At 42.3% G+C, this 853637-nt stretch overlaps 3 protein-coding genes and 1 non-coding gene across 7 annotated transcripts; 2 read left to right on the top strand and 2 right to left on the bottom strand.

Annotated features, from left to right (window-relative positions):
• The first annotated feature begins 39598 nt into the window (after window positions 1-39598).
• On the top strand, window positions 39599-753108 carry PTPRG (protein tyrosine phosphatase receptor type G). Of its 2 annotated transcripts, XM_030307144.2 has the most exons (30): window positions 39871-40003; window positions 216747-216851; window positions 452625-452804; window positions 465925-466073; window positions 535151-535246; window positions 586286-586352; window positions 608163-608320; window positions 619791-619983; window positions 643577-643761; window positions 646936-647044; window positions 653263-653312; window positions 655067-655844; window positions 671245-671377; window positions 684325-684411; window positions 697413-697504; window positions 710977-711068; window positions 718986-719082; window positions 723603-723685; window positions 723874-724008; window positions 725011-725145; window positions 727136-727308; window positions 729127-729262; window positions 729834-729980; window positions 732624-732717; window positions 733610-733686; window positions 734176-734304; window positions 737471-737617; window positions 738352-738494; window positions 751516-751651; window positions 752242-753108. In XM_030307144.2, exons 1-30 carry the CDS (start codon window positions 39919-39921, stop codon window positions 752386-752388), a joined length of 4338 nt encoding a protein of 1445 aa, XP_030163004.1. In that variant the 5' UTR covers window positions 39871-39918; the 3' UTR covers window positions 752389-753108. The 2 variants fall into 2 exon arrangements, with proteins under 2 accessions (XP_030163005.1, XP_030163004.1); XM_030307145.1 differs by lacking the exon at window positions 684325-684411 and having other exon boundaries at window positions 39599-40003.
• On the bottom strand, window positions 117408-117510 carry LOC115509476. Its single transcript, XR_003967376.1, has one exon. It is a non-coding gene; the product is annotated as a U6 spliceosomal RNA (small nuclear RNA).
• A 30529-nt stretch (window positions 753109-783637) lies between the features above and the next one.
• On the top strand, window positions 783638-799052 carry CA2H3orf14 (chromosome A2 C3orf14 homolog). Of its 3 annotated transcripts, none has more exons than XM_030307148.1 (6): window positions 783638-783718; window positions 784364-784474; window positions 785097-785177; window positions 786505-786628; window positions 796010-796084; window positions 797996-799052. In XM_030307148.1, exons 3-6 carry the CDS (start codon window positions 785125-785127, stop codon window positions 798116-798118), a joined length of 375 nt encoding a protein of 124 aa, XP_030163008.1. In that variant the 5' UTR covers window positions 783638-783718; window positions 784364-784474; window positions 785097-785124; the 3' UTR covers window positions 798119-799052. The 3 variants fall into 3 exon arrangements, with proteins under 3 accessions (XP_030163008.1, XP_030163007.1, XP_030163009.1); XM_030307147.1 differs by having other exon boundaries at window positions 785094-785177; window positions 797996-799051; XM_030307149.1 differs by lacking the exon at window positions 783638-783718 and adding an exon at window positions 783721-783783 and having other exon boundaries at window positions 785094-785177; window positions 797996-799051.
• Window positions 799053-836106: 37054 nt separating this feature from the next.
• FEZF2 (FEZ family zinc finger 2) lies at window positions 836107-839915 on the bottom strand. The gene is made up of 5 exons (XM_030294395.1): window positions 839747-839915; window positions 838458-839384; window positions 837971-838105; window positions 837647-837779; window positions 836107-836734 (listed from the first exon to the last, which is right to left on the bottom strand). The coding sequence occupies exons 2-5, from the start codon at window positions 839319-839321 to the stop codon at window positions 836475-836477; spliced, it is 1392 nt and encodes a 463-aa protein (XP_030150255.1). The 5' UTR covers window positions 839322-839384; window positions 839747-839915; the 3' UTR covers window positions 836107-836474.
• Window positions 839916-853637: the final 13722 nt, after the last annotated feature.

The raw sequence follows: 853637 nt of genomic DNA on the forward strand, positions 1-853637 counted from the left end.
CAAAGGGGCCATCTTGGGCTGCCTGTCCTTGTCTACTGTAGGAGTGACAGAACTCTCTGAAAATTCGAAGAAAATAGAGGACTTTGGGGGCATCCAGGTGGCTCAGTCAGTTGAGTGTCCAGTTCTTGATTTTGGCTCAGGTCATGACCCCAGGGTCATAAGGTCAAGCCCTGCATGGGCTCCATGCTGAATGTGGAGCCTGCTTGGGGTTGTCTCTCTTTCTCCCTCTGTCCCTTCCCGGTTCACATGCTCGCTCTCTTGCTCTCTCTCCCTCAAAAGAAAAAAATTAACAATTAATTTAAAAAGTAAAACTGAGGACTTTTTCTGCAGGAAAACACACATAGATACATAAACCCAAAACTTTGCAGACAGCTTCTACATTTTAGATGGTCTTGTACTTCCAGAAAATTTTCCAGCTAAGAAATTCCTACTCTGGGTGCCCCAAACCATCAGAAATGGCCAAAGTAAACCATTTTAAAATGTTCTGTGTCATCTAGCTAACCCGTCTGTATACAAAGCCTCCAGTCTGTAGCTTTCATCTTTTTGTAAAGATCCGCAGAATATATGAAATTGCTTCCTTTATTTGTAGGTTCCTGAAATGAGGAAATAAAATTGTGAATAGGAGAAAAAAGGCATCAAAGAGGAAAACTTCTTCATAGGCTTGCTTTCTGAAGTTGTTTGTTATTTTAACTAAGTAGCCCACTACTGTTAAAAGAGATTTATTTTGAAAAACTTCTTTATTTTGTTCTACCACATTTTATTTGCACGGTGTCACTCTTGTACACAGATCACGGGTCAATAAAGTCTAGAACAGCCTTCTTCAGCATGCATTTCTCTTTTAGGCTGAAAATGACATGAGCCCTCTGTATCAGCTTCTCACTGAAATTAATCTTTACTTTTGTCTCAGCTTGAGTACTTTTTGTAGGCCTTTCCTCCTCTCACACTCACAAACTCATTATTTTCATCTGCTAATTTGCTTTTTAATTACTTACTTCTATCATACTATACAATTGTATTCAGTGATTCCTGACTTAGTAAACTTTGGCCCATTTCAGAAAAAAAAACTGTCAGAATGGTACATTTTCTTTCTGAATCTACAGTTAAAAATAAGATTTACTTTGCATGCACCATTAAAGGTGATAAATCTCCCAGCTTCAGTTAAGAACATAACAGCGTCAAATGTCATAGAAATTCCTTCTTTATGCCACTTATTTCATTATGAAAGTTAAAGTAGAATTTAAGGTCTTTTTAAAAATGTCATAGAGTCGATGAACAATGCTTCTGGAAAGATGAGGGAAAAGCTATAATACCAACGCTTCTAATCAGTTGCCAGGCACCATTACCCAGTATGGCTTTTTACATCAAGTATCCCTTTTCATTGGGTCAGTATCCATTCTAAATGAGCAGGCATCTCTCTTTGCATTGGGTTTCCCCAGTCTTAGCACTGAAAAGTCCAGCCTCCTGGAAACCCTTTCAGTTCTGGGGACACTGGAACAGCCCGTCACCCCAATGAACCCTTTCAGCGAAATCCAACATTATTAATTTAAAAGCACCTCGAGTCCACATTTTGTAAACAATTCACCCTCTTCTGGTTTGTAACACACCCCAGAGCTTTTTTGTTGTTGTTGTTGTTGTTTTTAATATTCAACTTAAAACATATTTAAGACCAGAATGGAAATTACATGAGTATCGTGTCAGAGAAGCCTGGTAGCAGAAAGACTAATTTGCATTGGCATTTATAATGGAGAGAATTTACATATTACTTGTGAAATTGAAAATAAAGATTTTTTTTAAAGGAGACAGATTTGGAAATATGCCTAAAATGTGTTAATCTGAGAAGAGTATAGAATTTCTTCTGCAGCTATTTGTTATTGTTTTTAAACTTGAGTGTTATTGGTTGGAATAGGTAAAAATTTGAACAGAAGTTCAAGAGGAACAAAAAGTGTTCGTGCAATGAAGTAGCTTTCTCCCACCATGTCCTCCAGCCATTCAATTGCCCAAACAATGGTTATTAATTTTTAATACGTTGTCTAGAAATCTTCTGTGGAAATTTAAACAAAGAAATAGAATTTTTAAGGAGTAAATTGATCATTACTGAAGACGAGATCAGAGGGGTGCAGAGAGGCTGAGTTTGGAACGGAAGGGAAGGATTCAGCCAAGCCAACAAGACTAGGAAGAACAAAGGAACAGCAATGGGTAAAGGCACAGAGTATGGAGTGGCTTGGAGCATTTGTGGAAGGACAGACAATACAGGTCAGAGCTAAGGGTGCATGAACGGTGGGGGCAGTTGAGAGAGGAATCTAAAGAGACAGGGCCAGCACAATTTTTTCAAAATGGAAGCACAATTTTTCTTTTAAATCAATGGGAGTCAAAGAAAAGCAAATTAAGCCTCCAGGGCAGGGAGATTTGGTGGAGGGGGAAGTCAAATCAAAGGTCTTGATGCGCAATTGTCTTCAAGCCAAGCCCCTTTCGAACCAACCTCTGGATAATGGTTTAGGTCACATGGTTGGGAGGGGAAAAGATACGTACATTCAAGACCAAACTGCATTTCTTTGAAGACCTATGTTTCATCTCTAGTAAGTGAACCATAAGCAAAGCTTTGACAAGGGTAGACTTTAGAGGGAACAGTTTCGGCCAGGGCCCCTGCTTCCACCTAGTACTGCCTTGAGAAGCTCTATTTGTCTTTACATTGTTGGAAAGTTCTGCTTTCGACAGCCCTCATCAGTCCCGCCTCCCACAATCTTAGCTCAACAGATGTCATAGCTTCTAAGAAGGTGTTCTCTGTGGCTGAAACTCTCTACTGGAGAAGCCTAAGGAACACTGTCCTCACTTGTGCATTCCTTCTGCGTGTCAGTAAACTTCTGGCAACTGTAAACATGTTCCCAGTTGCTGAGCCAATAAATAGAAATACCCTTTCTAGAGAGAGAAACTTGCACTATCGCATAGTAAATTCTAAGGAAGAAAAGAGACAGTGCAAGATAGGAGTTTCCCAACATGGCTTTTGAGAATGAAAAGAGAGAGAGAGAGAGAGAGATTCAGGACACCAACCTTGACTTATTAGGTCAGAATGGGGAAGAAATAATAACAGAAACTGAGTTTTTTTAAAAAGCACCACAGGGGTTGTGATCAATAAGGTTGGGGAGACTCCATTTGCTAATCGAAAAATGGGACAGAACCCTCAATGTTTTGTAATCATAGACTCCTTTCAGACAAATCTAATTGTATAGTGAGTGTCGAAAAGTTTCTAATCACTCCACTTGGGAGACTCTTTAACTCCCTGGCAGTTTGTTAGTCTCCAAGCAGAGGAAATGGTCGGTAGAGAAGAAAGTCCATATTGAAAGCCATTGGCAATGGGTCATTTAACTGTATTGGTGTACCTTAAAGCAGTAGATGTGTTCCAAAAAGTGAATAAATCAGATTTTTATAAATGGAATGTTTTTAGTGTACTAGGAGACCCAGAGGGATCTTGTGAGGGCAGTTTTCAAATCAGTATTTTATTTTAAATGTACTGCATGCTCGCAGTTTAAAACAAATCCACACATGGCAGAGAGGAAAATAATATGAAAGGTAGAATCACTCCTCTCTTTCCTTACTCCACCCAAATAATCACTTTCTACCCTTTCTTGTCTCCCAGCCATTTTTGCTACATATTCCATCATGATTTTATAAAATGTTTGCCCTTTTTTTAAAAAAAACTTATCAATACATGATGGACTCTACTCCGTGTTACAACATAGAGAATCCCCCTCATTCTTGCAATCGCTGAATGGAGGTACCAGGCATCTATGATCTACATAAATATTCCTCTACTTATGGAAAATTAGGTGATGTCTTCTCTTCCTCTCTCTCTCTCTCTCTCTCTCTCTCTCTCTCACACACACACACACACACACACACACACACCCCAATATTCCAATGAACATCTCTGCACATATATACAAGTGTATCTGTAGGGTAATTTCCAAGTGAAATTTCTGGGTGGAAGAGGATATGCATTTTAATTTCGGCACAGAAGTATTCCCTAAAACAGTGCACAGCTTCCATCCCCAACAGCAGAGTGTGACAGTGCCTCATTCCCACTGCCTCATCTCTGCTCCATATAATCCAACTGCTTCATCTAGGTCAATCTCATCGGCAAAAAAAAAAAAACCAAAAAAACAAAAAACAAAACTACAACACAAAGAACAAAAACAAAACTGTACCTCATTCTTACTGTAACTAGCATTTATTTTATTATAAGGGAAACTGAGTAGATCTTTCTGTGTTTATTGATCACTTGGATTTTTTTTCCCAGTCTATTGAGAATTTTTCTGCAAAGCAGAGAATCCCTTTTCATGGCAATCCTTCATCGGCCACGATTTATCCCTTTCTGAATTGGGGTCGTCAAAAATCAGCCTGAAGAAGTCATTTCCAAAGGATAGCCATACACGGGTCATTCTTATTTTGAAAAGGCCATTACTTGATCCTGGTAGCATCCCATTTCTCTCCTTTGCTTTGCTGTCAACAGATAGACTCTTATTTCCTCTCCATTCATACCTTTCTCAGTCCCCTAGATTTGGTGCCTGTCTCCACCACACTAATGAATGTGCTCTCTAGAAGTTCGCTGAGGGCCTCCTATCACTAAACCCACAAACGCTGCTCTGTAATCATTTTCCTCTATTTACCGGGTACTCAGATGCTCCTATGCTTCCTATCTCCTCTGCATCTCAGATTCCTGGGGAGATACTAATAACACCCTTTCTGTCTTGGGTTTGTTGGGAGGTTTAAATGCAAACCTATGGATGTATTTTGTAAGCTATAAATTACTACCTAAATATAAGTTGTCACTATCGTTCACTGTGACCCCTGGAGTCTCCAGCATAGGCTTCCTGCTGAAGAAGGGATCCCTCATTCTTACTGGTCAACTCATGCATGGCCTCCTGTAGTTCCTTCTCTCTGTCTCTCTCATCCTGAGAGATCGACTTTTATTAAGCACCTACTGTGTGCCAAGCAGCATTCAGGTGCTGGGGAAACAGCAGTAACCACTTTGGGGAAAACTTCATTAAGTGTTAACGGGATGCCAGCACGGTGCTTAGAAAGCCCTCAGGAATAATAATGTTTCATCCTCCTATAGATTTCTGAGGCAAGTATTATTTTTACTTAGTTTTTTTTTTTTTTTTTTTTTTTTACTTAGTTTTAAAGATAGGAATCTCAAACGCAAAGAGGTTGAGTAATTTCTCCAAAGCTACACAGCTGGTAAGTGGGAAAGTCGGGGTTTGAACCCAGATCTCTTCAGCTGCTCTGTGTAATGCTCATTACACTACCTCCCGTGTCACATGGCTATCGGAAGAGTTAAGCGAGATCATGTAGATACTTAATGAGATGATGTAGATGGGGAGGTGGGTTAAGGAGGTGCTTAATAAAGACAGACTCTTATCACTGCAGGACCAAGAATGTCAACACGGTCAACTGGAGGAAGAGCAGAATCTAGACGGGACTGATACGAGCCAGGCACAGGCCTCAGGGTGCTTTGATTTTCCAGGTGAGCACAACAGCCGCCCTGCATGATGATCAGTCTTGCCACAACCGAGTACCTATTTCTGCCTTCGCCCCAGGGGTCCATAACAACTCTGTCTCATCCATTCATTTATTGGCCTCTTGCTGGAGGGAACACCAAGGGATTAGGTGTCACATCACAGTCCTGAGTCCCAAGAAACACTTTTGAAACACATCCCTGCAGGCAGAGAACAGTGTGCTTTCTCGGGAGAGGAACTAGCCCTTCAGCATGTGGATAGTATTCTCTTGAAGCAGGCACCCACGATTAGGAATTCTGGGTCACCTTGCAGATTCACCTGATAGAGCAAAGAGAGACAGAGCTCACTGGCCAGCCATGATTCCAAAGCATTTTTTAAATGAACTACACGTTGCTAAATGGTTTCATCAGAGAACACACATGGTCCCGTGGTACATAATCCAGGCGCTATTATGACAACGATGGCTGCTGCCATTTTCCATTCTACCAGCCGGGCAGTCTTCCAGGTGCTTTGCGTACCTTGTGTTATTCAGTCTTGAGAACCTCGTGAAGGAGGCTCTCCTCCCTCTCGTGCCAGGGCTTGGAAACCTCCCTACTGTACACACAAGATCACAGAAGCACCGCTGGAACCCAGGTCTGTCCAGGCCCGGGTGCAATTTCTGTCGCCACCCTCCATCAGTTCAGAAAAGGTCAGTGTGTCCTTTGCAGTGCCCAGCAGGCAATGTGGAGTCTCTGAGACCAAGCTCCATAATAAGTGGTGGTGGGAACCGTGCCCAGAGCTGCCACCTGCCAAATGAGCCTGGGATGTGAACTGCAGAAGACATGTGTGGTTCCCCAAATAGTTTCACCAAGGTCATCTAACATCAAAGAGCATGAGAAAAGGTCAGCACCAGTGCTGGCATGGACTTTACCTAGGGCCATTATTCATCTCAAGCAATGAGCTGATAGAACAAGGGTGACAGGCAGCACAGTGGGTGGGAGGGACTCACTCAACCCATCCTACCTTCACTTACTGTAGCTTAATTCTGGAATGTTAGGAGCATCCACAGATGAGAATGGCTGGCCAAATCGGAAACAGAAGGAACAGAATATTCTCTGAGAAACCTCCAATGAATGCTCAAAAAGCTCTTGTCAAAATGTGAATGCTTAGGGGCGCCTGGGTGGCGCAGTTGGTTAAGCGTCCGACTTCAGCCAGGTCACGATCTCGCGGTCCGTGAGTTCGAGCCCCGCGTCAGGCTCTGGGCTGATGGCTCAGAGCCTGGAGCCTGTTTCCAATTCTGTGTCTCCCTCTCTCTCTGCCCCTCCCCCATTCATGCTCTGTCTCTCTCTGTCCCAAAAATAAATAAACTTTAAAAAAAAAAAAATGTGAATGCTTTTATTATTTAAAAAAAATTTTTTTTAATGTTTATTTTTGAAGAAGAGAGAGACAGTGTATGAGTGGGGAAGGAGAAGAGTGAGGGAGACACAGAATTGGAAGCAGGGTCCGGGCTCTGAGCTGTCAGCACAGACCCCGTTGCAGGGCTCGAACCCACGAACCGTGAGATCATGACCTGAGCCAAAGTCGGATGCTCAACTGACTGAGCCACCCAGGCACCTTGAATGCTTTTATTATTAAACACCTACTCTTAGCTCAACTTCTTCACAACCTTGCATGGAGCCACCTTATCCCCATTTTCACAGCTGAGAAAATACACAAGAACAAGGTCATCCAGAGTCAGCCCCCGGGCTGCCCAGTCCCATCCAAACCAGTCTGTATCAGGAGAAGAAAACAGCTGGATATTTTTACAACGGAAATCAGTGTTGTGATTAGTAAGGGACAGCAACGCCCTCAGGCAACGCTCCCAACCTGACCCAGTCTTAGGACTCCCTTGCGGATTCTCATTTAAAATTCTGATGCCAGTACCTCTCTTCCCAGACATATTAAATCAGATTATCTAAGAATAGATCTAAAATTTGTATTTTAAAAAGTGGCATAAGTGCCAGATTGTTTGGAAAACCCTGCCCTGAGAGCAGATCTAATTTCAATGTTTGGAGAACCATTGAAATAGATATTACATGGGTGGGTGAGTTGCTGGAACACATATGACCCCTTGAGACAAATGGATAAGTGAAAGGTTATTGGTTCTTACCTATCATTTTCTCTTTAAAAATCATCTTTCAGCCAATTGCCTGGACATCATTGAGGATGAGTTGGACCCTTGGTGCCTATAGTATAAGGCACTTATAGTATAAGAGAAATTGAAGACGGCAAATCAGAGATGTTTTAGTTTCTATTGTTAATCCATGAAAACAGTGGTTGGTATGTCTGTAATTATTCCCACTTTACAGATGAGGATTCCAAAGCCCAAATAGGTTGGTGATTTGGTGAAGAGTCAGGTATAAATGAGACCAAGGGGAGCCGAAGAGGTAGCAAGGAGTATAAGGGTGAACTTGGCATTTAAGGAAATCTGATCTCAATTTAGAAATAATCTCAGGTCTTTTAAAAATCATTAGGCTTTGAGTTCGGAGGAATAAATCCTACTCGAAAGGAAATTAGGTTCCAACTTCTTCTGCCATTCAAACTCAACTGAGAAGAGTTATCAAAGCCCAATATCAATATACCCGGGTATTCCAAATAGTCTACCACTGTCACATGATGAGATTTAAAAAAAAATAGTCCATTGCCTTATCATCCTTATTAATAAGGATGGAAAAAATATTTCTTGCAATTCAGCCACACCCATTTGTGCTTCTAATTGCAAAGGGACACACTTACAAGAAGGACCTGTAACTGCTACACCAATCCAAACAAGATTACTCCGTCCTTGTGAATGTCATTAAAACAGTTCCCTAGTTCTGTTGATCAAAATTCAGTGGGCAGGAGAGCCTGTTGTGGGGATTGTTAAAAATGCATATTCCTGGCCCCAGTCCCTGAGATTTTAATTTAATATATTAGGTTTGGGCTGAGGCCCAGAAATGTGCATTTCAGTAAACTGCCCAGTTGAATCTTGTACTGGGGACCCATTTATGAGATTCTGCCTTAGTAAAACTTATTTGTATCTACTTTCCATTATTACTGTTTCTTTTCACTGCAAGGGTGCTTGTTTTTTCATTCAACTCAGAATCGTCAGAGGTGGCTGAAAGAGCTCCGAGTTTCAACAAAAACAGGTGAATTAGCAGCAGAGTGATTTACGAAGTGAAATAATTCACTCATTTAGGCAGATCGGCTCCCCCTTGTGGAATGTGTTCTATGGCAGGGACGGACCTCACAAATGAACCAGAGGTCTTGGGGCTGAGCTTGTCGACACAACTCAACCAAGACTATTCGTGTGGTTGTCGAAGCTGAATTCTGGGAAAGCCATTTGGTTTCCTGAGTCCTGCTTCGCTTGATTTCTTGCATCTGATATGAATGCTCGGAGTTTCTGTCTCACTGATGGCATGGGTAGAAATTAATTGAATTAGCCAGTCTCCAATTTTCATTTTCACAAACCCTCTTAGAATTTAATTCTGCAATGTCTGCTTTCCTGAAAGCCCTGTCTTTTTAGAGGTAGAATCCCTAGATAAACAAACCACCAACAAAAAGTTTCTCCCTTGGTTATTTCCAAAGATAGATTAGCTAAATGAATTCTGTAGAATAGGTTTCCATCATCATCTCTAAAACCAATATTTTTTTTCAAAATCTCTTAATTCTATGATAATCTCTTGTAATGTGTGTTTGCTGTATTAAGATTATTCACTTCTGCGATGGAAAATAAGAGAAGCAAATAGGGAAAGGAGATGAAACCAAGCAAAGAAGCAAGTAGCTTATGAGTCACATGAGACGTAGATAAACTAAGTAGAGGAATACATGTGCCAACATAGACAGGAAAGGTTGGAAAAACCAAGAGGCACCAAATATTTCTGCTATACACATTAAGAATAAGATTTTTTAAAAGGATATTGTGTAGGGAAATTACATTAATGCGTTTGTTGCCTCCAAGTACGTGAATCATGTAGTATTCAATCTATGAGGTCTTACATTGGCTCCCACTGGTGACAGTCATCCTGATACCAGGGTTTCTGCCCAAGAAACAGTAATGGCTGCTCATGTGGCTTTGGGCAAGGTACAGATGTTGACCAGGGGTACTTGCATACCCAGATGTGTCTCCAATAGAGCAAATATGTGTTATGATTGCACCTTGCTCAAACCTCACCTCTTGTCCTTGTAAACGCACCATCACTGGGAAGACTAATGTGGCAGACAGAGAGAGAATATGTGAACATCCCCAGAATTCAGATAGTGTGGGCATCTTACCCCAACGGTACCCTGTATTAAATATGTTAATCTCTTCCATTTCTTCTTCCTTGCTTTGCAATGAGGATTTTAAATTGCTTCAATAAACCATATGATTTGAACGTCTTCATTTGTCTGTAAGCATTTCAGGTAAGTCACTTCTGAGTTTCCTTGCCTGGTAGTTTCCTTGGAGGCTATCACTGACCACCTCAGAGTGTTTTCTCGCACAACATCTCTTATTTTTATATTGTCCATAACTTGTTTTAAAATACGTCAGCAGAGATATAGCGGTGTGAAAGATTTGGGCCCAGGCTCTGGGGCAGCTTTTGGAGGGAAGAGGAATTTTGAATAACAGACTCAGACATCAAGAAGGAAGCCCCAAAGACTCAGGGCACAACAGATATCCTCCCACATGAAGAGGGAAGCAGAAGTACTAAGAGCCTAGAGAGTGTAGATCGAGGGTACTGTAATAGCGTTATATGGTGACAGATGGTACATACACTTGTGGTGAGCACGGCAAAAGGTTCAGACTTGTGGAATCACTATGTTGTACACCTGAAACGAATGTAGCATTGTGTTTAAATTATACTCCAATTAAAAAAAAAACACGTAGTAAGATGAAACACCTTTGCCTGAAACACAGGATGAATACTGGAAGCATATATTGTTTACAAAAAAAGAACACCGAGAAAACCCCTGGAAACCTATTCCTTCTCAAAAGCGTCCATAGCGGCTCCTGGCTTCTGTCTCTATTCTTCCCAAGGCCGACTTGGCACATACGAACAGGGGCCATTCTATCATTTCTTCACTGATGGCCAAGCTTTCACCAGGTGGACTATCGGAGACAAACCTCCCCACTTTCACCAGCAGCCCAAGACCAGCAGGAAGATTCACAGTGTTCCGGACAGCATAGTGAGCCATATGGTTTCCTTTCTCATCTAAGAATATGTAGTCCCCAGCATTGTTTGTAAATTGGATTTCCTGAGAAATGGGTGAAGAGACAAGTGAGGCACAATTTAGAAATGAGAAATGCATTCAGATTAGAGTCCATATTTACCAAGCTAGCCTTACTCCCCCCGCCCCCCACCTTTCTTTCTTTTCAGCAGGGACTCAGTTTTGTTTGTGTTCCCACAGTGTCATGAACTCAGCGAGGCAAACTCTCTCCTTATAGGAGCAACGAGGGAGTAATCTAATGGAATCAGCAAAAGTCTATGGTGTTGCCAAGAGAATGGCTTAGACATGGGTTCTGGTGAAAATCTGAATGAGGTCTTAGGAACAACAACAACAAAACCCAACAACACTATCTTACACCACACACACACACACACACACACACACACACACTAATAAAAATAAATAACTCAGGGGCGCCTGGGTGGTGCAGTCGGTTAAGTGTCCGACTTCAGCCAGGTCACGATCTCGCGGTCCGGGAGTTCGAGCCCCGCGTCAGGCTCCGGGCTGATGGCTCAGAGCCTGGAGCCTGTTTCCGATTCTGTGTCTCCCTCTCTCTCTGCCCCTCCCCCGTTCATGCTCTGTCTCTCTCTGTCCCAAAAATAAATAAACGTTGAAAAAAAAAATTAAAAAAAAATAAATAAATAACTCAAAACCTAAAGACTTGAATGTAAGACCTGAAACCGTAAAACTTCTAGAAGAAAACATAGGTGGTAAGCTCCCTGACATACGTCTTGGCAACGATTTTTTTTTAATCTGACACGAAAAGCAAAAATAAACAAGTGGGACAACATCAAAACTAAAAAGCTTCTGGAGCGCCTGGGTGGCTCAGTCAGTTAAGCGTCCGACTTCAGCTCAGGTCATGATCTCACAGTCTGTGAGTTCGAGCCCTGCGTCAGGCTCTGGGCTGACAGCTCGGAGCCTGGAGCCTGCTTCAGATTCTGTGTCTCCCTCTCTCTCTGCCCCTCCCCTGCTCATGCTCTGTCTCTCTCTGTCTCAAAAATAAATAAAAACATTAAAAAAAATAAAATAAATAAAATAAAAAGCTTCTGCACAGCGAAGGACACCATTAACAAAATAAAAAGGCAACCTGAAGAATGGGAGAAAATATTTACAAATCAGTTGTATCTGATAAGGGGCTAACATCCAAAATATACAAAACGCACTAGCAAAAATCACAAGCAATCTGATTTAAAAATGGACAAAATCTGAACACACGTTTTTTTCCAAAGAACACATACAGATGGCCAACAGGTACATGAAAAGACATTCTGCATCATGAGTCAGCAGGGAAATGCAGATCAAAGCCACACTGAGATATCACCTCACACCTGTTAGAATAACTATTATCAAGAAGACAAGAAATAACAACTGTTGGCAAGGATGTGGAGAAAAGAGAATGCTTGTGCACTATTACTGGGAATGTGAATTGGTGCAGCCGCTATGGAAAACAGTACGGAATTTCCTCCAAGAATTAAAAATAGAACTGTCATATGATCCAGCAACTCCACTTCTTGGTATCTATCCAAAGAAAACAAAAAACACTAACTAGAAAAGATATCTGTACCCCCACGTTTATTGCAGCATTATTTACAATAGCCAAGAGAAGGAAACAACTTAAATGTCCATCATTGGTTGGATGGATAAAGAAATCGTGGCATATAAATACAAAGGAATATTATTCAGTCATAAGAAGAGGAAATTTTGCCATTTGCAACAACATGGACAGACATTAAGGGCACTACGCTAAGTAAAATAAGACAGACACAGAAAGACAAGTACCATATGATCTCACTTATATGTAGAATCAATCAATCAATCAACAAATAAAATAAGCTCACAGATACAGAGAACAGATTGGTGGTTGCCAGCGATGGGTGTGGGAGGTAGGAGGATGGGAGAAATGGGTGAACTTTCTTTTTCTTTTTAGTTTAAATAAATTGAATGTAAAAAGACATAACACAGAGGATGAACTTTGGAGTAAAACAAATGTCATTTCAAATCCTGACTCTAACAATAGTTACGTGAGTTTGGGAACGTTACTTAAGGAAGAGAAAGAGAGACATTGAGACACATGTGTTGTGTATGCGCACCACATTAGGTGTGGTGCATTAATAGTCAAAATGTCCTAATCAAGAATCTACATTCAGTCACCGTCTACAGGACCTCAATCAGGAATCAAACACAGCAGAGAAGCCCCTTCCCCAACAGCTTCAAATATCTCTATCTGAAACTGCACCAGAAGTTTTATTAATTAGCATAAAAGATGTTAAAAATAAGTTTCCATGTGTGAAATGATGTGAAGTTGGCAGGAAATTTTGTGCAGGCTTCTTCATTCTGGCATGGATGAGGTATAATTATCTGGTGAGCCCAGAAGCCTAACGCCTCCTGAGTGACACCTAAAGTTGATAATTCAGTTCAGTTCTGTGTCATCTCGACTTAACTTACTAGAGGATTCTTTCACCTGATTCAAGAAGGTTAGTAGATCCTGCCATTGCAACATGGTCACACTTGCCTGGTAAAGAGCCTTTTATGCACAAAGCTATCAAAGGGCCTAAAACATCAGGGTCCTAATGGACTTCATGAGACTAGGGACGTGATTGTTTTGTTGTCCGCTTGTTTGCATAGCAGAATGAGATCTGACACTTGCCGTTGTTTTTTCATTCAGTGATAGTGTCAGGAAGAATCAGAGCTCTCACCTACCCTAATTCCTGGAGGTTATCAATATCCATTAAAAATAACATACAAATTGTGAATAACCACATTGACTTTGGTTATTTGAAGTCTGTATTAGTTTCCTATTGCTGTATAACAAATTAGCCTAACAGTGGCTTAAGAAAATAAGCATTTATTATCTTACAGTTTCCTTGAGTCAGGAATTCAGGAGGGGCTTAAATGGGTGGTTCTGGGTTAGGGTATCTTATGAGGTACTCACTACCTAGTTGTCAGGGTGAATATGGTCTCAGTATATCCAGAACTTCTGATTTTTCAAGAGAAGGCGGGACATATGTACATGCGTGTAAAATTTCCAGAACATAACACTATGAGGGAAAAAGAAAGTCACTGAGCCTCGTTCAAAGTTTGCCATTTTACCATGTCTAAACTTTTCAGAAAAAAACAAAATCCTGATGATTCCAGGATGACATAAGCAAAAGTAAGGAAGTAGTAAGCAAGGTCTAAATAATAAAGTAACACTTAACTAAGGGTTGAAGAATGAGACCTTCACATATAGATATCAAAGAGACAAAAATACTTACCGAATGCTCCACTATTATCTTAGTGTTACTGATGAACTTGAATACTAACAGATTCTGTACTTTAAAATGATGTTTTAAGGCTTAAAACAAAGATCTGTGAGAAATAGAGTGGAAAAGAAAAGGTACAGTGGAGGAAGTTGGAACTGTCGGCATTTAAAGAAAATGAACTTGGGGCGCCTGGGTGGCGCAGTCGGTTAAGCGTCCGACTTCAGCCAGGTCACGATCTCGCGGTCCGTGAGTTCGAGCCCCGCGTCAGGCTCCGGGCTGATGGCTCGGAGCCTGGAGCCTGTTTCCGATTCTGTGTCTCCCTCTCTCTCTGCCCCTCCCCCGTTCATGCTCTGTCTCTCTCTGTCCCAAAAATAAATAAACATTAAAGAAAATGAACTTATACTCAAGTATGAATTATCCTGGATAACTTTTGGCTGTTTCCTCTTACTGAAAATAAAGCAGTTTTTGTGTTAAAAAAATAGACTGATAGATGGGAATAAAAATGAAGATATTGAGATACAGATGTGCCCTAAACTCAGCTTATTGCTTTTGGTGATTTAAAAATAAATGCTATCAGGTCAACGGACTGGCTCCATCATAGAGCATGCAATGTTTTGTTTTGTTTTGTGTCAAGTTTTTATTTAAATTCTAGTTAGTAACATAGAGTGTAATACTGGTTTAAGGAATAGAATTTAGTGATTCATCACTCACCTATAATACCCAATGTTCATCACAAGTGCCCTCCTTAATGACCATCACCCATCTAACCCATCCTCTGCCCACCTCCTTCCATCAACCCTCAGTTTGTCCACTATAGTTAAGAGTCTCTTATGGTTTGCTTTCCTCTCTCTCTTTCTCTCTTTTTCCCCTTCCCATAAGTTCATCTGTTTTGTTTCTTAAATTCCACACATGAATGAAATCATATGATATTTATCTTTCTCTGACTGACTTATTTTGCTTAGCATAATACACTCTAGTTCCATCCACGTTGTTGTGAATGGCAAGATTTAATTCTTTTTGATGGCTGAGTAATATTCCTGTGTGTGTGTGTGTGTGTGTGTGTGTGTGTGTAAACATATATACCACATCTTTTTTATCCTTTCATCAGTCAGTGGACATTTGGGCTCTTTCCGTAGTTTGGCTGTTGTGGATAATGCTGCTATAAACATCGGGGTGCATGTGTCCCTTCGAATCAGTATTTTTGTATCCTTTGGGTAAATACCTAGTAGTGTAATTGCTGGACTGTAGGATAGTTCTATTTTTAACTTTTTCAGGAACCTCCATATTGTTTTCCAGAGTGGCTGCACCAGTTTGCATTCCCACCAATGTCTGTTGTTTCCTGTGTTATTAATTTTAGCCATTCTGACATGTGGGAGGTAGGGTCTCACCATGGTTTTGATTTGTATTTCCCTGATGATGAGTGATGTTGAGCATCTTTTCATGTGTCTGTTGCCCATCTGGATGTCTTTCTTTGAAAAAATGTCGATTCATGTCTCTGCCTATTTCTTAACTGAATTATTTATTTTTTAGGTGTTGAGTTTAATAAGTTCTTTATATTTTACAAATTTATATCTATAATGATATATATTTATATTTATATTTTGGATACTAACCCTTATGTCCAATATGTCATTTGCAAATATCTTCTCCCATACTGTAGGCTGCTTTTGGTCTTGCTGATTGTATCCTTTGCCACGCAGAAGCTTTTTATCTTGATGAGGTCCCAATAGTTCATTTTTGCTTTTGTTTCCCTTGCCTCCGGTGACGTGTCTAGTAAGAAGTTGCTGTGGCTGAGCTTAAAAAAAATTGCTGCCTGCTTTCTCCTCTAGGATTGTAATGGCTTCCTGTCTCACATCTAGGTCTTTCAACCATTTTGAGTTTATTTTTGTTCATGGTGTAAGAAAGTGGTCCATGGGGCGCCTGGGTGGCTCAGTCGATTAAGTGGCCGACTTCAGCTCAGGTCATGATCTCTCGGTCCCTGAGTTCGAGCCCCGCGTCGGGCTCTGTGCTGACCACTCGGAGCCTGGAGCCTGTTTCGGATTCTGTGTCTCCCTCTCTCTGCCCCCCCCCCCCCCCGTTCATGCTCTGTCTCTCCCTGTCTCAAAAAAAAAAATAAAAAACGTTAAAAAAAATTTAAATGTTTAAAAAAAAAAGAAAGAAAGAAAGTGGTCCAGGCTCATTCTTCTGCATGTCGCTGTCCAGTTTTCCCAGCACCATTTGTTCAAGAGACTGTCTTTTTTCCATTGGATATTCTTTCCTGTTTTGTTGGAGATTATTTGGCCATATAGTTGTGGGTCCATTTCTGGGTTCTCTATTCTGTTCCATTGGTCTATGTGTCTGTTTTTGTGCCAGTACCACACTGTCTTGATGACTACAGCTTTGTAATACAGCTTTAAGTTCAGAATTGGAGCATGCAACTCTTGATCTTGGGGTTGTAAGTGTGAGCCTCGCATTGCGTATGGAGTTAAATAAATAAAAATGAGAGCTATAGATACTCATAATTGATCAATGCCCTTGTCATTCATTTTATTCCCAACTTATTTATTCTGTTTTAAGTTGCAGATTACAACTGAGAAGTAGAAATAATGATGTAGCATGTCTTGCTTTAATAATGTGAGCTTTAAAGTCAGGAAAACTTAATCTGCTAGGCTTTCATATTTAAATAAGAAATCATGACTAACGGTCTTGAAATGAAGCAGAGCAGGTGTGGCTATTTGGTTTAAGAAGGTGAATGACTTCTGTAGATATAATCACACAGGTAACATCAGGAGGGTATTGAGTTTTAGTTTCAGATTCTTGGTTCAAATTTTAGCCTTTGATCTTAGACAAGTTATTAGATCTCTCTAAGGTTTTTATTTTTTAATCTGCACAATGGAGATAATAAGATACACACTTTAACATGTTAGAGAGATAATAAGATCATATAAGTAAATTCCTATGCTTATGGTCTGTGCTCAAGAAATGTCGTCCACTTGCCTTCCATATGGCTGCCTCCTGGTAGAGAAGTCTATCCAGCTCACACAGATCTCCCTCACCCTTAAAATCCACAGGGTTCCTTGTGGGCCTCAATTTGGGCCAACAGCTGCTTTCTTCAAAGACAGTTGAACATCACCACGTGGGTATTTGTTAAATTCCTGAAAAATTGCCGTCATGGTCTTTGTACAGGTTTAAATCCCGGAATTCTGGCCATGACCTCCTCTTAGAAAGGGTAAATCACTTAAACTCTCAGCTTGTTTGCCTGGAGAAAAGAATAAAAAGTCAGTTTCCCAACTGTGATATTAATTAGCAGAGGTAAAGTGTTTGGGAAATGTAGACTATGGTTAATTTTTAAAGGGTGAAATATAAATGTTAAGTGCAAGGGATTTTATCACGCTGTGGAAGAAAACATTTCAATGTTTTTTTTGTTTTGTTTTGTTTTTTTTTTGCGGGAAAACATTACACGGTGGTAATAATGCTTAGCTTTCAGAGGCCTGAGTTCATCGTGAGCAAAGCTAAGAAGAGCCTTGGGAGATGAGGCAAGTTTTTAAAATTGGAGGGGGAAAAAAAGGCACTAGGAATTTTATAGGACCACTTTCTCCATGAGATCCCTTTAGTGAAAATGAATTTGTTTCCAGTTTCCAAAGATTTCCACTGCAGACTATCTCTAGCTTTAATACAGGTATAATAGCACTCAGATTTTCTCTTTGTCACGAAGGGGCTCTCTGTTGAGTACTAAATTGCTCATTTCACTTGTGGAAGTGAGGGTCCTTGAGTCACTAAATCAATGTAATGGATTTTACGAGCTGGTTTAGATCAGTGAGGTGTTCTAGAATAACGACTTGCTTAAAGAACTATTTAGCTTTTCAAAATGGAGGTATTATCCATTTGACCAATAAAGTACACATAGAAATCCCAAACGGGGGAATAGTTGTCATGGCCCACATTGGAAATAATGTTCATGTTGCTCATGAACAAGGAAACTGGCTTGTTTTCTGGTGTTCTAAGGGTGATGACTTTGTCTTTGTCCCAGTCTTTAGAAATCCTCGGTGGGGGTGGGGCACCTGGCTGGCTCTGTTGGTGGAGTATGTGATTCTTGATGTTATGTTCGAGCCCCACGTGGGGTGTAGAGATTACTTGAAAATAAAATCTTTAAATAAATAAACATAAAATAAAATAAAATAAAACAAAATAAAATAAAATAAAATAAAATAAAATAAAAATTCTCTGTGGGGTAGAAGAGTAACATTGTCCCCCATTGACTGGAGGAAATTGGGGCACTTGGACTTGACGACTTTTTCTGAGCTTGTGACTTAAGCTAACAAAAGCCAAAATTAGAATCACTAACTTCCTGCACCTTCTCCTTCTCCACTGGACCCACTCCATCCCAGGCAAGAGCATTTCACTTCCCTGTTTGCTGTTTGGTCTTGGAGGAGTTCAGCCCTTCCCTATTCTTTTTTCCTTTGTCTGCCCTTCCAAAGACAGGAACGTTAATAAAGTCTTCTCTCAGAATGACCTGCCTGGCACTCGCCATTTTCAGACTTACCATAAAGAACAGGCTGGTGACACCCCAGCACTTAGTGAATTCTTTTGAGGGGGACAGCATGCCTCCAAAAAGGTGGCTGACCGTGATGGGAAGAGCTTGGAAATGGTTCCTATGAGACATGGATAGAGTCAGATGAAAATAGGGCAACAAAATCTGAAGAAGGCCTGGAAGAGGAAGCATTAAGGGAAAGGACAAATAGTAACGGGTGTTCTGCAGTGATTGAGAAGAGCTGGAAGGCAAAAAACGTGAACTGCAGGAAGGAGGTGAAATGGGGAGGAATTTTCCATCTCCTGGCTATGCCCAGAAAGGTGGGTAACTTGATGATGGGAGTGATGATGGACTTAGAGAATCTGAGCGCATTGCTGTCTGGAGCAGGGAAATGAACTAATAAGTTTGTTGGGTCTCTTTGAGCCACAGTGTTTCAGACAATGCAAAAAACTAAAGAAATCATAGCCTGAAAGGCAGGCAGAGTCTGAAGGATCTTGGTCAAATGCAGATTTTGACTGAGTCCTAGATGGGGCTCAAGTCTACATCTCTAACAAGCTCGTAGAGGACACTGTTGCTGCTGGACAGTCTAGATCATATTTTGAGTATCAAAGTCCTAGAGTTACCACATTAAATGGAGCTATAATACGAGCCACAATTGTAATTTCAAACTTTCTAGTAGCCATCTTACCAAAAAAAATTAATTTTAATAGATTTTACTTAACCCTATATACCTAAAATATTATATTTTACCATGTAATCAATATAAAAAGTATTTATGAGATAGTTTACTTTTTTCCCCTAAACTAAGTCTTTGGAATCTGGTATGTATTTTACACTCTACAGAACAAGTAATTTCTATATTGGGCAGTGCAAGGGTAGACAACCCCAGCAAAAACTTACAAGGGCCCAATGCTATTGGCAAGCTGAACCCACTTGAGTGGGAACCAGCAGAGCCCTGGGCATCATTAATTCCTTGCTATAGAGCAGGAGACCTCAAAGTTTAGTTATTCACCAGGATCCCCTGTAGACAGGGTTAAAATGCTTTAACCTGGGCTTTAACCCCAAAGACTTTAAAAAAATCCTTTTAATTATTTTTAAAAATGTGAACATCTGTACCCTAAAATAGAGAAAGTAAATATTGCCTGTCTTCTCCTTTTTTAATGCCTTTGATGTGTTTGTTAGAGAAACTGGGCCGTGACTTTTTGATTTGGCTTATTGCTTCCCCATGGTGTTATTTCACTTGTTCTTCTGTTCCTTTTATTTCCTGCAAACTGGCATTTAGTGCTGGAGAACTGATGAGATTCAGGTCCCAGAGATTCTGATTGGAGCGGGAGGTTTCCATCCTGGCTCTACATGGGAAACACGGGAGGGCTTTACCAATGACAGATGCTGGGGTCCCTCCCCCTGAACTTCCAATTTGATTGGTATAGTGTATGCCCTGCACATCAGGATTTTTAAAAGCTTCTGATGGGAAAACCACCAGATTAGACAAACACTGTCTTGAAAAAGCAGGGCGCCTGGGTAGCTCAGTCGGTTAAGCGTCCCACTCGGTTTCCACTCAGGGTGTGATCTTATGGTTTGTGAGTTTGAGCCCTGCGTTGGGCTCTGTTCTGACAGTGCAGAGCCTGTTTGGGATTCTCTCTCTCCCCCCACCCTCTCTCTTCTCTCTGTCTCTCAAAATAAATAAACTTAAAAAAAAAAGGATGGGGCGCCTGGGTGGCTCAGTTGGTTAGGCGACCGACTTCAGCTCATGTCATGATCTCACAGTTCATGAGTTTGAACCTCGCATCAGGCTCTGTGCTGACAACTCAGAGCCTGGAGCCTACTTCAGATTCTGTGTTTCCCCTCTCTCTACCCCTCCCCTGCTCACACTCTGTGTCTCTCTGTCTCTCAATAATAAATAAACGTTAAAAAAAATTAAAAAAAAAAAAAGGCAAGTACTCAACCTCCTACTCGCTCTGCTCTAAACAACTTTGCCAAAGGAGCTTCAGTGACTGCACCTGCTAAGAATTAGAGTCTCCGGAGGAGCTGAAAATACTACCAATGTCAGACTCGATGCCCCTGCCACCTGCAAAGAATCTGATATAATTGTTATGGTTGAGCCTTGGTATCTTTGGTTTTAAACTCTCCCCACTGGTGATTCGAAAGTATAGCAAGGTTGTAGATAGCAAGGACTGGTGGTGCTTCTCAAATTTTCAAGAGCATATAAATCATCTGAGGATCCTGTTAAAATGCAGGTTCTGATTTTGCAGGTCTGGATTGAGCCTCAGGTCCTTCATTCCTGCTGAACTTGCAGCTAATGCCACTGCTGCTGGGACCACCATTTGAGCAGCCAGAGTGTAGATGGACAATGAGCTTATGGAGTCAGAAAAAAACTGCCTATGAATTACTTTTTAGCAACTTACTAGTTGTGTGGCTTTCAGCAAGTCACTTCACCTCTGAGCCTTTTTCCTCACCCACAAAGTTGGGCTAATGAAGCCTATCTTTAGCCCATCCCATGCCAGTGCTCAGTAAATGGGGCCTCATCATTGGCTGATGTGGACAGCACAGGAGATCTAGGTGGATGTAGAGACCTTAGGTTCTTTTCCCATTGATGCTACATCATTTCCAGGGATATTTGACCATCTAGCCTATCCTTTGTTAAAACCTGACAGATCGGGGCATTTAAATCAGTATTCTGAGGCCAGCATCCATATTCCCCTGCTTGGTGCCAGACTTTCTGCTTGGCAAAGCAGAATTTGAGGTTATCTGTGACCTGTCTCCTCACTTCTAGTCCTCATTACCTGTGATCATTTCCCTCCCACTTTGCTTCCCCCGGTGCTCTGGATTAATTGTCTTTATGCCGTCGTAAATCACAGCCAGCACCACGTGTTTTTACGACTATGTTGAAATAAAAACGCTCTTTTCTCACCATCTGCCTGGCTTGCCCCCACATCTGAACCTCAGCGGGATCCCCATGCTGACTTTCAGCACTCAAAGCACACGCCAAGAAGAATTGCATCTATCCTGAAGTTGAGAAAAGAAACTCTCCTGTTAACATAACGTATGAACTACAAGTTCACATCCTCTATTTTTAGCCATATGGAACAATTTGGAAGTCTATAAATCACATGACTCTGCAAACTAAACCAAAACCACCTCTTTTTTGCATTTTCAAAAAAGCTTATGTTTACTGTTTTCCAAAGTTGACAGACAAAAACAAAACACGACAAAAAAAACCTGTTGGCTGTCGCTTCCTGACTTCACTAATGTGTCTTCCCGGTGCTTTCAGCATTGTTCTGAGTGTTAATGGCACACAGTGGAAGCTGATTAACACCATTAATAGTTTTCCAGTTCAACAGCCCTCTCCTAACTGAATTATTTTCAATATTTGTCTGTTTCTTTCTATGTGCTTCTCATTCAGGCACCTAACTTCCTCTCAATTTCAAGTTCTTGTTATGTCTTCTGAGGATCAAATAAATTAGAGAACTTTTTATTTGTTTCCCAGTAGAGATGTTCTCATGCTAAGTAAAATGACTGAAAATGCATTTTCTATTCAAATTAAAGGGGGAAAAAAGATACTTTCCATATCAGTATTTTAAAAGCAACTATTTAGTCATTGATTCAATAAGCAATTATTGGGTGTTTGCTGTATTAAAAACACCATGCTGAGTGCTGAGGAGGGCACCTACAGAGATGAAAATAACGAAAACATAAAGTCTCTCTCTTGACGGGCCTGAAAATCTAGAAAGGGAGAGAAATCTACATATATGAGCGCCTATGATATGAGCACAATGTGAAAGATGTTTTTCTTTTTTTTTTTTTAATTTTTTTTTTCAACGTTTATTTATTTTTGGGACAGAGAGAGACAGAGCATGAACGGGGGAGGGGCAGAGAGAGAGGGAGACACAGAATCGGAAACAGGCTCCAGGCTCTGAGCCATCAGCCCAGAGCCCGACGCGGGGCTCGAACTCCCGGACCGCGCGATTGTGACCTGGCTGAAGTCGGACGCTTAACCGACTGCGCCACCCAGGCGCCCCTGAAAGATGTTTTTCAAAGCCTTCCCAGGTCATTGTACCCTGAACTCACAATGCAACTTTATCCGTTGTCTTATAATTTTAATTACTTGCCTACTGTCTGTCTCCTTGGCAGGGCTCTAAAGGCTCTTGGGCTAAGCAGGGTCTAGTACTCAAAAGGTGCTTGATGAATGAATGAAAGGGAAGAGAAGAAAGAGAGAGAAAGAGAGACACAGAGAAGGAGCATTAACTTAGAAATGATCTTAAGGCTAAGAAATGGTGCCTGTGCTACAGACATTCAGAGCCTGTAGAGGGAGGTGACATTTAACTCAGATCTTCAAACCTGGTAAGAATAACATTGGGTATAAATGAGGCAGAAGAATGGATCTAGAGGGTGTAATGCTAAGTAGAATAAATCAGAGAAAGACAAATACCATATGATTTCACTCCTATGTGGAATTTGAGAAACAGAAGCAAACAAAGACAAAAAGGAGACAAAAAAACAGAATCTTCACTGTGGAGAACACACTGATGGTTACTAGAGGGGAGGTGTGTGGGTGGAATAAGTGATGGGGACTGAGAGTAGACTTTTCATGATGAGCACTGAGTAATGTTGTTGAATCACCATATTGTACACCTGAAACCAATATAACACTATATTAACTAGAATTTTAAAAATGAAGCAGAAGACAGACTTCAGAAATGATATACGGTGAGGGGTTGAGGCAGGAAAGGCAGGCCAATCTGAGGAATAGTTTGTGTGTTTCCTGCTCCTCCTAAGTCCGAGATAGGGACTCCGAGAAATTTTAAGAGGGAGAGTAAGGAATAGAAACCCTCAATAGTGGAAATGACAATGACAGCTGGTAAAAGGCCTGGCATCAAAGCCATCCTTCTTTTGTGAATTAACCCAACATGTTTGATTGTATGTATTGAACGCTAGTTATGTGCACATTCTAATCCACGTTCTGGGAACCCAGCAGTGAGAAATGCAGATAGGTGAGCTTGCTGTCTGCATGAGGCTCATACTCCAATGGAGGAGAACCCAGAGAGTGACTAAAGCAACAAAACCGTGCACATATGCGATGTGATAATTTACTAAGAAGGGGATAGTGTGCCGCGATAGAAAGTGACCAGTTGGATAAGGTGGTCAGGGAGAGCTTCCCCGAGGCTGGGTTCAGAGTGATGAAAATAGTATGGCCACACCAAGAGTTGAAAGAAATGACCCCACAGAGCAGTGATCTCAACCTGGGGTGATTTTGCCCCCCAGGGGGACAATGGCAATGTCTGTAGACATTTTTGGTGGTCACCTCTAGGTAGATGGGGGAGTGCTACTGGCATCCATTGGGTAGAGGCCAGACATGCTGTTAAACATCTATGGTGCATAGGACAGTCCTTACAGCAAGGAATTATCAGGACCCAAATGCCAATAGTGCCCAGGTTAAGGAACCCTGAGCTAGAGGGATGGGTAACTGCAAAGACCTTGATGTGGGAATTAACTGTTAAGCCTGAGAAACAGACAAAAGGCAGCATGGATGGGATGTTCTGAGACCTGGGAGAATAGAAAGTGACAAGGGAAATAGAGCCTTGAGGGGCAAATCATGGGAGCATGTTGGCTGTGGCAGTGAATGCACCTAAATTGTGATGCTTCAGAACAATTAACCTGGACCCCATAAGCTGCTTCAAATGATGATATTAGGCAAACAAAGTACTTCCATTAATAAACCCATCACTGTTTTGGGTTGCTTTTTCTGGCTCACTGCTATCTCAACAACAGAGCAAAAAGTGATTTCAGTACAATCTTCTGGGAGCGTAAAGAAGAAACTCCCAAACAATTGGCCCCTTCATCCTGTGGATCAACAGAATTCCTGCAGCAAAAACGGACCCAGAAAATGGAAATCTTGTTTAACCTTGTTTAATCCAATTCACCAGTCTTCTGTCATACATCTTTATGGCTCTTCTGCCCACCCAAATTGCTAATGTGGAAAGAAAGACACCTTCATTACCGAGAACTCAGACATGATGGATGATGATGTAATGATTGATTTGCCGTTGTTGGAGAACTGACCTGTACGTGTTAAAACCTCAGTAGAGAGAAGCAAGATTGAACGGGAACGTGGCTATTAATGTAGTTGCAGAGAAACATGAAAAAATGTGTCTTTAGAGGCTTTTGATGTATGTACACAAATGTATAGTTTTATAGGCATACCCATATATACTCAGTTATCACTTATTTTATCATTCATGCGTGCTGCTAATACTATTGATCACCTACTATGTGGGGAAAAATGTATATGGCATTGAAAACTAAAAAAAAAAAAAAAAGTCAGTCTTTGTTTGCAAAACATTTATGGTTTGGAGGTAAAATATCACATAGTCAACAGAGTATAATATAATTCAGAATTAAAGAAATATTAGGTAGAAGCCACAGACACCCATTGTTTCTACCCGTCTAGCATATATTCCTTTTATTCTAGGAACAGCAACTTGATTTTTCTAGGAGCAACAACATCTCCCACATTCTTAGTCCTGTGGCTTGGATCAGTTTTGACCCTGGGGGAGGGCGGAGGCACATGACCCAGGCCTGGCCAATCAGCATATTCTGTTTCTCTGGCCTTGATGGGTGGCACAGTCCAGGTCCGCCATGCCAGGATAGCACATGACTAGAGCTGGTGCAATGAGTCGGTTCCATCAGTGCAAAGGCCAGGCTTGACACAAATCCAGCCAAGAGTAAGAGACACAAGAATTGGGGAGAGGCTAATTATTGCTGACATTGTTTAAGCCCCTGAATTCAGCTATTCCTGAAGTTAGTCAACATGAACCAGCATTTAAAAACATTGTTTTTTATAATTTACATACAGTGGGGTGCCTGGGTGGCTCAGTTGGTTATGCCTCCAACTCTTGATCTCAGCTCTGGCCTTGATCTCAGGGTCCTGAGGTCAAGCCCGGCCTTGAGCTCTGCACTGGGCATGAAGACTACGTAAAAAATAAAAATTAAAAACTAACTAAATAAAATAAAATAAAATAAAATAAAATAAAATAAAATTTTATTGAAAATTGACTTTTTGGTGCATAGTTCTGTGTTTTAACACATGCACATTAATATGTATAAATACCATCTCAATCAGGTTACAAACAATTACATCACCTCAAAACCTCTCTCCTTCATGCTGCCCCTTTATAGTCAGACTTTCTCCACATCCCTCAGCCTTGGCAATCACTACCTGTTCTCTATCTTCACAGTTTTATCTTTTCCAGAATGTTACTTAAATGGAACTATACAAATGTAAATTTTGAAACTGGCTTTTTTTACTTGGACTTTGAAATTCATCCAGGTTGTAGCATGTATTAATAGCTCATACCTTTATATTGATGAGTAATATTTTACTGTTTAGATGCACCACAATTTTGTTTATGCATTTTCCCACTGAGGGCACTTGGGCTATTCCAAGTTCTGGTGATGATGAATGCAGCCTCTATAAATATTCATACATAGGGTTTTGTGCAAACATAAGTTGTATTTCACTTAGGTAAATACCTGAAGTGGAATTGCTAGGTCCTATGGCAAGCATATGTTTAACTTTATAATATTTTCCATAGTGGCTGTACCATTTTATATCCCTACCAGAAATGAATGAGAGTTCCATCTGCCTTGTATCCTACCCAGCATTTGGTATTGTCTTTTTAAAAAAGCCATTCTAATAGGTGTGCAGTGATATCTTAGTGTGATTTAACTTGCATTTTCATAATACCTTATGATGTTGAACAACTTTTCACATTTGTCATCCATGTATCCTCTTGGTGAAGGGTCTGTTTATATATTTTGCCTGTTGTTACTTGTTTTCTTATTGTTGAATTTTGAGAGTTTCTTTAAATATTTTAGATACAAATCATTTGTTGGATATGGGATTTGCAAATATTTTCTCTGCATCTGTAGCTTTTCAGTCTCTTAACAATGTCTTTTGCAGAGCAATTTTTTTTTTATTTGGCTGAAGTCAGATGTATTGTTTTTTTCTTTTGTAGATTGTGCTTTTGGTATATTATTTAACACTTTGTCTAACCCAAGATCATAAAGATGTTCTCCTATGACTTCTAATTTTTAAATTGTTTTATGTATTAAATTTAGATTTATGATTCATTTTCAGTTAATTTTGGGGTAAGGTATAAGGTGTAGATTGAGGATTATTTTTTTGTAATGAATATCCAATTGTTCCAATACTATTTGTTGAAAAAAAATCCTTATTATATTAAATTGCCTTTGCACTTTACTAAAAATCAATCGGCCATATTTGTGTGGGTCTGAGTTGTCTTTTCTATTTCATTGTTTTATGTGTCTATACCTCCACCAACACCATATTGACTTGATTGATGTAGCTTTATAATTTGTCTTCCCATCATGTAATATGTGAGGCTTCCAACTTTATTTTTTCATAATTGCTTGGCTATTTTAGTCTTCTTTCTTTTCCATAAATTTAGTATAAGCTTGACTCTATCTAGAAAAAGTCCTCCTAGGATTTTGACTAGAAATGCATTAAGTCTATAGATTTACTGAGAGTTGACATCTCATCTATAATGAATCTCCCAATCCATTGACATGGTATATCTCTCATATATTTAGCTCTTCTTTTATTTCTTTCATCAGCGTTTTATAGTTTTCAGCACAATGATCCTGCACATATTTTGTGAGGTTTATACTTAAGTATTTCTTTTTTTTGGATGTATTATAAGTTAGTTTTTTGACTTTCAGTTTTCAAATATTTACTGCCTATATATAGGGCATACAAATTATTTTTGTAGGCCAACCTTGTATCCTAGAACCTTGCTAAACTCACTTATTAGTATTAAGAATTTGATAGGGATTACATTGAATCTATAGTTGGTTTAGGTACTATGGACATTTTAACAATATTAATCCTTATCATACATGAATATGGGATATCTTTCCATTTACTTGTATCTTCTTCAATTTATTTCATCAAAGTCTTATAGTTTTCAGTGTACATATCTTTCATCTCCTTGGTTAAATTCATTCCTAAGTATTTTATTGTTTTTTATGCTGTTGTGGGTGGGATTGTTTTATTTCTTTTTCACATATTTCATTCTTAGTGTATAGAAATGCAATTAATTCCTGTATGTTGATTTTGAATTCTATTGGTTAGTTCTAACAGTTTTTTAGTGTAGTTTTAAAATTTTCTATATATGAGATCATATATAGAAAATTTTACTCTCTCATTTCTGATTTGGGTGCCTTTTATTTCCTTTTCCTTTCAAATTCCAGTGTAGTTAACATACAGTGTTATATTAGTTTCAGGTGCACAATATAGTGATTCAACAATTCCATACATCACCTAGTGCTCATCATGACAAGTATGCTCCTTAATGCCCATCACTTATTTCACCCATAATCCCCATCACTTATTTCACCCTCCCTCACTCTGGTAACCATCAGTTTGTCCTCTACAGTTAAGAGTCTGTTTCCTGGTCTCTCTCTCTTTCTCCTTTTTCTCTTTGCTCATTTGTTTCTTAAATGCCACATATGAATGAAATCATATGGTATTTGATTTCTCTCTTTTATTTCTTTTTCATGTCTGATTGCTCTGGCTAGGACTTAGAGTACTTAATGGGAGTGGTGAGAGTATGAACTCTTTCTTGTTCCTAATCTTAGAAGGAAAGCTTTCAATCTTTCACTGTTGATTATGATGTTAGCTGTGGGCTTATCATACATGGCTTTCATATATTGAGGTTTGTTCTTTCTATGCCCAATTTGTTGAGTGTTTTCACATGAAAGGCTATTATATTTTGTCAAATGCTTTTTCTGTATCTATAGAGATAATATGATTTTTATCTTTCCTTCTATTAAAGTGGTGTATCACATGAACTGATTTGTATGTACTGACCATCCTTGTATCCCAGGGATAAACCTCATTTTATCATGTTGTATAATCCTTTATATGCTATTGAGTTTGGTTTGCTATTGTTTTGTTGAGGGTTTTTGATTATATTCATCTGGGATATTGGCCTATAGTTTTCTTTTTTTGTGATGTCCTTATCTGACTTTGGTATGAGGGTAATGCTGGCTTTGTGAAATAAGTTGGAAAGTGTTCCATCCTCTTCATTTTTTGGGAAGTGTTTGAGAATGATTCGTGTTAATGCTTCTTTAAATGCTTGATAGATATCAGAAGGAAAACCATCTAGTCCTGGGCTTTTCTCTGTTGGGAGGTTTCTGATTACTGATTGAATCGCATTACTCATTATCAGTCTGTTCATATTTTCTATTTCTTCATGATTCAGTCTTGGCAGGTTGTATGTTTCCAGGAATTTATCCACTTCTTCCAGGTTATTCAACTTGGTGTTGTACTACTGTTCATGGTAGCCTCTTATGATCCTTTGTAGACCTGTAGTGTCAGTTGTATGTCTCTTTCATGTCTGATTTTATTTGAGTCTTCCTTCTTTTTCTAAAGTCTTGTCAATTTTATTTGCCTTTTCAAAAAAAAAAAGCTCTTTCATTGATTCTTTCTATTGTTTTTCTGGTTTCTATTTCATTTATTTCTTCTCTGATCTTTGATATTTTTTTTCCTTCCACTAACTTTGGGTTTAGTTTGTTCATCTTTTTCTAGATCCTTGAGTTGTAAATTATATTGTTTATTTGAGATATTTTTTAAAACATTTTTTAGGGGCACCTGGGTGGCTCATTCTGTTAAATGTTCGACTTCAGCTCAGATCATGATCTTGCGGCTTCTAAGTTTGAGCCCTGCTTTGGGTTCTGTGCTGACAGCGCAGAGCCTGAAGCCTGCTTTGGATTCTGGGTCTCCCTCTCTCTCTCTTTCTGTGCCTCACCCACTCACACTCTGTCTGTCTGTCTCTCTCTCTCAAAAATAAATAAAACATTAAAAAAAATTTTTTAATGCTTTTTACATTCTATCCCTGTAAACTTCCCTGTTAGTACTGCTTTTGTAGCATCCCATAGGTTTGAGCATGTTGTGTTTCCTTTTTTTCAAGCTATTTTAAAATTTCCCTTTTTATTTCTTCTTGGACCTATTGGTTGTTCAGAAGTATGTTGTTTAATTTCCATATATTTGTGAATTTTCCAGCTTCTCTCCTGTTACTGATTTCTAGTTTCATACCATTGTGGTCATACAAGATATTTGGTATGATTTTAATCTCAAATTTGCTAAGACTTGTTTTGTGACCTATCATATGATCTTTCTTGGAGAATGATCAAGGCACACTTGAGAATAATGTGTATTCTGCTGTGGTGTGATGGAGTATTCTATATATGTCTGCTGGCCCATTAGGTCTAGAGTATGGTTCAAGTCCAATATTTCCTTGATATTCTGTGTGGTTGATCTATCCATTGTTAAAAGTGGGGTGTGGAAGTTCCGTACTGTTCTTCATGTTTGTGGGTTTCATTACTGGAAGATTATTGTGATCCTCTGGTCGTATCATAGCACCTTGATTTTTCATGTTCCTTGAAGTTTTGCATTGCTGTCTTTGCATTTCGAGGTAGCAGTCACCTCCTCCAGTCTTTACTAACTACCCATTCTAATGTGTCCAAAATCATTTTTTCCCCCTCCAGTGATGTGCTGGAACTTCTCCTCTGGAAACCTTGATTTCCACAAAGGTTCTCTTGTCCACAAGTGATTGTCCAAGATGATGTTTTTCATGGGCTCTCAGACTGTGGCCAAGTGGGGCTGGGGCCAGTTTGCAGGCCACTGCAGGGTGCACAAATGGGGATGAAGTGTGTCTACTTATCGCCCAATGCATGAGTGGGCAATTCCTTCTGGGCTGCTTTGTGTATGGTGCTGAATCCTATAGCTCCATCAAAGGCATTTTTGTAGATGAATGCCAAGGTTTTTTTGTGTGTACGGGGGAGACAAAAACAAGGAACATCCTATGCCACCATGATGTTGATATCACTGTAAATGTTTCTTTTTTAAAAATAAGTTTATCGTAGAAAAGTTTAAATGTGTAAAAAATAGGGGCGCCTGGGTGGCGCAGTCGGTTAAGCGTCCGACTTCAGCCAGGTCACGATCTCGCGGTCCGTGAGTTCGAGCCCCGCGTCGGGCTCTGGGCTGATGGCCCAGAGCCTGGAGCCTGTTTCCGGTTCTGTGTCTCCCTCTCTCTCTGCCCCTCCCCCATTCGTGCTCTGTCTCTCTCTGTCCCAAAAATAAATAAACGTTGAAAAAAAAAATTAAAAAAAAATGTGTAAAAAATATAAAGAAGAAAATAAAAATCACTGGTAATTTTACCACCCTAAGATAATCATTTAAAATATTTTAGTGTATTTTCTTCCAATAACTTTCACATATATATATATTTTTAAAGTTAAGGTAAGAGTATGCATTTGTGTTCCCATTTTTACACCTTACAAAGCAAGGTAAGGGGGTGCCTAGGTGGTTCCGTTTGGGGGTACCTGGGTGGCTCAGTCAGTTAAGTGTGAAGTTAAGTTAAGATAAGTTAAGTTAGTTAAGCTGGGTTGACTGCTCAGAGCCTGGAGCCTGCTTTGGATTCTCTGTCTCCTTCTCTCTCTGCCCCTCCCCTGCTCATGCTCTGTCTCTCAAAAATAAATAAATGTTTAAAAAAAGCAAGGTAAGCATTGTTTCCCATGTCTTCACAAGCATCATTTAAATTCCCATGCAATAATCTGTTATATCAATGTTTTTCAAAATGTCATTTTTATGTATAATTTCCTATTATAAATATTATTGCAAGGAACACCTTTGTAAACATTTTTGAGGGATTTTCTCTGCTGATTATCTCTCTCTCTCTTTTTTTTTTTTTAAATAATTTCTTTCTTCTTAAGGATGGATAACACTTTCCCATAATCCCTCATGAATTTTTCTCTTTTATTGTATTCTTTATTTTTATTCAAGTATTGTATTTTATTCTTTATTTTTTTATTCAAGTATAATTGACACTTATTATCTGTTTTTTTTTTTTTTTACTTTTTAATTTGAGAGAGAGAGAGAGAGAGAGAGAGAGCGAGCACACCTGAGCAGGAGAGAGGGGTAGAGAGGGGGAAAGAGAGAACCTTAAGCAGACTCCACGTTCAGCAAGGAGCCTGACATGGGATTGGATCCCACACACCTGGATCATGACCTGAGCTGAAATCAAGAGTCAGATGCTCAACCAAGTAAGCCACCCAGGAGCCTCCATCTCTGTTTTAAGAGATTACTAAAAGTTAAATTTCCACGCCAAAAGACATAAATATTTTTGAGGTTCTTGTTATACACTGACCAATATTTTCTCAGGACATTTATACCAAATCATATTCCACTGGCAGTATATAAGTAACCATTTCACTGCATGTTTACCAGCATTTAGTATTATCAAGGACAATTTGCAGGTAAGTTTCCTTCCTTCCTTCCTTCCTTTCTTTTTCTTTCTTGTTTGCTTTTTTTAGGGGGTTAGGTTGTCAAGACATTGTATATGTGAAAAAGATCAGCCCCTTCAGAACATTTCAGAGCTTCCTTCACTAACAGAAATCCTAAACAGAAAACTTAAATCCACTGCGTTGAAATATTTCATATTTATTGAAAGTCCCCTTATTTTCTGCAATTGTGGAAAATAGTATGTCTGTGAAAACTGGTTTAGGTTTTAACACTTTTCATTTCAAAAGCATCGTTGTAAATAGCAGCATAATATTCCACTGAATAGCTATGTCATTATCTAATTGATCCCTACACTTGAACATTTATTTTTTCCCCACATTTTAGCTGGAAATGCTGTGATGAAGATTCCTATTCATGAATTGTTAGCACCTCTGATTACTCTGGACCTAGAAAATTTGTTTTTTAATTTTTTTTTAATGTTTATTTTTGAGACAGAGAGAGACAGAGCATGAACGGGGGAGGGTCAGAGAGAGGGGGAGACACAGAATCTGAAACAGGCTCCAGGCTCTGAGCTGTCAGCACAAAGCCCGACGCGGGGCTCGAACTCACGGACTGCAAGATCATGACCTGAGCCGAAGTCGGCCACTTAACCGACTGAGCCACCCAGGCGCCCCTGGACCTACAAAACTTGTGAATCATGTTACTGTGATTTTGGCTTTGACTCTAGCATTTAGGTCTGGTAACTAGGCTTCAGGTCTTACTCCCTGAGCCTAGGGTTCTCCAGAGACTGAGCCCCTCCCTTACTTCACAGTCCTTAGTAGCATCACTTCAAATTGCCCAACCTATCGATGCCTTAGTTTTTACTTCTTGAAAATAGGAATAATAACAGTTCCCACCTCCAAAGACTGTTGTCAAGGCTTGAATGAGATTATAGCTACTTTTTTGCTGCCTGTCCTTCTCCTAGTCCTTATTCTTCTAACGTGTTGAAAATCAAGTATAAGCCCTGCACTAGGTCCGGCAGGTGCCTGGCCCTAGTCCGGGCAGAGGTACAGGACCCAAGCAAGGGCAATCAAAATACATTTTGGGGAGTCATTATGGACATTGGGAAAAATTTCTATCTGAGAACAGGTATCACCAGGAGCCAGACAAGAAAGTCAAAGGAAAGGTAAGCAGAGCCATCGGAGCTCAAGAGGGAATTTGGAGCCATCGCTGGAGTCCCTGGATACAGTTTTCCCAAAGTCTTACACTTCCCACCGGTGAGATAAATCAATAACTTCCTTTCTTTGCTCCAATTGGTTCGTTTAGTGCTTCTGCTGCTCGTAACCAAAACAGCTTTATCGGTCATTTTTGCTGTGAGCATTTAATCCTATTTTACAATAGCGTATTAAAATACTACCACTATTAGTTCACTGAATATAGGGCATTATGTGATCACAAGTATCATTATTATTAGAGGACTTGGAGGCTTTTCTTTTGTACATTTTTTTCAGAGTAAACATATTTTGTTGTCTTTATCCTTTTACCCTAAAATAAACATTGCCCCAGAATCTGAAGTCAGAATGACTAAGTTTTCTGTTGTTACTGTTTTGTAAGGATTCACTCGTGAGGTTGGCAACGTAGTCACAAGTGTGGTTCCTCTACGCATGAGGACGATCTAAGGGAAGAGGTTAATGGCCAATGTACAGTTTCCCACAGCTGCTGTAACAAAGTACCACAGACTGGGTATCCTCACACAGCAGGTATTTATTGTTGCACAGTTCTGGATGCTACAAGTCCAAAATCAAAGCAGTGCCTGGGCCACACTCCCTCTGAAACATGTAGGAAAAGTCTTCCTTGTTTCTTCCCAGTTTCTGCTGTTTGCCATCAATCCGTGGCATTCCTTAGCTTATAAATGTGTCACTTCAGTCAACTGGCCATCTATTTCCCACACGTTTGCATATTGTCTTTGCTCTGTGCTGGTCTGTATCTGTGTCCAAATTTCTCCTTTTTGTAAAGACACCGATTGTATTGGAGTAGAGCCCACGCTAATGACCTCATTTTAACTTTCCTCTGTAGAGACCGTGTTTCCAAATAAGGCCATATTCTGAGGTACCAAGGGTTAGGACTTCAACATTTCTTTCTTTGGGAGGACACAAGTCAACCGACACGGTAACCATTTCGCTTTAACAGTGGAGAGGCTGTTTGCAAAGGCCACAATTCCTCTCATCCTTGTTCTCCTGCTCCCATTTGCAATGGAAGTTTGCTACTCTTCCCCACAAAAGCTGGAGTCTGTTTCTCCTTCTCCCTGAACTGGGGCTTTTGGACTTGGTGGGACCAATAAAACGCAACGGTCAGTCTAGATTTCAAGATAGTTTACAGCCTCCGCTCTCATTCCTACTAGCCTGAGACCATTTTGCGAAGTCCGAGGTAGGCTGTTGGAAATGTCAGTGAACGAGAACTGAGGAGCCCCAGCCAACGGCACTAATTGCTGGGCATGTAAGTGAGGCCATCTTGGACCGGGCAGACCCAGCTGAGCTCTGGCAGCTGGTGCTATAGCTGCATGAAGGACCTCAGACGTGACCAGCAGAAGTACTGTCTCACCGAGCCCAAACTACTGGCCTCCAAAAAAAAAAAAAAAAAGGTTATTTCAAGTTACTACATTTTGGAGTGATTTGTTACATAATAATAAACGATTGATACAGTAGATCTGAGTCCCCTTTTACTACCTCAATCACCTTGGTTAAATCACTTACTTCCACTTACGTCTAGGAGCTCCTGCTTCTTTCTTTGTAAAATGTGGGTACCTTACTGATCTTTCGCCATCAGTTCCAAGTTTCAAGTTGTTCATTTCCATTCAATAAAACCCCAACTCAGGGGCCCCTGGGTGGCTCAATCAGTTAAGCATCTGACTCTTGATTTCGGCTCAGGTCGTGATCTCATAGTTCGTGAGGTCAAACTGTGCCTCAGGCTCCACACTGACAGTGCAGAGCCTGCTTGGGATTCTCTTTCTCTCTCCCCTTCTGTGCACTCTCTCAAAATAAATAAATAAACTTAACAACAACAACAAAAACAACCCAAAGAGGTAAAAGGCATAAAAGGAACTTATCAGCTCAAGTAACTGAAAAGTCCAGGGGTCTGGTCTGGCTTCCAGTAAGACTTAGTTGAAGGACTCAAGTGATGAAATTAGGGTTCTGCTGGCCTCTTCCTTTCCACTCTGTTTTCCTCTGGGCATCAGTTTTATTCTCAAGCAGTCTCTTCCCGAGTGGAGCCCTTCTTTCTTGTCAAAGCTTAAGGTCATCCAGCTTGGTAGGTCCAGAAGGGTCTCGCTCTCATTGTACCAAGTGGAAACAGGTGGCTGTTATTAACTGAACCAGGCCAGGGGGCTGAGAGGCTCCAAATGGTCGGGGTTGGGACACGTGCCGATGCTTCACCAGTGAGGTGGAAAGGCAGAGGGTGGCACTGGAGGAAGAAAGATCAAGACTGTCGGTAAAGATTAGCACAAAGGAAAACCAGGGTGCTGTTAGTGGAAGAAAAGACATGGGAGTTGAGTAGGCAGAGAGTAACATGTTCACTCTCTCTTGCATAGGCTTGTTGAACAGATAACAGTAATAGCTTACATTTATTAAATGCTTATTAGATGCTCCACACTAAATACTTCACTCTTTTTTCTCTATTTTTTAAAAAAAATCTTTACTTATTTTTGAGAGAGAGACAGAGACAGAACTCGAGTAGGGGAGGAGCAGAGAGAGACAGAGAGAAAGAATCTGAAGCAGGCTCCAGGCTCTGAGCTGTCAGCACAGAGCCCGACGCGGGGCTCGAACTCACGGAGTGTGAGATCATGGCCTGAGCCGAAGACGGATGCTCAACCAACTGAGCCACCCAGGTGCCCCACCATGCTCTGTTTAACTCCTTTTAATCTCCTCAATTTAGAAGTAGGTGCACTTATTACTTCTGCTTTACAAATGAGAAGACTGAGGCATGAAGTGGTTAAGTTGCCCATGGTCAAACAGATAGAAGCCAACTAGACTGGCTTGAGAGCGATCACCTTTAACCAACAGTCTCTACACACAATAGACCACCAGCACTATGGCAGGCAGAACCCTGAGATGGTCCCCAAGATTCCCACACCCTGGTGTATTATCCCGTCTTCTGAGAGTGAGTGAGACCTATAAATGTGTTGGGATACGCACTTCATTAGGTTACATTTTGTGGCAAAAGTGATGGGATGCTCACTCCCAAAACTCCTACATAGCTGCCTGTAGGGAGATTCTCTGTTGCTAGAGATGAGCTGTCGTTATGTGAGAGGACTGAATGGGTTGGCCCTGAAGACGGTCTCCAGCTGACATCTACCTCCAGCCAACAAGCAGAAAGAAAATGGGGATCTCTGTCCTACAGTGACAAAGATCTGAATTCTGTCAATAATCTGAATGGGTTTTGAAGAGGACTCTGAACTGCAGATGAGAATGCCTGGCAGACACCTTGATTTCAGTCTAGGGAGACTCTGAGCAGAAGACCCAGTTATGCTGTACCCCAACTTTGGAACTACAAAGCGGTGACATAATAAAGGTGTATTGTCGTAAGCTGCTAAGTTTGGGGGTAATTTATCACCAACACCAGCCCTTTCTCTTTGTAGACTTATCTTCCCATGGGGGATCCCTTCCCTCTTTTGGCACTCCCACAGCCCCTCACACCCAGTATCTTGGGGTGCTCACCATATTGTGCAGCCCCCATATCTCCTGGGAGGTGGATTGTAATCATCAGGTGGGGGCACTGTCAGGTTCACTGCCTGGTCACTCTATACTGTCAACACTTGATGTGATGTCCGGTATATATGAGCTGTTCTATAATTGGTTGTAGAATGAATGAATGAAAAGGCATCCTGTGTGGTAGCCATTTAAAATTCTATTTTATAGGGGCGCCTGGGTGGCTTACAACTGACTCTTGGTTTTGGCTCAGGTCATGATCTCGCAATTCGTGGGTTTGAGGCCCATGTCAGGCTCTGTGCTGACAGTGCTGAGCCTGCTTGGGATTTTCTCTGTATCCCTCTCTCTCTGACCCTCCTCTTTGGGTGGTCTCTTTCTCTCTGTCGTGCTCAAAATAAATAAAGTCACAAAAAAATTCTATTTTATTATGGGACCTGGTAAGGCCTGGGTTCAGCCTAGGGCCTCAGAAAAGTCACCAGCCTGGATCTAATTCAATGTTACTTTTTAGTGTGCGGCATCCTAAGGGTAGTGGTGATTTACTCTCCAAACCCATGCGAACTTTCCCCCACTAAGCCACTTCTCCCACCCACGTGTCAGTGTCTTCTCAAACCATCATTTCTTTGCCTCTGCACATGGGTGGAGGCAGACAGGCCTCAGAATCCCAGCTCTACTACTCACTAGCTGGGGATCCATTATTTGACTCCTCTGAACATGTTTCTTTGTCGATAAAATAGGGAAAATAATCCCTACTGCTGGCAGACTCTTGTAAGGACTCTATGTACTTTGGAAGGTAAACACGAAGGTCACAGGCCTTGCCTTTTTTCATCCTGGGCGGGTTCCCACCATGCCCGCACAGTAAATGCTCAATGAATTTGTTGAATGAACAGTTTCTGGAAAAAAATTCAGCACAGTGCCTGGTAGATGATAGGCATTTCACAAATCGCAGTTTTTATTACCTACATTTTGCAAAGGAGGAAACTCACCTGGGGATGTCTTCTAGCCTACAGTTCTAATTCAAATCCCAGGGAGTTTACCATTCATTCGTTAGTAAGGTAGCCAGACACACAGGGGTCATTTTAACCTCTTTCGAAGCTCCAACTGACAACTGGACAGCCCTTAAATACGACACTCCCAAGCAAACTGACCCTCCGGCATTTACGGGGGAGTCAGTATTCCAACAAAACCAGGAAGGACCAAATTCCAAAGCAAACAAACTCATTACTGAGGGAGGGTGTTCCCCCCTGTTCATCTAAAGATAGGGCGCGGGCCCTCCCCAGGAACTTCCTGGCTTTTATTAGTTTGTAATCCCAAACGTAACTTTTCAAAGGTTTTTCTTTTGGAAGTGTGGGTGTGAAACTGCTTCCCTAATCACATCTTGCAGGAGGATCTCTGAACATCTGTACATTATTTGAAAACCTAGCATCCGGTTGGGATGTTTGGGTGGCTGGGTGGGTGGGTGGAGGACCCTGCGTGGTGGGATGGAATAGCAGGAGCACGTTAAAAACATGTCAAAATGGCTTTTAAACAGAGGCAGAAAAATTAGGCAAAAATTACAAATGGCAAATTACCTTGGCTTAATTACACGTTTAATCAAAACCTGCCTCCCCCACTTTTAGCACCCGCGTAAGAGGGGAAAATAGGGCGCTTAGAAGTCTGAGCGATAAAGATCTTCTCACCGAGAGCCAAGGGACAGAACTCATTACAGATAAGCCTAGTCCTCCCATTTCCCCCGGACGCCTCTCCCGGATTGCTAAAGAGGCAGCGGCTCCCCGGGTAGCTGCCAGGAAATCGGTCCTGCCCCGCGGCGCTGCTTTCACCCAGCCGGGGGTGAGAGGCGCATTTCCTGCGCCCTCCCCACCACCCAGCCAGAGCGCGGGAACCTTCCCTCCTCCCGCGGAGCTTGGAGTTGGAAAAACTCAGCCACCGATCCTCCGTGGCGAGGGGGGAAGGGGGTGTGGGGCTCGGAAGGGCTGGATTTTGCAAGCCTCGGATCGATATCCCTCCCCTCCCCCCCCTCCCTAGCCGCGGACTCCGCCAATGGAAGCCTGAAAGGGGGAAAAAAAAATTAAATCCCAACGCAGCCCCAGAGCAAAGGCCTCTCGGCTTTGTTTCCAGGCGGGGGAATGCGCCGGGCTGGGGGCACGAGCAGGGACTGAGGCAGGGCGCGCCCCGCTGCGGCGCTGCTAGGGCGCTGGGGCCGAACTGGAACCCCCACTCGCCTAAAAAGGCGGGCAATCGACTGTCCCCTTCCTCTCCTCTCCTCAGACCCGAACCAGGTCCTCCTCCCCCCAGGTCCGGGATCTCCGAGCAAAGCAGACGACGGAGGGGAGATCTCGCCAAGCCCGCGCTAAGCGCGGCGTCTTTAAGAGCTCGCAGAACTGGGAGCTGGCAAAGACTCGCCAGCCCAAGAAGGCAGCCGTCCTCCTCCCTCTCTCCGAGACTGGGCCAGAGCCGTCCCCAGGCCCCAAACTGCCTCAGCCGAGCCCGCAGTACCCCTGGCTGTGCGGGGGCAGAACCCGGCTGCGGGACCGCTCGGAGGCGGGAGCCGAGCGCGGCTGCTTTAAGAGCGCGGTGAGCGCGCTCCCGCTGCCCGCAGCCCGGCTGCGCGCCCCCGTGCCCGGCGCGCGCCCCCTGCTCGCGCGCCGCCGCGCCCGCCGCCGCGCGCCCCCTGCTCGCTCGCTCGCCGGCTTTAAAGTCTCTGCCAGGATCCATGCTCACATGTTACTTCCTGTATGGAGGCATGGCCAGTTTCCAGCCCCGCGCTCCTCGTTCCTCCCCAGCCTGCGCTGGAGCCACAACTTTCAGGAGCATGGACTGAAGGCGCCCTCGCCCCAGCGCCCCTCTGAGATCCTTTGTGTTTTCCTCCGTTTCCTCCGGCCGTTTCTATTTTGGGGGGCTCTTCGCTCCCCCCGCCTCTCCCCTCCCCTTCCCCGCTCGCAAACATGCCTCCTTCCTTCCCCGGGCCCTGGAAGGAGCTGCCTGCCTGAAGCCCGGAGACGCCGCTCCGCGCTCAGCCCCGCCGCCGCCCGCCCGCTCTCGGGCTGCGCCGCGCCGCCGACTCAAGTTGGGGATCTTCGGCTGCTCGCCGCCGCCGCCGCCTGCGGTCCCTGCCTGCCCCGGGCCCCCGGCATCGCCGCCGCCCGCCGACTACTCACTGGCCCTGCTCGCTCGGCTTGCTCTTTTTTTGAACGGAAAGCAGCCCTTCTCCGCCGAGGATCGTCCCCAGCGTGGCTACGCGTTCCCGGTCACTTTTTGAGATTTTCCGGGGGGCGCTCGGCGGCTTCCCGGATTCCAGGGGGACTCGGGCCGCCGAGCGCGGGGGGCCCGTAGAGCGGGCGTGCAGGGGAAGAGCCCGGGCTTAGCGGAGGCTCACACGGAGGCAAGAACTTATTCAACAAGTTTACCCCCCCTGCCTTCCTCTTTTCGATGTGCGTTTTCGGACATGCGGAGGTTACTGGAACCGTGTTGGTGGATTTTGTTCCTGAAAATCACCAGTTCCGTGCTCCATTATGTCGTGTGCTTCCCCGGTGAGTGCCGGCCGCTGAGGGGACCCGGCCCTGGCCGGCGCGCGCGGGGGGATGCGGAGTTGTCGCCGCGGCACGGAGCTCGGGCGCCGGTCCCGAGGACCCTGGAGAGGGCGAAGGGGGGCCGGGCGCCCGGGAAGGAGAGAGAGGGATCCGCTCGGCTGGTTCTGGCGGCGTTTAGGGAGGCTGATGGTTGGGGAGGATGGAAGCAAGGGCTGGCGGGGGGACAAGGGGCCGTACAGGTCTGCTCTCGCTCAGGTTTGGGGGGGGGGTTCTGAGGGAGCCGGAGTAGGAAGAAAAGCTCGCTTTGCTGACACGCCGCGGTTCGGGAGAGAGCGAGCTCTGGAGCGATTGAGGAGACTGGGGCCAGGGGAGGATGCCTCTGTGGGTTTGGGGGGCCCAGGGTGCGCCCCTCGCCTAGGAGAGGATTGAAGGAGCTCGGAATTGGGGGACTTGCTTTGCGGCTTCCCGACCCTTTGGAGAGGCTGGTGGTGGAGGCTTGGGGATGTTGGGAGCCGCCTGCGTTCTGGTGTCCGGAGCCAGGGGCGACCCCCGTTCGGGGCTGGGGGGCAGGCTGCTCTTCCGTGCTGGAGCGAGACAGCTTTCCCGGGCGCTGGGGCCCGGGAGCGGTAGGAGGGCTGGGAGCAGGCGGTTTAGGGAGATCCGTGGCTCCCCCAACGGCGACCCCGTGGCGCCTTTGCCCAGCAACTCTGCTCCGCGGGGCTGCTCCAGTAGGGGCGCCGGGGGCGGGGGGAGGGGGGTGGTCGGCAGCTGGATTCCAGTTCGCAACGGGGCGGATTTTTTTTCTGTCTCGCGCGCCCTGCCTACCTTCATCTTTGCCCTTTTGCAGGCTGTTCGCGGCTGGCAGACCTAGACCCGCTCCTTTCTGGCCAGGTTAAGACGGGAACAGTATTGGCTATCGATGACGATAATAAATCACCGCACGTAGCAGTGTGCGGCTCGGCGACCCTCCACATCCAGCCCTCCACTGGCGGACCCTTTTTCCTCTCCGGGAGAGCAGAGGCCAGCCGCCTCCCTTGCCTCTCTTGCAGGAGCCCCCCAGCCCCCCGCGCCCGGGGCTACAGCTACACAGCTCCGAGCTCCTTGGAGTCTGTCCGACCCTGCTCCCCGGGGGTGGAGGCCACGTCCTCTGCCCTACCATGGGGAAGGGATGGGAAGGGGGCGATTCGCTTTTTTATCACTCGCTCTCGTAAGGATGGAGGACCCCCTCCCCCCGTTTCTGCCCTCTCATCCATTAGCTCTTGGCTACCCAGAGGTGGGGGTTATCTGAATGAAGGAAAAAAGGAACGTGCCCTGATGTTTCAGGCGGTCACAGCCGCCTGTCCCTGAGCGGCCTGAGCGCAAGGTTTTGGTGCAGCGGGTCTCCCAGCTCCATCGTGCGCCCTGCAACAGGGCGCGGGCGCTCTCGCTGCCCTCAGGGACCTGCTCCGGGAGTGGCAGCGAGTGTCCCTTTTGCAGGCACGGGGTGGCCTCGAGGGGGGCAGAGAGGCAAGGCACTGTCTTCTCTACGGCACCCCCTTTCCCCTCTGCGCATCCTCCTGCCCCCGGAACCGCAGGGAGCTCCTGCCACTGCCCCGAAACCTAGCTCGGATGGTGAGCGAGGACGCGCGTCCACAGCTAACACTGAGGCCTGGGGTTTGCCCACCGGGGTTCCGTCTCCACGGGGCTAGGGGCGGTGCGGACATTTCTCCTTAAGAATGCCCTCTCTCCCTTAAAAGACTCCGTGTTTGTGTTTCCCATCTGCTGCTTCTAGACTTTCTCTGCCGTAGACTTGCCGGCTGAGTGGGCTCAGGTGCATAGTGGGGTCGAGCGTTGTAAGGGTCAAGCTTTAATGGGGGCAGTGGGAGGCAGCAGAAGAGCAGCCCTGCGAAAGAAGAGGAATTTCTCCTTCCACTTCTGGCCGCCTCCTTTGCTCGGCTGTGCAGCCAGTGGGCTGGCCGTGGTTTTCTTTTTCCTGGTGTCTCAGGAAGCTTGAAATCCAAAATGGGACCTCCAGTGATGCCGCCTTCGTGGGGCTTGGACAGTTTGCACCTTCCACGTTTTGTTTTCGTGCCCACGCGGGGAGGTAAATAGCACATTTCCTCGCCCCGGAGCCCAAGACTGTCGGAAAGGGAAGGTGCAATGGTGTGAGGCTCGGGGGAAGAGGGGCTGTGGTTCGGAAAAGTACCTTTTGGAGAGGGTGCAGCAAGCAGCCTCTGGAACCAGGCAAAGTTAAAATGTCAGAACCGTGGGAGACGCCGGCTTTCGGTTTTCCGAAGGTGCCGCGACGCCGCTGGACCTCAGGGGGCGCCCCCGAGCCACTGGTGGGGCTCCTACCACCTCAGCTCGGCCGGCTCGGCCTCCTGGGTGCGGTGGGGCCGCGGTGGGAGCGGGGTTGGGGCGCACGCGGCCGGGTTCCCGGGCTCGGGGGCCTGCGGGTGCGCCCTGGGGCGAGGAGGCAGCCTCAGCTGGGAGCTTCTGCTCCTGGCTCGCTCCAAACCCAGTGGGGGCCCTCCTTTGCTTTGGGGACCCCCCCCCCCTTGCCCTCCATAACCTCGGAAGCTTTTATCTGGTTGACAGGAGGGATAAAAATGCTTCTGGTGTTTGGTAGGGTCCTCCTTGTGAGGCTTTAACCCCAATCCCTTATTTTGTTTCCTCTCAGAGTGACCAACTTTCCATTTGTATTTGTCCTCCGCTCGTGTTTCGGATGCAGGGTAGCTGTAATTTGGGAGGATTTTGGAAACAGCCCTGCCATGGATCTTTCCCCAGCTGGTCGGAAACAGTGGCTTTTAGTTAGTCTTCCAACAAAAGTACAGTATATGGCAGGTGTGGGACCCGCATCTCGGTTAGTGTTTCAAGAGATGTTTCCACTTTCCAGAGCAGAAGTGTTATCAAACATGTTTTAGTGCCTAGTACGTTCTTTTCCTACGTGCTTTAGAAAATACGCTGTTACAGAAAGATTTATGAAAATAGGAAAATGCAATGGATCCCTGTGGGTCCCGCCACCCAGTTACAGCGATGATCAATTCAATCTTTTCTATACCCTTCCACCCTCCCTAACAGCTCGTTATTTAAAAGCAAACCCGGTACATACTTCACTTAAGCGTGTGGCATATATAGCTCATCTTTGAGAATTTAAGTGCTTGCAACAGGATATAAAATGTTACGTGAGAGGGTTAACATTTTATGTATTTTACATTTGTAAGTTATTCAGCAGAAACATAAAATTTTTTTTTATTGATTTCTTCTCTTTCCACCCTCAGAGTGAAACTGTTCTCTTTGATTCTGATATGTTTTGTACCATAATTACATTACATCTAGGAGGCCGACGTTGGAAACACTTCAGATGGATAAGCTCTGTGTACTTTGGATGTGTCAGAATCAGACTATCGGTGATTGATGTCCAGTGAATCTCCCTCTCCTGCTGTCAGATCATTTGCATGTACTTGCTTATTGGTGATAGACATCCTTTATGGCCTTCTTAAAGATACTTTTTAAAAAAACTTTTATTTATTTTGAGAGAGCATGCACGTGGGAGGGTTAGAGAGAGGGAGAGAGAATCCCAAGCAGGCATGGGGGCTCAAATCCATGAACTGCAACACCATGACCCCAGCTGAAATCAAGTGTCTGTTGCCTAACCGATTGAACCACCCAGGCACCCCATTTACGGCCTTAGAAAAACGCAGAGGTAATATTTGTACGTTGGCAATCTTACTCTTTAGGAATGGAGTGAGAAATCATTCAGGTCCCTTCACCCCCTACACCCCGCTTCATGTGTCTCGTTTGAACCTGAATCTTTGTCCAGTCTTGAAACTTGGTCTCTTGGACACAGTTGTGGAATACAGCCTTCCATGTTTCCTTCTAAAGTGTCCTTCTTCCAGAGTTGATGAAGTTAGAACATGAATACAAATAGGCGTATCAGGATTTTTTGGAGATGGGAAGTTGCTGCTGCCAGAGGCAGAAAGTTTTAAGGAAAAGTTGGCTGAAATGAGAAAAAAAACCACAACTGTTCAATAGTGAAACACCTCCCCATAATCATGGACTTGTTTTCACTGAGTAAAAGATTATATTGTTTACATGAAGCAGTGCAGGGACAGCAAAAGGAAACAAAACCCCTTTCACATTCCTCTTTGTTTTCTGAAACTCCCCAAGTTAATGTATATAATCAGTTACATATTGCTGCGCCAATTGGAATGGACTTTCTTGCCATTCAGGTAAGATCATTAAAAATGCCCCATAGCAATTGTTCCTGCGGACCTCCCTCCCATCTCCTTACCCCCCTCCCTTGTTTTTCTGGAAACTTCTTGACGCCGAGGACAGTCTGGACACTTAGATTAGCTTTACCTAGGTGAAGACAAATTAAATTTTGCTAATGCTTTGCTGCTTTACCTCTTGACCTTTATGGTGGATGGTTTTTTTTTTTTAATCTGAATTTCCACTCAACATTTTACTTGTATAGTATGCGGGCAGTGTAGTGGTATTTCTAATCAGGTGAAGATTCTAAGATGGGTGTACATTCTGAATTGCAAGATTAAAAAAAAAATAGGATTAACATTTTCATCCTGGGCACAACTTCCCTGTGGTCACATTTCATGAATCAGAACTTTCAGGACAAATTCAGGGCATCTGAAGTTATCTAATGAATTCTGGATTCTCCCCATCTGCTCCCCTCCCCAATAAGCCTTTGATGTACCTTGGTACGGGTTGATCACTATCAGGTGATCAGTGGTAATCACTGAAACTGCATTTTTGGCTGTATGTGTGGAAAATTAGAGGCCTGTGTATCTAATAATATAAAGGAAGCCAAGGAAATGTGCCTAGCTCCCCACCAGAGCTTGATGTAGGTAAAAAGCTAGTGAATACAGAGGCAGGGCGGGGGTGGGAGGGGCTCCAGAAAGTAAGAAATGTTCTCTTGGTAAGAGCCTGCCCCCAGCAGGCAGTGGGAGTTGCTTGTGGAATTTGTCCTGGAACGAGATTGCCTGGGCACACATTAGGTCCACGCTAAATATTTGCAAAGGATTAAAGGATCAGATACTTCAGGTTCTCTTCCTGAGAAATTGGAGTGACCACCTTGCTTGTAAAGAACTAAACCCAGGTCTATGGCAATGCTATATGCATGTAAAAAACCAGAGGCACCATTGTAAGGAAAAGGGTTATCTGTTACAGACTTTGATTTGACATTTTTGGGGGAAAGGGGGTTGTGTCTATGAGGAATTGTAACCAAGAAAAATCACTCCAAAAATAATGTGTGTTTTAAAATCCCTTGTTTACCTCTCCCTACTTTTTCCTGCAGTTCCCTTTTGTCTCAAATTTCCGAGACCACAGAATTGTTAACGTTTCTTTAAAAAAAATAAATCTGGAAGCAATGTGGGTGAATTTCATTTTCAGAAGCATCTGATGGTTGAAATCTATAACAGATAAATTTGTGGTTTGCTCCGGTTCTAAAAAGTATGAAGTTTCTAAGAGATGGCTGTGTAAGATTGCTTGAAGTAAGCTAGAGGGCTCCGTGTGCCATTGTCTGCTCCTATAGGGACACCTGTGACTGGAGGGGCCCTTTCACCTGGTATCATTTGCAGCAAAATGTTTGGTGTTTTGACAGAAAAAAATATAATCTATGTGAGATGGTTTGTCAGGCCTATGCAGGTTCATAGATTTTATGAGTATAATATCTGATATACTTACTTTGAAAAACATTGTAATAAGTGCTTTTAGGGCTACGTGGAGGAAAGACAGCTGACTAGGTTTCAGATGTGCTTCTCTTTTTGAAGCCCCTCTAACTGAATTGGGTGGTGTTACTGTTGTACCGAGGGTGGGGGCTGGGAGGTGGGAGGCAACTGTCACATTGAAGGAGAAGTTGTGTTCTCATGAAGGTCACTGTACTGTTGGGTCTGCATATAGCAAGAAGTCTTGTAGGAGCCTGGAACGTGTTAATGCCTTTTGTTTTTGTTTTTAAACCAGGTAACTGTGGAGAGTTATACTGAATATATTGAAGTACTTAAGAGTCTTTGCAGCCAGCCCCCCTCTCCCATTACTAGCTGTGCTGCTTTAGATAAGTTACTTCACCTCTCTGTTCCCCTCTTTATCTCTCTCTCTCTCTTTTTCTCTCTCTCTCTGCGAAATGTCACAGTGATAGTACCCTGACTCCTAAGGTCTTTGCATGGCCTGAGCAAGAATGCATGCTAAAGGGCTTAGAACTTTGCATGGTGAACGAGAGGTACTCAGTACAGTAGCCATTTTTATTTTATGTGTATTAAAGAGAGTTGGACAGGAGTATATGGAAAGAGGAGAATGGAACTGAAAAAGACAAGGGTGTGTAAAATTAAAAAAAAAAAACATTTTAAAAGTGTTTACATAGACTTGCACGATGGGTTTTGTGCCTGGCTTTGCTGTTGAGGGCAAGGAGGAAGAGGATGGGCATGGGGACATCCCATGTAAAATTAGTGAAATGGTTACTTTGAGGTTTTTTTTTTTTTTTTTTTTTTTTTTTTTTAAATTTTTTTTTTTCCACGTTTATTTATTTTTGGGACAGAGAGAGACAGAGCATGAACGGGGGAGGGGCAGAGAGAGAGGGAGACACAGAATCAGAAACAGGCTCCAGGCTCTGAGCCATCAGCCCAGAGCCCGACGCGGGGCTCGAACTCACGGACCGTGAGATCGTGACCTGGCTGAAGTCGGACGCTTAACCGACTGCGCCACCCAGGCGCCCCACTTTGAGGTTTAAGGAAATAAGAAAGTCTCCATGAAGTCTGAGATATCTCATCACTCACAGGACAAAGGAGGGTCTCCCCGTTACCAACTTAAAAGTCTTTTTCTTTTTTTTAAATTTTTTTTTTTTCAACGTTTATTTATTTTTGGGACAGAGAGAGACAGAGCATGAACGGGGGAGGGGCAGAGAGAGAGGGAGACACAGAATCGGAAACAGGCTCCAGGCTCTGAGCCATCAGCCCAGAGCCTGACGCGGGGCTCGAACTCACGGACCGCGAGATCGTGACCTGGCTGAAGTCGGACGCTTAACCGACTGCGCCACCCAGGCGCCCCTCTTTTTCTTTTTTAATGTTTATTTATTTTGAGAGCCAGAGGGAGAAAGAGAGGGAGGGAAGGAGGGATAGAGAGAATCCCAAGCAGACCCTGTGCTGTGAGCAGAGCCCGACCGGACATGGGGCTCGAGAGATCATGACCTGAGTGGAAATGAAGAGTCAAACCCTTATCCGACTGAGCCCCCCTCAGGCACCCCTCCCAACTTTAAATGGAAAAAATGTTTTCCACCGTTTTAAAAGGTGCTGTGTGAATCTCCAGGATCCACGTGTGGTGTTATCCTTGGTAGAAAGAGTTGCCTGGCCCCTGCACCCTGCCGATTCTTCTAAGGCCTTCTGGACTGTGTTGTTACCAAAGGGGAAGGGTCTGCCTGTTACTGGCATTCCTGGGTTTTACTTTTGTGCTGCTAAGGGGAAGCAAGCCGTGCTATTTGGGTATTGCTTTTATTTTGTGCTCGTATGGCCCTTGGACACCGTCACATCCCTGGCTCCCCATCTTCATAGATTCAGACCTGCCGAGCGTGCAGGGGAGAGCCACACACGGTGCGTAGCTCCTGCCCTCGAATCAATTTCTTGCAAACTGAAATCAGCATGATGGTTTTCTGGCCAAACAACAAAATGCGATTTTAAACCACTCGACTTAGCTATTTTTGGGCTGTGGCAAAGTGACACAGTTGGCTGCTAAAATCGAGCAGCTAAAAAAGAAGAAATGAAAGCATAGTTCATGGAATATGTAACACTTCCATGCAAGAAAATAGGACAACTGGTCTTATTTTTGGGTCTGTGATACTATTTTTCTAACGAGAATGAAACAGGTTTGTCAATTGATACCGCAACGGGTATACTTTTGAGGAATTCACGCTGGTTGTAGGACTCCAAGAGGTATTTGAATTTTCACACCATTGCAGCCACGTAAGCTTCACAGTGTACTTAAATCAGATAAATGCATCATCAGTTTGGAATAGTTTGGATAGAGGAGACCGCCATAAACGGTTTACCAAATGTAAACGCATAGGCCGGATTAATAAGGAAGTGTTGACTTTTTGCAGGTCACGTTAGTTACACATTGTCAAAAGGATTTCTTTACAAAGCAATTGTTATTTATAAGTGGTTTCTGTTTATTAAAAAAAAAATTACTTCTCCTGAAGTGTGCCCATTCAGCGAGTGTGGAGGCTACAAACTAGGGGCGAGTTACCCAACACCTGGAGGTGGGATTGAGGGGCGGGCATCGGTGAACTGTCAGACCCAGACGGAGGTACCTCTTCTTCAGGAACCACTGTAGGACCCCAGAGGCGCAGGTTGAAATTCTTGTTCTATTATGGAAGTGTTACCTTGGGCAAATGGGCCTCAGTTTTTTAATCCATAAAATGAGAACAGTGGTGCTTGCCATTATCTAGGCGCTGTGCCTGAGCTTTGACCTACCTGGATGCAGACACTGTAAATATCTCTGCTTTAGGTTGAAGAAACTAAAGCTGAAGGAAGCTGTCCCTTGTCCACGGTGTCACCCCTTGGTGTAAGTGGGGTTGGCTAGATGATGCCTCTCTAATCATTTCTCAGGATACTTTTTTTTTTTTTTAATTTTTTTTTTCAACGTTTATTTATTTTTGGGACAGAGAGAGACAGAGCATGAACGGGGGAGGGGCAGAGAGAGAGGGAGACACAGAATCGGAAACAGGCTCCAGGCTCTGAGCCATCAGCCCAGAGCCTGACGCGGGGCTCGAACTCACGGACCACGAGATCGTGACCTGGCTGAAGTCGGACGTTTAACCGACTGCGCCACCCAGGCGCCCCTCTCAGGATACTTTTGAATTTCAGACTGGTTGCTGTTTGTTTGAAAACTGTTTTTCCTAATTGCATAGGAAGGCCAATTAAGAGACAGACCCAGCCTTGTACATTTCTCCTTGGTACTTTTCCCATATAAGCAAGGACCATAAACACTAGGTGAAGTAAAGGTGTCTTTCTGTGTATTTACCACAAATAAATAAGGAAATAATGCAATTAGTATAGGACTCTATTTGGTTTCATTGAGGAGATGACCTTTCAGCAAATTACTTTAGCTTCTCAATAAGGTGATAATAACTGTGGGCAGAGTGAGCTTGTTGGTGGTAAGTTTTTCTGATTCCTTGTCAGAATGATCTCATGTAGTTCATTGTTTGAGAACTTTTGTTTGTGGCATCGAATATGGTTATGTTAGAATAATGCGGTATTATTATCCCATATATCATTCAAGTGTGGGCTGCAGGCTCTGGAGCTCGGCTGTCCTGGTTGTGTCCTTTTTTTGACTCGAAAAGGTCTGAGGGAGTTGTATTTGGTGGCAAGAGATGGTGTGGGTTCTGGATTTTTCCTCTGGGGTGTAGAAGTAGCCAAGGGAGCCAGCCAAGCCAGGCATGGGATCTGAGCAAGACCCTGCGCTCCTTTGGGGTTGTTTTCCCCACCCTTAACTGAAATTCGCCTGGGATTTTAGGGGTTGTTGGTGCCAGGCTGGGCAGTTTGGAAGGTTGTATCCTTTCTGCAGGATGCAAGTCAGATGCTCATTGCATATTATATTGTGATTTCTGAGGTGTACATCTTGTTAACATTCCTCTGAGAGTTTGCTTCCTAAGGCTCTAAGAACCCTTTGATTATGTTGCTAACCTTGCTACAGAATATCCTGAGGGAACAGCCAACAAGGTGGTGAGTGGATCTTGGTTAATGGAATGCCTATAAGCTATTTTTTGTTTTTAAACATTAAACCTTGTTTTTCCTGGAGTCCAGGTGAAAAACGGAGGCTTGTTCGTGCCAATGAGGTTACATAGGGCCTTTAAAACTAATGTGATTTGTGATTATGGGGCAGGATTCTTTGTCTAAATAGAGAACACAAAGCTAGTTCTTGATCTTACTCTGGAAAAGAGAAATAGAGAAGGTCAGTCATTCGGGTTATCTGGAGTTCTGTGGGGGGCATCTGGCCATACTGTGTTGACAAGAAAAAAATGAAATGAGAAATTGGGGCATTTTGTATCTATGCCCTTAACAAGTGGATCCTGAGTATTTACAGCATGCCGGGCACTGTTCCAGGCACTTGGGGGACAGTGGTGACCCAAATGGGTGGAAACTCCTGTCCTCATGGTAGCTTCCCAGAGACGTCTCAGTTACTCCTGGAAAATTGGACGCCCTGCAGCTTAGTGCCTATATTCTTGCTTGGCAACAGGGTAAGCTTGAATTAAATAGTGGCTGCCCCCTGAGATGGGGCAGTCACCGGGCCCATAGCGGTTATTTACAATATCCAGCTGGTCCCTGGAGGTGTTTGCCATCTGTGTAGGGGAGACTTGTAAGTTTCTGCCTGAGGGCAAGTTTTTTTTGTTTTGTTTTTTTGTCTTTTTTTGGTTATTGCTTGCTTGAGGTTTTGTATTACCTGGATTGGAGGTGCGTAAGTGCGTGTGTATGTGCGTGTCGTGCTGTGAGGACAAACACCACTGGCTGACAGAGTGCCTTCATTCCTGTCAGTCTGGCCTATACAAGCTGGAGCTCAGCCATCCTGGCTGGCTGTGTCCTTTTTGGCTGTGTAGGTGGCCTGCTGCTTGGGCGTTTCACGGTATTGTGACTTCTGTGGCCCCATCTAAATTGCTGTTGGCTTGTTCAGTTTCAAAAAAGTTGTTTTGAAAAATGTTATCATTTGGTATAAGAACCAGCTCTCTTGGTCACCTCCTTGTTACCCAACTATAGAGGAAGGCGATGAGGGAAGGACGATGACCAGTCTGGAAGGATCCAAGTCAGTTAATACTGGAGATGTCATTTTAGTGGGTCCCTTGCCAAGTATCTTAATTTTTTCATAGAACATCCCTGAGCCATTAACTTTTTTGTGTATGATACCTATACATGGTTTAATGTATGGTGGAAATAGCACATCTTAATTTTTCCAAAAACAACATATGAAAACCAGCAGAATGGCCAGCTTTTGGCATAGACAGAAGATTTGAGTAGGTGATTCCTTCGCCCTAATTCTAGCACATTCTTCAAGTGGCCATTATGATATGTGGTATATTCACCTGAATTCCTTATGTATGATTCAGATCCTAATTAGACTGTTTGCTCTTTGAGGCCAGGACGTCATTCCTCCTTCCATCTGGTCTATCTTCAGCATCGGTGGGGTGTTAGTCATATTTGAGGACTGACAGAATGAGTAGATGCTCCCTTAAACAAGACATTACCAGACATTTGATAGCATTGTAATTGGTTTCCAGAAATCTCACATTGTATATTGTATCCTTATAAGAGGTAGGGTATTCACACTTAACGTCTTCTTTAAGAGAATTAAGAGTATACATATTTTCGTGGTGTTTGCAGTCCATCCTTAAAAAGGGAGAAGCTGGGCATCTGGGTGGCTCAGTCAGTTGAGCATCCGACTCTTGATTTTGGCTCAGGTCATGATCCCAGGGTCATTGGGATGGAGCCCCGCATCCTACTCCCACTTGCGTGTGCCCTCGCTCTCAAATAAGTACATAAATAAAATAAAAATAAAATAACATAATAAGAGAGAAGATAAATTTGTATTTTCTGTTGCTGGCCACCAAGGTATCTTTTGCTGGAAACAAAATACATTCTAATTAGAGTTGAATGTCCTCAGGGGCAGCAGGGTTATATTTTGATGATCACAAACTTTTCTCTTTTGGAATAACTTAGGCTACATTCTGTGAGGCTGGTGTTCATTTACACCAGTAGTCCCCTTGGTTTTAGGGTTGATTAAGGAGAAATGGGTATTCGCATGTCTGCTTTGGTTGTTCTGGTAACAGTGACATGAGGTATCCAGAGGGCTGCAGAGTTTGCTTGCACGGACCATAGAGTCTGAAGATGAATGTTGATCTAGTACCTTGTGACAAGGCTTTGGGCAGGTTGGTCTAGGAAAAGGGCTTGCCCGAAGTGACCATTTTTGCTTGCTTCACAAGTATTGGTTGATCACCTTGTCGAATGGCCTTGATGAGACAGCTGTTGGCTGGTACAGCATGGTGATTCTTTGCTTAGAATCGAAGTTTTCTAGAATTCATTGCTAGTCGACGCCACCCTGTTTTATTCTTCTTCCATCCAGTTGTTTTCTCTTCTAAAACTACTCATTTTCACTGCTTACATGCATGCAAAGGCCACGTGGAGGGTGAGGACAATAGAAAAAACTTGGTAGTTTTAGGTATCAGCTCATTTTCCCAACTGATCAGATTGTGCAGCAGCTGCTAAAATTATCTCGTGGGATAGAGGGTGGGTAACTCTGGCATTCATTTTTTCTGAACCCCTTTGAAGATGTGCTTTTTTTTTTTAGTTGTGTTTTTAATGTTTATTTTTGAGAGAGACAGAGACAGAGCACCAGCAGGGGAGGGGCAGAAAGAGAGAGACACACACAGAATCCAAAGCAGGCTCCAGGCTGTGAACTGTCAGCACAGAGCCCGACATGAGGCTCGAACCCACCAACAGTGAGATCATGACCTAAGCCAAAGTCGGAGGCTTAACCGACTGAGCCACCCAGGTGCCCCCCAGGATGTGCTTTTTAAAAGAGAAACTTCTCAGTTGTTAATGAGGCATAGCAACTGATGCAAAGGAGGGGGGGTGCTGCTGATTCTAGAGGTTCCTGTCTTCACTGGGGATGCCAAGTGGAGGAAAAATTGATTTCTGGAGATGTAAGCACTCTGACCAGAGAAACAAAGGAGTTTGGGGAAATAATTCTTCACGTGCCTTGGGACCTTTAAGAGTTTTGACGAAGTGAGACTTGAGACAGGTGCATTCTGATGAAAGGGGCCACTGGCAAATGCGTTTGGTTTTTGAATTGCACAGGTCTGTCCATCAAGTTAAGTAAGTGGCCCACTTTCGTGAATCCTGGCTTTGTTCTTTACTTACTTGGGCCAGTTACTTGAATTAGCTTTCTCATCTATAAAATGGGGGATGATGAGAGTTTTAACCTCCTGGAGTCCTTGAGGGGATGAAATGGGACTGTGAGTGCAAAGTACCAGAAAAGCATCAGGTGCACAGGGCATTATAAATGGTGCCCAGCCGTTTTTAATATCTGTTGCTTAACATTTATGAAAGAAATGCTTGCATACATATGAACTCACTTAGTGCCATGTGACCTTACGAAGAGGTGGGAGACTGGGAACTCAGGGAGAGCGGAGATCCCACAGTTAACAAAATGGCCGGATCGGAATTTCAACTTGCCTTTCTAGATGGTGTCATGTTCCCTCTCCGCTAACAGAGTAGGTGGTGGATGAATTAAAGTGCATGTGGCACCGGGACATTTTTTATTGACAGAGATTTACCAAAGATGGCTATTAGGTTTCAATTTGCCCTATCTGCCCCCACCTTAAAGGAACAGGTTTATAGTTACTCTTGGTATCTCATTACTGAAATTACCTGCGTGGGTAGGATGTACGTGTCTTACTCTCTCCCTTCCTTCTTTCCTTTCTCCTGTCTGTCTGTCTATCTATCTATCTATCTATCTATCTATATCTGTTAATGTGGGACCTGTCCTATCCCTTGGGTGCACACGGATGGGAATACTCAGTGCAAGTCTGTAGCATGTACGTGTTCATGTGTTTGTCTCCGTGTTATTTTGCAGGTGTTCTACACAGGGATTGGAAATTGGCATTTGAGGTGAGGGTCCTCATTGCCCTAGCTTGACAGACATTGCTATTTGATCGCAGAGCTTTTTCCTGCGAACACCTAAACTAGGTCTTGAAGTTCTTTGCAAGATTTGGCCTGGGAGAGGACTTCTGTGCTGTCTCTGTGCTATTCTGAGACACGTTAGCCAGCCTTAGAGGATAGCATAAGGAAAAGCGTTTCCAAGGGGCTTTTATATTCTTGCTACTGCAGGGGCAATTTTTAAACCATGGAGCTCTTTTGAAATGGACCTGAAAGAGCAGGTATCAATAGCAAGTATCATGTGCACAGGTTTCCTGATTCACAACATTGATTTTGGCTCATATTTGACTCACATTCATTTATTAACAAGGAAAAAAAAATCCAAATCTCTTGGTGGTGGTTACATCATATTCTAATTGGTGAGCTTTACTAATGCAGGTTTAGGGACTTAAATTTAGTTGCTTAGTTTTCCTTTTCTTCAAAGCCCAAAGGTTTTGCATCAGATTAAGGCTCCTGTAGGACTGTTTGTATTCCAAAGTGACACCTTTCTGAATTCTTAGCTATTTAAGTAAGTGTTAAGTACGGGCTTGGTGACAGCAGTCTTTAAAACTGTGACTGGCTAAATGGATCCTTTCCCCTGTTGTTTATATCTGGTAAAGTGTCTTGTGTTTACTCTGAATAAATTCATTGTTACCTTTTAGGTAGCTTGTTTCTCAAAATCTGAGCGGTCCCCTGATCAGTGTTATTTTTGCTACTGAAATTGGAGAGCGGGGATAAAAGGTGAAAGGAGTTCTTTTGTGAAGCTGACGTCAGATGACTTTTTGGTATTTGGTGATACACCAAGTACTTGGATGACGGCAGGTAATCCCTTATCTGTTCCCTGGATATGAGCTTTTCACCCCTAAAGGTTGAGCCTTTGCTTAGCTATGAACTGTCTGTGGAGCTGAGCTGTCCCGCATGGTAGCTGCCAGCCACAGGTGGCTAGTGACCACTCAAAATGTGGCTTGTCCGAATTGAGACACGCTTTAAGTCTAAGATACACGCGGAGTTTCAAAGACCTATGGAAAAAGTTTGTAAAATAGCTCATTAAAATTGTACATTGATTGTTGAAATGATAAATTTTCAATACTTTGGGTTAAGTGGGATATATTACTAAAATTTATATTGCCTGTTTCTTTTTACTGTTTTGTGTGATGTGACCATTGTAAAACTTAAAAGTATGTATGTGGCTCGCTTTCCTGGCTTGTATTGTAGTTTTATCTGATAGCACTGGGGTAGAGTGCTCTTTCCAGCCTTATCTTGCCTTCCAGAAGAGCGTTTCACAGCTGTACCCCCCTGCATGACAATGATCACCTCTCCTCCCTTCCCTTTTGACACATGGGACCAGGAGACTCTAGTCCTTGGTGGAGAGGCTTGCCCCCTGGAAGGCTCTGTCACTAGAAAGCAAGAGTCTGGGTATCAGGATAGAGAGTTGAGATCATTTATCTCTGAGGTCATTTATTTATTTTTAAAAATGTGTATTCATTTTTGAGAGAGAGCGCATGTGCGCGGGGGAGGGGCAGAGAGCGAGGGGGACAGAGGATCGGAAGCAGGCTCTGCACTGATAGGAGTGAGCCCCACGTGGGGCTTGAACTCCCCAACTGCGAGATCGTGACCTGAGCTGAAGTCAGACGCTCAACCTGCTGAGCCACCCAGGCGGTCCATAGCTCTGAGGTCATTTAGCTCTGCCCGGCTGTGAAGTGGGGTGTAGCGGTCCTTGCTCTGTGAAGTCGTTGAAGGACTAAATGAGGAGGGCCCCGTAAGGCAATTAACACAGGCCTGGTGGATAGTTAGCATTTGAAAATATTAGCCATGTTGTTATTTTACCAGCTCCTGAGTGGGCATTTGGCAGAGTTCCTGGCTTTGATTTCTCCCTCTTCTGGTTTTAGTTGGTGATGCACTGTGGGGTCTCTGGAGGGTTTCCAGCCGGCCTGCATGGTTTTAAAATGCCAGCCTCTGCTTCCTTGGACACCTAGGACAGTGGAGGAGACCTTGAGCATTCAGACTGAGCTTGCACTAAGCAACTTGAAAGGCAGAAAGGACCTTGGAGAGCTTCAGGCATTGCCAGCTGCTTGCTCATAGAAGCTCGTTGACCAGAGTGCTAATCCATCCCCCAATACCTGCTCCCTCCTGCCTGTGGGACCTTTCGTCATGCAACACCCCAGGCCCTTGCATTTGTCCTCCTGTGTATTTGGTTTACTGAGGCCGAAGTTTCCATTTCTAGTGAATAGCCAAGTCCGTACCAGATCCAAGGACTGCACTCTAGTTATGACCAGCGGTCCGGGCGTTATTAACACAGCTGTGGATCCAGTGAGGTGGAGCAGGTGCATCTACAGAGTGCAGACATGTCCAAACCTTTTCTAAAGATGTTTGGTTTCTTTCTCCAACAGAATATGAAAACGGGAGGCTCTTCCAAGCAGAGTCGATATTCCAGACTTGCCAACCTGCTTCTTAACTATGAAGGGGACAATGGGGAAAATGGGAGAGACGAACACACGTATCAGACGGCTCAGATCCACCTAGAAGGTTCTTGACGTTGGGTCCTGTGTGTCGGTGCACATCTGCAGGCCAAGAACTGGGGTAAGGGTGGCCGATGCTGGAAGGAAGCGGCAGATGGGCTGGGAAGGCCCATCCCTCTTTAATTGTTCTTCAGGTTCTGGATGGGAATGCTTCCTTCCCAGGGAAGGTTTGGCAGGGTGGACACACGCCCTTTGTTTGGTGCAGGTGGTAAGAATCGGAGTTTCAGTTGTTAAGTTCTTTTGCGAGGCATAAAGGAGGATATTGAAGTCTTCAAGTTAGGGTGTCGAAGACGCGTTAGTAAGTGGGTCCTTAGGCCCCATCCAGCGTCTGCCTTGGAAACCCAGGGGAGGGGCTGTGAGAGCAGCTGTTCGTGCTCACGTGGGAAGGGGAAGGAAAGGACTTCTCTGAGGACTTTCTCGTCTTTGGCACAACGAGATTTCAGGGTGACTCATAAAGGAAAATGGTCCTCCAGACCTTTCTGTCCACACAGAGCTTTAGTGTTTCTGTTGCCAAATTGTCAAGCCACCTCCCTTTGCAGGTTGCCTGTGATCACCTGTGTCTGCTGCTTCTGCCAGTTGCCTCCCTCCTGGCCTTTCAGTGGGTCTGGGAGTTTTATACTCCTGCATAGTGATTTCTGCTATAATCCCTGATTTTTGGGAAGAATACTTCCCTTCCAGGCCATTCTTGGCAGGGGAGAGTGAGGGTATCCAGACATTTGGCTCTTCCTCCTTCTCCAGGTGTTGTATAGTGTTGCATCGCTAACATAAACCTCTGTTGGTTGAGCACCCACTCCGAGCAGGTGGGCCTCATGTGAGGGACCACACACACACACCCTATCTGAAGTTTTGCTCAGTTAAGAAACTTGCCCAGCATCATACACATTTGAAAGCAAGGATCCAAGTCTCTGACTCCAAAGCCAGAAGTCTTTTTCCTAACAACACGGTGCTTCTAATAGATAATTGGCTCTGCCCATCTTGGTTGAACTCTTGGTTCATTCTGAAAAGTCAAGAGTGAGCGAGGACTGAAGGCTAAATTGAACAGATGTCTTCATTCTCTCATACTTTGCCAATGTAAGGAGACACGAAATAGGGTCAAGTCTTTATGTGTATTTCTGACTTCTGACTCAGGTTGGTGAAATGCTAGAATGCATTTTCAGCTCAATAAATGATATGTGTGTTAATAAAAATAAGGAAAAAAGCCTTATTGGGTAAGTGTGTTTTGTTCCTGTGGCCAAGAATAAAGTCAAAGGACTTAAAGATTATTATTTTCTTTTGGCTATAGAAACCTTTCAGGAACTCTTGGTAAATTACCTTGGATAACAGGATATAATTACACCTTTCGTCTGCAGAAGGCATGTTTGCAAGGGACTGTGTGATTTGTACAGGTTTCTGGAGGTTTCTGAGTAGTTCCAGAGAAGTAATGTCTTTGGTGGAGGGAAAATACTTGTGTTTCCTTCCTTGTTATCTCAGTACACAGCAAGCACACATCTTCACTCTGACTTTTCTAAGGCTTTGGGACTCGGTCCACTCAGGTATTTTTGTCAATATTTTTGGCATCATCTGTAGCCAAGGAAGCAACCAGCTCATTAGGGATGAATTTCTGAAAAATTTTTTAATTTCTTATTTTTGAGACAGAGAGAGACAGAGCATGAGCGGGGGAGGGGCAGAGAGAGAATCTGAAGCAGGCTGCAGGCTCCAAGCTGTCAGCACAGAGCCTGACGTGGGGCTTGAACTCATGGACCATAAGATCATGACCTGAGCCGAGGTCAGACGCTTAACTGACTAAGCCACCCAGGTGCCCCAGGGATGAATTTTTAACTCTACTTTTTTGGTGGTGGATACTTCTAAAAGCAGAATAGGTGGACACGCTTTGAGTAATGAACCCACCTCACTGAGTTCTCTCTGTTAGTTCTGTCCTCGAGGAGCCATTGTAAATTTAAAGCCATCAATTCCCTGGGAGGAAGTTGCCAAGGTTTGTTTTCTTCTTTCTTTCTTGCCACACCTGTTAATTAGTTCCAGACACTAGCTAATCAGATGGCAAGCGTGAAAGCTCAAGGGTGAGAAGGAAGGTCAAATCAGTTGTCTTTCTCCCTACAACCGAAGCCCTTGTGTTAACAGCATTCCCAGGTTTGCAGCATTGTTTTTACTGTGTTCCCAAACTCTATGTTTGTCATTTGTGAGTGCAGCCTGCACACAGCTACGGGGCTCTTTGTCTCCTGTGATGTTAGATTTGTGTTTATCTATTTGAGAGTATGTGGTTACAATAATGTGAGAGGGCAAAACAGTGGCTGAGAGGGGCAGAGAAGAAATGGGAGAACCTAGAGTTGCTGCTCCATCCTGGCAGTTGCTATTGCCTTAAGTTTTTTGGACAGGAGTGTGTGTGTGTGTGTGTGTGTGTGTGCGCGTGCGCGTGCGTGTGTGTGCGTAAATGATACAAATTACAAAGATAGCGACATAAGTGGCCAAAGTGGTAAGTTGTTTTCAATATGTCATTTCTCATCATGGCATGGCTCTTTAGATAGATACTGCTTTTCTAGGGGGTTATGGATGAGAAATTGAATAGTTTAGCCAGGGTAGTGAATGCAGCTAGAAAGTACTGTAATTTGAACCCAGGGAGCCTTTGCCTGTGTTTGGTAAGAGCAGGGTCAGTGTTGAATTTAACCATATGTCTGTTGGATGTTGGAAGGGAAGGGAAGGGTGACCAGGTTCACTGCTGGGTGAGGCTCTTGACTTCTGGACTTTACTCCTTCCAATCTATAGACAGAAACAAATGCCTGAACTCACCAGTGGGACATCATTGTTTTTACATAGAAAGGGAGGGTATCCTCTTGTACATTATTGCAAGGAAAGTAATGGATTCACATCAAATAATAGTGGAAACTCCACTTGGCTTTGGGGTTCTAAAAATATGTGTGAATTGAGGAAATAAGGTGAAAGCCCATAAAACCCTGTGCCTAGCTGTTTGGGGCTCAAGATGTAACATGGTGAAATACTGATTCAGCCCCTAAATGTTCAGGAGCAATAGAGATGAGAAAGATACCTTCCTGGGAGATGTTCTATAAACCTGGGACAGGCTGCCTGATATTTTATATGTGCACATTCAGCAGGGGGAGCTAGTGAGCAGAGGCAGTAATGATCCTGTTAAGGTGGGTTGACTAGTGGGTAAATGGGCTTATTCCAAGAGCCAGAGCGATGCCATTCTGGAATGTGGACCCATATCCACGTGTTATCTGAGCTGCTTCCTCATGGCATAAAGCCATTGGTGACTGCTTGCAGATGGACACTGCAGAAATTTGAGAGACCTGGGAGGCAATGCTGAGGCATTGACTGGCCCTTGAATGCCAGGCTGAGGCATTTGGACTTGATTTGGTTGTTTGTGGAGACTGTAAAATTGCACAGGGAAAGACTGGACAATTTTCTCACAGTGGTCTTATAAACTGAGACTGTAGCGTCTTGCTTTGTCCTGGGCTAGCTTTGTGTTCACAGTCCCCAATTTTCTCATCTGTAAGATGGCATGATGCTCTGTCTTATAAAGTTGACGTAAGAATTAAGTGTGAATATAAGTAAGGTACTGTCCCCTGCAAGCACACAGCTATGCTTATTATTCTTATACCACTCTTGATTTTTTTTTTTAAATTTTTAAAAATATTTTAGGGAGAGAGAAACACGCAAGTGGGGGGGGGCAGAGAGAAAGAGAGAGAATCTTAAGCAGTGCACAGCCTGATGTGGGACTTGATCCCATGGTCTTCGTTTCATGACCTGAGCCAGAATCAAGAGTCGGACACTGAATTGACTGAGCCCCCCAGGTACCCCTATACCACTCTTGATTTTGCCTGCCCAGCATCTTTTTATCCTTTTTGGTTATTAGCATCCTTGCTACTTTTGGGTATTGATCCCTCTGGGGCCTTCTGCTGATCAGGGGGCTCTATCCAGCCCTGTTTGACGGAGGGGCTGGCGGGGGGGGGGGGCGGGTTACAAAACCCAGGCTAGGCCGGTCATGGTCATACTTTTTCTCCCTGGAATTGGAGGCTTAAGTCAAGTGACCTAAGAATACTGACATCTCTCTTAGTTCCTTCTGTCTGAATTCCCAGAGCTGCTCTGATCCTTGCCCTTTCAGAAGCTGGATTGTTTGGCTGTTGATTGGACTCTTTGAAATGTTCCAAATCCTTTCAATACGTTCTTTTTCTGCCTATGTTAACCAAGGGTTGATTTTGGTCATTGTCAATCAAAGAGCACCAGTATCAGCCGGAAATAGGGTAGGTAACCAGGTGTATTGAGAAGGACTGGAAAGGTCTCCCCTGCTTGCCCACAATAGTCCTTTAATAATGTTTCATTCCTCCGTTAGTTTTTTTTTTTTTCTTAGTTCATTCATTTTGAGCTTTTTATCTCCAGGAATGCGAAGACTTTTATTTTGGTGCGTGGGACAGCTTCTCTCGAGGAGACATGCTGATAACACTTAGCCTTAACTGCTTCTCTTGATTTTATTTGTAAATGAGAATCCTAAGGATCTGTAAGGAAACGAGTAAAACTTAATTGAACAACATTTAGAGACGGAATTAAAAAAAATAATAATAAAAAGAGTCCATAATGGTAAGAGGCCCTGGAGGCTGAGATTAACGAGGAGCGGTGAGTCTGGGTGTATATTGAGCCAACACCTCATCCTCTCTTTCAAGCCTTAGCTACTGCGTAGACCGGAGGTCAGCAGAGTGTCTGATGGCCTCCAGAGCTCTCGCTTATCATATCTTGTCCCTGCTCACAGCCTTCTGTGCTGGCATTATTGGACAGTGAATGCTCCAGCCTAAATTAAAATCAATAAGAAGCAATTTCGTTTGTTTTTAACTACGAAGACAAGCACTTCCAGAGGAGCACTGTACTTTCAAGTAAAGTTCAGGTTTGTTTTGTTTTGTTTTCCCTCTCTCTGGCTGGGGCCCCAGGTGCATTAATCTTTCAGTATAAGACGTTGCTGGTGTTGCCCTGCTTTGATTTAAGGCCTTGTTATCATCATCATCTTTTTACAACCGGGATGGTTGGCATCTGAGTCGCATTTGTGTGTTGTAGCTCCTTGGCAATCAGAGCGCCATCGGGTTTGTCTCGCTGTCACTGGAGAGCTTGTTAGAAATGCAGGACCTCCGCTTCACCCCAGACCGATGACACCGGAATTTCTTTCCGGCAAGAGCCCCAGGTTGATTCCCAGCACCTTTGGAGTTTGAGGATTGCTGTCTGTGTTTGAATGGGAATGTTACCTTAATGTCCTCAGAGTTCATGATTTTTTTTCTGTGGAAGTGTAACAAATGTTCGTTGTAGAAAATAGGGGAATTCATGTTCATTCATAGAGGAGAATGTAATCATCTGTAACCCCAACACCCTGTCATAACTAATGACTGACCATTAAGTCATTGGTCTGTGGCCTTTTGGTGGGTTGTTGGAATGAACATTAAAAAAGAAAAAAAAAGCAATATTAGAATCATATTGTGAAAGATATTAAAACATCTTTTATTCAACATAAAGCTTAATTCTCAGGAGAAGAGAGATGATCCAAGATCTCCTTTGGTCGATGACAGAAGACTCTTAGAGACCTTTTCTCCCCAGACTGTGCCATTTGTTAGGGACTTGCTATGTGGCAGGTACTGCTACCTGCCTATGGGACCTTAAGTCAGTAATCACAGAAGATGAAAATTGAGACACTTACTGGGCTTTTGATTCCTAACATGCGTTTTCTGGATAGTTGAGATAAAGGAAGGTTGTTCATATGGCTAGTTTTGTTTATTGAATTTCCCTCCTTTTTATATATTAATTTGTTTTGCTTGGCTACCATGGATTTTGAATTGTTACTTTAATTGCTTTCATTAGGCGGTAGATTCCTCTGATTGAGCAGACCTTTCCATCCAAAAATATCTAGGATTTGAAAGGTCGGAGAGGACAACTTCTTCGGGGGGGGGGTTGGGGGAGTGGGAAGGATGGTTGTCTTGGCAGCTAAATCTCGCTAATTACTCTGCCAGTTGTAATGTCTATTTATGATGGAGGCACTGGGGACCCAATTAGCAGGTCATTTTCATGTAAGGGTTTTGGGATGGGACTATGGTGTGTGAAGATGATGTGGCAACTAGCAAGCACCTTCTCTGTGCAGGGGAATTGGGGGTGGTTTTAAAAAAAAAAAAATTTTTTTTTTTTTTTTTTTCAACGTTTATTTATTTTTTGGGACAGAGAGAGACAGAGCATGAACGGGGGAGGGGCAGAGAGAGAGGGAGACACAGAATCGGAAACAGGCTCCAGGCTCCGAGCCATCAGCCCAGAGCCTGACGCGGGGCTCGAACTCCCAGACCGCGAGATCGTGACCTGGCTGAAGTCGGACGCTTAACCGACTGTGCCACCCAGGCGCCCCTGGGGGTGGTTTTAGATCGCGTCACCAGGGATTGCCCCAGGTCATGGATAGGAAACTACAGCCCTGCTGTTCCCTTTGTTCCCTTGAAATCAACAGTTTCTAAAGTTGTCTTGCCTGCAGGGTCAACAACACTAAAAGGTTACTACTCTTAAGAAAGGCTGGCTTCCAGGGAAGGAACTGGCCATGGTGATGAGGCCAGGAGGATGGTAAGAATCAGCGAACTAGAAACACAGGGATGTCAGAGGGCGTGGGACCATCTCTGTGGTTTCCATTTACCATGTATATTGTGGGGTGTGTTTTCCTTCCCTGGAGAGAACCTACTTGGATACTGTCACTAGTGATGATATGGAAATGACAGGGTACCAAGAGACAGACTAGGCAGCCTTTTCTACCCGTTTATTCCTTATCATTTGTAGAGCCAAGTATTACCTTGGTAGGTCTTCCTTCGCCCAGGTATGTCTGTGCCCAGGTATATCTTCCTGCTTCCAGTCCTGTGACACTTGGTGTGTGTCAAGGGCAGAGAGGTTGCTTGTGACCAGGCCACTGAAAGGGTCACTGCTAGTGGGTATAGGGAGTATTTTGCTTCTTTTTTATCTTAACCCAGAGCAGAAATTCGGGTCCCGCAGTGATATTAGACAGCGTCTTGATTTTATATAAACATAATACAATCATCAGCAGAAAATTAACATAGATACAGTTCTTTTCTCTAATCTATTCACCTCACTCAAATATAGCTATGCCATCAATGTCCTTTGTAGGAAAACAAGAAATTTTAAGGTTTTTTTTTCTTTTGAACTTTTTCCTGGTCCAGGATCCAAATACATGATCACATGTTGCATGGGGTTATCCTGTCTCTATAGTTTTCTTAAATCTGAAGCTTTCTTTGGGTTTCATGAACTTGCCCTTTGAAGAGTATAGGCCACTTATTGCGTAAAATCTCTCTCACCTTGAATTTGTGTGATGTTTATTCATGAAGAGATTCAGGCTATTCGTTCTTTATTCCAGTTAGATGCCCTATTTGTTTCTCTCTCTCTCTCTCTTTTTTTTTTTTTTTTTAACGTTCATTCAGTTTTGAGAGACAGAGACCGAATGTGAGCAGGGGATGGGCAGAGAAAGAAGGAAACACAGAATCTGAAGCACGCTCTAGGCTCTGAGCTGCCAGCGCAGAGGCCACCTCGGGCTCAAACTCACGAACCGTGAGATCAAGACCTGAGCCAAAGTTGTGCACTCAACCAACTGAGCCACCCAGGCACCCCTAGATGCCCTGTTTTTGAGAAGAACATGTAGAACTTGCCTCGGCTTTTATTCTGCAACCCCCAACTTCATGTCTCAGCTTTTTTTGATCCAATACTCGTACTGAGGGCAGAAAATTTTGAGCATACACCTCTACTGTACTTTATTTTTCTGAATTCTAGATTATCTTAGCTTGGGCTGCTTTCACAAACTTTCATGGACTGTGTGGCTTAAACAACAGAAATTTATTTCTTCTAGTTCTGGAACCTAGGAAGTCCAAGATCAAGGGGCTGGCCAATTTGGTTCCTGATGAGGACTCTTCCTTGCTGTGTGAACATGGCAGAAAGAGAGAGAGAGAGAGAGAGGGAGAGAGGGAAAACGTGAGGGAGCTCTCTTACGTCTCTTCTCATAAGGGCACTAATTCCATCATGGAGGGTCCACCTTTGTGACCTAATTACCTACTAAAGGCCTCACCTCCAAAAACTTTCACGTCGCAGGTTAGGCCTTCAACATACAAATTTTGGGAAACAATTCATTCCATAGCACAGATGTACTATTATACTAATGTATCATAAAACGTTTCCAAAGTACAAATTATGAAGGATGAATGAATATGTACATACTCATGTACACACACATACACGCTCACATATATACATACATGTATATGAGTGCATAGGTGTTGTGTTTTACTTCAAGTAGCCCAGTGCTGCTGGGTGTTGTATGTAAGTGATGAATCACTGAATTCTGCTCCTGAAACCAGTATGGCCTGTATGTTAACTGGAATTATTTTAAAAAAGTCTTTTACGGTTATTTATTTTGAGAGAGAGCATGTGTGAGTGAGCAGGGGAGGGGTGGGGCAGAGAGGGAGGGAGACAGAGAATCCCAAGCAGGCTCTGAGCTGTCAGCACAGCCCAGTGTGGGGGGGAAGGGGGGAAGGGGAGTGGGGGGGGGCTCAAACTCATAAACCTGGGCTGAAATCGAGTCGGATGCTTAACTGACTGAGCCACCCAGGTGACCCCTAACTAGAATTTAAATAAAAATGTAAAAAGAAAAAAAAAACAGCTCAGTGCCGGAGAGGAGACTCCAGCAACAGGCAGCAGCTACAGTCTGCTGTCTACAGGCAGGAGGGATTAGTTGCACAACAGGTTGGGATTCCTTGGTCTGTTTGGGTGGTAGGATTTCCTCTAACACAGGGGTCAGCAGACTGTAACTTGGGACCAAATCAGACCTATTGCCTGTTTGTGTACAGTCAGTGAGCTTCAGAATGTTTTACATTTTCAGGGAGGCCCGGGTGGCTCAGTCGGTTAAGTGTCCGACTCTTGATGTTGGCTCAGGTCATGATCTGATGGTTGTGGGATTGAGCCCTACGTGGGGCTCTGCACTGAGCTGGGAGTCTGCTTGGGATTCTGTTTGCCTCTCTCTCTATCCCTCTGTCCCTCCCCTGAAGGCTTGCACACACTCTCTTTCAAAAATAAATAAACATTGGGGGCGCCTGGGTCGGCTCGGTTGGTTACGTGTCTGACTTCAGGTAGGTCATATTCTTGTACTTCATGTGTTCGAGCCCCATGTGGAGCTGCCAGTGCAGAACCTGCCTCGGAACCTCTGTGTCCTTCTCCCTGCCTGTCCCCTACTCACTGTCTTTATCTCTCGCAAAAATAAACACTTAAAAAAAAATTAAAAAAAATTAAAAAAAATGTTTCACATTTTTAAATTGTTGAAAAGATTAAAAAAAGATCATTACTGAAGGCAGGTAAAAATTGTGTCATTCAAATTTAAGGTCCATAAATAAAGTTTTATTGGAACACAGCTACACTCACTTTATTTTTTACAAGCAGGAGAGTAATGTATGACCTGCACGCAGAGATGAGGCCGGAAGTCCCAAAAGTGTCCCGAAAATCCTGGTGAGTGGTAGTTGCATATGGCACAGTGCTTTGGGAATGTCTAGGCCTCATCTCTGTGTCCCGCGGGCATGTGCCTTCTTAGGAGGATATCGTCTGTTTCTGATAGAGATGATGGGTCAAGCAAGGGGTCACCTACTATTGGGGTAAGCACTCCTGGCATTAATTGTTTTCTTCAGTTGAAATCACATAGAGCATATGAATATATTTTTTCGTAGAACATTTTAGCTAAGGCTTAAATCTGTTGTCTACTTTTCTTCATTCTGCCTCCCCAGAGTGTGAAGCTGTTTTAATAGGTTTACATATAGATTTATACAAATACATAGATTATTTAAGGTACACCGTTTACTGGGGGTGCCTAGGTGGCTCAGTGAGTTACGAGTTGGACTTTGGCTCAGGTCATATTCTCACAGCTCATGGGTTTGAGCCCTGCGTCTAGCTCTGTGTTGACATCTCAGAGCCCGGAGCCTTCTTTGGGTTCTCTGCTTCAGAGTTTATGCCTTCCTTTCTCACTGCCTCGCCCCTGCTTGTTTTCTCTCTCAAAAATAAATAAGCATTAAAAAAAAAAAAAGACAAATTATACCATATGAGACTACTGTTTTTTTTTTCCCCAGAAGCACTGTTTTTTTACTTGCTGTATAGTATTCTATTTTAAAGACTGTGCTGCAGAAGGCGGTAGCTATTTTCCAGCTGATGGTCATCAAGGTTACTTCACAGAGAACAACTTTATACGTATCTTCTGGTGCACAATTGCCAGTATTTGTTTACGGTCCACTGGGAGAATTAGAACTTCCGGGTCATGGGGTCATGGAAACGGGAGTCTTAGGTAGCGTGTTGCCCCCTTCTGGCCCTGGACACCCGAGGGTATGATTCAGTTTTCCCTAGCTGGGTCACTTAGTCTTGGTATTTGTGTGTATTGTTTCAACTTTTTGGAAGCTGAGAGGTCGGGAGGATGAGCTTGCTGTGGCATTTGCAGGCCAGATGTACACGAATCTAAGGATGCCCCAATTATGGCGTTACAGGTTTACTTCCCTTGGTTTGTTGCGAAGTGACAGAAAGGATGTGTTAAATTTTCCAGCGCATCCTCGCCTTAATGCTAAACTGTCTTAGCAGAGGGGGCCAGTGGCATCAACCTCCAGGTCAGTAGTGTGAAAACTACCGTGTGACAAGGCGGTAGGAAGAGTGGAGGGTGGCGAGGAGTGTCTGAGGGGCTGGAGAGGACCTGCAGATGACAGGTTTTGAACTTGGCAGTGAACACGTGATGTGCTTCTATTTAGAAGCTAAGGGGCGTTTAGGTGGCTCAATTGGTCAAGCGTCCAATTCTTTTTTTTTTTTTTTTTTTTAAGTTTATTTAGTTTGAGAGAGAGAATGAGCAGGGGACGGGCGGAGAGAGAGGAAGAGTGAGAATCCCAAGCAGACTCTGTACTTGGCGCTGAGATTGTTCAGCTCCCCGCAGGGCGTGAAGCCTACTTAAAATTTTTTTCCCTGAAGCGCCACAATGTGTAGCTGGCAGGTGGTGGGGGTGTGGCTGGGGAGGGCATAGCCTTTGGAACTGGGGAGACAGATTTGGTTCGAATCTTGTTTCTAGGCTGAACCAGCTAAATTAGCCTGCTCTGAACGTGGGTTTCTGTAAGGATCCTGGAGAATATCTCTGAAGACAATGGGTAATGAAGGGCTACATGCAGTGCCTTACCCTTACTAGGTGCTAGTTTTTAAGTCTCTATTTTTTTTTTTTTTTTGAGAGGGAGAGAGAGAGCACGTGCTCAAGTGAGCCAGGGGCAGAGAGAGAGAGAGAGGGAAAGAGAATCCCAAGCAGACTCTGTGCCGTCAGCCTAGAGCCAGATATGGGGTTGAACTCCTGAACCATGAGATCATGACCTGAGCAGAAGTCCGATGCTTAACCGAGTGAACCACCCAGGAGCCCCTCTTATTTCTCTACTTTGTCCCAATTAAGTGAGTGTGGTGCTTGGACTAGAAAGGATAAGATGTGGACTTATTCTCAACAGCATTCAAAGGCTAGAAACTGACATGTATGTAAATACACGCATGAGGAAAATGTTGGATGAGCCCAAAAGAGACAGGAGGAACTGTTTGGAGTTTCCTCCGTAAGAGCCATTAAAAAAACAAAACTGAGGGTGCCTGGGTGACCCAGTCGGCTAAGTGTACGACTCTTGATTTCAGTTCAGGTCATGATCTCACGGTTCGTGGGTTGGAGCTGACAGCACAGAGCCTGCTTGGGATTCTCTCCCTCTCTCTGTGTCCCTCCATTCACTCTTGCACTCTCCTTTCTCTCTCTTAAAATAAATAAATAAACCTAAAAAAAAAAAAAACTGAGGAAAAAAAGAAAAACTATGAGTCTTTCGTTTTTCTGGAGCTTAAACTGCTCGAGCAAGTAGATACTGCAGCAAACCATTTTTGCTTTTATATAAAGCATATAGGTAACCAAAATGATTCCAAATTTTTTTTTAGTAGTAATTGTAAGAAATACCCATTTAGTAGTAATTGTAAGAAATACGGGAGGGGCGGGGAAGGTGGTGGATGTGCGCATCTGTGAACTTGATACAGTCTCTTTGAAAGTCACCTCTTTGTCAATTGTACCTCACTAGAGCTGGGGACGGAAAAGGGGAAAAAAATCATCCTCCGCTTCCTGAAGTCTGGTTGGTGCTCTTCGGTCCCACCGTGGACGCTGGGCCTGCAGACACAACACAGGTTCTGAATGGGCCTAGGGCATTTGTTCTGGGATATTCTAGATCTTGCTATCTGAAGTGTCAGCCCCTGACCAACAGCATGAGTATCACCTGGGCACTTGTTAGAAATGCAGGATCTCGAGAGTCTCAGACCCCCCTCGGTGCCCCCTGTGCACATGGTTGTAGGAGAAGCCATGGGCCGAGAGAGGTCCGGGACAGCTTGGCCACATCTGTATACCCATCCTCGTTGCAGCTTTTCCTCACACACACACCAGGCACCTCTGCTCCCCATCAGGACAGATACCTTTGGAACCCTAAAGCTGTCTCTCAAGATGGGCCCCACGCTGGTGAATTGCTTTTTGGAAGCTCTCCATTTTACTTTCAGCCCAGGAATCAGCATTTCCTTTGTTAACTAGGTAAACGTTATGAGATTAAAAAAAGGAAGAAGGTGAGGGTGGTCTGCTGGCTCAGCTGGTAGTGCCTTCGACCCTTGACCTTAGGGTTGTGAGTTCAAGCCCCACATTGGGTGTAGAGATTACTTAAAAAAAATAAAACCTTAAAAAAAAATAAAAGGAAGAAGGTGATCAAAATTTTGCTCGCAGTCAAAACAGCTGTGGTAACATGGGTGGGAATTACTGCTGAAGGCTTAAAGTCTTCCTTCGAAGGAAGCTGTGTATACAGTTTTCCTTTCCTTAGCTAAACAAAATGAAATGGGTTTTGAAAATTAGAGATAGATGAATGAGGTTTTTATAATAATCACTTGCATTTACTCATCAGCTCTTGTTCTCTTCATTTCCTTTCAGATCGAGGCATTTTTAATGAGGAGAGGAATTAGAAAAGGGGCCAGGAAAACCAAAACACAGAAAGAAAAATTCTGCTGAGCTCTGTAGCTGTTCTCCGTTCTTTAAAGTGCTTGAGAAGTATTATTTTGTTGCTCCTAAATCTAATTAATAGCTAGCTGGTACTCATCAAGACTTCATTTCTTTCAACCTTGAAGGCAATTGGAAAGATACACAGATCTGTGTATTATCACGGCAAACAAATTCTCTTTTTTTCCTTAATCATTTAGAGCTTTATCAGCAATGTAGGCAGTGGATGGACAGCTGTGTTTAAAGAAAAAAAAAAGAGATGCATCTCAGGGTGTTCACTGTGGCATGTAATGAATGTGTATTGATTTATAAAATTACTTTAAAAAAATATAACTTTGAAACCAGAGTCTAAACTATGTACTAGGCATGGTTCTTTTTTTTTTTTTAATTTTTTTTTTTTCAACGTTTGTTTATTTTTGGGACAGAGAGAGACAGAGCATGAACGGGGGAGGGGCAGAGAGAGAGGGAGACACAGAATCGGAAACAGGCTCCAGGCTCTGAGCCATCAGCCCAGAGCCCGACGCGGGGCTCGAACTCACGGACCACGAGATCGTGACCTGGCTGAAGTCGGACGCTTAACCGACTGCGCCACCCAGGCGCCCCTAGGCATGGTTCTTAACGGAGTATCCAGCCTATTCCCGAGTACTAGGGTGGGATCAACAAGTCTTTGCAAGCTTGTTCTCTGCCCAGCATGGGCTAGTCAGAATGCTGTGGACCAAAATGGATTTAAACACAAAGAGAGGATGAAAATGCTCATCTGGGAGGAGGCAACTGCAGGATTACAGTGCAGAGCTCTGCATTATAGCCCATGCAGGGTGCAGCTGTGGGCTGTGAGTTACATGGACATTTCTTCCATTCTGAGCGGACCAAGTATGAATTGACTTGTTGGCTGACGTGCTAATGGGCTCAAGTAAAGTAGGTCAAGCCTTAATTGTAGCTATCAGACATTGGGAGTCCAAGCAAAAGAGAGGCAGAGATTGCAAATGCAGCTTATGTAGAGGACAAGAGACGCTTCCGAAGGCCCTCCGTGCGTCCCTTTTATAATCTCTCCTGCGTCCAAATCAATTATTTCTATTGAAGCACACCCAAGACTTGATGATGTTTTGTGTTTGTTAGGTAGAGTATTGCTCGGTTTGGCAAATACTAAGTATCTACTTTGTGCCAGGTCTTTGGGACAGCAGTTTAAGGCTCAAATCTACCTTTTGGCTGGTGGGGTCAGTGGAGCCAACATCCAAAAGCACTTTGCATGGCTGTAATTTATACTATGCTAATAATCTGGCAGCCCTCCTTTCAAGCCTGACTCTTATCAATAAAGCATGACAGAAAAATCTGCACAGTGTGTTTGGGGAAATAGCTTGCAGGAAGAAACAGGATGTTACAACAAAACTGGTCTGATCTAAGCATGGCTAAGGTCTGAAATCGACAGGGAATTGTTACAATTAGTGCATTTTTTTTCTTTTGACCGTTTTTAATCTGTTGTGGGAAAATGAAGTTTTTCTTAATCCAGATGAAAAGTGAGAAAGCCTGTCTGTTTGTTTACAGATGTTTGTCATTTAGTCAAAACACAGATGAGAGTATGGTTTTTGGTTTCCATCTGGTCATGCGGCATGTGGCTGTGTACACAGAGCAGGGATAATCTCCCACCTCCCCGGATGGAACTGAGCAGGGCATGGGGTATTTCCTTTGTACCCTGAACCTAGAAGCTTTGCTGTCTGTGTTTTTGCTGATGAATGTTTGTTTCCGCTATAGGTGGACGGTAGGATCCGCCCAGTCATATTCACATTACAATCAATTTATTAAATTGTACTTCCTATCACTTGCAGATGGGAAGGAAAATTGGATTGTATAGTGTTAACGTAGCTGCTCAAAGAAATTGCCTGAACTAAAGCTACAAAGTCCAAGGTGTCCTTTCTTCCAACTGGGAATGTGTCCTCTACCTTTGGGCGCTCTACAAGATGTGTGAACAATGTTGCAGTTCTAGCAAAAGGATTGAGATCAGAAGTAGGGTAAAGGGGTATTTTCTTATGGGTATGCGAGGGAAGGTGTCAGGGAATTTTATTTATAACTTGGCAGTTTGGCCCTAGGCCTTGACTCTTCTAAATGAAACAATTAGTGTCATGTTCATAAGGAGTAGGTGGAGTACCATTTATATACACACAGCAGCTGGGAAGCTGTAGGTGGGACGGAGTCTCAGATTTCCATACATGACTGGATATGGGTCTTAGAGTCCATCAGGTTTATAGCTGGTTTATACAAAGGACAAGAAATCCAGCTAGTGTTCCTATGAGGGTCAAAGATTAGAAAATTGATATGTTGTATTTCTTTTTATACTTAAGTTTCTGTAAGTAAACAAAGTCTGAGGCAGCTACTGACTAAAATGTTAGTGCCATTGTATTCTTTAGCAAAGCTTGAAAAATTGAAAATATTTTTTGAAAAGAAAGCTTTTTTTAATCCACTTAATTTATACAGAGCTCACTTTTTTTTTTTTTTTGAGAGAGAGAGAGAGAGAGAGAGAGACACACACACAAACAAACATGTGGGGGGAGGGAGGGGAGAGAATCTTAAGCAGGCTCTACACCCAGCACAGAGCCAGATATAGGGCTCCATCCCACGACCCTGGGATCATGACCTGAGCTGAAATCAAGAGTCGGATGCTCAACTGACTAAGTCACCCAGGTGCCCCTATACATAGCTCACTTTTAAAGCAAAATCTATTTAGGCAGGAAGACCATTAATTTTGAAAAAATATTTGAACATCTCAATTTCTGTTTGGTTTCAGCATATGGAAAACGTATGCCTTTTATTTTATTTTATTTTTTTAATATTTATTTTTGAGAAAGTGCAAGACAGAGTGTGAGGGGGGAGGGGCAGAGAGACTGAGACATAGAATCCGAAGCAGGCTCCAGGCTCTGAGCTGCCAGCACAGAGCCCGACATGGGCTAAGAACCGTGAAATTGTGACCTGAGCTGAAGTTGGATGCTTAACTGACTGAGCCACCCAGGTGCCCCAAAGTGTATGCCTTTTAGATCACTTTTCGGGTACCTTTCTCCAAAAGACATATTCAGACAGAATTATTCTTCATAAGTTGCTTCTTTTGAAATGCTTAGATAGGGCAAACATTTATCTGTGATTACCTTCTTACTAGTGAACTCCCTAAAATTGGTCTCAACCCTGTTTTTCCTTTGTATGTGAAAACACTGGATATCTGCATTTAGCTTAAAAATAAGTGGAATTTTACTTTAAGTTCACATTAGTTGTGAGTGTGGAACAACATACATAATTAATTCATTTCTACAAGTAACAGGACTATTTTGGAAAAAAAAAAAAAACAAACCCAAAACAGAAACAAAAAGACCAAATTTCACCAGTGGTTTTCAGACTTTGTTTTTTAAGCATAGAATCTGTTCTTCAAATCTGATTTCTCTGATTAAAGCACAGAATGTGCAACACATAGAGGGCCTTATTTATTTGACAAATAATTGGGGGGCAGTACATAAGACTCTTGCCACCTTAGATTTTATTTATTTTATTTTTTAATTTTAATGTTTATTTAATTTTGAGAGAGAGAGCATGAGCACCAGCGCAGGTTGGGGAGGGGGAGACAAAGAGGGAGAGCACAATCTGAAGCAGGCTCCAGGCTCCAGGCTCTGAGCCATCAGCACAGATCCCCACGCGGGTCTCCAACCCATGTACTGTGAGATCATGACCTGAGCTGAAATCCGCCTCTTAACTGACTGAACCACCTTAGGTTTTAAAATGAGGTCTTTGTTTTTGATGGAGTCCAACCCTTGTTATTCCTGATGAGAATACCCGTTCAGGGTCACAGTGAGTTAGTAGTGGAATGGTTTGAAATCCGTGCCTCTTGAGTTCCTACCTAGCTCCTGATTGTTTTTTCTTTGAAAGATAGAATGATGATCAAAAATGGTAATTGCACACATGTGAATTTATGGTCTCAACTGTTTTTCAGAATTGAATAATTTGCTCAAGGTTTGTGGGTTTGTTTGTTTGTTTTTTTTTTTTTGCTCAAGGTTTTTATGCTACTTAACCCAACTTTTAGTAACTGTATATGGGATTGAAGAAAATAATGGTGTAGAACATTTAATGTCAGATTTCACTTTCCCTATCTGTTAACTATAGAATACTGCCAACTGACCACATTTTCTAAGGCAACTGAGTTGTTGAAGGGTCTGATTTATTTAGTGCTTCTGCCATGTTGAGTTTGGTGTTAAGTCATTAATAAATTTAACAAGCCTACGTATTATTTGACTATATCATGTTTAATTTAATCAGTTATGATGGATAAATCTGCAAAGACATTGAAGATCCTGTATTTCTTTGACAGGTTTTGTGAGTCATTTAATCATTTTATTTTGCCATGTATTGATATTTATGTGAAAATGGAGAGACAGTGGTTTGTGTTAGTTGTAATTAGAGTCATTTTACTAATAAGAACTTTATCCCCTTAAAGCATTTGGAACCATTATCTTGGAGGATAAAAAAAACAAAACATTATCCTAGCATGAAAAATCCACTTAAAGGGCACAGTTGTTGCTACAGTTTGCTTTTCTTTACCAGCTAAGATAGGGCTTTGAAACCAAGGGGCATTGGCCATGGGAAGGAGCTATTGGCATGGAATGAATAGAAATTTTGCACATGCTTGTTTTGAAACTCGGCTACTTCTGTTCAGGGTTGACTGGTCTCGGTGGTAACAAGCTTAAAATGAAATAATGCCTTTATGCCAACACCATCTTGATTCTTCTTGTATGGACTGCTTGAGCCAATGTAACACATAATGTAGAGCAAAACAAGGAATCGATAAAGCCATTAAGTGGCTCACTGTCTGGCTAGGAATGTTGATGCATGGGTCCGCATTTCCCCTTGGGTGTTCTTATTCACCATGGGAAGAAAAGGAGTGGGCCAACAAAGTAGAGGAATTGAGAAGAACGGTTTTTCATGCTTGAGCAAGGCAGTTCAGCTAGTGTCTCTTTTTAGCTTGGAGACTTCTTTTTTTTTTTTTTTTTTATCTGTGAATCAAGACTTGCAGTTGGTCATCCTGTGCTGTCCCCTTCCTGTCTCTTATTTTTGGGTTTATTGTTAGTTGATGATAGGGTGGAGAGATACCAGACACGTTCCAAAAACTCAGGCATCAGTTAAGTTGTAACGCCACTTAAGAGTCATGAGACCGGTGCCCGAGAACATGGGTGCAGTGGTGTCTACTGGGGCCACGGGAGAAAATGTGAGCTTCTATGTGATACTAGTTTGCTAGGGCTGTTGTAACAAGCTACCGCAGGCTGGGTAACTTAAACAGGAATGTATCGTCTTACGATTTTGGAGGCTACAAGTCCAAGATCAAGATGTGGACAGGACTGGTTCCTTCTGAGGGCTTCTCTGAGGGAGAATGTCTCCCATGCCTCTCTCCTTAGCTTCTGGTGGTTTGCTGGCACTCTTTGGTGTTCTTGGCTTGTAGAAGCATCACTGTGATCTCTGTTTTTATGTTCACCTGGCGTTCTTCCTATGTGCGTGTCTGTGGGTACATTTCCCCTTTTTTATAAGGACACTGGTCGTATTAGATTAGGGTTCACCCTAATGACTGCCTCTTAACTAATTACTTCTGAGATGACCCTGTTTCTAACTAAGGTCATATTCCAAGGCACTGGGGGTTAGGTACCGGGGCTAGGATATATGTGATTTTGAGACTTCAGTTCCTAACAGATAGATTTTATGGCTGATTTTGTGTGTTTCTAAAATCTCAAGAGTGGTTTCAAGTCTGCAATCTACAGATTCAAACTTAGTAAACACTTACTGCATTTTACGGTTTTTTTCTAGGTGCTTTCACATCTCTTGTGTTCCTTATCACAGCAAACAAATGTTTTCATGTTTGTGAAGGCTGTAGAGATTTTATAATAGAATAAAATAGAGCAAAACCTGCAGATGATCAGAACACCTTAGAATCTTATACTCCTGCTTTCTTCTGGGTATGGAAAATCATCATAAATCCCAGTCACCTGCATGAAAACTTTAATTTACCTTAATCAAGCTCAGTGGGTGGCAGCTGTTGGCATTACACAATCTGTGTACTGTATTTTGACATAAAATATAGATTGTACTTTTTGAGTGATTCAAGGGATTTGTCAAGGGTAATTTTGGCTCTTGCTAAAACCTTGTACACTGACTTTTGAACCTGACCTCCTCACTACCCCAGATGGTAATCTCTAATTAGATGAAAGTTTGGTCAGATGGGTTTTGTTTGTTTGTTTGTTTGTTTGTTTTGGCAAAAGAAAAAAAATGTCTTCATATCGAGTTCTTTCCTTTTTTTTTTTTAAATTCTTTTTTTTAACGTTTTATTTATTTTTGAGACAGGGAGAGACAGAGCATGAACAGGGGAGGGTCAGAGAGAGGGAGACACAGAATCTGAAACAGGCTCCAGGTTCTGAGCTGTCAGCACAGAGCCCGACGCGGGGCTCGAACTCACAGACCACAAGATCATGACCTGAGCCGAAGTCAGCCACTTAACCAACTGAGCCACCCAGGCGCCCCATACCGAGTTATTTTCAAGTTACCTTCAGCAGTGGAAATTATTTTGCAAATGTTGCTTAAGTTTATTTATTTATTTTGAGAGAGAGAGAGCCAGCATGAGCAGGGGAGGGGCAGAGAGAGGGAGAGAGAGAATCCCAAGCAGGCTCTGCATTGAGCCTGAGGTGGGGCTTGAACTCACGAACTGTGAGATCATGAGCAGAGCCAAAATCCAGAGTCTGAAGCCTCCTTTGACTGACTGAGCCACCCCGGTGTCCCACTTGATGAAAACTTGTAAGATTTATTCACTTAGCAATTGTCAGATACACAATACTGTGCTATTAACTGTAGTCACCATGCTCTGCGTTGCATCCCCGCGATTTACTGATTTTATAACTGGCAGTTTGTATCTTTTGACTCCCTTCACCTATTTGGTCCACTCCCTCAGCCCCATCTCTGTTAACCACCAGTCTGTTCTCTGTACCTATTAGCTTTGGGGGGTTTGTTGCTGTTATTGTTGTTATTTATTTATGTGAAGGTTTTATTTTTAAGTAATCTCTACACCCAATGTGGGGCTCGAATTTACAATCTAAGATCGAGAGTTGCACGCTCTATTGACTGTGCCAGTCAGGCGCCCCGTTAGTGTTGTTTTTTAGATTCCATACATGTCAGGTATACCTCAAGTCAGTGTGCACGGTATATTCTTCTGTTCATTTCTTCAACAGAAATTGGGAGTAATCTGTAAGGTGTTGGAGATTTAAAGATCCATGCGATATAAACTCTTCCATAAGAGTTTTTAGTTTTCATTCATTCATGCATCCGTCCATTGTTCCTGCTTATTGAGTGCCTCCTTTGTGCTATGCCCTGTTCTTTGTATTTGAAAAAGTGATGTAACTAAGAATACCTGTCTTTGCGGGCTTGTGTTTGATTGCGGGGGGTGGTGGGGTGGGTGGGGGGAAACAGTGAACATGCTAGAAGGTGATGAGTGTCAAGAAAAAGGAAAATATGATTAAGAAGAATCAGGTGTTGTTGGAGGTGGGGAGTTGGGTTGGGTGCTACCTATTATATTCATTTGATTTATTATTTTTTAAAAGATTTTTATTTTTCGGTAATCTCTGCACCCAGCATGGGGCTCAAACTCACAGCCCCGAGATCAAGAATTGCACGCTCCGGCGACTGAGCCAGCCAGATGCCACATTGTGTCATCTATTTTAAATAGACCTATTGTAGAAAACTGACATGGAGTAAAGCGAAGCGTGTGGTGTCTGGGACGCAGGGGACAGACAACCTGCTCTCCTGCATATCTCAGTTGGACCCAACAGTAGCCCTCGAAGAGCAGGTACTGTTAGGACCTACAGTAAGCTAAGGCTCAAGTTGTCCAGGGTCAAGTGACTAGGAAATAGTGGTGGAATTTCCAGCATTTCGATGCAGCGTGAAGTTGCCTCATTGGACAGAGGTCTCTCTGTGACTTTGTTAATAGGAACCTGCATTAGGCTCCTTTTTCAGGCCCTCCTAGCCTTTTGCCAGCCTGTGTGTCCCAGAGAGGCAGTGGCTGTATCTTTTCTTGCTCACTTGGCTCTCCAGAGTGCCTAGTGCATGTCTGTGGTTCACTATACATGTGTCGGCCAAATAAGAAGGATAAAATATGGTCGCCGCCACCTTGTAAAGAGAGGGGTTCAGGCACCCAAGCCTGTGGTGGAACACAGTTCCGAGGGGAATAAGACCACCTTTTACAGGGTGGTATCAGCCACGTGTCCAGCTTTGGGTTGGAGTCGTGGAGTGCCCTGCAGCCGGGGCTCACGTACGTGGGCTTATAATTTTCTCTGGGGGTCACACTAAATGGTCCATTGTTCATCAAGGAGAGGGGAAATTGATTTCAAATCACTCCTGTATTGGTTAAAAACCAAACTGCCACAAATGCTTTATGGGTTCAGGGAGAAGATAGGCCCAGGATTTTAGCTGCACTAAAACCTGCTTAATTAACCGAACGCTGTCTATTACCATCTGACAGCAAGCGTGACCCCACTTCTGCAGAGGGGCTTGGTTTTGATGACCATACTCCCAGGGCCAGGAGTAGTTTAGACCTGTAAGGGTGGAAGATTCATGCTTTGTGGGCTTCTCGTGCATTCTGATAAGCAACCTTTCCCTGGTCAGGGAGCCCTTTGTGCAGGCTCATGAGAACGGACTGCTACATTACCAGGAATTTTGTGAGCTGGTTATGAAATTAAACATCATCTTTTTAAAGGATAAACTTACGTAAACTTACAATTAAGTTACACTTAGAAGTAATAAATACCTCAGACTCCTCATTTCCTAATTATGTTAATACATCTCACTGTTATATCTGTGGTCTTGAGTTTTTGTCTGTTGTATTTGTGTGGTAGAAATGCTGTACGATGAGGGGTGCCTGGGTGGCTCAGTCGGTTAAGTGTCTTGACTCTTGATTGCGGCTCAGGTCATGATCTCGTGGTTCTTGAGTTCGAGCCCCGCATCGGGCTCTGCGCTGACAATGCGGAACCTACTTGGAATTCTCACTCTCCCTCTCTGTGCCCATCTCCTGCTCCTGTTCTCTCTCCCTCTCTCTTTCAAAGTAAATAAAGTTAAAAACAATGCTGTACGATGATGTGCTTTGGTCATCCTTCACCTGTTTCACATTTAGTGATGTCACATTGGTAGTTTGAAATGAGCTGTTCTGGGAATGTTTATACCATGGTAATCAGCAAATGGTACAGACCCACCCCCTCTCCCGGAGCTGGATGGCAAAATCTTTACAAATGTACCGCTGGTTGGGGCCCTGCTCTGTACTCGTTTGCTAGGGCTGCCATAACAAAGTGCCATAAACTAGGTGGTTGAAAACAGCAGAAAATGATTGCCTCATAGTTCTGGAGACTAGACGTCCAAAGTCAAGTTGTCAGTCGGGTTGGTTCCTTTTTTAAGGCTCTGAGGGAGACTCTGTTCCTTGCCACTTCCTAGTTTCTGGTCCTTGCTGACAGTCCTTGGCTTGTATGTGAATCATTCTGTTCTCTGCCTTCATCTGCACGTGGCCTTCTCCCTGAGTCTGTGTGTGTTTTCACATGGCCATCTTCCTTCTGTGCCTCTTGCTGCTTATTATAGGGATACCAGTCATATTGGATCGAGGGTCCTTCCAGTAGGAAGTATGAACTCCAATGATCCTAGTTCCAAATAAGGCCACATTCTGAAACGCTGGGTGTTGGGACTTTAACATATCGTTTTGTGGGGACACAATTCAACCCCTCATGGCCTCCAGTGGCTCTACATTGACTTTTGGGACACCTTGCATTTGGCAGCTCAAATAATAAAAATAAACATAAGAGCCCACATATATAATAACTTAGTGGCTTACTGTATACTAGAGTTCCCCCCTCACCACATGTGTTCTCATTGAACCCTCTCAGCCACCCTGTAATGTAAGTACCATTATTCCCATTGAACAAGCTAGGAGTTTGGCTCTGGGCGAATTGGAGCTGTTGTCCTAGATAGCATATCAGGTATTTGAATCCAAATACCACTGGCTTCAGTCAACTTAACTTGTCATGAATCTGATTTCCCCAGAGCCCTATTAGCTGTGCCAAATCCATGTGGAGGGTTAATTGTGGCATAGTAGGAGAGAAGAAGGATGTGCAAAATGTTTTATAAACTTTACAGAATCAGGCACCAAGGCTTGTGTAGATGAGAAAATGGGACCATAGGGTGATACAGTGACTTTTGTGTACTGACCAGGAGCACAGAGCCGGAAAAGGGAATGACTGAGATAGGAGCCCATGTCCCTCTGGACCAAAGACCCTTTTCGTTGCACGCTCCCATGTTGTCCTTCCAGCAAAGTCCACATCTGATACACGGGCACATACCATTCCTCATCCTTCTTGTTGGTTGAGGTGTTAGACCTGTGCGTATTCATTTTCTCATTCAGTTAGAAAGTATTGAGAGAGCCCTAATGATGTACCAAAGACTGGGCTAAGAGATGGTTTATGACTTGTCAATCGATACTGACAGCTCAGTTCTCAGACCTAGAAGGCTCTAGAATCCTCCATGGCCAGGCTTCCTTAAAAAGTCTCAAGGTCCTCTGCCTTCGCCATTTTCCTAGTTGGTGACAACCCTGAGCCTGTCTGGTGTATTTTGTTTTCTATTGCGGTGTAATAAATCACCACAAGCTCAGTGACTTAAAACTGAGTGACCTAAAACTTATTATCTCGCGGTAACCATGGAATAGGAGTCCGGGAATTAGTTGGGTCCTCTGCTCCGGCTGAAATCAAGGAAGTGGGCCAGGGCTGTGGTCTCATTTGAAGCTGAAGGCCGTCTTCCAAGCTTGCTAACGGTTGGCCGAATTCAGTTCTTTGTGGTTGCAGGACTGAGGCCTTAGCTTCTTTCTTTTTTTAAAAACACTTATTTTTGAGAGTCAGAGAGACTGAGCACGAGCAGGGGAGGGTCAAAGAGAGAGGGAGGCACAGAATCCAAAGCAGGCTCCAGGCTCCTAGCTGTCAGTACAGAGCCTGACTTGGGGCTTGAACCCACAAACCTTGAGATCGTGACCTGAGCTGAAGTCAGATGCTTAACCGACTGAACCACCCAGGTGCCCCTGAGGCCTTAGCTTCTAAAAGCTGCCGGCCTTTGCCTGCTGTGTGGCCATCTCTACAACATTGGATGTTTGCTTCTTCAAGGCCAACAGGAGAGTGACTGCTCTAGTCTCTCAAAAATTCACCTGATTAGGTCAGGCACACATAGGATAAATTCCCTATTCATTAATCTACAGTCAGCTGATAAGAGACATTAAATTACATCTACAAAATCCATTTTCCTGTTGCCATTTGTAATGGCTAGAAGAAAATTTTTGGTTTCACTTCTACCCAAGGGAAGGGGATTATGTAGGGCACAACACAAGGGTGAGGGTCACAGAGGCCATCTTGGAATTCTTTTACCTTATCTGGTAAAATAATTTATCCACCCTTTTGGGTTTGGACCCATGTTATTCCCCCGTATTCCCTCCCTTACCTTAGCTAAATATCTCCACATAGTTCATGAACAAGTCACAGTTTGAGTTCACTGAGTGTTCAAACCGTGGCTGGCTTTGTATGATGTTCATCTGCTTCACCAGTCCTCATGATTAGTATAAAGCTATGTAGGTTCCTCATGTAGAGTCCCAGTCCTCTGGCTTCATCTCTGATGCCTCTGTTTTCTATTACTTGAATATTCTTAATTTCAAAAAAAAATTTTTCACTTGGAAGGAAGAGAAGTCAACACAAAGTAGTTCAAGCAGATAGAACCTACTAGTGCCACAGCACCAGGGTGTAGTGGGTTCAGGCATGGCCGGATACAGGTTTTCAAACCATGTTATGAGGGCCCCCTCCCTCCCTTTTTAATATCCCCTTCTGGTAGCTCTTGTGGTATTGACAGATAGCCACCCTCACACCCCTAACACCTGCAGACTTATACAGTCTCCTTATTTCTGAGGAAGGAAACTTAGTTCCTGAGTCTAGACACCATATTATCATGCCTTATGCTTAATTATCAAGACTTGGGTCAGATTTGGCTAGACCAGTAATTGGCCAGGCTCAGATAATGTCCCCACCACTGTGACTGAGGCAAGAGTAAGAGCCTAAAAGGCTCTTGGCAATAGCTTCCTCTTAGGAAAGAGGGGGCTTTGCCAAGGGAAGAGAGAGGGAACATTGTCAGGTGAAAATAACAAATAACCCAGTTTGGAACCTGGAGTGATAGATAACAGCCTAATGGATCATCTTGGTATAATTTCAGGGATCATTTTTGGTATAATTAGTATTCCTTATCCTTCCCTCCTCAACACCACAGCTGGTGAAACAGAAGTGGTATGGACAGCCATTGGTGACATAACAAAAGCTTTGGGTAAGTGGCAGTCCCCGGTAGGTTTTCATATTAGCGTAAAATCCTCTGTCTTCTTGACACGGGTCTCCTTTGAAGATTTCTGAATATTGTCCTGAGAAAATGCCACGTGAATTCAAGAAATCGGATCAAAACTGTGTTCTTTGGGATTCATTAAAACTGAAATGCCTGGGGCCAAATGCTAGCCAGATGCATCAAACGCACTAAATCTGAGACAGCACTGAGCTGGATCACTTGGATGTTCTCATTTTATAGGATTTTTCTTTACCACAGAAAGGCAGCTCCATAAACTCTTTAAATCTTATATGACTTTTTTGGGGGAGAGGGATCTGAGATGTGGCTAGAAATTTTTTATTATTAACCTGCCTTTCCCCCTGCTTCTCCTTGGAATTGAATTGTCCTTGAAGAGGCCCCGAGGTGGACATTCCTCCAGGTTGAGGGCTCACTTTCTCCCCTTGGTTTCTGTGATGGCTGATGTTGAGATTGCAAACGCAAATAGATGCCATCTGGGCTCGGGAAGCTAAAGTAAAGGAGGGAGCAGAGCCAGAGGGAGTGGCAGGACTCTGGACATGTGCACACAACTTGCCTTTCCTCTGGGGCCAGCTCTGTTCGCTTGATTGTGGCCCTGAGGGAATCGGAGCCAGTGTTAGAACATTCCAATATTTCAAGAGAAGCTAGAGATCTTACATTTTACTGAATTACTTCTGACTTAAAAATTTTCAAATGACTTCAGTTTTTATTACACCATGAAGGCTGAAGTAATTTGTCTTTTGGCCAGGGTCGTCCTCTCAGTGGCCAATTTTGGTCTCTGGTGTGCGTCTTGCCCAGGTCAGAAGGCCTGTTGTGGATGCTGTTTGATGCCTTGCAGCATCCAAGTCCTTCTTCCTAATGGAGCCTCAGTTTTTTACAGGGTCCACCCCCCTCTCTGGACCCTCATAGCTGGGGAAAAGCCAAGCTCTAGCTCCAGGGCTCGGTTTATTTGGTTTCCATCCCTTATTAGTGATTGGTTCAGGGTTGGCCATGTGATCGGACTCTGTCCAATGGGAGGGGAAGATGTGTCTGCGGGGCCCTCTCATGGAAAGCTGCATTTTACCTTGAAGCCAGGGAAGCTGTGGACTCTCCGTGCTCTGGGTAGGGTTGGGATGTCACACCTCCTCCTGCTGCAGGTGTCTTGCTTTCAGCCTGAGGATGAAGTCAGCTTTGAGGCCCTACCTGGAAAAGAAGGGAAGAACCTGGATTTTTGTTAACATCCTTGGAGGGCTGAATCCACCAGCCCTGAAGCCTAGTCTTCCACTGAAGTTCTTTTGTTTGACATAAAGAATTCTTTCTTGGTTAAGGCAGCATGACTTGGCCTGAGAGGACTAGGACTAGGGGAGAGAACCCCCTCCATTTGTAGACCCCCTGAACTATTGGTCATAAAGAATGCCTTCCCTGATGCTGGGTTGGGCTGTCACTGCCTCGGCGCTAGATGATGGAAGGGGTTTCTTCTTCTGTCTTTACTCTGATCCCTTGCTACTGCTCCCTTGGAATAGTATCTTAGGAGAATACGCCATCTTTCTCTTGAGAAGGAGGGGCTCACGGGGAAGAAAGAGAAACCTCATCAATTACAATTGTCATGGGCGCCCAGAGTGGTGAGCAGACCTTGTGTTTGCTGTCAGTGGTTTGTGGTCAGATTCCTCCTGAACACGAACTGAGGCCTTTACTCTCTGTAGAAGATTAGAGAAGGATTAATAATAACTAAACTATGACCTTGACCATTTGTGAAAATTGTTCTTCAGGTCGCTGCGTCTTTATTATGGAAAGAGCGTCACCCTTCAAGGAAGGGCCAAGTTGTGTTTGGTGTAAAGAGTTTTAGGCTCTTAGAAGAGGTCAAAACAGAAAGGATTTCCTGCTTGACCTGTGCTCTGAAGGTAAATCCACTGGAAGCAAGCCACCATCTCTAAAAGTTCCAGATGTTATTTTTTTCTTGTTCTCCTCCTCCTCCTCCTCCTCCTCCTCCTCCTTCTTGGTTTAATAAGGACTAATCTTGTACTTTAAGATGTTTTCTTATTTCTGTCAGTTTATGCAGATTATTCTTCCCAACCTTTTTCCAGTTGTTAAAAATTAAAGACCACCCTTGTGCTATTGATAATATAGGTAGGCTTGCTCATGCACAATTGATATTCACACTATTATTATTATTATTATTATTATTATTTTGATTTAGCACAGAGAGGCACTGAGTAATGTGGTAAGCAGTGTGAGCCCCGTTGCCACACTTCTGGGTTCGAATCCCAGCTCTGCCACCTACTGGCTGTGGGTCCTTGGCAAATTGCTGGATCTCTTGGTGCCTCCATTTCCTGATCTATAAAATAAAAGTAATTATAGTGCCGCCCTCGTAAGGATGTTAGGATTAACAGTTTAATGCATGGGCCCTTTTAAAGCGCTTGGAACAGTGCCTGACACACTATACGTGCTGTGTATGTGTGCTATTAGCGTCACAAGAATGGTAATAAAATCTATAATGCTACCACTGGCTGTGGCATCAGGCTTTCGTAAGAGATTTTGGAAGACCTGAACCATTTGGTAGGTGTAGTGTCAGTGGCTCTGAGATTACAAGTGATTTATTACCGGGTATAAAAAATTGCCCTAGGAGGTGAGCATGGGGGATGGAGTCTCCATGGGGCAAGGATGCTGGGCTGTAGCCAGCAGTCTTCAGAGCAGATGGATAAAGATATTATATAGTGTGTTTGCCTAGATGGGTTCGGCCGTACTCAGGGTGATAGTAAGTACAGGAACTGATTGTTACTTACGAGCCCAACACCAAAGCATGCAGCATTTAATAAGACAAACATTTCTCCGTTAAATGACCATTCTTTTCGAAGGCAGGTAGTTCTCTCATTTCCTTCACTTAAATGTTGTTTATTGCCTTACTGTCTCATTCTTTTTTTCTGAAGTACAAAGACAGTATGAGTATGTGAACAGAAATTCCAAACATTTTGAAATTGTTACAAGTATGGGGTTTAGAGCCATTGAAACCTGGGCTGGACCTCCGAAGACGCCATCTATGGCCGTGACCTTGTGAGGACCTCATGAGGACCATGGACAAGTTCTCTGGGGCTCAGTCTGTTCATCTGTAAAATGGGGGTAACCGTTCCTCAGAACCCGGCTCTGCGGATGAAATGGAATCATGTACACAAACTGGCCAACGCAGTGCGTTCATTATCATTTTTTATTTTCATCTTTTTCCTGCTTTGTTTCTAACCACTGTCTTGGCTACCAAGTCAGCAAACTTGAAAGCTTTTCTGGGGGACTTAATGTACATTGTGTCATTTCTGCTGAGTTTTCTGAGAAGGGAGCCTATTTACAAGGTAAAGAACAATTTCTTTGATTAGTAACTACATTTTTCTAGTGGGCCTTTAGTTTATTTGGAACTGTTTTCTTGATATTTGTGGATGAATTTGTGGCAGGGATTGGCAAACTTTGCTATAAGAGCCAGAGAGTAGACATCTTTGGCTTTGCACACCATATATCTCGTTTGTATTACAGCTCAGGGGTGGTCATGGACCATACGTCAGTGAACGGGCATGGCTGTGTTCCAATGAGACTTTATTTATGGACACTGAAATTTGAATTTCACATATTTTTCATGTGTCACAAGATATTCTTTTTTTTTTTACCCCAACCATTAAAATTATAAAAACCATTCTTAGCTTGAAGACCATACAGAAAGGGGCTGTGAATTGGAATTTGCCAACCCCACCATTAAGGTTTTGATGAACTGCCTTATATAATCCAACCACCAGAGAAGGCTCTCCTTTACAAAGCTTGTCTGGGCAGCGTCTTGGAATCGGAAGCTTCTTCCTGTAACATTGGTAGTGACTTTGCAATTCGGTCAGGTTCAGATGCTGTTTTCTTGGATGGCCTTTGCCCAAAGTGAGGTGCATCCTGCTTCTGGTTCAGTGTAGCCTGGGGCCTGTTTCCAATTAGAAATGTTAATGCCTCGAGCTTTGGTAGCTGCTGGGCATGAATTGCTTGATTGCCTCCTTGAAAAGCTGTTAACTTCTCCACTGCTTTTGAAAGGAACTTCAGCTTGATGCATTCTCCAGCCTATTTTGTTCCTTAGGTGTTTTTGTTCCCCCTCTGTCTTCTCTGCATTAAAGGTGCATTAGTGTATTCTCAGTGCAACACTTTTAGAGTTCTTGGAACAGGCAGAGAGCAGTTATATCCCATAATAGCAGGATAATCAATGGAAAGAGATAGATTGCCAGGTTGTAAATCATGTGAGAGAATTTGATGATATCAGCTTCGGGGGGGAATGGGATCCTATTACTCGTTCTGAATTCTCTGGTTCCTGGAATTAATTTTTTTTTGTACTTGTAATCGTTTGATGGAGCAGCCTTTGTCGTGAACGTGAGGATGACACAGAAGGGGTCAGCTGTGTCCCTCCATTCTTCGCTGTCCTGCTCACCCCTGTATAATTTCCGACCTGTGGTGTGAAATGCTGTTTCTATTACCCAGAGTCCGCACTGCAGAGTGGGATACACTTAGAACTGTCAGAGATTTGAAAGGGCATTTATGCCTCCATATTCAAAAGTGAAGAAAATCACAACCTTTAGACCAGGACACTCAAAAACCTAGTGGCATTCTAGCAGATGCAATTACTGGCAGTAGAAAGCAAAGAGCTTTTTTTTTTTTTTTCATGTTTAAGAGAAATCAACTGTACCTTTTACTTTCTGACTTAATGCAAAGAGATGAAAATATGCTAAAGACACGGGTTTTTTTTTTTTTTTTAAAGTCATAGACCAGAGACATTTTGGAACCTTTCATCTGGCAAATCTGGCTTCCCTTTAAGCAGAGCATCAGGATTGCTTCAATATTTAGGTATTAATATTCCCTCGTGGCTCAATTAGCTCCTTGAAATGAATTTCTCGGCACTGCTGTCACAATGAAAGAAAGACATGCTGAAGTGAAAGAGAATTTGTGTGTTTCTTAGATTGGAAGGATGTGTTGAGTCAAATGAACATCCTCTCAAGGTTAAATTATCTATTTAAAACCCTCCCAATTACAGTGCCAGGTACAATCTTTGATGAGATTCAGAGAGAACAAATGACTTCATCGGTGGGAGAGAGATTCTCTTTGGATAGAGGAAAGCTATGAAATCAGAATGAACTGGACGTTGTTTATTATGGGGGGAAATGGTTACTTAAACTGAATGTGGTGTAGTCTCACTAAAACATGAACCATTACTGGGTGACTGAAGGCCTCGTAATAGAAGAGGGTAGGGGTGAGTTCTTTGCTCTCCATACTTTAAAAAACGGGGAGGGGGGGGGCAGGTGCCAGGGTGGCTCACTCAATTAAGCGTCTGACTGTTGATTTTTGCTCAGGTCATGATCTCATGGTTGGTGAGTTTGAAGCCCTGCATCGGGCTCTGTGCTGACAGTGCTTGGGATTCTCTCTCTCTCTCTCTCTCTCTCTCTCTCTCTCTCTGCCTACTCTCCCCCATCCAGAAGGAAGGGAGGAAGGAAGGAATTGTGAGTTGACCAGAACAGAAAACCACCGGCACTGTACTGTGACTTTTCTGTCTCTGTATGCAATGTGATCCAAGGAATTTGGATGGTGATTGCATGGTGAATACAGTTTTGTTTAAACGGTGGTTTCATGGGCTGGCTGTCTAGAATAGTCACCCAAGTGCTGTTGCCTTTACTCCAAATTATAAATCTTTACTCTCTCTGGCCAGCGTTCTCCATCTCTTCTTTTACTGACTTTGTCCTGCCGGAATTCAAATACAGTGACAGCCTTTTAAGGGTCTCCCTGATTTCAGAAACATCTTCCCATTATGCGTGGCAAAATCCAGACTCTCACCTGTAGACTTGCCTACTCCAGTCTTCGAGGCTGGGGTGGTCCCACAGTCCTGCTCCGTGCTGCCTCAGCGCCTCATGCAGTTACTTGCTTGGGGTAACCTTGGTGATGTAGTTGTTGAGTCTAGACCCTGGAGCCAAGACTAGTAGGTTCAGAGAGAACCTACTAGCTGTGTTACTAACCATTCTGTGACCCAGGTAAGTTAGTGGAAATCTGTGTCTCAGTTTCCTCATCTTTAAACTGGGTGTAGTAATAATTCTGGTTGGTAATACTTAATTCTATGTAAAGTTGTTGTGAGGAATCAGTGAGTGAAGATAGGGAAAGAACCTAGACCGTTGCTTTGCACTCAGTAAACATTGTGTAAGAGTCACATAGTGATGGTACTGTTTGTTCTAAAATTAGCTTCGTAATTATTATTCCGGCTGGGTTTTGTGTGGTGGCTTCTTCTCTTGTACATCTCAACTTCAGTGTCCTTTCTGAGTGACTGTCCCCATCCACCTTCCGAAGGACCCAGCCTTTCAGCAGCCTCCTTGCACCCTACACATTACAGGTTAAAGAAGCCTTTTTTTCTTTTTTAAATTAGAAAAAAATTGCAACAACAAGTAAAAGAACTACCCCCCACCCTGAACCAGTTTGAATTCTTTGCCAACCCGGTGCCTTGTCGTTTTTGAACACCTGTACGTATAGTTCCTGTATGTGTATTTCCTCAACAAGGACATCCTCCTGTAATGTCACAGTACATCCATCAAAATCAGGAAGTCAGCTTTGATAACAGCCCTCCTGTCTACTCCTCAGACCCCATTCAGATTTGCTGTGATTGTCCCCATAGAAAAAGGAGCCATTTGGGATCATGTGCTAGTTGTTAGCGTCCTTTTTTTCTGCAACAGTTTCTCAGATTTTCCCGGACTTTTATGACCCTGATAATTTGGGAGGTAACAAACCAATTATTTTGTACATTGCCCATCAATTTGGGTGTTTTGAGGCTTCCTCACAATTAGATTTAGGTTATGTGTCAGGGCAGAAATATCAACAGAAGTGATGCTCTGTTCCTTTCACTGCACCTTATCAGGTGGCCCATGATTTCCACATGTTCCTTGCTGGTGATGTTAACTTTAATCACTCTGGTAAAGGCAGCAGGTGCCGGGCTTCTCCGGGGTAAAGTCACTCTTTTTTCTCCTTTGTACTGTTTTGTGGATAGATACTTTAAGATCCTTCTTAAACTTTCAGCTTATTTTTTTATCATGCCACTTTTGGACACATGGATTTCAGTTTTATTTAATAGGTTATAATATGTTACTACCATCATTTTGATCCTCACATTTCCCCCACCTTTAGATAGTGGGAGTTCCTTTCAGCCGATTCCTGTGTCCTTTGATATGTGTCGCCATCATTATTTGAATGCTTCCTTACTGGAACAAGAAGTTCTGGGTTCATCTTGTGCTTTGCTGGCCCCGGGTCTGGATTCAGCTGAGGAGCAGAGGAGCCATGGAGCTTTGATTCCTTTTAGAGGAGAATGGCATTTAGAAACCAAGATCTGGGCATTTGATGTGTTCATTGCTTGTGAGATGTTACAGCTTCTAGATCTGTTCATTCAGCAGAACTATTTAGGGATTATGTATACACACACACACACACACATCAGTATGTATATATGCACACACACATACATTTACATCTCTATTTCTGTATTTTTATGTATTAAAAATCACAAGTTCATTACCTCCAATTCCGTTTCAGCAACACATGGTTCAACTTTGTTTTCTCCTTTCTTTATTTGTAACTCCCTGCTTTTGACAGTGAGTATCCTGGCTCCCACTGTCTTGAATATATTTCCTTAATCAATCATCCCACCCCTTGTGGGGCACTCTTGCATGTAGACATGCTTCTCAACTATCTGAGGTACACTCCATGCCAAGCCCTTCTCCCCCTCAGGTATAGATGCCCTCCTTGCCATACTTGGTGCCCCTTCTGGACAGATGGTGCTTTTGTGCAAGGAAAATGGTACCTCCTCCCCCGGCAGAGAGCAGCCTCATGCCAAGTCACCTAGCTTGGCAAGTGACATGTGTAGGCTGCATTTCACTTCTCTTGATTGACTTTTATGCTGTGTGTCAAGTACCCACATTTTTTGTGGCTATGCGGAATTGGTTGATGGTGGGCTCCCCACTCACCTTGGGACTTAGGTGCTACAGCTGCTCTAGCTAGTTTGCTGCTGTATTGAACCAAGGAGGTTTAAGAGAGGATGCTGCTGGTAGTTGATTTCCTGCCATTGGCACTGGAAGACAGAGAAAGCTTGGTGCAGTAAGAGGGACTAGGGTAGATGGACAGAGAGGATGGAGAAAGAAGACTGTTGAGACTTCATAGAAGGATTGAGAGCCTGATCCTAGCTTATGTCTGAGGCTAGATGCATCCCTGCCCTTGATATTTGAGTGATAGGCTCACATTCTTATACTAAATTCACTCTTGAAGTTCAGCTGCCAACCTAAGCCACGTCACATGGCCAAACCCCAAGTCAAGAGACAGAGAAGTCCACCCTAGAAGGAATTGCAAAGTTGACTGGCAGAAGACCTGGATGAGGGGCCAATTATCTGGTCTACGACGGGGAGGTCAAATTGTTTGCCAAAGGCTAACTCGTCAATAAGTGGCAGAGCTAGGAATCGAATGAGGTCTGTCGAGTTAGGACGTCGACATTTAATTACTCTTCGGTTGCTTCTGGATCAAATAGGGGCTTGATCTGCGTGTGGTTTTATCACAGTGTATAGGCATAGGCAGTTTAAAAGGGTGTTCCCCTCCTTGCTTTCTCCTGCCCTCTTGTACATAGGAAGTTTACTTTCAAGAAGATGGTGTTAATCAGATACAGAGCTTCTTCCAAGAACCAGATGGCCTTCATTTCTTTCTTCCTGATTAGCTATATAAAGCTAATTGTCCAACTGAGAGAGGCTTAATTTTACGGGCTTTCATGGGAGGCACACTTATTGTTTACAGCTTTCTACCCCCCTCTTGCCTTCTTTGCCAGAGGCTCTGCTCCAGCAGGGGAGCCTGAGTCTAACACTAACAAATTTTGGAAGAAGTTTGATTTTTACAAGGAGTCACTGAATAGGGGATAGATCATCAGAACCCTTCTCTTCATTCCTGCAGGTTAAAGGTGTGCCCGTATTGTTCCCAGGCGCTCCATTCTCTGTCTTCTCTGTATTTATCTTATTTTACACGGTTTTGACAGACAACAGGAGTTTGTATGGTGGTTTTCGGATAATGTCTGCATTAATGTTCTGTAGGCAGAGGGCTGATTGTGCTGGAGACTGTATTAAGGAATTGTAATATAAAAATTACACTGAATTATAAACGTTATTATTATAATTAATTATTAAGCTTACAAAGAGGCCAAGTGGTACTTGGTAAATCTTATTATTTCGTGTGGTGGAAAACTATTTTGCATCAGTGGAAATATTACACTGCAGCATTGTGCCTTTTTTGTGGAGTAAAGATAATAGTGGCTGTAATACAGGATCAGCCATGTGCTGTGTGAAAGATGGCAGGCTTAAAAAATCCATTTGTGTTTCTGGCAAATTGTCTTAACATAATCCACATGCCTTTCTAATTTAAAATATGAAAAGTTAAACAAAGTTTATACTGAAGTTACATCCAGTAGGAAACTGGTAAAACAGTCAAGTCTCCCAAGCTGAGACTCCAGCTTTAGATGTGTGTGTGTGTCTCCTGCTCACACTGAATTGTGAATTCACGTTGCATTCCCTTGCAAGGATGTGCCATTTTTAATTAAGACTAAAACATGGTGGGGTATTCTAAATTAGGCCTGATTATAATTGCAGATGGCAATTGAGCTTTTGGAAGCTGGTTTCTTTAACTGTTAAATAAAAATTGTCTTTTTTAGTGTTGGTTTGCCGAAGTTCAGCAGTAGTTGTTTAGGGGAAAAAAAACCCCAAAACCTTCCATCTATCTCTGTGTTTCCAATTAAGTAAATATCACAGCGTATCCATCCGTCTTCTCTTGGGGGGTTTGACTCTGAAGAAATTTTTCTTAAGGGTTCCTTGACAAGTGAGGAAGTGAAAAATTTCGGCCCCTAAAGCTGAACTTTCTGGAGGCTTTCTGTTGATGAATATGGAAAACCTGTGACAGATAGTTTTCAGGTCTTGTTCTCTGCCTAGTCCTTGAGCTAATGCAGTAAGAGCGACAGCCTTTTTTTTTTTTTTAAATAAAAAGAGTACTTTTGACTAGTAGTAGACTTTTAATGGTCAAAATCAGTACCTTTGCATACCTGCTTCTGTTTGGTAGGCTACCTTGACTTTGTTCAGTGTCCCAGAAAGGTTTATGGGCATTGATAGACTATTACCTAGGTGTTGAGTGGATTTATGGATGTTGTTCCCTGCTTATACGAACCATATACGTACAATTTTTGCCTGTTGATGGGCATGTAGACCCAGTAGACCAGTGGTTTGCAACCAGGGCTTCACAGTTTTGTCTCCTGCAAGGGGACATCTGTCATTGTCTGGAAACATTTTTGATTGTCAGGACTGGGAGGAGGTGCTGCTGTCATTTGGTCGTAGAGGTCAGGGAGGCTGCTAAACATCCTGTAGTGCACAGGACAGCCTCCCACAGGAAAGAATTACCTGGTGCCAAATGTCAATGGTGAGGCTGTTGAGAAACCCAGCAACAGACAATGAACTCGTCATGCCTCCCTTTGTCTCCCACCGAAAAAATGGTCGTGGATTCACCATTGATCTCCTTGTATTTTATCCTTCCGTTACAGTGCCAGTGGGTAGTATATTGAATTAAACACGAATTGATAAAAAATGTGTTTTCTGGAAGAATTCAATAAGGAAGTCAAAGGTGAGCCACGTGTTCGTTCGGTAAGAACCAGAAGTTTGCAACAGGCCCGGTAGTGGATTTGCTTATGGGCCTTGGTGAACGCGGGTGGCTCTGTCCCACCCGGGAAGTCTGCCTTTGTTGGAGTAGATGCCGCCCTTCAGTGTTTGCTCTCGTAAGTGATAGATTCATAAGAAGCTGGTGATGAAAACGTCTTAATAAACAACATCATGCAATTGTGTTATGCCTTCACACCGAATTCTGCCTAATGAAGATTGGCTGTGTACAGCCACCACTGCTTAATTTTGTTGCATTTTATGTACACACCTCAGAAAATTAAGAGACCGGGGAACTCATATTGAGTAGAATAATAAAAGGACCTTCTTGAATGGTGGCACTTTTGATGTTTTTTTTTTTTTCCCCCTGCCTTACATGACTGGAGGAATAAGGGAGAAGGACGTCATGGGGCTTATAAACAGCTGATAACAACAGGCTTCATTTACATTTTGTAGCTTGAATGGCCCCCCTCCTCCAAGCACATGTGTAGGGAATTGAAATTGCAGTTTGCCTATTATGTGTTGGCAGTAATCTTTCAAAAAAATTTTATGTTTCAAAATCAGGCAGCCAACAGCAGTAGCCAGTGATATATAGGGCTATTGATGTGAATTGAATTTGCAGAGGGAAAATGGGATTTGGTTGCAGTATGAACTCGTAATGAGGTGGCCCCATAGATTTGTAATGGTCAGCCATTGTTTGTGCCCAGAATCAGCCAGGAATCAAATACCTTTCAAAGAGAGACTGAAACGAAACTTGAGTTTTTGTTGTTGCTGTTTTTCTCTCCTCTAGTTAATGGAATGGTTCCAAAGTTGTGTCATTTAATTTGGTTATTGTGAGGGGACTGGAAGGTAACAACAGGTTCCCCTTTTAATACGTGTGTAGATCAGTGTCTTCATTGGTCATATTCACTGTCTTATCAGTTAAAAAAAAATGGACCCATGCCCCCAATATATGCATATTTATTGAATTTGCATGTGTGGTTTTATACTAAAATATTATATAAATTCTAAAACAAAAATGTAAACCATGAAGTAAAAACTATTATGATAGAAGGTACAATTTTTTTTTCTCCCCCCAAGGAATCATGTTGTGCAGCCCTTGGGTGCTCACTGTTGGAAATGGCAGGTGCTAGTGTTGCATTAGGTGACATTGTCAGGTTATGGAGAACATTGGGCTGCCTTTCTTTCCACGTAAGTGTCTTTCTTTTTTAAATGGTTATTTTTGAGAGAGAGCGTGCACGCATGAGCGCATGAGCGCACGAGCTGGGGAGGGACAGAGAGGAAGACAGAGGATCTGAAGTGGGCTCTGTGCTGAGAGCAGAGAGCCCGATGTAGGGCTCAAAGTCACCAAAGGTGAGGTAATGACCCGAGCCGAAGTCGGATGCTCAACCCACTGAACCACCCAGGTGCCCTCCATGTGAGTGTCTTAATCTTGAACCTTTACTGTGATTGTGTGGTGTGAACTACAGATGGGATTGGATTGATGCTAGACATTCAGAAGTGACTTTCTTCCCTGGGTGCAGAGTGTAGGATAGAGTAGAGTAAGTCAGCGACAGCTGACATCTCATGGTTGTATCTGGATGCTGTACCTTAGAAGTTTACTTTCTGATTTATTTCAGTTATTTTTCTTCTTTTTTCCCCCCCTCCCTCCCTTTCTTTTGCTTTAGTGCCAGGGAAAACTGGGACACGTTATTTTCCGTATATAGATGTTTTCCTCTAAGGTCTTCTCTCTGTGTGGGGGTTGAAGTTAGAATAATTATAGTATTTGAACGAGTGAATGAAAGAATCAATAGATTTATCCCTTAGTCTGAACTATACTGGTTAGGTGATCTTGGTGGGTAAGCTGAAACTCCTCTGATTCTCTCTTTTCCTGTCTGTGCAATGGGGATCAATGCTGATCCATGTTGTTCTCTGTGGGATTAAGGAGGGTACCCTTCCCAGGGCTTAGCATCAAGATAAATGCCCATTTCATTATGATGCAGTTACAATCCCAGCAGCCCCCATCCTTCTTGGAATTCTTGTTTTTTTCTTTTTAAGATTTTATTTTATTTTATTTGAAATGTTTAGTTTTGAGAGAGAGGTGGGCAGAGCCTATGGGAGCGGGGGAAGGTCAGGGAGAGAGGACAGAGAATCCGAAGCGGGCTCTGCGCTGACAGCAGAGAACCTGATGTGGAGCTTGAACCCGTGAGCCGCGAAATCACGACCTGAGCCGAAGTTGGACATGTAATCGACTGAGCCACCAAGGCGCCCTGAAGATTTTATTTTTAAGTGATCTCTACACTCAACGTGGGGCTCAAATTTATAACCCTGAGATGAAGAGTTGCACACTCTACCAACTGAGCCAGCCAGGTACCCCTTGCTTGGTTTTCTTGAAAGTATTTCTTGGATGTCTTCACTTAACTGTGGCCAACACTGATTTCCGTGGCCTCAGAGCCCTTAGATACCACAGTGACCATTGATACAATATTTCCTGGGCCCAGTGGTATGATCATTCACTTGGATGTTCTTTCACTTTCCTTTTCCCCAAGGAAATTTGGTTTCTGGAGGATGGAAACCAAATCTTACCTTTCTTTTGTGATTGCTTGCCTTTTCTTGCCTCCCTGTGCAACACCATGCTGAGTGACTAATCAAAGAGCTAATTCTTCGTTGACAGGTTAAAAGGCATTTTCATGCTTTACTGTGCTTTTGGTTGACTCAGAAGACTTTGGAATCAGGGAAGGTGTAGGAGGAAGAGGGAGCTGGAAGGATGTCAGAAATGAGATTTTGCTAATTGTAATTAGCGCCAAACAGAAGTTGGTACACTTCTGTAGTTTTCTGTTGTCAGTCACTTTGGATGACATTTTTTTCCCCCATTATTTGTAAGTGACAGATTGCAGTACATATTTTAGGACCTGCCACCCATTTTGATTCGAAAGATTCTGTTGTTGGAATTTTAGACACTGCAGGTAAAGATCCAATTTTACTAAATAACAGGGACTTATGAATCTTGTAAATTACTTTGCTCTTGCAACTGAAAGTGTTTTTCTCTGATTTATTATGCAAATAATTATAAATCCTGTAACTGAACAGAGTAAAACTTTTCATGTCTTTTAGAAACTGTTTTCTGGTTTTGCTCATTCTGTAACAGTCTTACCTTAATAGGCAAGAAGTATAAATTGTGTGGTTTACTGAGCAAAGATGAAAGGTAATATATTTTGATTATTTCCAGTTAGCAGACTGCCTCTTAATGAATCAGATTAAGTGCCTCAATCACTTCCTTTTACAAGTTGTCTTCGGGAAGGCACATTTGCATCCTAAATGCAATTCAGGGAGATTATTATTTTGCTACTTTTACTAAAAGTAATAATATCCTATTTTCCTGTTCCAGAATTCCAGGTATGACCTCCTGAAGCGTAAGGAGAGACTGAGTTTCAACTGTGTGTCTTAATATCAGGGAACTATCTTACATGCACATCACACTGATGCAAGAGGGTTTTCTTAATTGCTAGCAGTGTGATGGATTCTGACTGACTTAGTTCACAATTTGGCTTTGGAAGCGTTCTATTGTATAGGTTTATTTATAGGAACCAGGAAAAATGGGATAACTTGGAAAGCACAGGAACCAGGATAGGGGGAGCTAATGGCCAACTGGTTTTAGAATGAGTTGGGCCCAACCATGTCTTGTTTTTAGGGATGATACTCCACTCAAGAACGAGATCCTTCCCTGGTAAGATTCTGTTTTGCTCGGTTAGGGAGGAACGTTCAATGGAGCATGCAGAACAAAGTGGAGGGATTGTAACCTGGAGAAGATGGGGAAGGACCATAAAGTTAACCATAGCCAAGATCTCTTGAGATTGTCCCTTATGTGGCTTCCAGCATGCCATGGTTGACCAAATGTTGGAGCAGGAAGGGGCTCCAGATTCCTCATGAAAGCCCCGATGAGTGAGTGATGTGTGTAGGGGGTCCTCCAACTGTGGGTATGTAGGCTAGTTTTTGTCATCTTTGCACCAGGCTAGAGAATTTGGTTCCCGAATGATGCTATCTCACATTGGGAAAGAAAATCTCTTTTCAATTAGGAGAGACAAAGTATTGACAATGAAGTCGAGCGGATGCCTATAAATATAGGCGTTCTTTAATTGGAAAGGAGCAATTAAAGACAACTTGAAGACAATTTCTAGCTGTTGTTTGTAGAAGCCAAGTAAATGACTACCTGTGAAAGCCTTCACCTGTTTGAGGTTTATAAATATCACTTGAACAAACAAATACCCGAGGGGATAGTAGCAGGCAGTGTAAGTCTATTCTTAAATTTTATTGCCATGCACCAAGTGCATCCTCTAGAATTTCCTCAGAAAATGCTCTTTTGGGGCCACATCAGCGGCTCTGTTGGCCTGACTGCTTTCTTGGGTGCTCAGAGGTGCTTAGTTTATCTAGAAATATAAAAGGAGACACTGCTGTAGTCAGGAGGAGCTCCTGAGAGGCCAGACCCTCTCCAGCTCTTTTTCAGTTAGGAGCACTCCTTCACAAGGTCTTGGGTTTGCCAAGGGTACAGAACAACATGGCAGTTCCAAGTATGGATTAAAATGAGACTGGATTTAAATCTCAACTCTCCCCACTTCATAGCTGTGAACTTGGGTAAGTTTTGAACCTCTTTCAGCCTCTGGTAGATTTGCTTAATCAGGATCGAGTCCCTCCTTCCTTCTAATTGGATCCTTGTATTATTGGGGATACCAATAAATCTGACTGAAAAACTGTATTCCCCAGCTTCCAGGGCTGCAAATAGGGATGGTTGATGAGTTACAAATAGAATGGTTAGGGGCTTCCAGGAAAGCTGTTCTGAAGAGATTTAGTCAGGTGGGAAGTAGGCTGTTTTTTGATTTTTTTTCACATTTTGCATTTGAGATATGAGGTACAGATGTTATGGCTTGGAGCTACAGAAGCCATTTTGGGATCATGTGGAGAAGGTCAAGGGAACTGCAGAGATAGGGGCATCTTTGAGCTGTTAAGTATCTACCTGTAGTCACTTACCTCCGGATGTCTTGCTATAGGAAAGAAATCAACCCTTATGTGTTTAAAGCCGCTGTAATGGTCTCTGATGGCAGCATTAGAATGCAGTTCTTGATCCCAGACTTCAGATACAGTTTAAACCAGTATCCGAACATATATATGTAGCATATTACTAATGAAGTTGTATTCTTTCCCCTTTTTTTCATCGCAAAAGTTCTTCATAAAAACATCAAATGCTTCTTTCTGAAAAAATTGCCCTCCCCCCAAAAAGTATCTTGTTTTGTAAATGACTTTTAACTTACACTTTTAGACTCTAGAATCAGTAAGTGCTTGTGAAAGGGCCCTTTGTTGTAATTTTAGGGCAGTGACTCTGCTCTTAGGGCACTCTTGGATGTGAGTATTCACTTGGGTAGTTTTCAAGCCCATGGCTAAGAAATCTAAGAGTCTGTTGTTTGCTATTCCATATTCTTTAGAATTCTTTGGAGTGAAGTATTAGTGTGGTCACAGTCATGCATGTTATGGATCATTGGGTGCTGTTGGTGAGTCACATGACAGTGATGCTCAGGCATGTCCTCCCACAGTGTGCCCAGAACACAGCACCTCAGGCTATTTAAAGTGTCTCTAACGATGCTGCCAAACATCTCGGCCTCCGGTGCAAGTTCCGTAGGGTGGGACTTGTTTAAATCACATTCTGATTACAAACATTAAGAAAAAAATGCTGAAGTTTCTATTATTGGAGAGTTTTTTCAACTCTGTTTAAATCTGGAAGGAAAAAAAAAAGACATTAACGCAGTGTTCTTACAGCTCCTTTCTTTTCCTTTCCAAATATTTCAAGCAGTGAGACTGTTCCCTCCTGAGTAAAGCAGAGTAGTTTATGTATTAAATAAATAACTTTCCTGTCCCGATAGGTGGTGTTTTTTTTTTTTTTTTTGAAGATCACTTTTAGGCAACATTATGTATTTGTAGGGGCTTGTCTTCAAGTAAAAGGCATAATTGAAATACAGCCGGATAGGAATCAAGAGTGTGATTCAAGTATAAGGTGAAATTGATGACATCCCTTATTGCTTTATAGATGAATTACTTTATAGTGGCCTGTTTCCCGATAAAGCTTTTTTAAAAACCAAAAATGCATTTTTCTACACTCTAATCATCCATACTGACAGCAGCGAAAAAGAAAAGCTGTTTCCCCCCCATCCCTTAGCAGTGATAGTAGAAATTGCTTATTGCTTGAAAATCTATATTTGCCTGCTGGTGTGCCATTAGAAAGGGATTTTGTAGCCTGAATTCCATTTTTTTTATTTAACATAAGACATAAGGGGTTGCATTTTCCATATTGGCAGACTGTGGAATGGGTGGGTGACTTGATTGTGGTCTTTTCCATGTGGAGTGTTCAAAACCTACGTGTGCCAGAGAACCGGGCCTGTTACATGGGAGATTGAACAAAGATGACCTTGGGGTTATTTTTCTCTGTATCCACCAAATTATTAACCTTCTTAGAGTCAGTAGCTCAGCCCAGGAAAGAAGAGGACCACTCTTGAACTGGTGCTGCTGATTCCCTGTACTGGATGCCAGTCTCCCAACAAAGCCTGCAGAGGAGGAAGTCCGGTTGGGAAATCATTACATTGTCAACCAGATTATTTCACGTGGCCTGTCTCACCACCTGAGATGTATTCTTGGAAAAAAGAAACATAATTTGAGTCAGATCAAACCTCTTGATCGAATTCTGAGGATAAAGCATAATGTAAAAGGACACACGTGGAATTCAATCAGCAAAACCCAGAACGAGAGGAATTCTGTACTTCACATGACCCCATTTATTCAGTAAATGTATCGATCAGTTTAAAGAGTCAGAAAAGAACCTTTAGATGAAAAAGGATTAAAGAGACATTGCCACTAAATGTAATGTGTGGACTTTGGATCCTGATTCGATCAAATCAATGTTAAAAGTTTTTTTTTTTAATTTTTTTATTTTTTAAATGTTTATTTATTTTTGAGAGGGAGAGAGAGAGAGAGAGAGCATGAGAAGGAGAGGAGCAGAGAGAGAGGGAGGCACAGAATCCGAAGCAGGGTCCAGACTCTGAGCTGTTAGCGCAGAGCCTGACACGGGGCTCCAACTCACAAACTGTGAGATCATAACCTGAGTCGAAGTCAGATATTTAACCAATTGAGCCTCCCAGACGTCCCCATTTATTTATTTATTTATTCATTCATTTGTTTTTTATTTTTATTTTATTTTATTATTATTTTTTAATGCTTATTTATTTTTGAGACAGAGGGAGACAGAGCATGAGCAGGGAAGGGGCAGAGAGAGAGGGAGACACAGAATGTGAAGCAGGCTCCAGGCTCTGAGCTGTCAGCACAGAGCCCCATGCGGGGCTCGAACTCACGAACTGTGAGATCATGACCTGAGCAGAAGTCGGATGCTTAACCGACTGAGCCACCCAGGTGCCCCATTCATTTGTTTTTTAGATAGGGAAATTTGAATACTGATTATTTGACTCACGGCATTATTATTAATTACTTTTTAGGTATAGGCAAGATAGCAGTTATGGAATGATATTTAAAAAAGAGTCCTTATCTTTTGGTGATAGATACTGAGTTAGTTATGGGAGAAATCGTGGTGCCTGGGACTTTAGAATTCTTTAGAGTGAAGTATCATTGTGGTCACAGTCAGAGACCAGGTTGAGTCGGGAGGGAGTTAGGGTAAAAAGAAATAAGATTTTCCATCCATGATAATTGTCGAAATTGGGAAATAGTTACATGGGAATTCTATTTTTGAATGTTTGAAATTTTCAATAGAAAATTAAAATATAGGAAATTATAATAATGGCCTACCTCTGTTCTATTTTTCATCTTGAGTGCTGACTTTACCAGAGCAACTTCTTTTTAAGTATTCTTAGGGCAATAAATATTTTAATATATAACCTTTCACCTCACTGTGATCTAAATATAAATATGGTCACTGACTTGCAGCAACCAAGCCTTAAAGAATTGACAGGTTTTATTTAATGACCCATTTTCCTTTATTTGAACTCAGCCCTGTGGAATAAAAGGGGATGTTTTATTCATCAGACTTTTAACTTTTTTTTAATCTTAGAATGCCTTTGTAGGAATTAGCAGGTGTTTAATTATCAATGGGAGGATTCTTGATATGCTGAACGCGGTAGAAAGTCATTAAAAGAAGTTTAAAATATGAAAAAATCCAATGGGAGAACTTGGGGAGAAATGAATAAATCTGTTCTCCCGTGTCCTGGGTTTATTAAGGTCAAATGAGGTGCGGTTTAATGTTTTCCAGCTTCATTGTAAACTAAGCCAAAGGAAAATCTTTCTGCCCTTTGGTCAAACATTCCTGTGTGAAGAGAACACCAGCTACAGTGGAACACTGCCAAGGTTTTTTGGGGTCATACCTTAGCCCTCCAGTTTAGATAGTTGAGATAAGCCAGGATTTATGGATAGATTTATCACTGGTCTCAGCATTGAGCCATGACTTCCTCTTTGGCATTTTCTTTCATGCTACGAGAAATTTTGGAGTGCCCATCTAGGAACAAAGGTAACCAGAGTTTCATGGTTTTGTTCTTTTGTCTGACTGGAGCGTCAACTGTCCCCTGCTCCCTCTTATCTCTCCCCTAACTTTCTCTTTTTCTAGCAACATTGCCCCATCAACTTCTAATGATGTAATGCCCATGGTGATGGTAAATTATTTGGATCTGGGAAAAAGGTGTCATTAAGTTGAGGCAGTTTGGAGGTGGAGGGAGGAAGGGTGGGGAGAATAGCTACCATTGATCCGGCTCTGACCCTGTGCCAGGTACTGCATGAAGAAATGTCTGGTTTATTCTGCCCAAAATGTCTGCAAGGTAGGAATCACTCCTACTTTACAAGGAAGGAAGGAAGCTCAAAGAGCTTGAATAACTTGCTCAGGGTTTCATCGCTCCTAAGCATCTTTGACGGTTAATGCACCAACAAAGTTGTGTTGTAACCAACATGCCACGTGCGTTCTCCAGGATGTAGGTAATGAGGGTAGTTTTTAGTGAAACATTGACTGTTTTCACAGTGATGTTGCTTCTTATTGACTCCATATGGGACGTTGAGGGGCAAGAGGAGGGACACTGGGAGATGGGCATTTGTGCCTTTGTGTAGTTCACATCGCATGTGTACAGACTTCAAGATTGCCTAAATTAGACCTGTAACTTACATATTTTCTATATAAAAGAGGGGCACAGGAAGGACAGAAAGACACCGGCAGTTTGGTTACCATGAAATGGCTTTGTTGGCTTTTTGTCTGCATTGCTGCTTTGTTTTAACCTCAAAGGTGAAAAGGTCTCCTTGATGTAATCCAGAGAGATCTTTGTGAACGAAGCTGCTTACAAGCCCCACTCATCGACAGGAAAGCAATATCTTCTTAAAGCTTGCAACTGACATTACTTTTGTGGTCTCTGGTAAGAGGGAAATAAAAAGGGTCATGGTTTGCTGTAGATTCTTTTGAAGGCACATGGAGTTTGTGAAGTGATAATAAATGGTGGATCTCAGTTGTTCTGGAGGCTCTCCAGGTCGACCAGTGTTGTAAGTGTGCCCGTCTTTGGCTTTGGGTTCCTTTTCCCTTCAGGAGCTGTTTTGTCGGGCTGCTAAGGAGCACCATGCCAGGAGCAAAACGTTGGAAAACAGTTGGAAGGTGGATGGAGAACAGCAATTTCAAGTAATGGACAGGAAATCATAGGATTGCAGAAATTACTCAGGCTGCGGTAGTGTGCCCAAAGATGCTGAGTAGGGCTGGTGACTGAGGCGTGCATTTAAGTGGTATTTCTTGGCCACGGGGCAGTGGGAATTGGTCAGCTCGATGTGTGCTTTAAATGGATGATCTTATTGGTGGGAAAGAAATGATGGGGTGAGAACTGTAGGCTTGCTTCCTGTACTCTATTCCAGATCTTTTTTATGGAGTTGTTGGCCGGGGCATCTTTTGAGATGAAGAGGTTGGCATGATCTTCATTCTGAAGAAGTTTACTTGAGCTAACTCAGTATGAACAAAGTCCAGTATTTATGGTGTTCTGCCTTTTTATATGAACAGGAGAGCCATATAGAAATAAAACATACATATTTTTCTTCAGTGTTTTAGGTTAATACCTGGTTAATACTTTAGCATTCCATGCTTTACTATTAATAACGAGTTTTTTTCTTAGTCATATATTTTGTCCTGTCGTCCACCCCCAATCAGAAAAAAATGTTTACTGTCTTTCTTTCAAGAGCTCTTTGGGGGATCTTTTTAAAGATTGGCTCAAGCTGAAGGAATTTTCCAGTTCAGTTGACATGCTTTGCAGTGTTTGTGGTTTCACATGGCTCAAAATATTTATCATCTCAAGTTTCTTTGACAACAAGGGTAGAAAGAAATATTAGCGTCCTTTCCCCAAAGTAGTATAATAATTGTCAGATGCTTAGAAAATGTACCTTAATGAAGGAGGAGGACATCCTGCCATTTGTAACAACATGGATGGACCTTGAACACGTTATGCTAAATGAGATAACATCCGACAGAGAAAAACAAGTACTGTATGACATCACTTATATGTGGAATCTAAAAATTCCCAAAACCTTTATCTCCGTTACTCATCCTGACAAGTAATAGCCTTTAGAGCATGGGTACTACTATGTATAAGGAAATTAAATCAACGACTTGTCTATGGACACAAGTATTTATCCAGAAGTTTTAAGACCAAGTACATGAAAGTTAACTCATGCCAGTTCTTTTTTCTGATTCGGACCTTTAACCATATTATACTGCTATCTTATAGGTTGTTGCTACTTTGCTGTTTTTTTTTTTTTAATGTTTACTTATTTATTTTGAGAGAGAGAGAGAGAGAGACAGACAGACAGACAGACAGAATTCTTAGCAGGCTCCTTGCTGTCAGCGCAGAGCCCAGTGTGGGGCTCAAACTCAGGAACCATCTCAGGAACTGTGAGATCATGACCTGAGCTGAAATTAAGAGTCAGGCCCTTTACTGACTGAGCTACCCAGGTGCTCCTGGCTTCCCTGCTTTGTTTTCTAGATATTTCTGTGTATCCTTCAGAGTGGGTAAGGACTTAACCAGGAAGTTCTGCAAACCAGATCAAGAGCAAAGGATTCTATAGATAATGTAAAACATCAGCTATGGCCCTTGTATCTTGCATATGGCTTCACTGAAACTTCACTGTTTTCACAATTATTTTCCTTAAAGTCTGTAAGTTCTATGGAGAGGCTATTTGTATTTATTTTTGTTCTTTGCTTTATTTATTTATTTTGAGAGAAAGAGAGAAAGCGCAGGTTGAGGAGGGGCAGAGAGACAGGGAGACGCAGAATCAGAAGAGAGCTCCAGGCTCTGAGCTGTTAGAATAGAGCCCGATGCAGGGCTCAAACTCCTGAGCCGTGAGATCATGACCTGAGCCAAAGTTAGACGCTTAACCAGCTGAGCCAGCCAGTTGCCCATGGAAAGGCTATTTTTTAATCTGCATAGCACAGTAGTTCTCAAACTTTGCTCATCAGAATTGTCAGAATCATCTAGGACTCCTTGTAACACAGATTGCTGAGCCCTCCCCGCCAGAGGTTCTGATTCAGTAGGTCTCTGGTGGGGCCCGTGAACATTTCTAACCAGATTACTATTGATGTTGATACTGCTGGCCTGGACCACACTTTGAGAACCACTCCTCTGTCGGCTGACTAAAACTTAACAAGTTATACGAGCAGCTTACTCCACGCTGCTGTATATCCCTCAGAACAAGTTGTTCATAATTTTTCAGTAGATAGAGTGATAAACTAGTAATCTCAGGTAGGAAACTGATTCCCACACAGGACAGAGGATCAGAAGAGCTTACAGAAACGGACTGCAGGCTTTGTCTTGCCCTCCAGTCCTCTTAACCAGTTCTTTGGAAGGGAGAGGAGGAAATAGAAATGCAGACTTTTAACTTTGAAAGAAAAAAGGAACTTCCGATTTTTTGTGTCTTCTGCCTTGAGTCTTTAGGTACTTCTATGTGTTTATCAAAAAGACGAAAGCTAATTTTAATTTGCATTAGTTTGGTAAATTGGATATTGTGCAGTAGGGATTAGACTCAGATCATAAGCACTTTTTGGGAACCGTTAGATTTAAAATAGTTGTCTGGGCCTACATGTAATCAAATTAATTCACTGGTGTTCAATAAGATAATTTTACATTTTGTAGTATAAAAAACTTTAAATGAGTAAGGCAAACTCATAAAAACAGAGAGTAAAATGGTGGCCACTAGAGTATGAAGGGTGGGTGTGGAGGGTTAGGGCAGGTGTTTAAGGGTTAAGGTACACTGTGTAGAAAATAAGCCTTAGAGTTAATACACACTGTAGTGGATATGGACAATATCATATTATAATTAACAAATTTGCTAAGAGACTAGAACTTAATTACTCCCACCACTAAAAAAAGAATAAGTAGTGTAGTAGAGGTGTTAATTATCACTACAATTATTAATTGTAATCATATTACAGTATAGAAATGTAAAAAATTACCATCTTGTATGCCTTAAGTTTATGTTATTTGTCCAAAATATTTCAGTAAAAAGGAAAATGTGTCTTGAGGATCTCCTTACTTCAAATCTTGAGACTGTTTGGGGCAGGCACTGTTACTGGGTTGAGGAATCCAGGTTAACGGTTCTGGGTTGACTGCCTTGAGATTGCACTGTGGGGAAAAAAAAAATGGGCGACAACTTTTTGCCAGATGTAAAGATCCCCCCAGAGTTTGGTGTGTGAGTATATTATTTTCTAAAAATTGCATTTGTTATATACAAATATATGTTGCCAAAGTTTTCCTAAGTCTTTTGTTTTTGAAAATAGTCTAAATTCTATAAGGGTGTTTACTCACATGTTGAGATTTTCGAGCAGTAGCGAAAAGGGAAATTGCAAACACATGCAAAGCTTCCCCGTTTTCAGTGATGTGGGCACTGGCAGTATAGCTAGGAAGAAGATAAGGAAACTCTTTTCAGAGAACTTACAATCTAGTGACAGAGATGGGCGTGTAGATAATCAGTTGCAGTAAAATGATGTAGATGCTCTGATTGTGGTGTGGAATGGGGACAGTGGAAGCCAGTAAAAGGCAGTGATCAATTCTGCAGAGGTGAGATTTGAGTCTACTGTCTAGAGGAAGTGATCAGATACACAGATAATGCTCATAATACTGAATGGAAAGTGATAAGTGTAAAAGTGCTCTTTGTTTCTAGAGAAAGAAATTCCTTCTGTTTTAGGCAGTTAGGTAAGGCCTGAGTAAGGGTGATGATAATTTTGCTGCACTTTTCAGCAGCAAATTTCATTTTGCAAAGAGTTTTCAAATGTGTCATCTGGGAGGCAGTTGAGATAATAATCGGTATTGGTTCAGAGAGGTAGGGTGACGTACCCACGTTCACACAGCAGGTGATGACCCAAGCATGTGTTGTGTTCAGCGTTTCTGACCATTTATTCCACAAAGAAGCCGAGTGAGCACATCTTATCACTTCCTTTCTTCCTTCTTCCTCCTTCCTTCCCTTAACCACTGGCTTCTCAGCACATATTAGGATAAAGCTTTCACTCTGGACCCTAGCCTGCAAGGTCCCACACGATTTAGGCCCCTGCCTCCCACCACCACTGCCCCCGCCCAGCCTGGGCCTGGCCTTGGCTGAGCCCCCTTGCTTGCCCTGCACTCTGGCTGTTTCGAGAACACACTAAGGTTGTTTTCAGCCCAGGATTCTTACATATGCTCTGTAGTTGTATAGAAACCAACCACACAGAAACCAACCCCCCCACCCCACACTCCTTCTTGATTTTGGTTTATTGTTAGAATATTACCACCTCAGAGAGACTTCCTTGGCCTCTGCATCTAAGGCACACCTCACCTTCCCATTAGCCTCCACCTCTCTTCTTTGTGTTACTTGTTGTGAAATAATAGCATCAGAAGTCATTGGTTTTTTGTTCCTGTTTATTGTCTCGTATGCCTAACCAGAATGTGAGTTTCATGGAGGGAGGCAGTAGGGAATATTTTTATACACTGCCATTTCCCTAAAGCTTGGGATATAAGTAGCACTTGATAAGTATTTATCAAATGAACAAATGTGACTTTAAGTGCTTAAAGAGCAATTGAGATACTTAAATTGATATAGTTTTCTGAGAGCCAGAAATGAACATCATTGGAATGACTGTAATTTCCCAGCGTATAGGTCAGAGATCTGGAATTTATTTGAGACAAAGCTGATGTGAAACGCAAATTTTAATTTCATTCTTGGATTGTTCATTGCTAACGTATAGAAATATGATTGATTTTTGTATATTCATTTTGTATCCTGCCACCTTGCCGAACTTCAACTCTGTTGAATTTTTAGCTCATGTAGGTTTTTTGATGGATTCCTAAGAATTTTCTATATACAAGATCATGACATCTGCAAACAGAGGTAATTTTACTTTTTCTTTTGAAATCTGGATGCCTTTTATTTCTTTTTATTACTTAATTGCCCTGGTTAGAACCTCCAGTGTAGAAGTGGACAGAAGTGGTCCCCAGAACAGGAGTGGTGAGAGCAGACACCCTTACCCTGTTCTTGATGTTAGTGGGAAGATGGATAGTCTTTTACCAGTCATGGTGATGCCAGCTTTTGGGTTTTTTAGACGCCCTTTATTATTAGGTTGAAGAAGTTCCTTTTTACTCATTTGTCAAGTGTTTTTATATGAAAGCGTGCTGGGTTATTGTCAAATGACTTTTCTGCAGGAAAATAAAGTTTTAGACTAAATTTTTCTTTTTCTTTTATTTATTTATTTATTATTTTTAAAGACATCTTATTTTTTTGAGAGAGAATGAGTGGGGAGAGGGGCAGAGGGAGAGAGAGAAAGAATGAGCTGGGAGAGGGGCAGAGGGTGAGAGAGAGAATGAGTTGGGAGAGGGGCAAAGGGAGAGGGAGGGAGTCTTCAGTTATTTCTTTGAAAAACTGTTTATTTTGAGAAAGAGAGAATGTGAGTGGGAGAGGGGCAGAGAGAGAGAGAGAGAGAGAGAGAGAGAGAGAGAGAATCCTAAGCAGGCTCTTTGCTGTCAGTGCAGAGCCCAACCTGAGGCTTGATCCCACGAACTGTGGGGTCATGACTTGAGTCGGATGCTTAACCCGCTGAGCCACCCAGGCGCTCCCAGATCTTTCTTTTTAAAGCACAGATTGCAAGGCAGAAGGTTTCTTCTTGACCCCCATGCTGGAGATGTTTGGGAGTTTCCGCCTTTCTTCTGTGAGCTCCCTATGTATTCAGAGAAGCATTTGTCAAAAAGTGAACTGTCTGAGAAGGAAGCCAGTGACTGTCCTCTTGGAACAACTCTGATGACAGGATGTTTCCCTGTGAGTCTCAGGTACAAACTGCTGGAATGTGATGCCGTACCTGACACGCGCACCATTTCCATGTTTGTTTTGCGGGTGTAATACTGTCAACGCACTGTTGAATGAGCTGATTTCAAGCTGTTGATATAGTTCAGACCTTGGCAGTTCTCTAATCTCCTTGAAGCTTTAGTGTTTGATTGCATTCGTTTGCCCTGCAAATAGTCAACGGTGTAAGTGATCTCAAAGTGAGAATATATCTAAAGCCTGTATTTATAATAGACAAGGTTCGAAGGAGAGCTGAGACCTTGTAAAATACACATATGGACTTCGTGAGCATGTAATGAAGACTTAACTTCCACTCGTTGGGGCCTGTCAAACAGCCATATTACAAGCATGATTTGGTGGCATGGGACTTCTATTCTTGATGTTAAAATAACATCCAGCAAAGGGAGTTGGTGGAAAAACAAGCTGTCAGCTAGGAGAATGAAGGGTAAGTAAGGTGGGATATCCCTAAAGTTGTATTGTGTTAATTTAGCAAGTTCAGAACTTTGAAGCATATTAGTTTTTTCTTGGGAGGGTCCTACTGTCCAATATTGTACTATACCTTCACGAAGCTATGAAAATAGCACTGACATTTCTTGGAAGTTTTGGATATTTATTGGCAACAATGTATATGCTGGGGTCTCTGTTTGGGAGAGGGTCCTGCACCCCCCCACTTTTTTTTAATACTTACTTTTTTAAATTTTTTTTTCAACGTTTATTTATTTTTTTTGGGACAGAGAGAGACAGAGCATGAATGGGGGAGGGGCAGAGAGAGAGGGAGACACAGAATCGGAAACAGCTCCAGGCTCTGAGCCATCAGCCCAGAGCCTGACGTGGGGCTCGAACTCATGGACAGCGAGATCGTGACCTGGCTGAAGTCGGATGCTTAACTGACTGCGCCACCCAGGCGCCCCTTTAATACTTATTTTTGAGAGAGAGAGAGACAGAGTGCGAGCAGGGGAGGGGCAGAGAGAGAGGGAGACACCAAATCCAAAGCAGGCTCCAGGCTCTGAGCTGTCAGCAGAGAGCCTGACGCGGGGCTTAAACCCATGAACCATGAGATGATGACCTGAGATGAAATCGGATGCTCAACCGACTGAGCCACCGAGGTGCCCTGGGTCCTGCCCCTTTTGATCAGTGAATGCTACTGGGTGGTATTTTAGTTTTAGTTGGAAGTTACTAGTTTCTGTTCCATGTGGTGTCACTAAAAATGCTGAGATGCTATGGCTTTGGCTCATAAGAGCCAAGAGTCCGATGAGATCCAATGAGGAGGGCCTCATCATTTTGTTGTTGAATCTTACCAATTAGTCTGTAAAGTACTGATTTATGTTATTATTACTGACTCCATTATACAAGACAAAAAGCTGAATCTTGTGCTGATGGCTTCCCTAAGGGCATATTTTGAAATGGTAGAGAATGGATTTGATTGCAGGGAACCTACCGCCACATTCTGTGCTCTCATACATATCCCAATGCAATGATAAATTTTTCAGTTACTTAACTGTCATCTGTGACAAATATGAGCATTTTAGTATCTTAGAGAAAGTCTTTTTGAACTTTTATCCCACAGGTGAAGTAAGTTCCTTTGGTTGTTTTCTTCACGAAAAAGTCAGGTGGTCTCTGCTTGAATGCTTCCAGCACCAAAGAGCTCACTACTTCACGTTGGCAAACTTTTTTTCTTCTTTTTTTTGTTTTTTATTTTTATTTATTTATTTAAAAAAATTTTTTTTTCAACATTTATTTATTTTTGGGACAGAGAGAGACAGAGCATGAACGGGGGAGGGGCAGAGAGAGGGAGACACAGAATCGGAAACAGGCTCCAGGCTCTGAGCCATCAGCCCAGAGCCCGACACGGGGCTCGAACTCACGGACCGCGAGATCGTGACCTGGCTGAAGCCGGACGCTTAACCGACTGCGCCACCCAGGCGCCCCTGTTTTTTATTTTTAATGTTCATTTATTTTTGAGAGAGAGAGTGGGAAAGGGGCAGAGAGAGAGGGAGACAGCTGTCCGTGTAGAGACCCCTGTGGGGCTCGAACACACAAACCATGAGATCATGACCTGAGCCCAAGTCTGACACTTAACCAGTTGAGCCACCCAGATGCCCCGTGTTGGCAGACTTTTTCCTTGTTCTTCCTTATTTTGAGCCAATCTGAAGGTCAGATTGTTTTCCTAGAATTACGGTATACAAGATTCTCCTGCTTTCCCAAAGTCAGGTACTCAGAGGAACCTTTGGTAAGCTGAGATGGCATAAAGCCAAGAAGCAATTGTCATTAATTATGTGGGAAAATTTTTGGAGCATTCCCAGACCCCCAAAAAATTACCTTAGGTTTTTCTGATACTTTAGGACACATCTTGCTAACGGATGCACAGAATAAATCGAGAGAAAGCACAGATGCTCGCAGACGCATTTCAAAGCTATGGCGGTTTTGATGCTGAGTTGCTGAGTGTAGTTCAGGGAAGAACTTGGTGGGGCCGCTCTTCAGCCTCCGTAAGACTCGCTGCAGAACAGACTCTGAATGCTATTTTCGCTTTTCACCTTTTTCTTTTTTTATAAAAGTGAAAATCCTCTTTGGATTTCTTTCGGTTAGTAAAAATAGGTACTAATGCAGGTCTCTTTTGAGAGCAAAGTGGTGTAAGGCCAACTTCTAAAAAGCAGGATATATCTATATTGCTATCTCTGTTTAAACATACAGGCAACTATGGGGCGCCTGGGTGGCTCGGCCAGTTAAGCGTCTGACTTTGGCTCAGGTCATGATCTTGCGGTTCGTGGGTTCAAGCCCTGCGTCGAGCTCTGTGCTGACAGATCAGAGCCTGGAGCCTGCTTCGGATTCTGTGTCTCCCTCTCTCTCTGCCCCTTCCCCACTTGTGTTGTGAGTCTCTCTCTCTCTCTCTCAAAAATAAATAAACATTAAACATACAGGCAACTAAATGCTCTAGATGTTTTCTTTTTGTTTTTGGGAACAGCTTTATTGAGATAGATTCATATACCATACAGTTCACCCATCTAATATCCACAGAGCTGTGCAACCATTATAAGAATCAGTGTTAGAACGTTTTCAGCACCCTCAAAAGAAACCCCATACTGATAACAGAAACCTCCCCGTTTCCCCTCAACTCCCCCTAGCCCCAGGCATTACTAATCTGCTTACTCTTTGTATAAGTTTTCTCATTCTGGACACTTCATAGAAATGAAATCATACAACATGTGGCCTTTTGTGACTGGCTTCTTTCACTTAGCATAATGCTTTCAAGCTTCATTCATCGTCTATGTATCAGAACTTCATTCCTTTTTATGGACAAATAGGAATAGTCCACTTATGAATATACCACATTATGTTTATGCATTCATCACTTGATAGACATGGGAGTCATTTCCATTTTTTGGATATTATGAATAATGCTGGTATAAACGTCTGTTCCAAATTATTTCCGATGGAACCGTCTGGTGTCTCCCTGGTCCTGCATTTTATGTATTTGGTGGTTAATCTGAGTCTCATATTTTACATGGTAAAATCTCGTGTTGTTGCTTTTAGCCTGGCTCCACCTCGGTGATGTTTGGAATTTGTTTTCTTTGATCTACTGTGTGATCTGTTCATTCCAACCTTGTACACTGGGTCAGTTGATTAAATCTCCACTGAATCTTCACTGAAATCCTAGATCAAAATGCTGTTCAGTATAGGGTGGCTTCTCGGCCACATGGCTTGTTACTGTGGGGGAGGCAGGGCCACCTCCTTCCAGCCACTGGTCTCCGTACAGTTTGGGGACTAACACACTTTCATGTTAGTATCAAGTATTTTAAGTCATAAAAACACTTTTTAAAAATTTCTGCCAGCACCCAGATGGTCTGGTGTCACAGGATCATCTTTGTCATTTTCTTATCTCTTGTGAAGTTCGTTAGTTGTTTCATGTTCTAGCTCAGACCAGAATTTGAATTCTGGCTTTTGCACTAACTACTTAGTGCCAGAACGACGTTGGGCACGTTACTTGAAGTTCAGTTAATTTTCTCATCTGGAAAATGAGGATAATAGTAGCACTGACCTCACAAGGTTGCTGAGAGGGTGGAATGAAGACAGAAATCCATGCAGAGGACTCGTCGTGGGCCAGGCACACTGGTGAGGGCTGTATTTCAGGGAAGAAAATGGAGGCCAGGGAATTTTCTGTGACTTTCTCAGTGCCAAAGCTAGAGCGACATGGATCCAGTCGAACACTTCCGGTTCCTTTGGCGCCTTGTTCCGGTTTCAGTTTCTGAAGGAAATGAAGCTCTTTGTGATCTTGGAGCACACACCTGTGGAACTTGAGATTTCTTAGGAATTGACCCGGCTCTGCCCTGCCTCTTCTCAGCATTTCTGTGTGTGAGTTTAGTTTATCATTGTTGGCCCTACGCCACAAAGATGTCAGTCACATCTGAAACTGTGCTGGTCACCCGATAGAGAAAACTGCACAGGAACACAGCCCAGCCCTTTGAGGATCTGCCTGCCTAGCTGATGGTGATAAGTGACGATAGCCATCTTATCATTCAACTCTGTGAATTATTATTTATTTAGACTGGAATAATCTCGTTAAGAGAACTGTGTGTAATCTCTGCATCATAATCAGATTTCAGTTTATCACTTGGAGCTGTGACTCAGTCTTGTGGAATTTTAAGGACATAATTTAAAGAAAACATTCCTGCTTGCTTTTTTAGAAGGGCGTTTGTTGGACTTACATTTGTCAAACCTTTAGCTACTATTTTCAAAGTTGTGGTACCGAGTTGTTATTTCCAGATATTCACATAGCCTGGCCCTTTGAGGCCTTAGAACAACTGAAAAGGCTGAGGGAAGAGCGGCATCTGATTACTAATTCTCTTCAGATACTGTTAAGGAACGGATAACTGATGTTTTTTGTATTCAAGATGAAGGATATTCAAGTCAATATTTGTATGTCATTATTTTCTTTCTGTTACGCTGAGCAAAATGTCAGCACTGTACCATAGACCAGTGTTTCTCAAATTTATGTATAGACATCTTATCAAAGGGAGAAGCATCTTGCAAGAACTCTGTGAATGTATCCAAGCCCCACAAACACAAGATATTTCAGTTTTGTTGCATGAAAGTGTCTTTTGACTGCCAGTTATCAGGTTTTTTGCCTGGTTTGTATTTGGGAATATTTTATTTTTAGTTATTCATAGAAATAAAAACAAATCTTGAACTTTTGACTTTTGAGAAGACTATACTGTTCTTCTAATTCCGTTTTGAGAGGCCTTGCCCTAGAGGTGAGCCCACCCGTAGGAAGTGAGGGAACTCTGATGGTCTCCAGGAGGTTGTAGTTTGTAGTAGATTGATAGAGTTCTAGATCAAATCGTATGATGCTGTCTTCTGAGATTTTGTTTGCTTGCAAAGATGCAGATAATTTTTAAAAAATTACATATGTGTAACTTAAATATATGTGTGATTTGTCAACTTCAAATATTAGGCAATCTTATTAAGAGTGGACATGCATGTTGTTCTTTAACACCTGGCATTTGTGCTATACGGTCCTTGTGTTTTTTTAAAGTTTATTATCTTTTAGTGATCTCTACGCCCAACGCGGGGCTCAAATTTATGACCTCGAAATCAAGAGTCACACGCTCTTCCGACTGAGCCATCCAGGTGCCCTGTCCTTGCATTTTTGCCTTGGCCCGACCTCCTTGAACTACACCGTTGCTTTGTCACCTTCTGACATGGCTTCTTACCTGGCACCTGCCTGTCCTATTTGTGGCTTTGGGACAACTTAAGAAGGAGAAGATGATGACTCAAGTGTGTTACCTGGATGTGTACTTACCTGTGAGTGCGGAAGCTGTATTAGTTTCCTAGGGGTGCCACAGCAAAACGTCAAACTTAAAAGGAGAATCTATTCTTTACCTCTTTTTCCTTCTGGTGGCTATCAGTATCCTGGACCCTGTGACTCCATCTCTGTCCGGTGGTCGAGCTGCCTCTGCCTCTTCTGCCTGTCAAATCTCCCCTTGGCCTCACTCTCCTAAGGATACTTGTCGCTGGATTTAGAACTCACCTGGATCATCGAGGATCAATATCTCCTGTTAGAATCCTTAACTTAATCACACTGAGGCTTGTAAGGGAGTTGTTTGCTCTTGACCATACAACGTGGTGTTCGCAAGTTCTGGGCATTAGGACATAGACTTTCTCTCTTTTGGAGGGGGGAGTCAAGGGTCACTCTTTAACCCCCTACTGTAACCTACAGCTCTAGATTTCTTCTAGCTGACAGAAACACCAGTGCAGAATGTCCGATGCTCAGCAGTCTCAAGAGCTGCCGCTTTGCTTTCCAGGAAACTGGGTGATATACTGGTCTGTTGCATCCTTCTCTGTTTTTTTGTTCAGTAAAAACTTGGCACGTACCAGGCACCGGGTAGGCGTGGAGGGATACCCTTCAAAGCATTACAGATGCCATGTCTGTCTTTAATTGGGTTTGCATTCCACTGGAGACTTGCAGTGCGTTCCTTCTTCTTTGAACTCTTACCACCCGCTAACCCGTATGGACGTCTCTCTCCCTCTGTCTGCCCTCTCAGAGAGTCCTGCCCAGCGTCCACTGTTGACAGCTTCGTTTTTGGTGAGCACTTTATGTGAACGTGAAAATTCATAGCCGCCTTAGCGGAGGAAATGAAGCTGATGTGGTTGGTGGGCAAGGGACAGCCATCACTGTCTCGCCACTTGCCCAAAATGAAAGCTACCCTCTGGAGAACTCAGAGTAGAATGTGGGGTATGTGACATGACTGTATTTCCAACACTAAAATCGGCTATATGTCTTCATCGTGTACTGTAAGTTGATCATCGTCAGCATGACCGTCACTGTGGTCGTTATTCTCTTTGTCTTCATCATTCTCTTCCTCCTCATGATCACAACTTGTAGAGCATATTTGAAAGCTCAGACCCTGTGCCAAGTATGTTTTGTGCATTACCATATTTGAGTCCCTTACAATTCCCAAAGGGAGCTCCTATTATCATTCCACTTAACAGATGAGGCAAATGAGTCCCAGAGGAGAGGTTACCTGTTTATATTCCTGTGGCTAGCCCACGTCTGAGCTTTTTGATCCAGAGCCTGAGTTTTGCCAGTAAACAGCCTGCCTCTTCACTCATCCTGCACTATGGGCTTTCAGGTTTTAAGGAAATGAAGGCTAACAACAGACGGTAGTTATTTGAAAGGCAGTGCAATGATGTATTCAAGGTCCATTTGCTTTGGGATATTTCATGTCTCGTCTGGTTTCTTCCTAGTTCACTTTCAGAATATAATGGATCTGGAATGAACAGGGCCCCAGTGTTTGGAGTTTCTTTTCTCTCCCTTCACTGTTTTAAATGGGAAGGTCTTTGCGGATCAGAGGAGAGGTTAATGGATTGCGTGGTATCCCTCAATGTTTGGGGGTTTCCAAAGAGCTTGCTATGGAGATGTGGGGAAATAAGGGGGGTGCTCTGCTAGCTTTGACGGGAGGAGGTCCAAGCAGGTTGTTTTCTGATGAGGTGTAATTAGGGGCATATTTACAGAGAAGGAGCTGAAGCTTAACTGTTTGGTCATCTCCTTGGAGTAACCTGTTGGCTCTGAAATACCCCTGGTTCTAGTGAATGAATGGGATTACTTTCCTCCTTCAAATAGATACAGAACACCTACCATAAAGCATTGTTCTTGGTGTTGGAGATACAGCAGTGACCAGAAATAGCTGAAATCCCTTATGTCCAAGGGCGCTCATAGAAGTGGGGCAAAATGGAAACCAAAGGAAAGCAAGAAGCCATGGCACATGGTTATCCTGTGGACTACAGCTGTGGCGTGAGTAGTTTGTTAAGCAGTGATTATTTTTATTAATGTGGGGGAGAGACATTTTACAAACGTTAATTTCCCCTTGCTTTCTTTATTAATGTATTTTTTAAAGGAAAATCCCTGAGTTAGTCCTGACTCTCATTTAGGTAAATGTTTCCAATTCATTTAAAGCTTATCAGCTTCTGTGTTTTGTACCATTGCAGATGGGTTTGTGGTTCTGTTTAAAAGCTGGGCCAGAAGTACTTATATAGAAACTTAATCCGGGTTTAGAAGTGTCAACAGATGCCTCATGAAATCTGACAGGGATTAAGAAACAAAAGTAATTTCTTTGTTTGGTTTGGGGAAGGGGTGGGACCCAAATCTAGGTGCTTGGTCATGAGCGGTGGTGATTTCAGTGCTTATGCCTTTTAGAAAAATTAAAAGCAGGGAGTAAACCTTTCCTGCTACAGAGATCTGAGATTTAGAATGGATGGGTCTAATTTTGTTTTGCATTTATATTTAATGGTCCAGGTCTCTTTCCCGTGGGCCAGTGCACATTTAGCTAATGAATGCAATTCTGAGGAGACCTTGCCGGCAGTAAGGAGGTCTTCCCAGCCTCCCCATCTGGAAGCCCCAGAGGGAAATCTGGCGCAGTGACCTGCGGGGCCATGCAAGGCTTACCTGCGGACTTGCTTCTGCACTCTCCACTCGCCTGGATTGTTAGCTTATAAAAATCAAAGGCCCAGGCAGAAGCCCAAGTGCCAACCCTGAGTTATTAAATCGGCTCTTCTGGCCGTTTTTTTTTTTGTTTTGTTTTGTTTTTTTTTTTTGTTTCGCAGCCACAGAGCTGCCCACCAGCCACAGACCCTGACCTCTTGCTGTGGTGTGTGCCTTTCTCCGCCTCGGGCCGTCAGCCTTCCAATTTGTAAAGCCATCGTTAAATTGAGTTCAGACTGTTGATTCCATTTTTCTCCTGCACAGTTTGTCAGTTCTCTCCGCTTTGCTGCCTGGTGTGAGGACTTTCCTTGGCCGGCCTCGGGGGAACTTCGGTTCAGTTCCCTGATGCCCGCTTTGGGTTTGGGGACAGCCCGCGGCCCTCCGCTGGCGTTAGGAAAGTAACCTGGGTATGCGCAGTGAGGTGGCCTGCCACTCCCACGACAGGTGCCCCTGTGCCAAGGGCGCTGCCGGGTAAAGGGCGGTCTGAGTTCTCTGGAGGCTCCACTGTGTTGGCCTTGGTGCACTTTGTACGGATCGGGCCCCTCCTGACCTGGGGAACTCTTGAGCTCCAGATCTGGCTGGAAAATAAGGAGGCTTTTGCTTGTGGCTTCTGGTTATTCTATACGTAGTGGAAGCTTAAATCTACAAGCATGTATGTATTTAAAAATTAAGAGTAGCTTTTGATCCTGAGTAACCAGGGAGCAGATGGGTGGAAGTTTTTCTTTATTAATTTTAATTTTTTTTTTTTTTTTTAAGAGAGAGAGAGAGAGAGCGAGAGAACCTACGAGTAGGGGACAGGCAGGGAGAGAATCCCAAGCAGGTTCCACACTCAGTGCTAAGCCTAGTTTGGGGCTATATCTCCTGAACGATAAGATCATAACCTGAGCTGAAATCAAGAGTGTGGCGCTTAACTGACTGAGCAACCCAGGCATCTCAGAAGTTTTTCCTTTATGAAATTATTGTAACAACGAAAGTGAAGTGGAGGACTGCCATTTTGCATCCACTAATGAATTAATTGCCAAATGTAGGCATGGGCATTAACAGTGAGTTAATCCTATCACAAAAAGACAACCAGGTATCTTGAGCCCCCAGTGATAGAACACATTACCTCTTAGGAAATAGTCTTGCAACACCCTATTCCCTTCTACCTTCCACTCCTCCCCCTAGAAAAACCACACATAAGGCTGTTCAGGTGTCCAAATATCCATTTTTTTCCCCTAAACTATATAAGAAGCATGGAACACTTCACAAATTTGCCTGTCATCCCTGTGCAGGGGCCATGACAATCTTCTATCATTCCAATTTTAGTATATGTGTTGCTGAAGTGAGCACTGTCCAACCACCAATTTAAAGGCATTACAGAGGTCTGGCTGGAAAATGTGGTGAACAGCACCATAGGAATACAAAAGGCAAATTCCAGACTGACCAAAGGTCTGGATTTTTGAATGAGTAAATTGCAAGGGGGAAATAGAGAGGAAGAGGAAAACCATAAAGATTTTAAAAGATATACTGGTCAAGCTCTGTGTGGACCTTATCTGGATCCTGATTCAGATGAATTAACAAGTAAAAACTAGGCATTTGGAGGGACACCTGGTTGGCTCAGTTGGTTAAGTGTACAACTCTTGATTTTTGGCTCAGGTCCTGATCTCACGGTTTGTGAGATCGAGCCCTGCGTTGGGTTCTGTGATGACAGCATGGAACCTGCTTGGACAGACAGGTGCTCTCTCTCTCTCTCTCTCTCTCAATAAATAAATAAATAAACAAACAAACAAACTTTAAAAATAAACAAAAAAACCCAGGCATTTGGAAGCTTGGGCATCGTGTATGGGATTGCGGCTTCTCTGTGGGGTCTTTGTGTTTGTTGGAAATTTTCCAGACTTAGAGATAAAAAAGGGAGCTAGGGTAAGGTATCTCCAAAAAGCTTTTCCTAATATAAAAGCCACGTGTGTTCATTGTAACAAACACAGATAATATAAACATGCTTCTGAGTTAGTTACTTTGAATACCTTAGTGCATTTTTGTATATGCTTGTCTTAGATTTTTTTTTTTTGATGAAAATTGTATTCTGTTGTAATGTGCCCTTTTCATTGAAGTATTCATTTTACGTGTTTTAGGCCATTACTCTTCTAAACCTTTAGAATTGACCATTGAGAAGTGTTTAGTTTAATGCTTGTACCATGATTTTATTTAACTATTTCTTTATTGTTAAATATAGGGTGCTTACAGTTTTAGATATTATAATGAGTTCTGTGATGAAAATCCTTCTAACTAAATCCCAACACTTGGCCTACTTTCCTAAAATAAATTCCTCGGAAATCTCAGGCAGTATTTGTCCCTAGTGTTTTGGATAGCTTTTGCTTGCACACTTTGCTCAAGAAATGTTCTTAGCTTTCTTTCAGAATAGTAAGCCCCATATTTTCGATAACCTTCCTGTTTCATAAACGTGTCAAGATGTCCATGGGTATTCACACCTGCCTGTTGTTCCCTTGATCTTTGGAAGACACCCTATTCTCATTGGAGCTTGGAAGGAAGATACCATTAGTTAGGTGTGACCTTGTGGTGTCTGTGAAATAACATGAATATTCAGCATTTCACCAAACTAAAAACAGTGAGGCCTGCACTGCACTTTGACATTAATTAGTCTGAAGGGGAAGTTTCCTCGGTAAGCACGGTAGAGCGTTGGAAAGGCAGTAGCTCCAGACTGTGCAATATAGACATTCCAGGCAGATTTGGGGGAAGAACATAATCCTGCCCTCACTAGTGTTTTAAAATGCTTGTGTTGGGTAGCTTGGGTGTAGTCAGCAGCTAGGGTTGTTCAGAGACCTTGTAGAAACATCTATTTTGTGATCAGAGGTCCCCGCCCATATCTCCGTCCTATTTTTCTCGTCCTCACCCTGGCAGCGAGAGACTGGACCATCCTTGAAACGATGGGCATGAAATTGCATCGTGTTTCTGAATTCCATACGGGAGTTTATCTATTTCTTGTCTCTGGATGAGGGGACTTTGGTAACTAAAGAGTGAGATGTTTGGTGTTGGAGGTGAGTAAATGAGGGAGTGGTAGGAAAGGTCTTTTCGTGCCTATAGATAACAGAAATATGAGTCAGATTTTAAAAGCTCGAGGTGAAGTCGCTCATCTGATTTCACAGTGCTCATGAAAACAAGACTCCACCTAGGCCTTCTGTGAAGGCAGCAAACCGAAGTGCTTAGGACCCCCTCTTAGCCTTGTGTAATCCCAATGATGTGGAGGGTTTTTGGTACAGGCCTTGGAGAAAAGTGATGAACTCTAGCTTGGTGGTTAAAAGCAAAGGTTTTGTCATGCCGACAGGACTGAGTTTGCATCATAGCCATGCCACACGTAGTTTTGTGATCTTTGGCAGATGATGTGAACTTGTGCCTCCATTTTCCCATTTGTAAAATGGTGGGCAGTAATCTCACAGGGTGGCTGTGAGGGGTAAATGAAATAAAAGTGAAGTAATAGATATGTTTACAGTGATCAGAGCAGTGCCTGGTGTGTAATAATGGCTTAATAAATAATAATTACTGATATGCTAGCTCTTTTAGAGGCATTTTAAGGTATCTGAGCTAGCGTGATGATTGCATATAGTCGGCTAATGCTTGTTACACTGTCAGTTTGGTTGTATAATAGGTTTTATTCAACTCTTCCAGATGGACTGGGATACCCTTTGGTTTGAGTTGACCCGTTTACAGCCTACAGAAAGGAACAGATGAGGCTTCCAGTTTTTCCCCTTATCGGGCTCTGCGGAATCCAATCCATTATGTATATGGCACCTACCCTAGCAGGGGATGATCACGCTCATGTTTAAATTATACTGCGCACCTACAGAGTTCGAGCAGATGTGTGAATATTAAGTTATTAATAACTAATTGGGTGCTAATTACGTTCCCTGGAGTTCTTGGAGCTGATAAAGAGGTGTCATCTACTGTGTCAGGCCTCTGTTCAGACCTGGAAAATCGTTTTTGGCAGAGGTGCCGAAGTAAACTTTGAGCTCTAGCTTTCCAACGTCATCTCCCGCAAGCCTTGGTTTTATTTTTATGTGCGGCCTGAAACCTTCCCGATGAAATTGATGTGGCTTCTGGTAAGTGGGAGCTCCATTTGCAAAGAGGGGATAGCCAATACGCAACCCTAGTGTTTCAACGGTGAGGAGATGAGCAAGAACTAAGAGTCATCTCGGGGAAGAACTAAACAATGTTGCAGGGAATTCAGGAGTGCGTGGGTTTTTGGTGTAGTTGGGGAGATGCCTCTAGTTTTGAAGGGCCTTGAACTTGGATCTTGCAGGATTTAGTTTCAGCCCTAAGGATGTGCGCTTCGCACTTGCCTCCCCAAATCCCATCAGTCGTTCCACCTCCATTCCAATTGGTAATTGTCTGGCTTTTGTTAACTGGAAGGAAGCTTTGCGTTAGAAATCCTGGATGCAAGTCTGCATGCTAGGAATATGTTCCACGACATCTAACATTTATGGAACCTTACCGAGTTAAAGGAACTATTTTTTTTTTTTTAAGAAAGCAAGAGAGAGGGAATGTGTGTGTGCTTGTGCACAAGTGGGGGAGGGGCAGAAGGAGAGGGAGAGAGAATCTCAAGCAGGCTCTGTGCCCAGTGTGGAGCCCAGCTCCGTGCTCCATCTCACGACTGTGAGGTACGACTTGAGCTGAAATCAAGAGTTGGACGCTTACGTGACTGAGACACCCAGTTGCCCCGAAAGGAGCTGTTTTTTTAATGTTTATTTTTGAGACAGAGAGAAAGCAGGTGCGCGTGTGAGCGGGAGAGGGGCAGAGAGAGAGAGAGGGAGACGGAGGATCCGAAGCAGGTTCTGTGCTGACAGCAGAGAGTCTGATATGGGGCTCGAACTCACAAACCATGAGATCATGATCCGAGCCGAAGTAGAGAGCTTAACTGACTGAGCCACCCGATCACCCCTAAAGGTGCTGTTTTTAATGTGATAATCATTGAAAATACTACCCTCTCTTCATTTTATCTTTCATTACGTGTCCGTGTTAGATTGCTAGAACTTTTGCCTCCTACTCTGGAAAGGCAAGATACTCATTTGTCTTAAAGTCAATACAATGAGAGAAGGTGTTGCCCTATGATTGACAGAACCCATTTGCTGCTAGGGAGTTGTTAGAATATTAGGGTTGCCTGGTTTGCTTTGTCTTTTAAAATTAGCTTCATAAATGCACACAACTGAAGAGATTCCCAAGCTTCGGTTCTTACTTTTCCTCCTACCCAACTAAGAGCATTTAAAAAAAATCAAAGCTTGTCTAGACCAGGGGTAAAAGTATACTTTCAGTGATATAAGGGCAAACTGAAGATGAAAGTCAACAAATGGAAGCCTGGGTTTAGCAAATATTGACAGTGATTAACACCTCTTATTGGTCAAATTGGCAGAAAACCCCGTGTTTGGGTTGAACCACAGAAAGTAAAAACTACCCAGTTGGGCTGTGGTTGACGGCTTTGTCCACACTACACATAGCACTTCCATCCTGTGTGTTCTGCTGTCTGAAATCCCTTTCTGGTTGGGGCCTTGTTGGCTCTGCGTCGTAGTGGAAGAAAGGTCTGTCTGATGTTCAGGTTTCCAGCTTCCCTTGCAGCTAATACGGGGGCATTGACCTGGATGCCACTAGTTACATACATCTGCCTCAGACTTTGGATCTGTTTGTTGCTCATATTGCGAAGACACAGGGACAGAGGAAAAGCCATTTGGGCAGTGGCTAAAACATCCTGTTGACAGGCGGCAGTGGTGGTTGGAGGACCTCTTTTGCCCTAACTGGCTTGGCTCCTGAGCTTCGCTATCTAGCCCAGAGGTTGGCACTTATTTATTTATTTATTTTTTCTTTTGATAGTAAATATTTTGGGCCCTGGGGGGGATATACAGTCTTGTTTGGAACTACTCAACTCTGCCGTTGTAGCGAAAGCAGCCATGGATGATATATGGATTTGTATATAGTTTGCCAGTTCCTGGTCTAGCCTCCCTGGTGGTTCTGGGGCTCATCTACCTCTTACTTGCTGTAACTTCTTTTTCTTACATTGGGCAGAGTTGGTTTATTTTTCTTGTCTCTAGGATGCTCATTTCTACTTGGAGACTCCTTAGTCCTAATTTACTGTGTGGAGTGGCTGTAAAATCCCACCTTCTTTATATAGACACAAATAGGGGCTGTTCCTACCTCCAAAGAGATAGCAGCTCTTTCCAGGTGAAATATGGCTCACTCCTTCTCTGCAGTAGATCTTTTAATTCTTAATTGAACTTCTACTCTTCGTCTAAAACTCTTCTGCCCATTCAGAAATACTTTCATTTGAAACTCCCTGCCCCCTCCTCCCAGGGTTCCTGTGTACCCCTTACTCAGTCTACTCCAGTGGTTCCTTCTGTATAATTGTAGTATGATATCAAAATTAGGAGATTGGCATTGTCACATTCATAGACTGTGTTCAGATCTCACCAGTTTTGCACACACTCAATTGTGTACGTGGTATGCTTGTGTGTGTATTTCTGTGCATGTAAAAAAAACATTTTTTTTTATTCTTTCTTTATTTTTGAGACAGACATATAGAGAGAGCGCAAGGAGGGGAGGAACAGAGAGAGAGGGAGACACAGAATCCAAAGCAGGCTACGGGCTCTGAGCTGTCAGCACAGAGCCTGACGCAGGGCTCAAACTCACGAACTGTGGGTTCGTGACCTGAGCCGAAGTCAGACGCTTAACCGACTAAGCCACCCAGGCCCCCCTCTGTGCATTTTTATCATATGTTTGGATTCTGGCACTAGAACAGTCCTGCATCTTTACTGTGGTAGTGGTTACATGAATCTAAAGAAGATGATGCCATGTGCTACCCCTTTATTAGCTACATTGAGCCCACCCCTAACCCCTGGCTATCATTAATTCATGGTCATTTCAAGAATATTATATGAATGGAATTACACAGTATATAACCGTTTGGGGTTGGTTTTCTTCACTCAACAGAATTCCCCGGACCCATCCAAGTTGTTGGTCCCTTTTTGTTGCTAAGTCATATTCCGTGGGATGGATGTAGTCTGGTTTGTTACACAGTTTATCTGTTAAAGGACTTCTGGGTTCTTACAGTCTGGGTATATTCCAAATAAAGCTGCTATGAATGTTCATGTACAGGTTTTTGAGTGAATCTAAGTTGTCATTTCTCTGAGATAAACACCCAAGAGTGTACTTGCTCGGTCGTGTGGTAAGTGCATGCTTAGTTTTGTAGGAAACCAACCATTTTCCTTAACTGGGTGCACGACAGCGTGGATTGCTAGTGTTGGAAGCGTTCTTGGTTTCCTTCCTTCCTTCCTTCCTTCCTTCCTTCCTTCCTTCCTTCCTTCCTTCCTTCCTTCCTTCCTTCCTTCCTTCCTTCCTTCCTTCCTTTCAAGTTTATTTATTTTGAGAGAGAGAGAGCCAGGGAGGGGCAGACAGAGTCAGAGAGAGAGAGAGGGAGAGAGAGAAGAATCCCAAGCAGGATCCCCATGGAGCCCCATGCGGGGCTCAGTCCCACGACCGTGAGATCCTGACCTCAGCTGAAATCAAGAGTCGAGTCAGACACTTAACAGGTTGAGCTACCCAGCTGCCCCCATCTTTCATTTTGTTCTTTTTCAAACCATTATCTGGGTTAATTTTACTAAAACAATAATTGCAGCTGTCTGACATGCCTGATATTATACTAAGCACCATGCGCATAGTATCTTGTTTAATCTGCATAACAACTCCTCGAGGGAAGGCCGATACAATTTCTCTAGCGAGGGAAACTGAGTCACAGTGTAATTGTTCAAGTTAACCCAGGACATTAAGAGGCAGATCCCACAATGCAAATTCTGTCTTTGGAGCTAGTGCTGTTAACCACCACACTAGATGGCTTTTCTAAAACACTACTGAATGTTTCACGTGCTCAACGTTGGGATGTTACCTTACGAAGTATTTCAGTTCTGATGATGGCGTTTTTGAAGCCTATTACAGCCTGCCCATCTGCAAGCACTGTCTTGCACCCATCATGAATCTTCTACTGCTTTGGCTTGTATTTGCCCTCTTGGCTTTTGATATACCCGAAGCCCCAAGAGTTTCCACACCTTCATGGTAAGTGAGGGCTTAATGTTTGACTAAATGGATCCTATGGCATTGGTCACCCGAGAATATTCTAAAAGTGCAAGTGGTGAAGGAAACTTTTGCAGAGTGTGGAGATGAAGGCTTTCTGAGATTCAAATAACCCAACACATTTGTGTAGCTGTCGGTTCATCACCATGCAAATTTGTTCCTTAACCAAGCCCTCACAATGGAATCCTAGCTGGGCTTAACAGAGCCTAACCATTAAGGAATCCATCCTTTTCTTCCTTGAATGCCTCCATGTATTCCAGGCACAGGCCTTGGCTCTAAGGATCCATCTATAAGACACTTAGCCTGCCGCCTATCAGGGTACACACATTCACCACAAGGAGGAAGAAAACTGGGTGGCAAGAGAGAGTATCCAAGGAAATAATGAAATACTCTAATATACTTTTGTGGTATAGAGAAGTTTTCTCCTAGAACATACATCTTGAAGTATCTAAATTCTTCTGTTCTGACACAAAAAGCATTTCCTTTTGTGCCAGTGGCTGACTGCAGGGTGTTTATTGGGGTGACCCTAGGCTAACGTACCAAGGGAATGCCTGCACCTCCTAGGCTTTTCTGCAGAAACACATACTCACGACACACTCATTTGGCAGCCATCTGGAATACACTTCTTTCAAAGAGAGGGGATAGAAAATGTTCTATTAGGTTCTGTTACCCTGTATTGCAAGAATAATGGCATATTGCTTGAATGTTTCCCAAGAGAATGTTTTCATGTGCTCCTTGTGTATTTCAAACTCCAAATAGGAAGAAGAGTAATGGTGGCGGTGTGTGGGTTGGGTAGCGACTCTCCACTTTAAAGACTCTGATCTTTGTTGAAGCAATTATTTATTTACATGAGAAAATAGAAGATGTCTTTTCCTTGAATTGTCTCCGCAAGCCCACAAGCTAAGAAACGCATACAGATTTAATATAGTGTAGTGACACTCTGAAGCAGCCACATGTGAGTTTACTACCCAAGTGAAAAAAAGCCTAGTGGAAACTTTGGGCTCAATCAGAGTAACAACTAGGTTATTGTGTTAAGTGTAGTGCAAGGCTCTTTGTGTCTTGACTGCTCTCCGAAGTCCATTGCCCTATTTTACACATAAGCAAACTGACAATGTTTTACTTAAGATCACGTGGCTAGTGATAGGGCTTATAATTGGCCGAGCCTGAGTTTGGGGTTTGGTCTCTGCTTTATTTATTATGTCCCAAAGCCCGTTATTTTAGCCAGCATGCCATGTTCTGTCTTGCCAAAAGCAGGCTGTAAAAAATACAAGTGGTAGCCGGGAGGTCCCAATCTACTAACCCTAATCAGGGACATCTTTCTTTCTTTCTTTTTTCTTTTTCCCCCCTGATTTCTCTTTGTCCTTAATTCTCTCTTCTTTTTTTCTGAAAAGGAAAAATAAAACCTTTAGACACCAGGGGTTGCCATGCCTGATCATTTTGGTTTTCCCTGTAGAAATGCCGTGATGGCGTGGTGCCAGTGTGAAAAGCACAGCTCTGTGCTGCTGTCAGGAAATGATCGTTTGATGCCTAAGAGTTTCAAAACTGAACCAAGGCAGCCAAGGGTGGAGGCTACATATACCGGAATCCCGAAAACGTTGAATGCCAGCAAAGTCTTACGGAACGGGCCATTGCCACGTTCCCGGGAACATTAGTGGGAATGTGTAATACAAGATTTTTGTGGAATGAGGCTCATGTTCGAAGCGCAGAGTGGAGAGCTCTGCACAAAACTGCTGAGAAGCAGCCAGAAAAGAGCTCATGAATGATGGAGCCCTGGCCAGGAGAAAGGATATTTGGCACCTGACTTAATAGAATGCACTGTTATCCAGCCATTGGATGCGTCTGCTGTTTTCACGAGGAGAACTGTGGGACCTCACTCTGGGTGATGACTGAGTAAGGAAGTTTTGTGTTTGAGCCCGTGTGTGTTCTCTTCTGTGGAATGAATGTTTCTGAGTACTGGTGTGAACATTTGATCAAATTAAATAAACATTCCATCATCAAACACAGTCAAGTTTTATTTTAGTTTATTAATGCAACCATTTTCGGCCGTTTTGTGTTCTTTTAACTCTTGAATTGCAAATGAGCTCTTTTGTCAGATGTATGCATTTGGAGGGGGCTTTCACCAGGATTTGGCTTTATGGCCCGCTTTTCTTGTTTACGTTATGTTATAAACGAATTTTAACGACCAATAAAAGTTTTAGGAATCCTATTTACATCTGAACAATGATTCAGCAACTTGAACCTATATTTTTTGCTGTGGAGTTGTCTAGTAAAAAGTTTATATGATTCTGCTGACTCTAATGGCTCAGATAAATTATGCATTTATCTGTGTGTGTGTTTATATTTCTTTCCTCACTACCTACACTTTTAGAACCCTATTCATCAACCTCAATTACACCGGTGTATTTGGACACTCTCAGTATTTTTTAAAGGAAAAATATAACTTCTATATGCTACCAGATGGGTGTGTTGGCTATAAGATAAAAATCCCAAAATACCTAACAGACCATCTGGTGTCTTGGTAGGGTTTAGTTGATTAAGTTCTTACGAACTGACTTCCAGGCTCATCAGAGGTAGCAGTCTTGCCCCCTTTGGATTTTTATTTTTAAAAAGTTCTTTCTGTTTTGTCCTATTGTGAATCTTTCTTTAGAACATTCACACAAATTATTGGTGTAGATGGTACCTGCCATTTTTTTCTGTGTTCACGTAGTTACCAGTTGGTCAGTAATAGGGTGTCCTGAACAAACCTGATGAGGCTGGGGGGGTTAGGCTTAGTTCGGGGGACACAGCTTTCTCCAGGAGATGGTAACTGGTTCATACGGGAACTGCCTTTCCTGGTTTCATTGGCCTTGAACTTGAAGCTAGGCAGTTTCCATGCACAAACATGATGGAAGTTTTTGGGTATGTGGGTTATACATAGCAGGTCAGGTCACCTCTTGCAAGCCATCCCTTTGGCTCTTGTGTATCTTGGGCAGTGTTAAAAGCGTCATACGCTTTGGCCAGTGGAAGTCATACAAGAGTTAAGTATGGCCTTGTAATCCTCACTTTGGAGATGCACAGTATGTTTAGTATGTTAGCCGTTGGCAGAGCTGATCTCTAAGTCTGTCTGCATCTGACTTTGCAGTCGGAATTTCTTCCACAGTGCAGCTCTGTGTTCCCTGATGGATGGCACACTGGCTAAGCCACCTCTCTGTGCCATGAACACTGCTAAGATGAAGAGATCCTCAGAGGAACAAGTGTTCCCCATCTCTGCCCTTCTGGAAATTTGTTCCTCTGGTACAAAACATTTTAAATAAGGTTGATAAGTTTTCTTCTCCTCTTGTTTGTGATTAGGATAAGCATTCAGGCTCCCCACAGTATGATTTTTATCCTAATGTTTTATTTATTTCTAAAATGTTTAAAATGTTTATTTGGAGAGGTGGGGGAGGGGCAGAGAGAGAGGGAGAGAGAATCCCAAGCCGGCTGTGCGCTGACAGCCGGGAGCTCCATTCCACGAGCCATGAGACCATGACCTGAGCCGAAATCAAGAGTTGGATGCTTAACTGACTGAGTCAACCAGGCACCCTGGATTTTATCCTAATACTTACATTTTTTTTTAATGTTTATTTTTGAGAGAGACAGCGAGAGCTGGGAGGGACAGAGAGAGAGACATACACACAATCCGAAGTAGGCTTCAGGCTCTGTGTCCGCACAGAGCCCGACACGGAGCTTGAACCCACGAACCGTGAGATCATGACCTGAGCCGACCGAGCCACCCAGGTGCCCCTATCCTAGTACTTTGAAGCAGGGTTTTTCAACCTCAGCGCTATTGATGTTTGGGGCCAAATAATTCTGTGTTGTGGGGGGCTGTCTTGTGCATTGTGGGAATGAACGGCACTAGCACCCTGCCCCCGCCAAGATGAGACAACCAGAAGTTTCTTCAGCCATTGCCTCATGTCCTCTGGGGGCCAATTCCCCCCATGTAAGAGCCACTCTTCTAAAGTAACTGCCGACTATTTGTCACTGGGTAAAAGTTCAGAAGCCCATTTTGGCAGGTTCAGAATCTTCCTGTCAGAGGAGAGGAGATTTACAGTACAGCCACCGACGTCATGAAGGTAGAAATTATGTCAAGCAACAAATTTGTATTGTAGAACATTTTATAAATACATATAAGATAGAGGAAGGGCAATTTTTAAAAAGTGCTTATCAGCAAAACAGGAAAGAACATTTAAAAAATCATCTCACAATCCAGAGATAATGCTGACTTGATATTTTGTTCTTTGTTCTCGTAGTTTTTTAATCTATACATCTCACGTATAGGAAAGACATAGTATACTTATAGGGATAGATCTGCTGTCCATGATGTTTTGCTGTTTCCCTGTGTATCGTGAACATTTCCCATGTTTTTCATTCCCCTTCTCCAGCATGGTTCAAAATAGACACCTTCTCTGCTAGTCCTCATCCATCCTTTTTAGCAGCTGCAATAGTAATCTTCAATTAATGGAATAATATCTATTTTTGTATAATTCTGATGTTGCACATTTAATTTGTTTTAGGTTTTTATTTATTTTTTTCTGTTCCAATAAATGCTTTGATTTATTCCCCAAGTATTTATTTATAATGTGCTGTGCCCCAAGCATTCCTGTTTGAGGTCCCTGGGGTAAAACAAATGAACCAAACAGAGCCCTGTCCTCATGGTTCTGACAGTCCAGCAGATCACTTACAGCTGAGTAGTTGTATATATATCTTTGCTTTGTCTTGTTGGGATTCATTGTGCCCTGCTGTGGTCTCAGATGTGTTGGCTCCCCCTCCAACCTTCTTTGCTCATCTGGACAACCTCTTCCCAATGTAGAAATCCTAAATCGGCTTGCCTGTGAGATTAGAATTATCCTTGGCTCAGACTGCTCCCAGTTTTCTAGCAAAATCACTGTGAGCCAGAATACACTAGAAACAGCATGTGTGTGCTTTGTTAACTGGGGGAACTGTCAAGGAACATGTAAAGCTAATTAAGGAATTTAATGTTACACAAAGTGTTGACTGAATGCTATCTTTCTTGTGCTGGTTTTCGTGGCTGGCCTCGTGGGAAACCCAGTTCGGCATAGGAGAGGCATTAAAGGGGTATGAGATTTCGCACCTTTCCTGAATATTTGACCTTGGTGAATTATTACTTAATCTCTTTGGGCCTCAGTTTACTCTTGTACCTCAGAGTCATTGATAGAAATAGATCAGATGTGTGGGCAGCATTTGGCATAGAGTCTGGGGGTGGGGTGGTGCTTACTCAAGAGAATGGAGGCTGCTCCTATTCGACAGCCTTTTGAATCACTTTCTAAGCACCTATTGTATACCTCCCATTTGCCAAATAACTTGACATGCATTCTCAAGTTTTCAATAGTATGCTCAGGTGATAGATATAGGTGGAATTCTGTCAGTTTTTGCTTCATTTGTTTTGAGGTTCCAGTCTGAGGTGAATGTACATTTCTAAGGTCTTTCTGGTCTCTTGACCATTCTGTCCTGGGTTCTTGCACATGGCCTGGAATTTGCATGGCCATGCAAAGGAGGGTTTGTCTGTGCCTTGTTACCAGCTTGCTGAGATGTGGGGCAGAAGGGTCTCTACCTGCCTAGTGAGTCCTCCTGCAGGTGGGGTGGTGGCGTCTCTGAGTCCCATGTCACATCTGTCCAGAGTTGCACATGTGCTCAGCGCTGCCTCTCAGTGATAGAAATAAGTATTCTGTCCTTCCCCTGCTTCTCTTTATTTCATCACCGATGATTATCTTCCCAGCAGTCAGCCACATTTGCAAGTTACACCTTTCGTGTATTTGTTGACCTGTTCATGACCTTCCCTTACTCTGGATTAAGGTAAGATTGATGAGGGCTGCATCACTTTCTTTCATTCTTACACAGGCACAGCTCATTGTATGGCGCTTCGTTTTATTGCACTTGGCAGATACTGTGTTGTTGCAATTGAAGTTGTGTGGCAACCCTACATCCAGCAAGCCTATGGGGGCCATGTTTTGCAGCAACATTTGTTCACTTTGGGTCCCTGTGTCACACGCTGGTGATTTCTTGTCATATTTCAGACTTTTTCGTTATTGTATCTGTTACGGTGATCCGTGATCAGTGGTTGTTTTTAAAAGAAGTACAGTTGACACATAATGTTCTATCAGTTTCAGGTGTACGATCTAATTATTCAGCAAGCCTGTGTATTATGTGATGCTCACAAGTGTAGCTACCATCTGTAGTCAGTGATCCCTGATGTTACTATTGTAGTTGTTTTGGGGGCACCACGAGCCACGCCCGTGTAAGATGTTCCACTGCTTCACCATAAGGCTGTTCCCCCATCTCTTTCCTTCTCCCCGGGCCTTCCTCCTCCCTGAGACATAACACGATTGAAATTCGGCCCTTAACCCCACAATTAATAACACCACAGTGGCCTCCAGGTGTTCAAGTGGAAGAAACCATTTGCGTGTGTCTCATTTTAAATCAAAAGCTAGAAAGGATTACGTTTCGTGAGCAAGGCCTGTCGAAAGCCGAGATAGGTTACAAACTGGCACCAAACAGCCAAGCTGTGAATGCAGAGGAAAAGTTCTTGAAGGACATTAAAGGTGCTTCTCCAGGGAGCACACAAAAGGTAAGAAGGCAGAGCAGCCGTATCGCTAATACAGAGAAGGTTTTAGTGGTTTGGATAGAAGATCAAACCAGCCACGACATTCCTTTCACAAGCTAAAGCCTGATCCAGAGCCGGGCCCTAACTCTTCAATTCTGTGAAGGCTGAGAGAGGTGGGGAAGCTGCACGAGAGAGGTTGGAAGCTAGCGGAGTTTGGCTCGTAACATTTAAGGGAGGAAGCCATCTCTGTAACAACATAGTGCATGGTGATGCTGTGATGATTGTTGAAATGACACAAAGGATTTAGAATATTACCTAATTAAACCTAGTTAATAAAGCAGCGGCAGGGTTTGAGAGGATTGACTCTAGTTTTGAAAGAAGTTCTGTGGGTACAATGCCCCCCAACGGCACCACATGCTACAGGGAAATCGTTCATGAAGGGAAGAGTCCATTAATTAAGTCATTGTCTTATTTTAAGAGACTGCCCCAGCCACCCCAATCTTTTGCAACCATCACCTGATGCCTCAGCAGGCATCAATATCAAGCAAGACCCTCCACCAGGAAAAAGATTTACAACTCGCAGAAAGTTCAGATGATAGTTAGCACTTTTTATCTTGAAGTATTTAAAAAAAATACCCACCATATCTCTGAGGTATGCCTGTATTACATGTTCCTAGAGCAATGACTAGCATGTAGCAGGTGCTTAAAAACAGATTAAATGAATATTATTATTGAAACATCTTAGTTAAGAAGGAATGTCAGTTATACTCAGTTTTTCTTAAAGGCATATTCAGGTTGATATGTGCTAATACGTGCTTACGCAGTTTGGCTGTTTCACTCTTTCAACTGTTGATGTCATTTGTTTCCTGAAAGGTTTTCCTTTCTTTTGAGTTTGTGTTTCCTGAGCATCCTGAAGACACAGATACAGAATTGGCCTAGTCTCAGTGGTTAGCAAAGGTAGAATTGAAACGCTTGCCTAGTCCCCAGTTTAGATGTGAATAATTAGGAGCTGGCTGATGGTTTCACAAGATAGGAGATGGCTGGGCTGGGTCATGTTCACAATTCTCGAATTTTGAAGACACTTTCCTGTGTTTTTTTGATCTGTTTCTGGTTTCATAGCGTTTAATTTGTGCCTTTTTTTTTCTTTTTCTTTTTTTTTCTTTTTTTGCTATTTTAAGCGATGTTTTTATTTATTCCCCAGATCTTATTTACAACCCACTCTATGCTTCAGGCACCCAGCCTAGAACAGTGAACAAAACATCCCTGCCCTCCTGAAGCTTACATACTTGCAGCTACCTCATTGTATATGTATCTTTGGTTTGTTTTCTTGGGATTCATTGTGCCCTAGTGTTGTTTGTGCTGTTTCCCAGCCCTCCGCCTTTCTTAGCTCAAAATGAAATCAAATGACTACACATGAAATGAGTACAGGAGGCTTTAAAGCAGTTATTCACTGCGAGCATTTGGGTTTTCCTTCTCAAAGAGTGCTGTTCACGTGGCTCTTGAGCGCTGTGCACTCCTCTCTGTCCTTAGGTGATGGGGAGCAAGCCTCAGCAAGGAAGGAAGGGGCTCCTGCTTCGCGTGTTAAGAAGTGGGCAGCCGTGGGGCGCCTGGGTGGCGCAGTCGGTTAAGCGTCCGACTTCAGTCAGGTCACGATCTCGCGGTCCGTGAGTTCGAGCCCCGCGTCGGGCTCTGGGCTGATGGCTCAGAGCCTGGAGCCTGTTTCCGATTCTGTGTCTCCCTCTCTCTCTGCCCCTCCCCCGTTCATGCTCTGTATCTCTCTGTCCCAAAAATAAATAAACGTTGAAAAAAAAATTAAAAAAAAAAAAAAAGAAGTGGGCAGCCGAGCAGCTGGGGTCCGCTTGGCTGGGCCTCGCAGCTGTTGGTGCTGTGAGGGTGGTTACTGTACTTTCCTGGGCACGCACGCTAGGTACTGACCCCATGGGCAGACAGCTCTTTGAGAAAGACGTTTGGCAAATGCAAGAGCTCCAGGCTCCAGGACAGGAGGGGAAGAGGACCTAACTAAATGTTAGGGGCTGCAAAAGCTGCCACAATAGGACTGTTTAGCCTGGGCTAAGCGGATACCAATGCCTCTGTGTTTGGGGCTGGTCACACTGCAGCTGGACTTTGTGAATCCAGATGTCCCTCTGAGGGGGTGTTCCAGGAGAGTCACTAGGTGAGTTCTCCAGACCTCAAGACACAGGGTTAGAGGAGGGCAGCGTATCATCATGACTAAGAGCTTGGATTGGCTCTACGGCTGGGAACCGTTCTGTGTGGCCTTGGCAAAGTCGGATGACAATTTGAGCTCATTCCTCCATCTCCAAAATACGAGTCAAATGTCTAACTTCGTCCCCTGCCCCATCCCCATCACACTTGTGCTTTCAAATTTTGTTTTCTTTTTATCACTTATCACTGAGATGAAGGTTTGTTTTGTTGTGGATTTCCCCAACTAGGATGCTACTTTGAGAGTCAGGTATTTGATTCTTTTTTTTTTTTTTTTTTTTTCCCATTGCTCTATTCCAACAGCCAGAACCTAATAGATGAAATATTTGTAGAATGAAAGGGTGAGTTTGCTAGAGTCTGTTCAGTAGAGTGAGTCTCATGGTCATTATCCTGTGCTCTGTGGCCTGTATTTCTTTGCCGCAGCCAGGAAAAGATCATCTCCAATTAAGAGCTCAGTGTATGTTGTAGACATCATGGATTCTGCCCATCATGCCCTTGGCACTTAACTTTTGAGTCTGTTTTCAGACCAAGAATGAAACACTTGTTCCCGTGGCCTGCCTTGGAAGATGTCTTTGCGAATTGCCGCCGACAGCCTTCTACTTGGGATCATGAGCTCGGCTGTGTTTTCCCTGCCCCCGTCCTGGTCCTTGCTCCCCTTTCTCTGATGGTGCCCAAGGCCTGGCAGGGGTACCCTGGGGCTCCTGCAACCTTAAAGACTGTCTGATCCCTGCTTTTAAGGGTTCTGAGCCATGGCCTGGTGAACATCAAAGACAGGATGCTGGTTGTTTTATTTTTTAGCTCCACAGCTGTCAGTTTGATTAGAAGTTCTCAGGGCTTCATAGAGGCATATAAAATGTATGTTTGCTTTCATCGACAAAGGCTATGATTGTGCAAGTCCAAACAGTGCCGTTCAGCTCAGTATTTTCTAGTTCAATTTTCGGTAGCTCTTGACGGACTGCATTCTGCTTCATTGGAGAGGAAGATGGTTTCACGGTACTATGTATGCTTCTTTAAGTGAAAACGCCTTTGCAGATAGTTTCTCCAGGCAGTAGGATGCAGCAGGAAGGCGAGCTAAAAAATGGGAGTCTGAATTCTGATTTTGAGCATCTGCTACCCCCCCAAAAAAACCTTTTTTTTTTTTTAAACCTTGACTGTCAAGTTCTACCTCTGTCCCAAAGTGGATTCGATTCAGTGTAATATGGCCAGCAGATTTAATTTTGAGTGTCGTGAGTGATTAATGGGTTGAGACTGCTTGGATTACTGTGTTGAGAAGGATTCTGAAGTTGCATCAGGGCTCCCTGGGAAAGCGTCGCGATAGACTTATTTTCAGTAGCCTATTTACCTAAAGCAAATGACACCATTTTTCATTCCTGGATATGTAATGTAAACTTTCGTTTAAAAATAAGTAGTTCACTTGAAAGAATTGAATGGATTTTTACAATAAGAGTCAATTGGTGTATAGAGGGCACAGCATGGGTATGGCAGATACCATGAGCATAGCATGAGAAAGAATGAAATTCTGGAAACATGAAGTAGATCAGTGTGAACCTGCCCGACAGGATTGTTTCAGGGATTTTAGTGCAGGTGGGAAGTTCATTGTGATTTCTGAAGGCAGTGCAGGGGTAGTAAGTGGTGTGTGTTGAGTTTCTTTTTTTGACTGAGAGGTAGATCTAACCCAAAGCCTGCCCACGCGCTCTCCAAGACAGGCCTTGCGTGTAGGATGTAAGTTGCAGTATAGAATGCAGAAGAGTATAGAATAGAATGGCCTGTACTCCGAACCTGGATTGCCTAACGTTTATATAACTAATGGGAAGGAAAGTTATTTGGCTTCTCTGAGCCCCATTTCCTCTTCATTAAAATTGGGGCGATAGTCATACCTGGCTCATGGTATTGACACGAGAATTAAATGGGTCAATCCAGGGGAGCCTCTAAGTAGCATCTTGTTTAGTACAACACAGTATACACATGTTGATGGTGATAATAATTATTGGACGTAGAGAACCTTAAACAATTCATTAAACATGTGTTTGAATATTTTCCTCCTCATTGTAAAAAGGGGATGGCTGGACTTACTGATTGCCGAGACTACTCAGGTCTGAAGGTTTATTATTTTTTATGAAGGTTTGCTTTTATTGTTTTTTAAAAGAGAAGTTATTTCTGGCTGGAGGAGTAACAAATCTTGACTTGGGTGAATATCTTATTCTTCCCCTAGTTTCTATATGCTCTTTCTTGTGCCTGTGTATATGTTATTATCTGGCTGCCGAAGGCAGTTTAGAATATGTGAGCATTTATGTGACTGAGTATTTCTTGGAATTATGGCATCTTTGGTGAATGACTGTTTCTTGGCTGAGACATTTTATCATGCTTTAAATATCAGAAACACTAGAAATTAAAAAGAAGTTTATTTCATTTTTGTTTCTAAATCCAACCCCTTTTATTTTGCAGGGCATGAAGTATTTTGTTTTTAAACGTCCTTGCTTCTCCACCCCTCCCCCATATATAAGCAAGTCAAGGGTAAATCCTCGTTTGTGCATAGATATTAATATTTTTATGTAAAGATTGCAGTCCTAGACGCATAAAATCCCAGCACCTATTAGCTAGTTTTGAAATGTAATTGTGGAAAAGAGAATGATGATTTAAGAACACCGGTCTGTCAAAACAACAAAACAAAAAACAAAAGAAAACAAAACTCCAGTCCCTTACAGTTTCTTTCCAAATATTGATAATTTAAATTTTAATAAGCACCAGGACTAATGGCCTCATCACGTAAGGTTCTCTTTCCTTATGATCATATACACTTTGGTGTAGCTCACCTACATCTGGTGAGCAGATCATTTCATTCGTGTTTAAGGGAGCCCTGGAGCACCGCCCTGGAAGAGCAAGCAAAGCGAGGTGCTCCAGGTATCAGCCCCTCCCTTGTCACATGATCGCATGCGGGGTTGGTCTGTCGGCAGGAGGGTGGGGGGACGGGGTTTTTGGGGGGGTTGCTGTGGAGGGACTGGAATCTTTTAAAATCCACCTCAGCTGTCTGGGATGCTGCCCCAACATGGGGTCTGTTGCTTCCTTTGGGAAGTCAGTTCCTGCCAATTTCCTGAGGGGTGGGGTACACTGAGAACATTCCGTAGGCCAGGCATCAGCGAGAGGACCGATCCCGAGTGACCTTCAGGGCTCACACAGCTCTGTCAAGTACCTGGTCTGTACCAAGTGGGCTGAGCCGTTCTAAACTCAGGTGGACTCCCTGTATCTCCTCCTTGTGGAGCTTGAGCACCAGAAGGATGCCACCTCTGAAGGAAAGTCTGGGTTCTGACCTGTGTGGAAGGAATGAGTCTACCCTAATTAGAACAAGCTATCCGGGAGTAGAGGATGTACCAGCAAGAGAGGGGCAGCAGGTCGTAGGAAATGGCACCTGTCCACTCAACCTGTTCCTGGGGCCACACCCACTGGACATGCAGGAGCCTCTGTAGAGAAGATGTAGGACCTTCCCTGGAGTGACAGCCTTTGTCTGGAGCAGAGGAGAGGAGTTGTTACCTTGGATTGTCCCCAAAATGAGAGTAGAGAGCAGGCACCAAAGCCTGACCTGCCCTCCTCCCCAGACTGTGGGAAACCGAGGTCAGGGGGCTGTCCCTGACTGAGAGTATGGAGGACTGTGGAAGGTCCTTGTGAATAAAAGATCCCAGTGGGCAAGACCTTGCAGGGAAAAAACAAAAACAAAAACAAAAAAAATCTAAATTTACCTTCCAGGTCTAGATTTGTGGTTAATAAGCCTGAACTCTCCTGAAGGCCTGATTTCTTCTTGTTTTGGATAGAATTATAAGGTAATAGTCATGTTAAGTATACCCACAGATTCTTAGATATTCTCTTCAGAAGCTGGAGCTGAATTCTTCTGTTGATTCTGGGCTAGACTCAGTGACTCACTTCTAATGGACAGAATAAGGGAAAAGTGATAGTGACTTTAGCAACTAGGTATCTGAAGAGACTTCCTCCCTTGGGTCATTCACTCTGGGGGAAGCCACCCATCATGTTGTAAGGATACTCAAGCGGCCGTTGGGAGAAGCCCAAGTGGTGAGGAAACTGAGTGAGCTTCATGTGAGTGAGTTTGGAAGTACATCTAACATCCCAAGTCAGATACTCACACAACTATAGCCTGATACTTTGATTGAAGCCTTAGGAGGGATCCTGTTGCCAGAATTTCTGGCCCAGCTGTGCTGGAATCCCTGGACCACAGAAATGGTGAGATAATGAATGTTGTTAGAGGCAGCTATGTTAGGGGATAATTTTTTACACAGTAATAGATAGCTAACACGATAGGAGCAATTAATCATCACTGAAGCCCTAAGCCTGTTCCACTACTTGGCCTTCCCTTTGGGGACTAACAGTGGTGGAAACCCTGGGAAAGGTCTTTCTAGGAACAGAAAGGGTAATGTGGTGGTGTTAGAATTGGTACTTTCTAAGCATAAGGAAGATCTGTTACAATAGCAGTTTTTTTTTAATGTTTATTTTATTTTTAGAGACAGAGCATGAGTGGGGGAGGGGCAGAGAGACACAAACAGAATCCGAAGCGGGCTCCAGGCTCTGAGCTGTCAGCACAGAGCCTGCTGATGTGGGGCTCGAGCCCACGAACCGTGAGATCATGACCTGAGCTGAAGTTGGACGCCCAACCGACTGAGCCACTCAGGTGCCCCACAACAGCAGTTTTTAAAGACCTCCCAACTGAGACTTCTTGATGGAGACTTGTTTCACAGGACTGTCAGTTGGCAGGAGGAGTGAGGGTGAGCAAGGGAGGGCAAAGCAGGTGCCATAGATGTGCAGTACGGAAATTGGCTTCTGATTAATTTCCAAGTCTGTTGTGACTCATTTACTTAGTTTTCAAAACCATTGGAAAGAGCAAGGACACTGGCATTCCACCAAATTTGCTATGAAATCTGGCTTTGCCAGATCTGTGTCATTCCCTTCTGAAGGCCTGATGTTGTAGAACGTGGAAGGTTTTCCGTGGATATTTATTGAGTGAATGAATGAACATCATCATGTGATTTGTGAGCAGATGATAATCTTTTTTGAGCCTCAGTAACCTGCTCTCTATAATGGGGATAAATCATCTCTATCTTACAAGGTTACTGTTAGAGCTGGAGATAGTAAACATCCTAAAATGTCTGGTCTCTGGGAGGTGGGCTTGTATTTTACCAAATCCTCAGAATTAATTTTGGTTGTGGGGGTCAGAGAACGAATGTGAACGTGTGGTCAGGTCCTTTCTGTTGTGACGGAATTAGCCTGTGTAATTTAGTTCCTTCAGTTTGTTGGGGATGAATGCAGAAAGTGAAATGCTGGATTTGACTTCGTGTCTGGATCGTATGAAGTGGAATATCACCAAGTTCCCACTCTCCATGCTCTTTGTAGTCAAGCTGATGTCACACCCCTCATTTCCAAGAAGATAATGTTGCAGCTACCCAGCAGGAAGCCCCATTCCTAGGTCTCCCTGGAGTGGCCTTGAGCAGAGTTCTGGATACTGATGGACCATGACTCCTCATTTGTCGTCTGTCCAAGAACACCTCCACATTCTTTATTTCTTTCACTAAGATGGTTTCAGTAAAGTGACCTAGAACAAATCCGTATATTCAATAAAAACAGTTCTCCCTTTGTGCTGTACATAGTACTTAGGAGTGATTGTTGGCGGGGCAGGGGGGGTGGTGTTGGGTAAAAGAAGCACATTGGGAAGATATTGAGTAGGAATTTTCTGTCTGTACCCTTTCTTGTGTGTCTTTCTTTCTTTCTTTCTTTCTTTCTTTCTTTCTTTCTACTTATGACAAATGGAGTTTTCTGATAAATCTTAGTGCTGTTATCAATATCACTCTGGTTTGGGTGGGGACTCTTGGGGAAATTCAGATTTAATGTCCGTTTTTGTTCTGTTTTGAATCTTTGTGGTTGGGGGTGGAATTCTGAAGAAACAAAATACTGTGTGGTAGGTGGGGCAGGATTAATTTTTTTTTTAACGTTTATTTATTTTTGAGACAGAGAGACAGAGCATGAACGGGGGAGGGTCAGAGAAAGAGGGAGACACAGAATCTGAAGCAGGCTGTGGGCTCTGAGCTGTCAGCACAGAGCCCGACGCGGGGCTCGAACCCACGGACCACGAGATCATGACCTGAGCCGAAGTCGGACGCTTAACTGACTGAGCCACCCGGGTGCCGGTGGGGCAGTAATCTTGACCATGTGAGCTCCTACCTTCCCACCATTCAGAACTTGAGACCTAGAAGAGGTAAGAAATGGGGATCAAAAAAATACGTGGTCTGGCCTCCTGCAGTACTTGCATATATGTATTTATGTCTATAAATGAAAGGTTTTATTTTTCTAAAAGTTGAAATGTGCAGATGAAGCTGCTTCAGTGGAAATTTTGTATGTGGATTGGATAAATCCTAAAACTGGAAAGGACTAGAAGTCTGGCTCTTAGAGACTTAACGTACTTTTGCCAAACGCAATGGCTAATTATGCTGGGAACCAGAGACAGGTGGCTGTGTATCTTACTTGGTAAATAAAGAATGATGTTAACCTCTCCAGAATGCTGGTGGCTATTGAGTTTGGGCAGAAAATCCTATAAAGGAGAACGAGCTGCAGAGTGTAATAAACTCCCAGGTGCTCAATAAAACTCCTGTTCCTCTTACGCTGGCTGGTCAAGATCAAGGGCGCTGCTGCAGCTCTGCGGAAGTCTCCTTACCAGTGGGAAGGTGATGAGATTTCTCTTCTCCTGCTATCCGTCTGAATTACTTCTGGGCCTGACAGAGACAGGGACTCGCTTTTGATAGCAGTTCAGGACTTTGGATATCTTATTTCCTTTAAGTTAAACCCACCAGTCTTCATTTGCCAAATAATTTCCACTCCTGGGAAGGGCAGGTGGTAAACCTGACAAGCTTATGTTCAGTTCTCTGCTGATACTTAGAGGCCGCGGGGCCTGGAGCAGGCATCTGAGCCTCTGTGCCGTCTTTTTTTTTTTGTGTGAGCCAGTGGACAGAAAGGAAAACCAGCTTTGCAGAGTTATTGGAAAGCTGAAATTAAATGATACACCCAGGGTACCTGGCTGCTGATGTTCTAGCTACTGTCTTTTCCTACGTTTAAGGCAGTCAGCACAACCTCACCACCACTGCTATTTTGGACTGCGTATTTCTTTGTTGCAGGGCTCTCTCTATGCACTGTAGGATAGTTAGCATCCCTGACCTCTGCCAAGTAGGTGCCCCTAGCGTCTCGCCCCACCTCCCTACCTGTGACACCAAGGACGCCTCCAGACACATTTGCCTTAGACCATTGATAGAAAGGTACATAACAAAGCCTAATGTTAGATGTTTCCTTTGACCAAAAATGGAATGAAGGAATGACTTCAATGTAATGTTATCTCTTAAAAAAAATTTTTTTTAAATGTCTATTTTTGAGAGAGAGAGAGACAGAGTGCGAGTGGGGGAGGAGCAGAGAGAGACGGAGACACAGAATCTGAAATAGGCTCCAGGCTCTGAGCTGTCAGCACAGAGCCCGATGTGGGGCTCAAACTCATGAACCGTGAGATCATCATGCCTGAGCCAAAGTTGGACACTTAACTGACTCAGCCACCCAGGCACCCCAATGTAATATTATCTTATACTTAATAAAAAATTCTATTATGATAGTGTCTTTCTCTCCCCCTTTTAACTCATTGAATCAACGCTCTAAAAGGTACTCCTTACATTGAAGCCCAGCTGTCTGTTCCCTTCTTTTCGGCTTAAACCAATGTTAATCGCTTTAGGATGGGCTTGGAAACAATAGCAGAATGGTCTCCTGTGACTACCAATAATAGTAGAAGACCTCGAATCCTAAGAGAATCACCAGTGAGCTCCAAAGTTTCTATGTGTCCCCAGCAAGCTGAATTTGGATTGCACAGGTGATGTATTTGACTTAACCCTTTAAACCTCTATTAATCTCTACAAATTTCTGTTTCGAACATGCATAAGCATTAACATAGGGATGGGCAGAAAATCTCTTTCTAACTTTCACTGATATCTTTGCATAAGCATACTAGAAATAAAAATGTAAGTATTTGTTTTTTTTTAATTTTTTTAATGTTTATTTATTTTTGAGAGAGAGAGAGAAAGAGTGTGAGCAGGGGAGGAGCAGAGAGAGAGGGAGACACAGAATCCGAAGCAGGCTCCAGGCTCTGAGCTGCCAGCACAGAGCCCGATGCGGGGCTCGAACTCATGAACTGTGAGATCATGACCTGAGCCGAAGTAGGACGCTCAGCCGACTGAGCCACCCAGGTGACCCAAAAATACAAATATTTGATGCTGGTTGTTGGATGAGATCAGTCATATTAAAAATAATGCTCGTAGCCAACTTACGGTACTTAATATGTGCCAGCTACTGTTCTAAGCACTTTCCCTCTGTTAATTTACTTGCTTCTCAGAACAATCCTATGAGGTAGGTTCTGTCATGCCTGCCACAGTCTTGCATTTTATCATCAAGGAAACTGAAGCAAAGTTAAGTCACTTGCACAGAATTATCCAGCTAATAAGTGGCACTTTGGCTACTCTTTTTTTAACCTCATTTCTGCTGATTCCAAGACTTGTTCCACAAGACCCAGGCTTGGCAAATCTTAGTCCCAACGAACAAACATCTGGGCCACTGTGTATTTTTATAAATGCAGTTTTACTGGAATACAGCCATGCCTGTTGACTTACTGTCTGTGGCTGTTTTCCTTCCTAAAATGGCAGAGTTGAGTGGTCGCGACAAACACATTGGCCATCCGTGCCTAAAATATTTAACGTCTGGCCCACCCTGGCACAAGACCATCTTCATCCACATGTGTAGTCCAAAAAGCTTGTGTGGGTAAATAAAAATCATCCTAATTCTGTAAACTTGCGAGTATGATTTAGTTAACATTTATCCCATACATTGAGGGCCCAAGTATTTGGTGTCGTTCTCAGTGTTATGGTGGATGTTAAGACATTTCTAGGACACCCCTCTTCCTTGGGGCATTCTAGCAATTCTGGGAGCCGGGAGAGGGACAGGTAAACACATGAAAAATTGGAGAGAGCGTAGCAAAGTAGATTGAGGGACACTTGTCAGTGAACGTACAGTTCAGATGCTGCAGAGGTAGAAAATGACCGTGGACGGCATTACTCTACAAAGTGGGCTTTAACTCCTTGCAAAATTTGGAAATGGTGCTCTGAAGCACCTGAAGCTCGGAAGGTTCCATTCTTCTTCCTACTTTTCTGTAATAGCTTCAGAATAGAAACAGAAGGGCCCAGTTTTGTAGAAGGCAAATGGCAACGTGTGAGGTGGCTTCTTACAACACAGTGGCCCAAGGTGGGGTGGGGGGAGGGGGAGAAAACAAGAAAGGGGTTTCTTTTGTAGAATCAGAAATTATGCACATTTTAAAAAAGTATTAGAGGGGTTGTCTACGGCTTTAATTGGTTTTATGGTTTTATCATTTTCTTTTAAAGGTTACTTTGCTAGTATTACCCTCTGCTGAACATTGTAGACCCTTCCTAAAGTTTTATGAGATCTTGGAGTAAAGTCACAACAAGTGTGATTTTCTAACATTTTCAAGCGATGATACTATTTTAGACTCTAAGTATGCTACACTAGGCTGTCATTTACTAGGAGGATTCACTCCACCACACAGGCTCCTCTTTATCTAAAATTACCGTGAACTGCAACATAAAGCTTTTTGGGCACACCTAATTCGCAGAATACTCAGTGTATATTAAGTCAATGGTGGCCTAGTTTTTTTAGGCTCACTGATTATGCTGAACCTTAGTTAATATAGAGATGCTTTATAATTATGGTTTTGTCCCCTGGTAAAACTAGTATTACCCATTGCATCTTGATTATTGACACATCATTCTAGGTACTCATGAGTGAAGGTGGCCGGCCGCTCTCTGGGATTGGTTATTTAAAATTTTGACTTTTAGGTTAACAGGGGACTGAGCTTGTGTAATCAAAACAGAAAGCAGCAGCAGAAGTGTTTGTTTCATAGATTTTTCAGCGCTTCATTTCCGTTGGGATTGATGGATGGTTTCTGTGGGGTGGAATCGCTCACCGAGACCCAGCATTGGGTCAGAAGGCCCAATTCTGGAGTGGCATGTAGGCATGCTGTTCTCCATGTGAAGGGCCCAGAAGAAGTATTGAGCACACTCACAGCGATGACTGCAGTCACGGTCCACGGCGTGCCCGTGGCTTACAGTGTCTGTAGGGGCGCCTACGCCTGTCCTTCCTTCCTTCAGGCCTTCACAGACTCAGTGCCACAGTTAATTACAGTTTGGCGTCTATTTCAGTTAGCCTATTTTACTAGTTTACACTGGGACCTACAGTATACTGTTGAATGATTGAATGTCTTGCCCTTTTCTTCTCCTTGGAAGCAAGGGGTTTCCTGATTGGGACCACACTGTGCAGGTTATCTTCCCATTCCGCAGGACACATAGTCTTTTTTGAGGTCTATGTCCTCCATTGTCACAGCAGTCGTCTTTGCTGGACACAGACTGGCATGTGGCCCACCCTGGCATCCAGACGGCTGTTGGGGTGATGTGAAGAGGTAGCAGGTAGGACTGGGAGGGAGCTCTCAGTGAATGAAGGTAGACTTCAGCGAAAGTGGTGAGATGGGGCTGCTCCTTTTGGGGAAGAGGAAGCTTGATAGGGAGGTCACAGGTCTCACTTCTGGAGCCCAGCTGACCTAGATTTCTGTCCAAATCCTGGCTCACTGGCTGTTGACCTTGGACAACTTTATTCAGCCTTGTTGAGTAGTAGTCTCTGTTTCAGTCCCTTTAGGTTGCCCTAACAGATACCATAAACTGGATGGCATATAAACAGATTATTTTCTGTCAGTTCTGGAGGCCAGGGAGTGCAAGCAGTGCTCCTAGATGCCCTGCACTGTCTGCTGAGGATGATTTTCTGGTTCATAGTGCTTTATGGAGTTCTCACATGATGGAAGGGATGAACCCGGGCACCAGGGTCTCTTTTTTATTTTTGTTTATTTTTTTAAATGTTTATTTATTTGTTTTCAGAGAGAGGAGAGCGAGCAGGTGAGGAGCAGAGAGAGAGGGAGAGACAGAATCCCAAACAGGCTCTGTGCTGTCAGCATGGGGCCTGATGTGGGGCTCGATCTCATGAACCCTAAGATCATGACCTGAGCCAAAATCAACAGCTGGATGCTTAATCAATTGAGCCACCCAGGCGCCGCCCCCAGCCCCCCTTCTCTTTTTTTAAAGTCACTAATCTGGGTCATGAGGGCTCTGCCTTTTTGACCAAATCACCTCCCTGCAGCCCCACCTCTTAATACTTTATCTCACCTTGGGAGGTAGAATTTCAACCTAAGAATTTTGGGTGCACACAAACATTCAGACCAAAGCAGTCTCCACATTTCTTTGATGGGGATAAATACCTGGTTGTACATGGGGTCTTGGGAAGGTGTTGAAAAACTTAGCCCTGGGCTTGGTATGCAGTAAACTCTTTAAGTGTTAGCTTTTCTTCAGTTGGATCTGAATGGATTGAGTTGCACGGGGACTCAGTATGTAGGTTAGTGGCTAATGTTAAGAAACTTGGGAGAGACCCTGGAGGGGATTGACTTACCCTGAAATGAAGTTTTTTTGTTTTTTTTTTTTTTCTTAATTTGTTAACCTCTTTGAGGCCAGCAAGGTGTCATCTAAAGATGTTAGAGAATTAACTAGTTCCCAGGGATCTCAAAATGTCACTGTGGCTTTCAGACACACCTGTTATTTTTAAGAGCACCTTGCCTGGTTGGAGTCCATTTTGTTATATTTGTTTAAATTATGTTACAAAGTACCGTGGACTTGTAATCAGTGTTCAAAATGGCATTATCTGCCGCCATATTGATCAGCCCCACATCTTTTACTTGCTTATCTCTGCTTCACATATGGCGAAACTCCAAAGCTAGACCAAGTGGAGAGCCACTAAACTCATTAACCTCTCTGACACAAAATATAAACCTTCCAGAAGGGGACTAGCTGTGGGAGGCAGAGTGTTTAAAATCTCTTTCAGCCCCACTGAGTTTTTTTTCTGTGTCCCCGTCAGAGGCCTTAGTATTGGTGCAAGTTTTCACATGGAGGAATTTGGCATTTTTTTGTGTTGTGGCCACTGAAATCCCAGCCCTCTGTAGGCTTGCCCTAACTTGGAAGAGGTGTGAAGTAGAAACTTCCTAAAACCAGAAGACTCAGGCCAGGTAAGGCAGTGCTTAAGTTGGCATCACTTTGAGAACACGATTCAATTGAGAACGTGATGGATTGTGGTTTAATTACCGTGTTTCGGGTCTTAGGATTTTCCCTGACGTGATGAGGTGAATGCTTCACTGAGAAAACTGTTTCTTGCAGTTCGTCCTATTTTGGAGTCTAAAAAGTTATGTCACCTTTGCAACTAAAACAGAAGTTGTCCCTGCATGGAAAGCCAGTGTTTTGTACTTTCTGGAAATAATTGACATTTCTGTGGGTTCACACCTTGACTAAGGTTCTTGCCAAACTTCTGGTTTAGATTTTTTTTTTTTGGTAAATAACCAAGAACCTGAATGGTCCCATGGGATAAAATACCAGGTTGAGACTTTATAAAGTTGGGCTCCCATTGTGATCTTTCAGTCTTCAAAGTGAGGATAGTATATTATAGATGTTCCTGTAATTCATTGCTATTATTGACTTCAAACTCAGCATTAGGCATCAGACTGACTATAAAACATATGCCTCCTTGTTCTTCTGTTCAGATATGAACTCTGAGCAACACTTGGATGGGAGGGTTGGAGTAAGTAGCGTGTAAATTCCTTAGGTTAAGTAGTAGTAGCAGGAAAAACAAACACGAGTTTGCGCATGACCAAAATCAACCCATTGTGCATCTCTTGAGATAGACATGCAAATGTTGACTTGCATGGAAAGACCTGGATACTGAGCTCCATTTCCTCCCTCTCTCATTTTTGGATTTTACTATTACCTAATGTATTTCAAGCCATATTGGAATCCCATACTGCGTTTTTTTTTTTTTTTTTAAATTAAGGTGCAGTAGTAGAAGATCCTTTAATTCCCCACAAAGTTAGACTGATGTGCTGCTGGATTCTGTTTGTTTAGCCAACGGAGCGCTTGCTTGTTGAATTTGTTATAAATGAATTTAAAATAATTTTATCCTGACCTTTCCTTTTTGCACCTTTCGTATCCCCTCATGAGGTAGCTGGAGAAGTCCTGGAATGTCTTTCAAACTCTGAATGGGAATTACTGTTTAGAAGTTGTCAGCCAGTGTCACTAGGTGATAATTCCCCTCTGTGTGAATGTCATGGTTACAGTCTGCTTTTTTGCCTCTAAAAGAACAATCATATTCAAGAAATTTCCTAGTGCATTTAAAAACAGCTGGGTGAAAGTCATTTTAAATCCCCAAATCCAACACATTAGTTCTTTTATGCATTTAATTAAGCAGAAGTTAAAATAAATTAGAACAGAAGACATTCAGTGCTGATTGTTGAATCAACAAAGCAAGAAACAGCCTAGCATTACCCTACCACAGATGTCTGTCACTCAGCACTGTTGCCCTATAAATTTGCATCAACTCTTAACATTTTTGGAATAATGATTTCCTTTTTCGTAAAAACTGGCACGTGATATACAGCAAGCACTGTTCTTGATACAGACTTGTGCGTGTGCATGTGTACACGCGTGTGTGTATGATTTCTTCTCTTTTATGTTAACTTTGCATTGCTGGCCTGGATCATGTTTGGGGAAGGAGGAGCCTAGACTAGATTGGTAAAGTTTAGGAAAATACAGAAAACTGAAAAAAAAAAAAAAAAAAGATTTGGTAGTAAATGTGGGTGGCTATTAGTGGAGTAAATGTGGATAGGACTGTGGAAATTGTTTTATTTTTAGTACTAAACTGTAAGGACAGGGTGAGAATGAGTTTAAGTTGTCTTTATAATGTGAGGAATAGATGGCTGGTTCATTGTAGAAGTAGTCGATTAAAAACACGTTAGCCAGAAACTTAGCTATGTAATCTTATCACCCAAATATATATTCCTGTTGCCATTTAAATATAGGGATTTTTTTTCCTAGTATGTATATACTTTTCTTCTTTTTTTAAAATAAGAGTATGTTTGGTAGGCAGTCTTCTGTTGTCTTTTTTTTTTTTTTTTTCAGTTTGATAGAATATCATGCTCGATGTGGTGTCCAGTGTTGACCTCCAAATAGTCCAGGGCAGAGGTGAGGGTGTGGCTAGTGTTGCCACTGAAACAAGATTACACCGTAAATTTTGGATGCTTTTTGCAGCCGGGTAATGGGTACATAAGGTTCACTGTACTCTTGCTTTTATATAAATTTTGTATTGCCCTTCATAAAGAATTTATATATGTATGTGTCAATCAGTCCTCAACATCTTCCCAGGTCTACAGATGAACATTGCTCTCATTATTCTTAGGAGCCATGTGTCATGCCCTTGCAGCATGGACCATGACTGGTAGCACAGTCATAATGGAAACCATTATTCTTTTGTTATATCTCTATTTTTTAGACTATTCTTGCAAATGGATGAAAACTTGTTTGATCATTTTCTTTTTCTTTCTTTCTTTCTTTCTTTCTTTCTTTCTTTCTTTCTTTCTTTCTTTCTTTCTTTCCTTTCTTTCTTTCTATGCTTATTTCTTTTTGAGGGAGAGACAGCACGAGTGGGGAAGGGGCAGAGAGAGAGGGAGACACAGAATCTGAAGCAGGTTCCAGGCTCCAAGCTGTCAACACAGAGCCCAACATGGGGCTCAAACCCACAAACAGTGAGATCATGACCTGAGCCGAAGTCGGATGCCCAAATGATAAGCCATCCAGATGCCCCTGTTTGATCATTTTCTTGAGAATTTGTTGGTTAAATTTTGTTTTTGTTTCATTATTCAATAAGGAGTCTTGAATTACTGAAGAGAGGAGAACCAGAAGCTGTTATTTAGCAATTACTAAAGTTTGTGAAATCGGTACATTCTCTGAACGCTTAGTTGTAATCAGATGAATCTTACAGCTTTGCACACACAGACGTGCACACACACACACACACACACACACTTTACTCCCCCAAATAATTTTTATTGTCAGATATCTCAGTGTCTTGAAATATTTTAACACATGATGCAGTTTCCCTTGGGGTTTCTGGAGACATTTTTGGGTACACGGGGATTGCATAGTTTGGTGTGGTCTGTCATCTTTGTGCTGTTTATTCATCACAGGCTACTAATTCCCATTTTTCACCTGAGGGCTATTCTAGACTTTCCCCTGGCTGGGGGGCAGTGGAGCCAAAAAGAATAGAGACTGGGTAACTGTGTGATTGTGGGCCAATTATTTTCCTATCTCATTCTATAGTTAGTTAGATTGGGAATCCTGAGTGAGGAGTATTATCTGTTCTGTGAGCCACAAGTGAATTTGGGTAAGTTAATTTTGGGTTAATTTAATATCAATCACTTTCTCTTATGTGACCTTACGTATAGGGCAGGTTCTGTGTTATAGCCAGTACCTTCTTTATTCAGCTGAATCTTTATAGCAGCGTTCAGTATAACAGCAGTTTCTTTTATTTTTTCCCATTTTATGAGTGTGGAAATGAGGCCTAGGGAGATAAGCTTGTGCAGAGAAGATCCCACTGCTAGGTAGAGATTTTTGGACACTGTAGTCATTCCATTTAGTAGCTAGGATCAAGATCCAAATGGATAGCGGTGTATTTACTTATTAATTATAATGCATGCCGATGGAAAGTCTTAGGTATAGGCCTGGGATTCAAATCAGCTCATTGGTTATATGTCTAAATGTTTCTTTTCTATCCATGCCTCAGTAGCTGAATTTTACCGACTTTCCATTTTCAGCCCTCTTAATTTGATTTGGAATAAACCACGTTTCTTTCTTTTTTGTTTGTTTGTTTGTTTAGTTTTTTATTTTAGAGGGAGTGAGGGAGAGGGGCAGAAAGGGAGAGAGAGACAGAATGAATCTCAAGCAGGTTCTATGCTCAGTGTGGGGCTTGATCCCACGACCCTTGGGATCATGACCTGAGCCAAAATCAAGAGTCTGATGCTCAACTGACTGAGCCACCCAGGTGCACCCAAACCTGATTGCTTTTTTGTTTTACCCCCAAACCAGATTTCTAATGTGTGGGTCCCAGAGTGGTAAAGTGGCTTGTTTATTTGACATACATTTTTTAAGTTAGCAATTTCTGAAAATTGGCAGCCTCTTTTGTTGGGCAACACTTAGAGCATGAGTCACTTACAAAGAGTGCTTTTGATTTATGGGCTGTGGCATGGGGGAGGGACAGGGAAGGGACTAGTAGAGTTTTGAAAGGTAGTTTTTGTACAGCTCTTCTGTATGGATTAAAATTTATGAAAGCTTTTTGGGGAAATTCAATACCCAGAGGTACAGACATCTCGTTTGGCAACACAACATGCTGTGTGTAGAGGCTGAGCAGAGAATCTCGATGTTGAGTAGATTAGGATGCTTTATCATCATTAGTCCAAGGGTGAAGGCCAGCCGGGAAGGAGGAGGGGGCTGTGTCAGGGATGAGCAGGCCCCACTCAGCAGCTTCCCTTTGCAGACTCATGAGCAAGCCAGAGATGTGGGTGCAATTCCTCCCCCCATGTCCAAGGAATATGGATGATGAATGTAAAATGATGGTCTCTTTGAAAGACCCTTGAAAACCAGCAGCTGAGGAAGGCTTTGGGAATACCTGAAGGGGTAGCCTGATGAATTTTAAAAACTGAAGAATGGGATAGATATTCATGTTTGGCCCAGGGAAGAAATCATCAACATGTGTTTTAAATCGTCTGCTTAGTGGTCTGGTCTTAACAGATGAAGTAGTCTGAATACACAAAGAAGGGGGTTCAAGAACAGGGAGGAGCCAGGTAGTATTGAAATGATCAGGTAAGACCTGAATGGTATTTTCTCTTATCTGCACCCCCCCTTTAATGTTTACTTATTTTTGAGAGAGAGAGACCGACAGACTTGATAGAGTGTGAGTGGGCAAAGGGCACAGAGTGAGGGAGACACAATCCAAAGCAGGTTGCAGGCTCTGAGCTGTCAGCACAGAGCTCGATGGGGGGCTCGAACCCACAAACCATGAGGTCATGACCTGAACCGAAGTCGGACACTTAACCGACTGGGCCACCCAGGTTCCCCTTTTATCCCCCCTTCACTCTATCTTCACATCTTTGATCTCTCTAGCATGGAGCATCCCAGACAAGATGGCCACCTCCCTGGTAAAATGTTTAGTGGCTGAGAGCCACCAAATTTCCCATCCTGGCTTCCAGGATAACTTTTAAAGTTGACTTCAGGGGCGCCTGGGTGGCTCAGTGGGTTGAGCATCCGATTCTTGATTTGGGCTCATGTCATGATCCCAGAGTCATGGGATTGAGCCCCAAGTTGAACTCTGTGCTGGGTGTGGAGCCTACTTAAGATTCTCTCTGCCCCTCCCTTGTGTGCTCACTCTTTTTCACTCTCCTCCTCTCTCAAAAAACAAACAAAACAAAACAAAACAAAACCAAAAACAACCCAAACTCATCCACTTTCTGAGGGTTCGTTGACTGAAACTTTGTTCTTCAAAAATAAATGCCTATTGTAGCACCCAATATGTTCTTTTAGATTGTATCCCCACCCCTAAATTTTGGGATGCCCTTGAATGCCCACCCTTATTAAGGATCTCTGTGTTAGTTAATTATTCTTCCTCATAAACTTTTCTGGAACAGTGTTTTTATTTTGTTCTGTTTTTTCTTAAGCGAGACAGTCGCCCCTAAGCTGAGTTTATGTGACCCTGAGAAGGAGAGACCGTTCATGGAGACCACTAGCTCGATGTGATTGGAAAGACTGATAGAGACACTGGAAGTCTGTGTCATAGTCAGACTGGATAGTTTGGAAAGCTTGCTGCCTCAGGGATGAATGTATATACAGAGTCCCAAATGGTACATTAATTGATTTTGATTATATGACTCCAAAGCTTGAGCATTTCAAACTGTTTTCAAACTAATGGCCGCCACATTTGGCAGGCAGCCCAACTGTGCCTTGGGTTCATTATAAAAGGAGATCTTGACAGCTCATCAGGAGGACAGAATGCCTGCTAGGTTTTTGAGTCGTTGCTCAGTTTCAGAGGAACTTGTACTTCTTCCTTAAATGGGACTAGAAATTTAGGACCCCTACCACCTGCCAGGCCAGAGTGACTCCAGTAAGCACTCACAGAACCTTAACAGTATGGTCTCAAGGTCTCATTAGATTCCAGCTACTAAAACCTCTGATGATCAGAGGTTCGCACAGTTTAATGGAACTCGATGAGAAGAATTTTCCCCAGGAGAAGTAAAATCCGTGACATTTTGCCCCCTTCAACTTGTCCCACTTTTCCTCAACTGCCCCGCTCCTGGTACATTTTCTCTTTCTCAATTTCAGTTGTCCCCTTAAGCAATTTACTAATTAGACATTAAAATTTTCCAGCCTCTCACTCCCAAAGCAAAACTGATGAACACAGCAAACCAAAGCATTTGAGTTAGAAAAGAACAAAGACCTACGTGCTGCAGAGATTTGAAGCTGGAGCCCAAATTGGTAACCTGACTAGGGTGCCTTTAATGTCCCATTAATACCAGCTTGTCTTAGTGCGATTATGAACAGTGCCCCCACTTCACTCTCAAAATCGTCCCATTTTAGACCGTTAATTAAGAGGTCACCTTAGGAATGGGTGGGATGAGTAATGGGTGGTGGCGGCGAGGGGTGAGGTGAGTGATGGGCTCTCATCTCAGGAGGTGTCTGGTGCTCCGATCCACCGGCCGTGCCTTGGGTTGGACGTGAACCCTCTGTTGTCCCAGTTGCACCTTAAGAGAAGCAGGAACTCTGGACTGTTAGGGGAATGTCCCAATTTTGAAAAGTTGGCAATTATTCAGCCTAATAATACACACCGTGGGGCAGGCAAAATAGGCGGGTGATCCATTGGTCGCTTTTGAAGTTCTTTCTTTCAAAATACAAAACCAAAACCCAAATAGGCAATAAAGGGGGACAAAGGGTAGACATGGAGAGATGCCAGCCCCCTCAAATGGGATATATGGGCGAGCAAACTTTTCCTACATCCAGTCATAAATTTCCTGTGAAGGGTGCTGGGTGGGATGACTAGGGATGCAGGGTGCAAGAGAATAATTATTGTCAACTGGCTTGTGTTTGCCGTCTTCAGCATAACTGGCCGGGTGATGGAAATCTGTACGTGGCACATGTCAAGTGCAGCATGGGATGTATTTAATGGGAAACAAGGGTGGTGTAGAGATCATTATTTCCAAATGCAGTCATGGCTTTTAGGTCATGATTTTTTGTTCTTTTTCCACAGCCAGTTTAGACGAACAGCTTTGGGTTTGAGTCAGGTTGAGTTAATCTTATATCTTTATGTTCTCCTAAAAAATGTAATAATGTCCAAGCTTCCCTGGAGCCATTTCTGTCTTTGTGAAGTAGGCAATTTAAGGTCCATCCTATCCTAAAAGCTTTTAGCTTGTGAAAAGCTTCTTTTCTGGCGTTTAAAACCTTCGCTCTGTGTTTAGAAAAAATGGCATTCCTGGATCTATTAAATAGGCAGTTAATAATGCCACAGAAGCTGCCTACGGCACAACCAACCATAAAACTTGCTCAGGGGGCAAGACATGTATTGGAATATTCTATAATGATCAGATGCTGAAACATTATAATCAGCCGTGACCCTGCAATCTGCATGCTTAATTACAGTCTTCATTTACAGTGGAGTATTGATCTACACTTAGTTTGTCCTGAGGGTTGACTGGATCTCAGTAATCTATTCATGTCAGACTGCTTGCTGGGACCAGCTTGAATTCAGCTCTTTAGAGAAGCATTGTCGTAGGGAGAAGTCTGGGTGGTTTGTTTCTCCTTGACATATTTTTCAATATATGCTTCATTCCCGGGAGATGCCTTTTCATTCCTCTTTTTTCAAAGTGTGGATTATAGGGTCGCCTGGGTGGCTCAGTTGATTGGGTGTCCTGAGTCTTGATCTCAGCTCTAGTCTTGATCTCAGGGTCATGAGTTCAGGCTCTGTGTTGGGCTTTGTGCTGGGCATGAAACCTACTTAAAAAAAATTAAAGTGTGGATCATAAGGACTCATGCTCCATGGAGTTTTTATGAGGATTAATTGAGACAATTCATTTAAAATGCTTGATAGGAGAACATAATAAGTACCAAATAAATGATAGCTGTTATGATTTTTCTTACTCCAGATTTCAGTTCTTTAAAATCCTGAATTTTGGGGGCATTTGGGTGGCTCAGTCGGTTGAGCGTCCGATTTTGGCTGAGGTCATGATCTTGCGGATCGTGGGTTTGAGCCCCACATCCGGCTTACTGCTGTCAGCCTGTCAGCACGGAGCCCACTCGAATCCTCTGCCCCCCTCTCTCTGCCCCTCCCCCACTTGCACTCTCTCAAAACATAAATATTTAAAAAATCCTGAATTTTGGGTTACTAATCTTGTTAACTATTGAGAAGAGTTGAAAAACTATGTTTGGCTTCATTTTCTTGATTATTAAAAAGTGAACTAAAAATGAAAGCAAATGACATAAAAGAAATTAGTGGCATAATTGGTGAAAGTCAAATGTGGACTGTAAATTAGATATTACAGCAATACTAACTTTTCTGAATTTGATTACTGTACTATAGTTATGAAAGAGAATATCCTTGTTCTTAAGAAATTCGCTGAAGAGGGGTTGCCTGGCTGGCTCAGTAGGTGGAGCATGAAACTCTTGATCTTGGGGTTGTGAGTTTGAGCCCCACGTTGGGTATAGAGATGATTTAAAAATAAAATCTTAAAAAAAAAGAAATTTGCTGAAGAATTTGGGGTGGAAGGGGCATGATGCTTGCAACTTGCTCACATATAGTTGAGGAAAAAATTCTGTGAGAGAATTAGAAAGCAGATGTGGCTAAATGTCAACAAGGATGGGTATGGGTGAAGAAAATACAGGAATTGTATCATTTCATCTCAGTTTTCTTTCTTTCTTTCCTTCTTTCCTTTCTTTCTTTCTTTCTTTCCCTCCCTCCCTCCCTCCCTTCCTTCCTTCCTTCCTCTCTTTCTCTCTTTCTCTCTTTCTCCCTCCCCTCCCCTCCCCTTCCCCCTTTTCTTCTTCTTTTTTTTTTTTTTTTCTTTTTTTTATCAATGGCTGGTGAGGAAACAGATAGCAGGTGAATGTTCCATATTTGTCATCAGGCGAAACTACTGACTGGTTTAGTTGTCTTAGAGCTTCCTGTCAAGTGATGGGTTTCTTCCCAATTTGGTCCAGCCATCCTCTCCCACCCTCCAAATCTTGATTCCTGGGTATGGTTATTTGCAAAGAAGAACTGCTTTGCCCAGCAGTCAGTGTAGTGCCCCTGCTGTTTCCTTTCCAACTCCCAAGTCATAATCCTTTGTTCATGACATTATAATCATCACCACAAGTGGCTAATTGTGATGTCACAAACAGAGGATTATGACTCAAATGAGGACTAAACAGCAGGGGTGGATTAATTCCTAAGCAACAGAAGAAGGTTCTGTTTGGTGCAAATGCCCCAGGGTAATAAAATTTAAAACCAGAAATAGGCAAGAGAAAGACAAAGCTGAACATATGTGATCTATTAGCCAAATTGCCTTTAAGTGGAGAGCTTCTCCCCCCTCTGCCCTCCCCTCCTTGCTTAATTTTCCATGTGGTATGAATAGCTCCTCCATGGCAGATAAATGGATTTGTTTTTAAGGTCTAACAAAGCTCAAGGTGTCTTGCTGACTAATTACAGGGATGTCACACCTGGTCTGAAAAGGGAGTCATTACGGAACCATCGAGGTGTTTTTATTTTCTGAAACGTGTCGAATTGCTCTTTGCAGTCAGCATTGCAAAAGTCAGGCTATAAAGATCAGCACAATGGCTGCTGACAGCTGGGCGGGTAATTGACAGCAATCCCAACCTGGGGACCCTGGGTGAAGCTAGAGCCGGATGAGACCAGCCTCAGTGGCTCCCGTTCAGGACAGTTTTCTGAACGGCTTCCATATCCGTGAAGCCGCGGTAACAGCTGTTGCGATGGGTTGGGCTAGACTTCGTAGTCAGTTCTCCGTGGAACTGTAATTTTCAATTCCAAGTCAAGGATATACTTTTTCCCCTTTTAGGAAATGTGTAGTTCCCATACTATTTGGTTAACCAAATACCCCAATTCTCCGCTGCAAGTGACACTTAACAGCTTCTTTATCCCTGGGGTTATTTGGACGTCTCAGGAGTACTTTTGAATTGGTGGCCTTTTCTCAAACCATGGTTTCTGTAGCCAAACTAAACTGGAAATCCCTTTGAATTGTTTTCCTCTTCACAGGACACAGTGTTCCCTTCTCCCGTCTGTTATATTTAGTTCTCTCGCCTCGTGCTGTTGGAGCCCTTGCTCGAATTATGACTTACCCCTCGCTTGAATTTTGGAAGCCTTCTGGAAAAACACGGGTGGAAGGAAGACTTGAGGCTCCAGTTTGGCATTCGGCGGAGAGCAAATAAACCCACGTTTTAAAAAACATGGGAAATTTAGTTATAAGGGAGACTTCCCATTTGAGTCTAGGCATTTAATAATAGCCTTGATGCCCAAAGTGGAAATTATGTGATTATTATCTCGAGGCTGTGATTAGAACGTGGTGTTACATTGGTAGCACTGAGAGATGTGTAACTTCATCCATAGTGTACATGGAGCCGCTTCGTGGTACCAGTCAGCACGACGGAACGTGGTCCTGTAGTTGCGCGCTGGTTTGAAGTTCCCCGGAGAAAGTCATGCCTCCATTTGCCACTGTTTTCTCCTTTGTTTCCTGAAGCCACCAGAGCTGTTTTCTGTGTTTTTAAGCATAGCTCAGACAGCAACGTTGCCTTGGTTGTGAGGCAGTCACACATGGGTGTGTGTGTGTATGTGGTGGTAGGGGAGTTGTTTTTCTGGCTCTTTCCCTGTTAGGACACCGTGGCTAGCTCTTCTCCAGGAGGCGCTGTCTGGATGCAGGTATGTGGCTGTGTGTGACCTTCCGGGACTTTCAAGGTGAGCAGACATTCAGTTTTTCCTTTGAGAATCTTATTTGGAGCATTTACAGCCCTTCAAAAATGCAGTCATTTTCGTGTGGGTTTTCTCTGAGCCAGTAATTGCCACACTCCAGTGATATTGGGAGAAACAAAAGGAACATGTCCAGGCCCAGAGGGGCTCTTTCAACATGTGACAGGAGCTCCCAAGCCTGGTGTGGTTGTTATTGTGGGAAGTCTCACACCGAGTGCTGTGGGAAACGCAAAAGTCGTAAAAATGGGGGCTTAGGGTCCTGGGGGCATTTACAACTTAGTTGGGGAGCCAAAACCAGACCATGTGAAATCGATTAGAGCAGTTTCAAAACCAAGAATCGACAAATGTGGATTAATATAGATTAAAACTTGCCTGTATGATTTCAAGGGAGTTGTGGATTTAAGTTTTATAGTTGACTGGAGGAGGCTTCCTGGAATAGTTGAGGTTTGGGAACCAGATCTGAAAAGAACCAATGTAGTGTGTGGTGAACGTGACCATGATCTATGTCCTCAGAGGCACCTGTGTGTGAATTGCTTTCCTGCGTGGACTGACCTTGGAAGCAACGATTTAACCTAAGTCTGGTCTCCTAGACATGGATCTTCTCTCTGACTCTGGCTCTGCCCTTTCTCTTTCATTCTTTTTCCTAAATACAAGAGTTCCTGCCTTGTTGGTCACATTTATGAGGATTAATTGGGGGCAGAGCCTATGAGGAGTTGGGCAAAGTGCCTGCTGTTATTAAATTGAGAATTTGGAATTATTGATGCAGGCAGAAAGAATGCAAGATGGGGAAGCTGCCATGTGCAAACGAGTACTGATGGACATTGGTTTGACTGATAGCCTTGTGGAAGGCAGGATGGCTTGGTTAGAAAGGAAGGTCTGATGAGGGAGGTGAGAAGGGTTTGGATAAGTTTAAGAGTCCTCTTGATGATCCCAACAGGGTGGTCTATCCACATGAGTTTAAGAGGGAGGCAGACATTGAGTTATCGGGTGTAAGGGGGCTTATCAGGGGTTCATGCCTGTGACAGGTGAAGGTGGTGGGGGAGGCAAGATTGGACAGGGATTACGTCAGAACATGCTGCAGATTTGACACCATCTCAGCCAGCCCCCTGGGAAGCTCTGAAGCAAAGTTTGCCCATTTTCGTGAGGTGGGCTTTGGGCAGAAACATCCAGTCCCCAGTACTTCTGAACCCTTTGTAGTCTTTGCCTGGGAGATGCTTGGGAAGAGCTTCATCTTGGCCCAAAGCCTCTTGGATTCGGAAGTTGCCTTGCAGCGGAGCAGCAAGATCTTTCCTGAAAGGAGATCCGAGTCCTTCTCCTGCCCAGGGTGTGGCCCTTACCTGTGTAATTGGCTGTCAACAAACCAACAGGTAGAGAAGAGGGCATTTGCTGCCAGCCTGGCATATGACAGCATCAGGTCTCGCACTGCCGTGATCTCTCATTTGGCCTCAGAAAGGTTGCTTACCTCTTGTTGGATTTGAGTGGGAACGCGGTCATTGTGAACATTTGCTAAACATTCATGGAGGCCCTGCATTGTGGTTATCTCCTTTGGTCTTTCCTGCATTCTGGCAGCGGGAAGGACTAGCTTCGGTTTGTTTAATGGGAGGATGCACGTATGCATGTGCAGCCACCGTATGGATGAGGAAACAGCTTTTGAGAACTTAGATATTTAATATTTAGACTCTACAGGGTCTCTCGGCTCAGGAGCAGAAGAGACTGAACTTCACGCCTACGATCCTCATTACTCTGCTACCATGCTACAGGTAGAGTTGGGAGCTAGGGGAACGAATGGAAGGAGGATTTGGCCCACACCAGGGCCCTGACCATTCTCAGTGTTTTCTGTGCCAGGTTTAATGGCCTTTTAGAATTGGTTTGTGCTGTAAATAGTTGGTAAGGCTGTGGGGAGTTGGGGAAGCCTTAGCCGTCAGTAGTGGGGACTTGAAATTGGTACAGCTTCTGTGAAAGTATTAGGCTATGTCCGCCGTAATTACACATATGCATCACCTTTGATCCAGCAACTTTGTCCCCAGGTGAGTATTCTGCAGATGAACTTCCACAAATGCCAAATGACTTGTGTCAAGGTTATGCATTGCAGCAGCGTTTGGATTTGGAAGCAATTGGGAACAACCTGACAGCCCATTAATAGGGTCTGTTTAATAAATTATGGTATGCTAAATAATGGCATATGTGCAGCTGTTATAATCAGTGAAACAACTCTATCTAAACTGATGCATATGTTTTTCTATATATCCATATTTCCCTGAATATCTTGTTAATTTGGTGGGGGAAAGGCAGGGTGCACAACAGTATCTAGATCAGGCTACTTGGTTGTGGGACACATACAGGGATATCATTAGATTTGCAGTAATAGGTGTTGCCTTGGGAGGTGTGGGGAGGAGGTGAGGGAATAAGATGTAGTTTCCACTGTGCCTTTTTTTGTGCCTTTGACTTTACCTTTTATAGTATATGCATGTGTTATCAATTCAGAAAATTCAATAAGGAGATCACCTCAAACCGACGGAAAATGAATAAGGCATTGACCATTCGGACCAGGGAGAAGAGATCGTATAAAGTTTACCAGTTAGACAACATCTACATTGAAATGAAACACAAAATCTCTGTTTATTTCCTGTTGAGAGGAAAACCCCAAGGGGATTTTCAACAAATTTGGAGGAGACATGGTGGGAATAGTTCCACTTGAAAATCTTACTCTCTGGCTTATCTGGAATTTGCTTTGGGGGCCTTCACGGCACCTCAAATTGGTACGTAGCCATTTGCCAGGTCACCCACTGACCCAGATTTGCGGCGAAAGGCACATGTGCAGCTGTGTTAGCGGTGTTGGGAGTGACAGCCAACAATCATTGATGTAACAACCATTATTAATTCTTCCGGGCAGTATGAGGGAATCCACCATCCAGATGTATTTGTCAAGTCCGTACTGGGACTCTGGGGCTGGACAATAGGGGACCTGGTCTGACCTGACGCAATCTGGCTTTGGGATCCTTTTGGAAGTTATTGGTTGATGTTCCTTTTTTTTCTTCTTCCAAACAAAGTGATTTGCAATGAAAAGAAAATGAAACCGTTAACTTTAATATTTATACAAAAGTATGAAAAAGAATGAGAAGTTAGGAAAGCGTGAATTATTTCTTAAGTAGGACTTTGTAGCTTCGTTGGTCATAGACATCTTTTTATTAACACATTAGACAAATTCTTTAGAGGCCAATTTGCATTCACTTAGAGAAACATTTGTGGGGGTGGTGTATAATATACAGCAATACCTGCTCCTTTTTGGGAAATCAATTTGTTAAATAGCCCTCAAAAAATGACAGCTTTATGGTAGGATTATGACTTTTTTTGTTTTCATGTCTGCTAAAGGGCTAACAGAATAAGACAGTTTAATCACATGCCATTATGTGGATAGGGGTGTGGGGGGCTGAGTTGAGCTTCCTGAAGTGGAATTAGGTACCTGGTTTTTTGCAAGCTGCTTCTTAGCAGAAATCATTTAAGCAAAGCTCCTTAATAATTACATGGTTTGGAGGCATGCCCACTGAGCCCCTTCTAAGGGTGGCTGACCTTCCTGAGCCACGGCTGACATCACCTTCTCTACCTGGGTCCCATTGAGGTGGTTGTCAGGGAAGATGTGTCGCTAGGTAGGCATGTTGTCTCCAGAGGATGGGGGGGGGGGGTGGAGGGAGAGAGGCCTCCCTTGGAGTCATCCATGTTTCCAGCCAGATTTATATTATTTCCAGGGGATTAGGCAGGGACCAGGATTTAGACCAGCGTTGTCTTGGAAAATTGTTTTCTGACCTCAAACCTAAAAAAGGGTGCGTGCTGACCAGCCTAGGGAGCAGGTCTCCGCGGGGCAACCTGTACTCAGTATTCAGCGCTAGAGGAATCAGAGCTAGATACAGCATGAGCTCATCAGAGGCCCCCTTTCCTGGGCCACCTCCATCTTTGCAGAGTTGCAGAGGCCCCCAGCTGCGGAAGCGGTCTTGAGCTTTGTCGGTGATTAGCTGCGCCGCAGGGAGGCTCTTCGCATTTCCCTTGGTCCTGGAGCTCTTTGGTGGATGGGAGCAGTCTAATCTGGCTCCTCACTGAGTGGGCTGCGGGCAACTCTGAGTCCAAGAAAGGAGCCAGTGTCCCACCCTCCCCCCAACCTTGTGTTTCCATACCAAAGGACTTAACACTTAGGCTTGCAAAAGTCCACTTTAGTGCCCTTGTCAGCTGCTACTTTAAATTCAGTGTCCTTTTCTGTTTCTGGGTCACTGCCTGGTAAATGGTAAACACCGCCATATCCTGCCTTCCCTTTTCTAGGTTATCTTGTGTGAGGCTTGTCAGTGGCAGAACCTTCGATAGGGTGGCTTGACCTTGACTTGCCTGCCAAACTCGTGGACTGCCATACCTCAGATCTCACCGCATCAGGGAAAATATCCTAACGTGTCTCGTGTAACCTTTTACTTCGCAGAACGGGCAGAGGCTGAGGTTTGGCGATGGTCCTGCAATTGTTTAAGGAGCCCAGGCTGACGAATCAGACGTTAGCTCGAGCATCCTGGCTTCTGTTTGAGGACTCCTTTTACCCAAAGAATCCAGCACTGTGGGTTTTATGTACTAGGAATGAAAATTAGATTTTCCTGTTAGCTTACGGAGAACATTTTGCAGTTCCTATTTGGAGCTGCTGTAACAAAGATCCCTAATGCCAGCCAGAAGTGACTTGAGGATTGGAATGACCTATTGGGGGAAGGATTCATATAACTGCTCCTCTCTCATCATATGTAGGGAGAAGTTGAAACCTCAGATGGTCCCTGACTTAGGATGGTTCGACTTAACATATTGCAGCTTTACTGTGGTGCGAAAGGGATCCACATTCAGTAGAAACTGTACTTTGAATTTTGAATCTGGGTCTTTTGAATCTGGGCTGGCGATCTATGGAAGATCCTCTCTCCTGATGCCTGGCAGTGGGAGCCTGGTTCCTAGTCAGCCCCGTGATCGTGAGGGTCAGCCACTGACATACTTACAGCCATTTTGTACCCACAAACCTATGCTGTTTTTACAACAGTTGTACAGTTGCACTGTTTGTACAGTACTCAAATTATATGAGATGTTCAGCTATTTGTCATAAACTAGACTTGGTGTTAGGTGATCAGACCCTCAAGGTAGGCTAGGCTGAACTATGATTTTGGTAGGTGAGGCATATTAAATACATTTTTGACTTACAGTATTTTCAGCTTATGGTGGGTTCATCATGACGTAAGCCCGTCGTTAAGTCCGGAGGATCTGTATATGTGTACGTTCACACTTCTATGCACGTGCACGTGTGCGCGCACACACACACACACACACACACACGATCATTTGTTTACTGGATCTTAACTCTGGAAGAATTTTCCACAAGACGATGCATATCTGTGATGGTCTAACTTAAAATGTGGACTATGTGGCATATAAGAAATTCACTTCGAAGGGGCCTAGGGAGAGCACCCTAAATAAAGAAATAAGTTGTCACTCTCTTCTAGAGCAGCTGGAACTGAGTGAGACACAGTGAGAGGCGAATGTGGCTATCCACCTGGGAAGGCCTAATCTCCATTATAGGATGCTGAGCAGCATGGACTCCTTGGAAACTTGGAGCCAGATCTGAAGTGGCAAGGGCAAGTATGAATTACAAGCATTGATTTGCATCAGATCTGCTTCTCTTGGGGGCATTTCTGTGTAGTGCGGGGGACAGCATTAGAAATACTGGTTTTCCTATTTATTGATGGTGAGTAAATTTTCTCAAGAAATGGAGAACATTCTAGCATGTCATAATAATGACAAAAAGAAATCCATGTCGTTTTCAAGTACGCTTATCCCATTGTCGAGATTAGTTGATCAGAGAAATTGAGGGGTTAGCCATCTTCCACTTATTTTCCACTGGAAGAGTTCTGGGGATATCAGTTTATGTTCTGAAAATTCTCCAGCTACTAAGCTTTAGTAGAGTTAGAAGCAGTGTGCGTCTTAAGTGCTCTGGAATGAAAGCACATCCGGGGAAAGACTGCCAGTCAGACAAGGGGCATCCCTTCTAGCAAGTCTCCTTATTCTTCCCATAGGATTGTTTCCAATACGATTGTTCTTCTCTTTTTCTCCCCACCCCCTTCCTCTGGGCACTGTCTAAGCTGTCCCCTGGGTTCTCTCTGATGAGGGAGCTTTGCCAGATTTTGTTCTGGCATTAGCCCCAACCCGACAGTGGACCTGACTTGTTATGACAACTTCACCAGCCCTCATTGTTTGTAGCAGATGGCTTGGGAGGCAAATGCTGTCATTGGGGTGATCCCGCTCAATTCTTGGAGGAGCAGAGGCTTCATGGTTCTTCAAGGCCACTAAACCCGAAAAGGGAGCGAGTGTGACATGACAGAATCACTAAGGGTCACGGTCAGATCCCTTTTGAGTGTTTGTTCCAGGGTAACTTGTTTCCTGATGCTCTCCAGGACAAAGGCGAACGTTTAATTGTCCCTGTGCTTGACGGAGACATGTGTTATATACAACAGCTGTTTCAGGACCCTGTCTGAATTGCTTTCCATCTCTTGGACATCTGATACATGCAAAGTGTGCACCGGATTGGGGGACAGATTGAACAAACATGCACACAACCAGGGAAAGCCTGGGACCCTAAACATTCAATGTGTTTGCCCTGCAGGTCTATGAAGTGATAAATTCATCTTCCCTCCCTGTCAGCACACATTAAGGCCAACATTGTGCCATTTATAGATTCCACATCCTAAGAAAACCATTCACTCAAATGGTTTCTGGTAGTCGACTCCCATTCTCTTTCAAATGCCCTTCTAAGTATTTGACTGGAAACAAAGCTCTCTGAATAACAGCAACCCTCTGTTGGCTTTTGAGCTTGTGTCAGAAAGCTAGAGAATGTTTTTTTTTTTTTTTCAGGGAAATTAATAGACAAGACACTCATTGCCTGGCAGTATTAGATCTCAGCACTTTCTTCCTTGAAACTTGCCTTCCTTGAAAGGCACGTTAGTATTTCTTCACATGTCTCAGATGAAACTGCTTAGGAATAACTGATTTTTGGAGTGAATTGCTGTGTATTTACATGGACAAAAGAAAATCACATTATCTGTTGATAGAGGATTGGTTAAATAAAGCACGGCACCCCAGAAATATGGAATATTAGGTACCCTCAAATGACATAAGCCTATGTATACTGACATGGAAAAATGTTTACTATGTTGTTGGGTAATAAAAGCAAGTTGCAGGACAATATGTAGTATGATTCTATGTGGTTTTTTTTTAAGTTTATTTATTTGGGGGTGGGGGAGGGGCAGAGGGAGAGGAAGAGAGAGAGAATCCTAAGGAAGCTCTGCCCTGCCAGCATAGAGCCTGACGCAGGGCTCAAATGAATGAAACTGTGAGATCATGACCTGAGCCGAAAACAAGAGTCAGACACTTAACTCACTGAACCACCCAGGCATCCCTCTATGTGTGCTTTTTAAATAAGTGGAAGGAGCAGGGGCACCTGGGTGGCTCAGTCTGGTAAGTGTCTGACTCTTGATTTTGGCTCAGGTCATGATCTCACAGTTTGTGAGCAGTATCGAACCTTGCAGCGGGCTCTGTGCCGGGAGTGGAGCCTGCTTGGGGTTCTCTCTCTCCCTCTCTCTCTGCTCCTCCCCTGCTTGTGCTCTTGCTCACTCTCAAAAAAAGAACAAAGTGAAAGGACCAGCCTTTATATGTAGGAGAATCTGTGTGTGTGTGTGTGTGTGTGTGTGTGTATGTGTGTGTGTGTAATCACTTAGGAAAACTACTGAAGAGCTATAAACCAAACTGGGTTTCCTTCAAGGGATATGTGACAGCACTGAGGGGAAGGAGACAAAGGTGACCATTGTGACTTGTCTGGACACATGTGTGTCCTAATCTCATCCGGAGGATGCCTTTATACAATATGGACTTACAAATTCTGGAAAATATCCCAACAAGGTTAGTGCAGACTACTTTGTCTGAGGTTACCATTAGGGTTTCCACCAAGTACAGATATAACACCAAATATTTCAGTAAAATTTTAAGACTGTGAAGGGCAGATGGGGCTTCCTTAAGGGCTGGTAGGTAGGTGCAGTGGAGTCACATTGAGTAAAGAGGACTTTCATTTGAACCCTGACTCATAAAGAACCTAGTGATGGGAGCATGGAAAGGGCATGTTCCATTTTATAAGGGGTTGAAGATAGTACATTTTAGGTTATGGAGAGTAACTAGGTAAGTAGGATGAAGGATGAACAGTCCATGCTATATTTACTTGTATGCTTTTTGTACAGTCCAGTGCTAAACTGTCCTATGTGATAAGTAATGAATTTTCTGGTATTACTCTGTGGTGTCCCGTTTAAGGGTTCAGGTGCCCTTGGGTATATGTGGTGCCAGTTAATGGTTTGATGAAGAGTTTTGTGTTGCGCATACATCTCAAATGACATTTACAGAAATTTAAAACACGACATTAGCAATTTTTATGCCACGCAGAGTAGAAGTTGGGTGGTGATAAAGACCATGCCTCAGGGAATTGGACAAACCAGTATTCAAGTCTCCGTTGCACAACTTGGTGGTAACACCTCCTTGCGTGAAGCTTTCAGCTCAAGGTATTCAGCTATAAAATGTGAATAACAAAATTAGTTGACTCCACACAGTTGATGTGAATATTAAGTTTGTAAAATAGTGTGCAAAAGTGACCTAACTATAGTTTGTGGCACCTGTTGTTTGATAGCTGTTACCTGCTCTTACTGTGGTAGGGTTCATTCCCTGAAGAATGAAGACAAAAACCAAAAAACCTGAAGGCAACCTGGCTATATACACACATGACAACATCCCTCATGACCTTGTGACATGAGACCACTTAATCGGGTTGCATGTTTGTGTGTTCCCATATATGGGAGACAAAGAAATAGAAGATGGATAAAAAACTATGCCATGTAGCTTGGGGCTCAGTTCATGGGGTACGAACCCAACTGAGCTGTGCTGGCACGAATAAAGTTGCTTCCTGGAAAGAAAATCCTCAGTGACCTGACTCTCTGTGTGAGAATCCTGCTACGTTACTACCTATTATACTGTGGAAATGATCAGAAGTGAAAAATTCATGGTAAAAGATAGCCATTTCTATGTAAGCACATATAAAATTTTTTAGTATGTTGTACATTTTATTCAACATCCTCCCAGCTCTTTTATGAACGGTTGTTTTTATAGCAATTGGATATGATATAAGAGCAAGATTTTTTATTAATTGGTTGCTATTCCTTGGAATAGAAATGAAAAAAAGATTAACAATGGAAGAATATTAAAAACGCAATTTGCCCATTCATTATACCAGACAATTCAGTTTTATGGAGAGGTAGGCATCATATTAACATCCAGCTATTTAGCAAGATGTATAAATGATTAATATGTGAGAAATTCTGAATTTAATACCTGTCCCAAATTTGTTAGAATAAATGATTTTTATGTTTCCATTAGGTTTTGTGATGGGAAATAATATATTTTATGTAAGGGAATATTCAAATGCTTCTACTTATTACCCATGAGATGTTCTTAAACTTGGCACTGTATTCCTTTCTGCTAATGTATTCTGAACTTTTCTGGTTGAATGCCCTGGTAATGTGGTATAACCAAATGCACGTCCGTATCAGTACTGTCTGTCAGCCAGGATCCAGTAGATTCAGCTGACATTTCCTGCCCAGTAAGTCACTGGACTTAGTGCTAATGAGGACCAAAAGATGATTGAGTCCTTGCCCTGGAAGGGTATGTACAAATACTCCAAGAGACGAAGACATGATCTGTTACAGAACAGAGATGTTAAAAGGCATGTGTGTTGGGGGGTAGGGAGACAGAAGAAGAGAATACAATGAAATCTGACTCTGTTTGGGCTCCTGTGTGGAGAGGAGATAAGAGAGGCAAGACTTTGAAAAGTAGGTGGTGTTTGAGTTGAGTAGGGGATGACCCTCTTGGGCCTGAAGGTCAGCATGGGCATTACAGAGAGAAGGAACAACATGTTAGGTAGAGGGAAGAGTGTGTGTTAAGACATGTGGGCATAAATATGCCAGCTCTTTAGGGAGTGGCTGAGGATGTAACAGAGACAAAACTGGACCAGGAAGATAGGCAAGAGGCCAGTTCATGAGGGCCCTTGTGAGTGTTATGAAAGCATTAAGATTGTAGCTAGTAAATGGGAGAGGTTTGTAAAAGGGTACAATCTCTCAGCTATAACATGAATAAGGTGTGTAAGGATCTAATAGAAGATACGGTGACCACAGATGATAACACTGTATTGTCCAATGGAGATTTGCCAAGAGAGTGGAATTTAAATGTTTTCATACTCTCCCTCCCTCCTCCCCCCCGCCGCCCCAATTAAAAGAGAAATCTGTGAGGTGGTGGATGTATTAATGAACTAGATGTGGGAATTTTTTTTTTTTTTACAATATATACATATATCAAATCACCATGATGCACGCTTTAAATATCTTACAGTTTTATGTGTCAGTCATACCTTAAGAAAGCTTAAATAACAAAAAGTAAAAGAACTGCTTGGTAGGTAGGATTTTCCACGGTCCTAAGTGTTTACTTTGTAGTTCGTTATTCCTACCAGTATGGTAGTGTGTGCTTCCTGCAGTCTCTTCTTCTCCAAACTAGTATTTATAAAGAATGAGAACTTTTTTTTTTCTTCCTTTCTACTAAAGTTGAGTCCTACTGTACCGTTTAACCATATCATTCTAACTTTTTATTCCATCCAATCACATAAAGATTGCTTTTAGTAATAATATGAACCCTTTTTAGACCATGTTAAAAGCTGGAGAGAACAGGATGAAGCCATAAGAAGGTTAGGTATTTATACTTTATTTCAAGCCAACAGTCTTTTAATTCAGTGCTCCGTTTTACACACATACACACCAACACACACACACACCCACACACCCACACACCCACACCCCTCCTACACTCATTTACCTACATCTTTCTGATGACTGGTTACATTCATATATTCCAACTCTCCTTTTCTCTGATTTCACTTTTTCTCTTCTTTTCTTATCCAAAACTGACCAGTGGGTTAAGGACTCCAAGATATCACATACACCAAGGATTTCTTTACAATGCGGTTAATATTACACATGCTTTAGTGAATCAAAAGGGCCAAAACTGATTAACATGATCTTTTTTACTGCCTTGGTCCTTAATAATAATTTAGAAAGGATTATAGCTAGTAAGGAGCCATTTTGGGAATAGGTTTCATAAAGTCCCTTACATATTAAAACCATAATGACATAACATTTTATATTGATTGGCAGAGATTAACATGTTTGACAAAGCATCAAATTAGTAAGGGTACGGATCAAAGTACTATCTACTACTGGACCACAACCATGTTAGTGGGAATACATGCTTGGTTCAGTAGTCTTCGGAAGGCAATCTGTAAGTTTCGAAGGAAAAAAGAATACATACCTTTTGACTCCCATTCCCACTTGTGAGGATTTATTCTGTGGAGAAACTTGCACATCTGTACCAAGATTGAGGTATGGGGATAGTAAATGCAGCAGGCATTGGGTAGCCTGAACTGGGAACAACCTAAATACGCATAATTAGAATTCTTACTTGTGATGTATTTGCATGATGGTGCATTGTGTAGCCTTTTATAAGAAAAGAGGCGACCGTATATATATTGATTAAGAATTATTTCTGATTTGGATACTTAGTGAAAAAAGGCTAGATACAGAATTTGTATGGCTTCCATTTAAGTGTTTTCCTGTGTGGGTGGGCAAAAGGAACATTCTCGTTCTCTCTCTCTCTCTCCCTGTCTTAGTCATTCAAATGTGCATGCACGCACGCACGTGCACGCGCGCGCGCACACACACACACACACACACAGTCTTAGGATGTGGAAGATCTATTTCAAAGGTAACTTCTGGGGACTGGGGAGGGATCCCAAATTTTCACTGCATGCTTTTTTTGAACTATTTGAAGTTTGGTTATAGAATACTCCCATTTTTTTTTTCAAAATTTAAAAATAAAATGCCTAGACTGGTATGAGGTTCCCTCATGTCCTAAGAGCATTGGACTGGATGGACCAGTTATATCAAAGGCTGTGCTACTTAATTGAGTTTCTGGATCTCAGTTTTCTTCCTTTGAAAACAAGTTCCTCTGACTAAAGTAAAGGGTCTCTCTGTTCCCTTGCCATCACTGAAACCCAGTGCTTCCATGGCCCCATGTACCTCCTGCATTTTAAGCTTTACTTTGAGATTTTACAGTTGTTTTGACTTGCTTTTGTTTTGTTTATTCGACTCCTGACTATTCAGGAGATTCTTTTAAAGCCAGACATTTCTATTAAAGGTATGATGAGTTCTGTGGCCAGTATGATTTGTTCCAGGTTGCAGTAGTATAATTCAGAAAGTACTTTTCTATTTGTTTTAATAGTATGGTCTGTGCCAAGTCAACAATAATTGTCATAATCAAAGATTATATGATATACAGAGTCTGTTTTGAGATTGATAAAACACTAGTATATTAAATATATATTGGTTCTTACACAAATACACCCCTAATTCAAAAACGTTAGAGAGAATGAGTGACTGGGTGTGTATTTTGGCAAAGGGGATGGTGTCAGAATTAAGGAAAAGCTTTGAGAACATTCTGTGGCACCATCAATATTAGACTGAAGCGATTGGAATGTAAATACAGGTTATTAAAACTACGACTTTGAGGGTATTGCCATGAGAACAAACCTCATAGCTGCTTTTTTTTTTCAGTGTAGTACCCATAAATTCCCCCTAATGCTTATGTGGTCATGTTAAGTATTTCTTGTTGTTGTTATTGTAAAGGGCCACAAATTGACATCTTAAGTGCATAGCCATTTAAGAAACTCTAACCACATGCTCATTTCTTTTTCCTTTCTTTTTCTTCTTTTTTTCTTTTTCTTTTTGCCTTTTCCTTTTCCTTTTTCACGGTAGATGGAACTTTTATTAACCTAATAAACAGCACCTACCAAAAATCTGCAGCAGACATACTCGATGGCTAATGTTGAAGCTTTTCTTCTGGGGTCGGGAAGGATGAAAGGATTCCCATTATTATTATTTCTACTTCTTCTGGTTCTCCTCCCCCTCCCCCTCCCCCCTCCTTCACCTCCTCCTCCCTCTAGCTTTATTGAGATGCAGTCGATGTACAAAAAAGCACCCAGTCATTTCTAATGTAATCCCATATTTGGTTTCATGCAGCTTTTTGCAGATGGGTTGTGCGAAGACACCTCCTTGTACACTAGGTAGGCACTTCGGTGTAAGTGTGCACGTGAGCAGGGCATGGACTGGAGAAGTAGCCAGTGGTAGAAACAACTGGAATCCTGTGCTCTCTTCAGTAGAAAATACCTTGTCTGAGTTTTGTTAGGAGGTTGTTCTTTTTTTTCCTGGGGGTCTTTTGAAAAGTTACTATGTTTATTTTTCTTGCTTCATTCAGGCCATGGTTGATCCTCCAGTCACACCTGGTTTTGAATATTGCCTGCTCCACTGGTAAAACCTTGTGTCCTGAACATCCTTGAAACTGAGTTTTAAGCTTTTCCTCTGTACAGTGGGGTGTGGTGGCCTTGCCCCGCTGGAGTTAACTGGGAAGAAGGAATTGATCCACGTAAGGTGCTGTTGGCACAGGGCCTGGCGCATGGGAGGTGGCTGGTAAAGACTGGTCATAGGCACCACCATCCTCTTTTTCTGTAAAAGGCCAGATGGTGACTATTTTAGGCTTTTCAGGTCATACCGTCTCTGACAACTACTCACCTCTGCCCTTGTAGCAGGAAAGTAGTCGTGGATGATGTGGAACCAATGGGGTATGACTTCGTCTCAATAAAATTTTATTAATAAAAACATTTATAGAAACGGATTGGACTTAGCTCCTATACAGTCTGCAAGCAAACATAGCTGTGTGCCAACAAAACCTTACAAAAGCAGGCAGGTTGGATTCGCCCCGTGGGGCATAGTTGCTGATTGCATTTCTATAGTCGTGGTTCTCAAACCTTTTAATCTCTGGTATCCTTTGCACTCTTAAACGTTACGGAGAACCCCTGATAGCTTTTGTGTATATGGGTTTATGTTTCATTTACCCTACTGAAATTTTAAACAGACACTTAAAAACGATTAAATCACTAAAAATAAAACTAATAAAACCGTAGCATGTTAACATAAATAACACTTCTGTGAAAAGTAACTGTTTTCCAAATCAAGAAATGTTAGTGGGAAGAATGGCATTTCTTTACTTTTTTTTTTTTTTTTTTCAAATCTCTTTAATGTCTGGCTCAACAGAAAACAGCTGGATTTTCCTCACTGCTTTTGCATTCATTCTGTTGTGATGTTCCAAGTCATAGGGTCTCTGGGAAACTCCCACTTTATCTCCTGAAAGCATCTTGACGACCCCCAGGGGTCTGTGGACTACACTTTGAGAATCCTTGTTTTGTAGACATCATGAAGGGAAATTGAATTAGGTATTACCCTAAAAGTACCAGCTGCTTCTACCTTCCATTTCCAAGTCCCTTTGTCCTCTTATTCTGAGCTAAAAGTGAAGGTTGCACCGTTCTTCCCTTCCCCCCACTGCAGAAGGCATATTTAGTCACGTGGTAAGAGTTTATGAAAGCAGGTTTGCTTTATTTTCTGAAATGATTGTCACCTTAGCTTAAATTGTCTGCTGCTGCATTGCAATAGAGTGTTACTACTGTAGAGAAACAAAAACCAGGAGAGAGTCTGAATTCATTGGAGTAAAGGGAACAAAAGAAGGGAGCTTCAGAACAGGAAAATGCTTCTGATGACAAAGAAGTCTAAAAGAATGATTTGCATAAAATTGAAACACTTGAAAAACTAGAAAATAAGGTTAAATGCAAAAGGAGACTCAACCCTGGAGTGGCTGCTTTTGAAGTAAGTTTTACAGTATTTTTAGGAACAAATGTCTCATATGTTAGTGTTGAAGGCCCTTGAATTCTAGGGCAAAGATGCTTGGAGCTTTGAATTATTTGAGGGGGGAGAATGTTGTCTCCGTGGTCCTCTTGGAATTGATCGCTATTTAGTGACCAGGTGTCTGTGAATATCTTTTGGGTTTCTCATACCCATGTGTCCTATTCCTTTGTATATATTCCCTCCCCCCAAGGATTGCCATCGGCTGATGGAACTTGACATTTCAACCAAGAAATAAGTTGACTCACGCTTTACTAAAACCATACCGTGAAATCCCAATATAAACCCATGTATGTGTGATTTTCCTCATCAAGAAAGGGAAAATTACTTCATCCAGATCTGTTTTGTTCGTAGATACCTGCAAGCCAATAGACTGGGGGATAAAACTGCACATAAGCTCAGAATGTGCATCATCAAAATTTTGTGTAGCCCTGACTCGATAGAAATGAATATTAAAGTAATTCAACACAGTGCTAAAAGCTTGTGCCTAATTGCCTTTTCTTGATATTTAGCTTAACTTTAAGGGAAATTTATAACTAAATTGGGCTCAATGAATTCCCTGGTTGCCTACTTTTATTACACATGATAACACAGTTGGGTTTAATTTACCTCTTAGCACAATGATACTTCGATGAGACGACTGTATCTGGAAGGTGGTGAAGTGAACTTGACTGCCTTTGGAGGGTGAATGCTAGGGCTTCTCAAAAATAAAAAAAAGAAAGTAAGAAAGAGAAAAAAATGAATGGCAATGCAACACTCCTCCCTTGTTCTAGGACGCTCACATTTTGGGTTTTCTGCATGTAGAAGGATAAATATCCCTCTTTTCTGAGTCCTAGTCGGCTCTGTCACTTTCATTCTGTGTACACCCCTATTCCCCATTTATGACATCTGTTACTTGTATTCCCCAGTGCCCCCGTGAATCTTAAATTGCACACTTTTATACTCCGCAGGAAATACAAGTAAAACATCTTAACATGTCTGATGGAAACAAATCTGCATCCCTGTCGTTAATGCTGTCAAGGTCAAAGGGCCCTTCCACGTAGGGAGCCCCGGCAGTTAGTAACAGAGTGAGACCGGTCAGGGAGGATAAGGCTCCTGGTTTTCTGGCAACATTTGTAGTGGGAGAGGAATTGCTATCCCCCCCCCCCCCCCCGCCCACCCTCCGCCCCGCCACTGCCCCCTTTGCTTGCCCCTTTGTTTATTGCTGGCTACATGTTTCTTCCTGTGTGTTCACGCAGCACTCCACCATCGCGCCATATGGGCTTTTTCCTCCGGTGATTAATCAGGCTGCATGCTGGGCTCTCTGATTCTTTGGGGACCGCGCTTCCTCCTGGTCTTGTCAGAACATGCAGAGTACCAGTGTGATACTTCTCGCATTTGCACCCACTGCTAACAAGGTACCTGACGGCTCCTCCGCGGCACCTGGGAGGCAGGATGTGGGATGTGGCCGGATGCGCGTCTCATTTACAGATCTCTGGTAGGGCTGGGTCTCAGGAGGCCCCAGGTCACCTCTTACTTATGCTGCGTCTCGAGTTGCATACTATTATCAGAAGAATTTATTTGTTCTCTTCGTGTGGAGTTTTGTGGGCTGGACGATTGGGGTTTTTATTTTATTTTATTTTATTTTACTTTATTTTTTTAAATTAAATTAAATTAAATTTTATTTTATTTTATTTTTCAAATGATGGGGGTTTAAAACAACCAAAAGCCAACACGGACGGTTCTTACCTCCACGGCATGTCAATAAAGAAAGAAGGGCAGAACTAGCTGGAAGAGTTATCACAGTGTGGATGGTAGAAATAAAAGCGGTGATGCGTTTTGAGGCGTGGTGGTAAGAGTTCCCCGTCCTTACCTTCTCCACTGTTTTTACAACAACTTGGTGAGAAAACGGGCTATTGGCTCCATTTTCAAGAAGAGAAATTTGAGGCCCAGGAAGAGAGGTGTCTGGCCTTCAGTACCTGAGCTAGTTAGTGGCAGAGGTGGATTTTTGTCTCTTTACTATTTTTTTTTTTTTTGAGAGGGAGGGAGGGGGAGAGAGAGAGAGAGAGAGAGAGAGAGAGAGAGAGAAAGTCTCTAGCCGGCTCCACCCTCAGCACAGAGTGCAACACAGGGCTTGGATATCACCACCATAAGAGATCATGACCCGAACCGAAATCCAGAGTGGGGTGTTCAGCTGACTGAGCCAGTCAGGCTTCCTGTCTTTTTACTTTTCTTTAAGCAATTAAAAACGTTTTTGGTAGTTGAATTAGAATATAAGTTAATACACAAATAAGTTTACATATTAATATGAACTTAGTTGATATTAATGATAATATTTACTATATTAAATATATACGTATATTGGGGTGCCTGGGTGGCTCAGTCGGTTAGGCTTCTGGCTTTGGTTCAGGTCGTGATCTCGCGGTCCATGAGTTCAAGCCCCGCGTCGGGCCCTGTGCTGGCAGCTCAGAGCCTGGAGCCTGTTGCGGATTCTGTGTCTCCCTCTCTCTCTGACCCTCCCCCGTTCATGCTCTGTCTCCCCCGTCTCAAAAATAAATAAACGTTAAAAAAAATTAAAAAAAATAAATATATACGTATATGGTAGATTAAAACATAAACAATATCTTAAACTTTAATTTTATTAAATTATAATATTTAATACACATGCACGCATAAATCCTAAGTGTGTGGCTAGATACATTACCATAGGGGCATTTCTGTTTTCACCTTCACCATAGAGCCATCCAGGCACGCCATGTTGGACTTCTTTTATGCAATGTTGTGTCTCTGAGATTCGTTCGTGATGCTGTGTGGGTTCCTTGGTTTTCATCAGTGATGTGAATACACCACAGTTGACCCGCTTTCCTATTTGTAGACCTTTGGGTTCCTTCTAGTTTTAGGCTTGTAGGAATAAGCAGTAAAGAGCATTCTTGTATTTGCCTATTGGTGCATATTTCTAGATAATTCCCTTGGGTCCCTACTGTAAGGGAATCCTAAGGTAAGTACAGAGTTTGAATTTGAGACTTGGTCCTTTATCCTCGGGGTGTTGATACTTTACCACTACCCTTTGCCTCTGCCTGTAGTTTAGAAATCTCTTCAGGTGATGAAGTTATAGGTTCTTTGTCAAAGCTCACTGGATTGGTACTTTGAGATGTGAAAGAAAAATTCCACACACACACACACACTCTCTCTCTCTCTCTCTCTCTCTCTCTCTGTCTTCAGATGACAGTTTCATGATGGTTCCCCAGGTTACCCAGAACTTCTCTCTGACTTGGTTACAAATCAGAGGTACCCCTAGTCCTTTCCTCAGATTCAGTCAGTTGCTAGAATGACCCAGAACTTGAGAAGACAGTTTACTTACTAGATTACTGGCTTATTACAAAAGGTCTATTAAAGGATGTAAACGGACAGCCAGATGAAAAGATACCTAGGGCCAAGTCTGGCATTTCTGTCCCTGCGAAGCTTTGAGGTGCGTCCTCACCCACCTGACACTTGCATGTGTTCTGGTTCAAACCTGAAAATTTCTCCTAGCCCTGTGTTTTTGGGGTTTTTTATTGTGGCTTTTTAAAAGTCACCTCATTAACGTACAATGAGGTGTGGTTGCAAGGGGCTTGTTCATTTTTATAGCTGTTAACACTTAGGAAATTGCAAGGGTTTCGGGAGCTTGGTGTCAGGAACTTGGGCAAAGACCAAACACATTTCTTCCTATAGGTCACTGTATCACAAGACGTTTCTTAGCAGCTTGTGTTTGCCCCACGTATCCAGGCACCGAATCATTAAGCTGCCCATTATTTCAGTTTGTTTTCAGACTTGTGCTTTTTTGTAAAAATAGATAAAGGACTCCAGAAGAATGCATCTTCTCAGTATTGCTGGCTTAAAAGGTTTTGAAGAAGTTTCAGTTACGATTGGGGTTGAGAGTCACTCTGTGTAACTAGGCTGGTACCTTTTCTATTTTAGCTTTATTTTATTTAATATGGAGTCTGGGTAACAAAGTTTGAGTGATCTAAATTCAGAAACCAGAAATAGCGTTTCTAACACATTCCGCAGCTTCGGGGCGTTGACACCATTTTTTCTGGGCTCCCTTTGTGCTAATTGGTTGTGTGGCTTTGGGAAAGCCACTTTCTCATACCTTACTTTGTTTAATTTTAAAATGGGATGTATAGGATTGCTTCACAGTTTCTTAACCTTTTCTTGGTTCCTGCGATCCCTGTGGTAATCTGAAGGATCACTCTCTCCTTTGAGAAACAAATACAGATTTATGTCCAAGTTGGTATGGACTTGTTCATGCCTATTTCCTCCCGATTCCTTGATTGTAAAGGGTGTTTCCAATTGTAATACTAGCTGAAAACTCACCTGTCTGCGTTTTGGAGGAGGAATCTTGTATTGTGTTAGGTTTATGTTTGGATGCTGGTATTATACCGTCAGAGTCCAGATGACCATGGTACTCTGCGGTCACCCTGTAACAAAAATGAGCTGGGGGCACATTTGGTTATGTGGTAAGTAACATCTCTGTGGATTGCCTCTGTGAGATAACCTTGTGCTTTGAGGATGGAGAAGTGAGTAAGTCAGACTCCAGCCCTCCTATGAATGACGTTAGGGTTGGAGGACGGGGGAACAGGAATCAGCTATGGTGAAGAGCTGCTGGAGAGGAGGAGCAAAAATCGGTTGTCTGGGAAGTCAGGTGATAATGATGGTGAGTAGTGTAGGTTCTAGAGGTAGACCGGATTGGAATCTCAGGTCTACTTGGGCCAGTTATTTAACTCTCTCTGCATATTGTTTGTCCTTCTGTGAAAAGAGTATATGGAATGGGGCGCCTGGGTGGCTCAGTTGGTTAAGCGTCTGACTTCGGCCCAGGTCATGATCTCACAGTTCGTGAGTTCGAGCCCCGCGTCGGGCTCCATACTGACAGCTTGGAGCCTGGAGCCTGCTTTGGGTTCTGTGTCTTCCTCTCTCTCTGCCCCCTCCCCCACCCCCACCCCCAGCTCATGCCCGCACTCTGTCTCTGTCAAAAATAAAGACACTTAAAAAAAAGTATATGTAATAACTGTACCCACCATTGAGGATGGTTGGGGTTTTTAAATGAGTCAAGGCAGTGACTCAGCCTTGGCACTGTTTGACACTTTGGACCAGGTCATGTATTGTTTTGGGATGACTGTCTTGTGCATTGTAGGAGGGTTGGCAGGATTTTGGGCCTCTCTCCACTAGATTCCTCCACTTGTAGCAACCAAAATGTCTCTAGGCATTGCCAAATGTCGTGGAGGAGGTAACATCCCCTACCCGTCCTCGCCCCTTGAGAACCATTGGCCTTAGGTTAAATTCGATTTTCTAAATGCTCTGGAAAAAGTCTTGGTGACTAGTGCCTTGAAGAAAAACTTTTTTGAATGCGCCACAGTTCCCTCCCGGATGCCCCACTGATGGAAACAAAAACAAAATGCTAACAAAACCCAGGTAACAAAGGTCTGTTTTCTTCCCTGCTTACTGAATTATTGATGTCCCCTCTGAGACGAACTACATTCATTCAGGTAGGATTAATACCCACCTGCTTCCTGAAGAACCATAGCGATTGCCTGGCTCCTGCCCCTGGCTGCTGTGATGTGACAGTTTCTGCTACCTGCCCATTTGCAGCCCAGCTTCCTGCGAACAGGCTCTGTTCTCGTGGTCCTTGTTCAGTGCGGACCTGCTAATAATGATAAAGCCAGGCCGCTCTGCCCAGAGCGCTAGCCCGCTGCAGGTGTGGGCACAGGTGCCAGGCCGTGGGTGAGCTTAGTGGGATGGTGATAAAAGACACATGCAGGAAGGGCTTTGGGTGTCCGAGACGCAAGCCCGGGTATTATCTCCTCACCTGTTAATGACCACACACCCCGGAGGTATCAACTAAGAAGTGGTGTGCAGGGTGAGGGGCGCCTGAGGCTCAGAGTTGTATTGGTGAGGATGTCCATGATGGGTGTGGAGAGTAGGTGGTGGTAACCCTGCTGGGAGAGCTCTTGTACACTAGGGAGTGAGTCCAGTATCTGTCTCTAGTGGGTTTGGTTGGTGGGGGAGGGAGTTGGGGGGAGGTTGGTAGATCTGATTCTTTTCTTTATTCTCCATTTCTTTGTTCTAGGGTGTTATTTGGTTTCCTGTTTTGGATTTTATGGGCCAGTTTAAAATAAAATTTGAGGGCTGATGTAAAGTAGCTGACCTTTAAATTTGTCCATTAAGGGTGTGTAAAGCAAAAAAAAAAAAAAAACCCAAGAAACCATTTACTGGCACTGGCATTGCATTAGAAAGAAAAAGATGTTTTGTCACGAAAGAAGTAGGAGGGACGTAACAGTGGAATAGAGAAGTCGTTTATGTGGAATAAATTTGGGGTTAGGGAAGGTAGTCAGTGGTCCGTTGTTTCCCTTCTTTCCCCAGGGCGGGGAGAAAGAGGTGGTGAAAGGCCCACCCCAGTGTTTTACTGCATGTAGGAGGGACTCAGGGAATGATGTTGAAGGGTGGCTGAATTAGTGAACGGTGCTATCGCACATTTGCCCGCCCTAGTGGGGACTGGTGGGCGGGCACACGCTGTGGTGCCCCTTATATAGGAGGTGCCCTCCTGAGGGCATTTATCTCCTTTCTCCTGCTCTCCTTTCCCTTCCCCGTCCTTTTGACCTTCCTCTAAATGGCTGGTGAGGGCATAGCAGGTGCACAGGCATATTCCTGCTCCTAAGATGTGGTCCCTCTGGTTTGCTTTTTGTTTCCTATTGTTTCTGTGTGCCCTAGTGGGCAGGTGTGTTGTAAGAGAGCAAGGCCCCGTGTCTCCCCTACCCCCCAGGGCCTGGAGAGGGATGGCTGATTGAAAGTGCAGAATGTGACAGCCGTTAATGCAGGCAAGATTAAACACTTGGAATTCACTGACGTCCTCAAATGCTTTGGGCACTAAGGGTTAAAGAGAGCTTTTAGAATTGGGGGCTCCCTGTCATTAAATAAAAGAACAACTCTGTGAAAATTAAAAAAAAAAAAAGGAAGCAGAAAGCCTGGGAGAATGCAAGAATGCACAGGACCCAGCTGGGAGTTGTCCCATTGAATAAGGGCCCAGTATGTGCTACGTCTTTAATCCGAGTCAAGGCCCTGACCAGTTGCTTCTACTAATAATCAGGCAGTACTGTATCTGTAAAGCTGTCAGTGAAGGGAGCCCCTAATTTCTTGCTTTGAACAGTGAGTGTAGAAATTGCATTTTGTCAATTTCTTTCCTTGGTTTTTATCTCATTTCTGTCAGTGTGTTATTATTTTTATTTTCTTTTAGTTAAAAAACAGTAGATGAATCCATTGTGGTTTTAAAATTCTAACACTACAGAAAAACTTGACCTGCCCCTCCTAATTCTAGACCCCTTTGAAAGATAGATGTAATGAATTTTGTGCATTTACTGTGTTTTACGTGTGGAAAACGTCTAGTTTTTATATTACACGAATGATACACAGCTAACCCTTGAACAGCATCGGTTAGAACTGCAAGTGCTCACTTACATGTGGCTCTTTTGTGATGAATATACTGTAGTAGTAAATGTATTTTCTCTTCCTTATGATTTTCTTGATAACATTTTATTTTCCCTAGCAAACTTTGTTATAAGAATATAGTATCTAATACATATAACATACAAAATATATGTTAATTATTATGTTGTGGGTAAGGCTTTTGGTGAGTAGTAGGCTATTTGTACTTAAATTTCTGGGGAGTCAAAAGTTATGTGCCGAGTTTTGACTGTGCGGTGAGGGGGGCGGTCAGTGTCCCTAACCCCTGTGTTGTTCAAGAGGTAGCTGTATGTGTATTGTTAGACAACCTACTTTTTTTGTACTTAATATATCTTGGAGATCTACACAGGTCATTCCATAAATAATGTCCACACCCTTATTCATGGCTGCATAGTATTCCCAATGTAGCCATGCCATAGCATATAGAGCGCATGTAGAGCTGTTTGTAGTTGTATGCTACTACAAATAATGCTGTGGTGAAAACATAAGACATAATACATCCATCTTCTTGCATGTGTGCATTTATATCTATATATTTATATATTTAAAGTTTATTTTGAGAGAGATCGTGTGAGTGCACAAGCAAGGGAGGGGCAGAGAGAGAGAGAGAGAGAGAGAGAGAGAGGGAGGGAAAGAGAGAATCCCAAGGAGGTTCAGCACTTTTAGTGCAGAGCCTGATGTGGGGATCGATCTCACAAACTGCAAGATCATGACCTGGGTTGAAACCCATAGTTGGATGCTTAACCGGCTGAGCCACCCAGGTGCCCCTGCACATGTGCATTTTTACCTATGGTTAAATACATAGAACTTTACTTAGTATTAGGGTATTTTAAACTTTAATGTATATTTTTTTCCTCCTGGCAATACTGTGTCACTTTGTGTTACTGTCATCAACAACGAATGAGAAGACACTCGTACTTGTCTCACTGCTGCAGAAGCCAAGGGACACTTTTATTCACCAACAGGTAGAACATTTAAGTCCCCCAAACCTCTGCTCATTAGATCTTTTCCTAATGAGCTGGCTCTTTTAATTAAGTTGCATAGTATGTATACATTTAATTCTGAATGGAGACCGCTGGTCTGGGTTTCTTAAAAGATGTTTGGGGGAACATATTATTTTTCATGGGGCTATTTCCAAGTCACCTTTGAGTTGACTTGCCCTAAGAATACAAATCAAACAGGGTAATTTTAGAAATCGTCACAAGGTCTGGCACGTTTGGATTCTGACTCTGTCAGAAGGAAGTAAACACTAGTAGGAAGACTGCAGTTAAAGCAAAACATCCAGCAGCGGGTCGGTTACCTGAGCACCGTGCGTCTGTAGGGCTGGGGCCTTTGTGCCGGAAGTCCGTTCAGTGTTTAGTCCTTCCCACAGCCCCATGGATCAGAGCTATTATGATCTTCGTTTTGCAGATGGGCCCTCTAAGGTACATGGGAAGGGAGCATGTTGGGGATACAGCCAGTAAGGGGATAAACCAGAAAATGCAGGTGACAAAAGTCAGCCTGAGTCCCAACTCCTGACTAGGGGTCAGCCAATGTGACCTGCCACCTGCTTTTCCAGTCCACCAGCTAGGAGTAATTTTTACCTTTTACTTATTTATCATTTATTTTTATTTTATTTTATTTTATTTTTTAATTTTTACCTTTTTATTTATTTTTTATTTTTTTATTTTATTTATTTATTTTTTTCAACGTTTATTTATTTTTGGGACAGAGAGAGACAGAGCATGAATAGGGGACGGGCAGAGAGAGAGGGAGACACAGAATTGGAAACAGGCTCCAGGCTCTGAGCCATCAGCCCAGAGCCCGACGCGGGGCTCGAACTCACGGACCACGAGATCGTGACCTGGCTGAAGTCGGACGCTTAACCGACTGCGCCACCCAGGCGCCCCAATTTTTACCTTTTTAAATGGTTGCATTTTAAAGGATTCCATAAGTAACTACATAACCTTGATTTTTGCCTCTTGGCCTGCAAAGCTTAAGATATTTATTATATAGGGGTGCCTGGACGGCTCAGTTGGGTAAGTCCGACTCTTGATTTCGACCTCAGGTCATGATCTTGCAGTTCCTGAGATCAAGCCCCGAGTTGGGCTCTGTGCTGACAGCATCGAGCCTGCTTGGGATTCTCTCTCTTCCCTGGTCATGTGCGCTCTCTCTCTCTCTCTCTCTCTCTCTCTCTCTCTGTAAATAAATTTAAAAAAGATGTTTACTATTTAGCCCTTTATGAAAAAATTTTGCAACCCCTGCTCTCGACTACTAACTCAACTCCCTAAGACCGAAAAGGTCTCTTTGTACTCAGATGGGAGTGTCAGGTAGGCCAGTGGTTCTCCAACATTAGCATGGGTCAGAATCATGGCGAGGCTTGTGGCAACACACGTCACTGGGCCCTGTCCCTGATGTCTGCAGTGGGACCAGAGCAGTGGCATTTTTAACAATCTCCCAGGGGGCCTGATGCCCCTGTTCCTCGGAACGCATGACAAGCGTTGACTGAGTGAGGGAAATGGGAAGGAGAAATGGATGTTGGCCGCGTGACTGCAAAAATGTCTCACTTCAGTCACTGACAGGAGCAGGCCCTGCAAGTTTGAGCCACAGGTTTGTAGAATGACAAAATTGTGCCTTAAGTGCAGAGCACTCCTGTGTTGACAGTGAAGAATTTTAAAATGCGGGGACAAAAGCTGCATGAAAATGGAGATGGCTATACTTCAGAACTTTACTTTTTCCTCTTAAATATTTTCATCATTAATGTGGTTGACTATATACATTTAAACCCATTACGTATTTAAATGGTAGTAATTGGTATCAATTATTGATAACTTACTGTGTGTCAGTCTTTGTGCTAAACTCTTAAAATAATCCTATGGGGTTAGATAATAGTACCTCCATTTTAAAAGCAACTAAATGGAGAGCTAAGAACATGTTAAGAGCTGGAGAAGTAATTTCCCATCAAAGTCACTTGGCTGGTAAGTGGCCCCCGATCATTTAGACCCTTGTTCATCATATAATGTCCCCATTACTCTCTTCACATCCCACCTTCACCCTCCTCCATGGCAACCACATGTGAATCCTGTCTTTCTTTTCAAGCTTAGAAACATATTACTCTGGGAAAAAATGGCTCATTAGGTAAATTGTTATTAATGTTGTTTTCCTAGCAAAAGCTTTTGATTCTAGTTTAACTGTCATGATTATTTTTAAAATTTGAATTATGGAAAAATTTTGCATAGAGAAAACACACCACTCACATTGGACAGATGCTAATGTTTTTATCACCGCTGCTCAAGAAATTTTTTTTTTTTTTTAAGGAGAAAACACTAGAGAATTGCTAAGTTCCTAAATGTCTTTAGTCCTTCCTTTCCCACTCAGGATAATGCCTTGCTTTGTTTATGCATACTTATATATGTAGTAAAGGTACGAAAACTTGCAAGAGAAATCATCTATATCAGCTGCAGCAGGTGACATTATAATCAGTTATGTGTTGACAATTTATTAAGGACCCTGTGGAAATCAGATGAGAGAATGGTGTCCCTTGATGTTCCGGGGGATTTGCAGGCAGCCGATTAATAACATTTCCCACCTTCAGGAATTCCTGTCGGCACTCTAATTCCCCCACTTTCATCATCCAGGTATTTGTTGTTGTTTGCTTTGGTTTGATTCTCCAACGTCTTGGAAATTCCTAGGACACGTCTTTGGGTTTGGATCTTTAAGTTGCTATCAGAGTTTGATAGATTCTTTGAAGCAGCAGATATTTTTTAAGTCTCTGTAGCAGCCAGGCATTTTGCTAGGCATGAGGGACCTAGTAGAGAAAGAGACAGATAAGTAACACTTGCCCATGGAATTTATACTCAGGTTCTTCCTGCGTGTAATAATCAATAGGATTGGTTTGTGTAAAAGTCAGTAAGACCAGTAGTTCAGTGAGCCCCAGGTTTTACAAGCTGACCTCATCATTCATTAGTGGTTACCATCATCCCTGTGAGTATGGCAGAAGAGTGCCCCAGTTTTTGGTTTGTAGAAGGTGGTCACCTTATCTATTATGTGGCAATGAGGCATCCGCACTCTTATTAAATGGCCTGCAAAAGTTATGTGCCCATTTCCATTTGTTATTAGACAATGTGCTAATTGCATGGATGATTTAAATGTTAAAAAGGCTTTAAAGCATTTGTTGTAATAATTAACAAAGGATTGGTAGGTTACAAATGAATGATAATGCCATATTTTAAAAATACAGTGTTCCATATCTGTGTAAAGTGGTATATGTCATGAAACATTAATATTCAAATGAGAGATTTGAACTGAATGATCTCTAAAATCCTTTCTAGTGAGTTCTTTCTGGTTTTCTAAAGTACGGACGCTACATCTATTAATATATTTCGTGAAGTATCAACTATGTCGCTTCTGAAAACCTCAAGGAGAGGCCACAGCCTACCTTTTGTCATATATCTGTGTATTAACTGACCCTTGGTTAGTGGACTAAAGATTGCTGATTTTCTTCTCTTCCTTCTCAACAATAAGAGCTCAGTTTTTCTAGGTAGACACAAAGCTGCATGGAATAAAATCCAGCCTTTAGCCTCTGTAGTTCTGTATGATTTAAATTTTGGCTGATGGGATGTAAGTGGAAATGGCATGCAATGTCTAGGAAGTTTCCTTAAAGGGCAAGAAGCATGTCTTTAATTCTTTCTTTCTTCTTGTTGGTTGGAATGGAGGTCGGTATTATGTACAGAAATGGCAGAGACACAAAGATAGAAGTAGTCTGGGTAGACTGTAATATGTGTTTGTGTATATGTGTATGTGTATATATGTGTGTATATATAGTTGCATACATATAGTGTGTGTGTATGTGTGTGTATACACACTGAAAGGTTGATTAAGGGGCTGAAATTCAATCCGGGCTGTGCTTCCTGAGGTGTGTGTCTGGAGAAATGTTGGGCCTTACTTTCTACAAAAGCATCATGTGCTTGCTAAGCCTTGTACCTACAGGGCTGCTTTCACCCAGAGGGGTAACTTTTCCTAAGGTATTAAAGGTGCCACATGAAACTTGTTACTGTGGATTGTCTCACCACCTCCAGACCTCCCCATCCTTGCACTTGATTAATGGTAGAGAGAAGTAACCCATTATCTTGTTTTAGCCACTGTTGTTTTGGTATTTTCTACGACTAGTGTCTTCACCTAAATATAAGTAAATAGATCACTTGTTTGCAAGGATTACTTTGGATTTTTTGTTTGTTTTCTTTGCTTCGAACAACAGAAACCATATCTGGGCAGGTTAAGTCAACTGGAGTTCTGTGGAAGGTTATCACATGCTCATGCAATGGAGAGGTCGTGGGCAAGGAGCAAAGAAATGTCCAGAGGCTGGGCAACGGGAAGTCTGCTCAGAGGTGCAACTCGCACCACAGGGAACTGTGATCTCCAGCCTTGTCTTTTCTCCTTACGGAGCTCGTTGGTGATTCAGTGGTGGCATGAGAGCAGGGTGTCCACTTGGTGGAGCATAGGTCCATGTGTCCTGACCCCTTGGTGTCCAGTTCCTGTAATGGGAGCATACCCACCTGGGTTGACTTCAGTGAAGGAAGCATGCTTTTCCAAAATGGAATGGAAGCTTCTGGGAGGAAGTGGGGTGGATGCTGAGCACCAAAGGAGAAATAAAAGGGAGCTAAATAGAAGAGGAAGACAGAAGGGGTGCCGGGCTGGCTCAGTCGGTGGAGCATGCAACACTTGATCTCGGGGTCGTGAGTTCACACCCCACCTTGGGTGTAGAGAATCCTTAAAGATAAAATATCTCAAAAAAAAGAGAAGAGGGTGACAACAGGTGATCACACCACGGGGTTCTTTCAAAATAGGAGATGGAATGGAGTGAATACTAGTTTCCCACCAAAGGTCGTTTTTTCTTTTTGGTGCTTAATTCTTCACCATGTAGAAGGGAGTGCTGTTTCTGTATTTATGAGTCCATCCAGTGGTCTCCAGATCCTCACTGCCTGCCTGCCATGCAGTACATAAGAGATGAGAGGGACGTAATGACATTATAGGTGGAGAGGGCCCTCGCTGTGGGGGTGGAGGCCAGGAGCACGTAGAAGCTGGAGAAATGGCTTTGCATTCACCGCCACCTGCCCCTCTTCTGCCCTTTATAACTCTTTAGGGGATGGGTTATTTGCTTTTTTTCCCAGAATTGGGGCTCATGTCTCAAGTCTGAGGGTCTCACATCATCTTGAACCCTGCGGAGGTATGTGTCTGCCTCTGAAGTGCTATTTTGCGGTAATTTTATGGGTTTTCTTTATGAATAATTTACTCGTAGAGTCCTAATATCTTTGTACGACAGTGAATTTTGGTGTTCATCAAGGATATGTCTCCACTAGAAGAGAGAAATCAATTTCTTATTACAAAGCACAGCAGAACATGAGATCATCTACCCTAGGGAAAGCGGTATATTTGTAAGCATGTAGATTATTATTATTTAAGTCAGTAACCCTTGGATATATAAACAAACCATCGTTCCTTCTCATAAAGAAAATGGTATATTTATTACTCTCCTATGTATGTGGTCACCATCTATTCTTGCTATTGGGTTGTGGAGTGTCCTGTAGTTACAGCATTTTATTGGCTAAAAGGCAGACTGTGCTTTAAACCCTCTTGTAAAAATATCTGCATAATCTGTTTATAAAAATTCCCAGGGACATAGATTCCATAACCTATTTCGGTGACTTATTTCTTTCTTTAACCCTTCCAGCCCTATTGCAAGAGAAATATTGGTGCTCTCGTCCACTTTTCATAAATGTTCCTTAGAATCCCACGCCGTGAAAAGTTTTTGTGCCTCTCAAATTCAACAGTCCATATTTTTCTCTGCTTCTTGTGATTAATCTCTGATTGCCCAAAGGAAAGAAGAATAGTAATAATAATAGTAATGGTTATGATTAAGTGCTTCTTAAATGTCATGCATAATCCTGACCATGATGCTGTGAGGTACAAACAGTTACTATCCCCATTTTAGAGATGAGGAAACCAAGGCCCAAATTCTCAGGGCCAAAGGCAAGAGAACCAGAGCTTGCCTATGGGAACTCAAAATCACTTTTATGTTTTCCGACGAACTGTAAATTGATGTATACTTTACTTTTTTAAAATGTTCATTTATGTATTTAAACAAAGTTTCTTTTTAACATTTATTTTTGAGAAAGGCAGAGACAGAGTGTGAGTGGGGGAGGGGCAGATAGAGAGGGAGACACAGAATCCAAAACAGGCTCCAGGCTCTGAGCTGTCAGCACAGAGCCCGATGCGGGGCTTGAACTCACGAACTGCGAGATCATGACCTGAGCTGAAGTTGGACGCCCAACTGACGGAGCCACCCAGGCGCCCCAGATGTTTATTTATTTTTGAGAGAGAGAGACAGTGTGAGCCGGGGAGGGGCAGAGAGAGAGGCAGACCCAGAATATGAATAGGCTTCAGGCTCTGAGCTGTCAGCACAAAGCCTGATGTGTGGCTTGAACTCACGAACTGTGAGATCATGACCTGAACGAAAGTTGGATGCTTAACTGACTGAGCCACCCAGGTGCCCCCGTATATTTGACTTTTATAGTAGATGTTACTGTAAGGAGTGGTTTGTGTTTTCTTATAGGTATTAGAATATGTTAGCTCTTGTTTGACCCAAACACAATTTGTAAAAAAAATAAGACTCAGGAAGTCATCACCAATTTTGAAATACCAAATTCCTTCTCCTAGTGTTGACCTGTTATATTCAGGAAAGAATTTGTTAATGACATTACTTGTTATCCTTAACTACATTTTGCTCTAGCCCACTGTAATAGGACATTCTAGAAGGTGCAATGAAAAATGCCAGGTAGATTTGTACTGCATGCTCAAGAAGATGGGGACCCATGTGACATCTCTTCTTGAATGCATTTTTGGCATTAGCAAGTTAAAAGGGTGTTTGGTACTGTCCTTTAGTTTTAAAACTCATGGCTGTTTTCATATTAATTATTGGGGTTGAAAGGAAGGCGGGAAGGTGGAAATTTTGCCAGTGTCTCTGTTGCTTTGAAATAAACCAGGGAAATTCGGTGTGCCTCAAATAGCAGCTTGGGTACCAAGCTCAGTGCTCCCGTGACTTAGTAGCTTTTCTTTGGCAATTAGATACCAGGGCATTCTGGAAGCAGAGGGAACTGAAGTGTCCCAGAGACTCAATAGGGCAGCTTGATGAGCTCACCAAGGGGAGCCAGATTTTGCAGCAAGGTTGTGATAACCTTTTGGCTTGGCGCTCTGTCACCTCACGTCCTTTCCCATTTGTAATAGAAGCATGGATTTCAATGCTGTTGACTTCAAGCAGTCATTGAATCGTGATGCACACAGTGAATTTGAAGTTTGGGTCTTAAGTTGAAAGGGGATAAGCAATCCACATTGAATCCCTACCTGGTTATAGCTTTGTTGGCTTCATAAATTGTCCCTAATGATCCCTCATGAGTGGTACAGGTACCAGCCATCACCTGGTTTACTAAAAGCCATGAAAATCCCTAAACCTCATTTTAGGCAAGGATTTCCACTTTGGCTCTCATGAAAGCTTTCTCAAACAGCAAGGATTCCATATGTGAAACACTGTGTTGCTTTTCCTGCTGTTGAACCATAAAATCTTACCAGAGAGAGGGAGAAAAAAGGGCAATAGAGTATGAATCACAGAAATCTTTAGGAAGGAATTTGTCTGTTGACTTGTGTACATGAAGGTATAATCGAGGAGTGGCCCTGGAGTTAGTTTCTTTCATTAGAATAAAGATTCCAGTATTCTCTAGCAGTTACCAAGTACCTGCAGCCTTGGGCATTGACCAGAGGCTATGGGGATGACTGAGGTGTAGAGCCTTTTCCTTTCAAAGCATCTGGAGAGTGGCATCCTCAGAGCTCGGGCCCTGCTGTCTGGCCTAGCTGCTGTAGGCTCTTCTGGGCCCCCATGCCTCCTTGTCTTCCATAGTGGAGCCTGAGGTAGGGTCTTTGGTGGCCTCTTTGGAAGTGGCAGAGGAAGGGAAGCAGGAGGAGGTGGAATAAATCTGTGGGGTACCCACTCATCCCGTTGTGATTCCATACCCGTTTTCCCCTTCTCAGTCTCTTATCCCGTTTCCTCCTCATGGCAGGTTCACCATTCCAGATCTGAAGTCTTGTCTCTGCATTGAGTCAGTGTGTGTAAGGCTTAGGAAAAGTGGGGCTAACCATTGGGTTGAGTTCTTGATCGTCACTTTTCCAGTTCTTTGTAGAATGATGCAAAGGCGTCATGGGCAGGAAGTGCAGCACATTCTCCCTTTGCATGCTTCCGTGCTTCCTAGTATTCCTTCCAGCACTACAAAGGTCTGTGGTTTCCTCTCCACTGCAGTGCTTCGCCACTGGGGGGCATTTTTTTACTAGGAGGTCTGGCAATATCTTGACATGTTGTCACATCTCTAGGGGAGGGGCTGGCTAACGGCACCTAGTAGGTGGAGGCCAGCAATGCTGCTGTATATCCTGCAGTGTACAGGATGGACCCCTCCCAGCATCCCCACCCCGATGAGATGTTGTCCTGCCCCAAATGTCAGAAATCCTGCTCTCCTGAAACATCTCTCTGGCTACCCCGTGAGCCTGTTTTGCCTGGCACAAGGATTACTTGTTGATTTATCTGTCTGAAATGTATCCAACAGGTTTTCTAATCCATTGACTCATTTTCCCTTTAATATGTACGGCAAACTCTTTCTCTACACAGGGTCAAACTAATCACTGCCCTAAAGGATCACAGGTTCCAAAATAGGGGAGTCATAATTAGAGATTCTGTTCCTTGGAAGTAATGCCAATCATCAACCAGTTATAGAAAGATGTTTGAGTAATCTCCGCGTAGGTCACCAGCGTTATATGGGCTGGTAGGAGTAGGGATTTTGAAGTTACGTGGTGGTCCAGCTAGCAGTTGTCATCATTTAGGTTGATCACTTATTTTGTGCCAAGCCATGTGCTATGGTTTTTCTCTGGCCTCTCTTACACCAAGCCATTTGTCTTGTGGGCCTCGTCTTGGCTATCATCACTTCCTCCAGGAAGCCTTCCTTCATGCCTCAAGCTCAGAGTCACGTGTCCCTTCCAGGTACCTGTTCCTCTGGTAACAACTCTGAACTCCTTGAATCAAGTGGCTTGTTGATATGGAGGCCCAGTACCTTCCACCTTATAATTTATGTCTGCTGGGCACGTAGTAGGGCTTCTCTAATACTTGTGGATAACTATATCAAAGAAAACTAACAGCCAGCACTTTTAGTGGGAAAAAATAGAAACCCAGAGTCAGAGAACATGTGTTTTGATGTTGGTTCTCTGACTCTCATTTATCAACTAAGTGGATAAGTAAGTGGGCCTAATGAACTGATTCTAACGGGGAGCCTCTGGGTTTCTCGTAAGCACGCTAATGTGTGTGGTGCTCTCAATAGGACACTTGATCTGTATTATTAAAAACAAATGGGTTTGTGTTGCTGTGGGCTCACTAGCTAGCAGAGTATTGTGAGATTGTAGCACAGATCTTGCCACTCCTGATGACATCCCTCTTCTCATGCTAGAGTTCTTACGGGAGCATCCAGTAAGTACCTTGACATCTTTCACCTTTGCCCCTCGCTCGCTCTGCTGCAGCCACACTGGCCTTCTCGTTCTTCCTCCCACTTCTCAGATGCACACCTACCTCCGTATTTTGTAACTACTTTTCCCTTTGCCTGGCGTGTTCTTTTTCCCAGAGGCTGCCATGCTTTGTTCTTGACTGCCTGTGGGTCTCTGCGCAGATGTCAGGTTTTTGTAAGGCCATCTCTGGCCACCCTGTCTCAGATTATAGCCCATTCCTGACTTGGTCTATCGCCTCTCCCTGATTATTTCTTTCACCAGAGCACAGTTTGGCATTCCATATATTTTACTTTAATTTAGCTCATTCGTTTTTTTTTTTTTTTCTGTGCACCTCTACTCCCCTTAGAATGTAAAGCACCATGATGGCAGAGGGATTTCTTGTTCATTTTTTTGAGTTGGTAACATGCATATGGAAAAGTGCAGATGTGATAGTGAACTGCCCGGTGAATGATTACAGTTTGAACACACCCATGTAACCAGTCCCCAGATCAAGAAACAGAATGTCGCCAGCACTTCGGAAGACCCCCTCACATCCCTTGCCACTTTTTTTTCACTTCAAGGGCTACAATTATCCTGAGATCTGACCTCATCGATGAGGTTTGGATGGTAGGGACTTTGTCGGTGCTTTCACTGCAGTCTATACAACTCATGCATGAAGTGAGCACTAGCTGAGCGAATGAAAACAATATCGGAAGTGAAACCAGCACATCTAACGTAGCTAGATGTCTAATGCCAACCTCCTTTGTGGATTAATCCCAGTCATTGGGAAATGCAATTAGAGGCTTTTGAAGTATCCAGTTGCATGGTACTGGCTGCTATAACTTAGCCAATTAGATTTGTCACTTGTTTCTGCTGTGTTGGCCTTGATTATTTAAGTATTTTACCTGTGATCTCTTTAAGTCCACTCTTCTTGCTCGTAATTTTAATTCATTGTCTATTCTGTTTGCTAGGCACTTAATCAGACCTCTCTCTGGTGATTGTCTACAGGATTATTTAACTTCTTCTTGCCTTTCAACTACATTGTAATTCAGCCAGGCATAATAAACTTGCATCCGATTTTTACCTTCAGTCTTGATTCTTTCCTAGCTGGAATTATCGTACATTTCTGTTCCTGGTCACTGACCACTGTCTGAGATTCATGGAGTATTGGTTACTTTTCCAGTTGGATGCCCTACATTGAACTGCAACTGAATTGTTTTAGTGCTTTAAGTAATAGAGGGTCATCAGATTTGATTGTACTGCTAACCATTTGAGATTTGATAATGAATTTAAGGATACAAGGCTTCAATTTAAGCCACCGAGTTTGAGCTATCTCTAGCTGTAGAGGTGTCTAGAAACTCAAGGCTGTGCCTTTCACTCAGAGACACTGTGTAATTGACAAACAAAGTTATGGGGTTTTATCTTGGCAGATGGCAGAGAAGTGTCCAGAAGAGTTACCAGTTTTAGCTCACACACGTTACCACATCATCTGATGCTGGGCTTGACTATCACGTGATGGAATATTATGCAGTCATTAAAAATTAAGAAGATGACTGTTACATTTTAGGACATGTTTTGTGTTCTGTTTTTTCATATTTAATGCCATGCCATGGCCATGCCATGCCATGTATATTTCCCTAAGTTAGGAAGTGCCTGGAAGACTTAGTTTTGTTAAAACCACAGAGACCACACACTGGGTAGGGCGGCCTTGTAAGCAAGACCCATGTGTACTTCTGATGCTGTCAGCTGCAAGTGAGGAGAGACCCAACTCTGAGTGATGAGGAAAGAGAAATGTATCATCTGTAGTAGAGATCTGGAGGTAGTAGATTTCCAGGCATCAGTGGCCAACCACCTCCACTGAGAACTCAGGTGGTTTCCAGATTTCTGCTCTGTCATCTGTGCACCAGATTTGTCCTCAGAAGGTTCTGCCCAAGGTGGCAAGATGGAGCTGCCCAAAGTGTCTCATCCAGACCTGCAGAGAGGGGGTTAGGTTTGACCCATTTGGACTACTTACCTGGTGCTGTGAATTGAGGCAGCCCTCTTGAGGCTCACAGCTGAGTGGAGGGCCATCAGGATCTGAATGTGGGTTCTGATCTGGAGGAGGAAGCAGGGCAGGTAAGGGTGGGGAGCAGATACAGGACGGGCATCTGACCCACGTGCTGGAATTTGAGTTGTGTTTTTGGAGCCCTGTTTGCAAAGGGTCTCCCCTGCATGTTTCAAATTCTAAGCAACTATATGAGATATGAAAGTCAACATCAAATTCATACACCTGTTTTCTCTTAAGTTATAATGATCACAACTTCAAAGGGAAACTGTTGGTATCATGGGTAATTAATAATGGCGAATATTTTAACATTAAGTCTGTTTATTTTGGTGAAACTTTAAAACTTAAACAGATTGCTTTTTCCTTTTTTAAGATTTAGTATACTGTCTGGCACACCGATGCTTAATACATAGTTATTTAATTGTGAGTATATGAATAAATGTTTTATTTCTGTTCTTAAGAACTATATAAAAGGTACCAGCCAGCATTTTGGAGTTATGACAGCGGCACTTTTAATTTGGATGAGTGAGAGATAGAAAAGGAATTTCTTAAAATTTTTTTTAATGTTTTATTTATTTTTGAGGCAGAGAGAGACAGAGCATGAGCAGGGGAGGGGCAGAGAGAGAGGGAGACACAGAATCTGAAGCAGGCTCCAGGCTTCGAGCTGTCAGCACAGAGACCTATGCGGGGCTCTTAACTCACGCACTGTGAGATCATGACCTGAGCTGAAGTCGGATGCTTAACTGACTGAGCTACCCAGGCACCCTAGAAAAGGAATTTCTAAAGGATTGTTTGGGGAGGGGGTTCGTGGGGGTGGGCAGATGTGGATGATTACTTTCCAGGAGATGGTTTTGTAATCTGTCCCCATGTTAGAAGTATTTGGTATTCACCCTAGGCCAAATATTTGGACTATGGTTTTGCTCTATTCCTTTCTTTTCAGGAAATGTCTTTGTTTTAGAAATGATATGATCTGTTCCTTAATTGGTACATTGTTCAAAGGCCCTGGTAATGTGGGTTAACAAACTCTTGTTTTATTTCTCAAGTATTTTATCAGATGATCAAAGGAAATTACACATTTAAAATCATGGTGGCTTTTCCACTTTTTTCTCTATCACATTGTTAATCTTCATGATGAGATTATCTGTGGGGATATCTTTCTAAGAAGTTTGCTGACCTTCACCTGCTGTCCCACCCCCGCCCCTCCCACAAATGACTATAGTAAGTGGGATGTGTGTGTAAATTTGGGGCAGAACAAGAAACGGGTGGGAACTCTCATGGTCTTATTGTCTGTACCTACATTTCTCCCCATATGATTTCCTTATTTCCATGTGAAGTCATTAAAATGGTTTGGCTGGAAAGCAAAAATTATGGCTCTTGTTAGATTGTCTAAAGTATTCTCCTTTTGTAACTTCTATTTTTTATTTTTTTGGAGAGAGAGAGAGAGTGCAAGTATGTACTGGGGGGCTGTGGAGGGAGAATCCCAAGCAGGCTCCACACTCTGCTCAGAGCCCAACGCGGGGCTCAATCCCATGACCTTCGTATCATGACCTGAGCCAAAATCTAGTCGGACGCTCAACCAGCTGAGCCACCCAGGTCTTCCTTTTTTAACTTCTAGTTTTAAAATAATTCTAGATGATGGAAAGGTGCAAACGTGGTACAAAGAGGTCTCATGTACTCTTACCCACTTTCCATCATTGGTTTCCCTCCTTTTGTGATTGTAGCACATTATCAAAACCAGGAATTTGACGTGGTACAATGTGTGTGTACAGTAATGTGCCATTTTATCGCATGTGTTTATTGGTGTATCCATTCCTGAAATTGAGATATAGAACGGTTCCTTGTCCGGTGAGCATTGCATATAGAATTGTCGAATCCCTCTGTTGTACACCTGAAACTAATGCATGGATTGATGTACCCATCACTGAAATCAAGATACAGAATGATTCCTTATCGTGGTGAGCATTGCATGTACGTTCTTCGAATCACTGTGTTGACACCTGAAACTGATCTAACCTTGTCTGTCAACTATATTTCAATAAGAGAAATGTAAAAAGAAATTATACAGAATGATGCCATCACTGCAAAGATTTCCCTTATTTTACCCCGTTATAATCACAATCCCCTTCCTTCCTCTCCCATCTCTAATTGGTGGCATCCACTAGTCTTTTTTATATAATTCTGTCATTTTAAGAGTGTTACATACATCAAATCATACAGTATGTTACCTTTTTAAAAAATGTTTATTTATTTATTTTGAGAGAGAGAAGAGAGAGTGAGGGATGGGTGCAGAGAGACGGAGACAGAATCTCAAGCAGGTTCGATGCTGTCAAGGGAGAGCCTGACATGGGGCTCGAACTCACAAAACCAGGAGATCATGACCTGAGCCAAGATGAAGAGTCAGACACTTAACTGACTGAGCCACGCAGGTGCCCCTAGTATGTAACCTTTTGAGATTTGCTTTTTCGCCCCCTTTCTTTAAAAAGAATAATTGACACACAATAATATATTAGTTTCAGGTATACAGTGTTAGTGATTCTATTTCATATACATTATGAAATGGTCACCACAATAGGTCTAATTACCATCTGTTACCATACAGAGTTGTAACAACAATATTGACTATATTCCCTGTGCTGTACATTACATCTCCATGGCTTAATTATTTATAACTAGAAGATTATATACTTCTTAATCCCCTTCACCTATTTCATCTATCCCCCCTCACCCCAAGTCTGTGTTTTATTTTGTTGGTTTTGTTTCTCGATTCTACTATAAATGAAGGCATTATAATTTGTGTTTCTGTGTGTGACTTATTTCACTTAGCATGATATGATGTAGGTCCAACCATATTGTCACAAATGGCAAGATTTCTTCTTTTTATGTCCAAGTAATATCCATTGTGTGCATGTACCACATCTTTATCCATTCTTCTTTTGGGGTTGCTTCCGTATCTTGGCTACTGTAAATAACTAATGTTGCAATGGACAAAGAGGTGCACAGTTCTTTTCAAGTCAGTGTTTTTTCTTTTTTTCAGGCAATTACTTAGAAGTGGAATTAGTGGATCATAGGGTAGTTCTAGTTTTAATTTTTTGAGGAACCTCCATACTGTTTTCCAGAGTGAGCTGCACCAATTTATATTCCCACCAAGAGTGCACGAGGATTCCCTCTTCTCTGTGTCCTCATCAACAGTTGTTAGTTCTTGCTTTTTGGGTAATAACCTTTCTGACAGGTGTGAGGTGATGCCTCATTGTGGTTTTGATTTATTTTTCCCTAATGGTGAGGTGTTAGTGATGTTGGCTTTTTTTTTTTTTTTAAGATTCATTTCACTTATTTTTTAGAGAGAAAGAGAGAGACAATGTGTGTGGGAAGAAGGGCAGATGGAGAGGGACAGAGAATCTTAAGCAGGTTCCACGCTCAGCATGGAGACTGATGCAGGGCTCAAGCCCACAAACCTGGGATCGTGACCTGAGCCAAAATCAACAGTCAGAGGCTCAACTGGACTGAGCCACCCAGGCACTGCCCACTCCCCCCAATGTTGGCTTTTTTTTTCTCAGCCTAAAGTCCCTGACCTCTGTCCCCATTGTTGGGGGCACCAGTAGTTCCTCAGCCTTATTTAGAGGTATTTCTTGGCACGGGCACACCACCATTTCTATAACCGCTCACCTTTTGAGGGAGGTTTTGTTTTTTTTCCACTTGTTTTTAAAACAAAGTCAGTTATTAATAGTGATGCAGAGTTTTTTGAATGGGCATTAGTTTTCACTTTTCTGGGATAAATACCAGGCAGTATAATTGCTGGGTCACGTAGTAAATGCATGGGTTTTTGTTGTTGTTGTTGTTTGTTTGTTTGTTTTTAAGAAACTCTTTTCCAGAATACCTGTACCATTCTACGGGCTCACCTCAATGTATGAGAGATCTAGCTTTTCTGCATTCACATGAGATGTTAGTGGGTGCCACTGTTTTTTATTTTAGCTATTCTGACAGGTGTGCAGTGAGAGCTCATTGTGGTCTCAATTTGCATTTCCCTGATGGATAATGATGCTGAATATTCTGAATATTCATGTGTCTTCATGTCCCTTGCTCAGTTTCTCATTGGGTTTTTCTTTCTCTTTCTCTTTTTCTTTCTTTTTTTTTTTTTTTTTTTTTTTTTTTTACTGTTTAGTAAAGAGAGTAAGAGAGTTCTCCATATAGTCTAGATAGTAGTTTCCTACCGAATATGTGGTTTGCAGATAGTTTTCTCAGTCTGTATCCTGTCTCCTCATCCATCAACAAGGCTCTTACGGGACAGAAGTTCTTATTTTTGATAAAGCGTAATTTACTCGTTTTCTTCCTGTCTGGATCCTGCTTTTCGTGTCCTCTCTGAGAACTCTTCACTGAGCCCCTGGTCCAGAAGATTTCCTCCTATTCAATCCCCTAAAAGTTTTATAGTTCTACATTATACATTAAAATTTATGATCCATTTTGAGTTAGTATTTGTAATAAGGTATGAGGTTTAGGTCAAGATTCTTTCTATTTTGCCTGAGGACATTAAATTGCTCTGTAGAGCATCATTTGATTTAAAAAAGACTGTCCTTCTTCCATTGAATTGCTTTTTGCACTTTTGTCAAAACTCAGTTGTCTGTGCTGTGCAGGTCTCTTTCTAGGCTCTCTATTCTGTTCCATTGATCTTTGTGTCTCTTTGTGTCCTAATACCGCACAGTCTTGATTACTGGAGCTGTATTACCAGTCTTAAGATTGGGTCAAGTGATCCTCACTCTATTCCTTTTGATAGTATTCTCTTTTGAAGACTTGATTCTCTGCCCATCCCCTGCTTTGTTGTTGCTTGGAGTGATCACTGTGTTCAATGTAAATGACCTCACGGCCCTTCAAGAACTCTGCCCTTTTGGGGTACCTGGCTGGCTCAGTCAGAAGAGCATGTGACTCTTGATCTTGGAGTCATGAGTTCAAACCCCACGTTGGGTGCAGAGATTACTAAAATAAATAAATTTAAAAAGAATAAACAAGTCTGCACTTTAACGTGGCACATTTTATCCTTAGGGTCAACTCCAATGGATTGGTGATGTCCACTTATAATCTGTTTTATTCTCTTTCTGGAATCCAATTTTGAGCAGGACTGAGAGGACAAGATCTGGCTCCATGGAGAGTCCTATGAAATGTGAGTGATAATTAACCTTGGGCTGAGGATAGGCACATGATGGCAACAGTGTCCGGTGTTTGCCTTATTGGTACCATGTAAGGCACTGTTGAGTTTACCTGGAGAAGAGCCAGAAGTTTATGACTCTGGCTGGGATGGGTGGGAGAGGATAAGCCTTCCCCACACATTTAACCTAACCTCTCCAGTTTAATCTTTCCAGTGAATCATCATACTCTATGACCTTGTAACATAAATCTGAGAAGAGCTGCATTTCTGATTTGGTGGGATTTTTTTCCACCATGGATAGAGATATGCATGGATTAATGGTTGTAACATGAAGGATTTGATTATTAGAATATATCTAGAAAAATTGGATGACTGGGGCATCTGGGTGGCTCAGTTGGTTAAGCATCCAACTCTTGATTTTGGCTCAGGTCATGATCTTCACGATTTGTGGGATCAAGCCCCCGTGTCGTTGGGCTGTGTATTGACAGTATGGATCCTGCTTGGGATTCTTTCCCTCTGTCTCTATTCCTCCTCTGCTTTCTTTCTCTCCCTCTCTCAAAATAAATAAATAAACTTTAAAAAGAAAAAGAAAAACTGAATGAGTAATTTTTGGAGAATGTTATTAAAATCTCAATTTTTATAATGGACATTAGTACCATTAAATGGAAAACACCAAAATATTGCTAAACATAATTGTTACATATATCTTTTCCTACATGGGATATTGAAGATGTCTACAAGACCATTTTATAATCCATTAAAGACCAGTGGTGGAATTAAATCTTTTTCAGTGCCTGTCCTCCAAATCACCTGTTCTGATGCCTGAGGTTTCAGCATCAGGGTCATTATTGTTGTATATTTGCATCTCCAGAAATCTTCTGTATTAGATTGTGTGTTCCCTTGAGTTCGTGGTATGTTAAACTTCACCCACTTATTAAAGTTGAACTATAGAATTTAATTTGATTTTCCATGGCATGTTTCTGAGTGCACTTGTTTGGAAATGGAAGGGAAGAAAAGGATAGGCCTGGGGCTCAGGTTGTTTGGGAGGGTGGTTTACATTATTGCAGTGTCAGATCATCATTTTCAGAAGTTAAAAACATGACTCTTACACAAACAGAATTAGTATATATCAAGTTCAATCATTAATATGGTAAAGCTGGTTAGAAGAGCTTTTAGAGGAACTAGGTATTTTAAGCTAATAAAGGATGTCAGAATATGATTCCTAGGTTAGCTCCAACACTGGTTAATATCCCACAGAGTTACAAAACCATAAACTAATTCTTTTGCTCCCCCCCCCCCCCAACTGCGTTGAAATCTCCAGGTTAATGTGTAACTTAACCAAATCTGGCCTTTAATCTTAGTGAATAGCAAGTTAAACAGTGGTACATTCCCGTAGTTACTTAAATTATTTTGGGTGAGTTCAGCTCCAGTGTGAAATTGAAAGGGACTTTCTGCATTCTTTTTACCTAATTTCTATGTTTTGGATAATTTTTCTCATCAATGGTTTGTGAAGCTTCAGGGAGACCAGCAATGCTTGAGTTTTATTTTTATCTGCTTTACAGTTTTGCTTTTGGCTAGTGTTGATGGCTGGTCTGCCTGGTTGCACTTGAACTCTTTGTGATATTTTCATTGCTTCTCTCCTTCTCTGTTAGCATTTGGCACGTCCATTCTCCCCTCCCTCCTCACTTTCTTTCATCCTGTTAGAATGCATTTATGCCTTTCCTATTTACTGTGCATGCCAGCAAAAAGGAATGGGTGATTGGAGAAGACTCAATTACAGATTCCTGAACAAATTCAATCACTTAGCTGTCCTGGGCTTGGACCTAACTCTGCCATGTCTTACCTACGTGACCTTGAGCATATCTCTTAACCTCTAAACCTCTATTTTGGCCACCTAAAATGGGGTGAATGGTGGTGCTTACTTTGTACGATGCTCTGAAGATTAGAAGATTAAAGAATAAAAATGTCCTGTAATAAGAATAAAATGTACCTGTAATTGTATCTTGTCATTTTACTTACTAGATATTTGCTAAAGGAATGCTTAAAAGATATTTGCTAAAGGCCACTTGCTTAAAAGAACTAGAGAGGCACGCTGCAAATAACTGAAGGGTCTTACAGTATTAAGCATAGAAGCAGGGACAACTGGCATTTAACACCTGGCATCCCAGCTGGGGAAAGAGTAATGGTTGGTAGGGATTGTGGCAAGATTTACAACTGTCCATCTCAAGCCAGTTATGGTTCAGTACGGCTTTATATTAAAATTTTTTAAAGACTAAAGTCTGAATTGTGCTAAGTCATTTCCCTTTGTCAGTGTTGGCAACTGATTGGCATACTATGTTTATGGGCTCCATAGAGTGGGCCATGTTGGCTCTTAGTCAATTTAGATGATTTAAGCAAGGCAACATTATTCACGTTAGACCATGTCCGAATTTGAAGGGACCATACTAGTCATTTTTTCCAGTCCCCTGCTTTGATAGATGGGACGGTTTGGTTAGGGCAAAGTCTCAGGACTTTGGTGGTGGTTCTTTTAATTTTTATGGAAACGAGCGTTACTTTTACATATGGGAGTTAAAAGGTTTAACACAATTTTTTTTTATTGAAGTGTAATTGACATACAATGTTATATTAGCTTCAGGTGTACAACCTATTGATTGGACAATTCTGTACATTACTCATTACTCATCATTGTAAGTGTGGTCACCATCTGTCACCATACAATGTTATTGACTGTATTCCCTGTGCTCTACTTTTTATCTACGTGACTTACTTATTTTATAACTGGAAGATTGTTCTTTTTACTTCCCTTCATCTAGTTCATTCATCCCTCCATGTGCCTCTCTTCTGGCAACCACAAGTTTGTTCTTTGTATTTAAGAGTCCTCATTTTTGTGTGTGTTTGGGTTTTTTTTTTTGGATTCCACATTTAAGTGAAATCATATGTCTTTTTCTGTCTTATTTCACTAAGCATTATACCCTCTAGGTCCATCCATGCTGTCCTTAATATTGACCCTTTTTTGAAAGATGACTATGCGTTAAAAAAAATGATCCTATTGATTATTGCAACAGAGGAGAGAAATATACCAAATTTTCACAATGGTTATGGTCATGTTTACTTTCTTGTTTATGCATTTTATGTACTGTCTTGCCTATTTAATGTACTCTGCTCATTAATGCACTTCACCTAATGAGCTCATACAATGAGTATTTATTGCTTTTCTAATCAGGAAAAGCAATAAATGCTATTAAAAACAGACTTCATTGTGGAAATGCCTAGGTATGTGATCATGTGATTATTGATCAGTTTCATGGTTCCAGGATTTTTGCCAGCAAAGTAAAGCTTCATGCATTATTTCATCTGCTCCAAGAAAATGATGGTGTGGTGCATCTTATTATGCTATTTAGATACGTTTAGACAGGTCTTCTTCAGGTCTGCAGGGATTTCTTTGATGGAATGGGTTTCTGACCACCTTGGGGCAAATAAGTTGCTGGTTCTAAGCTTGGGCAGCTTGCCTGCAAGGGATGCCGTCTGTTTTGGCAGAGCCGGGGGCTTGCCCTGCTGGGCTGGAGCCCACCAACTGTTGCAGCCATGGTGGCTCAGCTGTTGTGCTTTCATACTAACTGTTATTAGCCATGCAGACCTTTATGGTTCAAACCAGGCCACATCTGTTGTGAGTCTCATGACCTTCAAAACCCAGAGCAGAAAGAAATGCAGAACACACTTTTTAACTCCAGGCTTTCTGCAGACAGGTCTGTTTAGAGGGCTTCATTAAAAAGATTTTTCTAAAGTTATTTTGTAAAAGATTTTCATTTTCCTCGTTCTGCATTAGCAGTGGATTTACAGTATTGGAGATTTGAGCAAATTGGTGTCGTTCAGAATGTGGTTTGTTGACAACCTGTGTCTGATCCCAGAAAGAATTGGTTTAAAAATTTATTCTGGAATCTCACTGTAGACCAAGACGTTCAGGTTCTCAGGGGTGTATTCTTGCACCAACATTTAAACCAGTGATTTGGGCATTTAGAGCAGAGTGTCCAAAGGGACATCCTATTCTCTTATAAAGAGGTGGGCACAGGGGCGCCTGGGTGGCTCAGCCGGTTAAGCATCTGACTTCTGCTCAGGCCATGATCTCACGGTTCGTAAGTTCGAGCCCTGCGTCAGGCTCTGTGTGGACAGCTCAGAACCTGGAGCCTGCTTCAGATTCTGTGTCTCCTCTCTCTCTGCCCCTCCCCTGCTCACAATCCGTCTATCAATAAATGTTAAAAAAAAAAAATTTAAAGAGGTGGGCACAGAGTTAGCTGATGTAAGATCAATGGTGAATTGAGCACTCCCAGGAATGCCTCGGTTTCTTAGTAAGTTTGGTTTTGGGTGTAAGGTTTTGGGAAAGGTCCTAAAATCTTGTTACCTGGAAAATGTTCATGGTCATTGTAAGATGGAAACTGTATTTCCAGTTGAACATGGTGATTCATTTGGTTATGTTTTCCAGAAATAATATGTTTAAAATGAAATTGTTCCCTTTGTATATGCTGTATGTTCTCGAAACTTCGTTCCTTCTGTGAAAGAGAATGGCCAGAATGCCAAATACTACAATGATAATTGTTCCTGCAGTGTTCAACTTCAAGCCATTAGACCTCCTGATGCATTTACGAGCCTTCTATTGCCATTGCTAAAGCAATGGAGAGACCATTGGACCATATGTCTTTATGCAAGCCCCCCCCCCCAAACCGAATTAACAGTTTCTTGAATAGAAGAATGAAAAAAAGAAGTTGAATTTTTATATTTTGGGGGAACGAAGTAGCTAGAAAGAAGAAGGAGGGTTTCACTAAAGTATTCTAGGTCACATTGTGTCCTTGGCACAGGAGCAAAAGGGACTAAAACTGATTCTCACTGTGCTTTTGAAATGTTTAAAGCAGTACGTTTCAAACATTTTAGATGGAGCAGATTTATTTTATCCAGTATATCCAAAATATTTGAACGTGTAATTAAAATGAAAAATATTAATGAGACGGTTTGCAGTCATTTCTTCCTACTCTGTGTCCAAATCCTGTGTGAATTTCATCCGTACAGCACCGCCCAGGGTAGCCCTGTGTGGCTGGTGGCTGCTCTATGGGACATGCTTCTTCTAATCCCCACATCTCCGTTTAAATGTGAACATATGCTTACATGGAACATTCTTCTTTTCTGTTTTAGAGAAAGTGAATTGTTTTCTCAGCAGTTAGTTGCTGTTAGTGTAATGCCTTCCTGTGTAGGCTGTAGTGTTAGAATTCTCCTTGCAAGCCTCGTAATAATTTTGAGGAATTATCACTTTTATTATAGTATTTTTAGTGGCAACTAGAAAGTTTTTATAGTGGGAATTCTTTCACTGTGAAATCTCTTAAAAAGGACAGTCAAAAAAAAAAAACATTGTTGCTTCTGGGACTCAGGGTTGGGGCATCTAACTAACACTAAGCAGGAGACAGAATATGTATAATTAGATTCTAGATTTGTCCAGGAGAGTACTGGTTCAGAGGTCACTTGGTGTCAGTGCAGAACGTTCTGTGTTCATGTTTTATGTTTGAGCCTTTGTATTTTTTTTTTCGGAAAGGACCTAATATGCATGTTGCTTATTTCCACGTTGCAGGCCCCCAGACTTGAGAGGGGTGCCTCAGTTATTTTTCCTGTCCACTACCTGTTCAGGGTGTCCGAGTTTGAATTCCTTCTGCGTGGACAGTGTAATTAATGTGACTTGGAGAAAGTACTTTGCCATTCTGTGCCTCTGGAAAGGGTAGTTGTGGGAGGATTGACCCCTCAGAGTCTGGTGAGGGCTGAATGAGATAATCCACCTGGGGAGCCTGGCCACCCCGTACGTAGTAGGGGCTATGGACCCAATAGCTATCCTCTGCGTCTTCGCTAATTACCTTAATTTTAGAAACTGAAGCCACACGGGGGACTTTTAGGAATGAATGGGTTTCTTTGACATTGAGGTAAGGTTTAAAAAAACACTTCCTTCAGGGCACCTGGGTGGCTCAGTCGGTTAAGCATTTGACTTCCGCTCAGGTTATGATCTCGCGGTCCATGAGTTCCAGACCTGCGTCGGGCTCTGTGCTGACAGCTCAGGGCCTGGAGCCTGCTTCGGATTCTGTGTCACCCTCTCTCTCTGCCCCTAACCCATTCGCATTCTGTCTCTGTCTCTCTGAAAAATAAATAAACATTTAAAAAAGGTTAAAAAAATACTTCCTTTTTCTTGAAACATATTAAAATTATCTTTGTTTCTGCCGAGAGGTCTTTTGCCTCATCGTTCCATTTCCTCCAGTGTCCTGTCCTGGAATTGAGCAGCTCTTCACTTTGAGTAAAAATATTTTAATAAGTACTCTGGTCAGCGTGCCTGTATTAAAGGAACTTTCAACCCCCACGTCTTTGCAGGGTGGAAAGTCCTAAATGGATTTCACAGAGTACCTTTCCTGTTTCTGAAACATTGGTTCCTGAACAAGCCTCAAATGTCATGCATGATTTCTGAAAAACCTGAAATCTGCAGCTTTTCTGGCTCCATTGTGTTAAATATCAAAGAATGGATTAACCTGAACGTGGGCCTGGCACAAAAGAAAAACCCGGAGGTTTCCAGCAGCTTCTAATACCATCCTTTGCTCTCACCTTTTCACTTAATACTCACTTACTCATTATGCAGAGGCGATATTTAAGAGCAAATGTGCTTAATAAAACTTTGTAAGTAATATTTAAAGCAGTGTTTGTTTTTCAAAATTCACTCAGAATTTCTGTAATCTGCAGTCCTGTAGTTTGGGTACATGTGTTGTACCAATTTGTTCCAGAGTTTTCTACTGCCTATGCTACATCGTTCTTATCGGTTGTCTGAAAATCAGAGGAACAATTTGTTTCATTCATTTTTTAAATTAAAAAAAATTTTTTTTAACGTTTATTTATTTTTGAGAGACGGAGACAGAGAGACAGAGTGCGAGCAGAGGGGGACACAGAGAGAAGGAGACACAGAATCCAAAGCAGTCTCCAGGCTCTAAGCTGTGAGCACAGAGCCCGATGTGGGGTTCAAACCCATGAACTGTGAGAACTTGAGCCGAAGTCAGACACTTAACTGACTGAGCCACCCAGGCGCCCCTGTTTCGTTCAGTTTTGCCTAATAGGGAAGCCTCCAAAGGTACATAATTCCTTTTGACTTTATTATATTTATTTAAAAAAGAAAAAAAAAAGAGAACTGTCCTTCTGTTCTCCTTCCCAGTCCCAGTTTGATTGACTGTATTGCAGAGTCGTAAAAGGATTTAAATTCAGAGTTGAAAAGTCTCCTTGCAATTGATTTCAACGCCTTGTATACAAATAGATATTGAGAGGGAAAAAAGCAATATTGAACTGAAACTTTCAATTTTAGATTTGAGCTTTTTGAAGTCATAAAACTGCTGTTCCATTTGATGCTTCAAAAGGATCTTGGGGTATAACTGGTCAGAGTCATAGAAGGCTTTAGAAAAAGCACAACCAAAACAAAAAAGGAAAAAAAAAACCTCTACTTATTTAATAGCTGCCATTTCTTCACCAGAAAAAGACCATTGGTTAAATAGCTCCTTTTCCAAACAAGGGAAAAATTTCTCCCATATAATTAGTTTAAGCAACTGCTTTTAAAGCTAGGTAAAGCAGAATCAGACAGATATGCTTTTGCCATCTTGATGTGATCTGGTGACAATTTTTATGTGGTTAGAATTTTTAATTAAATCATTTTACTTAAGATTGTAATAGCCCTTTCAAATTACTCTCGTTGAGACTTGCATTGTGTTATTTCTAGTTAATAACTCCTCTTCAAGCAAGCAGAATGCAGGATATTTCTTCTGATTTCTTTCTTCAACTGAAGAGAACAAAGCAAACCTCATTCTTGCTGGAAAGGAAGCAAAACGAACACCTAACAAAAATGGAGATAACAAAAATGAATTTGTAGCCCTGGGATATTCTGACCAGAAACATTAAATTCCTTGGATTATTTTTTACTTTAAAAACCCCAAGTGCAGTCTAGTTGGCTGAATCAAATAAAGCTGATGGGAGGCCTGTGTCCCAGTGTTTTAGGAGGGAGAAGTCATCCTATGCACGTTGAATAACAGAGAGAAGGGTATATTTGGTAATATATCTGCCTACCACCCACAAAGCATATTTGTCCCTGAATACATTTTCGTGATGATAGACAATCCGGGACAGTTGCTAAAAACAAAAATCCTTGTCATTTTGCAGAGATGAATTAATTCATTAATTATCTTTTACTTAGGTTCTTCATTGCTTATACGTAACTGGGTGGAAGAGAGAGGTTTCTTGTAAGAACTGTTTGGCGAGGCAGAGAGAAGTCAAATTGGGTTTAAAGCCACTCACGTGTCCATGTTTAAGCAGTAATAAAATTGCCCGTAAAAAACAAAACAAAACACCTAAGTCTCTCCTGACATCCATAATAGTATGGTTTGTAGTTCTACAAGTATCACGTGGGCAGATAGTTATTTTTCTTATGTGATATTGAGGGTATAATTTGGTGCAGCATATAGCTCCAAGAGAAAATACAGTATAATGAGTATTCTTGCCTTCTTTTCCTCATTTTGTTTGCAAATAGTTGTATCTGGTTTGCTTCTCATTAACTGTTAATCTATTTTTATTGACAGGTACTGTATAAGCAATTAGTTGCTTCATCACATTAGTGCAAATCCTAATTCAGGTGAAAAAGGCAAAGGGGAGGGTTTAGAAGACATTAGCAAAATAAAACTAGAAGAGTCAAGAAGGATTTTGGCCAGGTAACTGTAAATATTAAGCTACTGTTTGCTCTCCTAAATGTTGCCTCCAGCAGCACCGCTCCCCTGCACACAGGTGCAGGTACACAATTAATGAATGATTTGTCTCGCCTCACCCTGGGGGCCCCGCTGATGAGCCGCTGTTTTCTGCTCTTGCCCGATTCCAATCTGTTCCCCGCGCAGCACAGTCACCTTTTGAAAACATTGATAAAAATACTCTAAAATTAGATTATGGTAACAGTTGCATGGATCTGTAAATATACTAAAAACTATTACATTTCAATAAAGGCATGTTAGAGGAAAGCATATATCAGACCTCTTTGCCCCCTTGGAGCCCTTGGGTGCCTCTCCAAGGTCATTTCAAAGCCCCTTATGGTTCTGTAGGATTCTGCCATTCCTTATCCTCAACCTCCTTATTATCCCTCAACTAGCTCCCCAAGCTTTGGCCTGGTTGGCCTTCTTATCCCATACTCTTGCCTGCCTCAAAATCCTACTTTCTGTTCCTCGACCTTGGACGCTATCCTCTCGTCTTGCCAGTGTCTTCAGCTAAAATGATGTCTCCTTCCTTGACTATTCTAAGTACATTTCTTCTCTACTTGTGTTCTCAATGACTGTACTGTGTGTGTTTCATTTAATTTTCATATTTGTTTTACCATGCATTTCACTTATAACTTTTAAATGTTTTTTAAAACTTATTTTTGAGAGAGAAAGAGACCGAGACTGTGAGCGAGCGCACAAGCAAGGGAGGGGCAGAGAGAGAGGGAGACACAGAATCCGAAGCAGGCTCCAGGCTCTGAGCTGTCAGCACAGAGCCTGACCCGGGTTCACGAACCATGAGATCATGATGTGAGCTGAAGCCAGATGCTTAACTGAGCCACCTAAGCGCCCCTAACTTATGTGTTTATTAATTGGCCCCACTACTTGACTGGAAACTCCCAGAGGGCAGGAGCAATGTGGGGCATGCATTATTGAATGTCTTGATGTAGTAGCATCTTACTACAATGAATACTTGCCCACATCTTACCAAACTCCTGAGAAACTCTCTTTTTAGCCAGAGGAGTTAAGAACAGCTTAAATATATCATAAGTGTGAAGATGGAGTAGACACTTTGAGGATCAGAAGCAGAAAGCTCTGGCGAATAGATAACTACAGGCCACTGCGTGGCTGGCTGGGAGGATTTTACATGGTTCCAGAAGTTACAGGTTTCTGGGTTTACTAAGCCAGTCAGGTTTGTCCCCACTGTGATTGGTGTGTTCAGCAAAAGGGTGTGATGGTTCGAGTGCCTTCTGTATTTAATCCTCAAGCCCAGGACTTAGGGCTTATGCCTACAGTGTCTTGTCTTGTCTTGTCTTGTCTTGTCTTGTCTTGTCTTTTCTTTTCTTTTCTTTTCTTTTCTTTTCTTTTCTTTTCTTCCCCTTCCCCTTCCCCTTCCCCTTCCCTTCATGTTTATTTATTTATTTTGAGAGAGAGTGTGTACATGTGCACACGTATGAATGGAGGAGGGATGGAAAGAGAGAATCCCAGGCAGGGATGGAAAGAGAGAATCTCCATGCTGTCAGCACAGAGCCAGACATGGGACTCGATCCCATGAACCATGAGATAACCACCTGAGCTGAAATCAAGAGTCGGATGGTCCACTGACTGAGCCACCCAGGTGCCCCTACAATGTGTTTTCAACAGTCTACCATGGTTACATATTATCTTCATTAGTATTTTTGTTACTGGGCACATTATGCAGGGTTTGGTTTACCAATAGGCACTCAGTAGCATTTAAGTAAGCTTTCTTTGATTATTTATTTTTGTTCTATAAAAAAATACCCATTTCCTTCGATATTTTTTTTGATATTTCATAGGGACTGTGTGTTTATAAATGAGTCAACTACTGAAAAGACCCAAGTTAGGAGGTTTATTTTTTATTTCTCAAGGATAAAAATTTTTCAGGCAGTCACGATGACAAGTTTTAAACAAAGGAAAATATGAATGAAGAGAGCTTAGTAATCTGTATCACTTTGTTTCCCAACTCAAGTTGTAACTTCATTTCTGCCTGAATAGAAGTGACTTTCTTTTTTATAGACAATGACCAATGTTTATATAACTGTAATTGGATATTCTCCACATCATGTTAGAAAAATCACTATGTTTTTCTGTTAGTATTATTGGAACGTGATTTTATCTTAGACATTTGCCAATAGTAGTGGGAAGAATAGCCTAGAAAACTTCTTTCTTTTAAAATTATGTTTTTAGGGGTGCCTGGCTGTCTCAGTCGATAGAACATATGACTTTTTATAAAATTTTTTTTAATGTTTATTTATTTTTGAGAGAGAGAGAGAGACAGAGAGAGAGAGAGAGAGACAGAGCTCGAAAGGGGAAGGGCCAGAGAGAGAGAGGGAGACACAGAATCTGAACCAGGCTCCAGGCTCCGAGCTGTCTGCACAGACCCTGATACAGGGTTCCGACTCACATCATGACCTGACCTGAGCCGAAGTCGGACGCTTAACCGATTGAGCCACCCAGGAGCCCCGATAGAGCATATGACTCTTGATCTTGGGATCATGAGTTCAGGCTTCATGATGGCGTAGAGCTTACATTAAAAAAATAAGAAAAATAAAATTAGTATGTTTTGAGTTTTCTGAGACCCACGTAGAAAAAGCCATTTTTCACTTTTGAGCAAGTATACAGTAGCCGTTAACTCACAGGTACTTTTATGATGAGTAAAATTCAATTTCGTGCAGAATAATTGAAGTCTAGTGTTAATTTTGTGGGTTTGAGAGTAATGTCCAGTTCAGGGCTTTGTGTTCTTGGGTATGTTATACACCTTTTCTGAGTAATTGTATGTAAGCCACAAGGTTATTGGAAGAATTGAAGGAGCCTATGTATTTATTGATGGTGCTTTTAATAATGTCTGCCACATAGGCAATAGGGGAGTTAGCGAAAAGCTTCTAATTGGGTGAGGCATCGGGTGGCAAACTCAGGTGGCCCTAGAGACTAGAGAGGAAATATAAATGATAAAAGAGGATTGGGTGGGGTTATGGTTCTTCTGGAAAGAGCTCCTTGCTCTTCACGAAACGTATTGTTGCTATTTGGGAACAAAGCCCAGAGAAACGTATTGTTGCTATTTGGGAACCAAGCCCAGATGGCGTTAAAAAATACAGATCTTGGGGTTCTCTCAGGATTTCCCCATGTTGGCAAACACTTAAACACAAACACACCATAGGTGAAACCAACTATCTGGAGGGATTGGTGGCTGTATTCATCATAGTGGCCAACAGGGTATAATCTCTGATCTGTGTTTGCCAATTCTGTTGACCATTAAGGATTCAGAGTGATGGCACGTTGTAAAATTGGAAGTTCAGATTTGTGGCAATTGACATTACCACAGCCCTATCTGTGACTAACCCTCGTTTTGTTGATAATCTTGTAGAATCAAGAGGCTTGGTTCTTTGAGAACCAAACACTATTAAAGTGGATCAGAAGAGGCGGTTGATTTATTGCTGTCTTATGCTGTAAGATATTTGAAACCAGGAGTCCAGTTCTGTTTTAGAAGGGTGGTTCTAAGGAGGAGTGAACCTTGGTATTTTTCAGATTTTTATCACAAATGTATAAGGACTCTTTGTATAAATCTGTTCTCTAAGTGTACCTCTCCTTGGACTTGTTCAAAGCATCTATTTTTATTTCTGAAGTTTTTAAATTAGGATATAGTCAATAGTAGAGAGATGGCTCTAATTTTTTTGACTCTTTTAGTCTTGTCTGGTTAAAAAAATTGGTTCTGCTTTGGGACACCTGGGTGGCTCAGTCAGTAAAGTGTCCGACTTCGGCTCAGGTCACAATCTCACAGTGTGATTTCGAGCCCTACATCGGGCTCTCTGCTGGCAGCCCAGAGCCTGGAGCCTGCTTTGGATTCTGTCTCCACCCCCTCTCTGTCCTTTTCCTGCTCACACTCTGTCTTGCTGTCTCTCAAAAATAAAGAAAAACATGAAAAAAAATAGATTATGTGTTTTTAAAAAAATTTTTTTTACTGTTTATTTTTGAGAGACAGTGAGAGAGAGACAGCGCGTGTAAGCAGGGGAGGGACAGAGAGAAGGAGATAAAGAATCCAAAGCAGGCTCCAGGCTCTGAGCCATCAGCACAGAGCCCATCGCAGGACTTGAACCCATGAGCTGAGCTGAAGTTGGACACTCAACTGACTGAGCCATCCAGGCATCCCTAGATTCTACCTTTTGTAATCAGTGTTATTTGAGAGTAAAGTAACAAAGAGAAGATCAGTCTTTTGCTTCTCTACGTGACTTAAGTAGTAAGGTCATTTTTATAACCTACTTTGTGTCCTTTTTTCCCCTAGGATACTACATTGCTGTGCAATTCCTCTTTCCCTTGTAATCTGTTTGACTTAAAAAAAAAAAGAAAGAAAAAGTCATGGCTCTATATTAGGTCTCTTTATCACTTTAGATGGTGAAGAAAATATATATTTTTGTAGCTGGGACAATAAGTACATTTGAATATGATAAAATGGGTAATCTACTGTAATATAGTCTATTGTGTTTGAGGTGAGCTCAGTATCACAAACAACTGGAGGGACCATTTGTAATGCAGTAGTTACAAAGGGACGTACTTCTTGATTCTACCATTTGGGACACTCACCAGGTACATTTTACTACGATTAATTGGAATACAGGCACAAAGGAATGAAAGGCTGATGAGAATATTTAATTATTTTAACTATGATTTGATACTTTTGCCCATTGTAGGCACAAAAAAGATAAAGATTTATTCATTTTAGACTATTGTGTGGGATTTAATGTTCTTAAATGCTTTTTAAAATTCAGAGAAAATTATGCTTGTTAGAGATTTTGCCATCCTTGAGGGATCTTTAATTTGTTTGTTGTATGAGCTGTTATAATAGATATAAACAGCCCGCTTAACTGCTTGTCTGCCATTATGGAAATATGCATTCTGGATGTGAAAATGTGAGTGCCTGTACTTATTTTTAGTGGGCTTATTTTTGGCAGTAACTCTGGCAGAGAACTAGGACTGTATGTGAGAGCCATCCATCCATCATCTTAAGTAATTTTCATTCTGGCACTAGAGAACCAGAACTTCTTTGTTCTGATGTTTTCAATTTTGGATGGAAACAGACTGATTCTTCTAGGCTTCTGAGTCCTTTGGAATGACCTAGAACTGGACATACATTTAAGTGGAAATACCCTCAAGGGTCACTAAACTATTTTGCTTTGGGTACAAGATGTGTGACCATGTTGTAGGTGGAACTTTGGCCTGTTCTCATCATAAATCTTTGGTCTCACCCGCACATAGCCTCTGCCCCTGTAGGAGATCTTGATAGAGCTGGCATCCAGTAGACACTGGTGGCTCAGTATGGTGAGATGATAACAGTCATCTGAAGGAATGCTGTGGATGTGCTGAAATGCCTAGTGACTGTGTGTCTTTCTCGGTGGGCGTCTCAGACTTCCACTCATTTTCGGAGACACAAATGCATGTGTAAATGTATCATCTTTGTCAAAAAACAACAAGACGTTGGCTGTACTCTGGGATTTCAATTCACGCATTTGCAGTATTGGAAGAAAACGGTCTCCATCATTACATAACTGCATTTAGTTTTCTCCCATGTAGATTTAGTGACCCTTCTCTTTGACAGTAGAACCTAAGGAAAGACACTACGTCAGGAATGTTATTTAATGTAGTGTTTAGAGGGGCTGGTCTCTTTGTATGAAAAATGTTCTGCCTGCAAATTAACACAGTAGAGTTCAGACAGCTTGAAACTCTTTTTATTTCCCCCAAGTCAAAATTTCTGGGAAACGCTGAGAGTCAAGATTACATAGAATCCTCCTGAAGATATAGTTAAGGCAGATGGGATACACATCTGCTTTTATAATCCCAGAATACAAACATTTATTGTTATAAACTATGTCCGGTGGCTCTGGGAAATTAAATCATGCACATAGGAAACAGTTCCGTTGATATCTTCAGTGGTAGGTAGCTCTTTGGATATTTTTATAGGAAAGGATTGGGCCTTTGGGTCTGGAAACATTTTTATCTTTTTTGCTTCAGGCTGGAAATGAGGTAGGCTCCGGAGAAGTTCTGAGAGGGGGTAGAGTTTATGAAATCTCCCTGATGAAAATACCTGTCACTCATTTCCCGCTCTGCATAGCAACCGACCTGACTTAAAGCTTCCTCCTGCTGAGTGAGGCGTAAGCATCATTGGCTAGTTAATGCTATTGGTTTTGAAATCTACACTTTCATCCTGTAAAAGTTGAGAGGCTCAAATTCTCCTGGATGATGGGAGTAGCTGGGTATTAACTGTCTAAACTCATTTCATTATTATACCATTCAGACCCTCGAAGGCTGCCCGGGTTTGATATTCCTCTTGCCCAGGTGTGTTAGCCGTGTGTGTGTGTGTGTGTGTGTGTGTGTGTGTGTGTGTGTTGGTTGAAGTCGCACTGGAGACTACCTCTTTGAGGTGGAGTCTGCAGCATTGTGCACTATTGGATGTCCTTTTTGTCTTCTACATTTGTTCCATCACGGTGATCCCAATTCCTTGAAGCATTATCACAGCATTAAAAGCCCTCCTGAGCTTTCTGCTGACAGATGACTTCAGCTCCATTAACCATAGTGGGCTTGGTGCTGTAGAACTTGATAGAATACATGTTTGCACAACACTGACTCCTCCCTCTTATTAGTCACAGGATACCTATAGGCAGATTTATACTTCTTGTCTGTTCTGAAGAATGAAAATACATATTTTCGTAAGCATGCTCCATTTTTAATTGTGTAATTAAGTTGCTGACATAAGCAAGTATGTAATTTCGCATTAAGGTAAGGATCCGTAAAGGCATGCATTTGCATAATTTAATTTTCTGCACAGAAGATATTGAAAATCAATAGCATGATTCATAGCCTTACCATATCATTGCCATGCTGCTGTTGGTTGGCTGTTTGAGTTTAAAGAACACAAAGAGTATTAAAATTGATTGAATTTGGGGTGCTGAGTCTGTATCTTTACTTGGGAACCTCAGACTGTTTTCTTTTGCAAATCTCTGCTCCTTGCCAGTAATATATTATGTTGCTTAGTATACTCAATTCACATCTTTGAGTGCTGTTCAAATAATTTCTAAAAATTGTTTTTTAAAAAACACCTTATTATATGATGAAAATACATTTGAAGAGGGGAGTAAAATTCTTTTGTTTTAAATTATAGAAGTGCCATTCGTACATGCTTATGTTCTTAGAGAAAAAGAAATCACACATTACTGATGTGGATGGAATAAAAGGGAAAACTAAATATAGTCATCTTTAATGAATAGTTTATGTGTTAAAAAGAAATCTGGTGTTGGGGTGATAAAGTCCTTTGCCTCCCTGTTCATTTCTGAGTTGCCTCCCTAAACAGTCGCTTATGAGGAATTCCAGATCATTCCTCCAGCTTCACGTTTTAGATGTTTGCTATTGTGATAATTGGGCAGCGACTAGAAAGTGAGGCAGTGGGAAGGTCGTGGTTTTGCTTGTGGCTGATATGAATACACACATGTACATATACACAGATAGACGCACCCACTCTTATCCCCCTCCCCCCCCAACACAGACACTAACAGCCTTTTTGTTGTTCTTGTGTGTGTAGTCATTCACTCACTCATGATCGAATGCCTACCATATTCCGGATGCCATCATGGATGGTAGGTTGAGAGCTCCTTATCTCTGGGGAGCTTGGAGCCCGTCCTAGGCCACACAGCATGTCCTTCAGAAGCAGGTTTTTTGCCCATTCTTCACCTTGCTGTGTGCAGCTCACATTGTACCTCCGTACTTTTGGGGGTGTGATGAAGATGGGGTTAGCCCGCCTTCCTTGGGATAGCCCTGCCCTCTGCATTACCTCTTGTCAGTTGGCCTGTTTCCAGCAAATACACACGGCTTGTTTTTTGTCCCAAGTGAACTCCCTTTAGACAGCTCTGCCCCTCAGCTGAGGCCCCTTAGTTCACAGTGTGCTGCATGTGGATGGCTGGGAAGGCAACTGCTCGTTGGGGTATGGATTCCATTACTTTGCAGTGCCAGGGGAGGACCTTCTGACGGTTATACCTCCCTTGTTTCTTGAATTGGATACGTCTTTGTAGGTTTGCTTTTTCCACTAATAGTTCAGTGGGCTTGGGAAGCTGGCAGGTGTGGGATCCCCAAACCTGCTTGCCTGATGAAGCTCTGGGCTCTGTTGCTTTGCTTTTCCTGCAGGATGGCTAACATCGCTGCCCACACGAAAGCAACACCCATGAGAGATGGTTCTGGCAGCCCTTGTCCTCCTTTGTTCCCCACCCGAGTCTTCTCAAAGGTTCTGGAAACTGACAAGCACCTCCTTTTCAGGACAAAAGGGGGATTGGTTGTAGAGATTGTGATTTCAGATAACACCTTCTGTAAAAGGTATAAATGAATATCCTTGAGGATGATTCCATTCCTCTTTCCTTTTACATCTGGCTCATTTGTGTGTGAGCTTTTCTGGTTGAGTTCAGATTTAGCCACATTCTGAGGTTGATGCTACACCCGTGTGATTTCTGTAGTAAGCGGTTCATCCTTGCCTGGCCAGCCTTTTCCCAGGGTTAACTTAGCCAGTCAGGTTCCAGGCTGTGAGGATGAGTTGAGAGAATGTCAGAGTTGAAGGGGGTCTCTCTGGTCTAGCTCAGCAGGGAAGTTTGTATTTTTATCTCTGACTTCAAAATTGAATCACCTGGAGAACTTCCTTTAAGAAAAGTACCTGTATGCTGTATCTTGGTGCCTCCCCAGATCAAGTGAATCTGAATCTTAAGTGGTAGCCTCCAGGGCATAGATTATTTGTTTTGCTTTTGTTTTGTTTTTAAAGCATCCAAGTTGAGAATTAGAGCTCTAGTCCAACAATGACCTTTTATGCATGGAGAAATTGATGATCAGGTGTAGAATTGACTCATTTGAAGGTCACCAAGGTCACCTTTATAGTATCAATTGGGGATCTTTTGTATACAAGGGACAGAAAAGGGAGCTTTGGCAGGTAATTTGTTCATGTAAATATAAAGCTTCCCACAGGAACAGTTTCAAATTACCTTTGTCATGGGCTTTAATTTTGTCAGCAGAATTGATCTATAGATTTTGCTTCCCCTGGTGTGGTTGTATTTTTGAGCTCCTCTCCTCATCTTCTCCTTGACCCCTAGCTAGGCTCCTGAGGCTTTCTGGATCCTGCCCTAACCTCGCCAGGAAGAAGGAAGAATCTCTCTGATTGACTGATGTCCCCATTGCCAAACATGTCACTGGGACCAAGGGCATGGTTTACAATGATTGGCTGGTTTAAGCCAAACAAGGCCCCCTTGGAGCTGGCAGGGATGGGGTGACAGGATAGACTGTCCATTACATGACTTAACAGGTAGACTTATGGGGCGTGGGTATGATAATGACAAAATCAGAGTCTCTGTAACAAATTTTTTTCTCTATTATTTGGTATTTTTGAATCACTCTGTGCCCAGTGCTTAGCTGCTCTGCTCACAGTATCTTGTGGTGGTGTTGTAACAATGCTATGAAGCTGCTACTTTTAGCTTCATTTAACAGGCAAGGAAATTCAGGCTCAACAACATACCCTAATGGAGGTCACATTTCTGTGTTCAAGGCAGTGTTTTGCTCATTGCCTTGACAGAAAGAGGAAGGATTATTTGGGAATAATTATTTAGAGTGAACTAGCTCTAAGAAGCATATTAAACAGATACATAAAAAAGTTTCCCACATGCACAGAAAACAAATAAGCCGAACAATTATTTATGTAGTGTGCTTTAATGCAGGGAAAAAAATAGGAGTGTAGGAGATGGAAAATTTTATTTTTGATCTCTAGAAGTTTAAAATGGTCAACTTCCTGGATCTCTGCATGGCTTATCTGCAAAATAGTAGGATGGATTGCATGGTGGCTACCTAAACCTTTATCAACAAAAATTTTAATTTTTGTTGTTCAGGACCAACGAACAAACATAAATGGTATCAGTATCAGATTTACTTTTCAAGCATTTTTTTTTTTTAAACCAGTGTTTGGAGTTGACATGCAAGCCTAAAGCACAGATCTCTTCGACTTTCGATGGGGTTATGTTCTCATAAACTTGTCGTAAGTGGAAAATATCTTGCACTGAGAATGTATTGTATACAGCTAACCTACTGAATGCCCTAGCTTAGCCCAGCCTGCCTTAAACATGTTCAGAATGCTTACATTAGCCTACAGTTGGGCTGAATCATCAAAGCCTAGCTTATAATACTGTGTTGAATATTTCATTTAATTCATTGGATACTCTACGGAATGTGAAAAACAATGGCTGTGTGAGTACACATGGTTGGAGGTGTGTTGGCTGGTGATCCTCGTGATCGTGGGGTTGATTGGTAGTTGTGCCCTCTGCTGCCCAGCATAAGGGCAAGAAGATCTTATCCGGCATATTGCCAGCCTGGGGAAAAGATCCAAATCCAACGTCCGAGGTTCGGTTCCCACTGACTGCATATGGTTTTTGCACCATTAGTAAAGCTGAAAAATTGGCAGGTCAGTCTGTCGTAAGTTGGGGACTGTCTGTACTTTACATGTTTCCTAATATGCCATCATGGTGACATCATTATCATTACTTTGACAAATTCAGAATGGAGAATGTACTGTTTTCTTAGTGCCTTCCTAATCTTAAATTGAATCTACAGTTCTCCTAACCATTGTCCCTGCTTTTTAAAAGCACACTTGATTTTGTTTGGGTGCATTTAAATATTAACATAGATAGCTGGGATGTATTGTTTGAAGTGTAATTCCATTTCATTTTGGATTCTGGACACCTGTGGTATTTGTGTTCTTACATGTCAGTGCATTCGGGTGTGGACTCGTAAGAAGGGAAATTTACATTCATGAATTGGTTGGGAGGGGAGGAGTTTGAACACTGTAGCAGGCTCTTTGTAATGGCATAGAAGATTGGAATCATTATGAGTTTTCCAAAAATACATCATGAAACAGGTTTCTTTTCTGAGCATTGTTGACCTTGCGGGTTTCGCGTTTCATATCTTCAGGTATAACAGGTGACTGTTTAGGGTCTAAAGGATGTGGAGGGTGTGTACTCACCATGGGATGTCTCCCAGGCCTTAGACTGCGATGTGTTTGGATGGCAGAAGCCGTGGTTTTGATGCAGGCACGCTCATGTTCAATTCCCCGATGGCTGCGTGCTTATCTGTGTTACCTGGGACCAGTTACTTAGTGTCCCTGAGCCTTAATTCCTCCAGTTGTAAAAGAGACCAAATGACCCCTTGCTCTGTGAAGATCAAATAAGGCTTAGAGGCCTTTCAAGGCTAGGACCTAGGCTTATCTACCTAGCCGGAATAAAAACCGCGGATTCCAAGTCTACTAGTTGAGGGACATTGGGCAAGTTAAAGTTATTTAACTTCGGTAAGGTTCAGCTTGCTTATCTATAGAGTGGTCTCATTACTGGGACCACCGATGTATTGTCTAGTAGTGTTCTGCGGACTGTGTAAGATACTATATGTCAGGGGCTTAGTGCACCATGCTTGGTGACTCAAAGGAAAGGCTCATTGTAAACTACTCTTCGTAGTAATCCTGATAATCTGGTTATATAGGTTATCCTAACCTATATTATAGGTAATATAGGTTATCCTATAGTTGTGTTTCTGTAAGTCAAGAGGTTCTATTCCATTATCCCTGAGGTGTGTGCTTCTGGGAAGACACCCGAGGTGTGTTGGACACCCTTCCTATGTCCAGTGAACTCACTGTGCTCTCCCTCTCTTCCAGCCTTGACAGAAGGCTACGTCGGGGCCCTGCACGAGAACAGACACGGCAGCTCAGCGCAGATCCGCAGGCGTAAGGCTTCAGGTGACCCGTACTGGGCCTACTCCGGTGAGTTGATGTGTTCTGACCAGGATCACACAGGCCAGTCACCAACCCCGTGAAACTCACCGGAGAGTACTCTTTCAATCAGTTTCACACCTAACTTGTTTGTTCAAACCTTTGGTAGTTCACTACAAGTTGCAACACCAGAGTCTGTTTTTCCTCAAGGTTATATAAGTACCTTAATTTATCTCTCCCACCTGTTTTCTCAACCTGCTTTTCCCCCCTCAATTTGCATTTATTTCTGAACTTTACTTGTTAATGAGTTATTGTACCAAACATGTAATTTCCCAAAAGACACAGCCTTTTCTTTTCTGTCTTTTCAGTGGCTGTGATTTCAGAAAGCAGCAAATACAAGGCTAGTCTTCAGCTGCTAAATGTCTGCTAAATATTACAAAGCGTCACATATCAAAATGATCTGTTGTGCTTTAATCTACAAAAAAATGCAACTTTATTTTCAAGTCAGATCTTGTTAGTTGAATATATTTCAGCCCTCTATGGCATTCTGCAGTTCTTTTCATTTTTGCTTTTAAACTTTTAGCCTTCAAGCCAGTGGAGACAACAGAGCATTATTAAAATTATGTTGAATGTTACACTGCAAATGATTTTCTTACATTCTAAGGGGGGAATAAAAATGAACACCTACAAGAATATACAGACATTTCTGGATGATGCTTCCAGCAACCATCAAAAGTAAGATAGGTGGATTGTTAGTTCCAAACGAGATTTTGATGCTTACAAATATATGGAAAATGTATTGTAGCCAATTAAGGAGGAAAGGCTGAGGAAGATAGACAACTTTGGAAATTATGGTGGCACTGAATAATTCAAATAATTTGTAGGAAAAGGCTTGAAGGCATGGGGTATTAGTATTAATAATAAATCTGTGTTTATGCAATGTCATTGCATATAGAATTGCAAGGCATTATTTTCATCATGATGCTCTGGTTTTCAATCCTGAATTTCCACCTGCAAATCTTGTTAAATTTATGTCACTGTAAAATTTATAGGCTTGATCTTTAATTACACCTTATCTATTGGCTTTTTGCATCCTTTTGTCTATTGATAAATCTCCTGCCCCTACGGGGAGAATAGCCTATCTGTTTTGTTTTGCAAGGAACAGATAGCGATTCTGAAGTCTTCCATCACACCCAACTCCTTGTGATTAGAATTATCTAATTAGAGCCTTTTTGTCACCATTTCTGATAAATGAAGGAAATTGCGCGATGAAGGCCAGAGTTACATATATACGTAGCTTCTTGCCAAGAAACACGAAGAAAATTTATCATTTTGTACCCTGCGGCTCCCATATCAGTTAGGAGGAGGCGTAAAGTGGCCTGCTATTTACAGTTCATCAATCTAGAATAATAATGCTGTTAGGCAGGAAATTGGAAGTTCTATCCCATCAGCATCTCTGATTTCAAGTGGCAGCGAAGAAATGAAAGACCTAAAACTTTTGCCATCACTCAGTTAAGAATGGATGCATGTGGTGCAGTCTTTGGAATGGAGCAGTTGTTGACATCCTTAACTCCAGTGGACCTAATGAGTCTCCGTTTTGCATTTCCCGAATGCATTTCTGGAATGGATCTGGGAACTGCCTCTATCAGCAGAAGGGCTAGTAGTTCAGTGGCAGGCTTTTGGCACCTCTTTTCTGTAAAAACTCCAGACAGTAAATAAGTTAGGCTTTGTAGGCTACGTGTGGTCTCTCTTCCACTGTCGTGCAGAGGCAGCCATTGGTAATCCTAGATAAACTGGCTGGGTTTCCAGAAAAATTTATTTATGAGCACTTAAATTTGAGTTGTGTATAATTTTCATGTTTCAGGAAATATTATACTTCCTTTTATTTTTTTTTCCCCTTAATCATTTAAAAATAGAAGAACCATTCTTACTTCACAGGCTGTATTAAACTAGGTGGCCAGTTGGGTAGGGTTGGATAAGGTCCACAGGCTGTAGTTTGTCAACTCCTCTCCTAGTTGTTTTTTTTTTTTTTTTTTCCTGGGTGGGATAGGACAGTCATACGAGGAATCTCCCAGAAGGCTATAGAGTGGTTTGGAAGAAACAGAGAAGTTACTTCCTTAAGGGGAAAATGGAGAAAATAAAAAGTAAAAGAAGAAGAAAAGATTGAGACAGATATCAATTGATGGTATATAGTCCATATGCTTTAACTTAGTTCTTCCTGAAAATTCAATGGTATCCATGGTTGCTTCACTCCAAAGTGCTGGAATATCGATTTTCATGTCAACAAGACTTTGGGTCCATCAGAGACACTTCTTAGCATTTGGCCAATCCATCAGAGACACTTCTTAGCATTTGGCCAATAGACAAAGACAGATCAGGAAGGGGTTGTTGTCTGTCACTTTGGGCACTTGAGACCAAGGCCTTGAAACCACAGTAGACCAGAGGTCTGCTCTGAGATACAGGTATATACACCTCTAGGTATAAATGCTGCTTCGAAAGCTGGTGTGCCAAGGGAAAGTCTCGTTGTTTGTAGAGGGAATTGTTTTTAAATTTAGCAAAAGTGAAGCAGACCATTTCTAAAAGGTTGGTTTGATGGTCTAGATTTTAATTTCATGCCTCTAATTCACAGATTTGTCTTACTTCCTCCTAAGATAATATCATTGGTGCTTTGGGGGTATGTTGTGTGAGAGTATGAATTTTGAAGTCATGTAGACTATGGCTCAAATAGGAGTTTTATCTCCTAACACTTAAAAAAAATTTTTTTTAAATGTTTATTTATTTTTGAGAGAGAGTGAGAGACAGAGACAGAGCATGAGCATGGGAGGGGCAGAGAGAGAGAGGGAGACACAGAATCCGAAGCAGGCTCCAGGCTCTGAGCTGTCAGTACAGAGCCCGACGTGGGGCCCAAACCCATGAACCGTGAGATCATGACCTGAGCCAAAGTCGGATGCTTAACCGACTGAGCCACCCAGGCGCCCCTGTCTCCTAATATTTTTGTGACATTGGGAGGACATTTAATTTCTTGTAGATTGAGGTTCTCCATTTTTGAAATGGGGATAATTAAGAACGATTCCCTCATAGAGTTGTTTTGGGGATGAAATGAGATGATATGTGTGAAAAGTAACATAGTCTCTTGCATCCAGTACCTAATATTTCTGCTGTTTTTGACATGATTATTAACTACTTTTGGTGCTGTTGATGTTGTTAATTGCAATTCTCAGTGGGTACCTGTGACGGGCCACTGGGTGATCGCTTGGTTATACTGGGAGCTGAGTAAGCTAAATTTTGTCAGTTATATTCACAAGAACTCCCCATTTGGGATTTGGGAATGAGGGTTTAAACAAACTATCCTCAACTGTACTATACAAACCATGGCTGTTTTTGTGTATAAAGTTTTACTGAAACACAACCATGCCCACTCCTTTGGGTATTGCCTACGGCCCCTTACGTGGTGGGGTTGAGTAGGTGCTACAGACTGACCAAAAGACCTAGGATATCTTTATCTGGCCCTTTAGAGAAAAGGTTTACCAACTCCTGCTCACATTGAGATAGCTTGGGTTTTTGAGCAGATATTAGCCTGACTCATAAACAGAATTCAGAGATTTGGAAAATGTCTTCTTTTTAAAAAAATTTTTTCCTCCCTTGCATTTTCCCTTGAGCTGCAATGTCCTCAGCAAGTCTAGTTAGCATTCAGAAGGGAGTCTGGTGGAAAGGACTGGGGAGGAAGAAAGAGATGAATGAAGAAGGATGTGCTACAGGAGCTGGATCAGGGAGAGGGTTGGGTGTTGGTGCTTCTGGGGCCCCGTGCCCCTGGGTTACTGCGTCCTGCTCAGTAGGCTGCCTTTGTGGAGGTGGGGTTTGGTGCCTGATGCTGACCCAGTTACTCTGCTGGCATCCCACCACGTTCACTTTAGGAAAGTTGTGCAAGTTTTCGAGCTGGGGATATTGTCACCACAGTAGTTCATTAATGTTAGTGTAACTTTCGCATTAGGACTAACCAGGTTATTTCCATTTGTCCGTATCACTTTGGGTAATGCACACTTCCTCGTTACATTTGAGATGCTAAAATCTTTACTTCTGTAGGCTTATCAGACAGTGCCACTGTGAACATCTAGCATAGAGGACTATTTATTGAGGAGCCTGGAAATACGTGCTCTGGTCCCATTGGGATCATCTGAAGATTGGTTATCTCTCTGGGTTTTATTTTCATCTACTGTAAAAAGGGGGGGGGGGTCATAATATCTGAGTCCAATGTGAAAGTCTCATGCATAAGAGATACGAAGTGGAACATAAATGTAAGATATTATTATTGTTAAATGTTAATAATAGCTTTGTAATTTCAAGATTACTTTCTATCTTTGGGTTTATTTTCCTTATTCCAAGATAGGGACAAAAGGGGAAAGACCTCTTTATGTATTTCAGAATTATACTGGAAAAAAAAAACCCAAAGATTGAATAAGAGTATCTCACTGGAAATATTAAAATAATCTCTCTGTTAGTTTTACTTGACTAAGACACAGATATTTTTCTGTGTTACTTGAAGTGATGACACCTCATGAATTTTGGAATTTGCCCAGAACTTCTGTAATTATTACACAAAAAGTAACAAATGCTAGGTAGGTCATTGTTGCCGGAAAGGGAAATGAGAAACAAATCTGGAGCAAGTTCAAGGGGAAATTGGAGGCATTTTATAAAGCTATCTGTTTTTTCTCTTCCCCCTTAGAGACTTGGGGAAATGTAAGTTGCGGTTTCTTCTCCTACCCTTTTTTTACTTACCCTGTTTGATTTTCTGCATTTCGGGTAATCCATACCTCATGTTCCTTCTGTGTAGAAAGAGTCTATCAACCAGTACAAGGGGGGACAATTCTCATTGTTAGAGGAATCCAGAATTGAGATGAGTGATGCCAAAACTGCCTGCAAGAAGTGTCTGGTGTTGTGCTGAGCAGTGGTCAAGCAGGATTATTCTAAGAGGCATTCCAGCTGTGGCCAGGACGTCATAGGAGGAGGCATCCAAGGTCCCTTTTCATTGTCCTGGTTGGTGACTTACTCAGCTGTACAATGGAGACCAAAAGAGGACATATCTTGCAGGATGGCTTTTTGAGGGTTATATGTAACATATGTAAGCACCTGCTATAATTCTTGGCCCCCGCTCTGGAGTGGAATACGCATTACCCATTTGGCTCTTAATTATATGCCACCCCACTACATTCTTCATATAGACATCTTGTTTTAGAATGCACGTGCGTGTGAGTATGTGGTGCATGGAGATGTATGTTTTATTTCCCTAGCGAAATGTAGAATCCTTGAGGATGAGGATTATAAGTCCTTTTTTTTTTTTCCTGCTGTGTGCCCGAGTATCTCATTTTGTGCCTATTTGATGCATATTTTTCAAGTGGGTGAATGGATGTACAGATAAATGAACTCCTGTCAGAGTCTGGGCTTGAGGACTCACTAAGGGGATCCTGCCATGAAATTCAGATAAATTAGTGGGTGATTTACAAAAGGCTTCCCCATTGGATCCTTTTAATCAGCACCCCTGGTGAACTTAAGATATAATTAAATTCCTAAAATATAATTTCCATGCCTCTTTTTAATAATGCCTATGAAGGGTAAAGCAAAATATACCTGCCTGTAGAAGTCTGCTCTTGTGATTGGGAGAATGGAAGCCACATTAGGACCTCAGAGTTTCATATTAATATTGTATTGTGTGCTCTTCTCCTAAAGCCTCCTGTGAAGTTTCTGAAGGGAATCATTTCCCTAGAGACATTGCGTTTGCAATAGAGAGCTTCTTATCTGATGGAACCGGACCGTTGGGGAGGAATCAGTCTTGAGATTCTTGTTCCAAGTCCCAGCTCAGTGTTCCCTCCACTTTGATGCCTAGCCTGAACCCCCTCTCCCTTATCAGTCTCCCTTTGTTTTTCTTTTTCTTAAATTAATTAAAAAAAAAAGCTTATTTATTTTTGAGAGAGAGGGAGAGAATGAACAGGGGAGGGGCAGAGAGCAAGGAGGAGATAGAATCCCAAGCAGGATCCAGGCTGTCAGCACAGAGCCCGATCTCACCAACCCTGAGATCATGACCTGGACTGAAATCAAGAGTCAAATGCTTAGCTGACTGAGCCACCCAGGCACCCCAACCTCTCTTTGTTTTTTACACTTTGTTTCTCTCTTTATAACTCCCTATTACTCTATGTACCATTCTAAGTAGAAGATACTTATTCACTGAACACACTTATTAATTACTTACTGTATGTCAGGTGTTGTGCTATAATGGGAGGGGTCAGAGAGGCTCCCAGAATTATTGCTGCCTGATCCCAGCCGTTAAAGACGGGCAAGTGTTTTCCAGGACATGAGGAGGCCTTGAGGCGTGAAATGACCTGGCAGTGACTGGGGAAACGAAAGGAGCTCAGTAAGTGTAGAGCATATGGTAGGGTGGAGGAAGTTGAGGGAATATTGCAGAGTATTGGACCATGAAGAGGCTTTCAGTATTCTACCAGTGACCTAGAACATCTATCTGAGAGTGATGGGGAAGCATTTAAAGGTTTCGTGGTGGAAATGGAGTATGTTGGCTTTATATTTGAAGACCACTGGTTGTAGGGTTAAGGATTGGTCAGTGGGAGAAGTAGGCAGGATGAAAAATGGTGAAGTTGTATTCTCAGAGATTTGAGAGATAAAAGGAAAGAGTTCATGGGAATTCATTACCATTAGTATCTGGAAGAGAATGCAAAAGAAATCGTCTAGGATAATCCCCCGGATGATTGAAGATGGCATTGCATTTAATTTAAAATGAGTCAAGAGGAGTGATGGGCTGGGTATGAAGGTAAAAAATTTGGACTTGAATATTAAGATATGGTGTAGTGTTTTGTCTGTATTTCCTGCTCTCTTAAACCTTATGTTGCTTGAACAGAACCTTTGTGTGTAATTAATCTTGGTATTTCCCAGTTCTTAGTTAAATGTTTTGAAATAGGAGGGCCTCAAGGTAGGGAACACATTGAAGAACAAACTGTTTCTTCCTATAGGTACTCTTTTTTCTTTTACACTTGATCTGTGATTACAAGGATAGATAGGGTGAGAAAAAAACACATATGGTCACACACTAATCAGGACTTTATGTATAAAAGAGAAAAGTGTGTTGCCATATGCTTAAGATACCTTGAGCATTTTTCAATACTTGGCCAAGTTTGGCTTTTTCTTTCCATCTCTCCCCCCTCCACTGTTGGAAAGAGACTGTTCTCATATCTTAAAGATGCCTTCTTTTTCTTTTCTTTCTTTTTTTTTTTTTTTTAAAACCTTCTTGTAATCTTTGCTACCTGAGTATTTAAGTTTCTTGGCATCTTCTCCCTGGAGATGGTTTCATGAGTGTTTGCCAAGTTCATGGATGCTATTGTATGCTGTAAAGGACATCAGTAAATTCCTTAGGGTCCTTGTGACCCTTGGAAAAGCCTCTTAGGAAGATGAAATATTGTTCACTGCTGTGTTCGTGTCAAGAAATATATATCAGTGATAAACACTTTTCAATTGTTACTCTGATGGGACATTTAAAATGTGGTTAAATGGAAGCCTGAGAGTGTGGGTTTTCAGTTGACTCTGAAGGTAGGTTGGTGGAGCCTTTTTGGAGGGTTCTCTGGCAATATGTGTGAAAATGTTAAATATTTATAGTCTTTGATCCAGCACTTCTGTTTCTAGGAATTTGTGTTTTAGAAACACTTGTGAACATCCCCAACGTGACATTGTGTTTAACAGACGAAGTAATCATAACGAGGGACTTGGGTAATTATACTACATTCTTATGATGAAACTCATACTACACATCCACCAAAGTGAAATAGGCAGAAGATACTAGAATAATGTGGGTAATAAGGTCCTATTAATGATTAGAGCTGAGAGGTCTGGAGACTATAGACAGAAGTTAATTGTGGTTATTATTGAAAAATGAGGGATATTTCCTTTTTTTACATTTATATCTATAATACTTTAACATGTTACAGAATTATATCTAGAATATTTTAATTTCTTATACCAGTACATTCATAATATTTCCTAAAGTAATCCTTTTATTTTAGAGTAGATGGCTGAATGGTATTAAATGTAGGCAGTTGCCTTTGTAACAATTTTGAGGAGAGAGAAAGAAAGGAACAACTAAAAGGAAATCCAGAAGGGAGGTAAAAGCTCTTTTGTCTCTATAATTGGCTGTATCCAAACTTTTTAGGTGTAACAGTCCACTGGCATTTCAAATTTTATAAAATGCTGATATGAACTGTGCAGAAATTAATGAACTGATATTGACTCAGTTTGAAAATGAACATCAAGATTTATTGAGCAAAGCAGTAAATATTGAGCCAGGCAGAGATAAGGTCAATATTTGCTTTGATACAACATAAATCTTAATATTCAATAATCTATAAATTTAGTGTCAACAGAAGGCATACAGAGTTATCTATAAGTATATATCTTTTCATATCTGTGATGGATCAGAGTCAAGTATCTTTTTTCCTGGTTATAAATTTGAACGGATGATGTTCTCTCCTTTGAAACTAGCTTGTTGGGGGCAAAGGTGGGAGGAGTGTGGGTTAGTGGAAAGACATTATTACTTTAAAATTTCAAAAGAAAGATATTCCTAGCCTCATACATGCCTAAAAAAAAAAGCTAGAAAGCAATTATCCGAATGTGCTGTGTGATTTACTTAAAGGCTGGTCATCTTTTTTCTGACCTAACACTATGTGCTCATTTATTATATCTGATTTGGTTCATAAAACCCACTACCCTGACTCCCTGAATAGGGAAATATTCTACCATTCCCTTTGGATATTGGTAAGCTATGTTATGTGGAATTTCTTTTTTTCTTTCTTTTTTTTGGGGGGGGGGCAGGAAAACTGTCATTGATACATATCATGATGAGTAACACTTTATTGGCCATTCTCTTTATTGAAATATTAAGTTGAACTGCACTCTTTATCTTGTTGTCTCTTTTATTCATGGGGTGGGCATGGTGGCAGTATAAAAAGCAGAACTGTCTTGCTGGATTGTGAACTTTTATTACTGCTCATATGTAGCTGGTATGAGTGTCTCATGTGCTTAAAGACTGAATTTACTCAGTCCACAAGTTCAAGTGTAATTAATCTGTACCGGAGCAAAAGTCTTATATGGTTCAGTTGATGTCAGGCTACCTTCTGTATTCTTCCAGTCTGAGGACAGTGTACGTGGCAGTGTTAGCCTTGAGTGGTTTCTTTTCTTTTTTTTAATGTTTGTTTATTTTTGAGACAGAGCGTGAGTAGGGGAGGGGCAGAGAGAGAGGAAGACAACAGAGTCTGACACAGGCTCCGGGCTCTGAGCTGTCAGCACAGAGCCTGATGCGGGGCTTGAACCCATGAACCGTGAGATCATGACCTGAGCCGAAGTCGGACGCTTAACTGACAGAGCCACCCAGGGGCCCTAGCCTTCGGTGGTTTCTTAAGTGATCCTGAAATTAACCACAGCTCCACCTTTCAGCTGGTAATTTCACATGACTCTATTTGAAATCAGTAGCATCAAGGGTAGTACATATTCCTGGTTGTCGTTCTTGCTACTAAAATTTAACCTGTCTTCTTTTTAATTTATATTCACCCATACACATACATACCATGGAACCTTACCTTCTTATGTAATACTTTGTAGTAACTCTAGGAATTGTTACTTTTCATTAATCTTACTATAGTATTAATAAATAGTGTTTTCCCTGAGTATAGTATTGAATGTGATGTGATGTCATGAGAAATGACTCTACCCCTATATAAGAAACTGACGTTTAACATAATAAAGTCCTGTTTATCAAGGAGAACGTCATAGTTTGGTGCTAATAAATTTTTAATACTTCTGTCACTTACCAGTATCTCTTTTTAATGGAGATAGTTCTTGTTCAGAGCCTTCAGCTGGGGGAGAGTATTTTAGAATTTGATCTTGTGGGTTTTACTATATCCTGGTACCCTTAATATTTGGCAGGCTATGCTAATTTTCCATTCTGGGCTGGCTAAATTTCCTATTATATATTTAAGATTTTAGAAAAAGTGAACCAGTTTGAAGAAAAATTTAAACTTAGCATTTATACAATTGGTGTTCCAATATGGCAAAATAAGTCTTCTTCTCTAGGAAGTATTATTATCATCGCGGAAGAATTGAAAGCCTCTTCTTGTATGCCATACAATCAACCTGTATCTGTGACGTGAAAAGTCACAGAGGGTAAAGAGTTTCTTTGAATTGGCTTAAAAATTAGGGAAAATATTCAGTGGCCTAATTTAAAAAGTATGACTCACTGTGTGTCCTGCTTCTAGCATAGCCATATAGATTATTAAAAATCTTAAAATACACATTGGGGCCAAGCCCCGTGAGTTTCTCCTCCATAACCTTCTCGGCCACTCCTCCTATTTTGAGACCTCCCCAGGATCAAAGAGTGGACCTCTGTACACATCCTCCACTAGCCATTGTTACTGGCTATTGCCTCTGATTTATTAAATATTTTAAATTGATGGAGGGAATTTCATAGTGAAAGAGTGGGGTGTGGTGAGGTATGCATTATGTTCTTATATAATAAGAGCATTATTATGCTCTTCAGCCCACTTAGTGAATTTAGTTGACCTTGACATCTTTCCTGGACTTGGGAAACCACTTGATCCAGATTTCCTGTTTGTGTTGATCTGCATTCTCCCAGTTGGAAGGCCATTTTCTGGGAGGAAAAGAGCTCCTTCTTGAAGCTGCATGAAACTTTGCTACTCCCAAAGGGATCGTTAAGTTGCCCTGCCCCAATTATTGTTGGCCTCTTTCCCCCCTGGAACCCATTTTTCTCTGTCCCACCCTTACCCTAGTTCCAAGTGTGAGGACAGTGTTCTTCCTTCTAGCAGGGTGTGCATGCCATTAGTACATTTGGTAGTAGTGATTGGTTGTTGAGAAATTTGAGCAGGAAAATGAAACCTGAACTTCTTCTAGGCTGTTTGAGTAGTATCTGCAAAGATGAGAGAAGCCATTTGTAGCATGTTTCTGCTTCTGGGGCTCACTGTGATAATGGAGGCATTTTCTCCTCACTGTTGTGAAATACATAGTCCACACTCTTCTCTTGGGGAATGATTTTGACACTTTTTGAAGTCCTGTGGCTTTTACATTCTTATACCACCTCTTAATGAGCTATCTTACAACATCCTCTTCATCTAAAGATTGCCCTTTCTCTCACCATCCACTAGGGTGTGAAAAGGAAATTTCAACACTCAGGGCCAATTGGACCACATACCCGCTGTGCCAGAAAGAACGAGTCAAGATTTGCCTCCCTTTGTCTTATGAGTAGTCCTGGCTGCTGGCAGTGTTACGAGGATTTTTCTCCTATATTCACACAGAAGTTATTTCCAAGAGCATGTCTTCATATAAAGATTTGTTTTAGCATCCATTTCCATGTTTTAGCCTCTGGAAAAGATCTGACTGTCCAGGCTTAGTAATAAGGGCGATTTATGATCTAAGATAGCCCTCTAGAGGCAGGGCACTTCTGGGCAGTATCTTTTATTGTGTACTTTAAAGTGTACTCCATGTTGTTTATGCTTTACCATCAATGGACTCGTTCCTCAGAATCACTTATCTCATGACTTGAATACAGCTTGAGCAGTTCCAGAAGTCACATGCTGAGGTACAAAGGCCAGAGAAAGAAGAGAAGGTATCCTTTTCTTGTGTCTCTAGTTAAGTGCCTGTAACATGTTCCTCTAGGCACTCCATCCCTGGCCAGTCAACCCTTCTGTCCCATTGGTCAGAACTGGATCACATGTTCATGCCTAATCCAGTCACTAGCAAGAGATTTAGACCCATCAGGATCTACCTAAGAATAGCAAGGGGAATGGCTGGCTGTTGGCAAAGTACCCCATGATGCTTGCTACCCTCCTTACCTTCCGGATCTTGAAAGCTAAGCAACCATGTGACGCTGAATAAGGGAAGAAATTATAAGAAAGAAATTTTTTTCCTTTTGAAGTGAAAATTTGATTCTAGAAGCCTGACATGGTTGCAAATAAGATAATAAAGTTTCATGAATGTAGGGTACTTCACAGTGTTCGTGGTTGCACTCTCCAGTCCTGTCACCACTGGTGATACATGGCTATTTACATTTAAATTCATTAAAGCTAGATTTCGAGTTCTCAGTAACCACAAGTGGCTAATGACTACCCTTTGGTACAGCAGCGATATAGAACTTCCCTATCCTTGTAGAAAGCCCTATTGGACAGTGCTATTCAGGGGATTTAGACATTGTAGAGAAGCCAGCAGGTACATTTATTGAGTACAGACTGTCTCAGACACTGGGCATATTGCTCTGTCTTAACTGATGTTCAAACCAGCAGTCTGAGATAATGCCCCCCCCCCCTTTTTTTTTCCAGAAACCTTGGTGGGGAAGTGGCTTCCTAGGGAGCAAGTTAGAGACCTCTCCTGAGCAATGATATAACCTGTCTGTCTGTCCCCCTTCCCCAGGCTGTGAGTCACTGGAACCACGTTTGGAAAGAGGACAACCCTATACATGCAAACATTCTCTTAAATGCAAAGCGTTAGGTACACATGCTGATTTAAGATCTTCCTGAAAATCTTGTATACACTCCCAAGTATACAAGCTGCTCAATTCCAGAAAGGCCCCTTGTAGGTCCCTCTTCCCCTTGGTGGTCTTGGGGAATTGTACTACTTTAGGACCTAAACATTATTTTTGCTGAGGTTCTATGTTTTTGGCTAAAGAAATCAGGGACTTTAGTGAATATTGTGTGTGTGTGTGTGTGTGTGTGTGTGTTTGTGTTTGTGTCTGTCTGTCTTCCTTCCTCTAGTCTTCAATTCATTGAGGCATTTGCCAAAAGAGTATTTGTCAAACACTGGCCACGAGGCCGGCTGAGTCCTAGGAACTAGGGCTACAACAGAGAACAAAAGAAACAAATGCCATTCCTATGTGGTGGAGGCTGACAGGGAAGCATACACAAAATAATAATATGTAATCTCATCAAATAATGCTGTAACAAAAAAAGTAAAATAAGGCAGTTGAGGGTGACGAAGGGCAGAGAGGTGCTATTTCCAAAGGAGAAGCCAGAGATGGCTTCTCTGATAAGGTGGTATTTGGGGAGAGACTTGAGTATAACAAGGGACTAAGCCCTGTGGATGTGCGGGCAGGCATTCCGGGTGAGGTTATGAAGGGAGATAGTAGAATTCAGAAAACTTAAATGTTGGACCTAAAATCACACTGCTGACTTCAGCTGGGCCTTATTCTAGCATCTAGAATCTTGATTGGCCCAGGTTGCTGTAACAGTGCCTACAGTGCCCACAACAGCCTCCAAAACAAAGAATTATCTGGCCCAAAATGTCAATAGTGCCAAGGCTGAGAAACCCTCTGGGAGGGGCTTGCCAGAGCTCATTGTGTTTACACAGATGGTTGCCATTGATGTGATGAGAATTCCACTTTCTAGTTACTTGTTGATCCAAATCCTCAAAGTTGGACAACTGAGTCAGGTTTCTGTGGCAAGAATGCAACAGGCCGAGTCATGAAGGGTGGCTAAGGTATTCCAGAGTCCAGTGAGCAGCTTGGTGTTCAATCCTCTGTGGAGCCTGGAAAGGAGAAATGGAAAGCTTGGCAAGCTGACCATTCTAGGAGTCGAGGCATAGAATTGTAAAGGAATGAATCACAACACGGGTTGGGTGAAAAGCCCACCTCTCATGTCTTGTGAAGGCAATGAGTGATAGCCACACCACAGTAAAGAGGCGGTGAGATTGCTTTTATTATTATTGTTTTATTTTTGAGGTCCCTGGTGACTACTCCATGTGTCAACCCTTTGATCTAAGAGGCTGCTGTGAAATATTATCTGTCTTCGTATTGCTAACCATGAAGGACCTTCCAGCATAGCTGATCAAGCCATTGCAGCACCATGAGAAAATTTATAGTTATCCAGTGTGAAACTTGACAAGTCACTTCAATGCTGGGCAGGGCGTAGCACACGTTCTTAAGTGATCACTTTTAACAAAGGGAGTGGAAAGGAAAATAGAGCTATAAATGATGACTGATAGGTCATCATGATCCAACATTTTGTCAAGTGTCAGCAGCTTAATATTTGATACGAGTTATAATAATGTTATAATAGCGGCCATGGATTCCTCATCTTCTGTGTATGGATTAAACAAAAATTACATTGCATGTGTGGGGGGGTTATAAATGCATGTGTATTTATCTAGACAAATCATGGTACCCTGAGCTTTCCACAGAGCAGATGGCTATTATGTACTTTTCTGTCCCAAGCCCTCTTACACATGTTTAGATATAAAGACAGATTTATAGGGTCACTGTCCCCAGGAGCTCACAGTTTTTTCTCCTTTCTCTTTTGAAAGTGAATTATCAATGTTAATGATGCCCATGGTTAAACATACCAAGAGCTAATATATTTATCTTGATACTCCTATGGTCCTATGGTTGGTCTACTGAGAGTTTGAAAAGTTGGGGAATCACTTTTATGTCAGACTGGCCCAGAAATATTTTTCTTTTAATTGGAATGATAGCACCTTATTAAAGTATTGACACATCCGTTTAAATTATGTTTGGATGTGTGTTATTCCAGCTCCCTTAGTCCCCACAATTTGAAGTTCAAGTCCAGAAGCCTGTTGATGGTGAAGGTAATGTGAGAAGCACTTGTCTGTCCAAAGAAAATGTGTAATTACTGTAGCTTCTTTTTCCTACCTTGGATTGTTTCTCACATCCCCGACTAATTCCAAGGGACTCTCTTTACTCACTGATATTGGCGACAGACTTCATTTTTAGAATATTTTTTTCTTTTCATTTTTTTCTCTTAGATTTTGAGTCTAACATTTCTGATTGGTTTCACATTTTCTGGGTCTCCATCTGCATATGAAAAGGAGTATATTTGGGATTTTAAATCTCTCTAGTGAAAATATAAACTGTCTTATAAAAGGGAAAGTATGTCTCTATCACAAATGTATTATTTAACACCATTATTATACTGAAATATGTTTTCCTAATTTAAAATCCTTGATATAAAACAGCTACTCATTAAAAAAATTTTTTTTAATGTTTATTTTTTTTATTTAAAAAATTTTTTTTTAACGTTTATTTTTGAGACAGAGAGAGACAGAGCATGAATGGGGGAGGGTCAGAGAGAGAGGAAGACACAGAATCTGAAACAGGCTCCAGGCTCTGAGCAGTCAGCACAGAGCCTGACGCGGGGCTTGAACTCACGGACCACGAGATCATGACCTGAGCCGAAGTCGGACGCTTAACTGATTGAGCCACCCAGGCGCCCCTAATGTTTATTTTTAAGAGAGAGAGACAGACAGAACATGAATGAGGGAGGAGCAGAGAGAGAGAGAGGGAGACACAGAATCTGAAGCAGGCTCCAGGGTCTGAGCTGTCGGCACAAAACCCGATGTGGGGATCAAACTCACGAACCTTGAGATCATGACCTGAACTGAAGTCGGATGCTCAACTGACTGAGCCACCCAGATGCCCCAACAACTACTCCTTTTTAAAATGTGACTAGAATAAGAGAATTGACATTTTTTTTTTTGCCACACTCCTTTTTTTAAATAAGTATTTTTTCAGTGTTAAAGAAAGTTACAGTGTGTACTCTTACTCTGTTTTCTGGTGACTTATTCAAACACATAATAATTTCACTATAGTAAATAATTTCTCCTAATTTTCCCTTAGGTAGACAACCCCTCAAATATATAGATTCTCGTTTAAGTAATTTGTCTAAAGGTTGTTTCACTGAGTGCTGCTCTTTGCACAATATATTTTACAGGATATTAAGAGCATTTAAAGTATTCTTTCATATTAATTGCTTGGCATTTAGGTGGTTTAAGTTACTTTAATAAATTAAGTACAGCTATAATATAAAGAGTGGAGAGTACAGACTTCCAGGGTTCAAAGACACTCACTGCATTGTTGAATGCTTAAAATACAAGTTCAGGTGAATATTTGATATTTGATTTTGAGGCCTCATTGTAGAACAGAATAGATTTATGCATTGGGAGGACAGGAAGTATAATAATTAGACATATATTAATTGATTTCAGATTTTTGTCTGTAAAATACTAGTCATAAATATGGTTGTTAGAATCCATGTTTATAGTCTTGGAATTTGATTCAGGGAGTGAGTTATTCATCAAAAAAGACACTAGTCCTACCATTTATCACAACGAATTGTGAATTTATATCTCTGTAACTCATAGGTGTGATGTATGTCTCTTTTCGGTAGGGACGTTTACTATAGGAATTAATTTTAGACATTGGGAGACTTTTATGGCCATTTTAACTGTTACTTAAAGATTTAAACAACGTTACTGATATCTTGTCTTTATCAAGATATCTGGGAGTCGAGTTTCTGTGAGCAAAAAGAAGATTATCATTAGAACACAATTGTTGGAGGATCTCTGTGTTTACCTCAGAACCGAGTCTCGGGGTAAGAAGTCCTCGTCAAGGGGCTGATAGGCAAAGGTGGTTGCTCAGAAAGCGTTGTTCCAAAGTCTGTGCTTGGAACATGAATGCAGCGGCCTGTTAATAGGCTTTCTATGGCAGAAGAGTCCCGTGGGCCAAGGAAGATGGGGAATTGCTGCGGTAAACACAGGGATTCAAGTTTTCTTATTGCAGGACTTATCAGAAACTTTAATATCCCACTCTTGGGCGCTTCACCTTCACTGTGCACTCAGAAGAGAAGCAAAGGGTATGTGGGGGAGAGTGTCGGTAGGTTAGGTAGGACGTTGGTTCTTGGGAGCTGGATCTTCTATCGTTATTTCCTAACAGCTTTGAAAGGGCTATGCTGGTATTCTAGAGTATGGTTACAGGGAAATTGGAGAGGACGAGTTTCACATGATTCACACATCTACTGGGAAGTGCAGAGATATGCTTGATTAAAAGGAAAAGCCATGCCCATGTACATCAGAAATTTTTTCCTCTTTCTTCCTTACTTAGTGGAAATGGAACATTTGTGTGTAAGAGAATTCCTTGGAGGATGAATTGCCATTTAGTTTAATGTGATGAAAATATGTATTCCAGTCACTGTAAATGAAAATATTTACAAGACATGACTACATTTAAATTTATGGACATGTGCTTTGTATAATACCTTCCTTAAGAGGGTGATGATGTATGGGAGTGTGGGATGGTTTTATTTCGTATTGAATTTGGGAATAATAGAATTGTCACCAACAAATGGGTAGATGAACCCCATAAGAAGGGAATTCGCAGTAACACGGAATTAAAGATTTTTGTCAAACCAGACGACACGTGATTGGGCCTTAGCAGTGAAGGTACCTGCAGAGTTTAAGTTTGGAAATTAAATTTTAAGACGAAAGAAGGGATGAATTGTATGGAGAGAGAAAAAAGAAGTGGGGATTGAGAGTATGGAGAGAAAGAAGCAGGGTGTCATGATTCTGTCGTTGTCCTTTTGTTTTTCCTAAGTGTGAAGAGTCACACATCCCCCACTGGGAACTCAAAACGTGTTTCCAGACATTGCCACATGTCCCTTGGGAGCAGGCAGAGCAAAATCGCTCTTGGTTGAGAGTGCGCAAGACGTAATAATAATGGGTAGTAACACTGCGCAGTAGTATAGATTATTAGATGGTAAAGTTGGCCATGATGTTTGACCTGAAAAATTTATTTAGGTAGCTGTCAAAGGTTCCCTATTGCAAGTGGGCGATTTTAAGTGTTTCTTCCCATTTGTTATAACAAATGGGTAGCCTGGGTTTTATTTCCCTTTGATTTGTGCTTTGTCAGCCCTGGAGAGCATGGATGAAGTGGATTGTAACTCAGATTGAAGATGAAGAACATCACAGGGTTGCCTTGTTAATGGGATATATGTTTGCCTCTGATTTGTATAATTTATTGTTTAAGATTCATATTTAGGGATGAATGATTGGGTGGGTTTTTAGACCTTGTCCACCTTAGCAGGATTATAGTTCTAGCACTTAATCTCACGTTTGCTAGTATAAGGAATTCAAGATGCTGCCTGAATTAAATCAAAACGGTAGACAAGGTCATAATGTTAATTAGCTGAATATGTTAGCCTGCAGAATATATGTGCACACATACAGACATATCATATACAGGTATATGCACATACACACACATACAGTTTTTTATGTCTGGGGGTGTGAGGACTAATGTCTGAATGATTTTCTTAACTTCGCATCTACTTTTCCTCCCCCAGCATTCAATTTCATTCCGTTCAGATCATCTCTAATTTCTGTGGAAATGGCTTCATGAAGTATTTAAAATGAGCCATGATTTGAGATCTTCTTTAAAAAAAAAATGGAAATTGGATTTATCTGGGTTAGAATTTTATCGAGAATTACAGCTTAATAACTCTTAATATTATTTTCAAATTCATATCTAACACAATTAAAAGTTGGGTTGTTAAATTTCAGAGCAGAAAGCAAGCTTTTTAAACTTTTCCTTTGCCTGCCAAGGAATGTTTTTCTTTCTTTCCCTTGGCGTGGATGACAGTGTCCTTTGTCACACCTCTTTTTACCTTCTACTCTGTGTCCTGGGCTTTTACATTCTGTTCGGCAGAATTTTACCTCTTTCCTCTTTATCTCCCACTGGACCTAGAGAAGTTGTCCCCACCCCTGGCTCTTGTTTCTCTCCTGGGACAGCTGCCATCTCATTGGCCATGGCCTCCTTTATTTCTGTAACTTTTTGTGTTTCATGTTTGGGGAGGTTGGGGAGGTAGAGAGCGTCAAATTCAATGAAAGAAAAGAGGACTCTTATCTGTTTCACACTGTACAATGCCTTAAAAAAAAAACAGAACAAGAGAATAAGAGAACAAGAGAAAATAAGATGCATTATGATGAAACTTTGACACTTGATCATAATGAAGCTTTTAGTTCTCATAATGTTGAGTGGAGGCTGGAAAATCTGCCAAACCTCTTATTCTGTGTTCAAGCTCAAGTTTGCTCTGACACCTAAGACGCAGAAAAAAAAGGGTTGTGGGAACTTGAGCACTTTATCTTTTTGTCTTTAAAAAAAAAAAAACTTTCTATGTCAGTGGAAAGGCATATTAGTTTCATATTCTGGTAGTTGTCTGAGTTTCACTGACACCATATAAGCTGACCTTTACATGTGACTTCTGTTTATGTGTTAACTCACATCTAAAGATCATTTGTATGCTCAGGGTTATTACTTGTATCCATTGGCTTCTCTCATAACTTACTTTGTTTTGCAGTTTAATTACCATGGAGATGATATATAAATGCAATACCAAAAAATAATTATTGTACCTGCACAACTCATTTTTCATACTTTGGCTTAGTGTGTTCCTATTCCAGTGAACTTTTGGAACAGTGTTAAAATGATATCCCTTCTTCCCTATCCTCCTTTTTCCCTTGTTGAATCATAGTAAGGTTGGGCAGATGTGAAAACTGTGGTAACTATTCTACCTTTTACACACACACACACACACACACACACACACACCATTTTCTTTTTTGAAGCCATTTGCTTTTTTGCTAACATTATTCTCTTAACAATGTCGAACAGATATTCGTCTGAGTCAGTACATAAAGATCATATATTTTAATAACCACATTTCATTCCATAATACAAATATGGATGTGCCATGTTATTCAAACATTTCCTTAATAATGGACATTGGCACTGTGTCTAGATTTTGGACACTCCCAAAGGGCTTCACAATTTATACTTAACATGCTTGTGCTTTTATTTTTGCTAAAGAGATCATCAAAAATAAGCGTACGGGATCAAGGAATATGGTGTCAGTTCTTCCCATGCACTTCAGCACAGGGCTTTTCAGATTTGATTATTTCTCTATCACCAAGAATGGGAGAAATGAATGGGACAACTCCATTATATATAGACTGAAAATAAATGAATTGATCAACCATGAAAGAATTTCTTTTACAGGCAAGGGCAGCATTTAAAACATCAGATGTTGGTTTGCTGAGCTTAAATTCAAAACATGCAGGTGCATACCTTAAAAAATATGTATGTTGGGGGCTGGTGTAGGGTCGGGTGTGATAGGATTGTGTTTGGAGAGAATTAATCTATTCTATAAAATCTTAGGGAGGATTTCTGGATAAATGTAGTCATGTGGAAAAGCTACAAGGACCATCCTCTAACAATTACTTAAAATTAGAGACTGAGGTGATGGAAATTTACCAGATACGGTAGTGGAGAAATGAAGGCAATCCAGCGTTTTGCTTGCCCTGGTATATATTGTTTATAGGTTTGAGAACTAATTTTTGCTTGAGCTAAAGAAAGGGAGGGAGGAAGAGGGCAGATTGATACCTAACTATTGAGCAGTGATAGCAAAGTAGGAGAGGACTCCCGTGTGATGGAAAGTTACAGGGACACCTAGACTTAGAAGTTTGATACATGTGGCCAAAATGAGATACTTTGATTGACAGTGGTCAGTGGATAAGTAATACTTTATTGGATACTTCCTTTGTATCAAAATATTTTAGGTGAATAGTTTCTTTTAATTTCTCCCATCCATCCTGAGATGAGGGTATGGCTATCATTGCTATTTATAGGTGGGAAAATCAAGGTACTTAGGGTTAAGTAAATTGCCTTCTGCTCGCTGCTGTATCGTGAGATCCTAGAAAAGGGTCTATCTGGCACAGAGCATGTAGTTAATAAAAATTTGTTCCATGAGTAAAAATACTTCAGAGCTTCTCTACTTGTCTGTCTGTCCATCCCAGGCTTTGAGAGGATCAAGGGGATTGGAATCCGTCCCCCAAATGTGACCACACAGAACACAGCAGAACATGACACTGAAGGAAGATTTAAAAACAAAAACTAAAGACTAGTTCATTCACTAGGGCAAAGTCTAAATGAGTTTGGTGACCAAGGGGTCCAAAGCGAGAGATCTTCATGCTGGTCTGGCTGGTACACTGGGAAAAGTGTGCCCAGGACCAGACGGCATGGCTATTCATTTGTATGCCTCAGCTAATCATTTTTGCAGAAGATAGTACAGATATAAATACTCCATTTGGAATTTGTTTCCTGGCCCTTGGAAGTTTGGCTTTTTATATAAGTAATGTGACAGTTGGTGCCGGAGCTGTTGTGTAAGGAGTCCTACCCAGAGCAGAGCCAGCGGACATCAGGGCACGTGGATTCTGGCAGGCTCCCTTGGATGCAGAACTCAAATCTGTTCTACTTTGTGTTTTGCGTGTGAGACTGAATCTGTCTTGACCGCTTCCTTGGGAGATTCCAAAGTTCACGTTGTTGTTTCGCAATCAGCACCGATATAATCGACTCAAGAGGAACCCTCCGTGGATTTGTGCCTACAGGCGGTGGAGAGTGAAGGGCACGTGTCCTCGGGGATCCGAGCCCCACTTTGTGTCCATGTGTGGCTGTTGAGCAGCTTCTTAGGTTACTACGAAAACACAACCCTAAGAAAGTTATTGGTTAGGACAAGATTGAAATGGATGCCAAAGTGACCCAGGGATTACTGGGGCTGACCCATTCCCTACAATGGAGAACTTATTCTTTCCTGACCCCCGTTTTCATACAGTTCCAAGTTGGTCCCCTTTCCTGCACTTTCTGAAGTTCTTAATTCCCAGCAGGTGCCCTCTGTCCTTAGCACCCCAGCCCATTAGTAGTTTTAACCAGTTTGCGACTTGTGTGACATTTTGTCTTTCAAATAAAATTCTTTGAACATTTTAAATTTTCAAGAGTGTAGTTGTGCTTGCATAGCAACATGGCCTGCCTAATTTCTTGAATATGGGTGTATCTTTTTTTTTTAAAGTTTATTTATTTTGAGAGAGAGAGAGAGAGAGAGCGCGTGCACGCATTGAGAGAGAGCATCAACAGGGGAAGGACAGAGAGAGAGGGAGAGAAAGAATCCTAAGCAGTCTCCGCCCTCTCCAGCATGGGACTTGAACCCACAAACTAAGATCATGACCTGAGTGGAAACCAAGAGTTGGATGTTTAACTGACTGAGCCATCCAGGAACCCCAAAGGTGTATGTTTTTAATAGTACTAAAATAATGTTGTGAGAGAAATGTTTACCTCATAAAGGATATCTTTCTTTTGATAATTTGGTTGATATAAAGAGATAAACTGAGCCTTATCAAATGCCCAACACTCTTGAAAATATTTTACATATACAGCTCATTTCTGTGTAAAACAAACATTGAAGATCTTGGCTAAGAGTTGAAGGTTTTGATATCAGTAGATTACGTTGGTCTGACAAGTTCACATTTCCAGGTTCTTCTCTTTGTCTTGGGGAGTGGTTTGGAGACCAAGGGGTACTATTGGATAAGGGACTGGAACTAGTCTCTAATTCAAAGGCGTTTTGCCATTTTCTTCTTGGGATGAATGAGAGCCATGGGGCTGACTTGGTGCCTTCAAAGGGAGATGATTTTTTTGAGCCCAGGTTCGCTTTATTATTGGAATTTTAAATTTAGTTTTATTGAACACACGGGTATCAACACAGGTGATTTCCCCTTTGTCAAACATGAGTAGAAATCCCAGACACCACTTGATGGTTATGGAACAAACAAGTTCACGTCTGTTAATTATTTTCTCTTGACGGGACTAGTTCCTCAGCCTCACAACTGGGCGAAGCTCCCATCAGTAGTGAGCTGTTTACCAGTGGGCCTTGCTAGGGCGGCTCCACATTTTCTATTCAGGAAATTCTTTCCTTTTAACTAGAGGCTCCAATTCTCTCCATGTTCCCTGGTTGCAGTCATCTATAGCCTTATATTTGCCATACTCTCTCTGTCTTAGACTTTGTACTTCGGCGCCAGGAACATTTTTTATTCCTGAACATTCTCTGACTTTTCCTGTAGCTGAATTCTCATTTGTACAGATTTTGAATCTGGGATGGCCTCTTGTTGTCTGTGAAAATCCTCCCCGTTTTTAAGCCCTATTTCAGAAACCACTTCTTTGCCTAAATGTTGCCAGATATTTCACTTTGCTCTGTCCTCCGATTTGAGTTACTTATTGTATGCTTCTATGACTTCCTTGTTTATTAGTTCCGTGCTAAAGTTTAGCTAACCACTGACTGATGGGTCTTGCCTTGTGAGATTCTTGAGGGGTGAGCGTTAGGCTTCGTTCCCCTCTGAATCTCTGTTGGGCCTCGCCTGGTATTGCACATAGAGAAGTTCCTAAATAAATATTTGAAGTATTTTATTGAATTACGTGTCTCTGTGGTACACAGAAATAACATTTCTTCTAGTCAATAAATAATGAAGTGTTTACTTGGTAGCTTTATTTTGTAAAGATCCATACCAGTGCCGTCCAAGAGGTCTTTACAATGATGGAAATGTTCTCTTTTGTGCTTCCTAACATGGTGGCCACTAACCAAATGTGGCCATTGAACATTTGAAATATGACTAGTGGGGCTGAGGCATTGAATTTAAATTTTATTTAATTTCAGTTTCAATGTAAATAGCTACGTGTGGCTAATGGCTGTTGTACCATGCAGGCAGAGAAATGAGCTGTTTTAATCAGGATCTTTTCCTCTTTCATTTCAGCGATCTTTTTATTTATTTATGTTTTAAGTTTATTTATTTATTTTGAGAGAGAGAGAGAGAGAGCGAGCACGCACACAGGAGGGGCAGAGAGAGTGAGAGAGACAGAGAGAATCCGAAGCAGGCTCTGCAGTGATATGGGGCTGGAATTCATGACGTATGAGATCATGACCCGATCTGAAATCAAGAGTCAGGCGCTTGACCGATTGAGCCACCCAGGCACCCCTCAGCAGTCTTTTTAAAGCACCTGTTAGGTGACAATACAATGTTTAGGCCCTGTTGATACCAAGAATATGTGTTAATTCTGGGACTTGGGAAGCTCTCACAGTACTGCAGAGAGACTGACAAGATCCCGGCACTCACTCACGCAGGACAGTAAGTGTGCTACTGCCAGGATAAACAGAGAATGAGGTACACATTGAAGAGGGTGGTATAAAGCCAAGATTGTCTGCAGCTAAATGGATGGAATTGGGGGTGGAACTGGAGAGGTCAAGTCCTTCATCCATTTCTTTGACTCTAAGCCCTGACATTTAAATTTCCAAGGTTTTCAAGTATCAGGTGTATTTGGCTTTTCTTTGAATCTCCAATGCCTACTACAACACCTGCCATGTGGAAGGCACACGGGAAACTTACATTCATTCATTTATTTATATATAGCAAATACTTGATGATTTGGTCGTGGCTCCACTGGAGAATGTGACCCTTTTGGTCCCTGGTTCCATGAGACCCATCTTAGTGGGCCAGTCAGGCAAGAAATTGGTAAATATCAATAGATACAACTCATCTGTTGTAGCCATGAAGGAAATGAATGGGTCTATGGTAGATAACAGCCATATGGTTCTGTTTTGGGTAGATGGTGAGTGAAGGTCTCTCAGTCATGTGATGCATCAGGCAGAAAGAATTCTAGGCAGAAAGAACAGCAGGGACAACAAAGAACATGTGGTGGGAAAAGTGCTTGGCTTGCTCTAGGATCTGGCCAGGGATCATGGAACTTGGAGTAAGGTAAGAGATGGAAGTCCTGTGAGATGAGATCCCAGAGGGAGGGAAGGAGGAAGGCAGGGGTCAGAGGCTACAGAATATTGTGGGATATAGAAAGAGCATAGAATCCTGAGGATCGTGAGAAATCAATAAAGGTGAACAATATTTACATTTATTTCAAGAAGATTTACTGAGAGAAACACATGCTCAACACATTTTAAGGGAAGGAAGTTTGTAGAGTTTCAGCCCATCTGAGAAGTTACTGAACACTTATGGTCAGTTCCACTGCTATTTTGAGATCCCCTCCTTCGGGCCGTAGATTAAAATCCACTAAGAAACTGCAGAGGGTTCTATATTCTCGTGGGAGTGCTTGAAGCAAAGTAAACTGAGGGAACATCTGATGAATCCTCGGAGAGAAAAAGTAGAGGACATAATGCTGCACAAGTAGGTTTTGACGGCAGGTCTCATTTTAAGAGCGAGCCCCCCTGCCAGAGGCAGTAATTGGCCAGAAGAGTGTGATTGCTCCTAATTGCCTCCCTAATTGCACATGCGGGTGTTGGGGACCGAAGGCCTGGTGCTTGGCACTGTACATCACAAATGACTTGTCCCTGAAGACACAAGACTAAAATATCTCTCAAGGATGAGCCTTTATTTCGTAGGCCCCGCACGCAGTGGGGATGGAGACAGGAGAGGTTGAGGGATGTAGGTTAGTGAAGGGGGCTAGGTAGGTAGGCACCAGCCAGCTAAGAGAGCACACATCCCACCAAACCTTTCAGCCTTAGGAAGATTGATTTCTTAACTTATTTAACCCCTTGCTCATTATCAATAGGGGACGGCAAGATGTTGAGGTACCATGTAAGCTGTCAGGATTCTGCCTGTATTTCCTTTTCTCCTGTGTGCGGGCACCTGCAAGTCTTTGCTTGCGGGCCCCTAGGGCCACAGAATCCTTTGCATTGCGGTCAGGAAGAGCCAAGGGAAATTCACACCCCTTGCCAACAGCTTTCAGTCGTTGGTTGATCAGAGTTGGGTAATACTTTCCTGTGTCCTTCCCTCTCGCCTATTGTTCCTTGGGTCACCTCCCAAATAAAGTACTAGCACTTGAATCGTTGCCACGGGGTCATTTCCTGGGGAGCCCCAAACTAAGATGCCTTATGTTAGGAAATAACAACTCAACGGTCACAAAGCATCATTACCAGACAGGGAAGACACACATGAAAGCTAATAACTAAGTATGTTTCTGGGAATAAGACAAAGTCAGAGCTATTATATAAAATGTAATCCAGTGATGACAATTTACCTTGAAATCAGTCATTCAATCAGGATCTCTGGACAATGACATTCAGATTTTGCTTTTGGAAGCAGGGCACACCATTTTATAAAGCTAGAAAATATCAGAATATTGAGTGGGAGACAGGCAAGGACAGTAAGGCCCTCAGTGAAATTTTTGGGAATGCTCCATGAAACTATTGCGAATTTCCTTCATGAGACTACATCAGAGGCAAATTAGATTCGTCTCTGATTCGGTCAGCAGATATTTTATTTGTATGTCTTTGAATTAATTTTCAACTTATAAACAGAGGGTTTCATTATTTTTTCAAGCTTATTTATTTCTCTTAAGAGAGAGAGAGAGAGAGGCAGGGAGATTGGGAGACAGAATCCCAATGCAGGGCTCGATCTCACAAACTGTGAGATCATGACCTGAGCCCAAACCAAGATTCAGACGCGTAACTAACTGAGCCATCCAGGCGCCCCACATTGGGGATTTTAATTTAAAAGGCCAGTATTAATATCTTCCTTAAATTCAATGCACAGTATACACAGTCTAAATGAAACTGTAAAATCAGGCAGTCTGGAAACGCTGAGCCCGCATTCCTGCCTGACAGTGGTACCTCCTTTCATTCAGGCGGCTGATGTGTAATTTCTTGCACTCTGCCATTTATATTATCTGCCTGGCCCTGTGAGAGTTGAATTTGCATCCATGATCTAAGAATTTGTTTTCAGTTCATTAACTGTTTGAAAAACTTAATTCTTAGGCAGTCTTGCCAATTAGCTTTAAATATGAAGATAAAAGATCCAAGAAATTAAACTGGGTGCCTGTGTCCATCCTCTTTGTTTTAGAGGGTGATCTACTTGATGGTGTGATATTATAAGTTAATGGGATTTTGTTAACAAAAACATTGATTAGCTCGGATCTCTCCCAGCATGTGCCTCTGGAGGGAATAGGGAAGAATTTTTGTAATTATGTAGCTCTTAGAGCATCTGACTTGGGTCTCTTTAGTTATGTTAGCTAATTTCAGGTAACTTCTGAGCATCTGCCAAAAAGTTGAGGGGGAGATGTAGATATTAAATGGATTTGGGTAGGAATTTCTGCTCAGTGATGACCTCTGTAGGAGGAAGGATTCCCTGTCTTTGTATATCCATTAGGAAATTCATGATTCATTCCGTCCTCCCACCTACGTTTAAGAAGTTCATAAACTTTTAGTAGTAGAAGAGCCAGTGAGATGAAATTGCTAGTGTTTCATATAAAATAGGTTTATTTATGTGCGCTTTTCAGTTAAAACGTGGAAGGGTGACTGGGCATTTGCATGAGTAGGGTCTGTTTTTCTAGGAATAAATGGAAGGTAAAAACTATACATCTTCAGTTTGATGACTGTCCTTTGAGCACTATTTTAAATCTGTTCAAATTTTTTTTCTTCTTTGAAATTCATGAGAAATATTCTGTGCTGTGTGGAAAAATGAATTTAGCTCATGTTATCTCTTCCCACATTCTGACCACTCTGTGCAGAAAATTTTGTCCGTGACCATGGTAGGCTTTTGTCAGCATGCTAACACCATCCAGTTCTAGGTATGGCAAACAGTTGATTTTTTTTTTTTTCAACGTTTATTTATTTTTGGACAGAGAGAGACAGAGCATGAATGGGGGAGGGGCAGAGAGAGAGGGAGACACAGAACCGGAAACAGGCTCCAGGCTCTGAGCCATCAGCCCAGAGCCCGTTGCGGGGCTCGAACTCACGGACCGTGAGATCGTGACCTGGCTGAAGTCGGACGCTTAACCGACTGCGCCACCCAGGCGCCCAGACAGTTGATTTTTTTTTTTTTAATTTTTTTTTCAATGTTTATTTATTTTTGGGACAGAGAGAGACAGAGCATGAACGGGGGAGGGGCAGAGAGAGAGGGAGACACAGAATCGGAAACAGGCTCCAGGCTCTGAGCCATCAGCCCAGAGCCCGACGCGGGGCTCGAACTCACGGACCGCGAGATCGTGACCTGGCTGAAGTCGGATGCTTAACCGACTGCGCCACCCAGGCGCCCCAGACAGTTGATTTTTGATTGGATTATTACGAGGATGTCAATTATTTAAGTGAATTTATTAAGTCATTAATTATCCTCATTTTCCTTAATAAACAGGATTTAAATCGGTCAGAACTGCTACCTCACTGAATGAATAAAATTCCACTTGTAAGCAAAGGCCACAATAGGCAGTTATTATTTGTAGGCTCTCTGTAATATTGGGAATCAAGGTCTCTTCTTTTGGATTCACTAAAACTTATTTTAATTTTTTTAAGTTTATTTATTTTGAGAGAGAGAGAGAGAGAGATTGGTCATGAGTGGGATAGGGGCAGAGAAAGAGTAGGGGAGAGAGAGAATCCCAAGCAGACTTTGCGTTGTTAGCACAGAGCCTGATGTGGGGCTTGAGCTCACGAACTGTGAGATCGTAACCTGTGCCAAAGTCAAGAGTAGGAAGCTTAACCAACTGAGCCACCCAGGTGCTTCTGTTAAAACTGATTTTAAATGAAAGAAGTGTGCCCGTTTCCTCTACCATCTCTTCAATGTCAGATGTTTATTTTCCAAAGTATCTCTAGTCTAATTTGACAGACCAACCAGTGCTAATTTAATAATAGATGAGGGCAGTGCTTTATTCATCAATCGAGTCATGTGTTAAATCAATCAATAAGTGTGAACTGTCAGCCTGGGTAATGAACCCTGCCTTTACTTGGTATGAAAAACAGACATGAGGCAAATAATTTCCCCAGTTACTGATTTACAAGTGTGATGTGTGCAAAGAAGTTTGGTGTGCGGCTAAACAAGGGTAGTCGGTGAGCCAGAAACTGAGATTTTAAGGAGGGGAGTGGCGTTAACTGAGACAGAGTGGTCTAGAGAGACAAGGGCCAAAGAGCTTAAGAAGAGAATGTAATGTAGTTGACCTAGAGCATCATAGAGCCTTCTCTTGCCAATTAATATTTAAGCTGAAGGTTATATCCAGGATCTGCTCTTTCTTCCAAGGTAGTGATTACATGAGTGTGGTTGTGTATTTCATTTTGTCATTCACAGTTTAAAATAAATTTGTCGGTTATCCACTTTGCGTTAAGCACTGTCCCGGGCACTTTAAACGCTTAAAAGGTGCTCATTGTAGTTAGGGTATGAGAGACACAGGTGACAATTCACATAATATAATCCTGTGGTAACTGCAGTAGTAGGCAGGTGTATATTTGGTTGTGGGACCTAGCTATAATCTCTCCTGAGGTGTGGTAGGGTGGAAAGGGAAGGTTTTTTTGGGTGGGTGGTGGTGCTTGTACTGAGCCGTATTCGTGTTTTTTTACCTTTTTTCCTTTTTTTTTTTTTAAAAAAATATAATTTATTGTAAAGTTGGCTAACATACAGTGTATACAGTGTGCTCTTGGTTTTGCGGGTAGATTCCCGTGATGTGTGGCTTACATACAACACCCAGTGCTCATCCCAACAAGTGCCTTCCTCAGTGCCCATCACCCAACCCCCTGACCCCCCATCAACCCTCAGTTTGTTCTCTGTATTTAAGAGTCTCTTATGGTTTGCCTCCCTCCCTCTCTGTTTTAACTATTTTTTTACCTTTTTTGAGAGAGAGACAAAGTGCGCGCCAGGGAGGGACAGAGAGAGAGGGAGACACAGGATCCAAAGCAGGCTCCAGGCTCTCAGCTGTCAACACAGAGCCCGACACGGGGCTCGAACTCACACTGCAAGATCATGACCTGAGCTGAAGTCAGACACTTAACTGACTGAGCCACCCAGGTAACCCTGAACCATATTCAATAAATCAAGGCCATGTGGCTAAGGAAGGGTAGGTGGAGTGTGTTGAGGGTAGAGATTAAGATTGTTTGGGTTGGGGTGGGGTTGTTGATGCAGTGGGCAGAGAGTGAGCAAGGTGTGGGGACCAGACTGGTCTCGATCATTTCTGGGCAGCCCCAGGCAGATCCTGAGCCCTGAAGGAACTTGAGGGCAGGCAGTGGAGGTAGATGAGCTTGGACTGTCAAGCGAGGGCCTCCATATTGAAAGCCTTTGTGTCACATTTTGGAATTCGAAATGGAGAGCCAGGAAAGGGATCTGTGCAAGGGACTGACCCAGTTCATCTGGAGTGGTAGAGGACATCTTGCTGGAAAAGTCCAGCGAAGTCACTGGCTATTTGAGCCTGTACATTAGGGTGGGATGAAGATTTGGGATTCGCCGAGATGGCTGAAGGAGAGTTTATAGAGCAATAGCCCCCTGAGAAATGCCGATTTTTAAAAAAATTTTTTTTAACGTTTATTTTTGAGACAGAGAGAGACAGAGCATGAACGGGGGAGGGGCAGAGAGAGAGGGAGACAACAGAATCGGAAGCAGGCTCCAGGCTCTGAGCCATCAGCCCAGAGCCCGACGCGGGGCTCGAACTCACGGACTGCGAGATCGTGACCTGAGCTGAAGTCGGACGCCCAACCGACTGAGCCACCCAGGCGCCCGAGAAATGCCGATTTTTAAGGAGCTGAGAAGGGAGTAGGAACCTTCCCAAAAGAAGGCGAGGGATGGTGTCATGTGTACAATGTGTTGAGGTACCAGAAACTGCTTGGGAAGTTTTAAGGAGGAGAGGAATTGATGGTGTCAGCAGTGTCTCACTCACAGGAGACGGTCCCCTTATTCTCAGTGGCCAACTGGGCTGCCTGCTCCATGCTGGTGGGGCAGGGGTGGGGCCAACTGGGCAAGAGGAGGGTGTCCTTTAACTATCAGTTTTCTTAATGTGTGCCACAATACATAAATGATGTCGATTCTACGAGGACATATTTTTAACCTCAGAAGTATGTGTGTGCATGTGTGAGAGAGTGTGTGTTTGCGAGTGTGTGTGTGAGAGAGGAGTGTGTGAAAGTGTGTATGAGAATGTGTGTGAGAGGGAGGGTGTTTGTGAGTGTGTGTGTGTGTGTGTGTGTGTAAGATAGAGAGGGAGTGTTTGAAAATGTGTGTGAGAGTGTGAGGATGTGTGTGAGAGAGTGTGTATGAGGGAGGGTGTGTGTGTGTGTGTGTGTGTGTGTGTGTGTGTGTAAAGGAATCATAGAGTTTATTCCTGGAGGAGGTACTATGGATGGGGACATTGAGGCTGTGTTAAAAGCTATCTGTCATGGGGCGCCTGGGTGGCGCAGTCGGTTAAGCGTCCGACTTCAGTCAGGTCACGATCTCGCAGTCCGTGAGTTCGAGCCCCGCGTCAGGCTCTGGGCTGATGGCTCGGAGCCTGGAGCCTGTTTCCGATTCTGTGTCTCCCTCTCTCTCTGCCCCTCCCCCGTTCATGCTCTGTCTCTCTCTGTCCCAAAAATAAATAAAAAGCGTTGAAAAAAAAAATTAAAAAAAAAAAAGCTATCTGTCAAATAAATAAATAAATAAATAAAGTAAAATACAATAAAATGAAATAAAATAAAAGCTATCTGTCAGCTTCTGTGAGGCATGAGCTAGTCTAACTAGTTGATCTTCTAAGTAATCTTTTTAAGTTTCTTGTGCATGGTATTGGGAAACTGGGAGCTTGATTAATTTCATTTAGTGATCGTGATCTGTTTCTTCTGCCTTTCCCATTTTACGCGTAGAAGCAAATATCATTAACAACCAAAAGGACCTGCACGCTCTCATTATGAGATACAATTCTTTGGAAGAATTTAGTATGCATATCCTTGACCTTTTTTGGAATTAAAAATTATCTTGAAAATTTACCTCTCCATCTGTAATTTCGGTGGTGTGCTCAAGAACAGTTTAATAGTCTGAAAACGGATGAATTTAAAATTAGAGAGTTGAAGGTCGTAACCCAGCAGTGATAACTCAGCTAATGAAATATTCATTTCCAACTACGAAGTGGCACTGTATATCAATATGTTGTCACTGTCTGTCATCGTTACGTAGCGCGCAGGTATATTTATGCATTTATAAATAGCTGAGGGGAAAAAAAAGAGGCTAATTACATGCAGAAGCCCGACAGAAATGATCACGGCTGTGCTTCAAACAGGCACTGGCTAACCATTTTTCCAAGCCATATTTGTGAATTAAGTATAGCTTCTGCACATTAACCTCTGCCGTGTTTGGTTTTTAGAATGTTGTAATTAGAGGGAGGACAGAACAGGAGATATACGTGCTTTTTTAGGTCATGTTCACACCAGGGGTTTGTTTATACAAGTGTGAAATGAAGTGCAGAATTTAGCACTTACCTAGAAAAATCAAACAGAAGACCCTTTGGATTGAATAATCTAGAAAATTGTAGAAGAGATGTATATTTACATAATTAGCTTTACCAATTAAGAGTGAATTTACTTTAGCAAAAATCAATGTCATTATCCAGATAATTCAGGCTAATTAAAGTCCTTCCCCAATCCTTAGACTTTCATTAGCGGCACGTTTCTGGTTAAAGTGGTATTTTTGGGTGTTAAAGTCACCTTATAATTTGTGTCGGTCTTGCTCTGTTTTGCGGGTGTAGACCTGGCTTCAGTTGACAGTGCACACTTGATGAACCAATGTCCTTCAGGGAGAACATACAATGGGAAATATAAAATGTTACCCATGAAGTTGAAAGCGTGCTGGCACTCATTGACAAATCTTGGAATTCAGCATTTATATCCAGGTATGCATAGACAACAATAAAGATTTCAGTAGAAGTCATGTGAACAGGTGTGAACATATATGGAGAATCACGATGATAATATCTTAGTGAACAGTCTTTTGCGTATACACACACGTACACACACACACACACACGCACACGGTTCGTTTCTCTCCCACCTCTTCCCTTCCTTCGATGTCTGTACTACCCCTTCTCCTTATTTTGGTGACCCATTAGCCCTTTCCTAAATGGAAAGTGATTCACTAATTAGATTTATAAATAAATGCCACTTTAAATGAACATCACGTGTAGGTTCCCCAAATCATTATATGTATCTTGCTTCCCCCCCCCCCCGCATTCGCTGTAGAATTGAAAAAAAAAACAAACAAACCATTTTTTCCCTTGTTATCTGAAGGAGGTGGAGTACGTGGCATCAGATGTGCCCATCAGAGTAGTTGCTCAGAAATTAAAAGAGGAAGATTTGCCTTGGGCAATTGTCACTTTATTTTAGCTCCGAAAAAATTCATTTTGTTCCTTTTCTCCTTCCTTGTTTGTTCCTAGCTTTTAGTGTGAGAAAAGAACACAGATTGCAGGTCAGGGTAATCACCTCATGACCAGGAAGGCACGTGATACAACCAAGCTTAGTTCGGCCAGTGTTTGGTGGCCGTGGGTTGACTTGATAGCCGAACCTCAGGTGGCGTTATCTCATTATCACTTTGTCACTAGATGTAGTCCTTTATCTTTAGAGATCTTTAAGAAAAATTTTGAACCGACCGGGGCGGTAGTCATATTTTTGTAGGAATTTAAGAGTGGTTGGAGAGTTAAAGTAGGGAAAGTCTGGAAAAGGGCAAAGAAATCCGTGCTAAAGATGGTGGGGTCAGGAATAGGCAGAAGTGTTATTTTATGGGGAGAGGACTTCTTTTACCTTTTGTGGTCTTTTTGTTATGATATTTGTCTAATAATTTTTTCAAACACTAGAAATGACATATCTATCAAGTTTTGTGAGTAATATATTTTATTTTTTATTTTTTGAGAGAGAGAGTGAGCATGAGCGGGGGAGAGGGGCCAAAGGAAAGAGAGAGAGAGAGAGAGAGACAGAGAGGGAGAGAGAATGAGAATCCTAAGCAGGGTCCACGCTCAGCATGGGCCCCGAGGTGGACCCCCACCTCATGACCCTGGGATCATGACTTGAGCCAAAATCAAGAGTCGGATGCTCAATTGACTGAGCCACCCAGGGGCCCCAGAACGAATATACTTTAAAATTATTATTCTCTCTCTGATTAGATCATGTAGATTTAGAATATCCTAAATCTGGGGACAATTCAGCATGGTTATCTTTGAAATGTCCCAGTGGGACCGAAGCCGTACACACTGCACCTATGCCTAAGTGACAAGGGAAAAAATAGATGTGTTCTGCATTCTTTCTGAATCACCACTCTGGTGTTCCCCCATCCCACTGCTGGTTTTTCTCAGCAAAGTACAGTTTCAGTCTTTAATGTATATCCCAAAAGGGAAAAGAGTAGGTGACCTAATGTGCTTCTTCAAATGTGTTTTATAACACAGGCTGAAAGAATCTCTTAATTTCTTCCCAAGAGCTGCATTGTTTGTGTGGAAAAGGGGGAGAAGGGAAGAAAAAGAGTTCTTTAACCTAAGAAACAAGTAACTTGTTGAGTTGAACATTTAATGTGTCCCTCCCCGCCCCCCTTTTCTAATATGGAGCTTGTTGAAGAGGGGATCACAGTGATGAATAATTCATAATGGCTTTTCAGTGTTCATTTATATTTCCTGTTGATGATTAAAGTTAAGGAAATTATTTTGGAAAGAATCCAGAAACAAGAAAAACTCCCTACAAGGAATTATTTAAATTGGGCGGTGTTACTCTCTTCTGCCTTGCTCTTAGTGGCCCTAAGGCAGCTTTGGTAGAATCACACTGTCTCAGTTTGAAAAACCTTTCCTGTGTTTGGTTTCAGTGGATGAGCTACCTCATTGGTATTTGAAACTGGGGAGGTTGGGAGTGGTATTGCACCTGCTTTGGTTTGCAGTGATCTGTTAAGTAAAAGCCCCCTCCTGCTCTTAACACAGGATTTTTTACTTGGACAGACAGTAACCAGACCTCCGTGGTCTGGTTTTATTAGGTTCTTCTGGAGAGCTGATAATTGCTCCATCACTGATCCCGTGGACCATAAATGTCTCTCTTTGCCTGTTCTGGACCTTAATGTTCATTCCTTATTTGAAGCCTTTAATTTTTGGTGTGATGGACACAATTATATCACAATGGTTCCTATGGAGTTGTTAAAATCAATTTGTTCCTAGAAACTTCTTAAAAGGCCGATTTATTGACTTGATGGGCTGTAAAGCTATTTCCGCTTATTAGGAGAATTGCCTTTTTAGGTAGGCACTCGTGCCCACGATGGCTGTCGTAATACCCCTCGTTACCCAGTGGAGTCCCGTTCAGAGTACTGAAATTAGGCCATCGATTCCCCAAGGACACTGTCTCCACTGTTGTACTTTCTTCTTGAAGATGGTGCCTGATGTGGGGGAAACTGCCAACATGTGGGTTTGTATGAAAAAAAGAAAGACTCTGTAGCAATAGCCAGAGTATCTAAAGATAGTAGTTCCGAGTTTGGGAGCCTCCTGCCGCTTACTTCTTCCTCTGTCCTCAAAATTGGCCACGTTGGCCAACTTCTTTTCCTTTCCCAGTTTAATAGCGATTCATTCCCATGGTCCCGAGTGCTATTTTCAGCCTCCAGCTGTACTGCATGGGGTAGTTTAAGTATCCAGACAAAGACTCCCGTTTCTCCTGGGGATTAGAAAGCATTTCAGGTGCCTAGGACTACTGTATTTATAATGCCATTTTAACTGCATGTATCAGAGTACATAGGATCACGGAGAGAAGTAATTGTTGAGATAGTTACCAAACTATGACCGTTTGTGACTTGATCTTACATGAGCGTTTTATTACTATGTTACACAGCAAGATGCCAGTAGCAGGGTCTCACAGCTGTCACCATCTTGAAGTTGCAGTGAATGTCGGTGGTGTTTTGAGATACCTGCAGCAACCATAATGTGAGTGATTTCTGTTGATAAATTCTCAGGTACTGCTCATTGTGCTGTGGTTTTGTCGACATGTGGAAACCGAAGGAAATACTGAATGCCCAGTTCAACAACCAATTTGAGGTTGTTGAGAATAAAACTAATTTCCTGGTTTCATGTCAAGTCCACGGGTCCACCAAATTCTAGCTACAGGTTGCACTAGACCAGGGGTCACACACTTTTTCTGTGAAGAGCCACAGGGTATAAATACTTCCGGTTTTGTAGGGCATCGAGTTTCCATGGCATCTGTTAGCAGAGCTGCTTTGCGGGAGCACCTGTAGACAGTTCCTAAATGAGTGATCAGGGCTGTGTTCCAGGAAAACTTTAAAAAAAAAAATTTATAATTTTCAGGGAGAGAGCGAGCGCGAGAGAGCATGAGCTTGCAGATGTGAGCCTAGGGAGGGGCATAGGGAGAAAGAGAGACGGAGATAAAGAACACACTGACAGCTCAGAGCCTGATGCGGGACTCCACCTTCCAAACTGTGAGATCATGACCTGAGTTGAAATCTAGAGGCAGGTGCTTACCTGACTGAGCCACGAAGGCGCCCCTGGGAAAACTTTATTTAGAAAAAGAGAGACCTAGATTTGGCCATGGGCCACGGTGACTGACTTTTCTAGATGAAGGCTCTTGCCAGATCAGCTGTCTGCCTTGGCTGACGAATTCTCACTTTGGGATGTAATCGTTAATACCCCTCTTTGCTATTTTGCATGTGTCTTTCTCCTCGCTCATGTTTGGGTGCTGTGTCTTATACTCGTTGCATTAAATTCAGTTAACAGGCATATGTCTTGAGCACTGGTATGTTTGTCTTTTCACAATACAAAGATGATTAAGACATACTCCTTGTCTTTGCTGAACCTCCTCCTGGTTAGGGAGACCACAAATGGGCAACTACATATACAGTGTTACCAGTGCTACAATAGTAAAGCATGAAATGTTCCTGGGACAGTGTTCCTGGGACCATGAGGAAGACGAAAACAATACCATATTCCTCCTTCACAAAGACCTGTTAGCGCTTTTCACTTTTTTTTTTATATTGATGATTTTCTTTCTTTTCAAATGACCCCACGTATCTGAAAGTCACCATGTCTTCATTTAAGTAAGTATTTTATTTGAAAATGGCAGAGAGCTCAGAAATCCTAAATGTTTAGATCATGGTAATGTACATTTGTTCGCAGATAACGTACTACTTTGGATATACTTTGTTCCATAGGAGCTGGTATTATTTTAGGCTTCTGTTTTAAGTGAGGCGAGGTAAAGATAATGCTGGGAAAGTAGTTCTTTCATCTGGGGGAGTGAGTTTTGTGCATAAAGTGAGTTTTTGCAAGTGGGCATGTGTTGCCCTAGTTGAGATTCTGTACGTTAAGTTATATAGGACTTCATTTTCCTGAGCTCTTTCCTGGTACTTCAGGGGTCAGCATGGCCAACGTGTTTGTCATTTGCTGCGTTTACTTGGATGGATGATGCCTACCTGAGTTTGCCGAGTTCACAGGCTGCACCTGTGTGTGTGTGTCCACTGAGCACTGAACCATGACTGTCACGGCCAGGAGGGCAGGGGGCTGCTGCCCTCTCCCCATCTCACACCTGCACCAGGGGAACCCTGAGGGCCCATTCTTTTTCCATTAATTTAGAAATTCCTTATCTTCTGCAGTTGCTCGCACCATTTTTCTCGGGAGAGCTATCCCGAGAGCCTCTTTATTATGAACTTGCATTTGAGTGAAAAATTTCTTAGCCCAGTGCTTTAGATTAAAATCAAGCTTTATGGCAAAACTCAGACCAGATGCTATTTGACTGCAAACATCAATAGTGACTTTATTTGAGCTTTTAGAGTTAGATAAGAATTGTCATAAAGAACCGAATTGCTATTGATGTGTTGTTGACCTTCATGGATTAAAATATGGATAAAATTTCTTTGGTAAGATTATAAATGTATACTTTCCCTACATAGACATGGGACAAATATAGCTGTAGAAGCTTTGTTGCACTTTGCTCTCCTGTTGGTTTTTTCAGTTAGTTTCATTAAGGCAACTTCTCAGTCTCAAAATCCCTTCCGTCTCTAAAGTTCTTTGATTTGCCTGATTTTTTTTTTTTTTTGGTAAGTTTTTTCCTGAAATTCAATTATTCACTTCGTGGTTTAATTATTTTATCTAGTAAAATATGCCTGAATAAGCCATTCATCTCTGCCATTGGTAGGTACAATGATTGATTTGTAGATAAGTCTTTGTATATCAATAAGATAGAGTATATGTAAAATCTGATCTTTTGATCTGTTGTATATTACCAAAGGAATTCTTGCTTGAAATGAATTATAAATCAACACTGCTTTTTTCCTCTTACTGTGCTAAGATGAGGCATGGGTCATCAGTTTAAAACAACAACAATCCAATCAGTTATTGCCATGTTGCTCAATTATTCATGAAACAGGGGAAGAAGCATGATGTAATTTTTATTATTTGACTTTACTTCTCTCCATATATTTATATATAATTAATCCAGAGCTATTAGCTCTCAAGCTTTGAGGATAGTTTTGGGAAGCCAGAAACCATCGTTTCTCAGTAGGCAGGACAAGCAAGAACATTTACCTAGGGCACTTAGTATGTCTTGTTTCTTAGATTTGTAATTCAGGCTTGCTCCCACAGAGGCTGGGAAATTATTTCCTCTTGTAAAGATGAGTTCCTTGAGACATGTCGTTCCAGTCTTTGATTCAACCTCATCAAGTAACTTGAGGAACTAAACTGATCCTATTATGTAGATAATCTGCTTGAGGCAGAGATTGGGCAGATATTTGTAACAGTTTTAGACACCCAGGACTGCTATATTTATAATAAATTTATTTGTAATCCTTTCTTGGTGATTATTCTACAAACCACAAATCTCTGTGCTAGCTGGAACATTGTTTAAGGTACTCTTTTGTGTTCAGAGGAATTATTTATTAATGAATTAATTTTAATCTCTTCTCACTTTTTTGGTTTTGTTAATGATTTGCAGAGCTTTAAGAGAAGAAGGCAGAAAAATACATATTTGATGCATGTTCATGAATAATAAGCAGGACTCTGAGTTCTAAAGGCTGGAATATTTTAGATTTTTTTTTTTGATGTTTGTTTATTTTTGAGAGAGAGGGGGAGAGAGAGAGAGAGCCAGCGTGCGCGTGCAAGCGGGGGAGAGTGCAGAGAGAAATGGAGACACAGGATCCAAAGCCTGCTCCAGGCTCTGAGCTGTCAGCATAGAGCCTGTCTTGGGGCTCAGACTCACAAACAGTGAGATCATGAACTGAGCCAAAGTCAGATGCTTAACCGACTGAGCCACCCAGGTGCCCCTGGAATACTTCAGTTATTAAAGCTCAACTTTCTGCTTGGGTTGCTGTGACCTCAGAGCACCGACTTTTTTGGGGGGAAGGACAGGAGAGGTGAGAGGGTCTGTAGTCTTACAGTTGGTACAATGTAACCAGAGGGGCCTCAGGCAAACTCAGGGATGCTGAGCCCCTCCCCTTGCTCAGCACAGGAGACTTACGGCTTTCCTTTGCCCATCAGACCACTTTTAGGGGCCTCGTGTTGGCACATGCCACATCGTTCTCAATTCTAGGCCCATTCCCACCAAAGAATTCAGGAATTTGGTTTCAAAAAATCTTAGGTGTGCTTTTCCCATTTCCTTAATTCTTTTTTCCATGGAATGTTTTCTCCTCTCTTTTCTTTTCCCTTCCCACAGCGTACCGTTCACTGGCTGAATAGAGGCGTTGAGGGTGGCACAAGAAATATAACCCCAGGGAGGAAAAGGTCTCCAAGGCTGAGCAGGCGTGAGAGTACTGGAGGCATCTCTAGAATTGTCCTTCTTGGTCCAGCCCATCCTTTCCCCAGGTCCACTCTGCACCCCCACTCTACACAGTGCTTGTAGGGTTGTCCATCCCGGTGATCAGAATGGGTGTGGGCCAGTTACCCAGATGGGTGCCTTTCACATGGATGGGGAAGATGTCCCCCAGGCTTGTCAGAGTACCTAGCCTGTACCACCATAGTGGCAGTTTGAAGGCTGGCTCTGTGTCCCCAGTAAAATTCATGAGTGTCTTCCTAGGTTTGCTAGGTGGACCCCTCCAAATGGAGACTTCTTCTTGTTCATTCATTCATTCGTCCATTCATTCATTTTAAGTAGTCTCTGTGTCCAATGTGGGGCCTGAAGACACCACCCTGAGATCAAGAGTTGAACACTCTACTGAATGAGCCAGCCGGTTGGTCCCAGAGAGTTTTCTCTTCTTTTCGATGTGTTTGTCATCCAAAGGGAGAGTGTGTTGCGGTTTTGGCTTTGTGAGGACAACGTTTTGGTCTGAAAATTAGAAAAAGAATCAGAGCCATTATGATACCTCTGGAGTCCCTGAAGCCCTATTCCTTAAACTTTCCAATTAGTTAAGCTATTCAGTTCCTTGGTTCTTTCCTTTGTCCACCTAGATTTATGCTCCTCTCAATTAAAAGTTACCCAGGTCATACACAGGGGAAGAGGGCCACAAAAAGTCACTGATTTAATAATAACCAGAAGCTACTGTTATTAGCACAGGGCTTTAACCTCCAAATTGAAAGGAGTTGAGCTGCAGCTGTCTCAGTGCGGTCTACTTGTCTTCTCTCTGCCCCCCCCCCCCCCACCCTTGCCGGTTTCCTTTTAGCTAAAAGAATCAAAATTAATTCCTGGTTTGGCTACATTGTAAAAAAGAACTTGTGTGAATCATCTGTACTCTGGTTTCTCATGCCTTACAGAAATAAAAAGCTTTTCGATTATTCAATTAAAGCAAAACTGATATTTATCCATGACCTGTTAAAGTCGTTCCCACCAGTTAGCTTGTTGGAGTAAACTGATCAACATAGAGGAGGCGACGTCCCCCAAAGTGGATAATGACACAGTTTTGGTATATCTGCTTCATGCTAGAGGACTACTTTGTGTTTAGTTTGTTCAAGTATGAGCACAGAAAATGATTTTGGATAAATGCTTTTATGTACATCCTTTCTTCTACTTTCCCCTGATTCTATCCCCACCCCCATTTTACTTTTTAAAAATAAGAATAAGATTTATTTTGCTTAATTATTATGGACTTATGGGGCGCCTGGGTGGCTCACTTGGTTAAGCATCCTGACTTCGGCTCAGGTCATGATCTCACGGTTCATGGGTTCGATTCCCACATCGGGCTCTGTGCTGACCGCTTAGAGCCTCGAGCCTGCTTTGGATTCTGTGTCTCCCTCTCTTTCTGCCCCTCCCCTGCTTGTACTCTGTCTCTCTGTCTCTCAAAAAATAAATAAACACTAAAAAAAAATCATTATGGATTCGTGTTTGGGGTATCTTTTTTTTTTTTCTTCCTAAGGGATATGTTAGATTTACTGTTTTTTAAAAATTCTCCTTGTCTTTATTTTCCTGTTGCCATCTGTTCATTTAAATTTTCTCAGATTGTTTATGGTTTCAGTTTTTCCCTCCATACATTTTCTGGCATTTGGCTCTCCTTTTCTGACACAATAGGTCAGGCCTTTGAAAATCTGGCCCCTATGTAATTTGACTTTTTCTCCAGTCAACACACTGCCTATGCCTTCCGAAGTTTTTCATCTCCTAGGTCTTTGAGCAGATGTTAACTGTTTAAATATTTTGTTGTTTGGGTGTAAAGAAAATTGAAATGTAAGACGTCAGTGATAGCATGCTTTGTTATACCAGAAGCAGATTGCTGCCTGCTAGTTGAATATGTAAACGTCTTTAAAACATGGAGCGTTCCCCTTATGCATTTTAACCATAATCTACAGGTTGTGTACTTTGAGAACTGAGTTAAATTCATCAGGTTGTGTCTAGAGCATATCTAAAAACTGGTGTTTGTATTCTTCGAATTGGTTTACAACAGCTCTCTCCCTGGTGATGGGCTGAGCCTTCTCTGTGGCTGAGAAAGGAATCTGGTGTGCTTTATGCTCTATCATTTCTGGCTCATGTTGTATCAGTGATGGTGTTGGGACTCATTTGGTTATACTACGGATGGCTAAAATAAATTAATAGTAAGTTAATGATGTTGTAAAATCGAGCAGGAAAAGTGGGGGCTTGAGTAGTAGCGTCAGTGACTAGCCTGGTATAGTCTGACACCCTGCCAGGTGTCCCGTTTAATCCTTCAGCCAACTCTGGACATTGATCCACATGATGGTCCTATTTTACGGACAAGGGAACTGAGGCCGGGAATGGTTAACTGGCTTTCCGAGGTCATGCGACTAACGAGTAGGGGAGCTGGGATGTTCGATCTTGGTGGTCTGAGTCCAACTGCTCATGGACTGAGCCTCTGAATTGCATTTCCTTGTGGTCTAGGCCTTAAGAGTGCAGGCTGTGGAGGTCATGAGGATTTAACATCTCTAAATCTTAAGGTTGTTTTTTTTTTTTCCCCATCCGTAAAAATAGATGGAAACAATATCTACCTTCAAAATGTTGAGAAGTCGGGGTGCTTGGGTGGCTCAGTCGTTTGTTTGAGCGTCCGACTTCAGCTCAGGTCATGATCTCACGGTTTGTGGGTTTGAGCCCCGTGTCGGGCTCTGTGCTGAGAGCCTAGAGCTTGCTTCAGAGTCTGTGTCCCTCTTTTACTCTACCCCTCCCCTGCTCATGCTCTCTCTCTCTCTCTCTCTCTCTCTCTCTCTCTCTCTCTCAAGAATAAATAGAACATTAAAAAAATTTAAAACAAAACAAAATGTCAAGAGGTTATATGGCAAAATACAGATGCCTGGCTGGTAAGTGCTCAGTAGCTACCAACTATTATCATTTTTACTGAGGCCATTAATTCGTGTTACACTGTAGAACTTGAAGCTTACTGTGCTGACCCCTCCCTCCACCCACCGTCTCTGGATAGCAAACGTTCACTGTGGCTTTGCGGGTAATCATTGTTAAAAAACAAAATTTAGCCGAGTAAATGGGAAGATCTTGTTGGCTTTATTCAGTGATTCATGAATTGGGCAGCATCCCATCTAGCCAACAGAAAAAAGCTCCCAGGAGCTGTGCAAAATGATGGCTTTTTTCGGCAGAAGGAGTGTTGGGACAAGGGAATTGAAAAGACTGGATTATTTTAGGCAAGGTTACCTTCCTTTAGGGGAAGGCAGGGGAGCTTATCAGACTGATTACCTCGCTAGTGCCAACCAGGAAATTCCAGACTGATTGGTTTAAAATTCCACCCCTTGGGAGAGGCTGAAACTGTAATTAGGGTAGATACTCAGTCTTGGTTTGCTGGCGTGGGGCTTAGCACAGGTGGCTTCATTTTGGCCCTATTGTTTCTTTCTTTTTTTTTTTTTTTTAACACTACCTTTGGGTAGGTAATAAGTCACCGCCTCTGCCTTTCGTGACATATTAAATAATTGAACAGCAGCAGCTTTCTCCTTAACTTTATTCAGATTTCGTCCTTGGCCCACTCCCCACGAGCCAAAATGAGAAGAAATTTGTAGCTCGGGCCCTCAAGTTGAAAGTGGGCATTAATATAGCAAATTCTCTTTAATAATCATCACATTAAATTTGATAACCAGAGGGGACGTCCTCATAGCTTAGAACTGAAAGTAATGTCTCCGGGAGGCGAGGGAGCGTTTCCCAAATGTTAACCACTGAGCAAGATTAAAGAGAGTGATGACCCGGGAGTGCGATGGTTGGTACTATTATTCGTGCAGTCCATACTCAGGTAACTCGACTTAGGTTTCCTGAGCATCTGTGGCCTTTTAATCTTAGCTGCAGAAATAGAAAAGAAGTTTGTGGAAACCAGTCCCAAAGCAAAGATTATCGATAGTTTTTCCTCTTAAATGACTGAAAACAAAAAAAGGACAGTAATAATGAATGGCCCTGACCCTTGGGGTAACTAACGATGCGCCATTAAATCTAGCAGCCAGGGGAACCAAGAGCTGCTCGTACCAGAGCCTGAACAAGCAGAACTTGGTTCCTGGGGCAAACGAAGAGGTGTAGTTGCTTAGAAAGGATTGACACCTGCATGGCCTCTTGTGTGTGGGATGAACCTTTTGGCAAGAGCCAGAGCGTTGTTGTTCTTCCATGCTTCTTGACCATACCATTGGATGCTTGTGTGCATGGTCTCCTCTGCGTCCTTCTTCAGGCCTGAATCCCCTCTCCCCGAATCAACCAGTTACATGTTGATTCATAGGTGTGGCCCCTCCAGAGCTGTCTCACCTCAATCTGTCACCTTGTGTTATTGCTACTAACTTGTTTATTGTTTTCTCTCTCTCATTAGACCCCATAGTGAGGATTTTGTTTCTCTGCTGGCTACTCGGTTTTCACATAGGGCCTCCTGGCACATAATGAGTATTCACAACTCCTCGGAGAACAAACACCAGTGATGGGGTTACTACATACGGTTTTATGTAATCGTTGTTTTCACTAAGGTGAAGGGCTAGTTTTTGGACCCATCTTTACGTGCCTGGAAATAAGAAATCAAGAAGGACTTCAGGGAAAGGTAGAAAGCCTGCTCCTGATCCGTCAGACTATTAAAGGCTGGGGATCGTGTGAATGTTCCTATGATTCCCAGGGGCTAGGATGTCCATCGCTTACTCTTTGAGCCTCGCTTCCATTTTGTCTGAAATGCAGAGCGGATGCTTGCCGTGTTAGAGGCTTACCCTGCAGATTATGTGATGCTGTAGATCTCCTCGATAGTGAGATTTTTTTCCTTCTTCACATTTTAACATCTCTGAAATCAGAATGTAATTTTCATTTAGTAGTGTTTGAAAATGGTTATTGGGTGTTTTTTTCCCCCACATATGAACATCCCTGAAAATGGGATGAGTCTTTATAATCAGTGGTGTCTTCCACCTCACGAAATAAGGTCATTATGGAGGTATATCCGTGTTGGGTGTAGACTAAATGTTTGTTTCCATATCTCTTTCACTCTGTTATAAAGGAGAGGAAAGCCTTGGTACAAATATCACTGTGAGAAAGAAAGGCAGCTTCTTGTAGAAGCAGAAGCACGGGCCTGGGGACTGGCAGGCTGGGTTCTTTTAGTTCTAGTGTTAGCCTTACATAGTAGACATTTCAGCTCTCTCGGCCCTCCTGTGTCAGTCGAGGTATTGGTTTTCTGCAGTGGCGAATAGGTTTCCTGTCCGGTGCCATTGATTGCCAGTGGCTCCTTGGAGCTTTGCATTCAGAGTTGGTAAGCCAAGCCCTGGGTCTGTAGGCAGAGGCCAGGATCGTGTAGTGCCACTTGCTGTGAGCAAGGTGTGGAGGGGGTGTCTTACCAGGATTCCCGCTCCTGCGGTCCCTGATCTTTAGTTCTAATTGTCAGTGTCAAAAAAAAAAAAGATGAGTAGGGGAAGGAAGGAAAGAAGGAAGAAGAGAAAGAAAAAAAAAAAAAAAGAAAAACCAGGTCAGTGGGATTTTCTTCCTAGCATTCAGACTGTCTACTGAATGAATCCAAACATACAGTTCTTCTTCCTTTTTATTAAAAAGTTTTTTTTTAAAATATCCATTTGTTTTTGAGAGAGAGAGCATAAGCAGGGGAGGGGCAGAGAGAGAGGGAGAGAGAGAATCCCAAGGGGGATGGATGTGGGGCTCCATCCCATGCACTGTGCGATCAGGACCTAAGCTGAGATTTAAGAGTCGGACACCCAAGCAACTGAACCCCCCAGGCGTCCCCCAAATATATAGTTCTTCTGTTGGGACAATATGGCTACGTACTTTTCTTCTTTCGTGTTAAATTATTTGTCTACATTTTAACACAGACAATTGAATGAATCATTTCTCAAAGGAATAAACTTTTTTCCACAAAGGCTCACCATGCCCAGCACTGTCAAGAGCTTTTAAAGAGTTTAGTAGCTGGGCTGTAGGAACGAAACCCTTCAGATAATTCTGGAAGGTAATGGATATAACTGTAACTGTAGATTCCAACTCAACATTTCAGGCTGCTCACCCCCACCCATAAGTTCGCACCAAAACACTGTATGCTACAGTAAATAACCAATCGCTTATTCTTTCCATAGGTCAGGAAGGATTCTTTGGGCATTGGAAATAATATCAATGTAATGATCAACGTAGTTTTGGTCAAAATCCTTTGCAATTTATGTCTCTTCCTCTGAGGCTTCTGTACAAGACATTTCCCAGAAAAGAATAAAAATTTTCAGTCACTTAGCTTTTTGAAAAGCTTGTTCTTTACCATCCTTGTAAGGCTTTCAAAGTGTTCTGGTAGTTACTGTTTTTTTTTTTTTTTTAACCTTTGTATGATTTTGGATTCTCTCATTCTTATCTTTGAATTGAAGGGGCCCTTAACGAAGAAGTATTTTTGTTTTTGTTTTTGTTTTTGTAAACGTTTGTAGGTTTGTTTTTGTTTTTGTTTTTGGTAAATGTTTTCAGTTAGTAGCTGGCTGAAAAAATACCCAGCATGGTAGCTGAGATAGTTCAAGAGTGGGAATTAAATAATCTGCTTCTATCATTGAGTGCAACTAGAGAATGAAGCAGTCCGTGGAACAAAGTAGAAGCATGACAACTTTTTGGGTTCCCGTTGCTGAGGCAGAGCTTTATAGCCTGGGGCCGCGCTCTGTTTCTGAGCGCAGTTCCCTTCATTGCTAGAACTGGAAACTGAAAGTTTCTTGATCTTTCACACCTTTCCTCAACTATTAGGGGCATAAACATTTTTAAAAAATAAACCACTTATGTCAAATAGTTTTAGATTTGTGGAAAAAATTGCAGAGAAAGTACAGAAAGTTTCCATATATCCTAAATCCAATTTCTGCTCTTACCGATCTCTTACAGTTTGGTACACTTGTCATACTTAAGGGCCACAATTGATGCATTGTTATTAAAGTTCACATTTACTCATATTTCGTTAGTTTATGCCTAATGTTATGTCCTGTTCCAGGATGCCATCCAGGAGACCACATTACATTTAGTTGTCATGTCTCCTTAGGTTCTCTGGATTGTGACAGTTTCTCTGACTTTGCTTGTTTTTTGATGCTCTTGACGCAAGGGGTATTCATTCGATACTTTGTAGAATATCCTTCAATTTGTGTTTGTTTGATTTTTTTTAAGTTTGTTTACTTTTGAGAGAGAGAGAGAGAGAGAGAGAGAGAGAGCACATATGAGCAGAGGAGGGACAGAGACAGAGAGAGGGAGAGTGAGAATCCCAAGCTGGCTCCTTTCTGTATGCGCAGAACCTGACGTGGGGCTCGATCTCATAAACCGATCTCACAAACCGTGAGATCACGACCTGAGCCAAAGTCAAGAATCAGATGCTTAACTGACTGAGCCACCCAGGTGCCCCTGATTTTTTTCTTTTAATGTTTATTCTTGAGAGAGTGAGAGAGACAGAGCATGAGCAGGGGAGGGGCAGAGCAAGAGAGGGACACAGAATCTGAAACAGGCTCCAGGCTCTGAGCTGTCAGCACAGAGCCCAACGTGGGGCTTGAACTCACGAGCCGTGAGATCATGACCTGAGTTGAGGTCGGACACTTAACCGACTGAGCCACACAGGCGCCCCTGATTTTTTTTTTCTCACGATGAGCCTGGGGTTGTAGGTTTCTGGGTAGAACAGAGCAGATGTAAAGGGGCATTGTCATCATATCATATCCACAGGTGCATGCTATCAACACAATTTATGCCTGTTGATGTTGACTTTGATCACCTGGCTTGCGGTATTAGTTTTTAACTTTCTTTACTGTAAAGTAACAACCTCCCACCCCCAGCTTTCCCACATTGTATGGATCAGAGGAAAATCACTATGAGCAGCCATATCTAAAGAGTAGGGAGTTAGGCTCTGTTCCCTCGAGGGCATGAGATAATGTTTTCCTCTCCAGAACAATAAGTGTATTTATTAGCAAGGAATTGAATTTCTAATTTGAAATCGTATATACTTCTCAATTTGGAAGATGGCACATGACTCACATTGGAGTGTGGACCCTGAAGCCAGACCAGCCTGGGTGTGGATTCCAGCTCTTCTGCTTCCTAGCTGTGTACCCTGCGGAAGTTGCTTAAACCCTCCGTGTCTCGGTTTCCTCCTCTGTAATAGGGGGCTAACGATGGGAACATAGTAAACATTAAATGCAGTAATCCATGGTGCAATGTTGAGCCCGATGCCTGGCAAACTGTAGTTGCTTAATAAATATTGCCGAGATTATGCAAACGAGCTAGTTTGTGTATGTGTGTGTCTGGGGGTGGGGTGGGGGGGACAGGTACTGTTGGTTTGACATTTATTTGATGTGTTTTTTTTCATAGAGCCATCTTTGTGGAAGGTGCTAGGGCTTCCCGGTGAGTTAGAGACGGATATCCTGCTGCTCCAGCACCAGTTTCAAAAATAAGAACAATCGAACACGAAACCATATGGCTTGAAACTATCCTGAGCCCTGGTAGAGGATGAAAGAGTTTTTACTAGCAGGGTCGTAGGCGTAGAGACGTGTAGAGATTCTCAGGGTTGCATTTTGGCATCTTTGTCGCTCTAGAGGTGCTCCTACTGGATGATGCCCACGTTGTCTCTGAAGCCTGAGCTCCCCGAGAGGGTGTCGCAGGGCTTACTCCTGCCTCTCAGGGTTGGTGTGTCCGAGCTAAATGAAGAACAGTATGTTTTCCTGAGGTGATAGGAGTGGGGAATGGAGAGTCACCTGCGGTGTGGACGCAGCTCTCAACAGTTCTCCTGAGGAAGGAGCAAGGTGGGAAGCAGATATCTGTTAAAAGCTTCATTTGCAGTGTTGTTCCGGTGGAGCCCCCGACCCGGCACTGGCAGTTTCAGTGTCCCTGTGGGAGGTGACTTCCTGGGGAGGTAAAAACTGTGTAACCAGCTGCTTCCACAAAACAGATGCACTGGCAGCTCAGGGGAGTGCTTGTGAGGTGGGAAATGGCTTCTGACTGCTTAATTTTGCTTCAAAAGCGCACAAATTTTCATGATTACTCCCCAGTGGTCTGTATACCTGGAGGGGTGTGTGTGTGTGTGTGTGTGTACACACTTTTACACTCACACAGAGAGAAGAGGAGTGGGAGGGCACCCTGGGAAAGAAGGTGATGGTTAGATGAATAATCTCCATCAGGTGCAAGCAATGAAAACTCAACTCAAGTTGATTTCCACAGTAAAGGAAATGAATCAAGTTTGTGTTGTACTCAGTTTTGGTTGCGTCCGGCCGCCCAAGACTGCGGTCAGGGATGCCGTGATGCTGTTTATTTCTGTATCTGGGCTCTGCCACTCACAGCGACAGCATTATCTTAATGCTGGCTCCCCATCATCAACGGAGAGGCAGCTGTCCACAGCACAGGAGGCAGGGAGAGCTGTTTGGGAGCAAGAACTTTCTCAAAACACCTGGTGGCTCAGGCTTCCAGACTTGTCAGGCGCATCCTTGCTCTACTATGTGCGCAGCTGGTTATCTGAAGCTTATTGAGTTTCGTGCTACAGCCCTAAAGTCTGACGGGAACCTGAAAAGATTTTTTTTGTGAATACTATGCCAAAGTAGAGTAGTGTATATACCCCGATGTATTCATTACCCAGCTTAGGTGCAACTTTTAAAAATCGGTAGTTCATGATTTGAATAGGGAAGACATGACCTCCCAGACTGAATCCAGGATTGTTCCCCAGAGATGTTGAAATAGAGCCTAGGTAGCTGACTGAGGCCCATACAGTGTTCATTGGAGAGATGGTAAGGGAGGTCAGCCCTGAGATAGGTGCAGTGTGTGTGTTTAATAGTAACACGATGTGCTACAGAGGAAATGGCACGGGCCATTCCCTTCTTTGTTTATGTCTGCAATTTGGAGAAAGTTTTCCAGTATATTTGTTGTAGGCCTCGTTTCTTTTATCAGTAGGGTAACTGTATACATTCTGGTGGAAGCCTTTTATCCAGATACAATTATTAATTATGCCTACGTTCGTTCTCAAGATTGATTTTGTCTGGATGATCAATTATATGGTCAACTCACTTATCAGCTCCTGATAGGAACGCCCGTGATCTGATTCTTCCTTATAATACCAATTTTACAGCAGGAATGCTGAATGCACATGGCCATCGTGTGAAGGCCAGACCTGGGGAGTGATGGGGGAGCGGGGCTGTGGGAGCTGGAACCTCCTTGCCCAGGCTAAAGGCATTCACGTTCAGATTTGTTCACAACCCATGCTGGATACGAAAACATAGTTGCAAGCTGAATTCATATCCCAGGACCTTGTTGTATTCATTTTCCTCTTCACCGGGAACTGTTAATGATCTAGACCTCGTGTAGGCAAACTGGAGCTCACGGGCCAAATTCTCATCTTTCTGCCTGTTTTGTAAAGAACATGTTGTTGGGACACAGCCACACAGATTTGTTTACATATTTTCCATGGCTTTTTTATACTGAGACAGAGCCTGAAATATCTATACCATCAGGCCCTTACAGACAGTTTGCTGACTCCTGTTCTAGAGTAGGGCTGTCCATTCAAAATACCGTACGAGTCTCATATGTATTGAGATGTCCTCAGTGATTACATTAAAAAAGTAAAAATTGGGGCGCCTGGGTGGCTCGGTCGGTTAAGCGTCCGACTTCGGCTCAGGTCATGATCTCACGGTCCGTGAGTTCGAGCCCCGCGTCACGCTCTGTGCTGACTGCTCAGAGCCTGGAGCCTGTTTCAGATTCTGTGTCTCCCTCTCTCTCTGCCCCTCCCCTGTTCATGCTCTGTCTCTCTCTGTCTCAAAAATAAATAAACGTTAAAATTAAAAAAAAAAAAAAGTAAAAATTAACAAGTGAAACTAAATTTAAGAGTATATTCAACCCAATGTCTCTATAATACTGTCATTTTAAACATGTAATCAACAAAATAATTATTAGTGAGATATTTTATGTTCTCTTTTTCCTGCTAAGGCTTTGAGATCCAGTGTGTATTACATACCGTAAGCACATCTCATTTCCGACTAAGCCACATTTCAAGCGCCTAACTGGCCACGTATGGCTAGTAGCCACTGTGTTGGATACTGCTTCTAGAAGGTCTGTTTGATACAGTTCTCTAAGCATACTGCAAACTCACAATACCTTTTCAACTGAAGTTCATGTTTTATGGCACACCTGATGAGATTTTTTCTTTTCCCGCTGAAAGAATTTTTCTTCTTGTGTCTTGAATGTGGCTCTTTCACAAGAGCCCAGCATTGGGATGTGAGTGGTGGTCGACTAGGCTCTCTCTTCCTGGGTAACATGACACCCTGCACTAGCTCTCAGGTCCTTTCTTTCTCAAGAGATTCAAAATTAGCTATTGGCTGTGGATCTTCCAGGTCTGTTAGAATAATTGCCAGGCATTTGGAAAGTTAAAAGTTGCAGTTCCGGGTCTTTTGTACTTCCTCTAAGACATGACTGTCAGGTGTGAAAAAATCTACTGTGGCTAGATCCATTTGTTGTATTAATCACTACCTTCCCTTGAGGTTGATTTACGGTTCCGCGAGAAATTCTGAAAAACGCTTAGTGCCAACGAGACCCCGTTCATTCACAGAGAAAGACCGGAATGTAGGTTTGAAGTAAAGAAAAATAAGTTTCCAAGGCCCCTGGGAAAAAGTGTTTGGTCACTTAAATTCTCATCAGTTTTCTGTGAGTAACATCAAACCTGCTATTCTGTGTATGGGTCTGGTAGCATCTTCCACACAAAGAACAGGAGAGCAGTGTTAATTACCACCCCCCCCGGGGGGGGGCACTTACTATTAAAAGTAGTTGTAGATTAGTTTTAGTTTCGCATTGTAATTTGATGTTTGATACATAAAGACTTCTGGCCCAGAATACCTTTATTCTCTTGTTAGAAAGATGCGGACTTTGTGCGTGGGGAGGGGGTGGAATCTGGATTTTATGGTTAGAACTAGATTGGCACCCTCTTCACTGGGGCAGGAGCCTTGTCCCCTGAATAACCCAACGTAGGGGACAAGGATGGTGATCTTAGGTTTTGAGCTTTCAAACTGCCAGATGTGGTTTGCTTTTATGTTCCCTAAATGGTACTGGAATCTTCTTTATTCAAGTGATACCTTGTGGTAGACTGTATTCGGCAACCTCTCCTACCAAGGGGTTAAAATGAATCTGTCTCATCAGTGTCTTTTTGTTTAAGGAGAGCGTAAAAGTGCTGATGGTTAGCTTTACTTCCTCGTATGCTCATTTTTTATTTTTACTGCAGGAGTTACTGACTTTTCCCCCCCGTCTCTTTCTCTCTCTCTTAAAAAAACAAAACAAAACAAAACAAAACTTCATTGATATGTCAAAAAGATGAAAAGATGTTATCAACATACGTTGACTTTTCTGTTTCTTTGCTTTCCTGCCCACCTCCTCCCCACCCCCACTTTTAAAAATAGATCTTATAAAATCAGGCATTTGCCAAAGCTGCAGTTTTGAAGCATAAGGTTTTCCCCTTTTCTGATGTATAAATGCTAACCCTCCTCCCTCCTTTGCAGACACAGGCATTTTCCTTTTTTGGGTTTTAGTTTTATGATTGCACATTATGAAGGGTTTGACAGATCCTTTAAAATATAGGTCTATTGATATATGTGCTGGTGATCTTGGCTGCCAGCTTCATTGGTGATGGGGACACATACATGCACTGGAAACTCACAGAGGCTGGACAGACCTCTGTCCTCCAATATTGCATCATTATTTTCCACCAATAATGCCAGGGCCAACCTTAATAATTTTACAGGGGCTATCTCTTGATGTAAAGCAGTGGTTCTCCACTGGGGTCAATTTTATCTGCAAGGAGCCATTTGGCAATGTCCGGAGACCCGTTTCCTTGTTGGCACATGCCTGGAGCTACCAGCATCCAATGGGTAGAGGCCAGGGATGTGACTAAACGTGCTACACTCTACAGGACAGACTCCCACCCATAACAGATTATTCACTCAAAATGTTAGTGGTGTTGAGGCTGAGAAACTCAACGATAAGGGATGCTTTCTAGGATTGAGCTGTGGCCAGTGTATTTCTTTCTCCTGTTATTAAAATATACGCCAACAAATGAAAAGCCACCAACTGTATTCATCATAAATGGTCTCTTAAAGAAAATCCCAGGGCTACTCTTCCCACAAAAAAGGAAAGAAAACAAAATCAAAGGGGCCCCCTGGTATGAGTTACCCACTGATGATATTCCCTCTGAGGACTGTTTTCTGGGTTAGAGTAATTAACAGAGCCCAGAAGGTTGTGAAGTCTAAGTTAAAGGGTGTCAGAGATTCAGTCCCCAGATGGGCCATCCCGCTGAGATGTATGACAGTATAAACTACAATTAAATCTCGTAGTGTATTTACTTTTTGATGGGAGGAAAAGGAAGGAATGCTCTTTAGTCATTCTTACCAGAGGAAAACTCCCATTTTTCATTTTAATGTGATTTCTTATGAAGTGTAGATGCTGGATAGTGAAAAGGGGGGTGGAAATGAATTTACAAATCTTGCTGTTCGCAAAGTGTGACATGACCTTTTATTTTTATATTGTGGATTGTGTTTTCTATTAAGCTGTCGATCATATTTTCTCTTTGCCATTTCAAAAAAGGAAAACACGGCCTTTTTGCAGATTTTAGTACATGGGGACAACATTTGTTACGATAATGGCTAAGGTTGTGGGCTAGGCTTTTGGTGCTAATTTTTTTTTTCTAATTCAAAAAATTTGTTTTTATATTTTTATTTAATTTGAGAGAGAGATAGAGAGCAAGGGGGGAGGGACAGAGAGAGAGGGAGAGAGAATTCCAAGCAGGCTCAGACCACAATGAAGGGCTTGAACCCATGAACCGTGAGATCATAACCCGAGCCGAAATCAAGAGTCGGATGCTTAACTGACTGAGCCACCTAGGCGCCCCTGAAGCTAATTTCTTTTGAATTGACCAGTATCAAGTGCACTGAACATGGTTTTGTGTGCCTAGGTCTCTGCTAGAGCTTCTGGGCACCATTTTTAGCCTGAACTTATGAGATGCGGTCACTGAGATGATACCTGAGCATTATCGTTTTGGTCCTTCAACGTGGAGGGAGAGAGAAAATCCAATTATATCAAGCATACTGGATTGAATAATCTTAGAATGGACTTTGTGGGCAATAATGGTGTTGACAAGAAACAGAGTTAGGTTTCTAAAGTTAGTGAACCCCGTTCACCTGTTGGCACAAGTGCATCTGGGCAGTGTGTCCCCAGTATAATCGAAGGGTATTTGCAGTGGATGGCTTAAAGACTCTCTTTTACCATCCTACTCATCCAAGTTCTAAATACATAATGTCCTGTCCACTCTGTGACTCATTTTAGATGCACCTGGTGGAAAATTGAATTTAATGATCAAGTCCTTTTGATTTCTGAGTCGTGGAAATTCTTGTGATTTTTGCGATTCTGGATTTGCAGCGCATCTTAACGAATATCTTTTTTCTTCCTAAGTTATCTTAAACATGCGATAGCGTGGTGAGTGGGGTTGGGCCGGTTATGTCAGTGGGCAAACGAAGGAAAGGAAATGACAATATAGGTTCCGATAGGCTGAATCTCACCAGAGTGGTAATTATTCTTTAAATACTAAAATAGAGTTTTACCTATTAGAAGGCTCATAAAACCCGCATCCACCATCTATCTGATTTTGCCGTTGATGTAATTTTAGGAAATCAAATGAACTGAGATGGAAATTAGGTTTCATCCTCAGTGGCTTGTGTACCCCTCTAAGTTCTATTAGATTTAATAGGAGTTTTGCAGGTGGAAACACAGCAGGACCACAGCTTTTATCCCTCCAGAGAGCAGGCCTTTCATAAACAGAGAATATAAAATCATGCCTTTTATCTCGCCATTTAAAAATCTCTGCATTTTCTGCACCCAAGTTATTTATCACATGCACGGAGAGGACAATCCAGGATTGTATTTTGAAAAAGGGGAAAGGGAAGCCATTCAGATTCCTATTAAAATGAATTGTACAAGCTGTACATCACTTTCTAATTTCTGAGACTACTTGTAAATCATGGGGAGAGAGGGCATTCTACCATTGGTCAGGGGAAAAATGGGAAATTTAATAGTTTGTCAAAGATTAATAAGAAAGGATTACCGCTTGGAAAGACCCCGACTTGGTGAGCAAGTACGTTTTGAAGTTCATCAAGCTTATAAGCAGATGGAGGGGTTTAATTAAAGTTACTTGTCATTACTCAAGTTTGCTTCTGCTCTGTCCCTGGGACAGAAGTGTATGTTATGCCAGTGACATTGTCAAAACTTAGATGTGGCCTCGAGAGCTGGGTGTTTTTCTTTCATGCTCTCCCTATTCCTCTTTCATCATTTAGGAGCTGATGAATATCTTTTACTTGTGGTCCATTCTATGTCTTGATCAGTAGAAATTCCAGGAGTTGATTCTGTTCATTTATTGTGCCCTATTTTATGTTTTAATTAACTTTTTAGTGATACTGATTTAAGTGGAAATAGTGTAAGACTGCCAGGAATAAGGAGTGAGTGTGTGTGTGTGTGTGTGTGTGTGTGTGTGTTAAATACCATGTTGATAGCAGAGTTAAATGTGCGTGTACCTATATATGTGAGAGCGTGTGTGCACATATTGCATATGTATGTGTCTGTGTTTATATATTATTGAATGTTATCAGGATGACATTTACCCTTTCAAACTCTGAGCTGCACATTTATACCACTCTTGTAAGCAAAGCCCTTTCTTTCCCTCTTGTTCTGGCAAGAAGCTCAGAGAATGACTTTATCTGGGAGACCGCATTTTTGATCTCATGTAGAGCTAGGAGCACTCTGACATATGGTTCAACAAAGGCACCCGGGCTCAGGCATCCAGCACTTGGGGTGCTTCTGTTAACGCCTGTTTATCAGATTATTGAAAGGCAAGCTGCTTTCCTCGGAATGTGCTTCCTACTCCCTGAGTATCTGTAATCCTACCTGGATACCGGCCTGATATCATTATATAAACAGAACTCTCAACAGACACTGCAGAAACTCATAGAATGTGTTCTTTACGATCAGGCCTTTTGTGTGGATGCAACGAAATATGTAGGAGACTTATATTGTTAACAGTCTGGAGCTTTTCAAAATTGTAGTTGTTGGAGATGAAAGCCACAAACGATGACAAAATCCACTGATTTCTTTTCATGGTTGTTATTATTATTATTTTTTACATTTTTAAAGTATTTATTTATTTTGAGCAAGAGAGAGAGCACAAGCGGGGAAGGGGCAGAGAGAAAGAGAGAGGGAGAGCAAGACACAGAATCCAAAGCAGGCTCCAGGCTCTGAGCTGTGAGCTCAGAGTCTGATGTGTGGCCTGGACTCATGAACTGTTGAGATTGTGACCCGAGCCAAAGTTGGTTGCTCAATGGACTGAGCCACCCAGGCACCCCTGTATAGTTATTTTTAAACTGGTAAGGTACAGAAGTATTAATAGTTGAGGTATGGAGTAGACTGGAATCCAGGGGTTCTCAAATCATGCAGCTCAGCAGAAACCCCAAGGTCCTTTGTAAGGGGTACCTGTCCCTATTTAACTGTGAAATCTATTTTTTTTCAAGCACCCCAGATAATTCTTATGCAAGTGGTCCCTTGATCCAGTTTGAGAACCCCTTATGTAGATTATCAACCTCATCATAACCTTCCCAGGCAGGAATCAATTTCTTTGAATGTAAGATGAACTATCCTTTTCGTAAAACACAGAGATTTCAAGTTAGGCCTAAATCTTTGGAACATATAGTCCATTGGGCACAGATCCACTGGCCTAGATAATACTGAATTAAACTCCTCCCTTTCCTGCCCTCCCACGTAGAAATTGGCCAGGGTACCGCAGTGAAGGTTATTCTCAAAATCAAGCCTGTTGTTCAAATCTGGCAGTGAATAAAGCTTTTAAACTTGTGTCCACTCCTAATGGAACCTTTTGATCCAAATGCTTTAGCATTAGACCTTTTGTTATCTTAGTTGATGAAAACTGAGGCGTAATGTAACATTAAACATATTTTATTATTCCTTTTTGGACCTCTTGGATTCAAATCTGGTTTTGCTACCTATTAGGTATGTGACCTTAGACAGGTGCCTCAATCTTGACCCACTTTGTTGTCTAACCTATAAAGCAAGGGTAATAGAATTCATAAAGCTAACGCAGGACTAACTGAAAGAGTGTGCAAGGTATTAGCTCATTGTCTTCCACGTAGTAGAGGCTCAGTAAATATTGTCTCTTAAAATTATCACAGGGGTCAAAAAAGTTACAAAATGCATGAGTGGCAGATCTTACCCTAGTCAAGGGCTTGCAGCCTCAAATTTGGCATAAGGTATAGTTAAATATCATAGTACAAGTAGGAAGGACAGAAGGCTATAAGGGAAGAAAGGAAAAATTATTGCAATGTTTTCAGAGGAGAACGGGATTACTTAGTACTTTCTGCCGCATCTTGATAGGAAGCATCTTTTGTGCCTTTTTGAACTGAGCCTCGAGGAAGCAGCCTAAAGGAGTAGGACAGATAGAAGAGTGCACTCGAAGAGGATACTGGATGTGGAGTAAAATAGCATGCGGCACACAGAAAACACCCAGGAAATAATGGTTGAAAGGCGTGGGCTTTATGGAGAGCAACTTGCTTGTGAATTCTGGTCCTGTTGTCTTCTGTAAGATGGGTTTGATAACACTGACCACATAGGGCTGCGTGGATTGAGTGAATATTATACGTAACTTGCTTAGCAGGCTATTTGGCACGTCGTAAGCACCCAATACCAGGGGCTAGTTGTGTAATTATTCTCTCCTGGTATGAACAGGAATAGGAATATTTCAGCTGGCAGTGCAAATGTACACCAGATGATGAAGACATTCTAATACTGAGCTAAGGCGTTTAGATTTTATTCACTTGACAGTTGGGAGCCATGGAAGCGTTTTGATCAGATGCACAGACATTGAAGGTATTTCCTCTCCTGGTTTCATTACAGTGCCTCAGGGAATAGCAGAAAAAGAAGTTTCCATACCCCTCTTTCTGTCAGGGAGTTAGACCTTTTCCAGAGGCTCCATTGCTCCCTTCACCTTGGACCTTTCCCCTTGGGAGTGGGTCCCGTGTCCATTCTGTAGCTGCATGTGTCTGGAAATGTGGTAGCTGGAAGATGGCTCTTTGTGTTCCCTGGGAATGGCTCTTGGAGTGTGGCCAGGCCAGGCAACCGGCAATATCTGTCACTGGGAATATAATGGTATGTTGGAGCCCCAGGTGTGCTCAGTAGGAGGCACAAGAGATAATAAGAAAAATAGCAGGATATGGAAAATAGAGGAAGAGGTAAAAGATGTGTGTAAAAAGCTGTTAAATTCAGCTCTCGACCCAATGTAAATTCGAGGTGCAACTATAATATCCAGGAAGAAGTGATCCACAGGCAGGAGGAATTTAGGATTCGACTGCAAGGCTGAAAGTATTGACTTGGTAATCATTTGCTTGGAAGGTTGCAAAGAGCTCCTGAGATTCCCAAAGTAAGGAAAAAGGAGTAAGGAGTGGACAAGAACCAACTAAAGGCTAAAGGAATGATTTCTTCTTGGGGGGCTTGTCACGGGCAGTGCCAGCCAAGGGAGACCTTATTTACCATTGTGAAAACCACCCCCCTTGGTATTCGCCATTAGCCTCCATATCCTCTAAGGCATGTGACCTTGGTGAAAACAGCCATCTGCTTGTTACACACAGCCAGCTAGAAGGCAAGTTCCAGTCTAGCTGCCCACCCCTCCTCCCACCTCTTCTGGGTGGATTTCTCCTCTCCGCTCCTTCTGAGAAACTGAGTTGTCTTTACGGTGGCCACTCCACTGGCAAGTGACAGTCTCCCTTAGCTTGTCACCTACCTGTGGTAGGGACTGGAGACAGGAGGGCAAGTGTGGTGGACCCAATTATTGTGCTGATGTGATATATGCCTCCTGCAGCTGCTCTACTGCCCCTTGGCTGTGTAACTCTGCTATGCCTCCAGGTGGGTGGACACCTCACTGCCCCACTGGCTTTGGGCTGACCTCTGTGATTCTCTTTGGTCAGCGGAATGTAGTAGATGTACGTGAGTAGAGGGCTTGAACGTGCTTGCATGGTTTAACTTGGCCTTTCTGCTCCACCACCTGCCATGAGAATAGCATGTTCCAGGTTCCCTGGCAGGTGCTGGTCCCAGAATGAGAGATATGTGGAGCATCCTGGCCCCAACCTGCAGCTTATGCTCAGTTATCCAGTGTACCTGAACTCCATTGAGAGAGTAAGTCCTTATTGCTGTCCATCACCAAAATACTTTTACTGTTTTTTTGGGGGGGGGTCATAGTTTTTTTTGTAGCAGAAATCTGACCTATACAGCTGCCACATGGACTTACGTATTTGCTCTTCGTCCAGAAAACCTAGGAGCTAGAGTGGTCAGCAATGTGAGAAAGGAATCCATTGCTTCCAGGGTCACGTAATCAGCCATCCGTTTGACCAAAGCTGAATTCCAGGGAAGCGCCCTATTCAATCATGCCTGCGTTCACTATTGTAAAATGATATGCTTTTTCACAAAACAACTTCAGCTTTCATATTCTGATTAATAAGGGCCATATACATTATTAGACTTAATGTAAAGGTGTAATCAGCTGTGTCAGTCACAGGAAGAAAAAATAGTACCATGGACCTTTTCCAAATTACCAGAGGCTTAAAAAATACAAAGTCCTGCAAGAGTGCTGACGGCACACCTTGCCCGCTATTATAGCTCGGACTTTGTTGTGTCCCTCTGCCAGTACCAGAATATCATTAGGTTACAAATCAGATCTAACGGTTTAGATTATTGTTCATCTTGAGCTCTGCGCTTTCTCTCCATTAGTTGTGACATAACAGAAATAATTTAATTTATTTGTAGGCCTGTCTTCAAAAGAAGCTTTCATTTCAAATGTGCTTGAGGACATACTGGGGGGAACTGAGGGTTTATCCTCTGGGTCTCAGGAGGGAAAATTGCTAGGCTATAGCAGGTTTTGAAATACATGTGCTTTTGCAGGATAAAGAATTGCTTGTACCCTGATACAGCGCGTCCTTGCTGCAAAGAATAGATTTTCTAGCAACTTCTTTTTGGTAGCTTTAGGTGTGTGTGTGTGTGTGTGTGTGTGTGTGTGTGTGTGTGTGTGTGTTTTAAGTGTGTCCTAACCGTACTTTCAGATTTACAGTCTCAAAGATAAGAGAGCAGTGGTCCTGACATTCATTCATTCATTCATTCATTCATTCATTCAACTTTGTCAATTCATCTGTCAGCCATTCAAGAAATATTTATTCTCTACCTTCATTTCAGGGCGTGATTAATTTTCCTTTTGTATATAAGAATCTTTCACACAAGGTTGAAGATTATTCAAAATGGATATGTACATTTTACAATTCGGTGACAGCTCACCAATATTAACTCAGATGTGTTTCCGATTTGTCAGCTTAAATTTCCCAAGTTCCCACATAATGCCTCGATTAGCTGCTTTCTACAGTAGGAGCTGAGGATTATTCTCAAACGCATGTATATGCCTGCGCTTATGAACTTAAACTCAGATTCATCATTAAATTTGCTAGGTTTCGGGGTACCTCCTCAATTAGCTGCTTTCCATAGTAGAGGTTCTTCAGGGCCCGCGATATCAACAAAATGGCGCTGGGTCTTTAAAGAAGTGCTGTGCTCTTAGGGTCCTTCTGATATCTACCCTCAGTAGCTCTGTGTGTTGGTCCAGCCCTGAGGTAAATCTCGTGTTAGGAATGGGAGGATAGGAAGTATTTGAGGGCATTGTGGCAGATAAAAAATATGCTGTGAACAACTGTTTTGCTGGTGTGATGACTATTTAATGTGCACCTACTGGTTTAGGATGCTGGATTCATTTAAATGTACATACCTGTCTTAGTGTCTTAAATGCCCCATGTTTTATGGAGACATTTAAATTTTAAATCCTATAGGCAGTTCTGTTACACACAATGAATAATAGCTTAGATTGCCTTAAATAGATTTCTATCCATTATTGTTTAGCAAAAACTAGGGTCTTGAGAAACTAGGACAGGACAGTGAGGTAGACCATAGTAAAAATCTGACATGAGGTATTGCATGGGGAATCAACTTAATGGCGGAATATGGTGTTCAAGCCTTCAGACAGAGTGAGGAAAATACGAACTAAAATCTGCTTGTGTGTGTGTTTGTCTAAGTGTGTGTGTGTGTGTGTGTGCGCGTGCGCGCGTGTGCGCACATGCAAGTATGTGTGTAATTATATTGGTTTGGTTTTTAGCCATCATGGTTTGAAGAGTTCTGGACGCCTTTAATACAATAGTAATAGCTGAGTTGTAGTTGTGATATTAGTAGACATTTATTGAATGCATACCATATTGTGGCCTAGTGCTATACTCTTTACATGGAGTATCTTGTTTGATTTATCTCAACAATCTTAGGATGAACCGTTGGCTGTTAACATTCTCATAGAGTGTCCCAAATATTTATGTAGTTTTTGTTTTGTTTTTAAGAGAGAGTGAGAGCATGTGCACACATACCTCAGGTCGGTGGGGGGGGGGGCTGGAGGGAGGAGTAGAGGGGGAGGGAGACAGGGAGAGAATCTTAGGCTCCACTCCCAATTTGGAGCCCGACATGGGGCTCAATCTCATGGGCCGTAAGATCATGACCTGAGTTGAAATCAAGTGTCAGACACTTAACTGACTGAGCCACCCAGGCGTACCTCACGTAATGTTTTAATATGCGCCAAGCATTCTTCTAAGTGCCTCTCAGTTGTCACCTTAATCCTTACATAAATCTTAAGAGAGATTATTTTTACAGATGAAGAAACTGAGGTGGAAAAAGTCACGGGACTTGTCCAAAGTCCCAATTACTACTAAGTGGTGGGGTAGGATTTGAACTTAGGCCCTCTGGTTGTAGAGTGGGCTCCTTAACTGTTCCCAGTGATAACCTGTCACTAACCCATAGTCATGGCCCTAGGACACACTCTGGAACCATCTTGCTTAGGAGCTTGTGTTCAGTAGCCATTATGTTATTCCACTTTTTGTATAAAAGAACAGATCCAAAGACAGGGTTTGCTTGTTTTTAACAGATTGCAAATCTGAAATCCACCGGGAGAACTATGTTTGGTGGTAACTTGATTTTTGGGGTTTGACTTGGTGGTACTTTGGCCTCAGCCTAGTAACCCCGTATGTTTTCCGCTCGTTTTTTTGTTTGCTTGTTTTATAATTTAAGATCTGCTCTTAGAGTATCCTCAGACCTCAGGGAACTAAGTTAAATGGAGGCTGCTTAAAATTCTGTAACTTAGCATTTAGCTACCTGAGGGTGTCTAGTCTTTATGTACGAAGCAAAAGGAGAAAGAACATGTGTAAAAACTTAGGTGCCCTTGTAGGGTATCTCTTTTGTTTTCTTCCTCAGTATTACTTTTTTCTTCTTTGTTTTTATTTATCTAGGACGACTGGGAGGGGCTTGGGAAAATAGAATTCATTACATGACCGCTCTGTGTCTAGTAAGTTGCTAAGTGCTTTGCATACCTGATCTCATTTACTCCAGGCAGCAACTCTATCCAGGAACGACAGTTTTTAGCCCTAATTTATAAATAAAGATGCTGAAACTTAGGGTGACCAAAGTAGAAATGGAATTTAAACTCAAATCTGCCTAACTCCAATTCTGGTACTTTTTTTTTTTTTTTCTCTGGAGGGCTGCCTCAGTCTCAGTTCTATGTGACCTGCCTGCTAGTTTGGTCCTTAACGGCTACGGCTTTCTCAGATTTAGTTTTGTTTATTATTGAAAGAAATCCCATTGTTTCATTTTGCTGGCTGTAATCTTGTTTCCAGTGCAGCCTAGAGATGGCATACATTACAGTGGGGATCACCATTTCCCAATGTCATCTCTCATTTGAGCTAATAGAAGAATACGAGCTTATATTGGCAAGATTGTAGGGACCCAGATGATGGGGCTTCATCGTTTTACTGAGCGAAAATAGTTTATCCATTCTCTATTGCCAGTGCTTATTGAGAACCATATTGCTCTACAGTGTCAGTCATTACCAAGCAAGATGAAAGATACAGTGACTGTTTATTAGGTTAAGGGAGGCCCATGTATCCATGCAACAAATATTTATAAAGCTCGTGTTACATGCTGGCACTGTTATAGGCACTGGGATACAACAGTGCACAAAGCAGATCAGGTTCCTGATTGGTCTTAAAACTGTAACTAGAATCGGGGATTCTAGAAGGGACCTCTCATTATTTTAGTTTTATTTAGTCATAGGCTATTTTATTTCATAAAGGCACTAGTTACTGACTGTTTTAACCCCTGAACATATCACTGCAAATGAGGATTTTCAGCAGCCGAACTGATCCCTTTGGTTGGCTGAGTGTTCGTTCGTTGCCTAATGGATAAGCTTTTTTAAGTTTGTTAGGAGATCTGAAGGTTGACTTCAAGATCATCCATAGTCAGACTCTCAATGGGGAAATTGAGGCCCAGGGAGGTGAAACTCAAATAGCAGTGTAACTTAGTTCTGAGTAGGGATCTTCCCTTATGTTCTTTTGTGTCTTGAAATTCCTGAACGTCATTCAGGAACCTAGAGCAAATGGTAGACTATTCACTATGTCCCATCTAACTTGTAGAGAATTCCAGCTTTATTGGTGTTGACTGTATCCCCTATAACTACTAAACAGGTTATAGCTCTATTGGTTCTTAAAGTTTTGGGGGCCAAGGACTCCTTGGACATCCTCTCCCTAGAAAGCTACCCTTGGCATGTATATTCAAATTGTTTATACGTTATTCGAAAATGGTTTGAAGAGGGACATAGGCTGTTTTCGCAGATGCGAAACAGATGGCTGTTTTCGCAGTGGCCATGGTGAGACATGATGAGGGTTGATTGGGGATAGTAATGCGGAGGTAGGAGTGATGAGATTTGAAGGCTTTGGTGAGACACAGTTTACACCGTGCTGTGCCAGTTGGAAGTTTCACTTGTAAATCCTAATGGAAATAGAGCCTTTTGGGGGAGATAATTTATTTTTTATTTTTATTAAAAAAATTTTTTTTTAGCGTTCATTTATTTTTGAGACAGAGAGGCAGAGCATGAACGGGGGAGGGTCAGAGAGAGAGGAAGACACAGAATCCGAAACAGGCTCCAGGCTCTGAGCGGTCAGCACAGAGCCCGACGCGGGGCTCGAACTCACGGACCGCGAGATCATGACCTGAGCCGAAGTCTGACGCTTAACCGACTGAGCCACCCAGGCGCCCCGGGAGATAATTTATTGATAAAATTAATTTAAATTTAGTGCTGGGAAGCTCTTGGTAAGTACATGAGGGTTTCATTAATCAACTCTCTTTTTTGCATATATATTTTATGACATGTTTACAAAGAGCTAATGATAATCTAAGAAAAAAGTATTGCTAAACCCTTTTCATTTAAATCACTAAAGTTATTTCATGCAAAACAACAAAAACAGTGGTTGAAAATTTACAGAAAACATTGGTAGGTGGGACTATTTGGTTTGGGGGGAGTTGGAGTCTTTTCATGTACTTATTAGTATTTTAAGTAATATAAAAATGTTAACTGATTGTTTTGGCTCTAGAAGTATTATAAGTTGAGTTTGCAGTGAATTCTGGGAAGAGACCACCAGTGGTGACAGTTTTTAAAGCTCAAATTTCTCCATGAAAAAAAAAAACATAGAGCAATGGGAAAGCTAAACTCCAAATGCACACATAATGTCTGCATTAAAACCAGGTTGTAAGGTATGCCTGCCATTCTCAGCATACGTGTGGACAAGACAAACCACTGGACAGCTGTAAGACCTGTGTAGAAGTAGTCCTAGAAGGAGGTGAGGGAAGATCTGAGCACCCCGAATCAGCCACAGATACCCATCAGAAAGTATGGAGGGCCCAGTTGGAATGTGCATCCCTACCAGAGAGTGGTTCCATAGGATGTCTCGTTCCTGGGTGAGGGCGGGCAGCCTGTGATGTTTGGGCACTAACTATCATTGTGTACTTTTAATACACTGAATGCGCCTTCCAAGGTAGAACTCCACACCCAGGAGAAAGTACTAGGAGTAGAGCCCAGACTGAGCAAGATGGGGTAGTGAGAGTCCAGGGAAGAGAAGGTTCAGATAGATGTGTGGGATCTGAAAAGACAGACCTATGAAGGTAAGTCAGTTTTTGGAATGACTCTGTGGGAACAGTGAAAGCAAGCGGAGCCAGACCTTAACAAGAGAATATCAGCTACCAACTCCGCTCTCCACAAAGTTGGGAATTATCTATTTTATGTATGTATGTATTTATGTATGTATTTATTTATTTGTTCATTCATTTATTAAAATTTGTTTTGAGAGAGAGTGTGCATGTGCATGCCAGCAGAGGGAAGGGGCAGAGAGAGAGGGAGAGAGAATTCTAAGCAGGCTCTGTCAGCACAGAGGCTGATATGGGGCTTAGACCCACGAACAGTGAGATCATGACCTGAGCTGAAACCAAGAGTCAGATACTCAGTGGACCGAGCCACCCAGGCACCCCAGGGAATATTTATTTTAAATAAGACATGAGCAATAGGATTATAGTTGAACTCCTCACAAATTTATTATAATTAAAGAGAAAATAAGGAACAGTGCTCACAAGAGCTGACAACTACAGACCTGATATTTTAATTAATTAATTAAAAAAATATTTTACTTTTAAGTAATCTCTACACCCAGTGTGGGGTTCGAACTCACAACCCCAAGGTCAAGAGTTACATACTCCACTGACTGAGCCAGGCAGGTGTTCCTATTTTAAAAGGAGACAAGGGGCACCTGGGTGGCTCAGTCATTTAAGCTTCTGACTCTTGGTTTCAGCTCAGGTCAAGATCTCTTGGTTTCTTGAGTTTGAGGCTTGCATCAGGGTCCACACTGACAGTGTGAAGCCTGCTTGGGATTCTCTCTCCCCCCCACCCCATCCCTCCCTTGTTTGTGCTTTCTCTCAATATAAATAAAGTAAACTTAAATGAGACACAAAGATTAAGAACATGGTGGGAGGTATGAAGGAGCCTTATGTAGCAGTAGTAGAGAAACTCAGAAGTGAAGATTAGAAAGGAAAGATGGCAGACTTCCGCAAAAAATAGAAATAAAATAATGATTTCAGAAATTAAGAGTAGGTGGAAAAAATGCAAGAGCAAGTAAGGTAAATGCAATTGTTAATGCTTTGAGAAAAGCAGAAGAGGGGGAACATTTTACTAATCAAAAGTATGGGAATGAAAAAGATTTCAGAAGTTGTAGAGAGGCTATCTAAAAGAGAACTAACTATGTATAACAGAAGTCCCATAAAAGGTAATTGAAATTAATCAGAAAAAAAAAGAAAACTGTATCGAAAGAGGACTCCTTGAAGCTAACAATTGAAAAGGCCACTTTGTTCCTCATAAAATCATCTCAGATCATCGCTGAGATATATAGTAGAGTAAAAGTATGGTCCTTCATGAAAGGGGAAAAAAAACCTTTGAACATCCAGGGAAAAAAACTTTATTGTTATAAGGGAAAGAAAATGAGATTCCCATGAGACTTTTTTTTTTGACAGTAGTGCTTTATGCCACAAAACTATGGAGTATCATGTATAAGCAAATCATGAGAAAAAAAAAGTTAGCCATGAAATTTATAACCAGCCAAACTGATCTTCAGATATAAACCAGCAGACAAGTTACTGTGAATGTGCTAGAAATCAGGGAATGTTACTCTTAATGAGCTCTTCTTAGAGAATTTAGCAGAGAATAAGCTTCAGGAAGCCTTAAAATGTGGAGAAGTATTGATATGCATACAGGCAAGTAACTGAATGGTCGATGTAAGCTCTTTCTCATAAGAGAAGTATTTTGGGTAATAAAGCCACAGTTCTGCCTTTGAGATCATCATGATTTTCGTGTTCAGTGGGTTCAGGGAAGATTGCACCAGTGCATCTAGTGTGACCACCTTGAATCCATTTAAGGAGAATCCTAGACATGATGTACTTCTTTATAGGTGTATATACAACACTACCTGTGAAGTAGTTTTCCCAGAGAGCTATGCAGATTTAATTTGATCAGACTTCTCGGTCTATGTATAAATTAACAGAAAATAAGTAGGGTAACCTGTTAAATCATACCATGGGGGATGTAATGGGCAAAATTGACAACATCCAGACCATGGGAAACTTGACGGTACAAAAAAGGGGAATCCGTAGATGTAGGAGGACATTGATTTGTTTTAAAGTATGAACAATTTTTGGATCCTGACTCAAACAAGCAAATACATTGTAAAATAGAAAAAACTGTAATGTTAATTTGAAATTGTGAATGTGAAATTGTATTTTTCCGAATTGACAGTTCATATTTATTAAGAGTTTTAGGGTGTTTTGATTTTTATTACTAATAATGAAAAAGAATAAAGAAAAAAAAAGGTTTGAAGGCCAATTAGTGAACATGGGATGTTGAATAACTCACTTGAGATTTTAGAGTCTGTATTAGGGTTCTCCAGAGAACAGAACCAGTAGGATATATATAAGTCAAAATAAAACAAGGCAAGCAAATCAAAACAGAGATTACTTATATTGAATTGGCTCATGTGATTATGGGGGCTAAAAAGTCTCATGAGACCCTGTGGAGAACCAGTGGTGTAAGTTCCATCTGAGTCAGAAGGCGTTAAGAAGACCAGTGTCACAGGTCATGAGTCAGACTGAGCTGGACTTTTCATTCCTCCCCCTTGTTGCCCTAGCCAGACCCTCATCAGATTGGCTGATGTTCACTCACATTGGGGAGGGCCCTCTGCTTTAGTCAGTCTACTGATTTAAATGCTAATCTCATCTAGAAACACCCTTGCAGACACACCCAGAAGTAATGTACCAAATTCTGGGTCAGTCAAGTTGACACATCTAAAGTTACCCATCCCAGTAGAAAGCACTTTTTTAAAATTTCTCATCCGTGTGTTCCTTTTGTCCTCTTGGCTGTAGGTGATCAAAGGGTAATTATTGGTGTTGAATCACTATGGTCTTCAAAATGGAAAAAAGTGAGTCTTGCTGTTGAGTAGATTGAGGCTCCTGGTCGCTGGGGATCGTTCAAGGAACAGCTGCAGTATTCATTTTCAGGGGCTTCATTTTGCGCTAAGTCTGTGAGGGTAGTGGGAAATCGTATGTGAGATTTCCTAGTGTTCTTGGCCCCTAGGAGCACTTGAGTTCTTATTACCTCTAACACCTTTTTAAGACATGACTTTGTTGGTTTTTTTTTTTTTTTTTTTTGGATTCACTGTTAAGTTTCATGGACTTCCTTTTTTTAGTATGCCAGGCATTTCAAATGTTGCTTTCCTGAGAACTTTTAAAGGCTGTGTTTTCTTATGGACTTTGTCTCTCTGTTACAGTATTCATCTCATTATAGATTTACTACAGCCGTTGACAGTTACATCTTAGCCTTAAGCATCTTAACTTGTTTTTTTAGTAATATTAACAATAATAAATAACAACAAAATCACCCTGGTTTTGCCCTCAATCAGTTGCCATATGGATGCTCTCCTCAGGTTGATAGAAAACCTGAGAAGTTTTACATTTTTTGTATTCTTGAACCCCTTATGGTGGGTGTTATTTCTTTTATTTTGAATGCCAGAAAACCAAGGCTTCCATGATAAGTGACTTGCTGTAGGAAGGTTAGAATGCCCCTACGCATGTAAGAAAGAGGCATAAGAAGAGGGAAAAGACAGAATAAAGTGGTAAGGATAGCACAGCGTGATGAGTTGTGAGGTATGTATATGAATGACAAATGAATGATGATCATACTAATGATTGTAAGCATAGAGAACATTCTCCCAGGAAGCCTGCTAAGAGCTTTTGTAGCATTGCACCATAGGATTTCATGGCACCTTTTTGAGGTAGCCACCACTCTTTCTTCCATCTTCTAGGTGAGTAGACAGAGCCTTGCACTGGGCCGGCCTAACCAGTCAGTGTGGGACTGTGACCCCATAATGTAACTGCCTCCCACGCATCGTAGTAATGTGTCTCACTCCTTCTCACAGGGATTAGGTAACTGTACCCCAGACAGGTTAAGTAACTTCCCTCAGCACTTACGTTTCAATCAATGGCGGAGCCAAGAAAAGAATGTCTGTTTACTGACTGGGAAACGTTATATTATGACTTTGCTCAGTGAGTCTTTTTTTGTAATAGCTTCTCTAAGGCTTGTCTTTTCAGTAGTGTTTCTTTGACTTCCCTGCCTGTTTCCCATTGTTCACCCCTTCACTTTCCACCCACATTCCCAAGTATGAAGGAAGTAATGATGGAATTTCACATTATAATCAGAAAAGATAAAAGGCTGCCTGAAAATAATCCTGGCCTGTTGGGAATGTTGGCTTGATCTTTAGAGAAATTTTTACTTGTCCGTGACTTTAGACTTAACTTTTCCGTTAATGAGGACTAACACGTTAATGTTGTCCCTGAACTTTATTTGCAATAATTCACCGATGGAAGCACTCACAGCCAGCTCTGCTAATGAATGTAGAACAGCGACCTTCTGTAGAAAAGGAAAGAAAAAAAAAATCTTTTCTGTTCTCACAGGGATCCTTTCTTGTTTGGAAAAACCAAGTAGACAAGAAAAATAAATCAGGCACTTGAAGGAAAGGAGCTACATCCTTGAGAGTGTTATATTTGTAAAAATTCTACTAGCCCAGAGATTTTCTTTCCAGTTTAAGCAATGAGGAATTTTCCAACATGAAAGTGACCATTAATAGGGTATGTTTTGGTGCTAAAATAGTTGCTGGTCTGTGGTGTAGCGGTCTTTACTCTTCCAGCCATACACAGTAGGAGAATTTCCTCTGTGGCTATGTTCTTAGACCTTTCCCCCAAAAAGACATGGGGAAGGTAGTGTTTGTCTGAGATCCTTTACATGGCTGAGCGTGACTGAGAACACCCTCCGTGTGTTTCTCTTCAAGGGAAAACGAGGAACAAGGGGGAGTCCGTTCTTGAGAGTCAGCATCCCTGTGGTGATCTTTGTGTTGCGTATCTTAGTCAGGAGTTCTCGAGGCTTTCGATAACCTCAGGTTGAATATCTTCCACCATCCACCCCATCCCATTTTGTGCTCTTTGCTCCTCAAAGTTTGGTTACCATAAGAGATTGATGGAGCTGGAGTTAATGAATCAATTGCTCAGGGGTTATTAATTAGTGAAATCATTATTTAATGCAAAGCGGTAAGTAGAACTCAACTGCTGTGCGTTTTTTTGTATCGGAAATCTGTAGAATTAAAATAGGATAGATTTTAACTTAGCAGAAGTAGTGGAAAACTTAAAGGTTATTGTCATTATTTATATTATTTTTATTTTGCAGATCGGTATTAAGGTGCTACAGAATGGAACCAACCCTTTCCCCAAATCTCTGTGCTTAATGGAGATAAAATTCACATGGATTCATAATACAATTAGAAATGAATAAAGTAGGACAGTGGAAAAAATATCTTTAATTTTTGAATTTGTCTGATTTACTGTTGATCTATTTCAGTGTTTTAAAAGAATTTATTAAAAAATTTCTGCTTTGTTGAGGCATAATTGACATAAAATTATAAGATACTGAAAGTGTACATTGTGGTGATTTGATACACACATTTACGGTTTTTTAATGGTTATGAAAAATTAGTTGTCATCGTGAGATTTGGGTCAGAGACCTTAAATAGTTTCACAAGCTAGACTAAAATATTCCTGTTGAGTTTTTTGGAAATATTTCTGGAGCTTTCTGTAGAAAATATTTGTCGTGTTTACAGACAAACATGTTCATTCTGCCTGGGAAGCCAGGCTGAATTTTCAATTGGTTGTTTCCTTGGCTGGTAAGATTATATTTCATAAGGCAGGAAGCCTCTTTCACCCATAAACCCCATAGAGCCTTCTATAACCAGGTTGTCCAGGTAGGATAGTTATGTAGAAGAAGCAAACCAAGGATTCCATTGATGATGGCTCCCCCTTGAAGCAAGGAAAACTAGCTGCACGTTCATTCCCTGTGAGGATTTTTAGTCTCAGTGAGAAACTTAAATAAAATTGTGATTTCTCTGTAGTCAAGAAAATTTTGCGCAAGGCTAGTTGAAACGCGTTGGGTATACTGCTTCTCATGTTCACAATCCATGCGAGGTCTAACTGGCTCTTCGGTTGGTTTAACAACCCACTTAAGATACAACCTAGGATGAGGAAGGAACTGTACTTGGCGTCCAGTTACTTTCATTAGGTGTGTCCCAGAGGCCTATCTATCACAGCAGGTGGAAGGAGACAGGATGGCAAGGCTAATGGAGACATTCCAGAGTAGAGATAAGAGATTGCCTTCTAACCCTGCCTCTCCATCTGCTCTGAGTGTGATTTGTGAGAAGGGTCAGAACACGGAAGATGTACCACAAAGCTTACCACTGATTTTTACGTGGGCCTGCAGAGACTTTCTGGGTTATTTGTCAGAACTCACATACCTGTCACATCCATGTGTCTCAACACTTTTGGGGATCACCAATTAAGAGCAATCCAGTGGGCTTACTATCTTTCCAGATTTTAGTTTGAAGCCCAGTAAATTAAAAACATTTTTTTAATGTTTATGTTTATTTATTTATCATGCTCAGAGCGTGAGTGAGGAAGGTACAGAGAGAAAGAGAAGGAGGGAAACACAGAATCCGAATGAAGCAGGCCCCAGGCTCTGGGCTGGCAGCACAGAGCCTGAAGTGGGTCTCGAACCCATGAACCACGAGATCATGACCTGAGCCGAAGTCGGCTGCTTAACCAACTGAGCCACCCAGGTGCCCCTGAAGTTCAGTAAATTAAATGTTTCATATAGAAGACTGATCATAGTGAACATGGAATCAATAGAACAACTACAAAGCAAATGCATGTCGGTACTGGAGGTCATTTAAGAGATTAATTTGCTTCTGATCATGATCTCTAGAAACGGGAAAGACCAGAATATACAAAGGGGAATTGTGGACATTGCGATATTCCATATGTATTGACCTGGTGACTTTATAATATATATTACATTTAAAAATATTTTTTAAATAAGAGATAATATTATGTGATAGCTAAGTTTCACAAAGTTGGGACTAAGACCAGATTTGACGCAAGTTAATTCCACGGTCTTGCTAATAAAATGAAGAGAATAGTAACAATTTTGTAAGATTCACAGAAATAATCCATGTAAATTATTTAGCTATGTGCAGGGTGCAGCGAGTGCTTAAAATTTCTCGGCCATTATTATCATTAACAACTATCTCTATAGTTTTGAGAGGATAAGAATTTGTTCTGAAGATTTCCTTTCTTTTTTTTTTTTTTTTTTTTAATTTTTTTTATTGGTGGGTGTGGATTTTGGATGGTGTGGCCTGCTCAGGCCTCTTCATTTGTTTCTCTCCTAGAGATTTAGAGTCTGTATGGACTAAAAACATTCATCCTTTTGCTGTCAAAGGGTCCCTTCTCCCCCATGGTGTGTTGCACACAGTGAATATCAATGCAAATACATTCAAATCATGGAGGCACCAGGAGACTAGTGGGCAGTGATGCTAAGTAGATCCGACATGATAATGACATGGAGATTATTGGTGATTAATGCAAGTCACTGAGGATCATGGGAAATGCATGTGTCCTTTTACTTGACCCTCCCACACAAAAGTTTTTGACAGTAATCTTGGGGTCACTCAGTCCATCTCTCCGCTTCTTTCAGAACTTCAGAATCTCATGTCTGTACAGTTTTCCCCCCTTCCTACTTTTGGCGGTAGCTAATTTGTTAAAAGTGGAAGAATGGCTCGATGTTTAATGTTTGTGTTAGTAGCAGCCTGGAGTTAATTATAGCATTTTCTGAAAAGGGAAAGCTTTATTTTAGTTTTTTTTAATTGGTCATACGGTGGCGAAATGTAACCTGTCCTGACATCATTTGGGGACCAAAGTAGTAATGACTGTGCTTCAAAGAATGATTTTCACTCTCCACCTCCAGGCAGATGGTAGCGTAACCCCGCCCTGCCCTTTTTAACGTCCATGTGGCCCTGAGACTTAGCCCAGCCAATTGCCATGGGAGTGGGTATGAGTAGTGTTACCGTAGGTGGAAGCCTTAAGCGTGAGCGCACACTTTGCTCCCTGCCCTTTTCTGTCCCCTGCAGGCAGGAAGTGTGAGGGTACAGCTTCCCTCAGCTTGTGTACCTGAATGAGCGAGATCGGTCTCATCTCCTACGTGGTACATTTGCATCATTAGCAAGAGAACACCATGTTGTGTGAAGTTTGTGTTTTGGAGGACTGTTTGCTTCTGTAGCATAACCCATTCCTCCTGAGAAATGTGGGGTAAAAATAAGACTTCTGCTTTTAGTCTCTAATGTAATTCAATACACGTTTGGAGAAATGTTTTGATTCCTGGTTCCCACTGTGATCTTGTTATACTTGGTTCCTGGCTGGGTTCCGTCTTCTTCCTCCGCTCACCACCATAGCAGCCCCCGGCCTTTGGGAGGGGGACAGAATCTAGAGGTGCAAGGGTCACTCGTGGATCCAAGAACAGACATCTTTTGGGTGCTATCTAACCTGAAGACATTCTTCCTGTGACTTCTTGGCACCTGTGACATCCTTGAGTTGCCCTTCAGTACATGGAAATGTCCCTGGCTGTAGGGGAAGTTTCTTGACATATTTATGTGTATATGTACTTATGTGTGTATGTATATATTTATATATTTTAATATATCTAGAAGGATCTATCTATTATCTAAGTCTATCAGTCATCTATCTTTCCCCCAGAATTTGATTGTATAATTTTCAAAATGATATAAATATTAAAATCAAGTAGATAAAATAAAAAGATCTTCTATTCAAACATACAGGTTGTCACTGGCAGTCCTATCTTTACATAGCTTGTTTAGAGGTCTAAGGAGGTACTATCTACTTTATAGAATTATTTCAAGAATACAGCACATGCTGTGCTCATTAATATGGTACTTTAAGAATGCCTATATTGGGGCGCCTGGGTGGCGCAGTCGGTTGAGCGTCCGACTTCAGCCAGGTCACGATCTCGCGGTCCGTGAGTTCGAGCCCCGCGTCAGGCTCTGGGCTGATGGCTCGGAGCCTGGAGCCTGTTTCCGATTCTGTGTCTCCCTCTCTCTCTGCCCCTCCCCCGTTCATGCTCTGTCTCTCTCTGTCCCAAAAAAATAAATAAACGTTGAAAAAATAAAAATAAAAAAAAAAAAAAGAATGCCTATATTAAAAGAAAATAAGATAGCTCATTATCTCATGTGTACTGCTTGAAGAGAGGTAGTCTTTATTTATTTGCAAATATTAGGTACTGTTCTTACCACTAAAATATATTTTTCCTTAAATCATTTCTTTAAATCAACCCATGACCCTTGGATCAAGTCAATTATGCATTATCTGCTTATGTTCCATAGGCGATAACTAGTTTTTGTTTGCTGTTAGTACTGAGTCATTGCCACATTTTTGTAGTAAGTGTATGATTTTTTTCTTCTACATACCATTTCTTCTTAGTATATGAAGTCATGCCACGTGGGTTTTATATTCTAAACATTGCTATGAAATAAAATAATTGTCATTCACATTTTAAAAGTTTAAAATTCTGGGCTTGCAAAGTTGTGAAGTCACTTTGCAATATGCAGTAATCAAACCTGGATGACACAGTTGGGAAGATATTTATTTATTTTGAGAGAGAAAGAGAGCACAAGCAGGTGGTGGGGGGTGGTCAGAGAGAGAGGGAGAGAGAGAGATCCTAAACAGGATCCACGCTGTCAGTGCAGAGCCAATATGGGGCTTGATCTCATGAACTGTGAGATCGTGACCTGAGCCAAAATCAAGAGTAGGACGCTTAACCAACCGAGCCACCCAGGTGCCCTGGAAAGATGTTTAATATCTGTATATGCATCTGTCCATCCTTTCATAGAGCAACACATGTTGTACTACTACAGTGTATCAGGCGTTCCTAGCAGCATCTGGAAGTATGTAAATGAAGAAGTCGTTGAGTCTTTGCTGTTCCTTGGGGATCAGCCGCTGTACTGGCACAGGTTGGACAAGGTCTGATTTGCACACGACCTGACCCTTGCACGTGCACAGTGCTGGCAGTTGGTCAGTACCAATAGTGAGTGAAGGAACGCATGGACCTGTGACTGATACTTGCCATGCCTTCCAACAGGTGCTTTCTGTAGCCTCTCACGGGGTTACTGTGTGAACCCAGAGGAGGGAATGACTTAGCGTACATGGTTGGGGTGGGATGTGTTGGAACAGCTTCAAGTAAGGTGGTATTGGACTTGAGCCAGGAGCAGTTAGCTTGGTGAAGAATTCTAGGTGTGTGCCTGGAGTGGGGGAGAGTGACAAGTCTTGCCTGCAGTGACAGCAGCTTGTGTGAAGAGGCAGTGGCAAGGATTATGTGAAAAGAGGTGAGCGGTGGTTTTCATTTCCCCGAGGGATCTCTCTCTTTGGGCCAATATCTTCTATATTTCCTTTTTTCCCCCCCTTGGTCACAGGTAAATATAGTTACCTATGTGACTGAGCCTCTGCTCAGAGAGGGTCAAAGCCCAGACCACTTCTCCAATATTTATGGGATTCAGTTCGGTTAGTATCTGCTTGCTTTGATACAGATATACATCCTTTGCACATCGTGTGTGGTGTGTGTGTGTGTGTGTGCACGGGCATTTGAAAGAGGAGGAACAGACTCGATATGCAGCATGAGAATAAAAGATCCTTGGTGGGGCACCTGAGTGGCTCAGTCTGTTAAGCGTCCGACTTCGGCTCAGGTCATGATCTCATGGGTTTTGAGTTCGAGCCCTGCGTCGGTCTCTGTGCTGACAGCTCGGAGCCTGGAGCCTGCTTCCGATTCTGTGTCTCTCTCTCCCTTTGCCCCTCCCCAGCTTGTTCTCTGTCTTTCCCTCTATGTCTCTCAAAAAATAAGTAAACGTTTAAAAAAAAAAGATCCTTGGTGTTTGTTCAGATACATGTATCCCAACAAAGGAGAAGTAAATGTCTCCGTGGTATCCCACATAAAACATGAAGTACTAAATAATATTGAGAGCGTCTCGCCGAGCCCTCCATGAATAGTACATTAATGTCAAGGAAGTGTTGAGGAATTCCCAGAGAGCATTGTAGTTCAATAATGACCGTTATTTATCACAAACGTGCACTCTGTTTGTTCACATTGGGTAATGAATGACCTTTCTGTTTCCGTGGCCAGGGCCAAATGGACCTGTGTCTCCGCTGGTGCAGGCCGGGGGCCATTCATCACGCCTCACTTAGCCGATCACTGCCTTAAACGACACCACCAGGGAAATACTCTGGCTTAAAGGATCATTCCAAACGAAAGCCTTCGTGGGTTTAACTACTCCAAAAGCAAATACTGTCTGACCCTCCCCGCTGCCTCTTTGTCTTTCTTCCTCCCCCTCTCTCTCCCTCTCTGTCTCTCAGATTTGACTCTACTAGACCTTGAATCAAATCACTTGACATTGTTGTCAGGGAGAGTGTACTAATCCACAAGAAAAGTGTATTTTCAACATTAAAAAAAAATTTTTTTTAACGTTTATTTATATCTGAGTGAGAGAGACAGAGTGCGAATGGGGGAGGGACAGAGATGGAGACAGAGTCTGAAGCAGGCTCCAGGCTCTGAGCTGTCAATACAGAGCGCTATGCAGGGCTCGGACTCAGGAACCGTGAGATCATTACTTGAGCTGAAGTTGGACACTTAACCGACTGAGCCACCCAGGAGCCCCTCCAACATTTTTCTTTTAAATTTTATTTATTTATTTTGAGAGAGAGACATGGGAAGGACAGAGAGGGAATCCCAAGCAGGCTCTGCACCATCAGAGGAGAGCATGACACGGGGATTGAACTCACAAACCGTGAGATCATGACCTGAGCAGAAACCAAGAGTTGGACGCTTAACCGACTGAGCCACCCTGGTACCCCTATTTCCAGCATTGATGATTCTTGCAAGATTTTGTTCTTGTTCTGTTTTTGTATGGCATAGCTTCTTCTTCTTCTTTTTCTTCCCTGAACCTTTTTACCATCCTTCAAGCGAGAAGCCTGCAGTCCAGACCATCACTTTGATCAGCCAGCCTGTCATGCTCCTGAGGGTGGCGTAAACCGTTGCCTTGCTCGTGGGGTGCTTGGTTCTGTTGGTTTAGCATGCAACGAGGGAAGGCCATTTCGTCCATTTTAGTTGGTAATGCCCATGAGCTTCGTGTAGCCTCCAGATGGTGCATGGCTTCCAGAAAAGAAGGCAAAACCCTTTGCTGGGGACAATGATAATACAGCGGTGTGGAGCTGGCAGCTTGGTTACACGCAGTAGTTGTCCCTAAAAGTTAGATTTACATGAAAGGCCGGTCAGATTTTTTCACCTAAGAACGTCTTTAAGGGCCGGCCCTGAGAAGTGCTGTAATGTCATCTGGCGTAACCCCGGGAGCACTGCCAGTTCTGGCAAGCAGTGCAGCGAATCAGAATTGCCGTAGTTTTGGAAACATCACCGTGTGAATTTTGAGACTGCTCTGCTTTGCAATTGTACGTCGTGAGCTGTTACTCTCTCATAATGCTCTCTCAACTCTCTTGGAGGTTGATAATGTTTCATTTAGTTGGCATGACTTTATTCCAGCCAGAACACAGAAAGGAAAACATTTATGGATGCGTGCGTGTGTTTTAAAAGGTGGAAAACTGACTTTTGGGGCTCCCTAGGCTTGCTGATCCTCAACAGGTCTGTTGACAATTTTCTCTTCATTTCCGCCCCCCCCCCCCCCCCCCCCCGCCCCAGCCAATCAATCTGAACTTCTTCGGAGGCCCAGTATTAAACGCTGCCTTGTTTTCTGGGGAAACTTGGATCTCTTCAACTTTGACTCTGTTATTTAAAACTGGTGGTGGTTCTCCTCATCAGGAGCTAACAGCACATCATGATTTGTGAAGCCAAAGTGAAATTTGTGCTTACTTTTACATAGTGGTTTTCCTTCAGTTTTAAGACCTAATGAGAATGTTTGAGTAGCAAGCATTCTGGTTCAACATGTGAAACCTTAATTCACATAGTCTATCTGGTATTCTCAAGTTATTGAGGCAGATCAGGAGCATGATTGACATTAAGCTGCAAAGTTTTTTGTTTTGTTTTTTTGTGGTTAGGTACTGAAAGCTGAGGTAATGCATACATACGTATATAATGTATGTGTATATATATATATAGTGTATATATGTATAGACACACACATAAATGTTGTTTCTTTTTTCTTTTTAAATTTATTTTGAGGGAGACAGAGAGAGAGCATGAGCAGGGCAGGTGCAGAGAGAGAGAGAGGCAGAGAATCCCAAGCAGGCCAGAGGCTGATGAGGGTCTCGATCTCACAAACCATGAGATTAGGACCTGAGGCAAAATTAAGAGTCTGATGCTTAAGTGACTGAGCCGCTCAGGCGCTCCTCTTTTTTTTTTTTTAAAGATAGAGCAAGAGAGCACAAGTGGGGGGGGGGCAAAGGGGGGTGTAGAGAAAAAGAGAATCTCAAGCAGGCTCCATGCTCAGTGCAGAGCCCAATGTGGGGCTCAATCCCAGGATTGTGAGATCATGACCTGAGCTGAAATCGAGTCAGATATTTAACCAACTGAGCCACCCAGGCACCCCTCTGTTAGATTTTTATGGAGGGATCAATTGAGGCATAGCTCAGAATATTCCTAGGTAACGTTGAAGACTTGTACATGGAAACGTCTTAATAATGCGTATAAACATCTGTCTCACAAAACTTCATGAGAGAACAAATAACCCACTTATGCTGAAGAAAAGGCATTAAAAAGTAAAGCAATGAAATGAGCAATTTTAATTCCTGTAACTTACGTAGAACCATTGGGATATTTTTTACCTAATATAAATATATCATGAACAGAATGGACCCTTTTAAGTTTCATTTTAGGTGACACCTGTTTTCTGTCCATATCACTCCCCTTGCTTGATGCCCACCACAGGTGAAAGTGGAATTGGACCCAAGCTACCATTGTCCCATGGATTCCATCCATCTGTTATCTTTTATTATGTTAATCCAGTTTTTTCCATGTAAAAGTGTTTCCCCCATTAAGAACTTGGGAATTTCAGGAATGGATGAGTTGGCATAATGCCAGTGGTCATTGAAACCAGGACAAAGTACTTCCAAATTTGGGGTATTTTTTGACTTATCTCTTTGCTGGGAAATGATATTTTTGAGGCTTTCTCCCCTATTGAGAAAAGGATTTTTAATAGGAATTGTTGGTTCGAATAGCATGTATATATACATATGTGTCTACCTGTATATACACGCACACACATCTTTATGGTGGATATTTTTGGTGGTAAAATTTTCTAAATGCTTCGGATGAGCAGACTAAAAGAATTACTTATTCAAGGAGAAAAGAGGCTAAACCCACATCCTAATTGTTTATAGCTATTGTTGGTGGAGTATTTGTTTTAAAAAACAATTTAATAATTTACAAAGTATTTCCAGATGAAGAATTTCACCTGTGCATTGATTTATACATTTGTATCTTATAAAATATCCCAGAAAGAGTCAATCACGAAATTATATCTGGCAGAAGAAATGTAATCATGTTGTTGAGCCTAACAAGAAGGAGGTGCTCTGCATGCACAACTCCATGCAAATGAATTCGCATTTCCATGTAGCTGGAGCGGGCCATTTTCTCTCCACAGCTGTGCTTTTAGTTTTCACGTGGTAATAGAAGCTCCACTTGCAAAATTATTGGATTTGGAAATAGGGCTTGGAATATTGAATTTGCTGCCTAACGTAATGACGATCATTTTTTTTTTTTTTTTCCCCAAATGTTACATGTGCCAGGCACTGCTCAAGATCCTTGGCCTGTACTAACTCATTCAGTTCTCTTAATGATCCTCTGGGGTTGCTATTGTTACAGTCTCGTTTTGGGTGGGAATCTTGAGGCATAGAGAGGTGGCCCATTTGGTGCAGGCTCACACAGCTGGTGAGAGACTGATCTGGACTCGAACCCAGGCTTTCTGGCACTGTTAACCACCTGGCACGCTGCCTTCAGGGTAGCCGGCCCTTCCTTCACATCACGGTGCCTGTTATCCCCGGTGCTACTGCAGGGGGATATTGCTGTCTTCATTGCACAGCTCACAAAACTGAAGCTCAGTGTAATTCCCCAGGACAAGAGCATTGGTATTCTTACCTTTATTTTCCTGCTTCTTTCGATGAGACAGATGGAATGGAATTGGCCTGAGATATAGGTGGAGTCTCTTGACTGAAAGTTTTAAATGAATTCCACACAAGACCCTAAATATTCTAGAAGGCGTCCACTTTCATACCCACATTTATGCCGGGCAGTTTGTGGCATGTATTGAAATTAAGCACGAATCTTTGGATATAGCAAATCTACTTAAAAACTAGCAGAAGAAATCATAAGAGCTTTTTAGCAGCATTTACTGGTGTAATCTAGTTTATTTCAGACATTTAGATTTTATGCTTGAGATCGTATTTGCGGGTATACTACACCTCATCGAAAGAGAGGCTGTGCGAGGTTGTACCGAACGCGTGTACCCAGGTGTGTCCTTTATTTCTGCCTCTTTTCCTCGATTCCTCATTCCTTCAGTGTTGAAGTGTTTCCCATAGAAGCACATCTATAGAAGGAGAGCTGTGTCTAAATGTTAGGTATTATTATCCCCAAGGTTCTAGGGTTTTTTTTCCTTCTCATCTACATTACTGCTTCAATTAGATGCTACGTGGTGTCTTAATATGATTAATGACGTGAAGGTCAGCTTTAGGACTTAGGAAAGTTTTGTTTTTGTTTTTTTTTTTTTGGCAAATAAACATTACAGAGAGTTTATTCTTATATTCTTTCTTTTAGCTTGTCAAAAAAGACATTTGCCTTGAAAGGAAATTATTTGTGGTAGCCTCTGCTTTTGACGTGTTTCCTCCCTCAAGTCATTGCTTCACAAAAAATATCTCCTGTGGTTACAATAGTTGGACAGAGCTTTGTTAAAAATCGGTCTTAGAGTCATCTGGAATATTTTTATTGTCAAGTTTGTTCATAAAAATTTCTCTTTTGGCCTTAAGATGATTTCTTTCTCACAAACATTCTCCCCGGTAAGGAGGCCAGTTTACAGCTCAGTACTTTCTTTACTATTGAGCTTGAATTATTTAAAAATCCGGCTCTGATGTGTGATGCTGATTTTTGGCTTCTCATCCTGAAAGTTATTCAGAATGGACGTTTCAGGAATCAAGGGCTCAGCGCTCAGATGCTTGGATTTTATTTCAGCCAGATTGTCATCCCAAGCCAATGAAGGCTTAATTTATAGGCTTATTATTTTTTCGTATTTGGGGCTTTGTTTTATATTGACATTCCTTTTGACTGTACTTTCCATCTTTAGTACAGTTAAAGACAGAAATATACCTAAGGTCCAGCATCATAAAGGTCAGGTCCCTGGAAAGATCATTTACAGTTGTGTTGTTCAGAATTATGCTAGCTGGGTTGGTAGCTAGCTGGGTTGGTCCTGGTTTCCAGGACTCTCTTGCATTGGCAGAGATAGGCAGCTGTTTTGCTTATAGTGGTTGTATTACTGTGACTCTACCTCAGGGTTCTCTTTGAAGAAAATGTTAAGTTACTACATCAGCTTCTGGTCACTCCTTCCTGCGTCCGCTGTTCTACCATGAGGTTCCTTAACTGGATCAGGTCATTGCTGCCATTCAAGTCCTTGATGGTCTGACCTTGTTGAGCTCCTGAAATCTACATCAGCGCTTCTCAAACCTGGCTTTCTGTGAGGATTACTGTCGAGCAAAATGCAGATACCCAGGCCCCGCTGCAAGTTCATGGCTCTTTGGATGTTTTCAGGCATTATTCTGAGAGCTATGGCTGGGATCCATTCATGAGTGAGACCTTCCCAGTCTTCCTCTTTCCAGAGCCTTGTTCTTTGTATGTTTGCCTTTGTTTGAGTATGTACCTTTTGTCTGTTTCCTCCTCTCTGGTATGGGCACCCCTCACCTTATGTGTTACTGTTATGTAGCACATAGTGAACACTTGGAAATAGATGGTGGAAGTGAATGTGGGTCTAGCATTGTAACATTCTGGGATCTGGTGTTGGTGCGCCAGGGTGGTAGGCTGGATTCTAGAACAGGCCACTCAAATTTCATCTCTTCTGCCTGCCAGCTTCATTTAGGGATAGTGTTTCTAAGTACAGAAGCTGCTATTTACTATGCTGTTAATATCTTCCACGCACCTTGCTTAATGCCTTTTTAGTTTTCAATGACACGATGCTTTCAGTGTTTGATTTTTGAGGGATCATCAAAAGATAGGTGAAGGAACTGCGGCTGGGTGCCTTAGCGTGCTAGGGTTGCCATACCAAAGTAACAAACACTGGTGGGCTTAATCGATAGATTTTTTTTTTTTTTTTTGCTCATAGTTAAAGGGGGCTGGAAGTCCAGGATCCAGGTGTGGTCAGTTTCAGTTGCTCTCCCTGCATTTCTCTTCTTGACTTGCTGACTGCCTTCAAAGTGCTGTGTCCTGTGTTCTTGCCTCAGTCTGTTCTCTTATAGGGACATCAGTCCTGCTGGATTCGGGCTCCACCCATATGACCTCAGTTGTTCTTAATTAGCTCTTTAGATCCCCATCTTCAAGTACCATCACATCAGGGGTTAGGCCTTCAACAGACACATTTTGGAGGGGACACGATGCAGTCCATAACCAGGCAAGGTTAAATGACTGGCCTGAAATTCCAGATTTGGTAACTGGGAGGGAACCGGACCAAGACCCAGGAATCTACAACGAATGGTAAAGGTACCACAACCATTGTCTTCCACTTAGTATGTGAGGAGCAGTGAACTTGGAAAGGTGGTGCTATTGAGTGTGGCCTCAGTTCAATGGGAGACTTGTTCTTTGTGTAAAACGATTAATTCTAGAGGTTGGTTACATTAATTCATGTAAACTACAGCCACCTAAGTATATATACTTCTTACTTTTTCTTTGTAAGATCCCTTTTAGATTTACTTACAGAAAAACATTGCCAAATTTAACTTCCTAGTACGTTTTAACATGCCCTTGAGTTTGCCACTAACTGCTTTGCAGGCCTGGCCTAACATGACACAACAGAGAACTTTGGATGTGCTATGCTGGCCTGCATGGCGACTGAAACCTTTTTTTCTTTAAAACTCTACATAGAGCTGGGTGGCTCAGTGGGTTGAGTGCCTGACTCTTGATTTTGGCTCAGATCATGATCACAGGGTTGTGGAATCGAGCCCTACGTCAGGCTCCCGTGCTGAGTGTGGAGAAAATTTCTATCTCTCTTTCTGTCTCTCTCTCTTCCCCCTCTTTCCCCCCTCCCCTCTCTAAGATAAAACAACAACAACAACAACAACAACAACAACAACAACAACAAAACTACATAGCAGTTAAGGACTATGCATCCCTTAAGTAAAGATCAGATCCCTTAAGTAAGTGATGTACTTACATTTGCTGGTGTGGACTGAACTTTTTGAACCAGATACCAAGTTGGAAAAGCTTTTTAAAAATTGTTGACTCCGTTTTGTTTCAGTAGCACCGTGATACTCTTTTATCAAATGGCTGGTCAAAAGTGAGAAATGGAGTGTATCTTACCATTCTCCCTGAGGATTTTTTTTTTTTTTTCATTTGCTTTCTCCTGCTAAAACTGTCATTTGGAATTAGTTCCTGTCTTGTGTTTCTGTAAATAAAATTGATAGCATGTTATTAGTGTCTTTGTTTCCAGAATTCAGAGATTGCATTTAAAAAGGAACTATATAAAATCCAAGCTTTTCATGCTTAATGGGCTAGTCTTTAAGTGAACAATAGTGTGAAGTTAGCACATACTAATTAAAATGTCTGGGAACCTAGTGGTTTACAAATTCCATAAAGATTGAGAGAAGTATGCAGGTTTCTGATATGTACGTTATACTATCAGGGCATTTTTAATGTTGTAAGCAAATCTAAAACCCACAAGGTAAATCTTGTGTGTAAGATAATAAATAACATTCATTGATGGGTTTAAAAGAGCTGAATTGTAGTAAGAAACATCACTGGTGAAAGAAATAAGGATGTTTGTTTCACAGGAAATCATCATTTTTATTGGTGCTAGGAAAAACTTATTTGAAGCATTTGCTCTGTTAAATAACTCTTGAGTTGATTACACCTAAAATGTATTTACTGTTACTTGGATCTGGAGGGAGATTGGCCTCTGTAGAATAAATAGAAGCAAGACTGTTATTTCAGGTGCACAGACAGCAGTGGACAGAAGAGAATGTTCTGTGATCTTGTTCTGTGTCTTTAAAAATATGTCCGGCTGCTCCTGGACGCCCCAGGTCAGCAAGGAAAATAAATTCAGAAACAAACTATAGTGAAACAGTAAATATTCTCCAGCTGCCAGAAGAGGGGAATGTTGAGGATGGACCAGCTCCAAGAGCCTCGGCCAGAGAGGTTTTAAACCTAGCTTGACAGAGTTGTGGCTTGAAAGGAAAAGATAGGAATTTGCCTAACACAACTTTACCTAGCAACATGACTTTCTGGTTTGAAAAAATGCTGTGAAAATATCTTTTGATGAAGTTTATTTTTAAGATTATAGAGGCAATGTGTGCTCACTATAGAGAAGTTGGAAAATAAAGAAAAACTGACAGAGATAAAAATAACAATTAATTACATTAAGGAAACAGAATGGCTTCTGATTTTTTTGTGGATTTTATTCTGGTGCTGTTTTCTGGCTGGGTCCTCCCTCAGCTCTCACCCCCATATCCTGACCTCCACATAGCGTTTCCTTCATTGTAAAACTCGCTGTCCTCACACATTTGCCTTATTTTGTAATCTGAATGTATTCCAAAACCGTGTGTATTTTATGTGGCGCTATTTCTTTTTCTTCCAAAAAAGCTGCTATTAAAATGACTGTATATTTCAGAATTCATGGAGTCTTAGAATTTAGGGAATATGGCACACATATATTTATATATACACTTAACAATTTATATGCATATGTATATTTAGATATGCATCTGCATTTCCCTCATGAGGTCATAGCATTTCCTAGTTGTATTAAGGTGCTTTATTGGCTAAACCGCATGAATTTGTGTGACTCTGTCTTAATTGAGAAGATTTTGCTGTGGTCATTTAGATCGCTTTAAAAATTTTTTGACTACACATAATTAATTTTCTTAAGAACATTCTTTGTGAAGTCTCTAAATATCCAGAAACCATTTTGATCTGTATTCATTGAGTTACTGAGACTTTGAAGTTTGAACATTGAGGGTTGTAAGCTCATATTATCTAAAAAGTGAGTGCCGGGGCGCCTGGGTGGTGCAGTCGGTTAAGCGTCCGACTTCAGCCAGGTCACGATCTCGCGGTCCGTGAGTTCGAGCCCCGCGTCGGGCTCTGGGCTGATGGCTCGGAGCCTGGAGCCTGTTTCCGATTCTGTATCTCCCTCTCTCTCTGCCCCTCCCCCGTTCATGCTCTGTCTCTCTCTTACCCAAAAATAAATAAACGTTGAAAAAAAATTAAAAAAAAAAAATAAAAAATAAAAAAAAATAAAAAGTGAGTGCCTTACATATCGAATTATGATTTGGGCATATGTATCTTACTCTTCTAAGGCAACAAAAGATAGGCGTTCATCTGTTAAACTTAAGTGATTTAATAAGCATTTAATGAGTGTGTAATGAGGATGATTTGGGGTTTATTAGAAATGATGTCAGAGTGTGAATTGTGTAACCATTTCTTGCTTTGGTCATGTTGATTTGGGCATGGGATACATATTTTTATTCATCAAAGAACCGTTGAGTGCCTAATCCTGGCCAGGCACTTTTTGGGTGTAGATGAATGGGACAGAGAAGGTGTTTTATTTTACAGAGTTTACCTTAGAGGAGGGAGGATTAGTGTTGAGACAGACAATATGTGAGTAAACAAATATACAGGATATAGTTAATTTCAGATAGTATCTCTTTTGTTTTTCCCATAATATCTTTTATCCATCCATCGATTGTTTTACCGCATACAACACAAATGGAAAAAATAAAAAGGCATCAGCTCAGACATTGCGACTGTTATAGAAGTTAAATCCAAAAGTGTTAAGGAGGTGTTTTGTATGTAGTCAGATAGTCGTAGTGAGGGTTATTAGACTTTCCAACTCAGATAGTTGTTGAAAAGACATGAATTGGGGCACCTGGGTGGCTCAGTCGGTTAAGCGTCTGACTTCAGCTCAGGTCGTGATCTCACGGTTCGTGGGTTCGAGCCTCATGTCAGGTCATGATCTCACGGTTCGTGGGTTCGAGCCTCACGTCGGGTTCTGTGCTGACAGCTCAGAGCCTGGAGCCTGCTTCGGATTCTGTGTCTCCCTCTCTCTCTGCTCCTCCCCCAGTCACACTCTGTCTGTCTCTCTCTCTCTAAAAAATAAACATTTAAAAAAAAAAGGAAAGAAAAGACACGAATTAAAGTGAGGACTTCCAGTGCACACTCCAGATGCAGAAATTAAAAGCCTGTTGCTTTCTTTAAAGTGATTTTAGTTTTGGGAGTTGTTTTTTTGTTTTTTTTTTTTTTTTTGTTTGTTTTTTTCTTTTTAAAAGGAGGAAAAAAAAATCTTTGTCCTGTAGGTATAAAGTAATTACTTGGACTAATGGGGCATCAAACTAACTGGAGGTACAAGGTAGACTCTTTTTAAACCTTTTTATTGAATCCTTGAGTGTAAAGTCAAACATGTGATTAAAGTTAGCCCTCCTTCCCCAACCCTGTTGCCTCCGAGAAATGTTTTCATGCTTAGGAAATGGCACCAAAAAAGAAGAATTGGGTGGTTCTCTCCATTGGCGTTTTACTAATTGAAATGAAGTAAAGGAAAAGGATAAAGAGAACAGTATGGATTGAAGGGGGCTCACTGTGTTAGGACTGTATAGTCCTCCTCCCTCCTCACTGCCTCAGTGTGAGATCGAGGTAGGTGATGTGATCTCCCTGAGAAGATATTCCCAGGTGCTGAAGACGGAGGACCCAGAGCCTACGGGAGCCCTGAGATGCAGTTTGGGGTGCATCGACTATTTCTGGTGGACCCAAGAAGGAAGTGTGAGCTGCCACCACGTTAAAGGCAAAGGCTCTGTATCTGGGAAGGTGCAGGAGTCCTGCGGAAGGCTTGGACCAGCCTTATGGAAGTCTTGGAGAGCTGAAAGAGAAGGGCCCAGCCCTCTGGGATGCCCCAAACTACCCTTACTCCATGCCGGCCTGGGGGTTTAGGAGCTCTGTCTAAAATGTACAGTGTCAGGGTAGACAAAGCTGTGAGGTAAAAGGCTAGATTGGGAACTCAGACATTGGAATCTCTTATAATTACAGCTAGAAACTGATGTATAGATTCTAGGCAGACAATCAAAATGCCACCCATTATGCCTTTTTATAGAAATTGGCAGGGTGCCTGGGTGGCTCAGTTGGTAAGTGTCCAACTTCAGCTCAGGTCATGGTCTCTCAGTTCATGAGTTCGAGCCCTGTATTAGGCTCTGTGCTGACAGCTCAGAGCCGGGAGCCTGCTTCAGGTTCTGTGTCTCCCTCTCTCTGCCCCTTCCCTGTGCGCGCTCTCTCTCTCTCTCTCTCTCCCCCCCTCTCTCAAAAATAAAGAAACATTCAAAAAAATTTAGCAGTTGGCAACCTGATTCTAATTGTTGGAAATACACAGGAGATGACATAGAATAGTCCAACATATTCTTAAGAAGAGGAGTTGGAGGACTGCAACTAGCCGATTTCAAGACTTACTGTAAAGCGATAGTAATCAAAATAGTGAGGCCCACCAGAAAGTTGTATGTGAGTGTTCATAATTGTCAGAAACTGGAGACAGCTCAGTGCCCGACAACTAGCGAGTACATCAACAGCGTGTGGTGCATCCATACAGGAAATTCAGCTCAGCAGTAGGAAGAAATGTACCACAGATACGTGCAGCAGCATAGCTGAAGGAATGAAGCCAGGCATAAAAGATGATGTCCTGTGTGATTCGGTTCTACAAAATTCTAGAAAGGATAAAACTCTAATGATGAAAATCAGATGTGTTGTCTACAGCTACCAGGGAGAAAATTAACCACAAGGGGCACGAGGGTACGTGCTGGGGTTATGGAAATGTTCTGTAACTTGATTGCGGTGCTGGTTATACAATTGTGTGATTTCGTTAAATAATCAAATTGTATCCTTAGCAATGAGTGGATTTTATCTTCTGTAAATTGTTTATTAAATAAATTGACTTAAAATAAAAGTGAGAGGTAGTTAGACTTCCCACCTTCCTTTTTGAAGTTACGCCTGAAAAGAAGATTTAGAATGGTATTCCATAATAGCCATGAATAGGAATTTCTTAAGTGATCCATAACATGGACATAAACCACAAGGTTATTTTACGTTGCCTGAGTTTTGCAGCATTCTAAGTGAATGGAATTGATAGGTTGGGGAACTTTATTATTATTTTTTTAAGGAAACATTCCACTTTTTTTTTTTTTTAATTTTTAACGTTTATTTATTTTTGAGAGAGAGAGACACAGAGCATGAACGGGGGAGGGTCAGAGAGAGGGAGACACAGAATCTGAAACAGGCTCCAGGCTCTGAGCTGTCAGCACAGAGCCCGACGAGGGGATCGAACTCACGGACCGTGAGATCATGACCTGAGCTGAAGTCGGCCGCTTAACCGACTGAGCCACCCAGGCGCCCCAGCATTCCACTTTTTAAGAGATTTTCTGCTGGAGTACCTTGGGTATCAGCTGTTGTCATCAACTGATAATGTATTTCACTTTAGTTCTGTTAGGGAAGGATTTGAGCTAAGATTTCAGACTTCTTGAGGGGAAAAAAAATCTTTTCTAGTGGATGGAATCCCACCAATAAAGTAAATATTTTTGGTATGGTAATAAAGAGAGGGAAACTGCCCCAGGGATATACCTCCTGGATTAGGCAAGGACTGACAAATTTGGGAACTGCCAAAATTATTGAAATCACCTTACATACCAGTCTAATCAGCATTTTAGCTTCTTCACCAAAACATTTTAGTTAATTTTCTTTGTGAGTTGTCTCAAAATACTCCCCGATGGTAGGTACTATCCTGTATTCATTTGTATCTTTCATAGTTTCCATTTGGACTTCAGTCCGTTGTTAGGCCTTTATCTAATCTTTATCTAATGTTTTGACAGTATCTCATGTTGAGAGTATTTGCAGTTTCTTGTAATGCCTACCCATGATGTTTATTTTCTTTCTTTCAAATTCTTCCTGGTGATTCTTGTTCCAGATGAACTGTAGACTTAACTTCCAAACAGTGGTGGTAAGCTGGCCGGTGAAAATTTGAATCGACATGTGTAGCAGAACAGGATTTTCACTGCAGAGTGAGTCCCTATGAAACTGAGATAAAAGATTTTTTTTCCCGTCTAACGTAGAGTAGTGTTCTAATTCAGGCCGGGTGAGAGAATGATACAGAGGTTTCATTAAATTTCATTTCATTTAAATGTAATTTGGATTTCGATTTGCATTGCAAGGACTTGGGAATGTCTTAATAATGCTGGTGGCTATAACAGGTTCTCAAATTTCAGGAGTTCAACAGAAGATGACAATTTGCTTTCAGCTCATGTAGAGTTAGTAATGCAGGTCCGGCTTTTCATTCGCGGACCCAGACTCCTTCTGTCTTGTAGCTCTGTGTCCCCATCTAGCTTGGCAGGATATTATGGGTCAGCCCAGAAGTGGTGCATTTGACTTCTGCCACGTTCCATTGAGCTACAGGATTTCTTTTGTCTGCTCCTGCACTGCAGTGAGGGAGTTTGGGAAATGTCCCGTATTTGGGTCATCAGGAAGAAAAGGAAACAAGTTTCATTGTAGCAGAAGTCTATGCTGCAGCCTGTAAGTGAATGCCTGTACACATACCAAATCTACATTGGGTTGCTTGAATGTGGACCCTCTGAATATTGCCTGTCTGTCCATGGAATACAAGAGACACATGTAGTGAAGGTAGATTTGGACCATCCTCTCTTGTTGATACTTCTGGTACCGACTAGGGTCAAGACTGAAGATGTGAGCCAAAGAATGCTGCTCACCCGGCTGGTGAGAGAATGTTAAGAGTGTGTTATTGCCTACGTATGCACATAGATGTCGGAGTTAATCCGTTGCCTTTCAAGCGTGTGGCGTTCCCTCTAGACACAGTAAGAAATTGTCCTGCTACTGAGTGATGGATGCACGTAGAATTGACAGATGTTTGGAGGGACAGATTTCTAACCTTGACTTTTTTGGATTAGATGTGGTACAGGGTATGATAGCATACTCAAAGACAGACTTATTTATCTCTCCCCATCTTCAACACTGCATTGTTTCCTGTAACTACATTTATCAAATAAAACCAGAAACTGCAACTTCATAAACAAAATTTTAGTGATGTGCCTCTCATTTTGTGTTCACCCGGGGGGGGTTGCCATTCACAACAACTGTCCTGTTCACATTTCCACACTCAAACATGAGAATTGCTACCTGGTGATTTGCCTGAAGTTATTAACTATAAGAGCTCTGGAGCAGAAATCTATATTTCATATTTATTTTGCAACTTAACATTATTGGCCAAACAGTATGTTTGGTTTGCCAGATAAAATATAGGACATACTTAGTGCTAAAAAAAGATATTTGTCTTTTATCTGAAGTTCAGATTTTAACTGGTCATCTGCATTTTATTTGCTAACTCTGACGACCCTAGTTTCTGGAACTATATTGCTGTGTAACTTAAAAAGGATATTAAGTGGCCTGATAGTTTGGAGATAAAGCCACAATAAATACTGTGATGTTGAAAGATCTTTAAGTCTGTGTAAACTAGGGTAAGGCTGTATCTGACTTCTTTGCTGCTCTCTTCCTAATCTTGTTACAGTGTTTGTCACCTAGTAAGTGCTCAATATCCATTTCTTACATGATTGTTTATGACTAAAGCGGAAATTGATCCATTCATTTTGGCATTCTGTTTCTTTTAGGGTTGTCACACCTTCTCTGGCAGCCCATTTTAAGCATCTTGTGGGTAGAGGTTGTTTCATATCTTCTTTTGTTGTTTTCAAAGTAACAGTGATTTGAAAGGCACCTTGTAGGTAACTGGTAGGAGCTCCGTGAATGAACAGTTACCGATCAAGGTTTTTTAATGGGTGCAAAACGCTGAGAGAGGTCGACTATTTGGGAGAGCAGCTTGTGGTTACCATGTTGGAATTTAACAGAAAGAATTTAAGCTATAGATGAGGACAAAAAACCTAACAGTGAGGACGATTAAACTGTGGGGTGGCCTCTTGAGGCAAACTGCAGAGACTGTTGCTTTAGTTAGTCAAAGGCAAATGCCTCCACTGGGAAGTTGTCTATTGATCTTATTATCTGGGGACTTGAAATAACGTTTCAAATTTTCCCCTTGAAAAGCCATGATGTCGTTTTTTTAAAATCACATACTTCATCCTTAAACTCTCATGCAAAGCCAGTACTTGAGCTAAACCTCCCTCACCAGAAATATCTTCAAGGAACACTCTTGGTGCAAAGGATGTGTATTGTGGAAGATTAGAAAAGAAAGTGTTTTGGTTCTCTGTGGCATGTGGCTGGGCTCTTTGTAAGGTTAGCCCCTTTGGAGGCTGTGAAAAACTTCCTGTCATATAGTGCAGTGTTTTCCATTATATTATTGGCACATAAGCGTATTAATAAGTTGTATGAAATCCTATGACAGTGTGGTTTGGGGAGAGAATTTTGGAATCTAGGAAAGATGTGAGTTGGGGACCATTCATTGGCTCTGCAAACTGAAGCCAGTCACTTGACCTTTGAAAGCCTCAGTTTGCTCATCTTTTAAATAGGAATAATACTACTAATTAATGTCAGGATTGGAGAATGTCTGCACTCATTTCAGTGTATAATGTCTGATAAATGTTGGAAAATTTTGAATTGCTGTATTTTATTATTTACACATGTACTATTTAAGAGAGAATTATTGTTACATTGTTAAGACCTAAAGCTACAATAGCAAGTAATTAATCCCTATAATAGCAATTAATATCTGAGTGATGAATTGTCTTCCCAAAAGAGGCAGCTAGGAGTGTAGTCATCCATGTGACTGTAGCGTGTCCCAGGAGAGTTACAGAAGTTAATTTGTAATGGAAACAGCTGTTGGACGAGCTCAAGGCACAGGCTTTGGAGTTGAAATATTCCACATCCTGATTCATCCTGACTTAGAGGCTCTTTGACCTTGAAAAAAGTACAAGTACTTAGCCTCTCTGAATTTAGAGAAGATATTTTGGGGCTATGCTGTCCAGTACAGTAGCTGCCATATTATTTAAATTCAAATTAATTAGAATGAAATAAAATTAAAAATGAGTTCCTCAGTTCTTTGGTTTGAGTTGTATTTCTTCAGGATTTATATGTTGAAGTCCTCACCCCCACTACCTGAGATTATAATATTAATTGGAAATAGGGTCATCGTAGGTGTAATTACCTAAGATGAGAACGTACTGGTGCAGGATGAACCCCTAATCCAGTATGACTAGTGTCTTTATAAAAGGGGAAATTTGGACACAGATATATACACCGGGGGGTGGGGGGGGGGGAGGAGGCCATGTGGATGCGAAGGCAGAGACCAGGGTGATGCTTCTAAAAGCCACGGAATGCTGAAGATGGCCAGCAAACCACCAGACCCTGGGAGAGAGGCATGGAACAGATTCTTCTAGCGGCCTGCACAAGAAACCAGCCCTACCCACACCTTGATCTCTGGACCTGTAGCTTCCAGAACCTCGACACTAAGTAGATTTCAGTGTCTTCGGCGGTCTGGTTTGTGATAGTTTGTTACACAGTCCTCGCAGAGGACTTCAGGGAGTCTCCCTAACCACGTTCCAAAGCATGAAATAGCCCCAATGGGCGTGTGGCTCCTGTATTGGATGGTGAAGATGGAGAACGTGGCTCTCATTGCAGAAAGTTCACGTGGACAGTGCTCCTTGGAAGATTCCAGGCTGCCCACAGCCCCTAAAGTTTAAACTTTAAAAAGCTTACAAAAGGTTGGGTGAGTTTTATGAAGTATGTTCTTGGTGCTGAAATCCAGGGCAAGACGCATAAAGGATTTATAAGGGGGGGGGGGAGGGGGGAAGCTCTCCCTCAAAACTGGGCTGGTCAGACAGCCAGATATTCAGGAGGACTTCCTGTTCTGGCAGAGATGGAGAAAGAAGCCAAGACGCCCTTGTCTAATGTGCAGGACGACTCTGCTTCTGCTTCCACCGTTACACTCTTACATAATCGTGCTCTATATATAGAGCTTCCCTTTGTATCCAGCCCTGCCTTTCCCCCTTGCTGTCTTGTTCAGACTGTCTGAAAGTGTTGGGATTACTGCTCGCCCCCCACCCCAGGCTGTCAATACGCCAGCAGCCGCCGGTTTGCAGCTCTCTCTGGGTTTATCGCTGCTTCTCCGAGTGCGAGGGCCACAGAGCCCTTCCCGGTTCTTGGCCACGGCCCGGGAAGTACTACGAAACTCTCGTGCACCCTTTGCTTTGGCCGGAGAACCTGTCCTGGGAGTGGCTCAAGTCACCCGGCTGGCAGGGGAGAGCCTCCCAGCTCCGGACTAGACATGAACACCACCCTGCCTGTCCTCCGGGATGGGGCTTGAGGTTTGCCAGAGGTGGCTGTGACCTCCGAGGGGGCGAAGTCACCATCCTTTCTGCGCGCTTTGTCCACTTTTCAAGAGGCTCTACCTTGGATGCTAGTCAGCCTCTTCGGGTCCTCGGTCAAGTGAAAACAGTCTGTTCACCTGACCTCGGAGCGGCAGCTCCCCGCCCTGAAGCGCCTCTGTTGGCAAACCTGGCCTTCAGTGAGTCAGAATTGAAGGGGAAATGCTGGAGGAATATTTGCATTTTTTTTAACCTGTTCAAGGGTGTTCTTTTAGGAGTGGGTTATCCTTTAGAATATCTTTAATATACCTTTTATAGCAGCTAATATCTTGAAAAGTTACTTTATCTTTTCATATTAGAATTGTTATTTCAGACTATTTTTGTTCATTTAGGGTTTTGTTACGCCGAAGTCCTTGCAATAGTGAACATAGAACATCAAGAACTGCTCTATTTTAAGTAGCTCAGTATTGCGTTTCTTGAGTTGTTTTATACCCAATCCTAATACTCTATTTATAAAGATACATAGATCTATGTCATAAATGAAACCATTATTGTGCCCTACTGTGGGCCAGGCATTCTGGTAGGCACAATGCATTCATTTTAACCCTTATACTAAATCCTATAAAGAGGGAGGTGTATTCCTCACTTTGTAACAAAGATGAGGAAACTGAGGTTGAGGGACGTCTCCTAAACAGATACGACTGGCTGGAGAACAGTGGGAAGCTTATCTGACATCACAGCCCAGGCCCCCTCCTAGAGGGCTTGCGGAAGAATGATTTCATTAAACATTGTTAAAACCAAAATTGTGTTTGTTCTTGCAGTCTTGGGAGCACACGGGGCCTTTTGCAGTCAGGACAAGCCCATTTCCTTTCTCAGCGGGAACCACTCCAAGTATTCCTCTCGAAACAAAAACGCCGAGGATTATTTTTGCAGACTTCTGTGGACTCGTTTTTGGACAACACCCTGGAACAGGAAACCACAGTTTCTCCTAAATTTGTACAGGATGGAAATAGATAACATTCTTTATAAAACCACTGCCACAATTAGTGCTTTCAAAGGAGTGTAATGGTGGATGGTTTCATTTATGCATTTCTTACCTGCATAAATTATTGGAACCTGCTGCCTGGGAAATTCATGAATAATTTTATAGGGCTTTATTTTATAAACTGGAAATGCAGCAAAAAGCTAGGTGTAGTTGAGGAAAAAGCACCATGTGATTTAAGGTATTTGGAAGCTTTCCTTGGGAAATGGCTTTGACATAAAATAGGATACGGCACCTTTAGTGAGGAGAACGTGATTTCCTGTGGCCACCTGAAGCCTGGGTACAGCTAATTGTGACTGGAGTGAATGTGGAAACTTAGTGAGATAGGGGATGATAGGTGAGAGAAGGCCACACGGTAATCAAAAAGTAACTCCACTTAGATGTCAAATTTTTCTCTGTTACAGAACGGTAGCCAGAAGTATTCCTAAAACAAATCCCAGGCATACCCATGGCAGATCCGGAAGGATTGGGGTGCTTCACTACTTAACCCCAGTCCTTGTGCTGGAGTCGTGCCTCCGTAGCGGTAACGCCTTGTGTATTTTGGGTCTGTTTCTACAAAGTTCCAGTAGCTGAATTGACTTAAGCTGAATCGAGTTTTTTTTTTTTGGGGGGGGGGCTATTCTCTTTTTATGGTTAATTTTAAATTATTAGAAGCAATGCATGGTTATATTCTCCTGGGGGGAAAAAATGAAATGTTTTGTACAAACCTCATCCTCTCACTCGCTCCCTAATACCAGACCCTTGTCTTTCTTACTCTCAAATAAAAGATAGGACTGGTTTTGTGACTATAACTAACTCCTAGGATGCATTTAATATGCATAATGTGTATCTTCATATCCCTTTGGGAAATATTCCATATCCTTGTTTTTTATTTTTATTTTTAAGTTTGTGTGTGTGTGTATGTGTGTGTGTATAGGTGTGTATAATAAATATTATACTTCTAAAAATCTGCCCTGGGTGTGCCTTGCATAGGTCGTCCACATTAGTTTGTATTTGCTTGTGTTTCCATTACTAGATGTTTAGCTTGTTTATATTTTATTAAGAATTGTATTTGACTGAGCTTCTGTCTCCATGCCTCCTTGTACACTTGCGGTATTGTTTATGGTAGACACATTAAAAATTTCAATAGTCCAAAAAATTTTAATTGTATAAAAATGAGAGCGCCATCTTGAAGCAAATTTTAGAGACATTTTTGCAAAGTAAAACCTGCCATTGTGTGAAATAGGATATATATAAAGGTAGAACTCAGTTTTGCTTCCCCATTTAATGTGTTATCTGTAGGGATATCTTCCAAGGTTCTAAACCCTATATATACTATCTTTCTTCCTATAAATTTTTTTAACGTTTATTTATTTTTGAGAGAGAGGGAGAGAGACAGAGTGCTAGCTGGGGAGGGGCAGAGAGAGAGAGGGAGACAGAATCTGGAGCAGACTCCAGGCTCTGAGCTGTCAGCACAGAGCCTGATGCAGAGCTCGAACCCATGAACCGTGAGATCATGACCTGAGCTGAAGATGGACACTTAACTGAGTGAGCCGCCCAGGTGCCCCATCTTTTTTCCTATATCTACATACATACATACATACATACATACATACATACATACATACATACTGTGATAAAATTTAACTTATAAATTAGGCACAGTAAGAGATTCCTAGCAACCGCCATAATAAAATAGAACAATTAGAACAATATACTGTCCTAAAAGTTAAATGAATGTGGACTACTCATCTCTCAAAATATCTTAGCATACTGTGCTCCCCCTTCTTACAATGTGATAAGATGATAAAATGCCTGCGTGAAGTGAGCTGAATGCTGTAGGCATGGCAGTGTGGTTACTGTTGACCTTCTGATGCTGTGTCAGAAGGCGGATCATCTGTTACTGGATTGCACTTGACCATGGGTAGCTGAAACTGCAGATAAGGGAGAGCACAAGGTTTCTTAGAGCTTAACACACCAAGGAGCTTGGGGCCACGTGAGATGGGCTTCTCAGAATCCTAACGATAGCTGGCCCTCTTGCTGTCTGCTCACTGGCAGCAGAGATCCCTGGCTGTTTTTCACCGAATAACCCTGAGTTCACAAATAATACAAAAATTAACTTACAATGTGTCCCTGTCGCAGAAACCAAAAGGCTAGTCTGGCTGAGCTTTAGGAAAGATGGACTTTATTGTAGAAAGATAGGGGAGCTGGGGAACCCTCTGGGATAGCTGAAAAACCCAGCTCAGAAAGGATTCGATTCAGGGATGCATCTTCTCCAAACTTACTTTCACTGTTGTGTCTGAAAGTCTCTTGGTGGTATGATGGGGCTAGTGTAGGGTAAGGTGAATACCGTGCTTAAGTGGTCCGTCAAGAAAAGATCTAGTTGTGAAAACATAGTCGTGCACGACGAAATCTGGCTGCTTTTAGCAGAAGGCAGAACACAGAGCTGGGCTGTTGGAAGACACATAGTATCTGCTGCCCCTGAAGAAATATACTGATATATTTCCTAACTTATTTTATCAGTACCCACCATTTTCACAGTTTGGCTTTCACCTCGGTGAGGGAACTGGTTGTTTGAATGAAAGTATCCATTTTTCAAGAGTTAGACTAAGGTGAAGTATATGTGTACACATTTGAAATTTAGGGGCGCCTGGGTGGCTCAGCTGGTCAGGCATCCGGCTTTGGCTCAGGTTGGGATCACAAGGTTAGTGATCTCGAGCCCGCTTCAGACTCCACACTCTGTCTCCCTCTCTGTCTGCCCCTCATAGGATTCTCTCTCTCCCCCTCTCTCTTTGGCCCCTCACTCACTCATGCTCTTTCTCTCTCAAAAATAAATAATAATAATAATAATAAACGACATTTGAACTTTAAAATGGTTGAGAATTGGCATCAGGAGGCTGGGAATTATTAGACTATTTTTGATGGGTTTCTGGTTACTTATTTATAAAGATAGAAAACTATTCTGATTGGGGATCTCAAAAGGTTAGCACAATCAGTTCTTTCTCTTTTGCCTTCAGTAACATAATTTTTAAAGTAAAAAATTAAAAGGTGTGGCTCTAATTTGGAGTCACGTCACGTAATTTTCCAATGTTTCAGATCATGGTGATCCAGACGCCTGACCCTCAGAAACTGAGATGTAATAAATGTTAGTGGCTTCAAGTTTCTTTGTGATGCAATAACTGATGATATACAGTATCAGTATCGATTGAGCCTGTATTTTTGATTGATGGAAAAAGATTTCTGATGATCTGGGGACTGGATTTTAGAGAATTTAACAAAACCTTCGGTATTTTGCCTTCTTTCTGAGATGTTTAAATACAGTACTAGATACTAGTTTTCTCTCTCTGCCTCTACCCTTCTCCGAGCGTAATCGTTGAAAAGAAGGCATTTTGCTTGTTGTTCCTTGTGCTTTAACAAGAGGCCTGACTTTCTGTTTTTATGGTCAGTTTTAAAGTTGTAATGAGGATTATGTTGACCTTTCTTGAGAAGCTGTCATGGCGGGTTATATTTCCAGCATGTTGTACAATGATTAGAAGATGGGCCTGCTACTTGGGTAACGACTTAAAAACTGAATCTGACATTAAGATGCAGGTCTAGGCTTAGCTGTATCTAGTTCCACAATTCTTACCTCCTTACCTGAACAATTTAAAAATAAGCTCGTATACTGTCAGCTTCTAGCTTCAGTGATGTTATGAGTATTCCGATGAGTACTTAGGTACAAATAGGTTGTTCCTTATGAGCACCGATGGGTCCCAGAGAGGTGAGTGGAAGAGACTTCTGTTCTATTAAATGTCACACACTGTCACGTGTGCCATTGACTACTGATCACACAACCTAGTGCCGCTTCACTGTGCGAAAATACTAGCAAAGGGTGTGAAAACCAGGAGGTGAGGATCACTGGGGGCCCTTTTAAGGCTGACACACGTTACCCACAATTTCAACTTTCTCATACTTCTGCTTTAACTTTTTCTCCTTAGAAGTTGTATCTATCTGTCTATCTCTATCTGAAGTTTATTTTGAGAGAGAGAGACAGAGAGAAAGAGACAGAAAGAGAGAGAGAGCGAACATGCACATGAGTAGGGGAGGAGTGGAGAGAGAGGGAGAAAGAGAATCCCAAGGAGGCTTCATGTTGTCAGTGCAGAACCCGTCTCGGGGCTCAATCTCACAAACCAGGAGATCATGATCTGAGTTGAAATCGAGCTGAATGCCTAACTGACTGAGCCACCCGGATACCCCAGAACTTAACACTATTTAAATTATCTTACTCATTTATCTTACTCACAGTCCACTTCCTACAGCAGGATGTCAACCATAAAAGGTCGGGATTTTTAAAGTTGTGTTCACTGTTCTGTCCCTTCTAAGAGCAGGCCGTGAAGGCATTGTGGCTTCTGCCTTAGCCTCCTGTAGAGCAAGCTGACCGCCCTATCATGAGGCACTGAGGGAGAATCGAGTCTCCCGCCAACAACCAGCCCTGTTTTGCCAGTTGTGTGACTGAACCATTTGAGAAATTGGACCTCCAGTTCAAGTTAAGCTTCGAGTGACTACAGGCCCAGCTGTCATCTTATCTGCAATCTCATTAAGAAACCCCCAGCCGGAGCCAACTAGCTAAGCCCTCGCTAAATACCGACCTGGAGAGACTGTGGCAGACCATGAATGTTTATTGATGTTTTAAGTTACTGAGTTTTGGGGGATTTTGCTATAGAGCAATTGACAACCAATATAGGGTGCCAGGAAAGCCCTTACATAAAAAAGCTTTGGGGAAATCTCTGTGCCTTTTTCTCCTTTTCTTTCCAAGTTGATGGGTTCTAGGCCATGCTGTTTCCTCTCCCTGGGCTTGAAGAACGCCTGTGTGACCCAGGAATGAGCATTTAGGGTCTTATGACTGCTTTGACTAGTTCAGAGATAGGTGTGTGGCCCAAGCCCATCCAAGAAGACTTGGTTCTATACTTTTCTTCCAAACCACCATGACAAAAAGGCCTTTCTATGCTGAGGCTCCTGTGCTGATAGGAACATAAGCTAGGCGCGCCTGGTGGGGAAGACCCGCTCGATAGCAAAGCCAGCCCTGGGAAGCAAAACCGAGTTGCAGGGAAGAGGGAGAGGGGCTCTGTGATGAGACACTTGGATTCTGTATTTAGTAGGACTGTACACGTATACACAAGGTGTACCCCTAGACATTTCAGGGGTGTGAGCCAATGAACTCCATGCCCCTTAGTTTTGTTTTCTTTAAGACACTTTGAAGAAGATTTGTTTCATTTTGGTTTCCTCATCTATAAAATGGGTCTCACTTTTTAAAAAAATAAATATGAGCATTTCTTTGGCACCCGAAGGCAGTAGGATCAAATCCTGGCAGTACGAAGGGGGAAGGTTCTATCACTCAGATACGTCCACAGGATGCTGACCCAAGATCAGGACTTGGCTTTAAGTTTCCGAACCACCCAGTTTACATAACCGGTATTTATTGAGCACCTGAACTACCCCAGGCCGAGCACTGTGCTGCAGCACTATGGGAGACGTGGGGAAGTTGTCTCACACGTGGCATCTCTCTTCCTGAGTTAATAATGCCAGCAGAGGGGCACCTGGGTGGCTCGGTCGGTTGAGCGACCGACTTCGGCTCAGGGCATGATCTCGCGGTCCGTGGGTTCGAGCCCTGCATCGGGCTCTGTGCTGACACCTCAGAGCCTGGAGCCTGTTTCAGATTCTGTGTCTCCCTCTCTCTGACCCTCCCCTGTTCATGCTCTGTCTCTCCTGTCTCAAAAATAAATAAACGTTAAAAAAAAAATAATGCCAGTAGATAAACTCATGGAAAAATCCAGAGTATAAATACTAAGCCGTGTGTATTGTTAAAGGGAAATTTTGTCCGAAAGTAGGATTCCAGCTAGAGTCGGTTTCTTCCTTCCTTCCCCAAATGGGTCTGATTGTACCTACTTCTGTCTGTCTGTCCTGAGAAGTTGGTGGGGGAAGGTAGGCAAAGACCTTCCTCTGTCCATTCTCTTTCCTCTGTTTCTCCTCCCGTAGCCCTATACTCCATTTCAAAACATGGAGATATTTTTCCTATTAAGATCTGCACCTCTTGAAAAAGAAAATAATATTGGGGCGCCTGGGTGGCTCAGTCGGTTAAGTATCCGACTTCGGCACAGGTCATGATCTCATGGTCCATGAGCTCGAGCCCCATGTCAGGCTCTGGGCTGTCAGTTCAGAGCCTGGAGCTTGCATCAGATTCTATGTCTCCTCTCTCTGCCCCTCCCCCACTCACGCTCTGTCTCAGTCTCTCAAAAAATTAATAAATGTTAAAAAATTGTTGAAAAAGAAAACAATATGTAAACCTGTGTATCTATGTATAATGCATAAATATGTGTATACACATACCCACTTTTTTTTTTTTTACCTTGCCCTATTAGGAAGACTGTATTAGCACACTATAATATATGTATAACATTAGCAATTTGCAGGTGTATCAAGAGCCATGCTAGTGGAGGGACAATGATAAGACACAAACAGGTATTTTTCTGTAATATGAGCCATCTGAATGGGCAGTACCGACCTGAGGTTTAAATCAGGCGACAGGTGAGACCACCATATACCCTATCAATCCGTGATGTGGGGTGTGTGGAGAAGGAGGATGTTTGCTGCGCTGTTCGAAGGGATACTTTGTACTTCTGGTTTACCAGAAAAGATTGCAGGCATATCTGCATGGTACACCTGTAAGTCTGAAATTCAAAACTCCATCTGTTTTAGATTTTTTCCCCCCTTCACTGACCAAATCAAATATTTGCATTTCTTTTTGTAGTAAAACTAGAGAGCTGTTGGTTTACAGGGGTATAAAATGGCTGTGATTTAGATTTTTCTTATTTTCAGTGCATTGGAAGGAACACATAGTTACTGTACAATTTTCTCGTTTGAAGCCGTCCATGCCCTTACCTGTTATGTGCCCAGACTCGTGTTTAGGGCCCTAAAAAAGATTGCTAAACTAGCCCTACACCTTCTGACCTTAAGGCATGGTCACTTAGAGGACTATAGAAGTAGTAGCATTTAAAGCTTTCATAGCTGGGCAACTGGACTCTTCTCATAGTTTATCTCTTCCCTTTTATTTCCCGTAGAGAATTTTTTCCCAAGTGGTTCTCTGAAAACCACAGGTTTTGTGATCATCTCATTGCAATTTACAAGGTTAAGTCTTTTGTAATTAATCCCCTCTAAGCTTTCATGGTGTAGATAGAGATGCTGTCATACCCCTTCTCAAAGAACAGGTTTTTTTTGTCCAAGCCTGATGGTTTTTCCAAGTGTGTTCTGGAATTATCTGGCTTCTTGGAGTCTTAACAGAATTTTACTTTCTATATTTTGGCCTTCCATGTAAAACTTCAAAACTCAGTTTGAAGAAAGACTTGAAATAGCTTTAAAAAGTTTATGTTCAAGTAGACTTTATAATTCTGTAATATTTTACTTAGTGGTAGGGTAGACTTTTTTGAAGTAAAGCACATACATAATTATAATAATTTCTTACTTTTATTTCTCATGTATTTGGTTTCAATAGTGCTTCAGGCCTCATAATAGGAAGCTTGCTGAGGTTGAAAGCCTCAGGTCATATGAACACAGTCTTGCTGGGGGTTCTGGAAGACCCTGCGGGGAGGTGACAGGCATTAAACCAAGAAAGCTTAGAGAGAGATACCTGTTGGAGATCAGGGTGTTGTAGAACCTGACATTGAGTTTCCCTTGAGTTAGCGAGAAGCAAATGTCTGTATACTCCTCTGGGCACACCTGGGCATACCTCTTCTTCTTTTGTTTTTTAAAATTTTTTAATGTTTATTTATTTTTGAGAGAGAGACCGAGCACGAGTGTGGGAGGGGCAGAGAGAGAGGGAGACATAGAATCTGAAACAGGCTTCAGGCTCTGAGCTGTCAGCACAGAGGGGCTCAAACTCAGGAACCGTGAGATCATGACCTGAGCTGAAGTCAGACGCTAAACTGACTGAGCCTCCCAGGCGCCCCTGGGCATATCTCTTTTTACCCCTGGAAGGGCTTTTAGGGTCCCTTTCCTTTCTTCCCACCACTGTGGCCTTTGTTGCTTCAAGTCTACTGGTGGTGTTACCGGTGACTGTGGTCAAGCATGACGGTTTCAATCTCTTCTACTCATGGAGAATATTAAGATCAAGAATGATGTTAATCGTAAAAATACACATCACATAAAAATTGCCATTTTAACCGTTATAAATTGTACAGTTCAGTGGCATTAAGTACATTCACAGTATGATGCAACCAGCACCATTACCTAGTTCCAGAACTTTTTCATTACCCCAAATGGACCCTCCGTGCCCATTAAGCAGTCATTCTCAACTGCCCGCTCCCCCGGCTTCTGGCAACCTCTAATCTACTTTCTAAGACCAAGGATTTTTACAGGTATTTTTAAAAATGTGAGATTTCTCTTTTCAAGCTATAGATAGCCCACGAACAAGCCAAAAGGATGAGTTATGCTGAAGCGAAGCCCACAGTCGAACCCACAATTATATGCTTCTTCTTTACCACCCCAGGTTTAGTGCTAAATATCTTAGGGTGTTTCCTTCCCCACTTTTTCTCATTGCATGCACACTTGAATTCACATATCGTTGATGCATTATCTTATTGCTTATGGATATAGGGTGATACTGAGCACATTCCCCTCAACTGTCTTTTTTTGAACATATTTGATGCATCTCTCTCCAGATCGGTGCAAACAGCTTTAACTGAGTTACTCTGCAGCTCTGTAATATTTTGTCAGGTGGATAGTCCATAAATTACTCAGTCATGCTGCTCTTGGGAGCTCTTTGAAGATTTAGTAATTAATTTAAAGGAAGTCCCATGAGGAAGGGCCAGGCAGGTAGAATTAGCCTCTTTTGTATATCAGGACACTGAACCTCAGAGAGGGGTGACATCATTTATCGTAAGTCAGGTGTAGTACTGTTCTGTGATGTGATGCTCTTACTTACTTTGAAGTCTTAAGAATCTTTTAAAAAAAATTTTTTTTAGTGTTTATTTATTCTTGACAGAGAGAGAGAGAGAGAAAGAGAGAGAGAAAGAGAGAGCGTGAGTAGGGGAGGGGCAGAGAGAGAGAGGGAGACACAGAATCTGAAACAGGCTCCAGGCTCTGAGCTGTCAGCACAGAGCCTGACGTGGGGCTCAAACTCATGGACAGCGAGATCATGACCTGAGCTGAAGTTGGACACTCAACCGACTGAGCCACCCAGGTGCCCTGAAGTCTTAAGAATCTAATTCCAGTGTGTGTGTGTGTGTGTGTGTGCGCGCGTGCGTGTGTGCGCGCGCGCGTGTGTGTATGCACTATTACATGCTTTCTCCTTGTTTTTAAAGATATGAAATGTCCTTTGTTGACCATTTCCTTTTCTCGTCATTTCTCACCCTATTCTCATCTTCCTGTGTGCATCTAATATCTCTTCTTCATATCCCGCCAGAGAGCTTCAGACATTTAATGTTTTGCAGTTTGCAGATACTGCCACAAATACCTCATTACTCCAAAAATCTCACACTGTGACATTAGAGTTAGAATTAAAAAGCCCCCTTTAAGATTCCTTAATGTGTGTCATATACCTGAAGGAAGTAGACTCAAAGAGGTCAAGTGACTTGCTTAAGTTCATACAGCCCTCCAGTGGCCAAGGCAAGACTTGAACACCCCCTCCTGAAATCATATTGTCATGAATTCCAGATAGCATCTCCCATGCCAGTGCCAATGACTGGAGCACCACGTGAGAAAGATTCTGAAACTCTGATTCGTTAATATCTGCCATGAATGAAAGAGGCGGGATGACTAAGTGGTGGTACATGTGTCATGTACTTCCTGTCCCCAGTGTACTGTACTCATGGTGATGATTCTTGAGTATGACTAGAGAATTATGATACCTAAAGGGTTGCAAGAGTTAGTTTGGGGAGAAGTCATAAACTCATGTTGTGGTCTTATGTGTGATAAGGCTTTGAGACTAGTTATATTTGCTTAAATTTTTTTTTTTTTTAATTAGAGAGACAGAGAGAGAATAAATGAATGAATGAATCTTTTTTTTAAATTTTTTTAACGTTTTTATTTATTTTTGAGACAGAGAGAGACAGAGCTTGAATGGGGGAGGGTCAGAGAGAGAGGGAGACACAGAATCTGAAACAGGCTCCGGGCTCTGAGCTGTCAGCACAGAGCATGATGCGGGGCTTGAAGCCACGGGCTGCGAGATCATGACCTGAGCCTAAGTTGGACGCTTAACCGACTGAGCCACCCAGGCGCCCCGAGAATGAATGAATGAATCTTAAGCAGGCTCCACACTCAGTGTGGAGCCCGATGTGGGGCTGGATTCCATGACCCTGGAATCATGACCTGAGCCGAAATCAAGAGTCGATGCTCAATTGACTGAGCTACCCAGGTGTCCCCACTTTAATTTTTCAAAAGTGGTTGAATTATAAGTTGCTAATTGGTGCTGTTACTGGTGTCTTTTTACTCATCTTGGGAAGACTGATGTAATTCCTAACATTTTTTCCTCTTTTGATTAGTATATTCCTCTTGAATGCTGTGTTTGTGGAATTTGCTTCTTCACTTTTTCCTGCAATCAGGTAAGACTTTCTTTGGAAGAAATGACACTGGTTGTAGTTAAACCTGGCTGCCTGAACCTCAGCACTGTGGACGTTGGGGCTGGATCATTGTTGATCGTGAGGGTTTGGCCTGTGTATTGTAAGATACTCAGCAGCATCCCTGGCCTTTGCACAGTAGAGACCGGTACCCCCACACCTCAGTCTTGACAACTGTGAATTTCTGCAGACATTGCCAAATATCTCAGGGGCAAAATCACCCCTGTATGAGATCTACTAGCTTAAACTCCTGCGTGCTTTCATTGGGTTGTAATGGTTTTTTTAAAAGGTTATTTTCTCTGGTCCATTTGTATGTTGGGTGTTAGAACTGACAGGACAACTTGAAGGAAAATAAACTCGTTATCCTTAGAAAGACAGTAGGACGCTTTGCTTTACTGTAGTACTGAATCAGAACACCTCAAATACAAAAGCTCATTTTGTGACAATAGGTGGCACACTACTACCAGAAGCTACTTCAGAAAGTGGATGGAGGACACTGGTTCATGAGCCAATGTGTTTCGATCCATTTTTATTAACAACATGACCAACTTCTTTCAACTTATTTCCTTTAAGAGGATATTCGACTATCACGGTGCTTTTGCAGCCAATTTTATTCTTAAAAAATGAGTACAAATTTGCCACTTAGTGTAAAAAACAAACCTATAATCACTCTGGTGTTTATAATAGAAAGATCATATCATCATGGGAATAAACCAAATTAACTTCGATGTGTCAATTATTTTCGCAGTGCAGTAGAGAAAGAGACAGTTTTTATTTTTTCTAGGATATTAGCGTTCCATGTATATTTTTTCAGCAGGTAAATGACTTTTTACTCTCTGTTGATGCTTTAATGAAGAAGCTTACTTTTATGTCTGGCTACTGTTGAAAACAGGTCATGAGATGCCAGCAGCGGGTGGGTGGGGAGCAGAAATTATGGCAGCCCAACGCCTACTTTACTAGTAAAATATCCTGTTTTATTATGATGTCTTCACGTGCAGTTGGAGAAGACTATAAACTGAATTTTAAAGATTATAACCATGGTGCTTATATCTAGCAAGATAGACTAGTTCATTATAAACTCCTTTTAATAAACTGTCCACCAATAAATTTAAAAATAAATACTGTCTTTTCCCTATTTCCATAAACATGACTTCCAGTGTTTTGCGTATCCAGGCTGTGATGAGACAACAATTTTCTGAATGAATATAGAATATAGAGACACAATTTTCTGAATGAATATTTACATTTTTATGATGGTGTCCAATGACTTGATTTGGGGTTGGCTTTTAAAAACTTTATAAGTGGAGGGGCGCCTGGGTGGCTCAGTTAGTTACACATCTGACTTCAGCTCAGGTCATGATCTTGCGGTTCACAAGTTCGAGCCCTGCGTCGGACTCAGGGCTGACAGCTCAGAGCCTGGAGCCTGCTTTGGATTCTGTGTCTCCCTCTCTCTCTGCCCCTCCTCTGCTCACACTCTGTCTGTCTGTCTGTCTGTCTCTCTCTCTCTCAAAAATAAATAATAAAACACTAAAAAAATTTTTAAAAAACTGTTAAAAACTTTAAGTGGAATGAAGGTTAATCTAGTGGAGACTTTCAAAAAGAGTGATAATCTTCTTTTTCAAAATAATTACACTTTAAATACATTTTAGTATTACTGTTTTAAAATATTTAAAGATGCTTGTATGTTTTAATCATTGGAATACTATTGATAATTTATTATGTACCTGCCATGTGCCAGGCATTGTTTAAGACCATACGGACATTTTCTTTCCGTAAATCGTAGAATAATTTTGTAGGAATGAGTAACTTGAGTTCAAGGCAGGATTATCTAGGAGCTCACATCACATTGTTACTGAATCACAGAGCTGAGATTCAAACTCAGGTCTGATTTTTAAATTACTCTTTATCTAAAATCATAGAATGTCACAGGCGAGGGAAAAACACAGCCATCATGAAATAAAATCTTGTTGTTTTTTGTTTCTTTTTAAAGTAGAACATCACTGTCTATTCACCCCTAAGGAAATAACGGCTCTAACGATAGTCGTCAATACATGTTTATAGCATTAGGTGAAAATTTTGGGGGGGAACTTCAGAATGAATGTATGGATAGTGCCAACACCAACAAAGGTACAGATCAATCTTGAAATTGTTTTTATGATTTATTGAAGTATCGTTGGCATACAGTTTTATATTAGTTTCAGGTATATAGCAGTGATTTGACAATTGTGTACATTGCGAAATGCCCAGCATGGTGAGCATAGTTACCACCTTTCACTATATAAGGTCATTGCAGTATTATTGACTATATTCCTTAGGTTCTACTTGTCATCTCTGTGACTTATTTATTTTGTCACTGGAAGTTTGTACCTGTTTACCTTCCTCATCTATTTAACTCATCCTCCCAACCCACCTCCCCTATAGCAACCAGCATTTTGTTCTCTGTTTTTGTGAATCTATTTTGGCTTTGTGTTTGTTTGCTTTGTTTTTGTTTTTGTGTTTTAGATTTCACGTGTAAGTGACATCATGTGGTACTTGTCCTTCTCCATCTGACTTCTTTCACTTAGCATAATATGCTCTAGGTCCATCCATGGTTTTGCAAATGGCAAGAATAAAATTTTACTTCTTTCCATACCTCTGTCCCCATTTTTCTCCTTCCTTTAGCTATGGGAACTTTGTTCAAGTAAAATCTTACAGGAGCCCCAACAGACAAAAGGAGAGCTCCTTGCTTGAGGCTATGGTAGGCAGTCTATACTAATAGCCAGTAGGCCCCAAGGGGTTTGATTTGTCAACCACTGAACTGGTTAAGACTTTTTGGTTTGTTTTCTTTCTTTTTTTTTTTTTTTAACGAGCAAGGAAATTTAAGAATGGCCAGGCTGGTGAACGACCAGCATCTTGAATAGTTGTAGAACTAATGACCTGAACACAACGATTTATCTTGTTTTGTGTCCTCAATTTTGATCAATAGAACACATCATTTGTAACTTACATTCCTTTTAAAATTTAGTAAACTCCGGAAGAACAGGGAAACATTTCCGTTTGTAGATCAGTTCATAAAATCGTGCATGGGTGCTTTGTCATGTTACTAAAGATGTCGAGACACAAGAGAAGATACTGTATGTCTATCTTGGAGTGAAAAATTCTGCCTCGAGGCAGGATGTGAAATTGAAACAGTTGGGCAGAGTGCTGGGTTGAGAAGAGGATCCTTTCCTACATTTTAATTATGCACCCCCCCCTGCCCCCCATCATCATATCCCATCTTGTTGATATTTGGTCTTGTCCTTTCAGCTGTCACGGACTCATGATTCTGCCCTACCATTGTTTTTTTCCCCCTAGGGCATAGAAGTATAGCTGATTTTTTTAAATTAAAATATTTGAGATAACTAATACTTCACATGTCATCGTACTCTTTTCCTGGTTAACTGAGAAATGGTGTTCTCCAGTAGGTAACATTTTTGCTGAACTGTAGGGTAATATCACAACCAGGACAGTGACATTGATACAACACACCTATCTTAACCCAGGTTTCCCTGGAGTTGTTGTACTCGTTGCTGTGTGCCTGTGTGTGTCCACATGCACACGTGTGCATATTATATTCTGTCCAATTTTATCACCTGTGTAGGTTCATGTATCCACCACCGTAGTGAACAGTTCCCACACCAGATGGATCCCTTGTTTTGCCCTCTTTTTTATCCACACCCACCCACCTCCTATACTCCTACCCTTATCCCTAACTAACCCCTGTCCCCGGCAACCACCACTTTTCTAAAATTTTGTCATTTCAAAATGGTGTAGGAATAGGATCATAGAATAAGTACTCTTTTGGAATTGGCTTTTTTCACGCAGTCTGGTTTTCTAGTGAATCACCCAAATTATTGAATATATCAATAAGTGGTTTGTTTTCATTGCCAATTAAAAAAATAGGGACTGTTGTTTTAAGACGATCCATTAGGAAGCAAGCTTTCATTATAGTAGTTTCAGTGACATAAGGTGTCAAAGGCAGGTTTTTTGCTATAATTATTGTTCTCCAGAGTGTCCACTGAGCAGCTTTTTTTTTTTTTTTTTTTTTTAAGTTTAAAAAGAAAGCTGCACAGACATCTCTCCTTGAAGCTTTTGTCAAACTGGGGGCCTAAAACAAAATCCCACAAAGACATCGATCAAAGATACCATTGTAAGAGGAAGTCCTTGAGGGCAGAAAATGCTGTCTTCCTTTTACTGGCTTGCCATGGTTGGCTGTTAGTGAAGTCCTGTCCTTTGTCTTCAAAGCTTTGGAGAAATGCTCCACATAAAAGAAAATGATGCAGGGCCACCAAAGGGGCTTGTCTTTGTTTTTTGTTTATGAGGGAAAGTATTGTTCTCTGCTATTGGCAAAGTAATTTTCAGCTCCAGGTGAGCCCAGATCAGTCACAGTGGTTTTCACAGGCCTTATAGGAAGGGCTAGTGTGGTGTTAATTAGTCAGGGAGAGCATGTGTTGGCATATTGGATCAGTTTGGAAGTTCCTTCAGTAGGCTGGGGCACTCCTCAGCTGTCATGGCATTAGAAGGCAGTTAGTGCACGTGGGTGCCTGGCGCTTTTATTGTGTTACTTAAATTTTCTGCTTCTGCTCTGTATCCTGACGGTACGGTGCATTGCTGCTTCAGACGTGCATTATGAGTTGTGAAATTAGATGGAAAGAATTTTATAGGGGCAGAATTAAGATAGGACACAAGCAGAGGGTGAAGGGGGTAAATGTTCTTTAAAGTTGTATCATCGTGTAATAAATGCACTGAAACTTTTTTGTATGGTCACCTAGAATAATGGTCTCCCTTGAACTTTGGCCAAGGAGCCATAATTAGTATAAGGGTCTAATTAGAGTCTAATGCTAATTACTGGCGATATTGGTAATGCGGGTGTGGCCCAGACAGAAAAGAACGGCAGAATACTGTTACCATTTACTTACCTGGGCTTCGTTTTCTAGGCCTGCTCATAAAAACCCATTTCAAGGGATTTCCTTCCTATTTCCTTAGCTTCTGCCTGCTCCCGGCTCAGTTTGTATTTCTGCAGACTCGAGGTGGTTTATGAGAAAGTTCTAAGCTCTTTGAGCCTGATATTTAACCTCTCTGGGTCTTAATTCCCTCCCTTGTAAAGTACAAGATGAGATTTCACTTGATGACCCCCAACTCCCCTCCCAGTTTTAGCGGTCGACAAAATCTGTGAGTCTAAATTCTAAGACCGGCCGCCTTTATCTGGCCTTAGAGCCGAGAGACAGTGGAAGCCTGGAATTTCTTGTTTGGACTCAGGAACTGCCTGTGTGATGAAAGGGGCCAGTCTCCTTTGGTTTCTGGTGTTTAGGGTCAGGCACAGGCGAGGTGCTTCACACCAGCTGTGGGATGAGCTGCCAGTGGACTGGTGCTGTGGACTCACCTTCCTTCACCGTCTCCCTTAGGATGCTTTCACCTGTCTCACCTGCCTCGGTGATGTCAACACAAGCATTTAGGTGGTGGGCATGGAAGTGTTCACTAGCAAATTCTTCCAACGTTGTTGTATGTTTGAACACTTTTATAAAAACACATAGGAAAAAGATCAAGGGGAAATGTCATTGCTTACACTTCGGGAGCAAATCAAAGTGTGTGTTTCGCTGCAGGTCCCTATAGCCTCCACTCAATTCCTGGCCTTCTCAGGCTCTTCTCCAGGGTTTTCCTGTGGAGTGACAGATGTCTACGGGGCAGGAATTTGTAGTGAGGGAGGGAGGCCCCCATCTTTACCATCTCTGCTTCTTTGCTGTGCGAGGGCGTTTATCCCTGTTTGTCAGCATGGGGGCTTGGATTCTCCGTCACACCTTCGGCAGTATGACCCTGGGCTCCTGAGACAGGGCTCTCCTCCTTCCTGCTCTTTGCAAGCCTTGTATGAGTTGTTGTTGTTGTTGTTGTTTGTTTGTTCAGGTAACCATTCGATTCTAACATATCACTTAAATCAGTAAAAGGAAAGGCTAGCTCTGTGTGTGTAGTGAGCACACGATTCACCTTTCCCCCCACTTGCATTCAAAGAGAATTCAGCAGGTTAAGGGAATTACCCAGAGTGAACCTCAGAGTTGCCTGGTGTACCGAGCAGAATTCATTTATCAATGCCAAGTCTGAACAAGCTGCCCAAGGTTGGGTTCGTGCTGGTTAAGGAAGATAGCAGTGGGGCCAGATAGCTCAGGGTTGGAATCCGTGACCTTACCCTCTCCTAAGAACTGAACCCCCAGTTCTTCTCATTTGTAAAACGTAAGTAAAATTACTTGCCACGTGGGATTTTTACGGGAACAAAATAAATAGTTCCTATAATATTCTTTTGCACCTGCACTGATAATGACCAGTAAATGTTACCTGGAGTGGTAGAATTCTTCCTGGTACTTAATTAACACCTATTTGATCATTTCGCTCCTTTATTTATTTACCTAGAATTTCATTCAACACCCCAGGAGACCAAGGTGTTCTATTTCACAGACACATGGGGACTTTGTCCTGTGACACTGATCTACAAAGATGTCCATCTTTGATAGATTGGTGAGTAGATAGTGCTTCTCTCGACCCTTGATTGCTGGGTGTGGAGGTTCTCAGCCCAATTGTAAGCAAAAGATCTAAGCTGAGCATCTCAAGGATTCTAGGAGAATTAAGGCAAATCCCAGGAGTACTAGCAAACCAGAGTCATTTGCTTATCACCTGATCTTTCTCTAACCAACTATCAAGTTCAGCTTTGCATGGTGAACGAAATTTGTTTCAGCTCTTAATTTTTCACCTTGTCGCCATAATCCTCTGGGTGCCATTGGCGTCTTTAAACTGGTTCACCAGTCACCCAGAGTGTTTAATAACCCAGGCATTGTAAGGTTTCCTCTTCAACATCTGTGCTTTGGAAATTGAGAGGAGACCACAGTTTAGGAAATCACTCAGAAGGAGGCAGGGAGGATCACGGGATCCAGCTCTTTGTAATGTGTAGTGACTGTGTTCTCATTTTTACCAGATTGTTCCACGGCTATTTGATGGTTCTGCAGAAGCTCTGTCATGAGATTTTGGTGTCTTGGAAGGGTCCTCCGTGTCAGCATGCCACTGTCACACAGGCACATTCATTTGTTCCGTTTACCCACGCTGAGACCATTTTCCGTTTTCTCCGTGCAATGCAGTGTGCTCAAGCATTAGCTGCATCTGGGCATCCAGAGACCAGGGGTCACTTTGGTGACCATTGGGGATGATGGTGCTTTCGTGCAGAGGGAGCCTGGGGAATGTGTATATAAGTAGGGTATTTGTGGGGTCAGATTTGATGCAGATCAGAATGCTGGCGTTCAGTGTCTGTTCTCCACTCTATCCACGTCAATCATATCCATACACACCAGCAGTGATGGTTAACAGTAATGATAACAACAGCTACCAGTTAAAGAGCTCTGTGGTTTGATCATCTCATTTAATTCTCCAGAAATCCCATGAGGAAAGTACTATTTCCCACCCCCCACCCCCCATTCTCTAGCGGAGAAAACTGAGTACTAGCGGTCTCAGTCCAAAGCACCTGTCTTGTAAGCGGTGAAGCCAAGATTCAAACCCAGCCCGTCTCTACCTGGTACTCGAGTTTGTACTGACTGAGCATCATCCCTATTATTCTCAGCGGTGGCATAGGCAGAGTTGGGAGTGATGTCCTCATACAGATGGCCTCCTACCTGAGCGTAATAAAATCATCGTATTTTGGACGTGGGCACCCCCCATGCTGACAGGGCAGGTGGCAGCAAGCTGTTTCCACCATGTGAGCATGGCAGAGCCGCTTGCCTTGTCACTGACTACGTTCTCCTTTCTTCCCGCCTGTGCGGCCCCTCTACTGTGACCAGATTTCCTAGCCCACTGCCCCACGATAAGATGTATTTCCTCCGACAGCCACGTAGCCAGAGCACCGCAGAAGGCGTGGGGTGTTGGAGCGGGGTTATTTTCTGCTGGCTTTATCTGTACTCCTCTAGGAAATGCCTTGATTCGGCAGTTGTTCGGAAGGCACTGACATCTAATTATCATCCTGTGGGCTACTGACATAACAAGCTGCAGAGTCCAGTGAGCCCTGATACGGGCTTCCTTTGCCAGTCAGAGCCACTCTGGTTTGTTGATAGGTGTCCTCGTTAACTCTTTTGATCGGCCAACATAAGGACATTGCAGAGGTCAGTTATAAATGAACGAGGAAACACCTGTCGTACAGGTGATTCATATAAATACCACCTCCACTGCACCCAGACTGTCCCCCATCCCTTTTAGGGACATTGCCTCCCATTACTTTCATTGGATATCATTTTATTATTCTGCACTGTCTATTGAACACCCGTACTTCCCTTTCTCCAGTTTTTTTTTTTTTTTAATTTTTTTTTTCCAACGTTTATTTATTTTTTTTGGGACAGAGAGAGACAGAGCATGAACGGGGGAGGGGCAGAGAGAGAGGGAGACACAGAATCGGAAACAGGCTCCAGGCTCTGAGCCATCAGCCCAGAGCCCGACGCGGGGCTCGAACTCACGGACCGCGAGATCGTGACCTGGCTGAAGTCGGACGCTTAACCGACTGCGCCACCCAGGCGCCCCCCCTTTCTCCAGTTTTGATGCACACGTAGAAATGCTGTTCATTTGCCCACGGTAACACACACTTCTAATCCCACTTCACCATGGGTCTGGCGTCACAGAGGAGCAGAAGGTGACGTCGGTTTGGAATTGGAAGTCTTCTGAACCCCTATCCAGGCTGGCGTGCGATTGGGGCTGTGGCTGAGGACCAGAAGGAGAAAGGGGGAGCGTGTCCCCATTTTAGAACACCTGGCTGGGGGTTGGGGGGTAGAGGTGGGCATAGTTCCTTCTGTACAAATGACATTTATTCAGAGTTTTCCCCTCTGGAACGGGTTGCTCTTTTATCCTGGAGGAGACTTGTGTTTGTATGGACGAGATACCCAGGGAGTGCCAGGGCCTGAGTTCAGAGGAAGGTTTGACAGGAGAGTCAAGGCTTCCTGGTGGCCGTGAAGAGCCATCTGCCTTTGAGGCAGACGTCGCTCTTTCTCAGATTGCCCGGGATTGCGAAGGAAGCTCTCCAGATGGCCTCCTGGCCCCAGAAGTTCCTTCTGGAGCTGAGCTGGGTTTTCTTGTCGCTGTGATTCAGCAACAGCAGGACTTGATGGCGCCCCCACTGGGTGCCTGGCATGGCCTCATACCTCCTGCCTCCCACAGTCTGCAGCCCTCCTCCGTGGCCAAGGAGGGACTACATGTGGAGGCAAAGCAGCGGCCCCCATTGAGCTGCGTGGTTGCCTGAAGAGAGACTGGTTAAATGGGTAATTGATGGAAACAAAAAGCCAAGGGAAGTGGGTCCCTGCTGAGTAGCTGGTGAGTTAAGGGGCTGTGTGGAGACAATGGGGCTGAGGTTGGTAACCTTTCCAAAAGGTGAGTCTCTCCCCATCTCTCCTTTCTCCTCATTGTGTTTCATAATGATAACTGTTGGCTTTTTATGAGCTATAACTAAGCTCTTTACACCCAGTATTCATTTGATCTTTTCATGACAATTGAATTCATATTAAAAACAGGGGAATTGAGGCCCAGCGATATTAAGGGAAGTATTCAAGGTCATGCATTTTGGTAGGTGACGAGGCCTTGGGGCAGCTCTCTGGAACTCTACCCTGGCCCTCTTCCGCGTCTTTCTCTGTAGCTCTCTCTTCCTCCCTTCCTTGGAGATTCCTGAGTACCTGTCCTGAGCCAGGTGGTAAGGGCGTTCCAGACATAGGGGGCATAGGTCTTTCCTTAAGAAACTCAAGATACATTTGTTGGGGACAAACAAATGCTTCTGACCCTTTGTAAGGTGAGGGCAGCCCAGAGCTGTGTTGGACCCCTTTGGTGAATTCCCACCTGAGCCTGCTGCCTGCAGTTGGGTTATAAAGTTTGAGTGCTGCAGGGAGTCTGAGGGCCTGGAACCGAGGTGGCTTGAAGCACCGTTCTCCGGGTAACCCAGAGCACGAGATGCTGGTGTGGTTCCCTTCCTCTGTGGCTGTCCTGTAGATGTAGGGCTGGTTAGGTACACCCTTGTGCTCCAGGTCTCCTGTTTCTCTCCGTCTTCCTCTCTCTGCCCCCTGCTGTCTCCCTCCCCGAAATGAAGAAGTACAAAGGAGAAGGGACGTGTCTCGAGACCTGGGTTTGTGCCAAGCGCTGGACTGGGCATTTAAAATGTCGTGTCCCATCATCCTCGCGCAAACTCTGTGCGCTGGATCATGTTCTATCTTGTCTCGTGGTGAAAGAGTCGTGGGATCAGAGAGGCTGAGGCAGCTTTTATGTCTTTCTTTGTTCCCAATCCTCTCGTGGTTCCTTGCCTCTCAGAATAGATTCCAGAATCCCCGAGTTCCAGAAGAAAGGTCTTATATAATCTTGCCCGTGGTTATCTGACTTTGTTTCCTACCGCTGTGCCCCAGCACCCTGGCCTCTCTGCTGATCCCGGATTTGCGGTACGCTTCCACCTGGGGCCTTGGCTTTCCGTGCCCTCTCTTGCCTCCGTCTCTTTTTCCTTGCTCATCGCCCCGTTTCAAACTCTGTCCTCCTTCTGTTAAACGTTTCTCATGTGAGTTTGATTTTGAAGGTTTTGATGGGCAAAGCGAACACATTTGGCTTACAGAATTACCCTGAGGCTAATTTGTAACAGAACATTGTTTGTGAAGGGATGGATTTTTTGTATGAGTAAGCACAAATAAGGCAAACAATCCAGGGTCAGTGTCAAATATTGTTTCTTACAGCCTTTAGAACTTCCTAGGGCCAGGCTGTCTAGTTCTCGTATTTAGTATTTTAGATTCCTTTGGGCATCAGTCTTCGTACCTGAAATAGACTCATATTTAATTCAACATGCACATTTATACCAAGGTCTTATTTGACGACTCACTTAGGTATTTTTTTTTTTTTTTAAGATTTCAGCAGAATCATAGGGTCTCTGGTCTTCGGGTTGGTAACCAAGACTTCTCCAAGATCTTTTTTTGGCAGAGCAAGTCTGGTCTCCTGTGTGGCCTCCCTGCTTTGCAGACCGTGAGGAAGATGGGACTTCGCTTGCTAGTGGTTGTGGCCTTTACTGCAGCAAATTTCAGTTTGGGTCCGAGGTATCTGTCTGTAGTTGGTCCGTTATCACAGCTTACCTGTCAGTTCCGTGTCAAGCGATGATGCTGTTCATGAGGGACTGGGTTCAGATGATGGACATCACCCACATCTCTGTACATACAGGCTTCCCGCTTCTTTGAAGCATCTCCATGTAATTCAGAATTTGTTTTTCTGTTTTGACTTAGGGGTGTCCTTGCACAGATCCCTGGGTGTGGTCCTGTTTTGCAGGCGGCACAGAACAAAACAAACGTCTTGCGGTCCGTGTGTAGACCGATCTTTGTGAGAGATTAAATCACGTTTCGGTTTTTCGGCTGGGTGATTAAAAAAATGTCGAAACCGAGAATGGATATTTGCTTTTCAGTCAGGCGACTGCACGCTTTTCAGAGTATGCCAGTAGAGTTTTAATGTGTTTACCTGGGAATGTTCCAGAGCTATCTGTGGTGTACTCGATGCCCTGGGTACCATTCTTGATGTTGTCACTTTAACGTTCCTCGTGACACTCTTCTTTTCTATCCCTGGTGCCACCGTAGCCCCCTCCTGCTCCTCGGCCCCTCCTCCTCCTCATCGCTGATTACTAACCAGGGATTGGTCAACCTTCCCTGGAAAGGGCCAGATGGAAAATACAGTAGTCCCCCCTTCTCGGTGGTTTCACTTCATCTTATCCCGCAGGGATTTTAGCATCTCACATCATCATAAGAAGAAAAGTAAATACAGTACGATAAGGTATTTTGAGAAAGAGAGAGACCACATTCACATATCTTTTATTATAGGGTCCTGTTACAGTCATTCTATTTTATTATTTTTGTTGTGAATTTCTCACTGTGCCTAACTTAGAAATTCAGCTGTATCATAGGTATGTATGGGTAGGAAAAAGCACAGTATATATAGGGTTTGGTACGATCTATGGTGTCAGGCATTTACTAGGGGCTTGGAACATAGCCCTCAGGGGTGAGGACCACTGTTATTTTAGACTTCGTGCCCCCATGGTTTCGGTTCCAGCTACTTAACTCTGCTCCCGTGGCACCAAAGTAGCCACGAGACAACACATACATGAATGAGGGGGCTGGATTTGGCTTGTAGATTGCAGTTTGCTGAGTTCTGACTTGGGGGAATGAAGTAACTTATCCTAGAATATATAGCTAGTAGTGCCGGGGCTAAGATTTGAATCCTTGCTATACCCAATTCTTAAGACTCTGTGTTGAACCTCTGTGCACTTTGCAGAAGACCTTTTGGACTGTTCATCAGCTCATCTGAGCCTTCCCCTTTTCTCCTAAGAAAATGTGGTTAATAGTATTTTTTAGGGTTATTTTAATAATCAAATAATACAGTATAGGAAAGGCGCTATTACTTGAATGAATAGCGCCATTATGTAGAAACTAAAACAAGTCTTAGATAACTATTAAATAAAACTTTTAATCTGACTTATAATTATTGAAATGCTAATTAGTGGATGGAATTTCACTTATTAATGTTATTGAATAAAAACACAGATGTGCCTATTTATTAGCCTTTGTACATCAAGGAATATGTTGATCAAATAAATGTTTCAACTGTTTACAGAGATCTTTCTAGCTTTTCAGAGTTTATTCCTTCACTGAGCTCAGACTTGTTACCCCCTCCCTTGTCCCAGGGTCAATCAGGTAATGTAAAAATAATATGCCGCTTACAGCATTCTTATGCAAATTAATATTGTTATTATTATTATTTTTTAATGAAAGGGTAGCAGCTGTGTGGGTAAAGTGCACTGCACTCACCGCTGTTCAGCTCGATGAGACATATGCTAATATGTAACCACTACCCAGGTGGATGCAGAGAATATTTCTAGCACTTCGCAATGATTTCCTTGCACATCTTCTTTATCTATAAGCTGCCCTCTCCCAGAGGCCACCCCTGCTCTAATTTCTGTGACCACTGGTAAATGTCTGTTCTCGATCTTCCTATAAATGGAATCATATGATAGGTACTTTCGTGTGCCTGGATTTTTCTCTCGGCCTATCTGTGAGATTTGTTTATGCAGTTATGTGTACCAGTAATGTGTTCTCTCTTTTTGCTCTGTTCTATTTCATTGTATGTTTGTACTACAATTTAGTTATCTATTCTTCTGTTGATGGGCATTTGGGTTGTTTCTGTTTGGAGGCTATAGTGAATAAAGCTGCTATGAATTTAAGTGTAAATACTATTTTTGTGGACATGTGCATTTTTATTTCTCTTCGATATATAAATGTTATTTATTAGAGGACATTGGAGTGTTTGTATTTGTGGGTGTTTAAGTGCCATTGTGAGAGTTTTATTCCAATTATGTCCACATTAGGGCTTTAAGGATAAAAGCGCTTAAATATGTAATTCTGAGTTATTTCAAGTATGTATTTTTTTATTTTTATTTTTGTTTTCTTAGAGTGGGGAGATGGGGCAGATGGAGAGAGAGAGAGAATCTTTTTTCTAAGTTTATTTATTTATTTTTAGAGAGAGAGAGAGAGAGAGAGAGAGCAAGTGTGTGAGCGGGGAAGGGGCAGAGAGAGAGAGAGAGAGAGGGAGGGAAGGATAGACAGAATCCCAAGCAGGCTCCATGCTGTCCACGCAGACCTGATGTGGGGCTCAGTCAGTTCCACAGACTGCAAGATCATGACCTGAGCTGAAATCCAGAGTCGGATGCTCAACCTAGGTGCCCCTCAAGTATCTTTTTATCTTTTTATATTTCTTATTTAAAAATTTTTTTTAAATGTTTATTTTTGAAGGAGAGAGAGACAGAGCGTGACTGGGGGGAGGGTCAGAGAGAGGGGGAGACACAGGATCCAAAGCAGGTTCCAGACTCCAAGCTGTCAGCACAGAGCCTGATGCGGGGCTCGAACCCACACACCATGAGATATGACCCAAGCTGAAGTCGAATGCTTAACCGGCTGAGCCACGCAGGCGCCCCTCAAGTATCTTTTTAAAGGAGGGTGTAAACAGTGATGATGCATATTGTCTTAGTTAACTGCAATGTAATATAATGATTTAAAATCATCTAAGCAAGAATATATGTGAAGTACAAAATGCCCTGCAGTATCATTTCCATCATTTTAGAAAAGAAAGTGTTCATGCTATTGTATAAATATCATTGTTTCCCTTTTGATGGGAATAGTTTTTTACACAATGTGCTTTGCTGATGCTAAATTTCCCATTGCAGAGTGGGAAAAACGATTCTTACGTCTCCATTTTGAGTATCAGATGATCGTAGAAAGTCTGCGAAAGTGCCGTATAAACCACAAAATTCTATTGAAATGTTGGTTAAAATAGAGGCGATCATAACAGTAATAACCAGGTTGTGTGAGGCTTCCATTTGTGAAATAAATTAGATCATTTACCGAAAGCTCCACTAATGATTATGACTGTCAAGTTTTTTTTAAAACCACTGGTTAGAAATTAGCAGTGGAATATGGTTGCAAAGGAAGATTCCTATCAGGGGTTTTGGGGAAAACTGAGATGACCGTTTTTCAGATTGTCAGTCTCTCTGTGCTTCAGTTTCCTCGTTTCTAGAATGAAGGAGCCGTAAGTAGAGTATCTTGGGTTCCTTCCAGCCCTCCACTTTCCCCACATTCCCTTTTTATTGTTAAAAAGCATAAAAATGCTGACTCTCCACTGGGCATTTGATCCTAATAGAAAAAATTTCTCCTCTGGGCCCAATTGGATCATGGGATGGATTGTTTGACAGAATCTGTAGTAACTTGCTTGAAAAGAAGAAAGATTTGTTGATGTGTTAAAAAATTTATTTTATCCCCTCTGCCAGGATCTGACTGTTCTGTGCAGAGCCACTGGGTTTCAGGTTAGTTACCTTACAAGTGACAAGTTTGCACTGGGGAAAAGGAGAAAGACTTGTTTCTCTCTAGCCTTCTATTTTAGAATTCATCTTGCGCCCCACTTTCCATTGATTCGGGGGGTAGTAGCTTTGGTAGTCAGGGCAGCAGGTTCTAGAAATCAACCGAGGCCTTTTCGGAATCACAGCTCCCAAGCAACACAGCCTGCTTGCCTTCTCTTTTGAAGGAGATAAATGGCTCTCTCTCTCTCTCTTTCTCTCTTTCTCTTTCTGTCTGTCTCTCAGCAAGGCTGTTTAACTTTAAAGGCCAGAGGCATTAAGGATCCAGGGATCTGTGTTTTAAAGCCGGGTGTTCTTGCCCAACATTTCAGAAGCCAAGCTCAAAGCTCTCGACAGCTGAAAATACCCCCTTGCTCTATTCAGCCAACGCAGGCGCAGCAGATTCTGGGATAACAGACCTTTTCTCATATACTCTGCTTACTGCTGAAACCTTGGTAGAGGGAAACACTTTTAAAATGTCTTGTTATGGAGAGGATTGGGCCAAATAAATACATTGCCTGTGGAAAATAACATACACTTGTAGTAAAGGGCAGTCTCGGTATCATAGCTGGTATTTGAAATGCAAGAAGAAGAATATTGGTTCTAGAGGGAGAATCAGTGGCTTTTCCAGTGCTTGCCTCTGCAGCCAGCTAGGTTTGTAAATTACTTATCTGAGCCCCCATCTGTAAAAATGGGGATGACATCTAGCTCTAGGGATGGCTTGCTAATGCAGGCAGTGTTTGCTTTGCCTGGCTCACTCAGCATTATCACAGTTTCCACCCCCTTGCCTATCTGTGAAATGTATCATCCTGTATATATATATATATATAAAGGGTCCCAGAAATTTCTCCTGGGGAGCCTTTCAAGTGGTCTGCCTCAGTGAGCCTACAGTACTGTGCTCTTCCCCAGAGGTGAACAGTCTCTGGGCCAGTTTGTATGGGAGATTTTTGCACGGCCAGTCTGTGTGTGCCCAGAAGAGTCCAGAAGTCATAGCAGAACGAAAAGACCCACCTGTCAAAACATCTAGGTTTGGGAAGGCAGATCCTTCCCTTGAAAGTCTCTTCCTCATTTGAGATCCATCTCCAGAAAATCTGAGGGGTTGGTTTTGGATCCGACTCATCCATCACTGGAATGATGAAGAGTCCAAAAATGAAATTAAATAGAATTACAAAATGCGGTTCTCACCCCCTCCCTTTCCTCAGAAGACTTATTGGATGGCATAAAATGGATGCAGCCGTTTGGGGAAGCTGTTCAGTAAAGTGGAAGATGTATATGCTTTATAATCAGGTAATTCTATTGGTAGTTTAAAAAAAAAAAACTTGGTACATGTAGCTTGGGTGATTCGTACAAGAATCTTCATAACAGCACAGTTTGTGATAGAGAAATACTGGCTAACACCTAAAATGTTTTTCACCAGGCAGTAGGTAAATATATGTGGTGTATTTCTCCCTTGGGGAACCATGTAGCTGCTAAAATGAATAAACAGGAACAGTTTATCAATGTGGACACATTTCCAGCTTTACCTGTAGCATTTCATATCTTTACTATTAAAAGAGATCTAAGGCAAGTATAGCAAAGCATTCAATCTTGTTAAATAATGGTGGTGGCTAAATGGCTGTCAGTCATATTGTTTCTGCGTATTCAAAACACTTGTTAATTTTAGATAGCTGGTAAAAAAGAAAAGAACCAATGTCATAGGATGGTTATGGGTTACTTTTGGCATTTATTTTTATGCCAGAGAACATCATTTCCTTGAGGGAAATAATGGCAATGTGTGGCAGAAGGGAAGTGTTTGTGTGAATGTGGGTATTTTTTGTATTGGAGGTAGTTCCTCTTTTTTTTTTTTAATTTTTTTTTTTCAACGTTTTTTATTTATTTTTGGGACAGAGAGACACAGAGCATGAACGGGGGAGGGGCAGAGAGAGAGGGAGACACAGAATCGGAAACAGGCTCCAGGCTCCAAGCCATCAGCCCAGAGCCTGATGCGGGGCTCGAACTCACAGACCGCGAGATTATGACCTGGCTGAAGTCGGACGCTTAACCGACTGCGCCACCCAGGCGCCCCAGGGGGTAGTTCCTCTTTTAACCCCATGGTCTACTTAACCATGAAGGCATTTTTTCCCCACGTCAGCCATCTACTGTGAGAAAAAGTGAGTGGCAGTTTAGCAGGCAGTGTATGTGAGTGGCTAAGTGGTCAGGGTGCCGAGGCGGCCTCTCTGGGTATACGTCTCTGCTCCTGTGGTGTATGAGGAAGAGATTGACCTTCTGCCCTGTTGCCTCCCTACAAAACAACGTCTAGTGGCATAGTAGGCAGTAAATGGGGTTGTTTCTGTTGATTCAAACACTAGACAGTGTGTGACTCCGAATGAATGTTAGCTGGTTTTATTATTCTAGTTTGCTGTGGCCAAGGAACTCTAGAATTCCGTGTCAGGGCTGGAGCCTCAATCTCTGTCACAGCTCCATGAATCCAGAACCTTCAGCACTGAGCCTGGCTGTTTCCTCAATATTGAGCTTGTCTTTGCACCGCAAGCTCTCCCTAGGCACTATCTTAAATAGCTGCTGCCTGTTTGCTGTCTGTTCCCTGCCTTGGGATGTGGGGTTGGCCTGGCAGCCTTTGCCAGACTCCATCCACCAACTCGGGCAAGCTCATGATCTCCAGTTTGATCACGGTTCATCAAATGTGTTTCTTTCCAGAATTTGATCTAGCCTGTGCAAGTATGTTTTCAGTGTTGGTGATGGAACACACACAAACACACTCACTTTTTTTTTTTTTTTTTTTAGAGAGAGAGAGAAAAAAAGAAAAAGTGCATAAGCAGGGGAGAGGAGCAGAGGGAGAAAATGAATCTTAAGGAGGCTCCGTGCTCAGCGAGGAGGCAGATGCAGGGCTCAGTTCCATGACTCTGGGATCATGACCTGAGCTGAAATCCATGCTTGGACACTTGGGGCGCCTGAGTGGCTCAGTCGGTTAAGTGTCTGACTTTGGGTTTGGGCTTGGGCCACGGTCTCATGGTTCGTGGGATCTAGCCCTGTGTCGTGCTCTGTGCTGACAGCAGGGAGGCTGTTTGATATTCTCTCTCTGTGTTCCTTACCTGCTCACCAGCTCTCTCTCAAAATAAATACACTTTGGAAAAAAAGAGACGCTCAACTGACTGAACCACCCAGTTGCCCCCCAACACACACACACTCACTTTAAATTTCTTGGACTTGGTCTGAGACAGGGGGAGTTCTTGATCAGATGTCGCTATGTCCCTAGCAGATACTTGGCAATGTCTGAAGACAATTTTGATTGTTACCACTTGAAGTGAGGGAGTGCGCTATTTTCATCTAGCGCATAGAAGCCAGGGATGCTCTGTTAAACACCTTATGGGCCCCATTACAAAGAGTTCTCCATCCCCAAATTCAGTTGTGCTGAGGTTACGAAACTCTGCCCTTGGCCTAATGAGGGTTGTAGACTGAGGGTCCTCATGGAAGTTGAAAGGCTTCACGACTTTAGTGTTGTTTCAGCGTGGAAAAAATCTGGCACCAAAGACTTACTCTTATGTAGAGGGAAAGACAAAGCAGGTTGGGGCAGGAGCAAACCTGTTAAGCCCCTCATGGCCTAGGTCTCCTAACAGGTGTAGAAGATAAGCCCGAATAGAAAATTATTAATGTTTAGAAATTCTTCTCCCTCTTTTCCCTCTGCCTTGCGCCCTTATCTGGAGAAGGAAGATTCAGAGTGGATAATGATCTTGAGAAATCTGTTGCTCTGGCTTTTGATCCCTCTTCTCATTTTCTTCTTCTCTTTTCAGAGTGTAGAAATCATATGTCAAAGCACAGACCTGCTTAGAATATTGAGTGTTAATAGAGGCTGGAGCTTTCTTTTTGTTGCATTCTGGTTCAGCAACTGACACTTGAGGAAGTACTTCCTATTGATATCGTTCAGGGAACGGTTTCAGAAGGGCCCTGAGCTGCATGGGGATGGTATCAGAAGCACTTGAATCCCATCTGCAAGGCTAAAGGCTTTGAGAGAGAGAGGATCCTCTTTTAAAGGAATCATAATGTCTTTAATGTTAATTATACAGGCTACCTGATTAATCAGTAAACTCCCATCTTTATGTATAAAGGGAACCGCACGATGTTCAAAATGAAGGTTACCTAGTGGCTTGAAAGAGCTGTTTGCTCTGTGTTTATATTTTGGTACTTGGATAGCTAGTGCTTCAGACATCTATCAGATGGAGGGCTGTCTGCTTGGAGCTGTGCCTTAGCTGCACACACACACACACACACACACACACACGCTCACATGTGCACGTGCACGCGTGCACACACACACACAGGTGCACAGATTTTATAGACTAGCTTCACAACTTTGCTGAGGTCCTTCTATTCCTACTCTTATTTATTTATTTAAAAAAATTTTTTTTTAACGTTTATTTATTTTTTTGAGACAGAGAGAGACAGAGCATGAACAGGGGAAGAGCAGAGAGAGAGGGAGATACAGAATCCGAAACAGGCTCCAGGCTCTGAGCTGTCAGCACAGAGCCCGACGCGGGGCTCGAACTCACGGACGATGAGATCATGAGCTGAGCCGAAGTTGGACGCTTAAGCGACCAAGCCACCCAGGCGCCCCTTCTATTCCTGCTTTTAAAAGGGCCATCATTTCTCGCACGGATGTAACTAGAGAACAAACCTCGCAGATATGGTTGAATTTGTTTTCACTTCTATCCTCTGCCTAGAATCAAGATCAAGGAGAGGCCAGATTTTATTTCATTCTTGACTCACTTTGATAAGAGCCCAAGGTGAGGGACACAAATGGCAATGGGGAAACCTTAGAATTGAAATCCAGTCCCTGCTTTAAAAAGTCTTACTCATGATTGACCAAAAGCAGTTTTTCTTCACGGAAAGCATTATAAATAATGTTTAAAATTGTTAGTTTTTGAGGCATCTGGTGGCTGAGTCAGTTGAGCATCCGACTCTTGATTTTGGCTCAGGTCATGATCCCAGGGTCATGGGATCGAGCTCCCCTTGGGGTTCTGTGCTGAATGTGAAGCCTGCTTAAGAGGCTCTCTTTCTCTCCCACCTCCCTCTCTGCTCTGCTCATTCTCTCTGTAAAATAAAAAAAAAAAAAATTTTTTTAATGTTTATTTATTTTTTGAGAGAGAGAGAGAGAAACAGAGCACGAGTGGGAGAGGGGCAGAGAGAGAGGGAGATACAGAATCCAAAGCAGGCTCCCCAGGCTCCGAATTGTCAGCACAGAGCCCGATGCGGGGCTCGAGTTCATGGACTTCAAGATCATAACCTGAACTAAAGTCGTCGGACACTTAACTGACTGAGCCACCCAGGCGCCCCCTAATTTTTTTTTTTTTTAGTTTTTCAGAGCCCTATGTCAATGAAAGAGATTTTTACAATGAAAGTCAGTAATTAGCAAGAATGCAACATTACTTATCTGGCTCTCCTGCCAAAAAAGTATAATCTCATTCCAATCTTGGGATGACATCAGACACCCCAACGTGAGAAACCTTCTACAGTTAACTGATTGAGGACACATTTTTTTTTAAGATCAGGAAGACTGAGGAACTGTCACAGACTGGAGGAGGCTATGGAGAAATAACTAAGTGCGATACGGGATTGGAAACTGTAAAAAGACATTAAGGGAAAACTTGGTACAGTTCAAATAATGTCTGTCGTTCTACTTAATAGCATCATGCCAATGTTAATTTCCTGGTTTTGATCATTGTATTATGGTTATGCAAGATGTCAGCATTGGGGGAAGCTGAGTGAGGGCTATGTGAAAACTCTGTGCTGTTTTTGGAACTTTTCTGTAATTCTGCAATTTTTTCAATACAAATTTGTTTTTTCAAAAGCAGTAATTACTATGTGTAACCAAACCAAGTTAAACAGTTCCCATTGTTGCCTTATCCTGCTAGCAGTTTAAATAGCACTTCACAGAAATAGTTTACAAGGGTGTTTTATGAATAACAAAGCCATGAAAGTATTGGTTGCACATACTAAATGGCAAATTTAGTTTTTAAATTGAGATGATACATTAAACTTTTTCAGGTTAGTACTTGGCCTTTAAAAAACTATTATAAAAGTAATTAGGCTTACTGTAAACATTTCAGTAATATAAAGCAGAGAGGGGTATTCTTCTTAACTCCTATCTCTACTTCCCCTGCCATTATCAAGGTGACGCCTCCCACTGTGAAAAGTTAGGTGAAAAGTTCGGGTGTCTAGGTCACCAAGTACAGACCACAGAATATCTATTAAGCAGAATGTGGTCATGTTGCCAAAGCCCTTCCATAACTTATTCCCCCCCCTTCAACCTAACAGGAACTCAGGGCTTTCTTCAGGACATGTGTTTCTCCCTTACCTACTATAAAATCTCTTTTACATCTGCCATAATGTGTTCATTTAGCTACTCCTATATGAAAATTTCATCTGTCTTCCAGATTTCATCCATCAAGTGTTTAACATCTCCTCTCTTGACATTCCTCTTTTTTTTTTTTTTTAACGTGTAGCCTTTAATTCAGGCCTACATTTTTCTACCAGAAAGAGAGTATGGCGTCTGCCTTGTGCAAGCTCTGCTTTCGTTTTTTTAATTATTTTGTATCTGTAATGTAACTTCCTAGACACCAAATGTCTGGGTCCAAATATAATAATGTTTTGCGTTTAATCTGCAAAGAAGAAAAGTCATATTTAAATTCTGTGGTTTCCAGCTTGTATTTAATTTTTAGACCAGTGTGGCCCTGCAGGGAGCTCAGAAGTGTGACTTTGTGTTTGGATATTTATTCCTAAGTACTGAGAAGGCGGATGTTGTACAGCATAGAGAAGTATGTGAGCAAGCTGGCCTGGCCTTCAGAAGTTAATTTTGTGTTTTTAAACCCTGGTGTAAGTGCATCGCCTCCCAGCAGGGGGTTAATAAGTAACCCACAGGGAAGTGGCACAGGTGCCTAGATTTAGTTGTTCTGTAGTTTATCATGAGACCTGAAAGGAGGAGGAAACAGCTGAATAAACAGTTCAAAGAAGTTTATCATATTTGAGTGGTTAATAAAAATATACTAAAGAGAATGAATTTCGGTAGTTGTGTGTAGGCCTAGGGTAGAAAAAGCAGTAATGGTTTAGGTGCACTTGAGAAACGTGTACGTGGGATGCTAATATGTTTACATGTAGGAGTTTCTGAGACAGTGGGACGGAAATAATGGAAATGATGGCAGTACCGGGGAGAAAAAGATAAAGGGGATCCTGGTTGGTGAAGGAAGATAGCTCTTTGGTTCCAAAATATTTAAACCCCAAACAAGCTGTGGGTGTTGTGGATTTATTGTGTTAGCGGTGACATCTTTCAAAATTAGGAAGAACGAGTTATGTTCTCGAATACAGTAGGCTGGCATAATTACCGAAAGTACAGTAAATGTCCCTATCATTCTTTGGGTTTAATCTTAACATAATTAGCTCCTTGCACAATGGAGTATTTAATTTGAAATGCTGCCAACGCTTATTAAGTGAGAAAAGTGCTTCCTGAGATCTCTGTTGTTACATTTGGGACTTTCTAGATGAGATCACTTTCCCCAGAATTGCCGGGGTATCAGAATTGTTGCTCATATTCTGGACTTTGTCACCCAAACTCACCGAAACGCTTACCATTTTCAGTTATATTGATGGCATCCTTTATGAATATCAGTGATTTTGCCCAATTGTTTGGAAAGAAATTAATTTCTGGAGACCTGACAAACCCATTTGCCCTGCAGCACCTTGCTGGTTCAGCGACTTGGTAGTAAATGGGCACCAGGAGAATTTATTTCTTTCATCTCTTGTTTTGGATTTTCTTTGTTTATTGCTGAGTCAGGGCAAGAAATAGGAAACGTGAATATCCGTTTTCTTTGGTTTGCATGTCCTTTTGGTTGTGACTTGACATTTCCCCAGGTTTCTAAAACACAGTGGAATCCTCTGACGACTTTGGGGTTGGAGGGCAGGATATTTTAATATGCTTTCATAGTTTGTAGATCTATCAAGTGACAAAAACCAATAGTGCAAGTAATTCCCTAAGATCACTCACCTGTGTATACTAGAATTCCTTGGTGTTTTTAACCTACTTCCATATAGTAATAGAATATCTAATCAAGAGTATAAAAAATTGAAAAGTTATCATCATTAAGAATCAGCATAGGTTCAACCAGGAATAAATCCTGTGTAATTTCCCTCATTTCCTTTTTTGGTCAGAGACAAACCTAGTTTGTCTAAAAAATTCCTTATAAAAATGAATGGGAAATGTGGGCTCTAGGATGATAAGGGTTCACATGGCAATTTAACAACTAGGGTGATGATTAAGAAGGCAGTGAAAACCTGCATAAGGCCTAGATAATTGCCCTGACTCAGCAATAAATACTAGGACAGTTTTAAGTCTTCTGATATGAACATGAGCTGTCTTGTTTATGTAGGTCCTTCATTTCTTTCCATGATACTTTGTAGTTTTTAGTATACGCATTTTTAACTTGTCTTGTAAAATATATTTATTTAATTTTTATCTTTTATTTTTAACTTTAAATTTTTAAAGTTTATTTATTTAGAGAGAGCACAAGTAGGGGAGAGGCAGAGAGAGGGGGAGAGAGAATCCCAAGCAGGCTCCACATTGTCAACATGGAACCCGATGCGGGGCTCAAACTCCTGAACCATGAGATCATGACCTGAGCTGAAACCAAGAGTCAAGACGCTTAACCAACTGAACCACCCCGGGCGTCCCTGTAAAAGATGTTTCTAAGGGTCTTATATATATATATATTTTTTTTTTTATGTTCTTTTAAAGGGAATTGTTTCCTTAATTTCCTGTTTGTTCGTTGCTAGTGTATAGAACAACCACTGAGTTCTGTATATCGATCTGTCTCCTGTAGTCCCGCCAGTTTCCTCAATTCATTTATTAACTCTGTTCGGTTTTGGTGGTTCTCGTTGGGATGTTTCTTTCTATAACCTCATGTCATCTGCAAGTGGAGACAGTTGCACTTACTCGTTTCCAATCCACTGACTTTTATTTCTTTTTCTGGCCTATTGCTCTACCACCTCCAGTAGAGTGTTGAATAGACGTGGTGAGGGGTGACATTTTTGGCTCCTTAATGTATTTTAGGGAGCGTTTTTTTCTTCTTGGACTGAATATATACTCGTACGTAATGCCTTGTCGGTCTTTATATTATAATGAAACAAACTGAAATCCATTTTACAGCTGAAGATGTGGAAGGGTGAACCAGTGGTGGTTTCCACTGCAGCTCACTGCCGTTTGTTCTGAATTTGCTTGTTATGTGGTCACATGAAAACTGACCCAGTGCTAGTTCCAAGGACAGATTCTTTTCTATGGCATCTTCATTATAGCGTCAAAAAGAACTTCGTACTCTCTGGCTCTATAAAAAGAATAAGTCACATCAGGCAAACGCATAATTTAATTCAGTTATTCAAATATTTAATGAGTGCTTACCAAATACCAGCTGTAATTGGTGTTCTGGAGAAATAGCAGTTCATAAGAAGTTGAGAGTCTAGTTGCTTAGAGGCAGACCAATTAGCAATCAGATTGATAAATACAAAATTTGTTTAGACTATTTGTCTCCTCTCCACCACCTTTCCTAGAATTCCTATTTTATTTTGTTTTTACATTTCTTTTAATCTTTGTTTTTGAGAGAGAGAGAGAGAGAGAGAGAGAGAGAGAGAGAGAAGCAGAGTGTGAATGGGGGAAGGGCAAAGAGAGGGAGACACAGAATCTGAAGCAGGCTCTAGGCTCTGAGCTGTCAGCACACAGCCCGACGCGGGGCTCGAACCCACAAACCATGCTACCATGACCTGAGATGAAGTCGGATGCTTAACTGACTGAGCCACCCAGGCGCCCCTAGAATTCCTATTTTAAAATGCATTCAGAGACTGACATACAGCATAGTTAGAAGGTCTAAAACCATGTAATATGCAGGACAGCTAAAAGAGTCAGGGAGTGACTGTATGATGTTTAGCCAAGAGTTTTGGGATATGAACCACTAACCATGTTAGTGGTTGCTATTATTTGTCCTCTGGATACAGTGACGTGTTGGTTCGCATTCAGATGGTACTCAGCCGATGGAAGTTGAAGCAAGAGAGATTTTAAATGTCTTTATACCAAGAGATTTTCACTGGATCGATGTTTCTTTCATTGGAACATGTTAGACTGGGTAGTCACTACCCCCTTTAGACAGAGCATGCATGCTGGTGTTTTGTTTTGTTTTGTTTTGTTTTGTTTTGTTTTGTTTTTGCCACCGTCCCTAAAACTCCCTACTCTGTATTTGGCTTGTTTCACTTATTTGTTATCTTCTTGGCATCCTTATATCATTTGTGTCCTTATCATATCATTTTACAGTGGGATTCTTCTAGCAATTTGAGATGTCTATAAGCAGAATAGGGAGGAAGTCAGTGCTAGCAAAAGTGATAGCTACTTTCTTTAAAGGAAAGTTGTAGGTATTTTTCTTAGTAATATAGAGTTGGCTAGATTTGTTATTTTTAGGTACAGAACACTTCACTCAGATACTCTTTCGCATCACCCCCTTTCCCCCAATATATAGACTTGAAGAGAGACTCGGAATCTATAGCCCTATCCTCTTGGTTTCCTTTACATTCCTTAAATAGTTCCTGATGGGCCACTTAAGGACCATGGGACACAGTGGTTAAATCACTAGCTTTGATAATCATTGGAAATCTGCATTTGTCTACAATAGTGTTTCTCAGAACTGGCACCATTGACATTTTGGGCTGTGTAATTCACTGGAGTACCTATGGGGCTGGACTGTATGTCCTGGGATGTTTAGCAGCATTGCTGGCCTCTGTCCACTAGATGCCAGTGTCACTTCCCTTCCCAAGTTGTGACAATCAAAAATGTGTCTAGACATTGCAAATCTCCAGGAGGCTGCTGGGGTGTCAAAATTGGCCCTGGTTGAGAATCACTGGCTCTACCTTAGTTTGGTTATATCTCTTTAGTCTTATGTACACATCTGAGAGTATTTACTGGGCTTTCATGATGACACATCAACTTTAGAGAACTGTGTATTTGACTCCTCCATAATTTATTTGTAAAATGGGTTTTATTAAGACCTTTCTCATAGGACTTAGGAAAGTAAATGTGGACAAAAAGATGTAGCAGTATAGAGCTTGGAGACAGACTATAAACATTACAGTAGATTAATGTTTATTTATTTTTGAGAGAGAGAGCGAGAGCATGCATGCATGAGTGGGGGGAGGGGCAGAGAGAGAGGGAGACACAGAAACTGAAGCGGGCTCCAGGCTTTGAGCTGTCAGCACAGACCCCGACGCAGGGCTCCCACTCGTGAACCACACGATCATGACCTTAGCAGAAGTCGGGTGCTTTAACTGACTGAGCCATTCAGTTGCCCCAACATTACGTCAGATTAGACTGTTGATTAGAGTGTTTGTTTCTGAAGTTGTTTTGTGCAGGCTGTTTCTAAACGTTCTTCTAATTCCTTTGAAATAAATATTTATTTCAGAGTATTAGTCACCTTTCATGGTACCCACTGCTGTGAACTTTCTTCTTACTACCTCCTACTCCCACCCTCAATCACCACACATATAACAGGACACACATCTAACAGACCTGTTGCTTTCCTCCTTGAAGTCTCATATGCCAGGGGTAAGAGCTTTGTGGGATGGGCATTCCACATTTGATTAACTCTCAGATGGCATCAGGACTGGCGCTGTCCCTCCTTCCTTCTCAGTAAGGGTACTTGCCAAATCTTTAATTTCCTGAGAATGTAAGCTGGGAACAATTTTCCAAATGGAAAAATCATTTGGCATTTTGAAACATAATTAGAGAGCGTCTGAGTAACTCATAAATCGTGGGTCAGTGAACTGCATGGGCTGGTTACACAATGCCAGTGACTAGTTGGAAAGCTGTCTCCGTTGAACCAAATGGTTTGCTCAGATGGATTTACCTTTTGTAAGACGGGGTTTGTTAAAATAGGTTTATACCCTTTAGGTAATCAGAATGTCCTGCAAAATGGGCTGTTCTGATATGACGTACTTTGAAGTTATGTTAATGCACTTACTATGGTGTTACTTCTCATTGCATTAGACAGATGAGTTGCTGATCTCCGTCATGAGGGTTTGGCGTGGTGCCATGTTGGTGACACAGTTGGTATGAGATACTAAGCGTTCCCAGCCATGTGCCATTTCACTTACCTGTATTTTTCCAGAGAACTTTGGAGGTCACACACACTCCCATGAATGTCAACATTCATAAGTCAAGGATTTGTGTATCTAAATATACCTCATGCTAGTTGACATCTTAGTTTTTAGAGTGTTCCTCTGTGGATTCAGGCCGCTCTGGGTTTACCTCTGTCAGACTCCTAGTTACACTGTGTTGCAATCACCTGTTCACTTCTTTGTCTTTCCTGCTAGATTGTATAGATTTGAGCACTAGTTTTTGTGCTTGTTCTTGTCTATTTCTTTTTTTTTTATTAAAAAAATTTTTTTAACATTTATTTATTATTGAGAGACAGAGCATGAGCATGGCAGGGGCAGAGAGAAGAGGAGACACAGAATGTGAAGCAGGCTCCAGTCTCTGAGCTGTCAACACAGAGCCTGATGCGGGGCTCGAACTCACAAGCCGCGGGATCATGACCTGAGCTGAAGTCAGTCGGGTGCTTAACCGGCTGAGCCATGCAGGTGCCCCGTTTTTGTCTATTTCTGTATCAAGTATGACCCTAAATAAAGTAGACAGACAGGAGACGTTTGATGGCTATCACTGGCCCAGTGTCCTCTGGTTATTCCTCTAAAATCTCTTCCAGTATTCACCCTCCATTTTGCATTTCCTTTGCTGCCCTCTGGAGGATTTACCATCTTGACTGGGCGATTCTAGGAGATGCTTGATGATCACCCTATTGCCACTTTTCCTCTTAGAAGACAGAACTCATTTTGTTACCTTCAATGTTCTGATTTTGTCAAGGCCACTAATGTCCATAGGTGGTTGCCCGCAGTAGAATGCCTTGGCAATTTATTATATGGACAGGTTTTTTGAGGTTGGGCCTTCTTCTTCTTGGGGATTTAACTTTTTTTTTTTAATTATCACTGTAAAGGTAATAAAGCCTTGGGGAAGAAAAGAAAAATGATATAAAATTGACATGCTGAACTACATTCCTATCTTTTAACCAAATGATCCCTCAGCTTCTTTTTGTTCTGCTTAACGTATCAGGCTCTTTGCCACTTATGTACTGGTGAGGGTCCTTCTGTTCCAGGTTCCTGTTTGCCTTTCCCTGTGGTTCTCCATCCGGGGTGCTCTGGCCCATTGCACAAAGCCTATGAAGTACAAAAGTCCTGTCATCTGGAAATCTTTCCCTGATTTCTCCAGGCAGCATAATCTTCCCTACTAGAATGTCCTTTCAAAATACCTCTAAAATGATATTCCACATTTAGCAATTCAGAGCTCACCTTGTTCCAGAAAAGGTAGTTTATGGGATATGGAAGAGTCGGTAAGAATTCCATGGGGACAAAAACCAATGTCTTTGAGGGTTAGGATCTAAAGCATGGCCAGAAATGAGATTAATGTAAAAAATGCACATCATAAAATTGGAAATATTTTTTAATGCGTTGAAATAGTACTTTTCTTGTTGTATTCTTTATTTTTTCTTTGCTGTGTTTGGTATGAATTTATGTATGTATGTAGTTTCCCAGTTTCATTGAGATAGGACAAAGAGCTCTAAGAACAGGTTGTATAGCATGATGATTTGTCTTACATGTATCATACAATGGTTACCACAATAGGTTTAGTTGATTCCATCATCTCCTATAGATCCAAAAGCATGTATAGTTATATTCTTTTCCTTATGATGAAAACCCTTAGGATCTGGTCTCTTAACAACTTCCCTTTATATCCTACAGCAGTGTTAGCTAAAGTCATCATGTTGTACATGGGAGCCGTAGTGTTTATTTCTTTTATAACTGGAAATCTTCACCTTTTGACCACGTTCTTACACCTTGTATTCTTGTCTTCACTTATAGGTTTTTGGTGATGAAAATGGTAGAAGACAATAAAAAATGTATGACATCTTTGGGACATTTGTAGCCCCTTCCCTCCTCTTACTTCCTAATAAATTGTTTTGGGAGTTTCCCATTTTTTTCCTCCTGATTTCCCATCTGACACTTACCTGTAGGGTTGCTGCATTGATGTTTATGTTATTGCAATGAAATGCTGTAGGAGACAGAACATGGATTTAGTAAATGAGTTGAAGGTGGTACCATTCTCTTACACATGGTGTGCCAGTGAGGTGTGGTGAGTGTTGAGATTATCTGAGATGCTGGGCTGTGCTCAGAAGCTGAGAGCGTAGTCTAGTTGGAGGTGTAGACTGCAGAAGGTAAGAAACAGATGCATGAAATGGTTAGAAATTGTGTTAAGTCCTCTGGAGGAAAGGAAGTTTGAGACAGTTGATCTGCCTTGAATAGAGGTTGCAGAAGGTCTTTTCAGGATTGCATTTAAGCTGAACCATGGAAAAGTGTGAAAACTTGAGATTTTCTTGTCTGTTGAGGTAGGGTGTTGTTTCTGGCAGAGAGAACTGTTTACCCAAAGGCCTTAAGGCAAATGATACCTTGATTATGTTTGAAGAAGTGAAGAGTGTTCGTGTAATTGGAATAATAATTAAAATGTTTTTCTTGGAAAAAGTTGAAATTCTCCTTAAAGGCAGGAACTTTTTTTTTAAACGTTTATTTATTCTTGAGAGACGGAGCATGAGCAGGGGAGAGGCAGAGAGAGAGAGAGGGAGCCACAGATTCTGAAGCAGGCTCCAGGCTCTGAGCCCGTCAGCACAGACCCCGACGCGGGGCTCGAATTCATGGACTTTGAGATCATGACCTGAGACTAAGTCAGACGCTTAACCGACTGAGCCACCCAGGCGCCCCATGAAAGTTTTTATCTTTGAAGGTCTTCATCTCTTTTTGATTTAAAGAAGCAGGTATTTATACAAGGCTACATGATGCTGCAAGGTTTCCATATGCCACTTCAACTAAACTCTAAGGGAGTGATCTTCAGATTTGATTCCTGACAGATTTTAAATGCCCCTAGCAAAAGAAAACCCCAAAGGAAACCATGGTTAAAGCTTGGGAAAGTGGGATGCTTCAGGTTTAATCAGAATACCTGCTCTTATGCTCAGAGCTGCATATAGATCTGTCCTGCATTTGTAGTCAGTAAATAATGTTGACATGTAGTGTTGGCTTTCATTGTTGGCTGGAGCAAAATGTCATTTATTTTACTCTGCCAACTTGAAAACCATGCTCTTTTATGAAAATACAAGTAGATGAGGTGTAGAGGTGGGGTTTTTGCTGTCTTTTCAACCAATTTGTGAATTTCATAGATCATCTAACAGGGTAAACTGACAGTTTTGCTCAGAGTCACACAATGGGCAAAATATGTTCTGAGGTTTGCCTGTAAACCTCAATTTTTCTGTGCTTTTTCAAAAACAAAACAAAACAACAACAACAACAAAAAGACAAAGCCCAACTCACCTGTGTGGGTTTCTTTTGAATACCGTGGAGTATTTGAAAACTACACTCAAGACTAAAGAAGCAAAAATTATTAGCCATTCTCCCGCTGCCAAGAACTAGCTGTTACTGGTCTGTTCTTTCCTGGATTCTTTTTCTCTATGTGCGTGTTCACCTTGATTTATGCAGGAACTCTAATATGTGCAGTTTTATTATCCTGCCTTGTTCTTACCTCTTACCTGTCCCTCAGTGTCCATTAATTGAGAAAAAAAACTAGGTGTCAAATCAGACTGTCCGTTTCATCATTGGTAGTGCTGAACTGAACAGTACTTCTTAGACCTACAGTGAACCATCTTTATACTTTTTTCTTGAGCCTACATCTTGGGATGTATCCATGGGGCGATGGGCCATAAAAGGTGGTTCTAAAGCATTTAGAGGGGCATCTGGGTGGCTCAGTCAGTTAAGCGTCCAACTTCGGTCAGGTCATGATCTCATGGTCTGTGGGATCTCATGGTCTGTGGAGCCTGCTTTGGATTCTGTGTCTCCCTCTCTCTGTACCCCTCCCCTGCTCATGCTCTGTCTCTCTCTCTCTTTCTCAAAAATAAATAGGTGTTAAAAAAAATTAAAGCAGTTAGATAGTTAGAGGACTAGCCTACAGGGGCAGGTTGCATACCAGTTAGAGTTGGGGGGGGCGGGCACTTATCATAGACAAATTATCCCTAGAGAACCTATAAGATACTTCACTATACCCACTGGGTCCTCCTTCCAGTTCCAAATCAGAGAAGCCATCTCCTTCCTTGGGAGAATAGCAGATTAGGGGATTGAGATGGAGAAATTATTACTCCCCTCTTACAGGGAATGGAGTATAAAACCATTTCCTTCCAGGCCACTTGAGCATACATATAAAAATAAGCACTTCCTCTTTGAATTTTCAAATCTTAATGTTATGTTGAATGACTGCCTAATAGCGCATTTATTTATCTGTAGTTTTATGTCTTTTTATGGGGCGTGGTGTGTTTGTTTTATTGAATATTTTGGTTTGAGATCCCAAGGAAGCCTTTACAAAGATGGGTGTGGCCTGGTATAAGTAGGATAGTGTTCAAGGACATTGACATCTGGTGTTGGTTGTTCTACATCTTGTCCTGTGTGCCTGCTTAGAGCCCACCGATAGCTGTCAGGATCCATACAAGAGGATCTTACCAGAGGGAAAGGTAGAACACTTGAACCAGGTAATCTGGAAGCTGATGGGAAAGGTTATTTGACACAAGACATGTTGCTGGGGAAATACTTCCTAGTTAGTCATGACCCACAATCATTTTGAGCTACCTTAACTAGCCCTTCCATTTTATGTTTCTTTGCAGATTTGTGTTTTATAGATAATCTTCTTCCAAATAGAAGGGTTTTATTTTCTGCTTAATTGAGTGTAAACAATTGATTACATGTTTGCTTCACAGACTCTGAGTGTTGTGGCATTTTTCTGCTGTTGGAGAATTGATCAGCAAGAGAACTGGACTTCTCTCTCTCTTTTTTTTTTTTAAAGTGAAGTTTTGATTAGAGATGAAGTCAAACAGTGCTCAGTGTTCATGGACGATCAAGCAAAGCAATGAAGCATCCTGTGTGCTCTGCTAATAAGAGGAAAAACTCTCCAGTTCCAATTTTCTGATTGTCTTCCACTTAAACATTATCTGTAAATACTATTTTTAAAGTATAAATAACCATAACATCTTATTTTTAAGTGCCATCATTAAATACTCATTTCAGCCTGGTAAAACAAATTCAGCCCTTTCTGAGGAGAGAAAGGAAAGTCGAAAACAAATCTATCGGATGAGACTCTGCTGTGATTGCTAAACCCCTGGCAGTCATTTCTTTACCTAACCAACAGCCATTAAACCAATTTTAACAAGACCTCTAGACACAGTGAAAAACACATGGTAAGAATAAAGAGTCTAGCAAAACTTTGAAGATTTTCTCACTTAGAGATTTCCCAATTCACTATTTACAGTCATGTCCCCAGTCTTAAAGTGTATTCAGATTTCTTCAGGCTAGGAAAAAATAAACGCACACATACCGTAAGGGAAATTTATTTACCACATTAATGAAAGTCTTGGAACTTTGGATGTAAGTTGCTCTTTAACCCTTTTGTGTGCTATGTGGCGGCACAGTATATGGTTGGACTATTGTTGTTGTGCAAATTCACCACGTATTACAAGCTTTAGTTACGGATGATGGCTTTCAGTAAGCTAAAAACTAGTGAGGAAAAAAAAGCTGACAGTTAAATCATCCATATTTATTTAGAGCAAAAAAGGGGACCTCGGAGTATCTTTGCATATAATCTTTACTCTTAAACAAAAATTAATACAACCCTTATCTAAATAGTGCTGAGGTAACATTCCTGGAAATGCAGAGATATTAGAGTAACATTATTCAATCTAATTTGTCATAGGAACAATGTTAATAGATTCAATCAGAGGGTTCTGGAGAATAGCAAAATGGATTAAGGTGATACCAAATAAGGGAGATACATTTATAAAGACAGAGAGAGAGTCAGAAATATAGATGATACTCAAATACGTGGTTTTATGACTGAGTGGATTATTCATGTCTTTGTTTACACCCGTAAGAATTTTAGGGGGTAACTTTGTATTTTTACATAATTTCAAACTTCAAAAATGAGTTCAAAAAACAGTGCAAAACTATCTGTGTGTCTTTAACTCAGATTCATCAGTATTTAAGTCATTTTTCCCTCTGTATTTATTTGAGAAAGTTTCGAGCATTATGCCCTGTAACATAAATATTTCACTATCTATATCCTCAGAAAAAAGGACATTTTTTACATACCAACAGTAAATTGTCTGAATCTGGAAATTCTCTGTTGATGTGATTCTGTTATCTAAATCCACATTCCATCTTCATATCCCACCATTTTGTCCCTATTATGTCCTTTATGGTCGTTTTCGCTCAAGATCCAGGATCATGCAATGTATCAGTTGTAAAGTTCTTGTAATGTCCTTTAATTTGGAACGTTCCTCAGTTTGTCATTGCATTTTATGAAATTGGCATCTCAAGCAGAAGGGGCTAGTTTTCTTGCAAACTGTTCCTCATATAGGTTTCTTTGATATTTCCTTATGGCTAAATTTAGGTTATGCATTTTTGGCTGGAACAAACATAGGCGATATTGTGTTTTTCTCAGTGCGTCAAATTAGGAGGCGTTGGTCGTCAAGTGATATTTTTTAAAACTGAAGGTTAAATCTGGCGTCCACCGGATTTCTTAACTTTGAACCTGTTATTTTCTCACGTTATTAATAAGTGATTTGTTGGTTGCTAACTGCGCATCTGGGTAAATTTGCGCTTTTTCATCAAAAGTTTACCCACTAGCTTTAACATCCCTTGATAATTGTTGATGATAGTGTGACAGTTGCCAAAAAATGATTTTCTAACTCTGTGGTTCCTTTACATTTATTTCTCTACATTAGCTGGCATTCTCCTGGAAGGAAGTACTTCCTTTTCTCCTCTGGTTCAGTCACTGATGTTTATCATTACGACTCCTATATTATTGCTTTTTTTTTTTAAGTTTATTTATTTATTTTGAGAGAGAGAGAGAGAGAGAGAGCATGGAAGGGGCAGAGAAGGAAGGAGAGAGAGAGAGAGAGAGAGAGAGAGAGAGAACCCAAGCAGGCCCTGCACCATCAGCCCAGAACCAAACATGGGGCTTGAATTCACGAACCGCAAGAACATGAACTAGCCAAAGTCCAATGCCCAACAGACTGAGCCACCCAGGTGCCCCTATATTCTTGCTTTTATTCAGTGGCTAAAACCCCCTATTTTGGTGTTCAAATTGATTGTCCCAGATTTGGCTAGTGGGATCCCTTCAAGCTAATTCCTGGGTCATTTGAACATGTCCCTATTATGTCTAACTTGATTAGGAGGGTTCAATTTTAACACAATACTAGAATATTGATATACCCCGCGATGTGGAAACTTTAACCGTTATAATGTTGTTTGTTCTGTTCTATCAGTGTTTTTATGTTGCTCACATGAGAGGCTGTTGTTCTTATTTCTGGTCTATATATTTGAATTGTTAGCTGGTGTAGATATTACAGTCTACTTACAGTTAATTAATATCATCTTAAAATGGAATCTTCCAATAAGTGGATGATTCTTAGGGGGATGGCATCATCCTCTACTCAGAAATCAGTCATGCCCAGCTAAACTATTTCCATAATGAACTGTAGATGTGATTTAGTATTTCCTTCTTGTTATTCTAATATTTAGCTTATTTCCCTTGTCACTTCTGTAGCTGTCCCATATTCATAATCTAGATTTAATTAAAAACAGAGCCTTCTAATATAGTGCCATACCTGCAAACAAGAATCAATGTCAGAGACACTGAGGATTGGGAGGGTTCTCTTTAAAGCACATGGAATCAACAGCAAGTGTTCTACTAAGGGACAGCGAAATCATTCGATTTTGCACATAACTATTCTCATACTTATTGAAGAAAGATATTTTCAGTTTTTCCCACTTAAGCTTTTCTGCAGGGTATATGGGGACAGCTGTTGCATTCTTTTTAGCAGCAGAATATGATTCATTTTGCAGTCTGAAGATCAAACTGAAAATCAGACTCAATTATTATCCTTAAGGTGTTTATTGGATGGAAAATAATCCACAGCTTGGTATGTAAGGTTAACTGGATTGCCAAATTTAACTACAGGAACAGTTTAGCAAAGGATGTTATCATTTCTATTCTTCGATTCTCCTTATCTCCCTTCTCCGTTAATATGTAATATCTTGGATTAACCAAGCCCTGCATATTCCCACATAAGGCTATGGGTTATGCAAATATTTGTGGGTTTTGTAGTTTTTCCTTCTTTTTCTACTACTTCTCTCTCTCTATTTTTTTTTTTCTTTCCCTTGTCATAGCTTGGTTTTGTCAATTCTCTTTTCAGGTCCTAACTCAATAACTCTGTAGTATTTGAGCTAAGACATCTGGAAGCCTTAGCAGCAATGAAATTATAGGCATTCCTTGAAATAGCTATGTTACTACGTTTCATCCCTTCTTGTTCTAAATGAGCAGAGGGTTGAAATCGAGTCTCCCTTTTCCAACTTGCAAGTTTGAGAAAGGGTGTTTGGTATAAAAATTGGCATTTTAAATCTAAATCCGACGTGAACCCCATTGCAGCAGGAGTTTTAGGCACAAAACATTTGTTTCTGTCCATGTGAGAGAAAATGGGGTGAGTTTCGCAGTGTTCACACTGTTACTTTTCACAGGTGTCCAAAGATGGGTTATAATTAGTAATGTACTTATACAAACTTTGACCACTTGAAAATCACTACATTGGTTCTTGAAAATTCAGTGGTTTTATGGGTAGGAAATGTTGGTTTCAGGTGTCTAGTTTTTTTTTTTTTTTATTTTTTTTCCTTTTTTGATGTTTATTTATTTTGAGAGAGAGAGAGCATGAGCGGGGGAGGGTTGGGGGGGGTGGCAGAGAGAGGGAAACACAGAATCCAAAGCAGGCTCCAGGTTCCAGGCTTTGAGCTGTCAGCACAGAGCCCAATGTGGGGTTTGAATCCACGAACAGCGAGATCATGACCTGACCCAAAATCGAATGCTTAACCGACTGAGCCACCCAGGTGCCCTTTCAGGTGTGTTTTATCTGTTTAAAATATTTTAAATTTAATACCTCCATTACCTTTCTTGTCCTCTGTTCTACCCTGTGTTTCATACCAGTTGCCTCAAAACTACTCCCTAAAAGACCTTTTTTCTGAACCTTTCAAATGACATGAGTCTACATGGAGATTGTCAAGGTGCAAAGCATTTAATTTTTGTCTTCCAGTGTAAACATAGCTCTGTAGACTTAAAAAAAAAAAAAAAAAAAACAACCTTTCAGTCAGCTATTTGTTTTTCTTTTTTGAGTCAACCTGGCATTCACCTAATAGTGGTGAACAGATACACAGTTCAGAAAATAAAATTCTAGGTCATAAAACGTTTCTATGTAGATGTTTACCTTTTGGAAAGCACATGGAGTAACAGAGAGATTAACCAACCAGAGGTTGGTTTTATGGTAGAAACAGGCATATTGCCTAGGTTCTTAAAGAGATGATTGTAGGACAGGTCAGTGTGATTTATTACACATCAGGTACTTGCTAAAACTTCTTCGACCCTTTAACTTACTATGGTCATTTCCTCACTTCAGAAACAGTAGTTGGTGTAAGATGTTCACCCACGCACGTGTCAATCCTTCTGGAACTTAGCACTTTTCAAAGCACAGTTGTGTGATTTCACTGAATTGTTAACACAAACTGGTAATTCTTTTTCAGTATAAACGGATTTAGCTTAAGTTTTAAAATTTCATGGCTGTCACTATGAAAGTAAGAATAACTTAAGTTTTTTACTGAGTGCTGATAACGTGCTAGGCATTGTGCTATTTTTATGAAAGTTTTTCATTCAGGAGTCTCAGTTGCTTTGGGAAGTGGTGAGTATTTTTGCTATACATTTTCTAGGTGAGAAAGCGTATCTCAGCCTAAGGGACACTCTTTAATCTACCCAGCTGAAGTGAAAGTAGTAGAAACTTGGGGCGCCTGGGTGGCTCAGTCAGTTAAGCGTCTGACTTCGGCGCGGTCCGTGGGTTCAAGCCCCGCGTCGGGCTCTGTGCTGACAGCTCAGAGCCTGGAGCCTGTTTCAGATTCTGTGTCTCCCTCTTTCTGTGACCCTCCCCTGTTCATGCTCTCTCTCTGCCTCAAAAATAAATAAATGTTAAAAAAAATTTTTAAAAAATGGGCTAAATTAAAAAAAAAGTAGTAGAAACTAGATTTCCAACTCCCATAGTGTGAGTGCAACGCTGAGGTAAGGACCCAGCCTTCTCTAGCTGATTATCAGTATCTGCATGTATCACCTACTGAAATAATGAACCAGGCGTATTTTGTTCAGTTTTAAACAAGATGGCTTTAAGGGTCTAGGCTGGCTAATGACTAAAGAGAGGGTCTGATACAGACTATGAACCCAACTTGATGTGCTCAAAGCCTCCATTTCAGTTTCTAACAGGGATGTAACAGACGTTATTGCATTTGGTCCATTATCTTGATAGCTGGCATGTCATTATCAGCAATGACTGATGAAGTGCCGACGGCTGCTGTTGGGAGCCTTGTGCCATCCGGGAGGGAGATCTAATCGGAGTGCTCTGAGTGCAAAAAATGGAAGAACTTATCAAGGTGTTTAGGAGGTAGCATGTTTTGAGAAAGCGAGTCCGCACGCTGCTGAAAGATCTTGTGGTAGGGCCCGCTGAAGGATCCGGAACTGTAAGACACGAGGTTGTAACATTCAGATTCCTTTGCTGTTAAGGATAACAACAGCACTATTAATCGAGCACCAGGCCCTGTTCAGTTGCATTGTCCGTAGTAAGTAAGTGAATCCTCACGAGAACCCCACGAGGTAGACACTGTTTTATCTCTTATTAACATTCTGAGCAGCTAAGACTAAGAGTGCTTCAGTTCTATTGATTGTAGATGGAAGAGCCTTTTGGTGTTCATGTTCTCATGTTCTCGACTCTCCAGGTCAGCCGCCTCTGTGGTTTGATGCCCCCTGCAAAGATCCGTTTGCAGATTGGATAATATTCCTTTTAACAGAAAGGTTTTCCTTCATCCAATTAGTTACCTGAGTGTGTTTTGGAGCCTTCAGGTGCAAACATTTCCTTTTAAGCCTTGAAGGAGCCAAGTTTGTGAGTTTACCGTATTATTCTTTGTATCCACCACAGCCAGGTTCTCCGTGGTGTGCCACTTTTTTGGCCAGACTTAGATTCCTGAGCTCATGTATCTGGTTTGTGTGACTGAGGGGCCAAAAGAAACATTTTGTTTACACAAAGACCTCTTAAGGCGTGTGTATATATCTGGCAAACATTTCTTTGGTGTCAGCCTCATGAACTACTGCTTAGGTAATGGGAAAGGTGGTTGCCTCAGAGTTAAGGTTTCCCTTATATGAGTATTAGTGGAGTGAGGGGAAGTGGCTGATGAAGGTGCTGGTCAGATTTTCCACAGAGAAAGCGACTGGCACCTAGTGTCCAGACTAATTATATCTCCTGCCACAGGAGAGGAGGCCAGTTAAGAGTAACCAAATTTAACCTGAGAAAGATGTAGAATCAGAAGTGGTTCACTCCAGGGGCGCCCGGGTGGCTCAATGGGCTTGGTTTCAGCTCAGGTCATGCTCTCATGGGTCGTGAGTTCAAGCCCCAGGTCAGGCTTTGTGCAGACAGTGTGGAGCCTGCTTGAGAGCTTCTCTCTCTGCCCCTTCCCTGCTCATGCTTTCTCTCTCTCTCTCTCTCTCTCTATTTCTCTCTCTCTCTCAAAATGAATAAAGAAACTTAAAAACAACAAAAAAAGAAGTGGTTCACTCCATTGACAGCTGAGAAATAATCGATGGAGGTGAATGGGAGAGAATCCTTAACAAAGCACCTTCCTTGCCTGGGATCTGTGCCGAGTCCCGAGACAGCCGTATCTTAAATATTTTCGTTTTCCCAACAGCTCTTAGAGAGAAGAGCAGTTATGAATCCCCCTTTACAGATAGTAAACTGAGACTCACCAAAGGTAATTATCTAGTTGAATGTCACCCAGATATTAAGTGACAAAACTGGGATTCTGACTTGGCCTTTGTGACTCCTGAATTGATACTCTTAAAGCATAGTGATCACAAAGAAAATCTTCTTTCTTGGGATGAATCAGACTTAAGAGGATGAAGGGAGTAAGAGCTTCCTTTGCCCTTGGAGGCTCACTCCACCTTAGCAGCTCTACGTTTGTTCCCACATGAGTATTCCTTTTATTAAACCCAACACAAGTCTTCTCTATGTCAGGGAGACTGATCGGCATGACTGATGCGTTGGGCCCAATAATTCCGTGTTATGGGGGCCTGTCCTCAGTATTGTAGGAATTTTAGTGCCATCCATGGTCTCAACCCACTAGAGGCCAGTAGTGCAGCGACCCCCACTGCAGTCCCCATTTGTAACAACCAAAATGTCTCCAGACTGTATGATGCAGAGAGCAATAAATTGTTAAGAGAGGAATTATTGCATCCTGGGTTCTGAGACTTCGGTGTGTAGAAAGTCCATTGATACTTTGTTTTCAGTGGCTTTTTCTTTTCTTTGTTTCTTTTTATTTTTAAAGGGTATCTGCCTTAGTAAGTCTGGACAGGAGCCTAGGAATATGCAAAGTGATTGATGTGGGTTAACTCATGGACCACTCTTTTAGAGGAAGCGGTCACAAAGAGATGACACTCACATCCTTTGCTGCAAGCCAGCCATGCTTCCTACTTAGCAAGGGAGTGTAGTACCTTTGTGGATATTTAAATGCTTTTCTCCCTGTCCTTTTAATCTTCTTTTGATCTGCTGGCCTATCTTGCCAGTGATTAAGTTTACAGTTCAGCTAATGATTTGCTTCAGGTTTTCTAGCTTGTAAAATCACATGCCTTGCATATTAATGTGTAGGATTTTGACCTTATAAACCAAGGAGCAATTATCCGCATATCTTAAGAAGGGGAGGCCACCTTTTGACTTTGAAAATATCACCAGGAAGCCATTTTATTTCAGGAAGTCAAGTTTTGTGTTCCCAAATACCTGTTTATTGGGCTTCTTGGTAGCAATTCAAGGCAAAGTTTTGTTGTGAATAGGGGCCGAAACAACTGATAAAAATGAAGTTTGGGATTTAGTGATGTAATTTAGATTTTATGTGTTACTTATCTCTTATTGCTGTAGCTGAGCAAGAGTTGTTTCTCTGGGTGAATTCTGTATTCAGTGTTTCTATCAAACTCTCAGTTGGGAAAGCATTGTATTGAGAGGTGATCCTTCACATTAAAAAGGTATCCTTTTGCTTTTCAAAACACTATTTTGGAAAAACAAAAAAGGGAAAACAACTCTTCCCTCCCCCCCCCCCCCCCCCCCCCCCCGCCCCGCCTCCGGACTATTTTGGGCTTGCCTTTGCTAACTTTAAAAGTGATGCCACAGAGAGATCTCTTATATACTTTGCCCAATTTGTCCCATGGTAACATCTCACAAAAGTATAGTGTATTACAGAATATTGACATTGATACAATCCACTGATTTTATACAGATGTCCAGAGTTTAATGTATGGTGTGTGTGTGTGTGTGTGTGTGTGTGTGTATTATGGTCTATATGATTTCATCACCCATGTAGGTTCATGGGTCTACTACCATAGTCAAAATAACTTAACAGCTCCAACACCATAAAGATTCCTCAAGATTCCCTTCCATGGCCACACTCACCTCTTTCTGACCTCCATCCCCAACACCTGGAAACTCCTAATCTGCCCTCCATTTCTAGAAAGGTTGTCATTTCAAGAATGTTATATATATATACATATATATATATATATATATATATATGTACGTATGTATGTATATATGTATATTAGAGTATGTAATCTTTAAGGATTGGCTTTTTTCACTCAGAGTAAATTTGGGGGGATTCATCTAAATTGTATGTGTCAATACTTTTTCTCTTTTTACCGTAGGGTAATAGTCCAAAGTATGCACGTGCTGAAGTTTAACCTTTTACCAATTGAAGGCTATCTGGGCTGATGTTGGGTTGTGGCTATTGCAAATAAAGCTGCTTTGAACATTCACGTGCAGTTTTTTGTGTGAACCTAATTTTCACTTCTCTGGGATAAATGTCCAAGAGTGCAATCACTGGCTTTTGTGGTGGTTGCAGTTGTATAAGAAAGTGGCAAATGGCTTTCTGGAAGGACTGTAGCATTTTCCATTGGTACAGCATTGTACAAGTGATCTAGTTTCTCTACATTCTCGCTAGTTTTTGTATTGTCACTATTTTTTTTATTCTGCCCATGCTGGTAGATGTGTAGAGATCATCTTGCTGTGGTTTTAATTTGCATTTTCTTGATGGTTAATGATGTCGATATCTTTTCATATGCTTATTTTCCATCTGTATACTCTCTTCCAGGAGGCATCTTTTCATGTCTTCTGACCATTTTCTCTTCCAATTGAACTTCTTTTCTTTTTACTTCTGAATTTTGAGAGTACTTTATGTATGCTAAATACTAGTCCTTTGTTGGAGTTTTGATTTGCAAATGTTTTTTTCCCCACTCTGTAACTTGTCTTTTTATCCTTTTCATGTGGGCTTTCACAGAGCAAACGTTTTAAATTTTGATTAGCTTCAATTTATCAGCTTTTCCTTTACAGATTATGTTTTTCATTTCAAGTCTAAGAACTCTATGCTCAGCCCTGGATTCCCAAGGATTTTTCTCGTGTGTGTGTGTGTGTGTGTGTGTGTGTGTGTGTGTGTGTGTGTTTTAATTGTTTAAAATGTTTGTTTATTTATTTATTTATTTATTTGAGAGAGAGGGAGGGAGCGAGCGCACAGGCAATCAGGGGAAGGGCAGAGAGATTGGAGAGAGAGAATCCCAAGCAGGCTCCCACTGTCAGGCTATCAGCGCAGAGCCTGACATGGGGGGCTGATCTCATAGAACTTGAGATCCTGACCTGAGCCAAAATGAAGGGTTGGATGCTTGACCTACTGAGCCACCCAGGCATCCCTCTCCTGTGTTATTTCTTAAAAGTTTTAGTATGTTACATTTTACATTTAAGTCTGTGATTCATTTTGAGTTAATTTTTTTGTGTAAAGTGTGAAGTGTAGGTCAGTGTTCTTGTTTTTTTTTTCCCCCTCTGGATGTCTAGTTATTCCAGCACCATCTGTTGAAAAGGTGCTGGAATCCTTCCTTTATCAATTTTAAGTCTTCATTAGAAAGGGTATCCTTCCTTTATCAATTTTAAGTCTTCATTAGAAAGGGTATCCTTCCTTTATCAATTTTAAGTCTTCATTAGAAAGGGTATCCTTCCTTTATCAATTTTAAATCTTCATTAGAAAGAGTTGAGCATATTTGTGTAGGTCTGTTTCTGGATTCTTCCTTCCGTTCCATTGCTTTATGTGTCTGTCCCTCCACACTGTCTTGATTACTGTGACTAGCATAGTAAGTCTTAATATCAGGCAGAGTGATTCTTCACACTTTATTCTTCTTTGTCCAGATTGTTGTAGCTATTCTTGGGCTTGTGCCTTTCCATATAAATTTTTGTAATAAGGTATTTTATGTCTACAAAAAGTTTGCTGGGATTTTTATAGGAATTTCATTAACACTGTAGATCAGTTTGTGAAGCACTGACATCTTTACTGTGTTGTGTCATACAATCTATGAACACCGTCTCTGTTTATTTAGGTCTTCTTTGATTTCTTTCAACATCATTGAGGTTTTCAGCATACAGATCCTGTACACGCTTTGTTCAGTGTGTACCTAAGTATTTCGTTGTCTTTAGTGTAATTGCGAATGGTATCATTTTCATTTAGGTTTGTCCACTGTTAGGATATAGAAATGTGATTTATTATTTTTTTGTGCGCCCATCATTTAATTCTATGATCTTGCTAAACTCACTTATTAGTTCTAGGGTGGTTTCTTTTGTAGATTCCTTGGGAATTTCTGTGTAGACAATCATGACATCTGCAAAGAGAAATAGTTTCCTCCCTTCCTTCCTTCCTTCCTTCCTTCCTTCCTTCCTTCCTTCCTTCCCTCTTTCTCTCTTCTCTGTACGCCTTTCTTTTCATGCCTGATTTTAGTGGCAACAACTTGTAGTTCTTTGTTAAGAGTGATGATAGCAGACATCCTATCCTCCATCTTAGGGCAATGGATTCAGTCCTTCTTCAATAAGTATGATGTAGGCTTTTTGTAGATGCCATTTTCACACTGCAGTAATTTTTCTCTATTTTTAAGTTCCTGAGAATTTTTAGCACGAATGGATATTTGATTTTGTCAAATGCTTTTTCTCTAGCAATTGATACGATCGTATGATTTTTCTTACATAGCTTGTTGATAGTGGAAGATTGCATGCCTACGTGTTTTTTTTATTAAACGTGTTTTTTTTTTTGTTTTTTGTTTTTTTTTAATTTTGGGACAGAGAGAGACAGAGCATGAACGGGGGAGGGGCAGAGAGAGAAGGAGACACAGAATCGGAAACAGGCTCCAGGCTCTGAGCCATCAGCCCAGAGCCTGACGCGGGGCTCGAACTCGTGGACCACGAGATCGTGACCTGAGCTGAAGTCGGACGCTTAACCGACTGCGCCACCCAGGCGCCCCCTACGTGTTTTTTTTAAATCCTTCAATTTCACATTTAATTTTCATGACATTGGGTTTGTAGAACGAAAGGAAGAAGTCAGGAAGCCTACCTCTTTGGAAGCATTACACAGAGCTACACTTGCTTCATTGTTTGCCCTCATGCCCCTTCTATTTCTCTGTCTTCCCCTTGTTCTGACTTTATCTTTGCTTCTCTTGTTAATGTGTACAAATAATGCTTCACGTAGTCCGGGTCAAAAAAGTTGGATTAGGTACCGTTGGTTCATACATTTGAATCATCTGAGTTCATATTTAAGCCTAGTTTTCTGGGTTGGCAGTAGAAATAGGTGTGCCATATCTCATTGCATTGTTATTCTCAGATAATTGTTATTCCTCAGTATATGATTTTTCAACATACTCTCTTCCGGATTGGCCAAAGCATACGGGCAAGGACTTTATATGGAAAGAGGTTCTTTTGATGGTTCATGTGCTGCAAAGTGAGTAAATACTGGGGAATAGAGAGCCAAAAGAGGAATTCTTAAAAAAAAAAAACAGAGAAAAATATAAAAAATGATTGTGTTGATTCTAGGGTTAGATTAATCTAGCTTCAACCTGAGTTCTGGGAACTTAGTAATTGTAGGTCCCTGGGCAACATATTCAACCTTTTATAAGTTTTTTTTTTAATCTATGAAATGGGGACATGTCTCTCAGGCAGATCAAATGAAATAATATCAGTCAACTATTGCCTGGTCCCTAGGTACCTTGTATGCCATCCATAAATGGTGGCTAGTTCTGTCCTAGTATTGCTGGACATGGAATTGAGTAGATAATTCTAGCAGGAAAGAAGAATGAAAAGTAGAAGGTGGTTCTAGAATGAATGCCAAAATGGAATTGCTACTATCATAAGGTAAAAGAAACAAAAAGGGAATTTTTTTTTTCACTAAAAAGGCCAAAATGCCCCCAAACAGTTGCTTTTGAGAGTGAGTATGGTCAGAACCTGTGACTTCAAAGTAATATCTAATGTTTTTTTTTTTTTTTTAATGTTTATTTATTTTTGAGAGAGAGACAGAGCTTGAGCAGGGGAGGGACACAGAGAGAGGGAGACAGAATCTGAAGCAGACTCCAGGCTTCCGAGCTGTCCGCAAACAGCCCGACGTGGGGCTCGACCCATGGACTGTGAGATCATGACCTGAGCCGAAGTTGGATACTTAACTGACTGAGCCACCAGGCGCCCCATTATCTAATGGGTTGTTAAAGGCAACTTCTTTCAGGAGAGCTTTTGGTTTTGGTGTGTTTTAGTCCTGGTCCTACCTGTGGGGAGGTGGGGGGGTGTCTTCCAAAAGACCTACCAGTAGCAGATCCTAAACTAGTCCTTCCTTCAGGCGTGTCTGGGGAAACCTGTTACGTGAACAGGTAGGTTTGGAGGAGGGCCCAGGAATCGGGATGGATTCTTGGCGACAAAGATCCTAGGGAATTCTGAAATCGAGCTGAAAGGGGAAGGAGAGCCACTGGGAAGAAGTCCCTACTTCAGGTGCAGCAGGTACAGTAGCTTTTTAAGTTCTGCTACCAATTTTGTGTGCAACCCCAGGTAAAGCACCTAACCTTTTTGTGTGTGCCTTGATTCATCCTTTTGAAAAAGTAGGCATGTGGGGCGCCTGGCTGGCTCGGTAAAGCATGAGACTCTTGATCTCGGGGTCATGAGTTCGAGCCCCATGTTGGACATAGAGCTCACTTTAAAAAAATTAAAAAAAGAGGAGACATAGGGGTTAAAAACTCTGACCCACTTAACATGGTTGTTGTTAACAATTCCTTAAAAAATCAACAACAACTGGAAAGCACTTTGCAAATAGAAATTGCTCTATAAATGTCTTTTTAAAGAAATGTAATTTTCCAACACGGTATTAAACACAAATAGTCTTGTTGAGTGCATCGGCTCAAATTACAAGTATCAGATGACATGGTATCTTGATGGCCGGAACCAAAAGTTGGAGGCAATAAGGAAACAACACAAGGTTGTAATGTCTTCTTTTTATCCAGAGCATCGTTTAAAAATAATGCTGACGCTACCCTCCAAAATCTACATTTCGCCATTTGGTTTGTTTTGTGTTTTTAATAGGCTACTCCCACCAAGTTGAGAATTTAATTAGAAAAATAAATGACTTTTACCATGGCTCCTGGATTGTTCATCCTCCCTCCCCCAGTCTCTCAATTAGAGGCCAACTCCTCCTGTCACAGACACATGTGTGGATCTGTTAGAAGTCTGTAAATGGATGCACACCTTCAGAGTTGGCAAAGATTCTGTTAGTCCGGTCCCCTGATGGAAAGTGTACTCTCCTGTCATTCAGGCATCCCCATAGGCGTTCCTGAATCTGTTCCCCTTCAGATCTGCCACCATGCGGTTCCCAAGCCACCTTTCTCCAAGGCTAGGACGAATGGAGTCCCATCAACGCAGAAGTACCTGACGTAGGTTTGGGATTTATGGATGATAAACTCCTTTCTCTCCTCAAAAATCTGTGGTGGTGTTTTTAAGGTGGGAATGAAAGACAGGTTAGAGGGCAGAGTCCATGGGAATTCAGAACGTGTAATTTTAGGCACTTGTCACCATGTTTATGTGTTGTAGTATAAAAAAAATGTAGGTGGCAATATAGGGTGATTGTTCTGGAGCTGGACTGGCCAGATACAAGTCCTGGACCTCTCATGGCCTTAGCCAAGGGATCTGGTCTCACCAAGCCTCTGTTACCTTATCTTTAATCTGGGGATGCTAGTAGTAATAATCTCATAGAGGTGCTGTGAAGATCGGTGGAAATCAGCATAAGCTTAGTTTGGGTCCTGCCCCACACAGTTGAGCATCTTATCTGCTGATGAAGGCATTGATGCCATGTAGCAGTGGAAGGCAAATCAGGAGAATGGTTGTGGATCTCACAGGTTGGAGTAGTCTGTATTTAAACATGTTAAGCCCCGAAACCAATAAATTTATCTGTATGTGTTGTTTACCCTTTGTGGGATTTTCTCTTAAATTGTATTCTGTGACCCATGCTGGTGCACATTTGTACTTCTTGGTACATGTAAACCCACACAGAGTTATGATACTATGTGGCTATTCACAGTATGTTTTTATAAGGCAATGAGAAGGAAGATTGGAATGGAGTGCTGCCTCCATTTTTAATTTTTGGTGTACAAAATGTTATTGGATGTCTGTATTGACTGCTGAATACAGGAAAGTGTTGTCTTAATCAGTGGAGTTCTATTCTGACTGCTGACGACAGGAAAATGTTGTCAGTTGCTCACTCTGCGTGATATACATTGAGATTAGGTAGAACTGGAAATAAGATAAGAAAAACTTTGAATGTGGTGCTTTAGCTCCCTTGAAAGTATAACTCAGAAGGTAAATATGCATGATGTTTATGACACAGTTTATATACCCCCAGTTTCAACTGGAGATCCCTCAACCCACAGAAGAATGATCTCCTTTTGCATTGTCCATTGAAACTAGACTAGAGTATTAATAGCATTCCAGAATCTTCTGTCCAGGAATCTTAGAGCCTTTCATACTGCCTCTGAGATAAGCCGATTGGCCAGCTGCTCTCCGAGGGTGGCCACCTGCTCCTGGGGTCTGAACCATCCCATTTTAGACAAATTGAGGATTCAGTTTTTGTAGAATACCTTTTTCTTTCATTTTTTTAAAAACAGTGATATTATTGCCAGATACTGGCACTATTAGAAAGCAGAAGGAATCAATTTAACAAAAATGACAAATTAAAATACTATTACCTTGTGGTTACGAGTGCCTATTTTTATGCTCCTCCTTCTTTCCTCAGTGAAGATTTTTCTCTTGTAAGGAAACATGGCGGTAAAGAACCGATTGGATGAGAAGGTACTGTATTTTCCTACCAGCTTGGTTTGGAGAGATTGAAAATGCAAAGTCTATATAGGTTGGTGGGCTATCACCCGGTGTGGATGGCTCTGTCTCACCCACCCTGGGGTATACCACATGTTGACCACTTAGCCGGCTCTGTAGGCCTAGGGAGAGAGATCCGTTCTTTTCCCTGTCTCCCGGGTTGGCTGAGATGGGAGAGGGATGGCATGGCTATCAGGATGGCCTCAGAGAGTCTTTCTGCCTGCTTGGGAGGAAAGGATTAGGGAGGAGAACGTCCAGAGAGTGTGGTGTGATGGTAGGACTGCAGATCTGAGTGCCATCAGACACAGGAGTGTGCTTGGAGACAGGTGCATCTAGACCCAAGGGGACGGACTTAGCTTCATCGAGCCCTAGTCTCCATCACCTGTTCTTGAGATTTTTGGTTGATACTTTTACTTCACCATTGTGTACAAACAATCTGTTTATATACTACTACTGTATAGTAAGTATATTCATATACTAATATAGTATATACATTCTAAACCATATGTTTATGTACTATTCTTTTGTGTACCACTAAAGAATAATTCTCATTCCCAATTTAACTATGACGTATTGCTTAGGGTACCATCAGTTTTAGGATCTATCCTCATTGCAGAGAGATGAAGATATGAGTTGTAAAATACGGAAGCACTTCTCATCATAAACATGTGAGAACTATAGTCGTTAATACCTGTGGTGTTGGAGTGGTTGTCCGAACATACAGTGAGCACCTAGTAATCATTAACTTGGTCCTCTTACTCCTGTCTCCTAGTACTGTTTTCTTCCTGATCAATTGGTGAATCTTGTCTGGGACATAAGACATATCTGAGCTTGTTTTTTGTGTGTGGGACCTATCAATGAACAAGTGGACATCAACCCTAGTGCTGGTAAAGCTTGTACTCTACCTTGTGGCCATCAGAAGGGACCTGCCATCATCATAACCAGCAGCAACGCCCCTCAGCTCAGCTCTCTTTCCCACCAGCAAGAGCTGCTTTTCTTGGCCCTGTCGTTGGGTTGGATGTATCAGTAGCATATTCACATACAAGATCTGCCAAACTCCTTACAGTTCCAGTACCCTCCAGCATTTTCCGTGGGCCTTGTGTTCTGGCTAAGCAGATAGCTTATCTCAGATCCCTCAAACCCTTCCATGCCCCACCTCCTGCTTCTGCCTGTGCTAGTTGCGTTCTCTCCATCTGGTGTCTCCTGCCCTTGGCTAGGAATGTGCAGCTTCCCTAGCAGTGGTGAAAGTTAACCTCTTTCCTGATGCCTTTCCTAGCCCTTCCGACCCAATATAATGTATCTTCTTAGACCTCTCCCCCAGCGCTTCTTTGCATTTGCTTTGTGTTCCTCTCTGAATGCAATACGGCAGCCATTGGGATGTAGGCTCCGTAAGGAAGCCCTGTGAACAATAATTGCAGGCCAAATATACCTGTTTTTATTAATGCATATCAGCACATCACACTGAATTACACACATGCGTGTTTCTCTTTCAAACACATTAAGTCCAGGGGCCTCTAGTTGGGTCTTATGGCAACCCTGCCCTTGCTCAGTTGTTTTTATATTTTATTAACAGGAAGCATGTCATTAAAATCGGAAGACTCTCCCCACCTCTCTCCTTTTTATATGTCTCTCTTTTATCTTCTCACATTGCTGGACCGTCTTACACTCGTCAGCCGGAAAGATGGATGTCATTCAGGTATTGGCAGGAAGAGAGGCTTCTGTAAATAGCCTTTTTCACATCTTGGTGTTCAGTTTCTCCTGCCGGGGCTGAGGGAATCTGATGAGCCTTGGGTATTTTTTTCCATGCCCGGGACCGATGCAGCCTGGGCCGCTCTGTGCCTCCGCTCTGGCATAACCTCATCCTGTTCTTCCTCGTTTCCACACCCCGTGCAGCTGTGGGGCCCTTCATCCGCTTCAGACTTGCCACTACGCACTACTTGAAACTGGGCCCTGCTGTGATTCTAAGTCTCCATCCAGAAGGAGTTGGGTTCCCCCCCTCCCCGCCCCCGCCTCAGGACTCAAGAGACTGTGAATGTCTCATGAAAAGGAAGAATTTTGTGCCAAGAGAGAGAAGTGCAAACACCCTCTGTTTTCTGCCTCTAAAGCCGGGCCAGTGGTTTCCGCTGCCGTGGTTTTTTATGTAGTTTGACTAACCATCTCCCTCGAGGCCCAAGCAAATATGGGCAGTGCCGACCCAGCCTCCCAGGATCCTTTGAGAGTTCCTGTGATAGAGTATTTTACTGCTTTGCAGGATGGCTACAGACTGCCTCCTTTATAGGACTGAAAACTTTCCTCTCAGATGCCCACAAGCCTCCAGCTCCTATCTACCGAGTTTTGTGGTCAGCTTTGTGACTCTGACACGATCCCCAAGCATACGGCTGAGTTTTTCACTGCACTTAAAGTCTTCCTCAGATTTGAAGGTAGTCTTTTTAAAAAGCCATCCCCACGGGGCGCCTGGGTGGCGCAGTCGGTTAAGCGTCCGACTTCAGCCAGGTCACGATCTCGCGGTCCGGGAGTTCGAGCCCCGCGTCGGGCTCTGGGCTGATGGCTCAGAGCCTGGAGCCTGTTTCCGACTCTGTGTCTCCCTCTCTCTCTGCCCCTCCCCCATTCATGCTCTGTCTCTCTCTGTCCCAAAAAATAAATAAATGTTGAAAAAAAAAATTAAAAAAAAAAAAAGCCATCCCCTAGATGGCTTAAAAAAGGTGTACACAGCTTCAAGAGGCATATATATATATATATATATATATATATATATATGAGTACGGTTGGCATTTAAATATGTGTATTGGCATTTCACGGATATATTCTTTTTCAGCGGACACGAATCAACCAAGTAATTTTACACTGCGTTTTCAATCCTGGAAAGTAAATTGTTAAATATTACCAAAGTATAAAGTGATCTTTGATTTTAATCAGAAAGACTTTCTTTTTGATGCTCAAGTTGTAAATGGATAGAAAATTGTACATTTGTCTCCTGCTGTCTGCCTCTTCCAGCCCTTTGATGAAGGAAGGGCTTTTATCAGCACATAGGAGACCTCAAAGGAACTGCTTTTTTTCAGGAACAGGCCCCAAGATGGCCACACTGTAGATAATTGAAGACCAGATGTAGCAATTAGAAGGTTGTTCTGATCATCTGACCCCAGTGACCCATATAGTTTATATTACACTTATATATATGTTAGTTCATGAGAGCTAGGCAGGGCACCTAGACTTCAGTGGGGTAAACTGAGGTGGAGAGAGGTATAGGAGCCGGGACATGGTGAACCCCAGACTCCCAAGATTCATTTCCCTGCCTTTTAATGGACTCACCATGCACTTTCCACGAGTTGCATTAGTATCTGCTAACACGGTATTTAGGCTGGTTAAGTCCTTCAGGATCACTTTTCCTTAGCATCTTTAGATGCCATTTCTTCAATCCTCAGGATTCTTTGCCTTCCAGACTTCGTTTCTTGGAATGGACTTTCATCTTCTCAGGTGTAGGTGGTCTTCTCACAGTTGCTTGGCATAGTTTGCTAGTTGATCCATTTCTTTGATAGACACCGAGCACAAATCCCAGGACTCAAAAGTGTCTTAAAAGTAAATATTAATTTTTTTTATCAGTGTGTTTAATTTTAGGGATCTGTGAATACAGTTATTGTCTTTGTTTTCATTTACTTCCACAATTGATGCATTTTCATTAAAGTTTGAGGAATTCTTTACCACCGTGGAGAAAGTGAAGTCCTATTTGTGGAAACCATGTGAAGACCTGAGTGAGATTCAGTAACAATGGTTTTGTATTCCGGTTGTAGAAATCTAACATACTTGAATTAGGTTTTAAAGTTCTGACTGCCGTTGCTCCTGGCTAAAACTGTAAGGAAAGCATTCAGCTCTTTCTTTGGCAAAGAGCTGTGTTGTTTTTCTTCCTTAACAGAAAACAGAATTACTTGAACCAAGAAATGAAATTATTGCACTTTTGATTTGGCCAACTTAAAACCTACAGTGTTTGAAATTATAAAGCATTTTCTGGAGCAGTTGGGTTTTTTTTGGTGGGGTGGGTAACATTGTCAGAGTACGCTTCCTACGTTCTGCCTCCTTCCTTGTTTCCCTCTCTTCTTTTTTACATTAATGGTACTTGAGAAGAAATATACCCATTATAGAGTATGTCTGGTTTGTACTGTTAATACAAAAAGCTCAAGGGTGACACTCAAACCTAAGACTCAGTGATCGGAGCGGCGCCTGGGTGACTCAGTTGGTTAAGCGTCTGACTTCAGCTCAGGTCATGATCTCGCAGTTTACAAGTTCCAGCCCCGCGTCAGGCTCTGTACTGACAGCTCAGAGCCTAGAGCCTGCTTCAGACTCTGTGTCTGTGACTTTGTCTACCTCTCTCAAAAATTAAAAAAAAAAAAAAAACAACAAACAACACCAAAACTCAGTGATTGGAAAGCCTGCATTCTGGATCTCCAGGCACTCATCTCTTGCCATGTTCATGGAAGACATTGCCAATGGATCAGTCTTCCTAGTAGAGCCCAGATATGCACTCTCCTGGGTCTTTTTAGCACATCTCTGCAAGCTGCCTCCATCAGTCGTGTTAAGATGAAATCTGTTTTCTTTGAATACTCTTTGAGAGTATCTTTTGATTGTCTTTGAGAGTATCTTTACTGAAGGTCCTTTGATGGGCAAACCCCAGTGCCAAAGGGAGGTATTCTGTATTCTAGGAATTTATATTTCTGGTTTGGAAGGTTACTCCAACATCACAGCACAGTGGAACTGTATCACCATAGTAGAACCATAAGCAAAGCCTACATCGAAGCTCCTGTAATTGAGAGGATACATATGGTCGCTATCTGCCCAGGAAAATGCTGAGTTAGTCAGATTTTGTCTGAAGTCAGCCTGTCACTGGCACTTCTTTCTCAGTTGTGGTAAAGCTGAAGAATTTGTTTCCTTTGCACATTTTGAACAGAGACCCAGGTATGGTGTTGAATCGACATTTTGAGATCAATGTTTGGAGGCCACTGGCTGACTTAGGCTCCAGTGATGCACCTAAACTTTGTAGGACATGGTTAGAGTTTTGAGTAATTTAGGATCCACAGTCGAATCCTGTATAATTTAGTGACTCAGCACAGTAATAAACCCAGGAACCTTCTGCTTCTGTTTCTTCTCTGCAGGAATTAAGGGCAGATAGGAAGAATGCAAACATGAATTAATTTGATTTTATGTGCTTAAGCAGACATAATGAGAATCTGTTGGTGTGGCAGAAGTTACCACCAATCTACATAAAAATGAATAATACTGACATTAAAAGAAAGAGCATTAATTATGTTACTCTGGCTGTAGACTTAAATGATTTCAGGGGCTTATGCCTACACCTAAGGGTGTCAGGTGTCTGAATTTGTTGGGACATTACGGGGAAGCTGATGCGGTGTGAGGGTTTGAAATGTTGCCTGCCTGTCCCAAGTGCAGTTTTCCTGGTGTTCCTTTTCATGGACTTCCTCTTTCACTAAATAATGCCATCTTTTCTCAGAAAGACTAAAAAAAGGCTTTTGTGTTTTCTAAGAGTAGAAATGAAATGGGTTTTCCCACCCCTCTTGATAACCAGGCATTTTAAATAGCAAGGCTATTCTTGCCTTCGTTTCTTGGCCAATTTCGTGATAGTTTTTTGAGCACTTTGGAATCCACGTGCTCCGTGGCAGTTCTTCAGTAGAAAATTCAAAGATCAGTTACCAAGAATTCCAGATTCCTTGCTATAAGAGGTCAAACAAATGGTAGAAATTACGTAAGTATTTCCTCGAAGGTAACAATGCTGTTCTCTTAGGCTAAGTGTGCCCTTTCCAGCCTGCTAATATGAATCTCTGACAACTCAGGTTTTTAGATCTTTAGGTCTGTACAGTTTAAATGGAAAGGTAGCACAGTCATTTAAAGAAAAACTATATACACACAACTAGCATTGATAAGACCTATTAGAAAAAATGTAATTGCTAAACTGCTATTATGATATTTGTATATGATAAAATGTCAAGTGAGGTTTTTATCACTGCTAAAAATCAAAGTATGTTTGGAAATCACTTAGAAATTTTATTTTTAAAAGATTGGGCATAAGAGGGGTGCCTGGGTGGTTCCGTCGGTTGAGCATCCGACTTTGCCTTGGGTCATGATCTCACAGTCGTGAGTTTGAGCCCCACGTTGGGCTCACTGCTGTCAGCATAGAGCCTGTTTTGGATCCTGTGTCGTCTTCTCTCTCTGCCCTTTCTCTGCTTGTGCACGTGCACTCTCTCTGTCTCTTTCTCTCTCAAAAATAAAAACATTTAAAAAAGTATTTAAAAAATTGGGCATAAGATTCAGAAGGTATTTATGGTATATTCACATCCTTGGTTTGTGAAGAGGCCCCTAATGGGTTTTTTTTTTTTAATGTTACTACATTATTTTTCTCCTGTAGTCTGATTCCATTCTTTTTTTCCCTCAAAGATGCTTACTAGCAATGTCTTTAACTCACCTGGATTTTTTTGTGCTACCAAATTATTGTAGTTTTAATCAAAACCATCTTTGAAAATCTATCCGTATGTTTAAAAAAATTTTTTTTTAATGTTTACTTATTTTTGAAAGACAGAGAGAGACAGAACGTGAGCGGGGAAGGGGCAGAGAGAGAGAGAGAGGGAGACGTAGAATCCAAAGCAGGCTCCAGGTTCTGAGTTGTCAGCACAGAGCCTGACGTGGGGCTTAAACTCACAAGCTGTGAGATCATGCCATGAGCTGAAGTTGGACGCTTAACTGACTGAGCCACTCAGGTGCCGCTCTATCTACATGTTTTAATGTACATCCTGTTCATTACTTTTGATTACTGTATAGTATTTCATGCATCCATCCATCCCATTCTACTTACCCATTTGCACAGGGAAGGACACCTTGGTTGTCTGTAACCTGTTGCTTTTATCTACAGTATTAACATGAACATCTTCACACCTGTTGCTTTGTGGGTCTTTATCTATCAAGCTGTGTGTATATAGGTGATTATATATGTGTGTGGATGTTTGTGCATTTGCGTATGTATCCCTCCCTCCCTCCATCCATCCACCCAAAATGTGTTTTTTGAATTTTGCAAGTATAGTGAATTTGGTAATTAGTGAATTCCACCAAAATCTGTTCTTTCAGCTCCTGGAATGGCTGTACCATTTTACATCACCAGTGTTTCTGTATGGGATTTGCATGATCTTCCCAATAATTCACATTGCTTGATATTCTAATCTTTGCCAATCCAGTGGGTATAAAATGCTAACTAATTCTTTTAGTTTTGCCTTTCTGTTATTGCTGCGTCGGTTGAGCGTCATTTTATATATTTCACCATTAGCGTTTCCCCTTCTGGCAATTGGATTTCCCTTTCTTTTCTTGTGGTTTGCATGAAGTCATTCTGCTGTACTTGGAGCAGACTCCGTGACTGGGCGATGCCACCTGAGGTTACTGCTTGCGTTTCCTTTCACCTTTTAACCACCTCAAGACTTGCTTGCCCCGTGAAGTTCTTCCTCCCCTGCTGTTTCCACATGAGCCCCTGCCTCCCTGCAATGCAGTCCAGCAAACTGGAGCAAACCCTGTCCGGTCACAGCTTTGCTTCAGACCTTCATTGGCTTCCCTTGGCTTTTAGGATCAAAGCTGAATCTGCTGGGCCAAGGCCCGCCTGTGGTTTAATCCTTGTCTCTGGTCCTCCCTTGTGCTCTCTGTGTTCCAGCCACAGAAGACTTCTTCCTCACCTTTCCAGGCTCAGGAAGGTTGAGCTCTAGCTCAGCCCAGCCTGTTCTCTCTGCTCCCGTGGCTGCCTTTCTCTACCTGGAGCTTTCCATGGCATCTTCAGGGAAACTCCCCTGATCTTCTTCACGCTAGGTTAGGTCCCTTCATGGCCCCTGTGGCCCCCTCTGCTCTTCTTTGAAACTTTCTCTACTAAAATATTTAATAAATTTTTTGTTTAAAAGCAAAAGGGTGGGGCAGAGGGATTTCCCTTGGGAACTCCATGAGGTCAGTATCTGCATCTTTTTTTCTCTACTGTATCCCAAGAATCTAGCTTAGCACTTGAGATATAGAAGCATAAATGTATTTAATTGCATTTTTCTTGTTGGTTAAATAGACATATTGAAGTACATTTCTCTCTGCTAACATTGTCTACAGGTTTATTTTTAATAGGGTTGTATGTACAAGTTATTAGCTTAAATATCATTATATACTGAGCTGCTGTGTCATGATTTGTACAATTGTTCCCTTATTTTGAAGCATTAGGTTGTTTTCAGTTTTATTACATTATAATGAAATAATATTTCTTGGTATAAATTAATTTCTTTTTCCCCAAGTTATTTCTTCGGAATTACTGGTTTTGAACAGCTCTTATTAAAGGCTGCTAGATTGTGGAGAAAGATTGAAGTTGGTTTCATTGCTAGGCAGTATGTACCTGTTTATCTAGAGCTCCACCAAAATTGAGTTTTATAATTTCATTGTATTTTAATAGCGCTAAAGTGTAACTTTAAGGTTGTTTCAATTTGCGTTTCTTTCCCCGCCAGTAAATCTGTGCATTTTTTACCACCAATGATTTACACCTTCAATTTCCTCTGCTTAAATTGTCAGAGTGTATCCTTTGATGTCCTCCTAATGTAATCACATCTTTTCTTTTTGTGAGTGGTATAAGAGGCAGGTCGTCAGGATCTTACCTTCCTGCTTACTATTTTTGGGAATATTTTTTTTTTTTGAACCTTACAGGATTTGCGTCTGAGAATATTCTTTGATACTCTAAGAAAATACGCAACAAAATAAAGTCAGCTTTAGAAGTACCCCTTCTTTATAAGCAATTCCCACTTAAATGTTTTGGCCCCGGAGCACTGCTGAAATGAAGCCAAACCAGTAACACTTCTCTTCAGTTGAGTGAGAAATATTACATGGGAAAGACAGGAATACATGTAATGGAGAGTGTATTTCTTGGTTCCCTTTTAAATTTAAAAGTTATTTATGGATTTATATTCCATGGTGTCCCAGCATCATTTAAAATTAGGCTTTGCTTATTGAACTCCAACTACACAACTCACTTAAGCGTGACTCAATTACCCTTTAATGTATCAAAAAAAAAAATGCAAAGAAAAAAATCCATCAGAATTTGTCATTATGATTGATTCTCGTGCACAGAAGACTGGCGGTCTTTTCCAAAACTTTCATGGCTGTTTTTTTTTTTTTTTTTTTTGATCCTTTGCCTTTTTGTTTGATATACTTGAATAATCTGCATAGTTTTGATATTTAATTCCCCTTATTCTTGTCAACTGGGAGCTCAGATTGGGAGGTTGGCATTTCTTTATTCTCCATGCAGTTAGAGGTTTCTTCTAAAGCATTGAAATTATGCAGAGCCTAGAATTATTTTAAGAGTGGTTTGAGGGGCGCCTGGGTGGCGCGGTCGGTTAAGCGTCCGACTTCAGCCAGGTCACGATCTCGCGGTCCGGGAGTTCGAGCCCCGCGTCGGGCTCTGGGCTGATGGCTCAGAGCCTGAAGCCTGTTTCCGATTCTGTGTCTCCCTCTCTCTCTGCCCCTCCCCCGTTCATGCTCTGTCTCTCTCTGTCCCAAAAATAAATAAACGTTGGAAAAAAAAAAAAAAAGGCAGGCAAGCTTTTAAAAAAAAAAAAAAAAGAGTGGTTTGATAAGGGTAGTTTGGTTTTGTGGGGGAAAAAAAGGAATGCATGGTCTCAAGGCAAGTCCTAGCTTGATGTTTAGGCCTTAAGTTATATTTTTCAGTATATAAAAATATTTTCTTTTGTTCGAATTTCTTTTCTCCCTACTGGTTTTTCTCATGCTGAAAATAGCATGCATTTTTTTTTTTTTCATGGGAAGTGCCACAGTGAACAGCTGAGCTGGATGTTGACTGTGCAGGAGCACTGATCAAGGGCACAATGGTAGCTGCATTCCAGAGCTAGGGGTACCTTTTCCTAAATCACAGATACTCTCTCTGAGATGGCAGTCATCTATGCTGGCACATTTGCGTTTTTTTCACAATGATGAAAGTAGTTCTAAGTAATAGCTTAGTAGTTGCTAAGAGTTTTCTAAGTTTTGTATTTCTACGTGGGTTTCTTTCTTTTGTCTTTTTTTTAATTATTATTTTTTTTTATGTTTATCTATTTTTGAGAGAGAGACAGAGACAGAGACAGAGTACAAGCAGGGGAGGGGAAGAGAGAGAGAGGAAAACACAGAATCCGAAGCAGTCTCCAGGCTTGGAGCTGTCAGTGCAGAGCACGAAACGGGGTTCGAACTCATGGACTGCAAGATCACGACCTGAGCTGAAGTCAGACGCTCAACTGACTGAGCCACCAGACACCCCTTCTTTTGTCCGTTTATAATCTTGCTTTTCTGGTCTTCAAGAAGGGATATCCAGTGTTCTGGGCCTTTTTTTTTTTCTTTTTCTTCCTATTTATAGCATATTCCTCAATAAGTCAGCACCCTTGGCTGGATCAGTGTTCTCCTGTCCATTTAAGCTCAAATGGGCATATGGCATTATGTTACTAACCGGAGGGAATACTTCCTAGCTTTTAGTTCTTTCTGATGCTTTCTTCTCACCAATGGGAATGTCTGGGTTTTCAAAGCGTTGTAAACCTAGAAGCATGGTCTTAGTGAAGAGCTTGGCTGTCAGAGATTAGTAGAAGTTTGCTAAAGAGTGTTCTTTTGTGTCTGTGCTATAACAAAAGAACTTCCCCCTTTTCTCGGCCTAATTGAGTTTCACAGTGAACTCACAAAGGATCTGGTTTATTTTCCATCTGAATGGAAACCTTGGGTCAAGGAGCTGCTTTGCTTCTCATTTGGAGCTCGCCACCAGTGTCTGTCTTGAGTGGAACTGGATTTGGGGCACATGGTCCCATAACGGACGTCACGGTCAGAAATCAGATGATGGTCATGATAAATACTCCACTGGCTTCCAGCTTTTTAAATTCTTTGACCCTGTTTTCATGTGTTGGAAAGATTCATTTCACTTGACATACCATTTCTTCCTTGTGATTCCGTGTTGGTGTAAGATACAAAGCTCATTGATGTTCTTGGAGATGAGCCTTTCTCCTTAAGATCCAGTTTCAGTCAATGCTGTCTTGGGAACTTTAGATTTCTGCTCTCTGCTCATTTTTAGAGAAATGTGCCAGAGGCCCTTAGCCATATTTGGCATTTCCTTGCCATCCGGTAGTCATCCCTGTCTAGGTCTCTTTCGTGCTATGAAGATGGCAGTGTGGGAGAGGGATATCTGCCCCATCCAAGTTTAAGCATTTGTAAGTATTCCTCATAAGTGAGCCAGAACGGTCTTTTGTCTTTATGGATAAAGACTGTGTACTGAAAGGACATTAGTTTCTCCTTTTTAGAGTGAAATCTCTGCCCCATTTCATTAGCTTAATCTGCTTCCTAACTAATTACCAAGGAAGTAAAAGGTTGATCCTACAGAGCAGGCATGATTACCTGGGTGTATAAATTAGAAGACAAGAACCGGAAGGGTATGCATAAGCCTAAGACATCGTTACCTCTCCTCTGAAGAGGAGTGCCTGGGTCAGGAAGGACGTAAGGGGTGAATTGTGTTTCACCAAACGTGACTCTATTGTTTGGGTCTTCTACAATGAGAATCTGTTACTTACAAAACAGTTTAAGTGAACACAATTTTAAAAATTATTCGGTGTTTTCTGAATGTTTCAGGACATCTCTTGGTTCTCTCCTCTTGGCTTGAATATGGCAGTGGCAGGGGATTTGAGCTAAAATCCTGATTAATGTGGAATTATTCGTGTTTCTTTACTGGTTTTGAGCAAAATTGGCTTCCAGTTGGAGGAAGGCGCTGTTGTTCTGTAAATAGAGCTACAAAATAGAGCTGACTTGTCATCATCTTCTTATTCTTTGGCCTCTCGCTAGAAAGCACCAGAAAGTTTGTGAATCCTTCTTTAGAAGTTATCCTTTAGCCTTTGCTGAGGGAGACCTTATAGGAACTTTTTTTTTTTCCTCCTGAGAAGTTCAGGAAGTGTTTATGTCTGGTTTGTTTTCAGATAGTCTATGTAAATGGAAATTAATTTTTCAGCAAGAGTGCTCTATCTTAACGGTATTATTAGAGTTTACGAAGCACCATGTTATCACTTGATTTAGCATGAAATATCTGAAGCCGCATCATAAAAGAAAGGCCAAATAGTGACACCAAATTTGAGACCGCTTGGGTTGCATTTATATCTCCTGGCTGAACAGAGTGAATAATTCCAGCCCGTTCTTGAATTAATGTGTCCGGGCCTGTGAAATTTAGCACATATGAGGGAAAAGTCACCATGTAAACTATTCAACTGTTGTGAATTCTTATGAATAGAAAATATACAAGGGCACTGTTAAGTCAGACATTCATATTATGGCACTTTAACCCCCCAGCCCAAATGGAGTGAGTTGTATTTGACATGGGACATGGGAGAAATTTTAATTTGCCCTTTAGTCAGGAAGCTGAAGGAGCATTCTCCTCTTGAGCCATTAAAAGTGGGCTCTGTATTTTTCTTCATTGGCATTTGTAAATTGAGTTTTTCACAGCATTCTAGACTTATTTTTGGCTGTATATATAAAACCATAATATTTATTGAAAATATAGTTCGACTCAGAAATAGGGCAGTAGTAAAAATTGTTTTAGTAACAAGATTATCATAGTCATAAATTAATTTTGAAAATCTTAATTTTAGTGCTAGATGGCACCCAAGAGACCATCTCTCTGACCCCCTGGGTTTTTTTATAAGTGATTTCTAGAAGTGAAGCCATGGCAGAATAAATCTCACTTTTGAATCGGGGACCTTTTTACGTCTAATATGAGATAGTGATAATTTAGGCTAAAGATGGGCCTCCATAGATGCCTATTTACCTCTCTTTAAAGCTGTTCTGGAAGAAAACTAATAAGTATACATTACTGTTATTGTGTGTGTGTGTGTGTGTGTGTGTGTCTGTGTGTGTGTGTTTACATATTTTAATCATTGCATATTTCTAATTAATTTGTATTGGGCTCCATACATGCTCAAAATTCCTTTGTATATTTAATCATCATACCAGTCATGTGACATGTAGGTACTGTTATCAGGCTCATTTTTACTTTTTTAAAAATGTTTGTTTGTTTGTTTATTTTGAGAGAGAGCGAGTGCTAGTGGGGGAGGGGCAGAGAGAGAGAGAGAGAGAGAGACAGAGACAGACAGACCCAAGCAGGCTCTGCTGTGTCAGTACAGAGCCCATCGCGGGGCTCCATCTTCCCAGTGTGAGATCAAGACCTGAGCCCAAATCAAGAGTTGGACGCTTCACTGACTCAGCCACCCGGGCACCCCAGGCCGATTTTTAAAATGAAGAAAGTGAGGTATGAGAACATTACATGACCTGCCTTGGGGTCAGTTAACTGGTATGTGGTAGATCCATTTCCCTTCAAGATCCCAAGCTTTTTAATCACTGTTTAGAAAACTCTAGCCAGCGCCTTGATAAGTTTAAACATGACTACATTCTACAAATGTCAAAATAATGGAACCAAAGCAATGGTGAAGGGTGCCCATTCTTGTGGATAATTTTTTCTTGTATTCTGAGCCGTTCTCCTATTGAGCCTTCGACCTATCTTTGTCCCAGTGACGCTGGAGCTGGAAAGCTACGGAATCAGCTGTACTGGCTGATGGCAGATGCATTTTGGGTCAAGGTGGCAGCCAATGCTTTTTGTGTCCCCCGCAGCTGTTGAGACAATATGAATCTGTGCGGTGGAGGTCTGCCAAGTTAGACTCGCAGCTCCTCATTATGCCTCGGGAACTCACACTTTCCGCAAACCTCCTGCCCTACAGCGGCTCACATCAGCGCATTGCTATGTCAGGCTGAATAATTCGCAGCATTTAGCACTTAAATTGGCTCATTGCAGACAATCCAATTAGAATAAAGTCTATTATCGTTTTGGTACCTTGGAATGAAATGGAGTGTTTAAGCGATGAACATGCCATGTTGCTGGCACTTGCTCCGTGTCTAACTCATCGTCTTGCAGGTCCTTAGCGTCTTGCTGAAATGACGCCCTGCCTTCGTGTGAGCCTTCGTATGAAGTTTGGTAACACACCTGTCTCGTGCAAGTTTTCTTTTGATACGTCAGTATTTGGAGACAACTTACTGCTCAACAAACACCTCCTAAAACCTTGGTTATGTGTCCTGCTAACAAGGGACGTTTAGTTGACATGTGGTTGCTTTTCAGATCCAAGCGAAGAACCCAAGGAGGCATTGATGCAGGAGGTGGGAGCATCCTGTAAGGAGCAGAGCATGCAGCTTAGACATCAGTAAAATAGAAGTTTGAAGGAGGACACAAGTTAGGGAATCCTTGATTCCCCCCGCCTCCCCCTCTCATAAGGTGGCAGGTCATCAACCAGAAGAGGGGCAGCGAGGGTGTCAGGGCAGCCTGGTGGAGATTGTCCAAGAAAGATGCTGAACAGAAAGTCCCTGCGTGGAGTCCAGGGGGAATGATGGTTTCTAGATACAGCGGTGGGTTTGTGAGCTGAAGTCGTGATGTGGATGGAAAGTGAGACATTCTCGGGGGACCAACTCCGGAGGAAACAACCATTTGTTCCTAACTGATGCCATGAGGACACAGATTCATTTGGACTCATCAGGCTTATAAATTATGGAATGGAGATGTGTATTTTTATTTATTTTTATTGCCCTAAGATGCGTCAGGGTACTCTGAACGTACCTCTGTATTCCAGACCTGGATTTGAGACTTAGCTGTGCCGTTTTCTGTTGTGTGACATAGCAACTAAAGATACATCGATTCATTTTTCCGAACTTCATGTGAACATTTGAGTAACGGCCCCTGTACAAATAGCAGAGAGGATAGGAGATAGTCAGTAGATGCCACTTGCATTTAGTAAATCCATAAATGGTGACTGTTTATTTGTGCTGTAAGCACGGAAAGTACATGGACCAGGAAGGAGCCTGGAACAGCTTCCTCTGCCCCTTTAAGGTTTTGAAAGGACTGTATTTGAATTAGACACCATGAATGGATTGAGGGGCAGGGGCGGGAAATGCCCTTGCCATGCACTGAATATGGTGGTGATTTAAGCCATCTCTCTCTACCTCTCCTTCCTTTTTGTCTAACATACGTTTTATAGAGCTAGCCAACTGATCCTCATTGATTTCTTTTACACTGTGAGTCAAAAAGCCTACCTCATTTCCTGGGGAAAGCCTGGTTCTGTAAATATCCTTTTATCCATCTGCAAATGCTGTTAATGGCTTCTTGAGAACTCAGTGTGTGTGGGAATGGGACCCGGAAATCTCTGTAGTCCTCTCCCACACGGTAGGAGGCGAGTTGGTTTTTAACTTGGTTCCCAGTGGCAGAAACGCTCCCAAAGGTCTGGGCGTTAGCGCTTGTAATTCCTGTGATCGCCCGCATTTGAAGTCCCACACCTGATCTGGACTCAGTGCTGTCCTCAGTAAGCACAGCTTTCCAGCTGCAAGCGGAGTGTTGATTTTGCATTAGATGTTCTCTTGGTTCCTGCTCTGTTCCAGGTGCTGTGTGGAGGGTGCGTGATACAAATGTGGTTGATCATGCATGGTGGAATGAGGGAGTGTTTAGGGCCTCGCCAAACGAAGAAAGTGACAGTAGTAGCAGGACGTCTAGACAAGGGTCAAACCGTTCCTGTTTATGTTGCAACAAATGGAAAGCAAATAAAAAGCCAGACAATATCCAGATTCATTTGTCGATGGACCTAGTTAGCCACTAACCTCTTAAGTTAATTAAACAAGGAGGCCATTAGACTGAGGTGACTCTCCTGTCCTGGCGGCCTACATCATAAGCCTGTAAATGCCTCGAAGTTATGAAATTGGAACCTGAGGACCACGAGTCACAAGCAGCTAACCAGGCTTTAAGCTGTAGCCAGTCAATGATTTCCTTACTTTGCTTCCTCCTTTTCTATACCAAAGTGTCTCTCCAGCTGTTAATGGACTGTTCGTAACCACTTCTGGTTTGGTGTATCCCCATCGGAATGGACTTTCGCTCCAATAAACTCTTTAGGCCTTGGTTGATATTTGAACACTATCTACGTATTGTATGAAAGCAGCATCTTTCAAACAAAAGTACTTCGGAAATGGGATAAAAATTTGTTACCCATGCTTCCCGTCACCCATCCTTCTTCCCCTCTGCAGCCTGTCCTTAGCACAGGGGCAAAGTTCTCTTCCTGGGACCTGCCTTAAGAGTGGTCACTGGCGAGTAGTTGCCGTCTGTTCATCCCTTTAGTTCCCCATGAGGAGAAGAAAAAATGGTTGTACCAGCATCACAGGCACCAGTTAGGAAATTCTCTTGATTCTCGCCCATAACAGGAGGTGCTGTTGGTGTGAAACTCAGCTATGTTCCAGCCATAGGGTAGTCAGGAGGTGTGACCATCTGTGTTGTGAGAGAGGGAGATGTTCCCTTGAGGAGGAGAGGTTTCCCTCCATAAGGAGATAATGCGTGCCTGGACATGTCTGCACATCTCAGTTGTAGAGCAGACCTCTCCTCCCTTGTCAAATGTGCTTTCCAGAGTATTTCCAACACCGTGCCTATAGGAGGCCATGTCTGGAGATGTTCTACATCCTTCATCACATACTCCTCTTCTGAGTGTGTGTGTGTGTGTGTGTGTGTGTGTGTGTGTGTGTGTGCGTGCGCTGCACCCAAGGATAGCCTTCCTTTGGAACAGGCTCAGAGGCTTGCACTTACTACTTACCATCTAGAACATGCTCCTCTCTCCACTCTCTACCTCAACCCCCAGCCCCAAAGCATCTAACTTGCTTTTTCACTCCATTCTGGTCTTTTCTTCAAATTTCACTTTCCCAGGGAGACCTACAAATAAGCTTCTGTAAAATAGTACTTTTATCATGTTTATTCCTTTCTCTCAGCTTCCTTTAATTTTCTCCAGAAGAATGATCCTGTTGGCCATAGTTGTCATATTCCTCCCTTAGAACTTAACCCTTGGAGGGGCGCCTGGGCGGCTCAGTTGGTTAGGCATCCAACTTTGGCTCAGGTCATGATCTTGTGGTTTGTGAGTTCGAGTCCCTGCTTTGGATTCTGTGGCTCCCTCTCTTTCTCTGCCCCTCCCCTGCTCGCACTCTGTCTCTCTCTCTCTCAAAAATCAATAAAAACATTAATAATAATAATTTTTAAAAACTTAACCTTTTGAACCCTATTGTTTTCCTAGCATCTAGAGCTTAGTAAGACCTGATTAAAATTTGTTAGGTTTGTTAATGCTTACATATCAGGGGAGTCTTTTTCATAAATTGGAACCCTTTAACTATTTGCCTCTTCCCCCAGTCATCAAAAAACTAACTTCCATTTTATAGGTGTGTAGATGGAGACTCTGAGCTACATAATGGCTTTACAGCAGTACTAAGAGTAGACTTAAAGATACATGATATTTGCTGTTCTCACGTATTTCTTTATTTGCTGTGTGAAGTTGTCAGGGTTTTCCTAAAAGGGGAGACCTCCTATTGCAAATGTTTCTCTTTCTTTTCTTGATAGTTAAAAAAAATCTCCTTGCATAATCTCTAAGACCAACGTGGGGCTCAAACTCATGACCCTGAGATCAAGAGTCACATGCTCTACTAACTGAGCCAGCCAGGGGCCCCAGCTATCTTATTTGTGTTTCCTGGAGGAAGAATATTCAGACACAGCCTGTAATAGATGGGTAATGATCAGCTTATATACTACCTATAATATCTTTTCCATGAACAAGCAAATAGTGTAGGATGGGAAAGATTCTAATACAGCAAACAAGAAATTTGGTGTCAAAATAGTGTGTGGGGGGAGTGGTGCCTGGCTGGTTTGGTCGGTAGAGCATGCAACTCCTGATCCCAGAGCCATGAGTTCAAGCCCACACTGGGCGTAGAGATTATTGAAGAAAACTAGTGTTTGGGGAAAGGGAATTAAATTTAAAAAAGTAAAATTGTTAGGTAATGTATTTGGATGATTTTCTGTATTTTCGCTTTATAATGAAACCACAAGAATACTTTATCATCCAGTAGGTATTCACCTGGCAAACGTGTAAGAGAGGTTATTAGTATTACACCTATTTTATGGATTAGAAGCTGAGGCTTAGAAAGGCAAAATGATTTATGTAGGTCCCCAAGCTGGAATTCTAACCACGTTTTGATTCTGTGGTCCATGTTTTTTTGTTTCATCGTTGTGCTGTCCTACTATGAAATAGCATAGAAGGGGATGTATCAACTCCTAGTTTTATCAAGGAAACGCTTCATCTTTAAAAATAACTGGTAAGCATCCATTTCCACCATACTAGTTTGCTATAGACAGTTTTATGAAATGTTTAGAGGTCTTTTTAAGATATCCTGTAGTAGCTCTTATGCTACAGGAAGTTGGGGCTTTGATTGTCCTCAGATCTTCTGCTCCCTTTTCCTTTACTTCCTTTATTCAAAATTTATGTTTCCTATTGGGTTTATAAAAGGCAGCCGGCTCCTGTGTGTTCTCTCCACTGTGGACTCCAGTTGGCTTGAAAACGGGCTGTCCACTGTGCGTTGGCCCAGGGTCTAGGGGTCATGCAGTTTCTGACCTGGATTTCCAGGTCTCAGGGTCTCCTGCTTCTGGATATGACAAGTCCTGATTTGGAAACTCCATTCTGTCCTGCCTGTAAGCAGTCTAAGAGGAAGGAAATGGAATTTGTAAGGGACAAAGAGTGGGTTATTGTTACTAATTGGAGGCTATAGGAGGAACTGAGATTTTTAGCATCTTCTAAATATTCTGAATGCCTTACATTAAAGAGTTAGAGAAGGGAACGAAGCTTCGAAACATCTTGATTAAAAACCAAGGGCTTAATTACAACTTGCTTAACTTGTTGAGTGTCTCCTGTATGCTTCGGACTGTGCTAAGGAGCCGTATCTGATAATAAGCAAGAGGGCTAAGGAGCCTACTGTCCCAACCGGGAAGACACCTCTTGAAGAAGTAATTACGAGTTCTGGAAGTGCTGTCAAGGTAAAATGGAGGATGAATAATGCATGTGGATAGGTGCTTTCATGATCTAGGCCAAGGGTCAGCAAAGTTCTTCCAAGAAGGGCCAGATAGTAAATATTTTAGGCTTCAAGAGCCAGCTCTCTGCTGCGGATACTTGTGTTTGCTGCTGTAGCACACAAGCAAGCACAAACAGTCAGTGAACTCATGGATGTGGTTGTGCTCCAGTATCACTTTATTTACAAAAACAGCGGTTTGGATTTGGCCTGTGGGTCGTAGCTTCCTGACCCCTGATTTGGGCTCTTCTTCTGCTTTCCTTTTGTTGTTGTGCACGCGCTCCTTCAGCCTCGTGCTTCTTTCTCTGTGCTTTTAAGATGGCTCCCTCAGCCTCCTATAGCCCAGCTTCCCATGGCAGACACCAAAGCAGGAGTTCAGGGAGTGAGGAGAGCAAGTCTTTCATAGCAAGAAGTTTAGCTAACCTCCCCTTCCAAATTGTTGGCCAATGTTGGATCATCTTCCCAGCCCTATATCAGGATCTAGCAGAGAGAGACTCGGATTCCCACCACTGGCTTGGCTGGAGCATGACACATCCCCTAGGTTGAGTACATTGCTGTTCCAGTGATATCAAGGTTCTTGGAGAGAGAAGAAAGGGGAAGGCTGATAGTGAGGTAGCCCATAGTGTTTCCCCAAGAACCGGGCCCCTGGCTACTCTCAGGTAGATCCTCTGACCAGGGACATCACAGCACCTGGAAGCATGTTAGAACTGCAGAACCTCTCACGTCACTACTGACTCAGAATCGAATCGGCATTTTAATAGGATCCTCAGGTGATCAGCAGAAGCATTAAAATTGGAGAAGTGCTAGTCTAAAGGGCCATTTTAAGGATGGTTAAACTGAGACTTGGAGAAAGTGTTTGGAATGGTTGGTAGCCCTACCTTGACTCGTGTTCATAGAATGCCATCGTAATTCTTGTTTGTAACGGCATTTCCCATTTAAAATCTTAGTACACGTCATGGTATTCTGTGTTCAAAGTGAACCACAGTTATTTAGACGACCCATCTCATTCCCTGTTTCCCCCCAGCATGTCCTAGCTGTGTTCGTGGTGTTAGGAGATTGAAGCAAACAAAACAAAGCAAAACAAAAACCCAAAGTCCGGGGGAGTAAAGCAGTCTAAACGTCATTCTGTTTTGCCCATATTATTGTGCCTGTAGGTGATGGGGCATTTCCTCGTCTTTATGTTGCATATAATCCCCCATCATTCATTATGGGCAACTGTATGAGTGCATATGACTGTCAAGTGTCCGGATTCTATTTTTGACTACAGGAAACTCTGCAGTTAGGCAACCCAATTCCATTTCAGAATGCTGTTTCTTTTTTTGTTCTTGTTCATTTGATCTTTTCCATCGGTAGGCACATTAGCTTCCAAAGCATGAAGAGTGTTTTTCTTCCAGCTGTATTCTGCTCCAAGGGCGGAGGGCTTCCCCAGGAAATAAAAGCCTGACTAACTGGAAATGTGGTTGGTCTCATGGTACATCTTTGGGTCCCAGCCAGCAGGTCTGTCTGTGCCTACAGTCTTCTGTGCGAGACCTGCCGTGCATTCTGAGGGAGACCTCTCAACTGTCCCTTGGAATTTCATTAACTGCTGCGCTGTCGTGAACTAAATACAGGGAGAGGCCTATTGAAGAGCGTTCTTGCCAGCTGGGCAGGTCTCCCACTTGGCTGTTTTGAGAGCAGTTATATCCTGTCCTGTTGAAACAGGATGAACTTGGCCACGAGTGTCGGCCAGGAGCCCTCTATCCCATTTATGCGGCCATGCTGGCTGGGTTCTGAGAAGCGCATGATTTCATTTGGGAACTCACTGTGGCTCGCTGGTAACCATCCGAGTCTGCAAAATGATGCTTTTTAAGCATGACCGGGACAAAATAACCCTGGGGCTGTATTTGGTGTGGTTTGTCTGTAAGGTTTAAAAGCTCACTATAGGATTTTCTTGCTTTATAAAATTGAGGCCTCCTTTAAAGTTGTGTCGCTTCTATGGTTTATAAATCGGATTATCTTCCTGTCGGAATGGTGGCAGCTTAATATTTCATAGAAACCGGAGATAAGATGCCGCTGTAAAGATTTCATAAGTGTTTGTTTTTGGTGACGTTGGCCATTTTCTCCCTCTCCAGGTGGAGTATAACTTTACTCAAAGAGGGAGCGCCATGATGGGGTGGGGTAGGAAAGGGGTTGTCAGGAAGCCATCTGTAACTTGGGCATGTTTTCTGTGTTGGCCACGCGTCTGAACCTGAAGGTTCAGGTCTTCATGACGGTGTGTAGGAAGGTAAGAGTCAGATGATAGGTTAGACACCATGCCATCCTTCTCCTGCTATAAGGAGCATGGAACGACAGGTTAAGTGGTAGACATTATGGTCCCTTCATTTGTCAGCAGGACAGAGCAGGTTGCCTGGCCTTTGGATCTCGCTCTGATAGGTCACACCTTCACTGCTTAAGTTACCCTCGGTGGCTCTTTCCCCCTTGTCTAGGCCTGGGAACATGCCCTAGGCCCCTTGAAACTATGATAGCCTGGGATTCCTAGCCTCACCTCCTGAATGAGGCAGGCTGACCGTGAGAGCTCAGGAAGCACTGAGGCAATGGGAATGTGTTTGTTAACCACACAGAACGTGACAATTTTCCATCTCCAGTGAATGTAGAGTGTAACCCAATCCCATTCTCGAAATCAAATGTGTTCTTTTGCCTCCGTGTCCATTTTGTATCCCTTCCTTTCTGTTGAGAAGATTAAATTACATGAATTTGCTGAAAGAGAAATCATAGCAATTGTCATACTGCATGAAGAGGGGATTTCTATCTTTCATGGATGGGACCAGTATTTCTTAGAATAAGTTGCTGAAGTGTATGAGCTTTTCAATTCGAGAATGTTGTCTGGGAGTCTCCATAAAACTAAACCTTTTCTACTCTTGTGATAATGGGACCCTGAAAAGACCATGACACTGGTGGTTTAATTGTTTGTTTCCATTTTAGTTTTTGCTTCTATTTAAAAAGTTTTAGATTTCTTTTTGGAATTGCAAAGATGTCGGTGATAAAGGGGTTGAAAATGTCTTATCTCTCTTCAGACTTGATATGTTTATGTAAAGATATCAACTAGATTGTGACAGTCTCTAGAGGTAATAAAATGTCATTCTGTGCAAACCAGAGCAATTGGAGTAGAGCAGTGGTTCTCAAGTAAAGGCGATTTTTAGCCTACCCCCCTCCCCAGTGGGGATGACATTTGGCTCTGTGTGGGGACATTTGTCGTTGTCACAACAGGGGAGGATGTCGCTGCTGGCATCTCGTGGGTAAAGGCCAGAGATGCTGCCAGCCATCCTACAATGCATAGGACGGATCCCACATCAATGAATTCTATGATGAAACACACCAGTCGTGCTGCTGTTGAGAAGCCTTAGAACAGCATAACCCAGACCAAATGTTCCGCCCCTCAGCTCTTTGTTATTTCACGTGATATTTAAGACTTCGCCAAAAACATGTCAGAAACGTGTCAGCCATTTATCCCATGCAAAAAGCATTGTGTTTCAAAATAACAAGTGTGAGTCTTCTGAGCCAAATTGTCTCCCAGAGGTTGTTCTCTCTACTTTTCAAAAACTGCGTTGCTTTGCACGATGGACTCTTTCTTTGGTGATTTTCCTTTTTAAAGTGAGTGGTTTTTCGAATGATCCCATATTTAGTCCTGAGGTTCTTTTCCTAGACTGGAACTCAACCTTTAATTGTAAAATGAATAGCCCATTCTGGTTCCATATGCTTTTCATTGTGCGCTTCCTTTGAGAAAAGCCCATTAATTGGGTCAAATTGTCCTTCAATGTGGGTTTTGCATTGTGGATCACTGCCCAAAAGATGATGAATTAAATTGTTAGATTCATTTTAGTTGTGACCTGAGATGAACAGAAATGCATTTGAAAAATGAGGAACAGGTTGTTTATTAGACACACGGAGTGCCACGCCTCAGACTCATTACAGACATTTAGGGCATGCTCTGTCTGTTCAGCCTGCAGTGTTTGAGGACTCAGAAAGAGGGATGAGTGGGTTCTTTGCAAAGTGGCATCCGTTTGACCTTGAACGCCATTAAAGTTTTCATGTGTTTAGTTTCAGCTTCTCGAGTTTTAGTTTCTTTGTGTGTATCCTATGAATACAGATTCGTGTGTACCCATTTCTATTAAATAAAAGGCACTGAATTGTCAGTAATGAAATATCAGGTTTTAATTAATCAGTAATGCCCTTTCTTGTGCTTGGTACTTGCATATTGACATACTTAGTGATGAATAACAGAGAATGTGGTATTTTTTTTGTTGTTGTTCCCACAAATTGCTTTTAATTCTCCATGATCAGGTTGACAATTGCCAGTGTAAGTATTTATAGAGAAAGATAAAGATGGAGCTACCTACACTGTGTCTATAAATACAGCCGTACATAAGAAATGTGACGGTGACAGCCATCTTGGCTGTAGCAGATGTGTGTGTTTTTAGGAGGATTTGAATATAAAAGATTTATATTTATATAAATTAGTTCGCGTAGTTTATGCCACTTCTTACTTTCAAGGGTGACTTTGATAGAAATTTCGACCCAGTGAATTAGTCCCAACAAATTTCATTTGGAGGAATGTTGGCAGTTTTCTGGAGATCAGAGTTGTTGTGCTGCCCCCCCCCCCACCCGCCCGCCACTTTAGGAAGGAGGAACGTGCTGAGGAGTTACCAGACCAAGGAGGATCAGACATCAGTTCACATTGGGGTACAGGAATGGGTTTTTCATGATACCTCTTTCTTTTTACCCACTATTAAGAAATATTTTCCTCCTCAGTTAGGGACAAATTATAAGCAGAAAAGGAGGGAGAATATTGAATGTTATTTGAAAAACAAAAGACCTCAACACTCTGAATGTATAGTAGCCCGTGGGTCTTTTTTTTCTTTTTTCTTTTTTTTTTTTTTGGAACTGGGCGAAATGTCTGGGTGTCTCAAAAGTAAAATCATAGTAAAAAAATAATGCTGGTAATTGTGCTGTTGCATCACTACAAAGGAGACCATAAAAGAAGGCAGTGCCACTGTAATCCATTGCTTAGCAAGGGCACATAACTTTCCTTTGCTCCAGGGACCCTGCGATCGATCTGGCTCCCACTGGCCACTCTGACTTGGTCCCCCCCAACCCCGCGACTCGGTCTTCCACTGCCCTGTCTCTTCCTCGTTGTACTTCACCTGTGCTTCCAGCTGCTTCACCGGGCAGAGTTCCCATCTGCCCTGGGTCTCTCCTGTCCGTGCCTGGAAGGCTCTACTCCTGGCTCTTGCTGTGTTGAGCGCATTGTCACTCCCAGTGACTCTGCTTGAAGGTTCATTTGCAGTTGTAGCTAACTCCAGGTTATCTTGTTTTGGTTGCTTTAAAATTATTTGTTACACTGCTGCCTCATGAAGGTAAATTCTTAGAGGAGAGACCTTGTCTCAGTCATTGCTCTATCTGCTATCCCCATGGCCTACCACCACCCACCCCATGGAGTGAGCATTTAGTAAATGTTTATTGGATGGATGACTAATTTTTTTTTACCCCAGTTATATAAATCATTACAATTTTAATGTTTAAAGGAGTAGACATCCATTTTTTCTGGAATTCTGCTTGACAGTATTTGATGAATAAATTATTGTTCAGCATAGATATATTGCTTTTCCATTCCATTTTATACTACGGGGTGATGGCATGTCCACAGTCATTGGAATTTCTTTCTTAACTAAGTTGTGACTACATTGCCTTCCTTGCCACCTCTGGAGCTAAGGTAAGCTAAACTCACTGGATTTTCTTCTTCTTACTATTTTTTTAAATTCTCAAGTTACTTAACATACAGTGTTGTCTTGGCTTCAGGAGTAGAACCCAGTGATTTGTCACTTACATATAACACCCAGTGCCCATCCCAGCAAGTGCCCTCCTTAATGTCAGTCACCCTTTTAGCACTCCCCACACCCTCCCACCCCCAACAACCCTCAATTTGTTCTATTTAAGAGTCTCTTATGGTTTGCCTTCCTCTCTCTTTTTATCTTATTTTTCCTTCCCTTCCCCTATGTTCATCCATTAAATTTCTCAAATTCCACATATAAGTGAAATCATATGGTGATGTCTTTCTCTGACTAATTTCACTTAGCATAATACACTCTAGTATCATCCACATTGTTGCAAATGGCAAGATTTCATTCTTTTTCATCGCCAAGTTGTACTCCATTGTATGTATATACCATATCTTCGTAATCTACTCATCAATTGATGGATATTTGGGATTTTTCCATAATTTGGCTATTGTTGATGGTGCTGCTGTAAACATTGGGGTGCATCTACCCCTTCAAATAAGCATTTTTGTATCCTTTAGATAGATTCCTCGTAGTGCAATTGCTGGGTCGTAGGGTAGTTCTATTTTAATTTTTTGAGGTACCTCCACACTCTTTTCCAGAGTGGCTGGACCAGTTTGCATTCCCACCAACAGTGCAAGAGGGTTCCCGTTTCTCCACGTCCTCACCAGCATCTATAGTCTCCTGATTTGTTCATTTTAGCCACTCTGACTGGCATGAGGTGATATCTCAGTGTGGTTTTGATTTGTATTTCCCTGATGAGGAGTGATGTTGAGCATCTTTTCATGTGCCTGTTGGCCATCTGGATGTCTTCTCTGGAAAAGTGTCTATTCATGTCTTCTGCCCATTTCTTCACTGGATTATTTGTTTTTTGGGTGTTGAGTTTGGTAAGTTCTTAAACCCACTGGATTTTCTGGAAAGGTACTATGTGTGCTTGGTTCCAAAGGGTTACTGCTCAAAGGACAAGCCCTCCCTCTTCTGGCCTTCCCAGCCACCTCTCACCAGCTGCACACTCACTTCCCTCAGCCCAGGCAGATATTTAAGTTTATGATCTACCTTGATTATGTTTTTTGAGGACTGCCAAACTAGCAACGGAGTTGGCTCTTAACTTTTGGTAGCTCTAAAAAAGAAAGAAAGAAAGAAAAGAAAAGAAAGGGGAAAAAAAGAGAAGAGGAAACAAAAGAAAATAAAAATAACGACAAAACAAAACAATGCCAGTACATTGTCCAAGAATGATGGTCATCCTAACATTTTTCACGGTTTAATCCACAGATGGCTATAATAACAAACTCTCATCTCTATTCACAGCATGGCATTCCCATTCTTAGCTCCAAAGTGAGATCTTGGGGCCGCACGGATTCTAAGGAAACCCTGCTCTTCTTTGTTGTCTTCCTTTCTTATCAACTGGCAAAATTATTTTACCCCCCATACAGCAATTATTCTTCATTCGTAGTTTCATTTTGTCACTTCTTGTTTTGTTATTGGAAACATATTTCTTTGAGAAAAGTACTTCCACCTTCAAAATCTGCTTGCTTTTTAAAAATGAATACGATTGGATTTACTCTGAAGGTCAGTTAAAGAGCTCCTGCTAAATATATGTAAATATGGGGGCGCCTGGGCAGCCCAGTGGTTGGGCATCCGACTTCGGCTCAGGTCATGATCTCGCGGTTCGTGAATTCAGGCCCCGCGTTGGGCTCTGTGCTGATGGCTCAGAGCCTGGCGCCTGCTTCTGATTCTGTGTCTCCCTCTCTCTGCTCCTCCCCCACTCACACTCTGTCTTTCTCTCTCTCAAAAATAAAATAAACATGAGGGACCCCTGGGTGGCTCAGTCTGTCAAGCGTCTGACTTCAGCTCAGGTCATGATCTCACAGCGTGAGTTCAAGCCCTGTGTCGGGCTCTCTGCTGAGGGCTCAGAGCCTGGAGCCTGCTTCCAATTCTGTGTGTCCCTCTCTATCTGCCCCTCCCCTTCTCACGCTCTGTTTCTCTCTCTCTCTCTCTCTCTCTCTCTCAGAAATAAATACATATTTAAAAAAAGTTAATATATGTAAATATGAAGTCTACGGAGATAGGGCTGGCTGGCTTCCTTATTCAGCTGATAGTTTGGTAAAGATGTGCTGGCCTGGGAGCCGCATCTTTTGGTTGGATATTGCATAAATTCTTGTTACACAGTACTGCATGGAATTATCCCAACGTGCACATTGGTGTTGAACACAGCAGACCATAAAATTCCATTTCGTTTCTGTTGCATAAACATAGGATCACAAATAGTGTGATTATTTCTGGCAGCCTCGGGCATCTTAGCTAGGAGGAAGATGTGGGAAAATATGAATACTTAAATGTATTATGAGCTTCCCAGCATGAGCTGACCAAGTGCCTTTGGCACTAGCCTTTAAAAGGGTCAAATACAAAAACACTGAATACCATCGTTTGCTGAGTTCTTACAGAGCACAAGGCACTGTTTTCATGGTTTCATTTGCCTTAAAACAGTGAGTCTTCAACATGGTGGTGTGTTATATTCTCATTCTACAGCTGAGCACTTGGAGGCCCAGAGAGGTCATGAGAATTGGCAAAGTTGCACAGGAAGAAAAAGAGGTGGATTTTGAACCCATGTCCTTTGAACCCAAAACTTGGGTTTTTTTAATCTATTACTTTTATTATTTTTTTCATTTTTGAGAGAGAGAGAGAGCATGAGTAGGGGAGACAGGTAGAGGTGGGGAGAGAGAGAATCTTAAGCAGGTTCCATAATTAGTGCAGAGCCTGATGCAGGCCTCAATCCCACAACCCTGGGATCGGACCTGAGCTGAAATCAAGAATCAGACGCTCAACATACTGAGCCACCCAGGCACCCCTGAACCCAAAACTTATAACCACCGTCACCATAGAAATCTTGGTCATGTAGTTAGAAGCAATTCCCTTGTCTCACTGTTTCTTTGATCTTCATTGGCTTTCCTTTGCAGATTTTCAGGTATAACATGTCTCAGCATCTCTTGAGAGGAAGGCTGTCCCTGAGAGCCAGGAGGAAGCCTCATCTTGACCAAGATTAGAACTAGTAGAAAATAATTACCACCCCCTCACACACACTTGCTATTTTACTTTTAGCTAAAGGAGCAAAAGTCCAGAATGGTTATGCTGGCCGTCTGGAGAGGGGATTGCCAATTATGAAACCCATATGGCTACGAATTTGTGGCCCGACAAGCAAAATTGTTTGAGCAGAGCCTCTGCTATAATTCTATGATTGGGGTCCCAAAAGCAAGTATCTGCAGGAAGCCAGGCAGGGATCATAAATACATGAGGTATAAGGAGCAGGAGGAGGAGGTATAAGATAGCAGGAGATGATGGGGCCTCAGTCCGCACAGACAGGTGCCATTCTCTCTTCATGTTGGAAGAGTAACCATAATAAAAATTTAAAAACTTGATGGCCTAGCATAATGGTGCTGGAGTATGAGTTTGTGTTCTCTGTAGTTAGAATGCCAGTCTTTGAAGTCAGAGACCTTGTTTTTTTTTTTTTTTTTTTTTTTTTTGCTCTCATATGTCCTTCAGTAATTATTGTACAGGGTGCCCTGTAGGTACTCATTGAGTATGTTGTGAATAAATTGTGGGCCACAGTTTCCTAATCTGCAAAATGGCCACAATAACTACTGGCCAGTACTGGCCAGTTCACAGCTCTGGTTTGTTCAGGAGATAAAACGAGATTCTGTACAAAGTGTGTTTTGCTTATAGTGTCTGCTGATTGCAAGCGATAGCTGAAATGTTGGCTGTTAGTAATAGTTTCCACTTACTGATTGATTGATTCCTGCCATGTCACCCCTTGCTTAACTTGGTAGCAATAAACTTTTGGAAAAGATCACCTAAGATTATCAAAGTATGATTCACGTTGACAGTGATGACCATCACCCATCTTCTGCTGCTCTTTTAGTCCTTTTGTTTCTCTACGGTTCTGTAACTTTTCAGACTCTGTATCTCGATAGTAGCAATAGGACACGATGAGATAATCCAGCAGATTTCCCCCCTTGTCTCCTCAATGATGCCAGTCTTTTCTTGCTTTGGCATTTATATCAAACATGTAATCAGTAGATCAGCTAGTTTGAAAATAGTCTCCACTGTAGAAATTCCCTCCATTAGATATCTGTGCCATCAAGCCCAGGGAAAGCAAATTTCCTCTCTGCAAGTGAGCCACATGTGGATTGGGCTGGGGCCCCATCTTTCATTCCTGCACCTGTGTTTTCGCGCCTAAATATTTTATGGATGCAGTTATAATTACCTCGCTTTGGGAGAACATTTAGCTTGTTCTATTGGGTGTTTGATTCCTAGTGGTGGTGGGGAATGTATCCAAGTTACATATCTTCGTTAGAGTAAAAAGTAAGGTGTCAGTCTTAAAAACAGCTCTCATCAGTCTAAGTTCTGTATCTGCACATACGTAGATGTGTGTATATATATTTATGTATTTTATATATGAATTAGAATCACTGACATTGCATATTCTGATGTGGGTCAGAATGCCCCCTGGTGATGGATGCTTAAGTGATCTAGCGTGGATGATATACATTCTTGCATTTGCCTTACCACTGGGATTTTCTAATACCATTTTCCCCGCTTTCTGAAATAGAATGTTCCTATGAATCTGTTGTAAGCCAAAAATGGCCTCAAATGAAGAAGCAATTACCATTAATTTATATGGTAAAAGTTTTTGAGCATTCCCAGACCCGCAAAATAACCTCTCTTGGGCTTTTCTGATACCTTAGGACACATCTTGCTAACAGATGCAAAGAATAAAGCACATTCACTCACGGACACAGTTCAAATCTTTGGCAGCTTGAGCTGAGGTGAAGCTCTGTTGTTCCCAGGGCGGGGGTCTGGAGGGACCCCTCTAGCTGCACGGGGTGCGTGCTGCTTAGAGAGGCTTGCTGCAACACAAACATTGGACACTGTTTTCACTTCTCACCTTTTTTCGGTGAAAGCGAAAATCCTCTTTGAACTTTTTTTGGTTAGCAAAAACAGGTACTAATGTCGGTCTTTTGTAAATGGGAAGTATTGGAACACAAACTTTCGAAAAGCAGGGGATTCCTGTATTAATCTGACAGTCACAAAATTGAACTATCTTTTTTAGGCGTGTGTATTTGTTATTTTCTGGGAATTGTATTATGCCACTCAGCTGCTATGACAATGGCCCGTGTAACAGTGGCTTAAACAACATAGTGAATTTGGTTCTCATGTGATCATTTGCACTCAAAGCAATTTAGCACCGATACGACACTGTTAGAGACTCAGGCTGATTCTTTATTGTTACTCTGCCATACATAGTATGTCTGGTGACATCAGGTGGGTGCCCCACCTCCTGCCATCATACCAGTCTTCTGGCCAGGAAGGTATGTCAGCGCAGTCGAAGCTATGTCCCATTCCCTTTAAGAGCAAGCACTTTAAGCTATCCATACTGTTCCTGCTTTTGTCCTATTGGTCACAGTTTATTTTCATGTGCACACCTGGCTGCAAGGGAAGCTGGGAAACGTAGTCTTGACCTTGAGTGGCCATTTGCCCAGGTAAAACTTAGGGGCTCTTTCTTTCTTTCTTTCTTTCTTTCTTTCTTTCTTTCTTTCTTTCTTCTCTAGGGTTGTTCTGTCTCTTCTTATTCGTCGGTTCTTCTTCTTTGCTTCTTGTTTCATTTTTCTCTTGCTTTACTTATTCTATTTTTGACTTTCTTTCTCTGTCTTTTGCGTTTCGTTTTTTCTTTATTTCTTCTTTCATGCAATCCTTTGTCTTACTTAATTCTTCCTCTTCCTTCCTTCCCTCCCTCCCTCCCTCCCTCCCTCCCTCCCTCCCTTCCCTCCTTTCAAGTAGGCACCACGCTGGGTGTGGAGTCTAGCAGCAGGCTTGAACTCATGACCCTGAGATCAAGACTTGAGCTGAGACCAACAGCCGGACACTTAACTGACTGAGCCACCCAGGTGCCCCATGTTACTCGTTTCTTTCAGTTGAGTAGACATAGTTTATAATCTTCTCGCTGTGAGGAATCTGTTTGTCCTGTTGAATGCCACGTCCCTGGTGTTCAGATCAGTGGCTGACGCATCGCCGATACATGACATGTGTTACTTGAATGCGTGGGTAAAATGGAGCCCGTTTCATCTTTGCAACCTGAGTGTAGTGCTCCACCCGAATCTTTCACCTTCCTTTCGTTGTTTCTCTTTCTGTCCTAAGGGTTTACACAACAACCCCTTTCCCCATCCCATGTATGTGCCTTTAGTTTGTTTCAAGATAGCTGCCAAGTGCAGTTCTCCCTATCTCCCCCCACCTCCACCAGGCCCAGCACCCACATTTCTTTTTAGTGTTGCACATTTTCATAAGCTGAGGTCCTTCCCCCATACTTGTCTCTCACCTCCAAGCACATTCCAGTTTTGCTCATTTCTCATTTAGAAGTGTGATCTACAGAATGGAGCACAGCTTCTCAGTTTTGCAAGTAACAGATGGACAGAAAGCACTCTGCTTCATGTGCTTTTGATGGACACCCTGTCTTCCCCAAACTTTTCCCTGCAGCTTCTTTCTGTGTGGCACAGGAGTGGCCAAGACATGCGTGTGCATATATACCCGCCCACACATGCTGCCCCTCCAAAAATACGCATTAATTGCATTTCACAGCAAGTGGAAGGTTTGAACTTTCCCGATCCTTCTCTACAAGCTGGAAGGAAGAAGCACTGCCTAAGCAGTGCAGGTCTAGGCTTAATTGGTCTGGTTCATTGATACATTTTGAACCACTGTTGGCACAGGAGCACCACTGGAGGGTTTTGACCTCCAGCTTGCTGCTAATTTCATCTTTTTTTCCCCCTACCTTCATTCTCAGATGCCCCCCCCCCCTTTCAAATCTGTTACACTCTCTACATAGTTGCAAGCTGAAATCCAAGGAGGTGCTCTTTATATTAAATATGTATATCTGAAAATTGTATTAATATTTGCCACCCACATCTAACCCTTGGTCAGACCAGGGCGTTGTTCTAAGTGCTTCTTTTAGAATATTTTAATAGCCCTTTGGAGTAGGTGCCTCTTCCATCTGCAAGACAGCTGACGCTAAGGGATCACGTAACTTGCCCATTTTTCCTTTTCAGAGACGACATTCAGTACTAGGAGGTCTGGTTGCAGATTCCATGCTCTTGAGCAAACACGACTCTCTACTGTATTCCCTTGTGACCTTGAAGCTCAGCTTGTACCAAGGTAGTCTGTGGCTGTCCTCACAGTTGGGTGTACATTAAGTAAATGATGAGTGAAAGCCAGAAAAGAGTCACGAAACTCCCTTCACCCACCCGACGTGCATACATGAGCATGCACGTATGAGCGTGCACACAAACGCACCCCGGTCAAAACAGAATCGAGCCCAGTCTGTTGGGAGATACCGGGCCGCCCAGCGTGGAGAGCTGTGTGTTGAGGTGGTCGGATTTCCGCCGCAGCTGTATGTTATTTTGCATTTCTTTTCGGTGTCTGCTGCAGGATGGGGCTGATCACCTTCGTGCTCTTTGTAACACCGTGAGGGGTTCTGGGTGAGATCTCAAGAGCCTTAAGTTCTGGGTGTGGAAATCACGTGTTATTTACAGCTGACTTGTGAAGAGAATTTCCAGAAGCGATACTAGGGAGGGAATTCCTTGTGTGATTTTCCTTTATACAAAAACAACCGCCGCGCAAACATCCCCTTTAAAAAGCCACAGGGAGGTATGTTTGGTTTAGAAGCAAAACTTGACCCTTGAAGAAGTTCAGAGAGTGAGGTGCCCTTAAGAAATTCTTGCTTTTAGCCTCACAGGTATCTCGCAAATCAAGTGGCCAGACAGCCTGAGGCTTCCTTTTTAGACATTCCTCAGCATGTTCTGAACTAAAATAGGAAACTTCTCTAAAGACAGTGCATTGTTGCCTCCTGTCGCTTAGATAAGATGTAGAATTAAAAAAAAAAAAAAAAAAGCAGTGAGGATATTTCATTTGCAAAAGCCTTTCATTGAAAGTCACCGAGTTTTGGAGGACGCCTAATCTGGGAAAGGAACGACATTCTTGGGAGTCAGCGAGTATGGCGTTGAATATGCCCACCAGAATTGCCTTCCTGCCAGTTCCTTTTGGTGAAGAATCACCGGCCCTTCCATTTTTACCCTGGGCTCAGCACTGTTGCGCACTGTCCTTTTGAATCTGGAAGGCGTGCACACAAGGCTTGCCACGTTCTCACGTCATGGACATTCTGAGCTGCTGTCCTATAAACCAAACTCAGATCCTGGGCCAGACCACCCTTAGAAACTGGGTGTCCGCTCCAAAGTCTCAGAAGCCATTTGAAAATACTCTTCTCCTCATTGAGGATTTCCAGCTGATCCTATCTCTTTCGTTCAGAGCAAATGCTTAAAAATGCAAAACCAACTTGCCTTTGATAAAGGCAGCTGAAGAAATTTCCCTTTATGGGTTCTCTGTTCTCTTCTTTGAGGCCTGGAAACTTGGAAACATTTTCACAGCTTCTTGCTTATTTTAGAGGCAAGAAACATGCAGCCGGAGCAATCACAGTTTTAGATTTATAACAGGTGACGGCAAAAGGAGAACATGGTGCTCATGAAACCGCTGGTATTGCTTCCAACTCCAAGCTCCAGTATATTTATTAACATCTTTTGAGTAAAGTCTTAAAATTATCTATTAAGCGCAATTTTTCACCCTTTCTGACAGATTACCGGTGCTGCCAAGAGGCTTTTAAGCTGTAAAGGCAAAGGAAAAACAATCCTGCATTTGATCTTGGGTTCCCCTCCCCTTCTGTGAATTTATCTCAGACGAGAATTTCGCCACGAGTACTTTCATTGGAATTTAAACTCCAGTACCACCCTTTCCTTCTGTCTGGAGTTAAGGTTTCCCACTGTTCTAAGACTACATTTGAAGTTGTCTGACTTATCGTAGGAAAGGTTTTTAAAATAACGGTTCCTTTTAATCTAAATTTCTTTTCTCTGTAGTTAACCAAATCTGAATGATTCATTTTAACAAAGCTTTAATGTGGTGTTCCCCCCCCCCCCCCCCCCACCTCTGGACAGCTTTTCCATCCTCTTTTCCTGTCTTTTCCCTTTTTCTTTTTCTTTTTTTCTTTTTTCTTTTTTCTTTTTTTTTAAGTTTTAAATCATTTTCCAGACTTGCTTGGGTAACCATATGGTATGGGTGTATAAACTTTTTCGTATGGCCATAAACTTTGAAAATGGGTTTTAAGAGAGTATTTGCATCATCTTACCCTGAAAATCAGACACTTTATGATTTGGAAAAGGGCTTTCAGTATGCCTCCTATATTTCTCTGGAGTTTTATGTAAATTGAAATTTATTATGGATCAGGTTCTATTTTTGTTGTTTTGGGGGAATCTGTAAATGCCAGTGGAGAAGGGAAACTGATACAGCATTCGGCACTCTATGATGAATATAATATGAAATGTGTAACTATACATTATAAGTACTGTTAATTTATAGTCTCTAATACCCCCTCAGAAGAGCCTGCTAATGAAAGCTGTTACCACTTTTCCATTTAGGGTGTGGTCAGTTGAAATATTTGCCGTTGCTCTATGCTTTATACACAATAGAAAGTGACAATTTTTATCATTGTGATCTACTCATCGAGAAGAAAGGAAGAGGGAGCTCTCCTGGAATGAGAAGAATTATTAGCATTGGCTAACATTGTCATCATTGACTATCCAGCTGTCATTGGTGTCCAGATTATTGCTTTGGGTATGAAAACTTTTATGAGTGGCTTTTAATTCCTACTGTATTTCTATGAATGGAAAGTAAATTCAGACATCAATAATAATTACTTGAAATGGCCCACTGAAGTTCAGTGTAAATGTGTCATTGCAATTATAATATGTAGAAATGAGCTGAGGCTGTTGGCAAACCAGAAGCTGGTACAGCTGCCGTGTTCCCACTTGCCATTTTGGCAGGTGTTTGGATGCTGTGTAGGTTAGACCAAACTGGTCATCACACTTGCAGTGCATGTGAGAGTAATTTTTGCACAAATTAAGGAAACTTTCAAAAATAAAACACTGTTTTCTGATGCAAAGCAGCTCTATATTTGCTCAGACTGGGATCACAGAGCTTCGTGGAATAACTTGACATCAGGTGCCTCTGAGCAGATGTCAAACAAGCTCTTTACCTCCAATAAGTTTAAAAAGGGATGCTTACATAGCAAAACTGAGTAAATATGTGCAGAGCTCATAAGAAGCCATAAGCGATTGAACCTAAAGAAAAAGCCAGTGCTTAATGAAATTACAGCGTGATGATCACACTGCTAAAGCTATCGTCATAACAAAGTGCCAGGCAGATACAGAAAAATTGCCTAAGATTTTCTAAGATTTTTTTTTTTCTTTTTTGAAGTGTAGGCTTGGAAAAGAAGTAAGGCACCACAAAGTAATCCATACTCCTTTCTGAAGTCATGGACTTCTAGTTTTTATTAATAGTACATAAAATGGTTTGAGAGGTAGATTTCACTTTGTTTTCTTGTGGCTGAGAGCAGCTCTGCTGGCCAGATGCAGAATGTTGGCTTCGCTTTGCAACATTGGGAGAGGTATGTTTAACTTTACTCGAAGGTGTGAGTAATGCGGACTTTTATTCATTAGGAAATAATAATTATCGATTTTGGAAAGCTAAATAGGAAACTCTGACTTGACTTTTCATGCCGAGGTGGAGTTTATGCACCTAGAATTGTAGGTGCAGCTCCAGGTCCTGCCTCCTGACCGACATGCCTCTGGTGTGTGTCTGCCTGTGGTAGGTAAAGAAGTAAAGCAAAAGAAAATGCTGGACACCTTTTGATTGCATGAAAAGAGGTCTGGCTTGGGTCCCAGTCTTGTCTTCATCACCTGCTTGTTTTGGATGTGGTTTTATTACTTAATTTCTCTGTACCTCCTTTAAATTCTGAACAAGTCATTTTATAGGAAAATACGGAGGAAATAATATCATACAGGTGATCATACAGGTAAATAAATATTATGGTAACCTAAGTGTCATGCATGAATGAATGAAATTTGAGTAATGCTGGACTTCAGAACCTCTAAGGTTAATTTTTTGAGAATACTTTGAAAGCAGTTTTGACGTTGTTTTCTACACTTAGCAGTTGCTCGTTTCTGTCCTAATTGTTTCTGCATCTGATTTGGCGTATGCTTCCGTGTCTTGTGATTATTTCCAGTTTTGTTAGATCAGTAGGATTTTGCATTTTTTTTTTTTCGGGAAGAGACCAGATTTTAGTTTGTTATTTACTGAACCCTGTGGATTCCACAGATGCTTATGATATGGTGGTCAAACAGATGTGGACTGATGGAAGCGATTCTGTACCTGAGGTTGGACAGATTGACAGTCTGGTCCTAACAGCAGCTATTTGTACTTCTTTGGCAAATTAATTGACAGCCCTGTAAATCCTTTACGTACTAAATGGGAAAGAAAAGTCCTCTAGTTCACAAACTTGCAGGGATCAGAGATGACAATCAATTATGTCTCTGTAGGCACCATTGTCCTGTGATCTCCTACAGTGTTTCATTCGTACGTGACTCTCATCTTTATGATTCTCTACAGGGATTTTCTCAGGGAGCCAGATGATCAATCAAGATGCCAGTGATTTGGGGGTGCCATAAAATATGACTTTGTGCTCCACTTAAATTTAGCCAGCACCCTCTCCCCACTTCCTGTTCTTGTTCTTCTTTTTGCCTTTTGCAGTGATTTTCAAATTGTCCTTCTTGGCTGTTTATGGTTCAACAGTGTGGCTCATGCTTTGTTGATTTACACTTTGTTTTTAACGAAATGTTTGATATGCTATCTAGCACATAAAAACCATAGATCTTTTTTTTTTTTTCTGAAGAAAATCAGAACACTTTGCATCATGACACAAATTAGCCAGAGCCAAGTTGGTACTGTTCTCTTTACCTGGATGTGTCTTCTTCTGTTAGCTGTGGTCCCCATCTGTCTCTATTGCCTTCTGACTCGGAGGCCAGATGTAAATTGCTGCTTGTTGATATTCATTTGCCGTTGTTTTCCAAACACAACAAAGAAGTAAAATGCCTGCTACCTTCACATACCTATTAAATGAGGGAAAACAAAAATTAGGCCGATATCAGCCAGTATTTCCCTTGACCCTACTGAGTTAAATAGGTTTACCACATGGCCCCTTTGGTCATTTTCAGTTTATAGACATTATTTGTGGGTGAAAATCCAGCCTAACAAATATTTTGTTATTGTAACACACTTTATGCTAAGTAGTGTGCTAGGTACATTAACATATGTAGTTCAGTTTTCCCAGCCAGTTTTTGAGATGATGATGATCATTATTTCTATTTTTTTAAGAGATGAGGAAGTTGAGACTCAGGTGTTTAAATTAGCCTCCACCAACACAGCTATTGTTTAGAAGAGCTAGGCATTACACCTAGACCTGGGTAGTTCTCGGTTACTTTTATTTCAGTTTCACCAAATCTGCCCCAAATCTTGAAACACAGATACAGTCAGTTTTCATTACGTTGAAGATAATCAAGAAAAACATTACTTCTCCTTCCGTTAAATATATATTTTTTAAAACTGTCCCGGGGTGTAGAAAAAGTGACTTTTTTAAAAGACTTGGAGCAAGGTTTCTTCTCAATTAGGAATTCTGTATAAAGGAAGTGAAATGTCCTTCAGGAAGACACTTCAGGCTTCCAGAATAGTGTTTGCCAGTAATAAGAGGGGCAGCGATGGGAATGTGGAGGGTGGTGTGCACAGAATTTTGTCACATGACCAGTAGCATATCTGCTGGCCAGATGCAGAATGTTGATTTTGCTTTGTAGCATCAAATATTCTAGCTGCGCTGACAGATCATTTCAGAGTTCACGTGATCTGTGTATAAGCAATTGTGTTTTCGTTTCAAGTTTTTTCCTGATGTTTAGGCACCAGAGGATGAAAAATCCCCATGTAAAAAACATGCATCGAAAATGATTATTCATAGTGCAAAGAGAACTGAATTGGGGGATGGAGTTTTAGGGTTTTTGGTTTAACCCTATCCCAGTCTGGGACGTGGTTTCATTTCATTGTTCTAAGTCTGCTTTTTATATATAAATGCTAAAACATATTTAATATATATATTTAATTTATATATATATAATTTATATAATATAATATATATAATTTATATAATATATATAATATATATATATATGTTTTTCTCCTTTAAGGTTTAATTGCCTGTGCAATATTGATGAACAAAAAGCAATTAACAAATTTTTATTTTTTAATTTATTATTATTTTTTAGGGATTTTATTTTTAAGTAACATCTACACCCAGTGTGGGACTTGAACTTACAACCCCGAGATCAAGAGTTGCATGCTCTACCGACTGAGCCAGCCAGATGCCCCAATAAATATTTAATAAAGGGTAGTTTTTATCATGTCATTGATTTGCCACCATCATCATCTTGCCCTAAAATACTTTTTTTATTTTTTTTTAATTTTGTAATTTACATCCAAGTTAGTTAGCATATAGTCCAACAATGATTTCAGGAGTAGATTCCAGTGATTCATCCCCTATGTATAACACCCAGTGCTCATCCCAACAAGTGTCTTCCTTAATGCCCCTTACCCATTTAGCGCATCCCCCCTCTCACAGTCCCTCCAGTAACCCGCTGTTTGTTCTCCATATTTAAGACTCTCTTATGTTTTGCCCCCTCCCTTGCCCTAAAATACTTTGTTCCCTTGATGGGATACTTGGTGACTTTTTATACCAGTCACTTAGTGTGTGTCCTTTTTTTTAAAAATTTTTTTCACATTTATTTGTTTTTTTTTGAGAGCAAGAGCGACCATGAGCAGGGGAGGGTCAGAGAGAGAGAGCGAGACAGAGGATACGAAGCAGGCTCCATGCTGTGAGCGTAGATCCTGACGCAGGTCTTGAAAGTAATGGCCATGAGATAATGACCTGAGCTGAAATCAAGAGTCGGCCTCTAATCCAGCTTAGCCACCCAGACGCCCCAATGTGTGAGTCCCTTTAAACAAAGCATGAATGAAATGGGCAGACTTCCACTATGAGACAGTTGGATAGCTGATATTTAGCTGATGGGGTAGAGATCATCACCAGTCCCAGTGTAGACACTGGAGAAATCAAGAAGCAGGAGTTTCAATGGCAGCCTCAAATCTGGGGTTATCTTTTTATATTTCCCTTAGTTCCCTTACACTAACTTAATACAACTGCTGTGTGCCTGGGAAACGGAAGCAAACAGAATTGTCATATTTCATCCGTAATATCAGGGTTTCTCAACCTCAGTGCTAATAACATTTTGCGGGTGCTGTCCTGTTCATTCTGGGAGGTTTAACAGCATCCTTGGCCTCTACCCGCTAGATGCTAGGAGTAGTGCCTCCCAATTGTGACCATCAAAAATCTCTCCGATGACCTCTGGGAAACACACGACCTTGGGTCGAGACCCACCGTATTTACGATGCACAGTTTTTCTGTATTAGTGTCCCTGTCATTGGGATGCTTCTTACAACTGCTGACCTCCTGTAATCGGGAGCAGGCAGGAGTGAATTTTCCTGTTGTGTGAGTGGCTTCATATAGGAACAAGCTGACTCTTTGTCATCATCAGCCATCATCATTTACACAGGCTCTGTTCTCAGCTCACAACAGTCTTGACTGCAGTGCAAGTCTGGATACCAGATTAAGGTGAATTTAAGTGCCTCCCCGTTTGAAGAACTTTGTGACTCTATGACAGAATGAACCTCCCTTTTGCAAAGGGCCAGCTTCATGCCCCACAATAATCAAATTGCCTGATTTCAAGCCCTTTAAATTCATCAAGGGATGGTTTTGGGAGAGTTGTCAACCTCTGCCTTGCCAGAGTATAATCTTGAAAAATAAATGTTTCAGCTTGACTCTGCAGTCTTTTCCTCTGGAATGTGCTGTTACTGACAATACCCTGGCTCTGGTTAAAAACTTTTTTTTTCTTTTTACTTACATGACTAGTGTTTATCTCTACCTTTTGGGGCCCAGTTGTCCCCACCCCTGCTCCCTAACTGAAATTCCCTTTGGTGTTAAAGGCATTTTGTAACGTGCTCCCTGAGATCTAATACGCACAGAGCGCAATGGTTGCTAAGAAAGAAAAGAAGTATATTTAAGCTATGGTGTGTGTCATGAGGGCTTCCATAGAGTGGATGTGTTTCTCTTGTTATCTTCACTTGGCTCTTCCATAAAATGGGTCTGCAGTGGATGGCAAAAGGGCACAGCTGAGTTTGAGACTCACTGTGAAACAGAATACGTGTACATGTTCTAAAGTATACAGTCTCAGTCCACAAATTGTAAGCAAAGTACCAGGAATGTTTTTCCATACTTTGACACATATCTGGTGAGACGTCTATTGCGGCTGATGCTCAGAGTCCTAGAAGGAAAACCTTAAGTGGAGGGACATCTGAGAGATTGCATGAACTCACCTGAACCACCTAAGATTCAGCTGTAGATTTCTCAGGGAAACTATGACCTTGTGCTGTAAATATACATTTATTTATGTTTACAGCAAATGTAAACAAATGTGATTTGTTGCTAAATTAATAAAGCTAAGAGGGGTACTATTGAGCACTTAGTGTATACCCAGGCACGGTCCTGAGAGCCCTGAATATCAAATTAAAATTGACAGTGGGGGAAAAATAAAAAAACAAAAAACAAAAACTGACGGTGACCGTGGAGGACTGACCAGCACTACCCACGATTGTTATTCCTCTCTCATAGGTGAGAGGCCCGAAGCACAGAGAGGTCAAGTGGCTTGCCCATCCTGTGTGGTTAAAACGTCATTGTCGAAATGAGCTCTCCTCGGCCTAACCACCTGTTTTGATGGAATGAATTCCTTCATTCGTTGTATTTTCAGTACTGTCTCACCCCTTGTTATCAAACTCTAAATTGTTACCTAGAATACTGGGCTTGTGATTCAGTTATGGAATATTCAGACAGCACAAAATTTTAAAACCTATTTTGCTGGAAGGTTCTTAACGTGCAGCTGGGGATTAGTGTTTTCTGGCTTCCTCATCCAGTCCCAAGGTCCACTCCACCCTCACAAGCAGGAAATAAAATCCCACTGGATAAGAAGTTGCAGATTTTTCTGTCTCTCAGATATGTGGTCACGGCTGTGCTCTGAGAGTAATACTACAACTGGCAGAAGCTGAGAAACTAAATACATTTTTTCATACGATGTATAAAGTTTATCATATTTTAATGTTGATAAATAAAAATGTTAATGCTTGTGGCACCCGGGTGGCTCCATTGGTTAAGTGTCAGACTCTTGGTTTCAGCTGAGATCCTGATCTCACGGTTTCGTGAGTTCGAGCTCCGGATTGGAGTCTGTGCCGACAGCATGGAGCCTGCTTGTGATTCTCTCTCTTCCTCTCTCTCTCTCTCTCTCTGCACCCCCCACCCCCCGACGCGTGCTGTCTCTGTCTCTCTCAAAATAAGTAAGTAAACTTAAAAAAATGTTAATGCCTGCCTTGCCTGAGAAGTTTGGAATGGGGAACAGAGAAGGAGTGTAATTTAGAAATGATTTCATGAAGACCTAGGTTCGAATTAAGAAGAATGAAGGGAGCACCGTCCCGTACTTTTCTGGGGGACTATTTGATGGCGAGTCTGCTACAGCTTCACAAGCGTTCTCTCTTGCCACTTGAATGGCAGCGTGCCTGTTTCCCCCAGATGGGATGCTTATCCAAAGGTAAGGCAAGTGCAGGTACATTCCAGTGCCATGGAAGGGAATTAGCACTGTCTTGATTTTGTAAATGAAGAGGCCAAAAATACCTGCGCTCAGTCATGAGTACTGCTTAGTGCATCAGTGTGCTATTTTGGCACTGCTCTTTTCTGTTGCTGAAATTTGAAGTCATCTGTTTATTTTCAACTCGGAAAGACCTTTTCAAGCCTGTTAAATTGGTAGGACATGAGCTTGCGCTTACGTTAGAGTTCCTTTCGGTATCTTACCTCTTCTAGAATACTTTTACCGGATGATCGAAAATTAGTGAAAACATTTGAACAAATTTAGACACGGGATGATGAGAAATGACAGCTCCTAATACAGGCGAGAGTGTTGTGCTCAAATCCCTTCTTGGGGGGATGTGTGCTCTGGTTAAGTCAGGTAGACTTTCAGAGTTTTCAGCAGAGATCTATCCCTTTGTAGAAAAGGCTCACGTTTCTTTCAAAAACCACCAAAGTGGACTGACTAGGGTGACATTGCTTTTATTACTGGTGATAATTAGTCCACCTTAATCATGTCAGCATTTGGGCTTTTGATCCCTTGCTAATTTGTGGGCCTGTAAAGGAGATAAACTTTCGCAGACTAAAGGTCAGTTTTGTGGATGGCCTGTGTCATGAGCATCTCTTCAAGGTATGTGGAATGATTGTTGAAAAAAATCCCCAACAGGTAATGAAGCTACCTTACAATGGAAGGGACTCGTACCTGCAGACAGCTGAGGTACTCAAGGGAAAAATGTCAGTGATGGTTGGGAAACCTTCAAGTTGGGGATTGCCCAGATGAAGTTCAGGAGGTACATGTATCCATTAGGACTTGTTCTGGAAGATATAACAAAATCCAGGATGAATAGTACTGATGCAGAAATTGGAATTTATAGGCTAAAGTCATTGGAAAGTCTGGACTTAGTTCTGGGTTTCAGCTTGACTAGGTCTGTGTGCCTCTGCCTGGATTGGCTTCCTTTCTTTGTGGGTGTTTTCCTTGTAAAGGTCTCTAGCATTCAGAGGCTTAAAACATCCTTATGGTTAGCAATACTAATGGAACAAGAACTCCTTTTCGTAACATTTCCTATAAGGGTCTTATCCTTGAACCAGTCCCTCTCTGCATTCAGAGAGAGAAATATCTCTAATGACTAGTTCTGGATTTCTGCCTGCCTCCTTTTTCAGAGGAGGTCCTGACACCTTGCTTGCCTTTTGCAAACAGATGGAGTATGGATTGAAGAGAGTTCCCCCAATGGAAACCTGAGTGTGTCATCAGAGAGAGAGAATTGATGCAGGCTAGGCAAGAACAACACCTGTTCTACAAGGGATCAAGAAGGAAACTGTGGTCTGGTCATTCATTCCTTTACTCATCTTTTCAACAAAGAATTATTGGGCATTTCTTAATGGCCAGGGGTTGTTTGAGATGCTGGGAGTTCCAACAGTACACAAAACATCCCCCAAACTCTTTCGTCATAGAGCTTATTACCTTTTCATGCTATTGTTGCCAGGGTCAGGAATGGAGTAAGTTCTCCAAATATGGAGTGATAGTTGCTATAGATACAATAAAGGACAGAGGAGTTGATTGGATCTGGAGTGGCAAAGGTAATCGAGGGAACTAGAGACTGCGTGTATTAGAGAAAGGGAGAAAAAAGGCGGAAAGGTTTGAATACCTCTCAAGTGGAAGCTGAGGGCGGATACCTGGAGCATTTTATAAGGCACAGAGGGATTTAGCGTATGTGTGCAAAGAGTCTTTTTGTTAATTGGGAGTGAGAGCTTAATGTATTTACCTTTGAGGATGCAGTCATGATACTGTGTTATTTTAGATGCTTCGCCTGGCCTGGAAGAAGCACTGAGTTGATGATCTAATAGCTTGTTACCCTGTTAATGTGTATGATTATCTTTGTCACAGTGGGAATACAGCTGTCAGGGAAAGAGAAAGGCATTTCTTCTTCACTTTCAGTAATGGAGCTCAACTTGCTAGCACTCCAAAGAAATAGCAAAGGTTCTGAACAAAAAATATAAGCAAAATAATGCCGTGGGACCCTAACGTATGGTAGATTTTATTTTTAATGTTACTTATTTATTTTGAGAGAGAGCATGCAAGCAGGGGTGGGGCAGAGAGAGAGAGGTTGAGAGAGAGAATCCCAAGCAGGCTTCACACTGTCAGCGCAGAGCCTGATACAGGGATCCATCTCATTAACTGTGAGATCATGACATGAGCCCAAATCAAGAGTCGGATGCTTAACCGACTGAGCCACCCAGGTACCCCCATGTGGTAGATTTTAATGGCAATGCTCAAATGGTCTCACCAGTGGCTTGACATCCCCCCCCCCCCCCCCCCCCGCCAAAGGTCTCTGTTGTGTAGAGCATGGCCTGATGGCTTTACAAACAACAACTAAAACAGGTGTGATAGGGCTTTCTGTAACTGAGAAATAAAAAAGGGGGGGGGGATTTAAGTGAGCAAATGGAAAATTAAAAAGAATATAGTTTTTCTTGTTGATGGAGACAGAATGAGGATTCTGGTGCTATTTATTTTTGGAGGGGTCCAAATACGGGAAGGATGTGGTATAGGCTGTCTGAATAAAGAATAGTAGCATCAGAAATCAGGTCTGTGGAGGAGAATCAGGATCTGGGCATTGTTAGGGCAGAAACAGTAATTAAGGTGAGGCTTTGTGTGACGCTTAGTTCACAAGGGCCCCGGGTATCTTAACCTTTGGCACAGCTCACCCTTCCTGGGAACCAGCAGTGTCCTAATTTTACATTTGAGGAATTTGTGACAGAGAGAGCTAAGTTTCCACAGCTGGTAAAAGGCAGTTCAGGCAGTGAAACCGAGGACATTGCCCCTTTTTCTGAGCCTTTGGTTTTTAACCACTGCCTTGAATATCTCATATCATCTGGTTAAACCTTGCAAAGGTGGTCAGGACCCTGCCTCTAAGGGTTCCCTTGAATGGTTTTGCATGGTCTGTAAGATAAAGTCTTAAATTACTCTGCATGGATTACAAAGTTCTTTCTGAACCAGCTCCTGCAGGTACTTCCCATGCTTGCACTGAATTGTTCCATCCTTCCTGACATTCATTTAGTTCACCTCCCTCCCCAGTCCCAGCGGCTGCCATCTTGTTTCCTGTTGTGCCCATGTGATTTTGCTTTATACCTCTGTTATGAAAATTATGCCTCCACTTGTCTTTTTCCATATGCTTGGCTGTTGGAGCTGTGGGGAGTTTCAGTCTTGCAGAAGTTGTATCTTATTTTTTTCCCCTATAGTAGGTGTTTGATGAAGTAAATGCTGAAAGAAAATGTGTCAATGGTAGGTTTGAGAGGGTGAGTAATTGTTGGTATTTCTTGTTGGATTGAAGCCTCCAGAAGAACTTCAGGAGCAGCAATCGTGCCTTTAATGTTTTCTATTAATAGTAAAAAAAATCATTGACTCAGGGTTCTTTGGGTATGGTTGTGTTAGGGACAGGTTGCACTTCCTTTCTTGCACGTCTGGTAATTGGATGAAAAAATCTTCGTTCACCTGGGAAATCTTGATTCCTACCTGAACTGGCTGATTCAGTCCTCATAATTACTTCACCGTATTTGTGCTTGCCACAGGAAATGTGAAATTGGGTATTTTTAGAACCTTAGGTTTAAATTATTAATATAAGGAGTCAAAAACTAGAAAGAGAGCTCAGGTGCTACATGGCATGCTATATTCATAAACATTTTCATGTTGAAGAGTGGAACGTCCTGGGATGAATCATGTGGGTTTGCAATAATCCTTTGTCCCGTGGTGCGGACAAGTACTTCCTGTGGGGATGAACCCAAGAGTCTCTAAGCCTTGCCATCTTTCCCTTCCGGCTCACTGTATGTGCAAGACTTGCACTGTGGGAACTTGGAACTGGATAAAAACTCCTTTTCGTCCGTAGCGCAAGAGGCCATGGATTGTACCATAGTTCTTAAAGACAGTAACCGTTGTCAGATGTGATAACGCAGAATTTAGGAATGCTTTAGTCATTGTTCGCCTATCATGATCTTATCTTTCCTATTGGGAGAGTCTTCTTCCCCTCCCATTTGAGCTTGTTCAACTAGTTCCTAGAAGTAGAAGTGACAGGTTTTTTTTTACATTTATTTTTGAGAAACAGAGTGAGACAAAGCGTGAGCGGGGGAGGGGCAGAGAGAGAAGGAGACACAGAATCCGAAGCAGGGTCCAGGCTCTGAGCAAGCTATCAGCACAGAGCCTGATGGGGGCTCAAACCCGCAAACCGTGAGATCGTGACCTGAGCCGAAGTCAGATGCTCAACCGACTGAGCCACCCAGGTAGCCCTAGAAGTGACAATCACTTCTAATCTAGGGTGGCCAGTGTTTTCTATGGGGGGCCTCTTCTCTGACAATTGAGGAAGTGTTCCTGTTGGACGAGGGATAGTTCCTCCAACTGTGGCTTTTCGTGTTCTTGGTTTCATAACAATTCTGTCTTTTCAAAATTTGCTTGGAATACGTGTTTCTTTAACCTATTTAGGCTATATCTTTGTGCTATTTTGGAAATCTATCCTTTCACTTAGTATTATAGATGTCACATCAAGGCTGCAAATTTCCCTCAGGCAGCCCTTTCAGAAACCTTCTTTATCTTTGTATAGTGGCGGGAATTCTTTACATGTTTAGATCTGGATCATTTAGCAGCAGGATGCCTCCCAGTCTGCCCTCCTAGGCCTTTCTGAGAGCAGAGAACTCACCGACTTTTCCTTGGTCTCCCCAGAGCCCATTTCGTTGACTGTCTTCTGTAGGCAATCTACAGAAAGTGTTTGCAGGGGATTGAATGGGCAAGGGTATCTTCTGCGCGACAGTTTACTAACGACTGGTTTTTTACTAAGTGCCTGAAGCGTGTGCTCTGCTGAATAGAATTGTTTTCGTGAACTCCACTTTGTCTGATTGAATTAGCAAATAACTCAAACCAAATTAAAAAATGGTAGCAGCAGAACCTCCTCATTCCTTAGACCTCAAAAGTGGAGGTAGGCCATGCTTAGCACGTTCAGGAAGGACTACAACCCCCAGTGCCCTGCAGGCAGCCACCAGTGACCTCACAGGACCATCTTGGCATCTGGCCTGTCAGCCAGGATTGTCAAGTTTTTGTGGGCACTTCTGCTTTGCACAGTGAAGGGGAATTCTTTGCAGTTTTGTGATCTGGGAGTGACAGCCCGTCATTGTAACCACATCAAGGCTCTGGATGATAAAAGGGTCGAATCATTGTCATTCATTAAATTCGTTTAACTGTTGGAATTCCTCTAAGGATCCAGATGGAGGTCCCTTCTCCTCTCCCTCTGTGCTCTATCTCCCCAGGCAACCTTATAATGGCTTAAATTACCATTTATTCCAGCAGCACCCTCAAATTGATATTTCTGGCTGAGATCTCCTCTGTGATCTTAGGGCCTGGAGAGCCTACTTCTTCCCCAAGACACCTTGACACCTTAAAACCCAGCTCGGTATTTGCCCCCATCGTGCCTCTTTACCTCCAGCCCACTCGCTTCCAGTCCTTCCTGTCCCAGGGGGTTGCAGAACCACAGGTCCGTTAGTCCATTTGCATCAAGTTCAAGCCTGGGCTTCCTTTCTCCCTGTCTTCATTCACCATCACCTAATACCCTTGAATGTCTCTCTTAAATCCATTTTTCTTCTCACCACCACTCTATGATTGATAATCTCTGGCTTAGATGACTGTAGAAGTCTTGGGACATCTCTCAGGGTTTGCTTTCTTGTGATCCCACTGTGTTGTGCACAGAAATCTGGAACGGTGTTTAAAATGGAAATGTGATTGTGTTACCGTCATAGTGACTGCCTTTTAGTGGCTTTCTGTCAGTCCGAGTATACGTTCCAGGATGCAGCAATGGCTTTTCTTTGGGATCTCTCCCTGCCTACTTCCTTTGGCCCACGTCAGGTCCACAGTTTCCCCTGCAAGCCCTAAACCTGCAGCTGATCCTACTTGAAACTCCTTCACCACCACCCCCACCTCTGGTTTTGCCTTTCCACTAACTCATGCATCAGGACTCACCTTCCTTCGCCACCCCCATATAGGTCAGAGCCTTACACTTTCTCCCCGAACTGTGCACCACCTTTGTTCTGCTACTGACTGTTAAGGATGGCTTATGAGGGGTATAAAAGAGAAGGAAGGTAGTGACATAGGCATTTGTGTGAAAGGAATGGCTAGAAAAGGAGTTGAGGGTATGCCTTGCTATTGTTGACTTTGTCCTTTAGTATTTGAAAACTTGGACCTGATCTGATAAGGCTACATACGGTATGGTTCCATATGTATGATATTCTGGAAAAGACAAAACTATGGAGACAGTTAAAATTCCAGTGTAGAGGGGCTCTTGTGTGGCTCTGTCGGTTAAGTGGTTGACTCTTAATTTCAGCCCAGGTCATGATCTTATGGTCCGTGAGTTGGAGCCCTGCATCGGGCTTTGCGCCGGCGTGTGGAGCCTACTTGGGATTCTCTCTCTCTCTCCCTCTCTTTTTCTGTCCCCCACCCGCCTTTCTCTCAAAATAAATAAATAAACATTAAAAAATATATATATATATATGTAGTATAGATTAGGGGTCACCGGGGTCTGACAGGTGGTGAAGGGATGAGTGGTGGAGCAGAGAATTTTTAGGGCAATGAAATTACTTCGCGTGATACCTTGATGGTACATACAGGTTATTGTATATTCATCCCAACCCACAGACTGTGCAACACCACGAGTGACCCCTAAGGTAAACTATGGACTTTGGGGTGATTACGATGTTATCAGCGTAGATTCATCAGCTGTAACAAACACACCACTCTGCTACAGGATGTTGATAACGGGAGAGCCTATGCATGTGTGGGGACAGGGCATATATAGGAAATCTCTGTACCTTTTTCCCAATTTTGCTGTGAACGAAACTGTTCTAACCTCCCTCCTGTGTTCCCCTGCAAAAAACTCTGGGCAGAACCCCTATTATCAGTGCCTCTGTAGAAATGTGAACCCTTCTGGATACCAGGCAGCATAAAGGTTTACTTAAGGGCACCCTAGTAATTAATGTTGGCTATTGCAGCACGGTAATCAAGCAGGGAGATACACGTGATTGTTGTGGTTGTTCTGTAGGGGAGGAGAGATTCTTCTCATGGGCTGGGTGTCTTCCCTGCTGCTCTTCTAGTTAACATAATTTCTGGCCCCAAGGCTCACTGCTGAACTTTCTCCTCCAGTGTAGAAGGACTGTGGAGATGTACGCTCTTTTAACTCATCCCATTCAACTACGCTGAGAGTGGGGGGAAAGGGAACAAACATTCATGCATTTAAATAGCACATATGGGGGCGCCTGGGTGGCTCAGTCAGTTAAGCGGCCGACGTCAGCTCCAGTCGTGATCTCACGGTTCGTGGGTTTGAGCCCCACGTCAGGCTCTGAGCTGACAGCTCAGAGCCTGGAGCCTGCTTCGTATCCTATGTCTCCCTCTGTCTCTGCCCTTCCCCTGTTTGCACTCTGTCTCTCACTCTCTGTCTGTCATAAATAAAATAACTAAAAATGAAAAAAAAATTTTTTAAACAGCACATGTAATTCACTGGCTACGATGCTCTAAAGCACACGTTCTCCAGAAAAAGGATGAGGGGTCATGTAGAAATCTGCTGCTTTCCTACATGCTGCATCCTCTTCCTATGGTGACTCTCTGCATGTGATTCTGAGATTCAAGCTACGTCTCTTTCCCACCCAAGGCCAAGTTGTAAGCCAACTATTGTATTGAATGCTCCCTGGATAAAGAGAGATGGGTTGGAACCCTTTGTAGAAGACAGGCTGATGGGCCATCCAGTCGGCTCTCTAAGGGATTTTGGAGGGTGCTTTTGATGATACTCTATTTGGTTTTACATTTTGTGCTGACTTTGGCACCTACATCCCATCCATGCCTAGACTTCCCACCCCCACCAAATATACTGGTCCACTGCCCAGGTGTGAGTGCATGCGCAAATCCCTCCTGAACTCTTGTTTGAATGTCGTTGTGTATAATCTGTAATGATGATATGTTGGAAAAAGTATCAGTGCTAAATGTGCACATGTTTGTTTTCAGTGTTGAAAGAGGCTGGGCAGGCAAGAGTGTTGAATTACAGGTTCCCTGACTCTTAGGGCTGGGAAAGCCATAAATACGATATGTTCCCATCACCTTGATGGACTGTATATGATAAAATGATAGATAAAGGCAAGGTTGGCTTGTAGAGCTTTTTTATTTAATGAAGTAAGCAATAGGGACCTGCAGAGATTCATGGAGGAGACGTTTCTTATAACCCTGAAAAATGGCACACTTTGGGCAGACGAGATTGGAGAGAGGAGACTGGACTCAAGAGAAGCAAGGGGGAGAACTCAAGATGATTTTTCAGATACTGACACTCATAAGATACTTCCCTTTATCCCTTACGAAATCCATTACTTTTCCTTGAGCTAGGTTATAGCAGTGATCCACTGGAAATATTTTGTGGTGAAATTATGAGATTCTGCAGCATAAAGTAGAAAGATCAGGAGATGTACAGGGAACAACATCTCAATGAGATGTGGAGCGGAAGACTTAACAAATCAGATGGGCAAAGGAGATGCTTGAAGAGAAATCAATTCAGGTAGAAGCGATGCAGACATCAGCGTTTGATTGAACATCACCAACCTATCCTGGGAAACTTCCCTAATAATGGTCGAATCAAATCAACTTTTGATACACTCTTATAATCATAGTATTATTTCAGTTTAATGACCATAGGTACTGGCATCTCCCGGCAATTAATCTAACATTAACCCCATCTTAGTTCTTGGATATAAGCTACAAGTTTAGGCATTAAACATGATGGATAAGAATGACTGACTGCTCCGTACCTGTGTATGTATGTCTTATCCATGAACTTTATTAGTTTTTTCCTACTTCAGTCGTTTTCAGACCTTCATCTAGAAGACCCAAGTCTTTATTATTTGTGACCTGATAGGATGCTAGATGTTTCTAACTGGGAAATGTTAATGACCACTTTTTTTTATAAGAAGTAAATGTTGTACAAATTGAATTTTAATGCTTTCCTTGTCCCAGAGGAAGCTAGAAACCATTAGCTAATGACGATGGTAATGTTCAAATTGTTTTTAATTTTAAAATAATATTTATAACGTGCAATACTATGGTGCCTCATTTTGGACCTAGGAGAAATTTATCAACATCTACATAAATGTGTGTGAATTAGGCACTAGGAATAAACCAGCTTAAAAGTACAGCTATGGCTTAAGTCTGTTTATACGTATGTGTGAAACTTGAACGATATAGGTATCTGGCTCGAAATCTGCCTGCTCAATTATAAATGAATGTCAAATTCCCCTACAGTTAGTTACCCATTATTGAAAATATCCTTGTCTTAAATTTACTTTGGCAGGGGAATGTGCTGGGTGATTATCATATTGGGTTACTCTGGGGAGTTAAAGATTTATATTATGTTTTAGTTCGCTGAAATCATAGCACTCATAGGCACACACGTATCTGTATGTATATACAAAAGTGCTTGAGAAGTTCTTTTTTTTAACAATAGATGTTTTTAATATTGTCTGAAATAAAATAACAATGTTCTGTTTCCTATCACTGTGGAATGTCACAGGATTCATATCTTTTTCTTCACTCCCAAAGTAGGTAACACAACATAATATGTTATACTCATTAAAGAACAGATTTTCAGTTTCAGAGATAGTTGCCAAGTTCATTATTTCTGGGAAAAGGAACAAATACTAACCCCGTAGTTTTAACCTGAAGACAAAAGAGCATATGAACTAATGAAATGTATTTATTAAAATGGAAGTTTCTGTCTTAGATTGTCTTGTATGTTTTTATTTCCAACAGACATAGGATTCCCACCCTCCAAACAGTGCCATGAGGGATTTTTTTTTAACTGTAAGAGAGACAGAGACAACATGAGTAGGGGAGAGGCGGCAAGGGAGGCAGAGAGAGAATCCCAAGCAGGCTCTATGCTGGCAACACAGAGCCCAGTGTGACACTCGAACCCAGAAACCATGAGATCATGACCTGAGCTGAAACCAAGAGTCGGATGCTTAACCCACTGAGGCACTAGGCGCCCCACCCACGCGCACCATGAGGAATTATTTTCAATTTTCGTTGCATTAGTTATTCACATTGCATATATCACCATAACATTCAACCCTCAAACACACATACACACATGCTCACTGCGTACTCACACATTTGTTCTACAGGGACGGAGGGTAATAGAAGAAGAGACAGTTATTAACACTCATGTTCCAGCTGTGTACAGAATCCTCTCAGAACCTTCTTACTGCAACATTCGGTCAGACTTACTGCGTATCATTTCCCCTCAGCCCTGCTATTCATTGCAAAAATATTTAACAAGGATCTAGTAGGTCACAATGTGGTTGGTATAGAGAGACCCAGTAGGACTGATCACTTACCAATTCCTATTTTAACAGTCACCTCAACATTCAACTCTGTGGATGTACCGGACACTGAATCTGGAGGTTGAATGTAGGGATATAGCAAATAACCTAAGGGCCAAAAAGCATGGTTACTGGTATGTTAAAGTGAGAAATATACTAAAACTTCTGTATCTGTATGTTGAGATTTTTTACTGGTCAGCAGTCTAAGAGTGCACTTAACCTATCTTTCTTTTCAGAGCCCTGGCAGGAGATAGTGACATTTCCGATCGGGCTGGTTATGGGACATCCGGGAGGGGTTTTTAGTTACTGGTGATTTAACCATCCCTTTGTCCTCGTCTCGGTGTGCCTCTTGCTCTTTTTAAACATTCATTAATGAAATCGCTCTGTGTCATACCCATCTCTATGATTTGCTTCTTGTATTCTGTTGACTATTTTAAGGTATATAGGAAGTTGGGTTGAAAACTTGTTAGCATTCCACATTAATATTACCTCGAAGTCTCTCCCTTGTATTGCTAAATCGCTACAAATAAAAACTTGTATGGTGATGCATGTTGCTCGCCTATAAATATCACCTGAAACAGAACAACTAAAGCTGTGTATGTTTTCCTGGGAAGAGTTGAGGATTAATGCTAAATTAAAATATTGTCACACAGATTAGTGTAGTCATACCCACCGACAGTCAGTCTCTGATGCCTCTCTCTTTATGGTGAACACTGAATAATAATTATTTTATGAAGGTAGTGCATTGTAAATATTTATAAACAGAAATGTAAAACAGTGAGACCACAGTGAATAAATTATTTTGAAATATTTTAAAATCCAGTTTTTCTACGCTTTTTAGTAAAAAATTATTCATGGTGATCAATATTTCTTTCTCACTTGCCATCTGCTCTGCTGCTTTGGCTGTGCACTTCTAGGTGAATGATGCACTGTGCTGTATGTATAATGCGCTCCGCAAATTTATTGACTCGGATGCAGCGGGTTTACGGAGAGCATGCAAACATGTAATCACTCAGCGCAGGTCTTCTGATGTAGGTAATTGCCAATTCTTTCCCATCCCTGAGAACAATCAGGTCACCATCAGACTTACAGCAGGATGCTTTGCATTCTGTCTACATGTAGGTGGCATTCAGAAACGTCTCCACCAGAAGGTGGAAGAAGTGCATCCCGCATCTTCCTGGAGTGACGGGTCCGGAGAATTTTGTTTTGTCTTTTGGAAGCAATTTCGTATTTTCCCTTTGCATCTGGGTGAAGATCCTCTATTGTCCTGCAGTTCCGTTTGAATGGATGTTTCAGCAGTTAAGTTTTTGCACTATCGAATCCGCTCCCCCGGAAGCCTCAGATAAGGTCTTGGGGGTGAAGCGATGGCACTTAGGTGGTTTGGCTACCCCTCTCTGAATCCGAAAGCAGATGTCTGCAGCCAGTTAATAACCTGTGACTCTTGTACTTTCCTTTTCGTATCAGGCTTGGAGGATTTGCCTTAATGAAGTTTACGTGTTTTGTTGGTTTTTTGGATACGCTTTCCCTTCCCCCAAGCAAACCATTATAGGCATTGTTATTATTAATTAATTAATTAATTAATTTCTGGCATGTTGTTGGACCGGTTATAAATAGTCAAGGAATTTTCTTGAATCAGGTAAAATAATAGCTACCTAGGGATATCGCTTGCGTGTGAGGACAGTTGAGGGTCAACATCTTAATGCTTAATGCTGCCTCTCCTTGTGACGCCATCCTTGCTTCTCCTAGTTTGAACTGATCACCCTGTTTTGTATGCTTCCCTGGTTACGGTTTATCATTGGCTGTTTTCTTCTATGAGTGTGCCTGGTTTACCTTGCCTTTATGATTGCCTCGCTACTGGATGGCAAGGCCTTCAGAGACAGGAACTGAGTCTTATTCATCTTGGCTTCGCTTTGCGGAACACGGACTATGAACTTGATGATTACTTGTTCAGTTGGAGATGGTCAAATTTTCTAGACTAAATGCCCTCTGAACCCTCCTTGTATTAGTCAAGGACTATTGGGTAGCAAGAAAGGAAATCTGCGTAAACATGCTTTAGGCACAAGTGGGAATTTCTTTGGAGACTGTGGCTGTGTCTCTGAGACCCAAGCGGCAGGTGTCTTTCTCTCTTCCTAAGCTCCTGGAGCCCAGAATGATCTTGCCGTTTATTATTTAGAGAATTCTGGATTCCATTCATTTAATGTGTGCTTGAGCTGAGCCCTGCCCTGCTCCCCACCTTCCAGCATTCTCCTTGTCCTTATCTTCTACATTGTAGGTTTTCTTCAAGCTGTTCTGTGTGCCCAGACTGCCCCTCCCTGAGGCACCTGGGTGGCTCAGTTGGTTAAGCGTCCAGCTCTTGGTTTCAGCTCAGGTCACGATCTCACAGTTCGTGGGTTCGAGCCCCACATCGGGCTCTGTGCTGACAGTGTAGAGTCTGCTTGGGATTCTGTCTCTCTCCCTCTCTCTGGACCTCGCCTGCTCATGCGCGCGCGCTCGCTCTCTCTCTCTCTCTCTCTCTCTCTCAAATATAAATAAACTTAAAAAAAGACAGGAAAAGACAGACTGCTCCTCCCTCACTGTTATGTATGGGTCAGGGCTTAGCTAAAATGCCCACCTCCTCCAGAGGCCCTGTACAGTGGGGAGCTCCGCTGAGAGTTCTGCTTCGCATTCAACTTATTTCCGAAGTGTTTTCCTTCAGTGTGGTTGCCTATGTTTGCGCTTGCTTGTGTACTGCTGTCTTCCTCCACTAGAATGCAAGCCCCCAAAGCCTTAGACCTTCTCTGCCTTGTCCAACTTGGATGCCAGTGCTTGGGTTGCAGTGGGAGCCTCATAAATGCCTCCTTAACATGCAGTTGTCGGGTTGGCATACATCTCCCTGAGGTGCGACACAGCCTCCTTTTGAGCGACTGAAACAGAACCCTGCGTTAGGCCATCTGCATCAGGGTGATAAATTCCCCGTGTGTATAGTCAGCTGCCCTGCCATGAACGTAGCGCTCCATAATGTGCATAATATAATCATTTAGCTTTTGGGGTTGTTTTTCTGCATCATTTGATCAAGTCATAAACTTAAGTTATGAAGTCAACTCTCGAGACTGAGTCTAAGTAAAACAGATCAATGGGATCTGTCTCAGGAACAAGAAGTGTAATATACTCTGTTTGACAGCCGACTGGAGTCATTGTTTTTGCTTCCCAAATGCAGGACTAATCATCCAGATATGACAAAGGTGTTTGTTTTTTGCTCTTGTTTTTTGTTGAGCAAGATAGAATTTTGTGAACCTCCCTTCTGGATTAGAGGGTGAGATGGTTTGGGGCCCTTTACTTTTAGAAGTAAGAAATTATAGCTTTGGGGCGCCTGGGTGGCTCAGTTGGCTGAGCGTCTGACTTCAGATCAGCTCAAGTCGTGATCTCTCGGTTTGTGGCTTCCAGCCCCACGTCAGGCTCTGTGCTGACAGCTCAGAGCCTAGAGCCTGCTTTGGATTCTGTGTCTCCCTCTCTCTCTGCCCCTCCCCTGCTCACACTCTGTTTCTGTCTCTCAAAAATGAATAAATGTTAGAAAAAATTTTTTTAATAAATAAAAACAAATACACATTAAAAAATAAAATTAAAAAACAATTATAGCTTTATAGTGGGACTTGGGAGGTATCACACATCCCTATGTGCCAGCTAGTGTCTTGTACCAACTCAGGTACCCAGTTTCTCAAATCCCTACAAGGAATTTGAAGGGCAGCCAGTGGTGTGGGTAAAAACTGGCACTCTAGAGACTAGGCTCAAGATCTTGCCCCTTCATTAATCAGCTCTGTTAGCTTGGGCAAGTTATTTCATTTATTAGCCTCTGTTTTTCATATGTAAAATAGGAAGAATAATATTATTGCTTGAGCAAGGATCCAGTAAGGATTCATTAAGATGCTGTGGGTTCTCGAGGTGCCTGGCTGGCTCAGTCAGTAGAACATGTGACTCTTAATCTCAGTGTCTTGAGTTCAAGCCCCACGTTGGGCATAGAGCCTCCTTTAAAGACGAAGAAGGAGAAGGAGAAGGAGAAGGAGAAGGAGAAGGAGAAGCAGCAGCAGTTATATATTCTGAACACAAAGCCAGACAGTGAAGTGTTTTATAAACTTTGTTATCACTGTCCTCATCTTTGTCTCCCCAGGAGACCTTTAAAAGGTGCTACAGATGTTACCTGGAAGGAGGCCAGGAACAGGAAAAGGTGGTACTTATTTATACACACAAATACTATTTTGGGGCAAGATGAACTTCCGTAAACATGGATTGATTCATTTGTTATTTACTGCTTTGAATTATTTCCAAATGATGTCTTTGGGGTTAGTGCCTGGGGACAGGCTGGTGTGTGGTTTTCCCTCAGCAGTGGGGATACCTTATGGCTTCCGTACAAACAGACATCTCAAAAGTCTAAAATTGACTTGACTAACCAAAGCAAAAATAAACCACCTCACATCACTTTACTGCCCACCTCAGATTGTGTTCTGTTTTCCTGGGGGGGAAATGTGGCTTAATGCTTTGTTTTGGCCCCTAAACGATAAAATTTAGGCACATATCACCCTTCAAGGGTTGAACACTATTCATCTTGACGGCTTCTGTTTGATTCACATACTAAAATAAGATGGAAAAACCCAGCCTTGTTTGAAAAATCTTCGGTTTTTCTGGATCTGCCCGCCTTTCTTAATTTCAGCAATGACCTGGAGAGTGAAGTTGCTCTCCTTAGACCAACTGTTTTCAAAGTGTGGTCCCTGGACCAGCAGATCAGCATCACCTGCGATCTTAAAAGGAACACATACTCAAGATCCCACTCCAAGGCTTCTAAGTTAGAAACTGTGCAGCAACCTTTATGAAACCTTTTTGATGTTGCTTACTCGGGAGTGTTTGAGAAGCTCTATTTGAGCTTGTGCTTTGAAGTTCTCCACAGTCCCCACCCTTCCTTGTAATCATGCCCCCAGCTCCACTCACTGAAGTTCAATTACCTTCCTGGTACCTACAGGCAATTTTATCTGGGGACTGGTATGGATTTTAGAGTAGGTTTGTGTGTGTGTTGATTTCTGTTTTGCTTCAAACAGATCTGACACCTTAAGCTTTTGAGTTCCCAAGTGTCTCTAAACCTGAGTGAGAAATACACAGTAAGAAGGATATGCCCCTAAGAGTATGTTTAACATTGTGGAAGACTTTGACAGCTGTGTTGACTCTCAACACAAGATCAAGGATAATAGACTATCTAAAAGGCATATATTAATTTTATTCCTTAAAATATGAGGGAATCATCTCTTCCTAAGTACACTAGAAAACTGGGGTTTAGATTCAGGCTTTCCCTAGCTGTAGAATCTCAGGAGCTTTGCTCCTGAGTGTGTGGTTGGAGTGAACATATTTAACCTCTCTAAGCACAGCTTTCCACGTCGGTGAAATGGGTATAAGATAGCCTGTCTCAAAGAGAAATGGTGAGGGTTAAGTGATGTGTCCACAGGAAACTTCGCCTTAGCTTCAAGGTTCATTTGCAGTCATGTGTATCTGGCTTTTCTGAAGCATAAATACCCACATTAGAAAGTATGGTCAAAACTGGTGAGCTTATTAATTGATTAATCAATATGCTATATATTTATTAATTCATACATTAATCATTTATGTGTATATAGCAAGGCATATATGACTCGCTTTGAGTTAATCTTTTTTGAGTGCTTATTATATATCAGGCAGTCATCTAGGGACTGGAACAACACAGAACCACCCAGACTATTCATAGTTTTATGGTCCTCATGTTCTAATTTGGAGATGAAGAGAAGAGACAGTAAGCAATCATATGAATAAATGGATTTTGTGATTTCACTTATTCTTTCAAATAGCATTCTATACAGTACTTTAACCACAGTAGTTCATTGAATGCATCCAGGGAACGTATAAATAGCTGGAAAACAAACTTTATTAATATAAACGGGGAGTGGCACCTGGGTGGCTCAGTCGGTTGAGCATCCATCTGACTTCGGCTCAGGTCATGATCTCAAGGTCCATGAGTTCGAACCCCGCTGTTTTGTGCTGACAGCTCGGAACCTGGAGCCTTCAGATTCTGTGTCTCCCCCTCTTTCTGCCCCACCCCTGCTCGCTCGTGCGCGCGCTCTCTGTCTCTCTCTCTCTCTCTCTCTCTCACACACACACACACACACACACACATTTAAAAAAAAGATATTAAAATATAAATGGAATTGCAAATATCATGCTGAACCTGCTTCAGGAGGCATAGACCACAACGATTAATGTGTTATCTTTTCAGGAATAAAAAACTAAGTTGATGGGACAGAGAGAACAGTTTTATTCTATAATCGCTAAAGTGGTTTGGAGACTTTCCCAAAGATATTGGCAGGATGGCTTTATAACATAAACCATGACTTCAAGAGGATAAAATTAATCCGTAATCCTCACCGAGATATAAAATGGTGAATGATGTAGGAAATGTCATGGGGAAGATCCTTTTGTACATTTGGGGACTTTCTTGAGTGGTACCCTCCCTGCTTGGTATCCTCTCCTGGGCAGCATTATCCTATGTCTTTATTTATTGTGGGGTTATGAGTTAATCACTCACCCCTGCTGCCTTTGTCATAGCAAAATGTTAGTTGGAGAGCAAAACCCCATATCCAATGTTGGTGAGTTCCAAATTGCTAAACTGCCCTTCTCTGCAAGGAAAGTGATACGACCCATTCTGTGTTTCTCCAGGAGCCTATAAAACCAATAATTCTCCATTCATGTGAATCTCCTCTTGTCTTTATTGCCTCAACCCCCTTTTTCCACTTTTTATTATAGTTCCTTTGTCCTTCCTTGTTGTGTCAGGGCTTTATACGTGTGGCTCAGCCTGAGCTTGAGGCTTTGTTCTCTCTGCTTTTTTAAAGCCTTTTTGATGAGTCGCTGGGTAGTTCCAACCCACACTGTTGTCATTTGATCGCATAACGTCTCACTGACCTAGAATTTTAGAAGAAAATGTAGTCTAGATTAGATGTGTTTGAATTATTCAGCCTTTTACAAAAAAGAAATCTAGGTAAAATGAAATAATTGTGTCTTTAGTAAAGAATCCAGGATAAATAAATACGATGCTAAGTTAAAGCTTTTAGGAGGGACCCATACTCATGAGTAGAAAATGTACGAGTTGGGGGCACCTGCATGGCTCAGTCGGTTAAGCATCCAGATCTTGATTTTGACTTGGGTCATGATCTCACATTTCGTGCGATCGTGCCTCATGTCTGGCTCTGTGCTGTCAGCACAGCCTGCTTGGGATTCTCTGTCTCCCTTTCTCTCTCTCTTTCTGCCTCTACCTTGCTCATACGCACGAACAATCTCCTCCCTCTCAAAATAGATAAATAAACATTAAAAAAAAAAAAAAAGGAAAATGTACAAGTTGTTTTTAAGTGGGTTCCTTCTAAAAAGGGGCTTCCTACCTATAAAAATAGGGGTTTTGGTATGCTCAGTCATCTCACGGGCCTCCTGTGTGTTCTGTACAGTGTAATCATAGTGTTTAGAGTATTAATAGGTGATACTCAGTATTTCATTCTTTGCAAGGCACCGTTGTAAACAGTTCCCTTTATTCTACTTCTATGAGGTAGGTGCTATTATTATCCCCATTTCTACAAACAAGGAAAATGAAGTGCAGAGAGTTTAGGATACTTTCCAGGGTCACTCACCCACCAAGTGGCACAGTTGAGATTCAGTGGTCTGGCTTTAAAAGTCATGGTCTTTATCACTAGGCTATGCACTTCTTCTTTCCTTATGGAACTTCTCATCTAGGGGAACCTCATCCATAGAGTTGTATTTTCAGGACTCACAAAGCAAACCTGTCCCAGAGCAAAAGGCAAGCCTTTGTTCTAGCTCTGTCTGCATTACCACCGACTCTGAATTAATGGAGTTCAAAGGAATGAGATTTAACCGTAGTTACCAGGCCTCTGCACCTGACATGTGACTTGCGTGTCAATAAGGTCTTCCATATTGACTGACACTTACATGTGATATTTGGTTACGTAGTTTAACTTGGGAAGCAGCTTGCATGCTTAACTACCTGCTGGTGAAATTTTCGATGCCGTGGAATGTGTCAGAACCAGTGGAGCGTTGCAAGTTAATTACTTGTGTGCGCAGCGGGCCGTGCTGCAAACAGGCAGCCACCAGCCATTGGAGAATGAGACATTACTTGAGACACCAACATTGGGCTGTTAATGAGTCATCTTGAGGAGCAGGGGATGGGGAATGTCAAGAAGGTCACATATGGCCTTGTTCTGATGGCACGTTTAGGCTGTGAACCAAACCATTGTTTTAAGTAGGGTGCACTGATGGGAGGTTGACTTCTGGTGGCACCGGTGGAGTTATGTGACAGGGATTCGGTATTCATAATGCCACATCAATTTCATAAGAAGAACATGTGGTAAGATGATTAGAGCCACTGGCTTAGCTCCCATTCATTTGTCAGTTTGTTTTTCACTTACTCATTCAAGAAAGACTTACTGGGTGCCTCTTACGTGCGAGATACTTCTGCTATACTCTGTGGAAACAATGGGGAGCAAAATGGACAGGTGGCTCTAGAATTTCTGTAGAAGATTCAGCCACTACACTCTGGGTGGATGTTGGAGATAGCAGGATTTGTCTTGTGGCAGCATGGCTATAGCAAACACTTTGCTTTCACTTGGCTTCTATGTTTATTTAGATGGCTTTGGGGAGGGCCATGGCCAGTGTTCTCTCTTAGATGTTTCTTGGAGATGCCATGAAACATACTCTTGGTTCTGGTGAGAAGTAGGAGTTGTCACAAACACGATAGACTCCCATTCTTCCAACCGAATGAATGAAACTAGGTTTAGTGGTCCCAAAGGAAAGCAGTGTGGTTTTTCCAGAGCTTATGGCAAAGTAACCTGACCTAGAATGGAGGACCAGGGGGGTTTTCCTTGAGGAAGTGATTCCTCTGCTGTAATTCAAACATGTGATACAGAGCCTGGGCTTGACCTGGGTCATTATGAGGTCAGACACAAGGCCTACGGCAGGTATCACAGGGTTGACCTCTTTCCATTTTCCTAGTAGGGAGGTGGGCCCGCCCATGGGGGCTGCTGATTGTCTCTCACATTGAACTGTAAAGCCTTTCTAACAAACAAGGCAGAATGGAGTGTTAAAAACCTCCATTAGAAAAATTGTATTATTACTCATGTTATCAGCAAGACTTTTAATTCATCTCAGCTTTTCCAACTCGCTGATCTCTGCTCTACTTGTCAGAAGTAGCAAGAAATATTAACCTACCTTAGGAACGGTCTCAAGCCTCATTTCAAATATTAGTGGTGCAACTAAACCCTCAGTGTTGTCTTAACTGAATCGTAGATCTCTAAATTCATTCCCTTGCTGAGAAGGAAAGGTACACAGTTAAAAGCAGAAAAGGGCTAATGACATAATACTTGATAAGCATGGCCTTCTGATTAGAAGTGAGTAACAGTCTTCCAGATTTATGCATATGACTGTCACCGAACACTGATTATAAATTTACCTAACTTCAACAAGTTCTTTCCGTATTGGTTAAGATATCATGTGTAGGGATGCTTGGCTGGCTTGGTTGGTGGGGCGTGAGCCTCTTGACCTCGAGGTCGTGAGTTCAAGCCCCATGTTGACATAAAGTCTACTTAAAAAAACAAAAAACAAAAAAGATAGCTTGTGTATCCTGTCTATTGTTGTAGGAACATACTCTTTGAAGTGGAATTTTGGGTCAAAGCGAATGGATGTTTTTAAAGATGTATATGTAAACAAGAGATTGTGTGTGTTTCGTGAATACATGTGTATGTGTGTATATACAGATGGCTCTTAGATTTTCTCTAGTGGGCATGTAAATGAAGTATTTTCAGTAATAATAAAAATGTATACGACTAACTTCAGATATAGGATCATCATCTTCCATGGAGAACTAGGAATGGGAAATAGGTATGTTAGAATATATCAAGCCTATTTTATTTGAAGTTGAGTCTGATTATGGAAGGATCCCTGGACATCTTATTCTTCCATGAAGTAACTGCTTCTGACATTGAGCTAAGTGATCGATACTGTTTGATCATAAGCAAGTACTGCATTTGGCTATTAAAATGAACCCCTTGGGGCGCCTGGGTGGCGCAGTCGGCTAAGCGTCCGACTTCAGCCAGGTCACGATCTCGCGGTCCGGGAGTTCGAGCCCCGCGTCGGGCTCTGGGCTGATGGCTCGGAGCCTGGAGCCTGCTTCCGATTCTGTGTCTCCCTGTCTCTCTGCCCCTCCCCCGTTCATGCTCTGTCTCTCTCTGTCCCAAAAATAAATAAATGTTGAAAAAAAAAATAAAATAAAATGAACCCCTTAAGGGTAAAGAATTTTATTTTGTCACACCTTCTTGGTTGCAGCTGGTGTTACAATCATTGTAGATATTTGACTTCGTGTCGTGCTTTTCCTGCTTGGTGTAATCGTTGCCTCTGTTTCCGAGTTACGTTCTACTCCACCAGATGATGAGACTGGCTCATTTTGGGATAGGCAGTTGGTATTCCCTTTTTGTCATTAAGACAAAGGACATGAAGCATATGTGTGCCTCGCTGTCTTTCTTTACTGAACTGGGTTTTCTTGAGTGCTTAGATTCCCACATATGGACTCCCTGGGCTTAACTGTGAAACCTGTGAAGACATTAATACATATTGTGAGAATTCCACCCAAAATATTTGTGCTAAATTTTAGTGTCTCTAGCATTGTCTAAGAGCACTCTGCCCTTGTGGTGGTGGCGGTGGTGGTGGAAGTCACTAGTGGTGTCTTGTGTGGGAACATCCGTTTGATAGAAATTCTGAACATGGTAAAATCAAAGTGCTATTTTTGAGTTGTCTTCGGGCTGTTCGTTTAAGCTCTCTCAACTTTCCTTTCCTCACCTGTTAAACAGGTGGTGCGGGAGGGTATGGTAAAGGATGATTGTGGTGGAACTGCCAGGGATGGGTGATGCGATTTCAGGGGAATTACTCAAAGAAAATAGATGGTCCACGGCTGGTCCACCTTCAAGAACGTTTGTAGGTTAGTTATTCTCACAGCTCACTTTCATTTAAACTCGTAAGTCCTTCTGAGACATGGTGTCTCTTCTCCGCACATTTTATTGAAAAGTTGATGTCATGTATGATGAAGAGTACAAATGAGTCTCCGATTCACCAGAACTTGTATTCTTACTCCTTGTGACTGATTTCTTCGTGTATCAGTTTTCACGTCTATATAATGGGAACGTAATACCATATTTGATACAGGGCAGGATGAAGAGTAAAATGAAATGTTACAGGCCAGTTGCCTTGTTCAGTGAATGGTTCATTAACGGTAGGTAGCGATAGCCACAGCAAGGCTGGCGGTGTTCTCCAATTCACAAGAATTGTGTTCTCCATCGTGGCAGAGAGTCTCATCCCTCAGTAGTGTTCCAGTGTACTATGGACCAGAGCCTGGCAAAAAGGGGCCCTGGAAGAAACCTGGAATGAATATTTGCATCAGTGAATGCATAATAAGAGTAGTAAATGATTATTGACGTGTGGTGAGTGAATTAATTATTCTTCTTGGGGAATTTTAATTAAATACGTGAAATAAGAAGTAACAGTTGGGCACACAGTAGTCCAATGCTGAATTGCGTGATACAGTTTCTCTTTCTCGGAAGAAGTACTGAAGAAGACAAAGAAGGAGAGGGGCAGGACATGGGCAAGTTGGTGAGTGGCGTGTGATCAGGGAATGATTCTTTTCCACAGATACAATGCAGACTCAGTGCCCTTCATTCCCTCCATCTTGCACGTGCTTTGCGGCCCCTGGTGAGCACATCTGGCCTTCCAGGACTAAAACATGTGGCATCTTCCAGCTGCACATAGCCAACCTGGGGAGCAAACCACCTGGCCTAGTGTGTTTCCTGGCTGCCGCGGGGGAGGAAAGATACAGAATGTTTTTCTCCTTGGAAAGCTGCAGTGGGGAGATGTACATGGCTCTGTGCTCCTCAGTTATATCTGTGCGGTAGATTTGTTTACATGGTTGTGCAAATTAATATGAAACCAATATGAGATGGTTTGGGGGATTACATTTCAAAGTAATTTGGGGATAATTTTGAGGCCAGCCTATCTCCAGCCTTAGATAGATTCCTGTCGTTTCTTTTTAGCATAGATAATTGTTCATTTGACTCCAGTCGTAAATATTCTTAAGCAAGTTAGTGAAATGACAGTTTGGGGAACCATGTGAGGTGTATCTTCCGGTTGTTAGTGTTTATAATGTCAATTCAAGTTAATTGGACTCACCAGCGTGGAGTATCTGGGTGACTTGACTTTTGGATGGTGTTGACAAACTTCATTTCTCATGCGAAAAAGGGAAGAATGATTTTGGCTTCTTTGTCATCTCCTGACTCCTGACTGTGTTTTTGTGTTAAGAAGACCATACTTAAGGTGTTTTCTTTTTCTTCCTTGCTTTTAAGAATTACCGACAAAGAAATGCAGACCGCAGAGAGTAACATCTAGTGAGGTCTGAAGAAAACACTGCCACCTTATTTTCAAATGTGGTGTTAAGGTTTGCCACTTTTAGAAGCTGATTTAATATCTGCCTCTGTAAGTTATAAGCAATATTTGAAAGGGCAGACACCCCGTGTGTGTTTTGTTTTGAAATCCTAGTGGTTACTGTGTAACAGATTTTCCCTAAATATGCAAAGGGAAAACACCTTTGGGATTGGAAGGGGTTGTTTGATATAATTAATAGTAAAGGTAGATTATTCGTGGTATCTTCATTGTGATTTTTAAGGTGGGTGTTTAGAATTTATTTTGAATTCTCCATGAAAATTTGAGGAGCTGGATCTAAATCTCAAAGTAATAACTTAAATCTTGGCTTTGAACTTGGTAGGTCTGCACTGGCAGGTTAGAGGGGGAAAACCCCATTAAAGGAATAGGACCCAAGTTAGCTCATGTATGGGAAGTTATACCTGCCACTTGTGCTAAGTTTCCTGAAACCTTCTGAAATCCTAAGGGTAGCTGTTTGATGCTGATTAACTTTTTGTTTATTTTCTGTCCTGCTGTTAGTTTATTCATGTGCCAGGGTGATTTGAATATTAGCATGTGGTAGCTTCAAGGAGTCCTTGGTTTCTAAAAGTGAAGGTTGCTAATTTGAAGGTTCACCATCATGGAAGGACACAGCTGGGCATATTCGAATGAGAGCCCGTGACGGAACCTGGGTCCCACTGGTACTATATCAAGAGGAGAAGATGTTTCCCGCAATGTGTAGAGGCAATGCTGGGAACCCCATATTTGTATATTGATTTTCTATGTCTGTTACTCAGTGTTTCTGGTAAAAGAGCAGGATTCAGGTTCTACCTATGTGTTCTTTCCATTGATCTTGTGGTGCTGTGTGTAAACGAAAAAACTCTTGTGTCTCGAAACAAAAGGAAATCATAAAATGCTGAGTAACGGTGGTCCGTGACCAAGCTACTTTTATTAAAAACCATATTCCTATGAGTTTGATTACCTTGCATCACAAGGGAGAAGTAATGTAGGTACTTTCCAGTTTAAAATTTCTCTCCGAATCATTTGATATAATGGAAGCATTCTGCAGCTGGGATGTGGCGATGGTTGTACAGCTCAATAAATTGACTAAAAATCATTGAATCGTATGCTTGAAATGCTTGAATGTAAGCGTATATCGTAAACCTCAATAAAGTTGTTTAAAACCCTATCTAAAAATTTTTAATGTTTATTTGTTTTTGAGAGAGAGAGACAGAGTGTGAGTGGGAGAGGGTCAGAGAGAGAGGGAGACACAGAATCCGAAGCAGGCTCCAGGCTCTGAGCTGTCAGCACAGAGCCAGTGCGGGACTTGAACTCACAAACCATGAGATCATGACCTGATCCGAAGTTGGTCGGTTAACTGATTGAGCCACCCAGGCAACCCAAATCCTTTCTATTTTAATTTGAAACCACATTGTTGTTTATGTTTGCAAGAATATTTACTGACCTGTGTATATATACAGTGCACATAACAGGCACACCACTGTCCTTATGGAGTGTGCATTCCACTGGGGGCAGTGAGTAGATAGCCAGCAATGTACAAAACAATTATGTAAAATGTTAACAGGCGAGTGCTACGGAGGAAAAAATAAAAGGAAGAAATCACATTGAGTTAGGGATATAATTTGAGGGGTGGAGCAGGTCTCCTTGAAAAAGTGACAGTTAAGTAATGATCTCAAGGAGGTGAGGGGTTACCTGTTACCCTGGAGAGGCAGAGGGGATAGCAGGAAAATGCTGGATATGTTCAGGGACATCAAAGAAGCCCATTTGGCTTATATTGTGGGATCAAGGGGGACAGAAGTGGGAGCTGTGGTCAGGGAGGTAATTGGGGTCAGGAAGCTGATGTGTGGTGCCTTGTAGACAATTTTTCAGGTCTTTGGCTTTTCCTCTGGATAAGGAAGGATGCTGTGGGAGGGTTTTAAGTATATGGCTTATGTTTTAACAAGATTATTGGCTGCTGATGGTGGGGAAGGAGAATCAAGGAGTCAGGGGTGGAGACAGTTGCAGTGATTCATAGGACAGATGATGGCAGTTGGGGCGCAAGTGGGAGCAGTGGAAGACATCGGCTTCTGGATGTGCTGTGAAGGTGAAGTCAAAGATCCCCTCCTGTATCTGAGGAAGAAGATAAAGAAGGTGTGAGGGTTGACACCAAAATTTTTGTCCTGAGCACTCGAAGGATGCTAGGAAGATAGTGAAGACCACACTGAATGAAGTTCAGGATGGAAGAAAGTTCTGGAACTTCAGGTTTGCACACGAGAAATCTGAGATGCTCACTAATCACGAGCAAAGATGTGGAGTAGACAAACGGATATAAGACTAGGGTTTTGTGATTCAACGTCCATATGGACCTGCAGCTTCTGACCAAGGATGTCATGTGGGGTCAGAATAAATACCTGTTTTTCAGAACATTGGCCTTCCAAACTTGCAGAGAAGTGTTAGGCTGAAAGGTACTGATGATTCCTTTAGCCACCCCAGTCTCAGAAGGAGCATGCTTGCCCTTTGGGGCTCTGGACTTTTTGGTGAAATGAGGCCAAAAGCAATATGGGTGTTAAGTTTAACTTACTTCTAATTTTGATAGAGTATGAACAGCCAGTGGAGTAGTTTGATTGCTTTCTCTTTTTTGTCCTGACACTTTGCTTCTTTTTAGAATCATACCCAAAGAGAGGGGAGCAGCCCTAGTTTGACGTATTGGAAAACAAATTCAGAATAGATATTAAGTACAGAAGTTTTGCCCAGAAACATAGTGGTTGAGAGGTCTGTTCATACGACCCAGTAAGCATCGATAAGAACCTACTGCTTAAAGAAATGTCTGTGCTTGATCAAATCCTTGTTTTCCCTTGTTTCTCTGAGTTCAGTGTTTTTGGAGGGAGTTGGGGAGAATATTTAACACTAATAAATGAAAACAACCTCTCCTACCTAGATACTCGAAAAGTCTAGATTCCCCCTTAAAGAGTGGTCCTATGGTTGAGTATGAAGGCTACAAAGAGAATGAAAGCTGATTAGAGCACATTTTCTCCTCTTTGTCCAGCATCTTCTGAATATGATTATTTTATACTGAGGCTTTGTCTGCATTAGCAGTTTTATCTGCAAGGAAGGGACTTCTAATTTGCTAATTAGAGAGCTTGTTTTTCACAACCAGGATCCCACTGTTTTGGAAATCACTAAGCGTTTTCTCTGGGATGTGAGAGCTCCTAAACTAAAAACAATTTCAGCAAAGTTCATCAATATGGTGGACAGGCTTTGGCATATACTTACCTCGTGCGTTGCTGTAGTTCTTGAACTCAGAAGGGAAATGTATGTTCTCTCTCCTGCTTAGTCACAGCCCATGGATCCTTACTTCAGCTTCTTTTTAATCCTGTTATGAATGCATCTTGCCAGATATGATTCTTCATTCTATTATCTAAACAATGTCTAGTTTCTTCTTTTTTCTTGAAAGAGCCCCAGATATAGGAGTCCCACCATACAACTGTAAAATTGTGCTTTGCTTTCTGGATATCATACCTAGTATACCTCATGGTATTGATAACTTAACTAGCGGAAGAATTACAGAACCAACACCATTCAGCCACACCATGGCCAAGCCTTTTCTTTTCATCTAAGTGTTAACTGCGGTTATTTACTCTGATGTCTCAGCACTGTTTTCTTTAAAGTGGGTTAATATGGTTGTTAAATATTTTTAAATCTTTTGTTACCTTAACTAGGGAAAACCCTCTTTGTACAAATGGATGTGTGATTTTAATTGGTTGTACATGTAATTTTTTCCATCGGCTTTTCCTTCCATCTTGATTCTGCAATGCTTATGGTATTTGGTATGGTAATGATGGGCCCTCTGTGCTTCTGTAAATGGCTGTCTGAAGACAACAGAAGTCCCTGCTAACTCACTTCATTTACCTTTATCTGCCAACTTAGCTTTGTGCTCCAACTACAAACACATGGTTTTATTGAAGATGTTAATGCTTTGATAGAAACAAATATTTTATTTTCTGATTATGAGGAGCCAAGGTCAAAGCTACCAGTAGGCTTTTCTCCCTAACCTATGGCCTTGGCTGAGAGATTCAGTCCTTTGTGGAGTAGCTTTTTGGATCTAGCCATGCAAACTGAGCTGAAATTGACATCCAGATTTGGTTTACATCAGAACTACCCAGAAGTCTCTACCCATTTACATATTACTATAGCAGGATATTTAAAGGGGGAGAGGAGTCCTTGGAGCCAAGTGTCTGAGTTTGAATATTGGTTCTACTTTTTGCTTAACGGTGTGATCTAAATATGAAACAAATTAACCTTTGTAGGCATAATACCTTCATCCATAAAATGGGAATAGTATTGTCAGAAACAACAACAGAATAACCCAGGGACTTTGGTCCACTGTCAGTGGCCTGTGAATATTAGCTATATATAAAGAATGGGTGTAAAGTAGGTAAGTCCAAAGCTGTTTACTAGGGAAGTGGTCTTGGACCACTGAGACCCTCCCATGCATCATCTGTATGACAGCGGCAATAGTGAAGTTTACAGCTTATGGTGGATTTGAGAATTAAGTGAGATGATTCTTGTAAAGCACGTCACACAACGTCTGGAAACAGTACTCATTGTCATGTCTTAGGACTGTTCGTGGCTGTTTTCACTGTTCTCAAAACAGTTTCCTTGGCCCCACTCAGTGCTGATATTAGAAGCTCAGGAATGTGGATTTTATTTATTTTTTTTAACTTCTCCACTACATAAAGCCCAGCACTTGCCTTTGGTTCAGTATTTAGGAACCATGGCCATTGGTGGACTGCCGCATCATGCCTGAGATGAAATCCTGAGGTGAAATTGTAGTCCACTTGCAAATAAAATTATTGATATTTTTCTACAGGATACTTTTTTTTTTGAATGGTGACCCCTGTCTTCACTGTCAGTAGAAATAGCTCACATCTATAACTCTCATAATTACATTATCTTCATCGGTGATCGGTTTCATTCCTAAAAATAAATGCTTCTTAAGGTTTATGAAATTTTCCATCAGACATTTTATTTTGATCACACATTGTTGACAGAGTGAAAAAGAAGAGAGCTGACCATTTCTGGGTTTTTGCTGGTTTGCTCTTTTTAATATTCCCCTTGTATGCCCAGTTTATCTCCTGCAACCTTTACTTATCCAATGCCTGCTCTGCCAGATGTGGGTAACAAGGGTGAGGAAATTCAAGTGTCCTGCCCTCGTACATTCTAATCTTCTGCAATGGAGGTTCCTTGTTGCTCCCTGTTTTAAAACTCTGCAGTGTGTTGCAAATATTACTAGATTTTCAAGTGCAACCAATATGGGTACCGGATTTCAGAGAGAGCCTTGACAGAATGTCTCATGATTTTCTCAGAGTTGAGATGGAGAAATGAGGATTCATAGTAGATTGAAAAACTCTTCCCAGGGAATTCTGGATAATGCACCACTGTCATGATGGAAAGTTTTATATTTGGCCATGGCCTTTGGAGTATTTTTATCAACAACTTGACGGAGGAGATGGATTTATTAAATTTGCGAATGGCATGTTGTTGGGAGGCCGAGTTCTGAGATTAGATGACAGAATCAGGATCCCCCTAGTTCCTGAGGGGCAGGGATGATGGGCAAAGATTGAATATAATGTAGTAGAGAAGCCACAGGTGGGGCAGCCAAATGGAAGCATTGTACAGACTGTTGTTCAGATCACAACTTGAGTGTTGGCACAGCCAGTGCAGAGGACGGTCAGGAATGGAATGACTTCTCAGTGATATTGACTCTTCCTATATTCATCTCATTTTAAGGTTAAAGTAGAATATTTGCTTTAATAAGGATCTCACTTAACAATCACAAGAAAAAGACCCAAGGGTCTTCTTTGCCCACATAATTGCATAATACGTACTTCCTTTCTAAACCTTGTTTTCTATTAACTGCCTCCTTCCTCAGCCTTTTTAGACATTTGGCCCTAATCACACCTAACCCATGAAATTCTAATAACATAGATAGACATAGACTATATATCTGATCATGGGTTTTATGTATATCTGTGCTTTAAGGCTAGGAAAAAAACGTAATATATTCTGCCCCCCCCAAAACAAACATTTGCTCACTGGGTAAACAAACATTTACTCATTTACTACCCTGTTGAGAGTGCATGCCATAATGTATTAAGACCACAGGAGTTCCAGAGTCTATAGAGAATATTCTCAGGTCAAGGTCTCAGACATGTAAGTGCCAAAATTTTTTAAATATGTTTTTTGTTGTTGTCAATTACAAAAGTACTATACATCCTCTCAAAATAAATATCTTCCTAGGTCATAAGGGAGTAATTAGTGAAAAATCTCCCATCCCTATTTCCTCTTCATCTACTAGTGTTATGGTTTCTTACATATGCTTCCAAACGTATCTTATGTACATACAATACATATATATATGGCCTTCTCATTTTTCAAACAAGATTGGTATATATCAGTTTTGTCACTAAAAAAAGTCACTTGTGGGGTTCCTGGTTGCTAGTTGCTATAGCATATGACTCTTGATCTTGGGGTCATTAGTTTGAGCCCCACATTGTGGGTAGAGTTTTCTTTAAAAAAAAATAACTTGAAAGTTTTACCATTTTAAAGAGCTCTCTTTTTTCTTATTCGTTGTCTCCCATTCCACATGTGCCATTGCATTGATTTCCCCTAGTTTCGTTAACTATCCCTTTGGAGATGGATGTTTATCTTGTTTCCAGTCTTAGATATTACCAACAATGCTTCCATGACTAACCTTAACCTTGTGCCAATGCAAATATATCTGTGGAATTAATACTAGGGTCCAAGGAATGCATGTTTGTTATTTTAATTGTTATTGCCAAATTTTCTTTGATACAGATTGTATCAGTCTCTCGGTAGCCATAAATGAAAGTGCTTATTTTGTGTAATCAAACATCTTGATGTTTACTAATTTAGTAGGTGAAAGAATACATCCATAAAATTTTAATTTGTATTTCTCATTATTAATGAGGCACAGCAACTTTTCCTACATTAAGGGTCCATTTGTATTTCCTTTTTTTGAACTCTTGGTTCTTATCCTTTGACCATTTTTTTATTTTTATTTCGATTTTAAAGTTTATTTTTAAGAGAGCATGAGAGGGGGAGAGGCAGAGAGAGAGGGAGGTAGAGAATCCCAAGCAGACTCCCAGCTATCTGTGTGCAAAGCCCAATATGGGGCTCGAACTCATGAATCATGACATCATGACCTGAGCTGAAACCAAGAGTTGGACCGAGCCACCCAGGTGCCCCCTTTGCCCATTTTTATATGGGATTTTGGGTCTATTGATTTCTAGAATCTTGATATACCGAAGAAGATATATACTAAATAATTTTCCCTTTTGTGGTATAAATTGCAAATGTCTTGATGGCTGTTCATCTCTTTTGTGTCTCTTGTGGTGCTTTCTGCAATCAGAAAATTAAATATTTCTTTAACGTATATGATTTCATCAGTCTTTTCAGAGTTTGGGCTACTACATGATATATAGAAATGCTTTTCCTACTACAGATTTCCCTGCAACTGCTTCTTGTCTTTACTTATTTAATTGTTTAGATCTTGGATCCGTTTGGAATTTATACTTGAATAGGATTATCTACTCTTGAACCATTGTATAGTATTAAGTAATGGATGTAGTTTCCTTAGCACATCTCCACTGATGGATATTTGTACCACTGCCAATTCTTTCATCTTATAAACAAAAGGTCAGATGGCAAATATTTTATGTTGTGTCTCTTTCATAACTACTCAACTCTGGTTTTATAGCATAAAAGAAGCCATAGCTAATATGTAATGAATGAATGTGGCTGTGTTCCAATAAAACTTTATTTACAAAAATAACTGATGGGCCGGATCTGGCCTGCATACTGTACTACGCAAGCCCTTGTAATTTGTAGGTCATTCCCATAGATCTGGAATTGACTCTTTGTTCTGTCCCTTACTATGTGAGGGCAAGCCTCCTAGCCTCTAAGCCTCAACTTCCTTATCTGTTAAATGGGAGAAATGAGCACATCCTTGACACAAGTTGTTGAAAGGATCTAAGAAGATGAAACGTAGAAAGTTGTCATCACAATGGCTGACGTACGTTTTAAACTTTAAAAGATTGCATTAAAATGTTATTTAACTTGATAACTGAGGTTTTGGTGAATGTCTCAACCTAATAATAGTCCATTCAAACAGGTACTTATTTATTGGACCTTCTATGTGTTGTATGAACAAAATAGACAAGTATCTGACATCAAGGAGCTTCTTTTCTAATGGACTATCTACAAGGAAGGGAAGTAAACAAGGTTACAGAAATTGGATGTGATTGCTAAGCTGGCGGAGACACCTCTGACTAGGTGAAATGGAGTTGATGTTCTGTTTGTCACTGTCCCGTCTGCTAAATCTCTCCAATTTTCTTTCTAGATACCCTTTATGGGAAGTTACTTACACTATAAATTTAATGAAATAGAGAAAAGTACAAGTTACAGTGAACTGTTCACAGTGTGACAGACACAGGATCCGTCATGTTGTTTTGGCTTTACCTCATAAATGTGTCGCTTTATGTCTAGACATTCCCCCAGATAGCGTTTAGTAGTTAATACATTTTAGAGCATACATTCCTCCTTTTATAGTTGCCACAGGAAGCGTGTTAATCATCCTGTCTGCACCCTCTGAAGTGCCGTCCAATGCCACAGACCCCCTCCACTCCAGGCCCCTCAGCTGTTGAGTGAATGCCTCATAAAACTGTTTTTAATTTCTTGTTCTTTTTCTCTCAGCCCTTAGGTTGGTGGGTTGTTACATAGACCGTTAGCCCTCCCCAACACCAAACTCTGGGAATGTTTCCTCTTCCTACCCGTGCTCCATAACATACTGTGGGTCATGACACTGGATGAGAAAGTAATGGTGAGAAAAAGGGCCCTCCAGCCCAAGACAGGAAATGAGGTCTGAGCCAGACCTCAACTGTCAGTTTTGTCTCCTTCCCCTTTGCGACCTGTGGGATTAAGACACGGTCTCCTCAGTGCACCTTTCCTACCTAACACCTTGTGCTGTGGCTTGTGTCTGAGGCAGAAGCCTTTGGTGAGAGGCAGCTGTTCCACTTGGGGCTTTCGGGGATTCTTATCCCCTGACCCCTCTGTTCCCAAGACTAAGAATTTACAGCACGGTCTTCAGAGTTTGTTCCCTGTGCTTCTGTCTAAATGAAATCTTTAAACTCTTCCTCAAGTTTATCCCTCTCCTGTGTAGGGAAAGAGGAGAGCTAGACACACAGAAAGGAAGGGGAATCAGGAGATGTTATCCTTTATAATAGTCCATCCAGCAAGCATTTCTGATTTTTATCTTTATAATTTAACATTTTCATGTTAGTGAAGAATGAGAAAGCATTGAATTCTTTGTCTTTTTAAACAAATATTCTGATTATATCATATATATATGTATGTATTTTAAGTTTGTTTATTTATTCATTTAGAGAGAGAGAGAGACAGAGAGTGAGCAGGGGAGGGGCAGAGAGAGAGGGAGAGAGAATCACAAGCAGGCTCTGTGCTGTCAGCGTGGAGCCTGATGGTGGGGCTCGAACTCACAAACTGTGAGATCATGACCTGAGCCAAAACCAAGAGTCAGATGCTCAGCTGACTGAGCCACCCAGAAGCCCCTATATCATGTATTTTTTAGTCACCAATAGCAGAAGGCATACTCAAGCTGTTTTAACTCCAAAGACATTTAAAATGGAAAAGCTTAGAGATGGAAGTTAAATTTCAGGAATGTTTGATCAGGTTTCCTCTCTTCCTCCTTCCTTCCTTCCTTCCCTCCTTTCCTTCCTTCCTTCCTTCCTTCCTTCCTTCCTTCCTTCCTTCCTTCCTCCCTCCCTCCCTCCCTCCCTCCCTCCCTCCCTCCCTCCCTCCTTCCCTTCCTCTTTCCTTCTGCCTTTTTACCTACCAGCTTTAGCCTCTGGTTAATTTCCCTTTCATTGCAGTTCAGTCCACTTTCTTCCTCTTGTTCATTCATATTCTGGGAGGAGGGTAGATCTTCCCTCAGAGCCCCATATTGAATAACACCAACCTAAAACATTCCCTCTGACCAGGGAAATTCCATGTGCTAATTGGCTTAGTCCTGGGTTAACACCCCTTCCCAAGCCAATTACATGTCAAGGAGGATGAAATTAAGCTGATTGCCAAAAACCAATCAGACATTATTTCCAGAGCCAGAAGCCGGGTCAGACCATCCAGAATTTAGGGTTTGAAAGTAGTTTCCAGAAGAAAGTATAAATAATCATGTTTATTGAGCCTTAGTATGTGCCAAGTACTGTTGGACATGCTTTATCAGTAAGAATTTACTTAATGCTCATCACATCTCTGTGGTTTCTTGTAGGAATGTATTCAGCGAGGGTGAATGTTGGTAGGATATTAACAAATATTTTATATACCTAGTTCATTCTTCCTCAGTGTGAAAAGAACTGTTCTTGTTCTTACTCTTACATGTTTTGGGGTGCCTGGGTAGCTCAGTTGGTTGACCCTCTGACTCTTGATTTTGGTTCAGGTTATGATTCCAGGGTTGTGGGATTGAGCCCTGCGTTGGGCTCCACACTGAGTGTGGAGCCTGCCTAAAACTTCCTCTCTCCTCTGCCCCTCTCCCCTGCTTGCACTGTCTCTCTTTCCAAAATAAAAATAAATAAATAACACTAAAAAAGAAAAGAATTCTTACAAGTTTTAGAGACGATCCAATATTTCATGTGTAAGGAAGTTGAATCATTTTAAGGCTTGACCACTGCCACATCCATGTCTATCTTGCAGAGTTGAGAATGGAGTGAAAAGAGCAATATTGTGGCAGGACTGTCACCACCTGCCTCTCTGGTGTGCTTGACATGCATTGCTAATTGTTCTGGACTTTACTGATAAATAATCGTAGAGTCATTTGAGGCTAACATGTGAGTTAAAGCTTCTTGGCCATGTTTGATCTAGAATTCAAATGTCAAGTCTCATTGCCCCGTGCTTTTTCCACTATGCCATGTGACCATTTTAATCCTTGGATGATTGTTTGTGTTAAGTTTTGTGGAGGCAGTCAGAATTCCCGAAGATAAGATTGTTGTCGTGTGAAGTGTACTGAGTGCTTCCCTGGAAGGTTGAAAGCTTCGGGTCTGGAGCAGACTTACCTGTAGCTTATAAACACTTCAGATGTTTGGCATTGGGCAGTAAGAATTGTGACTTTTTTTGTTAATATCTCAGATGTTCTTTGTAATCAATTCCTTGTTGTATCTACAAAAAGCAAAATTAAAATTTGCCTGTGGGGTGCCTGGGTGGCTCAGTTGGTTAAGCATTTGACTCGATTTCAGCTCCGTCATGATCCCAGGGTTGTGAGATCGAGCCCCTTGTTGGGCTCCACGTTGGACACAGAGCCTGCTTAAGATTCTCTCTCTCTTTCTCTGCCCCTCTCCCCCACTTGTGCTCTGTCTCACAAACAAACAAACAAACAAACAAGTAAATAAATAAATTTGGCCCAACTTTAAACATTATTTGTTCCAGTCGCCTAGTTGGCTCAGTCAGTTAAATGTCTGACTTTGGCTCAGGTCATGATTTCACAGTTTGTGAGTTTGAGCCCCCTGTGGGGCTCTGGGCTGACAGCTCAGAGCCTGGAGCCTGCCTCAGACTCGGTGTCTCCCTCTTTCTCTCTGTCCCTCCCCTGCTCACACTCTGTCTCTCAAAAATAAATAAAGATTAAAAAAATTAAACATTACTTGCTAGATTTTGAGTGAATCAGCTATTTCATTATTAGTAGGAATTTTGACTGCATGTTTGGATGAGGGTAGATTCCTCCTGAAAGATACAATTTTTTAGTCCCAGATACTTCAAAACAGACATCATCATAGACTTTGTCTTTGAAGGACCTTCAGAATTCCCTAGTCTGTGAATTGCATCGTGCTCATAGTGCATGCATTATTCCTGTCATCCCACATACCCATGCAGACATCACTAATTAATCACCCAATCCTCTTAACTCCTGGATGGTCACCACTGGCGTTGTCGTTTTATGCAATACCCTCTTTTTTAAGGACAATATAATAGGCTCCAGAGAGATCTTCAGCATCAAGATTAGAATCTGGGAACTTCATTTTATTTTTATTTTTTTTTTCAACGTTTATTTATTTTTGGGACAGAGAGAGACAGAGCATGAACGGGGGAGGGGCAGAGAGAGAGGGAGACACAGAATCGGAAACAGGCTCCAGGCTCTGAGCCATCAGCCCAGAGCCTGACGCGGGGCTCGAACTCACGGACCGCGAGATCATGACCTGGCTGAAGTCGGACGTTTAACCGACTGCGCCACCTAGGCGCCCCTGGGACCTTCATTTTAAATACTTGTGCTCTTTCACATTTTACCTAATATTAGTTTTAACATCCAGTCCTAAGACAGAGATCCTGCAAAATAAAATGAATAATAGTTGGTACTAAAGAATGAATAATGTAGTTGCCACGTCTGGTGTTACTGTCTGATACTGAATCTGGTATTATGGTTAGTTATTGATAATTACCTTCAAAGCACACCATTGATGTGAAATAGGGGGATGAAGGTTTTATACCCAAAATTTGAAAACAAAAAAATTTGCCCAACTCTTTTAGTCAATCGGAAGGAAAATTTCCATTTTCTTAACTGGCTTAAAAATTAGAAAACTCCTGGGGCGCCTGGGTGGCACAGTCGGTTAAGCGTCCGACTTCAGCCAGGTCACGATCTCGCGGTCCGTGAGTTCGAGCCCCGCGTCAGGCTCTGGGCTGATGGCTCGGAGCCTGGAGCCTGTTTCCGATTCTGTGTCTCCCTCTCTCTCTGCCCCTCCCCCGTTCATGCTCTGTCTCTCTCTGTCCCAAAAATAAATAAAAACGTTGAAAAAAAAAATTAAAAAAAAAATAGAAAACTCCTTTGAACAATGTCGAACAACTTCATAATTATACACGAATAAAAGGAAAACACTGGGGATCAGCAATATGAATGCTTTTTAGCGCTTCCTTTTTCTTTTTTTCATATGTCCAGCAATAAATGCACAAAAAGGTAATTAAGTTACTGGTAGTGGAGCATGCAAAAGAATCATAAGCTGAATCCCATAGAGCTTTTTAATTAAAAAATGGAATAGTTTTAAGATGTGTTTTAGATTTGGTAGAAAAAGCATTAATTATAATATTAGGTAAAAAAAATGAATACTAATATTTTTGGGTTGTTGCTGTTGGTTAAAAGTAGACCACAAGATGCAGGGTAATAACCCTGGATTCAGGTCATACTTTTAATATAAGTTCCTTGAGGGAGGCATTAATAAGCATATTTGACGAGCAACAGCACATAATATGTATATTAGTTTTGTTTTTAATTAGATTTAGACAGAATTCATTATTTTTAATGGCTTTTCATTAGTGAACAGAAACCGTTATTTGGATGTATTATGGTAAAATAAATTCAAGGTGTATGCTTACTTTCTGCAAAGAATCTCCTAGGTATTTAAAGAAATCATCGTTTGGAACACAAATCCTAGGTATTTGAAATTCCTTGCTTTTAAACAAAAGTATGATTTATATGCTCTAAAAATAGTACTTTTCTTTCTTTCTCAAGTCAGGTGTTAATAATGAACAATAATTAAATGAGATAGTTTACTTAAATGGTTGAAAAGTCTTATTGCTAAACATTTATATTGGTTCACATTGGACTTTTCAAATAATATTGCTGGACGTGCGGGGCAAAATTGAGATGTTTCTCTGGGATTTGTATTTTCTTTGAACACAATAGCTTAGTTTTGTTCCAAAATTTATGCATGTCGACCAGGTTCTGTGGGTTAAATCTGCCTTAAAAAAACACTATGAAGTGGGGTCTCAGAGAGGAGCCCAGATTTACAGTATTTGCCATCATTTTCACATGGGGAATTCTATCTACCTTAAACAGGCCAGTCGGAATTAAACTCCAATTGTGTGATTTATTCGCCTTACTGTAGAAATATGTCTTCCTGATGTCTACTGAATTGTAGCATCTCAAAATGAGAAAAATACAGTGGCTTGTTAATGGTACACCAGGGAGGTAAAAGCAGGTTTTTTTAATGCACAAATGAGCCGTAAATTAAGTAATAATGTTCTTCCTTAACTATAGTTTTTAAAGGTGAATTTCTCCAACTTTGTAACGTTTTTATATAAGCTTAAATAATGAAATATCACCCACATGTTTGCTGTGTTTTCTTCAAGCCAGTCTCTCTCTTCCTTTGGTTTTGTTCAGTGGAAATTCCTTTCATGCGAAGAGGTTATGACAACAATCCCAGTATTATCTATAAATCAATGCCCATCTCCTTTATCTGTTGGGCCATAGACCTACCCCCAGATACGTAACAGTAAATCCAATAAAATTTGGATATTAACAACACTTAGATTTTATTTGGCTTCTGAGTAGTTTCATTTATATTTCTTCATCTTATTTTCAGAGTAACCACAGAATGGCCCTATAAACAAAGAACAGTCAGGAAACCACCGCTGGTGTGTTACTGTTAACTCGCTAAACTTTATTCGGAGCTCATGACTTTTCACACTCATTTTTATATTTTGTCTCACTTCCTAATCTAGAATCCCACAATGCATTTTTTTTGGTCACCACTCCTTGGTCTTTGGTCTGTGACAGATTTTCAGGTTTTCCTGGGTTTTCATGACCTTGACACTTTTGAGGAGTATCGGCCAAGTATTTCATAGAATGTTCCTCAGTTTGGATTCGTTTGATGTTTTTCTCACGACCAGACAGAGGTTATGGAATTTTAGAAAGAATCCCACACAGGTGATGCTCCCTTCTTATCACATCTGTCAAGATGTGCATGATAGTCCGTGGTATTCCAGGTGGCCGTAACCTTCACCGCTTGGTTAAGGTGGGATTACCAGGCTTCTCCATGGGGAAGTTGTTATTTTTCTCTTTTCCTTTCCTGTTCTTTGAAAGCTAGGCACTAAATCCAGCTGGTGCTGGGATTAAACTCCAAGTCTGGGAGGATCAACTGTACTTTTGACTCTTGTGCTCTACAAATGGGAAGTACCAGGGCCTAGTAAACTTCTTAGCATTTCAAAGAGTGACTCCCCTAAACTGTCAACTTCAAAGTCCTGCCCCTGGGGAGGCGAGGGCCCCTCCTCTCTCTCTGTATATCATAAAACGCCTTCATCCTCCTGCCTTAGCTCTTGGTTGGACTACACATTTGTTTCCTCCATTAGATAGTCAAGTTCTTGAGGGCTTGCTACATGTTTCTATAACACAATAGCAATGGCAAAATAGCAGCCACCATTTACTGGGTTTTTATCCACTGATTATCTCATATAATCCTCAAAACTACCCTTTATTGTGGATACCACTAATATCTCCCCTTGTGTGGATGAGAAAATTGAATCACCTTCCTCTTAAGTTGTCCTGGAGACCCCCAGGGCAACTGGCAGCTCCGTTTGCTGGCCCCCATTTCTTAGCACTGTGCCTGATACTGAGCAGATGTCAGTTCAGTATTTAAATGTCTACAGTGATAAGTTGATGAAACAAGACTATTTTTCTGCCTTAGTTGACCTTCTTTGATTAGAGAACACTGTTAAGGCATAGAAAAAAGAAGAGAGCCTTAAAAATAATCATGCTTCAATAAAGGCGTTGAAAGCAAAGTTCTGTCACATTCCTTTCTTTAAAAGACTGTAATTGCATTTAGTGGGCTTGTTAAATTTGCACACGATTCCATCATGCGCATCACATACCTGCAGCTTATTTTATCTCATCCCCATTCAGGCTAATTTAACATATAAGTGATGAAAGGAAGGAGTATTTATCTCTGAGGTTGATATCCTGACTCTTGAGTCAGGGAGACTTAATAAGGTCAGCAGATAGAAGTATAAAATGAGGGGTGCCTGGGTGGCACAGTCGGTTGAGCGTCCGACTTCAGCCAGGTCACGATCTCGCGGTCCGTGAGTTCGAGCCCCGCGTTGGGCTCTGGGCTGATGGCTCAGAGCCTGGAGCCTGTTTCCGATTCTGTGTCTCCCTCTCTCTCTGCCCCTCCCCCGTTCATGCTCTGTCTCTCTCTGTCCCAAAAATAAATAAACGTTGAGAAAAAAAATAAAAAAAAAAAGAAATATAAAATGAAAACCAAAATAGCACCATAGTGTCATTGGAAGACAGACAGAAGTATGCAACTTGTTAAAATCATCTTCTAATTCATAAAAAAATAAGTATTAGCAATCTGCTGTAGGTAGGACCCTGTGCTAGGCATAGGAATAAAACAACACAAGACAGAGAAGGAACCTATTCCCAGAGAGTAATGAACTAATGGGGAAGACAGACACCAAGAAATAAACAACAAATTATATTAGTGATAGGATATTCCAGGGAAAACAGGAGCCCACTGCCAGGAGTAACACACCACCCTGTACGTGCCTCGTGGAAGCCTCCCTGCCAGGGGTACCTTTACACTGACATCAAACCTTTAGCCAGGAATTTCAAATGCATCCACTGAATTCATTAAAAAGAAAATATTTTTCATCACAAGTTGAGTGGGATTCCACAGCCACTGTTTGATCCTCTTGCTGCAAATATGTTGGCAGTGTGTCTCCATTAAGGTGTGATTCCTCCAACGGCAACTGGGTGGTTCAGCCGGTTGAGAGTCCAACTCTCGATTTCAGCTCAAGTCAAAAATCTCACAGTTGTGAGATTGAGTCCCACGTCGGGCTCTGCACTGAATGTGGAGCCTGCTTGGGATTCTCTCTCGCACTCTCTCTGTCCCTCCTCTGTTCATGCTCTCTTTGTCTCTCTCAAACATAACTAAATAAACATTTTTAAAAAATAACTCATTCCTACAAGACTCTTAACAGGTGAATGGCGGGTTTCTTTTGGCAACCTAACTGCCCTGTGGTTTCTACCCCTGTGCTCTACCCTGCCCCTTTTAGGAAGGTATCCTCGTACATTAGTTTGTCATGTCAGAGTTGGTGAGCTGTTGCAAATGGATCTAACTGCCAACTGCTCATTCTAAGAAAGAGTCAGTAGGGGGAAACTGAAGCGCAAATGACTTTTCCTTCTTGTTTTCGATGGGTAATGTCATCCCTGAGGGCGGAAGGCTTCTTGCTGATGGTTTTTGCCTCCAAAACTAGGTTTGAAGTTAACCACAGTCTTTATTTAGAGCCATGTTTTTTACTCAACAGCGTTTATCCCAAGTTCTGAAAAACAAAGCATTCACTCCTGTGAGATTGTACAGCTGCAAATGATTAATGATATAATTCTCAGTCCTTTATAAAGTGTCTCAACACTGAAGAGGTTTATCCAGTGTGGAATGGTAATAGTGCTTCAATGTGAGAATAGGTAATCAATACCTCCGAGCTTGGAAAAGTGTTCTGTTTCCTCCACTAATGACATAGGGGTTTTTGTAAGGCAAGGGTGTCTGGAGCATGAAGCACTCCAAAGAAAAATTAATTTAAAATCCGAAGTGGAAGATCAGTTTCAATTAAACTTGCACTTGAATGTACATTGGGTGGAAGTGTGAAAGCAAGCATGTCGTTGGCTTAAGTCTTCAGATTGTTACCAGTGAATAAATGGATCCCACTGGTACGAACCCTGATTATATTTTCATAGAGTGCTAAATTATATTTCACCCATGTCTGGAAGGTTTTGAGAACTAATATGAATGGCAAGTACTTTTAAGAGGTCGCAGAGTACTTTTCTTTATTAGTAGGATAATGATCAGGTGTCTGTATTTACAAATGATGGCTTGCATTCTCACTTCTTCGTAGTCGTACATGTTTGGAGTTATTTTACTGTGCACGTTTTTTCCACCGAGTATAATTTTATTGTACTAGTGAGATCCTAAAAGGCATTGCACACACACACATATGTACGATATTACAACATTAGTTTCCATAATTTGAACATATAGGCTCATGAGACACATCAACAATCACTTTATTCGCCTATAAGAATATTTAAAGAATGGATCGGAAAATTGGAGCCATTCCTTATGTCCCCTTTCCCCTCCTTTTTTCCTTCAAATGTAGTGCTGCAAGATGAAAGTGAAGTTTGGCTAGAATATATGCAAATGCACACTCTGTTCTTTTATGACTCATCATAGTCTTAGGGAATTTGACCAAGAGGTGAAACAACGGGAGTGAAAAGCCCTTGATGTGTCTTTCGTTAGTAGAAGTCCAACAGTAAAGACAGTGGTGATGTTAACTTTCTCTAGAAAGCCTTATGACACTTGTAAATGATTTTGAAAAGTGCCCTGAGGTTGCTAAACCTTTGCCAAGCGGTGAGCATGTTCTTCCTGATAGTCTCTTTTATCTTACTGTTTGGGATGAGAATTCGGGAAAATGACCCAGGCATAGGAAGAAGCCAAGTTACTTGCCGGACAGCAAGAATAGGGATCATTTTTAGGGAGTCACCTCAATTGCTTTTGCAGCCATGAAGCTTTCATGACCATGAGTGAAAAGATTTTCTTTGTCTCTTTTTTCATGGTACCATTGTTTATATTACCTGTAAGCTGTATAGACATAGGGAGATGGGGACATTCGTGGCCCGTGGTGGATGGCAGTGGGTTGGGGACAAATGTGTAGGCTTTTATTCAGTAGTAGAGAGATTTATGGTGTCTCTGTTCCTCCATCACAGAAAGCTCGGTATAGAATGAGGTGTGAAAATACTGGTTCATGGGTGGATTGGTCTCTTAAAATCACTTTGGCTGTTTGTCCTCTTCTATCTGATACATGAAGAAATTTGAAGCTATAAAACCTAGGTTTGAATCCATGTATGCATGTATACACATTATACTTTACTGATTGGGAAACCTAAAAATTATAAGATTTAGACTTATTTTATATCTGATTCTCAAGAACAGATGTATCTTCATCTTTCTAGCAAAAGATGTGTCCATTCAACAGGCCACTCCTGCTTTATCGTGTCTAGAAGGGCAAAGGCCGGGAACAGAACAGTCTCAGATATGGGTTTAATTGTTTGATATCAATTTAATAGATATCACCCCCCCAGATCATTTCATGTCCAAGTATAGCAGAGAGGCAGGTGCAGTATGTTTTCTCTGCCTGTGCCTGATTGATACCCAGTAGGATTCGGCATTATAGTTGCATTCCATTTTATTCCTGCTGCGTGTATCCCCAAGAAGCCTGTCTTTATATGAGTGCTGCATTCAGTCTGAAGGCACCTTTATACACCCATCTCCTAGGCCGGAGAGGGATTCGGAAGGAGAGGGAGTACCTGAATATGTAAGTTTACATCAGGCCAAACCAAAAAATCTTTCACAATTAACCTAAAAACCCTGCCTCATTGCCTCTTTGTAGTGACTCTCATCCCGTGTTACACTGCTTTTGATTTTTGATTTTTCCCTTTTCCAGTTCAAAAATTCCTGGGAGCTAAGAAGAAAGTTGTGTTTGTTACACTGTTGGTGATAGCAAAATATGCTAAACTGATTAAGGTGTTTTCTTGTGAATCAATGCTTTGCTTATTTTGGGAAACTTATTTAAATTTTCTTAAAAATGTGAACGACTCTGACAGCCCGTCTGCTCAACTTCCTTAATCTGATTACAGAGAAAGTTAGCAAATGTTTGATTACAAATCAAACAAAACAAAACTGTATTAAGGGACATATCCTTTCTTAAATCTTCTCACCCCATCAAGCAAGTGGCTTGGATCCATAGTTTCCACTGGACTGACATCTTTGGAGTGGGCACATGGGGGAAAATGTACCTTCAGAGACATCATGCTTAGCTTCCTACTTCCGGTTCATTCCATCCTTGATCCTTGAACCATGAGGATTGAAGTATCGTTTTCTTTTAACAGGTGCCTATGGTCCTGAGCACTGGGTCACATCAAGCGTTAGCTGCAGGGGCCGTCATCAGTCTCCCATAGACATTTTAGACCAGCATGCACAGGTTGGCGAAGAGTACCAGGAGCTGCAACTTGATGGCTTTGACAATGAGTCTTCAAACAAAACCTGGATGAAAAACACAGGGAAAACAGGTAGAGTCTGTCTTTTTTTTACTAGTCCACAAAATACTGTGAAATATTTTTGGATGTCTCTAGTATTTACCTTACCTACGACTTGTTCCTTAGGTAGTGCATGTTGCTATAGGGGACATAGAGCTGAATGAGAGCTTTGGGATCAGCTCTTGGTGTGAGAACCAGCCACTTGCTCTACTAGCTGTGTGATTTTGGGCAAATTACTTAACCACTCTCTGTGCCTCAGATTTTAGAAGTATTATAAAGGTACATAATAAAATACTGTCAACCTCATAAAGTCATAAGGATTAAGTGAGTCAACATTTGTAAAGTGTATAGAATGGACTTTCAGAAATCTGCTCTATCCGTGATGATGGCCACTAGCCACATGTGGCTTTTTAAATTTAACTATTAATTAATTAAAAGCAAATAAGATTAAAGTTCACTCCCTCTGTTGTAATATCCACATATCTTTTTTTTTTCCCCCCTGAGTTCATTAGGTTGTCCATGTTCAGTGTTTGAAAGCAGAGGATACATATTTAGATCTTTGTGGGGTTTTTTTGTGGGGAGAATTTTATTTATTTTTGACTTTTATTTATTGTATTTATTGTTTATTTTTTGACTTATTTTTTATTTTATTATTTATTTTTTTACTTTTATTTTTCCAGCTTTATTGAGAAGTAATTGACTTATTACATTATATAAGTTTAATATATACAATGTGATGATTTGATACATGCATATATTGCCAGGTGATTACTATAATTAGGTTCATTAATATTCCTATCACCTCACATTGTCCCTTCTTTCCTTCCCTCCCTCCCTCCCTCCTTCCTTTCTCCCACCCTTCTTCCCTCCCTCCCTTCCTTCCTTTTTTCTTTCCTTCTCTCCTTCCCTCCTTCTCTCTTTCCTCCTATCCTTCCTTCCTTCCTTCCTTCCTTCCTTCCTTCCTTCCTTCCTTCCTTCCTTCCTTCTTTCCAGTGAGAATATTTAAGACATACTTTCTTAGAAACTGTGAAATACACAATATAGTACTGTTGACCTTAGTCACCATGATATACATCCCCAGGACTTACTTCTCTTAAAGTGGAAGTTTATACCCTTTGACCACATCTTCCCATTTACCACATCTTCAGCCCCTGGCAACCACCATTCTACTGTTTCTCTAAGTTTAGCTTTTTTAGATTCCATATATAAGTGAGAACATACAATATTTGTCTTCCTCTGACTTACTTGACTGAGTATAGTGCCCTTGAGGTCCATCCATATTCTCATAAAAGGCAGGATTTCATTATTTTTTATGGATAGTATTCCATTGTGTGTGGACACGCGCGTGTGTGTGTGTGTGTGTGTGTAACATTTTACTTAATCATTCATGTATTGATGGACACTTAGGTTGTTTCCATGTTTTGGCTATTGTAAATAATGCTGCAATGAACATGGGGGTACGTATATATTTTCAAGATAATGATATCATTTCCTTTAGATACATACCCAGAAGTAGAATTGCTGGATCATTGGGTAGTTGTATTTTTAGTATTTTGAGGAACTGCCATATTCTTTTCTATAGCAGCTGCACCAATTTACATTCCCATCAAGAGTGCACAAGGGGTCCCTTTTCTGTGCATCCTCATCAATACTTTTTATCTCTTGTCATCTTGATAATAGGCATTCTAACAAGTGTGAAGTGACATCTCATTGTAGTTTTGATTTGCATTTCCCTGATAATAAGTGATGCTCAGCCCTTTCCATATACCTCTTGGCCCTTTGTGTATCTTTGGAAAAATGCTTATGGTCTTTTGCCAAGTTTTAACCAGGGCTATTTAGTTGTTTGGTTTTTTGGATTATTTTCAGTGGGTTTTGGTTATTGTTTTTTGTTATTGTAGTTGTTGTTTGCTATTAATGAGTTACATGAGTTCATTATGTATCTTGGGTATGGAAATCTTTATCACATGTGTAGTTTGCGGATTTTTTTTCATATTCATTGGATTGCCTTTTCATTTTTTTAATTATTTCTTTTGCGTGGAGAAAGAAGCTTTTTAGTTCAATGTGATGTCACTTCTTTATTTTTGCTTTTGTGGTTTGTGCTTTTGGTGTTGTGTCCAGAAAAATCATCCCTTAGATCGCTAAGACCAATGTCTGGGAGCTTTCTCCTCATATTTTCTTCCCAAAATTTTATGGTTTCAGGTCTTAGATTTATGTCTTTATTTCATTTCAAGTTACTTTTTGTGAGTGATGTAAGGTAGGAGCCCACCTTCATTCTTTTGCATATGAACCTTTAGTTTCCCCAGCACCATTTATTAAAGAGATCCGTTCCCTTTGAGTGTTCTTGGCTCTCATGTCAAATATTAGTTGATCGTATATTGTATATGTGTGGACTTATTTCTGGGTTCTAGGTTCTGTTCATTGGTCTATGTGTCTGTTTGTATGCCTGTTTCATACTGTTTTGATTACTATAGCTTTGTAGCATAGTTTGAATTTGAAGATCATGGGTAGTATTGTGCTAGCCACATTTCAAATACTTAGTAGCCACATATGGGCAGCAGTTACCATGCTGAGGCAACACAGATAGAGTGTGTGCTATCACTGCAGAAAGTTCTCTTGGGCAGCTCTGTGCTGAATGCACAAATGGAAATAAAGTTCTTACCTTCCTTGGGTTTTTGCTGTGTTAATATTTCCTATTTTATTAGAGTACAGAGGAACACTTTCTCGTTCTTTTGTATATCAGGTCAGCAACTCTAGTCTTCTGCTTCATTTTAACACAATCACCCTCACTTGTCATTTGAAATTTATGGATATGAAACATTCTATTTTCACCACTGCTAATGCAAGGAGCTATCTCCCTCTTAATCACTATTGTGCCATTATCAGTTTTAGATTGTCCATGGAATTAGAGAACGCTTTGCTGTGCCCCACTGCCTGATCTGAAAAATAAACACAGGGCTATTATATTACATCTCTACCTCATGCTACCTGGGATTCTATTGGTACTAAATACATTTTTCATATCTTATTTTTGAACTCTTATAACTCTCAACGATTAAAACAAACTCTCTCTCTCTCTTTCTTCCTTCTTTTTGAAATGATCCCTTTGTAACCAAGGATATCACTACAAACCACTCTTAGTAATCCCTTTCAAGAGCCTTGGCTGGCCAGAGCCCTAGTGCTAAGCTAAAATGACTTCACTGTCAGCCCTTTTTGACCCACAATAAGAATGAAACCAGAGTTGTCTTTTCTTTTAACCTAAGTGGCTGTATGTACAACTTTGGGAGGATTCATTTTCTTTCTCCAAATCAGCATTTGTCTGAGATTATTCATGGCCGATGATTTGGGGTTGGCCTCATTTGTTGGTAAATTGCTTCTCACTTGTCAGCACAGTGATTCCTGGCTTTGGGCTCTTTGTCATAATGTTCTCATAATCGGTGGTCCTCTTGCCTTAGAGTAGGTAGGCTACCCTCTCTTGCACCTGAGTCATCCATTTGCATAGCTGCGCAGGAAACATGTGGGACTGGTAATGTTATCTGTACACATGCTTTTTCACCCCCAATTCTCTCCTCCAATGTAGACAATATATATTTTTTGTTACAATTCAGAATTTCTCTATCAGTGGTCCTGCTTTGTATTTCAAGCGTGAGTAACCTTTGGAGAACCATGATGGGAATATTAACTCTTCCGACCATCCGAATGTGGTGGACGGGAGCGTTGCCATACTAGGTGTTATCAGCTGTTGGCGTGGAGTGCCACCTCGGCGCCACATTCCGGAAACCTGCCAAAGGCAATTCGCTGGGCTCTCTGATACGGTTTTCTACTTGACTCGCAACGTTTGACAGCCTTCTGCGAAGATAACACGTTTCAGTGACAGCTTTCAGCTTGGTATCACCAATGACAGGTTTTAGATGAGTGTGGGGTTCACTCAATGCACGTTGATTCATGACCTTGGTCTTCCAGAAGCTGATTATCAATCTCTGTCACTGTGCTGACTTCCTAGAGTCATCAACAACGTGTTGTAGATCCATGAGTGCGCGTGCCTGAATTTAGAGCGCAGCCATCCAAATATGAGCACATCTGTCTCAGAGAGTCTAGAAGAAGCATGCCTTTCTGAGAAGCAGAAATAAATCCCCATTACTTCTCATTCTGTACTTACTACTGTAAAATTCATGACATCATCCTCGATTGGCCATATTTCAAATAATCTTAAGATGATTCCATAGGGCTGGTTTTTAAAAAGTGACAACCACGTCTAGGCAATGTTAAACAAGAACATGGAATTGTTTCTCTGTTCTCTTAAGTTTCAGTTTATGGTGGTTTAGGAACAGGGGTGCAGAAATCTTGTGTTGTTGATTTTCTTTTTTCTTTGTCTTCTTTTTTTTGTTGTTGTTGATAAGCACAAACCTAGAAACTTCTTTGATTCTGTAGTTGTTAAAATGCCAGATGAATTCATAAATTTTCCAGTATTTTGGAGAAATGAAGATTTATCTCCCATGCATGAATCTTATAAATTCAACTGAAAAACAGTATACGTACTGTGCAGGGTGCCTTGCGTCTAAGTTAAGGGCAAGTATTGACAGTATCCACTGTGAATAGTACTGATAGGTACCCCAGATAACATCAGTTTTCGAAAACACACATACCATCAGCCCTAACTAAAGAGGAAGTGGACCTACAGCTAGTGGTATTTCAGCAAAGGGATGTGGACCCCAAAAAGGAAGAGAATCCAGAGTGTGAGAAGAAAGTGGTCAGCAGAGTATAAGTACAAAGCACCAGAAACATCTGAAGATTAAATCCTTCTGCTGGTACCAAAACTCCAGGAAAGAAAGCATACATATAAAACATGCCGTAGGAAAGTCTCCCAAATTCACTTCTGGTTCCAGAAGAGCTCACGGGAAGAAGAGAAAGGCCTTCCCCTGTTTGGTGACCTGAAACCTGCAGAGCCCAAGACCCCAGGTAAAGGCCCAGGGAAGAAGCCGAGAATCAAAGAAAAAGTAGAGAAACAATGACATTTTTCATTGGGGAAAAAGGTCTCTCAAAAATGAGAGGCCGAGATCTTTACTACTCCTAGTAAATCTGTAAGAAATGGTCCCCATACCCCCAAACCATGGCCTAGAAAACCTAAAATTCCCTAGTCAACCTAAAATTAGAGAGTCAACCAGGAGGAAACATCTAAACTCCCTAAGGAGCTTTAAAAATGCCCAGGTCTTGACCCCTGTTGCAACCTTCTCCAAAAGTGAGCCCCGGACTTAAATATTTTTTAAAAGCCTCAACAAGTTTTATGGATGTATGTTTATGGGTGTAGAACTTGCAGTTTGAAGTAAATCATTTGTTCTTCTATGTACTTGGTAATGTAACGGGGAAAATGGGACGCTTCTCTACAGTTGTTTTTTATTATCAAACTGCAACATTTGCTTCTGAGTGAATTACTGGCTTTCCAAAAAAATTGTTAAAAATAAAAAACAGGGGCACCTGGGTGACTCAGTCGGTTAAGCCTCCAACTTCGGCTCAGGTCATGATCTCACAGTTCGTGGGTTCGAGCCCTGTGTCAGACTCTGTGCTGACAGCTCAGAGTCTGGAGCCTGCTTCGGTTTCTGTGTCTCCCCCCTCTCTCTCTCTCTGCCCCTTCCCTGCTCGTGCCCTGTCTCTCTTTCTTTCTCAAAAATAAACATTAAAAAATTTTTTTTAAATAATAAAAATTAAAAAATAAAAAACAAAAACATGGATGTCATTTTACTACAGTTTTGCAAGCTGTTACCATTTTGGGGAACTGGACAAAGGGGACACAGGACCACTGTATTATTTCTTACAACTGCACATGAATCTATAATTATCAGAAAAATTATAAGCTTCATGAAAGAAAAGCCCCCCCATAAGCCACATGGTCTTTCTTTGTTTTACTTGTCCATTTTATACATACCTTGAATACCTAGATGAAGAAAAAATGTCTTTTTCCTTCATCATTAATTTTTAACCAACACATGTTTTTTTTTTTATTCCCCAGAAGTCTTTTTTTGAATTTAGTTCTTCCACAAAATAAATTCAGGAGAGAGAATTTATTTTTTTGTGATGGAAATTTACAGGTCACTTACCTGTAAAATAGACTGTCTTTTGGATATTAAAATATGAATATAGAAAGTTAATATTTAAAGCAGCCTATTATGTACAGACAGTAACTTTCCCATAAAACAGTTTGAATGTTCTTATGAGTCTTAACCCCCTGAGAGGGCTATATATCCAATCCAGCATAATCAATAAATCAAGTTGGTTGTATGTAGCCCACTTCTCAAAAGTTGTCTAAAATACCTTTGCAAGACAGATAGCATCTCTCTTTTTCTTCCTGAGGAGCCATAACTGTCTATTGTGCCAGTTCTCATTTGATTTCATCTAAAGTTATTTCCCTTTCTTTCATTTTTGTAGAATGAATAGATAATGCACTCATCAAGAACATTTCAAGATAATCTTGCTGTTCCTAGTGTTAGCTTCAAGCTAAATGATCAGAATTTAAGAGTTATACGGTGCTTCTGATGTATGTTAATAAGCCACGTTCTCCTATGAATTTGAACTATTGGAATGGCTTTTGGTGTTTCTCTACTTTTTCTTTCCTCCCACACCAAGGACAGATAGGAAAAGCATTTATCACCATGCTTTTACTTCCATTTGCCCACGTTCTTTCTTATTTGTCTGGATATGCCACAGTGCCTGGCCTCGGTGGATTCAAGAAAAGGTTGTTAAGTTAAGCAAAGTAGGTAGATTACAATAGCCAAAGTATGGAAGCCGCCCAAACGTCCATCGAAAGATGATTGCATAAAAAAGAGGTGTTGTGTGTGTGTGTGTGTGTGTGTGTGTGTGTACAACAGAATATTACTCAGCCATAAAAAAGAATGCAGTCTTGTCATTTGCAACAACACAGATAGAGCTAGTGAGTATAATGCTGAGTGAAATAAGTCAGAGAAAGACCAATACCATGTGATCTCACTCACATGTGGAATCTTAGAAACAAAACAGGTGAACAAAGAAACAAAGGGACAAAACAAAAAAAAAATGGACTCTTAACTATAGAGAACACACTGATGGTTACCATAGGAGAGGTGGGTGAGAGGTATGGGTGAAATAGGTGATGGGGATTAAAAGCACACGTATCCTCGTGAATACTAAGTAATGTATGGAAGTGTCGAATCACTATATTGTACACCTGAAACTAATACAACTGTGTGTTAACTAACCGGAATTAAAATAAAGACTTAATAAATAAAAAAAAATAAAAATTTTCCCATTTTAGAGGTCCAAATTCTTGGGTTCTTGCATCCTGTTACTATTCCGTCTTGCCTGAACTCTGGAATTCAAGTCAGAGCGATTTCACTGGGTCTGTCTTTGGTACACTACAAGTTCTGTGTCACATCCGCTCTGCTCCATTTCTTTTCTCTGAATTCCACAGTCCCAGCCCCTGTGCCATGGTGGTAGAAACTAGTTTTGGGAAAGACAGAAGCCAATTACACACCAATTACCTGGTGGGAAGACCAGTGCTGTTTTACACAGATAGACTTGAGTAAATTTTGAATTTTGAGGGTCATTTTTGAAGCCCGCCTTTATTTTTTTAGGGCACAGGACTCTGTGCTAGATTGACATGTCATATCTTGTACGAGTAAATGGTCAACTGATCTACTTTGTTCATCTAGCTCAGTTTAGCGGTGAGTTAACTGAGACCCAGGATAATCTCATGACTTGACAGCTCTTGGATGTCTGATACTGTACCAACCTAACATATCCCGTCTGTCTTTAGCAGATGAATGCAGTAACCTCCCAACTTTTGTTCCTACCAACTAGTGTTGCTTCCTTCCCAGGCCTTCTTCCTTTCTAGCCAGAATAGTTTTATTTCCCAAATCTGATCGTGTCTGTCTTTCTGTCTCCCCCTCTTTCTTTCTTGGTCTCTCTTTCAGCATATCAAGGAGTTTCCATTTCTCCTGAGGGTAAAGACAGACTGCTCACTGTCCCTGACTCATTCCCTAGCCTCTGTGTCACACCCTGCTCTCTGGACACCATCCACCCTGGCTTCCTCTTACTTACTCCCATTACCACAGGGCCTTTGCGTGTGCTTCTTTTCCCTTGATGTGTTCTCCTCTTGTCAGCACTTCCCAAGGTTGCTCCTTTAAGTCTCTGCTCAGGTCATTTCATCAGTCTTTGAAGATACCCACTCCCCTTCTCCTCTCTGGGGTTGGCTTCTCATCTGTTATCACTTGTCCCACTTGCTAGGTTGCTTCTGCTGTTATTTCAGTTGCCAGGACCTGCCTTTCCACCAAATGTACCATCCATGGAGGCGAGAGCTAGGTCTGATTTACTTACCTTTTCTTCCCTGATAATAACTTGATAAATATTTGAAGAAATAAATGCTAGTGCCTACAGAGAAGTTAGAACTCTAAAACTAGAGGTCATATTTCTTCACTTGCAGACCAGAATATTTCCCTTTTTTGTTTGTTAGTTTTAAAGTTTATTTATTTAGTTTGAGAGAGCACATGAGCAGGGGAGGGGCCGAGAGAGAGGCAGAGCAAGAATCCCAAGGAGGGTCCTCACTGTCAGGAGCCCAGTGCGGGGCTCGAACCCACGAACCGTGAGATCATGACCTGAGCCGAAACCAACAGCCTGCCACTTAACCTACTGAGCTATCGAGGTGCCCCAGAACATTTCCCTTTTACCAAGGGCCAAATGGACACCTGTATTGTGGGTGGTCTGGGGGGGGTCCCACCATTAAGATCCAATCCTGGAAGTCTTTTCTCATTTTATAGTGTTAAACAATTGCTTGGAGGTAGTGGAGGTAAGATAGCAAACAGCTAGCTTCCCTCCCATCCATTTTTATTTATTTAACTTTTGGCGCCTACTGCTGTTTACTCAGATTTTGGTGCGAACATTTGCTTTAGCCCAGCATTATATAGACATGTTGAGCTTTATTTATACACAGTGCGTGGATGTCCTGCAAACAGTGCTGTGAATGCCAGGTACTCAGTTATTCCTTCAAGCTCGGGAGAAAACGAATCCCTTACCCGTGGTGTAACTTCCCCGTCCCCGCTCCTTGTGGACAATCTGGGATGTTGTTACACTTTGGGGAGCCTCAGACACAGGGGGAGTCTGTAAAAGCTGTGGCTCCTCTCCCTACAGTAATAACCTTTATAAACAACACTTGTACAGTTCTACCATGCTGTCTTTATGCTCTCATGTCATATAGGAATTACTGTTCTGAACATTCTTCATCTGTCATTCCTGCCATCTCCTCACAAGCCTGTGAAGCTGCTGTTGTAGAATTCCAGTTTTATAGAATGGGAACCCGGGCACCAAGAGGTACAATGCCTTTCCCACAGTTGGGAGTGTGACAGATGATGCTTTTCAATTCAGGCTCCCCTGGCTCCAGAGTCTGGCTCCGTGTATGCACCCACGCTCAGAATTTTACTTCCTGTATCAGGAGGGTGCAAGACCCCAAAGCCCATGGGTGGCTACTACCATGGACTATAGACTCTAGGTTAAGAAACCCCAAATTTGAAGCCCCAGCTCGCTCCTTCCACTGCCTCAAACATTCTGCTGTGATTCCATCCCAGTCCATGATAGCAGTTCAACAACCAGTGGGCCTTGTTCTGGAAAGTCTACTCCCAGGGCGTCAGTTGAGCATCCGACTCTTGATTTCGGCTTACGTCATGGTCTCGTGGTTTGTGAGATCAAGCCCCGCATTGAGCTCTGTGCTGACAGCATGGAGCCTGCTTGGGATTCTCTCCCCCCCCCCCCCCCCCGCCCCTTCCCGGTTTGTGCGCACTCGTGTGTGTGTGTGTATGTGTGCACGTGCTCACTCACAAATAAACTAAAAAAAAATAAATAAAAGAAAGTCCACTCCTGTATATCTTTCCCATTTACCCCTCCTATCCTAGAAGTCTCCATTCTTTAGCTGTTATTTTCTACCTTCCTAATTGTCCCCTTATCCAGATTCAACTTACTGCTATTGTTTTAGAATTTAAAATTTTTCTTTCTTTCTTTCTCTTTCTTTCTTTCTTTCTTTCTTTCTTTCTTTCTTTCTTTCTTCCTATATAGTATAATCTACTTACTATTTTTCTTTTGATTGACTCTATTTTAATTAAATGAACTGATTATAAAGGAAATCTTTTTACCAACACCTTAACAGGAAGACCAGTGCCATCTGACATGGATAGACATCTGTAAACATGTATGTCTGTATTCTATGAAAATAAATCAAAATTGCCACAGTTATTAAATTCAGCATAATGCTTACTCTAGGGTACAAGGGGGAAATGAATGAATATCAGGGAAGTGTAGAGAGCATATCAGCACTAAACTGAGATCTTTTTTTCCCCTTGATGTGACCAAAGCATAGAAATAATCAAGAAAAGGAAATCCCTTTTTATTCGGTGTTGTAATGAATTCAAAGCATCTACTCAGCACTTAACGATCTTCTCTCAAGTATTTGGAGCACACTTACCCTTGCTGTCGTCCCTGTCCTGGGTCACTTTTTATTTTGTGGGGAAGCCAGTATTGCTTTGAAATGGAAGTCTGTCTGAAAATGGAGAGTTAGCACCTGTGTGGGAGCCCCTCTGTGTTCTACATTAGCTCCATCCATATCTTTACAAAGGAGTTTGACAATAGTCTCCAGTGTATATGTCCTTCCTGGGTTTCTGGCACTGCTTTGTTAAGGGCTTTCCAGGTGTGATCTCCTTCAGGCGTCAAAACAGCCTTGCTATGTAGGCGCCGTTACTACCATTTGACCAGTGGTGGAAACTGAGGTGGAGAGGGGTCAGGTAACTTGCCCAAGGTCATGCTGCCGTGAAGCATCAGAACTGGATTCCAACCTAGGTCTGTCCATCTTCTGAGCTCATGGCTCCGAAGACATTCTGTGTTTTGTAGTAAGTACTTTTGGTTTATTTTGTTTTGAAACGGCTCTATGTCATCAGTGGTATTCCGAAAATGGTGACGTGGTAGTTTGGGGAAAGTTGTCACTTCTCACTACTATAGGTAAACACAACTGATTATAAGCCACGTTCAGAGTTGGGGCAGGGGTGCGTGCACGTAGCATGCTGTGTGCTCTAGTGAGGAATACAGTAATATGAAAAATGAGATGAATGTTTCAGATTGTACAGTTCCCTAATTATGCTTTTAATTATTCATATAAAACAAGTAAAATGACCCCTGACAGAGACATAAATGATTTAGGTAAAATCAAATATTTATAATATGCTGTTGAGTCCCTGGGTGTATTGTAACAGATGCACTCAAAGTGCTTTGGCTTCGTTCTTTGGATGCAAAGTGGTAGGTATAGAATTGATAACAGGCTGAGGGTCATCAACAGTATTTAAGACAATACCGAGCTAATTCATATGTATTTTGGCTTTAGAACTAAAGGCGTGTGATTGGTTTAATGTATTTTATCTTCTAAAACCTTTTACTGCATTTTAGGGGTCACCACATGACAGTCCCTGATAGTTTCTGTGTTCTTAAGGATTGAAAAACAATCAAGGGGAGAGTAAGATTCCATGGCCTGTGAAAATTATATCCACGTTTTAGTTTGGATAAAGTTTTATTGGAACATAGCTTTACGCATTCATTTACGTATCGTGTATGGCTGCCTCCGGCTACAAGGACTAGGTTGGGTTGTTGCAGCAGGGACCAGAGGCCCAACAGAGCCTTAAATATTTACTGTCTTGTCTTTCACATAGAAAGTTTGCCAACCCCTGCTAAAACACGCCTAACATACACCGAAGTGAGAGTGCTGTAGCATGTTTAATCAGCGCAAGAAGCACTTGCTTTCACTTTGTTTCATCTTTTAATTCGCTGTCCCACTAATTGAACATTCACTGTATATTTTTCAGAAGTTGGAGAAAAATTGTCCTTTGAATGCAATAAAAAGGGATTTATATGCGAAGGTTTCCTTTACTTGCTTTTAATGCTTCCTTTATATAGAGAAATACTGAAACTAATTGCACTCTTTTAGAGATGGGTCATTAGTCTAGTCCCTATCTTTTATGGAGACCTAATTTTCATGCAGGATTTCTCTCTGAAGCTCGAACTAGGATCACTTTAGGAAGAAGAGACAGTGAGGATACAAGAGCTTTTCTGTGGCTTCTACAAGTTTGGCTGTTCACAAACTATGAAGTATATTGGTTGGCCTCACCTGTGTTTAGCACCCGATAAGTGTTTGTTGAATGAATGAATGAATTCACTTTACAAAACAAACAGAAAAAGGAATGTATCACTTACAAAATAAAATCCGTTATGCATTTGGATATTACATTCCTTTGGGGAAAATAATTGTTATGCTAGTATAAATCCAACGTATTTGCTTTCAATTTCTCCTTCCTGTGTTTCAAGGAAGAGGGCTATGTGTTGGAAAGTTAGGGTTTAAATTGACTAAGCTTCCCTATGTTATGGAATTCTTAGGCGTTCTTTTGGATGAGCCAAGTAAAATTTTTCTATACATGGAATAAAAAGAAGCATTAAATTAAATATGGTTATCTGCAATAATTTGAGTGACTTAATGAATACGATTTTCCCAGCATTTTCCTGTGCACCGTTATCAAATACAATGAATATAACCCTAACTCTGGCTGTGTGCCCACTGATATTGCCTTAAAATTGGAAGAAGCTGCAAATTTTATTTAACGATATCTTTGCCTAAATTTTCTAATTAAAGAGTCGTGCCTCTTACATCTGTCTTCTCATATGTTTTTCCCATCTCGTTCCAGACCTTGAACCTTAGGGTAGCCCCAGGAATCCAAGCTTACAAAAAGAAAGATCTCACTCCAGATAATTTGGGTTGTCAGGCAGACTTAGACAATTCTCATTCAGAGCGACTTACTCTCTTCCTGTCTCCATTCTTTTTCTTTCTTTTCTTTTCTTTTTTTCTATCTATGAAATGCATAAGAAATTCTGAGATCGTTCTCTGGGAATTTTCATGATTTAGAGTGAACTGGTGCTTGAGAACATTCTGCAGCTAGATTGTGCTAATTTATTCAAACTAGTGTTTTTGACTTGTTTTTCAAACAGGAGCGTGAGGAAATAATTCACATCATGTAATCATGGACTTTATTTGCAGCGGTGGAAGATGTCATTCAAGTTTTGTTTTGAAACTCACTTTGTTTCCCTTCCCTTCCGTTTTATACAGTTGCCATCCTTCTAAAGGACGACTATTTTGTCAGTGGTGCTGGCCTGCCTGGCAGATTCAAAGCCGAGAAGGTGGAATTTCACTGGGGCCATAGCAATGGCTCTGCAGGTTCTGAACACAGCATCAATGGGAGGCGCTTTCCTGTGGAGGTGAGAACAAGATGTCAAGTGTAGCCCTGCTTTGGGTCTTCACGTTAATGAGGTGCTTTGGGTTTACCCCCAGTGACTTTGCAAATCAAACTTGCACCCTCCATACCTTTGTCTCTGGCAATCTTTTAAATGCAGCATGACACGTGTATAGCCCTCCACAAGCTTCTCATCTTTGTTTAACCGGAGAAGCATGGGGAAGTCCCGGATGGGGAAGTCCCGGGCCTCATGGTTTGAGGAGACTCCCCCCCCCCCCCACCCCGGCTGAGGATTTTTCAACCATTTGTTTCCTTTGACACAAGTGTCTTTACTCTGTTTCTGAAGTCCCACTTTCTAAAGGTGAAATTCTCTATGAAACTCAGGGGACTGTTTTCACCCTTTAGAAAAGAGAAAAGTTAGTTGATGTGTGAAGCGGAGTCTCAGAACCTTTTGTCAGTAGGGCAGTTGTTGTAAGGTTTCTTTGCTCCTGCCGGCTGTCAAGAAAGAGGCTGTGGCCATTGGTGGTGTAACTCGCGGATAGCATTGCTGGGATCAGTGATGACATTTTGCCTTTCCTGTGTCCGTTTTCTCAAAGATCCATGCTGCTAGACAGAAGAAAGGTGTGGGTACGTACAGTAGATGGTTTGTATCTTTTGGGGGAGGGCGGGAGGGAACAAGTCTCCAAACTCCTTCATTAATGTTGGGTGGGGACAGCTCACCCCTTTTATTGCTAACTTGATTTTTACTTTTCATCATGATCAAGTCTGGTGGCTGTTTGGCTCCCCATGTGGTAAGCTGTACACGTTTGTGGAAGAACTGAATGGGCTCAAGCCTCTGACTAGATTCTTAGTGTTTGGCACCTTCTATTAAGTCATGACCTACTTTGATAATCAGATGAATACTTGAGATCCCCTTCCATACAGGGAAAGTACGTGGATATACACACAGATTTGCATATCGTTTATAGGATTTCGTCATTCACCTTAGCTCCTCAAGCCCATTTCTGGGCCATTTAGGCATCCTTGAAGCTGAAGTGAAGAATCCCTATAAACTGAGAGAAGCAGTAGTATTTCTTTTTTCGGAGATGCTCATATTCGCATATAACCTTGTCTCTTATCTGTGATCGCTGGAGAAACCAGACAACTATTCTGAGAAAACGCTTCCCGTTTTTTCTTGTCCAGCTGACACATTTTTGGTATTAAGACCCTTCTATCTGTGGGGCTTCCTGTGCTAGTCACATGTGTTAAAGGACTCCTGAGTAAGGTTTCTGCTTAATGGGCTCTCCTCCTCCTGTATACTGAATGAATCATTTCTTAGAAATCTTAGCTTTATTTGTACTTGAAAATGTGATTCCTAAAGGCAAAATTACAGCGTCCTTTTAAAAGTTTGGGGTTTCCCTTCTGTTCTTGCTGACCGCAGCGTGAGTTGAACGGATGGTTTGTGTCCAGTTGGTTTTTCTTTACAACCTCTTTGTCTTAGAATTGGGTTGTCATTTATTTAGCTAGTGTTGTTGGGACAAAAGACCTGTGCTTTGAAAGATTGAAAACTTATTCTGGCGGCTGCCTTGGTAGAGAAGAGCTTGAGAGATAGGAACTGGAAACTTCTGCCTTGTTCTAGTTACATCCCTTAATGCAGAGACGGGCCTGGCTCTTCCTCCTGGTCCATTCAGATTTGGAAAAATGCATGGACTAGATGCATTAAACTAGTGCTACTTTATCAAACTTACTACTTTAAATGAATATTTCAGTTTTCTTTTACTCAAAGAGTGCCCTGAAATTCAGAAGCTAATTAGAAATGGCAGCTACAATGCACAGATTTATTATTCCACCAAGTTGTTTGAATTTATTTCTGTCAAGTAATGTCAGATGGTAAGGCTGCCTGTATTAATTGGGTTTCTCGTTGAGGTCCATCTGGTTCGTAGCTTGTTTTGTTTTTTGGTTTTTGTTGTTTTGTTTTGTTTTCAATGTGATAAACGTGTTAAATTACTTAGTGGGTATATTTAGAGGAACTTGAATTTCAAGAGGTCAAAGGTAATGGGATTGGATTTAACCTTAAAATATGCAAGGAAAGTTGCTCACCTTTGCTTGAAACACGTCTATAATATTTTAACGTTAAATTGCTTTATTTGAGCTCTTTATCAATAGGAACGCTCTCTGATGTTCTTACAGTTTGAACATCTCGGACTTGGTTTATTTTGTTCCCTCTAACTATATTGTTTTCGAAGAAATTAAAATGAAAGTAAATAATTGTCATGTATCCTGTAGTCATTTGTCAGCATGGGGGAAATTACTTATCTGCCTTGCATACAGAGTCAGAGAAGAGATGTGGTTGAAGATTGCAGTGGGATTGGTTCTCAACTAGAGACCAACGTTCCCCACCCATGGGGACATTACGCATTGTCAGGGGACGTTTTTGGTTGTCGCTGTTAGGGCCAGTGGTATGCTACTGGAACCTAGTGAGTAGAGGCCAGGCATGCTGTTAAACATCCCATTCATAGCACAGCCCCCAAAGAATTACGCCACCCAAAATGTGGCTGTTAGGAGGCTTTGAAGTAGAGAAAGTGGTATGTTTAGCTGTAACTGACCTTCCTTCTTTTCCCCGTGTGGCATCATTGTAAGTACATTTGAATATTGAGGACTTTGTGCCTGAGAAGTCCTTCTATCCTCTTGTAGACTTTAGAGAGAAATGTACCTTGCCTGTTGGGTGAGAACATTGCTGGTCCCAGTTCCTTTGGGCTCCGCTGGGAGCTAAGTCACGACCTCAGATATTTATTTCAGCAGCTGCCTCAGTGCTCCAGCCCCGCAGGCTGAATTGTAAGCCTGTGGCCCGCAAGAATCGGGACCTGCTCCCTGAGGCTCAGTTGTAACAAACCCAACTTTGTAGGTTTTGCTGCCCACTCCCCCCCACTCCCCTCCAGGAATGCCTTGAGGTCACCTACAACAGCTTCCTACACATCCAGAAGTCAGACCTCCCCACGTTGTCCTGGCTGGAGTCCTGGACTTGGTCTTGGAATTCCTACACTTGAAAACATCCTAATAGAAAAATAAATGTCCTTGTAAAAATGAAATAAGAGCTCTTCAGTAGCCACCAATCATTACAGCTCAGTGTAAGTTAGGGAACAAAGTCGGAATCCGATTACATACAATGCCATGCTTAGGAGGTGAGACCCAATTTGGATCCTCCCATGCCCTCACCTCCTATATATATGCAGCTTTATTCCTTGCCTAGCAGCAAACTTTACTTGAGTGCCTTCTGTCATGTAAGCACTGGGTTATAAAGGTAAACCGGTAAGTCGGGACCCCTACCCTTAAGGTACTTACACTCTGGTAATGACACAGAAATTGAACAAGCGGTCACATAAGTAGCTGTGTGATAGCAGTTGGGATATTGTCTCTGAAGGAGAGGGATATTTTGTCATGAGCTATGGAAGGCTTCTAGACAGATATTTATTAAGCTACGAGGTATTTATTAAGTGATATTAATTAAGAGAGAAGAGATAAATTGGAGCTAGTCCATAGAACAGGGGCATGCAAAGGCCTAAGGCAGGAGATACTTGGTAAGTTGAAGGAATAAAGAGAGATCATTGCGGGTTTCGATATTCAGGATGGTGCCCCCCTCCAGATGTCCCCTCAGTAATCCCTGAAACCTAAGAATATATATATTACCTTATATGGCAAAAAGGATTTTGCAGATGTGATTAAGTATTCTTCAAGTGTAAAGGCTCACAACATTCCAGTGATTAAAACAGTGGTATGTCCTGTTCCCGTTCTTCCATGGCTACACAACTTTGTGTTATCTCTGCAACCACAGTTATCTATATCAGCTTCTACCCTCTCCTGCGCTTTCCCTTTGCACACTCTCATCCCCTGTTCTGTGATTGGTAACTTAAATAAAGGTTCATGTAACACTAATAGGATTGAATCATGCAGTGTTTCTACTAATAGCTGAAGTTGGAGTTAATGCAAAGAGAAATCTCCAGATAAAACCTCTGATAGCTCCATTAAAGTGGAGGTTCATTGCATACTTGTTGTGTAAGGTAATTAAAATCTTGTTTATTACAATAAGAGATCGCAGGAGTTGTTGATTCAGACTTATTGGTACTTTATGAGTTGGAGTCTTCAATAAGCTTAAATGATCCAAACTGATTATGTGTGCCCTTTCCAAGGAAACTCACAGCTGGTTCATTTCGGCACTGCTTAGAGCATCCCGGCAAGTGAATGGAAGAAAAGGCATTTTTCCTAATATACACCACGTACACATCACCATATGGTACAGGTCTGCAGTCCCTTAGCTGAAACCCTTGAGGCCAGATGTTTTAGAATGCAGGATTTTTTTCGGGAAAGGTATTACGGTACGCATGCTATACATATTACTGAGGACCCTAGTAGGGTCTGCCACTCTACTCCTTGAATGCGTTAATTTTTCTGGAGCGTGGAGGTGAATGAAATCTCAGTATTCTAAACGGCTCCAATCTCTTCACTTCGGGTTTTACCACCAAATTGGTTTTTGCACCCGAATCATAAGTAACTGTAATAACAAAACACCTTTGGTCTTGCAAGCTTTTGAGATTTCATCACCACTGATAACTTACGGGCCTGTGTTTTAAAAACTGGGTCCATAGCATTAGCACCACTGGTTTATGTTCCCAGGAGTGTGGGTTAGTTCCAGCCATGACACAGACACGTTGTCACCTTGGTGGGCCCAGTGAGTGCAGGAACGATCTGGTGTTGGTAAACGACATTCTTAGAGCTAAGTTTTGTTCAGGGAGCAAGAAGTTGCTTGTTTTAGGATGACCTTGCTCTGTGATCTCTTTCCCCCTTTAACATTCTGCCTGGGGGCTCTACCTTGACCTTCTCTTGTCTTCCCTCTGTCTGCCCAGCTTCCCTCTGCCTGCCTAGAGTCAGGCTCATGTTCTGCCTTTTATTTTGTGAAATGGATCTCGGTTCTTCCATCGTTCCTGTTACATCCTGGTTAGACGGTTCTCTTTCTGTTGGGCCCTCAGATGAACGTCCTAGGTGATGTGCATCGGCCTTCCTTCACCCAGGTGAGCTTGTGCACTTGTGACCCACACAGAGGCCTGCCACATTGTCACTCGCTACACTCCTGCAAACATGGCAGGATGCTACATGAGTCAGATGTGGGCCTGTCCACCAGAGGCTAAGTTCTCATATTGGTCCCTGGCTTCAGTAGTGTGATTTTCTGAATTTTTTTTTTTAATGTTTATTTTATTTTTGAGAGAAAGACAGACAGAGCGTGAGCAGGGGGAGGGGGGGAACAGAGAGAGAGGGAGACACAGGATCCAAAGCAGGCTCCAGGCGCTGAGCTGTCAGCAAAGAGACCAACGTGGGGGTTTGAAATCATGAACCATGAGATCGTGACCTGAGCCAAAGTCGGCACTTAACCGACTGAGCCACCCAGGTGCCCCAGTAGTATGACTTTCTAGAACACAGACTAAATGTTCACTTTGGCTCCTACTCCTTTATGTATCCCTTCTTTTCTGCTGGAAATAAATTTATACACAAAATGCCTTCTTGAAGAGGTATTTTAAATATTAGCATATTAAAGACATTTGAAGAGTCTTCCACTGAAGAAATGTACTTACCTTTATTTAACTCCATTTTCCCCCAGACTTTTATAAGCCCACTGTCCCACTCCTTCCTCAGTTTAAGTTAAGCAATTTGGTAACAATTCCCCCTTTTTTGGAAATGAGGTTTAAAATTTTCTCCTGTTCTCCTTTATTCCCTATTCCTGGTAAGAAATGGAATCCCATTCAAGTAAGTTTTTCCAGAAGACACTAATGGCAATTTTTATTTCTCTTATCTTAACAATTATAAAAACACCTTGGCTTGTTCATAAAACAATGGTTGTTATGAACCTGATAGTATCTTGCTTCGTCTGTCATTAGAGCTGTCATTAAAGGAAGATTGAGACATTTTCTTTTTTTCATTTTTTCTTTTTATTTATTTTGGGAGAGAGAGAGAGCAAGCAGAGGAGAGGCAGAGAGAGAGGGGAAGAGAATCCCAAGCAGCTTCGGTGCTGTGGGCGCAGAGCCCGACGCAGGGCTCAAACTCACAAACCATGAGATTGTGACTGGAGCCAAAGTCAAGAGTCAGACACTTAATCAGCTGAGCCACCCAGGCACCCAGAGACATTTTCTATGAAAAATAAGTTTTGCCACATCATGGTGATTCTTTCACCCTGCCTTGTACTTTACTGAAATTCCCGGAATTGTGCAGTTTCTCTGAAACATTGCTTTGTGCGTGGAGAGTCCTTTGTGGATGTGTTCCAGGCAGTGCCTGTTTTCCTCGCCACTCTTCCTCACGGAACATTGGAAGCGTCAAGGAGATTGTCCCTGGTTATCTGGTGTTTGCTGCTCCATGGTGTGGCCAGTCGGGTTTTTCTCTGTAGTGACTGCCATCAAATGGTGAGGGAATTGGTTAAAATTTAATGAATGACTTTATTGAAATACAGATTCCATTTCAGAGCAGAATGTTTCATCCTTTGCTGGTGAAATGCTTCATTTCCATCTGGCTGATCTTTTATGTATCTATCCTGTGTTAATTAAGAAGAACATGGGAGGAGGCCCCAGGACTTAGAGGATGCTCCGTGGAGAAGTGAATGCCTTGGTTGTACAAAGCCAGAGAACTGATTTGGCGAAGCAGAAAAGCCTTGCCCCTGGCGTGGTAAATGTCCATAATGTCTGACAGCCCTCATCACACACGGTCTTCTTTAGATGTGAACTTGGCTCGGGGCTGTTTGATGGTGTGTCAGTGACACATAGTGTGTTGATACCTGGTTGAATTGCCCTGAGAATCACAGAAAGGCAGAGGACCTCGCGAAAAGAAAACCCAGGTAAATTGGAGATAATTTCAACCTAGAAACTTGATGACTCCGGCGGAGCCCTCAGACAACCAAAAAGAAGGCTTGCGGTGTTGGTGCTGGTGGTTTTCATCATAATGATGATACTGTAGACACCATTTAGTAAGCATTACCTGTGTCAGCAACATTCTAGATATTCCCCCTTTAGTTTTCTCACCTGCCTTATGAGGGAGGTGCCCTTTCTGTGCTCTAAGTTGGGACAGCTGAGTTTCTGGAAAGGTAAGTGGCTTGGCTGAGATTTATTGTTAGGACTTCAGAATCTAGGCTCCAGTGTCTACAAAATCTTAACCAGCATTCCTTTTATTTGATAAATCATTTTCTCGTTGTTCTTGCCATTGCTTTAGGTTGTTTTTAGAATCACTGATGCAGTAGAAATAATTTTGTTGGAATCTTAACTGCTGTTTATTGGATTACAGGAAGGAAAAAGTATCAAAGGGCTTTAAATGTTCAGACATGGCTGAACCACTGGTAAAACATACAGAGAGGAAAGTGAGAGAAACAGGAAGTGCCATCAGCTCTTTGCCTAGAGGTATTGTAGAAAACACTGGATTTTGTGTGGATTGGCCACTTCTGTCTATTTTCAATCATGTAGGGCAGCACTTGTCTGATAGAAAACAGAATGGGAGCCATTCAGTGTACTTTGAAATTTTTGGCAACCACATTAAGAGAGGCAAAAAGAAACAAGTGATTTTATTTGACTTTACTAACTTACCTTATATAATTCATGTTATATAGTAATAATTGTTAGAAAATCAATTAATTTTAATTGATTTTAACAATCTATTATTGTTACCCTAATACATTATAATATTACTATTTCAACATGTAATCGATATAAAAAATTATTACGAAGCTATTCTACATTCTTTTTTTGGTACTTTCTTTGAAATCTGGTATGTATTTTACACTCAGACTGGCCAGTGATCATATGCTCAGGAACCACATGCATGTAGTGGCTCCTATGACTAAAACATGTACACTTAAGGGTTCCAGACCACACTAAGGGAGTTTATTTATTTTTTTAATTACACCCAACTTAGTTAGCATATGGTTTCAGTCAGCAGTGGTTTCAGGAGTAGATTCCTTAATGCCCCTTACCCATTTAACCCATCCCTCCTCCCACAACCCCTCCAGCAACCCTCTGTTCTCCATATTTAAAAGTCTCTTATCTTTTGTCTCCCTCCATGTTTTTATATTATTTTTGCTTCCCTTCCCCTATGTTCATCTGTTTTGTATGTTAAAGTCCTCATATGAGTGTGAAGTCCTATGATATTTGTCTTTCTCTGACTAATTTCACTTAGCATAATACCCTCTAGGTCCATCCACATAGTTGCAAATGGCAAGATTTCATTCTTTTTGATTGCCGAGTAATACTCCATTGTATGTATGCATATATATGTGTGTGTGTATATATATACATATATACACACACACACACACACACACACACACACACACACACCACATTTGGGCTCTTTCAATACTTTGGCTTTTGTTGATAGTGCTGCTATAAACATGGGGGTGCATGTGTCCCTTCGAAACAGCACACCTGTATCCCTTGGACAAATGCCTAGTAGTGCAATTGCTGGGTCGTAGGGTAGTTCTATTTTTAGTTTTTTGAGGAACCTCCATACTCTTTTCCAGAGTGGCTGCACCAGTTCGCATTCCCACCAGCAGTGCAAAAGAGGTCCTCTTTTTCCACATCCTCACCAACATCTGTCATTGCCTGAGTTGTTAATGTTTGCCATTCTGACAGGTGTGAGGTGGTATCTCATTGTGGTTTTGATTTGTATTTCCCTGATGATGAGTGATGTTGAGCATTTTTTCATGTGTTGGTTGGCCATCTGGATGTCTTCTTTGGAGAAGTGTCTATTCATGTCTTCTGCCCATTTCTTCACTGGATTATTTGTATTTTTGGTGTTGAGTTTGATATGTTCTTTATGCATTTTGGATACTAACCCTTTATCTGATATGTCATTTGGAAATATCTTCTCCCATTCCGTTGTTTGCCTTTTAGTTTTTCTGATTGTTTCCGTTGCTGTGCAGAAGCTTTTTATTTTGATGTAGTCCCAATAGTTCATTTTTACTTTTGTTGCCCTTGCCTCCGGAGACCAGTAAGAAGTTGCTGTGGCCAAGGTCAAAGAGGTTTTTGCCTGCTTTCTCCTTGAGGATTTTGATGGCTTCCTGTCTTACATTGAGGTCTTTCATCCATTTCGAGTTTATTTTTGTGTGTGGTGTAAGAAAGTGTGGTCCAGGATCATTTTTCTGCTTGTCGCTGTCCAGTTTTCCCAGCACCACTTGCTTAAGAGACTGTCTTCATTCCATTGGATATTCTTTCCTGCTTTGTCAAAGATCAGTTGGCCATAGGTTTCACACTAATGGAATTTAGACACTAAACTAGCCAAAGGACTTACAGAAATTTTAAAGAGGGACTTTTATGCTGAATTTGTAATAATTGTCACCTTTTTTTTCCTTTCCCAACCAAAAAATATGTACAATTCAGTTTTCTATTGGGATCTGACCTGGTTGTTGAAAGTCTTCACCTGGATGTGATTCAGGGTTTTCTGTTTCTGTTTCTTTTTCTGCTTCTTCTTCTTCTTCTTCTTCTTCTTCTTCTTCTTCTTCTTCTTCTTCTCTTTCTTCTTCTTCTTCTTTTTCTTCCCCTCCTCCTCCTCCTCCTCCTCTTCCACCTTCTTTTTTTATAAGCATTCAGTATTTCCCCCTTACTTATTTATTTATTTTTATAACATTTGTTCCCAGGGCTTTGAGGCTTTGAATACTATTTTTCTCAGAGTCTGTTTCCAAGCTGAGGAACTCAAATAACACTGGCTCAGGGAGACCTTTGTGCACTGAAGGTAGAGATCTCAGGCGGCCAGATCAGATGTATTGTAAGTTCAGGTCAGGAGGATTTATGGGCATAAGGCTCAGAAACATCGCCCCTGCACTTTTTTTTCCCCTGTCCTGTCAAATATTTGAGCAGGAAGGTTTCAAGCCATCTTAAATCTAAAGCTTTTAGCAAATTCTTTAGTGCCACCGCCACTCAGAAAGAACAGTGAAGAAGATTTATAAGGAACAGAAAGAAGTCAGGATTGAAAGAAAGTCTATTTCCTCACTCCCCTTTAAATCCCCAGCATGGAATTTCATAGTACCCCTCCACCCCCCATTTAATGGAAGGGAGAGGAAACTCCTAAAGCTTCCTTCCCCGGGTGCGTGGCCTGGCTCTGTGTTGAGCACAGATACCGCTCTGGGTACATTTACTGTGATATATGGAGACACCAGCTGGGCAAATTCACCAAAACCTTATTTTACTTAGAAATATGAATTTCATTTCTTGAATGTTTGAGGATGTCTTAGAAGACAGGGCTTTAAAACTCAGGTTAATACATGAAAGATATTTGGGTTAATGATAAAATGACTCCTAAACCCCAGCTCTTACTCTACGGATAGAGCTTCGATTTCTGAATCTCCCTGTTAAAACCTTTACTGCATCGGTTTATAAAGTTCAGTATTTCAGGGAATCTTCTTACTGTATTGCTTCAGGGTTCGCCATCCCCTGATTCAAGGAGGCTAGGGGTGAAAGAAAACTCATTCCGTGCTCTGCCATTTCTCAGCCTGGTTCTGCCTTTACAATTGCTCCTGTTTCTGTCTCTGTCTCTCTGTCTCTCTCTGTCATCACTGTATTTATTCACGTTTATGTGTTGGCAGAGTACCTGTGGGTTGAAGCATCATAACCATGTGTGGCAGCCCCTGGTACATTTTCTGGATTCTGTTAGTTGGTCTAAATGATCTGCACAAAAAGTGATCTGGGGTCAGATACGTTTAGGAAACGTTGCCTACTGTACCTTCCTCTTGTTGCTTGATAATGGGCCAACGTAGTAAAATTTTTGAGAGAAACTTGCTTGTAACCAGGAATCTCTGAAACTCAGTTGACCTTGGAACTGTTTTTTTTTTGTTTTTTGTTTTTTGTAACATCCTGAGAGGTTAATGATGAGAATTTTCTACATAGGGGAAATGCTGTCCCACGTAGTTCGGTGGGGAGTTCTTTTCCATACCTTGATGCTGTGTAAAATGTTTAAATTACGTTTTGACACTCATCTTTCATTTCTAAATTATCAGTGATGTTCATTCAGTTGCTTAATAGAGCCTTCTCTGTGTAGGACACAGAATGCCCTGGCCTCAAGTGGCTTTTGTTTTAGTAGGTGCTAAGGCCCTGAGGCAGAAGCTTGCCCTGCATGTTTGAGCAAGCAAAGGGCAGAGTGACAGTAATATAGTCTACAGAATAGTTGGGGTCCTGATGATACAAGGCCTGGTGGACCATGGGCAGCCCAGTCGCTTTTGCCCTGGCCAAGATAGAAAGCCCTTGGAATGTCCTCAGCAGAAAGTGGACGTTATCTGGCTTAGATTTTAGAAGGATCCTTCTGGCTACACATGGCCATAGGAAACACTTGTGGCCACTGAAGTCAGAAGATAATTATGATATTTCAGGAGAGGTGATGGTGGCTCGTGCCTGAATTCTGAATGAATTCTGAGTATTTTGAGGGAAGAGCATGCTAATTGAGGGAGCTAGGATAGGGATGCTTATCTCTTATGATAAGTTTATATTTCTTGGTTTTAGAAGATCACGGATAACTGACTACTCTGTATTATTTTATAGCATTTTCTTTCACTTTTTAAAATTCTTTTAAATTTTTGATTATGTAATATTTAGATTTTGTGTTGTACGTATTATATGCGAGTTTTGATTACATACTATTTGTTGTACATTAAAGAAGAATGTAACGTGGGGTGCCGGGGTGGCCCAGGCCTTGGTTAAGTGTCTGACCCTTGGTTTCAGCTTAGGTCATGATCTCACGGTTTCATGAGTTCGAGCCCCGCATCGGGCTCTGTGCTGACAGTGCGGAGCCTGCTTGGGATTCTCTCTCTCCCTCTCTCTCTGCACCCCTGCATCTGTCTCTCTCAAAATAAATAAATAAACTTAAAAAAGAAGAAGAACATAACATAGTGCAGTGATGAAACACAACAATAATGAAACAAACCCCCTTTCGGAAGGCTTACTCTGAGATAGTAGAGGTCAGTGCTTCCACCAGCACCTGGCACATTCTAAGAGCTTCCTTGATGTTAGCCATTATTATTGTATCCCGATCCTCCAGTTACATTGGACGGCACACTCCCAATTCATCAGTTTCTTTTCTTTTCTACTCTTCCCAGCCTGGTTCGAGCCATCACCAGGTCGGCCTTTGACCATTGCTATAGATTCCTGAGAGCTCTCTCTTGCCCCCAACAGTCCACTCATCTAGTGACCGGAGTGTTCTTCTAAATGCTTGCATCGCAATATGTTTTTCCTTTGTTTAAAAATCTTCCAGTGGTTTCTAGTCCCATGTTGAATAAATCCAAAGATCCTACTTGGCCCTATAAGGCCTTACTGGACGTGGCTCTCACTCTTCCCACCCCTCAAGCTCCCTACCTCATTTCCACCAGCTTTGTCCTCAGTCCAGAATGTTCTCTCCCCGATTATCCCTTCTCATGGCTCATTCCTTTCTAAATCCTACCCATTAATATATTCCATGCTCTCTCCTTTCAACTCAATCCCTTTCTTTCCTATTACCCAGCTTCATTTTCTTCATAGCAATCATCAGTTTTTGAAATTACTTATTGATTTGTTTACTTGTTTATGAACTCGCCTCCCCCCCCCCCACCCCCACACACTGCATGTCAACTGCTGGAGGAGAGGGGGGCCTGTCTGTCTTGTTCGCTGCTGAACCTCGGTTGCTGATGGACACAGTCCCCTAAAAGATGTAAGCAGTAATACCTATTAAGAAACCCCCATTCTCATAGTATATCTTCATTTTCTTGTCTCAGTGGTCTTAAAGGGTAAGGAGCTCTAAATCCTGAGAAGGAAAATATGTAATTCATTCATAAAAAGGACATTTAAAGCAGCAAATCCTCTCCTAAAACTACCTCTTGTCTTAAGGATGTGAAAGACCCAAATAAATTATTTACTCCCAAATAAACACATTCATCCTGTTGCCTCACGCTGTGAGGCTGAGGGTTAGTTGCAGTTTACAAAAATGATATTTTTAAGGTCTGTTCTTCCAGAGTATAGCTCTTATATTAACAACCATTACATCTACATATCAAGACAGATTGTTCCAATTAGTCAATGAGGTCCAGGTCTTTGAGAGCTGTTAATATGTACATGAGCAATTACAGTAGCAGAGTTAAAAGGCATGCCTTTGGGAATTTTAGATTGAGATTATCAGTTTCATTCATGAGCTAAGGCAGGGGCCCTGAGAATTATGTGCTGCATTTCTCTGCAGATTCATTCGCTGGAAGGTTCTCCAGTGCCTATACATGATAGTTTATGAAGTTGCCAGATTCCTCTCTTCTGTCCAGCCCTCACCCCACCCCAGACCAGTGCCTGCCTCTGTAATCATAGAGAACCAGGCATTGTGATAAGCGTTTGGGAACTTCAGTGTGAACAAAATTCATAAGCCCCGTGACTTCATGACCCCTTAAGAGACCAGCAGGGTGAATCTTAACCAGAAGTTACTTCAAAATCAAGCGAGCATTTAAAAATTTTTTTCTAAACTCAAATTTATGTGATTTTCACTTGTTCCTTATTATTGGTGAATAGAAACAAAACACAACAAAAACACTCAATTATCAGCCTGTTTTTCCACATTCAAATAAAATGCCCTGTATTTTTAACATGAACACTGTGCCTCTCCACTGTGCTTAGTCTTGCTATTTCCTTTCCAGAGTTTACTAGAATTTCGTGATTTAGGCAGGAACTGGATTTGGAGTCAAATACTAGATGATTTGTAGACTCTGGGGAATGTCCCCCTCTTTCCAGTAGACCAGTCTCGTTGAATGACTGAGGCTAACCGAGTCAGTGTCAAATGTGCCTGAAATTCTTCCCTTTTAGTTAAGGTATTGCTGCCTCTTCAAATGCTAATATGAGGGAAAGAGCAAAATATAAGAGTTCCTATCTTTGTTGAACACATTAATAAAACTCATCAGATCCACTCCTCACTTGGAGTAAGAGGGATCGGAAATAGACTCTGAGGGGACACAGTGGGCTGGACGAGACACTTCCCAAGGAAGAAGGAGGCCCCAGATACAGGGTGAATGGATTGAGGAGAGGAAGCATCAGATCTCAAAGACATACTGGGTTTATCCATGTTGGTACATGAGCATGCCTCATCTGGAGAGCAGATGATTGGAATGAACAACGGTGTGCAGATAGAGTGTGATCATGGGTCTTGATAGTTTTAAAGGGATTCTCATGGAAAAAGGAATCCCTTAGTCTTTGGAGGCCCAAAGTAGAACCAGGAACTACAGAAGCAGACTCCAGTGAAGAAGCTGGTTACAGCTAGGTCATATCACCCAAGCCACAAAATTCAGAAGAGATTTTCAAAATCACATTCCCTCAGTCCCTCTGGGGACCTCCTGGATTTGGTGTTGAGAAGTTAAAGATCCCCCCCCCCCCCCCCCCCCCCCATAGTCCTTCTATGAAAACAACTCCTGGGATAATAATGATAGGTAAATTCTTCAACAGGTTCTGACTTCATGTACTTAGAGCACTCTATACATATCGTATCATTTCATCAAAACATATTCGAAACACCTGTCCATAAAAACAGCAGTTAATAATCAGTATCTTTTCCTCTCAGATGAGAAAACTAATGTAAGAGAGTTACTGTGATCGAAATCTCAGTAAAGCCGTATACTGTCTTTTAAGGAGCTTAGGAGTCTGTGTTCAAGTGATGACAGAATGATCCCTGTTACCATTTTGATCTACTTCCTTCCAATATTGGATGGGGGGCCGGGGGCGGATAAAAGTATAGTCAGTATCAAAGTGAATCATAGCACGCTTCGTCACTTCACATGTTATGAATATTTTCCATGTTTTGAAAGATTCTTCACTCCTGCAAAAATGAAATCAAAATCAAATTTTCTTACTTGAACCTTGCTGCGTTCTACAAATTTTTCACAATTAGCAGATTTTACTTTAAGATCAGGGAAGAAAATAACAGAACAGTGAGTAAATTAATGTCATTTCTGAGACCTTATTTTTTACAAGCAGAAGAAAATACAAAGGCAGCATATGAAAACGTACAGAATAATTTTTTCTGAAATCGCAAAAGTTGCATAGTCTTTTGATTATCAAAGTAATATATGTTCATTATAAAATGATTCAGACATTATATGAGCGAAGAAGAAAGGATGTGTTTTTTTTGCAAATACAGAACACTCCTTGGAAATGCCACTATGTGCTACGTAGTTTTATAGGCTCATTCCCACTTACTAGATGATGGAAGTCTTCCATTGTCAGTAAGTAACTGTCTACATCATGATATTTAAATGCCGCGTAGCTTAGGCTCTGAGCCAGATTCCTGGAGTTCAAATCTCATCACTGCCATTTGTGAGTTCTGTGACTTTGGGCATCTCTTTAACCTCTTCCTATATCTGTAAACTGTCATTTAATACTCATTTCTACCTCATGAGCGTTTTTGGAGGATCTAGAAATACAGTATTTATAAAGTACCTCATTTAGTATCATGTAGTATATCAATTGATAAATTTTTGCTTCTCTTTCTGATATGGATGTGACATAATTTATTTTAGCAATGCTTCATTGATGAACGTTTTGGCTCTTTCCATTTTTCCCTGCTATAACCATCACAGCTCTGTAGAGCATACATTTGGGATAAACTGAGGTTCTCTGGGGACCAGCCCTATGACATGAGGTGAAAGGTAGGTATTGTCAAAATGCTTTTTGGCTTATTGATATTTGGGAATATAAACTAACATTAGTCAGAACTTCCAGCTTTTTCAAAAGAAGCTGGAAATCTGTGTTTGCAAAAGCCAAAAATCTCTGTATTCATTTGCATACTGCATCCTTAATGTAAAATACACTGTTCTGGCTTTCACAATTTATTGGTGGTGTAGAACTGGTGATCAGTTAGGGTTTCATATCCAGGGTGCTTAATCTCAAAGCTAAAGTTTTTTGTGTTACAGTTCATTGTGTCTGCCTTTACCTTCATGAACTAAGAATGTTCAGGATGGTATACAAAGTCAGGTTATTATTATATGATAATATAATTTGGTGGCTTTACATATAAATTCTGAAACTGTCTATAATATTAATAACAGGATGTAAGTTCCTAATATGGGACTAATAAACCTCCCAAAATTACATTTAACATTTTGTCTATTTAAGTGTCTTTTGTTTTTCTTCTCTCTCTCTCTTTTTTTATCTAGTGCTACATTCAGATTCTGGTATTATTTTCTTTTCTTCCCTGAATCCCCCTCCAAAATGGTAAAGAACCTGGGAAGAAAGGAACCATTTTTTTTTTCTACAGAACTAATTTGTCTTTTACTTTCTAATGTACAGAATATATGAAAGTTTACATAAAATTTCATTCATAACCTCATTACCAGTCTCATGAATTTTCTAGAGTCCTGAAACTCACTGTGAAGGCTGATGTAAGTGTCTTTTCTCCCAGCCTCAATGGGCATGGACCATCGCTGTCTTGTTAATTTCCATAACCTCAGTGCCAAGCGCAGAACCTTGTATGTTGCTGGTGACCTATTTAAATTTCTTGAAAAATAAAATAATGCATCCGCTACTCTCTATGTTAGTTAATTTAGACCTATAAGGAGATTTTGAGCTTAGGTTCACAAGAACCAGCTCATAAAATGTCTCTATCTTTTAGTGAAATCTAGTCCTAGGACCAGTGGCTGGCACACCAGAATCAGTATTGATGGGCATTTTGTTTTGACATACTGACTGGCAGGCACAATGCTTGTCACCTTCTCTTGGCTCAGGAGAGGGTGGAAAGTTCAGCAGGTCTAACCCAACAGGCTTTGTTCCATTTAAGTAGCTTACAGTGTGAACGATGGAGGTGGAGATGAGAGCTGGCAGGGAGCTGAGATTTGAATAGGACCTTCAATTTATTTGACATGTCTAATGATCTTATGAATGGGGATGGAACCCTGGTTTTGGGTGATTGGTAGAAAGATTGGCTTCAGGATTGATAGAGTCTTGGGTGGATTAGTAAATCGATTTGCTAAGAGCTAGAATGATACACCTTTTGGGTCTGAAATTCACCCCAGCAACTGCTTAAGATAACAAACCTAGTGGCAGTAGCTTTTCAAAGGTATTTTCACATAAGCCGTAAGTGGCTTTTCTGTAGAACTATTATTTCTACCGAAATAAAAGCTATTATTTTTGTTCATAAAAATAGGTAATTGATTGCTTGGTAATATATTATCTGAAGCCTTTTATTTTTCTTGGCTGTTCTTTTTAAAAAAATTGTTCTTCAGCCTTCTTATTGCGTGTTTATTAAAATAATATGATAAGTAAGTTCAAAACAAAACTATCTCATTACTGAGGAAGATGCTCCACTAATTAATTAAATTTGACCTCAAAAGGCTGCAGCTTAACTTTACTGCTACATGTTTGTGGTTTAAATTACCTGTTGTAAATAGTTTGGTAAAACAGAAAAAACCAATAACAATGCCTGTTTTCTATTCAGTAAATTGCACTTCTCTGTTACATTTACACATAATTCTGAATCAACCTCAGATATGAATATATTACCAAGCAGATATTAAGGTTTTTACCTTCATATCCCATCAGGAAATGAGAAATTTTCCTCTGCTAACGATGGAATTGATCAAAATCAGCTATGATAACATTCACCTCAACTGTCCTTTAGTGCTACTAATATAAATGTATATTTTTCCCGTGTGTAGCCATTTGGAAATTTTAGCCAGACCTCCTCTCCCCACCCCACCTCCGGTCTCTTCCAGTTCTCTTTACATCTTCGTGCTGGGATTTCCCTAGCCATTTTTCTTTTTGTTTTTTTTTCTTTTTAATATTTATTTTTTTAGTAATCTCTACCCCCAACGTGGAGCTCAGAGTCAAGACTCTGAGATGAAGAGTCGCATGCTTTTCTGACTAAGCCAGCCAGGACGCCCCATCCAGTAATAATTTTCCTTTAAAGTTATTAGTAAGGGCTCCATCTAGTTCAGAATATTTCTGATTTGTTATGCATTTCTCCAAGTATTGTTTTTGAATACGTATTACTTTCCTCTCTCATCATTATCCTTGTTTACTTATATACACAAATAAACAAAAAACCAAAAAATCATTTCTAAGCCAAGTTACCAAAAATGACTAAAATTTCTGAATTTTAGATGGCACAAAAATCTGCCTTTTTTAACTGATACCGAAACTGACTGTTCTGAGATCCCAGGGCCACTTGGGCAATGCCAAGTCTTGAATATGAAGAAGTTAAAATCTACTTTCCTGGTCTGTGGTAAACATTAAAGAATATACTGGTTATCGTTGTGTCTTAGAACATACTAGAACCTGGGCGCCTGACTGGCTCAGTCAGTAGAGCATGTGACTCTCGATCTCAGGGTTGTGAGTTTGAGCGCCACATTGGGTATAGAGATTACTTAAAGATAAAATGTTAAAAAAAAAAAAAGAGAGAGAGAGAGCATACTAGAACCTGGATAAATGTAAGGTTTATCAAAAATACAGACAAGATTACAAGATACCATGCAATAATCCTTCAATAACAGTGTTATTAACCACATTCCTATTGGGAAATGCTTGAATCCTCTGTGAAGAGTTTATCTTAGGACATACCATAATTGTCTTCTCAGGCATGAGGAGGTTCAAAGAAGTCTAAGTGTAGTCATTACTGAAAAGACAAAGGAAGCAAGACTGTTAAGAGAGAGTCTGTTCAATGTTTTACCAACCCTTTCTCGACATTGTCTTTCATCGTTTTCCAAGTCCTTTGTGCCTTAATTCAGTACTTTGATTTAACTGAACCTGGTGGTAGTAATGAATGAATTTCTTTTTCTATCAAGACACTGTTACTGATCCCCCATCACCATCTTTCCATGACATCGTCTGTTTTGGCAAAAAACTGTAACGAAAGTGCACTACTTTATCTTTGTGGTGTGTTTACTAGATGAAAGTTTTGGAACTTACAGTTTGTTTGTTTGTTTGTTTGAATGCCAGGCAACTTCAAAAGCACATTTGGCTCTGTTTCTGTCATGAACCACTTTTGATTTCCCATTCCATCAAACTTAGGTGGCCTGCACCACCTGCATTTCAGCAGATGGGGTGGAAGGTGGATTCAAATCTGAGCTGAGCTGAGTTTCATTAGCTGTGTGTGGATTTTCCAGTCTACCCACTTCTCTGGAGTCTTTCTGGCATCTCCCCGCCTGTTACCTTTTACATCAAATGGGTATTTGAAGAAAGAAAGTAAACATTTTTGGATGCAAGTCTTCTTGAACCCCAGCTGCATTATCTAATAAAAACTGATCGGTTAATGAATGAATTTAAACTGAGTAGATCTGATAAATGCTTTATGCTCGAATTCTTACTGGGGTTAGGATCATGAATTAGGCTTCGCTCTGTGGAGGATTTTTTGACATGAGATTTTCCTACTTGCCGGTATCAGGTGATGAGAACTTATTTGTGACAATTTCAGCAATTATTGGCCTTTAAACATGGGTTGCTATCTTTGTCTTAAGACCTACACCTAGAACACTTTCTTATTATTAGTACGAAAGTGATCTTCCTGGGAGTGTGAAAGTCATGCTTGTGACCCCAGTTAGGAGGAAGATGTTTATGTAATAGACTGGGAGTTAGACCAGAAGGTTTTGGTATGTGGGCAGCGAAGCCGGAGTTAGATGCTGTAGCAGGCAGTGGGATGAAGCACTAAAAATTTTTAATATGTGGTGTCTTAGCTGTCACTACCCACCTCTGTACTTAAGGGAAGAACGTATTTAAAAAAAAAATTATAGGTCTGAATGCATATATATAGCAGCACACATATTCCTGATGCAGATGTACTAATGTTACGGGGAACTTTGCTTTTATGTTTTGCTTTGCCCTTCAAGAATTTAGTTTCGCAGCCTTGGCAGAAGCCCTGGGAAGTACTTGCAGCATGTGCGGTGCTTGGTTTTCTTCTTCCTACAGTTATTTTTTAGGAATTCTCAATTCCGTATGATGGAAAACCATGTTTTCTAGTTCTATTAATGACGTTTTTTCCTATATTACGGTAACCAAACTTTCATGTATTATGTTTGCATTGGGATGATTTGGTTTTAAATTACTGGGACTTCAAAAGGGAGCCAACAGTTTTATTTTCTTGACAAATGTAAAATGTAGCCATTCTGGCGTAATTTTTTTTCCCCTTTGAATTCTTTTCCAATGACCTCACTTATTCTAAAGTTTTTCTCCTCTAGGGTCTACGCATCCTTAGAAATCAAGTTTCAGAACAATGTTCTTTTGAACAGTGTAAAAATTATCCATGTTTTAGCATGAGAGCACAATAAAACTAATCTGATTAGAAACATAGTTGGGATAGGCTATTAAGAATCTTCAGGGATAACCTAATTAATTTTTATCCGAGTTATAAGAGAAAACCTCAAGCATTGTCTTCCTTAAGTATTGGCTTTTAAAAGGCAAAACCGGGGCGCCTGGGTGGCGCAGTCGGTTAAGCGTCCGACTTCAGCCAGGTCACGATCTCGCGGTCCGTGAGTTCGAGCCCCGCGTCAGGCTCCGGGCTGATGGCTCGGAGTCTGGAGCCTGTTTCCGATTCTGTGTCTCCCTCTCACTCTGCCCCTCCCCCGTTCATGCTCTGTCTCTCTCTGTCCCAAAAATAAATAAACATTGAAAAAAAAAAATTTTTAAAAAAATAAAAGGCAAAACCATTTTTATATCCTTTCTCATATTTTACCGATATATTTATAATCACAGGTTTTTCAAAAGGTTAATAGAAATTGCAATGCTGTATTGTCACAGTGCTTCAATGATTCCTTTTTCAATAGGGTATGTTATTAAAGAAAAAAACTGATTTTGCTACTCATGCATTAAAGACTGCAATGATATCTGTCTTAAGGCTTGGTAATCAATGGTGTAAGTGAGGCCGGTTTATTTCTCATAGATTTACCAGCGTCACTGCCTAAATAGCCATAATGGAATTGATCTGTTAGGCTGAAGCAGCTTTTATCACATACAAGGGTTTGATGATGACTGTGTTAAACATTGGCCTTTGATTAGCACAGTCTTTCTTAGAATCAGAGGTTTCAGAAACTTCATACTCAGAAGATTGAAAAGGCAATACTTTTGACATTAATGTTTCTTTTTTACATTAACTACCTGTCTGTATCTTTTCCTTCTTAGACAAGTCCTTATCTTGTATGTATCTTTTCTGTAGCTCAGGAGGGTGTTATGGTTTCCAGCCGTACGCCCTCTGTGTTCATCTCAGAGGCACAGAGAACGATGTGGTGAGGAAGCGCCAAAGATGCGAACTCGGACATGGGCCTGGGTTTGAATGGCGGCCCCTTCCCACCTGCCTGTTTGACCTGGACACAAACCTTGACTTCTGCAAGTCTCAGTTTTCTCATCTTCAAAATGGGAATGAAAGTACTGGGAAGATTGTTGTGTAAAACGGAGCAAAGTGTGTGTTGATGGTACTTGGCAGTGGGCCTGACAGACAAATAAATAATAGTGATTGTTACTAGTATCTTCTCTTACTATTCCTAGTACTGAGTCGACATAAGACAGCCACAGCAAGCATTGAGAGTCAGCATGGGTGTTGCATTCCCTTGAGGAAAATTTAAATTCTGGGGTAGTTTTCCTTTTATCATAGTGTTTTCCGCCAGGAGCTATTTAACAGGGTGAATTGGGGATGAAGCTTATTCTATTCATCCCAAATGGGTTTTCTGCAAAATATTAAAAAGTCACTAATTAATAGGGCAGAGAAGACCTACCTTCTGGGCAGATCTAGCCCCGAAGTGCCTCTGGGCAGATCTAGCCCCGAAGTGCCTCGTGAGGGCGAGGATGTCTGTGTACCCTCCAGAGCCCTCACTGTCACAGAACAGTCCCTTAAGCCGGCCTGTACTTTATCCTGATTCTGGTCGTAGAAGGTGACTGACGGCTTCACCTCAGAGCCACAGCAATTCTATTGCCACCCGTACCCCTCTCCTGGGAAATGCAGTTCTCACCCACTGGGCTTGTGTCAGAGTGTATCAGCTCCTCAGACACCCATTCAGCAGACAGTCTTAGATGTTCAGGATCTTTGCTGCAAGCCAATGCCTGCCTAAAAATAATTTGTTCCTTACCTGAGAAGGCCTCTATGCCATGCTAAATCTAATTTCTCCAAACATTTTCAAGTGCCAATTCATATTTTAAGCCAAGCATCTGACAAAAATTTACCTGTAGGCTAGCTTAATCTGATTTTAACCTAGTCAGAGGCCTAGCCAAAGAAATAAACTTGACTTTGTGAGCACAGATTTCCAAATCTGTCAAAAGAAAAAAAAAAAAAAAGAAAAGAAAAAAAGTGCCCCACAGCCAATGTGATTTAAAAAAAAAAAAAAAACAAAAACACAAAGGATTTGCTAAATGATCGCCCGGGGAGTGTGTGTGTGTGTGTCTATAGGACAAGGCCAGGGGTTAGAAGACAGGCACATTTTTGTGTTTCAGTAAGTAATTTTCCTTGTTATAATAAAAAATCACATCCCTTGTTGGAAATCTGGTTGGTGCCCAAATGCTCCGGGCAAGTGTTTGCAACTCGTGATTATTTATTCCCCAGATCTTTTTAGATGTGCTATGTGTGAATCAGCTCAGCCTGCATTTAAGGCTTGAAAAATGTTCTTTAGGATTCCTTAGTATCAAAGCATCCATTAATTACTGAAAGGATAAGACAGTGGCTTACTGGAAGTCAGAATCTGCATGGCTCTTTGTTCTGAGTGGGAGAAAAGGAGTCCTCCGTAGAAAGGAGAACCACTTTTAACGATACCCTTTTAATATCCTGTTGAAAAATATGCTTTTTTTTTATTATGAGAGTTCTTTCAAAGTGATCTTTTTTCTGGTGACATCCACATTATACTGGAAAATATTCTTGTGTTTCTGGCAGTGATACACTAATTACTGCCTATACATTTTTAATAGTTTAATCTGTCATATTCTAGGAGAGAAGTGATTCTGATTCCAAACAAAACCGAAATGCATGACCAACCACATTATGAAATATGTGGTTTCATTAAATCCTGTTGTTAATTCAGTCAGAAGAAAATTATTTAGTTCAAACAGAGGAACAGGAGTGCCGAGGTATTACGATTGCATTTCCAAATGTGCACGTATCTTACTATTTGTAGTCAGACCTCACCACCATATTATATTACGTTGCCTAGTAGCCATCAAAAAAAGGAAGTCGTGTCACAATTTGAAATCAGAACGTTGTCATACGCTATGGCTTTGTTTGCACAAAATGAGAGCTTATTGTAAATATAGAGTGTCTCACGGAACTCAAGAGCACTGCTGTGGCAAGAAGGGGGCTAGAAAGTGGCCAGATTTGTTGTTGTTGTTGTTGTTGTTGTTGTTGTTGTTGTTGTTGTTGTTTTACATCCTTAGTTTCTGTTTGTGCTTTCCTGGTTTCTTCTTTTGTATCTTCTGACGTAAATCTTCTCAGTCAGTGTGTTACATACCGGTTCCAGAGACTTCTTAAGTTCATCAATTAGAGGTTGATACTGGCAGTCCCTAAGGCCAAAGACCCAGGAAAGAGAAACTAATTGGTCCAGTTGGCTCAGGTAGTTCATACCTGGTCCAGTTGGCTCTGTCCGTGGAATACCGAACAATATGGCAGACCTAGGTCTATCCTGTGATCCCTGTGTGGATGTTTCCAGAGAAAAGGGGGCCGGCAGAGTCCCTGTAGTGTCCCCTCTCTCATACGTTAAGAATTTTTTCATTTTTTCCTCTGAAAGATGATGTGCATCTGGGCCGGCAGCAGATCTTGAGGGGTGGTCTTGCAGAACTCTCTATGTATCATCTAGACATGGCTTAGCAAGCATGACTGACACAGGTCTGAGTTAGAGTTTATCTGGAGACACTTCATTCTCCCATTTTCACATGCTTCACGTGTGCCGCCTAGAACCAAAGAGAAGGGTGTCTATTATTTAAAGCTGGGCTTATTATCAAAAGGTGACCAGGGGTGTCCTAGCTACCATTCACATTCCCAGCACGCTCTGAAAAACTGCTAAAACACTAGGTATTATTTATGAACAAGTCAAAATAGCAGCATGTCCTCTGAAGGGATGCCTGGGTTATTTATTTATTAATTTATCCCATCTCCGTTGGAAAACTTACCATCTGGATGCTGTCCACATTTAAAAAATACATAAATTAAAATCCCAGGCAAGTTGACTATAATGTGAATGACCTTCAAACCCCCTCTTATCCCAGACAGCCGTTTCCTATTCTGATGGCACAGAAAGGGGGGAGGAAAAAGGCAAAATGCATGCACATAGACATATCTGCTCCTCTTTACTCGGTGAGATCAGGTCTTCCTTCATAAGACCTTGCATTTACTTTAACCTTTGTATTATAGGAGATGATAACATGTGAGTAATGAATGCGAGTGTGAGGTTCACGTTCCTAAAATAACACAGTGCATTTCCTCTTGCCCAGCCACCTTCCACCTGTCGGAAGGCATTGTCCAATCTGATTTTCCAACTTGCATTTTCTAGCTCTGCTTGAATGACTTCATAAATTGCTTTCGTGATTACCCTTATGTTGTGTTAAAGGATATGGGTTAGATGGGTAAACACATTGTTTACAATTTGCCTCTATCATTTGTATCTTCGGAGTTATTCAAGTTTTAAATTACATGAGGCTTTTAGGGAAATCATGTGTATCTGAACACAGGTTTAACTTCTATGCAGGTACATGTTTTATGTAGACACACAGTTCTAAAATGGTGGAAACATTTTCCCTTTTTTTTAATGTAAGTGACTTTCTGTACTTCTTTTACTTAAGTCTGCTTTGGCACATTATCAAAAAATAGTTTATTAAAAAATGTTTTTGTTGTTATTGAGAGTTATGTAGTAACCTAATGTCACCCTGTCAGAATCCTCATGGATTGATTGCTTGTGAAAACAGTCTAATTGAGATAGTGCTTTAGGGAATTCAAGGTAGGTAGGAGGATAAAATATACATAAGACTAATTAGTGTTTTTTAATAGATGGCACAACATTTCTATAAATTAAAACTTTCAGCCTGGGGATTTATTGTACAATTGTGGTTAAATGGGTATTAGTCAGTGTGAGCATTTTCATAATTACGGGTAAAAGGAATCAAGCTTTTACTGGAAATGCCATCATTGATCAATCAGTTGACTTTCAAATGAGTATTGAGGAGGAGTGGTGGGGGTTTCATAAATCATAAAGGCCAGTTTGGGATGGGAGGTGAACTCATGAGCGGTTAATGAACAGCAAACAGTATGAAGACTGTTGAGTTGCACACAAATCCAAGAATATGACATGAGTGTCTGTAATGGGATTAGTGGTGCAACCATCTGAACAAGACAGGAGATGGTCGCTGACTTCATTCAGGGTGAAGGTTGAGTCAGCTCTGGAATGGGGCGGGAATTTAGACTGACCTGCGCTGATTCTATGCCGGTCTGTGTGTTGGGTGAACAAAATGGAACTAATGGCCTACTAGCAGTCAGAGGGCAACAGGTGAGCTACAGGCTGTGGGGAGAAAAGCGAGATGAGTGGTTTCTCTGGCCTGGAAGTTCAGGGATGACTTCTGGACAGGAGTTACAGGCTCCCTGAAATCTCAAGAATATGGAGGAGTTGGATGGGGGAACCTGCAGAATGAGGTGTTTCAGGCAAAGGGAACAGCACATCAGGACCCAGAGAATAGGGAGAGAATGGTACATTTGAGGGAGAAGTCCAGGATAGCTAATGGACAGAGTGAAAGCATAAGAGGGAAGACTCGAGATGTCAACAGTCAGGAGTCTGTGTTTTATCCTAAGAGAAATGAGAATCCCTTAAAGTGTCCTGAGGAGGGAGAGCATCTGTTAGGTCGTGACCGGGGCTGTGGCATGGATGGTGGAATGGATTGAGGAAGCCTGCAGCCTGAGATCACCTTGGGAGGCTCCTAAAGTAATACAGGTAAGCAGTGATGGTTTCTTACCTAGATGTGATTGGAGACAGGGGTCAGGGAAAGAAGTAGACTGCTTTGAAGGATGTTTGGGACAAGAGACTGACAAGACTTGGTGCTGGATGTGAAGAGAAGACAGAGAGATGACATCAAGGGTTTTGGTTTGCATAAGTGGATCCAAGGTAGTGGTCCATTGAGACAGCGTGCCCTGCGGAAGGGGCAGGATTCATTCTGTTTTAGACGTACCGGGGCATATCCAATGGAAGAGGTCTAAGAAACCGATCAGTTAATTGGTGACAAGTCAGAACTGGAAGTAAAGATTCAAGAAGCATTCGCGTGCCTACACTAATTAATGCCTTAGTGCCAATGAAAGTGGCCAGGAACACTTGGGTTGGGTGAAAACTGCTCGTCCTGAGCCATGAGTGACACAAGCCTTTAGGAGACAGTCGGAGAGGAGGGCCCTGTTGAGAAGACTGAGGTGGAATCGTCAGAGACGTCGAAGGGAAACCTGTGTTCGCAAGGGCAAGGGACACATTTGTTTTGAGAAATGCAGGAGGACCCAACAGTATCAGGTGTTTTCTTCAAAGTCACATGGGGATACGGGCTGCGATGGAATTCAGCTACAAGAAAGCTTATTGGTGACCATTCCCCAAGCAGTTGCTTTAGATTTAATCAGTATGGGTTTATTTTTTTTTACTTACTTACTTACTTACTTACTTTATTTATTTATTTATTTATTTATTTATTTATTTTCCTTTTTAAAAATATTTACTTTTGAGAGAGAAACAGAGTGCAAATGGGGAAGAGCATGAGTGGGGGGGGGGGTGGGCAGAGAGAGGGAGACACAGATTCCAAAGCAAGCTCCAGGCTCTGAGCTGTCAGCACAGAGCCCGACACAGGGCTTGAACTCCCGAACCGTGAGATCATGACCTGAGCCGAAATCGGATGCTTAACCGACTGAGCCACCCAGGTGCCCGTAATCGGTATGGATTTAAATGGGAATATTCAACATACCATTTGCTGGACAAATCTGAACACACTGTTAGAGGAGATTCTGGAGCTTCCAGTGACCCACAGACCCTTTGTGGCCAGGACGAAATGGGACAACTGAATTTTATTGAATAGAATTCCAATTTTACAGAAGTATTGAAGGAAGGAGGGAAGCAACAAATCTGATTTAGTGAAGACATTTTCCTTGACAGCAAGATTTACTCCTGGGTTATAAATTTGCCATGATCGAGACTAAAATGCAGTGAAAGTTAAATTTCACCTATATCTCATTCAACGCCTAACGTGATTTAAATGACAAGATTTCAGAAGTGACATGTAGCCTTGGATCTAAATATATTTTTTATGGCTGGAAATTTTAATTTCAGATCAGTGAAAAATCATGACGCCTCTTCATGTATAAGAGACTGAGAGTGGAGTGTTAGGCCAGTGCAGATGGTTTTGTCAGGCAGAACTATTAATGCTAAAGGGAATCAGATGGCAGAATTTGCACAGGCTTATCTATAAATTCGCTCCTGCAAGATAATATTGAAATGGTTGAATGACCGACCTAGTTCTAAGATAGAGACACGATGAGTTCATCTTGTTTTAATCTCACATTGGATGTTCAATTTGCCTGTGACATGCTGGCATAGACATCCTATAAAAGTATTATATGTGCCTGACCCCCATTCCTGCTTCCCATCCCTACTGCCACTGGGAATACTCTTTCACTTGTTCTCTCTGTTCGTTTCAGTGACCTTTTTCCTTTCAAATGGCCTTGCCTTTTCCTGCCCCAGGACCTTTGCATCTACCCTCCTGGCTTGTCCTACTTCTGACCAGACTTCTCTTTTTATATAGTCTCAATGGACACATCACTTTTGGAGGAAGCCTTCCTTGCTGAGATCTAGTGTCCCCTGTTCCCTACTCTTATTGTCCCCAATCCTTTTTTGAGTGAATGCATATTAGGGAGAGAGGGAGGAAAGGAGAGAATTTGGCGACAACCACTTTGACCACTCCTGAGGTTTCTTTCCGGTGACCATTCTTGTTAACTGATGATTCTCCTGGAGAAGATGATTTCACAAGCTAATGTTTATTGAGTGCTCATTATTTGCGAAATACATGGTTCATTTTAATTCGCATGGGACCCTTGTGACGTCAGTGTTGTCTTCATGCACATCTCACAAGGAAACCGAGATACAAAGAGATTAGGTCACCCAGCTGCCCTGGCTGGTGTCGATGCAGTTCAGACCCTGGAGCGGCTTCCTCTGAGCTCTGATAGTGCATGTTGAGTCTTTTGAAAGGCAGCTGCCCGCAGCCGAGTGCAAACGCAAACCCTTCTTTTCTAGGCTTCCTAGTTTGTCAGTTACACTTACTTAGCGGTAGACAATCCATTAAAAGTTGTTAACAGCTAGTGTAGGTTTCTCTCTTCTGATAGTGACCAGTCTGGTCAAGTGATTGAGAGAAAGGAATTTCTGCAGCACTAAGTCCGTACTCCCCACCCCTCCAAAAGAAAGTTTAAAAGTTTCCATCCCAGCAGAAGAAAACTATAAATGATTTAAAAATAAATAACATCCGTGCTTTGGCTTTGCTGGGTTTTCTGGATGATTGTCTGCAGTGGGCTTGGCCTCCACAGCAGCCAGTAGCTAGAGATGCTGGTTCGATGAATATAATGGGAGCTATCTAACTCTATTACTTTTAAATTAACTTAGTCTGTATGGCTGTCCTCATCCATGGCTCCTTTTTGGGGAGCAGGACTGCTTCGTACTGATTCAGGTGATGGATGAGAATATTAAGCGTTCTGAGACAGGACAGGAACCCTACATTGTGGGCTCCTCCAAGGGAGGTCCCCAGCGTCTGAATAAGTTAAGTGCCCCTAGATCGGAACAACAAAACCCTGGGGCAGATTTACGTTGAAATCTGAACATCAAAGCTCCGCTTGGAGCTTGAAAACGGCACTGTATTCAGACTCTGCATTTTGAAGACCATTTTCTCTTCTCCACGTACAAGTCAAAGCTAGAATAGAGTGACATGAATTCCTGGTCATCAGTCAAGGCTGATATTTCAAACAACCTTTGCAGTACCTGGAAACAGGGAGGTAGTTCCTTGAAACATAAAAACATAAAAACTTGAAAAGTTCCTTGCAATCAAAAGGGTTGCAGTCCAGCTTTCATGCCCTGACAAATAGATGGGGCGGGGTGAGAAGATATAGATTCTTCCGGGACATTTCAGAGTAATTGTAACAATAATGCATTAAAGTGTCAGGAGGGGAAATGATTAATTGAATTTGCCCTCATTTTTCTCACTTATTTGCTTTCGGTCTTGTCTTCACTATCCTCTGTTAAAAAAAAAAAAAAACAAGTATTCCTATTCTGCCCAGTCCCCAGCACTCTCTTTGAAGTCCTTTATTATTGCAAAGTGACATATGTGAAACCTTGCCACTGACATTCATAGACTTACAATCCTACCCCTTCCATTGCTTTATTAATGCTTTGGCTTTCAGCATAAAAGCCAGCATATTGAAAACCACGGAAAATTTCTGATGATGACAATGACATTTATCATTCTCTAATGGAGGAGCTATAGCTTCTAGGTGGAACGTTGGCAGGTGCACCCGATGCAGAATTCCTCATTTTAAGTGCAGTGCTTGCCGGGAGTAGCCGTTCTCTCGGGCACCGGATACTGTACATCTCACCAGTTTTAGGTGCATGTCCGGCAATTGGTGGGAGCCCTCTAATTTTTAACTGTGGGTTTTGTGGGTGAGGAATCGATATTAATGCTAATTCAGTGATGCATCCTACATATGAAATGCTCTCTGTGTGCCAGACGCTGTCTACGCAGTTGGGATGTGTCAGTGACTAGACACGATTTCTTCTCATCGAGGAACTTAAATTCCTAGCAAGGGGAGGGCAGACCAGAAACCTAGATTGCAAATGATGATATGTTAGAAGGTGAAAAGTACTTTGGAAAAAAACAGGGGACACTAAGGGAAATCGGTTGGGCCAGGGATTTGTTGGGGGTCAGGGGTTACAGCTTAATAGGCCTCGTTGAGAAAGTGACATTTAAGCAAAGTCTTGAAGGAATGGAGTCTGGCCTGGAATATTAAAGAACTGTCACCAGGAATTCCGGAGTAGGTGGGAAAAGAATCTGTATTGGAGAATACTAAAAATCCTGGATTGCTGGGAATGAAAAATCCTTTCCTTTTTTTCCTTTCCAACTTCTTCTTTAAAAAAAAAAAAAAAAAAAAAAAGATTTATTTATTTTTTAGAGAGAGCATGCACACACTGTTTTGAGAGAGGAGGGCTGAGGGTGGGGGAGGGGAGTGGGGACAGAGGATCCGAAGCTGGCTCTGCTGACAGCAGAGAGCCTAATGTGGGGCTTGAACTCCTGAACCGGGAGATCATGACCTGAGCTGAAGTCAGACGCTTAGCTGACTGAGCCACCCAGGCACCCCTTCTTTCCAACTTGTGAGTCCTCTTTCCTTCTGTCTAAGCCCCAGCAATATTTCAGGGCAGTGGCCAACCCTCCTGTCACTCCTCACTTTAAGGGGAATTGGATGAAACTGGGAGACTCCAGAATGTGACATTTGTATGTGATGCTTTCAGTTTGTCATGAGCTCCAGTTAAGAGTTAAACAAATGGAGGGTGTTGGCTTCAGGCACGCGTTTGCCTCGCTTTTATTGGCGTTCCCTGTGATTCACTGACCGGATTCAGTTCTAATGGTTCACTTATATATGCAACTTTGTAGGAAGGAAAAAGATAAAAATGTCCCCAGAGCAATTTTCCTGAGATTTGGGTCCAAAAAGAAACGGCGTAAATAAACAGCAAGAAAAGCAGTAGCTGAGGCAATGTGTTACAGAATGAACCAGAAGACAAATGCTGGGTAATTTGTACCATCCTCTGATTAAATGGCCATGAGCAAATCATCGAGGCCTCCAGGGCGCTCTCCATTCCCCTTTGCTGGGGCTACGGGACCACACGCGCATGTGCATAGATCTGCGCTCGGTAACTCAGGCTTAATTGCCACCACTCCCCGACACCCTAGGTACCACACGCGTCGTGTTTCCTGAGATACAGGAGCTGGTAATGGTAATTATTTAATGATCCTAATCTTTCTGTGCATTGTCTCATCTCGCAGTAACCTTATTAGAGAAGTGCTTGTTCAAATCCGCAGTTTCCAGATCTGGAAGTGGAGGCCACGGGTCCTGAAATTAGGGATGCGAACCATACACAGCTAGTTAAGCGAAGGGGCCAGAGTGGGAACCCAGTCATTCTGGCCTCAGGGGTCATGGAAGAATACATTCGGTTATAGCCAGATAAATCCTGGTGCCAGATTATAGGGCTGATGGCATGTCTCTTGATGTTGTAAATTAACATCTCCGATCTTAACTTTAATCTGCCTCTCCTTGTCCCATGTGTCTTCCATACTTGGATATCGCCTTTCTCTGGAGACTTTATACTACTTGTAAAGTAGGTCACCCCTACCTGACTCTTCTCTGGTGCTTCTGGGAGATTCATTTCCTTTTGTGGAATGTGAACGCACCTGCAGAAGGACCAGGGCCTGGTTTTACTTACAGCCAAAGGCATTGCCTGACAGAGAAGGTGCTCAAAAGCATACCCACGCGACAGTGTTTCTTGAGGACATAATATATGCCAGGCAATGCCCCCAGTGCAGGGGTTTCTGAACTTAACACTCTACTGATATTTGGGGCCAGGTAATTTTTTTTTTTTAGATTTCCCCCTTTTTTTAATTTAATTTTTTAAAATGTAGATCCAAATTAGTTAGCATATAGTGCAACAATGCTTTCAGGAGTAGATTCCTTAGTGCCCCTTACCCATTTAGCCCATCCCCCCTCCCACACCCCCTCCAGTAACCCTCTGTTTGTTCTCCATATTTGTGAGTCTCTTATTCTTTGTCCCCTTCCCTGTTTTTATATTATTTTGGTTTCCCTTCCCTTACGTTCATCTGTTTTGTCTCTTAAAGTCCTCGTATGAGTGAAGTCATATGATTTTTGTCTTTCTCTGACTGACTAATTTCACTTATCATAATACCCTCCAGTTCCATCCACATGGTTGCAAATGAGAAGGTTTCATTCTTTTTGATTGCCAAGTAATACTCCATTGTGTATATATACCACATCTTCTTTATCTGTTCATCCATTGATGGACATGTGGGCTCTTTCCATACTTTGGCTATTGTTGATAGTGCTGCTAGAAACATGGGGGTGCATGTGTCCCTTCGAAACAGCACACCTGTATCCCTTGGATAAATACCTAGTAGTGCAATTGCTGGGTCGTAGGGTAGTTTTATTTTTAATTTTTTGAGGAACCTCTATACTGTTTTCCAGAGTGGCTGCACCAGCTTGCATTCCCATGGGCCAGGTAATTCTAGGTCATGGGGGCTGTCCTTTGATTTGTGGGATGTTTAGTAGCATCTCTGGCCTCTTCTCACTAGATGCCAGTAGCATTTCCTCCCATGTTTTGACAGATACACTAAATGTTCATCGCGGGGCAAGATGGCCTCCTTTTGAGAACCTCTGGTCTAGATGCTCAGGTTTCCTAGACTTGCTCTTGTGCACTCAAGTCAGACTCTTCCATCTCTAATCAAATTTCCAATCCATCTAGGAATTTTCAACTGTGGCTGAGTATATTACTCAGCCCAGGCTGCCATGACAAAATATCAGTAGCTGAGTGGCTTAAATAAGAGAAATTTATTTCTCACAGTTCTGGAGGCTGGAAGGCCAAGATCAAGGTGCTGGCAAGGTAGGTTCCATTTAGAGACCCCTTCTCTTGGCTTTGTAAACAGCAGCCATCTTGCTCTGTGTTCGAACGATCCCTTCTTTGTACACTGGGAGAGAGAGAGAGCAAACTCTCTGCTGTCTTTGTATAAGGACGAAAATCCCATCATGAGAGCACATACTCTTCATTACCTCCCATTGGCCCCATCTCTAAAACCTGTCCTAGTGTCTGCTTCAACATAAGAATTTTGAAGGGGCACAAACATTCAGTCTATAGCACTGAGCCTTGACATGTTGGAACAGTAAAGAGAGAGGATGAAGTCAAAAAGATAAGAGTTCACTCCTGTTCCAGCTTAACCTTTCTTAGCCTTTTTCTGGTCCTGCTAAATAGGGATGAAACTATTTGCCTCATGGGTTTGCTTTGGAGATTAAAAGAGGCAATCTGTCCCAAGATGTGTAATTTTTTTTTCAATATATGAAATGTGTTGTCAAATTGGTTTCCATACAACACCCAGTGCTCATCCCAAAAGGTGCCCTCCTCAATACCCATCACCCACCCTCCCCTCCCTCCCACCCCCCATCAACCCTCAGTTTGTTCTCAGTTTTTAAGAGTCTCTTATGCTTTGGCTCTCTCCCACTCTAACCTCTTTTTTTTTTTCCTTCCCCTCCCCCATGGGTTTCTGTGAAGTTTCTCAGGATCCACATAAGAGTGAAACCATATGGTATCTGTCTTTCTCTGTATGGCTTATTTCACTTAGCATCACACTCTCCAGTTCCATCCACGTTGCTACAAAGGGCCATATTTCATTCTTTCTCATGGCCACGTAGTACTCCATTGTGTATATAAACCACAATTTCTTTATCCATTCATCAGTTGATGGACATTGAGGCTCTTTCCATAATTTGGCTACTGTTGAGAGTGCTGCTATAAACATTGGGGTACAAGTGCCCCTATGCATCAGCACTCCTGTATCCCTTGGGTAAATTCCTAGCAGTGCTATTGCTGGGTCATAGGGTAGATCTATTTTTAATTTTTTGAGGAACCTCCACACTTTTCCAGAGTGGCTGTACCAGTTTGCATTCCTACCGGCAGTGCAAGAGGGTTCCCGTTTCTCCACATCCTCTCCGGCATCTATAGTCTCCTGATTTGTTCATTTTGGCCACTCTGACCGGCGTGAGGTGGTATCTGAGTGTAGTTTTGATTTGTATTTCCCTGACGAGGAGCGACATTGAGCATCTTTTCATGCCTGTTGGCCATCTGGATGTCTTCTTTAGAGAAGTGTCTCCAAGATGTGTAATTTTTAACAGAAAGGGATTTTTGTTCTTTTCTTTTTCTTCGGAAGTCTGTCTTGCCACAGATAACCTTGTAGGTGGTGATACAGGACTACCTTCAAAATTGGGAAAACACCCTGAAATAGAAGTTTGTAGAGCATTTGATTAAATGTGTTAGAATTTATCCAATGAATAGTTATGTTTTAATACCTTGTCACCAGAACTGTCACAACTGAAATAAGGCAAAGGTATACGTATGTAGATGCATCGATCTATCTATAGGTATGTCTAGATCTAGATAGAGTGATTTTTTTTTCTGATAGAGTGATGTTTTTTAAAAAAAAGAAGAGAAGTGTTTACATGTACAACTTAAGTAAAATGGATTTTTTTTAAGCTAGTAAGAAACTCCTGGAAAGTTCCTTACCATAAAGAGTCAGTGTTTTCATGTGATAAGAGAGGGAAATCTCTTTTTCCTTTAATAAAATTGTGGAAGCAAGATGAGTAGTAGCTATGTGAAAACATAGGTTTTCCAAATACTTTGGGGCTTGTGCCACATTTTCCTTTGTTAAGGCAAATCATAGTCATGTCACAAATTTGAACTTCAGATTGATATTGTGGTAGATGTGAAGAGAGTCTATGTATAGAACTATTGTTTAGCATTCCAATAAATTAATTTCAGGTATGATAGAAACAGATGTGCCTGTGTGTTAACTTGATTTGAGAATATGTTTGGGGTGATTGTCTTTGTAGGGACAGGAGGCCTCCAGCTGGCGATCCTTAAATACGCTTTATAAGGAGTCCAGTGTGCTGTCGGCACAGCTATAAACACTCAGCGCCTTTGCTTTGTAATAGTTACAATGCTTGCCTCTTTCCCCAGCGTTAAAGTAGTGCTAATCATTAAGTATGTTTAATAAAAAATACCTTCTCAGACTCCGAGTGACTCTATGTGTTAAATATTTTAAAAAGTTATTCTACTCAGTGAGACACTCTTGACATTAAATAGATTTAATAAGAAATCGTTGGTTTTGATGGTTTTCAGTGTTAAGTATTTTTTATAGGTAGTTACATTTCCAGCCGACAACCAGCTCCAAGTGTTTAATATTTAAAAAGTTGCTTTTATAGCTGCTTGGTGCATCTGTGTATGAAACATAACATGAGGATTGCCTCTAAATTTTGAAAGACTCCTCCTAATGAACATAAGAAGAAAGCGTTTTCATTTTCTAAACATATTTATATTTCATACACCAAAGTAGATTCCAAGTTTCACAAATTGGAGGCAATTTTCCCCCAAATATCAGTTTTAATATCTTGTAAGATGCCAGACACAAAGGCACGCTTGAAGAAATGTATTTATCTAGCATTGAGCACCTACAGGGAATGTATTGTGGGTAGTGATTAAGACATATAATTTTCTTTCCCATGGAAGCTCTCTGAGACCTTACAGACACGTCATTTTGTCTACTCTGAGTTTATCTGAAGTTGCACATGGTTCCCATGAGTGGAGTTTTAGAGTGGAACGTAGGGAAGCAGAGTTCAGGAATTGAGATCTTGGTCAGCGACATCAGGTAGGAATGAGTCCACACGTTGATTTGTGTTTTGAGAGAGCCTTATCTTAGGCTTCTGCGGTTTATAGCTCTTAAAGCCATCGTGTGCCCTCTGTGTACAGTAGCTTCGAGAATCTTACTGACTCTGATCAGATGGCTCACTCAGGCTAAGTGCTGGTGTTGACATGCTGCAGGAGACAGATGTAGAGAGTAGGCAGAGGTGATGATGTTCCACAGACTGAGCTTGGAGGCCTGGCCCCACCCACTTGGCTTAGTCTGGGTCAAGACACTTAACCTTTTCTCTTTTTTTTTTTAAATTTATTTATTTTTGAGAGAGAGGGAAGGAACACAAGTCGGGGAGGGGCAGAAAGAGAGAGAGAAGACAGAGAATCCCAAGCAGACTCCACGCTGTCAGCACAGACCCGAAGTAGGGCTCAAACTCACAAACTGCAAGTTCATGACCCGAGACGAAGTCAAGACTCAGACGTTTAACCTACTGAGCCACCCAGGTGCCCCTAACCTTTTCTTAGATCATTTTCTTCCTCTATCAAAGGGAGATGGTCATGTCTGATTCTTGTGGTTCTTGTGAGAGTCAGATGAGCTGATGTATATGGAGTTTTCTGCTGGGCACCCACGACATATTAAATGTTCATTAAATATTTGCTATGTTTGTATTTTTGTGTATATGTGCATTTGAATAGCAGAGTTCCTTCTTTGCAGCGCTGTTTCAGAGAACGGTTGACTTGGAGACTTCGAAGGCTTTGGGGATGCCAGGACACAGAAGGCTGTTTCTTCTCTTGTAGCACTTGAAGAACACCGTCATATTTTCCCATGTGTGAGTGGTTGTGGTCAAATGGTGGAGATGATACCATATGTGAAACAGATAGGCCTCTGTGTCTGAAACTGACAAACGATTGAGGGTGTCTTTGGATTCCTTCCCCTTTGTAGTGCAAGGAGATTCTCCAAAATCTCTCCCTTCAGATAAAAGCTATGCTCCCTTGCTTGGAATATCCAGATTTCTCCCACTTTGCTTAGAAATCACCTTTGGCCTTCCCCCACACCATCTGATGTTCTGGGAAATTCTCCTCTATTAAAGTGGTGAGCTAAAAGGAATTTCTCATTTCAGCCTGCAAAATCTTCCATTAGATGTTTTTGCTCCTACATGGCGATGTCAGTGATTTGGGTGATGGAGATAATAGTGGTGATGATGATGGTGATAGTGATGATGATGCAGGTGGTGATGAGGGTTTTGATGATAATGATAGTGGAGAACATGATGATGGTAGCTCTCTTGTATTAACTATTACCATGTGATAGACACAGTGCTAAATACTTTGCCTGCATTATGTCGTTTAACCCAATTCTTAATTTTGTGTGGTCATCGTCCCTCTTAACTGGACAGAATTTAGTTTACCCAGGGCTTTGACCCAGGAAACTGGTGAGCTGAGGTCAGAATCCAGACCTGCCTCAGCTCTTTACTGCTTTGTGAACTGCCTCTCAGAGTCACTGCATGTCTGGCCTGGCTGCCAGTTACTGCTGGAGCTCCTGGGATTCCTGGGCACATTTCACCTGGAGCTTCCCCTGCAGTTATGGAGGCAGAGACGTAAACAGTGTTCCCAGCACTAACGTGGCCTTACCCTCGTAAAGCCACGGCCAGGGATTGGTGTGAAATTGGCCAAGGCTTTGAAGGCGGGATCCAAATGACTGTGTGCCTTCAGAACAAGCCCCAGGGTGGTTTACTGTCCATGTTTTAAAAACCTGGGAGTTCTACAATATGTCCTTCTTAGACTAAAACTCTTGCTGTACTTAATCTTTCTGATCATCTGTCAGTTATTCCAGGCCTCGTGCTCTCTTTCTACATTACTGGTCTTTAAGGCCAATTGTTTCTTCGCCTGAAATTTTCTTCCCTACTCCATATGGCCTCTCTAGCCTGTTAGTTTTCTTCTACATCTCATCTTAGTTGCTTTGTTCTGGAAACCTTTAGACCTCCACCTGCCTACTCGGATGCCTCTTCTAGGTGTTCCTGGGTCACCTTGTCCTTTCAAAGCTTCTGTCCCAGTGTGCCTCCTTTCCTCCTTGTCTTTGTCTTGAGACCATGAGCTTTCCGGCGATGCTGATGCTCGTGGCCCCGTTCATCCCTGTGTGCTCAGCATTCAGCACTTACCTTGGTACACGGTAGGTGCTAGGTAAGTATCAGTTGCCTCCTTGAATGAATCACATCGTGTTTGCATCTCAGAACCACATCAGGCAGCGTAGGCTACAGAGTTAAGGTTGTGACCTTTTGTCTTTGGCCCACATTGTAAAAGGGTCAAACCCTTTACTTGCATACAATTAACCACACTGTAGTAAAAATAAATTTCTAGTTGGAAGATACTCTTCAGGGCATATTTTTTTTTCCTCATTGAGCAACATGTGTCAAGGAGTTTATTAGGCTAGATGGGGATAATAAGTTCATCACTTTGAAATTTTCTTTTTTAACAGACAGAAGGCATAAGGAAGGCAAAACTCATTTTTCTGTTCTGTTTAATTTGATCACATAAGATTATCTCCACAAATGCAAGGAAGCCCAATATGTTTTTTCATTAGGCTTCTATATTTATTTTGTAGAATCAACGCTATAGGTACACCTCCAGCATTTTGCCTTCCAAAACGCAATATTGTTTATTTTCATATTCTATTTTCTCTCTCCAGCAGCACACATCAAGACTTTTTAACTCAACATTCAATTATCACCAAATGACTTTTCTGCCTATTCCAGAATGATTTTAATGTGCCGGTGTTTATTTTATTAAAGAATTTTTATATCTGCCTTGGGATCATGCAATTAGAATTTGTCCTCTTATGCAACCAGTATAGAACCCTTTGCAGGAGAGAATAAAGAAACCCAACAGGGGAGAAGAGTGGCTTTGTTTTATTTTTAAAGGACAGATAAGATTGTCCTATGTTTTAAAAGGTCTTTTTCTGCCCTTTGTTAAAAATGCAGCAACTTGGGGGATTCATGTGTGCAGAATGTAGGGCATCTTGATGTAGGTGTAGAAAAACAAGCTTACATCAGGGCTCGGTTTTATTTCTAAAGTTCTGCCAGTTTTATTCTGGGGATCATGACAGCCTCTCGTATAAGTTCCAAAAAAGTGAAAGACCCAACTCCTGTCCAAGGGGTGGTATGATTTAGTTAAAAAATACATGAAAGAGGAAATAGAATTATCGATGAAATGCAGCTTTAAAATCTCTGTCAGAGCCCGTTAGGAAAACCGGGAAGCTTTTCAAAAATTATAGTGGTTAGTGTGCAGCTGACTAATGTGTACCAAGAGTTACAAGGAATACTGAGACTAAAGTGGAAATCTTCACATTTCTTGGGGGGATTCCATTGCCACTGATCATTACCACCCTCTTACCCAGCCATGAGCCCCTCTTTTTTTCCTCTGGCTGTCTCTTTACGGCCTTTCGAAATGACTATCAGATTTCAAATGCTGACCATTTTCAGAGGCAGGATTGCCAGAATCTGATTATATGCAGATTCCCACCTTTGCTGCTTAGTAGCCATGTGGTAGGGAGTAGGGAGCAAATCACCTCCCTGTGGCCAGTGTCCCCATCCTTAAAGTTAATGGTGATGCTTCCCTCCTGAGATGACTGTGGGATTAAATGAGCTGTCAGTTTGGGGCCAGCCACACAGTAAATACTCCTGAAATTTTAGTTGGGGCTATTAATAAAAAGTAAAAATAATCAATAACATATATTATGCAGCCATATTGTCATTATTGTTAGTAGCCTTCTAATCTCAGATACGTCATTGCTCAGCCCAAATGCCAGCTCTTCCATTAAGCTTTCCTTCGTCACTCATTGGAATTAATTACCCTTCTGTATTCTTATTTACTTTCTCCTGTATGTTTATTATAGCCCTTAATACTTAATGGAGTTTATTATGTATGTCCTGGAAACTTGGGGCCATTTCTTACCCTTTCTTTTAATCAAGCCTGAGCAAGGTAATTTATTTTAAATTAAACAGCATGGTGGTGGAGGAGATGCTAAAAGAGTGTGACCCGGGTGAGTGTTTTTTATTTGCTTTCGTGGCAAAAATGGGGAGGGGGCAGTGTTGGGGTTGGAGGCAGCCATTTTGTGAAGCCCTCAAGAATTGTCCAGAATGCTACCTTGATTCTTAGCTACGTGTTTGCACGTTAGCTTAGATTTCAGTTGTTGCTTTTCAAATGATGCAAGCTCTGTCTTAGGTCGAATATTCGTTATCCAATTCAGGAAGAAGTTTCCCCAGATGGAAAGCCTTGAATTATTTATGCAGTGTTTATCTCTGAGTTTACTTCCCATCACAACCAATTAAGGCTATTTGGTTTCATTAAAAATAGCATTTTCTCATTTGGGAAAACATTTATCTGAAGGAAATTTAAATTTACCCACTTGGAGGCTCCAAAGCCGGTGTCGGGTTAGCCGTACAGCCCTTAGCCAAGAAACAGAAAAGGAAACGGATACATTTTTTCTCCTCACTGGACTTTTTCATTCTTTTTGATTCTTCAAAAGACATGAATTGCATAGCGTCCAACCTCATTTTGTCCAATTTTTAGATTCGAAGCTCTACAAATCAGAAAGCATATAAATGACACACGTAATTAGGTTGCATGACCCTGAAAGCTGCTGTTCTCTGTACCATGTCAAGTGCCCTTAGTCATGAGTTGTCATACCTTAACACGTGTAGAGTAGGGACAGTCACTCAGCATTCACCATTGTTCCCTAGTCATTATCTTGAATGAAATACGTTAAGTCTTCTCTTAGTAGGTCATGACCTATATAACTCATGGTTCTCAGCTCCTCCCTCCCCATAAACCTCGTGGAAGTCCATTGAACGTGAAACTCAAGCTTTACCTTTTAGAGTGCAAGCTTGGCATTCATTCATAGATGCCATTTTTGAAATGTGACTGTTGCATTTTGGTGGGGCAAGGTGAGACAAAGGGTAGGGCCGAAGACTGGATGACTGTTTAGCCAGGCCATCTCAAGGACAGTGTTCCAGCTGGACCAGTGCACCCTCTAGGTGAATTCATTAGGTGGCTGACTCTTGAGAGGTGCTGTCTTCCCTCACCTTCCCCACATGAGATGGTTGCATTGCCTCTCACAGGTGTTACGAAGGCCATAACTATCAAGTATGGGAAGCTCCATTTGCCTCACCAGGGCACCTTCCGTTATAAACCTTGTGCAGGAGGCCAGTTATAACCTGTTAGGTAAGAATGGTATTGCAGCACTACGTAGAATTGGAGGATGTTGCTGTCTCCCCCAAAAGATGTCCTTGTGCATTTGCATCTATTCTGCTCTATCCATACATCGAAGGTACATAGAGGGGTGCACCCTGCAGGAGCTCATCTGTTTTTCTCCCTTCGGTGTGACTGTCCACCTTCCACGGACCTTTCCTTTTTTTTCCGGGAGGATGACAGCAGTGTATAGTGCAGGAATTATAAGTGCCTTTTGAGTATAGCTCCTGAGCCTCTGCTAGATCCCACTAACTGATCACACAATCCTTTCCCCTGAGTCGAAGAAACTTCCTTCATCCTTCTGGAAGATTGGAGCCAAGAAGCCACCACCAATTACCCAGCATTCACATGCAAGATTAAACCTATTTGCTACCTTTGATTTAAGTTCATGTCTTTTCTTCTCTATGTTTAGCCTGGCGGGAGCTTTCTGTCTCTTATGGCTATGTGCTGACTTAAAAAAAAAAAAATCAGACTTTCAGAATTCATTTATCACCTACAATCTGAACTAGTCACATTTCTCATAGTCAAAGATTTCCCAAAAATCTCTGTATATGTCAACTGTACCTCAAAAAAATAAATCTTTGTGTGATTTCACTCAAAGGAAGAATGTTGAATAAACCTTTTGGGAAGATCATCTTTAGGTTTCGTGGTAGATATTTGTTACTTAACCTGGATTGTTTTGACCCCTCCTTGAAGGATGTTTTAGACCTACTGTATGCATTGGAAAACTATCCCAATAATAACCCATAGCCTTTATTGGGCACTGATTGGGTGCTGAGCTAATTACAAACATCGTGTCATTAAATCTCACAAATGTGCAAAGTAGGTAATAATAAATCCCGTATTCTGGATGATACCTTGGAGAGGGTAACCTGCCCATGTGTATAAGTGCCAGAGTCACAAAGAGAGCCCAGAATTAAAACGCATATCTGCTGGGTTTGCAAGCATCATCTCGAGTTTAAATCCTGGTCTTTGTGTTTAAAATACGCTGCCTGCACAGCCCCATCGACTTCTATCTAATTGCCTTGTGCCGAATGTAGGGATTGTTTGGGTTTCTTGTTGCACGTGCACAACTCCCTGAGTGCCTTGCTCACAGTTTCAGACTTAAATGAAGTTCAAGTTCTTTCTCCCCCATTCAGCTGTCCCCTTATGTAATATGCATTTGCCTCTCTAATTCTGGGCGTCAATGCTGACTTCTACAGAGATGGCTCATGCCTCAGGATGGAAGGCCCCTTTTGTCCCAGATAGAAATCATTCCAGCAGAGGCCTTCGGGTTCATAAATTCAGTAAGCCTTACTCTTTTCCTGTCCTTACTATTCCCTCCCCTGCCTTTTTAAAACAGATTTCAGGTTGAGATTTACATGAATGCAAAAAACAAGCCAGCATGCTTCTTTAGCTTCAGTCTGCAGTTAAAACAGTGGGATGCATAGCTAATTTCACTCATATTTTTTTAAATGTGCATTAGTAACCTGACACTCCATTAATTACTATATTTCATATTGGGAAGCTAAACTTGCTTTTCTTAGAAGCCTGCTGAAAGTAAGACAATTACCTCTGCAAGCCGCCTCTGAGTGTTTCATATTTAATATAACATGTTAACATAATAATGTTGTTTTATGGAGAAAAGAGGGTGAATTATGTAGTGATGATAAAAAAGCCCGATTTTAATTTTTTTTTTAACATTTATTTATTTTTGAGACAGAGAGAGACAGAGCATGAACAGGGGAGGGGCAGAGAGAGAGGGAGACACAGAATCTGAAACAGGCTCCAGGCTCTGAGCTGTCAGCACAGAGCCCGACGCGGGGCTCAAACTCACAGACCGTGAGATCATGACCTGAGCCGAAGTCGGCCGCTTAACCGACCGAGCCACCCAGGCGCCCCAAAAAAGCCCGATTTTAAAAAGAAAGAAAAGAAAGTGACAGTGAATGTTGCTCTTTTCCAGGATTAGACAAAACACGCCCCTATGAAGCAGTGTCTTTACAGCCAAAAAAACTAGTCAAGTTGAGGTGGGTAATGGGGGTTGTGACGCGCTCATTTGGCAATTTATAACTTTTCTGCTACCTGCCTTTGACTTCGTTGGTGGGGGTAAAGGGAACAGAACAGTCTAAGTCCCCCTATTTCTCCCAAGATATATTTTGTGACCACTAAGGGCAGACATGATAGGTAGGAGTAAATCCTTCCATCTATTCAATGGAAAACGACAGTAGCTTTTAATTACTACTTGTGAAGTTGGGAGGTAGGAAAACACTGTAATGTTATCAACAGGAAGAACAACTTCTACAAATTTATGTCTCCTTACTACCTTTTTCATTTACCATCCGGTCTCTTTGAGTCTCTGGAAGCCTTGGAACACTACAGACCGACACTGAAGGAAAATGTTGTGGTCCGTTATTCTCCATCTAGAATCATGCGGGTTACCGACATTCCCTAATTGCTGTGTCATCATATTTTATTTGATCTGTAAAGGTGAACACGTTCTTTTTCCCCTCTTGCAGGGAACAAAGGAAAAGAATATGTATAATTCAAAAACTGGTCCAGTGAAGGCACATAACTTTCATTTAATTAAAGGCTCTGAGTAAAGGAAGTTTGAGATAAGCTTGAACAAGTGGCCGGCTGCCTGTTTCTCTCTCTGGCCTTTTCAGACGAGATACAACGTATAACTGAATTTTTATGAACTAAAAGGAGAAATGACTTTGACACAAATTTGAAGTTGATAACCTTGAAAAACAGTGTGAGAAGGGACGATCTTAAAGAGTGCTTTTTAAAGTTTTTTTTGAAGTTTATTTATTTTGAGAGAGTGTGCACGTGTGTGTGTGCACACGCGTGCACACGTACACACACACACACGCACATACAAGCAAGCAGGGGAGGAACAGAGAGAGAGGGAGAGAGAGAATCCTAAGCAGGGTCCTCCCTGTCCGCTCAGAGCCTGACTTGGGGCTTGAACCCACAAACTGTGAGATCATGACCTGAACCGAAATCAAGAGTCAGATAGATGCTTAGCCAACTGAGCCACCCACGAGCCCCTAAGAAGTATTTTTAAAAATAAAACAGGATCTAGGGAAAGAAAATCTCTCATTGTACCTTTTTTGTATCCTTCAACTAACTCAGTGCTAAGCAACTTCCTGTCCATTTGAGATCTATATACGGTAGTCTCCCCTTATTCATGGAGGATACATCCCAGGACCCTCAGTGGATCCCTGAGACCACGGACATTACTAATCCCTATATATACTAAGTTTTTTTCCCATACCTACATACCTATGATACAGTTTAATTCATAAACTAGGCACAGTGAAAGATTTACCACAGCAATAAAATAGAACAGTTATTAACAATATACCATAATAAAAGTTATGTGGATGTGGTTTGTCTCAAAAAGTCTAATGGTACTGTATTCTGCTCATGTGATGAGATGAAGTAAAGTAAATGACATAGGCGCTGTGACGTAGCATTAGGCTACTACTGACAACAGAGGGAGGATCATTTGCTTTGGACTGTGGTTGACCGCAGGTAACTGGAAAGCAAAATGGTGAATAAGGAGGGAAGACTATACACTTGATCTTAGCCAAAAGGCCGAGAAGCGATTAGGAGGGAAGACTATAATGTGAACAGCGTGTTTGGTTTTTAAAAGTGATGCCCCAGATTATGCGTGCTTCTTTTTGCCTTGAAAATGAGTTTTAGTTTATAGAATTTCTCCATTTCCAAATACATTAATGAGGTGCTTAGCCATTTGGTATACTGGATATAGAAGGGCTTTTTAGAAGTAATTTTCAGCGTTTCAGTCTGGTAAAAAATATCTTTCCCATTTGAAATATTTACACGGCAGTGCATGTTTAATAAGTTTACTTTGAAGATGCTTGTTTCACGTGATCAAATGCACCTTTACTCAGTAACTTTCTAAGTGATGTGCAGGATTTTCATTGTCTTGTGCCCATTAAAATTATCAACTGGATTGTTAGATTTTTGCCTGTCTTTTCTAGATAAGTAGCAAAAAATGCTGGGAGGTAATTTGTTCTTGAACTTTCATGGGTTCACAATACCATAACAGGTTGATGGGGAAACTTGTAGGGAAATTTACACTTAGAGCACTTTATGAACTCTGCAGTACTCAGCTTGCATGGTAAGTCAAAAGGAATTCAAAGCAGGGAAGAAAAATATTCCTGAGCTGTTTAGATAAATTCTGAGGAAAGCTAGATTTTGTTGGCTGAAGTACAGTGGTTTTGGGAAGTAATTTTCATGTGACTTCTTATTAAAGGTTTATTTATTTTTGAGAGAGAGAGAGAGAGACAGAGTGAGAGCCAGGGGAGAGGCAGAGAGAGAGAGGAAGATACAGAATCTGAAACAGGCTTCAGGCTCTGAGCTGTCAGCACAGAGCCTAATGCAGGGCTTGAACTTGGGAACAGGGAGATCATGACCTGAACCGAAGTTGGATGCTTAACCAACTGAGCCACCCAGGCACCCCTCATGTGACTTTTCATAGAATTTATCTTGTTTCTCCTGGACATTGAAAACCATCAAAAATGGTCTTAAAGTGGGAAAATATTAGAAATAATTGAATGTGTGACTAAGTTGACACCAAGGAGGTTTTTTTTTTTTAAGTTGTCAATGGACTGAAAAATGAAGCCTGTGGTAGTGTTTTAGTGGACGTCAATAATATTAGGAAAAAGACAGTATCTGAAAAGGGAAATTGTTAAAACAGGTACAACAGGTAAAACATAAATGTAGTGATTCTTGACTTATGTAAAGTAATAGAAATACAGACTTGGCAGGTGCATGAGACAACACAGTGGCTTTGTTTTTTTACAGAAGAAAATGGAGGAACAGGGATAATAATGCCTTGCACAGCTGTTAGTATTGTTTTGATTGGGAACTACAGAATCCTTGAGAAAAACATGGGAACTTAGTGGCCCACATAAGTGCAAAGTCCAGGGGTAGGATTGATTTATGACCATAAAGACAAGTTATCAGGAATCTCTGTGGCCCGGCTCCCCTTCTCAAGCAGGCAGTCAGTCTTCTTGGCATTGCCTACAGCAACTCCAGCTAATATCTTCCTAGGTTCAAATCCCGTGGAAAAGAGAATACTTCCTGGACTATTTCTAGGAAATTTTCCATTTAATTTTGACTTCTTCTGAATGGATCACATGTCCATCAACCCAAGGCTCCATAGAAAGCTTTTCTTCTAGAGGTGGGGAAGGAGTTGCTACCCAAAGAAAATCAGAACTTAGTTACCAGAGGTGGGGGTGGGGGGTGTCAAACCTCCAGGTGTGCCATAGGCAGTAAATAAAGCAACTTAGGAGCACAACTCAGGCACACCTTCACGTGTCCTGACGGTATGACATCAGGCTCCCATTCTTTCCATTGGCCATGAATCCTACAAACACTTAACTGCATGTGTCCTGTGAACAAGGTGTAGGTGGTAGCAGGCCTCCCAAATTGAGGCCAGTTTGGATGGGAGAGGTGCTAGGGTAGTAGTGTCCAAAGCTGGCTGCCATGCGACTCTCCTCTGGACTTACTGGATGGGATGGGAGCCCAGACCTGTGCCCTCCTGATGAGGAACTGTTGTACTAGAAAGCAGGTTCTAAGCATTGAACGATGTCTGCTAATAGTCATTTGCAAATTACTTCCTGTCATATTTGCAAACCCATTTGGAGTTTCTCAAAGCACAGAATACCTGATTTGGAATTAAAGTCTTGAGATTCCAGGGCCTCACCCTGGATCTAATGGAATTTCTGATTTCAGGCTTAGGGATCTATATTTTCTCTAAGCTATTCTGGGGAATTCTGATACATGATAAAATTATTCTCCAACGTGAGCTGCATAACCTTGAATCATTGGGGCTCAGGGAAGACTGTTTGCTAAAATGTTGTTTTTTATGTTTTTTTAAAAGAAAGCTTTATTGATATTTGATATATACATGGCAGCTGGCGCCCTCACGTGGTCTGTGTGCCAGGTGGTCATGTCTTCTGTGGCAGATATCCAGTGGAAAGAAAGGTGTGCTGAAAGGCATGAGCATTCAATTGCTCTCAGCGTATTACAGTCAGTTGCATTTTACGTATCCCTGTGTAAGCGAATCTATGTGTTAATATTATGTTTGTAACTAAACCATTATTCCCAAAATAGACAAATGGCTTGATCAACATGCTCTCTGTCAGCCATCTTATGGGTAAAAACTAATGAGGATCTGATGGGATCAGACATGAAAACTGTATGTTATCAAGATAATTTGATAGGTGCTTTTGTGTCTCTTACCATTAACTGTCAATCTCACCTAAAATTATATTTTGTGAAGTTACAAAATAGTAATGTAAAGATTAGCATCATATTTTGAAATTGTTTATTTCACCCTTATTCCATTCATTTTTTGTTTTTGCTTCTGTGTGTGTTTAGAATGAACACATTATATTATTTAGTACAGGAATACAGGTGTACCATTTTTTTTTTTTTTTTTTTTAGAGGGAGAGAGAGAGAGCGTGAATGGAGGAGAGGGACAGAGGGAGACACACGCACAGGGACAGAGAGAGAGAGAGAGATTGAATCTTAAGCAGACTCCATGCTCAGCACAGAACCTGATGCAGGGCTCGATCCCACCACCCTGGAATCATGACCTGAGCCCAAATCAAGATTCGGACGCTTAACCAACTGAGCCACCCAGGCACCCCCAGGTGTATCATTTATCGGTGAACAAAAAGACTGGTGATGCATGCGCACAAAAAAAGTTGTACCAGCGGGGTAGGTGCATGATCTAAAAAATATAGAGACCGCTGTCTGTATAACAAGAAATGACCAGTCTTTAGAACTCTGGCTAGCCCTTCACTTCCTTATTGCATGACTTTAAATAAAGACAAAAGAGAAGAATTAAACATCAACTGCTATTGAGTGTTAGATTTAAGCCATAAGGAAAATACTTCATCCGTATTTACATGTTGATAAATTGCCTTCACTCTGTCAGATTCATTTGCATGTTGCTTTGTTGCTAGAGAAGGGGGAGATACCCAGAGTAGCCAAGGAGCTCAGCTTAGGCCACACATTAATTTTTAAACTATTCTTTAGATCAGAGTCTCTTAAATCCATTTGCTTTTCTAGTTTCAATGCCATTTGACAAAAGGATGTGTTAGTGTGCATTCTCTGGCTTTAAAAAAAATTTTTTTTTTCCTAAGGGTACATCAAACTCTTGACAGATATTTGAGTGTCATTTTTCTTGGTTTAATATAGACTGTATTCATATTTATAAATGTAATTGCTCTCCAAAGGAAATCAGTAATTTGTAAGCGATTATCAGCATTTTGAACTTCACTGCCTTGCTTTTAATATATTTGAAATTTCTCTAGCTAGTGCTTAATATTCTGAAGGCATGAGTTTGTTTGCTGTGGGAAAGATAAGCATGACATCTGGTTCACACCTGTGGTGTTGGGGATAAAAAGTATGCAGTAAGTTATATTCAGGGCCCTCCGGGTCTTCGGGGAATGGTCTCCGTTCTGAGATTTCTTCTCATCTAAATGTAAACTAAAATATAGATGCCGCTTCTCTCTCCTATTCTCCCTCTCTTCCAAGGCTTTTAAAGGGTCAGAGGGCTCAAACTGGTGGTGAGATAATTGGCTTTCTAGCTTGGCCAAGCTAGCTGCTCATTCAGTGCTGAATTTTTGAGACTTTCTATTGAGTATAACATACCTACAGTAAAGTTTTTAGGTGGTGAGTGTGCAGCTTGATGGGTTTTACGTGTGTAAACCACCATCCCGATCTAGATATGGAATATTTCTATCCCCCTTGATATCTCCCGCGTGTGCCTTCCCATTCAAGAACCTGTCTTCACCCCAAAGCTATCATGGTGCTCACATGGGTCCTCTTCTGTCCCCTTTTGCCTGTTTATGATCAAAGTTAGTTGCTGCTGCTATCCTAGTTCTTATTGCATTAGAGTAGGATTCCTGAGATACTAAAACTTCCATGGCATCTATAGCTCTGAGCAAGGAAAAGTCCTACCTGTCTCCAGAATCTTACAGTAGGCCTTCTGTAGTTGTCAGACATCTCTTATTAGTTAGCTACTATTTTATTTATTTTATTTTATTTTATTTTATTTTATGTTACGTTATTTTATTTTATTTTATTTTATTTTATTTTATTTTATTTATTTTATTTTACTTATATTCTGTCAAGAGACAGAATGCAAGCAGGGGAGGGGCAGAGAGAGGGGGAGACACAGAAAACAAAGCAGGCTCCAGGCTCTGAGCTGTCAGCACAGAGCCCAACACGGGGCTCGAACCCATGAACCACGAGATCATGACCCGAGCCGAAGTCAGACACTTAACTGACTGAGCCAACCAGATGCCCCAGTTAGCTACCATTTAAAAAAAATTTTTTTTACACTTATTTATTTTTGAGAGACAGAGAGAGACAGAGCACTAGTCGGGGAGGGATAGAGAGAGAGGGAGACACAGAATCCGAAGCAGGCTCCAGGCTCTGAGCTGTCAGTACAGAGCCCAACACGGGGCTTGAACTCACAAACTGTGAGATCACTACCTGAGCCAAAGTCAGACGCTTAACTGACTGAGTCACCCAGGCGCCCCTCAGTTAGCTACTATTTTAGATTCTAGTTTTATCCCTCTTTTGGTCTTCTTTCTCTCCAGTTGTCTTGAATATACTTGTCCCCTGTTTGTCAAGATATTTGTATCTGCAAGCCCATCAGTGAGGGTCACTTGATGTTGGTCCTCCAGGGAGAGAGACATGGGCCAGGTAATTTGATGATAAGAGTCAGGAAAGTCAGTGGTTCTTCAGAGTGTCCCTTGACTTCACCTGTCTGCCAAGGAGGACTGTATAGGGAAGAAGAGGCCAGAGTTAACAGTGTAGGTTGAGTCAGCTCCCTAATCACGTGTCTCCTTGGGATATATGAATTCTTCCAAGTGTATGGAAATGGAAACAAAAACGAGGAACTCCATTATGTTTGTACTTTTTAAAAATCCCATGTCACGGTCTTAACAGAACTTCGTAGTTCTTCGTTTATTAAGCATGTGGCAGCCTATGACAGGGCATTCCAAGATGAAAAGGATGTGGTTTCTGTCTGTGTGGTGCTTACTTGCATATGGCTTGTATGTTGCCAACTAAGTTTATAGACAAGTTATAAAGGCTGAATGATAGCCTGTATCGGAAGCAGAAAGCGGTCCCTGCCCCCGGGGGTCTCTGGTGAAGCAGGGAGGGGAATGATTGCTTGCTGCTCTGGAAATAATTCACGTAGCAGGTAACATTTCATTGGAATCCTGACAGATGCTGAGTAGGGCTTCTCCGGGTAGAAGTAGATCTGAGGCTTTCCTGTTGCTGGTTGTTCTGAACTGGTACACTGACGACACAAATTGCTGTTGTGGTTAGTATTGTCATTAAGGCCCAATTATGGTCCAAGTGTTAGTGGACTTGAGTCCATACTTCTACTGTATGGCAAAATTTGAGGCAGCAATTAATAGAGGACGGTTATTAGAGCATTGCACGCATTTTAAAGATGACACCGTACTTCTAAAATTTTGGATTAGAATCGCAAAATGTGGTAGAAAAAAAGGTGAAGATGCAAGCGAAGTCAAGCTAACATGGCTGATGGCATTGAGGAAGGCATGCTAACCTTGCTGCCCGCTAATGGTGGGAGGGAGGACGGGCATGCTGCTTTGAGGTGTCACTTTGCGTCCCACTGCGTCTCATGGCAGCCTTAGACCTAGATGCTACTCGGGGCTCCTGGGTGGCTCAGTCAGTCAAGTGTCCGACTTTGGCTCAGGTCATGATCTCAGGGTCCATGGGTTGAAGCCCCACGTCGGTCTCTGTGCTGACAGCTCGGAGCCTGGACGCTGCTTGACATTCTGTGTCTCCCACTCTCTTTGTCCCTTCCGCATTCACACGCTGTCTCTCTCTCAAGTATAAATAAACATTAAAAAAAATTTTTTTTAAGAAGAACCAGATGCTACTCTGTTTGGTCCCACTTCACAGACACTGAGACACTTGTGGAGTTCCCTTACCAGTTTTGTAGAGCTGCCCTAACAAGGTAGCATAAATGAGAGAGCTTAAAACAACAAAAAATTTCAGGACCTCATGGAGGTCCAGATCAAGATGTTGGCCATGTTGGATTCTTCTGACAGCTGTGAAGAAGAAATCTGTTTAGTGCTGCTCTCTCTGCTTCTGGTGCTTTGGTGTCAATCTGGCATTCTTTGGCTTGTAGACACATAACTGCTGTCATCTTCATACAACATTCTCACTGTGTGTGTCTTTGTGCCCAAATTTCTCCTTTTTTTTTATAGACATAGCCATATTGGTTAGAGCCCTTCCTAATGACCTCATCCTAACATCATCATTTGCAAAGACCCAGTTTCCAAATGAGTTCATATTTCACAGGTACCGCTGGTTAGGACCTCAGCATCTTTTTTTGGGAGACACAATTCAAACCATACCATTGTTTAAGCTCACACAGCTAGAAAGCAATAAACATAGAATTCAAATTCAAGTCCATGTGGCTCCATAGCCGAAGGCTCTAGCATACATTTGGGAAATGCATTCATACCCAAGTAGATCATGCACTTCTGAATTCAGCAGTCAGCTAGCAAACATCATGATATTAACATCTTATCCAGACACGATTGACCTGGGAATGTGTCCTGGTAAGAAGTGTTTGTCCAGTGGTCATGGACTTGGAGGGTTTTGATCTCTACTCAGTATACGTTATGTGCTGTATTCTGTGTGCAAAGGACAAATGAGTCACTTAGCCTGTTAGCCTAAATGGAACAGAGCATCTCAACCTTGGCACTGACATTTTGGGCTGGATAATTCTCTATTGTGTCACATGCATCGGAAGGTGTTTACTAGCATCCTAAGCCTCCACCTGTATGCCAATAGCACCCCTGCCACAGTTGTGACCACTAACAATGTCTGCAGACATCACCAAATGTTTCCTGGGGAGCAGCATCACCTCCGTTTAAGAATCACTGGTTTAGGACGGGAGGAAATAGCATGTGGCCTGGCACTTGCTTTGCTTTACCTAGACTTAATGTTTATTTACGTGGTTGCCAGTGGAGAGAGGGAGGAAGGCAAGACATTTTTGCTGAACTTATTTGAAGCTCTGTGGCCTCTGTGGGCAGGAGAAGGAAGACAGGAGATCCAAAGCACATTGTGTGCTCTCTGAATGGTTTGATATTTTTTTTCAAAGCAAGATGGTGGTTTTAAGCGATAGATCGCTAAATTCTCTTCCTGCAATCATTAAAAATAAATAAAAATAAATAAATAAATAAATAAATAAATAAATAAATAAATAATAGTAGTTTTGAAATAAATTTGAGATAAAAAGAAATCTGTTTTATCTGAACAAGAAGGGGTTATCCGCATTTCCAGAAAAAAGCAAATGACTCTAATGGCAGACCGGAAGTTAGTGTGTTTACTTGCTATTTTGGGAGATACTTGCGATTGAGATCAGGGTTTTAATGGGCCTTCTGTCTTAGGGAAAGTGGGTGGTTTACGCTGGTTACACCTAGAGGACATTTGTGAAGTCTTCGTCTTTGTGGTGAGAAGCCATAGTCATTCTGGACTGGACACTGGAGCAGATTGTCAGGATATTCTGACTTAAGGCCTGCCCATATCCTTCAGCCTCTGGTTTGCACTGTTTTCTACTGCTCAAGAAGAGGAGTATTGCTCTCCTTTTCAGAGAAATGCTTCTTTGTGGTCACTTTGCTGGATACTGACAGATCACCATTTCCCAAGTGTGTTGGGTGATATACCCTAGGGAGTTATCATGACCCACATCACCAGAGCATTTTCTCTTGGCCCCAACCATTAACATGGTTGTGGACCCTCGTAACAACTCAAAAAACTGGAAAATGAACTCTGAGCTCTCTTGAAAGGAATACCAACTAACAAAGATAGCTCTGCCAAAGCGGTACCCAGACAGGTTTATGGCTCCCAGAGCCACCGTGTTGGTGGCCTGCAAAGCCCAGTAGGATGCTTTTGAAAAACGAAAAAAAATCCATCTGCTATGCGGTTAGCATTACCAGAAGGTAATGCCTGAGAACTTCTGAGGGTTGCTAATGTGCTGCTTAAGACTCAGAAAACTCAGAGAGCTATATGTTCTACACCACCCTGTGCTCCCAGACTAGGAACAAAAACCTGGGTATCTCCGTGAGGCACAAATAGACAATCACATGGAGGGATCCGTGGGAAGGTATTATTGAGCCAGCATGTTAAAAATACTTGAGGTGTAGGCGTTTCAAGAAATAATAAAGCCCAAAACTCCAACCTTTAGACCAGAACATGGGGCTATATTAAGATGGAATACAATACTCTGAATAAAAATATAACCCCACCCGTGACCCCTTTGAAAACCCAACAATGCATGTGCAGATGTGTTTCTCCCAGCATTGCAATCTTCACTGATCCAGCCTTTCTCCGTGCAGTTCAGGAAGCAACATGGAAAATTGGGTTTACCTGGCCATAGTTCTTCACATAAGCTATGTATCTTTGCTGTGCCCTGTCTAGAAAGACTCCATTCCTAACCTCTGCTTAGTAACTTCGGACATGAGCATAAGTTGCCTTATGGTTGGGAGGAGCTTGACAGCATGATGACATTTGAACGTTCAGTTTAAATGTGTCTCATCTTTTATTTTGAAGCCCGCCCCCTCTCGCACATTTTGTTAGCATCCGGATAATATCTCCTGTAGATTCTGCTGGTCCATGTTCTCGTCCTCCATTTATGGCTCTGGGAAGTTTGTGTGCTGGGTCTTTGGGCAGTGTGTCTGGGCATGTGCACATGCCCAGGTACTGTTGGTGAAGGTGACCTTAGTAGGGGGCAAGGACCAGGCTGAATTCAGAGTCACTAACAGCATCTAGCAGATGGGAGAGAATTTGAATTCCAGCCAAAACTGTTACTGAGACAAACTACACTGAGGGTCCCTAAAGAAAGAGAACAGAGTCCCAGTATTAGAACCTCCTGAAGTGGAGATGTGATCTCAAGACAAGGGCTCTTTCCTGCTCTGAACGGCATTATGGTGGCATCTGACTGGCCCAGTGAGGTATGCCTTGTCTCCAGGTGTCTGATCTGTTGAGGAGGACCAAGTCTGGGTCCCTGACTGCTTGCTGGCTGTTCTCACACTTTTCTAACCTTCCCGTTCCCAGCCTTTAAGATGGGGTAAGAGCAGCACCTCCCTCACAGAAGTGCCGCAAAGATAAAATTCCCTTAGCTTTGGAAAGCACATGGCCTCGTGGCTTTTTCATACGTGGAGCTTACAAAAATGTAGATTATGACTTTTAGAGTGGGAGGTTCTCAAATTCTTGTTCCTCCAACCTCATTCCGTCTACCTCTTGGCAATCACCTTGAAAATAGCTCCACAAGTTGCCTCTGAAGACCCTGCTACCACCCCAGCCCCCTGTCTAACTCCCAGCATCCATAAAACAAGAGCTCACTGATCTCATAAAAAACGTTGTTTTTAATGTTTATTCATTTTTGAGAGACAGAGAGAGACAGAACATGAGCGGGGAATGGGCAGAGAGAGGGGGAGACACACGAATCCGAAGCAGGCTCCAGGCTCTGAGGCACAGAGTCCGACGTGGGGCTCAAACTCCCAAACTGTGAGATCCTGAACTGAGCCCAAGTCGGACATTCAACCGACTGAGCCACCCAGGCGCCTCAAGCTCACTGGTCTTATCGTTGTCAACCTTGTGAAAATATGGATGGAGGCCTGATAGGAGATGATGACCTCAAAAGCATGGAATCTCATGCGTAGAATGACCTTAAAAGGAAATTGAGGAAAATGAATCTCTGCTGTTGAAAGTCAGGAGACGGTTATTCTTGGTTGATGGTGGTGACCCTGTGGGAACACATAGGGCTTCTGGAGGGCTGGAAGGTTTGCATGGATGTGCTCAATCTAAAACTTCATCTGGATTGCCTACGAGTGCCCTTAGGTGGGACACTGTCACGGTTTCATAAGGTTTGATAAGTCTTGTCTTCCACATGCTCTTTGGTGTCCATTTTAGTCTCTCTTTGTGGTTGTTGTCTTTCACTTATTCTTTCAACTATCTACGGAAGAAGTTCTTCTCATCGACAAATCTCTAAAAAGTACTGAACCGTAGTAGGGAGTGAAAATGGAAGCTGCTGTTTTGTCCCTACCTACATTTTTAATTCTCAGAGGGAACCACAGTTAAATTTCTTGTAGACTCTTCCAGTTTTTTCCCCTCCCTGTGCGTGCTTCGGTATTTTTTCCGCTACTTGAAAAATGAGACAGTCGGTGTACCGTAACTTGCCTGTTTAACTCCATGATATATCATGGGCGTCCTTGCGTATCAGATACAGAATCAACATCATTCATTTTAATAGCTGTGTAATATTCCACAGTGCAGATGTACTGTGATTTATTTAGTCATTCTCCTACTGATTGACAGTGAACTTGTCTACAGTATTTTGATATCGTAAATAATGCTTCTGGAATGCCATGAATCACCCTTGTAACATCTGTGACACTGCTCAAATCTCAGACAAGGAGGCCACGTAAGCTCCTTTTGATTTAGAACACCTTCTTCATTAAGATTTTGGGCTAGGGTTTTTGTGAGGATGGCTCTGGAGATAATGAACCAGGTTTCCCAGGTAAACATCTGAATGAATGTATTCACTGTTCCGTCACATGTTAGCAGGTTCAAGACAAGTAACACAAACAAGTGTTTGAGCACAATTACATTTAATGTATAGTCTTTCTGGATGTGTTTTGGTATTAGCTAATCAGGGGCATGCATGAAGCCACTGAATAACGTGATTATTGGCTGACACGCTCCTGTAGATTCTTGACTTCATAAAGCCATTGTTTTGATATTTTGTTGTTTTCATCCCATCCCTTAAACTCTGTCTTTATTCCCAATTATTAACATTTCCCTGCTGACACGTAGCTATCAGCATCTCACAATGTTCTCATTAATAGCATTATTAACCCCCTTGTAAGCCAGCAAGGCATTCTCTGGCTAGGTCCTAAAGCTTGGAGTATATTTCTTGGCTTCCTCTTGCTGTTGAGGTTACTAGTTTGACAATGGCTGACTGTTGGAGAATTACAATGGGTGTTTTCCTTGAAAACTCAGCACCTGATTAAATGGATGGGTAGATGAATGGACTGTTGGCTTGATGAAGCAAGTGTATTAAAATGTTAATGGTAGGATCTAGGTGCCGATATACAGGTGTTAACAGTAATATTCTTTCCACCCTCATCCAAAATCGTACTCTGGGCAATTCACGGAAAGGAGGATCTCACTCAGCCAAGATGGGGTCTATACTCACAGTGATGTTGGTGGCAGAGCTCTGTCCTTCTCACCACTGAGACTGACAACCATTTCCTAAAAGCCTCTCCCCACATCATCCCTTCAGGGTTGTACCCAGTAAGTACATCAGCAAAACTTTGCCTGGCTTTGGGCAACTCTGTTTTTCTCTCTAATTTGCTGGTGTCTCTCTGGTCGGAGAGAATTAGTACTTGGTGTTTACTAAGTGTGCACGCTGTAATTTTATGGCTAAGTAGGTGGAAAACTATTCGTCCACATAAATATACCTTTCAGCAGAGTGGCTCAGTTGAATAGTGTGTAGATCAGAAAGAGGAGCTCAGACTTTTCTTTCTTTCACACCCCCCCCCACCTCCCTGTTTGGAGTGTTAGCTTGAATAGTTGTGTGTTTCATTGCAGGCAGAAATAAATGAGGAGTGAATTGTGTCCAAGGGATACCAGGAATAAAGCAGGATCACAGCCTGTGTGATGGCGTGCTGTCTGTCACTAGGGGCTGAGGGATTCATTCTTTTGGAGCACTTTGCTGATAAGGCTGGTTTTCTGAGTTGGGTTCCCTAATGGCTCCAGTAGCTTCAGTTTCTTGCTCTGCAGCAGTGGTGGGGATTTGGGCCCTGTTCCTTTCTTTTCCGACTTTTCTTCTCTCTCCTTCTCTCTCTCTCTCTCTCTCTCTCTCTCTCTCTCTCTCTCTGTCATTTTAAAGGAGATTCTTTTCCCTCTAGATGTGCTATTAGTTAGAGCCACCAAGTATTTTCAACAGTTGCATTAAACCAAACCACCTATCTCGGGCCCAAACCAATCTGAAGCCCCTCCCCAGGGAAAACCACTGTTAATAGTTTGTGTTATTCTCCAGACCCTTTGCTCCCCCTTTCCTTAGTTCTGTACATCTGTGCAGATACATTCGCAACAAATAAAGTATTTTGACTTACAGCATTTTTTAAGTTAAATGTGCATTTATTTTGCATCTTGGCTTTTTTCCATCAGCAAAATATCTTCGAGAACTTTCAATGTCAGTGCCTATTGGTCAACTTGTGTTCTCCCCTCCATGGCTGATTTTACCACTTCTCCTGTTTATTATGCATTCTCATTTTTTCCCCGATGCCAACAATAGTGGGGCAAATGCATTTGTATTTATAACACTTGTGGCCAGGTCATAATTTTCTTAATTAAAGAGCCTTCCTAAATTATAAAAAGGAAAATCATTAGAGAAAAATCTGAGTAGAGATCTTCATTCTTATTGGTTATTGGAAAAACTAAAGATGAGAACACATGTGTCCATCCAATGTATAAAACATAAGAAGGAATCATAACTCCCCCGTTTAGCAATGATGTAGGAAGAGTGGTATCTCGAACATTGCTGACTACAATTTAAAAGGTGTGTGCAATTTTCAGAGGATGGTTTGAACCGTTTCTAGGGTATCTGTCTTAGGAAAGGATTTTGTGCTTACAGAGGCATGTTCCTTTTTTTTTTTTTCCTTGTAGCTCTGATCTTAACCTTTCTGGCTTGCAGAGCCCTTGAAGATGTTGACAAAAGCCATAGGCCACGTGAGATCAGGGCTGAAAATGTATCTTGAAGAGGTATCGGCACATGGTAGTAGATGGAACCATAAGAGTTCATCTGATGGAAAATGAAAGACGCTGTCCAGTGCACACATGTACATCTTCTGGCGGTATTTCGGGAGCGTGCAGCCCTTCTGGAAGCCAAAGCCATGGCTCCGTAAATGTGGTTTCCATACTCTACTACTAATCTTCCCAAAGGTGTTGGCTGTTAGGGAGACCCAATAATGAGAAAGGCTGTGAATGGAGCAGGTGCAGTACATTTCCTCCAATATCAGAAATAACATCCATTCATTCATTCCACAATCACTGCATGGGCACCTACTATGTGCTTGGTCCTGGGGTCAGCACCACTCACTGGGTGTGGTCCCAGCCTACTGTATCCAAAAGGGTTCATTCGAAGGGAACCTCCAACAGAATTAAAGTTGACTAGAGAAGCAAAGACCTCTTTCATAAAATCAGTATTCCAGTTGGGTTGACCCAGCCAATCTCAAAAAAACCTTCAATGTGGGGATTGTCCCAATGACATTAGCGGATTTGATTTTGATTTATAGAACGCAAAAGCTTTTGGGAAGCATCCAGCATGCCTTGCGTGTGTGTTCTCAGAAATGTTTTTCATAAACCTTTTTCTTGCAGGTACTCAGATTTGGCGACATTAGCTCTGTTGGGCGAATTGGAGTTTTCTGGATAAAACTGCGTAACTTGTCTTTGTGCACGAGCCTTGTTGCAAGGTTCTGGCTGGGAGAAAGGGAGGAATACCACCAACTCTAAACCCGTGTTAATTTTGTTTAGCTTAATTGGAAATTCTTGGCATCATCATTTTTGCAACACCTATTATGGGGTAGAAAATGCAATATCAGAAGTGAGGGAAGAACTGTAATGGGAACTTTGGGTGAGTAAGTAACAAATAAACTATATTTCAGGTTTCTTGTATTTCAAAGCGAGAGCGGTATTGCTGATTCCTAGTTGGTTTTGAATGATTTATAACCTTTTATTTGTGGTTGAGTGTTGCAGTCTATGTTGTCATGGAAATTCTATTGAATTTATAGGTCCATTTATCCAGAATGATTTTCCAGACTTCATTTCATGGTGAATCATGTGGCTGTTACTACCAAGTACAAAGCAATTTCTAAAAAGTTTCATATTACAAAGAGCACAAACAGTGCGGTGGTTATTTTCGTGTTTTTGAAATACAAATGAGTTCCAGATGCACCTAGGGATCCCCTCCCCCGCCACTGTGTCCAAGGTGTTAAGCTCCATTGCATTTTAGAACCCAACCTTATGTGTAACGTAGTTACGCAGGCAAGGAACGGTTGTTTTAATTGAAAAGAAAAGTTATTACCATAACTCCAAGAGCAGGTGAAAGTGGTCTTGAACTTACTGGTTTACGTGTAGGGGTGAAACTGCTCTCCTAGTCTTTGAGTCCCATTACAGCAGACATGTTTGTCTCCCTTTAGAGATCGGTCGCAGTGGGAAAAGGGAAGGAAAGACAGAATGCTTTACCACATCCATGGGCCAGGTTTCCCACCACAGTGGGTACAGACAAGGTTTCTACACCTCAGCACTACTGACATTTTGTGCAGGATAATTCTTTGCATTTGGGGGGCTTTCCTATGCATTGTAGGGTGTCCAGCAGCATCCCTGGCCTCTACCCACTAAATGCCTGTAGCACCCCTTCCAGAACTGACAACCAAACATGACTTTAGACATGGCCAATGTCCCCTAGAGTCTGAAGTCACCCATGGTTGAGAGGACCAGTACTCTGGAAACGTTGTGCTGAATCCTGGAGATAACTAACAGGGGCTTCTCATTGCTGGTGGGAATTCTGATCCAGATGTTCTATGGAGAGGATTTTAAACGTGTGGGTTCTGGGTCCAATGCCCGGGTTTGAATCCCAGCCTTCTTACCACTTAGACAAGACCTAGTATCACAGCTTTAACTTCCTTTTCTATAAAATGGGGATATAAATAGTACCCCTGTCAAAAAGTAATGGTGAGGATAAAAGGCATTAATTCATGTAAAGCAGGCTAAGGATCGGCTCCATTTAAGCCACCCTTGGGGAATGTTTCCCTGGACATGCTACCTTGGCTTCGTCTGCCATGTCTGTCTTGAGGGAATGGGTGGGGAAGAGGGGACGCTTAGTCTAGGCTGGCGAGGTTCTACATGCTCAGGGACTGTCACCTCGACTTGCTCTGTCAAGCAGGTGAGTTCTCTCTATCCTTACCCTCAGGTTTAGAGTGGCCCCCATGGAAGAGAATGGGTCCCACAGAGGGATGCAAACTCTTTCCTGCTCATATGATTAGGTGGCATTATACTCTTGTTTATTCTAGTTTCAAAAGCAGCAGGTCATGAGTTTTATGTATTATTGAAAAATCATATACAAAGAGGAAAGTGAACAAACAATACAGCTGAATGCATTTTTGTACTCTTGCAACCAGACCTCAGATGAAGAAAGAGACTGATTAGCACCCCCAGAATCCCTTTTCCGCTTACTGCCCCCCAGTGGGTAACCACTGTGTTGGCTTCTAACTGCATGAGTTTTTCCTGGTTTTGTACTTCATTTTAATGGAATCACACCATTTACCCTTTTTAAAACTTTTAATGCTTTGAAAAAATTGTTTTGTTATCTCCCTTATTTGGCTCAGCACTGTTTGTGAGATTTGTCTATATTGTTACCAATAGTTGTGCCTATGCCACGGTGTGACTGTCATAATTTGTTTATCGATTCCATTAATGATCAGTATTTGGTTTCCGGTTTGGGGTGATTGCAAATAATCCTTTCACTAACTTATTTCCATTTTTTTTTTTCCTGTTAACTAACTATTAAAGATATGTGCATCAGTTGGGAGTCCGCAATATGCCAGAACTTGGGTGGTGCTTGACTTACTTTGTTTACTGCTCACTGTACCCCACTGGCGTGTTTCTTACCCTCCATTTACTCACGGGGATGTTAAGGCTCAGAGAAGGCGGCGGATTTCCACTGGGTCACACAGCTAATTCATTGGGAGAGCTGTAGCTCCCCATTCCCCTTCCTGAGTACATGAAAAGGGTAGCTGGCCAACATATAGGTAGATGTTGAACCTGCCTCATTTGTGCCCAAACTGACACCAAACGGTAAGAAATAATTCATGAATCATGTGTAGCAAATCCCTGAAAAACTGAATTTACTACTATAAGCAAGAAAGAGCCTGAATGCGTCCTTACTGAGGGAAAAATGCAAAGATGAAATATTTACGTGACTAATCAGATGCAGCATTGAACCAGAAATTCTAAAAATCAGCTGATAAATACTTAGAATGGCTCAAACAGGTAACACACAGAGACTTTTGGAAGAGGTCCCTGAAACCATCCCCACACCTCATTGTATGTGAGTCACAGCCCTCGTGTGCTCTTTGGATTCTTCTGCCCCCAAAATGTGGATTCCTGCTGTACAGTAGTTGAAGATAATACCATGTTGCAGGGAAAATAAGAAAACAAAGGAAATAATTAAGGATTAGTGTACTCTGTGATTAATGATATTGTATAAAGCAAATGTTTTAGAACGTTTATTTAAATGCTACCTTGCCTGCAAAGGTGCTGAATACCTACTATTTCTTTGGAACACCTTTCTTCTAAAAATAATCTGCCGGTGAAAGCTGGCTGTTTCTTTGTTACACTTTGTGGCAAAGACTCATTGGGATGTTGGCTGGTCTTTGGAAACAATTTATCTTCACCTTAGTTCATCTATCCCTTCTGTTATTTCTGGTCATAAAGAAATAAAGATACATAAAATTAAAAGGGAGAGCTGCTCATCTGTTCTTACTTTACCAAAGCATGTGCTTCATGATGTGACGAGGGAAGTAATACCCCTGTTGGACAGAAGGGGACACTGAGTCTTGGAGCTCCCAAGTGTCTTCAATATACAAATCAGGTCTGACTCTACAGCCCAAGCTCTTGGATCTCCATTTATGTCCCCCAGTCATGTTGTCTTTGCTATAAGCCACAGGAGTGTGAACTGGATTGTAACAGGTGCTACATTCTCCAGCCTGTTTGAAGGAACTGAATGAAGATGATAGAACTCAGAGCTCAAGTAAGCTCAAAAAATAACTGGCTTGCAGAATGGTTTTAGAATGTGATACATAGTCACATATACACGTATCCTACATAGGTGCTTAAAGTCAGTCCTGACCTTTGGGGGTGTATTTCTCATTCAATTTTGGGGGCAGGCAAGTCTGAAATTTGTAGAGCAGGGGTGGCTCAGTCAGTTAAGCATCTGACTCTTGATTTCAGCTTAGGTCATGATCTCAGGGTTCATGGGATTGAGCCCCACATAGGAGTCTGTGCTGACAGTGCGGAGCCTGCTTGGGATTCTGTCTCTCTCCCCTCTCTCTCTGCCACTCCCCTGCTTGTACTCTCTCTCTTTCTCTCTAAAATAAATAAACTTTCAAAAAAAATGTATATATCGGGGCGCCTGGGTGGCGCAGTCGGTTAAGCGTCCGACTTCAGCCAGGTCACGATCTCGCGGTCCGGGAGTTCGAGCCCCGCGTCAGGCTCTGGGCTGATGGCTCAGAGCCTGGAGCCTGTTTCCGATTCTGTGTCTCCCTCTCTCTCTGCCCCTCCCCCGTTCATGCTCTGTCTCTCTCTGTCCCAAAAATAAATAAACGTTGAAAAAAAAAAAAAAAATAAATAAATAAATAAATAAATAAATAAAAATGTATATAAAAAAAGAAATGAGGATGCATGAATTACTTGACAAGGAATTAAAAGTATTTAAAAAAAAATTTGCAGAGCAGACTGGAAATTCTAACAAGAGTTGACATTGTAGTCTCGAGTCCAAAGGCTGGGCAGTTAGGCAGAATTTCTGTGTCAAAATCTGGAGGCAGAATTCCTTCCTGTTAGGAACACCTCACACTTTCACCTGATTGGATGAGGCCCACCACATTACGGAGGGTAATCAGCTTTACTCAAAGTCTACTGATTTAAATAATTAATCACATTTATGGGGTGGCTGGGTGGCTCAGTCAGTTGAGCCTCCAGGTCTTGATTTCAACTCAGGTCGTGATCTCATGGTTGTGTAATCGAGCCCCAGATTGGCTCGGCACGGAGCAAGGAGCCTGGTTAGGATTCTCTCTCTCCCTCTCTCTCTGCCCATCCTCAGCTCACTCTTGCTTTCTCTCTCTCTCTCTCTCTCTCTCTGTGTCTCTCTCTGTCTCTCTCTCTCAAACTAAGTAAGTAAACTTAAAAAAAACCAAAAAGCCACTAGGGATAAAAATTTCATTAATGCAAAGCAAAATACCCATATATTGGTTCTGAATTCAGAGTATTTGTCATGTATCTTTGTATAATATATAGTGTGTATTTATCATGCTTTCCATAATTTAAATGACTAAGTTTTGTTGGGGTATCAAAATTTCAGACTAGTTACTTGGGCACAAAGACTTTGAATTTCTTGTCGATTAAAAAGAAAGTAGTATAATCTGTGTTTAGTAGACCCATACCTGGAGCCACTTAGCATTTCACAGTTGATTTTGGTGTATATTTGCACTTTCCTGAGCATTTTCTCCAGTGGTTTAGATCCGTTCATTCTCTTAGCTAATTCTGACCCCTCCTTGCTGTTCATTTAGTTACTTATTCCTATAGATAGGAAGAACCTCATTTTAGTCTTTTTGGCTTTATCATTACTCTGTCCTTGCTTCTAGCCACTCTCAGCCCTCACTCATGTTATTCACGCCAAAATAACACTGTTGATGATGAAAAGCACTCTTAAAGACACAGCTCTGACTCAGCAGATGTACTTCCTGCCTGCATCGGTCTTCCTATGTGATGGCAATGGCAGAATTAAAGACCTAGCAGGTGCATTGTTGAGTGTGTATCATCCTGCTTAAGCGCAGTTATGGGTCAGCGCAATCCAAAAGTCAAGTTGGATTAAGAACCTATTATGCCCAGACTTCAATTCCGGTATCATCCCATCCGAGCGATCCAACAAGTGGAACCAGCAGATCATTAACTGGGCTTGGAATTATACTTTGCTTTTACTGTACATTTTTATACTTGAGCAAGTGTTTCTGGTCCACGACCATGTTCTCAGCTGGCTTATTCCAGATTGGTGCCAAGCGTGATCAGAAAACTCCCATTTCTCCTCTTGGGTTGTGTGATACCTCCTGTGTGGTTTTTAATTGCGCTGCTGCCTTTCTCATTACCATCTTTATCTCCTCCCGTTTACGTTTCATCTTTAGCAGTTCCTGTGTGTTCTTCCACTCTCTAAACGATGCCCAGCAGTATCTGGAAATGTCTAGTGAATCTTTCAGTAGGTTGCCTTTCGTCTGAACTGTGTGCTCTTTCCTTACTTAATTTATCACAGTGTTTTTTCTTGGGCATTGTTGGTACGGGGGTGAGGTGCATGCTGAAGAGATACAAGTTGTTTGAAATTAAAATGTGGAGCTTTGTGAATCACCGAAGAAGTTTCTGCTGGATTTTTCTACTCCCAGAATTTTGGGATCATTGCCTCTTGCCTCCATTATCATGGAGATGTGAGAGCTGACTTAGGCACGCAACTGTAATATTAGGTGATAGAAATTCCACCTTAAAAGAAATGTCCCCTCCCACCCATCACCACATTACTTTAGTATTTATTTACTGTATGCCTCGTTTGTCCAAGAGCCATTCATTGGCTTTGTGTTTTGTGTTTTGTGATACATTTAACTACAACTCTAACTTTGGCATTCAAAAAAAAGAAAGAGTTAACTTTCTCTAATTATTAATATTTCAGTCTTTCTAAGCACAGACTGGGTCTTCATCTGTCATAGGGCCTTATACATAATGGGCAGTAAGCAAATATTCTTGTCCTTCGTAAGGAAGCACAGTAATTAACACCTTGAACTCTAAGATGAGAAAGGTGAGGTTCCTATCCTAACCCCTCCCTCCTTCCTTAACAGCTTTGTAAATTTTGGAAATCCTTGGTTTCTTTGGCTATAAAATGAGGATCATGGTGGTTCTTACCTCAGTGAGTATTAATGAATGATACTGTAGTACCTGGCATACGGTAAGCACTCACTAAATGTTTAGAATATAACAACATTAATGAAAATATAGAAGGCTCTAGTTTTCACTTATGTTGCTTTGTGTTCATTCAGCTTAACACAACTAGTGATTTAGTGATTCAAGTTGGAAGACAAGCATTAAGATAGTTTTTATACCAAATTGCAACTAGACTCATTTTAAATACAAGGTGGAAAATGGCACAAGGCAGGAGGAAGGGAAAGTTAAGTGAACCTTTTGTTGGCAACTCTGTATGTTCCTTGCTTGTGCCCTACAACAATAGAGCATTGACCTTGGTCAACCTTATGCTCACACTATCCATTTCATCCCCCTCCCATTACTTGGTAATGTTACTATTCATCCAAGCAGTGTCTATATCTATATCTATATCTATATCTTAGCGTATGCCTCCTGGTCACTGGTAGGGTGTTTTATTTTTGTGCATTTCTTTTTTCCAAATGTCAGGTTATGCCATGTGATACCCTATGTTATCTATCACCTTGATCTGACCAGAGACATGCCTGGATATTTTTCCAGCCCAGCCATTCCACAGTGTAGACTTGTAGAATCATCCATCCAGGTCTGTGAGGCTTGTGCATGATTTTGAAGGATTTTGTAGAACTGGTCCCTTGATTGTGTGCTGCTATATATGGTCTACCAGTGACTTTTTAGTTGATCTTAATATAGTTTGTTTCTATGGGTGCGAGGACTTACATGTCTATGGCACTCTGCATGGTGGAGGCACATCCATTTATACAAAGTTGATCTAGCTTTCCTTCCCTTGCAAAGAAGGTCCTGGTTGGGATAGACTCACTCACTTAAGCTGTAGGTTTTCTTGAAGAACCAAATGCTCTAATCTCAAACATATTTGGAAAATAGTGACTTTAGGATATAATGTCCTTAAATACCATTCCTTATTCAAAGGAACCAGAACCCACCCAAGTTATGGCCAATTTTAGGACTGGAGCAGGGAAAAGACAAGATTGAGTCTAGAACATCTGTGACCGCTAATAAGGAGATGCTAACAAATACAAAATGACAGGGATATAGCAGAATGACAGAGGAATCCATTTGAAGGGTTTCCTACTGTGCAAAAGACCTCCTATTGAGACAGTTTGAATGTTAAAATAAATAATGCTAATGGATTATAACCCATTGAGTAAAACAAAATAAATGAGTACATATGGATTTAAATAAATGAATGAATGAATAAATGAACTGTGGAGAAGGGTAAGCTGTTTCTCACTCTAGAATCCCATTACTGCACATAGAATGGATAATACAGTTAGAAAATCATCAATAGAAACTAACATTAGTGGATGAAAGTTAGATGATGAACAATATATGTAATCTCAAATAGCTCCATACAAAGTACTTTTCAATTATAGAAGGAATATTAATGCCTTTATAGTGGAGAGGCCTGGTAGACATCAACTTAACCGTAAGATCAAGTTAAACACCCCTAATGTTGGGAGGAATCCACACAATGCACTTCCTGATATGATGCACTGTGAAGACAATGTTACCACTGTGGAACCCTTTCCCAAATGCATCACCTGAATCTAACCCTGAGAAACCATGAGACAGACCCCTCATTCTACCTAACAACTGACCTATGCACTTCATTCACACTGTTCAAATTAAAAAAAAAAAAAAAAAAAAAGGACTGAGTAACTGTTCCAGATGAAAGTGGGAGCTAGAGGGGTCAGTAGAAAGAGACAAGAAAACGAAATGCCAAGCTTGATCCTAAATTGGATTCCTGGACTAAGAACCAGAATAATGATCTATAATGGACTTTATTTGGGCATTTGCCAAAATTCAAAATGGACTGTGAATAAGATAATAGTATTGTATCAGTGTGAAATTTGCTAATTTGAATAATTATACTGTGCTTATATAAGAGAGTGTCCTTATTCTTAGAAATTATACACTTAAGTATTTAGTGGTAAAGGGGCATATTTCTCTCAGTTACTACCCAGTGATTCATAAAAAGAAATTGTGTATCTATGTGCGCACACACAGAAAGGATGCAAATGGGATAAAGGGTACATAATTGGTGCTGGTAAAGGCTGTGTGGAACAGTTTGGAGATCTCTCTGTTGCCAGATTTTCTGGATCTTTTCCTTCAGTTTATGTGTGCCATGATTCTTCAGCAAGACGACTGACGCACTAAGCATGCCTTAGATTCACTTTATTAGGAAGCACACGCTGGGGAGTAGGCTCTGGGGATGGTTTTTGGGAGCAGATACAGAAAGCCGATGGGCTACTCAGGATATTTATCTGCTGGCCCAACACCTTCCAAAGATATTCCTGGGAGATAGTTTTCCAGCTTCCGCCCAAATTTGTCTCAACAAGAACAACACAACATTTTAAAGTCCAGTTCACTCAGTAAAGCTTCATCCACTTATTACTCTCATATTTAACATAGTTTCCAAAGTTAACATAATTCAGGAGACTACAACTTGAGAGAAATAGCAAGGAAAATTGATATTTCAGAATTCTGCTACTGTTCTCTTTATGAGACATTTTATTATCCTGATGGGTGGAGGCATGACTCAAAGACATTTTCTGAAAATGAATTTCCTCACCCGGTCGTAAATGAAAATGCCCTTGAAGAGGTCTTAAAGTATTTTGTATCAGACACTATTCAGGTGATGCATTAAACAATTCCACCCCTGCTCATGGGCTGTAGAATAAGAAAAACTTCTGTGAACTTACTTAATTTGAGGGCCCGACTTTTGAAAGGAAAATGAAGTGTATTTTCTGAATGTACTTGTGTACCAAGTTTCTTTCTTGGGTTAGTAGCATTGCACATGAAACCATTCACCTAGTATTAGACTGTTTTAGTCTGCAACTCACTGAATGGATTTTTCTCCACGTAAACAAACGCATGATGTCTAAAACGGTCCAAACCTAAAGGCAACACATTTGTTAAGAGGCCACCAGAATGGGTGAGAATTCACAGTGTAAAAATAATCCACTGTAAGGAAGAAAATCCTCCAAAGGAATCTACCCATCTTTCTTTCATCCATTTCGGTGCCTGACTTTTCCAAGAAAGTATCCTGATTGGGCTACCTTATTTTACCTTTGAGAACAGAAATGTCCCCTTATTCTTAACATCTTAGGTAATTCAGGCAACATGGCTCTGTTTACCTTTGACCTATACGTCAGCTAGTTTTTCTAGTTTTCTGACTTCACTTCCCCTCTGGGAATTCATCATTCAACATCATATTTCCAAACTGCATCTGGGTGTAACCACACCCACATAATGGACATCTCCACACTCTATCGTGGAGAATAGCATCGCGTCATTTGGAAAAGAGGAAACATAGAGGTCACAGCAGAGAGCTAATGAGTGATGTAGGAGGTCTGATTTTCTGTAAGGAGTAGGATCATTCCAGAATTAGTGGAATGACATTCTTATTAGAAATTTTAAGATGTCTGTCGAATGTTAACTTTAAAATGTGATGATATTGGTGGTGATGATGATGATGATAGTGATTGGCTGAGCAGAGAGATGAGGTCTAGGCATGGGGCTACTATATACTACACACTGACTCATTTGTTCCCCACCTCCCCCCTACCAATGGTAAATTTTGATTCCATAGATGAAGAAGCTGATGCTTTGAAATAAGACTGTTTGTCTGAGGTCTCACAGACAAGTAAATGAAGAAGCTAGAATTGGAACCCAAATCTGTTATTTTTATCATATATGTAGTCTTTCAAGAACATTCTATGGTCCATTTTCCTTCTCTGAATTGTATTAAATATCAAGGATTGTTCAAGCATTAAGATGATAGAAGGATTTTGAGTTGATTTGTCTGTGTTCTGCTTTTTGAATAAGAAACTCTAACTAGATGTAAGAGAAGGATTTAAGGTTGAAAGGAGAGCACTTGGATTTTACACTCTTCCTCTGATGTTTAATCTTAGCCAGGTTCACATCAACTTTCTGAAGCTCTGTTTCTTCATCTGTAACTGAGGGTAGTCATTTCTGCGCTGTCTTCATAGAGGTTATCAAATGACCTAAGTGAAATAATGTATGGTACAATTTTGCAAGCTGTAAAAATGTAACGCATTATTATCACCATCATTATGTTTCTTGTGGATTCGATGAAATATTCCATTTGGGCTATTTATCAAAGCCACTGAGAGACCCCTTCAAATTCGTCTGAAAGAGTATCGCTTATAAAGATGTGCCCATTTAAGCATTTGTAATTTTAATGTGTACATGGAATGAATCTCACAGGCGTACTTTTTTTTTTTTTTTTTTTTTTTACTACTTCAGGATGTTTCAGTTCGTTAAAATTTTGCTTCCTGATAGGGAACTTTCACCATGACATGAGTATCAGGCAATCAGAAGGTGTCAGTGTTATTTGCTTTGGGTAGCATGAAGACACTATAGCTATGTGAGGTGTGTGCTTGTATGGTATGTAGGGGTAAAATGATCTGACGCGTGGGGTTTGCTCTCAGACACTTTAGCAAAGAAAAAATACAGATAGATGGACACATTTGGCAAAATCTTAAGAAGTGAGGAATCTGGGTACCTTGTGCTATTCTGTCTACTTTCATGTAGGTTTGAAATTTTTCCTAATACATATTTCAATTGTTCTTTTACAGATGCAGATTTTCTTTTATAATCCAGATGACTTTGACAGCTTTCAAACCGCAATTTCTGAAAACAGAATAATCGGAGCCATGGCCATATTTTTTCAAGTAAGCTAACGGTGATTCAAGTACTTGAACCAGAGAGTTCTCTGAGTATTTTTTTTTTAATTCGCCGAATTGTTCTATGTTTAATGAATGCATCTGTTTTCTCATTTGCACCTGTCTAAATGAAAGATATTTCATATTGTCTAATGTGTGATTTAAAATGTAAATAAGTATGTTTAGAAACATAATGAAAATTTTTGCATGAATTATTCTGATTTTATTGCTACTTGACTGGTGCACAGATTGAAGAACACATTTATCATCTAAGTTACTTCACTGCTGAAGCGTTTTGAACAGGTTCCTTCAGCATGTTAAGAGACTGATGTTAAAAAAAAAAAAAGGTGATTTTCTTTGGAGCAACTTTTAACTTGACATTACTTACAAGTAGATTAATAAATAGCATCAGTCACTTCTCTGAAGAGACCCCTTCTCTTTCCCTCCCCCAAATCCCCATGGTAACTAAAGTTTTCCCTGAGACCATTTCCAAATTAGTACAGTCATGAACCCGCATGCTTTCTTTTTTTGTTGTTTGTATTGAGCGTTCCTAATTCATGTGCTGCTTCTACAGCTAGAAGCCACAATTTGCGTCCTTCCATAGATAAGGCCATCCAGGCTTTTTAATAAGTCACATCAAATTAAAGTAGTGTTAACCATCAAGTGTCTTAAAAAAGTAGCTGAGAGGAGATCTGGCGCTTTTTTGTGTGGAAAGTAACCTGAGTAGTAGGTATGTGACTTGTCTTTCCATCTTAAAATTTGCCTGAAGACCACATACCAGTGTTTCTTCCATCAGTGAGTCATTGTTGGACAATGTCTTTCTGACAACTCAAAGGGATGTGGGAGACATCAGAACCTTTTCCACCATGGGTCTTTAACCCCTGCCTTAAAGGGGCAAGCTTCTTTGTCTTTGAGAAAGAGCCAGTCTTGTTTGGAATATGTTAATTTCACTACTCTTTTTAGCTTGTGACCCATGATGGACAGTTTTGTCCACTGCTGTCTCTCCCTCTTAACCACCCTCTCTCCCTTTCCTTTCTTGGGTAAAAGCCTCAAATGGGAGATTATATGTGAGAAATTGAAAAACTTAATATTCTGCTTCAACCTCAGAAACAGTGAGCGTGGTGGTCATTAGGGTTGGTTATGGCACTGTTTTTCAAACTGTGGGTTCTGACCTAGCAATGGGCCATGAAATAATTTCAGCAAATCCTGCCAGCAGTTTTAAAATAATGAAACAGAATAGAAAAAAAATCAGAAAATATCAGAGTGTATGACACATAGTAACGGTAAATATTTCTGTAGAACTTTTTTTTTTTTGGTAGAACCTTTTTTTTAGTTGTTTCCACACAGAGAGGCATAGTGGGTATGTACTTGGTAATGTTATTAAACATACTTCTTACTGTGTTTTGGAAGTTGTCTGTTTATGTATTTGCTTGGTATCTCTCGTTCTTCCACACATCTCTTTTCTATGATTATTTCATAAACCACAGGTGAGCATAGTGTTTTAAGAGCTCACTCACTGGAGTCAAAACTCTTTGCTTTTGGGGCGCCTCAGTGGCTTAGTTGGTTAAGCATCCAACTCTTGATTTCAGCTCAGGTCACGATCTCATGGTTCATGAGTTCAAGCCCCACATTGAGCTCTGTGCTGATAGCACTGAGTCTGCTTGGGATTCTCTCCCTCTCTCTCTGTCCCTTCCCTCCCCTGCTCTCAAAATAAATAAACATTTAGGGAAAAAAATAATAAAAAAAAAACTATTTGCTTTTGAGTCCCTTCTCTTCTACTTAACAGGTGCATACTGGTGATAGAGTTATTTAAACTTTCCAACCTCAGTATTCTTTTTTTACTTGCATTTTTATATGTTTTTATTTATTTCTTTTGACTTCCAGTAGCATGATAGATAGTTCTCCATCCCCTCACCTTCAATCTGAAGATGTCCTCAGGTGTAAAATGGGTCTCTTGTAGACAGCAAATAGATGGGTCTTGTTTTTTTATCCATTCTGATATCCTATGTCTTTTGATGGGAGCATTTAGTGTCCATTTAAATTCAGTGTTAATATTGAAAGATATGGGTTTAGAGCCATTGTGTTATCTGTAGGTTTCATGCTTGTAGTGATGTCTCTGGTACTTTGTGGTCCTTGCAACATTTTCCTCACAGAATCCCCCTTAGGAGCTGTTGTAGGGCTGGTTTAGTGGTGATGAATTCCTTCAGTTTTTGTTTGAGAAAACCTTAATCTCTCCTTCTATTCTGAATGACAGGCTTGCTGGGTAAAGGATTCTTGGCTGCATATTTTTTTCTGTTCATCACGTTGAAGATTTCCTGCCATTCCTTTCTGGCCTGCCCAGTTTCAGTAGATAGGTCTGCGACTACCGTTATGTGTCTACCTTTGTATGTTAGGGCCTGTTTATCCCTAGCTGCTTTCAGAATTCTCTTTTTATCTTTGTATTTTGCCAGTTTCGCTAGGATATGTCGTGTGGAAGATCGATTCAAGTTACGTCTGAAGGGAGCTCTCTGTGCCTCCTGGATTCCAATGTCTGTTTCCTTCCCCAGATTGGGGAAGTTCTCAGCTATGATTTGTTCAAGTACACCTTCAGCTCCTTTCTCTCTCTTCTTCTGGAATTCCTGTGATGTGGATATTGTTACATTTGATTGAAGCATTTAGTTCTCTAATTCTCCCCTCTTGATCCAGGATTTTTTTTATCTCTCTTTTTCTCAGCATCCTCTTTTTCCATGATTTTATCTTCTAATTCACCTTTTCTCCCCTCTGCCTCTTCAATCTGCACTGTGGCCACCTCCATTTTATTTTGCACCTCGTTTATAGCATTTTTTATCTCCTCATGACTATTTTTTAGTTCCTTGATCTCTGCAGCAACATATTCTCTGCTGTCTTTTATGCTTTTTTCAAGCCCAGTGATTAATCTTATGACTATTATTCTAAATTCTTGTTCCATTATATTGCTTATATCTGTTTTGATCAATTCTTTAGCTGTCATTTCTTCTTGTAATTTCTTTTGAGGAGAATTCTTCTGTTTCATCATTTAGGCTACTTTTCTGTCACTTATGCGTTTTAAAAGCTTGTTGTGTGCTCTGCACCTGCGATCACTGCTATATTAAAGGAGGGTGATACACTGTCCGGGGCCTGGCCCATCAGGAGGTGTTTTTTGGAAAGTGTTACTTGCTCTCTCTTGTTGGTGACTTTGGTTATTTTATTTCCCTACTTGCAGTGATGTTTTGGACCCTCCACCAGGTGTGCTCTGATTTTTTCCTTGAAGTAGCCCTATGGCCTGTCAGATTGTCCCAGTGTATCCCTGGTAGTGACTCAGTCTCCTTTCCTCCCAGCCTCTTGAAGTTCAAAGCCCTTTGGCTTTAGCCCTTCTTTGTTTGAGAGATATCAGAAGTTCAGATTCCCCTACTTCTTCATTATGTTGGCCTCTCTCTGTTTTTATTTATTTTTGAGACAGAGAGACACCGAGCATGAGCAGGGGAGGGGTAGAGAGAGGGGGAGACACAGAATCTGAAGTAGGCTTCAGGCTCTGAGCTGTCAGCACAGAGCCCGATGCGGGGCTCAGACTCACAGATTGTGAGATCATGACCTGAGCTGAAGTTGGGTGCTTAACTGACTGAGCCACCCAGGCACCCCCCACCCCCCACCCAACCTCAGTATTCTTATCTGTGAAATGAAGATAACAACTTCTACACCATCAAGATTTAAGTAGTCATTAAATGAAGCCCCTAACGTGGGTCCTGGCACATAGTAGACATTTGATCAATGCCAAATAAAACATGTATCCATATCCATGCAATTCTTTATCTGTGGGATGGAGACCTATGGTGTATGTGTCTTTGCGTGAACAGAAGTCTATTTTGGGCACTGCCCTGTGGGCAGGTCACTTGCATCTAAACCATGATTGGTTTGCCTTCCACAATACTTGAGGTCACTTGAGCCATTTTTAAACAATACCCACTTCCATGGTTAATCCCTTGTTTTCTGTTATTGTCCTCTTGGCATGCTGTTTTTCTTGTAGTTGAACCTCTACTCCTATAGCCTCACCATCAGATCTACCCTCTCCTCCTTCTCTGTCATGACCACTCATGCCCAGCCCAACCAGATCCTACTTTATAGGTCACCTTCCTTGGAGGAAAACAGATTTGAAAAATGTTTTTATGAGTTCTGAAAGAACCAGTTCACAATATGTGCTACCCAATAGCTTTCTATTTTTCTAGCTCTGTTAACTCTTGTGAAATGTGAGACCAATTAGAGTCTTAGGCAGGCAAAGCACATTGGTATACAAACCAGCAAAATGCTTCAGTGTGAAATCTAGGGTTTGAATTGTTAAATTATTTCTAGGACATGACTACTACTTTACGCACAAAGATATACTTTCTCTGATAAGTCCTCTTCAAAATTTTGGCTTGCTGCCCTGTGTACACAAAATACAGGATGGATAATATAAAATAGAACAGAAATTTTATTTAGAGACCAGCTGTGTTGAGCTGCTTCCTTTGTTTTCCTTATAAGCCACAGATGCATTTATACATTGCAGCTAACACTACGTTGAGCAGCGGAGAGGAGGAGAGTATTATTATCACTTTAATTTGGCTCTCTAATTAGATTCCATACTTTGAGATCATTGTAGTTTGCATCTTTCTATAAGAATGTTAAAATGGGGGGCCACCTTGGTGGGTCAGTTGGTTAAACGTCTGACTTGAGCTCAGATCATGATCTCAGGGGTCGTGGATTCAGGTTCCAAATAGGGCTCTGTGCTGACAGCTTGGAGTCAGGAGCCTGCTTCGGATTCTGTGTCTCCCTCTCTCTCTGTCCCTCTCTCTCCCTCTCTCCCCTTCTCTCTCTCTCTCTCTCCCTCTCTTTCTCCCCCCCCGCCCTCTCCCTCTCTCTCTCAAAAATGAATAAACATTAAGAAATTTTTTAAAAATGAATGTTAAATCAGGGAGTTTGGTATTTTCCCCCCAAGTAGTCAGATAAATCTTGATATATATTTTCAAATTCAAGCCTGGGATCTCACATTTTGTTATTGAAAAAGTATTTGTCATCTGTTCAGTACAGATTCAGTGCCAGGAAGGGCATTAGTTGCTACATTAGGCTACAATAAATGCGATCAGCTCCTGCCCACTAGGACCTCTCTGTCACAGTCTCATGTGATAATGGCTAGAAAGAGGTGAGTGGAGAAACTGTTCCATTTGTAAAGAGGCTATATGCTGACTTAGTGCTTATAAACGCACATATTAATTGTCCAGAGTGACATGACGTGAATGACAAGTGCAGGTCTAGGCGAGGCTCCTAGTTCCATGTAGATGGTATAGCCTTGATGTTAGCTCACTCCATACACTAGAATAATTTTCTTATGGATTCAAATTGTTGTTATCTTTGTTTCTTTTTCCTTCCTTATTATGTGCCTGTTATTCTGAGTAATTTCAGCTCTCCCACCGCCTTTGCCGTGATTGGATTGGATATTATGAAGTTCATAATGTTTCCAAAACACTGAAACAAGCACAGACCTGGTGGGCACATGGTTGACCAAGGGACCTTAGGTTGGCTTAGACTAGAGGTTGCCTGCAGGTGCGCCTCTTGTAGCTCGCAGGCATGATTGTTGAACCTACAGAGTGTTTATAGTTCTTCAGTTAAATATGACAGATATTACATAAAATGTCCTGATGATGTGGCAGTAATCAAGATGTGAGTAGTGGCTGGCTGTCTGCTCTGGAGGGGGCATACATTCCCATTGCAACACAATCTCCAGTCAGTCTCCTCATGCTTTCGTGTCAACATGATCTTAAGATCACGACCCCATCCTGAACCCCAGTAACCTTGAATGGTGGCTGACATCTTTTGATTACAGACAGAGTTGAAGGTCACTCTCAATGCTGAAAGACGGTGAGCCATGTCTCCCCCAAGTGCTTTGTATGAACACCACTGCGGGAAGGAAGGTTCACTTCCATGCAGGGGAAATGATGAATAATGGCAGCCACATACGCTTGTGTACATTTGAGCCCACGTGTTCTAGATGGTACATTCGTTTCATTGCCACTGGGGAGTAATGTATCTAGAGGAGAGAACATCTATTTTCTACTTCACACACACCTTTGGATCAACAGCCCTCTAGCAGATCTAGGGGCACGGCAAGACGGTAGGTTGTTGAAAGCCTTTTTTAGATAAATTAATTAGAATAAGAAATTGGCAAGAGATGGAGATATGTGTTGATAAACCACTAAAGGGAATAAGTGCTTGTGTAGCTAATTTATGTCAGTACAAAAATTAAAATAATTGTTTTCTGTTTGTTAAAGTAGAACCTCTACTATTCTTTGCTGTTAGCTTGATACGAATTCCTGTAAAAATATAAAATACCAAATGTCATTAAAATACTCCTTCAAAATAAAATATTCTGTTTTTCTGATAACAATCTACATAGCTTTTCTGTTTAAAGAAAGAAATATGAAAAGCTTATGCTGACAGGAAAGTTGAAATATCAGTGGAATGATTAGATAATTTGTAGAAGGATGCTTTACTTTGAAAGCAAGGCACAAAAGACTTTGATTGGCTCCAGCTTAAGTTTATTGAGTAGAGAGTACCAGGTGCTCAGAATGACTTTACCCCAACTTGGCCTGTATTTTTGAAGACCAAGAAATCTTCTGTCATCCCTGGTGGAATTGGTATTTCTTTCAATATGTCTCTTCACTGTTTGTCATTGAACACTTCCTTCCATTCCTGTCAGAATCCAAGTGGCTTCTGTCTGTGCAGCCTTCTCAATGGCTTTCCATCTGATGCCCATACAAAGTTGGTATCCCCAAGCTTTTTGTAGTTTTGATTATCGTAGGTTTGCACGTTTGATTGTGTTTTTCTCCAGGAAGCACATGATTATTGTCGAATTTACCATTTGAGGGGAACGTCTCGTTTGTTTTACTGCCTAGTTGCCATTGTTATTGGAATGCCTAAAATTTTATTTGTATTTCCTGATTCCCTTGAACTGTGGAATTACAAACACATGATTTTTAGAAGAGCGTCTACATGTAGAAACTCTCTTAACGTGATGTTCTTGCCAGCCTCCTTGCTAGACTTTTTAGGGCCTATAGTCTCTTCTGAATCTTTGCATCAGACGCAAAGATGTAAAATTTTTATTATGCCTGTATCCAAAGGTCCAGTCAATGGCATATGCCTTGTACATTTAAGAAATAAATAAATTACATCCTGATTTTTTTAGGGTTCTTTTTGACAACCTATCTTTGACAACCTTGTTGAGATTTCTTTATTTAAGGTTTCATTTTTGCTCCTCCTGGGAAAGTTCATCCCCCTTGGGCCAGTATTTTCTTTTTCTGTTTCTATTTCCATTTCTACCCAGAATATAATCCCGGTCATTTGGTTTTCCCCGACGTCTCCAGTTCTGTCGTTTGCTCCTTCTTCATTTCTGCCCTTACTTCATTGTTGAAAGCAAACTTCAAAACTCAAACGTTTCACAAGTTGCTAACCCATCCTTTATATCATGTCGGTGGTACAGACTGCTTAATTATATTTCTCCATCTGGAGAGGCTGAGTAATTAAATGAAATGGCAGCACCTGGGATTATTTATAGACCTTGAGAAGGCAGGAGGAGTTCTCGATGACTCATCTGTCTAGGGCCTGGAAGGAAGGCCTTTTCTCCACTTCCCTGCATTTTGCCTTCCCTCCCCCACCACAGGTAGATGTGATACGTCTGTCCTTCCGTTAACCCGCTGTTTCTCTTAGCATTCCATCTTGCATTAAAACTGTTACTTTACTTTCTCCTGTCTATACTGTGAGATCATTGAGGACTGGGAGTCTTCACTTGCTCATCACTGCATCTCTTGCAGATGACTAGCACTGTGGGTTGGTTGTGCAAATACTTCACCGAATGCAGTGGAGACACACGGGCTCTATAGTCCTGAATGCAAAGGAACAACCCATAGCCTGTGAGCTGAGGAGTATCAGAAACAGGCACTAGGAGACATAGGACCTGAGAATACTAGAATGTAAACTCTTTGAGACTGAGGTCCATGTCCTGGTCCTGTTCTGTTTGTACCCCACCACCCACCTTTGCCTCACCCTCACCCCAGTGTCTTGACCTCAGTTACCATTCAGGAAATATACACAGAGTAGGACTAAGTTATGCGACACCTCTCGGGGTCCTACCACAACATCAGTCATTTGGGTTTTTTGAAAGAGCATATCTAGGTGGTTGTGTAAGCTTCACCTAAAAGGGTCTGTGGTTACATAGAGGTTTAAGACCATCTCTTGAGATGGTCAAGGACATGAACATGAAGGCTATGAGTCTCCTGATTGACTGAGGTTGGTAACCCTCTGAGAATGGTCACCTGGGGCTCCATTGGGTCCAACATACTATCAGAGGGATGTATCTCCATTTATGCCCGTGGTTGTGAAAAGGCAACAGGGCTTTACAAATTTTAAAGTGGCATTCAGTGGCCTCAAAGGAGTGTTTAATACCGAGAATATTGGGATGTATCTGTATGAGAGCATGTTTTTTTATAAGATCTCCTACCAGAATGCTTTTATCTCAGTAGAAGGTGGATGGAGAAGCTTTTGTGGATTATTTTACTATATTTCTTTCTGGCTTGCCTCTGACTGTTTCTTATTTATAGCCTCCCTACGGTCTCTTTGTGATGTTGATGAGTTTGTGTGTGTGTGTGTGTGTGCGCGCGCGCACGCACGCGCGTGTGTGTCAGGGCACCTATGTACACATTTCTTTGAGTTTCTTGTTCTTGCTCTTCTTTGCATGTGTGTGTTTTTCTTCCTCTGTCCCTCCTTTCTCCTTCAGATTCCTTAAGTGAACAAAATGTCATATTTTCTCATTTATTTATTCATGCCCTCATTTGCTAACTCATTTGTTCATTCTGCAATATTTATTAAGCACCTTCTCTGTGTCTTTCTCTATGAAAATTGTCAATGTATCCTCAGATTTCTAGCCTGCCCTTAGAGTAGCTGGGGAACTGTAGGTTTTTAAGAGTTTGCCTTTCAATCCTTTCTTCCAAGGTGGCATCATTTTATCATTGGGGTGGGGAAGACGGATCAGGTAAGGGAGGTGAAATATCAAGGAAAGAATATGCAATTCCATCTTGTGCACATTTTCAACATAGTAAATATGTCATTTTCAAGTATGAAGTTCCTATTTGTGAATTTTAGAACTGGGCTGTCCTTTCTCCTTTAAAACAAAAAAAATTACTTATTTATTTACTTTGAGAGAGAGAGAACGCGTGCTTGTGCGAGCAGGTGGGGGTGATAGAGAGAGAGAGAGAGGGAGAATAGAATCCCAAGTAGGCTCTGTGGTGTCAGCCCAGAACCCCATGCAGGGCTGTGTCTCACGAATCATGAGATCATGACCTGAGCTGAAATCAAGAGTCTGTGGCGTTACTGACTGAACCACCCAGGCGTGCCTCCATTTCTTTTTTTTTCTTCCATCTTTTTGCAGACCAAAACACCACTGTGAAAGTATAAATCATCTCTTTAATGCATGGTGACGTAAATCAATCTTTTTATTTTTTTAACCATCCTCTAGGAATCTTTTTCTTTTTTAAATGAAGAATACATTTGCTATCCTTGCTATAGATAGTTCTAATTTTTTTCTTATGTTTTAAAAAAAGTTTATTTATTTTTGAGAGAAAGAGAGAGCATATGCGTGAGTGGGGGAGGAGCAGAGAAGGGGGGTGGGGGCGGACAGAATCCCAAGCAGGCTACAGCTGTTAGCATGGAGTCTAGCTCAGGGTTCAATCCTACGATCTGAGATGAAACCAAGAGTCCCACACTCAGGACTCTCAAATGACTGAGCCCCACAGGCACCCCCGATCTTTTTATTTTTGTAACCATCCCCTGGGAGTCTTTTTTTTTTTTTAATGAAGAATACATTTGGCATCATTCCTAGAGATACCTCTAAGCTTTTTTTGGTTTTCACTTTTGACGAGATCTGTTGGGAATGTGAAACAGGGCCCCCACTGCATAGAAAAAAAAGGGAGGGAGGGAGGAAAGAGGGAATGAAGGAAGTCAAGGAAGAAAGGAAGGAAGGAGGGAGAGACAGAGACGGAGAAAAAAGAAGAGGGAGGGAAGAACTACAAGAGAAAAGAAATTAGTAGTTATACCCAGTAACGATTTTTTAGTGGGAGAACACATGAGTTGGTGTTAGCGAGTAGTGGTGAATTGTTAAAACTTCCTTCTGAGATGCTTTTCAGTATAATTGCAGTATACTAATTTGGTTCTTAATTTCTTCCTTTCCAGTTGCCGCTGTTTGAGTATCATCCTTCTCCCATTTTCCACATCCTTGGTTTTATCCAGTTATAAGTTCACTTCTTTCACTACATTACCTAGAAGTGTAATTTCCGAATGTTTGGGGTTGATGAGGAAGACTTTTTTTCTACACACACACAAATTAAAATACATATGTTCCAATTAAACTATTTTAACAGCTAATTGATTTCATAGGACTTTCCGTTCGGTGAAGGCTAGAGTCATTTTTAATGTTCACATGCAATTTCGGAGTAGATTTGTGGATGTACAACGTTGAATTTATAGCCTCTCAGGTGTTTTCAGTACATCTCTGGTCTGCAAATGGCCTGTAATTCAAATTTCCTCTTAGTGGACATTACGGAGGACAATTTAATAATTGGCAAAGCATCACATAATTAAGAGACTTTGAAAAAGACCACGTGCAAATCTTCTTTAATTAAATAACTGCACTTCAAGGATGGTTACCAAGTACTTTGCCTGTGTACGTCACTAAATGAAGAGTGTAGAAGCTGTCATTTAGTTTACATTTGCGTTCTGTGGGCCAGTTGTTCTAATAGAAGTCACAGAATCTGCATGTCATAGTCTCAGAGAAAATCTGAGGAATTGTATAGCGATCCCCCAAACAGGTGTGTGTCTCTGTCCACAGTAGAGAGACCCAGCTGTGAGGAGTTACGAGGCTGACCAGGATCCTCTAGCTCTTTGGGATCTGCCAAGGCGAGAATTCTAGTTTCACGACTTCCAATCCAGTCCTTATTTTTCCTAGCCTTGCTCTCCCTGAAGTGAGATCTAGTGGACGCTTTAGCTAGACCCTTTGGGAGATACAGTTAAAGCACTTTGCATCCCAAGAAGAGAAGCGAGTGGCACTTCTCCGCGCACTGCCCCCCCCCCGACCCCCGGCACTTTCCCCTCCTCCCCCAGGTCAACTATTACAAGGTGCTTTTAAGTAGACTGCAAATGATGCTAATAAAAGTGAACATTTATTGTGGACATAACTCATAAAATGCCCAAATAAAGTGCCCTATACTATTATCTTATTTAATTTTTACTGGGGCCCCTCAAGGTATTATTGAGTCCATTTTACAGATGCAGAAGCTTGAGGCGTGGAGGTTTTTTTTTTTTTTCCCCAATATAAATTTCTCAAGATTACACAGGCCAGTACATGTTGGAGCCAGTGTTTGACAACAACAGTCCATCTCCAGGGTCTGTGCTCTTACTGGATTTTGCCTTGTGCTGTGTCTGGCGACCCTTGCTGGTCACACTGGGGTGACGGTGCTACCTGCATATAGTGGACAGAGACCAGGAATACTGCCCAACATCCTCCAGTGCACAGGACAACCCCCACAGCAGAAGAGCCTCCGGCCCAAAGTGTCAGTGCTGAGATTGAGAAACCCTGTTTCATGGTTAGCTAGTAAGTATTTGAGGACACTTGGACGTTTTAATCTCAGTGGATGGGGAAGCTGTTCACATTACTCGCCCGTTAGTCAATGGCCATAGGAATAACTAAAAACTTCATACCTGAGAGGTCCCCGGTCCCTGGCCAACCAAGGTTTAATCAACTGGGATTTAAAGACAAGGCATGAAGATTTACATGGCAGAATCTTTAAAATTGGCCCTGCTTTAAATCTGCCCAGGTATTCCGGGTTCAGCCCTTTAAATTAAAGAGCTCACATGGGTGTTTATTCCCAGATACGATAATAGTTTGTGAAAGAAGCACCAATTTGATAAAACATTCCCTCAGCCATAGAAAAGTAAACATAGGTAAGAACATGTGCAAATGCCTTTGAACTTAAAATCAGCAGGAGCTGGTTTGAAAAACTCAAAGATCTACGAACCTCCCTTGTGGAGGTTATAGGGGAATCTGCCTCCGCAAAGCCCAGCCGCAATCCCATGGCACCGTAGAAGTAATTTCCCAGGGCAGGATTTTAAAACTATTAATGCTGGTTTTATTTTAGAGGTTTGTTATTGTCTCTTTGAAAATCTTGTTACTCTCTGTGCAGCTAGGCATCGTCCCAGAGGAATGATTAACCATCCTTATCTGTGTGGAATCCTGGTGCTACTCACCTGTGGTGCTGAAACACACAGTTGCCCGTTGGAGAAGAAGCTTGCAACTTTCTTTTGTATTGGGGGGATACATTGAAACTATTGTTTTGTTTTCTCTTTCTGTAGCGTCTGAATACATATGGCATGTCTGTACCCACCTGAGGCCCAGAGCTTTTGTTTCTTTGTTCAGGATGATTGATGTCGGTCTCTGGAGGGCGCCTCTGACCCACACTTTCAAAGCACGTGCCCTGTACCACTTGGATAGTATTTGAAGACAGACCAGTTCACATAGATCTTTCCTATTTGATGGAAATCCATGCAACCATTTTTACATGGTGTGAGAGCAAACCAGTGAGAAACTGAATTTCATGTATCTGTGGGAGACTTTTTATGATTTTCCAGCAATCTCCTTTCCTCTAACACCTTGATCTTGGGAAGACCTTTTAGGCAATTCTTGGGAATACCGTTGTGGTATTTTCTGGGAATGTGTCTCCTTTGATGTGTGAGGGACTAGGAGACAGACAATGGGGAGAACTTCCAAAATAGAAATATTTTATCCTCCTGCCTTTTCACTTGCAACAAATAAGTGCCCAAATGGGATATAGGAAAAGGCACAGTAGTTAGGGCTCACATCATTTCTTTGTTAGGACTGCCCAGGTGTCTTTCGAGAAAATCCTTACCATTGGATCCCCCCCTGCTATGAAACATAACTATGCGTTGACTCGCCTGGACACATCTGTACAGCAGATGCTGTTTTTCTTAGCCTTTTGCGTTTTCTGGATATGTGTTAAGTTACGTGATTTTGGTGTGCATGCAAATTCCCAGGTAGCTGTATACAGAATAATATGATAGCACTCATTAATTTAGAGCGTGCTTGTTTGGAATTTGGGTTTGCCCAAAGTTGAGGTAAGCCAAGGCTTAAACTTAAGAAAGCCTGAATTAAGCAGATCAGTACTATGGACAACAGTGAATGAGAAGGGTTACTCCATCCGCGTTTATCAGTTGAGTATTATCAACCGATTTTGTGTAGTATGCGTTTGGTATCAGTCCTTTGGTTCTAATAGACAACTTTCATAAACGTATATGTATGTAAATGGGTTTGGTGAGGAGGAGTCTTAAAGTCCCACTACCAGTAATTGGTTTGCACCACATACATGAAATAAAATTCTGTGCCTCTGAAACAGTACCCAGTTCTGACTCTTTGGTAATTCACTTCCTAGAACTTCTAGATTCTGTTACTAGGATCTTACTTGACCTTAGCAGTGTTTTCTCTGGTAACTTGGCATCCTTGAGCACCATTCTAATGAGGTTTCAGCGCATTATTTCTATTTTTAGGCACTCTCCAAAGGTGACTGCCAGGCACTGGTTCTATTAAAAAAAAAAAAACAACAACAACAACCAATTACAGGGTTTAGCGCCAGATGTCTCAGAAATGCAAGCAGCTAACTAACACGAAGCCAATTCCTAAATCTTTCAGGAAAGGAAATGAATATTTAGGGCCACATCTGAACTCGGTAGGCTGGCTCCCCCCAACACCTCCCCCCCCCCTTTTTAATGGCAAGCAGCCTAAAGCTTTGATTCTTCTATATTTTACATTGTACAGATGTCCTCATCCCGCTAAAACGGTTCAGACAGGTAAAATCACAAGGTTTCCTGAAAGAGATTTACAGGGGCGCCTGGGTGGCTCAGTTGGTTAAGTGGCCGACTTCAGCTCAGGTCATGATCTCGTGGTCTGAGAGTTCGAGCCCCGCGTCAGGCTCTGTGCTGACAGCTCAGAGCCTGGAGCCTGTTTCAGATTCTGTGTCTCCCTCTCTCTGACCCTCCCCCCCGTTCATGCTCTGTCTCTCTCTGTCTCAAAAATAAATAAACGTTAAACAAAAAAAAATTAAAAAAAAAAGAGATTTCCAGTTTTGGATTCTTTTTGAATATAAACACTAGTTAAAAAAAAAAATAGGTGACAGTTGTGGACTCTGGTCCAGGACCTCTGTCAGTTCTGTCAAGCATTCTACATACATTATTCCACTTAATTCGCCTGACAGCCCCCTGAGAAGGAAATTCTGATTCCAGAACCTTCCCCAGATACTTAGATTCCCTTTGATTATGAAATCAGTGTCTAGGAAAACCACTAAAAAGGGTTGGGATATTGGAGTGAAAAGTTCTATGCTAAAATTCTGACTTATCACTTACTGGCACGTTCCTCTGGACAAATCTATTTTATTTCCCTTGCTGCCTCAATTCCCTTGTCCATCAGATGGATATACTGATATCTGATTGGTTTATTGTGAACTTCAAATGAGTCATATATATGAAAGCACTGTGGAGCACACTTTGAAGCCGTCCATAAAATTTGTTATAATAATAATAGTTTTGGGGCACCTGGGTGGCTCATTCAGTTCAGCGTCCAGCTCTTGACTTCGTCTCAGGTCATAATCTCATGGCCCCTGAGATCAAACCCCACGTGAGACTGTGCTGACAGCACAAAGCCTTCTTGGGATTCTCTCTCTCCACCTCTCTGTGCCCCTCCCCGGCTTGGGTACACACACGCACTCTCTCAAAATAAGCAAACATTTTAAAATAAATAAATAAATGAAAATAATAGTTTTGGTGATGGTGGCAATTAGTAACAACTTGAGTTGCCATGTCAAAATAAAAGGGGGGGGCGCCTGGGTGTCTCAGTCAGTTGGGCGTCCGACTTCGGCTCAGGTCATTATCTCGCAGTTGGTGGGTTCGTGCCCCACGTTGGGCTCCTGGCTGACAGGTCGGAGCCTGAAGCCTGCTTCAAATTCTGTGTCTCCTCCTCTCTCTGCCCCTCCCATGCTCATGCTCTGTCTCACTCTGTCTCTCAATAATAAATAAATGTTAAACAAATTTAAAAAACAAAATAAAAGGGAATGCTTTGAACAATTGCTTTTGCTTATCCGGAAGCCTGGCCCGGAATAGATGCATTAAAATAAACATACTGCTTTTGGTGCATCAAATCTGTGCACCTTCCCAGTCCATCTCCTTGCATTTTGGAGGAGGGTGCTTCTGTTCTCTGAGGGCCTTGGCTGTGAGACAAGGTTCTGAAGTCTCAGTGGTTGTTATTGGTGCTGCCACTCAGTAATTCAGGAGGAGGTAACCAAATTCAAATTTCCTCGAGGAGCATCTACACGTCTCTCTTACCACTTTAAAGAGGAGCTAAAGTAATTAGTTTTAGCACCTTGGATGGTGAAATAAATAGTTATTTAATTGGAGCAGCCAGTCATCTGGGAGAGAGACAAGTAACATATGACATGGGCCCAGATGCCTGCAGATAGTGGGGAGGCCCTTTGGAAGCAAAAGGGGCCTCATCAGATTTCCCGCTGCCCCCCCCCCCCGCCAGAGTCTGCTTAATTCCTAGTAGTGAGTTACTCCCCAGCGTCAAGGTTGTAAAGTAGGCAGCCTTTATGTGGCCTTATTTGTGCTGGAAATGTATCCTCTTTTATGAGATCCCTTATTAGTGCCTTCTTGGTCAGAGGCACTGCCAGCAATAATGATGTGATCATTACAGATTTTTAAATAGTATGGCCTGTGGATTATTGCCGGTTCCGGAAATTCATGCCATTCGGCCTTGTGTTTGATGTGCCCCAAAGATTGGGGTTGTGGGCAGGGGATGCCTTCCCTTCTGCAACTGTGACTGTGTTCCCCCTCATCGAAGGGGAATGAGATATCCCTGTACACACAGCCTGCTCTCCTGTCTTGTGGCCTTTCTCTTGCCTTGCTTGTTAATTCCCTTTGCAAAGTCATGGAGCCACGGTGGTGTCCCATATACAGCCGTCAGCACTGTGTCTAGTGGACAGAATAAAGCATCGTCTCTGTTGTCAAGGAGGTTAATCCATGCTCGCTCTCCCTCAACACACCTGTGCACACACAGGCACACGCACACGCACACACCTGCAGGCTCCTTAAGACAAGACCTTTGCTTGTTTGCTGTTAATATTCTCAGTGCTTACCATAAAGATATTGAATGAAAGCAGTGAGAGTCTTTTTTTATGTTTATTCATTTTTGAAAGACAGAGAGAGACAGAGCACAAGCAGGGTGGGGCGGAGAGCAAAGGGGACACAGAATCCAAAGCAGGCTCCAGGCTCTGAGCTGTCAGCACAGAGCCCGACACGGGGCTCAAACTCACAAATGGTGAGATCATGACCTGAACCAAAGCCGGACGCTCAACCGACTGAACCACCCAGGCGCCCCAGCAGCGAGAGGCTTGATTGATAAAGGTGATGGAGTCTAAGGTCAGACTGCTTGATGAAATCCCAGTTCTACCCATAAGTAGCAATACACTTCAGTTTACTTAGCCTTTCCGGCCCTCAGTTTTCTTCTCTGGTAAATGGAGCCAATAATAAGAGACCTTCTTGGAGGGTTGTTGTGCGGTTTGTGCTAGTTAACACAGGTGAAGTGAGTATGTGCCCAGCACATAGCAAGTCCTCAAGGAGCGTTAGCTTCCATTATAATTTAAGCAACAGCATGCATTGTCGTTTATGCAGTGGTAACAATGAGCTAACCAAGTGTAGCACTTATATGGATGCTGGGGAGCTTAGCCTGCATCGTGTGGGAGAGGAAAGGTGTTCTCACCTGAAGAGGGTTTGTGAAATGTTATCTGTGGGGGTTTCTTCCCCTTCTTTTCTAGACTTATGGGGCTGAGAGGGCAGGGACAATTGTCCTCCACGGTAGCTGCACAGTGGGGTCGCTGAGCAAGTGTTAAATAACACTGATGTTTGGGTCCCCCTCCTGGGACTTAGATGTCATTGGTCTGGGAGGTGGCCTGAGTGTCAGTATTTTTAACAGTTTCTCATGTGATTCTTTTCTTTTTTCTTTTAATGTTTATTTATTTTTGAGAGAGAGACAGAGCACAAGCAGGGGAGGGGCGGAGAGAGAGGGAGACACAGAATCCAAAGCAGGCTCCAGGCTCTGAGCTGCTAGCACAGAGCCCAATGCAGGGCTCGAACTCACAGACTGAGATCATGACCTGAGTGGAAATTGGACGCTTAACTGACTGCGCCACCCAGGCGTCCCTATCTGATGTGATTTTAAGTACAGCACAGGTTGATAACTATCACCATAGCCGGTGACTGCCTCTTGGGCTGTCTTGGGCTCCTGTGATTACATCGTTCACCCCTACTTCTCCCCTGCCAGCCCTCTGCTTAGCTGGTGGTGATTCGTGTAGGCCCTCCTCTGTGGTGGTCTCTCTTTCTTGAGAGACTCCTGAGACCCCGACGAGCCTCCCTTCCTCCACTTCTCAGAATAACACCAGTCCCACTTGGATTCGCTTCTCCTTTTGCAGACAACGGTTTCAGAAGGTGCCGTTGTCTGGTGGTGACTCCATCTTGTCATCTTATCCAAAGTAGTAAAATTCTCAGAGGGGTGGACAAGCCTGGTCATTTGTGCCTCCTGCTAGTTGGAGCCAGAGGAAGCACAAGGTGAGAGTTGCTGGTGATAAGGCAGCTTGAGCCTTATGGCTGGGACCGGAGGCTCACATGAGTCTACCCCTGGAGAGGTGAGCAGGCAGAGTAAGGCCAACCTGCCCATTAACCTGGGAACCAGGGGTGAGGACTGGGGTCTTGGCTTGGCCAGCTGGGCATGCTTGATGTTAGAGGCTGGAAGCAAGGACAGCACTCCCCACCCCCCCACCCCCTGGCATGGGTATGGAAGGGTATGGCTGGGGAATTGGAAGGGCAGCTCCAGGGGAGAGGGCTGTGCTCACTTTTCTTAGAGAAGCCCGGCATGAGGGAGGGCTGTCCCTGCCTTGGGGAGGAGGCTGTGGAGGACAGCTGGGAGTAGGGAGCTGGAAAGAAAAAAGCTTCACTAGCACTTGTGGGTAGATGCTTGTTGGTACAAATTTCCACTTCTGGTAAGCCCTGGAGGCAATGTGGGGGAGAGAAAGAGCAAGTTCATACGTCCCCTCCTGGTCTTCCTGCTCCCTCTGTTATGAATAATATCGCGCGGGGGAGTTTTCTGTTTCCATGTGCCTATTATCCGTACCTTTTATCTCCTTTCATGCCTCAGATTTGTACAGCAGGAACATCTGTCCCTACCTGACCAATGAGGAAACCAAAGAACAGCCATATTTGATGATTTACCCAAAGTCACAGGACTGGAAAATGGTGGGATTTTAACCCAGGTCTTCCTTACCCTGGAAGTTCTTCCTCGCTTGTCAACCTCAGTATTACGCCGCTTCCTACCATCCTGTAAACTCCCTAGCCTCCCAGGAGTGTAGACCTGGGGAGGGGGCCCTAGTGGCAGTACTCGGGACCTAAGCCAATTAGCACCTCAAGGGACAGTCTTCGTCGGGGAAACCTGTATTTTTGAATGACTCCTCCTGCCAGCAGCCCTCTTAAAATTTGGATGATGCTAAGATTGTGAGAGCTTTGAGTTTCCCATTAGCCTGCCTCCAGAGCACATGATTTTAATTAGCTGCCTATGGAACCTCGCTTCAAGCTCATCAAAAGTGGGTTTTTATGGTTGTTGCCACAGAGCTCCCTCAGTCCTGTTGCTTCAGTAAAAGATTTTGGATGTTTGTGCTAGAAAGTTCCATGCTCTGGCAGCAACATCTAGACATCTCAGTACCAGAGCCAGGCCTCCCACGACCCCACGTCCCTGCTGAGGCCGTCCAGGGCCAATGCCAAGAACTCACTAACGCACGGGGCCAGGACGGGGTTTGTCTTGTGAGACCGGGGAGGCTTGGGGTGGGGTGGGGGGGTGGGGGGGTCCTCAATGGGCTGACCGGCCTCTTGGCTGCTGATGAAACTTTTTGGAAGCCCAGAAGCGGTTCTGCTCACGTCTAGCCGTGTTCTGCCAACAGGCATTTTTTGACATTTCCAGATCAGGAAGGCTGTGACCTGCTGCAAAGGAGTATTTCCATCCACGAGCTGACTCTGCTCATCAGAATGATAATCTACCTTCCGTGCCTTTATCCGCCAGCACCCCAATGTAATAATCTGCTCCTCTCTGGCTTTTTAAATGATGAGATGTTGCAGTGTTTTTCTGTCAGGCACATGTGTACAACCAGCCCGGACACCCAGCAAAGCGCTATGCCTTCAATTACATGCTTGTTGTAAAAGCTTCATTTAAAAATTCTTGGGCCATAAAGCAAAGTGAGAGCAGTGTTTACCATCACGAGTTGTTAAACCAACGGTCCTGGTGTCAGAGGGGACTCTGTCAGGCAGCGATGTCATCAGTTATCGAGAATGTCAAAGCTACATCCCCTGTGTGGCCTTCAGCAAGGCAAAGAAAGGATGTCTAAAAAGATTTTTACGATTTGGTTTGGATGCAGCCTGAGGACTTGCAGGGCTCGTCCGCATACAAATGACAGGAGTGGACGTTACGCCAGCACGGCGAATCACGGACCATCCTATATCTCATCGACGGAACGGTGTTCGTATCTAGCCCTTTCCAGCTTATGCCTGTAGAATTATCTGACCCCTTTCAGTTTTCATTTACCAAACATTTCTTGTAGCCAGATGTATGCCAGTCTCGCTGATAGGCCCTGGGGCTATCCTGGTAAAGACAAAACCATGTCTTTGTCCTTGTAGAAACCATAGTCTGTTAGAGGAATAGATACTAATCATATGAATGTGTTAGTGGATGCATAATTAAGCTCATGTTAAGTCCAGCAGAGGAAAGAGGTAGTCAGAGCTCTGAGAGCAGATTATGGGGGTCAGGCCCAGGTTCGAGGTCAGGAAAGGCTACTGGAAGTAGACACAATCAAGGAGAAGTTAGCTAGGTCAAGAAGTTCTCAGCTCCAAGGGATTAGCAGCCATGTGTGAACACTCCAGTGTGGGAGAACGGAGTACCCGTGGACCTACAGGAAGCTGCGAGGGCTGGAGCTGGACCCCACAGAGCCTTGAGGCCGGCAAATCTGGGCTTTTATCTGGGAACCATTGAAAAACTGGCCGGGCAAGGGGGCTAACTTGGTTAGCATTTCGGAGCAGATGAGGAAGGCTGTGGTGAGAGGGCCAGGCTGGCGAGGAGCCGAGGACAATGCACTGTCATCCGTTTGTCATAAAGAAAAGAGATGGCGGTAGCTGGAACCTGGGGAAAAATGATGTCTTTCTATTACCAAGATTGTGGGAATTTTATGTTCTTATGTAGGAGGAAGAAAATTAGTTTCAGGCTCTGGGAGCATGCATTTGAAGCAACTTGGTGACTAATGAAAATAACACTTCTGGGGTAAGAAAGCAGGTCAGAGGGGTTTTATAAATGCTGCTCACGATCAGGTTTGGAGAAACATCCTCATTGTTGTTTTGATACTGGCAATTTTTCTGCGCTCACTTTTCACTGCTTTTCGCATTTGATGTTTTCTCCTGTTGTGTTTATTTCTTTACTTGTTTTATGGGCATTGTACAAGTGGATTGAATGGGCCTTCTGTCTTCTTTGGGTTCCATTTTAATTTTGGAGAGCTGGACAGGGGTGTGGTTATGATTATCAGCCCCTGTGTGCATTTCCCTGCGTGTTGTCATTGCGAATTCAACTGACTGCTTTCCGCTGTGAAAGTTAATTTTGCAGCCATATTGCAAAACCTGTAAACCCGCAGATCAAACTTCTTGCGGGGATTTCATTCATGTGTTTTGCAAATAGTTCTTAAATGTCTAATATATAAAAATTATAGTCACCATTCATAATATCATATTATCTCTCTACCCTCTGTGTTTCAGGACAGATTGATAACCACGGGCTGAAACCTGATTATAATTATCAGATTAAAAGAACAAATTAGGTGGATGGTCCTTAGCTACCGTGGCCTTTAATGCCAATCACAATTATACTCCGTTACAATTTACAGTTCAAAAGACCTTCCATTTAGGATTCTTTTATAGAGCACAGAAGGATTTTTAAACACACAGTTTACCAACTGATCTTAAAAGCACAAAGCAAAAAGCCATCCATCTGAAAAGTGAAATTAGGGGGCTAAACTGGTTTAAGGTGACACCATTAGGAACCCACTGTCAGAAACACAAAGAAACCCCTAGCCAGTCATTACTATTATCGTGCATTTAAGCAAAGGGCAAACTCAGATTCTCTTTGTGACTGATTGCCTTGTTCCACTTAGTAGTATAAAGGAGATATTGGTTGTAAAACCTAATGGTATCAAATAGACTTGGTAAAGGATGGCCTTCCCAGTTCCTTTAGATCTTGCTCATGTAATCTTCCCACTGCGAAGTGAGAATGTGAGTCCTATTAAATGCAGTTCAGGACGTTCTGCCAAAGGCGATATTACCCCAGACCTGTGACTGTTCCAGCAAATGAAAACCTAAATAATCCCCACAACAGCACCTAGTGTTCTTTAAAGGATTCATGGTTTAAGGGAGCATTTCCACATAAATAAAAGAACACTCTCATGAGTAATGGTGCATTTCTGACTTGCTCATGTTACTGGTATATGAATGTGAAATGGGGGGGGCATGCCTCTTTTAGGGGAAAAGAGGACTCCTCTGCACCCCTCCCCCAAATTAGAAAGTATCATAGATAGCATAGGTAAGGATCTGTTCAGAAAACAGAGTTCTAGATGGTATCCCTTGTATGAAATAAACTGCACTCAGTGTTTTGGACCATCAGTATCCAGAATGCTCAGAAAATAGAATTTTCAAGAACGGTAACAGTCCCAAAGTTAAATGCACTGTTATGTTATTAAATAATAATGGAAGCAATATTAAATCATATGTTTAATTAAGAATAAATATGAACTAATATGGTCAGAAAATACTTTAAATATTTTAGGTTTTAAAACTAGAGGGGCACCTGGGTGGCTCAGTCGGTTAAGCATCGGACTCTTGGTTTCTGCTCAGGTCATGATCTCGCGATTTCGTGAGTTCAAGCCCAGAGTCGTGCTCTGAACTGGCAGCACAGAGCCTGTGTCCGATTCTGTGTCTCTCTCTCTCTCTGTCCCTCTCCTGCTCGTGGTCTCTCTCTCTCTTCCAAAAAATAAATAAACATTAAAAAAAATTTTAAAAACTAGAAATTCATTTTCCCAAGATCTCTTCCATGGAGTTTCTATTCTGTGATACTCTTTCTATTTTGAAACGTGGGCTAAATTAAATTTTGTATATTTAATACAGAGAAGTGATGCGGATCTTCCTCATCAGTCCTCTTCCAGTGTTCTATTATTTTATAAAGGACACAAAGTACATTATTTGTGTTTTTAGAAATACTGTTAAAGGGGAATGGTGAGTGTGGCCAAATGTCATCATCTCAGAAATCACTCTCTAGAAGAGGGGCCATTGGGGATTCTCAAAAGTACTTTCAGTAAAAAAAATTTTAGATGCATAATACAATGCTAGGAAGTTAACTTTAGTCATTAAAGCAGGCAATAAATATCTCAGAGTAGTAATTACCACATCATACTTTCCCAGGTCTGAATGGCCGCTATCTTAGAGATTTACTAATCCTAATTAGAGATTATATTTTTTATGGATACTAAACTTTTGAGAGATGATACAACTAATTGATGAAAGAACTAGAACAAATATTTTAACATTAATTTACTTTTCTGCAGGGCTTGACAATTTGTCACGTGCCTTTACTTAACACGGATTCTTAAGACAATTAGGCAAATAAGGTATTTGTGGATTTCATTCCGCCTCCCATGGTGATTTCAACCTTCCATGCCTCTGTCATCATTAACACATGGCAGAACTGAAATGAATCTGTGCTCCTAAAGGGTTGCAGCCAGAGTGTATTCTGACCATAGGGAGGAGAGACTTGGAATGTCGAATGTCTTACCAACAGAAGTACATATTTCATTGTCACTGAACAAAATCTGAGATGATAAATTTTCATTCAGATTTAGAATTTAGTGTTGTGTGAGACAGAGAGGGCTTCTGGCAGCCATCAGCCTACACATATAGCTGTGTTTTCTGATTTACTCCTAAAATCCCCACATTTAAAAATTCTCACCAATGGTGGTAGAGTTGGGATCCTTGTCTGGAATTTGACTACGAGGATTTGCTTATACTTGTGACTCAGAGTAAAGCATGAGCATTCACAGTTAGATTCATTTAAGGTTTCCATAACCATTTCTGCTTTTACAAACTTTTGGCGTGGAATCTTGTTTTTTTTTTTTTTTTTTTTTTTATTCCTTACCACCCATCACTGCTTACATTTGTTTTTCAAAATGGTATTTTAGGCCTGAAATTTAATCCTGAGAAAGGAATTCAAATGTTGGAAAGCCTTTGGGCACAGAAGTGTTCACTGTTAGTTACGATAGTTAAAATTATTTATGATAGTAAACAACAAATCCATACACCCAATATTTTGGAAATGATGACATAAATTAGGCCCATCCTGAAGTGGGAATATTATGTAGCCATTAAAAGTTATACCTTAATGGGATGCCTGGGTGGCTCAGTTGGATGAGCGTCCGACTTCGGCTCAGGTCATGATCTCACAGTTCATGGGTTCGAGCCCCGCGTCGGGCTCTGTGCTGACTAGTCAGAGCCTGGAGACTGTTTCAGATTCTGTGTCTCCGTCTCCCTCTGCCCCTTCCCTGCTCATTCTCTGTCTCTCAGAAATAAATAAACGTTTAAAAAAAGTTTAAAAAAAAGTTACACTTTATGGAAACTTCTAACGACATAAATGACAAAAATCACATTGTTAAATAATACTATTACTGATAAAACATTATTATCATGACTACACAGAGCAATTATAAGGAGCAGACACACATGTGGTACCCATTACGAGGTGCTCGTGTAACTCCTTTACACTTACTATGAGCAGCAAGTACTCATAGTACTTACGAGGGAAATACTTTTGGTAAGTTCATTTTTTTTAATTTTTATTTTATTTTCTATTTTTAGAATTTTTTTAAGTTTATTCATTTTGGGAGAGAGAGAGAGAGCCAGGGAGGGGCAAAGAGAGAGGGAGAGAGAATCTCAAACAGGCTCCACGCTGTCAGCAAAGAGCCTGACGCTGGGCTCATTCCCACAGTCCGTGAGATCGTGACCTGATCAGAAACCTAGAGTAGGACGCTCAACTGACTGAGCCACCCAGGTGCCCCAAGTTCATTTTTTAAATGAGGAAACTGGTGTCCAGATGTTAGGTCACACACCTAATCAGTGGAGGAGTGGGGATTTGAACCCCTGAACTCAGCCACTACTGCTGTTCGTCCCAATGTAATATGTATAACAAATGATCTCATCCACACTACGACGTGTATGTATGTGTGTATGGAAAATCTGGAAGGGCATATGACCCACTTTCCAGCACTGGTGACCTGTGTGGTAGGAATTTGGATGGCTTACTCTTTTCATAGTTTTTCTGTATCTTCTACAGGGCATGTGCTATTTTTGTTATTAAAATATAATGCAGTTTTAAATAAATGAATAAGTGAGAGCTCTCTTTATACTTTCCAGAATTTTCTGTCACTGAATGAAAACCCACCCCTACTCTGTCATTTCTGTGTCTCCCAGTTTCTGTGCAGTCAAACCACAGAGGCCAGTCTTCCTCTTCCATGATTTGGCAACACTTGAGTGTATTTGGACACATTCCAAATTTGCCTGGACATTTTTCTGCTCCCTGATCATATGCAAACCTCCAAGTGGCACAGGGGAGTGTGTGATCTGAGTCCTGGATCCCTCGGTTCCCATCTCGTAATTTTTAGTTGATTTGGCTAGAGGCATGGGCAGTTTAGCCATGGAACAAATACTAGTAAAGACTTTATGGAATAAATAATGGGAAGCATTTTCAAATGGTGCACTGTTTCCATTGAATTATGGACAGATGGGTTGTTTATGCTCTTTCAGATACAGACTTTTTTTTTTTTTTTTTTGGTCTTTTGCTGGTAAGAAAGTAGAATCAGAGTTCTTTTGTTTCTTCATTGACTTCCTGCTAAATATTTATTTATTTATTTATTTATTTATTTATTTTTATTTTATTTTATTTAGAGAAGGAGCACATAAGCAGGGCAGGGGAGAGAAAGAATCTAAGCAGAGCCCACACTGTCAGCACAGAGCCTGATGTGGGGCTGGAACTCACAAACTGGGAGACCCTGACCTGAGCCAAGATCAAGAGTCAGATGCTTAACCGACTGAGCCACCAAGGCACCCCAAACCATATTTAAATGTTTACCTTTATAAACTATAGTTTGCAATGATCAAGTAGTACCCCGAGGGCTAAAGGAATCTGTTAAAAGACATTCGAAAGAGGCCCCTTCTTTTAAAGACACATATGAGGGGTGCCTGGGTAGCTCAGTCGGTTAAGCGTTCAACTCTTGATTTCAGCTCAGGTCGTGGTATCAGTTTCTTGAGTTCGAGCCTCATGTCAGTCCCTGCAGTGACAGCGTGTAGCCTGCTTGGGATTATCTCTGTCTCTCTGCTCCTCTCTCCCCCTCGCACTGTCTCTGTCTCTCTCAAAGGAAACTTAAAAAATACGTAGAAAAATAGTTATACCAATAAAATAGGATTGAAAATTTACAGATATAGGTGAGAGAAGATTGCTCATGAAGCTCAGTGGTGGGCACATGGGAGCTCATATTACTCTTCCCACTTCCGTTTATGTTGAAACATTATCGTCATCAAAAAAATGAATCAGACACTTAACTGCTATCTCAGCTATTTTATTGCATCATGAGATGCAACAAATGCAGTTCGAAAGGGAAATTTTCTGGGAAGTTACATAGAATTTTAGTCTATAAAATGACAAAGCAAGAAATTGAAATGTGAAAAATCCTGACAGTCGATCACATTGTCTGCATATAACCATGTCATATAACCATATAACATTGTCTGCATATAACCATGTCATGCCTAACAATGTCAAAGTATAATTTGGCTGGCTTTTTTCAGCTCAGCTACTCTTATAGTAATAATATTAATGGGTTTTGATATGTGTTTGTATGGTTTTTGAGCTATAAGCTTTTTATAAGCCCTTACTCTCTTACCCATGGACTTTTGTAAAAGTACCTGAAAACGTTCACTTCGATTTCAGACCCTCGGCCCTTCGGGCCATCCTCCCTGTTGTCTCGAGGCTGGTAGCACATTTCCTTCATCTTTATCCCTGCCTAGAACTTGACAGTGGATCTCTGGTTACCTGTGAATAAAATCCATGTTTTATTCTGACCCAAACCTACCCTGTAGATTGATTTCTTCTAGTACAAAACATTTCCTAGAAATGGAACCATACAGTCAAAAGAGAATGAGCTTTTTGAAAGCTCTTGATGCAGAGTTTCAAATAATCTTCTGAAATACCTACACCAACTGCATTTCCACCAAGTCCGTAACTGTGCCCATTTCACCATACACGAAGAAGCGGTGGGCATTATTATTTTCCAAGATCTTTCCTGATACGAAGGGGAGTGGTATCTCCTTTAAAAAAAAAAACTTATCACGGAGGATGGCTATTTCCCAAGTTTTCATTATCATTCACTTTTTCCATTTAAAATGGATTTGTTCCTAACTTCGTGTATTTTTTATTATCATATTAATAGTAGCATTTTATAGCGGGATGCAAGTGCATCCTGTGTTCTCAAATGTTCTCAAACTTCCTGAGAGGGTCCTGTCATCTCACCATTTTGCGTTCTCCGTACCTGGTCTCGTGCCTGGTGCAACGTTGGTAGCACGCAAAGGTGTATACAATGGAATAGCATCCACTTTGAGTAAGAATGTCTATACTACTCATCATTAGGAAATCTTTTTTTTTTTTTTCATCACTGCTTCCTAGAAGTAACGCTTGGAGGGTTCTCAGAGGCCAGTGGCTGTGATGCAGGAATAATTGCCCTTCTGATTAGTAAGCTGTGCTCCCCATACCAGTAGCATCATGGTAGGAAAAAAGGACAAGTGCTGTGCTGAGATGTGCAAATTGATTGTATGACATCACACTCATGAGTAATTTCTCTTGCACTCGTGCTATCATCTAAATTAAAGACTTAGTATGATTAACAGATCTTGAGAAGCCTTTTTTAGCTTGTTGGTCTAGATTTATTTCAGTGCCTTTTTTTTTTTCCATCTCCCAATCTTGGTATTAAAAATGAAGAGTTAAATCAGAAGCTTTTTGTTATTTCTTTCTTTGTTGTTGTTGTTAAGATTTTTTTCAACATGTTTATTTATTTATTTTGAGAGAGAGCACGAACAGGGGAGAGGCAGAGAGAGAGAGAGAGAGAGAGAGAGAGAGAATCCAAATGGCCTCCACTTACTGTCAGGCACAGAGGCATTGCAGGGCTTGAACTCACGAACTGAGAGATCATGACTGAGCCGAATCAAGAGTCAGACACTTAACGGACGGAGCCACCCGCTTGAGCTCTACGCCCGATGTGGGACTAGAACTCACAACCCTTCAGAATCCAGAGTCACATGTTCCACCGACTGAGCCAGCCAGGGTGCCTCTTTTGTTGTTCTTTCTTACTAGCCTATCTTTTTTTGTATCCTGCCTTATCTTCTTTACCTTGTGATTTTTGGTCCTATAAAAATCCCCTTCTTATAGAGATTTTTTTCATCTTGTTTCTCAGCTATTTCTCATCAAATTTCCTTCATTTTGTATTTCTAGCTTCTGAACACTGAAGTTAAAGACTGTGATCTTCTTGGGGCACCTGGGTGGCTCATTTGGTTAAGTTCAACTTCAGCTCAGATCATGATCTCACAGTCCATGAGTTCGAGCCCTGCGTCGGGCTTTGTGCTGACAGCTCAGAGCCTGGAGCCTGCTTCAGATTCTATATCTCCCTCTCTCCCTGCTTCTTACCCACTTGTGCGCTCTCTCTCTCTCTCTCTCTCTCTCTCTCTCCATCAAAAATAAACATTAAAAAAATCTTTTAGGGGCATCTGGGTGGTTCAGTCAGTTAAGCATCCGACTTCGGCTCAGGTCATGATCTCAAGGTTCATGAGTTTGAGCCCTACATCGGGCTCTGTGCTGACAGCTCAGAGTCTGGAGCTTGCTTCGGATTCTGTGTCTCCCTCTCTCTGCCCTTCCCCCACTCATACTCTGTCTCTCTGTTCGTCTCTTAAAAATAAATAAACGTTAAAATTTTTTTTTTAATTTTTAAAAAAATTTTAATGAAATTTATTGTCAAATTGGTTTCCATACAACACCCAGTGCTCATCCCAACAGGTGCCCTCCTCAATGCCCATCACCCACTTTCCCCCCCCCCCCCCCCCCCCCATCAACCCTCAGTTTATTCTCAGTTTTTAAGAGTCTCTCTCTCTCTCTTTTTTTTTTTTTTTTTAATTTTTTTAAAAAGACTGTGATCTTCCTGTGGCATGCCTGGAGACTCTCATATCATGAGGAAGCCAGTCTTTTAGGTTCTGACTCTTCTGGGTAGATGTCCATTACCTCACAGTGTGAGTGACATTTTGTCGCACTCACCTCTCACCAGGTCACCGCCACTTACAGAACGAAGCGAAGTTTTGCCTTCCACTCCCCATGTCTGCATGTAATTCCTCTGAATGAGTAAAATAAAGAGTCATCCATTTCAAACACTTCAGATTCCAATCTTACTTTTTCAAAAGCATTTACTTGTTCCCACAGTCTGAGATGCAGCTAGAAAGGCCAACCCTCGAAAGGAATATTTGATTACCCCCCCGGTTCATGCCATCTCCTTGGTTCCTATGAAGGAAGGCAAGCCTCTGATGCTTCCTCCTTTTCATTCTGGTGTCATTTTGTGACAGATGGTGAATAAAAGCAGCGATCCCAGGCCAGGTGGCAGAGTATCTGTGTCTGCATTTCGACGACACCTGTCACTGGAGAATCTAGGCACACAGACGAGATAGTGTCCAGGGACAAGGTGGAGAAAGTGGGCAACCTGGAAGGAAGCCCCACCAGCTGAGGAGTTTACCGGGGTTCAAGACCTTATTGTTGATGTGATTTTGTACTTAGACCCAAATTTTTTTTTTTTTTAATTTTTTTTTTTCAACGTTTTTTTTTTTATTTATTTTTGGGACAGAGAGAGACAGAGCATGAACGGGGGAGGGGCAGAGAGAGAGGGAGACACAGAACCGGAAACAGGCTCCAGGCTCTGAGCCATCAGCCCAGAGCCCAACGCGGGGCTCGAACTCACAGACCGCAAGATCGTGACCTGGCTGAAGTCGGACGCCCAACCGACTGCGCCACCCAGGCGCCCCTAGACCCAAATTTTTAAGCAACCTGCATTTCACAGGAGTTGCTCATAATTTAGCTCATGTTTTCTCTTGCTTGACTTTCCCACCATGAGGTGCAGAATTCTGTGCAATAAAGTCATCAGTGAAATAAAAGTGCACTCAGCCTTATGCCACCCTTGTGATTAACCAATGTTGTTTAGTTCAGGTCTAGAATGTTGGGTATATTTTTTCTTCCCTGGCCTGACTGCTTAGAACTATGCTTTGGTAAAGAGAAGAAGCTGGAATTGTTTCCCTAGGTGATCTGTTATATCTGCATGTCATTTTCAAGTCGCTTGACTATCCAGCCTAAGTAGAGATCTACCCGTAACTTCTTCCAAGCTAACATTCTGGAGGGGACTGCAGAAACAGAAGAACTGATCATTCTGACCTCTTGAGAGTATAGCCTTTTTTTGTTTTTAATGTTTATTTACTTTTGAGAGAGAGAGAGAGTGCACGGCGGAAAGAGAGGGGGGACAGAAGATCTGAAGCCAGCTCGGTGCCGACAAGCAGAGAGCCCGATGTGAGACTCAAACTCAAGAACCAATCGTGACCTGAGCCAGTCAGACGCTTAACCAACTGAGCCACCCAGGCGCGCCTATAGGCTTTTTTGATACAGGCAAAAACAGGAAGAATATGCTTAAAGCTTCTCTGGGATCAGCTGTCTTTCTCTTGGCCTCCTAATACTTTTTGTTCTGACATATACAGAGAGACATGAAAGAGAGAAATATAGGTATATATGCGTGTGTGTCTGCATATAATTTTAGCTACTTACTGTCTCTCGAATGTCACCAACAGCCCATTCTGAGATTCCCAAATTATAACAAAGCTTTCCAACTCTTACTGGTAAAACTGATTCATCAGGGCTGCTGTACTCTGGCCATATCAGCAGAGAATACGCCTTGCCTCATTTTGAATGTGAAGCTTTGTGTCTTTTTTATCTCCCTCAAGTTACCGTTTGTATGATGTCCTCTCTGCTTCATTCAGGTCACAACACTGTGCGACAGCCTACACTTTGTACTACGTGGGCAGAGGCTCTACTCGCTTTATTTCTGCCCAAACACAAAATGCACTTTATGGCAACAGTAGTTTGGAACCTTCCAGGGATTTTTTTTTTTTTTTTTTTTTAACAAATGGCAGGACATAGGACAGTGTTCTGGTGCTGTTTCATCCAACTCGTTGACCCAGGAACAGTGTCATCGTGATATGATAATGTATATGCACCATCTTACCTTTACCCATTACCACTTCCATGATGTACAGGCAGTGTCTTGCTTCGTTTTGTTTTGTGAGCCAAAAATGAGATTTGGGCATGAACTACTACAGCTTTAGAAATTCCAGAATCCCTCTCTAATAGTCCAAATCAAGTCACAATTCTAAATGATACTGAGAAGTCCAGCGTAAAGAGCTTTTAGTTCTTTGTCTTGTTATCTGGAAATTGTCATTCTCTTGGTAATGATCTTGGCTTTATTCACTTGTTCAAGTTGGTCATTCACTTAGTAAATTATGATGAAATACTTGGCATGCCCCAGACACTATTAGACTATTTCATAGCAATTTCAGTGTGCAGTGGAGAAATGGGGACTGATGTTTATGTTTATGGCATTAAGGACCATAGAAAATGGTGGATTTGAGCACAATTCTCTCTTTCCTCATAATTCTCTTTTGCTTTTGGTGAGAAACAGAATTCACTTAAACATATCATTGGAAAAAGGCCCTGCCATGCTCTGTGGGAGTGAAATCTGGAACTGTCTATAATGCCATGTGTGACCAGGAGCCCAAAATTGGAGAGCTTTACAGTGTTTATAACCTGGCAATTCTGCTTCTAGAAGTTTATCCTAAGGAAATTAACATGGATATGTATATAGCTGTAAAGATGTTCCTTCATACTTTCAAAAAAAAAACCAGTGAAATATTGAATAGAATCTATATGTCTGATAGTGGGATGAGTTATATACACTACGGTGTCTCTGTGCAGTGGGATCATAAGCAGCCACTAAAAGTGATGTTGAAGAATATTTAATAACTGGAAAAAATAAAGCTGTTTTGTGCATGGGCTTTCACACATTGGAGAAATGGGAAAATGTTGGGGGCACCTGAAAATCCGACTTTGACTTATCAGTTGCATAAATTGCATATCATTGTGAAAATTAGTGGGCTAATTCAGGTAAAGTGCCTAGCCCAATATTTGTCACATAATAAATGTAACCTGTAGTAATGTCAGTGACAACAATGACCGGAGATTGCATTGAATGAAGACTGAGTCTTTGTACCAAAATATTATTGTTTATAGCTACATGATGGAATAAACTTTGATTTCAATTTTTTTTAATGTGCTTATAAGTATGTTTTAAATTTTCTGCAACTAATAGTGGGAAACACCTCAATGAAAGAAGTGTGGTCACTTTGGTGTTAGGAGCACCAATATTTTCCATTAACAGATATAGGAACTTCATTGTTCCAACGGAATTGAGGAGAATGAAACAATTGTGTGCAGATATTTATGGCTGAAGTTTCACCAAGACAAATAGCATGCGTTAGTCATTGTCAGTGGGAAAATTCATTGTATTTTTAGGGCATCTGTATTAGCAGCGGTGGCCAAATAGCTATATTAATGTTCTGGTATGTGATTTGGGTTAATTATTGTCACAGTTTTATTAGGTTTTGACATGACTTTTTTTTTCTCCCCAGTAAGTAAAATTTGAGGATATTCAAGATTGGCATTAACTATCTTGCTGCAAATGCATTTATAATATGGACAACTAAAATCAACAACTATAAAACCACAGTGTCTATAGAAGAGTGAAGATTTCCTAATATAGACATCGAGTAGAAAGCCTAATTTGATTTCAGTTTCCTTTGGACATCTGTTAGTTTACTTACCTAGAGAGGCGTTTAAGACCAGAAGGTTCTGGGAAGACTTTCTGGAGAAGGGACTGGTTGCATTTGCTTATTTTGTTACCCTTGGAACCCTTCCCCCCCCCCCTTTAACTTTATGGTAGTTAATCATCTCTTACTCATTAACTGTTCTTATGTATGTATGTATGTATGTATGTATTTAGAATAGGCGAGCACAAGCAAAGGAGGGGCAGAGAGAGAGGGAGAGAGAGAGAGAGAGAATCCAAAGCAGGCTCCATGCTGTCAGCACATGACATGGGGCTCAATCTCACAAACCATGGGACCATGACCTGAGCCACAGTGAAGAGTCAGACGCTTAACCGACTGAGCCACTCAGGCGCCCTTCGCCATTCTTCATATTAAAGTCTCCCTGTTCAAATTACTGATGAGGCTTCTGTCTCCTGACTGGACCCTGAGTGAAAGAGAAGAGACCAGAGAAAGCCATCTGCAAAATGAATTAATTGCTACTGAATTGCCTACTCATGACCAACACTCTGTATTCTTCAACATGCTTAATAACTGATTTTATTTTAGTATGGATTACATCAGACATCCCATAATCAGGTGCCGACTATTCCCATCAGCATTACTGCATTGAGTACAAAATAAGTAAATACCCTTTGTGCCTCCATAATATGAAGGCATTTATCCACTCAGCAGAGATTTATTCAGCAGTGTTGGCATGGTTGGCACTGGAATACGTGCTAAAAAAAGGAATAGTACTCTGGCCTTGCCTTGCCAGCTTGTCGGGGAGACGGGACCTGGGTGTGTGAAAAGTTAACCAGCAATGCAGTAAGAGTTTGCGAGGCAGCATACAGTCCCATTAGCATTTGTATTGCTTCATATTTCCAGACTAAGTAATGTTGCAGAACACAGGTATTCTGTTCTGTACAACCTGCTCACATTTCTAAGTACATGGGCGTTCATTTGTCTTTTCAATTGTTTTCCATTTTCCCTACATACTCGATACTTGCTGGCAGGAATTTCAAGGGCTGCAAATTGGTAGGTCCTCTGTAATCAATGAAAATAGTTTATGACACCAGATCTTTGAAATGGTGTCTGAGTATGCACACTTTGGGACTTGAGGAGGTATCTCTTTTACTGTATAAATTACTGGAAGCCAGCTGTGTAGGATGGAACAGGAGCACTTTGTGGAACGTCAGTGGTTTGGAGGTTGTAGGCCTCCGTGGGAAGTGATTCGAGTTTTGGAACCTTTATGCGGGCAAAAGTCACGGAGCCAGAGTGAGAACCTGGTGCCCCTTCATACGTGTGCACAGCACAGAATAATATTTAAGGTGTCTTCGTCTCAAAATAGTTGTAGTGAGTCCCTCCAGTGGAATTGTGTGCCCTTCTCTCTGCGGTTCTTGCAGAGAAGTTAAATCATGTTGACAGGCGTCTCGAACTCTGAACTGTTGCTAAAGGTAAAGCTCAGAAAAGCGCTAGGCCAGCCTTTCCCAGCACATACTTTGAGGAGCACCGGTCCTGGAAGATGCTCGACGTTGGTCAAGTCCTGGGATATACTATCTAGTCTAGAATATCCTCCTCCTCTTAGAGACTGACAGTACAGTTTAGCATCACAAAGGCTCTCTGACAAGTCCTGAAGTAAAAGGAACCTGTCATTTTCTAACAGGGTATTCCTGAAATTTTGTCCACACTGGATCCTTTTTTTTCCCTTTATTTATTGTCCCACTAAAATGTTTTCTCTATACTAATTAGGGAATCTGGCTATTGATTGTTTTGAATATCTATGTTTAGAGCCTTCACTCCTTATGTGTGTGTGTGTGTGTGTGTGTGTGTGCGCACGCACATGTGTGTATGTGAACCTATGTGGCTTTTTAAAAAGATTTTGGTGGCTCTTGTCATCCTTAAGAATTAGAAGGACTGGATAAATGGTCATGGGGCCTGGAAGGGGAACCATGCATAGGAGGTACAGGAATTACGATGATGTAGGTAAATGGCTTAGATTGTGCCAGAAAGACCGTGGCCTCAAGTTTGAGCCCTACCACGTTCTAGCTGTAACTTGGACAAACCACTTGTTCTCTGAAAGCCTTACCTGCCAAATCTGTCATTTGAGCATGGACTACTCTTCGTTCTTACCTCGGAGATTTTGGGCAAAGTGAAATAATGTGTGGTGCATTAGTATCTCTGGCTGGATACTAACTTACTGTTTTGAAGAAGATTGTGGCCAGCATTCCATTCGGGATGGACCTCTGCAGACTCTATCCGGGCGTGATTGAGGCGGTGATTGAAACCATTTTGAACTAGGTTTGCAGAGGTGCTGCCAGTGAAATGGCACGGGTGATGACTGATACCGGGGTCAGCCAGCAACATTGCCGTGTGTGTGTGTGTGTGTGTGTGTGTGTGTGTGTGTGTGTGGTCATGTCTGCAGGGAGGGGTCCCTGCGGAATGGAAACAAAAACCAGCACCTCACGCAAAGGCTGCTGTCCTCCAGCTTGGCCTCACTGCTTTCTCACGCCTGTGCTCTCTGCATCTTTCAGCTGTTACTTTGGCGGGGGGGTTGGGGGGGGGGGGGGGGGGGGGGTGGTGCTTCCCCTCCCCAGGTCTTACCTGCCTTTCTTCCTCATTTCTATCTGTAGCAACCTAATTGCTTCACCCGTTTTAGCTGTTGAAAGTACATAAGGTAGTCAGTAGGAAACAACAACAACAAAATGATCTCTGAACATGCTAAGTTAATTTTAAAAGTGACCAATTTTTTATTCCAAAATAAATATGGCAGTTTATACTCTTGGGCTTGTACTAGCGGATATAACCCTGTTTACATGGGATCCAACTAAATGCTTTAGTTGCACAGAGGCACTGGCAAAGCTTATAGATTTTCAAGCCATTAGGAAAATAAAGATTTCTAGGCCATGGTCACGTTTGTCTCTTCTCTTATCATCCTGCCTCCTACTTATTCTGTACCCCAGTGTCCTGACTTTCAACCAGACAGAATTTTAATCTCCCTTAGGTTTCATGGGAGGTGGTATACGGAATATCTAAAATTCATAGATAAACCTGCTATAGGTTTATCTCCCCAACACTAATGCAAATGACTAAAAATCACAAATGAAAACTTTTCCTTTCCCTCAGGAGATTAAAAAGAATGTTTATCTCTGACACAGACTCCCAACTAAAATTGTGTTCTTTAGTTTTTAGTTGTATCAACAGATTTTCAAGGGCTTGGGACCATAGGGAGGTGGGTTACTGCTCTGTGAAAAATGATTGATCATGGAGGAAAGACTCTGAAACTCATGTTTGCCCTTCACTGACAGCCAAGCCCAAAGAGGAGAATTGATATGTCACTTACGTATGTGCTTGAAGTATTAATTTCTCTTTATTATCTGAGAATTCCAACTTAGATTATAGAGTGTAACCTCACCAAGCGCATGTTGATGGATTCGAGACGCACTGTCAGAGTCAGAGAGAATGTAAGTGGGAGGGTTAAAAAAAATAAGCAACTATGATCTTTTAATTAGCCAAATTTGTGTATATTGTAAGCAACTTTTCCAAGTATATTTTATCTGTTGTATTGTCATGGCACAGTGATAATCGTATGTAGGGTTGCTTTTTCCCTAAGCGATTATCACATCAGCCCTCATGACAGCTGGAAGAGGTTATTGAAGCTGTCTTTATTTTGAGGTTGAGGGAACTGAATTACATTGAGGGTAAATGACTTGCCCAAAGTCAGCCTGGTATCCAGAACTGAAACCCAAAGATCTGCCCAACTCTCAAAGACCTTGGACATGGCTATGATGCTCTGCTGATTCCCATGGTCGTGGGACAGATTATGAATCTGTCATGGTACTGGCCGTGCCTTTTGGTGTCATTTGAATACAGTTCACATTCAGTGTCGTTGCTGTGCTGGCTGCTTTCCCGAGATATTGACCCCCCTCTTAGGTGTTTTGTTGGCTAAAAACCTTCCCATAAACTACATTAAGTTGGTCATGGTTTATATGACAGCAAGAGAAATAATCTTCCGCTAAGACAGCAAATGTTGGATGAATAAATCATGAAATATTCATATGATCATGTTCTCTACGGTAATAAAAAAGAACAAAACTATTTGCTACATGGAACACAGATGAATCTCACAGATACTGTGATGCATGAAAGCAGGTGAAACAAAAGTGATGCATGAAAGCAGGTGAAAGCAGGTGACTGGATGATTCCATTTATATGTATATGGTGTATGGGAGTATCAACTGGTGCCGAGATCCTTCTGGAATCCAGAAGGGAACCTTCTGGAATCCTGGAAATGTTTTGTCTTGACCTGGACTGAGATGACCTGGGTATATACATCTGTGAAAAGTCAGAAAGCTGTACATCTAAGATTTGTGTACTTTATTGTTTTATGTTCTATCTCAACTTAAAATTCAGAAAAAAGTAAATCACGGCGCACATTTCATCTGGGGCTTCAGTGTCCATGGGAGGGCCATTTTAATCTAAGGATATCTGCATCCTAGCGTTGATGCTTGATGAGACCTCTTATTGGCACCCCACTCACATACGGTTTAGTTACCTGGCGACTGTGAAAAGCTAATGCACGGGCAGTTTTTAAAAATAATTTTGGGCGCGCCTCCGTGGCTCAATCTGTTAAGTGTCTGACTCTGGATTTGGGCTCAGGTCATGAACTCATGATCCGTGAGTTCGAGCCCTACATCGGACTCTGCACTGACAGTGTGGAGTCTGCTTGGGATTCTCTCTCTCTCTGCCCCTCCCCCACTCTCATGCATGTGTTTCTCAAAATAAATAAATAAATTTTTAAAAATAGAAATAATTTTGAAGAGTCAGAGGACTCCATCTCCATGTCGCTGCAGCCATATGCTGGAACATACGCACACATTCATGGGAGAACTCTCTGATGCTTGACCTTCTAGTGACACGTAGCAGGAGGCCAGACACCCTTTGCTTTATTAGAACCTGGTCACCCAATCATTATTTGAAAGATCCGGCTTTAATCACTTACTGTGGCTTAGATTATGTTGAAGGAAGCAATGAAGCGGGCAGTATATTTTATGAACGTTTCATCTGAAATTGTAAGTAAGTTTGAGAACTAAAAGGGGATGCTCACATTGGCTGACAAACCACTTTGTGTAGCGCATTCTCTGTACTCTTCTACCAACCAAATTACTGCTCTGCGCCTCATAGAGCAGTGTTGGACTTCGCAGATTTAACATCCTGAGGCAGCTCTCACGTTTCCCAGTGAACTGTTAGCCTTTTTGAATTACTTTCGCAGTGATATTAAGACCTGAGTAGCACAACACCTGCAAAAAGCTGTTCCTGGATGTTAAATTTTCATGTGACGTTTACAGAGAGACACAGTTCATTTCCTGTGCCATAAAATGTGGGCGGTTTTTGTGCCGTCATTGGAAACCTTCCTGCTTTGTCAACTCTTCGTAACCACCATCAATCAATCAGCCATTCCCCAAAGATTTCTTTGAAGGCTTAATGTGGGAGAGGCACTGGGCTTCCTAGTGTACCTTTTCAAACGAAACAAAGCTCAGAATCTGGTTGACATAGTACTAATACTCTACCTGCTAATACTCACGTCACTGTTGAATAGCTCATAGGCTTTAAGGAGATTATGGACAGAAAAATTTCACATTCATGTGTTTTGTTTGTTTTTGTTCATCTAATAGGTATATCGACAGTAACATATATCCTACTTGTCAGGTACTTTGTAAATATTTGTCGATTTAGGTTTTTTTTTAGGTAGGCTCCATGCCCAACATGGGGCTTGAACTCACAACCCTGAGAACAACATTTGTACGCTCTACATACTGAGCCAGCTAGGTGCCCCAATATTTGTTGGTTATATAAGTTAGTGAATTGATGAATAGGCAAGTGGTTGGTTGATTGGATAGAGTTTAGCACGGATAATTTAACAAAAATATTTACTATTCAAAATGTATCAAATTCTGCGTATATCCCTGGCACCGCGCTAAGTATTTTATGTGGATTATCTCAATTTAACTTTCTCAACAGCCCTACGAGGGAAATATGATTAGTGTCTCTATTTCTTAGATCGAGGACAGTGAGGCTTAGAGAAATAAAGTGATTTATTTGCCTAAAACCAGGATTGGCAGGATTTCTCTAGAAAGGTCAGATAATAAGTATTTTTTGGCTTTGCTGCTCAACTCTGTCTTTATGGCAGGAAAGCAGCCACAGACGATATGTAAACCGTAGATGTGTCCCAATAAAACTTTATTTACAAAAACAGTCAGTGGGTACAATTTTCCCAGTGACCATCGTTTGCTGATCCCCGTCACACCTCATCAGTGATGGAACTTTGATTTGAACCACGGCAATGTGACTTTGAAGACCATGTATTTAACCAATAAGGAACAAATTACGATCCATTTTTAAAAAGGTAGGAAGTTTGCTTTGGCAGTCTTTATTAATAATTGTTTGTTTCGTTTTGTTTTGTTTCTGCGTTTCCTTCCAAAGCCTTCCTTTGTCAGTGGTGAAATTGAAAGAAAATAAAACCGAAGCTCACCTCATTCCGATAGTCCCTGGGTGTGTACACTGTGGAATGTAATGCCTGTTGCCACACATATGCTTTCAGTCTGCCCCTGTGGGTCTGCCCCGGGGGGGTGTGCACTTGTCCACCTGCCCAGAGGGATCGAGTCACATACCTGAGGTCACACGAGCAGTGCACAGCCAGGACTTGAATCAGATTCTCTGGACATAAATCCGAGAATCTTTGGCTGAAATTTTCTTTTATCCGTTTTTTCTTTTATTTCTCTCCTCCTTCTCACCCCTTTTATAGCTACCTATTGTTCTTTCAGAAAACAAACATGTATTAGTGTCTGTTATGTGCTGGTACTGAGGTGCATGGTGCTTGGAATATAAAATCAAATTAAATAAAGTACGAACCCTGCCTTCAGGAAGCTGTCAGCCCAGTCAGGGGACAGGTGTTTCAACAGGTCATTAAAAGGAAGGGTAGGAGGTGCCGTGACAGAGGATGTGTTACAGGTGCTAGCTAACCTGGTGACGCTGGAGTGGATGAGGACCCTCTGACTTGCTTAAACTTTGAGGACCCCCTCCCCCCGCCGCCAGGATATCCTTTGGTGCACCAAGCACCTGGGCTGCCCTCCAGACTTCAGGTATTGACAGGCAGAGGCTGGTGCTGGGGAGGAACTGAGAGTGATAAGTTAACAAGTATTTGGGACGGGCCAGTTTGGATGGGGTGGTCGGGGAAAGCCTCTTGTAGCTGCGATCTGAAGAGTGAGAACCGGCCCTTCAAGGATCTGATTGAAGGGCATTGTAGGCAGAGGGGACAGCGCCATGGCCAAAGTAAAAAGGCCCGAGAGTATCCGAGGAAGAAGGAGGAGGGAGGCCGGTGCTGCTGAACTATAGCGAACCGCGAGAGTCATGGCAGTAAGAATCTGCAGAGGACCTCAGCCCGATCCTGGGGAACCGCTAAGCAGGCATGTATTGTGATTAAGTGTACTTTTTGAAGGATCATTCTAACTCAGTGGTTCTGTCAGAATCACTTAGGGAGCTTTCAAATGCCTAGGTGCCCAGATCACGTCTCAGGTCAGTCAGAACAGTGTTTCATCATTGTTGTTGTCTGATTTTTGTTTTACTTTTAAAGCTGATTAAAGGCGGTGCCGGCGCTTAGCGGTTACAGTAGAGAAAGTCGGGAAGCCAGTTAGGCAAGGCTGTTGGAGGTTACTTAGGTTTAGAGTGATGGTGGGGTAGGCAGCAGAATGGAGAAGCTGGAGGGAGGTGGTCTGTGGATTTGGATTCGAGGTATATTTAGGAGGTAGGATCTTCTGGACTTTCTGATACATCGTATGTGGCTGTGGAAAGAAAACGATTCCTGGGTTTGGGGTCTGGTCTGCTGGGTAGAAAGATGTTACCATGCTATTGTAATCAAAGATTGGGGTGCAGGTAGGGGAGTTCGTGCTTCACTGGATTTAGCTTAGAGCCCTGATAACTGTCGGTCTGTTTGTAACTAGAGGTAGTAGTATTTGTGTCTTTATGTGTGTTCGTGTATGCCTGGTTGGGTACCAGCAGGGCGTGCCTGCCCCTGTGGCGAAAGAGTGGCTGTGGCTAGTTTTGAAGAATCCTGGGTGTGTTAGGCACTGCGCTGAACATTCATTTAATCCTCTTAATAACCCTGTGTCATTGAGGGGCAGTGATCTCATTTTTACAGATGAGGAACTGAGGCATAGTGAGGTTGTAATTCACTTTCATCCAGCTAATTAGCTGTCAAGTCAAAGAGTAGGGTTTTGAACCTGGGTCTACCAACCTGGTTTCAAAAACTCTGCTTAACCCCTCTGCCAGTCGTACGCACCCAGGTTTCACATGAGCTCATCACAGGAGATGCGCGCTCGTCATTTTCTAAGAAGTGACTTATTCTCAGGTTATTATCCATGGCAGGATTCACGAGATAAACCTCTTCCTGGTTAAATATTACCTATCCCTCCCCTACTGGGGCTGTTTTGTTCAAGAGAGCTGCTGGAGGAAGTGGAAGATCCTGAGCACTGTTGCTTAAATAAGTAGACTACATGCGCCAGGAAGAAATCATATTATTTTCTCAAAGGAGAGAAAGTTGGCCCAGTGAGACAATGATTGCTAGGAACAAACTTTCTGGTTTTCCATTTTGTTCTGCTACAAATAACACGTTCTATCAATCAAGGCCTGCTGGGAAAGATTTTGTCTTTCCTCATTGCAATTTAATTTTATCCTCTGTTGAACTCAGGTGCGTTTTCCATACAAAGCTGAACTCTTCAGTTAGCATTAATCTGTGTCCTCCTTGAGATGGGGCTGGCCCTTGTGTAGACTACCAGGTACTTAAAAGGAATCTTCCTAGTTGGTAGATTTGAAGACCTTTGTACACTTCAATAATTTTTTTGTATCCCCCAAAACATTACTTAACTAAAGCTCTTACGTCAGATGCTCCAACTTTAATGATTATACACTGAAAATAGCCATCACTGGGTTGTTGGATGAAATGGGATGTTTAGATGAGTTAATGGATTGATTTCAGAGGACAGTGACAGGGGCATAAAGTCCCCCTTACGGTATCGAGCACCAAAGCCTTCACATAAGCGTGTGGTTTGGAATAGGGAATACCCTGTGAGGTATTGCTTGGGAAAAGTGGATTGATACTTAATCAGTCTTCAGAGGCCACACTATGGGGGCAATCATTCAGTGCTCTACAGGAGGCACAGAGTGGAAATACCCCATTCCAAAAGGAAAAATAAGAGTATGGAGTGTGTAATTAGTCTTCACTTAGCTTGGTTGCTATGAATCAGAAACAGCAGCTGCTCACACCAGTGTGTTGTGCTTTGTACCTTGCCCAGGGACATCTTTCTTTGAGAAGGACTCGGATTTGGTGCTGCAATTTATCGGTTTCCTATGTTTGTTTAAAATAAAAGCCACTGGGGCGCCTGGGTGGCGCAGTCGGTTAAGCGTCCGACTTCAGCCAGGTCACGATCTCGCGGTCCGGGAGTTCGAGCCCCGCGTCAGGCTCTGGGCTGATGGCTCGGAGCCTGGAGCCTGTTTCCAATTCTGTGTCTCCCTCTCTCTCTGCCCCTCCCCCGTTCATGCTCTGTCTCTCTCTGTCCCAAAAATAAATAAACGTTGAAAAAAAAAATTAAAAAAAAATAAAATAAAATAAAAGCCACTGAAAACACTGTATCTCAGAATTAATGATTGATGTCTGTTTGCCCCATTTGGGGTTTACGCACTATTTTTGCCAAATTTTCCTGGTTGGAATTTGGATTTTATTTTATTTTATTATAATTTTATTTATTTTTTAAAAATTTTTAATGTTTATTTTTGAGAAAGAGAGAGAGAAGGAGGAGCAGAGAGAGAGGGAGACACAGAATGTGAAGCAGGCTTCAGGCTCTGAGCTATCAGTACAGAGCCTGATGGGGGGCTTGAACCCACAGACATTGAGATTATGACCTGAGCCAAAGTCAGATGCTTAACCATGTGAGCCACCCCAGCGCCCCAATTTTATTATAATTTTAGAAAGAGAGAGTGAGTGTGAGCTGAGGAGAGGGGCAAAGGACGAGAGAGAGTCTCACCCAGGCTTCACACTGAGTGTGGAGCCTGATGTGGGACTCGATCCCATGACCCTGGGATCATAACCTGAGTTGAAATCAAGAGTCAGACACTCAGTCAGCTGAGCCACCCAGGTGACCCATTGGAACTTGGATTTTAAACGTATTGCTTCCCCTCAAACTCTAGCAGCTATGATGTAACATAGCAATTTAGGTCTGTGAGAGGCAAGAGCCTATTTAGAGTGATGGGAACTACCTTGAATAGCTGAAGCACCAGTATCAAGAAAATGGTGGTATGTGGATTCTTTAAGGAGGCCAGGGCCCTCGTCTCCCTGTGGGAACAAGCAGTAGACTGTCAGGTCTGTGATTCATTCAGTTCCATATCCCGGCACCCAGTTCTTGCTATGTGGTTATCTATTGCCCTATAATATTACCACAAGCTTAACAGCTAAAACCACACACATTTACCATCTCCCAGTTTCTCTGGGTCCCCTCCTTCATGGTTTCTCACTTGGGTGCAATCAGAGTGTCAGCCAGAGTTGAGGTCGTATCTGAAAGTTCAGCTGGGGAAGGATCCATTTCCACACTCACTCAGATTGTTGACAGAATTCAGTTCCTCAAGGGCTGTTTGACTGAGGGCCTCAGTTTCCCTCTGGCTGTTGGCCAGAGACCACCTTCAGGGTCTCACTGTATGGGCTTCTCTAGCATGGCCATTTACTTTACCAAAGTGTGCAAGCAAAGTACACAACGTGCGAATCCGCTAGCAAGATGGGCGTTAGAGTCTCTTGTAACCTGATCATCAAAAGGGTGTCTCTGACTTTGCTCCCTTCTACTTGTTAAAAGCAAGCCGCTAGATCCAGCCCATCCCCAGAAGGAGTTAATTCCTGAATTCCTTCAGGTTAATTCTGAAGACGTGGGATTGGGAATCACTGAGGGCCCTCTTAGTGTCAGCCCACCACAGCATGCCCTTGGCACTCAGGGCATATCTGTTGAATAAATTTGCAGAAGACCTGGGGTTTTGCCATGTAGGCCAAAGGCACCATTTGTTTTTTTCCCCCATCACCTCTTTATACAACCGTAAGATGAGCAAGGTCATTTTAATATTTGATACATGATAGCTACATGGTATTTGGAGAGTCTTCCCCATCCCTCATAATGCCATCTGGATGCTTCAGTTTTATCCAAAGTGATGACCTTACCCATGGAGGAATGTTTTCAAGGGAAGGATCAATCTGGTGACCCCTTTGGTCTGATATGCCTCATCTTTTATATTTTTCTTGCTGCACACATGGCGGGGATTTAAAGCAGTCCCCACACAGTGCTTTCTGGATTCCGAGTCTTTTGTAAATGGAGAGCCCTGAGCAGCGTTTTGCTTCGAGGGAAAGAGAAAGCAAGGGTGAAGGTTCACATCTAATGTGTTTTGGTTGAAGCCACTTGCTCCCTGTGGAAGCAGTCAGCTCTCCTTTCTCCCCCAAGACTTTGATATTGTTGGGGCTTTTCAGTGCATGGCAGGATTATTAACAAAAGAAAGGCAAAGTTGTCCAGCACTGCCACACTGAATCGAGAGAAACTTGCAGCCAAGTCACTGAACCTGAAATAAGCTTCTCTTGCCCCAGGCTTCCCCAGATTGCATGCCTTTTTTTTTTTTTCTTTTAATTCAAAAAATCATAACAGTATCTGTGTGAAATGGTTGGCACTATAGCCTAAGACTCTCAGTCATACTTTGCTAGGTTGGAATTTCTTTTTTGCCTCTTTCCAGTTCAAGAGCAGCCTTTACTTTGAGAAGTCTGGCCGGGGTGGGACAGGCAGGTTCTGGGTCTCTGTCTGAAACTGCTGGAAAGGCTTTCCCACTCCCTTCTTGGCTCTGAAACACAATGCATTAAAAAGACAAAGAAGGACAAAAATCACCATGTGGAAGTTCCATTTGTCAGGTGCCCCAGCCTGCCCATTTTCTCTCTCTCTCTCTCTCGCTCCTGCCTTGGCTTTGAAATTGAGTTTTTGAGAGAGTCCAAAGCCAGAGGAAATGGCATTGTGTACTCAGTCCGGGACAGTTTGATCCTCGCGAAAAGGAGAAATCGCCTGTATTGACAATAGGCGAGGCTGCTGCTGGCAAGGTCCGCAGTTGTGCGGATTTGCTACTGGGCCTCGCTGTCACCCTGCTGGGTTGGTTTTTCCAGTAATAGACTCCTCCAAGCCAAGTCTGACAATTAAGTGGTAAATACTCTGGTGAGCAGGAGTAGTGGGAGCAAAGGGATAGAGAAGGTCAGTCGAAACAGACCAAGAGCATTAAATTCATTTCCTCTGCGGCCTTCTCTGGCCACGAATCTCAATTCTCTGGAGATGAATAACTTGTGAATTGACTGGTTTCCACTAACATTATGAATTAACAGTAAGTAAGCTGTGTCAATGCTCAAACTCCTGTTGAAGCGGGGAGGGTGAATCCTATTAGCATTTATAATTGTGTTGCCTTTTCATATTAATCCCTTCCCATGGCTGAGGAATTAGGCGTTTTCTCATCTGTGGACGGAAACCAGTCCCAGGAGGGTGTCCTGTCAAGTGCCAGAAAATAGATGATGATACGGGGCCATACCCTTCCCCCCAACAGGAGCTCTTGCCTCTCTTGTGAGATGCACCTGTGATGTTCTGCATATCTATGAGATGGGGCTTACGGTATGATTCTGGAAATTTATTACTCAAAGTGAAGCCAAGCCTCCTGGCCAGGAATCCACACTTGGTGAGTTGCCTTTAGCTGACGGGGAGGCTAAAATCCCTCCTTTCGTGAAAAGCAGTACACCTTCACAGAACTCCTTTTCCTCTGTCATGCCTCGCTCTGGATTGTGTCCCTTGTTTTCTCTCGGACTTTATTCCGTGGCAGTTTGGGATGCTCAATGCACCACGACCTCTGATTCTGCCTGTCGTAATCCCGTGGCAGCAGTGACAGTCAGGAAAGAATAGAAAGCATCGTTGGGATGTCCAAAGGGAAAAAAGAAATTTCTCCCAACAGAACAGGGAGAGGCTGTGGGCTGTCCAAGAAGAAAAGCCATATTTGTGAGTATTGACAAAGACAGTCAAGAGAAGAACGGTGTTTTCAATGTGGATCCGTGTGGTTAGTGGTTTGATGCTATGCTTGTGTCCTTGCACATAGACACATTGTTTCCTAAATTATTGACCAGTATTTCATTTATTAATAAAGGAAGCTGGTTGGTGTCCTGTCTCTGGGTCAGGCCTAACTGAAATGCAGTGGTACAAAAGTAACCAAGTTGTGAATGGTTTGAGCCAGGAAGTTCTTGACAGTAACTTGACTCTGAATGTGGTGAGCGGTGACCAAGGTGTTGGAGTCAGAATGAAAGGAGCTGCAGCGTCCTTGCCACATGGCTCTTTAGGTAAGAGCCGTGGGAGGAAGAGGAGAATCAGATCTGAGATCAGATCTCATGAGAAGTGCTTGCCTTGTCCTGATCGGACACTTCAGCTTCTGAGTACACAGTGGCCCACTAACCTTTGGAGTGGATGGCTCATCACCTCTGCAGTTCAGGAAGGCCATGTGGAGTCTCTGGTCCTGCTGTTTGACACTTTCCTTCACAGGCGTGGTTTAATCATGTAGCCATTCACTCTCAGCGGGCATAAATCCTTTTTCCCACAAGAGGATATTGGCTGGATGTGGCGTTTATAGGACGAAAGGAGCAGCTGGTGATGTCGGATTCAAGGCAAGTAGGTTGTCTTGGCCATCCTAGTTAGCAGATGGCCAGGACTTGATAGATTGAAGATTATTAGGATCGAAGTCAAGGGCCAAATGGCACGAGGGACTGGAAAATGGCAGCTGATATCTGAACAGAGGCACATGCAGTCTGCTGGGGCCTCTCTACTTGCATTTCATTTTGCTTCAAGCAGGAAAGACCTCAGGTCCTCGTAAGGCCCTGGCTTGCAGACGCATCTCTAGAGATTATTGACACCGTGGTTATGAATCTGATAGTTGGCTCAATCCTTATCATGGTCTATTATTCGGAAAGATAACTTTATGAAGATTAGATTTCATCAGCATTTATATGAATTTGGCCTTTTGCCCAAACCTACGTGTCATGGTTTCCTACGTGGCTAATGTCTCTGTGTCGCTTGTTATATCTAAAGACAACTTAAAGGCTTTCGCTCAGGGCCCTGTGTCGCGTTGGCATGCCATCCTTTTGACGATGACTCATGCCACAAAAGCTGCTCCGAGTTAGAAGGGCCAGGAGCTGAGCTTTGCAACAAGAGCGCCAACTGCAGGGCAAGGGGATGTCCATTTCTCCGAGGCCATTTTAAGCTCATTTGTGTAATTGCCACCTTCTCAGTATTACTGCATAACTCCTTTGGTCTCAGAGGAGAAGGTGGCGAATTTCAAGATCCGGGAAAACTCCTCGTGTGGCTTTCAAAGGAGCAGCGTATTACAAAACTGAGTGGATGTCAAATAAAACATAAATTTGGATCTTTTGAAATTTGAGCTCAAGTAGGTATTACTTTTAGAGCCAAGCACATTGACAAGTTCAGGGATGAAACTGCTGTTGTTTGACATTCATTTAAATTTGAGTGTTTGGGTCAAGTTGTTGCCTAGTCACATCCATCCTTCTTGAATGTTGCGTTTGTACTCAGCATTATACTCCAAGCTTTACACATTTAATCCTTAGGACAGCATTAGGAAATAGTAACCCCATTTTATAGGTGAGGACACTGACGCTCTAAGCGTTCATCCCTGACTCAAAATTTCATTGTTTTCCCCCACCCTCTGGCCTCCTCTACTCTGAATGAGTCCAGGATGTAAATATGGGTTGCTCAAACAGCCTTCTTCACCATAGGCATATTTCAGAGCTATCCAAATTGCTTAGCTTGTGTTCATGATTTTTTTTTAAGTGGCAAATTGATTGAAACAGTAAATGGAAGGGATTATTTCAGACAGGGTTGTGCCTTTACTGGAACAAACCCACTTATTAGCATGCTATTTGGATTCCCACCCTGAGCTTTAGAACCGACACATAGACTGGAGAGTGAGCTCAGTATTACTAGTAAGTTATTTGGACCAGCCAATGATCTCCATTTTCTCTCCCTTTCTCCTGATCTATTTTCCTTAACCCCAGCCATGGAAACTAGCAATGGGGGCTGTGGAGGCAAATGGGCATTGTAGGTTTTCTCATTTATGGGGTTACTTAGAATATAGGGTCAGGCCCTGGAACTTGAATGGGATCTGACTTGAGTAGAGATATTGTAGTCAGAAGTGGTCAGAAAGTCAACCTGGATTAGGTTGCCTGGTTATTTTTCTCTTGCATGAGCTACAAATGTTATTGGTGAGTGGAAGAAATGGGGGACTAGAGCTTTCTCTGAGCTTTCTTTTCATGAAATAAGACTGAATGCATTAAAGGGTCCCCCAACAATAAAACATCCCCCCACAGTTGGGATTGAAAATCAAAAGCATCTGAAATGTTGCCCTGGTAGAGGAGGGGTAACACAGTTTTGGAGAAGCACATGAGTTGATTGGGTTAACAGCCAATGCTGTGTCTTGGTATGTTGAGTCTCATTGAGAAACCTTTATGACAAACCAGAAGCAGAGTATATTGGTCAAGAAAATTATTGGTCAGGTGCCTGGATGGTTCAATCGGTTGAGTGTCCAGCTCTTGATTTCGACTCAGGTCATGATCTCACAGTTCATGGGATTGAGGCCCGGGTCTGACTCTGTGCTGACAACATGGAGCCTACTTGGGATTCTCTCCCTCCCTCCCGCCCTCTCTTTGCCCCTCCCCCACCCTCTCAAAATAAATAAATGAACATTAAAAAAAAAAATAAGAAAATTCTTGGTTTCTTAGTCTGTCCCAAATCCTCCACCTCTGTACACACTCTGAAACTCTAACAGTTATTTTATGCTGTAACAAATGATCCCAACTAGTTAAAACAACAATTATTTTATTGCTTTATGGTTCTGTAGGTTAGCTGTGCAGTTTATCTGGTTGGGACCAGCTCGGGTGGTCTCTGGGGCCTTCAGGTAGTTCATGTGAGGCTGGTTAGTCTGGGAGAGACTCACTGTCCTATCTGATAGTTGGCAAGCTGGCTAGTCTAGAACTACCTCAGTGGGGACGGCCTATCTGCCCTATGTCATCTTGTCCTCCGAGAGTCTAGCTTGGGATTCTTCACCTGGTGGTCTCGAAATTTCAGAGTCCCAAGAGAGGTTAAAACTCTACATGCAAGCCCTGTGTAAGCTGCTCCCTATACAGGTTCGCTCATGTCCCATTGGCCAAAGCAAGTCACGGGGTCAAGCCCAGTTTCAAAGAGTGGAGAAGTTGGTATACACTTGTGATGGGAGGAGTGGCCAAGTCAGATTGCAAAGGTGCGTGTGACAGGCATGACACAAGTTTGTGGCCCTTTTGCCATTTCCCACAGATATTAGGGTAACTACGGGTGGTTGAGGTAGCATAAACTTCTCTACCAGCCTAAATCTGGAGAAGGAGAAGGAAGACCATGTTTTTGTCTATACCTTCAATTTGATACGAGATAGTTCTCTCCACTCCTATTTATTCTTTCACTTCTAAAATTTGGCCACATTTACCAGTAGACTCTCTTATCTTGCATTCTTGAGTTGTGATTCCAGTTTTGAGCATCTTTGTAAAATGTTGGTGAGTATTTGCTAGGGTGTAAATATGAGGTCTTCATTTTGATGTCTTTTTTTGTGGATGTTTACCTCTCAAGAATGCTTTGTGCTCAACCAATCTGTCAAACCCTTGGCTAGAGCTTCCTGTCAGGCAATTCGGAGGTACGCTAATGGTAACTCCCAGAATTCCACCTTTGTGACCTGGTATACTGGGTTCCTATTCACTGATCCTTTCTGAAGTGTCTGTAGTGTTTATGGTGTAGTACCAAATTCCGCCTCACTTTATTAGTCTATAAATGTGACACCATACATAATGACACCTGTGTTTTAATTTCACCGTAACCCAAGGCTCCTGTCATCAATATGTAATGACATATTAATCACTGTTAACTCACAGTGCCTGCAACTAGAATTTCTCAATCTCACCTTATGCCCCGTTGACATCTTGGGGCAGATAATTCTGTGCTGTAGGGGGGCTATTCGGAATACTATGGAATTTTTGGCAGCAGCCTTGCCTCTAACCACGTGATGCTGGTAGCCCCTCTTCTTCGTCCCTACTTGTGACAACCGACAATGTCTGCAGATGTGGCTCAGTGACCTCAGGATGGGTGTGGGCAGTGGGAGATAGGTAAAATCACCTCCAGGTGAGAACCACTGTGCTAACGTGGAGATGCTGAAGCAGAAAACAGAAGGAAACATGTGAAGTATGGGTATTGTCCGAGAGTACACTAGGAGTGGCAGTCCAGTGGATGATTTGTTAACAGGGAGAAGGAATGTGGGAGATTTTCAGTTACCCTAAAATTTTGACCTCCAATGACCCTAAATTAACTAGGAAGCATCCAGTTGGGTCTTGCTACACCTTGAAAGATTCACCAATATCTGAACTTCATTATGTTAGAAGTGGGTTAAATATAAATACCCACCCCGGGGCGCCTGGGTGGCTCGTTCGGTTAAGCATCCAACTTCAGCTCGTATCATGATCTTACGGTTCGTGGGTTCGAGCCCCGCGTCGGGCTCTGCGCTGATGCTTGGAGCCTGGAGCTGCTTCGGATTCTGTGTCTCCCTGTCTCTCTGCTCCTCCCCTGCTCACTCTCTCTCTCTCTCAAAAATAAATAAACATTAAAAATAACTAAAAATATAAATACCATTTCTGAAAAAAAAAACTCAGGAGATAGGCTGACCATATAGATAAGGGATTTTGCAAAAGTTAAACACACACTCTAAAAAGTATAGAGAAAATTGTATCATGACCCATTTGATACTCATCACCTAAGGTCATCAATGATTGATAGATTGCCAGTCTTGTCGCATCTTTTCGAACTGCTATCCACTGTTGGATTATTTTGAAGTAAAATCTAGATGTCGTTGCATTTCATTTGTAACTATTTTAATTAGTGTCTACAAGAAAGTACCTAAAAACCAAAATTATAATATGCTGGTGGAATTTTAGTCTTCTGGAAAGGGCAAGAATGAGAATTTATACTGAGTAATAATCAGAAACTTAAGGGAAAGAATGGGAAAGAGGCTTGACTTTGGGGGGGAATTAAAAACCCCAGAGGGAAGTGAAGTTGGGAGGTACTGTCTCTTCAAGCTCCTCTCCTGCCCTGTCCTCCCCTCTCCTACTCCGAGGTAGTCTTAGAAATTCCTCTTATAGTATGGTGGTGGTAAAGCACAGGAGACTGGGATCCTCAGAAAGGAGAGCAGGCTGGCAGGGCACAGATCCATTTTCCAAAAAGAAGCGGGGGGAAAAAACACATCACAAGAAGGTACTGAAATATTCAGTCAATGATGGATCACTCTTTGATGACTTTCAATGACTTTTTAGCAGATCAGGGTGTACTTTTAATAAAACAAAAGCAAGAAGAAAGTCTTACCGTTGCTTTTTAAGATTTTAGTAGGACTGTGGTATTTCTCTCCTGTTCTAATGTATTCTGAGAAGTTTCTTTCTTTTGATTTAGACTTCCTCACTTGATTTTATTATGTCATAAATCTTCTGTGTTTGGTGAGAGCCATGGTATATGTAAGACCTAAGCAGCTTGCTAGATAACATCTATTTCCCCCACCCCCCTTCTCTTCAGAAGATTAAACTGAGGCTGTTGTGTCTGATGCCGGAATAGATTTAACCAATCATGTTTCCTTTACATGTAGGTCAGTCCAAGGGACAATTCCGCACTGGATCCTATTATCCATGGGTTGAAGGGCGTCGTACATCATGGTAAGTAAGCCATGTACGCTTATTTTTGCTGGTATGTGAAGAGCTAAGGTCTCCACCTAAAGGAATGGGGTTATCTTGCAGAGGACACAGGGTGACACCGATTCCTCATCCACTGATGTTGAAGGGCGTTAGAGCCATTATTTGATGGGTAAAGAGGATGCCCATTTATTACCTGAAAATGGATCTGGGTTAACAGTAAGCCATTTGTTTCTCTTCAGGTACCACTTTGAATGCATGTGTTATAAATCAAAATGCCCTAAGATATACCGTTTGTATGCGTTGAACCTGCCACTGTCTCATGTCTCTCTTAAAAATACTCTTCTTTCAAGTGTATTTGCATTAATAAATTTCTTGATTTGCCGCTCAGATTTAGGGAAAAAATTTAAGTAGCTGTGACAAGTCATTAAACTTTGCTGCATGTGAGCAAGCATCATGAGCCACTAGCATGGAAAAAGCTAGGCTGTGTTCTGTGTAGCAGACGTCTTATCCTCAGGCATAAAACTGGGAGAGAAAGTAAGATAAATGGGTTCTGTCTTTCCCAACTGGTTTTTATTGGAAGAATTTCCCCGCAACTTTATTATCGGCAATGCATCATTAGCTATGACATCAGGATCCTCTAATTTCAAAAGTACCCTTGTCACAGGGAGGTATGGAGTCTAGAGGTAGTGTCATGATTTGCAAAGTTTTAATAATCTAATTAGAATTCCAAAGACATTGACAGAAATAGCATTAGTAACCATAATAAATCTACCCTTCATCTCCACAGCTGTGATAAAACATCGTCACACCTTTCTGGGAGGATTGTCTTTCAACATTAGCCAACTCTGCAGACCTTAACAGACATCTTCCCCCATTTCTCTCAGGGAAACTAAAACCACTTGTCAGGGTACAGTTGAAGCCAGCAGGATTCTGGATTAATTGTCCTTCTCTTATAACCATTCAATCGTGCAGCAGTGAACAATAATAAACGTATGAAAAGTAGGAAAATAGGGTGGCTGAAAACACCCCCGTAGAGGTTTTCATTGTGAGAAATTTCCACGGCTTCTTCAAAATTTCAGTTTGCCCCAAAGCAAATCCCTCACATGGAGCTGGGAAGTAGGCTATGTGACAGTTTCTCTAGAGAACAGAGCAACTTTGCCAAAACTGTTTCTGCCTGCGCATTTGTTTGTGTTTTGATGTTGGTCACAACGGTGGTGGTTTTGGACAGTAGGGATATTTGCATTGTTCTCTGGACACCTCAAAAGTGCAAAGAAAGCTGGTATTTGGGCAACATGTTGTGCATTCTGAGCTCCTTTCCCATAAGATCCCCTTGGACATTCAGTTGACCAAACCCTTCCAGAAATTCCAGTTCGTGGTGTAGATTGAGTTTTGGGGCCTGAAACGTAGTAAATGATGACTAGATCGTTTCCTTCCTTCCCCTTGACTTATTCATGTTTGAAAACAAAAACACCATGAAGAGTTCTAGAATCTTCGAAACAGGTACCTATTCTTCAGTTAGAGAGGAAGCATTCCACCAGCTAAGGCAGATCATGCTCTTATTTCCACAATGATAATTGAAGGAGATTCCATATGTTAAAGGTAAGCGGAGACTTCTGTTAGCTCTCAGATCCCCAAATCTCAGTAAACTCACTGCCTAGTCATCATTTGGTTCATGAGCTCTGTGCTGCCATAATCGTGTTATATCCTTCCTCATTATCCACAATTACCCTCCAAGAGGCTATTACGTGTTTGCTCTTACATGTTTACCTGGCACTGGGAGGGAGACAAAGATGCCTGAGTTGTGGTTTCAACACACTTTCTAATGGAGAAGTCAGAGGAGATCTGCCAGGAATAATTCCCTGCAGGAGGAAGTTTACTTATTTGTACAGCAGAAGTGTGGCATGCCCACTGTGTGCAATGAAAGTTCTTTTTTAATTATTCTATCCCATGGCCCACCCACTCCCCACCACATCATCCTAGGCTCCTTTCTTGGAACCGTTTGAAGGTATCAAAAATAACCTTGTCTTTTATTCACTCGTGTATTACCTACTGAAGTGTCCACGTCATGAGGGCAAGAACCCCTGCGTGTGTGGTGAGTAATAGACGTTCAGTAAATGTCCGCCAACTCAGTGGATCAAGCAGACGTACAAATAAGTGGAAATATCAAAATATGAAACCTGAAGAAGAGGAGAAGAAACTAAGGCTCCTTGAGTTTTGCTATGACTGGGAAGAGAAGGGAGTCAGAGAACATCTTGGAAATGTGACTGCACCCTCCGTTCTCAGGCTGTCACGGGTTTTCCCTGTGACAAGGGGATTGTGAAAACACACATCTCTTTTGTCATTCTTCCAGAAGAGAATGAACATTTGCAATCGCTAGAACAACTTTTGGTGGAACTGGAAGCATTTTCAGTTGAAGGTCCTGTGAGGGATTTGAATGATCTGTTAATTTGATGGGACATAAATAATTGTGCCCTTCACAGAATCTCTGGCTTGGAAATGACAATAGAAATGTGTAAAAAGGAAAAGATCAATATGGATTTCTGTTACAGTTCAGAATTGGTTTTATTTCTTCAGCTCTGGGAGTCATATCTTAGAATATTAATTCCTCATTAAATGAAAGGGTTTTTTTTTTTTTTTAATAGGAAGAATCTTGTATGTTCTCCAGTTGAAATGCCAGTGAGAAATCTGGTCATACTGGCCAGTCCTACTTGGCATTTGGTCATCGGGGTTCTCTGTGAGGCAGACAGCAAGGTGGGGTTTTAAGTGCAGGTGAATTTTTTGGCAGGAGAGGGATAAAGAGGAGCAGGGCTGGATGGGGAGAGCGTTGGGATGACAGTACAGGTCTGACATCTCTGAATGAGGAGGGAATCTAGGAGGACTGGCTGAAGGCAGCTCTCAAGAAGTCTTGGCCAGTGTGGAGTTTCCTCAAAAAATTAAAACTAGAACTATGACCCAGCAATAACACTACTAGGAATTTACAGCAATAACCCTATGACCCAGCAATAACACTACTAGGAATTTATCCAAAGGATACAGGAGTGCTGATTCATAGGAGCACACGTACCACAATGTTTATAGCAGCACTTTCAACAATAGCCACATTATGGAAAGAGCCTAAATGTCCATCAACTGATGAATGGATAAAGAAGATGTGGTTTATATATACAATGGAATACTACTTGGCCATGAGAAAGAATGAAATCTGGCCTTTTGTAGCAACGTGGATGAAACTGGAGGGTATTATGCTAAGTGAAATAAGTCAGTCAGAGAAAGACAGATACCATATTTTTTTAAATATAATTTATTGTCAAATTGGTTTCTGTGCAACACCCAGTGCTTATCTCAACAAGTGCCCTCCTCGATGCCCATCGCCCACTTTCCCCTCTAAGACAGATACCATATGTTTTCGCTCATCCGTGGCTCCTGAGACACTCAACAGAAGACCATGGGGGAGGGGAAGGGGGATAAAGGTTACAAACAGAGAGGGAGGGAGGCAAACCAGAAGAGACTTTTAAATACAGAGAACAAACTGAGGGTTGATGGGAGGTTGGGGACAGGGGAAAATGGGTGATGGGCATGGAGGAGGACACTTGTTGGGATGAGCACTGGGTGTTGTATGGAAGTCACTTTGACAATAAATTATATTTAATTAATTAATTAACTTAAAAAGAAGAAGAACAAGAACAAAAACAAGAAGAAGTGTTGGCCAGGCCATCGGAGCACCTCAGAGCCAAGACTGCCTGGGAGAGACGTCCTGCGTTGGGCAGGAGTGGCCCAGCCTGGGTTCCCCTGTCGTGGGCAGTCACCGGCTAGAGTGTGCCAGCAAGGCCAGACTCCGTGAGCACACCGTGGTCAATCCTGAAGGTGCGGCAGCTAGAGGCTGCCGGATAACAAGGCTCCTGCTGGCAGTTTGTCTCTGGAAGGAAGACCTTAGGCCTGCCCTCCCTTGGCTGGCATGGAGGTTCTCATCTTCCTTCCAAAGACGTTCTCCTAGTCCCATTTCCCAAGAATTTTTTTTTTATTGGTGCTCTCACTTTTAAAATGCTCAGAGGTTCTTAGAAGCAGTGCTTATTCCTTTTGTGCCTAGTTATTAAGTGCCTGATATTTTTGTTTTTGTTTTTTTTTAGTTTATTTATTTTGAGAGAAAGAGAAAGAGAGAGAGTAAGTGAGAACAAACTGGGGAGGGACAGAGAGAGAAGGGGATGGAAAATCCAAAGCGGGCTCTGTTCTGACAACAGAGAGCCCGATGCAGGGCTCGAACTCACAAACCGTGAGATCGTGGCCTGAGCCCACATCAGACACTTAACCAACTGAGCCACCCCTTAAGTGCCTAATCTAAGCATACTACTAAGCTAGGCAGAGAGCGCACAGCAGACAGACCTGCCCTCCTTGCATTTATAAAGTCTTGGGGGAAACATACGATTAAGCATTGTCATTGCATTAGAAAGTGGGGAGCAGCAGGTTTAACGTATTTGGGGGTACAGAGGAGACATCTCAGACAGAATGACCACTCAGACCTAAAGAGTACATAGAAACTGTCCAGGCAGAGAAACCCCATGGCAACATAAAGTGTTGTTTCTTATGTGTTCATTTTTTAGGTGAATTGTGATTTTTTATAAACTTGAGAGCCATGCAGAAATAGAAATAGAGGGGCGCCTGGGTGGCCCAGTTGGTTGGGCAACCGGCTTCAGCTTAGGTCATGATCTCACGGTTCGTGGGTTTGAGCCCTGCATCAGGCTCTGTGCTGACAGCTCAGAGCCTGGAGCCTGTTTCACATTCTGTGTCTCACCCTGTCTCTGCCCCTCCCCTGCTCATGCTCTGTGTCTCTCTGTCTCTCAATAATAAATAAACATTTAAAAAAAAAAAGAAAGAAATAGAAATAGAGAGCTGTGATTCGCCATTGATTCTGGCCCCATCTATCCAAAGAGCAGTACATGGATGCAGTAAAACATATCTATAGTCAGGTGTTTTATTCCCACACCACCACCAATATCCACTGGGGGGGAAAGATTTAGGGAGATATTGTGAATCCTGTTCACAGCATGGACTCAGTCACGTACGCTGCTTTCTGTATTCAGGAACCAGCCCTTAATAGTAGCCACACCTGATAGAAATATTGGTTCTGAAAAACTTAATCTAGTTCTGTTTTTTTTAACCCATTTAAGAAAAAAGAGAAAAAAGAAACTCGTATGTGAGTAGGTATAGAAATGTACCCTTCTCTTACAACTAGTTTTACCCAATTGACCAGTGCTCAGAAATGTATATTATATCCTGTGTCAATTAAAAAGTATTTTTTTCTTTCATTTTTTTGGATTACCTACTCCTCTGTTCCTTTTTTATAATATCCACACAAAATCCAGCAGCCTGTTTATGTACATATTCTAGAATACTGTCAAAAGGCATCGCGACACTCACCACTCTCTCTTGTCTCTCTTGTCCCCAATTTTTTGTTTTTGCAAGGAAACGTGCTCATAGTGATTGCTTGGTTGTTGAGCTTTGACTCTCTGTCCCTCTTTTCCTGTTACCCTCCTCACTGTCCTTTCCATCTTCTGTTGGATGTACTACCTTAGTGAGCAGGACGGTATCTTTCTCCTTCAGAGGAACTGTGAGGAAGACAGAAATCGACTCAGACACCACGCAGAGCCAGAAGGCTCCTCCCCCTGTCCTCTCTGACCAGCCTCTTCCGAGAAAGCTCTCTGTGAAAGTACAAATGAATGATCACCTGAGAACACCCTTCAATTAAAGTAAAAAAACAAGGCTCTTCCAAGTTTTTCAGTGATGGAAGTTGGGGCTATGACAAGATCAAAACTTTCTTTGCAAAATAGCTTCCCTGATTGACTAGTTTTCTACTGGGTTCATTTCTGGAATGTTTGACACCCATTTTCTCCCCTGCCCTGGAATGCTCATCAGCTGTCCAAATGTATGGACAATGTCGAATCACTGAAGTCACCCAGGCGTTCGGCAGAAAGGGAGAGTTAAAGGAAATTTGCAAATGTAAGTGACTCCCTGGCCAAGTGTTTCCGTGTAATGGTAGGAGCAGGTACATTTGCATCTGTTTTTTTTTTTTTTTTTTTTTCCATATTCCACCTGCTAGGATTGAGGTTTCTGCCCATCAAGAAGAACTGGAAAGGGACTCCGGGCCTTGAGCAATCTGAATTTCCTAATTTCCTCTAAAGGATGGGGGGGGGGGGGCTTTGTTTTGTACACCTGCTGGTATGTTATACACATCATATGTGACATGCATGTGATATGTTAAACACTGTTTTAGAAGAAAGCAGCCCGGGGCATGGCACCCTTGCCACTTGAGGACAGCTGCTGTGGAGATGCCAATGGTTCAGCCTCTCTGAAAGCCGTGTGGCCATTTCTTCTGTTCGTTTTTCTTTTTTTAATGTTTATCTATTTTTGACAGAGAGGGGGACAGAATGTGATCAGGGGAGGGGCAGAGAGAGAGGGAGACACAGAATCGCAAGCAGGCTCCAAGCTTTGAGCTGTCAGCACAGACCCCAACACGGGGTTCGAACTCATGGACTGCAAGATCACGACCTGAGCTGAAGTCGGATGCTTAACCGACTGAGCCGCCCAGGCGCCCCGCTCCCCCCAACCTTTTTTTTTCTTTTTTTCTTTTTCTTTTTTTTGCCATTTGGCCGTTTCTGCCAGAGCTGTACATACGCCTTATCCTCTGAGCTGGCAAGCCCCCATGGGGGTATACACCCAAGAGAAATGTCCACAGAAAGACTTGCCCATGGGAACTTTGTGTATATTAGCCACAAAGTGGAAACAACCCAAATGTCCACCAATGGAAGCCTGAATATGCAAGTTGTAGTATGGCCAGACAGTGGAGTATTATGCAGCAATTAAAAGTAACCAGCTGCTTGACTTACTTGAAAACAGAAGAGCACATACAGTTTAGTTCCATTTCTCTCAAGTTCAAGAACAGAAAAAAACCTAATCTTGGATGGTAAAAGCCAAAATAGTGAGATGGAAGGGTATAGTAAATGAGAGGAGACATGAGGGAATTTTCTCAGGTGATAAAAGTATTATGTATCTTGATCTGGAGGATGATTACATAAGGTATAATATAAAAATTCACCACACTGTCCGCGTAGATTTGCTCACATGACTGTAAATTAAAGAATGACCCGTGTATATCGCATATTGATTTCTCAAAGGTAATACATTCACAAAACCCCAAAATAATCTGACAATATGCACCAGATAGCCAAATATTAAAAATCCTGATGGTATACCAGCTCCTGTATGTGTATGTGCCCTAGAGAACGCAGATGAAAGTGTACCATGAGATGTGTACAAGAACATCGGTGACGTTGTTTTTTCTGACTGCCCAAACCTAGAAATGCCTCACATGCCTATCGTCAGCAAGCTAGATAAACACGGTACAGTTTTACAATAGAACATTCCACCCTGATGGAGAGGGGTGGGATCCTATACCTCTCAACAACCTGGGCACATACGAGAACCACAACGTAAAGCAAGAATCTGAAGAATGTGTAAAGTATTCCTCCATGTCAAGTTCAAATCCGGAGAAAACTTAGCCTATATTGTTTAGGGGTGCATCTGTAGGTGGTAATACTAAAAGAAAAACAAAGTAACAATGACTTGTAAAAAGAGGATGCCGGTTACTTGTTGGGGCAGGATGGGAAAGTGATGAGGCACCGGTCCAGGGAGGGTGCAAAGGGCTGCCCCTGTTCTGGTCACCCCAGGTTTCACTTTAGGATGATTTGTCAACAGTATATTTATGTTTTGTGCACCCTTCTGCGTGTGTGTTAAATTTCACAATCAAAGAAGACAGTCATTAGCTTTGGAAAGTAAGAGATTCCGACAGCACTTTCCTGTGGGACACATCAGGTACCAAGTGGCCTTACAACAAGCAAAGAGGGGAGTGACAGCACCTTTTAAAAAACACTTCACCGTAAGTACCCCTGACAGACTGTTTGTTCTCTCTGCAAATTGATTGCAGGCCAAAGAAAGAACTGTGGCCACCTTGGGATTCTATCATTAAGAGATGACTTTGAGAGCCAACGACTCCTTTTGGAATTTGGAAAAAGGAAATCCAAAACAAAGGGGATGGGGAATCAGGTCTCAGGTTTAAAAACAAAGGCTCCCCACTGCTACTGTGCTGGTGCAGGCTGTCTCTGCACCAGGCCAGGGTCTAATTACCTGGACAGGCACCAGTGAATGCTCCAGAAAGCCTCTGAGATACAGTTATCCTGTCCCCCTTTATATAGAAAGGTAAGCAAAGCAGGCATTGCCTGAGTGGCTTGAATCAAGGTCTTTGTGACTTGAGATTGGCCCCCTTTACTCCCAGACCATCTCCCCCTCTGTTCTCTGCCAGGGTCACCACCTGCCTCTTTCAGCCTTGATTTAGGTTTGTTATACACACTGTAGAAAGGACATGCAAAGAAATGCTTAACGGGACCATGCTCTGCCATCATCATTCTTGCACCATTGTGATTATCCCTGGGGTCAAGATCTTGGCATAAACTTTCTGTCTGTGGCTAAATGGCTCAAGTTCCTAAAAAGAAACTTGCATGAACTTTGGAAAAAAAGGACAAATCCCAGGACAAGGGACCTTTGGGGGGAAATTCAGCTACTAGACAGAAATAGTATTATGTGTCATTACAGTCCGGCAGCAAGAAGATGGGGCAGAGATGATTTGATGTGGTTTGAGGGCTTCTTGCCTGTTTTGTGTATGTGAACTTTAAGCTTCTTTAATCATAGAGTTTATGCGTCCTGTCATCCTTGGAGGGCCTACAAAGTACTAGTGAAGGTGTTGAGGATAAAATGATGAACGAGATTTTCCCTGCCTTTAGGGCAATTTTAATATCATGAGGAAACTTTTTGTGTGTGGGTGGGGCATCCCATTCTTGGTGGTAAAGATTAAAAAGACTAATATTCTTCACCTGCAGAGTAATCTCCTGTGTTCATATGAATAAGCAATTAGAACATTGGAATGAGTTTTCTGAAAAGTCTGTGTTATAGAATATTTTTAAAGAAATGGCGTTTGTTATTTTTCACATATAATGTGACTTTAGGAACACTGGATTCTGAAACAGTGCTTCAGAATGTAGTCTGTCTTGGGTTTGAATTCTGGCTTGCCCCATTGGGAGCTGTGTGATCCTGGAACAAATCGTCGCATTTCTCTGTCGCTGGGGTTCCACCTTGTAAGATGGGGATAAGGCCCCATAGGTGTTAATGCTACATGCATTCCGATAAGGAAATAACTAAGAAGAAAGGGTGGCTGGCACCTGTCCACTGTCCTCTAAATCATCGACCAGCAAGTGCAATCTGTGAGCCAAATCTTCCCTGCTGCCCATTTTTGTAAATAAAGTTTTACTGGAACACAGCCACACTCATTTGTGTACATATTGTCTGTGACAGCTTCTGCACCATGACAGCAGAGGTCAGTGGCTGTAACACAGAGAGTTAAGGCCCACAAAGCCTTAAACACTTACTCTCTGGCCCTTTATAGAAAAAGTTTGCCAACCCTGCCTTAACTAAATGGTAGCTATTACGGTCACTGTGCTAATAGAGTTAGTGGCTTGTTCATGTTGGGATGATGTAAGTGTCTACTCATGTCATTACTTACCATTTGATAGACTTCTCAGAGATGGGCTTCACTTTTGATCTCACCCAAATCGCCATGTAATCCGAATGTGTTTCAACTGAATTAATTAGAGTTCCGGTTTAATGTTTACCTTAAAGAAATCAAATTATTTTCTCCCTTTTCAATAGGAAACCCGATGCTATATCATCTAGCAGCCCACTGATAGTTTTGAACATCTTAACATGCGACAAAATTTCCTGTTTGAAGTTTATGTCTCTGGCATTTAATTACATGGAACTTTCCTGAAGTGTGCTATAAATATTCAGTACCCTGGTCTTGGCTAATTGGCTCACATCTGTTATGGATCCAGGAAGGGCAGATGCTTATCTGAACACTTTTGATCTCAAAATCTTCGAGAAACAGGCGCACTTAAGCCATTTCCACAGTTTCCTGGACTTCAGTGTGTCAGAACTACCACCGTAGATGGGAGCTATTTCCATTTCTTTTCTTAGCCAGGGCCAGGAAATGGGATGCTGTGCAGCTTCTATCTTATCACTCACAGTGTTGTTACCAATAATGTTAAGACAGAAAAGGACTTCAAAAGTGATTCCCTTTACATTGGATTTGAGTTTGAGGCTAGGTGTCATTTGGCCCAGCCTTCTCTGTCAGTATTTGATCATTTGCACAGGATCATGGGAGCCCAAGGAAATGCCCTTTTCCTGGTTGTTTCAATGGGATGTGGAAAGCAAAGAGAAAAGTTTAAATCATGTCTCCTGTCATCTACTGCAAAGGTGCTCACTGAAGTACCTGGGGCTACTTTGTGTGATTTTCCCACCGTGCTATACCAATGTCACCTTGGCACGGGAGAGGCACCATGGTGGCATGGCCAAGAGCAAGGCTCCGGGATTAATACCAGGATTATTTGGACTAGGCACAGCCTGCACAAGTCACGTGAGCTTTTTGTGGCTCTGGTTTCTCAGCTGTATAATGAGGTAATAATAATGCCAACCTTACTGGTTTGTCCCGAGGAGTCAGTGACTTCTTGTACCTGCTGTGCCTAGCACACGGTCAGCGTCAACCTCAGCTGCTGTCACTGCCCCCTTCCCCATCACCATTCCCATTGCTGTTGTTACTTGTTGATGTGAGTATGGAGGTGACGGGATATGATTGCGGATCCCTGAGTGCTGCTTCCGTCACTACCTGGGTGTTGAAATAGAATGTATGTTGCTGGAGTGAGTTGAGTCACACAAAATAAAACCACATGAGGAAGAAAATGGTCACAAAGTGATTGGGGTAGCGAGTCCCTTTGAGATCAGGGGAAGGGGTCATGGGCAAGGAATCAGAAAGTGTGGGAAACGAAGAAGATCCTCTCATCTGGTAATGCCTGGGTGTGGGCCTAACCCTGCCCAGATGTTCTGCACGTATAATCCTAATGAATCCTACCCGACAGCACAGTGAGGTAAAATTCTTAATCTTGTGCTACAGATGGGTCAACTGAGGTTCAGAGACCTCGGCTGATTTGTCCCAGCTCATGGAGTGGAACAGTAATTTGATCCCAGTTTTATTAGATCCTAAAATACATTCTCTTGCCAGCTCTGCTCGGCCAGTTCCTATTTCCATCATTAATAAACTTCCGGATTTTTGTCAAAATCACTTCATTCTTGTGAGCCTCACTTTCTCCTCTGTGAATTAGGTCTGATTGAGCATCAGAAGGACGCTAAAACAATGTACACACCCGGTCATTTACAACCACCGGGTAGGGGAGAGAGGCGAGCAGTGGACCTGTTGTTCAGTGACAGTACTGGGTTTTTGTCATTGTATGACTCTATAATTTAAATATCCTGTTCATTTCCTTAATTGTTGACAAGACTCTGCTTTTTGTGTTTCTTTGGAAATATTCATGTCAACATACGTTTTACTCAAATGCCAACCCTTAAATCAAAATGCCACGTTCGGCCAACTGACAGGACCAGTAAACTCAAGGAGCCTAGATGTCTTTGAACCAGGATGGAGTGGCTGTTCCATGCCCTTGGAGTGGGTCTTTGGGCACTTGAATTCAAGAATCCGATTAATCAGGTGGGCTCTTTCCCAGTCAAGCAGCCTTTGCTCAGAACTTGGAATAACACCAGCTCTTCATGTTATGGTCATGAGCCTATAGGAAGGGCCAGTGGGCAGAGAATTACATTCTCTGGTGGAGAGTTGAATGCCCACTGGTGGAGAATGTCTAAGAAGCAGAAGTAACAGTCACACCTCTACAGCCTTGTGTAGGTTGCCCCATTCATTCTCAAATGGGATTGCTTGTTGCCCCCTCTTTTAAATATCCTACTTCTCTTCGTACAGGCACAGGGATAAGCAAACTCTCTCTGTAAAGGGATTGATAGCAAAGATTTTAGGCATTGCTGGCCATATGTTCTCTGCTGCAACAACTCGGTTGTTTAGTTGTAACCTGGAAGCGGGCATAGACAGTTTGTATACAAATGGCCATAGCTATGTTCCAATAAAACTTCATTTACAAAAACAGGTGCTAGGTTAGATCTGGCCCCTGGGCCACTTTTGACTTAGAGTTACTTCGTGATTTAGTTTGATCAAAAATGTTTTTTTCAGCCATGTATAAATGACCTACTCTTTAAGGCACTGTGTTATGTACTGAGGGTATAGTTGGGAGCCACAGTCTGGCCATAATGGAGCCTCCAGCCTGCTAAAGAGAAGAGACCACTATTAAGCCATTACACAGACTGTAATGAGACCGAGGTCTGTACAGCCATGACCTTGGGCAGATTGTCAGCCCTCATCAGGATGATGATACCTACTTCACCGAGTTGTGAAGCCTCATTTAGAGAACATCTACAGCAGTGCCTGACCCTGAGGTCATACATATAAATGTGCTCTGGTAAGAAGAGGTGATCTGTAGAACATCCTACACTGTGGAATGCAGTCCAGGGGTTCAGGTCATTGAAGGGTAAACTGAGGCTAGAGAACCTAGTCAGGATAAACAGATGGGAGTCAATGCTGCTGCCTGGCCCCATGAGCACTCTATACTGTGGTCACATAAAATAGGCCCCAACCCGGCTTCTAGTAGGCTCATAAAGACGATGGAGTCCTTTCATGTGAATCTTGTTGAAAATGTCATGTCAATATCCTAATGTCATCAATTGTGTGACTCTCATTTCTTCATATATTTTTGGTCATATATTTGTGTCCTGACATTATATCAGTTTCAGGTATACAGTCTAATGATTTAATGTATGTGTACATTGTGAAGTGATCACCACACCAAGTCTGGTTAATATCCATCCTCACACATAGTTACAGGTTTTGTTGTTTTTTTTTTTTTTTTTTCCATTTCTTCATATTTTAACAACTCTAAAGTCAGGATGCATCTTACACATGATGTCATGTCATTGTTTAATTAGCGGCATGTTGCCTTGAAATAATGATGTGTCTTATAGTTGTCAGTGACTTAGATATGAAAGAGACACAATACCTAGGATGCGCTGGTTATTTACGATATCCCAATTACCATGCTTGTTTGTTCCTTCATTCTCTTTTCACATAACTGTTAGGCACCTGCTATGTTCCAGGCAGTGTTTCAGTTATTGGGTATATGGGGTGAACGGGAAAGGCGAGGTGTTCACCCTTGTGGAGCAATCAGTCTCTTGGGGAAGACAGACAGTAAACAAGTAAAAGCAGAGTGGGAAGGAAATGAACTAGGTGTGATACAGTGAATGCAGCAGGAACATACCAAGAGGGGTGTCTGGGGTAGGCTCTGAGGAGATAACATTTCACCTTGCAGGACTCAGGGTGAAAAGAAATCCCCCATATGGAGTGATGCTGGGGAGGAGCATTCGAGCAAGGTGGGTGAGGAACAGCAAGGTGAGGAGACAGGTGGGTTGTCAGCAAAGGTGAGCACAGAGGTGAAGGGCTGCGGAGGTAGATAGATCATATAGGGCCTCGTCGCGACAGTAAGCAGTTTGGATTTTATTCTAATTGAAGTGAGAAACCACTGGAAGATTTGACCTGGGCAGTGTCAGGGTTAGATTTATGTTTATAAAAGCCAACTTCTTCATTCTTCAGTGAGATTTCCTCCCATCATTTTTACATCAGGGCAAGGGAGGAACTCAGAGCCCAGGGACCCAGAATAGGATAAGAAAGAGCCTGGCGCTGGGCATCCGAGACCCAGATTCACTTCTACTTCACTGTGTGGTCGTGGTTCAGTCACTGTCCCCCTTTGGACATCCTTGTCCTCGTTTGTAAAATGAAATGGAACCAACGTCCTCTGTAACTCTTTGGAATCCCTCAGTTCTTTGTGATTCTTGGGGGACTTCCCCAGGATCCCCTCGTTGTAACTTTAGGCTTGTTCCCTAAAATCATCTATCATGAAGCCTCTTACGGGCCAGGCGCATTTCCATTGCTCCATCTTTCCCATTCCTTCCTCCTTGCTGATGTCAGGGAGATGACCTACCTAATAGCCAACATCCATTTATACAGAGCAGGTATCATTGCTTGTATTTAGATCATAAGATTAATTCCTCAGCTCCTTCTAGGAGGCCTCTGCCACCATCTTAATTATAATCCAATGCTTTCTGACTTCCATGAGGGCATCTAGATGCCATGCTCCTAAATCCCCTGGATTCAGGCCCTCAGGCTCTTTATTTCTATCATGACCTCCATTTTCCATTCCTGTGGTCAGCAGGCCCTTTGGTCGCCAGCTTGTCACACGAAAGCCATTCTCAAATCATACAGCCCATTCATGGCTGATCCAGACTTAACCCAGGATCAGACTCTGGGTTTCTAGACTCATAGACTCATGTTTCTAGACTCATAGAGTCATCGATGGCATCTTGACAATTTTTAACCTAATTCCAGATTGTACTTTAACCAACAGCTGATCTTTTTCCTCCTAGAGCCTATCAAATTTGGGGCTCTTGAACTTTTCCTTCTATCTTCCCTCTTGTTCACTTCACCCCAGCCACACACCAGGAAGAATCCCTTTGCACTTTTCTCTCTGCCTGGAATGTTCTCTCTAGGTTGCTGCATGGCTCATTTCTGCCTTCAGGTTTTTAATCAAATGCTTCCTTCATGAGCCTGCCCTGAAAATTGTCATTTTCAAAATAGTAGTCAGGGAAGACCTCACTGAGAAATGTCATTCAAATCGGACTAAGTTATTAGCAGCTGAAAGGCATTTGCTCCAAAATTAGCCATGAATAGAGCGGTGAGGAAATGTTTCAGAGCAAAGAGACAGTGCAAAGGCCCTGGGTAATGTGATCATGTGTGGCTGTATCTAAGAGTCAGAAAGTAGCAGTGGATGATGCTGCGGACACTGTGGGGGCCCATTAATACAGTTCTCACAGAAACTGGCTACTCTAATGTACTCATTATTGTGAAAAACGCAGATTCTCCGCTCGAACCCAGACTTACCGGATCAGAATCTACATTTTAACAAGCTCCCCAGGTGGTGTGCATGAACATTAACTCTGAGCAGCAGTGTCATAAATCTTCTTCCCCCGTGTAGAGTGACCTGTGACCCAGTGTTTTCCAATGTCACTCTCTCCCTACGCTTCCCAGCAGGAAGCAGAAGACCAGTCCTACCCCAGTGACTTTAAGCGGTTAAGGGAAACATAATAGCTTTTCCTTACAAAAAGTTTTGGGAAATCCTGAAGAAACTCAGCAGTCATTGGGCTAAAGACAGAAGCTTGGGCTTTCTTTGATTTGTTTATCTTACACACTTCCCTAAAATTGATTGACTGCTCATTTGAAGAGTGGCACAGATATCCCTCCCTTAGGGTCCGCCACATTCTGCCCCATGTGACACTGTGTTCCTTGGGGTATGTCTGCTTGTTTGTGTTTCAGTCTCATTCCATAATTCCTGGTTACTGTATAGGTCTCATCTGTATTTTGATTGTTCATCGTACCTTCTAAAGGGATTTCTTCCTATATAACCAAAGCATTGAAAATATTAGGTTATTAACACACTGAAAAATGCAATCAATCAGATGATTATCATCTAATGTTTTAATGATCACATTTTTAATCCAATTATGCATGTTTGAATCTTTCAAATTTTCTTTAATTAAAGATTGCCTCCTGGCACTGCTATCAGAAATAAGAAATTGAACAGAATCGAGCCAGTTCTAATTTAGTGTTGAAAAGGATAACTGGGCTGCGCTGGGTTTAATGGTTGACCATGACTTTAAAGCCCTCATACAAAATTTTCTAATTGATAAGAAAAATTTAATCATCTTCGGATATACTCCGTTTGCATTCAAATAAGGTATTTCTTTTTCTAAATAAACCTCCCCTAACTGATTATTCATATTGTCGTGCAAAATGCTTAAAAATGAAAGACAGAGTTGGGTGAAATGTAGACTACTTAATACAGTGTGTATTTAATATAAAAGTCATACATTATTCATTTCTGCAATTTGAATAACTTTGAATTTAGCATCCCTGTTCTTCATCTTTTTCTTTGATGAACAATTAATTATTAAAATATAATATTGTCTGCATACAGCACTGGGATCCTTGAAAGTGGAATATGAGATTCATTCCCTTTCAATTCTTTTATCTAGTAATGCACAGAACCTTCTTATTATGGTTTAATGGAATGAATGGTGGTATAAATAGTGTTTCAAATATTTTTCTCAACTAGGTAAGTGGCTGGGAAAGGGATGTTTTGAATTCAAATTACTAATTTGGATCAGAGTTGGAGGCAGCATGCCCTAATCAGGATGGGTTTGGAGTCAAACTGCCCTTTGATAACAAGAGTCAGGTAACAAGTACTTAAATAGGTACTTATGCTGTGCCAGACAGCCTCCTCAGCCCTTAACTAATGTTAATTCACTTAATACTCATTTATTCATCTAACCTACTTAAGCGCCTGACACTGTTAAAATCCCATTTTGCAGATATTGGGAGAGTTTATGTTTTCACCTGAAAAGTACATCCTTCCTTCCTTCTCTGTGGCTCTACTCAGGAATTCCCTGTCTTGGGTCCAGCCAGTTATGTACATCGTGGCTTATGTGGGCTTTGTGGGCAGTGTGAGAAAGAGAGTGCCACCATCTCTAAAATTATTTCTAACTTACAACGGAGCATTATGAGCACCCCATTTGTCAGTGGAACATTCCCTATGGGGCTGAGCAGGAAATGGAATGTTCAGGAAGATCAGTAAAAATTAATGTTCGGTGTTAACTAGGAAACTCAAGGAGGAAAGACAACAACTCAAGAGTTAATTCTGGAATGTCTGTTCACCAAAGAAATGATCATTAATGGTAGAGACACTTGAACATGTAAAGTTCTGCTCCCCCCAAGTTGTAGCCCCGGTTATCAGGGTGACTTTCTAACACTTGCCCCCCTACCCCCATCAACGTAAGGGTAGAGAAGAATGTGGCCTGATGGCTAAATCCATTTCACTGACCATCATTGTATGGTCCTTGACCTAAGAATAGTTTTTACATTCAAACTCTAAGTGAAATGTTATCCCCCACAAAACAATTCATTCTTCTTATAATAGATGTATCGACTTAAAATTGTTCTCTGTTATTAGTGTTTTGAATATCATTAATAAGGTTGTGCAAAAAAAAATCAGGTGGTGGAAATGTGTTTGTTAATATAAGTACTTGTGTGACATCTTTGATTTTGCCTCTTGGCCTGCAAAACCTAAAATATTTACTATCTGGCACTTTACAGAAAACATTTGCCAATCCCTGGCTTAAAACACAAAATGAGCTGGTCTGCTCTCAGCCAAGTGCTTGCCTTGATAAATCAGGGCTCCCAAGGCGCTGTGCTAAGCCCCTTATATTTATGAGCTTGCTTAATTGTCACAACAATCCCAAAGAGTAAATACTCTCAGAATTCCCATTTTACAGATAAGGGAAGTAGCTCAGAGAGCTTAAGACCTTTCCCTAAAGTCACACAGCTATTAAATATCCGTTGGTTCCAAAGCTCTTACTAGAGCTTTGGCACAGAAAATTCTAACCTGTATTGCCCAGGTTGATGGGGCATATGTCAGACGTGATGCACCTTTAAGGCACTAGTAATCAAGGTTAAAAAAAAAAAAAGACATGTGCAAGCATTAAAGGAAGTACATAGCTATGTAAGGTGTAGGTGACCAGGCCTTGGTAGTTTAAAAAAGTAATAATAATAATACAAGTATTAAGAATTAGAATAAGAATGATATCTGTCATTTATGAGATGCTTACTATGTTCTAAGCTCACAACAGCCCGGGAAGCTTTAGTAACTAAGATCACACAGCTTACAGGTCAGGGAGTTGAGATTTGAACCCTACGGGCTGGGAATCTTCTCTCCTCCCCAACTCCTTAGGGACGGAGACATGAGGGGCTGAAGAGGGCAGTGGTTGGATTTTGGTTTTCAGCTCCTACTCCTAGGCTTACTGTCCCAGATCCTGAGCAGATTCTTTGAAGAAAGGATCCCATCTGGATTTCTGTGTTCTCAAGTATTTGACCATCCCTCTGGTCTTCTATTTCCCCAGCCGTAAAATTAAAGAATTGGACTAAATTGGTGGTTTCCAAGGTGTCCCTGGGTTCCCAGCTCAACGTTAACCACAGGGACTGCACTTGAACTTGTTGAGTTGGCTGCTTCCTGTGTGAGATTTTGTTTGAATAAAGGGTTCCTTGACTCCCAAAGCCTCTGAACTAGGGTGGTCTAAGCCCCTTCCAGGTCTCAGAATCTGACCCAATGGTGGTGACTGTGGCGTAGTCAACATGCAGCAAAGCTGCTTCTCTGTCCCTGTGACCATGTCTACCTGCCCTGCCACCCATTTGATGGCACCTGCTCATCAGTTAATGCTAGAACCTTCCTCTGAAGCCCTTGGGTTTGGTCAAGGACAAAAAAAGAAAAAAAAAAAAAAAAAAAAAAAAAAGCCCTTCTGCACTTATAGCAATGGTCACACCTGCAGTTTCCATCAGTCCCTGCCGAATTCATAAGCCCGTACAGGAACTTGTGTATATTTCAGAGTCCCAGTCCTGCTGAAACAGTGTGCCCTTGTGAAATCCGGCCACCTCAGGTTGGCGGGGCAGGTGTTTCTGCTCTATCTTTTCATGTTCCTTAAAGCCACCACCTGTTCCTGGACTGGATGCTGTAGGTGGGGCTTCACCCCGTGGGTGTGCGAGTGTGGAGGGATTTTCTCGTCTCTACCTGTCTGCCCGCAGCATGCTGAACTGCAGCCCACATATTGGATCAGGCTCCTGGGGAAAAACTCGAAAGATTTTCTGGTCGTTCAGTCTGGAGCCCTTGATCCTAAGGCAGCTCGGTGGGCTGTGGTGTGATGCCAAGTTCACCTACAATCAAGATGGTGACGTTGTGGCTTGTGATGCCAGGCCCTATGCCCCCTGTATTGCTTGGGGCCTCGTGTTGTCTATTTACACAGCCCAGGAGGCACAGAGGCGGCAAGCAAAGGCCAACATGTTTCCTGCTCCCAGCCAACCCGGTCCCAGCCAAGCTCGCTTGCAGACATTTACCCCATCATTAGGCTGCTGGTAACCAGGTTGAAATTAAAACCCACACTTGCCAGCGGGCAGAGGAGCAATTCGGTGATTTCCGGCCTTTTGTCCAAACAGAAACCACTTTTGTCATTTTGGTTATAGAACCCTATAATTTGAAGACTTTTGCCTCTATTAGTTAATATTTAATTTTTCTGTTAAAAAAATGGAATTGAAAACCTGTATGAGAATCGGCCAAGTTTTCTGAGTCTCATGAATAAGTGCTTCTGTTTCTGCATTCACTAGTGACCTTGGGCTTGGTTATTTAAACTCTCTGTGCCTTGATTTCCACATCTGTAAAGTTGGATTATTAAAAGCACATACACAGAATGCTGTAAATTAAAAGCATATAGTGATGGTTTAAGAACAATGGAAGCCTAGGGCATCTGGCTGACTCAGTCACTTGAGAGATTCTTGATTGCAGCTCAGGTCATGGTCTCAGGGTCGGGAGACTGAGCCCTGCGTTGGGCTCTGCGATGAGCATGAAGCCTGATTAAGTCTCTGTCTCTGTCTCTCTTTTTCTCTCTCTCCCTCTGCCCCTCTCCCCCACTCGTGGTCTCTCATGAAATGAAATGAAATGAAATGAAATGAAATGAAATGAAATGAAATGAAATGAAATGAAATGAAATGAAAGAATAAAAAAGAATAATAAAAGCCTGGACTCTAAACCCAACTACCTGGCTGTGCATTCCAGCTCTGTAAATTGGGAATAGTAGGACTACTTTGTGGGGCTATATTAAGAATTAAATAAATTAATCATTGTAAAGTTCTAAGAAAAAGACCTGACACATACAGTGAGTACTGCTTAAATGTTTACAACATGTAAATATTTAGAATAGTGCCTGGCATACAGTAAAAGTTAAATAAGTGTGGAGTGTTATTCAGTTAATCTCTACCAAAAGGAAATTGCCATTTTAATTATTTTAAAAGAGTCGTTTGGGGCACCTAGGTCCCACTTCGGCTCAGGTCATGATCACATGATTCGTGGGTTCGAGCCTTGTGTCGGGCTGTGTGCTGACAGCTCAGAGCCTGGAGCCTGTTTCAGATTCTGTGTCTCCCTCTCTGTCTGTCCCTCCCCTACTTGTGCACTCGCTCTCTCTTTCTCTCTCTCTCTCTCTCAAAAACAAGTAAACATTAAAGAAAAAATTTTTTTAGTTTTTTTAATGTTTGTTTTTGAGAGAGAGAGAGATAGAGCATGAGTTGGGGAGGGGCAGAAAGAGAGGGAGACACAGAATCCAAAGCAGGCTCCAGGCTCTGAACTGTCAGCACATAGCCCAATGTGGGGTTCGAACCCATGAACCGTGAGATCATGACCTGAGCTGAAGTCGGATGCAGAACTGACTGAGCCACCCCGGCAAAAAATAAATAAATAAATAAATAAATTTCCTTTGAAGAGTTGATTTCTGTTGGGGTTTTGCATTATCCCCCAGTTACAGAGATCTCTGAATTCTATGGATACACAGTTGCCCAAATACCTGTACTGATTGTTCTGCATAAAAGAAGAAGAAAGAGGGGTGGGAGCCTGGAAAGAATATTCCTGTGGGCACAGATGTGTCCAGAAAGTAACCTGGGGCCCTCAGGGTGCCCCCAGGAATGTCCTTGGGCCCATGGTGAAGGCCATCAGGGAGCTAAGGCAAACCACTAACAGGACTATAATAGCCTTATTATATCCCTAAAAGGTATAAGAAAGAAATCCCAGATTTAAATTCAGGGAGGGCTAAACCTTTGGAGACCCAGGAAGAGAGTAGAGCCTTCTCTGATTTGGGAAAGAGGCTGGATGATCTACTGTGCCTGATTGGGAGAACTGTAACACAGTGCCCTAATCTCTGCTGCACTGTTTCTTACTGCCTCCGGACCTTTGCACGTGCTGTTTGCACAGCCACAAATGCTTTTCTTCTGTTTTGCCCCCACCCTCAATATTCACATAGTTAACTTCAGCTTCATCTTTAGCTGAGTCAGTCCAAGTTTTGGTGTCAACGTGCCTGGGTTCATATCCCAGTTTTGCCACTTAGGAGCTATGTGATCTCGGGCAGGCACTATTCCCTTCCACACCTTGTTTTTCTCATGGAGTTATTGTGAGATAATATTTTTAGGTCTCAACTGAAAATATCATTTCTCCTACTTACGGAAAGACCCCTCTGCTTTTGTAAGAAGAAGGAGCCTGTTTTCAGGGCCATCGTACAACCCATTCACCTCAGGGTTGTTTGTTGGTTAGATTTCACTTTGATTTGGATAGGCACTGGGTGACACTATAATGAGATGTAATCAACTTTGGAATTGAGCTTTACCGTTGGCTTATAGTTTTCTTTTCATGCTGAGTTTCTCCTGGGCGTCCCAGAGTTCATTCCACTGACTTTTAGTTCGTAAGTATCAGATGGGGAAGGGTTCAGTGGTGATGCAAGACTGGGAAGGGGTGGGTTACATAAAATCAAGTCCATTTGTTTTCTGCAGGACTTCTCAGAGACTTCACTGTGCTAGTGTTGTGGCTCTTTCCTGGGGGAAGAGGGAGGGACTGCAGATTGCCCTGCGTTGCTCATCATGGAACGTGTTTTTCATGAAATACAGTGCACTGTGGTGTCTCAGAACACACCCTGGGAAACACTGCTTTGTTTTCTGTGGCCCTCCCACCACCAAATGCTAGTGCTTCTCAGGATGTAAACAAACATAAGGCTTGTGATGTGGCACCAGCATGCCGAGGGTTTGACTGTGTGTCTGCAGCATAATACGACTTACCATTGTGCCTTTCTTTTCCCTCTTCCTCCAAACAGAGAAGGAGACCTTTCTGGATCCTTTCGTCCTCCGGGACCTCCTGCCTGCATCCCTGGGCAGCTATTACCGGTATACAGGTTCTCTGACCACCCCACCATGTAGTGAAATTGTGGAGTGGATAGTCTTCCGGAAGCCTGTCCCCATCTCTTACCATCAGGTAGATATTCAGCCCCAAATGGGGCCTCTGTGTTTACTTGTTTGTTTATGTTGACTGAACTGTCTAACATTGTTACAGAACACCAGTAAGGATTTTTTTTTTAATTTTGATCCTCTGCTCCCCGTTGATTCCTTCATTCTTTCCAACAAACATATTTTTGAAACCAAGAATTGTAAACTATGAAACATGGCCTCTCAGCCGCAAATTAACTGGCTGAGCAGAGTTGCAGCTATGAAATCGGGTATTATGTAAGTATCGATCTTGAGGAGAGAATAGCTACCCTCTATGATGATGACAGTTTGTGCCAGAAACTCTTCTAAGCTCTTTATATGTGTTGACCCATTTAATCCTCGTGAACAACAGTCCTACGTGGTAAGTACCCTTTTGTACCCCCATTTAATAGAGAGACACAGAAGTGAACTAACTTGCCGAAGGCCACACAGCCAGTGACTAAGCCATGGTGTCCGACCCCAGAGATCATGCTCTGACACATTAAACGTACCCAGAGTTCAGAAAAGAGAGGGATTGTATATACAATGAAATGAAAGAATAAATAGCATCGATTGAACTCTTTCTGTGTGCAAACACTTTAGTTATAGCCAACTTAGTGGGCAAACACAGTTGAGAGACGGCTCTTGGGCTAAGATGTATACATAAGGACATCGTGGCCTAGAGGGATTGGGTAACATGCCCAAGAATTCATGGCTAATGAATGTTGAAGCCAGAAACCAAGCCCAGGTTTGTCTGATTCCAAAACCCACATTGGTGACCACGACACTGACCGCTTCTCTCCCAGTGTGACCTGGGCTGATTTCACAGGAGGATGCATTTAGAAATTGGTGAAATGGAGATGGGGTTGGGGGCCATGTCAGAGGAATAGGAACCACCAGGCAGGTGGGAGTGAGAAGGGACAAGGAACCTTGGAATCACCTCATGAAGGATAATAGATAGAAGAAAATTCTTAGAGGGGATATATGTGAGACGTCGAAATACAGCATGCACTGAAGTAGAAGATTATGTTTCTTCTCCATAATTTCAGAAACGAGAACCAACAACAATGGGTAGGATTTGTAAGAAAAGGGATTTGAGCCATTAACCTGGATGGTCTAAAAATGGAAGGTTCTTACTAGAGCTCCTCACAGAAGTGTCTTCCCAGAGCATGACATCTAGGACTAAGGAATGTTGTAGTGGGCAAGGGGAGGTTCTGGAATTATGTGATAATATCAGTGGTAAAACTGAACACAGACAACAAGATTGTGGACCTGGCTGCCATGGGGAATAGTCCAAAGATTTTCCTAATAAGGGCAGAGAGTACAGAATAGAGACCGGGGGAAATAGGGTTGGATGGTGTCGTGGTCAGGTCTGTTTTGGATTTAAGAAATAGAAACCCACTTAAGGTAGCTCACATAACGGGGTATTTTAAAGAACCAGTAGTCGAGGCATCCTGAGACGGAGCTGTCATAACCAGGACCGTAACTAGAAGATGAAGCACATTCTGTCTTTCAGGGGCCACACAGGGTCTTAAGTCTTGGAGTTTCTGCCACAGCTCTGTGATTCTGTACTTCCACAAGATTCTCATCCCTTCTCTCTCCCAGTTTGTTTTCTTTTGGTTACTTGGCCAAATATGGTTAATCTCATACCTATTTACCTTTCGACTCAAATGCCAGCTACCAGCTAACAATACTGTGGGTCCTACTTCAAGTATTCAAGAAGATGAATCTGAATAGGTGTTGGCTGGCCAACACATTGGCTGGCCTTGGGTCCCGTGTCCATCCTGAAGTAAATCATCAAAGGTACCAGGTAGCATTCTAAAGCTTTAAGTGTTGTCCCTCTGGGGGTAAATGGAGCACGTTTAGAAGGAACTATGTGCAGGAGACACACGTTACAGTTAGGCCACACAGACTTACTTGGCTTCACTGCTGTTGACGTTGTACTTTGAGAATTTTGTTTTCTCTTACTTCTTCTCTGATGAACAAAGAAGTACTAGAAATTTGGTTGCCGGACAGGATTTCCAGCCCTAAGAAGACAATGAATTAGGAAATGAGTTTTCTTCTTCATGGTGAAGTCAGCATTGTTTTATTAGAATAAAGTAAAATCGTAATCCAAATTTTTATCTCCCCTGGGTTGGGGCAGGGCATTTTGAAAAGGGATCCTTTTTTTGTCCCTTAAGATAGATGCTTTTGTTTTCAAAGATACAAGGGCTTGAGAGAACAAGGTTAAGACATGCAAGTCTGGTTACTTTTTTTGTAGGACACTGTGAAGGGGAGAGGCAAAGAGTAGTAATTGTTTAGTACTGGCTTTTATTAGAATTTCTGATATCTCATGGGTCCAAACAAAAGGCGGAGGTGTAGGCTTGGGTGTCTTGTCAAGTGCTGTCAGTGAGAAGCATTTTGACATCCGGTGACTGGGGGTCTTAGAAAGTGTTTGGTTAACAGCTGTTTGCTCTTCACTGCCTGCCACTGAGACCCTCAGAGAGAAGAAGCAGTGAGAGTTTTGCTCTGTGACTTCCAGTATGACTTTTCTGTAGGTAGTGTTTTTTCAAGGAAATAGTGAAGAAATAAATTAATCGTATTGGCTTCCCAGTTTCTTTACTAGAAACCGCCCTTAGTTAATCCTTTTATCAGACACAGCTTCATCTGTTCCTCTCCTTCCCTTTCTCTCTCTCTCTCTCTCTCTCTCTCTCTCCCCCAAGGGAGGAAAACAGCTCATTTTCATGTGGCCAAACAGAATCCTTTCTGGCGCACTGCTTGGAGGTCACGGCGGTGTCAGCCCTTGGAAAGGAAACCATTAGCCATCCAAGTATTATCGCTTCAGACCTTCCCACCCTGACCCTGCCAACATTCTTTCGGAAGCTAGCACAGAATGTTCGTTGCAGAAAGGCAGACAGCCAGTGCGGAAGACCAAGTAGACAGAATCCCATGTCTGCTTCTGTCAGAAGGAAAACATTCCTAGTTCCTCATCCTTCCCTTTCTCCAAAGACTGTTTCCTGTTCTCTCCTGTCTTACGCAGAGTGAGTGCCCGTAGGTGATGGAGACGAGAGTGTGTTCGCCGTAAAATGCAACGGTTAGCATGTGTATGATGTGGATTCTTTGAAGCCTTCTGGATATGAACAACTGCTTATTTTGCCTCTTTTGTGAGCCTCCTTGGATATTCAAACCAGCCCTGTAGCCAGTGAGCTCTGACTCCGGCCTGTGTGATAATCTAGATCTCAATTCATTGTTGATAATGGAATCGCACGTTGGCTTGGTTGGCCAGCAGTCAGCATGGCTTAGGTGTTTGGTTCCACTGAACATCTACTGTAAGTAATAGGCACGCATCGTGCCATGACTTTGTCACCCAAACAAATTGGTGGCACTCTTCAGTGCTGGTGTAAGAGTTCAAAGGAACAGGACTAGCACATTGAGATGGTGCCTGTGTTATGCTTGTGATCATTCAGAGAACATGATCATTTGAGTTCAGTATACTAGGATGTGTTTTATTCTAGAACAGTGGCTCCCAAAGGACGGTGCTTTGGCCATTGGAAACTATCCCAACCTTCCCTTTCCCAGGACTATTTGCTTCCAGTAGTCTAAAATACGATACTACCTATATTTTCCCTAGCGTGAATTTTGTTTAAGTGCTTCTTAGAGGTTCTGTCAAAAAAGTAATCAATAAATAGGAAGATGTCTAGTTTGTTTGCTTTTGGATGTTTGATTTTTTTTTTCTAACAATAAGCTGGAGTGGATAGAAAAGGCTTATTTGCATACCTTTTTTTTTTTAACCACTGTTATCTCTGTCATAAAGAGCAGAGAAACTTTTTTGAAACAAGACCATGTTCTGGGGCACCTGGGTGGCTCAGTCAGTTAAGCATCCAATTCTTGATTTCGGCTCAGGTCATGATCTTACAGTTCATGAGTTCAAGCCCCACATTGGGCTCCGTGCTGACATGGCTGAGCCTGCTTGGGGACTCTCTCTCTCTCTCTCTCTCTGTCTCAAAATAAGTAAATAAACTTAAAAAAATAAAAAAGACCATGTTCCATTTCAAGCCAAACTCCCTGGGTTTCATTCCTGGCTCCATTTTTCAGCCAAATTACTGAGCTACTCAACGGCTTACTCTGTGCCACAGTTTTCATCTGTAAAATGGGGATGATAATAACATACCTACTTCATGGAGCCATTATAAAGATTACATGATGGAATCTGAGTGGAACGCCTAGACTAGTGCCTGGCACTGCGGGACATAGTAGGTGGGTTTTTTGTTGCTATTGTTAAATAATCACCAAGGCTCTGGGACAACGTTGTCCAGTAGAAATAAAACACAAGCCACATACATTATTTAAAATTTTCTAGCAGCCATATTAAAAAATGGAAAAAGAAACTCATTGTAATATTATATTTTATTCGACCCAATATATCCAAATTATTATCATTTTAACATATGGGCCTGGCCACATTTCTGGTGGGACAGCTGCATTTGGCTACTGGCTATTAATAGCCCTGACGTTTACCTCAAGGCCACAACAACTAATGAATTACATAATTCAGAAAGTTTCTATTCCAACACCACATAAGGCACAGTGCATGTGAATAGAGGTTTTTTAAATGGCGGGGTGAGGTGTCATTATTAATCCCAACAGATAGTTTTCTTTGGTAATTATGGTTTAATTTGTTTCTTTCTGTAGAAGGCCTTTCTGTTATTGTCTTCATGCAAAACTATCTGTACCTACAGGAGGGACCTGTCCGTGTAGTTAGCTAGCTATTCTCGGATTTTATTTTTGTAGCCATGGTTCAATAAGTAAAACTTCGGATGCTCCAGGCTACTGGGAATTTAATATTCTATCACTTTTGTTTAATAACGCGGCAGCAAAACAGGGCCTGCCCTGTCACCCCTCAAATGTGTTCTGACGCTGAAGTGTCTCATGACCTTAGGTGTGACATTTCAGTTCTTAATGCTTACCCTGGAGTTTATTATTATGTTTATAATGGACTCTGGCTTTGTTTCACTGCCATTATATACCCGTCCTATAAAATATTGTGCACATGAGCCTTTTACTGGTTCATAATTATATTACTTTTGATTTTCTCTCATTTTCCCCCTTCAGCCACGATGGTCCCTTCCCCACATCTCGTGGATGAGAGCTCTTTTTGCACAAGAATAGCATGAATAGATTTCAACTTTCCTTTGATTTGAACCGACAGATTAAAAACTAATTATTCTCTGTAATATTTTTATAATAAAAACTAAGTTGAAATGATTTATATACACTTCCAGCCAACACATTTGCAATTCAAGGTTAAAATTGTTCTTGAAACAGCACCAGTTAAAATGCAATTACAACTCCCCAAGCAGGGATAAAAGAAAGAAATGTTTTACATGTTCACTTCAAAAGTTAAAAAGTCAATTTTACATTATAGAAATAAAAACTTTCATTTATTTTTACTAAATGATAAAGACTTCATTAGTTATATTAAAGTAAAGATAAATCCAAGTGTGTTTATTACTTGCCTCTGGAAAAGAATAGGTGAATAAAAGTGTGGGCTTTGTGTGGTACACAGCTGCTTTTTCTGGGGTCCGCCATCTTGCTCATGGTTTCCAGTTCCTTCTGTGTTGAGCCGTAGGCTGTTTCTTTCCAGAGTACAGAAAAGTGCAAATAGATTTCTGTTGCCAGTGGTGGGTGCCCTGCATGAGTGGTCTTTCAGGGTCAGCTAAAAGGAACAGTTTGGGGACTTCTATTATCGCATTCAGATCTCCACTGCAATGTTACTCTTTCGGTGGATAATGCTGCAAGCCTATTCTGCGTGTGACAGGAAGTGGCTGAGAGCATGACACAGTCATATAGACCTAGGTTTCTAATCCTCACTTCCATTCTATGATCTTGGGAAAGTCATGTAAAGTCTCTAAGCGCAGTTTCCTCATCAGCCAAAAATAATAATAATGATCTGACAATACCACCAACTGTATGAGATTCCTGTGAGGATTAAAGGAAAGCACAAAGCACTCTTATCACAATGCCTTGTACGTAATAAACACTCAATAAATAGTAGCTGCTAGTGTAATGATATAATAGTGTTGTTAATAATGCTACTTTAATGATATTATTTTGTTTTTTTTAATTTTTAAAAATTTATTCATTTTGGGGAGAGGGCAGAGAATGGCAGAGAGATGGGGACAGAGGATCCGAAGTGGGCTGTGCGCTGACAGGCTGACAGCAGTGAACCCAAAGCGGGGCTCAGACTCACGAACCATGAGATCATGACCTGAGCCGAAGTCAGATGTTCAACCAATTGAGCCACCCAGGTGCCCCTAACGTGATTATTTTAAACTAAAACAAGTTAGAAACCAAAGTAATGTTTGTAAATTCCATGACAAAGTACCTGTCACATAATGGGTTGGATGAATATACATTACAAGGGAGAAAGGAGGGAGAAGCAGAGAGAACATCTTAACAGTTGTTGGAAGCATGTAATACAATCCTAGTTCCCACATTCCTCATAAAATAAGAGTAATAGTAATGATAATAATACTTAGTGAATATCTACTGTATGCCAGGAATTATTCCTAACACATTATATATAGTAACTCATTTAATAGTAACAAGGACTACATGGGGTAGGTATTGATGTTATCTCTGTTGTACAAGTAAGAATACCAAAACACAGAAACATCAAATACTTTGACCAAAGGTCACCCATGTAGCAAGTAGGAATTGAAAACAGGGTTTTGAACCCAGATAGCAAGAGTAAGAGTTATGAGTTTAGGGCCCCACCATTAGAATAGGAGGCCCTAGAAAGCCTTGAACGGAGGCATGATCTTTTCTAAAAGATCGCTTTGCAGCTGTCAACCAGGTCTAGAAGGGTTGACAGTTTGTCCTGTGGCTTCCGTGTTGGGCATTGCTGCCGTGTGGTACAATCCTAGAGGACACCTTCTCATTGTAGTCTCTGTAAATAGTGTTTCTTATTGTAGTCTCTGTAAATAGTGTTGCTTGGATTCAAAAAGTGGACGTCCAGGTGGTGGCCGGGCTCCCCTTTATCGAGCGTGGTTACAAAGCCAGGGTAAGGACCGAGGGACAATCTGCAGTGGATTTCTCACCCAGAGTATCACTGTTCACCTGCCAAAGTGAAAACATAGACTCCCTTTGCCAACCCAGGGATCATGGCAGTTTCCACTCAATGGCCAAACATGCCAGATACCAACAAGAGAGGCCACTGGCAACTTTCATTCAATGTAGAGGAATGACAGGGTTCTAGTGAATGCTGCCAACCTACCAAAGGACATTTGATGAGTCTGCTAAGCTTGACTTCCTTTTCCTCTTTTGTGTGACTGTCCAGTGAAGCTATGATCCAGGTGACAGTATAATATCGTTCAGGTCATCAGTTCACTCCGTGAACCGTCACATCCTCCCTTGGAAATCTCTGGGCAAGTTGAGGTAATGACAAGGAAGCTACCGAGCTTTTAAGCCATGGCATGTCATTAAGCTGTAAAAGCAATTTAAGCAAAAGCATTTTTGTGTTAAATTCAGAACCTGCCTCTTACAGTTATATGACTAATTCTTGAGGCATCAGAAATAAACTTTGTAGGAGAACTAAATGCTAGCTGTGAAAGAGGCAAGTCTTCTAGAGAATAAACAAATCTTAGATTGCCGAGACAGTCTCCAAGGCCATCCTTTTCTGGCATCTCAGAGATTATGCTATTTCAGGACAGAAGGCTGCTCTTCCAGAAGATTTCCAGTATACCTTGCCACGTATGGCAGCCCGGCCATTAAAAAAAAAAAAAAAAAAAAAATCACCCTGAGAGTTAAGAAATTCTTCCTTTTATTCAACTCACGTCTCTAAGGCTTTAATTTAAACCAGTTGCCTCTTTTTGGCCTTCTCTGGACATGGAGAAGAGCTGTTCAGCATCTTCCACATACAAGGGCCTTTAATCAAATTACTCCTAACTTGCCTTTTCTTCAGGCTTAACAATTCCACTTCCTTTAACCTTTCCACATGGGATTTATCCTCCATCCTTTTAATCATTTTGGTTGGTCTTTCCCTCGATGGTCTCCAGAGGCTCTTTGTTAATTCCTTCCATGTAATTTTAAGTTATTTTCTCTAAGAAAAACCTGAAACTTTCTCTCACGGGTGGATGTGTTCGGTTCTGATTTAGGCAGTCCTATCAGAAGCATATACATTGCCAGGTTGGGGCAATTTGATTTTTCAATACCTCCAGTTATCTGAGTGGGTCCCATTTGGCAGAGTAAACAGTCCAATTTTCTTAATTTTTCTGGTTTTATTGCCTCTCTCTCTTCACTGTAAATAAAGAAGGAGCATCAGAAGGAAGAGTGGGAAGAGAGGCAATTCTGAACAGCCGCCACATGAGTTATTTAGGAGTTACGTGACCAGCAGAAAATGGGAATAACACCACAGTACCAGGCTACTTTTGCTTCTGGGCTCGTTGAGAGACCGTCCTGACTCTATTACCTTGATGAAAAAGCAGGGAAGGTTTCATGGTTTATTATCACTTTACATTTGCAGGAGAATTGGAGGGGAGGTGGACTGATAGGTGAATCCAGGTACTTAAATGATTTCTCTTGGCTACGGTCACTATGATCATTGCTTTCTCATGCAAAGAGAGTGAGTTTCAGATCAAGCAGGTCAATTTTTGTGACATTCTCTGAAGCAGTTTGAGAAGCACTGGGGTTAGTTCCAGGCCTCGAGATTACCATCCAGAAACCCAGATTGGAGAGGCCTGGCCGGCTCAGTCAGTAGAGCATGTGACTCTTGATCTCAGGGTTGTGAGTTCAAGCCACATGTTGGGCATGGAGCCTACATTAAAAAAAGGGGAAGGGGGCACAGAAAGACACCCTGTCATATTGTTCTTGTTTATTTTACACATTGGTATTGGCCACCTTCTTGTCCCCCAAAGCCTAGGACAGCCACTCAGTGCCCGCTTGGGAAGCATCTAACATCTTTCACGTTGTAATTCTGTCCTAAGAAAGCATTCTGATTTGGTATTCAGGGAGCCAAATGGGCCTGGAAGAGTTCATTCAGTGTCTCTCTTTTTCATTCCATCCCTCAGGCGTTAGTATTTTCCATGGCTGGACGTTTTAGATTAACTTTATTTCTTTGGTGACCAGGATAACTTTCTGGTCCACTGAGAACACATCTCTGTTACCCATTCTCAGCTTCATTTCTCTTATATCATAAAATTGCTTTGTTTTTTTTTTAAATCCTTTAAAAAATTTTTTTAATGTTTATTTATTTATTTATTTTCACAATTTTTTTTAAATTTTATTTTTTATTTTTTTAAAATTTACATCCAAATTGGTTAGCATATAGTGCAACAATGCTTTCAGGAGTAGATTCCTTAATCTTCTCCCATTTAGCCCACCCCACCCCCACACTCCCTCCAGTAACACTCTGTTTGCTCTCCATATTTATGAGTCTCTTGTGTTTTGTCCCCCTCCCTGTTTTTATATTATTTTTGTTTCCCTTCCCTTATGTTCGTCTGTTTTGTCTCTTAAAGTCCTCATATGAGTGAAGTCATGATTTCTGTCTTTCTCTGACTAATTTCACTTAGCATAATACCCTCCAGTTCCATCCATGTAGTTGCAATTGGCAAGATTTCATTCTTTTTGATTGCCGAGTAATACTCCATTGTATATGTATACCACATCTTCTTTATCCATTCATTGATCGATGGACATTTGGGCTCTTTCCATACTTTGGCTGTTGTTGATAGTGCTGCTAGAAACATGGGGGTGCATGTGTCCCTTCGAAACAGCACACCTGTATCCCGTGGATAAATGCCTAGTAGTGCCATTGCTGGGTTGTAGGGTAGTTCAATTTTTAGTTTTTTGAGGAACCTCCATACTGTTTTCCAGAGTGGCTGCACCAGCTTGCATTCCCACCAACAATGCAGGAGAGATCCTCTTTCTCTGCATCCTTGCCAACATCTGTCGTTGCCTGAGTTGTTAATGTTAGCCATTCTGACAGGTGTAAGGTGGTATCTCATTGTGGTTTTGATTTGTATGTTTATTCTTATTATTTTTTTAATGTTTATTTTTGAAAGAGAGAGAGACAGAGTATGAGCAGGAGAGGGGCAGAGAGAGCCAGAGACACAGAATTGGAAGCAGGCTCCAGGCTTTGAGCTGTCACCACAGAGCCCGATGTGGGGCTTGAACTCACGAACCATGAGATCATGACCTGAGCCAAAGTCGGACACTCAACCAACTGAGCCACCCAGGCGCCCCAGTGTTTATTTATTTTTGAGAGAGAGAGAGAGAGATTGAGTGAGCAGGAGAAGGTCAGAGAGAGAGGGAGACACAGAATCAGAAGCAGGTTCCAGACTCTGAGCTGTCAGCACAGAACCTGACATGGGGCTCAAACTCACAGACCGTGAGATGATGACCTGAGCCAAAGTCGGATGCTTAAAGGGCTGAGCCAGCCAGGTACCCCTGAAATTACTTTGTTTGTTTTGTTTTGTTTTGTTTTGTTTTTTTTTAATGAACAGAAGATTGATGGCCACAGAAGATCCTTTTTGATAATGGACGTATGATCCTGGAGTCCTGATTATTTTTTCTTCGCTTTTCCATAAAAGTGTGGCCGGTAATCTTGTCGAAAGTGTTTTTTAATAATATTAATGAAAGTGATAGCAGCTAACCTTTACTATGGGCTTACTGGCTGCTAAATAATTTCCAGACATTTTAGTCCTTTCCATAATTTTATAAGATAGCTACTAGTAATAGATGTCTTTTACAGATATGGAAACTTGAGTTACAGAAACCTTTAAGAGTTTGACTATGGTTACCCATCTGGTAAATGGTGAAACTGGGCAGTTTACTTCACAAGCCTTGCATCCAGCAGCTTTAAGCCTTAGCAGCTTTGCTGTGTACTCGATCTCTAGTACGTATGTAAGAAGATGCTTAGTAAGAATTCAGTCACTAGTCTTTATCGAGTCTTAACGTGCCAGGAACTGTTTTAAGCACTGCACACAGATTATCTCATTTAGTCCTGGCACACACCCGATCGGGGTAGATGCTGCTATAATTATCACGACTTTATTGAGGAACACTTGAGGCTCAGAGCAGTTAGGCAACTTTCTTGGGGCCACAGAGTGGTTGAGCTGTGGAGTCAGAATTGCCATCCGGGTAGTCTGGCTCCAGAACCTGCCAGCTTCACCGTAACTTTGTTCTCCTCCCCAGAATACTAACGGTCTTGCCAGGGGGCACAGCAGAGAGACCGGAACTCTTTTCCGAGACCCCAACTAAGAGAGTTCCGTACAGCCCTCCGGTGGAGTGTTCCACTGGTTGGCTGGCACGACAGAAACCGCAGCCAGATAAGCCTGTCGACAGTGACTCCATCAGGCAACCTGGGTCCTGCTGGGCTTGTCCGACTCGGCCTTGGGCAAGTCCTGGCATTTGGTGTTCTTGTCACCCCCACCCACCTTGTACCACTTAGCTTTTCTCATCGGTGGTCTTGTTTTCCCTTCCCTCTCTGGTTCTCGGTTCAGCTCGAGGCTTTTTATTCCATCTTCACTACGGAGCAGCAGGACCACGTCAAGTCGGTGGAGTATCTGAGAAATAACTTCCGACCACAGCAAGGGCTGAATGACAGGGTGGTGTCCAAGTCTGCGGTCCGCGACGCCTGGAACCATGACATGACAGACTTCTTAGAAAACCCACTGGGGACAGAAGCCTCTAAAGGTATGTTTGGATTACACGCTCTTGCCCAGAGCAAGATTCCTTATCCTAAATTACTTCGAATGAAAAGGAGTTCGGCAACAGCCAAGAGTTGGAACTCGGTATTGAGAGCATATGTTGCTCTGCGAAAAGAGACTTGTCTGGGTGATAAATAGAAGCATTTGTGGCAGTAACTCCCCGGTTAAGTAGCTGTATGTTCAAAACTGCCCTTTTGACTAGCGATGTGTCAGTCATTCTGTCGGTATTTTTACCTTGTAACGTCAACACTAACGGGTTAATGTCTACAGAAAGCTTTGGGGTGTCTTACTTTTTACCCGTCTGCCGATTGAGATTGGGATATTGCCTCAATAGCCTTTGACTTGCCCCCAGCACTCCACTCTATGGTGTCCTTACCTACCTCCACACCAGGCAAGACCTCCCTCCCCCTCAGGCTCTCCACCCCTACCAGACATCACGTGGCCTTTTTGAAACCATTATTTTACAGCTTGATTCCTGTATCTGATACACATGAGTTAATTGTTTTCAGGCATCTTCCTCCTTTCCATTGCTACATTCTCTTGGGAACTGAAGATATATTTCTCTCCCAGGAGACGAAAAAGTCTGATTCTGCCCTCACGGCTCAACCTCGGGCTCTGTGACTTGTCCTCATTATGACTTAGAGCTCGGGAAACACTCAGAGAATATGGCTGATCCAAGTCCCAATACTTGGGAGGGAGGAAGGAATAAGAAGGAACTTTCTTTGGGTGTGAAGAACTGCCTCTTTCCCAAGCCAGTGCTCTCCTCACAAGTTGTGAGCTTGGGTAGTATGGGAAGGGCTGGTGTCTCTTATCAACACTGGACAGACTGTGGTATTTTTAGTGGGGTAAGTTACACGGGAATGTTTTGTTTTAAGAGTGCCCCCACCCCCAATAAGAAGGAGCAGTTTACTGGCATATGACCTTTGTAGGCACATAGGGGGAATTTGTAGGGGGAATGCGATTATATTCCACAAATAACCGCATTGATGTGCACTTTGATGATAAGAATGAGCCCATTTTCCCGGCTCATAGTCTGAAAAGGAGCTAAAAGAAGAGGAAAGGGAGCTTAAGAATGTGATCATTTCCTTCCTGTCTGTGTGATTTTGTCTGAGGATGGTGAGAGAAGCTAGTGTGTGGCCAGATCCCATCAAGAAACGCTTGAGATTCAAGTAATTTGGAGCCGACACTTTGTCAAGGGCACCGTTTGTCGGCTGGGAACAATGGGAGGGTTAGGAAGCATGCAAACCTGTAAAACGTCTCAGGTTGGCTGGCATAGCAGACCTCACTTGGGCTCATTTTGTTTTTTAACCAAGCTAAAAATAAAACGACCAAACTCAAAAGCTTTTATCCAAGAGAACTTGCTTGGGAAAAGAAGAATCTCTTTGGGATTTTGTGAGAGGTGAATGCCGAGGATGTGTAGGGGATGATGAATTTATATCACAAGTGAATACAAGGTCTGGTAGCTACAGTTGCTGAGGTTATGACAGTTACAAAGTTTTTTGCTAAAAAACAGGCCAGAGGGCACCTGGGTGGCTCAGTTGGTTAAGCCTCCGACTTCAGCTCAGGTCGTGATCTCACAGCTTATGGGTTCAAGTTCTGTGTTGGGCTCTGTGCTGACAACTCAGAGTCTGGAGCCTGCTTTGGGTTTGTTTTCTCTCTCTCTCTCTCTCTCAAAAATAAGTAAACATTAAAAAAATTGTTTTAATGAGCTGAGTTATACGATATATCACCTGTGCAGAGCGAATGCATGGCCCTTACTACCCAAAAAAGTTTCTGTCACATTAAATTGTCAAAGGGAGCAAGATCTTCTATGAAATGGACTTTCTCTGAATTTGAGCAGAGCCATGGACCCATCCTTAAATCAGGGAATCAGTTTTTCATTCTACAAGCCTTTGTTGCAATTATCCTAGGGTCTATTGCTTACTCCTAAAATGTGTGACTATTAAAATGTTTTTTGATCGCTGTGGAGGCAGAGAAAGATGTAGGTGCAGTCCTATTTGTTTTTTAGACATGTTATTGGAGTGTAACATACAGAAAAGTGCACACATAACACATACACAGCCTGATGCATGTTCACAAACCGAATACACTAGAATAGCAACACCCAGGTCAGGAGGCTAACACCAACAGCTTCCCAGGAACGTCTCCATCTCCTTGCTAGTAACTGTCCATTCCCAAGGGTAACCAAGACCATGAATTAGCTTTGCCTGTTGTTCAGTTTCATAGCAATAGAATTATCTATTCTGTCCTTTTTTGTGTCTTGCTTTTTTTTTTTTTTTTTGCTCTGCAGTGGTTTTGAGGGTCATCTCTGCTGTTCCCTGTAGTTGTGGTTTGTTCTTAACTGCCAAATTTCACTGTGAGACTCCACCTGAATTTATTCATCCACTTTAGTATCCATGAGTGTGTGGATTGTTTCCACAGTTTGATGATGATGAAAATTCTCAACCATGCCTTTTGATCAGCATACAGACATACCTCTCTTCGGTATGAACCTGGGGGTAGAATGGAGGCAGCCTGGAGTACACATACGTGTTCGGATTCGGTTACGTACCGCTACACGGGGTCCCGGAGTGACTGTATGTACCATGTTCCGCTTCTGGTTGCAGTCTGTCAGGGTTTCCTGGGTTTTTTGATGGGGTAATGTATATGCCGTAAAATCCAGCAGTTATAGATGTACAATTCAATAATTTTTACTAAATGTATAGCTACAGTTATGTAGCTATGTAATCCAGTTTTAGAACATTTTCATCACTCCAAAAAGTTCCTTCACAACCCTTTGCAGTCACTTCTTTCTCCTATCCCCAACTTGAAGCAACCTCTCTCTGATCTGCTTTTATCTTTCACTTACTTGACATAAAGATTTTAAAATTTATCCATGTTATAGCCTGTGTCATGGGCTCATTCCTTTTTGTCACTCAGTAACAATAAAACCTATTTGTTTGTTTGTTTTTTTTAGTAACAGCTTTATTGAGATTTAATTCACATATTATAATATTTGGCGGGGGGGTGTTGTTTTGTTTGATTTTTTTAAAATCTTTATTTGTTTTTGAGACAGAGACAGAGCATGAGTGGGAAAGGGGCAGAGAGAGAGGGAGACACAGAATCCGAAGCAGGCTCTGGGCTCTGAGCTGTCAGCACAGAACCCGACGTGGGGCTCAAACTCATGAAGCATGAGGTCATGACCTGAGCCGACTGAGGCCGACTGAGCCACCCAGGCGCCCCTGACATTCATTTTTTTAAAGTGCGCACTTCACGTAAAAGCTGAGCCTGAGTGGCTCAGTCGGTTAAGCTTCTGACTCTTGATTTCTGCTCAGGTCATGATCTTATGGTTCATGAGTTTAAGCCCCCTGTTGGGCTCCATGCTGACAGCGCTGTGCCTGCTTGGAATTCTTCTTTCTCTCTCTGCCCTTCTCCCACTTGCACATGCGTTGTCTGTCTCTCACTCTCTCTCTCTCTCTCTCTCTCTCTCTCTCTCTCTCAAAATAAATGAACTTAAAAAAAATTAAAGTGTGCCCTTCATTGGTTTTTAGTATATTCACAGAGTTGTGCAGTCGTCACTACTATCTACTTCCAGAACATTATTATCACCCCCCAAACGAAACTCCATACCCAGTAGCAGTCACTCCTTCCCTTTCTTTCTCCTGCCCCGCCCGCATTCCCAGCACATGCAACCACTCATGTGCTTTCTGTCTATGGATTTGCCTGTTCTAAATATTTCATACAAACGCAATCATACAATATATGGTTTTTTGTCTCGGGCTTCTTTTACATGTTTTTTTTTTTTTAATTTTTTTAACGTTTATTTTTGAGAGACAGAGACAGAGCGTGAGTAAGGGAAGAGCAGAGAGAGAGGAAGACACAGACTCCGAAGCAGGCTCCAGGCTCTGAGCTGCCAGCACAAAGCCTGACGCAGGGCTCTTACTCACGAACTGTGAGATCATGACCTGAGCCGAAGTCGGACACTTAACTGACTAAACCACCCAGGCGCCCCTATCTCAGGCTTCTTTTAGCATAATAGTTCAGCATACTATTTTCCAGGTTCATCCATGGTGGAATATGTATCAGAATTTTCCATTTTATGGCCAAATAATATATCATTATACGGATATACCACATTTTGTTTACCTGCTGATCAATTGATAGATGTTTGAATTTTTTTCTACTTTTTGGCCATTGTCGGTAATGCTGCTGTGAACGTTCACGTTCGGTCCTTGTGTGGACGTGTGTTTTCAGTTCTCTTGGGTATATAGCCTGGAGTAGGTAACAGAGTCATACGGTAACTCCAGTTTTCAAGTTTGGAGGAACTGCGAACCGATTTTCCAAATCCAGTGCACCAGTTTGCATTCCCATCCACAGTGTATGGGATTTCTGCACATCCTCACCAACAGGTGCTATGTGTCTTTTTTTACGTTAGCCATCCCAGTGGATGTGAAATAGTGTTGATTTGCATTTCCCCAGTGACTATAGACGTCCCTGTTTGTTTTTAAATGCACATTTCATGGAATCGTAGTCTACATAACCAAATGCTCCTCCTTTTTTGTCTCCAAGAAAATTCACCTAATTCCATGGCTCTGTGGGCCAAAAGCCAGGCACAAATACTCGCCGTCAGTAGGCAGCCTAGAGGACTTAGATTGACCTTAGACCTTTGACATGTATGCAGTAAAGAGTCCCAATACACAGGCAGAGTCCCTTTCTCTTCTCTAGTCTTCTGCAAAAAAGATTTCTAAAAGAGACGGATGGTGTTCTGTAATCTTCTGGTAATTAAAAAAATAAATGAATAAAACCTGTCTGATTGGCATTCTCTCTCTGATCACTATTGGAAACTTCCAATGCCTAAGAGAGCTACAGTGTTGATTACGGAGCTGTGCGTTTATTGTGCTGTTATTACAGAAGAAGGGAAAATAAATTAATTACAGAAGGGAAGGGTCAGTAAGCTTTCTTTGTTAAGGACCGGATAGAGGCCATTTACTCAGCTCTGCCTCTCTGGCATGAAGGCAGCCATGGACAATATGCAAATGAATGGGTGTAGAAAATGTCTTCCCAAAACATCTTGTTCACGAGAATAGGCAGCGAGCCAGATCTTTTTTAATTTTTTTTAATGTTTATTTACTTTTGAGAGACAGAGAGACAGAGTGTGAGTAGGGGAGGGGCAGAGAGGGACATACAGAATCGGAAGCAGGCTCCCGGCTCTGAACTGTCAGCACAGAGCCTGACACGGTACTTGAACTCACGAACCACGAGATCACGACCTGAGCCAAAGTCAGATGCTTAACTGACTGAGCCACTCAGGCACCCCGGCAGCAGACCAGATTTACCAACTGGTGCTCTAGAGGATGGCTCAAACTAAGGTGGAAAAACTCACTCACAGGCTTAGTTTGACGTAAATATTTTCTGTCTTAAAGAGGGCTGTGACCATGATCGTGAGGCATTGGTTGGTTCTATTTTCCCATTCCACTGCAAGACCTTAGGGCCAATTAGATATTTATTGACTCAGTGACCAACCACTTACCAAGTCACCTTAACACCTGGTCATCTTTCACGGCCACGATGTAAGAGAACCTTCGTGAACTGATTATAGCCCTGTACCTCCCTCATTCCCCTGGCTGTGATCATTACCTGGTGTTCATTGAGCAGCACTGTGAGGAGTGCCTGAGTTAATGCGTCCCCATCATGCCCTGCTGTCAGGATGATTGGACATACTGGAACAGAGAAAACAGAATCAAGCTTTTCAGTGCCAGCACTAGATGCATGGCCATGTACAACACCAAAGGAAAGGAGGAAAAGTCATCTCAATATTGTATTGTTGCTGAAGAAAGACTTATAATGGATGTCACCCATAAAAAAATATAAAGCTTTAAGTTCCAGTAAATGGAAACAATATTTAGGCTCGGTGGATTGTTCAAGGGACATCCAATTCTCCACTCTGCCCTTTGTCGGTAAATAACTTGGACGGACTTTAGGATTTAATGGGCTGTCATTTCAGTTATTCTGCAGCACATCCCGGACACATGGAAGAACATTCGGTGATTAAGTGCTGAATACTATCTATTGTGAAGACTTTTGGAACAGTGAACGGAGGAAAAATAACTTTCCTTCCAACAACATGAAACATATGGTTTATTAATTTAACGAAACCTGTTCAAACCACAGTGGAATCAAAACCACTTGATCTGATAATTTGATTTGATGGCTTAATTAAAGTGACACTGCCTAATGTAATAAAAGCAAAGGAAATGGTGAGGGCACTGGACTGCCTGTGTGCCCTCCAGTCTCCTGAGCTGATGCCATGTTTTTTGAAGAATGGTCTTTGCTTCTGCTGATGGAGGGATCTCTTTTTTAGCTACATTTTCAATGGTAAAGATTGCTTCCTGTTTTGGTCAAAAGCAGTTTTTAAGAACATATAGGACTGTGTGAGAATGTCTCAGTAAGTAGCCTATTTTAAATCCGAATACGTTGAGAAAGAGCATCACATTACCCACCCAAATTAGCAAACAAAGAAGTAAAGCCATGATTGCTCTTAAAAAGTTTGACATTGAAAGTTGTGGGGTTTTTTGCTATTTTGGGAGAAAATATTAATATTCTATTTTCAGTTTAATCATTTCTACATACCAAATTAATGAGCTTGAATTACTTTATCTTATTAAAAGAAGCTCTGACACGGGCATTAAATTCCTTTGTACACAGCTGTCCTCCCAGAAACTGTTCCAAAAAGTTATCTTGTTACTTCCAGAAATTTCCAGCGCAGAAAAGTGCTAAGAAAAACACATTCTTACACTTTAAAAAATGGAGTGTTTTTAACCTCCTTCTTTTAAAAATAAATATCATTAACCATTACTTTTTAACCTGAGAAGTGATTAAAAAAGAAGGCAAAAAAGTAGGGCTGTTTTTAGGATTCTCCAGCATCCGAGGTTCTCATACTTTTGAAGGTCATGCCCATGCTGTCTCAGACATTTTTACATGCTTAGGCATCCCATGATTACTGTCACTTTATGTAAATATGTAAAGGGTTGGTACCAGTTGCCTTTGATTGGTTGACATGAAGTTGATATTTGTAGCCATTTAATGTAGCATTGACTACTTTTGCTTACGTAGCCAGTGAATTTCTTTCCATATGTCAGCCATCTTCATCCACCTTTGGGGAGCTTGTTGACTCTAGAAGCCAAGCGCCAGAAGCACCTGTGGTTAAGCAGGCTATGTGGGTTTCTTTTAATGTTCATTTATTATTTATTTTTGAGAGAGAGAGAGCACATGCACACTCATGCGTGTGCATGAGCAAAAGAGGGGCAGAAAGAGAGGGAGAGAGAGAATCCCAAGCAGACTCTATGCTGTCAGCACAGAGCCCGACACAGGGCTTGAACCCACAAAATCTTGAGATCATGGCCTGAGCCGAAATCAAGAGTCAGACACTTAACCCAATGAGCCCCCCAGCTGCCCCAATATGTGGGGGTTTTTATGTGCCAAATGTTAGGCTGGCTTCTTCCGTTCATATGTTGTTTTAATCCTGAAAACCATCTCGGCCACTTTTTATTTCACTTTTCATTTATCAAATATTCGTTGATCATGTACAATGAACAAGTTCTAGGCACTAGAAATAAAGGTAAGAAGGGAGAAGGGTCCCTCATCATGGTGCTTATGTTTTAATGTGGAGAAAGAAATAAACAAGTCAGCTGACAATGATAAAGCTTCAGTGTTCTGAGGATCAAATTAGGTAGTATTCTAAGAGTAGTAGAGTGTGGGGAGGCATTGGGGATGAGATCTTCCCTGGGTAGGACACAAGGTGATAAGGAGCCAGCCCTGCAAAATTCTCAGAGGGAAAGGTCATTTGTGAAGGCTCTGAGGCATGGGAACCAGCGTGGAGAGATGGGCAAGGGTCAAGTCTGGAAAAGACTTCTCTTGGTATTCGTATGGCAGTGGGAAGCCTTTGGAGAGTTTGAAGAAGGGCTGTGGAATGATCCGAACAGGTTTTTAAGCCTGTCTCTCTGCTATGTGAAAAATGTTTGCAGAAGGCTTAGGATATAACTTGTAAGACCAAGAGGTGACAAATAGACATATTCCCTGCAGGATAACAGTGGTTGCATGATGGTGATCCTGGTAGAGGTTGAAGTGATCCGTTGGGAATGGATTTTGGAGTAGAGCCTCTGAGATTTACTAATCGTTAGGATGGAGATTAGGTGGGGGTGAGCAAAAAAGAGAAACACACTCTTGTGTGTTTTAACACATGTGAGGGTTCTGAGACTCAGAGCAAGGAAGCATCCAGAGCCTCTCAGCCAGGAAGTGGGAGAGCTGAGATGCGAACCAGGATTTTCATATGTCCAAATGCAGCAGTCTTGGCCACAAGGGATTTCCAGCTTCAAAATGAATCTACAAGCAGTGGCCTCTTTGTTTTAAATGTCATGAGGTGGCTTGAAAACACAGTGTATTACTCCCTCTCTGAACAAAAGAGCTTCAAAAATAAACATTCTTGTGGGGATTGGGTATTCTTCCTAAACATCGGGTTTATCATCCTAAAAGAAATCACTGGGCTCTGTCTTTATCTGCTTTGCTTGTTTTGGTGGGTTTTCTTTGGTGTTTAGGGCATAGGCTACTGAGGCTTTGATCACAGGGTTATTCCCTGGGTGGGTCAGTACACCCGCTTGATCTGGATGGTAGGGCCTCCTAGGCTGAGGGTGTTGTGAATCCTTGGATCAACAGAGCCTGACACAGTACCTAGGACATAGTGGGTGGATAGTCATCTTTCGCTCATGAAAGGAATGAATGAATGAATGAATGAATGAGACAATATAAAGTGATGGGTAAAAGTATAGATTTTGGAGTTCAGCAAACCTGGACTCAAAACCATTTACTCTCGTGCATGCTTGCTCAAGTTAATACCCAAGTCTTGGCTTCTTTTTCTGTAAAATAGAAATAATAATCATAACCCCCTCCTTGGCTTTGACCTTTAAAATGAAATAATTTAGGGAAGAAAGAGTATAGAGCCTGCAGTGGGAGGTTCTCTGCAAATAATTATACTTTCTTGTCTGTAGGTCAGCAGTGGCTTCTTTGGATGCTCAGGACAAACTATTATATGTGACATGATCACCGGAGAACACATTTCAAAATAAGGGGACCAGGCTCTCTTCCTGGTACAAATGCAAACCCAGGCTGCCGGAATGTCTTCACACCTTTCCAGTGAAATCCACAATCCTTACACGGTGCCCGTCCAGGCCCCCTCTCCAGCCCCATCTTGCACTTCATTTCCCTTGGCGTCCTGCATATCAGTTCACCCCCACACCCAGTCCCAACAGCCTGTACCCCTTCCCTCACCTCTGTACCTAATCCACCCCTCCTCAGCCTCCATAGCCCAGCTGTAGGGTACCTTCCCCATGGAAGTTTCCTGACTGCCTTGGTCCAGCTGCTTGTAACAGGGTGTCAGTCCCTTTCTCTTTCACACTTATCTCAGTTGGAGTTTTACATTAAGTTGTATGTTTCTCCCCCTAACGTCTAGCTCTTTTTATTTCTTTTTTGCTAGAGAGGGTGCAGTGCTCACTGTTGGCTCCTCAATCAGTATTTAACTAGATGGGTGGATGCATGGAAGATTGGATGGGAGGAGGGGTGGGAGGATGGATGAATGGGTGGATGGATGGGAGGAGGGTGGGAGGAAGGTGGATGGATGCAAGAATGGATGGGAGGAAGAGTGGGGATGGATGCCTGGTGGATGTATGTGGATGATGGATGATGTGGAAGATGGCTGGGAGTCGGGTGGATGGCTGGAAAGATGGCGGGCGGTGGGTGTGGATGGTGCTGGCTTCTGGGTGGATCGCGCTGGATGGGGGCGCGGTGCGGCGGCTGCCTGGGTGGCTGTGATGCCGCTGGCTGGGCGGCGGGTGGCTGGCTGCCCGACCGGATGGGAGGCGGGTGGGTGGATGGCTTGCATGGGATGTCTGCATGGTGGCATTGGCTGGATGCTGGCTGGATGTGTCAGGCTGGGCTGGGCGGGCGGTGGATGGATGGCCGCCTGATGAGGGGGGTGGTGTGGCTGGAGGCTGGTGGATGAGGTGGCTGCTGGGCTATGGGCTGGAGGAGTGAAGATATGGGTGTGGATGAAGATGGGATGGGATGGAGGGTGGGGATGCAGAATGGGAGGAAGGGTGGGTGGATGGATGAATGGGTGGATGGATGGATGGATGGATGGATGGATGGGTGGATGGATGCAAGAATGGATGGGAGGAAGGGTGGGTGGGTGGATGGATGGGTGGGTGGATGGGAAGGAGGGAAGGATGATTAGATGGACTAAGCTAATCCTTACATGCCAGGTGGCCAGGAATTAAAGGATTCTTACCACAAGGGTTGGTACAATTGGAGCATTTATGATCTAGGCCAGGCTAGGTCCTCTAACAGGAGGAGCATAGCTAGACATTGACATTTGATGTAGGATTCCACACACCCCCCCCCCCCACCGGCCCTGAAATCAGAGAGGCCCCTGAGATTTGGGAAGCCATCTCCTGCTTTGACCATAAACTATTTGGATGGAAGTGTTCATCTCAACAAAACATGGACAGAGGGCTTTCCTCTCCGTCCCGAGAAACAAGCACTCTACCCACACCTAAAAGCAGAGAACAGTGGCACTTAACATGGCAGGCACTCGTGTCAAGATGCTTCCAGCACAACTGCTGTTATGGCTTGAGAGCTAGTGAGCGGATACTGGTAACAGACACCAGGGGCTGTCTGTCGTTTTCACACTTTATAAATATTACCTAATTACTTAATCCTCTCTGTTTCCAGGCAGATAGGCATAGTTTGATCTTAAAGGCCAACTTAGCAACCCTCCTACAGCTTCAGCTTTTCTTTGCTCTCTAGAAAAATCTTCCCTGACATTGTGTTTATTTGTGTGGACACTGTGGAGCTTGTGAACAGTAATCTGGAAATTAATAAAGGCCACCAGCATCCTTCCTCCCAGAGCGACAAGCTTCCCCTTTCTGTCGCTAACTAGCATTCACAGCCCGTGAAGCATGAGGCTCCAAGGTGTTTGCGAGCATCTCCGTGGAGTCACAGAAGGAATGTAGTGGGGAGACAGACTTTCTTCCCCATCCTTCCCACTGACTATTCCACAAACAAACATGCTTTAGTTGAGGCTGTTTCTTCTCAGATACAAGGAACGTGGGCAGAACCCTTGGATTTCTCGGGGTGTAAGAAACCTCTTACCTCCCCAGTCCCTGGGGCCTGATAATCAAAGATCACGTGTAAAGGCACAGTAGTGAGAGGCTTCCTGTGGAGGCGTCTTTTTCTGTTACTTTCCTGGCATAGCCAGTGGTCCTTCTGGCTGTGGGCTTCACTCCTGGGCCCTCTCTTGACTGGCTTTGTGATTCCAAAGCAATGGTCTGAGCAGTTGTAATGAGCGTCTTGGCTGTGCCATTTCAAATCTGTGTCTATGATGAAAAGATGCTCCCTACACATCTGACACTAAATGTTAATAGGTATCATCAAGTGTGTGGAGCCCTGTGGTTTCTATGCTTATGGGCTGGCCTCAGCAAAGCCTTCTCAGTAAGGAGTGTACCAATCACTTAAAACTGTTGGTTCCCGCAACCAGCTAGAAGCCTGGTCTCCTCAGGGCATGTGGATCCTTACGCCAAGGGCACCCAAGAGACCGGGTAGCTTAGTCCTTCCTGTGTGTTGAAGAGCTCATTTCCCCCTGGGGTGCTACCTGTTCATAGCCTGGTCTCTCTCTCCTTGCAAGTGGCAGGCTCCCTGTTCTCCTCTTGGTCCTCTTGGCCAGGCTCACCAGTGGCTACTTGAGGCCAGTGCCCAGGTCTGGGAGCCCCTGGTGCCATCCCACAGAGGACCGTCCTAACCACATGGCCAGTTGGTGCAGATGCCACATCTGGGGTTTGAAATGAGGTTGAAAGCCAAACAGTGGAGCTCATGCCCTGAGTCAGAACTGAGCTCAAATAAGAGAAACAGATGCCAAGGAAGAGTCAGAGATTTAAAGCGTCGGAAATCAACGAGGCCATAACAGCATTTCAGTGATAGGAAGTAGGAGGTCAGGCCAGAGAAAACCCAGCTCCAACACTTTTGTTCCCCCTAGAGCTGCACGCTGGTAATCTGGTGCAGACCTCCATCGGGAGCCCAGGACTAGAGCAGGGCAGAGGGAGAAGCGAGAGTTAAGTGGTACTGTGTGGAGAGGATGCTGTGCTCAATTCAAGTGGGACAGGTCCACTTTGCCCTTTTGGCAGGAAATCACAGCGTCTTACACTTGAAAGGGAGGGAAGTACCTGGAGTCTGGTCTCCCACCCAGTGTCTGAGAAGCTGCTGTTGTCAAGTGGAGCTGGGAATATGCATCATTCTGAACTTTGCCGCCTCCCTTAGCGCCAAGCTGAACAATGCTTTTTCCTGCATAGGACATGGACACCTCCCATGGCCTTTAAACTCTCAGAGGAAGAGGGATATCACATAGGAAAAAAGACTCCGAGGAGGTGGGAGAGGTCGGGAACAGCATAATATGGGAAAGTCAAAACCGCGTGCTTGGAGGACTAGAGAATTGAATTTCTCCTTCTGCCTTCCGGAACACTGGCTGCTGCTGTTGTATTTTGAGCGTGTGGCTCTGTTACATGCACAGCAGAGACAAGCTGATGGGATAAGAATGCTTGCGAATTTGCTGTCTTCCACGGTAGTTCTGCCTAATACTCAGTTGGTGGCTGAGAAACTGACTTGCATGCCAGGGCTCGTTCATGGGAACGGAGGGGATGTCATTGGGTGGTGTGGAAAAGAATTCCACAGATACAATAGAAAAATTTTCTCTCCCTCCTGCTTAGGGGAAACCCAGTTCTCTACCTCCTGTGTGTGTGTGTGTGTGTGTGTGTGTGTGTGTGTGTGTGTGCGCCTCTTACTTTTACACAGAATACCTTACTTTGGGCACTTCTGGTCACCAAATGTGGGGTGGCTTTTCCCCAATCAGTCAATTCTGCGACACCAGCTAGATGTCCTACAAACTTAACTCGGTTCTGATGCTGTCTACCTGGAGATATACTGTCAGATCCCACAGATTGAGGGCTCAGTCCCAAAAGATACACACACCCCACTTCAGATGCCAGTCACAAGTAGTAGATCCCCAGGTTACCCGTAGCTTCTGTCCAACTTGGCTTCAAATCACAGGTTCCTACTACCCCCTCTTTGGTTTGATTGATTTGCTAGAGTGCCTCACTAGGGGAAACACCTAATTATGCTTACCAATTTATGAAAGAGATACATAGGGTGAGGCCTGGGAGGGTCCCCAGTGGAGGAGTTTCTATCCCAGTGGAGTTAGGAGCATGTTATGACTTAGATGTTTACAAGAGTATCAGGAGCCCTCTGTCAGGGATGAGGTCAGAAACAAACGTTAGAACAAGAGATCCTCTCAGTGCTCTTACCACTTGGAAAGTTGCAAGGGTTTTAGGAGCTCTGTGTCAGGACCCAGGGGTAGAGACGAATGTACATGTTTTCTGTTATCTCGCAACAGGTTGCTGTTTGCTTTAGTTAAGACACCATAGAATGTCGGGGCCACTGTGCCCCGGAGTCTCTCACCTCATAAGAAAGTGGCCGTCCAGCAAAGTCTGGCCTCTAGTGAGACCCACCCAGGGGTGAACTCTGGCTCCAACACTACTAGCTTTGAGACCTGGTCTTGGACCATTCTCCTCATCCCCTACTTGCCAGCCCTACTAGTTTTCTTTCCAGTTTTCCAACTGCAGGGCCTTTGCACAAGCTGTGTTTTTTATTTTTTTGTTTGACGTATCTATGCCTCCTTCCTTCCTGTTCACTTTATAAACCCTACTCTTGTTCAGATTTCAGTCCAAACATCACTCTTCTCAGTAAATCTTTGCTAACCCATCCCCCAAACCTGGGTCAGGGTCCCTTATTAAATCTTTGTGCAGAATAATGTTTTTGTAATTACGTTTAACCTGTGAATGCCATGGACCCTTCAGCCATCTGGTGAATCCCATAGACTTCTTCTCATATTGATGGTTTTTAGATGCATAAAATAAAGTAAAATAGATTACCAAGGAAGCCAATTATCCTCAGATATTATCAAAAAAAATTAATTATAATATAGTAATTTATCTGCTTCTTGATGAAGGCATTAAATTATAAAATCTAGCAGCAGGTCTAATAACCATTGTAATTTTGAAATAATAATGAGCATGAGGAAGATTTGAGATATTGGCAACAACTGTAATCTAGCAGAAATAGATCTGTGATTTCTATTGGTGATGTCCCCCAGGTCCTGCTAATTACTACTACTATACTTTGTTGCCAGCATTTGAAATGGAAGGAAATGCTAAATTTTAGATAGAGATCAGTGAAAATAAAAGTATATTTTTTCCCATCCAAGTTCACAGATTTCTGTGCATTCTATCTAGAGCCACTAAGAAGCCCTAAATTAAGAACTCTCTTTTAGGGGGATTAAGTGGTTGATGTGTTTCTCCCTCTGGGATGTAATCTCCAGGAGGTCAAGGACCATGTCCACTTGTGTTCACCTCTATCCCTAGTTCCTGGTCAGTGTCCTGGTGCATAATAGGTACTCAGTAAATATTTAACAGTAGCGATTTCTTATAGCACACTTTCTATACATCAGTCAGCACGTGCTTGTGCATTTCCTGCACTTACCCAAAAGCTTCACCATGTATTACCCAAGACTATACAGCTGGTCTGTCTAGAACCAAAGCAGTCTGCCTCCAAAGTGAAAAAGTGAATGGATGACCATTTTGGATCTCTGATTCTAAAACAGGGGTAACATGGGGCACCTGGGTGGCTCAGTCGGTTGAGCATCTGACTTCGGCCCAGGTCATGATCTCACAGCTCGTGAGTTCGAGCCCCCTGTCGGGCTCTGTGTTGACCAGCACAGAGCCTGGAGCCTGCTTCGGATTTTGTGTCTCCCTCTCTCTCTGCCCCTCCCCTGCTCATGCTCTGTCTTTCTCTCTCACACACAAATAAATAAACAGAAAATAAAATAAAAACAGGGGTGTAACGATGGAGCCAGGGGCCCCATAGAATTACAGAGAGGATTTCATGACATGGTTTGTGAAATACACTAACTCAGCCCAGCGCCAGGCTCATCAGATAGGACTTGTTATACTGCAATGGCAGCACCGAAACACACAGAGTAAAGGCCCTGGTGGTGGACAGCTTGCACCACCCCACATAGTTCCAGCATCCCCATGATGGTTTGGGGGACCACAAATGTAGGCTGCATTTCTGATAGGGAGAGTGGGGATTGGGCTCCATCCATCCATTCATCCATTCTCAAAGGAGTTGGAAGCTGCTCTGGAACTTGTCAAGAGACCCTACACTCTCATGTGTCATTGAGAACAAGGAGGGGAGGGGAGGGGGAGTGGAGGAGGAAGTCACAGCCCTGAGGCTGCAGTAGCCATGCGTCGTGCCTGTGTGCGACCAGTTTCACCTCTTAAGCCTTGACTAGCCCTCCTGACTTTTTACTACCATCTCATAGAAGAGAGAGCCGATGTGGGAGGTGTCTGTGGATAGGACGTACATGAGCTTCCCGTCGCTCACCCACTCTGGTTTGGAATCAGACAGACTGGGTTCCAGTTCTCAGCCCTCCTCCCTCTCTGTGGCGTTGGCCCAGCCCGGTGACTTGGTGTCTCTGGACCCCGTGTCCTCATTCATCTTTAATGGGGAGAATAATTGAACCCACCTCTTGGATTCAGTTACGCATGCATGGGTTATCAAGATGAAGGCATGGAGCCTGGCCCTCGCATGTGCTTGGCAGACGGCAGCTCCAAATGGACATTATTTGGATGCCATAAAACCCAAAAATGCCAGAGCTAGGGCTCTGCTTTAATTTCATCCTTCCTGGTTCTGCCACTTTGGCCAAACAGTTTCTCATTCATAAGCCCTTGGTGAGGGCAGGGGCGGTGACACCCCCAGAGCACCAAGATACTGGGTTTGAAGTCCTACATAGCCTGCTTTGGGGGATTTGTGTTTACCTAGACCTCTTTGATTCAACCCTTCAAAAAGAAAACTCCTTCCCTGAGGCCATTTCTTTGGAAATTTCCCCTAAAGGACTCCATATTCAAGGGTTCTTGAGCTGGGCTGGGGCGATAAAGAAATGACAGGCGCTTAAGCTGTCAGAGGCGAGGCCCCATGGCTCTGTGCCACTTGAGTGCGTCCCTTCTGCTCAAGAGGACATTGTACTACTGTCCGCTCTCCCTGCCTGGCAGGTCCCTGGGGCAGGGATCTTGAGACCCTGTGATCCTCAGCCAGTTTGGGCTAAGCTGGTACCACCCTGTGTGGTAGAGCATGCCACAGAGTCCCCCTGCCTCAGCCCCCAGCCCCAGGCAGCTGTTTCATTTCTGTTGAAAACATCATGAAATAGTGCATCTGTACCACGTTGCTGTTTTTTGAGCAGTGCTGCCCCTTTGATTCCTGATCAGTAATCAGCCTATTGCCTCGGGTGTGAAACTCAGGGTGGGGGGGGGGTGCGGGGAGGAGGTCCCTCAATAGTTTCAGGCCCTTGCAAGTTACCACCGACCTCGAAACAGAGCCTGTCACATTAGTTTATCAAACACCCAGAATGAAAAGGGGTGGGGGTGGGAATGGGGGAAACTACCATTTTGTAAGAACCACTGAGAAGATATCCTTGACATTGATTTAGAATCAGAGGACCTTGGGTGCTCTGCTAAGAAGCCTCTTCATTATTTAACGAAGTCTGGGATCATAATTAAAGGTGGTTGAGAACGAAGGCAGAAATTCTCAGAGCTGGCACCGAACATCATCCGAGCTGCCTGTGAAAAAGCAATCAGACATAATCAGGCCCCCAAGAAGGGGAAGGGTGGTGTCGGGAGCACCTCACAGGGGAGTATTTGTTTAGAGAGCTGGGTGTGGTACCTCCCCCATGGTTAACAGGCTTCGATTTTGTGTAAAAGACGACTGGCCGACTCCCTGTGTTAGGTGCAGTTTGCCATGGCCATTGTCAAGGGTGCCGGGCTGGGCGCCTGTTGCGTGCCTAGGACGGTGCTCCTGGTGCTCGTTTTAGACCAGGGGAAAACTCACCTGGCCTTGGGGGCCCGGCAGCTGTGGGTGAAGTGAGCTGGGCCAAGGCCGTGGGGAGAGGCAGGGACTGGGGCAAAACTGAGCACACACACCCCCACTCTGCAGGGGAGGCTGCTGTGGTCTTCATGTGGATGGAGACTCGATATAAAAATCCAGCTGTGCATGTAACATAGGCCAATTTTTAAAAATGTTTATTTATTTTTTTTTGGGGGGGGGACAGAGCGTGAGAGGGGGAGGGGCAGAGAGAGAGAGGGAGACGCAGAATCCGAGGCAGGCTCCAGGCTCTGAGCTGTCAGCACAGAGCCCGATGCGGCGCTCGAACTCACGGGCCGTGAGATCATGACCTGAGCCCAAGGCAGACGCTGAGCCAACCGAGCCGCCCAGACGCCCCAGGGTATGCCAATTTTTAAAGTGCCATGTGAGCCCAGTAGCTTGCCCCTATATTTGCCACTGGCTGTGAGTCTTAGAGATTCCTGTTCAGCCCCAGTAGTCACTATCATTGTCACCCCAACCCTGTGAGGAGGGTATTGCCAGGTATTAACGAGAATACCCATTTTATTAACGAGAATACTGTGCAGGAGGCTGGCTCCAAACTCTGTGCTTTATTATACCAGCTTTTCCAGAGTGTGCCATACAATTCTGTAATGCTCTCTTTTACATTTTGAATTTTCAGGGGTGTTTTTTGGAAAGAAGGGTTTCCATCACTGAAAAAGCCAGCAAAAGTTGACAACACAGAGCACAATAATGTGTTGTCTCCTTCCTTGCCTATTGTTTGGAAGGCACCTGGTCACTCTACCTCCCCCAGCCTCCGAGCGTCCTGGGAGTTTTGTCACCTCTGTAGACTGAACGTTTTTTTTTTTTTTTTGATGGGCAAACATCCCCCCCTGCGGAAGGTGTGAGTCTAGGGACAGGGTCTTCCTACGAACTTGAGGCCCTGAAGTGATCCCAGAGATGGATTGTGTGGCACTGATTCTGTACATGGGAACTTTACCAGTGGTCCTGACTGGAGAGCAGAATGCCTTCCTTCATTCTGTGAATGAAATTTGAGGCCCTGCTGAGGGCATTAGTGATGAAGAGTGCGGTCCATGCCCTGGAGGTACTTACAGTCCTGTCACAGGGATGGAGAAGTGGACAGCTGAGGGGGACACATGTGATGGGCAAGTTAAAATGGGGAGCAGAGGGGCCCTGGGAGCACAGAGATGTCAGAGGGGAACTGTGAGGTTGGATCAAGACCCTCAGGGAAGCCGGGTGGGGGGCAGAGGGGTTGCTGGCCAGAGAGAAGAGTGGAAGAAAATGGCAGGCATGGCAGGGGTGATGGCACACGGAACATGGACAGCAGAGGAACCCACCCACCCAACATGCCACTCATTCTGGCAGTATTTATTGAGGGCCTGCTCTGTGTCAGGCTCTGTGCTTTGTGAGTTTATTTATTAATTTTGAGAGAGAGAATGCAAGCAGGGGAAGGACAGAGAGAGAGAATCCCAAGCAGGCTGCACACTATTCGTGCAGAGCCCGACGCAGGGCTCGATCCCCCAGGAACCGTGAGATCATGACCTGAGCCGAAATCAAGAGCCAGACATTCAATGGACCGAACTACCAGGCACCCTGGGTCAAGCTCAGTCTTCACCACCAGGGATAATGCGGCAGACAAGACAGGAAAGATGCTAGCCTCTTGGAGTTTCCATTCTGGTGGGGAGGTAGATTACTTACCAAAGACATTCAGCAAAGTAAATAATATAATTGCACACAGAAGAGTCTCCACTCTGAGGCCGAGTGGACCTCTCTGAGGCCGAGTGGACCTCTCAGGCTGTGTTGAGAGGCAGAATTCAGTGCTAAGAACGCAAGCGTCTTCAGATAAAAGCTTGGCCTCCCTTTATTTTCCAGATCAAGGATCAGCAAACCAGTGACCTACAGGCCAGAACTTGACCACTTTTGTACAACCATGAGTTAGGAATAATTTTTTTTTTTAATTTTGAACAGTTGAAAAAACACCCAAGATTTCCTAACGCCTGAAAATCAAATGTGTGAACTATTTTTTTTTAATTTTTTTTTATTGTTTGTTTATTTATTTATTTATTTATTGGTAAAAAAAAAGGTGATTTTATTTATTTTTTTAATATGAAATTTATTGTCAAATTGGTTTCCGTACAACACCCAGTGAACTATTTTTAAGTTTAAATAAATTGAATTAGGGGCGCCTGGGTGGCGCAGTCGGTTGAGCGTCCGACTTCAGCTCAGGTCACGATCTCGCGGTCCGTGAGTTCGAGCCCCGCGTCGGGCTCTGGGCTGATGGCTCAGAGCCTGGAGCCTGTTTCCGATTCTGTGTCTCCCTCTCTCTCTGCCCCTCCCCCGTTCATGCTCTGTCTCTCTCTGTCCCCAAAATAAATAAACGTTGAAAAAAAAAATTTTAAATAAAAAAAAAAATTGAATTAAAAATGACTAATATAGACGACTTGGTATCTAGCTCTGCAGATAAAAAGAAAAGAAAGAAGAAAGTCCTGTGAAATTGGAATGTAGTGTCCGGGAATAAAGGTTTACTGGAGCACAGCCACACTCGTTCCTCTGCATACCGCCTGAGCTGGTTTTGCACTTCAAAGGCTGAGTTTACTATTTGCAACAGAGACTGTGCGGTTGGAAAAGCTGGAAACATTTGCTGTCTGGCCCTTGACCAAAAAAGTTTGCCAACTCCTGTTGTTGGTCCTTCTAGTACTCTGCAAATCTGGCCCAGAAAAACCCTCCCTCTCAGGGCGGTGGTGGAGATAGATGGAGAGAGAAAAATTTCTTCTCTGCCTGCTCGTCTCAGGTGGGACAGAGCTCCTCAGCCTGTAAATGCTACTGCATGCTTCAGTATGTAGTCTGGGACAAGCGGGGGCCCTCTGGAGGCGCCTCAGTGAGGTTCCATCTGAGTGGGTGGTCTCATTAGAGGTCTGACCTGCCTCCTTTGTGAGCCTCACTCAGTACATTGTCTAGTACATTGTCATATACCTGAAATTGATGTAACATAGTATGTCAGTTACACTCACATAATTTTTTTTTTTTAGGAAGGTCCTATTGGACAAAGATTCTCCCTAGTTGTCAACGTCACCCACAGATTCTCCAAAATGGGATGTTAACTGATAATCTCAGCATTTAAAAACTTAAAGTGCTAGTTTCAAATAAAAGGTTTTGACTTTAAGTGTACATACATTTTTTTCTCGTACATTGAGACAGTGGGCTTCTGTACCTCTGCACGTTCATTCAAAACAGTGAAAACCGCAAGCTCTCTTTATTGACAAGGAAATATTTCCATGACTTAGTGGGTTAAACACAACAGCAGTGTAACAACTATAATGTAAAACCATATCCCATTTACATCAAATTGCGTGCATGTGCTTTTACATGTGCACGAAGAGATACGGGAATGTGAGATCCCCAGAAAGTTAACAGTGGTTATCTCTAGATTCTGGGATTTGAGGTGATTTTTTTTTAGCTTTCTTCTTTTTGTATTACTTGGGTTTCCTTTTAAAAACATTAACATGAATCATCTTAATCAGCAAAGAAAAACTGAGCTATTTTAATTTGAAAGAATAAATAAGAAGAATGGTTGCATCCGCATGTGGGTGATAGAATTATTTATGTGATTATGATGTAACTCTTGGAGATATATGCATCCCCATACAGCTCACCACTAATTGGAGCAGAGGAGTGATGTCTTCAGAATAAGGGAGTTTAAATAAGAACATGGTAGGAGGTGAGAAGAGATGTAGAAATCAGGAAATTTGACATGGTCATCACTGTAAGATATGGAAGCTTTCCAATATATGAATCTCCTGGGTTCATTATTGGCACCTGGAAAGATGGGGTGTAGATCTTTCCTTGATTCCTCTCTCTCCCCCCTCCCCCGCCCATGCTCTGTCTTGAGAAACTACCAGCCACATAGGCAGTTGGGGTATTTAAAAGCGGTATGTTAGCGCCACCTAGTGTCTTCCTGCTGTCACTGCACCCTAGCGTCTCGCTGCGGGCCTCCCTTTCAGATTGCTTGTTTGATGTCCCTGTGCTGGTGGCATTTGCACGGTAGGCAGCAAGATGCCTCCCGGGGTTCTGAGGGGCAGTGGGAATGCCTCATCAATTTAGCCCTTCCTTCTTGTCTCAGTCGCACAAAGTGAATCTCTCCGGCTGAAGCGTGATTTGGCAGTTGCAGAGCAAAAGGGTGCCTCCCTGTCAAAACCAATCTCCGCTTTTCTCCAGCAGCCAGGTCCTTAAAGCTGGGCCCGTGCATCTCTGGCAGGAAAGCCATCCTGCTCCCCTGGGCAGCCTTGGGCTTGGGGCTCTCGGTTGGAAAATAGGGGAGTGTGGCTCGCGGTAGGCTGCTGGCCATGTAATTGTGTCTCTGGGAGATGCCAGAACCAAGCCCTGGAGCCTGACCCATCTCCTCCGGTGTTGCTCACCTCCTGCACCCCAAGGCGGAGTGTGGTCCTCACTGCCCTCCTCTCCCTCACACCCTTCCTAAGCCGGCACCTCACTGGGCCTCTCAGTTTTACCTCTTTGCTCTAGATCCCGCCATTCTCGGATCCTCTCTCTGGTCTGCAAGCCTGGCCACCCACAGCACCTCTTCACTGCCTCCCCCCTTCCCTCCTGGCTCCTCCAGGTTCTTCTACCAGGAGGTGGAAGCTCAAGGGATCTTGAAGAGTGCAAACCTGCTTGCGTCGTTCTCTGGTTTAGATCTCTCTCGTTTCCCGGTGCCCATAGGATCAAGACCAGACTTGGCTTTTGGGGTATGAGGTCTTTGCAGCTCCACCAGTTAATGCTTGCCTCTTGCCTGGTTCTCTGTGCCTCCATCCAGCCCCTCAGGCCTTCCCCCTGCTGTGGTCCCTCGACCTGCCCTCCCTCCCTCCCCTTAATCTCCACTTCTCTGTCAGCTCTCAGGCAGATGTACCTCCCTCAAGGGAGTCTCTACCAAAGCCTGGGCCACATCCTCCCATAATATGCTTGGAAAACGCTGCGTACTTCTCCTCCTGACCATCCATTCCATCCGGGCGTGTGATACCAGCTGCACATGTGTCTTTCTTTGACGAATCTCCATTGCCCCCTTTAGACCAGTGGTTTTTAGCTGGGGGCGACTGGCCTTCCAGGGGACATTTGGCATTATCTGAGGACCATCTTGGTTGTCATAACTCGGGAAGGAAGTACTCCCGGCGTCTACTGGATGCAGCCAGGGGTGCTGCTAAACATCCAGCAGCGCACACGACAGCCCCCCAGGAGCAGAGAATTATCTGGCCCGAGGTCGGTACTGCTGAGGCTCAGAAACCCTGCCGTGGACTCTAAGCCCCGCAGAGACAGGAATCATGGCCACTGGAAAGGACCCATTTGAAAACCTAAAATGTTGCACTATTAATGCTACTGTCGACTTGGCTTTGTCTACCGATGGATGTAGAACCACCACATCCCTTCAAACCTGCCGGCCACAAGGAGTGAAAAAGAGAAGTAGCCTGACTTTTCCTTATGCCCTGCATCCGTATAAATACACAGGGTACTGCTGGTCCAGAGGAAACCCATCCCTGTTTTGTGGCTTTGCTTCAAAATTAAAGTCTCATTTTAAATTATATCGGTTGACACTCTGGTGTATTTACAGTAAAATTTCATCTACAGTTTCACTGTGTCGGGATAGCCCACACATCAGATGGCCTGGCTTCTTCAAAAAAGTCATCAGGAAAAAAGGCCAGGGACTGTAATAGATTTAAAGGGCTAAAGCATTGTGATAACTAACTGCAATATGGGATGGGGGGGGGGGGGGAAATGGCTGTAAATTATCATTGGACATGACTGGGGAAATCTGAATATGGACTATATATCAGATAATATTACTGAATTAATGTTTATTTTCTTAAGTATGATAATGCTGTGACGGTTATTGCCTTAGCTCAGGCTGCTACCACAAACTACCATAGCCTGGGAGGTTTGTCAACCGCAGAAATTTTGTTTTCTCACAGTCCCAGAGGCTTGGGACCCTGGGGTAAGGCACCGGCAGATTTGCTGTCTGGTAAGAGCCTGCTTCCTGGTCCGTAAGACGGCTGTCTGCTTGCATGGTGAATGGGTGAGGGGGTGCCTCTGGGGTCTCTTTTATAGAAAAACTAATCCCCTTCATAATGAGGGTTCCATCCTCATGACTCAGTTGCCTTCCAAAGACCCCACCTTCAAATACCGTGACATTGGGGATCAGATTTCAGCATATGAATTTGCAGAGGGGGACGCAAGTGTGCAGTCCAATGCAATTATATAAGAGAATGCCCTTATTCTGAGGAGATGAAGGCCAAAGTATTAAGGAGGGAAGCATCAGCATGTTTGCAACTTGCTTTCAGTGATTTTGCAAGAAAACAATTGCGTGTGTGTGTGTGTGTGTGTGTGTGTGTGTGTGTGAGGTGCAAAATGTTAGCAGTGGGTGAAACTGGGTAAAAGAAGTACGGGTATTTCCTGTACTACGATGCCAGCTTTTGGGGGTTAGAATCTTTAAGAACTCGGGCACGTGGTGGAATCGCGTGTTGTCCCGGGAGCCCCTGAGCTTGGCCGTGTGTTGTCTTCAGTTTGCAGCTCTCCGCCCATCCACATGAAGGTGCAGCCTCTGAACCAGACGGCGCTGCAGGTGTCCTGGAGCCAGCCGGAGACCGTCTACCACCCACCCATCATGAACTACATGATCTCCTACAGCTGGACCAAGAACGAGGACGAGAAGGAGAAGACGTTTACAAAGGACAGCGACAAAGACTTGGTAAAACCTCGCTGTGTTCATAACTGCCCTTGCAGTTATGAGGGTAGCCCCCGCCGCGTCTCTTACTATCCGCGCACTGCACGGCGTGCCTTATCTGTGCCTGCTGAGGGCGCTGTGCTGCGCATCGCAGTGGCTATCCGTGGGAGCCATGGCTGGGACCCCCCTGGGCTCCTTCCACCCTTCCGCTTCCTGGCTACACCACCGGAAAAAGCTAGGTAGTTTCTTTGTAATCAGGCTCTTCAAAACTGACTGCTTATTCTTACATTATTTCCAAAACACAACCAACAGGGGCTTCTGGGTGGCTCAGTCGGTTGAGCGTCCAGCTTCAGCTCAGGTAGCAGTCTCACCGCGGTGAGTTCAAGCCCTACATCGGGCTCTCTCCTGTCAGCGCAGAACCCTCTTCCAATCATCTGTCCCCTCTGTCTCTGTGCCCCTCTCCCACTCGTGCGCCCTCTCTCTCTGGCTCTCTTAAAAATGAATAAAACATTAAAAAACAAAACAAAAAAAAAACCAACCAACAAAAAACCAGAAAGCTTCCATTAAGCCCTTTTTTAAATCTGATGTGGCTGTTGTAAGTTTGAGGTGTGCAAATGTACAACAGGTCCTGGCACATAAGTGCTGGATAAGCCCCAAGCTATTACTATTATAGTTCTTCCTTTTCCTCTCCTTCTCTTCCCCCTCCTCCTCCTCCTCCCCCTCCTCTTCCCCACTAGTACTCTAGTCACCTGCACCGTCAGCTGCCCAGAGTCCCCACCACTCCCTCGGTCACAAATGATCAGCCTCACACATTACCATTTCACACTGGACCCCTGTGGCCATGTGATTTTTAACCTGTGTTCTCAGACTCTCAGATACTCTAATATCTGACGTCACTCTAAGCTGTCTCTGCCCAGCCCAGCTTCTCGTCCTAACGTTTACGGAAGTGTTTAGAGGCCAACACCCACCGAGGCCCTTCAGAACAGGTGCTTGCAGATGCCATCTTCTTCATTATGAAAGCAAACCCTCCAGCAAGCACGAGGCTTGAAGTCTTTGCATAGAAACTCAAAGTGACACATTTGGTTTAAAAGCCTTCCACTTATTGTTAATGAAAAAAAAAAAGGCTGTGGAATAATGAAACCGTAATTGTATGTGCACATGAAAAATACAGTAGCACCAAGTGGGATTCTTAATGACTGTTATCACTTTTTTTTTTCTTTCCAATACAGAGTCCCCAGGGCCCATTCAATCAGTTACAGAATAATACTTTTCATATTCTTTTAGATGAAGATTCTTTTACTTCATTTCCATTTATATTTTCAATTTCCCCACTAGACATTGTTATCTGGGTCACATTAGGGAATGATGAGCCTCATGAAATCAGAGGGAAAGCTATTGAAAGGCACCCAAGGTTATGATGTGTTTTAACCTTTCTCTTGTCACTATTGGAAGTCCGTAAAGGGTTTTTCTCGTTCTCGAGTACAGATGACTTACATTAATCAGCAGAAACTAGGCGCTTACGCGGTTTCTTGTTCAAAGTGGAAAATAATTAAACACACAAAGATAAATAGATACCGGCTGGGAGTGAATTCTAATAAACCCCTGCATAGATGGAGCAAAGATTTCGCTCTGAACAAAGACAGACCAGGGGGTCAGAGGTTTAGAGAATGAGGCATTAATTAGTTTATGAGAGAAAGAGAGAGAAAAACCTGCTTTGACAGCAAGTTTGTTTTTTTTTTTTCTTTTTTTAAGCAGAATTTTCTGGGGGTGGTTATTTTCTTTGGGGACACAAAATTAATTTTCTTAATTCCTCAAGAAGTTGAGAGTGCTGATGTAGTGGGAGCAAAGCTGTTCTCTTCCTTACGGCTACTGGGGTTAGAAACCTAAAAGGAACACTTTTTTTTTTTTTGAATTTTTTAAAATTTATTTATTGTTTATTTATTTATTTTTGAGAAAGAGAGAACACAAGTGATCAAGAGGCAGAGAGAGAGGGACAGAGAGTGAATCCCACAAGGGGCAGAGAGAGAGAGAGAGAGAGAGAGAGTGCAGAGCCTGAAGCAGGGCTCAAACTCACAAATCATGCGATGACGACCTGAGCTGAAGTTGGACTCTTAACCGACTGAGCCACCTAGGCGCCCCCAATTCTCTCATTTTCAAAGACTCTTAGAATAAAGCTTTGAGGAACAGGGATTTGGATTTGGCTGGTGATGCTTGACCAGGGATTGACAAGACGTTCTCTAGAAAGAGCCGGATAGCAAAATGGGGGGGGGGGGGTGCTCTCCAGGTCATTAGGTCTTTATGGCAGCTACTCAGCTCTGCCGTCGTAGGCTGAAAGCTGCCACAGACAACATGAAAATGAATGGGCATGGCTGTATGCTAATAAAAGTTTATTTAAAAAAAGGAAACAGTAGGCAGGATTTGGCCTGTGGGCTGTGGCTTGCTGGGCTCTGTGTTAGACCAGGGGCATTCTTTACGTTATGTGGTGTGGAATGCCTGCGGACAAGGTTTGCATGGCGTGTGTGCTACAGGACTCACAAGCATCCTGTGAGGTAGCTACTGCTTTTTGCATTTAACAGTGGAAGGTAGCAGAGGCTGGAAGACATTAAGCAACTGACTTGGAATCACACGCCAGCGAGTGGTGTGACAGGGGTGGGTCTCGTGTCATCTGGACTCTAATCAAGTGTTCTGACCTAGCCTCGTGCCCCATAGTATCCATCCATCAAGTACAACGAGGCCTCTGAACTGCCAAGAAACGTATACGCCAAGATTTTGTTGTTGATATTAAAAACTCTGCCTGCTTCTGGAAGTTTAGTGTACTTGGTAATTCTAGAGGCTGCCTAGGGTAAATAATTACAGTCTATAACTGGACTAAAGGAAAGAATCCCAAGCCTTGTGAGGGCGAAGATGGCCGAAGACATGTTCCAGGCCGGTCAAGGATGAGTCCGGACTGATTTTGTTACATCTGCTATCCTGCACGTTTCAGTGTTGAAAACAGATTCCCAGCCAGTTATTTCTAAACGTTCTTTCCCTTCAAACTGAGCCTCCGGTCAGCAGGGGAGCATCGTGTCTGTCAGGCTTTGCCATGGTACCCAGAAACCTAAAAGGAATACTTAACATTATTTTAGGTTTGGTTTTAGAAGGTCAGGCGTGTACCAGCCCTCAAAACCAACTCACTGCCCTTTCTTTCTTCACCTGCAGAAAGCCACCATTAGCCACGTGTCACCGGATAGCCTTTACCTGTTCCGCGTCCAAGCCGTCTGTAGGAATGACATGCGCAGTGACTTCAGCCAGACAATGCTCTTTCAAGGTAAGGCCAGTTCCCCTCTTCTCTGGCCCCAAGTGCCCCTGCACCCCTCCTTTGTTATGCTTTATCTGTTTTCTTCTTGACGTGCCTGGTCAGAAGAAATAAGCCTGGCCTAAGAATCAACATGGAGTTTTAAATCACGCCTGCAAAGCCTGAGGAATTTAAGCCTGTCTTTTAGGTTGGGGGTTTCATAGGCCAGAAGACAGGGAACAAGAGCAGAGTGTTGATCATTTTGTTTATTGTTATTGCCATATTCCAACTGTGGGGAACCAAGTATTTGTCTAACACTGCGTCATCACAAAAATCACATCCTAGTCGTGTTATGGAATATCGCCTTTGGATTTTTAGCATGATTCACTTAGCTATTCTCTTAAGAACTAGAGCCCAAACATATAGCACACTCCTTTTTTTTTTTAAGTTTATTTATTTATTTTGAGAGAGACAGAGACTGCATGAGTAGAGGAGGAGCAGAAAGAGAGGGAGAGAGAGAGAGACAGAGAGAGGGAGGATCCCAAGCAGGCTCCACACTGGCAGTACACAGCCTGATGCAGGCCTCAAACCTGTGAAACCGTGAGATTGTGATCTGAGCCGAAACCGAGAGTTGGATGCTTAACTGACTGAGCCACCCAGCATGCCCTTCTCGCTTACAAGCCACATAAATGAGCCTTTGCTTGCAGGATCCTTGGGTTTCTGGAGAAATAGCTCTATGCTCCTGCTGAGATAGGGTCTGGTAGAACATTCCAGAGTCAGGACTAGGGTCAGTCAAAGGAAGCATTTACCTTCGTGCAAAATTTAAGAGTACCAAAAAACTCCGTACTCAAGGTATGTTGTATTTTACCAGAACTTTTTTTCGAAGCAAAATCCGTGCAAAACGTTCGTGGAGAAAATACACAAATTCTAAATAACGTTAGGATCCACTCTGTCTTAACTTGCCCCAACCTAATCCCAGTCCTGGTTCTAGTGAAACTTTATTTCGTGACTTTATTTGGTGACTTGGTTTGGGGACGTGCACCAAGACCAACGTGGCGGGAGGGACCAGGGCACTGGACCTTTTGCTGTGCTAGGCTGAGGTCCTCACTGGTAAGGTTCTTCACACCTGGGATCCTCAGTTTCAGAGAAACTTACGCCCCAGGCCAACGGCTCTTAACTTTTTTGAGTCACGTATCTGATGAAGTCTTTGGACCCTTCCCGTAGAAAAATCCAGAGTTTTGGGTACAACTTCAGGGGCCCCATCAAGCCCGTAGGTCCTGAACCAGCAGCGTCAATCAGCATCATCTAGAAGCCTGTGAGAAATGCACATTTATGGGCCTCTCCCTGAACAATTGCCTCAGAATCTCTGATGGTGGGGCCAGGAATCTCAGTTCTAACCAGATGGCCCACCTGGCATGCACAGTGAAGACTGAGAGGCACTGGTGTAGAGCTGGGGCCCTGGAATGAGGGCCCCGGCTTTGAGTCCACCTGCCACTCAGTGTTTCTGGAACTCAGAGAATGGTTATTAGCTCCCCCAAGCTGCAGCGTCCCCGTCCGAAAAGCGGCGGTATTGAAGGTACCGACCTCACAGGGACCTTGTGGAATGGCGTGTGGTGAAACATGTAAAGTAATTAGCAGAGTGCCTGGTACCAACTATAAATATCACCTTAGTACTAGATTTGATATAAAAAGAAAGGGTGAACTCAGGGTAAGAAACCCTCCAGCTTTAGATTCTCTCTAAGGATCCCTTCTAGCTTTACAGTTCGGCATTTAGCATTTAAATACTCTTTGCTAGTGTTCACATTATGTCATCCTTCCATTTAAACTAATTGAAATGAGCATCGCTGTGTTTTTTTCATGCGACCCCCTGTGCCCTGCGTGTTTTGGCCCCTCTGCCTGTGTTGACGAGGGTCCACAGGCCAGAGCCAGGTCTGTGTGGCCCAGAGGAGAGAGAATAGAAGGCCACAGTGGGAGTTTGCTGAGGCCAGGGCCCTGGAACTTTGGACACATAAATCATGATTAGGCCTCCCGTGTGCTCCGACCAAGAACCTAGAATCTGCAGAACTGCCTGTCCTGATTAATAGGCCCCTGAGCTTGCTGGCTTCTGTGTGGACTTTGAAAAATTAAATGTTTGTAATGTAATGTAATTCAAAAAGGCCTTGTCAGCTATAAATTCCAAGCATGGAATATTTAACATGTCTGATCACAGAGACTAGTTGGAAATGGCCAATGTCTCCTTTGTCTAGAAAGACTCACTTTGTTCAGAGGTGGACGTGCGTTTCCTCATTTTCTATATTGTTGCTTGTCCCTATACGTTGACAGAGGGGCGTGGATCCTCTGGGCCTCCCCACGGTGGCTTTTGCGTCTTCCCTAAATTAGGCATCTGGTGGGCAGCGTACGAACTAACTCTTCGGGGAGGCTAGCACACCTCATCTTGAGAGCCAAGGATGCGTTTGTGAGCAGTGGAGCCCAGTGTGCAAAACTGATCAACTGTTAGGACTCAAGTCTTAAAAGGGAGTGGAAAAAAGCTTAAGGAATTTCACAGAGGCCTGGTTCAGAATAATTAGGTTTCCCAGTGATGAAGTTTACATCTGGTTTGGGAGCATGAGGAAACTATGTTGGAATGTTTACATTATGGTAAATACACTATTAAGTGTTACATATTTACTTGAGTGTGACAAATATAATAGTAATAATAGCAAGCAGTATCCATGAATGGCTCACAGTTACAGAGCCTTTTCCCATAAGTTAGTAAGTTATTTCATTTGACCCCATGGCAGTGGCAGCTTGTAAGGTACATGTTATTTTACTGATGGAGAGATGATGTTCCAGGCAGTCGAGTAACTTGCAGAAAAAAAACAACAGCAGCAAGAAGAAAAAACCACTTGGCCACTAAGCAGTGTCTTGATTTCTTATTCCAAATCCAGATCGTTTATACATAGCAACAGACCACCCCTAAATATTACCCTATGGCCCCCGTAATTCAACAAAAACGGGTGGAAAGATCGATTGCTTCGTGTTCAAAGCCTGTCTACAGTTCTCAACGGTCATAGAAAGTAGTGGTTCTTGAGCTTTTCTCTGAGCCACAGACCCATTAGGCAGCCTGAAGCCAATGGATCCCGTCTCACAATCACTTAAAATAAATAAGTAAAATACACAGAAGAGGGAACCAATTATGCTCAAATACAGTTGTCAAAATATTTTAAACACATAAATTTGGGAATATAGTCATATATGCTTTTTCCTTTTTTTATTAAGGCATCGAAGGACAAGCATTGGGTCGCCTTGCTACCTTGATGTCTGAGTGGCGACAAACGTAAATGTTGCGGCAGAATAGCTACGACAATTATAAGGGAGTATAAAAATACCTGACTTCAGTCAGAGACAAAGTCACAGGTCCTGCTGGGGCTGCTGAGATGTGTTGGCTGCTCTCATGGCAGAAGGAGAGCCTTGGTTTCACGTCAGTGAGAGCTTAGTGGGAAAAAGCAGATGCCTTTTTTTCCTGTCCCTGAATCCCCCTGGGCCCATGGGTGCCAGGTTAAGCATTTCTGATACCAACGGTCCCCCGGAGAAACTTCCTGGTCACCACAGCTTGAACCAGCCCGGTAGAAACTGTCAAACGTTAATGAGAAGTATGTGTGCTGAGTTGCTGCTTCGTTTCTGGGCCTTAATCAGAGCCCTTTGTAAAGGGCAGGTGACACAGGTCTCTTTAGATGACCCGCTTTAACGAAGGGAGGTGAGTACACCTTTCTGAGACAGCACTGTATCGATCCTAGAGCAACTAAAAGATGGTAGGACGTTATAGTTAGTCCCGGGAAAGAGCTGTTCACTTCCTAGGCTGCTCTGTTTGACTGGGTTGCATTGACTTCTAAATGGGTCTCCTCTCCACATTCATCTCTTTCCAACTATGCATCTCTTTCCAAAGTCGAGAGTTCATCTCGACTTTCCAACTATGCCAAATGAATGTGTCATTAGGCTGGGGGTTGCAGACTCAGGTGCCCCTGGGGCCGTGCAAGGCACATGTATAGACACGGGGAGGGTTATCCACGGGAAGCTGGACATCCTACATCCACCATCCACTGAGGGATGCTCAGTCCCTGCAGGGAGGAGAGTTCAGTTTTACTGAATATTGTGACTTTACAGGATAAGCAGGAAATTGGGATTTTTAGTTTGAAAGCTATTGCAACAAATTCAGTTTTAAAAAAGCTTGCAGGCCAAACAAAAATTATGCCAGTCGTTTGCCACTCCTGGTTTAGGTAAAAACTTACAACAGACACGCATATTGTATACTTTGGTATTTAGCTTTTTTTTTTTTTTTTTTTTTTTTTTTCTGATTTTTCAGTGCCATGTATATATAGGAAGCAAACTTTTAGTTTATATAACACTGTTTGGAGATAACCACAAAGAAGCACTTTGCTATTTTCTTTAATTAGACTGTTTGGCATTATTCACAGTAGTGAAGCAACCCAAGTGTCCACTAACAATGAATAGATAAACAAAATGCTATGTGTGTATACAGTGGAATATTATTAAGCCTTGAAAAGGATGGAAATTCTGACACATGGCCCAGCATGGATGAACCTCAAAGACCTTGTGCTAAATGAAATAAGCCAGTCACAAAAAGGCAAATATATATGATTCCACTTATGTGAAGTATCTAGAGTAGTCAAACATATAGAAACATCAAATAGAATGGTGGTTGCCAGGGGCGCCTGGGTGGCGCAGTCGGTTAAGCGTCCGACTTCAGCCAGGTCACGATCTCGCGGTCCGTGAGTTCGAGCCCCGCGTCAGGCTCTGGGCTGATGGCTCAGAGCCTGGAGCCTGTTTCCGATTCTGTGTCTCCCTCTCTCTCTGCCCCTCCCCCGTTCATGCTCTGTCTCTCTCTGTCCCAAAAATAAATAAACGTTGAAAAAAAAAAAAAAAAAAGAATGGTGGTTGCCAGAGGCTGGGAGAAAAGTGAATGGGTACAGAGTTTCAGTTTTGGAAGATGAAAAATTCCGAGATTGGTTGCACACCAATGAAAACGTACTTAACACTACTGAACTGCACACTTAAAAGTGGTTAAGATGGGGCACTTGGGTGGCTCGGTTGAGCATTCGACTCTGGATTTCAGCTCAGGCCATGATCCCAGGGTCATAGGATCAAGCCCTTCGTCGGGCTCTGCCCTGATCATGGAGCCTTCTCTCTTTCTCTCTCTCTCTCTCTCTCAAAAATTAAAAAAAAAAAAAAAATTAATCAGTTAAGATGGTAAATTTATGTGTATTTTACCACAATTAAACATTTTCTAGAGTTATATTGTTTAACAACAATAAGAGGCAGAACCACAGGAAGGAACGAACATCAGAACGAATGTTGTGTGGGTCATATCAGAATTTGACAATTTAAAGCAATGAAGCGATGAAGGCGGTATCTTACGGGGCTTTAAAACTGAATAGAAATAAAATATAAAATATATGACAGCACACAAAAGGCGAGGCAGGCAAATAGGGTTAAACTATTGTACAGTTCTTATGTTTTTAGGAAGTGGTACAAGTGCTAGTTTAAGGTAAACTATAGTAAGTTCAGGATTCACGTTATAATCACGGAATTGATAATATAGGAAATTATAAACAAAAAGATGGTAGGTAGGGGGGTTGTCTGGCTGGCTCAGTCAGAAGAGCATGTGACTCTTGATCCGAGGGTCATGAGTTTGAGCCCCAAGTTGGGTACAGAGATTACTAAAAAAATAAATAGACTTGAAAAGAAAGATGATAGGTAGGAACAGTGCAATAATGATTCCATTTATATGAAATCAAAGATAGACAAAACAGAGGTCAGAATTGTGGGTTACCTTTTGGAAAGGTGGGGTCAGTATTGGGGGCTTATGCAAACCTTCTGGAGTGCTGGCCAACATCTATATATGTCTCAATATGGGTAGTAGTTACACAGGTGTTTATAGAGAAAATTACTGGGACAGTGCACCTAAAATTTGTAGATTTACTTATGTAAGTTTTACTTCAAAACAGAAAACAATTAATTTTTTTTTAATTTAACTAATACCGTAAGACAAGAGTCAGCAGGCAAGCTACATAGCCCTGTGAAAGGTTTTTTAATGACTCACAAGCTAAGAAGGGTTTTACATTTTTAAATGGTTGGGAAAAAATCTACAAAGGAATATCTCATGACAGGTGAAAATTATATGTAAATCATAAGTTTTATTGGAACAACAAAAAAAGATATATTGTTTACGATGTAATTTCTTTGTTTCTCAGCTAACACTACTCGAATATTCCAAGGGACCAGAATTGTTAAAACAGGAGTGGTAAGTAGCAAACGGCAATTGCTTTGTTCTGGCTGGTTGTTAACTCGCATGCAGTTAAAACTGTGACCACGAGGTGGCAGTAACATGTTGTTAAACTGCTCTTGAAGAGGTGAAAATACAGAAAAAATCACATTTCTCCCTCTTTATAATTCAATGTGTTATGAAAAGAAGCTTGGCGACAGTTAAAGCAGTTGTGTTGTACTGTATAGTTCCTATCAAGGTAAAAACTCTCCATATTTTAAATTATTTATAATCTATGGGATCATACAATGTAAGAGTGCAAATGAGTGCAAAAGGTCTGTTCCAAGCCCTTCGTTGAACATATGCTAAAATTCAGAGGTTGTCATTTCCCCAGAGTTATGTGGATTTGCAAGTTTCTGGAGCCTCAATTAATATCTAAACTTTCCCATTCCTAGTGTAACTAACAATCATAATATTAATCACAGTGTTGGTAATAACAGTAATAGTCTAAAATTTACTAGCATTCCCTGGGTTTTAGATGATTTTATTATTTTATTTACTGCTTGCAGCATCCCATAAGACTAGTGTTACTACTGTTTCCATTTTACAGAGGAAACTGAGGCTTAGTGAGTTAAAACAATGTGCTCAGCATCACCCAGACAAGAGGTTGTCAACTCAAGCCCAGACCATCTGACCTCTGTGTCCTGGATGCTTTGTCTCATGTGGCATTTAGCATTAGAAACGAACATGTGCTAACATTGGCCTTCCTTAGACTACAAAGTTTCCCAAGTGAAATATGGTGATAACGTTAAGGAACCAAAGTGGCTCTGGCTGTATTGTTTTGAACTATATAAGTGAGGGGATGGCATTCTGGATGCTTATACCAGGTTATAAGAACTAAAACAGGTAACTTAGAGCAACATTTCGTGTTTTTCCAAGATACCATTATCTGCTTCTCACACAGAAGCCCCAGTTTAGGATGGTGGGAAGAATGAGTTGAGGCTTGAACACAGGCGGCCCTGCCTCTAGCCCTTAATATCTCTGTGCCTTGGTTTCCTGACCTGTAAAATGGGGTGATGATCCTGTGTGCCTCATGTACCTGGGCGTAGAGGTCCCCATGGATAGACCCAGAGACTCCGGAAGCGGCAGCGGCTATACGGGACCCACGAGGAAGACGCAGGGCTGTAAGCCACTTCCCAGAGCGTGCAGGGTTGAGCGTGGCTCCTCCTGCTGCGGATGTGGACAGCCACGTGCCCTTTCTGTCCATCCGCTTCCTCACTTTGAGACGGAGGAACCAGACCCTGGAGGGCTTTTCTAGACCTGGTTGCTGTGTGTTCTCCATGAGAGCCAGTGATACATATGAAAAAGCAGGGACTCCTGCCTCTGGCAGGGTCAGCCCAGGATCATGTGACCATCTGATGTTGCTGATTTATTACTTAGCAGATACTGGTCTTTATACCAACTTTAATGGTACTTACTTTTCTTTTTTTTTTTTTTTTTTTTTTTTTTTTTTTTTTTTTTTTTTTTTTGCCACTCACTGAGCTTCTTCCTAAGCAAAAGTGGTGAAGTGTTGGTTTGATACGCTAGTTGAATTTTTTAATGCGCTCAAAGTGATTGTAAAACTGTTGAGACCGGAGGTGGTCATGAGACCACGGACCACCTCATGTCAGCCTTGGTACCACAAAAACCTAATGAGGGTCATAAGCAGGGCCTTTTTCCCAATCCTGATGACTGACATGGCTCTGCTTTCTCTTCTGTCCCTTCCCCTGACCTCCCCGGGTGACCCTTTGAAGCCCACAGCGTCTCCTGCCTCTTCGGCCGACATGGCCCCCATCAGCTCGGGGTCCTCTACCTGGACGTCGTCCGGCATCCCCTTCTCATTTGTCTCCATGGCGACCGGGATGGGCCCCTCCTCCAGCGGCAGCCAGGCTACCGTGGCCTCGGTGGTCACCAGCACGCTCCTGGCGGGCCTGGGGTTCAGCGGTGGTGGCATCCCGTCCTTCCCCAGCACCGTGTGGCCCACGCGCCTGCCCACGGCCGCCTCTGCCAGCAAGCAGGCCAGCAGGCCCGTCCTAGCCACCACAGAGGCCTTGGCCTCCCCGGGCCCCGACGGCGACTCGGCGCCCACCAGGGACAGCGAGGGCACAGAGGAAGGGGAAAAGGATGAGGAGAGCGAGAGCGAGGATGGAGAGCGGGAGCATGAGGAAGAGGGGGAGAAGGACTCCGAGAAGAAAAAGAGCGGGGTGACCCACGCCACCCAGGAACGGAGCCAGGACGAGCCCACCCCCACCCCCTCGTCTCCCGACAGGACTGCGGAGGCCGGTGGGCGTCAGACTCTGCCTGGGCACGGGCGAGACCACACTGCCGTCCCTACAGCCCGGCCCGATGATGGGAGGGATGCCCTCCCGGGCCTGGACCCCGGCTCGGTCACCTCCACCCAAGTGCCCGCCACAGTCACAGAGGAGCGTTTCGAAGGGAGTGATCCTGGGAGGCCCCAGATGCCATCGAAAAAGCCTGTGTCCCGAGGGGACAGATTTTCTGAGGATAGCAAATTTATCACTGTCAATCCAGGTAAGTGGCCCGGTCCTCCTGTGAGGCTCCGTGCTGCCGTGAGCAGTCTCCCCCTTTAAGAAAAACCGGGATAGGGAACTTCATGTTCCTGGAAGTGTATGTGTCCCTGGCGTAAGAGACGTGTGTGTGCCTGTATCTGTCTGTCTCTCTTGCTCTCTGGTTTGTTCTAATAAGAAGACTTTCTCTCTTACGGTTGCTCGAGGAAGTCTTGCCTTGATGTTTGTTTGCTGGTAAAATCCACTTACCTCAGGGTACCTCCGAGGACTTGGACACGGTGAGGTAAATGAATTAAAAAAGACATTGATCTTAAGAAGTTTATTCATTAAGATTTCACTCTTTTTCTTTTCTTAAGTTAATCTTGAGAGAGAGAGAGAGAGAGAGCATGAGTGGGGAAGGGGCAGAAGGAGAGGGAGAGAGAATCCCCCAAGCAGACTCTGCACTATTAGAGTGGAGCCCCTTGTGATGCTCAGACCCATGAACCACGAGATCATGACCTGAGCCAAAATCAGGAGTCAGATGCTTAACCAACTGAGCCACCCAGGAGCCCCTCTTTAAGATTTCATGCTTTTATTTTTTTTAATGTTTATTTTTGCAAGAGAGAGAGAGAGACAGAGTACAAACGGGAGAGGGGGAGAGAGAGAAGGAAACACAGAATTGGAAGCAGGTTCCAGGCTCTGAGCTATCACAGCACAGAGCCCGACGCAGGGCTTGAACTCACGAACCGCGAGATCATGACCTGAGCCGAAGTCAGACGCTTAACCAACTGAACCACCCAGGCGCCCCAAGATTTCATTCTTTTTTAAAAAAAATTTTTTTTTTAACGTTTATTTATTTTTGAGACAGAGAGAGACAGAGCATGAACGGGGGAGGATCAGAGAGAGAGAGGGAGACACAGAATCTGAAACAGGCTCCAGGCTCTGAGCTGTCAGCACAGAGCCCGACGCAGGGCTTGAACTCACGAACCGCGAGATCATGACCTGAGCCGAAGTCGGACGCTTAACCGACTGAGCCACCCAGGCGCCCCAAGATTTCATTCTGTATTCACTTAGCGCCTGTGTTTATGGACCGACTGTTTGGTGCCAGGCCCTGGGTGGGTGCGAACCGAGGTAAGCACAGCCTCTGCCTCTTGAGGCTCACTGTGTAAAGGACTCAGCCACGATGGCACTCAGCTAGAGCGCCCACGGGGAAGCGAGGAAGCCGGGTGTCAACACAGCAAGCGAGCAGGTCCGCTAGCTAGCCAGGAAACTGCCAACTAAAATTGGAGTCTGTGAAACGGTCATAGAGGGAATAAACAGGGTGCCGTTGAAGAGAATCATGAGGAGGTCAGGGACCTCTCTTAACTAAGATAGGCCCAGCTGGGGAAGTGACATTCACGTCGAAACCAAAAGCCTGAGACCCTCCAGCGTGCAGCAGGCTGCTACTAGCTCACCGTCCGAGCCCAGAGATTAGGGCTCTCTGTCCCAGAGCCCTGTTTGCTGCATGAATCACCCAGCTCATGGATGGTGAGAGCAGGGCATGGTTGGTGTGGCCTCCGCCGTGAGGCAACGCTCCCCGTCATCCTGACCAGTGAGATGTGCTGCTCTCTCCAACGCTCAGATCCTAACGAACCATCCTGTTCGTCTCTGCGAGGCAGCCGTGAGCATGAGGGGTTGTTATTGTTGTGAGGGGTTTTCTTAATAAGAAATTCTTCTTTTTGCCAGACTACAAGATGTTTAGCAACAATTTTTTTTGCATCTAAGCTGTTGTGGAGTTATAAGAGTGCAAAAAAAAAAAAGCAACTGGTAAATATTTATTTGCTTTTGCACTTGTAAACATTAAAATTCATCTAAAGCTGAGATCTCGTATGTTAAGATACAACTTAGAATAAATTTTCATGTTTTGAATTACGTTCCTCCTTAAAGCTGGTATGGACTCGTTTTTTGAAGTTTGGGTTTCCTATGGGTGTTGCTCAGTTTGTCTTGATTTTAGGGAAAGGTACAGAGTAGCCTTCCGTGGAGTTGAGTGAAGGAAATACTGGGCCACTTATAAAGCCGTTTGAAGCCATTCCTATATGAATCATGACATTCCCTCTAGGAATGGCTGTGAAACAGAATTTCTTGCATTTGAAGATATTAAAGAAATATTTATGGAGTACCCGCTGTGTTCTGGGCACTGCACAAAGCATTGGGAATAGAACACAGATCAAGGCGGGCTTCTGTTCTCCAGGAGTATATGTTTTAGTGGAGAAGCTTGAGAATATTTCAAGGAAGAAATGCATAACTTCAAATAGTGCCAGAGTTGGGGGGGGGGGGTGGGCAGTACGGCATCGAGTGTTCAAGGAATGACATTAGTGGAGAGACCCAAGCGGTAAGGAGGTAGCCATGCGGAGATCCATCAGAGAGCATTCTAGGCTGCAGGGATAGCCGGTCTAGAGACCCAACGTGGGGATTCATTTAGAGCAGTTTAAGAGCTATCCGCAGGCCAGTGGTGAGAGTTGGGAGAAGGGATGACGGATGAGTTCACAGATGGGCAGAGCTCAGGCCAGGAGGGGGGCTCATCGTCCGTGCTGAGGATTTGATTCTAACTGAAATGGAAAACCAGTGATGGATTTCAGTGGAGATCCCCTCATCTGATTAACCTTTTGGAAAGACCACTCTGGCCTGTCTGTGGAGATTGCACAGGGAAGGTGAGAGCGGACACTAGAAGCCCGGTTAGGAGGTGATGGCAGGGGTGGCTTGGACCAATGGGGTTTCTCCAAAGACCAGTGGTGGACCTTGTTGAAAACGGATTTTCAAACTTGAGCAACTCCGCCTGTGGACTGAAGGCTCCAACAAAGTAGTATTCTCAGTGTGCTCCTCTTGAACATGTCTTTGCCCACCTTCTGATCAAGGTGACTGTTGAGAGCTTAGGTTGGGAGTGTTTACAGCTCAGAAGACTGGAGAGCAGTGGGGACCTGGGGCACGTTCCAGGTGAGTGGAACTGAGTCAGATTCCAGCTAAAGGGACGAGAAACAGATGGTGAGCACTGTGCGTTTCCAGCCCCAGGGCTGGCGTGTGTGGGTCCCCAGCTTCCACCATCAGTGTCCACGTGTGCAATGGCAGAGTGGCTTTTGGAGGGTCATCACCCTAGTAGTGTCTACCCCGTATTCGCTCTGGCTCCTCAGGTGGTCTTTGCTCAGTGTTCTCGTCTGGAAGGTGGGGATAACAAGAGCTCTCGGTGCAGACAGAGGTGCAGATAAATGAAGTCACTCTTGCTGTCAGTCCTAAGGAAGGAGGAGCTGTCTATAATTCAAAGGCCACAAAATCACAATGGTGACTCTGAGGAGGCCCCGTGCAGGTCTTTCTTTTGTAATCATCCCTGGACATTAAGGAGCAGGCCAAGACTGTGGTCCCCAATTAGCATTCAAACTGGCCTCCAGGATCTCTGCCTCTGCCCCCAAACCGGTAAAACCAGAGTGACTCCCTCCCCAGTTCCCTTCAGCGGGAAGGTTCATGTCTCAAAGCCTTGCGGGCCACAGGTCTCCGTCGAAACTTCTCAACCCGGCCAGGTAGCACAAAAGCAGCCAAAGACAATATGTAAGTGAGCAGATGTGGTTGAGTTCCAACAAAACCGTTTACAAAAACAGACCCAACGGACCTGGGTTGATATGCGAGGCAGCATTTGCCGACCCCTGGTTTAAGAAGAAATATGTGAGGGGCACCTGGGTGGCTCAGTCGGTTGAGTGTCCGACTTTGGCTCAGGTCATGATCTCACGGTTTGTGGGTTCAAGCCCTGCATCGGGCTCTGTGCTGACAGCTCAGAACCTGGAGCCTATTTTGGATTCTGTGTCTCCCTCTCTCTCTGCCCCTCCCCCCCTCAAAAATAAATAAACATGAAAAAATTTTTAAAAAGATATTTGTTTACAAACTAGAAGAGTTTTTAGGAACTGAACAGAACTCAGGTTCCTGAGTTTGAGCCCCACATCGGGCTCTGTGCTGTCAGTGCAGAGCCTATGGGGAATTCTCTGTCCCCGTCTCTCTCAAAAATAAATAAAACATTAAAAAAAATTTTAAAAAGAAGAAATATATGTGTGCTTGTTGGTTAATGAAGGCTTTGAGTGACTTGAGGGTAAAACCCACGACCCCACATCAGCCTGTGATCCCCAAGACCTTCCTTCGCTTCCAGCCATCCCAGCCCTTCCCTGTCTGCCTCCTCCAGTGTGGCATTTACTCTTTATCTTTTTTTCTTACTGTTTATTTATTTATTTTGAAAGAGAGAGAGAGAGCTTGCAGGGGGAGGGAGGGATAGAGAGAGAGAGCATCCTAAGCAGGCCTTGCACTGTCCGTGCAGAGCTGGATGAGGGGCTCGAACTCACCAACCCTGAGATCACGACCTGAGCAGAAATCGAGAGTAGGATGCTTAACTGGCTGAGCCACTTAGGCATCCCCAAGGCATTTGCTCTTTAGATAAAGTCACCATCATCTTCATGTTAGTTCTGACTTATTTCAAAGACTTTGCATGTACATTTGTTTAAATTGGTCTCATATTTTCTTCATAGTAAAGTAAAAGCAAGTACTTTCATCAGTATTTAGTCTCTTGGACATAAGCATTAATGTTTAAAGTTACAGACTATGTTGTATTTTTTTTTATATATATATATTTTTAACATTTATTTATTTTTGGGACAGAGAGAGACAGAGCATGAACGGGGGAGGGAGGGGCAGAGAGAGAGGGAGACACAGAATCGGAAACAGGCTCCAGGCTCTGAGCCATCAGCCCAGAGCCCGACGCGGGGCTCGAACTCACGGACCGCGAGATCGTGACCTGGCTGAAGTCGGACGCTTAACCGACTGCGCCACCCAGGTGCCCCTAGACTATGTTGTATTTTGACCAACATCTCCAGAAGGCTTTTTTAAAATTCCTCTGATGTTCAATAACCTCTTTTTAAGTCCTGTGACTGCTACAGCTTTGATACTGACTCACAAGGAAGGAGAAGAGGGGAGTCCTTCTGTGGAAGAAGGGGCAAAGTCAGACAACTGTGGAAGTCAGACAGGTGTTATCAGTGAGAGGAGAGGACCAGATGGTGGACGTTAGGGAGCAGTAAGGACCACAGCAAATCAAGAGCACGTGTCCTTTCTAAAGAAGGCCGCCTCACTCAGTTCCCACTGATGGTAGCCACTGAGGCTGCCTCATGAGCCAAAACTCCCAGTCTTTGTGCAGAATCTCCCAGGTTTTAAGTGAGTTCCAATTTTTAAAACATCTTCACGTTTTTCTTCCTTTCTTGTTTTTGTTTTCACTGAGGCCAAATGAAACCCATGCCTGGGCCGGGTAGGTGGGAACGGGTACTTGGCCTCTACTTGCAGAGTTGATTGCTATAGTTACCGCTGCCCTGGAGGCCCACCCAAAGGATTAGAAGCCTCAGTGCAGCCACTCTGTTTGCTGACCTCTGTGGGTGTGAAAGCCCTTGATGGGTTGCGTGCTGCATGGAAATCCAACATGGCGCCTCTCTCGGGAGCCACAGCCAGGTTGTGGTGGAGGCACCCCCAGTAACCATTTGATGTGATGAAATGTGTGCAGTACGGCGTGCCCTAGCAGGAGCATTTCAGGGTGGGCATGGTTGATGAAGTGATCGTTTAGTGCTAGGGTTTTCCATTTTCCTTTCCTTGAATCAGGGAAAGTCCTTTTTCAGACTGTTCCTGCTCAGAACCCCAGTGTGTCAACACTCAATCACTGAAAGCTCACCGCTGCCTCCTCTGCTTCAGCCCTGAGCCAGGCGCTAAAAGGGTGGTCCGGTTCAGGGGTCAGCATTCCACAGCCTCCAGGCCAGAGCTGGCCCGTGGCCTCCTTTTGTCCAGACCATGAGCTCAGAAAGGTCAGGGTCCGTTCGTTGGGCTGGTTCTCTGCTTTGAGCCAGAGTGAAGGGTGCCAAGCTCCAGCCACCCCACTCCTTTAGGCAAACCCCAAGGAACCCCCTTTGGAACTCTCAAGCTCTAAGGGCCCTCCCGTGAAAACCTTTGATTAGAGAAACAGTAACATCACCAGTTCACATTTGTTCTGTGCTGGTGTTGCCTGTTGCTAAAAGCCAAGCTGTGTGTTTGTAGTCCTGTAGCACCTGGGCGACCGTGCTGTCCTTACCACCTTTGGCCAGTGAGGAAACCGAGGCTCAGAAGCCTAAGGAACATGCCCAGGCAACACAGCATGTGATGAGATGGAGCTCGGACACAGGCCCTGACTCCTAGATCCAGAGGAACCCACCTCAAGCTGTGCTCCCTTCCTTCTGGCTTTGGACTAATCCCGAGTGGGCAACACAAGATGATTTCAGATGAAATTTTGATTACTAAGTGAATATTTGAATGTGTGCTTTAGAAAAAATACTAGTTTTCTGTTTATGGCAGAGGTTCTCAACCATTGAGGATTTGATCCCCCCTTCTTCCCGAAAGCATTTGGCCATATCTGGAAATATTTCTGGTTGTCACACCTAGGGAGGGGGCTGCTCCTGACATCTAGTTGGGCAGAAGACAGGGATGCTGTTGAACATCCTACACTAACACAGACTCTCCCCTCACCACAGAGAACTACCTGGTCCCAAATGTTCAGCAGTGCTGGGGTTGAGAAACTGACTTATCCTCTTAATACAAAGTTTCCTTTTCAAAGTATACTTGAGGAAAGAAATAATTAAGGACAAAAATAAGTATTAGGAAGGGCTCGTGAAGATAGGGCAGAAATCATGTGTGTGATACCCAGCTGTAGTATATGGAGGTCAAGGGAGCAGAGGATGTAACACAACTATATTAAAAAAAAAAAAATTACGGCGGCACTTGTATGGACTCTTGTATGGACTCTCCAAAGCAATCTGCAGCCAGGGCTAGCTTTCTTGGTCAGGCTTCTTTCTTTGGAGGTGTTTTCTAGATCATCTTGATCACCCCTGTTCTTGGCTATCACCTTCCTAGGAGTGTCCCAGGAAATTAGCTTGGAGTGGCTTCAAGGGGTTTACTCAGTGCTGCTGTGGTTTCGTCGCCTCCCACAAAGTGTCTGGGCCCTTGGACGTTGGCGTTCCCCACTGAGGGATCTTTGAACTAGGACAGATTATGTATCTCTTGGTGTGGGAAACCAGAATGGGTGGGTTTCCAAAGAGACTGGAGTCGGGAATTCAGGTTGTAGGGGGTGGTGTCTTTGACAAGGTAGGGTGTACAGCCTGTGTCCCAGCTGACGGGAGAGGCACATGATGTTGGCAACAAAGCGTCTATGGCGATGGTTTGGTAGATCAGGACCAGCCCGTGTATAGGGCTTAGAATTAAACTGGGATTTATCAAACACCCTCAATTTTCCAACACCTAATTGAAATAGACATGACAGACTATTGTTTGATTATTTGTGATGAAGGGAGCTCTCTGTGAGGGGGTAAGGAGTGCTTATTCACAAGAACTCCGGGTGGTAATATAAATGGAAATACATGATGCGCTAATCTAGCTCAAGCATGGTAATAGGAACACAGAGCCAGGGCCCCTTGCAGGAGAATATGTGTGTTTGTAACTGACAGTCATGTCTTTGCAGCCATGGTGTAGATGATGTCAGGGCTCAAGAAGAATAAAGACAAATTTTGTAACCCCGTAAAAAACCAGCCACCTTTTCACTTCACATCTGCTTGGCTACCATCAAAAAAAAACAAAACAGAAAATAACAAAATGTTGGCGAAGACATAGAGAATTTGAATGCTTGTGCACTGTTGGTGGGAATGTAAAATGGAACAGCCGCTGTAGAAAACAATATGGTGGTTCCTAAAAGAATTACAAATGGAACTTACCATATGATCCAGCGAACCCACTGCCGGGTATATACCCAAAAGAATTGAAAGCAGGGTCTCAAAGAGATATGTATACATTCCTGTTCATTGCAGCATTTTCACAGTAGCCAAGGGATGCCCATTTGGGTTGTTACCCAAACAAATGAATGGATGACTAAAATGTGGTATCTACATACAATGGAATGTTATTCAACCTCAACAAGGAAGGGCATTCTGATTCTTGTCACAATGTACGTGAGCTTTGAGGACATTATGCTAAATGAAATAAGCCAGGCACAAAAAGACAAATACATGATCTCACTTGCGCGAAGTGCCTACAGTCAGTTAAAGTCATAGAGACGGAGAAGGAAAGACAGACACCAAAGGCTGGGGAATGAGGGGGGGGGGGAGTTGTTGTTTAATGGGTATTGAGTTTCCATTTTGCTGATGAAAAACAGATTCCGGAGGTTGGTTGCACAACAGTGCGAATGTACTTGACATTGTTGAACTGTACTCTTAGAAATGGTTAAGATGGTAAATTTTATGTTTTGTTTTTTTTTTTATCATAGATTTTTTCTTAAGCGTCTGAATTCACAAATGTGGGTGGTTTTTAATGAGTGGTGTTACCCAGAGCAAACGTAGTCAAGTCGCCCACAGTTGAACCAGGCTCAGTTATGAGTGTGCCGTTTGTCCTTCTCTTGACCTTTCCTAAATGGTGAAAGAGTCCCACTTTCCCGTACTCCTGATGGTGGTCCTTGGATCCAAGCTCATTGTCATCTTGACAGCGTAGGGGTTTTGTCCTGCTGCAGAGGGTGAGCGCTAACCGTGGGGTAGGAAGCGCTTCACATGGGTCCGTCTGATGTATCACTGCCTGTAGCATTTATAGTACATTGTACTCCGTTTTTATTTGCTTCTACTGGGATGGGAGCCAAGCCAGTAAAAGGCAAACAGCATTAATTCAGTGATGACATATGCCACTGAAAACTGTTTTTCTTTTCTTTTTTTTTTTTTTTAATTTTTTTAAAAAGCAGAATGGAGGCACTTTACTCAGATTCTCCTGGATGCTGAAATAAAACCTGAGGGGAGAGAGGGATGCGGGGAGGTCCTTAATCCTTGCCTCACTCCTGTGAATGCTCAGAGAGGGTTAGTTTGCATCTTGCTCTAAGTTTTATCTGGAAGGCATTTCAGAAGCAGGCTCCTTCTCCTGGCCTCCGTCTTCTTACCTTCCTGGCAGCCCTTTATCTGCACGTCGCAGCCATGGCGCTGCAGGGACAGGTGGGTGTAAGTTGTGACCCAGTCCCATTTCTTCCTGGTACACATGCGCCAGCAAGATGCGGCTCTGGAAAGAGGATGGGAAAGGTCCGGCTCTGGAAAGAGGATGGGAAAGGTCCAAGTTCACTGGGGGGGGGGGGGGGGGGGGGGGGACGGCCGCCATTGTACACTTGGAGCCAAAGCCTGGTCAGTTTCTTTTTTTTTTTTTTTTAATTTTTTTTTTCAACGTTTATTTATTTTTGGGACAGAGAGAGACAGAGCATGAACGGGGGAGGGGCAGAGAGAGAGGGAGACACAGAATCGGAAACAGGCTCCAGGCTCTGAGCCATCAGCCCAGAGCCCGACGCAGGGCTCGAACTCACGGACCGCGAGATCGTGACCTGGCTGAAGTCGGACGCTTAACCGACTGCGCCACCCAGGCGCCCCAAGCCTGGTCAGTTTCGAAGGGGTTGAAAATAAAATCTCTTCGAAAATAAATCTTGAATTGGGAAAGGGGCCTTGTACAGAAACAGCTTCTTCCCTTGAGCCAGGTTCGTGATTGCCAAATCCTGGTCAGGAGTTTCTTACACCATAATTCTTGCGTTTGATGATGAGGCCCTTTAAAATTACCCGAGTCTGTGTTGTTCTGCTCTTCCTCGGGTCAGAGTGCCCCCCTGCAGCCTGAAATTAGGCTGGCTAGAGTGAGCTGGCAGCAGGGGCAGGGGTGAGGGTGGCGGGTCTGGTGTGTGACATGAGGGAGCAGTGAGGACTGTGGCAAACTCGTGACACATGCCCTGTCTGGAAAAAGAGTGTTCTGCTCACTTCCAGCTGACGTTTGCCGTGTGGGGATTCAGGCCTGTGCTGCCAACCTTAAACACTTCTGGTGGGAGCTTCCATTGTTGATTTTTTTTTTCATGTGAACCGAATCGCTTATTCAATGTTGGCAGCAAACTCAGTCCAATAATAATCAGTGGGGGAGGGGCGCCAAGCCAGGCCCACGGATGGGCTGCAGGTTCACACAACCCGTGGCGGGCAGGGATCGAAGGCCGGTTCTGCTGGGAACGCCGGCCCTTCTGGATAAATCAGAGATAGAGGTGAGCAGAAAAAAGCTCCATGAGCCCAAAGGGGCTGGACTCCTTCTGGCATCAGGATTTGAGCATCGGGGAGGGGGCACGCTCTCCAGGATTGGGGCAGCCAAGTTCGGCTCGGCCCTTTCAGTAGGCAGCTGGGCCACGAGTGCAGCACTGAAGGAAGGTGAGTTGCTCCCAGCCACCGGGAGGGTCTGATTTTACCCCATCGGCAGCACTGGTGCTGGGTTTCATAGAAAGGAAGAGAAGAATGACTGTTCCCTGGAGGATGTCTCCTCTGTGACCGGTCAGGCCCGCTTCAGGAGCATGGGACCTGGGCAGGCACACGGAGCCCTGTGCTCAGCAGGCCCTGTACTTGCCCTCCCCCTCCCCCGCCCCCATCTTGAAACTCCTTAATAACTTTCAATCAGGACCCCCCCCTCCCGATTTCATCTTGCATCTGGCTCTATCAATTAGCTAGCCATAATTTGCATCATCTGCTTCACATTGGTTTATCTCATTTAATCCTTAGAAGTCCTCTGAGAGGTGAATGAGCATTATCATGTCTCCCTTTGATAGGGGAGGGACCCGAGGCTCAGAGGCGGGCAGTCACTTATCCAAAGTCACACAGCTAGAAAGGCCTGAGCCAGAATTTGTAATCAGGTCTGCCTGACTCTGAAATGGAGGATGTTTGTTGGTTGTGCCGAAATTTCATAGTATGTTCCAGTCTCTGGGGGCTGTAGCGTGGGGAAGATTGTCAGGGGACTGAAGAAGTCACGGGAGCAAGAGAGTGTATATCCAGCCCAGGCAGCATGTTATATGTGCCTGGTAGTTTCTGGCAGTTCAACACCAGTTCTGGTGTTGTTAGACTTTGTCCTCTGAGGGCCACGGATTGAGTCAGGCAGCGGGACAGGCGTTTCTCCCGAAGGACAGCAAGAAGTGTGGTGCGGTCGTATCTCAGGGCAAACTTTGAGGTTGTGCCTTCTCACAGGCAGCCTCCTGTGTGATTGCCACTTAGGCTTTCAGATATGACGTGGGGATCCCATGCTGCAGACACCCAGGGAGCCCTCAGCATCCGAGTGGTGCTGCTGGGGTGTTGACGAGGGAGAGGATAGGGACGGTGATGACGATAATCCCGCCGATAACATCAACGAGGTGCTGATGGCTGCCAGGCAACCTTCTAAGTGTTCTATATGCACTAGTTCACATAATCCTCACGCTCCGCAGCATAGTAGGCAATATTCTCTCCATTCACAGATGAGGAAACTGATGCACAGAGAGGTTAAGTCACGTGCCCAGAGTTGCACAGCTGGTAGGAGACAGAGCTTCACTGCTGTTCTTCCACGTACAGATGGCAGTCAGCCCTCCCTTCGGGGACCTTCTAGTAATGAGAAGAGCAGTTATAACGGAGTGTGGCGTGTGCAGTAAGAGAAGTGCATGATGAAGGTGTTGGTGAGAACGAGGGTAGGTGCACAGCATTGCTCAATGCCAGGCACACTCCTAGGCGTTCTGTGTGTATCTTCCCAATGAATGTTGCACCCCGCCCCATGAAGCAGGGTTATTTTAGCCCTTTTTATAGATGAAGAACGCCAGGACCGAAATGATTCAGGTTATTGGTTAGAAGTCACATAGTGGCGCCTGGGTGGCTCAGTCAGTTGAGCATCCGACTCTTGATGTAGGCTCAGGTGGTGATCCCAGGGTGTGGGATCGAGCCCTGTGCTTGGAATTCTGTCTGTCTCTCTCTCTCTCTCTGTCTCTCTCAATCCCTCTGCTCCTCCTCCACTCACGTGCGCATTCTTTCTCTCTCTGAAATTTAAAAAAAAAAAAAAAAAGGTCACATAGAAAGTAACAGAGCCAGGATTTGAACCTGTGATCTGAAACTCTGTTCTGCCTTCCAGAGATAGCACAGACTGAGGGCCTGGGGAGGCCTCATGGAGAAGGTAGTCCCTGAACCCAGATTTAGGGAGCAATGGGAGCTTCTGGGGGCAGAGCGGGAACGGCATTCCTGGCAGTGGGAAGGCAAGACAGGGCCAAAGGTGGAAAGGTGGGACTGTGGCCCAGCATGGTCCCTGGTTGGATGGGTGCTCCTGGAGCACAGTGGTGGGGAGCGGCAGGAGGTCATGGGTGGGCAGGAAGGCCATGGTGTCCTGAGAGCAGTCAGGAATTCCTGAGGACAGGGCACATGGTTTCACATGGTTGTGTGCACATGGGATGAAACTCCGGGCACCTGGTACCACGAGGACAAAGCAATCCCGTAAATAGGACAATCAAGTCAACTTTATCATGCCTCTCATGGCAGTCTAGCAGCACTTGTATTTTTTCCTGGCCTTTAGGGGAGAGACCTGGACAAATCCAGCTGCTGTCAGGACAGCATTTTCTTAGAGGTCTCTCACCCGGCAAGGTGTTGCAGATGAGGGTCACTGCCCCACCCCCTCGAACAAAATTCTCACGCAAGCACTATGAGATGTCAGAGGAATGACTCAGTCGTGAAAGCTGAGATTGAGCCTCGCCCGGCCCCAGGCTGGCTGTGACTTCAAGACCCCTACTCTGCAGACCTCCATTCTCTCCTCTGGCAAGACTTTTCTGAGATTTGAGGCTCCTCAACAGCATGATGCAAACTTGCCCTCTCACTTTGTGGGGGATGAGGGAGGGACAGACACAACCACCAACACATGAGATTTCTGGGGCAACGGAATATGCCATTGACCCTCACAGCTAGACCAGGACTTAGAAGGCTGAGAAATTCTGGGGTGGCCATTGTTTACTGGTTTTAGGTTGGCAGAGATGCCCCAGAGTTGGTGTTTCCAATGACTGTTGGAACTGGAATGGGTGTTGCAGTGACAGACGGGCGTGAGGGGCTGTTTAGGCCCAGCATCCTTTTCAGTGTCTCAGGATGAACAGGACCTGGTGTTAGCATTTGGCCTCCTCCCCTGCCTGCCTACCTTGTAGTAGCCCAGGCAAAGGGTACTTTTTTGTCAAGAGGCATAGAGAGAAATAAGATATTGGGGGTTCACCCGGTTTGCACAGGCCTCCCAGGGAGGATACTGAATTCACTTGGACACGTGGCCTGTAATGCAACCCTCCCGCCACGTTTTCCATGAAGAGGACCTTCCGGTTTTTAAGATACTCCCGGCCATCAGCCAGATAATTGCCTGGCTGGGCTGCCCCCTGCTGTAGCCCAGCAAAATTCTTCTCATTTGTGACTGTGGTTCTTTCAGCCTCACCAGAGCTTTGCTATTAAAGCTTTATGTCAAGGGAGGGGTGGCACATAGGATCTTTGTAAGCCTCAACTCACAACCCTGCTTCCAATCCTCTTGGGACTAGAACCTGTTCCTAATTCAGCATATAGGGCCTGGCTGATGTGGCCTCTGCCTCTCTATTGTGGTTCCCCCCGTTCTCATGCTCTCGGTCCAGAACACACTTCTCCCCCTGGGCTCAGCCTGGCTAACTCCCCTTCACCCTTCAGGTGTCTGTGTCAAGGAGCCCCCTCCAGAATCCCAAAGACAGGACAGCTCCTCCCCTGTTCAGACCCCCTGGGCTCTCCTTAGCATCACATCCATTTCATCCTAATTACATGTTCTTATGTCTGCTTCTCCCCCTTTATGTGATGCCTGCCCCACGGCGCTGGGCTGTTTTCATGTGACACCCTGCTGTGTCTCCATCCCCTAGGACCACGTCTGGCACACACTAGGGACTTGGCAAATAGCTATCTAACGAGAAATTGTGGAACGAGGGGTCAAGAGAAATGGGCTGGCACAGTGAGGAAGATACTTTACAAACCGTGAAGTGCCGTGTTACGGTTTTTCATCACAGTGCGCCTCACCTGCCTGCCTCTGTCTTCTTACCTGTGAGCTGACATCAGGCTGGCCCTGCGTGTTGACAGGCCCGTGCGGGAAACGAAAGAGGGGATCAAAGTAAACCAGAGGAAGCCAGTGAAAAGCTCGCTAACATGCGTCTTCATTACTCAGGAGACTTGCCTCTTTATAAATCTGGTCCCAGGGCCAATTCCTTCTTTCCTGGGCAGCCCACCTTCTATGACTTGGAAACCCAGCCTGATGAGCCCTGCATTTAAGCCACCCTGCAGAGGGACACTCTGGGCTGGCTGAACGCTGGCCTACTTTTTGCAGAGCAGAAGGATCCTTGCTGAGAACAAGTCAGCCTGCAGCCAGCTGTAGATTTTTCCAGGGGCTTCTCCCTGCGATCACAGTTAACCTTTGCTTTCTCGCCACCTGCCTCCCATGATTGGCTGCGGGCACCCCTGCTCTTCCCAGCCCCACACGGCATCTGAGCTCCATTTGCGCCACCTGGAGATTTCCAGGCATCTCCCGCACGGTCTAAAGGAGAGTAGGTTTCTTCCGGAGCCTCCTGGGGACTTGTGAAGATCCTCCGGGGCCTGCAAGAGCCAGCGGAAAGAGCTGCTTGGGTAAGAGGTATCTGTGGACCAGAGAAAATCCTACGTCATTTCAGACTTTCCTTTGAACCCCTAGACGGGCTGTTCTTCAGAGGCAGATGTGTTCTGGGACCAGAGCGAGGCATGGCTTCCTATCCCCACTTGTCCTTGAACTTTTAGAAGGATGGGGTTAAGAGGAGAACCTGGAGAAACGGGATCTCGGGGGATCCGGGTGGCAGGAACTGCTGGGTAGGTGGCCTCTGGGTGTTCCTGCTGGATTGTTCTATAATTCAGTCTTGTGAGTCGTGGGCTGGGACTCCAGGGTGAGAGCTGTTGCTCTGCCTGGAGTTCCATGCCCAGTCGCCCCCCTTGCCTGGGAGACTGGGAGTCCCATGCTTGGTTGGTTGTCCCACTATGACTCTATCTTTCAGGGACAGGTGGTTTGGCAAAACAGAATGGGGTACAGGTACTAGAGGAAGCGGTGATGGGTGCTGAGCAGGTGAAGAATATAACCATTGTTGCTGTAGCTGCTTATCTTAGTAAAACCCCTCGGGCCCTCCCTCCAGCCCTGGTCCCTTTCTAGAGGCAAGTGCGATGCTGCCTTCAGACTGGAGCACCTTTCTTCGGTGTATCCAAATGCTGCTGTGGGTCACCATGCTCTCGGAGTGAGGCTGGATGTGTGTCTTTTACACAACTCCGTGTCAGAACACCTTGACCTCTACCCGCGAGTCCATCCCACAGGCAGTGCCAGAAAAAGCGCCTTTTGGGTTGGGACTTGGTAGGAAGTGGTGCCAGCTACAGGTGACCACTCTTATCCTAGGGTAGCCGAAGCAGGCAACTCCGTCCTCTGGAAACCACCCCAAACTGGAACAGAGCTCCGTATCTTGTTCTGGCTCCCTGTTCCCCGTCTCCACCAGCCCCTCCTCTAACTGCCGTGGTTTCTCTTTGCAGCAGAAAAGAACACCTCTGGAATGATAAGCCGTCCTTCTCCAGGGAGGATGGAGTGGATCATCCCTCTGATTGTGGTATCAGCCTTGACCTTCGTGTGCCTCATCCTTCTCATTGCTGTGCTAGTTTATTGGAGGTGAGTAAGCCAGGCTGCACCCACAGAGGGGAAGTGTGGGCTGGGTTCTGCCGCAAGTACGCTGCCCGGGGAGGGGAGCCCGTGGCTTCTCATTCAGTAAGGTGAGGCAGCTGGAGTGTTGCTGGGGTCACCATCGGGGGGATCCGCTCTATCTGGAAGCAGCTGCTGGGCTGGAGCCTCTTCTGAGATCAAGGCACTTAGGATGAGCTTGAGATTTAGTGCCACAGGAGCTTTCGATTGGGAATCCGGCAGATCTGGGTTCGGATCCCAGCGTTGGTATTTGCTAGATTGAAATCCCATTTCCACCTGAAGTTTTAGTTTATGGGAAATGAGTTAATGAGGTTCGTAGCGTTTCCAGCTTCTCAGGGGTCATGTTTCACTTTGCTGTATCTACCTAATGACCTTCCTTGACCTGAAAATTTTTGTCACAGCCTTTTGCTGAAAATCCGGTGGTAGGGAAACCTTTAGCATATTCCGTGGCATTTAATACATGGAATATAAAAACGGCTGATTTTAAGTCCTCCCTGTATTATCGTTGTCCTTGAACTAGTTCTCACTACTTCCCCTGGGAAGCCTTCTTGCAGCTTCTGCTTAACAGTTCTGCATTTTTCAGCTACCTTCTCCAAGCCAGCTTAACTGAGCAAGGTAGGTTAACCTTTCAGACTAGTGTAGGAGGCTTCTGGCCTTGAACAAGCTTCCTCCATGATGAGCAGGCGTCCTGTTTCCATCCCTTGCTTCCTTCTTGCCTTTCCTGCAATTAATTTTGAGCTCCTGTTATATGCCAGACATTCTTCTCTCCCGGAGGTTACTTTTTAGTGGGGGAGACAGACCATAAACAAAGCCCATAAGTAAAATCTAGGATACTTAAGACGGTGTCCAGTGCGTAAAGGAGAAAACTAAATCTGGAAAGAGGGGAGGCATTCTGGGATTGATGGTGAGTGTTCAGAGTAGTTAAAGAAGCCCTAAGTGGCGAGGGATATTTCAGCTAAGATCTAAAAGGGACTAAGATCCAAAGACACTCAAATGGGCTCCATGTAGGGCAAGTTGCAAGTGGAGGAAACAGCATGTGCAAAGGCCCTGAGGCAGGAATGTGCCTGATATTTTTCAGGAATAGCTAAGAGGTCAGTGTGGCCAGAGCACGTGAGCATGGGGGAGAGTGGTCGGAGAGGGCATCAGGAAGAAATGGGGTAGAGGGGAGTCCTGTCAAGTACAACCTTGTGGGTTATTCTGAATACATTGCCTTTCACCCTGAGATAAGTAGGATTTGCTGCAGAAGGGTGTTATGATCTAACTTCTGGATTACTTAGCTGCTATGTTGCAAAAAGCTTGGAGAGGATCAGGGGCAGAAGCAAAGAGACCATCTGAGAGACTGATTGAACTAGTCCAGAAGGAGGTGATGAGGGTAGCAATGCAGATAGGCTGTATGTTCTAATTCAGTAGAACCAGGAGATAAGGATTCATCTCCAGCTTCCTTGAGTGTCTGATGGCACCTATAACACTCTTAGTTCTGCAGACCTGCTGGATCACAAATTTCATGGTGTCAGGGATAAGCCCCAGAACGCTAGCCCCACCTCCACGTTGCTCCTTCTCCAGGACAAGTGGTTTGCAAACACACACTGGTCTGGAGCCCACTGGTATATTGGAAGCTGCCGAACACGGGTCTGCGTATGTAGAAGTAACAAAAGATGTGTGCACTCCTGTCTTGGCCGTGCTTGGGACTGTGTGGTTTGAGTTGCACACCCTCCCCACGGAGGCGCGGAGACGGTGCACGGCTGCCCCACGCCGGTGACCGTTGTATACCAGCTGCAGTGTGAAACGGTTCCCGTGCTGAGCACTTGTAGCAAAAACTTCAGGGCTGCTTGCGATTGGCCTGTCTTGGTCCTATGCACCCCTCCCCCCTGCTGAGAATAGATCACTGTGACCAAGAAAGGCCATGGGATATGTGGCCAAGCCTGCAAGGGAACCGGGCCAGCCAAAACACACAGGTCCACACTACAAGCTACGTGGAGGAAAGGACTGTATAATCGGGTAAAGACAGCTTTACAGCCTTCCATTCAAGATGCATTTTCCCATCAGAAAAGGATAATACTCCTTAGAAAAACTCAGTCTGAATAGAAAACGTATTGAATAATAACGATTTGTGTATAAAAATTAGGTCTTCCTTCTATATGTGTATGTATTGAAAGCTAGATTAACCAGAAGTGGGGCACCTGGGTGGCTCAGGCAGTTAAGCATCTGACTTCAGCTCAGGTCATGATCTTGCAGTTCATGAGTTCGAGCCCCGCCTTGGGCTTTGCTGATAGCACAGATCTTCTCTCTCTGCCCCTCCCCTACTCATGCTCTCCCCTTCTCCCCCCTCTCCCTCCCTCTCTCCCCCTCAAAAATAACATTTAAAAAATAAATTAATTAAAAAAAAATAACCAGAAGTTTAAACTTGAGCAGACTGCACACGTGATCTTTTGCTAGACTCTGAGTGCCCGTATACAAAAGTGAATGCGACGGAGAAAAATTCTTAGAGATGAAGGAAAGTAACGTTGAATTAGCATTAGAACGGATGAGTCGGCTAAGCAGGAGAACAGCCTAGAGGAGACCAGGACCTGTTTTCTGTCCCAACTTTTTCGTGTTTTATTCATGTGAAAGAAGGAAGCATTGGGGAGCTCACACAGAAAATGGGTCAATGCGGAAGAGACAGGCATTTCCTGCCGGCAATGCGGTTTTGACAGTGTTGCTTTTCTGCCTTTTGAGGCACAGTGAGAGCGGGTGATTGGCAAGCTGACTTGACGTAAGTGGAGCATTGAGGCAGATCAACACCTTCTGGATCGGTTCCTCAGTGGCAGGCCTGGCACCCAGGGGTTCCAGCCGGCTCAGTGTGGTGGCAGTTTCTGCACCGAGGGACTGACCGTTTGCAGCTCTTGTTCTGGTCCCTGAGTGTGGTCACTCGGAGTCGTGGACCCTGCAGTTGAATGCATCCAGGATGAAAGCTGAGGTCTCTGATTTCTTTTTCTCCACGAGTGCTGGCTAAGGTTTTCCGAGTCCCCTTTTAGTGCCAGGAACCATGCCGAGCACTTGGGGGGCACCGTCTTAGGTGATTCTCCAAAGAAATCTTAGGGCAGGTACTATTATCCCACTTAAAAAGTCAGGGACTGGGAATTTGGGGAGGTCAAGCGACTGGCCCAGAGTCCTGGAGGAAGTGGGGTGAACCCTGGTTTTGAATACAGGGCATTTTCATTCTAGAATCCATAACCTTCCTCGGGGCACCCGGGTGGCTCAGTCCAACGTCGGCTCAGGTCATGATCTTGCGGCTTATGGGTTCCAGCCCCGCGTCAGGCTCTCTGCTGACCGCTCGGAGCCTGGAGCCTGCTTTGGATTCTGTGTCTCCCTCTCTCTCTGCCCCTCCCCTGCTCATTCTCTCTCTCTCTTTCTGTCAAAAATAAATAAACATTAGAAGCCATAACCTTCTTGAACCACTAAGATGCATGTCTCACACATACATCCCATGATAGCTTAGCACAACTGACGTTCGGCCAAATCCACGGGAGGTGGGGTCAGTGGGCCTGTTGTGCCAGCGCCTTCCTGTTGAGCGTCCCCTGCTGTCTTTGGCCAGGGAAGGTAGAGGAGCCAGTGTTGGTTGAGTGCCTGCTACAGGCCAAGCAGTGAGCAGCAGCAGCATCCACAGTGTTGGACTTGACAAAAACCAATTTCAAGCAGCCTTACGCTCACAGGGAAAAAATCCGTTGATTCACGGAATTGAAAAGTTTGGCGCACAAGGCCCCGCTAGATTGGCGAGAAGGAACCAGACAGAACAGCAGGGCTCAGCTTGTGTTGTGTGCCTGTGTTTCTCTCCCTCTTGTCTCAGATTTGCTCTCCTCGTGTGGGCTTTTCTCTGAGGCCCTCTGTTTCCACATGGTGGCCTCTGGGCCACAGGAGACATACACCCTCCCATCCCCATGGAAGGGAAGAGAAATTCCCTTAAGTGTTCCATCTCAGCCCCAACATGGTGTCTCTTAGAACTGACTCAGGTCATTTGTTCACCCCTTGAACCTGCTGGAGGCGTTAAGGACTTTTGTCAGGCCTGGCTCTTAAATGAACTGTGAAGCCCAGAAGTGAGGTCTCTGCCATCGGAATCACATGCACAAAACTGGACAATGGGTGTTTTCCCAAAGGACCTCCAGGGCCCGGAAAGTGACCAGATCCAGGTGCCAGGTAGACAGAAGCAGCCAGTGTCTCAACCTTCAAAAGAAGTGGTGAAATTAGAACCAGGGGGAGAGGGGTGTCTGTTAAGAAAAGAGAATTCTGATTTGGATAGCAAAGAAATACACATGTGGGTAGTAGGAGAGAAACAAAGCAGGCATGCGAGCTCAGCCCGGCCAGCCGAGGGTTCTCAGCGAGGACTCTGCTGTCATGCATGCATGTGCCATGGACTGGAAGAAGGGCCACTCCCTTTTCCTCCCAACTATGGAGGACGTTTGGAGGCTTACGTCCAGCGCGCCAGGAGAGCACAAAAGCAGGGCTGCATGGAGGCCTGATGCCCAGGCTGGGTCTTGAAGATTAAGCCTAGTGAATAAGGTGAGCAGGCATGGGGCCAGAGAGAATCTGGCGGATCGTAAGCAGGCATCTGGGGTCCACTGTCACTGGAGTTGGGGGACAGCGAGAGCCAGATCGTGAAACACTTGGGGTGCCGCCCGGAGGGATATGTGCGTTAGCCTAAGCGTGATGGAAGGGCGTGAAGGAACCACAGCTACAGAAAGGCAAGATGAGAAAGAGGCAGTCTTGGGGAGCGGTGAGGGAGCGGCCTGGGCCCAGAGGCAGACAGCCTGGATTTGGAGCCAGGATCCACTGCTCACGACCCATGGCCTCAGAGCATGTGTTGTTAGCAGGGGCTCAGTTATGCCCAAGTGGGTGAACATGAGTTCTTGGGAGGTGAAAAAACGTACCCTTTTAAGGCACAGATATACATGTAGTACACAAAAGCACAGCACGTTATTGGTATTAAAATTTCACTGGGGGGGTTGCGACGGGGGAAGGCGGGAAGGCTTATTTATAGGCCCCTTAGGAAGTGCACTTGGTCATGATGAGCCCCAGGTGATGTGAGGAAGGGTCAACCACTATATTGTACACCTGAAACTGATAGAACACTGTGAACCAACTTTTTGAAAAGGCCCCTTAGGAGAGGTGCCAGCGGGAAGAAGAACTGAGAATTTCTTCATCTGCAATATAGTCCAGAAATGGGCCCATTGGGCTCCCGTGAGGAGTAGGTGTGTGCTCTGGAAAATGGTTATCCCAGGGCCTGGTGCATGATAAACAAGCAATGATAGCTGTGTTATCCCCGACTTTAGTGAAAAATAAAAATTCATTTCTGGGTCCTGGTGTGCCAGAAAAGAAGTTCTTTAACAAAACCAGATTTACAGATCTAAATGAATGCTGTCCCTCACACATAATCAGTGTGTGGCTGTATACTTTCCAGTCATGTGTCATTGCTTAAAACATGGCTTGAAAATAGCTTTTGGAACTTCCTTCTAGAGTTCATTCTTCGGAATGATCTCAGAAGTGCCAAGTATTTATCCTAGAAATGGCTCAAAGTCATGTGTTTGGAGCTCAGTAGAGTATAAATGTAGGTGAACCAACTGAGGAGAACAGAACCACGTTGGACCAAAAAAGAAAGGTTAATGAAATGGGTTTGGGGGATGCTCCCAGTGGGCCTAAAAGCAATTCCAGAAGAGCAGATCCCTAAGTAACTAGGTTAAAGGCATGACTCAGCCAGCCCACTCTTCTTGAAGCCCGGTGGTCAGCCTCATTAACTCATGACCGGCTTCATCAGAGCAAGGTTCATTAGCTGCCACAGACACTCTCCAACACCCTAGTGGTCTAAAACACAGAGTTCATTGGTCATCGGTGTGTAGACTGATGGAGCTGGGCAGCTCTCTTGCACTTGGGGCTTCTTTTTCTGGGACACGTGTTTCCCAAGGGGCTTTAGCAGGGATTAAAAAAAAAAAAAATCAAGGAGGCACCTCGTTCTCAATTGCATAGCCCAGAAGTGGAATTCCTTCAGGGCCGTTGGCTCACCGTTGGCCAGAGGTAGTCCCACAGCCCCCAGGATACATGGTAAGGTGGAGAGCACATGGATATTCCTTGAGTGCTGCCAGAAGTATCTTTAAATATTCAGACCCACTGGCATCATTTGGCCAAGAGGATGTTTCCTTGAAGGAACAACTTTGGAGGCCAACCATCAGATTCGTCTCATTATTTCACATTTGGCCCGAATGAAAAAAATATGGCAGCAACCTGATTTGTATTTTTTAGTTTTTTCAATGAAAAGATTCCCAGAGGGCCACTAGGGTCTCTTTGAGCAGCATTTTTATAGGCGGCAACACGGATTTGTGGGAGAAACTTACCTTTTGATATTGGTTCGCTCAGATAGATATTAGAGATAGGATGCTACAGTTCTTTGTTAAATGCTCCTTGCAAAGGGCTGTATTGAAGAGCTATAGGAACCCACATCCATAGCAATGCAGAAGTCACTGTGAAGTTCGGAAGAAATAAATGTTTTGGAACAAAGGTCAGGGTTATAGGGCAGCTAATAAAGACGAAACCGATGAAAAATCCACTAACAGGCACAGCTTGCTGCCTTTTGAAAACGGTGCCCTGTATGTGCCTTTTAAATATCGTAATCCATATCAACCGGGCAATGGTTCCTAGCGGTAATCATTTATGTAGAAATGAGGGAGAGCCAATACGTGGAAGAATTTTTGAAGTGGGCCATTTTGGCCTTACTACTCAGGACGGTAACAAAATGCACCTTTGAATTACTAACAGTCAGGAAACGCATTCCAAGAGCTCCCGATGCCCTGTCTTCCCAAGACAAGCTGTTTACATGGCACCAATGTGCTGACGTTCCTGAAAAGACAGGGAGCCTCACAGCTGCTACCACTCAGAAGGAAGGGGGAGTTTTTGGAAGGTTTCATTTTGATTTACATAATTTGAGGTAGATGCCGGGCGAAGAGCTCTGTGCAGGCTGTCCAGTCACTGTGCTCGGGTACACCACTTGGTTTATTTATGAACTTGCTCTGTAGCGTAGCTTAACTATTGTGAGCAAGACGTCAGTGTCCATTTAGGATTGTGAGTATTGGCCGAGATCATTAAAAATTTTTTTTCTGCAATCCAGAGGACAACTGCTTTGAAGGTAGCTCTTTTCTCTTTGAGCCAAATCTCCCCCCTCTACAGTAGCTATCGTAAGGCCTTGAGAGCCAAGAATCTTTTGAGTTTTTACCTTACTGCACAAGTGCTAAGCAGATTACACTGCCCCCTAATCAGCGTTCAAATCCTGGGAGTTACTACGTTTTGCACATCAGAAAACCACGGCTTGGTGAAATCAGGTAGACGTGCCCAAGTCACAGGGTTAATCTTTGGTGGATTCTGGATTTGAACCACCATCTCATAGCCCACTGTCATAATCATCACTTTATTTTGGGGCACCTGAGTGGCTCAGTCAGGTGAGTTCTAACTCTTGATTTTGGCTCAGGTCATGATCCCAGCGCCGTGGGATCAAGCCGCTTGTTGGGCTCTGTGCTGGACATAAAGCCTGCTTAAAATTCTCTCACCGTCTCCCTCTCCCACATGTGCTCTCTCTCCAAAAATGAAAAAAAAATTTTTTTTAAGGCTTAATCATTACATTATTTTGCCTAAATGAGGAGTAGCCTGTCAGGAGGCTTGTCAGGACAAGTTGAACATCAATATTATGGATCATAATTCTAGCTTAAAGAACTTTCCAGAAACGTAGAGCAACGTTAATTCTTAGATTCAGATAGGGCTGAGCTAACTACGTGGACTCTGGAGCAGAAAAAATGGAAACTCCAAGGGGCATTATTAACATCTGACCCATGTTTGTTTGTTTGGTGTTAGAATTTCATGCTCTGATCTGAGAAATTGATGTCCCCCTTGAGCACATGGTTGAGTCGTCTATAAATTCTGCGGTAGATGAGTCAACACTGATTTAGTGCCGCAGGCAGATTAAAAGATCTCTTTTATGCCCACCTTTTACACTTGAAGAAATTTTGCCATGTGTTGATCCCTCCTCATTAAGAATGCCATTCAAGGGGCACCTGGGTGGCTCAGTTGAGCATCCAACTTCAGCTTAGGTTATGATCTCATGGTTTGTGAGTTCATGTCCTACATCGGGCTTGCTGCCGTCAGCACAGAGTCTGCTTCAGATCCTCTCTTCTCTCTCTCTCTGCCCCTCCCCTGCTCGCTCGCTCCCTCGCTCTCTCTCTCTCTCAAAAATGAATAAACATTTACTTTTATAAAATGCTATTCGCAAAAACAAGTGAATTTTTTTTTATTGACATGATTTTTTGCTTTGTTCTTTGGAAGACAGTGTAATAAATAAGAGGGGATGTGGGGTGACTGGGTGTCTTAGTCACTTGGGCGCCCGACTTGAGCTCAGGTCATGATCTCATGATTTGTGAGTTCGAGCCCCACATCAGGCTCACTGCTGTCAGCACAGAGCCCACTTTGGATCTTCTGTCTCCCTCTCTCTATCAAAAATAAAAATAGGAGGGAGGAGATGCAAACCCTAATTGTGGGAGGGGGTTGTGTTGGCATAATGGAGGCTCCACCAAACAGATACAGGTGAACACTGAGTGTGGGCGTGTGGTAATGCCCCTCTCCTGCTCAAAGAATGACTGACCACATGTGCCCCAGTAGAACGTGGATCCCTCCTGTAGTCCCACAGAAACAATGACAGAGCTGCCATGAGCCTGGGTACATGCTCTCTACCCACCTGCTCTAGCAGCCAATACTTCCCAGTTTACTCTCCAGTAACTTGATTTGATTTAGGCATACATCCCCCTCCATCCCAGGGAGGTCACAAAGGAGACAGATACCATTAAGAGTGATTTCTCCCATGCATGTGACTGTGCACAGATAGCAAAGGGTCATCCCCATACCCGATAACTGTTGAGTTGCTACAAAGCAAATGCTATATTATTTAACCCTAGAGCTGAAGCAGGTGGTAGCCAGGGTGTTAGGACTGCATCCACCTTCTTCCCAAGGGAGGAGACCACTTCCAGGAAGGGAATGACTTTTCCGGCATCACAGAGCTTGAATGTTTTAGAGGGACTCATACCTAGGGTTGGCTTTTGTTCACCAGAGACCCTTTATGGCTGGCCTGTTTATTCCTTCCTTTGTTGTTTGTTCATTCAAAGACCTTTCTTAAGCATCTAGTTTGTACCAGGCACTGGCCATCCAGCAAGGAGACAGAGTTCCAGTCTTCAGAAAGCATATAGGCTAATGGGGTAAATAAGCAGGTAAAGAAAGGTAATCCCAAATCGAGATCAAAAACAGGTGGATCCTACACCTGTTTTATTTCGCAGATACACTGTTTTTAGAAGTCCGGATTGTTTTTGGGTGCCTGGATGGCTCAATTGGTCGGGCATCCAACTTCGGCTCAAGTCATGATCTCACGGCTTGTGATTTCAAGCCCTGCATCGGGCTCTGTGCTGACAGCTCAGAGCCTGGAGCCTGCTTAGGATTCTGTGTCTCCCTCTGTCTCTGCCCCTCTCCTGCTCATGTTCTGACTGACTATCTCTCTCTCTCTCTCTCTCTCTCTCTCTCAAAAATAAATAAACATTATTTTTTTTAATCTGGATTGTTTTGAAAATATTTCTTAAAACTCCAGCTATCTGGGTTCTCATGTTAAATGTGGTAACATTGTTGTCATGTTCTTTTGTGGCATTAGTGGGCTGGATAGAGCTGAGTGGGGAGTCTTTGGGGGGAGAGGGCCACCAGCTCTCCAGTCTGTCTCTGCCCTCCCTGCAGCCTCTTGCCTGGGCCCCCTGCATTTGGGCTCCCCCACGTTGCAGTAGTGACTTAGGGTATGTGCTCTGGAACGGGCTCTGACCACTGCCAGGGTGGGGTGGGAAGGAGACAGAGCCAGGAAAGGCTCCTTGGAGGAAGGATGTAGAGCTGTGATTTTCACAGAACAGAGAAAAGCCACAAATGCTTGGGGCAGAGCTCTGTGTCCGAGCGGACATAGAGGCACTCGGTCATGGCATGATCAGTACTGCCAGAGGGAAAATGCTGTCAAATTGCCTTTCATCCATGCAAAATAAAGTCTACTTTTGTGGGTGGAATCAGATTCTTTTCCAGGGGATTTGGCATGTACAATGGCACTGGGTCAGTCCAAGATGCTCTTACGTGGCTTGTGTGCGGAAGGGAATAGGAATGAAAAGCAGGTTTATATTCTTTTCTCCAGTCTAGAAAAATCCAGGTTTGCAACTCAGGTTTTATGGTGGCTTTGTGGGATCACCTTGGTCTTTTCTGCAAACAGGCTGCTCATGGGACCGCTGGTATTCCAGGCATCCCTTTTGCTTTTGAAACTGTCGATTGCCCCTGCCACTCATCCCTTCCTGGGACCTGCGTCTGTGGCCGTATTTCAAGACTATTTTTTTTTTTAATCATTAGGAATAATTTTTACAGTTCAACCCTTCAGATCCTGACGATGTGTTAAGCCAGTGGGGAGAGCTAACGTGCGTTGCATGATGCCAGAATACGGCTCGCCTCGGAGGGCTTGAGTTTAAGATACGGTGGCGCTAAACTGTCTTGCTCTGAGATGCTAAAAGGCATGGGGGTGGGGAGCCTTCTGAGGTCCCCAGCTGTTCCTTGAGGTGGGCACTGTTTTTTTCTTTCTCCCTGCAGCTGTGTGCCAGGAGATCTGGGTCACGTGCCAGCTAATGCTGCCGATCCCAGGCAACTTTTTGCTCAATAACTGTTTCCCAAATGGCTACTCGGGGCCTTTTCAGAATTTACAAGAACTGTCAGTTGTTATAGTAACCGGCCCCCTGCTGTCGAGTTTGGCCCTGAGATGCCAGTCGAAGCTCTTGGAACAGGCTAACACTTAGTCATTAGACAAAAGCAGGGAGGGATTCACTGCTGAAGGTTGCCATTTAAACGTACTCCATGATCCTTCAAAGAAGGGATTGGTTCTGTTAAGGAGGAAGTGGATGCATCCATTTTTAAAGCAAGTGGACTTTTCAGGAAAGGGAGATTCCTGCGTTGAGTCTCTCCTACGTAACCAACGCCTGTCTTTGGATTTCTCAGAATTAAGTGTCCTCTCTCCCAGGGTTGACTGTGTCTGTTCTTTGGGTTTGCTCAGGTGGCCCCCTCGATCATTCGAGCTATTAGTTATTGGTTTTATGGCATTTGCTTCTCAGTGAAGTGTTGTCAGTTTACGGGTGGTAGTTAGAAGCGCCTGTGATTGTGTGTGAGGAAAAGCTGCGGAGATCGCCGGCTCTGCTCCAAAATTCCCGAAAGAGTGAATCTGGCAGAATTCAGAGTAGGGCTAAGGGTTGAGAAGAAGTCTAAATATTTTAGAAAGCTGCAAATTTCAAGTTTCTATGAAGATTTGCAAAAACACTCCAACACACTCGTGATTTCCTCAGTTAATGTTCATCCCTGCACTGAGTATGTTCGTGATGTTTTGAGGACAGTTGCAGTTCCAGAATGGTCTCAATAGAGGGAGATAAGTTCTGAATTACAGCACACTGCTCCCCCCCACCCCCACTTTTTAGTCCTGTTCCCAACTTGGGACTTCTCCAAATTTTGGTTCCTGTGGCAAGCCCTTGTATCCAATATAGAAGCCAATAATTATCAAAATAAATAAAAGTTTGTATTAAAGGAGAAGAGAGGGGTGCCTGAGTGGCTCAGTCGGTTGAGCATCCGACTCCTGGTTTCAGCTCAGGTCGTGATCTCGTGTGGTCTGTGGGATCAAGCCCCACATCTGATTAGGGCTGAGCATGCTTGGGATTCTCTCTCTCTCTCTCTCTCTCTCTCCCCCCACTCCCTCCCCCTCTCCCTTACACCCCCCCCCGGCCCCCTGCTTCTTACCCCCCCCCCCCCGCTCCTTCCTGCTCGCTCTCGTGCTCTCTCTCTCTCTCTCTCAAAATAAAAAAATAAATAAACATTAAAAAAAAACAAAGGAGAAAAGAAACCTAACACGTATTCAAGGATGTTCATGTCTGGAAATAAAAACAACAAGTAAATCAGAAGCCCTCAAATGTTCTTTGGAATTACATACCTGAATTTAGAGTTCTACGTGGGATTCAGCAGAACTTCCAAAGAAAGAGAACCTCACTATTAAGCAAGTTTGTCTTTGCTCTTCTATCAAGAGTTTGGAAAGAATAGGCGTCATTCTGTTGTGAAATCCTGCAGCCCAGGTAGTTAGGGGATTAAATGTAATCAAGTCAACACCTTCTTGTGTGGCAAAAGTGTATCTTTCAAATGCCAGAAGCAAGACTCAGATGCTGCAGATACTTAAGTTCTAATGGGAAACTAAATACGGGACATCGTATGTGGTAGTAACTTGATGACTGCCCCACCTGCTCTGAGTTGCCTCTCCCACATGTTCTCCAATCTGGGTTGTGAGTCAGGAAACTGTCCTGAGATGAGAGGAATGAATGAAGAAAGGACAAAAACCCAGATTGATCTAACAACACCACATTCACATACGTGGGTGGCGGATGGCAGGTTCACATAACCCCCCAGTACGTTCCGGCTGAGTTCTGTTTATGTCAGAGGTGTTTCAAACGATCCTCTTGGCCAAAGCTTCGTGTCAAGGTGGAAGGTTAGATACGTGAATGGGAAAATCCAGTAGTGATTGGACTTGGGATATCTTCTACCATTAACACCAGGAGTGATAAAGGTTTCTAACAAGTGAAGACCGCTTTTAAGAGCAAAGTTCCCATTTTATATTAATTAACTAGAAGCACAAACAAACCTTGATAAACCAGTCACCTTTGTGTGTAAGCTTTCTCTTTTGAAAATGTCCCAACTGGGGCCCCATAATGGGTGTGTGTGTGTGTTAAGTGGGAGGGAGGACATGGGTGTGGAACTCTTGGTAGCGATTGAAAGTACTGTCTTCTACACCTGTTCTCTTTTGTTTTTTGTCTATTTAGAGGGTGTAACAAAATAAAGTCCAAGGGCTTTCCCAGACGTTTCCGTGAAGTGCCTTCTTCTGGGGAGAGAGGAGAGAAGGGGAGCAGGTGAGGGGCGGTCAAGCTTAGGGGGGTGGGGGTGCCTCTTTGGCCGGGACTGGCTTGCCAGAGTTTTGTTTGTTGCCCTGGGGATTAAAGTCCTCTAGACTCCACAATGCTGCAACTTACCTGTCCTACCCCAGCTCCCAAAAGGAAGGATTGTAAATACCAACACAGAGTGTGGGGTAGCTGGTAGCAATGAAAGTATGACCTGTGTGTGCCTGCTTTGCTTTATTTGGCGATCTGGGGGGGGGGGGCGGTTTTATTTCTAGAACGGGACATACTGGGAATTTTCTATGTCGGTTTGTCTGTATGTCAGTTGCATCCATTATCTTTCCAGAATTTCAGATGCTTGCATGTTTTAGAGCTTTAAAAAAAAAATGCATGCATTTAGCCTTACAAGTGAAAGATAGCTTTTAGAAACCTAAATGTATAAATAAGGAAGAAGAGTAGGAAGGGGAGAGAGAAATGAGCAAATGGGGATACAGCATGTGTTTTTCCCTAAGAGTGAAATTTTTCAAAAACGAAAGCACGTGAGTTCTAAGTAGCTTGAATGCTGGGAAGAATTATTGTTCTGTAATGATCTGTAATAAATCTTGAGAAGTCCTGATCACGCGATCTTAATCACCCCACATTACCACCTATTGTAATATTTCTATGTGGCTTATAGAAGGTAAACTCCACTTAATATGGTAATATTTTAATATTGCCAATTAAGATAATTCAGTAATAAGTATCCTGTGGTGAGTAGTCCCTTATTACTTTCAATGAAGCAATTTATAGAATTTACAGTAAGAATTTTTACATGGAATGATTTCTCTCCCATGGTTGAGGCTAAGTATTGAGATGAAATTTTAGATACCCATCCACTCTAATCAAGTACACTTATGAGATCTGAGAAGGTACGTTACAAGGGAATTGAGGAAGATGAATGAGAAACTCTGTGATCTATCTTTTTTAAGCTCTATGATGTAATTTTGCCTTGTAGGGAAAAGTGGTCACTGCTGACGCCAGAAATGTAATTTCTTCCTAAGATCTCTTTTTATGTACTCAGGTCCTCAATTTTTAATCTGTTTTCAACATGCCAAAGTTAAAACTGAACGAGAAACCCCTCTGTATAGCTTCAGATTCAAAGATCTAATCTTGGAGAGGACATTGGATGTCACATAAACGCCTCATATTCATGCCCAGTCTGTTATAAATACAATGTGGTTTTGACTGTAACACATTGAAAGTTGTCAGCATCTCATGGACACCACAGAGATAATGCACATCTCCATTCTGTGTTCTCCCCGGAAGTGATGCCATCGCTGGGTGGCCCGTGATTTATTCTAATTTATGCTCCTGGCCCTAGATGTGGACGTGGTCTTATGAGAGATGTGTTTTAGTTCCTGGGAGGATGTACTTTGTCACGAGGTGCTCAGGATCTCTTGTTTCTTCTCTGCTTCTAAGTGCCCGAAGCTCGGTGGGGGTGGGGGGGGATGGAGCACAGTGACTTTCATTTAGATCTACAAGTTGAGAACAATCTTGGGAAGCTGTAAGTATTAACAGAATTTGCCTGATTATGAAGTGCATCTTTTACTTGCCTTTTTTGACAGTGTAGTAGCAAGAGAAAGACAGACCTTGGCTCAGAGAGAGACAGGTTCTGCTGGAGCTTGTCCTGTTCCTGGTTGTGTGGCCTTGAGCAACTTAACAAAGCCCTCTGAGCCTGGATGTCCTCCTCGAAGAGTGGGTCCAGTGATAGTTCAGTGTCATGGGGTTGTCCTGAAGAGGTAATTAGGTAGCATTTGTGAAATGTTTAGTGGACGTGATATATTACCCCATCAAGAGGATGAGGAGAGAGAGGCTCTGGGAAGTTGCTTGTCTGGTCTACTCCGTGGGGATGGCTGAGTGGGGACAGCCACATGGCAGTCCGAGTCCGGAGTGTGGCCCCTTCACACTGTGCTGCGCTCATCAATCCATGATGGGGAGTGGGCCGGATAGACATCCTGTCCTCAAATATCTCCTGTTCCTTATGTGGGCCGCCCTGCTGTACTCTGTTGACAGGGCTTGAAGACCACCAGCCCACTCTCCCCTCTCCTCCCTCCTTCTTTATCCCAGGAGCATTGGCAGCAGCCTCCTGACCCAGTTCTGTCCTCTTGCTGCTCTATAAAAAGCCCTGCAGAGGACAGGGGCCCTGCCCTCCTCTACCAGGCTGCGAATGCAACAGGGAAGCCAGGCCAGACAGCCATCTCCTGCGTTGGCCTCTTTTTATCCACTCCCGTTTCCCGTTCTGGTCCACATCCCGTCCAAAGTGTGGCAGGGATTGGGAAAAGAGCCCAAAAAGCTGCCTGAATAGCGAGCCTTCAAATGGTTAAAAATAGCTGTTGCAAAGTCTCTGCACAGAAACCTAAAGGTAATTTCCATTTCCCTATTTGGTCTGACCTCATTTGCCTTAAACAGTCTCCGCCCCAGTGGGAGGAAAAGGCCTGTATAGTCTCAAGGTGGACAGAACCCATAAAAGCAGGACAGTGGCTGCAAGAAGTGACCACTGATTAGTTCCCCAGAACATAGGAGAAAAAAAATTAATAATAATAAAAATCAGATCCAAGTATTTAGTTTTTCAAAACAAGTAGTTGATTTAAATTTTGAATTAGGTAATACTTGACATGGTTCAAAATCAAGAAGGTTAATATTATATATACCATTACATCTCCATTCCGTCACCTACCCACCGGGCTCCCTACCTCGTTATAGGTAGGTAAGCATGATTGCTGGTTTGTTGTCTCTTCTTCCAGACCTTGGAGGTGGGGTGTGTGTGTGTGTGTTTGTGTGTGTGTGTGTGTGTGTGTGTGTGTGTGTGTGTAAGCAAATATGAATCTATATCACCATATCTCCTTTTATACAGAACACCACATACACTATCCTACACCTTGCTTTTTTCACATAACATGATTTTTTTCTATGTGCATATGGTTTCCTCCTCCTTTTTTTTTTTCTTTTACGGAAGCACAGTATTCCTTTGTATAGTTGTCATGATTTATTTAACCAGTCCTCTATATGGCTGTCATTTTGGGCTGTTCCTAGTCTCTTGTTATTACAATCAATACTAGGGTGAATAACTTTATGTCATTCTGCAAGTGGACAAGTCTGTCTGAGGATAAGGTTCGGAAATGGGCTGTGCCAGGAGCTACATGCATTTGTAATTTTGACGGATGGCACCAAATTGCCCTCCCCGGTGCCATACCCAGGGCAGTTTCTATCAGCGACACCGTGAGCACCTGTTTCTCTCCAGCTTCCCCAGGAGAGAGTGTTGTCAAATGGGAGCGATTATTCCAACCACCCAGGGGAAAACGGTGTCTTCATGTAGCTGGAGTGTGTTTTCTCTAATCCTGAGTGAGGTGGGGCATCTTTCTTCGTCTCCTTTTTGTTTTTTAATGTTTTATTTTTTGACAGCGAGAAAGGGCATGAGTGGGGAAGGAGCAGAGGGAGAGGGAGACACATAATCGGAAGCAAGCTCCAGACTCTGAGCTGTCAGCACAGAGCCTGATGTGGGGCTCGAATCCACAAACCGTGAGATCAGGACCTGAGCTGAAGTCAGAGGCTCTGCTCCATCGACTGATGCTCCCCCCCCTCATCTTTCATGTTTGTGCCATTTGCATTTGTTAAGCTCTAAACTCTTGGTCTTTTGCTCCTTTTTCCTTTGCATTGTTGGTCTTTATCTAATCAAGAGAGACATTATTGTCAGCAGTAAGTGTGGCAAATACTTTTTTTCCATAATCTGTGGTTTGTTAACTATGTTCATGTTGCTTCTTGGACTTCTTATAATCAAATTTATCCGTAAACTTCTCTTTTTTTTTTTTGGCTTCTGGATTTTGAGTCATCATTAGAAAGTCTTTCTCCATTCCAAAATGATCTATTTTGGTACTTTTATGGTTTCAAATTTTCATGTTAAATTCTTAAATCATTTGGAATTGAACGTGGTGGATGGTGGGATGTCTAAATCAACTTGTCTCTTTCCCAGATGTATTTTAAAAGGACTATCACGGGGCTGGTTAGTGAAGAGGCATGTAATACCTCGCTAGATCCTTAAAATAGCACACTTCCAGCTAGAGTCTGACCGATTTATTAGTTCAGTCGGCATGTTGATGACACAGATAGTTGCCAGAAAATTTTTACCAGAATATTTTATGTTACAGATGTTGGATCATATGTGCAGTGAATTAAATGTGAGTTTTCATTTCCTACCTCCTGTCCAAAATGGGTTGGGCCGTCATGTCCCCATTAACCACCTCCATCAATGGGGGATTCTGTTGGTGCCTTAAAATAGTGGCAAGCGGAGGCAGAGAGTCCCTTAAGCCTTAGGCCAGAAATTCAGAACATTCCAGGCCAGGGTCCTAACTCAGTGTGGGACAGCTAATTAAAAAGCCCCTGACTTCAAGCCTTCTTTTCTGGGTAATAGCTCGGAAGACTGAGTACTGTCTAGAGCTCACATCCATAAAGCCAGCCACAACATAAAAACTGCCAGTTCAGGTTCTTGGTCTGTTGAGATGTGGTTGACAAAATGACCCCTGCTGTCTTATCCCCTGGAAGATACTAACCAGCACTTCAGTCATTCCTAAGAGTCTCCAAGGATTGCTTGGCAAACGTAATGTTTAGCATGAAAGTGTATTGCTCGGAGGTGACTTTTGTCGCCTACATTCCTTGGATGCTAATGGCAGGCAGTTTGTATCCTCCAGTGAAATTCTCACTGCAAAAATCAGATTTTTGTCACATCTAGCTCTAACAAGAGTTGAATGGGCCATCTCTCCTAGCCATGTGAAGACCCAAGATAATTAGAAACATTTTCTCCTCGTTGATTGGTGTACCCTCTCTCACGCCTCATCTGTCTTCATGGTTTGGTTCGCTTTTCTCTCCCCTTCTTCCCCTCATCTCCTCCTCGCCTCTGACGGGCCCTAACTTATCCACAGTATAACAAACCATATGTCCCAGGTTTTGCAGAATTGTCCTGAGGTGAAATATGTCATTTGATTATTCCCAAAAGGACTTTGATATTTGTCAGAACACATGTCCTTTTCTTTCCCGGTTTGGAGAATATGAAAATGAGAAGTGCAATTATGACTTCTTCCGACTTTTTCTTTCTAGAAGATTCCTTCCTGTAGAGACTATAAAACTCAGCTAGCAATCATTTCACATACAGTAGAGGAAACCGAACGGCAAGTGAATGGTTGCCTATGAGAAGTCTCAACTCAGAGTGGGCTCTTTTCCAAGTGAGACCCCTGAGTTATTTCAAGCAGACATTCCTCTTTGAGGAAAAGCCCGACAACACCCACAGCCTTTTCCTTCTATTGTTGTCTTTGTCACTTGAATTTCTAGAAACATTTTGCCCTAATAAATCAACCCACATCTTTTTAACACAGCTCTCAATCATCTTCTTTGAAGGCACATGAATGTTTTCAACTTTCTATTTATAAGTGGCTCTTGATTCATACATTGTTTACTACGATGGATCCGTACACAAAAGTAAATATTAATGTGATTTCTGTACTCCACGACATGAAAACAAATGGGATTATTAGCAGGCATGGCACTAAATTTAAATGAGGGCAGTATATAAATCAGTTAAGATTGCTTAATGAATATTCAACAGCAGTTCAGCCAACTGCCCATTCTTCCCTGCAATTAGCATTTTGAGCTGCACACTGCTGACAAACCCCTTGTCACCCTGATATGATTATAAAACCATTGAGTTTAATTGAAAGACAGTGACTGGGTTTCTGGTCCGCACACATCATTTGGTTATTTGGTCATCTGAGGTTTCTGTGGGACTCCAGAGGTGGTGTTGTGATCCTGCCCTTGCGTGGGCCCCAGCGGTCGTGATTTGGAGGGCGGTGTTGTTGTAATAAGCCAGAGACCCTGGATAAGAACAAGGGGACCTCTCAGGCTTGTCAAAAGGGATGTACGTTTTGACCCAGATGTCTGTACATCTCAGGAACCTCCGCTTCTGTAAGCAGGGCTGGAGATGGTGTCTTTGGAGGACCCCTTTCGGTATACAGTGGTGCTGAGTGGGGTTCCAGACCTTCCTGCTTTCTGGACTTAAGGTCAGCATCTTTGCTTCTGAAAAGTATCCATCACCTAAATTCTTCCCAGATCCTTGTCAGAGGGGCAGGAAGAGACGGAAGTAAGAACACAGATAGCAAAGATTACCTTTGCAAGTACCTGGAAAATGGGGAGCAACAGAGAGGAAAGCTTTTCTGTAGAACTCTGATCCTAACGGGTGTTCCGTGTTAAGGGGGTGTCCGTATTCCTGGAAGGACACGGGGTGGGAGAATGGCCAGTCTAGAGATTTCTCCCTCATCTTCCTAGTTTCCTGCATTTTATTTGAATAGTAAGTCTCTGTAACTTGAGTGATTATTGATACTGACACAGTACCGTCAGCGCAGCTGACATCCGGGTATGTGTGTGCGCGTGTGTCTGTCTGTCTGTCTCTCTCATTAGTCAGGAGAACCAATTAAATACTAGGCCTGCCATGTGCTGGCAAGTGTGTGCGCACTGCAGCGGGGAGCTCAGAGAATTGACATTGATGGCTTACTGATCGTGGTCAATATTTACCGCCTCCTGACTAGATCATGCGCTGTGACATGCGCAGTGCTTTTCCTTTTTTTTTTTTTTAATTTTTTTTTAATGTTTATTTCTGAGACAGAGAAAGAGCATGAATGGGGGAGGGCAGAGAGAGAGGGAGGGAGACGCAGAATCAGAAGCAGGCTCCAAGCTGTCCGCACAGAGCTGACATGGGGTGACATGGGGCTCGAACTCACAAACCATGAGATCATGACCTGAGCCAAAGTCGGTCGCTCAACCGACTGAGCCACCGAGGCACCCCGCGCAGTGCTTTTTCAAGCACGGAATTCTTGGTTTTTGAAAAAGCCTCTCTCTTCGAAGTATCTCCCCTATCTAAAAGGACGAGAGGTTATTTTCAGAAATTTTAGTCAAAGACCAAATGTTCATGACTGTGCACTTAACATGTCCGTGGGCTTCTTACAAGTTTGACTGATCCATCCATGTGCCTTCCTACCACAAGGCCTCAGGCACCATACCGGCCCGGACCACACAGATCATGGGTTGGGCTTGAGGCCAAGGGAGCTGCTCGCCAGCATCCGTATCGATTTGATCGGCTACTAGAGAGGATATCACCCACTACCCTCCTGACTTCCCGTCAAGGCTTTCCTAGAAATCTTAAAATTTTAGAGCCCACATTAGTTTTCTAAAAATGGATGAGTGAATGGAGAGTGATAAAGAAAGCGTGTTGGCATGTTGCTACTGAGAACTTTCCATGAGATGCACGTATATCTAATAGGTTGGCCATCTTCGGTCAAGCACCAGAAATACCGGGCTTGGATTTAGGAGAGGTGTTGTATGAAAAATGTAAACGTTTAAACAGTAGACTGTCAGGCAGTGTGGAGAAGTACTTTCTCGGTGAACATGGCACAAAAGGAGTGCTTCACACTCAGGGACCAGCAAACGCACATCTCCCCTTCTGTTTGCATTCTGGCCCATGGGCCCATTGAGTTGGACCTGAGGAAAAACTGCCTTCCTGCCAGCTGGGATGTCTCTTCCTTGCTCCCCTCTAGAAGCATTCAGTGAATGCTTGATGTAGTTCTATCTTGCTATTTCTTCATTGCGATGAGTTTTAGAGAGCCATCTGACTCCGTGGTTTTCAGATTTGTGCAAGCGGCAGATGCTTGGAATCAGGACGTCAGAACATCCGTGAACTTAGAAGTAAATATTGACCAATTCAGTTGCATGAGAAAAATGACAATTTAATTTGCTGGCAGATAAGCAGAGCAGCCCACAAAGGTGGTTTGAAGAGTAGCTTTAGGAGGAGAAACTTGAATTTGAGAAATCTGTGATCTGAGAAAACACTTCCTCAGTATGGATGGCAGAACACTCCACTCCACCTTCGAGAAATGCCAGCCTATTTCTGAGAACTGAGGTTCCAACAGAAATGGAGCAGAAGACCTTTCAGATTCTTATTTAAGTATGTGAAATACAGTTTATTTTTTCTGTATTTGAGAGGATTATGTTAACATCCTTGAATTCTTAACTACAGTTTTTTAGCCCATCTGGGACCCTGTAAATTCTAGGCTTACTTTTATGGTCCCTTGTATGGTACGTGCCGTTTGAGATTATTTTATTTCTTCAGTGGCTTTCTTAGAGCACTGGAGGGTCTGGAACCATTTTCCCTGTATCACAGTGCTTCTTAACTGGGGGCACTGCATACCAGCCTCCATGGGGCGGGGTGGTTCTTCTAGATGACACAGGACTTTGCCGCACCCTGGAACTGTTCAGCTGGAATCAGTAGGAGTGGGGCTCATCCAGCATGGGTGCTTTAAAAGCTCCCCAAACCATGGGGCATGTGGGTGGCTCAGTTGGTTAAACACTCAACTCTTGATTTCGGCTCAGGTCGTGATCTCACAGTTCATGAGATCGAACCTCGTGTCAGGTTCCAAGCTGATGGCTCAGAGCCTGCTTGGGATTCTCTCTCTCCCTTCTCTCCGCCCCTGCCCCACTCCTGCTTGTTCTTTCTCTCCCCGCCCCCGTCTCTCTCAAAATAAATAAACTTTTTTTAAAAAAGCTTCCCAAACCAAAGAGATACATATGTACTGTTCATTGATAACCATCACTTGATTGAAACCTTACTGGTGTGCGTGTGTGTGCGTGTGTGCATACACACACACGCACACACATGCATGCATCTGAGAGAGAAAGAGACTGACTGATTTAAGGACCCCCCCCCCCCCCCCAAAGCTGAGGTGTACCTAAACTGGGGAATCTATGTTTCAGGAGAATATATGTTGCAAAGTAGATTAGGGGAAGCAGAAGTTACCTAATTTGAATCATTATTAAGCCAGTCAGGTCAATGAAAAAAAAAAAATCTATCGTCACTTCCTTAAAGGGTGCATTTTAGTTATGGGGGTGGGGAGGGGGAGTGTGCAGCATGGAAGGGAAGAAAAAAGGGGGAAAGGTAAGAATATAAGGTATATGGTGAGGACCCAGCATACTATAAGTGGTAATTAAACTTGTAAATATATTTTTCATTCCAAACATGGTCCACTTCATTGTTTTCCCTTTTTTAAGGTATTTGCATAAACCAGTATTCATTGTGAAGAAATCATACTTTTAGAAAATGGCCCTTTCTGATCCACAATCTTTGATTCAGGGAGGCATTTTTAGAGTGAATTGGACCTGCCCAGAAATTGGAAATTGCATGCACAGGGACACACGTGAGCATTTTCAGAAATTTTATCTCCATTCTCCAAAACTAGAGACAGTACTGACTCTTCGAACACATCGCAGTTGAAACATTTAAGAGGCATTAAAATTTGAGTTTCTTTTCCTTCCTTTTCAAAATCCCTACCTTTACTTGTTTATCCCTGGACACTACTAAAGGCCAAAAACAGTCTCTCATGGGACTTCTCTGAAAGGAGTGAGTTAAGATACAATGTCATGTGATGTTGACCCTGAACCGACTGCTTTTCTTCATCATTAAACCCACAGTGTATGATTTGTACACAAACAGAATTCACACCAGTGTGGTCAATGGTAGTGAAAAGTTGACACTATACTAGAACCTGAATCAGTCCCTCACTGAAAGTAGACCTCCGGTAATTAGTGATTAAGGGACTAAATCTCTAACCATGTGGTTCATCCATAAAATGGAGGATGAAGCAAGCATTAATGAGTTTATTAATTCCTATTTGTTATAAAAGAGTCAGGTACAGTATGATTGATTTTTTGTTACGGACAAAAGAGAAAACGGCCTGTGCGTCTGTATTTGAGTGAGATGTAGCCCCTCAGGGATCTCCCCACCCCATTCTTGCTGCCCTATTCCCCACCCATCACATAGCAGCCCAAACGAGCACCTGGAAGGAGGCAGGTCGGACGGTGCCCCTCCACTGACTAAAGCCCTTTGTTAGCTTTCCATTTTCCAAAGATGCCAGTGAAGCTTGCGGTCTTGGGTCAGGTATGATCTGCTCTTGCCCACTCGTCCCCCGCCCTTTCCTCTTACCGCCCTTCCCTGCTCTTACCTCTGGTTTCCATTCAGTTCCTACAACATGCAAGCTCACTCCGTTGTATGGCTCCAGCTACTTGATCTGCCTAGAAAGTCTTCCCCTACGGCTTCCCAAGGCTAATCTTCTTCAGGCAGGTCGCCACCCCAGTGGCACCTCATCCTGTTTTACCTTCTTCATCGCCCTGGACTGTTTGAAATCACTTGTTTACTTGTTAGTTGCAGATTTTCACCCTGAGAACGAGGCACCTTGTCTGTCTTGTTGGTCAGACTGCCCTGGCCCCTCACCACCGATGATCAAGGGACAGTAATAAGAGGAAAAGCATGGAAGGCTGTACCCCAAAAGGATAATAGTAATGATCCCTAGGCGGAGGATGTGGAGTCATTTTAATTGATTTCTTTCCCTTTTGTTCATGTGTATTTCCTAATTTTTCTGCTGACATCATGTATTATGTATGTACTTCGAATGCTTAGCCGGGCTTAAGGAAGTGGTTTTAAAGCTTCTAGGCAAGAGAGCTTTATTGCAGAGCTTCTATTGCAGAGAAGGCATTATCTGCACGCGCCACACTGTGCAGTAGGTGCTGAATAAATGTTTGCTCAGTCTGCTGAAACCATTATTCTAAGGGAAGGCATTTCCCCGAAGGTCTGTAGGTAGTTACGCGCCCCCCCCCCCAAGTTCCTGTGTGGGAAGAAAGAATGTATGACGTGCATCAAGGTACTTAGATGTGAAGACCTATGTCTCCCAGGTTTCTGACCTTCATCCGCAGGGCTGTGCTTGTGTCTGATAATCACGGGGTTATTTTGCTCCAGGGAAAATCCATTATAAACAGCACATGGGGCACTAGGGTGTGATGTGCTTCAGTACACGCTGCTTTCATTTATTTATTTATTTATTTTTCCCAAAGAGAATGTGGAGCCGCATGTAACAGTGAGTGAACAGTCTGCCTGCCTTCTTCTAGAAAAAGAATCTACAATATAGTTTTTCCTTTCTAAGTCACTTGGCTTGAACAGTCCCTTGGCCGATAACAGTTCTTTCTACTAATAGCTTTGTATGTTAGTAGTTGAATAGGTATGGTAATTATGTCTTAAAACAGGAGACTTATTTGGCGTGTGTGTGTGTGTGTGTGTGTGTGTGTGTGTGTGTGTGTGTTTCTAGTTGAAGTCTGACCTGGTAAATTGAATGTCATTTGTTTCAGTGTTAGCACTTCTTGGGGCTAGTAATACTTGAATGGTCCAGTATCTCAACAAAAGCAGGTTTTTTTCAGCTAGGACACTGGGTCGTTAAGGTTCTATCTCATTGCTGAAGTCTGTCACCTTTGTTTAACTTTAACGCTGCCTTCTGGAAATCTGCAAATTTGGGAGAGGGAGGAATCCAAGACTAGAAAACTTGATGACTAATTTAGAAACAGAAAGAAGCTACTCCCTCAGACAAGAAAATCATGTGTTGTTTTTTTTTTTTCACATGGGTTTCCATCATTTTCACCTTCAGTAGAAGATTCAGTTATTACTAGAGCCCTAAAATACTTTGTTCGTTTCATATCCACGTAGCTGAAATCAAACTGACTGGCATTCTTTCCAAATTTAAGTAAAGGCAGCTAACGATGCATAATGGAAACTTGTTTTATTATTTCTGGTACAAATGCCGGCAAGTCATAGAAAAAAAAAATCATTGTTTCAGCCTTCTGCAAGAGCAGTCCTGCAAGACATGTGCCGAGTAGGAGTGACTTATGTTCAGAACCCCCTAATGGCGTGGAACAGCCATCCAGATTGCTTCTAGAACAGTGCCCAAATGTACAATTGGTTAGAGCTTCTTTCCGTCTGGAAACAGGCACTGCTTAAAGAAAAATGCTGTGCCCAACAGAATCGTCCCAGGATACTTTGGATTAGATGAGCAGAGACAACTCTGAAGAAAAGTTGACTTAACTCTAGCGATTGGAATGCAGCCCCCAGGAAAAGCAAAGCTGTGGTGTGTATAAACAGGGCTTGGTGCGAGGCGCCAGAGGAGCGGGCTGGATCCCAGGGACACCGAGCACCAGAAGGATGCCGCCTGCTTGGCTAAAAGACCCAGCAGCAGGGCCAGCTATTGTGAAGCCCCTCCGCCAGATGAACAGGGACCCTTCTCTGGTCACAATAGCCATTCACGCTGAGCAGCCTCATTAAATATTCAGCCTGTGCTTCCGGCAGCTCATTAGGGCCGCAATGAGCGGTGACGTGGACGCTGGAAAGCCGAGGGCCAGCCAGAATCAGTAGGCAGAGGCTGAGTAAGCTGCCGATGGCTTTTCTGTTCACTGCCTGTCCTATGATGACCAGTGTTTGCTCCCTGCTTTGCCTGAAGTACAGGTAAAATAAAAGCGAAAACAGGCAGGTGGCACCTAAGAGCTGCAGGTTTTTCCCTCTGAGGTGGTCTGGCAGGGACCTCGGATAGTGAGTGCTTGCCCCCTTAAAGCCCTCTGACCCTCTTACAGCGCTGACTGCAGCTTTGGGGGGCCTTTGCTAAGCACTAACAATGTGGTGCTATTGTGTACTTGGGCTGTTTGATGACTGCATTCGGGAGGGTTCGAGGTTTGGTTTTGAACTTGGTGCTAGAGGTTTCGAATACCAAATTACTCTTCTGTAACAGGTCAAACTCAGAAATATTTGGGGGTAATCCAAACAGTTTGTGCAGCAGGTTTACGACATTAATGCCAAGTTCTCATGTATTTGAGTGGTTCACCACTGAGACTTTGCCTTTTGACTATCAGGGTAGATCTGGTACAATAAAAAGTAAATATTCTGCATCTATCGGGGGTTCTTCCAATAGACTGAATGTTGTCCTTAAATCTTGTTACTTTTCCATGGGTTTGCACTCAGTGCTGTGTGATATTTAAAGCTGCTGAAATCTGTGAAAGAAGAATTGAAAAATGAACTCAAAGTGTATTTTCTCTGGTCTCACTGTTTGCATGTTTTTCTCTTCCCTACACAGAAAATGTTTTCAGACAGCTCATTTCTATGTGGAAGATAGCAATTCACCTCGGGTGGTCCCCAATGAAAGTATCCCTATCATTCCTATTCCGGGTAAGTAAGACACCCTCTTATTTCCAAAAGGCTAATTGTTTTTCTCTTCTGCTTGTACTTGTGTGTGACAGCCATGACAAAATATTATTTTCATAGCCTTTTAAAGCTTGCCCTAAGAGATCCTTAACTCAGGGTGCTTTAATGAAATCTTTGCTTCTTTACGTATCTGCGGCGTGATGGAAGTCCCCTTTAAGAGGAACGAATACCTAGGAGTTAATCCACAGAATAGACTCCCGTGCAGGGAGGGGAAGTAACAGTAGACAAAAGGGAGAGCAGAGATACTGGCGAGCCACTTGGACTGAGTTTCATTTTGATAGGCAATTTGTGCTTACGTTTTTTGTTTGTTTTTTAATCACAATTTGTTGATACATTTCTCTTGCGTTTTCTCCTAAGATTCCTTACTCTGAAAATACTTAATCTTAGCGTTGGCAGTTTGGGTGCTTAAGATTTGGGGTGGAAGTCTAGGGATACGTTCTTGGTCCAGGACGTATTTCATTTGTCCTCAGGTGAAAAGGTGAAACGCTCAGTCAGCGTGAGGGGTAGGGACTGGTGGAATGCACTGGAGTAAATCCTAGCAAATGACATAAACCTTGAGGAGGTCAGGAGCCGGTTCGTTGTAACAGAGGAGACGTGGGAATTGGAGATGGCTCCCACCGTGTTTATCTGGTGTCCCTTCCTTTTTGCCAGATTTGAACTCTCTTACTCTGGGTTTCATTACGTCCTTGTGAATATCTGTCTTTAGATCTCTCAGACATCCATCCTCCTGACGTTATATCTTTGTAAACTGAGGCACTGCTTGTAGTAGTGTCCCACACGCCTGCAGCTCCCCTCTTTCTCCAGAATGGTCTTCACCGTCAAATAGCCCAGGTATTGCCCTTGTTGGTGCATTGTCTCTTCCACCTACACTGAGAGCTTCATAAAGGCAAGTGGATGTCTCCTTGGGGTGAGAATAATAGCTGGCATATAGTAAGCATTCTTTAACTCTCTGAATGAATGAATAAGTGAATTAACGCCAGCAGACCTTTCTTCAGGTTCTTGAAAGGCTCTATCTGCGAAGCTCAGAGGTACAGTCATTCTCTCGGTACCAAGGAATGCTTCTGTTGTTTAAAAATCTTCACGAGGTGCAGTTATGGTTGGGGATTTAATTGGACCTTTATGTGTCCATGTATGTTAAGTCATTAGCTATTGTTGGGCTTGGCCGTATTTTCTCCATTCTGGTCAGCTTCTGTCCCTAAAGCTTGTCACACAGAAACAAGGGGTAGCAGAAGAGTCTCTGGTTAAGTTCCGACTGGGTTATTTCATGGCTGCTAAACAATTCCTAGACAAACAGGACAGGTGTTGTGTCACGTTCCTTTCTTGACTGACCGTCACCCTTGGGTCTCGATGGAGGAAATTGCACTCTTGCCTTTGAGAGGAGAAGCAGCAGACAGCAAGCCTTAGTCTTCCACTTGCATGGAGTAAGTAGTTTTGTTGACACCACGGGATTTGTGCACTGGTATGTATATAATCATTTTCCTCTTGCATCACCTAGAGTACGTGTTGAACTCTGGAAAACTCCTAGGAGCCTCTCTCCCTGTGAACTGATTTTCATCTGACAAACACAGCCGTTGGGTAGCTGTGCGGTTGAAATCTGTTTTAAAAATTTTTTTAATGTTTGTTACTCATTTTTGAGAGAGAGAGAGAGACAGAGCATGAGTGGGGGAGGGGCAGAGAGAGGGGGAGACACAGAATCCAAAGCAGGTTCCAGGCTCTGAGCTGTCAGCACAGAGCCTGATGTGGGGCTTGAACTCACGAACCATGAGATCACGACCTGTGCTGAAGTCGGACGTTCAACCCACTGAGCCACCCAGGCGCCCCGAAATTCTGTTTTAAAAGGCTAAATCGTGAGATACTTCTTGGGGCTGTTCTTCAGTTTTTATTTTCTTTTCTCACTGGATAGGGAATCAGAAAATCTACAGTCCCCCCCGCTGCCTCCACCATGAAACCTTTGGTCAGTGCATTGACCTCTGTGAGCCTTAATTCCCAGAAATCTGTAAAGTGAACAGGATACTTGATCTCCTTGCACTTGAGGCAGTGGTAAAAATCGCACGAGATACTATGTTGTAAAAGCATTTTGGACACTATAAGCCAGAAACATCCGTTGTTGAAGCTTTCCTTCCCAAACTATGGTATTATTCATCCCAGGAGCCTTGGAGAGTGAGCATTTGCATGGTACTCAGGTTAAGATGGTCCCAAACACTGAACCACGCCCACTGGGTGTGGTCTGCCACGCCTTGCTCTTTGCCTTGGACTTGATGTTCCGTTCACCGGAAGCCTCACAAAATGCCATCAGTCGTGCCTGCCTTGCCACACCTCTGGGTAAGGTGTTTCGCACCGGAAAGGCTTTCGAGAGTTTTCTGCCTCGTTTCCCAGCTACCTGTTGAGTCACCAAGGTAAATAGAGTAGTCCCCCTGCCCCCCTTCACCATGGGGTATACGCCCTGCAACTCCCAGTGGATGCCCGGAACTGCAGATCTCCTCAAACCGTATATATACTGTTTTTTCCTACACATACATAACTGTGATAAAGTTTAATTTATAAATCAGGCATAGGAAGAGATGAACAATAGTAACTGATAATAAAATAGGACAGCTATCACAATACACTGTAATAAGGGTTAGGCGGTCTCTCTCAAAATACTCTGCACTACTCACCGTCCTTGTGATGGTGTGAGCTGATAAAATACCTGTGTGACGAGACGAAGCGAGGTGAATGACCTCGCATTCCGCTACTACTGTCCTTCTAACCAGACCTCAGGAGAAGGATCACCTGCTTCTGGACCACGGCCGACGGCAGGTAACAAACCTCGGATGAGGGGGCACTTCTGTACTCAGAACCTGAGGGCGTTTTTTAACTGGGAGTTTTTCCTGATTCATACTGGTAGTGTAAGTACATGGGATGAAAATTGCTTCAGATTCTCCACTGGTTGAGAAATCCATGGAGTTCAGTGGTACCTCACTTGACATAGGAAACGCATCCTTGAGGAGCTGGAACACCTCTGTACAAATGAATTAGTTTAAATCTGCAGGGCGGTGTGATGGTCAAGGACCTGGAGAACCCGAGAGTGAGACCAGTCTTTCTGTTTTCACAGACCACACAGCCTTCCCTGGGCACATGCCAATACAGATCAACACGTGTCTGTCTCCCTTAACTGGGAAAGAGTTATTTTACATAACCTTTCTTGAAAGAGTTTTTAAGTTAATCACATTCTCTAATTTTCCTTAAACAAAACCCCCACTGTTCCGTTGAGTAGTTATATTTGTAAAATATTTTGTAATTTATGATGCACGTTAACAATCCATTATTCTGTTTATTCTTATGGTTTCTTCTGGTTATTAGCATACAACTGTGTCCTGCGTAAGAAATTCAATGTAAGAAAAACGCAGTTTTTAACAAATTCGTGAGTTATTTTCACTCTGATGAAGCTTTCAACCCAACTTTTCCCTAGTGGAGACTCCCATGGGGTCATTCCGAATGATTTACCCTAGGAATTATCTCATCGTTCATGTTTCCAAAAATAGTAGGATATTTATAGAACTCATATGGAATGTTTGTTCTCCCCCAGTAGACCTGTTAGATTTTCTTCTTGTTCAAAACCTAATAACAGGACTACTGGCCCTCTGATTTACGAACTTTATCACCTGAACTCCTTATGTCCTATAACTGATTATTTAAAAAATTAGTTTTTCAGATATTTTCCAGGTACTGGTTTTTCCAGTATTTCCAGGGGCACCTGGGTAGCTCAGTAGGTTCAGCGATCAACTCTTCATTTCAGCTCAGGTCATGATCTCATGGTTCGTAAGCTCGAGCCCTTGTTGGCCTGAGGGCTGACAGCATGGAGCCTGCTTGGGATTCTCTCTCTCTCTCTCTCTCTCTCTCTCTCTCTCTCTCTCTCTGTGCCCCCCCCCCCCCCGCCCCTCTCCCACTCACACTCTTTCTCTAAATAAACTTAAATTTATTTATTTGTTTACTTATTTATTTATTTCCAGGCAAACACTATAGTAAACTGAGCCATTGAGCCATTATACTGGTTAAAAACGTGTGCCACAGGGTACGATTGAAAAGTCATCAGGCACCAAACTGTTACAAAATAAAACTTGTGGGTCAGCACTGTAGACTATGGAATGAGGTCTGCTCCTAGAACTTCCTTTACATTGAACCTCTTTAAGAAACCATCATCACATGGGGCGCCTGGGTGGCTCAGTCAGTTAAGGGTCCCGACTTCAGCTCAGGTTGTGATCTCATGGTCAGTGAGTTCGAGCCCCGCATCCGGCACTGTGCTGACAGCTCAGAGCCTGGAGCCTGCTTCGAATTCTGTGTCTCCCTCTCTCTCTGCCCCTCCCCCACTCTTGTTCTGTCTCTCTCTGTTTCTCAAAAAAATGAATAAACTTTAAAAAAAAATGTTTTTAAATCATCATCATGTAACGTGTATTGAGCATTTACTGACGACATGGTTTATTTTCACTGCAATCCTAGAGAGACCAGTGCCATTGATATCCTTCCCTTAGAGATGAGGAAACTGAGGCTCAGAGACACTTAATTCGCTCAAGGTTACACAGAGTTAGCATTGGAATGCATTGGAGTTAGCATTGGAATCTGCTGTGTGGCTTCAAAGGACAGATGCCTAGAAAAGGCTCCGCCCCCGTTGGCCTGTTGGCATGTTCTTCTGACAGTTCTGATCTCTCAAGACTTCAGGCTCCTCATTTGGATGTTGCTTCATGAAATCAAGGCCTTTTCAAATATTCACGTGTAGTTTTTCTGAGCTCTTGATCCTTATCTTCTTTCACCAGCACTGACCATTTGCTTCTCCATTAAGTTCTCCTTCATCTCCCTGAACGGTTTCATTATTTTGCTGAAGTTTCTTCCATATCAAAAACTCATCTGCACTTTTGTCCTGTAGTCATTTCTATTTTCTTCCTACGAAAAAGACACTCCACCCACCAATACCTCCACTCCCTGTGCAAAAAGAGGCCTGTGTGTTTTAATGACTTGGGGAGAAATTCACAAATAGATTCAAACTTTTGGATGAATCTGCTGTGGTTAAAATTCATAAACAAACAGTTCTGGCCTTTAAATCCCAAAGCATAAGTGGGATCACTAAGTTACACTAACTTTGTGAGAAGTATTACAAAATAGGCAAATGGTTAAGGAAAGCTTTGCTAATTGATAATCATCCCTGGGAGATAGCCATTTATAGGACTTTTTGAAGAATTCTGAGTTATTATACTCATCTCATTGAAATTTTAGGAGTTTAGAATCTTTAGTGTGTTCTTCTGATTTAACATAGCAAAGATAGTCTCGTAAGGATGAAGGCATTTTTTCCTGATCTCCCCTGGACTTCTGTACAACGTGGAAATGCTACAGAATGTGAATATGGTGGCTAAGGTGGGTTAGCATTAGAAAGCACTCCTCTAGGGGTGCCTGGGTGGCCTAATGGGTTAAGTGTCTGACTCTTCATTTCAGCTCAGGTCATGATCTCACAGTTTGTGAGATTGAGCCGCTTGTCAGGCTCTGTACTGAGCACAGACCCTGCTTGGCAATCTCTCCCTCTCTCTGCCCTTCTCCCACATGCACAAGCGCGCACCTGCTCTCTCTCAAACATTAATAAAAAATGGGCGCCTGGGTGGCTCAGTCGGTTGAGCATCTGACTTCAGCTCAGGTTATGATCTCATGGTCTGTGAGTTCGAGTCCCACATCAGGCTCTGTGCTGACAGCTCAGAGCCTGGAGCCTGCTTCTGATTCTGTGTCTCCCTCTCTATCTGCCTCTCCCCAGCTCATGCTCTGTCTCTCTCTGTCTCAAAAATAAATAAAAACATTTAAAAAAAATTTTTTTAAACATTAATAAAAAACAACAAAAACTCCTCTAATGCAAGAGTATCCAACATGAAAGAAATTAAGGAAGTGTTTTTTTTTTTTAAGTGTATTTATTTTAGGAGAAAGAGAGCAGGGGAGAGGCAGAGAGAGAGGGAAAGAGAGAATCCTAAGCAGGCTCCATGCTAACAACACAGAGCCCAACTCAGGGCTCCACCCCATGAACCACGATCATGACCTGAGCCAAGATCAAGAGTCGGTCACTTAACCAACTGAACCACCCATGTGCCCCAGAAGTGTTTTTGAAGTTATGTTCGTCACTACAGAATTGTCATCAATTCTTTCATCAGGAAAATTGGAATTATAGTGCCTATTCCATATATGATATTTGGGAAAAGTGGTTAGTTTGTTGGCCAGTTGGTTGGTTTTCCAGGTAGGCTGAACTCTGACTTGTGCAGAATGAAAGGGGCGTTGACTCTTGGGGCGCCTGGGTGGCTCAGTCAGTTGAGTGTCCGTCCAACTCTTGATTTTGGCTCAGGTCATGATCTCACTGGTCATGAGTCAAACCCACATTGGGCTCTGCATTGGTAGCTCAGAGACTGCTTGGGATTCTCTGTCTCCTCTCTCTCTCTCTCTGCACCTCCCCCACTCATGCTTGCTCTGACATGCACTTCTTCTCTCTCTCTCTCAAAAGTAAACTTTAAAAAAAGGGGGAAGGTTTGACTCAGTATTTTTTTTTCACTAATTGTTTTCCAAAATCGAATGGTTCTCCATTGTCACCCTGGGAGAGTTAAGCATAATAGAATGCAGTAACTTAGCTGTCCGTCCTCTCAAAATGCTTTCTCAGGTAGTTACTTCTAAGACATTTTTAAGATACTAAAGTGATCGATCACACATTTCCATTAAGATCCATATTATCCTTAACCTCTGCAACTACTTTTAAAAATCTAGAGTTTCCAATCTTGAGATACTCCTTTTAAATGACAAACTTCAATAATATTTTCATTGCAGCTATTGAAGTGTTACGTACATACGTCATCTGTATCAAACTATTTCCACTGTATTGCATTATTCTTTTAGGCTTTCTTTACATTATAGCTTTTTAAAATCAAAACTTAGTTCATTAAATTAACCTGATGAGAGAGAATGTTGCAAGGGCTTTTCCAAATCTGCATATTGTCAAGCACAAATGTCCTTAGAAATGTGTTTTTTCTGGAAATTAGAACATCCAACTTGCTAATAAGAGCATTAGAAAACAAAATGTTGCTGCTAACCAGTAGCTTGGAAATCCAGAAATGATTCATGCCTTTCCAGCAGTTAAAATACATCTTAATAATTTGAAGGTCACTTGCTACAGCAGGGTGCCAGCATATAAAGGGATTTTAAACATGCAGTTTAAAACCCTTGGGATTAAACCAACCTTGTTGGCATATTTTATTTATACAGAGATTATCTCCAAAGGAGATTCATTGGTCTTTTGACTATAATGAAGCCTTTTCTTTATTGACTTCATTGTGTCATAAATGAAAAGAGATTTCTTGTTATGGCAGGAAATAAACTGTTCCAATCTCTGCAACACTCCTTGCATCCAAAGAGTCTGATTTAGACAAAAATCTATTTGTTGTGCTCTAACTCGGAAACTAAAATCACGGTAATGTTCCTTTATTTCATGTTTGCTTTATCTTCCTAAGTGGACACAGAGGTATTACCAAGTGCAGACAGAGACCTGAACTTGGCTTCTGGGAACTGAGAGCACAGACACAAGAAGGGACTGAGTTGTTCCTGAAATCCGGGACTGTGCACTAGAGAGGTGGTTGACAATCCTGTTGTGGGACTTGGGGGACCAGGGGTGAGGTCTGAGCAGGAGTGACTTGATCCAGTGACTCTGCTGGGGCTTTATAGGTTCTTCTTATGAATTTGCCAGAGGACAGATTGGGTTGGGATTTGCCATAGGGTTGCAGGAACTTGAATGGATTAAACAAACTTCACAGAGATTGGTGGCAGAGTAGGTGACTTAAGGCCCTCTGGAATGTTCATTGTAATTCTTTATGTACCCACACCCTGCCAGTACGGTATTTTCTAAAATAGACGTTAAGCCAGTTGACCCCAGCACTGAGCATCTTGGCAGGAAGGTAAACACTACAACACTTTTTTTTTTACTTGACATCATCACGGTGACCAGAATATTAGTGTGAATTCTCCAGGTTTACCGAAGCTTACTCTTCAAGCCAAAGTGTATCATTTCATTCGTTATAAGTCAAAGTTTCTTTAAAATGCATTATTGTGGTTTTCTGCCCTCTAGCCGTGTACGTTCAATTGAAGGTCGAGAGACGTGAAATAAGGTAGAAGAGATGAGACTTTGGAGTTGGCCTGGGCCCCACCAGTTGATAATGACAGTGGACATTGGCCAAGCTCTTTGGTCTCTTGTAGTCAGTTTGCCTGTCTATAAAATGGGTAATCACCCCCGGAAATCATAGGGCTGTGCATATAAAGCAATTCGCACCCAACAATAAATGAGTTACGAAGCATTTAGTAAATGCCAAGCACTCATCTGCTTTTTGTAACACTATGAATTAGGTAGTTATTCGCATTTCACAGACGAGGAAAAAGAACCGCAGAGAGTTTGAAGTCCCACCACCAGGCCATCTTGCTCTGGCCACCATTTCCCCGAGGTGCCTGATACACGCAGAATGCTTTCCATCATCAGTAACCGAGAAGAAGGACGCTACACAATCTTACCAAGTTACAGGCTAAATACCCTGCCACAGAGCTGCCTGAGCCCTGTCTGCAGCACCTACCTGTAGCTGATGTTCCGTTCAAGAAGTCTCGGCTACTGACTTTTTCTTTCTTTTTTCAAAATGTTTGTTTATTTACTTGTGCGAAGACAGACAAGAAAGTGAAGTTTTTCCCTTTTTGTGTATCTGTTATTCCTGAAGAATAAGAGAAGGCAGACTAAGATTATGAAAGTAGCTTAGAACCATACACCAATGTAAGGGTGATTTCCCACTAATGGCTCCAAAGATGCAAGTACAACAGAGACATAACTAGATTTGGAAGTAGCCTCTCTCTGTGTTCCGTGTGTTCTTTGTTCCTTATAGTGTTGTATTCAAGGTCAACAGTCTTGAGTCTTCCAACGCTCTGCTTTGGGTACCTACAAACCAGAGACCAATTCCAGGCTTCCTCAGAAGTGGTACATGAGGGTGTTTCATTGTGGACTGCCCAAAATAAAAGGTCTCTTGTATATGAAGTTTAATTCCAGCCACCAAAGGCCGAAATCTTGGAACAAAGTATAAATAGTAATATCGCATAACAATCTCACCCTTAAGGTGCTGATTCTCAGCTGACTGTACCAAGCACTTTATAACAGGATGATTTAATGATAAAAGCAGTACTCTCATTTTTGCTGAATTTAAATCTTCACTATATGAAAATTCTTTTTTTTTTTTTTAATTTTTTTTTTCCAACGTTTATTTATTTTTTGGGGGGGACAGAGAGAGACAGAGCATGAACGGGGGAGGGGCAGAGAGAGAGGGAGACACAGAATCGGAAACAGGCTCCAGGCTCTGAGCCATCAGCCCAGAGCCTGACGCGGGGCTCGAACTCACGGACCGCGAGATCATGACCTGGCTGAAGTCAGACGCTTAACAGACTGCGCCACCCAGGCGCCCTGAAAATTCTATAAGTAAATAGGAGAAGGGGAAAAAAGGGAAGCAAACCACAAGAGACTTTTTTTTTTTTTTTTTAAGTTTATTTCTTTGGAGAGAGGGAGAGAGGGAGAATCCCAAGCAGGCTCTTTGCCGTCAGGGCAAAGTCCACGCGGGGCTTGATCTCACGAACCATGAGAACCTGAGCCAAAATCAAGAGTCAGATGCTTAACCAACTAAGCCACCCAGGTGCCCCAACAGACTGTTAACTATAGAGAACAAACCGAAGGTTGATAGAGGGAGGTGGGCAAGGCCTGAGCTAGGTGTATGATGGATATTAAGGAGGGCACTTGCGTGTTACAGGTGAGTGATGAATCACTAAATTCTCCTCCTGAGGCCAATATTACCATATATGTTAACTAACTGGAACTTAAAAACTTGAAACAAAAAATGCTGGCACAAAATTTAAACATAACATTTTATCCAAGGGACTCTAATTAAACCAAGATACTCGGTTTAACTCCTTGTTCTTCCTTGAAATCGGAGAATGTAGACAAGTTATGTATCACAGCACATAGGAGAAAGAGCTTTGCATTCAGTACACCAGGGTTCAGATCTCAGCTCTGCCTACTGAGTTATCGGTCCCTTTGGACATGTTGCTTCCGTTACCTCCTGTGCAATGTGAGGATAACAATGCCCCCTTCACGTAGTTCTGGTAAAGGTAAATGTACCGAAAGCATTTAGCACAGTCCCTGGTAACCAGTCTAGGGCTTAATAAACGGTGATTCTGTTCTCATTATACCCACTCTATCTTGAGACCGTTTCATTATATATCCTAACAATCTCCCATCTAACCTGGAGGTCAAACCTCTTCCCTTTGATGCCAGCTCATAGTTTTATTTTCTTTATCAGCACTACATCGGTAACATTTATTTTTGCCTGAGTCATCAAACCCCTCCCTTTTATGGCACTTGGGAGTCTTCACCATGTAATTACATGCTGTTCTTGCCTGCACCTGCTTACGTTCATTGCTTCTCCAACACAAATGTGCCCTTGGGCGGAGACCATCTCCCTAATGTCCGGCTGAGTCCTGGGTGCTCAGGAAATGCCTCCTCCAGTGGTTTCCCATTCACTTGGCCCATATACACAGACAGCAGCCATTCTCTCTTGACCTTGGATCCGCGACCCGCTTCCCCTGCCATGGTCCAGCTTTTAGTTCATCTTTCTGAGCTTATTTTCCCAACTGTGAGATGGGTAGGAAAATAGCTTCTATCTCCCAGGGTTGTTGAGAGGATTTAAGTACATGTTAATGCACCTAAAGGGCATAGAAAAGTGCCTCGTCCATAGTTAGTGCTGCTAATGTCCTCTGCGTTCAGCAACGGAACATACTTCGGTGAAAAAGCATCTTTCATATGGATGACCTCTAACACCACAGGGTTTTTTCCAGATAAAAGCTGAGATCAGGTCTATGCTGCTGTCCTAATTGCTTGGCCTTCTGTTAGTTACGGTAATTTTCTAATTACCTGGTTCTTGCTGAGAGAAATTTAAGAGGAAAACTATTAGGACTTTGAATTAGTCATAGCCTTATATTCATCATAATATTGACCAAAAAAAGATTTATGACCCTTCAGCTTCATGTATCTTGATTGAAAGACAAATACGATGTTACCTGGGTAGCTGGTGGTGGTCCGTGCTGAGCGTGTGTGGGTGTGTGTGTGTGGGTGTGTGTGTGCGTGCGCGTGCCTGTTGGTAGTTTCATGACGTTACTGGTGGTGCCTGGAAATGCAGAGGGGTGTGGTTACACTTCCTTGGATGAAGAAGCTAATTGGAGACACTAGTGAGTCATATATTTCCATGGTTATCATACTGAGCTCTGCTGGATTTCTCCTGCTCTAGCCACGGGGGATAGCAGGCAGACTGATTTCTGAGCACGTATGGCATTAGCTTGAATACTATACCTGAGCAATTGGCAGAAAAGAAAAAAAAAATGATAGTTACCCTAAAAGCATTTTTTTTTTTAATGACTTGAGGTGGGCTTTGGCCTCTGAAATGCCGTGGGTTTTGCCCTTTTTTGTTTTTTGACTCTGCAGAGTAAAATAGCTCTAAAGCTGACCTGTTGTTTTTTCTTTCTTTAAACTACAGTCCCTGTGCCCCGTAAATGTATTGGAATTCTAAAATTCTAAGCTATCATGGGATAAATGTTGCCCTCAGCCTATTTATGCCTGTTAATGATGTCTCCCTCGGAAAGGGGTGTCTTTGGGTTTCTAAATAAAGTGGGAGGCTGCATTCTATAGTGTTCACAGGGTTACGTTGTATCTCATGTCGCTCGTTTTGCCCCTTGTCCAAAAGTGAGTGTCTTTGGGTTAATCTTCTTGAGATTCTGGTTTTGTACATATTAACCCTTCAGCCTCAGCTTAATTTCTCTGCCACTTGATCTTAATTGTAGAATTTGCTTACTCCTAAACATTTGAAGGGAAGTCAGTCAGATAATTTTGGAAATTTTTCTTGAACTGTGCATTCTGCTCAATATTCTGGAGAAACGTTTTGGCTCTGCTTACTTTGTTAATGCTGGTTACATCATTATGGGAGCTATAGATTTCTTGGGCGTGCAAAATGATTGCATATTCATGAACATCTTCAATCCTGAAATATTTGTAAATAACTTGGCAATTTTTTTCATAAGGTGGCCTATTAAAATGATTAGGTCTTTAATTGTTCACACAGAAAGAATTTGTGCTTACAGAGCACCACCTATTTGATAAATAACGTTTCTATGCGAAGCAATTTGGATTATGAACATATAAGTCACCTTCCTTAAACAAAGTATAAGAGATGCTATTTTCCACTTAAGAATGATTCAAGTTTGAAAATGTCAATAGATGCAAAAAGCCACCCTGGAGCTTTGCTCTCTCGAAAGAAAGTAGAGAAGGAATGACATAGTCAATGTTAACTGTCACCAGATGAAGAGAAATCAGATTGTCAGGCCTGGATCTATAACATTCTTGCCAAAGTAGGACCTCATTTACACATACAGATCTTCATACCCTTTGCTAAGAAAAGCATCTGTGGCAGTTTAGATGTTTGTGCGTTTGCCAAAGATCTTTCACTCTGAATAAAGTAAATGTCATGTCTGTTGTTTATCTCAAATTCAGCAGAGTATTTTTAAAAGGAAATATTTGCGGGGGAGGGTCGAGGGAAGGAGGTTGGGGAGCTCCAGTTAGTGGGGTGTGGCAGTTTTACGGCCAGTACTCAAGTATCAGGCTGGATCTGGACAAAGCAGCTTAAAACACACTTTGGGCTCGTATAGCCGAAAGCGTCCCTCTGAAGTGACAACGTTGCAATAAATTGGAAAGTGGAGTCTTCCTGAATCTCTACCTAGTCTGTCAACACCCAAAAAATCCAGTTAATTCAGTCAAACTGATTATTTGGCATCGTGTAGACACAGCTGTCTTGAACTCAAATTTTGAACATTTAAACATAGATGGCATTGTACCCGAAGCCAGCTGGTACAATGGCATCGATCTGTAATTGTGTATAAAGATTGCTTCGACTTGAGAGATGCTCCAAGTTCAAGCTGGACCCCACTGCAGAGCAATTTTTGAGAAATCTTAGGTTGTGATAAAATTTCTTGACAAATGAGGTACCTTAGGTAGGTTCAGACTTTCAGTTGAGAGTATGATGCGGTCATTTAACTATGTAAATTGCCTAAAACATTTAAAAAAAAAAAAAAGTAATCCCCTACGTACTTGAAAAGGAAACAAACCTGTATTTAACCTTGCTTCTCGGCATTCAAAACCATTATGAGATAGAAATGTAAAATACATCCTGAGACTCTTCTTGAGGACCTCTACTTCAGGTGACCGAATTACAGCACTCTTTGCAAAAGTCAAATGTTTGTCTTTAATAATCCCTTGTCCGTGTTACTTGTTTTATTGAAGTGTATTCTGTGTGACTCTGAATATCATTTTATCCCCACAGATGACATGGAAGCCATTCCTGTCAAACAGTTTGTTAAACACATCGGTGAGCTGTATTCTAATAACCAGCATGGGTTCTCCGAGGATTTTGAGGTAGGTTTCGAGACTGAAAAGTAACTTCCCGAGACCCAACCCTTACTGTGTGAGGCTTGTTAGAAACTCGAGCTGAGTTCATTCTGGCATAACAAAACAATGGTGGGAAAAGTGGAGACCGGTTTTCTGCTGCTGCTGCTGCTTTTCTGCGTCACACTTACAACTGTGACAAGCACTCTCATCCCAGTAAACATTAGGCGAGAGGGAGTTGGTCACCCATGTCCTGAACATGCGTTTCTACGGAAGAGCGGACTCGGGGGTAGAGAGGAGGCAAGCGCCCCCCGGTCCTGTCTTCATCTTAATCCTGAGCGGGCCAGTAGTCCTCACGCCGAGGGTAGGGTCCGTGTCTCTGGGTGCACGAGGTGTTGAGGGGGCCGACTGCACGGTAGGTAGGGTGCCTCCTCATCCTCGGGCCAGTCACCTCCTCTCCGATTCCCTGGGTCCCTCGCTTTTAACAGTGGTGCTCGCGTCACGGACGGCCCCACGGTGGGAAGAGGTGAATGCTGAACGTCTGTGAAAGCGCCGGGTGAACTGTGAAGCCCGTGCGAAGGTTGATGGTTGTCGTTCTCGCGACTGTCACTCCCTGGAGAGAAGACACGGGTTAACGCAGCCCTTGTGATTCTAAGAACTGTTGTGCGGGGAGCAAGGTAGAGCGCAGCGCGCACCGCCCTGCCAGCTCCGGGTTCCGTGCCAGTTCAGCAGTGACAGGGCGTCAATGAGGAGCTATTAAACAGACTGCCCTTTTCTTCACCGAGGCGCTTAACTAAGGCACATCTCTGGCAGCAAGAGTTGTGCCAAGGGGGCCAAGTTTTCGTGGCAGCTCAGCTGTCTTCTAGCTTTGTGGGTGAGTCGGTTCCTTTCTCTCATTCTTCCTTTAAAATGGAAACGATGATGATGATGCTTTACGGCCCATCTCTTTTCCCAAAATGGGTGATGGGGATTAAATGATGTGATGGAAAGGACGCACAATGAGAAATAAACACAGGACCCAAAGCCCCTGTCTCCGTGCAAGGCCAGAGTCCCCAGAGGCCATCATAAAGGCAGTTATACTGACAACTATTTCTCTTGGTTTTTTGTTTTGTTGTGTTGTGTTTTTCTGAGCAAAACCGAAGCAAAGGTAGTAGAGAGAAGGGACCCTCTGATTTATTCGTCAAAGTCCTGTGTATCATGGAACAAACAAAAATATGTCGAGTACTTAATGCGGCTGTTAGATGCTTACCAAAAAAGGTGCCTATTCAACTACAGAGAACATGGTTTAAAGTCAAACATTTTGTATTCATGAGGACAGCAAATGTGTGTGCTGTTGAAGTGATTTAGTTCAATTGACTGTTGGCTGGATGACTGAGCAAGAATATTGAGGCATTTAACAATGTTGATGGTATTCAGGACAAACATTTATCCTCTGGAGAACAGAATTTGATCAGGATGACCAAATGCAACTCCAGTTTCTCAATTATTTATGATTTGAGACCCCCAGTGCTATTCATCACAGCTGGTTTTGACACCATTTAATTATTCAAAATAATCAGCTACACCTCTATAAACTTGATCTGACTTAAAATGGGCTTTGCTGCATCACAGTCAAGCCTGTTAACAAATTCTGGGCATCTGCACCCTATTTCTGTCCTAAAACAAAACAAAACAAAAAAATCCACTCTGGCTGGAAGCTTTTGTCTCCTGTATTGAACTTTATAGCTTAAATCTTATTAGCTGGTGGTTAAGGGAGGGGCCCAAAAGGGCAGGGATAGGGGAGGCATTGTTCTGCCCTTGTCCCTTCACAATCCCTCCTGGTTCGAATGGTTTAAAATCAGGGCTATTCAGAATAGGAAGATTATCCTTTCTTCTGAAAAGAACAATAAGGCAGCGACATAATGGGAGGAATGAGACAGGAAAACTTGTTAATCTACCGTCCTCTTCTAATTGAGGGAGATTTTGAACTATTTTAGAACACTGGTAGTCCTTTTTGGCTGCTCTGCTAAAAAGGACAACTGGTAACAGGCTATTTAAGAAATTATTAAGGCTGTGTTACAAATGAGATAGTAAAAGACTGTAAAAGAAGGTCAGGAAAAGAGATTTTGTGCAATTAAAAAAACAAAACAAAACAAAACAAAACAAAACAAAACAAAACAACTGGGGCACCTGGCTGGCTCTGTCAGTGGAGAGTATATGACTCTTGATCTTGTAGGTTTGAGCTGCACAATGGGTGTAGAGATTACTTAAAAAAAAAAAAAAAAAATCCTGGGGCACCTGGGCGGCTCAGTCAGTTCAGCCTCGACTTAGGTCATGATCTCACAGTTCATGAGTTCAGGCCCCGCATCGGGTCAGTGCTGACAGCTCGGAGCCTGGAGCCTGCTTCAGGTTCTGTGTCTCCCTCTCTCTCTGCCCCTCCCCCACTCATGCTCTGTCTTTCTCTCTCTCTCAAAGATGAGTAAACATTAAAAATAAATCTTTTTAATTTTTTTTTTTTTACGTTTATTTATTTTTGAGACAGAGAGAGACAGAGCATGAACGGGGGAGGGTCAGAGAGAGAGGGAGACACAGAATCGGAAACAGGCTCCAGGCTCTGAGCCATCAGCCCAGAGCCCGACGCGGGGCTCGAACTCATGGACCGCAAGATCGTGACCTGAGCTGAAGTCGGACGCTTAACCGACTGCGCCACCCAGGCGCCCCAAAATAAATCTTTTTAAAAAGCCAAAACAGCACCCTCATTATGATAGGAGACTAAAAAAGTCAACCCCAGATTTCCACATCTTTTTAAGTGGAATAACGGTGGCCGGCATTTTCTTAGCACTGCACTTGGATTATTTCACTCGTTTCTCAGAACTGCCCTTCATAGAGGTACTATTCTATTGTCCCCATTTTACAAATGAGGAAACTTTACCCATAGGAAAACTGAGGCTTTGAGTGGCTCAGATGTGAAATGGCAGAAGTTAGGTTTTAGGACCAGGATATGTGACTCAAGCCCACATGTTTTACCTCAATGCTCTCCAGACTCAGTAAGTAGTATCCTATGGTGACCTGGAGTCAGAAGGAGAAAAAATCAAGACTACCAGTGACTGTCTAAAACTGATCATGCAGCTGATAAGCCAACAATTGTCTTGGCAGAAAAAAAAAGGGGGGGGGGGCAGGGGAAGGCAGGAGAGGAAACCACCAAAATAAGGAATCCCCCCATTAAAAATACTGGGAGCCCATTACATGGTCTTTATGGTCCAGAGCCTACCAACCAGATAGCTGAGAATCTGACTTAGAAAATTTTTTTTTTAATTTTTTTTTTTTAACGTTTATTTTTATTTTTGAGACAGAGAGAGACAGAGCATGAACAGGGGAGGGTCAGAGAGAGAGGGAGACATAGAATCTGAAACGGGCTCCAGGCTCTGAGCTGTCAGCACAGAGCCCGACGCGGGGCTCGAACTCACGGACCGAGAGATCATGACCTGAGCCGAAGTCAGACGTTTAACCGACTGAGCCACCCAGGCGCCCCTGACTTAGAAAATTTTATACAGCATCTGAATAGAGGCCTAAAGTTAGTCAAAGAACTAACCTGAAAATTATAAATACCACTTAACAATTGATGTGTGGCTATTAAGAGAACAAACAATTCATCTGACAGTTATTCATGAGAACCTTTTATTCTGTGGACATAACATAAAGCACAGAGGTAAATTTGAGACCTTGCCCTCTAGGATTTTCACCTCCTGGTGGCAGTGGAGACTAGGGTGGGCAAAGCAAAATAAGTGATAATACTGACAAAGTTCTGGATGGAAGAGGGCAAAGAAGAAGAAAAGCTTCCATGAATTTTTTTATTATTTCACCAAAATTTCTATTTGCCCCATCTTGTTTAAAAATCTTGGACAGAAATGAAAAAAAAAAAAATGGTGAATAGCTGTCCTATTTTCAGAATTTTGCTGCTTGGAGGAGAATGAGAAAAACGATTCCCCGGTAATTTTGAGTCTTTGTCTAGAGGTGATGCAGCAAGCATTTTGTCCTTGTCAGATAAATTTTGGAGACTGTTAAAAGCTGGCAACATTATACCTCTAGCAGATTTTGCAGTCACTGGAAATAACATCAATCCTTGTCTCAGGATGGCGTTCGATGCCTCTGTTCCCTTGGCTACCTGCGTTGACTTCAACCTCACTCTTCCCCGGCCTCCACAGTCCTAATCCAGGAGGCTTCCAAAGGCGCAGTGCTAGCATTAACTTTCAAACGGAGAGAGCTCTGAGGCTGTGTGGGTCGACAGAATTAATAGGCAGGGGTCAGGAGCATCACGAGGTGAAAGGCTGAGTGCAGAGATGAGGCCAGAGGTCCAATACTCCTTGACAAGATCCTTTGGGGGAATTACCTCTATTACCATTAACTCCAGCTGAGCTAAATTTGGGCGGGTTGCTCATCTTAAATCAGGAGAACAAAGCTTTGTCCACCTGAGCCCGTGCACTCGAGGGATCAGTGGCCACAATCACTTTATGTAAGATGCAGCGTTCCGATGTTGCCAGTGACACGTAAGAGGGCATCGCCAGATAGAGGGGTGGATGCTCCATGAGGCTGCGGCCTGCAAAATGGCAGAAGCCCGTGACAGAATGCCACTTAAGGTCTGAAAGGTCTTTAAAACATTTCTAAACCCTTAGCAAGAAGAAAACCACAGTTGCGTTGAGGTTTTTGTGAAGGGTGAGGAGAGAGGGAATTAGCCCAATTCACAAATAGTGTGCACAAGGTCATTTTACTTTATAGATCTGCTACAGGATAATAGGTGCTGTGATAAAAATGGGTGGTTTTTCTGGAAGGGTTAGGCAGTCACTGTATATAAAGACAGATGGATTCAGACCAGGGGTGAGCAGGACAGGCATTCTTGCCAAGGCAGATGGCAGTGAAGCAAAGAGCAGGAGATCCTACGGTCTTGTCAAAGGGCACAGAGGTAAAACTGTCCGGAAGGAGAAGGGAGCTGGTGGAAGATGGCAGATCTGGGCTGGGATCGTGAAAGCCTGGCTAAGGAATCCGGGACCTATCCAGAGATTTCCGAGTAAGAGAATAACAAAGTCCAGGCAGCACAGGAAGAAATTTGGCATGGCAGCTGTTTGTAGCCTGAGAGGCAGGAAGATGGCATGTCACCGGTATCCAACGAGGGCCAGCTCTGTGCCGGACGCTAGGCAAGCACCAGACCGTAGCAATGACCTAAACTAATCAGTCTTTCGTGGGCCCTGTCCCTAATACAACTGTAGGCTGTCTGAACTCCCACCAAGAATGTTCTGTATACTCGGGTCTCACACTTGGTCACCTGGTCCAAAATGTGTTCTTGTTGGCTTTCTTTGTGAAGCTGAATAATCTGGAAGATTTCCAGATGGATTTTTATTCTGTCAGTTTCAAATTGAGCCATAGAATGGTAGGGCAGTAGGTCTCCATGTGCCTTTTCAGTAGCTTCTCACATCACTGACTCCAGGCAGCAGGAGATTTCCCCTGTTCTGTCTGTCAAGAATTCTGGATATGTCAACTTGGGGCGTTTTGTTTCAGTTTTACTTTATTTTTAAGTCTCTTGTTTTTACTCGGCTTTCTTCTGTGGTGGTGTGCCTGTCGATACTCAGAATATTCATTTTGAGAATTTCAACTCTGTTACATGGACAGGAAAATGCAAATAAGCTTAAATCTTAAAACTATATATCAGAGTGCCCAATAGGTAGCTTTGCTATACACACTCTGTCAGCCAGTGTCTCTTCAAAGGGTTTTAACACCTATTAAAATCACATTAACTTTGGAATTCCAGTTCTGATGGGGAAAAGCCACTCCAGGATCAGATCATAGTATCAGCATCTAAATGAGCCACACAGTTCTGCAAGGAATTACAGATGGCGTTATTATCCACAAGACAAAATCAGAAGGCCTTAGGCACACCCCCTCGGGTTCTAATAAAATCAGATTTAACATTATTTATGACTATTCTTTGTTTTCTGTCATTCACATAATTGGAAAAGTGAAATAGAGGCAATGGATCAGACCAGGGGTTTTAGATAACAGAGAGTTTCATTGGCGATATCGAATGACTGCTTTAAACAGTGCAGACAGATGCTTCCAAGCAGTCGTGGTCAATTGCATTATATTATAATAGAGGCCCACACTAGGGTGGTCAGATCCACACGCTGAGAGACAAAAAGCAATAAACCGAGTGAATCTCAGAGTGAATTAATGCTGTAATCTCTTATCACAAGATGTTTTAGGAACCCAGCCCGTGCTAAAAGTATGACCTTCAAAACCCAGAAACAGGGATGTCAACTTACTTCAAGGATTTCCGTATAGATTGAACTAATGTCTTCCAGAATACAAATCCATTTTCAAAGGTATTCTGTCCCTGGAACTATTGAAGAATAGACCTCAGGCTTTCAGGGCAATTCTAAGCGGCCAGTATCCCCAATACTTTGAGTATGGGTAGCACTGCTTAAGTGTTTGTAGATGTTTAAGATCTCAGACTCATCGCTTTGGGCCTATACTTTTTCTCATTCTAGAGAAAAGTACCAAAGCCTGGAGTCCCTTTAAACCAGCATTTGCAAAACCACAGATCATACACCATTTTAGAATAGAAAATAGCGGAGTGTATCACGTTTAGGAAGAGTAAGGAAAGGGTAAGAACTGCTGTGAAACAAACACACTTTCCCAAGAGAAGCGTGTGGCATTAGTGCCTCTGGACTTTTTTTATTTTTTTTTTTTCTTTTAATGGACAACAGGGCAGGTCTACAATTAAAAAAAAAAAAAAAATGAATGTCCATCTGCCAAGAATCAGGAGTTCATGAGCATGGTCTCTTTGAATAGATAATGACCCCACTGTTTTTAGACTTTAAATTCTTGAATTAGAGTGAGTTAGTTCCTCCTTGGAAAGAAGAGAGGGACTCCTCACTGGGAAGTACTTTGTGAATCTAAAAGACAACCAGTTCCTTGTTTTCATTATGCCTCATGTAAATGCTATGGAAAACATCGATAATTGCTACGCATCTCCTTCATGGAAAAAAAGAAAATCTGCACGCTCCTAAACTCTGTTACATCTGTCACGTGTAAAACATTTCTCCTGATAATTTTCTGTCACTTGCTCCTGCTCTTTGCAACAGCTGTGCGCTGCTAATCACTTCCCTTATTAGTTAGCCCCAGTACTTTCTTGGGTTTGAACCGTACACTGTAGAAAATGTTGACTTTACAGCCATCGTGCAGGAGGCTAATGGATGATGTTTACCATACGTGGCTAAGGTCCTGAAGAGGTCCCTCTTCCACTGTTGGTTTTGTAAAGAAGGATAATGTAAATGAAACTAAGAGTTCACAAATAATTCAGCAAATCTGGATCTATTTGAGCCACATAAGGACAGGTCACCAGGCTAATATAGTGTCACTTCATGACGGAATATAATCAATTTGCACTCAGGCAGTTATAAAACAAGCTATGTGGCCTGTAAGCATTTTGCAAATGATGGTGGAGATTGTACCTCTGACTGGGAAATTGTTGTTCATCCTCTAAGACTGAGGTAAATGACCTGCCAGGAGCCTTTCTTTGTGCTCCTGCAACAGTATCTTCAGGCCTCTTTTCTGTGAATCACATTTGACTGTCTTTATCCTTTTGTGTGTGTTCCTCCCCCATCAGACTGGGACATACTCAAGAAGAGATCGTGTTTTGTAATCCCCCATGCCTAGGTCACCAGTTTGGAATGAAGTAGATGATTGATGAATTAGTAAAACATGAAATCCTTTTATCTTCTTCACATCCTTCGTACGTTTGTTATGAATACATCAATTATTTCTGAAGCTGAGTTTGGGGAGGTAATGGCAGCTATCCTAGGGAGTGAGTAAATACTTCATGCTTTGGGGTATATAGTTCTTTTCTTCCTATACCCTTGCTAGACATCTAAAGTGCGTCTAAAATCTTTGAAATCTTGATGTTTTTTTCACTAGGAAGTCCAACGCTGTACGGCCGATATGAACATCACTGCAGAACATTCCAATCATCCAGATAACAAGCACAAAAACAGATACATCAACATTTTAGCATGTAAGTAATAAACTTGAAACTATCTTCAGCTGTGAGGAAATTAAATCTTCATGCTGGGTAGAAGCCTAAAGCCAAGCAATCAGAATCAGGATGCCAAGAGAGAATTACACTCTCAAGTTAACCTCTCATTAGCCCATCTTCAACCGTGTCTAGGAAGAAGTGGGGACATTGACTGCCCCGAGTCTTTCCTTAAGCCGGCAAATCTCAGCTTGTGAGTAAGGTGATTGAAAAAAATGTTCCTTGCCTCACTGTTCTCACATGAAGTGATTGCACACCTGATGCTGGGAACCAAAGTTTGAATGTCCTGTGGCTGTCCTGACATTGCTTTTAAGTGGCGAGGAGCCAGGGTTTTAAATACAAATAGGAATACTGAAAATTGAATCACGTAAGTGAATGCCAAAGTTGTCTAAGACTAGGTAGTTGGTCTACACCGCAAGTGATAGAGTCACCATTCCTTGTGGCCCATGTGCTCAGTTCTCTATACCGTATTTCCAAGGTCAAGAGTACTCTGGTGGTTAGGGACACAAACAAACATCCGTCTTACAGAGCCTTATGGAATACGCTAGGAGCACAGGCTACTTCTGTGGCTCTAATGCTACTTCTGATAGACAGTGGGGTTTGGGTCACTGGCAGATAATACATGCTTTGCTATTAAGGTCAGGGACACGCATGTTTATGGCTAACATACACTATGGTAAGGAACACATTCCATAGGCTTTTATAGTGCATTAAATTGAACCATTTAAATTTGAACACTACTGTAGATAAAGCTTTTTATAATGCTTTAGCGAGATAAAAATCACATACCATATGAAATTCACCCATTTAAAGTTAACTTATATTTAAATGGGAATTTAAATATAAACTGAATTTCAGTGGTTTTTAGTATATTCACAGTTGTACAGTCATCACCACTAATGTTAGAACACTTTCAGCACCCCAACAAAAAACCCCATACCCATTAGCAGTCATTCCCAACTCCTCCTTTCCCCCAACCCCTACAAAAACACCTACTTTCTGTTTCTGTGTATTTGCCAATTCCGGGCATTGGATGTAAATGGAATCCTAGACTCTGTGGCCTTTTGTGTCTGGTTTCTTCCACTTAGCATGACGTTTTCAAGATTCATCCATCTCGTAGCTTCTATCGGCACTTCATTCCTTTTTATGGCTGAAAAATACTCTGTGGTATGGATATGCCACATTGTGTTTATTCATTTGTCATTTGATGGACACTTGGGTTGTTTCTACTTTTTGGCTATTATGAATAATGCTGCTATGAACATTTGTGCAGACATATATTTTCAATTCTCTTGGATATATACTTAGGAGTAGAATAGCTAGGTCATATGGTAACTCTATGTTTAACATTTTGAAGAACTGCCATACTATCTTCCAAAGTGGCTATACCATTTTACATTCCCACCAGGAATATATGAGAGTTCCATTGTCCATAATCTCATCAACACTGGCTACATATATATATTATATATGTATATATGCATATATGTGTGTGTGTGTATATATATATATATATATATATATATATATATGTATTACAAAATATATACATAATCCCTAATGATGACTAATGTTGAGCATCTTTTCATGTATTGGCCACCTGTGTATCTTCTTTGGGGAAATATCTTTTCAGATCCTTTGCACATTTTTTAAATAGGATTACTTATCTTTTTGCAGCTGATCCTGGATACAAGTCCATTGTATAGATAAATAGTACACAAATATTTTCTCCCATTCCGTGCATTGTCTACACTTTCTTGCTGGTGTCCTTTGAGGCAAAAATTATTTTAATTCTGGTGAAATACTATTTTTCTTTTGTTGCCTGTGTTTTTGGTGTTCTATGTATGAAACCACAGCCTAAGCCAAGATCATGAAGATTTACACCTGTGTTTTTATCAAAGCGTTCTATGGCTTTAGCTCTTACATTTAGGTCTTTTATCCAAATGACTTTTACATATGATGCGAGGCAGGGTCCAAGTTTATTCTTCCGCATGTTGATAGCTGGTTGTCCTAGCACGCTTTGCAGATTGAATTGTCTTAGTGCCCCTATTGAAAATCAGCTGACCATAAATGTAGGAGTTTATTTCTAGACTGTCCCTTCTCTTCCATTGATAGCTCTATCCTCAGGCCAGTATCAATTTGTCTTGATTGCAGACTATAGCTTTGTAGTCGATTTTGAATCTGGAAATGGTGAATGCTCCAACTTTGTTCTTCTTCAAGATTGTTTTAGTTTTTCTGGGTCCCATGTGTTTCCCTATCAATTTTGGGATCGACTTTTATATTACTGCAAAAGGTGTAGCTGGGATTTTGGTAGGGATTGCGTTGAATCTGTGGATTAATCTTAACATTGTCTTCCATCCATGAAGATGGGATGTCTTTCCATGTATTTATATCTTTTACTCTTTTCAGTGTTTTACATTTATAGTTTTCCTTTTGTTGTGCTTCTTTTGTTAAATTCATTTAAGTATTCTTTTTGATGCTATGGCAAATGGGATTGTTTACTTAATTTTGAGACCTTGCAATTCTCATGTATAGAAATATAATCTTTTTAAAATATTGCTCATGTATCCCACAATCTTTGCTGAATTCATTTATCCTAATAGTTCTCCTTTGTGGACTCCTTAGAATTTTTATATACAAGATCTTATCATTTGCTATTACAGTTTCACTTCTAACTCTAGATAAAGTTTTTAAAGAACCACAAGTCATTTTTGAATCAGAGTACTGGTTTCACTTATGTGAGAGAATGAGGTAAACAGGACAACAAGGAAGAAGAATCAAACTGTGCTTTTCTCTCCCTTCTTTGAATGGATGGACTCTTGACAGTATTTGTTGGCCAACCCAGTAAAGGCTCATTTTGCTGAGATTATAAGGATTTGTCAATCAATATACCTTATTTCTAACCATGAAAGTCAGGGATATAGACACATGTGTGTCTTGAGTACATCCACACATATCATTCTCTCCACCTTGACAGTCCTTACTTCTGGTGACCTCAGTTCTTGGCTACAAGTATGTGGCAGAAAAGAGGGAGGAAATCACAGCAGCTTCTGGGTGGTATACCCAAGGGTCATGCTATTTCCTGGAAAGTTTACCACCTGTGCTTTGATGTGGTTGTACTTTGACCAGTTCATTTGTGGTTTCGCTTTCACAAATTCACATTAGATACAGTTTTATTTCCGTAGGTTCAGAAAGTTGGGTTCTGATGTTCATGACATTTTGTCAGATTCTGGGCACATAAATACCCATCATCTTGGTCTACCCCTATATTAAGGGCTAATTTAGCGTGGCAAAAAATGGGACAGAAATGTCATGAAACAACTAAACTTAATGTGCCAGAAACACAAAGTAGGAAAAGGCTTCTCTCACAGAGCAGTTACAACTCTTAGGTATATATGGATGTTGCCATACCCCCTCCTATACTCCTCCATTTTCCCAAGGCTATTGCCTTTCAGATTAAATATGAATTTTGCAACATGGAATACGTGTTCTTGTCAGTCTGAAAAATATACAATATAGTGGTATCGAGCTAGGACATAGCCGTAGGTGTCCAGATAACTTGGGGGAAAATTTTCATTTGGAGCCTGTTTCTATCAGGCAGCCCCCATGCCTATCAAATGTACTCTCAGCCTCCTGTCAGAACAACTGAAACAATTCACGGTTCCAAGGATGGAGAGTGCTTTCAAAAAGTGCTTGATATATAGTCTGAGGTCATTAATGTCTAGGCTAACTAAACCACTCATTGGACTTGTTTTTGGAATAGCCTTTTATGATTATGACTACAACCAGAAATGTAAACTTAACTTTTGCCCATTCTGTTCCTAGCTAGGGAAGATAAAATTATGACCTTCGCTTCATTTCATTGGCTGTCCTAAAAATTCAAGCTATACTTTGCTAGGTAACAAGAGGCATATAACCCATTCCCCTGTTTTGTGTTCATAAGCTGAAGTTAAGTGGTTCCTAAAATCTGATTGCTGGCCAGATTGCTGCAATGAGATTACTTTTAGGAATAGCTCTGGGTTCCCTCGGTTACTTAGGTTCTGTTGGGGTGACAGGGACTCTGAATTTGGCAGAGGAATCTCCTGAAAATAGATATTTGATGTTCTGGACCTAATAGAACAATATGCCTTTTTATATTTGTATCACTGGAAAAGAGGGCAATGGATAGTCAAAAGCCTCAGTTTTAAAATACAGGACAAGGAAATTTTGGAGGGTTACAACTTGAAATCATTTTACACGAACTAATAAGGACTCCAGTTTGCATTTCTTGGGCACTCACAGGTCAGAGCATGAGGTAGAAATGTCCCTGTGTTTTAAGATGGGTTTCAACGCTGTATTTTTGAAGTTTTACTTGTTGTTCTGGCCAAAGTTCTCTGGGGGCACTCTGGGAGATGCCGCACTGCCTGTTTGCCTTGTTCTCTGCTTTAGAATGCTGGTAGTTTTTGAATTACACATTTTGTTTTTGCTTTTTTTTTTCTTTTTTTTTTTTTTGTCCTCTATAGATGATCACAGTAGGGTGAAGTTAAGACCTTTACCAGGAAAAGACTCTAAGCACAGCGACTACATTAATGCAAACTATGTCGATGTAAGTCAGAAATGTTTTTATAAACCTGCTTCTGATAATTGAAGAGTTGCCACAGAGACTGTTGAACGTGTTTTAATACTGCACAGAGCTTTTACTAAAACACAGCCTATTCAATCTGGAAGGCACTTGAATTATTAACTGGTGTGTGGTACCCTTGCATCTTACTTTGTGCTGTGTCATCTTTGAAGGGCTACAACAAAGCGAAAGCCTATATCGCCACCCAGGGACCTTTAAAGTCTACATTTGAAGATTTCTGGAGGATGATTTGGGAACAAAACACTGGAATCATTATCATGATTACGAACCTTGTGGAAAAAGGAAGAGTAAGAGCCTCTTGGCTTAATATCTTAAATCATGTACCTTCATTCAAAACCTATTTATGGAGTACCTGCCGTAGGGTAGGAGCTTGACCAGGTGTAAAGAGTTAAGGCGATGAAAGGCATCCTCTCTGCCCGTACCTTGCTTGTAGTCTGGTGGGAAAGAGCTCAGCACTTAGAAGAGTGAATTAAATGTGGCAGTAGGAATGAACAGAACGTTATAATGGGGATGCTGCAGAATGGATGAATACATCCTCTGGGGCTGAGATTTGTAAAGGAGCTCTTGTTTGCGGTGAGATGTGAACAGTGAGGGACGAGAAGGAGTTAGGGAAGGACCTTCTAAGCCCAGGGAACACAGGGAAGCTGGAGGAAACCCAGTGTAGTGGGGGAACTACCGATAGTTCAGGCAGGGGACAGCAGCACTGCTGAAACACCCTAGCATTGAGAGAACCTTTTTTTAAGATGATGAATATTTGAGTTATTAGATTATGAGCTTACATTACATTATGGTAATGTAGGCTGGAATAAAGGCTAAGCCTCAAGTTCATTAGGTAGAGTCGCTTCAAGTTCACTTTGACTGTGGAGTCCCCGTTTCACCTTTGGTGACCCAAGTTGTGAAATGAAGATTTGCATTGTTACAAGACTCTCTTGCAACTCCGAATGCAGCCCAGACTCCTAAACGATAAGTAAACTCCTTTATAATGTAGCCAGCCCTATTTCTTACTGGCCAAATACAGGTTTCTTTCTTTGGCCCTCTTTAAAGTGCACTGTGTGTTGAAAGACGGTCACGAATACTAGACCCATTTCTCAAAGGATCTTGCCCACACTTGTCCCACGATTAACCACTTCAGAGGTATGTCTGCCTATAAGCCATTGGGCCCGTACGTTCCTTTCTCGGTCAACTACATGGCCAGAGTACTGGTTTTAAAGACTTATGAAATCACTTCATCGACAGTACAACCGTGGCATAAATTGCAGTTGCAGTTAACAACTTTTTCCTTTTTGCAGCGAAAATGCGATCAGTATTGGCCAACAGAGAATAGTGAGGAGTACGGAAACATTATTGTCACACTGAAGAGCACAAAAGTACACGCCTGCTACACTGTGCGTCGTTTTTCAGTCAGAAATACAAAAGTGAAGAAGGTACTGAAGGAATCGGGTGGGCTGCCAGGGCATCTCTCTTTACACTTGTACGAAAAACGGCACAACCAAGGCCAATTCTCATAACCAACTTGGCTTTAAAAAAGTATTTCTAAAAAACGTTTTTTCACAACTCGTTTGATTGACATCAATGTATGCTGTGAAAGATACTGGCAAAGCACATAATAGAATTTAACTGGCCTGATTAAATGCTGTAATCTCCCAGTGAAGGCTTCGCTTTTTGTTTTGTTTTGTTTTGTTTTTTTTAAAAAGGTCCTCTTCGGTTTTGGTGACCAGCAACTATAGCAGCATCTGCTTGTTGACTGAGCTTTTTAATAGCAATTTTCTGACAGTTTTAAAGCATTATTTCCCAAAGTGTGCTCCAAGGAATGCTAACCCTGCAAGATGCTTGCAAAAATCAGATTCTGCTGTTTAATAGGTATGGAAAATGAATGCTAGGTAATAAATATTCTCCGTTAGAAATGAACAGGGCATGCAAGTGACCAAAGTGCTAGTGAAGAAACCTCTTCAACTTTGTTTTGCCTAGTGCTTCCTAAAGTGCCTTAATACAACCCTTGTCTAACTGTTAACATCCTGAGATTCACACCCTGTGGAAAATGCTTTCAAGTTATCTCTTGTTCAAAAGCTGCTGTTGCACCAAGACTCCTAGACCACTGCAACATTACTAGGAACTCTAGGTAGATGTTCATTAAGAAAATGTATAGTTGCTCTAGAGACTTAGGAATGGCTGTTGTTTGTAGCAATGGGTATAATGTGGTGTTTTGTAGTTGTTTTTAGTCTTGGACATCTTTGAGAAGGTGTTAAAACTCCAGCCTTCCTGCCCCCAGAAGAATTCACCTTTATTCAAACTTTTATATACAATGTCATTGGCTCTGAAACCTATCTGTGCTCCAAGGTTAACAGTCCTTTGTACATGTAGTTTTTTCCCAGAATGGCAGAAGCATATAATAATCAAGTAGCATTGTATTTATCTGTGTTCTGATAGAGCTGTTACAAAGCCCATTTGTAAAAAGCCCATGGGAACCCTTCAGGTATTTAAGCATCGCCCACTTATTCTTATTTTGGAAGCAGCTTAGAGGGAGGAGGAAGTCAAATGGGAATGTTAGGTGTCTTGTGCAAGAGGAAAAAGTAGTAACTAAAAATAAGAAAGAAATAGGAAAATGAGAGTTAACAGAGGATTTCAGAAATGAAAGTCATCAGGCCTTGGTAGTACAGGGCCGAACACCTAACATGCTCCAGTGTTGAGTAATGAGCCCGAGTCATTCAAAAAAAAAAAAAAAAAGAACTTTTCAGAGGTATTTGTGGTAAGAAAAAAACATATAACAGCTAGTTACCCATTTGGGGAAATTTTTCATCCAAGTAGTTAAAATGAAAACAAAAAGTAGTTTAAAAAGCTGAGCCACTTAAAGGAAAACTACTCTGAAAACTTCATTTATGAAAGTGACAGATAAATTTATTATTGCTTTGACTCTGGAGATTGACCATCATTTGGCACTTAGGATCTTCCCCACAGCTGGTGAAGAATGTAAAGCAAGGACCAGCACTTAGGTTCCTGAAGGTTCCACCTGGACAGCGGAGAAAGGATGGGAATCCGGGCCCACTGTCAGATGAAAGCAAAGGACCAAAGCCTTCTGGAGTTGGGGCAGCAAGTCAGAAAATGGAGACCCTGTAGGCAAATTACAGTGTTTGAGATGGTTCTAAATCCAAAAAACTAGCGTCAAGTGTTCGTACCTGGTACAGTCTTAAGCCATACTCTCCCCCAGGAGAGGTCTGATACTTGCCATCCAGCTAGGTGGTATCTCCATTTGTGGCCTGAGACGGCCACCAAGAGGAAAGTACCTCGTTCAGGAACAGTAGTTAAGGCAAATGAAATGGAAGGTCCTGTTTCCTGGATCCTTACATTATTTCCTTATACCAGAATGCCTACCCCCTGCTTAAAGACCTCTTTTTTTTTTTTCCACCTTTCTCGTAGGGTCAGAAGGGAAACCCCAAGGGTCGTCAAAATGAAAGGGTAGTGATCCAGTATCACTACACACAGTGGCCTGACATGGGAGTTCCTGAGTACGCCCTCCCGGTCTTGACCTTTGTGAGGAGATCCTCAGCAGCCCGCACGCCAGAAATGGGCCCTGTGTTGGTGCACTGCAGGTGGGGCCAACATCCTTCTCTTTCTTGTGCCTGGGATTCGACACTGGAAGTGGGCAAAGTAGGGAAATGTGGACCTCACGGGCATGGACTACTGGGGCCCTGCTTTGTTGCTTCAGAAACGGAGTCTTGCTCCGTCACCTGGGACCAGTACAACCTGTTACAGTTAGATAAAAATCACTATATATTCTCCACATGTTCAGAAATCATGTGCTATTTCTGAGGTTGAAACAAAATGTGCTCTTAGAGAATCAATCTCCAGTTTTATAACATCTACGATTAATAAAATCCCCATTGTTTATAGGGAATCTTTAAGCTGCTCCTATTAATAAAAATCTGACCTTAAACACAAGTCCAGGGCTTTCTACACTAGAGAGTTTGAGATTTTGTATATGGCTTTTCTGTAGGGTTCCTCTAAATAATAAAATGTATTGTGAGAGTAAAAAGGCTTTTTCTTTTTTAATGTTTATTTACTTATTTTGAGAGAGAAAGAAAGCACAACCAGAGGAAGGGCAGAGAGAAAAGGAGAGACAGAATCCCAACCAGGCTTTGTGCTGCCAGAGTGAAGCCCGACTTGGGGCTTGAACTCATGAACCACGAGGCCATGACCTGAGCCAAAACAACTGACTGAGCCACCCCGGCACCCCGAGCAGCGAAAATATTTTTTCACTTTTTATCTTTGGTATTCAAATAGATGCTGCTTATTCTGCGAGTTAGAAAATGCCATGCAGCTAAGCATTTCTTCTGGGCTGTTGTTAATTACATGCGCTCACAAAGCAAGTCCTTTGCAGATGTTGGAACCCATCTCCTGTTTAAAACCCCGTGAAAACTACATTTTTCACTTAACCCATTGAGGAATCAGTAAAACGGACGAAAGTCTGTCAAAGAGCTCGGGTATCAGTGGAGTTGTGTGAGACGGGGAACCCACGGCGGGGGCGGGGAGAGGCGGTTCTGACAGAAGCAGCTTGTTAATCAGAACTCTGATCCTCCTTAGTGTTGTTTTTCTAATAACAATTAGGAAGTGTGAATAAAAGAGGCCACATTTTCCAGGTGTGCCATTCTGATTCTAGACCTGGGTAACTAAAGGAAGGCACCCCTTTAGGTAGGAACTTTCTAATACTGCGCAGACTAGGGAGGTGTGCAGAAAGGGGGCTTAATGAAAGGATAGTGGGTGGGGCACCTGGGTGGCTCAGTCGGTTGAGTGTCTGACCTTCAAGCTCAGGTCACAATCTCACGGTTTGTGGGTTTGAGCCCCGGGTCGGGCTCTGTGCGGACAGTTCCCAGCCTGAAGCCTGCTGCGGGTTCTGTGTCTCCCTCTCTCTGTGTCCCTCCCCCACTTGTGCTCTCTGCATCAAAAATAAGTGAACATTAAAAAAATGAAAAGATAATGGGTGCTTCCAGAATTACGGGGAGTTGGAAGAGCAGGCGTGAACTTAGACACCAAGGACATAACTCCCTACCTGGGGCCTCAGCGGACACAGTTCTGGTGTGGGGACAGCTCTGCCGAGAGGGGCCACTCTCTGTCCCTTGCAGATCCCCGACTGAACATCCTTTGCTTGAGCTGCAAGTGAGGCTGAGAAAGCAAATACATAATGCAGCCTTTTTATAAAGGCTGTCTCTTCTCCCCATCAAGACTCCTGAGGTGGGAAATGTCCTAAGGTAGTTTTTGGATGCTGTCCACAACGAATAACTTGTGTCAACTCTACTAGGTTATCTAAATGGCAAGGTTATTTCTCCGCTCACTCAATATTTAGATGGTAACTTTTCCAGGTTACTGTTAAACGAATGACAGTCCTAGTTGGGTGTCCTCATTTCTTCTAGCGCTGGTGTGGGCAGGACAGGCACCTACATTGTAATAGACAGCATGCTGCAACAGATAAAAGACAAAAGCACAGTTAACGTCCTTGGATTCCTGAAGCATATCAGGACACAGCGTAACTACCTCGTCCAGACTGAGGTAAGGGGCACCTTCAGGTGCTCTCACGAGATTTCTAGCACATGCCGTAACTGAAAGTTAAATGATTCCAAGGAGGCAAATTCCTCTCGTGGGGCTTGAAGGCATTTACAGGTTTGTATTGGAAGATGTCCTCACCATGATACTACTCATTGGCTCAGTTTCCCATTTCTGGGTGGCGCTCACGTGTGGATTTCTCAGGAACTACACCAGCACTCAGGAAGCAGACACAGCTGTATCTAGTGCTGTGTTTGATGCCGTGGGGAACTAAACATGCAGTCTGGCGTGAGAAGTAGAATGGTTCTAAAAGGTGATCATTAAACACATTTCTCCATTGCATGCTCCCTTGAACCTACTGTTTTGGGCCTAGTATGGAAAACACAGTCTTGACCCTAAAATAAGTAATAAGGGATAAACCAGTAAGAAATGGAGCAGGCCACCTAGCGGTAAGCGCAGGAGGAATTTATAGGGAGGTCCCTGTTAGAAGAGTTGCTCCGAGGTCGATTGCCTGACGGATCGAGGCGGTTACCCCTTACCAGCTCTTCTCAGTGATGACATATACTGTCCCTTACAGGAGCAGTACATTTTCATCCACGATGCCTTGTTGGAAGCCATTCTAGGAAAGGAGACTGAAGTATCTTCAAATCAGCTGCATAGCTATGTTAACAGCATCCTCATACCAGGAGTAGGAGGAAAGACGCGGCTGGAAAAACAATTCAAGGTGTGTTCCGAATAAATTTCTTGGGTTAAAAAACAAACAAACCAAGAAGTAAAGAAACATCTTCAATATGGGAGTCATGTCTTTTTTCCATGAATGTATGGACCAAAAGGGATTATCATCTGTATTCTTCAAATGTAATAGGAAGGAAATAGTTTTGACCTGTGTATGAATTGTCAGTATCCAAGTAGACAGTGCAGTGCTAGATTTCCTTCTGAGCAACTTAGGATTTGATCTGAGTGTAAACATGAGCAGCCCTTGGCCACAAAGACCTAATACTCAGAGTCAATCACTCCAGGCCAAAAAATATCTTCTGTATTCTTTTTGAATTAATCTATCTTACCCTTATTAAGAATGACTATTTGTTGGCACACTGTCCCCAAAATAAAGCTATCTGAAAGACTATCAGATAATCCAGAAACTAAAAAAGTTACTAAGGAATACTAGAGAGAAGTTAGCTTTCCCCAAAGGATTATTCTTTTGCTTGGATAGAGGCATGAAGTTTACAGATAGGTAAAGTTTATATGGAATTGACTGAGGAAAAGGTGAAAAACCAGACTATTAGGACCTTAGAGTAATTAAGATCGTAAGACCTCAGTCTTTTATTCTAACTTTCAAACACTGTCCTTCCACATTCTTCTATATATGTCTCTCATTAGTCTTTTAAATTCCTTTTTTTGCATGATTCTATATGTAATTTCTCATTTTGTATCAAAATGGAAAGAATGAGGTGAATCTGTGCAATTTTAGTTTTCATGATAAAACTTTCCATGGATTTGGGGTGCCTGGATGGCTCAGTTGGTTAAGTGTTCAACTCTTGATTTCAGCTCAGGTCATGATCTCACAGTTGGTGAGTTTGAGCTGCCTATCAGGCTCTGCGCTGACAATGTGGAGCATGCTTGGGATTCTGTCTCCCTCTTTCTTTGCCCCCTTTCCCATTTGCTCTGTATCTCTGTCTACAAATAAATAAAAATAAACGTAAAAAAAAAAAAAAAAACTTTCCATAGATTCTGAAACCATCGTTTGAGATTGTCAAGCAGAGTAACCAGCAAAATTAATCTTATTTTTCATTCCATAACAATTTCAAATTTCTGGCTCTCCTTTTATATCATCCTAACTATTCTAAAAACCATTTGAGGTCATTAATAATGAGGACACAGTAGTAGCTCGTTTTCAATGTTTAAAATTAATTCTTAAAAAATTTAAGTGCCGGGGCACCTGGGTGGCTCAGTTGGTTAAGCCTCCCACTCCGGCTCAGGTCATGATCTTGTGGTTTATGGGTTCGAGCCCCACGTCGGGCTCTGTGCCGACATCTCAGAGGCTGGAGCCTGCTTCAGATTCTGTGTCTCCCTCTCTCTCTGCCCCTCCCCCACTCATGCTCTGTTTCTTTCTTCTTCCAAAATAAACAAACATCAAAAAAAACATTTTTTAATGAGAATAAATAAGTGCCAACATTTCTTAAATCCTACCTTTTCTATTCCTGCAATATTTGTTTCCACATACTTCAAAAAAATTCATCAAGGGGCGCCTGGGTGGCGCAGTCGGTTAAGCCTCCGACTTCAGCCAGGTCACTATCTCGCGGTCCATGAGTTCGAGCCCCGCATCAGGCTCTGGGCTGATGGCTCAGAGCCTGGAGCCTGTTTCCGATTCTGTGTCTCCCTCTCTCTCTGCCCCTCCCCCGTTCATGCTCTCTCTCTGTCCCAAAAATAAATAAAAAAACGTGGAAAAAAAAAATTCATCAAAGAAATCTTTCCATTCCATTGGAAACCAAGTCATTGGTTCTTTCGTAAGCACTAATCACTTGAGAAGTTAAGAACAAGAGAAAAAAAAAACAAGTATCAGAAACTTGAAAACTACATCCAGGGCCCTTGACAATAGTCCTAAAGCATTTGGTGGAGGCCATTCCCATATGTTCCATTAAGATATATACCCCAGCCCTCCAAAAAAAGGGGATTGACAAAGTGTTCAACCAAGCTATATAAGAACAGGAAGAATAACCAAACTTCTGGGCTAATTACTTATAATGGCCTTAGAACAATGTTAGTTTAGTTCAACAGAAATGTACCGAGAACCTAGTGAGTTAGGTTCAAGAAACACGGTTAGCTCTTAGGACCATAGAGCAGTCTTTTCTAGTGTAGGCCCACCCAAATCTCATGTGCCTGTGAGAAATTACAGAGGGGAACTTCCAAAAATCAGTGACACTGTCAGCCAGAAAGTCTACATTGATTCAGTAAACATCTACTACTCACACAGAACCTGTTATCAGAAGCCTGTGGCCTGATAGTAGAAATGAGACGGGTGTGCACATCACCAAGGGAATGGACAGAAGTAACCACTACTGAAACACAACAATGCGTTCTTTGAGGTAGAAAAAATGTTTTTTTTTCTTGAGTAATCTGATTATTGATGGACCTTTTTCGCCAGATCATCAAGCAAATGCTGTCAATTGTAATTTCTGTTTCATTGGTTTGTTGTTTTCCAGCTCTGCTGACATTCAAATGCTATATAACACTGTATACATTTAAGGTGTAGAAAGGAATGACTGGATGCCTGCATTATATTATGAAATGATTGTCATGTTACGGTCAGTTAACATGTCCACAGTTACACCTTTGAATGAAGACTAAAGCGTTACTTTTCTTTCAGCTGGTCACGCAATGTAATGCGAAGTATGTGGAATGCTTTAGTGCTCAGAAAGAGTGTAACAAAGAAAAGAACAGAAACTCTTCGGTCGTGCCATGTAAGATCTCAAAATCCATTTGACTTGGTGGAATGTGTTAGTATTTTTTCATTGCATTTTATGTATTCTGTAAAGAGGCAGCTACTACCAAGGGGAAGAGTTCTGCCAGGAAAATTCAGGCACATCGATCAGACTAGCAGGGGCGGCTGTCAGTGCCAGCGAACGGCTGCCTCGGTGCCACGTGAAGTCTAGCTTCGGTTCACCTCGAAAGCCCAGAGTTGTGGGACTTCCACATCCTAACTAAAAAAATGAATAAAGCCATTATCACTGTGGCATGAATACTCCTAGAAAGCTTAAGGATCTCTGACTAATCCGTCCAACCAGAATACATTATTACATTATCCTGGCTATTGAGGTCAAGGCACTATGCAGACGGGGCCCTTTGTATCCATAGCTTGGGACACGGCAGAGGATGCTATGTGTGTGCTGAGACACAGGCGTGGCTGATCGCTGGAAAGATGATCTTTCCTTGACAAAGGCCACTGTTTTCTAAGCCCTTTGCCAGGAGAAAGATACGGATAAGGCTATGGCAAAACAGCAGAAGTACAACGTGTGGGTATAATGGAAAGAATATCAAACCGGGGCTAAAAATTACCTGAAATCGTGTCATCTCTGCACAGAGTGTTCTTTTCATGCTCTGCTGTGAAAACCTCTCCGACAGTAAAATTTGATTCCTATGTTGCCTCTGCCCTCCTGGGACTGTGCAGCAAAATTCCATTGACATTCTCCTTAGCGGAGAACACTTGAGCTTAGTTAAAAATATAGGTAAATTTTAACCTGAAAGGGGATCCAGGGGAATAGGTGACACACCGAGTGAATCTCAGAAAGCACTATGTGTTCTGTGTGTATAATAAGGCAAACGTGGCGTTTTTGTTTTGTTTCCATACCATAGCCGAGCGTGCTCGAGTGGGTCTTGCACCATTGCCTGGAATGAAAGGAACAGATTACATTAATGCTTCTTATATCATGGTGAGAGTCAACAGTTAATTATAAATAAATTCAATTAAACTAAAAGGTGCTAAAGAGCAGATACCACCTATGTGGCTGATTTCACTTTTCAAATAATTTCTCGATGTGTAATATCAAAATTAGCTTTCTGTATCCGGAGACCTCTAACAAAAGACTCCTAGCCAGTGGGGGTACAAAAATACTTTAAGAGAAGTGTTCATTAAGGAATTAATTTTGTTGTTAATTTCACCCATCTAGCGTTTGAATAAATGTTGAAATTGCCGTTAAGTAAAAACAGCAGGGGTAACTAGGAGGAAATTTATGTGGAGCAAAAAATATCTACACATGTTAGCATATACAGCTAAAAATTAACCAAATGTACTGACTGCCTTTTTCAATTGTTTTTGTGTGGTCAAAACAATGCCGTCTTATTTCGTGAACATATTTTACTTACCCCGGCGTCAGAATAAAATGTTTGTAACTGCTGATTTTCCGTCTTCCTAACTGAAGGGCTATTATAGGAGCAATGAATTTATTATAACCCAGCATCCTCTGCCACATACTACGAAAGATTTCTGGCGAATGATTTGGGATCATAATGCACAGATCATTGTCATGCTGCCAGACAACCAGAGCTTGGTAAGCAAAGCACATCTGCTATATATTAATGAGCCTGTGAGGCCAGAAGCATAAATCATTTTGATACCTTAGCACAGGGCTACACTGTCTGTATGTGCTAGGGAGGGTATTGAGACTTCCCTTCTTGAAGTTGGAGCAAGTTCCTTTTGTAGTCTCACAGTTAAGTGTCGCCATCGGTTCCATTACTTGATTCTCTAATGCTGTACATGGCAGGGCCATGGAAGGTTTTGTAAAGCCTTTTTTTTTTTTTAGTAACGTCATTAATATAGGATCTTAACCTCTGAGGTGCTATATGTCCCTTGGGAAAAATAAAATAGCATCTAACTATGTAACTGTGTTTACACGTACTAACTTGTTTAGTCCTCTCTACCACTTTATGACATAGATACTATTATCTCATTTAACAGCGAAGAAAATCGAGGGAAGTAACTTGCCTAAAGGGCATACATGAATAATTGGAGGCAGGATTTAAACCGGAGTGACCTTTTAATCCTTTTCTATGATGTGGCATGGGACAAATATCATAGCAAAGTTTTCCCAGTCCTTCCACCAAAAATTCGTATCTAAAGTACTAATTATCATTATCTTTCCCCCATACCTTAGGCAAGGCAGATCCATTACAGGGAAGGAGATACAGAAAGGCTATTTTGTTCCAGTTTAAAGGTGCTTCTAAGACCTTGGCTGAGCTACAGCCCTTTTCTCCTCTAGTTAGTCCTTCCCTGCTGTGGTCCCTAAGACCATATAAAAGAAGGGTTAACAAGTTTATCGAAATAAACTTAATGGCAGAATTCGTTGGGTCTTCAGAAGTTATGAGGACACGTAAGCCCACAAAACAAAAACGGAAATAAGAAACAATGAGGAGCTGCTTCGACAAGTATCAGATCAGTGAATTTTTTCGTCGAGAAAGAACAGCCTGTGATTGAACCCCTAGTCTTGACGACATGCATTTGACTGCGTGCCCAGTCAGTAGGAAGTTCACTTTGTCGCATTTTGCTCCAGTTTCAGAATACCAAGACTGCTTCTGTAGGAGAGAATGGCAACAAAATTGAGAATCTTCAACTCAAAACTGGAGTGTAAATTTTCAAATTAGCTGGCAATAGGGGTCTATTCTGTTTGGCGTGTGGAAATTGGAGGCATTTAGGGTTGTTAAAACGTTCATTTGTTGGATGAGTCAGTGTTTTGGTATTGTCACTTATCACAGGACAGTCACCAAAAGCCTCTACCCACGGGCTCGTTTGTATGGGGAGGCTGGACCAACAGAGTCCACGCGTGTTATGCAGACAGTGAGGACACAGGACTGCCCTGGAACAGGTCACCTCGGGCTGAGGGAGACCGGGCTAGAATCCTGAATGTCTGCCTTCTCAGCTCTGGGGTCGAAAGTCAGTGCACATTTTTCCTAAAAAATGTCTGCAGATTCTCTTTGTTTGCTTTATTTCTTACTGCTGTAATTTTACAAGACCATGATTCTGTGACTAGCCCAAAGTCACGGGTTCCTAGGTCAGAATGCACTGTTCTAGATATGCCTAGGCATCTTTGATCTACAAATGTATTTGTAAGCAAAATAACCATGAGACCAGAGGTCCTACTGAATTAAGAAGTAGCATGTATTTTTCATAGCATTTGAAGATGATCAGTTTCTCCCTAATTTGCTTTCTGTAGTCAGATGTTTTGGTGTGTGTGTGTGTGTGTTTGCTTATTAAAATCCCCTTGGCAGTCATTAGGCCAATTTGATAATTTACTATTCAAATTATGTACCTGTTAATGTCTTACAGGTACATAATGTTATTCCCACTTTTCAGATATGGAAATTAAGGCCCAGATTAATTTATTCAATCCTAAATCCTGTGTTTAATCTCTGCGCATTGGTTAAATTTATAGGCCTTGTCCATTATTACCTTACATCTTTAGTATCTGTTAGAAGGGTCTTAACTTCCATTTCCTTGGACAAAATGTATTAAAACCCCTGACAGTTACAGACTGTCTTTTGTATAGCCTAAACCCAATTGCTAATCTGTTTCCCCTTATGCTGAGCTTTAAAAATAAAAATGTACTTGGCAATAAGCTATATTGAAACTTGAAAGGGTGATAAGTCTTATTGGACTGTTGGCTCATTTCTGATGCAACAATGTAAGATTAAACAAAACCTTCTTTGTTTTGAACATTATTCAGAATTATTTCTGACTTCACTAGTAGTATCTAAGCATTTTCAGGCAAATGCCCATGGAAGTGTAGCTATTCCAGGCAAAGCAGAGTTTGCCATTTGGACTGATGAGAAAAAGAGGGATGGGGGGGTCAGGGGTCTTACCCTAATCGTTGTATTTCTCACAAAGACTCCCACCTCTACATCTCTTCACTTTTTCTTCGGCCTCCGCAGTTTTCAGGGATGGAATTCAAGTAAAGAGCCTGAATATTTATTTTTAATGCTAAAATAGATGAACATTTAAAGCTTGCCTGACTCAAGGCTGAAAGCCTTTTTCTGTGTTAATCTCCTTTTGACACCTAACATGGTTAGATTAACTTTTCTTTGAAAAGGCACTTTGTACTTAGAACCAACATAAGCTTATTTATGCACAGCCTCTTTCCAGACAGGTTCTGTTGCTTACCATTTAGTAGCAAGTGTGATTTGAGACAACTTACAGGCTTCTCTGAGTCTTGATGTCCTCGTCTGTAAAGACAGATGATAAAAATCCCTCACCTCCCTAGTATATTGTAAAAATTAAGACCACGTTTATGAAATCCCTATGCAAAATGCTAATCAACTGTAGAAATGTTAAGCCACAGGAAGTAACAACTAGGATGTCTTCGTTGCTTAAGCAATTGTGAAATAATATATTAGCCCCAGTTGAGAGATATTCTGTAATACATCATAGTAAACAAGACAGGATCCAAGTCGATTAATTTTAATATGTCCCCTCTAGGGGGAGCATTTTTGGTTGTTACAGTGATGTAGGGAGGCAAGTCTAGAATACGGTTATCAATTACAATTTACAGTGATCACTGAACTTGGGATGATTAGAGGGGGATATAATTCTATGTGCCCAAGTTAAAAGGTGACTCGGGAGGTATGGGAAATGGCAGACAGGATACATCAATTTGCAAGAAAATTCAAAAACAAATGTTTGACAGCACTGCAGAGGAATTTTTTCTTTGGGGGCGGTTCCCACAGGCAGAAGATGAGTTTGTATACTGGCCAAGTCGAGAAGAATCCATGAACTGTGAGGCCTTTACCGTCACCCTTATCAGCAAAGACAGACTGTGCCTCTCAAATGAAGAACAAATTATCATCCATGACTTTATCCTTGAAGCCACACAGGTAACCTAAAGCTGCCTTTCTCAGTCACAGCCCTACCTGGGCCCTGCATCCTCCAAGTAAATAACAGAGTAACTTACCACCTCAAGTCGGGCCCAGGCATTTGAGTATGACTTCATTATAAATACGTACACTTCCCTTTTTCCTTCCTTCAAATATTTGCTTTTTCCAGCTGGGTAGATGAAATGTAACCGTTCCTCTGATTGAGCATGCATACAAATAGGTCTGTTGACCTAATTATAAAAACAATATACTAGAGCTCGGTATTTTCTTTGCCACCAGAAATGTAAACATTGCAATGTGTTGCAGATGATAAGATTTTTTTTTTGGTTTTTTTTTGTTTTTTTTTAGTAAACGACATTTTGATGTATAACAACTGCCTTCTTATGGGGTGGATATGAAAGGACGAGGAGGATAAGTTATTATAACTTAAATGATGATTTAACCTCTCATTTTTTTCCTTTCAATTTATAGATAAGATAGAGTAGGATACAAAGTCTCATAATTTATTGGCACTTGTAATTTTGTCACCTGAATGAAACAGAATTTTACTGTTTCACTAACATGACCTGGTCATTTTTTAATGGCAGGCAGGCCTCCCTACTATTTTTCTTCTTACCAGCCCCATTTTGGTTAATGGGGCATTCTTCAATTCTATGCTATCTCAGGAAAAAGTTCTAGTCATTAGATTACAGATCTAATGGGCTGGGCTGTGACTTCTGTTGTATTGGTTACAGGATGACTATGTCCTAGAAGTTCGGCACTTCCAGTGTCCCAAATGGCCTAACCCAGATGCCCCCATCAGCAGTACTTTCGAACTTATCAATGTCATCAAGGAAGAGGCCTTAACAAGGGACGGCCCCACCATTGTTCATGATGAGTATGTATCTATTTCTTAATTTTAAAATTCAAACATGTTTCTTGTGGAATTGCTATAGGAGTAGAAAGGCAAAGACAGACTCTATCTGCTTGTGACCATTCTGAGTTTTTTACAGTGTCTACAGGGGCAGGTTGTAGATCTGTTTGAGTTTTAATGTGTCCCACCCTTCCAAGGCTTCAGGTACTCCTGGAGTGTATGTTCTAGAAATGTGAAAGCACTGTACCGGCCTACAAAAGTACACTTGAAAGCTTTCTGAGGTTTTATGTTTCAAAAACAATTTTAAATTATTATTTCCATTATTTAAACAATTATTTTTATACCCTACACTGAATTTCAGCAAAAATTATTAGGAAAGAAGACTTTTAATTTTTTTTAGAAGGATGTTTGTTTATTTTGAGAGAGCACGCACACCCAAGTTGGGGGCGGGGCAGAGAATCCCAAGCAGGCTCCACACTGTCAGCCCAGAGCCCGACACTCAACCAGCTGAGCCACCCAGGTGCCCCTAGAAGAAAAATTTTTAAATATGGTTTCATTGATTAGGAGTGAGAAAGTTACTTATTAATAATAAATTTAGGGGCGCCTGGGTGGCGCAGTCGGTTAAGCGTCCGACTTCAGCCAGGTCACGATCTCGCGGTCCGTGAGTTCGAGCCCCGCGTCGGGCTCTGGGCTGATGGCTCGGAGCCTGGAGCCTGTTTCCGATTCTGTGTCTCCCTCTCTCTCTGCCCCTCCCCCGTTCATGCTCTGTCTCTCTCTGTCCCAAAAATAAATAAACGTTGAAAAAAAAAAAAATTTAGAGTCTGCTGTGCAGAAATTAAAAAAAAAATAATAATAATAATAATAAATTTAGAGTTTGCAGTCTGTTTGGACATGGTATTCAAACCTAGATACTTTCCTTCTTACTAAAGTAGAAAGGATCATAGGTAAACTTTATGGTATATGAATATTTGGGGTCAAACGTAATGACTGGCATTGACCTGTAAATCACTTGTGTAATTCCAGATTGTTCAGAATCTCACAGACCTTTAGCTAATGTGGCACCAATTAGATATCTTCATTTCTGTTTTATTTCCAAGGTAGCTCCTTTCGTCAGCAAATTTCTCAGTGCATCTATTACATTCATTAAATCAGCAGCCACTCTGGAAGCATAGATACTAGTCAATTTGAAAGTAAAGCTTATGGTTAAGTCTTTCAATTTTTTCTGCAACATGAAGTGACCACAGACTTCCAGTTTAGGTCAACACCTGTACCTCAAATCATGGTTCTCTCTTATTTGAAGAAAGCCATATTAATGGCTGCTTCCAAAGAGTTTTCTGGAGTTTGTTTTAGGAAATAATGACTGTTTCAAAGTAACTGGGCAGCCGTTACAGGTCTATGAAAATTTAGGGTATGCAGTTATAGTATAAAAATTAAGGCTGCTTCTAGAGATTTTTTTCCCCACTAATCTGTACTGGCTTTTCAAATACCTTTGGGGTTTGCCAGCTGCTATCAATTCAGCCTGAATTCTAATGTTGCTGCCCAGGTCTGTGATTTTGCTGTTATTTTGTATTCAAGTTGGTAATGGAGCTAAACTTACATTTCATGGGTAAGGGATGAGGGAAAGAGAAAAAACAGGAACTTGGTACATCATTTAAAAAGAACTGTTTGATTCTTTTGTCTAGATTCAGTTTGGGGATATATTGTCTTACTCAGTGATTTTTATTTTGTGCCTCATGCTGAATATGTCACCTCTGAAATTAATCAAATGTAGTTCGCAGGCCCACACAAGAAAAGAGTAAATTAAGTCTGAACTAGATCAGCACATACCATGTAGGTGAGCTAGATTAAAAACCTCCTAAAGACATGTGTTCCCGTATCCACTCTTTAGGAGATAAGGGATTCCAGAGAAATTACTTTTCCACATTACTCAAGCAAATTTGAACTATTTAAACACCTGCTAGCAGTAATACAATCTTGTGAACACCAGTTACCTTTCAGTTTCCATCTTACCTACTTTTTGTGCCTCCTAGTATCCCTTCCTGGTGGCTGACAGACACCTCTAATTTAGCATGTCTAAGACCAAACTCATCCTCGCAGCCTGCCTCCAGCCACTGAGTTGTGCAAAGCAGAGCCCTCTTTGTGTGTCCCTTCACCCCCACATCCAACTGGCCACGAGTCTTACTGATGTCACCCATTCTTTCAGTACTTTCCAAATTCCTTTGCAGTCTGGCCAAAGTTTACTCATGCAGCTGTCATCCTAGTCCTCAGTCCATTCCTTCCTGTAGACCACCTTGCCCCTGCAAATGTTACTTCCTTTGAGTGCTCTGTCAGTCAAAGTCATTCTCCTTGAAACTATTGGTGACTCATCCCAGTGGTCATCATTTATCTTTTAAAAATATTTATTTTGAGAGACGGCCGGGGGGGTGGGTGTTGGGAGTGCAGGGAGAGAGAGGATCCCAAGCAGGCTCATGTCAGCACAGAGCCCGACGCCGGGCTCAGTCTCGGGAACAGGGAGATCCTGACCCGAGCCGAAATCAAGACTCAGACGCTTAACTGACCATGCCACCGGGGGCGCCCCTAGAGGTAATCATTTAAAATCACTGACAGACATCACATTCTTAGCTGTGCTGTTCTTGTGTATCACATCATGTTGCACCCACTTGTTCACAGGACTGACACCCCCTACACTGCTGACACTGGCAGTAATAACTTATTTGTCCTAGTCTCTACAGAGTGAAGCTTAATGCCTGGCACATAGCAGGTTCCGTGCTTCAGAGTATGATGACCTACAAATGAAGGATACATACATACAATATCCTTTGTGTGAACCTTTCCCAGAGAGCCTTGTGCTTTGCGTTTTGTTTTATCATTATCTTACCTGCTTAAAAATGTTTAAGTGAGCAGGCTTGGAGGCCCAAGTGTTTGCACTTAAGTCAAAGAGTTGAACTTCGAATGCACAAACTAGATATTTATCTGGTCTTCACAGAGATCTCTTAACACCTACTCTCAGGGCTGTCAGCTGTGTTGTGAGGTAGACGAAGTTCCTAGAAAAATGATCTAAGGATAAAATTCCTTGCCCAAAAGCAAACTGATTGTATCTGAGCACAAGCACCGCTTATAAAGGCAAACTGCTTTATTCACAGCATCCTGTATTCAAGATTCAGAGGCTGATCTGTAGCATTACTGTCAAAGTTTTTAAGCAGACCCTATGTTCCTTCCGACAGAAGAGGATTAGAACATAAGCACAGTTTTTACCATCTTGTGGGACGATAGATTAGACATTCACTCACAGAAAAACAGTTTCTTGTGCAAATAGTTATTCACTCTGCATATAGCTCTATCGTCCTATTAGATACCATAGAAGGCTAATTTGATTAATAATTCCCAAAGAATGATCCAAGGGCTACTGGTTGGGAAGGAGGCCCTTCCGGGGAATTCAAAAAGTCAAAACCATTTTCATAATAATACAAAGATACCATTTGCTTTGTTCATTCGCACTCTGACAGCTTCTGTAACAGGAGCTTGCATGGTCTTGTGTTTTGACATTTTCTCAGTTCTAATTTTTCATAAGATAAATAGAGGGGATATAGCCCAAATAAGCAAGAGCTCTTTGAGTATCACCAGTAATCTTTTAATTTGATCCTGAGATACTCCATAGGAGATGCATAAATATATGGACTGCTTTCTATACCCACTGCTGCAAAGACCCCCAGAAATAATTCTGGTTTTCCTTTGAACCTTACCACTACCCCACTAAGAGGGTAAGTTTGGGATCCCTTCTTCACATAAGAAAAAAATAGGTAGTGTGAAGCTGATGGCCTGCATACACATATATAGTGTCAGAGCCAGGACCAGCTACATAATTTATGGAGCCCTATGGAAAAATTAAGAATTTCCAGATGAAAAGTTCGAGGTAATGGTCATAAAGTTGCTCACCAGACTTGAGAGAACAGTGGATGTACTCAGAACCTCAACAAAGAAAGAAAAAATACAAAGAAGAACCAATAACTGAAATGAAAAATACACTAGAGGAAATCAACAGCATGTCCTCATACACTAACATTACTGGTATCGGGGTCCCACAAAGAGAACAGAGACAGAAAGGAGCAGAAAACTTCCCTAACCTGGGGACGGAAACACACATATCCAAGTCCCAGAAGCAGAGAGCCTCAAACAAGATGAATAAAGCAAGACACATAATAATAATAAAGATAAATCGAGGATTCTACAAGTATCAAGAGAGAAGCACTAGTTATTTACAAAGGAAAGCTCTCAGCTGATTTTTCATCAGAAACATGCAAGCCAGAAGGAAGTGGCATGATATATTCAAAGTGTAGAAAGGAGAAAACCCATAACCAAGAATACTATACCCACTTACCATTCACAGTTGAAGAAGAGATACAGCATTTACCACACAAAAATTAAATGAGCTCATCACCACTAATCCAGCCTCAGAAGAAAATTAAAGACTCCCCTTTGGAAAAGAAAAGGCTGTAAGTAAAAAATTATTTAAAAAAAAAAATTCACTAGTAAAACCAACATAGTAAACATAGTAAATCAATCTTAAAACTAGTATAAAGATTAAAAGACCAAAGCAGTAAAATCGATTATATCTAAAAAAAAAAAAAAAAAAAAAAAATTGTCTATTTTGTGACTCCTTTAAGATGTACAATGACATCATATATATATATATATATATATATATATATATATATATATAAACAAGGAGAGGATAAGTCAAAGTGCAGTTTTTAGAATGTGTTCAAACTTTAAGCAACCATTGAAATACACTGCTATATATTTAGGATGTTATATATGAACCTTACAGAAACCACAAACCTAAAACCTATAATAGATATAAAAAAGCAGAAAGAAATCAACACATAACACTAAACAAAGTCCTCAGTCACAAGGGAGAGGAGCAAGAGAAGAAAAGACATAGAAGAACTACAAAAATAACCAGAAAACAATGAACAAAATGACAGTTAAAGTACATACCTCTCAAATAAGTAAGTGGTTTAAGTGCTCCAATCAAAAGACATAGATTAAATGGATAAAAAAACAAGGCCCAAATGTTGCCTACAAAAGACTCCCTAAATAGATATACAGACTGAAAGCTGAAGGGATGGAAAAAGATATTCCACAGAAATGAAAAAAGAAAAAAAAAAAAAAAGCTGGGGTAACAGTATTTATAGCAGACAAAATGGACTTTAAAATAAAGAATAGGGGCACCTGGGTGGCTCTGTCAGGTAAGTGTCTGGCTCTTGACTTTGTTCAGTTCAGGTCATGATCTCAAGGTTTGTGAGATCAGGCTCTGCACTCAAGTGCATAGCTTGCTTGGTATTCTCTCTCTGCCCCTCCCCTGCTCATGTGCTCTGTTTCTCTCAAAAAAAAAAAAAAAAAAAAAAAAAAATTTAACAAGATCAGGACATTACATATGGTAAAAGGATCCATCTAAGAAGAGGATACAACAACTGTAAATATCTATGCACCCAACATAGAAGCATCTAAAGGGGGAAATTGATGGTAAGAAAATAGCAGGGAATTTTAACACCCACTTATGTCAATGGATAGATCATCCAGATCGAAAATTAATAAGGAAACACTGGCCTTGAACAAGACATTAGACCAGATGGATTTAACAGATACATACAGAACATTCCATCCAAAACAGCATAATACACATTCTTTTCAAGTACAGATGGGACTATTCTCCAGGATCACATATTAGGCCATTAAGCAAATCTCCATAAATTTAAGAAGACTGAAATCACATCAAGCATTTTTTCTGACCATAATAGTATGAAACTAGAAATAAATTACAAGAAAACCTGGAAAAAATACAAATATATGGAGGATAAATAACATGCTATTAAACAACCAACGTCTCAATGAAGAAATCCAACAGGAAATTAAAAAATACCTGGAGGCAAATGAACACGCAAAATCTTTTGAGATGTGGCAAAAGCAGTTCTAAGAAGGAAATTTATAGCAATACAGGCCTACCTCAAGAAATAAAACTCTCAAGCAGTCTATCCTTAGGAACCTAAAGGAACTAGAAAAAGAAGAACAAACAGAGGCAAAATTTAGGAGAAGAAAAGAAAAAAGATCAGAGTAGAAATAAATGGAGACTAAAAAAACCATAGAAAATATCAACAAAGGGGCGCCTGGATGGCTCAGTTGGCATCCCACTCGGTTTCAGCTCAGGTCATGATCTCATGAGTTCATGGGTTTGAGGCCCCACAGTGGACTCTGCGCTGGCAACACAGAGCCTGCTTGGGATTCTCGCTCTCACCTTCTCTCTCTGCCACTCTCACAATAAACAAATAAGCTTAAAAAAAAAAAAAAAATCAATGAAACCAAGACCTGGTTCTTTGAAAAGATAAGCAAGACTAAGAAACTTTTAACCAGACTCCTCAAGAAAGAAAGCAGACTGAAATAACATTACAAATGGAAAAGAAGTTACAGCCAACACCAAGGAAATACAAAGGATAATGAGAGTGTACTATTAAAAATTCTAAGCTAACAAGTTAGACAAACCTAGAAGAAATGGAAAAAATAAATCCATGCAGCCACTATGTAAAACAGCGCCGAAGCTACTCAACAAAGTAAAAATAGAAATACCATATGATCAGTAATTCCATTTATGGGCATTTATCAAAAGAAAACAAAAACACTAATTGAAAAGGAGGCATGCACCCCTATGTTCACTGCAGCGGTATTTACAATAGTCCTAATACATAAGAAATCTAAATGTCTGTAAATAGATGAGTGGATACAGAAGATGTGATGTATGTATACAATGGAATATTACTCAGGCATTAAAAAAAAAAAAGAAATCACCTTTTACATCAACATGGGTAGAACCAGAAGGTATCGGGCTAAGTGCAGTAATCAGATAAAGACAAATACAAGTGATTTCACTTCTATGTGGAATCTTAAATAAAAACAAAGAACAGAAGTAAACTAAGATAAACAGAACAAACTGGTGGTTGTCAGTAGTAGGGAGAGGGGTGAAATAGGTGAAGGGGGTTAGTAAGTACAGACCTCCAGTTATAAATAAATCACAGAGATGACAAGTATAGCACAGGAAATATACTTAATAATGTAATAACTTGGGTCACTATCATGGTGAATATTTCATAACATATATACTTGTCAAATCATTGTTACACACCTGAAACTAATATGGTCTATCAACTATACTTCAGTAAAAAAAAGTTCCAGATGGCCACAGCACAGCATTAAACTAAGGGCAAGACTCTTGTGAGCAGGAGACCCGTCAGACCGTAGCCAGGAAGCTGGCCCTGACTGCAGTCAGATCCAGATCTATCTAATCCTGCTGGTTAACACTGCCTCCCACTGGCTGTCACAGGAAGTACTCTGGCATTCATGTCCCTCAGTTCTCCAGACCATGTTTCCCTACTTTATTTTCTCATTCACTTCCAAAGTTTTAAATTTTTTTTAAGTACTATTTTAGAGAGAGATTGGGGGAGGGGACAGAGAGAATCTCAAGCAGTCTCCAGGCTCACTGAGGAACCCAGTATGGGGTTCAGTCCTACGACCCTGAGACCACAACCTGACCTGAAATCAAGAGTCGGACACTCAAGCAACTTAGCCACGCAGGCACTCCCCAAAGTGTTAATTTCTTAAAGTGCTGTGGAAGGCTTTCATGTTGCCTTGATTCCCCCGGACCGCTGCATATTCAAGCTTTAACTCTGTTTTCCTTTTTGCCTTAATGATTTCTACGGGAAGCTTTAGTTTCTTCATAGTGACAGAGTTATAACTCTGGATTGCATTTTTGGTTATGATTTTTAAAACTTTTTTTTTAATGCTTATTGGAGCAATAAAGTGATTGTTAAAACCTCCTAAAGGCGAAGGTACAATAATTATATGGAAGAGTAAAAAATATAATTAAGTGGGCAGAGGTATTATACACACTGACAATACAAGGAATCCCACTGTGATTTAAAATGAATATAGAGCACTTACCATTACTGTACATCAGGAACTTCAAGTACTTCTATTTCTTTGAGGTATAGGCAAGGAAAGATGAAAACACATTTTGCTTTCTTCTTAACTGCACTAAATAAACATTCCTCTCAATGGGGCCCTTTGAGAAAGGCAAACAGTGAATCTGTACACTACTCTTGTTTTATATATGTTATAAAATTACTAGTATCACTTTTTCAGCAAGTTCTTATAGTCTGAAGGGCAAATCCATGAAACTCAATAAATATCCTCTAATTCTATCTAATTCCTAATCTGAGAATGGCCTCTATTTTTTCAGTCTTTACCCTTTCACTACCATGTTTGGTATGTAGAAAATATTTAAATGATCTGTGGATTTGATTAATTTGACTTACTGTGTAGGTGCTTCCTTTTAATTTAGGTGCTTATTTAAGAGTGGCTAAATCTAAGAAAGGCAATCCAAGGACAGGCGAGAGTACATCCACATAGAGTACACACTATAATAAGATACGTAATACGGGACTTTTCTATCTGAAAGGCTATGGAGAGCTTTAACAAAGAGATTGGTTTGGGGGACAGGGGGAGGTTGGGGAAAGGGTCCTGAGTCTAACAGTTTCACTAGAACATATTAAGCAAAGGTTAGATTTTGGTCCTACTGGAAAAAATAATAATTAGTACAGAGGATTAAAAAAAAAAAAAACGCTAGTCATGCTAAATAAGAAGGTAAACTGAGTACAATTTAGAATCTGTGGAAAGTTAACATAATGATCAAAGCAAGAAGAACAACAACAAAGTGTAAATCAGTTACTGGAGCAGTTACAATAGAACACATGCTCAGAGATCTAACAGAAGACTAGGACATTAACCAGAAACATGTATAATCAAACAGGAACAAATGAGAGAGTCCAAGATAGGGGAAAAACAAGAGACAGGCTAGTAGTAGTAGAATGGACAGAAGTGAAATCAAACTTAGTTACGGACTAGATAGGTGAGTTCTAACATACATCTCAGAAGTGATCCATGTTGACAAAAGAGATTAAAGAAATAACGGCTGAGATTTTCTGAGAACTTAAGTCTCATAAAACATACAGTTTTGGAAAATGGTGAAGAAAAAGTAGGGAGGGCATAAATTGCCATTGGGAAGAAAAGCATCTACCATGTATCTGCAGTTACACTCAAAATATTTGGTAACTGTTCATTTGCTGAGGTGTGATAATGTTTATATTTTTTTAATTTTATCTTTTATACTAAAATATTAATGAATAAAATACCTGGGATTTACTTCAAAGGATATGCGGGAGGAAGTAGATGTGAAACAAGATTGGCCGTGAGCCAGTGACGGCTGTAATTGAGTAATGGCTACATCAAAGTTACAGTACTTTCAAGTGTTTGATGTTTTCTAATAATAAAAGGTTAAAATAGAAATATTTTAAAATAAACACTTGAAATGGTTTATACCAATACATGTTTAAGTCTCAATAGTAAGTATAATAAATGGTGTTTACTGAACATATTGTATATACTAGCTTCTATTATGAGCCATTAACATGTATCAGCTCAAACTAAACTCGTCTGGCAAACTGTGAGGCCTTGGCCAGTTACGTCACTGGAACGTACCTTGTTTCTTCAGCTTTGGAAGGGGAATAACAACAGTCATAGCACAGGATTATTGTGACGATTAAGTTGGTACACTTAATACCTGTAAGAGATCCTGGCACATAGTAAGAGCCTAACACACCTTAGTGATCACCAAGAACTGAATAAACAGACAAGTTCCCAAACTGTTAAGGCCCACCAAGTCCTCACTAGACTATACTTAAACAGTAACAAACACAGGAGATTTAATGTAACCTTGATTTAAAAAAAAAAAAAAGAACACCAGAATGGAAAAGTATAGGCCAATCTTACTTATTTGATTATGGGTACAAAAATCTAAATAAAATACTGTCAAAATCCAGTATGTTGGATTAAAAGAAATATGTATCATTAAAAGTAAGATGGTTTCATGTATCATGAAAAGGGTGTAGAGCTGGTTGTGTTACCACTGCTCTCTCAAGTGAATTCAGGGCATTATTAAAGGAATTGCTAAAAGAGTCAATAGGTGTTGGAAAGCACAGGATAAAATAACATTCACTCGTGATCTCCCTCCCCAAAAGAAAACACTCTTAGCAAACAAAGCCGCAAGTATCTTCTTTAACTTGATAAATGTTATTTATCAGAAGCCCACAGCAAACATCTTTATTTAACACGAAAAACTTAGGGGCTTTACCATGAAAGACAACAATATGAGACCCCCTTGCAGTGTTACAATGCACAACTACCGGGTCCTAGCCAATGCAATAAAAGCAAAAGATGTAAGAAATACAAAAGCTGAAAAGAGACAAAACTAACATTATTGGCAGATAAAGATGAAGCCAACTTCCTAGATAATCCACAAATTATTAGAACTTAAAAAGAGTTCTGCATGGCAGGATACAAGTTCACCATGTGAAAATCACTAATGTTCCTATGTATCAACTGAAAGCAAACAAAAGATCATAAAAAGAGGCCATTCTTAGGAGTGACAGACTCTAAAAAGGCACCTAGAAATTACCCTAAAATGAAACTGGCAAAGACAATGAAGAAAACTGTAAAATGTAAATGATAACTACAAAAGACCTGAAAAAGGGAGAAAAGATATCATGTTCATGAACAGAAAAACTCAAAAAGAGGTTACTGTCCTCTAACCAATCTATGTATTGAGGGCAAACCAAGCAAAACCCCAGTAAAACTTTTTGTGTTCCTTGAGCATTCAGTTTCAAGACTAATATGAAACAGGACAGGAAGGAATCAAGGAGTAGAGGTATTTGGAAATGAGTGTACAAGTAAAAATGAAAATACAGATGTTTGAAGCACAAAAAAACATGAAACAATGAACGTAGAGACAGCCAAGACTACAGGAACTTGCTCTTTCGGATGTCAGAACATTAAAAATCTATAGGAATTAAATGTAGGGAAATACAAAAAATAGATTAAAGGGCCAAACAGACTTCAGAAACTATATGACAATTTAGCATTTGATACAAAGGAAACTCAATGAGAAAAGAGGAGACTATCCAATAAAAAAAAAAAAGTCATCCATTAGAAAAATAAGTAAAATCAGACCATAACCTTATACCAAAATAGGATTCAGATGAAATATACAATGAAATGTAAAAAATAAAAATAGAAAAATGTAGGAGAATGTTTTTAAAGTGCTGAGTTAGAAAAAGCATTCTCAAGATTCCAAAAAAGCCAAAAATAAAAGATGAAGCCATTTGATTAGGTGTAACAAAAGTACCTATAAACAATGTTAAGGGAAACTGAGACACTGGAAGAAATATTTACAACCTATGCTACAAATAACAGAGAGCTAAGAGAAATGGCCAAAGTATATTAACACACAATTTCAGAAGAGGAAACACAGGCCATAAACACAAAAGATTCTCAAACTTCCTGGTAATCAAGAAAATGCAAATTAAACTAACATTAGGATATAATTTTTCACCCATCAGATTAGGAGAAGCTTTTCAACTTTAAAATGACGAGAAGATGGGGGCGCCTGGGTAGCTCAGTCAGTTAAGCATCCAACTCTCTATTTCAGCTCAGGTCATAATCTCACAGTTTGTGAGTTCAAGCCCCATGTCAGATTCTGTGTCAACGGCGTAGAGCCTGCTTGGGATTCTCTCTCTCTCCCTCTCCCCCATCCCCTCTTCACTCTCTCGATCTCAAAATAAATAAACTTTAAAAAAATTCAAATAAAATGATGTCAGAGAAACAAGTATTCTCATGCTGGGAGGGGGATAAACCGGTAACAACCACTAGGAGAGAAACATTGCAGTATCTTTAAAACTAAAAATGGGCATACCTGTGAGCCACTTTTTCTACTCATGGTGATTCCACTGGTATGCCCAAGATACGAACCATGTAAATGCCCACCTACAGGGAAGTCAGCGAGTCCAGTATGCATACAGCACAGAAGTAATGAACCAGACTGAAATGTACCAACAAACTGGACTCTGGGCGACTGGACCTAAATGTAGAACAGTTTTTACCTCTAGCTAGCTGACCTCTAAAGTTGGGAGCTTTGGTCTTATTTGTATTAAAGATGTAAAACATCTGTAATGTTTCAATTTCATATAACGATAAACTCAGAAACTGCACATAAACTGCACTATAAATTGCACATTTAATAGTTTTTAATAGAACAGTGGGCACAAGCCATATACATATGCAAGCCATATAAATTCTAGTTTCATTTCTACCAGCATCATCACCTGGAACAATTTGCAATCCCTGTGTTTTCTTAACACTAATGTGCCACCAGAGGTTCCTGGAAAAAAATGGGATTTCCATTCTAAATGTGTGTTTGTGTGTGTGTGTGTGTGTGTGTGTGTGTGTGTGTGTGTGTGAGAGAGAGAGAGAGAGAGAGAGAGAGAGAGAGAGAGAGAGAGAGAGAGAGAGAGACTGTGTGTGTCAAAAACAACCATATTTTTCCAAGACCTTTATCAGAGGTACTCGAACTGGCAAAATTCCACTTCAGTGCCAAAAATAATGACCTAATGTGAAATTCATTTTGAAACTTTTCTGACTGCATTTTGAGCCACACATTTCAAGTCACGTTTTTTAAGTTTGATTTAGCTGTTTTTTTTTGGGGGGGGGGGATATTTTTTTTTTTTTTTCAGATCCTTTCCCTACCTCTGCACATCCAGGAGCTTGTAGTTAGGGTTCTGGTATTTTTCCCACCTCGTCCCCAGCATTAATAGCTATCCCCAGTCTAATTTTAAACCTCTCATTTCATCTGGAGTATCAAGCTGAGCATCTGATAAGCCAGTTTGGGAGCTTTCACATTCATGAACAAATGGCACCTTTGTGCTAGTCTCTACATCTTCTCCCCCTGTCCAGCATTTCACTGATTTCAAGAAGAGAGGTCACTGCAGTCCATGTGCGGACTATGCAAACATATGCCACCATGCAAATATATGGTGTTAATTTCATTCCAGTAAATTTAATCCCTTAGCAAATCTGAAATAGCATTTTTTTTTTCCTCCCCAAGGTATGGAGCAGTTTCAGCAGGAATGCTGTGTGCCCTTACCACCCTGTCCCAGCAACTGGAGAATGAAAATGCTGTGGATGTTTTCCAGGTTGCAAAAATGATCAATCTTATGAGGCCTGGAGTATTCACAGACATTGTAAGTACTTTGCTTCTTTGTGAAACCTGTTCCTCCATCAACCGAAACTCAGGCAAACATTTGAATTAGAGCAGCGGTTGTCAGTGAGGGGTGGTTTTGCCCCGCCTCCCCGCCCCCAGGGGATGTTTGGCAACATCTGGAGACTTTTTTTTTTGGTCGTCACAACTGGCGATGGAAGACCAGTGCTCTGGCACCGACTGAGCAGAGCCCAGGGAAGCTGCTAAACGTCTTGGCACGCAGCAGACACACCTCTCCAACAAAGAATCATCTTCCTGAAAACATCATTAGTGTTGAGAGCGAGAAACTCTGCTTTCTAGAGTATAGTATTCTCCAGTACTAGCACAGGGATATTCCATTCTCTTAATTCACTGTCTGTACCGAGAATGAGTTCCCAGCTAACAACAATCAAAGTGACATGCAGAAGGCAAAGGTCTCCACTATGAAAGGATTCAAGTCATTTTTTAAAGTTTCTTAGCATAAATGTATATTCTTGTTTTTTATAATTACCTTTTTAAAAAATTGGTCTTTCTACCTTAGATGAAATGACTAAGCTGTTCTTTGTCTCAAACTGTCTTCTCCTTGTTTTTCAGGAACAGTACCAGTTTGTCTATAAAGCAATGCTCAGCCTGGTCAGCACTAAAGAAAATGGAAATGGTCCCATGACAGTGGACAAAAATGGTGCTGTTCTCATTGCAGATGAATCAGACCCTGCCGAGAGCATGGAATCTCTAGTGTGATTGGAATCCCGAACGGGCACTTAATTTGTAAAACTTCTGAAGACTGAGAACTTTTTTGAGGCCTTTTTTGCCAGACTCTAGGTTATACAATAACCCAGTTACTTTTTTACACTGATAAAAGTTTTGATATTTATTTTTTGCCATTTTATGTCTTAATGGTATCCTACTGAGCATTTGCACCTCTGTTCATTTCACACAGTGAAACGCAATTTTACCTAGTTTGCACTATATGATCAGTGTTACTGCCTATAATCTAATCCTAAAGCAAGCCCTGATGTGACATTCCATGAGAACACACATGCTACTTTTTAGTTCAGTACAGTGAAGGTTTTGTCAGGACAGTGGATCTTGGTTTTTTTATTATTATTGCGAAAGCAGCTGCATCCTCCTAGCAGGCAATGCTGAGCTTTTCCTCGGTCCTCTCCTCTGTTTGTTTTAGGCACTGCTCAATACTGTCTGCCTTCTGTACTTTAATGGAGTGGATGGGCATTGTTTTCTTGTAAAGAATAGCAGGTTCCTGGGAGCTACTGAGACAGTCTGTCAACCTCATGGCCTTGAAACAGTTCCGTTTATGACGGTAAAGGTATCCATTAAGAAATTAGAAGGCTTAAGAGCTTTATGTGAACATCACTTATTAGTTGAAGTTATATTCATAGCTTAAAAAAAATTCCCCAACTGTGTCAAAATAAAGGATATCTCTGTATTACAGTTTTCACAGTAGCTATGTGGACGGTGTGTGTTATTTCCATCTTGACCCTCTGAAATAGCTACACCCTGCAGTCAGGGCTATCTTTTACAATAGGGATATGGCAATAGTTTACACATCTCCGCTATCCCTTTAGTAACTCTCCATTAATGCTTCTTGGTTTCTAATACCATACATCATGGCAGGTAGAACAATGAAAATTTCTGCAGGTGTGTAACTTTGAAATTAGCCCTCTAAAATATCCCTATTACTCGTCTAGCACTCTAATAAAAACTACCTAAATAGTTAACATTCTTTTCTTTCCTTTTTTGCCAAATATTTCCTGATAAATTCCATAATGACATATATTCTTGTACTTAGGATAAAACTGAAAATACTTTATTAGCAAAAGTCTTGGGACTACGTAGATTCCCACACATGGAGAAGTCTGATTTGGAGAGATGAAATCAAAATCTTGAATAAAAGAGGATATGGACATTTTCAAATAGATTTTCAAAGATGGGGATGGCTTGGTGTGGTTTAGCCCCAAGAACAGACACACTTCCCTCAAAGAGGCTAATAATCATTACACAGAGCCCAAGGAACTTATCTGATCTAGCCTCTGGAGCCATATTCACCCTGCCGTAAGTACACAATTGGGAAATTAGGAGCATTAATAAGAAATTTCAGTTCAGTTAGAAAAATAAGCTCCTTACTGAGATCTGTTCTATTACGTATTTGTGTTTAACGGATGACTTCTGTTAGAAGTGAAGTCATCACCAGAACTGGGCGTGTCAAGAAGAAAAGAGTTTTGGTTAATTTTTATGTCAATAAACTTCAACAACAACTCCATACTGGCTACTATCATACTATCTGGGTAGGTTCTGTGACATTAATGATAATCAGCGCTGAGGTTCTCTTTCTCTTAAGTTGGCTTTCTGTGAAGTCTGTCAGAGTGGTGCTGAGGAAGCAAAGCCACTAAGGAGAGGCTACTGGCCAAGTTTGGGAGTTCCGACGCACAGGCCAGGTTAATGGCGTTTTCATGAACTGTGTCACTTGCCAGGGTTAATCTCATGTTTTCATCACATAAATTCTACAACATGGCAATAGTCCACTGTTCACGAACCATGTAGGTGAGGCTTAAGGAAAGGTGCGCAAGTGAGTGAAGTCCGCTAAACTGTACGTGCTAGAGGAAAGAACGCCTCTGCGGCCCCTCCGCTGCCGTCAGAGGTAACACCAGGAAGCTCTATCTACACAGAAGGAGAGAAGCTTGAACACAGAAACACCACAGCTGCTGGAAGGCTGAGGGGAATCAGGAAGGGCAAGGTTGCAGATCATGGCAAGAGCTAGATCCTTTTCAGTCAATCAAGCAGATTATACTTAATTTATATAGAGTATTGATAGGAGTGAACTCTTTTTTAGTAGTTGGCACAGGTTTGGCTGTGAGAAGTAATGTTCGAGTTGGGGTTCATGGTCCCTTGGTAATTTTTTCTGAGACAAGTGAACACTGGTTAGAAAACAGCACGTATTTCCTTCTGTGCTATTTATAGAGGGCTCAATTCGTGAAAACCGTTAAGTTCCAACACAATTCTGTGACCATTTCTTACATGGGTATCATAGTTATAATAAAAGAAAGATCACGAGTAAACAGAAGCATTGAAAAGGGTGGTTTGAAGTTCTCAGAGAAATTGTGTGTCTATAGTGGGCTTGAGCCAAAGTCTGCAAATCCTCACACACTGGAACATGAGCAGTTGCTGTTTGCCCATCTTGCCTAAGTGGTCCAAACACACTTCAGTGAGGACAGCTCTGTTCAGCAGTTCGTTCCTCACTTGCCCCAGAGAGTGTATCCTGAATATGATCCTTCATTTGTTATCAGTAGAAATATGCTTGCATCTTTCCAGAGGCAGAGAGTTTCAAAGATGGTGTTTTGTTTGAGACATGAACACACTGCTTAACTACACAACAAGGTTATTACCATTTGCACTCAGGGGGAAAGGAAATAGCTATTGCAAACGATCATGTGCTATTTTATAAAATAAGCTGGTGGGTGTATGAATTTAGCTCTAGGTGAACAGAATGCACACATCATACAACACTGGACTGCAGTGATCAGAACAAGTGGCCATACTGGGCATCAGAGGAGACCCCTTACTGGCATCAGGAGAACTCTTTTTGCATCCAAAAGCCACAATCTTATTTCATATACGCGTGTGTTAAAAAGTTAACTTCTGAATTTCAAAAGTAAGATCATTGAATTGGTTTTCCTAAATTTTTATGCCTTGGAGCTTTAAGAGTCTATTTCAAGTTGAAGAGTCCAGCACGGTCAGAGAAGTTGATGGTGTTCAAGGTTTGGCTGTTGGAAATTTTAGCCCAGAGTGACATACTGAAATCAACAAATAACCTTAATTATTTTATAATGACACAGCACAACTGCCTTGTTAGGAATTTTTTTCTTAAAATGCATATATATTTAAAAATTAAAATATAGATACCAATTTACCAAAGATACATATTACTAATTCTAAGCAAAAAATAAACCCAAACTCATCACAATTTAAGAAATAATAATCAAAATGTAGTTTGTCTTAAGAATTTAGCAATTATACTGGAAAATGCATTTTCAACTCCTGTGTTCTAAAGATTATGTTCAAAAGGTGCCAGTGAATTTTTATATGAAGGGAAAATGCCTTTTTTTTTTTTTTTTAAACAGCTATAATTTCACTTACCCCTTTGCGCTTTCCCTTAGTTGCCATTTAACATGCGACACTGGCTTTACTTATCTCTAGAAAGAAGGTATGCTACAAATAGGAAGGAATTGTACTAATATTTGGCCTCTACTTTGTCTTAGCTGTTAAACTGTTTTTAGTATTTTTGTTAAATATTTGCAAAGGGAAGCATTTTCTACAGAGGATAATTAATTTCAAGAAAAATCTTGAGTTTTAAGAAATAAACATCTCCAGAAAAGGAGACAGCCGATTTTATAAAATGTTGCAACTCTCCAACATTTGGGGTAGTGACTCCTTTTTTGTTAGGACATTTGAAACTAGCAAGCAGCCATTGTTTCTAAAAAAGAAAAAAGAAAAAAAAACCTCAGCCTTCATGTTAATTCATGTTTCTTTCACTTCATTTTGAAATAGCTAAAATCATTAAAACTGTAAATATTTTGTTGCTTGGATAAGCATCTTCTGGAAACTTTGTATCTATGGTATATAATCATAGAATTTTATATTTTCATATAAAGCTAATTTTTTTCTAGTTTCAACTCCGTCATAGTTTTGTTTTGTTTTTGTTTTAGTTTTTTGGGTTTTTCTTTGTGGTGGATATGTGAATTCAACTTTCTGTATATTGAAGTAGCAAGAACTATATCTTTGCATTCCAAAAGAATCCAACACGTGTTATTTCTTTGAGGCAGTGATTGTGAAAATTGGGTTTTCTTTCTTAATTCCATTGACCATTTGTGCAATAGGAATTAGACATAATTAGTCACTGAATACATTCGTTGCATTGACCCATTTGGAAAAAGTGATTGTTGTTTTGTTTTGTTTTTTTAATTTGTTCAGGGGGGAGGGGTTTTGTAACCTGAAATTTTTCCTTTTCTTCTGTTTAAAACTATATCAAATCATTCTATTATAGTGTTATTTAATATGTAAATTGTATTGCTATACATAAAATAAAGTATGGTTTTTGATGTAATCATTAGTGCTGAGCATTTCTATGAAAGTATCTCCAATAAAATTAAGTTACTAGTCTCCCTTAACAGATAACATTTATTTTACTACCATGAAAACTAAGACAGAGGGTTGGCAGGCATAAATGTAAAGAGTCATCTTCACATAGGCAGCAAACCAAAAGAAATGTCTGTTCTGAATTCTACCTTTCTCAAAGAGAAGAATGACAAATGTTTACCTACATATGGAATCAAACTTGATTTGCATTATGAATCTGCTAAGGTGTAAGCAGAATTATTACTTCCTCCAGTATACCAACTAGATTTATAGCAACTTCTACCTCTTATTTACGATGTTGGATGAAGGATGTATCCTGCCAACACTTTTGGAGACTCTATGAGATGTATGTAGGATCCCTACAATCGCTTCTACTTATGAGCAATTTTGACATTTCCAAACAGGGAGGGGTACGCAGGTCTCAAACCTGACGGCTTGGGCCCACCATGCCCCGTGAACTTTCGGTGGGTTCACATCAGGAGCTCAGTACTACCAGGGCCCCTATTTTTCTTTCCACAGACAACAAGAGCTGACGTTTCATTCTCCCTAAGTAACTAGGAATTTAAGAAAAAATATGTTAATCTATTCCAGGGCTCTCTTAGACCAACTCCAGCACAAAATAATGAATCTCTCAGATGATAAAAACCCTAGCCTTGCTCAAATTACACCCTCAGAGACTTAATACTCTGTATCACAGAGCGCAACAGGTCACGAATTGATGGTCTACAGATACAAGTTATTCGGCCCATAATTTTAAAAATTCACATGAGCGATCTACCAACATCTTAAGAAATAAAAGCTTTGACATCAAGATTCAAACTCTTTTCAAAAATGTGGGCAGTGTTACAACACCAGGCTCACATTTTCACATGGCATTAACAAGCTGGAACTGAGTCACCGTTGCGCCTTTTAGGTGCTGCTTGTATGGTCCGGTTCACCCGAGTCTGTCTCCCCTGTCAACTCACGTCTGCCCCCTGTCAGCCATTTAAGGAACCTGCATGGACTCTATCAGCAGTTGCATAAGAATTCTGAGGTCACCTTCCATCGTTAAAATCCCAAGAAGCCAGGATGGGCAAAGAGGGCTTCCACATTCCTAATTACTTCTAAGTCCACCCAAGCTGCCACCATGCAGCAGCAGTTATAACTGTTCAAAGTAATTAACCAAATTAACTTTAAACTTATAAACTTGGTTTTCACGGTTCAGAATAGAATATGGACAAAGAAGCTTCATTTCTGCTACCAAGAATGGGGCTAAGAAACAAGAATGCAAAAAGCTACTGGTTAAAAACTCCACTTTCTAACAGCTAAAATTCTGACTGTTAAGAGCTGTAAGATTTAGCAGCAAGTTACAGGCAGCTGTGTCCTGATTCAGAGACAGGATTAAGGACATTGGCTTTACCTTTATGCCTGTGTCGGTAAGAGAGCATAATGGCACCAGCAAATAAGAACTAAAAGCTGGGAACTAGCAAGGTGAAATTGGCTTTTGTGATTAAGAAGTTTGGCAAGAAAGATAATCAGAAAAAAAAAAAAAAGATAATTAGAGCAGCAGTTTATCTGAACCTAACAGTTACATTATGTTGCTCAAAAATTGAAAAATAGGAAATTAACTTTATCTGATTTGTGGTCATTTGAAAAGCATTCGACTTGAATAGTTACTGGCCTATAACCTAATTATCTTCCTTCCCTTCCCAACACTCCACTTCTGTAAGAGTCAGGCTTTGTGGAGAGAGCCAATGGGCCTTGCAAAGCTTAGGGGAACATTCTAACTTGTAGATAAATTTAGTATTCTGTCGGAATTCTTCCCAAAAGCATTTGCTAAATGACTACTACAGGGCACAGGTTAGCCATACCCTGGACAGAATGTAAAGTTGTTGGCAGAGGCATTTCAAGTCAGAGGAGTCAAAAATTACAACTTAATCCTAAAAACTCGTTCTTCAGTCTATTCAAAAATACTTATTTGGCTCTACAGTACACACGGATCTTAGGAAAAGAGTACAAAAGACAACTGTGCAACATTGGTAGCAAAGAAAGAGAATCTGTAACCACCGGCTCCCTAACTTACTGTTCACACAACTCTGTTATTTTATACTAAACTTGCTGCTAGAACTTAGAAAGCATTTCCCCACAGGGGAAAAAAATGTTAAAGAATAAGGACAACAGTTCAAACAGCCAACAGGTCTAGTCAAGGTTGCCACTGACAGTGATCCAGGGCGAGTTGCTTGACTTGTCTCTAAGTGCCATCTTCCTCAGCTGTCAAACAGAGCAATAAGTGTCTACCTCCCAGGACTGCTGGAAGGAGCACGTGACGTGGTGCACGCAAAGCTCTTAGGAGAGTCAATTAGTAAGAGCCATTATAACAACCCTATCATCTAGCTTTATTAATGTATTAATTGCTTAGCAGACCTTTTGTCGATCATGAAACAAAAAGTCAACTACCTGAGCTTACCCAATTAAATAGTAATCCTGAGAAATTTCCTTCCCTGATGAGGAAGCTCACCGAATCACAGTAGATCCAAGGGAGGCGGACGGAGAGGAAGGGGAACAATGAGAGTAGCCCATGTGTCACAATGTCCAAAAACAAGAGTGCCAAAAGCAGGAAACGAACACATATACACAATGCCCCACACCTTGAATATTTCTCTTCTAATGGTTTAAATCCCTTGGTGCATTCTAAGATCTTTTTTTTTTTTTTAAGAAAAAGCTTCATAAGCTCAGAAAAGTCAAGCATATTTGTTAATGTCAAACGCCAGTACAGAGTATTACACAGCATAACGAAAAAGATAAATATTATTTGCATCACTAACTACAGTGCCCTATTTCAACTCCCAAGCCCTATAAACTAATACAAACGGTGATAATTTCTTTTTCCTCAGCCGATTTTTATCTCCTCTAGCTCTCATTACTTTTAATAAATCCATGTCATTATCAACCATCATCTTCCCTCACCCTAGACATACTTGGCCTCTTTAGTCACTCACTATTATACGGTGAAGAAATGGCCATCAATTAGAGACATTTCCTGGTTTTGCAACAGATTCTTAAAGCCTATCAACGTTACTTCAGAGTGTCCCCCTACATAAATAAGATCATTTGTTTCCTCTGCCAAAATGTCGATTATTGAAGGAAGAAACATTAAGAATAAATACTGATTACTTAATATTACAACCTTGGGTATTTTAACAATGCATTAAAATATATATTACAATATCTAACATTTTCATGACTCACGCATGCTATAAATGTTGCAAAATTAGTGACTTAAAAAATAGTATGGGATGGGCTGTTACAATGTGATACTAAGTATGAAACATCATTTTTCATGGAAAGCTGCACAATAATCATGTGAATTTAAGCTCAACTTATTCATATTCATTGTTTATTAGGACACCTCTTGTTGGGACTAAGTTCTCACATTGCTTAAGAATATTAGAACTGGTGGGGTGCCTGTGTGGCTCAGTCAGTTAAGCAACCAACTTCAGCTCAGGGCATGATCTCATGGTTCTTGAGTTCGAGTCCTGCATCGGGCTCTCTGCTGTCAGTGCAGAGCCTGCTTTAGATTCTCTGCCCCCCCCCTCTCTGCCTCTCTCCCACTTGCTCTCGCTCTCATGTTCTCTCTCTCTCTCAAAAATAAATAAACACTAAATTAAAAAAAAAAAGAGTATTTGAACTGGGGGCTCCTGGCAGGCTCAGGTGGTACAGCATGCAGCTCTTGATCTCAGGGTTATAAGTTCAAGCCCCACACTGGGTGTAGAGATTACTTAAAAAATAAAAATCTTAAAAAAACAAAAAAAGAATATTTGAACTGGATTTTGTGCAGAACATCCCAAAAGGTTGGCCAGGATTCTTCATTTTTTTAATTTTTTAAAAATGTTTATTTATTTTGAGAAAAGAGAGTGCACACACATGTGCAAGTTGGGGGAGGGGCAAAGAGAGGAGAGAGAGAGAATCCTAAGCAGGCTCCGCACTGAGAGCTCAAAGCCTGACATGGGGCTCCATCCCACAAACCGGGAAACCATGACCTGAGCTTAAATCAAGAGTCGGGTGCTTAACAGACTGAGCCACCTAGGTGCCCCCAGATTCTCTACTTTTAGAGAGAGAGTCCTATTTGCCTCCTTGGTCTAATTTTTTAAATGCCTCATGCACATGCATGCATGTGAGCACTGGGGCCATACAGTTCCCAAACCATCCCGTGGCTTTTAACAGTTATCCCAGGCTTTAAAAACTGATAAAGGGGGGGCCCCTGGGTGGCTCAGTCAGTTAAGCGTCTAACTTCAGCTCAGGCCATGATCTTGCAGTTCATGAATTCGAACCCTGCATCAGGCTCTGTGCTGAAAGACCAGAGCCTGAAGCCTGCTCTGGATTCTGTGTCTCCCTCTCTCTCTGCCCTTCTCCCACTCATGCTCTCTCTCTCCCTCTCTCAAAAATAATTATTAAAAAAAAAATTTTTTTTAATGATAAAGAAGGGGGCCCAGGGGGCTCAGTCAGTTAGGCATCTGACTCAATTCTGGCTCATGTCATGCATGCTCTCCAGGTCAGGAGGTCGAGACCCATGTCCTCGGGCTCTGTGCTGGGCATGGAGCCTGCTTAACATTCTTTCTCTCCCTCTCCCTCTGCCTCTCCCCTGCTCACACATGGTAAAGGAGGTTTTTGCTATTTTCAAAAGGGATTTGGGCCTAAATATTCCCTAAAATTCTTAGTACTGAGGAAAACTTAAAAAGCTGCAGCACCTGACTTCACCACCATCCCCCTCAAGAGCTCCCCTCTTTTTCAGTGCTCTAAAATTTCTCAGGGTTAGATTAATAGGGAACCCACATCTCTCAATAAAGTTGTACACCGGAGCAGGTGAATTACGACCCCTCAGCGGGCAGTAGGTGTAATCTGTTTTTCGCATCCCCATCATATTCCCTGGTTTTTTTTTAAGTTTATTTATTTTGAGAGAGGGAGACAGAGTGCATGTGCACACAGGTGTAAGTGGGGGAGGGGCAGAGAGAGAGAGAAAGAGAGAGAGAGAGAATCCCAAGAAGTCTCCAGCTGTCATCGCAGAGCCTGACACAGGGCTCAATCCCATAAACCTTGAGTGAGATCATGACCTGAGGCAATACCAAGAGTCAAATGCTCAACCAACTGAGCCACCAAGGTGCCCCTATATTCTCTATAAAACATCAATACACCATGGAAAGCATGGTTTTGGTTACTGCAAAGACAGTCCAAATAAAAATACAATCTCTAGAACTTTATGGTGTACTATAACACCTTCACTGTTTACATTGAAAAAAAAAAAAAAAACCCTTAAAGGACTTAGGGCTGCCATATCCCAATAATTCAGGAAAAAGACAACTACTATCAACTTCCCTATATGTGTAACTCATGATCTTTACCTCCCTCCTGTTACATCAGAAAGTGTCCCTGCTCCTATATAAGACCAACCCCTCCCTCTTCCATGACTTGTAGATGGCCCATCCTTCTTGCCCTCTCCAGGACTTCATTTGCATTAGCTTTCCTATTACTTGAGTCAGATGGTACCACGACTTCTGTACTGAATCATTCATTTTGGCATACGAATACACTCTATTATCACCAACTTAGAAAAACCTTCTCCTGATGCCAAGAATCCTTTGACTGGCAACTCAGTCGTGTTTCCCTCTGATTATAAAACTTCCTGAGAGCTGACTATAGTCACAAGATCCATTCTTTTCTTCCATTCTCTCGACCTGTGTCAGTGGGGATTCCAGCAGCAGCATCCCACAACTCAAAGTTCTCCAAATACCTTGTTCTCTCCCCTCGACTCCACTAAGTTGTTAGCAATTGACCACACCACTTTCTTCTTTCAGCACTCAACAAATACTCAAACAGCCACCACTATGCACCAGGAGAACAAGAATTATAGCAGACTTCTCATCATAAACCATTCAAGTCATAAAACAACAGAGTGACATTTTTAAAGTGTTGAAAGAAAAAACATGCCAACCACAAATTGTGTATCTAGTGAACAGGTTATTCTTCCACAATTATTTACGTAAATAGATACAACTTATTTTCTATTTAGAGTTATATTCTCATAGGCTTTTTTTATTTTCCAAATGAAAGTCAACACATGCTGAGGGTACGTTTTCCTAATGATGTTCACCAAATGTGATTTAATGATAACCTAATTAGGAGCTGTCAAAGTATTCTGTTTAGGAAAAATCTTAGGAGAGGAGTACAAACCCTATGTAAAATTACTGACTAAAAACTGAGCTAAAATTAGCAGAGAGAACATTATCATATTATCACAGTTATCCTTAGCCATTAAAATAAGATTATGTTGCTTTGTTAAAGAGTCTACGAGACCACAGAAAGCTACACTCAGATTCATGTACTAGGCAAGCAAGAGAAATTGAAATTAAAAAAAAAAATTAAAAAGATTAAATCCAGTATTGGAGAGGGGTGATTGGCTGGCTGTCAAGAGAGCATGTGACTCTTGATCTCTCAGTCATGAGTTCAAGTCCCATGCTGGATAGAGAGATTACAAAAAAAAATAATAATAATAAATGAAACTTTTAAAAAAATCCATTATTTGAGAATACCAGTGTGTTTTCAAAAAAAAAAAAAAACACTTTGGCAGAGATCTGAAAAAAGGAAAGTACATTGTTAAGTTTGCATGAGGCAGGCTACACACAAGCCACGTGAGATATGGGACAAAAGGGATAAAATAGAGTATGTTTAACAAATGTATTCAAAAAACAGTTTAGAAAATTCAAGAACAAATCTCTGTTAATTAATCTCCTTTAAAAACCAAGCAATTTAATCCTGTCAATCTTCCTTGGACTATTACAATTGTTTCCTTCCTGTATCACATCAAACATTAACTCCTGGCTTTCAAGACGTCATCATTCCTCCTGTTACTACTACTACCATTTATCCAACCTTCTATTTCTTCTCCTCTTCCTCTCACAGCTCTATGTTAACAAAGTCCAACCTATCCACTCCTTGGTGCAGAGGCGGTTTCATTCCTACACTTAGACATTTGCTAGTCATTCCTGTCACCTGGAATGCCCTCCCCTTCCTTCCTTCCAGTGCTCAGATTTCGCCTGGAAACTGTTTCTGATTAGTTAACCTGGAAGTTTTAATAGTAAGATGAACCATTTGGTTTCTATGCTCTTGCTTTGACAGCCTGTCCTAAATCTGTTCTTCAGCTTGTTAAATAAGAGTTGTTCCTGAGACGTTAAAGAGGTGGTGAAGAATGAGAACATGAGATATGTCTTACCCTGTAAGGAGAAACAAGCACAAAAAGGTACAATGGCCAACACCCCTCAAAAAGCCCTGGATGGAGTCGTGTCCATTTGACATTATAAGTCGATGAGTAGCTAACCTCTCATTGTGACTTTATGAGCTGGGGCTTTCAGTAACTCCGAGTTTTATAAAGAGAATGTATGATGACTAAAGAGAATTTATTTTCCTAAATAATCTTTTTAACATATTTTTGTCAGAGTTTTTTCAAAATAAGAGTAATGTTCTGCATAGAGAACACTCATGCTCAAAGAGTCTATGCCGTAGGAGTGGACTGGAGGGCAGTCCATCTTTTCAATGTTAAGCCAGACTTCAACCAAGAACTACAATACTAGGAAAACTGTAAGTTTTTTTTCTTTTTAATGTTTTATTTATTTTTGTGAGAGCGTCAGTGGGGGAGGGGCAGAGAGAGACAAGGACAGAAGAGCCAAAGCGGGCTCTGCACTGAGAGCAGTGAGTCCAGTGCGGGGCTAGAACTCACAACTGTGCAATCATGGCCTGAGCCAAAGTCGGCCGCTCAACCAACTGACCCAGGAACCCCAACTATCAAAAGTGTTAACATTTATTGAACATTTTTTTAAGCTTATTTATTTTGAGACAGAGAGAGCACCCAAGCGGGGTAGGGGCAGAGAAAGAGGGAGACAGAATCCGAATCACAGGCAGGCTCCACGCTATCAGCACAGAGCCTGATGGGGGGCTCCAACTTACAAACTGTGATATCATGACTTGAGCCGAAATCAAGAGTCAGATGCTTAACCAACTGAGCCACCCAAGCACCCCTACTGGACATGTTTTATATGCCTATCCCTACATATTCTAAGCCCTGTAGAACACAGAAAAAATTAAGATAACATGCAGTCTCTCTATATACGCACACACCAAAAATACCTACAGACCTGAATGTTAAATAACAACACATGACAATTTATCATTAGGTTCCAAACAGACTAGGATTATTAACATAAATTAGTGCAATGAAGTTCAGAGGAAAAGTTTAAGAAGAAAATGAGCCTAAAGCTGAACCTTAAGAGATGAATAGATTTTGAGGGACAAAATAAATAATTAAGGACCTTCTGTTAATGTGAATGTTGGTGCAAGTCTTGAAGAAACAAAATTTTCATCTAAAAAAAAATGAGACAAACTTGGAAAAGGAAGATGTGGTCTACACCATGGAATGCCTTAAATATCAGGCTAAACAGTTAGAACTGGACTTTGCCTGCAGGTGAGAGCCACTGAAGATTTAGGTATAGCAATAACATTATCTCCAGGACACCTGGGTGGCTCAGTCAATTAAGCGTCCGACTCCTAATTCTGGCTCAGGTCACAATCTCATGGTTTGTGGGATCAAGCCCCACAACGGGCTTTATGCTGACAGTACAGAGCCTGCTTGGGATTCTCTCCCACTCCCGCACCCACTTTTTCTCAAAATAAGCATTTTTTTTTTTTTAAATAACAGTACTGCCAAAAAGAGTACACAACAGACTATTTTTCTAGCTCAGTCCAGTTTACTCACATAATTTTCCTGAAAATACAGCTCTTCTCAAAATAGATCTGTATTTTCTCATACAGTTTTAGATAAGGCTCACTCTATTTAAAAGTGTCCCTGGGAGTAATTGTCAATTTTAAATACAAATAGTATGGCTCTCTTTTCCACGGTAAGTCAGAAATAACTCAATCTTTTCATACATCTGGGGGTTAAATATTATAATTTTGTCCTTTCAGGAACTACCTCAAAGTACAATAGATCTGTCAGTTTTACTCTCCTGAGAAACTTAATTCTGTAGGTTTAGAAACATTTTAAAATTAAGTTTATTTATTATCAGTGACTTTTGAGAATTTTTGTAAGTTCCAGAATGAAAAATACACAATAATTCTGAGTCTACAAAGAATAGGAAAATTAGTTCACAAAGCCTAATAAAAAATGTAAAGGACAAAGGGACCCTATTGCAAGATTTATTTCAAGAAAATTTACTTTTATTTGCATGTTAAATAAATGTGTAAATACCTTTATTCACCTGCTAAATGAGCTTAGAATTCATCAGTCTTTACAGCTCAGGTAATCTCAGAGATGAGAGAAAATATTATATTTGAAAAGACATTAACTGGACATTCATAGAATAAATCAGAACTAAAATAGACCAGACAGACCCTTGCTATCTCCATGAGAAAGAACCACATTCTAAGTTAAACAATTTACAAGACTTTGACCACACTTTACAAGACTATGTATGATACTAAATAAGAACAGTCTAACAAAATACATCTAACTTTATCATTAGTGCCACTCAAAAGTGAAAATTTTACATTTCACAGTACCTTTCAATTCTGCAAGCACTTTCACAGGTACGATTTCATTTGGCCTCACAAGTCTCCGGTGAATTAGAGAAAGAAAGTAGTATCTTCCCTTCTTGCCAACAATGAAACAGTTTGCAGCAAATCCAGAACTACAATGCATGGGTTCTAACTCTGCAGGGTCACCATTTCACCACCCTGCTTCTCCAGCACCTATCCGTGCTGATATCCAGTGCATCTCAGTCGTAAAAGGTCAGACTTTTCAGACTTATTCACAACATCAGCTGGTTTAAAATTTCCATGAAGTCTGGGATTGGAAGAGGAGTATACTATTTTCATATTCCTTTTCCATGCATACTTTGTTTAAAGGTGATCTACTTTGAGTCAGGTGGAAATTTTATGTGGACCTATTTATGTATATAGCAAAGTTGGTGGAGAAATAAATTTATATAAAAGAGGTTTTTTTTAACCCCCACAGAATTTTTTTAAGGTCACACAAGTACTCTCAACAGACTAAATTTAAACTATCAATGAAAACAAAATAGTGCTCTTAAAAGGAATTTGAATGCATTCACAGTTGTCAGAAATTCATTTAAACCATAAAATTATATTATAGTTTGGGGAAATAAATAAAATTGGGGCACAGGACATAAATGAATGTTCCATTGCCAGGCTCTCAAATCATCTTTTTTTAAGGAAATTTACGTCACAGGAATAGACAACAAGTTCATGTTCAAAACAAAATTATAGAACAAAAACTACTCAAGAAAATCTTGATTTCAACAGTGGTAAAAACACTTTAAAGTTTTACAAATTCTTGGGGCACTTGGGTGGCTCAGTTGGTTGAGCGCCTGACTTGATTTCAGCTCAGGTCATGATTTTACAGTTTGTGAGTTCGAGCCCTGCATCAGGCTCCATGCTGAAAGCATAGAGCCTGTTTAAGATTCTTTCTCCCTCTCTGCCTGCCCCCCCACCCCGTCTCAAAATAAATAAACTTAAAAAAAAAAGTACAGCCATGAGGGACCTGAGTCATAACTTGCAGTATCTTCTTAGCTTTGTCCCTGCACTCCTTTCTAAACTTGGAATTTCTCTTCTGCCACCCAATACTACAGTGGCTGCCTAGATCTTATTTTACAATTCTGTTAAACAGAATAGGAGTGGATGCTGTTCTAGGTATTGAATGCACAGCTGTCAGCAAGATAAATAGGGTTCCTGCTCTTGTGAAATTTATATCCTAGTGGGAGAGGAAGACAGCATACATGTAAGCAAATGTGTCAGATACATACACACACACACACACACACACGCAAATTTGTATCTGGTAGAGGTAAGAACTATAAAAAAATAAATAAAACAAGGTAAGAGGACAGAGAATGATGGGGAGAGGGATTATTTTTGACCAGGTGGACAAAAAAAGACTCTCCCAGGGAGTGCCATTTACAGAACATAGAAAGCTCTGTGGAAGATGTTCCAGGCAGAGTGAACATCTGGTGCAAACGTTCTTAAGATGGGGTGAGGTTGGTGTGCATCAGCAAGTTCAGAGCAAATGAGGGGGAACCTGGGGTAAGAAGGAAGTCAGTTAAGCAGTGCATGCAGTCCTCCTCTGCCAAGGAGTATGGATTTTACCCTAAGGGCAATGGAAAGCCACTCAGGATTTGAGGAAGAGAGTTGAGAGTTCTGATTTATGTTTAAAAAAAAAAATCACTCAGACTGTAGAGAAGATTATAGGAAGGGAAAATGTAGAAAAAGAAAAATTAATGAAGAAGTGATCATACATTTCTTTAGTACTTGCATTTTTGGACTCAAAGTGGATAGTACATGGTAACTACATCAAAGCACCCGTAAAACATAAGGCTATTCTTTGAGAATGAAATTTAAAAGAATCAAAATGCAAAGAATGGGAACAGATATCCATAGATAATATTCAGGAGTCTGACAGTAGGTATGAAATTGACAACTTTCAGAAAGACCCCCAAATCTAATTTAAGATAACTAAAGTGTAACCTCAAATAAGTACAACTATCACTAAAATATTTAAGTTAATCTTACAGATCAGAGTTAAGATGGTAGAGACTGAGGGGGACCCTGGCCTTTCCCAGTCCCTCACACACAGTTGTATTGAGATCAGATCACTTGGAACACCCAGGAAATCAATCTGTGGACTGACAGAAGGATCTCCACCGTTGAAGGGAAACAGCATGGCTGGTGCAAGGTGCGTGGGAGTGAATTAGGGGAGAGGGAACCCTTTCCAAGGAGAGACAAAAGGGAGAGAAAGAAAGAGGGGTTAAGAGAGTGTGGCATCGGTTCACACAAGAGGCAAGTGTCTCCGGACCACGGATTGGGGAACAAAACTAGTGAGTGTCACAGGGTTTTTTTGCTAACAGCTTTTGGAGCTAAAACTCTGAGGATTTCCAAATGTGCAACTTTCTCTGGAGTGGAGCTGTGGCGTGCACTCCTGGGGAGGAGGCAGCTGGCCCGAGTGCATAGCATGGTGTAGAGATCTCCAGGGCATGTTGGGAGAGAATGGTTCCCTTCCTGGAGTACTTTTGGAAGAGGATATACTGCCTCCCCAAGGACAAAAGACCCTGCAGGTGCCAGCAAAAGGTGTTTCATAGACGCACCAAGAGGGAATGTAACCTTTGCTGCTTTTAGCAGCACTACACCATAGACTCCATGCCCCGCGCAGGTGTGGGACTGTTTTTCAGGGACAAAGGACTTGGGACAAAGTGTGGAGAGGGTCTACTCTGGAGGAGGTGGGTGGATCCAAATGGTGTCGGGTCCTTTAAGGCTTTGGGTTTTGAATTCCGGTCTGGCAACAAAGAAAAAACGCAGGACAGTTGTGGCACAGGGAAAGCTGTCTGTCCTATTAGGTGAGGGCTGCCTGAATGGGAGTGTGTGAGATTCCCCCTGTCTGGGGATAAGAGATTGTGGTAGTGCCATCCCCCCACCCCCAAATCACCACACTGGGGCTTCAGAGAGCAACACAGTGGCCCCCAGTGGAGGCGGGACCTGCTTACACCAAACTCTGCCACCTCGTGCCTGGCAACTGCTTAATTACTGGAGCAAGACCAAATCTGAGCCAGTGCAATGGGCCTCTCCTCCAGACCAGCACAGCCAGCAACCGCCGTGCCCCCACCCCAGCCCCCCACCATGCACCAAGTGTACTGAAAGTCAAGTGCTTCAAAATAACACCTGCAGCTCTGGTGGAAAAAGGACAAGACTTACTTTTGGAATGAGGGTCATAGTTTCTTGTGTATTTGTCTTTTCATTTCCTTTTCTTTTTTTGTTTTTTAACATTTACTTATTATTGAGAGACAAAGTATGAGCAGGGGAGGGGGCAGAGAGAGAGGGGGAGACACAGAATCCAAAGCAGGCTCCAGGCTCCGAGCTGTCAGCACAGAGCCCGACGCGGGGCTCGAACTCACAAACTGCAAGATCATGACCTGAGCCGAAGTCGGTCGCCTAACCAAATGAGCCACCCAGGCACCCCTCTTTTTTTTTTTTTTTTTTTGATCAGTCTTCTTAATTCTTTTTTTTTTCTTTTCTTCTTTTTCTTTTCCTTTTTCTTCAGAATCAGCCTTATAGTTTTTTGATTCTATGGGGGTTTTTTGTTCCCTTTTCTTTTCTCTTTTTTTTTTTTTTACAGACCAGGGTTTTCCCCCCTTTTTTCCAGGCTTATTTTACCAAGCAAACCAAAGCACAGCTACTTAGAGGTCCAAATACTCCCCACTGCAAGCGAGGGGGAGCTCTGCAGAAGACTGACCAGTGGGAAAGAGCAGCAAAACACAGCAGCAGAGAGCACACAGCATACACCAGAAACACTTCCGGAAGTGCCAGGCACTGGAGAGTGTATGACACCTTTCGAATACAGCTTTACTCTCAGGTGCGGGAAATATAACAAGCTTTTAAAACACAAAAGACAGAAACTTAGCCAAAATAACAAGCTGGAGGAATTCTCCTCCCCCAAAAAAAGGTCAAGAAGAAATCACAGCCAGGGACTTGCTCAAAACAGATATAAGCAATATACCTGAACAAGAATTTAGAACAAGAGTCATAAAACTACCACCTGGGCTTGAAAAAAGCATGGAAGCTACCAGAGAAACCCTTGCTGCAGAGATTAAAGACCTAAAAACTAGTCAGGCTGAAATAAAAAATGCTATAACTGAGATGCAAAATCGACTGGATATAGTCACAACAAGGACCGAAGAAGCAGAGGAGAGAATAGGTGATGTAGAAGATAAAATTATGGAAAATCATGAAGCTGAAAAGCAGAGGGAAAGGAAACTATTATATCACCAGGGAACACTTGGAGAACTTACGGATTCCATAAAATGAAACAATATCCGTATCACAGGAGTCTCAGAAGACGAAGAGCGGGGAAAGGGGGCAGAAGATTTATTTGAACAAATTATAGCTGAGAACCTCCCTAATCTAGGGAAGGAAATAAGCATTCAAGTCCAAAAGGCTCAGAGAACTCCCCTCAAAATTAACAAAAACAGGTCAACATCATGACATATCGTAATAAAACTAGCAAAATACAAAGATAAAGAGAGAATCCTGAAGGCAGCTAGGGACAAAAGGTCCTTAACCCACAGGGGTAGACACATAAGTTTCACAGCAGACCTGTCCACTAGATTTGGCAGGCCAGAAGAGAGTGGCAGGAAATATTCAATGTGCTGAATGGGAAAAATATGGAGACACAAATTCTGTATCCAGCAAAGCTGCATTTAGAATAGGAGAGATAAAGAGTTTCCCAGACAAACAAAAACTAAAGAAGTTTGTGAACATTAAACCAGCCCTGCAAGAAATTTTAAGGGGGGACTCTTTGAGTGGAGAAAAAAAAAAAAGAAGACCAAAGCAACAAAGACCACAAAAGACCAGAGAACATCACTAGAAACACTCACTCTACAGGTAACACGATGGCACTAAATTCATATCTTTCAATAATCACTCTGAACATAAATGGACTAAATGCTCCAATCAAAAGACAAAGGGTATCAGAATGGATTAAAAAACAAGATCCATCTATATGTTGCCTACAAGAGACTCATTTTCGATGTAAAGACACCAGCAGATTGAAAGTGAGGGGATGGAGAACCATCTATCATGCTCATGGAGATCAAAATAAAGCCAGAGTAGCCATACTTCTATCAGAGAAACGAGACTTTTTAAAACAAAGACTATAACAGGAGATGAAGAAGGACATTAAGTCACAATTAAGGGGTCTATCAAGAAGAACTTTTATAAATATTTATGCCTCCAACTTGAAAGCACCCAAATACATCAAACAGTTAATAGCAAACATAAAGAAACTCATTGATAATAATACCATACTAGTCAGGGACTTTACCCCACTTACAGCAATGGACAGATGATCTAAGCAGAAAATCAACAAGGAAACAGTGACTTTGAATGACACACTGGACCAGATTGACTTAACAGATATATTCAGAACATTTAATCCTAAAGCAGCAGAAAACACATTCTCCTCAGTGCACATAGAACATTATCCAAAACAGATCACATACTGGGTCACAAGTCAGACCTCAACAGGTACAAAAGCATCAAGATCGTATCAGGCATATTTTCAGGTCATAACACTATGAAACTTGAAATCAACCACAAGAAAAAATTTGGAAAGCACTCAAATACATGGAGATTAACGAGCATCCTACTAAAGAATGAATAGGTTAACCAGGAAATTAAAGGAGGAAAAAAAAAACCCACATGGAAGCAAATGAAAACGAAAACTCAGCAGTCCAAACCCTCTGGGAATCAGCAAAGACAGTGCAAAAGCAAAGTATATTATAATTCAGGCCTATCTGAAGAAGCAAGAAAGGTTCTGAATACACAATCTAACCTTATACCTAATGGAGCTAGAAAAAGAAGAGCAAATAAAGCCTAAAGCCAGCAGAAGGGAAATAAGGTTAAAACATAAATAAATTATATAAAAACAAACAAAAGCAGAATAGCTCAATAGAATGAAACGTTGGTTCTTTGAAAGAATAAACAAAATTGAGCAGCACGTGGGTGGCTCAGTCGGTTAAGCATCCAACTTTGGCTCAGGTCACGATCTCATGGTTTGTAAGTTCGAGCCCCATGTCAGGCTGTCTGCTGTCAGCACAGAGCCCAGTTCAGATCCTCTGCCCCCCTCCTACTCTCTTGTGCATACTCCTTCAAAATAAATAAATAAACATTAAAGAAAAGAATAAACAAAATTGATAAACCCCTAGCCAGACTTATCAAAAAGAGAAAAGACCCAAATAGGTAAAATCATGAATGAAAGAGGAGAGATAACAACCAACCCACAGAAATACAATTATAAGAGAATACTATGAAAAATTATATGCCAACAAACGAGCAATCTAGAAGAGATGAACAAATTCCTAGAAAGATACAAACTACAAAAAATGAAACAGAAGAAATAGAAAACCTGAACAGACCCATAACCAGCAAAGATAATGAATTAGGAGTCAAAGTCTCCCAACAAATGAAAGTCCTGGGCCAGATGGCTTCCCAGGGGAATTCTACTGGACATTTAAAGAAAAGATGATACCTATTCTTCTCAAACTGTTCCAAAAAATAGAAATGGAAGGAAAGCTTCCACACTTATTCTATGAAACCAGCATTACCTTGACTCCAAGACCAGACAAAGATGCCACTAAAAAGGAAAATTACAGGCTAATATCCCTGATGAACCCAGATGCAAAAATTCTCAATAAGATACTAGCAAATCAAATTCAACAGTACATTAAAATAATTCTTCACCATGATCAAGTGGGATTTATTCCTGGGCAACAGGGCTGGTTCAATATTCACAAATCAATCAACATGATATACCACATTAATAAAAGAAAGATAAGGACCATATGATCCTCTCAATAGATGCAGAAAAAGCAGCTGACAAAATACAGCGTTGTTTCTTGATAAAAACCCTCAAGAAAGTAGAGAGAGAAGGAACATACCTCAACATCATAAAGGCCATATACAAATGACCCACAGCTAATACCATCCTCAATGAGTAAAAACGGAGATCTTTCCCCTTAGGGTCGGGAACACTCTCATCACTGTTGTTAAACATAGTACTGGAAGTCCTAGCTTCAGCAATCAGACAACAAAAAGAAATTAAAGGCATACCAACTGGCAAGGAAGAAGTCAAACTTTCACTCTTTGCAGATGACATGATACTCTATGTGGAAAACCAAAAGACTCTACCAAAAAACTGCTTGAACTGATACATGAATTCAGGAAAATCACAAGATATAAAATCAACGTGCAGAAACTGATTGTATTCCTACAGTCAGTACACCAACAATGAAGCAGCAGAAAGAGAAATCAAGGAATAGATTCCATTTACCACTGCACCAAAAATCATAAGATCCCTAGGAATAAACCTAACCAAAAAGGTAAAAGATCTATAGGCTGAAAACTATAGAAAGCTTGTGAAAGAAATTGAAGACACAAAGAAATGGAAAAACATTCCATGCTCATGGACTGAAAGAATATTGTTAAGATGTCAATAGTACCCGGGGCGCCTGGGTGGCGCAGTCGGTTAAGCGTCCGACTTCAGCCAGGTCACGATCTCGCGGTCCGTGAGTTCGAGCCCCGCATCAGGCTCTGGGCTGATGGCTCAGAGCCTGGAGCCTGTTTCCGATTCTGTGTCTCCCTCTCTCTCTGCCCCTCCCCCGTTCATGCTCTGTCTCTCTCTGTCCCAAAAATAAATAAAAAAAAAAAAAAAAAAAAAAAGATGTCAATAGTACCCAAGGCAATCTATATATTCAATGCAATCTCTATCAAAGTAACACGAGTATTCTTCACAGAGCTAGAACAAACAATTCTAAAATTAGCATGGAACCAGAAAAGCCCCCAAATATCCAAAGTAACATTGAAACGCAAAAACCAAAGCTGGAGGTATCACAATTTCAGACTTCAAGCTGTATAACAAAGCTGTAATAATCAAGACAGTATGATACTGGCACAAAACCGACACATACGTTAATGGAACAGAATAGAGAACCCAGAAATGGACCCACAAAGATATGGCCAACGAATATTCAACAAAGCAGGAAAGAATATCCAATGAAAAAAAGACAGTTCCTTCAGCAAATGGTGCTGGGGAAAATGGACAGCAACATACAGAAGAATGAACGTGGACGACTTTCTTACACCATACACAAAAATAAACGCAAAATGGATTAGAGAACTAAATGCAAGACAGGAAACCATCAAAATCCTAGAGGAGAAAACAGGCAGCAACCTCTTTGACCTCAGCTTCAGCAACTTCTACTTCGACATGTCTCCAATGGCAAGGGAAACAAAAGCAAAAATGAACTCTTAGCACCTCATCAAGATAAAAAGCTTCTGCACAGCAAAGGAAACAATCAATAAAACTAACAGGCAACTGACAGAATAGGAGAGGGTATTTGCAAATGACATATCAGATGAAGGGTTACTATCCAAAATCTATAAAGAACTCATCAAACTAAACACCCAAAACACAAATAATCCAGTGAAGAAATGGGCAGAAGACATAAAAAGACACTTTTCAAAAGAAGGCAGTCAGATGGTTGACATGAAAAGATACTCAACATCACTCATCATCCGGGAAATACACATCAAAACCGCAATTAGATACCACCTCACACCTGTCAGGAAAGCTAAAATTAACAACTCAGGCAACAATAGATGTTGGCGAGGATGGGGAGAAAGGGAACCCTTTTGCACCGTTGGTGGGAATGCAAACTGGTGCAGCCGCTCTGGAAAATAGTATGGAGGTTACTGAAAAAACTAAAAATGGAATTACCCTATGACCCAGCAATTGCACTATGAGGTATTTATCCAAAGGATATAAAAATGCTGATTTGAAGGGGCACATGCACCCCAATGTTTATAGCAGCCCTATCAACAATAGCCAAATCATGGAAAGAGCCCAAATGTTCATCCACTGATGAATGGGTAAAAAAGATGGAATATATACATACAATGAAATGTTACTCGGCCATCAACAAGAATGAAATCTTACCATTTGCAACAATGTGGATGAAACCAGAGTATATTATGCTAAGCAAAATAAGTTAGAGAAAAGACAACTATTACAATTTCACTCATAAGTGGAATTTAAGAAACAAAACAGAGAACATAGGGGAAACGAAGAAAAAATAAGACAAAAAAAGAGAGTGGGCCTAACCATAAGAGACTATTAAATATGGAGAACAGGGGCGCCTGGGTGGCGCAGTCAGTTAAGCGTCCGACTTCAGCCAGGTCACGATCTCGCGGTCCGTGAGTTCGAGCCCCGCGTCAGGCTCCGGGCTGACTCGGAGCCTGGAGCCTGTTTCCGATTCTGTGTCTCCCTCTCTCTTTGCCCCTCCCCCGTTCATGCTCTGTCTCTCTCTGTCCCAAAAATAAATAAAAAGCGTTGAAAAAAAAATTTAAATATGGAGAACAAACTGAGAGTTGCTGGAGGGGAGGTGGGTTGGGGGATGGGCATTAAGGAGGGCACTTGTTGGGATGAGCACTGGGTGTTGTATGTAAGTGATGAATCCCTGGGTTCTACTCCTGAAACCAATACTACACAGTATGTTAACTAACTTGAATTTAAATAAATACATTTTTAAAAATCAATTTTAGAACATGTTATAAAAAAATAATGAGCAGGTCACCAGGTGGCTCAATCCGTTAAGCATCCAACTCTTGATTTTGGTTCAGGTCATGATCTCATGGTTCATGAGTTAGAGCCCTGCCTGGCTCTCTGTGCTGACAGTGGAAAACCTCAGGATTCTCTCTCTCCCTCTCTCTCCACCTCTCCTCAGTTTGTGTGTGCGCACACACTCTCTCTTTCTCTCTCTCTCAAAATACACCAATAAACATTAAAAAAAATTATGAGCTAAAAAATTAGAGTGCTCTACGTTGAAGTCTACAAACCATTGGTTTGATGTTGTATTTTTTTCTTTGTTGTTTTTTTTTATTTCAAACAGTGACTGACAATGATTACACAGAAGATTTCACATCAATATCCAAATTTCCATCTTCCCTGGAAACCTCAGCATCTCTGGCAACTCTGTATCCATGCAAGGCAACAATCTGTTATAAATAGGCAGCAATTACATTAATTGTGATAAAATTCTAGCAGAAACTTCTCTAAAATAAATGGAAAAATTCTTTTACTATTTTTTAAGTTTATTTATTTTGAAAGAGAGAGAGAGAATGTGTGTCTGTGTGCACATGCGAGCAGGGCAGAGGCAAAGAGGGAGGGGGAGAGAGAGAATCCTAAGCAGGCTCTGCGCGGTCAGCCGGGAGCCTGACACGAGGCTCAATCCCACAAACCGATGGGTTCATGACCTAGGCCAAAATCGAGTCAGATGCTCATCCAATTGATCCACCCAGGCGCCCCTAAATTCTTTCACTTCTATTTTTGAGTAACACGGGACTGTTTTTATGCTGTTTGAAAAGAAAAGAGAAAAATTTATCCTGTTGCCAACTGAAATATATTCAACAAGCATTTATCAAAAGCCTACTAGGAACCAACCCCCGCTATCAGGAGTCTGGGGTCTAACCGGAGAGTTCTTATGAACTCTCTACAATGTGATCACAGACATCTCTTGGAGAGCCCACTGAACATTTATTCTGCCAACTGAAAAGGCAAACGCTAATTTCAAGAACTGAGGTGTTCAAAGTCCAGTTTCCATTAGGCTGCCCCAAACCTCTACACCTTTCTGGCTGAGAAGCACTTCACCCCCACCTCCCCGAATGCAAGGCCACCGAGGTTTTAGAACTATATGGTCTGGGTGATCACATACAGGCCCTTTGATACCCTGGGTAGTGGCTGCTGCCTATGCCATAATCTACTGTGTGAAAACAGACTCAGGTCATAAATTGCTAAATACAAGAAACAAAAGTCCATCAAGTAAGTCCTCTCGAAAGAATTTAGTTATTTCATATAAATCTGCAGAAAAAAAATTTTTTTTTAAAAGAGGCCACATCCTTTCCTCTTCTAAGCTACCTGAGATGTCCTTTAAGTCCTTTTTATTCTCTTCACCAATCGCCCTATCACCATACAGTCATCATGTATCAGAGGTAGTTGTGCTCTACGAATGTATACGACGTACAGTCTACTCCAAGAGCTGAGACCATGAGAGGAGAACAAGGTATGATCTGACAAGCTTCTGCTTTCTTTTATAAATACTATGAGAAATATTATTTGGTAACTTCCAAACACCAAGCTAATGAATTAAATACTTATAGGTAAAAATATATATAAAGTAAAATGCAGTTGCAAATGTACACGAGGGGATATCTATGCCAGCTTTTGGAATGGACTTATAGAGAACATATTTCCTCATGAAAATAGGCTTTACTTATATTTTAACATTTCGAGACATTAAATATGTAATAGTTTTCCCAATGGCATATGGCTTGAATTGATATTGGTAAATAATTGTACATAAAATAAAACTACACTGAATGAGATGTTAGTAAAAATGACAAAACAGAGGCAGTAGAAGCCATTGCACAGGTGTATGCCATATTACAAGTTGAAAAAAAAAAATCTTGCAATTACAGGCCGACACTATTTATTTCACTTGTGTGTAATTACATTTTGTACATGTTTGTTTAGGAATATCAATCCAAGACATCGTTTTGAGAATATAATTAACTGGATGGTAGAACAGAACGTGTGTGTGTTTTTACTATTTTTGTGTTTCTGTATTTCAAACAAGTTGGTCTTTGTTAGCTGTGTTTAACTGCCATCTAGAGTTAAAATGAATCCATTTCTTTTCCCTTCTACTACTTTTCTTCAAAATCTTAGGCATATAAGCCAACATGTTTACTATTTCACATCAAACAAATACAACAAAATTGTAAAAGGACAACTTTATCCAATTTTTCAAAGTACCATTAACATTTCCACCAGCTGCAAATATTTTAAGTTGACTAAAACTTGAGGCTCCCATTTAATCTAATTAAAACATTATTTTTTGACTGTATAAACAAACTAGTAATCAACGTCGTACACATTTGAACTTGGGGAAATACATTAGAAACTTGCAGAAAATTAATTTGCCATCTATCTCTTTGGCTTTTTACTTGTATTTTTTTCAGAGCCCAAGAAAAGCATACCCGTATATAAAGATATTCAGGAACCATTTCGTGTTGTTAACCTCGCTGAAAAATATGATTCTAAAAATGAGCCAAATCCCAAGTGTATATTTAACTAGGGTTTTCAAAATTCTTACATTAAAAGTAACATTCATTTTCAAATATGAGGTTTGTAAGAACAAGCCATCAATAGAATCAAACTCAGCTTTCAATTTAATAAAGTCATTTCTAGGGGCGCCTGGGTGGCGCAGTCGGTTAAGCGTCCGACTTCAGCCAGGTCACGATCTCGCGGTCCGTGAGTTCGAGCCCCGCGTCAGGCTCTGGGCTGATGGCTCAGAGCCTGGAGCCTGTTTCCGATTCTGTGTCTCCCTCTCTCTCTGCCCCTCCCCCGTTCATGCTCTGTCTCTCTCTGTACCAAAAATAAATAAACGTTGAAAAAAAAAATTTTTTTTTAAAAAATAAAGTCATTTCTGAAAAGCAATACCCAAAAGAAAAAATAATCAGGTTTGAAAGTAAGACCCAATGCTCTAGCAAAAGAAGAAATGTATTCATACAAAAGTCTCAAAAAACTAGATAAGACATCATCTCATGCTTTTCTCATGTAAATGTAAATGAAGGATATGGGTGATTTTTTTTAAAAATTATCTGTCCCAAACGCATTAATCAACAACAGACTATCTCACAATATTTTAACATACCATCAGATCTTGAAACAAAGAAGTGGCAATGTAGAAAGACTGCAACTCTTATTCTTTCAAAGGAAATTTTAAGTTTTCAAGGAGAGATAGCAAACAATAATAATGAGAAACAGGCTAGTGCCAAGAGCCTCCAATTTTTTTAGTAAACAGATGCAGAGCATCACAAAAAGATGGAAACTGCAGAATGCAGTGCTCCAAGTCATCAAGTATGCATTAAGAAGGTTTTTAATTGCTTACTCAATAGTGGACTCATACAGTTGTTACTGAATTCTAAGAGCAAGGCCCGGGGTGGGGGTGGGGCAGGAAGAGACATCGAGAAAATAAACAGGCAGAACTATACAAAATTCCCACTTCAAGAAAAGCCTGAGTTAAAGAGTTAGAGAGACTAGTGAGTAAACTGAAAGCCGCTGGGAAATCAAGGAGCCAGGATTAAAGGGGGGGGGGGGGAAGGCTTTTAAATTATACACAGCTGGAAGGGTGTCAATTTAAGACAAAAGGATTGTGTGAGCTTTAAATTGCCGAAATTTGGGGAGGAGAAAATATACGTATTTTACTATGTATACAAAACACAAGTGATTTGCTAAGAATTATCATGTGTGCTTTCAATTTAAAAATTCTAATGCGTTCCAAGTGAATTTTAGAACCAGTGAGGTTTTTAATTTGCTCTCGCAGGAAGGAAAAAGCTTATGCAAATTCTCACTGGAAATCTCTAGGAATGAGCATAGTTTTATCAGCACAGTCTTATTCTCTCAGCCAAGAATGTCTACAATGCAGGCACCAGCTGTGATAATGACTTCTCTATTGCACAGTTTTATCTGATTAGACCTAGATTGATAGCTGATTCGTTGACAAAAGATCCTAAAGAAGTATCTGGTTGTAAATTCTCTTTGGTCAAAACCCATCCAGGACCAATTTAAAGCATTTCAGAGATATTCTGAGCATAGAGTATTTTTCCATAGTGAAATGGACCATCTACAACTCTGGAAAAAGATAAAAGTCCAATGATTATATTTCAGAGTGAAGAAAAGCAGAAAGACAAGCAATTGGACCCACTGCACCAAATTTCATCTGGGATTTCCTGAAACAAGGGAGAAAGAAAAAAACCACTAACTCCATTTCAGGCATGAGTGCTTCATTTTCTTATTATTTGTCTACCCAAAGTACACCCAAAGGATGTCTAAAAAAGATGGCCTCTGTGTAAACCATAACTGCAAACCTCTGTATAAACTGTATAAGTTACTGTTAGTAATTTCAAGTCTGAAACTGTCAAGGTTTCTGGGATTCTTTTAATTATTTCTTAGTCTCCAAAGCTTGTCCTTTCTTTTCCATCAAGTCTCCTACTTCTATTCTTTACTTATCAGTCTCACCTTTTCCAATCCTTCCTTCTCTTTGTTACTGTCAAACCTCTATTTTCTAAGTCTCTGACACCAGATATGAAAGCTTCAAAACTGGGGGAAATGAGGAGAAAACATTCTTCTCAATGCTTCCTTTCCACTGCTCCTCACCCCAGACATATTCTCATGCACACACTTCCATAAGGGCTCCTTCACTTACAAGAGTTCACACCCCATCTTGCCACCTGATACCGCCAATTACAAAAGCAGACCTCCAAATTCTACCCAGTTTGCAAAACTCAACTTAGCCTTCCAAAGTGTTATCTAGGGGTGCCTGGGTGGCTCAGTCGGTTGAGCGTCCAGCTTCAGCTCAGGTCAACATATCACGGTTCATGAGTTCGAGCCCCCCATCTGGCTTGCTGCTCTCAGCACAGAGCCCACTTCAGATCTTCTGTCTCCCTCTCTCTCTGACCCTCTCTTGCTCACGCTCTCTCAAAAATATATGGACTTTTTAAATGTTACCTAGACTATTCCTGCTCTTGGTGCTCTTTCTTCTCTAGCACCCTCACAATGTGCAGGATACGTTTTAGTGACACATTATTGATATACTGTACACAATTACTTACAATACTAACATCAAGCCGGGACTCATTTACTTACAATATGGTCATAAATCAGGTCTCTAAACCTCAGTTTTCTCAGCTATAAGAATGGGGATAGTAAGTCAAGCAACCCTGTCTTGCTCACAGGGCTGTTACGAGGATTAGATGAGGTAAATCACACACAGCGCCTAGTACAGAATGAACAGTCAATGAAAAGGGGTCATTATTATGTTGTCAGCCAAAATCCTCTAGCTTTCTGTATATACCTTAAGAGCCCTGTAGGCTTTTGAGGGCAGAAACTACATCTGAGAGATATTTAATAAATGCATCTTTGTAGAATTTATGGCTAAAGAGCACAAGGCTTTCTAAATGATGAGGCTAAGGAACAATTTTAGCACAGTGGTGGGCAGAACTATACCAGGGTTAGGAAATACTAACTTCACTGCACATTTACAGAATGCCCCATTATGAGCCAGGCATCACTTACAAGGTTCCCATAATCTGTGTGGTAGACCAAGAATATCTCACTCCAAGAAGTACCCAAACCTACCTAATAGAGAAGCTGTGTAGAGACAAACTGTGCAATTGCCACAGATACTTCTTCCCCAGCCAAGTGTCTCACAGAAAAGATCAACTGGGGGCTGTCATGAAGAGCGGAGCTATCACAGCAGATCTTTGAGTAGAGCAAGTGCTTTTACAGGATGCTACAAAATAATCCGTCTCTCTAGATAACTTTTAAGTGTCTGTGAGGTATTCCTGATTACTGTCCCCCTAAAAATTGCAAGACAATCCTAAGGTATTCCTTGATTCACTCCTAGGGAAGACGATGACCTAAAGAAGCGAGATTCTAAGTCAAAAGAGCTGGGTCTGTCCCAATTGTGTCACTATGCAAACCATGGATAAAGCAGGAGAGGCGAATAAAGTTTGTTTTAAACATACAAATATGGGGCGCCTGGGTGGCTCAGTCGGTTGAGCGGCCGACTTCGGCTCAGGTCATGATCTCGCGTTCCGTGAGTTCAAGCCCCGCGTTGGGCTTGATCTCGCGTTCCGTGAGTTCAAGCCCCGCGTTGGGCTCTGTGCTGACAGCTCAGAGCCCAGAGCCCGTTTCAGATTCTGTGTCTCCCTCTCTCTCTGCCCCTCCCCCATTCATGCTCTGTCTCTCTCTGTCTCAAAAATAAACATTAAAAAAAATTTTTTTTAATAAAAAAAAATAAACATACAAATGCTTTCATGTGCAGCCTCAGGTTCATGCAACCCATTGCCAATTTAAAAAAAAATTCTTACTTGTAAATTTACATAAAAGGTAAGAATGCCTTGTACCCATGCAAAAGCTCTATTTCATTCCTAGAACAAAGGGCCATTCAAAGGTCTATTTTTCATGTTTACTAAGGAAGGCTATGGGACAGCTAAATCGAAGGTCCTATCAACTGAAGACAAGAGCTCTCAAATTATGATGCAAAATCAATCCCGGATTATTTCAAGGCCATTTTAGTTGCTGAGGATACAGCAGCAAATAAGAATCAAAAATACCTGTTCTTAAGGTGAAGAACAGTGGTACAGTCTTGTGTTCTGGAGAGAAATACAGCAGGAGGAGGACAAAGAAGAAATGGAACTCCTCTTATATTGGAGGTCCAGGGGAATGGTTCTTTGAGGAGGCAGCATTAAAAGATAAGAAACTGAGTCTACGTGAGTTTCTAAGGAATGGGTTTTCCAAGCAAAGGAACCATAAAGCGCCATAGTCCCGAAGCATCAGCGGAGTTTCATGGAGATATTCTGGGAAGAAAAAAATACGAGACACCGGGACTACAGTCTGGCACTTCGCCCTTGACCAATTCAGTAACTTTAGGAAGAAAACAACTTTACCTCTCTTGAACCTCAGTTTCTACCTCTGAAACTAAGGAATGGTACGTCGTGTCTCACCAACTTATTTCAAAGGGAAAATAAAAAGGTTTAAGAATGCGCTTCACAGCACAAAAGGATTATTTCTAAGTGCGGGGTCCTGAGGGCCATGGGAAATTTCATTAAACCTCTGCGGGCTTCAAACTACAACCTAAATAAATGGCCAAGCTTGTCTACTCCTCTGTTAAATGAGGACAGTGGGACCTACCCAAGCCAGCATTGCGGGAAAGGGCCGAGATAATCCACATAACACCGCGACCCGCATGCAGACCCCTCAAAACGTCACCGATTAATGTTACTTTCCCTAGTGGGTGCGAACAGGGGCTCCGCTCCCCCGCTCAGCAACGGAACACCAGGGTGAAGCTCTTTGAATTAAAGTGCTTTTACTCACTGTAAAGACCATTCAATCCCTTTGGAGTACCTTGAAGAGGGCTTCCCCATTTCCATACTCCGTGACTTTCTAGCTTCCCTCTCTGAAGCCTTTTGAACGGATACAGGTCTCATTTTAAAAGGCCTTGAAATTGAGCTACCGCCAAACGCTTTCGCAAGGCTCGCAGCTACCGTTTTGGGAAAACTCCCGCGCCAGAGGTCCGCCTTTTATAGCAACGTGATTACGCCACCTCGTTGCGCGTGCGCAATCATGGCGGCGTGACCACGCCCAGGCCTGTGCTGGGACCCAGCGTCCGCACTGTAGCAGACGCCTTTACGGAAAAGGTCTAAGCGCGGCTAAGTGAGTGGAGTCCCACGGCGTTACAGGCCGCGGGTGGGGGCCCTGACTGTCCGAGAACGGCGCAGGTGTCCGCAGGGCCGGCGGGTGGGGGGAGAATGTTGTTAACGGGGAAGGGCTGGGGTGATGAGGAAAGGTCGTTGAGTCCTGAGCAGGAGTTGGAGTGGTCGGAGGATTGAGGACTCTCAGACCATGGGGATCTTCGGTTCGAAAGGCAGTATTTATCTTGGGGTTTGCCTGGAGTGCTGATGGCGGGCTTACGGAAGAGAAGTTACCATGGACTAACTTTCCGGGATTTCCTTGACGCTGCAATGGAAAGTGGGAGGAATGCGGCGAGGAGTGGCCTGCAGTGATCTTAGAGGAACGTATCTGTAACTAGATCCTTGCGGGCGGGCCTGGAGAGGTTGCTGTCCGCGGTGCTGAGCAAAACACAGCGGTTCCTTTAGAAGGAAACCCGATGAGGGCAGGGCAGTGTTTCCTTGGCTGGGCTCAGGGCCCTACACCTCCATGCATGTACACAGAAGGAAGAGCTCAGTCTGTCAGCGCTGGACACTCCGAGATTAGCGACAGTATTTAATTCATAAAATTTAGGAAAGCCAGTGCTTCGCCCAAGGAAAGAATTTCATTCCTGTTTTTTTTCTCCCTTAGGACAGTCACCTTTGGCTTTTGACCCAGCCAGATGATTTGCCTTCAGGCTCCCAGCCTTCAAAGTACTGCACTTGATCTTTTATCAGTATTGATCCAGGCTCTTCAGTCAAGGTGAGCTTGCTCATGTGCCATTAAAATGGGCTTTCCCAAACTCCCCAAACAGGACTCCTGAGCACGCAGGGTACAGTGAAGGGAACAATTGTGCTTTTCCACCGCAGTTACACATGAAAAATACTTTCTTATTTGGAAAAGAGATGGTAGAACTGGGCAGTCTTCCAATAAAAGAAAGACCATGAGTTTCCAGTTGGTTCTCATACTTGTTTGCCTTTCTATGTGTGTATGCACATGCATGAGAGATGGTGTTCCTGTGTTGAATTTTACAGAGTGGATTTTTTTTTTCTTTCTGTTGATTCAATAAAATGTTTACTAGTCTTAGTACCAGCTGCTTGTTTGTTTTCAATTCAGATTAAGGTTAAAGTGTGAGGAAATAAGAGGAAGAAATGTGAAATGTTTAGTTTACCTGATTCATGGTGTTTGGGGATGCACCTGGCATATGAAACGCTGCGCATCGTAAATAAAAATGGTTTTAAGTGCATTCTCTCATTTTATGCATTATATCTCAATTTTTATTTTTCAATTCTGAATCAATGGGTTGAGGTAATAAAACCATCAACTCTTGAAAAGCTGAGGATATGTAGTAGAAGTAACTGTACATGTTTTTATTATTTAGCAGAAAGCTGATAAGGCAGCTTTGACTAAGGATGACTTCGTTGCTTGCTCAAGAAATTCGCCTTTCTAAAAGACATGAAGAAATGTAAGGTTTTTTTTTTTTTTTTTAAAGGCTTATCTAAATGAATACATTGTGCTGGCTTTCTTAGTGAAATATTGTGTGAACAGACTTAAAAATCTGAAAATGTGTCATTTCAATTTTCTAACACTTGAGAGATTTGGTATTAGGGAACGTCACTGTCTCTTAAGAATAATAAAGATTAAAGGGGTTATTTATGTTCTTTTTACTTTGCTTTGCTATTACCTAGATAAATTTACCCTTCTCACCTTTCTAGGTTCCTCACTGGTATTTAATGGACTTCTCTAAACCTCTTACCCATAGCAGGCTTGGTTTAATGGTCTAATGTTGCTGTCTTCAAACGTGTAATACTTTTTTTTTTAAAGGAGCCCCATATTTTCATTTTGCATTAGGCCTTACAAATTATATAACCAGTCCAGTACTTATATTGATATCAACCATCTCCACCTCTTTCTGTGGGCTCTCATGTTTTCTTTAATTAATTTCTTTTCTTCAGTTCATTACCAGGCCCCCTTCCTTGGCTTTCTAAGGTATTTTCCTTATAAAAAATGTTCAAATTACTCAATTTTAATTCTACCCTCATGTATTTTTTATCATCTGACATTTTTTTAATTAATCATTTAAGAGGGCAAAAAAACTTGTAAAATGATGACTTGACCAATGAGATGCTTTTAAAATATATAAAACAAAGCAGTTTGATAATTTACTTACAACTTTTTACATCTTTCTTCAATTACTGTTTCACCTTGCTGTGAGTATGCATACATACACACAGCCTCTCACTCATATATGGAACCATCATCTTTCTCTTGGAAAAAGAGGAAAAAAATATTTTTATTGCTTCTTCAAACATATGGAAGTTTAGCGCAATTCTAAATGTGTAACATGAGATTCAGGGGTATTGAAGTGTTAAGCAGAAGGTTTCGTATAGCAAGTTATATCAATGTATGTGTGTGGGGAGGTATATATAAGTATGTGTACAAAGGGATATGTATTACAGTTTGCATTTTCACCAAAAAATTAAAACATGTTTTAACACTCTAAAATAATTGCAAAGACCATAGAGGCAAAAAAAAAAAAAAAAAAAAAACAAAAAAAAAAAAAAACCAGAAGCATGTACTTACAGTAGATATGTTAATGAAAATAATTTTACCCATATTTAAGACTTTCTGAACTATCTTAATTTTCTACTGTCTTAATAATTGACATAGTAGTTGGCTTTCAAAATACGTTGAACTTGAATTGAGGTGTAATTAAGAAATGTACTTCCATATTGAACAAGCTAAAATGTTCCCTTAAAAAAAAAACTTTATATAATCTTCCTTTTTTCTAGAGTATCACAACGATTAATGTTACTTCAACAAATGGAGAATAAATTTCTAGATGAAAACAAGGAAAAGGCATCTCAGATACAAGCAGCTCAAACTGCTCTTAAAAGGAACCTTAGTCTTTTAAAGGTAAGTTTCATTGATTTTAGATATCTTCTCTCACCTATGCAAAAAAGGTTTTAAGTGAATTTCATAATTTTGATGTATATAATTTGTTTTGAATAAAATTAACGAAGTACCATCTAGTTTTTAAACCCATGTTAGATAAGTTGCATATGGATTCTCATTTTTTTAATGAAAAAAAAAAAATGGAAGTTTGCTTAAGCTAAGTGTTTTTAATCAACCAGAAAAATCAGTGCCCACGAAACGAATTTAAAGGTCACCTTTGTGCAAGACGTAATAAATATAAGATACAGCTCTCTATCTTCTTTTATTTATCGGGAGATTCTAAAACCCCATGAAGTACCTATAATGTTTTTAGATCCAACTCAAAACTATCCTCATAAAAACGAGAACAATTTGATTTTGCCCTATTGGGGCCACAGTCAACACACAGAATTCATATCTAACAGATAACAGATTTCCCAGATCTCTCTTGATAGTGATGGAGGAGGTGGTCAAAGTATGTGATTGCGCAGGGCCTCACCATTTGGCCAATGTGCCCATTTGGAGTAAAATCATATGTGTAACATTTTTGGCTGCTTGCTACACTTTGCTTCCAGAATTGTATGGCTTCATCCATAATTAAAACCCTAAAGTTTGCTTCCATTCAAGCTTCCAAGAGATCCTATGACTAAAACATTTGGTAGTAAGGCTATATTATTTAAGTTATAAAGCAGTGTTTTCAGTTTTTTATTGTTAAATATTTTCATCGATAGGCATGATATAGTTATCTTCTGTAGTCACTAGAGGATAAAGGAAGAGGGAAATTCAGTTATCTTCTCAGCTTCTGGCAGTTTGATCCACAGTAATTTAAGTCACAGCCATAGTGCTACCAAAGCATTCTATGTTGCCATATGTCTTACTTGCCCAATGGTGTTTGCAATATTTATTTTTAAATGGAAATATATAGGATAATCTGGAATTTGCTGTGAAAATTCAGAAAAACTAAATTAGAAGGCTTGAAGGCTTGACTGCTACCTACCTGCAACAAGTACAGGTGTTATTCGGATTTTTCAAGTTTGTCTTCCTTTTAGTGAGCAAGTATTTGGTGAATGCCCGGAGTCCTTGCTACTAAGCTAGTTCTCAGCAGAAGGTGGAGTCAACAAAAGAATTCAGAGTTCTTTACATCCAGTAGCTCATAGGCTTAACTGATAACCTAAGGTTGAGGTTGTCACACACAAAATAGGAGACCTTAGGAGATCAAACATTCAGTTACGTGGAATCCTCAGCACTGCGGGACTAAGTATAAAAACTCATCAAAAGCTAAAATGTTCTAACAAGTCTGACAGTTGAAGCTAAGCTGGAACGGTGTTTGAATAGGCACAAGGTAAGGTATTCCACTGCATTCTTACAGAAGAACCAAGCCCAGAAGAATGAATAGCCCGATTAATGTTCACAGGACCCTGAGCTAACTACCTCGTAAAGCCACAGGAAGCAAGGTTGGATAGATTTTGTGAGACCCAACTGAAGAATCTGAGACTTGATATATAGGGATAATACAGTACTAGACATGTTTGAGCAAAAGAAAACTAGAGACTTACATAAGAAACATATGGGTATTTAAGAAAAGATTCATCTCCTATTCCGATGTAATGTGATTTGAAGAATGGAGAGCTTAGATTAAAGAAGAATAGCTAAGAAATCATTGTCCTATCCAGAAGGAAGATAATGAACCTAGTTTCATAGTCTTTTGGTATGGTTTTTCTCCCCCCGATAATAAAATATATTCTCACTGTAATAAACTTGAAAGCGTAAAGAAGATGAGCTAGCATAGTTGTTGTTATTGTTTTTTTAATCTTTATTTTGAAAGAGAGAGCATGAGCAGGGGAGGGCAGACAAAGGGGGGGGGGGGAGAGAGAGAGAGAGAGAGAGAGAGAATGAATCCCAAGCAGTCTCTGCACTGTCAGCACAGAGCCCAATGAGGGGCTCGATCCCATGAACTATGAGATCATGACCTGAGCCAAAGTCAAGAGTCAAATGCTTAACTGACTGAGCCACTCAGAGCCCCTGAAATAGCTTTTTTTCCATATCACCCCACCCAGCTAGAAATTAGTATTTTTTTGTATTTTTCCTGTCAGTCTTTTCATAAACAGATACAGTGTGTTTGCTGTTAGACATGCAGTCTCTTCACTTTTTTTTAAAACATACTTTAAATATTTGTATATGCAATTTTTTTATCCTGCTTTCCCTCTTATTATTTTGTTTGAAACTCTGTAAAGAGATTATTGTGCAAGTGACATAAATAAGACTTGATTACAGAATATTCAGTTGGGAGCAACTTTTAAAAGCATATAGATTCACTTCTCATTGAAGGTTATACTTTTTTTTTTTAGCATAAAAACTTTTCTTCAAGATTAAAGTAAAAATGGACCTGCTTTGGCCTAAAGCCCCACCCATTTTGCCCTTCCTTGTCAGCTCTATTGTCACTCTAAGGAATGGTGAAAACCACTGACCACTGCTATTGCCTTAATTTAGAGCTGAGGAAACCATAAAGTAACTAACTACTCCTAATACCCCTGGTCAAGAACAGTTTCAGTTACATCACATTATGTACTTAAGACCAGAATACACTTTAAAAATGGTTCCACTAAAACTTGGAAGCATTCTTGTATAGACACTAATAACAATATAAGGATGAGCTCTATCAGCATCCATTATTTGACCTAAGTGTTTCTTATATTGGTCAGAGCATCCAAATAACAGGGAGTAAGCCTTGATTTTTGGAAAGGAAGATATAACACTAGTATTTTTAAACGATATGGCTGTATATGTAGACAAGCCAAAGTTGTTTTCAAACTAGTATTAGTTGAGTAAAATTAATGGATAGAAAGTAAACATAAAAATATCAGTAACAATCCTATAGATATACTTGGAAAATAGGAGATCACATTCACATTAGCAATGAAATTATAAAATACTTGGGAATGCTCTTAACAAGGGACATAAATGACTGTTACAATTACTACATTTCAATGGGAGATTCAAGAGAAAATTTAAATGGAGACATATGCCTTAATCCTGATGGGAAAACTATTATTTTTTAACTATTATTTTTATAACACCAGTTGTCACAAAGTTATGTTTTTTAAGGTTTATTATTGAGAGAGGGAGAGAGAGGGAGCATCAGTGGGGGAGGGGCAGAGACAGTGAGGGGACAGAAGATCTGAAGCGGGCTCCTCACTGACAGCAGTGAGCCCGATGTAGGGCTCGAATTCATAAACTGTGAAATCACAACCTGAGCTAAAGTCAGAGGCTTAACCGACTGAGCAACCCAGGCACCCCACAATGTTATTTTTACATTCAATAGAACCCCACAAAAATTTCACATCAAACCCAACAAAATTTCTCTAAATGCATTTGGAAAAATAAATTAGCAAGAGTATCAAAGAATGTCTTTAAAATGGGATGATAATGAAAAGACTAATCCCAAACTGTTCAAGCATATTAGTAAAAGAATGAACATGAGTTTACGTAGAGAAGAAAACTCACACTGAGGGTTTAGTCAGTAAGTATCATAAATGATAATGGATTGTTAGCTTATTAGTTTCCAGAAATGAAATAAAATGAAATTTATCTGCCTTTTAAGAACAAAATCGATTTGGAAGAGAGAATTCTGTTTCCATAAATACTTCCAGGATGTAAAAGGTTATCTCTTTCCACCTCCTTCCTTACCCCCACCACCAGTGACAAAATTGTTTAACCCAAAAAGTCAGTTTTGTGGTAGCAAACATCATCTTGTGAAGAAAATGAACAAACATTCCAGGGTGAGAAGGAACAGGAGTGTGCTACAGCAGACTAGATATATGGCAGATGCTTCCTGTAAGGTGCATCCCAGAAGCCTTCTTGGGGTGGCTGCCGGTTAGAGCCTTGAACCAGCTGCCCCCCCAGGATGGCCAATAACTTACAGGACCCCATCTCTCCTCTTCCCTACTCACATTTCTCACTTTCTCCAAATCCAGTGAAGAGCGAATTTAACAAATGCTTAAGTGCTGCTTGTACCAGTGACCCTGTATCTCATGCCTAAGTATCTTCTTTTTGCAATCCCAGAAATTGCACCTTGAGCACATTAAACGATTAGACCCAGCCCAGCCAGAGCTGGCATCACTGCATAGATTTATAGGGACATATCCATTGCTGGGTTGAGAGGGAGGGACAGGTCTAGTGAGGGGAAAAGAAAGAAATCGCAGTACATGACTTTTTGTGCTCACAGTTTACCTTTCCTGATCATGAGTCAACTCATTTATAGAGGCTGCTGAATACTGCCATAGAGTAACGTTTACACCACCATCCATACTGGAAACTTGTTTTTTAATTGTTATGAAAAGTTGCGAACCTATGTAGAAGAGGAAATCGAAGAATGAACTTCCATGTGCTTATCACCCAGATTCAGTAATTATCAAAACACAGCCAATCTTGTTTCATCTACACTCCTCACCTTCACCCCCCAGCCCGCCCCTCAAATTATTTTGAAGCTAATCTTCAGGCATGCCATTGTGTCATCTATAAACACTTTGGTGTACATCTATTTCAGTGTTTATCAAAGATAAGGGCTATTTCAAAGTATAATCGCAATACCACGATCATCTTAAGAAATTGACAATTCCTCACATATTCAGTTGAGATGCCCGTCTCCCATATTAACTTTTTAAATATTTTTAAGTTTACATATTTATTTTGAGAAAGAAAGAGAGAGCACGAACAAGGAAGGAGGGAGAGGGAGAGAGAATCCCAAGCAAGCTCCTTGCTGTCAGTGCAGAGCCTGATGAAGAGCTCGAAACTCAGACCCTGAGATAACCTGAGCAGAAACCAGAAGTCAGACCCTTGACAGACTGAGCCACCCAGATGTCCCTCCCTTATTAGCTTATCAACATGGTTTTACATTTGTTTGAATCAGGATCCAAATAAAATCCAGTATGTAATTGACAGATAGGTTTCTCTAATCTCTAGAAGTTCCCTATGCCCCACCCCTTTCTTTTCTGACCCCCTTTGAATTTCTTTGTTGAAGGAATTGGCTCATTTCTCCTATAGAGCTTCTCACAATCTGGATATTACTAATTACATTGCTGAAGTATCATTTAGTATGTTCCTCTATTCCCCATAATTGACATAGATTGATAGGATGAAGTTGTGCTGTGCAACAGAAATATAACGCAAGTATTATAAAATTTCCTAGTAACCATTTTTAATAAGGTTAAAAGAAACATTAAATGAAACATTAAAATTTTCATATTTCAAATATATTGCTCCTGAAAGTTAGTACATACCTTGTTCTTTTTTCTTACTGAGCCTTCAAAATTCAGTGTGTATTTTACATTTCCAGCGCTTCTTGACTCAGACTTGTCACATTTCAAATTCTCAGCAACCACATGTTAATGCTCTGCATTTCTAGAGACCTGATCACATTCAGGTTCAGTGTTTTGGGGGAAGAACACTTTTGTAATGACTGGTTGTCTCTCCTTCTGGAATGTTAGCAGTCACTGGTGATCGTGGCCTACATATGCTTATCAGGGCTTGCAAAAAGTGATATTTGCATTCTTCTATTCCTTCTTATTCGATTACTGATCATTTACAAGAAGATGAACCTGCCCTCAGCAGATAGTTGGTTATACTGAAGTACATTTCCTATAGGAACAAGCATGATGAGTGCTTGATTCTTTTCTCTGTACTTAGTTTTCAAAAATAACAGGTTGATTCTCTAGTATCCTCCAAAAGTGACAAATTGGTGTTTTTAAATATGGCTGCAGTGTTCAATCTGTATTCCCACTGATGCTCCAACTGTCCCATTTTTACCAAGTGGAAACCTCCAAGGTAGCTCGTGAATGCCTCTGACCTGATCTTAACAGTCCTTGGTAGTTTACTTTCTTTCTGGTACGATGATATCTATCAGGTTAATCATACGCATTTGGAATTGGACTTTGCTCCAAGGAGCCCTGGATCCTTTTGATAGGAATGTATATTTAGAGCCCTTGATCGGGTGTTTCTTACAACTTTTTTTAAAGATAAAATTGAAAAAAAAAAAAAAAGATAAAAGTCAGCAAGAGCTCGTATCAATAATTCCATCTCGATCACATGATTCCAAGACTTTTAACTTAAAATCATCAACCTTTAACTCTTTTTTCCCCCCTCAAACCAAAAATCTCAGTTCGCAAGTAATTTCCCAGTACCAACCTCATAATCATTTACTGTATCCCGTGATATAGACAGCACTACCAGCAACAGTATGATTACAGTCTATGGCTCTCAGTCAGAAACTTTTTACAATTCTTTTTGTCCTTGGGGTACATCTCACTATGGATGTTCAGTCAAAATACCGTGTTCTAAGACCACCTGATGTACTTTTTCTTGATGTGGCTATGCCACCAAATAGACAACAGGTTTGTTTCCTTTTGTTTTCAACTTTTAGGGATTGCTTTTTCATTTGTTCTGTAACTATATCAATTTTTCAATGATATGTATCAAGTGACAGGTCTGTAAAAAACAAGATAAAAAGGTCTAGTCAGGTAAGTCTACCCTCTTTTCACCTGCTTTTTTTCTTCCTCCCCCCAACCCCCATGGGTACTTTTTTTTTTTAAGCTTTTCATTTATACTCAGGAAACTTTTGACACCTTAATCATTTATTTATGTAGTGAATATTTAAGTGTTTAGTACATGCCCCACACTTTATAAGATTCTCGGATGCTTAAAGGTAGTAGCAAACATAGTCCTTATCATCTCGCAGTGTATAGTCAAAGAGAAGGTTCTTCATTGAAAATAATATGATATAACTTGCTACAGAAGGTAGAGATTTTTCAGTCAGGCTGAGGAATTCATATTTTGTCCTCTGTGTAGTGGATATGTTTTTTTTTTTTAAGTAGGTAAAGACATATTTAAAGTAGTAATTTTAGCAAAACTAATCAATTTCATATGAGGTTGAAATGAGACATAGTCTAAGCCTGGGTCCAAGTCATATTTGTTGAACAAGTAAGTAATAATAAGGCCATAGCACAGGATGGCATGGACAAACTAGAGGAGACATCCTGAAGGATCAGTCTACGGACCTTTGCATTTTTAAATGTCAGGGAATAAGAAGAGTTGAAGATAGAAGATGCAGCATCGGTGTCCGGGGGAGGAGAACTCCCACTATTGTATATTCAGTACAGTCAGGAGGACTGTTTTATTAGGTTGAAGAATAAGGGCTAGGAAGATAAGTTATCTGTCCCTCTACATTAAGAGCTGAAGCTAGATAAGAGGCAGTCTTGGAGAGAGCAAAAGTAAAAAGATGAGGACAGATGTCACAAATCTTAAGAAAGCCCACACTTCAGATTAAGAAGAGAAAAAAGGAGCCAGCTAAGGAGAAAGAGAAGTAGGAGGCAGAGAGGTAAGCAAAACAGCTAAGAAAGTAAAATCTCACTTGAGAAAGAAGTTCTCTGGAAGGGTGATAATCCCTTGTCGAAATGCTTCGGAGCTGACAGTCAAGTTACTCACAACAGGCCTGTCTTACCAGGCCACAGATCCCTGCTCATGTCTACTCTTTCATTGCAAATCTGCTCTTCTAGGAGAGAGATTCAATATCCTTACTTTCTGGTCTTTAAGGCAAAGGTTTATAATCTTGTGTATAGGTGCAAGTGGCACCTAGATCTACCACTAACAGTAAATTTATAACTATTCTAATAATGGTGTAAATGGAGTTAGGATTCTTTTGTTTGATTTATAACAGTTCCAGGACCTTGTACAATCTCAGTGCAATCACAGAAGAGTTAATCTTCACTATTCAGTGTAGCATCGGCATCAAAAGCTCTTTAGCATGTGTCTCAGCTACAAACTTCTGGTGGGGAATAGACAGGGCTATTAGATGGGCTTTTGATCCCTAAATTGCTGGTTTTCCCCTTCAAATCACCTTCTTCTAGACAGCAGGTGCATTAATGGTTGTGCAACTTTGGGGAGTCCCTTTAGGGAATTTCCTGTTTTTCCCTTTTACATTTCACACCCATTCCTTGCTCCCGCCGCTACCATCTGCTCGCTCTTTTCTCCTGTTCAGCATTGGATTCTTCACACCCCACTCCCACGCCCTTTTCCATCGCTCTCCGTCTGTCCAACAGCCCTGTACTTGGATTGCTCCAATGCTTGTACATGGATCAGAGAACTTTCTCTTTTCGATCAACTCACTAAGCTCAAAGGAGAGACAAAATTTACACAGCCTTGAGCCAAGGCCTCTGTGAACTTGACAAACATAAGCAAGCACAAGACAACATAGGTGCCAATGTGGGGAGCATGAAACAGAGCTCAGCATTTCACTAACGACTTGGAATGTTCTACATTTCTGGGCATACACTTCATCCACATATCAAGGTAACATCTTTACCAGAGTATGAATTAAGTGTAATTAATTACCCTTGTGTTTCTACAACCACAAGAGCAAATGCACACATCCACGAATTAAACTACAAATTAAAGCCCAGTGCTTAAAAGCCATCAGATGAATGATGCACAACGTAGCAGTAAAGCTGGCCATCGAGACTGCCCTAGAAATCTAGTACTAAAAATCTAGAGTGTAGTGAAAAGGCTTTTGCTGCAAAGTACGGAGGTGCCTCATGGTCTTTCTTTTCAATATGTGGAGAATTTGCATGAATATAAAATAAAAAGAACACCGAACAAATGAAATGTGTGACATTAATATACCACTTCCATGATCTGGCCCAGAACATTTCACTTTTAAGGTTAGTGCAGTGTCAAAATATCTGTTTTTAGGGGCGCCTGGGTGACTCAGTCGGTTGAGCGTCCGACTTCGGCTCAGGTCACGATCTCGCCGTCCGTGAGTTTGAGCCCCGCTTCGGGCTCTGGGCTGATGGCTCAGAGCCTGGAGCCTGCTTCGGATTGTGTCTCCCTCTCTCTCTGCCCCTCCCCCATTCATGCTCTGTCTCTGTCTCAAAAATAAATAAATGTTAAAAGAAAATTTTTTAAAAAAACACAAAATATCTGTTTTTAGTGTCGGAATATTTGACCGTTTTATCCACCTGGCAGTTTTGAATGGTATTAGGGCTAAGGTAGTATCCTGAGCAGTTTTATAAGAAAGTCCATTTTTCAAGAATTATTGCCATTTACTATTTTAAATGAAATGGAAGACCTTGAAAGTGCTCTCGACACTACCCCCACTTTTTATTTTAAGATAAGAAATGCTCTGTTCTCGATCTGAAACTGGTTGCCTAGCCAGTGATCAGTCTCCTCCTACCTCAATGACCTTCCTTCAGTTCAGACTGTATATCCAGAGAAGAGTTGAGAGATTTGGGATATAGATGTTGCTATTACAGGTGCCATTTGTATGTGTTATGTAAATACATTTTGTTTCTATAACATTGATACCTATCACAGGATATAGAAGCAGCAGAAAAGTCTCTACAGACCCGGAGTCACCCAATTCCATCACCAGAGGTGGTTTCTCTTGAGGTGAGAATCTTAAAGATCAAAAGTATAAGAAGAGACCCCATGCTGTTATGAGTACGTTGTAAATTAACTGTGGTTCTATGTATGTATTTCCCAGACTTATTCAGTAAAATAAACAAGATATGTCTGATTGATCCTTACATGTCCACAGTGCTGTGCTTTGTATGTAGGTGACTGATAAGTATCTTGATGTTAAGAAAAAAAATTATCACATGAAAATTTTCTTAAAATCCTATATCTTTTCATCTAGAAACAACTACCCTGTTAAACCATGAGAGACACTATGCACTAAATCTTAAGATGACAGCATGCCTAACCAAAGTGCTTTTCCTGTTGGCTAATGTTAGTAGTTTAGTCCCTTCACCAATTTTCAACCAATGCTATTTCAATGCATATTATCATGCAGTATAGTGTGGCTTTTGTCTGTTTTATTTTGCTCAGTTCAAGAACAGATTGGGAAGATTGTTGGCAAAAATAAATCCTACTTGGTATATGAATATATCTGTGATGAAAGGAAATTTACTCCATATAGAATAGTTTAATTTTATATTCCTAATGACCTTTTTCAAATACAGTTTGCTTGCTGCCTAACCAGAGATGTGAATAGACTCAAAATTAAAGGATGAGAATTTGCCCTTCAATTTTCTGTGTCATCTAGAGTAATAAGAAGAGGCAGTGATCAAGGATAGAAAGAACTCTGGTACAAAGTTGTGCCTTGGGCATGTCTTTTTCTTTGTTGAATTCTCCAATACCTTGCTCTGGCCTATATGGGGCCCACACAATAGGGGTTAATCCAGCCATGAATGGTGGAGAAACTCCCAACCACAGGCGATGGTTGGTATTTTTCTGAGCTAGTCTTGCACAGCAGGATGACCTCTATTTTAAGTGTTTCAGGCTACTTCTCAGACCACATGCATAGATAGATAGATATGTAGAACCGCTCACCATTTTCAACTTTCAGAACTCCTGTACCTTGTTAATGTGCAGAGTGGATCATTATGTGTTGTTAATGCTATGGAATTCTTTGGTTGAATTTCCCAAAATGAGATTCATAGTGATAATCTCCTATAAAATGCCCTGCAAGGATAGAGATTTTTGGTAGTTTACTTTTATTTGGCTTTGTTAGAGCAGTCATGCAAAAAACCATCAAAGCTTCTAGAAACTATATGGTGATCTTTGCATGAGCCTCTGTAGCTTACAGACTTGCTATAGGCAGGTCATTAATACAGTATCTCAATTTCTAAGCCATTTAAATGAAAAGTGGTTACATTATATTATTTTTTCTCAATATAAAAAAAATTGGGAAGAAATTACAATTTACCATAACGAGTGCTCTTCTAAAAGGTATAATGGATGCATATTTTAAATGTTTCTCCCCTTACAATTAAGGAGTCCATTCACCTGAATCCTGTACTGGTTACATTTCAGTTCCTGAGCTCATCGCAGGTCCAATCTTTTTAGGCCAACTATAAATCAGTTGTTCATGTTTAATCATTTCATTGTAATAACTTCAGTACACGTAATCATTTGGTAGGAGATTTGGAACAGTAACCGAAAACATTTAATGACTGTAGCCATAAATGATTCCACTGGTAATAATCACAAGGTTGGCCACAAGAGGGCGTGTAAAATCACAATAAAATCCTAAAACCTGTAATTCTGCCAGGCTCTGGTTTTACTGAGAAATTTGAAAATTAACACTAGTAAGTAGCCAGATTTCTTTCTAAAATTAACATAAAATATTCTGTAGAGGAAGTGCATTCTACGTCTATGTGTGCATGTGTGTGTGTGTACACGCATACACACACTTCAGTGAATAAACATTTAGACTATTATGAAGAGCCAAGTTCAATTGCTTGATATGCTTTTTTACTTTTGGATGTTGTTTTTTTTTTTTTTTTTTTTTTTTTCCAGACTCTTTACTGGGCATCAGTAGAAGAATATATTCCCAAGTGGGAACAGTTTCTTTTAGGAAGAGCACCATATCCGATCGGTGTTGAAAATGAAAATGAAGCAGAAAAATACCACTCAAAATGAGGCGCAGTGATAACTCCTTCACATGCTCTTTCAAAAGAACCTGTTTAGTACAGCTGAATATTAAAGAATATGCAGATCGTTTCAGGAACTTTAGGAATCGGGTATGTTCCCAGTGTCCCATTACCTTCTCAATGACGGTCAGGATCTGACAATCTGCTGACGAGTCTCAGGTTGTCACTTTGAAACCTACTAGTAGTTCCAGGTCAAGAATTTGCCTTCTGCCAAATCCATGGAAGTGTTAGTGTTAAAAGCTCATACTGAAAGGTGGACTGTTTATTAAACAAGTTGCTAAATAAATGTGTGTGTCTCATTTTAAGAAAAAAAAAAATCATTTACAGCCATTCTCATCTAAACAGTAAATACTGGTTGTTCTGATGTTACATTTTCTAGAATCATTTTGGTTATTTTATTACAGGGATCATGTTCAGCACAGGATCAAAGTGGGTGTTGGTCCATTATTACAGTTTCTTCTAACAAGTAGAAAAAATAGAGACACTTAAGCTGCTTCAATATAATATTTATTAGAGAATGGATTTATAGGATTTTGTCCTTCATAGATAATCAAACCTCTGAAAGTTCCGGGGGAAAGAACTAAACCATCAAGCATTTGATAAGTAGCCAGTTTCAGGAAGGCTCAGACTTGGTTCTGAAAAAGGTCCCCTTAGAGCTGAGAATGGTTATTGGATTTTGACTTGGTTATTTAAGGACTGCCAACCCTGTGAATGTCGATAACTCATCTTCTCATCTTTAAACTTGCCCTTCCCTCTCCCTTCTATTTTCATTATTTCTGAAACTGTCAGAAAGCTTTGAGGTTCCTCAGTCTTCCACTGCTTGAACACTCAAGAAAATTTGTTTTTCTAATTATAGAGGCAGCTCCTGCTAGCAAGGGGAGTCTATACGTTCATTGCCATTCAAGCATTTAAATTTCAAACTGGTTTGTGTTTTTAAAAGAAAATAGGATAAGCTAAAAAAAAAAAAAACAACAACACTATATTGAAACGTCCATTGTGCTGATAAGTTCCTTTAAACTACCATCTTGGAAATATCCTGTTGAGTGGGTGGTTGGTGTGGGTAACAATAACGTTGTTTTCATAATATGCGCTGGCAGATTAACATACTTCTCTACAGTGTTAACAGTTGTAATTAAGGAATAAACAGCACAGAGTGTCAGTCCGATGACAATTTCATCTATAGTGTCACAATACAAAATGTCACAAAATATTAGAACTGTTATATAACTATAAAAAGTATCCGCTTAAAAGCTGAAAGCCTTTTTAAAAAAGGAAGACAGAGAAAGGAAGAAAAAAGAAAACTGGCATAGAGACCAGAACAATTTATACCTTCTCAAGAATGTTCTGACATGAAAATAAATTGATAATTTTTTTTTTTCCTGTTACATCACAGTTTGGTTTCTAGCCATCCAGTTGATTTAGCAGGAGAATGCACGGCTTTTTAGCAGCTTTGAATTGGTAAACAGATTTAGATGTAGTAGAAAGGAACATGAGGAAGTTTTTTTTTTTTTTTTAACATCCAATCTTTCCCAGCATATGCACATAAGAAGGTGAATGAAGCGATGTGAAACTTATATCTCTTTAGTCAAGTGAAAAAAAAGGCTAAACATTTGTTGAGATAGTAAAATATTGTGTCAAGCAAGTAGGCACATTCCAAAATTAAACAGTGGTTGATACGTTAACATCCTCAAATATTTGAGTGCACACTTCCTTTGAGTTCTGTAAATTAAATCACCAGTAGGTTCGATTAAAATACAAAATGAATAGCAGTTTAACCATGTCAGAAAAGGTTGTTTTTTTCCTCCCCTAAGTTGACTGACTTGCTAAATAGTTTCTAAAAAGAGCATATATTTAATATACCCTGGGTTACCACTTAGGGAAGTGGGATGGATGTCATTTCTAGGCTTTAGCTGTATCATTTGCCCTGTTACTAGAGAATACCTCAAAAACTCCCAGAGATGACTTTATTCCTGGCCCCCACAGAACTCCCTCCCCTTCTCTCCTTGTAGACTGTAACAGATTGCACCACATGGTGTATGTTTAAAAAAAATATATCCATAGGGACCTAGATACCCCATTAAAGGGCTTTATATTCCTCATGGCAAATTAGCTTCACATAGGAATTTCCAAGTACCGTTTTCTGTAAGGAGGGAAGAAATACGTATCTAACGTGTATTTTGTATTTGCTATCACTAGGAATCAGACAAGGAAACAGGTCATCTACTCATACTCCCCCCGCCCCCTACCACTGCTATGATTGAGCGTCCTTACCGTTCACTCCATCATACCTACTATTCATGAAAAACATGAATTCGGTATTTGGGGGTTTGGATTTTGGTTTTTGTCTGTTTACAATAATGGGATTTTCAAAATAAAGGTCATTTCAAGATTTTCTTCGCACAGCCTTGCTTGGATTGTTGCAAACACAGAGGTGCATAAATACTCAAACTCATTTTATGCTGGAAGACTTTTAGTAGATGAATTTATTAAACTATAAAATACTAAGGTCCGAAAGAGCTGCAGTTTTTCTCCATGCTTGGTAAAATAAACTTGACTAAGGAAAAGCCCAACACTCTAGAAACCAGACATCTGGTCTTTCCCAGGAGGGGGGGCGGGGGGCAGCAGGAGCAGTGCCAATGAAAGGGAGGTCAAATGGACAGTTTTTCCTATGCGTTACGTCCAAGGTGCTTTCACATGTCGGCTGAAAACTTGAAGGACTATAATAATCTAACTTTTTTCACAATTTGGTCTTGTCTGTTCCAATCCCTTTTCCATCAACAACAAAAAAAAATACAATGGATATGTGGACATACTTATTTTTGAACCAGAATTAAAGTGAGTTGGTCATTTTCTCACTTCTACAATAACTGGAGACAGGCCAGGGGGCGGGGAGTCTATGAAAAGCCAGGGTTTGCAATCACAAGAGTAAGGTAGGAAGCTTTAAACCCCGTCAGGTAGGTTTTAGAGTATAAAATTAAATGCACAAGGCCACGAATTTGGCTTATCCACAAAATGTATTCTTTTCCTTCCTTATTCTGTTAGTCTTTATTAAATAAACAAAGGTGAATTGGTTTAAAGCCTTTTTTTTTTAAAAATAAAGTTTTAAATCTAGAGTTACCACCCTCCCCGTTTCAAGAATTGTCCAAACATTATAGCTACATGGCTTAAAAAACTCTCCATTTTAACAGTCTAGTTGACCTCTTCTACTTTGATTAGGATGCTAAGATGCCTTTTTTTAAGTTTCTGACTAAAAAATTTACTCATTAGAGAAGGTATGAAGTATATAGTGAGTTCCAACAGAGGAAGGAAGGAAAAGAGGGAAGGAGGGAAGGAGGGAGGGAGGGAGAGAGATCAATCTGTGGAAAATACGGAGAAGGCAAAGAGAAATTACTTTGAGAAAGCTTTAAGTTGAAGCAAGAAGTACGCCCACTTCTTGTGTTTTACTTGTTTATCTTATAATTTAGAAGTTAATTTGTCTACATAGGAAATTTAATTCCCTATGGCTAATACAAGAACATTTAGAGTTTTCTGGGACAAACACAGAGACGTGTCAAACTTCAGCAATTAAGGAGAGGATTGATATGTGGATTTGACGGCTGGCATTGTGATCTCCTTTTCTAACTGGAACTGAGATTATATCCTTACTAAAATCCAAGACAAGGAAAGTGACTCAAACAAAGACAGAGGCAAAAAAACACTTCCGGACATCATCTTACCTCTCAGAGTCGAGTTTCCTTGCCTACAAGAGAAAAAGGACCGGGTTCCCTACCTTCACAGTTAATGTTTCAGAGTTCTTGCCATTTTAAAAACCTAAGTGGCGTCTCAAAGAGAGACTGAGACTCGGCTAGAGCAGTATCTAGATTGACTAGTACAAATCAATAAATACTGGCATTAAGAGGAAACAATGGAGTGTTCTTATTTAGAAAGATGATTTAGTTTGTATTTTTTTAATTTTTATTACTTTTTTAATGTTTTTATTTTTGAGAGAGCGCACACACACACACACACACACACACGAGTGGGGGAGAGGCAGAGAGAAGGAGAAACACAGAATCCGAAGCAGGCGCCAGGCTCCGCGCTGTCAACACAGAGCCCAATACAGGGCTCGAACCCTCAAGATCATGACCTGAGCCAAAGTCGGACGCTTAACCAACTGAGCCACCCAGGCACCCCTGTTTCTGTATTTTTGATGACAGCTGGATCATTTAATCTCCACTGTTAGAAAAACTAAGGGGCCCCTGGGTGGCTCAGTTGGTTAAGTGTCTGACTTCAGCTCAGATCATGATCTCATGGTTCGTGGACCCAAGCCCAAAAATAAATAAATGATAAATTTTTTTTTTTTAAACTAAATACATAATTTGACCTCCCCCCCCCCCAATAAGTCTGGATTATCAATGTATGAGTGTCTCTGATGTTTTACCTGTTACCGCTTTGGGGACAATTCAGTCAAATTAGAGACGGACAAAATTCCAAGTATATCTTTGTCTAATCCAGCTCTATCTTCTTTCCTTTCCCAATGAAACATAATCATTCATTCATTCCAACAGATCTTTCTGACTGCCCATCGTGTAGCAGGCACAGCTCTAAGCACCAAAAATACAGAACACAAAACTGCCCTCTAAATCCATGTCCTTACATAATTTACATTCTGGAGGGGCACTGGGTGAAGAGGATTGAAGGTAGTGATTAAAAAACACAAACAGGTACCTGGCTGACTCAGTTGGTGGAGTTTGCTACTCTTGATTTCAGGGTCATGAGTTCAGGCCCCACACTAGGCATAGAGCCTACTTTAAATAAGATAAAATACGGGGCAACTAGGTAGCTCAGTCGGTTAAGCATCAGACTTCAGCTCAGGTCATGATCCCATGGCTCATGGGTTCGAGCCCCATGTCAGGCTCTGTGCTGACAGCTCACAGCCTGGAACCTATTTCAGATTCTGTGTCATCCTCTCTCTCTGCCTCTCTCCTACTCGTGCTCTGTCTCTGTCTCAAAAATAAATAAACATTTAAAAAATAGTAAGAATAAGTAAGTGAAATAAGTAATTATAAGATTTTTTTTAAACTTGAAAAATACCTAATATATTAGATGGTAATAAGGTCTAATACAGTATGAACATCTAAAATATCTGCTCAAAGCAAGAAAACAAAGGACTAGAAGACTTTGTCCCCCCATTCAAAGATCTTGAGGTAGGTTTTCCAATGAAGGAACGTTTTTCACTGCCACTAATTTGGATACTGTGTAAGCTTAATAGATTTGCAATAAAGAATGAAAAAAAAATCCTCACTACTTCAACACATAATTTGTTACATCAATATTCACAGCAGCATTATTCACAATAGCCAAAAAGTGGAAAGAATCCAAATGTCCACCACTGATTGAATAAACAAAATATGGCATACAAAGGAAGGGGAGGATCTATCCTTCCATCAAACAAAACAGACTTGAATCCAAAAATAGTACCTAGAGACAAAAAAGTCATTATATAATAAAGGAGTCAATTCATCAAAAAAATATATCCTAAATATATATACACCCAACATCACAGCACCTAAATATATTAAGTATATTCTAACCAATCTGAAGGGAGAAACAGACAGCAATAATAGTAGGAATTTCAACACCCCACTTCCACCAATGGATAGATCATCCAGACAGAAAATCAACAAGACAACACTGGACGTGAACCCTTTATCAGACCACATGAGGCTAACAGACATTTATAGAACATTAAACCCAAGGGCAGCAGAATACACCTTCTCCTCAAGTGCCCACTAAACATTCCCCAGGATAGATCATTTGATAGGCCACAAAACAAGTCATAACAAATTTAAGAAGATGGAAATCATATCAAGTATCTTTTCTGACCACAATGGGACAAAACTGGAAATCAACAAAAGGAAAGCTGGAAGTTTTATGATCACCTGTAAACTAAACAACACACTCCTGGACAATCTGTGTGCCAAAGAACAAATCAAAGGGGAAACATAAAAACATCTCAAAACAATAAAAACAAATATACAATACAGCCAGACCCATAGGATGTTGCAATAGCAATTCTTAGAGGGCTATAGTGATAAATGAGTATGTTAATATAGAGATCTCAAGTAAACCATCTAACCTCAAGAACTAGAAAGAGAACAAACTAAGCCCAAAGTTAGCAGAAGGAAGGAAATAACAAAGATCAGAGCAGAAATAGAAACCAGACAAACAATAGAAAAGATCAATGAAAATAAGACCTGTTTTTTGTTTTGGGTTTTTTTTTTTTTTCTGAAAGATAAATTAACAAAATTTTGGCTAGATGAAGAAAAAAAACTCAATCAGAAATTAAAGAGGAGACACTACAACTCAACTAATACTACAGACATACACAGGTTCATAAGAGATTACTATGAGCAATTCTATGCCAACAAATTAGATAACCTAAAAGAAATGGATAAATTCCAAGAAACATACAACCTACCAAGACTGAATCACGAAGAAATAGAAAATCTTAATCAGTAATCATTAAGGAATTTAAATCCTTATTCTAAAATGTATTCACTGGTGAATTCTACCACACATTAAAGACTAACATCAATCATTCTCAAACTCTTCCCAAATGTCTAAGAGAAGGGAACTCTCCCAAATTTATTTTACAGGGCCAGCATTACCCTGATATCAAAGCCAGATAAAGATATACAAGAAAACTATAGACCACCATCCCTGATGAATATAGATGCAAAAATTCTCAACAAAATATTAGCAAACCAAATTCAGCAACATATTAAAATTATCATACACCATGAACAAGAAGGATTTATTCTGGGATGAAAAGATGATTCAATACACACAAATCAATAAATGTAATACACATTAATAGAATGAAAGATAAACCATATTATCACCTCACTAGATGCAGAAAAAAGCTTTTTACAAATAAAACATCCTTTCATGATAAAAATCCTTAACAAACCAAGTATAGAAAAACATACTTTGACATAATAAAGGCCATATATGACAAACCCACAATGAACATCATATTTGATAAGATTAAAAGTTTTTCCTCTAACAGCAGGAACAAGACAAGGATGCCCACTCTCACAAGTCCTAGCTAGAGAAAGTAGGCAAGACAAAAAAATAGAAAGCAGCGAAATTGGAAAAGAAGTAGTAAAAATGTCATTATTTGTAGATAAGATCTTATAGAGAAAATCCGAAGGACTCAACCAAAACCCGTTGCAGGATATTAAATCAACATACAAAAATCTGTTGCATTTCTGCATAGTCACAATGACATATCTAAAAAAAAAAGAAAGAAAATTTTCCCATTCACAACAGCATCAAAAATAAGCAAATAGGAATAAATTTGATCAAAGTGAAAGATCTTAACACTAAAAACTGCAGGACTTTGATGGAAGAAAGTGAAGACACACAAAAATGGAAAGATATCCCATGTTCATGGATTAGAACAATGAATATTGTTAAAATGTCCAAAGTACTCAAAGCCATCTACAGATTCAAAGCAATCTCTATCAAAATTCCAATGACATTTTTCAGAGAAGTACAAACAATCCTAAAATTTGAATGGAACCACAAATGACCATGAATAGCCAAACGATCCTAAGAAAGAACAAAACCAGAGGTATCACACTTCCTGATAAAAAAACCTATGTAATTAAAACAGTATGGTATTGGCATAAAAATAGACACATGGACCAATAGAACAGAACTGACATCCCAGAAATAAACTCCGGAATTTAGGGTCAACTAACATTTGACAATGGAGCCAAGAAAACCCAAGAGGGAAAGGATGGTCTCTTCAACAAATGGTGCTAGGAAAAGTGAATAACTATATGCAGAGAAATGAAATTGAACCCCAATCTTACACCACTCACAAAAATTTACTTAAAATGGATTAAAGACTTAAATATCAGACCTGACATAGTAAAACTCCTAGAAAAAAACACAGAGAAAAAGCTTCCTGACATTAGTCTCAGCAACAATTTCTTTTTTTCTCGGATATGACACCAAAAGCAAAGGAAATACAATACTCAACAAGTGGGACTACACCAAACTAAAAAGCTTCTGCACAGCAAATGAAACAAAAAGGCAACATATAGAATGGAAGGAAATATTTGCAAACCACATACTGGTTAAAAGGTTACCATCCAAAATACATAAATTCATACAACTCAATGACACCACCACCCCACCAACAAAGGCAATTTGATTCTAAAATGGGCAGAGAAATTGAATAGACATTTTCTCAGAGAAGACATCCATGTGGCCAACAGGTACGTGAAAAGGTGCTTAACATCAATAGTCATAAAGGAAACGCAAATCAAACCCATAGTGAGATATCACCTCATGCCTGATAGGCTATCATTAAGGAGCAAACAGTGGCAAGTGTTGGACAGGATGTGGAGAAAAGGGAACCGCTGTACGCTTTTCATGGGAATGTAAGGTGCTTCTGCCACTGGAAAACAGTAAGGAGTTTCTATCAAGAAATCCTACTTCTGATTATATGCCCAAAATAACTGAAAAAAAACATTATCAAAAAGATATCTGCACTCCCATGTGCACTGCAGCATTATTCACAATAGCCAAGATATTCCAGCAACCCAAGTGTCCCTCAACAGATGAATGGATAAAGAAAATGTGGCGTGTGTATATAGATATATGTATACATACATACACACATATATACACATATACATGCTATATATACACATATACACATACACACGTGTGGGCATGTGTACACATGTATATATCCATGTGAATGTATTCATACACACAATTAATTAATTATTCACCCCTAAAAAAAAAAGATACCCTGCTATCTGTGACAACATGGATAGACCTTGAGGGCATTATGCTTAGTGAGAGAAGCCCAAGGTAAATATTGTATGGTATCACTTCTGTGTAGAATCTAAAAAAGCCAAACTCACAGAAACAGTGGAATGGTAGTTACCAAGTCTTGGGGTGCAGGAAGGAGAATGGTGGGACGATATTATTAAAGACTGAAAACTTGAAAATGAAAGGGAAGGAAGTTCTGAGGATCTAATGCACAGCACAGTGATTACTGTCAACAACATCGTATTATATGCTTCAAAACTGCTAAGAGACAATATCTTAAATGTTCTCACATTAAAAAGCAATGATAATTATGTGAGGTGATAGAGGTATTAGCTCAAGCGGGGTGGTAATCATACTCGACTATATAAATGTATCAAATCAACATGTTATACACATAAAACTTACACAATGTTTATGTCAATTTCAATAAACAATGTGGTGTACACATACAATGAAATATTATCTAGCCTTAAAAAGGAAACTGACACATGCCTCAACATGGGTGAACCTTGAAGACATTATGCTAATTCAATTAAGCCAGAGAGACAAGGACAAATACTGTATGATTCCGCTTATATGACGTAACAAAATTCATAGAGACATACAGTAGAATGGTGGTGGCCAGGAGCCGGGGAGTTCCAGTTTAATGAGCACAGAGTTTCAGTTTGGGAAGATACGTCAATTCCAGAGATGGATGGTGTTGACGGTTTTACAACAATGTGGATGTGCTTAGTGCCACTGAAATGTACACTCAACAAAGGTTAATTAAAAATGGTTAAGTTTTATGTGATGTATATGTTGCCACAACTGACACATTCTTCACTAAACATCACTGGAGCACTTCCACTGTGTAAGCTATTTAAATCTCATGTGTAACAACCCAACATATACAAGGGGGTTCATTACTCCTAGAAAACTTCTCCATGTATTCCAATCCATTTGACCGCCTGTCTTTGGAAGGTTGGTATTGCAGAGGATTTAATGCCTATGAAACTCCTTACAAACAAGGTTCTAGTCCCTGGTCTGCTACTGCCACTCCGTTTTCTCAGTGAGTTCAAGTTGTCTCGTGTTTTTATGGTGATAGAAATGTTTTCCATCTGCACTGTCTAAAAATGGCAGCTACTAGCCTCATGTGGTTACTGAGCACTTAAAACATGGAGCTAGCTTAACTGAGAAACTTAATTTTTATCTAATTTCGATTGCTGGAAAAATTTTAAGTATGTTTGGAACAACCTGGCTATGTGGATGTACTCTTTCAAGTAAGTTTTATGAATTCTAAGTAGAGATCAAAGTATTTTCCATGTAAAACTTAGCATCCAAATGGATATATGCTGTAACAGTAAAATGCACACTGGATTTTAAAGACAGTAGGAAACAAACAAAAGTAGTTTAATTTTTGTACTGATCACATACTGAAATGTTCTTTTCAATGTATCAGATTAAATGTATTGGATTAAACATATTATTAAAATTAACTTCATTTGTTTCTACTTTTTCTAAAGTAGCTACTAGAAAATTCAAATGACAAATGATACTTGCATTATATTTTACTAAGCAACATTAAACTAGAAGATTTCTAAGAGCCCTAGTAATTCCCTGAATCATAAACTTTATAAGCATTTTTAAAAATCCACTCTCAGGGGGCGCCTGGGTGGCGCAGTCGGTTAAGCGTCCGACTTCAGCCAGGTCACGATCTCGCGGTCCGTGAGTTCGAGCCCCGCGTCGGGCTCTGGGCTGATGGCTCAGAGCCTGGAGCCTGTTTCCGACTCTGTGTCTCCCTCTCTCTCTGCCCCTCCCCCGTTCATGCTCTGTCTCTCTCTGTCCCAAAAATAAATAAACGTTGAAAAAAAAAATTAAAAAAAAAAAATCCACTCTCAGGGCGCCTGGGTGGCTCAGTCGGTTAAACATCTGATTCTTGCTTTCAGCTCAAGTCATGATCCCAGGATCATGAGATCAAGCCCTGTGTCTGTCTTCATGCTGGCAGCACAGAATCTGCTTAGGATTTTCTTTCTCTTTCTTTCTCTCCCTGCTCCTCCCCCTCTCACGCTCTTTCAAAATAAACTTTTAAAAAAATCTAGTCTCATATTTAACAATGAAGACTATAATTATTGGATTTGGGGGAAATTTTCTCTCTTGAGAAAGAGAGAGAGAGGGACAGAGTGCTAGTGGGGGAGGGACAGAGAGAGAGGGAGACACAGAATCCAAACGGGGTCTAGGCTCTGAGCTTTCAGCACAGAGCCCAACACGGGGCTCAAACTCACGGACCACAAGATCATGACCCGAGTCGAAATCGGATGCTTAATTGACTGAGCCACCAAGGCTCCCCAAATTTGGGGGAAATTTTTTAAGTTACATAGTTAATTGACCTTTCCATACTTCACTTCCAACAGAATACTTCAAAAGTTAGGTGAAAGCTTACAAGAGCAGAGTAGAATACAGTTTTGTCCTTAGAGTTGTATTAAGATGTGTGTTTAGGGGCACCTGGATGGCTCAGTCAGTTACTGAGGTCATCATCTCACAGCTCATGAGTTCGAGCCTCACATCTGGCTCCATGCTGACAGCTCAGAGCCTAGAACCTGCTTCAGATTCTGTCTCCCTCTCTCTCTGCCCCTCCCCCAGTTGCACTCTCTCTCTCTCAAAAATAAACATTAAAAAACATTTTTTAAGGTGGGTTGTTTTTTTTTAATCCCAAGTCCAAGCACAATGGCTGGGAGATATCAGATGCTCAATAGTTTTTTATGAATATTAAAACTAGGACTTGAATTTTGACCAGATTCTTAATTAAAGTAAATTTGATGAGAACATTTATTAAAGATGCAACAGCATGAGGCCGCTAGCCGGATGAAATAATTTGGCGTTGGTTTCCTTACAGTACAAGATAAAAAGAAGCTGGATATGGAAATCAACGGTTTGTTTTTTTCTCAGAGGACCCTGCTCATCACTGGAGGCAAGATTAATACTTGGTGATAACGAAGCATCTCTTATGGGCAAAGTACAATACAGACAAATACTATTAATCATCAAATTATAGACGGTGAAACGGAAGCAGTATATGACATAGCATATGACATTAGTGACTGTCAAAGTCACACCAGGGGATCCACTCTTATACCTGGGGACTCAGCATTCTTATTCTCTGCTTCTCCCCTGTCTCCAGGACCACACCAACAAGTTCTCCAGAGGAACCATCGAGAAGCAATTACCAGTTAAAATTAGGTTGAGAGGAAACACTGCTTTCACAAAACATATATTTTAACTTCGTAAACTAAATAGGCTGAGTCCAAAATGGAATTCACATCATTGTCGCTCACTAGTAAAAGGGTCTGAGCAGACTTCTGTATTAACCTTCATTCAAAATTAAATTTTTAAAAAATACACACACCAGGTCCTTGAAGTGTTCTGCCCATTATCGGCAATACCCATATCATGAGAAATGGCGCAGTTTCTGCACAATTATGTAGTCATTTGCTCACCTAATAGAACTTATTTATTTACTCCCCTACATGCCCTTCAAATTCAGACTCCCCTCTAATTATGGCAAAGCTTCCTTCTATCTCACTCTCCCGTTTAAAACTGAATCAGAAATAAGGTGCACAGGTGCCTGGGTGGCTCAGTCAGTTAAGAGTCTCTCTTCAGCTCAGGTCATGATCTCATGGTTCATGCGTTTGAGCCCCACATTGGGTTCTATGCTGACAGCTCAGAGCCTAGAGCCCGCTTCGATCCTCTGTCTCCGTGTCTCTCTCTGCCCCTCTCCCGCTTAACTCTCTCTCTCAAAAATAAACATTTAAAAATTAAAAAAAAAAAAAAAAGAAGTGAGGTACGATTCAAGAAATATTTACTCCTGAGATTCAGAACGGGCTAGGAATTGTGGAGATCAACAATGTGGCTGCCTCTGAGCCTCTTGTCTGTGAGCCGTCAGCCATATATACAGACAAAGTAGAAGCATGTCGGTGGCTCAGTCGGTTAAGTGTCCTACTCTTGATTTTGGCTCAGGTCATGATCTCATGGTTCCTGAGTTCAAACCCCAGGTCAGGCTCTAAAGAGCACACAGCTTCTCTCTCTCCCTCTCGCTCTCTGCCCCTACCCCACCCGTGCCCTCTCTCACTCAAAATAAACAAACACGTATTTAAAAGGCAGAATAGAAAGACCCAGGTAGGCCATCTATCACAGCCTGGGAAGGGTGGGGCAGCCGTGTGGAGAGTTTAGGAGAGAGACAAAGAAACTAGTTCTACATCTTAAGGATCTTTGACAGAAGAGTAGAAATTAGCCAAGAGAGTTTCATCTTCAAGATCCCAGAGAGACAATGCTGACAGCGCTCTGGCTACGGTAGGATGTAAGTGTATGCCCCTCACTTACACGATCACTTTCTCACCTCAGATTTTCTCTCCAACTCTCGCCACTGAGACTGCTCCGGTGGAGCTCAGCAATGCCCCTATCATACTATGTCCAATGTTTGTCCTAAATACACATCCTCCTCAATCATTCCACAGCATCTGACACACTCCCTCACTCTTGAGTGAGTCTTCATTTGGTTTCCAGAGCCCTCAAAACTCCTGCCTACTGGCTCTCTTCCAAGTCCCTTGACCCTCAGCTTTGGGTGACCCTCAGTTCAGTCTTTGACCTTATTCCTCTCTCCAACTATTCCCTCACTGATATCAAGCAGCCCATGGTGTTAAATATGATCCCCAAAGGGGAAAATTCCCAAATATGTATTCTCAGTTCTGATTTCTCCCTTGAGCTGAATGCCCACGCAACACTTGGATATCCAATAAGCACCTCAAATTTAAATATCCAAAATGGAACTCTGGATTTCTCCCCATCACGCTTATTCTGCCCAGTCTACTCCATCCATTGTAAGGGCCCTCACTACCTGTCCAATAGCACAGGTCAAAATCTTCAGATCACCCAACTCTTCCCCCAGCCCCTTACCCACCATACATATAATCCACCAACAAGTCATACTGGCTCCACCTTCAAAATATATCCCCCACCTATTCCTCACCACCAAAATCACCATGAGCCTGAACACCCTTGCCTGGACTATAGCAATAGCTACTTGAGGATTCTCTAGCTTCCGCACTTGTCATTCTTTTCACTAGAGACCAAGCAGAATAATCTAAATGATACTCTCCCACCCACAAAACTCCAAGGCTTTCCATTACCCTGGAAATAAAATTAACATTCTTTATCATGGCCTCCAAAGTCTTTCATGATCTGGATTCTGGCTGCCTTTTTTTTTGGTATTTAATTTATTTATTTTGAGAGAGAGCCAGAACCCGGGTGGGGGTGGGGGCGGGTGGTCAGGGGCAGGTGGGCAGGGGCAGAGAGAGAGAGAGAGAGAGAGAGACAGACAGACAGACAGACAGAGGATCTGAAGCGGGCTCCATGCTGACAGCAGAGAACCCAATGTGGGGCTTGAACTCACAAACTGTCAGATCATGACCTGAGCCGAAGTCAGAGGCTTAACCCACTGAGCCACCCAGGCGCCCCCTGGTTGCCTTTTCAACATAATTTCCTGCACTCTGCCCCTTGACCTGTGAACTCCAGCCACACCAACTTTCTTTCCATCCCTCCCTGTTACTGTGGTGTTTTTGCACTCGCTAAAGCATCTCCTTGAAAGGCTTTTCACATCCTCATTTCATGCAGGTCTCTGCTCACATCTCACTTCGGTGTAGAGGCCTTCCCTGACCACCTTCTTTAAAATACACTCCCTTCCTAATGCCTCTTAATTTCTATCCTCTTACCTGCATTCTCTTCATAGTATATGACTTTGTACTACGTACCACTTATTGCTATGTCTATTTCTTGCACTGAAACGCAAGCCTTGTGACAGCAGAGACTCTGTCTTGTCACCACATCATCAGCCCTTATCACGTTACCTGGCACCTACCAGGCACTTGATGAATGTAGTTTGAATAAATGAAAAGAGAGGGGCGCCTCGGTGACTCAGTGGGTTGAGCGTCCGACTCTTGATTTCGGCTCAGGTCCTATTGGCAGGGTCATGAGATTAAGTCCTGTGCTGGGCTCCTCCCTGAAGGGTCTGCTTAAGATATATTCTCTCTCTCTCTCTCTCTCTCTCTCTCTCTCTCTCTCTCTCCCCCCCCCCCCCCCGGCCCCTCTCCCCAGCTCATGCTCTCTAAAACAAACAAAAAATTAAAAAAGAAAGAAGTTAATACCTGTATAGCCCTGCTCAGAAACAGAAAGAAAGCCCAGCAAATAGCCCCAAACAGTGAGAGCAAAGAAAACACAGCAGTGAACCAGGGCCTGAACAAGAGGCAACCAGAGAGGACAGACAGAAGCAAGAGATTCACGGAAAAGAAAATGACAACAGCCACTCAAGGGAAGAGATAATGTCAAATTTCAACAACATTCATCAGAATCAGGTAGAAATAATCAGGAAATAGTAACAAGCATCAGGAAATCAGGTCGAAAAAATTAACAAAGGTTAAGATCATGTAGTGTTGGTAAAGCTAAGGAGAAAATGTCCTCTTGCCTGCTGCTGGGAGGGTGTCAACAGGGGCAGGCCACGCTGCAGGGCAGTTTCATAGGATCTATAAAACCCCCAAATTCACACACCCTAAGACCCAATATCTCCATTCATACCCTAAGGAAACATTCACACAGCCGGACAATGAGGCAAACAGAAGAAAGCTTACTGAAGCCTGGTTTGTAGTATTACAAGAATTAGGAGCAACACGGATAGCCTCAGTAGAGAAATGGATAAAAAGTCTACCATCTGTTCATACAAAGGAACAGTACACACTAGTTAACAGGCATAAGATACATCTACATGTAATACTCTGGACTCCTGTCAGAGACATACTTTTAAGTGAAAAAGGCAATACGCGGAATTATTCAACGTATCAGCTCTATTAAAAATAGGAGCATGCGGTGTTACTGTAGGTCTTACAAGGAGACGATGTGCGTGTGTATGCTGGAGGCCATAGAAACAAGTAAACTGTCAAAGAGGACCTTATCTTTATAGGTAACACTTTAATAGCTCACAGGTAATGTATGGGAAAAAATGTGTTTAGAAAATATTTTTAGTGTTTATTTATTTTTGAGAGACAAAGCATGAGCAGGGGAGGGGCAGAGAGAGAGGGAGCCACAGAATCTGAAGCAGGCTCCAGGCTCCAAACTGTCAGCCCAGAGCCCGATGTGGGGCTTGAACCCACGAACCGTGATATCATGACCTGAGCTAAAGTTGGATGCTTCACTGACTGAGCCACTTGGGTGCCTTGGGAAACATGCATTTTAAAGTATAAGGAAATAAGGGCTGGTGTTTGGAACAGAGCTAATAACCAGAAATCATGAAATAGGCATATCTGAAAAACAAATAGGTCTATATTGTTGGAGCATTAAGAATGAATCAAGAAGTGGCAGAAATTGAGACTAGAGGGGGCTGCCTAGAACAAGCTGAACAGTCCTGTGGGCCAGGCTAAGTCTCATGGACCCTACACATTTTTAAACGTATCTCAAATGATTCAATTATTTTATAGCCTTGCAAAAGTGTCATTACCTATAAAGTCCCTCTCATAATTTACAAAAGTTGCCCTGCTAAAATCATTATATTAGCTGAAACATCTTAAACAACAGAGACAGGCTTTGCACCTAATGAATTACCCATGCCCCACTACTTCAAAATTCCAGGAAAAGTCCTAAGTTGAAAAAAAAAAAAAAAAAGACAAGGATGCTTAATTATAAAAGCATTTTCAGCCTGCATATTTAACCGCTTTATGGTGAAAGCATTCAGTTCAGTCATCTTGTCATCCAATCATCAAATTTCTACTGAGTTCAAGTGTTTTAGGTGCTAAGGTTACAAGGATAAGCAATGATACTCCCCACTCTTGTGGAGCTTACAAACTAGGCAAGTAAAGAGATACTAGGTAAATTACCACAAGAGAGAAATGTGAAATCACAACACTAATAACTTCTGTGGCAGAATATAACTTAAGAAGGTCAGGGGAGGAGCTCGTGGGTAGCTCAGGTGGTTAAGCGTCTGACTCTTGGTTTTAGCTCAGGTCCTGATCTCATGGATTCTGAGCTGACAGCCTGGAGCCTGCTTGAGATTTTCTCTCAAAATAAATAAATCAACATAAATAAAAAAACAGGGGGCCAGGGAAGGCTTTGCTAGGGAAGGGGGGATTGAAATTGAAAGGAAGAAAAGAAAAAACCAGGAGAAACAGCAATGCATAAAGTTGCATCAACCACAAAAAGAAGTTACTTCTTCTTGACAAATGAAATAGCATATGCAAAGGTCCTGTAGCTAGAAGGTAGAAAGCAGATGTTTCAGTGGACCTTTGAGAACACAGTTGCTAAGAAAACTTTATATCATGCTATTCTCTAATTTGTCAACCTGAAGAAAGATGGAGTTTAACTGTATCACATAACTAAACATTTGACCATGCCATCTTGCCCCACATAATGTTTTGTTTTTTGTTTTTGTTTTCAGTGGTGAACAAGGTTCTAAATCCATTATTTGGGGAGAGACTCTTAAACCTGAGGCTACATCTCTGCTAGTCTAAACTACTTATTCAAGTACCACAAATAGTTACACCAATAGCCTCTTTTGAATGAACGGCTTGTGTATTCATAAAGTAAGAAAATTATAAAACTTCAGTTGGGAAAATAAAAAAAAAGTCAAAGCATTTCTGTAGCTCTGCTTAGAAGAAATGAGCAATTGATGGCTAAAATTTTTACATTATGGGATCTTCACGGATCTATAAAAACTACCTGTCTACAAGAAGAAAAGTTTGTTCCTGAGTCCCCAACAAAAACTTGTCAATGCCCTCAGCAATGTTTTTAATTAGAATCTACATTTAAAAATTGATTTCATCACAGATATATACACACATAAACAAAAGTTTTAGGTTTCAAATAAACTAACTGTAAAATGATTCATTTTAAAAAAACAGTCCATTGTGGGAGGCACCTGGGTGGTTCAGTTGGTTAAACATCCAGCTCAATTTCAGCTCAGGTCATGAGCTCACGGTTCCTGAGATTGAGCCACATGCACCGCCATGCATCAGGCTCGTACTAACAGTGCAGAGCCTGCTGAGGATTCTCTCTCCTTCCTTCTCTCTCCACACTTCCCCTGCTTGCATGCACGCACACATGCATGTACTCTTTCTCTCTTAAAATAAAGTTAAAAAAAAAAAAAAAGAGTCCATAGAACCAGAAAAGACCCTGAATAGCCAAAGCAATCCTGAAGAAGAAAACCAAAAGCTGGAGGCACCACAATTACAGACTTCAAGATGTATTACAAAGCTGTAATCAAGACAGTGTGATGCTGGCACAAAAACAGACACTTAGATCAGTGGAGAATAGAGAACCCAGAAATGCACCCACAAACGTATGGCCAACTAATCTTTGGCAAAGCAGGAAAGAATATCCACTGGAATAAAGACAGTCTCTTCAGCAAGTGGTGCTGGGAAAACTGGACAGTGACATGCAGAAGAATGAACCTGGACCACTTTCTTACACCATACACAAAAATCAACACAAAATGGATGAAAGACCTAAATGTAAGACAAGAAGCCATCAAAATCCTAGAGGAGAAAGCAGGCAAAACCTCTTTGACCTTGGCCACAACTTCTTACTCGTCTCCAGAGGCCAGGGAAACAAAAGCAAAAATGAACTATTGGGACCTCATCAAAATAAAAAGCTCTGCACGGCAACGGAAACAATCAGAAAAACTAAAAGGCAACCAACGGAATTGGAGAAGATATTTGCAAATGACATATCAGATAAAGGGTTAGTTAGTATCTAAAACCTACATATATAAAAAAAAAAAGAAACTTATTAGACTCAACACCCCAAAAAACAAATAATCCAGTGAAGAAACAGGCAAAAGACATGAACAGACACTTTCCCAAGAAGACATCCAGATGGCCAACCGACACATGAAAAAAATGCTCAACATCACTCATCATCAAGGAAATACAAATTAAAACCACAATAAAATACCACCTCACACCTGTCAGAATGGCGAACATTAACAACTCAGGCAACAACAGATGTTGGTGAGGATTCAGAGAAAGAGAATCTCTTTTGTACTGTTGGTGGGAATGCAAACTGGTGCAGCCACTCTGGAAAACAGTATGGAGGCTCCTCAAAAAATTAAAAATAGAACTACCCTATGACCCAGCAATTGCACTACTAGGTATTTACCCAAAGGACACAAGTGTATTGTTTCAAAGGGGCACATGCACCCCAATATTTACAGCAGCACTATCGACAATAGCCAAAGTATGGAAAGAGCTCAAATGTCCATCGACAGAGGAATGGATAAAGATGTGCTGTGTGTGTGTGTGTGTGTGTGTGTGTGTGTGTATATATTCCATTGTGTGTGTGTATATATATATATACACATACACACTATATATATATACACACACACATACACACTATAAATACACACACACAATGGAGTACTAGTCAGCAATCAAAAAGAATGAAATCTTGCCATTTGCAACCACGTGTACGGAACTAGAGTATATTGTGCTAAATGAAATTAGTCAGAGAAAGACAAATATCATATGACTTCACTCATGTGGAATTTAAGATACAAAACAGATGAGGGGGAGCAAAAATAGTATAAAAACAAGGAGGGGACAAAAAATAAGAGACTCAAATATAGAGAACAAACTGAGGGTTGCTGGAGAGGTTGTGGTTGGGGGGATAGGCTAAACGGGTAAGGGGCATTAAGCAAGACACTTGTTGGGATAAGCAACAAGTTGGGATAAGGGTGTTCTATGTAGGGGATGAATCACTGGATTCTCCTGAAATCATGGTTTTACTTTATGCTACCTGACTTGGATGTAAATTAAATAATAATAATAATAATAATAATAATTAGAATATAAATTTAAAAAAGAACATTAAAAATTATTTTTAAAAAAGTCCATTGGGTAGAGTATTTTGTTATTTTGGAGACTGAATATTATATAATATTAAATAACTTAATTTTATTAATATTGATAACAATTACACTGTGGTAATATAAGAAAATGTCTATCATTTTTTAAAAGTACATCCTAAAATATTTGGGAGTGAAATGAAGTCGTGTCCTACATTCACTTTACAATATATCAGCAAAATCAGTCTCATAAAATATATCAGCAAAATAAGATTAAGAGAATACAGCCCAAATCTTAATAATTTTTGGATCTGGGGGATGGGTATATGTGGGTTCATTCTACTATTCTCTCTACTGTCCATATACGCTTGAAATTTTTCATAATAGACATTAAGTTCAAATGAAATGAATCCACTCTTTCCCCTAGTGTATATAATGCTGTTTGATATTTTCTATTCTTTATTTTTAAATTAAATGGGGGGGGGAAGGCTAGTAATGACCCCTAAATTGATTTCCTGATACACTACAGGTTTGTGGTACATGGTTTGAGATTGCTGGTTACTTTGGTCTTTGCTCTGCACATACAAGTTATTCTCACACAGAAGACACTCTTTGGTCACTTGAATGCAAATTAAAAACGAAAAGCCTAATTCTCAATGTTTCTAACTTCTAAAAATGTAATGCTTCTTGACATTTCCATAGTTGTCTATTTAAGTTCAATGTAAATAGCTGCTGCTACTTTGGGAGTGCCTGATAATGTCTATCACAGTACAAGGATATATGTCTCTCTGGTGACATCTAAATGTTGATCTTGTAAATTCTACAGCAACACATAATGTAGTACAAAGTTATGCCAAGTAGCATCAAAAACATTTTTTTTTTCATAATCTGGGTTTAATATAAATGTCAAATCAAATTTAGAGGAAAACAAATTACAAAGTATTTCAGATGACTTCAGCTAATTAATTATCTCCACTGATTATATTCTGAACTTTGGACACAGAGGTTATTAAATGCTTTCTGTTGTTAATTATAGTTGCTAATTTACAAAACAAATTAATTGTATAAGCTAATTTTTTTTAAAGACCGATTCTATTTTTGTACCAAGTGGGAATTTCTAGCATTAAATAAACCTATCTATACCCAGTGTTATCATTGTGCTAAGAGGTGGGGGGAGGGGGGAAACCTATGATCCAAAATATAGATAGATCATATATATAAGTCACACTCTACCTTCCTTCTGCTAACCCAGGGAAATCAACCCTAAGTTCTACAATGCCACTCTGACTTTGTAAATATCTTTCTTGCCTTCTTGTTCAAATTCATGTGTAGCAGACGTTGCTGGCTGGCTATCTAGCACTCATATCACTGCTTCCTCTGCCTCCTTTTTAACTGAACCTTGATTTTATTCAGATATTTTATCGCTCCAAGAATTAAGTACCGCAGGGAAGTTGCCCTACCCCAATAGGTAGTTCCAGGGATTATATTCCAATTTATCTAAACGAGCCACACTAATCCCCTTCTTCTTGCCATTGATTGGTTTAGGAATGAACTAGGTGATAAAATTCTGGCCAATGACACAGGACAGCAAGTCAACTGGGAGGGCTTCTAGGAAATCTTTTCCTGCTCCTAAGAGACAGAGATTGTTTGGACATCATCTGGCCTACACATGAGGCTGGGACTCCTACAGCATCTATCAGCCTCAAAGGAAACTTCACATAGGAGAATCACAAACAGACCTGAGGCTCCTACTTCTGAGTTTCTTGTAATATGAAATGATCAATTTCCTTTTCAGTTAAACCACCTGCATGTAACCTGTAGGTAACAACTCTAAATGATACATTAGCTCTTTAGAATGCGGGGCAAACATTATGTATTAATCATTTGTGAGCTTCAGCTGATAGTGGATCTGTGTGACTCCAAAACAGTCTTTTCAGCTCAACAACAACAAGTCAGTATACAAGCTGGTAAGGTATCACTGAAAAAAGCCCTGATGGCAAACTCTCTGAGAAGTCTAGGGGTGTTCAAGCAAATGGGGTGAAGTTAAATACAGCAAAAAGGGTAGACAAGATACAAAACAGATGAACTTAAGGGAAGGGAAGCAAAAATAATATAAAAACAGGGAGGGGGACAAAAGGTAAGAGACTCTTAAATATGAAGAACAAACAGAGGGTTACCGGAGGGGTTGTGGGAGGGGCGATGGGCTAAATAGGTCAGGGGCATTAAGGAATCTACTCCTGAAATCACTGTTGCACTATGATAACTAACTTAAATATAAAGTTAAAAAAATAAATTAAAAAAAAAGGTAGACAAGAAAACTGATGCCTCAGTTAACCCTATTAGAACAAGAGGAAAAAAAGAACTCTCACACATCTGAATTTCACACATCATTATCCCTCATACGTTTGGAGGCATGACTATAAGGTGTCAGCTGCTACGGAAAGATCCCAGAATTCTGGCTAATTATGAGACAAGCTGTATGCTTACAAGGATGTCCAAACGGCTAAAGTTCTGAAGAGACACAACATGGGCTGACCTATTTCATTACAAGGTATTACTGCACAGTGTATATAAGCAGGTAATTGCTGAGGCTAGATATCAGCAGAAGGAGAGACGCAGATCTCATCTTGCAGAGCCAGAAGGAAAAGACTGAATATTGACAACAGATCTTTTTGTGGGGAGGGGCAGGCTAGGCCATCCTCGTTTTGCAGTTGATGAAGAGATCACCGGGCAAGGAAATAATCGTTCCTTTTCATTTTTAACTTTTAGAGAAGCATGCCTGGTACAAGAAAAGGTAGGTAGCTCTTGGTTTCCATTAACTGCAGGAGAGTAATATGAAGATAGTGGTTTTGACTCTAAAAAAAAAAAAAAAAAAGAAAAAGAAAAATCTTGGGCTCCTTGAAAGAAAGGAGCTATGTAATTTTAAAATAAGAGTAATTATGTATTTCATGTAAAAGAGATATATGCTTGGCTTATGGTATTTAAAGCAAAATGATCATAGCATATGTTTGTTTTACATTATTTGAGAAGTGACATTCGAATTTAGAACATTGCCTAGCACATAGTAGGCACACAGATCCTGGCTCAATTTCTTGACTAATTACTAGAAAAAAAGTTGAAAAGGATAAAGGCAAACTGTTTATTCATCTGAACGGGGGGGGGGGGCATTTTTTAACTTTTAAAACTTTTAAGGAAGTTTAAAGTCATTTTGTATGATGCACCTCTAGAATAAACTATTTCTATTATTACCTTTGGGGTTTTTTTTAGTCTGACAATTTTTTAAACTAGCAATTATATTTTTAAACAGCTTCTAAAACTAAATGAAGCTTGATAATTAGGTGTAAATTGAGACGTGAGTGGCAATTCTATTTAAACTTTCGAATCCATTCTCTACTTGTTAGTATTCTTAATATAACATTTGAATTTTAGAAGAATTTGAATGGAGATAACGTATAGGCATATCTGCTAGGGAAGCTCCCATAGATTTCTTTCAAAGGTTTTTGTTTTATTTTTTTAAAATTTCCTCGGTCTAGTCGAATAACTTAGTAGCATTTTCATTAATAGGGGCAAGACATTATACACATTTCAAACATGTACAAAGTAAATTTTAATGTGACCCACACATGTACTATTTCTTAGAAGCTTATCAAATCTAAGCCTTTGAAAATGCATACACTGTAACAGATTTTTCAAAAACATGATGGAAAATATATACCACCCAGCTAAACACTCTCTTGATTTAGAATCGAGGCCTATATGTTTCTATTTCCATAGTGACTATTGCTGTGGAATCGACATGTTTTAATTTAGATTTGAGATTATAAACATCATTTGGAGACAGAATTTATTTTCTCTCCTACAACTTCTGAAAATTGATCAGTCTAAGTGCGACAGAACAGAAGCAAATTCTGGAGCAGGATTTAGAAATTATCTGGCTCAAGGGCCACTGTGACTCACAAAAGGTGAGTATTTACAGAAACTCAAAGCTCTTTAATTCTTCAATTTTTTTTAAATTTCATACTTAAAAAAAAAAAAAGCCACGAAGTGATTAGGTAAGTACAGATTCTGTAAAGATTTCTGTCTACAATTCCTGAAAAGTTGAAATGAGACATTTTATCTCTACCCATTTATCTAAGAAGACTAGCGAGGATGTGACTCATATTTGGGTCAAATAAAAGTTAGCAAACCAAACTGCTAATGAAGGGAAAAGGGGAGAGCAAATTATATGCATGTACTCATTTTTGCAGTGACCTTTTGGGGAACCCCTACAATCCCTGTATTCGGGGAGCTTGCAAAGGAGGGTGGGCAGAGAGGAGGAAGCCAGCACGTGAAGCAGAGGCTGGTAAGTGACAGAGAGCAGCTTCAGTGACAGAGCAGAAAGCACACAGGGGTGGTAGCAAAGTGTCCTGCGATCTCTGCAAAAGGAAAAGCATTCCTACACTCAGAGGAGGGGCTGCTTCCTAAAACTCAAAAAAACAAAAAGCAAAACAATACCTCAGATGACTCTATTTAATATGGCAGAATCATGCCACCCAGCTGGCACAAAAGCGGGCACCATCCCACACAGTGTGATGCACAGTTATTAAAAAGCCACACCAGGGGCACCTGGGTGGCTCCGTTGGTTGAGCGATCCAGGCGGCTCTTGATTTCAGCTCCGGTCACGATCTTACGGTTTGCGGAATCGAACCCCGCATCAGGCTCTGCACAGACAGTGCAGGGTGCAGCCTGCTTGGGATTCTTGCTGCCTCTCTCTTACTGCCCCTCCCCCATGCTCACACACCCACACGCTCTATATAAATAAATAAATAAGTTAACGAATATTAAAAAAAAAAAAAAAGCCATGCTGAGTGCCTGGGTGGCTCAGTCGGTTAAGCATCCAACTTTTGGGCTCGACTACAGTCATGATCTCACCGTTTTGTGGGTTCAAGCCCAGTGTCAGGCTCTGTGCTTGAGGGCGCAGAGCCTGCTTGGGATTCATTCTCTCTCTCTCTCTCTCTCTCTCTCTCTCTCTCTCTCTCTCTCGTTCTCTGCGCCCCTCCCCCACTTGTGCTGTCTCTCAAAAAAAAAAAAAAAAAAACAAGCCACACTAATTAAGGCAACAATTGAACAGCAGCATTTAACTTTGGATGAATAAGGATGAAAAATGCTTCATAAATCCGTTCTCTTCAACTCCTTGTAAATGCTTTTTTCTTTTCTCTCTTAAGAACAGAGATAAATCTACGGGTGTATACTTACACTGAGGATTACTAGATGACTCACATGGGGCATTTGGAAAAAGGAAGCAGTGTTGAGCCAAGCCTTAAGGGTGCACACAAATCAGCCACCTCCAGGAGGGGAGGAGAGTTCCTGAAGGGCAAAGTTGGATGTGGCTTCTAATGCCTACTCAGCTAGTAACAGTCGGGCAAAACTGGAGCCTTTTCCCCAAGTGATAGGACAATATGCCTTGCAGGATGGAGAGAAATAAAAATCATGTTGATAAAATTCCCTGTGCCTAATAGATGCCAAATAAATCCAAATATCTCAGGATAAATCCAAATATCAATTCTGTTGGGTTTCTGCTCCCCACTTTGAGTGAGAGCATACAAGCAGAGACAACTGCAATCCGAACCTTGTACATCATTTTCCTCACGATTTTTTCAAGGAGAAGGCATGTAACTTTCCCCCCCCCCCCCCCGATGTGATGAGTGCCTACAACATGCCAGGCACGGACCTGGGCACTGGACATATGCTGATGACAATGTGGCCCCCGCTGTGGTACTTCCAGTGTATCTGGGAGGAAACAAGAAAGGAACAAGTACATACGTGATTTGTGTAAATACTAGGAAGGGAAGGAAAGGAAGAATCATGGAGTCAGTGAGCGGGGAAGAACATCTAGGATAATGAGGGGAGTGAGGGGAGACACAGGCTCTTTCCCAGGGTAAGTTTTTTTCTTTTTAGGTTTGTTTATTTTGAGAGAGAGAACGTGCACGTGGGCACGTGGACAAGTGGGGCAGGGGCAGGGATAGAGGGAGACAGGGAATCCCAAACAGACTTCATGCTGTCAGCAGAGCCGCACTCGGGGCTCGATCTCACCAATGTGTGATCACGACCTGAGCCAAAATGAAGAGTTGAACTGAGCCACCCAGGCGCCCCCAGGATAAGCTTCTTTGTAGGTCAAACCCACCCCTAGTGTTACTACTCGGTCTGTATTATTGAGCCCGTTCCTTCCCGAGAAAGGCCATTCTGAAATAAGCTTCACAGGGTGGATGAGAAGGAACCAGCCACAAGAAGAATGAGGTAGAGGAGGGGCAAAGGACCCCCCTCCATGGGCTGAGTACAGGGAACAGCATGTGCAAAGTCCCAGACATAAGAAAGCTCAAACAGAGGAAGATATCAGCCACTATTAAAACACAAAACAAACAAACAAACAAATAACCACAGAGGGAAAATGAAAGTCTCCCAAATCTCTTCTCTCTACCAGACACGTTGGCACTTATTTTCCCAGAGGATGGCACGTAAAACACTGCCTTGCAAAGCTATCGATTTCCCATGATCTAACCAGAAGTGATGTGATGAGTACTTTAAGCTTAGAGCAGCCACTTGTATGTTCTACAAAGCCCCCCTTGAGGGATGCAAGTGCAAACATCAGCACCTTCTTTCTCCAACACGACACTCCTTTGCAGTAGACAGTCAGTGGTCTTATGTCAATTTTATAGATCTGAGAGAAAACCCCACAGACGCTGTGCATCTTCTTCAAATTAATCTTAGATCTACAGTTAAATCCCACATTTACTCTGGCTCGCTCAAGGCATCCAACGTTGCTCTGCCCTCATCCCCAGAGAAAACCTGCAAATTTATTTTATTATAGATGTATAACATATGAGACATTTATAGGAGAGAAAACTCTGGCCAAGAGGACACTTTTACTAAAAGCCATGCATTTTCATGAACCAGATGAACCAGCCACAGTAGTCAGAGGGCTTGGGCTTCCCGCATTTCTTTTTCCATGAACCCTGTGCCATGACTGAAGTTGGCTGGCACCTTCTAGTCACAACCCAAGCGATGCTAACCTATAACAACTTGATCAATATGTGGGCTTGTGAGCACATACTTCACAAGATTCAAAATTGAAGGGCTAATTTGCAAGGAAATCTATAAGAAAATCGGATCAAGGAAGCAGTTCTATTTGTGTTCTGGTGTCTCTTGAAGACAGCAGCTGAATAACCCCCCCCATTTCCTTTTCGCCTTAGCTACCAGAAAATTCAGGGTCTATCTAAGCCAGTCTTCTAAGTAACCCTTGTAGCTTGCCTATTTTTCTATTTGTTACCTCGATTTTCTACTTGATGACCTTATTCAATATATAGTGTCTGGGGTAAAATTATATTGTGGGTTTTTTTTTTTTTTTTTCGAAAAGAACAGATAATAATGCTTCCTGCCCCAAATGTGCACTAGGTTTTAGGATCTGTCTTCTTCCAGGCTCAGAACCCCCAGGAATTAAAACCAGCCTTCTTCCCATCTCACTGCTTGACCCCAGCCAACTTTCTTCCTTCAGTCTATGTTAAGACATCCTCTTGTATTGTGTACTACACTCAACAAATTGTTCCTACATTATAGGAATGCTGGGGAAAAATAACGAGATCATATCTTGAGTACTCTTCCTTCCTTTTCGGGGGGAACGAGAGGGGAGGTTTTTGTTTATTTCCCCAGCTTTAGTGAGATATAACTGACATATAACATTGCATACAACTCGTCGATTTGCTACACGTATATTTTGCTATAGGATTACCACCAAAGCCTTAGCTAACACCTCCATCAAGTCACATAATTAACATTTTGTGCATGTGTGGGGTGGGGGAGGTGAGAATATTTGAGATCTACTCTCCTAGCAACTTTCAAGCATAAAATACACTATTATTAACGATATTCATAATGCTGTGTATGAGATCCCTAGAACTTATTCATCGTCTAACTGTAAGCTTGCAACTTTTGACAAACCTCTGCCCATCCGCTCTTCCTCACCACCAAGAAGTCCTTCTACACAAAATAATCTACATCTCAACACTGTTGTGCTGTATTTTTAACATCTTTCTTCCCCAAATTGTTTGAGGCAGCCTCAGTCCCATCTCACTCTGAATACCCTATTCTGAATATAAAAATGTGGGGTGTAGGTAGGGTTATAGGGTTTCCTTCCTCCCAAACATTTTCAGGTAGCAAAGCAGGCCATAGCTACTTGAAAGGTTCTCAAAATTAAGCGATGAAATTCAGGTAGCAATAAAAACGCTAGACAAGAAAATCTAATCTTGAACTTCCGATATTCTAGGGACTATAAGGGGAAGGTGATTCACGGATGGGAAGATTACTAGCCAGCACCTTGGGTTGTAAGTCACAGAAAACAACTCTAGCCAATTTATGTGGAAAATTAATTCATTGGAATGTTATGTGGGAGCTGATAAAGAAAAAGTTGTAATACCAGGTTTGGAAAAAGTTGTAATTCCAAGGCAACTGTATGTGTAATTAGGGCAACTCAGGATGTGTTTAAGTAGCAGGCTGATCCATAGTCCCCTTGGAATGAATGACCATCAGTTACATGTAACAGTATCCCTCGGCTCAAGGGTCAAATTCTAAACAAATCATCTACATGACCTGGTTTATGCCCCCTGTTTGTCCCTTAGCCAGTGGATGAGACACAGGGAGCTTTCTTCACAGTTCCAATGGTCTGTGCTCAGCGAAGGGCAGCTCCTTCAAAGCAAAATCAGAACGCTGATAACCAAAAGAAGGGAAAAGGGGTGATGGTCAGGCAAAAACGAACAAATGAACCATCTTTCTGCTTCTGAGCCGTTCACTAGTGACAGTGATGGGCACCAAGAAATCGTACAGACCTCATCATTCCATGAGCCGTGTAACACTTCACTCTTATCGTTCCCCCTCTCCTGACACCACAGCTAGGTCTCTGACTCCTGTGACTTCAGGAAGTGTGACAGAAAGAGTGGTATCCTGGAAAGCTCTCACCCAAAAGTCTGTTAAGAGTCTCAAGTTCCTAAGACAAGCAACTACCTCCTTGTGGAAAAATATGGCCTACCCAATATAACTGTTAAACAGTCACATTTAAGTCAAGGATGTGTTGCTTCGGTGATTCCATCTGGAGACTTGGCTGGGAAACACATGCTTTAAAAACATGGCAGCAGTATCTCTTTCTATAAATTTTTTCACTTTGATCAATTACCATGCCATTCAGTGGGAAAAACTGTATGTGGGTCAATGGCCTATAGCACCCACTGCCCAGGGATGCTCTTTGTTTTCCGTAGCATACCTTGGAAAACTCTTTTTTGGAGTCCCAGGCAGATTTGAGCTGGTCCAACCAATGGGCACTTTGGAGCTGTGGGGAAGAGACTCTTTTTTTTAAAGTCCAAGTGGATTAATTCTAGGGTCCAACTTGAGTTGTGTTGATGCTTCTCGTAGTTTCTGGGCACAAGAGGTGTGCCACACTGGTGCTGACCACCTATTTCAAGTAGTCTTGTCCCCCGTTAAGTCCTATTAGGTCACTCTCTTCTAGTTCCTTCCTGGTGTTTCCCATCATCTGATATTATTTCCTGACTCCTGGTTTATTCGTCTTCTGTCTTCCACCACTAGGATAAAGATCCTCCAGGGTCAAGTCTGCCTTGTTTACAGTTCTTTCCCCACCACAAGTCCTGGCACACGGCTTTCAATAAATATTTGTTTTATGACTGAATCAGTGCACAATGGAGTGCAAGCGGCTGCCCAGAAGACTGAGCGGGGTAACCTTCTAGCACATGGGGAGGAGAACGAGAGGATAACCTCCTTGTAATGTTAGTATACCTACTATGGGCCAAGCTTTGGGCACACAGCAGTGAACAAAGCAGACAATCGTTGCCCTTGTAAAGCATCCAGCGCTCTATTTGTTAAAGAATACTGCAGTCCTGGATGAGCGCTGGGTGATACACGAACTGTTGAATCGCTATATTGTACACCTGAAACTAATGTAACACCGTATGTTAACTAGACCGAAATTAAAATAAAGAATACTGCAGTCCTACTTGCTCTGCTCATCAAGGATCTCAAGATTATTTCAGTGATTATAATTCTAACAGTAGTACTTAAGAGTAAGAGAAAAAGCTATAATTTATTGAACATCTACATTGTGCCCGGCACTTTACACATATTATCTCATTTAAATCCTTCTAAGAACCAGGTTAATGTTAAAGATGAGGCAACCTGGTCTCAGAATGTTAAGAGGAATTACACGTACAGCTGGTGATCGCAATCAGCTGGTCTAGGTGACGCCAAAGCCTACAATGTTGCATCTACATTCTGTTTCACTCAGAAGAAGGCAGGCTTTGGCAGCCAGGCAGATGCTGATAGGGTACCACAGTCGAAATCTCTGCCCTGAGATATCTCTAGCTCCCGTAGATCGCTCCATTGAACGACGCAGGACTCAGAATGCCAACCAGTCACCAAGGTGTCTTACCTTCAGGTGATAACAACTGCAGTCATTCACCTCAATGCCTGCAGTGGAACCGGGTGTCTGACTTGCCCCACTGCACTGAAACCTAACAGCTCACTTGGCAGAAACGCAATCTGAGGCTCAGAGAGGGCAAGCCTCCAGCCCGGAGAGCTCCAGCTGCTCAGAAGCACAACTAGGTTTCAAAGTCACACGTACCAATATTAAACCCAGCCATACCCACGCCCACCTACTTGCATTTTAACCTGTGGGCTTTCACTTAGGCACCTTGAGATAGCTCTCGTTCCATTCCGCCAGCTAACAAACACCTCCTGGTCTCTGAAGACTCAAATCAGGCATCGCTGCCCCTAGAGTGGCAACTCAGACTTCCCTTTTTTTCTGCCCACCATCAGTCAGAAGTTTTGGGGGAGAGAAGAGACTCTGTATTAAAGCAAATAGCTATGAAGTCCACGTGTGCTTCAGACTTCAGTCACATCAGGGTCTAAGGAGGTCTTTAGGGCACCTCTAATACTCACAGTTCAGGACGGTCTCTGCAAACATCGTAGCAAATATGCCTCCACCAGATCCCCAAACTGCCGTCCAGCCTTCTTCGAAACCCAAAGGAAAAGCTTCTGCTGTGGCAAAAGCCCCGGGCAGGACTTTTATTGGCCCTATTTAGGTCAGGTGCCCGGTCCTGAGCCATTCACTTCGGCCAGGAGGATGTTGTGCTCCGATTGGCCAAGCCTGTGTCACATGACCACCATGTAGGGACGGACTAGCCCCCACCTTAACCATATGGACTGAGAATGGGGGAGGGGTGACGTCTCCAAAGGAAATGTTGGATGTTGTTACCAGACGGGGAAATGATGATCAGCAGGCAAAAATAACAGATGTCCACTGCACACCCAAACCCAGGCTGGATTGAATGCCCAATTTCATCTTCAGAACCAAGTTTCGTGTGGGGATCTTTGTTACATGTAATTTTTCTCCTCCAGTAAACCGTGAACTCTGGAGCACACGCTCTGTCCTTCTCTTCCTTTAACTCCAGCACCCCGCCTTAGTGTTGGACACGCTGGAGCTATTCACATCATATTTGTTGAATGATCAAATGTATCCATTAATTTATGAAAAGCTGATGGTGTTATTTCATCTACCAAAGACAGCGTTGTGGTGAGGTGGAAAGAACACAGATGCGAAATCAGTGTTTCTTAAAATGTAGTCTGGGAAATCAACGACTTCAGGTTAAAATACAGATTTCTGGGTCACAGAGCAGATCTGTTGACCCGGCAGCTCAGTAAATGGGGCTCAGGTGAATTTCTGGCCAAAACCTTTTGTGATTCTCGCGCTCATTCCTGCCAGAACCGTGGCACTGGCATAGTCAGACACAATCACCTGAGTGAGTCTGCACTCCATTGAGTTCCGGTGTGTGAGCTAAAGGGGACCATACCTACTCAAGCAACTTCTTCTGTTCAACTGCTCCTTAAAATGGGGCTAAGATAACCTACCAAATAAATGTGTAATGAGCCAACAAGATAACACGGGTAATGTTTCTTTATAAAGTGCTGTATTACAGTTTCACTACTTGGGTTTTTGTAACCATAATCTCTAACTTCTGGAATTCTTACTATGTATGTTCCAGGTGCTGTTCCAAGTTCTAGTTATATGTGTTAGCTCATGTTAGCCTCACATCTACCCTGTGAGATAAGGTGCTCTCTCTTGCCTTTTTTGAGATATAATTGACATACAACATTATATTAGTTTCAAGTGTGCTAGGTACACCTAATATTCTTATTTTGCAGATGAGTAAACAGAGAGAAAGTCATTTTTCCTGATAAATGGCTGAGCTAGCTAGGATTTGAACTCAGCTGGTTTGATGCCAGACCCAGGCTCCTAACCACTGACTCCACTTTCATTGATAGATAATAGCTTATCAGTCTCTAGGCATGTACCACCACCATGCACTTTGGGAGGGGGACAAAATGCAGACAATTGAAACTCCTGGAGGAAACGGAGCTCTAAATATGGCCTAGGACTGAAAAAACACTGAAGAGAAAACACAAACAATGACAATTGTGTGGCAGGTCATGTGGCCTTGCTAGGATGCCTCGGCGAAGAGCGAATTATTTCAGTCTCTGGTTCATCTGCAATCGAAACGTCTCATTTTCTCTCCTTTCCTTAAATGCACCTTTCTAGATTTTATAACACTTCTGCGCTTTGAAAACCAGACCCAGTCTCAAACCTTAGATGACTGTTTTTATTTTTATTTTGAAACGGTATACTTCTTCTTCCTCATTCTTTACTTCCAGACAGCAATATATTTTTTCCATGAAGCATGAGCACAGCCTGAAGTGCAAGCCAAGCCCTCAGAAATGTGATAGCTGTTACCAAGGATTTGAGAGTAAGAATACAAAACCTAGAATCAAGTTTTAAATGCTGCACTCTAGTATCTGAGATGGCACTGGTCCCACGTCAAAGATGGAATAAATAAGGCATTAAAAAAAAAAAACCCACAAGATTTGTTCTGTGTTCCTTAGCTGGTGGACTGAGCTGAAAACCCCATCTCACTGCTAGATTCTGTTTACCTGGCTCTGGACACTGCGTGTAAGAGAATCTCCAAACACTTCTGCTGTTAGGAAGCCTGGATGCTTAGGTTTAATTAAAATGTAATACATGTCTCATATAGACACATACCACTGACCTACTTTGTTCAAAAAAGGAAACATTAAAACGAACTGGTTTCTTAAAGACAGATGAACAACTATGAGAAACAATTTTAAAACTTCATAACCAGTTTCATGAAGCCCTGCGTGTGTTCAGTGTCTTCAGTTCCTTGCCACCTCTGCCCTATGCAAAATTAGGAAGGCAATTACCTGGCAGGGGTGAGGCGGTATGGGGGGGGCGAGGGGGGGTTGAATGGTCACTAGGAGGGAGCTCGGGGAAAACTGAATATGAACTGGTGACATATGGTGCTCTTGGGGGGCCCATGACTGTAGAAGAGAGAAGTCGTTTGGCGAATGCCAGGGACTAATTACCAGATTACCAGAACTTTTAGGGAACCCTCAAAGGCTAGCCTGATACATTTTTCACTCATGAAAGAAACATCCAGAGGGTAGGGGGTGGGCGCCGGGAGCTTCTGATCCGCATCTTCAAAGCCCGGGGCGGTGGTTGGAGTTTGCTCTGGGGTGGAGGGCCCACCTTTCTGCCTATTTCCGAGCTCTTGGCCCATCGAGTTCTGTGTCCGGTGTCCAACAAGGGGCCTGGCCGCGGCTCCTTTTTCTTGGGCTATGTACTTTCAACCACTTTTGAGCAGCCCCATTTCAGATTGGCCTTTTTATGTTTGATATAAAGAATAGTTGTTGGCCAATTTCATCTTTTCATCGCTGTTCTCTAGGCCTGAATCCAAGCAGTTTGTCAGATGCTCATTAACTCCCCCTTTGGCTCTTTCTAGAGTGTCTCCTAAGCTCATTGTGCCAAGAACTAACGCTTTCTTTTACACGATTCTCTTTCTCTGCTCCATCAGGGAGACAAATTACTTTCCAAAAGGGATCGCCAGGGATGGTTTAATGAGAATTTCTTTGGGGCTAGGCATGGAACGCAATGTAGTTAACATTCGGTGGACTTAATTGGACTTTTCTTTTCTGCCTCTTTTTAAAAAAATCTGAAGCTATCCTGTTAATCTCTCATTTGTAATCAATTGTGTTGACTAAACAAAAGTCTAGGTCGTCTTTTCTTCCTGTCCCAGACAATCCTTTGTTGCCTCTAAATGCCTCATTCTTGAGTGATCCTGGTCGTAGATGGGCCCGATTGTTGACAGTTCATTATTGCGCTTTTGTCCATTTAATCTTTCTTGCTGTGTTTTGCATGTGCATGCCTTAATGAGCTCCGTTGGCAATTAACATGTTTCTAGGAGCAAACTGGTTGCTCAGACGTTTGAGAGGGAAGTGCAGGGAAAAGGGCAACGCAGCTGCCTTGAGGTTGTTTATTTCCCAGCGTTTTCTCAAGACTGCTATCCTCCCTTTAGCAGCGCCCCCACCCTGACTCTCCTTCCCTCCCTCCTGCGTTTCTCCCTGAGCCCATCCACCACCAGCACACCTGGATGCCTCAGTGCTGTAACTCACGCACCGGCCTCAGGCAGCCTCCGACCCTCTTGGGAGCCAGACAGCAAAACGGGGACCACATAGATCCACTTCTGCAGCCAAGGCAAGAACGAGCACAGTGCCCCCCAAAATGTGTCTGGATGCTGGCAACTTCTCTGTGTCGCTCTTTGCAGAGAGGAACCTCTAACCCGCCTAAGGCAATAGGACTGTACAATCTGTTATGTACAAGGCTGTGGCTTTGGAAGAAGGAGGGTTTTTTTTTTTTTTTTTGAGTCTTGCTGGCAAGATTGCTGAAGTGTGAGCAGTCATGGACAGAACAAACATCTTGAAGGGGAAAAGATAATTGGAGTCTTTTTTGTGTCTGTGACAGGATTCCCCTCCCCCGCAATTTGATTTTTTTTTAAATATTTTTTAAGGGCCGGCCTCTTCAATTTAATCAAGGTTAGCATATTAATATGCAGCTGATGACTACCTTGTTTAAGTCATTTACTAATACTGCAAACTACAAGTCATGCAAACAGTTTAATATTAAGAGGGGAAAAAACTCAGAAAACAGAGCCTTTCACCCATCAATTCCGATGCATGGTGAATAAGCTAAAGAAGGATCCCAGTGGAGACAGTGACTGAAAGTTAGTGTTGGCTTCCGACCCTTCACTGGCTGTGAAAGGTGTTCAGTCACTCACGCAGAAGGTTCCTGTTTCTCTTTGTACTCCTTTTCGGGTGAAGGCATCCTTTCTTGAATCCCACACCTGAAGGAAGCAGACAACTTAAACCCGGGAGCAGTGACTTCCAACCTGTGGAAAGCGGAGCTGCGCCCTACAGATACAGAACTCTCTGTTTATCTGCAATTACCGCCAGATGTGAAGTAACACCTTCTCAGGTGAGAGCGATTGACAGGAGCTGGTGTGAAGGTGAAGTTAAGAATCAGGTTATGAGGAAACAACCTCAAGGAGGTTGGATCATGCCAGACACGCTGCTCAGGTGTACCCCAGAAGTCACAGGGACTCACTTAGCCCTTGACTGCAGAGATGAGCAGTCCAGGAGAGAAATGCCTCCTGCTCTCCCCGTTACTTTGATTTCATTTGCTGCCTCGTTTGCAAGCACGCCATCTTCAGAACTGTCACCCGGAAACCAATTTCTCCTGTCGTAGGAGATGGGCAACCCTTTTGGTCTTCCTCCTGGGAAAACTTACTACAGAAGAATTTCTCAAAGTTCTCTCACTTGAAGGTTAGAAAGTTCTTTTCCTGGGTGGGGGTGCCCCGTCTATTTTTTTTTTTAATCATTATTTCTCTTCTTAAAGGGAAAGAAGACTTGATCACGATTTCCACATTCAGGCCAACTTTTTAACCCAATTCTCTAAGCGGATGCTTTGCACTAAATTTGATGGTGTCTGCCCCTTGTCCCAAGTTCTGGAACTATTTAAAAAGAAGGTGGGCTTGCCCTGACCAGTATCTGGTCTCCAAGAAGTGAATCTGCAAAGGATCCTTTCAGGAATGCAAGAAGGAAAGGATTTTGGTTAAGAGGACTGTCGTAGGGTGCCCGGGATCTCCCAGAAATGGAGAAGGGTGTGTGTGTGTGTGTGTGTGTGTGTGTGCGTGTGTGTGTGTGTGTGTGTGTGTGTGTATGTAAGGAGGGGCTAATAAAACCCGGTATGAGAACCCTGGGGGAAAGCTGACTCCTCAAACCAGCTCGCAATACCCCTGGGGATAGATGTGTGGGAAAAGCAAGGCGATATTTCCATATCCTTGGCCGCCAAGTCCTCCTCGCCCATCCTGGGGTTTCCTGGGGTTTGTGGCATCCATGGAGATTTCGGAGTTAAATCTGCATATCCCTCTGGGTCCCAATCTCCCCTCAGCGAACTGCAGCCAGAACGAGCTAACATTTAAATTCCTCCTCGCTTCCTCATTCCCCCTCCCCTGACTGCGTCTTCCCAGACTTGGGAGGGGGGGGGGATTACAAAAACGAGGACGCTCTCCTTTCAGGAAATGGAATTCTAATGTACACGTTCCTATTTCTGAATCGGAGGTACTAAAAATACTCCCGCGACAGCCTGAGGAAGCTGTCGCCGTCCTCTGTGCAAACAAAATCGACAATTCTCCTTCCCCGCGCAATGGGTCTGCGAATTGGGCGGGGGCCGGAACCCAACCTTTGGCTGTGACCAGGACTGAGCCTCCACGCAGCAGCCAAACGTCTTCGCGCGGGTCCCAACCTGGAGATTCCTCCCCCACCCACGAGGACTGAAGGCAGTGTGGGTTCCCTGAAAGCCTCCCGGAGTTCGAATCCCAGCCCTACCTAGTCCCGTGACCCGAGGCATGTCGTTTGGCTTATCTCTGCCTCAATGTCTCTGTCCGTCCATAAATCGTCCCCAGCTTGAGGGGTGTTGTGAACATTCGAAAGCACCTGTGCCTGGAAACGGAGCAAGCGTTGGGGAAACGTGAGCAGTTTTGATCGTGGAAGCCCCTGGCGCCGGCAGCACTGAGCTCCTACTGTATACCGGGTGTTGGGATAACCCGCACCCAAGTCACTTGCAGAGTTAGGAGGGGGTTTCCTTTTGCATTAACGAAGCAAATAACCTCCACTCGCAGTGGAAATCCGCGTGGGATCAACGCCCGGCTGCCGCCGCCCTATTCCTTGCAATGGCAAGGCTGCGTGGAAGCGCGCTCTCCGGCCCGGCGCCGCCTTTCCTCTCCACGCTGGGGAATATTGTTCCAGAAGACGTGGGCTGAATCTCGGCGCGAATATTAAGAGTGTGTGTATGGGGGGGGGGGGGGGGAGGTCCGGCGCGCCGAGCCAGTAATCTGAGCTCTTGATTATCCAGATTCGGATCAAACGGGGCGGCGGCGGCCGACCCCCTCCTGGGAATGATTAGATGATTAATGTAATGCTGTTTGAAGGGTCTCTGTTTTCTCTCTTAATTTGGGTCATTACTTAGGAAGCAAGCGTGAGATCATTTCATCAGCGTGCTCGGCGGCGGAGATAGCTATTCAGAAAATGGGCTAACTGCGCGGTAATCGGGGCGCGGGAGGCGGCGGCTGCGAGCTCCGAGAGTCCGGGTGCGCCCTCCCGCGGCAGGGCGCACAGCACCCGGAGGCTGGCCCCAGATCAGCAGCACCGGCCAGGGAGCCCCGGAGCCCCAGAGCTCCGGCTGGGCTGGGGACCCTTGGCCTCCAGCTCTCGTCTCCAGGAGAAACTGGGAGGAAGAGCCCCCCCCCCCCCCCCCGCCCGTCAGGTCGCCCAGAAAAGGAGACATGCTCAGAAGCTCCCCAGAGGGGCATTGCCCTGGCCGTTTACCCTTGCGCGGCAAGGCAATTTGCTGAAAGATGCACCCAAACCAGCTCCCCAACACCCAGCGACTTTTAACCCCTCCTTTTTTTTTTTTAATTTCTCACCCAAATAAGGCAACACCCAGAATCCCAAGCGTCGGAAGAGTCACCAAATAAAAACTTGGCACCACGTATAGGCCGACGTAGACCTTTGCTCCCTCGATCCGGGGGGGGGGGGGGGGGGGAGGGGGAGGGGGCGCGGGGAGGGAGGGTCTTCACAAGCAAGCGCCGCAGGAACACCGGTTTGGCCTCACCCTGGTCCCAGCACCCCAAAGGAAGTAGCATTTGGGCAGGGAAATGCTATAAACGCCTATTCCCTTCTCATTCTTTGGGGTTGCTGAGCTGACCTATCGGCGAGGGGAGAGGGGGGAAAGAAAACGCGCACTAGTGATTCTGTTTATTGAGTTAGATATGTATATATTCCGAGTTCGCTTGTACAGGAGGATTTACATGGCTGTATAAAGATGGCTGGGGGCGCCGCGCTCTTCCGGGGCGTTCACGTGACAGGCTGGGGTGAAAACCCACGGCCGGAGGAGAAGCGGAGGCCTGGAGGGAAATACGTTTCAGCGCACTGGGTTTAAATAAGTTTCCCGAATACACAAAGGTGGGAGCCACGCGTTTGCTGCCAGTCATCGAGGAAACGTTTAGCTTTCCAAAAAATATGCTGGTTTCGATAAATAGATTTTAGCCTCTCTGCTATAGTTTTTATTTTCTTTTAATTTTAGAAATAAGTTTATACGTGTGATCTGTTTGGGGGCTGGATGGGGCCGGAAGGGAGGGCGAGGCAGTAGCTCTCAGCTCTGCACTGTCCGAGTCAGGTCCTTTGTGGAGGGGGCGGCAGGCCCCACGCTATCGTGGAGTTTGCGCACGTGTTTCTTTAAGTCAAAGTTTCTGCAAAACCCTTTGCCGCAAGTGGCGCACGTGAAAGGCTTCTTGTCGTTGTGGGTGTGCATGTGGAAGGTCAGGTTGTAGACCTGGTGGAAGGCCTTGTTGCAGATGGTGCATTTGTACTGCTTCTCGCCGCTGTGGGTCAGCTTGTGATTCTTGTAGTTCCCTACGGGAGACCAAAAACAAAAAAAGGAGGGGGGGAGGGAATGTATTGGAACTGGGGGGGGGGGGTGCCGGGCGTCCCAGGGTTGGCTCAGGTGCCCGCGCAAAGAAGGCGACGCTTGGCTAGGCGGGCGCGACCTCTCCGAGTGAAGAAGTTGTCAAACTTCGTCTGCGTCAAGCCGGAGGCTCTCACGACAGGATGGAGGGCCGAGTCCCGCGTAGCCTCCCCGCGCCCCTGCCCCGCCCGGTGCACAGGCCCGCGCAGCGTCCCTCCCGCTGTGCTCGGCTGGCCGGGAAACTTTTGCACAGCCCAGAGACGCATCGGGTCCTTCTCCTGGCTGCTGCCTCGCTGGAAGAAATTCGCACGAACCCGGGCTTCGTCCCTCATTTTCTGTTTTTCTTCTCATTTTAAAAGTTACTCCCTCTGCCCCCCACCCCCACCAAGATACCACCCGGAGATCCAAAAGTGCCTTGAAAAACCCAAGCGGGGCGCCGGGCCTGGAGGTGCTGGGGACAGTAATGGTTTCCCCCGGTCTTGTTATTCCCAGGAGGTGGAGTTTGCCTCGATTTTTTTTTTTTTTTTCATTTGAAAGGGGTGTCCCGGCTACAAAGACAAGCTTTTTCTATAGAGCAATAGCCTTTCTTTCTCCTACTTCCTTTCCCTCTGTCCCTTCCTTCCATCCCACCTCCCAAATTCGGAGTCTCCCCGTGCAACCAGCCTGAATCCAGCGAGGTCTACTAACCCGGCCCGGAGAGCTTCCACCCAAACCGGGCACAACCCGATTCCAAAGAAATGCTCTGCCCGCGCTTGCAGCTCTCACGCTCCCTCTCTCCGGATCCTTCTTTGCCTTCCCGCTAGCAGTGACCCGCCGAGTCCGGAGGTGAGGTGAGGAGAGGGCCTCGCCCCGCACATTACCTTTTTGGTGAAAGCCTTTGCCGCAAAACTCGCAGACGAAGGGCTTGTAGCCCGCGTGGATGCGGATGTGCGTGTTGAGCGTGGAACTGCGGTTGAAGGCTTTGCCGCACTGGTTGCATTTATGCGGCTTTTCCTGCGAAAAGGGGCGCGCGCACAATGAGGCCAAGGCCCCGGCTAGGGGAGGCCACCTCGGGGGCACCTTGAAGGGGCATGGGCTCCCCGGGAGGGGTAAGGGGAGCCCTTGCCATCCTCTCCCCAACACCGTCGCTCAGGCACGGGGTGTTGCGGGGGGGGGGGGCCGAGCTCGACCCGGGGGCCACGTACCTGGGTGTGGATAATTTTGTGTCTGCAGAGCGTGCTGGCCTGGCGGAAGCCTTTGCCACAGACTTTGCACACGAACGGTCTGGCTCCGGTGTGGACCGGCATGTGGCGGGTGAGGTTATAGTGAGCATTAAACACCTATGGGAGGACACGAGGGGCCTTGTGGTGTGTCCGTCCGCGAGGGTCTAGAATCAGACTGGGGAGGCCAGCGCCTTACATCCCCCAACCAACACTCCCTTCAGAAACCAACCAGAGCCCTGTTCATTTTGCCAAGCGCTTCCCAACCCACTGCTCACGCGTCTCGTGTGGCCGCGGACAACGACATCCCCATTTTACAGAATGGGAAACTGAGGCCCAGCTGGGCCCCCCAATGTGAGAAGTAGATAGCTACCGGGGAGCTCCTAAACTTGGCAAAGGGGCGGTCCGGGCTGCCTCAGCCAAGCTGCTGTTCTGCTCATCCCTCCCAGCCCCCGCGGACCCGGGGCCTCACCTTGCCGCACACCTCGCAGGTGAAGTTTTTGGGCTTGCCGTCCGCAGAGCCCCCGGGCAGCTTGCCGTGGCCCTTGACGCCGCCGCGTTCGGCGGTCAGGGCCGAGTTCTCCTTCAGCACTTGCTCCAGCGGCGCGGGCAAGCGCTCCTTATGGGCATAGGGGGCCGGATGGGGGAACTTGTCCGCGGCCAGGCCGGCCAACTTGGCGTTCTCCAGCAAAAAGAGTTTGGGATGCGCGGCCAGGGCGGCGGGGGCCTGTGCGTTGAGGAGGCCGGACGGGAAGAGGTGGCCTCCGAGGAGCTCAGACGGCGGGTACGCGGCAGAGTCCAGGTAGTTGAAATAGTAGAGCGAGCCGCTGGCCGGCAGCCCCACCGCCTGGTTGATGACCTGCGGCTTGATGACCCTGCCCGCCGGCAGAGCAGACGGCGCCAGGCCCAGATCGGCCTTGCAGCACACGCCACAGTTGGTTTTGCACAAGCCGCTGGCGCCGCACACCGGGGCCCCCCCGCCGCCGCCGCCGCCGCCTCCTCCTCCTCCTCCTCCTCCTCCTCCACCGCCGCCCGCCCGGAGGCTGCTTTTCCAGAGCTCGGAGTAACTGAGCAGCGTCTTGGACGGCACCTCGTAGCCTAGGGGCTGGAGGGGGATCATACAGGGCAGCGGCGAGCAAAGGTTGAGCAATTTCTTGCCCTGGCCGCCGTCTGCCTCCAGCGTCCCCGGCCGGGGCTCAAAGGGCGCACGGGGCTCCGACGTCTTGGCCATGATGCGCTCGATGGAGAAGGCCAACGTCTTGGAAGTGGCCGGCGACGCTCCAGCGCGCGGGCAGGCCGGGGGCACCATGGTCTCCAGGGAAGCCGAACTGGCCATGGCGCGCCGAGCCGAGCTTTGCCGTGCGGGACTGGGCCAGGGCGCAGCCTCTCTCCTCTAAGTCTGCATTCCGGAAAAGGCAGGGAGGGAAACCGCAATTTAATAAGCACCTTGTCGGGTCCAGGTCACCCATTTGCATTCAAATGAACAGGGGCAGAACAAAGTGCACCCAAGGGGACCAAATTACCTCCCATTAACCCGGCGCGCAAAGGAACCCACCAGCCCCTGCCCTGAGACTTTGAAAGGGGGAAGACGGGGGAGGGTTTACAAAGGAAAAGGAGAGAGAGAAAAAAAGAAAGAAAGAAAAGAGCCTCAAATTAACCCCCCCTGAGCCGTTCCCTGGACCCTGGCCTCCGCCACGCGTGCGGGGAGCTGGACGGTGAAGGGGCAAAGTTAGAGGACCAGGAGAGCCACCTCGCATTTACCTCTTTCCCCCACCGCCAAGGAGATGCGTTCCGAGCCATGCAGCGTGTCTCCTCTGTCACATTTTGATGGCAAACATCTTCCCCTCCGCGTGAGATCACTGTCTTTTACATTCAGCTGACATCACATGAAGTCACTTGAAGTGGAATGACATGGGCGGCGGCGCGGCTCCCGTAGCGGCCCCTGTGTTCCCCCGCGCCTGCCGGCCGCCGCCGCCACCGCCCCTCAAACTTTAAAAGGAGGCAACTGGCGCCCGCGCTCCCCTCGGGAAAGTGCGAGCGGTTCGCGAATCGGGAAGGAGGGAAGAGACGGGAGGGGGAGGGGGAGGAATCGTGATGGTTTTGCCGGTGGAAAGAAGGTGGGGGGAGCCCAAATCCAGGCAGAGTTCTGTGCGTGATTCACAACTTTGGGGGCCTATAGGTTTGAGGGACGCGGGGAGGGCAGAGGGTCCCGCACGCGCCGCCCCAAAGGGCCCCTGGGTGTCCGTCTAGTCGCTGAACTATCCCTTAGCCCTCTGCAGCCGAGCTGGGCATGGTGCTAATAAACTGCCATTTACCCACGGAGCCGGCGCCAGCCCCGAACACGCGCAAATGATAATTACCTCATTAGGATGTGGCGCATGGACGCGGGCGCCGCGTTTGGAGGGGGGAACTTGTTAATGGGGAAATATTAATTTATGCAAAAACAACGAGCTCGCCTTGGCTGGCGTCGGAGGTCGGGAGAGAGCTCCCGCCGCCCAAGGACGACCCTGAAGCGTCCAGAAGAGCAAGGCCGCGCGCCCAGACCCCGGGGGCCTCGGCGCCCGGTGGGCGCGCCTCCCCCTCTCTGGCCGAACTCCTCGCCTGCGGCTGGGGGAGACTGCACAGCAAGCTAGAGGACTGCTTGAGAACCTAATCGATCAGAATCGCTGATTTGTGATCGGGTTTCTGAGGCAAAGCCCGGCTCTGCTGCTGGTTTCGGGCTGCGTGCGGGGAGGATTCGGAGGGCAGCTCTCCCTGCTGATGGGTACTTACTGTTTGTATAATTGAGAAGGTCCAATCTCCACCTGTTTAAGGAGCAGATTGAAACAGCAGAACCTCCCCTGGATCCTATTAAAACGTTTTTCCTCCTAAGGCCATTCAGTCGAACCAATTTTCCGAAGTGATTCATAGAGCTGAATTCTGCCAAGGCAGCTCTTTCACTTCTAGCCACTAAAGCACCGCGTGGAACCGGGTTTTGTGTTTTTCTAAAATAAAGAGAAGGATTATCAGAGGGGAGAGGGAGGGGGCTTGAAGGGGGGCGGGCAGGGACTTAGTGTGGCCAGAGGTACAAGCAGAGGGAAGAAAAGGCCCTTTTCTAGACAGGCCCCAAGTAAGTTCGGAGGAATTCAGCGTTTTGTGCCTGGCGCACAAAAGCAGCGCGCTCCACGCTCGGTTTGGAGGGGTTGAATTCATCTGTTTGCAGACCATTCTACCTGCGTATCACAACAAACTGCTCAAAGACGCTCCAGCACTTTCAACAGGCCGGGTGCTCTTGGCGACAACAAAAGTGGTCGAGGCTGAGGGTTCTTGGGGGGTGGGGGGGCGGCTAGCAAGAGAGAGAGCGAGAGAATTAGGTTTAGGAAGGAGGAGGGGGGGTGCAGGGGTTTTTAAAAACTTTTGGACGGTTTTGTTTGCGGGACAATTATATCTTGCCAGCCGGCTTTTGCAAGACCACGAGCTTTGTAGCCGCAACCACAGTTTAAGAGGATTACGGTGGGTATAATATGAGCAAACAGGGTTGAGGGTTTGATAGTGAATTTCATCTCCAAAGATACGGGGGCTTGTGGAGCCCAAGAAAATGCTACTGAAAGCAAACCTTTTCCTTTTTCACTCAGGAACAGGTCTTGAGAAACTGAGTATCTTGCCTGAGGCCTCTCAGCTGCAAAACATCCCAGAAAGCCATCAGGGAAAGGACGGGGGAAAGGTCTAGTTTTAACTGAAGGCAAAGCATTCCTTTTCCCCTTCAGAACTTCTCTCTACTACCCACTCCCCCTCTGACGTGCAATTTCAAACCGGATATTGACCTGGCAGGTAAGGGAACAGAAAAGTGTACTTGGAAAGCAAGGGGAGGGAACAAAGAGATGTCTGAGGGAAAGTGGCCTGGAGGGTGACATCAGTGGGTGGATTTTCTCACCCTGCTAAGGCTGGAGAACTGCTTCTACTTCCCCCTAAATTCAGCAGGCGCAAGTCTATTCCCCAAAGAACCCTTCTCCCCTAACTTCCAGATTTCAAAGCTAGAAGAAAGAAGCTTGCTTGTCTGAAAAATATTTCCATATACAACCCATTGAATTTAGATGTTCAAAGAGGTGGTATTCCAGACCCACTCTACCCCCATCCCTGTGTTAATGTGCAAACAACACAAATGAACCCGCACCCCCCCCAACAGGAAACAAACCAACAACTCACCCCGACATTGAAACAGTATCAATACACCCGGAGGGGCTCAACACCCGAATTTCTATACCGACTTTCCTGCGGGTCTCCTTCAGTCACCGGCACCGCACCCCAACCCCCTTTCCAAATTGGGTAATTGTTGATCTCGGCAGCACGAAATATCTGCTGGTTTGAAAGCTCCATCAGGCTGAAAGGCTTCCAAAGGCTTCCCGTGAACCTGTCTTGCCATCCCTAGCGCTTTTTTGCAACTGCACAAGCCATCCCGCTCTCCCCGGCATCACAAAGGAGTGTTACCTCCACGGAAAGAAAACATTTGGGTAAAAACAAGTTGCCCCTAATGTGCCTCTCTTTCCAAATGTTGGGTGAATACACTGGCTTTTAGAAAAGTATTTAATTAGCTTCACAAACTTCTCCTTCCCTCGCCTGCAGATTATATTGAAGTGGAGGGTTGGAGACTATTTTACACCTTGCCACTCACATGTTAATTAATCTCTATCTAACCCTAATTGCAGTTTATTCAAGCACCGCTCAACAGCTCACCCACACAATAAACACTGATCCTACTTTTATACATATTACTTCACGTTAACACATTGAGTAATTAACTCCAGTACCAACTAATAGTGCAAACAAATATTTTCTGTAAACGAGATGATTTCAGGCAGAATAAAAGAGGACTAGGGGAGCATGGCACTTGGTGGAGGGAGGGCTGAGATTTCCAATCGCTGCCCCCCCCTTCAAATTCATTCTCATTTGCAGGAATTTTAAAAATTTTTTTTTAATGTTTATTTATTTTTGAGAGAGAGACAAAGTGTGAGCAGGGGAAGAGCAGAGAGAGAGTCAGACACAGAACCCAAAGCAGGCTTGGGGCTCTGAGCTGTCAGCACAGAGCCCGTCGCGGGGCTCGAACTCCCGAACTGAGATCGAGAGGTGAGCCAAAGTCTGTCGCTCAACCGACTGAGCCACCCAGGTGCCTCAGTAATTTTTTTTTTTTACGCTGAAATGTCAAAACAAAGAGGGAGGACCATAGGAATTAAAATTTGACAATTTTATGAAGTTGGTGGCGGAGTTCTGGGAGACTAGGGGTAACTTTTTTCTACCTACACATTTTCAGTGAGAGCGGGGGAATCCAAAATAACTCCACATGAAGGGCAACAACAGGAGGCTCCGGGGATGCGCAGATGTTTGAGGGATGTGAAGCCATCTCTGGAAAATAAAGTTCTACAAAGCTTCCCGCTCTAAAGAAGTCTTGTCCTTTAAAGCCAGGGTAGAAGTGGGCCGAGGGATATATGAGAAATCCTCTCTCTCTCCCAGTCCAGACTGCTACAAAAGCTCCACTTTGGGGGTGCAGGGGCCTTGGGTCAGCAGCTTGACCAAGCAAGCCACCTTACGTGGAGGCACGCGGTCTGCGCCCAAGCGAGGCCCACTAGGCCTCAGCGCGCGTGCTACACGCCAGCGGCCCAATCGGGAGGCTGCCCTCCTCCTATCCCCGGGCGCCCAGGCCCGTGCTGGCCAACCTCACTGGACGGCGCACACTGCAGCCCATCCCTCTTGGCCTGCCAGGCCTGGACCCACCGTGGGGCCTTCCTCTGCCCTGAGGTCTCAGCCCCTCGCCCCGTCAACTTCCGGGGCCTCAGCCGAAAGCCAGCCGCTTTCGCCTCGACCCATCTGGCCCACGCTCGGTCCTCCACACCTCGGCCGCGGTGGGGAAACACTGCCAGCCCGACGCCCCTCCGCGGCCTGTGCTCTTCCCACGCTGCAGAGCAGGGTGCCAAGGCCGGGGGCTGCTTCGGCTCCGCTGGGCCTGACCCACGCCGCGACCTCGGGGATCAGCGGCTGTGGGGCGCCGCACCCGTGCCAAGCCACTCGCACACCACTGATTGGGGATCCAGGCTCAACCCCAAGGACTGGAGCGCAAGGTTTTAATTGAAATCGCAGGTTTAAGCACAGCTGGCGGCTGTCTATTGATTTTGCAAGGGCTTCTCTTGTGGGAAGCATATTAAATATGACTAGCGCTGCTGGAGGAGCCCCCTCCCTCTGGCCTTTTTATGGTCACTAACCCGAACACTGTAATGATGACTTTTGCTTAAAATTTTTTGTTGTTGTTGTTTAATGCCAGAAATCGCCTTCACGTTAGGACAAATTACTTAGCAGACGCCTGCCTGGGGTGTAGACAACCTCAGAGGAAAATCCCTTTCTGGAGCAAAAGCTCACACTTTGCACCACCTCTGGCTTCGCCGAGGGGAAAGGCAAACGTTTCTACTACAAGAAGGTGTTGCAGCTCAGGTGGCTCGTCTCTGTCGCTTCTAGGTGACGAGAGGCACTATGATTTTCAATATTATTACTATTTTCTCTCCGGTTAGGTTGCAGTACTTAATAACTCGTCCTGCCGTCTCCCCGGGGAGCTGAGCAGCTTGGGGGCGGACGGCGAGCTCGAGGCTGCCGGGTTTGGGGAAACACCCACCCGGCAGATTTGAGGTTTTTTCCGCGCTCCTTCGCTCCTCCGTAACTTGTTTGGAAAACAATACAAAAACCCCAAACCAAACTTAAGGGTGTAAGGACTCTCCCTCCCGTCTTTGCTTCTTTCTAAGGGGATATTTAGGATCTGATTAACATGGTGCCACGTTTAACCGCTGAAAATAGATGAACTTCAGAAGAGAAAATTTTCTGCAATCCTCCTCCCCCCACCCCCTCCCCTCCAGGAAGCATTTTATTGAAAACATTCGGACTGGCTTGCCAGTAGCTGGCTTGTCCAAGGCTCAGGGGCCTCCGCCTTCGGTGCGCGCGGTTTGCAGGATTAGTGCGGCCGGGAGACAAAGAGCCCCAGAGACCCGGGCCAGGCGAGGCCGGGCGCGCCCGGGGAGCTCCCGGGTTCCGGATACCCGCACGCAGCGCTCGAGCACAGTCTGGGGCCCGGGCCTCCAGGCACAGATGGGCCAGAGCCGTCTGCATCTGCCGGCGTCCTCGGGGAGGCTGCGGCGCCCACAGCCGGGGTGGCCGAGCGCCCTTCCCACCGCACCGGCGGCGGTTTTGCAGCACCCGTTGCATTCAGGGACCGGTTTGCAAGGCTCGGTGCACCCACAGCCTCGTATTCACCCCTGAACACGAGAGGCGCTGATAAAGCCAAGGGCGGCCGGCTTTGCAGCCAAGGGGAGAATGGGGCGGTGGTGCAAACCTACCATGATTTCCAGAATCCTCCCAGCCTCTTCTGCAATCACATCAGAGGACATTAGCTGCCTATTTGGAAATCTGGAAACACGCGCTCCTAGGCCACAAGGGTTCTCCCCAAAGAGCAGATCTGCAGTCTCTACCCACTCAAGTTTAGTGCGCTCTTCTCTCTGACTACTGGATGCATATATAATCACAAATTAAATATATATGTTTAAATATGTATGTAACAATTATGTACATATTTAAACATATATAACTATATACATATTTAAATATATATACGCGTTATGTATGAACATTGTGTATATATGTATGTGTATATGTATATATATTCACCGCTATCGACAACCCTTCACTTAGAAATGCCATTTAATTAGGAATCTGATCCAATACCCTCGCGCAGCAATTTGTCAGCGGACTTGTCATTTCGCGAGGCGCGGTGGGGAAGACAGTCGTCTCGCGCAAATGCGTTTTCCTCTCGCCACGCGGTTTGGGTGTGCAATCCAAAGAAAACAATTATTTATAAAGAACAATTTATACATACTTATCCATACAATACATGTAATATATATATAATCTCCACGTGCATATATTACACACATATACACACATACACACATATAAAAATGAAATAAAAAGGCCTTTTGGTGAGTGACTGGCCCTGCCTAGTTCGGGTGATGTCGATCTCTGACTCCCTGGGAAGACGGCTTAGGATCCTCCGCGTTATTTAACTTGGCAGCTAGTTAAACTCCGCGGTGGAGCCTGCCCAAAGGTATTAGCGTTAAGTGCTGAGAGCTGGAGTTAAGCCGGCAGGGAAAAGGAAGGACTGGAAGGGGCAAAGGGGTGAGAGGAACTGATTTCAGGGTCGGCCAAACTTCTGGAAATTTGCTGGACAGAGGAGGTCTGCGTAGGATCGCCCACTGGATACGAACCGGAAACGCTGTGATCCCTTTACAGGGGAATCTCTCCGTTGTATTGTTTGGTTGGTGATTTGGTTTGGTTTTGATAGGCACTTCCCAGCTATGCAGGTGAAAAGTTCTTTCCAGCCTGGGTTTCTTGAGGTCTCCCTATTCAGCTGAAGCCCATCTTCTCCACTCCTGGGTCCAGCTTTCCGTCTAAATGCCCCACCTGGGGAGTTTCTAGATTGACTTTGGTAAAGACAAAATGGCAACCGCAAAAATGCTGAGCAGCGCACTCCATCAAGAATGAACCAGCCCTGGGGCGCCTGGGTGGCGCAGTCGGTTAAGCGTCCGACTTCAGCCAGGTCACGATCTCGCGGTCCGTGAGTTCGAGCCCCGCGTCGGGCTCTGGGCTGATGGCTCAGAGCCTGGAGCCTGTTTCCGATTCTGTGTCTCCCTCTCTCTCTGCCCCTCCCCCGTTCATGCTCTGTCTCTCGCTGTCCCAAAAATAAATAAACGTTGAAAAAAAAATTTAAAAAAAAAGAATGAACCAGCCCTTGGCTGCCTCTGTTGCTGTCTCCCTCACACACAGACCCTCTCTCTTTGGGGATAAAGCTAGGGTGGCAATCCGTAGGTGATTACTTATCACTGAGGACCCATCACATGTCAGGCACGATACTAAGCTAATACCCACTCTAGTCCGTTCTCACTTGGTCCTATGAAGTCATATGCCCATTATACAGATTTGAAAATTGAGGCTCTTGAAGGCTAGCTAACATGCCCAGGGCCACACACCTGGGAAGAGTTTGTTTTCAGCACCTGTGCTCCTAACCACCATACTAAAAACCCAGAGCTTAAACAACTCGTCCGAATGGCTGGCAGAATGTAAATTGGGACAACACTTTGACAAACTGGTTGCCAGTATCTACTAAAGGGGAATATTTGCATTCCTGATGACCCAGCAATTTCACTGCTAAATATATACTCAACAGTGAGCCTATGTTCACCAAAAGACATGGATTAGAATGTCCATAGCAGTGCTATTTATCATAGTCCTAAATTGGAAGTCAAATAACCATCAAGTGTGGCACTCATAAATTAATAAATCATGGCATGTTCACAAAGTGAAATGCTCTATACATCAATACAAATCCACAAATTACTGGTACACCAAATAGCATCAATGAATGTCACAAACAATATTGAACAAAAACAGAGCCAAAAGACTGCATATTACATGATTCCATTTTTTAGAGTTCAAAGGTAGGCAAAAGTGGGGGCTTCTGAGGTGCTCGTACGGGTTTATTTCCTGACTTGGGTGCTAATTTGTGAATATTTATCAAGCTGTGCACACTTATTTGAATATTTTTCTATATATTTGTTTTACTTCTGTTAAATAGAAGTATTTGGCCATATTTCTATAGATCTATTATAACACCTCTATGTCTGTTAAATAAATGAATACTTGGTAAGAAGTTGTCTGACTCGCCCCCTCCCCTCCCCTAGTTCCCCAAAGAGACACTGGTCCCCTGCCTCTTGAGTAATGCTCTTTGAATTTCTCCCCCTGAACCAGACAACCGCATTGCTTAACTGGCCTCTCGTATAGACGTTTAAAAACAAGCTGCATCCAAACTCCTAACACAGTCGTCTTTGGAGCCTGGAGCACTGACCCAGCTTCCCAGAGACCCTGAAGTGGGCTCAAGACTTAATCAGGGGAGCTCACTTGAAGCATTTTTCTCACCCAAGACCTCAGAAGAAGGATGGCAGCTTTGAACTTGGACCTGTGCTCTTTGCCCCGGGGTACTAGTTGAAGAACGTCAGGCCAGGAACTGCCTCAAACTTTCCAGAGACACAATCTGGCAAGCTGCCTTGGGAGGTGGAGGGTCTGGTTGAAGGCGGCAGGGTGGGGTCGGGATGTTCCTAGGAACTGGCATTAATAGAAAGCCTTGGCCAGGCTTTAGAGCTCAACTCACTGGGTCTTGGCCCTAGACGAGACCAGGGGCAAAAAGACAGAATCTTGGCTCTCTGGCAAGTGACCCAGTTAGCAGAACTAGCAGTTTTGCTCTGGGAGAGGGTGGTGAAGTTTATTTTAGCAAGAAAAAGCCTTGGGATACAGCAATCAAACCAAATACTTGACAATCCCTTTGTGCAAATCCATGGTGAATCCTCCCAGTGGCACTGGTTGCAAATCTGATCTCAGCGCTTTAAGAAAGATACCAAGAACCTATAAGTAAAGCAATTAAGGTAGGACTCAGGCGGTAAGAACTGATGCTCTAGATAGCATAAAAATAATTCTCTGGTCCTGAGAGAGTGAGAAGAGATAAGACCCAAGGTGATATAATTAATTCATGAGTTAGCCAGCGAACCTACCTTAAGATTTGCTTTATCGGGCACCCTCTAGATGCCCACGATGTAATGCTTACCAACATAGAAATGATCCCCATCCTGATGCAGCTTACATTCCTTCATTCAACCAACAGGCATGCCTAAATACCTTCTGTAAACCAGGCTTTGTACCTAGAAATGAAGAATGGATAACGGGCGTGGCCCGGGTGGTCCAAGATTCTCAAAGAGGGCAGCCAAAGGGAAAAAAGGATAAAGCAAAAGCACACCCAAAGAACTCCCTGACAGCAAAGTTCGAAAATTTAAGACACTTTTCATTTCAACAGAGGTGGCAGGCTGAACTAATAAAGAACAGGTTTCTAGAGGCATTGATTGCTGTGATGGGTGGGTAAATTTCCCCCTTGGCAGCTCACGGCCTGGTGACTTTTCTAGAGGTAGGATTCCGGTCTGGGTGGACGTGGGTCTCCCGGTGCATGGTATTATGGCACAAAATCGAACTCCTTTGTGGGTTTTGTGGGGCTGAGTGTCTTTGTGGCAATATGGGTTCCAGAATCAGATCAAGTTAGAAGCCTGGCAGCTGTGTGTCCACAGGCAGGATGGAAAACCTCTCTGCAAGTCTTTGCCCGTCTTTGAAGGCGGTCAGCTACTTTGTCACAGGGTGGTGGGGACTAAATGAGAAAACTCGGAAGTTTACACAACAGTGACTGGCCAAAGGAAAGCACTTGATGCATGTTTGCTATTGTTATTACAATAATGATTGTTATTGTTAACCATGGTCCTTCAGTCTGACAGGAGGAGGAAGAGGGGAAAACAAAAACGATTTTTCTGTTTTTAGAATTTATTTTTACAGAATCTCTACACCCAAGGTGGGGTTGAACTCACAACCCCAAGATCAAGAGTCCCATGTTGCTGGGCATCTGGGTGGCTCAGTCAGTAAGCGTTGGACTTCAGGTCATGATCTCACGGTTTGTGAGTTCGAGCCCCGCGTCGGGCTCTGTGCTGACAGCTCAGAGTCTGGAGCCTTCTTCGGGTTCTGTGTCTCCCTCTCTCTCTCTGCTCCTCCCCCACTTACACTCTGTCTCTCTCTCTCAAAAATAAATTTCAAAAAACATTTAAAATTTTTTTTAAAAAATTAAAAAAAAAAAGAGTCCCATGTTGCAACAACTGAGCCAGCCAGGAGCCCCGCGAAAATTACTTTCTTCTCCTGCTCTTTACTCGTTTCCTTGTTTTTGCACACAAAACGTTTGTTTTTGTTTTTGTTTTTTTTTCTGATTTAAAAAGTAATCAATGAAGAAATTTTGGGGAAAGCAGAGGATTACGATGAAGAGTTTAAAATTGTGCAAAATCCTCCTACACAGAAATCACAACCACATTAGCGTATATTCTTTCTACGCATTGACAAGGTTGACATCATATGATATCTACTGTTTTATAATCTGCTTTGCCATGTAATATAGGATGAACTATTTCCCCATGTATTAAATGTGTTACTAAGACATAATTTTAACGTCTCTGGAGTATTCCACTATATGGCTTTAACATGAGTTAAACAGTCCTTCGTCGTTGGCTATTTAAGTTGTTCACATTTTTTTTTTCTTTTGCAATAGTTCCATCAGGAACATTCTCATACATAAATTTTGTGCATAGTTAATTCCCACAGGACAAATTCCCAGAAGTAGAGTTACTATAGCAAATGATATGCACATTTTAAAAGCTTTAAATACCAACTGACGAATTGCCTTTCAGAAGTAGGTAGAATGCCTCTTTCCCAACACCTTCACTGACACTGGGCATTATCACTGAAAAAACCCTTAGAAACTTGATGTGTCCCAAATGCTCTCTCATTGCTATTTCTGCCCATATGTTCTTGCCCAGGACAGACTCAGGTGCCAAATTATGGAGAACTTGGAATATAGAAATGATGGTACAGACCTAGGCGGCAGAAAAGGTGAAGAAATATGGAAAAGGACACCCCAGGGAGAGAAATTTCCAGAGAAAGGGGAGACCAGTGTCACATATTTTGTGGCATCTGAACGGTTCTAGATTGCTTTAGGTTTTGAACATTTCCTTGACAAGACCCCTTACTTGCCTGCTCTTCAGAAGTCTCTGGTCAGAAAGTGAGCCGCTGTCCCCTCCATGTGTTCTAGACCCCCTGTCCCTTCCTGGGTGAACCCACCCCTAGGTCCTGCATATGCATGCTGACCGGTAGCTGGAGGTGCAGCCCCCTGACTGGGAGCCTCAGGCTAATGAGGTCAAGGTGGTCTGTGACAGTCGTGGAAGTCTCCCAAAGGACTGTGTCCTGACCTTGGACAGATGTTTGTAAATGCAAGCTGGCTGGTCAGGAGACTCCTGAGAACAGGAGTCTCCTGAGAACAGGTAGACTAGTGCAAATGTCTCACCATGCCTAGAAAAAGAATCAGAAGCGGCACCTGGGTGGCTCAGTTGGTTAAGAATCCAACTTTGGCTCAGGTCATGATCTCACGGTCTGTGAGTTCAAACCCCGCGTAAGGCTCTGGGCTGACAGCTTGGGGCCTGGAGCCTGCTTCAGGTTCTGTGTCTCCCTCTCTCTCTGCCCCTCTCCTGCCCACACTCTGTCTCTGTCTCTGCCTCTCTCAAAAATAAATAAACATTAAAAATTTTTTTAGAATAATAAAAATAAACCTCACCAATCTGCAATCAAGAGTCGCATGCTCTATCAATTGAGGCAGCTAGATGCCCCCACCCCTTGTCTCTCTCCTTAATTCTCTTACCTATAAAATGGAAAGAGTGTCCTGTTTTCATACACACATGTAAGCTATCCACTTTTAACCCCTGGAAAGAAAGTCAAACCAATACAAATGACAGTCTACAGTTTGCTGCTGGAGGATATGAGTATGTCATATTTTTGCATTTCTCAGAAAACGAGATCATAGCTAGCTAAGAGCAAGAAGGCTGAGGTCCCACTCTGGGTAGCCAGAAGTTTGCATCACTCCACTAAACATGTGGCCTTAGACTGATCACTGATGCCCGGCAAGCCTTGTTTATTTCATCTGAAGATGGGGAGAACCAGTCCACTTACTTTACAGGCTCACACTGGTGAGGTAATAATAATTGCTAATAATGACTAAGCTCATGGCACCCGGCACATAGTAAGAAATCAGTATGAGTGGTTGCCCCGTGGGGAAAAAGACTAGAGATGTGGCCCGAAAGGAGACTTGATTTCCACTCTATTGCAGACAACATACTATATTATGTTGTGGCAATGCAGCAAATGGTAGCAATTGTTATTATTACGTCCAAAGAGCCATTGCCACAGGAAACACAAGAGTCTGATGGAACTAATTAACACCCTAGATGACCAGTATTAATTTATTTACTCCTTTAGGTTCTCTGGGTGAAAACTTCATCTTATCTGCAAACACAAATCAAAAGATAATACTTCCCACACTGCGCTATGTTAAATAAGCATATGCTCCAGTTTAATTTAACAAGAGGGATAGAAATTGACTTGCTATGGCTCTCCTTTCATTCCCCAAGCAAGCTCTTATTTATAGAATGTTAAGTTTCTCCCGTACATAAATTTGTACCACCCCCACTCCCACCCCCAAGGAACCTATGGAGGTGTGGGTGGGAGAGAGAATAAGATCTAGAGGAAATCTTTATTCTGGAATGAAAATAAATATCTTCCCGATACCCGAGGGAAAGTCTGGGAAAGCTTCCTTTAGTTAAAAACTAGACATTAAAAATATATATTAGTAAGGAGAATAAAAGCACCAGTATACATTCCAGAACTACAGAAGATGAAAAGTCAGTCTGCCTGTTACGTCGTCAGGAACTACGAATCTTGATCTGTGCTGAGCATCATTACAGGACAGTAGGGAGAAGGTCTGTGTTTTTAAACCGACACGAGGCTTACCCCGTCCTTAGGAAGCGCAGGTGGAAGAGAAGTACAAGTAGTCCAAAATGCAGTGCTGCAAGCTGAGTTCAAGCGTGTGCGTGGCAGAGACATAAAGAAAAGAGCGCGTAATTCTCCCAGTTGTTTGATTCATCCAACAAATCGAGTGTGCTTGCTGTCCAGTGGCGGCTGTGACTGCAGCGACCAAAGCTGTTCTGAACAAGAGAGGCCCCTGCCCTCCAGGGGTTCCCAGGCCAGGGGGGGTTAAACAACAAAAATTTACTCTCAAAGGAATGTTCAAGAAAGATGGCAGAAACAAGGGCACCATCTTCAGAAGTGAGTTTTTTAAATCGCCAACACCATGGGGATGCTGTCGGCAAAATTCAGACTATGAAAACTATAAAACAAACAAACAAACAAAACCTGATTTTTTTTTTTCAGTAAGTAAATTGTGAGGGGAGAAAAAAAGAGAGACATCTATACACTAAAAGAGACTTAAAAGTCATGATGACCATTCATAACGTATGGACCTTGTTTAAGTTCTAATTTCAACAAAAGATTACTTGAAATTATGGCATTTATAAGAAAACTGGAAATCTGAACACGGGGTATTTGCTGGTATTAGGGAGTTCTTGTTACTATTTTAGGTAATGCTAGTTAAATTACTTACGGATGACAAAATTTTATTCCTGGGACTTGCTTTGGAAAAATAGGAGGGCAGAGTAGATTGGGATGTAGAGGAACCAGGATTAGCCTTGGATTGATTTTATTGGGGTTAGGTATATGGGTTCATTATATTATTCTGTGCTTCCATTGAAAACCCCTCATATTAAGGTTTGGTTATTTTTTAATTAGCAGGAAAGATTCAGCAGAAGTTGCAAAGGTAACGAAAAGCGTGAAGTTTGCTGGCTAGGGAGAAGCTCAAATTCTAGCTCAAAATCTAGCTCTAGTAAGTAAACAATCCTCCACTGTGCGCCTTCTCCTCTATTTATGTGGTATGGGCTGGACCACTCTTCTCATTTTCTAGAATTTCTTTTTCCCTGGAGCTTCTGATTCTTTTTTTTTTTTTAAGCTATTTTTTATGCTTATTTAGTTTTGAGAGAGACAGAGTGTGAGTGGAGGAGGGGGAGAGAGAGAGGGGAGACACAGAATCTGTGGCTTGAACTTACCTGGGGCTTGAACTTGTTGCATC

Source organism: Lynx canadensis, chromosome A2 (genome assembly GCF_007474595.2).
Source record: "Lynx canadensis isolate LIC74 chromosome A2, mLynCan4.pri.v2, whole genome shotgun sequence".
NCBI classification, from domain to species: Eukaryota; Metazoa; Chordata; class Mammalia; order Carnivora; family Felidae; genus Lynx; species Lynx canadensis.

Bases quoted from the DNA above. Each gene is read 5' to 3' on its own strand.
- PTPRG (XM_030307144.2), top strand. From the start codon at position 39,919: ATGCGGAGGTTACTGGAACCGTGTTGGTGGATTTTGTTCCTGAAAATC. The intron at 724,009-725,010 runs GTAAGAGCCTCT...TCCTTTTTGCAG, and splicing joins ACCTTGTGGAAAAAGGAAGA to CGAAAATGCGATCAGTATTG. The intron at 729,981-732,623 runs GTGTGTTCCGAA...CTTTTCTTTCAG, and splicing joins GGCTGGAAAAACAATTCAAG to CTGGTCACGCAATGTAATGC.
- FEZF2 (XM_030294395.1), bottom strand. From the start codon at position 839,321: ATGGCCAGTTCGGCTTCCCTGGAGACCATGGTGCCCCCGGCCTGCCCG. The intron at 838,106-838,457 runs GTGAGGCCCCGG...GTCCTCCCATAG, and splicing joins CCTGCGAGGTGTGCGGCAAG to GTGTTTAATGCTCACTATAA. The intron at 836,735-837,646 runs GTAATGTGCGGG...GGTCTCCCGTAG, and splicing joins CAAAGGCTTTCACCAAAAAG to GGAACTACAAGAATCACAAG.
- CA2H3orf14 (XM_030307148.1), top strand. From the start codon at position 785,125: ATGACTTCGTTGCTTGCTCAAGAAATTCGCCTTTCTAAAAGACATGAA. The intron at 785,178-786,504 runs GTAAGGTTTTTT...CCTTTTTTCTAG, and splicing joins TCTAAAAGACATGAAGAAAT to AGTATCACAACGATTAATGT. The intron at 786,629-796,009 runs GTAAGTTTCATT...TACCTATCACAG, and splicing joins GGAACCTTAGTCTTTTAAAG to GATATAGAAGCAGCAGAAAA.